The sequence below is a fragment of the Chamaea fasciata genome, unplaced genomic scaffold (assembly GCF_029207755.1).
Source record: "Chamaea fasciata isolate MVZ Bird 193981 ecotype frontalis unplaced genomic scaffold, bChaFas1.0.hap1 SCAF_13, whole genome shotgun sequence".
NCBI classification, from domain to species: Eukaryota; Metazoa; Chordata; class Aves; order Passeriformes; family Sylviidae; genus Chamaea; species Chamaea fasciata.
The window spans coordinates 12,441,416-13,558,141 of NW_027094098.1; the positions used below are offsets into that span (position 1 = coordinate 12,441,416).

The following is a 1,116,726-nucleotide window of genomic DNA, read 5'->3' on the forward strand; positions in this document are numbered from 1 at the left end:
CCATCTTCAGGGGTCTCATTTGGACCCGCAGCTCCATTCTTTGGAACCTGCTCCTCCTTGAAGTCTCACCTAGTCCAAGCAAATGCCACAAACCTGGAGTGACTTGATTTCCTTCCTCCCCTGTGATCTGAGCCTGTCTCTGCATCTCCTGTCCCTATGCTATAATATCTCACACCTGCTCTAAGGAGGGTTTTGTGGACATTAGAGCCAGATTTCCAAATGTGCCTGGTGGACTGGAACATTTTGTTATGGTGTATGCTTGGGTCAGTGTTGATGACACTTGCTCAGAGCTGCTTTGCTGAATGCAGCCCTAGCACTCAGTTTTATTATTGAGTGCTCTGTCTGAATTTGAGTACAGAGAAGAACTTAAATTAGTGGAATTGTGGGTGTGATGGATGTATTTTCTGTGAGAGATGGTCCAATTAGAGTATCAGATGTTTCTCTGAGTATCTGTCTCTGATATTTTATCAACTTTGCCAGCAATTGGAAGCCGTGAGAGCAGAGGAGTCTTGGTTCAGAGCAGTTCTCTGCAGTCTGATACGGGCTTCTGTGAAAGTGATGCTTCTCCCTGGTTTCCTGTGACTCTGCCAGTGTAGCTGTCGTGCCTGAATCTGCCTGTTAGAGTCTGTAGGTCAGCAGTGCCCTGGGTCAGACCCATGGATCACCAGCCCATGGAGCCGTGGGGCCACTCTACAGGGCAAAAGGGGGACTCTTGTGCAGTCAGGCACTGCAGCAACTCGGCATGCATGGCAGCAATGTATTCCAGGTTTGTACTGCTGGAATGGGGGGCCAATCTATCTGATCCATCTGCTGTCAAATTAATGTCCAAAGCTGCCTTTTGAATTCAGGTCTTTCACAAGGAGCAGCCTGAGTGACAGCTACGGGAAAGAATACAGAGATGTGAATTTCCTGCACTATAACTCTTGAAGACTAAAATAGTTGGTATTCATAGTTCAGCCTAGCTTTGGCAGGATGCTCTGAAATCATAAGTTACACAAAGGAAAAACCATGTGTGCTCAGATACACTAGATCTTTTTTTTATTGTTATTGTGCTAACTCTTCATTTCTAAGTAGCTGCATGCCAGGTGTATGCCATTTCCCATCCCACCTTACAACAGAATTTTAAATTATGAAAACACTTTTTGTTTGAACTTTGGCTAAGGGGCATCTAAAGCTCCATGAGTATTGCTGGTCTCCTAGAGACAGAGTCAATAAACTTCTGGCACTTTGCAAGTACCACAAGGTAATATTTTACTTGATTATGAAGTTTGTGCACCTTGCATTAGTAGTACTAATACCTCAGAGAAACAAAAGAACATTTTTAGTATTTCATTTGCATAAGGGTTGAATCTTTTACTTGTTGAATAGGTACCCTGGGGGATCCTTGATTTGCTGTGGAGCTCTATATGGCGTGGAAATAGCACAGGAATCAGTAGCACCAGTGGAATTTGGGTACTTTCTGGCATGTCAGTCTTGCCACTCAAACCCCATTAACTTTCCCCCTGAAGATTAGGTGACTTTATGTTTTTTTTTTTTGGTAGTGTTGCTGATTAGGCAACAACTAAGTGCAGGGAGAAACCCCTGATTTCAGGGCGAGTTTCAAGGAAGGCTGTGGACCACAGTGCATTTGGGAGCAGGGTGCTGTGAGCCCCGGTGCCCTGAGCCCACAGACTGGGTGGGGATTCAGCAGGTGAGGAAAAGGTGTTTCATGGGCCTGTCTTAGAGCAAATGAGCACCAGGGAGGGAGTTTTTCCATATGCAAGGCAGCACAGCAGGCGAGCAAGCCCTGGAGCCAGGGGCCATTTAGCAGAGCAGCTTTCAGTACAAGATCCCTGTGAGGATGATGTTGATGGCCTGGACATCTTCCTCAGCTCTCACTGGGGCTGTCCAGTGTGGCAGGGAGAGCTTTTGTAGCAAATATGAATCTCAAAACACTCTCCTATTGCTCAGTGCAATAAGCTAATCACAAACCCATCCTTACCCTGCCACTTTCATCAACAACTATTTCCAGTGTGGAAACAGTGAGCCCAATTTGTTCACCCATGTGCAAAAAAAAATTCTCATAAATTTATTCAAGAATCTTTGCTCCATAAAGGAATGCAATGTCTGAATAATTAATTTTTAGTATTACATATGTAGTTTGACACTTGCAAGCCAAAAGAAAAGGGATTGTGTTGTGGTGGCATAATGGGGAAGTAATGAAAATTAACTAGATATATACATTTAAAGAGAGTTAGTTAAACTGCATTTAACCTGAGTGTGAACAATCATTCAGAATTAGCAAACTCTTCATTTGCTATAATTTACTTTGGAAGTGGATGAAGATGAATTGAATTAAGGCCTCTTTAATTTTAAATAGATGCATCTACATAGTGATACAATTAAACTAGTATGTTCTGAGGGTTAATTTGAATAGCAGATCCAGACCAGTGAAAAGGGCAATGGGGCAGTTGCTTCATTTGAAGAATCCTTTGAAGATGGGCATTGGAAAGTATTTGGTCATTTCAGAGATGCAGGAAAATGTCCTTGGAACAGGTTCCCCCTGTTCTGAGTCGTGTGAGGACTCTTGGGCTTCATCTGCAAAACCTTTCCAAACAACTTATGCCCGTCAAGCTGTGGATCCTCTGAGCTGTCTGAGCTGCTTGGCACTGGGCTCCTTTCCTCAGTGAGGAGAATGCAGCAGTGGCTGGTCATGGGGCTGTAACTTCAGAAGCAAATAGAAACTCAGAGGAGGTAGTTGGTAAAAGTTATTTCAAACTTTCACCAAATTTTGAATGACTGAATGTGTAAAGTGATTATTGTTATCCTTCTCTGGTTCCAGAGCACAGAGTAAATGTTTGCTTTTTTTAGCCAAACTTTTCTCTGTGTTCCAGCCTGAGGAAGAACACACAGGTGCAGTGTCTATACTGCTGTAGACTGATAGATTCCTTTTTTCCCCCCCCCAAAGACTACACTTGTCTTAATTTCCTCTCAATTACACTCAGGCATTAACTAATGCTGACTAACTACGGCCCAAAATAATTATTGCTATCTGTTCCCTTTGTAAATATAACTCCAGTGTTGAGCTAGAAGAATAATGGCATATTTACAGAAGGCAGCTAATTAAATTGAGCTTCAATTGCTTTCAGTTTGCCAGAAGGAGCCATTTTCACAGCAAAAAATGTGTGCAAGCCTGCATGCTTACCAGGAACAACTTGGTATAACATAATTCAGAGTTCCCAAGACAAAAATTCAGTTCAAGACAAATTTACACTGGCAATAAAAATCTCATTAAGGAAGATATGAAGATCTCTCTACTACACCACGACAGTTAAAAGAGGTTATCATTTTTTCAGTTTGTTTAAGGAACAGTATATATTTCATTGTTCCAGAGCAGCTGTAATTGCAAGTGTCTTTCAAACACTGCTTGCAGTGATGCATTTGTCTTATGACTGTACCTTCAGAAGCAGCCTGTTGATGCATCTTCATTAGGACAGCAGAAGATGCTCAAGTGTCCAAATTCTTCAATGCTCTGGTCCAATTTTTCCCTATTTGCTGTCTCTGAGTCCTGGAAAGTCTCTCTCTCTCTCTCTACTATTATTCAGCCACCTGCAAAAAATTCCAGTGGTCACAACTTGTCTCCAAGTGTTTGCAGTCTCTTTTGTTCCTTTGAGATATTTTGCGAAAACCATTCATGATAATTACAGAGCAGCAGTCCTTTTGCAAATCAGAGTTTGTAAGAACCAGCATTCTTGCTGAAGCCTGTTGTTACCAGTCCCCAGGGCCCTTTCTGTTCTACAAAAACAAGGGGATTGTTTCAGAGTGTTTTTTTTTTTTCCCTCTGCAACAAAGAATGTGTTCCTCTTGTCTCAGTGTTAGATGCAGAAGTCTGCCACACTGATTGTTATTTACAGTTTTCCTTGCCATAGTTCACTGCATTGCTGGATGGAAAGCTAATTTTCTTCTGTCTGCATTTCATTCCTCAATTTGTTTTTATCTGTTGGAAATAACAATTTGGCAGACATCAGCACTTTTTCCATGTTTAATTAATTCATTTAATTTTGTGGCAAGTGAGAATAATGCGGCTTAATTTTGCTATTTATGTATTGATTGATAAGTACAGTGATCACAGGAGATTTGGCTTTACAAATCAGAATTAAGTGACCTCTCCATGAGGATGATTTGGCACATGTCCTTCACTCAGTGCATGGAAGTGAAGATGGCTATGTTCAGGTTACAGGAAGATGAAATGTGAAAATTTGTAACATAAAACTCTATTATATGAATAGAAACTAGTACCAAGTGGGAAATACAACTTGCTGGCTAAAGACTGCTCTGACCAGCTGCCCCTCTGATACAGCAATGTTTTCCTTTATTTAACAGGAGGTGGGCACTGATGTGCCTCAGAGGGCTGAGGAGCACTGGGGAATTCAGATAAATGGTTTGTAGAGAGTGTCTGAGCTGAGGATAACTGGCTTTGCTTTATGTTTCTGCTTTTCAACCACAGAAGACTTCTGTGCAATTTAGCAACTTCTGTGGTTTTTTTCCTTTCTGCAGTGTTGCATTCATAATATTTTTGTCTACCTTGCCTAGTTTGAGTATCAGTTCTTTGTGAAAGGATTTGTCATTGAAAGGGTGCTACAGAGGCAGTCCTGGCTTCCTTTGGAGCCTTTAAAAGAGATGGAAAATAACATCACAAAACTTGCACCAACATTTGGTGGCTGGAGGTTGTCCCTGGTGATCCTGGTGGGATGGAGATGTGGAAGGTGAGCCCCCACCCTCCTGCCTCTGCTGCTGAGTTGGCTTGGAAGAAATGTGGAGTTTCGTTTGCACACTGAGCCAACGTGGGCTGAACTGCACCTTCCTTGCAGGGTGGCTTTGCTGTCTCTGCAGTGAGTTTGCAGTGCTGGTTTGGCCTCCCCGGCTGATGCTGCTGTTGGCCTCACACACGTGGTCAGCTGGGTCAAGGCTCTGGGATGAGACACGGTGGGCTCAGACCCCAGCAAGAGAGAAGGGCTTTTGTTACCCTCTGCCAGAAGCACTGTGTGTATTGAGGGATTGGGAAAAGCTGCACGAGCTTCTTTGAATTTAACCTCAAAATCTAATTTCAAAGGTAACCGCTTGCAAATTTCCAACTGTCTTTTAGTCTTAGTATTGAAAGCCCCTTGCATTCCCCCAGTGGCAATGCTCAGCAGCCCTTGAAATTATTTCCAGCGTGTATTTTAAGTTTCCAAAGAAGAAAGCACAGGGAAAAAATAAAAAAATCTAGATTCTCCTCAGTGATGTTGCATCAATACTTGGCTGATCTGTGTAATGTGAAGCACAGCAGAGCAGAGCTCAGCTACCAGTTGCTCGCTAATGAGAGGATTAGATTCGCCTGCAGATGGGCTGGCATAACTTAAGCAAGAGAGCAAACGTGCAGTAAAGTCAAACTTGGACTCTGGGTGAAGGTGATACAGCTTTTCCTCTGAAGAGCATCTGCTGCACAAAAAGCGGGCAGGAAAGCAAAGCAAAAGCAGTTGTTTGGCTAGGGCTTAAAGAGAATTCTTCACCAAATCAGTGTGGCTTTGCTTAATTTTTTTTTTACTACTTCTAATTGTATGTATGTTCCTTACCAGCCCAAGTGCTCTGAGGTTTAGATGTGATAGTCAAATCCGATCAAAATACACTCACTCTCTCAAGCAGGATCAGTTTAACAAATAACATCCTCTGAGGTGGGCTGGGGAGCAGGGAAACCAAACTGACAGCAAAGAGTTCTCAAATCCAAGAATAATGTAGCAACGCCTTTTCTCATTGATCTGGGGAAGGGTAGGGATGAGATCCCAGCCTGTGGATGTAGGGGGGGTAAGTGCTGTGGTCACACTGTAAGACCTGCTCAGTATGGGGATTCTTCTGAATTTCTTGGGGTTTCTTTGAGGCTTCCTCATTGAATGCAGATGATTCGATAAAATGTGGCTGCTCCAGGGGGATCTTTGTCAATTGTTTTGATAGTCTGCAGAGCAAATTATTCAATCTCACACTTCAATGTTTAATATCTATTTAAAATCTATTACTGTTGAAATAAAAATTGTTGCCATGTCTCTGTAAAAGATGAACAGATTTTCCACCATTTTAAGTACAGAACAGAAATGTTTGCGGTTTATTTCTGCATTTCCTGCGTGATGTCTGACAGTTTCTCTATCCTCATCTATTATGAAATTTGCAAGCTGGGTAGGGTTTAATATCATGCTATTATATTAAATTTCCATATTTTTATTATTCTCCAAGTTTTAGAATTTACATTGATACCTTGAGGTTCCTTTTTCTTATTGTCTGCTCTTCCTTGCTGCCAAACTGTGGTCCTTGAGATCATAGCCATGACTCTTCCATTTGTAGTTGCATTTAAAAGTATTTTTACGGCTTTCATTTTAATTGATTATTTTTCCCTTTAAAATAAAGAAATGTTCCTTCATGCTTGAAAGGGTTGTTTGTTTATTTGCTTGCTTGTTTGTTTGTCTTTCTTGTCTCTTGTTTATTATTCACTCCGTTCATTTGCCTGAAAAGCATTTTCAGTTTCTATTTTGCCTTGCTGGTTTTCTAGAGTACCAGCAGTCAGCATTAATGGTCAAGCTGGTATCTGCAGAGCAGAATGAAATGTGGCCATGATTACTAGCAGTGAATCCATGATGAATATTTAGGTTGGTGATTTGTTCTTTTCATCTGTTTTTTTTTATCCAGGGAGATTGACTGCTGAACCACCTCAGTGCAACCCTTGTATTTTTTTTCTGTTAGAAAGATATCAGTTTCCTAAGTGTTTCCTGAAGTTGAGCCCCTGTGGTAATGCAATTTCTTCCTCATATCATGGTAGATGTATTTCAGTAGGTCTGGAGGGGTCTCAGAGGGACAGCTCTTAATGCCCCATGGTAGCATCCTATATTAACTGGGTCTTAAATTTGAAGAAATGCCTCTAATTTTGTTTTCTTTATGTTTAGAAAGCAAATACAGCTGTTTGAGTCAGGACAGAGTAGGAATTACAGCTGTGGGTGATAAAGAGGTAAAAGGTGCAAATTCAGTAGAGGACCAACGAAAGCTGTTGACTCAGGAAGGCCCAGCGGCTGAAATTAGCTGGATTATCCAGCTAAATAAATTATCTGGAAAATCCATCTGAATTAGCTCAAGTTGAGTCACTGTCTGGTACGTGGGGAGATCACTCTCACGGCTGGCAGGAGGAAGATGGACATTTCAGGGACTCAGCCCTCCTGCAGGAATGAGCACAGGCTGCGCCATGTGTTATGCTGAGGCTGAGGACGGGGATGGCTGGGGGGTTTGGCTGTGGGGAGCAGAGTTGGCAGTCCAGGGCTGCTCTCTCCCTGCTCTGGGAGCACTGAGGCTGTGATCCCAGGACCTGCTCCATGGAGCTCTGCAGGCTGGATGGAGCAGGGGAGGGATCGGTCAGCTGTGAGAGCTCATGGTGGTAGAGATGGGAGAGGAAATCATAATTGCAAATAGCAGGTGAAAGCAGCAGAAATTAATTAGCACTGCAGCGTGAGGTGAAGTTGCAGAAAGCTGCACATAGTGCTGTGTGTAACTACCTGCTGATTATCACAATCTCTTTGTTTGTCCACAATTCCTCAAGGCAAATCGTAGCCCCTTCACTTGAGGAGTTGGAGGAACAATTGGATTTTGTCCTCAGAGAGAAATTCTTGTTAACTTGAGCAAGTAAAACATCCATGCTGCTTATTCTATGCTTTTCATGTGCTTGCTGGGTGTTAGTTTAGCATTTTACAAGTGAAGCCAAGTAGAGATGACATTATTTTTTCTTTTCACCATTTTTTTCTATAAATTTATCCTTCATGTCTCTGCAGAAACCAAGTTTCTCCCCTATTGTTCTTGTTATTGGCATTATACATAGATAAAGCAATTTCAGAGAGTATTTCTCCTAGTTAGGCCGAGCAGAGTTCCAATATACCATGGGCACATCTGTCAACATGATGCCCCTGCCTGTCTTTATTTTCTCAGTTTGCTTGTGGTCCATTTAAAATTAGATTACGACTGATTGGTTCCTGCATTCGAACTGCTTTGAACAACACTCCATCCGTGGGCATATAAAACAAAACTGAGGCGACTGGAAAGCCTAAGGGATCAATTCCAAATATGACTCTGTAATAAAAACTGTATTTCCTTAATTTTTTTATTGATTCAGCACTCATTCTCCTGTAATGTTGCCGTGGTAATATTAAAACTCAGTGACTGACATTGGCATTCCATAGAATTAATTTGAATAGCAGTACTGGGGAAGAAAGCAGGCTTTGCTTTTGCAACAATTTTTCTCAAACTGGCACAGAGGAACTCCCTTGGACAGAGGGAATAGACTGGGCACCTTTTTCCTTTGAAATATGTAATCTGTATTTCTTGCAGCCCTGTACTACGCCTGTGAAGCCAACAGGATACCCGCTGTTGGCACTGCTGGGTGCAGCCTTTGAAAGCAGGTATGGATTTTTGGGTTGTAGATGGGAACAGGTGATTTGTGCAGGGCAGAAAGCTGCTGTCTGTTCAAACAAGCCCCAGCCTATTCTTCACATAACCCATGATACAAAGCAAATGAAAAGAGCATTCCTGTGAAACTGAAGACATTTGGCTAATTAATAGTGGCAAAATGTGTGTGTCTTACGGGTGAGAATTTCAAAGGGCCTCATGAGATTTGGATTCACAGAGCCAGTTAGTGAAGTGGGAGCTGGACATGAGTCCTTCAGAATGCTTGGGAGTCTTTGCTTGCCCATGGAAAATAGGATGGAGATTTTGTTACATGCTGTGAACCTCCAAGGTCTGCAACACTGCACTAGTGAGAGGTTCTTCTCAGTCTCTGCTGCCCACGAGGTGCTTGCTGGGGGAAGCAAGGTATTTCCAGTACTCCAGCTTGGGTTTCTGCTTCCCTTGGACACACAAAAGTAAAAGAGACTGGTAGAAATGAAATAAAACTTGAAAGTAGATATGTGAGAGCTCCAGAGGCTGCTGGATGGTTTCTCTGTCAAGACAAGTTAGTTACCAATCTGCTGTCAAAAGTGTCCCAGAACCATAAAAATAATGTGTTGAGTCTGTTTCTGGACTGGGAAAATTTTAATGGAAATAGTCTCCTGCAGGAAGTCCCTAAGGTCTGGCAAAGGCAATATTTCATGTTGGGTTAGGCATGAATCTCCTGGATGTTTGTAGTCCATAACTTGGAAGCAAAAACCTGGGAAAAGTTTGATCAAAACTGTCCAGTTGAGATGTGCTAACCAGAATGATTCACAGAGGCAAAGCTGATTAATGGGCATATTTGGAATAACCCAAACCCATTTGGTGGCAATTCATGAAAGAGGACTGTGACAAAGTGTTTGCTGGACTGGGTGCTAGGAGCAAAGCCAAAGGCCTTCTCCCTTGGCTCAGCCTGATTTAAAAGCAAATCCAACCCACGCCTGAGCCAACAGGAAGCTGACATCTGGTCCAAAATCAGCATCTCGGCACCCAAGAGGGGAAGTAACACCTGCCTTGACACTAAGTAGCTGTTTCATTGCTCTGCCAGCTTGCTTCTTGTTGATATCAGATGCCAGTTAAGAGTGGATAAAACATGGCTCAGACCCGGACTGAGCGGCATGAACATCCCCTTGAGCTGTGCAGGAACATGGGCGTCTTTGCCTGGGTGCAGGACAGGTGGGAGTGAGCAGTGCCACTGCTGACAGAGGGGGACACAGCCCACTCCGCCTTCTACCACACCAGGGAAGTCTCTCCCCCTGGGCCCAGCCAGGGGGGAGTGCCCTGCCCCATCACTGCTTCCCAAAGTGGAGGGCTGTTTCCTTTGGACTTGTTTGCTGTTGACTGAAGTCAGGCAGTGGTTTTGTTCTGGTGCAACGCTGAATGGATATTGAGTGTGCCTCTAAGATAAAGTCATTATTTAGGAGCTCATTAAAGTACTGGCCTTGAAAAAATTTCCCACTGCTAATATCCTCTTCCATCACTGTGTCAGGGATCGGAGCTGTTTAGAGAAAGTGCTCTGTGCTCTATGGCCGTCTCCCACCTCTTTCCTGGGGGCCACTGGGACCAGGGCTGGGATAAAACTTTTTTAAGCCTAGAGCTGAGAAAGGGCCAGGTGTTAACATGACTTATAAATTGCTAAGTAACCCTGGCCAAACCCCTCAGCACCTTCATTTTCAAAAAAGATTCTGAGGCTGTTTTCTTGCTACTCCTCCCTTTAGTGAGCTGGGGCACTGCTCCGCACTGTGAAAGCACACTCCTCCCTCGTGCTTTTCTCCCCCACTCCCCATTTTTCCTCCTCAGGCTTCTGAAATTCACCTCTTGCCGTACCTGCAGGTTCTGCCCTAGGAAGGGAGGAATCAGCCCTGCCATTCCCACACATTGCTGTCGTATGTGCTCATAGAGAGTTGGAGTCCCCGGGGACACCTCTGCCCCTGGGGCCACATCTGAGCCGGCAACTTGGGAAGCAGCTTGGGGCTGCCTGTGTCCAGTGCTTGAAAGTAACTTCAGAAATGAGTTGCTGAACTTCACTGTCAAGAAATCCTCCCTCGTAGCCCCGTTGTGGTTTCCCAGGTGGACACTGGCATCATTATTGCTGCGTTGGCAGATCCCAACTCACTGCAGTGGGATTCAGGACAACATCAAGTGTCCATGCTGGAGAGCCTGCCCACAGCCCACCTTTCCTCCAGGCAGTGTGAAAAGGCCTGCTGGAGCTAAAATAAATACTAATTGGCAGTAATGATATTTAATCCTCTTCAAACAATAATTTACAGTATCAGATTATTATCATAATATCTTATCTACAGTTCTTAATGCTTTATTGTTATCCCATTACAGGGAGTTCTGCTGCCAGTGCGTATTGTCTATTTCTCTTACAAATGTTCTACAGAAACCTTATTAATTATTAGTCTCATAAAACACCTGTTAATGCTACCATTTTAATAAATCTCCTCCTTAATTAAATTAGGTTGTTCTGATAGTAATCCTCTAATGTCCACTGCCTTTCTGTTCTCATCACAGTCTGATTGTAGAGTGGGAAGCAGCATTCAATTATAATTGATGTAGGTCATAATTCAGAACCAAATTATAACATATAAAGCCATATGATCATTGAGGAATATAATAGATCTCTACGCTAAAGTGTCATTTGGATTGATTAGTGCTGTTTCTAGAGCCTTGTTAGAGGTGAGAAAAGGCTTAATTCAAAAGGATCTTTTTTTTGCTTTTCTTTTTCTCTCTTTTTGTCTTGAATTTGTGTACTCTATTTCCTCCCTTGATAGGCAGCATCTACTTCAGCTGCTCTGGGACAGTGCTCCTGAACTCCTTTCCCACTCTGGTGTTTCAGTTCTAAAGCTGAGTTTTTATTTATTATTTTGTAAAGGCAGACCATGTGATGATTTTATTTAATGATTTAATAAAACCTTTTCTCCTGAGATTAGATGCAAGAAATCTTGATGCTGATCTATTACTGCTGCTACCCAAGCATGAAAGTACAGTTATATATGATGCAGTAATGCTAAAGATATAAGAGAATAATTAAAAGTGTACCAGAATGAAGAGCTTACCCTAGCTGTAAAGTTGGCACCAGGAAGGTTTCCCACACTGGCTCCAGGACAGTCCCTCTCTGCTAGGGAATGTCTCAGGGGAAACCTGTCCTGGACCTTGCTGGTGCTCACACAGGTCCTGTTAGCATGGGAGGGCTGGGCACCTCTCAGCCTTGGCTGCCTTTCTCCAGTTTTCCGAGCAGGGCTGTGACGTGTTCTGTGAGATTAGTGGTGATCTCTTATCCTGCAGGAAACCCTGGGACGAAAACCAGAGCTTTCCCAGGACCACGGTGAGAACCTGACTCTGAGCTCTGCAGATCTTTTCTGCTGCTGGGTAAAACCCCTTTCAATTGCTTCGTTCCCTGCCTCCCCTCCCATCATCTTTATTTACCTTCCTGGTGACAGCTACAGTCATTTATTGCCCAAGAAAGCAGTGTGGCACAATGTTACCTCTGGTTTTAATTGATTTTTATATAATTTAGAAGCTCAGTCCTTTTCAGGGTCTTCACCTTGCCCTGTGCACATCTGGCTCCTTCCTACCAGTCCTGGTCTCCTGTAGGCTTCAGTATTCCATCCTTGTGGATTTCACTGACTGCTGTCCTCAGAAGGATATTGGCTTCTTCTTGCCCCATTTCATGAGGTGTATCCTATCTCTCTCCAGTTATCCTCATTTTTCAAAGAGGGTACCCATGGCTGCAATTTCTGAATAATTTTTGTATTAAGCAAAGGATGCTGTAGCTACTTTGTGTGAGATCTGATCCTTAAAAAAACTCCCTTGCATTCTTCCTTTTAAAACTGAATTACACACCAAAAGTGTTTTGGAGAGAAAAAGCTACAAGCTTCATTTGGATAATACTGAAATTAAATATTTTTACTTTTTAAAATGAAACATGTTGGTGTGTGTGGATTATTTGCCTTGTGTTTTCCAACAATTGAACTATTTTATGAATTTTTATTCCACCTTTGCTGGTAGCTTGCTGTAATTGTGTTGTTTTGATTCTTTCCACAGTATTGGCTTTGGTTTCTCATTTGCTCGGTTCCAGATTAATCAGTTTTGAGATTTCCATTCCTGTCCCATGTGTTATCCACAATATTCAAGATATGGATGCAGAAGATGAGTACTGCAATCCCAAGTCATTGAAAACAAAAATAAGTGAAAATCCATGGAAAGGAGCTGTGGAATTTGGTCTATTAAGGCATAGGTGTGACACAAGTAACTTGCAAGTGATTGAAAAGTCCCACGAGCAAACAAAGTTGTTGGCTTGGTACCTCTGACCGAATTACCATCACCCTCTGGCATTTTCCTATGGCCTGGACTGCAGCCCTTGCCTGCTGGAGGCCTGCAGGAAATTTGAAGAAGCAGATTTTGCAGCAGAGGCCTGCAGTGAGGCATTGGCTCCTGGAATACATGGTGGCTCTTCCTGTGGGAAAGAGATGGTGCCTCTTCCTCTGTCCCCTCCGGATGCGGGAGCGGAAGATCCCTCATTCAATTGTGCACAATGTGATAATTGAGAGGGAGTTTCCTGGAGCTGAATGCTGCCTGCCCAGGGTCAGCAGCTGCTCTTCCATCTTGCCTTTCTTTGACATCCCATATGAACCCCCAGCATGGAGTGGGAGGGAGTCCTCCGAGCTGATGAGCCTTTTTGTTGCTAAGAGACGGCTTCTGGAGGAGCAACAGTCATCAGCTTGTTGGGAGTGGGTAAGGAACTGTGAGTTAAGGCAGTTTCAAAATACTTCTACTTCTCTACATTAACTACAAACAGAGGGAAATTATCCTGAAATGTGGGGTATTCTGGTCACTCTGGGAGCATGGAGGTGTTTAGGCTGTGCAAAGTGTGGCAGAGTCCAGCATCTGCTGCTCTCCACCCGTCACACAGAGACATGCAGAGACCATTAACAGGTCAATGTGATGCTGCTCAGAAGCTGTGTGGGGCCCAGCCTTACTGAACTTTGGTAGATGAAGCGTGTCTGCTGAGTTATAGTCCTACTAGAGAGAGATTCATCGCCCCTGCTAGGAGATAATGCATTTCAGGGTATTTTTCGGAATGTCACACATCTCTGCTGGGAGAGTGGAGGCAGGGCATGGAAGCACTCATCCCGAGCACGCTGCACTTTGTGCCTCACCCTCCCCAAATAATTCTTTGGTCCATTTAACATCAAAAAAAAAAATCTTGCCTGTGAGCCCTTTGCAAGAAACAGCACGAGATTCGTGCCTTGTGAAGCCTCATCCTGCCCAGGAGCACCTTCCTGGCTGGTTGGAAGCTCCCTGGTCACTGCAGCTTCTTCTCTCTCCTTCACCCCCATGGTGTTTTAGCAGTTTGGGAGGGGAGGGGCTGTCTCCAGATGACCATCGGGGCAGCACTGGCATCCCTTCTGCTCTGGCCCAGGGCAGCATGAGCGCAGCATGGAGCTCAGCACAGAGCTCAGCATGGAGCTCAGCGTGGGTCTCAGCACAGAGCTCAGCTGTGCTTTGCAGTGCAATGCCTCTTCCTTGTGCTGCACAGTCACTTGCTGCACATTAGTGGACGTGGTGGAAAATTTATGTACGATTTCTCTGCCTTCAGATAGAACAGAAATGCCATTCTGTCAGAGAAGTGGGCTTCGACAGAGCTGAATGGCTCAAAGAATGGTTCCTATCAAGGCTGATAATCTTCCCTGGCGATAACGCAGTGGATTATACAGCGATTGGATGTTGAGAGTAGCTGACCTTAATCTCCCTTAACTTTGGTTTTCTTTCCCATCTGATAATAATGGAGAAAGTACAACAAGTGCCATAGAAGATTACACACATCCTGCCACACTTTGCAGATGGCTGATACAAAAATCAGAGACAATGCTAAAATAATTAAAAAGCCCACAAAAAAATGAAACACTGTACTCAGCTCCTTTTGTGAGGCCGTGGCTAAGGAAACAGCCAGCCAGCCTGAAATGGACAATATAAATGTAAGTAGATCTTATTAAGATTCTGTGGGGCTGTTAAATCATCCTCAGCTGTTGCTTCCAGCTTAGCGTCACTGCTAATGGTGAAGAGGGGAAGAGATTAGTTTAGGCTGCTTTGAGACATCACAGATATACGTGGGAGGCATCCTCTGTTTCTTGAACTTGTATTTCACTGACCTGCTATGTGACGAGTGGAGTGCCAAAAATACAGAAGAGTTGGCACATAAAATCCATGTCTACTCTATCTACTCTGTCAAGGCTAAAAAAAAAAGTCCTGAATGAGCCTTGGAGAGTCAACAAATCACTAAAATAGCAGCTAAAAGAGGAAGTTCAGCACGAGTTCAAGTCATTAAAATTCCCTTTAATGTATGCTCTCACAGACCAGTGGGCTGAGCATGATCCCGGGGAGTGGAAGGATGTGTGTGAACTTGTGTGCAGGGGGAAAGTAGACAAGGTTGATATTGCTGACCTTCGGTGTGAAAGCCTGATCATTCCTGTCGTTTGAGATGGCTGTGTGGGAAGAAAAGGTCACTGGAGCAGCTCTGAGCTGGAAATGGGGAAAAATGAAATTTTGCATGGTTTTCTTGGGCAAATCCCCATCTGTGTGCAGACTGTGGCACATTTATGTCTAGTGCTTGCACATGGTCTCAAGGGAAAGGCAATTAGGTAAGGGAATGGCTGTGGTAGAGTGTAAACATAGATTCTTCATTTAGGAAACACTTTTCTAATGGTAAGATTTGGCTAATGAGCAGATAAGGCCTATTACTGTGAATGTGTTCCTTTTATGTTCTTCCACACAGGCAGTGTGGGAAAAAAAAGGACACTTACACCTGGATTGTCCATGTTAGCCGCATTTCTCATTGCCTCCAAAGGGAGTTCTGTTTAGGAGGAGCAAAGCAGGCCTGGTAAATATATTTCCATTTATTCAGTAGTTCTGAGATTGAAAACGATAGAGACTGGGCAAAAGAAATACCAAGGGTATCTCATATCCATGTGTTGCTTCATTAAACATCTGAAAACGGCAATGAAAAAGCAGAGATTGTAGAATGAGATTACCAGGGAGCAGGATGATAATATGAAAGCCTCTGTCCTCTGTCTGTACAATACACATGTGGTCAGAAAAATAAAGGCAGCAAACTATCTTACTATATAATAGACAAGGATTTTCATGGCTGTTATTTGGGATGCATGGAAAGTAGAAAATGGCTTTACACAAGAGAGTCACTTGTTAACTTTGGATATGTGATATGTGAATGTATAACTGAGATAAAAAAATCATCTGGTTTCATCCTTCTTGTCAGGCAGTATTTGCATTCAGAAGCTCCAGATGTAACATTGAGTAGCTAAGGAATATATGACAGAATATTGTAAAGCTAACTGACATTGTGCACAAGAAAATTAGTTTCCTTTTATTGCTGTTTTAAGTAGAAAAGATTTGATCAGTCTTGTCCCTCTCAATAGGCAGAAAAAGGTGACTAGACCACAAATGCCTGTGAGGCTGCCTGAAGGCATGACAGCTGCTGGAGAAAGGGTCCTTCTTTCTTCCTTGCAGAGGTGTCAGGTGGCAGAGGTGTCTCTGCCACAGGAGAGCGATGTGTAACAGCAGCACCTTGGGACCACGCTGTAAGAACTGGGGTTTAAACCAGTTGCCCATCATCCTTGCCAGTCCAGTGCTGGCGTCGTCACTGGAGCAGAAGTCCCTCACCTGTGGCATGCTCATCCCCCTGCCCCTTGCTGCAGAGTCCCATGAACTCTGGAAGCTGCATCAGCTCGGGAGCAGAGGCAGGAGCCAGAGCTGGAGCTGTTGGAAGACTGGGCCAAAGGGACCTGCCCAAGCCCTGCCTGTGTGTGGGTGACTTGTCCTTCAGCTCAGCTCAACCTCCCCGACCCAGCACTGCCCTGATGGTTCCTAAACCAGCTCTGCTATGGAGGAGATTCTCCAAAAGCGTTTTCCAACAAGGGAGAATTTGTAACGTAACTTCCTACTCAATCATCAGTTTGGTGGCTTTTTTTTTTTTTGAATTTATTTTTCTGTAGGAACAAAGAGATATATGCCTTGTCTTCTACTTGTTTGTGTCGTTAGGTGCTGAGGCAGGCAATGAAAGCTGTAATTCCAGCTGTGTAATCTGCTGCCATCCATCCACCTCACATCCCTGGTACAAATCTCCTGAGACAAAGCACTTCCATAACCAAATTCAAGCCCAGCTCACTCTCTGGGAAAGAGCTGCCCCTGACCTCCTGCCATCCTTTTGTGTCCCCCTGAGGGTCTGAGATGCCAAACCAAAGGGAACAGATGGGGCAGGAGGAGTCCAGCCAGCACTGGCAGGTCAGGTGTTTGGTCACCCATGCCTCACCTGCTGTCCAGGTGGGCTGCTGCTAATGCTGGGGCTTGTCTGCATTAGCTCCTATGTGCTCTTCACTAGTTGTTATCAAGGGTTTTGCCTTTTCATTCTGACTGTTAAAGGGCCTTGTTAAATTAGGTTGTTGATGCATTTGTGTCTGTATAGCATTTCGCAAGTTAGAATGGTTTCCTGCACGCCTTTGGTTTTTGTTGTAGTTTTGTAATTACAGTGATGGAGGGGGATTCTCCAGGAGCTGCCAGCCTTGCCAGTGTGTCCCTGCTGGTGGCACCAGACTGTGGGCTCTGGGCACGTGGTGACGCAGGGGCTGAGAGCAGGAAGGTGAAGATGAATATCTCGATTCCTGTATTACAATGCGACCTAAAAGCAGGCTGGGTAGCACATATCCCAGTGACAGTGAAGCCTGCAGCCTTTGAGTCCAGATGCATTAGAGCCTAAAGTGAGCTGAGCTCCCTAATGGGCACTCGCCGTGTTTTTGAGCATCCTGCATCTTGTGCTGATTGTCTGCTGTCGAGCCCTCGTTTCCAGCAGTGCTGGGCTTTCCACTGCACGCCAGCAGCGCCTCCTCCAAACTTCCTTGATTGTGTCTGTGCCTGTTGCTCGGTGCTTGAGTGATGAAATGGAAGGCAGCAAGAGTGACAAAGATTAAATGAGCAGCGAGAGGAACCTGAGCTGAATTTTGGGAGAGTAATTAGTGGCGCCAGTGGCTCCAAGCCGAATAAGGGGGTTTGCTTTCTGCTATTATCCGTGTGGCACTGGGGAAACACCAGGCAACTCCCTCCTGATTCTTCTCTAATGAAAAGGTTTTCATGTGTAAGGTCTGTAATATATGAGGAAATGATAAATTAAACATCATGAGTTCCCCACTCTGTGCTCGTGCTGCAGCAGGAAATAGATTCTGCATCTCCCAGCGAGGCCAGTGAAGAAACTGCTCCTTTCCCACTGCAAACAGGAGCTTGTGGCACTTCCAGCCTGGAGGCATCCTGCCAGGTTTGCTGTGCCTGGGGACAGTGGCCAGTGTGAGCCAGCTGTCCATGGGATGTAGGAGCCAAGCCTTGGGTAAAGGCGAAATAAATGCTCTGAGTGTGGTAGAGCTCTGCTGGCATGAGTCCAAGAGGGGAAAGCAAAGGAATTGCCTTCTTCCAGCAGTGAGAAAGCAATAGTAGAGCTGCTTCAAGCAGTTGCTGCAGCCCCCGGGCTGCACTGGCCTCTTTCCCAGGACATAGGGTTGAAAATGCAGCTTTTCTGCCCAACTGCAGCAGCTCTGGTTTTTCCTCATGGCTTCCCCAACACGTCCCTCGTGGTGGGCAGGGGACCTGGGAGGAGACTGGCAGCCCAAGGGATGGAGCAGGAAGAAATTGCATCCATCTGCCCCCCAGGGTATGATATCCCTGCTGGGACAGCTCCAGGAGACCATCCAAGGGCTATAACCAGGAAATATCACCCTCTGCTCCCAGCTGTCCTCCTGAGCACTGGGAAAATAACTAATGCAATGTCCTGGGGTGACTCCCAAGTTTGTCTCAAACCAGGATATGCACTGAAGCAAAATGCACACAGACAAAAAAAGGGAATGCTTCAAGATGATCCTAGAGGAGTTTTTGGAAGTCTTCTCTGACATGTCAATGCTTTTATAAATTTTTAAAGGCTTGCTTAGATTGAAAGGGAAAAGGGAGGTTGTTTTCCTGTGGCTTGGAGTCAGTGTTTAAAAAATATTGCTGTAGGTGAAAAATAATTGCAAAATAAAATTAAAATCTGCTCCACAATGCCAAAAGAATGCCAAAATGTAACTTTTCAGTTTTTAAGCCTGACCAGAACAACTCAGGAGTTCAGTATCACATGGAAATACTTGAGTGAATCCAAATCCGTGTGTTCTAGAGAAAAAGCTTTCTTTCCAAAAAAGTTCATTAAGCTCTCCAGAAGCATCACCTCCTGGCCTGTTCTTGCAGTAGAGGGAATGATTTTTTACTATCCTTCTGAAGGATTTTTTATATTTTAATAGGTAAAACTACTGTGTAAACACACCAAAAAGCACACACCCTATTGAATTTTCAGGGACAAATATTTTAAAGTTGGTCTTTTTCAAAACTGCAGGCATGCATTATTTACACTGGAGAATAATAATGTAACAAAGCTGTATTAGATTAAAATTGTTCCATAAAATATTATGATTATCATTTTTTGTAACTTGACTTAAGGTGAACAATTTATACAAAAATATGAATTATTTTCTGTTACAAAAAAATTATTCAGTGTGGGCTCTGTGTATTACAGTTATTAATCTTTCTATTTAAATGCAAATTTTTCCCTTCAACTGAGAGCTAAATATACTTTTTATACAACTAATAAAACACAGCTCTGATCTTCTGATCCCTCATAAGGGAGACGACTTTCTCAGCTGTGTTTCGGATGTCTCTGCTGGAACATGGTGTTTCTTTACAGAAAGGATGCTCTCTTCATAAATACATTGAGAGTTACCTGCTCGAAATGAAATACTCATTTGTACAGCAAGGTGTGACTTGGACAATCGTCAGTTGCGTGGTTTTGGTAAAAAGAGAAAAGAACTAAGAAGAGCAGTGACATTTTGTGGCCATGTGCTCTGCCTGCAATCTAGGAGGGTCATTTATCCTTGGAAAATCTTGGTTTGCATCCTAGTGGGTTTGCTGCTGTGAGAAACCTGAAACCGAGGTTTCTTTGAGAGGCTGGAGTCAGCTCAGGTGGGAGCTGGTCAGTGACTCTGGGAGGGGACTCGGACGGGCTGGTCAGAGGTGATTCATTGCCCTCTGAGGCTGTTGTTGAAGTAATATATCTATATCATCTATATCTATATCTATATCTATATCTATATCTAATCTATCTATATATCTCTCCAGGCTTTACAATCTATATCTATGTATCTGCCAGGCTTTACAATCACCACAGTGTTTGTGCTGTTCAGAAACTCCAGAAAGCCGCATTTCATCCCCAGAATGCCAGATACCCCTTATACCACCACAGACTCCAGGGGCATGGGTGCAGTTTGCTCTGCATAAGTGTCAGAGGTTCCCAAGTGCACAAGGGAGTGGAAGTTGTTCTGTTGAACCAGAAGACTTCCAGTGTCTGATCCCTGGGAGATGGAATCAGCTGAGGTTTCTGCAGGTCTTGCCACACATGCAAGAATGTGACAAGGAGAGAGGTAACTCCTATCTGGCAGCTTGTGTCCTGAAGCAGAAATCAAAGTTGTTTATGTGATTTCACGTTACCAATAGGTAAAGCTTTATAAAGCTTTACCTATCGGTAACAACTTCAGGCTAATTTCTGCCAATTTATCACCTGACAAAGTGCTTCTATTACCCTGAGCAACTCCAAGGACAGCTTCCTTAATAATGTTTAAATTGTTAGAATTTAGTTAGCAGTATTAGCAAAGGAAGTTGAAAACAACTCTGCGTCTCCATCTTTCATCCTTGCATGATCACAAACCTCCCTTTCCACCTCCCAAGAAATGCTGTTTCTTGCTGCTGGAAAGCTTTCTGATAGTTTTCCAGGTTCTGCATGGTCTGGCAGAGCATGTTGTCCTCTGGCCACCCCTTGGTCTCCCTTGTTAGTAGTGCTCTGACTCACCCTGGATGGGAGCTTGGCTTCTCCAGCCGGTGGAAATGTGGATAATTGAAAAGGCTGAAGTAGTGAGTGGTGTTATAATTAACTGTCTGTATTAGGCATTTTACAGTTCTGACACCTCGCAAGAGTGGAAGTTTAATGAGAATGGAGAGAGGCTCAAAAGCAATCCATTTTCCCAGTAAAGATTGTAATGAAGGTGTGAAATGATGCACAGCTAACTAAACCTGTCTGTAATAGCCTCTCTGTTATAATGTAGTGATCTGACACTTTGGAAAAACAATACAGTGCATATGTATAAATAGATATTATATGTATCTATATCTATATCTACTTATATATCTCTCCTTGCAGCACTAATGTAATGTATCATGCAGCTTGACTGGGTGTGCCATGTGTAGGTCAGGTGCCAAAATGTGTAAAGAACTGATTGTTGACAAAAAATGCTCATTTACTGTGTACAGATGTGTAAAGATGCAGCCCAAGGAAAGTCCCAGAAAATGTCCCAGAGAAGGCATTCAAGTGGAGCACAAGGGGCTGTGAATGCCTGTGCTGGAGCCAGCTGTGACACAGCACAAAGGATTTCTGTGACCCATTTGCACCAGCACAGCCTCCTCGATACACTCCCGTTATGAATTCCTTGGCATTTGCCCTGGAGCAGCAAGAAAGAGCAAAGGTGTTTTCTCACTATTGCTTCAGAAGAGGCTCAGTCTCTGACTATCAGTTTAAAATCCAGCAACAGCAGCTGTAAACAGAGTGCACTTTCCAGAGCAAAACCCCGTAGTCTTCACTGTCATTGCATCTCTCTGCATTTGCGAGGAATTCGTCAGATTTGGGAATGAGGAATGCACACACCTCGTGGCTTCTAGTGGCACTTGGGAGTCAGTGGCCCTCTGAGGTTATTTTTGGAAATGGATTCTTTCCTCGGGGATCTAGTGTCTCCAGATTTCGTCATCATAGGTTTTTATGTCCCACCCCTGCAGGGTTTCGCTCTCAGATGAGGAGGAGCTGAGTACCTGTTGAGCTCCATGCCCTGCTGGAGCACCCAGGCAGTGTGGTGTATGGTCAGGAGGTCATTTCTGCCGGCAAACCGACCCAAAGCTGTCCTCAGCATGGAGCACTGAGGGCTGCTGCAGATGTACTGCACTCACAGTCAGGTTTCCTTTTGAGTGGGTGAATTTGTTTCTTTACCTGGGAGCCATTTGTCACCATTGTCACCTTTGCTCTGAGGCAGGAGCCCGCTCTCAGCATCCTCAGCTGGTGGGGGCACAGGTCTGGCACCTCTGTATTTCCAGCCAGGCTGAGGGGGGCTGAGGGTCAGATCTCTGGGAGCTCCCAGGTCTGATATTTGCCATACTGGCGCCTAAATGCAGACAGGCATGAAGGGCTGCCTCCATTCTATCCAGCTCTTGCTCCAGTTTGATCCCAAAAAGCTTTTCCTGGCTGACCTAAATTACCTTTTCCTTTTTTAAACATATAATTTCTATGTCAAGCACACAGATGAAGAATAAAAATGGAGATAAACACCTTGTTAGTTGTAATCATTATGTAAATACCTGAGCCTGTAAATTTCAACAATTAGTTTTACTTTCTTTTTTTTTTTTCTCTCCTTGTCAGGACATGCATGAATACGGCTGAGCTTTCTCATAGCTTCTGGTAGGATCGAGCCTTGATTGCTACACTACATGAGATTTTGTGTGTGGCATATGGTGAGGTCTCATGAAGCATAATTGTGGAGCACTAATGTTCAGATCTCCTGTGGGGAGTATCACATCCTGAAGGGTGACTCCTTTCAGTAACACTGAGATCCTATAGGAAAAGAGCTTCTTTTAAAGATCTCAGCCATGTGATTTATGGTAAATAACACTTGTATTCACATATTATGTGTCTGCTCTTGAGGTTTGCCCTTGTTGGTGCTCAAATTTGTTTTTGTTTAGCATGTCACAGGACTTGGAGCAATACAGTTTTGGCAAAATGCGTGGGAAGGCTATGTAAACACCATCCAAGCTTTCTATATACTCTCTGCATCCTCTCCAGTATGTTTAAATGTTCCAGCTATGCAGCTAAAGTACACCCACTAATACAAGTTAATACAAAGACATGGTTATATAACGGAAACACTGTCACTAGATTTTTTATAAAGAGAACAAGAGGATCCCCTGAGATATTGTTGTACAAATAACAAAAGACAGAAGCTCAATTAGTGAAAGCATGGAAGTGAAAAGTGAGACAAAAATAATGTAGAGTAAAATTCAGTAGGTATATTAGTTTGCAAAGTATACTTTCTTATACATTAAAGGGTTGCATTGCGGAATGAATTACCTGCTTTCCCTATGACAGTTTTCTAAACTGAGGTTGTCATAATTTTTTTGCAGTGTTCTGACTCAAGATAGGAAAAGTCAATTCCTTAATTCTGCTAGATGAAGGTGTCACATTGATACTTCCATTTACTTTTTTCATTACAGGACAGCAGAAATCCAGATTTTTTTTTTCCCCATTTTGTCTTCCCCTGAGACTTCAGCAATAACCAATGATAGTTCTTTTGTCCATATTATTTTAGATTAATATTTTCCAAGCAGCAATATATCTAAGCATGACCCTCAACAGTTGGCCAGCAAGTAAAGTAAGAACGGATTTGGTTTACAGAAATAAATCCAATCCCTATACCTTTTCCTTAGAAGCCAACAGTGTGTTTCCAGCAAGGTGAGACCGCATAACAAAATGTTGCACTCTGGCCCATGCCTGCAGAGTTCTTTGGTAATGTGACTTCTGAAGCCCTTTATGCCTTTCCTAGAACAAAGCCATGGCTTCCTGTCTGATCTCCTAAGAGAGCCCAGGAGCCAGCAGGGCTGCCTGCAGCATCTGCAATATGCAGTTTGCGCTGAGTTCAGACACTCCACAGCCTGATTTCATGCAGCTTCACATGCTTTAATCCTGCTCTCATGGTAGTTCTCTCTCTGGGACTGCCAAGTGTCCCCACCAGCCACTGGTCTCATGGGGGAAGTCCATTTGTGTAGAATCCTGGGAATAACCCCTGGAAAATACAGCTGCTAAGGAAAAAAAATTATCTGTCAAAAGTGTTTCCCAATTAGTTGGTTCAAAATGATTTGTTTTGGCAACCTTCTTCTGTCAATCACTGGTCCCAAGTATTTACATAGGGCTTAGTGATGAAACTACTTGGAAACACGTGTGAAATTATGTATTTTGCAACTTAAATCACCCTTCACCAGCTAAAAAGGAAATCCAATACTGACACTGGGAGAAACAGGGTTTGTAAAAGAACTTTTCCAGGGTGAAGCTGAAGCTGTCAGGACCAGATCCAGGTCTGGGGGAGTGTGTGGGACAATGAGATTCAATGCAGTTTTGTGGCATTTGGCTGCAGCCTCCACCTGTGTGTGCTGCTACCCTGGAAAGAGAAAAGATTTTTTCAGAGCAAAGGTGGTCTGTGTAAAGCACCTTGGAAGAATGTATGAATGTGTCTTTTCTTCTGAAATGGCAGCCTGTTTCTATATTAATTTTTTATTTTTATGTGGAATTAGAAATTATACGATTCATTTGACTCCTTAAGTCATTATATTAATAAATGTTTCAGAAACTTGAGTCGCTTCTTTCCCTGTCAACGAAAATTGGCATTGCCCCACTACAAAGATGCTGTGAGCCAGGGCTTGGTATAGGCTTGTTTTGATTAGGGTTGATATCGATTTTTCGGGGTCTTATTTTGCCAATGTTATGGTTGGATTTGTATGCACGAAAACACAGTCCTGTTGTGTTTCTGAGCAATGACAACGCTGGTTCCCTGTGCAGAAGACCCAGAAAGAAGTCTTGAAATTTTCTTTCCAAATGTGATGCACTGCCTGGCTGATGGCAGTGCCCAGAAGTGAAGCAAGATGAGCAGCATTGCTTGATTTAACAGCATGAGATCTTCACAATGTGTTTCAGTTTATATTATTCTGGAGATAAGAATCTTTAAATACTGAAGGAGCATACAGTGTACAAGCATTGTATTGACATTTTTCTATGCTATCATAACCTCAGATTCATCTGCTTATCCTTATGTTAGCAATTTAATTTTAATCCAGGGCAATAATGAAAAAGTGCATTACTGGGGAAAAACAAACTCTTCATAGCCTGTGTTCCTGATATTTTTAGGGAATTGAATTGCATTTTCTGTCGAAAATACTAGGCTATATTTAGGCCTTCTGTGAACATCCATGAACAACAAAAATGTGTCTGCTAATGTATTGTCAGCCAGAGAAAAATAGACTATTTGTAGCTCTTGTATTGGGGGGCGGATCTGGAGTCTGTCTGTGCCCTGCGGCACTTTTACTCTGCAATTTCCTGTGAGGAATTGGAGCAGCTTCTGGGGTGTGGGGAGGCACTTCTGCATTTGCTGAACCTGAGCTGGGAGCCTGCCCTGCTCTCGGGGTGTCCCTGCCAGCAGTGGATGGGTGATGGAGCAGGGCTGGGCTGAGCTGCCCCAGCCTCGGGAGAAGATGAGGATCAGGGGTGAAGTGCTCAGGCAGGGGTGGCTGTCTCTGCTCAAATGGGTTTAAGTTCCCCACATCTCTGGGGAGTGATTTTAACTGACAACAGTGAGAGTCCATTCTCATGCTGAAAACCATTTTTTTTTCCTTTTTTAGGACCAGTTTGGTGCCACAGGCCTGTGACAAACACCGGCTGTTCAGGCACAGGTTTTCCTTGCCACAACACAACTCTAGCCCCAGATTTGTTCAAAACTGGGAGCAATCAAGTGCTCAAGAGTGTTGTAGAATCAGAATAATTTGGATTCCATTTTTTAAATAATTTAATGTCTTTTTATACAGAGAGGTAGAGGACTCAAAAATCCTACAAGAAGGAGCACAATATGAGATTTATTTTCCAAAGCTGTTTTTTTCTAAACTCTTGCCAAGAATCTTCTACTACAATTTTGAGCTTATTTAAAAAAAAATCCTGGGAGAAATGTGTAGTATTCTTTATCAAACTACTTAGGACATATTCCTAAGAGTCACTCACACTCCCACACGCACCTTTCTACAAGTGAGATAAATTGAGAATGTCACTATCTTTAATGTTAGAAGTATCTCCATCTTCCACTGCAAATATGCAGTGATGCATCTAGAATAGCACTGTCAGGGGAAGAAATCTTCACATGAACAGGATTTAGCTATTTGCGTTCTCTTTTTAGATGCACTTAGTGGGTTTTTTTTTTTTTCTTTCTTTCTTCAGTGGGATCATGTTGGCTGGAGGGAGATGGAGAAAGAAAATTGTTTCTTTAGATATGAGGCTGAGTCCTGCCCCTTGGCCAGTCTCTGACAGCCTGCACCCATTCCCGAGCCTGGCAAAGCTGTGGGAAATGCTGACTGAAGGGCACTGCACTTGCTGATAGCAAGGTGGGTGCAGGGAAATTGGTTTGACATGTGCTGGTGGTGCTGAGCGTGGCCTTCACCTCCTGGGTCTGTGCAAAACTGCTGGCTCCAGTGGGGAAGCAGATGGGAGCGAGGACTTGAGAACTAATCTCCTGTCTGTGCTTCTGCCTCTGTGACTAATTGCTCTGAAATTTGCACATGTAATAGCTTTCGCTTTTCCTAATACCTTTTACCAGGTTAGCATTTTAAAAAGATGTATTTTCTTGTCATTAACAGCACTAGATGCAAATGGGGAGGCAGATAGATATGCATTGCTTATTAATTAAAATAGGAGCACAATTTTTGGAGAGTACAGTCAGGCTCCCAGGAGTACCTGATCCCGTGTCCAAGGCAGGGAATGCAGCAGGAAATGCACCCCCTGCACCACCCCTCTGTGAGGATGCACAAATTAGAAATTTCAAGGGCTGTTGAACTCTGTGAATTTTGACTGGGGATCAGCACAAGGTTATTTGGCATGGGAGGTTCTGTGACTGTGATACATTGGGAAAGTTCAGATTGTGCAATGGCCCTCAAACTCACCCGTCCTCCTCTAGTATGCAGAGACCCAGTGCTAAGGTGTGTTTAATATAAAGCAGGTAGGATATGAGCTGACTGGAGCAGTTTTTCTGTCTCTCGTTGCCTTTAAATTATTCATCTTAAGATCATCTCCTGTGCTATTTATATTCAGCATAAATAATAATTAAACCATGGGACAGAGGTGTGGTGTGAATGTGAAGAAAAACTCGATGTCCCTGATGTTGCAAAGTTGGAAATCTAGCCAGAACTGGGGGAGTCCTGAAGAAAAGGTGGTCTGTTGAAAATGCTTGCTTTCCTACAGGAAAGCATTAACATGCAAGCACTACTCTTAAGTGGCCAGAATGTAGTGATTAAAGTGCTCTTGCTGTGTGATCTTGGGCCTCTTGCCCTTTCTGTTCCTTAATTAGTTTCCTCTATCATTTATGTATTAATAAAAACAAATTACCTGCTTCACAGGAGGTGAGAGGTTTTATTCATTTATGTTTGCAAACAGTGTTGAGATCCAAGGAAGGAAGGAAAGAAGAGGCTGCAGAAGTGAGACAGCTGTATTTAGTGCATGAATGATATATGACAAGGTTCTATTCCTTGGCAGTCTGATAATTTGACATAGCAGTCAGTCTTTTTCCTTTCTACTGTTTAACTTCCTTTTTCTGACATTGTCCTATAAGGCACTACTTTTCCCTCTAGTGTAATATGTAAATGAGTGGATATATGGACATATTGATTTTCGGCTGATCATTACCTTTGTTTCAGCCTTCTTTCTTTCATGACCATGTATAGAGAAGGGCACTGCCCAGTTGACTGTGGAGTCATCTGCCAGCAGGTCATGCATTTGCAAATAATATTGGGATTAGAAATTGTTTCCGTGTCCCATTTTCATGGAATAAACACAGATTTATCTCCTGGAACAATGCTCTGTTTTTTGCTATTACTTGTAGGGTAGCAGCTATGGAAGTTTTCCTACATGGGACAGAGGTGCACAGACAGGACAGTTCCAGCTAGATATGGAGAGCTTGTCTACTGACACAAATTGCTCTAGAACTCAGATTTTATTTGCTTCCTTTGAAAATCAACTGCATCAGGCTCTTGCAGTCTATATACAACATGCACTAGCTCTGGCCAGATGCTGCCTGTGACAGTTTTGCTGGTGGAGTTCAGTAAAGGCTGATGCATGTCCATGAAAGAGAGAAATGTGCTATCAATGAGTGCTCTTGATATCTTTACACCTGGTGAGTAATGCAAACAAACACAACGTTTCTTCCTACCTGTGCAAACCAGTCTCAGGGTGGAAGCAACATGAAAAGCCAGCATCTCTTCTCTTGTAATGTCTAATAGCAACGTCTAATTCTGGATTTTCAAAGCTCTTGCCTTGAGGTGATGCTGTGATATGGAGCATGTTTGTGCCCAGGCAGCGCTGAGAGCAGCTCAGCACAATTCCGTATGCAGAGAGCTCCTGGGCTGGGCTCCCCTTGGAGTTCCTCAGCAGGCACTAAGGATGTGTCATCCTTTGAGTTATTTCTTACTTTTAACTCAGCTTTCCTCCATGACAGCTGTTTTGGTCTTGATTCCAAAACACTACCCAGAATACTGCATTCACAGTGCTTTGCCAGGGGAGCACTGGGGAGGGCGAGGAGATGAGAGCTGCCTTTGGGGCTGTGCCTGCCTTCACCCCTCAAGTGTGTCATGCCTTTTTCATCTGTGGTTTTCTTGGTGCCACTCCAAAGTTTGCTTCTCCCAGGGGTTTTAAGAAATGGTTGCTGCCCTCTTGGACTGAGCTGTGTGCGAGAGGAAGCTCAAGTTTCTCTTGGATGTTTGCAGCTTGCCCCTTAAATCTCTCCTTGGAGGGTGCTGCTTGCACCATCTCCCATCTTGCATTGACCTGAAATGTCCTGTTACCTTTCCCCTCCTGAATGTGCAGGCTTCATGTTTCTTTTGTGCTTGTGACCGAGGTTCACCCTGGGGCAGAAACCTTTGTGGGGCAGGGAGAAACTGAGCTCTCTGTTTTGCAGCCTGAGAGTGCTCCCAGCCCTCCCACAGCAGCCTCCCCTCATTTTTGGGGCAGATTTCCTAAAAATCAGGCTGGTCTCTCAGCCACTGGCATTGAGACCCGCCTGGAGACTCTGACTGAGGTGCAGCCCAGCTCCCCAAAGGCAGCAGGAGTCCTGCACTCCCCTGCCAAGCTCTCAGGGCCAGGACCCTGGGCAGCCCAAAGTGGTGGTTCCTGTCACCCAGCTCTTCAGAACTGAGTCCTGTTAATGATGTGTGTAAAGACCTCACGCTGCTGAGGCCACGGTGCTGCTCCAGAAATGCTGAGCTAATTGCATGAAAGGTGAAGCTCCAGCACAGCAAGGATTGATTCAGCCTCAGGCCCTACACAGCAGAGAGCAGCTCATGGAAACCAAAGACTGGGCATGTGATTGCAGACCCTTAATCCAGCTAAAATACCTTGATGCCTGACCTCATTAGAAAAAAGTCACAAAACACATCTCCTTGGATTGTTCTTTGCTGCGCCCAGTGAAATAGTGGGAGCTCAGCCAACCAGCCAGGTATTCCTCCCTCTCCTGCAGAGTACTGTATATTCCTCTCTGCCTGGGAAACAGTGGTGGATCCAGACTGAACTCCTACAAGCTCATGGGGAGGAAAACTTATAACTTACTAATTAATGCAATGACATAAAGTGATCGCGGCCACAGTGCTAAAAGCTGATACTGGGTGTGTAGAGTGAGGGAGAGTAAAGGCAAACGAGAAGGGCACATACAGTGTCTTATCAGGGGCCAGGAGAAGTTTCAAGGGTTATAGTTAGATTCTAATATAATTAGAATGTTAATGCACTGCCAGTGCACACTTGCAGGCTTCCAGCTCATAGTCTGGGATAGTCCCTAGGACAATTCTCCCTCCCCTAGCAAACTTGGTGCACTTCAGAGCATAAGTTTGGGTTGCACATGGAGTGGGATGGGCTTTGCAGATGGCAGTGCTGGGCCTTTGCTTTCAATGCCTCTCAGTTTCCCTAGCTAGACAAGTCCCTGCTGCTAACACCAGACAGCTCTTACTCCAGCCTGATGGTTTGGATGCTGGGGTCTCTTTGGATGCTGAGGGATTTGAAATTCATGTGTGAGAAAGGAGGAGGAATACTGGCATTTCCATGCATGTAGCTTAGTTCTTTACAGTGCTTTTCTGCAACCCATGAATCATGGATGAAGTATTCCTACAAGGCAGCTTGGTGGAGAGAGCAGGGTGCTGAGCCCCAGCACTGAGGCTTTTCTCTCCGTTCAGCACAGGGGGTGGTCCAGCAGTGCAGGGTAATCTTCCCTCTCAGCTGCACTGCAGGCAGGGGATGGAGGGGACGAGGGATTTGGCTGGCATTTGTGGACTAAGGATGACGAATGCTTCCCTGTCACTGACTCCTCAGCACTTGCATCAAGCAGGGCCCCGGAGCAGCTGGGTGCAAACCGGCCGAGCGAGGGCCGTGATTTCTCCTGGGCATTAGCGCGGCGTGGGGCGCTGCGGCCACGGGCTCCTGCTGGGTGTGGCACTGTGGGGTGCTGCCTGCAGGGCCTGCAGACCCCCCTGGGGCACCCCAACCCCTCTGGGACACCCCAGGAGCAGCTCCCATCTGCACTGCCCACTGAATGCCAGTACGAGTGTGTTAGAGAGGCTGGCGGTGCACGGATGGCGGCACAGCAGGCAGTGACAGATCATAGGCTGGAGAATGAATGATTTACTTATTTAGGGCTCTGTTCAGCAAAGATTTGGATCTGTGGGGCTTGAGCTTAATGAGAGTTGGGGAGATGAGGCTATTAGCAGCAGAGGAAGCCATCAGTGCTTCAGGCATTTCACAGCACGGCGCTGAGGCATTTATTTAACCTGCTGCACAGCAGAGGGGCCGGTCCTGCTGCCAGCAGGGAGCCCTTTGTCCTGCCACCAGGTTCAGCCGTGGTGAGAGTTTCAAGTGTTGCACGGAGAGAGATCTGGGAAGTTCAGGTTTGGAGGCTCTGGTCTCAACCCAAGCCTTACAGCAGCACTGCTGGGCAGATACAGACCCTCATTGCAGCGCCTTCTCAGTTACGCTTCCACTTTTTCTTTGCTGCAGTGCACTGAAGGAAGGAGAGCTGTGTACAGGCTTTGTGAATGAGGAGGATCACCCTGGGAGTAGGGTGGCCCTTGCCAGTCACCCTAACCAACTTAGTAGTTTGGGAGACCTGTGAAATGCCTATTAAGGTGCCTCAACACTAACTTGGACAGAGAGACTCAAGCTGAGTCACCCTGCAAATCTCTGGTGTGATTTGGCCCAAACTCTAGGCTTTGCTGTGGACCTTCTGGATCCAGAGTTCTTGTCTGTCCTGGTCCAATTTGGTGGGAATTGCCAGGCCTTATCAAGCCTGTGACTCTTGGGCTCTGAGAGAGGGAAGTGCCCTGCTGTGGCAGTTGTGAAGGGCCCAGGCAAACAGCCAAATTAAATCCCTGGGGAGCTGTCACTTCTTGGCAGCAGTGTTTGGCCTGGAGCATCAGCTTTGTCTCAAGCAAAAATACTGTAAAGCACAGTCATAAAGAACAGAAATTGTTAGAAGGTCTTGAAAATCTCCCCGTTTAAAGCACTACCCAAGGACAGCAGCCTCTCTTCCTTTCAGCTGACTTTCCTGCAAAAAAGTTGGAGCCATCTCCCTTCTCCTCCAGACAGGTCTTAGCCTGACAGCAGAAGCTTTGATGGGGCAGCCTGGCTCTCCTGCATGTCTCCAGTCTGCCAGGACACCCTTTAGTTTAATGACCTCCTTTGTGCCCATTTACCACCAAATTTTCTGGGACTGTTTCTTCGCTGCAGCTGCCCATATGAATACTCACCTGGAAAACCAAACCAAACCCAACCCAACCCAACCCAACCCAACCCAACCCTCTATTAGAAGTAGTCAAGTTGTTAATACAGACAGATTAGGTGGGGAGTGCATCACTTGAGGGCTCGGTAGGAGGAAGAGCTTCACTGCCTAAGAGATGGATGTAGAACTGTGGGGGTGAGCTGGAAGGCAGCTGTGGAAAAGAGACTTTCATCTGGAGGATGCTCTATCTACCTGTGAGAGGTGTCTGCTGCTCTGCCTAGTCTGCTAATATCCCACTCATTGGGTGGGTAGGAGTATAGAAAAATGAGTGGGAATAAATCAGAAAAGCTGGAAATGTAGAGTGTTATCTGCAAAGTGCAGGTGGAAGAAATGTGTTCTCTCTTAAAGACTTCCCGCAGATTTAATTCCCTTGTGTCTTTTCTTTTAATGTCAGTGCTTAAAAATAGGAATGAAGTAGGAATATAACATTTTTGCTAGTGTTAAGCTGGCAGCTAGTTAGTGCTGGCTACTTATTGTATAGGCCAAATTGCTCAGATGAGACCTGCTTTATGGAGGTACAAAATGGTTGCTGCTCTCAGGAAGCAGGAAAATTTGGAATCTTTTATCTTTTTTACTTCTTAGGTGGCACAGTGACCTGCAATGCCTTAGCTTAGAGTAATGAGTCTCTTGTAGCTGTGCTTACCCACCAGCTAACAGCAGGTCAGTTGGGCTCCTGGTAGAGCTGGGGAGGCTTAAATAAGGACAGGCAATTCCTCTAATGATCTCTGCTGCCCTCCTGGGGGAGGCTCACCTAGGATAATGCTGTCCCCTGCTGAGTGACCACTATCATCCTTTATTTCCAAATCTGCTTCTTGCACTTCTGTGGTTAAGAAGGATTTAAGACCATTAACAAAAGGCAGTGTGCTGTCTGGGAGAAGTTTGGCCCTGTGATGTGCTTCATTCTCGATGCTGGTTGGAGCTCTGTGCTCCTGAAATACCTAGACACACTTTTGAGAACATCTGTGGGAAAGGACTCTGCATTTGGCAGCTGTTTGGTTTAGCTGCCTGCTGGAGCAGAGTCTGCTCATCACTTCCGAGGTGCTGGGCCATGCTGGCTGGAGCCTGAACATGCTGCTGCTTTTGCTGTGCATCTGATTTTCAGTTCAAAAGTTACTTGTTTGGGGGAGTGGTGTGACTGGCTGGGTGGTTTTGTAAATGACAAAGGAAGCAGGAGAGCAGCTGGATTCCAGCAGTGGATGTGCAGCAAGAGCTCAGATTCACTGGCTGAGCTGAGTGAGTTGAGGGCAGGGAAAATGGTGACATGAGGGCAGGTGGAGAAAATGGGGACACAGTGTTTCTCAGGGGTTCCCACCCCTTTCTCCACCAGTGGGTGCATGGGGTAAACTGGTTCTTCCAGCCTTTGTGTGATGAGGAGTCCTGGACTGAACTGCTCACCGCGGAAGGTGTGTTCTCTCCAGAGACTGGAGCTTGGTGACCCAAAGAAAGAGGTAAGAGAAGAATAAATCCTCAATGGGTGGGCAGTGCTTCCCTGCAAGGACATACAGCCTCCTCCTGCCAAAGCCTTTGGAGAATTAGTTTGATTTTCATTTGAAATGCACTTAAAAACCTCAGTGTGGCAAGATGGGATTCCTCTTTTCACCTACCTGCAAACCAGCTCTTCCTATCACATCCTGCTCCTTTTCCCTTAGCCAGCATGTCAGCACAGATACACCGCACAGCACAAATCCCAGTGGCTGTGGGACAGGCACACAGATCTTGTCTACACAGCCCCTGCTCTCTGCACAGTCTCCTCAGGCCAGTTCTGGGCCAGCCAAGCAGCTCTTTCCACTGGTAGCATCAGAGGATGCCTTTGCCTCCTGCAGGCCAGGCACTGGCAACACCCCATTGGCACGAGCAGCTGCTGGCACTGCCAGGTCAGGGGTGCATAAAGTACATTTGTGGTGCCTCAAGAAAATATATCCCTCTTTCTGAAAACTATATGAGATGGAGCAGCACCTTCTGTTTATGCTGCCTCCTGCCAGGCTTTTTAGCATTATTTATTAGCAGCTGGAGAAGAGCTCACAAGCCACCAGCACCTTCTCTTTGAGCCCTGGTCCATGCTGTCCCTCACCGTGGCAGGCTGCCTGCTTGCCGAGTGTGTTTGCCTTGCTGTTCAGCTGTTTTAAGGCCCCAATCACCAGCTAGGATTTGGAGAGATTAATAATGTCTCTTGTCTGTACAATGTCCTTGACAAGCCAGAAATCCACCCATTTGCTGTTTTGAGAAATTAAAATGATGACATGGACATCCACCCCCACGCAACCAGTTGGCGAAAGTGCTCTGTGATCAAACTCCAGTGCTCGGTGAGTGAATTTGTGTGTCGTTTGGCACAGAACAGCCCTGCTGCCTTGCCCTGCCCACACTGCTTTGTTACTCAGACACAAACATCTAAACCCAGCACTGGCACTGCCAAGGCCAGCTGCTGCTGTTGGGTAACAAACCAGCACGTTGGGGTTCGCTGCTCGCACTGGGCAGCTGGGAGCCTCGACGGATGGCAGGGCTAATTTATTGATTGCCCTTCAGATCAGAAACTGAATGGCACCACAGGGAGCTGATCAGGGAGGAAACCCATTCTAAATAAGTGCCCCTTTGCAGGACTGGTGAGTGGGAAATGGTAATGTGTGTTTACAGGATGCACAGAAAAGCAAAAGCTGGTGAACTTGCTTTGGTTCCCTTTCCACAGAAGAAATTCTGCTTCAGCAGAGACGGGGAAATACTTGCTCTATAAATGTTGCTTTATCACTGGGGTCTTATAGCCGAAAAGAATCTATATATTCTTGCATAAAAGTTTTGGGAAAATTGGCAAGTGTTTAAAAATATGAGAAGAAACAATAAACAAAAAAGGAAGATGAGGAGTTGGAGCTGGCAGAAGTGGAAACCTTTCCTGTTGGCTACTTCTTCCTTCAGGGCTAGTTTGCAAAAGGCCTGAAATGAATGCTCTGCTCTTATTTCTTGCATTGCTGTGAGGGATTCACCAAGCCAAATGGCTGAAAGTGTCCAGCAGGGACAGGTTCCCCTCTCTGTAGCAGCCACAGCACCATGAAATGTCCCCCTGAGTCACCTCTCGCTGTGCCACACATTCCCATCCTCAGCAGCTGGTCTGGTTGGTGTGAGAGAGCAGAGTGGGTTGTGATCCCGTTTATCACTTTTTTGAGTGTTTGGAACTTCACTTCAAGGTTTTGTGTGGCTCTGGTGTACTTTCAAAATGCCTGGGAGAGTGGCTGAGACACTGATGCACAGATGTGCAGTGAAAGTTTAAAGCCCATGCTGTTGTTTTAGAAACGTGTGCTGTTCCCTTGGTTTGCCAAACTCTTACAATTATCGTAACACCTGCAGCCTCCCTGCAATCCAATCCTGGATGCTTTTTTCCTGCTTGCTCAGCTCGTTTCTAGCTGCCTGTCACCTGGGAGATGCCCTCCAGCACTGCGGTTATCGTTCCTGGAGCAGCTCCTGGGAGCAGAGTGGGCAGCAGGCGGGGGCTGGGATTACTCCCTGCTTCCCTGGGGAGTTTTGTGATCCTGGCTGAAGGACACAAGTGACAGGCACATCCAGGGATTAGGAGGTAGAAATCCTGAATTTTAGGAAAGCCTAATATCTTCATAGTGACCCAACTCCTCATAGAATTGTGAATGAAATATTAGGAATGTTGAGGAAACAAGAAAGATGCTGCAATTTCGCAGTGTAAGGAGCTAGTGTTGGAAGGGCAATAAACTCATCTGCAAAGCCTGTTTTGTTTTATGTGATATCACCATCTGCTTGCTTCCCCTCTGCGTTTGTCCACCTGACACAGTCAGAAATATGAGCAGCTTGGACAGGGGCTGTTTTTCCTTGCGTTTGCAAAGCCTGGAGACCTTGGACTTTGACATCCAAAAGAGCCTGGGTGATCTGCTGGAGATAGAGCTGACCCTGAACTGGGAGATTATCCCTGATCTTAATGAGTCAGTCTCTTAGACCTCAGCAGCCTCAGACCTTTGCCATGCTGCGACTTCTACGACAGGGTTGAAATCCCCCAGCGTTTTCTGGCAGACCTCTTGGCCCACCCACACCTGGGTGTCTCCTGGACCGTCCACCTGGAGGCAGCTGCCCCAAAACCATCCTGTGCTCTGAGATGTGCTTTCAGAATATTTTGGCGGGCTTGAATACACAGGACAGGGCTGGAATGCTCTGGTGAGGATGTGACCACTTCGTTGCTAGAGCCACCAGTTCAGCACTGCTTGAGGGAACTGGCCTTGAGAGATCTCCACTCAGACCTAGACCACCAACCACTTTTGCAAATTAAAGTGCTCTGTTTTTGTTGTCCAGTCCTTCTTTGTGGAACATGAGTGATTTCTTATTCACATAGAGCTTTGTGATGCAAGTCGGCATTATCCACCCTACTTCGTTACAAATGAATCATAAAATAAGCTTAATATAACAAAGCACACAAAAGTAAAGGGATATTTGGCTTGGCTTGGCTTGATGTTTTCTTTCCTTTTTTTTTTTTTTTTTTTTTTCTTTTTTGGCAGGTATTCTAAGGTTTTTATCCAGCTTTGTTCCCTTCATGTTATCTCTTTAGTTTTACACAGATCACTCCAAAGTACAGAAGAATCACGTAAAACAAGAGAGAAACAGACAACACTGAGGTGAAAGCAGACCAAGTATATCAGGGTGTATTCTTCCAACCAATATGTTTTGGACCCATTTTGGACCCATTTTGGGGGTCTTCTTGACGAAGTTTAATCTCTACAGTTGTGAGTGTTATTTTCAGGGGTTTCCACACTGCAGAATGCTTTGTTTTGACTGAAGAATATTGCCATGCAACACTTGGGACCAGCTATGGAAGGCCCTGGCACAGGGGGCTCTCCTAGGGCACATTCAGAGCCTCTGATGTCTTCTGGTGGGCCCAAACCTTTGTTTTTCTTGATAAGAAGCCTCTCAAGGGCGCGCAAGAGGGGACTGTCTCCTTGGGTGAAGAGAAGCACAAATAAAAGTCACAAGAAAAAGGAATGGAGAATTGTTTTCAGGTCAAGTCTGCATAGACAAAATATTTGTGCTCTCTTGAAAATCAAAAACTCACTGGGATCGGTCCTCTGGCAGTAGAGAGCCTGCTTTGATGAGGCTTTCTTTCTGGTTCCCTCAGCAGAACAAATATACTCAGGGCAAATCTCACTCCATGGACCAGGTAACAAGCCAATAAAACCAATCAGCCCATTTCCAGGTGGCTTTTGATGCCTTTTAACAGCAACCTGCCTGCCAGGAGCATCCCTGCTGCCCTGCTGAGAGCTGGAGTGCTGACTGCCTGGTGCAGGCGCAGCTCTGCGGTGCTGTGGTGTGTCTGTCCTCTGGGCAGTGCAAAGGCTTGCAATCATGTGGTAATTCAGTTTGGCAGGGGTGCTGAGGGCTCTCAGCTTGCTTGAGGCTTCAGGAAGTCTTAGTCGCAATCCTAAGCACTTGGAAACCTGTGTGTTGGAGGCCAAGCTCACTGCCCTCGAAATGGGTGCCAAAACCAGCACTGATTTCAGAAGACAAGTGTGGTTATGTTTGCTGCTGGCCTGGATCCATCCGGGATCACCAGGTGATAAAGCCTGGCTCCAGCGTGTCCTAGGTGGCCACTTAGCAGGCAGAGCGTTAGTACGGTGAAGCTAAACCTTGAGGGTCAAACCCTCAGCAGACAGGAACAGATGCAGTTGTTAGTGTTTCTGGAAAAGCTGGGCCATTAATTATGAATGGAGCATGTGTACTTCCTGCTTCCAGGGGACACGGAGCATAAGAGTGTCTGCCTTTATGCAAGATGTGTACAGGCCCACAGTGAAATACAACCATAGCTAAATGTTAATGCTCAGGATCTGATTTTTGGCTGTCTTCCTACATTTCTGTTTGCAGATGTGAGGTTTTTTTTTGGTGTGGTTTTATTTTTATTTTAAATTAGAAAAGAATTCATGAAGAACAAAGAGCCTGAGAGCCCTCTGTGTAAGATCTGAAAGCTCTCCTAATCAGAAAGGAGGGGGGAATAATTTAGAAGCCAGCCAAATAAAACTCAGGTGCCTATTAGAAAGCAAACAACCTTCCAGTGACATTCGGCGTGGTCTCTTGCTTGCTGCAGAGAGAAAAGCATCTGTGTAAACCTTCCAACACAGACATTTGAGAGTCACTTTTGTTGACATTGACCTAATGATGCAGGCCATTTGATTTGTTATAATTATAATGGGACTTTGATTAGTCCTTCTCAGTGCATCATAGTGAAGTCATGGGACTTCTGGGCAGCCTACAATGGTCCTTGGCTGCAATACTGTGATTATTGGATGGCTAATTGCACCCAAATACCACCCATTTAGGGTTGCTTAAATAAAATTAAAGCCGGGGTAATCAGTGAAATAAGCCTTTTATGTACTCAGAGCAACGTAATGTTTGCTTTTTGTTATTACCTAACAAGAAATATACCAAAATACACGGAAAATGTAAATTGTTTTATTGCCCAGGAAGTTGTTTGACAACTTGTGGAGCAGCACTGAGGTCACACAGTGCTGTTGGCTGTGGATGGGCTGTGGCAGAGTACAAGAGAATATTCAGCCTGTGGCCACAGAGGAGTGTGGCAGGGAAAAGCCGAGCTCGTGGAGAGGCTGCTGGAGCCCACACAGGTTGAGTGTGCCCTGAGGAGGTGCCTGTGCTGCTCTGCAGAATCCCAGAACAGAGTGGGAGCTCATCAGTGGGATCTGGAATTCAGCTGGCGCTCATGGGCTTTGGTGCAGACTGTGAACGGACTGTCAGGGGACTTTTGGGATTTTCCAGTTGCTCTTGTGGAGATGGGAATCTGCCAGGCAGCCAGATTAATTGGGGATTAGGCAGGAAGTTACTTTTCCAAAGCTTGGTGTTCTTGGTTCTTTTTCCCCTTGTTTGGAGGAGTCTGTGTGATAGGTCTCTTAGGCAAAGGGGGATGTTGTGTCTGCCCAGCCAGGTTTTAATCCCCCCCGTCTGTTTGTGTGTATGTGATATGTTCCTTTCTCTTTTGTTTGCTTGGGTTTTTAAATTATTTTACTTAGTATTACTGGATTGATTTATTTGTATAATTTTATAATTTGAAGTGTCTAGAGTGTTAATTACTAGAAAACCACATGAAAAAATTGGGCTTTTGACCCAACATTCTTATGCTAATATAATAAAAATATTCATATTTTAACATCACTAACTCTAGAACACATTTAAATTGGGACCATTGAAATTCACTTCCTATTTGTGTCAAGGTCTCCAAAACATGTCTTTTCTAAAATACAAGAAGTAACATAAAAGCCTAAGGCTTCTAAAAAGTCATCTCTTGAAAAATCTGGTTTTCAGCTGGAGTTTTCTAGAGATGCAGTGAACCTTTTAGCAATGAGCTAAGCAACCCTGAAAATTAGGTTTATAGTACTTGTATCAACAGATTTGCTATAGAAGTTCAACTTCATTATCATGGCAACATTTTACAAATAAGTGGTGGAGCTGTAAAGAGAAGCTGAACTTGTGCAGTCCCACAGATGAGCTGGGAGTAGCTGGAGAGCACCCAGGATGTGGAAACCCCGGCCCAGCATGACAGGCTGTGGTCTGGGGAGTTCACAGCCCTCAGTGGGAACAGCAACACTGGGACACAGAGGGGCCATGCTCAGCCTCCTTCCGTGAGCAGATGCTCTTCTGCTGCCCTGCTCTTTTCGAGCAGCAAAGGGGCAGAGAGCAGGACACAGCCCTGCACTGTGGGGTGCCAGGGATGTCTGATGAGATGCAGAAAGAGCCCCCAAGAGCCCACAACCAAAACTTTTCCTGCAAGACATCCCCTTGTCCCTCCAGTCTTCAAAACCCAGATGCTCAGGTGGAGTTCAGGTGTCCCACAGAGGTCCAGTCTAAAGAGCTGAAGTGGCAGACAATCTGTCTCATCCTCGGGTGAATTGTTCCACTGATTAATTAATTATCTTAATTGTTCTGCACCAAGAACAATTTTATTTCTCTGTAGAAATGCCTTTGGTTTCCAGCCACTGGATCTCAAGGTGCCTTCATCTGCCAGTTTAAAGAGCCTCTTTTTATTACTCCTCTCTCTGTGAAGGCATTTGCTGACCACTCTTGAGTCACCTCTTAGCCTTCCAAGGGACAGACTAAATGGATTGAATATCTGTAGTTCCCCACCATAAGGGATGTTTATTAGCCTCCCATTCTTCTTTCTTTTGCCTGCAGAAACCCCTCCAGTTTGTTCTTGTTCTCTTTTCCAGCTGGGTACAGCAGGGGCTTGTGCAGCCTTTCATGTCTTCTACCACAGCTGAAGAGCTTCTGGCCATCCACTGAGCCTTGCCCTGCTCTGTGCCTGACAGGGCTGAGCTTTTCCTCCGCTGCTGCTGTGTCCAGAGGGAAGCTGAGCTCTTGATCCCTTTCTGGTGCCTGCAAGGAAAGAGGATGGGCAGCATGGAGAGGCCACTCCTGAGCTGGGTTTAAGTCTGCCACGGCCACGGGGCTTTTCTGCCTCTAACTTGGCATCTGCCCTGGCTCTGCAAGAAGAAAAGGGAAGTCCTGAGACACAGGCAGCTGTGCTGAGCTGGGGAGGAGGGACAGGGGAGCTGGGGAGCTTGGCTGTGTTTAGAGTCTGCTCACACAGAAGTTCACCAGCTCCAAGTGAGTGTAATTGCGAAGACAAAGTAGGAGCAGCCTGAAAATCCCAGGGATGGCAAAACATCCTGCTGAGGAGAAAAGGGCCTTTCCGAGGTCCTGATCCAGTGTCCGTCTGTGCTGCGCTGCCGTGTGATGTGTGAGCACTCAGCCACTCTGCTGCCAGTTAGAAATGAGAAATTTCAAGGGCTATTGAGCACTCTGTGAATTTTCACAGTGGCTCAGCGCAAAGTTATTTAGCACAGGTGTTTTGGTAATTGTGATGCATTGGGAAAATTCACAGTGCTCAATGGCCCTCAAACTTCCACCTGCTTGGTGTGGTGGTTAAGTATTAGTGCAGTGGATTATAGGATAAAATATGCAGGAGATACTTGCTGGCTGCAGGACTTTTTCTAGTACTGGTTGTACTTATTCTACGATGGGTTTGTTTATCTGATGTGTATTAGAGGACAGGAAGTTGGTTTCAGTGGCTCTAGAAGCTGAGTGTTTTACACCTGATGGAATATCTGCATCTCCTCATAGCCCAGGCAAGAGCTCCAGGGAGAGGAAAGGGGTCTCTGGGCCTTGTCCCTGGCTGTGCTCAGCAGCACCTCAGGAGATCCATTCTGGGGCTACATGACTTCTAAAAAAACACAACCATGAAGTCTGGGAAAGGGGAGAGGGAAGAAGAGGGGCCTCTGCCCACACTTTTCTAAGTGTGTGCAACTTTACAGGGGCTACAAGTCTGGGGTAAGTTCTCTTTTAATTGTCACTTTCCAGGTCACCTCTGTGCTAGGAGGGGCCCTTTGGGAAGGGTGCTCTATTTGTCCTTTCATGCACAAATGAATTGATGAGGCATTTTTGCAAGGATGTGATATGGCCAAGTACAAAGGATCAGAAGAAAACCTTAAATTTACTTCAGCCCTGAAACACTCAGGCAAACACAAGTGCTGAAATGATGACATGGGCCATTATTACAAAGTAATTAAATACAGAAAATATTGTTTTCTGTTGTCTCCTAAGCTGAATTGTTGGATGATCCTGCAAGCTCTGCTTGTTTTGCTGTGCCATGGATGGGCAGCTAAACCAAAATGAGCTGTGGCAGTTTGGGATGGCTGAGACTGTTGTGTGCTGCCATTTGCACTGCAAACTAATTTTTCTTCTTTTTTTACTTTTTGAATAGATATTAGCAATTTGGTTTCCCTCCTCCCCCAGCTCTCCTCTCATATAAACACACAGTGTTGACTGGCTTTGCTCCTCCCAATTCTCTCCATATATTCACCCCAAGCCCAGTTGTCATGGGATGGTGCCTGCATACAACCATTCAATTGGAGCTTTCAAAATCTTGACACCTGCAAGAGTTTCCAGAAGATGAAAAGCTGGTGTGCAACTGGAGAATCCAGACATGAAATGCAAGTAGGCTTAATGGATGGATTTTATTTTGAGCCCATTGAAATATTTCAAAATTCCTATTTCTGACAAGGTTTCAAATGGAAGTTGCTTCCCCACTTTCTCCTCAGTCTCCTCTCTCCTTTTCACACCACGGTTTTTAATGTTATTAACATGTAAATTAGGCTCATTTAGATAAAGTAACATCTTGACAGGTTGACAAGTGTTGCATGTGGCAGGAGTTTGGATGGAGAGGTGTTTCTGTTTCCACAATTGCTATTATTCCCTGGAATGGAAACACGGCTGTGTGCAGTGTTGCCTTTTTCCCAAACCTGGAAATGAAACTTGACATAATTTTGGTCCACAAAAGCCCCCATTCACAGGGAAGAGTACATCTTTATAGGTTTCAGGAAATTAGCATAATTATAAAAATCACCAATTAGGAGGACAAGTGGTGATGCAATTCCCTTCCAGGTCAAGCTCCTTCTCTGGAATCCCTCCTTCAGCACTGGCTGTACTTTGTCCGTGGCAATGGATCTCCAAGAGATGTTCTCAGCCTTGGCTCCCAGGAAGAACCAAGAAGGGATAGGGGCCTTGTACCTCCCAGGGTTTGGGCTCTGCAATTTTTTTTGTCTTTCTGCCTAGGGAAAGGCCATGGAAAAGTTCTAGGGAAACGATCTACTGGTACAATAGGCTACAGAGCTGTGAACATATGTGCAAAGAATACAGAGAACATAGAAAAGAAAACAGGCAAAACGCAAAGGGCATCAGCAGCAGTGGCTGGGATGCTTATGGTGCATTTTAGCCCTGGTTCCCTTGGCACAGAGCAGCTGGGACACGGTGCTGGGTGCAGCCAGCAGTGTCTGTGCAGGGTCGCCCCAGGTCCTGTAAAAGACACCAGACGATCTGCTCAGTTGCTGCTGCTGGAATCATGTTTGGACCTGCGTGTTGCATAGCAACCCTAAATTATTAGAAGAACCCTCAAAAGGCTATTAATGCTACTTATGCATAAATACCCTCTGTCTTGCTCCCATTCATGAATTGTTTTTATGCTGTTTCTCAGCCAAGTGAAGGCTTTCATCTTCCTGAGCAATGAAATTCAAATCTGTTTCTAGAATGCTGGTGGCTCCTGCTCAGTGGCACAGCAGCTGTACCTGGTCTTGTCTAGAGCAAACTCCTTGGGTTTCATTATAAGCAGGACTTTAACTTGTTACTTATTCCTCACTGCTGACAACCCTTAGCTCCCAGTTGTGAAATGGGTTTCCTGGCAAGCATTAGGAGACATCATTTCAGGTGAGGGAGTTTCCTGTGTGAATCCTCATTCCCAGATAGAAAGCACTTACAGCTTGTCTGTCTTCCCTTCTTCCAGGAAAAATCATCCCTGAAAGCAAGAGATGTATTTTGCGTTTTTCTCCTACACTTTGAAAACTGTCAGTACTAATTTAATTAGTTGATGCATAATCACAGGTTATAATTTCCAAGTCTAATGTATTATAATATTGTTTGTACTGATTTGATGATTAAAGGCCTCGTCAGAGACTTTGTTTCTTTTCAAAAAGAAAAGGTATTTATCAACCTTAAAAAAAACCCCAAAACAAAGACTTTGTTGTTATGTAAATGAGACATACCAGATTAGGGAGGTTTATTTTACCTGAATAGATATTTATGGTTATTTTCCGTATTCTTGCTGTCATTTTTATTGTCTGCAGAGCCCTTGACTTGCTCTGCAAGATGAATTCTTGCCAGGCCCAGCTCTGTCATGCAGACTGTGGCTCTTGGCCCAGGCTCATGTCCACCCACACCCTCTTCTGCATTACCTGGGATCCCCATCCATCCCCAGGAGGGCTCTCCCTGCCTCTGTGCCTGCAAGTGGGGTCTCTCAGGGCTCCTGCAGCATGACCCTCTTTTGCACAGGCTGTTTCTCAGGGGTGCTCCCCATGCACTGGTCCAGCTGCCCATTCCCAGGACGCTCAGTGCAGGCACAGGGGGCTGTGGGACACACCACCTGTGGGTCAGCCTGTGCCCGGACATAAATCAGTGTGTCCCGGGCAAAAGGCCCAGTTTGGAGGCTGAGGGAGCCCCTTGATGATGCAGGAGGTGTTGGTGGGTGTGACACTGCCTGGCAGAGAGGTGCTGCCATGCCTGAGCTGATGGGTGTTTCCCAGGGCCCTTCTCAGGGACCACAGAGCCTCCACCAGCATTTTACCAGAGCCCACTTTATTCCTCCAATCTCCCAGAAAGAAAGAACATCTCCGCTTTGCATCAGAGCTGGGCTGAAGATCCAGCCAGGTGGAATGGGAGTAAGCAGCACAGGACAGGGGACCTCTCTGCTCTGAGCAGGATACTGTGTAAGCCCTTCTGTTTTGGGGGAATCTGCTTTATTTTGCATATGGTGTCCTCCAAGAGATGTCCGTGGCTGCAGGCTGTGTGTCTGTTCCCTAAAAAAACCATATATTTCTCCACCTTCCTGCTGGAGCCTTCATTGTCAGTTTTCTGCTGCCGGGTGAATGACCGTGTGTGTCTGTCATCAATTCCACAGTCTGTTATTTAAATTACAAAGCTCATTCTTTGCATCAGCATATGCACAGCAGGTTAGCAATCTATGCATAAAGTCCCAGCAGGCAATGATTGTCTCCTAAGGAAGGCAGAAGGAACGGCAGCCCACTGGATTGACAGAAATATCACTGAATTCAGATTTGCTCCTGGAACAATTTGGTTTTCTTTCGAAGAAAGTTGGCATTAACACGGTTGTGACTGAGCATAGGTGAGCACAGTGTTGAAAATTAGGCTGCCAACACAATTACAATGTGGTGTTAAAGACCCCCAATGTTATCAGCTTGTTTATGACCTCAGTAAAAACAAACCCCAGACCTGAAAAATTATGCTAATTCTGCTTTGATTTACAGCAATGAAAACCAGCAATGTGTGCCAGAGCTGCCTGATTCGTGTGCCCAAGGAATCTGCATGGATCTCATGGGGCTTTCTGCAATGCTTTTCCTTAATGGTTCATTAAGATTTGGGTTCTGGTTATCGCAATTCCCACTTTGGGTATCTCCTTCAGCGGTGGGTGGTGTGAGCTCATGTACTCATCATTACTAGCAGGGAGAATGTGGGTGTGGAGAGCTGCGCCCTATGAAATGGGGTATCAGAGATCCAGGTGAGCTGGCAAAGAATTGTTATGTTCTTGTAAGCCATTCCAGGGCTGGTCTCTCCTTAGCTTGGGCGGTGGCTGGGCAGGGAGGCAGAGGAGACTGTTGTAGCCCATTTCTCCTCTGTGCTGTGGTTTCTGCAGGATGCTGCAGCAGACAAGTTTAAGCTGTGCTGGCCTTTCCTCAAAGCCTTCAGCTGCTCTGGGACCAGTCCCCTGCCCCACCAACATGCCTGGGAATGTAGTGGCACCAAGGGCACCCCTGCTTCTCCAGAGGTGCTGAGCCACCTGGATCTTGGAGCTGTATGTGGATAAAAAGGTTCTTCTCACTGCAATCACTGTTTACACTTTCCATTGTTAAAAAGGAATCACAATTCAAAACTAACTGAGCCCTCCCAGAACATTTCTAGGTGTCCTCCCACCAGAGAGTTTTGAGGTCTGGCTGATTAAGCTGTCAGGGTGTGTGTGGATCTCCTTTTTGTCTGTACGCACACGTGTGCTGGCACGGGCAGGGAGAGGCTGTGGAGGCCCCGAGCTCTCCCTGGGTGCTCCAGGGGAGGCAGCCCAGGGCCCTGCACAGGCTGGGCTGGGGGTGCAGTGAGTAAATCACTCCAGCAGTGTCACCTCCTTTGGGCATCTCCAGGGCAAACCTCCCCTTCATTCTTGCCCAACGCTGAGTGTGCAGTGCTGCCCCAGCCACAGCTCACGGTCGGTCATTTGCCTCTGTGGGGTTCAACTGTGTTTGCTCTTGCTCAAATAAATCAGAGGAAGCAGCTCCAGCCCTGGAGGTGCTCCAGTGTCCCTGGATGGGCAGCACTGTCCCCTGGCCAGGCTGGTGCACCAGAGCCCACTCACCCACCTCTACATCCTGGGGAGTTTTGAGAACGTGAACAAACGTCCCCCTTAAAATGTTGTGAGCAGTTTCAACCCCTGGAACAATTGCTGGATCCCTGGTAATGGTCTGTCTCCTTGCAGCAAAATGATTTGGGAAAGGCTGCCCTTCACTCTCAGGGCTTCAAATGACCTTTTTTTTTTTTCCTCTGACAGAAGGATAAAATAACAAAAATTAGTGTGATAACTTCTGTTGTTAGGAGGTTTATGATGCAATATATATTGGCTGGTGTGAAATCTCCCCTTGCTGGATGTAGCCCCTGTGTGCTTTGCCAAGCAGTCTCTGAGCCATAGTGTTACAATGGCACGTCTTAATCTAACGAGTTCAAGCACAAACAGTTATTATTTCTAAAGGAATACATGCTATTAAGTGCTACCAAACTTCTATAGATATTATTATAACATTGGATGAAAATATTATAACTATATAACATTAGAAAAGGCTGAACTCTCACCTGTGAAGAGGCACATAATGCAAATCAACAGAGCTGCATTTCTTTACCACTTTATTGACTCACAAACATACAGCTTGTAGGAGTCCTTCAGGATACCCCCCCCCCCCCCCCCCCGCCATTCACAATTCTGTTTTATTTCCAAACACCACTAAAGGAACAGTTTTTTCCCCTCAAGGTAATTGCATAACTTCCTTCTGTTTCACACTAAAAAAGCACCATGCACATCAGTGGACTACGGAGCATGTTTGGATATCTCTTACCCTTCGCTAATGATGTTCAGTAGATCAATCAGGGGAGAGTAATTTAGTTTTTTTCTTCCTTATAGAGGATCTCGATCTTTCTCTGAGGGGAATGACCTTGACTTGATAATGCAGCTAAACTGGGAAAGCTGTTTTGCTATTCAAACTGAATTTAGACTAGCTAAATAAATAGCAGGCAAAAGAACAAATCTTTTCCCTTAAATAAATGTAAGATATTAAGACCTGGCTTTGCAATGCTTATAGTCTAATACGCAGCTTCCTGAGAGGTGGTATTTTGCCCATGTCTCTAACCTTGAATTTTCCATTCATCTCTGTGGAAATGCTTCCTTTTTACTGTACATTTTGTGCATACAAAGAACAATTTAAAACTTACATGGCATGGTCAGTCAGAGATACCTAAGTGGCTCTTTGGAAAACACGAATTTTGCTTCTTCTTTTTTTTTTTTTTTTTTTTTTCTTAAATACAAACACAAAACAAGTCAGTGGCACCACATTAATCATTCAAGCCGATTGGAAAGTCTCCAAGCACCAGCTGAGTTTAAAAAAACCCTCAACAACTAAACAAAAACCCCACACACTTTGATAAGAGCCAACTGGGAATGAGATTCTTTTTTTCCTCTAAGTTTCAAAAAGAACAACAACAAAAAAAACAATTCGAAGAATTGGCAAGCAAACAAATTGAACTATCATGGCTGGTTGTAAGGGCCATGCTTTGGCTCTGGAGAAACAATTCATAAATATTCATTAGCCTGGGGAAACATGAAAAACAGGATTAGACTTGTTCGAGGGAGTTCATCTTTAGGGTCAATGATGGGGTGAAAGAGCCAAGACAGGCAAATTGCAGTTTTATAACGTATTTCCCGGGACAGACAGGATCTGCAGTCTTCTCTCTTAAAAATAAAAGGAAGAAACAAGCTCAAAAGACAGCAAAAAAGCCTTTTCACTTCCTTACACAGCAGAGATGCTGTTTCAGCTCAGGCACACCTGGTGTGCTCCCCAAGTGCCATGGCACAGCGCTGGCTCCGGCGGTGTCCCCAGGGGCTCTGTGTGGCCTGTCCCCCATGCTGGCCTGTCCCCACAGACCATGGCACTGCTGCCGTGCTGTGTTTGACACTTCTGACGTTGCCTCATCCCATATTCGTTGCTGGCATGAGGGATGCTCCCGGGGTTTAGTGCCTGTGGTGTGCTGTGGCTCTGTGCAGAAATTGGGGCTTTACTGAAGGAAAATGTCCCGTGGTTCTGAAGCTGGCAGGGTGGCTCCTGAAGTCCTTCCACATGAAGTCAGTGCACGGCAGACAGCTAATGAGCTCCAAAGGCAGATAGGATGGGGAGAGTCCACAATGCTTCCAGGAACCACCCCCAGCTTGCTGGGGGAATAGAAAGCTGTGACCTCTGGCAAGACAGCCAGGAGCATGACAAGGTCCATATGCCAGCTGTCCCAGCTAGAGGCTGAGATGGAGAGAAGTGAGTCTCAGGGAAATGCAGCCAGGTCCAGATGACAACCCAGTACTGTAGGACTTGGAGCCACTGCCTTCCTCTGCTTCCAGGGAAAGGGCTGTTCTTCTGTTTCCTCCTGCATGCCTTGGTTGCCTGTTTGGAAGGTGACATTGGTATTGCCTGTTGCCAAATGTGTGTGTAATTCCTTAGCAATTGCTCCCCGCTGCCGGGATGGATGCTGCCATGAGACACACACTGGCATCAGCAGCACCTCTGTGGAATCTGAGTGAGCCGCTGTGCTCACAGGAAAAGAAAATAACAACATGACTAGAAACAATGAAAAATCAGCCCCTCCACTTTTCCCTCCATTGCAGCATGCAAAGTTAATCGTGTTTTAATGCCTCTGAAGCGAACGGATATGGGATTTTAGTGACTTTATCCATCATCAGTTCAGGACACGTACACCAGTTGTGATTTCTACACTTAGAATCTTACATCCATGCAATCGTATCAGGTTTGCGTGTCAAGGTGTTGGTAGCAGGGGACTGCAAGGGTGGCTTCCGCGAGAAGCTGCCAGAAGGTTCCCCAATGTCTGATAGAGCCAAGACAGACCTGCCACTGGCCATGGCTGAGCCCATCAGTGGGGGTGGACGGTGGCAGTGCCTCTGGGACAACAAGTTTAATAAGGGCAGAAAAAACCAAACACCTGCATGACTGCAGCTGGAGTGAGGAGAGAAACAGCTCTGTAGACAGCAAGGTCGGGGAAGAAGGAGGGGGAGGAGATGCTCCAGGCACCAGAACAGAGATTCCCAAGCTCCAGATATCCAGCCTAACACCCACCCAGCACAACTCGAGGAAATTTCATCTTGTCTTGTTGCTTTTCACTTGGGGAAAGAGTTTAACCCCTACCTGGTTACAACTTCCTTTCAGAGGGGGATAAAATCTCCCCTAAGCCTCTTCTTCCCCAGGATAAAAACCCCCAGTTCCCTCAGCTGCTCCTCATCAGACTTGTCCTCCGGGCCCTTATATTGCACAGGAATATGATCCTTAAAGCCTGATAGCTGGGACAAGGTGCTGGAGTGTCTCTGCCATTGGACCAGTAGTTGGAATTGCAAAACACCTCACAAAGTGTGGATGAGGAAGTACAGTCTAAGAGTCTTGCCAGAAATTGCACCAGTTGTTGATAAATAGGGGAAGGATGAAGCTGAATTTAGGAGAACTGTAGCTATTAATATTTTTCTGCTTTGCTATAAGCAAAAAAAAAAAAAAAAAAAAAAAAAAGTGGAAGTAAATTGGTTAAGTCTGCAGGATCCAGCTGTTAAATAACAGTTTTCCCAGTTCCAGTGGGAAATGCTTTGCCTTGTGGTACTTGGGATACTGTAATATTGCCCTGCATTTTTGTTCTCTTCTCTATCTGCAGAGTCATTTCCTCCATCTTTGCAGTTACTTCTGTCATCTCTTGTGCCTTTTAATATTCCACTGTAACTCTCAGCAGAAGCACCAGAGGCTGAGGGGAAATTGGGCTTTCTCCACCAGAGCCTCTTTGTGCAGGGTTTTCTGTTTGCTGATTACTATCTTGAACAAGCAGAATCCTGACAAATGAAGGGGGGGGAAGGGGCTGCTCCCATTGAGCTTTTGTACCTTTTCCAGGTTGTTTTCCTCTGCTGGCTGGGTTACAGAGATACAATCACAAAGCTTTAATACTCTTGCTTTGGGGTGAGGGATTTGTAGCTCTGCAAGGTGGATTTCACTGAGCTTGATGATGTGGGAAGGCAGGGGCTGCAGGACAGGCTGTGCAGGGCTGCAGCTCTTCCCCATTATGATTAGAACTCAGCATCTGCTGAGTGAGGGTAACACCGTAAAGAGTGACCAGCCTCAGTATGGCAATGCAAAACAATCCATTGCACTTTTATTAGAGAGGATTTTAAAAGCTCCTCTGCATTCTGAGTCTGGGTTTTATCCCAGTCCACGTGTCTCACAGGTGTTTGGGTACAAGAGTCATGGGAACAGCACCCCAACTCAGCCTGATGGGAGCTGCTGGTTTTGAAGGGCATATGGCTGCTGTTTTCCCTTCATGCATGATCAGGCATTCCCAGCTATAAACAGGGATTCTGAGCTTCATCCTTCCCTGCTCTGTGCTTTAGTCTCTTGCTGTTTTCTTTTTCTTGCCCTGCATTGATACTTCCTTCACACTTCTGCTGGTCCTCGATCACCAGCAGCCAGGGCATTGCAACTGTCTATATTTTAACTTAAAGTGAGTGGCATCTTTTCTCCTGGCAAAAAGCTGCTTTGCTTTCTTTCCCTCTCCTTCAATAAAAAGTGACAAGTGCTCCTTCACAGAGCAGTGCAATCAAAGGAGCCGCTCACAGAGAGCTGTCAGTAAGTTGTGCACTCTCTGCAAACTGTTTCACTGTGGGACCGCTTAAATAGAGTTCACATCCTTCCCATCTCTCTCCCTCGTGTGACAGTGCCTTGCACCCTTTCTGATGATATCAGAGCTTATCTCATCGTGGCTTATCTGAATAATCAGCTCTGGGTTTTTGAGACCATCTCAGAGGGATTTTTTGTGGCTGTGCAAAGCTGGGCAATGTGGTAGATGCAGCTGAGAGCTGCGCAGAGGGCTTTGCTCCCTGTTCTGACACCAGCAGCCTGCTAATTGCTGGGTCAATAGATAAGGAGCTTTTCTAACCATTTCAGGATGCACTGATGTGCGTCTTCAGCAGTGGTTCGGGCAATCACAGACACTCCTTGGATGGAGGGTCTCATCTTGCTGAGTGCCAGCGCTGCCTAGCAGCAAGGGAGCCTCTCAGCAAAGCTGCAAATCAATAATGCCTCTAGTTCTCCTCCAAATTCCCTGGAGCCTGGGAGTTTACCTCTCCCATCTTCATCTCCAGCAGTGTTTCCCAGCACTGATGGGCATCTGTTGTCCACTGTCTCAGTGCCAAGCTTTTGCCAGTGTGTGCTGGAGGCATCTTGGTTGAAAATGCTGCTGTTCCTGGTCACAAGCTGCTGAGGATCTGTGCTACCCAGGGCAGCCCCACTCTCAAAGGGAGTGTTTGCCAGGCTGCTTTTGGGCTGCAATGGCAGCCTCTGCAGTGTGGCAGTGGATTCAGCAGAGACCAGGGATGGGGGATATGGCTGTGCCCCTCTGCTCACCACAGCCGATATGGGCAGGGCACAGGTGGGGCGTAGGCTTGACATTAAATACATGAGTAAATTCCACTCAGGGTAAGGCTGCCTTTTGTAACCTGGCCTTGCATTTAGAAAGGGGTAGGACTGCCACAGCCATGTGTGCTGGCGCAAATCAATTCCTGGTGTGGAGATGTTGGCAGGAGATTTTGGCACTGTTGCTGATGGAGCAGTGCAAGGATGGAGAGCTCAGGGGTGGCTTTTTGACTCATGCTTAAATCTGAGTCTGGCTAATTCCTGCTAAATTTAATTTTAATTTGTTTGGACCAAGTGCATTTTAAGATGAGATTTAGAGTTCAAAGCTAGTCACAAACCTCCCACCTTTATATGAGCAGCCATTCCATTTTGGTCTGTGTTCCTAGACATGACCCAATAGTGTGCACTGGAATCCAGCATTTCTAGGAAGGCATTGCTCTCAATATTTCTTTGTTTTGTTTTCTTATTTGTATCTACAGTATTGACATAGTTTAATCCCAGCTGGCAACTCATAACCCCACAATCACTTGTTCACTCCCTGCCCTCCCAAGTGCGATGGGGAGGAGACCTGGAAAAAAGGTAAAACTCCTGTGTTGAGATAAGAACAGTTTAATAATGGAAATGTTGTTGTTGCTGTTGTTGTTGTTGCTGCTGCTGTTTTTGTTATGACAAGGAAAAAGAGAGTGGACTGAAATCCAGGATGATTTTATTCCAAGTGATTCACACCCACAGATGGATGCTCAGCCTGTCCCCAAGCATCAATCAGTGGCTCCCCCCAGTTAACACACTGAGCATATGGAATATCCCCTTGGCCAGGTCGGGACAGCTGTCCCAGCCATGCTCCCCCCCAGCTCCTCATGCACCTGCTCACTGCCAGAGCATGGGACGCTGAAAATCCCGGATTCAGAGTGAGCAGTGCTTAGCAACAGTTAAACATCCGTGTGTTATTGACATTGTTCTCCTCTGAAATCCAAACCACAGCCCCGTACCTGCTACTGAGAAGAACATTGACTCTATACCAGCTGAAACCAGGACAAATATGTTTCACTGAGTTATTACCTTCCTTGTTAGTTTTTTTTTATGCTGCTAATTTAAATGAATATTGCTTTATCGAGCATAGATGTACATTGGTATGAGCAGTAGGAAGCTCAAAAAACTACTTTGCAAGGGTTCTCCTTCTGCTGCTGTGCTAATGAAACTGAAACACTCTTCCTTGCAGTGGTCTGTGCAAGATAGCTGGACTTTTTACATTTTGTAATTAGTTTCTAGATGATTATCTATTAATATTTCATGCTTGATTCCATGCCAATGTCTGCTTTTGGCCAAGGTCTCTTTTGACCATCCTCTTTTGCATATTAGTACTAAGCTTCTGATAAAAACACTGCTTTTGCTGAAATCTGGGAGACTGCACTTGCTGAGCAGACTGGGGTAGCAATTTGGGAACTTCAATAATTACTCTTTCGTTCCCAAAAGTCTGCTTATACGGCACATAAATGTGAACTAACCTTTAGGAATCCTCTGCAGCTCTGACACCTAATATCAAACTTACACTTTGCAACAGGACAGAGAATGTATAATTTATGAGCTAGTGAAGTATCTTTAATTAAACCAGTATTTTCTAAATTTTGAGTGGATTTAATTCTAATCTAACAGAAAGAAGCTATCCAAGTCCAGCTGAGGTTTTCCTTAAATACCACCCTTGTTATCTGGGAGACTTTGAATCAAGTAAGATAGATGGTTTTAATTTCCATGTTCTCAGTGTAACACTTGGGGTCAATGTTTGCATACTTATCATAGGCAGTTTACCACTGACAACCACTGTAATTGTTCAACTTTTCCTTGGTGAAGACCTGATTGACTATTATGCACTGTATTTATTTTGTCTCACACTAAAATATAGATGATTGATTATTCCATTATTCTATTGACCAGGGCTGTAACAAGGTGTGACAAATACGTGCCATTACAGTCCATAACCAGCTGTGGAAGGTGGTGCAGTCAGGTAGGGGAATTTTAATGCACACCAATCTCTGGAAAGCCTTAGCAAACTTTCAGGACACTGTATTTAAAAGATGTTACCTGAATTAATGGTCTTCATTTCTGCTAGGTACTTGCTAAGGATGAAAAAAGAAAATAACAGGTCCTGATCTGAAAAGCTTAGAATATGATTGAGAGTCCATGTGAGTCAAGGGAAATTCTTCCAATGAGTTGCTGGGCTTGGGCAGGGTCCTGAGGGTAATCCTTCTGTTTACTTCACTGAGAGTTGTGTCAGCCCTGAAAAAAAATCTCCATTTGTTAACTGCATTAAAGTGTGCAGAGAAAGAAGTGTCTCCTGTCACTGATGTAGCACAGTACTGTGAATTATATGCACATATCAAGGGGAAAGAGAAAAATCCTGTATTTTAAAGCTCTTTATCTGCAACTTGGTATTTGAAATGCATAATTTAATTATCTTTGAACTTCTTTGTTTCTTCTTAAAATAAATAATGTTTAATTTTTCCTTTAAAATACCATGCATTAATGGACACAGCACTGGGGATTGTGGCAATGAAATGGTATTGAACCAGCCTCTGGAAATTAGTATTAATAAACAATGCATTTGCTACCAGTCTGTCATATTAATTAGTCTTCAGAATGTGTCAGTGCTTTTCATTTGTATTTAACATTGCCTGAGCTTACTGCCAATTAAATACAATGTTGTTATCAACTCAACTCACACGTGATTACATTGGATTAATGTGGTTCTTTTCTTTGATCCACTATAATTAAAAATTGGGGTTGTGATTTTAAACAAGTGTAAAAATATAATCAATTTGTGTATGCAGCCGCCTTTTCCTTCTAATATACTTTAATAACATTCACCTCCAATTAACAGCTGTGGAAGCCCTGGGCCCTGTTTAGCAGTTCAGAGGAGACTGTAGCATTTTGGAAGTGCTGGAAGAAGCCCCATGCGTGTCCCTGTCCTTGCCCTCTGCCCAGATGTTTTGGATGATGTTTTGGAGCGTGACCTGTGACCCTTCAGCCCCCAAATCCTCCACAAGAACTCACCATATGCAAGCTGAAGGAGAATATTGTCTTTAAAACTCCATACTGTTTCCCTTGAAGCCTGATGACTGCTCCATGCCTAAACCCTGGGGAGGCTCTGATGGCTGGGAGCACCACGGAAGGATGTGCTGTGCATCCTCCTTGTCCTGTCTCCTGGCAGCCACAGAGCCCAGGGATATATGGAGACATGGACTGGTGTAAAATGGGCCACTGTGACTGTTGGGAGGATGTGAACACCTGTGTGACAGCCCCAGAATAACCAGTCTACCCAGTCTTCACTTTTGAGGCTCTGGTGTTTCACTGAGCTCGATTTTGGGACCTGCCACCCAGCAGGGGCAAGGAACAGACAAAATGCCACTGCTCAAAGCAGGATACTGTTTCCCATCACTTCCCACTCCTCTGCTGCTGACAGACAGGGCTCACCCAGCGGAAAGGCTGGAGGAGGCTGCTCTTCTGCTGGAGCAGATAGAAGTAATTAGTCAAATCACTGCGGCGCAGAGAGGGAAGCTGGCCCCTCTCCTCTGCGCCACAAATGACTCATTGCATAACAACTTCACTAAAGGGGGATTTTTTCCCCCCTCTTCTACTTTGAGCAGGGAAACAGAGCTGAGTTTTTCAAAAGGCCACCAAGGCTTTTGTTTGAGAGCTTTGCCTTCCAGGTCTCCTAGGACCATTGAGAAAGTCATGACCTGAATAAATGTCATCAGCAGTCACTCTGGGAGGGACGGAGACCAAGAGCATTTCTGCCTCTCGAAGGAGCATAGTCATGACCTGGTGAGCAGCTGGCACTGATAGCTGGTGACTCGTTATTCTGCAGCCTGATAGACCCATTTGTGCCATGTACCCCCCAGTCGTGCTGGATCCTGTGGGAACAAGGCAGAACACCCCCCCTTGTCCATACCAGCCATGTGGGGAGTGCACAGCAAGGGCATGCAGACCCTGCAAAAGCACTCCTGGCTGGAAAAACACCTTCCCAGCAAGCAGAAACAAAGAGACACTTGCTCTCTTACCTTTTGCCTCACCTCCCCGGCAGTGAGGAGCAGTCAGTGCCATGCCTGCTGGAACTTGCTCAGTTCAGCTGAGTCTTGCCCACTGCTGTGCTCCATCGGCTGCCACTGCCGAGGGCTGAGTCCTGCAAGAGACAGAGTTTGGCTCTCCCACCATTTGCAAAGCTCCCCCCGTGCCCTCCCTCACCCATCCCAAAGCAGAGGAGGGGTAACTAAGCAAAGAATTAAGGCTGAATGAGTGGAAGGTAGAGAAACACGAGCCACACCTTGCTGGCCCCTGGGTGAGTAACACAGAGTGTTCTGCTGAGGTAGTGCTCTTTGTGCACAGAGTAAGTAGTGTTCCAGTGAGATGAAACCTCAGGCTCCTGATTCAGCTGATATTTTTGGCAAATTGTTGACCTATTGCAGTTTGTTCAGGATTGTTCTTGTCCTGGTAGAGTGGCTGTAACAGTGACAGATTTGTCATTCTGTTTCTAACAAATTTGCAGCTTTTGTGACTCTGAAACTTGTGCCTTGAAGCATCCCAGATAATAATTGCTTCTGTGCTCCACTCTGTGTTTATAGGCAAGGAAAATGATTAATTTAATATTAATTAATAAGATTTAATATAGCCAGTGCTAGCTTGTGTCATAGAATAACTCAGAGGGACAATTTTAATTTCACCTGACGTTTATATTGATGGTATCTCTCCTGGGCTGGAACCAGAGGACGGTGTGGCTGCACCCTGGGCATTGAGAAGGGCAGCCCTGCTAACAAGAAGTGGCTGTGGGAAAAGGGTTCAGGAGAGCCACTTGTCACCTTGAAAATTTTTAAAGGAGAAAACAGGAAAATGGCCCTTCTTTTGGTTTACCTTGGGAAGGAACAACTGCAGAAGCAGTCTCATTGCCTGGGTGTGATGCAGTGGGTTTGTTGGATTAAATTCTGCTCTTTTAGAGTTTTCCCTGCTTTATTGTAGCATGAGCAAAAGGACATTTCTTATGTCACTTCAAAGAGGAGATGTGTCAAATCATAGAGCACCAGGCTGGATGTGACCTCAAGGATCACCTGGTCCAACATTTCTTGGCAAAAGCAGTGTCAGACAAGATGGTCCATCACCCTGTCCTGCTGAATCTTAAAAGTGTCCAATCTCAGGGAATCCACCACTTCCCTGGGGAGATTATTCCACTGGCTGATTGCTCACAGTGTAAAAAATTTTCTTCTCATGTCTAGTTGGAGTCTTCCCAGAAGTAATTTGTACCTGTTATCCCTCCTTTTTCCCTGTGACTCCTGTGAAAATGGAGTCTCTGTCTCCTTTGTAGCCACCCTCTAAATAGTGGAGCATGGCTATAAAGGCCTTCCCTAAGGCTTCTTTTCTCAAGGCTGAACAAACCCAGTTGTCTCAGACTTTCCTCACCTGGGAACCCTTTCCCATCCTTGGCTCACCTTTGCAGCCTTTCTCTGGACTCTGTTCACATCCTTTTTATGTCACAGGCCCAGAACTGGGCACAGTATTCCCGGTGTGGGCCAACTAGTGCTGAGTAAAGTGGGATAATAACTCCTTTATCTCTGCTGGTGGTGCCCTTGCTGATGCCACCCAGCACCCTGCAGTGTCCCTTGGCTGCAGCCATGCACTGTTCACTCGTGCTGAGCTTGTAATGCAGTGACAAACCAAACACTGCCCGGTGCTTCTCCACCTGTTAAACCCAGCAAGAGGCTCTGATCAAACCCCTTCTCTGAGAGTTGCTAAAAGGTTTTTATTAGCAGTGAGATGCAGCCTGAAGGGACCTGTCTCACTGATGTTTCCCTGACAGGGGTCAGAGATCAAACAAACTTCCTCAGTGATGTACGTCCAAGTTGTCTTTCATTTCCTTTCACCATCCTTTGGCCTCACATTTCATATCACATGAAGGTTTTTCCAAAATACTCATGTTTAAGATGAAACTCAGGCTGGAGCTTGTACCAGCCCAGAGGTGTGCACTGGCAGTTGCACTCATTTTTGGGGTGTTTGCCCAGAAGTCAGGCAGGGCATCCTTGGCTGCCACGGGCTGGATCTCCAGTGCAGCTCAGCCTGCATGAATGAGGGTGCTGCAGACAGCTGAGGTCTTGGGAATTGCTAATGAAACCAACTGCTCTGCCAGCAAACTATCCTGGGTCCCCCACTGGCTGTGAAATTAAAATGGGGACTCTATGGGTGTGAAGTTAATGCTGTATACATAATGTATCTGTCCCAAGGTAAACCTTCACATCTGTTCTCTGTACGAGTGGAAGTGCAGGGTATAATTAAGTGAGTGAGAAATAGTTTGAGTGGAAAGCAGTGCTGTCCACCAGCAGCTCAATCTGTGCCTCACTGCAGAGAGCAGCAGGTCTAACCAGCCAGTTAGAGCTGGCATAAAAATGGGCTGGAGGTGCTCCTGGTTAAAAACATTTTTGGCTTAGTTTTTAAATTTTTCTGCTTTATTTTGTCATTGAGGACAAAGAGAAACTTCATCCTGTAAATGCCACCGGTTCTCCATTTCACACTGACGTTTCCAGGGACAGCAGAACTGCCTGTAAAGTGTCTGTCACCTAATGAAAATTGGAAAAAAAATCTTCCAGGTTTCTGCATGCCCCTGTCACTTGTAAATTAATTGTTACTTAACCCTTGCCTGACCACCTCCTTCTGCTGCTGGAGCCAAAGATGGTGACAAACTTTCCTCAAAAACTGTTGCTCTTGTGGGTGCACGAGAACTGCTGCAGTTCAGGGAGAGCTGCTGATGAGAGGAAAAAGAGGGGGAAATACCTGTCAAGGCATTTTAGGAGTGGAAATGTCTTCAAGAGCATTTGTGGAGTCAGAGAGGCTCACCCAAAAGATTTGCAGTGGTAGACAAAATCTGAACTACCCACCCAGGCTTTTCTTCCCACCTCACCTACTTTTATTTTTTTGCTAAATGTCAGTTTGCTTGTCAGCCTCTGGCTGGGGTTTTCTTGTTATTCCCTCACTTCTTTCAGTAGGATCCCTTTGCCAGAGAAGGAGAGAAATGTCACGGCATGACAGCTCCTCTGTCCCAGCTGCACGAGTGAGTGGGGGGCTCTGGCAGCAGCCAGCACAGGGCAGCTGGACAGACAGACGGACAGCACAGCTCCTGATGGGGGGTAGCAGAACAGAAAGGTGCAAGGGGGCACCTGTCACACCCAAATGCACCTGCCGGTGGATTTAAAAGTAAAATGTGCAAATTTGATGTCTGCACTTGGGTGGTTTCTCCTGGCACAAAGTGGGATCATATCAGGTGCATCCTGGCCTCTTTTTCTCCCTCTCCATCACACCCCAGCACTGATTCCTCAATACTTTGAGATGCGTGATAATATTAGGTTATTTAATGGTTTATACTATATACATATCTAATCATATTTATTGCTTCTAATAGTTTTATGTAGTATATTTATATATTCATATAAATATAGTTATCCACATAGAACCCTCTAAAAGACCTTTATATACTTATGTTTAGATGAGATATTTAATACATATGTAAATATAATGTAATATAATATAATATAATATAATATAATATAAATGTACACATATATCTAAAAGATGTTATACATGCAAATATACGTGTGTATATTCAAAGACCTTTTAAAAGGTCTTTTTATGTATATATACAACCAGCATATATATATATATATATATGTATAAGTAAATAAATTTACGTCTATGAACATACTTTAAACATTAAAAAACATTGGGGTTTAGATATGTAAATACTTTTGTATATAAATACCTGAAAACATTCCATACCTATGTATCGTCAATATCTCTATCTAGTGAATAGAGGCATTTTGCTGAGGGCTGTGGCTCTGGTGCTTGGCTCAGCAGCGCCCATCTCACTTGCCCAGGAGGTCTGGGGGAAGTCCCCATCTCTATGGGCTGCTGCTGCTGCTGCCCTGCCTGTTCATGGAACTGTGACTGAGAGCCCAAAACGCCTTTGGCTGAGCTTGTGCCTGAGCGTTTGTATTTGTTTCTCTGTCCCTCGATGCCACTCTATAAACAACGAGATTTCGATTCCCCCTCTGCCACCTCTCTGAGCATTTCCTGGCATCTGTCTGTGTTTGGACCTGATAAACGTGGATGGAGAATGCTGCAGTCTGTCCTGTGGGAGATGCACAGGTGTGCACACGCCCAGGTCTTGCTGTCTTGCCACTGTTAATTTTCCCTCTTGTTTTACTGACAGTCAGTGTCTCAGCCTAATCCAAAAGTGACTCTGGAGAGTGGCTGGGGACAGGGCAGAGCCAGATCCCTGCTGCAGGGCCAGGAGCCATGGCTGGGTCTTTGAAGAGGAGACCCAGGGGTGGAGAGGGGTGCTTTGCTTCTCAGCTGCTGGATTTGACTAGAAGTCTTCTGCTTAGTATCTATAGCACAGATACTGATGGTTTGTTTATCGTCTGCATCCTGGTTTACATCAGGAGAGGCTTGGGATTCAGCGTTCCCTTCCCTTCTGGTTACAGGACTCAGTGGGGCTTGCAAGCGCTGCTGGAGCAGACTGAGGATGGGGCAGTACCTGGAAAACTCAGCTGGGGCACACACACCTGGGCAGCTCAAGGCAGTGCAACATTCTTGCCTACACGCAGCCAGCTGTTACGTTGATTTTGTGCTCCCTGGAAAGACTTCTCTTTTAACCATTTTTTTTTTTTTTTGTGTATCTCTGGCTTGAAATTTATAAAGCGCTTGACCACCCAAGGAGCTTTGGAACTCCACCATCTGCATCGTCGCACAGCAAGCAGGTCCCCACCTGCTTCAGCTCAGTTTAAAAGGAAAAATCTTCTAGGAAGGAACTGGAAGCAGAATTGGATGAAAAATGTCTTCTTAAAAAGACCAAGAATTAGCAGGAGCTAAGTGGTGTAATGAAAGAAGCTTTGGCAATAAAGCAAGCTGTGTGAATAGGTCAGGAAGGGAAGAATGAAGGGACACTTGCTTAGATTTAGACCTTGGAAAAGCTATTCACATGCACAACTTCTACAAACTCAGGGCATGAGAAGGAGTAAGGAGGGCAGAATGGAAGGCTATTGGCTCAAAGCACAGGACAGGAGTACATGGACAGGTTATGTGGCCTCTTTCTCAAAGAGGGAAAAACACCTGGCTTTTGGATGAGGAGGAAGATTTGGAGCATGGGCCTAAGGCAGCATGGAAAAGGGACTGAATGGAAAATTGGAGGTTAAGAAAGATGTGCAGAAATGAATTCCCAAACACATGAGCCCATGCTCAGCTGGGTTTTATGGCTTCTGGTTAACCATCAGGAACTTGCAACAGGACATTTTTGGGATATTTATGTATTTGGATATTTACATACATTTACAATAGTAAATTTTCAATTTACTATTGGCCAGGTGTTTATTTGGCACCTAAGAAGCAGGCTTGGGTTTCCAACAGCAGAGAGCGGGCAGTCTTTCTCCTGCAGTTTTCAAGGTGGGTGCTTGCCCATCTTATCAGCTCAGGGGTGGGACTGTGTACAAGGAGTGTGTCCAAAGTTGTGCAGGGATTTAAGAAGGGCTTGCTGAGCAATCAGTACTCAGAGTTCGGTCACATTTTTCTGAGAGAAAGACCATTTACAGAGACATGGAGGCAAATGGGATAAAATGCAACATGATTTATCAAGGAAGATTAACCTGAAATCCCTAACTGATCTTGTAGATAAAGGAAATCCAACAGTTCTCCTCCTCCAGGATTTCAGTGAATCCTCTGCCTGTGTGCTCTGAATATCTAGCAGTGTAAGTCGTGCTGGAGAAGATGGGGATTAATTAAACAACTCAGAAATAGGTGAGGAATTGGCTAATAGGGCCCAGTAATGGTAAGAGAGCTTTTTCAAGGACTGGGCTGCAGCTTACTTTGCTCACTCTCTATCTGCATTAAAGGCCTCAGCAGAGGAACAGGGGCGTTTGCTGAGGGAGCCTGGTGGGGATGATGGCAAACACACAAGGAGCTTTGGGATATTTTAGTGAAAGGACCTGGAGGACCATGAATACACACAAAAACCAACTGGCACAGCATGGTAGGAGCACTCTACTGTCCCCCAAAGCCCCATGGCAAGAGGAAGCACACCTAGTTTACCACACATGGTGCACCAGGGCTCTGATTTCCTCATGCCCTGCTCCATCCCTGTGCCTGGAGGCTTCGGCAGCTGCGTGTTGGATGCTGTCAGGTGTAAAAAGCTGTGACATAATCAAGCAGTGCTGGTGGTATCACACCTGGCTCAGCACCCCCTTGTTCCCAGCTCAGGGAAACCTGTCACAACCACGCTCTGGTTTTCCTGCTATACTTCTCCCTGCTGTCACCCATCTCTCTGCATGCCTGATTTCTGACTAATGTAAATACACACCCCCTTCTTTAGCATAATTCAATACTAATTCCTTAATATGTGTTATTTTCCACTGTATCTCCATTTCCCTGCTATCCATCTTAAGAGTGCCAACAATTGCTATCTCTGTTTGACTGCTGTGTGTATATAATTAGAACAGTTGGCTCAGGTAATTTCTTTTTGCTTCCTTCAGTTCCTTTCTCTGCTTTCCTCTAGTCTGCCTTTTGGGGTTTTTCTTCATTTCAGGCTTTTTGGAGGAAGTTTTCAAAGCAAGGTGTGTGGCTTTTAACTCTTCCACCCATTGAATTGGAGGCCACCAGCTGCTAAAGTCTCTAAAATCTCTGAATTTGTTAAACTCTCCTGAGCAGCTGACTCCTCTCATTCTCCGTTTCTTATCCCCGAGGCTCTAAGTGGAACTTTGTAAATGATGTTTCTGCAAGTGAATTGCCTGGTTGAGGAAATTGCCTGCCTGGTTTATTCCCCCTTAGTTGCCAAGCATCCAGCACTGCTGGTGTTCAGCTCACCCCCAGGCTGCCCAGGGAAGGGACAGGCCAGGCCCTGGATCTGGCCAGCCCATCATCTCCAAGCCATCTTTGCTCCAACAACAGGGAAAGGAAAACACCCAGTGGCTGAGGGATTCACGTGGAGACACAAAGCAAACCCACACTGGAGAAATTCCCACTCTCCTCTCTCCCCATGTCAGAATTTGTCTTGAAAGATTTCCTTTCACAGGGAAGTACCTGTTTAATTACAGCTATTGCAAAGACAGTTAATAGCTGATGAACACAGCAGTATATTTTAATTGAATATATTGAGCACTCTGAACAAAAAGCACAGCTCTTGACCTTTCTCATGAGTGAAATGTTAGAACAAGCTTCTCTACATTCTGAGCCGTGGAGAGCATGGAAGGGACCACCCATTGCTGTTAATGGAGCCACCCATGTAAATCCCTTTATGACAGCTCAACAATGGGCTGCTAAACCTGCAATTAGTTTCATTTCATACAGTTATTGTTCATGTTGGAGGGCAAAAAAGTGGGAGGGATGCTCTGGCTAAAGCAGAATGCTCCAGGTCGCTGTCTCTGGCCACTCCAGCCTCAGCCATCCCACAACAATACTTTTGTTAGTGCCTGGAAGACTTTGGGTGGTTTAATGCTGGTGGCTACAGTTTGTCATTGAACCGGGACAGATCTGTGAACTAACCACCCTCTCCTGCCCTCCAGGATCAGGACAAGACAAAGCCAGATTTATTCATGATGCCAGGAACTGCTGCCTCAGTGCCCACCTGGGTGCAGGAGCTGCAGAGATACGGGACACACACCCCTCCCTGTCCCCTCACCCCAGCCAGCTTCTGTCTTTATTGATTTCTAAGCTTGTGATTAAAGGTTGCTCATGCTGTACCTTCCTGAATTGGCACTTGGGTCCTTACTCCAGCAAAAACTCACATTGATCCATGCTGGAGCACAGGCTGAGTAAGCCCTCGGGGACCAGCTGTATATTTGCAGCGTGGTGCTCTTCAGACACATGACAATTTCAGCACAATTTTGTAACATTAAAACAGCATTACCAGTGTGTCTTTAACTGGCCATAAATAGAAGCCTTGACTTGTCTTCAGTGGTTTGATATTCCAGGCTAGACAAGAACATTTAGACCTGGCTTGCAAGCCATTTTATCGCCAAAAAGAAATTTTGTAGGTTAGGTAAGTCAAGAGCTTATTCTTGCAAAACTTCAGCCTGTGTCTGTGAGCTGCAGTGAAACTGCATTTAATATTCAAGTGCAGGAAAAAAAGGAAAGGTTCTTTTTAAGGCTCATTAGTGATGGCAAAAAGATACAAAAAGACCAACGCCATTTTACACTTGTAAAAATACCCCTAGTAGATTCATATTTTTTAATCTTCAGTACAAAAGCTCCATAACTACAGCAAGGCATAAGTTTCCAATGACTAGCTAACCTTTTTTTCTATAGCCTCTGGCATTAAAACTCTCAGTGAAAAGACACTTTACAGCTAGTTCGGGCAGTTCATTTTCTGTCAATCAACTCTTAGGCTGGAAGTATAAAGGCAGCAATATGACAAGATTTCTATTTTAATATCTTTACTCTTGATAAGATAATCCTAGAGGAATGGTGGTGATCAAATATTTACAGGCAGTGCTCACTGACACAGTCTATTGTAAAATTAAATACATAAAATTATGTGGGGATAATGTTAATGTTGTGATAGAAGGACAAAAGGCAGAGTGCTCGAAATGAAGGTTGACTCTTCTTAATATATCCTCTGAGGCAGGACCAGCACTGCTGGCACGGGGAACAGAAGAGCTGCTTTCATTTCACATTTTGTGACCTTTCTCTGCTTTTCAGTAGCTTGTTTGCTATTTAGACACATTTGCTTACATAATGATCTTGATTTTCAGGTATGTATTTGTGTGTGTGTGCTGGGTGTCTCCCTGAAACGCCCTGCACGGCTGAGGCCTGGGAGAGAGCAGGATTTTGCACCGAGCCTCCCCCTTGGGAGCCCAGGTTTGGTCCCAGCCCTGGTTTGGGCTGTGCAGAGCAGAGGGCACAGACTGGGGGCACGGGGGGATCTTTTCCCACCCACTACATCAGTCAGGGAGAGCAGTTGCCTGTGGGGAGCTCTGGTCATTGCCCTGCAGACAGGCACGTGCCCCAGGACAGATGGAAGTGCCCTAATACCTGCTTTTATTGACCATGAGACTGAGCAAATGACCTCAGGGAGAAACCTCTACAAATAATTTTTTTTGTCTTCCCCTTCTCTCTCTGCATTCTTGGTGGGACATGAGGTGACCTGAAGGCCCTGTCCCTGCCTTGGCTCTCCCAGAGGAGCACTGGCAGCACCGCAACACACCAAGGCCCCTCTGCCACTGCTCTTTAATGATGCTCCAGTGATGCTCAGCCAGAGCACAGGGAAAATGAAGTGCTGATTTAGGCTGAAAAGCCAGTGCTAGCTAATATGGGAAATTACTCCAGCAATCATCACTCTTTTCCTGTCACTATGGTGACAAAAGAAATGACAAAAGCCTGAGCAGAAGGATATGGTGACACAAGTAGAGAGGGGCAGAGCAAATGCTTGGCAGCTGCAGCCGGGTCAAGGCAGATCCAAGAGGGGACAGGCAGTACAGGAAAGCTGTGCTGGAGTCATTGCTCACTGATGGATGCAGCTGTGTCCCACACAGGGTTTTGCAATGGGACACAAGTACTAAATCCATGTTGCACCAAGGGCCACAGCCAATGCAGCTACCACAGACGTAAAAAATGTAATAATCTCAGTTGTACAAGGCTTTCATGCCACAGCTTTAATCCTAATGCACTAACCATTGATTTTTGCACACCTTTCTCTGCAGGACTTGTTTGCCACCTGCCCTGAGGGGGTCTGCAGCCAGCCCGGCCTCCTCCCCATTGTGTCAGCAGCTGAGCATCCTTAGAGGACACAGTTAGGAATTCTGTACTTCCCAGCCAAAGCAACCTGGGACTGGGAAACAGGTGTCTAAAATGAACAGGAAAGCACAGGGGGGCATACTTGGAGGCAGCCCAGGACTGTGAGGAGCAGCTGAAGTGGCTGTGGCTGCTCAGCCCCTTGTCTCTGCAGCACTGCTGGTCAGGTTTTCCTGAGGCCCTTCCAGTATCCCCCCCTCCCCCCATCTCACCATGCACAGAGACAAGGTCACCAGCTCCCAGATGCCCAAACAGCAGGTTGCTGTGCTGCTCGAGGAGAGAAATCTATCTCAAGAATATCTTCTCAAGAAACTCCAAAGAATAAACTGGGCAGTTGCAGCAAAATGTGCAGGTCCAAGGACAACTTGCTCAGGAGTCTCTGGTGGAGAAGGTGCCAGTGTGTTGGTACCCATCCTGCAGTGACATTCCTGGCCCTGGGGGCCAGGAGGAGTGACCAGCAGATCAAACACCATCCAATGTCTTTGCCACTTTAAGGCTGAATTTTTAGTTTCTTTGAGTCACCTTCTAAAGGAGGAAAAAGGGTGAGGTGCAGGGGGGGAACAGAAGAGGGTTCTGGACAGAGAAGTGGGGAAAATCTTCATCCTGAAATGCCAAGCCAAACACACCCTCTGCCCCACCTCATCTTTTTTCTTTTTTTTTTTCAGGAGGGAACATTGCATTTTCTAGCCAGTTCTACTCATGAATGATTGTGCAGAGCTCTGCTAATGGGCTCTGCCAAGCTGTGGTCACCCTACGGAGCTATTGGCAGGAGAGGTGGCAAGTTGGAAAGGACTACAAGGGAACTCTGCATGATATTTTTTGATGAGCTGATTATTCAGAAATTTCACAAGAGCTGAAATATATCACTCTGTTCTGAAACTCACAGCCCTGCCAACACACAGGACAGCTTACATGAGCAGCAGCATTTTCTCCTTCACAGAGTTGCTGGCCTGCACGTCAGGAACCAGATGTGGGAATCGGACAAGGCTTTTCAGCAGCCATCGACCACAGTGACAGTGAGAGGTGGGGAGTGGAGAGGAGGACACAGAAAGCTGGCATAGAAATGATTTTGGTACTTTCAGGGCTGTCACTGTGTGTGTATCTGGGCTTGAGAGTTTTTCATTAGCTCTGTGGGTATTGGGGCATTAAGATTTTTATTGCTTTATGGCTGGGTATGAGATCACCCCAGATCCCACATGGACTGAGATATTTTTATTTCAGGAGTGCTCAGTCCCTGGCCACATTTCAGGGTACTGTCACTTGCCAGGAGGTGACCTTGACTCCCCCCATTGCAGCCAGGGCCCACTGTCTTAGCATCAGCCTGAGTCTGCAGCCCAGTCAGGCTCCCACAGAGACCAACAGAACATTTTCCCTTCTCTCCAAAATTAATTAAAAACAAAACACTGGCTTATTTTAGCACAGAATCAAAAGACAGCCTGATACCAGGGGGTGGGTGAATGTGTGCTGGTGGAGGTTAGAAGCAGCATAGATTTCTGAATTAACACACAAAGTCTTTGAGCAGCTGACACGGGCCATCCCCAGCCCATTGATCTGTCAGCACACAGGCAGTTTGAACTGCCTGGGGTGGCATCAGCTGTCCTGTGGAGAACCTGGAGCTGGTACATCTGCATGTGGAGCAAGAACAGTGCTGAGCTGCTGAAAGACAAATAACAAACATCCTCATGCTGCACTCACAGCCTTTGCTGAAAGCTCTTGAGCTGCCTGGCGTGGCAGGAAGTGGATGCCTGGGCTCTGTGCCCCCATCAGATGCGTGCTCCCAATGACTCGTCTGTTCTCCTGTGAGTGTCCCGAGACACCCCTTCTGCAATCTCTGTTCCAGGGCAGGCAGGGGACATGTGGAGCTCCCAGCCTGCTCCTAGAAGTCAGTGAGGAGAGCTGTGGCTGAACCATATCTGGTTTACTCATGGAAAAAGAGGAACACAGGCACAGCCCTTGCAACCCTTCGGAGGAACTGCTACTTCAGGAAAAACTCTCAGGAATTGAAAAAAATCTGGTAAATCTTCTTCTGTGTAACGACAGGGAATGAGGATCTGAGCTCAGCCAGCCCATTGGGACCACTCCTCTTTTGCCATGTCCACTAAGCCCCTACACAGGTGATTTTTCCCGTGTTTCCCGCTTTGGGTGAAGGATCTCAGCACTGCAGCATTCCCCAGCCCAAAGGCAAGCCCCAGGCATGACCCCCGTGAGGGAGAGAGATGAAGGCCATCGGTGTCCTTTGAAAAGGACAAAGATGGTTACAAAGGCCATCAGTGTCTTTAGCACAGCATCTCCTCACATTTCCAGCAATGGCATCTCTGCATACAGCTGCCTGCCTGTGAAAAATTAAGTCTGTAAGAAGTATATAAATGATCCAGACACCATCTTCAAGGTCCATAGCTTAAAAAAACCATGAGGGTTTACTCCACATACTGTTGCAGGATGTCATGTACTTCATGATCTGCCTTTTCTAATCTCTCCTTATCTCTCACTCCAATCCTTTCTCATGTCCCTCATCTATTGCAAATTCCCTTTTTAAGCTGGAGCGAAGCACATAAATATTTTCATGCTGCATAAATAGGTTGTTTTGTGCATAATGTCACAGGAGGCTTTTTTTAAAAGCAGGACCTTTAGTGCTGTGATAACGGCCTCCTCATTTACACAAATGAAATCTTCCATGGAGCTCAGCACTCATCTGCTCTGCAGCCCCCATGCAAAATGGTTGGCGCAGCGCCCGCTCATCACAGGCTACGGAATTAATTCAGAATATTCCATAATAAATAGGAAGCCATTGAGCACCAGGTTTGAAAATGCCTTGCAAATGTAACTGATGCTGAGGTTTTTCTTTTACTGTTCCCCAGCAGCACAACCATTGTCTTCCTTCTATGTGAAATCACAGCTACTTGAAATGCTGAAGTGCAAAAGGACAACCGTTTATGTTGGCCCATTTGCCAGCATCTGTGACCATTCCGTCTGCTCACCTTACCTTCTCTGTTGCTTCTTGCTCCCTGACCTTCATTTCCTGTTTATTCAGCCCTTGCTCAGGGTCTAAAAATGCAGACACCATCAAAGTGGACTTTTCATCTACTCCGCACAGAAAAAGGAATATTGTTACAAGCTGTACAGTTTTTAAAAGGGCTGATGGGAGACATTGGGGGCCACACTGGTCATGGTAAGTCTGTGAATCAAAGTGGTTTTCAGGAGCAATATTTAAATAGCACAACAGTAAAAACTGGAATCAAACATCAGTGATTTTGCTCTAGTATTTCTATTTAAATTTGACAAGCATGAGGACTTCAAGCCTGTCCTGTCCAGGCTCTGCAGTACAGAGCAGAGACAGACTTGGTGAAAATGGTGAGAACTCATCCATTGTGCATTTTCATACTTCTCAGGTCAGGCTGTAACCCTCCAGGACAGACTGTCATGGAGCAGTTGAATTTGTTCTGAACATGATCACACGGTGCTGCCAGGCAGGCAAAGCTCTACCAGGCTCTGGTCTGGACCTGACTGTGACCTCCTCAAGCCCTCAGGTAGGCTCTGCACCCTATGGCTTCCCTCAGCATGACTCTTATTGGGGGCATTTTGTTTTTTGTCCTGAGTTTGGGGGACACAGAAAGCTTTGGCTGTTTGCTTCCCTGCAGTTCCAGAGGAGGATTATGGGTGCTCTTTTCATGCAAACCTTACGGACTCATTTCTTCCCTCTTCCATCTGTTGTTTGACTTTCTTTCCTGTATTATGTGTTAGCAATCAACAACTAACCCATGGTGGGTTTCTTCCTGTGCAGGGCTCTGAACACAGCATTTCTTGCCAAGAGATTGTTCCACGTGGGAGGCTCCCACTCGTTGTTTGTGGCTGGGAGCAGCCATTCATGCCAGTCTAACCCTAATGTGATTACTATCCCATGAGCAACTTCATATGTTAATAGTTTTACAGAAGTGTTTTGTATCACTTAAAACTCCAGAAGCCTTGTCATAAGCATTAAAGGAGGAGAGAAAAGAACGATCTCAGGAAGCTTAGTATTTCTTGTTATAGAACTCATCTGAAGAAAAAACAGCTTTCCAAGTTTGTCTTGGCTTGTCTGTAACAAAGTCTTGGTTTTGTATGAATTGTCACACTGCTAAAAGATCTAATTTTTCTATGATAAAATAGCCTACATACAATAACTGAATCAAAGAGCACAACATGGAGTAAACACTTTATAATGTACCTAAACGCCGTAGCTACCTGATTTTTCTGGCACTTTATTTCTATTTAGGCCAAGGGACAATTTAAAAAGATTCCTTCCCAAGTACACAATTCAGAAAAATATGAGTTACAATTCAGAGCAGTATTTTGAACCAGTGCTGTTTAGTTGTCTTAGCTGGAATTCAACCTTGATGATATCCAAAGGCCTAATAAAATTTTTCATGGAAGAATCCCATATTTGTGGAACATAACAAAATTGTCGAGCTGCAGCTCCAGGGCCACTGAGAACTGGAGAATGAGGTTGTTCTTCCTGGGGACTTTCTGGTGTCATGGGATGTGTTCCAAGCACTTTGTTACCTGAGAAATATCAAACATAAGAGTTCATTATATATAATAGCAGCTTTGATCTTTGTTAGTAAGACAAAATGTGAGGCTGTTTATTACTAACGACTTAGGTGCTCATTAGTGTGTTCTGACAGGAGTCACAGACAGCAATAGGCACAAGGAAATGTTCAGTGTTAAAACCCCACACAGCACACTGCAGCTGCAGTGCAACAGAGAAAGGAGAAAAGCCTTGCACACAACTGTTTTAAAATTATTTACCAGAGCAAGAAAGAGATTTATCTGATTTATTATCAGCTTTTTCAATAAACTGCACTGGCAAACAATACCAATGGCTGCCTTTCACATCGTGCTTTTCATTCCTAACTCACAAAGCACCCTTGGACAGAGGTCAGGATCATTTTACAAAAAACAAACATGAAGTGAGGCCACCTCTCTGATGTCCCTGAGTAAGACAGCACAGTCCCCAGCTCTGTTGACTGCTCCTCATAGGAACAAAGGATTAGAAAGGGCATCTTGTGTCATCAAATCCAGCTTCTTACTCTTCAAATCTATTGTGCTATAATAACCTTATGCAAGACTCTTTGAGGCTCATGATCTCTTATATAAGCTCCTACAAATAATCTTTCTAGACTATCATCTCTTGTATATCCTCCTCCATCCTGACCCTGTGGTGGGACTCTGCCTAATACCAAGGAATTACACACCAGTGATTTGGAACCATCACCCTGAAAATGCCCCCAGCCTCACAAGCTGGAGAATAAATGGGGCATTTCTTGCCATGCCTGCTCGAATTTTATGCATCTCTTGGTGGTCCATCCTAGTAAAAGACCTGTTATAGGTGCCATGACAGATGTGGAAGGTGTTCCTGAAGCAGGGAAATGCTGAGAGCTGACAGCTGTGGACGCTGTGTGTGAAATCCCTGCACAAACTCACGGCACAGTTGCTACTGCAGTGGCAGCTGGAGGCTTGCAGCAGCCCCAGGTGCTGACACAAATGGGGCATTTGAGTTTACCCCTGCAATACCTCTGCTTTTGTGTAAAGATTGACATCCTGGCAAACAACAGAGCCTCAAGTACACTCAGTCCAACATATTTCCAACATCCATCACCCCCTTCCTTTCTCAAATAACTACTTACTGGAGGAGTTATTAATGCCTTTCTACCTACACAGCCTGGATACTGACACTCACACAAAGGCAGTGTTCAAGCTTTGAGGTCATGTTCAAGTTGCTGGTTCGAATGTCTCTCTGGGCAGTTCTATTATGCAGCAGCTACAGCAACGGGATACCATACTAACCTTTGCTAATCATTGAGCATAAAATGGGCTTTTGGCTTGGTATCTTCAGTTTTGTACCTTCACTTCAGAACGTGTTTAGAGCTGGCTTCAATACTGGGAAAATTATCTCAGCTTATTAAACACAAAGCTGTTTCCCAAGTGTTGGACGCGGGCACGGCCCCGAACTCGCTCCCCAGGGCTGCGTGCGAGGCTCGGATCTGGCTGCTGCTGTGGCTGCAATTCCCCAGCCACCCACTTCTTTGTTTGATTGTCTTTTCTCACTGAAACATATGTTTCCCATTCCCACGTCACTTTGAGCAACAGTTTCCATTGTAAGCCCCTCCTGACTGACAGCTCGATGGCAGCCTGTGAATCACTTGGCACGTATTTTGTGAATCTGCTTCAAGGAGGGTCTGGCTGCTCGGTAAGAGCACCCTCTGGCAGCTTTGGGGGCAAGAGATTGGCACCATTTTAGCAAAGGTTTGGGTGTAAAAATACCTAGTCACAGTTGAGATCATCATTACTTGAAGCTCAGCATGGTCCTGCACCTCAGCTCTTTTACCCCAGGTCCTGTGACAAATGTCCATCATTTAAACTCAGCTCTTCCCATTTTCCTCTCATCCAATGTGACTCACAAAGCACGGTGAATCAAGAACTGATCACACTGACAGTATTTGATTTTGACACAGTGGCCCAGGTAGGCATTCAGGCTGCTGGATGTGCAGGTTAAGAGAACATTTGGCTGTCAGCTTTCTTCACCAACAGTAAGGCATTTGCTGCTTTGCATTTCTGCTGTACAATCATGTCTGTGTCTCTGACCCTGATGTTTCTACTGTAGCCATAACTACAAGATCCAAGCAGTGCTGTATGGAATTCATGTACTGGACAGCTGAATTAAATGGCCACCTATAGGGAACTGAAAGTCCAGACACTGAGGTGTATGACTTTCAGGACAGTACTATTCCAGCCTCAAAACAGAGCCCTGGAATGGGTGTGAGGGGACATTATTGCTTCCCACATGAGGATGGCATTTCATTTATAACTCTAGCTAGCTCTCCTGTAGCTCTGTTTTCATAAGAAATAATCACATGCTTCAACCAGAAAAATAATCAACCTAAACACTGAGGCTGCTGTGCATGGCACAGAACATTTATTTGGGGAAGCCTTTTGCCCTGAGCTTTCTAGTCTGGGTGTCACTGCTGCACAGTCAGTGTAGCACTTCTGGCTGTTTATACCTTCCCTTGAGGAGGTAATGTAATTCCTGCGTATAAACCTTCTCCCTGCTGCAGAGTTGGAGGGTCTGGATATTTTACACTTAAAAAATACCAGCAAGGGCCAGATTATGTGTGTTGGATTTGTGTTGATAATTAACTTGCCTTGCATCCCATTGAAATGACAAAAACATTACTTTATATGTACTTACTGCAGAAAAAGAGAATTTTGGGTGGAAAAGCACGGACCCTATGATCTGATCCATCTTCTCTTTGCTATTTCCAACTACTTAAAGCATAATGTCACACAGAAATGCACACTTGGAGTGCTGCATTCTCTTCTGACAGATTGTTATGATGTTTTTCAAGGTGACCTTCATAAAACATGTTTCTTTTGAAGCTTATACTTCATTCTCAGGTCATAATAGTTTCACACAGACAAGAAAACTGCCAGCTCCTGCTTTCTAATTAATGCTTCTTGGAGGCTTCTGAGTGGAGGATATAATTAATAGCACTTAAGTCTTGAGTGCAGAGAAATCTATAGCAGATTACTGGGATGTGTGTTTACTTCAGGATTACACACAAACAGCTCCTGGACCATGCCCTCTGGGAATTGCCCAGGCCCTGGCACCACCTTGGCTCTAACTCCAGTGTTAACACTCCAAAGGTTGCCCTGCTTTATGAAGTGAGGCTCTAAACCTACTGAGGGTCTCTGCTTGCTGCACCCCTTGTCTCTGCTCCTATTTCCCGTAACACAGCATGCTGTGTTTTTCCAAACTGCCTGGTGACTCTGCTCTGCCAACAGGCAGCACCAAGTGCAGAAAATCCCTCTGACCATGCCTGTGGTGCCCACCCAGGTGACAGCCTGCCCTGTGACCAACAGTGCAGGTACAGCATCTTCTGGGGCAGACTGTGTCCTCACTGCGTCCCACATCCATTCTGTGCATCACAGACACAGCCATTATTTTGTGGGTTTATGCAGTTTAAAGTACCAGAAATGACAGGAAGGTTTTTCTTACAGTAAAACAAGCAAACATGGGTGTTGCAAGTCATTTTGTCATATTTGCCTAAGTTTAAGGAAAGTGATAGAATTGCTCTGGTGTTCACTGTCATGCATGCAGCATGGATTGTCACACTCCAGAGGTGCTGGAGCAAAATCAGATGCAAGTCAAATTGCCAGTTTAAATTCCCCCTGGCCAGCTGCTGCTATCAGTGGTAATTTCCCTGCTGAAGTCATTGGAACAGCATTTTTTCACACATGCCGAGATCTTGGTGCAGAACAGGCAGCTGTGAGGCAGGATGAGTGCTCTCAAAGAAAGAGTGGGGGGAAAAAAGAATAAAATTTATACTCTCTGAAAAAGCTGAAAAGACTATATTATCCAGAAACATTGCCAGACTAGGTACAAGGGGGAGAACTGACATCAGAAATCCTGCAAGACTCTGCAGGACACATTATTTTGAAGGGATTTTTACAAGAATTTGGCATATTGCAGGACACATAATATTCAGCTGGTCAAGCAATTAAAAGCTATTGAATATTTGTAACTCTCAGCACTTGGCAACAGAATATCACTGTCAACTTCTTTATGCAAAGGGACATTTTGACATTGTATTTTAAGACTGACTACTTTTCTAATGGCATAGAAGTATTACTTCAGTTCTGCACAAAATAGGAAAACTACTGAAACTTGTGCAGCCTGGTTCTTTCTTCAGAAATAACAACACAGAGTGAAGCTGCCTTTGAAGAGAAACATTTTTCACATACTATCTGAAGGTTAGTAAGTCTTTTAATCTTTAGCCTTTTTGCTGGCATGTGCAATTTAAAATGCACAAAACAGACTATCAAAACACCCAGCTATACATAGTTAGAAAATTCAAAAGGCGCATCTGAAAATAGGCTTGGAAATTAGGGTGCTGCATCAAATCCTGCTCTTTGAGTAAAGGCTTTTCCCCTGTGGATCCACCTCAAAAAGCAACCAAGTTATCAAACACGGCTGACCAGAGGACAGCCAACACAGGATGAGAAACAGCTCCCAAAGAGGTCCTAAAGAGGTGAATTCTTGGTGCTACTAATCAAGAGAGTGACTTCCTGGGGAAATTCTGTATTAAATATCCTCCCCCCAAAAAGTTTTTCTTTCCTTTTGTTTCTCTCCTCCAGAGTCACATGAAGTTCTCCTGAACTTCAGCTCTGCAGACTCAGTTTTATGAGCAGAACCTGCCCTTGCTGGGGCTGTTCAAGTGACAAGAGCTTCCAATGAGGTGGGATGCCATGGGGACACCAGGGGAAGACCAGAAACACATGCAAAACATGAATTCACTCACTGATAGAGCACACACAGATAAAATATTTAAGGACAAGCCTTTTCTCAAGGGTGGAAACTTAGCAAGGCTAAATGGGTTCACTTCCTTAAGAAAGTGGGTGGATATTTTGGGTAATCTGGGGACTGATGTAGCAGCACTTAACTGTAGTTACTGAGCCAGCCAAGAGGGATCAGCACCAGCAAATGGAGGAGGAAGAGAACCAAGAGCTTCTTGCCTTGCTCAAGTATTTCTTAGGAAAAAGTTCCTTGCAAGTCCTTCTTGATCAGATAGTCTCTAAATACAGGTAAAAGGTGCTACTGTACCTAGTCCAGTCATGCAGGAGTTGTGGCAGGTGGTGAAGGACTTGTGATAAATACAATGGTAGCTGAAAAAGTCCTAAAACACAGTTTGGTCTGCCCAGGCTAACCTTGCTAAGCTGGGCTTCTTTAAACAAAACAATGAAGTACAAAAATAATGCATGAGGCCTTAAAAATTGCTATTATTGGCTGCAGAACACCCACATTCAGCTCTTTCTGACTTTCCCTATGCTGCATGAAAAAACCCTCAAGTCAAGTGTCATTCAGGTAAACGTACGAAAGGCAAAATAAATCCTTTGTAGGTGAACTACAAAAATAGCTTCGAAGAAGGATGCGTATAACCTTGTTAATTTGCCAAAAGTTTTCAATCTTCATCACTTTAGAAGCAAGGTTAAGGGAGTAGACAAAGGCTGAGAAATGCAGAAGGTGCAGAGATATACCTTTATCTCAGGTTCAGAGCTTTAAACTTCAGAAGCAAAACAATGTTGGCAGAAGAGATTGACAGTGATGCCTAATGTTGGGAATCAAGGGTTGGAAGGACTGCCTGTACTAGGCAACTCTCATGATAATGATACCAGGAAGATTTAATTTACCAGTTTGTTCTAGGAAAGGTAATGACCTTAATATCACGGGAAATGTATCAAGAGGTCATCCATGCAGACACACACTGACTCATTTTCATAATAAATGGAAATAGATGTCCAGCCACAGGAATTTGCTTACAGGAAAGGATTTATACCATCTATCCAGTTTTGTGTTTAGTATCAGAAGAGATAAAGAACATTTTATTGATATGTGGGGATTTAATTCCAACCTCTTTGAGAATGTCTAGGAAAAAATGCATTTCCAATTAATTTCTGAAGAGACCACCCCCCCTCCCCCCCAAATAAAAAAATACCCCCCAAAACCTACCAAACCAATAAAGGGAAACAATATCACACTGGAATAGGGATGTGCCATTTTCCCCTTAGTACTGTTCATTGGTTGCTGGGCCATAGATGAAGCACCGCATAATGCCTCTGTTAGAGAAGAGTGCTTACACATGCATTACCAAGGATTTCTCTTCCTGGCTGAGTAATTCACTTTTGAGCAGCGTATTTCTGAGAAGGTGAAAAGTGGGTGTCTGAATGCAACTCCAGCAGCCACTGCAGAAACGTGACTGTGTAGCCCAAACCCTGCTGCTCCAGGCCCTGGAGGTCGCAGCTGCTGGGGAGAAATTTCCTTCACAGATGGGAATTACATGTGTTACATGGCTTTTTCTGTGCCAATCCACAGAAGGGTTGGCACAGCTGCTCTGGCTGGAGAAGGCAAGAGCATGGTCATGATGCAAGAAAAAATGGAAGGGGAAGTCTGATGAGCTCCAAATGGAGTCATCCAAAATGCCAGCCAAATGTCAGGGTGGCAGAGGAGATGGGAGCTGCCACGTGTGTGCCACCCATTCAATGCACAGCTTAGCTCAAGGTTTCTCAAGCTGGGCTGCAAGCAGTGAGTCACATGGAGAGAGGAGGGTTATTTCTGGGATTTTGGTTCTTCAGAGGAAAAACATGAAACAGTCAGAAATGACAGAGAAGTGACAGTGCTGGATGATAGCAAACAGCATATGGGGAGCAGGGGAGAGGGAGCTTTTGGCATCCTTGCTGCAGTGTCACATCCCAGCCTAACTCACATTGATCTCTGGGGGCCAGTTCATTTCTGCTGGAAGAATCTGGCTCCTGGGACTCCAGGTACAAAATGAAAAACTCTCAATTTCTAGAGTGCCAATGTTAGTGTTTGCCAAGTATTTTCTCTTTTCTATTCCTCCCTGCAAATCTTTTTTTTTTTTTTTTCTTCTTTAAGGCCAGTGGAAAATTTAGCAAAACAGGCAGTTTTCTAGCAGGTTTAATTTTGGAACTGATAAAATCATTTAATACTTGACAGCTGAGGTTAGTATTTGCTTACCCACTCTATAGTCTGAATTCTGATGCAATACTGTATGCATAGGTGTATATGCATATGTGGTTGTACAAAGACACACCAGTTTTAGCTCTGTGTACAGGTTCCAGAGTTATTTTCTGTCTTAAAAACAGAGGGAGGATATGTTAGGTTAAAGACTTCTCTTAAGTGAATGCTGATGATTCTTATTTCTAGGTACACCATTATTTTTGCTGTCTGGAAACAAAATGCTCTTAGGATGGTGCTGCTCTGTTCAAGAAGGAGCATGTTGTTTCAGTCACTGTTGGAGGGCTTGTCCTTTTGGAAACTTTGATTTCCTTCTAGATATTTGCCCTGTTGTCCTTAAGAAGCCTCTGGAGGCTTAAACAGAGTTTTTGGTGTTGCCTGAGTAACTCAATGTTCAAACCATTACCTCTAATTTTCCTGGAAATACTTCTTCAGAATCTCTGCTTCAGCTGCCATTTCTTCTTCTGTCCTCCACTTGTCAGGGGAATCATCTTTGTCATGTCGCTGCAACTTTTTGAGGGAGAAAAGAAAAAAAAAAAAGGCTAGTTTACTTTTTTTTTTTCAGTTTTAATGTCAAATTTTGGGCAATCAATCTAACTATTCCATGTGTCTTCAGGATGGACGGACCTGGTGATGAAGAGAGGAAGGTGAAGGTTGCTGGTTTAGAGTGCTGACAGTGGTTAAGTGGCTCTGCTGCATTTACAAGGACAGCACCAGGTGTCAGAGTGGGTGACAGGCAGTGACAGGCTCAGCTTTGTGGGCTGATGGTCAGAAACCTTGTGAGTCTTTGGTGCAAAGCTGGCAGCTAAAACAACAGAAAAACACTCAGGTACTTTGAGGCACCCACCACAGTAGTGGGGTGAGCTGGACACTCATTGTCACTATTTCCTGTAAATTTTTCTCTCTGTCTTTTCCTTTGCCCATGGGACCACCTTTCCTGTCAAAGACCTATTGTGATAACAAAGCCCTGTTGCAATTGTTTCCTACCAGCGGTTTATATTAATATTTTTTTCATTCCTTCTCTGCATGCAAGCTATTAATCCTTCCCTGCCATTGTTGAAAGCAAGACACATACCAGGTCTAGAAACAAAACCTGGTATTTTAAGCATAATTGTATTTCATTGTGGGAAAAAAAAAGGATATGAAACATACACTTTTTGTGTCCAACTTGCACACTATGCCCACAAAAATTTGCTCTATCCCATATGCATAACTATTACATGATCCTGTTCCAGACATGATAATTTCCTCCTTTGCCACTCAAGAAGAAGGGAGAAGCTGATGGCTTTGCTGCTTTCCTGAAGAGGGGAGTTCTGTATTAGGATAAATATCGGCACTTGAGTGACTATTTGTGCACATGTCCATTCAAAGAACGCCTGACACTTGTCAAGTGAAGGCAGCATTTACACCAGACAGCAGAAACATTTACTTAAAGGATTAAGTATTGAGATTTCAGTGGTTCTCTAGGTTTAGAGCACAGCACAGACTGCATTAACAGCACTAGTGCCTCTAAGGAACTTCATAATATCCACTTCTTGTTAATGTCACTAAAAAAAAAAAAAATCTGAAAACTAATGAATTTACACTTTTTATTGCAGGACAAATTTATTTTAGAAGATGAAGTGGTGAAAAAACAAAGATGAAGCCATCACAAACCTGCCAAGCAAAGTGAATTTCTGTATATGGAATGTTTAGCAATAAACTAGGATTGTTAGCATACCTCCAATTCACAAATACTTTTATTTGTGCTGTGTTTCTCCTACTCTGAATTTTGCTGCCAGCTATAGTCCCATGTAGTTTCACACTCTGCAGCACAGATTTCCCCCTGCTCAGCAGATGAAGCTGCATTAGAAAGCCATTTCCTTTCATGCCAATACAACGCAGTAGCTGTAGGCAAATTAAAGTGTATTACTGTTTGACTCAGAGAAGACTAATCTTCATTGTTAAATTAGCTCTCAGTGTTTTATAAATCCATCTTGTAATAATGCCCCAGAATTAGAGGGAAAGATTTAAAGGCCAGGGACTGGTACTGTGTACACACTATCAGCAAATGCCCTGTGTCCATGTGTCTGCTCTCACCCTCTGCACACACCCACAGCATGTGTAGATACCACAGCTGACCTGGCAATGAGTTATTGGAAAGAGCATCCATCATCCTCTACTTTCTATGGACTGGGAATGCTCACACTTCACAAGAGGGTGCACCAGGACAAGGCAAGTGGTGGTAAATCTGACTGAGGTGTGAGTTGTTTTCTGAAAAAAGGCAGTGTTTTGCTCATTCAACCTAACACTGGTAGGAGGCACAGCAGGCAAACACTGGAAGGCAAGGGAGAGCTGCCCATGTTCCTCTAGATCTCCTTGTTTAACCCAGAAGAATTGCTTTTAGTGATTATTTGGCTGCTTTTCTCCCTTGCTATCTTGTTTCTGCACAATCCAGGTGAGAGCTGGCTCCATGTGGAGACTGGTAAAGTGGGGGTGTGACTGGTAGGTGGTGATCTTTTTTTCCTGTTCAGAAGACCTGAAGTGAGTTGTAATAAGGAGGGTTAACCTGCAATGGCTGTTGTTGTTGCCTAAATTAAAACACAGACCACAGTCACAGACCACAGTGACTTCTCAAAGCTGGCAAAGGCGAGGGTTTCTTCTGCTACATAACAGCTAACCTTTAGAAATAATCAATCTTTGACTTGAGGTTAAAACAGATATATGGAGAGCAGCAATGAATCCTGAAACTTTCCTGGAAGCCCAGCAGCCCTGGCTGCCAGTGCACAGCCCCAGGACACAGAGCAGCCCCAGCCTGGATGGGAGCTCAGCACAGGCGTCTCGAGCCTCTCGCACTGGAAGGTGCCTCCGCATTTTGTGGGCACACTGAGAATGTCAAACAACAGCCTGAGGTGTTCAAGCCTGCCACAGCCAAGGTGTTCATTGTTCAATTAACAGATGAGTATTATTTCAGTACAAAAGTGCTACATCTAACCCCAAACAGCATCCCAGGACTACTCTGTGCTCAGAGCTCTTACTGTGCCTGCCATTTCTGAGGTGTAATCTGCAATTATCACCCCAGTGCCACTTAATTTGTGATATTATCAAACTGTCACAGGAGATATTGAGAAAACCACCTCTGGTGGCTGCCTACCCTTCTCTGACACCACCATCCTGAAGCTCCAGTACAAGTCAAACCATAGTGACAGCCACTCTGATGCAAAATAGTTAAATTATGGGTAACCTTGCTAGATGAGGAGTCCAGAGGAGGCCAAGACATTGATAAGAGGACAGCAGCACCTTCTCTGTGAACACAGGCTGAGAGAATTTGGGGTGTTCAGCCTGGAGAAGGTGGCATGGCGACATCACAGCAACTTTCAGTATCTGAAGGAGGCCCACAGGGAAGGGAGAGGGACTCTTCATTGGGAATTGTAGTGATAGGACAAGGAGTAATGGATACAAATTGAAATAGGGGAAATTTAGGTTGGATATTAGGAAGAACATTTTTGCTGTGAGGGTGGTGAGATGCCGGCACAGGTTGCCCAGGGAGGTGTGGATGCCCCAGCCCTGGCAGTGTTCAAAGCCACACTGGATAAGGCCTTGAGCAACCTGGTCTAGTGGGAGGTGTCCACGTCCATGGCAGAATCAGTGGACTAGATGACCCAGGTGTTCCAACTCCACAACATTCCATGGTGTTCTGGATGATAAACTTTTTGCAGGTTCAAGATCAACAGTACCAACAGACAGATGACAAAATAAAGGTTGTCCATACCAACTCTAGCTCAGGGATTTCACATACTACAAATCCACGGAAGCTGAAAAGCACAATGCAGGTCCACCTGTGCACCTTCCTGGTTCTTCAAATCCCCTGGATCTGTTAGGGGTCCCTAATGGTGACAAGGTAACGTGATCATGGATGGGTTTGGTCACACCTGGTTATTATATGTGTTCTTATGTAAAGTACATTTCAGCCAGGTTCAGTTCTCCCCGTGAGGGCCTCTGTAAGCTAAAGCTACTTTATGTAAATTTTTTTTGTTTGTTTTAATTGAGAGAGGTTAAGACAGTCTCTGTAGTATTTTGGCTAAGTTATAAAGCTGCTTTCAGGAGAGAAGAACACAGATATTTCAGTTATAAATAGCACTGATTTAGAATTCAGGTGGGGAACAAACATAACAGCTGATACTTGTTTCTAAGGGACTTCTGTGCCTTGAAGTGTGTTCATATTCACACACACATCCAAGTCCCAGCTGTGAATCTTTGCAAACATCTGACTTGTATTGAAAGTTTGGATTAAACTGAGGACGCAATGCTCTCTTGCACCTCGAGAACACTCCAAAGTTCTGCTCAAACTAAAGGGGAAGAAAAAGTGCCTGTATTTGCCACAAATCCATCCATTGAAAAATTGTGATTTATCCATCTTTCCTACCCCTGTCAGACAGTAAAAGCTGGATAAGTTGAGCTGACATCCTCGCTCAGATATATCCAAACACTGACTAGCTTGAGGTTTGTGATGCTTTCTGTACAACAATTCTACTTCTGCAAACTCAGTGTACACCAAGGCAAGGTGATTCTATAAAACCTTTTCTATGGGGCTCCAAATTAGTTTCCATTTCAAAGCAGCAGGTACTTGGCCTGTTTCATTAGAGGAATGTGATGCAAAAGCATTGCACCAGGTGGACAAAATGCTTTATTGCAAAGCTTAGAAAGCCCCAAATTCTCTGAAACCAAACCTGTTTTTAGAAAGTCACTACAGGAGTGTCTCTGAATCCTGAGCATCAAAGGGAAGGTGAGCACCCCCCTCAGCATAGCTTGGATAACTCCAAGAGGAGGGAACAGGATAAGAGAGCATGAGCAGCTCTTTTAGCCAATCTCTATTATGCTAAATTTTTCTTTTAATATTCTGAACAAGCACCGACACACACATTAGTCAGTTCTCTAATCGCAGTTGCCCAGCAAATTACACACTGTATCTGCTCAACATTCTTCAAGCACCAAGACTCGTGTTTATAACTCCAAACATCTTCTTGCCTTGCAGTACAAATAAATGCCCTATTTCTAAGATATGCCCTTCTTCAAGCAGATCATTACTGATGTCTGACTTCTCGGGCTTCCTGATAAATTATCCTCTTCTTTCACCTCAAGCAGAAAATGCTCTTCCACCGATAATCTATAACTGTCAGTCTTGATTACATGTAAACAGTGGAGCTCTTTGAATATTTCTGCTTGTGAAAAGTGTTCATTTTCTCACTCATGTCTCCCACTGTGAGATGCTGGCAGACCTGACAGCTGTGCTTTATGTTATTTTATTAAAGTTTCTAGTGCTGCAGAATGGTCTATGTTTTTATCACTGCAATTCTTAAGGGAAACACAATATTGTTTTATAGCACATTCACATTGGGGGACCTCTCCTTCTTGCCCTTTGTGGAGGAGCCCAGCATTCTCAGCACAGCAGACTTTAGGGAACTGCGTCTATGACTGGCTGTTGCTTGAAATGATATACATATTTTTTTTTTCTACTTATGCCATAACACCATCAGAAAAGCAACCTGTGTAAATACAGAGCACTAGCCAAAATTATCGGGGAAAAGCTTTTATGGTAGTTAGAAGTATTCTCACTCCCCATGAATATTTATAGTTGATAGTTAAGAGTTTATAACCTCCAATGCATTTAACTAAAAGAAAAATTATAGTGATGGAGAGTAATTACACAAAACTGCAGCAACATAACAAAACTCAGATGCTTCAGCAATTTTAAAATATAGTATTATCAAAACCAGCAGCTAAAAAAAAAAAATATGATTTTTTGCCAGTGGCTTGAATCAGAGATTAGGTATTACCCAGCTGCTGATGTTCATTATTATCAGCACACCTTGGGATATCCAGACATCTTTTCTATACTTAAATCCTATACTGTGGTGAAATATTCAGAGTGATATCTCAACATCAGATTAACACATGAACCATGAGGAGGCTGAAAATCTGATTTCTTCTCATCAGTAGCAACCCTTTTCCAGAGTGTGGAGACAAACTTGATCCCAGGGCTGGTACACCTTGGTTGCCCCAAATCCCTCCTGGCAGCAGAGTCGTGTGACCAATACACTCCAGAGCACACCCCTGCTCCTCTTCCTGCACTGCAGCTGTGGTGGAGCGTCCCCTCCATGGGAGAAAAACTCCAGGGCTGAGCTGGCTGCAGCTCCTCAGCCCTTTGGTGATCCTGGGAGCCTCCTGGTCCTGGTGATGACTTCCAGCCTTCTAAGCCTCCTCTGGTACTGCTTTTACAACTTAACTCCTGAAATGTTTCCTTTTCCCTGTTCCCCCTGGTCCTGACCTCCTTGCTCTTCTCTCCCAGTGCTTTCTTTCCTTCCACTTCTCTTCGTATTTCACTTATAACCTCAGAGTAAGACTTCATTTCCACCCCACCGCACAATGTGATTAAATGCAGCATTTACTGCTATTATCTGTACCTCCTGCTATGCTCCAGCCTTTCCTCACTCTCTGCTGTCTTGCTGAAAGGAGCGTGAGCTTTTTGGTAGGTGCCCTCCTCTGTCAGTCTGAGCCTCCTGCCTCCATCCCATTTGCCTTCAGCTGTGGCTCAAGTCTCGACTTGCAATGAAAAATGAAAGAATAACGGATGAAACACAGAGGTTTCACGAAGCAGCTTCTCAGGGATGCTGGAATCACGTGTCCTTATACATCCTGTTCTGCCTACATGGGAAAAATCAGTGGGAGGAAATCATTGCAGCAGCTCCCAGCCCTGGGTTTGTCTCCCAGCTGAGCCTTGCCCCTGTTCTGCTCCGGGCCCAGGAAGGGCAAAGCAAGGCAGGGAACAAACCCAGCAGGCTCCCCCTTGACCCACCAGACTTTGTGTTAATGCAGTGCTGGAGGCCTCTCTGCCCCCACCAGCTGCTGTGGGATCAGGACCCCTTTCCAAGCTCCTTTTCCACTGTTCCCCCTCACAGCCTGAGCAGCTCAGGCGGTTCAGTGCTTTCCACATCTCTGGGCCTGTCTCCATATTTAATTACAGCTACAAAACTGCTGTAATTTAATTGCTCTAATTTACAGTGAACACTGCAGAAAAAACCCACATCCTATAATTTTCTCATCTGCTGACTTTGCTTATGATTCTATATCATACAGATATCTGCGTTTGCATGAATCAGAAATCCCTGATTTTGGGGTGGGTTTTACTTGCTGTATTAAATCTGAATTATTTAAGGAGATGGGAAAAAAAGCCTAAATTATCTGCATTTTGTATGAAACAATTTTTTAAGTATCTACTGGAAAATCCTTCTCCAATTGTTTAACTGCTTCTGCATGAAATATGGTGCTACTTCACAGCTGCTGATATTGCTGCAAAGCATATATTCCATTGGAAACCTCAGTTTATCAAAGCTGTGTTTTAGAGAGTGGTGGTTCTTTCCCCTCCTGTCGCCTCTTTGTCATAGTGACTGCAAATATTTTTTCAGTTTTATTGTTGCGCTTTGGGGAAAGACTTGAACCTCACACTTCACATGGACATATGAATAACTGCACCCTATTTAGCACTTAGATGAAAAGAATTTTGTGAAAACATATAAAGGTTAAGTAAAACCCTTAAGCATACGTGTTAGAGTGCTTTGCTAAAATAAACTCTGCAAACACTATTCTAACAATTCTGATAAGAAAAAAGGACTAAAAATAAAAGGAATCTTAAGAAATTTGCTTTTGAAAATATAAAAGACAAGTAAGCCTACAAGCAGAATGACAGTTGCATAGAAAACACGTTTGCTATTCGGTGAAAAATGTAGATTGCACTCTGAAGAGCTCAGATCTTGACAGACTTCCAGTTTGGCTCCAATCGAGATAAAATTCTTGGAAAGTGAGCACATTATAGAGAAGATACTTGAAGGAATATCCACTGGGGTAAGAAGTCCTGCCAAAGACTTGGGGAACTGCTATTTACAACCTGATTTGAATCCAGGCAAGAGTCTATAAAAGTGTTTAGATACATTTTCACCATGCCCATTTCTCCTCCTAGTTAGCAGATAATGTTAGAAACACCTCTGTAGTCTTCCTCACCTGGGAAGAGAAGGTGGATTTTGTGAGGAGCTTCCTAATGGCCTTGGCTACAGAGGGCTGTCTACACAAGAGAAATGTGTCACACAGAGACCTGGTTAAGAAATGGCCATGGCATCACTGTGATAATGTTGGAAGAAACCTTATCCTGCGTGCACAGCCTGCCATGCAACATTACTCATTTGGAAAAAGGCTATTTTTAATCAGGGAAAAGCACTTTAATCAAGGTTAGAGTCAGTGATTCAAAAATTTCATGCAGGTGCATGCATTACTTGACTGAAAGCCTCTTCCCAAGAGGTCAGAGCTGCAGAGAGATGTGCATGTCCCACTCCAAGAGCAGAGATAACCTCGAGGTGCCTGTAGCAGGGTGATGTATTCTGGCTCCCGCTGCAGTGAGTTTCAAAGTCACAACTTCCCTCTGTAATCTTCTTAACTTTAGACAAATATTTGCCATACTCTCAGTAAGATTCACGACATGCCAAGGAAAACACATGTGTGTTAAGGAGGTTGATTTGGTTTATTTGCTTTCTTTGTCTTTTTCTGACAGCGCAAAGGACATCAGCTGCGGGTCCTGTGGCATTGGCAGAGAGCCAGCTCAACACACAGGGGAATAGAAGCATGCCTTCACTCCAGGGGGGAGTCCCACCTCTCTCACCACATCTCTGGGATGTGCAGGAAGACCCCACAGTGGTCAGAGTGTATTTCTTCTTCTCTGGGGAATTAGTTTATTCCTATTTAAAAAAAAAAAATAAAATCCTCACCCTCAGCAACACTTTCAGAAATGAGGATGAAAACATTCCACCAATGTGTTCTGAAGTAACTCATACTCTGAGTCACTCCCTCCACTGACTGTAGGAGGATTTCAAGGAGACTTCAGTGTCTGAAATGACACATAACACATATTTGAGGTGTACCGTGGGGGCTTCAAAGCTTGATTTTGTGTGTGCTTCTCAGGGGACCCCTCACCCGCCAACTGACCTTCCCAGGATGATCCTGTCTGCCCTGCTTTCCCCACAGTGCTCAGGATCACAGCACTCCTGGATAAAGCTGCATCCCTGGGACAGCCTTTTCCCCCAGGCATCCCTCAAACACTTCTTTAGCTTTCAGCCTTGCAAGTGTAAGGCTACCTCAACACTGAGATTGCCTCCCTGGGATTTAGGCAGCCAATGCCCTCTAGTAAGCAGGTAGTAAAATAGGTTGAGGAATAAATTGCTCTCATTTAACATTCACTCAAAAAAATACGGCTGCATTTATTATGCAGCATATTGTTTTATATACTGTTTTGTTATAATAAGTCATGTTTAAAATGTCATGACATTTAAATCAACAGCAGTAAGAGGGAAATGCTGAAAAAGAGCAAGATGATCAAAAACCATCTGAAAAATCCTGGTGAGATATTACGGGCCAAACACTCTCATTACAGTAAAAACAGTCACAAAAGAGCTTAAAACTCATCCGTGAGAAACCCACTGTAGAGAAACCCTGCCTGCCCAGGTCTCTGTGTCCCTGTGGTGTCCCCAGGCCTGTGACAGCTGGGTGATGGCAGCTGGCTGTGGCCAAGGGACTTGGGCACCTGCTGCCAAGTCCTCCTGGTGCTCTGCATCCCCTTGCAGGTTCACCCCCTCTCTGTGCTGCCCTTTGGCACCAAGCCCCTGCAGTACCCTGGGAAGCTCTACTGCACACACACTCTTGGAACTTGTTAATGCCATTTGGCTCAGTGAGGAGCTGGGCTTCAAGGTCTGTGCTGCCATATAAATGAACTTTACAAATAATATAAACGACTACTTTAATGTGGCTTCATAGCCTTTGAGGAGGCACAGAGCCTACCACACCTACTACTGATGAGCCACATGAATAACGGCAGATTTTCACCAGAAGGACTTTTAATGTTGAAAAAGAAAAGAGTGTGGATCAATGGAGCTACTCTTCTCCTGCAGATTCACTGCTCCTCTTCTCCATCAGGTCTGGACTCGTATGCCAGCATCCCTCACTGCTGCCTCCATGCTCCCTCACCCCCCTCTAAGGGAAAAAACAACAACAACAACTGCAACAACAAAACAGATGGAAACACAACGAAACATTAAACCGGAGCCCAATACCTGAGATGCACCATGAATATTTCACTGAGGCATGGGGTAGAAAAGACAACAAAATGACCTTTTCTACCATCTTAAGGGATATCTAACCTTGTAATTGCTATAGACACATTGAAGAAACATAAGACAGACAAAGACTATTTAAAAGAAGTTGTGTATATTTTTAAAAACTACTATGTCAATCTTCCCATTACAACCTGCCAATATGAATGACATTTACTTTTGCTCTGAGAAATGAAAGAAACTCTAAAAGACAGACTGCATTAAGAATCTATTGATATTCCACTGACCTAGTGGGATAAGAACCAAACAAATTTTATCAAGGGCAATTGCCCCAGAGTCTGTAAATTCATCTCCTAAAGTAGTAAAAGGGAAGAAAATCATCAATATCTAGAACAGTTTTTAAGCCCAGTGGAGGCTCACACATCTCAGTGATCCAGTGGCACTGGATGGTACCAGACCCATATATGGGAGCAGAAGAGGAGGTTTCACATGGTCAGTCGCCTCTTCCAGTTTTTCCAGCCCATTAATATGGCTGTCAACCTTATGGAGGCAGTTGTCTTATTAAGGGACATCACAGGAGGTTTTGCCCGTATAATTTTTTCCCTATTGTACAGAAGTCACAAAGATATATTACCCATAGCAAATATGGACCCTAGATTCTATTTGGGATGGATGGATGGATGTGTAAGAGGGAAAATGAAGAACAGTTTGGCATTTTTCGAGCAGACTCCTTCACCCCTCAGGTGAACCTCTGAGCTCATACATGAAATTAAATGATAAAAAAAAGTCATAGATAAGGGGCTCAATACAGGAACCCTTAGTTACTCAGTGAAACTTAGACTGGGATAACAGTGACTTTTCAGAGGGTGGAGGGGCACAGGCTGCCAGCACTTTGAGGAGGAGGAATCTTTTTGTTCCTCTTCCAAGCTGCAGTGTTGGCCTTCTGTTGAAATCCATCTTCTGGGCAATGAGTTGTACCCACAAAATGCCCAAGCAGAAAAATAAGGATGGCATAATAGCCATGGAATAGAATATTCTGAAATTAATTTAATGAAGGGACTGTGAATTTGGGAAAAATTAATTTTATCTGGATAGACTGGCAGTTAATTAAGGCTGATAGCTTCTACTAGTAGAAAGGTGTTTTTGATGAAAATATATTGAAAATATTATTAAACTGCCTAGGAAAAAACAGTTGCTATTGCCTATGCTAAAACCTCCCAGACATCCCGTGTTTCTGTATAGGAATCATAAACTGATAGTATTTGCATAACAATTATTATTTAATATGTAGACTTCAGCATCATTGCTTTTGAACAGAATTAATACTACAGCATTTGAGCACAGATATTTTAGAAGTACTCATCTGAAAAGTCACAGGAACTTTTTTAGTCTGCAATATTTTTGCAAGTTCTGTTCTGGTGATGATACCCTGGTAGCAGATCACCACCTTCTCTTTGCATAATCCACAGGACATGCTCCAGAGCTACAGAAAATCCCACACTGCTTGGGGGGGAAGCATGTGACCATGCAGGAGGGAGGAAAGGTACAAAGACAACCTAAAGCTACCCAAACACTCCCAATTTTCAAAGACAAAAAGTAATTTTGTATGCTTTCAGCTCAATCAGTTTGTTCATGCCTTAGGAAACAATGAGATCAACGGAAATGAAAGCAATTTCCAGCAGATATGAATAAAACACGTGGCTCTGCTGAGAAGAACTTGTAAGCTATTCCAGAAGCGCAGTCAAAACCTTGTGGATTAAATGCTGTGAGAATGGATCATGCATGGACTTGCTTCATCTGAATTTACCAGACTAGGAGTTTGCAGGTTTCTCACTCCTCCTTCAAGAGGGAGTTGATTGGGGAATCAGTTGTACAGTCACACACTTTGTGGAGAACTTGCAAAACAATTTTATTTATTTAGAGACATTTTGAAGTTGCAGTCAGAACTTCCTTCACAGGTCTGTTGTTACATTTCTCTCCTTTCTTTAGGTCTTTTTTCTTTAAACTATCCTCTTCTTCAAGCGAAACTTCCTTCTTCAAGCAAAAGTTTAAAAAACCCCAACATGTTCTCAGTGTGTTTCAGGGTTTTCCTGTGCACATACTGTGTGGTACAAAGGCACACAGGCTCTCCCCATTCATCCTGACCCATAATCATTATTAAACTTAATTGCAGAAGACACTGTCTTCACAGCTTTATTTCTCATATGACATCTTGTGAATTGGTTTTAAGAAAAGCTATTTACACAACTTCTATATGTATGTAAACTACTACTCCAATGTCACATTCTTGTTTGCACATTCCCTTGTATTCATGTCAGCTAGCCCTAATGCAAAAGCAAGTGGCCCTTCATGTATTTCAGTTAGGAAACAGTAGCATGGATTTTCATAAAACAAAAGTTTGACTGATACTATGCAAAATCTGTTCCACTGAAAAATGGGCATCTTGCCCATCATCTTCCACAAAGTTCAGTCTCTTTGTCGGTGCTCATCTACTTGACTTCTTAATTGTCTGTGCTCACTGGCTGTATCAAATGGAGTTTTCTTTTTGCTTTTGCTCACTGCATATTACATCTTTTAATCGGTATATATAATGACTTACCACAATCTGCCATGCCAGATTTTCTAAGCATTAGTCTAATTAACTTAAGCTTGATAATTATGTTTCAGATATCATAACAGTACACACAGAACTTGCAGATTATGCTGTTGGTTTAGCTGTTTCTGATAACACTTTTCTCCTATTCTTACTTTTTCCTTTTGCTTTTTCTCTTTCTGTACAGGGTGGGAGCACAAGCAGAAAGAGGGACTGTTTTTCTCTTTAAATTACTCCAAGGTTCTTCAAAAGCAAAACCTGTCTGTTTTAAATAGGAAGCCATCAAAAGTAAATCAACACAAATGAGAATAGATCCATAATGCAAGGACTTCCTCTTTTTATAAGAATAAAAGATAAATATGTCACTAAAGAAAGAACCTTGAGCTTCTGATAGTGAAAATAGTAAAGGATTCTAGCACAAACCTACAGCATTTATGGGCTAATTATGAAAGTACTCAGACTTTCCACAGGTCTCCAGCCTGAGCCATTCTAATTATCCGCCTGTTGGCGACAGCCTGTCGCCAGGGAGGCAATAAATAAGAGATAACATGCATGGGACCTGGCACAGGCACCTCTCCAGCACAGAGAGATCATCCTTCACAGAGCAATGCAGCCCATCTGGGCAACTGAAATATGCAAGCCTGAGACCCCAGGTAAGAGTAAATAGATGCAAAGGACACTGATGTCACAGTCATAAATAAAGGAAAGAAAAAAGAAAATCTGTGACAGGGTACAGGTTTGTATTTGGCTTTCTGGTGTAAATCAGCACTTCTCTTCATTCCTGACAACTCACCTTGGTGTTCTGCTCTTACTGTGGAGAATATATTTTGTATTATTTGGTTTGTCTTACTCCTGGATGAGGGCATGGACACTGTGTCCCACCACACTGAATGGCCTCTGCCCAGTGGGACAGAGCCAGGAAGACCAGACCTCCTCGCCCTGCTTCCAGAGACCATGGATCTGTCCTGTTGACTGGGGTACAACAAGTCCTGTTAGGGCCCAAAGGCACCCAGACGACATTTGGGTTCTTGGGCTGCAAACCCACTCATGCCCATGCCAAGAGACTATTTGTTGGAATTTTGGGTGCAGTGGCGCATAAGTGCTGACAAGCCCACACAGAGAACCACACCAAAGGCATCACGTTTGCTCTGGAGGTATTGGTGAGGATTTAATCAGCTGTAAAACATTGGAAGACTGCTCAGCTGCTCCTGTGTTTTAACAGACTTCATGGACACAGACAGGACAGGCAGCTCTTGCTGACGTTTTCCTCATTCAAGACCTTATTTTCAGATGATTGAAGGGCTGTCACCCTTGACAGAAAATATTATCAGCAGTCAAGGAAGTAATCAGGGTGGCAAGTACATAAATAAGCATAGCGTAAATCTGAATATTGGTAATTAGCATTTGATTCAATCAGATTAAAAGTGTTAGTCCACTGTAGCAGCGATTCCTTATAGAAAACTATTTAACATTCCAATTATCTCTAATGAATTAACCTCGAAGTGTGGCTGAGGTGCAACACCCTAAGAATCCCTTTGCTCATCTACAGTCCACTTGCAACTAATTTCACTTCACAAGCCTACCTCAATTAACATTTTTCTGTATTTCACACATCAGTAACTGCAGTACTGAAATACGCACTCCTTTCCCAAATTTAATAGCTGAGATACTTTCATTTTTTTTGATTCTACAAATGAAGGAAAATAATTTTCTGCTACTATCTCAAACCAATTAAAATTCTTTTAATATTGGCTTTGCATCTCTTCAATACATATATGAACCAAAAAGTCCTACATTTTTCACATAATAATTGCTTGGAATTGATCTGCTATGCAGCACTCCAAAGACAAAGGGATTTGCAATTAGCAAATTTTAAGGTTTAGTTTACATTTTTCATCTCTAGAGTTTTTAAAGAATGCTTTTTGGTTGAAGGTTTTATATTAGGAAACAAAACTCAATCAGTACAACTAAATTATTTTAATTTAAAAAGACAAAAAATTGGAAAAAGTACAGATTTATCAATATGTCTGGAAGGAGAACACACTGCCTTTAAGACAACTGTGGAACTACAATTACGTAGAAAGCTATTGAAAAATAAAGAAAACTATTGTGTAGTACACCCTGTTCATGGTGTGGCACTGGTAGAAGGACAGATGTCACAGAGTTATCAAATGCCCTGAGATAGGGAAGCCACTGACCAGTCTCAATAGCAGGGCAGCTGCTGGGCCTCATGGCTCTTTCCTTGTCTTGTTTTTTTTTTTCCTTGTCTTTTTTTTTCTTTCTTTTTTTTTTTTTTTTTCTGGTGATTTTTATAAAAAAACAGTGTCATTTAATCTCATTCCCACTTTAATGGGGAGACATGGTGAGGAAGCTCTTGCTCTGCATCACGGTTGTGGTAAAAGGAGCAGCATTTGTGAACAGATTATAAATCTGACGTTATTTTCCTCTTCACTCCATGTTTGCAGCATTATTTTAGAATTAAGAAAAATGAACACACATGTAGGATAACAGCATCCACGCAGCAATATGGCATAGCTGTTATTCCTCTTACAGGCATCCAATTTAATTTTATCATCAAATGCCACACAGCACCAATTCCTATGTTCTATTCTACTGATTTTAACCTCAGTATAGAGCTAAGCATTTTGTGCTGGGCATATCATCTAGAGCTCACTGTGAAGAGGAGCACTGCCTGCAGAGAGACATGTGGGGATACAGTTCGTGGCTCCTTCTCATATCAGAACTGTTGGATTTTCCTTCTCCAGCTGAAGTACCCCCATGACGCCACAGACCTACTCTGCTATTCCTTCTCTGAGCTGCTGAGCACTGCTATAATTAAGTTATGCTGATAGGACACAGGCATAATATAGCTTGCCCATATAGATACATGGAGTTTGTTTTGTATATTAATTTTTATAATAAATAGGGCCATGCATGGCCTATTTGGTTACGTGAGCAAATCCGTGCCCTGAAAGATGATGTTCTCATTAAGAGAAGCTGCAAGCCCAAATCTTATCTGAAGTGCTGTTTACTTTGCTGGCGGAACAGCCAGTGTGCTGCAGAGCCTATATCTTTCACTATGCCAGTCAAAATGAGAGCATTCCATAATAAAACCTGAAAGCTTAAAAAAAAGAAGCCAGTAAGAGGAGAACATATATTAAAAATCAATAACTTCTTAATTTAGCTATCATTATAAAGTAACATTTTTAGATGCAGTAAGTTTTTGTCTTATGACATTACCACACAATACCATTTTTCTCTGGTATTTTATCTACTCCTAGAGAATATTGACTATTGTAACATTTTGTCCTTACCTGAATTTTTACCAGCCCTTGGTTTTCATCACATGAAACACTTTGGAAAGTCTAAATAGTAGTTAAAAATAAACTCTCTGCTAACATTCTATTTCCACTTCTTCCATTTATAACCAACACCACACTACATTTATGCATGAATCTGTTCTGATGTCAAAACCTGTTTCAAGCCTGATTTTACTCATAGTCTTTGTCAAGTCTCTCTGGGCTCCTGGAGTGGCTCTGATTCCCTCAGCCAAAGGGAATCCTCCTCCCTCTGGGAAAAAATTCTTTACAAGTAGTGGGCACTTTTATCCCTGAGCAAATTCAGGACCAAACCTGTGTGTGGTGTTCCTCCTGAGCAAATGCACCCTCCAGACTCCTTCCCACACTTTCTCCTGGCTTTGGTGCCCAGCCAGGGCCATCCTGCTTCCAGGAAAGCACTGGTAGGACTCTCAGCTGCCTTAGGGCCAGAGAGAGCCCAGAGTAGCAATTCACTGCCTCCTATCACAGCTTACTGGCACTAGCTGAGCTGGTATTTTCGTATTTATTTCCTTAAAAGTTTGCTGCAGATGACAGTGCCCAGCGTCTGGAGACATTTCAGGAGATAGCCTTGAGAACATTAGGAAAGCTGTAAATTCTCTCTTAGGGATTATTTCAGTGGCAGAGATCAAGTGAAGAGTTTTGATCCTTTCAACTCATCTCTGGGGTTTTGGAACATCCATAAAAATTTGGATAAATCTGCTATTGAAAAAATAAATCCCAGTTCACAGCTAAAGAGCCTCCTGAAAATTAACATTGAGAAGCATCTCATGTTCATTCTTTAATAAACGGAGTGGGAAAGGCTGACAATAAGTTAAAGAAAGCAAAATAGCATGCATCTATTTGCAGTTTATGATGTGAAGACAGATCTGGTGCTGATCTTGGCACCAGTAGGAAAAGGAAAATCTCCAACTCATGTAATAAGATCCTAGGTAGGAAGGACATTCTCTCTAGACAAATTTGCCAGTAAATCTGAAGCTGATTCACGTCCTCATTCAGCAGGGCATTTACATTTTCTTTCAATGCTTAAGAGCTGTTTGAACTCACTTAAGCTGATCACTTGCTTAAATGCTAAAATGCTAAAATGGGATTGCACTGAATACCGGTAGGCACATCTATAATTAAAAAAAAAGACCCTTCTGAGCCTAACAAGCATAGCTGGCTGTGTTACTCATTGTCCACATCTGAGAGTAAGGACTCCTGCTTTAATTAAAGTGATCGAGTAGATTTGAATGCTCACAGAGAAAGAAATTAAGTCATCATGTGAATCAGAAAATTGCATGTAGTGCTGGATTAACACTAGGGAAAAAATATGAGGCATTAGATGAAATTCTTCATGAAAATATTATTTGCTAGTTCAAACCCAAACATTCTGACAAATTTTAGGAAAACATTTTCTTCATTCTTAATGTCTTTTGCATCTTCAGAAACTTCTCTCATTACCACACTTCACCACTGTCATGTTTCAGCTGTTGCTAAAGAACATTTAATCTTTTTAATAAAAAATATGGGAAATATGCATGGTGCTTCAGGGGTTAAAAGAGCCCCAGCAAGGAATGACCACATCCTGCAGTGTTTACTCTTAAGCATTTCAATAGCATGCCCTTTGACCTGCAGTGATAATTGGGGTCTGCAGGTCTTCTATAATTGTTTTCCTCAGCACAGGGAAATGCAAGGTTTAACACAACAATCTGGAAAACTGTAACAATCACTGCTAATAAAAACAGCAGAGAAAAAGAGGAGCCCCCATTCATCCAAACAAGACAGCTTTGTATAGAAACTCAGTACTGTGATTAACACAGGATAAATTAGTGGATCATAATTGGCCCTTCCACAATTACATTAATTTTGTGAAAATAAAGGTGAATAATACTGACTCTAGTATTTCCATCTCATTTTGGAGCTTCAAAAAGGCAGTGTGAAAACAAAAGGAGTAAAGCAGGCTCCAGAAGAAGCGAGGACACTGCTCCTTTCTGCTCAAGATATTCAGAGTCAGCCACAACTACACTGAGGCCAGCATATTTGTCAGACCATAACTGCTGCTCTTGAAGGAGATCCACCACCATCCCAACCATCCTTCCCTTTCTTTGTCTCTTTTTCCAGCCTCCATTATGTTTTTCTTTTTCTCTCACTTTCAGTTTCATCTGATGCCCCAGCAGATGCTGTGCAGCACCCAGCACAAGGTACCTAATCCAGCAATGATGAGAGGACAACTATGAGGGGGTCTGGGATTTTCAATGCAGGAAGCAAGAACTGAGAACTACCAATTCCCAATCAAGTTATGGTGTCTGTAGCATTGTTCCTTCTTGTTTCAAAAAACGTGTTCGAGTTAAACCCCATACTTCATTTACCACTGATGTCAGAATGACACATGGAGCTAATTCTATGCATTGGTCTGGGAGAAAAGGTGTATTGCTTCCATTTCTATCTGCCACTGTAAAGCTGCCCTGCAAACTGAGATGAAAAATTCCTGCTGTTTCTGCATGCTTACAAAGTGCTCAATATCCACAGGTCTTTTCTTTAAGGACACGTTTTTAGCACTGGTTGAATGAAAGAAATGACACATCTGCATATTTCCCCCAGCAAGCATTAGATCAGCCTTTGGCTGGCTTGGCAAGGAGTGAAATCATAATGGGGCTGAGGGAAAGCAAACAAAACCCATCCTGTCAGGCAGCTCCCCCTGCTCACATCGGAGCTGCTGCCAACAGGAGGCCAGGGCATGTCTTGCTGTTGGGTATTCTGCAATATCCAGGATAAGCCCTGGAGCCAGCATGGCAACTCTGGATTTGCAGAGCTGTAATGGGGCTCTGACCTAATGTCACAGGAGAGCCAGGCCCCATCGGCAGCAGAATTTGACCCAACCGGGGTCTCCTGCATTCTCTGGAAAAACATCCATTGGCTTCACTGGAAGCTCGTTCAGTGTTTCAGCGCAAGCAGGGAAACAAAGCTCAAAAGGTCACGCAGAGAAAACATAAAGAGGAAATTGTTTCAAGGCACAAGGAGCTGCTTCAATTTTTTTGTTCAAGCTGGTCTATCGGTTTGATTTTCAGCAGAGCACTGTGCTTGGCCACACAGGCTCCCCCAACTAACCAGGCAGGAGTATGATCGGCTTTAAAGAAAATCATGGGTTTGTCTGCAGACAACTCAATATTTCATTGCATCAGGCCCTGTTCTCATACTATTTTTTATTGATCAGAATACCTCAGGCTATTAAGTTTATTAATTAAATGATAATTTTTTTTTTCTGGTGAGTATACAAGGAGATAAATGTCTTACAAATAAACTCAGAGCTTGCAGGCTGAGTCATGTGGTGATTTAGAAGTCATTTATCTTTTCCTCTCCCCCTCAGCAAAAAGTAATCATTGTCACAATATTCTGCAAGTCTAATGTGGCTGTGAAATGTGCAACATAAAGAGATATTTTTCATTTCCAGCACAATTATACCAAGCTTTTATGTTATACTAATTTGTAATTGCAATGCTAACAAGAGGATATGGATAGCTGCTAATCTATTTAAGCACAAACTACCACCCTGGTGAAGCAGGGATGGATCTGACTCTATTGGCTGAACTCAACCTCTGTAGAGGCTGAATTTAGATTCAAATGTCTCTGTTCTTCAAAAAAACCCCTCCTGTTTGGATTTATCTGAATTTTCACTGCTATCTTGAGCCAGGCCTGAGGTTTGCAGGTGATACTCTAAAGCTCCCTGAAGAACTTTCCCCCAGTGCTGTTTTCCCTGGCTTAATCACGGCAGAGCAGTTTGATGGGAAACAAATGCTTTTTACCCCACCTGCTGCCCCATAGCAAGCAGAGAACTTGATCAGGTGACTGCTAAGCTTGAAAATATCACATTTCTTGGATCAAAGCTCTAAGCAAACTGTGGCTGTCCACTGACACCAAATACAAGGGTCAAGTAAGAGCAGAAACGCAGAGAGCAATGAAAATTAATGATTTTTGCACTTTTTTGCTCTAAAAATTGAAGCCTTCTGTCTATTCTAGAATATGTTAGGATATTCTTAGAAACTGATATGTATTGCACAACCCAGAAAGGGACACAGCAGAACAAAAGAAATGGGGAAAAGATGGTAAACTCTTGAGTAAAAGTCAGGCTCCAGACTGGGCTTTCTTCCCCAGGCTCTTTTTCTCTGATATGGTTTTGCCACGTAAAAACAAACTTAAAACATCTTCAAGATTTGGCCCATACATTTGAATACAAAATACTAAAGATTAGGTTTTTTTTCTTTAGGATTTACTAATCTCTTAAAAATCACAGCATTACATCCCGTGGATGGTACCCAATGGAGACATTGCAAATCAGCCTAACACAAGAAGAGCCACATTCTCCTATGTTTGCAGTGTTGCTCTACCAGTTTGAAATGGCGCTTCTCAGAAAGAGACAAAGGCAGCAGAGGCAGTGTTCACAGAAACTTACTTAAAAACAAATGGCACATCAATAACAGGGAAAGCCTCTGATTTTTCATCCTTCTTTCTGCAAGCAAGCAGCTGCTTGAGTACCAGCCCACAGCTGGTTAAGGTACATCTGCAGCTCCTTGGGGAGGAAAGTGGCTGGTGCTCCAATAACAGTAAGCTCCAGAGACCTCAGTGACATTTTCCAGCTGGAAAGCAGGGCACAGTGTTAGCAGCATGCACGCGTACACCACATACAAGTCCTTTGGCCTGGAGCACAGAGACCACACTCTCCACAAATCCACAGCCAGCACACAGGTCAGGCTGCTCCGTGCGCTCTGAACCAGGCTGCTTCCATTGAAGCACCTCAGGGGAATTTCTGCAACATCCCATCCTGCTCTCCAGAGCTGTTTACGTACTATTCCAAGTCAACATCTGATACAGATTAAAAGAATCATAAAGTGTTTAAAGAAATCAAGATCATGCATGTCCTGTGACAGCCTCACTGAGAAGCAGTGATGCTGCACTGAGTGCTAGTTTGTCAACCTTTGCTACTTACACAGTTCACAGCCAATTTAATTAAAAATATAACAGATCTGAGAGCTGCTAAAATGCTTGCAATGACTATCAGTCATTTGATAATGGTATGAAAGAGCCATTAGAAGTGAACTGTAAGCAAACTTTTTCAAGATTGGATAAAAAGGGCATTACAGTTCCAGCCATTAATGTCATGCTTTAAAAAAATTAGCTGTCCATCTTGCCTTAAAATCTAAGCATTTTTATCTCCCACACATTTAAAATCAAAATATGCTTATAAAAGGTACAGTAAATTTCATGGTTACGAGCTGCACATTTTGCATTCTGAACACTAAAACAGCCTCCACTGACTCACTTCATCATTTAGTTGATTTAATACAAAAGCTTTTTTCCTCCCCTTTTCTGCTTGTTGCTAAGATGAATACTCGGTATTCATTAGTAATCAAATACAATGGCAAATGTAATATTGCTGCACAGATGAGCTCTTTTTATTTCCAACACTCTCATGTTTAAATTATTTTCTTTAAATAGTTGTCTCTTGTTATTCTAGTTCAGCTTATGAAGTTCAGACAAACAATTCGTTGGACAAAGGATGCAAAATTAAATAAGTGAAGAAAAAAACCTCAGAATCAACATATATTGGTTACATCATTAGAACAGTAATGTTTAGCCATACCCACAAGCCTTTGGGATTGCCACTATGGGATAGTCCTGGGAGGCCAGGAATAGGATTCTCTGTGCACAAACCATGCTCAACTGCTTTTGTTCCCTGAATCTTTAAATACTGATTGCCTTTACTTTGGGGCATGGATTGATCCCAGCAATCCTGCTCAGCCCTGCAGGGCTCCCTGTCAGCACAAGGGACTCACTAGATCAAAGTCCAGCATCCGCAAGTTGTGCAGTCCTGAGGGTGTTGGAAAACCTCGGAGCTTTCCGAGGTTTGAAGAGGTGGAGACTTTCATCCTCAGGAATGCACAACTGGGAGGTCAGAACAGCATTAGTGTTGTTATTTGACTGATGAGATTTTTGAAAATCAAATTTTGAATTTAATTCTCACTTGGACAAACAAAGCCACAGGTATTTGTTTTATGAGGTACATTTCTCAAATCTGTCTTCTAACTTGAGGAATTCAGATTACCTGCAAAGAGTGGCAAGCAGGTTCTGAGTAGCTCATGTGCTGTGCCCACAGCAAACTCCAGCACAGAAGTGCAGACGTAAAAAACATCCTGCACGCCTGGGAGCCAGGACAGTCAGATGCAGAGCTCCCCTGATAGAAGCTTCAATTTCCAAAATTGTCAAAAAAAAATGAACCAAAGAAACAAAGAAGAAAGCAATGGCTTCCTTTGATCCCAGAGCTCCAAGAACAGAGATTTTTAACAATACTGCATTATATATAAAATATATATGTACATACAAACACATGTACAAATATACATTTAAATATATGACATATAAATATATATTAGTACATATTATACATATGAAAAACAAAAGTTAACAAACTGTGTCCTTGACCCCTATTCTTAAAGGTCTCAAGTTCTGTTTTGAAATTCATTTTATAAGTCTCATCACTTCATAATTTTTCTGTTTAAAACTAGCCCAAATGATTTGCTTTGTTGAAGTATTGCAAAGTTAGAGTATTTATATGTATAGCAGCAGATGCTGCTGTCTCTCTCACAATATAATACAACTTTACAACTTATACTGCCTTTCATACCAACTGCATTCCCAGATGGACAGCACTAAATACAAGGAAGTGAATTCAGGCAATACACAGTAGATGTGTGCATTGTGATACAGTGATGCAAAGTGCAGTTCAAGACACTGTTTGATGAATAAATTATAAATTAAGGCATTGAGCAACAAGGCAAATAAAAGAGTGAGGAAAAAAAAAGAAGACAGAGGCATACGCAGATGAAAAAATCTACTTAAGAAAAAAAAGACAAAAGCTGAAAAGATGAAGAGTTGATGAGGCAGAAGGACACACAGAGGCTGCTCCAGATGGTAGAAACAACAGCAAAGGTTCCTAAGCTAGTGTAGACTATGTACAAAGACTATGTACAAAGGAGCACGGCGTGGTCTGCAAAAAGACAAGCAAAGGCTGCATGCATTGCTGAGATGAATCACTGCTTCCGGAAATAAGGAGGGACCCTGAAAACACTGCAACTTTTGTTCTCAGCATGGTCAGATTGCTTACAGGCTTCTGATGCTATGGCTGTGAAAGGGTCCTTGAGCTCTGGAGCTTGAGGAGCCGCCATTACCCCATTCAGGGAAGGGAACATGCTATTACACAGTCTGCCAACCACCGATTAACAACTGGCACACACAGAAATCTCCATGAACCACACAAGGAGTACACATGCATGCAAGGAATCACTTATCCACCACACAAGCACTGTACCAAAAGTTTGCCCAAATGCAGAGTTGACCTGACCTCCCAGCAGTACGCACTACATATGGATGTTAGATTTGCCTTATGGGCTGCCTGTATTTTACACAAAGTGTAGAGAAGTCAATCTCTAAAAATACCCTGCTACCTGAGGAGTTTTTAGCACAGACTGAAATGATGCACGAGTATCACCATATTGTTTTATATTTTGAAAAGTCAAACAGAATTGCGCTATGCTACACTGTTTGAAAAATATTAATAAACAAACACTAAACAATCTCAAATTTAGATCGTAGGCCTGCAGCTATGATACATGAGTGGCAAAGTGGCATAGATGTGTTGGCCGGGAATTACTCAGTTCTAGCTGAGTGGCAAGAGTGCTGCTTGAAATCACCAAGCATACGCATCCATGGATCCCTTTCACTCTCAAGTTGTCAGTGTGAGAACAGTGCTGAAAATAAACATCCCTCCCTTGACCTCCACTAACAAGTCTCCACAACCTTTAGGCTTTCAGACTAGCAAGGTCTAGTGCTCACACATAGCTTCCACAGTGGCATTTTCAAGCAGGGAACGACAGCAGTGACACATTTAAACCTTGTTCTTTTCCATATGCAGCTTTGTCTCCTTGCCCATCATCTTGTAATCTCTGCCAGCCCACTCCCCAAGAAGATCCTGGTTTATCAATGCAGGATTTAGCTACAGTGCCTCTACACATAGTCTTGCTCACCTCAGAACACCCAAATGTATAAATGCTGTGCTTAACATTCATCAGACAGATACAATAAAACTGTAAATGAAAAGAAATTGAAGCAACTTTGTGCCCAGGAATAAAGATAAATTAAGTAGCAAGTGTTTAAGAGATCAAGACCTAAACCACAAGTTCCTACAACATGGAATCAGTCACTCTGGCACATCTGGGCATTCAGTACCCAGAAATGAGCTTGATTCTTATGCAGAAACTCAGTAAATAACCTACAGGTAATTTAAAAGCCCTCAAGAGGGCACTCAGGAAAAGCCCAAGTCACTTACTGAATTACTGGTGGGACTCAGTACGGTGGCTAAGCATCCATCTCTCTGGTGTCAGCTGTGGAGGGCAGGAAATGTAATCTGTCCAGTGTACCCAAACAAAACAGCATGCAAACAACTGGTAGCAATATAGATTCACTCTTCTGGCTAGTTCTTGTTTTATGCTCAGATTCGAGGATGATGGGTCATTACAAAGGACTTGCGTTACACAAATAATCTATGATGTGCTACTGGCTCATACTTTTATGAAAATGACAGTCCAGAATATGAAATGCTGCATGGATGGATTCACTGAAAAACAACAAATCAAACCTAAATCATCAGTCTTCATGTCAAAGACAAGACAGTGCCGTTTTATAAGAAATAGCCCTCAGGAAAAAGTTACATTGCTCATCTATAACCTACCTAACATAGACTTTAAATAAGCTTCAATTAACTATTAACTCAGACATCATTAACCTGTTTTGCTTTTACTTTTCAAGCAAAATTCTCATTAGTGGACCACTGACTAATTAATGGCACACTGCTTTAAAAAAGCATGCAAACGTCATGTGTGTCCAATGCCTGTGCAAGAGAAATACCGAACATCCCGTGGACCAGAAGAATTGTATGTTTTCATAATGAATTTAGGATACTGTCAGTCATGATCCTGTGCTTGGAACACCATGCTGAGATGCCAGCTGAGATCCCCAGACTGGGCAGGGGCTTGGGCTGTCAGAGCAGACCAGAGCTGAGCTATTCGAAAAGGATTAGGTCTTCCTTGGAGTCATGGGCAGGAACTCAGCGCCGTCCCTGAGGAAACCAGAGCAACCTCTGTCCAAGACTACAGAAAAAACAATGTCTGTCAGAAATAGAAGCAAGATGCAAACAACCATAGCTAAAGTTCATGCACAATTTGGTAAAAAGAAATCAGCCACCACTGTAGGTAACCTAGGTGTATTTATTCAATCTGACTGAGCAGAAAGAGCATTATTAAAAGAATTGACACATCCTGTCCTGAGATTTATTTGTATGGAAGCAACTTGTGGGTGAGATCATGTAAGAATTGATTTTTCTACCTGACTTAAAAAATAAAGTTATAGAGAGATGAAAAATCATTATTGGAGGTGCCCGGAAAGTCTTAAGCAAAACTAAATCATACCTAAAATTCACCCAGTGCATGTGTATGTGTTATCAAGGGGTGGTAAAAGTTGCTGTAATGAATAAGTTATTAAATATTTTTTTAAACTTTATTTTTTGAAGTATATCACATATTTTGAAGACACTGGGACTAACATTAATTCATTTACTAACTAGGTCAATAAAAATTGCTGTAGCCAAGAGCTCTATTAAAAGTCCATAATGTTATCTTAATGGAGGAAAACGAATAGAATTCTTTGGAAGTTTTCCATAAAATTAATATTGTAGAATTTCAGTGGATGTCTTAAATAGCTTAAATAGGCATTTTTATTAACAGACTTAATAATAGAATTAAAACAAATTAAAATCATTACTTTCTCTAAGAGGAAGTATTTACATTCCAGGCATCTTAATGGAAGTTATTCTTGAAAGAATTTAGAAACAATGCTCGTTATTCAACATTGTGAAGTGGGAATTGGCTATTTGGCATCCACACATAGAAGATCTGCCAATTTGCAACTACTGTAGCACTTGCTGGGAGCCTCTCTGTCTAAACCACTTTGCATGGCAGCTGTCCAGAACCTCGACCTGCAACGAAATCCACCTCCTTGTTGAGTGCCTTTCTTGTTGGAAAGTGTTAAACTCACGTGGCAACCAAGCAACAAAAAAAGAGTAATTAAAAAAATAATAGAACCCTGGGTAATACACAAGGCAAATAACTGAGAAAGTGATTGTATCAATTATCTGCTCATGCCCTGTTTCCCTGCGTTTTTCACCACTTACAATTATCTCCTTTGTTTATCTCAGGCTATCCCATGTTCCTTATTTCTGTGGCTACCCGCCTTTTGAAGGCCGGTGCACATTTTCAGCTGAATGAAATCTTCCTACTTCAACTACACTTGCTACCTGCTAATAGGGTAAAAACACCCACTAGGCAATGCAGATGAGCTGTGTGAGCCTTAGAAGGTTGTTGAGGTTGAAGGGCAGCATCCACACTTCTGGAAATGACACATCCTGCAAAACCAAGCACAGCACTGGAGGCAAGTTTTTGGCAAAGGAAGGGTGCAGGAAGTGTTGTACACCTTGTACAGCTGGAGGAAGCCCGGGATCAGGGGCAAAGTTGATCTGGTCATCATCCTTAACTCCTGGTGGTCAGCAGAAAGCATTAATTATGATATAGTTACTGTGGCCAAAAGCAGCCATGCAGTCTGTGCCTGGAACTAAAACCCAAAGAATGACAGAAATTTTTTGCTTTGAACTCATGCATGAATTTCTCTGGGAGTTCATGGACAAAAGGGAAGCCCTGACCTGACAGAAGGGTACTGAAGCAAGTTTATCTTCCTATTGAGCTCAGTAGATTTCCAGTTCTGTTCCCAAATGAACTAACTCAGTAATTTCTGATGAAATCACTGTGTTTAATATCCAAGCACTTTACACAGGCAAATGAAACTAATGCCTTTGGAGTTCTATTCACCTATGAACCTTGTCACTGGCCTTGGGTTAGAATAGTCCATTTTCCTGGGATGCCAGATTTGATTATAAAAGGCATCACAAGCACCAGTTTTGGACACCAGGGTAACACACACACACCCCCTTTCCAAAGTGATCAAAAATTCACACCCCACCCACATCTTCTTCACCTTCCCATCAGTCAGGGGCGAGGGGGAGGTCACCATGAGAGAGCACTGCAGACACAGCCTGCACGAGAGCCAGCACAGCCCCCGGGCTGGGCACCTTCACTGGAGATTTTTAACAAGAGCACGTCTCCTCTGTGCAAGTTGTGTCATCTGAACACTGACTTACTGCCATGAAAAGGGCATTGGACAGAAGTTATTTGTCACTGTGTAATCAGTAGAGATAACCAGACTTTGCTTCTCCTTATCGATGTTAGGCTGGAACAGACACGGGTAGGAGGTGTAATATTGCATTTTAATTGCTCCTAACACTGGAACATTCTCCCCCACCCAGAAATGACTTGCCAGAGAGTTAAAGCCCTTCCACAGAAGTTGGCAGCATTGTGACATTCAGAGAATGAGCCAGAACACTGAAGCTGTTTCAACCATTACCTTACCAGACACATTAAAGGACCAGATCCAAAGGCCATAAAAGTTCCAGGAAACTTTTTGTACTCTATAATGAGGTTTGTATCAGGCTCCAGGTCTCAATCAGCCTTCCCTAGTTTTGGTATTCATGTTTGCTAAAATTACAAAATGTCCTTTCATTCCAGAGAATCTTATCAGAAAATTGATCTCTTTATATATAAAGTCTTCAGCCAAGGTAAAGTCCTTTCAGGAGTTTTATGGTTTCCTATCATTCTTTTCAAAACCCTCTGGAAACTGGAAAATATGCTGATACTGTTTCCTTGTTAAAAAGAATGGTTAAATAAAATAGAAATATAGTTCTCAAGTGTTTGCAAATATCCAGCCTTTTATAATCTCTTTGGCAAAAATGGCAAAGGTTAACAGAAAACAGGTAAAAAAATTCAGAATTAATTCAGAATGACACAATTATTTACAGAAGTACCTATCTGAACATCATCTCATTCTCTTACTTATAAGACCTACCATTGTGCTCTATGTATTTAAATTAAATTATCTAATGCAAATGTTATAAATGAACAGCTCATCAAGACACTGTATTGTATCAACACACTTTATTCTACGTAATAGCCAATTGCCAGTTGTGGGATTGTAAACGTGTCAGACAATAATTTTATTGCTTTGCAGGTAGCAGAACCCCCAGTGTTCTTGCTCCCAAATGGTGATTGAGTGATAGCTTTTAATATTACCTAATGATCACAAACATGTGGAGTCTTGTGTTAACATCTGGTTTATGGGTAAAGTCGCATACAAAACTACTCACAAAACAAATAACCCCCTGCCCTCCAAAAGGTAGAATTAATAGAACTAGAACATGCTCTTTTATTACTGAAGAAGTAGCAGGGCATGCTGCAAACATTTATAGGTATGGTTTATGTAGTGCAACTAACTGAACAAATCACTTTGTTCAAAAAATTCTTAGAAGTCACAAGCTCTAAGGAGGGGAAAACAGTTTGTCAGGAACATTGGGGGGAAAAAATAACCACAGAACCCAATCTCATAATTCTGAGCAGGGAAAAGCTTTCACTACAGATGAGGAGAGCTTTGCCTAAGGGCAGCCTCAGCCAGTAACATGGGATGACCAGGAAAGCTCAAGAACTTCTGAAGGTAAAAATAAAAACCCCGTGTCAGTTGCTCCATCCTTATGGCTCATCTTTTTATCAGTGAGCATCACATAACAAATAAAGCCTCAAGGACTATGAGAAATCACCCTACTTGGTCAACAGCTACTACAATTTTAGTTACAGATCTTCTGCAAAAGTGTATTAAACAGGCTCCACCGTGGACTTCCCAGTCTTATCATATTTATTTCAATATCTCAGATACTCAACTACCATACATTTTTCTCTTAAACCATTTTACTTCTTTCTAGCACAATTCTTTTGTCTGGGTGGACTTTTTCCTAGATGCCTCCATCTTTCCAGATGTGAGTTCACAGCCCAGACCTGCATCATGGTACGGCTCCCATAGAAGTCACTTTGCCTGCAACGCCTCTGCTCAGGGCTAGGACTGCAGGTGAACAAGCCCTCACACCTCCTTTCACAAACCTTAGGCCAACTCACACCTCTTCCTGGGCTCTTCTGGAAGGGACAGGAAATATCTCAGCCCTGGGAGAGCAGAACTTTCTGCACTGCAGAGATGCAGAGGATGTAGAGGAATTTGCTGTTATTGTTTAAGGACATTGTGGCCATTTTGCAGGCATTTATAGGGGAACCACCTTGTGTTCCAAAGGCTGGGAAATCCAGCCTGCAAATCTACTGCTCTTAGTGCTGAGATGCAGAGATCGAAATCCTCTGAGCAGAGAGTGCACACAAGGGCTGTTCATTACACACCCCTTGATGCACCAGGGGTCTCACCTCAGTAACACTCACACCTGGAACACAGGGGCACTGCAAGGATCCACCAAAGCCAGTTTAAATACCAGTGCAGACTTGGCTGCACACTGCAGGAAGGTACAGGTCCTCCCAGTCCTCAAAGCATCTCTTCCAGACAAGTTTCAGAAGGAAAAAAACCCCAGAGCATAAAAAATGCTGTGGATAACACAGGGATCACTGGAACAGTCACCACCCAGCCTGTTCCCTGGAAGAGCAGGGCACCATTGCTCTCCCACCCTGGCAGCAAACAGCCCTTACTGAGCACTGTGTTCTGCAGAGGGTGGCTTTTGCAAAATCCAAAAATTCCATAGCTGAGATTTGGATGAGACTCAGAATCTCTGTCCTCTAGACCCTAACATATGCATATATTCCCTTTCACGCTCTCACCCTTACAATTAATGGAAGAGTCATATATTTTAACAAACCGGTTAATTGAACATAGCTAAGTTGCAAAATTTAAGAAATTTGCCACATTTACATACACAGTAATGAGATCAATTACTTTCAGCTCATGTAGACATATTGAGAACTAATGAGGTACTTAAAACGTGTATGGAGAAAGTGTACTTTCTATTTCCACGCTGTAACTTAGAGCTTGTTAGGGATTTAGCTCTTTATCAGTTTGAGCTATGGCACTTACACTGATAGAAGGCCTGTTAGCTGTGGCTCCCGACTGCATTAAAAAGTCCTTTAATGCAGTTTTGTAGTGGCATACATCTCATTACAGTGCCAAAATGGGCAAACACTGAAGACCACGTTGTTGGAAAATACTTTGTCTGAGAACACAGCAAGCAGAAATCTTATCCTTTGAAGGATAACACCCACCTCACTCATAATTTAGATAAGTAATCCAGAGACATTTATAATAAGAAATCCTTTATCATAATTTAAATCTATTGAAAAAGACCCACAAAGGTAAAGTGCCAAATTCCGGAACTGTTATCTTTATGGGTCACATATAACAACAAAACACTCTTTCTCCCACCACAAAACACAGTGGTAATTTATTTCTTCAAAGAAATTGCACTGAGAGAACATCTACAACACAGTACACTCCATACACTGAGCTCTGGGTTATTACATGGGAAGCCAATTTTCAGGCAGTGGTTCCAACATCTGAGCACAGCCTTGGATACAGCTCCAGGCGTATCTGAAGTTTCTCATTAAGTTAGACATGTGATGAAAATGTTGAAAGTTGTTTAAGGTTGAGGAGAAAATGGACACTGATAATATAAAGAATACAAGAAAAAACAGAAACAAGCAGAGAAACCTTTGACTCTGGCATGGAGAGTTCCAGGTGCAGCCAGCCCAGGAGAGTCTCAGCAGGTCCCTGTGGCTGCTTCCTGCACAAGTGTGCTGACCAGCTTTAAAGCAAAGCTTTAAATCTTGCTACCTAGCAGATAGAACCAGCTGCATTTTAACCATAGTTCTGACCATGTTTTCTGCCTATCAAACCCTCTAGACATTTTATTTCCCTGGCCCAGATTTTAAATGACACCCTGTGTATGCAATTGCCCTCAGCCATTAGGCTGAGGTCAGTACAGTGCCTTTCCCCAGGGGACGGGGGAATACGACTGTACAGATATCTCAGCCTGGCTCCCTGGGGTCACTCAGGTTATTAGGGACACCTCTGCAGCATGACTGTGAGCTTCAGGTTTCCAAGAGATGCACAGAACAGCTTTTTACAGCTTTATCAATCTGAAGTCTCCTTTTCTCTCTTTCCGTAAAAATGTCTCCACAACCTAATTTTACTCCTGCATTTGTTCTCATTTGAAATGCCCATCTACAACATCACAGCTTCCACCAGGACAGTACCCCTTCAAATGCCAGCTGAATCCTGGGTGTGAGGCTGAGGGCAGGAGCCACAGGGATCACCTGCACTTTGAGCAGGGATTTTCAGATCTAACCTTCAGCTGCTGAGGGAAGGAGAGAAACCCCTTACCCATCCACGGCTGAGTGAAACAACCCCTCTACAGCAGGAGAGAAGCAGCAAAACCGAAAGCTGCCAAAGGAGGAGTTAGACAGCTGTCTCAGGATGCAGCTGTGATCTCACAGGGGTCACCTGCCTACAGCACAAACTCCATCACCCAGCCTGAGTGAAAACGTGACCCTCTGGCACCAGGTCTGCTGCTGAGAGGCATCAAAGCAGCTTATCCCTGACTCACTGCAGCTGTGGATGTGTCCGGGGCTGGTGCTCCCCAGCTATGCCACAACTGCCCTTGGCTTTCATCACTCATCTCTGCCCCTGTCAGGCCAAATCAGCTCTGGGGGATTTTGTAGGCTAAGAGCTGGGAATCAGGCCTGGCTCCCAGTTCACAGCGAGAATTGGGAGCAGGTATGGGGGTCCACCAACTCCTCCTCCCCACAGGAGATGAGAACCTGCAGAATGGAGGAGGAAACAGCCACAGGCAACACCTGGTTGTGGATTTCCTTACACTCACTATGCACGTGCTCATGTGCAGTATGTTCAGCCTGAATATACTGCTTTCTGTACCACTGATCATACATTTGCTTGTCATTACAGTGCCTATAAGTAAATACAGAGAAATAAATAAGAATACTTAGCACTTTAAGCCCATTAAAGCATTGGCAAAGTTTCACATGAGATGGTCTTTAAAACTTGATGTATGGCAATAAAATTAGTTCAGAAAGAGACAGCTGCATAAAAACAATGTATGCCTTCACATAAAACTGTGAAAAATATTTTGACTGGCACAGATTTTAAGGTAGGCTTATTTATTGGAGCTGTGCTTCAGTAATTTAGAAAATACAGGATGGGAACGAGAGGAGCGTCGGAAGCTCGCAGAGGGGCAGTTCCAATGAGCACTCGTTGCAGCTGATGAGTCTGAAATCACACCAGGCTGATATCAAAGATTTGTACCCAATGTTGGGCAATGATCACACTTTACAGAAAACTAAGAGCTAATGAAGTAAGATTTAAAAATAAGTGGAGTAGTGGGTTGAAAATATTATCTAAAAATATAATATGAAAGGAATAGCTGATAGCTAAAGAGTAATTACTTAAAAAAAATCTGGGAGCATCAAGTTTGAATTAAAACTAAAACATATTTTTTAAATGGTGCTTCTGGACTACATGTGTCAGAAAAAAACCCCATCCAATCTGTGTCTTTGATCCAGTTACCAGTAATAGAAAACATTTTCCCAGAGAGATACAAAAGAAAAACAGATTCATGAGAGCCTCTACTTCTTATTTATAGCTTTATGCAATTTTTATCTCATATCCTTCTTCCTGGCCTTTAATTGAAAAGCAAAATTTATACCTAAGAGCAACAGTGCAATGAGAGATGGTGCCTGCAGATTGGATTTGAGTCTCTAAAGTGAACAGAGTCACATGAATGATGCAGTGTTCTAGTTTTGCTGTGCTCTTTGCTATCTGTTAATGATATCGTGAGACAAAGACACAGGACCAGCAGCAGTAGGCTTAGGTAGCTCTTTCTTACCCTGTTTTAAAGTCAGGACTGTAGTGGACTCAATTCACACAGGCCAAGGAAAAATAGGGCATCCTACTCTTTGGAAAATGTAAAATGAGACAGAAAATTCCTATTTTTAAACAAATATTAAAGGTTTATTTCTTTTGACAAGAACTTGGGCTTAAGAAAATAGATTGCTTTGCCTTTTCATATCAGATCAAAAGTTTCAAATAGTCAATGACAATTTGTACTGGTTCTCCACTTACGCCTGGACTACCACCGAGCCTGCCTCGTATGAGCAAGGTCCTATTCATGTATTCTCTTAGTTGTCATACAATGAATTCTCATTACCAGTTGAAGCCTGCACAGCCACATTAAAGTCCATTTATGTTCTGATATGTACATAGGCATTAATTCAGATTATATCCCTCTAATTGCACAAATTAATTGCTCTCTGATGAATTTTACAACACCTCGTTTCTAAGGGTTTCTCCTGAAAGCAGAGTGAAAAGGTCAACAACACGATCAAACACCACCCTGTTCAACATGCTTTGAAGATTATAATTATATCCAATTAGAAGTTTCCCCAATTATCACATATTGTAAGTTTTACATTCTAAGAACTAATAAGATCCTTTTGTATTTATTTACCCTGCCAAATATGTGTGCACACACCACCCAACTGCAATTTTTGATGGATTGTTTCAGCTGAGTGGGGACAATGGGATGTCACAGTTATTTGCTATTTTTCTCAGGCAAAGATCTCTTTCTGCCTGGAAGGTTACCCCCAGTGTCTGCAGCCTGACCAGGATTTTGAGACAGAAGAAGAATACAAATGAGCTGATATTTAATGTCACAAATATTAGTAGTACTTTATGCCTGCGTGCAATTTTTTCATGGAAACATGCTAATGTAAGGAGAAGCTCCTGAGATTTCTCTGTGGTGACCACTGTACACAGCCTCTAAGCAAAGGAGAGGCATGAAACCAATGCATTTCCCAGTCTGCCAGAAGGCACATTTTTCTCATTCAGAAGGGTACAGATAACAGATTAGTATTCCAGGTACTGGTTGATTTTCAGCTCTTCTCGGAAAGCTACACATGCATTTGTACCCCAGAGAGCGATATAAGAGCAAGACTGTCAAACTTCATCTTTGCTGCAGACTAATTACAAAACCTGGGAGCCTAGTTTGCAAAACTGGGCTTCCTTTGCCGCCTCTCCATGCTATTTTATATAACTTAACAGTATGGGGTTATTTTATTATGCTAACAGATAAGCTCAGTTTCTGGGTCTCTTCAAAAAACAGCAAAACAGGCCAGTGCCAGCAGCACCATCAGGAGGAAAAGCTGGCAATATGCTAAGCTTTCCTCAAATTAATTACCTGCTGAAATCACAACAACAATTAGTTTGTTGAGTTGAATTTTACCCACAATACAAACACAAAAAGAAGAAAAGATTGAAAAAGCAAAAAGCAGTAATGGCAAAATCAAGGTTTGCTTGTCATCTTTTGAGACAGGATCTCCCTCTAACACCCCAACACAAACACACATGGCTGTGATTGAAAGCCCATTGCTCTCAGGAAGATTTGATTACTTTCCAAACAAAAGAAGGAAGCATCATTCCTCAAAAAACTGACTTCCACAGAATACCTGGGGCTTTCACATCACATTAATTTAGGGTAGCAGCTCTGAACACTGCCTGTCCCATGGCAGCTTTGGATCCAACTTCATTTAGAATGGCTCATCTCTGCTGGCTGAGTCGACCCCAAACTGCCCTGAGAGCTAATGGCTAATTTAATGAATAGATTTTAATATTCCTGAGCTGCCACCACATCAACCTTTTTGCTGGACTGGATTCACACATTCCCTACAGAGCCATTTCTATATCTGCTTGTACATACTCAGGCACGTTCTGTGCCAATTTGCTCACTGTCTTGGTTGTAATATCTCTTTGGAGCACAAAGACCTCATTATAAATATCAATAACAATAAAAAGCCTTTTATCTCTCAAGGCAAATTTTCTTTGAACCTACACACATTTAGCATGTATGTGGGTTCCATATCTCAGCTTGAAGAATTACAAACATATTTACTGAGTGTTGGCAAGACCCTTCAGATTGGTTTATATTCCTAACATGCATATCCAACAGAATGAAATCTCCTTTTGTGGAATCTATCTTCCTCACCACCAAGGAAAAGATGAGTCAGGCCTCTCATCAGAATTGTTTCATTAAGTCCTTCCTTATTCTCCCAGAAAATTCAGGAAAAATGAAATTTTGTCCATTGCTTGGCTTCAACCAACTGTGACATAACTTCTAATTGACCTTGATATTTGAGAACTTCACAAGGTGGCAAATTACTAAGAGGACTGATAAGTCAGGCAGGTTAAGAGAAGTCAAATAGTGAATAGCAAGAAGAGCAACAGATCCAACAGTATGTAAATTAGGAATTGTATTAAAGCCAACATACTGCATTATGCATGAAAAGGTGAGTAATAGCAAATAGTTTAAGGGATCTGTCTACAATTAATGAATCCTAAATAGCTTTATTAATGTAGGTCAAATTCCTTCTTCTTGTGGGAATTTGACATTTACTAATATGCCTCTCTGAATTATTCAAAGATATATTTCCTATATATACAAAATTGTATTGAGTATGCTCTTCACAAAGGCTACATTATATTTGTATTAAAAAACCTTTAGGGACTACTTAATTTCTAATCCAGTAATCATTAAATAAATAATATTTAAATCATACTCTAATATATCTAAATCCAAATGTTACACAGAAGCCTTCAAAATATTGTTTTATTTGTAGCCTGTAGCAGAATGTCATCACCCATCACAGAGCAGGTATTCGAATTCTGATTTTTGTTCTTGTAAAATATAAACCTAGTATCAATTCCCATTGTGAAGAATAACTGTGATTAGTAATTAAATTACAGTGCATTAAATTTACTTAACTTAAGTTCACCAGCTGGGAAAATTCTATGCCTCTGGGCTTAACAATAACTCCTAATCTTGCTGTTGCCTGTACCTAATTTTTTAACTTGTATTATAATTTTCTTTATTGGAATTTCATTAAAAATGGTAATGTCATTACTCCTGTTAATGCTCAAAACCAACACCATAATCCTGAATTTTAATTAGTAATTATAATTAATCATTATTCATTAATGAAATGTTTAGTTGCTAATTGTCTTTGAGCACCCCAGTCCCTAGGCTTATATGCATTTCACAACACATTTAATTTCTCACAGTTTCTGTTTAAGTGGAAGCATCAACCTGACTCACTTTTAACACTTTCATGTGGTGCAGTACTTCAGGTGTGTTATCCCCTATTTACAGGTTCCAATGGATGGCTCAGAGTCCTGATGAGTGTTCCATTAGGGAGACACGAACCCCTCAGGTATGCAGCACGAGAGACAAAGATATCTGGGAGGTAAAATTAGTTCATCCCGGGCTCTTTCCACTCACTTTGCTGTAACTGAAGCCGTAGATCTCAATTTTCCAAACAGTTCATCCTCCTGACATGTGGCAACAGAGGGAATGGCTGGAATGGGCACCTGTGCTGCCTTCAGAGGGGCAGTGAGTGCTGGAGGGTCCTGGGGTCTCCTGTCTGCAGGAGCTGGGGTGTCTGGGGTTAAGGGGGGTCTCAGGGGACTCTGGTTAGATGCAAAGCTGTGCAGACACAGTGGAGATGTGAACTGCTTTTACAAAAAAACCTGGCTCGATCCTAGAATGACTGTGGGGAGAAATGTACCAGTGTGGCATCTGGGACCCACAAACCTTGAATTTGGGGACAGAGAATATGATGCGCAAAATTTTGAACTATTCCTATAAAAATATGTACCAGCCTCCTTTTGGGATTAATTAAAAACAGACACTGGCTAGCCAATGGCTGGGATAACAAACAGCCTTTTGATGTTTTCAGGCAGTTGGAGGGTACCCAAACCAAAGAATTTAAGTAAAATTACTCAGTTTATACTTCCATCCTCTAAGAAAACTATCCTCTTACTGGCTGCACTGAATATAGGCAAATCCACAAGGGAATTGTCTGAACCACAAATCCCTTCAGCCCAGGACCTGTCTCCATGAGTGAGTGTATTGGGTCCCAAGAAAAGCATAAAAGAACAGGTGGAGCATATGTTGGTACTTCCCCAAACTCTTCTCCCACCCTGAATTTCCTGCATCAGGCTGCTTTTCTAAAAGCCTAGAAATGGTTATTAGTTATTACATGTAGAGATGTGAATATAATGTGTCCTAAATGCAACAAAAGCAAGCCTTAGAGATGATGGTGATAATTATTTTTTGAAGCTGTGGAACTGTATAACAACTGGCTCCCTGACGAACAGATATATCACTGCTAACACTAATATATTAACCTTTAATTTATAAATGGAACTCCGTATGGAGTGTAGCCAGTTTGATCTGCAAAAGGAGCTGTGAATCTTACAGGGAATGACTGATATTCTGTGTCACCATTTCCTGAGTTAAGGTTCACAGAATACTGGCAGCCTGTGCAGCCCTTGCTGAAACCTGATCTGGCCCACAGAGACTTAACACCCTTTGGGTATTTTAAATTTAGTGCTCCTTGATGAGTCTGCATGCTATCCCTAAGAAATTACAGGCACTGACAAATGGATGCTGGCCCAAAGGGCTGAAAAGCCAGAGTTGTGGGTTTATGCTGGCATTGAAGAGTATACCAAGCCAACATTCAACTCCTTGGAAAGTCAAAATCAGAATTATTCTGAAGTTATGGTGAAAATCTGATACTTTTATTTCTGCACAGATCTCATTTCAGGAGAACTTCAACAACAGAAATAAATATTTAAGAGTTTTAAAGCCATGTAATTTACAACAATAAAATAGTATTCCCTTAAATTAAACAAGTTAAATACCTGCTTATCTTGAACCCACACAGACACATAAAGAACATTCTTGGTGAGGGCATATTTCTGTACTCTTTTTTTGCTTATTTTACACTAATTGTTCTAAATCATTTGCAGTCTGTTATAATGAAGTACAAATGACGTATTTTCTCCCTCTCAGAACATGATTTTAGATATTTGATGGCTATCCATGAGAGGGTCAGCAAAAGTGTCTAGAAATATGGAGGGATTTACATATAAAGAAGTGCTGGATTTTGAAAGAGGCACATTGTGCTCAGGGAGGCACTTCACTCAGCTGGTCTTCAATTCCACTGGCACAAGTTGGAGTTGGAATATTTGTCTTAAGGATGAAGGTTTAACATAGAAATCTGAACCCCAATGCACTCAGAGACAAGAACTTCATGAAGTACAGTAACAACAACCAGACTTCCTACTGGTTCACCATCTGGACATTATCTAATTATTAATGAGGAGGCAGAGGACACGAAGGAAGCTCACTGTCTGCAAGTTGTGGCCTCCCCCCCATGAATATCTGACAACATTTCCAAACCCATGATGTTAGCAGACAAGGGCATCTACTTGAGATCTGCGCCATATTTCTTGGCTGCAGAGAAAATAAACCTGCAGAAAGCCAAGAGCGTGTTTCTGTGCTCTGGTGGCTGAAGGATGACAGAAGAACATCTCCACTTGCTGCACCTCTAAAAGCAACTGGGAAGCTGTGCTCTGTATAATGTTATGTTACTAATGTAGTACTTGATTCAGTGAGAGAAATTCTTAAAAGATAATTTTGAGGCAGATGGGGGATCAATAGTTTCCTGTACAGTCTGTACTCTCTATAGACCAAATAGTATTCATACATCTGAAGTTTAGCAGATGGTGTTTTTGCATTAATTTTCCAGACTACCAACTGTAGGATACTCTGTTTTCAGAAAACCAGTTGCCTTACGGCTTGAATTTTTTAAAGTATTTCAAATGTTTTCATGTGTTGTAGGCACACCTCTTTCTCAGGTTCTTTCTCCCAAAGGTGCTGTTCTGATTTTGGATCTCAAAAAAACGAATTGGCAACAGGCTCAGACATGCAGGTTCACACCATGTTTGTAACAAACCATGGAATATGACAGCAGCATCTCACCGAAGGGCATTTCCTGCTCTCTGGACACAGAGCCATCCCCTCCGCCATTGCAGAACTTTGCTACTTACAAGGAAAGAAATCAAATTGGTGGGTGGAAAGAACAATAAAACTATTCAGCATTCTCACAAGATGCCAAGGACCATTTGCTTCTGTTTCAAATCAGTCCCCAAAGCCCACTCCACACTTGGAGCACCTGTTTTCATCTATCTGCATTTCTTTCCTGATTTTAATTATTTATGTAAACAAACAAACAAACAAACAAAAAAGGCTGAGGAATTATGAGAAGGCATTGTGCCTCTGAATATTTTAAGGAGACTGAATTATTCTTTTTTGGCCAGCTGTTGCAAGCAACACTGTTGAAAATTTGACTAGAGGTGTACATATATCAGGGCAGAAAAAGTTGCATAGAAGTCACCATGTCATGGGTTTTGAGTTCACAAAGAACCCCCCCAAAATGAGATGCCTTTGATTCACTCCAAAGGGGGAGTAAAAGAAAACTTCAAAGAAGAATGAAAATCCTGCTACTTTGCACCTGCTTTAACTGCAGCCAGTGTGTATTATTTATCATCCTCACCTCACTTCTGCATTGCTCCAAGCATGCCGAAGCCATTCAATTTAGCTTCCCAGTTTGGTCAGCCTGCCAGGAAGGAGTAATCTTGCCTTCACCTTCCCCAGCCCTCTTCTGAACGCAAATACAGTGTGACTGCTAATTTGTTGATTTATACAAGGTTTAATCCACTAGAGTCATAAAACATTAAAGGAATCTTTCTTCAGTAAATTTACAGCTAAATAAAACTGTAGCTCTCAAGACTTGCTAGAAACAAGAGTGGCATTTTATTTGCTTGAAATCCATTTTCTGATTCAGTGAGGTGGACTGACATGGGCAGCCTGCTTATTTAAACCACAGAATGTGCAGGATGCTTGGGTGGAGTCTTTCTGAGAAAAGAAATGTATTTTCCTATTTCACAGAGTAATACAGCTAATGCATTCACCTCATCTTTTATTGTTACTACTAAATAAGTGTAATGAAAGACTAGCTACTTTCTGATACAATTGATGCAAAATAATTAAGAGGAAACCCTGCATTAATGCAAGATGGAAGCCTGCCTGATATTGGCTGAAAATACATTCCCAAGCACTCTGGAAAACCTTGAAATAAGATCTCTCCCTTCTCATCCCAGTTAACAACTAATGGAGTCAGTATCCATGTCAACTCCGAAGTGAAGACAGTGATGGAAATACCCAAAAGACCAGACAAAGGTGATTAAGTTTCCTAGACTGCATCTTCAAACACCATTTCTATCGGTGTTTAATTTTGCCACCAGCAACAATCTGTGCAGCATATCATGAAGTAAAAAAAAAAAACAACCAACCCCCCCCCCCAAAAAAAAAACCCAAGACCCCCCCCCAACCCCCCCCTCCCTTTATTTCAGATTGGAGAGATGTCAGAAAAGATAAAGGAAAAATAATATAATTTTACAACCATCAATTTAATTTCAAGTTTTAGCCTGCCCATTTTTATTTCCATGTTTTTAGGCTATTCCATTTTGCTTTATGTTACAGGAGGTCAAACAGAGCATTTGCATCTGTTAGCACCTAAAACTAGAATTCCATTACACAGGGTTATACACAGCCCTGTTTAAAAGGAAAGAAAATAAATAAGGGGTTCCATTTTCTTCTTTTACTAACAGAGAATGGGGAAATGTCCTCTGGATTTTAACTTCCCAGTAACAAGCTGGACCATAGGACGTCACTTGTGAACTCCAGAAAGTCCCCTATATAAGTGCTCTGCATATTTTGTGTAATTCTTTGCCTGGAAACCTGCTAAGGCACTTGTGAGTTCTTTCAGGCAACAAAATTTCTGGGTAATAGGCATTTATGGAGATTCAGTCCCTTACTTAAATGCCTAAAAATAAGTTTAAGAATGAGTCAAGTACCTATATTAGATTTGTTGCAACAGATTATTCAAGAGCATCAGAAAATATTAGAGAATGAACATTTAAATATGCAGTTTATCAATGAGAAAACTAAGAGCTTCCATTTAAAAAGATAATTATTCAACAGACCATTTGTAAAAAATTATTATTTCAATGAAATATGATATTCGTGATTATAATATGATATTCATATTAGAATAAAATTATTTTGCAGCAAGTATGTTTTAGTTCAAAATCAGAATTGATCCTTAGCATAGTTTAGAGGCCCTTATTTGTGAAGCTACAAAATAATTAAACATTTTAAATCTCTATGTGTGGTAGTGTGGCTTTGCTGATTTTCAGACTACAAGGCAGAACACCCAGTCCTTGCAGAAGTCCAATTAACAAGTAATCCCCCAAATCCTGTATTTTCTATGCAATTTTCAGAATCTGTCAGTTTCTGAATTCCCCAACTTTGCAGCACTATTGGGGCAGATCTATTCAAAGTAAATCTGTTTTGCTCAAGATAATCTCTTTGATATAATAATACCACAGCAGAAAACAAAACAAAACAAAAGGTCTGCTTTCTCTGAAGTTTCTTCATGAAGGGGATTAAAAAATTATCATCTTTAGCTTCTGTTCTAATAGCAAGCCTGCATCAGAAGGAATAATCTCCCTTTCCTCTTCATCACAGAAACGAGAGTGTCTCCTTAAGGATACAGTGCTGTGGGTGTAATCTGATTTACACAGGAGATCACTCCAAACTTTCCTGTAAGCTTTCAGAACTTGCTGCAGGTGCAGGTAAAGTGCATTTCCACACTTCTGCAGGAACGGGAAGCCCCAGTACTGTCCCTGTACAGCTCAACTGCAGCATTCCCAGGAATGTCCCTGCCAGGAGCTCTCCAGCCCTGCTGACCCCACTCTCGGCAACGCTGCTGGGGCACGCGGATACTGCCCGGAATATTGGACACTAGGAAATATTTAAGCACTCTCTCATCTCTGAGGAAAAACTGGCATTGTCTAATGAAAATCCACCTCATTTCACACTCCATATTTATTTTTAAAAAATTTTATTTCATCTTACTATTGATCTTAGAGTTCATCCGGCCCATGGATGATCTGCCATGGGCAGGGACACGTTCCACCAGACCAGGTTGCTCAGAGCCTCATCCAACCTGGCCTTGAACACTTCCAGGGATGGGGCAGCCACAGCTTCTCTGGGAAACCTGTTCCAGTGTCTCATCACCCTTATGGTAAATAATTTTTTATTTCTTCCTTATTATTTAATTGAATTCCTCTTGTGTTTTAAGGCCATTCCCCTTGTCCTGTCACTCCAAGGCCTTGTAAGAAGTCCATCTTCAGCTGTCTCGTGGCCCCTTTAGGTACTGAAAGGCTGCTAGAAGATCTCCTCAGAGCCTTCTCCAGGCTCACCGGGTATCTGGGGTTCGTACAAATGTTTACACAAAGCATTTAAAGCTCCTTGTTTCCTTCCACCTTGAGATTTTTCTGTTCTCTCCCTATATTCTGATGCTTCTGAAGGCACTGGATGGGGAGCAGTGCATCAGCTGCAGCAGTTCTTAGAACTGAGTTTCTCAGTGCGTTTTCTTCTGGTTTACCTTTAGTAATCTACACCATTTTAGAGCCATCCTCCGGCAGCTCCACTGCCCCTCATACCAGGCTCAGTTTCACCACTCATTTCCCTCTCAGACCTTGCCTCTTTCCAGAATGAATGTGTCTATAATCTCTTTTATTTCATTCTCCTAAACCTGCACAGGAACTTGTCATAGTTCCTGCAAACCTCAGCATGACATTAGGCATAGGTTTGAATTCAGCTGCTGGCTAAACTCTGCCTTTTTGAGTCAAAAGCTCTGGGCCAGTGCCCCTCTGCTCTGGCACTGATGAATCCTTGCAGCCTGCTGCAACTCCAAGTAACCCCAATTCCACTCCTGCAGGATCTCACACTCCTCCCAAATTTAAGTCATTCACTAGCCCTAAACTCATCTCCAGTTACTGTAATGTTGGTTCCCCCTGAGGGACTCCAGCCACAGCTCTGCATGCAGGGGATGATGCCTTGTTCTATCAGACACTGCAGCTTTCCACACAGACCTGCCACAAGACAAAGAACGGCCAATACATATTTTCAGCAGTGCTGAGGATCCTGAAACTCCTTAAAAATTTCAGGAATTTATTTGTCAATTGACACGTCCTCCAGCACTGCTTCTGCTATCAGTGCTTTCATTGTGCTTTCCATTAAACTGGGATTTTTTTTTTCCTCTTTCTCTCCCTACTGCTGGAGTCACAGCTTGGTCTGACACCATTCCCATCAAGCTGCCCATCACCTATTTACAAACAAAATTGCAGCAAAGGTTGTTGGAACATCCAGAATTTGGGTGTTCTTGCAACAGAATTTCTCCACCAAGAGAAAAACGTGATTTGCATGTTGCAGACTTTACGCCTTCCATTCTGTTTTGGCATTGCCTTCATACATTTATTATTCACTCCCTTCACTCTTATCCTGGCAGCTGTAGAGTTTATAAATCCTAATCTGTCTCTCTGGGATGTAAGGTTGTATTGCACCTTGTGTGATTCTCTGTCTCACTCAAGATTTGTACCTTTTCTTAACTGTTTGAAAAAACATGAGATTGGAGAAAAGCTTTAATGCAGGGCCACGGATTAATCATGGTTATCAAAGCTTCTTTTTAAAATGGATAGCTACAAAGAATATACACAGAGACTGTGCTTAAAATTGAAATTGCATTACAAAATTCCTTTTTCCATTTATATATAAATTATGCATCTAAACAGAAATGTTAATAATTTACTAAGTTGCACAGCTAAATTCAGACCTTAATTAGTCTTTAGAATATCTGCAAAGTAAAAATATGTTGATTAGAACATGTAAATTTATTATTTGCCTTTTCAGCTCTTAGTATCAAGTACAAATTTGGGGTTGTTTTTAAAGGGGAGGAGTTCAGATATCCCATTCACCATGCATACTTGGTATTTTGTGGCTATTTTCTCTTATAGGCAACAAACAGGAAAGAACAAATATATTTGAACAAATTCAGAATTTTCCTAGTACCAGGTTTTGGACATGCTTGGGACTTTCACTGTGAAACACACTCTGAGTGAATAAAGAGTTACTGCCATGGAACTGGCTGTGAGGAAATAGTCTGGGGCAAAACAATACAGCTGTATCAGAAGGACCCCAGGTTCAACACCACTGGGGAAATAATGATGATGGAAAAAAAAGCACTGAGCTAAAAATTGGAAAAGTATTTTGAAAGTTACTTCCTTTGCCTTCACAAACACAGTTAACCCAACAGTCCTTGCTCCTTCTTTGCTTTCTGACCAACAAGAGATGTTATGGCTGCTTGCAGTGGACCTTCTTTTATTTATATATCCCATGTTTCTAACAGGGCCTTATTCAGCTTTGAGGTTTATTTGAGGGTGGAAAGGGCATTAATTTAAATCCAAATGCACAAATGTTACGCCCTGAAAGAACCCAGGCATGGTTCAATAGGGAAAGTTGGGTTCAATAAGGAAAGCTGAGAGCAGGCCAGCTCTTCTCAAGGTTAGAAAGTTGAGCATGGGGCTAATAACAGCGAGCACAGAGGCACTGACTGTGCCACTGCAATGTCACATCTTGGGAGCTCCAGCCACAGGCTGCAGGATGGTGACGTGGCATCCAAAGGGACCAGGGAGGTCTGGGGACACCTGAGGATGATGGAGCACCTCAGCAGTGTTGTGGATGGGCACAGCTGGCCCTGCCACCCTCAGAAAGGTCAACAGCTGCTGGGGATGAATCCTCTCAGCTGTGACAGTGGTGACATTGTCTCTAACATTAATGGCTTGGCCAGGGGAGACACTGGAGCCTGACCCTGCATCCCAGCAGACACAGTCTAGTCCTGGATTCATTTTGCATTTTCATCTGGCTCAGTTGGACCAGGTCCTCTTTGTTCCCCCTCTAAGTGGGATTCTGGCTCTGGGAGCCTCAAAGTCCATCTTCTATTTTCCTCTTTGCAGTCAGTGCTGCAAGTCTTCCCCCTTGGAAGCAGCTTCTCCCACACCACCCAGAAATACGTGTGGGTTTTTTTTCTTTTTTAAACTTTGTACATCTAAGACGTTTCTGTGGAGTTGTGAGTTGTGTTCTTCAGTACAAAGAAAGTCCTTCTTGGTGAACTGTAAGAGCTTTTGTCTCCCAGCCCTGCTTCACCCACTACTGGCACTGCTGCACTTTCAGAGATTAATTTTTCAACCTCTGCTTTCAGTCCTTTTTTTCCCACAAGTTTCGAAAAGACATAACTATGGAAAGTTTCTAGATATTGCTCTGCCAGTTTAAAGATATACTTCATCTCTTTAGTGCCTTTCTTCCCAAGATGTAAAAATCATAGAAACACCCCACACACCCCTCAATAACCGTGTCTGTTAAAGAATATGTATGTGTACACACAGAAATACATCTGGAAGTGAGGAAATGAGCTGCACTCATAGTTGTGAGGATGAAGTTTTCTAAACTAAATTCTCTTTGACAGAAGAAGTCCTGCTTCAGAGAAAAGATGTAACAGTAACTGTTAACGCAAAGCTGTCAGGATTTCCATGCAAATTATCAAAGGAAGAGCAACCATTAGCATCCAAATGAGAGAAAACTGCCAGCCTTCATCATCTAGAGACAAACTTCTAAATATGAAGATTTTGCTAGGAAGTCTCCAAACAACAAACGCATCCCCTTGCCAGCTTCCACCTTTGTTCGTAATGTCCAGCTTCATGAATAAACATTCTGAAGCCATGAGATACCAATCATCCAGTGTGCAGAGTCCCGTGACTTTGCTGAGCTCCCACATTACAGTAAAATTCAGATGCAGTCTAACACTAGAGGACCTCAGCCTTCAGGGGAAAAAAAAAAATCAAGTATCTTCTCCCAAATTACAGAAAAGATAGGATATCTGCCTCATCAAACAGCACAGAGATCCTAGAGGCTGAGTTATTGCAGTTAATGAGGCAGTCTCAGAGCAAGTATCCTAACCTAAGAGGTCAGAAATTGAAAATGTGCCTGTAATTTGCAGAGTTTTTAATTTAATGTTTCAATTAAAACCCCTCCCTTGCATATCTCTTGCAGATCAGAGCACTTTGATCCCCTCAGAGGACAAACACGTGTCACTTCTGTTGTACATGAGCAGGTCCCTGGTGTGGCACTGGCCGTGCCAGCCTGGCAGGGGAAACCTGGACCTGGGAAAAAACTCAACTGCAGGCACATTCTTTAAAAAACCAGGGACTGTCCTTGCCAGTGCTGACAAATGTTGACTGAAAAGTTCCCTCGGGAGGCTGCTTGGTTTCTTCTCCCAGGCTTAATGGAGGTTATTAACAAAAAAAGTGGTTTTTGTGGCTTTCGTCCCCAGATTTAACCCTTTGCTTCCCTGACAGCACTAATTATCCAACGGTCAGGGACTTTCCCCCAAGTCCAGACACAAAGTCTCTGCCACAGAACAACCCCAAACAAGCAGGCAGCATTTTGGAATCAGTCTGTCATTTGGGGGGCTCATTGTATCACTCTCCAAAGCTGAAGGAGAGCATGGCGATCCTCAGCTCTCTGCCAAAGCTGCTCAGCTGCTCAGGGTGACAAATGTGAGCCCTCACCAGCATGGGAGTCACAGCCATCCACCGCTGCCACTTGCAGAGCCAGGAGATCCAGCACATCTCCAAAACTGCTCCCACCCTTCACAGCTCAATAATGCATCGCCTAATTCTACAATTTTTACCAAATAAATTGCTTTATAATTTCACCACATGTCCTGTCCTGCCCTTTCTTTGGAGGAACAGTGGATAACCATCTCCTACTCACCCTCTCCATGTTCTTCTGTGATTTTTAGAGATCTATTTCATTCTTTTTCTCTTTTCCAGCCAGAGGACCTTTACCTGTTCAGTCTGCCTTCCCATGGAAGTCATGCAGACTCTCCTGAAGGTGTCTGGTTTGATGGATTTCACAGAAATTTCCCTAAATTCAAAAAATTCAATGCTGCACTGGGCTCAAATATAATAAATGCCATATGCCCAGGAGAAAGTTCTGTTCATAGAAAACTGTGAGTTCTGGGAAGAAAAGAGAAAGAAGATTACAGTAGATGCTGAATTTCAATATATCAAAAATGTCCCTGGTTTCTTCTGCAATTTCCCATCTTTGTTGTATGTCCCAACCACAGCACAGTAATTCTCAGTTCTCCTACAGTTCAAATTAATATCTCCACTGGCCCTTTTTAATTAGCGAGAATATCTTTTTCAAAAACTGTTTCATGTTACAAGGTTACAATGAACTTAGCACTTGAACAACTATCATCTCACCAAACTAAATGCTCTGGCCAGAAACTGTGCTTTAGCTAAAGACAAAATCTCATTTACAATCCTGGTTTGGGACAGAGCAGTTATATTTTAAACTACTTCTGACTAAAAGATCTTGCTAGATTTAGATTACGAAAAAAAATCATACATTTTTAAAATTAATTTGGAGGGATGGAACAGAGAAGATTAAAATTCAGGGTTAGGCAAATACCTACGACTGATTATAATTTACATCTCCAAATTGTTTTAATAAATATGTAATGCTAAAAGAGGGATACTGTTGCCGGGCATGTAATTTTTATATATATTGAATAAGTTATTTAAATTATTTACTTAAATTTTTAGCAGCTCAGCTATATCTCGTTCACACATTCTTTCAAATCTCAATCTTTTATAGGAAAACTGGGTCTGCAGATTCTGAAGACATACACATAAAAATCAGGAAGAGGAGGAGGTTTGAGGACAGCAAGTCTGATTTTAGGCATCTAATTCAAGGGACATGTCCCAGCACCCCTTCCCCTGCCATCAGGACAAGCTGAGGTCTCTGTGACTGAGGAGGGCACATTCCCACCTCAGACAGATTTGCATGGATTAATACAAATATAACACATCACTGAGCCCCGTGAAACACTCAGAGACAAATAAATGAGAAACAAGTCTAAGGATGAAACTGAGCCCCTTGCTTATTTGGTCCCTCATTTTGTTAATTAATCTTTTGTTTTGCAGTCGTGCCAGCTCTTCCTTCCCACAGGAAGCTTGGAGTGAGCACATCCCACACTGTGCTCCAGGGAAACCGGAGTGAGCCAACCTTGGAGCCAGATCCCCCTGGCAGGACCCTTGACCCACTGCCACAGGAGTTGCTGCACCTTCAAAGTGATTCCAGGATGCATTAGGAGAGCTCATTTCACCTTGGAGCACTACTAGGAGGTTACTATGCCATTGACTTCATTTGCTGGGGAGAGTGGATTAATTGCCCTTGTTAGCACTACTGTGAAAAAAATTACTCTCACTGGGAGTGTTTCCCCCAGGCACTACCAAGTTATCTTAGAATCTCTTGACTTGTTCTTTTACTGGTAAAAACTTCATCATTTTCCCCTAATTTATATACACCCATAGATATTATATGTATATATATATATATATTCCAGTCCTGTGGCAGATATCTTGTCCAACATCTTGCAGCCCATCAGGGTTAGTAACAGGAGCTTTAAGCCATGGAAAACTACAAATCTCATTTTCACAGTAAAATATGGCTTTATTTCTAGCCTTGAAAGGCCATGAAATGATAGGCTATAAATTGCACGTTTTAATATCTATTTATAGCCACTTCTATGGCGCACATCTATGTATAAAAAAACTTTCTGATTTCTAAAGTTCTAAAATATATTGCTGTCCTCTACTTTCAAGGTCTTTTTTGAGGAAGTCACAGATTAAAGGAGTCATGGTTTGTGAATGGCAGGGATCCATATGCCATGGAAAAATTAATGCCAAAGTACCAAACTGCTGCCTCCGGACACTACATTCTGTTACAGGCATTATCCACACTGGCATCATTTTCAGATTAATTATCCCATTAATATCCAAGGAAGCATTTCCTGGCAGGCTGTGTCTCTGCATCTCCAGCAAACACTGTTTGCTCCAGCTTTGTACACACAGCAGTGACCCGTGGTAGGGAGGGCTCCAGATAGCAACCAAAACACTGAGCAAACTTTCTTCCTGAAATCAATATTTGTGCTGTGTCTCAGGAGTTTCTCTTGGACTGGGGATCATGCAGGGCAGAGTGGAGCTGGAGAAGCAGAAATTGTGTAGGTGTTGTCAGGGCTGTGAGAAGCAGGCAGTTCCTTCTGGCAGGAGATGCCTTCAAGCCCCTTCTTTCAACCCTGGAGTCCTGCTGCCCGTGAAGAGAGCTCTCCCTGAGTCCCAAGGCTGGAGTACCAGGGAAAAGCAGTGTGGAGCGCTCCAGAGATGGAGCACCAGCCCAGCTGGGCTGGACGTTCCCACCTCCATTCCCTGGGGCAGCACCACCAGGAGCAACCCCGCAACAGAAACCACTGCATTCCCAGAGAGCATTCCCCAGCTTCAGGGGGCCACATCAGCCTTTGCAGGGAGCCCAAAAGCCAGCAGAAATGAGGCTGGCTCTAATGTCAGCTAATGAGAGTTGGGGACTGGGCTTATCCCACTTTGCCTCACCAGGGGAAATGTTCCAGACCTGTTGTTGTGACCAAAGCAAGGGGCATGGATGTATTTGGCAGGACCATGGACACAAGGCAATAGATGCAGAGTGGATATCAGTACTTCAGATGACATTTTTTCCCCTATTTTTTTTATGTTGACACAGGCCTGAGCAGAATGCTTAATGCTGGTACACAGAGCTACCACAGCACAAGATTTATGATTATTTTCATAACATAGGCCTTGTCAGGGATTTTTGATTTGATTTTGGTTGGATTATCTATTGCAATGCCAATAACGTTTCACAGTTTTTAGGATGCAATGCAGTCAAGGCTGCTGGAAAGCAGGGACAGACCCACTTAAATACAATTTGTTAGCATCCTCAATTCTAGGAGCTGCTCCCCAGGGGCAGCAAAGTTTGAAATTCTCTACAAAGGAATTTCTTAATACATTTTTTTTCATAGACAACTACTTCCATTAATTATTTGAATAAGATTTAAGTGAGATGAAAGGCTGTGCTGTGCCTTTGATGTGAACACATAACTATCATTAACATTTCATTATTAATGGGAGCTGGGCACACAGTGGGGGAAGAATAGCACCCCTCTTATTTTAAGCTAAGGTTTTGCCTCTTTTCTCCACTGTTTTTTTAACCTCTAATAACTAACCCAAGGTTGGAACAGCTGGACAGATGCCTTAGTTGTGGTGACAGCCACAACTCACCCTTGCAGTGATGGGAAGCATTTGCCAGCCCCCAGCGCAGAGGTGGCAGAGTGACTTCCACTGGAGTTTCAGCTCTAGAGTAACATCCCCATGAACTTACTGTTGGGATCACATTTTGCCTGGCTGACCCCTGCCCCACTATACACCCCCGGGTGGAGAGTTTAGGTATTAATTTTGCTGTTATTTTTGCATTCTAGAACCACAAAAAACCACAACCCAAACGCAGGCTTTTTCCCCTGGAGTCCTCTTTGTTAAAGTCAGGTACAAGCTGCCCATCTTAACCTTAGGAAGCATTTATCCCCAGTAAAGACCTTACCCACAGGAAGATATTGGACTATGAACACGACAGGGAAATTTTCTGTATGAGAAAGCAACTTCAGGAAAAATATTTTGTCTAGAAAAAGATACATTTCAATGGTATAACTATGGCAATGCAAGTATTTTACTACACTACTGCTGACAGACCAACAGGTGTGGACAGGCTTTGGATCTGAGACATTCAGGAGGTTTTAGGAAAAATTTAAACGGTATAAGCAGTGGAAAAATGATACTAACTGCATAAGTAGGGCTGCCAACTCAGGAGTGAGTGAAGCCTTAAGCAAGATCCAGATTCCTCCTAACAAAAATACATTTTCTCATTCCATATCTATTCTCCTGGTTTAGATAAGGAGATTGTGCTTCTTTCACTGAAATACCATGTGATCAAATTAATGAAGCTACCAGAAACTTAACTTTTTCACTTCCAGACTATATCATTTTAACTGTCCTGATTTTATGGTGCATTAATGTTGTTGTTGGCATTTATATGGCATATTAATTACATTCACCCAGTTATTTTCTCTGCTAAACTTAAAAGGTCATATCCTTTGTGTATACTTTTCTATATGGAAATTTGATTTCTTTAGCACACCAAATAGAAACTAAATCAATGAAATAATGTATTTTCTGTGAAACGAGTAAATAGTATTCTGTGAAAGGACAGTTAATCTACAGGCTTGTTGTGAATATGTGAGCAATGGAATGAATGTTTTATTCTATTTCCTGCAGCAGAGGAGCTGTGCAGCTCCTGTACATCACACACATTCTGCCAGTGCCAAGAATGCTTATTCCTGAAAGAGAAAAAATTGAGGGAGTTTATACAGCTTTCCATGTGCACAGTTTAATGCACAGTACAGAAATACTTTCCCCAAGAAGATGGCAGCATAGAAGACATCTGATATACTACAGGCTATTAAGTTGTCACTACGTCTACCCTGTATATCTTCCCTCGAGTACAATTCTTGGATGTTTACCTTTTCTAAAAAAAAAAATTGTTATATTTTACCCCCAAAAAATTTCCTGCAAAAATGAAGATCAATGGGGTGAATGGAGAAGTGTAAATATTGTCTAGTGGAAAAAGCAGTCAATGCATAAAAGTTTCTGACAACAGCTTGGGCAATACAATGATTTTGCTCAGAGATGAGGCCATTTCATCATGAAAAGTTTTTATACCAGGAAAATATTCATTGTGCTAGGGACCTGCTGTATTGTATTTCTCATAGATTTCCTTTGTCCCAGAAGCTGACATGTAGGGCACTACTATGAATTGCAATGTTAATGTGCTTTTTGATTCTTAAATTTCAGAATTTGCATGATCAACAGTGCTCTGCTCCTGTGCTTGGGTTTATGTAGGGAGCTCTGCAGAGCAGAGGCCCTGGGGGCTGGGTACTAGGTCCTGGGAGGAATGACCCCCTCAAATCCACAGGAATTGTGTGTGAGGGAAGCAGGATGCAGGCTGCTGGCAGACCCTACAGGGTCAGACCTGTGAGAACAAACACTCTATCCAGGCCAGGGGATGTGTGTGTGCCCCCATTTTTACAGCTACAGAAATTGCTCTCACCTACACAGGGAGGCGTTACATCTCAGCCACCAAATGGACAAGAACACAAGAGAAATGCACAGGACAGCAGCAGCATGGCCAGGGGACATCGTGCGGAGTGGGATGGGACAGTGCCAGTATCTCCTGCAGAGCCAGGCTGCTTCTGCCTTCCTGCCCTTTACATAGACACTGACATTCTCAGCCCCTCCAGAGTCTGGGAACGGCCCTACCACAAATAAATAATACTGCACCATAAACTAGTTAGATCACAGTGTAATAACAGTGCTAATACTCTAGTGGAAGCTGAGCCTAAGAGCTAAGTTACTCAGAGACCTGATCCACCAGCTGCAACAAGGCTTTGCACTATTTAGGTGTCTGACTTGAGACAACATCTGAAACACATTTCTTCTGGCTTTTCAGTGGCTGAATTTCTACCAGCCTTATAATATGACACCAGTACCTGGTGCTTTGCAAAAGGCACTGTGCAGCTGCCACTTGCAGCTATTACTGCTATTGCATTTGTGCACTGCTTGGTGCAGCTGCAGGGGCTCACTGGGACATGCTCAGTGCAAAAACCATGGAGAGGTGCCCCAGCGCTGTTTGCTGGGTGGCCATTCCCCACCATACACTATTTTTCAGGCTGTTTCATCTCCCAGCACTGTCACAATGTGAGGGGCAGGTACATATGGAGGGGTGTCTAAGGCTGGGGAATTAACATCTTTAAGTTTTGCCTTTTTTTTAGCACCCATACTGCGAGGCAGCAAATTTCATCTTTTCACCCCAAAGATGGGGAATTCAGGAGGGAAAGATTAATACCACAAACCTGGGTTTCCTCAGGTCGTATCTGTTACCTTCTTATGACAGGCTGAGTGATTTTTTTTCTCTTTCTGCTAAAATAAGGAGATATTTTAAGGCTGCAATTAAACCCCAATTGTGAATTAGAAAAACCAACAGAAAATAATGACATATATATATTAAAATCTAGGCAAGCATACTGAGTTACAGCAATCCTTCAGCATCTTGGTCTTTTTAAATATATATCCTTCAGAAGGGGTGGTTCCATACTATCACAACAAATATCTTGAAGGGCAGGAAACTGCTGGCAGTGGCAACAGCAATATATGAAATTGCTTCTCAATTCTTCATATCTCCAGTATGCCAGCAACTGTAAATCTAGCAATGTAAAAGCAGCCTGAACCCGCTGGGCTCCAGTTGTGCTTATTGTAGTGTGGAACGGCCAGAAACTAGAAGTGAATATATAACCTAGTGACCAGGCTTGTGCCAGGCTCCTCCACTTAAAGTAACTGGGGCTCTCAGAAAAATTCGGGGAAAACATGATTGCCTGTAATGGATCCATTTGCTTCTTTTCATTCATTTGGCACTAGGAATTTATGTTTTGTTATGAGGCCAGCTGTTCCTCCACGATGCAAGGATAGGGGAGGAGAGGTGTAAAGCCTTCTGTTGCTGGGACTGGGCTGTGTGACAGGAATTTTCAGGAGGCAGACTCCCTCTGGGGCAATGCAGCTTGTGTTACTGGGTTGACCCTGTACTTACCGCACGTTTTGGCCATGGGGCAGCAACATGAGGGCTGTCACACCCATTGGCTGTGTGGAAGCAGCCACCAGAAGCATCTCCCATTCTTTTCCAATTCTTCCAGTCCTCATGCATCCTCCAAGGATCTTCCAGAGGATTATTACATTATTCCTTCCAGTTGAGGAAGAGGAGAAGGAGATGGCAGAAGATGACAGGGAGAGAACAGCCTTCTCCTGGCTGCTAAAACAGGGCTGTGACATTTAGGGGAGATGGAAGAGTGGAAGGGGCTGTGATCTCCACTGGGTATGGACACCCTGGCCTGCCTGCAGCAGGTGTAGCTGGGCTCTAAATGCACCTCTAAATGCACTAACTAGGTCAGCAAGGCTCAAACTCGTGCTCACACACATTTAGGAATGTGCTGAAGCCCTGTTGGATGCAATGAGACTTAAGCACAATAACTCAAAGCTGCATCAGGAAAGAACAGCAGGCTCAGGGTCTTGCCCAGGCACTCACTCTGCCCCCGGGCAGCTCTGTCCAGAGCCATCACAAACACCAGTCCCTGCTCTGAACCCAGCCAGCCAACCCCACACTGCAGCCTCCAGGATTTCAACCTCGTCAAAGAAATAAAGAAGCAATGATGAAATTAGAAAGGGCATTTCTCTTCACACTTCTGAAATTAGAAAGGGCATTTCTCTTCACACTTCTGGTGGCTTATCAACATTAGAAACTTAAAATAAATTAATAATACTAGATTAGTATGACAATGGAAAAATTAATTCAATCTCCATTTAAAAAAATTCCCTTTATGCTGTTGGTGTCACTGTGATATGAACAGTGCTGAAGCATAAATCCTTCCCTCTGTGAAGCCAGCATAATTGCATGCTGTGTGCTAGCTATTCTATCCACATCGGAAATGCATCCTTAAAACATTTCAGCTTAAGCCTTGTCAGTACTAATCCTAATGCCTGATGCTGAGATGTGTATTTTATTACTGTGTATAAATGAAAATGGAAAACCTTCATGGAGGATTACAGGGAGTAGTAATGACCTCCACAGCATTATGGCATGAAGATGTTCCCAGGCACCAAATGGGATCCTGGGATAAAAGTGGCATGTGTCTATATAACCTTGGCACACGCTCCTGGTACACATGTACCTACCAGCTGTGGGATTGTAAACATATGTCCTTTCTAGTGAACTGAATTTCATTTATAAGGAGGCTAAAAGTGAGGAGCGAGCAGGGGAGATGGATTTTGGCGGAGGCAGCTAATGGGCTCCAGGTTCCCCCCAGCTAGGGAAAAGGCTGCTGTTGTTCCGTGCTGTCATGAGAGTGTGGACTGAGGGATGGCAGAGAAAACAAGAAGAAATGGCAGGAGAATGACAACAACAGAAGAGAACAAAGCTGGAGTGGTAGGGGAGATGAGGGGCAAAGAAAGTAAAGGAAGATGAAGGAGAAGGAGAGGAAGCAGGAAAACTCTCAGGATGGGGGATGCATCTCCCTGCTTTCATGTCCCACCTCTCCAGGAGGACAGTCCCTCCTGTGCATTTTAGGGATGCTTCGGAGAGGAGCTGTGACTGATCCAGCCTGTGCTGGGTTACTCCAGCCCAGTGATGACTGCAAAAGAAGAGAAGGAAGCACATGCGGGGAAACGGAGACAAAGAATTGTGGAAAGAGGCAAGGTTTCTGGCATCTGTGCTCCCTAAAAACAGCCCTCACTGCCTTTTCCAACTGCAGTGAAATGGAAGTGAGATACTTTGAAACCTCATTTTATTTGGCCCAGTTTTACTCTAATCTACCCTGGGGCCAGAACACAGTTTTCAATCTGCCAGAAAGTTGTTCTGCTGACCCTGAAATGTCAAACTGTTATAGGGGGCTGAATCCAAAATTGATTACTTCAGAGATCAGACAATAGCCAGTTTTAGAGCGATTTTTTTTTTAAGTCTTTCCTATGAACTAAAAAAAAAAAAAAAAAAAAAAAAAAAAAGAAGAGAGAAAGAGCCACATCTGAAATAAGAGCAAGTAACCACCAGCTTTCTGAGACACCAGCAGTGGTTCTTTGCGGAGGAGGGGAGGAAGCACAGACCAACCCAACATCTGCTGCCACAGGGGAGGAACGTGATCCCAGGGATACAGCACCCAGGGCAGGTGTTTAACCCAGTCCTGATACACAAACACTGCTCAGGGGTGGATGGATGCCTTGAATGACCTGCCAGCCTGTTTCCATCATGAGCTCATGCCTTGCGGCTTGCAAAGAGACGTGTGCCTTTCCCCTCCAGCCTGCAGCAATTCCCAGCACTTTGGGATCCATCCTGTGAGATCCACTGCTGCAGCAGCCACTGCTGAGCTCGTGGGGAGAGCCCCATCCCTCTGCCAAAGCCCCTTATTCCAGCTCCCCTTGAACAACGAGAAATGCCCTCAGGAAGCATTTCGATTCCTGTCTCCAGCTATTAGCCCATCACAAACACCGTAATCTCTATGTTTATACTGTAGTAAACAAGTGCTCTTGCTAAATCTCAGCAATTATAAGTGCTTCATCCTTTTCTTTAGCCAGCCAGCAATAGAAATACATTTAATTAGTTAACACCCCCTGCCAATTACAACATCTGAGGAAAGTATTGCTGAGATCGTTGGTCCTAATTATTTTAATATTCAGGAGAACCACTTTAACATAACAAGATAATTACTCATGGATAAGGGTTTATGAGAGCTGCAATCCTTTTCTTTATTTTCTACAGTGCAAGTCTGGGCCTAGTTAAATTTCTGGACACATTTTCAATTTAAGATTAAAAATTGCAATTTGTGAGAAATCATCAAAGCGCCACATGCTGGAAGAAAAACAACTATATGCAATCTCTGTTAACACTATAGTAAAATAAATACACCATGTATTACATGCAATTAATAGTGGAATCTAAGGGAATTGGTTTGTTTCTGTTTAAAAAGATCTTTTCACATGTACTGAATTGATCAGCCACTCAGTTAGGAGAAAACCCCCGACTGTTCCTCATTTTAGACAAAATGTGAGTAGCACTTCACTAATCCAGCCTGCATCCTTTTGTGGCTATATGAATCCACCTTGCCTGCTCACAGTCAATGGGAAAGCTGAGCTCTACTGCACATCTGAGAAACCCTTGGCTCACATTTCTGTTGTTTGCAGTGTCACCATCAATGGAGGAGTTTTTCAGTCGAGAAAACGTTGGTCTTGGTACCTGTTACATTTTAACACTATAAAATACCCAAAGAGATATCCCACAAGGGTTTTTCACGTGCCAAATCCCAGAAATATATGCACGTATTCATCAAAAAAGAGTATGGCCGGGGCTGTTGAACAATAAACTGTGTGCTGTTCCTTTCATGCACATTCAGAAAAAAGTCTTTCTTTCACATCCCTAAAGACAGCTTCAATATATAGGCAGTGAAAGATTTCAGCATTTCTGGTTCTGTATTTGTACTCATGGAAGTACAGCCTGTTCACAGTGGAAGCCCATTTTCAAAGGAAATTTTCCTTTAAGAAAGTAATTTGCCCATAAGTCCCACATTATGTATTTGCTTGGTCCCTTTACAATGCACTGGTGGGGAAAATGGGAAGATGAGAGATGAGCACCACCATTAAATGTCTCCATTTGCTCTGTGCATAAAGAGAGCACCTGATGGCACAGCTCTTGCTCATAAGGACAGGCTGTTACTGGCTTTTAGGTTATGACTACCCCACCATTTAAAAATATACTCAAGAGATGAATAGCTAGGCACCAACTAAAAATACAAGCTAATCATGAGTTCTGCTCCTTTCGCTACTGCCACCACCAAACCTTAGATCTAACCTTAGGTAAAGGAAGTTGGCTGCTAATTAGGTGTTTAAATCTTGAAAAATATTTTAGAAATTGACAAAAAGAAAAATAAATGCCAGCACTACCCATTAATTTTATTCTATAATCAAAAAAATTTATTTACTAGAATATTTGCTAATTTCACAGCCAGCTACCAGAGTACACACAGAGAAAACCCTGTCTATGGAAATATGTAGTAACAGAGAGGGAAAAGAAATCCACTTGATTTACTGAAGCAAACTTCGCCTTTAGCCCAACAAGTGTGCTTTAATTCAGTTGTAAGTTGTTATATAAACAATGCATATCTAAACAGAGGTGATAAATTAGTGGAATTAATCCAAATAATAGGCAAATGTTAGGAGCAACATATGTAGAATGACTGCAAAGTTAGATTAATTTAAAATAAAACCCTGGAGTTATGTAAGCAATTACAAAAATTGCATTTAGCAGTAAAAGAGCAATTAAAAAAAAAAAAAGCCCTAGCCCCAGATATTATGTGCTAGGGACAGGACAGGGCTCATAGAGAACTTGGAGATGAGCTGGAAAAGCAATTGAACAGAAAGTTTGTCTGGTTTTACTCTGTTATGGAATCAACGTGCTCGGATATGGCCTCATAATACACAGATGAAAGGCTCATTTCTCCCCAGATGGGGCTCAGTAATCAGATATAGAAACAGCTATTTTTAATGAAGACCTGCAAAATCATAAAGGCTTAGATGTTGCTGGCTGGAGTAAAGCAATGGGAGGTAGACAAGGCAATTCACTAATCTGCCTGGTGGCACAAAACCAAGCCTGATCAACACATTTTTCACAGCAAATCACATTCCTTCAGTAAGGCTGGCCCAGAAAGACAGCCATGCCAAGCCAGAGGGGAGCCTGGTGCCAACTGGCACACACGTCCCTCAGGTGGGAGAGCCCAACAGCACTACACAGCCTTGTACATTAAAAGACAGAAAATACCTGCTGGATTTTTCAGTCCATCATCCTGACAAAATGCTCCCATCAGTTCAACTCTTTTTTTCTTTTCCCACGTATCCAGCCCAGTCTATTTAAAATCTTTCCAAATGGGAGTATTCTTTGGGTATGCAGGCAGCCATCCCAGCAATTGCAGCAAAAGTGAACATCTCCAACTTAACCCCTTATTTTCTGTGTACACACTCTATATCCTTTGAATCCAACATGCTCTGATATGCAAAGCCCTCAATGCTTTTTTTAAAATTGAGTACTATCTCCTAGTGGTAAATATTTTGGAAAATGGTGGCAGAGAAGTTTGACTTCTCTTTGTAGCACGCTAGAATGCCAACCAAGGGCCACCACACCAAAGAAACAAGCATCAAATTTGTAATAAAAATCTTAGTGGAATAAAGGCAGTCTCAGGGAAATCAAATAAATAATTTCAAATGTGAAAAATTTGTATATTTCCACACTAAGCAAATCCCTGGTTCAATCAGCATCCAAACCAAGTTGATGTTTCACATGAAAGGACCTGCAGGTTCTCTGTGGCACCTACAGACACAGTTTATGCACTGAGCACCTGAGATCCACCAGTGTCCCCCACCTGCTGTTAAAACACTTTGATAACAGCTCTGCAAAATAGAAGTGCTGTCAGATTCCTGGCAAAACAAAGTAAGGCTGGCCCTGCCAGCCTAGAAATGAAAGCAAGAGATCCTGGCAAGGCAAAGATGGAAGTAGAACTCCTGTTCTGGGGAAAAAGAAACCCAAAATCCAGAAAAAAGCCCTGAACAAGTACTCCCCAAAATCAAAGAAAAACAAATAAAAAGCCAAAAACCAAATAAAAAAAAACTTTACGTAATTCTTGGCACTGAAAGTATATTCTGTGGGTTTGATTTCCTGACAAGACAATCTGGCATTTGTAGACATATTATATCACACAGACATGGGCAGACACTCAGCTCATGCTACTGAGTTGCCAGCCCATCACAAAGCAAAAAACCAAACAAAAACCCCACAGTAGCTCCACAAAACCCTTTGTGGTTCTTTGTGAATCCTGCCTAAGTTCCGCCTCTCATGCCCACAACAACCTAAGTGCATCTCTCCCAATGGAAGGTTTGCTCAGCAGTGGAAAATTGGAGGTGGGAATCCATTACATCCTAATTTCAGCAGTGCCATGAGTGTAATACTCCCGTAATAAAGAAATTAAGAAACACAACAAAGTTTCATAGAAATGTTAAGCACTATTAGCAAGAAGTCAGTGTATGGACTTCTCAGCCAAAGCGACCTCAAATCCATTAAAAACTAAACTCGTGGCTATGAGAGATACAGGACATTACAACACGTCCATTAGCAAGGGCCAGTGAACTGTGCTAAGTGGGCTGTCGAGCTTGCAATGAGCAAAACTCAATATCTGTCTATAACCTCATTTGAGTTCAGAGTTCTCCTGACCCACTTGGGTAAAAGTCTGGCTTTTGGAGACCCTGTTCAGGCTTTTTCTGCTTCAGATTAAAATCTCCCTACTGATACTGGATGCCAGAAATAAAAAATAAAAACCTGCATACAAAACCATTGTTTTGGTGATGCCCCTATCTTGTTGTTGGCAAGATGTACTGCTTTAACACCTGCTGCTGCTTCCTTGTCAGGTATCTATGAATAAGGCTGAGGATGTGTGAAGGAGGAGAAATCACAGAAATCATGCTACTTACAGCTTTGCACTGAAATGATATTTTCCTTTCAACTCTTGGTAAAACAAATAAAATAAAAAGGAGGTCGTTTCAGTCCTAGAATACTGATGATTAAATGAAACCAGCCTTCACTGTGAAATAAATGTTGGAGTAGCAGAAGCAGGGAGGGAGTGTTGTCAGCCAGGGACCCTGGCAAACTGAGCTGAAGCCAAAGAACTGTGTTGTGGTTGATCTCATTTTGCTGCCTGGAAATGCCAGCAGGGCTACCCTGCCAGAGCCCCCAGCTCCCTCTGCCTTTTATCTTGTACACACCCTCAAGGTGGGAGCATGAGGAGAAACCCCAGCACTGCAGACATGGAACTGAACTGAGAAACTTAGAGGCACCCTGCTGGATTTATTAGAAGAGCAGTGTTTAACCTAAAGAAAACTCCCTGCAAATGCAGAGATCCCAGTAAGGAGCTTTCTTGCTGGTTCTCTTAAGTCTCTGAGATTTTGATCTCGGTTTCCCAAGGTGGGCTGTGGCTCACCTTTACGCATATCAAAACTGCCAGGCAGTGCAACTGCTATTTTGGGTCATCATGGGACGGAGCCCTCACTCGAAGCCTGTTGCCAGGTTTTCCAGGCAGCAGCAAGCAGTTATCCAAAGCCATCAAAAGCCACAGATGTTTACTAAACAACACCTTCTTTCTTGCTGCATTAGTGGTGCTGGTTTATTTAGGTTTGGGTTTTGTTTTCATGGTAGTGAAATGAAATGCAAGTGTAATGAAAGCCTTCCTTAATGCAAATTGGAAGACAAACATGTTTGTTCTTTGTAAACCCAAACAAGTTGGGCTGACTGAAAAATTATATTTTAAAAGCAGGTAAAACCTAAATGACTGAACAACACTCCTAAGAGGGTCACAAGTTGCAATTTGCCAGCTCATAAAACACAGTCTGAGAAAACACTCTTCTGCCAAGATCCAGCAAACTCCATGACCTGATAAAATAGAGTCCTCAGGCCCAGGAAATTCTTCTGTGCCAATGACAGCAAAAGAGAGATGTCAATAGCCCAAGAGTAGGAGTTCTGCCACTTGGGTGAGGAGGAAAGAGAGGGTTCTGCTATGTTACATGTACTCAATGGAGAATTTTTAATTCCAGAGCTCAGCTTAATGCTAAGCAAGCTTAATAGATCTTCACACTGGTTTAAATAGGTCTGGGATTGGACTCCAAGCAGCCTGTGTGAACACATGTGCTCACAACCACAGAGCAGGAGTTGGTGGTCTGCATTCCCACCATCAGGCACTAAACACCCCCATATGCTATCTCCACCAAAAGTGTTAATCACCTTCAGAGTACAACATTAACTTCTGATACAGCCATAAACGAGTCCCCAGCAATAATCTGCTCTTCTTCTTCCCCCCCCTTTTTTTTTTTTTAATGTTGCTCTAATTATTAAGGAGCAAAACACTGATGAACAACACTGATTGCATATTCTAAGAAAAAAAAGTACCACCCTCCAGCTGCTCTGCTGGTGAATCCCTTTCTTGCTGCTTGTTGGGATTTACTTTCAGCCCTTTGCATCTGAAACTAATTACTGCAACACCATCCTCAATATTAATTCCCTTCTCCTCTCTGGAATCGGAAGCAATATGGTACATTCAAAGATAATTTTTCATCTCTCTTCCTAAAGGAAGGATCTCAGCTGTTCAATGAAGATAATGGTAAATGAGTCACCAATTTCAGAAGGTGAAACTTTCTGACACCCCTTTATCAGAAACCATTGTCTGAAATTTCAGCTGGTGATTTAGGAAACTTTTTTTATATGAATGTCACCAAGACCTAGAGAAATCTGTCAGCTTTCTGTGTGATCCTAAAGACAAATTGCAGCAATATCTTGTCAACTAGCTCTGTTAAACTTACTTCACTGTGTATTCTTCTTGCACCTGTTTCACTGCTAGCTTTTCTCTCAGAAAACATTTTTGCCCAAGTTTCTTCAGCAATATGTGCTGGAATTTTCATTTTTAATGAATTCCCTTTGTTTTCAGTGAGCAGAAGCATTTAATAAGTGACCAGAGTTTCCAGGAAGTTGCAATTATAGTGCTGCAGTGTTAAATAGAAAGACTGTGCCATCAAGACAGGTGAGATGCCCTGTCAGAGTTGGTTTCAAGAAGCAAAGCCAGCCCTTACCCCTCTCCAGAGTTTACTCCTGTTTCCCATCACCTCATCATCCTTACTCCTGCATCTTTTTGGTCTCTGCAGTTTGGTGTGGCTGCACCTCTGCTATACCTCAATGTCTCCCTGCTAAAGGTCCCAACTCACCATTCAGCAAATAGCAAATGTGCTGCTGCCCACCTGCTCCCCTGGGCCAGGCACCTGAGGAGTGGCTTTGTAAGAGTGCCAAGAGATACTGCTATAGAAAATATGTACTTGTACATTTTCTGCTATTCAGTGGGATGCTGAAAATAAAAGGAAATGAAAAATCAGTAACTCATTCAATTCAATGAGCAGATGCAACTTATGCCCTTCCACATAGACTTCTCTATACTAAATATTAATCATAGCAATTAGACTTTCTAGAAGATGATATTGTGCTGTCTCAAACTGATGCAGAACACTAAGACTCACTCAGGAGTTCTGTGATGCCTGAACTACTGCATTGCTATGCATAACATTAAAAGAATTAAACAATTCCAAGCTATACTGTTGTGACCAAAATGACACAACTGAAGCAGTGTTCAGCTTCTCTGTGTGCTCTCTGAATACAATCTGAGCCTTTGTTCACAGCATTTACCCCCTGACAATACACTATAAAGAAAGTTAGAAAAGCAGCAACAAGATAAAACCAAACCCAGCTGAGCATCAGACCGCCCAAGTCATTTAGTGAAGATGAGAATGAAAAGCTGTATCATTTCAATTAAATTCTCATCCAAGCACTCTCAAGATCTACCTAGTCTGTATTTTTTAATCTATCAGGTTAAAATGAAGAACTGTTTGACCCCTGTTTTTTTCAACATATTGACTGAGAGCTTACATTCGGCACTCGCCATCTGAAATAATACAGCCAAGTTTTCACTGGATAAAACTGAAAAAAAACAATGGAATGAAAGAAACTTTCATGCAAGTCCTGAAATAAGGGCTATTTGTGTAGGGTTTATTCTGGTTTGGTCCTGAACTGAAGGGTCAGTTAAACACACATCCTCTCTCCAGGCTTATTTAGATTGGATGTTAAGAAAAATTTCTCCACTGAAAGCATTGTCAAGCAGTGAACAGGCTGCCCAGGGAAGTGGTTGAGTCACCACCCCTGGAGGTAAGCAAAAGATGTGCAGAGATGGCACTCAGGGACATGGTTTAGTTGTGGCTTGGCAGTGCTGGGTTCATGGTTGTATTCAATGATCTTAGAAATCTTTTTTAAACTAAATGATTCTTTGATTCCATGATTTTGTGTCAGTGCTGCCACGTTAACTCCCTTGCATGGACAAGCCCTTATTAATGCCATGCACAGAGATGGCAAACAGCTCTATTTCTCCAAAGGCAACATCCCACTCTTTTTCTTGCCCCCTTCCCCGTGTTTGTGGGCTGTCAGATGAGTCACTGGCTCTTTGAGATGACTGTTTCATTAGGGACTGTAATTTCCCCCTGTGTAGCCCACTTGTGTTTTGAGAACTGTTTTCATGCCCACACTTTGGAACAGGAGAGCTGCGGAGCCAACAGCCCAGCTGAGAAAAAGCTTTGAGTGCAAGGATTAGAAGAAATTTGCACCGTTGTGTTTGTAGCATTTTGTACTCCATTGTTCCCAGAGATAATGCCTTTCCTTTTACTTGCAAGATCTTTGTGTTCCTCACTACAATCAAGGAGAGGAAATCTGACTGTAAACCTCTTTGTTCTATATTATCATTTCATGTTGGTTTGGTGTGTTAATCAATGTGTCAGTAATGGCTGCAAAGAGAACTCATTCAATCCTCAAATGAAGAGAAATCTGAGCTTTCTAACACTGGCACATTTTCTAGTGGATAAGCTTTTTCACAGAGTAATTATTTCATTTTCCAGAAAGATTACTGATTACATCACATTGGAAAAAACTAGGAGAGGGGCCCTTTATCTTCCCCATGTTTCTGCAATTCTTGTACAAACTTATACTTGTTACCAGGAAAAATGACAAATTTGCCATCTGATCAAAATGTTAACAAGGTAAGTGTCAGTGAGATGGATCACTGACTGTCACTGCAAGCCAGAACATGAGGATACATTGATATTTCTCAATATATTCACTGCTTCCCCAATGTTCGCTAACAACATTTCTACTGCGAGTGTAATAAATCACACAGAAATAACAAGCTGCATAGGATCTCTAGGATATGATAGATTTGTCGTGATAGCTGCATCTGCAAGGTAGAAAACAATTGGTAATGATCTATAGAAAGACCTAATCAACTGTCATTTGCTATAATGTGGCAGACGAAGCAAAGATGTGAAATCCATAACACTTCTTTAGCCACTGCCCTCCCCATACACATACACACATGTCAAGTGGGGAATAGTAAAAAGAATTAATGAGCTTTGGGGTCGCAGAAGTAGAAAAGAAAGTTAATAGCATGCCCTGGATGCAATCATTAAATTATACACTTCTGAACAAGGCAAGGGATAATCACAGAAGCTGCACAGTCCTGTGACAGCAGTAAAGGCTTTTAGCAAGCCTGCGCCTCCTCCTTTGCTTTATTTCTTTTACATCTATTTCATTATTTTAAAAAGTACTTTATGTCAAAGTAGGGCTGGATAAGCAAAGGAAAAGCACATTTTAAGTTCACAAGGGTTCTCAGAGGACTGAAGTCTGTATGCGCCGAGGTTCCTGCAGCGCAGGAGACCAAAATCAAATGTCTGTTTTGCACTGGGCTATGCCAGGTCCCAAAGTGGCTGCTGAGGCTCTAGTGTTCCTTTGCCTGCCCCCATGGGGGAGGGAAACACACGCCTTCCAGAACACACATGCAAGATGTGCAGCTTCAGTTTTCTGAAACACAGAAGTCTAACAGAGCTACCTTCCTGGGAGCCCAAGTGCTGCCTAGGGTTAAAGCCTAAAGGCATGAATTTTAGATACTGAAATATCTTCTCTGCATCCCATCCTCCCATTGCCACCTGCCTACCATAACTCTCAGGTGAAGAATCAACACTCAGCTAGAAACCCAGAAGCTTCCAAAATTACACAAACTGTTCTGCAGAGACTTTTCTTGCTGGTCACATCAGGAAAGGCTCTCTGGAAAACCAGGCCGTGTAGTTCATGCAAGGAGAATCCTGGGTCTAAAATTTCAAAAGTAAAATTCAATCCATTTTTATAAGGTTCAAATTAATATTTTCATTTTTTTAATACATTTTTTTTCCTTGTTTGGTTGGATTTTTGTGTATTTTATTCCCCAGAAAGATTGGTAGAAGAATAATGGCTGCTTTGTGCTACTTTGCTTACAAATCACATTTTGTTAAGTGAATGCATTTCTGAGAACACAGGAATTGCTGTGCTGTCTCAGCACAGCAGTGCTCTGCCCCAGTATCCTGCCTGGCAGCTGCTGCAGGAGAATGTGCAGGAAACCTCCTAGTGGGCAATTATGGGAAAACCTGTTCAGATCCAAAATTTTCTTCAAGCCCCTCTATCAGTCAATAAAATTGGCACATCTTGAAACGTGGAGGTTTTTCTCTTTGCAAGCATTTGTTTCAAGTCCTTCCCAGTGTTTGGAACTTGTATTTTTCTACATCAGAGAGCTTGCTAAAAGCTACATTTTCAAAAGTCCTTATCTTCCTGCCTGGCACTAAGCAAAGCTGGACAGATTTTGGAAAGGACTCAGCTCCTTGGTGAAATGGAACTGCTGAGTTCTTTTGCAAATCTGTCCTTAAAGGGTCACAACAGGAGCTGCTCTGTGTAGAGCAGTTTGAAAATCTGTCCTCAGTGGGAGGTGCTAAGCCTTCAGAAAGCTGGTGCTCAACACTTTTGATAATCTGGCCCCAAGTTAAGTATCAGGGGCCAAATTAAGTGATTTAGAGGCAGAAATACCCTACTGACTGCAGTGGAAATTTCCACTTGCCAGTGAATGGCTCGATAGGATTCTGGAATAATAGAGCTATGAAAAGTGGATAATACAACAAATAAACATCAAAGGGTAAGACTTTCCTTTTCAATCATGTCTGCTTGTGCTCTGCATAAAAGGAATGAAATATTCTGAATGAAAGAAGGAGAAGGAATGGTTAACTGCACAGCCAAGCATTTCCTTCTGAAATGAACACACAGCATTTCTTAGAAACAGTGATTTCTTAGTATTCATATGACAGTTGTTAATGATGATACATGGCTTACATGATATATAAGACACTAGTGGTACTTGAACTAATCTCCTGGACTAGTGTCCTCTTCCTATCATAGAATCATAGAATGGTTTGGGTGGGAAGGGACCTTAAAAATCATCTAGTCCACCTCCTCTGTCATGGGCAGGGGCACCTTCCACTAGATGATGTTATTTCAAACCCCATCCAACGTGGCTGTGAACAATTCCAGGGATGGAGACATGCACTAAAGAGAGAACAGCCTTACATTTCCCCAGTTCTTTTCCACTCTGGGAGTGAAGCTTTGTCAGTCGAGATATTTTGCTTAGGAACAAATAACTTGCCTCTCTCTCCCTTAGACATTTCCAACATTCAACCACTTCCATCCATGATTTTGATCAAAAGTGAAGTTTGCACACAACTACTTTATGAGTGCTTCTGGCATTTTCGACAAAGAATTTCAGGGGAACTTACTGGTATTTTAAATGAACTTGGCCACCACAGAGCTTGAATCTCAGAAAATTCCCCCACATTCCCACAGCAATTTTGTCTGTCCTTAATTATAGCATAATAAAGACTTCTGTGCTTCAGTTCTGGTGGAATACCCCATTAATGAATGTTTCCTGCAGGTTTAGAGGAGAAGGCTTGTGCATGAAGCTAAGGAGGGTAATTATGTTGTGGGGTGGATGGAAGTACATCATATTTCCTTCATGGCTTCAGGTGTCCTCCAAAGCCCTGGACAGAATACTGGTATTTACACCTCCCTCTAACACACCTGCAGGGGTACACAGGATTTTTGGGGCCATAGGAACAGCCTGTCTACAGAAGCTGAAGACATCATGTTAGGAGGACAGCAGGAAGGTATCAGGGTAGCTCATCAAGGAAGAAAATTTGGTACCAGACTTATTGTCAGAACAAGGTTATTTAGCAAGTGTTAATGTCAGCTTTCTGTTGCAGAAATTATTTGTCTTGGTGAAGCTATGAGGTAAGTAAAAAGAGACTGAGGTACAAAACATACTGAACACTCCTTCCCCCAAAGGGAGAGAGCAAGGCAGAGGATGAACATTTTCATTTCACCAGAGGAAATCTGATTATCAAGATGTAATCTGTTAATAAACGCTGTTCCATGTAATTAAAAGAAAACAACAACAACAACAACAACAAAAGCCACTAAATGATTGTGGACCAGCAGGAAACAAGAAACTCTCCACAGAGAGTGGCAATTCAGAGAACACCCACCATGCGGCCTACCTTCCCTATTCCCCCTCTAGAAACAGACCCATTTTACACATGGTGATTAAGGCACTAAAGCAAAAAGTATTAACATGATTCACATGTAGAAAACAAGGTTATTAGAAGTAGGGATCATTTCAGCATATTGTTCTCCCTAATAGGCATAGCAATGAGTAATTGAGTTTCAGGCAATCTCCAAGGTGGTGCTTTGTAGAGAAAACGGAACTTGGCATGATGTCTACTTTCCCTTTAATTACATTGCCCTAATGAGCAACTTTCTTTACTCTCAGCAAATTTATTTCTTGAGAAGAAGCAACAGTAATAAACACGTAAAAAGGATCACCAGGTAGCACCTGAGAAGAAACATCAGCAGCTTAAAATGACAAGAGATTGCTAAAAGTGGTGGAAAAACACCAGATTGCTCTCAGCTTCATTATGCTTATCACTCTTAAATGCAAAGTAAAGGATGTCAGTGGAGCACATTATCTAACCTGGGAAGTGTCCTTGTTCTACTGTTATTTCACTTTTGCACATGTTCCTGAGAACAACCCAGAAACACGAAGTGCTGATACATCAATCCACAACTCCTCTGCTCACGCAGCAGCAGAGGGCAATTCTGCCTCATGCCCTTGTGCAAGATGAAAAGAGAAAATCACATGCCAATAACATCCTACTGAGTGTCAATATTGCCACTGCAACCTAATACAGAGAATAAAGGGCTGGCTCTTCCAAAGTCTTTAAGGGATTTAGGCATGTGACGCCTGTTGAAAGTCAATGGCTGTTTTGCTTATCTTTTTTTTAGAAAACTACCTGAGAATCCACTTATGGCAAAGGACTCCCTGAATCTGTCTTTCTGGAGACAAAAACCTGGGACATTTCATACATATGTTCATTCTTCCTTTTTCCCTAAGCATTTGCCAGGAGACACCGTACCATTGAAGATAGACCCCCTTTTCCACAGCTGGGTGAATATGTCACCTCTTGTTAAAATTCCTGAGGTGTTCACCTTCAGAGAGCAGCAATTGCTGCTGCTCACAGGCCTTGGTTAAATGAAGCCAGTGCACTACTGACTTTTTAAATGCCAGTAGCATTTTTCTTCAGGAAAAGAACCCAAAAACAAAACCAAAAAAATCCAATAAAACCCAAAACCAAACAAAAAACAAAACTTAAAAAAAAACCACCCCAAACCAAAAAAACAGAAATGGAAGCAAAGTTCTTGAGAGTCATTCTGGTTTTCAGTGTTGCTCAAAGCTGGGGAGCACATCCTGGAATATCTACCAGCGGCCTTAGGACCACACTTTCCTACAGGGAAGCAAGGGCTTCGTATGCTGTATTACTCCACGTAGCTGTAGATGTGTGATCAATCCACCTTTTGCTTGTTCAGGGATTCATGGATGCATCTCCACTCAGCAGTTTTGCCCTGACTCACTCCAGTACTTCACAAGGTCCCTTCACCTCTCTGCATCAAAGCTGCAAGTACTGTTACTTAATGTACTCACAGAGGCAGGAGGAAATTTCATTTATATACATTAAAAAAAAAAAATATATATATATATAGATATACTTTGAGGTCTTCAAAAACAGGCTCCTCAGATGTAAAAGTGTGAAATGAAATTATCTTCAAATAGAAAATCTGAAAGTGCCGATGGCAGCAGACACCGAAGGCCTTAAATGTTTATGCAGCTTTATGTATTGTTATTTCTTCAGTAAGCCTGCCAAGGAAAGGGCAGGGGTATGGGAAGAAAGTATGTTAGCACTTATAGTCCACTCATAAATGCATTAAATGCAACTATTTTCCTGAGAAAAAAGACAGGAAGAGAGCAGAGGCCCATCTCCTAGGGAGCTAATCTCAATTACTGCTCCCAATCATGCTTCAGTGGAAGAGAGCCCTGCATAGAGCCCGTACTGTACGTGACCTGGCAGTTGTGTGCATTTGCCCCTTCAAAGACACTCATCTAATGAATGAGAATAGACTTTTTCCTTACAAAAAGAAGGAAAAAAGTGATTGTTCAAGGAAAAGACGAATTCTAACCCAGGCCTTCCATTAAAACTCTATTTATTACAATACCTTCCCACTTCCACAGAGATTACAATCACTAAAAGCAAGATACCAGTACACAGAAGTAATTTACGTAGGCAAAAGGGAGACACAAAGGTTTAGCTGGATTTGCTTATATGTTTACCACAATTTTTGTAATTAAATGCAGGACGGGATTCTTGGCATCCTCATACACAATGCTGCAGCTATCTGGGCAAAGAGGGATAAAGGCTCCCTTGCTTCACTGTTTCCCTGTTTTTTTGGAATACCTGTGTTTGGATAGCTATAATTAGGCTGCAACTCACCCAAGCGGGATTTTGAAGCTTTCTTTTCCTTGGAGCAGTAAATGCCACTGCTCGATGTGGGCACCAGTTGTCACTTTCTCCAATTTGCAGGATGCAAAAGCTGAAATGGGAAAAATGCTGCACTGCGCTACTTGAAACCCTTTCAAGGGCTCCCTGCAGCACGGGGAGGCACAGGCAGCCAAAAAGAATTGTGAGCCCACTTTGCTAGCTGCAGCTCTTAGTTGTTAGAGAGATAAAAGTTTCCTGCACATGCAAAATAGCAGCATGAGCTGTTTTTGAAAACAGATCATACATTTCTCGTAATTAACTGAATTTTGGAGATGTTTCATTTCTGCCCCCAAGGAAATGCTGTTAGTTTCTCTCTTCTGAGCGTCCTGTTTTAAAACACACACTTAATTCCAGAGAGAATATTCCATCAGGGATATCAGTATGTTGAAACTCTCTGAGGAGACATCACCCAGTCTGCAGTCACAGTTCTTTGCTCCCCCAGCCCTGACAGGTGCCTGTGGTTCAGAGCTGGGCATTTGGTCACCGTGGTCTGCTCATGGCTCTGCTGGACCCCACCTGCCCCTACGGCACCACAGAAACACTGAGCAGGGCTACAAACACTGTCTAATAAATTTGAGGGCTGGAGAACAGTAGGAGAGAGGGGAGCAGATTCTCACATCATCAGGAGGGAAATAGGCTTTTAAAAAGCCAGTTGTGTCTGTGCACAACAATGAAGCTTTATGTCTATATAAACTGACAAGTCAAATTGTCCTCCTGGGCCCAATTCTCAACATCAGTGCCATTTGAAGCAATGGCTGCCTCCTGCCTCTGCAGCCGAATGGCTCTGTCTGCCAGCAAGGGCAGGCAAGATGATTAAAATAAGCATTAACAGAATGGTTGGTGATTAGCTTCTCCCTCTCTCTCCTTTTTTTTTCTCTTCACTTTCTCTCTCTCTCTTTTTTTTTTTTTTTTTTTTTTTTAACATATAGTTTGGGCCCACCAAAGATTGCTAAACCCTGTTCTTCATTAGCAGTGTACTTAACAAGTGTAAATTTAAAGTATTCATTTTCTTAAGGCCAAAGATTAAAGCAATTAAGGAAAACTGCTGCAACCTAGCACCAAAGTCAATCTTTAACATGGGAAAGAAACAATGATGCTTAATAAAATAGCATGGCGCTTAAATAAAATGGTGCTTAAACAAAACCAAATTGTGCACAATTATGTTAACACTCTGTTAAACTAAATTCTTATACTGCTGCAATGTATTATTAAAATTTCCTTTCTGAAACTAAAATAACAATTTCTTTGCCCCTAGTATGGCAACAGGTCTGTGGTTATTTTGCATTGCTTTCCTGGCAAAACCACTGCAACAAAAGACAACACCCACTCTCATTCTATACTCATTTTACCATCAGCTTCTCTTCTTGTATGGCCTTAATCCCTTGCCAGATCTGCACTGGATTTCAGTGTGATTTGGTTTGTTTTTTACCAACTACCTGCTCCAATATCCTGAATCTTAAAGAGAACAGGGGAGTATTTCATCTGAAGTTCAAGGCAGCGTTTTAATTCGGTAAAGAAGAATCTCTCTTTAGAAAATGGCAGCTCCCTGATAGGTTGGTTTGCTTTCCATATCAACAATTTCAAAAAGCTGAGTACCTAGGATACCAATGGGGCATATTCTCCCCACCAGCATGAATTCAACTTGCACTGCCTCAAAGGATAAGCAGAGATCTGAAGACGGTTTTACTTCATGACTGGGAATACACAGGCAGCATCTGAGCAAGTTCAAGCACTGACAGCATGAACAGGCCTCAGAGAACAAGTTCGCTTTAATCTTCTTATCAGCAAGTTGTCCTTGGTTGGAGGCTCTTTGTCACGAAGTGTAGTGCCAATGAAGTACCATCAAGGACACAAAAGAGCAAATACTCCATGAGCTAAACACAACAAACATCCTACACAAGAAGCCCAGAGATCCTTTGCAATGGTCACAAAAATTTGCATCTACTACGTTATAGATGAAATGTAAGTGGTTCCTGGCAGACAATATCTTTTAATCTGGGAGGGCAATGATTGTAAAATCCCTGAGGCAGGAAAGGGTAAGGAGCATCAAGAGCAGTGATGGAATGCAGAGAGACAGCCAGAGTAGAGGGCAATGAGGCTTATCCATGGTATGTAAAATGCCAAATGTCCATTGCCTTCCAGACAAAGCCTAGGTGTAAAGGGCATGTGTTTGATCATGAGGGATGGCTGCCTTGATGGGAAACCTAATTCCACTTCTAATTCCTTTCTATAGCTGAGCTGTTTCCATTTCTATAGATCCTGTGGAAGATATCACAATGAATGAAATGGTTCTTAATCAGATCAGATTATGATATCCTGCTATCTTAAAGTAAGTGCAGCAGCACAGATAGCATAGAGGAAGGGCTCAGATATTTCAGGTGTCAAATTAAGAAATACCTCACAGTGTTGGAAAGGACAGAAAACACCACTGACAGTGGGGGAGATAAATGTGACCACAGGACAGCTCCCAGCACTGCTACTGGGCCTTGCTGACAAATTTGTCAGCTTTGCCTCATGGAGGCATGGAATAAGCCTGTAGGGCATGCCAGCATTACCAGAGGGTTTCCAATCCAGACAAAATATCATGGTCCAGAAAATAAATTACCCTGTTTAAAACAAAAAAGAAATTAATTTGATGGGAAAACCCCATTGCTTCAGGTTAACTAAAAATGAGATTTTGTCCATCCATCTACGACATCAAAACCATATTTTTTGGCACAGTTCTAGGTTCTACAGCAATACTCTCAGCTGGAGATATTTCCATACAGTTCATATGCCTTGACCTGCTGAAGTCACTGAAATATCAAAAGACTCAGGAAGCAACTGGGAAAGGCTCATACCCCGTGGCTAGGAGAACCTCCTCTGATGCTTGCAGTCAGAAAAAGCAACATTGGCAAGACCAGGGTAAAATCCAAAGCCTACTGGGAAGAATTTATTTGCTGCTGCATCAGGAGATTGGGAAATAAACTTGTACCTGGGAAAACTAGAGCTTTAAAAAACACCCCACAAAACTACTTAGATTCTGTGCTGCTTCTGTCCTTTTCTATGAGTTTAACCATGCAGGGTGCAGAGAGAGCAGGGTCTGGCCCCAAGGGAGTTCAGATGCAGCAGACTGATCTCCCAGCAGGCTACAATATGTTCCCAGAACGTACAATATCATTCCGAGGCCAAGGAACAGCCTATTAGCTCTGCATGCCATTAATTTTCATGAATAGTTCAATCTGATGCTCACAGGAGCTGTTGGGCATCATTCCATTTTGTCTCACAGGACCTGGATGAGGGCTTATTTATCATTTTACTTCATACCTTACCTTTAAGCCTAAGCAGCTGAGTGCAGCTGTGCAGGTTTCCAGCCCTCTGCCAGGCTCCGTGCCCAGCAGCAGGCAGGATGCTGTCTGCAGGTCGGAGTGATGGCATGTCACAGTCAAACCATTCAGGGAGAATTAAACTTCAGGCTTGTTTGACTAAACTTCCGAATTCACCACAGTTCCCCTGTTTTGCCAGCCTGAAGAAACAGCCCAGCAGGTTCTTGACTCATATGCCAAAATGCCTCCTTCATCCTCCTTGGAACTGGAAATGATTACTAATAGGTATTCTTGCTGAAATGATTTAACATAACATGCTGAATGAGATCACTAAGTCAAAGTATCTTTTCCTAAGTGACTCTCTCGCTGCTTGCCTGAATGCCAGAGGGGAAGGAGGATAGCATGAAGTGAATTCTTCTGCTGGCTTTTTACAAAATCTCATAAATTACTGAAGAACTCGCAGTAGGAAGTTTCACTCAGGTTCATTACAAGAGATCCATGATGCAGGTCTGGCAGGCAGAGGAGGATGGGGACACAGGAGTTTGGATTAACCTCTCTCTCACACCTTCCCCTTTTCCAGTGCTCTCCAGCCTAGGTTGGGAACTGCAGACACACAGTAAAATGAGATGGGCATGAGAGCAAGGCTGGTGAGGGGCTGGGAACTCCTTGCCCTGGGTGTACAGCCCTGGATGTGCATTGCTGTGGCAGCTGCATCTGTTACAGGAGGCTGCAGGCACTAAGTGAAACACAGAAGCAGGGGAGGAACAGGGGCGTGCACCACAAAACTCACCTCGGCATGCCAGGGATACTCAGGGTTTCACTGAGAGGCCAGGCTGCCCTTACCCATCCAAATCTGTCAGCCTCAAAATCAACTTATTGAGGCCAGCACTCATAACAGGAGTGCAGAGTTTTGATTGAGTCTTCCTTTCTGAGAAAGCCCCATCGTCTCTGGCCCAGTACAGCTATTACCTGCCACCCTAAAGGATGATGAATGTTATTTATATTGCAGTAATGGCTAACCACTCAGTGGAGACCAGGGACAGGCTGTGCTGTGGACTTTTCAAACACCCACTGAATGAGAGCTGCCCACAGATGCCTGGAAGTGCCGAGACTTTTCAGGATAATGTTCTTGAATGTCTTGGACACAATGACCTCCAACAACTGCAGTGCTTGTGCTGAGTGCAAAAACACAGGGGGCTCTTCTACAATAAAAGATGTTAATTCATACCAAATTCTATTCAGTCACTATGACACGCCCTTATAACAGCAACTCATCTAGAACTCATCTACTTCAAAGCAAATAACTACATGATAAGAGGCTTTTAAGTTCCTTGATTAATAAATGTGAAATAGAATCTCTTTCAGACCAAACAGAAAACACAGAGGTATAAAGAGGTATTCTAATGGAAAGTTTTCCTAATATTTAGCTGCTATTGTTCTGCTGTCCAAGAAATAAAGTGAATCAATGAATAAGAACTACTCAAGATGAAGATGAGAAAAGTATTCTAGCAATAGTAAAAGATGAAGGGCCTGATCCTATAAAAAACCCTGTAAGACAAATTTAACTTTGGCACGTGCACACTTGCAGGATTAGGCTTCAAATAATTGCAGAGAAGTGCAAGAACTGATAAACTATAGCTTTAGCTTTCCACTACAGTAAGCCCAGAGAGTAGATAGGTAACACTTCCCAGGAAATGCCCTTCCAAGAAATATCCCTACAAAGATGCAGAGAAAATACGTCTAAAATATTAAATGCAGATTTTTTTTTTATTAGTAGTGATTCTCTTGTATCTTGGAAAAAATCACACAGTGACTTCTTTCACATGCACCGAAGTAAAAAATTCTAAAATATTAAGTGACACACTCTACCAAGGAATGCCTTAGAGAAGGTGCTGTGAAATAAGTGACAGGCCCTCTTTTATTCCTTCTACAATTAATTTTCCACTACTACAGTTCTAAAAATATATCCAGAAATCAGCAGACATTTGTGTCCATCAGATAGCTGATTAAAATACAAATGCTACGAAACACCTTATCTTTAATTATACTCCTTACACTTAAAAGCTGCTTTAGACAGGGCTGTGTCAGAGCTTCATAGCCAAAAGCCTGAAGATCTCAGAGCCCAGTAAACAGACTAAGCAGGGAACAACCTGATATGCTTTCTTCTGCCTTTTTCCATCAGAGGAGTGGTCACTCCAAAATGGAAGAAATTAAGCACACAGTGAGAGGCTGCAAGTACTTTCTGGCTGTCTCAACTCTACAAGTCTCCTAAGAGGACTGATGTCTCAGCATCTGGGCATTCCTTTCACTGTCAGACACTAAGAGCAGCGGGATTTATCAGCAATCTGCTGAGCATATACAGATGACAACTGCAGAGCTTGGAGAGCTCAAAGGCATTTACAGATAGAAAGGGGTTTGCAAAAGACATGTTGAGCCAGAGCTGAGACCTGGAGTCTGTGAAAATTGCTCCCAATTGCCGTTAAACTTTTAGCTGTGGTAGTTAAACCAGGCACTGCAGTATGCACAATTTATCCTAGGTGTGCTTTACAATTGCACAAACTGTTTGAGGGAGGCTGATCAGCCTCCATGTCACAATTTACAAGGAAAAGCCCATTGGGATGATTTTGGAAGGTGGTCTTTGCTGCCTAAACTACAACTCCATCTATCACTCACATACATGGAAATGATATGGCATTTATGAACAGGTTTTGGATTTTTAAAGTACAAATTTCATGAAAAATAGATTTAAACTCTCTCCAGCACCCACATCTCACCTAATGGTACTTTATCCCTCGTCGATTTCCAGCCTGTTGCCCCACCATGATCTACATGTCTTCCTAAATCTTTTAAAGCATCTTCTTGTCAAAAGGATATGACTTGCTGACATTACACAGAGATGCATTATATCAAAATGCTTTTGCTGTACTGACATAAGCTCCAAATTATTTCCAAAGTCAGCTGTATTTTCAATAATTTGTCCTTTTTTCATTTTTCAAAATAGCTTTATTCACTTATGCTAGCAAATTGCTTAAGTCCCTCCATGCTCAATCCAGTGACAGAACTCAGCACCAAACTTTTTATGGCAGCAAATGTATTTTTGTTTCCCTGGCATCCTAAAAAAATTAAACCTTTCTTCAGCTACAGTCTGTACAAAAGCGTGTTAGTTCTGTGGTGTTCAAGAATAGCTAGTTAGACTCTGAGGCTATACATTCTTCTGCTAAAAGATCCATTATCACATCTATGTCTAAATATTTATGCTTCCTGTTTGCTAAAAGCAACACCTACAATTGCTGTAATTGGAAATGATAAAATAAAAAAGAAATTCTTCCCCAATTTGCCACCCTTTTGCATCTAACAACACTAAATATATAGTCTAGTTCATTAGAGTTTTGCCTGTTTCTTTTTAGTTATAACAAGGGAGAAATAATTGTGTTAAAAAAGAAACAAATGGAATTTTAAATATGACAGAAATGGAAAGAGATTTGATGGGTTGATGCAGCATCTGAAACCCCTTTAACACATGTGAAAAGGAAAAGATCCCAGAACCATACAATCATTTAGGTCGAAAACACCTGTAAGATCACTGAACCCAGCCACTAACCCAGCACTGCCAAGCCCATCACTAACCCACATCCCTGAGAGACCCACCTACACATCTTTAAATACCTCCAGGGCTGGTGACTTCACCACTTCTCTGAACAGCATTTTCCAGTGCCTCACAACCCTTTCGGTGTTAACTTTCGTCTCATGCAACTGCTTTTAACCACCACACCAGCACAGATTGTCATCATTTATTTCCATTGGATCTCCTTGCTCAGCAGTCTCTTTAAGGTTTTACCCTTATTAGTGGGGTTTTCAGGCACTACACTTCATATAACTTGTCAGTAATATCCTTTCTTCTCCACTTTTGCATATTTAAGTAATTGAAAAACTTTAAAACACACCACCATTTTTGTAAGTGGGGACTTGTCATCACGTAGTTATCACAAAGGAAAAATACAAAAGCAGAAAATGTCATGATGTCTCTTTCAAGCAGATGGTATTGCAGTAGCACTGAACAAGTTTATATTAATTACTTTCAGAAAGAGAAGGAGATGTCATATTTCAGATAGAAGATCCTACCAAACCCACGAAGAACAAGCCGTAAATTTAACAATAGTGAGATTTTTTCATAGAACCATTGTGACAGCTGTCAAACTGGGGAAAACTTTTTGTTAATGCCAGTACAATTGTTCATTTAAACAAAAGCCAGTGATTCAGTCACACTGGAACAGCTCATGAGCCGAGCTCTGCTGCACAGTCTGCACGCATGCAGATATTCCATCCATATGCAGAGTTGGTCTTTAATTTCCATCTTTGGGGCTACAATGTGATTTGTCCAGAGCTGAGCAGAGCCCTACAAAATCAGGCCAGAAGGTAATTTGTGACTGAGTTGTAACAAGCTGCCGGTGTTTTCTCTGGTTGGAAGGGGGAGGTTTGGCACCCCAGGCAAGCAGCCGGCCTGGAACACCCTCCCTGCATGCCAGGTTGGCCATGTGGTCACCCATTTTCCCTGTGCCCTCAAAATAAGAGAACACAACTATTTGTAGAGATACATCCCGTCTGCAGTGACAGAATGAAGTACCGAAGGTGTCAACTGTATCCTCCCTCAGAGAGTGAGCTCACAAGGAGATCCCAGTATCGATCTTGGCGCTGTCACAGGATCTTTGCAAGAATAAAAATGCAGAGATCACATCCCTTCACTCATGGGAGGGCCTGGAAGATTAGGGCAATTTACTAACAGCTAAACCAACTCTGAAGAAGAAATGGAGTGTAACTCTTACCTCCTCGTAGACATCATCATTCCTGCTGAAGTCTCCAGCCCTCCTTGGCAGCACATGGACATGGACATGCTGAAAACGTGAAACAAAATAATGGTGATTATCAAGTTCATGACTTTCTTTTCTGAACTGTCAGCATTATTCTCAACACACACAAGTAACCGTGCACAGGCTCCCACAGCATTATTTTCAGAGGAAAATACATTAACCTGTTCCATAACTGTATCTCAACTCTTTGGAGAATATAAAAGATGAAAAACATGAGAGAGCAGCCCTGGTGTATTATATGAGCTTCAGAGTGAAATGCCTGGAAGTTTAGGGGCTCTGTGGAATTATTCATAGTTGTCAGTCAGAGACATATTTAGCCACAGCTTTGAAATAACAATGTCCCTTGGAGCTGAGTGTTGTGTCTTTGGAATAGACGGGAAGAGAAAGGTGCTGGGGGTGGGATGTGGTGCAGAGCTCGTGTGGGCAGCCTGGGCTCAGGGCCCCTGTCTGGGGACAGAGGAGCTGCTGCCACACCATGGACAGCACGTGGGTAGAAAGGCTGACAGAAGAATGCCTCTCACAAGGTTAAAAAGACTTTAATGTTTCCTTTCCTCCCTGGAGGCTGTAGCCCTTATACAACAAACTGAAGCCTGTGGGGGCACAGGACCCATGCTGGGGACACACCTGCGGGGACAGAGTGCCAGGTGGCCCAAAATCTGTGAGGCACAAGGACTATGAGCCCAGTTTGGCAGAGCCTGAAGCATGTCCCTCTCCTGGCACAGGACCATTGTCAATGGGGTAGCAGAGCTGAGGACTGAGCTGCACCGGCAGCGTTGGGTTACCCAGCTTGGGAAGGAGGGGAATGGTGATGTGTTTTCATCAAAAGTGCTGAAGTGGTCTGGGGAAAACAAACAAAACTATGGGCAAGAACACAAATATATGACTTGGCACCTTAATGTTGTGTTATTACTATTACCATTTTTTTTTTCTTTTCCCTGACACTTTCCTCATACCATAAAGCAAGATCCTCAAGACCAAACTCTACTGGGAAAAATATTTTCCCGCAGTAAGTTCAGCTACTAACAACATGGCAAAGCATTCTTTTCTCTTTTTCCCTTTGTCTTCCACTCTTGAGTAAAGAAAAACAACAACTGAGAATAATTCTTCAGAGAAAAAACACCCCAACACCTCAGTGAGGAAAGGCAGCAAATAATCTGAGTGATAGATCACATTTATGCATCTTCAGAACTTTTTAGACGGTACATAAATCCTTTTCTTTAAAAAAAAAAAGACTGTATCAGAAACAGCACCAAATGGTTTGCATAGAATTTAGATAGCTTGCACCTGATTCAATTTGATGAGGTAGAAATCAGCTGAAACTCCTGCACCTCATCAAAATATTCTCAAAACATGGTTTAAGTCTATAATGAAATATGAAATCAAAAAAGGTTTTCTTAGGATATTTGTAAGAAAATTCAAACACACCTATATTGTGTTAGCTTCTACCCATAATAACATTTGCTCAGTGAATATAATGAAAACACAAGGATGTTTCAGTTAATGAAATATTCCCAATACCACACTATTTCTTTTTCTCAGCTTTACCCTAGAGAAACTGAATATGTGATTTCTTATCATTATCCACAGCTTTCAGTGCATTCAGACTAGAGACGAGGGTGAATCTTGAGGGTCAGAAACTGTGTTTTTGAGTAATATATCAGTGATAGTGTTCTGATAGTGTATTATACTAATATATCATAAGAGCGAAAGTGCTCCTGTGATGTATTAGTGCAATGTATCATCTGAACATCACTGCTCGTATGATGTATTGCTCAAAATCACAAAGCAACTTTAAAGATGGTCTTCAGTAGCGCTAGGCCTGAAATTTTGCTTTTGGACAGATTTTCAAGAAAAAATAAAAGTGTAGATTAAAGTTTGCAGGAATACTGTAAAATTCTACTACAGTCTCATACCTGTTGCTCTCATTAGATTTTAAATTTATTCATAAGAATAGAGCCAGTTCATCTGCCAGTCAGTTTCCTTCTCTTCTGCTACAAGGAATGATAGCTTTGCTACAAGTAGTAATTTGCAGGAATTTCTCTTGAAGATATATATAAAATCTAATATCAGTTATCAACAACCATATTCCCCAGAAGTGTAGCCACCTTTAAGCTCAATTTTTATCTCTGGTGCAGAATGCTCCAGGACGCACTCAGGAGAAGATCTGTATACCCGTGACAGACGATCTGGAGTATCAGAAAACACACAGGGATGTAGTCCAAAGCTCAGTGCAGAGATGCTGCACTGCAGATGCACAGACCAGCACAGTAGGTAATGAATGAGCCTAATGTGATCTCCTACCCAAAATGGGCTCTTATGATCAGCGTGAAAAAAAAAAAAAGAAGAAGAAGAAAAAGGTTTTATGACAGCATATGGGCCACTTGGCATCAGTGGGGACATTCTCAGGGGTTAGTCACCTTTACTACATGCACTATGTTCTCACACACTGCCAGACTGCACAGCAGAATCCATCAACTGTATCACAAAACAAATGAATATTCCCAAGGTTTGGGGTAACAACAGTCAATTTAAAAGAGAGTAATTTTTTCCAGTCATCCCTTTTTTTTTTTTTTTTTTTTTTAAATTCTGTGTATGGAAAGGAAATAAATATCTGGGTTCTCCCCACTGTTTGTATAACAGAAACAAAGAGGATCAGCAACAGTGTCTCATGTATTTCCCTTCTCTTCAGTTTTACCAAGAAATACAAGCAGTGCAGAGCGGTGGCCACCACATAGTCAGAAACAGTGAACAGTGAGATTTTACACCTTCTCTAATCTGCCTTTCAGCTTCTGGTCTTCTCAGCTCAGAGTGCCTGATACTTTGATTCATTAGGAGATCTTTAATTGATCATTTTTACTCTTTAGTACTATTTGTTACTGCTAAAGCCTCAATGCACTGAGGCACTTAAGCACCAGCTCAATTTCCAACCTGTGAATTGGTTCAGTGGGAATATTCACATCCCAGAGTTTTTGTTTATGTCTCAGTCTTTCGCATCCACTGATGGATACAGGGAGGTCTCCCTAAATGGCAGTAGCAAAAATAACTTCAAGGTGCCCACAAATTAAAGTTGTTTCCTTCCATTTGTTTTCCAAGCAAAACAAAAACCCCACACATCTGAAAAAACATTTGCAATTGACTGAAATACATCAGATGCAAACAAAACACTGGGATGCTTTTTTTTAAATTTTTTTTTACGAAACAAAGAGATTTAGGCAAATCTTCCATCAAAACACTGCTTGAACAGAAAACATCTAAACATTGACCAAAATTGTCAAAATAAAGCATTTCAATTTTTTTCCCACAGTTTTTTTGGGGACCCTCATGCCTGGTGGGTGGCAGACAACCCCATCACATTCCAGCAGGCTGTATTCAATCACTATTGATGGTATTTCATTTTTTTCCTAAAAAATTGCTTTCCACTCATTTTGCATTATTTTGATTAATAAGCAAGGAAAGCAACACACAACAGCCAAGACATTTACATTAATGGACCAATCAATATCACACACATCAGGCTAGAAAAATGCAGGCGCACGCTTGCGTTGCTCAGCTCCGTTCCCTGCTCGTCAGGCACTGATGGAGGAAGCAGGACACTGACACGCTGGATGTGACAACAGAGACAACATGAGGATGCAGCAGAAGTCCCCAGGTGGGGGGCACTGTGTGAGTTAAAGATGCCTGAGCCCTGCTAGTTACTTCTGATACTGGGGACAAGATTTCCAGTCAGGAATATCTACAACAGCAATAGCTAGGGAGGCTGTGGGAGCTAAATTTTATAGGATCTTCAAAATTAAAATCATTAGACTGACAGTTTTCTAGGGTAAGAACTGCAGCACCCTCTGCTTCACACTGTAAATAAAATCTCTGTTTGAGAAACCCCTAATGGTGAGAAATATCAGGTGATACAAAAATCATTCATAAGAGAAGTTTTTTCAAGACCATTATATCCAGAATTAAGAGCATTAGAAAATGTACTGTAAGGAACAAATCTGTAGTGCCACGGGGAACTAATGAGCCACAGCCTGGGTGTGATGCCTCTGGCCTCCCAGTGCAGCAAGAGGATGCTCTGACGAGCTCCACGGCGTTCCAGTCAGGACTGTGGGAGCACTGGGCTGCTCATGGGCACTCTGGAGCATGCTCATCCCACCGTTGCCAAAATCTGGCTGCATCACAGGCATTTGTGGGATTACACAACTAAAGCTGCTCTCCAGCGAACCAGGGCTGCAAAATGCCCAGAAAGGCTCAGCCAAAAGACCTGGAGCATGTGTGGTTGGAGAAACAAGCACTCAGGTCAGGTGAGTTTTACTTCAGCACTCAAGGCCATGCAGAAAGCAATGTTCCTGGGTATGGCTGGTTTTATATACTGAATTATGGTCAAATAACCAACGTGTCACCACTGCACTGGATTTAAAATGAAAATACTAGACAAAAATAGACACTGAAAGAGATTTTCCAGGTAGACCAGAATAGTGAAGAGAAGATGACCCTGCCACACACCACTGGGGAGGACATGGGCGTTGCCTGCAAATAATTCACGGACATTATGTTGTGTTCACTCAGCTGCTGTGCTGGTTAGCAGAGCAACAAAGCTGAGCTTCCAGTTGAAAGGGAGATAATAGTCTGTACATGAGCTGCTCAGCACCCAGGGTCTATTAGCAATAAGTGTTCTTACAGATGAATACATAAAAGCTGGAAAAGGGTCACACAACCCTGAGGACAGGGGTGCTGCCAAAACGTTGGCAGAGGAAGGCCTGTTCCCCTTCAATCTGCAAAAGCAGAACATGGCTGAGCTGTGCCTTCACGCAGCAAAACCAGATGCTTTTCAGCAGCTTAATCCTTTCCCTCATTCCTTTTCATTCTTTCTACAGTCAAAGCTTGGCAGTTGTGGGTTTCCACGGTCTCATGCTGCAGCAGGACAGGAAAAGCCATGATCTTCTGTGGTTGTGTCCAGGCAGGAGGAAGGGCAGGAAGAAAATCAGCAGCTCCAGGCAGCAAGACCAGCTGGCCAGGAGACACTCACCAGCCCATTCTCTGGGAAAAGGGATGGTGGTTTTCAGGTGAGACCTCACTTGCTGCAAAGTGCCCTGTCCATTACAGAGACAGGGGCTTCCTATGGGAGGCTGTGATAATGCTTCTTCTAAACTACCAGATTAACTGTGGAAATTCCAAACTAATAACCATTCTCCAAGTAAGACTGTTAGTGGGCAATAAAGAAAATCAACCATAATACAGATAGCCACATGAAAAATAGGGCAATTTTGTCCTCTCTGTAAACTGGGCTTCCATGGAGCCCTTGTTTGCTATTCTTGATTAACTGCTCAATTGTCCCTGCTGCAGAGTTACTCCATGGAAAGCCTGCCGGTATATCCACAGCTCATTAGCAGAAAGCACTCCCTCTGCTGCCCCTGAAAATCCAGCGTGTCACCAGCCACAGGCACACCTGGTCCAACTGCTCTTTCTACGCACTGAAAGCCCATTTCCAGAGCCCCTGACCTGCAAAACCAGGCAAAGACATCTTCCTGGGAAAACAGTTTCTGTTCAGTGAGTATTTATGAGTTCTTGATGTTTTTCCAAGTCCTGAATTGGTTTGAGATGAAGAAACAAATCTAAAAATATTTTAAAAGTCCTATCCAATATTAGGAAAAGGGCCTTGGACAATTAAAACACTCAATTTTCACAACCTGCAAAATTATTGCCAGCATTAGTACTGTTTTTTTTTCCTCCCATTTCAGGAGTTATAAATTAGTCAAAGACAGATAACTTTAAAGGAGCTAATTTTTATAAAACAATAAAACATGACAGGAAACTGCTTGAAACCATTCCTTTCCTACAAAACTGTCCCATTTCTAGGAATCAGCACTTTCTTTTCCAGCTTTACTAAAGCCTTGTGCACGAGGCTGCACAGATGCAGACCCAACTGGCAGCTCTGCTCTGCTGGGGGTGAGGATTGCTCCAAACCCGGGGATGCTGCATGGCCTGACACACTCTTGTAGCATCTTTGGCCCTGGTTTATTAAAACACAAAACTGAGGTTTGCTCTTCCGCTATGGTGAGGAGCATAAGGACGTGATACAGATGAGAAGGAGTGGCACAGACTGCCAGGCTCGAGAGCAGGATGTGCAGGGGAACAGATTGATGCTTGCAAGGGAAGGACAGGGAAATCCACGTCTGCCTCAGAAAGCCCAGGACAGCAGCAGAAGAAACAGCAGTTGTGAGCATGGACTACGAGAGCCACTGGAAAACAGGGAGGGTTGAAAGTATTGATAGAAGGAAGGCAGTGGTCAAAATTTTGTGAATCAAAAATGTTGTTCAGAAAGATACTGCAAAGAAAGAAAACAAGAAACTGGAACAAGTCTTGGGAGAGAAGGTCACACAGGCTGTCCATGTGCTACCAAGCTGCAATGTGAGGGCCCTTTGACACTTGTGTAAATCTGCATCACACTGTGCTTTCCCTTAGGAGAGAAACTAATGCTTAGCAAGGATCCCTACCAACACTTATGCCATGGATTTGCCTCTGGAAGAGTAAGTATCAAGCTACTTGCTCAGTGCAGAAAACATGCACTTTGGAAAGCAACACAATGAAGAGAATTTACAGATGTATCAGAAGCCAGACCAAGTGGGGGACTTGCAGCAGAGTACATTTTTAAACATGTAGATTCAGAAATGTGCAGATTCAGCATTCTCAATAAATAATGCATATGTCAACTGCTATGAAGTTTAAAGAAATAAGCTGTGGGTGAGCTAGGAAAGGGATGTAGACCTCATGAAAGCAAGCACAGAAATATTTTTTAACCCACTTGATATCTGTAGTTTTAACTTCCATGGTTGAAGGCAACTTTAACATTTGCAAGAAAAGTGCCAACCCCTCCCCTTCAGCCCCAAACCCAAGAAAACTGGCACAACAATGAGGGTAATAAGCCTGTTTGCTGGAAGTGGTGATCCGAACGTTCATCTCTTGAACATCTAGTAAGAGATCCTCTGAAAGGCAGCAAATGAATAAACTAATTGGAAATAAAGGTTGGTTGATTCTTTGAACTTGTATTTCCTGACCTCTAAGCTGGTCTGCAAGTCTAGGAATGAGGGTCCATGCATGGTGGTTGGAAGGTCAGGCCAAGGACCATCACCTGCCATTATTTCTTGTTCATGCCCTCTAGAGCACTCACAGGGAAGGATGGGCAGACCTGCAGGAGCAGCAACTCTGCAGAAACCCTGGCAGTCCCCAGCCTTTTTTACAGGTGGGAATGACCACTGAAGGTGCCTCTAAAGTTACTTTGGAAGGTGGTACATACTCAGGGATAGCTGGAGAGCACCTGCCTGGAGGCCCTGTGCCTTTGCCTTCCATCACAGGGTCACTTTGCCCAGGTATTTTTGCGCAAATTTGATGTTGCTGAAATGCAAATGAAAGAACAACTGCATTTCCCCTCACCTCTGATCTTTAGTTAAGTCTTGATAAATGCATATTGTTTGAACACTTGTGATATGTATAATTAGGGTTCTTTAATTTATGTTTCAATAAAACGTTCTATAATAAACATTTACTGCTCTGTGAATAAACATTTAAATGAAGCTCCTAATGGGGGTTACATGTTTCGAAGCAGTTCATGGCTTTGCTGAAGTCTCTGCCTATATTTAATGAGAGTCATTTCCATAATCTGTGCATTATTGCTTAAGCCTCCCTTTAGGGATATTTTACAAAGTAAAATTGTGTGAAATATTATCAGCCAAAGGAGAAAACGCTAAGAGGATTATCAAATTGTCCTGTTAAAGGGACAGCACAAACTTTCATTTCCCCCCTGAGATGCCAACACTGTAATTATATAAAATGTGCTTACTAATCACCACACTGGTGTGTTTTTACTGGGTTTTTCCCTCAGAGACCCAGGCTAATTTAAAAGGATAGGAGACCCCTGAAAGGTCTGATATGAAGGGCAATATAAAGCTAATTTACTTTCTGATATTAATAAGAGGAAGGACCAAATCCCCCAGGCAAATCTTGTAGATGTCAAGGAACATCTGGCTCTGTCAGAGGGGGCCGAGTTCTGCACAGGGCTGTGCTCAGCTTCTCCCACAATGGGGCCCTGCAGCCCCACAATTGACACCCAGGGTCTCATCCCCATTTTGCTCAAACTTCCACCCATTTTCTCACTGACTCCAGTAATGGCAGGATTCAGTCTCCCACATGAGATATAAAGCACACTAGGTCAAGGGAAAGATTATTGTTGGAATACAGAGGGTTTTCAATTCTCTGGAGCCTCTGCGAGAATACAAACACCTGTAAGATATTTCTTCCATATGTCTGAGTATATTTGAGGAGAGCATAAAACTGAAATATATCTTTGCTCTAGCAGGGAATAAGAGCATTATAGCAGCAATGGCCCACTCCCCCTTTAATGCAGGGGTAGGAGAGAAGAAGAGAAGATAAATCAGAAATGTATGTGACAGGGGGAAGAGAGGGAAATCATTATCTCTAATTTCTGTGGCTATTTTGTGGTCCTTTTAGACAACTGCTGCAATCTCTTCTAGGATGATGACAAGGTTTCTGCAGAATGAAAAAACTGTCTCTGTCTCCTCTTTCATTATTTAAAGATGTGTACTGGGTTTGTGTGGCCAGGTTTTGGTAGCAGGGGGCTACAGGGGTGGCTTCTGTGAGAAGCTGCCAGAAGCTTCCCTCACGTCCAGTGGAGCCAATTCCTGCAGCTCCAGGATGAATCTACCGCTGGCCAAGGCTGAACCCATCAACAGCACGGGTTGGGCCTCTGGGAAAACAGATTTAAGGAGTGGGGAAAAGCCCTGTGCAAAAGCAACAACAGCCAGAGAGAGAAGTGAGACGTGAGAGAAACGGCCCTGCAGACACCAAGGTCAGAGCAGGAGGGCCAGGAGCTGCTGCAGCCCCTGGTGCAAAACATGGTGAGGGAGCTGTGACCCTGCAGCCCATGGAGGATCACCGTGGGACAGGGGATGCCCAAAGAAGGCTGACATCTCATGGGAAGCCCATGCTGGAGCAGGTTCCCTGGTCTCCTGTGGGAAGGAATCCCACACTGGAGCAGGGAAGCAGCACAAAATGTCCTGCCTGGTGGGGGAAGGAGCAGCAGAGACAATTAGGATGAATTTACCACAGCCCCCATTCCCCATCCTCACGTGCCCCTGGGAGGGAGGAGGGAGGGAAAATCAGGAGTGCACTCAAGTCCGAGGAGAAGGGAGGCGTAAAGGGAAGGTAGTTTTAAGATTTGGTTTTATTTTTCATTGCCCTACTCTGGTTTGATTGGTAATAAATTAAATGAATTTCCCAAAGTCATGTCTGTTTTGCTGATGACAGTAAATGGTGACTGATCTCTCCCCATCCTTATCTCTACCTACGAGCCTTTTGATGTATTTTCTCTCCCCTGTCCAGTTGAGGATGGGGATTGGTAGAGTGACTTCGGTGGGTATTTGGTGTTCAGCCAGGATCAGCCTAGCACAAGATGGAAGAGAGGTGCTACTGCATTGAGAAAGAAATGGTTTCTGATGATGGCAATGTGACCAAGTTCATAAGTTTCTGTGGAGGATGAAATGCATTCAAGCCACGCTGCTTCTCATCACAGAATCCATCAGTGCTAAAGGAGATTTCCAAGGCTCTGTGTCAGTATTTTATATCCTTAGGAATACATTTCCCAGGAACTAGCAAATATCTCAGTGCATACCTGTAGCACTCACTAGACTGTATTTAGTTCTTTAAAATATTAAAATTATATATAGCAGCTATGGGTTCCAAAACATGGGCTGTTTCCCTGTTTTATTGCCGAATGTGCACATTCATCACTAAGGTTTAGCTGCTTCAGTTAAACCTTTTAAATGTAAATTATTTTCTGTTATAAAAAGCTGATTGTGGGAGTTTTAGTATTTCAAAGATGGTAATTTATGTGACTGGAACAAAATAAAACATTCAACAGAAACAGAATTTTACTTGATCAGAAACACTTTTATGTTTCAGTATAGTTTTCTTTTCATATTTTTCTCCTGCAGCAGTGGCCTCTGTCTTTCAATTAGCTTGAAACATAAGATCTTACATAAAACCATAATTTAATGCTATTTGCATATGTGTAATTTCACAACTTCTTTGCCTGTCATTTGAAGTATTTTTAAGGTATCATGAACCAATGCCTGAAATCCCTTGTGCAACCACTCAGGTGCTCACCCCTCAAAAGTCCACAGAAACCTCTGGGACAATGGGGAAGCAGTGCCAGTCTCCAAAAACCACCCAGCATTAAGTCTCCTCCCTTGTCACCTCAAACTATTTTAATGAAATATCAATGAGGGAGCTGAAAATGAAGAAAGCAGATTTTCAGCCTGTAGCATATGACTGCAGGTCAATCCCATTGTTCTTTGACTTACTTCCCCCACTCAGTGTTGAATTTGGGATACAAAACAGCCTCCCTGAAAATCAGACTTCATAGGGCACCTATAACATCACCCAAAGGGGACTGAAATCCCTACAACTCCTTGATTCCAGAAACTGTTGGATCAGGCTTTGCAGAACACCGACACCTTTGAAGATTCTGACAACAACCTCTCAGACATAGACAGACCAACATCTTCTCCCAGGCTACCAGTGCAGAAGTACTGTCATTCTTGATTTCCCAAATAACTAGGATTTTTCTCACCATCTTTCATAATATCCAGCCCAGTTTCAGTTCTCTTTCTGCCCAAGCCAGTGGGAACACATTTATTAACTTCAGCTGAAGTCCTTCCTGGTTTGACTAAATCTGGCAAACAGATGTGCAACTAATGGCAAAGGATATATAATAGTAAGTCCACAAACTTCACCAAACTTCACCAATGGAGTGCAAATAAAATGCCTTTATTCACTGTGTAATATTTTCAAGTTAGGTTAGAAAATGTACCAATATCCCTCTCTCAAACATTTTATTAACTTCTTAAAGTACTTTTGTAAGCCCTTGTGTGCCAGGCAACATTTGCACAGCTCCCACCTAAGCGTGGTGAATGGCTACAAGGCCAACACTGATAAACACACAGAAATGCATCTTCCATTGACCACTTGCTAAAACAAGAACTCCATCATTTCAACTTACCAATTTAATTACAGAAATGTACTATTGATTCGATTTTCTTCATATTCATGAGTTGGCTAGAGAGAAGAGTGAACTGTTCTGCTTAGTACACTTTCACCTTGACAAACATGAATTACCCTAATTGGGAAAGAAGTTATTTCAAAATTGTTTAAATCCACAGATTCCTTTCAACAGGGAACTTTGGTAGATTTGTAATGCATGCTGGCATTTGCCAGGGAGCCAGCTGAAACCACCAGACTTGCTGTCCTGGAGACCTTTCAACAGACACTTTGTCCAAATGGACTTTGACTGTGACGAGCAGGGCCATATGGGCAGAGGGGGAGCAGAGGTGAACAGCCTGTGATTACGTCCCTAAGTCATTTAACCTTCAAAATTACGATTCCGCACACTCTGCCACCCAACAGGAGGCTGTACAAGCAGGTAAAAAGATAGATGTCTATTCTTAATGACTATTTAGGAGACTGCTGAGCTCTGGTCTGTGCCCATGTTGGTTCAGTTCATTAATGTAATTAACCAACAATCAATCTTTTTAAATTAGTTACACAAAAACAGCTACAGCCAGATCAACTGGCATGAAAGTTAGGTCACGATCCATTTCTGCACAATTTAACAACCGCACTGGAACAGAAGACAGGGCTTGGAAGCGTCAGAAACTGGAGCCAAATTCCTCTGAAGCCCCACAACTTAATTAAAGTGTGTAAAACTTGTGCATCTGCCTTGGTCTTATTTGCACGGCCTTCTGTGCTTGCAGCTCAACACCTTGATGATATACAAACTGCTGAGAAAACAAAAGGGAGGGAGGGAAAGGGAAAGAGGGAGGGAGGAAGGAAGGAGGAAGGAAGGAAGGAAGGGCGAGAGGGAGGGAGGAAGGGGGAAGAACGGAATTTAAATAAATCTAAACAGTGTAACTTTATTCAGGACTTAAAACTGTACCCTAACAGCAGTCTCACGATTCACCAGTGGCTGCTCACAGAATAAAATGGAAACAGAAGGAGCTGCAGTCACTATTATTGTCTGTTCCCTTTCCATGGACTAGGAAAAGACTAGCAGAGCAGCCTGGATTTTCACTGAACACAGGTTACCAGTGAGGGGTTGCAGCACAGTTCCACCACCAGCCTTGAATGCTGATCTGCTGCCCTGGGATCAGAGCTGTGAGCAGATTGTAACTCGGGCTCACAACCTGACTCCTTTCCCTTTCCTCTGGGGGCTGGAAGGTGCTTGGCAGGCCTAAACCTGGTGCAGTGCGTTCTCCAGAAGCGATGGCCGGAGGTTGCTAAGGTGACCGAACGCTGCCCCCACCACGCTCCCAGCCCGGCTGGCGGGGGTGAGGAGCCAACAGCAGCGCTGCAGAGCTTGCCTCGGGCTGCAGAGGCCTCGCACGGGACAGACGTGCCCTGCCTGCACCGGTCTGAGGGCTGGTCTCGGGAGATGCTGCTCAGGAGCCGCCGGAATGCGGCTCAGGGCCGAGGGGCAGCGCAGGCCCCGCACCCCCGGCAGGGTAACTCTGCCCGGCGCCTCCGCAGCAGCTGCGAGCTCCGGGGGGGCGCACCGTCAGCCTGGTTTGACACTCGCAGGCAATTTCTTTACCAACCCTTTCAGCTGAACCCGAACTAAACTGCTTTCAATTCCCCCAAAAGGCCAAGTTTGCAACTTCAACCGTATGTTTGTCCATTAAGAGAGCATCTGGCTTCTTTTAATCCCTCGCACTGACGGAGTTGATCCGATTGCTTCCTCCGGAGACGCGGCAACACAAGGCATTGCTGCTGAATGACTGCCATGAAACCGCGATCTTCCTCCTAAATCCACCATGAAACGGGTGGGCAGGAGGCTCCCTGCCATGCAGGAGAGCACAGCGCTGCCTGGGCTGGGAGCCTGCGAATGGCTGAGCACAATCCTCAGCTCCTTCCCTGTGCTCTGCCAGAACAGCTATTGAAGGTGTCAGGATCAGACCCACAGACTCCCCTTGGGTGAGGTGTGAAACACTCACCCGCTTTCCGCTTCTGTGAAAGCAGGCAACTCGGCTGGTGCAGCGGGAAAGGACTGGGAATTGGGGCAGATGGGGAAGGATGCCTGCTCAAGTTTCATTATGAAAGCTGTGCGTAAATTAGCATGACCGGAGGGGGAAAAAAAGGCAATTCTAGGAGACCAAGGAGGAATATGCAACCTGTCATTTAACACTCCCCCACCCTCTGCAGTGTTTCTGCCAGAAAACCACCAGAGCAGGTGCCTCCGGAAATGAAACTGAAGGAGACATAAGTGAATTTAAAACTAATAACAGCAAGAAACTTTAATGAAACTCCCTCTGACTAGCTAGAGCTGCTTTTCTCATATAGGATTTTCTGGAGCTTTCATAACTCTGCACTCAAAAACCATTCTCAAAAGTTGCAGGCAATGTATTATCACTTTGTGCCTCTGTGAACACAAATGCACCTTTTCTGCAGCACATGCATAACACCAAAACGTCAGGAGCCCATCACAGCAAACTCTTGATTCATTACCAGAGTGATCTCTATTTTTTGGCATACGTGCAATTCTGTGTCATTGCTCTAAGATATAAATGCCGCTAATTTTAATTGGATTGCTTCTGTAGCTGGAGGACCAGGCTGCAGGAGCTGGGGGAGTGGAGATCTTGCCCCAGTAAAGCTCCCAGTTTGGTCTGGATCTGCCTCACATGCTGAGCAGGCAGCCTGAGCTATCCATGGTTTTAGTATCCAACACTGCTGCCAGAGTCAAAAGCAAGCTGCAATGCACAAGGAATACAAAATAGGGACCTAGAGGGCAGGCAAAACTTTCATAAATTCAGTTCATCTACCAACATCGAAAGAATTAGTAATCAGAGAAAGAAAGCTACAGAAGTGTTAACATTAATTCTACTCTGCTACAAGCCACGTGGTTAACACCATGACACCTTACCATTTACTGAGGGAGAGCTATTTATTTATGTAACCTATAGCTCACATTTAAATAATTAGTCTGCCTGATAAATTTTAGAACTTGCAATCTGTGTGCCACGTTTGCATAAGCACAGAATATTTAATGCAGGTACGATTGTTTAACACCTCCAGCATCACATTAAAGAGTTTCATATAATTAGCAGAGTTGGGTACTCCAACTTTCAGGCCAGTTACACATTAAAAAAAAAAAAAGGTGCTAGTTGTACAGTGTGAAGCTGCTGCTCCAGAAATGGAGTCTGCACTCCTAACAAGGGATGTTCAGAGAGCGATATGTACTTCCTAGGAATAAGCAAATTCAGGTCAGCTAAGACTGGACTTGATCCAAAGCTCCCCTCAAACCTTCTGTCATCTCTGAGAGTCTGAAGCTCCCCAGATCAGTCTGCAGTCTTTGGTTTTCTTTCAGCTCACCAGGAGCAAAGGCCTGAATTTTAGAGGTGCCAACTACTTGTTCCTCTCCCCAGCATCAGAAGCTCAATGCTTCCCTACAGGCAGGTGCCAGAATACCACCTGCAGACAAGCATTTTTACATGAGGGCACATTTCTAGAAGGTGAAGGGTAATGCTCCTGGGGTGGTGTTCTGGGTTCAGCAATTCTGATTCTCTAATAAGGAGCAGCAGCACCTGCATAGGGATGCTCCAAATGAGCTCTATTTACTCCTCAGCAGAACAGTCCCTGCTTCCAGGAGGTGCATCAGGGATGAACTTGGTTTTTGTTGCTATTATTTTGATATAGTCAAATAAGCAAAACCCCAGTTGTGTGAATCATATCATGGCAGTCTCTTGGCATCTCAGCAGATTAAGAATGCAATAAATACAAAACCTCGTGGTTCAGGTTGTAAACATAAAAATAAAACTGAATTTTAGCTTCAAATTTAGACAGTGGAGGAACCTGATGTGAAAATCGTGCTCACAGGGAGTGGATGCCATTGCCATTCCTACTACATCAGAATTTGCTAAACAACATGAACAGAACTAGCCTCTATTTTAGAAGTTAGAGTGTGCAAAGTGACAACTAGCAAGAAAAGTGGTATTCTGAAAATCAAATGACAAATCAAGAAATTAGAAATGCTCACTTAAGAGCTTTCCTTTGGGCGTCTCGTTGGAAAAGAAAGCAAAAATAAGTCTGTTTATTTGCTTTTTAGGTAGCCATTGCTCTTAAGCCAGATCATCCAGCATCCAAATTTAAAGTCAAATTTCTAAACTCAGCAATGAGCAGCAACTGACATCAACACGTCTTGTCAAATTTTCAAAGCACTTCAACGTTCAGCACACTTCAAAGAAATTAGCCACCTGTGTTATTGCCAATCAGTTCTGAAAACCCTGTTTCATCTGCGTTAAGCTCTCCTGAAAACTTCTACCTATATGTTTTTTTCCAAATGGTGTTTAGGCACTTCAGAAGCTATTCTTTGAATATTTTCGAGACACATCAAGGCCCTTTTCACAGGGAATTATTTTCTAGTTCAATCTATCCAAATTGTAAAGAAACTGGGATCAATCCCACTGTGTCTATTTATCAAAAATCTTCTATCATCACAGGACCTTCATCTCAGAGAAGTAAAATGAAGACAAGCTTCAAGTTAAAAATAGCACTACACAGACTCCTCCATTGGTAACTCAGCTGCTGGGAACATTGACCTCTATATTGTTCCAAACTGAGTCAAGCAAATAAACCTCCTCTTGCTACTGCTGGAGAGAGGGAGCACAACCAATATATATTAAAAGAATCTTGATAACTCTGGGAAAAGAAGTTCTTCTTGGTGATAAGAATATATTTTCCAAGGAGAACTGCCACAAGCAACTCTTAGCAGGAGGTGTGGGAAAGCAGCACATGGTATATTCAGAGACATAAAATACTCTTATATTGGCAGAAGGAGAGCATAAGAAGATGAAGACAGGGATGAAGTATTCCATATTCTTAGGGATGAGAAAGGAAGAAGTCCATATTTGCAAGTCCAAGGAAAGAACGTGCCTTTGGGGAAGCACCACACAAAATATGGCCAGGGAGAAAAAAGAACTCTCTTTCTCCACAAAGAAAATAAAACCTGCACTAAATTAAGTTACACCAAAATTTTCATCCAGCAGGAATTTTAAGTGATTTTATTTTTCCCCCGAATTTTAATGAGAAACAACAATTTAACAACTTGAAAATAACTTAAATGAATTCCCTCCCCCATTTTTATGAGGAAACAAACCATCAGTTTTGAGAAAACTTCTCCAGGCATGGAACCACATCCTTTCCCCCTTCCACAAGAGGGAAAAGCTGGGGAGATACAGGACAGACAAGACAGATAAACCTCTTCTTTGCCTCTTTAGAGAGGTTTTTCACCCAGAGAAGCAGGGACTGCCCTGCCAAGGAAGGAGGACATGGAGTGAGGAGCTGTTGCTGAGATAGCAGCAGGATAATGAGCAAGGCTGAGACCATCCAAGCAGGGGCAGAGAAACTGTGTGAGGTCCAGCAATGAGGAGCATTTCAATGTCATGAGTCCTTCTTATGTCGAATCAAAGCAAGAATAAATATAATGGAGTAGGCTGGGAAATCATCCTTTGTAATCTGCAGCTCACAAAAACCAGCCACCCAAGGGGGTATTCCAAAGCAGCTCCTGAAGCTGTTTGACAAAACCCCTCAATTTCTGAAATGCTAATCAGGGCAGAATTAGCTGATCAGGGAAACGCCACGATGGATGAGAACAGGAGGCCAGCAGCAGATTACAGGTTTAAATAGGTTTGTTAACATCTGCTTAGGGTAAACTATAATTAATAAATCTCCTTTCCTTGTTTGGGGGTTTGAGAGTTTTGTTTGTTTGGGGTTTTGTCTTTGCTAGTTTTCTGCCTTTCCAGTTCTGACAATGAATTTCCAATCAGGACTCTGGGGAAGCAGAACAGACTTTCAGCATTCACAATCAGCAGAAGCAGAAGATCATGGCAATGGAAAGGCATTTTAGTCCCAGAGTTGTTATATTCTTTCAGAAGCTTTTCATTTTATGAATACAAATCTCGAAAAAACTCTCTTTACTTGTGGATTTACTTCTTTGGGAAGTACACACATAAATCTGCACCAGCCACTGTTGCCCAGTTGTCCATACTCCTTCTGCCACTTCACTCAGTTAAAAAAATCATTTAAAGAAATCAATTCTTTCCATGCATATAGTTAAAAGTAGGTCTCCCAAAATACATTTCAAAGGGAAGATTTAGAAAGAATGATTTTTTTGGACCATCCTGACCAGAGGGCATGCATGCACTGCTGATAGCCAGAAAGTACATCCTGGAGGGATAGTGGTTGATGACAGCAAAACAGACCACAGGTTCATCCAGACAATGTAAACTAATATTTGTTTTTGGAAGGTTAATGCAGACCTTTCTAAGCAATTTTTTAGCCACCTACTTTGGCTTTAGACTGCTGAACCCAATAGGTGTTTTTAGCACAAGAAGTGGGATGGAACTTTTCGCAGGGAGCAGCTTGCTGGGACAGTCAAGAGGACATTATAACATGAATATCTAAACATAAATTCCAGCCTTTTCCTTCCACAGAATACAATCCAGAGTAATACTATAGGACTCAGTGATTAAAGTGGGCTGGCAAAAGGAAGGTATCAGCATCTAAATTTAGCTCCCTAAATGATTTGGTTTGATTTTCCAAGGTGAGGAATGCCTCCAGCTCTTCAGGTGCCCACATTTGAAATGTTTGGCCTTCAGTCTTCAACTCGAACTAATTGAAGGATTTAACATTTCAAAGCTAAAGGGTTTTATCCAATCCAAAGTGCCATAAAGCTGCAGTTCCCAGGCATGAGAGATATGACACATGAACAACTCAAAGGTAAAGCAGGAAAGGAAAGATGATTATTCTCCAAAGTGCATACACTTGAAAGACAGGCTAATGAGTTCTTAAATGACATCATTTAATCCCAATGCTTCTCAAATACAATGCTGGAGTTTTCCCATCCTCAGTCATTACAGAGCGCAGAAGGAAATTTTGACTGTGCTTCCCCTGTCCATTGAAATACAGCAAAAATGTTTCGCTCAGTTAAGTTCCCCCTGAGCTGTATAATGGATCAAATTAGCCAAAACCAGCCCTGCATCACAGCTAGGCAGGAAAGCAAGCCAAAAGGATTCTGTCCTCCCAAAGAGCAGAGACACATTTTCACAGAGATCCAGGTCCCACCAATACTGGAACAAAAACCTGTACAAGAGCATTTCCAGGGGCCACAACATGCTTGGAGACACCTCCAGAGAGGTGAAACTGGTGCAGGTGATCCTACAGAGTATTAGGTCCTCAAGGTGCTCACACCAGGGGTGAGCAGAATTTCAAGAAAGCCTTGTAAGTCATTTAGCATCCAGTTCCACAGCTGCAGTGCAGAGGCTTTCATAACGGGGCTGTTCCAAGGAGACTGTCTACCAGGATCCACACTGGCTTTGAACCAGCTTCACTTTGGAAAATTAATTTTTCATCAGTCTGTATGATGATAAGCAATACAGTATAGATGCTTAATTATCAGTTAAAATATTTAATCAAAATCAAGAACAGTGAAAAAACTTTTGAATTTCAAGAAAGGTGTGGTATCATGCAAAGTTCAAGAGAGAGTTCTAGCAGCAGACTGAGGTTAAGTGAGGCTTTCTGTGATATGGTCCTTGCTGTATCTGATGGAGACATTTCAGAAAGCACAGCAAATTGTGCATAAGGCTGCTTTATTTAAGGATAAATCCATGGATAAGGTAATCAAACAGCACTTTATAGAATTGAGCCTCTCCTTTTCTCTGCCACAATTTTTCACCACTTGGAAAGTCACCTCAGCCAGAACATCTCACATTTGGTCACCTTCTGGGCATCCACATGAAACACACTGGACTCGTCTGCAGAAATCCTGAGCAATAACGAGTTTAACTGTAGTCTTTAAGAGCCATGAGCTGAATCTGTCATTTAGGTTGCTAAGTATGCAAAAGAAATCAAGCTCTAAAGCTAAGTTGTCACCCAAAGAGAATGAGCATTACTTAAAGTATAAAATATGTGTATTAATGCTTCAGAGACATTCAGATACTCTGCTGAGAGGCTCTGTGTGAAAGCTCAGAGGACATTAATAACCTTGTATTCAGGGCAGAGTTTGGATGGCATCTGGAACTTCACACTGAACGATGCAGATAAAAATAAACACTTGATCTTGTCCACCCTGTGCACAGAATAAAGTAGCAGCTTGTGATCGAGTCTTTAAGACTGTATCACATTCATCTTCCAAATTAAAGCTACACAGACAGCATTAATTCTGCCTTTCCCTAATCCTTCAGAGTTTAATTTTACAGTTCTAACTTTCTTTAAACATAGTAGTTTTTGCACATCAGTAATAATTCACCCATCTCTGGCAAGAATGATTTACATCCAGTATACTAGCACAGTAAATTCTAATGGAATGATCCCATGAATCATAACATAGCATTACATTTAATTGCTATATTCATTAAATAAGAACATTGGATCTTTTTAAAATTAGAAATTTTGAGGTGCTATCAAGTAAGATTAAACTAATGAGATAAGATTTAATAGAATATTTAAGTTGTGTAAATAAGATTTTATGCTGCACTCGATTCTAGCTCAATTTTAATTTGATTTAGGACACCAACATCAAACTTTCAGCCTTCAGATTTGTTTCAGTTAATCTCATGCTAGCTTTGAGAAGTTGAGTCTAATAACAATTGCATTGATATTATATTGATTTCTTTTCCGTTTACACATTTTCTGAGCAACACCACTACTACTCCAAAGAGAGCAGAAATGGTGGGCAGGATTTGTTTAGTTGCAAAGGGCTCTGCTTACGATGGAGGGCTTAAATGTAGAGCAGAGGATTAACTTTGCAGAGATGTTTCTGAGGCATGTAATTGCAATTCTCACCTACGTGCAAAGCTGCTCTAGATGGAGGCTCCTCTGGTGACAGCAAGAGTAGAGACACGGTGGCTGCTGGTGCACATTTGTGCAGAACAACCTCTATGTTTGTTACCTCTCTAAAACAATGCTAATAAACATGGGTAGTTAGTGAGGGGAATTCCTTCAACAAGCAGCATTTCAACAACTCTGACAAGGTCTTGCTTCTCTGTGGTTAAGGTTCAACAGCTGTCCACCCTTTGTGAAAAACTGTTTTCTAAAAAAAGTAATGACCAGAAATGAGAACGCAGAAGCAGGCTGTTCCCATTATTTAGGGAGTTTTAAAAGGCATTTGCAGGCTGTTGACATTAGACTTGAGTTACATGGACAAACAATGTAGATGAATGACACAGGACCACCTGAGCAACATGAAAACAAGCAGTGTAAGCTGAGCAACCCATTGGGGCAAGATCCAGAAAAAAGCGAGGTCTCTGGAAAAGGGATTGCAAGAAGCCAAGTGTGAGCAATCTTTGACTGAATCCCTTTCGTAGCTGCAGGAAGAGATCCTTGACAGAGAACTTCAAAGGCATTAAACAAATATTATCTCCAAGTCTGAAGGACCAAGAAGGCATCAAACAACAGCAAGAATCACAACTGAAAACACTCTCAAGATTCTCACCAGCACAACTGGAGCAGAACAGCATCACAAAGGAAACTAAATAGACAGTTTTGTACCTGAAATCAAAGCTGTATAGTTTGTTTTATGCTGATTTAGATTTTTGTAATTCATGTCAGAGAAAGGATGTGGCTTTTAGTAATGCTGAGCAATTGAAAGCAAGCTTCAGGATATATTCCTACTAAACCTCACTTGTTTATACACTTCTTGCAGGCACAGACTGAACAGCAGCATCCACAGTCAGGCCTACTGTCTTTGTAATGCAAAATTTACTTTAGCACTTCCTGAGCTTTTTCATGGTGTTGAAATTGCACACTCAGATACAGACATTTGTAATTTCAGTAGATCCATCTGCACTTCTTAAGAGCTATTACCTTGTGCTCCCCACTTTTTGATCCAACTATGCCATCTGTAAAGAGAAACAACCAGACAAACCAACAAAACCCTAATAATTTTCTATTTTCTGGAATTTTTGTGTATCTTCAAAACATAAATGTGAAATCTGGACAAATCCAAAGATTCTAATACTGTTTCTTCCTCTGCATTCCTGGTAGAGAGGTAGAGGCGATTGGAGGAAATCTGAATGCTGATTAAAGTTTTCTCTCTTGCCTAATACATGTAGTACCATAGCACCTCGTTAACATACACTTTGTTACCATAGCTTATCATGCTACTTTCAGAAAATAAGCCTTAGAAAATGCTTCTAGATTAGAAAGCAGAAAATACCTCCTGTCAATCAGGACAAATCAGAGCCTCTTTCACTAAGAAAACCCTCATCCTCCAGCTTTGGGTCTGTCTACAGCCTTTTGAAGACACACAGGAGCTCACTGTTTTTCTGTCCAGACAGTGGGATGCAGGCCAGAGTGGATCTGAGCACAATTCAGAGAGTACCTGGCTCAGGTTTCCAGGTGCATTAAGTAGTGTTCACCACAGGGCTAACAGAGCCTCAGGCCTTCTGGGCCAGTGCTGCCTTGCATCCCCCCGAGCTGCATCTCAGGCAGAGTCCCAGGTCTTTTTCTTCATTGGAAGAAGCTCCTAATAAAACGGAAATTCTTTTTGCATTTATACATAACTCATCTCCTGTGTGACGCTCCTCCAGATAACAGTATGTGGAGAACACTGACAAGAAGATTGTTTGGCAACCTCTCTGCCATACAGAGTTATCTTGTCCTGGAAGAGATGCACATGCTTCTGATAAGAGTACACAGAAGGTCATGCTGATATTGAAGGTTTGATAACTCCCACAGTGCAGAGGTGTCACTTGGTTGCACCATAAAACAGACCCATTTTTTGTCTGCTGAACAGAAATTTACTTCTGTGAGACTCATGACGAGAGGATTCCCTTGTTGTTGGTTACAAGGATTACTGCAGGAGAATAAACTGATGAAAATATTTCCTTCAATCTTTGGGGAAAAAATTAATCATATTATAAGTACTTCAGCATTGCTCAGTTCATTATTTCTGGTTGAAGTTTAGGTTTCTAAATTTCATGTTTTGCTTAGGTTTCTAAGAAAGCCCAGGATACACACTTTAGCTGGTATAAGAAATAAACCATTAAACAAAACCAAAGAAGTTTATCTTAACTTTTTCATTGAGTTAACATTTATCCTCTTGTCTGTATTCTGGATAAGAATGTTATCTTGTTTGCTCTCTATTGTCATTCTTTTGTTTGTGCAGGTCTTCAAGGGCTGTATTTGCATAATCTACACTGAAGTAGCAGGAATACTTGATCTGTTTTGTGCAACATGGAAACATTTACATTTACAAACTTTCCATTTTTTTTTTTTTTTTTTTTTTTTTTTTTTTTTTTAATACTGTTGGATATTTCACATTCTTTCATAGAAATCTCCATTGTGGTGAGTTCTGCCTCACTAACATTCAGTTTATTCTACTCTCGCAGTTTATGCATAGGATTAATTTAAACAGAATTTTTTATTTAAAGGAGACCAATCTGCTCATCATCCAGGCTACTCTAAAACTGAATACTACCTAACTCTACAACAGGACAATTTGTGGAATAAAGCAGCACTCACTGTAACTGTAGTAGGGTGAAATCCAGACCTCTACACTGCAGGTTTAAAATGTGTGTATTTGTGATCAATCCAAGCAAATTAAAATATAAGTGCTTCATTTTCTGCAAAGTAAAACCACCTTCACCACAATCACTACTCAAGTAATTTGCCACTTGGTACTTTCCATTCAGATGTAGGTAGAAAGAACAAAATTACTCAGTCAAAGGTGGGTAACTTCAGTGCAGATTAAAAAGTCTGTAAAAGTAAAGGAGGAAGATAATTACAATCTTTCCAGCACAGACCTATTCTTCTGTGTACAGAACAGCTTTACCTAGTTTCAATCCACATATATTTTCATTTAAATACAGTCCTTTGCTAATTCTACCACTCTCTAAAGTTTACTGCAGGGAGCATGAAAAAGATGGTCTTTATGAACAGATGGTCTTTTCAAGGAAATGTAGTTACACTTAAACACAGACAAATGCACTGCAGACTAATGGTCCTGTTAGAATGCAAGTTCTGAAAAGGGAAAATACGGGACCACATAATATGCTAGCCCTTAATTACGGTTGTTTCTTTCCCCTTCTGAAGACAAACTAATCACTAATGAAGCTTAATTAGCAGTAAACAGGTACCAGTGTACAGTCATTCACGTACAAACAGATGTCTATTGATTGTATTTGACTGAATACAAATGTGAGTAGCTGTTGTTTAGGTATTATAGGAATAGGATGGGAAATTGTAACACAACAGCTCCCTCCTCTATGACAAGTGGACAAATTCAGTCTGCCAAGCACAGCTGCATTCCTACCTGAAAGGATCAGTTCATACCTCAACTCCTGGCAGCAACCTCGTGTCCAGCACACTTTCCGCAGAGCCTGGATATATTCGACAGCAGACATGGAGAGATTTTAACAAGCCACAGCCCAAATGAGAATTTTTTTTTTTTTTTTTTTTTTTTTTTTTTTTTTTTTTTTTTTTAATACTTCTGAGACATCTCCTAATATTTGTTTTTTCTCCATTTTGGCAGAGATCCTGCAATGTTGTGAGTGCTGCCTGAGCCAGCTGTAATGCTGAATGCAACACAGGAACAACTGGGACAGAAAAGCTTTTGGGGTTTTTCTGTTTTGTTTCTTTGTTTGGGTTGTTTTTCATTAGGAAGCTCCTCTTCTCTCTTTCATGTTTAACAGGGTTCATTTACCAAGTTCATCAGACCTAAATCTACGAAAGGCCCCTCAGCTTCAGGGGGCTGCATGACTTTCACAGGAGTGGAGTATCTGGGGAGTAAACTCTGTTAGCTGGGAAACACAATCATACCAGGGCAAAGATACAAAGAAACCTTGAAATTGAGAAGAAATTCTAACCTTTAAACTTTATTGCTTTTTCTGTGCACATGGGTTTGTTTTTTTTAAAGGCTCATTGATCTCCCTGTCTGAAGTTTAGGGCAATGCCTTTCAATTCTCAACAGCCAGAATCCGCTTCCAAGTCTACAAATACAAGAAGATAAAATTATGGAAGATAAATGTACCCTGAATTCTCATTTCTACTGTCAGTTTCCTGTTAAGTATAACTTTTTTTAAAAACCATTTGAGCCAAAATAGTACTCTTTTGCTTTTTTCACTCTAATGAGAATGGTGAACCTTTCACCTTCCAGAGAAAAGCCCTAAGGTCTTCCCTATGGGACTGTGGAAAGGAGCAAAGTTATGTGAATATTAACACCATCTTTCCCTCCCTCTCTGTTTGCACTGGGAGTGGTGACACAAATTAAATTCCACACTTGTGCAGGACTCTGGTTCATGCAGAGAAAAAGTGAGCACAGCTGGGAGCTGCACCCCTGCCCAGGGACCCCAGAGCTCTGTTTGCAATGGCACAGATGCAGCAGGGGCTGACTAAGGGCAGTGAGATCTTACTGGAGTGAAAGAATAGGGAGAGATGCTCCTAGTCCTGAGTTATCCTGTGCCCTCAGCCAGGAGGCTCCCACAGACACCAGCAGACACTTGAAGAACACTCAGCTCTGCACAAGCCCTCCTGACAGGATTTGGCAACAGGAAAGGATTTGTGTTGGGTTTTCCCAAGTGCAAGAGGCATTGATACAGGAAAGGATGACAAGATGTGCATAGTGCTGGACCAGGACTTTGGGATATCAATTTATTTCAATTTCTACCTCAGGCTCCTTATTTAAATTTCAGTATTTCCCTTATCTCCCAGTGTCCCTCCATAAAGCAACATTTGTCTAAGCCCAGGTATAACAATAATTACCTATTTCATCAAAGTGCTTCCTGACACAGGAGTGGAGCATTCAAGAGAACTGAGGCTGCATCTATATAGCACATACACTGATTTTAAATTTTTCTGCAATATTAATATAAAATATTATTAATTTAATAATATAGCAAATTGTATTTGAATACGTTAACAAAAAATTAATACTGATCAGGTTCCCACTTACTATTTTTATTATAATGGAAAGTGAAATGTTAAAGTTACTTAGTGATGATGATTAAAAAGAAATAGTGATTAACATATTGATTAAAGAAATAAAGACTATAAGGAATATAGTGACAGATAATGTCACAGCTGAGAGGAAGCAGCTCCCAAAACAAAATATTGTATCATATCACAACATCTTATTTCTGTTTCTCTTCTCTTTTGAAGTATAGAGATTCAGCTAAAGAACAGCAATTCTGCATTCTCTTCAAAATTAGATGAGTGAATATGCTCAAAACTGTCTTTCTCTTCCCTTGGGCGACAAGATGATATGGCTAACCTTAAACTGGGATTTGGCAAAATAAAACATGAAAGCTGTAACTAGAGGAATGCCAAATCCATTAAGATGAAGACAGAGGAACTCTAATGTGTATTATACAATAGGAAGGCTTATTTGATGCCAGTTGAAACACTCATTCTACCTTTTGCTATGGTCAGTATTTCAGTTGAAATCCTAGGTGACTGACCCAAAATTTCATCTTGCCTCCTGGGTACTGAAAATCCAGAATAATTCCACAAAGCAACAGTATTAGTCAGGCTTTACTCTGGTGTTTTTTGGCATACACTGGCACCAGTTGTTCCTTTCTCTTTTAGCTTCAGCATTCAGTTTTAAATAAGACAGAAAGGAGTCCTCACAGTAGAGTTCTATGCTGTCACCACAGATGTTCCGAATGCCTCACAATTTTATTTCTCTCCCTCAAAAAAGCAACCTGAATCAGACAGATTGGTCCAAAACCATACAGATACCACATCAGAGTTCCTGTCTTGAAATGAAGTGGTGAACCAGGGTCTCATCCACAGCCATTTGGGACTCTGGTATTAATTTCACACTGCAGCCACTCAACTTTTCTTAAGCCTGAGTCAGGTGTGTTTGGCAGACACGAGTGTATCCAGCCTCCACTTCTGATCCCCACCCTCGTTTATTTGTTTAATGGTCCTGATACATCAAAATGCTTATAGAAAAAAAAATACATATATATATAAGCATGTCGATCCATTTGATAGCTTTTGATTATGAACTTGTGAAAGTAGAAAGAAACCTCTTTAAACTGGTGAACTGCACGCCTGTCTACCACCCAGAATGGTTTCTGTCTAAGCTTCAAGGAACATCCCCAAACAAATAACATTACTGCTTTGCTGAGCATGCCCTTCATGTCTCTTTTCCTTGTTTCAACTGTAACATGAAAGGTCCTTCACGCAATAATGATCATTTTCTTTGTAACACAAATATGTGCAGCCACAACAAAATGAATTTTCCAAGGAAAAAGTTAATTTGGAAAGTCTCTTTCAACTGTTTCATCCTGCTGTAGTGCTAAGTAACCCCCATGCTTCTCTAACTAGTTTTCTGAAAATACGTTTTTTTTCCCGGCTTTATTTGTGTAGATACAATACTCAGAGCACATAATCCTTCACCTTTTACTTCTGTGGCTGATCAGATATGAAATTTCCACTTGGCTCATTAGCCATAGTGTAGGATGAAAGCAGTAAAATACTGACTGACTTGAAGTAATCAAATGGATTTTTGGCAGATATTTTTGTGGAGACAAGAATGAACTCTATGACAGCTTTTAAGAAAACAATCAGCACTGGATCAATTCAGTCTGTGCTGTAAATGCTGGAAGTTTAATTGCAGAAGTCAGACAAATGGAGATAGGCTCATGATAAATACTAAAAAAAATATTCTTTTTCTAAAAAATAAATATAAGCAATAATATCAACCCTTTGACCACTGTCCTTAGAGGAACTTCGTTTTCTCTCCTGCTTTGGAAAGTAAACACACAGAAAGTTGACAATGTCTTTAGAGTTTTCTTATTTCTAGCTAAAGAAATAGGACAGGACAAATTGAGAGAGATTATTTAAGAATCTCTAGTAACTTTCCACACATTTCCCCTCAGATTTGACTTTGATTTACAAATACCATCATTTGCACTGTTCTTGAAATAGGTGACACGTAGTAGTCCTGCACAACTTGAGGTTTACAGATTCGAGACACATTTGTAACTGGTCCTGTAGCAGAGCCTCAGATCAAAGTGCTTATTAAAATCTAAGTTCTGGTGGGAGTTCAATCACTTCAAAGCCTATAGATAGCAACATTAGCATCCAGCCTTGCATAGTTTTAGTGTGTGCCTGGGATCAGAAGTCCCAGAGGGAAATGAGGCAGCCTTTCTGGGGAAGCAGATAACACTCACAATACTCAAAGGTTTAAATCTCAGCTACTGTCAAACCCTCCTTGATGGTGAGGAGTCCTTTTGTGTTTATCTCAAGAAGAGCAGCATTTTTATTTTTTTTTCCCATTCCTGAAATAGTAACAACAGAATTTCCATATATGAGATTAAAAACACTGCTGTTACCACACAAGTACAGTGCAATCTTTGCATCAGTTGCAAGCAGACATCTGTTCTGTAAATTCCCCCCTCCCCCCCCATTATTTTAAAATCATAATTTTCTACTGCAATATTTAGGAACATTCCCACTGTATTCCTTTGTTGTCTCATTCAATAATACCTCTGCACATAAATGGTATTAACACAATCAGTTTACCTGTGCTATTATTTATTATTCATGCTGTGGGAGCACACAGAAACCCCAGCCATAGGGCCTTGATCTTATTTGTACTTGCTGAACAAATACATCCTAAGAGACAAGTTACTGTCCTGAAGAAACATTTTATTTTCAGCCTAAACAGACAAGACAGTCAAAGGGTGGCAGAGGAAGTAATGAGGTGGAATGGCTTGCCCACAGTCACACCACCAACCACTGAGTTACTAAAGGACAAGCAGCAGGCCACTGTGAAGTCCAGGAGAAGAGCCCTGGCCCATGGGAATGCTACAGAGTGGCACTGCCCTGCCTGCACCCAGAGGACAGAGCTTTGATTCCATCACCCTTCCACAGACGGAGCCCTGGGTGCCTTTACCTGGCACTCACACAACCCCTCACACCTCCGAAGGTTTTGCACTGGAACCTCGCAGAGAACTTCAGGATTCAGGAGCTCCGTGGAGCCTGTGCTGGCACAGGTGTGGATCAGGAACACAAGTTCACCCTGAGAGATGCTCAGCTCCTCCAGTTGTCCTGCATTCACACAACAAACATGCGGGATCCTTCCTGGGATCCCCAACAGAGTTGCTGTTACTGCTGCAAGTTTGCCTGAACAGTGCCAAAAAGACATTTATTCATGCCTGTCTCAGTGACATAAGGAGCAATTACTGCTTATGGGGATTGAATGAGGAAGTCTGTAGTGATTAAAGAACAGAGCATGGAGAACAGCTCGATCACCTTCACCCCTCCTGAAACACTCAGGCTCATTAGGCTCATCTGTTCATGCAGAACCATGTTAATTCACCCAAAAAAGGATTGTAGGAAAGGTGAAAGGTTGCTACATGTCCCCAGAGCTTACATATGGCACTGATAAGCTACAAGAGACAAAGCCCCCCCAAACTGTAAAGGAGTGGAAAAGGGCCTTGGATCGCAGTGTGGCTGGAGGTGAAACATCTGTCACATCCAGCTTTCTACAGAAAGCTCATTTATTAACCAACTCTCCACCCAGAGATTTCTATGCACAAAAAATATCAGCTAGGTGAATGATGTGAAACGAAATAGTTGCAGATAAAAAGGCAGAGAGACAAAGGAAACCCTCACCAAAAATATGAGGCTGAAGTGCTGTCTCCTGGTCTTCCCAGATGGATCCCAGGCCTCTGTTCTATATAAATGCACAGCTGTTCTGTATAAAGGCACCAGCATCCTGGGCAGATTACAAGTGAAGGAGAAATGCCTCTCCTAATTTACATCCCACTCTCCCACCTTTTAAGCTGCCATCAGATTTTTCTTATGACCTTTCTATGTGCTGCTTTTAAATGATAGCAGTGTATTTTTCCAAATATGTGGCTCTGTTTTCTGACAGATGGAATAATTTTAATATATCATTTTACCTGCCTCACCAGGGAGCTCTGCAGCGTAATTAAAACACAGGACAGATGAAAAGGTTTATAGCACAACTACATCACTGCAACATAATGTTCACTTGAGCATCACTTACACCTTCCTGCTTCCCAAGGATGCAGCAGAGTGCAGTGCTTGCTGGATGCCAGGCTCTCTGGGCTGGGACTGACTGGAGGGCAAAACAAATGCAGTAATTCTGCCCCGAAGCTGCTTGGCACCAGCTCAGCACCTAAACCTCTGTTGGACACTGCTAACCCACATCAGATAGAGCAGTACTGTGAAAGCAGATAATTCAGGTGACAGGACCTCACAGTGGAGACTTTGCCTCATCCCCACAGCACTGACAAAGCAGCCTCACAACACGGGAAAGACAAGTGTAGTATGGCAAATTTTTTTTGCTGAACAAAGTAAACAATAGAAAATGTTTAGCATCTTATTTTTCTTTAATTACCTTAGAACAGAAATTAAGTATAAAAGCTTTGGTAAAGTCAGCAAATCACCAGAAACCAGATATGTGGATAAAGCACGTGTGAAATAAGTGATTCAAATGGGCATTAAGTAGATTACATTAATTTAAAAATCCATAAAGTAAAAAGAGAGTGGAACACACAAAGGCCTTATAGAGAGATACTGATATTGAGGTCAAAAACCATTTTACCTTGGCACAAGTTGATAACCCATTGGGACCATTGGTATCTGTTCAAGAGTGTTAACTAACTGCAGGATCAGCAAAAGTAGAAAAAGTAATTGATTATTATTAAAAATCAGTTGACATGAAGTCCGCTGAGAACAAACAAGCACTTAGGACCAGACATATACTCAGGGCTGGTCCTTTTAATGGCAAGATGAAACAATAAATTCACTCTTCAGATAAATCTTTCTTCTCACATTTGCCTCGGAAATATCAATATTCTGTAAGAATATAAAAGAATATCTTTTGTTGGACAACATACAGAATATAATTTATTCTGCTCAAATTTTACATTTCAGTATTGTTAATATGAAAATAAAAATGCCTGCAAAGTTCTGACATGGTATTATAACAAAGGGGCAGTGTTAAATAAATAAAAACCCCTCTTTGTAAGGCAATACCCAGAGGAAGCAGAGTGAAAGGCTGGATTATTTCTGTATGTTAGCAAATGAAGTTATCTCTGTTGTCAAATAAGTTTTCTGCTACGATTTTATTTTTAAATAATTCATGCTCTTTTTTACCTCCTTCTTTTGCTAACAGGCTTATGGTTCCTGGTTTTATGTTTAGCAAAAACAAAAAGTGTATTTTCTCCTGTAAAACTAAAAACATTCTGGTGTGGTTGGTTTTCTGACATGCATCATGACAGTTCCTCCACAAAAAGCCTTTGAGACACTGGGAGAGAAATGCAACATTCAGGGGCAGATTCCTGTTCAGCTATCAGCAAAAAACAGATCTCGGCAAACCTACAGAGCAACAGGATTTCTAATAAGCCCTTTTGGCCATAAACATAGTTTATTGTAACATAAATATGATAATGTGAGGAGTTCTTGGCTGTTGTATTTCCAGCTGTCTTTTCTTAATGAACTCTCCTTTAAATCCTGCCCTTCTCTTGCCAGTAAAAGTCAGTCTTCTCTTGGGTCACTTTCTAGTTTTCGATTTTCTCTAAGTATATCTTTAGAAAATCTTTCATTTTCCTTGTCATTCCTCCTCCACGGCTCTGCTGGAACCTTGGCTCCTTCCCTTTCCCAGGTAATCCCCCTGTGCAGACCCTGTCCCCACTCTCCCAGAGGACAGAGGAGGACACACTCCTGCCCCAGCCCACAGCCACTGCCTTGCTGGCTCAGGTCATTGCCTGAGATCACAGCAAATTTAACCTCCATTTACACCCCCAAAATCTTGTAAATGTCTTCCCTTTGCCTGTTATTTTTAACATCCTGCTTCTCTCTTTCATCCCTGCATGAGTTCAGTCTCCTCTTGATTTTACCAAACATTAAAGTTTTTTCTCTTGTGTGAGACATCTCCATCACTTCCCTATTGCATTCTCTTCTGCTGTCAAATATTTTATTCTAAGATAAAGACAACATTTGTATAATTGCAAGCATCATTATAAGACTTCTGCCATGACAGAGGCAATGCCTGGCAATAATTTTGTTTTGCTTTTTAAGTAAAGGAAATGGATGTACTTATGCTTTTCAGTAAAGAATTAATTTCTGCCAACATTTTCAAACAGACAGAATTACATGAGCCAGGCACAGAGAGAGTTCTGATAGGCAGAAGCTGAAATGTCATCCATCTTCATCCACTGAATTTATATTATGGAATACACTTATTCTGTGCTTAGAGGGTAACTCTGTGTTACTACCTTTACATATGAGAGATGTTCATTCCTCATTCTTGTTTTAGAGTATTACTTACTGAAAAATACCACACATTTCACTGAGCAGGAGAGTTTAACCCCAGATTTTACCCTCTAAAATAACAGTGTGACTTTTATCCTCATTTGGTCTAAAAATACAGTAATCCACTGCTCTCTAGCAGTTAAGGAGTGTGGGAACAGGCAATCTGTTGCAGCCAGTTCTGTGTCAGACTTTGCTGGGTGGTAACAGAGCTGTCACCTGGGAGCAGCTGCGACGTAAGCAAAACCACTCATCTCTTTACACTCAGCTGCTGCGCAGGAAAAAAATGGCAGCGCTGACCTGGTACTGCCTGATACTCACCAGATGTTATTTTAGCATTTGTCACTAAATTTGGTGGCGTAAAACCCGATGTTCTCCTGTCAAGCTATCTCACTACTTCACTGTAGAGGAGACTGCAGAGTAGCCAACTCAGCAGATGGAACTGAGTTTAACTGCATGAAAAACCTGAATGCCTTCAAGCGTGGTGGGGTGACCCTGGCTGGATGGCAGGTGCCCACCAAAGTCACTCATCACTACCCTTCCACAGCTGGAAAGGGTAGAGAAAATACATTGAAAACCTTGTGAGTCAAGATAAGGATGGGGGAAAATCAATCACCAATTATTCTCAGAGGCAAAACAGACCCGCCTTGGAGAAATTAATTTATTGCCAATCAAATCAGAATAGAGTAACAAGTGGGTCCCTCAGAGACACTACCCCTGTTGCTGATGGCCTCGGCTTTGGAGGGTCCCTCTTGAAAATGCTAGCATTGGCTCCGTTGGACACAGGGGAGGTTTCTGGAAGCTTCTCTCCAAAGCCACCCCCACAGCACCCCCACCCTGCCACCAAAACCTTGCCACGCAAATCCAGTCCTATTAACCAAGCCACTACGTGATTTGCAAGAGATACAAGACAAACAGAACAAGCAGCATGTCACGATAAGGATTCTCCTTTTGATCAAACAACTTCCCCTTCTTATCTGAGATAGCAAAGAAGCAGCTCTGACTTCTCTCACCTTGAACACTTTTGGGCCTACAGGAGAAAGATGAGGAGCATCCGTTAAACACTGTAACCCACACCATGCCTCAGCTAAATCATTTTTACAAAGATGAACACATGCAAATTCAGCAGAGACTTTGCCTTGCAGGGTGTGTTGGGCTGTGGACTGTAGACAGCAGCCTAATTGAATTTGCTGTGAGTATGTGTGAGCGCTTTCTGCATACCTCTCGCTTGGGGTGCTAAACTTAAGCATCATTAAATTGACATAAATGCAATGGACTTCAAATAGGAAGATAAGCATTAGGCCTAGAACAAAATTCTTAAGCCATCTTGTCTGGACCCCTACCCCTGCAGGAGTGCTTCCAGTGATATGCACTGAAATGCTCTTTTATCTGCTCCTGGTCTACCTTTTTTCACTCCTGTATAACATCACCTTGTTAACATTCAAACTAAACAACATCCAAGGCCAATATTGAGTGCATTAGCAGCACCCTGTCCCAAGACACCAGCCTTTTTGGAGACATTTGTAAACCTAAACCTTGGTATTCAATTTTTAATTAACAAAGAAAGCTTAATATGCACCTTTTTTCATCCATCAGGCACTAAAATTGCTGAGTTGCTTTGTTGCATTTTCAGGAAGAGTTTGGGACTATTAGAAAGAAAATTACGATATATTTCTCTCCCTGTGGTTCACCTGTCTGGTTCAAAGGCAAAGTGTGTTTGGAATTGAGAAAATAAGTGCTAGAGAAGATATTACCTATACACATATTTTTATGCATTCTTTCTGCTAACAGCATAAAAGCCTTTTTTTGCCTTTCCATGTGCTTTCTCTATTTTGTAACAGGTCTCTGCATTCTCCCCCCATCAGATCTTAACACACAAGAGGACAAAAACCAAACCAAACCAAAAAGCTGCCATTAATGCCTTGCCCATAGTTTGACACAGGCCAACTTCTCTGTCCCAATTTAAAGACCCTCTTGTGGTGAGATAACTTAAAGGTAGAATATTTTTGTGTTGGAATCTAGCACTTGTTCTCCTCAGTGATTCCTTCATCCTCTTGGGGGTATCTTCAGGGACTGTATATTGAGTTTTTAAATTACACTCTCTGAGTCTTCCTTCTGTTACTTTTAAACTTGTTGCTGAAGGAAATGTTTTTGAGCTTTGCAGAGACATCTATAGTCCTTGCTTGTTACTGCTACATCAAGTAGCACATTAAAAAGAAATTCAAAGAAACTAGAAACAACTTTGTTTTGAACTGAAAACAGAGATGGAAGAACGTATAAGGGGCATGTTAGGAACTGCTCTTTTTCTGACTTAGTTTCATTAGATATCCCGGTGGAAATATAATATGGAACATATGTTCATAAATAAAGTGAACATCTGATTAATTCTGTTTCTATGTTTTTAATTGATCCATTTCTCAATACATAATGCACAAATTACCATATCTATGTTGCACAAATGAAGGAAAGCCCACATCAAACCCTAGAATATACGCAGTGGAAGAGACTTTGGGGATTTTCTATCACAAGGTAAGTTTCAACTAAGTTCAGTCACTTTACTTGCTCTTTTCTGAAAGGCATCCAGCACATCCCGTTGTAACACCAGCCACCTGAAAGGCACCACCCTGTGACACCCTTCACACCAAAAGTGCCACCACCCACCCACCCAAGCCAGCCAAGCAATCCATCCGGGCCAATCTCTTGCTGTGGGACTGGCGATTGCCAGATGCTGCAGCAGAAGCTGAATATCTCTTAACGGCACATCTAATTATCTATATTATCCAGGGGAGGAAAGAAGAGCTCTTTATATCCCCACGTGGCAATCAATAGCTGCAGAGCTTGGAGATATAATCCTTGACTTAACTACAATTTGTAACTTGTGCCATCACAGATGTCATGCTTCAAACAGAAGCTGCCCAGCGTTAGGTACAAACTTCTGAGTTCATTACTGCAGCCACTGACAGCAGCAGGGTTTTCCTTCCCTGGTGACAAAGGGTGTGTCTGCACAGTTATCAGGGCAGTCTATCAGAGGCCGAGTGCTAATTGTCTTCCCTCCACAGCTATTACTGCAGGACCAAATAGCTCCTTCTTTGAAAGAAATCAGAGAAAGAAGGAAAAGAGAGTTTCAGCTCAAGGAGGTTGTGTTTTGCTAGATACATGTTCTTTCATGAAAATTGCTGTGCAAAGGAACAAACCAACAAAACTATGGACTCCAAAGTTGTCAATAAAATTCCAGGATTTCTAGGATGCCCTTGAGTATCAGGGAAATTTTCCCCAAAATCAATTTTTCTTATGTGAATTTTCTTGTTTATATTGGCCCCCAACACACTATGATTATTTAAGTGACCCAGTAATTATTTCAGTCATTTACAAACCAAATCAGTAAGTTGTGAAAGAATGTGAAAGCAAGAATTTTTATCTTTTAGCCTAAAAAAACTACAAGAGGAAAGGCTGCATATCTAGGCCCACTCCAGAGTTTGCTGTAACCTAATAAGAAAGGACACAAACTGGTGCAGCTTTAGTCCCATGGAAATAGGAATTTAAATTTACATTCATTTAATCCAAACACTTCAAAAGAAACATCTTAAAGCAGAATGATATTCTACAGTTCATGTGGCAATTACTACAGGGTCATATTGTCCATTACTGTGGCTCTTCTCCTGCACTGTATTTTCATTGCTTACTAATTACAGAATGCAGAATCAATTAAGAGAAAATAATGAAAGGGAATATATAATTTCCATAAATAAAAAGAGCCACTTTCTTTAGAAACATTACATAAGCAAATGAAGGAAATCAGCTTTAATTTAACAGATGGCAATCCATTTGAGGACACTGCTCACCACTAACCCACACTTCCTAATTAAAGAATTCTGTCACTGTGAACCTTTACGTATGACTACGTTATGATCTTTCCTGCCTAATCTGCTTTGAAGGGCTAATTAATAGTAACTCACACCAGCCAATACAGATAGACTGAAGTAAAAAGAGAATTAGATATGCTTTATCTGGAAATAATGCTCACTCTCTCAAAAACAGCTAAAGAACTTTATTGACTTAACTCATTTAACAAATGAAACTTAAGAAATTCATTGACAAGGCAGAACAATGGCAGCACTAAAAGCCTATTAAATAATATTTTCTAACAGACATCACACTGCATTGGCTGTAAATTACTGGTGTAATTAATTAATTAAGACTTAAATATTTCAGTGATTAATTTCTATTAAAAATTCATAAAACATAATGACACTTAGGGAAAGAGATTATGGTTCCTAGCATTTATTGACTGGGCTATAAAACAAAAAAATCTATTCAGAAAAAGAACTCTCCTAGTTCAGCCTCAGAACACCAAAAGCATTTATTGCAAACAGTGTGAAAACAAAGTGCTGATATTGCTCATACTTTTGGTGCATTTTCATTTTTCATTTGAGGATCGCTTTCAGCAGATGTTATTTAGGGACACTTACGCAACTCAACAGATGCACACAGAATTTCCAAGTGATCTGATCCCAAACCTACAAGGATTTGGCTTAAAACGGTGGTGCACCTTGTCCAAATATCTCAGCTTCCTCTCCTGTGTTCCCTGCTGAGCTCTTGGCACATCCAACACAACCTGCAGACAAGATCCTGCCAGCCCTTCCCGCCCAATCTCAGCCCTGTGTCCCTCTGCATTCCTCTTGAGCATCCTCCCTTGCCAGCCTCATACTTCAGGTACTGCCTCCCAGTATAAACTAAATTCTGTCTGCAACAAATGGTAGAGTCCCTTTCTAGTTTTGTTTTGGTTTGGTTTTGTTGTTTTTTTACCACCTTGGAGCAAACTACTCAGCTCAGCCTTCCCATAAAAACAGATGATTTGCTTTTATCCCTCTTTCTCATTAAAGCCCCAGTCACACCCGGAGGGACCTGGATACCAGTTCACAGAAGCAGCAAAGCCACACGAGGCACACAGTTCCCACACAGACAACATTTCCCTCCCATCTGCAGGAGATACAGTTTTTTAAAACCAGCAGGGGACACCAGATTACCGGCACTGACCTTTGTTTTACGGCACATTTGATTTCTCCCAATTACCGTTCCACTGAGATCTGCAGGTTTAGACCAACCAGCTGACTTTGCAAGAACAGGGCTAACCTGTTCCATCCCACAGGAAGTCATAACAAGGAAAAGAAACTTAGAGGAGAATCAAAAGAAAATAATTTCCTGGCATTCCAACCTTAGCTGTTATCAATGCATATTGCACCTCACTTCATCTCCTACATAACTCTCAGCATATTCAGCAGCTCTGATGGAAATCAGCATGGTAGAATGACAACAAACATACCCAGGGCTCTTCAACCCTCTTGGCTGTATCATTTCTATTTATCTGTTGTCTGCATAAGTCCCTTTATTATAAACTCTTTCTTGAGGCTAAACATTAATAAGAGATACTGCAAACTCAAAGCTCAAGTTTTCTGCAAGCTCAATAGAATTTATAATCATTGCAAATGCTTTTTTATATAAAAAGCTAATATTTTTAATCTTTTTTCTTTTTTGAATTAAAAGCCTCTTTCATATTTGATGTATTAACTGTATTAGCATTTGCTCTCTATGAATATCAAATATTGGTGATAATTATTTGCATGTTAATGCTTATTAGTACATCCAACTGGATGTGAACAATAAACAGAAAAAAGTTTAAAGTGAAAAGCACTTCACATTCTGTATTTCTGGAAAAGGATGGGAAGCTGTAATTACCAATGATTGCATCCAAGTCTTTAATGATCAAAGTGAAATCTAAGGTGAAACTAATATGAAAACCGTAAAGCAGTTTAATATAAGGTAGAGGGTTAAAATCGTTTATTAAAATTGGCTAGAAAACAGAATAAATTTCATTTCTATACATTTGCTCAGGTACAGAATTTTGAGTAATTTGAGTAATGTAAACAGTTAAATAACCTTGTCCCTATAGCTCTCCTTAATTCTTTCAATAAACTTCTCTCCTGGTCTTTTGCTTGGTTGGTTTTGCTTGTTTGTTTTAAAAAGGAAAAAAAGGAATATTTGCGGTCGAATTAGAGACCTGGTAAATGCAGGAGAATCTTGCTCAGCTTGTTTTTGGGGTCACTGTCCCTCGCTGTCTTTCCTCTCAGTTTTGCTCCTCAGGGATGTTCTCTCTCTGCTCTCAGACAGGATTTCTCTTGCTCTTTCAAGCCCAGGACCTTCCCACCCTGCTGCCCATTGCCTGGCAGGCTGCTGGCCAAAGGAGGGAGAGATGCCAAAGGGACTGCCAGCAGCAGGAGGGGTAGGGTCCAGCAGAGCTCTCACCACACTGTCACCTTCCATGTACAGGGAAATTACCAGTCCTTTGGGATAAAAGCCATGCCTTGGTGCCCAGGAGCCTGGCCCTGGATCCCCCAGTGCTTTGGGGGGCAGCTGGTGCAGGGAAACAGATCACCCCACATCCACCCCACAGTGACACCTCCGCTGCCAGGGTTTGTTCTGCTGGGAAAGGGGAATCTCTGCTTAGGAAAAAGGGGATTTATCCACTGCTGGTTGTTTAAACAAAAGCTGCTGTGGGACAGTGAACACTTGGACTGCACTCAGTGGGATTTGGGTTCCAGGTCTGGAGGGCGCTGAGAAGTCTCTCAGCACAGTCCCAGCCAAACCCAGCTCCTGGTCTGAGGCAAGTCCTGACCCTAAAGTGGCCTCAGCCCCAAGGCAGGGGTGACCCAGGCAGGGACACCAACACCTGCACTGTGACAAGATAACCTCTTCTTTTTTTTGTGAAAACCCAGTTTAATTGCAGTTTCATTCAAGATAATGACCTACATAATTTTCAATAATTGGATACAATTTATCTTTTCTTAATTAAAAAAATGGAAATTAGCAAAGGGAAGGGATACCAGAAAATGCTTCATCTGAAACCTCTTCATTAATTATCAGAATGTCTAAACACCATTTTGAGAACTGCACTTAACAGAACCAGAATCCAACTAAAATTTTTTCGTTAATCTGTTGACTTTACCATAATTCTCCAATTAAAAAGCAGCACCTGCGTCTAGGATATATCTGTTTTATTTGGGTACTGTTGGCTTCACTGCTAAAGTGAGTGATAAATCCACATATACTTTCTTGAACAGGTTGCACAACCACCAGTATAAATGTGAATGTACACTCAGAACTCATTAAATGAAGATGCTAAAACTCACTGACAGTCTTATAAATTGCTCGGATCTTCCCAGAATTTTTAGTGGGCTTTGAATCAACCACGGAATTCTTTAAACCCTTATTTTAAAATTAATTATTATAATTCACATCATGTTCCTTACAACTAGATCTGGCATCAGCATTTGATGGATGAAACCAAACAAGCCAGACTTGCAGACGCTGGGCATCCCTGTTATGTGGTTGCATATGACAAGGGTTTATAAACTCAGTGTAACACACTATATTTACCAAGTCTCATTTTACATTTGTGGAGTTACTAAATTACTTTGACATATCCCCAGTTTATGTTTCATTACTGAAGAATAACTACACAACAGATGGCAGTGTGTTTGCATAACAATTTTTTGGGGCAGGTCAATCTTCAAGGTAGTTATAGGGATTGATATATATTGGTGAACGTGCGGATCATTTTTGCACTATCAATCAGTCAGTCAGTCAACACAGAAGTTTCTATATTGCAAAGGAGAGGTTTGCCAAATACATATCATTATGGACAATTATTTAAAGAGCAAAGCCACAGCATCAGGAGTAGAGCCAGTAGATGGAAGATGATGCTTCTAGATAGAATTATTTTCCTGAGGTACTTCAAACCTCTGAATCTTAAAAACAGTATTAACAAAGAATGACTACGAAATCATACTGGGATTCATTTGGTGTATGAATAAATATCTATCGCTTTATCTGTTGCACTCTTCAGCATTAAACAATAGATAATTATGGACTATGTCATGTCAAGTGAAGATCTTGCAAATAAGGTATTAATTACAAAGGAAAGTTATGCTGCTCTGGGAGCCATGTTGTTTATTTATTAAAAATCACAAAAGCAAATCCTAAGCAAAACTCCAAATCTTTGATTCCTGTAATACAATATTTGAATCAAAAGTTGCATTTTCTCCTTACTTCTTAGTCTAAGGGGAATTACTTTGGCTGTCTTACATCAGTCACCACTCTGCAATGCTACATGCTACATAACCTGATGGCACTGATTAATTCATTGGGACTCCTTGATCCTGTGTTAAGATGGAATGACTGGAGAGAGGAGGAAAATTAGAAAATTAGTCAACCTGCACCTCAGGATGTCTGGCTTCAATTTCCAGTCCTACCCTGGTGCTCTAGTCTGGATTCAGCTATTTGCATGTCAACAATTAGGACAGTGATTCATTCTCCCTAAGAATATAAAGCATTATATCAAAGTGTGAATGGTTGTCACTTGTATTTGATATACATTTTAAGTGCTTCTTTCTATTTTGTCTGCCTGTAAGAACTGAGGGGTGACATTCCAAGTAGTGTTCATCCAAGGAGACAGCTAATATTGATGACTTTGTGTCAAAGCAGTGAAATGAAATAATAACGAAAGAGTTAACAAAACACTGTTAGTGTGTGTTCTTCCAGGCAACAATACAAAGACCTTATTAATTTGTGCATTTTCTTAAAAAAAGAACATGTCTTTTGGCATCCTACTGCAATGTTTGACTGCCATTGGGGAGGGCAGGGAACAGCTGTTTTCCATGAGAAATCCTAGCTTGTCTCTGTGGGTGAGTATTTCTATTCGTATGTACCCTGCACAGCGCCAGACCAGTAACTTTTAGTAATGCTTGCTGTGTCTTTGAGGCACGAAAAGGGTGAGGTGGTGTAATAATTTGGAGGCTGAAAATTCACTGCTTGATGCCTCCTGTAGTAAATTTGACCCTGGAATATTAAGGGGTGTTAAATAAATTGGACAAAGAGGTGTTTGGGGAGTAAAAGTGCCAGACACACTGCCATGAATGAGCAATTAGATGTTCACGAACCAGCTTATCGCAAATTACATGCCTGCAATATCTATTACTGTAATGACCTTGAGAGTTGCCTCATATTCTCCCTTAACCTAATGAGCATGCTGTGTATAATCAATTACGTCTGCAATTAAAATTATAATTTGTCTAACAAACTCTTCTTCACTTTCTGACAATTTTTAACAAAGTCTGTTACATACTGGTAAAAGATAAATATTAATTTTCTGTTGTGCTCTAGTTTTTTTTCTTACTCTGTGGCTAATTTATTAAGTCATATTACCTCTCTCCATTATTTTTTAAGTTTTCAGCAGAATTTATTTAAGTTTCAGTCCTGAATGTCATGGGATAATTACAACATTTAACAGCAATTTATCATTTCTCAATAGGATTTGCAACCTGTCTTTGCCTGGATATTGAAATTTGTTTGCATGTTTCACTCAACGGTTACTGCAAATATTCTGCCTTTCACTTCTGCACAGATATTCCCTGTTTCACTGGAGTGACCAGAAGATATTCTACTGAATGGAGCTGACATGTGTTTGCCAGCCCAGACCTCCTGAGGTCAAGTCAACCCAACATAAGCAAAACACAGCCCTGACCATTAAGGAACAGGAAGTCATTCATTGCAATCTGCTGCTAATTACAGAGTCACCCAGACAGACCACTACAGAACCAATTTTTTTTGCTTATGCATCCAGGTGTTCAACAAATAGAAAGATTCATATAGAAATTCAACATGCTAATAGTAAGAAAATGGAAAGACGTGGAAGAGGGGTTTTAAAAATGGGTCCACACATTTCATGTAGAGAACAAGCAAAGCAAACCCTTCCAGCTCTCAAGGAAGGACAGTTTCCTTCCTTCCTTCCTTCCTTCCTTCCTTCCTTCCTTCCTTCCTTCCTTCCTTCCTTCCTTCCTTCCTTCCTTCCTTCCTTCCTTCCTTCCTTCCTTCCTTCCTTCCTTCCTTCCTTCCTTCCTTCCTTCCTTCCTTCCTTCCTGCTGTTGGTTTTTCCAATACACAGCCGGTTCAAAGGGCCCTGAATCCCCACGCTGAGCCCCAAGTGTTTTGAGTGAATCGAGGTATCCCTCGGCCATCCCTCCTCTCTTCAGGACCATCACCTTGAGGGGAGCCAGGGTCCTGCTCCTGCAGCACAAGGGCAGCAGCTTGGCCTCAGGCATGGGATGGGCAGCAGCCAGCCAGAGCCTCCAGGGCATCACACCAATGAAGCCCAGCTGGAACAGTGCTCTGCCCAAACCTTTGGGCTCTCCCAAACCCGTCCCTGAGCCCGGCTGTGGGCAGCCAGCCCAGCGACATTCCCAGCACAGCGGTGATGGAACACCCACCGGGGCTGTACAGATGTGCAGAGCCCTACGGCAGAACAAGATCTCGTCTCCCCACCCCAGTCTGCTGCCAGGCAAGCCCAGCAAACCTGAGCACAGTGCAGCTCTGGAGCCAGGGGTGGGGTGCTGGTGTGTGCCCTGAGATGTGCTGTTCATTAGAAAGGGAGGCACCCCCTGAACCCCCGGGGCACTGCGGGGTCACAGCCTGCCTGAGCAATCACACCCGAGGGGTTTTCTGCCCAGGACAGCCCTGCTTGGGCACCAAGCAGAAGGGAATTAGCTGAAAGACTCATTTTCTGCTCCCACAATCTGCTCTTAAAGCTCCCAATTAAGTGAAAGTACGTCAAACTGAAGAGCTTTATTTGTTTATTACTTCCCTTCTCCAATGCAATGTTTCTCTGGACTTACACGTGCTTAATGCTATGAAACACTGATGTATATCCAGAAATGAGAAGTGATGAAGCTGTTATTTATATAAAATGAATCAAGTTTCCCACAGAAATGAGTTTTGTATCCTGTTGATTTTGTACCTTCGGAATGTGCTGCACCTGGATGGGCTCTGAAGGATGAGTGACAGCTGTGCAGGACAGCTAAAAACAGAGGAAATGGGAAAATAAAGGCCCCTTAAGGAACAGAAATACCCATGAGCCAATTCTCTCAATATGCAACAGATAATGAATAAACTACCCTATATTTTGTATTTATTTTTGTCAACAAAATCTAATCAAAGTTCTTTTTTTTTAGAAACTCAATAGTTACATTAAATTAGATTACATAGAAAATTAAATCATAAATCCATGTAACTAGACTCTGCCTCTATCTTGGCTGCTCCAAAACACAACTTTGCTCTTTTTTAATTCTAGGAGGCTGAGCTTCCAAACTAGTTATGGATTTGATCATTTAATAACACGAAACAAGTAATTGTGTGGGGAAAAATTTATTATTTAATTAGGCCTTACTGGTAATCAATAGCAATCTATTCATTCATTAATTAATTTGCATATTCCTTGTCTTTATATGTGTCCACAAATTCTGTTAGCCTTTTTTTGGTTGTTTTTTTTTTTTTTTTTAAATTTATGAACTTTTTACTTTCACTATGCTAAAGGAGGTGCTCAAACTGTTTGTATTAAGCAGGGGAAACAACTGAGCAGTGGGAATGCCTGTCTGTCCTATAGAACTGACTGCAGGACCAGATTTAGTACTGAAAACAAGGGAGAGAAATGAAACAACAGGGCCTATTCTCACCAGGATCCATGCACAATTCTCATTAATGTTAATATTAAGATACCAAATGGATATGCACTGAGTGGAGTTTATTAGAACTTAATAAATGCTGGTATTTTCCTTCTTAGTGGGTATTTTTTTGTTTTGTTTTATTTTGTTTTGTTTTTTTTTCCTTTTTTGTGTGGGTTTTTTTTTGGTGGTGTTTGTTTGTTTTATTTTTTTTTTTACCTTATAGTACTATAACTGAACTTCCCCAGATGATCTGAAAGAAATTTAAAGAAAAAATAAAAATGTTATATTGAATTTGCTTCATAGGTTATTTTCTCAAAATGCTATTTTTCATTCAGAATTATTAGATTTACACATATCAGTAATAACTGTAGGCTTAAATTATAAACTATATGAAATAAAAAGATTACTTACAATTGTAGGATCAAAATGTTTGTAAAGAAATGGAAAAAGCTCCATTGATTTAGTTCACAGGTTTTCACAAGTGAATTGAACAATTTATACCAGAGAAAAAATCTTGCCCTGGACACCAAGGCTGTACTACTTATATCAGGCTCAGACAATTGAAGACAGGTTATAAATTCATATTCTGCTGGATCATAATTTTGAATTTAACTCAGGGTGGCCTCACCAAAAGGCACAATTGAAAGAATGGTTTTCGCTGAGCGCAGAGATGACTTATTTGCAGGGAAAAAAGGATTCATTAAATGCAGTGTGAACTGATCTACTCCTCAATCTGAGCAGACTGACCACTCCCTAAAGATAACTCCCCTCCACCTGAGGTGCTGGAAGGCCAGGTGAGGAAATATCACAGTGATATCACCTTTTCTTTACCTTCTAAATGGAGAATTAATAAAGTTCATTCACAGATCCATTAAAAAAAAAAAAGATAGTGTTACCTCTGGGCATTGTCTTTACTTCTAATAATAGAAATTATAATTGAAATCAGAGAAATTCAACATTCATGAAATCAGATAGAAGAATTATTCATCATTAGGGATTTTAACATCTTTACAAATAAGATCAAGACAATCATTCACATGAACACTTTCCATCTGGTCTAGTCTATTTTCTTTCAGCCTCTCACAGAGAGAATTCAGATCAGTGATGCCAGGCAGACGGCATGAAATGAAGATTTCATGGTAGCAATGAAGGTGGTAACTCACAAAAAGCTATAAGTGGAAGAGAAAAGAAAATGGTTTGGTTTGTCTGAGATAATAATGTAGGAGATTACCAAAGGAAAAACCATTTTTCTCCTTCCAAAGACCCAGGCAATCTAGCAAACACAGAATATCTTTCCAATCTTCTGCTTTTACCACAGGCATAGATTTCCTCTGCTCCTTGCTCGGAACACTGCTGGGGAGGGCTCTTAGCCCAGAGCTGAGCTCATGCCAACAAACCCAAACCCAGCTGCCCTTCTCCCTGGGATCCCCCCACACCCTGCACAAACCTCCAGCTCCTGGGACAAGAGATGGGACACAGGAAGGGCCAGGGTACAAGCAAGACACGTGCAAAGGAAAATCTCAGAGTGAGAACAAGGCAGAGTGACCCTGCACTGCCTCTGAAGGACAAAGCTCTTACCAAACCCAGCCCCTTCACCCACTCAACAAAACAAGAATGACAACTTGGCCCTTCTTTGATTCACTTTTGCCACAACAGTTCGGCTGGTAAAATAGAATTACCAGTCTTTTGTATCTAGCAAGGGACAGAGAACTTGTGAGAAGGACTGAGACATCTTAGTCTTAGACTCCAGAAAAAGGCAGAGTGATGGAAAGAAACACGTGTGTGGAGATCTAATGGTAAAAAAGGCGAGTTTCAAGATGAATTGTACTTTGGCTGGCTCATTATTACAAGTGAATTTACCTCTCTGAAAGTGAACAGTTTATCTCCAAAGTAGGTAACTGTGTTAATATAGGAAATTAAAGTTACTCCTCACATTTCTGTCTGTAATCTCAGTTAAGAAGACAGTGTAATTGTTGGTAGATTAATTCTGTTTTTCCCCAATTTATGTAAATTGTGGCATCATTACTAAAATACCCAGAGGTGCTTTTATTTACAGAACTCGCTAAGCAGAAGTTTCAATTATAATTTTTCTTTCCTTCAAAAGCAAAGGACTGAACAGTGGTTATGTATTGAAAAACATCCTGAGCAGCAGCACCTAATTCAGAGAGAGAATAATTTATTTTAAAAATCCTAATCCTGAACTGTCAAGTTATGTACCAGTCAAACAGGGAATTTCTCTCCAGAAAAAAACTGGCAGCTGTGCTGAACTGCACCCAGAGATGTTGATTTCTTTTATGTGATCCAAAGCTGAGAAGAGGCCAAACCTCTCAACCTGATTTTACCAGGTAACTGCCTACATTTACAGAAGAATCAGGCTTTGATTCATGACTATTCCTTTCTCTTTTTAAAGGCACAGCTCCTAACATTTGGTACGTGTGTGTGTGCACAATCCACCCAGAGACACTCAGAATTCTGCAAAAGGGCAGATTTGAGTGTTTCTCCCTGCGGGGAGTGCTGCACCTCACCTGCCTGGAAAAGCAGCACAGTGCAAGCAACGAAGAATTTCTCGGTAGCTGTCACTGAAACTGCAAACCAGCCAAGCAGAGGGAGTTCAGAGCTCCAAAACACACCCCTGGCTGAGCTGCCCTGCACCAGATGCAGGGTTTTAGCAGCCCTGCATGCAAGGTAAAGGTCAATGTAAAATGTGAGCACACGAGCTGAGGAGGGGTCATCTGATAAAGCTCCATGAGACTGGATTTTAAGGGCATATTTCAAATTCTTTCAAAGGAGAGCTTAGCTCTAGGGAGTGAGCAGAAACCCAGCATATGAGTGGTCTTGCAAGCAGCTTTCAGGAGACATGGGGCTAATGAGGCTTGAGAGAAGGGTTTTGCTGTTTTGCAGGAAGCTCTTGGCTTGTCCAACGTGAAACACACCTCAGTAGCCTGAATTATTGACTCTTTTTTTTTAACAGTAAAAATATTACCTACTTTTCACCCTGTCATCCTGTCTGGAGCTTGCTGAGCAAGTTTTATTCTATTATTTTAACCTTAGTTTTCCATTTCTAAATCACTTCAAGCAGAGTGTTTTCTTTCTAAGAAAGAAAGTCCTGCATGGGCTAACGTGGTGCTGCCTGAACAGAATAAAATGGACTAGGTCAGATATCCCTGTGTTGCAGAAGTGGTCTCCACAGATTACAGGGCAGTGTAACCACAGACTCTTTCATGTGACACAAGAGCACAGCGCTAGGAAAGGCCTCCATTCCCTTGACATTACATGCAAAAATGTTACAACACTCTTTGTTTGTTGGCATTTTTAAGAAGCAAACTCCTCTAAGCTGTGCAGGCTCTCTGGGGATCTGCAGGGACAGCTTTAAGTACACGCTTCTTTCATTTTCAGAAGAGGAGGTGACTTTCAAGGGAAAAAATATGGAGCCAACTTTTTCTTTCTTATTGCACTGATAAGGCAGCCAGGGCTCTGGTATGGGCTGCCTTTGTCTGGCCAAAACTGGGTCATTACCACACGCAAAGAACCTGATCCTGCCCTGTCACAGCATCCAGCCAGACAGCTCAGGCACCAAGGTTTTAGCACAGATCAGTCAACTGAAAATGCCTTTGGGCAAGAACACCCAATAAACCCAACCACGAAACAGTTTAAGTGTGGGTTAATGCCTGCTTATGGAAGGCATGAAGCAGAGAAGTCTGTTTTGCGCATGACCTTTTGACATCCCTTCAAACCTGTGATCAGCACAGGAGTAAATTTATGTGGGTCTTGGGAAAAACGGTACCTGGTAGCTAAGAATGCAAAGACAAACGTGCAAAATCACATGAGATCAGAGCACAGACACATCGTGTTTCATTTTAAAGCATTATATTAATTTTTAGAAAGAGTTAGTCAGAAACCTATTTAACTGAAATCTAGCTTTGCAACACTTCCTTAATAAACAATTTTCACCTTCTACAAAACACAGAAAAACATCAAGTTATGCATGTGAATTGAATGGAAATACTTTTACACATTTCTTGGTGAGTTAGATTTTAGTTGAAAGCAGTGTTTTGTAACAAAATTAAAAAAAAAAAAAGAAAGAAACAAACCAAACCCAAGCATTCTATTTTCGATGAAGAGTTTTACAAGATACAAGACTGACAAAGAGAAGAAGTATTGTGGATGAGATGGAGCTTGGAAAGAAATTCATACACTAACCACACAAAAATTAATCAGACAGCCTTGACTGTGCTATTAATGATTTTAGACCTCATGCACGGGATTTTAAAAGGTTTTACATTTCAAGTACAATACGGTATTTGTAGGACCTGTACTCAAGAGTGGCATTTGATTGATTGCACATACTCTGAGACAGAGAATGCTTTAAATGCAAAACATATTGCTCTAACGTGGGAACAAAGAAGTGAAAGATACTTTCTAATTAAAACAGAGGATTTTTGATCCTAATCTCATCATTGTGGGGCAAATAAAGAGCAGAATGTCATGGATTTCTCAACAGCCCTCCCTATATTGGTTTCTTTTTGGTCAAAACTTGTCAATTCAATAAAACAGCATTTCCAAAGGAGGTTTTGTTTTCACAAAGAAAAAGTTATTGTTGTCAAATACTTTGCTATAACATTTTCAGAGGAAAAATTTCTGCCTTTTCCCTAGAACTACTTTTTCATTTTGAAATGTAACTGTGTGTTGAAGAAAAAAAAAAAAGAGACTGATTTGTTAAAGATTCTTCTGTCATGAAAACTGTAAATATCTGAACCCATACCAGGAAAAAAAGAAAAAATTATATTTAAAAACCTTTTGTTAAAGCAGCAGCAGGCTGTCCTGGAGCTGCAGAGGGGCAGAGTGTGGAGAGCCCTGGCAGTGTGAGAATTTGTCAGGTCACCAAAGGCTCAGCTCTACCTAGAGCAGCTGCTGGCACAGCCACGGGCTCCCTGGGCTCTGCTGACACATGATGTGGCTGCTGGGGCTGGGTCAGGCACATCCACATTCCCAGGGTCACTCCTGGGGGTGCTCATCCCTTCCTGCCACGCAGGTGCCTCCCACCCAGCAAACTCTGGGAGAGGAGAACCCCAGCAGCGGCTCTGGGGCTGAACAGGAACATGCCCAGCCAGGATGGAGCTGGATGTGGCCAGCAGAGCTGCAGGACTTTTAATATCTGCACACCAAGGCAATTTAAACAAGCATTTGAACCCACTTACTTGCTTATTATAGTTTAATTTAGACAGTGTCAATATCTGTGAGTAGCTCTGGGGATATTTTTGGAATTAAACTACCTAAAGAGAACATTCATCTAAGAAATCCATATGGCAGGAAAGAACGGTAGAGCTGCTAGCATAGAACAGTAAAATCTTCCTTTTTATCACCGTGCTTCAACTTAAATCTCTGGAAATTTCATTTACTATCCTCATTTATACTTGCCTATTTTTAACCCTGTTTTGTTTGGTTGGTTTTGCTTTTTATATTTACAGTCCATACAGAGTATTCTGTGTTTGTACAGGGACAGAAGATTATATTGCTTTACAAGTCAGAGGTACAGCGTTCCATGACATTCACTACTGGAAATTCAAAATAATCTAGAATCAGAACTATCATAATTCACTGCTAAAGAGAATCTTTCATAAATTTCAGTCCCTATCCCTTCAGGGAACTTCACAACCCAGTATTTCTAGATCAGACTTCATTATCCAGGTCATCATTTCAATTTATCAGTGCCTTGGGGCCTTTGGTGTTCACAGCTAGGATGGTGTTATGTCCATCAATCACTAGGCTGTTTCCACAATCCACTTTTCTTTCATCTTCTTCAGTCTTCAAAACAATCTCTATAACTTTCCATGGGTGTATACTGGACACAGACACCTCTTACTTCTGTCAACTATTACCATGTTTGAACAGGAGCTGATCTGCACAAATTATGGGGGCCAAAAGAATTATTTTCATTCTAGGTCCTGTATTTATATTATAATTTGTTTTAGGGAAGGGTTTACAGATTTACCAGTGCCTCTTAAATCTATAAGCCTGGCAAACAAAACAGCAATATGCTTTTTCTGGAAAGCTTATTGTTCAGTCAAAAACTAAATGTTAAGTGTTATGAACAGAAGTAAGGACCTGACAAAGCAAAGGGTTATTAGAACTTATTTTGTATCATAAGAAACCCAGGTCTGGCCAAAGGACTGAAAGGAGATTTAGACCAACACAAGGCAGATTTTGAAAAAAGTCCTGAAGAAAGGGCAGGAATTATTATTTAGAGTGAGTAGAAACCAAAGAGCTGGCAAAAGGCTTTAAGGGAGGTGGGAGAAAGTATCTGGATGATCTGCTGCTTCTCTGTCTCTGTAAGGGGCAGTATAATCCTAGCTTTGAAAATACACATCACTAACCCCAAACCACCCCAAACTAAATATAGTATTGAAACAGAAAGAAAATTTTGAGCTCAAAACAGACGTAGCAGCCCTGAGACTACTGAATTTGCTGTACCAATTACCTGTCCACAATATTACATAGTCTCCAACCAAATACTATTAGTGTGGTTCTCAGAGCAATTCAAAGACACTGCTGCACTTCCTCAAATCATTTTTGGACGTCTCACAAGCGTCCAAGAGAATTATCATTCTTAAGGGTAAAGCACAGGAGACAATTTGTTCACATGTTTCAGTACAATCTGGTTTTCAACAATTTGTTTCTTCCTCATTTTTTTTGTATCCGAATTTTTAGATTTGTTTAAAGGTAAGAAAAATCTTTGCATTTCTCTAACACTGGCTCTTTTTTTTTTGTTCTGAGAGAGGAAAAGAGGGTTTCTGGTACTGCACTAAACCAGGACTCACGTCTGTTGGTGTGCAGGGAAAGAAGGCTGAAGCATCAAAAGGATTGCAATTAGTGAATTTGATCCTTCTGATGCAATTAGTCTGCAATGCTATCTGATTAAATTGAAAGACTCAAACCTCAAGTCCAGTACTTTGGGTCAAGACATAAATAGACAAAGAGGATGAAAGAGAAGTGTCCTGTGGGCTTAAATGAGCCCTGGCCTCCACAGCTCAGCTTCAGATTTCTGAGGAATGCAAGACAGGTGGATTGATTTAACATAGCATTAAAAAACATCTGGAAAAGAAAAAAATGTACATCAAAAAATAATCATGAGACAATCTTCTCAGTATAAAACAACTAGTGGAATGTACGACAAAATTAGTCTCTGCACACATACCCACACTGCCACCATCAGCTTTGCTTTCTCATTTATTTAGGGTAACCTGTAATTGGCAAACAGGCCCTTTCTCATGGATAACAGAGGAGGTGCTGAGCTGCTGGAGACTTCAACACTGCTGCAAAATAGAGGATGTGTTCATACATGTTTGTGCAATGGACACTTGCTGTGCAGTATTATCTTGTCTCTACAGATAAATTAGTTGCCTCATGCTCCTGCCAGCTTGATTTGTTTAGCCTTTACAGAGTACAGAATCTATGGAGTTTCTTGTGATTGAATCTCACGTAAAAGGTAAACCTGAGAGCTTATTCTACACTAAGCTATACATCCACCCAGGCAGCCAGTGCATTTGCTGACTTGATGATGAAAAGAAGGCTATAAAACATACTAGGGAAATCTTGAAACGTCGCTCACTTGACATAGCAATAAGAGCCCTGCATTAAGATGCAGAGTTGATTTCCCTGATCCATGAAATTGCCTGGATATTTAAGGCATTCTCAAACAGAACCAGCACAGAACTCAGCCTCCATTCCTGGCACAAGGACACCATGGGTTTTGTGTTCTCCAATAAAAAGAGAGCTCAAAATTGCAGAGATTAATAGTCTTTAAGGGAGGACGTAAACACAATTTCCTTCCTTTCTCAAATAAGAAATAAGGATTCAAAAACTCTTGAATGCTAAATGATGGTTTTCTTGCTGACACACTGTTCAGGTGTCAGAGATGCTCAAGTTCTCTGTTGTGAGTGGTTCAACAACCTCTCACATTAAAACAATGTGCAATTCTGTGACCATCTTTGGACAAGGACATTTGTTTCTCTCATAAATAGGTACAAAAGCTGGAAAGCTGTGAAAAATATTATGAAGCAATATATTGAATTATTGTATGGTCTGAGTCTTGGGACATGGTTCGGAATCCCTCACCATGTGTATATTTTCAGCTGCTAAAGGGTGGATATATACTTACCATCTATATATCTCTATCTATACCATCCATAATTACAAATATTGGTGAACTTAGGGTCAGGTACAATTACTTCCAAAGACCCATTCAGTGAAAACACAGGAAAGGGGGAATTTGAAATGTCCATAAGCTTCCCTAGAACACTGACCTGCAGGCTCTGGTACCTTAAATGCAAAGGATGAACAGAGTACAGCAATAATGAAACTACAATTAGATCATGAACAGCTTCCCATCAGGTAACTAGAAAGGCTTTAACACAAAATGCACACAGCAGCTGCTTTCACACCACCAAAATGGACATGTAAGACTGGCAGACAATCCTGTCACTGATTTCTAGCCAAAATCACATGGGAAGGGTCATCTCCTTTCACCATGTTGCATACATTTCACATATAATTTTGAGCATCTCCATTGCAAAGAAAGACCCGAGACTCATACTCAGGTTCAAGGCTTTTCTTGTACGTGGATTACCATCTCTTCTTGCGGACAAAGAAGGAGAACTCCTTAATCTTTTTCAGACTAAATTTCTCAGTTTTTGTCTTCAGCTAAGCTGATTGTTCTTCCCATTTTGTAGTAAATTTTTTCACTGAGCAATTGAAAAGTCAATACTGTTCTCCTGCTTCCTGTATTTCTGTTCCTCCATAGCACATACAGCAGCCTGTATTTACACAGGTATACAGAATTATACAAAATACAAAGGGAAAGGACTCTTGAAACCATCTGGTATGTGACCCCATTCAAAGCAAAATCAGCTACACCTAATTAGCTCCTGAGATACGGTTGCCTACCCTACTTAAACAGTCTCCACAAACTCCCTAGGATATTTATTGTGATGTTTTGCTATTTTTACTTTTAGAATGTTTTTTTAATGTTTGGTCTGTTCCAGAAATTTTAATTAAAAGCTCCCTCAGAGGAGACTGGATTATTGTGGATTCTCATACATGAAAAAAAAAAAAAAACCCAATAAATCCACATCCAGAAACACGACACATTGAATTTAAGGTTCATAAATTATTTGTAGGTCACATAGGTGTTTTTTCAAACTTTGTGATTCAGAACAGTTTAAATGAAAACAGCTATTTATGTATCCACCCCATTGTTCACTTAAAAGAAGATCATGATCACAGTAATTTCTTTCCTGATTGAAGTTTTGGAAGCTCTAAATTCTCTGAAGAAAATAGTTGTTGGCATTTTTGGATGATAAACATCCCAAAGCGATGATGATAAATAACAGTGTTGCCCAATGATGCAGAAAAGTAGAGAAATGCAAACTGATAACCTCTGATTTATGAATACATGCTCATTATTGCAAAGTCTAGGGGTTCACAGTTGTAACAATGGGTCATTTTCATTTCAGTGTTTATTAAAAGTGTGAGAGGGAGGCATGAAGGGTGGCTGTCATTTTGTAATAAATAATTAATACTCTTTGTTTCCACTACAAACACAAAGCAATACAGAACTTCCTGCCTTTTTGAGGCCTACATAAATACTTCTTACTGTTCACAATCATAGAAAATGGGAGTTTTTACATCTGCCTTTGCAGATAAATAATAATAATAATTATATTAAAATAATTCTTCTCACATATAACCATTCCTATACACCTTTTCTTTACAGAGAGAAAAAACACTTGTCCAAGGTAATAAAATAAATGAAAATAAAGTTTTTCTTCGTAAATCATATTGGTGATTATAACAAAATTTACTTCAAAACTATTTAAATTTATTATTCCACCTATCAACAGACACCGCCAGTGAAACACACCCAATGCACTCAAAGTCAGGAGTCAAGGAATCTGTTTTGTCACAGTAGAGAAATAAATCTCGTTACATTCCTTCATCACATCCCAAGCTTGGTGATATTCTAATTTCTTCTTCTCTCTCCCTATTACCTCTCTGTTAAATATTCAAAGCAGGCAGCAAAAGGGAGAGGGAAAAATAAGGTCAATACAGCAAATTGGAAAAAAAGTAAAATGTTCCTATCCACTGTCATTTGGTTGTTACAGTTATCTTTATCAACTCAAACAGGTTCTCTGAGACATCTAATTTGATTTTACAAAGTGCTAACCCATGGCCACATTTGACTTTCCTCTGATTCCAAACGTAAAAAATAGCCTTTATCTAATGTGGAGGCATATCATCTAACTACACATCCAATTGCATTTGCATTACGAGGCAGTGAAACATGGCTGGAGAGACATCTTGGATGTTATCTGTGTTATTACTCAAGTGGAGAATATAATCATAAATCCTTCTCTTCCCTTCCACCCTCCCACCTTTTTTTTTTTGGAAGTACACTTAAAATCTGGTTTTTAGCTTCACTGGGCCCATTACATTTGAACTTCAGTAACAAGAATGTGATATGAATACATTGAGAGAAAGCATAGACAAAAGGTATATTTTCATAATGTGGTTCAGTTTAACTGCCTATAATTAGCTACAACTCATTAGGCAATAAACAGAAAAACAAAGAGATCATGAATGGAAGGGCAATATTTTCTCCATAAAACAAACAAGAAGCTAAACCAGATGCCTCTTTCATGAGGCTTTCCTTGCATAAATACACCCAGCAGCTTAGGAAAGATATTTTCATGATTGAAAATTTTTGTCTAGGAAGAAAACCAGTAAATATTATCTTGTGCAACTTCAATAAAAAGTATTTACTGCTATTGTACACCTGGAATTTTTTGATCTTATGGATAAAGTAACAATTCAACAATGGACAGAAGATGACAAGCTTTGATCTTTTATTAGTTCTTATAATTGTGTCTTAATCTGTATTCTGCACATTAAGCACTCACCTTCACCGTTTGTCCAGCTTCAGGGCCATCCTATAAGCAAAGGGAAAAGTCTCAGGTTAGAGAATCTAACAAAGATCACACAGGAATTCAAAAATCTTCCTCAATAATCACTTATATCAATTACACTGTCTGTTAAATTAGCATATTTGTCCTGAGGACCATTCAACACTAAGTTTTTGGACAAAGCTTCTTTCCATATCAGACCCCAGCAAAGTGGGAAATTATCTCACATCAAAAAAATAATATTCTATATTTTAAACTTTATATTTATATTCTAAAACTTCATATTTTTCATTCTTTCAGATTACATTTTTCAATAGCTAGCAATAGATTTCTGATCCTTGTGAACATAAAATCACACGTGGAAGTAAGAATTTAATCAAAGTATGCTTGCTTAAATTCTGATTCTAATGAATGTGCTTAGTCTCCTGGTTTGCTTTAAACAGAGTTCATTTTTGGTATAAAAACACCCAGCACAAACAACTGAAAGGTCAGAATTTATAATGTATTTACATGGCTACAGCTCTCTGCCTGCATATAAATAGCTGTGAGGAGGGATCACCTATCTCAAGTTTATGTAGTGGGTTATGTGTGGAACAGGGGATGTGGCTGCCTTCTCCAGAGGTCAACCCTGCAAACACTTTGAAGGAAGAATATTTCCTGAAATACTCACAAACAAGCACAGCATTCGAAAGTGTTTGCTGGCTTTATCCAAGGTTTTGCAGTGATTAATTAACCACACTTTCCCGCTGGTTTCCTTTTTAGATTTTTCAATGGCAAATCTGGAGGACTGCAATGCAGTTATTTGGCTTCTTGTTTTTTATTACTGTTATTTTGCATTTATTGCCCCTTGAATTTCCAATGTTCTTTTGTGATTGGGCTAGGGGAAAAGGCTGAAAGCTTGATAAAACAAACCATTAAACCTTTCTTAGCTGACTGGTTTACAAACCTGGATGGAAAAGGTGAGCGAGGTGCCGCAGAAATGTTTCTCCACCACATTTCCAACCCTTTGTGCCGTACGAAACAAATCAGCCACTTCCTCGGGATGCAGGTCACGGAAACGCTCCACCGGCCGCAGGGGACAAACGAGGACATCTGAAGGTGGCAGTGTCAAGGCACAGACACAAATCTGAGTGGTCTCAACCAGCCTCAATCCCCAGCCTCTAACCTGGTTCCGATCACCCTGGAATTGCTTGAGCTCTTCCTCTCTGGTAATGCAGGAAGAGCATCAAAAACATTGGGCTAATTGCAAGTGATTATATGATGCTTTGTTCAGAATTCTTTTCCTCACATCCCTCGGATTTGGGCAGGATAGCCAAGGCTCTTGGGCTATACTGGGACATTAAAGGGAAGGCAAATTGTTCACATTTCTCAGTGGAGAAATGCTGGTATTTATCTCCTGTGAAAGTCGGAGATTTTCTTTTGTGATTAAAAATGGGGGAAAGCCAAAGAAATTTAGGAGGGCTTTGAATGTACTGTCTGAGACAGCAGTATTACAATGCTTTTCCCCATAAGTGATATATATATTTGAAAATCTTGATCAAACACCTCTAATTTTAGGCACCTGAAAATGACAAAGTGGCACTATGCTGACCATAGCAGATCACTTATTTCTACACATTAGTTGCAATTCACAAAGAATGCTCACCTGTTATAAATATAATGTGTTTTTTAAAATACATTAAGATAATTAAGACTATTTCCTTTAAAGCACAGTGCTCACAAACCTGTGAATATATACTTTGATTTAATTCTACCTTGGTGACTGTGATTTGAGAGTCAATGAAATGAAGCTATAAAGTAAATAATGGAAGTACACAGACGCTGCTCACAGTCATCTGATCTGCTGTGTTCACAGTAATTAATAATTGCTATGAATCCTCACTTGAAACTCAATTATGTAACATTACTAATATGGTCCAGAATTCTTAGCAGAGCCTCAGTCGTGTAGATCCAACAAGCAAGTACTTGATTCTCATTTCAATTCCCAGCAGACAGGATTCTTTGCTGACTTACAGAATAGAATTTGCAGAATGAAGACCCTAAGTAACCTTTAACACCACTTGAACTTTCATGACCAAAGGCTATGAAAATTATTTTTTTTCCAGTATTAAAACAAGTGTTCAAAGGACTATTTGAAGAAAATTAAGTTCCATGCCATTGTATTAGAGTCATCTTTATTTTTACTGCATCTTGAAGCCTGCAGGTATTCAGGAATATTCTCTATAATCCGGGAAAGGTAACTAGGAGCTGCTCTGCAGTTAACAGGTTCACAAAAAGGTTACATCAACCTGATTGTCAAGAACCACGTCTCCCATTTGAAATAAGGGGAGATTAATATATGTGAAAGTTCAATTATTTCCATAATCACAGAGACAACATGTTTACATACACCAAGGTTATATTATAAGAATCACACTTATCATTCTGATAAGAGAGAAAACCAGGCATTTTCTCGAGGTAAAGGTGTAGTGGCAGGTTTTGATCATTTTTCACAATCCAGATGAGGACAGACACGTCTGTAATGGATATTTGCTAAAGTGGGAGAAGAATTGAGTGAGCTCTACCTGTGGCAGCTCCCAAAAGAATAGGAGGAATCTTGTCCCAGCTGTAGATGTTATTCTACATTGAAAATCTGTCTTTCAGCGTTTTTTTTGTACAGAATCAGCTATGCCACCACTATTCCCCTTTTCACTTGTTACAACTTATGGTATTAACGTTTAAAAAAGAAAAATATTTAGAAAGCAGGTACTTGGAAATAAAACAATCCTGGATGGGGACAAAAACCCTAGTTTTGTGGGGTTTTAGTTCTGCAGTGCTGTGTCCCTTGGTAAGTTACTGGGCACAGTAAACCATGTAATTCACTTGTGCCTTCCCAGGGTATTGTACAAAGCACATCCATAAAGGATGCTATTGGCTAAACTTTGGCCCCAAGGGAAGAGCTGCAAAGTTGATTGGCAGACCTGATTTCCATACCAGGAATAAAGGAATAGAAAAACTAATTAATTTTACTTATAAAAAGGAAATCCATGTCAACACTAAAACAGGAAAAAGGACATTTGTTTAATCTGAGTTCATTTTTCAAAAGGAGAGAAGGGAAGCTGGTACCCTTAGGGCATCTGATACTTAAGTAGATAATTATCCTTCTTCTGCAGCACTGCTTTATTATCATGGCTCAACGAACCATTTATAAATGAAGAATTTCCCCTCACTTACCTCTAGCCAAACTGCTGCTTACATTAAGGGAAGTTTCCTTTTCTCTTTTTGAATTTTCCCCAGCAGTGTCTCTCCCTCTCAGACTTGCACATGCCTCACCAGCAATTGGTTGTTCTAGCTCACGGCCACAGCCACAACTTTTGCATTAATGATGGTTTACTGCAATCTGGTGTTAGCACTGTGCTACTTGCCACTGCAATGGGTTGTGGAAAACATGAGTTAAACGCTTCTTGGAAAAGCTTTTGTTTCCAGGGCTCATCGTAGAGGGAGTGAGGGCTGGTTCTGACCAAGACAGGACAGGTTTTATCTTGATTTTGTCACTAATCTGCACTGTCATTTCACAAGTTCTCTGTATCTCTCTCTGTCTCTCCTCTTCCACACATCATCTGTCTTGCCTGTTTAGATGGTGTTTGCCACTTGGTGCAGTGGAGGTTTTTTCTTAGCCACGACCCTCTCTGCTCATGTGGGGCCACCAGTGCTTCTGCAGTACCTCATACTGCACCCATGGCATCCTGCAAAAAGGACTTGCACTTCCTCCTTACATCACCAAAACTCATTTGCAACTCAAACTAGATTTTAGCTATACTTCTGTCTTTGAATTTGATAAATAATTCAAAGGCATAATCACAGAATGGAGCATCTTTTCTGAACTTTCCATCATTTCAAAATAATTCTACAAAGAATAATGATAGAAATTCTGAATCAGAGCTAAATTAACATGAGAATGTAATTAGGACAACATTCAAGTTATATTTAACTATGAATATATTAAAAGGAAAATGTTAGAATGAATTCATGAATTTGAGGTCATTAGGAAAACAAGCACCCACTGCAACTTTAAATCATAGTTTTTAACTAAAATTTTTGACACTAGGATAGTATGTAATTTTATATCTGGTCAGATTTTAAGCTGTACACCTGCTCTATTCACCTCAGAATTCTTACTAAATTTGAGATTAGACAAACTGTTCATTACTTCCTACAACAACCCACTGCAAACACTGCTATGAAACCACTTGAGGTGACTGTGTCTTAAAAATGCCGGAGACAGTGAGTCTGTACTTATGTTTATGTGCAATTACTCCTTAGACTGAAGCATCTACTGCTGTCTGAGATCCTCAGGGCATCCAGCTGCCACTCCAGAAGGGCAGGAGTCTCCCATGTGCCCTACCTGCCAGTCAGGTGGGAAACCTGAGCCATGCTGGGCTGTCTGGGATGTCCGTGGTGCCTGTGTTGGCACAGGAGCCCCCACTTGAGCAGAGCAGCTCAGCGGGACAAGGTGCTGCTACCCAGCTCAGACGTGCTGCAACACTGACGAGAGCATTCTGCCTTCAGAGAGTTTGAACTTTATCTTTCCTTTCTCTAAACACTATAATTAATAATTTTTTGATTTTTTCATTCATTCTAAACTGCTAGTGACTGATGAAGTTTCTATTTTTAAGCTTTGATCTGCACAGCTGTTATTTCCTTCAAGTTCTCTGAGTCAGTCCACATCACTAGAGCACATGCAATTTAATATGCCAGCTTCTCCATTTTAAGGAGTGAAAAACCTTTACACCTTATTATAATCTGTAACAGCACATTCCTCTCTCTAAATCTTGCAGAAGTCTTTCAACAGCCTTACTTCTCTCCCTAATACCTAAATATGCATATACAAATCAATATGCAAACCCTCACACACACTAAAAGCTCTATTAAAGATTCAGTGAATAACTAGGAATGTCAGTATTTTTCAGATTACCAGCAGATAGTAGCATAAAAATCCACGTATTTTAGTGGAAATGCATAACCACGAAGGAGCAGTAAAGCCAGAGTGGATCAGACCCATTTCCCTCAAACTGAGCTAAAACCTAAGGATGCCCTATGTTTCCAATAGAATAACTTGTACTTTTATATTTGGCACAGCAGATCACTCCCTGCATGATGTTGGGTGGGGTGTTTAATGTACCAAAGACCATGAGCCTCCACCATAATTCAAATTAACAGCCTGTTGATCTGTTAAGATCGTAACCTGTCTGGCAAAGCTGCGGCCAAACAAGCAGGGTTCAAGTTCCTGAACAGCTGCAGCACAAGGATGCTTAACCACACATGTGCCACCTCTCAGCCCTCACCAGCCCCTCTGCACACACCCCACAAATCTCCTTTTTTCCCCTTTGAGGCCATGAGAACTTTGAGATGGGCAATCAGAGACATTTACTGCGTTGGTTCTGCAATGGGCACCTGACACTGTCAAAGCTCTGTTCAAGCACAGGCACAAATCCCCCTTGGGCACGTGTGGATTGAAGGATGTGCTCATCCTGGGGATTTTGGGGCATGACTGAGAAGGGAGCATTTGGTAGCTGCATGCTGACTTTAAGAGAGAAGACTCAGATTCTACAAGAAAATTAAAACTCCTGGCCAACATCTGCATGGTGTTGACCACTTCAAATGTAATTTTCCTTCCACTAATACACACAGAGTGGAGGCTGAAATTCAAAGGCTCAGCAGTAATTTTTATTTGCTTTATAATGGATTTTGACTTAGAAGCTTAAATTATTGTAATTGTGTATTTAAGTCTGAGGCCAGGCTCTATGTTCGCTTCAATGGGACTCCACTCAACCCACAAAGTGCCTATTATAAATTTTCACACATAGCTATCAAGGTACACATGTTCTGTAGCTCTGAAATGTTGGAAAAATGGCCTTTGGGGGGCCAAAAAAAAGAAAGAAAACCAAAAAAAAAAAAAAAAAAGAAACCCCAAAGAGGTTAAAATTCCTTTTATGTGACAAGCTTTAGAGCTGAACACAGCTTTTTCCTGGTTAAGTCCATTAATTTGCTATATAGAAACATACTTTCAGTTTTGACTCTTGTTTTATTCCTGAATTTGAACTTCAAACAGAACAATTCAAGGCTTTAGAAAGGAAAAAAATTAAAGGCTCTCCAGGTACTGACACTCTAACAATAGGAATAAAGTTCTTTTTTTTTTCTCTTTGTCTTTTTGAGGAACCACTTAAAAACATTAAAATTGACAGGTTTTCTTAATATGTGAGGCTTTAAAAGAACAAAATACAAGGGAAAAAAGGCAAAATATCTAAAAGTGAAAGGGTAATTGCTACTTTATGGAGTTCCTGGGTTTCGCCAATATTGTTAGCTTTCTATACCATTTGTTATAAAATTTTTTAACTTAGGAAAATTATTTATTTTCAGTGTGTAACACAGTCAGGAATTCATAGCTCACATTAGAATGGAAACAAGTCCTGTTTCTTTAAAAAGGTCTTCCCTCTCACAAGAGGGAGTGCAAGAGTCAACATCTAAGAAAACAACAACAGACCCAACCCCCCAAAAAAACAACCAAAGACATATTTTAACGATGAAAACTAGAAGTTAATAAACTCTCCAACGGTTTAAAAAGTCTTAAATATCTATTTTTAGCATTCTAGGTTTTTGTTACATAAAAAGTACTTTAGTTGATACTAAAAAATTTACTTAATGATTTAATTCTGCGAAACACCTCAAAAACGAGTTTTTCACTAATAATTTGGTTTTGACCAATTGGTTTTAATTTAAAAAAACTTTCCCAAGCTATGATTACAGAGACTTAAAATTCCTGCATGCATTCCATAAGCTTAGGTAAGTAACTTAAAGCACATCAGCCTCTGCTCTCCCTCCAGGCTGAAAACACCCCAATCACTCACAGAGCAACCCCCAACAGGGACTCCCGCCTCGGAAATTTGGGCTGTGCTCATTTTAGGATTAACACAGATTAGATACTGCCACCATCTCTTGGTACCAGAGGGAAGAACCTGATGGACATGAGAAATGGTGTCCCTGGAGCAGGAGGCTGCTCAGGGGCCAGCTCAGCCCTCACAGAGCAGGGCGCACAGTGCCTTGGGGTGGGTGCTGGGAGCTCGGGGACTGGAAGAACCAGCTGCAGAAAACTGTAATAAATGATTGTTTCCAACCATTTCATGTGCCTGTATGAAAGAACCCCTCTGCACACCCATAAACTGATGGGAATGCAGAAATAATGGGCCGTGGGGGGCAGCAGGAGGGATTATTCTTTTCTTACACTGCTTTACATGAATTTGCATCAAGTGCCCCAAGCTGAGAGAATCACTCAGACAGAGCTTCAGGTATTAAAACTCAACACAATGTCCCCAGATTCATCTGAGGAGTGTGGGCAGGGGTATTAAATTCATCATTGCATCTAAGCAGAAGTTTCCTTTGTTCAAAAGCTCTAATTGCTGAGAGAAAGAAGTCCCAGAGCTCTGAAGAAACACAGGAGAATGCATGACTAATAAAATTAATATAACTGAAAAACAACTGCCAGTCATTTATCTTTTTTCTGCCCTTGAACGATTCTTCAAATTTTGAAGGCTATGGGAGCAATTTCTCTGTGTGAGGAAAACAATAATTGTTTCACAGATGATGCCTGTAAGAGAAGTTCAGAAGGAAGAGAACACTGAAACAGCGCAGGCACGTACACACAGAGGGCATCAAAAGGCCTTTAAAACTTAATCAAATGCATATTTTGCCTCATTACAACAATATGTCAAGGCACCCATTCAGTTCTCAGTGAACCCACAGAATCAGGACATCCATAAACCCGTAGCCATGCAAAACCTGACGTTTCCTCCAGGCCAGAACAAGCCTCATTCAATAAGATGGAGTGACTGACTTTAGGAAGGAAATCTGTAGAGGTGTTTGGATTAAGAGTGAGCATCTCATAATAGGAAAACGTGAAGGCGAACTCTTTAGTGGATTTTACATGTGGAACTGTATTTAAATATATGTTAGAGGAGTGCTTTGGTACAATACAGGGAAATAGTACATAACCAAGCTTGCTAGTTTGGGAAAAAACATAGCTCTGAACAATAAAGATGATTAAGAACCAATGCTAATGCAATAAAATTACAATAAAAACTTAAAAATTGCTTCAGATTATTAAACCTACATACAACTTCTTTTAAAATTCCTCTGCCACATATTAGCATTAATTTTAAAAAAGCCATTAAGATAAGACAAATTATCTAAATAATTTGATCTTGATAAGGCAGCTCAGTACATGTTTACACTAATGCAGTAGACCAGATTTATGCAATATATCAGAGAACTAGTGGTTCTACTAGAACAAAGAGCAATCACTGCAAATCTTTGACATGGATCTCTACACACTACGATAAGTACACTCTTTGAAGACCATATTGCAGCTTTTATACAGAGGGGTTTTTATTCTACTTGATCTTTTCACCCCACTGAAGTGACTTAAAATAACTTTTCACGTCAGTGAAACATGCAATAGTTCCAAGAAATGAACAATAAACACTTCTATTTTTAACAGTCAACACATCTAATTTAAATATAGATATGGCTTATAGTCTGAATCTTTCTAGATAGCACAGCAAAGTACAAAGTCCTGCTACACAAAGTACAGTGACTCCACAAGACACAGGGCCACAGCGGGGAAATGTGAGATTCAGAACTGCTCACTTTTCATTTAAACAACTCTTTCGTATATTTGATATTCCCTTTAAATGCCTTCAGGGTATGTCAAGTAGGTCAACTAAAAGCTCAGTTCCTCATAGCAAGTGGTATTTTACTGCAGGATTTGTCCTTTTCTGTTGGCTCCTGGCCTCGGGGACGGCCTCGGGCAGTAGCAGGTACCTAAGTGGAACCACAGTGAGAGCAGCTGTGGGAGAGTTTGTGGCTCAGAAACACATCTCTGATCCAATACAGATTTGGTGGAAATTTACTCAAGATCCAAACTTACATGTGTAGCAGGAATCACAACCACATTCTTAGAGTCACATCAAGCTTCTGGTCTTGGAAGGCCCAAAAGCAATAAATAAAGCAATAAATAGCGACCAACACAGAAATGCAGAAGTCCCAATATAGAAGGATGTCATCTGTGAATGCTGTGATGCTCTGTGAGATCCTGTAAACAAATCCTGTTGTAAAGCAGCCCATTCCAGCTAAGAGCTACATCTTTATTTCTCCAGTTGATATAACCTTTTTCTAAGTAGATGAGAAAACTGCTAACAATTACATGAAGCGATTGATACACCTATAGCATCTATAAATGTACAAGACCACTGGAATAAACAGTCACTCCCAAAGCTGACAGCAGAGACCAAACAACATTTGGAGTTTCAAATAATAGTCAAAACAAAGGATTTTGGCCCAAATATTGGAGCAATGGCATTTTTCATAGCAAGTGGTATGTTCATGCAAAGCTGCTCAGCAGCTACAAGTCTTGTCCAAATGGCCTGCACCGCCAGAGAAATTCAATTTACCAAAATAACCCTGCTGGAATTGCAACATGCCATTGCAATGCCTCATTTCAAACAGAGAAAGTGAGGTCATGATCCAACCCCTCCACTCTCTATTATTTTTGAGAATAAAAAACAACTTGTGAGAAAATGCTTCAGCATTTGGTCTTAATTAAGGCTGCAGCACTATCATATCCAGAAACTAATGTGATCATTATGAAGCTATATTCTAGCTCATGATTCAGGAGCTATAATGAGGGAATAATTAATTACTATATATTAGTTACGACAAATTTATTTCCTTGAAATTTATTGGATGCCATATACCAGACAATAAGTTTTCCTGGAAACAAGAATTTACCTGGTAGAAAGATACCACAGAATGTGGGAATTAAAGTTCTGTACAAACCATAAGCATTACTGATATTTTTGACTATGGCATTTGAAAGTACAATCTTTTTTCTGTTTTAGGCATCTATAGTGGTTGACAGTAGTAAATTAATCAGATTAATATTTCGTGAATCTCCTTGGGATTTCTCTCACCTAATTTTGAAGGCAAATTGGTTTGACCAGAGTAAACCAGTGGATCTGGAACTGTGAAAAGCCAGATCTTTATTGGCAGGGTTGAAGTATTTTGCTGCTTAGGAAGTTTCATTTCATCCTCTTCTGTTTTCTCCAGACTTCAATTATGTCAAGGAAGGTCCTGTTAGACTTGCTGCTGGAGAAGGTGGTAACATCTCTACTTTCTCCAAATACCTATCAATGCAGATGATTAAGAGCTTTCCATGTGCTCTTTGTAGCTCTGCACTAACTTCATGCTGAGCAGCACAGAAAAAGACAAACCTGTGGCAGCACGTGGCAGACCAACTGTGCCTTCATTCCGTAACCAGTGAAGCACCAGCTGGAGCAATGCAGTACAAGAGCAATTACCAGAGTATCACAGGGGACAAAGAATATGTTTGGATAACCGAGGTTTCAGGTAATTAAGGTAATTTTGAATGTAATTTATAGATAATGAGAAACATGAATAACAGGGAGTTTTGGAAAGTTGAATTTGGATAATTCAGGCTATCTTGCGCTAAACATATTCCTCAAAGAATATTGTAATATACGTTGGGATTTTCAAAGTTTTTAAATGGACTAAACCACCTGATTCCCATTAATTTCTAGGACTGATTTTCCACCTGATTCCGTTAGGGCATTCAGAAAACTACACCAATTAAAGTCAATGGAGAGCTGTGTTTGCCTTAAACTGGAAGTGCTCATGGCATATTTTGCATAGTTAGTTACTGAAACTGCATCTAAAGCAACAGGATAGGCTGTGCTGTTCCAGGGAACTATTCCATGAGAGTAGGGTGAGCCTATATTACTATAGCCCTTGCAGGAATGGCTTAACCCTCTGTGAAAGCATCAGCATCTTTAGGAACAGTCCAAAAGATGACAGAAACTTCTCCCTCCCTTGTGGAAGAGCTGTTCACCACACTTGCATGAAGAGAGGCAAACTGTAATATCTCTGCTCTGCAATATCACATCTTTGATGTGATAAATGTCCCAGTGTATTTTCAGCAGTTCCTTTGAATGCTTAAAATTGCTTAAAATCCATGATAACGTGCATCTCTACTGCATTGCCCAATGCACTGCTGAAGTGGCTGTAGTAGAAAAATGACTTTCCAAGTAAGAGAGTTGATTACTGGTTTTGTAAATGTAAATTTCTTTGCTGTTTAGCAGGACTACTGAAAGCTCCCCTGTTAACACGTGAAGGAGTTCTGCAGCATTCACCAGAGTAGCCCAGGTGCACACACACCCCTCTGTGTGACCCTTACAAACATTAATAGCTGGATGACAAGGACACTGAAAGGGTAAACGAGGGAAAAGCAACTGGGGGCTGACAGAGGTACTTCAAAAGGAAAAGGGATAGAGAAATAGTCTCTTCCATAGTTTATATCTCTGGGGATTAAAACAACGAGTGCAGCTAAGCAGGGAATCAGCAGCAGTAGAGAGAAAGGTGGGGTGGAAATATCAAAGACTCTGTGTAGCATTTAAGCAGAGACTAAGAGGTAGCTCAACATGAAAAGAAATTATTTTAAGCCACTATTCTTTAGCTACTTAATTTTGACAACTTATTTCATACCTGCTTTAACACAAAAAGCTTGGTGTCGATGAGAAGGTTCACAGAGAGTGTGTGTGTCAGGACAAAATGCTCCCAAAGGTGCATTTTTCTTCACCTGCCAGGGGAGTCAGTTTCGAGAAAGTCATGCTTAAGGGCTGAGAAAATGTAAAACAGATGTAGAGTACGTCTTCTACATGAACCTATCCATATAAAGCACTCCTTTTAATACAAAATAAAACTCAAGCAGAGATGGTAAAACACAGCTTACAAAGCACCTGAGACAATGAAAGCTATAAAGGAGGAGGGAATCAGAAAGTAGGTCTCCTTCCTGTTTTCTCACTGGCATAATAAGCTATCTTGGATAAGGACAACAGGGCCCTGTGTCATGATTGCCTCTGTAGATGCTGTTCTAATAGTATTATTGTCATTAATGCTCATTGTTCCCAGCTCTGCCGAATCGCTACGCGATGCACGGTACCTAAATTCATGCTCTCATCCAGGACTCCTGCAATATTCAAGAACATGGGAATGAAGAAGACAAACTAGCAGCTTAACTGAATAACCTTATTTTGTGTGAGTGTCATCTGAAACCATCACTTTAATGTGATTATCTGTTTTTATTATTTCCTTTCTGAGGACTTGGAATAAAGACACAACTGAGACTCTCTTAGACACGGTCATTGGCATCATTACAGTCTTTCTACTGTCAGCAGCAGAGATCTGATCTGTAAATCAAGTTAGACTGTAAGGGCTACTGAAAAGCAAGCACTCTTTATCATCCTATTACATACCCAAGCTACTGCTTCCTCTGGCTCACCGAGAAAAACAGACTGTTTTAGTTCCTTTACATAACCAGAGGAGTTCTTAATGCACAGATTATTGACTTAGTGGAGTTTTATCATGTCCCAGTGTACCAGGGGATTTTTAATCCAGGACTTCTTTACATGATCTATTTTCATGGCTCTTTTTATTGTCACAGTCTGTCATTATAATGATTTGCGAATCCAGAACAGCGTATGCTTAGCTCCTTAACAGGTGCCCGTGGAGGAGATGGGCGGGGGGAAGGCATCTTCCCCCTCTCCTCTGCCCTCTGTGAGGGCCAAACCCCACCACATGCAGCACCACAAAATCCCTTCAGGGCTGTGTGCAGCAGGAGCTGTCTTGGCTTTCTGCCCACAGGAGCATTTTCACATTAGCCCATCACCTCCACAAACACAGCCGGGTGCAGATCCTCCTGTGCTGGTCTCAGCTACAGTCAGCCTTTGTGGAGAGGCACAGAACAGCACACATTCTTGAGGAGCTAAGTCTAAAAATGGTCTCCTGCATGACATCAGTTTCTTGTAAAAGCCACTGATGTTTCCTTCCTTTGTTGATACTACTGAAAGGATGTTCACACCTAGTACCAGGTCACTTCTGGGAAAGACAAATGCTCCAAAGCGAAGGGGTGGTGTCACACAAGTAGCAAGGGGAGACCCTGGATGTCTTGTAGCTGTGAGATCAACAAAAAAAATCAACTGTACAAGGGGAAAGAAAGGACGTCTGCAGACGTGAAATCTTCTGTGTTTACGACTGTGGTTTCTGCTCCACAGAGACTCAGACCTGCTCTCCTTCCTCCCCTCCCTTCTGCACTTTATTGCATAGGTCCAGATGGAAACATCCATATGAACCTCAATACCTGCATGTAATTCCCTCTAAGTGCTGTACAGTGTGAGTGAGGTTTTCAGATACTTTAAGCAGATATCCATTACAGCAAGCATCTGATTTTATGGCCCTTCAACCCTTACATCCTACCTCACCCTCAATAATAGATATTTCCCTTTCCACTGCTGGAACGAGTGGGACAATCTTCAAGATTCCTGTGCACTCCAAATTAATCCCAGACCTAAAAGTCTCACTGGAGCAAGATCTGAGCAGCTGTTAGAACTCCACAGCGTGTCTAGATATCCCCAAAGATTTGGGCTGTGATCTTTGATTTGGAACTCTCTGTGTTACCATAATACGAGCTGATAACAACAATATGTCACTGCACTTGTTGCCAGTAGACAGTTCCCTGGAGGGAAGAAAAAAAATGGTTTAAATCTGACATGCTATCAGTGTTAAAACAGAAAGTAAATATATGCCAAAAACAAATAAACAAAAAAATCCAACAAAGAAAGATGACAGTATTCCAACTGCATCCTGAATGTGAGGGAGAAATTGATGTTGAATTTGGTATCTGCAAATGAATTTCCAGATCTCTGTGTTTCTTCCTTAAATTACAAGCACACAGCATATCTTGGGGGTTTATGATCACCATCAAAGCCATCTTGCTGAGAAATGTGAATTTCTTTCTCTTTCTGAAGGTCACAAAGTAGATATCCCATATCTAGGGGCTGCAAGAGCGGGAACATTTGGTATTCCTCCAAATGAAAGCATCTCCACTGTCATTTGTTCAGCTTCCCCTTGCTAAGCTGCTGGATGTGAATCACTCAGCAGCCTCCCAACATGTCAGTGATGGCTGTGTGCAGCTGGAGAGCTCAGTCTTGCAAAAGTGATGTGCAGACTTGTTGCTCTGGAAATAAAACACGTTCTCTACAGAGTCCTCTTGAATGTGGTGTCTGCATTTCACATGCAGCCCCATGCTGATCCTTACCACTGGGGTGAAAAACACTTGAGAATCATTTTTCCCTGGACTCTACATTACTATCTTAGGATTCTTATCAGGCCACTCAGAAACTGGTGGCACAGTCATTCCTGGCTGCATGTCACTGATACAGAATGGAAGACACAAGAGATGCCTAAGCATAAGCAAGCAAACTGCAGTATAACTAAAAAAGGCAGAAAACACTGCTTTTTTTTTTGGTTATTTATAGGAACTTCAAAGTTCTCCTCAGTTATAAATCATTCTGAGCTACCAGTCTGCCTAAGGATGGCTGTGCTTTTGAAGGTGAAAGCTTGAAGATCAGACCTTGGGCGATAAAAAGAATGTTGGTTCCACTACAGACAAATTCGATTGCAGAGGAGATAAAATGGTGTCCAAGAATAGGATAGATTAGGCTGAGATGTTTTTGCCATGCAACCAGTCATCAAGAGACAAAAGAGCTTCTACAGGATAGGTTTCAGTCGGAGAGAATTAAACTCTCTTAAACCATATTTCCCATCAGGAAGAGTAAATAAAATTTCCATTTGACTGCCACTTTCTTAGGACAGTTGATTACAACGGAAAGTAATTGAATAAAACCCCCAACCTTTTAAACCAAACTTGAAAAAAAAAGTTAAACCAATAGTGAAAAATTTAAAAAACCCCTTGCAGCCATGATGCCAGATCCAATTATATAGTTGTACTACTAATTTATATGTGCAAGATAAGCAAAGTTATGAATGGAGATGAGGAGCCAAAGAATTGTAAGAAGCAAGGGAAATTGTTCTATAGCAAAACATGCTTAGGCTGTCCTCAAAAGAGGAGCCAACAAGCAATTTAATGTTTTGTCAGTATCTTCTGTTCCAGAAGCAGCTCATCAGGCTGTGTATGAAAAAAAAACCGAGGACTGGCTCATAAAACTTTCAGACAAACTATGTTTAGAAAGCATTAAAAAAACAATAGCAGCACCAAAAAATTCAGCCTTTTCCTGGAAGAAAGTGATTTGTATGCAAATATACCCTAACATTTGTCACCAAAATGAAAGGATTTTGAAGTAAGAGAAGGTTTTTTTGAATATAGTTTATCACTACTTTGATGAAATGAGATGCCAGCTGCAAGGTTGCTGCTGTCTCCTTTAATAGCAATTAGGAGGCTGGGAAATGGAGCTGTAGCTTGTGCTCACAGGCAGAGCTGACACCAAATATGGAGCACAATTCTGACACCTAAACCTCCAGTGGCAGCAGCCAAGACATCAAGAGGCCCACACTTGGAAGTAAAACACGGCACTTACTGGCAACCTCTATGACCTGAGGTACTACAAAATGCATGAAACACTCAGTATCACTTATAATAATTTAATGTTTTCCAGTGGGAGGACGAATGGGGAACCAATGTTTGAACAAAGCTAAAAGCAAACTCTGCTGCTGAGAAAAAATGGTCTGGCTCGTTTTGCTTTACACGCTTCAATTTTCTTTCAGTTTGTTCAGAAGAGTGTGTTTGCCCTTGGGCATCTTGGACAGTTTCACCTGGGCCTTCCAGCCAGCAAGGACTGAGCAGGAAAGAAGCACCAGGAACTACATTTGGTAGCCATGCCTCCCTCCTCAAGGCCCAAGGAAGGGATGAGCCTTCCAGCACACTTTAGAGGTCAACAGGAGCAGACAGAGCTCAAAGCCACAGGGGCACTTAGAGAACGCCTTGAGAGCAACTCTGACTTACAAATTTTAGATTTGGAAACATTCGATGACAAATCACACCTCTGCATATTCATCTGCACTTACTGAAATCCTAAAACAATGAAATTCTGCAAGGAGGAGCTTCCTCCTTGAGTAATTCTGCCCTCAAAAAGTACTGGAACATTTAAAAGCCTTGCTCAGACTTAGAAAACTATCCCCGCTTCTAGATGCTATCGCCATTGCTCTTCAATGGTCAATTGCTAATTGATTTCCTTTAAACTTGTGTAAGCTATAGATATATAGATGTGTACGTGCATTGAAACTCGAAGTGTGTTTCTTTCTTCAGAACTCCAATATCAAAACATCTCCAATCTCCCCAAGTGTGCTCTAGGACAACCTACAGGACAAAATGAAATCAGTTTTAACAAAGCAGGAGAGATTGCTAGGGTAATGAACATCTTAAAATAAAGTTTTTAAAATTATTTTCTTGCCTTAACTCACACAGCCACACAATTGTGTTTTGGAGGATGACATTTCTGAGACTGCCACTGATCTACCAAAAAACTCCCCAAACTTACCAACAATTAAACTCTCTCTTAGACGTTGAGCTTATGTGCCTGCACGTTCACACCTGCTTCCTCTGTTTGCATGCTACAAACATTTTCCAGAAATAAAAGTCCTAATAGGCGAAGGCTAAAGTCATTAAACATAATTTTGAATACATCAGAGAACAAAATGTTCCCACACTGGCAAGTGCCATGCAATAGAATAGATCTGCACATAATGGCAAGCAAAACATTGTGGAAGCAGATGTCAGGGAAATTATTTACCTTGATTCAGATGCTTCAAGGAGAAGGATTTCAAAATATCTTTCTGAAGCACGGCTTAGCACTGATGCACAAGAGGCTGGGCTGAACAGCTGGGACATTTGCTCCCATATATTCCCATAGCACTTGTGCATTGGGATTGCTTCCCCTGCCCTGGACACACCAAGGGAAACACCGGGCAGGGCTGGATGCGCTGCTGACACACTGGAGGCCAGGCCCAGGGAGCAGAGCCAAGGACACAGCAGGGTGGGACACAGCAGGGTGGGACACAGCCCTCACCTCGTGTGTCTCCCCTTGTGCACCCTCCTGGTGCTCAGGGAGCTCACAGCACAAACTCAGCTCTCAGCAAAGCCCACCCAAAATATCCAACATTCTCCATTATGTAGCTTTCACTGCAAAGGTAGCTGCACAGCACAGCACAGGCCCCTCCAGAGCTGTCAAACAAGATTTCAAACCCAGTTCCTCTGGCATGGGATGCGCAAATCTTCTGCAACAGCTACAGGAGATCTTGACTGACAGCAGGAGCAGCAAACTGACATTGTTTGTTGTGCACTCAAAACCACACAAAGCAGAAACAGTTTGGAGACTTCAGCTCTACAAAATAGTTTTACTGTTCAGTAATGCTAACCCTTGAGATACTAAAAAAAAAGAAGAAAAGTAAAAAAGTTTTCCAAGGTAACAACTTTTTTAGCTACAAGAATACTTTAAATCCCTCAAAAAAGTAAAGAAGGGAGCCTGGGATCCATACATCCTGCTGTACATAATCCCCAAACAGGCTATGTGCAATAAGAAAAATATTATTACTTAATATATTTTCCTTACATAATTCAGTACAGCACTGGATGTTGCTAAACCTTTTAACCTCTGCATTTTTTTTTCCCGCTCTCAATTTCCACAAAAACTGGTGACTTTTCTCTAAGGAAGTAAGATATACAAGTTAATAAGTTGAATAGCATTTCATCCTCACTTGATAAAAAATCATTAAAAATTCTTCAAAAACCAAACCAGGATGAATGCCAAACAGAAGAAAATCACTAGTGCTAGGACTTCCACAGAGGGCAACAGAGATGGCCTCACTTGGAAAACAGCCTTTCACTCAAAAGAAAAATCAAGGATATCTACTGCATCTTGTACAAATGCACCTTGGAAACCACAAAAAAAAAAAAAAAAAAAAAAAAAAAAAAAAAAAAAAAAGGTAATTGTAACACTATGTCGGGCAATGTAAATATGCAGGTAGGTGTCCAATTACTTCAGCTTTAAAGATCAGTGTAGTCTTTCTCTTAATAAGCAGAGAGGGTGCACACAGGTTTTGATACACACTCTTGATGCATTACCCTTGAAATCTGGCTCTGCTGGGGACTGTTGTTGTTCAACCAAAGTGTATGTATGCAAAAGCTGGATCATTTTCATCATGCTGTGTGATGTATAGCTGTGCTTTTCAGAGTAAATATCTATACTGCTGAAGAAAATGCCCTTTTTCTTTTGAAGCAGCAGAGTACAAACCTCAAAGGTTCATTTCTTTGTGAAGAGTAAGGCCCTAATGATCATAAGCAACACATGATTACAGCAGCTCCAGAGTTACACAGAATATATCCCAGGCAGATCCTTGTCAATACAGCTCACAGTACATTGCAGAGAATAAAGTTGGTATAAACTATTCATTCATATGTTACTTCATATTGAAAGATATATTGGTGACCTTCTCCAGCGTGACTGTTATAAGAGTAATAAAACTGAACCCTGGAAGATTGCACTTGTGGTCAAAGTAGTAAAATATGACCTTATGCTATTCAACATTGACATTTATTATATCAATTCAAACACAAAAACTGCATTAAAATGATGTTAAGTGTCTGGCTTTCAAGCACAACAGCTTAGAACTTTGGTCTGCCAGTAAGATTTCTTCACCAGCTCACCATTTCACCTTCCACCATTTCAACACATGAGGCACACCATGTACCAAATCTGGTAGTTTAGGCTCTTTAAATAAAAATCTGCTTGTATCTCAGCCACAGGGATCATGGCAGAGGTGACACCATATAGTGCATCTACAGTGCTCATACAAGGCAGCCTCAATATAAAAAGTAAAACAAATCCCCAGAATCAGGAGTTCATCTTTGCTCTTCAAGTGGAAACACAAAGGGCCAAATGCAAAACACCGACCACCTGGCAGCTACAAGAATGAAATTTTTCACAGTCATTTTTAATGTCACAGCAGCACATCCATTTCAAACAGAGAAAGAAAAACTAGTCACAGGTCAGCAAGGAAGATCGAGGATTCTGCAGTCCCAGATACTCTGAACTCCTACTGGTTTCCCTAAAAATACAGGACAGAGAGCAGCATATCGGAGCAGAGATGTGCACTGCAGATCTCAGAGCAGAATGAGGTCTAGAGCTATTTTGGGATACAGTAAAAGTTGAAGAGTAGAGCTATCTGGCATTCTTTTTTATTTTTCTGCTGCAGTTAGTGTCGGTTCACAAGTAAATATTTTTCAGGGTTACAAAATAATTACTAGTTAAAATTAAAAAAAAAAAAAGAAAAATCAAAATATTCCAGATCTAAGTGATCTCAGATCAGTCAAAAATATGGGCATTTGAGCATTTATTTGGAGCCTGGTGATTCTGCACAGAGAACTGTCTCCTGCTATGAGTATCCTGATTGTTCTGTGCTGTGTTACACACTCATGGTGATTGTTAATGAGAAATTCAACAGCCATTTCAGCAACAACAGACAGAAGCACATCAACCATTTTTTTTTTCTCAGAACAGAACTGTTTCTTTTAGCCAGCCTAAATTTGAAAATATGCTTAATTCTGAGAATTAAATGAGAACACTAATGCCTCCCACCATGCTGGCAAGTTGCAAATTTTCAGACAGAAAGAGGAAAACATTGGATTTTTATAATCCAAGTTGCATAATCTGTCAAGAACAATGATTTGTGTCTGGCAAATGCTGATACACATTTTTAGCAGAGCTAAGCAACATCAGCTCAGAGAAGACAGCAAAATCCCCCTGCCTGTGGGCCAGGCGCTGCAAAATGAAACTTATTAAAAAAAAAAGAAGAAAGAAAGGAAAAGTGGGTTTGTCATCAGGGTGGCAGACAACGACAGCTATTTCATTTCAGCTACCTGGAATACAGACTTTCTGTTTTCAGGCTATGACTGACTAGAGCAGCAGCTCCCCTGTAGTAAGGGTGACATCTCAGTTCAACAGCAGCTTCCCCCCAAGACATCCTTTAGGGTAGGCACAGCAGGCATACTCTCTTCTCAGAACCTCCAGCTTTGCTGGAGCATCTCAATGGCACATTTCTGCAGGAGATCTCCTGTTCTGCCATGGCAGAAGCTGCTCCTGTGGTGCTCAGTGTCTACACAGATCCCTTTACTTGGTTCCCTTCCTCTCTCAGGGGTGCAATTGGGTCAGGCTTTTTCTTTTTTTAAAATTCCTTTCGGACATTTCAGCAGGTTTCTCCTAATCCACCCATATTCCTGCCTCCTCTTCACAGCATGTTCTTTTAACAGTGTGATGCACAGCAGGCCCTCACACCTGGATATAAAAGCCTTCTTTCTTGGCTCTTTACCTCTTTTCCTACATTATTTGCATCCAACTACGATTCATTTCCTCTTATTTAAGAGGACAGAAATGTGACTAGTAAGGCATGTTATGAAGTAGAGTATTTCACACAAAAAAAATCTGCCAAGCCCTCCATGGCCAAACTAATTATAACTGTACTCTCTGAGGCTTGATGAAGCTAAATGGAGATCTACAAACTGCTTTAGTAAATAGAAAAACATGCAAGTGAAAAACGTTCATTTGGAGAAATATTCATCCAACATCGAGGCTTCAGGAGCAGCAGTTTATAGACCCAGTTACCACTACATGCATTTGAAATTTGAATGCCTCCTCAGTATTCATGAAGTGTACCACAGTTCAATAGTTGTTTTCATGAGTTGTGCCTTCATTAGGTGAACAACATTAAACACCTGGGATACTGTTCAAACTAGTCCTAAGGGGCAAATTTTCATGACAAATGAGCTGAGATAAATTTTACAACTGAAAAAAAAAAAATCTCATTTTTGCAATGGTAAATTTACTACTTGTTTCAAAGAAATAAAATAAAGCAACAAAGACACAAAGTTAATATTAATATTACTTCTACAAAATCCCACAGAAAAGATTTCAGTTTGCTCTGCAAATAAGAACACTTTCAAATACCAGAAGGAGAGTAAATATTTATTGACACATGCTTTTGTTTCCCCTTTCAAGTTAACGGGGTTAATTCCCCACTATCTTTGCAACCTTCTGTATGTTCATTATCAGGACGACTTCTATGCCTTTATGGCATACATATCTTAGAGGTTTTGTTCAAATCTGTTTCTTTCTTTCTTTCCTAAGGCCTGTAGCATGCTTGTTTCAATCCTTATTTGGATAATGTCCCACTGGAGATGGGAAATGTACATTTCTGTGTGCCCTGTCCCTCACTGGGAGCCTCCCTTGTTCACAGCTGAGCACAAAGTGCCTCAGTGCACACACAGCGCTCCGCCTCTCCCCCCCAGGAGATTTGGGAATGCTCAGAGAGAGCTAATTCCAAGGAAGTCCTCTTGCCCTGCAGGCCTGCCATGACTTCCCACTGCACATGAGGGAATGCTTGATTCCCCTCTGGGTACGGCTCTCAGGGGTGAGGAACAGTTTGTATTTGGGGTTTGCTTCTCTCTGCTCACAGCTGTCCCTGTCCAAACAGGTGTTACCCACAGCAGCTTACTGGACTGGAAAAGACTTCAGATGGCTCAGACTGAGGGTCTGACACTTCAGGACTTGCTGTCAGTCTGGTATCAATGCCATCCAGTCTGGCTGTGTCAGAGAACTGGCCAGCTTTGCTGGGTGCCTGCAGGCCAGGCAGTTTGGGGCAGCGCAGCACCCCCAGCCACACGTCCTCCAGAGAAACACTGACATTGTCACCCACATCCCCAGCTGGCACTTAGGCCACAGGCAATAGGGACACAGAGATGCTTTACACCTACATTTTGTTCAGACACCAGGCTCATAGAGAAGACATGGTGGAAAGGAAGAAAGGACAGGGAGAACCATCCCTCTACTCCTACAGCAGCCGGAATCCTGCACAGGAAGATTCAGCCTGTGGTCCTTGCATTTTGTGTCTTCTTGCAAGCACTACAACAGCTGCAAACAGGGAAAACCAGCTGCATTTTCAGATAATTCTAACAACAAATATTATTTCTATAAGCCTTTTTCCTAGCTTCTTAAGTCACAATTTCCCCCCCCTCAATGACACCCTCACAGTAAGGTAATACGGTCCAGTTGAGTAATTTGTATAGATGCACAAACACCCCTAGCACAATGGATGCTCTCAGAACATTTTCTTCTTTGCCTCTTTTTACTATCTTTCTGGTTTATTTCACCCTAAAAAATCCCTCTCTCAGGAGACCTTCCAGCTATCTTCCAAGCAGGCACTGAGCCTTTCATACTTTAATAAAACATAAAAATTAAAGCAATGAATATTAGAAATATCCATCTTACTCAATTAGATACTCCATAGTGGACTGTAAACCTTTGAATGTGGTTGGCTAATCCCATTAGCTGGTCAAGCAATTTTCTCTACTGCTTCCAGGAGTACAGAGCTCACTAGAAAATACATTTAGAACCATGCCCACCCTTTAGATTAGATTAAGCTGCCTATAGAAGTCCAAAGTGTTTCCCTAAGGTTTAAGACCTATATAGTAATCCCTGTATTTTTCACAATTCACTGGGTATGCACTGCTCCTAAAAATTACTACAGGCTCAGTTTCACTTAAGGTTAGACCTTCCTCCAAAGTACTAGTTACAGTGGAATTACAGGCCAAGGGAACAGGGACTTTCTTTAAAGATTACTAAAATTATCTTTTTCCTCATAGTGAGAAAGAATTCCTCCAAATTTGGTTTATTAGCAAATTCAAAAAGGCTTAAACAGGAGCAGTCTGGTTCTGAATTGCATTTCAAAGACTCCTGGCCCTTGCTGTGCAGGAGGTTGCAAACTGTGACTCAAGTCTCCTCTCTGCTGATTCCCATTCATAAGGACTTGTGCTTTATTGCTGTCAGTTCACACTCGCAGCCCTCTCTGAGAGAGCAAGGGAGATGAGAGAGGATATTCAGAGTCTGCCTCCTGCACCCAAACATCTCACATGGTCACCAGGGAACCTCTGAATGTATTCCCCTTCCCTTCCCTCTCAAAGCTGGTCAATGGGTTCAAAGCTCCAGGGGATGCTGGGGTCTGAATCCAGTTTTGCTCTTGGTTTGAAGGCAGACAAGGCAGATGGTCCATTATCAACATCAGGTTGGTGGGGGTTTTTTTGTTTGTTTGGTTGGGTTTTTTTTTTGTTGGTTTTTGTTTTGGTTTTTTTTTGTTTTGTTTTTTTTAATCTGCACTATAAAATCCCTTCAGGGCCCAAAAGCTAAACCCACGGCAAGGTGTGAGGTCCTGCACAGATGAAATAAGAAACAGTCCCTGCTCAGAAACCATGCAGGAGAGACTGGGCGCAGGAAAGCAGAAGGTGGAGAAATAAAGCACATTTTCAAAACAGAGACATGCAGCATATAAACAAGACAAGCATATAAATGTCATTTCCTAGGGAAACTGTGCTAAAAATCTTCCATAATCCAACTCAGCAGAACACTGCTTCAGATCACTAAAGAACCCAGCAGTGTTTGCAATGTGAACCCTCCTAGCCACGTGGGCTCATTTTAAGAGAGCACAAAAGCAAATCAGTATCAAAGTTTAGTTATTTCTATCAGATAAAAATGCCAAAAACATGTTACATCACTCTGTATTTTGTCTAAACAAAGGACGCTAGACAAGCAGAAGGAAGATATTTTAAATCAGTAACTAGAAAGGAAAATTATTTTAATTTTAAAATAGTGGCATCTTAAAAAGTGTTTGAATGAAGGTTCATAAATTGGCTGAAATTAAAGGGGAGTTAGCTCAGAATATTCTTTATAGTTGAATTATTCAAACAACATGCGGCTACTGAGAAAACATTGTCTGAACTAAACCCTAATTATAACAGTGCAAAACAAACCACTTTAACTAATAGATCCACATCTTTCAGTGATGTCTGTTCTACTTTTTCTAATATGCGTGAATTCTCTGTATTTTTCAGGAAGCAGAAAACTAATAGTAAATACTTGGTTGGCACAGCTTCAGCACACAGATCACATAGCCAAGGTTTGAGAGCTCTCAGACAAGAAAATGCTTCAGTGAATACTTAAGTTTGAATAGTTACATATCAACTGCCTTTGCCCACAGTTACTCCCCACAAGCCCCCTGCATGACAGCACAACCTAGCAGGCTCTGCTCCAGCTGAATTAAAAGCTGAAAGTGCTGGAAACTATGAATACGTGCAATGTCTGCCCTAAATCAAGATTTAAATGTCCTTATTTTCATAAATGAAACATTCTCATAACTGAAACACAAGTGAGGACTCGTGCAGAAAAAGGACGGACTGCAGAAAATATGCCACATCATAGGCATGCAGGAAATGAAATGCACCATTTGCCCGAGAAAGGAGATAAACATGGGTAAATTTTAATAATCCCCATGTGGTTTTTTAGCAGAAAATGCACTCAGAAACATGTTAGTCTGCTTTGAATACGAATTCCCATTTTCTTATGAAGTCAGGCCCAGCAAGCAGAGCAGCCAGGGCTGAGGAGAGCACACAGACATGGGTCACAGGCACTGACCCTGCCTGGCAGAGCAGTGCCATGGCTGCTGGGACAGCTCCAGCCCAGCCCAGGCAGTGCCAGGGAAGTTGGAGCTGCCAAGGCAGGGGGATCTGTCTCCAAAGGCAGCTGCTGAGCACCAGCCTTGTCCTGCCTTGGCTTCACCATCCCCAGTCCAGACAGCACCACAGCCTGGAGTCCTGCTCTCTTCACCCTCAATCACTTCTGGCCCTCAGAGAGTCCAGCTGAGCTCTGGGGCTGCTGAGGATCCGGATCATGATGGATCATTCTTTGCTGCTCTGAGCTGGATGGATGGAGCTGGTGTGAGAAATGCTGGACACAGAAGGAACGGGCTCCATAAGCCACGTGGAACGTGGCAGACACACCTTTTATCTACTTAGCAGCATTTGACATGTTAAGGGAGCCAGCACACGTAGAAGAGAGAATGCATTTCAGTCGGTGACATTTTCACTACAATACTCAGAGTTAAAAATGCATTAGCAGTAACTTTCCATCTATCAAAACCACGAGCCAGGAAGCAACACTTGCCTGGCAAAGTCTGAGAATGCTATTAAATGTGCTGGAGGCCAGACTCTGTCCTTTTTTATGATCCATTTGCATAAGTAGGACATTTTCACATAAGTCTACATGGCTTTAGGGCAGCATAACTTGCCACCTCTCTACCTGACTGCTACTTGCCTGACTACCAAGCATCAAGAGCTGACTAAACGTGGTTTTTACAAAACATTTATATCCTGACCCATACAATGTTTGCTCATTATATGAGTTTTTGTAACATATAAACAACAAATAATTGCAAAACTGCCAGGGACACAAAGCTACCACACATCAGCTGAATCGCAGTAGCCATACAAGCACCTTCTAGCAGTCCTCAATGAATAGAAGGGACTTAGCTTGTGCTCAAGGGAAGAATATTCCTGTTTAGCTTCGAGGTCTAGAAAGCTGTTACATGCTGCTGTGTGTCCAGCTTTGCCACAGTCTTATCTTTGTTCTGCAAACCCATGAACAACCCTGTTCCCCCTGCTCTTTTCCTGTTACACCAAGTGCACATCACTTGCTGTACCACAAGAGCAGCTCACACTTGCAGCTCCCCACTGGTGCAAGCAATGCTCACGTGAGACCAGCAGAGAGCTGTGGATGAAGGGCAATAAAACACCACTCCACAGTGCCATCTTGTATGGGCTTTAAACTGCCCCGTGCAGAGAGGCCGTGAAGTTTGTCACAAAATGCTCACAGTCAAAAGTTCCCCAGAGCTGCACCATAAAACATGGCCCAGTGCTGCCCATAAGAGTGGCCAGGGCTTTTCTGGTTTGGCTGCCAGTGCTCCACATAAATTAGCTGCTACTTCCCAGGGGCTTCTGTGTTTATAGAATAAACACCAAAGTCCAGTACCCTGTGGTACACAGTGCACTCAGTTAACTTCTATCTGCATATTTAGCTCTCTACAGAAGACTTGTGTTAGAGACTTTCAAAGAAACTTCTTTGAAGAGGTGTAAGGTAGAAGCCAGCCACAGGCACGTTTGCTCCTGCTCTCTGTGGGAGGAAAGGAGGAGGACAGGCAAATACCCTGTGTCACTCTCTCTCTGCTGTTCTAATGAACACACTCCTCACAGCCACCTTTCTGACAGAAAGCCTGCAGTTTCTTTACATAATGACTTCAGAATAAATTGCATGGGGATCAGAACAGAGGGAAAATTATAACTTGCAAGTACAGTTCCCCGTCAAAGGCTTCCTAGTTACTCCCTTATTTGGATCATTCTCACCGTGTTCCTGATGATACACAAACCAGTGCAGTGCCTTTACCACACCTGAGAGTTACTCTGGAGCAAAGCCACATTTAAGTGGATAGCATTTCAAGTAACCAGGTGCCTACATGTGAAGAGAATAAAAGCAGGTGTCCTTGCCATTTCCTCGGGGTCCCAATAGTTAAAGTCTGTTACCTGACACTGAATTTTAGACACTACTTGAAAGGAACTCACAACTTCAGGAGTAGGTAAACTATCTTTTATTTCTTCTTTAGGTGTCCCTGTTGAGTGATATTCTCCAGGAATTGTTATGGGCTCCTAAGGATCTGGGTGAAATAGATTCTTCTCAGATAATGTTGTTCTTGCAGTCAGTGAGCCAGTCAAGAGCTGCTGCAAGTGTTGCCCAGTAGCACTTGGAATGGCAAAGCTATTTCTGTCAGTGAGGGCAGGGGAAGGGCCTGAGAGCAGAGGTTTAGAAATATTTCTAGCCCAGGCAGCCTCCTGCAGACAGAAGTTCTCAAGATGCTAAGAAAGAAAAATTTCTGTTCTTGAATCCAATAGATTCTGTGGGGTGAATCAAGGGAAATTTCTCTTTGGGTCTTAAATACAAAAATATGAAAGTCTTAAACTCCCCCACTCATTTCATGCTACACCTTCTGCTCACTTCACCTAACTTTAACCATCTAAATATTAGGATAGTTTAAATGTGTGTAAATCTAGTTTATACCCATCCCTCGGGGGAAAAGCAAGATTTCTCTAGAACGCAATTTTCCTCTCCTGTGGCAGCTGTCTCAGGTAACCAGGATAAATTGCCTCCTGAAATCATCTGATTCTTTTCAGCCTAGGTGGCTGCCAGAGATCAGCGCTGACCCATGTGAAAGGAAGGGCTGAGTACTATAGGGTGTAAGTGTGTGAGGGGATTGTGCCCAGCAAACAAATGGAGATTTCTGCCTGCCCCAGGAGGAGCAAGGTTATGAGGGGACTCTGCCTGGCTCATGGCTTTATCCTAGGACTCCTTTCTGACCAAGGAAGAAAAGGCTTCCCCTGGCTCCTAAAGATCCACAGCCCCAGACCCGGCAGACTCCAGGCAAACGGGAAAGTCATCAATTCCTGTCTTCCACAAACTGCAGTGGGGCAACAGTTGACAACAGAAGGCAGAAATGGTGGTAGTGTCAGGAACTTGTGCTGAATTACAGACAAGTGTATCAGGGCAGCAGCCAGGCAGGCAGTGTGGGCTACACAGGCACCAAAAAATCTGGGAGTAGGTCCTAATTTTTAGGACCTACTTAGACGAGGTACTGTGTCCAGGCGTGCTCAATGTTAGCAAGTCATTCCCTTTGTAATTTATCTCACCTTGGTCTGTGTAATTGGCAAAACTGAACAGTGGGAGTCCAGTGCCTTCATCCCCACTACTGACAGAAACACTAGAACTGACAGGTGAAACCGACTTGAAGGACACATGGAAATCTTACTGCAGTATTATCACGTTATCAGAACAACCTGAAATCAAATTTATGTCTGCCTAGCCAGTCCTGTAAGAAATATTTGCTCCAAATGTACGGTGATAAGCATCATCTTCTGTTCATTTCATCAACCTTATTAATTAAAAATTATATAAATCTCTCTGTTATTTTGTTAAAAAAGCCAAGCTTACAACTTTTAAATAGTACCACAACATTAGATTTGCTCTACTCTTCTGGAAATCAAAGACTTCAGAGTTTTATTAACAGTAAACTTTAATGGTCAACTCTTAAAAATCTTAAGGATGCAAGCTACATGTTAAATGTAACAACTGAAAACAAAGAAAATTATGCCTGATTTTTCCCTCACTACCAAATTATTTTGCAATATTTCAAGTTCCTAACTGGTAATTCCTGTTAAATTCATTATCATGTAGAAGTGGATGAATGACACTACCAGGAAAACCTGTCCTTATCCTTCCCACATCACATTTCTACCAGTCAGAGTTCTGATTTACAAGGAGATACGGAGCATTTAAAGTCCCATGAAACTTTGAAATAGTTGTGATTTTTCCTAATTATTTTGTCACAGATCGTAATTTAAAGTATAGAAAATAATTAAATTTAAAGCTTCCCCCCATATTAAGGTTACAAAATTGCCATAGACACCTAGCTATGTTTTTAATCACAAGGATATAAAGCTTCAGGGAGAGAGAGCAAAACCAAGGAAGCAGAATGGCAGATGTATTTGCAGGAACCACATACATGTCTAAATTGATAAATATATCTGCCTGCATAGGCATTTATCTAACAAAAAGAAATGGAGACAAAATGTGCAAAGAGAAACAGTAATTGTAAATAACAGGCTCTCTTGGTCTCATTTCTTCCTAAAATTAGTCAATTTGATTTCTGAGGTCTTGATCTACATTTTCCATTGCGGGCAATTTATTCGAAACACAAGAAGTCAAAGCATCTACAAAACTTCAGTCTATTAACCTTGGGACTGGCAGCTTATTAAAAGTCATAGGTTGAGTATTCCAATTATCAGCCAAGAAGATAGAAAGAAACAAATTAAACATTGTGGCAAACAACGAGGGTCTTGTGGCCCACTGCAAGCAGTAAGATCTTGTTTTGTCTAGTGCCTATTATTTTGCAAGGGAGTTCTCAAAGGGCTGGAGATTGAGAATATTGTGCTCTTATTCAGAGATTCTTGTATGTTTGTCTCTGTTATGTAAATCCCAGCACACATCAGGGAAGAAAGCTATTAATAGAGATCACAAGGACTGAGAAATGGCATATTTCTCTTCCTGTACTACTTCAGACTTTGATTTTCTAAACACTCATGCACATTAAAAGGAACGAAACGCAAACTTGTAGTACCTTAAACATGCAGGTGTCCATGCCAAGATGTAGGCTGCCTTTCCTACCTTACATCTCACCTGCTCACAAAGTTGTTTTTCCATTTCTAACTTCAGACTTTTGTACCACAGCATGGAAATTCTTGCTCTGGAAACCTGTCAGTTCCACAGGACACGTGTCAGAACACACCCTGTTTCATAAGCTTGATAAACTGTAAATATTAGCTATTTGATGCCACATAAAGATCACAGTTGTCAGATTATATGATGAAATCTCTGTTGTGGGACAAAAATTAAGTGCGCTTGCATGTGTAAGAGAAAACTTCCAGGAGCTCTGTGTTTTACAGCATCCTGACTGCCTTTTTTATTACTCTCTATTCAAATCACCTACACAATTTTGTACCCACAATCATGCATTAATGCATGATTTGCTTTGCTTGTATCCAAACAGTTTCCTGGTGGGACCACAAATGCTTCTGGTGAAAAACCAAGTGCATGAGGAAAATGGAGCTCTTGCTTCCTCTTGTGCCAGCCTTTGCCCAATCCTGAGCACTGCAGCCTTTGGCCCTTCACAGTGAATTTGTTAAGCTGATGCACTGTGGAAAGAGTGCCATTTTCCTTTCCATGGAAAGAAATCTAAGGCTAAATATTTTTTATTCACCAGAGCTACTCAGAATTGCAGTGTGTTTTTTTTCCTCTACCCAGCATTAAATAGCAAGTTTGTTGGAAATAGTACTACTACAAATGTGGATTAGAGGCACTATAGAGAAAAATCTGAGGTATGTTTATCCCCTTTAAGACCTGAACAGAAAATCTAAATCAGTCCCCACCTACTATCTACATTTTTTACTAATTTGCAGTGCACTGTATTTCAGAAGTATTTATCCAAATTTCTACTCAGGTATACAGTATTTAATCACAGTGTCAGATTGAGAAGAAATAAATAACCTTAAAATGAAATGGGGAATAGAATTTTCTACAGAAAAAAACTATTTTTTACTAACTGGAAGTCAGAAATGACATCATACAAGTGTGGAGAGGCAGTTCCTGTTCCCCACTTGGAACAAAAGCCCCACAAAGTTAGGGGGAATTATTACACTGCATACAAATAAGCTGTGGAAACATTTTTATTATTCCTGAATTGTCACAATTAAAATGCAGAAGGGTATAACAACATATGATGAGTGTTATAAAAGCATAGTTCATCTCCACTTTGAAGATTTTTTTTTAATATATATATATATATATATATATATATATATATATCTTACTATTCCTGATCTTCAGTTCTGTTATTAATTTCTTATATCCAGTCACATTGCTTAGTTACTCAGGGAGAAATTGTGCATAGTTCTTAAAATAGCCAAAAATCCAAGAAAGCACAAATTTTCTTGCCTTACCACACCCTAAAAATATGAAAAAAAGCTGAAAAAGGATTGTTCTGCAAAGCAAATGGAGGAGAAGCCCCCTAATGTGGAACAGCTGCACAGCCCAACAGTAACAAAAGGAGTAATAAGATCTGAATGTCATCTCGTAATATGATTCTCTACAGAAACAAAATACTTTATGAATAATAGAACATTCCCATTCAGAATTACAGTCTCATTCTTTTGTATTTTTAACCTCTCTTCTTATGTGATAAGGAAGGTACCCTTGACGGCTTTGTACTTCTATCCTCTTGAAGCTGAAATGCACTGGCACATCCTCTATGAGGCACAGAAGAGACTTCATTAGCAATTCCAGATCCAGGATGCTATGAACTGACATCTCTAGTGTGCATCTCCTTGTCACTTTACCCTTCCTTAGCACAGAAAGAAAAAAAATTCCTGTCAAACACTCTTCTAGACACATGAGTCTCTAGATGGAAGAGTGTATTTTAAAACTGAATCCTCTGCCCAGAAAAGGCAATGAGAAATGTGGTGAGTGATGCACAGTTCTAATATTCCACATTGATTATGAATCTTCAAGCCCAGTGGCATTACTCTGAGAGCTTCCTCTCTTCCATACAAATACTTAAAGTAGCTGCTTAAGTATAAAGAAATCTATCTAGAGTAACAAGAATATTTATGAACAAATAAAACTTTGTGCAAACACTCAAGAGCAGAATTACACATTCGAGATGTCTGTAACACCCAGGAAATCCATCACGATGGCCATTGAATAAGCTTCCAGTTCCCTAATTCTTAGTGTACAAAAAAAAGCAGTTATTTGTTTATTGAATATCCTTCACTCTGGTACAAAGACAGCTTATGTTTCCCAATCAATTCTTTTGGCTTTAAAATATGTTATGGCCAGAACATAAACAAGAACCTGCTTCCAGCTCCAGCTGGGCTTCTTTCCACACTGAGCAATGTTGAGAGTGGCCCACCTTGCCTCTTGGGAAGCATTCCCCATGGACCTTCTGTACCTACATGCACAGACAACTGTCAGTCACAGGAAGACAGAACAGTTCTGGCATTAACATTATTTAAGTATTTTAAAGAACAGGAAAATTAAATTTTCTTTTAAGGGAAAATTCTGGAAGTTCACCATTTTTTTCACCTTGAATAGACAAAAATGAAAGCTCCCCCTACAAAAATATTGAGATTTTGACACTGAGTGAGATGGTTTTTGCATTTTAAAATAAAAATACAAACTTAATGATAAGACTGAAAAATGTAATCAAACCAGATGATACATGATCAGAAACCTATTTTTTTAAGCATAAAAGATTTGCAATATGACATGGTAGAAAGATCTGTGCTTTTTAAATGCCTTGGTCTGAAGACAAATCTCTATATAGTCAAGTTTTATGAATTAAAATGTTTAGATAAGGGCTAATACTAAACTTGTAACAGAATCTTTGCTCTTCAGGTTTACATATTGCTTCTAACAATTTCATCTAGAAGATAGATGGCACTTTGCATTCACAAAATAATGTGCAAAGCATTAATCACATAATCTGCACTGTCTTCTCTGTAATACATATCAGAAAAAACCATTTCACAAAGAGAGAAACTGAGCAGCCAGACAGCTCGACCACAAGCAAAGCTGCCATTTATGCTTAAGACTTTCTAATTCCGCTCTTGACACGGCTTTATGCCATTTCTGCACTGCCTGTACTGTGCACAGCCTTCTCAATAACACATCTGCAACTTCTCAATACTTGCAGGCTCATTTCCAGGTAGTTTTGTTCATTCTAGAATAAAATATTTGAGAACAGAAACAGCTAAGCAGAGCTGCCAGGAGCAGCACAGCACCTGCCTAAGCAGCCAGCTAAATGACCCAGGTATTTCTTTCTTTCCAAAATACAGCCCGGGGCCAGGTCACAAATACCTGTAGCCCAAGGACTAGTTTGAAGCAACATTGCTGGGTGACCTTGGTCCAGCTTTACTGAGAAAACTGTTGCTTGAACTGGAATAGAGAATGTGAGCTAAAGTCATGCAAAATAACAACAAAAAGATCAAAGTGTAATTGTTGAGTTGATGATTATTAGCCAGACAAACAAAAGTATTGACTTGAAAATGTATAAAGCTATAAGAAATAAGAATTAAAAGAAAGCAAAAGATTGACCTCAGCAAGACTGAGGATCAGCCTCTTTGAAGAGAAAACAGAGGTCAACACTTCCACCCAGCCCCAGAAACTCTTTGGCATCTCCTTGGTGGTGATGAGCATACTGTCAGCATAATGCCAAATATGTGATGCTGTATTCATATGTTCACATAAATACGTCTGTAACTTCATGAAGGGTTTAAAGACATTTGGCTTGAGGTGAGAGAGCAAGGCAAGATATTTCAGTAATGGATTTGAGCAGGTACAAAGAATTCTACTTGGTAAGGCAGTGAGACTGCCGTAGCGACAGAGGTCTGCAGCATAACATCTAAAACCAGTGTGACCTCAACCTCTTCAAATACAGATGTGATTTAAAATGAAATTTATTTCATTACTTTTCTCCTTGGCACAGTAGTGAATAACTTTTGTGCCAAGACTTCATATCCAGAACTAAAGTAAACAGGATGGTCTTCCAGTCAAGAACAAGTGACAATACATTTTCTTTTACAGGTAGATGTGGGTTCCTCAAGACAACACATAAATTATCTAAAATTTTTTAAATTCCCTTTTCAAAAGCCAGAATGCAAACTTATAACACATGACACAGATTTGATCTTAAAGCCCAAGATGATGAATTTCTAAAACCAATCTCAATGAAATTTAATTTCACTTCCTATTTTGGGACTCTCTTTCAGCAAAATTAATCCATAGCTTAGTACACTTCCCTGGTAGCAATATTGGGTCCCAAGGCTGACTTCAAAGAGCTAGGGAATGACTACACAAAAATGGGAAGAAGGCCAAAAAGCAATTAATTTTTGTTCTACCATTTCATTATATTTACACATACATGGAAATACACAGCCAAATATCATTCCAAGGTTTTCTTTAATCAGGCTAAACAAGCAGTGCTCAGCAGATGTCTAGTGGGCAGCAGTCAATGAAAAGTCATGTTTTGGACTGTGGCTTTCCTGACTGCCAGAGACAATTTGATTTCTTTTGCCACACTAGTATTCCCAAAGTGGAATCCCTGCAGACCTACATAAGTACAGGTGTCTCAACTACTGCTGGATTCTGACAGCCCAGACTGAGCTTTCTAATTAGTGCTTGACTACAGGTTTGGATTTTTTTTTTCAAAGACAAAGGGGTATTTTCCACCATCCTTATGATTTTCTGAAAGTTCTCCAAAGTCACTAGAAAGGTTTTCAGTGAATTTCCTGAGTTTCAGGCCAGGTCCTATGGCGCTTTTTCGACTAAAGAATAGCACAGCTCCAAGCAACAGATGAAGAACAGACAGTGATAGATTTCCTCTGGGGAATTGCACCTACTCATTTTAGGGGCAGGGGAGAAAATATATTAAATAGTTCCTGAAATTGTGTTACTTTATATGATCAAGCAGATAATGTGTCACAAAATGGGAGTATAAATAATATGCATATAACAAACAACTCAGCTGTTCATAATATCTCCCTGAAGCAAGACAGTGAAATCTGAATAACAAAGTTGTGCATATCATGTAAAATATAAATGAGACAAACTATTTTTAAAAAGTACACTTCATATTTCAAAGGTTTATCTAAGTAACCTGTTTCCTACTATTTATCTAATACTTCACCTACTGTAATAGCAGCAACATAAACTAGACTGATTACACAAACAGGATAGATAGGATAGTTGTTTCCAAGATAGATGTTTCCAAGAAAAATTCCATCCTGTTTGGGTGCCAGCAGCTGACCATTTCAACTGACTAAATAAGCAAAATCAAACTTTTGTCTAAATATTACAGAGGTCAAATTTTAAATAGCTTCATACTACATTTCTGAAAGCAGGAACTTCATATGAAATGCAGTTATGTAATATGTTTATATATGTGTTTTAGGGGGTTTTTTTGATTGCTACTTCTAAAGGACCAAAAGAGAATGAGTGAGTACAGCTTAATGAACTTAGGTATCTGATAACTCACTGTTAGGAATTAAAACTATAGGGTTCAGCAAGCTTGACTACAGCAGCTTTGTGAGTCAAACTTATACCATGAAAGCTATTTTGATAAACACTTATGTAACTTGTGGGGCTCATCTCAAGACGCCAGACTGCTAAATTTTGTAAAGTGCTGTGCCTAAGTTTCCTGGAAGTCAGTGTCCAACCTTTCTTCTTCCAGATTCCCTCAAATTTAATCAGTTTTGGTTTAATCAGAGACAGTATTTTTTCCAATATAAAATCCAGTTTGATTATTCCACTTCTTGGGGCCCTACACTTTGGTGGTTTTAAAGTGTTTCATTCTAACTTAATTGCTTTCAGGCAGACTTTAGAAAGAACTCAGGACAATCTCTCACTGATAGAAAACCTCTGCTCTGTGAAAAGGACACCAAAAAATGCACCTTCTTCCTTTTACACCAAACTAATCAGCACACAGAAACTGTGTTTAAGGAATTCACACTCTTAGGAACATCCTTTTTGAACTCTAGCTTCCCACTGGCATCTCCTGAGTGATAATTCATAGCTCAAGATATACTTCACAATACTGTCCTAAATAGTGTTCAATTGGTATTCTCTGCTCCACTGGGCAATCTATCTGGACGTGTAAAGAAAAATCAAGACAGTCACAATTATTTATGGTTGGCAGACACTGGAAACATGAAATCGCACAATAACCCTTGGAAAGCTCTACACCTTGTTTGAACAATAAAAAAGATGAAGTTTCACAGCAAATTGGTTATTATGATTAGAGGGAAATAATAACCACCCCAAGCCAAACAAGTATTCCAGCAATCAAGTGTCACTTAAATTGCTTGACTCATTTGATATATCTTTAATGTGTAATACATATTAATATAACAAATGAGGAGTACCACTGAGATTTCAGAGGACAGCACCGCAGTACAGCTGGAGAAAAATCAACTTAAAATGAATTTAGATCACACAATCGATATCTAGGGATTTACTAAGGATCACTGAATCCTTCATTATTGATCCACAGAAATACCATCCTTTTACTATGCAGGACACAATTACTAGTTAGTTTTACAAATTCACACAATATGAATCAACAAACTGTGTACTGATTAAAATTCAGTGCTGAATATATTACATAAGGAATTAAAGTAATCTCAAAAATGAGAGCACGTTACAAAATTCATAGGCTTCATGCTCTTAACTGGAGATATGAAATGCATGCTTGCTTCCTTGTCATTTCAGTCTTTCTGGGAGCTTGATGCTAATTGGACCTCAACATCTTCTCCTAACAAAGAAGGAGAATTTAAAAGGAAAATTACTCAAATAAATGCTACGAGAAAAATTTTCACTCTATTTTTGTACGTTATAAAGACAACTGGCTTGACTGTTTTCTGCTAAAACCTCATAAACAGGCTTTTATGTAGTTCCATCTCTTATTTTACCAGTGACTGACTGCATTACATACAAATAACACTACTGCTCATATTGTATTGCTAATAAATTATATAATGCTAGAATATGTTTTGCACCTCACCCTCAGAAAATATTAAAGGGGGTACAAGAGGTACATAAGAATAATTTTTTTTCTTTTTGACAACAGCATTAAAAAAATGTTGTCCCCCATCAATCAATAATCTCCATCTCCAGATGGAGAGCAACTTTCCAGTGCCAGAGAAAGTTCTGGTCCTGCATTCAGGTCTCCAGTGCCCAGCCTGAAAAACTCAGGGCACAGTTGAGATAAATCCACCTTTCAAACCATGGAGGCTGTGTTAATTAGCCACACGTGGAGAAAAATAGAATAAAAGATATTAATCTAAAAATCTAGCACACATACAGGAATAACAAGTGCCTTATAGAGACATAACCAACAGGTTTTAAACAGGAATCTCTCAGTAGGTCTAAACTGTTTGCTATATATATATGAAATAATAATTATTGCTATTTTATTCAAATCAGAATCCCACTGGGATGTTTTAGTTGTTCATTTTTCTGTCAGTGAGACCAGTGGACTGTGCTACAAGTTATGGATAACCCAATAGCCTCAACCAAAAACAGAGCACACTTTCTATGACTATTTGATATTTGTCTGTTTTCAAAAAGACTAAAAGAAATCTGTTGACATGTAGCAAATTTCAGACAAAATTGCATTGAGACCCATTACTGTAAAGTTCATACAAACAGAAATGTTTGCACCAGAAGTACCTAACGAAAAAAAACCCCAAACAACATAGGAATGTTTACCCCATAAATATTCTTAGCACAGTTATATATATAGTTTTTTTGTGTATAAATAGATGAAATTTCAGAGCATGCAGTCAGTCAAACAACAGAATGTGCCAGAAAAAAAGAGAAAAAAGGGAAACCTAAGAAACCCAAACAAACAACAACAAAACTCAAAAAAAAAAAAAAAAAAAGAAAAAAAAAAAAAAAAAGAGGGAAAACGAACTCCAAGAAGTCAGAACAATTTTTGCATAGTGGAATTTTCTAACATACTATTTGTTAGAATAAAAAGAATTAGGAACTTTTCAAGTGTGAAGAATAATGTCATCCCACAACATGAAAATCATATAAAATGAAAGTGCTATATAGCTAATTATAAAAAATGGTAAATTAAATTAGGCAGTTAGGAGAGGAAAATACTCCCACTATCCTGCTAAATTATCATGCCTTATATGCAGAAATCAGCCTCCAATGCTTCTCAAATCTCACCTTGCGAGGCTCAGTTCCCAAAGGATGCCTCAAAATACAGCCCTGACTTACAAGCTTTCCACTCAAATAAAAAAGCTGTTGCATTGCAAGTAAATTTAATTTCTAAAATTTCATTCCCTTCCACAATCCCTCTCTCTTTTAAACTTTGAAAGAAAGACAAAGAAAAAATAAATCATTCTGTGGAGGCAGTAAAACAATATAGTTTATAATTTTCCTTTTCCTGACCTTTGAATGTGTGCAGTTCTGTCTGAACTTACTCCAGCGAGCTGAGCAGTGGTTGGCATTTTTCAATTTGAAGCAGTAATGAAGGAGTGTAACTATGACTAATGTGCTGCACTTGCTTTGCTCTGTTCTGTCATTTCCTTCCATCCTGAACAGGGAGATCTACCCTGCATTTTAACAGAACACTCTGGGGCCTCCCAGCACATTCCCTGTGCCACCGTGCCCCTGATTCCAGCCCTGCTGTAAACCAGCTGCAGGGATATTCCCCAAGGGAAATGGGCTGGAAAGGCACTGCCACTGAGAGAGGAGCAAACACAGGCACAGGGACAGGCCACAAGAGGTGTTAACTTCTCCCATTTTCCTTTTGTATTGCTTTTCCGTTTTTATCCATATTGCATCTTTAATGCATCAGAAAAGGTGCGAAGTTTTCCAAGTCAATTTTCTGGGGAGGTGAAGGGCTGAATCCTTAACAGAGTGAAAATGCAGAAACTTGGAAACCTGTGCCAGTGTATTCCAACAGAAGGTCCTCTTCAATATCTGAATTATCCCTGTAATCTATATTTCTTTACTACAGAAGGCGAGTGTAGCAAATCACAGCACAGAAGTTATTTCTGTTGGGTTCCTTCTGGAGATTTCTCCATATTGGTGCCAGCAGGGTATACTGGGAAAATTGATAAATTTAATCATACATTATAATGCCAAATGAGACCTCTTCATAAAGGGTGGGCTAAAGGAAGTGAAGTTATAGCAATATTTGAGTTTCTTTTACCAGGGAAGAGCCCCTTAACTAAGAACACTTTTTCCCCACACAGTTGGAAAGCAATCCCTAGTTCAGGACTACTTTGTATGTTAGCTCCATATCCTCACTGAAATCAACTGAGAATCTTACTAAATAAATATTTCTTAAATTCAAGATTATTAAATACACTGTGTTTCAAGGCAGAGCAAAAGAACTTTCATAATGATCTTGGCATTGAAATGTTTACTTTCCAAGCAATGACCTTAAATGTTGTTAAACTCCAGAACAACAAAATCCAAGATTTTTCTCTATATGATTACAAAGCTGAATTCCTTTTAAATTATTCATGAAGAAATATGATTAAATAGTTAATGCTCTTAACATACTGTGAAAAATTTTTAAGGAAGAATTGAATTCCAAAGGAAAAATCCTCACTGTCTCCTCCACCTTGGGTAGTGTGACATTTACCACTTCCAACAAAATAAACTGGGAAAACTCTAACAGATGTCTAGAAATCATGCACTGCTTACTAATAAGTGAAACTTTTTTTTTCCTGAAAAAGTTTTGTAGGAGAGTTGAACACTGCCTATTAGTACTACAAGCCTCTCAGGAGAAACATGAATGAAATCTTGCATCTCATTAGAATTGCATCCTTTTCCCAAAGTATTTGGTCCATTTCTTTTGCCTGATAGTAAAGAAAAAGAACAAGGTCTTTCCCTCAGACTGCAAGTCTTAACTGAATTTTTTATGTGATCTAACTGCTAAGTGTGTGCTCTGGAGGGGCTGAAGTCTCCTCATCTCCTCAGAGGAAGAAGCCCAGGCAATAAATCTGCTCTCTGTCCCTTGCTCTGGGCGCCAGCCTCTCTTCCCCACATTTCCCATCCCCAAATGTCCTGACCTTGAGCAGTGGGGTCTGAAACACCTCAGCAAGGAACACTCTCAACCTAAAAATTTGTAGATATTTCACAGAAATTGGCAGGAGGAGAGGGGAGTGCTTGAGATAACACCACACTGAGAGGAAGGCTGGGGACAGCAGCAGCCACAGCCTCTGAAAGTTGTTGGAGGCTCGGCATGTTTGGAATATCAGAGATGTAGGACAGGACATGTGCACCATGCATTTTTCCATTTATGATCAGACAGCTGCTCTGAGAGGTTTGCAGTCTGGGTTTCAGACTGCAAACAGGAGTAGGGGGAGATACAAAACAGATGAGCAAAGGACCTTTCTAAACTCCCCATCAGACAAGTTCTGCTTTTGGGAGAAGCCAGCAGAAGTGCCTTGAGGGCTGTAACCAACCTGGAGAGTCTGAAGATCTGCAGAGAAATACTCAACACCCCTGGAGAACAGGAACATTCAGATTTTCTGAGAAAACAGGTGTGTGAGGTGGAAAAGTGCTGCAACGTCCTTTTCCGAGATACATCTTCCACCAAGCACTCACAGCAACAGCAGCTCCCTAATTAGGACCATTAGAGAAGGAACAGACCACTCTCATTCCCTCTATGATTTCCCTTGAAATGTCACATAACTGAAAGAAATTTCTGAAACACAAACCATCACCCCCATTTGCCAGGGCCCCACGGGGTGCAGCCAACTGCTGCCTGTTTGCTCATTGGCACCAGCTTGTTTGGAAGGCTGCTTTACAAAGGTGACAATATTTGCATGGCCCTTGAAACACTGTTTTATCACGACTGGATTTCACACAGCACTGGATCTCCTACCTTCCCGCACACTGCCAGAAGAGAGCACCCTGCATTTTACAGCAATATTGAATAAATAGGTCTGAGCAGAGCAGACATTCTCTGGCCTCTCTGGTCAGAGCAGCTCTCCCAGCCACGTCAGCTCTTCAACCCACAGCGATTGGGAACAGGAGAACTGTTTTATTTCAGCAGGGAGGATATTACAGTCTCTAATACTATTACCCAAAAGAGGTTTACTAGTGGGAATCAACATCTTGTCGTATTTGCAGAGGCTTTTCTCATCCCCTATCTTATTTCCCTCTGGGCTCCCATTAAATTAATATATCAACCCAACGTTGTGTCAGTGGTACTGGAAATAACCTGTGAGTACAACCTATTAATGTTATGGTGCATTGCAGGGAACCTTGCTGAGAGTGATGACCATAACAGCTGCCCTTCATTTGGGATAGTTGTGGGGGATCACTGAACTCACTTACAGACTCAGGGGGGAAAAAAACTGCAACAGCTTTCAGGCCTGGGACACAGCTATGTTTCCACATAAACAAAAATAAGTTTTCTGAACATCATTTGACCTAAGTGTGTGGCCACACATTTGAAAGGCGGAAAGGTCAGAAACAGATTAAACGAAAAGCGCAATCCAACCCAGCTTCAGTGATCCTGAGACAAAACCTTTGGGGTAATGGTGCCATGAGCATCAATTTTTTTTCTGGCTGATTCCTTCAGTGCAGGATTGGCAAGCTTTTTTTTTTTTTTTTTTTTTTTTTTTCCCCCTCTGAGTAATCTGCAGTGGATCAAAGGATCCAGTGGATCAATCACCAAACATAGCTTCTAACTGAGATAACCCCTGGAGATCCTAAATTTAAAAAAAGTTTGTCTTGAGACTACAAAATTCTTTACTTATAAACTCCATTTATATAGCAACTCCAGAGCACTGCATTTATTAGCAGAATTGTCATATTGACAGAAGCAACTGGCAAAAAATCCCTTCAAATTTTGCTTTGGATGATGCAGATTCTGGTTTTGGAAGTTCCAGAGTCTCCAACAGCACTTTTAATTGCTTTTATTCTATAGAAAGTCCAGATGCTTCCAGGTTACCATATATATATATATATATATATATATATATATATATATATATATATATATATATATATATAAACTTGTGAATAATTATCCAGCCTTAGTAAAAGAGCTGCATGGGACAGGCAGAGGAAAAAGAGAAGGTGTCTTGGCTAAAGTGCACAGCAGAGGCACTGGAGCACTGGAGAGCACATCACACCATCTCCTCATCCTTCAGCTTCCCTTGGGCTCTATGGGCAATTCCCAACTCCAAAGGGATGGTGCAACAGGACCTTCAATAATAACTGGGGAGTCCAGAGACCCTGCATTGTTTAGACAATGGGTTTCCTCTCCATTTCAGCCAGGACTGTAGATCAAACCTAAGGGTCCACCCAGCATCTTACTTATCCATAATTTTATGATACATCTCCTTTGAGTGTCTGCCTAACAGGCAGAAGAATAAAGTTTACCATACTTTTTGAGCAGCAAAGCATGCTGCCTGTGCTCAGACCAAAATCTCTTATTACAATTTTTCCAACATTCTGAGTAGCCTGCCAGGAGATATTTAGAAAAATACTAAATCTTACTGGTGCCAGGGATGTGGGAGAAGGGCTCAGGACTAATGCAAAGATCTGTTTTACGAGTGTCATCTGTTCCTGTTCTGCCAAAGGAAGAATGGCATATTGAAATCTCTCTGCTGTAGGCAAAACCAGCAAGGACAGCACATTATCCTCTGCTGGCACCTAGGGAGGAGAAAAAAAAAAAAAAGGGAAGAAAAACATGAAAAAGACATTGATGCCATTGATGCTGTATTCAGAAATAGAGCAGATAATGTGGTGCAAGTTAAAATATTAAGGTACTCAGTTATTGAAGCAGCAAAAATTCCAGGGAGTTGCATACTGTCAGGAGTGTCCATACTGAGCCTGCTGTTCCTGCCTTTTGTACTTTTCTTCTTGTGGTAGGAAAGATTTTCAGTAGCACTACAGCAAATAAGCACGATATTATGTAAGCAGGAGAGTGGAAGGCACACGCTACTAAAACCAAAATGCCTCTCAACTGAATGTCTGCTAATGCAGGCAAAGGATCCTGGCACAGCCGAAGCAACCAACACATATCAGCTGTCCACAGGAGGACATAATGAGCTTGGAGAGAATTATTGCAAAATTAAAGAGATCTTGCACATCTTGGCAAAGAAATCACAATGAGGGCAGCTATTTCTTTCATGCTAAATGTAAGAACATCTAGAAGATGTGAACATTTAAACCTGTAATGAGAGGGACAGAATGAAGTTGAGAACACAGGAATTTTACTTCTGTTTATCAGGTTTTGGTCAGCATGTACAACATCTGTATTAGTGAGGTTCATTTACAACCAGCAGTCACACATCAGTGACCACTGAGCTCTTAAAAATTTCTTCTGCCCAGGGAGGATGCTGAAGGCTTTAGATAAAAATCTTAAATTACATCACTGGTAATGGGCTACAGGAACCTAAGAAAGGAAATATGTGAACATAACAATCATGAGATATATATAGATCTATTGCAAAAAGGAAACAGTGTTCTTGGTGTGTCTGGCCAGAAAACATAATGAACTTCAACAGTAGCACAAAGGGACTGCTAGAGAAAAGAAAATGTTTCTTTTGAGGGATACCAAGTAGGGCTCAAGGGCAGATGTTTCCAAAGAGACTGTGGGATCTTGCACTGGGGCCAAAGGCATAGGTGACAAGTCCTGGGACAGAAAAAAGATTAAACAACACCTGAAGCGTCTTTGGAATGTTTTTTTATGTAATTCTTGCACACGTTGCAGTCACCATGATGGGGAAGCTGTAAGATGTGAAAAAGCCCCAGCAAATGGTTCCCATACCTAGGTGAGGAATGCATGAGCTCTAGATAACAGCAGATGTTACAGAGAAGAACTCGAAATACGTTCCATTTTCCATTGAACAATTAAAACAATTTAGAGTCACTGGCTATAAAACAGACATGTGTTGCAATGAGGTCAAATTGGTCCCATCATTGCGCACGTTGCGCCTGCAGAGCTGCCAAGACAGCCAATAAAGTTATGCCAAGTACAGAGGATAAACTACAGACTGGCACTCCTGAGACTTCCCCATGACTTTTTCTAGGATTTAGGTCTTCTATTTGTTTTTCCCCACAGAGACCCAGAAAGGCTGAAAGTAACAGACTGTTTTCTTCCAACTGCAAGATTTAGTACACATATTGACATGTTTTCCTAGCTTCAAAAAGGTATCATTTCAGTCTCTAGAACAGGGTTGGCTGGTTCTTAGGACAACCACATCAAGTGACCCATCAACAGCAGAAACTCATTTTCAAAGACATAGCTTTCAGCATGGCTTTCATCTCTCGAGGAGGAGAAGAAAGAGTTGTCTTTATTTAAAGATCTTAAGCGCAGTGCCAATTACTTCTACAATTCATCCAGAAAGAATCTCTTCAAGCAGAAGCATGGACACATAAGTAAAATTTCAAGTGAAAATGTACCCTGCTTTTCTCAAGAAACCCTGAAAACTGGACAGTTGCATATGTTACTATATTCCAGGGTGGGAAACCCCCCAGATTCACAGGCCACATTTCCCTGCTCCAGTGCTCCACGTTCACCATCATCCAGCTGCCTTTTTGTGCACCACAGAAACAGCACTGCAAGTGCTCCTCATGCAAGCTCATTCAGAAAAAAAATACAAAACTAAAAAAAGCCTGAAATATCAAGGCTTACCTGTAATAAAGTAAGAAAAGGAAACAGCATAGACAGGTGTCAGAAAGTTGCACTCTTAAAACAAAAAACTCTATTTTTTAGCATGACAAGTAAGTGATGCTTTCACAGATCGAAATGGGATCAAATCCTCAGGCAATACACTGTAGAAAAACAGGCACCCTCACTGCACCATTCTCATTAAAACACCCTCCCTCTGCCAATGCAACATTAGGGGTTTTTTAAAAAGGGAAAATAAAAATCAGCTTTCATTTTCAAGTAACCTTTTTAAAAAATGCTTCCTAAAAATATTAGAAGCATTGTTGAATAAAGCAACTCCAGTTTCTGTGCTGGTAGAACCACGGGTTGATTACAAACCTTTGTGTTTCAAGGTAGCATTGTGCAATCATTGCTGACCTGGGATGAAAAGAAACAAAAACATACAAGCATAAACTCACAGCCATCATTATTCATGCAGGCTCACCAGGCAGAAGCTGGGATATTAGCTGGAATTGTGCAAGGATGAGAGAGGAAGGGACTGTGATAGATGAGGAGATAATATCACACAATGTCACCTAGCAAATGGTGAGCACTCTGCAGCCCAACAGCCACGTTGATCTCCAACAGCAACATAATTATATTTCAAATTAGTTTTCTGCGATGTAAAAGGGGAAATAAGAAAGATCATCTGATGTGATCATGATACAGGAAGAGACCCGAGTAATATATTGGGGTTTCTGGCCCATTATTATACACAGAAAATGAGGCTGTACAATTCCAGTTAATTTCTGAAGGTTCAGGGTCATCTTGTTAGGAACAACATATTTACTGTGAGCCTGAAGAACCAGTATTGATTTGAATATAAGTGCCTATGTTTGGTTTTAGGATCCCTTTTTTTCTGTGCTGTCCTAATGAGCCATGAAAGGAACCTCAGCTAAAACATTAAAGCCCAACCATGGCTGGAATAGACTTTCTATCTGTGCTATTCTCTTGATACCAGTAATATGAAAGGAAGAAATTTCCAGCTCAGTGGTTTTCAGGAAGTACTGGAAACCAGGAAGATGATATGGGAACACCAGGACTGATATGCTGTAGTGAAAAGCTTAACAGAGGCACAATCCAGGCCTGACACTTCTATGTAATTACAGGACCAGACGGTTTTGTGCTTTGTCTCATCTCCCTCTGCATTGTCCAAAAATGTATGAAAGGTGGCAGCATAAGTGTTGCCAAACCTGGAGTTTTGGACTAGCTCAAGACGCATCAAGGAAAAGCAGGATATTGATGAGCAATATCTGCACCAACACAGACATGTATCCGAAACTCCATGCTAAGATGACACAGAAAGGCTTCTCAGTGACAGACATAATCTTCAAACAGTGTATCCTCACAATGGTTCTGTTTTACCTGAATTCATTACAAAACAGAGCCATTTGGAGGATTCTTTTTAGGTAACACACTTTGAAATTATCATTTTACATTGCTTTTTATTTTAATGGATTTCCTGCTTCTTGTTTGGTATTTTGGTAGGAAGAAAATGCCTGCCCCACAGAAGAAACTTAGGTACTGAGTGTACAAGTGTCTTAGGTTAGAGAGTAAAATGTAACCAAAAGTATGTATTCTATCACTATCTCCATAAGCCCTTAAAACAGTGTTCTTTATGTCTTCCGTGACTCATCCCTGACGATTTCCTCCAAGGGATATCTTCTGTTAATGGGCAATCAAGACCTTACTGAATGACTCAAAAAAATTACATCATCCCACTGTGAGATGCTCTGCCCAGGAAACATTCCTGCCTGGATATAATCTGAGATTCAGAACAGCATGAGCAGGACTACCTTCTGGACTCCCAGAGGACAAGAGCTACATAACCACCACTGGACTAGAGGAAGACCAGAGCCTTCTACAGGATCACCACTTCAACAGAACCACACCTATCACTCCAACAGGACTGCAGCCACCATTTAATCAGACTGCCACCACCACCCTGACCAACAGGGTGTCAGGTTGTATCCTGACTCTGTCAGTTTAAGACAGTGCTTTCTGCCTTTATTTTAATTTTCCTGTGAAATTGTAGTTCTGACTTGGAAGCTCTCACTGGTTTGCATTCAAATGAGTACAACACACCACAATTATTAATCTTAAGGTGTGCTGGGGGAAGTTTAGGTTAGACGTCAGCAAAAAAATTCTTTACTGAAAGAGTGGTTGGGCAATGGAATCATCTTCCCAGAGAGGCGGTGGAGTCACCATCCCTGGACATGTTTTAAAAAAGACTGGACATGGCACTCAGTGTCATGGTTTAGTTGATGAGGAGCTGATAGGTCACAGGTTGGACTTGATGATCTCAACCAAGTTTTCCAGCCTAGTTCATTCTGTGATCCTGTGACTATGGGTGAGATCCAAAGCAAAGGCTCCATTTCATGTGGACTAAATGTAGGAAGTAGTTGTAAAGTAGAACAATTGAAGCAATACTGATTCATCCACCCAAACAGAAACCTGGGGGAAAGCTAGGAATCAGCCTATATGGACAGGAATATTTTGCTAGATAATAATGTCAAGACATGCATGAATGTAGAAAGCAGAAAGGACAGAAACGCCCTTTTAAGTGCTAACATCCCAAAAGTTATGAATTAAGAACAGAACGAGTAATTTGCCCTGTGAGACCAGAAACAGAGCCTCTGATTAAAGCCCTAAACAGGAAAGTCTTGGCTTCATAGAAAAGTAGTCCTGTTATCTGCTGTCTAACGTGTCTGGAGAAATGGGTCACAGAGTGCTTTCTTTGTGAATAAACTTGATGGCTGCAAAGAAATCCAGTCTGGCTCATTGGCTTCTCCTCCCTGAGGAAACAGTCTGCTAGACTACAGGTGCTGGCTACTTTCTCAGCACTTCTTCTGATTTATGCCTCTAGCTGATGTTAAGCCCAGGCACTGTGTTTAAATACCTCACTGATGACAACTGCATGAGATGAAGGAGAAAACTATATTTTTACAAGTAATTTCCTTGTGTTTTTGGAGCAAGTTGTTATGGATGCTAGTGCAGAACATCACCTTTGTGCAGAAATGCAAGTTACAAGGTGATTGTGCCTTTTAAAATGTAGGGGGTTTATCTACCAGGCCCAGGCAAGCACTGGTCCTACTGAGCTCATTGGCAAATCTGCTGCTCCCTGTATGCCCTGGGTCAGAACTGTGCTTGTGAATGCCATCACACAAACAAGCTTTGCAAAATAACAACACAAGGCTGGCAGCTCAGGGGCACCATGAGGCCAAGGGGGGCAGAAGACTTTATTTCATTTCCTTTCTGAAGACATCATCCTGTCTTCTTCTTTCTGCTTCCATTCTTTTTCTTTCTGCCCAGAACCTTTCTGTCCATTTATTCTGCATTCTCCCCCATCTATTTCTCTGCTGTCATCTGTCAATACTTTCTTGTCCCGCCCTCTCATTTTGCTGTCTCTTCTTTTAAAGAAGCAGTAATTCAAGGGTAAAAGGACAATAAAGGAAAAAAGGAAAAGACATGGAAAAAAGCTGAAGATTGCTCCCACTGCAGTTTATAACTCATTTCTATGGCTCCCTCTGAATCCTGCAACATTTTCTAGCCACCAAGGAGTCACAGTAAAATATAACCTCTGATTATGGGTTGAAAAAAGCAAGTGGCACAGAAAACTTGGTAATTCACATCCAAGGGCTGCAACTACGTATTGGCAGCAGGACTGTGGTGACAGAGTCTGTGATTTGGGGTCCTTACTAGAATCTACACTGGTGTTAAACCAACTAATAAAGAGTTGCAACAGAGATGTGCTAATTATATTTTTCCACTTGAGTGTGTACAGAACATTGTAAACTATCATTTAGTGCCATTATTTTAATGATATATTATGTTGATAATACAATCTGGGTTAATTCCCAAAAGCGAAATCTAGGGGAAAAAATGCTTCTCTGATATTTTTAAAATGCAATTTCTCATTAACCCTAAACCAGAAACTACTATAGACCCAGCTCCAGTGAAAGCATTCATTTACCATCAAAGATAGCAACTATAATTATTATGGAAACAATTGCCACAAACCAATTGTCATCTCTCTTATTTTAGTAGGGGGAAAAAAACCCAAAAGGTAAAGCCAGAATTTTATATAGTAAGGCCCATAATTATGTGCCTTCTTTAAGGGATGTCTCATCTTTTGCTGAGAGAGAGCAAGCAGTCAGCAGTGTATTCAGCACTGACGCAGAAGGAGAAAATAGATGTATGCCTGTCCCAAAGGTATGAGGATATCAAAGTGTAACAAAGTGAAAGCAAAATACATAATTCTAATCATTCATGTTCCCCATTGTTTTAAGTTGTATAAATCACTCCATACTTTAAATAGCATTTTTCTCCCTAACCTATTATCCTGCAATTAGCAATAATCATTTCCTCTGAAATTCCACCTGGATCAAGAGACAGGTCTTCTCTTACATACTTAGGCAATGATTCCAACCCAACCCTGGGTGTGAAGGACAGGTCACACACGTATTTGTTTACTATTTTATACCTCATTGTCAGGTGTCCCTGGATGACTGCAGAAGCAAGGTGTCATCTGTGGCCTCCCTGACCATCAAGTATTTCACCAGTTGCCCAAAGACAAGATGAAGTATTTATTAGCCTATCATAATCACATTTTCTTCAGGCAAGTAGTTTTACCTACCTTCATCTTACGTATTAATACCTAAAACCATTAATATTGGATAATAGCCATTAATACTGGTTAATATCCTCATATCTCTCTAAGAGAAATTTAAGGATTGTATGTGAGACTTAAGCTTTTAACATGTTTGAAAGTCACTATAAAAAAACAATCAAATAAACCAATATGTGTGTTTGAATGGTCCTCTAAACATGAATAATGCCAAGAGCCTGAAGTTTTCTTCCCTAACATTCATGACATCAGAAAAGACCACCCTGAGTAACAGGGATCTGCTAGTACAGGCTATGCCAATAACAGAAATGAATGAAGTCTGAGATCTTTGGCATCCTCCTCTGCTTCCTGCAGAGGCAGCTGTGGGAGCACTGATCTTCTGCAGATTGGCAGAATAATCTCTCTGCTGAACCCCACACACCTTTCGTGCCAATTGCTTGTTAACAGAACCCAAACATGTTCATTCAGTGTTTATCAAACCATGGAAAAACAATGGTTTACCCCAGAGAGAGGCAGAAGATTTCAAAACGATCACAAAGCACTGACATTAACCACCACTGGCACAGCTCTCAGGCACAGAGAATGGGTCCCTGCTGCTGAAGCCACTAATCACTGGGTGCAGGTTCTCGTCCCCAGCCCTGGACGAACAGCTGCTCCCAGCAGTTACAAGCAGCCAAAAATCTTCGAAAAACAATGGATTTTAGAAATTCAATTCATTGGAGAGTGATTAAGGCATTTTGCCATTGCATCAAAGGCAGGGCTTGATTCTCACTTTGGTCTGCCATGAGCTGACCAGAGCAAAAATAGAACCTCATCAAAGAGAGAGGCAATCCAAATCCTTTTGATTTATCCTGTGCTGTCCTATTTTTACCTAAAATCTACCCCAGCACTGGGAAGATGTGAGAACTTGCAGGTTACACAACCCCGTGTTTTCACAGTGTTGTTGGGTGCTGCGATGGCTATAATTGTGATACACTGAGAATGTTTGCAGCCTTCTGCAGATCTCACACTCACACTTCTGCCCAACTGGTGTGATGTGCTTGTGTTATAACAGTTCAGTGTGTTGTAACCAAAAGCTGTTGAGAGTGCTGGTTGAAATGATTTCTCTCCAAACACTGTCCTTTGTTTAGGTCTTTACATGAAGCAGCGAGTAGGGGATGGACACTTTGTGCTATTCACAGCCTGATTTCCTATTGTGACACTGGGAAAACCATTTCATCTGGGTCTCAGCATCCTCAGATGTCAGTCTGATACACAATTCCCTGCTCACAAGGCCAAGTGGCCATTAGGCTTTGGAAATGAAGGACCAGGTGGGTGGCACTTTTCTACAGATAAATTAACTATGTAAATCAGGTAGAGGTTTATGATAGATTAGGTATTCCAGGAAACCTAATGACCTTGGTGATCCTGGTCATACCATAGAGCAGTCAGCTGTATTTTCAATGAATTTACTAATGCATGAGTAAAAAGAAAATGTTTCCCAGCAGGTGCACTCAGACAGAACAGCAAACATTCTTAGAAGATCCTGACTGTAGCGTCCAAACCATGCTGAGTCTGGAGAGGAACTAACAACAAATGAAACCTCTCAAAGTGAGCCATTCCTTTTCCAACTCAAAACACTGCTGGACTCACATGTGTTGCCTGGGGGATGAAGCAGGGGTATTTGTTTCAAGTTCTTTTCATTCATCTGAATATTTTCTCCCCTCAGACTCTCTGATGCCTGGGGAAGATTCTGCTCTGGCAGGTAAGTAATCAAGCCCAAGGGGAAATCAAATGGGCTCGCTTACGCAGTCATTAGTGGTCCCTACAAAGCTCAAGGGGCTCATTCTTTCTGAGACTTATAAGATAAATTGGAAAGGGTTATAAAATAAAGGAAATAGAGACTAGAGAAAAGTTGGAAGACTTGATTGAAAAGGCCTACTGGACGCACCCCACTTTTTGCAGCAAACCCAGCAGTCTCTGCTGAAATTTGCTGTAAGACAAGAGCCATGGGATGTGAACCATTAGTCCTTTGCAAAGTTTTTCCAGTCAGCACCACATGCACCACCTCAGTGTTCCAGCTGCAGACAAGTCAGTGTAATTTTCCCAACTAACAGTTTCTCTGCAAAGCACCAGGAGAACAGGCATAACCTATTAGAAAGGGCTGACAATAAATCCCTTATCTTTATTAAGATTTAAATCTTGCTCCAACCCACACTTATCAAATCTATTGATTTCAAAGTAAACAAAACTCTGTATAGATTGGATACAAGTGATTCTTGAATTTAATCTAAGTGCGCAGGTATCATGATTTAAGCAATAGAAAAATTGAACCATCACAACAGGCTAGGAAATCATATAGAAGAATTTGCATTCAATCAAAATGTATGCTATGTATGTTATTTGCTATATTGTGACCTTATATTATTTCTGTAAACTAATTTAAACCCCTTATGAATCACACAACTAAAGAACTGTGAAACATTTGTACATGAAAATCTATGAAAAAAAATAATGATGAGTTGATTCATGATTTGTTTTGGGAAAAAACTGTTATCCACTTGAAGCCATTGTTGGAGAAACTGCTTTTCAAATCTGTTACATCTCAGGCATACAAAGTACACTCTAATGAGTTAAAAAGTGTGTAATGACACTGTTAATTCTATGGCTAGCTTCGAATCAAGACTTTTTCTTTTCTCCAAAGGAAAATAGGATTATTAAGTGCACTAGGAGAATTTCCTTAACATGATTGATAGGAAGAAAGAGTAATCACCTTTGAAGTGCCACTACGTATAATACCTCTCTAGTGTTCTCTTTCTCCTCCTGACATCCGTGAGTAATTGAAAGTAAAGAAGCTGCTTAGTGTGATCAATGAAGCCCAGATGACAGCCTGTTCCACAGCGCCTTCCAGCACTGCTGGGTGACAACAGCGTCATCTTTGATACTTTAGGGTTGACACAGGGCAACACATTTTTGAAGTGCCAGACTCCTGTTTGGCAGGAATCGCGCTGCCAACCATCACTAATGACTTGTATTAGGTGCTCCTCTGCCAGCACCAAGGGCCTCTTACTATGCAGGAAATAATGCTGGAAGCCAGGCTGGAAATTGGGCCAGGCACTGGCTGGGTCTGGACTCGGTCTCAGAAAAGCAGGGTTGTGCTGCAGGGAAGCCTCAGGAGAGCAGGTTTGTGGCTGTTTGGTGTCTGCAGCACATCAGAGACATCACCTGATGCTGCTCAGGTGAACAGCTCTGGCAGTATAGAACAGTGCAGGGCAGACCAGCAGCAGGTACTGCAGCAGGTACTGCATTTTTCTGCTAGTCACAAATTCCGGGAATTGGAAAACTAAACAAAATTGCTGCACCCAAGTAGACTGCGGTTGACTCACCACAGGTTTCTGAGGGAATAAATTATTTTAAAAAATACCTGTTTGGATTGCTTCACATTTATCCATGTAACACTGTGTTGGTATTAACAGCTTAGATATTTATAATGAATCAAATTACCATTATATAAGGAAGTAGCAAGCAAGTATTGTTTGCTCTATTGTCTCTGTTTTACTGAGTTCTTTGCAAAAACATCAGGCTGGTCTGAGTTGACTTCTCTGAGAAAAATTCCCATAAAAGATAACCTAAAAACCATGAATATGTGTACAAATTTGGCTTCTATCCTGAGCACCAGGATAAAAAAAAAATCTACAACATACAGAGCATCTCTAGAAACATAAAACTAAATGCAATTTTATTGACATTTCAACGGTTCAGATGAGTTCTATTGTTTCACAGTCCTAGGCATTGAAATTGGAGGTGGTACACCAAGGTTAAATCACAGTAGTGACAGTTTCTTGTGTCAGACACCTGTCAAAGTGTAATAAGAAATCCGTGAAAAGAAATAGGATGCCAAAAGCACATCACAACAGGGTTTTTTCATTTTCATACTTCATGATTCATAAGTCACAGAAACTGTATACCAATAAAAAGAAGGTGGCAGCTACATGCAAACAGTTCCCGTTTGGCAGAAAATTAGACTGGGTCAAACTGCAAAGACAGGTTCTGCCCAGCCATGCTTAAGAAAGCTGTGTAATTCCACCCATGGAACAATTTACACAGGGAAGTGGGAAGGGGACAATTTGTGCTTCACCTGGGAGGCCTGGCAGAGGAGCAGAGACAGCTGGAGTGTGAGCAAATCAACATCCCCACTCAGCATCCCACATCTGCAGTGCCTGCAGATTCTCCATGGGGTCTCCCTCACACCTCTTTTCCATGGACACACACTAGAAACCCAAGCTCCCTTTTCTTTGCAAAAAACCCAGTGAGTGTCAGACACACTGACACCAAACAATGAAATTATTTGGGAAAAATCAAAGCCATCAAATCTGAGCCATGCCAACATGCTCAAAAAATCTTCAGTTAATGCATTTTACAGGAGACCTATCAAAGGGAGTGAGGAAAATGGAGCAATAACAAAGATGGACAACTTCAAATCTGCAGATGGGCCCATGACCACAGGAAGGAAAGAGGTGCATGGGTGCAGTGCTGGCTCCTTTTTGCAAAAATGGATTTTTAAATACCTCTTCTTTGAAATTAAAGGGAAGACTTTCACAAAAATGGGCTGTCTGAATGTTATTCAAGTTATCAAATGATGCAGTCACAGAATAATTTAGGTACCATGCACACCTCTGAGCTTGCAAGCCTGCTTAAACAAATTCTAGCTTTACAGAAATAAGCAACCTTCAGTAAATCCCTTCTTCCCTCTTACATTACCTTTATTTGTATGAGAAAACTAATGGAAACAGTGGCCAAAACCGTGCATACATTAAGGAGAGGCAATATTCATCTCCATGTAAAGATGTCTTAACTTTCAGAGTCTGGGCAGCTTTTTCTGGTTTGTTTTTAAATAGCCCTACTCTGCAATATAGGCCACTGCTGCATTTGCTTGAAAGTCTGCTTCTTGAAGCCGATTTCTTTAAAACTGTGAATGATACAGTCTGTTCTGAACTACCTATGCAGAGCTTTGGCAGTAACACTCCTACTGGCAGGAAGGGAAGTTTATAGCTGCAGCTTTGCAAGAAACAAATAACATTTTCCTCTGACTATTGATTGCCATCTATTTTTATGACACATCTGTGACTTACAGTGACTTACACAAGTGTTCTGCATTAATAATATATCTGCTCCAGTTATTTATATATTTACTTGGTAAATTAAAAAAATACATACTAATAAAACAAGTGTAAGGTTCTCCAGAGAGGGAAATATTAAATGACTGCTTTTATAGGAAAGGCCGCAGAGCAACACCCACAGAGAGACCAATTTATTATTTGTAGGTACACATGCAGGCATGTCACATATATCAATGTATATACATGTCGCCTGCCTTTTCCTCACTCCCTTTTAGGTAGTTCAGTGACCTGTCACCCCCTCCCCTGCCAGAAGGGCCAGCAGCTGGGCTCAGCACCACTGGTCCCTTTAGGGGGCCCAGAAGATGAGATTCTGGGCCTTAGGCCTGACCTTTACCACAAGCAATGTGAAAGGGACAAAGTTAGCAACAGTGGTCATTTCCCTGCAGTTCTTCATGCCTGTGATACTAGCGGGACTAGAGAGACCTGCCACAGAATAAATATTGCTCTTTATTTTCATTTTCCTGGCAATTTCTAAGCATCTAAAAAATAATTTTAAAAAGAAGTCTCACTCAGCTGGATGTGCACACACAAAATCTGTGACACTCCAAAGGTGTACCGTGCTTCTTCTCTAATGGTAGCTGCAACACATAGAAATATCCTTTAATCAGAGTTATCTTAAAATCATCTTCCTGTGCTCTGCACTTTGTAATTATAATATGCTAGCCAGAAGGAAGTGTCAGATTAACTAGGATCCACAACATCTTTTAGCAGAAATTTATAGAGAAAAAGTCATTTTAGACTGAAAGATATTTCAATCCATTCTCAAGAGTCCTGCAGAACATGAGTGGAAGTGTAAAGAGAATAGCCAGAACTAGTCGCACAGACTGCTAATGTCAAAGATGATGAAAATACAAAGCTGTGTATTCCAACTCTAGAGGAAGAAAGATTCAGCCTCAGCCTGCCTGCTAATCCTGGACAAAATTCCTCTCTCTGCACCTCCCATTGCAGAGAGATTCCTTATCTCCCCCGTTCTGCTCACGTGGATTTCCTATTTTAAAAAGTACTTTAAAATCTCCTGACCATTTTGAGCCTGCCTTTGTGAGGCTGGGGATCCACATAATGGATTGTAATCTGCCTGGAAAGTCCCTTGATCCAGGTCACCATGCTGTGCCACCACAGCACAATGGGTGGCGTGCAGTGGAGGGCAGGAACCAGGGCAACATCAAGGACAGAAACCATTAAGCTGCAACTAAATGTGAAACCACAGCCCAGCTGAAATAAATGGGGCATATTTCCTGTAAAACCATGAAGCAAAAGAGTTCAGCAGCTGAGCTGCCAAGAGGAAAGAGCAGGAGTCAAAGGCACTGTAGCATTATATCTGTATCTGAGTTGGTTTATATGCTTGTAAAGCTGCCCACTTCTTTTCACCTCTAAAATCAGTCTCTTAAGAGAAGCCTCCTCATACTGGGTGACCTCAATAGTCTAACAGGAAATGCTTTCATCCTGTGGAAGTGCCCTTGTATGCTCACTGGCCATGGAAAAAGCATTCTGGACTGAGATGCTTTAACTCCATGCCCACTGCCAAACCAGATGAGCACTGAGCCTAAACATCCTCCTCCATATTCAGAGAGATGTTTCTGATGATGCTATGGAAACCAGTCCTTTCCTCTACAGGGACTCAAAGCTGCATTAAATATGTTCTTTTACCAACTTTCCTTCTTTCAATGTACGACCATTAGGAAAATAGATGCTGGCAGGCTTTGCTCTTGACCTCAGTTCAAGCTCCCTGTGTTTTTCTATTAATCCCAAACAAAGAGGTAAATGCTAAGGGTGGCTTACAAAACACTGAGCTCCGGGGAAAGGGTTAGGAAAAATGCTTGTATTACCATACTGCACTCCAGTTAAAGCAAGGGACTAAGTTAGATGCTGCACTTAGCATGTTATAAATCTGGAAGTTTCAGTTTTAAGTCCCAAGGCAAATGCTGTTCAGCCAACCCTCCCCTTACCAGCCTTTAACAACTGCACCTCATCCTTGGTCCTTGACAACACACAGCTATGCAAAACCAGAAGCTGATGAAACTCAGTCACTGAGTCCTGTCTCGAAAAACAGGTATTAAATGCAGGACACTTCGAAGATGTATAATGACAAAAGAAGCAGGGGTCAGTACTCCTTAAGTCCTTCAGTTTTAGCTTCTGATTTTGAAATACATCTGCCTTTCAAATTGGATAAGGGTCTGCTGTTATTTTCTTAATTATTTTACATATATCCATTCACTCCAAACAGATTAGGATGAGAAAATGGATCACACACCTACAACTTCTGAACAGGCAGTACCTACCTGAATATTATTTGCATGCATGCCATGCTGCACTGAAATCAAATGCATGTTCCATGGCATGTAAACTAAATCACTACAACAGAAGAAAAAAAAAGGAGCTAATTAAAACACAAAGGTGAAAGACAAAATAAACAGATCAAGCAATGAGCCAGATGACAGTGTTCTTTAGGTCATTACAAGGAGGCTGCTTCTCCACAGTGCTTGGTAGAAGCACCTATCTCTGATAAAGAGATTTCTGTTGTTTTCTGCAAAGGCTTTTGCTTTTATTGGCATTAATCTTACTTTTGAAATGGATAATACAGGGGTCAAATCCATTTTGGACCACTCATATAGCTTGTCTCAGTGAATGTTATGGGCAGAATAGTCTCATGTTTCATCTTCCAGGAGTGCTGATCACTGTTGCAAAAGTTGAATTTTCCCTTTAGTTGCTGGGATAAATTGTTTCAGGAATATTCCAGGTTTTACTGAAAACACATTTTTTTTTTTTTTAATCTTCCTGATAGATAAGAAAAGCCTGAAAATGTATCTCAATGCACCCAAAATGTTTAGGAACTGAAGCACAAACAATAGTAAGTCCAAGGCTAGTCCTTCTCTTTCCTCTGAATCTCTTTATTAAGTCAATTTTAGAATTTTCAAAGGCAAACCCATGCTTCCTAGAACCTGAAGGTTGTCATTCCCACTGTTAAGCCCATTTCATAATGGCTTAAGGGAAGCTCCTCTTTTGTGAGGGAATTTTCACATTTGAGCTAAGGACGTTCTGTGACCAGGACAAGACATTTCTCTACTTAACTTGACCCCCAAACAACTTCAGTATACTTCATGTTCTTTCTTATCTCTCGGGTTCTGCTCAGGAATTACAAACTGACTGCACAGGTGGGTGCCTCGAGAGCCCGGTACCTGTCTGTTCTCTCTCTTCCACAGCAGCCTCTTCCCAGCCCCCAGCTGTGTCTGGCTGTGAGCACACGGAGCCTAAACCCCAGCTGGGGTCTGTAGGGCAGGCTCTGAGCTCAGCCAGCCCCAGCCCACTCCCTTCCACACCAGCTGTGGGAAGCTCAGGCTTTTTGCCTGTAGATGACTCCCAACCATCTCTGCATAAAAACCCCTCAGATTTTAAAACACGGGAGTTCGTCTTCCCTTGTGTTACCCACATGCCGGCAGCCAAACAGAGAGACTAAAGAGAGTTTGTCTTTTAGCTCTTAAATATTTAATCCACACCTTCTACATGATATTCTAGCTTCTAGATACAATCCTGTAAATCACTGAATGTCTGTAAGAAGTTACACTATTCTAGATTTTTTTGTATTTCCTTCTGTGGCACATGTGAAGGCTGATTAAGTTATGCCTTTACATATTCTGACAAGGTCTTCCAACAATGCTCAGGAATATTTCAGGTAAAAGAAAGAAACAGTACTGAAACGCAGAAACCTGCCAATTCTCACCCTTGCAGATAATCTACCTCATGTCCATCCTAAATGCTAAATCCTTCAGAAGAACAGATGCAGCATGTACAAGAGAGGCATAGATAAGAAAGAAAAAAAGTGGGTTTTTATCCCCCTCCAAAATTTTTGCTTCACTACAAATACATAATTGAAATTAGGTGTCTTTTCCAAAAGAAAAGAACATTATACTGATAAATTAAGTAAAATGCTAAAGGACCTTACCCCGAGAAACCTGAGTCATCACTGGTGATGGCTTCTACCAGGACATTTCTGCGTCATTTTGTAAACAGCATTTTGTTGTCACTGCATTTCACCACAGCTGAATAATAAGGGATTTATGAATTGTGGGCAGGATTTTAAGCAGGATTTGTCAGCAGGATTTTAGGTACCAGCAGAATTTTCAGCAGGGTTTTAAGAATCACAGGCACAATTTGCATCCAGACACCCAGAGAATGAAGGACAAATGTCCATTTTTCCTTTGATGCATTTAAGGTGGAATGCGGTTCCTTGATAATGCAAAAATAGGACTGTGTCCTGAACAGTGCTTTTGCCTATAAAAGATGTGAAGAGACAGGATGATGTTCTGCTTGAGAATAAGGCATGAGTGCTTGACTGCTCAGAAACTTACAGTTATTTCTAGAACAGTCCTTTCAGGAAGGGAGTTATGTAGCATTTTCTGTTGTGAAACAAATAATTAGATGCATTTTCCACTGTTGTTCACTAGAAATGAAGTCCCTTTTTTCCTCAGAATGAAAGACTACCCACATGTAGAATTTAAATTTCTGTTTCTACTCTTTTGTCTTTCTGTTTAATAGTAAATTTCCTGATTGCTAAATGAAACTAGAGCTAGATGATCTCTAAGGTCTCTTCCAGCCCAAGACTTTCTATGAATACGTAACTAAGCTCCATGGGCAAGGTAGAAGGAACTTTCGCTAATGTTAGTAGTCAGGGTTTTTTTCCATATTTATAACATCCTGTAATAGGTTTTCAGGATAAGTTTGTTTATTAATTGAATCTGTCATACCAGGAACACAAAGAGCATTCAGATTAGGCCAGGCTGGATGGAGCTCTGAGCAAGCGGAAAATGTCCCTGCTCATGGCAGAGGATTGTAACAAGGTCTTTAAGGCCCATTCCAACCCAAACCTTTCTACAGTTCGGTGGTATATTTTACAAAAGGACAGAAAAGCCAATGTCACCTGCTGGCTGTGGAAGGGAGAAGAGAGTAATCCCTATGTCCACATTCTCTGTATCCATTAGACCACTTCAGGCCACACAAGTTTGCTGACACATGCTAAAGGAACTGCTCAGAAGTATCTGGGTCCTAGAGAGCCAGAGAGTAACAGAATGGGTTCTAAGATAGGATTAAAAATTCCAGGTATAGGTTACTTTCACTTATTTCAGCTCTCCTAGAGGGGATCTACTGTCTCCAAGTCGTAAAATTAAAAAGTCAGCAAAAGGATGTGCTGAATCCCAGATGTTAATTGCACAGACTCACTGGATTAGAACTGAAGATAATTAATTGCCAAATTTTAATACATGCTGAACTAAACGGATGATAAGATTTCCAGTAGGTAGTTCTGAGGTCCAAAAGGGGAAGATTATTTCTTAAAATGTGAAAGCCCAAGAGGCCCAAGTCATCTAAAATGTCTGATTTGAGGAAGTTAGAGAAGCTTGGGAGACTAGCAGAAGGGCAAAGTAAGGAGCTGTGACACTTGAGTGCAGCAGCTCAAGGGAGCTTATGTGCTGCTAAATTCCTTTTGGTGAGAATGAAGCAACTTTTCAGCTTTTAGAAACTGTGAGTAATTGTTAGCTATGTTTCCTATAAGGTCAGTTATACACAAAATGCTCTGTTAGAAATTACATTAAAAACAAAAAAGACACCAAACAAAAACAGCATTTGCTGTTATGATACTGTAAGCTCATCATCCCAGTTTGCAGGAATTCAGTTTGTCAGTTAAAACTTAGAGTAAAATGACAGTAGAACTAAGGTACAAACCTTTTAAAGGGAAAAATCCGTACCTTTATGAGGATATTTTTAACTGGAAAATACATGAGGCTAAAACAACAAGACCAACACAAAGAGGAATTATTTTATCACTTGTGGAATAGGATATGTAAGAGACTTCAGCTCTGATAAAAGCTACACTGTACTTAATGTTGCCTGCTCATTAAAATCTGAATTGAAAAGGAACACCAAAAGTAAATTGTGGCACAGGCTTTAAGACACACGTAGCCTATAACAGATCAGGGCACTAATCCTCAGTCTCCAGCCCCCTGCCTGGTTTATTAACCTTGCCATTCGTTTTTAACTCCATGCACTAGAGCCCTGCCCCATCCCAAGCGGCCTTCCTGGTGTCTTCACTAACACAGACAGAATAAGACCTTTCAATTTGTTTTTTTTCTCCAGAAATCTGCTATGAAGACTCTTGGGCTGAAATTCAGGCATGTCTGCCATGTGTTCCTAGGGTTTTATTAGGAACTATGACTGAGAGGTATAATTTGAAACTATTCTTATACTGCTAAGGCCAGGTTTATTTTTCTGCCACAGGTGAACCAAGGGAAGTAATTTCCTGTTTGAGGAGACCCCTAAATGACATTTAGCTGTGGGTATCAGAAAAAAAATGCCCTACAATTAGATTTTAGAAAATGTTGAGCTTATTTTGGCTGGTGCCTGATACCTTTTGAATTTCACTTCATCCTTTGCAGCTCCTTTTCAAGGAAGTTTTAGAGTGTCTGGTTTGAAGGTTCCTGACCTGGAGGTCATCTTTGATATCAGCCCAGCTTTTGATTATCAGTTTAGCTACATAACAAAAACTTCTATATCTGCAGAGGGTAGTAAGTAAAGCTACAACCAAGGCTGTCTCAGGAGGGTGCTAGGCTGTCATTCATGCTTTCATTACATCTCGGCTGGATTATCGAAACACATTGTTCACATGCCTTCCAGAGCAGGCACTCCACAAACTGCAACACAGCAAAAATATTGAAGCTGGAGGGATAAGTAGCAGTCAGTGAGCACAACCCACTGCACCCATGCTGAGAGCTTAACAAGAACCTCAGGCAAGGCAGTGAGCTGCAGTTCTTGTCTCCCAGCCCCACCTCTAATAATAGTTCTCCTCACCTGCACCAGCAGCGAGCCCGAGAAATAGATTTGGCTCCTCTGGGTGTTATTTGGTTATTAATGACACAAGAGAGGTTCAGGACTTGTTGAGCACTGTGTGGTGCTCTACACATCAGAACACTGATTTTCCCTACCTCAGGAAAAAGCAGATTTGCCTTCACACCATGCCAGAGCTCAGGGATTCTCCTGTCAAATTCAGCCAACAGATCCACTCTTCATTTGCTCAAACATATTTATTTTGCTAAAAGGAAAATATTCAAGACTGGCCAGGCTTTCTCAATTCTTGTAGACATCACCCAATACACCCACATAAATCCCAACTCTCTAGTTTTGAATGAGAATCATTAAAAAATATATTTCAAATTTCACCACTTTGATATTGAATGGAACATTTTTTAATGTGAGAAACTTTACTAAGAAGATGCTTAACATATTACTCAGTTGTGGGGTTAAAGCACAGAGCAGATAATTTTCTGTATTAGCAGAGGGCTGCAGTGATTCCTCCCTCCAGTCTGCCTGGAAATACAACTAAGAGATACGAAAGATTCTCAGAGAACAAAAAGTAAGACAGACCAACTACGACTACCACCAGGATTTGTGTGTTAAGAGAGTCCTGAGAGCTAATCATGCAGAATGTATCTTTAACAGAGATTTTACTCTGAAGCAAGTTGAGTCATAACTCACTGAGCATAACACTACAACCTTGGGATACTTTTAAACAAGGACTAAATGTATTATTCATCTACATGTATTCAGAATGGTATCTCAACATCTTTTCCATTTAAGTTCTACCTCAGCTTTCATTGCATAGTTTGTTAATTCTGTGATTCTCCTACATGTGAAGGGCATTCAGAAGTTTCCTGTATTTCCTAATGTATCGGTATAATTACAAAATCTCATTAAGAAGGACTTTATTATTGATTTACTGGTTTTCTATTCATTAAATTTCACTGTAAAAAGGATTATTACTTTTAAAGTCAGCATGCTTAAACACAAATGGAATTATCGTACGAGAAACAACATAAAATGGGGCTATTAATATTAAAACAGCTATACTTTGAAGATTATTCATTTAATAAATCTTTGTGATATTAGCAAGATTGATGAGCAGTAGTACAAATGCGGGGAACATAGGAGAGATGATCATTTATTATCATTACAGAGATATAAAGTATGATTCAGTGTTTCATAATGGATGTTAAATTTGATTTAACATATGGCTGACTCATTCTCTGAAAACTATTCTTAAAGACATAAACTCATTGAAAAGTCAAATCCATTGTCTTAATAATACTCATGAATTATCTTTTGATAAGAAAATAAGTACCATGTCCTCAGACAAATCAGGCAGGTTGTGGCAGAGCTCTGTGCCAGAGGTGCAGAAAACACACACCCAGAGGCACAAACACCTCGAGTGTGTCCAGGCAGGTGAGAACCGAAAACGAGCAGAAAGTGTCTCCTCCTTTTGCACACCCACAGAGCATTTGTGCTCTGCACGTTGCCCCATACTGCTTTTAGCTGTGCAACAGACCAAGGCAACAGCATATCTGATTGCGAACAGGGGCAAGGCCTCCAAGTGATGTCACAGGAGATTCCCTGAAAATATGATTAAACCCCACTCAGGCGTTATCTTGAAGTACTTGGTATGTTCAGAGCAAGGCCTCTGAGATAGGACTGTTTGTTTCTAAGCCAGAACATCTGCACAATTCAGATATTACAAACCCCATGCCAATGCTGAGCAACAGAATTTTGTTATCTTGTTGACGCTATTTATTCACATAAAATTGAATAAACTGGACAGTCAATTGTCAGATCATGTAGGAAATACTACTGTTTAAAATACCCTATCAAATTAAAACACACACTTGAAAAACAAGGCAGTTTTACTGAAGGACTGGTATTTCTGCTGAATCAAGCCCTGATACCTGTTCAGAAAATATCTATCTGAAAGAACTACTATCCAAATTAAATGTAGAGTCACAGAAGGTTCTGTGTCATGGCGATCTTTCTGCTTAGCAATCCTGGCCACAAAAACATCTAAAAATTCCTTCTGTAGATCCACCATTATTATGCCAGTGAATCAAGCGCAATCTAAATATCTTCTCCCCTACCCTGCCCCTACATGCACAGGGCACAGATGAGACTGAATGAACACCATGTCCTTGGTACATTTAATAACTCTATTGTGTGCATTTTCCACAGAGGGCACTTCTGCTACCTCTTTCTTTGCCTTCAGTTATCCACAATATTTTTGGTTTAATTAGGAAAATAATTGAATCTATACCTCACCACCTCACTGTTCCTCTCCCCTGAGATGCAGCACTAACAGGATATATTCATATATTTATTCATTCATCATCCTATTGTGATAGTCTAATCCTTGCTGCAGTAGCAGCAGCACAAGTCCCAGCAGTATGGATTACTGGAGTGTTTAGTGCTCCGGACTACCAGGTTCCTGCTTAGAAATCATCCTTATAAACAGACTCCAGTAAAGGTCTGATGCATTAATTTCCCACCTCCTCAGACTTTTACTTGTTTCTACACTGTTGTGTGCTACGACCAATCCAGACCTGTGCTTAATGGAAGAGGATTGCTGAGCTGCTCCACTACCCCTTGACATAAAACACTTTACATGTCCAAAGGAAAGGCTTTGCCCTGTCCAACCAAACCACAGCCCCACTGTGGAGCCTGCTGCAGGAGCTGGCCTTTAGCAACTGACATATTTCCTCTGCATAAATCTTTCCAAGTACCATCTCATCTAAGTGAAATGGGACAGACTTGAATGTACAGAAGAGTAATAGAATCACAGAGTCTTTATTCTTTGAATATTATAATAATGTAATCATCTGCTAAAATGCCCTATTCACTGTCTCTGCTCAGCCATTTGTTTATTTATGTAGGAATTTACTCTGCATACCAACTTTACAGACATCCCAGACTTGTCATACTTTGCCTGCCTCACCTTTTCTCCATCTCTCATGAGAATTTACTTTCACTTGTGTAGCACTACCCAGGCAAACTTCTCAGTTGCCAAAAGCACTGAAGTCATATGAGAAGAAAATCGTGACTGGATGAAAGGGTTTCAGAACAGTTGGCAATGGATGGATATGCAGATAGTCTACTGAGGCAGAGATGATTTGTAATAGGAAAATTTTAGTCTCTACATAGGTTTTAACTTACTCTTCTTTCTAATTTTACAGACTGACAATGGATTCGAAAGCTCCCAGGAGAAAGTGAGCATGCTGAAATGTAGGAGGTCTGGTAGAAAAATGAGCAATGGTTGTTAAGTGAAATCTTTTGACTACATATTCTCTTTTTTGTTTGCTGCAGTGACTTTCTCTGCTGCTGGTAATTGACTTCTGCTTGTTTACAATTAAAGGATAACATTCATGCTAGACTATACAAGTGAAAAAGTGGTTTCTGCAGGTGAATAAATGTCACAGAAAGATAAGGATGTACATTAGCTGTGAAAGTATTAATTACAAATATACACCAGCATTAGCAGTGCTGTCCCTCTTTCACTGTCCTTAGCAAATCACAGCTGAGAAAGGATATTTGTATGTCCTTCTCATGCCCGTTGCATATCCACATGGAGGCATGGAGATGTTTTGCTAAATCTTTGCTGGACTACCCCTTGATTCTCACTCAGTGCAGTTTCTCACAGGTGAATAAACTATCCATAGGTAAATCCCTGAATATTCAGTGAAGTGCTGAGGAAACAGAATTAAGAAAAAAAAATCTTTAATTGCTTTTGCTTAGTTTGCAATTAATCAAAATTATGTCTCTTCTCATAATAACTTAGCAGGTATTCGGAGAAACATTATATTTTAATCAGACACATATCCATGTTGGGTAAATTAACCAGTGGTGAAATAGCAGATCAGCCAGATCTAAATAGCAGTGTTTTCCTAAGTGAATAAATGTAGTAAACATAACCATGAGATTTGCAATAAATGGCAAGTTGTTGCTTACACAAAGATCAAAAAGACAGTATCGTGCAGACTGTGCTTCAATCACTTTGTCCCAGCATCATTCCTTCCAGTACTGGACCAGTCCCAGGTCATGATATCTGCACCAGCATCTCTTTATTAAAGTAAGCATGTTCTGCAAGGCTTGCAGTGTTTCACTGTACCTGTCTGCCCTGTCAGATATAGGCTCACCTTCTGCTTATTTGACTTCATTTTCTTCAGTTTTATTTAGTATGCTTTCTTTGTCCAGAATTCCAGAATTTTATCCTTTCAACTTCAGCCTTATTCCATCTCTTTGAGCATGTCTATATGGAACAGGCGGCGTGAATATTTGAAGTGAAAAAGACTAGTTCATTATAGTGTTTGGAAATTCAAATAATGTTAATCTATCTTTGATGCTCATCCTCTTTGGCCAAGTCATCACAGACTTCTTAATTAGCATTCTATTCTTTTACATCCACTGTAACTTTTTCTGCTTCTTGTTGTGTCATATATATTTCTCTATATCTATTTAATATATATCTAGGTCTGGACAGATATTTATATGAATTTCAAAATAACAACATTCATAATTTACTTTAAATCATCTGATTGTTTTTACAAGTTTTTGAGAAAGAAAACAACACAAACCAGTTAGTAGGTGGAACACAACAAATACCAAGGATACCAACTCTATAATTTTGACAACTGTTGCAAACTTAAGCATCGTTGATTTGTAGGGTCCATTATCTCTAATGATACTCGAGCTGTCATTTTTGGTGAAAAGTTGAGCACATTTGCACCACTGTAAAGTACTACCAGACTATGAAAGTGATCCCAGCCCCAAGAACATGAAGAAACTGAGGTCTGAAAACACTACACACACAAATTGTCCATTGTGTCTTTTCCTACTCATAGCCCCAGCTTCTAAAAAGTCTCTCCAAACAGGAGGTGAGGATGTGAATGAGAGAAAACCTTTTTTATGCAGCACCATGTTTTATCTGCATCTTTTCTTTCTCTCCCAGCCAAGCTTAAATTCCATGTAGATGACTTTCACAATAACTGGCTTGTCTGTTCCCTTTTCTCCTTGGGCTCTGAACACCGATGCTATTGTTGAGCATTCAAAGGCTCTTTGTAGCCCGAAATAGCTGTACCAAAGCCTTTGCCGTATTCAGTCCTTTTACCCAGAACCTGATTCTTATTCTGTGGAGTAGTGATGAGTCTTTTAAACCCTGCATGCTTTTGCAGGCATTTAAGGTTCAAAAGTCCCTCATGTCTAGCTAATCAATACTTTAGGAAGATCTTGTGTAATGCTCATTAAAGTCTAATGCACTGTATTTCTTCAGCTCCTCTGTGCTCCATGCTCAGAATACCCTGCAGCTTCTCTCCAGCTAAATGGCCTTTGAGTTCCTCACACAGCTTGTTGAGGTGTTTTCCTGCCCATTTTTCAGTGATACAGCTTAATACCTCAGATAAATCTTTTGTCCTGAATCCTCCTTCTCCTATAGATAATCCTTCAAGGAGCGGTGAGGAGAACCAACTTCTCGAGTGTTAATTCCTGGAGCTGCTGCTGTGCTTTTTACTCTACAGTGAAAAACCTGCAGGCTGCTGAGCACACAGCAGGATATCCTCACACATTGCAGTCCACACAGATAAATGGTTGGATGTCTTTGAATGAGTTATTTCCTCCATCTTGCTCTTTGAACTCTCCTGTGGGCAAAGCTGATGGTGGCTACATTGCCTGCTCTCCTGTCTGCTGCCCCCAACACCAGGCAAAGATTCCAGGTGCTCTTAGCCCAAATGATGCTAAGTGTCATTTAACCTCTAATCAAGCCTTATCTCTTTGGGAGGGCTAGAATAAGGCTTATACATTGCTTATTTACTATTTTTGCCCTATTTAAAGTGTTGAAGTTGTCCACACATGCAGATGCCAGCCATCTGCTCAGGCAAATACGTGCTAGGTACCTATTCAGGACCACAGTTCAGCCCAGACTAACTCCTCCTACCCTGAACCAGGAGCCTGAGCTGGCCACAGCTGGCTATTTAGCAAACCTTTCCTTCAGCAGCAATGAAGCAGACAGACCTACCAGCAATAGACATGCTGGGGAGAAGGAGGAGGCTGCTACAGAGAGGCACTGTAGTACATACGTGCAGCTTGGGCATCATTTGGCAGCTCACTGGCTCCTGGCTAGAGTTACACAGCAACCCTTCACATTACCTGACAGAAATATGAAATAGTACAGCAAAGAAACTCCCTCCTGGCTGTAAAGTCAACCAATCTTTCATTTCACCATGTTGGGGTGACATTCAAATGAACATGCTGTTTACATTTTCTCCTTCCTTCCCTTGTCCATAGCCACATTTCTATTGATCAAATGAGATCATCTTAGTGAAAGTAAACAACACCAGAGAAAAAAACAAAGAATTTTTGAAAAAATTTATATGCTGCTAATTGAGAAGAAAGGCTTATATAAAGATGAAAACAGTGGCTAATAGTTATTTGGACAAGTCAGGATCTCCTTGTTTTATACACCAATATGGCTGGCTCTCTTCATCTAAAAAGCCAGGGCAGTGTTTAACCTCAGCCTATGTGCTTGTTTTATAATAAGCTGGGATGTACCAAGAAACCTAAACTACAAGCTACTGTCACTCTCATTTGTTGCTGTGATGTTTAAAATAGCAGTTCAGAAGATAAATATATCTTTTGCCACTATATCTGGAAAGCACTATAAAATGACCACCTGCCAATCTCAAATCAGAGCTCATGGCAAGTGAAAATCATGTCTGTATTACCAGCATAATTTTACATTCAATTGATTTTTTAAAAGTAGATTTTACAGAAATCAAACTGGAATATAATCAGGCAGGTAAGAGCTTCTCAAAGTAAGCCTGGATGCTTCTTGGTGTGTAAAGACACTTAATTAAAAGACAAGCGTGTCTATTTTCAGAGAGTTCACATGCCGCCCCACGAGCCTGGCAGAACCTCCATCCAACAAGGCAGTCTCGGATTTGGGAACATGAAATACATAAATGCAATCTATACTCCCACACACATCCAAAGCATCTCCCCAAAGACAGCAGAATTACCTCCATTCCACGTAAGATGTTTTTGCGTTCTCTTCTTCTGAAAGATATTAATAAACTGATGTTACAAATTATCAGAGAGGAGAGACAAAAAACAAAACTTGTTTTGTTAAAGATGCCTTACTGCTCTGAAATGCTCTGATTAAGCAAGGCCCAAACCAATACTGGAAGGAAGCACCCCAACAAAAAGGTCAATTAGACTCACACAGCAACACTGCTGGCCTTGGCACAGGACACATTGTTCTAATGGCAGTGCTACTCCAAGGAAACGCTGCCCTTAGAGACTGTCAAACCCTGTCAGGCCGGTCAGAACCAGCCGTTTCACCAAATTAAAACACAGTTCTGCTCTGGACTTGATGCCTGCAGAGGCTACCTAGAACAGAGGCTAGAGGGGATTAAAAGATAAAAGTCGGTATTTATTGAAAGGCCTTCAAAGGATACACCTTGGGCAGTGCAGGAGTCTCTCAGAGACTACACCCAAGAAGGACGGCTGTCACGGGGCTTTTGGACAGATACAAGTTTGGTCTATTTATGTATCAGAGGTTGATTGTCCAATTACAACTTCAGGTAATGGAGTCACATTCCCTCAGTTTGCCCCCCTGCTTCACTGTTGTTTACATTTTTCAGGGCCTGAGAAAGTGAGCTGTCCTTGAGTTTCAGGCCTAGAGAGAAACTGGTTTGTCCGAATAAAATGGGAGAACAGTAGCTGACAGGCTATGGAGTTTTAGGGTTATACACTAAAGCAGTACTGATCTGAAAAATACAAAAACTAAAACTTAAGGCATCAGTCTGACTGGAATTTCCAGAACAAATTTGCTCATCTTTCTGCAAACTCGACCTCAGGCCTAAGAAAGTCAAGTTGTGCTCTCTCTGGCTCCCGCCGCAGAGGTGGCAGCAGCAGCAGCAGCAAGGTTCTCCTGACCAAATCCTGCCCTCAGGCATGCCAGGGCAATCCTGGATCCGGGAGTTTGACTGGGAATATAAAGCAAGTACAAATGCGAGAAAGGCAGCACACATAGCTCAGGATGTACACAAGACTGGTTTGTTGTCAAAGGCACTCTTAGGTGATTTTTCTGACCTATCCTAACTTTAAAGCAATTCAGTAACCAGCAGAAAAATCTGCCGCAATTTGAAGAGAGAATCTAAGTAAGGACTTTTAGATGAAGTCCATTCCAAGATCCCAGAAACTCCTCCGGGAACATGTTTGAACACTTTTACTCATGCCTGTGAACACTGGCAAAAGGGTCCATCAGTTCCTCCAGTGCCCAGCACAGGGGAGTTTACTGTGCCCTTGGGTGCGCAGCGCTGATTTCCCTGTTTGGTGACACAGGAACAAATGGGGTGCTTTAATTCCTCTTCAGGCTTTTTATTCCATTTCAGAACATCTTAGTAATAAGACTCCTAGTGTTCATGGGAAGCAACAGATGCCAATTGTTCAATTTATTTCCTCCTAAATTAGGTCTATCCATCCTACTGCAACCCAGTGTCAGGTGGAATGGGTACACCAAATCTGCGACCTATATAGCAAGTTCCCAATAATTTTGGTTTCAGCTTGGGAGAACAATGATGATTTCCTAAGTTAATGCTTAGGAAAGAAATGCTTAGACCTGATTTTGTTTTTTTCTAGGGAATGAAACACAATAAAACATACTAATTTCTGAGTGCTTTGGAAATAATTGCTCTTTTACTTAGATGATGCTTCTTGCTCTCAGTCTCAGGGAGGTAAATCCAAAGCAACTACTTGAAATCAGTAGAATAACCTCTTCAATTTGACCCTTATTTTCATAAGCTTATACAAAAAAAATACTTGACTAGCAAAGGCTACAAATTATAAATAACAATAAACTACAATTTTAGTTTGACTGAGAGGAAAAAATTACTCTAATTTTACCTTAAAGAATAAAAAAATTAGCTTTTCCAAATAATGCCAAAAGTTAATAGAACTGTGCAGCAACCATGGCAGCAGGAGCAGCAAAACAAGCATGGCCTCAGTCCTGGGCACAGACATGAGTGTTTTAGAAACGTTGAATCACCAGTGTCCCACACAGGTCTGCAGGATGCACACTGCCCCCAAATAACAGAGAGCTTATGGAGCAAAGAGGTTTTTTTTTTCCATGGCAGAAGTAGTATCCTGTTACCAGCCGGGTGAACTAAACTCAGGCTCTCCTTCCAATGGGATCCTACCCATATCCATTTGTTTATTACAATGCTGAGCTTTTCCCTCACCTATTTCCATGACCTTCACATTTCCATGAGACAAGACTATCATCCTATGCAATTTCAATTATTGCTTTGATATTTTGTTGCTCAAAGCTGTCAAATTCAGTGTGATTCCACTCTCACAGAAAGTAGTAAGAATGTGATTATCACTGGGAGAAAAGTTTTGAACCATCTGCAAAAAATAGCAATAATAATGAAATAAGCTTTCCCAAAGATGCCATATATCACCTTTGTTTAATATTTTTGTCAGTTCCACTTAAAAAAATTAATGCCTTGGGAAAAAATAATTGAAAGTGTCTTTCTGGAGCACTGTAAGCACACCCTTGGGGTGTTTATTATTCTAACAATTTCCCATTTTAAAATACACAGGTACTAACAACCAACAAATTATTACATTTCCTTTAAATGAACTGAAACAACAAAGATAATTAACTAAGAACATAAGCCTGCTTTCCATATGGTAATACACATCCCAAGGGCAAAGCACTTCTCTTTTAAGAGATTCCCCACAGAATTCTTATCCACCTTGTAAGGGTAATTAACAACCGCAGAACACAACTGAACTCGCTTGATGTCAAAATATTCTGCAATGCATTACTTTTTCATGGGTGAATATGATCAGTAAAAAAGAGCACAGGACCTTGGAACAATAGAGCATTATTTTTCTGTCATGGAGAATGCTGATGTAACTGACAGTATGATTTAAACTCTGGAAAGGTGGTTAGAGCAAAGTTTACATTGAGGGTTATGTCAAAAAGAAAGCTAAAATGGGAAGCATGGTTTCCCACTTAGCTAAGTGGCAGTTTATGTTATCTCCTGTGAACAACAATTTTGTGGGGAAAAAAGAAAGGAACACATTGTCTAATAGGTATCTAATGTGTTAAAAATCAGGTTAGATAAGGAAAATGATACTTTTATTATAATTTTATTAGTTGAAGCAAACAGGACACAGAATACTAATGCTTCCTTAGCATGCACAGTGCATATTAAAATTCCAAAGTATCTTTTCTACACTACAATTTTAAATTTGAAATGTGTACTAGGCAACAAGCTTATTGTTACAAGGAACAATACAAGGAAGAATGGGGTAAGTGAATGAAATTAAAACTCAAAACCTAAAACCAGGGTAAGCACAGGGGAGCAGGAAAGTTAAAAGAGATGTCTTTGGATTGTCCAGGTCTGAGGTCCCCAGCAGAAGAATGACAGGGATCTGTTGGAATGAGTCCAGAGAAGAACTAAGCTGCTCAGAGGGCTGAAGAACTTCTGCTATGGCAGCAGGCTGAGAGAGAGGGGCTGTTCATCCTGGAGAAGAGAAGGATTTGGGGAAAGCGCGAGGTCCCTTCTGACACCTAAAAGGGCTCCAGAAGACCTGGAGAGGGACTTCCCACAAAGGCATGTAGTGATAGGACAAAGGGATATTGCTTTAAACTGAAGGAAGGTAGATTTAGATTAGATATTTGGAAGAAATTCTTTCCTGTGAGGATGGTGAAGCACTGGCACAGGCAGACCATGCAGTGATGAGTAATTTAACTCTGGTTAGTGGTCAGGTTTTAATACTTTATTATATGGCTTCAGTGAGGGATTTGACACCTTACTATCACTGCAACGTGGACCTGCTTCAGTACAAGAACCTTTTACATGGGAGAAATCACTGAGCTGGAAGAAAGTGAATGATTGGCACAGGGCAGAAGCACTTTTTGCTTCAAGGCTCTGGCCTGTCGTTTGCTGGAAAATCTGTTTTATTAAATGCCATTCACACTTCCCAGATAAGTCACTGAGGGATATGCCAGATTCTTTCCCAAATACTACTTGATACTCAGTGCTGATCACTGATGCGAGCACAACATCTCTTTTGATGTTCCTAAACACTGACGTGTATACATCTCCCAACACACTAAATGTTTATAAGGCTAAAAGTGAGAAAGATATCAACCCTTTGGACAGAGAAAGGCAGAGGAAGCTGTTTTTATTAAAATACACACATCAGATACTTAGAGCTCAGGAAAACCCAAACTAGGTGTCACTTGCCCCTGTGATTGTTTTTAACTGTTACAGCAAGTTTTACTTCAGTGTAATTTCAGTCGATCAAATAAACATTACCAGGAGACAGGATGCAAGAGGGTAATAAGGATTACTATGTACCAGTGAAATCCCAAGAGTCCTCACTGTGCCTCCACTCCTGTAGAATCCCCCTCTCTAACCTGTCCATGCAGAGCTGGTTAGTTTGCAGGTGACTTTGAAGACCAAAGGAGCAAACAGGAGCTGACTTGGACACACATTTGGCTACAGATGCACACAGATGCATTTAGTTGAACTAAGGCCCCTTGTTTGACTCAGCTGTTGTTTGATGTGACAGCCAAACACTGATATTGTCCATATCAGAGGCTACTTTTCACTTCTGCTGTACATGTCAAAGAAAATAAACGTATTCTAGTGACAGCCAGCAATCAGACAGATTATCAGCATGAAAATTCTACTCTATTCAGGGACTATACAGACTGTTTTTCTGCTTAGTCCCCTTCAATCATATAAAACATATTAAATAATTTCTTCAAAAAGCTCACGGGCTCAGATCACTGTTAAAGAATAGCAAAGTGCTCTTACATTGGAGTCCCCTAACACTGATCATTTAACAAACATAGTACCTACAGCAATAAATGAAGTAGATTTACCATTAAAGCTGCAAAAATCAAGGATGTTACTACTGCAAGTCTATCTATCACCAGCACTTATTGCAAACAGCTTTTTCTGCAGCTTAGGCTTGTATAAAAATTTCTCCAATCAGGCACCTGCACAGATTCCAGAATGATATGCAATAGCACAGCTCTAACACCCATCATGCTTTACAGCCTGGTTTAAAAAAATAATATGAAAATACCACCAACAAAGCCTCATCGAGTATTTTTGTCTGTATCATTTGCATTACTGTTTTAGTCTCCCTTTTCCTCCCTTTGTACCAAAACCAATGACAAGCTGCATGCCCACATACACATTATCGAGAAGATTCACTACTAATCTAAATACATTATAGTAAGGAGTACTAAATGTACTAAAGGAGAACATTATACTTGATAAAAACCACCAGAAGATCATTATAAATTATATTTACATACAGTGGAGGTAAGAAATAAACATTCTCAACACAAGCAAAAATGACTTTACCTGAAATAGCTCAGATGGTGAAGTGAAAGACTACTGATGTTTCAGGCTCAGTGAATGCAGTACATGCCATGTTGCAGACATGGTCACACAAAATGCTAACTATCAGTTAATACCCAAGTGAAAATAATATAATACCTCTGCTCAGCTGAAGGTTCTGATTCCTGAGAGCTGCTCCAGGGAATTTGCCCCAGCTCACAAAGCACCATCTCCAGGTAAGCCCCGGTCCCCACTCACAACGTCCCCTCACAGCCCTGCTGATGTGAGTGGGATGTGTGGCAGATGCATCTCCTGGCCTAAAATTTCCCACCCTGCTCAATGGTATCACCTGTTTCAGGTACCAACACGTCCTACAACCCCCTCAAAATCTCCATCAGAGCTCAGGACACAGGCAGAGACATTAAGCTATTAGAGGGTGTCCAAAGGAGAGCCATGAGGATGGCTTCTGTTTTTAGTCCCTTTCAGTGTTCATCCCTCCTGCACCCAGGAGAGCTCTGAGCAGGGCCAGCACCTCCCCACAGGCACTTCTTTCCCCCTAAGACTGCTCCAGCCCCACCAGACACCCAGACTCCCTAGGGAATCTGAGCCTCCAGGCATGGCTGCAGTGGGCCAACGAGCCCAGCCAGGCACCAGGGCAGCCCTACAACACCAGGATCTCACAGTCACTCCAGACAAAGCTTTGTATTCCCCTCAAACAGGTGATTAAATGTAAAGGAACTTGGTCTTGAGGAAAGCTTTACTGCAAGAAGTGACAAATTCCAGCAGATTCAAAATTTTAACTGAAGCCTCACCTGCTTGTCTCTATTGCTCTTTCTTTCATAAACCCAGACCTTATCAAATGTGATAAGGTGAGCAGTGTCATACCTCAGTACATCATAAAATATGTAAGAGGGTAGAGGATAGCAAAGCAAATGGCTCCAGAAGTAGTGAGACCCTTGATATTTCCTGCCTCTGGGGTACTTTTTATTCCTAGTGTTGCATTAGCATTATTTTCCAAGTGTTTGATGCAGTATTAACTAGCATCATGTTTTGAGGAATAGAGTTGTACAACACTGCCCAAAGGAAAGGGAAAATGCCTTGAAATGAAGTGTGTGATCATTTACAATGCCGAAAGCTTTTTAGCTACGGGCATTATTTCACAGCCAAGGTGAGCACTCTCTCCTAGGGGTACAACTACACAGCTGCTGTTTAGAAAGGAAACTGGGCTTCTCTTTCCAGTCTACCCTTCTTAAATTTATGTGGATGAGAACTGATCTTCCAGCCCTGGAGGTAACAGGGCTGCCCCCAAACCAGACCAGGAGCGGTCACAAAGGGATTTTCCTCCAGGCATCCCCTCCAGCCTCCTGCAGAACATTCCCTGCACACAGAAGTGAGCACAGCGGTAGGGAAACCCACGGAGCTGATGGACACACCTGATCCAGGAAGCAGAGAGGGGTATGAAATTCAGAGCTGCCATGATGCTGCTTTAAGGCAGCAAGGTGCCACAGGCAGGTCACAGGAGTGGCGCCAGTAAAAGCGGGGAAGAGAAGAAAGATGCTTCTTCCAGAGTCCTTCAACCATCCCAGTCACAGCAAACCTGAGAGCAGGATCCACCCAGGGCTGCAGACAGGCACAAGCACAGCAGAGCTCAGGGCTAAGCTCAGACCTCAGGGCAGAAAGCTGAGAGGCTGTGGGAGGAGGTCCTGGGACAATGGGAGCCCTGGGGATGGGCTGCACATGGGTGCAGGAGCCTTGACAGGCGTGTCTGCCTTAACTCAGAAGGAAGGAGGAGGTGGCAATTTTGAAATCCCTCTGTTTAAATACATTGTGAGTTGCAGAGCTCAAACAAAAAACTTCTCTATGCTTTTTCTTTGGGCTCTCAAACCCACCTGTTTGTAGAAGGTGCAGAACAAGTGAGTGCATACAACCCCCTCCACCAGTTGGAGCACACAGTGAAAAAATGAGTCAACATTTGAATTAAAGTAATTAAATGCATGTAGCATTCTCTGTCTGGAAGTTCATTTAATTTCCCGTGTTCCTCATTCCTGGAAAAGAAATTAAGTTTCATCTCATGAAGACTTGAAAGCTGGACAATCTCTGGAAAAAATCTGCCTTTCAAAAATGCTAGAAATTGGAAAAATATATTCTATGCAGCATAAATAAACAGCCTACAAAAAGGCTGCCTTCAGCTATACATATATGAATGTGCAAACATATAATTGATGCATTCATTTATTAATGCAAGCTCAGAAACTTTACACCTTGTAGTCAAGCTGACATATGATCTTTTTATTTCATTTTCCAATAGGAGAAAAAAGTAGTGCAGAACTGATAAAACTGTTTGAGATTAAATTGGATTTTCCACTACAGAAAGCTGTTTGGAGACAGGTATTCCAACAGCAAGAGACAGTACAAAAAGTCTCTTCCGAGCCTTAATGAGAGTGAGAAGGGGAAAAAAAAAGTCTCTGCTCTTCTAGAATGTTGCTCTAAATGCTTTTTTCGTCATAAAAAACTTCTTCTTCTCTGCAGAAACTATTTTCTAGCTGTTATTACTTTGCAGTATTTAGCTGAAAGGGTGGAACAAAAAAGCTGCATTATGTCAAAATGTCTTACGTGCTATTCAGCAAAAAGTGACACCAGTTTGGGGTGCAACACCTAATAAACTCATTATGCACTGATTCAAAGATCTACATTCACTATAATGAATATGAATTATTAGGGTCCCCCTCACGGTACTATTAGTGAAATTATCATAAGAAATATGGGATACCAATGGGTCTGGCTGCATAGACTGAGTCCTCTGTAGAAGTCCAGAGCTTCCATCCCTTGTTTCCATTCCTTGCACCACACTGATCTCCTGGCTGGTCAGGTCCTCCTTCCCCACACTACTGGGGCTGCCTGCAGCCCACAAACCCTCCTCCATGACTGGGGAACAGCTTGTCCCTCCTTCTGTCCTTCCTAGACAGAGACAGCTCACCATGTCCCAAACACCCTCATACCCCTTCTGCCTTTTCACCTGTATTCCTCTTCTCCCTCACACCTTTCCTCTTCACCTTCATATTTCCTCGCCAGGAAGAGTTTCTTACTCTCTCCCAAAGACAATGTTAATTCCTCAATGCACACCATTTTCCAGCCCATCCCAGGATTTCTCAGCCCATCACTCCACCATATCTCTGGATACACACGTACTTCCTTCTTCAGGATGCTTGTTATCTCCTGTTCCTCTGTGGTGTCACACATCTTTTACTCCATTTATCTTTTATACTCACAGTTCTTGGATAAAGACAAAAGAAAAACCACAAATCCCCAAACCATGTCACAAACTGCAGGACAAATGAAAAACTTCCTTCCCTTCTATTCCCAGATCTCTGCAGTCTAGTACGAGATTGAAGTTCAGACAAATTGAAGATCCCATTGAAGTTTTGAAGTCCCTTATAACCTGAATTATTCTGTGATTCTATGTGAATTTGATCAGCACTGGAGCTGGAAAATATGTAGTTATGGCTCACAGGCAGCTGTGGTTGAAAAAGTGATGTTAACATTTTTTTTGGCCAGATAATACAGTTCCGGTATTATTGCATATGCAGAAAAGTTTGTTGAACCAGGGAGGTTTCAGCTGAAACCCACTCAGCTGAATGAGCCATATTTTCTGGTTCAACTTTGCCATTTCACAACATAACTCTAAAGTCACACAGATGAAGGAAAACTTCAGGTCAAAAAACTGTGTGCAGTTTATGCGACTTTCCTGACATGCAGAAGGATAGCAGGTTTTTGGTGGTACTACTAATGGAGCAGGTAAAGAGAATCTGTCTTTCCAGAGATAAGCCTGTGTGGGCTGAGTTGGAATCTGTCTTTCCAGTGAAAAGCCTGTGTGGGCTGAGTTATCAGTTAAATCCAAATACTTCAAGTCCAATATTGAGGACTCAGAGAGTAAATACAGACTGACTGTGCTAGAGAAGGGATTTGTTGTGTTATTCACCGAAGAACCACACAAGCAAATTTTGATACACTCAAAGTTGTAAACCCAGAATATATATCTATAGATAGATAGATAGTTACACACACACACAATTTTCATGTAATAATTAGTCTCAGACCAGTTTCTCCCATCAGCACATAAAGCAGCAAGATTAAAACTGTTGTTTGTTCCCTGACGCTCTTTACAGTAGAGTTTTGTGGCTCAATCCATTACAAACCCTGCAAGAGGGACCTGTTTGTGTGGGACATCCCTTCTCAAGCAACCTCCCACTATGATGGGCCATGCAAGGTTTGCATCCAAACAGAATTAAAACCAGACACCCCACACTGTCCATTGGTTCTACTTTGTGCTTGGATCCAAGTGGCAAAAGAAGCTTTTCCCAGTCAATTGCAGAGGCAATCTTAATTTCAGAATTTCCTAACTCCACTTCAGTACGTGTTTCTGAAATAATTTTGTGCACTACATAAATGTTTAAAAAAAACAAGTTCATGCTTTTTTAATGTTTGATAAAGTTTAATAGTTCAGCAATTGAGCTATATTCAGGCACAGGTGGTTGCTGACAACCAATGCAATGCATGCATATCATCATTTATAGAAATCCACTGCTTTTTTGAGATATTGAAATTATTTACCCTCATTACCCTAATTACCTCAACCACTTTCTAAAACGAATTATCATCAAAATTCAGAGAAGCAATTTCAATTAATTTTGACTTCTGAGAGAGTCACTTCCCGAAAACAAAAGAAACAGTTTGCAATAATTTGCAGCAAATTTCCCCTTGACTTCTTGTCAGCTTACATTCAATAACCACTTTGAATAGAACTAACACATTATTCAGAGTTGTCTTAGCCTTGCTAATCTTCAGTATTTCCTGACTTCTGAGCTGTTGTTATTACTACGAAAAGATGAATGATAGTAATAAGAAACTCTTTTGGAGAATGTACTTTGGGGATTTCATTTCCCCCTTTCAAATATCATTTATTTGTAGGTTTAAAGAAAAACACTGATATTGAAATTAAAACCCATCTGTAAACTCAATCGAATTATTTTATTGTATATCGATACTGATCAGAATTGATCTGATACAAGCTGAAGTCAGTGAAAGGCTGCTTATTGGCCTTTAGGTCATGTTCTCTAGAGAGTGAAAGGGATTTCAACAGAATTATAGTAAATTAACTACCCTGAGTCAATATCTCTGTATAGCTCTATAGACCACATTTTGCATATTTTAAGTGTGTGAAGCCTTTGTTGGAGGAAACAAAAAAGGGTTCCTTGAAGCATTTTTCTGCCCAAACAGGAAGAGTGTCCATTATCTGGGCAGAAAGGAAGGCACAGCAGTTGGAAGGAGCAAGGTACCACACACACCAGAGAATTATCTAAAAGGTTTTGGACAAATTGCACTTCAGAGTAAGAACAAGAAGCACTTTTTGGAGACTGACTCAAACCTAAGAGACTGTCCCAATACTTCAAATTAAAGCAGCAGAGGAAAACAGTCACTAATGTGACTCCAAGAGAAGCTGTGATTCCTGTCCACCTAAAACCTGATAGAAAAACCTACTCAGAAAGTCAGCTCCAAAACTGCGGAACAAGTAAACCTCTTCTACTTGCAGGAATGTCGTTCTGGGTAAATAAGAAAAGTAGATGAGGAATGAACAATTTGTGATCACTGAGCAGAAAATATGAGTCAGCATTCAGGGCTATTATTTGGGTCAAAGAAGCAAGAGAAGAGGAACTGAGCCATGATGGTTTGGACACAAGTGGAATAAACTGTACCCAGTAAGGAAGAGCAATACTGAGAAGAAATTTGTCAGGTAAATGTGAAAATAAGGGGCCTAAGACCCTTTGTACAAGGACCATCCTTTGATAAACTCAGAACACAGTCACACACTGGCAGCAAATATTGATGTTTCACCTGCTCTGTCATACTCTCTAACAACTAAAACAGCCTACTTTGCTGAAGTGTTTTCTACATCATGAAAATGCACAAGATAGTAATGTATGAACAAAGAATAGTACCAAAAACTTTTTACCTTTCATTTGTCTAAGTGGGTGAAACTCTAAACACAGTAAATCAATTTGAATTTTGCCTGTGCTGTTATTAAATCAACCATTTATCATTTACCATTTTAGTTCTAGCTGGTCAATGAGATGCCTTTAGAAGGTGGAACAGATACAATTTTTCAGGGAATTAGAGTGTAAGATGGCTTGGATACAGTTCATAGTAAGTGTTCAGAACCTGAAATTTGGGATCAGTTTATTTTAATTTGCCACTAAATGGAGGCCAGCTGAGAATTTTCTTTTTTAACTGAAAACCTATTATACCTATTGTAATCCAGCACAAAGCATGAATGACCACTGTTAGGAATATAAATTTCCCTCTCCATAAGTACTGTGCCTTATCTGTTGAATACTTGCTTTTCCTACTGTTAGTCTGCCTAGTGCATGCATTTGTTCAAATAATCACAGAGAGAGTAAACATGCAAACAGGTATTTCACTTGGCTACATGCGGAAGAAGACACCAGCAGAAATTTTGGAGCACAATAGAACCAGCTACAGGGGCAGTACTGTTAGATCTACAATATTATCACAAAAATGATAAATTTGAAAAAAGTTTACAGCATTCACATGAAATGCTGGTAATTTTACCGTTTTATGTCAGTAACAATGTTTAACAAAATTGTCCTATCAAGGATTGGTACAGATGTAGATTATTTTTTTAAGGTCAGTTTCAGAATATGAACTAAATGTTTTTTGATCATGAGGTATTTGTATCTCTTGCTGTCATCACACATATAAAAAGAACTCAATAATTTCTTTTTTATAGTAAGCATGTGTAGGCTTAATATATTCTATGCAATAAACAGAATTTATAAGCTGTAGAAATAGCATTTTTAATTGTTGCCTAGTAACAGTTACAGTTTTGTAACTGACCTTCAGCTAAAAATAAATGAAATATTAAAAAGAAAAAAAGGCAAGAAGACAGTATTGTTTTATCAAAAATATTAAATTATTTTTAAATTATTTTGTTACCATTTCTAAAGGTTCATTTTAACTTCTTCCTATAAAATGCCTGGAAGAGTTAAATAATTCCCTTGTTAAGCCATTTCCCACTTCACCATCCAAGCTGAGATTTTATGAAGTGTTGCTAAAATACGACACAGAGGATGAGTCTGTCACCTTGACAGCAAAAGTGTCCTGGTTTCTGCTGGGGTAAAGTTAATTTTCTTCCTAGTAGCTGGTACAGTGCTGTTTTGGATTTAAGATGAGAAAAATGTTGGCAACTCAGGGATGTTTTGGTTATTGCTGGGCAGTGCCTACACAGAGTCGAGACCTTTGCTGCTCCTCATCCCATCCCATCCCAGCAGTGAGGAAGCTGGGGCAGCTCAGGAAGGTGGGAGGGGACGGAGCTGGGACAGCTGATCCCAGCCGATCCAAGGGATATTCCAGGCCACACAGCAGCACGCTCAGCATACAGAGCTGGGGAAGCTGGCTGGGGGCTGCTGCTTGGGAACTGGCAGTGGGTGGTGAGCAATTGAACTGTGCATCCCTTGTTTTGCACAGTCTAATTCTCTTATCATCATCATTAATTATTGTTATCGTTATTATCAGAACCATCATCATCATTTCCCTTTCCTGTCCTATTAAGCTCTCTTTAGCTCAGCCCACAGATTTTACCTTTTTTCTTCCAGTTGTCTCCCCCATCTCACTGTTGGGGATAGGGCGAGTGGGTGCCTGTGTGGTGTTGAGCTGCCTGCCAGGTTAAACCCCAGCAAAAAGCCAAACTGAAATCTAAAGTAAGTGAACTTTTGATGTCTGAGAAACTCCAAAGAATAACATAAAGAATTACCTATGTGTACCTATGTACCTATATTTACTGTGTTTGCTAAATGCATATTAAGTTTTGTTCTTACTGTAAATCAAATATGTATAAAATTTGCACTCACCAAAAGATAATGAGCAGGTTCTGGGTCAGTCCTTGCTTGTCAGAATCATCTCTGACATGAAACTCTGGCTGGAAACTCTCCTTTGTGTGACCAAAAAAAAATGCAGTCACATTTTTATAAGCACAAACAATTTTACATATGGTGCAATCTGACAAATAGAAAATCCCAGACTACAGCTCCTCTTAGTTCCTTGACTATTCAGTAGTAAATATTCTATGATGTTGAAACATATAGCTCTATATACACAGTTAGAAATTCATTCCATGACTACTGAGTATTTCAGCACTGAAACAGATCCTTCAACATTCAGAGGTAGCAAATCTGGGGACTATTTGCCACAGTCATACATATTGAAGAACATATTTCTCTAAAAAGGTACTTCCTAGGCTTAAAGGTCAACCAAATACACACCTATAGGGCATTCCTTAAAGGGTTATCTGTTTTCAGGTCAGTTCCCTTGTTTAGAAGGCTCACCTCTAATTGAAGCAGTAAGTTAGCTGATTTTACACATTTGGAGGGAAGAGGGAAATGGCTTTTGTGATGAGCATCTGCTGTTTTGTTAAAAATGTGGTTAAAGACATTAACAAAAGTGACATTACCAGCTGTTCGAATGTCAAACAGCTTAGTAAAACTGTTTTTTGTCAAATGACAACATATGACACCAAAATCAATTCCAAACCAATAACACTCTCTTAGTTGCAAAACAGGCTGCAATCTAGAAAAAAAATGTTAATTAAAGTACAAATTATACTTTTTTTTTCCCCTCTGGAAGAACAGAAGACCAGATTTGATGACAAAAATCAACCTCTTTTCTAAATTCATAGAAGGCAGAATATAAATTACAATAAGTCCTCTGATGTATAAATAACACCTTATTCCCATAACACACCCATAATAGCAATAGAACATGACAGGCTGTGCCTTGCAGGGTAATTAAACATGCCCCTGGTGTTTCAAGTACGGTGGCCTTTGGACTTGTAGCTTACAAATCCCCCTCCCTTTTGTGCTGCAATCATCAGGCCGGCACTGCCTGGTGTGCGCTGCTGCTCCACCACCCCACGCCCCTGTTTGCATCATTTATAATTATCAGATTATTGGAAGGTGACACATTAGCAGCCTTGTCAGCCAGTGTTCCTCTAAGGGCAAGATTATAGTCTTTGTGTGTTTGGGCCAATGGCTTTAATGTTCTCTAAAATATGACTTGGAAGGAAAGTAGCCATAAAATAAATTACTAAAAATACAAATGGCATCATTTCTACTTTAAAGGCAGGCTTCAAGCAAAAGTGGACAAATGTGCCTTCAGTGTCTTAAGCAATCCATTAAGATCAGATAAAATCCTAAATGCTGGTTGGTGCATGCCTTATTTAAGGGTAGACCCTGGATTTTTTAATCAGGAGAAAGATGTTTGGAAAGCTTGTGGGAAAATGCCTTCCCAAAACATACGGAGAATTACATGAGTAGAGAGACTCAAGGTAAGCTCAGTCCTCTGAGACAGCTATGCTGCAAAAGGGATTGGTGGGAGGAGGAGGAAAACAGCTGTGCCTTCTTGTTAACTAAATAAAGGACAAATGCTTTAAATGATGATCGATGTTTGCAAACTCACGGCCCTTGAAAAACACGGAAGCTGGAATAGTGGCTTCCAGCTGGAATTCCAGTAGTGCTTAAGTGGCCGAGGTACAGAAGTCTGGTGACATCCATTAGACATCCATGCTTCTGAACAAAAACCCAGCTTGTTCAGGACACATCATGGCAGTTTTCATTTCTGCATTAAACGCAGCCCACTAAAACACCGATTTCTATTAAATTTTTTTGAATTAACGTTATTTTCCATTTTGAACACCCAAACACATTTCAATACACATTTTTTAGCCAGCTGCAGCAAAGAAACAGGATATGTAACATAAGTGTTTGTTGCTGTCCCCTCACACCACAGCATATGGTAGGTGAGTCACAGGCACTTGTGTTGCTGCTGCAGCTCTTGAAAACTAAATTGTTACATTAGAACCTTAGGCATATGCAATTCTCAAGCTGCAAAATACCTGCTTCCTTAAACACACAGATGCCAATAATCCCCATATGTCTTGAGAAGATTTTGAGGCACTTTTAATAATTGATTAGCTCTGTGAAATGCAAAGTTAAAAATGTAATGAGAAGAAGAGGAAAGAAATTTCTCCCGTTTGTCACAATTAACTGAAGTGTTGAATCCAGCCCTCTTGGCAGGCTGAATTCATGGCCAGCACGTTGGACCAGGTTGTTTCAACCTTTGTCATATACTCAGAGTTGCACTTCCCCTGCTAGAGGTACCATTGCCCTTTTCGATGGCTGATTAAATCTTAATTTGGAAATTATCCATGTTGCAGAGGATGGGGTGAGCTCGGTCCTCTCTCCTTGGTGCCCAGGAGAGGAGAGACCGTCAGGCAAGTTGATTCTACTTGAGGAAACAAAGAGGAAACAAAAATGGCAAGAGTGGGGGGAAAACAAGCCAGGGAATAGCAAAGACTGTACTTGAGGAAAGAAGGAGACAGATGAAAACAAGAAATAAATATCCAGTGGCAGTGGATCCTGCTGAGGGAAGGAATGCAACTCTTGCACCAGCACAGGAAGCCCAGAAGAGGGTTGCCTTGGATTCCCCTTCAAACAGTGCCTGCTGATCTCCTGGAAATTTCAGTAAAAGGGAGAGTTGCCTGGTAGGAACCACAACTATCTGAATGCACTGTCTCTGCAGACCTGTTTGCAAGGCCTCACTTACTTATAAGCAAATCATTATGTACAGTAAATATAAGGGACTGAACTCACACAGTACAGCCATTAATCTAATGCTCCCACTGCATCCACCTTAGTAATAAGATGTTTTTCCCTCCAGCCATCTGCAGAGCTATGGATTCTCCTCCCCCAACTTCCTGCTTTAGTTTGCTCTAAAACATCACACACACATAGAGACAAATCAAGACATACATATTCCATAGCTATTCATTTGGGTTTCCTAGCTGCTATCATTATTGATTACTAATTGTTTGTCCCTGCTGCAAACAGAATTTATATTATGCATGTTAAAATGAGGCACTGCCCAGGAAACTAAGGAAAATGATGCAGAAGGCTGACAATACAGATCAAACACTCAAAACCAAACACACAAAGACAGCAGCAGACCGATTTCTAAAGTGTAGGATTAATCTGGAAACTTAAAGCCTAACCACTTTGTATGGTTTTATCAGGACACAATCTAATAATAAAATACAACAGCAGGCTACAATGCTCCCGAGCCTGCCATTTCTCCCCAGCTGTGCAGCAGCATGTTACACTGGTGAAAATTAGAAAGCAATGTAACCTCAGCTGACAGGTTTATTAAGACACAGAAGACATTACACAAGCCCCTTTGACATTATAATCACTAACTCAGTCAGGAGCAGAAACCTACCTGCTACCATTATTGGAAGTAATTGGTAAAAAGAAAAAAGTAGAAAAAAAAAGAAGAGTAAGCAAACAGCTTTGTAAATGTCATGTTAATTATTTAGGATACAGGTGCTTTCAGGCACATAGATTGCATCCCATCTGTACTTGCATGGTTTTCAGTGATCAAAAGGAAAGACCCAGTGAAGGAGGCCCCTCTGACCTTGCTCCCTTAGTTCAACAGCTCTTGGCTACATTAAAGAGTTTGTGCTCATGTTGCACACCTAAGGCTGCACCATCCTACCAGTGTAAGTCCCAGTTTGCAAGAATTTATATTTAAATTATACAAAATTGCTCCAAGCTGAGACTTGGTCCACACAGCCACCATTCGAGGCCTTTTTCTTTTTTCTCAGCCAAGTTGGATTTTAATTGACTTGTCTAATATTGTTATTTGTGTTAGGGAAGGAGAAAGATTTTGTGGTTACGTATATGGATTTTAACCTTTGGACTGATGTCAGAAAGCATCAATCCAAGGCAGTCAAAATTTCTGGAAAACACTTAAGTAGTTGTTAGTACTTCACCTGTGGGACACCATCTAGTGCAGGTAAGTAACAACTTTTGTATCCCACATTTAAATCCCTGCTCATTGCCATTCTTCCCATGCCACCCCACTGCTGAAACCACCATGGCAGGCACGGAATGACAGAAAAGCACAATTCCTGCTTTTAGAACTGGCAATCAGCATACAAATACAAGGGAAAAAAAAAAAAAAAACCAAAAAAACCAAAAAAACAACAAAAAACAGGTCAATGGCAAGTACAAACTAAACTAAAGAAACTAAACTAAATTAAAATGGAGCTATGAACTGTCTGCTGAGAAAAAAAACTTACTATTTTTGATTGGTTGTGCAGCCCTCTTAGAGCTTGAGTTGTCTGAAGAGTGGGGTGGAAGACTGCCTAGCTTTTAACCTTTTCTTTCTGTCCTCTATTGTTTAAGAGATTCAAACACTCTTCATCCAGCTATTCCCACAGCTCTAGAAAACACTTCAAAACAAGACTAAGACCTACATTTTCAGAAGTGCTCAGACAGTGCTTTTCTCACTGTGATCTGTGTGTGAGCACACATGGAAATGCTGCCCAGAATACCCTTTTCTGAGGAGAACCAGACAGTAATTTAAACAATTTCAGTCTCAACACATATTTGAACTTCTTTTGCTAATTTTTGTTCTGCTTCTCTGGGCAGGACCTCTCTTTCTCCCTGTGTCCTCAGAGAGCCTGCAGCCTCAGGCACGTCCTGTGTAGACCTTTTGAAAGTGCCTCTGGCTCAAATGAGTGTTTCTTTCTGCCCTCAGGCACAACACAGGTATCTGGCATGAACTGCAAAGGACAAAAGCTTTGTTGTTAAGGGGCACAAGGTAAAGGTGCTCATAGTTGCAGTCTTCTCCATCTCCATGGATTTCTCTAGGACCCAAACCCAGTTCACTTACAACCCTGATCCATTCCCATATGCCAGAGAAATCAGACATGAGTAAGTGCAAACAATAACTTGTGAGTTCGTGAGCCCAGAGCTCCCCTGTTAACTTCAAAACCGGGGGCACCTTCGGTGTGTTACTGCAGGTACTGGCATGGCTGAAAGGAGATCTGAAAGTTCAGAGCAAGGTACTCATTTTATCTACAAACTTCTCTGAATAACAATAAATGCAAAGCTAAAAAGCATTTGCTGCACTGGATTTCCCAATTTCCACTAGACTGTGCCCCAAGGGTCCATTTAATACAAAGGAGTTGCAAAAAGACTTGAATATACAGCCTTTTGATACTAAGCAGCCTCTGTAAGCAATAAATGCTCAATAAATGTAAATATCTTTCAAAGATGATATAAACACACATGATGACATGACTCAGCCAGCTTTGCTTTAAGAAGAAACCACAGAAAGGCCTCAGATACTCCCATCTGATAGACACAATAACGTACACCAACCCTTGTGCCCTGGGGGGAACTTAGTGGATGATTTAATAGGTATAGAAATGCTGGTGTTAGGAGAGTCCTTTAATATATTTATTTTGCCTTTAGAGCTTTCTTCTGAAGAATCCTTTGCGAAGACCTCAGGAAAGGTCATATTGCTTGGAATTTTACACCTTGTACAGAGAGGCCTCCAGAGAGCTCCCTGCGCCAGCAGTGAATAAACATTCCTTAGTGCTGTTTGCTCCCACCTTACCTCAGCAGCCTGTGAGGCAAGAGCAAAGCTCTGCTTTCCCTTGCAGGATACATGTCTTTCATTTTAATGACTGTGAGCTGAGACAAGAGCTGCTTTTGCTTCCTCTCATTTCCGGCTGCCTTTTTCCTTTGTCAGAATTGTCAACTTAAAGGACAATCAAAACACCAGCTAAGAAACTCTTTTTGACCTTACTGCCAAGAGTCTTACAAAATTAATGTTCACAGGTATTTATATACATTGGGAAGTCACTGTTTCCCCTTTGAGTTTACCCATTTCAAAACGTCTTTTTCGAGTTCTCTGGACACCACCAAACTTTGAGAACCTTTCACAAGCCATGATCTTTACTTTAAAAAACATACCAGGACTGATGAGAAATTGATGTTTCTCAAATACCCCGTGAGAGACTGTCCAGTCACCATTCAATGGGTTGATTCATTCTACACAATTCCAAGCATAAAACATTTTACAAGCACACAGATTCCAAATTCACCTGTATTACCCTGTATTTTCTGCTCCAAATCTTTACCAATGCCAGTCATTAATCCAGCAATGGTTTCTATCCAAAACACAGGGGCATCCTCTTGTCTGTCTTGTTAGGAGTTACAGCTGACCACTGCATTAACTCTATCACTTTGAATGTTTTGCAGGCCCAGTTTATTTTCCCTGGAAAAGATTCTCTTTTAGTAGTAGTTGTACCTCCTGACTATTCAGTTAAAAAAAAAAAAATAGAAGAAGAAAAGAAGAAAGCAAAACGATTGCATACATTATTCTGTTGCCAATGAAAGAAGTATTTGTGTTCAACTCCTGTACATCTGCACTCTTTAGCTTATCAGTAGAATTGGACACAAAGTCATTTGAAATTTAAAGTCAGAGGGTGTTTCTTTAACAATTGATGCTTTTCTCTAAAAAAACACTTTAGTTTGAATAGTTATGTTCTTTTATTCCTTTAAAAAGTAAAAACTGAATTATGTTTTAAAGCTCCTAAGGAGGAGCACCACAAGCCCTGAAGAAATCGAATTAGGTAGACCAGCTTGATGTGCTGAGAATCATCAAACAAACTTTATCAGATGTACAGCCCTTGGGTACTGCTTGAAACTGTGCCAGGACATTCTGTAACACCAGGTAAAAGCATGTATGTGACCTAAACAGGGAAAACCAGCTTAATCCGTTGGCCATGCCACTGCTAGCCATTACCTTTCGACAGAAAGGGAAAAGGAATGCACAGATTTAATAAGGAACAGATGTCATTTTCTCTCTAGTAGGAGACTGGCATCAGGGAAACATTTGAAAAATTGTTAAATCAACTGTTGTGGCAGCTGAACATCCTTGAGTTTAGCCAATGTGATCTAAGCCTTCACAATGTGATTTGAAAATCCCGCAAAGCAACCTGCACTGGAAATTGCAGTGAGAGTAAAAACATAGCTTCTAGGTCTTTAAGTATCAGGTAGAGATTGTTCTTTACAGTTGCTTCCTGCAGAGAAGGAGTTGGAAAAGTGAGGATTGTGAAAGGAAGCCCTGTCAATCAAATTTTACAATTATTTTTTCAATGGCTTATTTTCACCCCAAAGCAATGCAATTCACCTCAGCAGGAAAAGTGTCTGAAAACCTTCAGAAATGTCAAAGGCCACTTGGGTACAAGAAAGGTAGGTAAGATGCCCTGTGTGTGCCATTAGGCAGGTAGTCAGGGCAGCATCAATACAAGGTGAATGATGGTATGGATGTTGCTTTTTTTATCCTTTTTTTTTTTTTTCCCCAGTAGTAGAGCCCCAAAAGAGCCATTAGTGAGAAACACAGGTGAAGACAGCCAGAATGAGACACTATCAGTGGATTGAAAAATAAAACTGTATTGATTTTATAGACATGCTTAGATTTCTGAGTAGCAAATTGCATCTTTATAATGCCTTTAATTTCAAGTGCTCTTCTGCCTGTACACAGAATCATCAGGACACCCTCAGCTAAAGTGCAGCCAGTTCTCAGAACACTGACAGAGCTTGCAAACCTCCCTGAGCAGGGCTGCAGATCTTCAGTACAAGGACCAAAAACCCCACTGTGTGTAATCTTCACTGGGTATATTCATATGTGGGAAGCTAAGAAAAAAATGGTAATTACGGTGCAGGAGGAGGAATACAGATAAAATAGAATGTAGTCCTGAAACTTGTAATTTACCCAGGATGTCACATTCTATATCTTACGTTCAGTAGGCTTAGGAAGAAGAAGAATGCAATTGTCAGGAATTAGTGGAACGCAGGAGGTCCTCATTTACTCTAGGAGACTGAAAGTCCTGGTCAAGCTTTGATTCCTCAACGCTCTGCAACAGTTGCCACATGAGAAAGGCAATTTCTGAGAAAACAAATTGTGAAGAAGCCCAGGGATGTATAGAGCTGAAGGTGAAACCCGAGAGACATTTATTCCCTTTCCATCCTGCTGTCTCTAATGAAACCCATGCATCCCTCCCATAGACTGGACTCCACTAGGTTGCTGCTGAAAAGGATTTACAACCTTCATTTGAACAGCAATATCACAGGATAATTGTTCCATTGGATTTTGTTTAAATATTTACCTGTACTTTGAAACCACAGCCTGAGCAGCTTTCACAGACATATGAGCTCTCAGCAATACTTTTAACTAGCAAGAATGACAGTGTGTGACACGAGGATTAAGACTTCTCTTTCCGATCTCCCCTAATGGTTGGGGAAAATCTTCCTGGTTGTCTCCTCAGCTTTTCTGCTGTACTCTCTCCAAGCAGCATTTACACTTGTCAGAAAGCTGTGCTATTACTACACTCTCAAATTTTATCTCGCATAGCCAAAATGCTATGTTAGGCCTATCTGCAAATTTCAGCCCAGTGCGCTGCAGCATGTTCATAAAACAGAAGTTCATACACACAAAGCCAACATTAATATGCAGCAGTTGAAAATGGATAATCTCAGTACACTGAATGCCAATGCTGTAAAACTGTGAGATACACTAAACTTGGATATACTGTCCTATTAAATACAAAACTAATGTTACTTTAGTGGTGAAATGGAGCATTGGAATTACCAGAACTGTGTTCCCAGTGTTACAGTGGGAATAATTACAGGGTATTGAATACATTATATAGGGAATTTGACAACGTGAAGCAATGATGTAACAAGGGAAGTGTTTCCATACAGTTTCTGCTCTCAATTCCTTTGTGTAGCAGTGACAGAAAAAATAAAGAGGGTAAGAGACAGAGAAAGAACACTAAACTCTTTCTAATCACCTTAAGTGTACATTAGAGAATCTGACTGCAACATTAGTGAAATTACACAGCACAGCTCAGATCAGAGGGACTGGATTTAATATACAGAAGCCCTTTCACAGGCTGCACTGAGAATAATACGGTAAGGAACATTGGGCTGGAAATTTTGCAGGTTGAAAAAACACACACTGTACAGTTTCATTAAAAGTTTGGGAGCAGTTGATATTCTTAGTAACAAACCTTCCAAGAAGCTGCAGCAGCAAGACACAAACTAACACAGCCTCAAGCTGGTAACAATTACACAAGAGTTTAAATAAAATACATGACTGGCCAGGAGGGGGATTGCCATTTTCATGGGCACTCTGGGCAGCCTATCTTGAAGACACCAGGATCAACTTGGAATATAAATTCTTGGAAAACTCAAAGACGACCTTTGACAAAACCAGCCTAGAAGAACAAAGCACTAGAAATTGCTCAAAGCAGGATAACTGAACATGAAACCATGCTGACTTACATTGTAGTCCCTAGACCCAGACAGCCACTGCACAACCAGCAGCTGCATGCCAAAAAAGAAGAAACATGTGGGAAGGCAGATGCCATACGGGAAAATGTGTTTTTGTGGGTATGAGATGGGGACTGCGCAGTGGGGGAGAGCGTGTGGATGTGTAACACAGACAAATGCTGTAACTTACATCCACACAAAGGTGTTGGCTAGGCAGAAATTCTGCGACCCAAAACAGTGCACCATGACAGAGCTTAAACTAGGGAAACTGAAAGCGCATTATAGGAACTGGAATTAACTAAGTCAGGGCCAAATCTATTAACCCAGGAAATGTCCATGTGACCAGCAAGAGGTCAACAGATCAAGTCTGGCAAGGAGGATCCCCAAATTTACCATCACACCTCTCCATAACTTTCATCTTTTTCCACAATTATCAATAGGAAGAGAAGCACTGGATTTTTCACTGCTTAGATGAGAGAAGACACACACAAAAGGGTACAGCACAAAAAAAAATATGTGGAGAGAGGTGCGGAAAGATGGGCAACAGACAGGAGCAGAACATCAGTAGAAGAGTTTTGTATGGAAAAGGAGGAATTATAAAGACAAGTTTTCAAAGGAGCTGGAGGCTGTCACACAAGTAGAAAGAGTAGAAACACACAAAGAGTTGAGGAGGCAGCATTCATCTGCAATAAAAGAACAGGCAATGAGGCATACAGCAGGGACACAAAGAGAAAAGAGAGGCTGGAAGAGGAAGAAGTGTTTGCACGTTTTTCTGGAGGGTGAAGAGGGTTCGTGAGCATGCATGAAGGTCTGCAGCAAATGATGGAATGCTGAAACCAAAACCTCCCTCCAATCCTTTGGTCGACATCAATCCACTTCTAAGACATGCTGTAAGGCTGTGCTGTAGTTTCAGGTTAGGGCTGTGGAATGAGGAGAGCTGTTCATTAAGATGGAGCAGTATTTTATTTCGTGTGGGAGGGTGTTGGTCTGCTGTGATGCACTGTGTGGTGTTTGCATTTACAGGAGTGCCAACAGCGTAGACAGGTGCTTTGTTAAACAAACCGTGGACATCTTAAAAGTCGAAAGTACAGGAATGTGCCAACACAAGGCAAATACTACTGGTGTTTCTTCTAAGAGCAGAAAAAGCCCGTTTACACAGATCAAATGTGGTTAAGGAAAATAAAGCAAAACTTGGCCAAGATTAAGATTGATACACTGCCTATTCAAGCACTTGAGAAGAAATGCTGAGCTTCATTCTCAAAGGGCAGCACTCAGACCCTGGGCACTCATCAGAACTGGAATCCTGTATTTTATTCCCAGTTGGAAGAAGCCATTGTTACAATCCATGTCTGTAACTCTCAGCTGCTTGCCTGCATCTCAGCCTTGGCTGACACCACAGCCCATCCAGCACACAGGCAGTGAAGCTAATGTCTTTTTTTTTTTGTCAATAAAACCAGTGTTAAGCTCCACTGTGACAAGGTACTCAGAGCTAATATGGACATCCTCAGTCCTCCAAAGCAGGTCATGGGTAACTGGCATGACCAGAGGTAAAGCTGGCCAAAGAACAGCTGCTGAATAGATAGGAGCACAAAAACCTACAGGCTGAATATTTGAAAAAGGGCTAAGTCACCCTTCTCAGAAGGGGTTAAAGATCCAGGAAGAATCCAGAGGGATGTGCACATCCATCTGTCCTTGTGACCACAGAGGGGTCTCACTGAGAGATGAGGACTGCAGCCACAGCTCTGTGTCTTTCCTCACCTCTCTTTGTCTTAAGCTGCAGAGCAGTTCATACATCACAAAGGCTCTCAAATAGGCAGCACTGCTACTTGAGAAAGGAAATTTCTTCTGCCTCCCATCCTCCAGAATCCCTTCCTACACAGCCTGGGGAAGGGTCATGGGCCTGCACAGTCATCCACTATCTTCCCCAGAACAAAAATGCCCCGAGCAACTGAGGTTGGTGAGAGCACAGACAGGCAGGGAAGATCACAGAGTGTGATCTCAGAAAGTAACAGCGAGGACAGATAATGCATCAACTCTTCCAGATGTTGTCAGATCAAATCAGAAACACTGCTGCTACCCAGCTGTGAGTTAATGTAGGTCAAGACATTCCATTCCTCTCTTCCATGTGCTCTCCCACACTTGCTATGTAGATAAATGCAAAACAAAAAGCACTCTAAAAACAGGATGAAGAGCCAAAAATATTACTCAGATAATGCCACGAGCAGGTAAACCAACAGGAAAGCAACAGCTCTCAGATTTGAGAGATGAAGTATATTACTATTGTTTAATATTATTTGTTCTGTTTTCAGGGTACAATTTAATTGCTCTTAGTTGGCAGGTTAGAGAGAAATGCCACAGTGTGTAATGTATTCACAAAAAAATATAGATATATGTGACCAATGCAAAGCTTCTCAGTGGGATTTATAGAGGTGATAAAAAAGATCATATCAGAAATGCAGTGACCAAATCAAATTACAAGGCCTCTCTTGGTAGACCATGCACTCAAGTACATACATGCAAATTTTACTCACTCTGTAACAAGCCTATTTTAAAACAAGCATAAGCCAAAAGCAGCAGGAGGAGCTTAGTTGCAGTTGTATTACACTGTTATCAGTTAAAAGATCTAATTTTAAAAAATATTAATTCTAATTTTTATCAAAAAATAGAAAATATTGTGACATCAGTTCAGGCCCAGTGAAGGAAAATGGTGCATAAAAGAAAAATGCATGGGGAGCTGTTTCTAATATAGAAAATTTTTAAAAAAGAAATACAACCTCCTGCCTCTCACCAGCAGTGGACTCATCATTAAGTGTCATCGAAGCTTCTGGTTTGCGCAAGGACAAGGGCACATCTGCTCCTTGCTCATTTTCTCACCATTGTGTGAGTTGAGAAGATGTAAGAGGAAGAACTGCAAGTGCTACAAGCTAGAGCAGAAAGTGGCCAGGGCTATTAGAACTGCTTCTGTTTTGTAAATCATCATTGCAAGCATCAGGTTATTCTGCTTAAAACCACCTTAATACGGGAACTTTTAAAATACTGGTATTTGGTAAGTCACATCTTCAGCACTTCAGTGTTGCTGAACCCTTTTCCTCTACAGCCTTCTCTTTCCCCTGAGACACTGCTGCAGCCTCTCTCTTGGGACAATAACCTGGTTCAGGCAGAGTTTGGGAAGCTCCAGTCCAACCTTCAGCTATGTCCCTTCAGCTGGGACTCAGTGACCGAGCATGTAAAGCAACCAGTTCTAACTCAGAGCAAAGGAAAACACACCTACTTAAATCATCTTCAATTATTTAAGGCCACCTTGCTGTGATTTGCACTGGAAAGCCCAGGCAGGCTTATGATTCCCTTTATGAGGAGAGCAGCAGTTCCCAGCTGTGGCTGTGATCTGCCCCAATGCGCATTTTCACATGATTTCACTTTTCCAGAGAAGGCTGTGAATCCTTCCTCAGCTGCAACACAGAAAGTTTGGGACAACTGGCTTCTCTTCAGGCAAGCTCAAGCGCAGTGTCTCAGCTGAAATTACTCCACCTGGACCCTGTTGTGATACCATTTGTTGTATGATACTAGGATCAGAGTGGCCAATGATGGAGTGCAGGGACATTCCAGCATCACTAAATGTACCAAAATCAGTCAGTTTTCATTCCTGGCCAGTGATTTCACCAATCTCTCATGAAGCGTGGTGGGAAAAAAACAGGTTTTCCTGACAAATGAATTGATGAAAAGGAAAACACCCAGTTGAGCTTAAAATTGTCAGACTGCAAGCAAAAGCATTTCAATGGTGAAGAAGACAAGGGAAGTATTCTAACACTATATATGTAAAGAAACTGTAAAACGCCTTAAAGAGAAAAATAAGGAGCCTCACAGCTGTCTTTTGCAAAATACAAAATATTCGTGTTTGCTTACAAAGCACAAAACAGAATTTAAATGATGCACATAACAAAAAAACCCAAAAAAACAAGTTCAGAAACCAGAGTCAGGCAGGGGGTTTGAAGTACTCTGTAAACAGCAGGAATAACTGAAAGTGATTTAACTGAGCTATTACCACTAAAAACAACAACTTACATCTTAGCATGTTATTTTCCAGTTAAACCAATTACACATAAATCCAGTTTTGATGGTTAACAGGAGATGGTAAAAATATTCTGTAATGGTATACACAAGCTACATTCTGAAGTCAAAAAACCACCCACAGTACATAATTTTGTAATTTATTTTCAAGTAAATATCCCATGAATTTGAAATGCATAGCCTGGGCTGGAAGTTGACAGGAATCATCAAATGATGAGGTACTAAAATTTTTAATTTTGAATTTTAATCAAATTTTCAACCCTAAACATCAAACAGATTTTATGTCTAAAATACCATGTAAAAATGACACTCTTCCCTGGGAGATTGATTACTTCAGAGCACAAACACAAAATCTGATCCTGCAAATGCTCCCACATGAGTAACCTCTGATACAGGTTGGGTCTCAAATGACTGACTGGTGGGAATCCAGCAGCCAGTGAGTGAAAGGTGGTGAACACTGGCACTACCACAACTCACACCGCTGTGAGTTGGAGTGTTTATGCCAATTTCTGCAGAATTAGAGCCACAAACATGGGTCCATAACACAGCTATATTCACTGCTGAACAGCGACAGTGTTGAATTGCCTGTTCACAGGGACAGCAGCACACAGCCCTCAGTCAGAAACAAAACCCTACTGCAAAGGCTTTCCCACATGTAGAGCCTTTAATCCCATATATGAGTATAGCAAGTTTTCAGTATAAAATGTGGAAAAGGGAAGTAACTCCTCCAGTACAATATGATGGATATGACTACAGGAGATATATGAAACTACCTTGCAGCAGGAAAAAGAAGGGAAGGACAAATCTTGCCCAACGGAATCATAATCTTTCAGTAAGCATGCCTTCAGAAAGACTCACCAAAAAAAGTCATCAGAAAGCAGATTTAAACTGGAAACAAGATATCAGAATGAGAAAAAGCTGAATAACTCTTTCAAACAGCATCATAAGAACAGGTTCACTGGGGATATGGACTGAGAAGCAGAGGACAAAATCTGCCTTCATTTTACTGATACAGCAGTTCATCCCAAAATGAAAAGACCTGGAATGTGCACCTCCTCACCACACTGGCCACCAACTGCCACGACCGACAGCAATACTGAAGGTACTGGTTCACTCTGTCCCCACTCCTACATTCAAAAACCTTTCAATATGCAGTATCTCACCACTACAAGTGTCTCAGTCAGAAGAAACAAAGGCTGTTTTAACAGAAGGAATTCTATAAAGTGCAAGGGCAAGGTGCTTTGAACTCCTGACTCCTGCTGTGGGTTACCCTGCCAGGACACAGGGCTCTGCTCACCTGACCTTCCCGTGATCACTGTTCTCTCCTCTTGTGTGTAGGAAACAATTTTATAACGACTGTGCTCACAAAACCTCCAAAATGGTGCTTCAGCCACAAAAGACGGTGCTTGTAAAGATTTGTTTCTTGGAGTTTAGCAACAGGTCCACTTGGTGGACGCCTTTGTGGCAAACCTCAGCAGGAAAAGCCTCGCAGTCTTTGCCTTTGCCTTGCTCCCCATGGCACTGCAGAGGAGCAGCCTTTAATTGCTCTTAATTGATAGGTTAGAGATAACACCGCAGTGTGTAATGTATTCACAAAAAATATAGATTATATGACCAATGCAACGCTTTTCATGCAAATGCATGAAGCTTTTAATGCAAAGTGTTTCTTCCAAGACATTTCTCAGCACCAGCACTCCCAGGCAGGACTCTGAGAAGTTGTAGAGTAACGTTGAGCAGTAACGTTGCAGATGACAATCCAATTTCAATTTCAAGCCTCACAGGGTGCTATTACAAACAGCAGGGGAAAAATTACAGGACGTGCTTTGGCACCTTTAACTTTTAATAGCCATTTTAATCAGATGATCTTGACATAATTTTCCTGCCTGTTTGGTAATCTTATTTGGAAAACGGAATGAACACAAGATCATTTTGCGACATACAATAACATTTATTTTTTCCAGTACCTGCTTTTTCTGAGCTTCCTTCCAGGGGAATCTTATCATAAATCAGTATACCCTGAATTGCTGGAATTGACTGTGTTGGCAGCTGGCGCTGATAGCTACAAATGTGAGCCACAGAACTGTAAATTAGAATATAGAGCATCAATGGATTTCTTTAGGCAGAGACTTTTTAATAGCATTAAAGGAGTGACTGCATTTATGGCTCAAGTGGTATCTTGAGTTTTTTTCCAGCTTAACTTGTAAAGTCAGTTTAGTGGCAATGAGACTTCAGCAATTTTTTTCCCCTAAAATTTATGTCTACAAAAACAAGAGAAGGAAAAAAGGAAAACAAAAAACAAACCTGTCATTTCTTACGGGTGCCTCTTTTTGGGGAATTGAAAAAAACAGACTAATCAAACCAAAGCCCTCCTAAAAACCCAGATCAGGGGTATGGCCATGGAGACCAGGATTTTTATGAAGATTAACATGACATCTTTGAGTCTGTGTCCCTTAGCACTTCAGCATAAAGATGATGAAACTATAAATAAAACTTCTGTGTACAGCTCTACCAATAAAAATACTTAGAACAAGTAACAGAGCTTTAGATGAAGTTGCAGTGCAAAATCCCAAGGATGATTTGACATCCCACACATTTGTCTCTCCGCCTTCTGGAGATATTGATGGGCCAAATGGTATGTTTTATATTTATCAATATTTTTGCCATGACAGCAGGACCTCAGAACCAGGTTTCCACGGGGTTTGTGTTTTTATAAGCCCTAGAGAATTTTTTTTCTAGATATAAAGCTATTGAGAAAAACTTAATTAGAATTAATATAATATCTGTGTATACTAAAATAAACTCTCACACATTAGAAGTCAGAAAGAAAATCAAGCCAGATATTTAGATCACACAAAATTGGAAAAAAAACCCCAAACAAACCACCAAAGAGCCCCCCAAAAAACAAACCAAACCAAACCAAAAAAACCCAATTATTAAAACTGGCAGATCAGAAATAAGGGGGGAAAAGGTTTCTCTGTAAAAAAATTTAAATGATATATTTCAGTCTAAAACTTAAAAAAAATTAAGTAAAGAAGTGCTGCCTTTTAAGCAGATGGTTTGAAAGAAACCTTTCTGAAAATGGAAAATATTTTCTTTTAGAAACTGACAAAACTAAATGTTTAAATTTTGTTTTACATGCCAAAATTGAAACATTCACTAACTGCTATTTGTGCCAAAATGAAGCTCTGCTCCACTACATCTGTTTCAGGTAACTCAATTGTTTCTATATTCACATCAATCAAAATGCGTGCTAAGAGCCTGCATTACAGCAGAACTGCCTGCTATGAATGCACAGAGAATTAGCTGGGATGTGTCATTATACAGCACAGTAATTCCAACTAATCCTCCCCAAAAACCTTAAAAAAAAAGCAAGAAAAAAAAAGAGTCAATTTTACTTTCTCACTGAAAAAAAGTCCCATCACTACATTCACTGACATTAATCTTTTTTTTTTTTTTTTTAATGGATATTTTGAAGCTCAAAACACAGTTGGAATATGAGAACAGTAGAGTAACCATTCTAATACAGATAAGGATTCCCCTACTCCTATACTGACAGAAGTCTGAGTCAAGGTTTGCTGCATTTATCCTCAGTGTCCATTTAATGTAGCCCAGGTACTTCCTTGGGAACTCGAGCTTCCGAGGCTATCCTGTTCCTTTGGAATTCCTTTCTGGAATTGCCCCAAGGAAAAGCACACATGCAGCTCTGAGTTACAATCTGCCAACCAGGGCAGCTGGAGCTCAAGTCAAACAGATCAATATTTGTTAGATGCTTTTGCTGTGTGACTGGACTCGTTCATATTAGACCTCTGAATTCCAGAAAATATGTGTGAATTCTGAATGCAGGAACCAGTACAATTGTTTTCATAAGATCAGAATGCAGCAATATGTGTATGCTTGTTGTTTTTCAAGTCATTGCTCCATCTGGATGAAGGATAGCAAACCTGTGGTAGGAAATCTTTCATAAATTAATACTTGGGAACTGGGAGATAACAAAGATTAGAAATGTTATGTTATAAAATTTAGGGGAAACAAAATTTATCAGATATTAAAAATGCCTGCTAATATAATTAAAGTCTGCCTGAGACTTAATGATTCAGAGGTGATATTTAAATCATGACTTCATTTCATTTCTCAATTTCTAAAAGTAAAACTTTCCCCTTAATTCAAGCTATGTGATCATTTTGGTCTATAACTGCCTCAGAGCTCTTGTTGCCTTTATTATTATTATTATTATTATTACCATTATTATTAAAGAAAAAATGAAAGTGACCATAATTACAGTCTGTGGGAAGCAAGTAAATCCAAGACAAGGTCAAAGAAATGTTTTTCTGTCCCAGGGGCACCATGAGAAATGAAATGGTAGGAATTCTGAACCGCTTCCCTGTTCTCTCTGTGCCTGTTTACTGATGATAAAATAAAGGCTTCTCAGTCACTCATTTCACATACAGAAATCACACCAGCAAATCCATAAGGGACAAAGCCCTTAATTCTGTCACACCAGACTCACGTTATTACACATTTAGCCTCTGTTTCTTATGATTTGTAAAAGAAAGAAGGAAAGAAAGATGGATCAAATTATAGATATAATGCAAAAAGATAATCAAAAGATGCTGAAGTTGTGCTAAAAGGCTGTCCTTTGAGAACTGAAGTGTATAACTTTGTAATTATACTTTGGATGAGAGGACTATCATGTCTTAGTCTATTGTTGTTCTTATCAGTGGTCTCTGGAGACTGTGGACAACATCCAGTAATGATTGCAGAATTTGATCATGTTTCTAAATTAATTGTGCTGTGGCCTGTTGGGAGTATGCAGTCATATCCAGTGGAGAGGAAGGGAATAATATTGTATCATGCCAAATAACCCCAAACAGTCATTGTACTCAGCCTAGCTGCGATCTAAATCAACTCAATTTACATAACCAAGTTGAACATATTAATTTACATAATCAGGTCTAAGTACAGAAAAGATATAGAACTGCAGCACTAAAATACATTTCTCATTTAGGATTTGTAGCCTATTAGTGGTATTCAAATGACCTGAAGTTTTTTAAAATTTATATACAGTGTTAACGTGGCAAAGAGAGGATTTACTTGGCTGAATAAGGTGGGGTTGGAAGAAAGATTAAAGAAAAGCAAACATTACAATTTTAATTCTTTTTAAATTCCTACATGCCTGACCTGTCAGCTCCTAATCATCTGTGACAACTCCAAACAGTATTCTTACAAGGAGCCAAGCTGCTGTGGAAACCCCAAACATAAAACCCATAAACATATGCAGTACTTTAAGTAAAAAAAAAAAAAAATAGGAAAGGACTTAGAGATGTTGCAGTATTGAGCCACCCAAATGCTTATACCCATCAAAGCTTCACAGATTTCTAACTAAGGAACCAACTGTTTCTCTCTGAAAGTGAGAAAAAAAGCCATAGATTGGCATTTAGCAGAATGTGTCCTTTAGCACTGTTCAAGATACTGAAACCTCATCAGCTAAAAAGCCACCCCAAAATCACGGCAATATCCAGGCCACCATAGCTGTGAGCCCCTGGCTGCAGGTGGTGGCAGGGGGACAGGAGTGGCTCAGAGTCAAGGGCTGTTCCACCTGAGGAGATGAACGGAGTGAGCACAAACCTGGGCCTGTTATCAGCCCCCAGGAAACCCTGGCACAGCTGGCATCCACCTGCTGGGTTTGGACATGGCCCCCAACACTGATCTGTGCATTTCACTTGCAGTTCCTGTAACTCTTGGGTTAGGGCACTTCTCCCTGTGCTCACTGACTCACCCTTGGACAAAGGCCAGCACAGAAGTCAACAGTTCCCTTCACCCTGTGCACAGACTGCAGCTCTTATCCCATTTTTGTGCTCCAGAAGCTTTACCTGAGCTCCCTAGTTCTCACCAAGGACAGGCAGTGCTCAACAGATAAACTCATTTATTCCAAGTGGTACTTGAGAGAAGCTCTAAAATTCTTCTTTGGCAGCCGTGCATGAACCCAGGGTGGAGCAGCTGCTTGGGCATTTGTGCATCAGCTGTCTGGGCCACATGTCCAGCCCAGGGCATCTGAGCCCTCCCAATCAGCACTTTGTCACTGCATTTCTGGGCTCCTTCTCATCTGAGCTGCAGGGCACCCCAGGAGATGGTAAAAATTGATTACACTTCAAGTAATTTCTGGAAAATACACGGCTGTTAAAAATGTGAGTGCTTCCATTCTGCAGTTTTTTTCATTAGGGATAAAACAAAGCAAACAAAAAACCAAAATCAAACAAAAACCCCAAACCAAAAACCAACAACAACAACAACAAACCCTCCCCCCAAAAAACCCAAAACATAATAAAATTAAAGAAACAACCCAGAAACTAAGTAAAAAAGAAATTTGCTGCCCCACAAATAAAAACTGATCCCCTTATAGAGTTTCTAACATTATCATTCTGGCACTGCCTTTGAAAACCAGTTTGCAACAACCCCTGCCTACCAAATTGCAGAGGAATTATTCTCAATTACAGCCCTCCATCTGTTAAAAAGTATAGTCACTGATCAGTGCTGACCTCTCCTGTGAGAGGTCAAATGGATGAAAAATTCTGACAGCCACTCAGTTTTGAAGTTCCAGGGAGAAGCAGACAGAAAAAAAAGGAGAAAAATAAGGTTCCTTTGCTCAATTTTATTTCAGTCTTTTTTTGTGAAAGTAAAACCACATTTACTTTCTCTCTAGTGAATAAATTGCACATGGCAATGCAATTTTCTTTAAAGTCATTAGCTTAATGTTTTAATTTTGGTATCATTTGCAGAAATCTTCACCCAATCAATCACTTCAGCTTTTGTTTCCTAGTTCTGGACAGTTCTGCTGAGCAGCACAACTTTGCTCCCCTCTGTGTTCCAGCACCTATATAACTAGGTTGCATATAAATCTGATAGGATTCAGCAAAGTCACACTGCTGGGAGAGACCTATTGCTGGGGACACCTTGCCAAGCTACAGAAAAATCACTGAAAACACTCTTCCAGAGCAGATTTGGGTAAATTAAACTTAACTGCACAAAGAGAGTCTCCTTTACAAACTGTGTGACATTTACCTGTGACTGCTCCCTCCAACAAGAAGGTTTCTGTGATGGAAGGGACACTGACCTTAGGGAAGGCAAACACAAATCATTCTCATTGAGGACTGACTTAGCAAAGTCTATGTACGACTCCATCCGCAAGGTAGAGCTGTTAATTAGGAGTGGGAACCACTTCTACAGCTGGGCTGCCACTTCGAAGGATTTTAAAAAGATTAAAAGGACTGAAGAAGGAAGTGTCCCCTCAGGAGCACTTCCAGCCCACATTTAGGTCAGCTCATGACTGATCCTTCAGCTATACCAGATGTGTTTTATTAGAGAATGCTGTCTTCTGCTCCCTAAAGAAATGCAGTTATTGAAGCTCACTGGAAAGTGCAAAACCTGGCTGGTGCAGCCTGGACAGGCCAAAGAAAACAGGGAAGTAACATTTTCAATGACTGTGGAAGTCTTGCAGAAATTACTGATATTCACATTCATCTGCTACTCTGCTAATTTTTTGTAGAACTAAAATAAACAGGAAAAGGAGGTCTAGAGCTATTAAATACTTTGTTCCTGAGATCACTCTCTAAACAGGAGAAAAAATAAAACCAAGTGGAGAACCTATAAGTTCACAATGTCAAAATATATGAAATGTGGGGATTTTCTTAAATTAAAAGCAGAAAAACCAACCAAACCATCTTATATGACACCACATTTTTATTCCAGGTTAATCAAAGCTGTCCCTTCAAGTTATACTAAATGATTTCCAGGTTAGGATGCATGTGTGATGATGGAACTTGCTTAATTAAATCAGACTGATCCCAAAAGAAAATGCTATTCTTGAAAAAAAATTCAAATTATTTATTTATAGCATGTCAAATCTAAGGAATATTTTGCTACAGCTGTGCATGCTAACTATAGAAACACATTTTTCATTGACCATTTTAAGCAGCAGCAAAGTTCTTTGTGAGAAAAAAAGAAAACACAAATTCAGTTATCTCTGCATAACTGCTTAAGATACCACACTGTGTTGTCATACAAACTCCTGTTTCCCCCTGCAATAACAGGTTAATATTTTCAAAGTGAATTCTAGATATTGATTCCCCAGAAAACTGATTCAGAAAAAGAATAAGCCTATTTCACTTGAAGTGAAATGCACACATAGGAACAGGAGAGATCCCATGGCAGCTGTCCAATGCAGCAGTAGCAGGTGAAGCCCAGGGAAGCCCTGGAGATTGAGTGGGTGATTGCTCTTGCATCCCCCTGAAATATTACAGATGCAGGATCACCCTGCAAGGACAGGTAGGGGCTGAGGAGTCAATCTGAGGACCAAGATTTGGCACCAAAAAATCAGACCTGAAGACTTGGTGTTCTTCATCCCTCTGGTGATTTGTGTACTCTCAGGAATGTGAAACTTGCTACTATAGGTGATTTTCAGCTGCATTTTGACCACAACTCCTTACAGACTTTATTGTTGAAGCCTGAAAGATGGATTTTTTTTTTCCAGGTCTTACATATTACTTGGCACTGCTGAAAGATTTCCACCTCTTTCTCTAGAAAGGATGAGCAAAGCAACCTCGGGCATGCTTCACAGCCCACCTTCAGCTGCTCAGATGCTGTCCTGACCAAGGCTAGCAGAACATGACCTGCATTTCACCCAGTCCTTGACAATAAAAGACAATAATTACCTTGATCATAATTGCAATTCTAATAATCTGACAAGAGACATAGCTCAGAATGTACTCAGGAGAGCTTTATCAATTAAAGTCACCTCCTCAGTTACTATTGCAACTCATACAAGGTCTGCAGCACTTCTCAGCTTTGCCATCTTGGGTGGTGATAAATACACTTTTATGACTTTCCAGATGTTAGTGTACAAAGTCTCTTTCATTATTCATGCTCCATAAACCCATACAAAGAGCTGGGCACAGATCAAGCACATGGGAAACCTAATTTCAACTATCTCGCCATATTTTAGATGTAATTTAGCAACAGCATGCTCAGTGCCCTTATTTATCAAGGTTATCTGCCTTAGAAATATATAAAGCCTCTGCTTGTCCTTTTACAGAAGTTTTTCATTACTGAAGCTTGAAACACATCATGATAGCATAAGTCACGCAAACAGCAAGGGACACAACAAAGCCTGATTTACCTGACAATCTCTGCTTTGAAGGTAAAACTTCCCAAGGAGCTTAGACCCAGATGTTGACCTGAAGGCTCATCTTAACAACATTTTGTGTTGTTAAACATGAGAGTCAAAGACTTAAAGAGTCCAGGAAGAATGATACAACCATGGTTTCAGTTTGGTTTTTTTAGCAGGATTTTTAGAGGTTTATTTTGCATTTTAGGAGACTGAGGACCTTAGCTTAAACCAGTTCTTACCCACGTTTGACCACATTACACCATGAGCCTTCAAAATGAAAAACCAGGTTTGGCTAGTTAACTAGGAAATGCTACCAAAACATCTATTTTATATTGATGTTGGCAAAGATGAAAATAATTCACGAGATAAAAATCTTGCTCACATTTTACATGTTAGCAACGTGGTCTCCTTTCTACAGATGAGTTCCAGCCTCTGGGATTAGAATTTCCCAAACCAGTCTCAAGCAACAAGCAGAACAGCAGAGGAAACTTCAGATTCAAATGAGTCTCCCTCCCATTAAAAGGTCTCAGTGAAAAGCAATATCCGCAGTTCCTCTGATTCCTCCCTCATGAGGGGAACACGTGAAGGCAGAGGGACACAAATCATAATCATAAGTGACACAGGGCATGCAAAGTGCCCAGAGAAGCAAGGAACATTCTGAGAAAGCCAGAGAGCACTGAGGACAAGGACCACACCAAACCTGCCAAGATCCACAGGTGAGGTTTTCCTGTTTGCTTTCTCACTCTGGAAGATGCTGCAAAGCAAACCAAAGGGCACAAGAGTTTTGGGAGACTCAGAAAGCAGAGCTCTACCAGCAGAATAGTCTTTCTTGCTTGATGAAGGGTAGAGGCAACAGGAATTCCTCCATCTTAAGTCATAGTGTCCCTTTCCCTCTGTGCAGGGAGTGTTCTGCCATAAGCAGTAGAAAATGAACCAAAATCCTAAACTGCCTGTATTTGCATGTAGGTGGCTGCTACCTTTTTAAATCATAGTGTTTCTTTGCCAAGAGATCATTTACAACATATGTATCAAATCAACACTTTCACAGAGCCAACTGTGAAGGGGAAAAAAAAATAAAAAAGTTTTTTTTTTTTTTTCTCATTCCTTTAAGGGACACAACCAGAATAAAATACTTGCAACCCTTTTCCGGCAATAAGCACCATTCAAACCCTCTCCTCATCCACAGATTGGGCAGTCCAGCTCAAAGGAAAGTGCCCCTCGCAACTTTCTGGACCCAAAAACTAAGAGAAGCAAATCCCCAGTGACAGCCAGTGTGATACCTGCTCTCCATCCTCAGCTTGATGAGTGTACAGAGGTGAGTTCATGGTTCTGTCCTCGCTCTATTGCTGACAAAGCCCCTATCCCAGGCAAGGGAAATTGGGATCGGGGCTCTCTGGGACACACCACTGTGCTCTGCACACTTTGGGAAAACATAGCAAGGTCATTCACACACCACAGGGAGGGCTGGATTTGCACCAACAAAACAAAAATCCAGTGTTACATGAAAGAGCTCCCTTTGCCTGTTATACTAAACCAAGGTAAATTTGCTTTAATTTACCCCCGATACCCTTCCAGTACTCACCTTTCCTTACAACCCTCAGCTGCACTGAGGATTAACACTGAACTATCTTCTGACCACTTCACTTCAAACAACAATTCCTTGGAAGAGATAAGCATAGAGCTAAAAGTGACGAAAAGTTTAGATGATTTCAAGGTTTGTTATTCTGAAAAGCTCCGAGCTTATGACGAACAGGAATTTCATGACTGATCCACTGAAATTAGGACCAAAACTGAAGTGTAAGAAACTCTTGAGAAAGTATGAAGTGACTGCACATCCACATTTGTCACTGGATAAAATCAGTTCTGTTTCTAGGAAATCCTGCCTGCCTTTCCTGATGATGGATATGACAAAGGTATAATTTGCCTCAGAAGCAAATTAAAAGAAATTAAAGAAATTAAAAATGCATTAACTCATGCAAACTGAGTTCTGGGATATATCTATTTTGTTTTGTTCTATTACTAAAATAAGAAAGTTTAAACAAGATGAAAATTTGGTATGAAACATAATCCTGAAAGTCCTAAGGTCCACTACAATGCTTGGACAAAATTCAAATACATTTTATCCAAAGTATGGCACCAGCTTCCATCAAGAAATTATATGTTCAGTCACAAATGGTTATTGTAAAATCTTTATTAACCTAAGTGCATATAAAAATTGTGAATTCTTAATACAAAGCAGTATTTGACTTTTAAATTTCATTTTAAGCTTGCCCTGTTCACTTGGAATGTGATTACAGAGTAAATTAAAAAGTAATCACATGTGAATTACATTTCCTCATGAATGTAATGACTTCAGGAGACTGATTAATGTTAAGCAGTGCCTGTCCTACCTCATGCATACCTTCCCAGGTGAGATGTGCAAGATAGCTGTCGTGAGTTGATTTAATTTCCTTTCTCTGGTAGTCCAGTGAGAAATGTTGAACAGAAACCAATTCAGAGCGTTCATTAGATCTGTATATGTTCACTTCTTTTGTCCACCCAAGCACCATCTGCAAAATGCTATCAGTGTCAGCTTATGGCTGTGAGCAAGACCCCAGAGACTTTGCTCATCCTGTACACTGCATTCGAGCCAGGAAAACTCTTTACATTTAGATAGAACAACTCAGCTGCTGCACCGAGCAAGAGATACATATGTGTCAGCACATTAAAGGCTGATGAAAAAGAGTATCTTGTCAATAAATTAGGAAATAGACCTGTCTGGGAAAATACACACACGAATACATATACACCCCTCTAAAAAGCTGCATATAAGTCAAAACATGCCTAAAACATTTTCTTTAAAAATATTTTTTTAGATGAATGTAGGTATTATATTAAAAATCATTAAATTTACAGTAATAATTTATTATCTACGAATAAAACAAATGGCACAAAAATCTGTCTCTAACTCAATAGCCACACAAGGTTCAGTTCAAAATTTGTTTCCCAAGACTTATTTTTAATTTAAATAAGAAACAGAAATGATGTTAGCCTTATTCTCAGTTTATTTGGAACAGTTCACCTTACATCTCATCTTTTCCAGGGAAAGACTCATCTCTTTCTATTCTTGACTTTAATAATAAATAGGAATCCACTTAATATCACAGCTCAAGTGAGTCACAAGAAATAAACCCAAATTTTTGCACAAGTTTGTATGTTTCTATCAATGGTTTCTATTCAGAGTATATTTCTGGACCCTTTTGCGTGAAAACATTCCACAGGTTACAGAGAACCAGCAGGATGTTCAATGCATATGAGAAGAGGTAAAGGCAGAATGTCTCTGAAGCCAGGAAAGGAAAATGCATGCAAAGGAACCAGCCCCACATGACTCAGCACTGGTCTCAAAGGGTGATACTGATGTTTTTCCAGGCTCAGATGCCTTGATGGGCAATTATGAAGGTGACGTGAATCTAGGGACACCAGAACTTACAAAATAAATCTCTCACTTAGTTTTTCACCCAGGCAGTAGAAAAATTAAATTAAAAAAGAATAGGCCCAGCAATGATTTTAGCTTTATTAAATATGCAGCTTAATTCAGCCTTGTAAATACTAAAGGCAAAAGTATAGCCTAATGGTTCCAGAGCCAGTTCATCTCTGATGGCAAGAGGACTGTTCTGAATTCTAAGTGTGCTTTATAGTGGCAGCATGAGAATAAATTCCAATATATCACTAAGGCTTTTTGCAATTATATATTCTTATGTACATATATTTTTTTCATCACCTTACGTTGTCACTTTCCATTACTTCTGTATCCTCAGCAGTAAGACTTTTTTTCTCACTGATTTTCCTCCCCATCCCAAGCCTGCTCCATTTCCTCTTAGTAGTGCTCCTAACACAACACAGTCCAACACCTTTCCTGCCTTTGCCATCCTGGTTTAATCCCAGCTGGAACCAACCTCTCACAGACTCATTTTTTGGCTGGCCTGCCTGCAATTCTCTCCCACCATCCAGCCACATCCACACAGATCAAATTTTAGACATACTAGATAAAAATTTCTTCATTTAAAACTCCATCTCTATTCTGATGCAGCAACAACAACAACAACAAAAGCTCTGCAAGCTTGACTATCTCCTGGTAGGAATAAAAATCCCTGTGAGTAATACCTTTTTTTATTTTTTTAATCTATATGTGAAACTTCAAAAATACCTAAACATTTTCCTAAAAAGAAAAGGTCACCTGTAGCAAGGGACAGCATCACAATTTGACTATTAATACAACTCTGTTTTCAAAGGGGAGCCTTTGCATGTTGTGCAATGTCATGCTCTCTTTCCAGCCCATGGGATTATTGCTTCAAACTTTCCTCTTGACACCCAGAACTCCAATTTCCCTTCATGAGAAAGGCACTCAGCCACCAAACACGACTTTTCACAAAGCATTATGATGGTGCCCTCCTCCTATCGGCTTCTTTTTTATTTCATTGGACATTAGGTTCTCAAGAGACTTTTCATAATGAAAGCAAGACACACTACTGCCCTAGCTATCATTCTGTTTCTTGAATAACAACTGGCAATTAATTGGCATTAATTCACTTGTTCTGAGTTGTACAGAAGACGTTGCTTGCAAACAGGAGTCATGGTTGACTGATTACAGATAGGCAATTAATTTGGAAAAAGGATATTGTAAAAGAGGAATCCAGTAGCATCTCAGTAGGTGTCACTGCAGTCAGAAGAACATGTCAGAAAACAAATGATAAATATTTAGATGGCACTGGCATCACCTGTCCTGCTCAAAGGAAATATTTATTCTACTTACCTGGCCTCTTCCAGTTTTAAACATATCTTTAATCACAAATATTCAATTCAGAGTTTAAGTTATTTGTTTGCTGTAATAAAGATTCAAAGGGCAAGCACAATATTTCTCTGCTCAGAATGAGCCTCCTGCAGCACACACCGCTTGTAATGACTATAACCATTGAGACATTTTTCTGCAAAATGTGTTTCCTGAATTATAAATGAAAATAAAATGAAACATCCAGCTTGACACAGGTTACCTCAGTATGCACCCACTGCCATTTTTCAGGGCAGGATATTTTCACAAGCAATGCAGTGAAGGGGACGGAATGTTAGTGTGGATGTCAGGATGCCCCAGTCTATTTCAGCTCTGCCATTCATTTTCCATCTTCTCCAAATGACATCTTACCCCAGTGCCCTGTTCTCCTGCCATATTTGCTTCTTATGCTTTCAGTCTTTTTTGAATCACTTCTTCTGTGTTTGTGCAGCCTGAAACTTGGTGGAGCTCCAGCTTTGATTTAGAGCAGAGAGTGTGGTTGCAGCCCTGATGGAGGGGTGATGCCCTGTGCCGCACTGACCCTGCCCCTCACACCAGCAAACTGGACACTGCCCACTTCAGGCAGCATGGCTTGTGACAGTCCTGTTTCTTAATGACCTACCTTTTTTTCCTTCCTCACAGATTAAATGATGTTCATAAAGCAAAAGAAACAAAAAACAAAAGCAAACAAACAAAAAAAACCCCACCCCAAAACAAACGAAAAAAACCCCTTGATAAGCTCAGCATTTCTCTACTTTCAGCACCTAATCCACAAAATCTAAAACTATCAGGATTTTACTAAGTGGTGGCATGGCTGAGGTGGGTACGGCAGCTAAGGCAGTGCCCATTTGCATTCCTACAGCCATATAATAGATTTTTTTTTTGTTACAAGTTATGTACTGCATAACTAGTAGTACAATCAGCCACTGAAATGTGCCACTTAAGAAATCATAAGGCAGCCTAAGGAAAGCTTGTAGAATAGAAAACCTAAAATTTTATCAGGTGTTCTACTAACTGTTTCCCATTCAGTTTTGAAATGGACCAAAGCAGAGACAGAATTTTAGAACATGTGTTTACAAGGGACATATTTCTGAATCCATCCCCTTTCAAATAAGGCAGTAGCACAAGGAAAGAGGGAAAAACCCCAGATCACATCAGGGTGTCATCACCTTTCTGAGTTACCAGAAAGCAGGAGCATTTCTAATACATAAATATTATCCAGCTTATTTGATATTATAGGCTTCCTACTGAAGATCTGCCCAGCTTCCAGCACCTGCAGAAGGTTCCTCATGCCCCACAAAAACACAGATCAGCTACAGAGTGAGCATGAGGCTTGTGAGGCAATTTTCGCCTCCTGACAATTTCCAAAAAAATCCCATCCCTGGTGCTCTTTTTCTTAAAGCTTGGAAAAACAGGCTCAAGGCCAAAAGAGCAGAGAGGCAGAGCTCCAGCTGATTCCATGGATTTGCAGCTTGATGTGCCAGAAGACAAATTATGCCAGAGAAGTTTTGTGAGGAAGCTGAAAGAGCTAAAGGGAGACAGCACCTCCTCACCAAAGCCGTTGTCTCGCTGTGGAGCTGTAACATGGCAGTGTGGTAGTTAAAGTTTGCTAAACAAAGTCAGCTTGGAAAGACCTCAGGGGGTGGGCAAAACTGTTCATCTGAACACACTTCGCTTTGAAAAGCTTGTTTGACTGTTACCAAAGGAAAACAGGAAATCACCACAGTTTTAATAGTCTATGCCCTGTGTGCAGAACAAATGTATTAAGCAGTCAACATACTAAAACAAAGGGAAATTAAAAAAAAAAAAAAACAAAAACCAGAGCACTCATTTAGGAGTGTTCAAATCCATTTGCTGTTTCTCTCAGTGGCTTGAACCTGGTTCATGCCAAAGGAATGCCCTAAGCACTTGATGACTTTGAAGTGCAGCAGATTACTCACACTTGTATTTTGTAAAATCCCTCCAAAGGTCTTTTCATTCCAGTGAAAATGAAGCTGGTTTCACAGCACCATGTTTTTGTGCACCTTGGAACTAGAGTCTTCCTGCCAGCCATATTAACATTCCACACGGCTTCATTTAAGAATAAATGAAATTACCTCAATCTTCTCAAAAAACTTGAAGATAATCTGGGATTAATTTTCTCAATAGCCTTGATCTGAAATACTCAAATATGGTTTGATTCATTAAAGTGTTAAGTAAATATTTTTTTTAATAACTGAAGTTATCTCAGGATTCTTCCTTTATCCCCATTCTAAGAAGCCGAGCTACTACAGCAAACCAACGATTTTCAACAAAGAAGTAAAGACATCAGTTAAATCTCCAGTAGTTACAACAGAATAATCAATTTAATGGATTGGTATCTTTTTCTGACTTTTGCAGTTAGGCCTCTGGCTTCATTCATGCTAAAGGGCAGCAATGAGAGACATAACAGTAATTGCCCCAAGTGGCACCACAACCTTTAGGCATCATTAAGAAATCCAGCCGCCTTTTGGAAGATAGAAATTATACCCTTACACTCTGTAATTTTTAAGACAATTGGCTGAAACACCAATTGACATCTTGTGTCCTTTGTCTTACCAATAAAATAAATAAAATATACTTTACTACTAAGGGTAATAAGAGGTACATTTTCCTTTTGACAGAGATATAAAACTGCAATTAATATGTTATAAGGGAAGATTATAGTCCTAAATGTAGCTATCCTTTCAACTTCTGACATGTCAAATTAATCTTTGCTTACACCATTACATGAACTAGGCACAGGATGAAAATTCATGCCTCTGTAAAATGACACTGCAAGACCTCTGCAATACTAAATTTCCATGGTTAAGTGAGAACATGTACCCCATTGCCACCATGAATCTTATGCACAAGAGTCAGATATTTACTATGAAAACTGACAATATAGCCTCCTAAAACTGTTAGCAAGGAGGGAACAGCAGTACAAGTGCTATCTTCATTGGCTGAATTTTATCTACCAATTACAAATTACACATATAGTTTATATAATGTATATTTTTGTTCAGAGTTACTAATTCATGATCCAGATGGTTAATACTGAGACGGGACTTGGACTGCATTACAAGCCACACAGCAGATTACAAATCTGTTTGACTGCTCAAGACATGGGCCATAATCTTCACTTCTTGATGGGAATGGATTCAAAGCTGGACTGCCTAATTTTAAGATTAAAAATGAAATAAAGAGTAAGTTTAATAACATTCACAATGTTTAAACAAATATTGCCAGCTGACACCTCCTGGGGAAAGAACTCAAATTAGTTCTGTCAGCTTCCTTTCGAACAATTATGCGTTCCAGTGATAGGAAGGGTGGCAGATTTGTTTCAAAACTCGACTGCAGCCGTGTTCAGAGGGCCCGAGCAGAACATTGTATTATAAGCACAAAAGGAAAATAAATACAGAGATTACTCAGCACAATTAATTTTCAGAGCTTCCAACCATGGCCATGTAACTCCAATTCTTCTGCAAACACATTGTAAATTACAGGGATTCAGGAAGCAAGAAAGATGAAAGGATGATGCTTCCTCACAAAAAGCTTTAAGTAACTGCACTAGGCCTTGATTACTATCAGAAACTTAGACTGTTCTGACTGTGGACTCATTGGTAGCTCAAGGAAATTAAATAAAACTCCACTATATCTCCACAGTATATGTTTTTAAAACATCACATTTTCCATTTATAGAGGAGCGTAGTGTTATCAAACAACACCCCCAAGGTTTTAAGCCGGTATGACTCCATCCAAAGGAGGATTGCACCTCTTGGTTAAGAAGTGCACTGAGCACCCATAAATGCCTTGCATCAAAAATCTGGGAAAGGTTTTTTAGTACTGAAGTGCTTGCTGCTATCACATGGTCCTTTGACAGTCTTCAACAGCATTTGTGAAGTGGGCCCCAGAGAGGCCAGTCCTGGGGAACCCCATGGACATCCAGGGCTGGAAAGCCCTCAGGGACAAAGGGTTTGCACAATCTCCCACCTCCACAGCTGGCTGGATAGTTTGGCAGAAGCCCCTGAAATAAGGAATTCACAACAGCTATTCATCAATTTGCTGCACTTTGTTCAATACTCCTCATCTTACAGGAGTGCAGCTGATAAATCTTCCTCTGATTTTGGTATGGTTCATCCATAGCTATTCTTCCCTAGAGTTGTTGTGTGCCATTCCTCCAGAGACAGAAGCCTCTGTGAGTAAAGCTCTTTGTGACTATTTCTATCTTAACATGCCTGGTTGTGAAGAAGTCACACAAAGCAATCTCTTCACATGAAAATGTCACAATTTGATTTTCTCCACACCTGTCAGGTCCAGAAAGACTGTTAGAAATTTCTGCTCAAGTGTTGAAAAACTCAAGCTAAGATTTGGTGTGTTGGAAAACACTGTACCTTAAATTGGTCCCTGACCTGGGTTTCAGTCTTACATTTGAGCAGTGAAATCCCTCACTTGGCTGGAATGCTGAAATCTCTGTGGCATGCAGATATTTTAAAGAGCAATCTGACACAGTCTGCTACCAGACAGAAAGTTGGAGAGTGTCCAGTGAGACAAGATATATACAGAATCTACCATGTGTGCATCAGGAGGGCATACCGAAAAGCAGAGGTGTGTGCTATCTATAAATACCTGTATGTATATCAACATATACATGCAGAGGCTGCTAAATTATAGATGCTAAAATTAAACATTCAAAGAGTATAGATTCCATCTGACCAATCATTCAGGATATATTTAACTTTAATCTGCGTAAAGGACATGATGAGAAAGCCAAATATGTCACTGTGAAGATATGCTAAATCAAAGAAATTCAGAGTGCTTTGGGCAAATCCCTGTTATTAGTACTTTAATCACATTCTTATAGAGAAAGTGATATAAATGTGTGCCATTGCTAGAAACCTGACCAATTTCTTTTGATGTCTTGCCCAGTGTGAAGTGAGCCAAGGATGCCCTGGAATCATGCAACTTTATTTGTAAATTCACTTTTAAAAATTTGATGAGCTTAGACTGAAATTCAAAATCTGAAAGGGTATGGCAAAAGCCTGTTAATGCCTGAATATATTGAAAGAAGAAGTTATCTAAAGTAGTAAGGGCACAGAAACTATAATCTTCACTTTTTTTAACTTGAACTGCTAGGGACCTTTCTCAGTTGGTCCTTTTCAGAGATTTCAAACTGCCTTGAAAACTGAAATAGTGCCTTAATGTTCTCTTGTAAAAAAAATAAAATAAATAAATAGAAGGTTCCCTTAGACATAGCAAAATCCAGCCATAAAACTACCTCTTGCACACCCATCCAGTGTGTTACATTAGAACTGGGGAAAGCCCAGTGTTGCAGAAACCTATAATCCAGCGTGGGAAGCTGCTACCACCTTGTTTAACTCCCCTTGCTCTCCCACACAGACATCTGGTTCAGTTAGTGAGGCTCTTCCAGCACCAGATTTGCAGGGTCAGGATGTTAAAACAAAGCCAACACATGCTCCTTTTGCCTAGGCTGACCAAGACAGTCTCTACACAGCACCACACCAATTTCCATTCATAGCAATTTCTTGCAATGGGTATTTTGGGCTGATAATGGAAACCAAAACTAGAGAGGGGTGTGTGTGCATGTGAGTGTGTGAATGTGTGTGCAAGAGAGATAGACCATGTGTATATATACACTAGAAATTAACCCTACCAATGCCAATTCATGCCATGGATTACAAATATTAAAATAAGGAAGTAAAAAAGTGCAATGAGTTTCACTCAGCAGAGCTCAGCACTGGTGCCCACAATAAAATGTGACCAAATAGGGCCTCTGTGCCAAGTTTTGCAGAATCTTTTGAATGGAGGCTGATGTCCAATTCCTGATGGACAACAAATCAGTGTTATTTGGCTTTCACATTTCTCTTTGTCTAAACAAGTCCCATTCCAATTACAAATATTGCTATTAGGCTGTGTCTCATTGAGTGCTTTTAGTTATGGACTGTGTAGTGTTCCGTGACCTTAAAGTCAATGCCTAAAAATGTTAATGCAATGTGTTCTATGTTACATCCCCACAGAAATGAGAGAATCCCATTATTAAGATATCTGACAGAAAGTGAAGCAATCTTACTTCAGCTTCTTTCTTCTGTCCTAAACTTAGCAATGCAACATCAACAAACAACTTCATTTCTCTGTGCCTTCATTAACCCTTCCTGTTAACAGCATTCAACGCTGCTGGGGCTATGCACAGCCTCAGAACCATTATTAAACGTGGATACCCATTTTATTCATGAGGTTGTACATACTTTTCCCGAAATCAGTGCAGGAAATCAGAAATTATAAAATGAAAAAAAAAAATCTGAAGGTAAATAGATGCAAAATGTACTGCACAGAGGATAATATTTTTTATAATCTAATAGCAATCCTTCTTTGGCTAGCAAGGGGAGAGTTGTCTCTATCAGTTTCTAATTGCTATATAAATACTTGCCAGGTGAATACTGGCACCAGCTTCTTTTGATTGTGAGGGTTAAAAACTAGATATAAATGCTCTATTAAAATGTGAAACTTAAGTTAGAAAATTTTACTAAAAATTATAGCAGTTGTCTTTTTTCCTCTTTTTTAAAACCTACTCTTTAGAACTCTTTAGAAAGATCTCACAATCCTCACGGGGTGAAGTCAGCCCTTATACTTGACAACTAAATACAGCTTGCTACTACACATCAAGGCGACGTGAAAACACATTAAAAATACTAAATTTATAGCAGATTGAAAAATGTTTGTCAAGAGTTTTCAGTATACCTTGTGCAACATGGCAGCAAAGCAGTCTACTAGCAGATGGCAATCTCTATAGGAAAAATATGATTTCATCCACATGACTGTGTAAATTACCCAAAGACTATAGGTAATTTCATAGCATTACCTCCAAGAAAATAAGAGTAATCTTCGCATATTGCTCCAGGGAGGGGTCCTGATATTAAGGGAATGATGATGACCTTGAAATATAAATGGGAAAGAAGAGATGAAAGGAAAATTACCTGTAATTTTTTTTTTCTCAACCCCTGGTAAATCTAAAAAATCCTGGGTGAACTCCATGTCTTGTGTTTCCAGCAGAGGTAAAGCAGACAGAGTTACTAAAATGACTCACTGGTGATGGATACCTGCTCATGCCACCATCACGTCCTTTATAGGAAATTCCAACCAATAACTTTGTCTGTTCTGCTCACCAATATGCAGAAAGCTTGTTAGAGCAAAGGCACATTTCAATTGGGTTTCTCTGAGAAACTTTACCTTTATTTTGCTTGGACAATACAGTTACTGTTTTAGGAAAACTGCTCTTACCAAGAGCTCTCAAACACTAGGTCATTGTAATTATTCCTTTCTTGAAATAAAAAGGAATAGTTACAGTACTGTTCATTTTTAAATAGAAAGAACAGTGTATTTTCTCTTTCTATCTGCTTCAATTCCGATATTAGGAAGACTCACATGGAAATACTAAATTTGAGCTTTCTTTAATCAGTGCTGTGCTTGTTTTCCTTCTGGTATTGTTATTATGCATTTTTTTTGCCTTTTTTGCTCAAAATGGTGCTATCCTTGAAGACATTTGAAGGTGAAAGATGCGCCCTAGCCAGTAGAAGGCATGGCACTCCTAGACCAACAGACAGGGCATTTTATAATGTTTTTATCGCCCCTAAGAGACTTAGTCCTGCTGTCCAGAGAGCAGTGAAAAATCAAATTCCAGTGCCAGCTCAGTGCACTTACTGCCACAGAAGAAAGCAGGAAGTAAAGACAGGTGTAGAACCTGTTGAGGAGGTTAAATAACAGAGGTGACTGCTGAGTTCCTGTTACTCCTTCGTTATTTTAGCTGGAATAGAAAGCTCATTACCAAGCAAAGGCACACTAAAGGATGAAGACAAACAGCCCTTTTGCTTTGTGTTTTGGGCCAGGCTTTGAAGGAATGGGTAGAAGGAGACCCATCACTCTCTTGCAGATTTGTTTGCAGCTCATCAGCTCACAGAATGGTTTGGGTTGGAAGGGACCTTAAAAATCATCTCATTCCAACTCCTGCAATGGGCGGGGATTGCTGTCCCAGGTTGCTCCAAGCCCCATCCAACCTGGTCTTGGACACTTCCAGGGATGGAGCAGCCACCACTGTGCCCTTCAAGGTTGCACAGTTACATCAGTCTGAAGTCCAAGCCTATAAAATACTCAAGAGTAACTAAGAAACAGCAATATGACAGATACAGACCCAGCAGAATCTTTCTGAAATATGCCAGGGGGGGCAGAGGGTTCAGTGTAACATTCAGGCAATGTATACAGAGCAGGCCAGAGGGTACAGGGAAGAATGTTGCATCCAAATAGCCAAATTACATCTACTGTATTTCAGTAAAATTAATAACAAACTGAACTCAGAGGCACCTCATCTAAATTTGAAATGGAAATTTGCAACTGCCATGTTTATTTCATTATTATTTCATGAGGATTCTATGCTTGTTTATGAATTCTTAAAGTATATTTAAGCAATCAAGCATAATAGTGGTGTAATTATCTCAAACCTATTGCAGTTCCAGGACTTTATGAGGAATCTAAGTGCATTTCATGTAGCTAGCTCCTAAGGTGTCTCACTCATGAGCTTATTCCCTGCTGTGTCTCACTGAAAAGAGGAGGCACTGACAAGGAAAAAAAAACCCAAACCCTGTTACCAGAAAGGAAAAGGCAACACATCAGTTGTGTGAACTGACACCAATCCCATAAACTGTGTCTACATCCATCCCTTCACCAGCCTGGAGCCTGTGGCAGAGATCTTACAAGGCAGTGCTGTTATTGGGTTCAAAGCTACCTCAGTGAGGAATTTCTGAGCCGGGCACCTGTACCTGGCAGCCAGCCTGCAATAGAGCTGCCACCTTTAGGGGAGAAGAATCCTGCTGGGGAGCCGGTATATAATGAAAATGATTAAAAAGTGGCTTTGCACTAAATAACACTGCTGCCATGGTGATCTCTTCCATTCTGCTGCTCTCTGGGTAGAAGGCACTTGCCTGTTCTCCTTCACATGTGATATCAGCTCTTTTTAAAAAAGAGACAGAGGTGGTAATGCTTGGCAGCTTGCAGATCAGCAGGGCTGCAGCAAGCAGAAAAACTCTGTTGGGCCAAAAGAGACATGCACTGTCAGAGACCAGGAAAGCCCTTTCCCTCCCTTCCAAACTGAAGTATCCTAGCTTGAAAATTAGCTTGTGCAAGCTAGAAAATTCTTGTCCAGGCTTGCTACTACCAGGGCGTAGGCTTGTCCAGGCTTGCTTCTCCCATTTCTCTTTTCCTGTGAAATCAAATAAGGACATAGGGTTTCATTTTGGAGTCAACTTGGACTGGCTGCAGCACAAATTATCTTTTGTCTCCTTAAAACTGATTCAGCCTGCTGAACTCTTCCCACTCAGTAAAAGCAAATAGGGTCAAATGCAGCAAAGATCAACTCCTGCACAAATTATTCTGAAGTTAAGCTTTTCCCAGACAACATATCTAATTATTAATGATGTAAAGGGTGTGAAAAGTGAGCTCCAGGACACGTTTGTAAATCTTGCCAGGAGGCCTACCTTAAACTCAGCTCCAACAATTGCCACTGCTCTAAATTCTGATACACACCTTTGAACTTTCAGTCTTGCAGTGGCACATTCAAGACAAATGGGAGGTGACAGCTAAGTAGCATTCGTTCTTTAGTATAAAACGAAATTCATTAGATGAACTTTCCAAGGGTCTATACAGCATCTCATACTGAAAGAGAAGCTTTTCTACGACCTGGTTCAAGACATCCAAAAATATCTTGCTCCAGGACTAGTTCAGATGCAGGGGAATTTGTCAAAAAATTCTGAACAGATGCAATAACTGGATACACAGTCATTGACAAGGATTAGGAGGTTTCTCTCATGGTGATACTATAAAAGGATTAGTTCTTTGGTTTTAAAGTATAAATCCCTAAAGGCAGATTTTTTTTTATTTTTTTAAATATATTAACTACAAAAAATATCATAGTATTTCTTTGTGAGATATGAACTTACTGCAATTTTTAAAACACTCATCTTTATTGCTGTATTCCAGTAGACAAACAACACTTCCCATGCTTCTTTTAGCTCTCCCTCTGCTTTATTAACTCAGTCCTTTTCAGCCTTAGTTCAGGTGATATTTGATTAATTGGTGATCACTGCTTCTGGGCATCATGTTCTTAAAGATACAGTATTGTCAAGAGAACTGTATACAGGAAATAACATCCTTTGTGTTTACCTTTATTTTCCTTTCTCCTTGTTCAGTGCCCATTTTTCCTTCTGTGCCAGAAATACTGTATCTTACTATATCACTGTATTTTCCTAGCCACAAAGCTTTGTTCTCTGGTAATTGAAAAATCCTTTATCCATTGCTGTTACATTTACTGAGGTCAAAAACTATGAACATCTCACATGTTTGAAGTGCATTAGATTACACAGGCAAGTATAGAGTTGTTTAAAAGAATCATGCACAACTGCTTTTTAATCAGCAAAGACCCTTTAACATATTTATCAGCACTGTACTATCAGGAACTGCTATTTAGATGCTCCTACTAAAAGCACAAAGATTATTCAATCTTCTTTAACCTAAAATTAACTCGGGTTACCTGACAGCAAAACATGATGTATACACATATTTTGGTCCATACACTAGGAAGTAGCTGGGCTCATAATTTCTTTTCTACTAATATTGTAGAAATGAAACCATACAGCTTGTCCCTTTGAGACAGGGAAATCATGGAGATACTCTTGGATCCAATACTGCTGTATGTTAAAGGACTTATTAGAATTTAAATTACTATTGTGTATTGTTTTAATATGTCTTCACAGCATGCACTACAACAGCTCCTTTGCAGCTATTACACTGTACATTGGCTACATCAATTAACAGAAATGCACATTATATATTATCGACCTATTTAATACCTAATACATTTTTCCACAGTCTATTTCTTCTTCCTAATATGCACTCAGAAAAAACACTATGAGTTAGTTTTGCTAAGAAAGTCATGTATCTGTGCACTTACTCCAAGAACACTGTGCATAAAGACAAATATCTGAATCTAGTGACTCCTTTTTAAAATTGAACTTTACTGTTTTCCTTCCTTTCACAATGTCCAAATCTCACTACTTTTTTTAAAAATATATATTTTGAAAAATAAGATATTAACGCCAAGTTAGGGACAAACCCTCATTCATTGGTATGAAGCAGCACAGAGAAAAAAACTTTTGCAAGTTTAAATAACTTTATACATGCGAAAAATATCAGATCTCGGTCAACATGACAAGTGAAGTACATCTGATGTGTAATATTACTCAACAAACAGACTGAAAAATATCTAAATGCAGTTCACTAAATCAAGACAAAGTGTTGAAATTGGCATTCTTATAGATGACTGTTGCTAAAATCAATATTCTAACATTAAACTTTGTATTTGTGACTGCCTCAGAAAGCAAAAAATAAAATCTTCAAAGCAGGGCTGAGAATTTGAATATTTAACTTTGACAGTCTGAAAAAAATATCCAACCATTTAAAAGAATTTCAATTATGTAAATGAGAAGAGAGTTTATACATAACTGACAAAATGAACTGTTTCTTTGGTGGCCTATTAATATTGAAATGGCTAAATCAACATCTCCGCTACACTGATCACCCAGACTTATAACCATACAATGACTTAATGGTAAAATATCTTATCTATATATAATGCTACTGAATGCAAAAGCCTTTTCGCATTTCCAGGTCTGAAATGAAGCATACATATGCAAAGAAAAAAGGGGATAAAAAGAAAGCTTTTCTAAACTTTATGCAAAGGGCTAAGCAGCTCTGGTTGCTCACAATAAAATAAAATAGTTCCTATTTCAAGACTTCTGATTTAAATTCGGTCTGTGTTGGAAATGACCAAAAAGCTGCTTAAAAGTGACATGGTCTGTGTGGAAAAAATCAGTGGCTTTGCAGGAGTGGATAAGGTCTCTACCTTGGGAAGTTTCCTCACCAGGCAGGATGTCAGGGCCAGCTCCCAGGAGAGGCTCAGCTCCCTTCTCCAGGCTGCATCCCCTCCCTGGCACAGCTGGGGTGCCTGACACTCACCTTTTAGTGAACACGAGTTTTACAGAAGAGCTTGGGCTCCAAACCCCTGCTCACCGTGGCTTTGAACGCACAAACCCAACCAGGTGAGGGTGAAAGACCACTCAAGGGTTCAGTACCAATGCAAACTTTTTAGAGGTCTCAAGCAGTGATTTGAGTGCAGATGAGGCACACACAATCCTCTTTTGCCCTGTCCAGAGGACATCCCAGAGCCTGGATTTAATGTGGGTCGAGGAGAGTACAAAGAAAAAAGGATTGAGTTCATAATGCCTTCACAAATCCTTCTTTTTTTCCTTTCTCATTCCCTTCCTTTAATGTCTCCTTTCATGTTTCTTTTCTTCTTTCTCTCTTCATGCCCAAGCAGTGGTGCTGAATGCTAACAAGACCTGACCCAGCCAGTTAGTCACTTTGGATAATTTCTTAGGGTCTGAGCCATGTGATTTGCTCTTTGTATGCCCACCTAGATACCACAAGGTTGGACTCTTCATTGAAAGCAATGTTCTGGTATCCAGTTTTCACAACCTGCCTACCTGATAGCAATCTCCAGATTCCATGTCTATTGTGACTTTGGGTCTCTTTAATGGAGCCTTTTTCATTTTCTCTTCACAAATGTGCTTCAATCTATCTTACATTTTAATTGAATCAAATTTAATTTAAACCAAATCAAAGGTCCTTTCAATACATCTACATAAGAAAGCACTTAATCTTAATAAACTACCATTTAAGATGGAGAGGGAATCTACAGTAGCAGTGGAATATATAGCAAATCAAAATTCTCTCTGTTCATATAAAGGAATGAAGCCAAAATAAGCCCACTCTACTGTTTAAACTGTGCTGCATGTAATGTGTAAGGAAGAGAAATGTGCTGCTAAAGTAATACACTGTGACTGTGAACTATTCGCTGAAATCTGAAAAGAATCCCATTTCCCAAAGCAGCTTAGAAAATGACATTTGCTGGGACCCTGTATTAATGAGATGAAGATCCTTACCCCCTTCAGATTTTATTACATTTCAGAAGACATTTCAAAAAGTCAAATAATTTACTTTGCTTAGGTGAGGAGGAGTTAACCCTCTGGGATTCACTGTCTCTTCAGCTCCACAGTTGTCTAGCATATGAATTTTACTAGAGCTGTTAACTTTTATTTCCTGCAATGCATGGATATGAAATACTAACTGCTCCTCCTCCATCCTCTCTGCCTTTGCACTGCCAAGTGTGTACAATTCTTCAAAACCTAACACTGTATAGCCCTACATTAGCTGGCCCGTGCATACATATATTATTTACTACAATTTACATAAGAACTAGCTCACACCAAAGAAAGATTTGTGATCTTTCAACAGGAGTGAATAAGAGACATTAGTTTATGGGAGACAACTCAATTATCTTTCAAAGTTCTGCAATAAGATCATTATATTTCTCCTTCACAAAAGCATTTCTACAGGTGCTTAGAGAAAAAGAAATAAGTGTTAAGTACAAATCCTTAACTTGATGCACTCTCAAAACCTTAAAATAGAACATCAGTTCTGGAAAAATCTGTTTAAGTTTGTGGAGAGGCAGCTTCAGTGACACCTCAGCTGCTTTTGTGCAGGGACCAGAGAGGAGTCAGGCTCCTCCACAGCCTCTGCACTGGATTCTGGATCACTTTATGATAATACCACACAACTAAAATGATGCTGTGTTGCTCTGAGTGAAACCTTGGGCACAGCAATAACAGCATTTTTAATATCAGTGGTAAAAACACAAGACTGAGAAGTCATGGAAGAGTCTAGATCAGTAAAAGCATGAATTCAACACCTGCACCACAGCCTCTTAAGAGACCCTGCTCTGGTCAGTATTTCTGCTTCCATGCTCTCAGGGAAATAGGTAGGGAGAAATTTGGGGATTCTAGTATGCAGATGAGAGGACAGCGCAAATCAGGCCACAGTGAATTCGAGTTTCCTCCACCCTCCACTTGTGGGGCACTGCTGTTAGCAGAGAATATGTCAAGGAAGGGCACTGATGGTTACTATGGTTTTGGCTGCTAGAAAAATGTCAAGGTCCCAACAGTACTTGGCTTCCCAGTGACAGTAGGAAGATTAGGGCACTTCTCTTTGTGGGAGCAACACCCTCACATGAAAGAATTTCTTCCTAATATCTAATATAAGCTCACTCTCAGTTTAAAACTATTCTCTCTTGCCTGTGTAAATAGTCACTATTTTTCCTGCAAGTTCCCTTCAGGTGCTGGAAGGACACAATCAGGTCTCCCTGAAGCCTTCTCTTTTCCAGACTGAACAATCCCAACTGGCTCAGCCTTCCCTCATGGCAAAGGTGCTCCATCCCTCTGGACATTTTGGTGGCCTCCTCTGGACTTCCTCCAACAGGTCCCTGTCCTTCCTGTGCTGGGGCCCCAGAGCTGGAGCCCTGCAGGTGGGGCCTCAGCAGAGCAGGGCAGAGAGACAGAATCCCCTCCCACACCTGTTGCTCTGGATGCATCCCAGGATGTGGGGTAAATGTGCCTTTTGTGGTCTAGCTGGCTTTAAATTTGAGCAGGTAGAAAATATTGCACATTAGTCATACATCAACCATCCTCTCTCTCTTCCTAGCCCTTTTTATTGTTGTATTAAAGATTAGTCTTTTCCTGGGAAGCTATCACTATGTTTGTTGAAGATATTTTTATGTGGCAGCTAGAGAGGAATCAGTGTCTGGCACCCCCTGATAAGGTTACAGGTGAACACAAAATTATAACTTTCCTTCTCTGTTACATGTTCTAATGGAGTAGTGCTTTGTTTTGCTTTCTTTCAATTCTTTCCATATTTGAGGAGATATGGATTTATTAACTTCTTAACACTTGTGTGTTACAAGGACTGAATCAAGAATTTTAATATTAACTGTTTCCTAATAGGTATGGTATTTCTGTGGTAATAAATTTTATGGAAACCTCCCACAAGTGTGACCCTCCACAAATAGTCTTAAATGCACTGGTGGGTAAAAAATAGCCTTTCCTAATTCCCCTATAGCAATTATTCATTTGAAGCATGTTTTAGCTGAAGAGAGAAGGAGAACATCCATCAGTAGAGTCATTGCTGTTCCTAAACTCCCTGTTCCTAAAAGTGCTGCTGACACTGCATTCCATTAACTTCTCAATAGTTTTGATGCTTGGGCACACAACAAGTAAATTGGGCACACATTCTCCCAGGAGCAAACTTCGCATTTATGCATGGCCCAAACATCCAGCTAACATGTTCAGCAAAAAAAAGGGAAGCTTCCTACCTAGAAATATCTGTTCCCCAAAACTCACAGTATAAGGGAAAAACGTCTGTGGCACAACATTCACTCATATGTTTCTCCAGGGACCTGTCTCCCCACCACCAGGCAGGAGGCTCAACACAGGATTATGAATGGAGTCAATTCGGAATTACATCAAAACAATTGCTTACTGTACCATTCCCTGAAACAACTGGACCTGAAGCTATTTGTTCTGATAGCTCGGCAAAAAAAAGGAGTGGGTTATCTAAAGTGTTGAGAGTTGGCTCAAATAAAACAAGGGAGAGCAAGTTCTGAAAAATAAGTTGGAAAATCATACAATGTCTGATTGTACCTGCTCCTCTTTGCATTTCCAGCTGGAATGCAACTGTAATGATAAGGTAGCACATAAATCTTTCCTTTTTTTTGGTTTTAAAAGTGATTATGTTTGGGGCCAAATGAGATTTTATACAATGTATCTTCTACTGTCCTAAGGAAAGCACAAAAAATATTACAAAGGAGATAAAGCAAGATATTACTTATGCTTTTTTAACAGCTGGCCTCTTCTAACTGGAAATTACCTTTGTTTAAGCAGTTTGAAATGATGAACTGAGGCTTAAAAATGCCTAGAGAAGCTAAAAGAAAGATGAGTCTTCCTTTTATTCTTTCCTTTCAGATGATTTTTTCCTACACTCTGCATTAGTTTCTAGCTGTACCCAGTATTTGTTATTGTAGTATTAACCACCTGCCTTATTCACAAGAACAAAAGTTCCAAAATCTCCCTGAAATACAGTAAGTTTTAGCCCCCTTTTGTGACTTGTGATCAAAGTAAAACATGTATGGCAAAATTCTTCATTAAGTGGCAAATACCAAATAAGGAGAAATAATTTAGAGATAAATAACATCCTATAAACTAGGTCAGCTCTTCCTCCTTAAGCTGAAAAGTTCCCCAGTACCTGTGAACCATCACAGAAAAAAATATATCCTTATTCTGCCTGACCAAGATGTGGATAAAGATTAAAATAAGCCAGAGAAGATTTGAGCCAGAGAAAGAGCAGGTATATTTAAAAGCTTTCATTTGCAGACAGCTCTAATGGCTATGTCTGGCTTCACTTTAATCAGAAAGATGAAGAAGAATTCATAGGCTCCCTTCAGCAGTGTGAGGACATTATGTGGCAGCTGTTTGTTCATACGGTAAATGTATAACACCATGTCTTGATTATTAAATATGTATTTGCAGGTTTACAGGAATATTCCTCTGTCAGACTTCAGCATACTTTATATTCAGGTGCAACAGCCATATCTTGTGTTCAGCAACCTCAGCATATTAAGTACACTTTGATTTTCCTTCAGTTCTTCCATGATGCTTAAAAAATTGACTTTTAAGATTTTTATCAATGAATTTCCAGGTTCTTTTGGGGCTGATTCTCTGCCATCATGAGGATTCATGATGGACTTTCATGCCTGGTTGTTGTCCAGCACTCCTCTGCAGTGCTCATTTTTTAATACACTTTATCTTTTGAGAAATACTTAAGTCTTTGTATTAGATTAATTGCAAGTACAATCAAGCTCTTTTTAAGATTACTCTTTCAGTGCACCTTCCTGAACCATGGTTTCCCCTTCTTACATGTTAAAACTAATGATAGGGAGCTTGTTGTACCTGATTACATGGCATGATAATGAACTTCCTCCTTTAGTGTAATTTTATATTACTGCTCCAATTACATAGGCCTAGGGTATAGATTTCTCCTTGCATGCACAGTTTCTTTCACTAAATATTAAATACAAATTTCCCAAATTTCTCTTCTTTAAAGAGATGTTGGTATCATGCTGCAGCCTAGCAAACAAGCTCAGACCAAGTAATTTCTGTCTGAAGGGGTAACCATGGGTATTAAGAGTTGGAGTCAATGATCCTTGTGGGTTGTTTCCAGCTCAGGATATTCTGTGATCCATCCACTGCCTGTTTTACTCAAAAAAACCCCCAGCCTATCTTATCTTAAAGGTCCTTTCTAGTCTGAGAATTCAAGAATCAACTGTGATTGCAGCAGAGTCCTCTACATTGTCACCACTATAAAAGGATGCTCAGCTGAGACACAAGAGCCTGGAGCTTCTTGACATATCTAGTCAAAAAATATTCCAGCAAATTATCCAGATCTATGGATGCAACAGAAGATTCACTGGAGCAGAATAATTTTCACAGCCTTATGTATACTCTGGGAAAAGAATGGGTATCAATTCTCATTTTCCTTATGGTTAACATATATCCATTTCTCTAAAAATCAGGTGTGAGTGTAAACAAATTAAATATGTAAGCAAAACCAGACTCACCCTTTCCCACATGGTAACCCCAAATGTAACAGCATTCTCAGTCTATTTGTCATCTCAGCCACAAGTGAGCTGAATCTGGCATCTGAACTCCTTTTTCACTCAAGCAAACACCTATATAGGTCAAAGGAAAATTGCTTTTGTAAAGACTGTGAAAATTGAGCAAGGAACAGAGGAGCTGGTATACAAGGAGCAGGATGCAGGATGCCACTGTGAGATTAAACTGTTTAGCTCTCCATCTCCACCACGCTCAGATCCCTCTCAGCAAAGGACAGGGCTGCAGGACATAAAGCACAGCCTGCACACACTGCACTGATGAAATACAGCAGAAAGTGTCAAAAGCAACTGAGGGAAATCAGCGTCTAATACAGAGACAAATGGAAACACTGTGTCTCCCATCAAGGCAATGGAGCCAAATTAAAGGTACAATGGGTGACTTCGATTAGGCATCTTCTCCTACTGTGAACACCTTTATCCCAGAGGTGTAGGTGTAGTGGACGGCCCTTACTGTTTGCTCCTTCAACAACATAAGTAACTCAACCACCATCCTGGAAAAAGACCCATGTTGGAAACTGGGAATTACTGTGGGGGAAGTGCCTATTTACCTGCCCAGTTCTGCTGGTCCCTCTTGGAGCCTGTGATTGCTGTACCAGGGTCATCTGTGCTCCTTCAGGCAGAAGAGAGCCTAAAATGAACTTCCCTGAGTCCCACTGCCAAAATAAGGCAGTACAACCCTAATGCAATAATATTGTTTTTAAAATGTCTGCAGCTTGCACTTTATATGAACTCTGAAATTTTTTATTAAATACATGTATGGGGCTGTAATTACATCTTGAAAGTAATTGTAAAAGGGTTTTCACTTCTAGGATCTAGTAATAAAAGAGTGAGGAAAAAACATAAAGACCTTTTTAGATTTATTTTTCCCAAACATTAAGAACACTGAAAGGGAAACACTTCAGAATGACTCATTTGCAACCTCACAATTGAAAAAAATATTTTAAAATCTCCCAAACCTGACAGCCTACAATCAAATAAATCAAGTAGGAACAGAACCCAGCCAGGAGCTTCTACCACATATTGACATCTGAAAATGTGACTCTGGGAACTTATCACTCTCCAACTACAATGACCTGAAATTATTTGGTAAACAACATGACTGCAACGTAAAGGTACAATAAACAAAGCAATATTAAAAATGCAGGAATGACTGCAGGGACTGTGGAAATTATTACTCTATGTTTTTTCTTTTATTCAAGTGCCAACAATATTTAGTCATCTTTCTTTCTTATTTTTCTTCCTTGCATTCCTTTCAGAATACACTTGTTGTGGTAATGCATTAGGTTAACCCTAACTAAACAGCTACCGAACAGCTAACTTGAACATCAGCACTGCAGTCTTACAGCCCTGAGGAGCCTCAGCACGTAGGTTTTAAAGAAAAATACACAAATAATAATCTATACAATGTGCATTGATTGCACTCTGTGGGGATTTTTATCCAAAAGAACAGACACAAACACTCATGCTGCTTTTTGGTATCAAGGGAAAACATTACATTCAGAGAAACTACCTTCCTAAAGGCTAAATAACCTGCTCAGCCAAAACACACACCGAGATCATACACACACCCCACACTCTGAAGGGATCACACACACCAAGATCATACACAGACCCCACACTCTGAAGGCCACTGTTGCCCCAAACACCCTCTTTATTGTACAAAGGCAGATTCCCAAGCTGAATAATTGAGGTACATATATCAGGCAAAGACTGAATAAACAAACCTCAAACGTTTATTTGACAACACGCTCTCTCTGGTGGAACTGCCAAGCTAAAGGACAAGAGAGGCAGCTGGGTCAGCCCCATGCAGCTGTTCCCAACCACACAGCCTCACCAACACCAGTGAACCCACACTGGAGTGAAAATCAGCCCAGTTCAGTCAAAAACTGCAGCCAACAGGGCTTGATCACACCCAGCTGAAAAGGCTGGAGACCAAAACACTGCCACACTTTCCAAGCTACAGTTAACACAGCTTCAGGCTCATTCTGCTTTCCACAACCACCCTGGCATATTCACTTTTTCATTTTTTGCTGTGGGAATGCTCTGAGTTTGGGCAATTAAAATCCACAAGGATTAGGCTACAGTATAGGACAAATCCTCATCAAGGACACAAGCACCTCAGTGCAGCATGTCCCTTAAAAAAGTAGGGTGAAATAGCAGCCTGAGGACTTAAACCACCAGTTTACGCCTGCTAAGGGCATTTCATAGAAGTGCACATACATAGTGTTAGGTTCAAGTAGAAGAAATGCAGGAAATCTTGCAAGGACAAGATGACAGAAATTATTTTGCTTGGTCACAGTTGATGCATCTGTTCTGTGCAACCTCTGTGTCAGAGGGTCAAAGGACAATGCACTTTCAAGAAGACACAGAGAGTCTGGTTGAATTTCTAGTTATCCTTACCAATGCAATTTTTTTTTTCAATTCTCTGTATTGTTATCCTTCAATAATGACCTTTCTAGTTTCAGAGGAAGACATGTGTTTCAAGTGGAAAGCCAATTCCTTCCCTTGAGATCTGTGGCAAGTGGAAACCCTTTTGGTAGATAAAAAAGGAGTGACAGTCCTGCTCCCTGAATTCTGTTGTGTTAATTTTTCAACATGAGAAAAAACCCAAGCATTGAACTTCACCTTTCTGTAATAAACCACCCACATGTTGAGGTTCTTGAGCTTGGAAGTCAGAAACTTCCAGGTGTGCAGAGTCACCCCAAAGGGCAGTGTGAATTGATACATCTGAACTGAGTCTCTGAATCCTGGGTTTCATTTGTCTATAGTTACGAGTAGGACTGGCCAGGAAATTCTATAAATTGCTCAACTCTCAAACTTCAGGTTTTCTCATCCCAACCACAATATAATCTCAAATTAAAATTATTATAATTGTCATATAAATATTCAGATTTTAATGAGTTTTATTACTCTTAACATAAATTATTTTAAATAGTTTAAATTATTTTTTTCTAATGTTGATGTAATAAACTCTGCATTTACTCTCTGATCGATCAACAAACTAACCTGGAAAAACATTTAGACCATTTGAGAATATCAATATAATCAAATAGCAGATAAGAGGTTTTCTTCTAAGGAGATTACATTGTAGACAAAAAACTTCACATTGTTTCCAAATTTGGCCATATCAGTATTGATATATCAGGCCACTTTAGCACTGAGTTTTCAGATTTTTCCTCTAACTCATGTACACCCTTCATGCACCTGGAATTCGTTTGGCTTTAATGGTCTTAATTATATTTTGTCAATAGTAATTTCACACGGTTCACTATATTTTCCTCTTATGGAAATCCAAAAGGACTCACACCTGCCCTTCACAGCGCTGCTGCCCACAGTTCTGACATTCTTGCCTTAAGTGAGATTTTCTATAATTGCTTCAAAAATCTTTTTAGGATATATAGGGTTCCTGGATACTCTGAATTATTCAGCCAAATTTATTCCAGGAAAGCAAAAAGTAAACAATGGTTTAGATATAAAAGTTAACCATGTGTAATGGATTATTTCAGTTGTACAAATTATGGTTGATAACACTTATTTGACTGATTGATTTGCTTTAAGTATGTGACAAAGAAGTAGCCTGTGCATTCACAGGACTTATGTGTACAAACAGAACTATCAGTTGCATATTTATTTTGACACATTCTCAGTACCATGACATTTTGATCTGAGCATGATGCTCATCAATCCAGCACAACAACTGCCTTTTAAACTTTGCTGCATGGTTTACACTTGGACATAATGAGGCAGACATCGCAAATTAGACAACGCACTAGGGCAATAGAATAGTTTTAACAACAACAAAGGCACCAAAAACATCTCATCAAAAGCCACAAAGAAAATTTCTTAGATAGCTTTATTTTTTAATTTAATTGAAATACTTCCATGCACTGGGAAAAAGCCTTCTAGAAAGGATGAGTTATTAGCGGCCGTCGATTGATCTGACTAAAGCCTTCATCATAAAAAATGTATAGCTTCATATAATTAAAAAATCCAAGCACTGTGAGTTGACTAAAATTCTGTGGACTTTTAAATAATTCAAGTTTGTGTTTAGTTACAGCAGCTGTTTAATTAAAAGGTAGAAACTGCAACTAATCCACTATGGTTGAATGAAATATAATCTATAACAGAGTTTAATCCCCCTAAGACAGAGAACACTGATATGGATTCTAGAAGGCAGGGGCTTCCTTTAATGAATCTCACAAAAGGGATCATAATACATCTGAGCCAGCTCATCTTTGTTTCTTTGATTATCCAAACAATGAATCATTTCCCAGCTTGGTGCTGAAATTATAATTTTTGTTTTTTAATATTAAAAAGAAAGGTCTTTCACATGCATTATGTAAACTCCTCTGCTGGAAGTTGTATTCAAAGCTTCACTAGAGTGAGAAAATAGATGCACAAGGATAGAAGAATTTTTGACTCTTAGATAACTACCTAATTGTTCATAATTAAAACATTTTGTAACAAAATTCTTGCACAAATGGCCTGGAAGAATTTTTCGCAACGTAAATTCAGCTAAGGAAACTGCTGCACACAGGAGGTCTGCAGTTGCCTTCTCTCGCTCAGCTGCAATGATTCAGGCATGATTTCAACTTTATATCAATTCCCAGAAGGATACTTCAAGGCAGGCGCACAACAAAACATTTTTTCTTCACTTCTATATTTTTAATTACCAAACAGAATGAACAAAGTGAAAAATCACCATGTTTTCCTCCTCAGATCCAGAGAGCATTCATTAGTTTGGAATGCTTGTAATCATTCTGAATTTTGTGTACGCCAAGGCAGAGGGGATATCAAAGCAGACAATGGTAGTCCTTAATTAGAGAGGCCAGGTGGCACACAGAGTCACAGCACAAGTTCCCCTCCACATCCCTGCCAATGATTGAAAACTTGACCTCAGCAGCCATTCTTCAGGGGTGAAAAATAATACAGTCACCAGGTGGCCATCTCTTCAACATCGACAGCCATCTGCACCAAAATGTGCTAAATTATGTTTAGTTCTTTTTAATGCGAACCATTATCCATTAGAGTCACAGCAGGAAACCACGAGGTCCTGTTAATTGAAACTTCAACTGTGACTTAAACCTCTGTCCCAGACAGGAGACAGACACTTCACCTGCTGAGTCCTTCAGCCTAACATGGGCAACATTTTTCCTAAGTGTCTGATCAGATATAGAACAGTAAATGCCTTCTCTGCAAAACAGGCCAGGATTTGTAGAAGAAATCATTCTGTGGAAGTGTTTTTTACAGGCTTCTCAGTGCTGTCAGTCAGACCAATAACCAGTTTGATTTTGCACACCACTGTTTATTTTACTAATGAGCTGACACAGAGTTGTACTTATGATCTGTTAATAAAGAGCTTTTTAACCCCTTTTGAGGGATGCCTCGAGAAGATGAAATGCAGTGAGAACTGCCAGTGCCAAGACCTGTTCAGAAACAGGGCTCTGTCTCTGCCAGGAGAACCCAGAACTCGTCCTAGTCTGTCTCCTATTAGTAGTCACATACCTTGCTTCCTCATTTGCTCCTCAAGGATAGGGAGACTGAAAATGTACACCCAAACACAAACAGAGGGTGAACATGCTGGAAAAAAAACCCCAGAGGCATTGGAAAAACAAGAGAGAAATTTTCACTCATCATGGAGATTCTCCCTGCAACAAAAACTCCCTCAATTTTCCCCAAGCACTTTGAGTGCTATATCTAGGAGAAGCTTAGTGTGAACCAAGGTCCATCTTTACCATGAGCAGGGCCCTTGGTTGGCACGCCCTGACACTCAGCAATATTTCCCCTTTGTTATTTTCACTGCACCTGGAGGAGATCCAGCATGCCAGGAATCCCTGTTAGGAACAGCCATCAAAGACCACTTAAGAACCTGGCAGAAGGCAACCTGCAAGGCAAGGAAATATCTGATGGAGCTGGTAGCTCGGGACACATTGATCCAACCAATTCTGCTTCTGGAGGAGTGGGAACTGTGTGAGTAAAAGGCACCTGTAACTTCTGAAAAGACTCAATTAAAAGTTCAGGGGGCCCTCACTGGTTTGTGAAGTGCTGAGTCACTTGTGATTTGTGCCCTGTGTCTGCACTCTCACATCCCCAAGTGCCCAGGCAGTCTCTGGAGGGGCAGAGGGGCTCACAGCCAAGACCTTCACTCAGAGATGTTTTTATTCAATCAAATATAATAGTGAAGACACAAAGTGCTATGACTCTGAGCACGCTCATTAACAGAATCATGGTTCATCAATTTTTAAATCCACATTCAGAGCTCCCTCCTAAAAGCAAAAGTAGCTACAATAGATGGTCATGCAAAACACGGCATCTGTTCTCTTTCATTCCATGGTTATGGGTAACCTTCATAAGCTGATTTGCTCATGACAATAAATTTATTTTCAGAAATTATACTCCTGATCTAATATGAAAAAATAAATAATTCAGAAGTTTCACATTATTACAGGGAATTATATTTAGGAGATCAACTAGGGATCTCTGTAATGAGAAACATTCACCTTGCTAGAGGAATGCTACTCTGCATTTAATCTTATAATATTCCCTTCAGGGTGTACAAGACAGCTTGCTGGAAAATATAATGACTCCTTAACTGTTTTCTGAAGTAGAAAAAAAATATTAAAAAAAAAGAGTGAAGAAAACAGTGATATGGAAATGAGATCTACATTTCATTTGAAATTCCATATGCACTATTTTAAAGCCACCTTTGTTTCAATATGAAGAAAATAAAAAGATTTTGATGGGTCTTTTATTTGGAAAAAAGATATTAAAACCACAGAGAAACAAAAGGAGGTGGCACGTGTGGTCATGGCAATACAAAGCCACTTGTACTTCACCTAAAGAAAAAAAGCTGCTTCAGCTGTTTCTACTTTATTATTTGTTACTAGAAAGAGAAGAGTTGGTTCACAAAGTTCCCATTGGACAAGTGAAAACGTCTGTTGAAGCCAGGAGTGGGTTGCCAGACACGTGCAGAGCACTGGTGCTGCAGCAGTGCAGCTCCACTGTCCCCAGCACACCTCGGGCAGCAGCAGCAGCTCCAGCTGAGAGCTGTGGGCACAGAGCAGGGTATTCCAGAGTGCAGCCACATCTGAGCACTGCTCAAAATAACCACACTGCAACCCAGCATTTCTCTCTCTTGGCTGTCCCCTCCAAATGCTGTAATTTATGTTGGTCAGAAAAGGAAACTACCCACTTCTTCCGACTAAAACTGATGTTGGGTGTCTGCTGCATTCAGGGTAATGAATATGGATGTTTTGTAGCCATCCTCCAAATGAGGTAACTAAACAACACATACATAGCTTCCACCCGTCTGGAGTCTTCAAGAAAAATCATTAAATTGTCAGCATGGATGATCAGCTCTGAAGAAAAAATAAGTATTATTGATGATGACAGCATGCTATTGTATCTCTGCATCATTATGCCAGAGGTGTGCCTTTTCAAAGCATCCCACGAGAAGTAGACAGACAATACCAATAATTGCCTGTGGGATTGCCATTTAGATGCAACAGTCTGAAAAAACATGTCTAAACCTTCTAAATGTCTTATTATTTTTAAAGCATGGTACATTCTGCCTCAGAGTATTTCAAATTATATCATTCAGTGTAATTTAAAATCTCCCAATTAATTTTGTAGCAGAAAGGAAATCTTGAAGACTAAAAAGAGATAATTTGAAAGATAGCTGGGATACCTCAGAAAGTACAGTGACACATAGTGCACAATGGAAAAGAGTTCCAGGAACAGGAATCTCAAAACGTTCCATTTCAGTTTCCAACCATGTTATTATTACACATCAAATGTCCATAGACAACTGCCACCACAAAAATTATTGAGCAAAAAATTTCTCTTGAGGCACTAATTTCAGGGTTTCATTGTGAAACAGGGATTCTAACATAAATTAAGTCTTACTGCATTTTTTTCCTCTAATAAGACTCAAAAATCAGAGGTATAGGTATGCAACAACATACAGTGTTGTTTGACACAGAATCAGGGTTCCAGTCCCTGTATCACCAGATTTCACAACAGCAATGCAGAGACACTGATGCCTGCCAACAGTCTTTATTTTTAATTTTGTTCAGTTTTGAGAGTTTTCCTCCAAAATTTACTTTATCAAATACATTCGCAAATTATCATCTGCTTCCATTTTAGTTGTTTGGAGAGAGGCTTTAGTACATGGCTAATAATACATTATAACCAGCCTAGCAAGACATGCTGGGCAATCCATGGAAAAGGGGACACTGTGAATATGGAATATCCTGATGTAGTTCCATCCATAGGTAGTCACATGAATAAAACCTTTATGCACTGAGAATCCTGAGGCAAATTAGGAAGTGTTCTTTACCATTATCAAGAAAACCTCATTTCTCTTCCCCTGGGAAATGAAGCTAAACTATTTGTTACAAGTGTTGGTGAACAGCATTCACTACAAATATGTTAAAATGGCGTATATTACAATTAATTAGATTTCCAGAGGAGTAATGTGGTATTTGGATTTGACATTAAATCAATTCAAGCTTTACAGATCCTCTTGACAACCCCACCCGTAAAATCAATAGTAAAACCTTGTATCCCTCAGAAAGGACAGTGATATCCACGTGAAGATAGGAATTTAAATAAAAATTGGAATTGTCTGTAGCAGGTAGCTTTGGGATTATTCCAGCACTTGTACAGTATTTAGCATGCCTTCTGAGATAATCATGTTCCCAAGCACAATACAGAGGGTCTTTAAGCTGTAATTGTGAATTTTTTTTTTTTTTGTTATTGTGTACGTGGCTTTTTTTTTTCCATGGTCAAAGGAAAGTTAAGAATTTTTGGGACTAGTTTAAGGTAAAATGTCTAGTCTTTGCATCTAGTCTAATGAAGTAGCTTCAAAAATCACACCCTGATGGTGAGATTCTAAATTCTCCTTATGATAATTCACTATAGGACCACAGGGAGGAGGAGAACATGGAACAAAACTTTTTCTAAACTGGCTTTTATTGTTGTCACAACTCATCTTCCAGTTTCTCATTATGTTAAACAACAATATCAAAGAAAAAGTGGTGGTTTTTTTTCCAGAAAGATACCATAAGCATCAGTCTAAGAACCAAGACCTAACAGTGACAGAAGAAACTGGCAAGACACTTTCACAATCACTGAAAATACTCAGGCTTGAAATGGGAAACAAAATGAAAGTCCTGAAGGATGCAGCTACCGCAAAACAATTCTGAATCTCCCCGAGTGGAAAAATATAAATATTCATTGTGTTCAGCAGAGAATAGCACATTGCAAGCTCACTGCAAAATAAAGACACTTTAGTATATGCTGAGGCCTCATAACAATGGGATTTGCCAATTAAATCTGAGGGGTGTGATCATTTCTGTTGTGATATGGTGAATAACATGCTGAGAGAGGCTCAGATGAAAGGGGTTTGAACCACTGCAATATTCTGTTTCAGCCTTCTTTTATTTTTTTCCATCCTGTGTAAATATGAGAATGAAAAGTGGTAGACAAGCCTGGGGAGACTTAAAGGAAGGTTATTTTGAGGTTGTTTTTCTTTACTTATGACAGCTAAATGTTAAGCTAATACCAGCTACATTTACTTCTCTTTTAAAGCCTGTAAATTGCATCTAATTAATAGACCTTGATGAAGTAAAATACCTGTATCCCTAGATTTGGATCTAATGGAATTTTTCCGTTATGTGTCATGATTAAATCCTGGGACTGTGTTGTGCATATCTAAACAAATTCCCTTGGGTTTTTTCCACCAAGAAAGTGTGAAGGACTGATGATGTCCACCCTGCCAGTGCTGTTATTTCTAATCTTTTCACTGCAAGCAGCAAAACCTCCTCACTGTGACTCTCTGAGGCAGAGGGAGGTCCTAATGCAAGCTGGCAGCATTTGCAGAGAGCAGCACAGAATCCTCACAAGGAGATCAGCAGGTTTCCTACCCCATCCTTTGCAAAGGCTGGGGCAGAGGAGGCACTGAAGGGATGGATCCAAGATCACCCTCATCATTTCCATTAACATGGAACGTAGGAAACAAGTCATGGACCACAACTTCCAGAGTGAGAGCAGTTCAGGGAGGATATGAAGCCCTCTTCCTTGAAAACCTCACCATCCAGCAAAACACAAGGAACCCTAATAGAAACACAGAATAAAAACCTGCTGTCCGGCATCTCCACAGCAGTCTCTAGCTCCTAAACAACCTCTGCCAATATCCAGTACATTTGTGTGTTTATACCATTGAAAATGGTATATATTGACACATTGACATCTGAAAATGAGATATTTAAGGAGCGTTTGGAAGAAGAATCAACACCATTTTATGGGAGTACACTGGGAGCTCTTCTGCCTGAGGTCAGGGAACAAGGTGCTGGAGGCAGTTCTGGAAATGAGGTCCATGAGTGCTGCACTCACTTTGGACCTGAACGGATCTGGGGGTCACATGTTCCCAGTATGGTCATTGTTACTGTTCTATCCTTATTTATATTATTACTGTTTAACTGGCAGGCATAAAAATTTAAAGAAATCTAAAATTCCTTCATGTATATCTATACTTAAATCATGTTTCACATGTCTTGTATAAACCCCACCCCTATTAACAACAAGCAGAGTAGTTCAACCCTCACCAGATTCTGTAAGATGCTGTCATTTTAATACATCATACACTTAGTCATTTAGAAAATAAAGCCATCAAAACCTAAAACACTACCAAAGCCTTCCCAAAAGGTTTTGGTGATAAATGGGTAGCTCCGTCTGGAGGGTCATTTAGCAGAACTGAAGCAAATATTTCCAGATAATAATAGTAATAAAAATAATAATAATTATATTAAACAAATTTTTGCCTGCTATCATGGCAGCTTGTAAGGTGACAACTAGCTAAGAGTTTTCATTGAGCATGAAGTATCTTATTTCAGGTCATATCCTACAGTACATATTTTGATTGCTGCTCACCCTTATCAGCATTTGGCAGATATCACGTAATCTTCATGCAGTAACATAAATTCTACCTATGTTCATTTTTCTTGGCAATCTTATTTACCATCTGCCAGTAGCCATCAGCTTCCAGTGTATGTACAGCTACATGCTAAACCTCATTTTGGTCTCTAAAAATTATGGTCACAATTTCCTTTGATTTCAGCAAGACTTGGATTTGGCCTAGGGAATTTATCCCATTTATTTGCAAAGCTTTTGCTAAATTTGTAAATCCCTGGAGAAATGTTCATATCGCAGGGAAAGAAATTTCTTAAATGTGACAGAGTTGATAAATTTCTCAAGCACAGAAAAGTTTGGAGGATGCAATTTCTATAGTCTGAGCAGTCATCTGGCACACTGGGTGACAGGAAACTGGTTAATCCAAAGGGCTTCGTAAGAATTTTTTTAAGCTATTTCTCCTCCACCCTTTTAACTGTCCATACAACAACTGTCATATTCTATATTAATATGCATTATAGGGGCAAAGATGTGAATAAGTTAAGCAATAGGCTCCTTCCAGGCTCTTGCTGTTGATCCATAAGCCTTATGATGTGTAGTATCATCATTTTGGAGGTCACACACTGAAGAGATTTAATTTTGCTTAGTTATCATAAGAACTTCATTCCTGCAAAATAATTCGTATCAGCTAGAAAAAAATAAGCTCAGCAATCAGCTGAAACTTAGCTCTGGACTCTTCTTGTCAAGAATAATCCAGAAAGAAGTAGAAGAACAAAAACAAGTAAAGGGTAATGACAATTTTCATAAGCAAACTCTGAACAGCTGCTCCAAGGTCAGCAACTGGAAAAATGATGTTAATGATCTTGCATTAGCTGGGTAACATGTTACTGCTAAAACAAATCAGCCCAGATTTGAACCATTGTGTGGCTTGACATCAGGACCAATTAAGGTGGCAGATGATGTATAAAGAGCCTGGACAAAGGATATTATTATGTTACGAGCTATATTGATTTTTACAAGGCTTGTTTGATTGACTGACTGATACTATCAAGTAATTAGCTTTAATCTAAGGCTACAAGGACCAAAAGAAATCCTGAATCAGGTTATATGAGATCTCTGATAGTATTTTATTGATACAAAAAAGTGTTTAAATAAGGAGGAACTCTGGTTTCCTTTGTAAAGTCAGTGTTGCACAAATGGTCTGTGCAGAACTTGGCACACCCAGGAGGTGCCAGACTGCACACAAATTCAGGTCACATAGGCAGTGGTCAGAGAAGAAAGAACGACCTGATAAGAGATCTTGATAAGCACAGGAGTTCTCGGCAATTATTTTAACATTTTGGCATACCTGATTTTTAAAAAGTGTATATGTAAAAGAGGATGCAATTTCAAAGTGCTTTTTGTTCGTTTTCTTTTGTTAATTACTCTAAAAGTCAGCCACAGGGGATGGAGAGGGGGAAGATGCCAAGGTCACTTGACCACTGTAGTCACTTCTCCCAGTGACAAAGCCAGGGCACTTCCAAGAGCATTTACCAGTTGCAAGCTCATCACCCATAAGAAAACCAGACTAACTTGGTGTCAGGGACTTGGCTGAGCTCCTCCAGTGCAGTCCTGATCCCAAATCCCAAACCGACACTTTGCTACCCGGAAGGAAATTTTTTGTGGGCAGGAGAGCAGGTTACAGGCATTTGCAATACTTTTCCTAGAAGAACAGCAAAATGTCTTGGTTTGGTCTTTATCAGCCCCGGCTCTTTTCCTCCACTTTACATTTATGCCTAATTTTAGATAGTCTTGAAGAAACACTGCATGTTTTGATCTCAGAACTCCCCAACAGACCTGTTCATTTCCACACACATCCTTGCCTTCCCTCCATTGCACCTCCACACTTGGCTTTGCTCAGTATGATGGGTCATTCTGCTGCCTCAGATATCGCCTCCCTCCTTCACACATTTCCTCTCACACTCCCATCCTCCTGAGCCCAAATAATTCAGCTTCATACTCAGGAAGGTCTCTACTTTCTCCCACTCATGCCTAACTTTATTATATATACACACAATTTCCCTGTTTTTCCATATGCTTTTCCCCTCTTTCTGAGCAGAGCTCCTCTACTTAAAGGCATCTAGTAGCTAGACTCCTTTCCTGTTCCAACTAATAAACCCAACAATTTGGGACTAAGACCAACAGGCAAATACCGCCACTGAATTTGTTTGCTCTGGCTTCACCACGTCCCACGTCCCTTTGCCTTCTGTGTGATAAGCTACATGTGGCTGCAATCATCTCAAACAAGCAATACTTGTTTTTGAAGCAGCTGTCAAGCCTTCAACTGCATGCAAGCTGTAAATAATACCATTAAAATGCCATTGGAGGTCCTGACATCAGATGTGCCATGATTGCCACAACAGGCAGTGCCTCTGCATGAAAGCTCAGTATAGTGCTGAAAGCACCTATCTGTAAGAGAAACAAATTTCTGCCACTCTGCTTGCCTTGCAGCATAACCAGGCTCACATCCAATTATTTTTCATCAGGATAATTTTATTTTCATGTATTTAAAGAGTATGAAAAATAGCAGTAGTGTGAGCAAATTACATCACAACTTATCTCTGCAGAGCTTTTAAGGAAAAGTCCTGTTCTTGGTCACTGGGTGGGGCAGGTGGTGGTACTGTTGAAACACAGTATGTTTTCTTATTAAATCTCTCTTTCCCCCCTTTTTATTGATTTGCAGATCTTTGTTCCCAGAGTGAGTTCTCAGTTCCTTTCCTGGTGATACATTTTGTGCATTGATATTTATTGTGAGTTTGGGTATATATATGTTTACCCCAGGGCTTCAGCTCTTGATAAGAGAGAAATTCAGTGTCTCAAAGCTGCAGGTCCTGTTTTTTTCTGGTTCAACACATCCTTGCTCCAGAAGTTTCTGGGTTTGCTTGTCTCCTGAGAATTTACAAACTAAGACAAAGTTCCGGAGCAAAGAGAAATGTCTGTATATGTGGCAGCAAAAGAAAAAAGAAAAATCACAGCTGTTCTGATCAAATAGGCTGCCAGCTCATTTGAAAACTGTACTAATTCAGATTGAAGCAGCATAAGCTGATGTGTGCAGGCAGACGTTTACAGCCCCCCTGGAGCCCAGAACAAAGCTCCAACCCCAAGGACCTGCTGGCAGCCAGGTGGCCTTCAGAGCCAGGGACAAACCTTGGCTGAGCCTTACACAGCCCAGCCTGTGCCTTTGGGAGAGCCACTCTTTTCAAAAAGAAAATATTTGAGTTAGAAGTTGGCTGGCCACCTCTGGCTGAGAGTCGAAAGGGACTAATGACATATTTTCTTGTACAAGTAGCTTCTGTGAGTGCAAATTACACACAAAACCCTCAGTAATCAGGCTTGGAAAGCTTGACCCCAGAGAAAATGAACTTATTTCTTCTTTTTAAAAGAAATTTGCATAACCTGCCATTGTTTTTAGGATGATGGGACATGCTAAAAAATAAGTGTAAGAAAACAGTAATGTAGGCTGCTCCTTACACTAATTTGGAAATGTCAAACTAGTGCTGGCTGGGATAATGTCAGTGCTGTTGGAGATCAGGGAATGGGGAGAATAAGACAGAAGGCATGAGGCACACAAATAAGCACATACAACTGAGATTTTTACATCTCTCATGAAATCATCTCTTTTCACTTTGAAAACTGTCCAGCTGGTGACAGAATTATCCTTTTCCATTTCATTTTTTCAGGAAGGTAGATGTGTCCTCTGGGAGAGAGTTAAAAAGGACTTGGATTGGATCAAGGTTTCTGCCCCTGGGGACAGTACACAGTCAGAAATGCTCCTGTGCATTCTCAGGAACTTCTCCCCCTTTCTCGCTCAATACTTTTTCTTTGCTAAAGAGAGATGAATCCTCACACAGCTTCTTACAATAACTGCCCTTTTCCTTCTGATGGGATAACAGTTAAGCTAATGGGATAACCCTAGGAAGCAAGAATTCAACACGAACCAGACAGCACATACTTACCAAGCAGATTGCTCTGAAACAGAAATAATGCCACATATTTCCCAGAGCACCAGAAGCCGACATCCAAAGTACCAAAAAAAACCCCCCAAAAAACCTAACCTAACTGAAAACAGAGATTGCAGAGAATCCATGAAATCTGAGAACACACTGCTTTGGATTTTCAGTGGAAATTTTTCAGATAATTAATATAACATACAGCAACATAAACCTCAAGATGAGATTATATTTACTGAAAATGAACATATTTTATACTCAGCAGAAGGAGAATATCACGTGTTCCTCCCATTTGGAGAATGATGGCCAAATAATTCTTTCCTGGAGTGGAATCCTAGCCCCACAGAAATCAATAGCTGCATTATCAGATCTTCACTATCACCTCAGTCTTTATGACTGCCAGTTCCTTGACCATTGAAACAAAATTTCAAAGAAAGAATGCCTTTTCAAAGCATCTTTATTCACTCTAATCTACGGGCACACACCAAGTAAGATTTTTACTGTTATGACAGACCTGACATTCATTTTTTTGGTCATATAAAAAGAGCCTCACTAGGCAAAAGGGGAAAGACAGGGAGGATAATGATAGCATAACAATGCAGTGTAGGAGGGGGAAATGTATTCCAGTGGGTTTGGGGAGTGTTCTTTTACCTGCTTTGCTGGAAAGAACTGTATCGTTGTGAAAGCCAATATTCAGTAACTGTGGTTGTATTTTTTCATTCTCAAACAACTAAGACAAACTATAGATAAAAAAGAAGATATTAGATTTGCTTTTTAATTCCAGTTGTTGGGCTGGCTGTGATTCTAGACGCAGCTGTAATCCAACACCACTGCAGGAGTTCCCCACTCCCTCTGACTGCCCCCTAAATGATTTATATGCAGGAACAGAGACCAGGATGAGCAAGAGCAGATGCCAGATAAAACCACACAAGCCACATGCTCAGGAGCTGTGAAAGTACAAATGTAAAGGGAGATGCTGTGAATCAGCAGCAGGAATTGCAGCTTGTTCAGCCCTGCCTGGGCTGGGTGCTGCAGTGCCCTGATGCCCAGGGTGGGCTGCCCAGCAGTGCTCCCAGGATTTACGGCACTCTTGTCTCAGCCATGCCAACCACAGGTCTCTTTAAAGAGTCTAAAGCCAATAGAGGTCTGATGCAAGCTACAAAAGTGACTACAATATAGATGTTCCCAGAGAGACTGTGTTTCTTTAAGGCCAGAAATCTATGAACTATTTCAGTGTTTTTCTTTTTTCAGCTGCTATTGTCTCATTCCTGCAGTCAAGATTCACTTACAAAGCGCTTCTTTGAAGCCAAATGTTATTCCACAACATCTATTTTAAGAGCAGATACCAAAAAGTCTGCAGCACTTCATAGCATCTTACAATGTCTTGAAAAAGCACAAAGCCCTCTGAACATAAGAGAAAACCAACACTAATTCAAAATCTTACAGCCTGAGCAACTACCAAAGGGCTTCCCCACATACCATGAGTGTAAATGAACACAGCTACCTTTGTATCCAACTTCAGCTGGATCTGGTATGGATATGCCTACAGAAAATATACCAGCGGAGTAATTGCCTTATTATTTTCTCTATGAAGAAGGCTTAAAATTAGTCTTATAGCAAATTAGAGCTGAAATACCTTTTAAAGCAACAAAACCTGTTTTCCAGTGTTTCACCTAACACTACAAATCCAGTCAACATTAATAATAATGACAACATCCATTCAAAGCAGCAATTAAAATAATATCTCCTGGGTTTTAAGAGCCACTTACTTAACAGAAAGGGACATTATATGTGCACTGACACACAGATGGCACTTTAGTTCTAGCAAAAGAAACAAACTCAAATACTTCCAGAAACACTCAGAACCCAACTGGTAATTTTAGTATATTCCCAAGAGAATTGTCTGTATCTGAAAATCAATTATTATGCTATGTGACTATTATAACATGATAACATCTGGAATTTACAGTAATAAAATAAAACTGGTCCCTTAACATCTTGACTGGAGGCCAGAGGACAATTTCAGATTTCACACAGCACTGTGTCCTGTGGCCATACACCTCCACTGGGACATGCTGCCATCAGCACAAAGAGGGGGTGATGACCCCCTGGGCATGCCTCAAGTCCAGTCTCATTTATTTATTTATTGTTGTCAGAAGTGCAGGGTTCCTCAGAAACATGCAAAGAAAGGTGAGACATGGCTCCACAGGCCACAGCAGCAGGGGGGCAAGGGGAGATTGCCTCTGGATCAGCCACAGAAGAAGGACTGAGAAATAATGGGGAATATGAGAGCTATCAGCAGAACAGTCAAAGAACTGACGCAGTAGGTTGGTTCACATTTAATTATGTGCACTAAAGCCTTAGATTTGAAGTCCTTTACTATTCTAACCAACACCAGAATGGAGAGAGATGAATCATACCAGAATGTAAGATTGACTTCAGGGACTTTTACAGCAGCCCATTACATTTTAATACTAAATACTCATTGTCAATTATAAAAGGTGACCTATTCTCAATGTAAAACCTGAATGGAGTATTTACATTTACTGTCTGCACCTGTGCATTGGCAGAAATCAAACATTTGTAATGAAAATGCTTCCACTCCCATCTTTGGTTCAAATTCAGGAGTGACTGACGACTGTGACCATCCGGGGGCATTTGCAGGACCCCTGTTAAATTAAGTCCCTGCTGCACTCCATGTTTTCATGGACAGCTGTCACCGCACAGTTCAATCTCTCACCATTTTGGCAGTTCCGTGGCTAAGCAAGGTCCATGGAAAGTGATTCTGGAAAGAGAATAATGTGGGTTTGTAATGAGTTGGCCATAGTGCAGGTTGGTTCTGGCTGCACTGAGCTCCTCCTCTGGAACTGCTCATTCACACCCTTAAAAGCGCTAAATCCACACCTGCACAGGCACAGCAGAGACAGGTACACAGGGAGTGGGAAACAGCATTCTGTATGGCACAAAGAACAGGTTATGCACTTCGAGCACTTGAAATACCACTTTTCTAAGAAAAAAAATCAGCTCATTCACTGCTGGCAGATTTAGTGAGCTTTCAGACAGAATAAAATAATTTTGTGGATAAATAATTATTTACTGTGAGCTCAGGGTTTCTCTGCCAGCGCATCTGCAGAACCACGATTAACTCAGCAGATGTAACTCTGCCTCCTCCACTGCCCAGCCTCACCACAGTGTCCTGTGGATTTTAGTTACCTGGGAGACATCAGAGAAATTTCAGTAAGAAAGCCAAGCAATGGGAAACACCAAGTCTTTAATGAATCAGCCCAGATGCACTCATTTGATTTAATTTTCAGTTTAAGTTAGTAATTGTCAGTTCCAGAAAAGCAGAAAATAAAACTATAGGGAGAAGTCAGTGCTCACTGGAACTTTTATTACTTCTTCACCTCCCTCTGCCAATTTACTGCTCAACACGAGCTGCACAGTATTAGGAGTGAAACATGCAGATTTTCAACTAAATAATGGAAATGTGATTGAGCCACGGTAAACCAAATGAGAGGAAGAGAGAATCTGGGAATATGCAAATGCAATAAGGAATATTAAAAAGTTTCTTGGGCCCTGCAGTACGACAATGCACTCTGATGATCATCTTTATTAGATAGCACTAGATAAAGAGCCAATTCATTAAAAATTAATGGCACTGTACTGCCATCCATACATTATACATAGCCATAAAGTGGATGTGGACAGCTAAATGCTAAATCTGTTGGAAATAACTGCAAAGTGAAGTAGGAGAGTGTGTCATAAAATAGTAGGAACCTTCATGTAATAAGAAGGCCATACAATAAAATGGGGAGAAAAGAAAGACAATTTCACTCTATGAGTCTGTAAAATCAAATGAGATTAGAAAAACTACAGTAAACCAAACCTCTATTCTGAAACAGAAAAATTATTCTCAAAAAACATACAACAGCAAATACAAGAACCTCATTAGAGAGTGAAACTGGAGGGTGGTAAATACAATGACAAATGGCAGAGAGATGTTTGATTGCAAAACAGCAAAGCTATTCACAAAAAGAAAACCATTTGATTGCATCTTTTGATGAAAGCTGAACAATGTGGGGCATTAATATCATTGAGGCAGAATCAGTAAGAGGTATGAAAATAGGCAGATAAACCTTTTTCATTCCATCACAAAATGAAAATCCAATTTACACCATGCTCTCTAATTAAATAAGTTTCATTTTAGAGCAATTTAAAAATCTATGTTTCATTTTTCTAGAATTTCTTGAAGTTTTCATTACAAAATGAATGCCTGTGACAAATTCCATGGGTTTGGATTAGAAGAGCTATTCAGAAGACTTGTACATACTAGAATGATCTTTCCAAAGTTTGCAGATATCTTTAGTGTGGACTTAAACAATCCCAAATAAACCACCATTTGTTATGCTCAGCCCTAAAAAGAGATGCCTTTAAGAACATTTACCATTCCACTTATTTACATAGCAAGATGCTTTCTGAAATGATTTTGCTTAATAATGATTCCTTCACAGTGCATTGAGAAATAGTGTTCTCTCATGGTGATGATGAAAAGGAAGTGGAACTTCAAAGAAAACTGTTTAGCTCAAACATAAATGTATTTTCATAAACACCGTCTTAAATCCTAATATTCCCAAGACTTATTCACAAGGCACAAAATCTGGCATACTCAAACAATACTATCTTTTGAAATCAAATTTCAAAAGGAAAATTATATGGAGAACCTACCTGCTTATCCCTGAAACTAACAACCAGGTTTGGGAAAGCAACACATACACACTGGTGCAATTTAAGAGCCTGCACAAAAGCTGAAGGAACTACAACAGTTAGTATGAAGCCACTTTTAAAACTTGACCTGGATGGTGCACAGGAAGAGTGTAATTCATATTCAGAATGCCATTAAATGCAGCTAAACCAGGCAAAGCTCTACTCATTTTCACTACACTGAAATGAAATTTTGACCCTGCAGCTCTAGGAGCTCCCAGCCTGGCAGTGACAGCAGGAACAACGCTCTGTGTCATCCCAGGATGACAGGTGCTGGCATTTCTGAGCCTCTGCGAATGTCTGTGCTTCCTGTTTCCAGCACGTACTTTGCTTTTAATTGTCTTGTTGCACTGCAGTACAACCCTCTCTAAAAATGCATTGCTGCAGCCTAGAGGAGCTGGACTCCCTGGACTGAGCCTAAGCCACAGACCCCTCCCCTTTGCTGCTCAGACCTTCCCCTGATACAGCTGTGTGTTGCACATCTGGTTTTACAAAGTATTTATCATCAGGGTTAGTCTCTCACTTTGATGTTTCAAACATAATTCCACAGACTACTAACAGCATTTGATTTTAGCAGCTTCTAATGACAGCCCTTAAGAAGCCAGACACAGGCAAAGACTAATACAAAGAGAGCTTGAAAGCAAGTTTTGAGTTTGGGGTAGGAAAGACCCCTCACACTTATGGATCTGGAAAGCATCTATTCCATGCCTCAAATATCCTTGTGGATTATAATTGTAGAAACTAAGAAGAGAAAAGGAATTATTCACAACATTATTAAACATGACAAAAAGCTTCTGAATTGAAGCTTAAAACAGGCTATTTAAGATTCCAGCAATCCCTGGGACTTTGGCAACAAAAATGTTCAAAAGCCTTTTATAGTTGCTGTCAGATTTATGTAAAGCATTTGAGATTCCTGTGAACTTATTTATATAACAACCTAAAACTTGAAGCCAACTTGAAAGTCTTCCTATTCTAATTATTCGGTATTGGAGGTGCTGTACAAAAGATACTCAATGTTCTTTGTAAAACATATCCTAAAATGGTGGCCAGGAAAACACAGACTTCAGGTGAACATTTTATGGGATGACTGTTATTGTGGATGAGCTGCATCATTTGATACAAAAGTTACTTGGCGATTTGTTTTCCTGTTTTCTGAGACATGGGGGAGATATCACTGTGTTTTACATTCCACCCACATTCTGCCCCAATAATCTCACATCATTATTTTTAGGAAAATGCTACAGTATTTTAAAATAAAATAAATGTTGCCATCTCTTTTCAGAAATGTACCACTAGAATACATCCCTGAGTCAGGCTCAGGATGGACATAGGACGTTATTAGGAACTGAGGCCCAGGTGACCCGGATGCAAGGCACTGTCATTCCCAACCATTTGGTTTCTATCCCACATGAACACTCTGCCATCACTCTGGATCACACCTCCAGCTCCAAAATGGAGAGGGACATCAGCTGTAAATGCATCCAGCACCTCTCCAACAGCACCCACACTGCAGGCAGGGGACACCATGGGAACAGGAGCAGGACATGACCCCACCGGGTCTGCAAGATGCAGTAAAGGCCACTGTACGGTAAAACAGTTCCCACACCAAGAAACCTTCCAAGCTTTATCTTTCAAGACCACTTGAATGTGATTTTTCATTTCATCACCCTCTGCCCAAAAGCTCTCAATACCAGTTCCCTTGTCCCAGCTCCCAGTTTTCCTGTTTTACCATTTCACTATCTCAATGAGGTCACTCATTCTCTGCTATTTCAGCTACTTCCCCTTCCCCCTTCATGTCAGCACTTCCCAGCCACCCAGGCTGTGCATACTTTGAACACAGACTTGCTTGTCAAGCAGAGCTCTAATTACCTCACATGTCTTTAAATAGATACTTCATCAGGTGTCTGCAGCTTCACAAAACCAGGGGTCTAAGAGGAAATAAATGCAAATCTCAGAATATTGGCATTCCATAGAGACATTATTATGCATTACAGACACAACAAAAGGGCATTTGCCTGTATTACCTGGGATGTGAATTATCTTTTATAACCATTGTGCAACTGGTCAGATTGTTTTACCCCTGCAGGTCTCTAACCAACCAATGCCCAAATGAGGGAACCTACCTAGAAATTAAGAATTTCTTCGTTGAAGACATACAGTTCCTCATCATTCTTGTTTCTTTCATCACTATTCAACAGAAAATACTGGCTTGTATTAATTATTCAAGGCAGGAGAAAATTGATAACCCAAATGTGACAAGAAGCAAAGTACACAAGACCGTAATTCCTTTCATTTATCATAATTTTGCCATGTCAGTCAAGAGCCAGAAATGCAGTTGCAGCACACCGAAAGAGAAACCCACCCATGAATTAAGTACCACAAGCACTAAGGATGCCAACCTGTCTGGCTTGTGGTTTTGTTTGTTTGGTTTTGTGGTGTTTTATTTGTTTCATTGTGCTGATGAGCATAGTTTAACACCCATGGGTAGTGATAAGCCAATGTGGATTTTCTCTCTTGCTGTGTTTCTTTCTTACAGGAGTATTCCATAGACATTCTGGCTGTGGGATTTTTATGGATTGAGACAGAAGCCAGCAGCATTCTTTATTCACTTTTTTGGCATAGAAACACCACTTAGATTGCTTTTCTTTTTTTTCTACTTAATCATTTTTTAGACAGACAGAATCCAGGTTTAACTCATCCCTGCTCCATTTTCCCTTTTTCCCTTTAGCCATAAGAGTTACAGACAGAGGTTACAGAGAGCAAGGAAAAGGTAATTTAATATTTAGTTCAATGACGCCTGTGGAGGAATCTTGTGAACCCATGCTGAGGTCTCAATGAATCACCAGTGACTCAAAACCAGTGAATTAAAGGGGTAAAATGTCCATAAAGTCTTTAGGACTCCATTAGCTATTAGAAATAAAATATTAATATCTCTAATATGAGCATCCTTAAGACATGAACACGAATTGCAGGGCCTGAGTCAATCTCATCCAGTTTATATGCCAGTACAGAACACACTGAACATAAAGGTGGGAAACCCATCCACACAGGGAACACAACAAAAATGAGCACCCCTATTTTCCCTTGTGCTGCCTGGATCATTTGAATTAAGCTAAGTGAAGCCTCCAAAACTTGTGTTGTATTTATTTTATAGGCAGGTGGAAGAATAGGGCCAGCTGAAACCTCTGTAGAGACAAAGCAAAACACAGCGCCTTTTACTTCCTGCAGTAAGGGATCACTGCACTTTCAAAGTGAACTGGAACTTCTCTCACTGCCAGACAACTTTCCTACAAAAACAAAAGCCCTGAGAAAACATCTGAAGAGAAACCAAAAAGGCAGGGAACAAACATCTCACTCTTCCTTGCATCTTTTTCCTTCCGGCAGAGAAAACACCCAGCTGTACTCACTACCTGAGACAGGCAGGCGTGACCTTCCTAAGCACGCTGATCCACGCAATAACTTCGCTCTTGCTCCTAAGCAGGGCTGTTCTCCTGCTTTTTGCTGAGGACTTATTTACTTTGGGAGATTGTATGGTACTAAGATGTCTAATAGGATACAGAGCCTTTCACCTGCAGGTCAGTGTGCTCGATTTCAGCCCAGCTTATGCAGCTCGATGCCGCAGCGCGCTGAGAGCCCCGCAGGGACCGGGGGATGCTCCGGGCCCCCCGCAGCAGCCAGCTCCCGCTGACGGAAAGTCGATGATGCTGCACAGAGACCCGGGTGAAACACAGTGCTCTTGTCAGCTTCCTTCCTCTTACATTAATGAAAGAAAACGCCGGGGCTGCCCCGTTCGCTGCACGGAATTGCGGTGACAGGTGCGCTTTGAGCGGGCAGGTACGGGCCCTTAATGGCTCCTGCAGCCCACAGGAACCTGCTCCAGCACACAGCCCATGGCACATGGATGCCATGAACAGCCACAGGGAAAATACAGTGGTTCTCCAAAAACACAACTCTGGGCCTTCTACAAAAATTAGGCTGCCTTTTTTTTTTTTTTCTTTAATTCTTTCTTTCTTTCTTTCATTTTCTTTCTTTCTTCCTTTCTTTTTCTTTTTTTCCCCCTGTATAGAAGAATAACAATGTATTTTAAATAAACTGATGGCATCCAGCAGTTAGGGAAGAGTTACTTGCAATATGTGCATTACTTGGACCAATCGTTTCCCAGGAAATAATGAGCTGAATTCTAACAATTCCAGCCTCAGGTAGAGTGGTGGAAGAAGTCCCCTCATCTGCATTTATTTAAGTGTGTAACACATTTCTAAGTGTCTCCATCACTAATTTGGAAATATGCTGCAAGTGCCCACGATCAGCATTAACAAAGTTACGTAACACAGCTGAACTGTTCAGTAACACATCATGCCTCATGGACTAGAAATCATTAGAATCAGCTAGAAAAACACTTCTTTTCCCTAGAAGAAGCTTTAGTGTTTCTGAGGGAAAAAAAAATAAGAAGAATATCTCCGTGGGAAATATTTAATTAATTTAAAAAGTAAATGTGTTTACCTTTGACTGAGATCAAAGTTACGTGATACTGCAAGTCAAAACGGCAATTCTGACGACAAAAAGGATCTTATTTTTCTTTTAATATAAAAAACTGACATTAAACTACCTTTGCAAGTCAAAATAAAGTCAGGTCAAAATCATAAAATCGTAGAAACATGGAATGGTTTGTGTTGGAAGGGACCTTAAGGATCATCTAGCTCCAAACCCCCTGCTATGGGCAGGGACACCTTCACTAGCAAGTTCTCTTCTATTTATTTTTGAAAGAAGCCTTTTGACCAAATAAATATTTCCTATTAAACAGAAAATTCGTTTTGACAATATCATATTTTGCTTAGAAAATCTCTCCCACAACAAATCCACCCTGCTTTAAAACACTGGGGGCTGTTTAGGCCTGTTTCTGCATGGAAGAAGTGGCTGCTCTTCAAGGCTTTCAGTTTTGCTGCCCTCTTCTCTGTCACAGAATCCCTCTGTAGGAGATGCCAGCACTGAATCCTCAAAGGGCAGCTGGCATCCACCAGCCCAATGTTCCTGTATAACAAAGACATATGGCTGTGCATGTTGAAGTTTTGGCAGGATTTTATGGAAAAAAAAAAAAAGGCTCTCAGCAACCAGAAATAAAAATTGCAAAGAAAACCTGATTTCATAATGGCATCTTTAAGTGGAGATATGTACAAGAAATTATTATGTAACTACAGCCATCAGAAAATATAAAAATACATATACAACCCCTACCAGGTTATCAATTCTAGGCCTGCGACTGCGATATTTAAGAGCTTTCTGCTCACTGATATATATTCTGCTAGCTGTCACATTGTATTTCTAAATTGTTAAAAAAAAAACCCTTACCTAGCGGCCCCAAAGGCATTCATTTTTCCCTGGACTTTATAAAAACTAGAACATATTTCTGTGATATTTCTTTTACAATAGAGGGCCTGTTAAAAACAGCATCATGAATATTCTAGTTATGACAGATATGAAAGGACATAATATCCAGGAAACAGTTCTTTCTTAACATATTCATGAAGAGGTCCTTGTCAATCACAGCCAGTGAATTGAATAAAAAAATAATACTCGGAGTCTTAGGAGGATACAGCTGAGTTTTACATGCTGGAGATATAAAGACTGAAGTGAGACTGGGTTCCACTAACAAGATTCCTGGCCTGAAGTGCCTTTGTGAAATTATTCAGAAACCTGCCAATAACAATATTTCAGGCTGCAGAAATCTCCGTGTGGGTCCGTGTGCTGCTGCCACAACTTAATGGAGTCTCCCAGCTGGTGCTTTAAAGGAACGATGTCTGCAATTGTCCATTCATCTTGGAGTTTCAAAACAATTTGCTTTATGGCCCTGCTTCTTTTGAACATTAGACAGCTTACATCTTGAAATATTCAGGAAATAAAAAATAAACTGCCAAATGCCTCAAGCAGGAGAACAACTTACAAGGCTACTTATATATATTTTAAAGTATAAAAGCAATATTATTTCCTATTTATGCAGTGTTGCTGACTTTTTCAGCATAGATAATTAAACAAAATTTTATAATAAAATAGTATTTTGCTGCCTTTGCTACTTTTAAAGCAGATACAAAGCATAATATTTAAAAGATACTACTCAAAAATATACAATATAGAGCCAAACCCCACTTGATTTTTTACATAAATCAAAAGCTAATTCCAAATATTTTAATGTACACAACACACAATGGCAATCTGAAAGAAAAGGTGCCAGTTTATCAAACCACATGTCATCTTCCCAAGGAACACCCCTTCCTGAAAAAGCATTACAAGCCAATTTAAAAGGCTGTGTCCATTTTACCTTTACATAATTACATGCTATTGAAATTTATTTTGTATCAAGAGAGTGAAAAACCCAAACCTCAATACCACAGGTGCCTACATGAATTAAAATCAGTGAAATAAACCCAAAACCATAATTACACCACACCCAGGGTTTCACTGCTGACCACAATGTCCACAGCTGGCAAACATCATTAGTAGAACTCCTGCAGCTTTCCTTTATGCCAGACTTCTTCCAGGATACTTAAAATATCACAATGATTTGCCCAGGAAATACACAGTTTCCTGCTTGAAGATACAAATCACCTAAATGCAGAACACTGGGGTAAATTTACAACAGCTTTCAAATCCATAAATTGCATGTTTGAGATTAGTCCATATATATGGCATTTCACAGCCTTGCTCCTTCATGGAGATGGAAAGAACTGTGCACTGCTGGACATCCCAGCCCACGAGGCAATATACAGTGCTGACAACTTGCATAGATTCATTGTTTGCATCCCTTTCACAGTGCATCTGATGCCAATTCAGCAGGATTTATTTCCAAAAGATAGGTATCCATGCCTAGATTCCAGGGGAGGGTGCTGAGACTTGCCAACTCTTACTGCAGACATCCTAAGGCTCACAAAATCACTGCATTCTTTTTTCCTTTTCTTTTTTTCTTTTTTAAACAGGAAACAAAAATAACGTAGAACAACATCACTGAACACATTGTAATGAAATCTGAAATATGGGTTACTGAAACCTTGAGGCAGAATACCAAATCGCCAGGAGTCTGTGTCTCTAAATGGAAATGTCTCAGGCTTTTGTTTTCACCTACCTGTGGCAGAGTACACAGAATTGCAAACAGAAATATCCCAGCCCATTTTGGACTCTGTGTGCAAGCACTAGTGATGTGCCAGATCTGAAAAAAAAGCCCCCCAACCAATAAATCTGTCTGGCTGTCAAATATTAGGAATACCTACTACAGGTAATGTCTGGTCCAACACCACATTTATTATGTGACTCACCCTTATGAAAACAATGACTACCCGAATAATAATAAAAACATTGCTGAAGCAAACCAAGCACTGGCCTCAGACCCTTCTTATGTTTTCCCTAAAATAAATACACAGGTTTTCTGAGCTATAGAGGTGAGATTTAATCACATTAGAAGTTCAAACCTGTGCAAGTTCAGCATCAGCACAAACCAACATGAACACTGCAAGGACAATGAGGAACCACTGTCTGAAAACAACCAAAATCGATCTGAAATGCTAAAGGATGAATTTTCTGCACACAGAAGCTCAGGGTTTCATTTTTCCCATCACTTCACCTTTGGTAAACTTGACTCATTAACGTATTAGTGTATTAATTGACAGTTGCTTCCTGTTGTAAGTGATTGCTTTCTAGTTCTATTACGTACTGTCAAACAGCAGCACATGATTAATTACAAATAAGCCAAGAACTTTGCTAGCAATGGGCTGTTACAAAACCTCCCACCTTCAGGAAAGAAATTCTGCTGCTCACATGGTCGGGATGTTTTCCAGAGCTCCATCTGCAGTGTTTCACACACATTCAGCTGCACTGGTTTCTCATGAGATTTTAGTTGACGTTCGAGGTTGATATAAATGGGTTACTTTTTATTTTGTGCGTTACAGACTGACCCCTTAAATGCACAAAGTCATATCTCAGTGTTGGTCAGTGCACAAAACATCTATCAGATGGGAAATTAGACCTTTATGCAGGACAGCAAAAGGCTGTACACGAGACACTTTGCAGACCTCTGGCATGAAGACCAGGTCCAACAAACAGCTACCCAAGCCCTGCAGCCTCCCAAAGAATCTTCTGATCGATAGTGGGAAATTAAGATACTTCATTTTGCTGTCAATATAATTAATATGAACTCCACTTAAGTGATTATCTATGGTCTCCCAGCTCACCAGAAAGAAGTGAAGTTTAAAGTGTTGCAATACCACAGCTACAAAGGAGGATGGCTGGATGGAGACATCAGACAGGCTATTTATCACCCACCTCAGCACTAATGGCACAAGTTCATAATGATTAAGAAGATCCATTCTGCCTGAGGTTGAAGTTGAGATGGTTTAACTCTCCCTTTTAAATCTGTTTGCAATGAAATTCCAGGGCTTTTATATGAATTGCAGACCAAGAAGTCCCTTAATCAAAATCTGAACTTAAATTTCTTCTGAAAAGTTCAAACGAGCTGGCTGCCTAGTTCCTGTTACTGGCATGAACTACAAACTCTTTTAATCAGTCACAAAGTTTCCCTCTGTCTATATTTCTTTTGGGTTTATCTGAAAATTAATTTCAGCAACTGACATTCCTGAAATTACAACTCCACAAGGTGAACCCTGTTGCTCTCTTTTGGAGATCATCAAAAAATTGAAATCACCTGTACTGGAGTAGCTTGATATTTCTATCACAAAAACTTAGAGTATTATATTTCCAGAAGAACAGTTGCTGTTACTGGGAAAAGCAGAGTTCCACAAGTAAAATATTTCTTCATGAACTTCAATGACATTAACAGGAAATAATTATTACCTCGTGGAAAACAATTATTGTCTTCATATTGTGTGGCCAAGCTCAGCAACACTTTCAAGGTAGCCAGACACTGCAGAAGTGGAAACCACAAAGTATTTATTTTAAACCATGGAACACAGAGAAATAACACTTATTCCTCTGACAGCTGTGGTGAATAGCTCTGGTTTGTTCATGGTTCACATTTTTGGACAGGTTTTATATGGTCTCAGGAACCAACCCTTAGGAACTAATGGAATTTTAAGTAGATTTCCTCTGCCTACCAAAAAAAACCCCAAAAAAACCCCAAAAAAACCCAAAGAACCAAAAAAACAACAAAGGTAGACTGTAAAAATAAGAAAAAGATGATTTACCTTGGCCCATCATAAAATAGAAAACAGATGCAGTTAAGAGGACCCTTCAGTTGAAGCTGTTGAAATACATACATCAATCATCATCATTTGGGCGCAGTCAGGAAAACAAGAGTAATGAAAATTGGTGTTTTGATCATTTCACTTAATTATCTTTGTAAAGGAAAACAACCACATGCACAGGCAAAAATCTGAAAGTCAAAAGAAGTCATTTACCAAGATCCTCAGATTCTGAAATTGTAAGTGGCCATGATTTACATGGCCTCTTTTACTTTCTGGACGTGTCTTTTATTTGCTTTAAACAGTTTTATTTAAAAGAAGCCCACTTTGCATCTGCCAAAGACTGCAGAAACAGAAGGGCCTAAATCTTTGTAAAACACAAACAAAATTATTTATTTCAGCTAATATTAAGATGAAAACATGAAGTATTTTGATGCTTGTATTTTTCAGTTATAAATATAATTAAATATTATTTACCAAACCAGTAAGAAAAAATAATGGATACTAAATGGTACCTGCATAATCCTATATTCATCTCTGTAAGCCTCGCTCAGGTATTTACCAAAATGACAATGCCAGACAACAACATCCCTGGGATAAGCTTCATAACCACCCAAGTTGAAGTTTAAAAAGTGAATCACTTGTAAAAGCTTTCCTTCTATCACAATATCCCTCTTTTTTCTGACAGGATTTTCTCAACTAAGTAATGATTTATTGCCACAAAGTACTCGATACTCATCCGGAAAAACCATATTCAGTCTTAAGAACATTGTCTATTTTACCAGAAACAATAACCTAAGAAGTTTTATTATTAATATTCTGGAAAACATTCTACTTACACACTTTCTTAATCCATTCCTCCGTGAGATTTTTCTAATTCTGAGATTATCCTGCTTTTGGAATAATTCTCTCCAATCTCATCACACTGGCACATAGTATCTCACTGCTGACCTATTTTGAGTCAGATACTAAGTCCAATAAAGTTAATCAAACACCTTTCTTCTCCATAAAGTACAGTTTTTCTGGCATCTTTCCTTCTCTGAGAGTTGATGTTTTCAGTTACATTTGCTCATTGCTGTTTTGCTTCCACGCCTTCATGCTCAGCCTCCCTCTGTAAAATCTCCAGAACCAAGAGAAGATGAAGAGGGTGAGAGATTTTCTGCTGAGTGAAAAAAGTGGGGCTTGTGGGTTAAAACTAATTGAATTCAATTTGGTTTTGTAACATGTTCCAAAAGTAACAGAAGAAGGTAGACGGTGACATTAAATTTCAGAAGGAACTTACTCAGCATAAGAAACCCCAGCTGAGGAGCCTGAATACCTGACAATGATCCAGATAGCTCTCATTGGCTACAAGTCATGGAAAACTACTGCTCCCAAAAGTTACTTCAAGAGAAGTACAATGAAATTCCATTTCTAAAAAATCAGCATTTAAACAAGGAAATGGCCAGCTACATATTTAATTTGGCTGATACGGCAAGAGATCAAATAACCATATTATATAGCTGACAGAACTTTTCATAATTCTATTTCCCAAATCAGCTACAAAACCTCACTTTGTGCCTTCTCGAGAACCATCAAGGACCAGAGAGTGAAAACATAAAGGCCAAAGTATTGAATAAATGGAATGGAACAAGGCAGCGCATTGTGTGTGATGCTGAACCACCGCACACCTTTACAGCTGACATTCAGCACTGGCAGAGAGCGAGCACCTTCCACAGAAACAGCCAAACAAAACACTGCTGCATTCCTCTGGGTTTAAATCCAGCTTTGGATACAAACCCACAGGGTCAAGCCCCCTCCTGGGACATTTTGTGAAGGACTTACACAAGTTGAGCTAGGAGCCCATGAAGTGCACAGAGCCAGAGCTAAACCTCACTCACATGGGAGCAGCTACACCTTTCCAAGGGCACTTAGACTGGCTTTCATGCAAATTAACACACATTACATACGGAGAATGCATGAAATGGCTACATAATTCACAGTGTAATTTTGGTGCTGTTACAGTAAGTTTGATCTATTTTCACAAGTATAACATGAGAGGTTTTCCCCCCTATTTTTATTTTAGAACTAAGCAAAGCAAAGATAAAAGTCTGAACAATCCCATCCCTTTGGAATCATGCATACAAAAATGACATTTGCCGCAAAGGATTTCATTTTGCCAAGACTCTAAAAAATACAAGCAACGTGACAGGAGAAAGATCAAGAAAAAGCCAGAATGTTAGAAGAAAATACACAGTGCTGTTTAAGTGCTCCACTTGTAGCATAGGAACTTCCTTCCATCAGCAGAACACATGCATCTGGAAATTCTTTAATCTACAAATGTCAACCCCTGAATATAGAAATTTACAAGTGTATTAGAACCTGCAAATAATTGCATAGCCAAAAAATTGTCTGGACAAACTACAGAGCACTTGACCCCACTGCTCATGTGACTCCTCAGGGATCTCACAAAGTCTACAAAATCAGCAGAAAACCAGTCAAGCCAAAGGACCTCAAGTTTGAGCTATTTAGTTTCAGGATAGTTGCATTTGGCTGCAATAGCACAAAGCTCAGCACAGGGAACTAAGTGAAACTTGTTTACTTAGACCACGGAGGGCAGGATCAGCAGTAAAAAGCAATGTTTTCTAAGATTCCATGTTTAAAGCTATATGAAGTCTTAGAGGAACAAAACTAATCCTCATCACACAAAAAATACATCATAAGATCTAACCCACTCTAATGCCATAATGTAATTTTCCTCTATTTCCATTTCAACCATTAATGAGTACTTAGATATTTACCAGAGCACCTCATATTCCTCCATTAGAGCCTTCATTTGCCTCTCTAAGGCAAGGACTGTGCTACTTAAGGATCTGATAAGTACCATGAGCAGTTAGAGCACTGCATCAATAACAGGATATATTCAGGGACATGTGAGGGACACTGGGCCCAAACAGCCAGGTGTCTCCCCCAAAAATCTATTACCATTGTCAAAATCTGTGCAGTCAAGTTTCATAGGGCAGAGAATTTAAGGAATAGATCTGTCTTTAGCATAACCTACATTTTTTCCAGAGGTGGGGAGTAGTCAGCAGTGCTCAGAGACACATCAGCTATCACCAGACTGGAGTCCAGGAGATGGGCACAGGAAGGACGTGCCCTGGAAGCACCTCCTTTGTGGCTGCTCCTCACTGAGAGGATGGGCCGAGGGAAGTCTGTGCTATTTTCTGAACAAATATTGTGTGCCACTGTGAACAAATATTCCGTGCTATTCTCTGTGAGACTCCTTCATTTCAAGCTTCTGCCATGTTCTCCCTCCCAAGGAGCCCTGCATCCTGGGCACTGTAATGCAGCCAGGTGACTCCTTTACCACTGTTACCTGATGGGTCACAGTGTTTTGGGGTTGATGTCATTTGGGATCTTGCAGGCAGCACAGCAGATGCCTCCCAGTAGTGGCCTGTGCTCATGTGTGCTTAGCTACTGGGAACAATTCCCAGGAAAACCCAGTATCCTGTGCCCTCCATATTGTGGGAGCTTTCACACTTAGCGAGGCACCCACTGTGACTGTGCCTGCAAGAGACCATTAATCACATGAGCAAGCCACTTTTCCTATTATGCCATCCAAAGCAGAACTCCCATCCATTAGAATGTATTACAGAACAAAAGGTTCTTTTAGATTGATTTCCATGCTACATACCAAAGTAAAGCTCAGCTTCAAGTTCAAATTGAAGCAAATTTGTGCTTTCAGTGTTGTGCAGCACCATTTTCTTGGGGTACACGAGAACTAAAAAATAGGCTTAGTGAAATTTAATAGAATAGTTTTCTCTTTTTTTAACTAGGTTTATTAAAAAAACCCCAAACACCTGCCCCTCCCATCGGCCCAAAAAACCCCCTACCTCAACCAAAAAAAAAGAACCAAAAAGCCCTCAAAACAACCCCTTGAGAAAACCCAAAAAAGCCCAAAAAAGTCTGCTTCTGGAAATTTGACAGGGCTGGGTTAGACGCCTGGGAAAAAAACCCTCCCCCCAACATGTCCCCAAATTAATAGTATAACACTGGAATGGATTTTCCTGGAGCTATTGTGGAGCGTCCATCGACAAAGATCTGGGGGGAAAAAGGGTTAAACAAACATTTGAGAGGCAGAGCATCAGCATAAACCAACACAGGCTGGTAGTGCAGTGGGATGGTAGAGTGTACTGACTACCTCTTGGGAGACCTCCAAGCCTATTTTCCTATGATTCTAAACTGTGTTTGTGTGTGTTTTTCCCCACAAAATGCAAACCTACATAGCCCAAGAGAAAGACTGTGTTTAGTTTGAAGTTATACAAGAAAGTGCATCTCTAGGGGGGTAGAAGTGGGAAAGGTTAAGAACTTCAAACACAGCCAAAAGGATGGTAATATTTTCAACATTGGCTTGAATATGTTTCACATTGCTACGAAACTCTCAGATATAGAAATGATTTGTGAAAAAGCAGCTTGCTTATGGTTCACCCTGTACAGACGATCCTGTATGTTACAGGATGATTTTGACTTCAAGTTGTGTCTGTCAAAAAGATGTGGCTGAGCAAATAAACGTGGGTTCCTTCAAGCTGTGGCATTTCTACTTCTCAGCAGATCAGCACTTCCAGTTATGAGCAATCCACGTGCACACAGAGGATTTCACCTCATATTGTCCAGGAGAACCTCTCCATTATTGCAGCTGATGCCCAGGACCTTGCACACACTGCCCATGGCCTCTGCTCACCAGCTATTAATATGGATGGAATAAAGTCTGCTGGAATAGTTTCAAAAGTTTCTCTGGGTGAAGAAGCAAGGAGGGAGGTATGACAGGAATTCTCTAAGAGGCGAGAGGGTATACAGGAGGTCTTTGCATCTCTGCCTTCAAGGTGTCTGTCAAACCTTCCTACAGACCAGAGGGGACTTTTGTCCCTGCACTGCAGTTAGTGAAACACACAGAGAGGTGAGACCCCAGCCTCCACAGACCAGTGTTTGTTCTGGGATAGCAATTCCAGGGTTGAAGTCTTTCAGGCTAGTAACAGTTTAAGTATAAGGTATTATTCCTGTATGACTTCCAGAGCCAGAGACATGTATAAATTAGACATGTCATGAAAAATCTGAATTATGTGTCGCATGGTGCAGCAGAGGGTAATATACAGACCTTTATTATGTAATAAAACAATTGTGTGCTGGGGTGATATTTATGGCATAATCCTGTACGTCCTCATAGCACTCTTCGGAAACATATAATTTAATACACACTGTATATTTTGTCTCTGTGTGTTTACATTTAAAGTAATGCAAACTTTATTCTCTAAAAACCCAGTAATATATCTGGAAAGGTTATTGCATGGCATACTGGTAAACACAACCATAAGCCATTCTCTCTCGAAAAAGACCACTTACTGCCTGTGACTCATTCTGCATATTTCTTTAATATTTTCCTTTTTAAGTCTGAGCAAGCTTCCCAAATGCTTAATGAGTAGGCTCTAAGGCTTTAATTTTCAGCCAATCCTAACTTTATTACAAAAGTTTATCAAGCTATAAACACACTACTTCACTACGCTGTCATGTTTTTATAAAGTAGTTTATAAAAGGTGACATCTGGCAAAGAGGCAGATCTATAAAAATCATGCTGGTGGATGTAGTGTCATTTTTTCTGCCATCCTCCCAGAAAGAGTAATATTATTTTGACACACACATTCATCCCCACTGTCAAGCTTCTATTTTTATAGTTAGCTTACTGCACATATCCTTAAGCTATACAAAACCTTTGGGCTAATGTAAAGAATGACATTTCTGCATATTTATTATAACACTTATTTTAGGGCTTGACTTTGCCTGATAGGATTTTTCCAAGTACAATGTCATTTTCGTGACAATACACTTTGTTCAGAAACAATAAATAAAGATGCACGAGAAGTCCTGAAAGGCCAAGTATGCACGGACAAGTGTACAGCACCTCAGCTTGGCAAGCCCTACATTTGTCCTTCTTTAATACTTTATCAGACGTGTGAACTGTATTTTGGAGTTCAGCACAAACTTCAGTGTACATAGCATAATGAAATCTCTCCAGGACATTATAAATTTCAGCAGGGTATAATTTTAATACTGTGGAGGTTTTCGCTCTGACCTGTTGGGATATAATTTCTTTCAGAGTTCATTTTTTTCCATGTTTGTGTTGGCTCAAGCACAGCCAGGAAATAAGCAAGTGACAGAGCACTGAAATCAGGAAGCTGATGAAGCACTTTTGTGATTTAATTACAGCAAATAACTGATTAATCTCTGCTATGTCTTAGTTTATCTGCTAAAGTAGATGATATGAATCCCAACACACCACAGCAAGGTTGTTTCATTTGATTGTGTATAATGACTTGTTCTTTCTCAGACTTCCTCCAATACAATGGATACCTTACTTTTTAAATGTGAAGTCCATCATTATTCACCTCCATTGAATGCTAGACCTCTAAAATATTTAGCTTTAAACCACATGCACTATTCATGAAATGACTCTTTAGTGCCTTTTTCCAGTATTTAAAAAAAGCAACAGAAGCGTGCATTCATACACCAACAAGCCCAAAAATTAGAATTATTTAACTGCTTTTGAACATGACACTGATGTAGACAAAACCAGAAATAGAAGTCTGTTCACAGCATCATTATTCTGCCATCAAAAGGGTTCAATACTAGAAATTCCTTAGCAGAGATCATTATTGGCAGTTCACTAAATGATAATTTGGGTTAGAAGCAGCATTATGTTCCTTAAACAGTACACTGTCTTTGAAGTTGATGAGAAACATTTTACAGTGTATTTTCTAAATGCTGAATTCAAACTACATAATATCACAGATCTGTTAAGAAACCAACATCACCCTCTGGATTGTTCACTATAATTGTGGTACAGATCAAGGCTTGTTTAACTTGATTGTTCAAATTCTAATATCTAGTTCTAATATCCCAATTCCACAGCTGCACATGAATAGTCAGATCTTTGCGTCTGTCTCATGCCCTTATAAGCTTCAATTACAGAATCAGGGACTATTTTTCTCTCTAAATAACATAACCAGTATGAACCATAGGAGAGAAGGTCCCCAAGTGCACTAAGCCTGAGGATTTCTGACCCTAGGGCAGAAGTAAAAGAATAGGAAACCACTGTAGGGGTGAAAGTAACAAAATCTTCCTATGAATCCGTCCTCATATCTGCTGCTTTAATATCTTTTCATCTTTATATTGAAAGAGTGGTCAAAAGCAGGTCTTCAGAAACACTGGAATATATGCCTAATTGTGCTGAAATATATATATTTAAATACTGCTGTGCCTTCTGATTTGCCAGGCTACCTTAAAAAGGTGCAGTCAGGGCTAGTTCAGGTCTATAAACTCCCTTTGAACACTGTATTATATTTAGTACAGAAATCACAACTTTAAAATACTATTTTCTGGCTATGTTGCACATGTACTTACTGGGCACCTGGAACAATCCACCCCTAGAACTGTTCTGGCATGACTGAGGGAATCACCTCCTTGAAGCAAAAACTCGAGCGGGGTCTCTGTCTTCCAATGCCATCAAATATAAACCAGCACATCACATTTGGATGGTGAGAAGGAAAAAGGGGCTGACACCCCTTCTCTCATCAATGTGAAAAACAACACAGAGGGCATTCTGGAAAGCTTAGACTGAAAAATACCCTGCTGAAAAGTCACGTAAACATAATGCACTGGGGCTGCCCTTTATAGATCTGATCTGGTTTTGATTAGTTTTGTGGTATTTTGCAAGGCAGTACATTAGAGTGTCATGGTAATCAAGGACTGGAAGTATTATTACCTAGAATCAGCAATAATGAGAATGGAACCTCTAATTTCAAACTGTAAGATAACACATTGATTAATAACCATCGGATGATTAGTCAATCCAAGACCTTAATGCACAATGGAGAAATTTATCCATTATCTGTTCAATGTAATTCTTCTTTCCTCTTGGTGACTTTAAAAACAACCAAGGAAAATTACTGTCCCTCAGTAAAGGCTTTTGAATTTCATATGCATTTAATTAGATAACTGCCAGCCCAAGGACAGGAACCATGACAAATAGTTGTTCTTTGAAAATTAGAAGAATAGACTGTTCAATGAACAATATTGATGTTCTCTTGTACCAAGTTATACAGGAGTCTGCTACTACTGCCTTTAATTTATCTAACCATTTTTAAGATTTAATGGGTTTTTTAACACGGTTTTAGTTACATATGCTAGTTGGTCATTTTAAAAAATGTTGCTAACAGCAACTGTACCTGCATAGATAAAAATGCATACCCCATCACAATCTTCTTGGAATTAGAGATGAAAGTACAATTTACTTAGAAAAAAGGGCATTTGGGATTAAGAGGCCATCTTTATGTTAGGAGAAAAACAACAGTTAATTCTGTTTAATCTGTTTAATTGCTTCAATAGCCATAATAATAAAGATTAGCTAGCTGTGAAACACTCAACTATAAAACAAAGGAGGATTCTTTTTCCATTTCTGGTTCTGGGTGTTGTTTTCTGCTTTTGCAGGATGAGGGTAAAATGGAGGAAGGGTTCTTTCTGTGATCTTGTTTGAGTTTTGGTTTTGATTTTTTGTGAGGCTTTTTTTTCCTAAAAATTTCGTTGCAACAGTCAACTCTCCTTCTTCCCTACTACATGCACACACAATCTAAAGGCTGCCCAGCAGATGAGGCAGTTTATTTATTACTAAGAGCACCCTTCTCCTGTTCCACAGGGGGTTATGACTTGACCATCCTGAGTTTGGTACAAGAGTACTCAGGATTTAAAAGGCCAATGACAACGAGAGGAGAAGATCTGCAACACCCTCCTGAGCTGCCCCTTCCCAACACTCCCCACTGCAGAGACAGGATTCCAGCTCCACTCTTGCTGCAGACTTACAAAACCTTCTTTATGACCAGAAGAAGCACAAAAGCCTTGTCTGTGCGAAGTGCTGCCTTCCCCATCAGCCTGGTTTAACTTAGAGCTGCTCTACTTGCCAGACCTTGTGACCAGTCTGTGCCCACCTGGGCTCCCATGGAGGGCACTGACCACCCCTGCAATTGGATTTGGCCTCAGGCTTCTCCAGAGCTCCAGGCACAGACTTTCTGCCTCAAGGAGTTTAATTTCATTCAGTAATCACCTATCAGACACATTTGCCTCAAAGGAAACCCTTCATACCTTAAATGTCAGACCTGAAAAAATTTATTCCTGAAAGGGTTAAGTTCACAGTACATTTCACTTGGCAAGTGAAACAGCGTGCTCTCTAAACATGACACCCAGATACCCAGGGACAAAATCCCTCCCTATCTTTATACCATTTTGATAATTCACTGTGTGTATTACACACAATCAAGACACACAGGTTTCAGAGGGATTCTGAGCACATCGCTCAGACTGACAGAGCAAGTATTCCAGACAATTGGCTCCCCGAGGGTCAAGACAGTGATGCTCAATCAGGATTCAAACGGGTCATAAACCCTTCATGGATCTCGCTCAAGTGGGTGGTGATGTCTCCCTGGGGCAGCTCATCCTTTTCTGCTACAGTAAAGCACTTGTCATTACAGACAAACTGCCCGTCAGTCTCAGGCACTCATTTAATCGAGACTTAGTGAGAACAGCAAATATTATCAGTGCCACAAAAGCCCTAAAGAGACAAATATATTAATCATAAGTGCCATGATGGTAATTTAAGACACTCTCAAAACTCTGCTGGTGGTCCCTTATACTGTGACTGCTTTTTAATGTAGACTCAGATTTCCAAAACTGGGTGCTGAAATCAGGCACTGCCATTTGGGTTTAAGCTCTTCAAGACAAATCACTGAGGAGAAAGGGCTGCCAGAGTACCCCTGAGCACAGAAACCACGAGTGTGGCAGAGCACTCCCGAATGTTAGAAACTTTTCATTCAAAACCCAGGTCAGGGTTCCATGCCCAAATTTTAAGCACATGAAAAGGAAACTGCTCTTCAAACAACTCAAAATGCTCAGAATAGCCCAAAACATTTGCTTTTGCAACAGTTCAGATAACCTGGCATATAACCAAGGCAGCTACAATAAACTACAAGCGTGAAATGAAAACCCAACACAATCCTGGCAGCTTGGAACACAATGCTTTTATTGTACTGTTTTCATATCCAATTATTCTCCTATGCAAAGAAAAAAAATAAAAGAGAGAGAGAGACAGAGAGAGAACCAAGTGTTATACACTAGGAAAGTGATAATCTAACACTAGGCTTGGCTGGCTCAATAAAACCCTCCACAAAAGGTTTGCTCTCTTTCTCTACACCATCCTACAATCACGGAATTCCACACTCATACAGTCCCAAAGTTAATCTAGCTCAGAATCTCTTCACTGCTATGAAGAGCTAAAGCTTTTATGTTCAGCTCATGTTTTGGAGTAAGGCTGAACACATGATAATTCATTTCTTGGGTTGCTGTAACATGCAGAATGAACTCCTCGCTCATTCAGCTGCACATACACAGGTGTACATTTGAGACTGGATCTTTTTTATCCTCAGCAAAGGAGTCAGCCAATGTAACAGTGATGTCATTTTCCCAAGAGGACAAAAAAACCCCAGTAATATGAATCAAGTGCTGTTCTGCTACAGCAAAAAAAATGTACTAAAAAAGAAAAAAAAATACAAAAAAGTGGTTTCCAACTTTGCCTTTCCAGATGATTCTGGTCCCTGCACAATCCCTATCTCTGCTCTGCCTTGCAACAGCACTTCCCTCACTATCTGAGTGTTTCCTCTTGGCTTCCTGGGGAATTCCAGTGCAGACATAGCCAGGCACACACTGGTGCAAGCCAATAAACCAGGAAGCTCTGTCTCTGCACCTCTGGGATGCCAAGTTCAGCTGCACAGCCCCAGAGCTTTCATAGTGCCCTGGCTCTGGTGGCTCCATGGAGCACCTCTGGCTCCAGGTGGTTTCCCACAGAAAACCATCATTCCTGCCTGGCCCCCCTAAGGGTGGCTGACAGTCCTGTGAGCCCAAAACTGCTTTCACATCACAGAGTCATGTTTAGCATCCACCAGTCCCTTTCATACACACACATCCCTTAGAGGTTTCATCTTTTGTGTTTGGAAACAGGCAAGTTATTCCTATCACATCGCTTCCAAAACAAATTTCTCTCACAATGCATATTTTTCAAACAATTCAGGAATATATAAAATACATTTCTACATAGCAGGTAGATAAAATATAGTCTATGAATGTAAAACTGATTCAAGTTGAAAATCTTGTGACTATATTCCAAAATATTAAAGCATAAATCATAGTATTTAGCAAGACGAACCAAAGCAGAAGCTCTATTTCAATAATGGGGGTTTACAAGATCTTTGTACTATTTTCAGCACTAATACAGCAGCACAATAAAGAGAAATGAGGCTCCCATAGCCATGGCTGTTATTATGTAAGGTTCTTTATCCAAAACTTCTTGACACTTTTCTTCAAAAACTTTGAACCTGATCAATACCCATAACTAAATAGGCCTGGAAATCAATCTGTGTTTTCAATCCCCCATATTTTATGAAAAAGAAATAAACCATCGCATGTGAAACAAGAAACACATAACCCCAAAGCAATCTGAAACCTTTTTACAATACTCAACACAGATTAGTTTGAACAGATTCAGTGACCTTATTTAATAATAGATAATAATGTTATATACATAGTGACCACACCAGAAAGCTTTGAAAATAATATACAGTTAATCATACACAGCTAAAAATTTTATAAGCATTGAAAAAAAAAATTACAGTATTGGATATTAAAGTCTTTTCCAGCCAAGTATACAAACTTTGGATTAACTTAGATCACATTTGAGTAACCTGACTTACTGAAAAACAACTACTAATAAAAATAAATCTGAGCATATAATTCTCTTTGATTCTAATCTGGAGCTTCAATTCCTAAACCAGTACAGGGAGGAGTAGAAAGATGATCCTTATAAAAAATGTCTTCACCAAAATACAGAAGAAATTAAAAGCAATCAAACAAAAAAAGCATTCAGATTTGAAAAGAGCTGTAATTGTCCAGTGACAAGAATCCTAGAAATGCTGCGAAAGTTGAAGTTGGCCAAGAATCAATCAGGTATAATTTGGGCTCTTTTTTGGCAGAGGGATAAACAGGATAAACTCTCAAGGTCTCTTTGCAGCCTGCAAATTTTGTGAAGTGATTTGGGATCTATAAAGACAAAATCCATCATATAAACATAAAAGGGAAAAATTCTGCTCTTTCTTTAGTGCGTGCAAGGCCCCAAACACAGAGGGAGAGAAGAGCTTTCACTTCAAAAGCATTAAAGGCTTTAGTGCAAAGCCCAGTGTCAGGATCAAAGGGAGGCCTGAGGTCCTGGATGGGATGGGGTGAAGGAACCCCATCCCTGCTGCTGCCAAGCAGGCAACAAGGAGGGACAAGGGGACATCCTTACTCCTGCTTCGTGTCGCAGGAAGTGTCCTCGACAATATTCTTGCAGATAAAAGCAAAAGCAACTTTCCAGCTGGATCCGTGCTGGCTGAACACATCTGTTAACAACTGGGGAGATGGAAAGCAGGTGCTCAACCTTAATACTCCTGGAAAATTCTAGAATTCTGTATGTGAAACACAGCCAGAACACACAGTAGTAGGGATCACCTCTTTTTAAAATGACAAAGTCGTTTCCTGCCCTGGGTTTTTCCTGATGCCTATTGTTTATGATATGAAACAATAACCCTGGGTCTTTATTTTCCATGTATTTAAACTCCTGTGTCCTGAAAATAAAGGAACAAAATATCCTTGCTTGAGATCTTACTGAAAAACTAAGAATGAACATGCATTTCACTGTGTCACCAGAATAGTATTTAGTAAATTCATAATTGCAAAGAAAAAACAGCACATTAGATTTACAAGTGTCTTTTCAGAGACAAGTTAAACTTCTCTAGACTAATTACAGTATTTTGGATTGATCCACACACAGCAGGACATTACTGTGCTGCAAAAACACAAGAAAGAAGAATGCTTTAAAGCATGAGCAGTAAAATTAACACAGGAGTGACTCAATTGTTCAAAACTATCCATTTATTTAAACATGACATTTGTTATCTTGGTGTCTCTACTGTAACTCAACACTTTTAACACACATTTTGCTTAGGATCAGCTCTTTCAGGCTCGTTTTTGGAGCTCACAGAAATAGTCCTGTGCTAGAGCAGGGGCTGGCACATTGCAGCCCATTTACATGGCAGCCAATTCATCCCCTTCTCCAACAGGTAGAGATGACAATTAGTGACAAACACAACCACAGCCTTCCTCTTGTTGCACCAGAGCAGCTCCTTCTGTCAGAGCAGTTGTACAGGTTCATTGTGACTTGGGGTCTTCAGTTAAGACTCTTACGTAAAAGGATGTGAAGGGCACTGAAATGCCATGAAAAGGCGAATTAATTACTGGAAACCGCACAATTGGGGTGAACACTGCCAGTCAGGGCTGCTGAAACAGATCAGAATTCATTCTGATGGACTTTCCTTCTCTTTCAAACCATTTCCTTTTGTGTCCATTGTGTTTCTGAGGGTTCACTAGACATGGTGGGAAAAAAAAAAACCACTAATGCAAAATGAGCAATTAGCTCAAGAGTCAGATTCACTTTGGAAATTGCCAAGTATTGCAACTAGGGCAGAGGGAGAGGACACAGTTACATTTGCAAACAAACAGCCTTTCACTACCCATCTCAAAGCCACCATAGCAACTGAACCTCATTTTTACAGTAGTGCAGAACAATTTTTATCTTTACAAAGAAACAGTCAAACACTAAAATAAAAGAGCCATCTCTGTGAACTGGACTTCTTGAATGCAACATTTGAGTAAGTGTATTTGTCTTCAGTATTAAGGACATATTCAAGATTTCTTCCGTTTTGGATCATAAACACTTTCTCTTTTCTGACTACTGTAGGGAACTGAGGATTGCTGACACTCTTGTGACTTGCAGGTTATATTTTCTGCTATTATCCTTACATTTGCTAGCTGTATGAAAACTGAAAGTGGAAAGCCATTGCTACTTCATCGAATGAATCCTGGCTATGAGTGCCTGGAAAGTTCTGCTAATGTCAGAAAAGGTGAATTTTTGATAGGATTTTTCCTGAAGCAGCTAACTAGAACAATAACATATGCTGGAGCACGTCCATGTAAATCCTGAATTTTTCTATTTGAATTGAGCTTACTGTACTCTTCTTTGGTATGAAATATTCATGGCAAAAAAGAGAAACCTCTTTAGTGTGGGGTTAAGCTTTTAAATACTGTGAAGAGTTTTAAAATGTCATGGCAATGTAAAAGCAAGCAATATAAATATTATGAGTTTCCTAAGTCAAATCTTTGGATTTTCTGATAGCAACAGATTACATTCAATATCATTTACACATTAGGGTTTATGCTTCAGGTAAATTCTACAGGTCTTTCTGAGTACAGAATTAGTGTGCTGCTTCTTCCATTACAGAACCTCTTCCTCCACAAGATCTTCAGTTTCCTGTAGGAACTGCACATGGGGAACAGCCAAGGAAAAGGCACCAGACCCAGCACATGGAACTTAACTCACCAGCTTCCTTTCCTGGCACAGAATCATCTGTAACAGTGAAGAGTTTCAATTCAGCATGGGGCCACACACATTCCAGTTCATGAATTTAAAAGGAGATAATTCAAATTCAGAAATAGAAACATTTCCTTCTGGAGCTCACAAAATCCCTTTATTTGGGAGATTAAGCCTCTGCCGTTTGACAAAGCGACAAGAGGAGGAGCTCCCTATAACATGATCATTTTGCATTCACACTCTACCCCCTCTTTATCCTTCCTCCTGTTGCTGGGAGTCCACACGGGACCGAATTATGTGTTAGTGGGTTGTCATTAACATACGAAAAAGAGAGAAGACTGGGTAAATAAACCTCTTTTTCCCAGGCTGACCCCTGCCTCTGGCAGCCAGAAGATAAAGAGTCCAGTTACCAAAGACAGAAATAATGGACTGCACTGATCTGCCTTTCCTCACTTGCTGAAAAGCCCTGATAAGGGACAGAGGAGCAAAAAGAAATCCAGATTTTTGTAATCAAGCTGTTTTGTATTTCGAATTAATATTTTCATATTTGCTGTAATTTAAAGATGTTCAAATCAGTACATACTACCAAGCTGAACTGGTTATGCATAATTTTAATTCTTGTAATTTGTCACTTGCTTTCCAGACAATAATGTTATGTTGTTTCTAAACACAGATCATAGTGACTTTCTCACTTTATGGGTCCTGCAAATTGCTTTGTTTCACACAGCCATACTCTGTTATGTTTCAATTACAGTCACATTTTATAACTGACATTCTTAAAAGTATTATATGTTAATATATTAATTTAAGGAATGTCAGATGGAGTGTGTAGTCTTAGCACAGAATATATTCTGACAGACCTGACAAAAAACATGAAAAATGTGTGCCTTCTATCATAATGATTATTTTTCAGATAACACCAGCTGTGCAACTATTAAACCAAGTGACTGCTTTTCCACATAACACCAAGTACCAGCATTCAATCATGAAAGAAATATAAATCTCCATGGGCTTTTTCCACATGCTTTAAATCAGCAGCAATCTGTGCATTTGTATCTGCACTAAAAACATGGTAAAAACCAGGAATATCTTCCAGTTCAAAAGTCTTTGGTATTTTACTGATAGAGACTATGATTGGGATATGTAGAGCTAGGTTTATAGGGATGTAGTTCAGTTTTAATCTAAGTTAAATATGACACACACGCACACAAAATTTCACTAACCAAATAACTTGAGCAACTACAGGAATGATTAAATCTTTTATTTCATTGTTCCCATTATTTTATTATGGAAGCCTTGCATTCTTCATCAGTATCAGCTTAAAAGTGTTCAAATCAAATTCATGATGAAAGGTATCATTCTCTTTATGAAACTCCAAGCTTTTAAAAGAGTCTTTCCTTCTCCCCCTCTACTCTGCTCCCATAAGATCCCACCTGGAGCACAGCATCCAGCTCTGGGGCCCACAGCATAAGAAAGACATGGACCTTTTGGAGTGGGTCCAGAGGAGGCTGGAGCACCTCTGCTCTGGAGTCAGACTGGGAGAGCTGGGGTTGCTGAGCCTGGAGAAAAGAGGGCTTTGGGGAGACCTTACAGCACTTGAAGGGGGCCACAAGAGAGCTAGAGAGGAAATTTTCACATGGGCATGGAGTCACAGGACAAGGGGTAATGGCTTTAAACTGAAAGAGGGTGAATTTACTTTCGATAGGAAGAAGAAATTCTCTCCTTGAGGATGGTGAGGCCCTGGCACAGATTGCCCACACAAGCTGTGGATGCCTCATCCCTGGAAGTGTTCAAGACCAGGTTGGACAGGGCTTGGAGCAAACTGGTCTAATGGAAGGTGTTCCTGCCCATGCCAGGGGGTTGGAATTGGATGATCTTTAAAGGCCCCTTCCAAGCCAAACCATTCTGCAATGCTATGATTCAGCTCTCTTTGGGTATTACAAGACTCTGTCCACAAGCTGCATGCTCAAGAATAGCCTTTCTTGACAGCTTTGCAATTGGATAGTCGTATCCTACATTACGTGCTGCAAGACAAAAACAGTCTTCACCTTAATTTCTAGCCTCCTCTATGGAATTCAGATGGGCTTATTAAACACCTCTAATATTCTTTTGTGCTCATTTCAGTCTCAGAATCACACATCATGGCTGTATCTCAGATCCTGAGGAAATGAAAAGGAAACACAGTCATTTTTCTGGGTACACTATTTTAGATGTGGTGAGCTATGAGTGCTCCAGGGCAACAGCCTTTGGAAACTACGATGTTTTGAACTGGTCTGTGACTCCATAATGTGATAAATGGAATAGCTTAAAAATGTAATAATTACATTGGAACATCTGATTCAGACTATGACACCAATTCTGGGGTTAAAACATGCATAAAATGCTTTATGTAGAAAGGTTATAAAGTGGGGGGGGGAGGGGGAAGCATTGGTTCAGCTTGGTACTGCAGGTACATGTAAGGCAAATAACCCTGTCTTGTGAGGAATATGGCTCATAAAGAATTTGATCACACTGACTGATAAGCAGTTGCTTAGGGCCAGGAAGAAGAATAAGTAATCCACTTACATATCTGACACCGCACTAGAAAATCAGAAAATCTAAGTCAGTATAAACCTTGTGAAAATGTTAGAGCAAATGCTTCACTGAATCATAGCGTTTAGACAGAAAATTGAATCAAGATGTGTTTAAAGCCAGTGGGTTCCAATGTCCTTATTCTTTAATTGGAGACCTTACCTCCCAGCCAGGCACTCAAGACCCCAAATTTCAAGTCCTACTAGATCTGCTGCTCTATCTGCATTCTCTACCTTACCAAACTCCACACCATTTCTCCACAGATCCCTATAATGGTCTTTTCTCTCCTTAGGGCTCACAAAAGGAGGAAAAATCCTATCAGAATAACATTTTTTTAACACCCAAAACAGCAAACAAAACCAACACAAGAAAGAACCACATGCCTGAACCCAACACAAGATGATTCTTTGTTTCTTAAGAGCAGTAAAACACATGAATAGCTGAAATTATCTTCACTGTGTTATCTGCCAGGCAGATACGCCCAGAAAGGCCTCGAGATCTTTGCTTTCATCCACCTGGTAACTTATCCAAAAAGGCCTCGAGATCTTTGCTTTCATCCACCTGGTAACTTATCCAAAATAGGGATTTGTTCTATAGTCTCATCTATTTATTTTTCATGATTGTTCTTTCCTTCATCAAATTGCTACTCTGGGATGTCTAAGAACAGGCATTTCCCTGTGGTTAGTGGACTTTCTCCTAATTGAAAAAAAATAATTAAAAAAAAAAAAGGTAGAGCAGTGCTGTCAATCAGTCACAGCAAGCATGATCTAAACAGCTGGATTATGCTCCTTGGGGTGATTCGTCATGGAAATACTTTAATTTCAGTTCAAGCATGGCTATTATTTCAAAATCTTTTGGTTTTGACTTACTGGACTTATAAACATCCCTCTTAAGCAGCTGTGGCTCCACAAACACAACACAACGCTGAATTATTTACTTGTTCATCAGTGAATCTATTAAAGAATATATTAGTATTTAAAATTACAAAATGAAGTGAGTATCCTTGGAAGTCAGAGGGAGAAATGCTGGGAATCTCTAGCCATCTCTGTTTGACCAAGCAAAAAAATGGAGAGCAGTCCCTAGCAGGCTAAGCTGACCTGCTGTTATCTTCCCAGCCTGTTGATCCTCCCTACCTGTCAGGTCTTGTCAAAGGACAGCTCGAGGGAATTGCTTGTGGTGAATGTGCTGAGCAGTGTTGTTCGAGTCCTGCCACACATTTTACACATACACATCTAATACCAGTATCACCTGCATTCAGCAGGTGCCAAAGGCTAAAATCACAAAGCTGCCAAAGGAAACTCATGGCTGCTGTCACGGAACAGCCCAGCAGTCTGTAGTTTACTGGCAGAGCTCTGAGGACTGCCCTGGAGGCTCTTCACTCTGTGGAAGCAGCTGAAAATTCAATGGAACCAGGAATTCTGTTGGAATGGAAACTGGGAACCAAGCATATCCTGAGCCAAATGAATCAAGTTCAACCAAATGTCCCTTCTAAGTCTGTTGATTTGCATGCAAATCAAAGAAATTCAGTATTATTGGGAGAATAATTTTCTTTTCACTTAAGCCATGAAGGTCTTGGGGTTGATCTTTAACCTTGACCAAATCTGTTGGCTCTTTAGATCTTAGGTCTTTTGCTCTCACAGTCATTCAAAAACTTTGCCCTTTCAGATGGGATGATTTTCAGAGCAGGAGATAATCTCCCACCAGATACTTAAATGTGATGAAATTCAAATACTTGGTTTGGACCATTACATGTCATCATGATACAAATAATTATATACATTTCTGTGGTTAGTTTTTTATATAAATAACAATATATATTTCATATTACACAGTTAGGTCTTTTAATGTCCCTTTTTAAAGACGGAGGCAGAGAAACTAAGGTCAAATTGGAAAAAAAAAATTAAAAAGCAGTATATTACATAGTTCCTTAGTCCATGGTGTAGAATGATAAACATTTACAAGGTGTGTGTGCAAACAGAGGCTTGTCTGGCTCATATACACACATTTCCATTTCCCTTGAACAGTAATAATAGCCTTTTGGAGGTATAGAATTGCCATGGACATATTAGAGAAAGAGACAGCTAAGCCTTTAGCAGCAGGGGGCATGCTAAAGGAGAGCAAAGTGCTTCTTGTTGCCAAATAAACACAGCAGCCATTATGCACTCAGCAGCCTCACCTACAACCGTGAAAGTCAGTGCTGCTGGTTTATCAGAGTATTAAGTGATAGAGAGGCTGTTGGCCAGAACTTCTTTATCTGCTCCTGTTCTGACTCCTGTCATGCTATCTTTCACATTTATCTAAACTACCATGACAAACAAGCAGACAAGCTCTCAGTTTTCACTGGCACCTCAAGGAGCTTAATCCAGAGCTTTGCAGTGTTTTGGCCTGACACGAGATAAGGAGTGCGTGTGCCTGGGTCATTGTCCCCCACGGCAGGCCAGGAACACTGAACATTTTTTATGACACATGTTGTTTCACACTCCCTTTTTTGAGCACACCATGAGCACCAGGAATCAGGTTAACCAGTGCTCTTCCATTGCCCTTGGCACTTCTCTGCATCCCTGTGCTGGGTTTTGGTCTCCTGCATTGTGCAATTCCTGATCATCCAGTGGTGACAATGTCACACCTGGCGCAATGTAAGGCAAATAAAAAGGACCCCAGCTAGCACAGCCAACACTGTGATATTGGACTGATGTTCCACATCTAACAGAAGACCTCCACCAGGACATTGTCCCTGAAGTACATTTTTCCATTTGGTACTTTTTCTGGATATAGGTTTCACCCTTCAATCTATATCCAGGGTAGTGGAGAATCTGGCCAAAGCAGTTCTAGATAATGCACATCAACCCTTTTCTCCCATCATATGAATGCTTAAGGGAAGGTGGAACAGGATGTATTTTTAATTTTTTTTCCTCATGGATTCCTTTGTCCAGGTTTGACACAGGGAATGACTTCTCCAGTAGCAGAACCAGCAGCCTAAAAAGTGCAATATCATGGATTTCTCTTGCCAGTGTGTTTAATAGATTGGTTTAATGGACTGGTAATAGAATAGCTCAGTTTTTCTAAAGGGTGGAGTTCTCCTTTACAATCTTCTGCTTACATGCAAGAACAAAGCCTACCTTTTCTTCACCTTTTTGATAGCAATTTAATCATTTCTGTAGATCAGTAAATCAGTAAAGCCACCTGCAAAATCTCTGGGGCTTCAAACTGTGTTATGCTTAACTTTTCTGCACAGAAATTATTTTATTAAGTGATTCAGTGCTCTGCACAGACCTCCACCCTCCAGAAAACTGGAGCTGTTGACTGCAATAGATTTTTTCAACAGAACAGTCAAACAACACAAGTGATTTGCAACATTGCAGGACCCAGTAATTCCCACTATTCATCTTTTCAGGAGAGCTATGAATCCAATGAAGATTTATAAGCTGAAAGTCACTTCATTCTCAAATAATATACAACTGGCAATAGCAGGCACACACATTTAGCAGGGTCTGTTCATAACAGGCTGCATCACTTTGTGCTATGGCATGCTGTAAAGTCTGACCTAATTTGACACAACAGCTAAAATTTAAAGGACAACATTTCCCACTTCCCTTCCAAATGGGAAGACTGCAATGTTCCAACAAAAGTTGGCCAGCAGAAGGAGGGCAGACAGGAAAGTGTCCATGGTCTGCCAACTTCAGATTACTGTTAAGTAGTTCAGCATTTCTCTAGGCAAAAAAACCCAAACAAAACCTTAAAAGAGTAATTAATTGTCATTTAGGAAAAGTCCTCGATTAAGTGGATTTTTTGTCTTTTAACCATACATTCCAGTTTATCAGCAAACACCTAATTTTTCTGTACACACTCCTATGCTGGTGGCAATTCTAAGTCAGTAGCTTTGAACTGATCAGAAAAATATGGTCATTCTAAAACTCAAAGCAAAAAGTCCTCAGAAGTATCTTAGTATTTTCCAATTGTTTCAGGTTGTTTGTTTTTTTTTTTTTTTTTCTTTCCTGAGATGTTTGAGTCCTATGTCTGGAGAGTAAGACATGTCTCTATTATTAATGCATCTCCTGGGATAGTATCTTTGAAACTGAGGGATGTATTGTATTTAGACATAAATAAATAAAAATCTGAGTTTCATGGATTGCAAAAAAACAACTTAGGGATTCAGAGGTTCAGAAGAGTCAGTTCAGAGAGCAAGCATCTCCTAACCAACCCAAAAACTTCTGCTTTGTGTGCTTAATCTGTATCTCTGTATCATGGATAAGATCCTGAATGATTTATTCTTTCAGGATATGCCAGAACCTAACACATCCTTGGTGCACAGAAGAAAATTATCAACTCTGTTTTAACTTCTTAACTTCACCTTAATTTCTCTCTTAACCAAAATACAGAAGATTTAGGATAACTTTTTAATCTAATTTACATCAACCCGAAATGCCACCTGAATTTGATTTGGCTTTATTAAGTGCATTGTAGAAGAATGCTTGAAAAAAAATAAAATCCCCCAAGTCAAAAACTTTAACCCAGAATTTGCAGCCTGCCCTGTATTTCAACTCTCAGTCAAGAAGACTCTAGAGTTCAGATCAGTCGAAACCTAAGAAAAACGGTATTCAATCAAAGCAAACCCTAATCTTCTGTGCAATTCATGATGGTGGGACATTTGGAAAATGGGATCATTTTCCCAAATCATCCTAATGTGTGGAAGACATGAAAATTGCCATTTTCCATCACCCCTATGCTCTCCCTGAATGAATGCCTGAGGCAATCATGTTAAAATGGTATTAAAAAAAAAAAAAAAGAAAAGAAAAAAGAAGAAGCAGGGGCAGTAGAAGCATTCTTGCTGACAATGCTTGTCCTACACCTGCTCCAAAATTAGTAGTGATTGTCGAAGACCTTATAAAACATTAATAAAGTCAGTTTTCATCTTTAGTGGCAGGTGCCTTCAAAATCTTAGGGGAAGCGAACTCTTGCTTGTGCTATCTGCCTTAAGTCTTACAGAACCACTGAAAGTAGTGCAAAGGCACTATTTTCTCCAACAGAGATAAAATAATAACTTTTATAGTAACTCTCATTCTTCAGTGAATTAATAACATTTCAAAGAGGACTTCTGACCCATCCTTTCAACCTAAATTATCCAGTTATAATTACCTGGTAAAATATTATGTCATTTCCATATGTGTGGTTAAACCTTGCCTTCTCATGACTAAGTCTGGTTACATTCCAGAGCTGTAATTTGCAGATTTTTGGTATCCTTAGAGAGTTAAAATATATTAAAAAATAAATCAAGCGATGTGAATCTCATTAGGGAATCATCTCTAGTAGTTCAAGCAAAGGTCTCATTTATAACTTATAAGCAGCTTGATTTTTTTTCTGCTGTTGGCACATCTCTAAAAGTTTTGCAGTGACATTTGTTATTGATCTCTCAAGAATTCAAAGGAAACACCTCTTTTCATTCAGAAAATTCCTCATTTAGGATGGCAGGGGCAATGGTTTTATTCTAAACATTCACTCCTACTATCCACCTTGAATTATCACTGTAGGTACTCATGTTAGAAATATTAAAAAAAAAGAGATAGCTTGTCACAGTGCTAACCCTTGCTGGTTAAACAAATGGGGTTATCTATAGCCTTTTATATGAGGTTTAGTCACGAAAGTCTAGGTAGACACACCCACAGCCTCCCCCTCACCCACTGAGCAAGGCACCCTGCTAAAGGAGATCAGGTGGGTCAAGCAGTTCCTGCCTTTCGTAAACCCACCCTGGCTGGGCGTGATCCCTGGTTGTCCCGCAAACCCACTTGATGACCTGCTCTATGACTTTTCCCAGCATCAAGGTCAGGTTGACAGTTCCCTGGATCCTCCTTCCAGCCCTTCTTATAGATGAGTGTGAGGTTTGTCAACTTCCAGTTGATTGGGACCTCCCCAGTTAGCCTGGACTGCAGGTAACTGACAGAAAGCGGCTCAGTGAGCACTTCCAGCAGTCTCTCAGTATTTTGGGTGGATCCCATCCAGCCCCACAGGGCTGTGTGTGTCCAAGTGGTGCATGGAGCAAGTCACTGACCCTTTGTCATTATGTTTTGCCTCTCATCCAATAAAGGATGGAGATTGCCTTGGAGTGTCCTTTAGTTGCTAACATATTTATAGAAATATTTTTGTTGCTTTTAAGGCAGTAACCTAATTAAGTCCTAGTTGGGCTTTGACCTTTTAAATTTTCCTCCCTGTATAAACTCATGACACCCTTGTATACCTCCTGCATTGTTTGTTCCTTTTTCCAACATTCATAAACTCTCCTTTTTTTTTCCTGAGTTCCAGCCAAAGCTCTCAGTTCAGTCAGGCTGGTCTTATTCCCTGCTGGCTCCTCTTCCAGCACACAGGAACAGCCTGATCCTGCACCCAAGGTTTCCTTCTTGAACAATGTCTAACCTTCCTGGACTTCTCTGCCCTTCAGGATCACCTCCCAAGGGACACTGCAACCAGATTCAAAATTCTAAACTCTAGTGTATATAAATCATAGTTCAGGAAGTTCTCTGAAGCTCCTTGACTGAACCTAAACACAAAGACTCACAGGCTGCCTAGAGCCTGAAATATTCTGGTCATGAAACATTACCTCCCCAGCATGTGATTTGCCTATCAGCACAAAAGTGGTAAAATAGAGCCGACTAACTTTATTTATTACATTTGTATTGCTTACAAACCCATTTACTTAATGGATGGGTATCATTAGCAGTCCAGCCACAGAAAAAAGAATACAATGATGTGTTACATAGGTTCATTAAAAAAATATTTCAAAGCAATCATTAGAACAAGAAGCTAAAGATCCAAGAGACAGTAAGTTATCTGCAAATAAATGAGGCAGAACAAACATGTTTTGAAGTAAGTTAAGAAACATGTTTACAAATATAGTGCACCATGAAGAAAGCAGAGCATGAAGCTTAGAGACTGCTGTTCATGCAACTTATTACACAAAGCAAAAGCGGCAACTAGTTTGGAATCAGGGGTTCTCAGACCTGTGGTCAGCATGCTGTGCTAAGGAGAATGTGCTTGGACACAGTAAATACAGAAGTTCAGTATATGAAGCACAGTAAAGTTATGAGTAACAGTTCCTTAGACTAAAGACAGAAAACTACAGATATTGTCACCCCCTACTGTATATTAAAAAAAAAACAAAAAAAAACAAAAAAAAAAAACAACAGCAAAGAAAAAAACTACAATCAAAAAAGATTCCCCATACTATTGCAGAATCAAAGAGCGCCCTTATGCTCACGGGCTTCTATGGTTAAATAAAAGAATTTCCAGTATACCAGGCAAAGGCTGTAAGGACTAAGCTGCTATGATAGCTGGGGAATCTTAAATTTGCCTTATGGTAAATTCGGTCAACGAAAAATGAGTGGCGGTTCTTGGGCAGGATACTCATTTACTGGAACAGCTATTAGCAGAAAAGCAGAAAACAGAAACAGGGCAGAAACAGGCTTGTTGAAGCATAAAGTTAAAAGTCCAATACTGAAATCTTGCTGGACAAATGCAACAAAGGCAGAGTTATATCAGAAAAATTCCAGAGAAGGACAAAGCACAAAAGTATAAAACCCACTGCATTTTAATATATTCCTCTTCTCGCTAAAAAGGGATAGTGATGGTCATGATTCTTTAACAAAATTCAGCCTAACTAGAGGGAAAAGAAATCCATAATATTAGCATAAAAGCTGTCCTCATTTCATTACATATTAAATGCTCTACCTGATTCTCATTGTTTTTCTGAATCTTTAAGTTTTTTTAAAAAACGTGAACAATTATTGCTGTCAGGGAACTACAAGGACTAATGACCAGCCTATAACCAGCTGCTTAGAATTGTCAGCACGTTTAATTTTCTGGACCACCTTCTATCTAACGAAATTAAGAAAGCTGTCTTCCGGACATCAAAGCACCGAGCAGCTGATGGCTTGAGAGGAGCTCCTGTGCTCCCCAAACCACCTGTGCCACAAATGTTTTGCTGTGGGCCAGCAGTTACACAACTGTGCCTGCATCAAACAAGCAGCATGAGAGAATGATTTAATAAAGAGCAAACTGAAGGAGGGAGAAAAGAACATTATGGAAAGGAAGTAACAGCTCCCGAGTTAAATTTGCAATCAATTTCTATTACAAAGCTCTCCTTTAGCAGTTCTATAATCAGACCTAGATTGGGAAAGGTGCTCAGCTCAAAAATTGTCAGGTTTACACAAAAGCAGAAGGGAAAGCTTAAACAGGCTTTGGTTCTAGCCTATTAAAATATTGTCAGGTTTCAAAGACGCCTATCATATTCCTTATTCCCATTCTGTCTTAAAAAAAATAAAATAAACCAAAACCTTTCTCCAGCACCCCTGGATCTTGCAGGGGTGTACACAGTACTTAGCACTCTTTGGGCAGGTGGGCACTCACCATACACCATGATAAGAAACAGCAGTTAATAGGACATCTATGTATTCTTGCTATGGATAGTTTGGATCCTATCTGAGATATCTGAGAGCCTTACCATTTACTTTCTTCTAAGAGACAAAAAAAACTTCTAAGAACTCAACCAAAACCAAGGGAAAAACAAAGTAGGTTGATACCAAGTTATCTTCTGTGACCAGCTTCTTAAGCTAGTGTGGAACCTTAAAAGACTTCCATGGCCTGGGAAGTTATGTTTCCATTTTTATCTTAGTCAAAACGTCTGCTTAATCAAATAAGAATGTTATATCATATTTTTTAGGGAAGCAGTAAATCTAAATGACTTAACATATATACAAGATAATATTAACTGGGCTAGAGAAAAGCAATGCTCACTTTTTAATTTATTGCCATATCCTTAAGTGTTTCTTCAATATATCTCATTATTGGAAAACTCAGGCTTGTTCAGTGTACCAGAATAGGAGCTGACAAAGACATCTCAGTTGTTGTAATATCTCTGCCATAAGGGATTGAGATGGGATAGAAAATTACAAAAGGAGGCAAGAACCATTAAGCTAAAGACAATGCAGGAGAAAAAGATAAGTGAGAATAAATTAATAAGTGGCTAATTGTTTGATTTTTGAGTATTGCAAAAAAAAAGGAAAAAAAAAATCAGCCAAGAACAGAACATGTCTTAGCCATGAACAGGATGATACAAGTGCCAGCACATGATACAGGTGTTGGCCAGGAGATGCTGTGGGTGAGAGCAGCTCCTGCCTGGGGCAAAGAAAGTCCTGCTCAGCACACCCAGCTTTGTGTGCAGCTGCCCAGGGCTTCAGAGCTGAAGTTCCTCATCTCAGGACAACTCCTGGGTGCAACTGGGGCCTCAGCCTGTGCAGGAATACCCAAGAGTCTCTGCATAAATAAACCACGAATGAGATAAAACAAGGGAGTGACCCAGTTTGATCATGTCATTTTCACTGAGTCTGTCCTCAGGCTAATGCAGATTAATCTTTTTCTCTGATTAACAACATCATTAAAGAAAATAAATAAAGTTCTCAAGAATGTGTGGAGTGCCAGCACCTGCATATTTGCACAAATGTCAGTTTCTGGAGTGAGCAAATCCAGGCCAGTGTGTAACACATGGCATACTGACCTCCGGGTTCCTCTCTGCCAAAGCAAGGACTGAACACATTTGACAAAAGAACTCTCAGACTGCAAAACACCATGAAAAACACATGAGGCAAGTCATAAATTTGTTAATTAGTCGCAGGCTTATTGCAGGTGAAGAAAATTCATATTTTTACATTAATTTACCTGTCACCCAAACGATAAGCTAAAATTTAATGAGCTTCATATTGCAAATATACTACAGGCTGCGAATTAGTAAGAGACACCTGTAACCTTCGACTTGTGATGACAAGTGCTAGAGGATTACCCATCACACATGAATCAGCCAACTTTTGCTCTTGAACATTCAAGATCTACCTTTCCCAAAGTATCTGCAATCCTGGTACCCAGCTAGCTGTGAGGAGAAGCTGGTGGCAACCACACATCACCCAGAGCATTGGAAATGTCTGGGAATGCCCTGGGATTACAGGATTAGTGCTGTCTGCAGGTACCACCAGGAACTACCTCCATTTTTGTGCAGTGAAAACCTAAGGAAGCATTTTCTGTATATTATTATAAACAAAAGTGCTGGGACTCACCAATAATATATAAATTCTTCTATGGATCACATGAATTTAGAAATCAGATGAGCTTATCAAGAAAGGCATATATCATCTCGATAAGATGCAGATTCTCACAAAATCAAATGCACTATTTTTTTTACTGCAGTTGTCACCTTGAGAAACTCATTAAACAGGCAAAAATCCATTAAATACTAGATGGATCAAGCCTATAAATATTATGAAACAAATTTCAAAGTCTTTCCTAAAACAACCATTACTAAAACCCAGGCATGACTGAAAACCCCCAACTTTCCCTGGGCAACCATAATGAGGACATAGAGGTAGTAAGGGGACTGTGATAACTCACATCCTGAATTAACAGTAGTTCCAGCAGCATTTACAGCTTCCCAAATTCTTTTATTTATGTAAGAAACAGCCACTGCTGTCATCCTGCCCTCTTTGACCAACACCCTAAACAATTCAGCTTGTCTAAGGAAAAGAGGAAACAAGAAAGGGAGAAAATCCACCTTAGTTCCTCTGAAACTTTTTCCAAAAACATCACCTCCAGTGAACCCCCTGCAAAGCCAGTGCTGAAGAACTAAACTAAACAGCTCCTAATTTATTGCTTCATTCATCCAGTGAGTGCTCAGAAAATCCAATACTGAATTCATTAATAATATTAAACACCTAAATTCTATGCTAAAGTTTACAGTTTCAATCAACCACAATTCAACAATATTAAATTAGTGTAGCCACAGCAGGTGAGAATTTAAAAATTATGGTTATTAAACAAGTAGGAAAAAAAAAAGGCTTTTATTGTTGTGACACATCTCTAATATGCTCCATAGCTGATTATTGGTACCGAAAAGATTTAAAAATTACTTAGCTATTTTAGTATATGGTAGTCTAATATATACATCTAATGCCTGCTTAAGGAAAAGATTGCATTTTCAAAAGTACTGATCAACAAGAACTCTTACACTGAGGTCAACAAAACCTTGGAGATACTCATCATTATATAAAAAACAAACACGTGGATAAACACAGCTGTATGGGAGTAAATACAACTTCAAGTTTTAAAATAAAATTCTATCTTCAATATTTATTTTGAATCTTAGTTCTTGGGGATGAGGACAGGATTAATTTGAGGAAGAAGGTTGAGAGTAAATGATTAAAGGGAATGCACATGAGAGTCTCTGATTTTCTGGCAAAAAAATTTGTTCTTTGCTTTGAAGGTGTGGAAAGTAAAAGCACAGTAATATTAAGTTTCAAAGGCTTAATTTTGTATCAAGTTTATGTAACATCTACAGGAACCTCAATCCTCACAGACAGAAAAAATCACCATCTTAATAAAAGAAAATCACTGTAATTGAGAAAAACCCACAGCAGACAGCAACAGCAAACCCTTCTACCCTCAGGGTAAGGACTGCTCCAGGCAGCCTGATTTGATCAGTTTGGGAAGCTCCTGAAACCCAGTAACTTCTGAAGAGATGCTGGAAGGCAGAGGAATGGCCTGATTGTGATGTGAAGTAGTGAATTTCAGGACAACAAAATTATTCTACACAAACTGGCACCAACATAATTCTGCCAGCACAGAAGAATGGGGACTCTTCTCTCACTGAAATATTGAGAAAAGATTAACAAAATTTTCAAACAATTCCAAAATTAAATAACAGATTCAGCATGTGCCTGAAAGGATACAAAGTCCACAGCTGGGTATCAATGCACAAAACTAGTCAAATTATTTTATCTTGGAAAACAACTGAACAACTTTGTTGAAAGTTGACTTGGCAAATTCTGGAAAAATGTCCTAAACAGTTTAGTGTTGTCTTCAACAGAAGCAATGATTTTGGTTTTAGTGTGAAAAAATATTGTTTATGGGTTTTTGCCACTGAGTTTTGGAGAGATGTTTGGGCAGTGGAGAAAAGGGAAATGCCAAAGTGTTGGAAGTGATCATTGTACACTGTGTGCAGCTGGATGTTGAGTTATGGAAAACTGACACAGCAATTACAATCATGATCACACAAAACTGTTTGGATTTAAAATGGACAAAATCAGATATAACTTCAAAGGGTAGAATATCAGAGGAACTCATTAAACTTCTGCAACTCAGACAAAAAACAGCAATATGACATTTCCCCATGTCTCAATCCATGGTGTAAATGGATTTATCCTAGGTTGTACACAATACAATAACATGGATAAAGGCGACCAACTTCATTACCCTACCACAGGAAGTAACTGGAATTCAGCTGTGCTCATCTGAACAACAAAGTTGGTCTTATATGCTACTAAAAATCAGAGCATCACCAACACTGAAAGTGTCAGTAAGAGACGAGGAGTGCCACTGCAGCAAACCAGAAGTGAAACACTCGATTTCCACTTCCAGGCTGCTCTGCTTGGCTGTGCATTGAACAGAAAACATGAAAAGCACAAAGCAGAAGATTGTTGTCCTCGAGAGCTCTGACCCCCAAATGAATCCAGGTTTGCTTGCTCCATCTTCCCAGGCAAGAACTATTTGACTGGAGATAGTTTTCTTTAATTAAAATTTATGTCACAGGAACATGGCGATTGCTTATTCAATTCAGACAGACTTCTGAACTGAAATCAGAGCTCTGATGTCTGGCAGCAAAGCAGGCTTTGGGAAACATCAAGGATCTTTATTTCAGAAAATTAGACCCAGCAGCAAGAACCAACAGGGTGAAGAGTTTTTCATAGCAAACACTTACATACACAGGTAATGCACACTCTAAGTACTCAGCATTTGTTGTAAGTTTAATTTCTGCTTTACAGTGGAGAACAGAGAAGAAAAATAACTTTACAGGCTAAAAGCACTCAACATGGACCTCCTGCGCCTCTCCCTTACCAGGAATGTAAAAGCTCCCTTTTCCACATGCCTTGTGAAGGCTTTAGGCTCTGCTTGAAAACTGGGGGGTGATGTGGCCCCCCTGCTTAGGGACACCCCCCAGCTGTGCCCCCAGCCAGGAAAGGCTCCTGGCCACAGCCCTGCTTGTGCACAATACACCCGATGAATAAAAGGTGCTGCTCCCTGCACAGCCCTCCAGGGTCCCCAGAGCTCTCCAACACCAAGAGCCCATCCAAGAGGCTCCAGTGGGGCTGGAAAGGAGGAAGGCTCCCTATTGCTGACTCCCAGAGACCCATCTCGAGGCATACAAAAAATTAATTACTCCATGAGGTACACAGCCACAGCATCACTTGGAAGTACGTGACATTTTTGGATAGTTCCCAGGTATTTGTGGCCAACAGGTGCCTGGTAGTTGCACAATTTTCTAATTAGTTCATGTGCTGTACTTCAAAACTAATTACTGAAATGGCTGGATTATAATGTTGCAGGGAGTCATTCATGTGCCACCTACCATTAAGGGGAGGGAAATTTTGTGAAGGTTAATTAGCATTTTTAAAGTACTTTGGAGATTAAAAGCTTTAACTATATGCCTAATAAAAGAAGTAAAGGTAATACTTTCTATTCAGTGGATTCCTTTTTGCATTGAAAGTGAATTACAAGGGCTGCTTTAAGTCCAAGAACATAAATTTTCATGTACAAGGAATTAAATCAACTCCCAACAGGATCAATCTGTTAGAGGGTGGAGACCTCCAGCAAGACACAAATCATCAGAGGTGACCACGGCATCCTGGCGTGAGAGAGGCAGCTGCTGCTTCCCAGGCAGAGGTTGTGTGCAACTAGAAGTAGACATTTCCCTATAACATGCCCTTGAACAGGTCAAAAAAATCAAACCGTTATGAACAGGTACCTTTTTAATTAAAATAATTCACAGATACTTTCCTCTTGGGACATCTGCTGGCTGTTCTCTGTTCAGAAAACACCCACTGGCCTCTCCAAGAGGGGATCTATGTGCATCTGAATCTTTACTGAAGTTGCATCCTCAGCATTTTCCACTCTTCTTGCCTACTGCCAAGATTTCCAGAGTGACAGAGGACATCAGAAACTTTTTCCATAAACACAAACTTATTTTCTTCAGACTTAAAGTTACATATAATGCATTTCATGAACTTACAATTTCTTTACGTGAGGTTGGGAGAAAAATATACAAATCATTATTAAGCATACATGTGTATTTTGTATTAATTCTTCTTCTTCACAACAGTAATGGGGGGGGGATAGTTCATTAATTACAAAAAATACATTCCAATTATTTGGTTCACATGATTATTATTTATGCTGCAAATCCAAAATTGTCATCAACTTAGAAAGTTATTACTGTCATCAACAGAAAGATAATTTTAGTGCTACAGATGGTTGTCCTTTTATAGGCCATTTTAATGACTTTTCTTATATAATCTGTCGTGCATTATTTTATTGTTGTTATGAACTTTTTAAGTTTCATATCAATCCGTTTTGATGTTTACTAAACAGATGGTGTTATTAAAAAAATGGAAAAGCATAATAATGACATTTAGTTCTCAAAAATACTCCAACAGCTACACATTTATTTTGTCAAATATAAAATCTATGTCATTTGTTTAAAAAAAAGACCTTAGCACAGAAACAAAATTATTCGTAAGTTGTAAACTTAAACAGCTTACAAAGCAGAGCACAAAATCAACTGAAAGAAGATTTTTCTGAAAGGCTATTGGACTTCAGAAATGTTTGTCAATTAAGACATATAAAGAAGCTATTTACTGTAGTTCTCAGCATTCCTTTTTCTTATCCAAAACATTACTGTCAAATAACTGCAGTAATTGTTAAGTCATGTAGATAATTATTTAATATACAGGTGTGACTCATCTGCTGCTTGAAATCTACTTGTAGTTGGTGGTCATTATGTAAGCACCTCAATTTACAGAAAGTTTTGCTTTATCATTGTAATCTTTATGATTCTTTTGTTTAATCAGTGCGCTGTCACCAAATAGACACAAAGACCTGAAGAGCAGAGCACTTCAGAAAGAAAAAATTACACATAAATGAACTTAGAGCTCAGAGTATTGTAAATTCTACATTGAAACAAACTCTTCAATCCCAATTCACCAGTATGAGCTGAAAAAACTTTCCCTTCCCGCTCATGACTTCTAAGATTTTGCAGAAATCTGCCTCAAAATGTGAATATCATAAAGTGAAGCATTCTTAGATGAGGAAATTCCAGAGATCAGGATCCCTTAGCTCTACACATTCCATTCCTGTACTGCAATACAGACTTCAGCTATAGAATAACTTTTCTCCCAAACAATTCCTCCTAATTTCAAACTGTAAATAATAGCTGCTTGTGGAGTCCATCTGATTAATCTTCAGTTTCTACCAAATATTAATGTGCCTAAAAGGGAATATATTCAGGTGATAACAACCAGTGGAACTAGAGCAATTACACCATAAAAACCAATTCCAGCTGATGAACCTAACCAAGCTTTTAAAACACCAAGGAAGTATCTTCTCTCTGCAATGTAATACAGGAAAAGAAGGAAGACAAATCAGAAAAATAAATGGTTTTTGTTCCAAGTATGCTCCTGTAGTAAGCTTTCCACAAGTTTAGGTACTTTCATGTTTATGATAAAATATCATGAGTAAAATACAACTGATTAGCCTGTGTTAATTGTTTTACCTCCTTATAGCATGCTGCATTAGAATAGGTATTATTACAGGCTTTCTTATCAAGCCAACAGATGTGTCCCAGCAGGAAGTTCCTTCTGCAATATGTACTTAGCGTGGTGATAATTCATGCAAAATGTGGATTTCTCTTGATATAGGCAAAACACTGAAAAGGAGGTAAAAAAAGGCATGATACAGATGGACTACTCTTGCTGAGGGAAGTTATTAAAATGTGCAAATTTGTGCAATTGTTTCTAAGAGGGAAAGACAGAGTTACTAAATTCCCATTGCCCTAACAAGAACAAGCATCTGTTGGTGCAGTAAGTGGCTCATTGGGCATGACATGGGCCTCAGTGTTTATATTCCTGGTATCCAAACTGGGCAAAATTTATCTCTGGTGCTGTTCCGTTTAAGTCCTTGGAATTCCACCAAGTCTGCATTTGATTTGATGGTGATCATTAACAATAAGCTAAAGGAAGGGCTATTATCAAGGCTGATGTCATTGCCTTTCATCAGTCTTCTACAGGGTAAAATTAGAGTTGACTTGAACTCAGGACGACTTCAGGGTTTTTTTAAATATATTTGGACTAGTACAATATCAATTTCTCATTAAACTGAACTCATTCAGGCAGTGGTTGCAGAGAATAAAAGTAAGTGTAAAGCTTTCTACCTTCCCTAATAATGTGTATATTTTTAAAGCACTGAGGACTCTCATTCATTACAGAAGCACAACTCCAACCATCTCTGAGTACAGTCATTAAAGTGACTGTAAGACACAGTACCTGTGGCTACAGGGGTATATTTAATGAATAACATTTAGTGTCCTGAACAGACAAAACGAAGTTGCTCTAACAGACCCTGTTTTATCTCCATCTCTCGCTCCATTTGCACATCTGTTGTGCCAACCACTGGGCTTTAAATCAGTGCAATCAACTGCCCAGCAGGAAAAAAAGTAACTACATGAACTGTCTTTAACAAGATGAAAGGGTTGGACAAAAGACATCTCAGGGCCAAGCTTTATTTTACATGAGTGATGAACCTCAAATAATATTGTCTGTAAACACACTTGTTTCAAAACACACTCATTGTTCCTATGTTTAATCTAGGCTGTGCTGGGTGCCACACAAACAGTGGACTCTACTCTGGGCCATAGTGGAAGGCTAATAAGTCTCATATTCCCGTCTGCAGCCTGGAAGAGGCTGGTTATGTCACGGTCAAAGAAATACAAATGCTTTATCAGAACAGACACGTCTTTAGGCTGCCATATGCAAGAGTATCACCTGAAAGCAGCCAAGCAGCAGTCAGAAATCACACCCCCAGCACCAGACTGGATGTTTAGGAAAAGCAAGGGATTCATGTGTACTAAAAACTCACCACTTCCCCAAAAAAGGCTCAAGAAATGCCTCAGTCAGAGGTACAGTCATGGGTTAATGATCAGAGGGCTGGAACATCTCTCCTGTGAAGACAGGCTGATGGAGTTGGGTTTCTTTGTCCAAAGAAGGGAAAACTTATTGTGGCCTTTCAGTACCTGGTGGGTGCTTATAAGAAAGACAAAGAGAGATTTTTTTACCAGGTTTGTAGTGATAGGGCAAGGGGTAGCAATTTTAAACTAAATAGGAAGATTTAGATTAGATATAAGGAGCACATTCTTTGTGTTGAGGGTGGTGAGGCACTGAACAGGCTGCCCAGAGAAACTGTGGACACCCCATCCATAGATATGCTAAAGGCTGGGTTGCTTGGAGCTTTGAGAAATTTCGTCTACTGAAAGCTATCCCTGGTCACAGAAGTGGGGTTGGAACTCGATGATCTTTAAGACTCCTTCCAACCCAAACCATTCTGTGATTCCCACCCTTTGATCCTGCCTTAGTTTTGGATTTCACCTTTCCAGGTATATTTTACCTGCAGTGGAGCTCTCCTTAGGGCTCTCAACTCAGTGTTTGGGCTTCACCACTGACCTATAGATCTTGGGACCTGCTGTTCCCAAGTTCCAGAAGACGATCATTAGAAGTAAAGAAGCAATGACAAGAAGGGCAGGAGCACTGCAAAAACTTGCAGACAGATCCAAAACATTGACGCTCTTCTCAAACAGTTGTTTCAAAGTGATCCTCTGGTAAACTGCAGAGCAAAAGACTTAAGGAAAGAGTGATTCAGACTGGAGAGCTCCCAAAAGCTCCCCAGAACTTGTCAGAGGGCCTGCAGCACTCCGTGTTCCAGCTTAAAAGCAACAGAAGCTCAGATAATTCAGCACCTGGCCACTTCTCCCAAACAACAGACAGAATGGCTGAATGGCTTTCTGCTCAGGGGTGGATCTGCATCTCCCCTTCTCCCTCCAGGGAGGCAGCAAAACTGGGCTCCAATCAGGCTCCCCCAGCATGCAGTTTTGCTGCACCAAAAAGGAATCAGTCACTAACTGGTACGGCTTCCTTCCATCCGTCCCCATTCCCCACCTACAATTTCAAATGCAAAGATCCCTCTTATTTTCCTCCGCAGAAGGAATTCCTGTTCATTTGTAGTACTAAGCATATGCCAGTAGGGCTTGTGTAATTAAAATAGAGAGAGAAGATTTATTGCAGGTTTTTTTTTTTTTACAGGTTGGTTATTTGTTTAAACAGCAGCATTTCCAGTATTCGTATACAGGAAACTTCACTATTAACTTTTAGAAAGACCAATGTTAAAAAAAAAAAACAAAAAAAAAAAAACACCACCACAGGGTCTGCAGAGGAGTTGCTGCTGCCTGATGCAATTCAGTACAATTTCACAGAAAGGTTAAACAAATTCTGCTGGTTGCTTGATCTAATTCTGTACCAAATATGAGACCACCTTGCTGTCTGTAATTTTCTGTTATTATTTAGCTAATTCTCTGGCAGGTCTGTCTATAAATATTCCAATTTTCCATAATTCTGTGACTTTCACAGCCAAATCCATTAACCAGTTTGGGTTTTTTTCCAAAGGCTGTACACAGAAGCATCACTTGGGGTCTGAAAGTTATCTTGTTAGGAGAGGTTAAAAACACACAGAATTTGCAGAAAAATATGATAAAGCAAGGCCTGGATAAAACTTAAACCAGCTTTATGATGTACTTTTTGCTACTCTAGCACTTCCATCAGGGAGAAATGCTCTCCTCGTGCATCAGTCTAAAGACATGATTTGAGTTTTCAACTCCTCTTGCCCTTAATTTCAGTGCTTTTTCTTCCTCTCCCTGTTTCTGCACCTTTATTTTCAAACAGAATGAGGAGTGTGAATGCTTGAAGTACAGACTGTTCTCCAACAATCTGTCCCTTAGGAAATGCTGACACAGCTCAGGATCAGAATTCCATGGAACCTAGAAAACTTGTTCAGAGGGAACACCACAGGAACATTTTCAGAAACATTTTCCCTTATTTTCTTTTTGGAAATAGATTAATAACTTCACCAAAGCTTTGCAATATTATCAACAAAAAAAGTGCAAACATGATGAAACCATTCAGGCTGATATAAAATGTGTTTGTATCAGAGCTTAGTCCTGAAAATAATATCTGGAAGATCTAAAAGCAAATGAAAACAAGATGTTTGAATGGGATATCATGGGTTTGGATATCTACATCAGTACCATGTATAAAAATAGCAATTTGTAATTTTAGAACAGTTTTGAATGCTATTTGCAGAGCTAGGAGCCATCATGTGAAGCTGGCCGCAAATTTCTGTTTAATAAATATTGAGTTCCTACTCCATGTGGATTTTGCTACCTCAAAGCAATTTTAAAACACATCAATCAAATCCCTGTGAATCAGCAAAAGCAGATGCTGCTAACTGTTACAGGCAATATCACCTGAAGTTTCATTTTCTGCAGTGCTCAGTTAATGTAAAATGCATAAGAAGACCTTGGAGCAGAGACTGAATCCCGGGATTCCTGACTATAACTAATTTCCCCTAAGTCCCCCAATCTCTAGGTCATTGCATCAGTCTCCTCCTTCCCTCTCTCTGGTTGACTGAAGCTTGAAAATATTCATAAATATATAAGCACATCCTCACTTCTTTTTTCCTTTGCAAAAGGCATGGACTACCCTGAGAAGATGAAACATCCCTCTGCAGCAGCACAGAGCCTGTCCTGACCCACGAGAGCTGAGGATGGACCACCCTGACCAAGGGAGCCCTTCCTCATCTGCTGTGTGGAGCGGCACCATCACTATCCCCTCTCCAGGCTGCTTTCGAAGACAAGGACATTCCTGCTTCAGGTTTTGATGATACAGGTGCCCCCCCTCCAGAGGTTCTGGTTTCTGTCAGAAGCACTTTACCCCACACCTGAGATAATGTGGAAGTTCCTTCCCAGGGTAGGATTTAAACAACACTTACTCCTCTGAGTTCAGTGTGAACAGGCTCAGGTCACAGAGACAGTGACTGTCACATTCCACTGTAGGAGCCCGAACATTAACTCAGCATCAGCTCCAAAGGCCAGTTCTGCCCTGTGACAACTCAGCATCCAAGGTCCAAGTCACTCTGCAGATTTGGTCAATAGGGCACTGTAACAGCAGCAAATCTCCTTCCCTGCGTGTTTTGAAGAACTATTATGGGAAAGAACTGGGTAGCCCCGTGTACAATGAATATGTAAATGAAATCTTTAGTGGCAGAAGTGTATTGTGCCTTTAAGGCACAGAGTAACTATGGGTCACAAACCTCCATTGGCTCACACACAGATCTCCCACTGCTGTCAGTGGGAATCTCAGGCACAGACTGAGGTCCCGATATGCCCCCAAGACTCTTTATTCAAATCAGAAATTTAAATGACTGGTGAAGCTATAGGAAAAAGCAGCGAAACCAAATCCAACTGCTTTCAAAAATGGTAAATGAAAATCACGGTTTGTGCCAATTTTATCTCAGATTTCCTTTTTATTTCATGAAAACATAGGCTTAATGATTCCAGCTTTTCTTACTCTCTCTCAGAAGCCACACTCTAGCTGTGTAAATTATGAAGAGTCCCTTTAAGAAAAGCAAAATTTTACTTTGAGCCAAGTGTCAGATTTTGCCTGTAGTAGAATTTTACTTATCCAACGCTACGAAAAACGTTCAATGACAGCTTTGGCATTTTTTCATATCAAATAAAGGTTACTAAATTTTATCAATTCTTACCATTGTCATGAAGAATCTACCCTTCAGTGGGGGAAACCCAAAATAATCAACACAGAAAAACCCTAGGTAAACCAAAACAAAAGAAATCACAGACCATTGTGGGTAAATCTCCTATTAAAGCTAGCTCTGCATGTCACAGAATAATTTCACTTTCATCAAGGACAGTTTTCCCTGCCATGCAATGGGAGATAAGCAATTTGCCAGCTATTCTAATAGGATAAAACCTTCTCCAATGTAGACTTGGGGACTACAAGCCAATCAATTAGACCTTAGTGGGGAATTACTGAGATAGTAATGAGCAATTGCTCTCTGCAAGGATGTCTTTATAAGTAGATGTGATCCAGAAAATGTAAGCTAAGAGCGAACAAATGACTCCATGTGCATGTGCATGTGTGTGTGTCTAAGTAAAATAAGGATAAACTTAAAGCTAATGGGTATTTAAGGAACTCCAGCTCTGTGTTGCCAAGACAAATCCACCCAATTCTTCAATGGCAGGTCAAGGAGTAGTTGTGGGAATTCAAAATCTCTGAACTAAATTACTGGAATCAATAGGAGTGAATGCAGAAAGACGGTAAGTACTGACCAAGCAGGTTCATTCCCAGCTAAGACTGAGCTCTATTACATATTAGCTTGAAATTACACAAAGTGATAGAAAATTCACTGTGGGTTTAATCAATGTGAGATATACCAGCAACAAACTTCTCAGAAAATCTGTCCTTACATTAAGATCAAGATTATTGTTCCTTTATCTATAGTAGTAGAGTGAAATTTTTATATACTATATCTGAGACTTTGAGGTAGAAAGTATAAAATTCTATACGACAGCCACAGTGTAGGAATTTTTCTTCCCAACCTCTCCCAAGTACCATGTCAATCCATAATGCTTTAGTAAGTGAATTGTTTCATTCATAGTAAGAAAACTGTTTTGCAAAATCACAGAACAAAATACAAAAGCTAACCTGTTCTATTAACTGTTGAAATTATACCAGAAAATGAATTATATATATGCTGGCTTCTGTTAATCCTAAAAATGCATATAACAGAAAAAATGGTCTCATGTTAGAAGTATTAGTACTGTCAAATAATCTCACACTAGTGGAAAACCTGATATCCAAGCTTATATCAAAGATTTACAAAACACCAAAATTCATAATCCATATTCTAAAACTAAAAATGTGACTAATATTTCCTGCAGTTTTGGTTTGCCCCATCCTTATCCTGTATTTTGTGCACCTCACAGAAGAGACAAAAGGTGACAACACCCTTCCTCCCAATTTTCTACAGTCAGCCTTGCAGACCTGGAAACAAAGAGTATCATCTTTTACCCTAGGATCAATTTTTCCTTTCAATTTAGAAGTCAGAGGCTTCTTCAGATGGCCAGAACTTGAAGGATAAGTCTGTTTTTCTCTGCAACAAGTGAACAGTACAGAAGGAAACCAGCAATCAAAAGTCTGATAAGAACAAATCAGAACTTAACATTTCTATTTATGAAAGCCACAAGATGGAGGCAATTGCATCTGTTTATCAAGTTATTCCCATGTCACCAAAATCTTGTGTAAATGTACAGATAACCTGCTATGTCGCTGAAACATGAATTCTAGCATGAAGGAATATGCTTTGAAAAAATTATTTGAAAAGAATTTTTTTCCTCCAAGTCCCATGTAGAAGACTATTTAGGAAAGTAAGTACTGAGGGATGAGAAGTAAAATATGATCTTTGGTCAAAATTTATCTAAAATAGTACAGACATTCAGAAAACACTAATTAAGACAAAAGTAAGAGATCGTAAAGTGTAGCAAAGATATGCTTCGTGCATTTTTCCTGTTAAAGGACAAATGTTAGAAGAGAACTTTCTTCAATCCCTCTCCCCTCACCCATGGCATAAGAAGCCTGTAGAGCAACGTGATGGAAACAAAACTGGATGTACCCACATTTTAAGGACTATAAGACAGCCACAGTATAGGAATTTTTCTTCCCAACCTCTCCCAAGTACCATGTCAATCCATAATGCTTTAGTAAGTGAATTGTTTCATTTTCCTTGCAGCATTTGATTTTCAGCACCGTTAGAGAAACAGGATAATGGACACAACAGACCAGTAGCATGATGTTGTAAAGCAATTCTTGCATTCCCAAGACACATTAAGAGGATCTGTTAGTTCTTCATTGAAGCAGTGAAGGCACAATTTGTTTATCAGACTTCACACTGCCATGACTGATTAACAATTAATACATACAAGAAAAATGAGACAACACTACACACTGAGCAGAGGAGATGTTTCTGATACCAGTTTGGCAACTCATTATATTTCATTCCTAAGAGGCAATGAGAAATAAGATACTAATCATTCGGAATGGAGGACATTTTAACACCAGATCCTCTTTTTAATAATGCTTACATTTAAATACTGTAAAAAAAGAGGTTTTACTGAGATTATTTCCCCAACAGGAATGATTTTTTTTTGTCAGGATGTATCACTGAGATGATTCAACTCAATCATAGTGGCACATCTGTTAAACTAAGTCAGGAGGTTTCAATGAAACATCAACCACATCACATCTTTACAGAGTCCCCAAAATTCTAAACACATGACCATCATACAGTTATTGTGCTGCACTTTTGTCTTGGTTTGAAAGACAGGTATCTGCTAAGGAAAGCAGGAGCCTGCCTTGTAATGGAAAATATGATCCCCTTCCCTCCAAATCATTATGATTTTGAAATTAAGGGGCTTTCAGACAAAGAGATGGGAAAAGGAATAACAGCTCTTTACTAGTATATATATCTGTATAACAAGACAAACAAACCACAACACCAGCAGCTCCAGCAGACAGAACCACAAACCCAGTCCAGCCTCTCTCGGCTGCGGCGCTTTCCCCGTCAGTGCAGTTCCACTCACGGCCAGCAGGGGCGCTGGTGGCTCCCGGCCGGGCAGGGGCTGCACTGATTCCCCCGCGCCTGCAGGGGGCGCTGTGGCGCCCTCACATTCCCTCACAGTAATGGCGGGCGGGCAGAAATGGATGGAGAAGGGCCTCCCTTTACAACTCCCAGGGCAGCCGGTCCTGGAGCCACTCTGGATAGCGAAAGGGGCTGTAGCAGGAACCTTCAAAGCAGCAAGCTGGAATGCAGGGCAGGCTCCCCCAGGACAGCAAGCAAGAGGCAGCAGGAACTCAGCAGCTGTACCCAGACCATGGGAGCTCCCGGCAGGCAGAGGGTGAAAACAGCCCCAGTGTAGCAAAAAAACCCCAGAGCAGCAGTAGAGGCATGGTGGGGAATGGGCAGCAGCAGCCTGGCTCCCACGCATGGCACAGAGAGCGACTCCTCGGGATTTCTCACTGGCTGATCCCTGGGTCCGGGCTGTGCAGAGGGTGGGGGCAGCTCCCAGTGGGAAAACTAGGATGTTCCCAAGTCTTGGCAGGGCATGCACTGGCTCTGGGCTTCCCAACAGCAGAGCAGGAAAAGAAGCCAAGCTCAGTCACAGTACTGAAGCAAAACAAACAAACAAACAAACAACAAACAAAAAAAAATACAAAAAAAAGGGGGGGGATGGGGGGGGAAAAAAAAAAAAAGCAAAAAGAAGCAGGCAAAATGCGCAGAAAGAGCAGGATCCCTGGTCAGAGGCACCGGCCACGTGTGTCCAGTGAAAGAGAGTGTCCTCAAAGGAAGGGCTGCCTCTCAACCCGCACCCAACTCCCTCTGGAAACCCCAGCTCAGCTCCCACTTACTGCAACAGCCCCAGAGCCAGGCAGGATGGGGCCTGGGGAGGGGACGGCAGCCACCCCGGATACAAACAAAACAAAATAATCAAAACCCCCGAGATGGTATGGCATAATAAACCATCCCCCAGACAACTTTGTAACATACATTATCATTATGTTACTGTGTTGTATTTTACAGAGTGTATTTCAAATGCAATAACGAATAAAAATCCTTTAGGGATTCTCATAAAGCTTCAATTTTTTCACATCACCAAAATTTGTAGTCAAAAAGAGTTGAACTCCAGCAGAAGATTATGACACAGGGTGGCAAGTGGGAAAGGTAAAAAGGAAATGAAGTGACCACCTTTCTTTTTTTGTGCTTTTGTAAGCACTTACAATGAGGGGAAAATAAAAAATTATATCCAAAAAGTGAGTGTAAAAATAGTTCAAAAACTCGTCAGCTCTTCTTCTGAGGTTACGCACAAATATAAATCTGTATCACATCCTTAGACAAGGCTCTGAAAATGTTAAATACTGACAGCTACCTCAGCAGCATCTGTTGTTTTGAACTGTAAAAAAAATTAAGCAAACTTGGGACTCTTAGAACATTGTAAACGTTACACATCCAGTGATTCCATGAGTCTTGAACAAAGCTCAGAGTACTGAGCTTTCCTGGAAACTCCTGTCTTAGAGCAAGCATAATTCAAACTGTCTATCAAGGGAAGATAAAATGTATCAGTTACTTTTCTTGGATTATTTTTACATCTCTCAAATGCTTTCATGAAACTGTAATAGTTCAACTACAGTTCTTAGTTCCACTCTGCCAAAGTAAAAACTGGGAGATACAAGATGCAAATAGGCTGCAACAACTACTTCAGCAACAGGAAATCTGGTTATGCAGAACACATTGTTTGAAAGTCCACATACTTTTCAAGACTTGACCGTGTCTTCCCTCAGAATCCATAAAGATATCTCATTTAAAAGCAGAAATAAGACCATCATGTTGAACCTTAAAGTATACGAGAGATCAAAGTATAATACCATCGCCATTACCATCAAATGTAAACAAGGTGAGACAGAACCACAAGTGACCTATCACTCACCTACCAGAACAAATTAATTACCCCTTGGCATAATTTTTTACGTACAGAGTCTGGCTCATAATGAGGTCTTTACTATGCAACTGTATTTCAAGGAATTGTCATCTAAAGTAAACACGTTTTAATTACTGTCACTTTTTTCATTATTCATTCTCAAGCCTACAATACCTGTCAGGGCCTAATGGATTGTCATCCCCTGCTACTTTCCTGTGGTAACATATGTCCCCATTTATTTCACCTACACACTAATTAAAATACACAGAGTATGCAATGAATTTAGGGTAATTCTGAAGGCAATGGTATTGCAGTTGTCCATCCTAACAATCCTTCAGAGCTTTTATTTGCTTCTCTGAATACTTTCATGGTGCTCTGTGGCTGGAAATAACGTACTGTGTGACTGTTGATAACATGACATTTGCCACAAGCACCATCACTTTGAAGAATATCCAAGGAGCAAAAAGGAAATCAATGCAATTTCCAGATAAAAACTTTAAATTTTCATTCAATTACATGGTACAGAATAGCATATTGAGAATAAGTTCACCTAGTGGAGGGAGAAAAGGGTGCATTCTGGAAATAAATGCCCTCTTTCATCTGTAAGCCTTAATTACCCTTAGAAGTAAACAATTCCATCTAAATATATAGAAGCTGCTTACTTGTATGTTGAGACATGTTATTTATATTATCGCCATTGAAAGTGGTATATCAAGAACTTGAAGGCCAGTTAATTCTGCCACTTGACCATGTTCATAAAATGTTTACTACTTGTACTCTAAATGAGGTATCTCAAATGTTCAAGTAGATGCCATATTTACACCAAACAACTGTTGAATCGACAGGTCCAGCGGTCCTTCCTAACCAGCAATTCCTAACAGAGCTTTCCTGGAACCCTGAAGGGAAAGCAAAAACTCTGCTGTTCAGTCCCATGCCAAACCTTTACCCTTTATATAAATAAAACAATAATTTGACAAAAGCACTTTCGTAACACACCTAAAATGGAAGATTAAAATAAAATGTAAAAGGGAGGACAGCAGGAGAAAGCAAAGGAGAAGAGAGGAAAAGATATAGGGGCCTGGCTTTTGTCTACTTTAACCCCACTGAGTACAGGGTTTGTACATCAGAGATGATAGTGGATACATCCTGCTCTTGGAGCCATTAGTGCTGTTCAAAGGTAGTCACTGTCTGTCCAGTGAATCATATTTGATTCATTTCCAACATCTCTGTTCTGAAGGAAGACAGTAAAACTGCAGTGTCTGCAGAAAATAAATGCACATGCCTTATAGGTAAAAATGATGATCAGCACTATAAAAAGAAAGATTAATTTAATATTTTTAATCACAAAAAACCTCAGTGACTTGTTTCTATAAGTCACATGTACTTCTCATTTCCTTAACCTGACATACAGAGAATTGTCTGCTTGAAAGTCGAGTTTTGAAATTAGCATCTGTCTGTTTTTACCTATCAAACACAATCACACTGGGCATGGCTGAAACTTTTATTGCTCTCCTGACAGACACGTGGAGCCAGTACTGTCAGTGCTCCTCTTTGTTAGCAGTGAGGAAGTGAATGAGATGGACAGTTCTTCAGCAAAATGTTGAACAAAAAGCAGACTGAAGCCTTTTACAAGGACATCACCTTTTGCAATGCAGAAAGATTCTCTTTCTTTGACTTTCTAGCACTGTCATATTTAGCAGCTCACCTTCCCTCTTCTCGGGCAGTTTTTCCCTATGATGAACCTACATTGTGAAGGAGACTCAACTAATCACCAAAAAGCAGACAGAGGAATTCAGGTCGGGTTGTGAAGGTGAGGGAAGGGGGAGACTGTGCCTGAAGCAGGCATTAACAGGTTCTGGAGCAGCATGAGCAGGAGCTGAAACCCTGCTGTACTTCTGAGGGGCACACACGAGATTCTTCCTCAGTTCCAGGGTCACTGGCACAGTGGTCAGTGCTCCCTCTTCACCTTCTGCTCTTTTTGGGACAACCAAGAATTACTCTGAACAAGTTCTGTGTTAGTGCAGGAGGCTAATAAAACATTATTCTTTGTCCACCTGACGCTGCAGAAATGGGACTGTGTTCATTCTGGATAAAAGTGCCCTGACAACACCTCCAGGCTGGCAGGCAGCTTTATGAGCTGATGAGTTCAGAGTAACTCTGGTCTTGTTTGCATGCCCTTACTCTGTGTCAAATCCACTGTAGTGGCTTCTGTGATGATATTGCAAACATTCTGTAGCATCCCAGTAACTTTTAAGTGGGTTCAGCCAAGCCTCTCCTAGTTCACATGCTGGAGAGCTACTGCCAGCAATATCCCAGCACAGCAAGGATCACAGCACCTTGCTGCAGTATCATCACACCACAGAATTACACAGCAAAATGGCCAACAATATTTTGAAGCTGTCCAGAGAAAGATGAATTGATTCCTGACTATGGACTATTTCTAATCACTGCTGCCTCTCCAAGTGATAAGAAATATTTGCTTTTCTTCATCAGGAAGGAACAGTGGCTGCTGGAGCCATGGTGAATTATTTCTTTCATATCCTTGGAAACATATTATACAGCCTTAATTAAAAGAGATTTCCAAAAGAATAGCAAAACACTCCTAATGGAAAAAGGACATTCTGGTTTTCAATAGCAAGGAAAATAGAGTGCATTTGTTTACTTCCCTTGATGTTTTATAAGCCAGGAAAGGTTTTCTCTCCATATCTCATCTCCCAATGCTTTGATTTGGTCTATTCTGCAGTATTTCACTTCCAGCAGCAATCAGGGGCTGTAACAGGCCAGCCTTCTCTTACAACACTTTTATTTCTTCTCTGTACCTACATTTAATACACGACATTATTTAGAGAGGAGAAGAAAAAAAAATATCAGGAAAATGGGTTCTCCAAGGCCTCAGGATCCAGAAGGGTGGATATCAAGCTTCCTTTAGTAAAGAAGAGACCAGAACAGACTGTGTGTAATCATACACTAATTTCACTAAACCGGAAAATTCTAACAATACCCTTGGCAAGCCTTTTAGAAGACGAGGCAGAAACAAGGTACAAAGTGGTGGTGGTGCAAGTTACACATCCCTAACTCACAATGCTGCCAGATAATCCACCTTCCTATCTGGATTGGGAGGGAGGTAACAGAGGAAAACTACAGTGCAAATAAACAATCGGAAGAGAAAAAGTTTCCAATTAGGAGTAACTACTCAAACAAGACTCCTTGACCAGCCTTGCATTAAGGGCAAGGAGAATATTTCTTCCTACATTAAGTACAAAATTCATGCAGACTTTTATTTGAGAAACTGCATTCAACTGAGCACAGATTGAGACCCAGTGTCTAATATGGTCCAAACCTGTTATTTCTAAACCAGCCAAGAATGTTAATACACAGAAATTAAAAACAAAACAAACAAACAAACAACCAAATCACAAACCACCTATTTTAAATAGATTTAAATAAAATATGTAAATAGGGTAGTAAGTAACAGTAGTAGTAAACAGAAGACTTAATGTTCTCATACTATTCCTAGGACACAGCTCAGGAGTAAAGCATGATTACATTCCTATCCCTGTCTAATTGTTATCTAGGCATTCCATCAGCAAAGATGATGCATCTATTCCCTTAATACACAGACAAAAAGCACCAATGAGAAAAGCCACATTCAGTGAGCAAACTCCTCTCCTTCTAGGAAAGCAAGTCTACCAAATATTGTATCTTATTTTTCCAAGCTGTTTGGAGACTTAGCACTCAGTAATTGTTCTTCACCAAAGCAAATCCACACAGACATATCTTCCAGAATCCCATCAGATATGCATAAAATCTTCTAAGGAACTTTTAGCTTCATTTTTCTGGCTACAGCTGACTATGTTTCCACTGAAAATTAAATAAAGGACATATAAAATGAGCCAACTTGGGAAGAAACTCACACTTCAGGAGAAATATAGCTGATTCTCCTAGAGCCAAGATCCAACTCCCAGAATTTTTCATTTTTAACAAACAAGAAAATGTAACCCAGTTGACACTGGGAATATGTTTTCCTGAAATCCATTCCAATTGCTGCAATTAAATGTGGCACATAAGCCAAGAACATGGAATTAGTTAGATTATATCTGACACACATGAACAAGTTTAACCTTAAAAAACATTAATAATAAATTTAAGTCAAGATTGGTGAGGTTAGATAACTTCTGTTATTAGATAATTTCTGAATATCTTTTCTTTAAAATTTGGGTACAGGTGGAATTCCTTGCATTTTCTTTCCATTTGAAATGCTTTGAAGGATGTTGCCAGCAAGAGAAGCACACTGGTCATGCTGCCCAAATTTTTCAACATGGAAATTACGTGTCTTGAATTTTCTCACCGGAGTACAAGCAGAGTTTGAACTGACCACTAACCAGTGCAGATGGCAAAGAAAATCTTGTGGTTCCAGCAAGATGTTACATGAGCTAAAAAGCAAACACAGCATGGGAACACCTTGGCTGCTGGCCTTTTCTACTCTGATGAAATATTTGAGGCTATCTCCAAGAAACACGGGTGGAGTATCCCAAGTTCTCAGGAATGTGAGGCCCACCAAGTAAATAGTTCATGCTTAAATTGATTGCTCTGCGTGAGCAAAACATCGCAGCTCTTACGTGACGTGTTTGGGACAAAGTTCTTCAGGCTACAGACTCCAGAATGGCTCACTGCACTCTGCTGTACTGCCCCAGCAGCTGCAGTAGAAAGGTACAACTACAGGATGTAAATCTGCATGTGCTGCAGAAAAGCACCACCACTGCTTGTGCTTACTACAAATATGCCAAAACAACTGCAAAAAGAAGTTTTTTAATCCTAGATCAGAAATGCCGTTTCTTGTTGTGAGGCTGTTCTCAGGAGCCAAGTGTTACTGTAGCAAAGACAAAGCTTATTTCATTTTTCTCCCCAGACAATTGCCATCAAACAGGGATTTCTGAAACATATTACAGCTTGTCTCGCAGACATCTGGAGCCAGGGCTGGCACAGACTCTGCTATTCAAAAGAAAAGTGAAAAAGACAGACAGCACTTCAAAATAAATCAATTGCATTTATTAGCTCCTTTTGCTGATGTTTTGGGGAAGGAAGGAAGGAAGAAAGAAAAGAGAGGAAGAGGTTTTCAGCATTAATGGTCTTATTTTCTTTGCTATTTAAAACTCTTATTAGTTCTAGTCAGATCAATGGCATTATGCATTTTCCAATAATTTGTCTGAGATAAAACTAGAGCTATAAAAGCTTCAGGATTTACTAAGGACATCTATTTCCATTCCAAGAGCTAAATAAACCAGGAAGAAAAATAGATCAATTTGAGTCCAACATACTTGGGTTTATAGTTGAATAGTTTTTAGTTGAATTTCCACACACTGAAACCAAGTATGGCTCTCAAATTTGCCTTGAAGAAGTTCACAACATTTTCTTTCACAGATTTAGGAGTATAATTTGAAAGAGTTCACACAGTGCTCCTTCAGAGCACAGCTGATGTTCTTGTGTTTTAGAAAATGTACTGCAGCAGCTGCAACATGCTGGAAAGTGAGCTTTTTCCACCTTATACCAAAATCTGAAGGTTTTAGAAAATCTATATAGAATGGAGCATCTGAGAGAACAAATAAAAAATCTTCTAATAAATTTAAAAAAATCTTTTTTAGATCAGAAGAATGTATCAGCATGCTCAAAGCTTCATATGGAAGGCTGGAGTATCACATACTGTTTGTCAAACCCAAATGAAGTCTTCTAATCACTCTATTGGACAGCAAAATAAACGTGATAAGCTGCCAGAATACTGGAGTTTTCTGAGCTATCTGCAATTGCATTGTCTCATTTCTCTAAAAATAATACTTGTCGGCACAATTAAACACAGAAATAGAACAGCCAATTCATTAGATTCAGTTTTCCTTTAACATAAATTGGGAGAGATGAAGTGAAATACACTGAGTTAATTCCCAATTTGTACTGATGACAATCAGAATCTGGCTTAAATATGATCATCTGCTAAAATACATGAACTATGAATTTCAAACAAAACAAAACAAAGCCTCTTCCTACAGAAGGCAACTGTGAAAACAGATGTCTCTGCTGTAAGAATGTTCAGTTTGATGCTATTATAAGAATTATAAAAACCAAGATCCATGGAAGCTTCCTTCCTGTTGGAAAATATAATATGGTTCACTTCACTAAAACAAACGGTCTGGCACGTAAAACAGAACCAAACAAACCTACGCTACTATTGCAGCCATTAATAGTAGTTCCTATATTCCAAATTTCACTTGCTCTTCTCATAACCTGAACAAGGTCTCAAAATACTAAAAAATATTGTTTTAAAATATTTATGATTCTGCTTGGCTTCAGAAGCAAGTCACTTAAAAGTGATTTGGTGAATGCATGGGAGTAGAATGGGAAAGCAAGTAAGTCTACTATAAACTCATTTTTTGAGTACAAATAAGCAGGGTCGGTGTTGCTGTGGGCATTGTACTAACCACTGCAAAAGGCTTCACTCAGATGCAGCTGTGTAGGAAAGAGCTTCTGAGGCTGCAGACACTGAGCTCAAGGCAGTCTCAAAAACCATCCTGAAACAAATCCTGCAGTGCCAAAGACCATGAGGGACATAAACACACTGAGCAGCAAACAGTGAAAGAGTGGAGGCAGCTTCTGAATACCTGCAACAGCAGTCAGTATCCTGTGCCTCTCTGCCAAGTTCAGTGACATTGAAATAGGCTCAGGAACACAGACTGAGCTACCTCCAGCTTCCCCCCCTCAAGCTCCATGAATTCTCATCTGGCTGAAGCAGCACAACTATTTTTCCTATCCAATATTTCTTTCAAGAATTGGTCTCCCAAAAGACTTTCCAAAAATGCTTTTATATCTTTGTCTTGGCTTTGAAGCTGACACCTGTCAGATGCACACCAAAATACAGACAGAAAATAAGAGCCTTTTCCTCAGCCCTGGTTTAATCAAAGCAAATTCCTTTCCCGAGTCTGAGAAGCAGCATCCTAACCAAGATACAGCCATTGTACTTTTCTCCTCCACACCAAAAGCCAGAACTTTTGTTGGTAACTAAGCCTGGGGTTTTCACTGCTTCCAGTTGTCTGTCAGATATCAATATAATCAAGGCAATGCAGAAGTTTTACAAATACGAATCAGCACACGCTCCTACCATAATTGGTGGAGTGACTGGGTCCCAGTTTGCACAGAAACTATTACCTTTAGAAAACAATTGTGAATCTTCATAGGCAGATGATTCAAATAAAACCAAGTTTAGAAACTAAAATTTATTCTTTTCAGCAGCAGATACTAGTAGGAAAGAAGAAAGTGATTTTTGGACAGTTGACCTCTGCACCCATATCTATATATATAGAGATCAATTCATACAGACCAACTTCATGGTTATACAGTGTTGCAACTGTTGAATGAAACAACTGTCAATTTATACTTTTATATAAATAAACTTGTACTTTTAATTTATCCCAATACAAATTTATAGTTTGTTGCTCCCTTGCTTCATTCTAATACTGGGCAGCTCTGCAAATCCAAAACAAAGTGGAAATAGTGAAAAAAAACTCCAAAGATTGTTTAAATAATCTTGAAAAGCTTATATGGAAGCTCTTTTGACATGGAGCTTGTTGTCATTGCTCTTATTCCCTGGTAGAACTGGCATAATCAAACATGCATGTTGCAGAAGTCCAGGGGAAACACAAAAGAACTTCAGTTTCTACTTCTGGCACTGACAGACCAATGAAGACATTATCCTTATGTACACTGCAGTGTGCATTTTGGGATCAGAGAATGACAACCTGCTGCCACACATCCATATCATTTCTACTGTGTCCATTACATACTTCTCAGGAAGATATCAAAGTCAATTAATAAAGTCAAATCCTTCCGGAGAAACTTGCAAAAGTCTACAAAGCTCTGTCTTTGCCACTAAAAAGAATTTGAAGGTGATACACCACAACTATAGCTGCCTTCTCCTTTATGAATAAAAAATGCAGCATTAAATATTCTGTTCTATCAGCAAGTTAATCAGCAGCAAGGACTGGACAACAAAAACTACTTTCTGGAGTCTACATGACTTCCAGTGGTGTAACACACAGGACCATCTAACTTTAAAGAGACTATTTGTTCTCATGTATGAAATGAGATGAACAGAATACTCTCACTACTTGCAAAAGTAATTTCACTGTGCAGTCACAGAAAGACAAAAATCACATAATACTGCCTGTTATTAAAGCACCCTGAGGGCAACAAAAAGTTGAAGTGCAAAAAGACTAAAAAGGGAAAGAAAATATCACTTAAAAATCATTTAAAACTTGCTAAAGAGTCACAGACCTATGAAGTACTAAAACCTACTTTACTTAACAAAAGCATTTGTAGAAAAGACATTGCTGAGGGGAAAAACCATTCAAACGGTTTTCAGACATTTCCAGGAAGTGATTTATCTATTGCAGCAAAGGTTATGGGCTCAGAGGAGCAGACAGGTTAATTTTGAATGCAGGAAAGGAGTCTAGAGAGCCAGTACTATATACGTTGGCAAAACTAACATCAAGGGAGAAATCCCAAGTTTTGACACCTTTTTTTTTTTTTCTTATCCAGAGGAGAGAGAAAGTGCTAAAATTTAATTTTCCTCTTTCTGAAAGTTAAAGGTGTCTTACTACCACAGTTGAAGGAATCTATCATTATCCAGATGGTTTAAGATGGCAAACAGTTAAGCAGAACCATAATCCTCCCTAAGGTTACACAGGGCAATGCAGAAGAGATGAACAAGGTCTCAAAATGAATAACAGAAAGGGAAAAACACATTCACGAGCTCTAAAAATTGTTACTTGCAATAATGGCACAGATTAATATCACTCTTGTCATGAGACTCCATGCAATTTCCCAGGGGGTCTTGAGGATCACAGCACTTCAAATCGGAATTCTTAAAATGAAATTGGATAAGTTCTTAATAGGGTCTAATCACCTTTCATACTTTTGAGGATAGGGGTAAAAAAATATCAAATATCCATATTTGAAATACGGCTACTTTGGATTATGGCTACTTTGCATGTATATTTGCATGTATATTATATTTCCCAAGGAATTTTACTATACTTGTTAATGCACACAATAGACAGGAATGGCTCCCATTAGTAAAAACTACATATCCTAAATTAAAAAACATATAGAAAAGATATCACTAATAAAGCAGCCAAGCACAACTCCATACTGACAACCTTTCAGAAGAAATACATCAGACATTATAAACACCTGTTCCTGCAAGGGAGCAGCAAGCCACAGTTTCTCTGGCCTCCTGGCTCTGACTCTGCTCCTCCATTTCTACACTGAGGATGCTTTATCCCCGCCCCCTGGTTACCAACTGGTCCATATTCCTCTCCTGGTCTTCTCCAGACTCTGCTCACCTAATATTTGCAATCTATATGATCCTCCTTCTCTTCCTAGCACAATTTCTGATTGTATTCAATTTTCCTCCTGCTCTCCCTGTAGTTGTGTGATATCTTCATCTCCCTCATTCTGTATTCCCATGTAGTTATTCTGGGCTTGTTTCTCGCCTCACTTTTTGCTTTATATTATATCAATTCTACTGAGCTTTTCCTGACTTCCTGGGTGATAACCTAAATCTCCTGAGCTCAGAGGGAACTGCCTGACAAGTCCATTGGATCAGAATTTTACTTTTCCTGTAAGGAAATATTGCAGAGGGTTTTCTAATTCCTGTGATCATTTCAGGGATCTATAATCAAAATCTCAGACTTTAAGTCCTATATAAATGAGAGCACCATAATCTCTCACACCAATCAAAAGACATGTGTCAAACACTGTCAGCAGTAGAAACATTGCTCTTTCTTCTGCCAGGAACATTGGTTACAACTTTGAATTATCCACTTGCAAAAAATAAACACACTTATTCTATGCATTATGCTAATTATTGGATACACAAGTCTATGCTGTGCTGAAAAAGTGAATAGCTGGAAACGTTGCTATGAATTTGATCACAGAGGTACAGAATGACCAGCAAAAGTAAAGCAGATTATAAAAGAGCTCTGGAGCAAAATAGCCACAGATAAAACATTACACAGGTTTTGCCATTTAATGGTAAAACAGATTTAAAAGCCTCAGACTTGGTTAGAATCACAGAACTGCAATATTCACAACATGACTCAGCTTTCATTTCAGCTTGAAGCATCTCTGATTAATCTAGTAAGAGGAAGGAAATTAAAGTTTGGGTTACTTTTTCCTTTTGGGCAAAAGTTCAAAAGAGATGTAAAGGGTACAGCAAATAAATTGAGGCAAGGTGATATTAAAAATGAATAAGAAAAGATGGGAAATAACTCTGTATTCTGACACAACACACAGAGAACGTACTCAGCAGCACTGGATTCCCCTTCTCTGAACAATTTGATTGACCCAAAGTGAGCCCCAAGGGTGCTCTAACAATCAATCCTGTCAGCCAGCTCCAAATGTGGCCTCACACTCTGAGCTGACACTGCCCACTTTGTGGACAGAATGCTGGGAAAAACAGGCAGCTTAATGGTCAAGGCAGCAGTTCATAGAAAGGTCAAAGTGTTGAAGCTGCTACTCAGTGACAATGGATTGCAAAGCCTGGATCTCTTAAATATGCAAAATCACTTAACATAATACGTAATAGGAAGTTGCTAAGTTCTTATACCAAAGAGATCATGGAAATGACATGCCGAAACTAAAATTTCCTACGACTTTGCAAACAGTGCTCTATATGATCCCAGTTAAGCAGCACTCTGAAATGGATTTCAATACATTTTGGAAGGCAAACAGACGGAAATATGGACAAAAGTTCAACTGCTCATTCAACTTAAGCAAAAAATGCTTTCAAAGTAAAGAAAAGGAACGTATTCATTAATAGCTTCCACTTTGGGAATTTTGGACTGATTCCTTATGTATTCCTGTTGCATAGTCACTATTCTTTGATGTCCCAACACTGATGGAAGCATCAGGAAAATGCCATGCTGGATGTCACTACAAAGCATTCTGGGCTCCAACTGGCATTAGGTTCCCTAACCAGATTAGAGTGAGAGGCGGGTCACAGCAGATGCCCTGTCTGGGCTCATTACCCAGCACCTGTTAAACTTGATTAACAGCCCCAGCTAATTAACTGTTAAGAGTAACTCATGCTGTAACAGATCCCAGAGGTTTGAAAGTTGACTTCATTTACATATTTGTCTCCCCTCACAAGGTCTTAGTTAAGCATCACCAAAAAATGTCTTCCAGAAAACAATGGTCTAAATCTTTTATCCAAAATACCTATATATGACCTATTTTCTAGTGTGACATGTGAGCAGGGAAAACCTTACAACAGGACTTAAAATGCCCAAAAATACACACCTGCCCTGCAATTTGAAACTGTTTCCAGAGAATGTGCAGTAAACTAGAGCCATGTGCACTGAAGCAGCTGAAACAGATGTCATGGCAGTCAAACAAAAACTGTTGTGATTTCAAATTCAAAATTCTGTGCTTTGGCAAGCATGATTTCCCTAATATAAACCAAAAGAAGTGATATTTCGCAGTGCTGAGTGCAATAGAGATACATAATATATATTCTGCTGTTAGCAATGCAAACTTGACACTCTCACTATTTAAACTAACAGTTTTCACACAAGTTTTACTGGTTCTACTGGTTTCACACCAGTTTTAGTACTGTTCAAGATCTAAAAACAATCTTATGTTACACTTTGCTACCAATAACCTCCATAGCGTATGAGCTAAGCGGTTCTAGTGGTTCCTGCATTTTCTGGGACACCAATTCCTAACAAACACAATGATTTCTGTTAAGTAGTGTGGATTTCCGATCAGAAGAGATGCCCCACAGATTGATTTCCATTTTATAAGCACCCGAGGTGATGGGCCATGAGATGAGGTGTTCCACATCTTTTCTCTGGTATTGGTGCCTCAGGCCACAGGCTCAGGAGGATCAGCAGCACCCACTGCTCCATGCCAGGGCACCTCCACTGCCCTGCAGGGGCAGTTGGACACTAAGATCCACTGACGTTATTGACTGGATTTATATCAGAAACTTTCTTATACTGTACAATGCAGATGTTTAATGGGAGCATCACAAGTGCATCTCACCCACATCACAAGTGCCTGCAGCTCCTTGCAGTCTGCACAAATGCCTGTACCTGCATCCTTTCAAACTGCAAAGGGATTTTGTGCAGATCCAGAATGCAAAAGTGTCTGGGTACCACGTACCTTATTTCACATGCTAGTCTACTACACTTGTATTTTTACGAACAGTGGGACACTACACACTAAAATCACTGAAGTCACAGCCAAAATAAGTCTAAAGGTATAATGTTTCAGCAGCATTTTATACAAGTGTTCCTCATATGGAGAGGAGAGGTTTCGAACTCCATTATTGTTATCATTTAGGGTTAGTGGGCCACAAAACTTAAAAAGACAAAACTTCTTGTCTCACTCTAATGATAGAAGAAATTTCTGCATTTGACAAGAAATTTCTGAAACCGTTCATGGGAACTTTAAGTCATCACACAGAAAATCGATGAAATATAAATAAATAAATATCTACCAAATCAGGTATCCACCTTGTAATGAGATATTTTTTCCAACCAGCCACCATACTTCCTAAGCCTGAGACTGAAGATGAGTTCTGAACAAAACTAAAAGCTGAATGATACTGTGCAAAAACTAAGGGAGAAGGGCATGCAGAGTCTATCAGGACACAGAGAGAGTAAGTGGAGAGCTGAAAGAGCTGAAAGCATGCTTCTGTCTCAAAATATGTTTTCCTTTTCCCAGCAATTTAAGTTGATCTAATGAAAGACTTCACTTCTTGCGACCATTACATTGCTTAAGATTATTCTAGTATTTCTTTAGTCTCCTAAATGTCATATCCAATCACTTTTATCTCTTCTTACTCCTTTTATGTATTCCATACCCTTAATACCACTGGAATCAACCCAGCCTGAAACAGAACTGTCTGTTCTTCCTTTCTTCTTGCCTTTTTCAGGCCATGAAATAACTGGTTAACATAGACTATAAGGAAGGATAAAAGAAAAGAGTGGCTACAGTCATACTTAATTTTGCTGCATTAAAGAAAACTATATTCTAGTTATCTGAAATTATACATTTTTAAACCAGATAAAATGAAAAGAGTTAAACAAAATTAATTTATTCTATAAATTTAAAATCATTACTTGTATTCAATCTTTTTTTTCCACGTTTTTATTTTTTCTGGAAGAACTGCATATGCAAGGATATAACACAGGAAACAAAATAAATCACACTATCATAAAGCCATATGTATTTGTATTTCTTCTAGACTTCCTAACAGCAGCCAATATTAAAGTCATCAAAATATTTTTCTTCTCTTGAGACTGTCATTTTCAGCTTAATATTTGTATTTTCCCCCTTTCCATAGTGTATTAGATATCCATGTATTTACTTACAACTCTGAAATCACTTTTGTCCCTCAGCTATATTAGCACTGTATTTGTTATCATTCTCATCCCTTAAAGGCAACATCTTTACTCCAGCATATTTCTAATTTTCCCTTTCTTGTATCACATAAAGATACAGAATTTTGATTAAAAGTTACATTATTATTATTATATTATAATATTAGCAATCTCAATTACAGAACATTTGCTGCTCCTTTCAAAACCTAAACACTTTTTTTCCCCAAGCTTACAGCTCACAGTTAGTAAAGGGAAGAAATATTTTATAGTTTGTCTGTAAACACAGACATTGCACAGATTCATTTCACACCTCCAGCGAGATCTTTGTGACAGTGCAGGATGCTCTGAGACATGTGTTCCTTTCAGAAATAATGGATCATAGAAACATAAAAAGATGCAATTTCAAGCTCTGGTGGAACAAGTGAAATTATCATGTCGTCAGTCTAAATGTAATCTTTATTTCACATCCTACTCCCGTTCAGACACCTGCAGGAGCCAGCCTGACCGAGGGATCAGCAGCCCTTGTCTTCTTCATTTGCTACTTTAAAAAAAGCTGCCAAGCATCCAGTCATTATCCCTGATTCAGAATAATGGCAAACTCTTCTTTGCATCCTCACGTTTATGAAAATATTAATTGTTGCACAGTATTTATGTCTCTATAAATACACAGATGCAAACACAGTCCATAGTGGTAATACAGAAATAGAGAAAGCTCTTTTTCATCATTATTATGCCTCTGTAAGAGAAACGCAAGGCAGCAATTTTATGGGTAATATTTAACTTGAATTCATATCAGAAACGAGCAAGAACTGGTTGAGCCAGGAAAGTTGTCTTTTAATCTTGAATATCATTTTTCCACATTACCTGAAATAGACATATTTTGAATTTTTAAAAAAGAGAGAAAAAGAAATTTATATTCCACTAAATGAAAAGGTTTAAAATTTTGCTTTTGATTAGAGAGCATGACAAGTTTATGCACTTGTAGATGTGACACAACAAAGTGAAAATGGCAAAAAGTGGAATATAGATGCTACTTTCAAAGAAAGTGAAGACTAATAAGGACCATGCTGATTTAGTTGGAGGACAGAACTAGTAGAAAGAAAGCACAGTTCATTAGTAAATACATCTAATTATAAAGCAAGAAAAAATTACAAAGATGGTCTGAAATATGGTTTCATGTTGCCAAGTCTTTTAATTTTCAGAAAAAGAACACTCATTGCCTTTCACAGTTTTGAAAGTCATCATTTATGCAGTATCAGAGCTACCTAACTCATTTTGGCAACCAGGGGAATGCTGGAAGCTTTTCACAGTTCATCTCACAGCAGCTTTGCAATGCAATGAACTCTGAAGCTCTGGTCTAACCTATTGGACAGGCTGGTTTAGCCTTACAGGAAATAGAACAAAGGAAAAGTGGTAGAAAAACAGAATAAAATGGACTTGCAAACATTGCTGAGGGAGGAAAAAAAAAGGAACAAAAAAGAGAACGGAAGAAGATGACTTGCTGCTCCCTGGCATCAGTCTCAATCTTTGAAAAGACCCAGATGCCACTGGCACTTTGTATCCCTCGTGTCATTTCTTCAAAGCTTGGGTTTCAGAGGGGCAAGCTAAGGAGGATCAAGTATGTTTATTTTACCTGAGTGAAAATCATGTGTGTATCAGGCACAGAAAATACATAAGTTATAAACCTGGCTATCAATAGGAAGGGGCAAACAAAGAAGCTATTAAAAAAAATAACCAAAAAAATGACTAAACCCCTGTCTTAGCACTGAAATAGAACTGTTCCATGAGGCAGAAGCAGCAGTTAGAAATAACCCTGTGCAGAGCAGGCACAAGCCTGCCTCTAACATCACTGGAACACGTCGGTGTTACAGGACTAAATAAATGAACATACAATTTGTTATATGCACGTATGTTACAGAAAACCAAGGGTATTTCTCCTTTCTGTAGAAGACAAATAAGTTCTAAATGGGATCAAAATCTGTCAGGGAAAATAGAGATTTTACTGAATGGACGATAGAGTTAGAAAAGTCCTAGACTTTGGAGCAAAGGTGACAAAACTGTCTGGGAAGACAATAAAAAGGAAAAATAATTACAAAGCCATGAAAGAAAAACAGGATAATATGGTTACCCCATTGCAGTTATCCACAAAAGACAACCAAAATTATCAGCTAATTCATAGGACCCAGCCTGCTCACTTTCAACTTTCAGCATTTTTTCAAAGATGTACCTGCTCATCTGAACAGCATCCTCATTTTGCAGTTGCAACTCATATTCCTAAAGCAGCAAAAGAGCAATCAAACTCAAAAATAGAAAATATTCTCTTTTGCCCACAGGCATCCCCAGGACATGAAAACAAGGAATGTACTTGATACCTATCACAGCTTGTGCCTGGTTACAACCAATGGAACTGCTGCAAACACGCAATGAGGAGAAATGTCACCACTCATCAGTTGCCTTCTGCATGAAGAAGCTGCTTGTGCAGGCAGAGGCACTTTTTGGTTTATTTTGATTGTTTATCACTTCTGTTGAGGCTCAGGATGCATCAGCTTGCATGTGGCTTCCTGCCAGGCCCACGAGAGACTGACATGCAAACCACAAACACCTTCTGCTGCTCAACGCCAAACTTCCCATACAGAATATGAGGAAAGAGTTTTCAATTCTTGTAGACAGATTTCTTTATTGTGATGGATTTTAGGGTAAATTGGTAGGTTAAACAATTCTAGTCTGGAGCCAAACATCAGATGCTGCACAGCTCCGGAGATTATCTCCAACACATCCAGCCCTGCCTTGGAAAACATTCTACTTGTGACCAGCTCTCCTCTTCCATAGCCATTTTCACAGATGACAAAAATATCTCAAGGTAAATGGAAACACAATTATTTATACCTGCTGGGACTCTGGGTACTGATTTTACTTAAAATATAGTCTTAAACTGTACAAATTATTTAGAAGCTATAATGTATAATTTCCTAGTGCTGAACTCTAGTGCACAGAACAAACTGTTATTCTCTATTCAGTGTTCCATGCCCAATATTTGATATTTTTTTCCTTTTGCCCTAATCTTTTTATATAAAACTTTCAATTTTTCTTATTTTATTTTTAGTTTAAAAACCTCCATCCATATTTTGTCATTTACATTTTATGACGAGTAATGCATATGTGCATTTATCAAAAATATCAAAAGAAAACATTTTAGTTTACATGGGTAAGGACGCATGAAGGAAAATTCCTTTCACAACTTGATAAAGGTAAATTCACTCTTTTGGAAATGCATACTAATGATGATAAATGAAGATATAGAGAATGCTTTTGAAGTACCCTAAGTGACTGCACATCCTCATACACTGAAGAAATATTTTCATGATAGGAACAGATTTTATTATTGTCAATATACAAAATATACAAGTTTCTTTTTTTTTTTATGGCTTTGACACTGTCTGGACAACAGCACTGAAAACACAGTTGGGCACAGCTTCTGAAACCATCTTGGATTTCAGTACTGCAACAGATTCTTTGCAGTAGTGAGCTGGGTCACAAATCAGTTCATGACTCCATACGAAGAATCGTGTCAATAAGTGGTTTTCTGGCTGAAAGTTAAAACTAGAAAGTTAAAAAAAAACCAACCAAAAAAAAAAAACCAAAAAACCAACCAAAAAACAAAAAAAAAGCAAACAAAAAAAAAAAAACCCAAAAAAACCCAAGCAAACAACACACTAAAGGACCCCAAACTGCTTTTGATTAAGTTATTCCATTATTTATCTTGTTTTTCCCCATCAGACTGCAATGAAACGGCACAACGTTTTCTCAGTTCAGCACAACATGGTTAATTCAATCTGACATCAAATATTTATTGTGGGTATCTATAGGAAAGGCAAAGAGAAAAGAAGAATCTGCTTCAAAAAAGTTGAAGGTGGAGCCAGTTCCCTTTTAGAGGCAGAGTTCAGAACTCAAAATGTGGTTCCCTAAGCCCAGAAATCCACATTCACTTGCCTCTCTTTACTCCCTGGAGATGTAGCACAGACCCCTTGGCTGGTGGAGTCCTGTCAGTCTCACAGCTCCTGCTGCTCTGCTGCATTCTCTGGAGCCAGATTGCTACTCCAGGAGTCCTCCACAGAGTGAGAACTCACTCCTTCCCTCTCTGTAAATGATTGCTTCAGTATGTTCAGCCACACAAAACAGCTCTGGAAGGAAACAAAGGTGCTGAAATAGTTACAGCCTTTATCTAGGCAGGATTTCAGCTTAATCATGATCATAGTTAGACCAAGGAAGGGACTTGGGCTCCTCTTGCAGAGGTCTTGTAGAGCTCTTCCCTGAAATCCTCTGCAGTTCTTGCAGATACTCAAAGGTCCAAAGTCATCCTGTAGGGATTTTCGATAAGAGTGTACACAAACCTATTAAAGCAAAAGGAGTAAAATATTGCTTTATATAGATTTACTTACTAGAAATGGTTTTTCTGCCATTATTGAGAAAATTGAAAAACTAGAAGTTTCTTAATATGTATAACTATGAATAAATATGTATATTCATACACTGAAAAACAAGTAATGAGAAAAACATACATATTTACTTAAACTGAGAAGCTCTAACTCAGAAAACACAGAAGAAAAATTTACTGCATGTATCTTCTGAAGATAAATCAAGTTCTAGAAGCAGGAAACTAATTTCTGTCTTGCATCTATTCATTTGTTCAAATGAAGGCAAATTTAATAACTAGCTATTTTTTAAAGTAATTTTTTTATGTGTGGTAGTTCAGCATTTTGGGCACTTAAAACATGAGGACTTAAAAGTGCTTCTGACATATTCTTACAAATACAATTAAGACTGTCCCAAAATTCTTCATGACAAAGTCATTTTATTGATTTTGTCCTGTTTAAACCTCACAAAGATCAGCTTCTTTGTACAACAGAGTTCAAAAAGTTGATTCATGTTATTGTGTTTTTATAGAAAGAAAACCCAAAGTTGTTTATATGCAAAACTAGAGCAGCAGAAAAAATTTGTGACTAGCAATTTGTAAGAAATAAATGCAGATGCTCTTCTCAAAGACAATCGCATCTGCAGAGAGTAAAAACAATCCTACCTCATTTACGATAAAAAAACCCACACAGAGTCACTTAGAACAGTGATTAGAACAGGGCTAGAGGACACAATATGAGCATTCAGCTAATTTATCATCTCAATTTCCTCCCAAACCATTATTTCTTCAGTATTCCCACTACAGAGACCAATCAGTTGCAAAAAATATTTGATTAATGCTCCGTTTCTCTTAGCAAGTAAATACAACAGACAGCAGTCTCCTGGTTACAATCTAACAAAATAGTCCCTAGAAGAGTGTTCTGGCCAGTCACTATAAAAATAGGCAACAACACTGAGAAAAGGACAGAGGGAAATACAGAACTTTGGGTTTGACTGTCAATCACCTTCCAGCATTCCCAAAGCCATGAACTTGACATCTCCTCTCCACAGTATCATCCTGTAACATCACTAGGTTTTTTCATGACACTCAAGATCAGCGATTTTACCTTAAACTTACTTTTAATAGTGTCTTACTTTTTAAATGCCCAATGTGATTTGTTTCCTGCAATTATGGAATCAGAAAATAAAATCAAATTTTTAGATTTTCCATGTGTTGGGACGAGTTAAATAACTAATATGCAAAGCAAGAAGTGTATTAGAACTAATCCTCATTTAGAAATGGAAAAAAACCAAGCACGAAAACCCTAAGTGATATAATCCAAGACCTTGGAAGTGCACCCTAGAAACCAAGCACCATAATGCTATTTTTCCAGAAACTTTTCCCCTATTAAAATAATGCTGCCAATTTTCTGTACAGTGTTCTAAAAATTTACCATGCACATACACATACACTCTCACAAATTGTTTTGCCTCCTTTCCACAGACACACACACACGTGAATGCAAAGTTTGCATTGAAGCTCACAAAGGGCTGCAGAAAAAGCTGTCAGAAGCCCTGCCAGGTGACTTTGGCGGCCTGCTCTGCCCATCCTGGTGTTGCATATCACAGTGAACGCAGGAATTTGCTAAGGAATAAAAGCAGATCTTTGCTGAAGATTGATTTACTGTCCAATATGCACTGACAAACTGGAATGTGCCTTCTGCAACAAAGAGGTTAAATCCAAGCTTTATTGTTGTATATATAGACTGTTCTGCAAAATGGACTCTTTGCATACATTCACTAATCAAATTATTTTATTCTACAGGTAAATATGATTCACATTCCAATTCTAAAGAAGCATGTACAATTACAGTACTACACGACACATGCAGCAGAACTGTGCTTACAAAGATCTATCACTTCCTAACAAATTAATGGTTATGACATTAAGCCTATATGAAAATGCCTGACTCAGTCATGTTCCTCAAACTACCAATTTCTAGATTTTACACTGTAATAAAATATTTAACTTTACAGTCCTGGTACTTCACTGGAAATGCAGGCATTCTTTATACAGTAGTCCCTGAATTAATGGATCCAGACCTTTCCAGTCTCAAACCCAAAGGGACAGGCCCTGGCCAGAAACCCCACTGCAGGGGAAAAAAAAAAAAAGAAAAAAAAAAAAGAAAAAAAAAAAGATTTTAAAAGCATTGGGACATTTGCTTTTCAGCAAAGAGCTGTTAAAAATGTGCTGAACTTTTGCATGTGGCTCATTATCCAACTAAATCCTCTTTGAATGCCTAACACCATTGTTTCCAAGTAGACAGCATTTAACCTACCTTTGGGGCTATTTTGGTCAGTGGGCTTTCTGGTGGATAACTTTCTCTTACGTGTTATAAAGGTTTTGTGACCTTTTCCTTGATTACCCTCCTGCACTTTAGACATGAACAGTGGGAAGAAGTAGCACAATGAGTGTCTGCCAAAAAGCCCCCTCCATTTGGATGTGCAGTAAAGCCAGCTGGGGATTGTCATCCTAACACCCTCAGTCAAATAAATACATCACCACACAGCCTCCGTCTGTCGAGGTTCGATGCTTTCACAGCCCCTAGTTCTAAATGAAAGGATCAGCTCTACTCTTAAAAATCATACACAGGTTTCTTTTGCTCACACATTTCTCATGAGATGCAACAGCTTGTACATTATCCCCACCACACCTCTCATGGCTGGAGGAACTTCTTGGTTCTGCTGCCACTAAAAACTGTCCCAAACCATGGTGGGGAGAATTAAACTAAGTGGTGAGAGTACGCCTTGCAGGACAAAAATATAAGCAGTTAAGCTTCTTCATCCTGTTAAGAGCTCAGAGACCAAGAGAAGAAGAGGTGAAGAAAGGAATACAGAGAAGTGTGAAGACTTAGAAAAGGATTGAGTGAGGGAAAATCTGGTCAGATAGCCAAGTAACATGAGAGAAAAGGATAGAGCCTTCGAAAGTGAATGGCAGAGGAAGACTGTGCCCTATCTAGAAAAAGGCAACAGAAATAAACCCTGCACGTTGTGAATTGTAAGTTATTTCAGCTTTTTGGTTATTGAATATTCCTTTATTGTGGTCCAGATTTCTCATAGCTGCAAATAAAGGAAGAAATGAACTTCGTATGTTAAAAGGCTACATAAAACAGAGCTCTGAAAAATAATGACTCAGATTGAGTTCCCCAAATTAGCTGATGTTTACACTCACTGTTTCTCTACTTATGAAGACAAATGAGCATAAAACGCATCACATCATTTCTCAGCAGAGACAGTGTGAGCAGAGGTTCACTACATCTGTGAAGTACGTACAGGCAGATTTGATAAGTGTCACAGGAAAGTCTATAAAGCAAATAATACTGCGGATAGTCCTAGCACAGTGCATAAAAACCAGGGCCATATACTCAATCATGCAAGGAAGCAAAACTCCCAACAGCTGCTTCTGAAGCTTCCACCACTGTTTCTGCATACTGAAAGATGCAGAGATTTGAAAGCAAGAAATAATTTGATGATGTAATTAGAGTTGACATGTATATACAAGAACAAAAAAAAACCAAAAAAAACCTGTAAAAATTATTTTAATTCTGTTATTTCCTATCTCCTGACTGACTTTACAATATCACTCTTGTTCTAGGTTTTCTGTATTTATAGAGAGACAGACAAAATTGAGTTATCTTGGGAGATGGCACTCCTCTTCCTTGCAGTCTTCATTAGTTGTGTCTGGACTTCACACAGCATGACAAGCTGTGTCCAGCAAAAAAGACATGCTATTTTTCTGGTAATAATAATGGCTTTAACTTACTGAAGATGAAAAAGCCCCTGCTATTAAAGTGATTTACAGAATGACAGATATTCTTCCATTGACTGCATTGGAACAAGTTTCCTGCTGTTGAGATTACAATTAAAGCTTTCAAGACTGACCTGGGAGAAAGGACTCTATAGAGTTGTCATTTTGGGAAAACAATGAGATTGTCATTTTTAAATAAAACACTCTAAAATACAGGAATAATTTTTGAAAATGGGACATTTGTCTATTAGATATTAAAGTATTACCTGCAAGGATATCATGTGAAATCGAAATAATCATGACAAGAACGGAAAACAAGTTGAAAACAAGCTCAGATATGTAAAAGTGGCTTGCAGCTGACCCTGAGGGAAGGCAGTTTGGTGATGTGGCATGTGCTTCTCCAATATGTGCTGTCTGTGGCTGCAGAAGTAACAAAGCCGCGGAATGCTGGTACCTGACAGCAAGCTTGCTGCTCCTGACATGCTTTGCAGGAAGCAGCAGCTTTTTAGAGGAGCAGGTGGGGGGAAGGGGGGAGAGAAAAACATATACCACTGGAACAATTCTATTATAGACCTTTAGTTAAAAAATGTTGTCATTGGTGTTACTTCAAAGAACAGAAACAGAAGGACAAGGGGAAGGGTGGAGGGAACAGGGAATGCATAGTGTGGATTTATTAATGCTCTGAAATTCTGTGTAAGGAGAAATTCCAGGAACACCATATGCAGCATTCAGGTCAAAGTCTAGAGGAAAGGCTGTGGATATGGATATTCAGCATGAAGTGAAGAGAGGAAAATATGTGCTTTTAACTTTTCTCCAAACCTGCCAAGAGTCTTATGAAGTTTGTAAGCCATCAGGTTCTCTTCAGCCTCCTCCCATCCATAATCCCCTGGCCCATTCTTTTAAACCATCACTGCTAGGCCGCTCCTGTATCGATTGTTTCATCCACCCTTCTGAGGCTGAAATATTATAAATTGATGTTTTTATTTTAAGAACTGATATAATAAAAATCCGGAAAAAACTAATGAAACACTACTGGGGCAGCAATTTAGCTTTTATTACCTGTAGCACACAGCTGAAACCGAATGCTTACATCTCCTCTCACCTTCCCCACAGCCGCACAAGAAGGTTCTTGACAATATGAAGAGCAATGTCAATCTTACTCTGAGGTCAAAGGCCAAGTATATTTGGAAGCATCACACCAGAAACCCTCTTTGGAAGCAGCAGAGAGGGACAGAGATACTTTTATGTTGTTGAACTTGTTCTTCAAGTGAATAATGAACTTCCCTATGAAAGCACTAAGAGTACACATTTCATTAGGTACAGCTTGAAATAGTGTAAGTTTACTGACAGCTCCCCTAAAACCTCACCAAGACCTCACTCTATGCCAGGCAACACTGCTGAGAACAAGATCATCTCTCAGACAGCATTTTAAGATTTTCACAAAGTGCACTCTTAAAGTAGCTGTATCGTGTTTGTCTAACCCCAAAATTCTTTCTTTCTCCCCCTAACACATACAGTATCAGCATCCTGAAGAATTTGTCTGTTGAAATACATAGGTCCTGATGAGTAGCACCTCCACACACAAATCTATCTTTGATTCTTTTGCCAATGAGATATGGTTTCTATTTGTTCAGAACAGAACACCACACACTGCCTGGATACAAGCTGCTACTTTAGATAAGCTGACTATATATTCAGTATACAGTGATATATTTCTTGCCCTAAAATAATCTGACTTTATAGCAGCTGGATGTATGCCAGTTTCTAATTGTTTGTCTTTAGACTGCTGGCTTTCATCTAATTATTCTCTTCCTGGGATACTTGGCTTATCTACTCCTCATTTTGTGCTAAACATTCCTTATAAAGTCTTCATAAGCTTTCTTGCCTTCCTGTACGTCTAGTACGTTCACTATGAAATAAATTCTTTAATTATTGCAAGACTGGCAGTCAAAACCTTTCCAAGTTTTAAAAGCCCATGCTATCTCATTTTCCTTCCTGTAGCCAACAGGCATTTCAGTGATTCCTTGGCATTTGAAAGCTCCCATCCTCTCTCATCTAACAAGTTTCTAGGACACTTTACAGTATGTTTACAAGGAATTTGGGAAGCCTTGTTTGTCCAGCAGTGTCTCTTGTCCACTTTGATGCTGAGCTTTAGTAAATGAATACATCTTCCTGGCACTTAGACAATACATTGTCTTTCCATAAGCACTGGTTTGTCCCTAACCTTTCAAATCTGGTAGGGGAAAGTAATTTTCTTTCAGTTCCTGTCTCTATATCTGCAAAGCTCCATAAATAGAAAGGGCAGAGACAAATGGCATTTACTGTCCATACACACCACTATTAAAGGAACTATATGCAATTTGCGTATATTTTACACTCTCATCCTTTTGGGGCAAGAACTTGTTTTGGTCTGTGTTGTAATTAGTTTAATAGCACTCCTGATTTCCAGGTTGTGTCCCTAGGAGCCAATAGACACTTTTATTAAGCCTGGGAAAAGCATCAAGATTTTTTCAAACGTGATTAGTCTGTTGGCTTGCGCTAGTTAATAATTGGGCATCATGCTCACCCTGTCCACTACACGAAAAACAAAGCAGACATCCCAAGAGGCCAATTACAGACAGACGTCTGGGGACCTACCAGTGTTCTTGAAGGAAACAAACTACCTGGTATTAGATAGCTTTTCTTCCTGATGTGAACTGCAACTGGCATTTTATGCACTCTTAAAAATAAAACCTTTGTATAAAAATTTCGAGATAGCTCTCTGGCTTCCAGAGTAAGCATGTATCTGCTTAAGAAATTAACTAATTTTATTCATTTTTTAAACCCAAACTATTTTTTGATTTATCTATTAATTTATACTAAAAATAGCTCCTTATTATGCCTCATGCATAATAAGGCAGAGTCTGTCTCAAAAAGGTTACATTTTAATGAGTGCATTTTTAAAAACATGGGCGGGAAGTGGAACAATTATTCTGCCCTCGTTTACGGAGACGCGGAGACACAGAGGCTCAGATTCTGCCTAATTAGCCCTCCTGCTGCTTTGGGCACACTCCATCATCCACGGAGAAACTGCCACTTCTTCCACAACGTCACTGCAGAAACTAATCTGAGCTCTTGGAGCTTTCAGTGACTGTGATTATAGTGTCACTATTGCTGAAACAGAGAAAATGAGGGAGGAAGAGGCAAAAATCTTCTCAGCACAAAAGCTGGTCACTGAAGGACCAGAGACTTGACCTCGCATCCAGTAAGATTCAGTGCAGTTCTTTATCCTATTTTACATCTTGATTCAAAGCCTACTGAATTCAATGGTCAGACTCTCAGGAGCAACCAAGATTAAATCTTCTATTAAAAAGCTTGCAGTTACTCATTTCATATGATGAATCCAACTATAAAAAAGCCTGTCTTAAGATACCTTGAGATTTAATGGCAGAACAGTACTTATTAATCACAAACCTTTTAAATTATTATTCTAGGAATATAATTATTTTGAAAACATTTCTGCAAAGTGAAAAAAATCTTAACTTAGGGGGGAAACCCCACATGTATATTTATAGCTCCCAAGATACACCCTTTTTCTGAAATACACCCCTCTCATTTTTTAAACAGAACAAATGAGAGCACAGCATGAGCAATAAAATCCACACTAGATTATTTTTCAGATTTCAATAAAGAGTCCAATGGCAATTCCTTTACTGTACTTCATTGCAAAAAGTCATATCAACACATAAAACTTCTGCAAAGTGATTAAAAACTAAAATAATGAAAGTATGTATTCATGTTAAAATGAAATCACTTCAACCCATATTCAGGTTCCCAAAGGCACTGAGAAAATCTGAACTAGGTTACTCTATGTGTTGCCTGTTTGTTACAATCAAAGAGACAGATCAGAAGGTATGGCAACTAATGACTGCATGATCAAACCAATTCAGAAAAGTAGCTGTAACTTATATAATTCCCACAGACTTCAAGGGGTTTCCTAAGTTTTGTGGTTCGAAAATAAACTCAAAGCAATTCCTCTAGGAAATGTCAGACCGGAATTAAACATCATTACAGAGATTTTGACACTTTGCCCTCCAATGATCCAAATTACAGAAACAGGACTGTGTAGATAATGATGTAATTACATGCAGTCATGGACAGTTTAATTACCACATGCCTGAGCAAACCTTTTTTTAAAAAAATTGAGGGCACTGTTGGAATTTTCTTACTTCTATACCTGACTGATTTTAAATACACTGATACTGTAATCCCAGATTACAATGCCAGCCTACAGAAATTCATTCCCTTCTGGAGCAGCACAACACAAACACAAAGCATGTACACTCTATGGATTAAAAAGTCACCAATTAGCATTAAATGATACTTCATGTTTATTTCACTTCTTAGAAATATTGGCTGTGGTCAGACAGAACTACAAAAGGTTTTCATTAAAAATTAATATTCACCAAAGTAATTTTGAAATTGTTTGGTAGTCAGCTGCATCTTTAGTGCCTAAACACTGCTTAAAGCCTATCCTTAGCTCTTACGTTGCTAACAGAAAGTGTGACACATCTGATGCACAAAGTGTGTGCCCCTGAGAACTGCACAGTACTGCAAAAAGAGCTGCCAAGCCCCATTTTGGGACCTGCTGATGCAATGCTGCTCATTGAATAACTATACTGGAAAATCATTTGCATTAAAGAAAAATGTGACTGGATCAATGGAGGGCTCCACACAGGGGAGGTTCTACTGGCAAGGCAGGGGTTGTTTCAATTCTACATTTGTAAAAGGCTCTAATTTGGATCATGCTGTTAGAGGCAGGTAATAACAGTTTTCCCTAGAGATTTCCTGCGTTTCAGTGGTCACATTTGATCTATAAATAAACTTGCCAATTTGTAGAGGGGTTTTTTAACCTTCTCATTAATAATTCTGCTGTATTACCCAAGCCCAGTGAGAAATACATTCCATCAAATTGCCTAAGGAACATGGCAAGGGATGACAAGGGATGACCCACATGACATTGTGAAACTGGGAGGAAGCACTAAACTGCCTGTCCTTCATTATGATGAAATGCCAGTGGGGTTTGTGGTTGTCAATGGGAAACCAAAAGGGGGTTTTCAATTTTCCATTAAAAAGAAAGCATACATATAAATTCTTTGATACATCTGTACCTCACCTCTGTACATTCCTCACTAAAAATATATCATGAAAAGTTTTGTTTCTCCTACATATTTGGCAGCACTGGAAGCTACAGTGAAATCTTCAGTATTTATTACTCACCAATTAATTAGAATTCAGATTCATGAATATAACTCCTTGCTCATCTAAATATCCGAAAATCTCACACAAACACCTTAAGAATCTATGACTGTACTTGGGATTCTGCATTTCCAGATACAAATCATTTTAAATTTTACTCCTTTATGATGAACATTTGCATCTTCCTAGAACCCTCCTCTGTCCCATGACCTCCACAGGCTGGACAGTGACTTTCCCCAGTCCTACATCTGCCAGCAAGAGGGCAGCTAAAGGAGCTGTGCTGGAGCTAGGATGGAGTGTGGGTAGAGGGCAATTTAAACTCTAACCCAATAAGGATCTCTTTTGTTTTATTCTGAGCCTGGCTTTGCCTCAAGCCAGTTCTCATTATTAAATGGAATCGATTCATCATTCCATAAGTGGGAATATGCATTGCCAAAAGGGAAAGCACCCAACTTTGCTGACCAGTAAATTGCTAAGACTTTTACAGAGAAATAATTTTTCCTGCAAACAATATTCATTTTCTGTTCTTGATTAAAACAAAAAGACACTTTATACAACAGTTGCTAAAGCCATGCTTCTATTAATATTAATACCAAAACCAAAATATCTTTGAGACTGAAAGGAAGGCAACTCTGCCCTGAGAAGCACCACGTAAAATTAAAATTCAGACACCTTTCTCAATCTGGAATCACTTTAGACCTGGACAGTTAAGAGTCTGTTCAAGAAGTCCTCTTCATCCATATCATCAGTTTTTTTACATTCCACTAATAATTTAAGCACTGCCCTGTATAGTAATTACCTTTAAATGTAATTAAAAGTACAGTACCACCTTGAAAATTCATCCATGGGGGTAAAAGCATCTCAAAATGGAGACGATAATTTTAAGAGGATGAGGATGGCAGCAGCCAGGCAGATGATGGAAGGAGTGTTACCACCCCCACGTGCACTACTGCCACACGTTATCGCTCAGCATTTCACTTGGAACTTGCAGGCAATTCTCTGGAGTTACTGCAGGACATGTTGGAATAACCAGTGGTACATCACATGGAAATGCAGATGATAATTCATGTCAGCTCTACTGGGGCCTGCTTTTAAAATGTACTTTAAGACAACACTAATTGCAGAGAAAACCCTATTTGCTTTAGATTTTATTTCCAAGGGTTCAGCTGTTTATCCCCCTGCAGATCCAAACATTTACTGTACTCTGAGAGTTCACTGTACTCTAGCAATTAAATTAATGGCTGCAGCAACAGCAAGAAATCCTTTAAACCCCTGTGGGCTTGTTCCTTTGATTAGACTAGATCAGTGAAGCTACAGCTATTTGCAGGCAGATTAGATAGGCTCGGGTTTTATTGCCATTTGCACTAGAGATTGAAAGGTCATGTTTGTTGACATCTTACCAAAACCCATCTGTGAAAGTTTACTTTTAAAGTTATTCTTCAGGAAGATTTTTAATTTTTAAAGAGTACCATATGGATCTAAGAAGAAGAAATGACCTAACCAGGGCAATACAAAGCAGAGCACTCCACTTTTTCAGTGAGCAGCAGGACCTATCTGTCACCCACACATAAATTTCTCTTCTCTAAAAGCAAAGTTTGAACAAATTACGAAATATCAGGGACTATTAATATTAGGCTTTGGGGATTAATCACAAGGTAGTTCAAAATCTGCATCTCTCTGATCTTGTTTTGGCTGAGAGAAAGTGTCCTCTCTGCCATGCTATTTTTAAATGCATCGTGCTTTTTCCCAGTATTTAAGAGTGTTTATGATGATGATGACGTAGGTAGCAACGAGCATGTCAGAGCATCTTACAAGTATTTACATTCCTATTCTATTTGCCGTGTCAAATGCCAGACATTTTGGGATCAGGAAATATCTGCTCAGCCTTGTGGGAACAGCACTGCCATTCCTGAGTTTCTGAGAAAAAGAAGAAGAATGGGAAAGATACTGGCAGAGCTGGGAAGTGCATCCAGCCTTCTGCAGATCTTTTGGCTGGCCCTAACAATGAGCTGATCACTGTGTCACAGGATTTGCCCCTTTCCAGTAACACAAAAGCTGTGCTTGAATGGCAATGATGCTTTGAGGACTTCCCCACCAACAGCAAGATGACCCCAGCAGTCAAACAGAAACCTGTATAAAGTGTATTCATCATATCTTTGGCACTGCTGGGAAACAGTAGTAAACTAATGGAGTTTTGATCAAAAGTGTGTGGCTTTCCAGACAATCAACCAAAACAGCACTTTCCCTGAACCTACTCATTCCACACGCAACACAACTCAGAGCTCAAATTACCAAACTATTTGCTTTCTTTAATTTCAACACTAAAGTCAATGATACTGCTCAAAAAAGACCCCAGTCTAAAAAGAATTTTTTTTGGTGCGGTGTAATTTGCTATCACATTATTTACATCACCAAAGTTTTTTATTTTCTTTCTTTCAGATTTCCATTAATATCTAAAAAATTCATCAAAGTAAAGTATTGTGATAGGTGGAATTTCATTCCCCCAAATGAGATTTCTGTAACTTGGTTTTAAGACAGCTGTCAGATTTTGAGATATTCTGAGTTTTTAATACTTGATAATTTTTATAGTGAAATTTGTCTTAACAACTCCAGAGAAAAACACCAAAAATTAAACATTTTAAAAATATTTTTGCCCTTTTTACCATGCAAGTTTCACACCAACTTATTCTACTCCTACTGTACTGCCAGGAGTAGGATTGCCTCAAGAAAACAAAACCTTTAATTAAACTCTTATAAGAGGATAAAAAGAAATTATGCTTTACTTTTTTTCTTAGCCTTATTAAAATAGGTCTCTTAGGCCATTACATGATAAGTCTGTAATCCCATTCAGTGCCTGTGCTGCTGGTATGGAGCAGATGTCTTCAACCCTGCTCACAAAGGAAGTGCTTTCTGTATGGATTTATGGCTCCTAAGGAGATGAAAGGTTTCTACATTTAATTTTGAAGGATGTGACTTCACCTGAAATGTTCAGATTTAAGACTTCTTGCAAATATTAGAAATATTCATTCCTCCACTCCTGTTGCAGCCCTGGAAATTCCAGTAATTTTTTCCCCTTTTAATTGATAGTACATGGAATTATGGTAGAACCATAATTAAAAAAAATTTTAAAATAACAAATTCAAAAAGGATATGTTTGACAATTTCCCAGCAGTTTAAAAATTTATCTTTATTGAGATATATCCTATTTTTTTAAAACACCATATAAAAACTACATCCAATAAAAAAATCTCTTATTTGGTCAGTCAGCTCTTGAAACCTCTATTTTTGCTGTGTGTTTTATTGTTCAAAATGTTTGAGGGGTGTGGAGCGTTAGAGAAGACAGGAGACCAATGCCACACATCTTCCTAAAAGGCACAAGATCAAAAAACCCCCTTGAAGTATCTTTCAAAACATCCAAAGGCAGAATTTCCAGACTGTTCCTTATGTGTTTCTCATTATCTTGGCTCCCCAAAAGAATGCCATGAACAGCCAGTGCTGAGTTGTTTTCAACTTCTAGAAAATACACATTGCAAAATCAAGCACCAGTAGTTCTTCATTTCCACTTGATGTTTTTCAAATATTTATATGACACTACAGAAATACGTTCTAAAGTGAAATGCAGAAGGTAATAAAACTGATCTTAAATGTCTCCCAATTTGAAAAACCATGAAGTACTTTATGGCTTCTGTACCTGCAGCTTCTCAGTTCAATACCTGTGCAGGAATCCACTGAGAACAAGCACGTAAGGAAACCACAAGGTAGCAAGAAATCTGGGCTGTGACTTCCCTCCTGATTTCATCACTCCTTCATTTCTTTGCACCCTGCAGCACAGCCTTTACTCGATCACAACTTTGCCAAGGAGTCTAAGGAAAAGTGTTATTATTTCATATATAAGGCAGTAGCAACAAAAATAACTCCTAGACTTAATTTCTGTACATCTTTGCCTGCTAAAGGGGGAGAGAAAGCAGGAAACCTACCGGGTAAAGCTTCTGTGTTGGTTTTCTAAAGAACAGCTGCCTCCTACCAGAGAATAAAATTTCTTTGCATTCAAGCGAAACACTCTAACTCTTCCCAAAATCTCCACTACAGTTTCCAAGTTAAAATTACTTGATTCTCTAAACAATAAAGTTCACAAAAGAGAAATGAGGAAATATATCAACTCAATGACATATTTGATTTTTTTTTTTATCTGTATACTCTCTTTACACCATGCACTGGTAACAAAACAGGGAAATTAATCATTCAGTCAACTGATATAATTCAATAAGCCACTGAACTTGAATGCTCATCTTAGGTAATAGCAATTTACCAGTTGCATGATTGGCACAGTTCTTTGGAGAGAATTTAATTATAAAAATGACATTTTATCTGCCTTTCTTTCTAGGTTCCAATCTCTCATTTTGGGTTCTATAATAAAAATTAACACTAACCACAGAATTACATGTTTATCTGCTTTTTCTCATGCTTCACTGTCTTTAAATGTCAGCCATATGTAACCCTCCTAACTCAGAGTGACTAAGGAAACGTGGACCGGTAACTTGAGTTTACAAAATGTAAATATGTGTTCATTGAATTATTGCATGTAGTCCAGAAAAATGGCATTACATACCAGTCAAAACCTTTGGATGTATTCTGTTGGAAGTGAACCCATTCCTTCCTCTCTTTTTGTGTTAACCAAATTTTAAACCTTACCAGCTGTTCTCTCTTTCCTCAGTTTGGAGTATAATGCTTTATCTTAAGCTGGAAAGGAAGTTCTTACACCTAGGAAAGCCTATTTGCCATTGTTTTGTAGTGACACAGCTTCCTAGAAAATTTATCAAAAGTATGACAACTGCCAGATGTTGCTTCTCAGTAGGAAGCCTTTCCAATTGCCCAGCAGATAAGTTTCTCTTCCTCCCAGGGTTTTTTCCAAGGATTTCCTTTTTCACTCCCCAATCTTATGGCACTAACAAATGCCTCGGCTATCAGCAAAATGTGAGAACCTGCATATTAAAATGTTTAGGTACCCAGATCACTGAACCCTTAGGGTCCTATGCTGTCATTACAGTGGGAGGCAAATTTTTGTGACATTTTCTGTCCCAGATTAGCCCTGGCTAATTTTTCTAACGATTTCAGTCTAGGGGACCTTTTCAGGTTTTACCACCAATTTAGGGAAAACACAAAAGGCATTTGAGTTCTGTAGTCTTCCTGCTTAAGGACACCAGAAAATTACAGTCAAGTTTCACACAATTGATATTTTAATATGCTGGCAAATAGGCAGATGGGAATGAGGTCCTCTCATTAGCCACTCCGGAGCAGGGAGGTTTAATAGAAAACAATTAAAAGAAGGTTCTAGGGAGCGCAGTGAACAGAAGCAGGCAAACAGGAGCGTGGCACGGCTCTGAGGGTGTGGCAGGAACATCTGCAGTCCTCCTGCTAGTGGGGCTTTTATTTTGTGTTGTGGTTTGGTTGGTTGGTTGGGTTTTTTTCAGCAATAGTCTCCAAAAAATCAAAAGTTATAGCTGGTAAAGTGAATCAACCCAAACAGAACCCGCCTAAAAGGACACATTGTTCCAGACCTCTTCCTCGAAAGTGTTTGAGCTTGTCAGCAGTACTAGGGGCTGCTGCAAAAGACACCTGTGTGTGGTGTGAACAGGTGAATGACCTGTGATCCCGAGGTAGTGCTGTGGAAAATTTGTGTTTAATCACAGTGAACAAACTGGTTTTAAATTTAGGTTGCTGATTTGTCATATTTGAACTTAACAGAGTTTGAGCACTCCTGCAGTATCACCCGCAGAAGCGTCTCTCTAGAAGGACTTGGGTGCATGTGCTTTCACTCTTATAAGATTACAGTTCATTGTATTAATTCAAAAGCCGGTTGTGCTGAGTGAGGCCCATTTTTGAGATATTTAATAGTAAACACACAATAACAGGTACAGGATCTAGGATAAGAGCCTATGGATCTAGTCATTAGTGAAAGCACTTCCTAGGGGAAAGATTATCAACTCTATTAAACACTCTATGGTTTAACCACTGGGGTTTTTTGGGTTTTTTTGTGGGGTTTTTTTTTGTTACCTAAAAAGAGGCTATCTAAAAATAGATACAAAAGCCTGTAAATATTAAAGCCCTCTCATGCAATTATGTTCCTGATAAAATACAGTATTTATGGTCCCCAGCAGCCTGGAGCAGTGACTCCAGTCCCAACCACCTCACCATGGCAAGTCTGTCACTGGCCTTTACAAAGCCTTTGGAAGGTGTCAGGAAGTGGCATTTGATCCAATATGGATTAAATTTGCACCCTGAAGAGTCTGTTTGTCCTGTGCCAACAGCAAACAGACCACACAGCAAACCACCACGGAAGAGAAGACTGGATCAACCACAGCATAACAGCAGTTTTCCAAGAAGGATGCAGAAGCTGTCCTGAGCACAAGCCACAGACTGACAAAACTTCAGAACCATCTCATGGAGAAAGCATTTTTCACAGCTATTGCCACCAAATCAGACAGTGCAAGTGTGATCAGCCTTTCCTTGTCCTGTCACCCAATGTGGCCTCACTGGGCACAGCCTCACTCAGGAACAGGCTGCAGACACTGCAGTGCAAGTGTGATCAGCCTTTCCTTGTCCTGTCACCCAATGTGGCCTCACTGGGCACAGCCTCACTCAGGAACAGGCGGCAGACACTGCTCCAGTGTGACACACACAAATGAAAAGATATTTTAAAACACAGACTCTTGAAAGCACAAAGATTAAAGTACAGCACTTCTGCTGACTGCATTTATTTCTAGTCCATGGATGCCATTTGGGGAATATTCTTTTCATATCATCTTTTATTTTCAATTTAAATAATGCAGCACTACCAGCATGTTAAAGAGTTCATTCACTATAATTAAAAACTTCCTCTAATACTCTAATACATTTTTCTGGATAAAAACTTTTTAAATTCTCTAACTGCATATTTGTATACATGTTCATACATTCCCTTCGTTTCCAATCCATTATATTGAAGCACAGCACACATATTTCTTTATTCCAATATTGGCAATTCATGGATTTCCAGTGTGGTTAATTCACCCCTACTGATAAAACTCTCCATGATATTCATTTCACACAGAGAACCATCATATTTCATGCACTCCTTCAAACTCATTACTCATTGCTAAAATCTGGGATTTTTTTTTTTAAGCCTTTGTACATTTTGGATTAATAGAAAGTCCCAAACCCCTAAAGACATTAGTGTTCAAATGAATAGAAATGGCTTTTTGATCTTAAAATTGCAGCAATTATCATATCCCATAAATTGCAGGAAAATCAAGTGGCTTGAATAAACATTACTTGCTTCCTCCCAAAAAGTGGCATTTACCATTTGCCTCATTGAATGCTAAAGCATACCAGAGAAAAGTCTGCTTTTATTCTTCATGTTAAATTAAGTAGATCAAGTTTCATTAGTAATATGTGCATATTATTAAAAACTCAGTTAAGTCTTGATTTTTCAGGAAAAGTAGATAAATCAGGATTAAGTCTAATTTGTTACCATCAATAAGACAAGTAAAAAATGCTGAGTACTTTTTAGAATTGCAAAGCTCAGCGATGAAGTCCCTCAGGCCTTAATTTCCCAGATGTCAAAGACTCTTAGGAATTTCAATAATGGTTATTAATCATCTCATAGTACTTCTCCACAAGCATAGAACCCTTGTCCTATAATACAGTGTTGGTTTTAACCCCTAAATTTTAAAAATACAAGGTATAACAGACTAGAAATACATTAATTGCACATCTCACTCTCAGGAAATTTCTGACAGTCAAGGTTTCTGAGGATGCTCTTTCCCCCTCCCCACTGTGCCTTATTAATCTCCAGAACATTGCTTTTCATGACTTGATATAAGTTTCTTTTCTGTGTGAACATTCCGTAGCAATCCATCATTGTCTAAGACAGAATGGGTGTAAGTTATCTCTTCTCCACAAAGACAAACCTCGGTGCCTCCTTTGATAGCGACATTCACGTTGATATCATCGTGACAGTACTTATGACAGCAGTGTCAGGGACAGAACAGTGATCTCCTCCATCATAATTGCTGAGGTGGAAGAAGTTACACAACAGAAATTAAGCTGAGTCAAAGTGCCAGGTACTCTCAAAAAATATAGACTGTTTTTGGCTTGATATCACTGCATTATGTGATCCAAACCCATGATTAGTTGATCAAATCACATGACAAGTTTGTTTATTCACCATCTGTCAGCACCTCTAGGTAGTCACCTTCTTCCAGAAGAATATCACTGCCTGTATTCTTGCTTTCACAGATGTTGTGGTGATTTTTCCTATCTGTGTCCTATCCATCAAAGCCATGTAACAACCTGCTGGAAGCATTCACAGCAATGTTGGACAAATTTTCCACAAAGCCTTTTGCAATCTGCTGGGAGGCAACAACAGATTTGGCACAATTCAGCTTAATGATACTAAAACAAACTCTTCCAGCTGAAATTATCAGAGACACACTCTGAGCATTATGAATTGTTTGGGAAGGCTGAAAACAACTTGGAGATTCTCATTGCCTTCTGGAGACTCATTGCCCTTCCAATGTCTAGAAAGTGCATCTGTCTTTCATTAATGGGCTCAAAGGAAGAGAAGGAAAAATAGGGATACTGCATAGGAAAACAAATCTCTTCTTTTCCTCCCACTGTAAAAGGAGTGATGTTTTAAGTTTTTTCTCCCCTTCCCCACCAGTATTTACAGAGCACACGGGACAATGTTCTTACAGCCCCTCCAGAAGAGATGCAACAGCAGTAAGACCGTTGTTTACAGACCTGAATGCTAAAAAGGAAGAGCACAAGGACACAGGAATAGAAATTCAATGCAGATGGCTAACTGGAGAAGCCTGTCAGCAAAGAAAGGAGGTGAACACTTGCCTTTGAAGAAGAAAAAGTTCAAGAAAAAGTGGGTTTAAGCATCACATAAAAAGATATACTAAAATAGTGTTTACTAACATAATATTTCTGATTTTTCAAAAAAAATGTTTTAATAACTGTCAGCTTTGAAATATATATAATTGAAATTATATTTGTGTTAATACTTAAAATATTCTTTTATGTTCAAGAACAGAACAAGCCATTTTGATTGAATCAAAACAAAAATATTTTGAAAGTTTTCATTCTGTCCTCAGCAAAGAAAAAATATAAGGAAAATACTGTTTCTACTCAACTGGTTTAAGCCACACACATGACTGTTGTTGTTAATCTTACCACCCAACATTACTTTCTAAGATTTGACCAGGATTTTTGCTAGTTTTTTCTTAGTTCCCGATTTTTTCAGTCAGCAGATTTCTCTACCTAGATATTTTACTAGGTCTCCTTTCATGTCCAACATCTTCTGGCTTTTCAGCCTTAACTTTGCAAGCAGGGATACAGGACATCAAAGGAACTGGGGAAGCATCAAAAATAACCAAGCAAGAGAAGGCACCACCCTACATGACTGGCTCCCCAGCATTTTTATGCTTATGTTTTCACAATTTCAATTCAACATATTGAACAAAAAAAGATCATCAAACAACAACAAACTTTTACTTTCTGACACCAATATGATTTCTTGACAAGAAAGAATTTGTTGAAGGCAAGCATAAATCTGATTGGCAAAAATGTGATTTCTGCTCAGCACATTAAGTGTGTTTTTTTAACAGAATATAAAGAGTTAATTTAAATTAAAATTCAGTGTTTCAAGTTCTAAATCTCAACATAAGTGAAGGGATTAGATGTAACACTTTCCAATATCAGTTCAATGTATCAAAGATAACGTGTATGGCAGGAAGCATTCTGGCACATCAAAGAGAAATAAGTTACAGATGTCTTTTGTAATATTTATCAGCTTCTCAATCTAACATGCTTCATACCCATGTATCCCTTGCATTATCTGGAAATCTTCATAATCTGTCCTTTCCCTGATTAATATTCAGCACTGCAAAAGGAAAGTTCATGGGATTCAGTCCCCCAGTCATGCCAGCTTGTTTGTTCCCTGTGCTCTTCCTGCACTGCTCCAAGTGCTGCTGTGCTTGGTTCTCTCAGCATCCAAGGGAGAAAGGAAACCCAAACAGCTCAGAGAACTGCAGGTTTGACCACTTCCAAAGTAGCACAATCTAAACCTTTCCAGTGGAGCTGCTACACAACAAGCATCCACTCCAACACCAGGAATATATTTATATATATACCCCAGCCAGTGAACTATATAACAATCAGTATATAACTCCCAAGCCCTGACTAACCCTGCTGGGCTCAGTGAGACTGGTTTGTTATTGTCTGTCAAGTGTGGAAATGTTTCATCCAGGGAAAAAGAAGCAAGAGGGAACATACCCAAGTAAGAATACAGCTGAGGGGGAAAGCCTGTAACACCAAATCAGTTTTTTTAAACCAAGGCAGCTTTTTCTACATTCAGTTACTGCCCAAACCTTTTTATTAGTTACTTATATTTTGTCTTTTTAATATGTATCACTGAATACGTAGATTTTCGAGTTGTTTTAGTTTGCTACTTCTTTAATGTTCATTTAGGACAGTCCATGTAACAAATCTTCATCAAAAAAGCAAGATATATTCCTAGGCTAATTTTTTTAAGTCTCTTCCTGTAGAACCCTATATCCAATCCCCTTATTCCCCTACACAAGCCTGACAATACTGCCAATGTTCCAACACCTGTGTTTTCAAACCTTATTCCCTCTCCTACCAGGACTATGGGCAGTAATGGACATAGAATCAACCATACTTTAACCTTGGCAAGGTGAGGTATTATCTATCAGAGAAATTAAAAATATATGGAAGCATCTTAGGGTGGTGTAGGTTCCCAATGGTTTGTGATTTACTTCCTTTTATGAATTACAATGAGAGAGTTTGGGATTTATGTTTTCATAAACTTTTACCTTCAAGCACTCTTAACTGAATTTCAATGAAATTTTTCTTGTTGGAATATGAACAAAAATGTTCTCTGATAGTTTTGCATTACTTTCTCATAGTTTATCTCATTAAACAACTACACTTTATTGCACTTAAAATTAAGAAGTTAGGTAAACAATTCAGAGTCCAGAAGATTCTTACGGGGGTCACAGTGTGTCATACAAACACCTGCCAAACATATGCTTTGAGAGAAACTTTTTAATTCTCAGTTTATTTATTGGTAATAGTACTGTGAAAGAGCTGGATAGAAAAGCAGCATAAAGTCTGTTGAGAGGCGACTTCAGAGTTGCCATGGAAATTTGTCTGTGAGCATTCCTCTGCATGTATTTGAGTGTCAAAAAACTCTGCATTGGGCAAATTTAGCAGATAAGGAGTCTGCTTTAGGCTGAAGAAGCTTGGAGAAGAAGTCTGCATCCCACAGCCAAACCATGCAAGGCAGCTGATGCTAGCAATGCCTTTAAATTCCCGTGAGCATCGTACACCTCCGTATATAACTGATGTGTAAAGCCAAAAGCACAGTGTCACTGCCACCCAGCCCAGAGCACGGTGTCACCATTACCCAGCCAAAAGCACCATGTCACCCTCACTCGGCCCAAAGCACTGTGTCACTTCACCTAGCCCAAAGCACCATGTTACTCTCACTCAGCCCAAAGCACTGTCACCCTCACCCAGACAAAAGCACCATGTCACTGTAACCCAGCCAGAGCACAGCCAAAAGCACTGTGTCACCCTCACTCAGCCCAAAGCACCGTGTGACCCTCACCCAGACAAAAGCACCTTGTCACCCTAATCTAGCCAAAAGCACTGCATCACCCTCACTCAGCCCAAAGCTCCGTGTCACCTCCCCCAGCCGGAGCAGCCCCGGGTGATGCTGCCTGCAGCCTCCGGCTGGGCTGTGTGTGCTGGGCACCCACCGGACCTCCGAGCGCTGGGATCGCTGACCAGGAATGCGGCCTCGGCCCCAGAGCTAAGGCAAGTGCAAAATGGGAAAACAAAAACCACTGCCTTTCAAAGAGCTGACATGTAGAAAGCTCCTTAATGCAGAATTGTCTTACTGTGCTTTTTGTTCCAGCCCTCTAAAACAGCCCTGCTCTGTGTCGTAGTTCTGATTGAAGTATGAATTTAACTTTTACCTCTGGGTCTAGATAAATATGCACTGACTTGCACCTTAAAAGTTGTTCCTTTAGCAAGTCTTTGCTTCTAAACAAGTCAGGATATTTCTTACACAAGAAAGTGTAAGCAGAAAATCTTCACACAGGGACACATTTTTGCAAAGAACTGGAGTTTCCTCACCAGCTATCTGGCAATCTGCTATTTCTAAGCAAACCTTAACAATCTGATTTTGTTTAGAAACTTGTTTTCAGTAGAAAAAAGACCTCATATTAAAATGGAAACATATTGCAGGAAGAGGTTGCTTTAAGTTACATTTCCTACAGGTGAATTGTTTGAATGAATTCCTACCTTATGATAAGCTTAAAACATTTCAACTTTATTCTTTTGGTTAATTTTACCTTAATGCTTCTAAAAACTAAAGCATATTCCAGTTGAGAAAAATTCATACTTTGTATGAAAAATGAAATTCATCAGCAGGAGATATTTTCATACTAGAGAAATTATATTTTCAAAACACAGAAATTACATTTTCCTTATGATTCACATAGTGTATTTTCCTGAAAGCATTTGAAATCAACCTGAGTTTATGTTGTAGAAATAATCAGATTCAAACTTTTCATTCTGATTTATTTCAAACTTCTTTTTAAGTTTTTTAATAAACAGAACTTTTATATATTATTTTTGCTATGTCCTACCTGAACTGTATTAAAAAGCATTCTACAATGATATAATCACATGGTAAAGATATACCTTATTTTATCAATTGGGATATTTGCTCTTAATTGATGTATAAAAATGTCACTGAAGGCCTGGCTACACTGGGCAGATATTACAAATATAAAGGGTGTGTTCATTTGTGTGTGAGCACACACACATCCATATGTACTTTCTGCAGATACAGAATGGTGGTGGGGTGACCCTGGCTGGATACAAAGCTGCTCTTCAGAGCAGGTTAAAAACACTGTAACCATAACTGACGGGTCTGAGAATGTTTTAAGTTGTAAGTATTGGAAGAAAAGGAGTTTGTGACAGAAATGCTGACAAAACATTATGGCTATTCTAAACACAACACTGTAATTACATTCTTTGATTAACAGCTGAATGAAAGCATTGCCACCCAGAACAAGACTCTGATTTCTAGCTGGAAACAGTCAATCAGACTTCCTGGATTATAGAAAACTCCTACAAGACACTATTATCTATACAGCCACAGCCAGAAGGTGTCAGGGAATCAATTCATATAACATGCCAGCTTAATAAAATCTGCATGCAAAATTTATGAATACAGTAATATTCCCTTATATTGTAAGTTATTAATGGTCAATTTAATGACTATCTACAGCTGAAGTGGTTTGGTTCTGTATGATATTTTAATCATCCTTAGGCATTTATTTAAATGCATTTCATTTTATAGCCATCAGCTCCTCACAGATAAGACAGCCATTATATTCATATGGAGACATGCGAGGTAGCTACTAATTCTGTCTTTAAGCTGTTATTGATCCCTTAAAATTTACTACATCAGGAACAGAACTACGTGTGCCATTACAACAGTACTTGTTCTAGTGCCTAAACTAGACTAAAAAGATATTTATGAGAAGTACTCTATGTGTAATCATTCTATTATCTCTTTATGTTTACAGTGCACAGCTCTACATTGTTGTAAAATCAACATTCCCTGAAGATGAAGAAAAAACTTTGAATTCAAATACCAGCATCCTTAAGATAAAGCAGTGTTCGCCTTACTCCATATTTACATCTACGCAACGGACTTGTTAAAAGTTGGGGGTTTTTTTAATTTTAATGAAGGTATTATTCAAAAGTTCATTTTGTTATTTCTATACAGAAATAGTCATGAATATAAATGGCCTTATAATAAGTATGTGAAACTTCTACTTGGATCCATGATTGGGCAGGATGGAAAATTAAAGAAAGCAAGTCCTAGGAGACTGGAGATTTCCTTTATTATACAGGAAAACAGTATCTTTTAGATCAAATCTGATTATTGTTCCATTAAGTTCACTATAAGAGACCTAAGAATCCCTACAAGCCACCAGAAAAGACTGAGACTCCAAGATAGAACACAGCAGTTGTTAACAATTGAAGTGCAAAGTACGTGCTGAACACAGTCCCTGATTCCAATAATAGCCATAAAAAATGGATTTGATGCAGTTTTCACCCTACTATTTTTCGAGGCAACTAGTAATCATTAAATTAGGGCTTTTCTATTTGCTGTTTGTTTGGCCTGTATACCCAAAGGAAAAGGAGTTGAGGGACTCTGCACAAAGAGATGAAGGACCCCACGTATGCATAGTCTTCTTTCAAATAAAGTCTATAGCAAATGTGTCCTCCTTTGGAAAACCTCAGTCACCTGCACTGCAAAGGATAAAAGACTAAATCTCATGTTTATTTTCCATACCATAACTCAGTTTTTCTTATGATCAGTTTGAGATAGATATAACCCTTACAGAATTAAGATCTACACCTATAACTGTAATGGCTCACAAAGCTATTTCTTCTTCAATATATCTTATGAATACAAGTAATTATAATTCATTAAAAAGCATTTTAATCCATTTCAATTTTTCCCATGTCATCAAGCAAGATAACATGTGCCCAAGCATTGGACTAAAGCAACAAACTGACCTGATAATGGAATCAGCTAAATTGTATTTTACTAGTGCTGCAGCTTCTTGAAAATAAAACACATGCCTGATCAATGATACCAGGAGTATCTGAATATATGAATTGCATTCTCAGATGTATTTTAAAATACAGTGTGATTTCAATATTACATGCTGAGTAAAATATTTCAAAGGCTTCAAGAGAAATATGATTCTTAAATAGGAAGACATTCTTCATTTGTATTTTACTAATGATATGATAAATAAAGGGTTTCAAAACCAGTGAAAACAATTTAAGAACCCACCCAAACTCAAACTGCTTTCATATGGATGGATCTATGCCTCAGGGAATTGATTTAGTGTAATTTCTCTACTGTCTATTAAAAGGCAAAACCCTGTAAAATCTTCATTTTGGGTCACTATTAGTATCTCTCCTCCACTCTGCTGCCTACTTACCTTTGACATACAATTTGCCCCTCTGCCAAATCTGGCAGGGATTTAACTTTTCCAGCCTAAAGATAAAGTAAAAAATGTAAATGTTATCGTACTACACACATGATAAACGTTCATATCCAAAATCCTTTATACTTCTTTCCTTGCGAGTTTAGCCCAAACTGGCAAGCTCAGTTAGGAAAGAGGGTTGAATCTATGAAAAAACAATGTATTGAGCCCACGAATACATCATTCCTTTTACTTAGAAAAAATTAGAAATGTGTAACCAAAGAGAGTAATACATAATCATCTTTCAGTTTTTATTATGATTTCATAAAGATTTAAAATTGTGGTTTTGCTACATAAATACAGCATCTGCACCTAGAAAGTTCTGCTCAAAGCTAGTTTTATTAAATGGCCTCATTTGAATAAGTAGAAAGACCTTAAATTAATAAGGACTTTTCACACAAGTACACAGAGGTCAAATCAGCACCACTTTGTCTGGTTTTCTGTTTGTTTTATTCTGTTCTGTAGGCTAAGTGCAATAAAATAACAGAAGATGATGATGAAAATCACAACGGAATTTGTTTACGTTGTGCACATGACTCGGTCAGCACCCTTGGCTCTGGCTTGCAGCTTGCTGGCACGGGGATTTTTCTTCTGGAACTGCTTTGCAAGCCAGGATCCTCTGTATTCAGAGGAGCAACACACTCTGCTTATGCACAACATTCAACTTGGAAGCATCTGATAAACACTGTCCCCATTCTGCCACCCAGCCACAGCACTGCTGCAGTCCCCTGTGCCCACCCAGCTGCTGGGGGAATGAACAGCTGGCAAACCCCAAAAATGTTTTGTAATTGTATTCCAGTGCTTTAAAAAGGAAAAAAAAAAAGATATGACAAGAATAACTCCTCTCTCATTGCCAGACTTTCCTAATCTGTACTGGGTTATATCTCACCATCTTTTGCATATCCAAGGATAGGCTACTTTTCAGCTCCCTGGTAAAAACACACACCTCAAATCACACACGCCATGTTCAAGGTTCCCATTTCCTGCTTGAGCAGTCGTTTGACAACTTGTGAAGTGGGAGTTCTGGTGAGATTGAAAACCTGTTGACTGAGGTAGAAGCCCAGAGCAGCAAGGAGCAAAAGAATATTCAGAAGACTTTAACACCCTGAAAATAGGTACTGGAAATCACCTGGTCTTCTGTCAGCACATTCAAGCACATTTACATTGTATAGGCACTTAAAAGAAAATATCCTTCCACATAAATCCCCAAGCTACCAACTTCAGCTGGGTTTTATGACCTGCACATCATGAACAAAAAGTAAATTAGAGCATTAAGATTGCAATTTAGGATTAATATACAAATCAAGAAGCACTCCAAATTACTGTCAGTGTATCTACAGCGGGGGGGGGGGGGGGGGGGGGGGGGAGAGAGAGGGTTAAAAAAAGGGACACTTCCTCTGAGGCTGTACAGAGCTTAACACAAATTACAAAATTTGACAGGGAAGTCAAATAAAAGCCAATTGCACTAAAGTCCATGCTAAATTCTACTGTTTGGGGTTAATCTGTCGGAGTAGTTCACAAAGGCAGTAGTTCTAATCTCTTTGGACTGCATGTGTTTACCTAGGCAGACATAGAAAATAGGAGGGTGGTTAGTCTTAGCCATCCACAATGGCCAATCACATATTTTTAAAGCCTCAAAGCACTGAAGTGCTTGTGCTAGGAAGTGAGCAGGAACACCTATCCCTAACTAAACTAACAACACCTAAAACAGTCCCAAGGCAAGGCTCAATCCTGTCTCAACACTAAAATGACATTAATGTGTGTATTTCTAGAGCACATCATGCAACCACCAGCACACAGCTTCCCTGATCACTCAATGTTTGCTCCACTCCTGCTTTAGGTACCTGACTGACCTGTTCCAAGTATGTGGCACTTCCTGACCCAAGACATCAATTTCTTGAGTGTTTAATTGATGGGAACACACCTTGTTGTGATTTCAGTTTAAATTCTCTCACAACAAACATGGGGCTCCAAATGTAGGCCTCTGAGAATAGAGGGTGAAATTGCAGTTCTACTGTAAAGACTCTATAAAGACTCATTTTTCCTTTCTGCTGATCAAAAATGTCAGCCAGAAAATCGTGGTTATTGATATATTTTTATGCTGCAAACCCTTGTAATCTAAAGTTGGCTTTAATTTTTAGCAGAAGTAAAAGCAGAAGTTAAAACGTTACCTCTAGTAGTTACTCTTAGACACTTAATACATGACATGACCTACTGAAAGTACTTTTCCGATATTACTGACATTTGTTTAACCTATAACATTAATTCTTTGTAGCTCAATAAATCTGAGTATCTTCCCCCTGTATCATCAAAAGACTGATACTGACAAAGAAAGTCAATCTGCGGCCCCCACAAAAATAATAGCTTTCTATTACATTTGCCATTTCACCTGAATAATTCCTGATAATCATGAATAATGATGTTATTTGACATTCTAATGGTATCATGCTGTGCAACTTCAATCCATCAGTCACTGTCAGGAAGGTCAAATATTTGTATTCCATTACATTATGCAGAGTTCATTAAACAGTTAAATGACATTATACACCTTAATTATACTTCCAAATGAAACTAGCACATATCATTTAGGTTTTAGAGTCTGTGTGATGCATCTCCATTTAAAAGAAGGATCATGATTCTGAATATTTGCTCGTGACAAAGAAATATATTGAAACTTCAAACAGTAGTTCTTCGGTTCTAACAAATCCTGGTGTGAGGATGAGTTCACTTGATACATCTAAAAACACCATGCTCTCCACACACCAAGTTTATTATATTATCTGCTGTTACTGTGTTACTTAGTGATCCTAACAAGGGTTCAAACACTGAGACATCACTGCCCTGGGAAACTGATTACTGGCTAAAGCTGTCTGGATCCAAAATGAGAATGTAACATTTATGCAAGGAAACAGACAGAAAAAAAGAAGAGGAAATTTGTTGTCAGTAATATTTTCCTCTACTTGAAAGCAGCGATTTAAAGTTTATCTCAACACAACTCAAAGTCTGCTGCAATGTATCAAAACCAACATAAGAAAAATGAAAGGAGCATATTCAGCTGTGGAGTTAAAAGAGTTCTATTTTATTGACGCCTAACATTCCAAAACACTACCCTCAGCCTAGGTTATTAGTGTAAATACTTACTACCAAACTACTACAGGAAGTAATCTAAAAGACTTGCTTTGCATGGATAAAACTTTTTTTTTTTCTCCCATCACAAAAACTGTAAAGAAAAACAGTAAGAGGTTCTTAGGCAGCCATTAAGCAGCTATCAGTAGCTGTGTATAGATTTAGGTGGACTCTTAAAGAATTCATAGTCCTTGTGACTTTACTAAAAATCCCTTTCCACCACAATCGCCTAAATGAGACACATACACAATAGGCTAAAAAAAAATTGAAAGATTAATACAAAGAAAAAAAAGGTTTAAAATCTACAAAAAGTACAAGCAGGGACAAGATCTTTCTTTGATTGTTGTAGTTTAGCAGATTACAAAAAGTTTATTAAAATCCAACTTTCCTCTTAGCTACAAATTGGTTACTTCTGAAATGAGTCTCTGAGACTAATATTAAAAGACCAAACCCGCCTTTTTATCAGATTGTCTTTAATTTAGTACAGTATTTTATGTATGGGAAAAGAAGAAAATTCCTTTGATTACAGCAGTCATGTTCTTCAGTTCTTTATCTAGCTTGAACCACTGATGGGCATTGTTCTTCTAAGAAATCAAAATCAACCCAGTCATGTATGAAACTGGAGAAGTTCAGCAAAATTTCAAGAATCCTGTTGAACATGATGTGAGTAAATTATAGGGTTTCCTTCTTCATATTAGCCCAGCCTCATTCACAGAGCAATGTCTGTCTGTTGGCATCCCTGACTTACAGAAAAATAGCTGAAACAACTAAATCAATACAGCTTTGGATAATAAATTGAGATATTTTAATTGAGTAAATAACTGCCATCATATACCACTAGCTGATCTAATAAGTTTATTTAAGTTTAATTATCTTTCTTTGCTTTCTGAAGAACCTGGAAAAAAAAATATTGTTTTCCTTCACATTACCCATTCTTCACTGTTCTAAATCTCTGATAGCTGCCAAAAGGTATTGGAGGGAACTGGGAATAAAGAGTCTACCAGTTCCTGAGTTATTCCTTCCTGTTTCTCCAGCTTCAGTAAAATTATCTTCCAGTAAAAAAACATTTTCCCACTTACTGGAAACTACTTCCAAATGTCTTTCATTTGTGGTATTTTTATAGTCTGAAGTGATCTGAGCTACACTGTCATCTGCAGAGTCAAACCTAATTAATTTCTTCTCTACTTCCTTTTGTCAGTGCCAAATGCATCATCACATCCTTATTACCAAATACTGCCCAGTGGTGAAGGCCAGGCCCTGGGATTCAGTGTCTAACAGAGCAGATTTAAAGCCCTAAAGAAAACAGCAGCCTGTGTCACATCCTCAGCATTCAGTGTGCCCAGCACTCCAAGGAGGAGGACAGAAAGGTGGTGATTGCCTTTTTTTCTTTCGTATGGAATGGATATTTTAAACTTAATTTCCAACTGAATCTGCATAAAAACTTTTGGAGTTAAATAAAGCCTCAACAATATTAAATTAAAAAAAAAATTAGGGGTAATATTTTTACATCAAAAGCCACAAAACAACTAATATCATAAGATGAATCATGCAACTGAAATCAATCTTAAACCTTGCTGCTAATTGGGCAAATTGAATTGCTTTCAGTATATGCAGCACACTTATGCTTCCCTTTCCTTAACAAATGACAAACAATCCAGCAGTCACTACAGGTAATGATATTTAATTACTCAATGGGAATGGCACTTTCACGAGGTTTATCGCTGTGTTGCATATAATATGGGTTTATATTAAAGCTAATTTTGGAAGTTCTCAGTCTCATTATTATACTGCACAAAGCAAGGCTGTCATGGAATATAATTAGGACGTCACAAAGGACCTTCTTAAACAGATATTTAGAATTCTGCGGCTCTGACAGCAGAGGCTTTGCAGAGTGCAGCAGCTCAACTGACAACCAACAAAAATTAGATTCAAGATTTGGAATAACATTAGTTTAGATGAGCCTGCTGGCTTTCACTGCACTCCAACACAGGGAACAAGGACAATGGGACAAGGAATGCACAGGGAACCTCCTTCTCCAATAGTGGGACAGTGAAAGGTCCACTGTCTCTCATGAGAAACACAGAACATATTTTATACCCCCAAACAGTTTCTCTTCTTCTTCTGTTCGGCATTTGTAGTGGCACTTGTAGTTTTTAAATAAAGCACTTGCAAATACATATTTTTAATTGTCACACATTCCCAAATAAGTGAATTCCAACCAGGAAATATTCTCAAATTCCTTATGTTTCACAGTATCTTACTCTTAAATCTATCTTCTACCCCTTGCAGGTAGAAGTGAACAATTTTGGTCAGTCTGTGACTACTGATCGACTAGTATAGTGTTAAAAATAACAAGTATGCATGTCTTGCTAAGAAGGACAAATATTGATCTTTTTAGAGTTAATGAAATTCCCCTGCCTACGAGTGGAAACAATTATCACAGGAGCAATGTGATCTCAGCAATGGCTTTGAAAAATCTGAGCCACCAAATACATATGGTAGAAAAAGCCTTAAATACCATTTTAAACCAAAATACAAATTAAAAAAACAGAATCAGATTAGATAAATCATTATTTTTCTCTCTTCAAACCTGCCGGGATAAAGAGCATAGATTTGGTAAATTACTGTTTTTTCTCTTCAAACCTGAGGGGATAAGGAAGACAGGAGGTGTCTGACAGGAGAGAACACTGTCATCTCCTCACAAAATCACCAACTCGGTAAATAGGCTTTAGAAGTAAGAATGTATCCTTATGTCGTGCAGTAAACGGGCACAACAAACACTGGAGATCTACAGCAGCTGACAATTTTTCTTGCAAAGATTAAAAAGTTTTAAAAGGGAAGGAGAAGTAATGAGATGGAAGATAGTTATTGCTGCTGAATCCTCTGACAGATCAGATGACAATCTTGATTCAACTTTCATTATTTAAAAAGACAAATAGAGCATCTCTCTGTGCCTTTTCAATCGTGACAAAACACAGGTATCAAATCACATTATTTCCTTTACTCTGATATCTTGTAGGCAATATAAAATGATCCCCTATGGACAACACTTTAGCTGAGGTACAAAGTTAAACTCATTCAGGTACCATCAATGTGATGGTTAAAGATCAAAGGGGATCTGAGAAAAGACTCAAAGCTGGATTGCACATCGTTCCCTTTCCCCTGCTCCCTCACTATGCCCCCATGTGGAATAAATAGAAGAATATCTCAAAAGCAGTAGATTTTTGGAATACATAGGTACAACCACCATTCAACCATTGCACACAAGAGGACCTTGCATTTCTACTGCTTGGTTAAAATAGTATCTTTTTTTTTTTTTAACCCTTTTATTTAGTAGCACCAGAATCTTTGTATCTGCTTCATATCAAAATACTCATTATTATGTGTGCTGCTATTAAAATTAGGAAGATCAAACCCCATTACATTTCCAAATAGATCCCACATATAATTCAACTCTTACCTATGACAGGTACATAAAATTGTCTGTTTGATTTGCACACAAAAATGCCCCTGGTTTTAGCAGTCAGTTTTGCAGCGTCTGCTACACTGCAAGCACTGGAACAGATACAAGTGAGCAGATAAATCCATGGGCTTCTAAAACACCAAGGAATGTTAAAAACCAGTCTTCAACAAGAATAAAGAATCCACACATCAGGGTTCCAGTAAAACAAGCAATGCTGCTGTGAATGCCAGATAAATGGACCAGATTTTTCTTGTTTAAGGATGAATAAATCCTGACCTGGACTCCTGCTGGAGGTTTGAATTATCATTCACATACACAAAAAAAATCCCCTCATCTTGACATTTTGTGTCCCTACAGTTGAAAAATGGGTCAAACAAGCTTAAGATCTGTATATAAAGATGTAATAAATGTAATAAACACCATTGCGTCCTTTCTTTCAACACCAAACTTTCATGAAAGATGGATATTTCTCCACATTAAAAAATATATTCAATACCACAGGTATTTATAATTAAGTCATAATTGATATTAGATGCATTTAATTTTATTTTGTAATGAACATGAGAGAAAAGGGAAAACCTTGCATTGCTTTCTAAGCTAAAATAGCCTCAGCAAAATATTATGTTAAGTCAGCAGCGCTCCATTAACATCGCTGATAAAAATAGAATTGTACAACTCCGCAATATTTTTGTGATGAACTTTCTCCAGGTCAAAATCAGATTTTTTTTGGAAAGACAAGCAAGTATAACTTATTTTATTAATATTGATAGGGTCATAGTAAGGAAACATTAATTGAGCAGAAATGTCATTAGTATCCTTCCACATGACTGGATACTAATTAAGTAGCTTTCTATTTTTTATCCTGAAAGTCTTCTCACTACCTAAGAAGAGTGGCAATTCCATGTTTTGCATTCACTCAAAATGACTGCAGAAAAAAACCCACAGTCTAAAGAATTTTTGCCATACTCTGCTAGTTCCTCTGCTTCTCAGCGTAAGCAGACGTATCTCAAGTCTCTCACTAAATTTTTTTAAGGAGAGTCATTTGAAAAACACATTTATCCTATTTCAAAGTGTTTACAGAGTTTTCACTCCCAACGTAATTTCTGTGCACTACAACAGAGTTATGCAAATTGAATTTAAGAGTTTGCCTTCATTTTGTCTCTAATTTGCACTACCTGGAGCTAAAGTAATTGACGGGGGAGGAACATGCAATTTCATTTTGCAAATGTGCCAAAAGTTTCCACAGAACACTGAGACAGGAGGCAATTGGCTCTAACAAGAAAGCATGAGATTGTTTGCAGCATTGCTGGTGGTCCCTGCACAAAACACTCAACAGGTAGGTAAAGCTTGGCAGAGGTGCCCTGCTATGTCCTCACGATCAGACAGTTAAAAACTCAAAACATCAGACTTTTTCTTCCAGATGCAGTTCTAATTAATTGAATTTTGCCCTACAATGAGTGCAATTGACAGAAATTAAGTGTTAAAATATATAGAAATACAATCACTATTATATGAGTTAAGCAGAATTTTAACAAATTCTAAGTTAGCTATTAATAGATATTTAGAAATTGAGGAACTTTATCTTCCCTTTCAAGCTCAGGAATATGAGGTTAAGAGGTCAATAAAGCTGCTTGATTTGTAATTCTCCATTCCTATTTTCAAAGTTAAATGATATCCCTTTCAAAAATAAGACACACCTCTCCTCTGAAAGCTTATCCAATTATCTTGACTTCACTTCCTAATGCACCTTTTTCCCTTCCTTTTTCATATCAATCTTGCTTTTAAAGAAGATAAAATTCCATTTTGAAGGCTTGAGAATGGCAAAAAATGTCAGCTCATTGTTGTCCCACTAAGAGTCCACATCAGTCAGTGAGTGAGAGGAAAAGAGAGAAACTGTTCTGATTCCTCCATGTCAATCCAGATTCCATCACTATCATTCCTCCACACAGATAATAGCTTCTTTTTAACGTTAAAGAGAAGTTCAATCATGGTTTCAAAGTACCAGATAATAACAAATGCTTCTCATCTCTAGCAATTTCTTTCAGTCACAAAGTTTACTCTAAATATGAAAAAATAATCACTGCTTATAGTCCAGGAATCCCCAGATTCAGATTAACAGCTGTAGCTCTTATTAATGCCATTGTTAATCTAAGACTTTTGTTGTGGAAATTTTGTTCCCATATATACAAACCTGTATCCCATCCCCTTCCCCTTTCTCTACTTCTCCCTTCTTCCTCTTGCTCCCCAAATCACACATGATTTTGAACTCAATACTGTCACCAGAAATGTCATGTTTTCACAACTGGGCTCTAGGATTCTTCTCAGCCAGGAATGAAGTTTATTTACTGAGTCATGTAATCACTATATTTTTTTCCCACCTTTATCTTTGGTGTATGAAGGTAGTAAAGTGAATTCAATCCCAAATTAGTCAGGCTTTATCCAGCTAAAACATCATTAACAAAACTGAGCCTGAGAAAGTGTTCCTGCAATATGTGCTCACAGTGCCTCAACTTCAACATCTGAATTCAGGCAATGTTCATTTCTATGGCATAATTTAAATATATAATCTGTATCATGTATTCTTTTTCTACAACCAGGCTAATTTTTACCTGGGAGTGACAGAAAAATAATTACTGAATGAAACAATGTTACATTTTAAAAATATGCTCACAAATAGTTACATTTTTACATACACATCAGAGCAAAATCTTGTATTCTGATACACAAAATTCATCAGACCAGGCTGCATAAAAAGCAGAATTTTCAGATGTACCTATTTAAACTGATACTCATTGCACAAAATTTCTAATTTTATGAAGTAAACAGCAACAAGCCATCTCAATACATTCCCAATTGCTAACAGGAAAAGATAATTGAATCCTGAACTAAAAGTAGCTGCTCTTATGCAGCCTCTGTAGAGAGATCATTCATCTGAATGCAGTACAGTGTTACACTGGAGCATCAGAAGGAGAACATTCAACTTCTATTGTAGAATAAGAACATTTGCTCAAGAGAGATCACTGAGAGATGCTGAGGTTTTCATGTTTTGATTAGAAGCAGTAGAAGTCAGCAGGTTACAAGGAACAGCAACAAGTAAAATACATTAGCAAATGAATAGCGGACTATGCACTTGTACAGCCTTAGAAATCCAGATATGGTATGAGTAATAAAGTGAAATACTTCTGTATCCATGAATTATGCACTCCACTTCCTACTGTAGCCTCATTTTACAACAAAGCCTCCATTGTCTGCTATGTTGCTATCTAACTTTACACAGGACAACTTACTAAAACATAATTTACCCAATTACCTGCTCAGAGAAGGTGCTTGACCCTCTGCTGAAGCTCTGCAAAGCAATTATGGGGCCTTTTGGAATCACTGTACTTGATAGTCTCAGTTATCACTTCAAACCACAGAGGAAAACATTCCCTGAAAAAAAGAAGGAGCACATTTGGACACACAGAAGGTGGGAGATCCTGTACGTGCTCCCTTCTGGAGCAGCCAGAGGGGGAAGCACAGCACTGGGTATGAGTTTCCTGTGCTGTGCAGTGGAGAGGAGGAAAACAGGGAGGGAAGGACTTCATCCTACCTAAAAATAATAGAAACCAAAAGAGGCGAAGCCCAACAGATTTGAGGCTTTACATCTCAAATCTCAAGCTATTTTACACAGGCACACAGAAGCCTAGTACTGCGTCACAGCAAAGCAATTGTGCTCAAGATTTTCCTTTTTTCCTTAAGTTTCATCTGAAGAAATCTATATTGGTGACTGGACTCTCTCCAGATCTCTGCACCAGCACTCATGGAGAGAATACAGTAAATTGGCTTTACCCTCAAAGGACTGACCTCTACACCAGGCAGTCTGAAGAAATCAGGCTATGGCATTATAGGTCACTCCTTATGTTCTGGAGGAGGCACTAGATGGCACATCACAGTGGCATATTCCTTCATTCCTGTATGTTCAAGGAGCATTCCTGCTTATTTCCCATGTGCATGGCACTTCCCTCTTTGCTGCTGAAGGTTGTACTGGTCTGGGCTGGGGTGGAATTAATCTCCACAGGAGCTGCTACAGGGAAGTTTGAGATTTGTGCTGGGAACAGCGTTGACAACTCAGGGATGTTTTCACTGTGGCTTTGCTGCTCCTCACCCCACCTTGGGGGGTGGCACAAGGAGCTGGGAGGGGACACAGCTGGAACAGCTGATCCCAAGTGACCCATGTGATATCCCAGACCATGTGGTGTCACAACCAGAAAACTGAGCTAAGCTCAATCTCTCCTGAGGGAGAAGGAAACAGAAGAAGGTATGGGAGGAAGAAGGAAGAAAAGGGGTGTTCAAACTGTTCCATGCAATGGGGCCCTGGTCTCCTGGGATGGCTGAACATCTGTCTGCCCAGGGGAAGAAAAGAACTAATTTCTTGGTTTGTTTTGCTCATGTGAGAAGCTTGTGCTTTACCTGTAAAATTGTCTTTGTACCAAACACTGAGTTTTCTTATTTTTATCCTTCTAATTCTCTCTTCCTGCTGCAGGGGAACAAGAAAGTGGCTGTGTGGTGATTAGTTGTTGGCCAGGGTTAAACCACGATAGAGGTTTAAATATAACTACTCCTAAATATAAGGAGTACAAAATGGTTATCAGTGAAATTATGAAATATCTTCTTTAGAGTATAGTTACGGCACATCGGGGAATATTAATGTATGTTTCAACAGAAAAATACCACATATTAGGCTCTTCACAGAAAGGAGAAGAGATGACAGATTAACATTGGATCACTGGATTTCCTCTTAGGAGTTGCAATAGGAAGTTCATGCCAGATGCCTCTCAAAAATGTGTTCCTGAAGAAAACACACAGTTGTATAACACTGAATAGCACAAAATATCCCAGTATGTTGGAAACAATAAGCAATAAATGAAATTTCCAATTGACTTTCCAGCAAATCTATTCTCATTACAAATGGAGATTTTGCATGTATTGCATTACTTATGGTAATTGTGTGACATCTATTATGAATAACCATGTATTCCAATCATCTCTTTTAATTATATTCTGCTGTAAGAGCAAGTCATGCAATAGCTTGCCCAGACTCGGTTAACTGTGTGTGTGCTGCATATCACTTTCTAATGGCTATATTGAGGACAAAAGGTGCACAAACTGTAACAGGAATGGCTTGTAACTGTCACCTCCTTCATTAGCCAGAAACTACTTAAGCAAGTGAAAAAACCTGAACTTAAATCCAGTTATATACTGAGGAAAAAAAATTGGTTTTACTCCTTTCTTTTCTAAAGCTCGTGGTAATTGGTACCTGAATGCAAAGCTTGTGGTTATATGCTACAGATGCAGGTACATAAATTTTCTGTAGTGTCAAAAGTGCCACAGCAGCAAACACCGTCCATTTCTTTGGGTTTTACTGATATGATAAAAAGGATAAAATTACAGGCTTGTTCAATAAGCACACCAATTACAAATGTGTTCTCTACTAGACTAGAAAGTAACTGCTGGACTAAAAGTATTCATTTTTTATAGAATCATGGAACAGTTTAGGTTGGGAAAGACATTTAATCTCATTTAATCTCAGCTTTTTACTCAGCACTGCCAAGGCCACCCCTAACCCATGTACCCCAACGCCACATCTACACATCATTTAAATCACCCAGGGATGGTGACTCCCCCACTGCACTGGGCAGCTGTGCCAGGGCTGGACCACCCTTTTGACAAACACATTTTTCCTAATGTCCAGTTAATGTCCATTTTTCCTAATGTCCAATCTAACCCCCCCCAGAACAACTTCTGGTCACTACTCCATCCTATTGCTTGTTCCTTGGGAGAGGGCACTGGTCTCCACCTCTCTACAACCTTCTTTCATGTAGTTCTAGAGAGTGATAAGATACACAGGACTTCACGGTTTTTTAAACAAGAATGCCCATTATTGTTTTAAACCTCAAAGGAAACACTCATATAAGGTTTTCTGAGTTCTGCCTCAGTTTCCCTGCCACTTTTCATACAAACGTTTGCTACCACTTAATTTCATATCCTTCCACGTTGCTTTGCTCTTCTGCTTTTTAAGCTTGACTTCTTCCAGCTGCTTAGATTGAGGCTTTGCTCACTAAACATTTGGCTAGGTTTCTTGCTATGCTAAAACAAATTCTTTTACCAGGTATTTCTGTCACCTCAATGACAGAAACCTCAAGTAGATTCACTGCAGTAACTTTGAAACTGCAGTTGTAACATGCTTTGAAAATTGATAATGAGGGTAAACAAGACAAAATGGGAGCCCTTCTGCACGTCCCTGGAGCTCATAAGGACAAGCAGTTCCACTTTTAGAAGATACACATTACTTACACACTTTCAGAATTGGACAGTGAGTGCCCCAGAACACACAAAGCAGTAAGAGGGGTTCACGCATAATGTGGTTTAAGCCATTTATAGGTTCCAATCAATGATGATCACGAACAGGTGAATAAAAGCCTTTAGACAAAAATGGAATTGGAATTTTTTAGCTGAAATTTAGTATTTGTTAGCAATGTAGTCAAGTAATTGAAGTGCATAGATCCAACCTATTATGACACTGCATACAAGCCCAGAGATCTCAGCACTCTCCACGCTGTCAGGGTTGAAGGTTGGTTCAACACATAATAAGAGGCTGCTCAGCCCTCCACAGCCCTCGTAAGATGCAACAGGCCCCAACTCAGGAGCTACTGCCTCTCCCTTATGTGGCCTTACACAGCTTTTCTAATACCTCTTCCAATGTAGTTTGTGCAACACTCTGAGAAATTCCTAACACTAATCTACTGAATTTATGTAAATAAGTAATTTAATTGGTAATTTACTCCATTTGCAAATAGGCGAGAAATACTTCTGATAACATTACTTTCTTTTTTCCCCCCCTTTCTATTTACAATACTGGCACAAAGGATTTAGAATGGGATTTTCATCAATACCAGTATATTAATACAACTATAACAATGCAAACAGAATTGTATACCCTTACGGTGAAGGACATCCTCTTTCAACAGTCAGCACCCTCCAAGCCAAACAAGATTTGAAGGGAGAGAAGGGATTTTTATCAGACCAAATGAGACAGTTGAACTCCATCCCCACAAATAAGTCAAACAGACAAGCTTTTGTGCACAGAGCCCTGAATCTGTTATCTTCAGAAGCAGCATTTCTTAATGCGAGTCAAACACCATCCTTTTGTTTGTAGACTGCAAACAAAATGACTCCAGCCCTGAGATAATTAACTGGCCTCTCTATCACCAGCCAGTTCAAGTGGTTTGCATACACAGAGCGGATCAGTCATTCTTTGGGCTCTTGGAGGAGAGCCCTTTTCCCACAGGGGAACTTGAGAATGCAGCAAAGCTGCCCTGTTGGCTTGGTGCTGCCAAGGGCACAGTCCCACTCCTTGCCCTCTGTACAACACAGCTTAATTTTGCTAAAAGTTATTAAGCATAGGAACTCTTTTTCTTACACTTATTTGTGCAAGTAAACATTAGAAGGCATTAATAAATCCTACTTGAGGGATCAGTAAGGAAGAGACATGGAACAGCTTTATTTGGGACCTGAGGTAAAAAAACTCAGGAGTTTTCACTGATACTCAACAGATTCAGATACTTATAATACGTAAAGTAAGTCTGAATTTCCTCTGCATTCCTGATGAAGAGATATGTTCTATACTTTCGCCCATATTCAAATAAGATGCATCATTTATATCAGTTCTTCCCATTCAGGAGGTTTTTGCTGCACCAGCAAAGGAACTGCATCCTCTTCCTAATGCCCTCCTCTTCTAGACTGATTACACATTTTGAAAAATTCATGTAAGTAGTCCAGGCCTTATTGCACCAAACAACATTTCGTGTCTCCATTGTGATTGCCTTGCATCTCCAGCCTCATATTTAAATTACAAACCAAACCAAACTTTACCAAACCCCTTTATTTTTAGCACTTTGCTAAAGAGATACAGGGAGCATGACTGCTCCTTAACATTGTGCTAAACAAACTAGTAACAATAGTAATGTATAGGAAGCTTCTGTAATGAGCACTAAAGAAAAGAGTACTTTCCCACAAGATCAGATATGTCTAACAAGTTGTTGCAAACATGCAGTGTACATCATTGCAATATGTAGATATAAACATATATTCTGCAATATAACTGAATTTTATTTTCCTAATCTTAGTTTTATGGTAAATATTAACACTTATTTAGGATGAAACCCATAAAACTCATACTTATGGAGCATAAATATAGATATGACAAATGTGTAATGTACAAATAAAATCATAGCAGTAGTCCTTTACGTTTATGAAGAATTAAAATTTCATGTACAAGATAAATACCATGGTTTTCAACCGAAGCTGTGAGAGAATACTACTCTTATTTCCAGTGTGTTGTCCTCAGTGGAAACTCTGTAAGGTCTGTAACTAAATGAAAAACTGCTTTGAAAATATATTAAGTAACACTACTAATTCCAAAGTATGGTTTCTTTTCAACTGCAAAGCTTCTAAGGAAGGCATTAGGAAAATATTTGTGGCACTACAGAACACATCGGTCTCAAGCAATACAGCCCTTGTGACAGCAGATGACAGGGAGCTCCCAACCAGACCAACGGTGAGCAGAGCAGATGCTGCTCTCACATTGCCTGACCCTGGATCCAGTCCCACCCCTGCAGCAGACCCAGAACAATTACACTGCAGCTCGGGGTGTTAGCAAGCCTTTGAAGGGAGCATCTGGTCCAGCTAATGTTTTCTCTGCTCATTAATAACAGGAACAAGCGGCAGTACACAGAACAGCACACGGCCTCGGCAACAAGTAATGACCATTAACTCCAAGTAGTGATGAAGGTGCCAGAAAATATCATATGCTTTGGGGTTTAATACATGATCTATTCCCCACAATCAGAATACTCTCTGGTGAGTAAACTTAGATGTCTATGAACAGAGCAATACAAAATAGTTCAGCAAAATTCAGTATATAACAGTTAAACAGTCTTTTTTTGTTGTTTACCTTTTTTTTTTTTAATGGAAAAACCTTTTCATAATCAATCCCATATGAAAAGTTGTTGCAAAGTGTTTATTCTAATTTATTATATACATACATGTGCTCTTAGTAAGGGAGCCAAAGTGTCCACCACAAATTTCTATAAAATTACTCAGTCCCAATAACCCTCAGCTTGTTGTTCCCAGCTGGAAAGACTGTTCCTTTTAATAACCAATTCAATAAACTGCTGAAAAATGCTTTGTATAATATAGTATTGCCATAGATCTGCTGTTTGTCTCTGTCATTATATACTGCATTCAATCAATTTACAAATGTTGCTGTGTTCCTTTTGTGCTAGTTCTTCTTATGGCATCCTGAACACAAATCTAAAGATCAATACCTTGTCTACTGAAAAAAAAAAATTGAACATAACTAATGAATAATTTTATTTATAATAAAAAGTCCTAGTCCCCAAATAGATTCTGCTAATGTTGAAATTCATTTTTCATATTTAACACAAGATGAAAACAAGTACCCTGCAGAGCACCATGAGAAAGGCAGTGATAAAAACCAGTTCATATTTATTGAAGATGCAAGCAAAACCATGTAAAGCTCTGGTGCAGGGCTAAGAAAACATCAATAAAATGGTAGGTCATTCACAAGGTATTTGTTACCATATTAAAGCACAAAAAGTGCATGTCAAAGAGCAGATGGAATTTGTTTCAAACAGCACCACAGTTCTGCTCTATGGAACTATGGAAGCAGCAAGGCTCTGAATGAAGTAATTCAAGCAAGAAGCCAAGGAGAAGCTGAGCTCATGCTGTTTGCATGAGCTGCTTCAGTTCGTCTTGTGCCTTTTGTGTGACAGAAACAATGCATCTGCTGACTATAGACACATCCCTGCACTGCTCCAGCTATTGAATAGCTGCCTCCTCCAAAACAACCACAGAGCTGTTCAAGGGAGCAACAAGTGACTGCTTTTCACAATCATTCTCTGCAAAGCAGCAAGCTTGACAGAACTGAGAGGAAACAAGGACTCTGGTAAAAAAGGGAATGGGTACCTGTATAAGGATATCCCAGCAAGCCTCCAGAATACCCAGCTACCTCCTCCCCACTCCCATTACAGCCCAGATGTGTGATGAATACAGTATTTGTGTTCCCACCCAGACTCGTGGCTCTGCAAAGATGCCAGAAAGTCATCACAGAAGTGCACCCCAAAACCCAGTATCTCCATTAATCAACACAGTCCCCAGTGTGCCTTCTGCTCTGATATCAGACAAGGAGAAGACAAGAGCAGAGCAGGCACAGACCCTTTACTATTACAGGTGTTAAGTGACAATGTCTTCAGCCAGCCTGTGGTCTGACACCTCTGACTATTGCTGCTAGGTGACACCAAAGGGACTGGATGTCCTGAGGGGAACAGGCACTAATCCTGCACCCTGACCACCTGCAGCTCTCCTCTTTCTCGTTGTGCCAGAAGAGGTCAATGTTTCCTACTGTCACACACCTGTGCACATTGTAGCTTGCACACTAAAGATTCCAGTTTAATGTCAGATATCCCTTACTCAATAATACGGACCCAGCACCTTCCTATCCAAGAATCTGCAGTAATCACTTGAGGGGATCCCAATACAAACAGGTTCCTGAGTCTGTGAATTAGGTACACCCACTGGGCAGAAGGCTAATGCTGGGAAAAATGAGGCAGCTCTGTCCAGGAACAGGAGAACTCTTTCCTTACCATAAATACTATTTTTTACTCTACCTATTTTGGGACTATTAGTACAATTTGCCTTTCAAATGTCAAGCTAAATTCACAGGATTGGCAGTTCAAAATAAACAAAACAAAACTTTGCAATATGTTGACTGAACAAGCCTGCTTTGGCATTGCTCAAGTCACACTGAACTCCACAAGGCCATTGTGACAGACTTTTCCCCAGAGTACAGAGTTTTTTAAAACTGTTGCTGCAAATTCATAATTCCAATCCTATGTTCTGCTTCAAGATGGAATTTCAACCTTACTAGTTAATTAAAGCCACCACCTGGAGTGATCTGGCTTTCAAACTGATTTCTTTTGTCTCTCTAATTCACATACATTAATATTTTATTTTCTACTGAAAAAAAAAATGTCACACATGTGCCAAAGACAAGGCAGATAAAATTATTTCAATAAAACAAAGAAAAAACACTTGCTACTGCCAGGTCTCAAGATGAATGCTGCATTATACAGACACTTTAAAAGGCTTACAACTGCAAATTGCTCTATTTTACATACTGTATTCTAGCCTTTACATCAAGATCTCTCCTAATTTCTTCTTATTGTAATGAGAAAGGAAAAGGGTTGAGCTTTTATTACCTGAACATTTATTCAATGGAGAAACAAAGACTACATTATATATTACAACACAAGCTATTAAAACAATGTGACACTATAAAATACACTGCAACCCTCATTACGGGATAACAAAGCTAAACCCTGAGAAAATAAATGTATCTGCCAAAAGTCAGCAATAATTATACAACAAGAGTTTATAATCTTTAATTATTTAAGAAGAAAAGAAGCTTGTAATAATTAAGTTTTATAGGCTCCTTAACTTGTCATTACTAGGTGCTCACAAAACTTTAAAACAAGAATGCTTCATCTGAAATACTCTATTTTTAACAACAAATGCAATTGTTCACTTAACTGATTAATTTAAAAAAACAGTCAGATATTGTTTTTAAAACCTGCACTCACAGAACAGATGACAGTTTATTTACTCTCTGATCCACACAATGCATAGAGCAACTGCTCAGGCACTTACAGGCCCCGCATCACACAGTGACCAATGTGATACTGCCTTTACATAGCATTGAAAAAGGTTTATATTATGACAAATCTGTAAATCACCTTGGAATTTCAGAAGCTCAAAGATCAGAAAAACTTTTAATTTTATTCATTAAAATATATTGGTGAGGCAGTAACACCTTTAAAGTTTCTATGGAGTCTGTGCATCTTTGCCATGATCTGACTTCTGATACACACACACGCCATTCAAAACAGGTGGAGAGAAAATTCAATATTGAACAATTATAATCTACGCAAGTGATGGGAGGAAAGGAAGGTTCTGTATTTTAGAACAAATACATTTGTGGGTTTAAAAAATATATATTAAAATCGACTTGATTTTAAATTAAGAAAGAAACAACTTAAAACTACAAGACTAACAAGAAAACTTTCAATAAACTCCAGACAACTTTCTTTTTTTTCCAAACACGGTCATTCATTGCCTGAGCTCTCACTAAAATTTTATCATGAACCTCTATGGAAAATGTGATCAGTCTTGATTATTTCTGAAAACTCACTTTCAGCCACTGAAATCAGCACAGGTTACAGAGCAGCAGAATTTTGACTGGAAAATAACACACGACACTACAAAATGCATTAAATAGGTACATTAAGCATCTTGTGTAATCGAGTTACAGAACAGTTCCTAACTCAAGAATTTTACTTACACCATGAGGCTTCATATTTTCATCCTGAAATGTGTGCACTATACAGATGGTTTATTTAATCCATTCCCACCTAAATTAATCAGAGCAATCTGTCCCCCCCCAAAAAAATCTTCAAAGTCTTCATACAGGATTCTACTGGCATTTGACAAACGGTGTACATTTAGCCAGGAAAAGTTGAAAATCCTCCATAAAGAAGTTACCCCACCTAAAAATAAGTGACATTATTAAAAGGGAAGCGGGATGTGTTATTTAGAATAATATGTAATTTAAACAGTACCACCTCCAATAGACTTTAAGATGCTTTTAGTAGCACCTGGTTGTTTATACATCTTCTGTGGTGAAAAGGTCAATAGAAATTCACCTCGAAGGTCACAGTTGCTAAGCAACTGTTTTCGGCAGTTCTGCAACACTGATCAAGCATCTTCTGATCAAGCATCACTGCCTGGTTTTGGAATAAACCCATGTCACATCCTACCTGGCCTTCCAAACACCCCCAGCACGCCCTGCTTTCCCAGGATCAGCCATGGGAAGGAGTGTCACATCCTACCTGGCCTTCCAAGCCCCCCAGATGTGTTCTGCTTTCCCAGGATCAGCCATGGGAAGGATACGTCCCGGCACCACCGGCCTGCGGTTCACCAGAGCAAAGCTCAGCTCCGTCCTCAGGAACACCACGGAGGGCTTGATGAGGTGCTGCCCAAATCTCAGCATGGTCAGGCTCTGAAACAGACAATGGTTAAGATAATTAAGGGACTGATTCTGCCTTTCCAAACAACAGGAATAAACCAGTCAAAGTGCCTATGCAACCTCTAACAGAAAGCGCCTCCTGGGTTCATCAAGGCATTGGGTGTCTTGGAATGGTTGTTACATCTTCCCTAAAACAATCACATCTTTGAAGGAGTGGTAGAAAAGGCTTCTTTCCAAAGCAAAAAAAAAAAAAAATTACATATAATTTCTTAAACCTTTCTCTCATTGTCTCGGCAGGGCTACAGAATTCTAGAGAATGCAATTTCCCCCTCCCATTTTCATTTGTCCTGCATTATAAACATTTGGGTCATATGTTCTTCAAAAAGTACAAATAGGATTTCACATTCTTTCTGCCACATTGCAAATCAGTGCACACAGGACTTATGAAATAAACCACATTTTCTTAATCTCTCCATTAAATACCTCAAGTGAAGAAATACTGGCAAATTGAAGGAAGTTTATTTAGCCATTTTTCATCCACACTTTCTAGCTTGAGGAACTGGAATGTGAAGACAATCAATGCCACATTTTCTATTACAGAAAGTCATAGAATTCCACTTTCATTCACTAAAATTTTCTCTCTTCGTGACGAGAATGAAAATCCCTCTTAAATAGCTACAGCACAGTCCCAACTGTGTCTATTTTAGGTCTTTAAACCCTAGAGTATTTAAAGTATTTAATTCAATCAGAAATATCCAAGGTACTGCAGGGTAAAATATGAAGAAATGACAAATTTCATGTGACAATACTTCAGACACATCGGAAGCATTTTACTCACATTACCCAGCTTGAACCAAGTGACTAATCAAGAAATTCAGTTTCATATGTTGCCTGAGATGGGGAAATCTACTGCTACAGTCATGGAGGGTCTTTTATTGCCGTTCTTTTCTTGCAAGATTACTGTGTTCAGCAAGACCTAAACTTGATTCTTAATCTATGAGATTTATTCTAATTTATCATCCCACTTGTACCTGCTCCCATTTTAAAAAAAAGTACACATAACAACCCCCTCTAAGTGCACACACTTGGAAAATGTCTTTGAGAAATACTTGTTCTTCTAAAGGAATTTCTGGCTTTGTAGTGGTCCGATTCCACAGAAAAATTTAAATTAAGGGCAGCAGATTCACCTAGTCAGGGTATACACCAGAAAAACAGGTATAAACCTTAGCATAAGACACAGTAAAAAATCAGATTATTACATTTCCTTGTAATAAACATTTTCTAAGCAGGCACCATGTCTTGTTTTATTTTTGAAAATCACAGATGAAAGGAAATTCTTGAGCAGACCATGGAAGAGTGGAGATTTTAACTGCGCCTGTTTCAAAGATTTGCAAAGGTTCGACATTCTTTTCCGCATAAAATCAACAAAAGATTAAGTGTCTGAAATGTGTCCCTTAGCACATATTAAACTTGAAAGTTGACAACATACAAAAATCAAGTCTCTTTAGCTACTAGACGAATTGCTTAGCAGAGAAAACACCTGCTATCTTGTGCTGATGCTTGAAAAAAAGAAGTATTAGGAACTTCAACCAATCTGCTTCATTTCTCTTAAGCAGCAAACCCCTGTGGGGGTTTTTCATTCCGATTAAAAGATGCACAAATGTTTTTACACAATTCAGTAAAGAGTCATGGTTCTCCTTGCAATACAGGAAATGTTTCTCACAAAGGAGAGAAACACATTCCATCGCCAGGACTACCCTCCAGTGATGAAATGGTAAGCTGGTGTCTCCAGAAGCTGGAAAATCAAATGTACCACCTACCCTTGCACCTGGCAATGCTATGGACAGAAATCAAAGCACTACTGATTATTTCTTGTTCTGTCTTCCAGAACACGGATAAATAAAAGTACTGTCCAGAGGCATGGAACAGACTTCAGCACAGAAACAAGGCTTCAAAATCACACGTGCTAAATGTAAAATATGATGATTTGAAATTTGATTTAAGGAGGGAGAGAACCTGAGATTTGGTAACCAACTGGAGAAGTCCTCTGGCTGATTGCTGCCATAAGCAGAAAACAGCCAAGAGTAGCAGAATAAGAGTGGTGACGCTTGGTTGCCTGTACTGTGTTTTCATCATGCACCTACCCCATAATACTGACTTTACTACCTGTCTTGTTTTAAAAAGGCCTAGAAAAATCAGTTAAATAAAAGCACTGATCTCGTACCTCTCATTGCAGCAGTTTAAAGAATCACATTACAGCCCAAGTGGGTTGATCTAGAATTAATAGAACATTAAAAAATCTCATGCATAGAATTAAAGCATGTATAACTCTTTCTATTTGTTTACTATGCAAAAATGTATCTGAATAATGTACTTCTATCTCTTGATTCGGACTAAAAAAATGTGTTTCAAACTAATATGTCAGTTGTACTGGTTGTGCTGTATGATATTGCAGACTTCCCAGTGCTACTCTCTCCAATTCTGCAAAGGGATTATGGGAGACTTTTTCCTAAACAATTATTCATGGTCTATTATATATTACTTCAGCTGCCTCCTGCCCTACGGATCCTCTGTGTTTTTCTGCGCAGTGCAATCATCTGCGCTCAGAACCAACACAAATGCTAAAAAATGCATTAGGGAAATAAGTAACGGGTAGAAGTGAAATATCCACAACTGCAGCAACACACTACAGCAAGGCTGGAATATTCCAGAGTGCTGCCAGGCAGGAAACTGCTACTGGCAGAGCAAGTTTTAGTCATCTGAACTCTACCACTTATTGCTTGCATGGTCTGTAAACCAGCAGGAATTAACAGAGCACAGGGGTGTGCACACAGGTCATGAGATGCCGAGAGTGTGTGCACAAGACTTCCCAATTCCCAGATTGGAATGACCACACTAAGTCTGTTCCTCCAGAGATTTCTATTTTTCACATAAAGAGGAGGTCAGTGCCAGACAAAATAGAAACTATACATAATTGGTTAAAGATGTTTCCTCTTCAATGATGGTAGCCTTTCTAATCCCCAGTAATAAGGAGGACAATTACACAGTAATGGTAGAAAATGAAAGAAATCCATTTCTGATTAAATTTCAGCCCAGTTTAACACAGTTTCTATTCTGACTATTCAGATGAAAAGTGTATTTACTCTTCTTCATATTGCAGATATACATTACACTGCCTATTTCATCTGCCTCATTTTCCTAATTAAATTCCCTTCAAGCTGTGTTACTGCAGTTGTAGGTGGGAATACAGTATTAGAGGCTAACACAGCAAGTAGACTAATTTTACAGCCACAACAGACCCCAAATCTGTATAACCCATACTAGGAAAAAAAAAAACAAACAAACAAACAAAAAAACCACTGGAAATCTACATTGCACCCAGGAAAATAAGACCATTAAAATTAAGAAAAATCTTGAGATACACTGAAACATTTTCAAATATTTATATGCTTTTGTAAAAGTTCAGTAGGTGATGAGTTTTTTTATACACCGTTTATGTATTCTGTGTCTTTAGCATACATATTTGTAATTCCTTAAGTCTGATAACTTAGCATACTCCTGGCATTCTGCTAGGCCAGGAGACCAAACATCCTAAAGGCCTCACAACTGGAGGCCAGAAAGACCTAAGCTATCTTGGGAAACCAAGGTCCCCTCTAGAATACATCCTGTAAACTAAAATTAAGCTCATCTAGGAGGCAATACTTTGGGACAGGAAGATATCACACTATTCATTCAAGCCTCTCATTGGGGCATCTGTTAGACTTGCTAATTTGCAAGGTCTGTAAAATTCTATATGTGATCTACCATGAATGTGCATTTTGGCGCATTGCACCTTGGCAAAATGTTGCACCATAAGGATCCTTATTAAATACCAAAATAAAAACCCTTTATCCCTTAATCGTGTCTGGCTCTTCATTTTAGGTCCAAGAAAAAGGCATCATAAGCACATGGCATTTCCCCAGTCTATATAAATACTACTCATATATTAAATGTATTTTTGAGAGGAAATCTATACACGTCTCAGTTTTCCAGATTTATTCAGTTTTGGGGTTAGTGCTTCAGTTTTTATACAACATAAGCTTAAGATCATTTGTGTCGAATACACGATGAGAACTCTGAACAGAAAACTTCTCTTCTGAAAAGAAGGTAAGTTCACCTAAAAACAAGTCCATAGGACATCAAGATGGGTGTCGGCTTGTTACATGCCATCACTAGAATCTGAGACCTGGAAGAGTGTAGGAAGTTTGCTGCTTATAAGGAGTGGTGGCAGCAGTTCTTTAACGTTCTTTTCCTGCCGCCACAGACCTCCCCATTGGATGTTTAATTGAGATTGTGTTGGTACTCCAAAATGCCTCTTCTTTTTCTTATACAATTACTCCTCCTTAGAACAAGGTGTTGAGATCAGCACCTGCTGGGAACAAAGCTCAAGGCTTTTGCCGAGAACCCCCTGAGCACTCTTTTGGGAAAGCCGCACATCTGTTTGTAATGGGAGAAGACGAGATAATGCAAAATGGGCTGCTAACTTCAAATGTGTGTATTAAAGGAAACCAATTACAATACCATTATCTCTCTGTGCTAATAGGGAGCACTGTTTTAGAAACAATCCCAGGACTATTCTTAAATTTTAAAGTTTATTATCACCTGTTCATGAATATTGACAGCCCTGATTCCAATACTCAATTTCTTTGTAACAACACCACAAATGTATGTGGCAAAGCAAAAACTTCTTGCTTTCTAAATTTTTTTAAGGTCTTACAAAAACACTGATTTTTTTAATTCACCAAGATAAGAAAACTTGTGTTACACACTGTAGTTAAGGGAACAAAGTACCTATATCCTTAAATTCATATTTGGCATCTTCCCTCTCAAAGGCCTGGTTATGGGCAAAGTGATAGTCCTACTTAGACATCTGAATTCTGCACCATATTCAAGAAGTAATGTACAATGAAGACCCGTCCTGCAGGCTACCTTCCCTCTTTTCATGTTTTGGAATTTTTTACTTATTCCCTCCTCTCACTGCCACTTTGTAAGGATGAAATCCACACAAGCCAGAATACTGCTTATTTAACTCAAGTACCTAGCAATAAACTCCCTTGTTGCTAGCAGCCAAGATTTGACATTTTCATCAAGGAATACCTAAAAACACTAATAAAAAGAAATTATTTTATTCTAAAATCACTTAGTTTTTTAAGGGCTCTATGTCTCTAGAACAGCTTTATCTCTCAGCACCCTTCACTCCCACTCTGGCACAAGATTTAACTACTATTTTGTGTTCTTCTAGTTCCAGAAAATGGCCTCTAATTAAAAACTCCCTCTCAGTGAGCCAAAACATCACATGCTATGCTATTTCTGTTCTGAAAAAGCCAAGAAGAATTACAAAACTAGAAAAGGTGCTCCTGTATCTTTGACAGCCATAGCTTGGATTCTCTCCATGGAGATGGTATTTAATGCTCTACACGATGTTGAAGGGAAAAGCTTGTGTGGATTATTTTCCATTTTCACCACCCACAGAAGCTACTGAACAGCAAGCCCATTAAATGTGATGCATGTAACCAATCCTGTGACATTGAAAAGGACCGATTCCTCCCATCATAGACAGATTATGATGGACTAGAATCCACTACACGTGGCTTCCCCTGCTTAATCTAGCAGGGACGAAAGCATCAAAATTATGACTGTTTAAATATATAGCCATTTTCTTAGCATGGTCAATCAAGCTAAGTTATCTACACTTACAATGAAAATAGACTGTGGCCTGTTGCACAGCACCTAAGCACCTTCCCGTGCGTGATGCCACAGGCATCCATCTGCAACCCCACAGCCTGTGCCTTGCAGCTCCCTTCCATTTCCCCTGAGCTGCAGCAGCATTTCCCAGCCCCTCTGGGACAGGATTTTCCATTCTGCTCTCACAGTCTCACCCCTGGAAATCCCAGTGCTGTTGTTATAGTGTGTTTTCCTAGGCCATGACTGTGACCACCATGAGAACTGTCCCTTCCTCTGCCTGGCTGTGGCTTTTGGGTTGCACCACTGGGCCCAAGGAGGAGACTGCACAAATCTCCCTGAGCAAGCAGCACCACGTCTGAGCACAGCACCAGGTAACAGGGACAGCATGATGAGCAGTGACCTGAGGGAGCTCTGAGGTCCTGATAAAAACCAGATGGTTCCCAATTGTACTGGGTCTGACTGGGATGGGCTTCTGTTCACAGGAGCCACTGTGGTCCTTTTGTTCAGCTTTGTACCCAAACCAGTGCTGACAAGACACCAATATTTTGGCTATTTCTGTAGAAGGCTTTCTCTTTTTCTCCATTCTACCCATCACCAGTGAACTGATGCACATTTCATCCTTGGCTCCTGACAGGAAAGCTGCATTGCCCCCAAACTTGTCTCAACATACTTTGTGCAACCAGTCCAGCCATCCCATCAACATACCTAAAGCAGAAGGATGCACAAAATTCAAACAAAGCAGTGTAGTCTATTTAAAAGCTACAGGTCAAATAATAGCATCCTCATTTTTTTGTGTACTAGCATACACATTTTCTTTTCAAAATTATCCCTGTTCTGCCATTACACGTCTTATCAATGGCACCTGGTCAGGTAATGTGTGGATTCACACAGGCAACAGGTACATAAATCTCAGTTTCCTCTTTCCCAATTTTATGGTCCATCATCAAACCAAATCTTTAAAAGACCTCTCCCCTGCTCCCAAAATCCTCACAACCACCCCAAAAAACAGCTCAAACTTCAGACACCCAGAACTTTGTTGACCAAGAACAGTGCAGACACCTAAAAGCAAGTGAGCAACCCTGTAGCAACACTGGAAAGCAATTGCAACTTTGACAAGTTAATCAGCAAATGCAGAATCAAGCTAGACATCAAAGGCAATATAACATCCATAATACATGGAGGGGGTATAAATATTTTTAAATGATGCAGACATAGTTGTCAAATTCATTTCTATAGCAAGCATTTTGGAATACAAATTAGGCCAACTTGGTTTATTCTTATAATTCAGGTAAAGAGTGCAAAGTTATAAACAATAAATGAAAAGGTTTGTAGAGGCAAAAGAGTTGTATAATACATTAAACTTGTGGAAAAATGAGGGTTTAGAAGAGTCATGAAAGCTCTAAACAGGCTCGACATCCTTCAAGTGTCCATGTGTACACTGTGTGCCTCAGAAGATGACTCATACACCATTTAACCACGCTGAGAAAATCAGTCTGGCAGTGGAAGCCCTTGTTTGCCTCTGTGCTGAGGTAACAGTCCAACTTCAAATATGAGCATTTGTTTCCAAATATCACTTTTTTGTTGTTGTTGTTGTTGTTGTTATTTTGACATCCTAGCTAGACCTGCAACTTTACTCTTTAAAAAAAAAACTTCTAAGATTACGAGCATGAAATAAAATTGCTGGTTTGCATTATCCTGCAGTAGTTTTATGTCCATTTTATGCCAGAATGCACAAACTCAATGTACCACAATACTACAGAAGTTATCCTTCCAACAGAATCCCAGTCCTAAGACTTGATCTAGAACTTCTCACAATCTTCTCTGCTCAAAAGCTGTGCCCATTTTTCCTTATATTAGCAGAGGTTATCTAAGATTATACCTTCTTCTATCATCATCCAACAGAAATTCAGCAGGAATTCAAAGAAAAGTCTGACAATTATGAACAACTCAAATCCATGGACTATATCTGTGATTTTAAGGAGGATGTTTTGTGAAAAGGGATAAAGTCAATCAAAATCAACTCTTCACTCTCAACAACCTCTACCAAAAGAAGAAAATAAATAGAAAACTACACATATGCAATAAAATAAATGATGTTCACAGATCCTTCTTTAGTGTTAATCTTCTAGAGAGGGGGAGAAAAAAAGAAAAAAATAAAGCAAAACAGAGAAACACACATTATATTTCAGTTTTTTAATAACTTGCATGTACCACAGCTATTATCCTGATGCATGGAGAACTCAGGGGTTTGATTTTGCCTCTGCAAGTCATTCTGATGAACGAGACCTTTAGTGTTGTAATAACTGCTGTGAGTAATGGAACAACCAATGGCTTTTATTAAGAAGGAACACTGAATAATGTATTACCAACACTAAGATCAAGGGAAAATACATTTTTATTAGGGAAAAATATTAATATCAATCATGCCATTTTTTTAAAGCAGAGAGGTGAAAGGCAGAAAAGGAAAAAATTAAGAAAATGCTTTACAGTATGCATTAAATGGCAGAAATTATACCATGAAATTCCTTTTTCCTAGTGTGGCTATCTAGGGCTACATTACACGGTAGAAGAGCAATAAAAAATTGTGACATCTCTTGAGATATATAAATGTAAGGAAAACTGTACCCCCGCAAAAGGAGGGCTAGGGGGGTAGGTCCCTATAGAGACCAGCACACTGCACATTGAAACACTTGAGCTTAAGCTCATTCCTTTTGAAGCTACATGCTAAGAGAGCTGACATGATGGAACAACTAGGAATGTTCTTTTGCTGAGCCCTTCAGTGGAAAAAAAAAGGTGGCTTTAAAAATGGGGAGTGAAGGAAAAGCTGCTCTGTTTTAGCTTTTTTATTATTATTACTACTTATATAGCAGTACCTAAAGTCACTTTATAGGCTTTAGAAATACACACCAAGACTAAACCTTCCCCTGAAGTGGCTTCCTATTTCCTCTGAGTGAACACAATTTGGACATCTATAGTGCTGGAGAGCAGAGATGGGGCAAAGAGAGCTGCAGAAGACAAGCTGTAGGGAGTTAAGTGAAAAGATTCAAAGAGCAAAGAAGTCCATTGGGAGAAGAGAGTAATAGCTCTTCCCAAACCTTTATGGTGCTATAAACCAAAGCACAACCAGAGAGAGAGAGCTAGAGAGCACAGGGTGTGCTATAGCAAAAGGATGGTCCACACAACTCAGGGCCAGCACAAGTCCAGACGAAAACATGGCATGAGCCAGAGATGCTGGATGATGAGTTTCCAGATACAGTCCAGGAATTTTATAATTTCTTCACTGAGAAACCAGCTACATCACTTCCAAAAGCCCTTCTGAATCAGTAAACGCTTTTAAAGATTTATTTCCTGTGTTTTGTTCTTCTGTCCTTTTGCCCAGAATTTCATACTGAATGCAAACTTATCATTATAAGACATGGCTATTTGGTAATACTATGAATTTGAATTTATTATATTTAGAGTAATTCCTGTGAGACCTGAGTATCTCCACAAGCATTTCAGCTTGCTGAATTAATAAATGTAACACAAATATTTAGAGGAAAATGCAGACACCTTACTTAGTCTAACAATTCCTTGGGTATATAAATGAAAACAGAGATTTAATGAAAATTCATTGTCAGATTTACATTTATATATAGCTAATAATACTAGAGATTGGGTCCTTTACATTTATGTACAGTGCATTTATGTATATTTCTAGATGTTGGAATCTTTAAGACAAATCCCATTAGCTCTCATTTCATCACTTTATATATGCGCTTGCTCTCTAAAATAAAGCCACTTTAAACCAGGTTGTTCTGCAAACACTGGAATTAATGAAGCATCAATTCAAAGGATTTACGTCCACAGCTTTCCCCCACCACCTTTTGTCCCCCCGCAGAAGGAAAGCCCTCTGCCATGGCCTTGAGCATATCCCAGCCAGTGATTCCAGCAGGGCTGTGGTTCCCAGGGTTATCCATGTGGAGAGCTGCCAGCCCAGGGGTGAACCCTGGGGAGCAGCTGGGAGCAAAAAGATGCTCCCAGCATGGAAAGCAGGTCAAGGCCCCTGGCCAAAAACTGGATTGTTATGACTGTACAGTCTAATTACAGAACTACCACAGCACACATATCTAATTATGTATTAATAAAAAGTAAAAGTGCTGCTCTAATGCTGAAATTTTATAGATATTTTGAAAAAGTTTATACTATACTCACTGGAAAAATGCAACCTGGTGTGACTTTTCTTACTATTTCTGGTTCATTTAAACCAGTTGAATTGTGAACTGCATGCACAGAACATTTTTCTAGGTTTAACTTTCCCTCTCTGCACAGGTTTTCCCTCTGATTTTCCCCAAATGATCTCTCTTTACTTGACCATATGTTTGGAAAATGGCAAATAGCATTCCTGCTTTCTGGTCACTTCCCTGTCTTTCTCAAAGACACCTGTGGCAGAAATCAGAGCTTTCAGCATTTTTGTACAGAGCACTGTGAGGGTCCTTGCTCGACAAGGTGATGTTGAATGATAGCTGGGTTGCAAATCAACCGAAAGAATACGCAAATTTTGGAAAAGGAAACATTCACTGTCAAACCAGCATTAAAGCATGACAGGATTTTACTTACAAATTTTTGCTTATATTAATTCTGAACACTATGACTTATATAAATTTAGGCAAATACAGGCAGTTTTATGTGATATTTTTGGGGAGAAGTTTCATATCTGGTAGCAGAAAATAGTTATATTAAAATACAGCTATCTCTGAATATGACTTCTCATAAGATATGTTCTGCTGAGAGAAAGTGACTTTCAGTTCCAGTTATGTAACACACACAGGCATCAGATTTACTCCAGTAGGATACTGAGCCTGAGAAGTTTGGGGTTACATTTTCATCTCAAGTTGTTCTTCAGGAATCTTTTCCCACTAGACAGGTGCTCTTAGCAAATTAACCACTAAAATCTATTGAACAGTTTTTTGGCTTCATCAGGTTACTTTCAGAATCAGGCCTTAAGACAATTCCAGCAACTCCTTTGATTGATTTACACGAAGTCAAAGATGATCTTAACAATATTCTTACAGTCAAATTTCAAAATCACTGATGTAATAAAGCATTTTCTCCACTGCAATACTAGAAGCAGAAATACAGAGAAAGCAAAAACAATGGGGAAGACACTGTGATAAAGAGCCTAAACCTGCACTTTCAACATGCTGGCCTGCATTGTCCTTGATAAAAGATTCAGAAATGCTTAGAAAAATTACATAAACAGAGGAAAAATTTTAAGTGCTCATTATTTTTACAAAGGTATTATTTTAATTTCATCATTCATCTATTAATTACACATTTTACTGTATCTGCACATCATTCTCCTGGTTGCTTTTTACTTCATGATTGCCAAATGTCCTGAAAAACACGTATTTCCATCTATCTGTAACTACCATAAGATTCTTCATGTTTTTTTTCCTTTTAGAAAACAATCTATATGATTATTTTTTAACCTAGACTCACCATGGAGAACTTCATGAGTCACATAATCAGGGCATAAACCAAGCAAATAGTGTTGTTTTGTTTTGTTTTTGTGGGTCTTTTTTTTTTTTTTCTGTATTTCTGGCTCTCTTTCCTATGCTGTATCACTTCAGGCATCAACAAAAAATGTTTTAGTGTTCCTGCTTTTAACTTTTCAAGATTAAAAAATTTATGGTCACATGGTGGATTGGAATAGCTGGGAGTATTATGTTCTCATTTTTCTGTAAACTTGCTAACATTTTAAAGAAGAATTGGGTGCCAGATGACTGTTCTGCAACTAATTGGGGAACAAATTTTTTGTATGATCTACTGAAAGGTCTTTGGAGCTCCTTGCCAGCCAGGGTTTCTAATCAGATACTCATGAGTAATTAGAAATCTATAGACATGATTAAATCTTAATCTGCAATCTGCAGGATGGATGTTTAGGCTGAAGTATGGCAAACTGGCAGAGAACTCCACCAGGGACCCCTCTGCAGCCTCAAGAATTTGGCTGGCATTTGTCAAAGCTGAAACACTGATTTATTTCTGAATTCCTCTGACTCCTCTGGACAGGTAACTCATAAATTGGGCTGCCAGCTCAGTGCCACAGCCCTGCACCGACAGCCCCGACTGCCCCAGTACTAGCATATTTTACAGAAGGTGGGCATAAATGGTTTATTTCCACTGAAAACTTTGGACTAGTTAAATAATGGATGTAATTTATTATTTAAAAGGTGATTTGCACAATACATATGTACTACCCAAGCTGCTCAGTAGGAAATCATACTTAGTCAAGCAAAGTTCTCACTAACTTTCATTTTTTCCTCAATAGCAAGCAGTTGTTCTGTAAGTAATGCCACAGCAATACCATAAAGCTCTGGGAATAGTTGGCTCTCAGCAGTCTGGAAATGAATACAACTGTAAACAACAGAGACTTTGAAACTACTGAAAAATTCATTTTCTTGTGTTGTTATAAGAGACGTTTTGGCTTCTCTGAGTGCACTTCATAGCTGGGAGAAAACTGTCCAGCTTCATAAACACAGGGCAGCCTCCCAGTTCCACAAAAGAGATGAACTTGGCATGAGGAAGGCAGTCTAATGAGAAGCTATGTAGGTTAATGTTAAAAAGGTGTCTAAGAAAGGTGTTTAATCTCTATCTACATAATTGTGTCATACCAGACACTGTTCTGGTACCTTTCTTGATGAATGTAAGAAACTTTTTACTTCTCTAATCATTGTCAGCTACAGATTTCAAAGAGCTTTGGGAAAATATAAAGAAATATCTATCTAACCGATAAGAAAATAAAGCAGACATAGAATTTGAGAAGCACAAAAAGATACAGTAAAATCTTTTTTCTTTGGTCTAATTAATACAAGCAAAATTCTCGAAAATTAAGAGAAATGCTCACAACTCACTATGTTTAGCCTTTGTGCAAATCTACACCGCAACTTTTAAAGATCTATGAAGGACTAAGGGCTTACCTTGAATTCTCTATAAGCAATCAGCAGGCCTAAAACAAAAACTAGTGTAAAATAAACTTCCAGTGGAGAAAACGCTAGGAAAATCATGTAAAGGTATTCGGTATACAAAATGTGGACACAACACATAAAAATCACCAAGAAAAGTTTTTCCAAATAGAGAAAGAGTATTTTCCTAGACTTGTTAACAAATCTTCTGGTATTTAGAATGTCTTCAAAGAGGTAAGAAATCTGAATATACAACGAAAATAAATGAAAGTTCATTTGCAAAGATCCTCTTCATGTTTATCACAGAGAAGACAGTACTATCTTTGAGGCAATATGGTTTCTCAATTAATATTCATCCCCCAAATTAACTGGATCACAAATTCCAATATTCCAAATTAATCCTTCTCCATTGCAAAAATCAAATGACCAAATTGACAAGGATGAGAATTCAGATGGCTTTTGTAATGCCAATTTCCATGCAAGCATTAAGGAACAGTCTGTAATAATAAAGTCATATTAGAGTTTTCAGCAAGCTCCAGGGCCTCATTTCTGCAGGTGATTCACTGAAGTTCTGCCTATTTCAGAGAAAGCTCCAAGTTCCTGTGTGATATCAAATACAAAGTGCTCTTTAGCGATCAATAGTGCCATGTAAATGTTCAGTTTGCAACCTTGACCTGCAGGGGAAGTTATTCAGCCACAGGAAGAACACACCTGATGCTGAAGTAGCAAGTGGTGTTTTCTGAACACAGAACATCCTGTATGATCTGAAGGGCACTAAAATCCAATCTTATGTCTTAAAATGAGCATCCAAATTTGGTGAATTTTTCTGACCTTAATCTCTGTCAGTTCCCCATCTGTAAAACCGAGATAATAGCACATCCCTCACTGGGGCTTTGTGCAGATAAATTTAATTTAAAACCTGTGTAGCACTTGGATACAGTAGTGATGAGCAGCACAGAAAAGCCCATGAGGAAATTAATAATTCTGACGTCTGAGCAGGGTCTGAACAACGTGCTGTAAATAACGCTTAGGGCCACAGATCAAACACTAAGGATAAAACAACATCTCAAATAGCTGCTCATTAATTGAGCACTGTCCATCTTGTGCACTGAGTAAGGAACAAGTTTTCTGGAAAAATATTATGTGCTCTTACCTAATTCTGATTACTTCATCAGAATGCATATGCATAAGAGAAGTTGAATTTCTGTTCCAATGCCAGTCTTAACACTCCCTTCTTGTGACTGCTTGATTTTGCATTCTTGATAATGTTCTCTTCATGAAATTTGTACATGTAACAGTTATATAAAAAAGAATGAATTATAATCTCATTGTGAACCTCTGATTTCCATGTACAAGTAGTAACGAAAGAAATCTTGGCTTAAAAAAATTATTAGAAAAATAAGATGCCACGCTTGCCTAGGCTTGGTAAATTCAGCAGGGCTTCCACTGTATTTCCTCTTCAGTTGCTTGAAATGGTACAAGAGTTACTTCTGTTCACACTTACTGTGCATTGCCATAAGAAACATGGGAAGGGAAAACATATCAGGGCACTGTCCTTTCAATTTTAATCCAAGGCATTAAATTTTAATTCTCAAGAACAACAGCAGCTGACATGTTCCCCTTGCTAGTTCCTGTAGAAGTAAATCAGGCAGAAATTGAGCTAGAACTGCCCTTGGGAATCACAGAGTAATAGCATCTCCCCAACATGCTCTCCAGTGCCTTCCTCCTCATCCAAAAAAGCCCCCTCTGCACTTTCAGAAGTAGGTGATGGTGCTTTTCTGGTGACAATCTCCTGCTCCAGACTGCACAAATACACTCAAGGCAGCGGACACCATTGTGACTGCCCTGGGAGAGCACAGCCCCCGCAGAAAGAGCCCTACACAAACAGCTCTGCACCTGACCAAGCCAGGAGACTCCAGGAACACAGACAGTTTCCAGGCCTGACTTCATTCTGCTGACATCGAAGTTGCTCCTTAAAAGCCAAAAGTGTTACACCCAGAAATAGACCCAGACCCTGAAAATTTCAGCTCAAAAAGTTTTCTAGAACTCAAGTCCTAAAACAGCATAATGTATTCAAATTAAAATTGATTTTGTTAATACAAAATCATGTGAAAAAATAAAGTAGATTTTCCAGAGACTACTTGTACAAACCCTTAAGAAAATAATACTCCCATTTAATTAATATCATCTCTGTAATATCATCTATTAATATCACATATGTATGATCAGTGTTCTTAAACATCCCCAAGAGAAGTAAAACCTGTTATAATCCAGCTAAAATATCTGCCTTCAGAGAGTAATTAGCAGACATTTTTTGTTCAAATCAACACCAAATTCATTATACTTTGTGAAAAAATCTTTCAAAATATAACAAATGTATAGGAATATGAAGCCAGAAGGTTTTCTACCTAGACTATGCCATCTCAAAAAGGCCAACATCTGTTAAATATTTAATTAGGATTCAAATCAAATTTACATAGTGATATGCCACATTCTCAGCTAGTGATGAAGACAAACATCTGTATGTGTTATCAGTACTTGCAAGTGTAGTGATTTCTGTTTCACTTTGCTTACAGAACGTCTCCAGAGACTTTCACACTGTTGTGCATAATGTCAGATTTTTTAAAGCTTTTAACTAGTTCATTGTTGATATAAGTCAGGACATTACAGTTCCAACAGCAAAATATTTAGTACGTCATCAAAGTTTGAGATATGTCCTAAAATAATGGTATTTGTCTTTAGGAAATATTATATTTGAGTTTTGAAGAAAACTGCTGATTGAGGCTGCAGAAAATTACTCCAGCTTGACATGAATTGACAGATGTGATACCCAGCAAGGGATTTCTCTGGAAATTTTCTAATTTTCTTCCACTAATTTAGAAAAGTTTCATTTAAAATCTGCTAGAATGTACTGAAGTACATTGAGATTCATATAATATCCAGTCATACAAAGTATAGGGAAAATACAGCTAAGATACCAAAGCTCTGGCTTCTTGAAGTGGTAAAAAGTTATCCAGAAACCAGAAATCTTTAAATTATCTAACATTTCCTAGAAAAAGGAAAAGGAAAAAAGAACAACTACCTATAATTTAATTACACAAGTAATAAAATGGACACACATTTCTCACTTCATGAGCTTTTGGAAAAAAAGAAAAGGGAAAAATTATTCCAAAGAAGGCTTTCTCAGTTTTTCTCTCTATTGAAGAAGCACTTAATTGCCAAGAAACCAAATGGCAGTAAACAGCAACAAATACAGAAGCACACAAACACTGCTACAAAAGCACTATGGAAATCTTCATGTATTTCAAGGGTATGACTTGTAAAAACTTTAAAATTTCACACACAAATGTCATTCCCTGCCAGTAAATCTGCCTTTTCCAATGACCAAGTAGTATGAAATTAAAAACTTTCATCATTAACCATTAAAAAAAAATCAAAAAGGCAAATTGGCCAAACTAAATAATAAACAATAAACAAAACCCCCATACCTTCAAACTTGATTCACTAATTATTTTCTCTTTCTGACACCAATGCAATCAGCTAAACTTCATTTTCCTCTTTCCCCAGCATCAGAAGATCAGAAAATTGAAGGTGAAGAGAGAAGGAGTAGCTCATTCTATTAGAACTCCTACACAGTCTAGAAAATGTTTACCTGGAAGGGAGCTCTACAAGCGTCAAGTCCGACCTTGGGACAATGGTGTGACTGAGGCAAACACCTGATCATTTCAACCATGGCTTTGGCCTGCTGAAGCTCCAGGGATGGACATTCCACAACCAACCCCAGAACCAATATTCTTCAATATGTAGGGGAGAAAAACAGATTATGAATGAACACTGAAGAAAAAAACCCCTTAGGTTTGCACCAAAAAATCACAAGCCTTATGGTGCAGCAGGCTCTTATATTAGATATGTATTACCCCCTTAAACTTCCTAGATGGGAAGAGAAATTCAACAGTTACACAGAAAATGTTCCAGTTCCATATGCAGCACATATATTCCAAGCTGTGACTGACCTGTGTTAACCTTAAAGAATGAAATGTTGGGCCTTGCTCTCTTAAGGTGTAGGACTAATACTCTGCAATTCATTGTTTAACTGAAGAATGTGTACAGGTTGCCATAGCAATGGCTAATCCATACTCCTACAGCTGAATATTTTATTCCAAATTATTACTTTTATAAAGGACCTCGATTTCCATCTCTTCAGAATGTACAGCACAGGATACTGCAGCTCTAAATTTGCTCAGCTGCAGCCTGTCAGTTTGTGCCTGTGCCCTGGACATTTGCACTTTTAAGGCAGGAAGGGGGATTTGAGGGCTCACTGCATTCCTGATAACAGCTACTCTGTAGAATTAGCAATTTGGGATGAAGAATCTCAGATGAAGTCACATGATCTCACAAGAAGTCCCCGAAGCAATTTCATCCCTTGAAATGTGATTACAAACCCAAAGCAGTGTGGGGAGCAGCCACATTCCCCCTGATGAACACCTGTAGTTCTGTGCATGGGGTAAACAGTGCAATGACCCCGTCTTACAGGAGATTCACCTTCGGAAGGAGGGATTCTGCTTGTGGCTATCTCGTGCCTACTCAGGTGGGTAAGTGACTTTGTTTACTGGGCAGGGTAATTTTTTTAATCCTGCAATTTCTGCATGTCCATGGAGAACGGCTTGCTAAATTTGAAACAAGGGTATTTATACAGAGAAGAAATATGTATGATGAATTATTCAGAGCATCACACTCCATGGGAGAATTCTGAAGACAAATCAGAGCATATTAGTAGTGTGTCATTTATTTTATGCACATTTGCTGCACACACATACATATATGCCTACATCCACTCAACAACAAAGGAAACCAAGGCAGTTCCATTGCATGGTTTGTCATTATTTCTGAGTTGGAGAGGAACCTCGATGAGCACATTCCTCCAGGTATTTGCAGTGCCCTTTATCCTTCCCACACACTGGTATTCCCATCCCTACTGAACACACACAGTCAAACATCACTGGTTGCAGAGGAAACAAGCCATGGCAGCAGGAGGCAGAGCTGCTACCTTCTCAAGTTCAGAATGTAGAATTTAACCCACCTCACTGCAGGGTGCTCAGGGAAGAGACAGAAGAGAGCAGGATGACAGAGGGATCTGCATGGAGCAATCCTTTATTCCACAAATAGATCTTGCTAATACAGCAGCATATGAAAAATCAGGTCTTCCCCAGAGGCCACCTTGTCCCCCAACAAACCAAGGTATGGAATCTGACATGACAAATATTGATTTCCCTAGAGGAATTTATTTTCGAAATACAAGTGAAGTATTATCTCAAATCAGCAATCAAACTGCAGCAGCAGTTTGCATTTGAAGACATTTAAAACTATTATACTGCAGTGCATATAATATGTAAACACTCAGGGCAGCCTAAGTGTAATACGTATTTACTTACAGTCCTTGAGAGTACTAGATGTAAGTGTTGTCATATTTAATTATTTCTGAATCAACACAGTTTTAAATTAATTTCTCATTTTGTTGAGGCTTAATTTACTACAGGCACAATCCAAAGCTTTTTCACAGGAAGGAAAAATTCCCATAACACTAGAATTGATTTAAAATATCTTCTCAGAAACGGTACTTATCACACAAATATTGTAGGGCCAGTCTTCCCTGCAGTTGTTTAGTGCCCCTTCACTTACAGAAAGTTGGTGTAGGTAAATTTTCCATAATTTTACTATTTGAAAGAATTTAGAGCCTATATGCTCATTTCATTAGTCAGTGGTATGGATCTTCCAGAAACTTGTATTTGACCCATATTTAACTGACTTTAATGACATCAAGTTACCCAAATTTGAAGAGAAATAAAAACTAGATTATAAATGGGTATGCCTAATCCACTCAAGATTCATCCTATTATTAGATATCAAAACAATAATATTAAATAATATGGAAACTGAAAAATTTATTTCTTAAGTGGTGTATATACAGTACTCTGACATTTCTCTGATGACTTAAGTACATCTACTACTAATCCCCTTCTAATTTATTCCATTAACTCATTGTCTATTTGCACAATTTATTTGAACCACCTACTCAGGGCAAAGAGTGATTTCTGCAATCAAAGGTAACCCTAAGATGATACAAGTTAATTTTCTGTGTCATTTGATTAACTTTCAGCAGTTCATATACTTTTTCACTGTTATAGTGAGCTCATTTTATATTGCTTTATAGAAGACAAGTGTTCATATACAAGAGCAAAAACAAATCAAAGCAAAATTTTGGCTTTTATTAGTATCAGTTGGAGAAAAAAATTCAAAAAAAGCTCTAAATCCAAAAACTTGCTATGGTCAAATGTCCTTTTGTAACAATATGATTCAAGAACTGTTTATTCTCAGGCAAATATTCAAGTGAGGAGGGAGAACAATACAATGATTGTGTTCACCAAGATTAAACTCACAATCTGTGGATGGTATTGTTTCAGTACTCAACTTCTACCTCAAAAATCTCTATTCCAGATGAGAGCACTTGAACACTTCATCTAACAGATATGTCTTCTCACAAATTTCTAGACTTCCAGCTGATCCACCAATCCTAGACTAAAAAAAGAAAGGAATGTGATGGCACAGTTCTTGGAAGAACATTGAGAACACACCACCATCTTGCCTTTGCCTCCCCCTTCTTCAAAACTGTAAGGTCAAGGTGTACAATAAAACAATACAATAGTACAATAAAACTCCCCACGGTGCAAGGGAACAAAATGAAGTGACAGCAAACTAAGCAAACCTACAATGAACTTTGCAATTATGGAAATTTGAATTAAAAATTCTTGTGAATTGTTCACTAAAGAAGTCATCTGAGAAAAAAAGTAATTTGGGTTCTATAAAGTTGGGCATTGTTTAAGAACAAATTCCAAGCTCATAGATAGTCATAACTCAAAACAGAAATGAGGTCATATTGGTTAAAAAAAAAAGAAAAAAAAAAAAGTCAACCAACATGATTTAGATGAGTAGTGACAGGCACAGAATGAATGAAAGAATGTAAAATCATTCCCAGCACTGTATATGAGTCAGGACTAAGCAATTGCATAGCTGATCAAGGAAAGAAGAAAAATCCTAAAAAATGGACAGCAGAGGACACTAAGAGAGGTTTCATTAAGAACACAGGATTTATAACTGTGCTGTATATCTGCCTGGTTTGTGGCAGAAGTAATAATAGAAATAATAATACAGAAAAAAGACAAAAGCATTCACTAAGTATTAGTCTTCAGGAAAAAGCGAGATCTTGCCATTGCAGGGTGAGTGCTTTCTGTAACAATTATTAGAGAGAGAAAGTTAATTAACAGTTGTTGAAATTAAATGGATCTGCATAATTTGCATCCCAAAATTTTGAGACAGCTAGCCAAGCAGCAACACGAAAGTCAAAAAGAGATTACATTGCTAAGCTTTAAAAAAAAAAAAAAAAAAAAAAGGCAAAACCAATATCCATAAATTGGGCAAGTCAGACAAAATACTGGATTGGTTGATATATAACTTTACTAATAAGCAGGTAAAATAAAGTAAAATTAATGCCTTTGAGATGGATTTATGGGAAATAAAGTTAGTTATCTGAAATTCATCTTTTTTTTTCTTTAAATGCATTAGAAAGCTTGACTGATAAAAAAGGGTAGATCTTCAAAATGATACACATTGTTTGAAAAAACAACAGCACAGGACATTTCCATTGAGAACTAGGACAATTCAACATGATATACACAAAATACATTTTTTTCAATCACTAATAGACACTAATAAATAACTGTAAATTAGAATAATCTGGGTTTAGATGAACACTGCAGAATTTGGCATTTAACTCCATACTAACATAGTTACTGATATTTAAAAGGAAATTCAAACCATTGCAGATAAGGCTTTTGCATAATAGACTGAAGAATGTTCTGACATTGAGAACACAAATGCTCAGCAAGAAAATCATTTGACTGAGAAAGCTGAGCAAAGGGAAGCAGAGGCTGTGCTAAACATCAAGTTCTCAAAAGTCTGTTGCCATATTTCCATATCAAGAACATACACTGAGAATAAGGTGTTTAGAAGAATTCTGGAGTCACTGGGAACAATTTCAGAGACTTTGCAGCAGAGGTTCAGCCTCATCACTGGACATACACACAGGGAAGTCCCAAGCACACAAATGGATGTTAGATCACTTTCTGCACTTGGCACCGGTGCAGCCAGAGCTGGAATAAGGACTCATGCAAGGACTTGTAATTTTTTTAATCAGGCAAAAACATTGGAGAATATTCAAGCAAGACAAATGCAACAAATCAATTAGAAAACATACTTTGCCAAAGGGCACAGAACTCCATCTATTTCTCTTATTGAAGGGAAGCCTGAGGAGCGTCTCGAGTGCAAAAGTAGCTACAAGCCATGCAGAGCTTAACAATTTAGAAACAAAAAGGTATAAAAGCTTCTATTGATGGAAAATGACAACTATTAAAAGAGATGAGTGAGCTCAGGAATAAAGTGCATGTTTTGTTTGGTACATTTCACATAAGGATAACTTATTATTTGAACAAGTTACCCAGGTCAGGATCTTTCATCAAGAGTAATTTTTAACAAATAAAGATAGGATGATCTGAAATTCAAGCATTAGTTTATTTGGGAAAGTCATATGGCTTTGTCCAGTGAGTGCGGAAGGCGCTCTAAGGTGACTACACTAGTGCTAGCCCCTTGGAACTAGGAATTAGTTCCTTTAAGGAATCCTACTGCTGAACATGGCAGGCTCACAAATATTGTGATGCTTTTTGTGTTATGATAATGAACATTGAGCAGACAGTGTGGTAGAGGACTGAGTAAATTAGGTAATTTGTAATTAAAATTAAATGTAAGTTTAATTTCTACTACACCTTTGATTCTGTTATGAATTCTGGTCCAGTGCTTACATAATAACCCACATTAATCAACATTATCTTTGTACCTTTTTAAAAACTTGGTATGTAGCCTCTTTTCTAAGTGCCAAAAAAGTGAGACATCACAAACAGAAAAACAGCGATTTACATTTACATTCAAAATGTAACTTAAAGAGTTTAGGATGACTGTTGGAAGGTTGGTTGTCACTAATCACACATATGTTTCTATTTGCAATCAGGTAGAAAACTAAAGTTTAAATTTACAGTAAACTAAACCAAATATTTTCATTTGCAAATAAGCAAACAAACATTTGGCTTTTTCTCTCTGCAGTCCCTTATTCCAAAATTGTTTGGCTTGAACTGGGCAAAGCTAAATCAAGAGAAAACAAGGCAAATGGTTAAATGTCTGTATGGTCTGGAACTCCAACGACTTCCAGCTACCAGATTACCAAAAAGTACAACAGCTCAGAACCAGTACCAGAAAAAGTAACCCTTGGGGAGTTCTATGCACATGGAAGAGTGGCCTTTTGTGCCCAGTGGTCTTTTCCAAGCTGAGATTCCTGCTGAAATTCACACAAAACAGCTCTAAATTTCCAGAGCAATTCAGCTGCCACTGCCACCATGATATGTCTGTATGCCTGATTTATTCAGAAATACACATATGCACAGGTTTTCTTGTTTTTTAAAGGGGGGTGGAGAAGGAAGGCTATTCCCATTCCAGACAACACTCAAAAGGGTGTTGAAATTTCTGATGAATTTCAATGCCATCTAAAATATAAGCACTAATCTAAACAAGAAACCTTTTTAAATTTTAGGGAAGTACAACAGAACAACCAGTGAAATGCAACTTTTTTTTTTTCTTTTTTTTGGATCCATAATGTCGCTCAAAGCTGTATGACTGGGGGGAAGGGAAAGGAAAAACAATAAAAGTGTATTTCCTCCAATTTCTGAAATGCATATGCACATCCTACAGGGCTGGTGCAAGGCCTATCAAAAGCCTACTAAAGGTCTCCTGGAATCCCAAGTGAAAGTTCCTCTGGAACTAACTGCAAAGTTCTGCTAGCACATTCTAACCACATCCAACCTCTCGTGCAGATGAAAGGAGGATGCAATTGTTACAGACCTGTATAAGCCAATGCGTTTCAAGGGAAGTCTAACAACTATAAAACGAAAATCGAGTTTCACAAAAGAAAATTAACCTGCATACCAAGTTCAGGTAATTTCACCTAAGGGAAACTCTTCCAACAAGAAAGACAGGAAATAGCCTCCAAATAACCCAAGCCTTTTTGACAAACTGTAAAAATCAATTTAGAGGTTATTTATATGGGAGTAATTTCTCTGATTCCAGAAATGCAGCCATCTTTGGGATGAGGTACAGCAATTGCCACCAATCCAGAACACTGCCCATATTTTCAGCCAGCAGGGATGAGCAGTAACATTGAAGCTTCTGGGCTCCAAACCCCTTCAAGGAGTACCAGAAGTACCACTACTAAATCTCTGGCAAGAAACCATCACTTAGCAGACTGCAGATTTTCTTATTATCTACATGCCTCTATTTTCATCTACCCACTGCTTCCAACCTTAGGTTTTGGAGGGAAAAGTAACCATTTCTCTAGTGCGGAGAGCCATCTCCATCAGAATGCTGTGTGCATCATTCTTTCTTTATGCTCCTTTCCTTGGGACGTGGAGACAAGGAAGCCATTTCTCAGCACGCCAGCAAAACTAAGATCCTAAAATAAGGAATTCTAGGCAGCAGCTCCAGCATGAAGAAAGACAAAGAATTTACCATGTAATTTCAAAAACTGAAGAGATGGACTCATAAATAGAAGCCCAAGAGTGCCAAATACCATTTCAGTGAAAATCAGGGAATCTCTCAGAGCCAGAAAAAAGCTTTGCCCACATTTGAAATAGCAACGAGTCCTAACACAAACATACCCACACCCACAAACCCCACACTCCTTCAGAATTTACAATTGTACTTTATTAGCCTCCCACTCTAATGATTCCAGAGTCAGGATAAGAAAGGTCCTTATTTACTGTGTCTCATTTTGCCTGAAGAAAACGATTTTAATGGTTACAGCCTTGTACAAATACCTCTGCTTACGGCACCTCTTCATTTGTTTAAAAACAGAAGTCTTGTTAAAATGCAGCACACTTTTTACTACAGGAAAGAACATAAAAAATAACTGTCTTAGCAGGAGGCCCTGTAGTCTTTAGGGATTGAAAAACAAAGAAAAGAACAACTCAGAAACCTTAGTCAGTCTTGTGGCCTCTTGGAAAGAGGTTTAAAAGATCAAGAGCAAATAGATTAGCATCCCTTTAGGCAAGGCTGGAACCTTGCTCTTATCTATGAAAAGGCAAGAACAAAGACCAGTAAGAAAGGCTAAAGAGTGAGCTCTGTTTAATTTATGTTTCTCCATTGCTAAAAATTAAACAGGTACGATGTTCTTTAAGCAAGAGGATAAAATCCTAATTATTCAAATTTTAAAATTAAAATATATTGGACCTAAGCCTTGGCTCCAGAACTGGAATTTAGAATTTTTCAGTGAAAACTAGGGGAAATCATTTATCTTAACATTCATCCCAGTATGAGGGGAACACAGACCAACAACAGCAGCACTGAAAAGAAATGGCTCTTTAATTTTTAATGCAATTGTGTGGGTAGGGGGGTCATGTGCACTGAGATGCACAAACCTCTGGATTTTCTTACATCTGATATACTCACAGGTCACAGCAAATTCTCTGGAGACTGGCAACAGCTGACACTTAAAGACTTGGACCTAGTTTTTTTCACACAATTACCAGCTCAGTGATACTAAAACACAACCACTGTGCAAAGCATTTTTTTGCATCTAAAGGGTAAAGGAGGTTTGCTTCCACTGCATAGAGGAGATTGAAGATTGTTACTGGTTTACTTTTCCCCCTGAAATTATGAAACAGTGTGAAATAATGTGATAATGAACACTGAGCAAGGTACTAACAGACATGTGACACAAACAGAAAACGTCAGGGGAATTCAATAAGCCCAGAGAAGGAGGAAATCCACCCTGAGACAAACTGGTCAAGAATAAAGAGACAAACTGTGCTGGGGGTGGGGGCTATGCACATGATTTATTCTTCAATAACTTCTGCTGCAGTATTTTTGGGGCACATCAAAGAACAATATAGGATGATGTTGACAATCTCTCTCACATATAAAAATTTCATTATAGAGTATACAAGGCATCACTCTGCATGAGAAACAGGAATTCACAGGAGTTGACTTTTTCCTGTCCTGAGGAAACACCCTGTCCTCACGGTGAGTGTACCAGGTTTGTGTGGCCAGGTTTTGGTAGCAGGGGGCTACAGGGGTGGCTTCTGTGAGAAGCTGCCAGAAGCTTCCCTCACGTCCAGTGGAGCCAATTCCTGCAGCTCCAGGATGGATCCACCACTGTCCAAAGCTGAGCCCATCAACAGCAGGGGTGGGGCCTCTGGGGAAACAGATTTAAGGAGGGGTGGGAAAACCTGGCACTGAATACTCTAGCCAGAATTTATTCTGAAGGCTGCAGATGTAAAATATGTTGAAGATCTGATAAATAGGACAAGAAGGAAGAAAAAATTAATAAGGTCAGCACACTACAATGTAAGACCTGCAACTATTTTATGTTCTAATAAGTTTTTAAATGGTTCTTGTAACCACTTTTCTATTTCCTTCTGCAAAGATTTCAGGACTAAGTTTTACAGATGCCTTTACTCAAGGTCTTCTCTAATAGAATCACAGTGAAACAAGTTTTCTTTTTCATCAGCAAGAAGTGCAGAGTTCCTTTCCCTCCTGTAGTTATAGCAGCTGGATAGCCTGAGTTGGCTGAGATGCACCCTCATAATTTCCATCTCAAGCCAGTGTAGAACTCTTGCACGTTTCCAGAGCTAAACTGCTTCACTCTGTCCTGTCTTAATTATGCAGCTGCCAAAATCTGCCTCAGGAATGATTGCACCTTGGAAACCCAGCAGAACTACTGATGCACTTAGCACACAACATAGACTTTGGAGTCTTCAGAAAGCATGGCACTGCATTTCTGGGCTGCATGCAAAATCGAGCACTCTCAGTTATTTTTAACACACATGGATGAAATTGCAAAATGAGAACATGCAATAAAACCAAGAGACGAAATGATCCTCTCAGTCCTCCCACAAGCAAAATGAATTAGAGCTGTATTTGATTTACATAAATAAATTTACTTAGAATTTGACCCAAAATTCATATGGAAGATAACCAGTCGAGAGCTAGCCAGGAAAAGCTGCCAACAGTGCATCAAGAGTTTTCAACAGAGGCCGCTACCTACTGTTGCTTTCTTTTCCAACCTAGAAAAAGAAACTGCTTACCAGATGCTGAAATCTTCAGTAGAAAAGAATCTATCATTCTCTTCTCATTACTGCACTGCACATGAAAAGTACCTTCCTTTGACTTCAGTGTAGTCAGATGACTACAGACTAGAAAGGGAAGAAACGGTCCCTATGTTTTATTAAACACTTTAAAAATTGATACAAAGAGTGCTCCAGTAAGAAGAGCTGACAGCTTTGATTAACATAGCTACATTTCCTTCCTATTCCTGCATCACAGCCACTGTAATTTAAAAAATAAATAAAACCTTCTTCATAAAGTGCAGGAAACTCCTAAAAACCAGCTATTTCTAAATTCAAAACAAACAGGAAATAAACCTAAAACCTTACTCCCCATAAGTCATGCTACATAAAGTGGAAGGGTCTATACCTAGGGAGAAGCCCATGCTGATACTGTGCAATTAAATTTCATTACATTAAGTCATACAACAAGTATCCAGAGTCACTACATGACACCCAGACAGAAAAAGCAACGTGATCTCTGCCTCAGACCCGCAACAGATAGACTGGGGGATACACACAGAGAAGTGCAAGGGAACACAGAACTTTAGACAACACCACAGCTTGTTTTCCTTCAAAGGCTACAGAGCATCCCTAATACTCCCATGTGACACCAAACAAGGTTTCTCATCTGGTAACAGAATCATCTTGCCCTAACTCCATTCAGGCCTATTTAAGTCACATTTTCTTTTGTTGTTTTTCTTTTTTTTTATTAAAGTAGGCAAGAGCAAACAGCTTTATAATCATATTACCTAGTCTCAGTCAACTCTTTGCCAATGTAACAATATAATATAGTGGTGTATATTAAGGTTCAGAAGTTGGACACCAACGCAAAACCCACTGAGGAGAATTATTTATAATCTTTACATCAAGCTGCAGGAAAAGAAGTGATAAGGGATTCTGGCTGACTGTCGGGGCAGTGGGGCACAAAAGGAGACAGCAGCATTTAAATCCTTCAAGTTTCTATTTTAACTTTTAAAATGTCTGTGTTTGAAACAAATAAAATAGCCACCCTCATGTATATACAAATATTGGCTATGACAGCACTAGCAGTGGAGTCCAAGTGCCAGGACATGCACATGCTCCCACCACTGGAAATGCTCTGCTTTTGAGGACAGAAATTTCCTCCTTTACTTAGAGACAACTATCAGTGGTCAAATTCATTTTAGTAGGATTTCTTCCAGGCTTACCAACATACTGCCTGTGTGCACCTTTGTCTACTGTCTGCAGCATCCTGGCAGTACCAGAGCACAACCAAGATTTGATTTTCCTGCGCTCTTCTGGAAGCAATCTGGGAGAGAATCGTTAACAATAAAAAATACCACAGAAAATACAACAAAAGCTAACGCAAAAGCTGAAAATGCTAAGGGAGACCCTACAAACTGCAAGGGTTTTAGATTTTATGCTCAAACTGACTTGGAGTTATGGAATTCTTTTAATTTATGCTTCTGCCATTGATGTAGCTGTTAACTGAATGTGTCACTGACCTTGGCTGGATGACAGAGGTAATCATTTCCCAAGGATGAATTGCCCTTGAACAGTTCTTTATTATCAGGCAGGCCTATGATTTCTTCTAAAGACCAGCTATGCCTCTATTCTTCTGCTTTGTTTATTTTGATAAAGCAAGTGTATCTCATTAGTGAGGAACATGCAAAAAATCTATTCTATTTCCAGTTTGTTGCATTCCAGAATACAGATTAACTCCAAGTGTTTTCCTGAAAGAGACATGTATGAACATTAATGGGAATTATTGGATACTGAACACTTCAGGAAAGTGCATTCAACTCACAGGAACAGTAGGAGGTTTAGTCGTAGAATTTTTAATTTTTTATTTTAAGACCAAAAAGTGAAAGTATTAGGCAATCAAACCCATCTTGTTCCATGCCTAGAAAACTGTGGTAGACTTTATCAACCCTGTGATCTTTCATCATAAGGTAAAACTTATTTTTGATAGCAATTAGCCTCTGGATGCCCCAAAATGGGAAGAATCTCCCGGTGGAAATTGTGTCCTTTCCTCACAAAGGATGAGAGGACTTCCCAGTATTACCACTTCACATTTGTCACTTTATGACCCTCCTAACACAGCTGATCTTTGAATAAATAAAAACACAGACCAAAAAACCTTACTTTTTCCTCATCTCTCCTTCTTAGAATGGAATCTGCTTTTACCCATCTCTGTGATTCTACTCTTTCTTGCCTTTTCTTTAGCAATTCCAAGGAAGGGAAACCTTACATTAGTTTTCTAAATTTTAGTATGCAGGTTGCTCAATATTATATGCAAATACTTCATAATATATTTATATCCTCCCTTTAAAGTTCTCCAGTCTCAAAGGGGCTGAGACAAAACGTTCTTAGGAAACAATAACTGATGCCAAATATTGCCAGTCCTTAGTATTCAAACTCTCACTGTAAGGCAGAAAGATTTTTTTCTGATGATCATTTTACTTAATGATCTTTACCCAAAGAGCTCTCCATGGACTCATCTCCTATTTCAAAGCCGAGCTCCATGCATTCAAACCATTGCCCATTCCCAGTGTCTTAATCCTGGATCCACACATTTCAGCACTCCAGACAGGAGACTGCCCCACTACATCTTTGCTCTACCAACCAGAGCAAGCTCCTGCAATTCTGCACAAACTTCCAATTCTTCCAGTTTGCTCCCCTTGCTGAGTGTTTTCATGTATCAGTAATTACAAATAGAACCTCAAATCCAAATTCTTTAGTCACTGTCAACTGCTTTAAAGTCTGTACCTGTTCAGACATTCAAATCAAACTTCCTGAGCTGAAAAAGTTAGTGCTTTTCAAACTGAAAGATTCTTATTTTATAACCTTGTAGGGTCATGGCCAATTGATGACTATCATAGAATACTACCTGCCAGCACGTACTTTATAAAACCTGAGACACAAATTGCTTGATGCTGCCTAGTGCAAGCAGCAATAATCAAAAACACAAATAGCCAATTTATTTTAAAATTGCCATTACTTATCCAGTAAACACAGATACTCTTGTATATAAACATTTGCAAGTGAAACTTCTCATACTGGACAGTAATTTTAGCAAGTTCTCCAATAAAATTTGCTTGTCTTTTAATGAAATTTAACTGCGGGGAGTAAGGAGCTAAAAGCTGACTCCAGGCTGCCACAAAGCACAAGCTCTCACTCTTCTGACCGTGGACTGAAGTTCAAGATGAGCTGCTCAGAGCTGATCCATTTTTTCCACTGGGAGCTAAAGGAGGCTCCCAGGAGAGGGACTGAAGTGACTCCTTAGCAACGATTCATTCTCACACTTGAGATTCTTTAAAGGACTCAAAATTTACATACATGATGAATAATTTCTGTTATAAACTCCTGACCCAGGAAGCTCTCTACCTTTATTGTTTGAGAAGAAAAATAAAACCACCACCTTGTCTATAGTAACAGATGAAAGAAAGACAAAGGATAGACACTATTGGTTCGAAACTCACAACCACCAAGTACCAAATAAATGTACAGCAGGAAGTCCTTGCTATACTCTCAAAATATTCTGATAACAATTAATTTTTCCAAACAAAATCATTCAAGTTGAGGATCCTTTTACTAGTATTTTGCAACTTGGGCTACGTTTGTTGCCAAATCAAGTGGATTTTTTTAACTTCCCACATTTTTCTGAGATAATGATTTAAGAACACTGTCATTACTTGAAGTACACGGTGAATTAAATTTTGTAAATTTTCTATTTAACAGAGAAAAAAGACACTCAGATCTCAGAAAATGCTTTTGCTTCTAAAATAGTTCAGAGTTCTGATTCTGCTCAGCCCCCAACTGAACTGGATCATCTACTGCCTCATCCAATTCCTTGTTTTCAGAAATATAAAAGTGCTACCAATGTTAGCAGGCCTTAGCAACACAAAAAACTTGGCCACTGTACTCACAGTGAAGTGCCAAAGTTGCATAATGCAAAGATAAATGATGGACTCAGCATAAGGAGTGAGGGCAAAAACATCAACAGTATCAGCAAAGAGGAATATTAGAACAAGAACATTAACCTGTCTGTATTTCACAAATTCTTCATGTTTTTGAGATTTATTCAAAAAAATGCAGTAGAATTTTCCATGGCATTTTCAGAGAACTTTATGGATGCTGTGTTTTAACCTGTAGGATAAAACACTTTGGAAAATAAAGAGCAGGTTAAAAGATTTTAAAGAATTCCAGAACATTTACTTTCAGTAGCTACTATTACCCACATTATAATGTCAAATCCATTATCTGGAATTGAAGTTAAATCTCACATATCTACTGAGCAGCCCAAGAAGAAATATCAGACTACTTCAATATTGGAATTCTTCAGTTAATAAATATTTAATATTGATAATTTCTGGTATGTCTATTTCACACTTCTAATTGAAAGACTCATTTTTTCAGGATACCCCCATGCAGGCCAGCTTTGATGAAATTCAAAAAGCTCTTACTTTCCAAATGGTCATCTCTATTTCCAGGACAAATCCTCAAAAATAAATTAGAAAAATTTCCTTTGATGTCTGCTGAAGGAAAAACAAAATTGTATGAGTAATTAGCACAGGACCAACAACAGAGGCCCTGAAAGGGGTAGGTCCTCTGAAAAAGCCCTTTCTAAGCCCTCCAGAGGGCAAAACTGCCAGACTACATGTCTTTCAACTTTAAGCTTCATATTCCCTGGGAAACCAAGTGCAAAACAACTTTACAATGTTAATGAAATGCTGAGATAGAATAGCAGCTAGTCAGATGTAGCAAATATTAATCTTTCTCCTATATAAACTGTGGTTCCACTGCTCTGATACAGCACTTCCCAATTCCTTTTTCTTAAGTACAAACACTGATGTCTTTTTCGCAAAGTTAAAAATCAATATTGCATAAGGACCCTGGACCTAAGCAGTTAATAACTCAGCTAAAAACGAATAAACCTCCTGTCACACAGTGACACAGGCCCTCTTCACACAGTGGGGCTGTGTAGATATTTTATCACTCATTCATCAAAGTGCAGGTGAAAATTTTGCCCTCCACTACAATCTCTTTGGAAATTAGGAAAACTACGTAACATAAAGAAACCTGCTCTTCTGGAAGCAACATTACCAACAACAAAACAATAAAATAAGAGAAAAATCTAACATGCTTTGGGAATGATCTGATTTTACCAATTTGACTACAGAACCTCAGCATGTGGAAAAAGCAGTTTACACTGGGAATGCTACCAGGCAGCAGGGGATTGACCTGTCACATGAGAACAGCCGCCAAGGAGTACGATGACATGTTGTGCCTTTGCACATAGACTGTTTAGCTTGGGAAAATCAGACAGCTTGATGTCTGCTTGACTACTGCAAAGAAGCAGTAGTCTCAGGAGAAGTGATCCAGGGGGAAAAAAAAAAAAAAAAATAAAAAAAAAGGCAAGGACTCGGATCAGGAATTCCCAGGACCACAAAATGCTGGCAGTGCTGCAACACGAACTGGCTCAACTTTCATCCAACCTTCCAGGGCAGCAGCAATGTCCCAGCTGGGAAGGGAAGCCAGGAACAGTGGACACAGCAGAAAGCAAGACTGATAAACCAGGAAGATGGGTAAATCTCCAGCTTTGTTTTAGATTAAATTCCTAAACTAACTACATTTGCCCTGGTTAATCCACACACTCTGTGAGTCTGCAGCAACAGCAGATAAAAAGAAATTGCAGTTCTGTTTCCTGAGAAGCAGACATGAAGCCTAATAAGCCTAACCATGACACTGAATTGAATAAACTTGCTGTTGACCAGTCAGTACCCTTTCCATGATTCCCCTTAATGTCTGACTTTTCAAATCTTACAAAAAGATTTGCAGGTTCATGTGGCTTAAAAGAAAGTGTACATGTTTCAACAGCAACAATCTTCATTCTGCTTATTAGAGTAGAAAAAGCAGGGTGGAAAAACAAAGACATTTCAGTTAAATGAACAAAATCCTGAATCAAGTGAAGTACAACTTCAGCACAATTACATGGTAGAGTCTGTAAGAATCAAGAGGAAAGCAGAAGCAGAGGTTTCAGCATCTTATTCACCTCCCCCTGAAACATATGCCTTTCATGTGAAGAAACTGAAATCCCCAGGCTACTGCAACTCTTCTCTAAGATGAAAAACAAGGAGTGATCAAGGAGCAAGTAATAAAGAATTAAAATACCTGATGTCATGCCTTGCTAACTCCACTGAGAGAGGGCCAGTGTCAGAAGAAAACTGATGAGTGATGCTGAGGGAAGAACCATTAAGATCATGGGTTCATACCAGGCTTGCTGCATATTCCTCTTGATGGAAGATGTGAGGCATCATGGCCATGGGCAGGACACATTATAACTCTAAACATTAATAGAGCATCTAGCTAATAGCCTGCAGCAGTTTAAAGTATAACATTTCAGATAACTGTTTGATTATTTTTGAGATCCCCAACCAAAAAACAGCACTTGGCAGAAAACAAAGGAAAGGAACAGCCTTAGACCAGAAAAGAAGTGATGGCATTTTCAAATAGTTGAAGAACAGGAAACAGTACCCAAGGCAAGTTGGGCTTGTCCCTTGAGTTGAAGCTGATGCACACTGAATTGTTCTTAGTTCCACTAACAGTTTATGTTGCTTTTTCTATACCCTTTCTTTCTAGCTATCAAAAGAGACCTGCAGAGATAACTACCTCAAGCAACTGTGGTTAATACTAAAATTCCTGTAACCCTAGAAGCAGCCACAGCACAGAAACTAACACCTACTGAAGGCTAGGAAAGTGGAGACTGAAAGTTTATTAGGGTGCCACTGTTCAATTCAGAGACAATAGGAGAGGGAGAAATGCAAGTAGCCCAGATATGCAGCATTTATCTTCAGGTAGCTCGTATTCAGATATAAATGAAGAGACAGATGTGCAAGCAGCTGGATAATTTAGGTGCTCAGGTACTGTGAGCAAACAGTTATTTAGGTTAGAAGCTTATTATCAACACAATGTAATTTTAAAATTGTAAGATATTGGACCACTTAGAGCTAAAAGATGAAAAGGAAACTCGCTTGTTGCTCTTTCACCCTTACTGGAGATTACTGAAGATGATGATCAACATGGAATGCCAGCAATTTTAATAAAAACAGGACAACAATAAGAATTTGGAGATTACAGTGAAAGGAATGTCTGCTCAAAGGCAGACAGAAACACATTCAAACACTTATTTTCAAATTACAGTCAACAGAACTGAACTTCAGCCTTAAAATCTTAATAATTTTTCCCCACAGTTAGAAATAAGTATTACCTTGTCCACAAAGGAGATGTAATCAGTGCTACTTTCCCCTAACAAGATAACATCTGGCAATAACAATTATATTGATTATCTGATTCCAGCAACCTTTACAGAACAAAGTCTTGGCCATGAATACATAATTCTCACCTATCTATCACGGTTTATTATGTAATAAGATATTGATTGAACCGGGGGAGGGAGATTTCTGGGGCCAGTCTTTCAGGTGCATTTAACTACCCCCAGCTCCTTTTCTTAAAAACCACACAGTGACTGGGTAATTACACTTCATGCTATGTTTGCCGACTGACTGGGTTTTCAGGGCCCACTTACATTTTGCTCCTCCTACAAAAGCAGCCATAAAACACAGGCCAGATGAGTAAACTGCTGAACTGCTGCAGTCAAAACATCGTGACTCTCTGATGGCAAAATTCTTTGCAAAAAAGACAAAGGAGGAATGAACTTTGATAAATCACATTTTCAAACCTAATCTGTTTTGCAGCTAGAAGGTAGATGAAACCACGCTTGTGGTGTGTGAGAAAAAGCAACCTCCCATCATGTTTCTTCCATCTTCTTCTATTTGCCTTATACCAAAACCACTCAGACCCCCAGAATATCTTCACTCTCAGCCTAGTGCAGGAACCTGAAGGGAGATGTCTGGGCAAAAATTTAGACAGCTTGGCACAAACCTCCTGGCACATCCAACTATGAGAAATTCTTCACAAAATAATTATAACCAATGTCAAAAAATACATCCAGCAGCAGCAGAGGGTAATATGCAAATGATGTTTGTAATTAACCACTTGTTCTGAAAATACTAATATAATTTCATTTTGTAGATTCATTAATAGCAAATTAAACCAATTATTTATATTGCTGTACCATAGCTTGTGCTGTGCGCATTATGCAACTAAATAGCATTGATAAAACTACTACACTGCTATGCAGAATGTAATTAGAATTCCATTTTGCATATGCAATTGCTGCTGTACTATAATAAAGAATTAACTGATAAACAAGATTCAGGATACAAGCATTTGTCCTCTTTCCAATCATTATATTTTGTAATGAAATGGCATTGCTCAATTTAGCTCCTAAATATCGTAACAGAGAATAATGAACTTGAGATGTTCTGAAAAGCAGGCTAGGGAATGCTGTGTCGATAACAGCATTGTGTTCCCATGACAAGAATGAACTGAGAAAGTATGTGACATAAAAAAAGTTCATTTTGTGATAAGGAAAACATTGTGCTTATGATGTTATTGAGTTTGTTCATATTCCTTTTTCTGCATGTGTCTTATTTCTAATGCATCATAGCTGAGTATTTGTGCTTTATTTCATCATTCCACAAAGTCATAAAGTGGGGAAAAACAAGACCAAACTGTACTGCAGAATGACTCATTCCTGAATTCCTGCTTTCTGTTCTTTTACTTGAGTCTAAAACAGTTTTTCTGTGGGCACTAAACACAAGTAGAAATACTGTGAAACACCCAGGCTTGCAGAGCTCACCACAATTTCATTTTCACAACCAAAAAAGAAGAGAACAAACTAGGAAGGAGAACTCAGGAGATACCCATGGCCCCATAATCATGCTATTTGAGAATGACTTGTTTGAAAAACAAGTTACACTGCTGAGGCTGGCAGAATTAGGCACAAAATAGAAAAGGTTACTCAAACTATACCCTATACGAAATGTCACCATGTGAATTCTGCTGTCTTAAGAAACAGTTGGGGTTTTATTCTTAAATCACTACTACAGCAATACACTTATGTGGATTTCATTTCTAGCACTCAGGAACACCAAAGGCCTGTGTCAAACTCCCTTCCTGCTTCAACCAAGGATGTCATCTTATAGTGGATATGCAGGTTTTTTTCTGCTGTTAATGTCTGGGATAATAGCTTAACAGCAGTGCAATACTTTTTGAGATGTATTCATCTTATCCAGAGACATGTTTTCAACATTCTACAGTTTTTAAAATTCTATTCTCTTTCCTCTAGAAGTATACTATCTGAACAATGTCTATATAGGGGGAAAGAAGAGTCACTGAAAAAAGAGATGGAATAGATCAAAGGCCTCAAGTACACAAACAATTTTCCTGCATTACCTCAAATCACAGTCAACTTCGATAGTCTAATCTATATCAGGATCTAGAAAAGCAGGGAACAAACATTTCAGTGTTTCCTTCATGGTATCCAATCATGCCGTTAAACTGGAACAGTTTCTGAGGACCAGTGCCATCTATCCATGCCCTTCACAGGTACCTCATTTCTTTAAACTATAAACACACAGAGGAAAAGAAAGGAAATTCTCATTTCCAGAATATACCACCTGGCACCAAAAGCAAAAGCTTCTGTCACTGCTTGGAACTATAGAACAACAACTACCTTCAGACAAACTTCAAATTCTTTATTTTGTCATTAAGCACTCTAAAAATCTGCTTGATTTATTAATCCAAGTTTTTCCACCTTGACTAGTAGCATTTAAAGATGTGTCATGGTTTGACACAGGTCCAATGCCAGACACCCATGACAGTCAGTCATTCACCCTCCTCTGCCACAGCTGGGCAGAGGAGAGAAAAAAATTAACAAAGGGCTCATGAGTTAAGGACCAGGAGAAAACATTCCAAGGGCAAAACAGGCTCAACTTAGAGGTACAAAGTGAATTTTTTTCCTAATAAAGTCAGAGGAGGATAATGAGAAGTAAAATAAGCCCTTAAAACACCTTTTCTTCCCCCAACCCTTCCCACCTTCTCACCGACAGCACAGGAGACAGGGCAGGGGGGTTTGGGCCAGTTCATCACCGAGGTTTTCTTCCCCTGCTCAGGGAGAGGAATCCTTCCCCTGTGAGGCCGTGGGGTCCCTCCCACAGGCACAGTCCTCCCAAAACTGCTGTGGCATGGGTCACTCTTCCATGGGGTGCGTCCTCCAAGGACAGGCTGCTCCAGCCTGGGAGCAGGGCTCCCTCTGTCCACTGGGTCTCCCACTGGATCACAGCCTCCTCCAGGCTCTGGCATGGGCACCCCCCATGGGCTGTGGGTGGATCTCTGCATCCCCATGGATCCCCACGGGCTGTGGGTGGATCTCTGCATCCCTGTGGATCCCCACGGGCTGTGGGTGGATCTCTGCATCCCCTGTGGATCCCCATGGGCTGCAGGGGTGCAGCTGTTTCACCATGGTCTCACCACGGCCTGCAGAGGAATCTCGGCTCTGGCTCCTGGAGCACCTCCTTCCCTTCCTTCTCCACTGCCCTTGGTGTCTCCACGTTATTTCCCTCACATGTTTTCACCTCCTCCTCTTCTCTGACTGGAAGAAAGACTATGTGTCCACTTTGTTTTGATTTTCTTCCTAAATCTGCTGTCACAGAGGTGTTACCAGCCTCTCTCACCGGGTCAGTTTTGGCCAGCAGCATTTCCATCTTCAGAGCCATCAGGGACTGGCTCTGCTGGACATGGTGGAAGCTTCCAGCAGCTTCTCACAGAAGCCACTTCCATGGCCTCCTCACTATCATTCACTAATAACAAAAAATAACAGTTACTAATTCACTGTGATATAGTGAGAGATCACTCTCTGCTCTTGTGGTAGCAGCACTTTTTAAATAGGGTTCTCATTAAAACACCTAAAGCACTATGATTCCCCAAAACTTTCATGCAGGGACAGACTTGAGAATGTTCTCTCCCAAAGGATCAAAGTTGTTTTTAGAACTGAAGTTCACCAGTAACACACTGAGAAAAGCAATGCTGTCACACTGCAAGTCTTTCTCATCCTGAAAACACTTTACAATATTAAGCTAGCATCATTATCCTTTTTTTATTGAACAAGGCACAAAAGGATAAGTAACATGGCAAATGTCTTAAGCGTGAAAAAGCTGGAGACAGAATTTAGATATAACACCCTGTTCCTTATCCTCCTTGCAAGGCTACAGAGCTTCATATTTAGCTTCATATTCCTATAATTTACATGAAAATACAAAGCCTACTAGGATTAGCGTATCTTTACGCCAAAGAAAAGTTAAAGTGTATTAAAAATACCGTTACAGCAGCCTGAAAAACCTTCTCTAAACCAGCTTCCCGTACACACCAGTGGGAGCATCTCAAGCTGACCTGTAAAATTAATGCCTTGTTCTTTTCAGATTAATTAAGCTAGGACCAGAATTATTGTTAATACATTTTAAACAATTGCAATGTCCTATTTCATACTTCATTTGACAACAAATACGAGCAGGACATAAGCCTCAAATATTGACTAGCTCCCAGCACAGGAGTGTGTAACATCCAAAATCTAAGTGTTTCTAAAATATTTTGGAAGGAAAACACGTATCTTCCAAGGAAGTGGAATAACAGCTCTTTTCCCAGCCCTTCCATTTTGCATCGTCAGATTAATCCCTCGAGTAATTTCACTCATTAGAATGGGTTTGGCTGATTATGTTTGACCTAAGCTCTACCACTACCACATTAGTGCTTGTTGATTTGTTAATTAAAAGTGCAAGTCCATCAAGCTAGTGACAAAATGGAAAACCTCTTCAGAAACAGTAGTCTCTATAGCTGCTAATTTTTGCATGCCTAAAGCCAGTTTAGTACACAGGAGAGCAAACTATAAAGGACATTTTTTGTTCTTTATGCAAGAGCAATGAGCAATGAGTAATAAAAGGTATCAATTATTCACATTGCTTCCCTGCAGTTTAGAATCTCAAGAAGCACAAAAAAAGCTATACTGCTTTTGAGCAAAGAGCAAAAATTATTTGGTGAAATGCAGATATCTCTGTACAGAGAATTTGGCTAAATACATTTGGAAGCAAGAAAAACAAACCTATCTTGGTTCCTTTCCCTCAATTCCTTAATAATGTGGGTCCTTTGCTAAAGTATAAATTCCAGAATTGAAAACTAAGATGAGAGAAGCCACTGAATAGCTCATACTTGGCATTATCAAGCCAAAAAATATTGCCTTGCAAGAGCTTATGCTTCTGGAAATGTTGAGAATCCACACTTTGGCCTTTGCCTCCTTGACTTGAATCAGCTGTACTGAGGCACCAGGGGCTGAACATTTGAAGGAGAATTGCTTCCACAGTTGCAGGGCTTGTTGATGTTGGAAACATGGTGTATATATATTGTATATATTGGACAAAGTCAGTTCCCTGTGGGGTTTGGGTGTTTTATTGGTTTGGGGGTTTTGGGGAGCGTGTTTTTTTGCTGGGGGAGGTTGTTGGGTTTTTTAGGTTGTGGTTTGTTTTTACTTTGTTTCCTTTAAAGGAAGCAGTAAGAATCAGTAATGAAAGGAACATGAAAACGTGAAGTGTCAAAAATGCTTCAGAATGTTTCTTTATACTCAATGACTAAACCTTTGCGCAGGAATGCAGATTACACATTTTAGGATTAGGGTTTGTGTTAAAAGAGTTAATAAAAGAAGCAGAGAATAAAACCAGTGGTTTGTATTCAAGCAGCTGCCTTGGTCACTGTATCACAGTGTGCAAAAGCTGACCAGAAAATGCATATTGGCTTTCTAAGGTTTATAAAAGTAACCACTCTACCCATCAGACATTTGATGAATTTGTTCATTATAGCTCTTCTTTACAGAGGAGACTCAACAAAAAACTGAGTTTTGTTTTTTCTTTCCCCAAAGTCCTTAAATTATTACATTACAGTGGTTTAGAATATTGATATAACCATGCATTTTCTAAATAATGAAATACAAAGAACAGAAAGGGCTAGCTTTCCTTTATGGTATTTTCTTAATGAATTCAAGAGGGAAAAAAGGATATCAAGAGTTTATGAAGTGTTTAAACATAAAACCAAGGAATTATAGATAAAGTTCCAAACCATTAATCCATTATATACTGTGAATTGGACAAGCCCAGTGAGATATCCTTTCCAGAAATGAACTGAGCAAAGCCATCAGCAAATAGTTAACACTCTGAACCTCTGAAACACTCTTTGATTCAATTCAAGCTGCAAACCTCTATGTTTAGAAGCTAATTTACACTGGAATCTGGAATTTAATCATCTCTTCTCATGCATTTGAAAAAGGATGACTTTACCTCATATAGTCTAAATTAACTTTGAAATTTTGCTACACATAGTAATATAATATCTAGTCAGATATGCTGATCTTACCTTGAAACAAATTAATTGCTTGATTTGTCCTCTTAATATTATCCTGATGTTGATAAAATTTCCCTAGACAGCATTATGAACGGCTCTGGTTTTTGTTTAAATAGGGTGGAATATATATATAGGTATACACATAAAATCACATAAAAATCATCAGGAGTGGGGAAAGAAACAGGTTTGTTAGACAGAAGGAAAGAACAGATAGAGGGAAAATAATTTTCTGTTTGATCCAAAGTTCACTGCTTTCCAAATAAATAAATCAAAGGCCTTTGAAATAATTTTGTTTAAAAATTGCATTTGCAAAGTGAGGGCATGGTTGAACTTTCCTTTTGCTTTTGTTGTTATTTTGAAGTCAATAAAACTTCTACCTGGGCCATTATTTACAACACACTTACTGCAAGAAGACTACCAAAGTGATTAGCTATTTCTTTCCAGAAGTGCTCTGAAGAATCCTCGGGAAGGGAAAATTCTGCGAAGTCTAGATGTTCAGGCAGTAAATAACGTGGGAAGTTTATGATTTTCTTTTCCTCAAGAAACAAATTCTGCAATCAGTAACAAGAGAGAAAAAACCCATAATCAATATGAAGAGAGCCTTCCTATGCTTCAGACTGTATGAAGGCAGATGTGTTTTTTGATAAGAGTCCTCTAGCTCAGGAAGAAAAATGTCAAGTATTTGCATGATCTAGTGGGTTTATTCTTGTTCACCATTTGAAGAGAACAGCAAGTTCTCTGATCCTTCCAAACTGAGGTCAGGACCTTCACAGAATCACAGTGCAGTCAGGCTGGCCCTTCAGAAACTCAATCACTAATCTTTAGTGTGTTAACTAATAATCACATATTTATTACAATATGTGATTATTAGTTAACACACTAGAGATTTAAACTGGTTTATTGTCACCACTCTTGGCTTTGCCAGTTCACAGGAGTTTATACCAATAGATTTTCCACAGAACAGGATCTGAGAACAGCCATTTTTATGCAGACTAAGAAATTTTCCAAAGAAAAGCTCTATAGAAGGATATTTCACAGAAAGTGCCTTTTTTTTTTAATTTACAGTCTATACTATTTCTTATTCTTCAAAACCCATTATTTACAACAGAATACAAAATGTTATTTGTATCAAGTCCTCTGTGATACATTAACATACCCAATATGCAAAACAGTAACAATATGTGTAGATAGATAAAAATACCAAATGTTGTCATCTTTGCTTATTTTTGGCCCTGAACATAGGCAAGGGTACAAACTTCTCGGCTTGGGGAAGCCTCAGCTGCTCTGCAGCCAGTCCCAGTACACATCCACTTGGAGCTCCAATACGGACACAAACAGCCAGGGATAATCCATGACAGGACAGTAACACCCCGAGGTGATGACCAAACCCGCTGAAACTTTGTTCCTTGCTCAAAACATCTGGTTTATCAGCACAACTCAGCTCCTGCGGACATTGCAGGGCCTTCTCCTGAGCCCCCAGCACTTAGCCAGGAAGAGGAAGGAAATGAACAGTCGCTCAGATTAAGCTGGAGCAGCAGCAGGCAGGAGGAATGAGCAGCACTCGATGCCAGCCAACCATGAAGGCATGTGAGATCAGCTGCACCTTTCATTAGAACAGTAAAGCTGGGTCTAATTACCTTTAACATTACTAAAAACATCAGAATCTATAACTTTCATGCCATTGGCAAATTGACCTCTGTGGCTTTGATGTAACTATTAATATTAAAGCTATGATAGTAAATTATAGGTGTTCATGCATAAAAGTCATTTTTCTGATTAAGTAATTGTAACTTAATTTGGAAACAAATATATTTCTGCCTCCAGGAAAAGAAAACGGAGAATTAATTCAAATAAGCAGATATCTGCTCTACTATTTAAGATGAGGGAAAAAAAAGGTTTTAAGTTAATTTTTCAGAAATTATGTGTAACCAGAAAAGGAAGTTTCTTTGTTTCATCATATCAAGGGGGAGGAGAAAATATTAAAGTAGTGAAGAAATTAGACATTTATTATTAAAACAAACTGATACCAACAGATGTGAATAACATCCCCCCACAAAAAAATTAAGAATGGCAAAACACAAAAATCAGAATAAAAATCCACACCTCAACCTTGAGTGCCAGACTTCTGGTCACCCTAAAATAAAAAGGGGCTGAAACACAAGTGTTTGTCTCAATCCCAAACACAGGTGTTTGTCTCAATCCTGTTATTCCCTCTGTTATAGCAACAGTTACATTGCCTTGAATCCAAATCCAAGACTAAACTGTTCTCAGCCAGAACACATCTTTAACACTTGCAACATAGTCCAGATCTCCTAACAAGATGTAATGCCAAATGTACAGCCTGGTAATATTACACACCTTTGGGCTGAGATTGAAATAGGATCAAGTTATTTGTATTAGGTAAGGTTTTCTTCTCCAGCAAAATCAGCACACCACATAGAAGTATGACAAGAAGTGATGCAGCACAAAGACATTAAAATAATCAACTGGAGGTATAAACAAGTAAATATTCCACTTTGTTTCATTTCCAGAAGAAAAAGTAAATCTAAACATCAGAAAAATATGCCTCGTGGAAAAGGCTCTACACATATGGAGAATTAGCCTAAAACTAGCTACTAAATCAAAACTATAAAATAGTCTGCAGATAGGAAGAACAAGTGTCCCTTAACCTTTGGTTTAACTGCATATTACACAAGACAAATTGGACAAGAAAAACAATTTGCTTTTCAGAAATCACACAAGGAAATGCTATTTGCAGAAGGCTAAAAATGTTCTCCCGATATTGCATGGTATTTGAATTATCTATTATATCAAGAGGCAAAAAAATTAAACGTCTTGAAAATCAGATTCACTTGTCATGGGAAGAAAGTTTGTGAGGAACAATAAAAGAGGCTCCAAATTGAACTTCATCAAACAAACCTCCAATGCAATTGTTCTAGTATCAAAATTCAAATGGGAAAAGAAATGCAAGATATAAAGGTTCTCAGACTATTTCTTGTAAATTAGAAATATTCAGCAAAGAACCTTTCATGGGTTCTTTGCTGAATATTTGTGTGCAGCAAGTACCAGAAATAGCAGAGCATCAATCAGCAACTAACAAAGGGTCTGTAAAAGATTGCTAGAAGTCCTACCCGTGATTTGTGGTTCCTTTTGAACTGAAAGATAAACGTGTTTAAAAAATTAAGAACTGGATTAGGCAAAGTCAGTATTGAAGACTCTGGAAGCTGTTAAGCTGCAGGAAGAAAATAAAAATCCTAGCAGGGATATTTTCAACTTAAACGCTTTAAAAGGAAACAAAAGTGGGACAGGTACAGTCAAAGCATGAAACAGTTCTCTCAACCAAATTTCATAGTCAAAGCTTGTTGACACATTTTTTGATTATCTCACCTCAGAAATATATTTTTTGCATAGTTGTGGGTCAGCTCCATTCCACATTTCCTTCTGCCTGATATGCAAACAAAACTGATACTAGAGATGCAAATGTCACAGAATCATGGAATGGTTCAGGTTGGAAAGAATTTGGAAGAGCATAACTACCTCAGGAGACTTCTCTGTAAGAGGAGATCTCTTCAGGCAATACTGATAGGGTTTCATTCATTTACTCCTATTGAAACTGGTTTAGAAAACAGTGGAGTTCATTCATTAGAAGGCATAGCAGCCATTCTTGTAGGCATAGTTTCTTTTCTCCTTTGAAAATTCCATGGAAAAATCAAAGCTGCTCTCCATATCAATCAGAGTATCCTAAAAATATAATTAAAAAGGACAGAAATTCCAAGGCAATAGAAGCTTAGAGGCAAATCTCACTTTGCATGGATTTTCTGATTTATATGTCCCAAGCACCACTTCAGAGTATCCTCTGAGCAAGAGTGCTTCAAACACACTTGTCCTTCTACTCCTCACCCCCACATTGACGTGCTCCTCCTCCCTGTCACAGTTCAGGATCAGTTATCCCGTGGCACTGACAGGGCTGTTCAGCTCCCCTCCCTGGATTCAGCTAAACCTTATCTTTGATACACTTATTTATTGCAATGCTGTTGCTCCTCTGAGGCACAGCAGAAGTCAGAATGTTTCACAGAGGCCTGAGCCCCGTATTTCAGAAGTTCACAGGGAGCACAGAGCCCTACTCCTTTTACTAGAGGACCAAAGAGAGCAGTGAACCCATCTCTGAGTAGCTGACATTTATGCTGAGACACCAGGCCACTGAACACCCAGGGGATGCGACAGGATGGGATTGCCCTTTTCCTCCAACAGGAAAATAAATTTCCTGTTTTATTAGTGTCTCACCACTGTAACACAGTGCAACTCCAGGCACGGAAATCACAGTTGGGAATAATGGTCATCTTCTGTCTTTACAGAAAGGGCCCCAGTTCTCCTTGTAATGTGTGTAACTCTCATAAAACACAAGCACACTAACACAGCACATTAAACCCAGTGAACTGGAACATCCTTTATGAAGGCCACTCCTGTTATCCCTTTGTTGGGCAGTAAATCAGCCCATCCTGCCTGCACCCACTCACTCACTGACAGGGCTGTCTCTGTGGCACTCAGAGGTTAATGCAGCCCTTCCTCAACTCCTGACATTGGGGGTACCATTGCACATGCCCCTTTGTCCTTTTTTATGTTTGCATCCAGTTGAAGAATACTTCAGAACTAAGAGAACCATCAAATCCTCTCCTCACATGTGAATTCACAGGTTTTCCAAGGTGTGAACACAGAATCCTGTCAAAATTTACACATGGGATGCCAGTTGCATCACTTTTTGTTAATCACTTTGTTCTTTAGCCCAAGGCCAGTATTTCTTCTGATCAATATAAATCTTTTCTGCCGTCTTATTTTTGCTGTCACTCTGTGAAGTATTATGTTGCTGAGTCAAGATCTTCATTTATCCCTGGTACTGCAGTCCTGTTCTTCCTGACAGGTACCCTGTGAATATATCATTATCAATCTCCCTGATCCTCCCAGGTTTGTACATAAATTCACCTCTCAGGAATTGACTTCCATAAAGTCCCACCCCATTAAATGCTACTTGCAGCAACAGAGGCTTTACTTAAAAGCAGCACTACTGAGAGACATGTTTGTGGTATTCCGTGGTGAAGAAAAACATTCAGCAACAACAAGAGAAAAAACATGGACCCTGAAAACTCCAGCTAGTTTTTCACATCCACACAAAGTGCTATTTAACCTAATACTTTGTGCAGCATCACCTCCCTCCTCACACTGGAACACCCCTTTATACTTCCATAGAAATACTGATTAAACAGGTATAGAAAAAATACTTCTTAATTGGATACCCTTAGCACACAGTTACTATAAGACCAGTATTTGTATGCACAACAGTAAGCATACAAACCTTTGCATGCATACATCACAAAGCTGAATCTTTGCCATTTAAACCAGCTCAAAACTGAAGCATTTTTCCTCTGCACTGCTACCCAGTATCAAAATCCAGCATTTTTCATCTCAGTAAGGCAGAACCCCTGTCCCAAGTCAGAAGGAGGGTAATGCACAGCTTTCAGAAACACTGTCATTGCTGGCACAGCTTCATTGCTGTAGCAAGCTGTAGTAAGGCTATAAGAGTATTATCACTCTTCAGAACGCAACACATTTCTGACCAATTCAGAAAACACATGAAAGTTGGGGGTCTTTCTGTGCTTTTTTTTCCCTGTTTGTGTACACTCCAGAACATAACACATCAACTATAGTTATCAGCCAGGGAAAATAGATGAGACTATTTAAACGCTAGTATTAATTAAAACTTCTTTCCCTCTCATTCCTATTCACTTAACACTACAACCTTTGCATTTTGTTCTCTGGATAATAAGCCCATGTTGACAAAGAAATACAAACAGGTATTTCTGTCTGTATTTACACCAGTGTAAGACAAACTAATTTTTTTTTTCCTCTAAACCATCCAGAAACTGACAAAGTCTGTAACAAGAAAGAATGTCCTACTCTTTATCATATCACCCCATGATAACATGAAAATCAATTAGCCCTTGTATGGAAAGTGCCTCCTGGGTTTGGTAATTAAATTCAATATTACCATTTCAAGCTACTCATGTGCATCTTCAAACCCAGAAAAAACTTTCAGAATTACTGATCTGACATTAGACATCTTAGTTCTTTGTCTTAGCTCAGCCAAAAACACCATCACATTTCTTGGCACGAGCAGCTAATTTTCAGTAGCCTTTCCTACATCTATTCCTTTAATTTCCTAATTATATCTAATTTTTGAGCAGACAACTGTATTACCATAGCAAATAACAAGGAAAATCAATCACATGCATAACCAAACCAGAGAAGGATGCTGATGTTTATCCCTGTCCCTTGTGTGTGTAATTTTCACAGCTGCAGCCATGCAGGCCACCAGTAAATGAGGAGTTCACGAGGATGCCCTCCACAATCAACAGGGGCTTGGAGGAGGTGCTTTGGAGGTTTTTTGGTGGAGTTTTTTTAAGAAAGAAACATTTTCAACATGTATCTGTTCAATTCACCAAACTTTTCCAGTCTCATCGAAGTGCCAGTTTCTTTTGTCACCAAATATGTCCTGCCAGTGTTCCTGCATAAAATCCCTTTTGATCCTTATATGCCAAGACAACACTATTTAACACGGCAGCTACACTTGATCAGTATCTCAGAAGGGAAAAGAAATACTATAACCAACATCTATGGGCAGCTTATTAATAGTAGGAAATCTCAACAAGTCACATTAGGATATAATTAACAACATATGGCTAAAACAACAGGTAAGCAGATAGCTTCATTACCAAAAACATCTGTCAGGAAGTGCTCTTGCTTACAGCAGCTACTTCTTTTTTAGGGGGTTATCATTCTTCTTCTTAAGACAATTTATCTTATTCTGCAACAATGCCATGAGTTTGGGGATTTTTTTGTATGTTAACAGAAAATTATAAGACACTACTTCTGTCACCTTGTTCTCATTCTTCTGAAAAAATTTCCTTAGTCAGAGGGCAGACAAGCCTTTCCCTCAACAAAGACCATTTGTATTTATTTATCCTGATAAACCAGAGAAGTATGTGATAATTCTAGACAAAGACCAATTTAGATCTCATTCTCTCCACACTTTTTTCAGTTACAGCATTTTTCCAGGACTGTATGTACCTTGGCAAGGGATTATTCCTTTGTTATAACTGGTAAAATATTTTATGTCTTCTCATATGAAGCATGCAACACAAATAATCTTCACTTATTGTATAATAATAATATAGGCATACACTTTCTGGCATACTTCATTGCCTAAATGGATTTTAAAAGGTAGATGTTGGGTTTCCTTAGTCTAAAAAATTCTTCATTTCTGACCTAAAATACATTTTCAGAACTTAAGATAAATTCTTGCTTTATTGATGACTATGCAAGTAGGCAATGATCTTTAACGTTAGCTCTTTGTACCATTTCTCTTCTTAAGCATTAACTGAAAGGAAAAATTAATTTTATTTTCAAAAAGAAATCAGAAGCAAATACAGCATTTATTTTCTACAACATTATGTATTATTAATAAAAATCAGTCACAGGGAGAAAATAGTAAATAACAGAATGCCCATCAGGCCAGGTGAGCCTTCACCATGCAGTGAAATGTACTCTGCAGCAGGTCTGCATCAAGAATTACTTTTTGGAGCACAAATGGATGAAAACACATATTTATAAATCCTAATACTTAATCATTTCAATTTTGCATACTCTCCTCTGCAAAGGGAAGGGCTTCAAAGTCAGCTTTAGCATATGTCTTCTAGCAGCTCTTGTGATGAATGAAAGTTTGACAAATAATAAATATTGAATGTTTGTTTAAATTTACAGTCTTAGGAGATCATCATTAAAAGCTAGATTATACTATTTATTATTTAAGGAGCATAATCAGTGAATGCCTTAACCGTGTTTAACATCTAAAGTATGCAAGAATGCCAAAAGAAAATAATCATTGGTTTAAATAGGACCTATTTTAACTATGACTAACCAAGACAGTTACAGTGTTAATAATTCAATGTTGCTTGAAAACCACCCTCTTATGATTGATTTATACGGACTGAAGTAGGCACATGTTTAATGCTACAGGTGGATGTGAGGTCGTAAGAAACCACTTTACAGTCTTCCCAGAAGTACAGTGTCAAAAAGGTCACCTGTGGTAAAGGATCTTTTGGATTAGTCTTTCAAATCAATGCATGAATTAAAGGCAATTTACATATAAATGGGCTAATACTCTGGCTTTGAAATTAGATGAATTTTTAAGAGATTTAAGAAAAAGCAGAAAAGGTCAGTTAGGCATTAAGTATACATAATGCAATTTTTAAAAACTCTTTGTCTTGGAACTGCATGTTTCTGGTTTATTAATATTTTGTATTCGTAGCCTGTTTTTCTCAGAAAGGTGCTGCCAGCTATTTGTGAGCAACTGCAAAAACAATCCATGCCAGAGGGAGCAGATTTCAGGTAGGTATGGTTTCAGACTTAGAAAGTGAAATTTTGTTAATATTAAAATATTCTGAAAGAATTTTTCTTTTGATAAGGAAAAACTAAGAAGCTGTAGTCAAAGCTAGTGAAGTTTATTATACACCAGAAAATAAACAAAATTTTAGGGATACTTCCCATATGAAAGGCAGGAGTGAGGTTGAGCCCTGGAAGGGAGGAAGGGGTGGGAGAGGGAAGAAGGTGGGTTTATGTCTCATTACCTTGTTCTGACTTGATTGGCAATAAATTAAACTAATTTTCCCAAGCCAGGACTCTTTTGCTGGGGATGATAATTTGTGAGTGATCTCTTGACACACGAGCCTTTCACTCTATTTTTTCTCCCCTCTCCAGCTGAGCAGGGGGGATGATGGAGAGGCTTTGGCGTGCACCTGACATCCAGCCAGGGTCAACCTGCCACAATCCTACAGTATTTAATAATCCTGGGTCATTAATAATAATACTGTCAAACCAGCATGTGTTACAGACATCGACAATGCTGTTCTATGAAAAGATATAAAATCATTTATAACAAAGTTCATAATCCTTCGATGCAGCTAATTTTAAATATTACAGAATTCTAAAGAAAATACTATTATCTAATCAACCCTGATGACAGTTTCCTTAGAAAGCCTGTTTTCTATCATACTACACAGTGCAAAACTGAATTTTATGTGATAATTACTAAATTGGTCCCTTCCCTTACAGGAAGGCAAAAGAAATCAACAGATGCTTGCAATGAGCCATGCAGCAAAATGGAATCAAAATTGAGAAAATTTCAAATTTTGAGTCAATTTCAGAAGATAAACAATGAAGTTGTACAGCTACAAATAGCATTCTGAGGCACATAAAAGGAATAATGAAGCATAGAAGATTCACAGTAACTAACAAACTGTGGGTAGGTGGTAATAGTATTATTAAAACAATTAGTGAAGTGTTTAAGTAACCAGGGAGTGTCAAATGACCTCCATCCTACATAAAATACAGACTTTATCAGTTTCAGACCAGGTTTAGCCTACAGTAAAGAACACAAACTTCTTAAGACTCAAGGCAGCTTAGCTTAGGAAGAAAATAAGGGGGAAAAAAATAAAAATCTTTCTCAAACAATATCCAAGAGACTCAGAAAAGGAAAGTCCTTTCCAGGAATTTGATAAACAATTCAGATATTACAAGCACTGACCATGAAAGAACAATGGATGCCACAGTCTAGTTCCAATGAATGAGTAGAAGAGACTCCTCATCAAAAGAGCTAACTGGCCCCTCAAATACAAAGAATTTAAGAATGCTAAAAGGATGTGTAGCAACAGTTCTAACAAAGAATTTGAAAACTCTTTTTAGGTTCTTTTTATTCCCTTTTCAATTCTCTCTTTTCAATGGTGAATTTATTCCTACAGAACCAAAATAGCTTAGACCAATTACGGATTTACCTTAATAAATTGCCACTCTGTGCAGATACTTTCAAAGCAGGCGTATGATCTTGTACAGCAATTCAGTTGATAAAAAAGCCAGATTGCTTTTGGTCTGTAACTGACTTTTGCTAGTGTAGATTATGCCCATAAATGGGGTTACTTCTTTAGTTGTCTATTATATAGAACCATTTTTTTGAGTAAAAGCTATTCTGAAAAGAAGAAGAACATTTAATCCTATACTATTTTGGGTTAAAATGCAATGATTACTTATTTATACAATTTTGAATGGTTTCATGTATGAAGATGCCATTAGAGAAAAATTATCTGTTGCACAGATACGAGACTCAAAGCACATGTAAAACAACACTTACATTTTCAATCACTGTTTTAGGAAAAGAGTGCAAAAAATAAAGATAAAAAGACATCACTAAATCATTTAGGTGCTGGAAGATCTATGATAATAAAAAATCTCCTCAGAGGAATGAGATCTAACGCTTAGAAAAATAAATTAACAGCCAAGTTACACAAGAATTTTGTAAAAGAACAAAAGATATAGTTTATAAGGCTACAGAAAATTGTGTCAAATATAACAAAGGGCATGAACTTAAGCTAAGGAAGGGTCATCTTAAAAGAGGATGCTGGAAGAAATTTTTTACACAGCAAGTGGTTACGATGGAAAATAAACCGCTATGACAACCTTTGCAACAAGTGATATAAACTTTAAAGGGTGACAAGCATGGGAGAGACAGTTATTGTGCAAATATAGAAAGAGGGAGAGAGAGCTGTCTGGCCTTTTCAAAAATAGACTCTGCATCCATCCATCTTTAAATCACCAGCATTTCAGCCCTATCTGCTGCCTCTAAAGTTCACTAAAAGAGAAAATTGACACCAAACTGAACTGAAGGATCTAACAAGAAGATCCTGACAGTTGAAATGGGTCTTAGAGACTCTATCTACAAATGTTATTGCCTGAACTTACTCATTTCAGCAAAGGAATAAATCTTGCCCCATCTATTTCAGAGCCTTCATTTCTCTTGTAATGAGTCTTCCACTTTAACAAGTTTTGATTCAATCATTTGTGTTTTATAAACCAAATGTATAATCTTAAGTGACTATACATTAAAAATACACTAAAGTCACATATTAAAAACTTTGAAAATTTATCTTCTGTCATCTGGATATCATTCTGAATGCCACGTCTTTAAATGTCAAAAAACCCTTTTTTAAACCATGCTATGAAAAATCAAATTGAATACTACTTTTGAATGCTACAGTTGAATATTACTTTTTAAGTTCAGCTGCAGAATAGACAAGGGAAACTTTCATAATGCAGACAAGCCTTTGGGGAAATCCAGGCTACATTTGGAACTGTATCCTCAGGAAGGTTCAGAAAAGGAACCTGACATCATCTTCATTACATATTCAATGGCACACATAGTTTCAAAAGTAAAAAAAATCTCATCATAAAAAATCTCACCAAAACAAATATAATTAAGTCAAGACGACTCCAGATGCTCAGCTCTTCAGTGAAGGGATCAATAAAAAAGCTAAAATGACAAGTTTCCTTTAAAAATTAACTCCACTGTATTTTACCACATGCAAAACAGAAAAGAGGCTCCACTAACCACAGCCACCTGCTTGCTGAAGAGGGAAACTACCTCTGGAATTAACATTTTCTATTATCTGTGCTAACAGATTCTACTATGAGATTGATCTTGGCTTACCATCATCCAGTAATGTTGCTAATAAGAACAATTTTTACCATAATTACTGTGTTTTAGAAAGCATAAAGAAGTTGAATAGTTCTTTAATGAGTTTTGGTGACTTTCACCATAAAGAAAATATATTAGTTTACCAGATGCCAGATCATGCAATGAATCATTATCAGGAAGGTGTTTTCTGAATACTTCCCAAATAAATACCAGCTGGTTTGTTCTCAGGAAGCAGACAGTCACAAACATCTCTTATCTGAGATGCTAAACCAAAGTCAAACACATCATGTACTGAAGTCTCTAATGTTCATTTGTCTCAAAAACAGTACCCGATGTACAAGATCCTGCAAAGATCCAAAATGATACAATCATTATTTTCAGATTTTTAAAAATATTGGTCGTTTAGTAACAATTTTTGAATTTATTTCAATGGAAGAAAAATATATACTACTCCAGGTGTACCCTGTTGCTCTGGTTATGAGGCACAGCATGTTTCTTATCTGTCAAAAGAACTTTGATGATGAAGATGGTTGAAGAGAATAATTTCAATGGACTACAAACTTTGCCACTGTATTTGAACAATCATTTCCACACACCCAAAACAGACACTACAACCAACATACTTGGCTATCTGGAATTTTCTGTATATTTTAGGCAAGCCAATCCTAATGCTCCCTGACAACCTGCTGCTGCTCATCTCACAGAGAAGCCCTGACCTTGCTTACCTCCAGTGTCAGGACAGTGCTCACAGTCACCAGTGTCACTGTGCTGCACCCCAGGTAAACAAGTACAAGTTGTGTTTGCATCACCTTCCAGCCCCCTTCCACAAGAGAAGTGGAATGGGGGCAAAAAACACCCACAACAAAACAAACTGGAGGGGAGAAATCCCCCACTATTCTCAGCACTCTACCGTCTCTTTTTCTCTCCTTTGAGGAACAAGCTGTCTCTAACAGACTCAATCTCTTTTTTTTCTGCCTCCTTCTGACTCTAATTGTAAAGCTGGGATAGGGGAAGACACATCTATTTGTTCCTCTCTGTCACTAGAATGAAAACGTCTCCTGCTATTTGGTCAGCTTTGAGAAACCCCCTGCTGGACAAGACCTCATGTCGCTGGAGAAAAGCAGAGGTCATGGCAGGAAAGCAAGAAAAAGATTTATGTAAAAAGTGTAAAACTTTAAATTTTATTTCCCTATCGCAAGTGACATGTTTACAAAAGAAAAAAAAATTCTCTGACATAGATAAGTAGGAATTCCTCAAATAAAGCACAAAATAAAAGAGCAAATTCTTTTCCCTATCATCAAAAGCAGTTGTTACTTCCACAAAGAGTTAATAATGACCATCCACAGCTTTATACAAGAGAAGAGGGATGAATATCACATATGCAAAAGCTGCCTGTTAACAGTGAATAATTTAAAACTAATTTACTAGGTATGTGTCTGCCAATACATCAATTGCTAGGGTTGTTCATTCCAGAGCTAAACTATTGCATAAGTAGCAATTTCAAAACATTTTTTTACAGAATGCAAATTTACAATTAATCACAATGTAGCCACTTTGTCAAGCAGTTGTTTTTCCTTTCACATTACATATTTAATAATGTTTTTTTCTTAAACTGATTGATGATAATTCTTTGTCTTCATAAAAATACAAATGCTCTTTCTTGCAGCATGTACATTTTCTGCCACTCAGTGAGTCAAAGTGCAAGCAAACATCACTGCATGTGATCTAATTCCTATTTTCACTTCTGGCAGGATAAACCCATGTCAGGTCTTTATTAGCCATTTTACTCTGCAAAGGTGGTCAAAGAACCAAGGAGCTGCAATGTAGCCTGACACAAGTTTTTTACTAACCTATTCATATTGAGTAAATTCTTGAGTTTCTGATCCATTTGCATGCTCAACTAGCCTTGTATTTATTTCTTATCTAACCTCAAAGTTTGTTCAAATTTCAGTTCTGTTTCAGCTGTTCCGTTTATGCCTAAAGAGAAAAAAAAAGTTATATATAGTTATTATAGTATTACCCTTCTTTATAACGATCATTTGTGTGCTAAACAACCTCAGTTCTTGGGAACTTGGAGGCTGAGAACTACTCAAGAAATGACAAACCAAGTGAAACTCCTCTTCAACCAGATCACCTCTGTTAGCCAAGAAGTTTATCCACAGAGTGGGAATAGATCACACTTCCCCCCACCTCCAAGAGCTGAGACCACAGATGATTAATTTATGGTAAACCCAAGGCTTTGATACTTCGATATATTGTATGCCACCCACATACTCTGTCTCATGCTTTCTTGGATCATTTCCATTGCACTCCACTGCAATTTACCAAAACAAACCCACAACCCTGTCAAAGAAGGGCACCAACACAAGACAATGAAGCCTAAATATAGGAACCTTCTTCACTCCCCAAAACAGAACTGTCATGGTAGTTCCTTATAAGAAGTTAAGATTTATAGTAATATTTTTCTTTTAGCTTTAAAACCAGTGATGTTTCCCCTCCTTGCAAAACTAACAGTACAGTATTGAAAGGTTCTGATTTTATTACATAATTTCTTCAAGGAATTACTATTAGAGTCGCTGGGTCACTTGTGCAATCACTTGGGGTTCCATTATTGCCACACGCATTTGAATGGAAAAGACCGAAGGCTTCAATGTCTGGAGATATCCTGGCTTGATGAAACTTTAATTTCAGAATTCTCATAGGCACACCAGCTGCACAATTCAGCTCCCCATTAAATAACATTAGCTCAGTGAAGGATTAGAAGATGCAGAAGGCTACAAGCAGGAAAGCAGAAGAGAGCAGGAGAACAACGTATTTCAGCAGAAAGTCAATCCCTCTCCAGGGGTTAGGGTGTACAGCTGGGCACTCTGTTTACCAATGCCAAGGCTCTTGGCTTCATAAAATTGGCTCTTGTGATCGGATTAAAAAATTTTTGCAAGAGCTATAGAGGAATAAGCTCAATCAGAGATCATGAAATAACCATCACCCCAGCTCTGCCTGCTGGTGGTTGGACTGTCCAGCCTCATTTCTCAAAGAGCCTTATATGCAGTCTGTGTCCTGAGTACCTAAAGCTGTTCTGATTACTGGATCTATAATAATCCTTATTTTCTATCCAAACCATTCTGATGAACAGTATTGTGCTCCCAGTTCAAAGAAAAGGCATGTAGATTAAGGGACTCACAGAGGTCACTGTAACATGATTTACCTGATTTGCGGTGGGGGTTTTTTTCCCCAAAGGTGTTCACAATCACTGTTTAAATAAGGATGAATATGTCACATGGATTTTGGTATTCATTTCTTTCTTCATTGCTGCCCAACCTTGTAAAGAAATCACTGATGGGTCTTGTGTTTCAGCAACCAGAGCAGAATGTTCATATGAGAAATACACATTTACATTAGGAGGTTGCAGGAGGCCTCGTCTATTTATTACTCAATCACCTGAAAGAAAACACAACTTGGAGGACCTTAATAGAGAGGGTCACAAAATTATTCAGTGGAGAAATTCAAGTGTTTATTGTGTGGAAAGAGATGTGCTCTCCATGGGAGCCTTACTGAACTCCTCAGAACAGAACAGTTCAGTTTGGGAGAACTGAATTGGTATTTGACTTTTTTTTGCCACAAAACCATCAAATCGAAATTAATTGAATAGTCACTAATACTTAGAGCATCAATCATCTGCTATCTGTTGAAGAACCAGCCAGCAAATTGACAGTTTAGTAAAAAGTATCATGACTGGAAAGCATTACCACCATATAGCATATTTTATAACAAGCACCAAACACAAATTCTGTCATAAAGCAAAACCTTGAAAAACCTAATGTTTCTTGGGTGAGAAGGTTCAACATTACCTCTTTTCATTCGGATTTTCTTTTAAGCCTCACTCCAAATATTATGAATTCCAGGTTTTCGTTAGATCTGCTTTAGAACAAGTCCCAACTCTATCCTTACAGATCACACAGCTAGAGCTAATCAGAATTCTGACAGGGTTACATTTATTGCCATGAACTGCCCACACCTATACAGTGAAGCAATGCATGGTCTGAAGAGAAGGAAAAGCAAAGATATTTCTCATTCTTGCACACTGTTAGGAGCTCCTAGTTAGGACCTATTTTAGACACCCAAGTGTTTTAGCTCCAAGCCTGAGGAAAAGACTCCATAGCATATAGCTTAGCACAGAGCATGATTAGAGTGATTTTGCAGTGTGTAAGGAAGGGACAATATGGCCCTATGCATTTCACCATCAATTACACTGGTGTGTTATAGGAGAATGGAGATTAACATTCCTGTCATGCACAAGATCTATGCAGCTGCCTCTTATTATTTGGTGAAGGTCATGAGTAAGGCCAAACATATGACTGCATTCTAGCTAAGTAATTCAGCAGTCCCTTCTCCAAATGTGATTTGATAATGAGTTATTACAAAATGTGAGTGTGGGGTAAGAAATATGCCAGTGTTTAGGAGACAAGATTCTGCAACAATCCACAGTTATTGCAAATTAGTGACATGAAGATTTCTCTCAGTGTAAGTAAAAAGCCACCACGAACAGAACTAACCTAATGTGGCATTTTGTCAGTCTAGAGAGAGTTTAAAAACACTGGAAAATGCTCTAAGTAGTAGTTCTATTAAATTAATTCTATTTAATGATTCTATTAAATCCCTCTATCCAGGTGCCCACTCTGTGCTTGTCAGTAACTTATCTATTGTTTAGTTGCCATCCATATAATGATTGTCATCCAACAAAACCCTTTTGATTTCATAGAAGTAGCATAAGCCTTTATAAAGAGGAAATATTTTGTTCCAGAAATTTAATTCTGTAAATTGGAATCAATTATTGAATCAAAAGAATGGAGAAATTCATACTTCGTCTTCTATTCTTCCAAAGCATCATTCTCAATGGTAAACAAAAAGTTAGCAACAAATAACACAGCATTAGGTATTACGAGAAGTTAACATGGGAAAGAAAGGCCTGAAGGAAGAGAAAATTTTGATTGGTAGGGACATGGGGCTTTAAAACATCTACCTTAAGGACTCCTTAAAGGTAAACTTGACTGTTAGTGACCACACTAGGATGATCACTCCAAGACTAGTGCTAAAACCTTCTACTCTTTAGCCTGCAAAGGTACCATACCCCTATTTTTTAAGCCAAGCAATTTGACAGCACAAGGGTAACTCTAGGGGACAATTTCGACAAATTTATTTTTACATATGTGTATAAACATGAGTTTTCAAGCCAACGCTTCGAAGAGACTGACAGAGACAATGTTAACAAAAAGCTCAGACATCTACTAATTAAGAAACTTTATACTTGAACATATTTCTGGTATGTTTTAGAACTATACCACTATTTCAGTAATTTGACCTTCCTTGACATCACACACAGTCGCTCCTCAGCGCCTCTCTCAGAATCATTATTTAAGACTAAAGCAGACAGACATATGAAAGATACTTAAAAATCACCGTCAAAGGTTACAGGCAGGCTTTCAGCTCATTATATTAAAACTCCATCAGTTCTCAGTTCTACGAAGTTTTTTCCTGTGGTTTGATTATACGTTCCACCACTTTGGATTCCTTGGGATAAAGCACACAGAATCTATATCTCAAAACTATAGGCTCAGCTTTAGAAGGCAGGACCTAGGACAGCCTTTTAAACAAGGAGCAGCAAGAAACTTGATTATTTTGGTGGGCTTTTCATTATAACCTAAATTACCGCATAGCTTTGAGGATGAAGGGAATTCAAAGAGAAATACAGGAAAATCAGAGCAGAAAGTACAAATTTTATACATGTATCAGGAAGTTTTTAGAGGGATTTGGCATTTGCAGTGTTGAAGAGAGAAGGAAGCATTCCTTTATCAGGCTGTTTGGGGGAATTTTGGCTGAATTTGCCATCTTAACAAGTCCCACACTCACACCTATTTGCCCATACTGGCTGTTTCCAGGCTTCCACTTACAAGCCTTAAGCTCCCTGGATCAGAGAACTTCCTCCCTGCAGGTCTGTAAGGCAGCTCTCAAAGGGGCTCCTGATTTGCAGCTTGATCACTCCTTACTAAAGTAATTTATAGGAATGTGTGGCTTGTCAAACTTATAAAATGTGAAAAATGAAAATACATCATGAAATTCAAATACTTGTAAAGTTCTACCATTGTGTGGGAGTACGAGGAGCTTGGACCAATTTGAAAACACAGAACAGTCGTTTGAAAACACAGAGAAGTTGTTTGAAAATTGAAATCCTTAATTTTCTAAAACCCATATGCACAAGCCTTCAAGTGGCAGTTTCTAAAAAGAAATGCCATTTAAGAGCAGCTTCCACTAGAACAGACTTTAGGATGGATACTTTAACATCTGCTAGATTTTGGTGACATTAGAACAAACTATAATATAAAAACAAGTGAGACAATGAAAGACAAAGTAGCAAGTAAATTCTGTAATATCAATAGTTTCTAGTGACCTGCTTGAGATTTTTTAACTGGTACCTCATGCAGTTAAACTCCAGCCTCCTGGTAAATGGGACTCACTGGAGTAACACTGTGCTGAGCCTACAGGAGAAAAATGCCAAGAGGATTTATAGGCACATTGACTGTAATTTACATTCTGCAGAATTTAGTGTCTACCAGGGCTACTACACTGCTTGAAATCTTGTGTTTATCAGACGTTGGGGGGAAATTTTGCAACGTTGGGAGATACAGAAATTTCAAAAACATGTGGAAGAACCTCATAATAATTTCTTGCAATGCTTTGAAATAAGGTTTTTTTTATAACACAATTACTATATTTGTTCACTATGAAACCATCCTAAAATTCTGATTCTTGAAGACAATAAAAAAACTCAGGAACTGAATCTTTAGGGAATGCCAAAAAGAGAGGAATATAAAAACACTTAAGTTTTGGGAAACAGTTTGTATCTGGAATGCTTACATCCAAAACATAGAGACCTGCAGGAGAAAAGCAAAAAACGTTCTCAACCTTAATCATTTTTCCAATCATAGAATCATGGAATATTTTGGTTGGACACGACCTTTAAAGATCATCTAATTACACCCCCTGCCATGGGCAGGGACACTCCCTCCTATCCCAGGTTGCTCCAAACCCCATCCAACCTGGCCTTGAACACTTCCAGGGATGCAGCAGCCAAAGCTTCTCTGGGCACCCTGTGCCAGGGCCTCCCCACCTTCACAGGAAAGAATTTCTTCCTTATACCAAATGTTAAGCTACTCTCACTTTGAAGCCATTCCCCCTGCTCCTCTTACTACATGCCCTTGTAAATAATCTCTTTCCATCTTTCTTGTAGGCTCACTTCTTCACCAGGATTTTCAAAAAATCTTTTATGAGAAGACAAAGATTTCTTAAAATCAGGAAAGAAAAGCTTGGGATTTGTTGCAATACTGAACAGTGCAGTCTTTAAGGTACTCAGTTTGTGCTGAACTCTGCAAAAATACTGAAGAATGTAGCAAATTTAGAAAAACTGTCATAACGAATTAGAGGGACAGTGAACTAGTCTGATCCCTGCCTTGATCATGGCACAGTTATTTTACATTTTTGTTATCTAAAATTCTTGCATTTCAGAAGTTTCTCTAAAGAAAAGTCAACACAAAAGAGCCTACTGAATTTAGCCCCCTATTCACAGCACTGATGTGTGAGGATGACATAGAGCTTGGCCTGTGAAACCAACCAGCTTTCCTCCTTTTTAGAGCAAGGCAGGACCTAACTTGTACTTCCCAGATCATTATTTTCCAAACAGGTAGGATATCAAACTGCAGCATTTTACAAGGAGACTGTACTTGGAGAAGAACATTTTCTCAAAAAAACAGACAGATAACTAAAGGAGATAGTCATATCCTCAGATTTGCTGCAACCTCAATTGCCAGGAAAGAGAGTAAACTCAAGGAAAAGAAAAAACATGAAATATTTATCAACTTGAGACATATCCATATCCCATTCTCTCATGCTCCCTCAGTTTTGGGGGAAGGCTTTGCTTCTCATGTGAAAGGCCTGGAACTCCATTTATCGTCTTTAAAACAGTCTATCTATGCTATCTCCATCTTTATACACATTTTTAGAAAAAGAAAAAAAGCACCACCACAACACCAAAAACTCACACAATACATCCCTGAACACACACAGGACAAAATTTCTCAACCACAACTTTGTAGGCTGAACTTTGAACCTGTAGCTCCCAGGAGTCCTGCTGAGTCTACCTCAGTAAGATAAATACCTGCTATGCCTCAGCTAGCAGAGAGAAATGGGAATTTTCCAAAAAGATGAATGCTCAGAATTCTGGTCAAATAAGGCAAAAACCTCAGTGAGTCACTTTCTCCTGTACTTAGGGTGGCTTTCAGTAAATCCAGAGTTATGTTTTAACACCACCTGAAAGTCTAATAGCTTGTAAATCACCAGAAGAGAAACGAAAATTAGAATCAGCCAAAAGGAACCAGGCCAAGGCCAAGAAAACCTTTAAGTTTCAACAAATATCTGCCCAAAGGCTACAACTGAAGTTTCAAGCCAATACTTGATTTGATAACTTCACAGACACATAGTTTATGTCAGCATGTCATGCCACACCCACTACTGCAACCCTATTCCTGAAACTGCCTAATCGATTTTGACTTTCATGCCTCTTTTTTTGCTCTAAGAGCATGTCCATGTCCAGGTTAACCCGAGATTTCAGACCATGTTTTGCTGCACATGATAAAGTAGCAAACATACTTTTGGCCTGATGTGAAATCCAAGGCTATACAGAAATCCCAAGGTCTCAAATACTCTGATCTGCCAGGTCCCTGCCAGGGCAGGCAGCTGCTGACCTGATGGTTTTTAATTTCACTTGGGAATAAGCCATAAAATGTTCAGGAAAGAAGCACCTATAAAGATCCACTGTATTTTTCATGCTTATCTGGGGAGGTTTCTTCCCTGGTTAGAATAATTTCAAGCAAAGGTTTGTTATGCATAAGCTTTCTAAGAACATATAAAGGATTTACAACAGATTGTTGACAATGCTTTGATCACCTTCCTGCATGTCTACAAAAATCTTCAGATTGAGAGCTGCCTTCAGCAGAGTCATTTTAACCTCTTCCTTATTGCCTTAAAACAAAAATTTAAAAAAAAAAAAGAAAAAAAGGGGTGGGGGGCAGAAAATGTAGTGTAATCCAAATTCAATAGCTAAATGGGAAAACATAGCTGGGAACTGCAGATCTAGAATCAGTGAACTTCCAGTAACTTCAAAGCAGCCCAGATTTCTCCAAAAGGAATGCAGCAGAAGAATGACCTCTGAGGCCCTCAAAGTCAGACAGAAAATATGAGTGCAGTGGAAAGTTCTTCCACCCAGTCGCTCTCTCCAACTTTACTTCCAAAGCATTGTTGAAACTTCAGTTCATCCCCCTGGCAGCCTGAGGCAGTGACCTCCTGTCAGCCAGGCACGGAATTCTCTCCAACCCTGGAAGCAACTTCACCCAGCTCAAGGAGTCAATACCAGTTATTGACGGGTGGACACACAGCCCAGATGCCATTTTCAAGCTGGTGAATTTCCAGTATTTCAGAACAAATATTAATAAAGGTTATTAGAGCCCTGCTTTGCTACTGGAAAGAGACTAAAACTTTTGAAGGAATAAACTAATATTCACAGCAACAAAAGAATAAAAAGTTACCGATTAACTGGATACACCACGGGTATCTTCCAGGCATCATATTCACCACATTTATATTTTTAAATGCCATACATGCATAATAATGCTACAAATTATAATGGTGCTACAGAGGTAGGTACAAATCCTAAATAAAGTCATGACTCAAAAGTGCATCAAAACAAGAATTGCTCCAGCAGAGACCACAGTAACATGTGCAAAAGAGAAGAATAGGCAGGTTAAAATCTGCATGTGCATTAAAAATCTGTAACATTAGATAAGCATTTATGAGTGTGGGTTTGAGCATGGATTAACAGTAAAGCAAACCCCATGCAACAAAATGTTACAAAAGAAAGCAGTCACTGTAAAATTCACAGTTTTGTCTTTTTGCCAGATGATAAAAATGATTCCCTGCATGGAAATTAGATTCTTCAAAGTTACCATACTGAATCATTTAATTTGTCTGAGCACTTCTAATGCTGTTACACACTGCAATAAGAATTTGAATTTTAGATTGAACTAATGAAGGGCAAGGTCTTTCTTTACACATACAGTTAGAAAGTCGACTTAATAGATAGATGCAGCACAGTTTATAAAAACAAACAGTAACCCACTGCAATTTCATGTAGCCAGGAGAAGGATGGGTGTATCTTGTACTTACATATTTCTGTACTTACATATTACCTGTACTTACATATTTCAATTACATCCCTTTTACATGCCCTCTGTGTGTAACAGTGCCTCAAAAGCTAAAAGTCTGCTTAGTTACATTTGGGTTTTTTAATTATGCAGGGTGGGCCTTCTAACTGTAAAGCCAAAAATTTGAATGCAAAATGTTTATATGGAATTTGAGTGACCCTTAAATCTCTTACTGGTCTTAATTATTCTTAAATTATTTATTGCATATTTAGCAACCCCAAGCAACTCAGGCATGGCTCAAATCATTCTACCTGGGCCTTGTGTTCCATTAAAAAAATTACCAATAATAGATGTGCAGAGGAAAGCCTAGGGAAATACTTCTATGTCATATAATAAAGAATTTATTAATAGTTTAGTTCTTGCTACCCTTTGTTACCAACTATAATAGCCCATTAATGACATTAATTATAGATCATGGAAGCACTCCTCACAAAACATAATGCCATAATGCCACCTTCAGTATTTCTAATTAAGAGTTAATGCAGAGATTAATTTAGTGAGAACTACTCCATCTCTTTCTGGAGAAAGATTACCTATTAGATTTAAGTGGTCAGAAATATTTTGTCAGCAGAAGGAAATCAGTTGATAGAAAGATATTCAGAGGTTGTGTTGAGCAGAATATACTTAAAACTCATGTGGCATCTTCTTCCCCCTACCACATATCCCCACTATTGATTGCTCTGTTTCATGTGGCTCTAATGTACATTGGTCATTCATGTTGCCATTAGCATGATCCTATTAATTTTAGGCAAAGAACTCAGTCCTTGCTTAATTACCCACAGCCTGGCAGGTCAGTAAGCAGCTTGTGAGCCTTGCAATGCCATCCCAACCATCAGGGAGAGGCGAGGTCATCAACAATGTTCCACAGGCATCAGAAGCCTGCATGATGTCATAACGACTCTACAGCCCTGCAGAGCAGCCTAGAACTGCTCTAATACATGAAAAGGACAAAAAGCAGCTATACAGATGTTAAACATCTGCACACTATCCAAGTGCATTTTGTCCCAGGTACTGCAACACACTGTGGAAATGACTCAGTGGACAGGCTGGGCCAGAAGTAAATATTTCAGTACTAAAACCTTCAGAAGTGTTCTGATGGTCTGAACGACTCTTGTCCTCCTGCACTATTTAAGAACTGCATTAGGTAAGTTAGCAAGTCACTTGATTTTCCCAGCAACTAAACACAGTACAGTTTACTGGCACTACCTGGTGGGAAAAGATGCTCAAGAACCTGCAATGTACCTGAGGAGCCCAAATACTCTAATACAGGGTTTCAAATCTACTACCATTAAGCTTCAGTCAGAGAAAACTGAAGTTATATTTGCTTGCTCTATAAAAGAAGTTGTCACTTTGTCAAACAAGTTCTCACTAAAGATGACTGTAAGCATAAATCATTAATGTAATTTATTAGAACAATTAGAATGCATCCTTGTTGCCTTCTAGTGCAGTTACCCATTGTACTGGTAATTACAAAAGACAGGAAAAGAATAATAATTTCAGATCTCTAAAATCATCTGGAGAGTACATGAGAAGAGAATGATCAATAATGCTTATCTTCTGGAACCTAAATTCCCAGAAAGAGATATTTTCTCATAAGTGATTATTTAAATCATCAGTGTTGTTTCTCAAAATCTCTCATTCATTGTTTAAAAAGTACAAACACAAGAGAATAGACACCGAAACAATCATTAAAAATTCTTAATTGTAACTGTACTTTGAAATCTTCTAGATGAAGTGCACATCAGCATCTTCTCTCACTGACCACACAACTGAAAGTGAGAGCTGTCATTAGATGATCTCTATACAAAGAGAAGATGGAGCTTGCAGAACTCCTCTCCTCCCCCATACTTCTAACACCAGAGATGCTCCAAAACACCTGATTACTTCTAATATCTAAAAAGAGTTAACAGTGTATCTTTAAAATTATTTTCTCCATGGGAATGCCATCAACCATAATAGAAATGTGTCCATCCACAGTATTTTCTTTATTATTGCCTGAACTTTGTTAGAACTTTACACTGATTTTGCCAATCAAAGTTATCCTGAACTTTAAGATTCTTTAAGTATTTTACAGCTAGGAAAAACCAGTATGAAAGAAAGTAGAGGAAGATTTAAAAAAAAAAAAAAAAATGAAAACCAGGAATAAAATCAGAGCGAATATGAAAAAAAGGTCCAACAGGTAGAAGGACCAACAGCAGAGCACAAAAAATATACCAAAATATAAATCTCATGGAGCAAAAAGGCAACTTTTATAATATCCCCAGTCCTTTCTCTTTCTACCAACATAAAACAAGTACCCAAACTGTAATGTCAGTGTTGGTTGGTTACTTTAAGATTACAAACTGCCAACAGGTTAAGCATGTCACTGCTAGGATCGTATTTGCGAAACAGGTTAACACAAGAAATGTTACATCTGCCACATTCCATCCTTCAAGCCATCCTATTCACTCCAAAAGATTCAGGTTAGGGGAATACTCTAAGTCTTTCATAGTTTTCCACTATAAAAATCCTGCCTTTTCCTGGAACTCTCTAAAATCCTTGGGAACGCTACTGTTGCGTACAGAACCTCCTTCAGATTTCACCAACTTCACTATTCTTTTTGGATCAGAGGGTGAGAAAGGCAAAATGGTTTGAAGCACTTCTACCTCAAAGAAGTCTCTGGACATTACTAAAATCTAGAGCCTTTTAAAAGCCATCAGCCAAGTAAATAATATAATAGCCAGGGAGAAATAACTCATGAGAAGAATCTCTTTATCGATGCCTTTTATAGTTAGGAATGAAAAATAACGTATGCAAGCAATAAATCATAGAATCATAGAAACATTTAGGTTGGAAAAGACCTTTAGGATCATCAAGTCCAACTGTCAAGTGCAGAGTGCAGCACAAAACTCCCAAGCTGTCCTTTCTGACTATACAACACCAAATCTGGATAACAGGACCTCCGGTGGGAAGGAAGAACAATATAAAACTGTCATGGTTTAACCCCAGCCAGAACCCGGCTCCACACGGCCACTTGTTCACTCTTCCCGGGTGGGATGGGGGAAGGAATCAGGACAGTAAAAGTATGGGAACTCAAGCGTTGAGGTAAAGTCAGTTTAATGGGTTAAGGTCTTGAATGCACACCAATGACTAAAACATCCCTGAGTTATCAACAGCATTTCCAGCACAAATCCAATCTAGCTCCTGAGCAGATACAGTGAAGAAAATTAACTGAACCCCAGCCCAAACCAGCACAGTAAAACCTAGGTCTGCCTGAGCACACACCTACAAAAACACTGCACTCCCCACTGGGGGCTTAACCACAAGATCCACAGAACCTGTGCACTAAGAGTCTGAGACGCTCCCTTCCCTGCAGGGCCACAGGGAATATAGGACCTGATTATGAACCATAAAAGTAGAAGGGCAAGATCTAAACTACCTTCAGTCTCAAAAGCTGAAAATACTGTTATTTTTGTGGCAGAGTAACTAAAGAAGTTTCAGAACTGAAAGGGGTCTCTAAACCAGGGTGTTATTTTAAAGTAAAATAAAAATTTTATATTATCAAAAATAAATGCTCTCAGCAGCCTTCATTACAATTTCAGCAAAGAAGAGCTGGATAAAAATATGCAGTTTTTTTTTTCAGTGCTCACTCTGGAACAACTGCCACTGTTAAATTCAAGTAGAAAATTCAGGCTTTTAAGGATAAGTCAGGTTTTTGCTTGTCTGAGGTACCTATTGATAGCTCAGCCAGCTTCCTTAAATGGACTGCAAATAATTTACTGAAAGCTTTGTAAAACTCTGGATATTTTTCAGTGCAGTAAAAAAGATAACAATCTTGAATTTCTTTTCCATGAGACGTTTCCACATCAGTGGAACTGTGCAGTAGTAGGCAAATAGGAGGTGATACAGTACAGGTGATTGCACATACCTTCAGAAAAGATACTGAGAATAAGTTTTTCTAAAATTCATCCTAAAACCCAAGGTTCTTTTACCTTCTTGGGAGTTTGGAGTTTGTTTGGGATGTTTTTATGGGGTTTTTTTTGAAGGGCCTAGGGAGCCAGGGCTGGAAACGAAAGAAGGGAATTGTATGCCTTTCATAGTGCAACAGCAAAAACAACAATAACAGCTAATTGCATCCCTTGCATTTAACAGATATGGAATCAAAGATATAAATAAGGCACAAAGGGTTACTTACATTTTAGAAAATAGACCTAAATCTAATCCTAAATAGACTCTTCCCCACCTACTAAGAGGAACGTACCCCACAGTGACCCAACATAGTTAACTGCTGATGAAGAGTTCAAGGTTTATGAATCAAATGGATTTGTAACTGAAGAAAAACTATTATTACACCCAAGAATCTGCACCTGAAGGAAAGGATTTTCAATGGTTCAGTCCACTGTAGAAAAGACCTAAGCCTTATACCAGGCAATTTGCTGTAAAAGAACGATTCCACAAAGAACAGGAATGAACTGAAGGTGTAGAAATACACAAAGAGGTGAGACAACAAAAAACAAACATGTACAAAGAGTGGAAAGAAACATATTAAGTAAAACAAAAAAAAAATCCAGCAGCCGACATACAAAGAGCAATGCAGCCAGAGTCAGGTAGCATCATGATTATTTTGAAGTCATATGTCGTTGTCTCCATCATCTTTCCAAAAAGTACAGGAATTCCCAGTTACGCACAAGTCAAAGTAAACTTATATTCACTTGATAAAGAATTATTTTTTAAATTACCCCATGAATTTGGAGACTCTTGCCACATCACCTATTAACCATTATTTTCATTCAAAGCTTCCCATTGAAAAGTCACGCATAGGAGTATAGAGGTGACATTGGGGGACAAAAGCATGAAAGAAATTTGTTGCATGTATTGTCATTAAGGACTGATTTTAGGTATTGCAGGTTCAAACAGTTGGTATATTCCTGTAAGTCTGTTTGCTAATGAAGCAGATATGGATATGTTTCCATTTGGTTTATTCATACATTATTTATTAAACACTTCCCAACTCTTACAATAAAAGCCACAACCAATAATCTCAATGAAGCAGCTGTCACCAGCGGACAGCAGGAAGTCTGAGAAAACAGGCAGTAACATCAAATCTTTTAAAACTCTCTTTTACCACATTCCACTATTATCTTAAATATAAATGATAGTGTCCCCAGTGATTGCTCTCGGGCAGGCTTTATTTTTACCTTTTTCTTTTTGCCTTTGCTCTTCTCATTTCCTTATTTAATGCCAAAAAATTTTCAAAGACAGAGTTTTTCCAGAAACAGAGGGAATAAAAACACCATACACTTCCTGTTTTTCTTTAAATCATCCCTGGAGAGGTTTGCTTCTTGAACCACCCCTCTTCCCAAAGTAAGTTCAAATTAGACTACAGATAACCCTGAGATTTGAAGTTAAGTTACTCATTAATTGCTAATAAAAAGTAGAACCTTTTTTTTGTTTAATTTACACTGCACGTACAATTCCTTTCCAAACTTTATTCAGCAAGCAAATTTATGTAATGTAGTCAGCAGACTGAGACTTGTGATAGCCGAGTTCAGTATTTTGCTGTCACAGAACAGTTTTTCACACATCACTTCAGCTTCCGTGGCTTTAAGGAGGGTCAGTTCATTGATGTCTGTGGAACATTCAGATGTCAATACCAGGAATGAAGGAAAAAACATAAACCCAGGGGTGTCCCCAGTTCACTAAACACCTGTGAACATTCCCAGAACTGGCAAACTCAGAACATCACTGCAGTCCAAATCAGCAATGGCTATTTTTCATAAAACATACAAAATACAAACTTCCATTGATATGTGAAAGCATAGAGGTTTTCAAAAAAAAGGTTTGAATTCCCACTTGAGAACTTCCAGGGCTTTGCACATGAAAACGCCTAAAATAACATCCTCCTTCCACAAATACCAATGCAAAAGTAAACCAACTAAGTATGTATCTGTACTATTAATTGTAATATCAAAGTTTAGCAAAAACCTATACATTCAAATCATTCATTATCTACTGAATTGGCATCAGTTTGATTCCAAATCATCAAAAGATGAACTTTTGTACTTCATAACAATAATCTAAAATAAGTTTCATATATGAAAAAGAAAGTAATTCCTCAATTGCATAGATAATCCAAAAATATTTGCTGGTGTTTATTGTGTAGGGCATGGATAAAATGGAAACACAAATTTAAACTGAATCCAACTTCTGAGTGCATGTTTAAGATGGTCATTGCTGTGAATCAGTGTTGTATAATTGTAAGCTCCTTGTATTTGTAAAGTACATTACATGAATACTCTCAGATTATAGACATTATACCATGCACTTTTTCAAAGGGAGTATCCATTGCAAGTACAAGGTGTTAAGAGCTCGTTATAACTCATGCTATAACCACTGAAACAACAATAGTTGTTACATCCAGCAAAAAGGACCCGTGAGTAAAACACAGCATTATCACCTACTGAGCAAGACACCTGCACACAGAAAAGGCATCCTACTCCTCTGCTTTAACCACATCAGCACAACCTACTTGTGTCACTTATTTTGGAAACAGATTCAGAATTGGCCAGTGGGAAGATACCACCAATTGGCATTTTGAGCACCTGGAGCAGAAGTTAATACCTGGTTATATTTTGCCATTTGAAAACAGGCAGACAAAGAGAAGGGCGGGTCCATTTGCTGTGTTGTTCAAGATAAGCTTGAGAACAAGTTTCCTCTTAAGAAATACCTCACACAGAGACAAATTTGCCACAACTAATAAAAAATCCCAAGCACAAAACCCAACAACAACTATCCAAACAAAAGCACATTAAAGAAGCAGAGATTTTCCAAATCTACCTTAAGGGTCAAGGCAACAGGTCTGATCTTGACAGTCTTTATAGATATAAATGATGTACGTGGACAGCCACTGAAAAGAAGATTTAGCCTTCAGGATCCTTCACAAATATATTCTCTTCCTCAACTCAGAAGTGCCATAGTTTCCCACTGGTTAACACATCCATTCTTTTCATAGACCAGAGGTTCCTGGATGGTTTCTCAACACATGGAAGAGGCTGTAACTCCACACACCTCACCCTCCGCATCAGCTAAAGCTAAGAGTCTTCCTCCCAACAGTCTGCAGCAGTGGCACTCACCCTTGCAAGCTAGCTGTGGATAGCAAGGCAGTATGATCACGTATTACAGAATTTCAGACTATTTGATGAACCTTTTTATTGATGTTATTTGTAGTTTGAAAAATAATTTACAAAGAAAGAAATATATGAAAGCATTACATTGAGGCAAAACAGAGCTTAAATCCTGGCAATAACTTGGAACCCCTTGCAGATCCATCACATCTGTCATGCCAAAGATGAGTAAATGCAGATAAATGGGATAAGCAAAGATAAGATGAAAGTAAATATCCATCTTGAGGGAGAGGAGGGAAGGGGAACTGGATTAAATTTCTTCATTTTTTTCATATAAATTGTTAACAAAGTGCTGCAGGTTAAAGCAAAAGCTGCTCCTTAGTAACTGCACTGTACAGAAGACACTGCAAACAGTTCAAATTTCCTGCTTTTTTTCGTTCACTATTACCATAAATAACTCCAAGATTGCTAAAGCACCACCTTACTATTCCACTAAAAATATTTTTGCCCAAACATTGAACGAAGGGGTTAAGCAGATCCTACAGTTCACATAACCAACGTCATGAACTAAGAAAACATGGAGGTGAGAAGTGGTAGCTATTTTAAGTCTTTGACTTGACCTAGCTCCTTGAAGCCAAGAGGAGATCAGGAAATGCACTCAGAAGTTCTTCTGAAAGAGATCTAAAGGGCCTTCCCTAAGGGCTCGAAGAGCCTGTCACTAAGGGGACAAAGTCCAACTCCATTCCCAAACTGAAGGAAACCAAAGTCACTCTCAGAATAGCTAAAGCTCTTCAAATGCAAGTGCAAAAGCAGAAAGTCCAAAACTGGAACCTGGTGGATGATTTGCTGTCTACAAAAATCAGCAAGTAATTTAGGAGTTTTTACATGTCTATATAGTTTTCAACCATTCTCCTTGTTCAACATGCCTACTGTATCTTCTGTGGGAACAGCACAGCAGGTAAAAGTGCTTGTAATACAATACCGACACTTTTAATTCTTGCCAGCCTGTTTCTGCATTAAACTTCATCCAGATCTTATGCATCAGCAACTGCAAACAAACTGAGTTTTCACAGAAATCTGATAATCACTTCTTTGAAGAATTTTCATGTCATGTAAGCTTAAACCAATGTTTAATTGGGTTTTCTGAGGAGGAAAAACCTGACCTGTGCAAGACTTAGAGTGATGCAATTGGAAAAAAGAATGTTAAGGTCAATGAAATAGCTGAGACAAATTCACCAAAATAATTGCCATTTTGCATCAAGATCTGCAAAAATGAGAATTGGACAGTAAAAAGAACCAATACATGACATCTTTAGGCAAGGTTACTCTTACCTGAATCTTAGAACATTTTGTGCAGGAGTTCATAGCAAGGACTTTGGAAGCCTGCATGTGCCAGTTCTCCCAGGTCATTTTGACCCCTACAACATTGTATCCTATACAACATCCCTAAATACACAAATAGCTAAGCAACTCTAAAGTGCAACATATCCAAATGTACTTTTAAAAAGCACATGCCTGATAATTCTTTAAAGCTAACCCATTTGTCATGCACCCCCAAAACAAGCACACAACCTTCAAAAAAGGAAAGCCAGCTTCCAAAATTCAAGTTGGCAAGAAAGAAATGTGCTATCATTAAGATGAGACAAAAGGTCTTACCCATTTGGCTGGGAGATATCTGGTCCCTCAACACAATGGCAGTGGATGTTGTACCATCCCTGCCATGTCCTGCACTCTGATGTCAAGACCCCCATGCACCCTGATCATCCTCTCCTGACAGTTCTGCCCCTGCACCAAAATCTCACCTGACCAGCTCATCACACCTTGTTCCGCAGCATGGCCAGGTACTGCAAGGCCAACACTGCTGCCTTCATTTTCTGTTTCCCTGCTTTTATTAGCATCTCTCTCAGTCCAAATGTTTCCAAGGTAATTATTACATCACATTTTCACACAGATATTTAAGCACCTACCTAAACAGGATTTGCATAAATGATTTTACAGGTTATGGCTGGGATGCTCCAACCATGCCAACAGTCACAGCTGAAGTATCCTTGGAGATTAAAGTAGCTGCTCTCCCTTTTCCTTGGAATGTAATAGCAAAGGGGTTTTGGTGCTCCTCCAGGTCTTGAAGATTCTGTCAAAGACAAGATCTTGAGCTCCAGAAACTTGAAGCAAATGCAAAATTATCCTAAGATATTTTTAAAACTTCCCATAAATCCAATACCTTTTCACATAACCCACAATCTACATTAGACATCTGTGTATTAGTACAGGAATGAGACAATACAGGCTTGGCACAGCCAAGCTGAGTAAGAATGAAATAGCAAGTATTTCACACCAGTGAGAATTTCAAAAATCTTTCAAAAGACCTTTTCCACCTTTTCAAAAAACATGGTGAGAAAGGTTTAACATGTCTTTTCAAAATTAACCAAATTAGACCAATGTTGAGTAATTATATTTATTAAACTTTACGTCCAAAAGTCTTTTTTCTCAACTACTCTCTTTTATCTTAAATGTTTTTCATGAATCATAAAACTGTGATACTTTCTAAGCATTACTAGGCTTAGAAGTCTAGCTTAAAAAAGAACACTGATAATTGATGTGTAAAAGCTTGGTTTTTGACCAGAATTCAAAATCATATAATCTATATATACATAAGATGTAGCACTGGCCCAGCCACATCAGTCATGAGAAAATAAGGTGCAATCGCTGATCAAACTTCTCAGAAGAGACAATTTTTATGGGGACGTTTCTCTTCTCACTAACAACACACTCTACATGGGATGGATAGACTGTAGCAGCAACAGCACAGTCCTTGGTTGCATTCATCCTAAGGATGACACTATAGTAAACTTTCTGTTATCCAGACCCACCAATTGAACAAGTCAGAGTTTTCTAAGCTGAAATACTTTAACTAGTGCTGCAACATTCACTTGTTCCACCAGTAAAAGCCATAGAACAGATATGTTTTACTGATATAAATCAGCATTACAAGATAGTAATTCCTAAGGAAGAATAATTATGCCAACGAGAGAACTTTCGGTGATGCATCTGTGTTCAGAAGAATCAAAGAAAGCTTTTTCCTAATATAAATATGCTGTCAAAAGAAAAGTAGAAGTAGTAAAAATGTGCATTTCAATCCAGCGGAAGTAATGTCTCCATTTAACAGGATGCTTCAAGTTTCTCAAGGGAGTTGTTTATTTGTAAGACAAAGCACACTTCGTGTTTCTATTATGTCATGTGTCATTTGTCTTTCTCTAAGAAATCTGTGTTGTCAATATCTATTTTATTGTTCAGTAAATTTTCATTACACATGCCATGATGTCTGCATTCTGTTATTTCCCTGGTATACTTGCCACTTTTCATATTTTTCTAACAGTGAAATGGATTTAAATTCACAAAAAAAAAAAATCTTGTACGTGGTCACTGTGCCTAGGCAGTCTTTTCACCTAAAATTAGCATTTCTCTTATTCAAGGATAAATAAATTATTTCCAAGAGAAACTATATCTAAATCAGACCCACCATTTAGTTTCTTTGGGAAAGCACTCACAGGTTTGTTTGGGTTTTTTAAAGGATGATACAAGTTCTTAGCCCAGGGCCTGGCAATGGAAATCAGTCAAAACTCTTAATTTGGAATCACTTACAGACCTTCACCCAAAGCACTGTAATCAATTTACCATATAGGATTTTAACATATTAGCAGCCATAGGCAGAAGTTATTTTCATCCATTATTAAAAAATCAAACCTCCAAGCCAGCAATCTTACGTGGTACATAAAACAACTGCATCAAAATTCAGATGCATTTCTCTTAGGCCTTTAGAACCACTGAGCTCTGAGGTTTGTTGAGCTGCTCCTGCACACATCTCACATTGTTTCAGATGGCAGAAACAGTTTGAATTCCTTTAAACATTGCTCTGCTTTTCAAATCCCTACGGTGACCTTGTTCAAGCTGATGCTGGAAAGTTACAATTGAAAACCAGCCCTGAAACCACCACATCAGCGCCCCATATCTCCACTTTGGTCCAGGGAAATCTGGCTTTGAGGAACAGCAGCAGTGGTCAGGATCCATCTCTCATACATGGGAATGACATCTGAACCATCTGAAACACCATAAATGAGAGCTTCACAGAAGCATTAACCTAAAAAACCATTCTCCATGTTCCTTTGGGACAATAAAGAGAACCATCTAAAAAAAGGAAAAAAAAAAAAAAACAACAAAAAAAGGAAGTTTCTAATTCTGCTCATTCTACTGCTCTCAATATGATAGAGCAATATGAGACATCTGACACTGCTCTACCTAAAACAAAACAGCATCTAATGGTCTTTAGACTAACATATTTTTCACTACTATTCAAAAGGTACCTGTCTCACAAAAACTGAAGAGAACCATGCTAAAATGGTCTGTTAGCATAAAATTCTAAGCTAATTACTACTGTTTAGTGTCTTTTGAATCACCCCTTCACCATTCTTTTTTCAAACTCTGCCACCCCAAATGATAAAATTCATCAAGTCCTTACTGATAGTCTCTTGAGGGGAGTCTGTTTTAAAAATAAATATTTATATACATATCCATCTGTAAAACACTGTAGGTCCATTACTTCAGCCAGCAACACTCCTGATTTCCATGTTATTATCATGTCAAAGTGAAGAGAATTCCATTCAGAGATACTCTGATGAAGACACAGGCATTACAAAAGACAAGAATAAATAATTTCTACCATTTTGAAGAATGTTTCAGATCAGTACACACTTACGAGTGATCAGATTTCAGGATATCATTTACATTCACATAAATACAGCTTTTGTCTTGCTTGATAAATACTTACTGTCTATAAACCAGATGCCTGTGAGAGCTGTATTTACTTACATTCTCTCATCCTGTCTGCAAGCCTGCTTATATACAGTACTTCAAAAAACATGTATTTTGTTCCTGCTGAAAAATGTAGTAGCATTAACCTCCCCCATGTTTGTAATTCTACACAAAACAAACCATGCAGAGCCATAGAGAGGAAAGGAACTGTTCCTCCAGGAAGTGCTTTAATGAAGTAGAAAAAGGCATAAACATCTCTCTCTGTATGCCTTGTGTGGAACATGGAAAGTCACACAAGGAAAAAATACAAGAAACTTGTTATATGTCCTGTCAGAAAATGGCTGCTACATAAAAGCAAAATTTATTGCCCTAAGGGAATCCTGCATTTTCTTTGCTGTTTTTTGTTTTCCATCTTGCTTTCCTGCTACAGTTACACCTCCCAGCAAGGCAGAGTGTCAAGAAGCTTCAATGTACAGAGGAAGATCATCTGACAACAAAAAACGTATCCAGGCTGTCAGATGGAGTGTGTAGATTGGAGAGAATTAACTGGGAGAATGTATCTGTCCACAGATTGCAAAATTCTACTTAGAGGCAAATAAATCCTTCTCTCTGATTTAAAACATTTATTCCATTTTAACTACTCTTTGCTCTTCAGGTGCCTGCTTCAGATGAAGACAGACACTAAGAATCACAGAAACACACTCTCACTTAAATAGAAGACAGATGCGTGTTAGTTTTAAATGATTCACAAGCACTTGGCTGTGCAACAGTGCTGCCTCTCCTGCCAGTTATCACTGGAAATTTATTTTAGGAGATTTTCCAAGTTAGCCAATATAAAGAATGTAACATTAGTAATAAGATAACAAGAACCATGGGTGAGGCAGCTGCACTGCAACAGCAAAGGACATTAAAAGCTTTATCACACAGTGAAAGATTAGGAAGGTCTAAAGTACTTTGGTGTGGTCACAAGAGAGACACAGTAGAGTCACTATCAGTTCATCTTCTCCTGAATAGCACCGGTGCAACAGGACTAACTCCAGCTAAAAAAAAAAGAGAAGACAATCAAAGGAATAAGCTTGAAACTATTTGACTATAATGATCAAAGTATGATAGAAACAAGACAATGGCAGTTTTGTATAGGGAAAAAAATCTGTATTTGCTATAGTTCAGGCTTCCTTTTGTGTCAGCACTTTAAGCAACACAGCAAACGTTGAAACAATTCTGTTAACATTACTGGGAAAGCTACTAAAACTGTATGAGGCTTTAAATATAGCTTATATTTAAGTAACAGCCTGAACTGCAAACCAACAACCAGGATGCTCTGCACCATATCCCTATTTTCAGTGTATTTGGCCAAGCTAGAAATGAAGCAAACTAATAGAAAAGTCATTCTTCATGTGAGAGAAGAAAAAACACACCAGCAATTCCCAATCTTGCCAAGTTTTTAACTCCAAATTCAGAACATTCCTCACTTACTATCAATGCAATTAAAGTGCAGCTATTAAGACCTCATGAACTTAATTCTTTTCATAAATACTTAATTTTTTTGGTATGCTATAGGGTAATCTACATTTCCACAATTGTTACAAATACAGGTAGCTTCTGAAAATATTCTTCAAGACAAAATTATTGTTCAAATGTTCACAGAACAGGCATCAAAATAATTATTTATTCTCATAATCAGAGACAAAATCATAATAGTAACTAGAGTACCCAGCAAACCAAAATTACTGAATTGTGTTATCAGATATGTGCAATTAACTCTTGCAGCCTTCTGGAGAGACCCACTTTTCTACTTAAATTTACTTGCAGTCACTGTAGTGGAAATGATGGCTCCTACTCCTGCTGAATTATGGAAGTGGTCCAGGTAGCCTGAGTACGGTTTCATAAGGCTAGATCCCAGCTGAAAGCAAGAGAAACACCGGGCACAGGCAGTGAACACACAGTGTGTTCAGTACAACACTTCTGCATGAGCACCAACAGCCAGAGCACCTGTCCCTGGGAACAAGCCCCAGCAAAGCCGGCCTTTTCCTTGGGATCTACCAGGACCTTCCCCACACATTGTATTCACTGTAGATTTTCTCCAGAACAGTGAGCAGTGTAGGACTTCAGTCTGTTCTACTTTCTTCTGAACATTCAATCTGACATTTTATGCTTTCTGTTGATATAATAGAGAGCCTAAGTACAAGAAACATCTGTATTTCTATTCAGTATAATTAATCAAAATTTAGAGGGGAGATATAAAAGCTAAATAGAAAAGCAGTGTTAGAAAATACAGTAAAGATACTGCAGCTAAAACTCTGACTAATAATTGGGTTAAACTGACACAACAATCAAATGGAGATACTTTCCATAAACCAGAAGACAGGTATGTTAAATTTCAAAATGCTAAGATATCATAGTATCTCTATAAAATGCAAGCAGCTAAAACATCATAAAATAAACCCCAAATTTCTTTCAATACTAAAAAATGGAAGTCAGAGTAACAGTCAAACCTCAGTGACAGATGAACCTTTAATCAAGAAATAAAGCACATTGTTAGTGGCTTTTCCTCTTTAAGGAAATTCCTGAGCAATATCTGCTTACTAGCTCAAAGTAAAATCTGGAAGGTAAGAAAATCTCCCCTAGTAGCCACATGAACGGGCTACTGCAGCCACCAAAACATTTTCTCTTCGCCACAAACAGATTATAATTTACAGTGTAAAAGATTAAAGACCATTTTATTACTTTTCAGTGCCATTCCGCCCTTACAGTGCTGTAATTATGACTGGTCAAGTAGATCTTTAATTTGCACACTTCAGCTACTGATTATCTGTATTCTGCAGACATCTACAAATACATACATCAAAGCTGCCAGCTTCCACAGAATGTTAACCAGGGCTCATTGTTCTTACATTCTTTTTAGAGTTGAATCCCGGTGCATTAGGTCTATAAACAGGTCCACTTAGTCATTTTCTTACAAGCTATTCATGTAGAAACTATAATGTTCTGTTCTCCCCAGAAGCTTATAATACATCACATGGATAATTGCGTTTGAAAAGATTAAGCATGAAACACAAGAAACACTGATAAAATTCAAAGTACACCTGAGTCATCACAGGAGAAATACCATTGTTTTTCAAAGAGCAGGTAGCATTGGGGGGGGATGGGGGGACCAGAAAAAAACACCAAAACAATACAAAAAACAATTCGAGTTTCAAAGAGCAGGTTCTGTAAGCACTGAGCAAGCATATTAGCCTTTGAATTAAACACATTGACCTGAGACAGAGCATGCCATGAAGTATTAAACACAAACTACAGTAGAATTAGCCTCATATATACCCACCAGGGCATAAATCTTCACTAGTCTCCTAGAACACACAAAACACTCACACAAATAATGTATTGAGAAAAGATTTTCTCCAGCTTCTGCTCTCCTGAAGCTAGAAAGCCTTTCCTAAAAATTAGAATAAGTCCAAGTCTGTTTCTCTAAATAGTGACAAACACTAAATCTGTTCAATCAAATGCAGTGTAACAGGAGACAGTTTTCCAAAATTGTTACTGAGTTTTGTATATGCAATTGTTTCCTAAGAGTCACTGTATTTTGAAGAAATTACCTCTTTTCCTATCATGTTAACAGTTATCTGTTTTGACACCCATTTAACTGGCACGGATTCAACCACTTACTAAGTAATTCCAGTTACTAGATATTAGTAGTTCAAACAGGTTTTGCTGTCTCCTATCTGAGCACCTTCAGGATAGCTTCCACTGTTTTTCCCATTTACACTTCATTTGGGAAGAGTCATGACAAAACACAATGCCACTTCTAAACTAGTAACAAAGTGTCATCTGGAATGGTTCATCGAATTTGCAAAGCATGCATTGTATCCTCCCTATTGAACCAGTATCTATACTAAAGGCAGTAAATACAATTTAAAACAACTTTTAATCAAACTCAAGTGTTGAGGTTCTTGATATGGCAACTGATAGTATTCACAAAATACAGAGGGCAAGGTGTACATCCGACGGTCAGACCAGTCCAAAGAATTAATGAGATCTAAAATAAATTCTGGTATAGCAATATGCAATTTTTCCAACTATTACACTGACTCATTTAATGGAAAACATTGCAGGCAAACATTTCCCAAGTCCAGTTCAGTGGTCATTGTTACCAGCAGAGACACTCAGACTCAATCATGGCTTCTGGGGAAGCATCCAGAAACCCACCTTTTCTGTGTTATTAACAACCAGTAGGTTCCAGTGCCTACAGAAGGCAGAAACAACCTGATTGATAGATGAGGGACCAGGGTTCCACCTGTTTGAGAGGAGACAAGAAGCCATTTGTTTCAAGTATGCTCAACTTCCCCCAAGCAGAAGGGTTTGCATCCTGTGTGACCTATGTTTGGTGATTTCCCCAAGCCCCTGGGCAGACACAGCTCTGTCTTAACCCCCTGTGTTCCACCAGTAACAAGTTACAAATACTTTCTTCAGAACACAGATACTGCTAAATGGGTTTGTGGTAACTGGCTGTACCCCAGCACTGCCCTCTTGTCTTTTTCAGTGCCACACACTGCAACAAGCTCCCGCTTCTCACTTTGGGCAAAGTTGAGGGCCAGGACCTGAGAATGAGGAGAAGACATTGCCAACTCAGGTCACAGGGCTCTTCAAGGGTCACTGTTCTGCTGCCTATTTAAGTCTTCCTTGTAAGGCTAATCTCCTAGGAAACCCAAATGCATGAGCATCCTACACTGAAACAGTAAAAGTGCAACAGTCCTCTGTTTATTGCATTCGTTTCCCTGTTACTCACCACGTAAAGACATTGTTCAGTAAGAATTCACAGACTAAAGTCAGCAATGAGATAATGTTAAGAACTTCAGACTCTTTCAAAAAGCTCAAAAAAATTATGTTCATTTTTGACATACCTTAATTCCTGTTCCAAAAAAAAAAAAAAAAAAAAAAAAAAAAAGAAGAATGCCCATTCCTCAGCACACAGCACAGTTCAATTCTTTTCAGCTCTGTTGGAGTTTTTTGTGTTTGGTTTTGTTATTCTCCAAATTATTACAAAAGCATCACTTTAAGATCTAGCTATTGGCACCACAGTATTTCAGCTTCCACTCTTGCTTTGTAGCTGAGCATGTTCCATAGTTAATTCAACAACAGTAGTCAAAAAAAATGCAACCTCTGTTTTTCCTGTTAAAGACATGAACCCCTACTTCTGCAACATTTACAGAATCTGCACCAGTCATTCTTATTCCTTCTTTTAAACACTGACTGCATTAACTAATTAATTTGCCGTTAACTAATTTAGCTACTGACCAAAGAAAGAGAAACTGACACTGGGAAATTATTTGTTTGGAGGTTAAATTAATTAAAAACACTACACTATTGACAGAATTTAATCTCATACTTCTCATGAGAGCATGGAATCACTCACAGCTGCAACAATTTGTGAAAAATCTGTGGAGAGATTCTATGATGGGAGTGGAATTAATTTGTGTCACCCCTAAGAGTATATGTGCTCACTCAACAGTACCTGGATTAAACAATATTAAAAACACACAAATTGAGCAAACCAAATTAACCTGCTGCTTAAGCTAGCATGTGATACATGCCCTTCAATATAAAGATACAATAATTTGCATCAATAAAACTCAAGGGATCACAGGAGTGGTCACAATGACCAGAACATTCTTTGCAGTCTGTCTTTATCTGTGTGAATGCACTTGAGTAAAGAACCCAGCAATGCACAAGGGCAGTGAAGAGCCACTGAAAATACACCACTGAGCACAACCCCTCCCAAATCCAATCACTACACCACTCTGGAAACTACCACCAACTTACAAGTGCAGCAGAAGAGGGACCACTGGGCCTGAATGAAGAGAGCAGCAATGAGACTCCCAAACCCTGTGGCAAAGAAACAGAGAGAAGCATGACGAGATGGAAGGATGAGCTGCTCCAACCACAGGGACTCGGGCTTCTGCAGCAACTTGATTTCTCCCTTCAACTCTTTTCTGGAGAAAAGACACACTGAATACATGAGCTGTCCACCAAAGCAAGGCTCTAACTATCCAAGAAACCGGGCTGTTTTGAATGGAGGATGAAACAAACACAGCTTGGAAGGCTCTTTGTTATTAGTTCTTAATAACAGAGTACTGATGAGAGAACTTGTCACCCCGTTGAGGTGCACAGCACACAATGCCTACAGCTCAAAGCAAGAGCTGATTTTGCAGTTTATACACAGGGAATCCAAACGGCTTCAGTTTGAATTCTGAAAGAACCAGTGACAATGTGGTTTCCAGCATGCACTGTACAATTCTGCCCAGAAGCCAAGGTAAGTACTCATGTTTAGCAGACCATCTGTAAAAGGGAGATAATATTTTGTCCTGCTTTTGGTATTGTTGGCAAGGTATCTTCTACCTGTGAGCAGGAAGTTGCACTGCAGCTTATGACAAGAGCCACATTCGCTAGGTGGTAGTGTCAAACAAATAATAGTCATGCTAATAACTAGAAGGAACTATCAAGACAAATCAATATAAAAAGAAATTACAATGCTTATGTAAAACATTATCGTCTATTCATTGAAAAATTACAAACCACAGAATACAACTGATCTAGCAACACAGCCAAATTATTATTGATTTGCATTAAGAATTTTTCCCTACTTGACATTTCTAGAATTTCATATAATTGTATATTAAGGCTCATAGTGAAGACGAGATCTATTATAAATTCCACACATCTGCTGAGATACGCCATTCTGAAATTAACTGTCTTGAAACTTATATTTAGAGCACATGAAAGTAATTCAATTTCCCAATATTAACTCTTCTCACATCAATACCAGAATTTAAGATAGGTTGCATTCTTGTTCATGTTGTAGAATAAAACCAAGAGTCTCTTTTGTGTGGGGCCACAAGAAACAAGTATTTTTTGAAAAGTTTTTCAGAGGAACAGATTCGGCTGAGAAGGCTAACACTTAAGTGGCTGAATAACTGTGACTTCCATTCTAAATGAATGTAGGATGTCATCAAAACTTTTGAAGTTCAAGTAATGAAAATGTGATGATTAAATCTAAGTTTTTATTGCCATGAATGTAATTCTCTTTTTTTTATGTAAGCAATTTAAGGCTGCTTTAATAAGATTAGGGCAGACTTCTAACATTCAAAATAGACTATTGACCTCAGGGGTAGCTAGTCAGCCCCACAGATACAGCAACGATCAATTCAAGATGCAGGCCAGCATCTCTGAAAATGACACCTCTTTGTACAGACTCTGAGTATGCAAACATGTAAATTGGCCTGGAGAGAAAGTTACAGTAATTGGGGGGTTCTGGAGAGTTCTAGACTCCATTATGATGGAGGTATCAAACACTAAGAGGTCTGTTTCGAGCCAAATTCATTATCTCTATTTAAAAAAAAAAGTTATTTTCTCCCATGCTGCTGTAATTTCCTTTTGAAATTAAAATTCCTGTGTGATACCAAATGATATCTGACTTTTTGACAGAATTTGAGAGATACACTATACATGCTACTTGCCTCACTGAGCTTCACATGAGCCATCCTCAAAACTCAACAGTGATCTAGTGATACTGAAATGAACACTACAACTATTATTTTTTTGTGAGGGAATTCAACACTTAAGCTTCATAAAGCAGCAAGCTACTTCCTGATTACTCTAAGTCCTTATCACTAAACAAATTTATCACGTCTTTTGTCCTCCATTGTTAATCTCATACTTCCACACAAGGAATTAATCAGAGAGGAACAAGCCAGTACCTCTGATATCTGATATCATTAATGACATTTCTTTATTAACAAGAAAAAAGACTATTTATCTAAGCTCCAGCTTCAGGTTTTACATGCAGCTGACAGAACAACTGTGGGTCCAGCTTCAGAAACAGAACCACACTGAAAGGGCTCAGAAAAGCATTTCTTTTGATCATTACCTGATAATCTTCATGCTCATCTGGACAATTTTAGATGCATCCTACCATCCATTTGCCCTAGAATATTTTACCTGCTGAAGAACATTCAGGTCATTGAAGCTGCAACCCCCTGACCAGGAAAACACTCAATGAGAAGAGGACCCAACACACCCCAACCAGCAGAGAGAACAAGGCCTGGTGCAGACAGGACACAGCTTGGCAAGGGAGAAAAATTAAATTATCACTACAGAACAGGCAAGAAACTGGGTCAAAGCAAACAATGAGGCATTCTGGGGATGGCAAATAACAGAATTTCCTAAAGGAAAAAATTGCAGTGGGCTTTGCTAAGAATGTTGGGGCTTGTTTTATTAAAATCATCAGTATCTTTGGTTAGACAGGCCTTTTCTCCAAACTGCTTTTAACATAAAAAGCAAATCATAAAAGACCACAAAATTATTATTTCTTACAGACCCCTCTGCAAACTACCTGAAGTTAAAACACAGAAAGAATTAAATATCATATGCTGTAAAGTTCTTTTTATTTTTATCTGATATTTCACTTGATGCTCATGGAGAAAATTGTGTGCTACTTTGCAGATGCTCCTAAACTAAATTTCCCTGTTCAAATTAGCAACTTTGACATTTAAAATGAATTTTAATAGGGTAATAAACTCAGGATATTTCATAACTCCATCCACGATAAGAGGCATCTCTGACCTACTGACAGCTTAGACTGAATGAAAGTCATCATTAAACAATCATGAGGCAGCACACCAACAGACACTTTGGAGTGAGTTATTTGAGTGGTAATGACAAATATTAATAATAAAAAAGCAGAAAAAAGCAGTTCAGCCTCTTATTAGAACTATATTGTGATATTGTAATTCCTAAACTCAGTACAGTTATATGAGACATGCTCTAAATTGGCCCAAAGCAATCAGTAATTCTGATTTCTGTGTGCAAACTGGTGATTAGGAACATTTACAAAATCCTCCTAGAAATCAGGCCAACGTATAAAAGAGAAACAGACTTCTTATAAATTGTACAGAAAAAGGAAAGAGAAAATACTAAAAGTTCTTATGACAAGAAATTTAAAAGTTCCTTTTCTAAAAACTATGGAACTGCTGTAAGTCAAGTACAAGGGAGGTGTCCATGTATACTATATACCAGTGCAGCCTGGTTTTATTAGCACTGCAAAAATAAAAAAAAGTATTATAATCAATTTTTCCATAGGCAACTGCCAGCCCTGTTGCTTAGCACAGGAAAGTCTATCCCTTCATCCCCATTCCAAAATAAATATAAAGTTGCTTCCGCTCCAGTAGTGGAGGAAGGTTCCTGAAACTGCAAAATCTCACAAGTTCTCACTGATAAAATGAGACAGGTTGCTAGAGATTTACTTGGTTTAGAAACTGAATTAATTTTCTGCTTTATCAAAACTGGATTTAAGCAAACAGCCATAATAGTTTTAATGGAACACTATAGCTTTATAACAAATTCAGAGTTTATTGTGCAGTAAGATGGTACAACAGTACCATAAAAAAAAACCAAAAACAAACAACTGCACAAGAAAAAAAAAAAGAAAAAAAAAAAAAAAAAAGGAGAAAAAAGATTAAGGGAGTGAAAATGTTCCAAGAGACAAGACTTTCATTAGTACCACAAGTCTCTATTGCAAAAATGTTCAAAGCAACTGCACACCAAGTAAATCAATCTGATCTGTGCCTTGCCCAGAATATCTATCAGTTTGCCATTCCTATTGCCATGCGTCAAGGGGAGACATGCACTCAGTGCACAAAACACATCACATCTGATGAGACCTTTTAAAGGTCAGGATTTTATTTAAGAAAGTGGTTCAGTGCTGGTTACTGAGTTACTGCTCAAATGTAGAACTGATTGACTCCTGTATGCCATAATCCCTATGATGAAAGCAAATATGGGACCTACTTGCACTTGACTTTCTGTGGAAAAGATATAATGTACAGTGAATTAACTACAGTCAGAAAAAGCCTGTGATTACACAAGAAATAGAATACATATTTCTGCAGGTACCAATAATGCAGTTATCACCAAAACTGTGTTACAAAATTAGTTCTTAAAAACTGAGATCCATAACATAACTTGATAAAGGATTAAGCAAATCAATTGTCTGCAAAACATTTCTAGATGTTTGCTCTGTGGGTGACCACAAAAGGGAATGTGTTCCCTAAATGCAGACTTTTGACTGAAGTTCAAGCTGAGCATGTTTTCCAGCAAATCTCATTTCACAGAGGTTTAAGATAAAAGTCAGACTCTTAAATAACTAAATTCCAGACTAAGTATCAAGAGAGGAACTTAAAGCCCTCACTGAGGCTTGAGAACCAGGTAACTCCCGTGGGCCATGACATGACTTGTGCTTTGATTGCCTGTTAGCAGGAACTTTCCTCACTTCCGTCTCATACAGAGGATGGGACAAGATTGGAACAGTGAAACTTACAAACAACCAGAAAATAAAGCCACTGTTAGGAAATGAATGGCTGCAATCCCCTGTCCAGCTGCAGAAAAACAATGACCCTACAGTTCTTCCCCTCAACACAAACAAAAATGTGTCCTCCAAGTGCCAAGGCAGGAATCATTTGGTCAAAAGTTGTACCTAAAATACCTGCATTAGCATCAATCACGCACCAGAATGCTTCTTTCTCTCAAGTAATACTCCTTCTAACTCCTCTAATTAAATCTGCTTATTCATTTTACAACAGAGCAACAGGTTCTGACAAAGTAGTCAGGATTCTTGAATTATTAAATTTTTTTTTGTACATATTGATAACTGCATATTCCCAAATTAGTTTTCAAGATAGAAGAGAGAGAGTCAGGTACATAGGGAAATACTCACAAATGTAAAAATACAAACATGTGCACACAACACGTGTGAGCAAAGGAGAAGCCACACCAGTAACACTGAGGAATTCAGACTGCATCACATGAAAAATTTAACAGACAACCCTGAAAATAAATGTAAAGTATCTAAACAATTTAAAATTACTAAAATAGGCATTTTACAATCTACATAAGTAACAACATCACAAAGGATTAGATCCAAAAATAAGAACATTTTTCCGTTTGAATCAAATACTTGCATAATCTTAGTTTGTAATTAAACAACTTCTGGCAAACCAGAAAATATCCAGCAGAGAAATACAAGGAGACACAATACTCATTTTGAAGGCAGTATCAGAAAGAAATCTGGAACACAGCATAGATGTTGGTGCATTAACATGAATGCCAGTTCAGAGACTCAAAACCTTTATCAAACTTCACATCAGCTAAATAAAATGAGTTTTTAATGAAAACTTATTTCTCAATTTTGCATATTTTAATTGAGTATAAACACTCCTAAGGTATCCAAAGTGATAACACTGCAGTGTAGCTGTTTCCTAATCATTTGACCAAAAAGTAGAGTATTAAAAGCAACACATATTGAAATGAAGAATATCTAAAAATAATGTTAAGAAGTTTTTTGACAGATGCCCTCATTGCTTTTGCATCATGAAAGCTGAGTTTTAAGCAAATGACATGAATTTTAAGAGCCAAGGAGTAGCAGCAATGATGCCCCATTCCCATTTCCCTGAACATCAAAAATGACACAAGGGCCAGAACTACACTTGGGGAAGGTGTTTCAAAATAAACAGGATCGTTTGATTTACAAATTAGGACTATAATATGCTTAGAAAACAAAAACAAATGGGGATGCATTCTTGAAATGAAGAAAGAGGGAAAGCCTTAAAATAAAAAAAAAATCTGTATATTTTGTTAAGAAAACAAAATTTGTATTCATAGATGTTGAAGTGGGAAAACAGCCATTGAAGACATGACCCGATACTTGTTCCTGCCCAGTTTAACTACCTTTTTAGTGGGTATTTAATTGAAAACTAAACCATGAACAAGACAAAAAATAGCCTTACGTACACATGCAGAATAAATCCACAATATGTCTTTTGTTTTGACTTGTCTAACCAGATAAGTGATTTCAAGCTTAGCATTCCAATTTGTTATTGTCAAAAACTATCTGAATTTGAAGAACTGAGAAGCAACCTAAATTAAGTGCTATTTTATATACCATTCCTACGGATAAAATACAATTTCCAGATTTTCACAATTCATAAATACTTATTTTCTAGCACTGACTTTCCTGTTTCTTGAAAAGACCCTATTAAAAGTTCTGTCGATTTAGGAAATTCTCATTTTGGCTAAACCATGCTTTTGTGGTGCCATATTATTATTATTATTATTATTATTATTATTATTATTATTATTATTATTATTATTTATTAGCAGGAGCAGCCTGATCAGGTTGGGGATTCTAAAGCTTTTATAAATGCTACAATAATTTGAATTTTTTTTCAGTAAGCACTAAACATCAAAAAACTGCACCTTAGCTAAGCTGAATTACCTGTTTACCACTCATAAGGGCAAAATCATTTCATAAAGTATTAGGCAAACTTCACGGAAAAAGCCAAGACAAAAGGATAGAGATCTAGAAACCTTTTGTAGTCTCAAATCACTAATTTTATATCCAAAAGGTTAAAAAATTTGGTTAGAATGAGACACAGATAGTTTTATAAATTAAGAGAGGAAGTTTGTGTTAATTTTTTATTGAAGGAATCAGATTTTACTGGCCAATCTATGCAATATTCTGTAAATCAGCAGTAGACCCTGGCACAAAGACCATAATGGCAGGGGATTTCCCAGCCTCATCCTGCTAACTGAAAGGACCCGACCTCACCAGGGTCATGCACTGCAAGGTGGAACAGCCACACTGCAAATTATCACTGCTTTGCAGCCACCTCTGTCTGCTACCTGTAAAGGGAATGTAACTAAGCATGCTACACCCTACTGAATAAAAATTAATATTTCCCAATCTACATAGATTTTAGAAGCTTTAGAAACAGAAAAACTTCAGTAAGTAAGCTTTAGCCTACAATTCAAAGTTATTTAGAAAATTAATACACAGTTCCACGTATTGTGGGTATTAATATTCAGGTTAGACCTGGAACTCTCTGGGAGGTGACAAATGAGAAGTTTGCAAGCAGGGATGTATTTACACAGCATGGACCCAGTGTTCCAAACTTCCTTGTGCAATAATTTGCCTTTCCTTATAGAAACAGTAACAATGCAGTCAATTAAACAACTTCTGCTAAAAACCTGACCCATAAGACAATGGGTAAGAAAAGAATCCATTACATATGTAATATGTTACTTCAACATGAAATTTTAGGACACTCAATCCCCAAGATTTCTTCTACATCCTTGAAAAAAAACTGCATTCCATATATAAGCAATATATGTGACTGCCAGGAGTAAACTTTCAGTTCTCTGTAGGTACTTTTCCTCTGATAAAGTTACATTCAGCATATGTATATACTGAAACTTCCAGATTGCTGTTCTTGGCATGTAATTAGGGGCAAAGGAAAATATGCAGGACTAGAATCTTAAGTGTTGGTTTAATAACCTTTATACAGCTCATTTCTAAATGATTTTCTTCCCCTCTGGAGAGGCTTCTAATGTCAAACACTGATGTTAAGGTGAGTCATGGTTACTGAAGAGGCACAGAGAAGGCATATGACAAAATTATTAATTATGAGGAGGGAAGGAGGCAAAGTATTCTTTTTACTCCACAAATGTCCTTGTAAAACAGAACATTTAATACTGAAGTCAAATACAGTTTCAGTAGTCAATAGCCAATAAAATCTTACTGCTGTCAATAACAGTTGGGGATTAAAATGCCATTTAAAAACTGTTGCAAATGTGATTTTTTAGAAGGCATTGGAGATTTTTGAGAAGGCAAAAAGATTTACATCTTTTCAACTACAGTAACTGAAATTGGGCAATTATTCGACATCTAAGATATCTAAGCTATCTATCACTATCTAAGATAGTGAGCAAAACAGCTTTAATATAGTAATTTAAAATATATTCTTTCATAGTGCTGGCAGTTATTGTTCATTTTTCCAATTCTTTCCTTTCACACCAAATGGTAAGAATTGGACCAAAGCCAACAGGAGAGGTGGTCAGTATTTTCTGCTCAACTGAAATCTAACACTTCATATTCTAACACCAAAAAGTTTATTTATAAATAATACCTTAAAGCAACAGGACAAGTGAAGTTTGAGGTGGGTTGTTTGGGGGTTTTTTGAGGGAAAGGAAAAAAGAAAAACGAAAGAATTGTGGTTTCATTCTAATTCATTTAATCTTTAGTAAATTACCAGAGTTATGGAAACTTAAGACTATTTGTTTATGCTTTTTTATTTTGTATTTTATTTGCAACTAACTTTCCACATTACAAAATAAGCCTAAAATAACTCATCTATGAACGTATTCTTGCAGGGGGTGTTAAATTACTAGGCAGTACCTTGTAGTGATGACAATATGCAAAGTAATCAAAAGCTAAAATCAACAGTGACAGCTAAAGAACATTAAGTTCATGGGCACCATGCAGGCTAAAGCCATTGAAACCATTTCCTTCCTCTGAAAACTCTTAAACACTGAGCAGTCTAGATTCATGTTTATAATCCCAATGGAACCTTAGTACAAAAAAAGGAGTACTTAAAATAAAGACCACTGCAAAAACTCTAATACTTTCACCCCAGAACAACTGCTACAAGCATGCTCTCCTGCTTTAAGCCGATTCAAACAAAACAATTTCTAAGTTGAAAGATTCTGAAAGCGCTGAATACTCTTCTTCCTGCTCCCTCTCCAGCCCTTCTCCCCAAGATCAGGAAACCATGACAGGCATTTCAGTGGGATCTCACCTATGTACCATTGTGAGTAAATGTCACCTATTCAAAGTAAATGTCTGTGGAATGGGACAATTTCACAGGAGAAGCAGAACTTAAAAAGTAAATTAAATAGCTTTGGGTTTTTTCTCTGGAATTCTTGGTGGTTTGCCCATTTGGAGCTACAGAATTTCTACATATAACTTAACAAATTAAGATGAACAAGCAATAACTATGAACATCAGGTGCAAGAGTACTTTGTTTATAAGTACAAGTGTAAACTGCACACATCAACTGAGAGGGAAAGCCTTTTACAAAACAGTAATATAGCCACAATTTCTCATTATATTTTTGCTTTATTACAACAAAATTTATCTCCCAAAATTTGGGGATTATTTTCTTCTCACATTTTATAACCTATCCAGAAGAAAACACACAATATTATATTAGAAAAATGTATTAAATTCATTAGAGATATAATTGAAATTACATTAATTTAAATCAGCTGAGACTCTTTTACATTCTATTGCAATATACGCCACAGAAACATGTATTTGGAAAACAGAGTGGCTCCTTATAAAACAGCACTCTGTTGCACAAACTCCATCCCAATCAGCCTCCCATTTTTTTCCTTTTAAGCAGTTATGAATCATTACACGGAGACTGACACAGCAGGGCTAGAGCCAGAAACATTAATTGCCCTCAGGCACCAAGTCATGATCTCTTGCCTGCTGTTCTTCAGCACACCTTCAGACACATTTCTGTTCTCTTCCTGGCAAAACTGGTCACTGCACACACCCGACTTTAGCAGCCCTCCAAGTTCCTGCTTGATCCTCTCCTGAGAAAGCCTCACACTATTCCAAGCTGGTGAAGGTCGGGCAGGGGTGATTTGCTTTACAAACCTTGTGTACTCAAAACACAAAAGGAACAATGCCAAAATTAAAAACCCGAGTCGTCAGACAATGACAGCCAATACTTCAGATTGTTTCTCAAGCTGTCTCAAGTTGAGGAAACAAATTCTGCATAGCAAAAGAAGGATCTTTAAAAGTAATGAAAATACAGCAGCAGATTTTGGGTTTGTTTTTCATAAAGCTACAATGAATTTAGTAATTCAGAAAAAAATCCCAAAGCTCTTGTTCCTGTAAAGCTTTCAAAGAAATGAAAGATTTCTTTAGAAATCTATATATCTCATCCCACCCCTACATCCAACAAGTCCATCTTTTTGGCAAATTTACACTTCAAATTAAATCCTTTAAACCAAATGCTGTACCAAATAAATTCTGAAACAATGCAATACTGATCATACCCTACACTTCCCCACATCCCACCTTTTAAGAGAAGTTCCAGATTCAATTAAAGCAATGCTATCACCAGGAAGACAGTTTCCTTTGCTACAAGTCCATGGAAACTATGACTGCTTTAACAAATAAAGGAAAAATTGAATAAAAAGACAGTAAAATCTAAAGCAACAAACAAACTTTAGCCAGGGGCTTACAGGTCAATAATTACCATTTGCTCTGTATTTCCCCTTCTCCATTCTGTGTGTCACCAATTGGTTTTGGTCACCCATTTTTCATTATTTTACAATTCCTTTCCTTAGATCTCACTGTGCTTTCTCTTCCATAATTCTTAGGGGTATCAAATACAAACTCTTTAGCATCATCCCACTTAGCATATGAAGTGTTTGATTCTTCTCACCTGTCAAAACACATGCACAGAACACTGATTTTTTTTTTAATTAATCCTGAAGACAAAACCAATGTTCTCTGCCCTACTGGAGGTCCATCCCAAAAGAGTTCATAGTCCCTGATTTTATGCAGCCAGATTCTCAAAGGTAAAAGTCTCCCCCTAGACTACAGAACTATTATTTGCAAGGCAACATTTAATATTTCTTGTAGACTATCTAACAGGATTTAAAAAACCACACAGAATCAAATAAGAAGCATACCCATTTTTAATTAAAAATAAACTTTCTAGAATACTTCAGTGGATACCTCCGGTTGTCCTCACCAATGATCCCAGAGGAGAATAAAAACCTCAACAAATACAACACCCATTTACCACTGCCCTTACTGCATTACTCAAAAAATGTAAAATGTTACTTTCAACACGAACATCTCATGTTTACAATGACAGGTATCTAACATTTCACACGGAAGCTTATTTCACTGATACTCACTTTAAAGACAGAATTTTCTTGCAGATCCCCAAACCCATAGATTCTTAAGCAGGACAAATACACAACCCTTGATCTGAGGCTGTTCAGACCTGAACATTTACCTGGTGGTAAAACCGAATAACAGACACAACGCAAGTTGCTACTGCTTGGATATCTATACAGAACAAACCACAAGACAATAATAGATTCCCCTGGAGTTATCTAAGATAATCTCATATATTAATTTAATCATTTTCCAGAAAGCTATAATAAGACATTTATAATTATTCTGTAAGTACCTGTATCTGTGGAATAGCTTGTTACAAACACAAGTTACTGTAGTTTAAAAGCAAAGAAGCTGTTTGGCTGAATCAGAGCCAAGGAGCTGCATTTCAGCCTCCTAACAATTATGTGAGCAGGCTTCATTAGGAATTGTATCTTTGGTACAATTTGTATCTTTGACACTCTAATCATAATTTAAGCATAAATGTAGAAGAAAGCACAAAATAATTTTAACAGATCAAATATAATTTAAGCTTCCAAAATAAAATATTTTCATTAGAACTTTAAAACAATCTGATGAGGTTTTTTTCTAGGAAACACCTTTTTTGCACTATGAAAAGTCTACAGTATCCTGCATTCAACTACTTAAAGTTTTTTGCCTGACACAATCCTACTTCTTACAAACATCAGAATAGTTCACTCTGCCAAGGAATTGCATTTATGAAAAATGCATGTTGTGAATGCCAAAGGCCATGTTTTTACAAAGAAAAAAAATAAAAAATCCAATACATCCTTTAAAAGATGACAAATAGTCTTTATAAAAGCCATTCCTGCTCTTTCCATTATGGAAAAACAAATCACAGTGGGAATACTAAGCTCAGCATATATTTGGCAGCTCACTGACTAGACAGGCTATTAACTATATAAAGGGCTATTTCTGAACATTTTTTTCCTTAAATAAAGTTTTGATTTTTCAATGATTGAAATGCAGTGATGAATGCAAGTGCAAGCTGCTCATTAGAAATAGTATCTCATCATCCCTGCCCTCCATATTTTACCATACCTCCTATATCAAATGCATTTCTTCTGTAGATTCCAATACATCCCTTTAGTCTGGAATTCCTTCACAGTCCTTAACATCTCTTGTTCCCAGGTACCCCTCTTTTATTTTCTACAGCTTCCCATCACCTGGGTGTCTACTCTTCCACCACATCTATGTTTAAAAACCTTCTCTTAGATCCTAAAGCCTCACCAAGTCTCCTTCACTGCCTCTTTGGAGGCACAATCTGTCCTTTCATTAAGGGAGCTCTTCTTGTGTCTTCCTGCAGCATTAGTCAAGCTCACCCTTTGTGTGACAGCAATCACCTCTGACCTGATCACCAGGAGACTGTTGTGGTTGTTGGTTTGTTGGGGTTTCTTTCAATATAAATATAAAATACAAAAGTGAGAAAAGGAGCTTTGGGTTTTTTTTTTTTTTAAATAATGGAGCAAAAAAAGGGCTAGATATTTATGATGAACCGTCTGCTACCAGCTGATAGCCAGCAGCATTCAGATGGCCTGGGCTTAAGGCATGTCATTAATTATGCATAATAGAGGGATATGTCCTATCAATAAATGAAACAAAGCACCTCAAATTTAATATTCTGATAGTATTTCCCAATACTGAGTCATGTTTGATAACACTGGAAAAGGCTCACTGAACTGGAGAGAGGAACAGAAATTCAAAGTGACAGAACAAAGTACTGTGCGTGATCACTTATAAAAGTTTAACATCTAAAAAAGTCAGGCCAGTTTGCCCAAGAGCACACAACATGACCAATGTAAAAACCCAGTTAAGATATGAAGTTTAAGGATTTTGTGTTATTTAGCTTTCAGTAGTTTGGTTTTGAAGGAGCGGGGAAGATGGGAAGTTTCTCTGCATTTCACTGGATGAGATTTCATATACAAATTCTTTTTCTTGCAGTATCTCTTCCTGTTTTCTGCATCAGTGTTTAGGCAACCAAGGGACCCAATGAGCACTTTCACTGAAAACAGAAAGAACTGATAAAATACTGCATTCTTTATATTCTTTTCAGCCATCTGTCTCTCCACAGATGCAACCCAGCAAAAGCTTAAATGGACTCTACTCTGATAAACACTGTTACAACAAAACAATCCACAGGTACATTATTTTCACCTCTTAAGAGAATATAAAATTCAATTCTTTCAAAGTTCATTTTTGTTTCCCTCCCATGGCACCATAAACCAATACTGAATGGAGGTTCTAAAACAACTTTTTAAAAATAAAAAAGAAAAGTAGTGTAAAAGTTGGTATCCTAAAGTATTTTGGGTGATCATTTAAATAATTCATTTTCTATAGCAGAACAGACAAACTAAGAATGCGGTATTTTCATTTGCTTTAAAGATAACCTAACTAATTCAGAAAGGGCAGGGTGTGTGGAGCTAAGGCAGGAAAGACTGGGATTTGTGAAGATTTTACAAACAGCTAGTAAACATATTATTATAAACATCATAAATTCAGGACAAATCTTTTCTACTCTGAGCAGTCATTCGAACCTAGAGTTCTACTTTCTGGTTTTGAGTGAAAATACCCCTGACTGCTGAAGGGGATACTGACACCAATAGCAGGATGAGCATTTCTTGTGAAAGCAGCAGATAATGGGGGACTAAGAGTTACCCCAAAACAGCCAAATTCCTGAGCTCATTCAGGATGTGGTCATGTCTCCAAATGCAGCAGACAGCTCTGCCCAGCCTGGATTCCAGGCTTCAGGAGAGCCAGGGATCAGGCAGAGCACATGCACACACAGCCCCCCTCAAGGCTTCCTTCTGTTACAAGAACCTAAAGCAGTGCAGCTCGTCTGCCTGCACCCTGCTAACCTCTAATTGAGATTTCCGAGCAGAGGTATAATTTAGATGAATGAGATCAAAGATTCGCAATTTATTTTCAATGTCAAGGGAGCTCAAAGGGTTTAACTAACTCATGTATGTAGTGACCCATTATTTTAAAAGGATAAAAACTTTTCCGTTCTAAAAAAGTACTTACATCACTAAGTATTGCAATTATTAGATAAGCAGTACCTCAGCATAAATGCAATACAGGAACAATCCTAAAGAAACAATCACTGTTCATAAATGTAACCATTTTTATTGGATATCATCAGAGAGCAGCCTCCCTTGGTTTGCTTGATTTGCAGAAGCAAGAAGGATGCAACCAGATGCTCCCTTCAACAAAGGGTTTCCACTGAGTATGATTACTCTCCAAATCAATTCTCTTCAGAAGTGGATCTTTTAATTACTAATGAAATTGGAGCCTGAAACACTACCCACGAAGAAAAAAAAAAAAGTTTAATTCAAAGTTTCTTCCATCTCAAATTGCCATAATATTGGGTTTTAGAAACAAAACACGACAACATCCATATTAAGTCTTTAAGATATTAGAAGAAAACCTTTTTCCCCATGACTGCCTTTTCAAGGATCACCTGTCATACTCTATGTGATTCTTCGTATGAAATGATACTACACAAGTGATAACATATTTGAATTATGACAAAACCAATGGAAGGTTGTTATTCTATATTTTATTGCTTTCAATATTTCTTTAGCAATCATCATTGCAGTCTGTCTAAACAATTCTCTGTGCACTGACATTCACAAAAATGTGTTTTCATCAGGAAGTTAGACACTGTCATTAGGCTTCATGAAAAGCTATACTTTTCAGTTCCTAGCCAGTTTTTAACACCTCACTGAATCACTGGGATGTGAATGCAACAGTTTTTACATCTGTCAGGTTTAGTTTTATTTACTTGAATACAAGCATTAATAACAGATTACTGGCAAACTGTAGAGAGATGATGAATTAGTTATGTTCTTATTATCCAACACTGGAACGGGACCAAGAGAGGAGGGTTCGCCACATTCTCTGCTAAGAGAAAACCCATTGATCAGTCACAACAATCATCTACAAAGCTTGACAAACGCAGCTTGGGGAAGGCAATGATTCAGATCACTATTTCAGAGCTGATACTTTACATACCAGATCTTGCAATACCTTTTGATTTCCTAGAACTGTAAGAAACTGCAAGTTTCTTACAGTAAGAAACTTACTTGGTTGCCAACAGCTGCAATAACTTGAGATACAAGTAGAAGACATTCTTAATCTGATCTTAATGTGCTAAAGCCTACTACTTTTCATATTCTTCTACTGACTCAATGAGAAAAAAGGCATGACAAACTGAAAATCAAAAACCTGAGAGCTGTGGCTTTTTCCTCTGCAGTTGCACTGCTCATTCTAATAGGAAAAGTAATGGTCATTGGTTAAACCTACACAGACAGTAATAAGGCTGATCAAACCCAACCACGAATATGTGACACAAGGTTTTAAGAGCCGAAGACTAAATCATGTGAAAGATCAAAGCATTACTAACTGCATTCTACACAGAGACTGAATAGGATCATGAGAAGAGACAGTTTCCTTCTTTAAACTTTATCTTCTAGTTCAGCCCTCAAGACCAACCATCCCCCACACCACTGTTGGGATCGGCAGGATCACATTTATCCCAGAGAACTCCTGCTAGGATTGCAGCACTGGTCTCTCTCTCCATGACCTGCTCGCTGCCTACTCAGCAGCAGAGCACAGCAATCTGTGAGAAGGAAGGGCACAACCAGCTTAAAGCCCCGCCACTGTTACCACTCTCCCTGTGTCAGAGCTGAGCTCTGCTCACATCATCCAGTCACCAGAAACCCACCCCGCTCCAGAGCTCTGCCTCTCTTGCCCAAGGAGCAAGGACTGCCGGAAAAGTTTCCTCAGAGAAATTTACCTGCAACGCAGAATCTGACACTCATTCACGGGTCATCTGTCTATGTTGGAACTGGGCAGGACTGAACAGGAACGAGATCTTACTCAAATCCACTTCAAATCAGTGCAAAGGAGCCAAGCGGACACCCTTAGCAATTAGCTCAGGTTCTCTGGAGCTGAGATCCTAATCCAAAGATGGGAAACTTATTCAAAGCCTTTAATCTGGAAGCTTCTCCCTATATAAAGATGAGACAGCTTTGAAAACAGACTCAAGAAAGTAGATGTTTTATCTGCTTTTGATACACATGATGTCTGATGTTCCCTGCAGGTCTGTTACACAGCAAAAGTCCCCAAAAGGAAGATCTAAATTCAGGCCTAGGCTCTAACTCTGCTTCTAACCTTCTATCAAAGAAATCTTCAAGAGAAATTCTGTATAGATACAATTGTTGTTAAAACAGTTTTTTCTTCCAGGGACAAGGAATTTGGGAGGAAACTCAGGACATTCATCAGATACATAAATAGCATTTTTAAACTTTTGAAGGAAGACACTATCAAGACAAATACATTGGCTAAATAAATTCAGTGCCCCACACAAATTCTTAGTCATGTTTAGTGAACCTATTTCTACACGTGCAACTGAAAACACCATGCTTTTTTCAGCATAGCAATGATACGTGGCACCTAATCAGCTAAATTAGTCCTGTAACAACAGCTAAGAATTATTTTTCTTAGCAGTTCACTAGATTGGCTTAAAAAATACTTTTCCAAGTGCTCACATTTCCTCATCAGCCTTACACACAAATTACCTAACATGGAAGTGTTCATAACTACAGCTCACAGACTAAATTACTAATCTATCTTCTTAACTAAATAGATCAAACATGACACATTTTCTTGCAAGTATTTTCATGCACCCACTGTCATTTAACAACAGGCATTCCTAGAGTCAAGCAGAGAAAGAGGAAACTACAACTTGAAGCATCTTTTAGAAACTCAAGACAATTAGAAAGACTATGCACACTGTCTTCATTATTTTACTTCATGACATTGATGTTATTCTGAATGCAAAGAGCATATAACCAGGTTTGCTTCCTAACCTAAAACAAACCAGCATGGTTTTGAACCAGTGGAGTCTGGTTCATTCTAAATGCAAAGAGCTACAGACAGCAATTTGGAAACAGGAGTTCATAAACAGAGGCTCGACTGTTGCTAGACTAAATCAAGTTTCTGTTATGTCATATTGTCTTCACAGACCCAGTATGCCTTATGTCTGTAAAATACCTCAGGAACAACTTCGGTTTTAAAGCTAGGAATAAGACTAATTCCCCTTGCTATGCTCAAGCATCTTTTTTCCCTTACAGGTAGATACCTTTTTACTCTGCATCTTGGAGGGAAGAGGAGGAGGAAGGTGATAGGAAGAAAAATAAAAGAAGAATCTTCAGGGACATGCTGCCAAGAAGTTGAGAATCTCAAAGGCTACATTAATCAAGGAAAATCTATGCTTTCAACACTTCACAACTTTCACACTGAAAAAAACTCAAGAGAATGAAAAAAAACACTCTTCCCAAGAATCTCAAAGCCTGTTAAAGCATTTCCGTAAGAACAAAAAAATCTACAAGGAACAATATTCACAGATAAACCATTCTCCTTATGTCACATTCACTCCAAGAAGAAAATAGTCTCTGGAAAAGTGACACAGTGGTCAACTGTCAAAATGAAATGTAATTTAGGTACACTAACAATAGGAAAGGATTGTTAGTCTAAGTGCACAATAAAAACCATAAAGACCTCCTTGAACGAAATGCTTTTAGCATAAGTTGTATCTAATAAAATTTTAGATCTTCCTCTCTGCAAATAAAGAAGTACTATGGAATGTCTTACTATAAGTTTTAAAAATATGTAAGTAATGAAAACTACCATTTGGATTTTCTTCTGAAAATTACCATTTTCCTCTATCTTTCCATATATCTTTGTAAAAGGTACTGGTGGTTTTTCCAAAAGCAGACTAATTGCCCAAACATTCACTTCTTTGCAGACAGCAGCTGCTTTGTTTCAATTATGCAGAAATTTAGCACACACAGTTACTAACTGGACTCTGAAAGTAGCTTGTGAAATTTGCAATTGTTATTTTAATTTTAATATCCTATATTCACCTTTCTTTCTAAATTATATAACCACTTAAGCTTTTTAAAACCTTCACAGAGCTGAAATAGCAGAAGCTGTTTACTCAGTCACTGGATCTCTCCTAAAGGCCTCTGTTAGAAGTTACTTTTGAGAAATAATCAACCTTGAAGTGGTAGAAATGTTTCTGCAAAGCCTGGGGCATGCCACTGATTTAACCCACATGACCTCACCCCAACTTGGTGGAGGTGCCAGAAAGAAAAAACCTTAGAAGGCCAAGAAGCAATTATGAGTTTAATCCTGAGAAAGCAGAAAACAAGAGTGTGAGCTAGGAAGCCAGGGCTAGAAGGAGAGAGCAAGGTTTCTTTAGCAAAGCTATTTACACTCAGAGCTGGAGAAGGAAGGAGGTCTATTTTCCTGGAACCATGGAACCTGTGCTGTATATCAGGATTTTCTCCTTTCAGAACACACAGGGCAGCCCATGCCCAACCCCTGAGCCAGGAGATACAGCGATTGAGAGAGACAGACCATGCTGTATGCAAGCAAAGCCAGTTTATTACACTAACCACCACAATTTATAGTTCTCTAACTTCCACACAAAGTTTTCCACTCAGAACCCCCTGTCCCAATTTCCTTTGCAACATAATCTTCTCACTTATCAAGTCCCTTTTAACATCCTCTTGCACTGGAGTGGTCAGACGTGATGTCTTCACTTCTTATTCTTGCCTTGAGTTTTTCTCTCCCACAGCTTCCACTGTCCCAGGGCCAGGAGGTCTGCAGTGCTACCCAACTCAGCTTCTGTAGCTGTCTGATCTCCTACATTTCCTCCTCTCTGTTCTACAATCATTATTTGTTTTATTGATTTATTAATCAATCTCTGAATACATTGAATCAAGCAAGGCAGGTATATCGCCATAAATAACAGCATCCTTAACACAAACATTCCCATCTTAATTAAATTTTTGACCCATTCAGTGACACCCCAGGCTCCAAAAAGGCTGTGAAACCAACCAGCTCCACCTACTATTTTTAATTTGGCTACATTGTCTTGTAAAGCTTTAATATTGACATGAATAGATTGTGAGTGATCAGAAAGGTATATCCAAGACAATACATCAAAATCTTCACATCCATGTTTGCATGCTAAGAACAAAAAAATCAGTACCATCTCAAATCTGCAATGTAGCATGTCTAACTGAACCAACATCAGTTAACAATCCTGTTAAAGCAAGCAAAGTAACATTAGTTTGTCAAGCTAACAAGCAGACTAGTTTGTTTAACAATCCCAGTGTCTTCCCAGGGCTACCCCTGGAGCAAAAAAGGCCAAAGCTGTTGTAGTAACCAAAAGTTGAGGTTATCATTGCAATCAGGGGTAAATGCATCAATACTGTGCTTCCCTCTTCACAGAAATTTATGTTGTAAAATCATGAATATACTGGGTGTCAACAGTGAGAGTCACCCTAAACTGCAGGGGCCTCCTTTAATGTGCAATGGAATAGCACCCCAAGCTCTGTCTCCACAAATAAAACCACTTCTGCTGTAATGATAATGGAGCATTAGTAGAGCAAGAGAGGTTGGTGGAAGTGTAATTACACTAGGCACTTTCATTTTTGAATATGGGTTGGCTCAGAGAAACATCCCATGCTTTAGATTGGTTGGCCCCAGAATAATTAAATTTAACACAAGGGTCCATTTTTACAGATCCTGAAAGTTCTAATTCCTGGGGCTCAACAGTTGCACAAGGGAGATGTGGGACCCATTGGCCCCAAGCATCAGCATGATTCTCAAAATGAGGAACATGAGCCAAAGGGGGATGTGGCCATCTACCTGAAGGCAAACCAACTAGACAAGTAGACAATGGGTTTTCAGGAGAGCCTGTAGCCAAGAATAAAGTATTTCGTCCCGTTAAAATGGCTAAAGTTATCCATACATTTGTTTTTGACTGATTAACAGGCCAAGTAACAGGAGGAAGAACTAATACTAAAAAAGCCTTTTCTAGTGTAAGCTGAATACTAATTTGAGGTAATGCTAATAGAGGACTCCCCACTGCTGCTGTGGGAGGAGTTAAAACTAACACCACAAAACTCATTAACAATGGCAAGCCATTGCTCGCTTGATATCTCCTGATGCTCAGGTAAACCATATTGATGCCCACACACCAGCTGTTTAATCTGTATATTATTCCAGCTTCTCCTTAAAGGATCACAACGCTGACAGTCAGATCTTCTTTTATGAGATGCACAATACCAAAGGCACCCACAGCGTTGACACTCACATAGAGTCCATGCTTGATGATGTCCTGTGTGACAGGCCAAACAGGGAAAGGAAACTACCAGACCTGCAGAAACCTCACGCTCAAAAGAGGTCACAAACTGGCTGGGGTCTGGGTGTTGCCAGTCTAAAGCAAGAAAACGGTCGTCAAAAGGAAAGGAAGCACAGTACCGACCACCTCTGGACGTATGATCGACTGGTTCCCCGAGGACAGACGATTTATCTTTTATTATTTTGACTTCTCTAGGAAACCCAAACCACTTCTTCAAGGGCATTAATCCTTTTCGGTATTTTAATCAGCTGGTTGTTGATGAAGGGCCTGATGTTCTTGGCTGGAAGCCAGTGAGGACCAGTATCTGTGGAAACACAAGCATAACCATTCCCCATGTAATGAGGGCAAATGGGTGTATAATTTTTCCATTTTTTGGGTCTTTTACAAGGACTCATGCTTTTCGCCCTATGTCTAATAACATTTCTTTAGAAGTAGAAAAGTGCTTTATTATAGAAGAACTTTGCTATCAGGATGGCAATTTAAAAATTCGAAAACATACAGTGCTTTGTGTAGCCACTCCAATGGTATGCATCCCTGTGTTCCCCCTTTCTGTTGAGCTAAAAGATGCTTAAGAGTTGAATGAGCATGCTCAATAATTGCTTGTCCTGTTGGGGAGTGAGGGAACCCAGTGACATGAGAGATTCCCCATAGGGTGAAAAGGAGGAAAGTCACTGAGAAGTGTAAGTTAACAGTTTTAATCTGTTGAGGAATCCCTAAAATTGCAAAAGCAGGCAAAAAATGGTGGCAAACATCTTTCTTTGGCAGTTTCACCTGTGTGGCATGATGCAAATAATGCACCTGAAAAGGTGTCCATGAATGAGTAAACATATTTGTCTGATCTCCTACATGGAAATAATGCTCCAGCTCAGAACACTCCAACTCCTGGTCAAGCTCAGGACTTCTGAAAGCCAAACAAAAACGTTCCAGGGAGAAAATGTCTGATATCTCTCTTAATCTGGTTCTTGTTGCTCTAACAGCCTAATAATTTATTTCTAACAAAAGACAAGTGTCTTTGGTGAGCAACACTAACCAAATCTGGGAAAAAAGAACTCTGCGGGAAGTCAACAAGAACTTCAGATTTAAGGGAATAGTGAGACAGAAATAAGAACTGGTCCAACATGTTTCTTTTCAAACTGGATAGGAAGACCAAACTCTTTGAAAAAGCTTCAGCTCTCACACCTGCTTTTTGCCATGTTTCCAGACAAATGAAATTTCACCTTACTGAAATATTTAAGCTCCAAAAGCACTCATTTAGAAATACAGAACACATGCTAATGTGACTCTGCTCTACAATGCAACATGTGAACACAAGGACTGAACAACTGAACCAGAACTGTTCAGTTTCACTGAAACTTCAGAGAGGAGAGAAGGGGAATTTAGAGAAGGGAAAAAAAATTGCTAGGAAGAAGAGGAGCTTGACTGGAGATGGCTGGGTTGGCCAGCAGGGGACTGCAAATAATGATACCATTGCACTGAGCAAACGAAACTTCATTACTTTACTACCTTTACTATGAAAATTTGAAGATAACAGTTGTAGGATGCTGCAGTACTTTCCACCTATGACTAAGCATTTCACGAGACATTTAATGTTAGGGACTGATGTTTACTCTTCTACTGCAATAAAGCAAAAACTATTTAAAGTTAAAATAAAGCTTTTGTAGCAAAGTATTGTTAACTGTACAAAACAAAAAGAAAACCTCACACACTATAGGAGACAGTTTCAACATATTCTTCAAAACAATAAAGACTATTTATAAAATAGTTTTGTCTATCTAATAAACCTATCCTGGAAAAGTTAATTAATTGTTCTTAAAATTAAGAGAAAAATATAACTTGTAGTTTCAATATTGCAATTTTTCAGTTTTTCTTCAAACCACTTTTCTTTGTTTCCTTTTTAAAGTTTTTTTTCTAATTAAAATCATCTTTAGCAGTAATGACACTAAACTGCAATGACCACGTTTTGGTCCTGACACAACATTTAAATTTTGCATACAAAACATCACATAAGAAACTAGAGCTTTTGTTTCTAATAAGTTAAAACTAGAAAACAATGATTTCTTTTCTTGCCACTCCATCTTATGTTGGTGATTGGATGGACCTAAATTACTTGAGTTTTTCTCAACCTTGGAAAATTCTCAACTGCCACAGCAGTAGGTTTAATAAGACCTTAAGAGAATGTCTTTTCCACAAATTCCACACCAAATTCAAAGAACACTTTCCTTAGATTAGTAATGAATTAATATTAGCACTTTCCTGAAAAAAAGTCCAATGAAATCTTGTAGCAGTGTACATCATACCAAAACCCTTGTTCACCACTTAGATGTTCACACTGCCTGCTGTCATTTTCAGCATTCAGCCTCAAAATACAGCATGATGGTGCTGCATTCTTCTGTCAAAAGGAGACAGCTCAGTTTTAGGAGTTAGGAGCCGCCTCCCCTCCACCTCACCATATATAACTTGTACTTTATGATGCTTCTGTGCAAATTCCCAAATCAAATTTATCCCCTTGTTCACAGATTCAAGACTAACGCTGTTTTATGGTAGACATTTCAAGAACCAGACAAACTATTGATTTATGGTAATTAACCATTGACTACTTCTATAATATCATCTGCAGAAAAGAACTTATTAAATGATTCAACTGATGAAATCAACAAATGCAAGAGACAGCATTTTGAAGCAGAGATTTGACTTCACTGACTGTGTTCAAGCATAACTGTTAAGGCAGTATTAACCAATGTCATACATCATCCCTAGGAAGGATCACAAACTCTGTGTTGATTGAGTCTTTCATAGAAATATCAACTTTCAGTTCCACACCTTAAACAATTTCTATTTGAAAATCATAGAAGCAGAGTTTTAGTAGGAAGGGACCTTTGAAAGTCATCCACTCCAACTGGCCTGCAGTGAGTAGAAATATCCTCAACTAAACCAGGTTGCTCAGAGCCCCATCCAACCTGACCTGGAACGTTTCCAGGGATGGAACATCTATACCTCTGGGAAATCTGTGCCAATGTTTTACCACCCTCACCATAAAAAATGTCTTCCTTAAATCCAGTCTGAACCCACCTTCCCATAGTCTAAAACCATTACCCCTTGTGTTATCACAACAGGTCCTGGGAAATAGTTCATCCCTGTTCTCTCTTATAAGCCCCTTTTAAGTAGTGAAAGGCCATAAGAACATCTTCCTGGGGCCTAAATAACCTTTTGGGATTTTTATCTTTGCATCAGAGAAGAAAATCCAACTGGGAAATCATTTTGCTTGAGAAATTTTCATAACACTGAAGTCACTGCTGCTCTGAAAAGCTGCAATGTCTGTTTGAAAGAACTACCATGAGGAGTGCCATTCCACAGAGGTGTATAGTTCCAGACTTGATTATCTTTTACTTCTGTGCCTTAGGGTCACTTCCATTCAGGTGGAATTACAGTCACTTCTGTTTCAGGTGGACTTCAGGAAGATTAAACCCTATTGACAACCACCCTGCTTTTCATCTGAATTTGCACTATAATCCTTATTCTTCATAGGAAAAGAAAAAGAATCAGTTATCCTCCAAACACTGGGGATGAGGCACAAATCATGAATAGTCCTCAAAATTAGATAGTGTTCTATTCACTGCTCCTTTAAATATTCCTACACTCTTAAAAAGTCAAATTGAGATAGAAACCAGACTAACAAAGGTGAGTTCACCTAGAAATAGTCTGTATTAATGAAGAGCTAATACCATAAATCTAGTGCACATGCAAGTGCGAACAAAATATCAAGCTCAAGAAAATAACTTCTCCTTCCTACAGGTGGATTGCACAGGTGCAAACATGCACAGCAGCTTTCTAAAATCCATGGCATTTTCAAAAGCCTTTATGCAGTAAACTACTCTGCTCCTTGGGTGTGTTTGACAAGACAAACTAAAGTATCAGAGCTATAAAAACACATAGAATTCTCTACAAGTTCAAAGAAAACAGCTTTTACACTGCATTTTTTCACAAACCAAAAAAGTTACATTACAAATCATTGTGTAAGCAAAAAGAGCTCCCCGGGCTTTAGATAATATCAAAATCTATTAATGCAGGGGTCTTAATATTACTCCATGTACACAAATTTGTTTTTATTTAGGCACAAAATAAACAGCTGAGGGCCTTATGAGCAGAAAAGCACAGTCTTCTCTAAAGCAAGTTCATTTTGTCTGGGTTTTGATAACACCAGATGTTTTCTAATGCTGCACAAACAGAAGTTGTTGAAATTTATTGCTGCAAAAAGCAGATACCTTTCTAGAATACTTATTAATATGCAAAGATAAGATTCAACCTGTGTCTAAACATCAAATTAGAGTCAAACTTCTATTGGAAAATTGAAATATGTCAATTAGATTGAATTCTAGCATTAAATTGGAGCTGAACACCGAAAAAAATTACTGCTACTCTAAGATATTTTATTAAGAAACAAAAAAGAGAATAAAAATCTGTATTTCACAGCAAATGTCTAGATTTACTATTGGAATTTAATACTGAGGAAAATTTTTACTGGTTAAGACTTTCCTGTAAAACTGACTAAAGAACTGTGACTTCCAGGAAGGACAAAGAAAATCTAGAGCTAGACAGGGGGTGATCTGTACCAGTGAAAGGCTTATGAGGCATTCATTTGTTTTCTTATAAGCTGAAGTATGAGAAGTGAGCAAAAGACCAGAGTGAAGCCTTGTCCAAGAAATGATTTAATTTCCATCCCTTAAGAAATCTTCTGCAGGGATCATCTTCTGAAAGACACCTGAGTGGAAAAAAACAACTACAACCACTTACAACTACCATCCCACTCCAAAAAAAGAAGAAAAAAAGCCCTCTTACAAGTCATAATATCACTATTTCTTTTGAGATAATAGGTTTCACATTGTACCTTCAAAGGTATCAGATTGTGTGTGTGTGTGTGTGTATATATATATATATAAAAAGTCATTCCTCTCTAGATGAGAGGCCCCAACACTCACCAATTAAGAGTCCAAAATGTTTTCTGCACTGTGCTGAAGCAGCTGCTACTTAGGGTAGCTCGCACATAATGGGTAAGGACATGGCTGAGATACATATATTTTCTAGCCAACCCCCTAAAAGTGAGCAATTCTGATGAGGAAATTTAAATTGTGTCAAGTCAGTTAAATAAACACTCAGATGCCAGGTGTACATGTGGGTACAATTATCATGTCCTTTCTACCATGGGAAGTTCCAATGGCAGCCTGGGTAATCAGAGCTAGCAAAGTTTGTGTCAATGTACTGAAATACAAAAAGGTCACCTTTAGTGAATTAAATTAAATGCACAATGAATCAGGCAGCAAAGCTGCACAGCCACTACAACTTGTTTAACTGTCCATTGTATATAACAGTTAGGGGGGGAGGGAATCTACACACTCAGTAGTTCAGCAGAGTCTGTTCCATTCACCCTCTAAATGAAAACCTTTGTAACCTTCAGTTTCTTGTGACATCTATGGTATTTCAGACTTTTGGACTAGATCAACTGATTGTGTATTTTCTTATAATTCTACCAATACACAATTCCTGAAAATACTACAATAATTCTATTACCTGACACCATTAGACAGGTTCCCATGTTGAAATGCTCTAAAAGGCTTTCAGACTTATCACCAAAAGGCTTGAGCATTTTCCAGCAGCATTTCTAATTTTTGCACAAATATGATCTAGACAGCACTACATCCTGAACAGCTTTCCTAAGAAACAGCCAACATAGCAAAAAATAAAACTCTTCTGCATCATCATAAATAAGACTCCTTATTATGTTGCTAAAAGCCTTCATGTTTTAAATTTCTTCACCAACGATTAACAACTTTATATCTCTTCTCTAACTTTAATAACTTCTACATTGAAAAATAAACAAGTTATTCTATATGTGTCTACAAGCAAACCACATCTTTATTTTGTTTTAAAAAGAAAGCAGCTGGGAAGGCATCTTTTGAAACACAGCAGCACAGGCTGGTGGGCAGGGACATGACTGAAATTGTACCCTTCCAGTCAGCACAAACAACTGCCTATTTCAGTCCCCAATTTTTTATGCATCATCCAGGTTAATTTTCATTTGAACCTATTTGTCTTCTGAAGACACTGAATACATTCCCACACAACCGTAGGAGTCACTCTGTCTCAGGGAAACATAGTACTTCCTGGAATTCTTGACATGCCAAGAAATCAGAGTTACTCCTATTGCTCCTTGCTGACAGCTCTTATTATCAGTTCTGCCATTAACTTGGACTGAAATCCAATTCTGGCCAGCTCCTTGACAAGACATTTAAGACAACCAAATACTTACAAAAACCCTTCTCATACTTTTTGTATCTGGGAAGTGGAATTCTTGTTGCTGCTTTGCATTTTGTTTTCATTTTTCTACTGGAGAGCTAAAACGAAATATTCCTCCATGGAATTTTAATGCAGAGACTACAGTGGCATGGACATTTTGCATAAAGAGTCCAAATCCACCAAAACTATCACACTGCTTTTTGGAGGTATTCTGAACATCAGCCTAGCTAAGAAACCTGCTGACACAATAAAAGCTTTACTATATTCCCGTACAAATGCACTAAGAAAAGTGCCTTTCACTTGTGGTTTTCAAGACCTTGAAGACTCTTCAACACAACATAGTGCACTTCCATGAATGAATCCCCTACAGCCACCTATGAGTTCTGGAACTCTCAGAATGTCCCAGTCCTACTGGGATGGTGGCTGCTCACGTACAGGAGACGAGTTCCCCTGTTTGGTGAAGATAACATAAGCTGAGATAAAGGAACAGAGCTATCTGTCTCTCAGATGGAAGCAAACAATTAAAGGTAGATTTTTTCTAAATAATTTATATCCACATCTACATTCCTTTTACATTATAAATCAGTGGGAATAATGAAGACAATCCTCAAAATACTGGTCAAAACCAAAATTATTCTACCATGGTCAGGAATGAAGTCAGGAAGGAGCAAGAGTCAGGAACTGAACTCATATTTGCTGAACTTAAATCAACTGCTTTCACCTCAAGGTTTCTTTTATTCTTCAGCACTGCTGTGATATTTGCAGCTCCAGGACTAAATTAAGGACTAGAAATAATCTTCGTTTTCAAATAAGTTTCTGTCGCATTCAATTAGAGAAATGTATTCCAAAATCCAGGTTAGACTTTACCAAAGATCAAATTTCCCCACATTCAATTTAAAACCTTTCAGAAAAAATTTCATCAGAATTATTACTGGGGGGACAGGAATGAACCACCACCCCAAGAACCTTCCATTAACAGCACTGCTAATAGGCAAGACATCCTTTATTTCTTCTAACAAACCATATACATATATAATGTGTGTGTGTCTATATATGAAAAAAAGAAGACTTTCTCCTCCCTATTTGCAAATAATGGAATGAAAGGAGAATCAAAACAGAAACCTCTGAGCTGCAATGAAAGAAAACTGAGGGATTGGGGGATAAGCTTTTTTTTTTTTAGTTTTGGGGGCTTGGGGCACAGTGATGTGAAAATAAGCAGCAAGCAAAAAGCATAACTGAAATTTCCTCCAGGGAGAAGAGCTACATAAATCTGTCCAAAAGAGTGAGGGGCTGCTTGACTGCAGAGAGAAAATGGTACACAAGAGGATTCAGAGGTAAATTGACACACAGAATGCTTCCACCTGGCAGAGATATTGACTGATACCCACAATATCTAACACATACTAACACGTGGAAAAAAAAATACAACAACTAGCAACAGACAAGTGGTTTCAAAATGCTGTAAGTATGAAAGACAGGATTTTGCAAGACAGACTAGGACTGATCAAGTACACAGTCCCTAAAATTGCTCAGAGAGATTGTCACAATATGGCAAAGGGCTGTACAGTCTGAATTTGTATAATGGAGTCAGAACTCTCAACAAATGCTACTTGAAAGTAACAATTAGGGACTGGCATATGTCCCAAATCAATAAGTGTAGGTAACTCTAAAACAGAGTATAACGGTCACATAAGAGAATCTAAAATGCCAGTAATTGAGTCCTGAACATAGCTGGTTTAGATGGGATACAGCTTTAGAAATTCTACACAACAAATGCCCTAGAACACATTTTAATCTATTATCACTTCTTCAATAAACTTCACACACAAGGATGCTCTTCTATCTTTGAGGAAAAAACCCAATCTGCTTCATCTTGGTATAGACTGAGCTGCCAATGGCTGCTCAGGGACAGGCTGGGCATCAGCGGGGGCCCAGCAATTGTACTGAGCATCACTTGTTTCTTTTCATCACAGTTATTACTACTACTATTATTGTTGCTGTTATTATCATGATCATCACTATTATTCTATTTTTTGTTTCCATTATTAAACCACTCTTAACCCAGGAGTTTTATATTTTTTCACCAATTGATTCTCCTCCCCACTGCAGGGAAAGAAAGCGGGGGAAATGAGCAAGGGGCTATGAGTCACCAGCTGGGGTTGAACCATGAAACATATTAAGAAACAAAAATGTTATTTTCAACCCTCATTTTAAGCAGCTTAACCTAAATTGTACTATAAAAAAGTCAGCATTTAAGTACGACTTTGTTGAAGGCTAAGAACTCTCCTGTGGGGGGAAAAAAAGCTTTATTATAAACTGATTCCCATTACATTAAAAGCATAGTGTTCCTCAACGCAAAGCACATCATCCATCATCTCTTAAGTGGCAAGTAAAATGTCTGTAAATCACAAAAACATTTTAAAAATCCACAGAAAAAATTCTAGAACAAAAAATATTGTGAAATTTATCTCTATTTTATATTTCCTCCCCTCCCAATCTGTTAATAAATTTATTTTTTGAAGCCCCTGGAGAACACCCCACTCTTGTCATAGGATTCTTCCTGGGGCAGCCAGTCCCAGTAGCTCACTGCTGTGAGGGTGCTGAGGTGCTGGAACAGGCTGCTCAGAGAAGCTGTGGATGCCCCATCCCTGGAAGGCTGGATAGAGCACTGAACGACCAGGTCCAGGGGAAAGTGCCTCTGCCCATGGCAGGGTGTTGGAACGAGATGATCTTTTAAGTTCTTTGCAACCCAAACCATTCTGTGATGGTATTTTCTATACCTCATCACACGAAGACACCCTTCAGGCAGTGAGCATGGCCACAAAGGAGGAGGCCATGTGTCACCTTGTCCCAGGGTGAGCAAAGTCTTCCAGGTCACTGTCACACTGGGGGAGATTTCTAACAGTGAAAAGTTCTCAAGCAACACTGAATAAGTCACTAATTCATTCAACTTATTTTTCCTCCACCCCTGCTTTTAAGTTGTCCAAGGGCTACTTGGAGGTTTAATGACTATTTTTTTTTAATTTAAACCACTTGAGCACCAATGGTTGCTAAGGCAGCGCTGATTTATCAATATGCCACCTCAATATATTCACACACAACTCTTTTAGCCCAATTTTGTGTGATTACAGGCAAGTCCCTTTGAAGAGAGCTGAAAGCAATCAAACAACCAGAAGCAATCAAGACCCAGAGTGATAAGTACAAAATGGAGTTAAAAAGCTCGTTCCCTCAAACTGGTCATCCTGCCCAAATGGGAAGGGCTGCAAGATTTTCCACTGTGCAGCTGCGAAAGAGGACAGATAAGGATGGCTCAGTCATCACTGTCAGCAGCAGCACATTTCTATTGCAAATAAGGAAATAAAAAGGTTTAAGCCAAAGGGAAATATTCAAACATTTATGTGAATATTTCATCTTATAAAGCACTTTCATTCCCTGCACTTCACTTTAGCTGTACTTAATAAAAAAAAAGAAAACCCCCTGTACTTTTCATTTAATTCATACTTCTGTAAATTACTGTTCTAAAGCACCTATTACCACATATTAAAAGACACTGAAACAACCGAATTTGGCCTCCATATCAAGGTTACAAGGAACATGAACCACAACCAGGAAGTGAATTCCATTTTCAATGGCCCAGTTTTGAGTCCAATGTCTTTTAAATCACATTGCCTTTAAGGAGTCAATTGTATTTCACAGAATTAAGCAAAAGTCGTGGTAAGGTCAAGATGACAAAACAGCTTCCAGGAACCAGCTCTGTCTACTCATCCTGTTCTTAAGAGATTGAACATGAGATCACATCCCATTTGCAATAATCAAAGTACTGTTTACTTTAAAGCAAGACTAATTGATTTTTTTTTCCCCAAAAAAGAGGAGCATTTCAAACCATTTCAGATTGTATCTCTTTCCAAAATCATATCTGGCACAAAGGCTTTTCCTTTTTCCTTATATACCTTAGAAAAGAAAACAAGGATCCAGACAGACTTTATTTCTTTGTCATATTTGCTGCATTTCTAGTGTAACCTTAATAAGCAATTCAAAGAAGGGAGACCTAAGCAGAAATTAGAAATTCCTACAATTTATGAACATCACTGGCAACTTGTTCTTCATAATTTCTTTAAGCAGGGCTAAAGGAACTAAATTAGTGGTGTATATATGAAGTAAAACAAAACAGCAGCTTATTTTTGATTTGACATAAGATATTTGGAACAAATGAGAAACATTTACTATCCATGGATCATTAAACACACAAGAATAATTTAAATTAACCAAATTGTACACTCCAAGGAACATTTTTAACATCTGCCAGTATAATTTCTTAAACCACAAGCTATATAATCCATTTGATTTTTTGCTTTTTTTCTGCTAATTAAAGATCTTGCATCTGGTACCTTGCATATGCCAGAGAGGTCAAGATCTCTAGCAAAATGAAACACATTACAGATATACTTTAATTGTATATTCTTTCCAACTAAATTAGCTAATAATAGGTTTGAGTTGGATTTATTTTGCTTCAATTTTAGGGGGAGGAGTGGGTGGTTGGGGGTGTGTGGAGTTATTTTTCACAAAGTAACTCCAGAATATCCAACACTTTCTAGTAATTGCATTCAAATGGCAAGGCTGATTAGTTTTACAAAGTAAGGGCACAATTAGCAAACTAAAGTTTCAGGAAAATATGTAGTCTTACAAGTCCTCTAAAGCCAAAATACCTATTGTAATTGTAAATTGGAATACTAGATATATAATCTATTGTAATATAAACAAATGTAACAGATAAAAGGCCTCATACTCACACACTTAGGTCATTTACAGTGACCTCAAATCTTTAATTTGTTTCATAGTTGTTTGGGTTTTTTTCTGACATTGGATTAGAATGACTTCCTAAAGCTTTGTTTGAGGGGTTGTTTCTGTTGGGTTTGGTTGCCATTGTTTTTTAAAGTGTTCCCTGTAGCTAAGTGCTAAAGAAGAAAGTCACAGAACAGCAAACTCAGTTCAAGGTCTGTCAACCAAAAAAGCTCAGTGCAGATCAGCCTCAAGCCTCTCCAAACCCCCCCCCACAATGAGATTCTAAACAGAAACCAGCAAACGTCTTGGTGAGCTCTGATTACATCTATCAGATTATCTCACAAACACATTTCAGAGGAAGAGAGAGGAGCACACTAAACAATTACAAACAAAACTGAAAAACAGTCTTGTTTATATCCATATATCCACTTGAAACTTTAAACCCTGCCTTTGTTAAAGACATTCATCTGTTACTTGAGATCCACTCCAGACCATTAATAAATATGGTACAAAACCAACACCCTGCAGGGCAATAGCAGGATCCAAAAGCTGCTGTGAAACAATTTCTGCAGGACAGAAATTGCACGAAGTTTGGCTTTTCAAGCCACTCAGATAGTTTTGTTTGTTTTTTTCCAAGAAAAACACCACTAGAATAAAAATTCCAACCAAATATAGCAGAGTAATAGTACAACAAAATTTTTCTACTTTTATACTACTATTTCTGTAGAACCAGATGAGAAAAAGAATTAGCACAAGTGTAGGAAATGAACTTCACGTGTTTCATGCTAAATGCAAATTTCCGAGTACACTGAGATTTTATTTTAGCAACAAAAATCTAAAATGACTGTGGGAAGCATAGATTTATTTTGAGCAAGTTTATCACAATATTTGAAGCGCCACATAAAATATTCTATTTGCACTCAGCTGCCAATTCTGCAAGCACTTTCATACTTGCTTTGGATAGCAAGCAGTTCCCTTGGGAGAAGTCCATAAATGCTATCCTAGCAGCATCCCAGGAGGACCCTTTCCATCCTTATCCCTTCGCCTGTCACCACAGATTACTCTGCTCTCTCCACCGGCCTAACTGCAAGATTAACTTTGAAGTCTGTTTGAATATCTATTTGAAAATATAACAGAGGGGAAAGAAAACATCTCCCTTATGGTGGGTGCTAAATATATGTAAGATGGAACGAAGAAATAGAAATAATATCACATTTTAAAAAATTGGAAAAAAAAATTCAGAATCAGTAATGGCATGCTGTGCTTTGAAAAGACAAATTATCCCAGGGCCAAAATAGATTTCAATATGACTGTGCACTAATGAGTTCATTTACATATGTCTTAGAAAATTGCATGTATCACAACTTCAAGTAAAATTTAGCCCCACTAAAATTTAACAAAAGAAATTAATTTTCTTTTCTGAAAATAAATAATTAGTATATTCTATCACCAGTAAATTGCACAAAGAAACAATAACATTTAGGATCTTATGTTTTTCAATCAAGTTATGACAGATCAAAGTATTTCCTGCCAATCAAAAGAAAGGCTATTAACATCAGTTATTTGATTCAAAGTTTGGAGAATTTTCATCTTCACTTCAGACCAAGAACTTCAGCAAACACTGAAAACACATGCTTTGTTATTTACTGCTGTTCTCCAGAGGAAAAAGAAAAACCAAACCAGAAAAAGCTCCACAATCCACCACATTCAGACCAAGTCCAAGCATCACATCCTCTGAACTGAAGTTCAAGTCACAAGGTCTGACCTTCTCAGGTATGCAAAATCTTATATAACATATTCACATATTAAGCATGAAGATGGGACATGCTGCAAATCTCGGCAGAAGTGACCTCAAACCCCACAGTCAGTGAGCATTTCCTCTAATTAGAGCAAAAACATTTTACAAAACAAGTGTCAAACCATTATAAAATCTAATGAGGCTGGTCTTAAAAATCTCATTTTCCTTGTTTTACAACAAAAATCAAGTCTGGGAGATTAAAAGTATGACAGCAACCTGTGTGTCTTCAGTCATGCACAGCTCCCTTTACAGTCCCTGAAGGCAGCAGAGCCTGGTGAGCTGTGCTGGAGATGCTCAAAGTCCCACTGCAGCAGCTTTTCCCCTTCTGAATGTGAAGGGAGCCAAGGACAGTTAGTAAACTCTCCCAGGTTAAGTACTGTGCCTAGAAAGAGGCAGAAATATTAAGTCTCGATCAACAGACATGACATGATAGATGAGAGCACCAAAACACCCATATAGCAAATGGAACAACAGTAAGATAAATGTAATTACTGACTTTTACCAAGACCCTGCAAGCACACAAGATTTTTTGCCTTTCTCCTTTGAGCCAGGGGTACAAGGGAGGGAGAAGCAGCAAGGAATAGGAGATCCTCATTAAGCATTCTCAAACTACAGGATGTGTGGGGATACACCCAGGTTTATTGAAAAAAGAACCACAGAAAAAAAAAATCTACTTTAGCACTAGTAAAAGCTAAATTTATTTTATCTCCTTCCTTCAAAAAAACTTCGAATATGTCATTGTTTAGACAGTTTATCATAAAACTCATACAATTTTTCTCCTGCCATAATGAAATTATTGATTGGTTTAAAAAAACAGTAACTGTAAAACAGTAAAAGTTTCACCATTTTGCATTTAATAAAATGTTCCAGCTCCAATCTTGCAAAAATTTGCACAAATACTCAACTTGATGCAGGTGAGGCATTCCACTGTGAGGGCTGTTATGTTAAAGCAGCAACAACAGGTATAAATCAAAATTAATTTGAAGCACATAGTTGTTATAATAGTTAGAAAAGGTTTTTATTTGTGTTTAACATCACTTTTAGGCATGAAACACAGTCTTATTAGCACAAAGTACCTCCCACATTAAGCTACATGTGCTGCCAAAGCTCAGGAATAACACCTTTTATGTCCATTTTTACTTTCAAGTTTCTGTTGCTGATTCACAGTTCTTATACTCCAACCATAAACATAAATAGGAGTCAGATGCTTCTCATCCCTGATTTTCATTATTTAGTTCTAAATCCACACTTTGTCTTCAGCTCTCAGAGCACCGCACTGAAGTAATTAATGGAAATGTGCAATAGAAAAGGGGAAAGCTGGGCTACGGTGACAAAAGGGTTGAACACAGACACAGAGACATGAGAAACCAACATTCTGCTATATCATTTTTCTCTTAAGTCAATAAGAGAATGCCTCCTATATTATAGATTTCTGTAAAACATAATACTCAGAGCAAGTCAGTGAAAAAAAACTCCTAAAGGTTTTTGCTGTTCATGAATTACTATCTTCAACAGCCATTTGATCAGGCACACCTTCAGCACTGTGGTCATCTCTTAACTTGAACTAGGCTCTTTTCCTTGTTATTCTTATAACAACAAAAGGAAGTCAGTTTTCCTCAAAACATTTCCCTTGTCAAGATGTCTTTTTAGTGGATTTTTTATGCTTTTTAAATCCTTCACAAAATCATTTCCAGTGACTAGACAGAACTACAATAAATTTGAGTATTATTAAAACAAATCCATTTATTACAAGTAAGACTTTTGAAGGGAAGAATTCTTATGCTCCTGACATGCCACAGAGGCATGCGCTAGGAATAAGATTAAATGAGAAAAGATAAAAACTTTCAGAGTCAGCATTAATCCACAGTCTCTTTTGATGCTCACTCCCCTGGCAGCAGGTATTAGCTTTCCCAAGCCCAAGTGCTCAGAGGAACTCCATTACTACTCTTACTAAGTCTTAGTTACCAACCTGAAGGCTTTAATATGAGGGAAAATATGGAAAGGCTCAAATGCCTGTGAAAACCCAGAGGGCTGTAGCAAACATGGGGGGAAAGGAAACTCCCACACCCCTGCCTGGAACTGTCAGTCCATAAATCCCAGTAAACTGTGACTGAAGGTATTTAACCAGCAAATACAAAGAAACATGAAATAAGTTACCAAGATCTACCAAAAAAAAATAATAAAAACACCTTTCATTTCTAACTTTGACGAGACATTCAAACATATCTACACAAACCTGAAGTAAATGCTGAACAGCATCTAACTGACCTGGGACACAATATCGTATTTTTGGGGCACAGACAACACGAAATCAATGTTCAAAATATTTGAAGACAATGTTAAGAGAAAATATCGATTATAACAAACCTGAGCCTGTTATTTGGCAATACACAACCAATTAAGATTGTCCTACCCACAGAAGCACAGTGCTACCTAAATATTTATTCCCTCAACAGTTACACCTATTTTTTTGAGAATATCACACAAAAAATATTTCTGTTAGAAATAAATCAACAGAAGAAACTGGACTTCCATTCACAAAAAAGCTGGGTGCTACTCTCAGCTAGATCTGTTCTCAGCATGGCCATGTAGTCAGAACAATTTTCTACCTGACTGGACAATGTTTCTTTTACAGTGAGGAGCATTAACTGGATGCAATTTTGCAAGTGCAACTGACAAAATTAAGTCCCTTTGCCAAAGTATCCATATGCACAAAAAGTGACAAATTCATGATTTCAGCAATGCAGTTTAAGACCAAGACTACAAATACTACACAGTTAAATACTCTGGGGAAATGTATAACTTTTATTCTGTGTAGTACAGTACAAATATAATTAGATAAATCTTGACATATGCCTTTGGCTGGCACTCTGTTTTCGTTTGCAACATGTTCTTGAAGTTTAGGAATTGTTTGGCTAGGAATTTAGTTTGTATTTATGTACAGCCACTTTTCATTGAGGTTCTTTGCCTCAAGGGTGCAATCACTTTGTGTTCAAGGAATAGTCTGACAAACAGAGAAAGCTTTTACCTGCTATAAATTTAACATCCCTGTAACTGAAAAATTCGGTCTGCTCTCCCAGACATCTGAATGGCAGCAAGACTAAACATTCCCTGGTCAATCCACTTCCCACTGAAGCTATTTTCTGCACAACACCAAGAGAAGGGAACTTGAAGGAAACATGAAAAAGTAACCTATGAGATGCGTTATTGAGAAATCTCAACTTTAACACCAGCCATATTACAGCTGTGCCTACTTTGAGTCCCCAAGTAATTATATGTAATGAAGGACTAATGCGTTGGAGGAACATTAATTAAATCAAACTCTTTTTCCTGGTTGGCATGTTGCATTATTTATATTATACTGCACTTACAGGCCACAGTGTCCTTATGGAAATTAGATACAAGGGAAGAGACAGATTTTTACTGTCAGCACCAAGTAGACCACTACCTTCAGAACAGTCTTAGAAGTTTCGTCATTGCTTGGACAAAAAGTAAAAAAAAGAAACTGAGGAAAACATCAGTTGGTGAGCTACAAATATGTGCTGGCCTTCGAACAAAATCAAGGAATGTGAAAGTAGGGAAAATGAGGAGGAAGTACTGAAAGGCTCACTGAACCTCTAATTTCTACAAAAAAAAAAAACCCTTCTGAATGTATTAGCTTAGATAATACAAATTTACCATTTTTGAAGATGTAAAAAAATAGTTTAAATTTAGCACTCACCTATGCATTACTGCAGTACCTTAGAAGCAGGAGTGCTCAAAGAAAAGATCCACAATTACATGACTTACAGAGGTGTTGCATTACAGGTAATCAGCAATTACACAGAGACATTTATGTGGCATTTTAAAAAACTTTATCCCCTAAAATACTTGTTGAAAAAAAAACTTGAAATAAATAAAAATTTTGAAATCAGGCATTTTGGTACATATGAAGTGCTGTTAATTAGGTGATGAATTCCAGTCTTGTTCATTAAACAGAATTGCACTTACCTGGGATTTACTAGATTAAAGTAAAAAACAAAGATCATTCCATTTTTAAAAGCTTCCTACACTTATTATAATAAAATTAATACTTTCCTGATCAAAACAGGTTTTAAAATCTCAAAACATTTTACAAGCATTATGCCAATTTTGTAAATCCAGAAACTGTATTAAAACCACTTTAAATGACCTGTCAGAGGATACATTAAGAATCAACAGTGGGAGTATGAAGAATTTCCAGGTTTCTTAAGACCCAGGCATCATCACTTTTAGAACCAGATTAGCATACTTGGGTAAAGGAGCAGGGGAAATGGGGCTATAAATCAAGAAAAATAAAGCCCTCTCTCCTAAATTACTTTCTTTGCTACCAAGCCAGCAAAAATATAGAGAAGGATTCTCCCAGAAATAAAGTTTAATATTTTAAAACTACTAAGTTACTCCAGCTGAATTTGTATGTTTCCTTAATGAAAGTGAAAACACTTAACACGAAACTATTTTTTATATTTTTTAAAATTAAAAGTGGTAGTTATACAACTTAAATAATTGGAATGAATGGGTCACATCCCTGATGGCCTTCTAAAGTTATTTGAAAAATGTCTTTTCCCCTCACTTTTCAAATTATGTTATTTCTGTTAAACCAGGTTAAGTGAAATCATAATATTTCTATTAGGAACTCAGACCAATAAGGAATATTAGTTTTATTTGGTCCCTTGACATAAACTAGCACAAATTTGCATATTAAATAGTCTTAATGTCAAGTCTGTGCTTCTATCCACCTGGTTTAAATTTCTTGTAGATTAAATCCAGCTCAAACCCAACTCCATTCAGTTGGAATGTATGAAGGTAGAGTCAAAACTGATTTGGTCACTTCAACTCAATTTTGTGCATAGACAAAGCTTATTGTAACTTGATAATAAGCCAAACATTATTTTCGACCACAAATATTATTTTGGAAGCACAGCCTAATGGTTGAAGCACGAGATGGCAAATCCATTTTTAAATAGAAACCAATTTTCATCACAGACCACAGAGTGACTCTGGGCAAGTTAATTAACCTCCCTGCAATCTGTGAAATTGGGATAATACCTGCCTTGCAGTGAGGCTTATTTCATTAATGCTTATGAAATGCAGAGAGATCCTTAGATGGATATACTGTAGAAACAGAAACAAGTTCTGTATTTCAAACAGTTCTTTGAAACATAATTCCTATTTGAAAGCACACCTCACTGCAAGTAAAATGTCAGTTCATAAGGAGCACTCAAGTGACTTTAGGTGCACCGAAAATACATTCCACACCATATCAAAAATCACAAGAAAAATAACAAAAAAAAAGGCCACGTATTACATCTCTTCTTTCAGCTACATACAGAATTATCACTATGCATTTACAGACCTCAGGTTCTCATCACCAGCAGCTACAAACACCGCAACCAACTTTGAAGAGTTCCTCAGAGTCTGCCAGTGCACCAGAATCCTCAACACAGAATCTACTTCTGACTGCAAGGCTATAAACTTCATTTCCAGCATAGTTCCAGTACAAATATTGAAGTATTTCACTGCCTTTTTATTATTTCACTCCCTGATTCTTATCTGCCTTAAAGAAAAGATTGCAACCAGAAGGAGTCCACGACAAAAACTACAATCAGAGATTAAACCAGGGTGGATGAGGTAACAGGCATCTCCAAGGATTACCAAAGTTATTCAGAATGAAGGGGAATTTGAGAAGATTCAAGAACACCAAGAGTTCTGAGCACCAACATTCTTTCCTCCAGCTATCATGGTTGGCAAATTCTTAGCTGAGCACTCTGCTGTCTTGAAGGGAAACGGGGTTTATGCCACAAAAAGTTCTTCAACATTTAAAATTTAAAGGCAGTTCCAGTCTCCCCAAGAACCTGAACATCGGTAGATCATTGCTTTCAGACAGCTTGCTCTCTTTAATTAAAACACGCTCTTTCACTTCTGAAGTAACCAATCCCTACACTTGTGTACAGCTTGGTTAATTTCTTTCATATTCTCAGTAAGAACAAGTATTTTTCTCTCCTTTATTGTGTCACTACAAAGCTGTTGCTGCATAACAGGTTCTATTTCAACAACACTAGTGTTTTGCTGAGCCACAATTTCTAACATATTTAGGTCTGGAAAAAAGTATGCCAGTTCCCCACACACCCCTCAAACTGTTGCTAATATAGATATTGCATGTGGATTATTCAGTGCATTTTTAAGGCTTCATATCAAATCCTTACAGAAGCCGCTTTAATGGGAGAGGCTTTCACATAAAGGAGAGTGCATTTAGAATGATTCGCTGCTGAAATTAAAATATTTTATTAAAATGAAAATACTTTTGTTCAAGTTTTTCTTTTCAAAGGAGACTCCAGGGGAACCTCATAGTTTGACCTCTGTTGAAAGTTTTAATCTTCTGACTACAATTTCATCTATCAAAGGTTTCAACAGCAAGCAACAAAAGTAACACCCAGGGCAATCTTTAGTCACATGTCTATAAACACATGCATTAGTTAAATGTTACAATACCACCTAACAGCTACTGTGGTGTGCTTTAAATAATGCTCCTAAATTTATCCAATCCTACAGAAAACAGGTAACAAAAGTAACTCAAGCCAGATACAACACTTCTACGTGAAATAGGAATATCTACATTGACAAGGATGTTAAAAAAACATTCTAACACCACTTTAAGGCTTTAGCTAGTGTGTTTCATACAGTTACTTTTTATCCTACAGTGGGAACTCTTTCTTAATCCTTTTCAGTATGACAGAAAGCCTGAGAACAAGTAACTGAGGGCACAAAACCATTAGAAAACTCCTTTAAGAGGTCATTAATGCTCAGCTGAAGAACTTTTATCCAGAAATGGCAGATACACAAATAATTGTTTGGCTGTGCTCCAACATCTTGAAGCCAAATTACTAGGATCACCATAGAAAATTAATAAACAAAATATCCAAAAAGGTGCTACTGCATTACTCCAGAGTTAAGGAACACATTTTTGAAAAAGACATACTAAACAGCAGCTCAGTTTGATAGACAGGCCTGATAGATTTCTCCCTACTATTTAGTACAGAAAAAGCTCATCTTAACAATTATATTTTTTATTTTAAATGCACTTTAATAGGGCTGTTATAGGAAACAGCAGGCAAAACTGCAGACAAGTGGAATGGCTGCCAACATGCTGGTACTTACATTTTAATTTCTCACTTTAGCAGTACATACTTGGATTAGTATTGGAATAGAAAAACAAGGCTTTACCATAAATTTGGAAAAGTTTATATGAAGTATCATTATAATATGAAGTACAAGTAATCATGCACTGCACTGTTCTGCAGTCATTCAAAATGTCGCAAGCATTCGTGGCTGAACACAGCTTCATAACGCCCCAGAGGTTACAACATTCAGGTGAAAGGAGCAGCGAACGAAGAGAAGTACAACCTATTTTGTTTGTGAAACTCTTGTACATGTTGTCCTTCCTAAAAAACGTTATGCTTCAGAGCTAATATTTCTAAGTAAGTATTTACATAACATATATTAACGACATTGATGACCACGTTTTTTCCCCAAGCATGGAAACCAACAAAGAATTCCTATGACTTATACACTCAGCAGAAATTATCTTTGCTATTTTCACTTGGTAAGTACCAATTCACAGCCTTTTAGACTTCCCACACACTGAAAACAACAACACAATGCTGTGGCACAAGCGAAGTAATTACCACTCTCTAGGGCTTGATGACTCCTTTCTTGGCGTACTGAAACAGTTTACAGAAAACTAATTTTCTTAGTGATTAAGGAACATTAATAAAGAATGTATTCTTTCATAAGTCAAGAGTTACTGAACACCTAAATACAGCAGTGATTGATTATATATGCATAATAATGATGTCTCAGCCAAAGACAATTGAACTGCAAAAATACATCATTAAGACTTGGACTTTTCTACTTCAACTCTCTTCCGCTGGAAAACTGTTTCAAGTAAATTAAATACTTGGCCTCCTCTTTTTCTTTTCCTCAGTATTACAACAAACCTAAAACTGTTTGTTCAAAAGCCAAATATTTTGGAGATTTGACTCAAAAGAAGTGAAGTTTTTCAAGTCAAAGGTGTTCACATTTAGTTGAAGGCCCAGCAGATAATGAGTAACAACAAGCCATCGGTAACAGATAAGCAAATCCTGTGAACCACAGGTAGAGAGATATTGCATACAATAAACTAAAGGCAGCAAGGAATTCCCTGAGAAGATGTAAAGGTATAAAGAATTTTCTGAAAACAGCACTGTTAAAGGAAACTATAAACTTAGCTCATTTCTTTGGGTATTTGTATTTCAGCTTTAGAAAGTTATTTCAAGTTTCATCAAGAGTGTGGTGCTGAACTGTGGCACTTTTTACACTTCTCCCTCAGCTCTATGTTACAGCCCCAACTCTCTCAAATCCAGAAAAAAAAGGCAAAATCCTTTGGGTTCAAACGCATTTTTCCCATGACATTTTATACGAGTTAAGATGACAAATAAGAAATTAGGAGCAACTAACTATGCATTTTGGTAACAATAAATGGAACTCTGATAGGAGTTAGGACAATTGTGTTATCATAAAGTCAACTCATGGGTATCTCTTAAGTAACTCTTATGTGAGCCAAAAAGTAATCACATTTTCCTTAAAACAGTAATATGCATATTAAAAACTTTAGATTCATAAATGTAATAACCTCTCACTTTGACTGTACTCTACAATTTTCTTGTACACTAGACCATCATGTAAATACCTCTCAATATAAAAAGTACGATTCAAAACTCCAAAACCTGTTATCGCCAGTAAATGAAGCATATGTTTAGCTACAAAAAACATTCCTCTGCTAGAATTACCTTGCTGAAATAAGTGAAGACATAACAAAAAAAAGGGAATTTTGACATTTCATATTTTGTTGAATGCCATTGCTGCACAGGCAATAACTGTCTATTACATATAAATTAACATCCTACCATCTGTCAAGTGTTCAGATAATCACAGGGTTTAATGCACAATATGGTTATTAGAATGTGACCTGACAAAAAGAAAAAGAACACAACCTAATTTGGACTACGAAATCTATGATCTCACTGGCAAATGACAGTTTGACAAGCTATTATTCTGCATTTTGGCTTCTCCAGTAAAAGCAATTTTACGCACACATAATTCTATTAGTCATACAGTCAACTGCCTGTGAAAGATTACTTCAACCTATAAAATTTGCTTGGTCATTCAGGATTTTGAACTTACGTAAATATTTGCACCATGAAGAGAAATTTAATGATCTGTATACACACATACCTAAGAAGAAAACCTGTGTCACCACGCAAAATAATCCTGTGATGCTATCATTAACTGTAACCACAGACTTTCTTCAAGAAATCATGAAAAAAGTCATTAAGCCCATTAATTACCTATTCACCAACTGGCACTGGCTGTTCCAGAAGTAGAGTGTACGGGACAACTTTGTAACCAATCTGTTTCACACGCAAATGTATCATCTGCTAATAAGTACCATTATTATTATCATTCACAATTTTACCTACATACTCTCATTATGACTTATTCAACTCCCAAAGCCTTGTTTTTGCCAAGGTAAACGTTACTGACAGTTGCCTCTACTCAAGACCAATAAAAAAAATAATCGTATTACTAACACAAAAGTACCAGGCAAACCTCATGTGCCCATGGCTCCCGCATTTTTCGGTGACTCAACTGCATTGTTAATGCTCCAATAAAATATATTGCCAAAGGAAATACTCTAATGATAACTTCAAAGTGTAAAATACATGCATGGGAAAGGTGAAATTATGCCTTCAGAAAAAACAAACAAACAAACAAACAACTTTAAGAAAGTGACACAGGAAAAACAAAGCGCAAGCAACAACAATAAAGTTCAACACAGTTTTACCACCTGCAGAAATGAAGTTTCCATTTGATAAATTTTGTTAAGGTCTAGCTACACTACTCAAGGACCTGCCTCAATAATAAAGCATCATGATCTTGCTTTCCTGCCAGGGGGCAAGAAAAATCAGCTCTTAGTTTATGCAAGTTCTGTCAGCATTTCAAAGTGTACCACTACTTACAGCCACACAAAGCAGCTCTTATCAGCCAGAGGTCTGCTACTCTGATTACCAATTTCTTCTAAAAGAGAAATAAGAAAAAACAAGGAGAAACCACAAGGAAGGAACATTTAGGTTACTTTGTTCAGATTCAATTTTACACACAGTAAAATATTTTCCCTATTAAATGCCAGAAAATATCAGTTGTATAAGATAAGCATCAAAAAGTACATTTTCCAAAGTACCTAAGCCAATTATGTGAGCCCAATCCTTCTTTTGAAAGATCACACAATCTAATTATCACAGGTCACCAAACTCTCACTGTCTAATAATGCACAAAGTGGAATTTATAAGACAGACTCAGCGACACCATCCAAACCTGTAACTGCTTTGTGAAACCTGTTCCTCTGTACTGATAAGGCTCTAAGACTGTCTTCCTGGGGAAGTCACTAACACAGACAAAGGGGAGAACAACCATGACACAAACTACTGACTTTCTGGATGTCAGTAAGTGTGCAGTGAGTTCAGGAAGTGCAGAGTAAAGCATCTTGTATTAGTTGTGCTCTACAAATATTTACCCAGGGAGTAACTACAGAGTAACAACCAAGCAGTAAATCCAGTATCTCTTACTGTTCATTGAATTCATGAGATAAAAAAGTCAAATCTCTTCCCAAACTGGAACATAAACACTTCAGTCACTTGGGTATACCTTTTTTTACCCTTACATTTAAGCATTTGGAATATTATTCCTTCATAACAATAACTAATAATTCTAAGCAACTTCAGGCTTAAACTGAAAAGCAATGCACCTCAAATACCAGACTATAAAATTTCAAGAATTAGATAAAATTGCACTTGCCCAATTAATTTAATGTTGGATTCTTCACGGCAGATTTTGAGAGTAGCACTGACACCAGTCTGCTCTGCTAGCTGCTGACTGCTGGCTATGCATACAACTGAAAGCAGATTTATATGATCACAGCTATTACATCAAACCTGAAATCTCACCTCTCATGCTGCACCTGACTCTTCCAACTGAATGTTGTTGGTCACCCTCAAATAACCACACTGATGATAAACCTATGGGAATGTTTGGTTTTAAAGATGCCATGCATAATCTTATTTTATATATATATATATATATATATATATATATATATTTCCCCTTAGAAAAGAGTATTTCCACAGGAGGTTGATCAAGTTTTTTTGGTTTTAGGTCAATTTGCAAGTTCTTTGGCCTATATATTCACCAGGATGTTCATATTACAATTATTTATATTAATTCATCTCACCTGTCTTAGAGTCTCATGTGAGAATGAAATTGAATACACTAATATCAGAATAATTAAATAATATGAAACACAATGCAAGTTTTCTTACTGAAACATTTATAGCAATTTCTCACTAGGCCAAGGTCAGGAGAAGACAAAAATTAAAGTCAAATCAGCCCAGTCAACCAAAATATAGGAGTAGCAGCTGATGTAAAGCAGTATATTACAACCACCAAAATAAATGGCAATGAGAATACACTTTCATATATTGTGTAAGGAAAATATTGCAGGTGAGGGGAAAACAAAAAAAAAACCCACCTCTTAAAAAAAAAGACCTTTGATAATCAAAGGAGCTTCATGCTTCCCTCTCTCACAGAATATTCAGCAAATTACATTTGCTTCTCTATAATAATTTCATCCCTAACAAGATCAGAGAAAATGATTTATTCCACCCCCAGTCTTCCTACATTTGTACGTCATCCTAGGGGACACTGACTTTCTGAACACTGAATTGCTTTTGGCCATCTGATATTATATTACTGCAGTCTTCTACAGAAGGAGCCAGAAAAGAAAAAAAAGGGGGAAAAAAATAATTACATTAATGCTGGGAATCAAAGTTTATTGACTTTCCCTTGAGCTATAATACCAAAAAGCTGATTACAGAAGTTGTCAACTTATTTAATGATACCACCAACTTCTCTCTGAACTCATCAAAATATCTCCTGAAAAAATTCTCAGAAGTTTTTCAAGTAGAGTAATACATTATTAACTCTACTTCATCTTACTGAAGATAACTGTATTTTGCCTCTGCTCCTTCCACCTCTTTGTGTCTACCAAAACACTAAAAACATCATCACTGTAATAGAAAAACTCCAGGATGCTCAGAGTTGTTGCATTCTCAAGCAAACCAACATCTCATTTTCACACCTCTAGTACATCCTACTTATTCTAAAAAACCCAGAGAAAGCTTTGACTAGAATACAGCTCTAAAAAAAGTGAACATCTCATCCGCACCCATGGCAGCTTGCTCTGAGACCCCAAACCCAAAACATGGTATTCTGCAGTATGGACACTCCAGTGGACAGAGATTCCATAGACCATTACGGGGTTTTATGTTTTCACTCACACTGACCCCTCCCAAGAAAGAGGGCTGCCCACACCTGTATTTGTTCCAAAAGTTCTCTTTAGGACTGTCCTCCTTTGGAGAGCAGATTTCTCTACCAACACTTCTTCTCCTACACCAAGAGTGTCAACAGAAATGTCTTCATCCCTCACTTTTACAAAATTACTTTATTGTACAATCTGCATAGGGAAATACTTAATGAGACAGCTGATAATGAGAAAAAAATGACCAGAGCTGTCTTTTTCAGCTTTTCCATCAGGGTCAGCAGTGCAACAGAAGGTACCACTCTAGCAAAAAAATTGTCCTTGTATCATTTACAGTACAGCTTTTTCAAAATAAACAGAGGAAAGTACAATACAACTGTTGTTAACTTTTCTGAACGCTAACAAAGCCAGGAAGTACTTAATTAGTTCAGTGAAGCTGTAGCTTATCACATTTTCTTCCAATACAAGTGTGAGCAGTGTTTACAGTAAACCTCTTCTGAATAACGCGCAATTAGAAGACGCATAAAATATAGTGAACAAAACATAGTTTAAAGGAAAGATGGAACTTCTTTAGAAGCAAATGCTCCTTCAGCAAGATCTCCTTTAGTCAATCTGTTTCTTTAATTCACATGAAGGAGACAAATCAAGTTCCTTGGTTTCATTACCCAGTGATTGAACAAAGGTATTTATGCTCAAACACTCCTGCCAACACACGAAACACCTGCACGTCTGTAACAATTTAACATGGTTTAGTCACAGCAGGTAAAAGCCTTTCATGTTGCAGTGAATAGGCCCTTTGATACTCATCCACAGTCAAACGCTGCATATGAGATCACTCTGCAACAGAAAACTGCTGTGAAAGTTTGGCTTGAACACAAGACTCTTCAAGAACACTGTTCAAATAGGGTATCATGACATGACAGATCAGAAGAAACAGCTTTCAATAAAAGGCAGACAGGGCATGCTGCTTACCTTGTGCAAGGTGATTTGTTCTCTAGCATTAGAAGGGACAACATCAGACAGAGCCAACAACCCACACAACTAAATTTGTGTCAGTGCCTCCCATGACAAGAACAATCATTTAGGCATCTGTCAGTCCTGTGAGGGGAAGCTGAGATATACCCAGGGAGCAATAGTCAGTAAATAGGACCAAACTTCTGCATATTTCGAATGTGCAATCTGGTTGGATTAAATTAGCTTTTGCCAGGTAGTAAATTTTTTTAAAAAATATTTCAGTTTCTAAGTTAGAAGAGGGAAAAAAACACATTCTAAAACTCTCCAATTAAATTAGAATTCTGTATTTATCACTAAATCTTTATACTTATAATGAGTCTTTAAACATATAAGAAATGGGCAGGTCCTTTTTAGGGCCTTTCAGCATTGTCCAGGCTTGGAAGTCAGCAATGATTCTCCTGGAAGAAATTCAGTCTGCAAAACTATTTAAACAGTGACAGCAGCAGTGATTGGCATTACTATAGCATTAACTAGAGGAACGTACCGTAACAAATGTTTATAAAGTATTGACTTAAATAGCATAAAACATAATAGGTTCAAATTACCACTGTCTTATTCAACATCTCGTTTTCATGATAACAAGAATAAGCAGGCTTACCTACCTGCAGGTTAACAGGTTTGCCTATTATTTTAAATATTTTGAGAATTACTGTAAGGATTTATGCTCCTCATGCAGAATACAGAATGCTGACACTGGAAAAAAGAATCAATAGGCTATTGCAGCTTCTCTGTTCTAACCATTAGTACCAACACTTGAAAGGCCAAAAAGACTACAACATTTCATAACAAGAACGTGGCCAAAAGTCATCCTTACTTTGTGGCACTGACCCGAAGTTTGAGTTTCTGCATAGTGAAGCCACTCCTGGACAATCACTGCAAGCACTCATCTCAGCTCCCCTAAGATAGATTCTCAGGGCTGAGACACCCACCAGACATGGTATTCCAGGAGAGCAGCTGGAACAAACAGGTTCTTTTCTACCTTCCTTGCTCACATCATTTCTTTGAGAAGATTGGTAGAGATTCCAAGAAATTATTTGAGTAATTTGAAAACAAAGATGGAGAACAACAGACTGAGATACAGTGGCGTGGGATTAAAGACTCATTTCAGTAGCTTTTCTTCAGAAGTGTTTTCAATTAAACAATAAATACATGCCAGTTTGGGATCTGCTTTTGCTCACAAGACAACTGAAAAACTACAAACTTTAGTTTTGTGTTTACCCTGAGGCTACATGAACTGGAGGGGACTGAATGTGTCAAGTTTTCCTGTTAAGTATTCAAAGCTCCTCGCTAAATCTTCTTGGTGATTTCAGTTCTCTGCAACTGCCTTTGAGTACCTTTAAATAAGCAATTCCGTAAAATATATTTCAGTCTTACCACTCTCACACAGAAGTGTGGGTTCCCTTTTTAATAGTTAAAAGTGCACAGTGAAGCCTATTTCATTCATGGACAATTTTAAGGCACATTAAAAAAATAAAATCCTTCTACTTTCTTCAAGTACCTTATTAAATGCAAACCCTTCCTGTGCAATATATATGCTGTACAAAGACAATGCTGTTTGCAGTGTCAAAAAGCACACACCCAGACCAAGTTTTTTGTTACTGATACTCTTTTTTAAAAAGCTGGGGCAAAAGCTTTAATTGAATGATTAAAGTTTAGTCTCTTACCAATTACGATTAAGTAGAGCCCCTATAACTCATCTCAGCATCTTTTTGCCATTATTGCCCAGCAGCTACAGCTTCAAGACACACAGTGGAGAGAGAATTCTGTTGCACATTATACTTAAACCAAGAGCATCAAGCAGAACATCAAGCATAATGCATTTTTCATGTTTAGCCCAGTGAACAAGCCTTTTCCCAAGACTGAGAAGTTAGCCTTTAACAACAGCAACCCAAGGAAAAAGGATTATGAGAAATATATCAGCATTTCCAACGGTCTTTAAAGCAATCTAATTAGGTAGCCACACACTATGTTTTATTTTCTCACAAAAAAATTAGCAATAATCAATACCTCAGTACGACTGACAGACTGTCTACCAAATAGCTTAAGAAATACCTACTCTATTTCAGGCTTCAAACTACAATGAGAGGCATTCAGGTTCAAGCACCACCTTCCAAAAGAAAAGGATTCAATACCAGTTAGATGCAGAATTTCAACTTTATAATGAAGTAAAATTCTGCATAACATTTATGGTGAAATAAAGTAAGTTTCATTGATAAAACACAAGATGTTACTCATCCTCACTTAAAACTTGAGGAACATATTATTACAAAAATTGTGTTTGTAGATTTACTAAGTCGATTACAGGTTGTAGTTTACAACACCACTAAACCACTTTCAGGAAAGTGAACTTAACACATTACCCACAATTACACCCTGTGAATGTTAATTACTTTGTTTTGAACCTTACCCACTACTATTTCCCTTTCACTTCCTTTCTCAATCACTCATCTTAGTGACATCCACAAAGCAAAACCACTGCAACTAGACAAATGTTCAATTAGCGTAATGATTTAACTTACTGTACTATGCTACAGTATTTTTTTTTCCTTCTCCCAGCTTTCAAAGAATACTGTTTATGTCTGAAAACCTACTTTCCCCTCAAGCACTCTATTTTAGGAGTGTTTTGTTCAAGTTATTTAAAACTAGGTACTTGTTTCCAATTCAGAGCAAAGCTCCCACTGATGCCCTTTCTAATCCTGCTATAGTTACCACATAAAGCCCAAATGCAGCACTGCTTTGTTTCATCTGCTAAATGATGTGCCAGTGTTTGAACAATTTATCCTTAAACCAAGAGCTTCAGAGAAACATCTGCTTAATAATAAAAAATAAAATAAGTTAAAAAAAATAATAACTATTTAAATATAGTATTTTAATTCAATACAGAAAAAGTTCCTTTACTGTCTCATTTCTGAGAAAATATATCAGAGACTACAGAAAATACAGGGTTGATATCAATTTAAAATATGAAAGACAATCCTTGATTACCAACATCACATCCAGTCCTTACCTTATTCCCCACATCTTATTAAAAAAATAAAAATACTTTTCTCCCCTTCCCAGGAAATAGATTAGGTAGGCATGACATTTTCCCACTTTACCGTCACATGCGGTAATAAGCTTTCCTTTTGTAGCATTTATGAATTCAAACAGTGCTGGGGTTAAGCTGGAGCAAAGCAATTTGGCATGCTTGCATCTGCTTTTATCAGAGAAAGGGAAAGCAATCCATGAGGTCTGGACTGACCTTAAAGCACAAGTATTTATTAGGAGATTCTAAGGGCTTACCAATTGTTTTTGGTAAAAGGGAACTTAAATTTGATCACACTTACACCCAATGTCACCTTAATTCTGGCAATCACCTTTCACTTCCTCTGCAGGGCCAATAATGTAATTGGTATTCTGGTACTACAAATATTCTCTTTAAAAAGGACACATCAACTAAACACCCCCATTCTACCACGCAGCTTTCTACAGGACATAGCAGGTTTCCAAAGTCAGCTACATCCAAATTCAGATAACTTACTCAAAAGAATTAAATCTATGCTGGTCAATGCAATTATATTTTCAAAGTATATCTACATAACCCTCTCATGCCTCTAATATAAAACAGCCCCAGAAAAATATTAAAGTCAATTATCTTACGAGTAAACAACTACTAAAGAAAATTATCTTTAAAATCTCAGACATAGGAAAGAGCTGGTTTGGAAAACAGGCCTTTGCTGCTTTTACTAAGCCATTTGTCAATTAATCTGCTAAAATACAAATGCATTCAGGGAACACACTTCCTCCTCTAGGAACTCAACACTCCTGTTTTGTTTCAAGGCAAGATTGCTCCAGCTCTTTTGTGAAATCTGAGCAACTTTCAGTGTTGTCAACTCTCATGTCCGCAATAAATTAAAAGAAATACATTAGAAACAATTAGTGGGGAAGCATTTATTGCCTCTCAGTGACAAAGATACTCGATCAAATTTAGATCCACTGCAGTGCAAGCAGTAAAACAATGTGAATACATAGTGTGCGGCTTTGCAAATGGAACACTTTCATCTTTCCACCTAATAAACAGTACTGTTATTGCCAGGTAGTGATGTGTCAGTGATTAAAGTTTTATTATTCTTTTTTTTTCACTTTATTCACTCTTCCTCCATCTGGAAAATCCGAGACTATTTTAAAACTGACAGTACATAGAATTAATAAACAATGACATGATAAGCAAATCCCACATTTCCTACATTCTAGGTACACCAGCATCCCACATTCAATTACAGAATGTGCAGATGTGGAGCTTAGGGACACGGTCAAGGGGCAGTACTTGGCTAATGGCAGGACTCAATGATCTTAAACGTCTTTTCCAACCTAAATGATTCTAAATATATATACCATATTATAGAAATGGCCAGCAGGAAAGAGAACTGTTGCAATTTCTAAGTCCTCTGCTGATTACTTGAACTGAGAATAGAACTACAGAAGGAAAGACCCTTTCTTCTCTAAGTTCCCTTCAGAGCTCCTGTTTTCTCTGTCTGGAGCCAGACTAATATCAGCTCAAACACAAACATGCCCAGAAAATCAGGAATTCAAGCCACATGTTCTCACAAAAAGATAAATTGATTCAGTTCACCAGGGCTGCTCAGGGCTCAAAAGCAAAGCAATCAGGTTCTCAATGAGACAGAGATCACCACATGCAATTCCATTACAGCCACGGACAAGGTTCTACAGTCAAGATGCTCCACTGCCATTTTCTGCTCACCCAGCCTGTGTGCTTAACATCCCACTAACATACAAAGGACAGACCTAAACTGCCTCTTCAATCCAAAGAAAAGCTGCACGATTCTCTTAATTTGACATCAAGCCCAGATCAGTAGCTGATGCTAAGGGGCAAATCATAGCAGCTTGAGTTTAACTCAGAGCTAAAGGGGTGAGACAGCAGCTTCAGGACGGAGCTGCCTCGTATTCACCAGCTCACAACAAAGGTGTGGTGAGCATCTATCTACACGGACTACAGCATCTGAGAAATGTGCTCCTACTAGGGCAGAAATAGTCACCTCCTCTCTAGAGAATTCTCCTCCTGCCGGGATCTCTCCAAGGAAAAGCAAGTCTGACAATTAATTCAGGTAACAGCACCTGACAGCAGCTGTGCAGATGTGCCACCTAAAGGACACAGGTACTGCGAGGGATTGAAAGGACATTTTCACTCTGCTTCCAAATAAAGAACAGGAGAAAGAACTCGGTGTGAGCATGTGTGAGTATGAAGTGGAAGCCAAATCTATCTAAATTAAAGATAATTATAAGGAGGTTATTTGATTCAAGGTCACCTATGGCAGGCAACACCACAGTTACCATGATAACTTTAGATTAAGAGAAGATTAGACAGGTACAAACAGTTGCTGCCACGCACAGAACTCCACTTTCTAGCTTCTCTTAAATGTTTTCCTTTGAAAATACTTTTATTCATTAGAAATATTTGTTTTCTCCCATCTCTTTTTTCTTATATATTTTTCTACCTATTAACAGCTCAACTGCCTATATATATTAAAAAGTAATGTACCATGTCATAAAAGGCAAACATGATCAGGAAAAAAAAAGTAAACTCATACCACAGCACAGTTTACATTAGCTTCTTCTGGGCTATACAAATCTGGTGCTTAATTGGTCTTTAAACAGTTGATCACAGTGATTTACAATTTATAACAACACAAATTCATATCAATTTAAATTTCGCTGCATAATGCGACTATCTTGAATTTCTACATCTTTCTTTTATGTTCCAGGCTGCTTTAATTATCCCAGTTCAACTTTCTGAAAGTGACAACAGAAAAAGGTGAAGATGAAGTGAAAAAATGGAAAGATGAAATTGCTGAAACAAATATAAGCTTATGGGATTTCTGAATCTCAGCAAAAAAGCTTATTGATGAAAATGGGTCTCTGCCTGATGTAATATCCAGTCTCTTTTTAGCAAAAAAATCCTACTTCTACTTTAGCTATTAATCAAAGAACAATTAAGTTACATGTTTATGAGCAAGTACAGAGCGCTGAACTACCTTCAAAGACTGAAGTTATTGTGATATTAGACACACAGACAACTATTATGCTCCGCTACCTAAATTTTAGGTATTTATCCACTTCATACACAGTGAAAAATCCACAGTTATGCAGTCTTATCTATCTTAATTTCCTGCTTTCCTTAGAAATCCTTGATGTATACTACTACATAAGCAAGCCTCATGCAAATTCAGAAGAACCATTAAAAAGTCACTTTCAATTTTCTTGTTTTTCTCACCTGGCCTTATTAATCTAGGGAGCAGATGCAGGACCAGTGCATTTATTTTTAAATACACTGGCATTAATCTTTGTAAACATTACTACACCAGCACAACTTAACCACTGTGAACAAAGCAGAAGTCAGCACTTATTCTCTAGGATTTGGAGACCCTCAGCATAACAACTCTCTTTACATTTTCCCTCTATCACTCAGCCCTTTTGCCTGATAGGGAAGCCAGGTGGCTAAAGAAGTTGTCCTGTCAGCTTTATCTTTAATCTCTGCACGCAGATCTGTGGATGCAACACAAAGGGTGTAAGGCAATGCTTGTCGCTGCAATGTAAGAAATACACTTACCTTTAGAGTATCCTCTTCCTGTAATTGGAGACTACAAAGTGATAATAAATACATACACCAATGTCTGGCCTATACATTAATAACCATGTTTATTTTGTACAGCTACTACTGCATGAAAAAAGTCTGAACTAACCAACGTTGCTTCCCTCTACCGCTTTAAAGACACTATTGTTTGGTCACTAACACTGAACTCGTCCAGCAGCCCTGTCCATGGAGAGGGGAGACAAGGCTGAAGCAATTTTGGCCAGACTGCCCTGCACGTCAGTGAGACAACTCAACACACACAAAAGATCAATTTTTTACAAGCCCAAGTTTAATCTGGAAGATGATAAACAATCAAATAGGACTAACTACCAAAGGAAGTGGACACTTAATCCCTCTCAGTCCCTTCAAACGAAGACAAGCTTTCCAGCAGATCCACTTCAGCCGAGCACGTTACCAGCCTCCATCAAGGGAAATGAGTGACATTTATGTTCGCCACACAGGAGCTCAAAGGAAAAGCTTCAGTGATCTCTACAACTATGAACCTCTTCCTTGTAACCTTTTTTATCTAAGGCACAATTTTTATCTAAGTTTAGCACAAAAAGAAGTACAAAATTGTGGAAAAACAAAATTGTTTGAGTCTTTCCTTGAGTTTTCCTGGAAAAACTGATGGAGAATTACTTCTTGTGTACACCTCATTACTGCTCCCAAAACCCCTCCAACCCCTACCCTCCTCCTTCTTTTAATTTCAGAATTGCACTTAAATTATAATGATTCTTCAAATTATTTAGACTACCAAGAGCTGGCTACATAACAAAAACATGTGAAGTCAATATCTAACAAAAACAGGTGAAGTCAATATCTTTTAGCTAGAAACTTCAGAGTTAGGAAACAGGAGAACAGATTTCAGGTGCTTTTGTCTTCATTGTTGAAAATATTTAGAGCGATTTCAAGTGTGCCTGTACACATTATATATGCATGTTTTTATCAGCATGCATTTGGGTTATTCCCTCAGAAATCCCTCACTCTTGTCCACAGAAGATCTGATACAAGTTTCAGAGTTTTTACTGGGAAAAGGAAAACAATATATGAAATACATTTTAGCCTTTATATGTTACAGGTTTCGTGACAGAAGCAGCTGTTTCAAGTGTTCTTTAAAATGTCTGCTGTTTAAAATGTTCCTCTTCACTTACATTTTACTTCTGAGCTTGTTCTGGATATTCTTCATCTATGACATTGCCATTGATTTATTCTGGTCAGAAATCACAGGATTTATTTCTGTTGAGCAAACCAGTGGGCTTTCGAAGTGAATTATCATCAACGCCTTTTTTCTTTTTTTCTTTTTTTTTTTTTTTAACTTTTTTTAAAGGAGGCCAACAACTATTGCTTTTTCCAACCAATGCACTCTGGTAAGTTCATTACACACTCATTCTGGTTCTGTGTCATGCTCTCAACGATTATATTGTGTGTAAGTGCTGTCTATAATGACCAGGCAAATGGAATTCAACTGAACATCTTTATCTAATTTTTCAAACCTATAACATTATGTCCCATTTCATTTTATAAGACTTATTTCAAACTTTTTCTAAGCAGATCTTGGGTACGAACCTCATGTTTTTCTTTGTTTTTTCTTTCCACAGCTCTCTAAGCCACCCCCAGAACTCATCAGACAGAATGAAATCAGTCGTTGTTGAGCTTTACTACAGTCATATTGATTGGTATCTCCCAAAGGCACATTGTCATCATTTTAACACTGATGGGGTTATGGGCAGACACACACTTTGACATTCCCCTTAGATGTGATAAATGCAATCCTCATTTTCTCAGATCTTGTGCAATTCACCACAAATCTATCGATCACTACAGAATGACCCTTTCTATTCCACTGAAGCTGTGAAACCCAAAGATCTAAGTATCTTCCCAATTCATACATACACCATACAATCCATAGTCCTATTTTTCATTAGATTGGGGTGATTCAGCTCATCATTTCCATGATGAAAATACCAACTGGTGTATTCCATTTGAATAATGTTCTACATCATCACTTTAAATAAAGTATTATTAACAGGTTTCTCCACTACTATAATCTATCTTATTTTTGAATACCAAAGGGCATTCCCAACATGTGTCGCATGTAAATCATTTTGCTTGTGGACTGCCACAATCATTATTATTATAACCAACAGAAACCAGTCACTGGTTGTTACTAGCTGAAGTTTTACTTGAAAATTTTACTCCAGTACAAACATACTTAAAATTCAATGTAACAGGCTCAAAAAATTTCTTCCTACTCTTAACACAGGAAAAACCACTAATCAACATTTACTAAGCATTATGGTTTGTGCACCTTCCGCCAATAATCTCAAAACAAGTAAAAATTTGCCATTGCAAGAACAAAGCAGCCAAGTCAGCCACATATGAACTTCAAAGAGCAACCAGCACAAACTCAGTGTCCTAACATTGCTCCTATCACAGAACTACAAAGTGTAGAGGTTATGGCAGGATTTGGCCTAGGGTACAAAATTCTAGGTGCACTATTTTGGGAAAATACAATAAAATCTCCATAAAGATTTGAACACTTCAAATGCTAAGTGCTCAAGATGAAAACAGATGCCTGTCACTGCCCTACGGAATTATAAACTGTTCTTAGTTTTGGGTCTTAAATATACAATTAAAAGCTTTCCATCTCTCATTTCAGATAAGGAAATTGCAATCCTTCTTTGGAAATTAACTTTCCATCTAGTTCCTGGACATGTTTTTTTAATTATTATTCTTGAACCACATGTCATTAAATTACTGAATGTGGCTTATATTTGCATCTCTGGAATTTTTTTTTTCTCTTCTTCTTCTACCATTCCATTTCCGTCCATTACCAGGGGTGTGAGCAGGTTGCTGACTATGCTGATAGGCAGGGAGCAGGGAGAAGTCCTCGCTCCACATTTCATTCAGATAATAGAAACCTGCAAGCTGCTCAGTGTGACAGATGAGCTCTGTGAGCTAAAGCAACTTGTTCCGCCTGTCAGGCTGCAAGAGCCTACAGCAGCAAGACACAATTGTGATGACACCACCATCGCCAAACTGGGTCAAACATACGGTCACTTTAAAACACAATGCCACCCTTTCTTTCTACTTGAGGAATTTGATTCAGTGACACTAAAAGCTGCTAGATACCATTAGCTTTATATCCAGGTTCAAAATGAAACTGTTTCTCTGAAAATATTTGAAGGATCCTCTTTGCCATTAAAGTTCGTGGGAATCACAAACTGTCAAATAATGTCACCATTGCCCAGAGCGAGTGGGTGCTTTATGAGCACAACACTCTCCATGTTGCACCAGGGGAGCAGGGCCTTTGGAATAACATCACCATAATGGCCTTTGTGGATTAAATGCATTAAAACCATCACAGAATTTTAAAGGAAGTTATACAGACATAAAACGTTTTGTTTAATTGCAGAAATAAAAAATATATAGTACCTGAATTCATGCCTACACCTGTTATTTTTAAGTCACCATCTCATATAAAAATTAACTTTTTATTTTTAGTGAAATAAAATAATTATTAAATGAATGATTGTAAAAATGTAAAGATAACTTAAAAGTAATATTTAATGAATGGTTCCAAGTATTTTCCTTATTCTTGGAAGATTTATTCACATCATAATGTGATGCTGAAACACCCCATGCTATATTACAACCATGTACTGTGCAAAGATTAAATATCTGTGGTATACAGGTCACACCACATGCTGCTTCTAGATAAGATTTGGAAAAGCAGATAATGAGATGAAGATAGTTCAGGTCATACTCTGATATTTGATGACCAACACCTTGCATGTATTAAATGATCTGTAAACCTATCTTTTTTAACAGAACTACACTATGTATATGTTTCAGCACGGCTAACTTTAGTCCAAAAGTACTAGAAATGTAGAATGAAACAGCAAAGGTCTGAGACATCCAAAAGCAATTTCCTTCTCAATATTTACCAATTTGTGTTGACAGTCTGAGTCAAGCTCAAGTCATGGACTTAGGCCAAGTAAAAATTCCCAGCCAGTTTAATTTAGGTATTTCAATACAGCATAATGAAGACATTTTATATATTTCAGGTTTTGATGAATCTATTTTTCTGGTTTATGCCTAATACTTGCCTTTCCAGTTCAACATAAAAATTTTCAGGAAAATATTTTCAAGAAAAACTTCTCATGGAGCCATTCTGTTAAGATGATTCATATTTTTGTGCAGTTAAAAACTTATATAATTCTTAAAAATAATTGTTGTTTACTTGCTTTGATTTCTAAATGTCTTTGATCTCATTCATTAATATTCATTAGACTTCTGATGTTGGACTAATGAGAATCTTACACATTTATGAGAAGCTATTTAAACAATGCTATCAATTTTTTTTTGACTTCTGTTTTTCATCAACACTGACAATACTTAATTCTTTGTATTCTCCAGTTTTGTCTTCAAACTTCCTCAAGACATGGTACACATTCTCCAAAACAAAAGGGAACTCAACAAATGCATAACTAATTCAGCCAATTTTGAGCATGGAACCCTAAGCAGATAACAAGAGAAATTTATAATATATATGCACAGAATGAATAATGCTCAAAGGAAGAATCCAGCCACAAATTTTCAGTCTCAGGAGTTTACAGGCACAAAAGCAGCAGTGCTGTTGCGAGAAGACATGAGTAGCCACTGATATTTCCCATCCCAGATGCACACACAACCGCAGGAACAGCGAAGCACTTGTGGGCTTTGTATTTCAGAAAACATCAGCTGTGTTCAGATTGAGTTTCCATTGTCTGCAGTTCATATCCACAGGAAGCTGGAAGTAAGAGAGTCCTCACATGCTGCCCAGAACCACCTGCATTGCACACACAGCATAAATGAGAAGCACCCAAGGGAACCAAAGCAATGCACCACAACATGGCAACAAACATATTCAAGACAATATATCAAAATTTTTATATAAATATATATTTTTTTTCCAGATAAAGCTACACCAGTTTGAAACCATCCATTAGAGAATTCTATCTAGGAATTAACTCCTACACTGGAAGAGAAACAGCCATTATAAGCTTCCTAATGACAAGAAAATAAATGTGCAAATGCAGCAAAGTACCTGATTATGCAGTGCCCACAACAGCGCAGTCATACCATACACCAAATTTCCAGGCACAGAAAGCCACTGCTCTGATCTCAGTATCAAATAATAACAAGAAAGTTCAATGACAAAGTATTCCTAACTCTAGGATTCCAAATTTATCTCACAGGATGCTTAGTACCTAATACCTCAGAATTTACTACCAACCCCAGACTTTTCAAAAGAGTTTCTTTTGTGTATCAAAGTTTAAAAGATCTCCAATGATACAAATGTTTTATTAGGTGTAAATATATGAATATGAATATGATTCTATATTACAACACAGTTCTAGAAGAAATTAATAAAGTAATTTTAGAAGATTTAAGTAGCAGCCAAAGTATTTATATAAGCCAGAATCCTGATTATGTGCAACACCAGCCCTAACAGATCACTCCCAAAGTTAAGTGCTACTAATCTTCCTCTAAGGAATACTATTTCCACCATTTCTTCCTTTCTGTTCTTCTCTATTTCCCTGCATTCAGACCCTGACACTCAGTCTGTAACTCTTATTCTCAAGCTCTCCTCTCAGAGATGTGCCATCACAGCATCTGCTGTACTGGGATTTTATCCCACTCAAGCAGGTCTTCTCAAAAGAAGCCACATATCGCAATTAACATGACACGAAAAGTGTTAATATCACAATACTAGAAAGCAAATTTTTTTCCTGACACCTGGGAAAGTGAAAAAGAGGATAACACATTATTTAACAGAACTTTTCCCTAGTAAATCAAGTATACACAATGCTTGGGGTTTGGGGGTTTTTTGTTAGAAAATGTATTCTAAGTTCTAATTCAAATATCCTAAGGTTTCCAAACTTTAATTTTTTTTTAAATTTTTCTTAAATCACACTGTCAAGGCCTAACAGCTGCAGCTTCAGTTGCAGCACTGGGAAGGCTACATCTCACAACAGGTATAAAACACTAAAGTTAATTAATGGACTAGGTTTCAAACAGCAGAACTGATGAAAAGTTGATACAGAAATCTTTCTCATTGGAAACAGGTAAAGAGAAATGACAGTGCCTGCTACCAAAAATAATGAAGCAATGGAGGAAAGCTTACAAATTATACTAATTAGTAAGAAGCAGGCAAGAAAGATAAGAGCCTCAAAGCAGGAGCAGCATCTTGGCAAAACTCCCACAAGCAAAGACACTCAGCCAAGGCCCCACAATCTTCTGTCCTTCAGAGGAAGCACCCAGCAGTCCAATGTTTGCCATGTGAAATCAGAGCCAACCAGCCTGGGGAAACGTCCGACCTGCTAAAGCAATTTTTTGAACTAAAAAGAAGACAGTGTGACCAATCTGTTGCTGCTCATGGCCAAGCTTGGTTACATCCAGACTGAAGCAACTGCTGGTTAAACACACGCTGAACCAATCTTTGGCAAGGCAGATGAGTGCTCTTCTTACAGTGACATCTATTACTTACTTTTGAAAGCACCACAACTGCCCACGTGAGATTTATATTCTTCTACACATAAAAAGACTCAGAACGATTTTCTTAACCTTTCATATGATGGCAAAGTTTGTCCATCCTTCCAGTAAACTGTGCACGAAAACACAGAGTTATCTTCATTCAATCAGCATGTTCTCATTTAGATTTCATCTCCTTAAGTCAGAACGGAAAATGCTCTTGACAGGAAAATCTGAATTGATTAAACAGTTCAAGACCTCCCAAGTGAATGTAAACTTTGAAAAAGATACTGATTTTTTAGTGAAAATCATTATCATTGTATTGAAAAATTCTTCATTCTTACAAGTATCATTAAAAAAACTTCTTGTGTCAAACAACCCCAAAGATTTCAACCATTCTAGAGACAGAACTGGAATGCAAGGGGACTTACATAACAGCCCTTTCTAGGACAAAAATTAGGCTCTTACAATGGAGTTCCTTTTGCATTTAACAGAAGTCCACTTCCTTACCAATTGTCACTGTTTCTCTGACCAAAAACTGCAATTAGTTACACTTCACAACACACACACGAATCCGTTTGTGTTTATGTTATTCAACCTGAACATTAATAGCAGGATTGTTATAAATTCTACAGGAATTGCATCACCCATGACTATTTTATTAAACCATTTGTGGCAAGAAACAGTTAAACGCTGTGTATCCTTTAAGTATATTATTTGAGTTGGTCAAATAATTATTCTACCAGATGAATTAAAGAAGCCAAAAAACCAAAAACCAAGACTATTATTTAATTTGTACAAACAGTACTTAATTTTTAAGATTATATAGTACGCATTACTAATACTGTCTTATTTTCAAATGGACCTCATAGTTACAAAAAAGTTTCACTAGAAAAATAAAACTGACATCAAAACAAAACCAACAAAGGAAAACAATTTTCATTAGTTCAAATGAAACTAACCAGGGCTACCAGCAGTAAAAACCCAACTTCTTTTAAATTCCAAAATGAGTCTCCTCTCCTGACCTTTATAGAGCTCAAGATGCATATGTACACAAAATAAACAAAATAATTTGAAAGCAAATTCACTGAGAGTGCCTGACCTTTGAAACAGCACAGATAATTTTAATCAGATTTGCACAATGTTAGTCTGTCTCAGGTTCTGTGCAGTAACACAAAGATGACAAAACTACTTAAGGAAAAAAAATACAACATTTTACCAAAATAAAACCATCTATAAATATTATTCTAAATATCCCTAAGAGTCTCAGATTCAGAAAAGACTCCTCTGAAATTCTACTCTCTCAATATTGAGCTAAAGTGCATAACTTATCTCTAGAGAGAAAAGCCCTTTCTGCCACTTACGCACGTTTCTGTCTCAGTTAAGATGAAGAGTTGGCATTTAAAAGAAAAAAAAAAGTAATTTACACAAACATTTTTAAAATTGTGTTTTTTAAGAGTGGCCTGTAGTTGCCTCCTCGATCACCTAGCATGCAGTGGCTGCTTAAAGCTTCTCAGTTACATTGATTATCATAGATTTTTCAGAGCTGATGACTAAAAATATCAAGATCTGCAGCATAAATAACCTGACAAGCAGTGCTGACTAGTAAAAAATCTCTAGTTACAAAGAGCAGAAGTTCTCAGAAACACACACAAATGAGCCTTAGCTGAACTAGCTGGCAGCACCTTCCTTTGTGGAAGGACAGATGTTACACCAGGAGTTAAACAGCATTTATAGCCACCAAAGCTGGCCATGGCTTGCAGTGCTTGGAAAAAACAAGGGAAGAAACCTTACACTTTATACAAGCCCCAAAGCAGGTCACTGCAAGTGGTTCTATCACTTGTGCCTGATGAAATCAGAGTAATTAGCATGGGGAGCTGAAAGCCCTCTTTAGGTCCGCAATGTTCAACCTCCATCAAATCAGACCTTCCAGGCCAACAGCAACAGGAGGGTTCTGCCCAAGCTGGAAAAGACAGCATGAGAGTAAAATGCAACGAAACAAAGACACTTAAAAAGCTGAAGTTTGGCTTTGGTACTTTTGAGAAAAAGCAACAGTGAGCAGGACAGAGATCTTCACTAATTATTTGCCCAGCTGACAGATGCAATAGGACAACATAGCTTTGTCAAATAATGCACTTTATCTGACAGCACCAGTCCAAATTAGTCCTGGCCTAGTTGCTTTTAAAGCTTCACTTCTTAGTATTTACAGAGAGATGTTCAATTTAATAAACCACTTAGAGTAGCTGGAAAGGAAATGTAAAGTAAATACTGTTAACTACATGAATTTGTAAGCATTCATGGCTCACAAATGAATTTTCTATATTGGCTGTTTCCTTGTAGAACCTGCACTACCCTTGTAATTCTCAGGAGCAGCAAGGTGAGTCAAATGTGCTTCTGAAGAATTTGCTCCCCTTATCCACACTCAGATCGTTGTGAGCAAACCTGGTACTATTTGACTTGGCCTCTTGAGACAATAAGCAAGATAACAGCATTCTGAAAACCAGCTTCGCTGAGAGCTAACACATGTTGAGGTGGGATCATGAACAACACAGATTTCCAGAACAGCATTCCTCCATTTGCATGCCACTGATTCATTCTCTGAAATATTCTCTGCTGCAGGCTAGCCAACTCTCTCAGATTATGGCAACAACCACATTCCTCTTCCGCCACACTGTTTCAGTCTTCTTCTCTCTCGTTGCTCACAGAGAATTTTACAGCTTGTCCGCAACAGCTATCTGATATCCTCATCTTTTCCTATTAAGGAGTTTAATTTATTCAGCTTATCAGGAAGGCTGAGAAGGGAGCTGATCACTGTGTACAGACACTTGCACAGTCTGTCAGTGTGAAGCATTCTGACCTTGCAAACAGAGTCACAGAGGCCCTGGCACATGGAAATAAATCACACCGAGTGCAATGGGTGGTTCCTTACAATATTGGCAAATATTATTGATATTTGCATCATCCCATCTCAACACACAACAGAACCTCTTACAATGTGAGTATTATAATAACTATAAAACATTTAAGAAATAATGTAGAATGGTTTTATCTTTTCTAATGCTGCCTTTGTATGCCTATTTTCGATATACAATGAATGCTCACACACATGCTCAAAAACTAACATTAGACTAGAAAAATAAAGGAAAAGCAGCTGCCAAATGGAATAGAACTTCTAGTTTCATATTTTCCTTTCAATTTTAAAGCAATTTTCTACATCTTTAGGCAAACAAAAACCTTTAAAAAAACTTGTTTTCCTGAGCAAGTAATTTTTGTTTGACTACTCCTACCAAAATATCTATACTAAAATGCACTGTTTTGTCTACCCTTCAAGAACCTCTAGTTGTATCCTAAGTAAGATTCTTTGCACTGTTTTTCTATAAATACGTGAACCTACCCAAATTTTTAAAGACTATACATTTCCTTCAGCAAAATGCATCTGCCTAATCAAAAATAAGACTTAGAGACTCATAAACCCCAGATTTAAGCAAGCTCCCTTCTATCCTTCCCCCCTCTCTTTCTAATATTGAATGTTTTAAAAACAAATTTCACCTGAAAAATTTCTCAGCAATGAACCAAATTCTGCCCTTCTGAAATAGGATTCATCACAATCATATAATTCTTAAAATATTTAAAGCACAACATGTACTAAAAAGAGACTGAAAGCCTGAAATCATTAGATGTCTCAGCACAAGAAATAAAAAGGAGAAACACATTTCTCTGCAAGTGTAATTTCAAAGTCCTTTCATAGAGGGATCTAAAGACTGTCAGCTTGGTTGCTCTGCTACTGTACATTAAACAAGCAAGTAATTAAGCTATTGGTTTTGATTCATGGAAATGCCAAAAAGATCATGGATAAAGTATACAAAATTAATGATTTTTCCTTTTCTTTCTTTTTGGAAGAAGAGTATCAGGAAAGTAGCAAAAGTCAAGTAAAGCATCAAAATGGGCAAAGTAGTGACAACAGAAAACAAAATCAAGCACCTTTTCATTTTAGTGACCATCTAGAAAAATATAACTGCATTAATGCTATTTAAAAGCAATTTCAAAATCTGAAGTCCCTGTGAAACACTTTACTTCCTACCAGTTTAAGGAATCGTTATTTTGTTTTCACTAACAGAACACTGATGGTCATTCCCAATGCCAGCTAAATGCAAATTTGAGCCTCATGTGTTACCTGCTGCTTTCTAACAGGCCTTCATTATCTTAGTTCTCAGTTAAGACTCATGCACAAATCCAGCAGAACAGTTTAGAAGGCACTTAATTTTCAGTATTTGCATAATAACACTGAACAGGATAAATAATATGCATACTTAGTGCCAAGCATCAGCACTATGCCAATTTAAACCCTTATTCTTTAACATTCCAGAAATAATTTTGAAAGCAAATTAAATGACATATATAAAGTATTCCAACAAGTCAGTATGCAATGACTTCTGAACAACAAAACACCTGCCAAGGCCAATACCTACCAGACACATCAGATTTTTAGTGACTTAAGACCTTGCTAAATCTCTGCAAACATTAATGCTAAAAAACCTTTACATCCAGAAGAGCTGATATAAATGTTTTTGACTCCTCATGCGGTTATGACAGAGCATTATTTTGATAAAGTAACTGGCATCACTGCAGTGCCAATACAGAAATTCTGTACTTTGGACTATCTACAAATGTGAAGCAGACAAATGCAGCTGTTGTTATGTGTTACAATGCAAATCTGATGAGCTACACTGGGAATATTCAGTATTGCAGTGCAAATTGATGAGAGGAGAAGCACATAGTCTGAATAAAATAAAAAGGTTTATTTAAATCTCACAATTAGGACATTTTGTTTAGTATTGTCCAAAAGATTACAACCAGCTTTTTTTCCCAAGATCTCTTTACAATTTTTCAAGTTTGCTACTAGAACAGCCACACCACTTCCAAGAGGAGCAGGCCTTTAGAGACGCTCTACAAATTTGAAAATTTCTAATTTCTACCCTGTTACTGCAACAATCTGCAGGGACCTGTGAAAACACCTGCCCCCCTCTGCAGGTATCCTCAGCCCTCCCACCCTGACGTATTCCCCGCAGGGATTATAGTCTAAGGAACCTCCACTCTGAGGCCTCTTACACCTTGGGATTCCCCCTCACGGCCGAAGCACTGGTGGTGGAGAGCTCTTCAACAATTTTCCAGTCTGTTCCTTGTAGGAATACGGTTAGCAGACTGTCGTGAAATTGAAGGGAAGGGAGGAGGAACTAGTCTTAATTAAGGGCTTCTGCAGGAAGCCATTCAACAGCTGAGTCACTGAGAGACCAAGTGAAATCCAACTGCACAGTCCCCACTAACACTGCACGGACACTGAGAGTGCTGGGTTAGCCACAGTCAGGGCCAGATCCAGCCCTTTCCAACAGGAATCACATTCAACTAATGCAAGTTTCCTTTTTACCACTAAAGCTTTCTAAATGCTGATTATGAAGCTGCTTTTCCCATACAACCCATTTTCAGCCAGTTTGTGTACACACTATTATGTGGAGAGGTAACTCCTTCACCACAAAAACTTACAGGCAAAAGTGAAAGGCTTCAAATTCTGACACTGACTGTTTACCACGGATACTCAGAATTATCCTGGAGCTTTAGGGACAATCATATTTCTCCCCCTGGTACCCAAAGGAACCCAGCAGGCATTTTATCAGCAAACAAAACAAACAAACATTTTGGTCAGGCTTCAAAAATAAATAAATAAATAAATAAAGACCAAACAAGCAAACAGAAAATACAATTACATATGCATTTGAATGCTGCACTCAGAAAACATGAGTTATAAACTACAAGGATGCACAAGAAACACATTGCACCAAACATGTCTAAGAGTTTTATTTGATAAATTACTGGTGGAGTAGAGAAAGACAAGAAGAATGAATGTAATTTATTAAGACTTTCTTTAAAGCGTCCATCTCCCCCTAGAGCTTACGGAAATAACAAAGCAACAAAACCACGTAGCTCTGTAAGAATAACTGAAATCTAAGTGAGAAAAAATCTATAGGAAGGCAAAAAAGACACTTGAGATATTATTTTAATAAGGAGAAAATATGGATGGTACTGGTCAACTCAGTTTGATGCACAAAATAAAACATTGCCCACACAGCACCAAAATACTTGAAAGTAATCAATCTGCGTTTTGCAATCATTCCTATTAGGATCTGAGCTACACAAGTCAACACTTTTCTTGGAGACTTGATATATCAACATTTGGCTCTCTGTAGTAAGAACGGCCAATTTGTCTGAAGCTGTTTATTTACACACTAAAGACATTCTATACACAAATCAGCTGACAGAGTTGGGAAGGGACAATATTTTTGACTTTTCCAGAAATAGGGAACGTTATAAACATATTAAATAATACAAATAAATGTAATTGACATAACTGAATCTGCAGATACTGGAAAAAAAAAGAATGACTGACATGTATAAAACTGAGTAATTCAATTTTCTGCAAATTCACAAAAGGATTCATGTGACAGATGACAAAACGAATGAGAGGATTACACATTGTAACTATAAAAAGGAAAATCCTATAAAGTACATACACAGTTGTAATATGCAAGACAAGTGGATAATCCCATGTTCAACGTTAAGTTGTATGAGTTGACCCATTGTTTCCAATAGCATCTCTATATCCTCCAATTTTCCCAGCGTGTAAAAGTATTAACTTGGTCACTAGCAAAGTCAATGGAAACTGCAAACACACAGTTCAAAGGCTGTCAAACTAAAATATTTCACCACGACTACAGACTTTGTGTAACACATTCTTCTTACTGCGATCTAAGACTAAGACATAAACCATAACAAAGAAAACAAAATTATAAGAAGCTGAAAAAAACCATCTGAAAAATGGATTCAAATAAATGTTTAATAAATAAGTGAATGAAAACAAGTAGGCTCCACCGCTTTCACATATTGCTGCCTTAATTCTTCTAAGTTTTCTCAATACAGCAATACCAATTAAATTAGCATTATTATAATAGCGTATTTTGAAGAGATTGAATTAGAACTTGCATTAGAAGTGCTATACTAGGAAAAGTAGCAGCTCCTATTGAATGAAACTAGCAGCACTCTGACCAAATGTCTCACAAGGGGGGAAAAAAAAAGAAAAACAAGCTGCAAGAAATAAACTAAAGGTTTCATAGTAAGTGGTGGAACTGACAAGCAAACTAAACTCAGCTTTTGCCAGCACTCTGCCTCACAGAGGAAAAAAGCAATGTGTGTGTGTGTGTGTAGAATTTTTCAGCACACAGAATGTAACTTTTAAAGATAAGTACTCTCTCATCATTCAAAGATTTCAAACTATTCAGAATATCTAAAAGCGCGTTTGAAAGGAAATGTGAAAGCAGGTTATGAAATCAGGGGGCCTGCTATTTATTGGAGATAAGGGACATCTTATCCTGAGGAAAAAGACAAAATATTTAATGCTATTTTTCCTTTAGATATTTCAGCTATTCAATTTAAAATTAAGATCTCAGCACATGCTCTGCCATGTCCTATTTGAATCACCAACATCCAACATTCAAAAATTAAATGCTTAAAAACTGCTTACAGGTGGATGTATTGTGCAATTGTTCTTTGAACTGATCTTCGTGTTTTCCACTTCTTAAAATTACAAAATAATGTACAATTTTTAAGTACACTACACCCTCAAAAAAAAAAAAATTAAACCTAAAATATTTTTTTGTCTCAAAACAACTTTCAGCTGAAAATCCCTGAGCTCACATTTTAGGTTCCATCCTACAGCCAAGGACAAGAGGGCTGTTTTAAGGAGGGGATAGGGAGTGGGACTTTTTGTTGTGCTTCATCTTGATTTTATTAATTTCTGAAATGAGTTACCAGGAATCCGCAAAATTAATCTATTCCCTGGACACATGGTATCCTCGGAGAAACACAGATACGTTTATCTAGTGTACGGCACTGCCACCCGGCCTGCCCATGCTCGGCTAAAATCATTTAGAAACTGGAGTATAAGCACTTGATCCATCACTTCGACAAAGCATGTAAGGCTTCCGAAATGGTTTTAGGCGTTAGTGCCTCACACAGAAATTCAAACTTGAAGAGATTGCCCAGTGTCAATGATCCCAGCACGGGCCGGTTGTTGCAATGACTGCCTTGCGCTTTGCTGGAGCCCGGGAATTAATGGATACATGTAACACCCCGTATTTCTGCCGCTCACCGGGGCCCACAGCAGCGCCCACGAGAGGCAAATAAAACACTTTTAACTAGCGCGAAACGTCCCCACGAGGGTGTTTCAGTACCGGCGGGGAGGGACGGGAGGACGCTGGGGCGGAGGGGGCGGCGGGCGCGGAGGGCGCGGGGGCAGCGCCGCCTCGGGGAGCGGGGGCAGCGCTGCCCGGGGGCCGCCCCTCCGCGCCCGCCGCCCGCTCCTCCCGCCGGAGCGATCCGCGGGGGACACGGGGAGAAGGGGGATGAAACTGACACAAAATGGAGACTTACAGTCCCGCTGTGACACGCCTGCGCCGCCCCGCCTGTGGCGGCGCGGGGCCGGGAGGCGGGACCGCGGCGCTGTCAGTGCCCGCCGGGACGGTGGCTGCGGGGATGTGGTGCCTGAGCTGGGGCTGATTTTCCGGCCTAGCGCCGGCTTTCTCGCCTAGCCCCGGTTTCCCCGCTTGTGGCGGGCACAGGGAGATCGTGAGGGGAGCGGCTCCTTGGCCGCGGTGCCCTCCCCTGGGGTGCCAGCCCCCCGGAGATGAGGGACACCGGGGCAGTGCGGGAGCACCGTGCTCAGGGCCAGCCGCGCCCGCGGTGGGCCTGCGGGGAAAAGCCTCACAAATTGTGTGGACATTTCCCTTGGCAATACGAGTGGCTCACACCGTTACAAGTAATCTTACAGTATGTGCTGGCTTGTGCTGCTTCCCTCCGTGTCTGCTTTAGACTCTACTGGAAACAAGTGTTGCGATGCTACCATGCATTCTGCTCTCATACTGCCTTAATTTTTAGTTCTATGTAGCAACAGTGAGACTGTCACTCTGTGCTTCCGTGCAGGCTGTGGTGTCCCTGCTGAACACCCTGGCACAGACATGGGTGTTGGAGCTCCTTCACTTCAGTTTTGGAGTCACGCAGGGCTCTAGCAGCAGCTCCTTCCAGAGCAGCAGATCCAGTGCTATCATCATCTTCTGCCATTAAGTACTTTCCTTCCACCCTTTTCCTAAAGGAAGAAAGCACGGTTAGTGCATTGCTTTCGTTCAGTTGGACTGAGCTTTTTTTTGGTGGAGACAACATCTTAGAGCAGAAAGCCAGGTTTCCATTGGGTCTCTGGTTTATAGAGAGTTCCATATGGTACCCAAGAAAGCTCTTACACGGCTGCTTTTGTGTATATCCACTGTAGGGAAATGGAGTTGCTGAACATTACTGTTCTTCCAGCGCTTTGAGCAATCGGGGACACTGGGCTCAAGCCCAGACCTTGAACTTTATGAGCAATCAGAGACACTGGGCTCAAGCCCAGACCTTGAACTTTATTTTATATACTTAAGAACATTAGTATGAAAGACATGTTTGATATTTGCTGGAGCCGGTGGTACTAAGAATGACTACAAGACACTCTTACTGCTGTATTCATGAGCACTGCCACAAATAATGGTCAATACTCCAGTCATCATAGTTTATCCTGTCAACTCACATTGAATACGTTGTTGTCGCCAACCTGTGAATGTGGTATCAAGTGTCATTGCTACTGAATGCCAGTAGAACACCAAGATTGCCTTTTGATGCCACTGCTGTGCATTGTGCCTCAGTATCTGTACTTCCATACAGCAAAGTCCCTTGTTTAATCCCAAAAACCACTCTGTGCTGAAGTGACAGCATCAATTCCCCCTGCTGTTACACATTTTGTCAGCCCTTTGTGACACTGCACAACAACAGGTCCCTTGAGACATTTGTCTGCAAAGCTACCCTAGATATGTCCCTTTTACAATGTGTACACCTGTCTTCTAGGATTATGCAATTGAGAATCTAGTACTGGCTCTTCCTCCTATATGCACTTGATCCTGAGAAACATCCTGACCACTCATTTTGTTTAAAAAAACCAAAAAATAGGAACATTTCCCTTATGTAGTATAAATGATGCATTTTGCCATCACAGGGTCACTTTCTTTCTTAATGACCACACTTTTCCCTTCCTGACCTGTTTTACTGTCATTAATTGTTAAGGAGATTGTATCATCGGTAAAAGCAAAGACCATGAGACTTGTATATGGACAATTTCACTGCCGTTTGCAGGTGGAAATCCATCCAAATCAAGGGATGCTGTGTGAGATAATGTGCCCATCCCACCGTGATGAAAATACACGCCTTTTATGTCAGTTGTCTCTTGTTGATTCATATTTTTTGAAAGGATTCAAAAACATTTCCTCTTGTAAGGTGGGCAAGAAAAGATAAAAATTTATGACAGTTTTGTTGTGCCAAGCACACGCTCATGATCCTGTGAAAACATTGTGCTGAAGTATATGCTGAAAAGCAGACACTTCAGTAAAGCAGCACATCAGAAAATCTGCTTAAATGTGTCAGAAAGTTTTAAGACCAACAGTAAAACACCACCAACAAACAATCCTGAATGTTATTCAACACTGTTGAAAACAAACTGCAAATTCTAATCTCTTTGAATAGCTCTAGCCATAATTCTCCTCTCCTACCTCTGCAACCTCTGTCTGTAACCAGAGATTATGTATTACGTTAATACTTGCATCTGCTAAAATATGTGGGAGACACACAAAGAGGTGGGCTACTGCTACATCAGAAGCCTTGGCTTACCAAAAAAACAGCTTTAATATTCTATTATTAATAGAGAAATATAATACATAAGCAGAAGTGAAGTGTGTTTCTAGATAATCTGCTTCTGACATTCAGCTGAGCATGAAATCTCTTGAAGAAAAGCCCAGTAGAGATCCCAGGAAAACATTCCTTCAGCTCACTGCTGCTTCTTTGTTCGATGGGGTAGTTCACTTTGTTCTTTAAACTGAGCTACTTTATACTAATGCAGAAAATACTTTTTCTCCCTCTAATCCCAAGAGGAGCACAAGCCCTTAATATCTTGATGGTGCCAAGTTCACAGTTTCCGTAAGTCAAGTCCTTATAAAAGGTGTTTTACCTGCAAAATGATACTGAAAATCTGTCTTCCTCTGTGGTGCATGGGAATCGTATTTATTTTTCAGTGAATTCTATGGTTTCCAATATGAAACTGTCTTAAATGACATTAAATTACAAGCCTTAGATCTGTGATGTTACATAGCATGTATTTTCAAACAAACTTTTTATTGTCTTTTGCCTCAATATTTGTTGTGTGTTCAAGAAGTAGGAATGTAGTAGTTCTGAAGAAGTAAAAATGGTATAAGTAAATGAAAATCCTGTAGTTTTGTCATATAACAAGGTGATTCTTCTCATGGTCTCTTTCTGCTGGGTTGTGCAATTTAAAGTGTGTGTTTACTTCTTCTTATGTGAAATAACTCACAATCCGAAAGCTGTAAGATCTTAGCGTGTAGCCATCAGAAAATCAGTAAACTCTCATAGGAATTTTTAAAGAAGATTTCACTCTTCTTTCTTTAGTATTCAATTCTAAAGCTATCTTTTGTTGGTTTTATTTAGATGGGATACAGAGATTGCAATGTGTTGGATTCGCACCATTCTAAGGAGGCTGGGCCTTGGGCGCTCATGCACAGTTTCACTTTCACGGCAACTTCTTTATTACTGTGATAACTTGCTTTTAGTCTTTTCTCTTCTCCTCAAAACCAGGAACGATATTCATGTTTCTGGCAGAGTAACGGTGATACTGCATCTGACCAAAACAGCCCCTTCTGTGAAGCCAGTGATTAATTCATCTCTGGTAGCTTGTCACCACCAGATGTCTGCTGCGTTTACACCCTGTGCATTTCTCATAACTGCACCCACAAGGCATCCACAAATGACTCTGAATTTTCAATAATAGCACCACATCCTTTTTTGAGCTCTCGTCTTCCCTACCTCAGCAGCTGCAGCTGGCCACAGAACTGCACTCTCTCTTTGTGTTAGGTGTTGTACCTTTCTCGGGAGTGAAGGACTCTACTAACAGCACAAGAGTGTTAAGATGGCTTTTACTTTCAGAATAAGTTTCATCACTCAGGGTTTTGGGAAGTGAGTTTTGCACAGAAAGTAATGAGAAATATTCTACATCCAAAACAAAATAACATTTCCAGGTTTATATCAACAAGTAAAGTACAGAATGTTCTGGTTTCCCATAAGAAGCACTGGCAGTGAAGCCTACCCCTGCCAGTACTGAAGCACGTCTAAAGGAGGGCTCAAAGCTGTATCTAAGCACAAGGGGTGCAGGCACATTTCCCTCCAGAAATCAGCACTCACTGAACTTACTCACCAGCTGTAGGTGCAATTAGCTGTGTCCAATTTACATTTGGAGCACAAGGGACCAGCTTTCACAGCATGCTTAGAACAGCAAACACAACAAGCTGGGGTTTGTCAACACAATGCACAGTTTCTCCATTCAATGGGAAACTTTACAAAATGTATGTGCAAGGTATAATTACAGCATGCCACAAATAAAATTTCAAAAGGATAATTGAAACACTCATATCTTGGAAAAATAAGCTGGTTAATTGTTGTAGGTTCACAGACGTGTCACAGCACACAATACAATTAATAAAATATAAACACCAATTTTCAAATCAACACAGCTTGATAATTTGAATTCAAATTTTAAGAACAGCAAAAAACCCTAAAAAACACCACAAGTCTTTCATCTGTTTCCTTTTTCATGCTCTCTGTGGCCACTGAGACTAGTAGGAAACCAGCCAATTTAGTCAGAAAACTTTGCAGCATAACAAGGAGTTTCATTTGTTGTCACACGCAATAGCAGCTATCTCCATCAAGAACGAAATTAATCAGTACAGACTAACTTAATTAGGCAATTCTTTAGATTGTTAACATTGTACTTTTGAATGAAGACCAATCTTTGTTTTCTGATGCTGGAAAACATCTCTTTCAAGTAAATGAATCAAATACCTTAATGTGTTTTTTACCCATATATTTGTGGTAACTGAAGATATTGAGTTTACACAAGGGACATGAAGTGTTGAAATTGTGAAATGCAGAAAAGCAAACAGATTTATACACAAAGACTTAAGTATTTACTGTACTCATGATCACTGGTCGTTATGTGTTTCTAAAGACAACAGTAAAGCTTTTCACTTTGTTTCAGGTTTTATTTTAATTCTTTCGGCAGTTCTTGAAAACAAGATGGTATATGGTGCCTATTTAACCAAAGGAGCAACAAGAACCTTAAGAACATTTTAATATAAAAAGAACTGGATCATTATCACCAGAAAAAAAAAAAAAAAAAAAAGAAAAAAAAAAAAAAAAAAAAAAAAAAAAAAAAAAAAAAGCAGGGAAGCTTTCATGTACAATAGAAAACTTACTTAACCTTCAAAATCGGCTAGGCAATTTTGTAAGGAATCTGAGCAACTAAAACACATATTACAATAATTAAATATAAAAAGAAAAGGTTGAGCATCACATATGTTATGTACAGAAGTTGTTTAACAATTGATGGGGATATTAATGCAAAGAATATTCATATTGTGATAACTATCAAAGGCATACATCAAAGTTGAGTACATTTTTGCAAAATCAAAGGAAAATTGCTTTTGTTTTGGCACTTGGTTTGACAAGTCACGTCAAAAGAAATTACAAAATGTTTTCAAGATATACTGAGTATATTACTCATAAAATTTTGTGTTTTACTAGGAAGAAGGAAGCAAAAGGCAGGATAGTTACAGGACAGACACAACTCTTAAAGCAGCATAGGTAAGCATGGTTACAGTCTTTGGTCTTTGGCAAACTAGGCCTAGTCTTACAGACAAGCTTGGGGTGAGAAGTATGGTTCATATGAATCTACAGAACTTACATAAAATGCAAAAATTTTTTTACACAAAGGGGTTTCATTTTGAGAAGCTTGAAATTGTCTTTCCCTTTTGAAGATTTTATAAGTTACGTTGATTTAGAACTCTGTTTTACAGAGAAAAAGGGTATAAATTTCCCTTGTAAGCATCTCACTGGAAGTAACAAAACCAATCACAGGTTTGCTAAAATATATTTTAAATTGGTTGATGGACTAATGTTGAAGGGCTCAGTATAGCTATGGAGTAATGTTTCTAAAATTTCCATATGTGACACCAGGTCATTTAAAGACCTTTTTTTCTGAATCACAAAAAACTGGTTTAAATTAGTTATTGTTTTTAATCAAATTCTGCTGGCCTGTCTTGGAGCTTGTCCTTTGAATCCATAGATTACCCAAAGGAAATTTACCTTGAGAAGAGTATGATAAAGTGTTGACAAAAACGTAACTTATCCTGTGACAATTCTTGTGCTTGTGAAGAACATTCAGTGGTTGAAACAGCTGTTCCAGCAGCTACTTAAATGCAGTTGCAATCTTGACTGGGCCACAGAAAACTCAGAAAGCTGAAGAGTTTCCACACTTCTGATAGCTTAAATATTTTGTATTTTTCTTTTTATGCTCTATTTTCAGTAGGTAAGGGATATTCTGATATTTTTAGATTTTTTTTTTTTTTTTTGTTTCTATGGAAGGTGCTTTTTTCAGGGGGATGAGGGGCTTTGAAAGTGACTAGGTTTCATAAACTGTATCTGCACCTACTTCTATGCAGTCAGCAAATGAGAGGAGTTGGAAAACACAGGAACAAGTTTTAAACTGTTCTAAAATACTCTCTCATGGTAATTTTTATTGCAGCATATTCTGACCTTTTAAGTCATAAGGAGCTGATATTATTACAGTACTTTTGGTAAATGGGAGTCATCAAACCACTGTTCCTCAAGATCATTGGGAACAGTTGCAAGGACAGTTGATCTCTGGAGCTGCTGGTGGGAAAAGAGTGCACAGAGCAGCACTGTCTCTCCCTGCTCCCGTGCTGCCCATGTCAGATAACCCACTGGGAGCAACCACCACAGTGGTCTTCCCCTTCTGACCTGCCAAGCTGTCTCTGTGAATCTCCTGTCACTGCTAAGAGGGCAGAGTGAGCCTCCACAATGGAAATGCCACAGCACAAATACCCAGTTCAGATTCAAACTTAGTGGAAGTGAATTCTGCAGGAGGAAGCTTCACACCAGATCTTACAATTATGATTCAGAAATTAAGAAACTTGGGTTTGATGCCATTTCTTAACCAATATAAATCACAAATATGGGCCAGAAAAATCTTTATTTGGCAACTATGGCCAAACTTTTCTCAACACTGTTCAGAATGTGTCAAAACTATTATTTTAGGCATTAACTGGATGTCAGTATGCTTTTTGTTTGCTGACATTGGTTTAGGATCACTAGTAGTTTGAGTAATATGTCTTCTTGTTCATATTTGGGAGTTTTAATAAACCATATATGACCCTGTCTTACATTTCTTTCAATAAGAAACCCATGGAGTTTTGAATAGGTGTACATTGACTAACAGAAGACCATGACCAGTTTTCTCTGGCATTAATCTGGGAATATGGTTTGCAAGTAGGAAGGCAGCAGTAGAAGCAGACATGGCCCTGTGCAAAGACTGACAAAAATTCACAGCACTCAGTCTCACCGTCTCACAGCCTCAGCACAGTCTTGTCACTTTATTCTCAGCTGCATCACTCCTTTGGAGAAAGGAAAGCATTCCAAACTGGAGTATCAGTAAAGTGCCACTACTGCTGGTTGGAGAGAGGGAGAATCTAAAGAGGTCTGCGTTTATTGATGATTCAGTAACTAACTGAAGGCTGCCACTCTGCTTTCTCCTTCATCAGTACTCTGTGGCTGTGGCTGCTGTGGGCTCTCTCTAGTAAGTGTTTAGAAGTGAGCCAAACCAGCTGAGACTAACCTTATGAAAATAAAAGCTGCATAAATGAATCAAAAGCTATCTTGCTAAATTCCAGAGGAAGACCAAGATATTTGAGGTTTCAAATCAGTCCTTTATATTCTTCCCAACTGAATTAATTATGCAACTGCTTGTCTTCTAGAACATAATAATTCAATAGAGAAACACAAAGATCTTTAAATTGTTGTTTTGCTTTCATACCTTTATTTAAAAAAAATATTAGAATACAAAGCAAAACTGCATACCTATTACAAGAAACTTCTAAGCAAAGCAAAATTAGCATGAGAGGCAAATAGAGCAATACAGAGAAAAATGGTACTGCTCAAGAAATAGATACTATTAAGATCCCTTCGCTGGCAAGACAGCAAGCCTGGACTCATTGCCAGCAGAATGGCAACAAAAACATTCAGATAAATTCCAGTCTCGCAGACATGAGGCCACACAGAACATTTAAATGCAATGTAGTGTGCTTCCCTAAATAAGTGGTGGGAAAAAAATCTCTTTATTTTAGTAGAAGGGAATTTTATATTTGGTAGAGGAGAATACTATAAGCTACAGGCAGAATTTTAACCTAGATTGTCATTCCGCTCAGACAGTGAGTAGGCAAAAAGGCATGACTTAGCTGATATATTTTATGATTCCTATAAGATGGGGAAGGACTCTCTAGTCCTCACTTGGTCTCTGCTTAAAAGCAAAGCAGGATGCAGTTGGATCTGTTAACACCACGGCACGATACAATGGATAAATTGAGAAGAGGATATAGATAATAGGATATGTAGAAACTCAGTAAAAGACTATTCCATCTTGTAACTGCAGTGTTCTAAGGAGTGCAACCCTATCCTTGGGCATTGAGGTGAAGTTATAACCATCTTATTGTGCTGAAAAAGAAGGTTGCCATGTTTTTTCCTAATACCTACATTCTCAATTCTACCCTTTGCTATGATCTGTCTCCACAGGGAGCAGAATCTGTCTCTGGCTGCTCTAAAAATTTTATGTGATGTTTAATAAATGGCTCTTGGTTTCAGTCTCTTTTCCATAAGATGTCATTTGAATTTTAATATATTTAGCATAAAATGTAAAGCCTGTCCCTGTGCAGGTATTTTTCCTATTACAAAACTGCCAGCATTCCACTTGAATGCTCTGGGGGATTATACCTAAAGAATACTAAAATATGTAAATATTTGTACACTGGCATTAGCTTAAGCAGTATGGAAGAAATTTTACTAAATCAAACAGAATCTGATGAAAATTTTCAAGATCTAGAATAAGTTCATATATTTGTACCCTGTTTTCAGTAAAACAAGCCAGTGAAAAAGGTATCACTAGAGTCTGAGGGATAAATTTAACCTGAGTTTTCATGTTAAATTCACATTTCACTTTCTTGGATTTGTTTTGTACTTAGAATATGAGGAAGCCTTTTAAAGCATGCATTGCAACTCTAGAAAATCACCTTTCTCTAAAATATCCAACATGGTCTCCCATTACTTAGAAAAACTTGAAGAATTTCATGCAGGAAAGAGATTTTCATAATCTTGCACAATAGGAAGCACATTGTGTTCAATATCTCATGTAATGAGCTGACTGTAGCACCTCAAATGCAATCCATGCTCTGTTTCTACAATCAAAGGTGAATAGTATAAAGTATCAGAGAATGGTTATCATGGTGAAATTTTCCACTTTCAAATAAACATAAAATAAATATGGTGTCTAGTACAATTTTACTGCATATAATAAGTTGTATCTGCTTTGTATTTAGCAGTCAGTATACAGTAGGAGTCTGCAAGAGATGGTTTGTAAGAATTAACATGCATCGGTTTCTCCTCTCTTTGCTTAGCAGTGAGACATCTCATTTTCCAGACATGTGGAAGGATGTGAGGTGAAGAAATGATGGTACAGAACCAGCGCACAGTGTTTAATTTGAGATTTTAAACATTAAACTCTGAAAAAGTTCCCATGACAGAGGAGTACCCAGTAGTGCAGGCACCGTTCTGTTTCCATTCCTTCCCCTTTCAGGAAGGGAGAACCTCTGGCAGATGCTGGCCTTGAAAGTCAGCAGGAATGCATTGCCACACTGGAGACAATCATGGAGTTAAAGCTGCACAGCAGTGGAAAAGTAGTGGGCATTCCATTCATTTTTCAGGTGCGTTTATTTGTTAATGGTGGGGGCCATATTGGTTGATTTACTTGTATAATTCTGCCATTTTGCAACAAGCCTTTAGTAAATATAAATATTTAGGAATATTCATTTTAGTTGGACCCAGTATTGTCTGTTTATTACTTTAATTATTCTTGGTATGAAAAGGCTTTTATATACTTAAGAACAAACAAATTGGAAAGTGTCCTGCTGCCACAGTAACATTTGGGAAAAGAAGACAATACATCCTTAGACATTTATATTTATTTCCAAACTACAAACCAGCTAAGATATTTTATTCTGTGCAAACACTGGCAAGAGATCAATATAAACAAAATGATCCCAGATGAGCAGCTCCAGCTCATTGTTATGGCCATTTCTCCTGCAACTGCCTGTTTTAGCTATTGAACAATTGCTGGTATTTCTGACTTGAAACTATCAGTTACTTTCCTGTGAAGAATCTCGGAAGCGTGGAATAAGTGACAGTGGAAAATTGTATACTATGATGTTATAAATGATACAAAAAATCGTGGAGTTGAGTATAAATCTTTTATTCATAAGTATAATTTTCATGCTATTGCGTCTCTATTTATCAGCCTTCATTGCATGTCAGTTTTCACATTCATTCTTTTGGCACGACAGCTCCAAGCAGCTCTAGCCAGTAAGACAGATACTCAAGATCTCTATCTAGACTTTCATTTTCTAGAGCATAAGTTAAAACCAGATGGAATCTGAATTACAAAAATACAGTAATCTCAATCCATATTAATAACCTATAAAACCAGACTGTTTTGAAATGTAGTCTGCATGTTGTTCTTTTATGTAGTTTCTGAAGAGCTTGTTTTATTTGTCATTATTGATTCTGAATGAAATAATTAAGATAGCTTTTACAATAAAAAGCTACAGCTAGAGCCCTGATATTTACAACAAACTGGCTTTAGTGCAGTTAACATAGTGTCTTTTTTCTCCATGCAAACCTTGATTTTTAAGAAATTTAAAATTTCCATATCTCAAGTTGGTAATAAGAAACTGCACAAAGAACTTGAAAGAGCAAATACTTTATTGTTGTTACTATAGAGAGACTTCTAATCGCACAGCATAAGAAAGCAAATTCCTTAAAAACTCATGATGCAGCTCAAAGAGTGGCTCACACCCAGTAAATAAAAGTCAGGTGAAAAAAAGGTGCCTGTATTGGTAGACCAGGCTTAAGTGCCAAACCTGCAATCCATGTACTGTGCCATAGTCGCACCATAGCTTTCAGCCACACTTGCAAATGTGTATCAACATCAGCTGCATGTCCTGCAGAACTCCCTACAATTAGAAAACCTCCCTAGGCCCTAAATTTATATGGTACTCCAAATGTCTACATCAGTTAAGTTTCAATTCTTTGGAGTAATCATTGCTTAAAAAACGCTTGTGTACATACACCCCCATACTGTGAGAGTAGTCATAGCATAGCAGTGGTATTTTTAGGCATTTTTCTTAGACATTACCCTGTTGCAGCAGGCCTCTTATTACGGGGCAAAAATGAGCCAAGGAACAAACTTCTTGTTAAACACAGCATAAAAAGGGTCCTGGTTTATTCCTCTTCATGGCTTAGTCATATTAACTCCAACTATTCACTGACTCTGGCTGCAGCAAGCTCCTCCTGTAGATTTCCCTTGCAGCCTCTGACTGCTGGTTATTTCCTGGTAAACTGTGACTGCATCTATCAGTTTGCAGACTCTGACTGCAGGCTTTTACCGAGCTAGACTGTGGCTGCAGGTTCCAGCAACAGGCTCTCACTGCAGACCCAGACTGACCCTGCAGCAGTGATTCTCTCTCCCTGGGACCCTGCTTCATGATTCTCTCCTTCAAGCTCCTCAAAGTTCCTCCTCTATGATGATCTTCCCTTACCAGCTCACCCCCTCTTTTACCTCACTCACCCTTATTGGATGTAGCTGTTATTCATCAGGGACAAGGCTGTATTGGTTAATTAACACATCCGTTACTTAACCCTCACCAGGGGTGAGGTCACCTGTATTCTCTTCTCCTACATTACCCCAAACTTCAAACATAGCAACCTGTATCATGTCATGTCAATAATAAAAACTGAAGTCCTTCTAGTTTTGAATTAGGGTTCCATAATGTCACAATTTAAGGATTTTTTATTACTTAATGATAATTAATAAAATGTTGTTTCTATTGTTCTTTGAAGAGTATTGTGGATGAAGCACTGCAGGAAAACACTTATGCAAATGGGACTGTGGCTATATCAGATATTTTTAAATAGCACATTGTCCATAAATATTTTGATATTTTTTTTTGAGCAAAGGCACATGAAGGATTCACTCAAGTTGTTTATTAGCTCTAAAATAATAACATCTTAATTCTACATGAATTTGTTGTGTGAAAATATTTCTTACCTGAAAAGTATTGCCCTGCTGAGCAAGCTTTTAAGCAGAGGAAGAATGTTATGTGTTGCAACTTCTGCTAAAGGCATCAGTCTAATTCTAGGTTTAAAGTTAAAGCCATGAACAAAGGCAGAATAAAAAAAAAAATATATCCTAGCCCTGCTGAAGCCAGTGGCAATATTCCCATAGGCTACAATGATGCCAGTATTTAATCACACAGTTTTCATATTCAAACACCTGCATCCAACTACCCTCCTTAAATTGCTACTTCTACTACCACTATTTCAAATTATCAAAAATGAATAGGCATTATTCTTATATAGCTGCATATATGACAAATATACAAAGTGCATATTTTAATATTTTTATGAGGCAGTCTGCAAGTTCTACATGGAAAATTCCTTAGTCATAAAAATGGTAACACTGTCCATTTATAAACTGACAGAAAGAAAAGAACACAATAAATGAGAGCTAAAAATGCAAGCAGCTACATCTGTAACACAGAAATAATAAGGATGGGAGAGGACAAAATAGAGTTCAAGTTAATGGAGTAACTTAGGAGAAGAAATGAAGAAAATAAATATACTATGGATAAAAGGAAACAAGTATCTCCTAAATCAAAAGGAAGGTCAACTGATACTGGCCAGAGAGAAAAAGGATTGCTCAACATCTACATTTTTTTCCCTATATTTAATATAAAAGAAAAGGAAAGCATGGAGCTCAGTGAGATAAATATTAATGAGGTTTGGGAATATCTAGCAGCAGAATTAATAAAAAGCAAGTAAAGGAATATTTAGATAATTTAAATATTTATTATTCAGAAGATCTAAATCATATTCAACCAAAGGATCTTAAGGAATTGACTGAGATGGATCTGACAGACATCTTTGAGACCTCAGCGAAAAAGGTTAGGTACCAAAGGATTGAAGAAGGATAAATCCTAGGAAGCAGAAAAAGGTAAAAGCCAGAGAATTTCAAGCAAGTTCCCACTTTTTTCTGCCATACAGAATCTGCCATACATCATGTAACTAATAGTGTATCATTTAGTGGTCAGCAACATCAGAATTCTCTTTTGAGGCTCTAAATTCTGTGTCTCTGTCCATCTCTGTCTACTTCATTAATGTCATTCAATCTTAGTCATTGCTGAATAAAATCAAAAGTTAATGGGTGTCAAAAAACTCAACCCAGATTAAGATTTGGAAGTAAACAGATTATTTGCACAATAAAACAGAATATTTAGCTACAAATTTGTAGAAACTGAAAAGTTAAAGAACAAAGATTATAAAAAGAAACAATCAAGAGGGGTACAAATGAAATTACTTTGAATTACACATTTGTTTTAAAGCACAGAAGTACTGGCATGCAAAAATTCAGCCCCAATATAACTTAGTAAGATGGAAAGCAGTACCAGTTCTCATGCAAAGTGATACAAGATGTGACGTAAATCTGTCTGAATTGCATGATCATGTGCCAAGATCATGGATCAGTCACTCAGAGGTTAGTTAATAAGATTGCTGTTCAAAATCTATTATTGTGTAGGATCTCACTTGGGACACAAATGGATTCCCATCTTGGAGCTGCCACCACTCTCTCCTGTTCATCCCATTGACAAACTGTTCATGCCCTGTATTAGGAAACACTGGGTGTTTGACACTTATTCCTGCTGGAAGTTGTTCCAGTATGTCACTCCTCCAATGGCCAAAATCTCCTAATTTTCAGCTACAACAAATGCATTGCCAATATGAAACTTCCCATTATTGTCAATACTTTTAATTGAAATATTTACCCTCTGTGTCAGGTGTCTACCTCTCTTCATTTTTGTCAGACATTAATGAGAAGCTTTCGAGCCTTTGTTTTTTTGATAGACAAGGTAAATTCTATACAGTTTCTTTAATCATATTACTAATCCTGTTCTTGCGGCCTGTGATTCTCAGTCATATTCAAGATCAAGTCTTACATCACTGTCTAAATGCAGTGCTGTTTCCCATACCTTCCTGATGCATCCTAAGATGAAGTTTTCCCTCTTTTTTTTTGCATTAGTCATTGCAGTTGTCTTGCAGTGTCCTTTTATAGACTTCCACCAATTAAAAGCAAAAATACTCTTTTTCATCTCTGAACTCATGACTTTGTAGTGTGCAATATCAAATACCCTTCTATTTGTATTTTTGAGATCATCAAATCATCTAAGTTGACCTACATGTTATTCTAGTCCTCTTCTGCATTGATTGTCTCTCCTAGTTTTCTGTTTTGAGGAAATTTCATTACCACATTTTCCTTCCTGTGTCGTGTTCATTAATGAAAATATTAAATGAGTCTTTGAAGAACTCCATTAGCATGCTCTTTTCATTGCAATGCTTTCCCTTTAAATTGTTATCTCTCCTTTAGATACTTCCTTGCCGACTTTAGATTTCCTCTACTATTCCCCAACTTCTCTTGCTTAACTGGTAATTTCCCAAATGGTATTGTATCAAAACCCTTTATGAAGTCCAGATGAATGAGACTTGCTTCATTTCCTTTATCAAAAAAATCAGTTACTTTATCTGAGAAAAAATACCAGATGCTGCTAAAGTTACATTTTGCTGGTGGTTTATTCTGCATTCTGATGAAACTTACAGCGCTGTGTTCTCAATTTTTAAAAACAACTGTATGCTTCACTTATCCACTATCTGCATATTTCTTAAATTTGCATGAGAATTTCAAGTATGCAGAGGCTACACTCGTGCTCATCAGCCACATTAATACAATGGCTCTTTTGGACCCATTACAGTTGATCGTGTCAATGATCCATGGATTATATACTTTTATAAGGTCTGGTGCACTTGCAAACAAAAGGGTTTTTTCTTTGTGTTTCTGTTTCTTAAGAGACACTTTTTCTTCCTCCCCAAATCATCCTTTAATATTCATGCATAGCAGCCAGACAAAGGAAACCAAGCCACAAAAATTCTAGCTAAGGTGGTGTGTTGAATACACTTAATCCTGGAGCAGAAAAGTAATTTCTGTCTCTGATGTAGGTTTTTTGTGGCTGCTTTTCTGTTGTGTGCTTCCATAGTACGGAAAGGCCCTGACCCACTCTGGGGATCATAAGCACACATGGAAATTCAGTCCCATTTTTAACCATGCATCCAAGTGAGAAACTGTTCCCTGAGAAGCGTAGTTGTGGTTTTGTCTCTTTCATACCAAATGTTGCCAGTTATCTCTGACTCTCCCCATTCCCAAATAAAAGTATTCTGAAGCAGGTCCATGTTTGCTTCTGGCCCATCCTGGTAGCATTGGCCTCTGGCCCAGAGAAACCTCTGGAGACTCAGATCATGTCTAACAATGCAAATTATTGAAGGTGTTTGGGAATGTGTTTGTCCTCCTGCTTAAAGGTTGTTTTCAGGCCATGCTCTAAAGCTGAGACATCCAGGAAGGGAATACAAGAGGAATGATGCCATTAGACAGCTTTTCATGGTTGTCTTTTCCTAATTCTGTCTGGTGACATCTGTGAATATCTCGGGGAAAAGGCCATTCTAGAACCAATTGAAAGTAAGCCTGTGCTGAGTGGAAGGATTCAATTAGCATTAGCTGCCCTGCTGTGTTGATTCATCTCAGCCAAAGCCTCCCCATTGTCCCCACCATTTACACACTCATTTCTTACCTAATCCCATCCTGGAGAAAACCAATTCATTTCCTGGACAGGAGACCCTCATGTAGATTAAAGGGCAGTTTTACACTGTGTAGACTCAGTGTAGGGTGGCTAAGTTTTACTCCTTCCACACAATACAGAGCTCAGTGGGAACTCAGTCCACTTCACACTCGCAGTTCATCCCAGAATTAGTGCAGGCACAACCAGTCTGCACCTGCAGCATTTACTCTGCTTGCCTGCTGCACACATGGGCACAGAGTATTAAAGTAACTGAGGGCATTGGTCAGCAACAGGGAGATGAGGAACTTTAATAAAAACAAAACAAAGAACCTGGAGGAATTTGGGTAGGGTTCATCATACACAAAACCAAAAAATCCCAAACTAATTGCCAGCTTGTTGAAAATACAGGTACTGAATCTGCAATGATGAGTCTGGAGATGATTAATTAGATCATAGAAGATTCCCGTAGAAAGCCCTGTTGTAAGTTGCTTTAAAGAGAAAATGTGATTTAACAAAAGAGCTTTAACATCCTTGCAACTCACAGTTCACAGACTCCTCACCAAAGAGTGAGGGCTTTGTTTGGTACACGCCTGTGCCGAAGGCCTCCTGTGTGACCACAGGAGTGTATCTTACTTTCCCTGTACCTTTGTTACTTATCTTTAAAATGGATAATATATTTCTCCTTTCTCCATTCTTTATGTCATCTGTTTAGATGTTAGTTTCTTTAAAGAAAAAAGTTGCCTCTCACAGCAAGAAAGAAAGAAAGAGTGCAGGCTCAGTAATAGTAACTCCGAGACCTAGACATTGTCTGACAAAATAAAATGATTTCCTCTTTGTCTCCTTGCTCATCATCCAGGAGTATCAGGATGTGCAACTCTGACGAGTCCATGGGTATATAATGGAAGGCTGCATAGCTGGAGACCACAGGGCATTCACAGGCTTTTACCAAGGGATATGAACTGTGTTTGAATTAGGAGCAACTGACATTCAGGGTCTCCAACAATGCAGGTAATTTGGACTTGTATAAGGAAGTAAGGAGGTACTTATTAAAAAGAGAATTTGTGCAGAATACTGACCAGAAAAAGAATAGATAAGGGCTATTTTCAATAACTACTTGAAGTCATCATCCCAGTGAATTGGCAAAAACCCACACACTTGCTGAAACACATCCAGAGGAAGAGGAAAATGCCAACAAAGGGAATACTAATGAAAAGACAAAATGTATAAAATCTAGATCCACCTGCAGTATTGCAGTCAGCTTTGATTACCTTATCAGGTATGGGATGCTATCACTTCTGGAAGGGTGCAGTCCAGGAAGTCAGGATAGTTCCTGCTTATGAGAGACTCTGATGCTGAGCAATTACGAGGAATTAGGCTTGTTTTCCCTGATAGATTTCAAGGACACTGTAATGGAAGAGAATTCAAGGTGAGACAGAGGTATTAAAGTCACCTCTGTACTCGGCTAGAGACAACCAGACTTCTCTGAGAAGCACATAACTAACGATCACAGACTAAAAGAGGGGCTGAGGGGGTTAAAGACTTACTCAGGAGAGCCACTTACTCATTTCCACAGGAGCTGTCCCTCTCTTTTGGGGGCCTGGGTTACTGTTTGGTCTCCCTTGGGCTGTGTAGCTCCACTGGCCACTCTGCTCATGGAGGGAGCTCTAAGGGAGCGTAAAAGTCACTCAAAGCAATTACCATTACAGAAACAGTACATTATCAATAAATAAGTTCTAGAGTTTTAAATCATCTTCTTTTTTGTCGATTGCTATATAGGAGCAAGGCCAGGAGACAGAACTGTCACAGAGGCATTTAAAAACCAGGTTATGTGAGGAATAAATAAGAATTCTTTTCTTTGCCAAGCAGATAAATTCTTCCTGTGACTAATAAATAGGTTATAATAGCCAAGTCTGCTAGTCTGAATGTTCAAATCTTACCAGTGGCCTCTTTTTGTCTATTTCTAACAGCTCTCAGCCCAACAGATTTTCTTGTGCCATAATTTCCTATGCTTATTTTTTTTTTTAATATTCCAATCTTCCTTGGCCAGATATATGTCTTTTCAAATATGTAACCATTTCAATTTCATGTGTTTGGTGATTGACATGAAGTTGGTAACAGTAAGAAAATATGTATTGCGTCCTTGTAGACTTGTCGAGACTCTGGAATGAACATATGCTGTTAGGACTGATTTGTCTGGCGGTGCAAAAACACTGATTGTTGTGGCAGGCTCATATTCAGCACTGAGTTACTTCACCATCCTTGTTCTATCAAACCAGCAGAATTAGTAAGTGAAGCCTCTTTAAACGAGAAATACACTTCCACGATATTTTTTTTTATTATTGTGAAAGGACTGTGGATACTTAAGTTTTATGGAAAGAAAAAAGGTAACACACTGGAGGACTGGATTTGCTGATCAGTACCTTAGAATCTTGCACAAATAATTCAGCTTTCACTGTTATAAAAGACAGTATTGTTTTGTGTAGTTTTAACAGACTTCAGACCTTCATTACTCATTAAAATTACTGCATTTTTTAGTCATTGTTCTAATTATAATATATTAAAAAGTTAAATAACTTATAACTCCCATTCTAGGGAATTGAAATGAAGATGTCCCTCTTTTGTCAGCTGGCACAAGTGGAATAATTGTATTTACTCATACATGGCTTATGAAAAGCATAGAATTACACTTTTTTACAGACCTGGTTTTTCACCTGAGAGCAATTCTGTAGGAATAAGGTCTTCTAAAGTCCTTACATTGGCCTTAGGCACCTAAAGAGGTGACTAAGAGAGAGTTTAGACTCACACCACATTTAATCCTCAGATTCACTCTTCAGTCACCACGTGGAGTCTATAACTGTAAAACTTGTCCACCAGTAATTGATCATGATCATAAACAGCCAAGAAGTAATTGATCATGATCAGAAATGCCTTTTGCTGGTGCTGAAGAGTTCAGAGTTTGTCTCGATTTTGCTGAAATATTTGAATGCACAAATTGGAGATGTGACAGATCCATATTGAGTGACTTGACCCTGCAAATTCCATCATGTTGTCCTGAAAACCCAATTATTGATTATTCTAAGAGAGAATACTCGTCTCTTGAACTTGTAGCATACTGCATGGAAAAAAAGATTATTAATTGAAAATTCAATCTATTTGTATTAAGAGAGGGATTTAAAAAGTCACTGGAAATAAAATCTGTCTTTTCACTTGGTAAATGAGGAGTTTTGGACTCTTTCTCCAATTACTTTAAAATTTTGAATTAAGTATATTAATTAAATTGAAGTTATAGCAGTAAAAACTGAGATCAACTCTCAAAATTGACCAGGCATCAGGAAAACAGAAGGATGAAGATCTGTCTTAAAGTCTGCTGAAGCTAAAATGGGATTTGAGTCTGTATTTTTCATATCCTTCCTGCTCTAACCCTTGACCACCAGATAGAAGGTAGTAGCAACACCACTGCTGCCCCTCACTCTATTTTGTGCAAAGGCATCTGAAGCAGAGAGTCAGCCCCTGAGATCTGCAATGTTCTGAGAGGAGAAAGTGCCAGAAGAGAACAGAGATTAAGAAATAATTTTTTCTCTCCTTGGCATTTACCATCAGTTACATTTGGCGGTGTCTTATTCAATAGTGTAGCTTTGGAAGATACCTAGTTGTTCCCTGGCACTGGCATAGGGACACTGGTTATTTCCTCTAGTAGGGAACAAGAAATTCCCATGCTAAGCCAAAAAAATTGGGATTGCATGCTGAGCCTAGGTCACCTTTGTGGAAGACTTATTAATTATTTAGTGTTCAGGGGGATTCTACCAGCTTCAGTTGTTCAGATGAATTTTTAATAAGTCACTGTTAACATAAATGGAAAGTATAAATTGCTTGCATTGTCCTCCATGCAGTGGTAGCAACAAGAGGCTTCTGCACTAAGGTCCAAGATGTGCTGTTTACCTAACAGGAACTGACAGCTGAATGATCCCATTCTCCTGGGAATGGCTTGAAAAATAAAACCAAAATCTTTCTGCCATAGAGGAGCTCTATTTTACAGTAGCCAAAAAGCACCTGAAGCAGTTAAGTTATGTGAAGAACTGAAAAGAAAAAAGAATATCTTAGTGATGTGCTCAGAAGCTTACCTGGAGATGGGACAATGGTTTAAGTGAAAATTTAGTTGAGCCAAAGCTTAGCATCTGGCAGAAAACCAAACTTCTGTTAGGAGAGGGTGTCTTTTCCTGAACCATATCTTACTGTATATATTTTTCTAAATACAATTTGTTGTTATTGAAAGAAAGGTTTAAAAGACCAAAACTGTAATTTAAGGATTCATTATCATTGATAATTTCCACTACTTTCTGTTTTCCCTAGAAGTCAGAAAACATTTAATAGGTGTTTGCATTAAATTAGGTTGTCTTAATGCTTTCTATATTTAGACTGTTGCCCAGGACAGTGAGTCAACCAAGCACTACACTTGATGTGCCTAGACCTTCAACCCAGTGCAGACAGAATGGTTTTAAATTCAGGAAAGCCGACATTTACGTGAAGAGAAACTAGAAATTTTTAAAATTTTTTTATTGAATACTGTTTAAAATAGGTGGGGGAGACAGAACTGCATTACAATGTTTTGTACGTAGCTGCCCCGTGTCCCTCTGTCCTTGCAGGTGGTTGGTTGCTCCTAGTTAACTCCATGACTTCCTAAGTCACTGAGCAAATTCTGTTCTCTTGTCCCTTGGAAAGGACAATCTATTATGAGATTTGCCTGGTATCACCCTCCTCATCTCTGCAGTGTCTTTGCATGAGCTTCAAGCCATCATCTTCATTCTGTATCTGTTTTGCTGGCCTCAGGAAGCCTGGAATTGTTTGTCTCAACACACTCAACAGCTTCCCTGAGGAAGGAGCCTGTACAACCTCTCTGCAAGACTCCACCCAGACAGGCTTCGTGAAAGAACATAAACACAGTTGTGAAGACATAAATAAAACAAATACCATCTGTCATGCTAGCATTGCCCCATATGTGTAACCACCTTTTCTTAGTCTTTTCAGCTGATTTTCCGACATACCCAAATACACATTTGGCTTATTAGAGAATTTTAGCACCTTATGGATGCTATTCCCAAACATTCTAAGTGCAGTCCATGCAAGTATCAAAATAATTCTGGATTTTTCTTGTCCAACTACAGTCATTTCTACTTCCTAGTCGACTGTATAATTAAACTCCTTTCATCTGACTTACCTGTGGTTGTTTTAGTCCTTTCTGACTTTGTCAATTTTGAATATCCTTTACCCCTCACATAAGAGAGAAGCGAATGGGTCAAACTTACTCGGCACAATTTTCCTGAAATCAGCAGTGTTACAGCATACATGACTTTTCTGAAATCTTTTTGCTTTGTGTCTACCAAATAAATTTTCAAAAATACTCTTAGTCCTTAGCTTTATCAGTCTTCCTATCTTTGTAAAAGTCCTGTTATAGATGAGATTAATTTTTTTTTTTTTTTTTTTTGCTACAAAGGATCACTGACTCCTGTTGAATAGTATCAGAATCACAAATTGCAGAAGACAAGAGGCAGAATCCCGTTTGCACCAATAGGCTGCAAAGCCAGGGAGAATGCATGAAAGGTAAATTGGTGTCGCACCACTGTGCTGCAGTCCACGTGGGCAGAACTGTGATGGAGATGAATCAGAAAATGAAACTGCTCAGTATTTCCCAGGTGTGGTAACTACTGTAAAAGGCATCAAACTTCCTCAGAGTTGAGTAGTCATGACCTTATTTCGAGGCAAAAGATCTTGGTATGAAATACAGATCAAAAGGCGACTTGAAAACTTGTTGGTTATATAGCACTGAGGTTTACAAATTACTATGAAATACAGAAAACTGTCACTGCCACAGACTACTTGTGCAGCCTTGGACAGACCATTTAATCTCATGGAGACCCAGAAGGCCTGACTGGAATGAAGATTCTGCTTTTTCCTCTCTTTTGTCTGTCCTGCTATTTACATTGCAAGTGTCTCTGCTGAGGAGTACAGTAGAGTCTCTCAGCAGTGCTGTAATGCAAGTCCGTGAAAGAAGACAAAGGCTGTCCTGTCCAACAGTGTGGATCCTAAGACATTAGAATTTGTCATACTTAGATAGCATTCTTATTAATGTGGTAAACTCCTGATTCTCATCATCGAAGTGCAAGTTGCAAATGGTAACATGGCCTTTTCTCTGCATTTTAGCCCTCTGGGAACCATAACTGACAGTGCGGCCCTTGAAGCTGATTGACAGCTGTAACTGCAAGATGAACAGCAACAACAAGTTAAACACCCTGCCCTGGAAGGACAAGAAGCCTCCTCTTTAATATGTCAGAGGCAGACAAAAGGTAGAGATTATGAGAAAAAGATCATCTGGATGATATTTAATTAGAGGAGGCTTAACTTTGCCCTCGTTTTTACCAGTCAGTTCGTCTTAATTCCACAGTGGTGTTGTATCAGTGTTAAACCAGCCAAGTGATGGAAAAGTGAAGTTCAGACTCAGTTGCCATAGGCAGGCACATGATCAGCAGAAGTGCCCACCTTATTCCCAATTACCACTGTGCAGACACGAGAGACTTCCCTTGCTGCCATCACTCATACAGCTTTTCCTGTTGTGTACTGATATGTTGTACTACTGGCACTAATTTTCTCATTTGTTATTGCAGTATCAGAGCACATTATAGCTTCAGACCTTAAAATGAGAGAATGTTTGTGTCTCTCTCAAGCACAGCCTTGGTACTCTGCAGGGGCAGGTGGGGAGGCAGAATGACAGTAAATAATAAGTAAGGGAAATAAAAATAAATTTAAAAGCATGTAAAATTTTGGTAAGGAAATTTTTTTTATAGCCATGGCTTTGGGGAAAATTACTTTTATGGCCAGCTTTTCAACAGGCCTGCACAAATATTCCTATAGGGTTTGCAGGTGCAACCATATGTATGCGAGGCATGACTGTCTAAAGAAAAAGCTTTCAGCAAGCTGAGAGAGTTTCTTTTTTTTATTCCTACTCACTTTTAAAACGCGGGTCTTCTAGGAAAGAAATAACAACCTCCAGCTGAGCTTCTCAAGCTATGTGGTTGGAAGAGTGAGAAAGACTCAGCATCTTGGGTCTTAAACATCCCTGAGAAATCCAGTACTGAATTCTTATGAATGTCACATTGGATGCAACTGGGTGCAGAAGACTGAAGAATCTGGCCTGAGCATCTAGATCATTCCATGTAGCTTAGCTTTGGTTCCTCTTTCCGGCTCCCCACTCCCCTGTTTACTTTCAGACATGGGCACACACATTCACATGTGTATCCACACGTGTGGAAGTTTATTCTGGGACATGGATATGCACAGACACACCTACAGAGAGACACAGAGACTGTAGTTCAAAAAAACGCGAATCTTTCCTATTTAATCATAACCTACCAGCAAGCAATGTGTTTAATCATGCTAGAAAAGATGCAAGTTGATAATTTTATTCAAATGAAGGAATTGAACAGAATTTAGAGGTTAGAAATCCTAAAGGCTGATTGCTAATGTTGAGAGCATATATTTATAAGCAATTAATGGCATGCTTGAGGTTTTTTCTCCTACACATTTTTTGCCAGTGATAAAGTACACCCTGTATGGTATCAACCAGTTCTGTTATCAAATAGAAAGAAGTAGATGAAAGAAAATCACAAAATCCTGTAACACACTTATTCTCTGCCCACACACAACTATTCTCTCCTGCTTTTCTCAGTGGGCTGTAATTTCTCCTTACCCTTTAAAAGAAAGCAGAATTATGAGGGAAATGGTAAACATGTTAAAGAATTAGTCACAAAATGCTAATATATTGCAGTCCTGTTGTGTCACCACCTGTATGTGGTGAATACCTACACATATGCAATAGCAGTAATTATCAGGGACTGACCAAACATGGAGGAAAGCACTCTAATAATTCAGGATTAGACATGTGCACCTTTAAGAAAGGACAGATAAGCAGGAGAGGTGGTTTTTTGGTTTGTTTGGTTGTTTGTTTGTTGGGGTTTTTTTTGGGGGGGGGGGTTGAGATTTAAAATGTTACACTGAAATTAAATCCACAGTTTTTCCTCTTTTTTGCCACACAGAAAACCATAAACTTTCTCCCCATCTGTTAATTGGAAAAAATTTGGAAACAAGACTTTCTTGGGAAAGCAGGGTTTTCAAAAGCAGAAGTTTTCACAGGAATGTACCACATTTTTTGACAAGCAAAAAAAAAAAAAAAAGTCTTATGTTCAGAAATTTCTGGGAAAGGGCAGAGGAGGGGAAAGAGACTGGGATTGATCTCAGAATATCCTGAAGGTAGAGTGTTTGTGCCAATATGGGAGACCATTCCAAGACTTCATTTGAAGGAACAGTTAATTACTTCTAGATTATTCTACTACTTAGGAGAAACCCTTCTCCTTAAAGCCTGGTGTAGAGCCCTGTCTTTTGGCATGGGAATATTGACCCTACTCCTAGATCTTCCTTCTTAGGGGGTGAAGAATTACTATATCTAAATATTGTATTAATTCAAACTCAAGGACTTCAATGACTTAAGAAAGAAAGCTGGGATTGAAGAGGATCTCAGTAGATCATGTATTCCACCTTCCTGCACTGAGCACAGGAAGTGGACTGGATTATTGAAGTTTGGAGCAGGGACCTGTTTGTGTGGTAGACTTCTTCTTTCTCTTTTTGGAAGAACAGTGTAGCTTAGTGTAGAGAAAAAGAGCAGACAGGAAGATTCTTGTTTGTGTTAACTCTCCAGAATTAATGTTCATGAAACTGAACCCATAGGTTTTTTCCCTTAATTATCTTTAATTTCTCATCAGAACATCTGACAAAAGTATTTTACCAGAAAGCCTGAGTGTGTCAAGAAGTGTGCATGAAATAATGACAGGATTATTGGTGTTTTCCAGTCCAAAACATCCACCAGTACCAGTGTTCTCTAGTCTTCCAATATGTAAAGTTCTACTCTATTCCTGAAGTTCCCAGATCAGCACTGAGAAAAGACTTGTGAAACTGAAACATCAGAAGACATCTGATCTCAAAAGGATCTTGATTTCTTCTTGTACCAAATACCTTCCTTAGACATTTGGATTTAGTTGCCAGGTCTGTGTTTTGGCATTGAGTATTGCTGGCATGTTCTCCTAGTTTCTACTTTACCTGAACAAACACCATGAAACCATCCAGCTGCAGAGCATTCCAGTGCTGGTGAGGCTTTTGTCTTGCTCAGCAGCACAGACATCATGCAAGTTCCTTCCTATAATGGATGGAGAAGTCCAAAGACACAGAAATTCCATGTCATCTCCTGCCTCCATGGGGCTAGTCCTAAAATTCCAAACTTGTGTCTCCAGGAATTCTTAACCCATAGCAAAATTCAGGTTCCTTCCTAGATGTGTGTTGCTGTGCTGTCATCTAGTGGCAAGGATGAATTGGATGTCATTCAGTGACAGTGGATGACAAGGTGTCCCTTCGCTGGAAGAAAATGCTCGATGTTGGAGAGTTCACAACTTTGTAGGTGCAGCCCCAAGGCAAAGGTTCCTTCCTCGGTTTGTGCTCTGCAGGAAATCACTGCTGAGAGCCTGGGGAATGGGCTGAGCAATGGACATCTGGTTGCAGAGAACACCATAACACCTCCTGCCATGTCCTTCCTCTCCATCTCCTGTCATCCATCTTGGCTGCTAACTGTTTGCAAATACTTGAAGCTGAATTTCCAGCAGTGATTGATAGTTTCTTAACAAAAGCCATTCGGAGCAGTGTCAGCTAATGAAATGAGTCATTAAATCTGTAATCATCTAAGATCAAGAAGATCCTTCTCTCAGCAGAAAAGTCCTTCCTCCTGCATTCATTTTTTAATTGACTCTTGGGGAAAAATTAAAAGTGCCACAATGCAGTTTTCCAGGAGAAACCAGACAAAGCCAGCCTTAAGAATGACCCACATTTGGTTTTGTGTTTGGCAAGCTTGCTGATGTCAGCAGACAGGTTTACTGACATGGATTTCTGAGGGCTTTCACTCAGATCAGGAATTTCACATGCCAGGTGATGTTACACTTCCTTGTGCTTAGTTTGGTTTGGCAACATTATTGTTCACACATATAAACATTTACCGTCCTGAGTTTATTTTTAAACTTCAAGTCCAATGCTTGACTTTATGTCTTACCTTAATGTTTGTGAAATAATTATAAAATTATGTAGAAAGAAATAGAACCTTAACAATATAACTGGTCAAAACACCTATAACACCTCTTTGGCATCATTTGCTGAACAGTGCTGGGCTTGGCTGGATTAGGTTTAACAGTTGTAACATCCTTTGCTCCTTGAAATGCTGATCCCAAAACCATTTTGATAGGAACCCTGACGGGTGCTTTTCAGAACTTACCACCACAAAGGTGGACTCTTCACAGGTCTCAGACTTCGGAAAGAAAAGCTCAAGAGGCAATCCTCACTCCAAAGCACCATTGTCAAAGCAATATTCTTGCGTAGTCTTCTTTCATCCCTGCTACATGAAGTCAGAAAATACTCCTAAGATTCCTTTTTATGAGGAATTTGGAATTTGTGTTTATATTTCCCTGTCTTACAGTACAAATTGTGCTCTATCTCTGAGTTTAGAAGGATTCCTCAATTCCACCAAGTACAGTAAAAAGATCCCTAAATCTCCAAGCAAAGAGAAGAATGTGCTGATGTTCTTTACTGACAAGGGACATTTAAGCACATTATTAAATAACTTGCCTCTCTGAAGACTTCAGTAGATTCTCAAAGGAGTGAAAGAATGATGCTCTATTTACGACCTTTCCTGTTTTGTCCAAGTCTCAGATCTCTATCCCCATAAGAAAGAAAAGTATTAATGAAGGTAAGAAGCATTCAGTTTTTCAAATTATTGTAATTAGTCAGAGGCAGTAAATCAATGACCTTTCACATTGGAGTATGGCAAGACATTTCTTTGTAAGTTCCAAAAGAGGTTTGGTTTATTTTTGGCTCAGAATTTCATCTTCCTTGGGTGTTCTATAGAAACAAGATTGCATCTTTTTTAATTAAGAAATTGAATGACAAGCTGTAACAAGGTCAATCTGGTTGAAATAGCTGCATGCTCATTATAACGTAAATGCTTCTTCTATTGACTTGTAATATCTTGATATAGTAAATTTTATACATAAATAAAGTGTTAAATAAAAATAGATGGTTTAGGTCAAATACAATGAATGAAAGTGTATGTGCTTGTATAAAAAAAGGAAGGCTAGGCCTTCATACAGAAATAGAAAATAATACCAACTCTTTGTTAGCAACAGTTAAGAATGATTTAACACATATACATCAAAAAATAAAAGTGGAAAAGATATCCCAAGCATTCCAGTGTCACCTTGAAACAGTTGGTCAGAGCATTTTGGACAATGACACTTGAAATAAGATTGGGTTAAAAGCAGTATGTGAAGAAGGGTGACAGCCCACAGTAACTGCAATGCTGTTTCACCTGTGAATGTTGCTTTTCATGAATGACCATTTGCACATATGTTTTACCCTTTTAGCAGCCATTCTTTTTATGTTCCCACTTCTTAGAGTGGAGGCCCTTTGTGTCTGTTCACAAACCTAAACCATGCTCATGGTCTGTGTTCAGGTTGTTCACAATGCCTACACAAATGGGCACAGATTGGCAGTTCCTACACTGGATGGGGGAATATCTTGTGAACTGTTATTTTTCTTCACTTGCAAATTTGCAATTTCCTCATTGGAGTGACAAAGGGCAAAAAGAAGCAAGAACATCTTGACTTTGACTTGATTGTTTCTCCGTTTGATTACCTGTGGAAATAAAAGCATAATCATTCCATGTAATGTCATAATTCTCAGCCTCCTGCTTGCACATTTATTTCTCTTCTTCTAAGCATGGAAGAAGGCCCATACAATTGTATCCTTGCTGATCATACTTTTGTATTGATAATCCTTGTTTTGACTTAGTTCTTTCTGAAGATGCTCTTAAAATGCAGATCACAGATAGTGTTTCTGTGTATGTTACTGTGTATGTGTATCTAAGTTACTCATACTTGCTGTATGAGGCACCTTTCAAGTTTTCTTTCTGTTTTACCTCTTTCTCAGCATACAGGAGATTTTTTTCCAATTCTTTTCAGTTCCAGAGCAGACATTAAAACTATTTTTTAATAGAATTATTCAGCTTTGGCGTTGCAAACTTTAAGTCTTTGTCCTACAAGAACATCACCACAGAATTTTTCATGTAATCTATGAATTTTGGTACTACTGAGCTCATATAATGGAGCTCTTAAAATGTAGTCATGATGAGGATGGATTATTTTTAGTACTTGGAAGAAAAAAGTTTTATATATATATATCTGTGTGTGTGTGTGTGTGTGAAAATACTGTCTACTTCAAATAGATGAATTTGGTAAAATTCCAAGAAAATTGAATTTTCATATATATAGTTTCCTTTATTAGATGAGTGTGCATTCCTACACCCACAGAGAATCTGTACAAATTCATCTTACATTCCTTGGGTGTGCAAACAATACCAAAAAATAGTCAAAGTTAGCATATTCTATATAAAACACATTTGCATCTGCTACGTACAACTTCCTACGCTCTTCATCTTTAATTTAGCAATGGCTGGATGATGAAGTCATCGAGCCTTAGGAATGTGCTCAGGTCAGGGTCTGAAGCTTTATACTTCATCCAAATACCATTTGGTTTGGCCCCTTTTACTGAGGTGCAATCTATCGTGCTGCAGAAGATTTAAGTGAGCACCCTCAATAAATCAAGCCCAAATGAATTTTCCACTATGAATTATGTTGCAGACAGCTGAAAAAGCCACATGACTGGCTTTTTTTTTTTTTTGTAAGTTTGAGGCCAAATCGTGAGATTAAGGGTTGAGCTAAGGTTTGTGGCTGTAGAAGGGAATCCAGAAAGATTTTGCATGCATAAATATCTCTAATGAGAACCGAATCAACACAAATGCTTTGTTTCATTGCCTTTGACAATAGCTACAGGAAAGACTCTCCTGTCTCAGCCTATGATTTGTGCATACTTAATGCAAAGTCTGTCTTTGTAAGTAACAAGGCTTTTTACTTCAGCGATCGATCTGGGCTGGTTCCATAGCCAGACTTAATTCTGGTCCATGCCACCATGAAGGCTGTGCTGTGGGTGACTAAGATTCTATTGCTCTGAAAGGCTGATGAAAATATGGACTAAAATTTTTTTACTCCGAGTAATTAAGTGTAGTAGTATTGACTTTTAGAAAGTTATTGTGAGCTACCACAGCCAAGGGAATGGCTCCAACTTTCCGTCACATTGTTTTTATTTTGCAGTGGCCTCCTTGACTTTCAGCAGCCTCTTTTCAGTCACAGGAGGAAGAAAACAACATCCAGCATTTCTTATGGAAGCATTTTAGGTTAGACAGTGACAATGTCTCCCAGTGTATCAAAGCTTAAACAAATGCCCAATTTGTCCTTGAGAGTTCTGAGAAAAGGGCACAGCTTCTGGGTGGAATTCTTTAGAGTGCTAATTCCTTCTGGAGTTTTCACTAAGATACAAGGTTTTTTCTCTGTCTTTCCTGGCAAATCAGGAAGCTGTAAGTAGGGATTTCCATTGCTGCAGCCAGAAAAAAGTAAAAAAGGATTCCAGCTCTTGGTATCAAAGTAACCCAGCACAGGTGGTGTGTTCACTGCCAAACTGCCACTCAGGGCTCTATACCATCTACTGGAAGGAACAAATCATTAATGTAAGAACCTTATTACATGCCAACATACTCAAGGCTATAAACAGGACAATCAGTTGTGCCACCTTTAAATTTCCAACACAAAATCCCAAGTCAGGAAGCTACTTAAGTATGGAACTTAGAGGTGTGTGCTGAAGATAAAGAGGGCATAGCATTAGACACATAAATAATTTGAACATTCCCCCCTTAGACATGAAAACTTTTCCATTCTCACAGTGATTCTGTCTGGGGGGTTGGTCGGGGTTTTTTCCAAGCACATATTGAAATACAGGTCACCGAATCAGGTACCCAGCTTGTGAGCACAGCGACTGGATAAGGAAAAAAAACCCCACAAACTGCTGAGAAGTGGATCAGCTATTGTTTGTCTATTGCAAGAAGTCGAGTATTTCAACGTCAGTCAAAATTTGCATTTTTCTGCGCTGTAACAGACAACCATTTAGTAGGTATTTGCCAGCAAGTGTGACTTGCTAATGCAAGATTCCTGTATCAATTTAATGGGAATGTAATTGTGTTGTAAAATACATAATCTCAAGTAACCTACTATGACATTTACATTTGATTACCATATCAATGCATGCAGATACCTTTGCATTACAGATATCTTCGGAGGTGTTCTTTGAAAAGTGCACAGACTTAATGCATTGTGCTGTATTTCAAGCAAAGAAGTCTCCTAGGAAGGAGTTGGGGTGGTAAATGGCTCTCCAGTGCTTCAGCACCTTAACTGGGATGTTTCACTGTTTTTGTCCTTTCTTAAACAAAGAACACAGAAAATGCTTCACAAATAATTGTTCTTGTTTCCTGCTGCTAATGTCACTGACATCAGAGAGGAGTGCTGCAGCGGGAAGCCAGGTTGTTCTGTGTTCCACCTGCTTGCAAGTGCATTATGACCCTGTAGCATGTATATTTTTTTAATATTCTTATGCTTTATGTCATGAGATTCATAGTAAGAAAAAACACAGCAGGCAGTGTGCAGCTAGGGAATGCTTTTCATTAACCTAGAAGATCAGAAATAAAGGTAAATTGGACTTAAATATTTCCTGAAGCACCTTGTAATCATTATTTTGGGGAAAATTTCATTAAGAGATGTTTCACATCAAATACTTTTAGACAATCATCAGAGAAGATATCATTTTCCATGTTTCCTATAAACTATTTGTTTTGTCCTTCACCTTAATATTGCCCAGAGGTACCTCCAGACATCTTCAAATTAGTCAATTCACTTTAATTAAATAAGTTATTTTTCCTCAGCAGAACAATTTTCTGAACGTAGTGATATTTCCTATTCTCTTTTTCCAAATTAATAGTTCTTTTGCAAGCAGAAATGCGGTATGCAATGCTGGGATGGAACTCATGCAAAATGTCTGGATATATATTTGCATTACATAGCCTTTTCAAGAATGTTTTAACTCTGTAGCTTTTATTTCATTGTCATATTTCATCATACTTTAAGTTCTGGACAACTGCATATACAAAACAAACTTTCTTTAATATAATGTCTCTGCTAATGGCAATAGCAGAGTGTGAATCTTTAATTGGCAGATCTGCCAAAGGAGAACAGCTGACAATGGTGAGCAGCCTTGGGTGACTCTCCATCAGAGGGGTCACTTCCCCTGGATGCAGAGCCTGGTCTTTCCCTGTCTGAGGGAAAGTGTGGGTTTGGGTGATTTGCTGAAATAAGAACAATTGCCCTTTTCATGACAAACTTCTAGAGACCCAAAATGTAACAAAAAGGTCAGGATTGGCCCAGTTCTGCTGTTGAAGGGATTCTAAATGATGCAGAAGACCTAATAAATGCTGTAAAACATTTTTTAGGTGGCAGCTTTCTTCCTATTCCTCACATGATTTGAAACAAAATAAATGAGAGTATAGTATTATGAAAGACACAGCCCGCTAAGGTCAGCTCAAACTCTGACTTATCTAATATGCCACCTTCTTCAGAGCAGTCTCTCTCTCTTATGAGGCACAGATGACACTGCTGAATGAATGAATCCCATTGGCAGAAAAGTGCCCAGCTTGATCTTTCTGTGCTTTCCAAATGCTTCCTGGAGGCACACAGACCCCACACGCTTGTCAGGTGCCTCACAATGGCTTGATGATTCCAGGTATTTAATCTAATTGCACTCAACTATGGCTCCACCACAACATAACCCAAAAGCATCTTTTAAATGCTTTGTGTCTGCAGGATTTGTCCCAAACAGCTGAGCAGCTTAATGAAATTTGCCTTTCTCTCTTTGTTCTCTCAAAGCCACGTTACTCAAAAACATCATAGCTCCACATCTACCCAAGATTATTGCTTCATTTTTCAGTCCTCAAGGAACTGGACTCTTATTTTACACTAGTAATTTATTCACAGGGACTTGTAGTTACACAGTGCTCTCAAGAATATTCTTAGAAATCTGAAATTTTAATAAAATCATATAATATATTTAGTGTCTACTTTTTGTGTATTTTACAAGGAAAAAAGGCTCACCTGAACAAACTAGGATCTCAGATATACAAAATCTTTTTAATGAGTTTTCTAAATGGATGATCTTGGCATTTAAAAATCATCTAAGGCAATGAAGGTTTTTCTTCCTCATAGGGAACTGAAATTAGTTCCCAGACCAACTGGTATTTTTTGCTGTGCAGTTAGATACATTTAACCTCTGGGGTTCTGACTTGCATCTTTTCCTATAACAAAATGATCATTTAGATATAAGGTCAGTGGCATAGTTTTTGGTGTAAATGCATATTAATAGATAAGAAAGAAATCAGTTTTGCAGAGCCTGACATCAGGGCTGTTGGGAGAACCAGTGCACTACATGGTTAATTATTGCTGCAGTGCTGAAACTCTTCGACCAGCTACAATTACCCAGTTCTAAAACTGGAGCAATTAAATCTCTTTAGACTTCTTGCTGCAGAAGCTTGGGAGCAGTTTGATTGTGTTCTGTGCTTTGGAAGGACAGTCAGGGGGTGTTTGTGGCTCTGCGTGCCACCACAGTGCCCACCATGGTGTGCCTGGATCACCAGCACGTCCCTGTCTCGTTCAACTCCAGGAATACAAGGTTTGCCCAGCATCACATCTCTGGGTGGGGACGTCCTTTGGTTTGTGCTGCCCTCAGAGGGGCTGTATCTCGTGTGCAAGGCCCCTTTCCCTCTCCACAGTGCATGGTCCATTAATCCTAAGCCTTGCCATTAACGCGGAGCATTACTGTGTATCTATAGCTGCTTTCATCCAGGCATAGAAAAGTACTTATAAATGGTAATGTGTTAAACCTTATAACACCCCTAGGAGGGAGATGAGAATTTCAGCATACACTTTACTGGTGCAGAAATATATAAAGAACCAATTTCAGGTGGTGGGAAAAGGCTGAGATGATGAGCACAGTGCCTTTAGGAGTGAGTCGGAATCAGACGCCCTGTGACTTGTCTGTATCCTACACTAAGCCGATGACATGAGCTTTTTTTTTTCTTTCCAATTGTTAGAGTACCCAGACATTCCAAGTGAAAATCAGGACCCCATAGTTTCATGGTACATGGTAAAGCCTCAACCCTAAAGAACTGAAAGCCTAAGTAAATGAGATATAGAAAACTTAAGACAGAAAACAGTAGAAAGTGCACAAAGTTGAGCTGGGAACACAGTCCCTGAGTCCCAGTCCAGGGACCTTGCCTCCAGACATAATTCCTTTCCTTTGTATTAGTCAGATGATGACTTGCCCCCCTCTTGAAATTAAACACTTCCATTACTGAGGCAGACAACTCTCCTGATATTTTTTAACATTAGGAAAAGGTTATTTTTAATGTTTTCTGAACTAGAACATGACAAGGAACAACTTGAAAGAATGAAAAGCAAAGTTGAAACCGATAGTTGAAAGGTGAAAATTATATAAAATCACCTGAACCTAATTCCAGAAATTCAGGAGTGTTTCTTCCTTATTAGACACTTTCTGAGGATTATCATCTTTGAAATAAAAAGCAGGGCAGTCAGTGACCTGTAATCTTATGACGCCCGAGTAAGGGCATTTTCCAGTCTGCACCCAAGAACTCCTGTGTCCCCAAGCAGGGACAAATGCCCTCTCTCTTTTGCACCAGGGCAGTCCCTAGCAGGGCAGGAAGCCAGGCTGCAGCCCAGCTCTCAGCACAACCCCTCCACATCAAATGTCCACATACGATTCAAGATGTGTGAAACTGCTGCCTGGGGAGCAGAAAAGGAAGACCCCACCACGGATGTGGTTTGGGGTTTAGATGCAGCCCTGGAGGAAACCTGCTGCTATCCTTTTATCTTTTGGGTGTTGGCTTTTCGGTTACAAATACGACCACAGAGGGGAAGCCCGGGCTGCCTGTACCTGTCTGGGTGCTGCTTAGTCATTCCCCAGCTTCGATCCATGTATGGCGTAACGAGACAGCTCTCGAGACAGTTCTCAAAACCCAGCGGTTTTGTTTCTTTGGGGATTGAGAAGTCCTGTGCTAAGGAAATTTATAACCAGCTAATAAAAATGTGGCTGTTGCAGTTAAGCACAATAAAAATTACTCCTTATGCATCAAAGGAAAGGCATATACACACACATAACCATGTTTGTGTCAGCATTGTTTAATGTAAGAGTTTTGTGTATTTGTGCCTGCATTTACTAATAAAATGTAATGCATTAATCAGAGTTTGTCCAATATTACACTAAGTAATGATGCACTAATCTGTTATCAAAATTAGGCTTTTATGATATTCAAAATCAAACTATAGGAAAGCTGTTGAGTTATACTCATGTCATGGATCTTTGCCAGCCCTCACCTGTCCAGCTCACTCAGGCTTGCAAGCCTCAAAGAATCCATTATCTCCATGAAAAATGAACCTGAACTTAACTACAATAATGAGATACAGTATCTTGGTCAACATTAAACTCTTCAGACAGGTGATACCGAGGCAAAAGGACATGGGTTTATGTTATTTCATTGTTTTTGTGCTAAAACAACTAAACTTCAGTAATCTAAAATATCTAGACTAACAGAAATCTCTTGGGAGAGCCTCCAGCAGGACTTTATTGGAAAAAAGTGACAGATCTTTACTTTCCATTTTATCCATAGGACCTTATTCATCTTCTTCACCTGAATCTTTATTTCACAGGAAATAGCAGCGTTTGTTCATCCCATCTATGACCTCACCAGCTTCTTAGCACATTAGCATCTTTTCAGATTTAGTACGATTTTCACTTGGGGTTATCTGATTTTCTTCCACTGGTCCGAAAAGCGGGATTTCCTTGCATGCTCACAGTAATATCACGGAGAAAAGTATTTGGCACTACAATCAGCAGTTATTAACCTTTGGGCATAACTCTGAAAACCAAAAATTCCTTTCTGATTTGTGTCCTGTTACAAATATAACACTTGCAGCAGATGATTTTCTGGCAGAGAAGGAATAGATTGAACAGTGGGAATGTTATGGTGCTGGATGCTGGGATTTTTCCTTTTTTTTTTTTTTTCCCTTCCTTCTCTCAGGTAATTTTGTCCCATTTTTTGCCTAAGAGATTAAAACAACGGGTACTGAAGAGAGACAAAAGAAGTGGCCAAGGTGGGGGAAAGGGGTGCAGCTGGCTGCAGCCTCTTAGCCTTGGTCTTTTCTCTTGGGAAGGGCAGAGGTGTCTTCCCGTGGCAGACACATGTCCTTTAAACTAGGACATAGGGTTAGCTTTTAGCTTCAATTGAAATGGAAAGTAAGTTAGAAAATCAGTACAGCATAAGAGGAACTTGGCATTGTCTTTTAATGGTAATGGTAAAATAATCTGTGGAAGTGATGTTTAGAGTACAATGTGAATTTCAACGTAGTTGAAATACACAACTTTGTGACAGCACTTTTTGAGGAGCCACCTCATCTTGTAGTTTTTTTCTGTTTCAGGAAAGGAAATCTCAGATACAGAAAACTAATATTTTAATCTGATTACTCTCAGAAAGCAGATGATTCAAATCATGACAAAGCCTAAGCAATGGGAACAGAAGGTGGCAGGGGGGAATATTAAAGAAAGCGTAGAGCAGATAAACCTTCAATCTTATGGCATCAAAAAAAAGCTCCTTGTTTCTCAGAAGACAAATTTAGTTCTTGGTCTACTGAAGGAAATTACCAGGACTGAGGAGCAAGAGGAGATTTGTGGACGGTAAGGCAGCACTTCTGTTTTCATGGGAGGATGAAATATGAATGAGGAGGGTGGTGCTGCTGCCTCGCCCCACATCCTGCCGGCCCTGTCCTCTGCTGTGGCACCAGGAGAGCTCTCAGTGTGGCTCTGGGGTGAGCAAAAGAGAGATGTCCCACAGCCAAGGCCTGGAAATTTTGACTCCAATTATCGTCTGCCACTCAAGATACTTGGGCTTTTTTTGCCCAAGCCCAATCTGGATGGTGCTGTGAGCACCACTGGATACCAGAAGAAAACAGAGAGAATCTGGAAGCTAGATCTGTGGGCCAAAACAATAGTCAAAGATCAAAGAAATGAAAGCAAATTTAGATCTTTGTGAGGGGAAGCAGTAATCTCTGAACAGGAGCTTAGCAATTCAGACACATTTGGAAAGCAGTGGAAGAGATGCACATACAAAAACAGGCACCAGACAAATCCAATGTGAGATAACTCTGCATCAGATCAAGGTGTAAGAACACAGACAAATACAGAATAATGTATTCAGTAGAGGTGTTTGGGGGAGAATTATAGAAATCATCAAGGGATGCTGAGACTTGTCTAAGGATTAAAATGATGAAGCAAATTTATGAAAGCATTCATAGAACTGCAGTTCCAGCACTGACTTCCAGTAGGCAAACTTTGATCAATCACGTAAGATTTAAGAATCACATAAGAATTGAAAGTGAAAATTAAAAAGGGGAATGGCTCAAGGTTGCCAATATGTCAGAGTGCCAGGGGAGAAACAGGAGGAAAATGTGAGTTGCCTACATCTCTCATGAGCAAAGGCAGCTCTCACTGATATCAAGAGAAGCAGTTTGCACATAACTGAAGGTAGACTGTGCCCAGGAGTCATCCTCTGAGACTGTCAGCTAAGAACCTTTCAAAAGCATTAAATACACATGCTAAGATATATCCCTGGCTGTATGAAGCCACTTAGCAAGAACCAAGTGACAGACCCTGGGAATGCTTTGCAAGATCAAACTCTAGACTACTATGTCTCCATTTTTTTCCCATTTGGAGATTAATCCAACAGTGAAAATCACTTCCAAGACACTTAAATTGGGAGAACTGAATTCTCAGATCTGTATTAATGACAAGGATCTCCCTGAGCAAACCAGAAAACCTGCCTGGTTTTCTGTGGAGTTTGCTCACATTGCCTCTGTGTAGTTCCCAATATTTAATAAGGCATGAGATGTAATAGAAGTTTTTCCTCCTAAGCAGAAACATTGATCACCTCCTTCCGCTCACTGCCTACAGCTGTGTAGGAAAGTCTTAAAGGCCTCGATCCCTGTGCCCATCCTCACAGCTGCATGATTCCAGGAATGCAGTCTGAAACATTTCTTGACTATGTTTTAAACATCACAGTCCTGTGTGCTGGTCAATGGCTCTCCAGTGGACCTCTTGCAGTGGTCCCACATTAAGTCACCACATGTCCAGAGCTGCTGCTATTTTAAGAGATTAAGCACTAAATGTTTAAAATTTAAGTTTTCAGTGTGATGACCTAGGAATCGTTTCAGGATACCAAGAAAAAGTTATTAATTCAGAGAAATCTTCAACTTCACTACAGAATTTACATGGTGCTTTCTTCTTTTTGGTTTTTGATATGTTCATGTCTTTCTCTGTTCTAGTTTTCTAAGTGTTCTCATTGATTTCTTTTTCATTTTCAGCACAAACTGAACACAGTTAATCAGTAGATACAAAATGCATCCTGCAACATTGCCAGTAGCCTAACATAAGTGGATTCAATTGCTGAATTGTTGTAAGATTAGACCTAAGCCACAGCATAAGCTTCATTGATCCAAGCACAGCAAGATGTCCATTCAATAATATGTGTTTTAGCAAGGTTTTCCACTTGTAAAAACTTCCTGCAATTTAGCATTTATCCAATATGCACTATAAACACAGTGGATCAAATCTTGTATCAGTTTAAAGAACATCCCACTGCTTAGGAAGGAAGCAGGATAGCTGGGTGTATTGTGTAAGCAGAGACACACAGGGAGTGAAGTTCACTGTCAGAAGAGGTTCGTCTGTGGAAAATGGACACTGGGCTTTCTGACAAGCTCTGGGAAGACAGGGGATGAAAGCAGGAATGATGTGCTGGTGTTCATAAAGCTGTAGGGTCAGTAAAGCTGTTGTTACCAGCTGAGCAGTTCTCACATGGAAGCACTTGCAGGGGAGAGGTGACAAAGAGCTGCCTGGCTCTGGTCACTGTGCTGTCCCACCCCTGTGGTACCTGAGAATCCCTGAGTGCTGTGTGTCCCCTCACACTGCCCTGCAGTGGGGCACTGCTGCTGCCATGCTGTGCACACAGGACCTCTGGGACAGGACTGTTCCTGCCCTCACAGCCTTTCCTGTGGCTCTGGCTGTCTCTCCTCACAGCCTTGGTCCCCACCTGTTGACCAGAGCATGAGATTTCAGTGGGAAACAGGGTCCAATACCACAAGAGATAAATGTGAGATTCCAAATCGCTCTGGAGTGAGGAAAACAGGTCTATGGGAAACCAACCAGTGCTGCCAATATCACTGACACTTACCTATGAATATTAAGGACCCACATAGCCTTCAGCATGGGCACTGACTGATTCTCTTTGGGCTTGAGTAGAGACAGGTGCCAATATGTGATTAACTCAAAACAGACTCCTCATGACATTAGAAGTTGTAGGGTTCCTCCACACAGGGATCTGTCAGCAAGACAGGCAAAACCCCCAAATGGCAGAGGTGATCTAAATGCATCCAAGGGCTTGTATTGCTGCTTACAATGTCCATCACCTGGCACAAGTCATGAAATGATGTGGCTGTGATTAGACCACAAATGGAGTGGGGATGCTGATGCCAAAGGAAGAATCTGAATTGCAGATAGTTTCAAAATCAAGTATCTCTATCAGGAAGATAGTGATTTAATAGCGCCTCAGGCTACTTTTTCATTACAAGGTTTTCTTTCTTCAGATTCTTCTCAAAGCACCCATCTTAAATGGTTCCAGATGCCTAAATGTAGAAATTATTTTCCAGTCCTTCATGTTAAACCCTTAAATGCACAGCATGCAGACTTTGGTATCAGAAAGGACTGACAGCATAATGACTTTACAAGTATGTGAGACTTAAAAATACAAGCAGTATAGTCTAATTCACTGGATGTTGCTCTTGAGAATAAACTTGGGTACTGGTAAACACATTCCTGAATACAGTCTCAGCTGCACAAATACTTTGTCATCTTTTCATGCAGATTAAAAAAGCCCTTTATTATATAAATGTCCCCATTTTTATTTTCCATTTGGGAACTTACAGCATATATATACATTATTCTTGGTGTTGCTAGAGGAATGAGTCATCCTTATTTCCACTGAGAATTGCCCCCAACTACTTTAGTTCCATGTAGAGAGCTGTATTATTTTGCTTAATTACATAAAGATCTTAGATCACTAAGATTTTATGTTATTAACACAAACATCAAATGATTTAAGCGAGTTCCTAGAATACCTCAGTGAAAAAATCAAAACAAGTGCCTTAGAGGAAGTGCTTCTAAAGTTTTGAAAGAGTGGGCAAATGGGAAAAAAAAAAAAAAAAAAAAAAAAAAAAAAAAAAAAAAAAAAAAAAAGGTTAGTCAAGTATTTTTCTCACAGGAAAACTAATAAAGAGAAAGGCATGGATGTCTTCCTTTCCAGGTGAAATCTCCTGTGGCTAATCTTTCACATTTTTATTTAGCCTAAAACCCCACCCCGCAAAAACATAAACAGGTCTTAAAATTTATGGTCTTGAGAAGTCTACCCACATGAACTTTTGCAGGATCAAGACCTGAGAGAATGATTTCTGTTCATAAAGCACTTTTAAAGTTTTATGTGCTAAATTTTGAGAACAATCTATTTTCACCCACCCACTCTGACCTTATTTGCTCAGCAGGCACTATTTCTAGAACTGCCAGAAACCTCAACATGGCCGTACATTTTGCTGTCGACTCTTGAGGAGATAAGGCCAGTGTTTTCAAATGCTTTATGCACTCAGGCAGCTGCTTGAATGGCTCCTCATAGACGTGCTGGGTACGGGGTTTTTCAGTGAATGCAGATTCAGGGAAGCCCTGCATAGGTCTATTAATTCCGTGATTACAGTCCTGGGACAGATTTCCTTTGAATACAAAGTATGGCTTGCCAAGAGTCAAAGTGGGAAAAATGGCCTTAGATAAACTTTAGTAGAGCAGAAACATATGAAGAGCTCATCAGAGGGTGTCTGGTTCCCCCTCCCTGTCCTCTCTCCGGGAGAACCAGGTGGCTTTTGTCACAGCGAAAATCAATCACACTGCTCCCACCTAGTCACTGTGTGTGAAATAAACCCTGTTTCTAGGGTTTAAGTAGGATAATAGGGGAAAATGTAGTTTGCTTCAGCCTATGGATAATACACAAGGTAATAATCTAGAGCAAGATATAGATTTAAGGAAAAGATCCTAAATATATGTTCATCCAAAACTTCCTGCTTTTTCTAGCAGTTCCAAGTGTGTGAGCCAAGACCCTGGCCTCACTGGCCTAAACTCTACTGTAATATTTGAACGGTATCAGTTAATCACAGACTCATGGAATATTCTGAGTTGGAAGGGACCCACAAGGATCATCAAAGTACAACTCCTGGCCTTACACAGGACACACCAACAATCCCACCATGGACCTGAGAGTGTTGTCTGAGTGTTCTATGAGCTCTGGCAGGATTTGTGCTGTGTCCTGGTGAGCCTGTTCCAGTGCCTGACAACTCCCTGGGTGAAAAACCTTTTCCTGATATCTAACTTAAACCTTCCTTGGCACAGCTTCATACACACAGCTTTGTCTTCAATACTTGGTGCTTCACTATTCAGTATCTTGAGCTTCACACCAGACAAGTTTCTTAAATGTCATTTTGCACCTTATGGTCAAAAAGAGTGAGAAGTGAGTAACTCCATAATTTGTAATGGAGTTTACAGGAATGTTCCCTCATCCATGATTGCTTTCTTCTCTTCTTCTCCTGAAAGGTGCATTCACTGCACAAACTCGTAGATGAATAAGACTGACAGTACTTGATTTGAAATTCAGACTAGTAGCTAGTTATTAAAGATAACAGCTTGTCTGAGCTTCTTCATAAAAGAAAACCTTCCTAAACCCCAACTCTGATAAGCATAATAGTTTCCCTTGCCTTTTAAATTCAGGGGCTCAACATTGTCTTCAATGGTAATTCACTTCAAACAGGACATTACCTGGTTAAATGAACCATCACACTAATAACTTTCAGCTCTTAGAGTTTCCTTTATATGTATCACACACGTCAAATTAAAAACTAATTTTTGAGCATACAGTCTGTGGGATTATTCCTACAAGTAGTCACTATAGAATTTAGCACATTTCTGGGACATACTGGCAATTACCATGGCATATATATGACACACAATATTTTGAAAATATCCTTTGTAGACCCTGATGGGGTTACTGGATACAGTGTGGAGAAGGATATCTTGTGAGAATTCACTGAACCTTTTTGTTGCTGAAGCACAGGTTAGGAAATCCAGGTAGTGCTGTGCAGGGCACAGCACACAGCATGACTACAGGATAGATCACAACAGGCTCACATTTTACAGATCAATCCCAGTTGTGCTGTGAAATTTTACAAGGCTCAGGCAGACCCTCTGTGGTGCCCATCCATCTAAAATCATACTTGGGCAATGTGGATACTCAGTCTGGTTTCAGTGAGCTGTAATAGCTGCCAGAAAACACAGGATGTGGAAAACTGAGTCAAACCATTTGTATACTGCAAGTAAAATTTTCTCCCATTGGTTTATCCTGCAGAAAGTGGGAGTGTTTGAGCTACAGCTAAAAGCTGAAATGCACAGAGAATTAGAAAAGCTCAGTTTCAAATTCCAGGCTATCAAATTCACCAGCCCAAATTAATTTAAATATTTTAAAATCTGATTTTAGAGTAATATAAAATATTTATAAATTGTAATTACAATTGACAGAGTTGCTTAGTTCAGACAAAAGTATCAACAGACTGAATTGGGGAGCAGACACCTCCTCTGGGGGAGGTGTTTATAGCTTGATAAAATATTGATACTGAAAACCCAGAAGCCTTTCCTTTGCAACTCCTGGGAACAGATTATTTCCCAGGTGTATCCCACTACAGGGATTCCTTTCATGTGTAAGTAGCTCAGCAGAAGGTGCTGTGCTGGAAATCTCCACGCAGTTACAATCCCCCTGCAGGGCACGACAGAACGAGCCGTGCTGGGAGGACTCGCAGGCATCGAGTCCTGCCAGCCCCGTCCCTGAGAGAGAGAGCTGGTGCTTCCCATGTGAACCATCAGCACTGGCTGCTGAGGGGCTGCCAGGGGACAGGGAAGGGGTGCTGAATGTCGATCTGATGATGGCACAGTGCACTGTGGACCCGGTATTTTCTGAGCCTGAGAATTGCTAGCTCTTCCCAAGGGAAACTTTTCAACAGTTTTCTTTTTCCCAGAACAACCTTGTGTAAACAATGTTCTTTTCCATTACAACAGGTGTTTGCTATTTCTGTTACTGAGCAAATGGGAGAAGTGTCAGTCCTATGGACCAATAACGAGCCTTTTAGTGCTGCATGTTATAGAAGGGCTCAATAAATTGTAACTAAAGCCTTCTGATTTCTACTGCCTCCTGTCTGGAGTCAAGCATCTTTATTTCGTGTCCTATTGCGACAGTGCACTTCTCTGAGCCTCAGCATGGGCAGGATTGGGAAGGATCTTTCCTAGTTAAGGCATTTACACGAGGAAGAAAAAGAGGACAGTATTGCTCTCTTCATCCCTCAGCTGTGAAATACAGATATTTTCAAACAGGGACTTAATCTGTAGGAACCACTGCTGGCAACTTGTCCAAAGAAAATCTACACCTCTCTTGGTGTAATTGAGCAAGAAATATACACTGTGGGCTCTGACTTTGATGTCTTGCTGGATGAAACTTAAAAGCTATGATGGCTTAGAAGCAAGCATCAACACCATGAGTTTTCAAAATGAAAACGCATCATTCAGAAAAGCAGAGATCAAACTCCAAACATCCTTAGATATCACCGGTAACTCACTTGTGAAATGGACATCTGCTGCTACTGAGGCTCTGCTGGATGCCCAGCAATTCAGAACTCTGCTGAAAGCTTTTACCATAAAGGTGGGAGCAGTGGCCAAAGTCTCATCAGCAACAACAAATAGTGGCCCAAATATTACATGATAGGCACCATTATAAGAACATGGAAAAGAGAAATGGCTTTAGTGGAGGTATAAATAATGCAGACTGAGACACATAGGCTATGTGAGCTGAGAGAGGCTGCCTTTCTGGAGAAAGCAGAAGTTATTTGCAAAAGGGCAAGGGACTATGGATTATAAAATAAGTGTTGAAAAGCTGGTACTCCATAAACATGGTAAGTGTAGTTTATCTGAAAGAGTATTCAAAGACCAAAGAGAATTTCACATGCTTAGATGAATGTATTCCTGAAATTCTGCTACTCAGCTGTGGCTTCCCTCAGTGCAAAAATTGAAAGCAGAGACTTGATTTATTTATCAATAAATCCACAGTTTAATTGAACATACAGGAAAAAAAAATAGTGCCTGAGGATAGTTAAAGAAATATTAAACTACCCCCCAGAGTTTGCTGAATCTGCCACTTTTGTCCCAGCAAATTTGTGTGTTGGGACACCAGTGTGTGGGGAATGAGCTTTCGCAGTGCGAGGGAGGAACCTGCATGAACCACTCTCTTGCTTTCCTCTGCTGATGCCTTTACACATCCTCTGGGCTCCATTCTGGGGATCCTCTGCCTCAATCCACAGGCAGTGAGGGGCTAGACAAGAACAGGGAAATGCTGGCCACGATGTTCAGAGAGACCCCTTGGTGTGCTCCTTTCAGCCCCAAGTGAGTTCTTAGTCATGCATCTGCATCTGGACTCTGCAAAAGCAGAGAGAAGAAAGAAAGAGAACCACAGCTTCCCCTCTCTTCCAGGAGACACAATACAGAAGCTTAAAGGATGGGTAGCAGAATAGCTATTGCTATTTTCCAATTCTGCCTTCCCCACCTTCAGCACCCTCCTTCTTTGTTTAAGTCCTGTACTTCTGTTAAAACACAGCTGGATTCTGGAACAGTCAGAATCAGCAAAAAGATTCTGACTTGTTTTACTCACCTCTGACCTTTGCAATGCCAAGAAGCACCTTCTCAAGTTCCTTTTTGCATTTTTTTTTTTGTTGATTGATTGTATGTTCACTTTTTATTAATTTTTTTGTTTGAGTGCAACAAAAGTTCAACTACAGCATTTCAGGAGCTGAGGAAGGCAGGGCTGACAAGGAGCTTAGAGGATGTTTGGTGTAGTCCACCTCTGCTGAGGAATGTGGATCAAATATACCCAACAAGGCAGACAGCTCTTTTATCTAATCTCGTTTTTAAGACCCCAAGTAATAGAGATTCTACAGACACTCTAGCAGCCTGTTCCAGTGTTTACCTAGGTTTATAGTTAGAAAGATAACCCAAATCTCCTTTCTTTGAAATTAAAGCAATATTTTCAGCCCTAACCTCAGAGGACAATGGATTAGTATCTCCTTTTAATGGCTTCTTATATGCTGGAAGTCTGTTATCAAACCCTCCTCAGTTGTGTACAGGAAACAAACTCAGTTTCTCCAACCTTTTCTCATCGTTTATAGGTTTCTATTTATTCCTGTTCCTGTCCAGTGGGACTGAACCTTTTATTTAAAAATATGGTACTTAAACCACATTCTGGGTAAACTGGTAAACCTCCAATAGGTCTCAGCACAGCAGAGTAATGATGTTTGACATGCTACAAGCAGTGCCACTGTTAGTACATTTTACAAGATTTGCTTTCTTGTGAGTACATCTCACTTCTCATTTACCGTGGATGTTATCACCTTCAGATCTTCCAGGCTTCTCCTGCCTTTTTGGTGTGCAGAGATTTGGCTTCTCCTGCATATATATAGCTCTTTTTATCTCACTTGAGTGAATGTGACCTTGTTAAATTGGAATCATTTCCCTGGTTTACCAAGAGCACCAGTTCTAATTGTGGTGTTTCCAGTTCCTTCCAAAATGCTGTCATTTACAAATGTTATAGTATCTAATATATTCTTTCCAGTTATAACCTGCTTAAAGTTAGGCTGAGAAATATGTGGTTTCTTGAGTGTTCTTTTTTCCATTTTCTTGAAAGCAGGTACTATATCCGCCCTCCTCTGGTTTTCTGGGACTTGACCTATCCTCCACAGGTTCCAAGAGATGATAACTAATAATTATGAAATTGCACTGGTTAATTCCTTAACTGCTTTAGGGGGACAGGTCTTGCTGTCTACAATACATGTAACTTAACTAAATCTTCTCTAATTCTTTCTCTGTTCTAGTTCACACTCCATTGCTCTGTTAAAACAAAATGATCAAGTTACAATTAACCTTCTTTGAGGAAAGACCCAAAGATAGCATTTCATGAGTGAGCAAAATTGCCACTGCACCCTCTTGGTTCCCTCACCCCTTCAAAGAAAATCCCACAAAGCTTTTAGGAAGGAGAATGAGCAAAAAGTAAAGTGAGAAAATAGCAAAAGCTGTTATGGCAACTTGAACTCTTCCCTGTTTATCTCTTTGTGTTGTCTGCTAGACTTCCCTCTTTGTTCTAATTAATTGGCAAACTCCTGCTAAAGTCATTCATTTCTCAAAACTTATTTATTTTGCCTCACAACATTTATTTGCACAGCACTTCTGTTGTGTACAAAGATTACTCTTTAATGGAGTTCAGAACACCCTTGCACAGCATGCGATTCTGTTCAGTCCAAAGAATACAATACACCGTATACTGAGTCTGTAACTTAAATTAATCTTATTTAGTTTTACTCTGCTTGATTACTCTTCATGTGCTTTCTTAAAGTCATGTGATTTTTACTTTTTATTTTGACTTTCTTAATTACTTGCTTCCACAATATATTTACAAGGATATTCTGCAGCCCTTTTCAAAGCAATTTGCATTAACTAACTGGAATAGATTTGCTTTTGCAATAACAAAATTAAAAGAATACAGTCTTTTTAGATCTGAAGTATGTATTTAAATAAAAATGAGTCAAAACCTGTAACTCCATACTTTAAAATTTGGGACATCAGATAAAATGTTGGCATTGTTTCAGCATGTCTGGATGTGAACATACCCCCATGTGAAGGTCTGTTTTAGAGGCTGTCTGGGCCGCAGCCACACAGGGCACAGCAGGAAGACACATCTGTATTCTCCTGGAGAACAAATACAGATGACTACTGGCAGTGTGGATCTCAGCCTCCACCAGGTTTGATCTTCAGAGTGCCTCACAGACATAACAGGAAATAAACCTACAGGACTTTAAGGGGAGTCAGCATCACCTGCAGTAAGACTGAAAGCTGTAACCTTGACAGAGGCAGAGGAACATCAGTCCTGAGCCGTTCAGACCTGGTGCAGCCAGTCCTGGGCACTGCTAGAGCAGCACCCAGCCCAATCCTTCTGGGCCAGGGGCAAATAACGATCAAGTTGGCCCCGGGCTGGCTTAAGCAGCTTGCAGAGCCTCCAGCAGATCCTGGCATTCAGTCAAGCGCTCCAGTGAGCTGCTGTCAGTGCCCAGAGCAGGCAGGATAAGCTGGGCGGGGGGCTCGCATCCAGCGCGGGCCCAGGATCCGCGGCCCCGGAGCTGCCCCGGCCCTCCAGCACGGCCTGTGGCTGACACAGAGCCAGCACCACGGGATGCGCAGGGAGGGCAGCTGCTGGGAACGCCGTACACACTCCTGCTGGCCAAAGGAATGCACCTCCTGTGCTCTGACTGTGCCGGTTATTTCCCTGAGGACAGCGAGTGTCCGCGCAGTTCACCAGCGGGAAGGAGATGAAGCTGTGTTTTGGATCTTATCGTTGTTATTTAAGTGACCGGTTAAGCGCGGGTCTGTCAGTGATAGATAGAAATAACACCTGCCTGATCTGAAAACAGGAGCCTCAGTGACTTCACCATAGACTGCAGATAAGCAGTATCTTGCCTGGTCACGGATGCCCGTGTTAACACTGCTGTTGCTGCCAGTGTCTAAGAGGGCAGCTGCCTCCATCTGCACATCCAACAGATGCACAGATGCCACTGGTACCTCTGCTTGCTAGATAAAGCCAGACGGAAATATCAGCAAACCCCAAGCTAGCTTTATTTAACCAGCATGGGCACTGGTGACATGTGAGGGCATGCAGAGCTGCTCTCACACCCACTGACAGTGACACTGTCAAGTGCTCAGTTAAGGGTGGGGATGGCTGCTGCCAAATATTTCACATGCAGAAGGAAAGCCAAGTTATTTATCTCATTTTATTTACAGTAATAGGGGACTGTTGAACAGAATATAAGTGCACTACAACAATATTGATAGAGAATATTAAAAGCAGAAATGAAGATCAGCCAATATAAGGAAACTACTCACTTGAATGAAAGGATCTAAGAGGAGGGCACGTTGAACAGCTCAGGAAAAGCAACCCACCAAAACAAGAGAGAATGATTCCCAGGTTTTTGACCAGATAAATCCTAAGCGCTTCACTAAAAAAAAAAATAGCCTTGACATGATGGCTTCTCTGAAGTCCTCAAAGAGAATTTTTCTCAGCATACTTGAAAAATTTTCATAATCAAGGACCTGAAAATGCATAATCTCTACTTGGTCTGATCTCGGGTGACTAATTCCAAATACTGATTTACCTGCACTGACACTGGAGGACTGGAACCAAAAGAGAGCATTTAACAATTCAAAAGTCAGTCTGTCCATTCTAAGGTCAACATGAGTTTTGCCATTGGTCTTAAAATAGTGGCAGAAATTCTGACTCCATGTAGAGGGATGCTGGATTACTTTCCTTTCAGATATAACCAATAGATGGCTGGTACTCTAAGCATGACTAAAAGGTTTCTCTTTGTTAAATATACTCAGATTTTGAGACAAAGTTTAATGGGCAAAGCTCAAGTCTGACTGGAAAAGCTGTTTTCTGGATCACTGACCCAAGTAAGTCCAGTTTGTGAATGATCTATGTGACAATGTACCAAAAATTTCCTTAAAAAAACCCAAAGTTGTGTTTGCTGTCAACCTGATTTCTGCTGCTTTAACTGGAGTTTGAATGAGCTATCAAAGACAGCTGCCCATTAGTGGAGGACACAGCAAAAGCCATCACTGTCCTTTGCTGAAAGCCCCAGCAGCAATTGCCTGAGCCCCTCAGGTTGTTTGTAAGGGCTGCACTAACCCAGCTCCCCCCAGCTCCTCCTGCTGTCATTGCAGCACTGCATTAGAGACAGCACCTGGCTTCTTTCTAACCAAAGACTACGGAAAATGGGGAGAACGATATAAAGAAGAAAATTAGTAAGCAAGTTGAAATCTTTTACCTGAGAGTGTATTTGATCCAAAACAATCCTTTTGTTTGAAGATACGACCCCCTTGAAAGTTGCTGAGCTTTTCTCAAAGGTAGAAATTTTGAACTATCATTGTTCTATAGTGGCTGGTTTTTAACTGTTCATTCTTTTCTGCCACAGAATGTCTTAAAATGAATGAATTGATGGTTCCATTCTTTACTTTTCATTTTTTTTTTCAATTTTTCTATTTCACTAATATTAATTTGACTTGTTCTGCTGCTTTTCAAATTTTTCCCCCCTCTGGTAAAGCTGAAAGACAGAATGAAATATTAAAAAATAATTATGTCGATCTCTTGGCTGGTAACCAAAGGGTTACAAATATTTTCAGTAGCACATTCCGGCTCCACAGACCCTAAATTATTATCCACGTAATTGTATTGAAAGTGGTTCACATTCCTATTCATAACTGCTAGGCCCCAAAAAACCCAGAGAGTAATGAAAAATACTGTGGTCATTTCTCATCCTGAGAGTGGCCTCTGCAGTAGGGAATGAAAGGTAGGAGGGGGAATGGTCCAATGAGGAAATAATAAAAATCAGCTTCAGAAAGTTTTTGTTAAAGCTGTAAATTAGTATTTGCATAGAAGAGAGAAGGTTTTAAAATATGAACACACAAACACATTTGTGCATTTAACGGAATGCTTTGATTCCATATTGTAGTTCAGCTAAAAATTCTATGCCACAGAAAGCAGTAATTATTTCAGCTTTGCATATTGTAAACCTGGTCACTGTCATTCTTTCTTTGCCTCCACATGCCTCAATGCCACATTTTCTACAATCGTGGGGAGATTGCCTTGGCTCTCACTCAGCTGGCTCAGCTAATGCAATTCACAGGCCTTCAAATGTAAGCTTGTAAACTATTTAGTTCTTTTTCTCTCTAACAGCTTGTCTATTAACAGCCCATTGAATGGAGGAGGGAGAAGAAGCTAGTGAGACCTCTCTTGGTATTGTTCAGCAGTGACCCTGGCTCTCTCGGATTGGTGGCCAGTGCTCACCGAACAGCGTTTGTCAGTACATGTTGTTTTGCTGGATAATGGTGTATTGTGCGAGCAGCCGTCTGGATTAGTAGCAGGTAACAATAAGCTGGGAAAGTAAGTCTCCTGTGTGATCTGGAAAGGTCGCAAGAACGATGTATAAAAATCCAAGGGAACGCTCATTAGGATGGCTTGAGTACTGCAAGAAAACCTGTGCCACGTTGAGAGATCTTTGTCCGAACTTCCCTCTGTGCTTTGCTCAGGACCCTCATCACTGCTGCGTCCTCCGGCTTGGGATGAACTTGGGGAGTGAGGATGGTTCACTGCTGCAGGATTTTCAGGCTCTATGTCCACGGCCCATGGCCTGTACTCACTGAAGGTGGGGTTCGTCAGGATCCCAGGATACCTTGGACAGGAGCATCAGAGTGCACACCCATGATTCCTGCAGCTGTGTGGTAGGAGGCTGTGCAGTACATTGCAGTGAGAATTGTGGTTTGCTGGCTCCTGCTCCAGCACTGTTGTTCCACTGTCGCTGTGCCGAGATTCCGTGTTGCTGCGTCACGCAATGAGCCTGCCACACCCTCTGCTTTCCTAATGGATTGCACGAAATCGCTAGTATTTTATTGCTGATGGCTGAGATTTCTTTAACTTTTCTTAGTGTTCTACATGGCATTACCGGGCAAGCTGGTGGCTCAGCGTTCAATGAAGAGAATCAAGCTTGGCACAGATTTCTCCCCCTCCAAAACCCCCCGACCCGCCGTACTTAGAGGCCGTTCTGTTACAGAAACACCGCGTTTCCAGCTTTGCATTTTGCTGTGCTAAGTGTCGCAGATCTCGTGTTATCTCCCAGACAGACTGACAAGGCGGCAGCAGGGAGAAATCAGGTTTCCAAGGAGTGATTTATGAGACGCGAACTTGGCCGTGCGCGCATTGCGACTCCCCCGTGTGGCTCGAAGCCGCCTCCGGCTCAGCCCGCCGGGCTGGGACCGCCCGGCCGCGCTCCCGGCAGCAAACGCCGCACGGGGAACACTCCCCAGCTCAGAAATGAGCATCGGTTTGCCATTAATATTGACCCCGAGAGAGCAGTGTCGTTCTGTTGTGTTTCTGCTGCAGGGGAAAAAAAAAAAAAAAAAGTGTAATGTTTTACTAAATGTGAAGCTATGGGAGGAATTACGAGATCTCGTACTTATATTCCTTTGCTATGAATTAGTCTAAACAATTTAATTCTCAGTTTCATTCTTCCCCATCAATGTGTCTTAAGATGATACCTTTAATATGATGCTAAAATCTATTTGGACATCATTAGTTGTTTTAAAACTGGCATTGGAAATTTGTGTGGACTAGCACAACAGTTGAAGGTTCTAAAAACATACTCCTCTTCAGGTCACTTATGATAAACATTTCCACTTTTTGGCTTAGCTATGAAAGCCTAGTTTTCAGACCAGAATTGAATATTTTTACCCAAAACCACAAAAAACCAAACCAAACCAAAAAAAACCCCCAAACAAACACCAGTTTTTACTACTATCTTTTGTATGTCTTTTGTAACTTTTCTTGGGCATGGGCCAGAGGAAGCAATTGTCTTCTTCCAAATTAAAGGGTTTGACTCTGCCCCATGTTACACTGTCTCAAATTACCTGTCAGCTGCATGAAGAGAGGTTAGACTTACACCAGCATAGACAAAGGTAGAATTGCGCCCAAAGTGTTTATTGTTTTCAGGAATTTGGCAACTTCTTCTCCCATTCATCTGAAATCAACAAAAAGAGATGCTGGAATTCTAAAATGTTTTAAACCCTCCAACACTGTAGCTGTGAGCAGGGTGCACTGTAACTACCAGACCTTGATGGCAGAAAGATATGCATCATGAACGTGAAATCTGGGGAGAAAAGATAAGGGCACAGCCTTGCCCACACTCCCACAGCAGCAAAACACTGTAGAAAATAACAACTGCATTTTTGCGGTGTTTGGTCACATCCCTCCTTGCACTGGCAAAACTTTGGCTTGGACCCGAGTAGGTGCAGTTCCAGGAAAGTGAATGCCCAGTGGAGTTGTGCCCAGCTGCAGTGGATCTGTTTTCGGTGACAATTGAAAAGATGAATGAAAATCATTTCAGTTGCATTAGGGATGTAAGCTGTCAGGGATTTGGATTACTGCTTATTCAACTTTTGGGACGGCATCTTTACGCTTCCAAGAAATCCTTTTTAGTCCAGGCATCAAGAGGAGACAGGATGAACTCCAAGCAAAAAAAAAAAAAAAAAAAAAAAAAAAAAAAAAAGGAATTTGCAGACAAGTAGTTCATGCTCCTGACACTGGAGAATAAGAGAATGGAAAGCAAAATAGAGAATACAAAGGAGACTTTGTGGGTGTGCTGTACTGCCAAACCTCAGTGGCCTGGATACATTGTTGTTGTTTATCTATCTCCATCGGTGCTTATGGGTATGTATTGATCTGAATAACTCACGTCTGACAGGTCACTGGGGCATCTGATTTTATTCCTTTCTTTGGGAGGTTGATTAATATTGACACTTTTTCCTTTAATTGGGACACTGACTATGGAATCCCTTTTTAATGGAATCATATTAGCTAATGTACTACCAGTCCACACTCAAATCCAGAGTGCTTTACACAAGCCTATCTTTGAGTAACTGCTAATATTTTAAGGAAAAAAAATACTCAAACACCAAAAACACAGAGATCTGAAACCAGAGAGGAAGAGCAAAGACAGAACTATGCTGTAATCTTCAATCTGCATTTCTCTGTTGCAACACAGAGACTCAAAGTAAAGTAAGAGTTACTTTTCCTGTACCTCATAAGCGTTGTTTCTTTCCTTGTTCTGTCAAGGCCATTCCTCCCTGCACCCTCCCACCAGGGGCTGCATTAGTTTCTGGAATGTAATTATTCACATCTGTACAAGCTCTTGTAAGCTAAAAATGATAGCCAGAACATACAAGTTTTCATACAACATCATCTTATTCCTGCAGTCAAAGAGAGTGTATCTCTGAGTGAATATGGGTATGGCAAATGCTGCTCTTTAACTTTCTCTTCTTTCCTTAAACAGATTGGGAGTCTGCTTCTACCATTTATAGAACAGATTCTTGTTTCTCGCAAGTGCTCCCCTGGGATTGACTAGGAAAGTGTTTTTTGCAGTCTGCTTGATTGGTCTTCATTGTGGAGCAATTCCAGGGGTCTGGCTTTGGACACCATTTGCAATGGGTTTACAGCAGAAGGTCATGTGCTGTTACAGAGTGATCATTGCCTCTCCCCTTGGGACCACAGCACACCTGTGTCTTTACCCTTCACCAGTAGCTTCTGACACATCTTTTTGACATTCGTGCAGGAGGGCAGGGACATACCGCATTAACTTCTTTGGCAGAAATCAGCAGTGGACTGAAAGAGGGGAAAGGAACAGCAGAAATTCCACCTTCAATGAATTTATTCATTCTCACCAGTTTCGTCAATATTTTTAATGATGTTTTGGTTGTAATGCATGAGGCCTTTAAAAGAGTAGGTATTTCATTTGGATACTGGCTTTGTGGAGTCCAGGAAGACAAGGGGGCTGGAAGGTGAGTTTACCAGAGACAAGAAGATTGCTCATGGTAACTGTGTCTGTAACATGTCTAGATCCAGCACACCACACCCCTGCTGCTCCTTACAGCAGCTTGTATTCAGCCTGAGTTCACACTGCCTGCAAACCCTGCCTGTCCTTGAATCAACTTCACTGTGTAGAAAAACCTAACAGTTGCAGTTATCTCCCTGGCAAGCTGCACGATAGTGGAAAAACATCGAGCACGGGCAGAGCCTTCTCACTGAAAGCATTTCTGCTTTCCTGCAACTGAGGATCCCAAGACTTTCACTGAAACCAAACAGTATTGAAACCTATAAACAATATTTGCACCAATAATGGAAGACCCTAAGTTTGTTGTCTCATCACCTTCCACCTTAAATTCTGCCAAGACAGTAACTCCCACTGAGTCACAGACATGGTCACAGACAAGCAGGACAGAAAACTGGGTCTTTCATCTCATCCCTCAGCTCTAGTCATGAACATGCTTGCTCTGCTCGCTGCCACACTGATGATAGATTTTTATACTCTCCTTTTAACAGGAGAGGATTTGTGAATTAAACACACACTCGTGGCCTTAGCAAGGTCGTACCACAGGACTGAACTACAGCTGCTTTAGAAAGAGAAACTCGCTGTTGATCAGTCCAACCCTCCACGCACACTTGTACAAACACAGCCATTCTGAGGCCGTTTCGGGAGACAAAAGAACTGTTTGACTTCAAGGTTAATTCGAAGTTTTCAAGTAGGCATCTCAGCGTGTGACCAAGTGTCTGTTCTGAGTGATTTAGCCTAAGGCTACCCTAAGGTGGTGGCTCCTTTTTTTAGATCACAAGAAAATAAATGTATTGGTCTTCCAAAAAAGCCTTGTGCAAACCCTGTGGGACACTTCCCAGCCAGGACATCTTGGAGTATCTCTCAATTTAGTGCTCACTCCTGTCATGCTGGTTGAGCTGTAGATGTGCAACCTGTAATACTTGCAGCAATCTCTGACCCACAGCCTGTCTTAGCCAGAGTTTTCATCACCCATTAATATTTTTCATACCTTTCGCTTTACCTGCATCTCTGAGTTCATTTATTTTTATGTCTTCATAAATCAAACAACACAGCTCATTGCTATGATTGTATTGAAATAAAGGCCTCTCTTTTATCACAGCACTTTGCTTGCCCTCCATCTCTGGTTCTCAGCAGGTTCTCAGATGCCTTGTTAAGACCTTCAAAGCCTCACAGCGTAATTTGAGAAGAATGCATCTGTCCTGAGGCTACGAGAAACTAATTCTGCAATAGTATAATTTATGAAACTACAGGTTCAGCATCCTTTTTTTCCTTTCCATGCAAAGCTGAACAGGAACTAGGACTGCTGAATTAACCTGGAAGTTTATACGTCACATTAGTTATAATCTGAACTGTAGCTGCTTCTTCGTACTTCATGTTGAATTATCCTTTCAGGGCTGGATCCTCACCTGGTCTTTTCCCCACAGGTTAACCGTTCCAGCGAGGCTGGCTGTAAATCAAGGAAAATTCATCCCTTTCTTTCTAGACACTAAAAGAAGTGTAACTTTCTGTATCTGACTTTTTTCTTTGATTTTTATTTCTCCAATCCTTTACATAGTCGTTATAGACGTTAAGAAACCTGTTTTGGAAATGATTAATGCTATTAATAATTTTCTAATTCAATAAAACCTCTCATCTTTGAACTCCTTGCAATATTTTTCTGCTTTCTTCAGCTTTTCACTAATTCAAACATATGACAAATACAACTCTTCGTTTCAGTTTTCTATTATTTCTCATGTCTGATCAAATAAATTAACAGACTTTCATTTCTTTCCCAGGAGTCATGGCTGTATGTTGATGAAGGCGGCATAAAAATATTACTTGTTCAAACAGGAGGGGGGAAAAGAAGGATAGAAGTTATCTTTTATTCACCGCTCCAAGCAAACCAGGGCTGCTGGTCCCATTCCTCTCACCTTGACATCACCTGCTTTGCTAACCATAAATATTGCAAGGTTTGCAGAGCACCCATTGGTCTGGTTTAGCTGCACTGGGTTATAATGTCCCCTTCCAATCCCTTCAATGCAGCAGCAGTTATTTTAATCACGCCACAGTACTTCAGTCACTGGGAAGGCTCAGCTGTCCTATCTAATGTGGCTGCCCCACAGTCAGGTGGCCCCAGCCCAGCAGAGCAGCATCCTGCTAACGCACTTTGCTGTGTTTGGGTAGTTAAAGATCCTTTTGCAGGCCAATTTGTACCTGTGTATTGTTGATAGACAGCGTGCCTCGGGCACAGAGATACTGCATGCAGGAAATGGATTCTCATTTAACCGTGTTTAATTTTGTTCTCTGCATCTCCGTCATCCATCTCTCCATTTCTCTGCCCACCCAAATTGCTAATGCGAAACAAAGCTACTTCTGCCACCACAGCTCCTAAACTGATGTGTGACGATGCAATGATTGATTTCCCACTCCAGGAAAAGTGGGTCATTGTACATGTTGTACCACAGCAGGCTGAACCAAGCTGGTCGTGCTGACATTGGGCTTTTACAGATTTGTTTTAAGAAGTTCAGACCTGAGGCGACTACTGTGAATATCCAGCCTGAACACCTCTGGTTTTTGATGGGAGCACTGCCATTCTAAAATCTTCCTTAACAGCTTAGAGAGATCTGAAGTCATCTGTGCTCCTCAGGAGACAGTACGCTCATTATGCATTTTATATCTTACTTTCATGTTTGCGCCAAGAATGGAAAATGCAAAATTCCTCCAATTCCAAGATATGGGTCCAGTTTCAGGTTTGTCATTTTCCAGGAAAGAAAACCCTAAACTAATTTAAAAATAGGTTTTAAATATAAAATGGTGCAAAGTGTTTTGCAAAGGATTTTGAACTAGTGAGAAAAATACTAATTCAAACTGCTCTTTGAAAAAAAAAATCCACTGCTTTTACTCTTCTTTTGTGATATTGCAATAGTGTGTAATAACTTTTCTCATGTAATGAGACCTGTTGAAACCCACTTTTAGATTGAAACACTTTAAGATTGCCTCTTATGATACCAGGGAGACATCATTTGAAGAGGCAAGTCTCAGTATTGGTGTAGAACCTGCCTCCCTATCTGCTGAAATAGAACAGCAAAGTTGGGATCAATTGCTGAAAGGGGAATATTTTGCAGGTTTTTCTGAACAGCCCAATAAGTAACTGAGCCCAGATGTCATGGCAGAATCCAAAAGGTCAAGGCAGGTGGGGATTTGGTTTTGATTTTCTTAGGAACAAAAAACATCAGGAAAATTTAGCTCTTAAAATTGTATCTTAGTTTTTATGAGTTTAAACCAACCTTCAAACGCCACCTGTTCTGGGAAATGACTTAATGAACAGGTTGGATGAGACCTTTCTCCAGGGCCTATAAATTTTTGCTTTGCTTTGCTTTAGACAAATCCTTACACAATTACCTTCTCTAAATTTTGCACACCCCAATGGGTGATGTCCTCAAGGGCAGAAAACATCTACTCAGGTCCTTAAATCCTTACACTTGAAAAATCCCTGCTGGGATGAACAGTTTTGGCCAATAAGGACTGCACTTTTAACTTCGAACTGGGATTTTTGGCAGTCATGACCTGGTATGTGGAAAGTCAAAGGAAAACCTACAAATGTCTCCTGATGAGGGGCCCTTTGGATGCAGCATAATCCACTGCTTTGGCATCTTGTGCTGAGCGGGGCAAACCTGGATGGACACAAAACCTCGTGCAGACAGTACCAGGTACCTGAGGGCGCTGCTCTAGTGACCCCTAAGCTGAGGAAGGGGGAGAGAAAATCACTGCCACTCCACAAATGACTTCTGAATTTTGCTACTCCGTTCCTCCTCCTGCCGACCATCCCCTCTCCTCTGGAAACACCACAAATGTGGAAGGTTCGCAGGTAAGCAAAGAGGAGAACAGCAGATGACAGAGCCAGAGCTGAGCACACTACTCACCGATAAACCTGGCCAAACCCTTTCCTTTCTGAAACAGAATCCCTGGAATGGATGTAATTAACAAAGAAACAGACAAAAACTGCCTCTGAATGAATTTAAGTATCAGCAGACCACAGCACAGTCAGGAAATGCCAAGTACAAGCAACCAGCCCTTCATCCTGAATTCACACCATTTTCTGCTTCTGTTTCCTGTGCAAAATTATCACTCATTCAGAAACTGCTGCCGGGGAGAGTGTGTGTGGAGGGGGTGCGTGGATGCAGAGTGGCTTGGGACAGCCTTCATCTGACTTTGCAGGAGCACCAAACAATTATCTCATTTTGAGGTGGCTCTCTGGAAATATGTAGTATAATGCAGAATATTGGGGGGAAAATAGCAATTTTGTGGGATGCTTCCAGCAAAACCCAGAATGATGAGTTGTACTGGGGGAGGAAAATCTATGTGGTTCTAGGGGTAGTGGGGGTGGAGGTGTCTCTTGCGGTACCCAAAAAGACACATACCACTGAAGGAGGGAAAAAAAAAAAAATCTGTATGATTTCGATGAGGATTTCTGGAAATACCCAGCACAGCACTGAGCTGCGTGATTCTGTGGGGGACCACGGAGTCATACAGGGTATCGAAGGGGATGAAAAACTGCTGGTTTTGGGGCGGGGAGGGGTGTCGGACCTCTCTGGCTGTACCCCAAGTGATGCACACAAGTGGGGGGGGGGGGGGGGGTACCACGAAGGACAGGGCCACCCACCCATCACCAATCTGCGGCCCCCCCCCCCCCCGCAGCACGCACCGGGGAGCGACATAATGAGACAAGTAACTTCAAACAGACACAGCCGGGGCGAGAGCGCGGAACCCGAAATCGCAAGCGGCGAATTTCCGCGGCTCGGTGACACACCGGCCCCCAACCCTGCCGCTGCCGGCGGCGTCCCCCACAGATCCACGCACACAGGCGGCGAGGCGGGAGCGTGCACGGGAGCCGGGAGCGTGTACACGAGCGCGCCCCCGCCCCGCCGCCGCGGCCGCTTTAAGGGCGGCGGGGGCGCGCCGCCGGGGCGCCCGGCGCGCCGCCGCCTCTCCTCGCCTCGCCTCGCCGCCGCGCCGCGCTCTCTCTCCCTCTCTCTCTCCCTCGCCCCGCTTTAAAGTCTCCGCCAGGATCCGGGCTCGCCCGCCACTTCCTGTACGGCAGGATGGAGCGCGCCGGGGCCCCGGCTGACCGCCGCCCGCCCGCCCGTGCGCGGAGGCGGCTGTGAGCGCCCCGTCCGCGGCATGCGCGCCCCGCCGCTGCTGCCCGCCTGAGCCGCGCCGGCCCGCGCCCGCCGAGCCGCGCGGGGGGGTCCCCGCGCCCCGCCGGCGCTCCTCTCTGTCCTCCCCCTGCCCCGCGCTTGGAGGGATTTTTTTTTTTTCCCCCCGTAGAGGAGGCGAGCAGAAGCCCCCCGCTTTCTCCCGCAGGAACAGGGGTGCGGGGAGAAACTTATTTTCAACAAGTTTTTTTTTTTTTTTTTGCCCCCTCCCCCCCTTTTCTTTTCCTCCCCCTGTGCGTTAATTATTTTAGCCCCTTTCCCCTTTCGATGTGCGGCTTTGGACATGCGGAGGCTACTGCAACCGTGTTGGTGGATCTTTTTCTTGAAAATCACCAGCTCCGTGCTCCATGATGTGGTGTGCTTCCCCGGTGAGTGAGCGCGGCGGCTGGGGGGGCTCCCGGTGCCTCCTCCACACGTGTCCGCGACCCCCGTAGGGAGCCGGCGGGGCACCCCGCGAGCGCGGAGGATGCGCCGGGGATCGCGGGGGCCCCTTTGCCGGGGCGGCCCCAGCGTCGGGTCTCCTCCTCCGGCTCCACAGCACCCTCCCGGCTGCGGGCAGCGCTGCCCGCGAGTGGGGCCGTGAGCGGAGCAGGGGCTCGGCTCCGCGCCCCCGGCGCGGTGTCCCCTGTCTCCGGTGCATTGCAGCGCCCGGCGGCGTGGGGCGGGCACGGGGGGGGTCCTTGTGCGCTGCTCTTCTTTCGTGGGGCTGCCTGGAGCTCCCTTTGTGCTGCGGGACCGCCGCTGGCCGCCCCGAAAGGCAGCGTGACTCCGCGCTCCGACCCCGCGTCGCAGCCCCCCGGTCCCCCGGCAGAAACTTGGCGGTCCCTGCCCTCCCCACCCCACTCGTGTCCGCGGTGGGGGTCTCGCCGTGCCGCGTGCTGACCTTGGCGGGGTTGGGGGGAGTCCCGCGGGGCTGCGCGCCCGCTCCGCACCGGGACTGGCGCTGCGCGGCCAGCGCCGCGCACCCGCGGGAGAGGGGCTCCGCGGGCGGGGGGCATTCGGCGACCACCGCGCAGTTCTCCCCCCCCCCCCCCCCCCTTCCCTTCGAACCCCACGGCCGGTGCCTGTGTATCGCTTGTCGCCCCGCAGCGGTCCGCAGGGCTGGCGTGTAGCGGGGCCGGGTGGGCGCTGGCCCGCCCCGCGCTGGGACCCGCGGCCGCGCCGCTGCCCCCGGCCCGGGGGAACTCGCGGGGCTCGGGCTCCCGCCGCCTCCGCAGTGCCCGGGCCGCCCGCCAGGGGCGCTGTGGCGCCGCCGGCGCCCCCGCGGGGCGCGCGCCCCTCCGCCGGCGCGCAGCGCGGGCCCCGCCCGGCGCGCTCCCGAGCCGCGCGCGCGCCCCGCGGGATCCGCTCCGGGCGCCCCCCGGGCTCGCCGGGCTCGCTTTGCCCTGGGCCTCCTCCGGCCCGGCGGGGATGGGCCGGGGGCTCCGCGGCGGGGTCCGCGCCGTGTGAGGCGCCTGGGGCAGCGCCGGCCCCTCTTCCCAGGGAACGGCCCCACCGCGGCTTCTCCCGCCCTTTCCGCGGGCTCCTGAGCAGCCCTGGCTGTGCGCCGCGGCCAGGTCTGCGAGGCTAAAGAAATAATGAAATTCTAGAGGTTCTATAGGAACTTCCACTTATGTTTTCCTTATTTTTTTTCTTTAAATTTTTCTTCCTGGAATGCCCTTTTTTTTTTTTTTTTTTTTTTTTCCCTAACACGAAATTCAGAGCTAAGCAGATAGAACCATCCCATCCCATTCCTTCCAGCAGCTTCTCACATGGTAGAATGATTTGAAGCAGAACGAAACTAAGCCGGGGAGAGGGTTAATACCTCTGCAGCTTTTGACGAAACATTTATCTTCTTTGTATTGATTTCTTCTCAATTTCAGCCCTTGGAGTGATGCCTTTCTCTCTGGTTCTGATATATATTGTATAGTAATTACATCTGGAAGGCAGTCTCCAGGAATGCTGCAGGAAAACAAGCCCTGGTGTTGGTTTAATATGACAGTATTGTATGACTTGCTGATTTAGATCAGCGATGTTTGGACCAGATAATATTTGCATTGTGGTTCGAATATGAAGATGGATGCAAGCGGAGGGTAGCAGGACGCTTGCAGAGTGTTGGTAAACTCCTTAATTCCAGAAGCCATAAAACAGCTGTGTAATACTCGGGAATGTTTCAGGGCTGTTCTTTGCTGAAGGTTTGCCTGGAAAGCAAACTACTTTCCAGAAAGGCTTTTATGCCTTTAGTTTTTGTACGGAGCTACCGCGTTAGACCTCGGTGCCTCGACTGCTCCCGTGAGCTCTCCCGTGAAGAGCAGCAGTACCCGGTGTGTGTGCAGCATCACGGGGCGGGGAGTGAAACATCCCGATAAACGGGGACGCCGCCGACTCTGATCCCGCACATCAGAGATGCCCGAGGCAGGAAAGCTGCAGGGAGGATCTCTGTGGGCTCTAACAGGACATTGCTGCTGACAACATCCAATGGCAAATCATCGGAATTTGTGTTGGCAGGGAATCCCGGCCACATATTAACCATTTAGTATCTACCACAAACGCTTCTGTACCTTTTTGTAGCATTTTCTGGAGAGCATTAAAGAAGTATGGTATTTGTCAGCTTGGTGTTGATTTGTAAGCATCATTCTTCCTTCTGCTTCATATCTAGCTCCCTTTAAATGGAAGAGAGGTCACTACTTGTTTTCTCCCCTGCAAATCACTTTATTTTGTGAGGAAACGTAAAGACTGTTCTTTTCTTTGTCCAGTAACAATAAATGAACCATGTAGAAAATAAGTCTTTGCAGTATTTCTTTGTTAGTAGTGTTGTAATAGGGTTTCGCTGTTTAAGTAGGTATTTTTGTTGTTGTTCCTTTGGTTGCAGTAAGAGAAAGGAGTCACTCTGGCAAAAAGAAAAAAATGTGGGTAAGGTTTTCCACTTTCTGAACTCTTTAGTGCATTTCTCTGTGGGCTTGTCACTGGTAATTGCATTGGTTAATAAATCAAACCAAGACAAGGTAAGAGAGGTTGTTTCCATGGGGTCTGTTTGCTCATTAATCTAAATTCACAGTACCAAAAATCAGTAAAACATAAATATTAGCATTACGGTGATACCCTTACTATCTGATTTCTTGGTGCTTTGCCAAGAGAGAGTAAATATTTTTTTGTGAAGGAAAAAGTACACATTTATGTGCAGTTCTTAGCTTTTGCTTTGACAATCCTGTTGTCTAAGGATTGACAATTGCTACCATTTTCTTAGGCTAGATACATAAAAGAAAATAATTTTCCTGAGTCTAGATTAGCTCTTCATTAATGAATCAAATTGTTGCTAACCTGATAACTGCCAGAATGGGTTTTGGATTTTGAATCTTCATAGATCTGAGCTGAGAGTTAATTTTGCCTGTAACTGTCTTCTGCTTGGAGGAAAAATTATACTGGGAGCTATGCCTTGTGAACTTAGTAAATACTACCTCTGATATTTTTAAAGGTACAGAGAAGACTGGCTTTGTCTAGTAAAGATTTTACAGAGGAAGGTGCATTGTGCACGTAGAGAAATACGGAATGTACAGGAGAGGGCCCTCCAAGACTTTATTTAGTCCTGTGGCTTTTATGAAGATGACACTTCGTACATTTTAATTATCCCTTATTTTCAGTGCTGTTTCAAAATACACTCTATGTTACGGGAACTTGCTAATGGAGTCCTTGCAGATAAAGACAGTCAAGTGAGCCTTCCCAGGCTGCAGGAGCTGAGCTTGTGTTTTGTTTCTTGGGGGGAACTCCAGGGAGGAGTTCCTTTGCTATCCCTTAGCAGGCTTGTGGGTAACGGGGCCTGGACCCATCTTTCAAAAGTCCTCAAGCAGTCACAGGAGCTGTCTGTGCCAGCAGCCAGAGGAAGAGGCTTCCTAAAGTTGAGAGGGAGGAAGAGGCATCACAGAAGGAAAGGATTTCAGTACATGCAGACAAGAAAGGAACACAATTTGAGGGTAACTGGAATTCCCTCAGCTGTGCTGCAATATCTGCAAAGCCTGTATCCAGGCTGGGGATGTTGCTCTGCTCAGAAGAACAAGGAGGATTTTTTGCCTATGTCTATGAGTTAGGATTTCCTTTATTGCTCTCTTATCCCCTATACCCTTTCTTTTTTGTCTAGGAAAGGAGAATGTAAGGGTTTCTGATCCTGTTCAGAAAAGGAGTATCTTAGAAGAGTGATGAGCTTCTGAGAGTCAAGCAGAGATGTCGTGTCCCTCACCTGTCCCACGTGCATCCACACTGGAAATCTTTTCTGGAACAAATAGATCCTGCTTGGTGCCATAAAAAAAATCACTGGAAATCACCTCCTGATTTCAGTAGGGTGATGGTTTCACTCCCAGTTTCTGGGTCTTTGCAGAGAGAAGCGTTGGCTGCACTGTTATCAAGTTCTGTAAATTTAATAGTTGGAACTTGTTTTCAGTTACAGAAAAGACGGCTAACAGCTCTATCCATCTTACAATCAGTGCTTGAGGACTAACATGCTTACAGTTTTCTGAAATAAATGTTATTAAAGTTGACTGTAATTTAAATGTTCAAGTTTCATGGTTAAATTAAGGAATGACTTCAAACTATTAATCTCAACTGTCCCTGGAAAAAAGTGCTAATCATTTGGTTGCTGCCTTTTAGCAGCCAAATGAACATGTGGCATGATGTGCTCTGAAGCCTAAGGGTCTAGTAATAACACTGTACTTCAGCTAATATATAACTTTAATCTGAATTATGAAAAAATGAGCCCAATTTCTGTTTGCCCAAGTTATTGTGCTTCCATTTTAAAAGGGTTCCTCCTGTGTGTTGATGAAATTGTAATTATTTATGTTTATGTGCCATGCTACTTTAAGTTTATTCTAGACAACAATTCTTAAGTATTTTAGGAAGTGGAATCTTATCAGACAAGTGTTTTTAAAAATATGGAGTCATCTGAGGATTTTGAAATGCACTATATGGGTTAATTTATGGTTTATATATTCTGTCTGGAGACTGCTTACTGCTTTAGATGTCTAAATATCTTTATCAAGTTTTCCCCTTCTTCATGAGGTAAACTCATGTCAGTGTTTCCTCCAAGTGAAAATTTTGCATCTGCTCTTCTTGCACAGGTTGATGGGAATGTAGCTTCACAGATTGCCAGATACAGCCCAATTCCACCAGGGAGTACCAGTTTTGTGAACACATCCATGGGTTGGAAGCAAAGCTGAGAAGGAAGATGCACATTAATGCACCCTTTCATCCTAAGCAGAAGAACCTGGGGTGTGCCCAACTGGAGGTGCCCAACTAGAGAATAACTTTTGATGAAAGCAACTAGTTTTCACGCTTGTGTGTCCATAAACCTTTAGGGGAAAAAAAATAAAAAAGCTCAGAAAAATGATCCTTGAGTGCTGTTAATTTTTCCATTACTCAGTATCTTATGCTGATGATTGTGTTATCTGTATTGCAGGGTTATTGCAGGGTACAGATTACTTGCCCCAGGGCAAGTCAAATTGGTTTCTTTCTTTCAGTGGTGCTAACAAGTGCTCCGAAGTGCTCAGCCTGCTTCAGTGAGGACAAGTGTCCTCTTGAATGAATCTGGGCTGCACTGGTTGTGTCTCCAAATGCTTGCCTTTCAATGTACACTCATCTTCCTGAGGCACAGCTGCCAGGACACAGCAGATTCCAGCTTTATGCCTCGAGCTGTCACATATTTGTGGCCTAAGCAGAATCTCTTCCCACCCTGAAAGTGAGCAGATGAATTACGGAGCAGATTGCAAGCACAGCAATGATGCTGCTGAGATACTCCATGGATATTGCTGTTCTTGTCTCATTTTTCCTATTCCCTGATATTACTGCTGGGAAGCTGCAGGAAACACTGGTGGGAATAAATTCCCCACTTTGGAGGAGGAGGAGGAGTGAAGGCATAGGGCAGGGTGGGAAATAAAAAAGGTAGAAAACTCTCACAGCAGTGCAGATGTAGGCCTAGAGTTAAAAAGATACAAGAGTGAGGACGTAGAGCAAGAAGACCGTGGTTTTGTGCTGTGTAGAGTTAAGCCTTAGCAGGTAGGAAAAATAGGTTAAGCACGATAATAGAAAAGTTTAATAATGAGGCTTTGTGCTTTGTTTATAGAAGAGTATAAAAAGTTCCTGAGTAGCAAGAAATATGGAACAAGGACCTATTGTTAGATATAAGGTATACGTGTAGTTTTAATGATTGGTTTATGCAGATCCCTGTAAGCTCTTAACAATTTGCTATTAGTTAAAAAAACTTTTAAAAGGCCTTATAACACAGAGAATTCGGGCTGCTGTTGGCAAGACATGAGCTGTTGCCATCTTTCATGTCTCACCCAGTAGTGAGGCTGATGTTACCATGAAGCTCCAAGAGCGTCTCCCAGCAGTCCCATCCTGTTATTTGGAAATCAGATCCAGCAGGCAGTAAGGAAGCTCAGAAGTTCATGCAATCACTGTAAGATGTGTTTTGCTACACTGAATGGCTCACTTTACAATTGAATTAGTATTTGAATTTAGTATTAGTATTTAGCAATTTGAATTAGTATTCAAGTGAGCTGTGGTTAAGGTAAAATCAGTTAGTTTATGGCCTTTTTTTTTAAATGTGGTTTTATTATGCATCTCCAAGTTTGCTTGGGAGTTGAAATACTAGTGCTCTTAATTATCAAGTCATTTGAATAATGAGGAATCATTTTCTAGAACTTACTACATGACTGCATCATGCACCTGCCAGCAGTACTGGCACATAAAATCTCAATTGACATGGGTGTTGCAGTTTTCCTATGCATAAATGCTGCAGTGGTGCCTGATAGATGTTTACCCTGTCCAGTGCCTGCTTTGAGGGACTTTGCATTCATAGTGTGGGGGCCTTTCTAAAGAAAATCGAGGTGTTTTGTGACTTGGATGCTTAGCTTAGGAAAGCTCCTTTCAAAAATCCTTTTCTCTGCTTGCAGCAATGTAATGAATGAAACCTTGAGCCCTGAAGAGCTGCAGTGGTATTTAGGAGCAAAATGCAGGATGTTATTTGGTCTTGTGGCAGCTGCTTTGTTCTCTTTTTTTGAAATAAAATGTGCCTGTCTCCCTGACAGAGTGCTGTTAAAAGTTCTGTTGGGAGTCAGTTTATTCTGCTGACAGGAAAGGAAAGCTATCTGATAACTTCTCACAGGCAAAGTGAAGAGTTGTTCAATTTTCCCACACCTCCTTCTTTCCATCTTCTGTCCTTGTAGGAGGCTTGTAAGAGACACAGGAAAGGCTATAATACTTGCTTTTACCAAAGCAGCGCCTTGCCCTTTTCTTGCTCCTGTAAAAGTATCTGCTCTTTGGATTATTGCTGGAAATCCAACAATAGTCTGAAGTCTTAGACCTGGAGTTCCTCGGAGGGGTTGTCAGGCTGGTTGATGACCAGTGCTAGTTGTCCCAGAGTGGAAGAGGACTTCAGTGTAAGATGAGGTGAACCCTGGATAAGCAGGGATATGATGGTAATGTTGTGCCAAGGCACTGCACAAGTAATTTTTCTGCTGCAGAGGTAACTAGAAACAGTTCTGTCCTGACCCGTGTTGATGGTCCTCAGCTGAAAGCAAATTACTTTCTTTTGGTCTCTCCATTTCTTTGTAACAAGAATGTCCCTGAAGTAACTCCCATCACTGAGGACCACTCTCTGCCTTTCTGTCAGTTTGGTGTGCTTAGAAATGCTCCCCTGAATAATCTTTTTTCCCTTTCCCCACCTCGCTTCTCCCCTTCTGGATTGTACAAGAATTTGGTTTGTATCTTAGGAGGTGGTGAAGTTTGTCATACATATCTCAAAATAAATGGGTTTTGACAAAGAGCTTTTTAGGGCAAGCTTAATGAATTTTTTTTTAATAGACATATGTTTATATTAAACCCCTGTTTAGTGGCCTCAGTGTGAGGCTTGTGTCCTGCCATCCCTCCCCATTCTCAGCTCCCTGGAGACAATAAGGATACCAAGTAGCTTTCAAATAATTAACTGCAGATCTACTTTGCTATCAAAACTGAGTTTAAGGATTAAATTTCTGTAGACTTTCATTGGCATTTAGATTAGTAAGGTGCTTTTAGACTTCTGGAGATTATGGTATAGATTTACTGCACTCAAAGTAGAAATGAGGGATTGTGCAGCATGTCTGTCTCTTAAGCATTGCATCCATTCGCTGGAGAGGCAGAGAGAGCCAGTTCAATGTCTGTTCTTGTTGGCCTCCATTCTACTTGTAGGTAGTTGACTTATTGTTACAGTGCAGTAGCTTGTGTATTTTGTATTTAAATCCATGCTTAAAATGCAACTAAAGTTTGCCTGTTGACAGCAGTTGCATCATATTTTAATTGGTGAGAAGTGCTAATGGAGTGTTCAGGTTCTAAAATTAGTTGTTTATTTTTCCTTCTTTGCCCAAGGGTTTTGCATCAGATTATATGGTTTCTGTATAACTGTTTGTGTTCTGAAGTGACACCTTTGTACAGTTTTAGCTGTTTAAGTAAGTGTTAAAAGTTTGTGCTCAGTGACAGCAGTTTCAGAAACTGTGACTTTTAAAATTGTTTCTTACTACATTATTGTTTATGCAAAATGTTTCCCTCCTGTTTACTGTGAATTAATTCATTGTTATATTTGCAAACTGGGGGTGCAAAATGTGCAAGTTCTATAATTTCTTCACTTGGTGCAATGGCAGATCCTCAGCTGCTGCACACTGTCATGGCACGACTGATGCTGCTCTTGCTGTGGCAGCTTTCACCAGGTGAGGATTTGTCCCATAACTCTCATCATGACATTATTCTGAAACACAATCATGCTTGTTTTTGTCCATATTCCCAATTAGGTGGCCTTTTGTCGAAGGGGTGCTGTTTTATTACTGTCTTTATACTTCCCTGAAAGTTTTTCTTTTACTGTGTGGTGAAATGCAAAACCACCTCCTAGTATATGAGTCTGCCTGTGGTGAAGCAGAGATGTCCAGTCTGTCCATTAAAATATGGAGGATGCTTTATCATATGTATCAGTCCTTGAAATTGTTGTCAGTTGTCTCTTTTAAATCAATTATTTGTTTGGTGCCCATTTTGAAATTGTACCAAAATTCTTTCCATGAACAAAGCAGTTACCAAAATAAACAAGCCACCAAAAAAAAAAAGTGGTGCTTGAATTACTGAAGATCAAACTACAAATATACAACTACTTTAACAACTGTCTCTTATTTGTTTCACTTTTCTCTACCAGCATAAAGAGCCCTCTAGTATTTTGTTACCATGAGAATACTTGCACATTAGGATCAAACCACGTTCCAATGTCCTCATTAACCCAGTGACCTGAACCCCACAAGCCCTTTGCCATGAGGTTTTACCCAGTCCTTGAAAAAATTTATTTTTTTTTCTTTTCTCCAGGTATTTTTTTTTTCTTTCGAAATGTGCACACCAGAACTGAACACTGGTCTTGTTCATATTATGTGTGTGCAATGCGATTGCCCTTTCTGTTTGTCCAGGGATTTTCAGTGGCCTATTTTTCTGCCACAGCAAGGAAGCTCATGTTGATTGTTTGCCTAGTATGACTTCTAGATCATTATTGGAGTCAGTGCTGAACAAAATACTCTGCTGTTCAGTGGATGTGGCCTGTATGACTGATTCTTAGGATTTCTAACTTTATTTTCATAAACTTGAATTCATCTTCTTCCCCCCCCCCCCTTTTTTTTTTTTTAATAATGTGGCTGAATGCTGCTATAATGGCAATTTTAGAAATAGAAAGAAAGGCTTAAGTCCTCTACAGTCTTGGTGTCTCAGATAATGTCTTCTGGTTTTGTTTGGGTTTTTTCCTAAGGCCAACAAGTTTTAAGGGAGAAGCAATCTGAGCATCCTCTGCCAGCCCAGGTGATGTGGAGTTACCTAACGGGAGTGACTCAGCCTTTGACTTGTGTCAGACTTCAGACTCTGAAGGTTTCTCCCAGCTCCAGGACCTGCTGGTGACCTTCTGGCCACACTTCTCACCCTGGTGGGATGATCTGGGTGTGGATAAGAGATGGGCTCCCTCAGACACTTGGAGTGGGTGTTACAGTGTGGCTGCAATCCCAAGGAGGCAGTTTCCTAGGAATGAGTTTCCTAGGAATGTGGGGGAGGGTTTGCCGGCCATACCCTCACCTTGTTACTGTTAATCTGGTTTTGGTAGAAAGTGTTTCTTTTCCTCCTCTGCTGGATGTGGGTGGGGGGTCTGGATGTTGAGCTGTTTGCCGGAATTTCGATCTGCTCTGTTACTGTGACCTTGTTTCCATTAGGGTGGCCTCCCTTGGATGCTTTCAGCTTTTTACCTTGATTGTGTCTGATTAGCATCATGTATCAAATGAGGGAAAAACAGTCCCTTCTCCCTCAGCTGATGTTATCTGGGAAGAGCCTGGGGTATGCAAAGGTGTGTGAGAAAGTGGAGAGATATTTATGGCTAAAAGAGACAGGGAGACCTGCCTTCCAAACATAGGAGCCTTCACAAAATCCACTGAGAACACCTGATCCGTACCTACCGGGTAATGTTGGCTCAAGTTCTGGCGTGCTGGAAGGATCATAAATCATGCCTGATGGATCCTGATATTCTGGTGTGCTTCAGGAAAGGCCCTGGCAGTGCATGCTGTCTGGAGAGCAGAGCAGAGCGACCGGGCAGTTTGCCAGGAAGGTTTTAATTAGCCTTTCACGTGACGGGCTGGATGGCCATCACCAAAAGTCCCTTCTGGTGCTGCTGTGTGCTGGTGTTGCTCTGTGCCCCCTGAGGCCCTGCTGTGTGTCCCTGCTGGCTCTGGAGGCTGCAGTGCAGTGGGGCAGAGCTGCAGCAGCCTGGCAGGCTGGAGGTGCAGGCTCCTGAGCAGGGATGGGCAGCGTGCTGCTGGGACCTGCCGGAGCGTGAAGGCTGCGAGCAGCGGTAATGGGAACGTATTTCAATTTGTAACCCATTCTCCTGTATCAAGATTGGACTGCTTCTATTCTGTTCCACATGTGCATCACTCGGGGAAACATGCTGATAGTACTAAACATTTAATTGCTTCTCTTGATTTTATTTGTAAATTAGGATCTAGAGGATCTGGAAGGAAAAGAAAAAACACCAAAACCCAGGGCTTAATTGGACAACATTTTAGGATAGCTAAAGAAAAGAGAAGGTAGCTCTCCAGGTTTTGGAGCTGAGACAAATGCAAACTTACTTATTGATCCATACATATAATATCATATTTTAACTACTGTCTAAACTGGAGGTCATCTCTACACTAGATTGCTTAAGAATCTGTCTATCTTATCACATCTTGTACTCATTTATAGTTGTTTCCATTTCTGGCTTTGTTGGAGAGACAGCTAGCGTTTCAACCTAAATTAAAATCAATAAGAAGCAATTTCGTTTGTTTTTTAACTACTAGAGCAGACTTCTTTTTTTTTTTTTTTTTTAGTGAGTCTCTCTATGTTCAACTAAGTCACTTGGTTCTTTCCATCAAGATAATTGCCAGGCCTCATTAATTCCTAATTTTTGCATACGTAGGAATTGGTTTATTTTCCAATGTACCTAACAAAATGTCAAATATGATTTAAAAATAAGCACTTACTCTAAGTCATCACTGAGAAATAAATGCAGTAAAAAAATACTTGGCAGTTAGAAGTAGTTTAAAAATATCTTGGGGGCTGTAGTGAATGCTGAGACCCTGGAGTCCTGCACTGGCAAGGTAGCTCAGGCTTTCCCTGGCACATTTGGGCAGTGATCTGCAGGGATGACTTCCAATGGAAAAAGCAGAGTCTGGGTCTCTGTGCTTCCAGTCTTTGGCTGGGATATTTCTGCGTTATGCCAATTCATGTAAGAAGCTGTTGTGTTGTCAGCTGGCTTTTACCCCACAGCCAGCAGATTGCCAGCAATAACAATTACCCTGAGTCAAATTCAACATGGAATTCACACTGCAGCAGTGCTGGGGATTCCCAGGTAAGGCAATGGTGAGCCATAATGTAATATGAGAGAAAATATCTGAAGGCAGTGCTCTGATGAAATGTCCAGAAGAGGAAGTGTTGCTGCTCTTGTGGGTTGATCCCAGGGTGCAGGAAATCATCCTTGCTGGTTTGCTGGAAAAATAAATGCCTGTATTTTTATCATGTGCTTCTTTGGGTTGTTGTGATCTTGCTCAATGCTTCTTGTAACTTAAGAAATGTTGAAGAATTCCTGGAATGCTTAATACTGAATACAGGAACTTTTTGCTTGGTCTAAATCTCATTTCCTTTTTGACCTTCCTTTGATGAGCCTAAGTGTTATGAGATACCTGTTACTTTAATTTCTTGGGTTCATTTTTCTCTCACCTTTTCTTTTCCTTCCGCTTGCTTTGATTCAGATATGTTTATGAGTTAAGGAAGAGGGCAAAGCAAGGGCAAGAAAAGGCAGATCTGGCTACCCTGGTAATCAAAGGAAGAGACTGTTCTCTTAAGTTAACAGCTAAAGTAGTGTTTTGTAGGAACAAAACATAATTAGTAACTAAGTGACATGATGAAGAGCACATTTCCTTCACCCTTGGAGACAGCATAGGAGTTGTGTGTGAGTTTCTTGAATTTGGTAACAAAATAGCAACCCTTTTCTTTTTAACTAATAACTTAAAACCCCACAGCAATTCATGTTTATGTGCCAAGAAACCAGCTGTGTTTAAAAATGCATAAGCACACCTAGGATACAGTGATCCAGGCATGTAAGGTAAAAGTGACTTGTCCACGTGCTAGTGACGCCTATCTGAAGTGAATCCCAAGCCATGGTTCAGTGGAAGGAGTAATACATCACAGCACAAACAGATGCTCTGCCAAAAAAGTAATTAATACTTCGTGTCAGACACTATCTACATGTACTGTTTTCCCTATTCCATGCTATTAAGCAGTGTGACCTTTTCTCTTTCAACAATTAGTTTCCAAGGTGAAAGCCGACTTAGGAAGAAAATTAACTCTTTTCATTGGCTCTGAGGAGTCTTACAGTTTCACAGTAGTCTTGACTACACCTTCACACTGTTTTGACTTCTGTCTTGGTCAATGACTCTTCATTCCTGTAGTTTGAGATTGCATTCCCCTGTTCACTGCCGTGTTTGTGAGATGTGATCAGACACTTTGGGTGCAGAGACAGATGAGGTTTGTAAGATGCACACTGTCAATGAGTAACAACTGCAACTTGTCTCATTTGCACCCTATCACTAACAAGTTCACGTGCTAAAAAGCTGAAGATCAGGACAGAATTATTAATGAGCCTGACAGTTGTGCTTTCAGTTGAACTGAGGCTGGGAGCACTTTATTTATGTAAGGAAGCAGTGCTCTTTCTTTGCAAAACCAGGTGTTTCTAAACTGTGTATGCTGAGTATGAGACATAGGCCTTACAGTTTGATTTTTACAGCCTCTTTGCTTCTGATTTGCCTTTTTGCTTTCTATGTGTAGTAAAGGCCATCCTGGAGTTTGCTACTTTCAGTTGTATTCATTGGAAGTTATGTTGAAGCATGTGGGCCTTACTGAAAGCGTTCTTTCTCGGTGAGGTGGACATGAAATACATGGCTTTGGTGAGCACCATTTCTACTGGCTGGCTGGGGCATGCAATACTGAGTGAAATAAAGGATCAAAGCCAGGGGTAGTGTCGTGTCTGCTCTGGAAAGCTGATGAACTATCCAGTGCTTCCCTTGACACCTTTCACTGACTTGCTGTGATTGATACAAGCAGCATCAGCAAAATCTGGACCTTTCTGCCTGGCCTTGCTGTCTTCAGACGTGTGCTCTGTGAGAGGCCTGCTCACCTGTTTGTTTTATGATGTGACTCTGCTGTCCTGCCTTCCAGGATGACCCTGCAGTGGTGCTGAGGTGGCTGTGAATGACCTCATGGTGTGGGTTTGGATATATAACAAAAAAGAGCTCCAGAGACCTTTTGGCTGGTCTTTTAAGGATAATGCAGTGTTAGTGTCTTTAGTATTTGCAGCATCTCGTAGAAATACTTAGACTGAAGAACTGTATATTATTCAGAACTATCAATAACTTCAATATCAACATGTCATATTATATATCAATGTATAATATCAATAACTTCAGAGAGCTGCTTTCCTCTTTTATTCTGCCTTTATCCTTTCATTCTTGTCTGTCTTCCACTAATGACTTGTTCTGGTGGTCACTGCTCTGTGGTCCTTGATTGTCTTTGCTGTGTGGGTTCCTGAGCTGTTCTCCTTGGCTGCAAAACCAAAACCCAGCACGAGGTACAGTGCTGCCTTCCTGAGCACTGTGCTGTCCTTGCTGCAGGCATCTGCCTCTCATCTGCAGGAATCCTCCCACTGGGGCTGGGGGCTCCTGCCTTTGCCCTGTCCCTCTCTGGTGTAGCTGGGCCTTTTCACTCAGGCAGTGTTTGCTGTGCAGGCTTTAGTTTGGGTTCCTGAGTACATGGCTCTGGGTAGCTGGGTCATCTATCCCTCTGGATGAGCAGCTGGAGCAGTTTTCCAGACACCTGGACTTGATTTCTCAGATATTTATCATCTCTGATAAGGAGGATGCTCTGATGCTCTTGGATTACTGTCTGGTCTGCTGAGCATTCCTAAGGTCCTAAGTTACTATATATATATATTTATTTATTTATTTATTAATACAGCTGCTTTTAAATACTGACATAATAATAATTAAGCTTAGGAATTATATACCAGAATAAGTTTCTCCCATTAGTAAAGCAGTAGGTGGAATAGAACAACTATTCAGCAGATATTGTAGTAATAGAGTAGAACTGACTTTCCCCTGGGGATTCATAATGTGTGTCTGAATCCATGATTAGAAACACCATCACAAAATCAGTTTGCCTTTTTTTTTTTTTTTTTTAAGAATAGTCGTGTGCAACCAAGTAAAAGTAACCAAGGCTGCTCTGTAGGGCAGGAACCCTCTTTGGTGGGTGATACTGAAGGCAGATGGCCTTGTGATTCCTTGGCTGAAGTGTCTTCTGCTATTGCTTTTCTGTTGGCTTTGAAGCCAGAGCTGTCAGTGTCCAAATAGAAACTGGTAACACCTGTTAATTTTGCACAGGGGTTGAAGTGGTGGAGAAAGGCCACATTACATAGAAACAGGTTGTTGGTTACACAGGAGTATTGGTTTTGGTCTTGAGAAAAGTCCCCCTCCAGGCAGTGGAGATTTCCACCTTGAGTGTGATGGTGCAACACCAGATGAAATCTGACTGGTGAATGATTTATTGCAACGTTGACAAGAAAAAACTTATCTACCACAGGCTACATTGATAGAGGACAATGATATTTCATTGCAGTTTCTTCCCTGAAAAGCTACAGTGGCATTGATGTTTTATAGTTTATATATTGCTTCATCAGTTTGGGCAGCTTGTGTCATGGAAGGGAAGTGTGTGGAGATTGCTTGTTTTCAAACACTAATGCCTATGGACACATTTTTTGCAATGAGGAAAAGCAGTGAAGAAACAAGCTATTTGGACAGTCATGTTCACAGCCAGATTTCTCCCTTTTTCTGTCTGGGCTCTATTTTGCCAACTCTGTATTTTCTTTAGTGTTTCAAGGAAAAGCAGTAGAAACAATGCTAACAGAGTCTATGTAAAATACATATTGGTGTTCTAAAAATTAGTTTAACATGTATTTTAATCTAAACTTCAGCTGTATTTTTCTTTGCAACTCCTTCCCTAGTTTCTCTCTGTTTGGTGCCATCCCAGAAGTGTTTGTAAGGCCCAGAATTCTCACTGTGGAACGTGGGAGAATTCTACAAGTGACAATTACATGGAATTGCATGGCATGATACACCAGATCACAAATTATTTGCTCAAGCATAAACAAGTTGAAAGGACCCAATGGTAATTTTGAAGAAAAAAGACTAAACCTTGCCATGATTATGGGAGACTTTGTATTGGAGGATTTTGAACAGGATAGTTTCTGGTGTTGTGGTTTGAACCTTGGTGTGAAGAAATGCAGACCTTAAAGAGTGATGGGCTGTGTTTCCCCTGGAGACCTCAGTGTTTCCTGATGTTCCTGTATCCCTGAGAAGGACCCCAATGGGCTGGGCTGTAGCTGTTTTTTGAGATGATGAAGCTGAACAAACATGCTAAAAATACCTTCTTAAGTTGGCTTGCATGTAACCAGCACTTCTCAGAGGACAAGTCTGCATTTCCATCAGTTCCTGGATCTTGAGCCTGGTTGAACTGCTCTAGCTTTTATTTGTGGGGTTGGATCTGACAGGTACAGACCAGCTGAGTGTGATGCCCCATCCTTGCAGTGAAGGCCAGTGTGAACACATCACACCTGTGACTAGCAAACTGGACTCCTCTGCTCTCCATTGACCAAAGTCACTCCCGTTTTGAAGCATTTAAATTTTATTAGACTTTTTGGACTTTAGACTATTTGGACCATGTTCTTCACAGTATACTCATGAAACACAGTCTGTTCTGGCTCTTTCTGTTCCCGTGTCTTGTGTGTTTGGATGAGAAGCTCTGAGTAGGTGGCTGTGCTTTCTCCCTCGCTCTGGCTCAGCAGGGTGCTGGCAAAGTGTTTGGTGGTGCTTTCAAGACTCGCTGCACAGGGATGAGCAGGTGTATGCCCAGGTAAATACAGCCCAGACTGACTGACCCAGGATGGCTTCTCACTCCTGTGGCAAGGGAGGAGCTCAGCTTCACTGCTAGAGCTCAGTTTAGGTATCAAATGGCCAGGCTTTCTCCTGCTTTAATCTGTGTAAAGACTGAGTGAGAGAGCACCAAGGCCTTCTTGACCTGGGAGCTGTATGTGCAGGTGTCAGCCTGCCTGATTCCTCTGCTTGGGAAGCAAGACCAGGAGAGGTTTGTGCTGCACAGCAACAGATTGAACTGAGTGGATCCAAGGTGCTTGGGAGGACTCTGGTATCTTTGTGGGCAATGTTTATCATGCCAGCAGATGTCCTTAGGGCTCCCAATGTCTTGCAGTGCTGAGTAGGAGTACAATGGCAGTGAGGAAGAGAAGGTGTGTATTCTCCAGGGAATCTTTCTTTTTTTCCTTTAATGGCTTGAATTCCTTTTGGACATAACTGTCTTATCAGACCATGCTACACTTCAGAAAAAAGGAGCCTCTTCTCAGTGTTGCCTGAGGTTCTCTGACCTAGGGGATGCTACAGCTACACCTTCATCCTTTCAGCTTCTCTAAGGTTGGCTGCAGGATAAATCTGGTTTGCTCTGGAGTTTCATAATCATGAAATCAGCATTGATACTGAGCTGGTGGAATTTTTCAAAGAGGACAAATAGCAGTAGTCTTTCCATTTCTCTTTAATCAGATAACCTCTTCTGAGAGAGGCTGTGAGCTGGTAAACTGATATGCAGTGGCTGAGACAGATCAAAAATGATACAGCTGCGAATTACTGATTAGTTTCTGAAAAAGCGGTTCTTTGTGGTGTGTAAAATAAATTGTCTCTGTGTGATGGTATTGGGATGCTGTTGATCATGCAATAACCATCTTCACAAGCCTGAGTTTTCATTTTAAAAGGCATCATTATCTGTTAAATATTTGGGCATTTGTATTCTCCGTGGGTTGATCAACTATTTGAAATGCATTATCTCACAGTGCTGCCACAATTAAAGAATGGCATGCTCAGGTGAAAGGGTTTGTCTGTTTCATAGATTGGAGAGATATGCTCCGTGAAAATGAACATCCTCCCAAGGTTAAATTAGCTATTTAAAGTTCCTCCAATTACAATCTTGGATAGAAGTTGTGTTTTTTTTTTTTTTTTTTCTTAACGTGGATAAGAGTGAGCAGAGGACAAATGACATAATTGGAGGGGGAGACAGAGACTTCATACGTGCTTTCTTCTAAAAGAGTGAGAGGGAGAAGACAATGCCAGAGAACTGCCTTCAGATCTTAGTCCTTTCTGGTTGCTTTTATCTCAAGCAGTCTTTGCAGGTTGGGAAAGAAAGAAAGAAGCAAGAGTAAGTATTTGTGTAAAAATGTCCTGTGACTTCTCCCAGGTGTGCTATGCGGGGCTTGATGCTATCTGGCCTTTTTGGTAAAAAAGCAACTCTCATACTGGGATGTATAAATAGCCTAATTTTCGCATATAGCACAGGAGAATGTATTAGCTGGTGAGCTGAACTGACATATTCCTTTGTGCACAAGTTATAACAACTTAAATGAAAATTACACTCATAGCAAGAGAATGCACTCTGTTTAAATTAGATAAGGAGATCATGACAGAAAAAGATCTTTGAATAAAGGAGGTTTAAAACTAGCCACTGAAATAAATGCATGACTTCAAACTTTGTCCTGCCAGAATTTATTAATAAAACACAATGAGGCTTTTGGAATACAATGAAGACCTCTTCCTTTGAAGGTTACAGTGTAATTTGTATAATTGTGTTTGTATAATTTGACTTCAAGATCCATCCTTGTAATTTGGTAAACTGCAGATCTTGCTGCAATCTGCTGCATTTTTCTTGTGCCTCACATTGACACATCTAATTGCCTCATAAGTATATACTCTGTTTAAAGCCATTGCACTGCCCTCTGGACCTTGAAAAATTCATCTTCTGGTGTGTAATGATAATCTGCGTGCGGATCTTATCTGTGCAGCATCTGGCCACCTTTGCCTGCTCCCCCCCTGAGCATGCACAGCTAATTGCCATTCTCAATAACCTGGGTTTACGACCACACAGCTGAAGGGGGCTGACTGTGTGATGCCTTAATTTCTCCCAGCTGCAGAATGCGTTTTCTTGGCAGGGGAGCCAGAACGTGGAGTGACAGGCATCTTCTTGGAGCTGGCTGATCCTTGCTGAGAAATCCCCTTCCTTGTGCGCGTGGCACAGCTTCAGCTGGTCCTGTGCTCTCTGCTGGAATAGGTGTGGGCAGCTTTGGGCAAGGGAGTGATTGGTGTTGGTAGAGGATGTGTGTGTGATTCTGAATGTATTATTCCAATGATACTCTTATTAAATGGATTGTAAACTCTTGGGTTTTCTCCATACAAAGTGGGTGCTGAAACATGTAGACTTTGAAAAAAAGTTACCATTTTGGTGCTGCTTTACTGTAGGCAAACGATTCATGTTCTGAGGCGTTGATGCTTTGTGTTGGGTTTGTTCACTTGGAGAGTCTGAGCTTGCTCTTGGCTGATGAAGCAGGAAGAAATTTTAAATCTGGGGTAAAAGTTCAAAACACTGCTGAGGGAGATAAAACCAAATTGGATAAGAGATGCCTGTGGGAGAGTTGAGGGCAGAGAGTCATGTTGAGGAGCTGAGTCACTGAACTCTGAGTGCAGGCAAAGCTAATTTAGAGATGGGGTTTTGTTGTCTTACAATAATTTCTCCAATGGCTTTACACAGCAGGGCCTGAAGAAATGGCTGTTGTCAAAACCATTGGAAACTTAACGTGTCTTTGAATCTTAAAATTACAGGGCTTTTTTTCCTAATTATTTAGGAAAGACACCTCTTCACATATGTATTGATTCTTAAATGAATTGTATGAGACTTGAAAAGAAATTGTGTAATTTACAACTTATTTCTGCGTCCTTGGATTGAAATATGTGTAGAGTTCACAGCAGAAGACGTTGAGTGAAGTTATACAAGCTTAATAAAAATAAACCTATACATGACTTTGCATAAATGGGGGAAAAATCAAAGGACTAACGAATTTGCATAGATAACATTTGAATTGTTAATTCATATTGCACTTCATTGCAAGGATGTAATTTTTAATTAGGAAAAAAAATGTGGTAGATATTTTAAATGGGAAATGATTATAATTGCAGATGGAAATTGAGGTAATGAGAACTGGTTTAATTAATTGTTAACATTTTTCTATTTTGGGTTTTTTTTAAGGCTTGTGGTCTGGGGACATGACATTTGTTTTGTAGATGTGTGTATTTAAACATACAGTGATTAAGGCATGAAGTGTTGGCAGCAAACACAGTTTTGGTCTTAAGTTGTGTGTGTTGCTTGGAAGAGTCTGAGTGGATGGACATTGGGGAATCTTGTTAGACTGATTTTGATGTTTGTAGGATTGGTATGAAAGTGAGGTATAAAAACTATTTTAAAAATGTCCTTTTTGAGCCATAATTATCCTTCAGGGTGGATTTCACAGATGATACAGATACTCCACTGGAGAAACTGAGGTCGTGTTTGGCCCCAGTGACCTTTGCCTTTAAAGTTCCCCATTGAATATGACAGCACTGACCTGAACTGAACTCCCCAAGATTTTGTTGCTCTGTTGTGCTCAGTCTGTGATTACCTGACATGGCCCTTGAGGAAGCTGTGGGCAGCTCTTGGTGGAGCTGAGCAGATCCCTGCCTGCCAGGGAGGGAAGGAGAACCTGAGTGAGCAACTCCTGACATCAGAAATCCTCCGTGTGTGTGGGAGGGTTCCTGCAGCTCCAGAGAGCTCCTGTGTACAGGCAGGGGAAGAAAGAAGATGCTGCTGGAGGCAGAGAAGCTCCAGGTGTGTGTCAGAGCAGCCCTGCTGCTCTGCTGTGTCCCAAGGGGGTTTCACACACAGCCTGTTTTGGACAGCACTTGGATGCTCCCACTGCTGGAGAAGGTCCTTTGGCCCCATGTGCAGCACCAGAGTGTGGCACTTCATCATTTCTTCTTGTCTCTGAAGATTTACAGCCTTCTGTTTAGGGAAATGCAGCATGAAAACCTACAGAGCAACCATTTCCTATTCAGATAGCTGTGACACTGAGGTAAAGAAAAATACGTGAGTGGATTCCTTAGAAGAGAGGTACTTGTGCCATTTGAAAACTTGGTAAACTTATTTATCGAGCTTAGAGTTCTACGTTCAAAAAGGATTTTGAAGTGAACAAAATTAGTGTTGCCACTTACGTTAAGAAGCACGTTTGAAGTCTCTGTCATCTTTGGTTGCAGAGGGACTTGGAGAAAACTACAATTAGCACTAATTGGCGTTATGTCTGAATCTTCTGTCTGTTGGTGTGAGAATGGACCCTTGAAATGATTGGCAGGAACTACCTGCCTGCTCCAATTCCCTCAAGAGCTGTTCTGTTGCATTGCAGCACATCACAAATGAAATGAGTGTTTACCAGAAGCGGTCAGCTAACGTGCCTGAATTATCCATGCAGCACAGATGCTGAAATTCAGTGCCAGTTTCTTCATGTACTGGGTACTGGTAGCTGTAATAATGATGGAGTGGGGGGTTTGGGGTAGTTTTTTTTTGTTTTGTTTTTGTTTTGTTTGTTTGTTTGTTTTGTGAGAAGTCTAGAGTTTTGACTCCTGCAGACTTCATTGCTCTGTGATGCTCCACGGAATGGGTGGAAGAGATTTGGCACACCGAGCAGTGGTCTAACCTTTTCAGTATGTGGGGGTGGTTTTTTTTTTAATTTTGGATTTTTTGCCTTGTCACTTGGAAAGTACCTGAAATCTAGCTTCTTATCCATGTCGGTCATGGGAGAAAATTTGCCAAATTAGAAACAAACTACATATGTAGAAAGACACATCCCTGCTTGGTTTTGGGTAAATATAATAGAAACCTAAAGAGTAAACCAATATTCAGTCAAATGATAAAAGAATTTACCTGAATGGCAATGTAGTGGGCTTTTTTTCCCCATCTGAAGTGTGCAACCAGAGATATGAAGTATGTTAATGTCACTAGGGTAATACACAGCTGATAGGAGTGCAGTCATTTGCATTTCTTCCCCTTACCTTGTGTTTCTTATTTTTCCCCTGAAGCACATGTGTTGGGAATTGAAAATGCAGTTTGCCTATTTTATACTGGCAGTAATGTTTCAATTTTTTTAATATAAAAAATGAGTCCACAAACAGGAGCAGCCACTGATGTATGGGGCTATTGATGGAAATTGAATTTGCAAAGGGAAAATGGGATTTGGTTGTAGTCTGAAATGATAATGACGTAGCCCAAATGGATTTGTAATGGTCATTCATTCTTTTTTTTTTCTGCAATTTTGTGGTTTGACAAAACGTTTATGCAGGTGACTATGAAAGTAGTCCAGGTTCACTCTGTGTGGGAGTCACTAGCTAATGGCAAATAACAGTATGCAAAGTCTGAGCTTTAGCCTGTGCCCACAGACTTCGACAGGGGAAGGATGGGATGCTGTGATTTATTAACTAGGAGGAGAAAAGTGATTGGGGATAGAGCATCTTTGAGATCTAAGAAATAATGAAGGCAAAACATACCTTGACATAATTCTTAGAAATGTATGGACTTGAAGTATCAACCTAGTGAGTGCTCTATGTAGCACGACAAGTGCCTGAGAGACTTTGCACTGTGTCTGGGTAATCACAGACCTGGCCCTGAAGAATTTCCAGTCCAGCTATGATTAAACTGTGCGTTACATAGAGCTGCTGGGTTAGCTGCTGTGTTCCTGTAAACTGTACCTGTGTGACAATCCCCACCAGCCTAAAGTGTGAATTTGGGGCTGCCAGTGGACTGCAGAATTTTTGCTTTCTATCCTGGGTGCAGTTTTATGTGCCTAATGATAACATCTGTATTGTTCTGATTTCAGTGGAGCTCCGTCCTCTCTCGTGTGAAAGCAAAAGAATGACATGCCAGTGTTCATATGGTCAGAATAAACTGGCGGTGACAGGAAAATGATAATTTAATGGTGTGGATGGATTTCTGGCTTTGTTTTCATCTTGTTTCTATTTTTTCCTTCTTTTTATAGACCAGTGAACGTCACACTTGTAAACTGCCTTCCATTTTAACCAGAGTATAGTCCTTGTTAAATGTTGTATAATTTTAAAAGTATGAATAGAAGTAATTATGGAGTATGGGAAAAAGTGCTTCTGGCTTTATAAATATATCCCTTTTTATAATTTTTTTCCATTTAAAATCATTACAGCCAGTGCTTGAGATGCAAAGGCCCGTGTACTTGCCCATGTGATGGACTCTGCTGATCCCTGTGGGTCCCTTCCAGTGCAGAACGTTCTGTGATCTGCTCTCCAGCTGCAGGAGACAAGAAGGGAGGATGTGGGGAACACAGGGCTCTGATTTACCTGTAGTTAATACTGCCCCTGTTTTCACTGTGCCACTGATTAAAGCTGGAGCTTTCTGAGCTTGGCTTTAATGCTGGAGAGCCCTTGTGGGGCTGTCCTGGGGGAGAGCTGGGGCTGCAGGAAATCACTCATTGTGAACAGCATCCCTCAAGTATTTCCTGCAGTGTAACTTCAGCTGTTTTGGCTACAGGCCTTACTGCCTTTGTAATTTTTGAATTTTTTTTTCCTTTTTTTTGGTAAGTGCTCTGTGAATGGTCCCATTGCAGAAGAGGCTGTGAGCATCATAAATCTGTTTATTTTAATTGGCTTTGCTATCCTGAGAAGCTTAGGGCAGAAAGAGCCAGGTGGCTCACAGGGCTGTGAGTGGGGTTTGGTTTGTTTGAATATCAGTATTTGGAAGCTGCTGGTTTGTTTTAGAACCAAGCAGGCCGGGTTGGTTGGACATCCCATTTGGGTGAACAGTGCAGACCTTTCCAGAGCCTGGAGTACTGCAGCACTATAAATAGCATTAAGGGGCAGCACTTCTCCCCGTCTCCTTCCTTTGTGAATGACAGCAGCTTCTTTTTTGTTGTTGTTGTTTTTCATAATTAAGGATTGGCTGCTAAACAGGCTGATTTCTTCCCCTGATAAGAGTAATTCATGTTTCTGCAGCAGAGGTCTGAACCTTCCTGGACTGTGATAATCACAGAATGGGTGAGGTTGAAAGATTGGCACCAACTGGCACCTTCGACAAAATTAATCTCAGAGGGAGGTGGCCCCCTGAAAAGTAATTTTGCAGTTTCACCTGGTGCAGTGGGTGCTGTGAAAGGCCAGGTGCCAGCAGCTGTGCAGTGTAGTTGACACAGGGTTTGTGGGTCCCTTCAGCAGCAACAGAGTCGCAGGCATTGATGGATGCCATGAGGACTCACAGGTAAAACCAGCCTGTGACATTTTGACTCTGTGCTCAAGACACAAACAAGTGTGGATAGAACCGTTGTGTTGTTGATTTTGGAGCAAGATCTCTTAGCTAATGTAGGAGAGACTCCTACTTCACACTGTTAAGTTTCATACCCTGTGCCCAGCTGGGTGTGTGAGGTTGCAGCCATCAGTTTTTTTGGTCTAATGCGGTGTTCTTTTTATACTGACTCAACAGCCCATTTTTACTTCTTGGCTTTAACTCAGGAACATGCTTAAACATGAACTTAACTCTTGAATTCTTTAAATGTGTTACTGAATTGGAGCCAAAATGGTGAAAGTGAGAAGTTTTTCACTAAACAAGTAAATTACTGGGTTTTTGTTGGTTTTTTTTGCTTGTTTTTTTTTTTCTTCAAAAACTATAGGTAATTTTTTTCTGAAGCCAAGTAGGTGATTTATTGCTTCGTGTTTTCCTTTTAATTTGCAAAATGCTTATCTGTTGCTCTTACAATTAGCTGCATGTACAGCTCAAATGTCCTTTCACACACTGCAAAGGCAAGGAAATTGATGCATTAGTTCATCCAAATTTCCTTGGGTCCAAGTCCTGTGAAGTCACTGGTTTGTTCTGAGTGAGGTTGGTTTCTCTCCTGTCTCCTGCAGTTCTGTAGAGGTTCACACTGCTGCAGCTCTATTATGAAATCTTTTGCTAATATGGTATTAATAAGATGGAATTGTCAAATGCAGCCCAGTAGTGTTTTGGTTGATCAATGGGAGTATTTTTTATAGTGTATCTATGTATGTGCAGATGTTTGCTTTCAATACTTTTCAATGGCCCAGGGTTTCAGTTGTTTTACTGGAAGCAGCAGGTATTTTTTGTCTTTTCCTTACTTAGCACCCACATAAAACATTATGTTCATGAAACATTTATGGTAGCAACCCATTAAGAGGAAGACGAAGGTTTTCCTCTAAAGAGGATCTGCAGAATGTCTTGCTGGAATGAGCCCTGTTTGCCAGCTGTTCTGTATGCATTATTGCTGCCTCGTACTGCAGGTTTAGAAGGTCCCTGTGATGTAATGCAGCGATAGCTTTGTGTGCAACGCTGCTTGGAAGCAATCTGAGTCAACAGGAAAGCAGCGTCTTCTTAAAGCTTGTGACATATTAGCTTTGTGATCTCAGGTATGAAGGAGATAGAAAGGGCAAGGGTTTACTGTAGATTCTCTTGAAGGCGTGTAGAGTTCTTGAAGTGGTAATAAATGGCAGATGGAAATTGATCTCAGTGAGACTTCCAGTGTTAACCAGTGGTACAGGAGTGAATGACTCCAGTATCTTGGCTGCTTCGTCAGGTGGATCATGTTGTATCATGGTGTCAAGAAACAGCTTTGCCTGAAAATTTCAGCTATTTCTGGGCCTTTCTGGAGTGCCTCTGGAACAGTCAGCTAAACTGTAATGAATGATTGAATGACTATTTGTGCGTGTACACACACACATCATCCTAAGAGAAGAGATAATGTTCTCAGAGACAAGATTAAGGATTCAGAGGAGCATTAAAAGCAGAAATATTTTTTTCTAAGTGAAGGGGAGATGAGTATTTATTATTTAAATGTTAAAATAATAATTAATACTGCTAGGAAGTGGTAGAAGAAAACCTGTCTGGCTCAGCTGGTACAGATGAGCAGCTTTAAAACCACAATGTGCTGTGAATCACTTCCTTAAAGTGACAGAATTGCTTGATGTATTGCTACCAGTGATGATCCTGTGAGAACAGAGGGGCAAGTGTATTTATATATGCTTTTCTGCAGTAGAGGGCAGCTGGTTCTGGGGCTGCTGGATGGACACAGTGCCTTGATCACATTTACTGTCAGCCTAAACAGGCACATTTCTGCTGAAGTCAGGGTAGTTGTGCCTGCTTTCACTGCTTCAGTCACTGGCAGGTGCCTTGCGCTGGGTTTGCGGGTGTTAGCTGTACTGAGTGGGGACATTCTTGGTGTTCTGTGATGCTGAAATACCACGGAATTGCACCGTGGATTTCTGGCCCCATGTACCCTGAAATAGTTACATGGAGAAGGGAAGTTTGTAAGAAATAAATAAACATGGGGGATTTTTATAAACAGTGTTTTCAGTTTGTTTTGGTTTTAATTTCTTATGGATGTATGGTCCATAGGAGATAATATAATAGTCATGCCCAGTACTATTATTACCCCAAAATCTCTTTCCTGCACTTTTGTTTTTCACAGGAAGGCTCAGAGGTTTAATCTACTTGTCTTTGCAATTGCTCAGAGAACTCTTAATGAAAGTTTTTTTTTTAAAGTATGATGTACTAAGTAGGTCATGTGTTCTGCCAGGCTCTATAGTTTCCAGAGGAAAGAATTTCAATTTTGTGAGTTCCCAAGTGCTTAAAATGTCCAAAATCTGATAGGGAAGTGGTTGGTTTTCCAGGGAAGGATATAACTTAGTCTATTATCTTCCAAGGATGAATAAAGCTATTCTATTTTTGTTCTGCCGCACTGGTGTTAAATTCATGAAATGCAAATCTGAAGTGTACGTACTGTGCATATTTGCCTTAACCTGGAAAAGAATAGCAGTTTATTACTAAGCACAGGACAATTTTTCAAGGTGTCGGTTTACATTCCTTTTGCTTACTAATGAACTATGGAAATTGGTTACTAATGAGCTATAGAAATGGAGATTCTGCCTTCTCCCAAGAATGAAAGCGTTCTCCACACAGTAGGTAAAATGACTTGTTACAGGCTGTGGAGAATACAAGCTGTTCAATATATTGCTTTTATGTTCTAGAGGGTCAAAATGCCACCAGCTCCCAACTTTGCTGTCTCTGCCTGCAGTTTTCTTCTAATAACTCTGAAAAGTTTCTTCGTCATCAATGCAAAAATTCTCGGCACTTTGGTAAGCAGATTCTTGCAGATAGAAGTAATAAGGCAAGAGATACTGAATCAAAACGGAACCTGGGCAACTTAGGTTTGCTCGGAAATGCTGCGTTTCTAACCACTGGCTGCTCTACGTCAATCCTTGTGTGCTGTGTAACATTTGAGAACACAGGTACTCACTCCAGTGTTTGGTTGCTTTCTTTTAGTGCTTGAGCACCAAAACTAGGGAGACAAGGTCTATGAAGTCTGTAGGACGAGGTAGAATGCAGATTTTTCCAGCCACTTGCAAATCTGCTGGAGATGAAACTCTCAGCTTTGAAAAGAGATTAGGCAAGAGCAACTCCACTTGTGTATATGAATTTCAGGTCTCATGAGCTTGAAGCCAGTTAAGTTTATGTACAAATAAAACGTTAACCCACCTTAGAGATGTTGAGTGTGTGTTTATATACACGCATGCAGTAATACACAAAGGCTTTGGAAGGATTGTTATTTCTATACTCAAAGAGCCATGAAGTATTTGGTGACTGGGAAGAAACTAAATGCAAACAGAAATAGATGGAAAGCATTTCAAATGCCTTGATGTACACCCTTCAAAACCAAGCATTCTTTCCAGAGGAACATGAATGTATGTTTTTAAAAAAATTCCTGGTTAAAGAGAATAGAAAGCATAAATAAATGAAGGAAACTTACAGGAAAAAAAATACAAACAAGGCAGCAGGAGTAAAACTACTCATAAGGGGAAGGTAATTGTCAGTTAAGAAGATAACTGTTAGGAACTGGACAACTGATGTACACTTAATGAGAAGAAATATTTTGAATTCATTGAGACAAACCAAATATGAAACGTTATGGGCAAAAATGGTAAATTTGCCAGTATTCATTCGTCTATATGATCCTAAATGAATGTCTGTTGTGTAGTGAGAGGGGAAGCAGCTGCTGCTGTGTTTCCATGTTGCAGAAATAATGACATGACTTTTCTCCAGTACATTTTAAGACACTGAGAAACAGGAGGTGTTTAGAGAGCAATCCTTGCATTCATGTGGCTGAAATATGGGTGATAATGATGGCCTGAGATCCATTCCAGACAAAATAAGGAAAAGTGGATGTAGTAAGCAATAAATAGTGTGAATAGAAGGCAGTAATGAAATTCCTGCAGATCATTGCTGCTCTATGAGACCCAGTCAGGCTTCCTGCTATGGAGCTGCACATTTGACTGAAACACAGAGATGTGATACTGTCTGATTTCTGTGAGACATTTGATTTATTTCCATGTGACAATTTGGCAAAGGAGGCGGGGTAGGAGGGGAGCAATAGCTAAAATGGGGCAAATTCAGTTTGAAATAAAGCAACAACACTTAGTCCACGTATCCCTGCTGGGTTAAAACATTTGGGTGCTGTCCCAGCAGCCCTCTTGTGATGTTCCTGGGGCAGCAGGATCAGGTTCTTTCTCTAGAAATGGGGATTAATGGGTGCCTTTTCCCCTGTCCATGAGTAGAAGGAGTCAGAGCAAGAGGAAGCCAGGGCCAGTGCGAGCACCATGGGTTTGTTTGTTTTGCCAGCATAATACTGTCAAAGCTTTATTGAATGAGCTGACTTCAAGCTGTTGATATAGTTCAGACCTTGGCAGCTCTCTAATCTCCTTGAAGCTTTGGTATTTGATTGCATTCGTTTGCCCTGCAAATAGTCAACTGTGTAAGTTATCTCAAAGTGAGAATATATTTTGAGCCTATATTTATAATGGACAAGGTTCACAGGAGTGCAGAGACCTTGTAAAGCACACGAGCTTGTTTTTGAATATGCAGTGAAATATCGAGTCCTGCTCCCTGAAACCTATCAAACCATGTGGTTACAAGAATCCTTTGGACACAGCTTTAATTATTTAATGGTTTGTGAAATTACTTCTGCCTCTTGTTGTCAGGTCACTGCTTCGTTTGGTGTTGGTATTATGTGGTGGTACTCTATCTGCTTTACGTAAAACAACATTTTTTTGTCATTGCTGGAGGAGAGAGAGAGGTGAGATACAGCAAAGGTGGTGGGGGGGTTATGTTGGTTTTTTTTTTTTTTAATTAACTGGTTTTATTTTGTTGCATTCTTTCTCAGGCACGGTAATGAGTTTGAGGAAACAAATGCATGTAGTCTGCTCCTCGTTGATAAAATATTTGCTTTCAGCTGCATGATAGCTGAGGTACAATGTGACTTCTGCAGTTGAGGCTCTGTACATAGTTTCATTCTAAATGTCCCCTCCTAGGGCATTATATCTTCTTTTGGGTACCAGTTTGACAAATCTCTGCTTAGTGTAGAATAGCATTTCCGAGAATCTGGGTAAAAATACGTTTGCTGCTTTTTGACACTATTAAAAAAAAAAGTGTATTTTAAGAAAATGCATCTTTTTTTCTCCAGATGTCTCTGTTCTAGTCTGGTATAGGGCACAGTTGTTCAAAGTGCTGTGCTAAAAGTGTGGGGGGATTATCTAATGGAAAGGTGTGGGAGGATGTCTACTTCCAAAAGCCTAAATGTAGCGTGCAGTTAAATTTCTGTGGTTGTTTCTCACTCTGCTGTAAGAGGTCATAAAAGCTGCTGATCAATAGTACAAGCAGGTGATTAGCAGTTTTAGCTCTCTACACTTCCTTTAATTTGGTTGATGCTGAGTGCTGAAAATAGAAGGATGCAGGACAAGGGTAGTGGTGGAATGAATGAGGGAAGGGGAAAGCAAGATTTGGAGTATTTTTGTGAACTGAAAGTAGCACCAAAGGCATGTAAATTGTCAGATTGGAACTTGTTGCATTTTTATAACCTAAACAAAATCACTTGGTTACTGAGGATCATTGGATTTGCCAAGATCAGTCAATGTACCATTAAAAGAAATATTCACTGTTGGAAGAAAGCGATTCATTGCAGCAGGTTGTATAAAGGAATCATTATCCCATTGATGACATTTTCATCAAACACCAAGGATTTAAGTTCCTGCTTCGTGCCTCCTGATAGTGCCGTTAGAAATTTCTTCTTTTCAAGCAGTCTGTATGCATGTCAAAATTCAACTGAAAAGGTCATAAAAATTAATTGAAAAGAAGCAGTAACATGAGGTCTGTCAAGAACGAGCTTTCTAAATTGCAGCACTGAAACTTGAAACAGCATTGGATTGCCCTGCTAGAACATTTTTTTACAGGTGTAAAGCTCATAGGTAGTTTGGGTTGTGCTGGTGCTTTCTTCAGTGCTCCTGTTCCACTTTTGCACTAATTTTGGCGTGATTCTTTGAAATATATGTAGAATTCATCTAAAGACTATGGTGCCATGTAGATACGGCAGGCTCAAAAGCCCCTTTTGTCCAGATTGCTTTTATGTCGCCTCTTGAACGTTTCAGTCTGCAGCCTTAAAATAGCTTTCAAATATAGCTTTTTGAATGGAATACATAAATAAATGCACTCTTCCTTTCCCAGAGAGGCAGGAAGGGTGTGTGTGAGTTTAACTATTTCATAATTCTTTCTCAGATGAGTTACCGACACAAAGCAGTACTTCCCCCCTGCCCTATACAGGAGTTGAAAGGAACACTTCTTGATGGAACACGTGGTTGTATTGTGAAGTGATTAAAGACTAAGTTCAAAACTCCTGTTTTCCGCACAAGGAAATAGAAGTTCAAGTTAACGTTGAAAGTTTGGCAAGTATAGAAATGCAGAAAGCCCTCAGCAAAGTTCTTATATATGTGTATTATTAACCTGTTTCAGAATTGCAGTCCTGCCCTTCCCTCTGAGACCTTTCCTTCAGCAGCCTGGGAGGCAAATGTGCCAACCCTCCTGCTGGATGGCTTTTCTGTCATTGCATTTCCAATACTTAAATCCCTGGAAGTTAAATGGTTTTCAGAGCATGTGAATTTCTGCTGCTTGAAAATAAACTAAGCAAACATAAAACGCTTATTTCAGTTTTGCAACCCCGATTTATCTGGTAACTTTCTCCTTTTGTTTTTTTCCTTTCTCTCTTCTTTCTGAATGTTCCGGGTTTGTTACTACAGACAATTTAAATTCCTTTCCCTCCTAATAATCTCTCGCTTGCACATACAAGATAACAGCCACATATATGGTTTTGCTGGATTGCTAAATTGACAAAGCACCAGAATAAACAGCAGTGTGTTGCGAGAAGAACTAGCTGATGTTTAACCTTCTTTTTAATTTATTCAGGTTCTTTTGCTCTGCCTGGCTCTAGGGAAAGCAGCCCAGTTGCTTCAGATCCTTTGGTGGCATGCAAACCGATTACACCAACCCAGCAAGATGAATGCTGGGTGTAACCCAGAGAGCCTGGAGCCAGAACATTTGCAGGATTTTTTTCGGCAGCCATCCAGGAGGAACCTGTTCAGTAATCTGTAAATGTGTAATCTTTTTAATGCGTCAACTTTGTTAGAACACATTAGTGTCAAATGTTAAGTGTAATATCTTAGTCTGTGAAGCATATTGCTGAAACAAAATTAAACTGGAAATATAATGTGATGATGGTGGGAGGAAAAAACCTTGTGAAGTCGTTTGGAGATGAATCTGGATTAGCTTTGTTAGCTGTTCTCCATCAGCCTCCAATTGGAAATGGCATTGCATTTCCATGAGAGTGTTTGACCTTTAACCTCTTGGTGGCTGCAGGAGACCTTGTCTGTTGTGAACTGACTTTGTATTGCCATCCGAGTTACTGCACTGGGTTTTCTTGTTCTGTTAATTCATATTTGCACCGTATTCTGATATATTGCCAATAGAAATTTGACTGCTTGATGGAGGTGCTTTGTTGTTAAAGGCTTTGGTTAAGGGAATGTCCTTTTCCAGTGGGGTGCAAGGAAGCTTGAGGGGCTCAAGCTGTTACAACTCTTTTGAACTGTGTGCTTTCAGCTTTGTGTGGTTTTTGGAAGTGAAAAAGAAATGTTCCTCTCGGTCTGCAGACCTTTCCTTCCTCTGTAATTTTAAACCCATTTCCTCCCCTTTTCTCCATGAACAATCCAAAGTGCAGAACTTTTTTTATTTTGGTTTTTTATTTTTTTTTCCCCTTGGCTGCAGGGCGGGGATGGGAAAGCGGGTGATAAGCGTCAGCACACGGGGTGCAGCCAGGGGCCAGAGGCACCCGCGTCACTGTGTCCTGTGCCGCTGCTGGAACCGGCCCTTTCTGCCCCTTCCTTCTTTGACTTGATCGTACCCAACCTGTGGGCTGAGTTACTGACAGGTTCTCCACAGGTGGAGGACAGCTGTCCCCACCACGGCATCCTCCAGGCTGCTTGTGTCCCCCCGCTGAAATGAGGAGGTGTTAGATGGACACAGATCCTTTAAAATCAGAAGGAATTAATATAAATCAAAGCTTGCTTCCGATTTAAGTAGCACGTTGGATTGAGCCTCTTTAATAATGCTGCATCCCTCAGCTTTGGGCAGACACTGTAACTCTTCAACTTGCTTCAGCTGCCTTATGCAGCTCCTGAAACATCCCAGCGTTTTCTCTTAAACTTCTCAGTGCTTTGACATTAAATATTTCAAGTGGGTTTTGTTGAACAGAGTGCAGCTTTTTTTTGCATGTTCTTCTTAAAGGTTACTTCTTGTTGGAATGAAATCCAAGGTTGGGAGTTCTTGGCAGATGTTATGATTAAATCTGACTGGTTGTAGGCTCCTTCCTCCCCCAGCTCCCAAATGTAACATTTGGGATGATGAATAGCAGAATTTATAAGTGATTTTGGTAGCTCCAATTGTTCAGGTTTGGTGTGTGTGTGTGTGCATGAATAAACTCGTTTCCTGTGAGCAAAAGCTGCAAAACTGATGGTTTTCTCTGGCTTGTAATTGTATGTAACATGTCCACAAGTCCCCTTCATGGGAGTGTCCTGGTAATTGTGAATGAATAGTTAAATGCGTGACTTAAGTAGGCTCAGCTGGAGAGAAATCACATAAAGGACGTGATGTGTTAAGTCGTGTCTTTTCTGTATATCTGGTGGATGAGTTTTATGCACTTTCACATTTCAGCTAGATTTTTTTCTTTTCAAATGCAGGAACTAGATATTGCTGGATCTCGTCTTTGAAACAGTTCTCCTTATTTCTATTTATTCTCACAGTGAAATGGCCTGCTATCAGGCTAATGTTGACCTAGATGTCTAATATGTGCCTGTTCTGCCTCTGGCTCTTCAGCCTTCAATCTGTGCAAACACTGTTAAATCGAGCTCTATTGAAAGCCTGAGTAGTCCACCAACTGCTAATACATTTGATCATCTTTCATCTATTTGTATACTTCTGAAGTTTGCAGGATATTGTGGAGAAATATATTTTTCTTCTCCAGTCTTTAATTTAATTTCAGGTTTTAGTAGCAGTGCTGTGTAATGCAAATCAAATCAATGCCTCTCTGTCTGAGCCCTAGATATAAACTGTATTAGTACAGACTTAAAAACAAGACTTCATGAAGTTTTGCATGTGTGTATAAGTCTTACACATTCAGACCAGGTGAAAACTGGGTTCTTCCAAGGAAAATCCAGAACTTTCAGATTCTCAAAATTCAGTCAGACTCTGTGCATTAGTAACATTTAAGCCTACATAGATTTAGAGGCCTCAAATACCTTGTGTTTTGGGGTTTGGGGGTTTTGTTTGTTTGTTTGTTTGTTTTTTTGTTTGTTTGTTTAGTTCTTGGGCTTTTAAGACATGTTCACAGGTAATTGCACTTCTTTCATGTGATACAAAAAGGATTTTTGTACACTCATGTGAGTGTAGTGTTTTGAGTGGTACAAGGTGACCACAGAAAACAGCAGTGTGTTTTTTCCTTCATGAAGTCTCCTGCCACACACGCCGGGGAGGTGAGCAGGTACCTCATCACATTTTTCATTGGTTTGGTTTCATGAGGAAGCAGCAAAGCTGTTTGCAGCCCCTGCAGGGAGTTCCTGATGCCAGCAGATTTCTTGGGTGAGCTCTGTGGAGAAGAAACCTTTAGCTATGTTCTATTAACAGTCCTATACTCTTGCAGTAAAAGGAATTATTTGGGGCAGAAGTCCATTATTTCTGGACCGGTTTCATTTAAAGTTACTTGTTCACCTTTGAACTGCTGTTCATTGCCTGGCGGCTTTACAAAGGAGCAGCTGAGGCTTACTGCAACTTAAAAATCAATTAAAACAAATCCTGCATCTCCAGTTGTGACCTCGAAGTGGAGAAGGCAGGCAGATGCCAGTTTGATTCAATTTTCTTCTTGGATAAATATTGATACTGAAATATGTTTTATAAAGATCTGCTGAAATTCCTAGAGATAATGTCTACTACCTACAGTAGATTGTTAGTGCCCTGACCTAGCAGAAGATAAAGTATTATTAACATATTATTTACATAGGAAAAAAATGAGCTGGCTGGGTACAGCAGATTCCCATGTTGTCTCTTTGCCTGGAGCACTGCAAATGCTGCTAATGTGACTTAAATACTGCTGCTGCCACAGCTCTGGGTCTGACAGTCCGAGCTGAGCAGGATGTTTGCAGTTGTCAGAATGACAGTAGACTCAACATTGCTTTGTCTTTTTTTATACAGCTACAGTCTATATTTAGTGATCTTGAACCCTGGTTAGCAAGCAATAATGTCTAAAAGAAAGGAAAAACAAAAAAAAAAGGGCTGTTCAACAACTTGGATGGGTCCTGGCCTCTTGGTGCTTTCCTGAACTCTAGAGTGAGGCAGGTACAGCTGAGCAGGGTCAGGGCTGGTAATTGTTGTTTCAATATGTGAAACAGCAAACAAAAGCTCCTGAGTGATGAAGCAGGAATCCCAGCTGGGATTGATCATACTGTCACCTTCTCTCTCAAGTATTTGTCTAGCTTCTGATTTCAGTGGTTCTAGGAAAGTAGTATATTATTTTTAGTCATTTAAGTGTGAGGTGGAAACTCTAACATAAAGAGGGGTTTTTGTTTCTGCCTTCAGTGAGCAACAGAATTTGTTTTATTTCTTTGTGCTTTGTTGAAGTCTGTAAAGAAGAAGTCTCTACTGACAGACACCGATCTCCCCTGTGTTGCTGCACATGAAGCCTCCAGGGAAGCTGCTGCCATTTTAGTGAGCCAAACCCATCTGATTCTGGTTAGAAGTGTGGCCAGAACCTTCCTATGTTAATGCTTCAGCGGGTGCTGCTTGAAATGGTTCTGTTCTTCATGATGCAAAGGATGTGCTTCTGGGAACATCTGGCTGACTGTTTAGAAGATGCCAGTGATCCAAGAGCTTGAATGAGATGTCCTTTTGGGTAAAGCTGTGCTCATTATTACTTTAATATTAATAGAATGAGACAATGCATGAAATCCTGGCTCCAGCATCCTGGATGGCACAATGCCCACTGCTTTCTGTATGCCTGGGCTTTTTTCCTTCCATGTCTTGGTTGCCATGACTTCTTTTTATTCTGTCGATGCTGCAGTGAGATGTTCAAGGAAAGGAGAAAGCAAGCAAAGCTCAGATAATTTAGGCTGTCACCCGGCAGTCATCCTGCATGGCAGCTGGGGGAATGTGACACTTCAGTGTTCACGTTCCTTGACGGTGAGCTGGGGCCCAGAGACCTCTCCAAGAGTGTGCACAGTCAGTGTTCATCCCCAGAGTTCTGTCATTCTCACTTCCCTCTTGCCTCTGCCACTGTAAATTACAAATTACTCTGCTGAAGTTAAAGTAACTAAATCAGTGTTAAGTGAGAAGAGATTTAAAATTGGTCCTCTTGATGTTAAACTAATAAAAATAACAAAACCAATGTGTGCTTTGGGTTTTTGTTTTTGTTTTTTTTTAACACAGTTCTTTGAAAAATAGCAGTTCTGGCACTTGCAACTGAGAATAGAAGTTTTCCTGTTTAAGTGAACAACAGGCTTAACTTCACCTCCCTCAGATACCAAGTGTCAAAAGTGAAGGTCAGAGACCAGTGACATTTGCAATACAGAATACATAGAGCCTGTATTAATGACAAAATATGCTTCATCCTTTTTTGGTTTTGTGGCCACATGTAAGAAGTATTTGGCCACACATGAGAATTGCTGCAGTGCAAAGCTAAATAGTTTGAAGTCTTTGCTTTCATCTGTTGTGCCATTCAGTTCACACACTTTTGGCTAGCCTTGCTGGGCTTTCTACTGTTGTGTGATTTTTGATGGTACTTACTGCTGCAAGTAAATGTAAGCTGTGTCAAAACAAAAATATATAACCTTTTATTAACTTCTTACCATTGAAAATAATGCAAGGTGCCGAGGTAATTTGACCTCTGACTTCCCTTGGAGCACAAATTTTGGAACCTGTGCCTCTTGCTGCTTTGCTCTTTGTTATTTGCCCTTGGCTTTTTATTCGTGTGGCAAGTTTGCACACCTAAGCTTCTACTCTTTGCTGTAAACTGTATTGGAATACCAGAACCAGCATTTTATAAGTTCACAGGGATTCAGCAGTCTAAAGTTTCTTTGTCTGTGGAGCATGGTGGCAGTCACTCAATGGTAACATTTACTCTAATGATGCAGACAAATTGTGCTTGCTCTTCTCCCTGTATATACATTTATATTTCCTCCCTGCTGTGCACAATTTCAGCGCCTGATTTATCAGCCTCAATTACAGTGGTAGAGCTTGATCTCTTTAGCTACATCACTTCTATATGCAGCCAGATGGGTGCATTGGCTGCCATGTTTTTTAAAAACCAAAAACACTCAGCAGCCCATCTGGAATCTCGGTTGGCGTTGGCCAAAGCCAGCACCGAGCAGAGATTCCAGATAAGTGCCAGCAGCAACACATTTCTCACTTAAAAAAAAAAAAAAAAAAAAAAAAAAAGCGTCATTTTCTTTCAGTTCTTGAGCTGCTGCTTAAGCTGGAATCAAAAGCTGCATTAGGTCCAAAAATACAAAAGCATTGCAATGTTAATAGAGATGCTTTGTGAGAAATTCAGGGGCTGCTCTACAAATGTGCTGCGAATCCTGCAGCTTTTTGAAGAGGCTGCAGTTTTGCTGCACTGCAATCTGGATTGCAGAATGTGCAGGAATTTGCACTGAGCTCTGGTGTAGCGAGTGCTTGTGCCACTGAAAATGAACTTGGGTAGTGTGGGCTTCCACATGGAATATATTAGCACAGCTGGGAATGTGCTTACAACTTTGGGTGGCTTCCCCAAAGCAAAAATGATTAAAAGTGAGGGGGAGTATGCTTGAAAAGTCTGACCATTTAGCTACAGAAGCAGTATTTCACTACAGAGCTGGAAATATCTTTCTGCTTCCCAAGTTACTGACAGCACATGCACAGATTTTTAAGGTGATACAATAAGCTGTGTCTGCATGGGAAGAAGAATGTAGGGGAAAACCAAACAAAAAAAATCTCTCCCCAGTATCTTGCGTGTAGACTAGATATCATGTTTATCTTGGACTCTGCCTTGTGTGTTAGGAAGAACAAAAAGCATGCCTTGACTTTTTAATTTTTTAAAATAAATAGTTTCATTATAGTTAATTTCTGCAAAAAGACATCCAGGGCCTAGTTTTGAATTTCTGTCTGTGTGTTTTGCTCTTCCTTTTTATGTGAAGTAAAATGGGAAGCTTTATTTTGTAGATCAGTGGAGGAAAACTAACCTGAGAAGGAACTATGCCTGGAGAGAGAGGGAGAGCAAGGAAATTCTGTCCCATCCAAAGTGCAATTACTGTTGTTGTGCTTTTGGATCTCAACAGAGTACTCCAACATGATTTTGGAGGGAAAGAGATGATAGAGAAATTTAGATCGGTAAACAGCTCTATTAAGAATTCAGATTCCTGAGTGTAGTTCTATCTTTAAACAAACAAAAAAGCTAAATCCAAACGCCCAGTAAGAATGAGGATTTTGTTTCCTTCTTAAAACTTGAGCCTTAATTTTAAGTTGTTCCAGCTTTGTATCCAGTTTTTTCAACAAGGAGTGTAAATCTGTGAATATGTATTCTTTGGGTAGATTGCAAAGCCTTATTATCATGTGCATAGGATTTTAAAGTTGTTTCCATTTTCATCCATGATGAAGTATTCAGAGACTGGGTGCTAACACAAGAGCCATAATAAAGTTAGATTTATTTACATGCAAGTGCCAGAGTGTAAGATTCAAGTTAATTCATACTGTTTTGCTGCATTAACTTCTTTCTATCCTCTTTATGAAGCAAGAATATTTTTCTTTCTTTAGACTGGAAATTAACTTTTGTCTTTCAGATGTAGAGAATAGATGGAACTAGAGACGAGCACTGCTTCATCTGTGCAGATGGAGGAGCACTGCTGAAACAGCGCTATACACCTTCCTGGCTATGTCAATGATTTTGACTTTTGGAGCAATGGCTTTTGCTGTACCCACTCTGAATTTTCCCTTGGCTGTCCTCTTACACACTTCTTACTGGAAATGTTTGCATCTAAGTGAAATACAATGGTAAATACTTAACAAATGCTGTGTTACGTGGTTCAGTAGATGACGCTGCTGTTTTTAGAGGAGTGGCTGATGGAGATGGGCTGGGGAAGCCCTGCTCTGCCATGGGACTCATGGGCCTCATTCTGCTCACCAGTGGGTGTCTGTGGCAGGTCAAGGAACTGAGTGCTTTCCTCACTTTCATTTTTCTTCTCATGTCCCCATGTAAAGAGGGCACAACCCTGATCAAAGTGATGCCTCCTACTTAAGGGAGGTGCTGGTTAAAGGTGGAGCGGTGGATTTTTGTATGGAAAGGAGGCTTTGATGCATGGGAAGTTTAGGTGCTGTGGACAGAGCTGGGTCTGGCTGTCCTTAGTCACTGCTTTAGGAAGTGCTGTACTTCAGCAGGCTGATGTGAGATGTGACAACCAAAAAGGTTCTGCTGTCCTGTGATCCGTGAAATAGGCTGGGCTCGTGGGTCAATTTGTAGTACAAGTGGTTACTGCCTGGTTATTGCAAACAAAGCTAAGCTTGGAAGATTTGGGTTGAACTTTTGAAACCTGTCTGGCTTGCTACCAAAGGATGCCATTGATATTAGATGGTCCCTTAGCCACAAAATGTTTTATTGTTAATGCTGTAGTTTAAAACAGTACTACAAAATGCTGTTCTATTTATGTGTAGCAGTCCAATATTTATTTACAGTTGAGGTATTCTCTTTTACTTAATGTTCTTTATAGTCTGTGCATTTAGAGAGGTATTTGTAGAATACCATACATTTGTAGAATGTATTTATAGAAACTTTTTTTACTGTCTATTATGGTGTGGCAGTAGCCTGATTGAGTTGGGCTTTGGCCCTTCTAATTTTCTCCCTGCATAACCTCCTGATATCCTTGCATACATCCTGAGTTGCCTGCCCCAACTTCCAAAGGTCATAAGCTTTCCTTTTTATCCTGGATTCCAGCCAGAGCTCTCTGTTCAGCTAGGCTGGTGGTCTTCCCTGCTGACTTGTCTTTTGGCATTTGAGAACTGGCTGGGGCTGCAGGAGCACGAATAGGGCCAGAATCTTCCAACTTGTGTTTTGAATTTTCCAGATTGTGTTTTTTTAGAACTTGAACTAATATGAGCAGTGAGAAAATGCAAAAGCTTTAGCATAATGATGTGTGGGTGTGGTGTCAGGAACTGTTATTTCCCTTGAGAATATTTGTCATTCTTTGAATAGGATCAGAAATAGATTTGAGTGCTTACTACTATGGGTTTTTCTTCTTGGTATTTGTCTTACTCTTTTGTTAGGTGCTATCCACCTTAATGTTTCCTCTTCCTCACAATGCCTCTTACCCCTTCTGCATGTTTAGTCTCCAGCTTGTCCTGTCTTCTTTGTGGGTTATGACTTGTCTTGGCCAGGAACCATTGAATTCCTGGAAGGGAAATGGTGTCTCTTGCTGTTCCTCCTGCACCTTGCAGGGCCCTGAGCTTGGAAGTGCACTCAGAGGCATTGCTCTGATGCAGTGGTAAAGACTCTTCACAGTTCTTCTCCTGTGTTTCTCATCTTCTCAGGATGATTCTAACTGAAAAACAAAACCAAACAGAAAAGCCCCCAGAAGCAGCTCCATACCCTAAAAATTAGATATATCCCCTGCCCCCCACATCCTTGCTGAACACTGACTGAGCTGGTTCAGTGGAGAAACTTTCTGGAGAACGAGGCTGTAGTTAATTCTGGCTTCAGCATCCCAAGAGCTGGGGAGGGAGCAGTCTCAGTTGGCAGTCTTTGTTGTAACCTCTGAAACCTTCTCATCACCTGGGCTTCCTTAGGTGCTGTTACCAGAAGGGGAATTTGATTCCCAATTCATTTTGGTTGGAAGGAAAAAGGAGAGTGGCTGCTCTCAAATTTATTTGAATCTGCTCTAGAAATTTAAACTTAACCCATGTACACACGGTTTAATCAGTATTCTGGGCAGAATTCTGCTGCATGAGCACAGATGTGCATGTGGTGCCTCTTGAAATCTTGTAGGATATTTGAGACAACCCCTGAGGGTCAGCAAACCTGACACAGGAGCTGTGGGTTACCCAGGTCCTTCTGCTGCAGCCCCTAAAGCCCTGGTGGGTTACCTTGGAGCATCTCGATGGCATGTGCAGAAGAAACCACATAGTTCCATGTGGTTTTTGCCCACATTGGACGTGCAGTTTCTGGATTGTGTGCTGATGGAGACAGGAAATATCTTCATCTGTACATTAGAGTGAACTTGGCACAGCTGGGGTACCACATAAGCAAAATTGAATCTCATCATCCATAGCTCATTTTTATTAACTTTAGTACTGATAGCAACATATCATAAATGAGAACAGCATCTCCTATCAAGCCAGCTTTCTTTTTTGCTGCTACGTTGATGGGATCTGGGTGGCAGCAGGCCACTAACTCAAGGCATAATTTTCCCTAATTCAGGAAGTATTGTCAATATACACATTTTTACTGGCCTTTTCTGTTTACATGGGCACTTGTTTCTTGCCTGTGGGAGGCTGCTTTGAGAATTTTCTTCAGTCTCTGTACTTTCAGTGTTTCTTTCAACTTTTTTGTTTGCTTGTTTTTTTTCACTATGCAGAAGGAATATTCTTTGTACTTTATTTCTGGCAGGATTGTTAAAATGTGAGCTTAATTTTTTGGTGCTAGGGAGCTTATTGCTCTCTGCCATGGTAGAGTTCCTTGTTCTTGTATATATCTCATTGGTTTTATTTCAGTGTCCCAAAGGAATTTATAATATGCAGCAGTTAATCATGTCCTATTTTTCTATGCAATTATAATTTTGCAGCTTGTCAAAATTTTTTTTTGTGCGTGTGGATTCCCAATACACTTTTTTTGTTGGTATTTTGAGAGAGGGAGTGTGTTTGTGTGTGTTTCCATTTAGCTGTAGGAATTTACGAGACCTGTCAGAGCCTGGTTTGCATATCTGGAATTGGAATGATTCCTTGCATTAGTACGATTTGTTATCTGTAGAAAACCTGGAGTGGTGGTGACAACTGCCATCCTGTGTGGACAGGATAATGTGCCTTTGTTCAGCACAGCTCTCTGTCTCTGCCCAGTAATTAGTAGATGGAAGAACACTTCTACACCATGTTTATTTAAATGTAAAAGCTTGCAAGGATCGATACACAGACTTCAGCACAGAGGTCAGATCTGCAGTCCCCAGCAGATGTAGCCGACTCCTGAGCAGCATGAGGATACCAGTAAATAAGCACAAATCCCTGAGAAAATGATGCTGTGTTTGAGGGGATGTGTGTTATCTCCTTTTATCAGCCTCTGAGCTGCTGTTGTTGTGCTCTCTACATGGGATTAGTAATAGTGGGATTACTAATAACATACTATTACTTGGCAGAGGGAGGGGAGAAGCCACAATCTGAAGCTGCAGAGTGCCTCCAGGAGGTGCTCTGGCTGGGGAGAGCTCAGCTGTTCAGGCTATCTTTGGTGTGGGGATTTTATTGAGGAAAGAAAGGACAGCTGTTGCCATTGACAGTTGTAATAAAAATCATAATAGGCTCATTTTAAATGGCCAAGTGTTTGGTGCTTCACCCTTCTCCTCTTCTATGAGATGCTGTATTTTCAATTTCTGCTTTCACTAATGGGGAGGGAAGAGATTGTTTCTTAAGGCTTTGTTCTTGTCTCCTTTGCTCTTCACCTTGACCTTCAGGCAATTTCTTCAATTCACCGCTGAATCAATGGCAGCTCAGGCTATCATCTCTGTGCTGATGATTTGTAGAAGTGTCTCTTCACTGCTAAACTTCGGCTTTTTGATCTTGCATATCGGCTTGTTTCTCTAAAATGCCTTACAAATGTCTTCTCAGAGCAAGGAGAGTGTTACAGAAACGTCAGCATCTCATTTGGCTCTGGAGCACACCAGACAGGTTATTCTGAATTTTCTCCATCTCTCCAGGGTGTTTTCTTGTTCAGGCATTTTTCTGCTAACCTGTTCTGATTAATATATATTAAGTAAATCTGTCTTCTCAGTCGTGCTCATTATTCGTGTTGGTCCAGCCATAACACTTGTTCTAACCCACTTGTTCATGAAATTCCTCTCTAGAAATCCGCTGTAAATTTCACATCCAGTTACTGTATCTGATGGATACTTTTTGTCAGTCTTGAAAGCTATACGCAGCTGTGACCCTCTCCGTTTAGCATCGCTTGCTGGGCTTGCCGAGGTCCCTTGTCACTCCCGCTGTGCTCCTTGCTTGTCAGATATTTCCTGCTGCATCTTTGTGCCACCTTCTCTGCGACTCCCTCTATGTTAATTTCTGACCTCCCTGCTTTCATCTGCACAGGTCTCTGTCCTGTGTGCTGTGTCCCTCCTGAGGACCTGTGTGTGCCGTGCTGCTCAGTGAACTGAGCTGACAGACGTACAAACTGCTGACTGTTCCCTGAATCAAGGTTCAGGATAGTGTTTGGAAAATGCTTGGCGTCTATATTTGCTGGCAGCACCTACAAAGCAATACTACTTGAAGTGGAAATCAGTCTGACTTCTTGGTACAACCTCTCCACTTGTAACTCCTGGCATGGATGGCTGAATCATCTTCGTCTAAATAGACAGTACTGTGAACAGATGGTAAATAATTTACGAAAAGTGAAGCTATGAGCAGGCCTGAGATTGAACTTTGTGTCATATCTTTCTTACTGTCAGAGATGTAGGCTTGCAGCTCTGAATCACAGCAGACTATACTCCATTTATAAGATGAATTTTAAATCATTCAAGAGTAAATGAGACAAAGCTGAATTTCTTGATTTAGGCTAATAACAGGCAATGATCCCCCAGAACAAAGGACTGTGAAGGGACTGAAAAGCATTGCCAGAAATTCATCTTCTGCCTCTACCCACAAGCCCTGGTCTAAGTAATGCCGAAGCCACTTGTCATTTTCACTTCAGCTGTTCCACTGACATGTTCAAACGCAGCACTGTGTCACAAAGTTTCTTCATGTTTGAAAAAATACCATTAACTGTCAATTCAGGGAGATACTGCAGGAGGACTGAATTCAGAATTTTGGAAGTAAGGGGCCATGTTGGTAACTGTGTTACCTCTGTGAACATGAGGTGACTTTAATGATAGCCCCCACTGTCCAGGATCACAGCATCTGCTTCTAGAGACGAGTGCAGGGGTCTGCAGTCTGTAAATTACAAACCTCTTCCTGGCTGCAATAAGGGACTGAAAGTACTAAATGATGTTATTCCTGAGTTTATTACAGGTAAACTTGTAGTCGTGTGTTTTTGGTTGGTGTGTGGTGGATACAACCCCCCTCATCCCCCCAGTTTACATAACACTGATTCTCTCCAAACTGTTTTTGGGGAAACAGAGTGTGATTCCTTTGATATCACACATTTGGTGTCATACATCAGTAGGTAGAGCACAAATTATCTTTCAGTCCTCACGTGATTGTTTTGAAAGCAGAACCAAGATAAAAATGAAGGGCTGCCCTGGCAGTCAGCAATTCATGTTTGTGGATGCCCCGTTGAAAGCTGCATTGTCTCACTGCCACATTCCCAGTGTGCAGGACTGGTACCAGCTCTTGCAAGGAGAAGGTGTTTTGAGCCAGCATAACAGATCCTGGAGAAGAATAAAGGAAAGCAACGTACAGTATGTTTTCTCCTGTCTTTTTGATCAGTCAAGTCTGTGCAGATGTTTTGTGTCTCCCACAGCACTTAAGCTATTGGCTGGCAGTAGCTGCCCAGTTGCTCCCTGCAGCAACTGTCTGTCAGAGGGGTCGTTGGCTGAGGATGCCTGATCTCCTCTGTATAAAAATGAGTGTATCACTGGTGAAGTCAGCAACCTGAATATTGACTTTTATGGCCTGAAGTAGTCATTGTTCCCTTGAATAATTCCCTGTTCTAGAAGAGACCGTGGCTGACCTTTGGAGGATTCTGCCACTGCTTTTCTCCTGATGTAGACCGTTTTTCCAGCAAAGATCTGATTTTTGGCAATGCCAATGGATATGTTGACAGGGTTTAGTGGAAGCATTGCTTTATCAGTGGCCCGTAGCACAGGCTGCCAAGTCTAGCCATGCTTTGTATCAATACCTGCAGGTGCCCTGAATGATTTGCTGACTTTGGGGTGTATGTAAAATAGGGGGTGTGTAACCCCTTGAACAAGTGCTTTCTTATTTACACGGCCATAGCACTCCAGAGAAAAAATAGCTGGTAATGTTTGCTAGGAGCAAACGTAGTCCAAATGGTATCTGACATGCTGTAGTCAGTGTTTAGCTCTGAGATGTCATCACAGAAGGGAGTTTTATGGTGATTGATATGTGAAAAGTCGGAGATTCATTTGTGGAGTATACATTTTTTTTAGATTGTTTCATAAATATTCTTTGAACTTAAACTTTTTAATTTAAAAAATAATTGGTGGTAAGGCTGCTCCACACTAGTAAACAGTAGTTGTGAAGACAGACATAGACTTCAGTAAAACTGATGAGTAGAAATTTTGTTTAGAAGTGATAATTTTATTAAATTAGTGATAATGTACAAGTTTTATGACAGGAAGGGGTAATTTTATGGTTTTTTTTCTCTTTGGTACAACTTGGATGCTTGTTCATGCACAAATAGAAAAAGAGTGCAGTTCTGCCAAATAAGTAGTTACATGACTCATTACAAGGATCCTTAATTTTCCTTATTAATTTTTTAGAGTAATTTGTGAAATCTATTAAGCATGGTAGCCCCAATGAAAACAGTGTGATCTGAAAATCACAAAAATTCTCAGAATTATTTTTGAGACGAGTGCTATCCTGTGCTAAAAATACGTCGTGCTACTGCAATCATTTTGTAGCTGGATTCACTCCATCACACAAGCTCTTTATCTGAAATTGCTATAAGCCATAACATAAAGCTTTTTACTTGCTCACATCTAATTGAGGGAATATTTATTTGGTGCATATTAAATTCAAACTGACCTACTTCTGAAGGAATATTTATTACTTTAAATCTCAGTGCTTTGAAGACAGAAGTTTTAGAACAACTCTTATTCATATGACAAAGTTAATTAGAAGCTTACATTTTAGTTCCTGTAATATTTGAAAGGGAGTAGTGTAGTGTTTGACAGATAGGTATAGTAAATCATGATTTGTTGACAAAATTAAACTGTAAATGAAAATTTAACTTTTATTGTGCACATTTTGAAACAGTTTGCAGGATATGTATGGAACTCCACAGACAAATCTGGTGTGTTATAGCTCAGAGCTTATAACGCAGCGACGTCTATTCTGCTTTTACAGCTTTTCATGCATTATGGATACATTGGAAAATGGGGACATGTTCCCTGCTGTTGGCTTGGGGAAGCGTGGCTAGAAATCCCAATGTCTTTTTATAAACTCTTGGGTTTGTGCATATGGAGCAATGTCAAGAACCAAAGCTGTGTCTCAAATATTTATTAAACACAAGCCAACCTGTTAGCTCTCTCTTTGGCCATGAAGTTATGCTTGTGATCCTTGAGCAGATCCTGCAGTACACGACCTGGCTGCTTCCATGGGGGGTTTCCCAGCTCTCTGCCATCACAGCCACTTGTCTCCTCCTCTGCAGCAGCACTTCTGTGAGTGTATTTCCAGAGAAAGCCATCTTCCAGTCAACTCTGCTCTCTTGCTGATGATAAGGATCAAACTTCCATGCTAGAAATCAGCAGTACTGAACAGCAATTACTGGGCAGAGCCAGCTGCAGTTATGTGCAGCACATGTTTAAAAATAGGTGAGAGAAGTAGTTCGTTGATAAATTACGTAAAGTGGGAAAACTTTGATATTGCACGTCTTACACAGTTGTGTTCTGCTGAGCTACTTGTGCCCTGGACAGGGCTGTGCTTAGGACTCAGAGCTCTTTTCTCTCTGATTGCAGCTCCCTTCCACCCAAGTAGGAGCTTTTAGCCCTAGGTGGGCTAAATCCCAAACAGAGCATTCGGAATGCTACTCGTTCATGGTGAAAACGGCTTGGATGGAGCTTTGGTGCAGCTTATGTGAGGAGTTGTGTTTGAGATAGATAGATCATTTGTTAATATTTTTCCTAATTTATTCATTTGTTTGCTTGTGGTGTTTTTAAAAATGGCTAAAGTCTGAAATAGGCGCTTTGCTACTACTGAAGTTCTGAAAAAGGGATTTTTTTTTTCAGTAATCTGGACAGAGGTCAGGCTGCAGTGCGAAAACTCAAAGGGTTCTGTTTTATCTAGGCATGTCATATGTGTGCAGCTCTGTGTATTTTTTCCATGAGGATTTGTACTTCTCGTTTCTGTGACACGCACATAATGCCTGAGGTGTGAGGTCCAAGCAAGTTACAGGTACATGGTACCAGCGAACATCTTGGAATGGGATGTTGTGTCTTTGAACCTGCCCAGGTGCTGCTGAGAAAATAGCAATACTCTCAACTCCTTTTGTTCAAAATTAGATGAAAACTCTTTCAGGGTATTTAAAAGTACATAAATCAAAGACAACTCTTGACCCACTTAGGAACTAACACAGGCCAAGGAAAAGAAGACGCTGAGGTAGTATCTGCTTAGACCATCCAAAGCCTTGACCTTCTGTCAAAGAGCTCTGGAATATCTGGTGGAGGCTCACCTTATGCTCTGAATGTCCCCTAAATTATTTAGAGGCCATTAATATGTGTTGGACATATTTGAGACTGATTTTAAATATAAATGTAACAATTCAAAATGCAGTGGGAAATAGGAAATGAAACCCAAGTGAAAGTTACAACACATGGAGGGTGGTTTGGGGTAGAAAGGGCGCAACAAAGGAAAACTGGACACGTGTGAGAGTCTGTAGCAGTTTGTGCCAAGCAGTTTAAACATTCTGTTTCTGGGATTTCTCATATATTTTTCTTCCTCTGGTTTGGTATTCTTGAATTTCACATTGCAGTGGTTCAGCTTACAGGCTACTAAAGCAAAGCCTCACATCTTGCAATGAACCATCAAGAAGATTTTTCTAAAATGCTGAAAACCATATGCTTACAGAAGTAGCCTATCACAAGTAACTGGAAGGTGAAAGCCATACAATATGTTCTGCATCTTTAACTATGTAATCACAGCAGAAATGGGTCTGCTGTAAAACAGATATCCCAGCAACAAATTCAAGGAACCATTGTTTTTTTGCTATTTATTTTAAAGTCATAGTTGAGTTCAGCCTCAGACTATGATGGAAAAGGGAGCAGTAATATGGTTCAGTGATCTCTGCAGGTGGGGAGAATAACTGAAAGTAGCCAAAGAAATGCGACTGAACTAGCCTAAGCTGCTGAATGAGTGAAGGAAGAATCACACTCTGAATGTTGTTAATAGCAGTATCAGTTTTTTGGTACAGGTTTTTATTTAGTTTATCAGAACAGGGGGTGGATATCTCTCCTCTGAGTGAACACTGGCCCATAACTAAATGAAGAGCAAACATGGGAAGAGTAGACTTACCGTGGAAGTATAGAAATAATGTTTGGTTGACAGGCTTAAGTCAAAAAACCCACTGATATTCCTGAGAAAGTCACAGACTTCCGATGCTGAATGCGTGAAGTTCACTGACCTTGTGCTTTGGCTACTGATTGCCTTCAGCCCTGTCAGTGGTTACAGCCAGCTGCCCTCCAGGTGGTTATTTTTCAAGTAGGAAGCTGTCTTCAGCTCTTGTTACATCCTACTTGCTAAGGACCCTCGTTTTCACTTTGCTGGAACATGTGATGCTTGTTGTATGTCTGGGTCCTTAGAGTTAGCTGCGAAGTAAAAAATTTCATAAATAAAAATAATAAAAACTTATCTTGGTTCCAAACAAACATCAGTCACTGCTAGAGACAGTATGGGACTTAGAAATGTGGGTGTGTTCCTGGAGCACTGGGAAGCAGAAAGTGATTGGGGACTGAAGTCATGCGAGTGGAAACTCTCGAATATTCTGCCAACAGTAGCTTGGATTTTTTAACATAATGTCACTTGCACAGAAGTTGCCTTCTCCAAGTTACAGAAGGTATTTGAGGTGAAGGGAATGAGGGAACGTTAGACTGGATGCTACATCAGTGCTATAGCACACTGATTTTAACTTTTTTTTAAAAAAAAATTACTCACTGGAAGATCTGCTCAGGACATGGTTCAGACATTCCTTTAAGAAAACTGGGAGATTAGAAAGATCCCTCAGTACAATGGCTTGCTTCTCATGGAACAGCTCTGTTTTTCAAAATGGTTTCAGTCAGGGGGTGAACTGGGAACTGGAGTGTGTTTGCAGATGAATGTGAACTCAGGCTCTGCTTCCAGCAGCCGTGGCTGCGCTCTGAGCTCTAACAGGTACCCGTGGCCATGAGGATTATTGACTAAAGTGAGGAAATCCACTTTGGCTGCGCAGGCTCTGGTCCAGGCAAGCTTGGATCTGCCTGCAGAAGACTGTGAACAACCCATGGGGAAGAGCAGACTTCCCTGCTGCTTCCTCATCTCCTCTTCTGACAACTGCTGCCTGTGCCGAGCGCGGCGTGACAAAACTCAGCAACAACACAGCGAGTCCTGCCAGGACAGCACACGTGGTTGTACAAAGAGAAAAAGCTCAGAAAGCTGCATCCTGGCACCTCTTAAGATTCAGAGTCAGTCTGCACTAGGAACAGGCAGGTTGTGAGATCTTGACCCTTCCAGGAGTATATGGAACTCCAGAAATCTCGCTGTCTTCAGTGGGATTATTTGTGAGGTAAGGTAGCGTGGAACACAAGTAAGGGATGTCACAATCTGTCGCCTTAAATTAGCAATCTGTTGCAAAGACGAAATTAAAATTAAGGTCAAATTTCCTTTCTCCCATGCATGTATTTGGCTGATACACAAGTCACCAAGAGTTCTGTGTGCGACTCAAGATACAATTTGGCCCTAAATTAATTTCATTAGTAAAGCTGAAACTCAAACATGGTGTGAATGAGACATCTGTTAGTCTGCTGATTCATGTCTAAAGAGAAATGTCATGAAGGATTTTTAGAATGCAATGCTTCATATGAGGCAGCTGCACTGACGCTGCAGATCAATCTGTTTCAAATGGAGTCTTAAACAATAAACCCTTCTGTGAACCTTTTTGCTGTGAATGTATGTCTTAAAAAATGCAGAGAAATTCATGTGTAACAGTGAAAATGAGGAATGTAATGAAAAAAAAGGGAAACTTTCCCACTAAGGTTGAACCATCAGGTAAATTGTCCCTGTCCCTGTAACCTAACTCCCCTTAAATCCTCTCGGTGTTTTCTACTTTTACCTCCTTGAAGAGAGGGGGATTTTATTTAGGTTTGGCAGCACACAGTCGTAAAAAGTCATTGACTTGGGACATCTTAGCTTAAAATTACAGTCTCTTCTTGTTTTAGCTGGCTAATCACAGAATGATTTGGGGTTGGAGGGGATCTCTGGAGATGATCTAGCCCAAATCCTCTGCTAAGGCAGGTCCACCTAGAGCAGGTTGCAGAGGATCTTATCTGGGATTTTTCATATCCAGAGAAGAAGAGACACAGTGTCTCTGGGCAGCCTTTTCCAGTGCTCTGATCTGCCTTTTCCATTCAATTTTTTTGCATCTATTCTGTATTGGTACTTTCTTTCTTTTTGGAATTGTATTTGCTCCTATTGAATACTCACATAATCACAAACCTTCACTAATGGTGACAAAATGTTATTTATTTATGTTTATTTGTTTTTTATTGGCTTTTATAGCATCTGTTTCCTTTGGCATGTGAGCTTCCCTGCTACTAAAACAGGGATTTCAAGAACGTGAGCTGAAACTGCAGTGAGGTTGCGTTTAAAACTCCCTTTAATTTTTTTTAATTTTTTTTTTTTTCTGATGGGAGCCTGGGTGTGCAGGGATGGCAGGGTAGTTAACATGCCTCTTCCAGTGAGAATAAACAGTAGGAACACAAGAATGTCAGAGCAATAACAATCCTGTTTTCATGCAAATTTCCCAGGAGTAAGAGAGGCATATTGTAGATGACACATTAACAGGCTTGTCTTTAAATAGAATTTTTTTTCAAAGTCTTCCTGAGGGCACCAGTGACTGTTCAATGCAACATTAATGGATGCATTCTCCTGATGGAGTAACAAGGATTTGGAGACTGGAAGAGATACTAAACTCGATTCCTGCCAGATTTTGCACAACTCCGTTGTTCCTCTAAATACGTACTTGGATTGGGAACTTGCTGTCTCATAGCAAGGGAAAATCCACCCTCATGTCTGCAGTGCCAGTGACCTCTTCCAGCAGCACTTCTGCTGGGTACATTTGAGAGACTGGAGTAACTGGAGCAGGAGGAGCAACTGCTCCCACTGGTTGGAATCAGGAGATGTACATTCCAGCAGCTGGGGATGGGAAGTGTCTCCTGATCATGGCTCATTGTGATGGAAAGAAGCTAAAGAGCATTGATGCAGTTCTGGAACCCACAGGAACTCTCCACTGGATCAGTTCTGCTCCATGCTGCAGCAGCCTCGTGGCTCCCAGGAGTTCATGCAGGGATGGAAGTGAAAAGCGAATGCAACTTTGGCTGTATTTTGAAGAGTGATGTATATATTTCCTCTCCTCATTCCCAAAGGAATTTTCCCTCTTGCCCCAGATGATTAGTCAAATAATTTAGCTGTCTTTTCCAAAATATTTCACCGTTTATCTAATCATCCTTCTCTTTGACCTTGCTCTCTTTTTATACCTTTCAAAATTGGGAAATTTGAAGGATGTCTCTTCTAAACAAATCAGTTTGGACAGTAAACCTCACCTTTTCATTCATCTCTTATTTCCTCTGTGTTGTCATGGCAAAACCCCGTTAAGACGTGTGCTCTCTGATCCCACTGTGGGAAGACTGCACGGGATAGCATTTTAGCATCAGCAGGGTTTCACTGGTTGTGATGATTTGGCACAATTTCCATCTCTGTTTTGCATGATTTCCAGGTCTCTTTATGTCAGAGGGACAAGATGTGTTTTGTGTTTTGACAGCTGTCTGTTGTTTGTGTTTTAATTTACTCACTGGGATGAAGTCATCAGCTTGTCTGGATGAAGGTGGCGATAGTCAGCATATCCACAGATTGCTACAGTAGTGTTCCAGGGACACGGAATATTTCAAGCCTATCAAATATGTTTTCTGCCTTTCAAGGTTGGGTCTTTTGTTGGTTACTTTCCACTGAAGCTCTTCTATTCTGCTTAGTTTAAATACTCATTTTAGCAGAACCTGGAAAAGAGTTCTTTCCTCTTTGCAGTTTTCTGCCCGTGGCAAATTATCCAAGCACCAGACAATTGAGCCTTTTTCTGATCCAATGAATATTTAAATATTTTATGCAAATATTTGCTATATATTATTTGAGAACAAGTGAGCAAACAAGAATATCTCCATATGCTGATGCCTAGTGTAGTTTACTGGTAGTGGAGGAACAGGAGCTCCAGCACATGCTTTCACAAGTAGCTGTTAGGCAGAAGGAGTAGCTTTGATGAGGGCTGCCCTTAGAATACCCTGTAGCTCTGTAGTGTAAGGACATTTGGTGAGTAGGAGATCCAGATCTGCCAGAAAGGAGGTTTCAACCTGCTTGTCTGCAGGTGAATGTTGTAATTACTTACCTAAATTTAAGTTCATGCACAATTTTTGTTCCTTAAAACTATATTTTTGGGTTTTTTTTAGATTCTTGGAGGGAGGAGGAGGAGTGATTTTTTTTTTTTTTTGTACTGAAAAGCACCATTTTGGATCTCAGCTTATGCTACAACAGTCACCTATAATTCTGAGGCTGTCCTTACTTCCACAGAAGCCTGGGAGAGCAGGGAAGTGCTAACACAAATCCCCATAAGATTGAAATGCTCCAGTACGCTCCCAAGTACTCGTTTTTAAGAACACGAAAATTAGAATGGACCATATATGATAATTTAAATTATATTGCTTATTTTCATGACTTGGCATCTCTGAAATGCTAGAGCAACCTGTAGAGAGTCATACACCATTTCAGCCATTGATTTCTTTGCCATAGCCTCCTTCTCTCTGAAGTAAAAGTGGCAAGAGGAAATAAAAGCAACTAAATGAAAAGGGAGCAGCTAATCTTTTTTCTGTTGCTTTATATTCACAGCTGATGTGAAAGTAATAATTAATTAATGTTGCTGCTCTGTGTTCCAGTATGTAGGTGTGCTTAAAATGTCACTCTCCTGTCATGCAACCACCTCTGGCTATTACTGAACTGTTAACTTAGAATGAACAAAAAGGCTTCTGAGGAAAAGGTAGCAGAGCAAAGTTCTTGTGTGGGGGGGATTTTGTTTACCTTGTTCCTTCACAGAACTCTGAGAAACCTGGTGAGAGAAGAGAGTGCATGGCAGAGCACACTGCCAAGGGCTCTGTGTCTCAGAAAAAATCTTGGTTATATAAGAAGCTTGCTTGTCTGTGTTGCCACTCACAGTTACTCTTCACTGAATGACAGGGTAGAGCCTTCTGATATTTTTCACTCTAGTCTTGGACTTGCAGGATTGAAACCCCTTATTTTCCTGTCCACTAATTTTTGTTGCTAATGGTAAGCAATGCAGACGTCATTCAGCAATTTAAGCATATATCTCCATGAACACACGAGTCTGGCAATCACCTTGCTAGCAATGCTGCAGGAAACAATAAAACATACCAGCAGGAACATTACTCTTGCTGCGTACCATGGAATTCAACTGTGTGCTCAGACTCATCACTCACTGAGGGAAGGTGCTGATACAGTTTTTATATCTCCTGTTGTATAAAAAAGACCTGAAGAAAACTTTTTCTTCATGAAGACCAGTTATTTATCTTGGCTGAACCTAACAGCAATTCTGATTTGTTCTGCCAAGATGGGGGTGGGAAAAAAAAGGACACAAAAAAACCCTCTTCCCTAAACAAGTGTCTAATTTAGTGGATTTGTTTAAGCTGAAAGAGACATCAGAGCTGGCAAGTTTTGAAACACTGTCTTTTCCAGCCTAATGAAGCATTTTCTTTTAAAGCTAATTACTCCCCAGTCCCAAGTTAAACCTCACCTTCAGTCCAAACCAGAATTCCAATAACACACTTGTATGGAGCAGGAGCAGCTGCCATGGTCAAGGACTCAGGATTTTTTCCTTTATTTTCTCTTCTGACCATCCTCCAGAAGGGTAACCCAGAACATTCAAACCCATTAAGAAGCAAGACTCTCCAATAAGTAGTCAATTATGTGTTGATAAACCATGTTATTTCTTCAGAGGATAATCATGAGGGCTTCTCTGTGGAAGTGGGAAACATTGGATTTCTGTTTTCAGCTCTTTTTCTGGATCTCTAGTACAGTTGTTTGACCTTAATGAGTTAATTAAAAGGAGAACTTTCAGTAACCTGATTAAAGTCAAGCACTTCTGAGCAGCTCTAAAGGTGGAGCAACTTAGAATCAGGTGGTAAATCTGCTTCATTTAAATTAAAAAGAATTTTTTTAAAAAAATTAACAAAAGTCTGAAGAATTCTTAGGTGAGTGCTTTTAGGAAAACTTGTTTTGCACAGTTTTACTAGTACATTTTAAGAACAGTTAACTGAGACTGCTTCAGAATGCCTTTAGCACTCTTATACAACAGCATTGTAGACACAGTTTCGAGATACGTTAATATTCAGCAGTATATGGTATGATCTCACAAAGTAATTGATGAAGTGGCTCTGCAAATAAGAAAGCCTCATTTTCCCATCTCTGCTAACTGTTTGTATCACCTTTTGATAGCCTGGTGCATCAGAAATGCCTTTCTAGAGCAGCAGTGAGTTCCAAAGCTCCCAGGTTTGCTGCTTTGCCTTTTTTTAATTCATGAATTACTATTCGGAGAGCCTTCCATCCGAGACAGAAAGCACCTGGGTTTGTGCTTTGTCTCAGGACTTTGGATCTCACTGTGCTCCAAGGAGGGGGAAAAAGCTGCTTGCTGAGCAGGCTGGGGCATCTTGGAGGTGAAGATTCAGCTGGTGCAGCAGGCAGGATCCTGAGCTAAACGTGGCACTGCAGATGGAAGGCTTTGCACAGTCTGTGGCACGGCCAGCTCCCAAGGCAAGGCTGCTTCCAGTCTCTTAATTTCTCCCTGAGCCAGCAGCTTCAGGAGCTTTGTGCCACTGATTGCAAGTGCTCTGTGCTGCTGGTTAAATTAGCCCAGGAAACCATGGAACTGGGGGGAGTTTTTGAAGGGAATTTCAAGATAAATTTAACATCAAACATAAATTTATGTTTGAGCGAGCCAAGCGATTGCTGGAGCGATTACATAGGAGTTTACTCGAGCGATTACTCGGCAGTCTTTGTGCAGCTCGTGGCTGATCCTCTCCCCAAACTGGGGGATGAAGCAGCAGTGCCTTTGTAGGAGAGCATAGTTTATTACCCAGTAGGTGCAATTTAAAAAGATCTGAGGGGGAGATGGCAGATGTATGGAGAACTTATGTCCAAGTAAGGTCAGTTCTATTTAGATGCCCTGTTATATTTGTGTTTTGAAATGTCTTTTTGAGAAGTAGCAGTCTTAAAAGGAAGAGCAAAGCCTTGCCAAACAACATGCTGTTTGATTTTACATCAAACCTTTAAGACAGGATAATATTCACTCCAGGGAGAAAGAACAGCTAAATAAACATGTAGAAACTTAAAAGGTACTGAGGTTTGGAGTAATCTATGTGCAGTGTCCAGTGATGTCTACTGAAATTTACTAAAACAGCTCTGTGAATTTAGTCAGTGGAATTTAACCTACCCTGTGATTACAGGGTTTTGCAGAGGCAGTTGCCTCTGACAGGTTTGTATCAAAGTTTGTTGAGTCTGTGTTGTTGGGTTTTTTTCAGTGACCCATGACTCTGCCCTTTCAAGGCCATCAGTCTTACCCCACAAAGTACTGCCAAACATTTTCAGCAAGTCCCTCAAGTCTTTACCTTCTCCACTGGTTTGATGACCTAAACTGAGCACTTATGTAAGTGCATGATGTGGTCTTCTGTGCCTTCTCCCTCTGGCATCTTCACCTCTTGCCTTTGCTTCTAAAGTAGGGTAGCAGCTCCTTGAGAGGGCACCAGAGTGTCTCTGTGGCTGTGCAAGACTGGGCCTGGTGGATTTCTGGCCATGGTCAGGGCCTGTGAGCTGTGATTTATTTTTTTAAGAGCGTGCCTTATTGACTAATGAAATAATAGGAAAAAAAACCCCAAAACCCTGATGGAATGAAAGCAAGTGGCAAAGAATTAGAAAAATACTAGGCTAGGAGAGCAACAGATGATCCTTCTGTGGTTTTCCTTTCCAATTTAACATTTCATGGTAGACAGTTTAGGGGTTTTTCCCCATAATGTGAAATTCTTGGCAACCGTATAACAGTGTTAATTTTTTATTGGTGTTTTTTGTTTGGTTTTTTTTTGTTTGTTTTGTTTTGTTTTTAATTTTAACGTAGGGTTAGCCTGTTTGGCTGTTTGCTGTGTTCTCATGGGGTTTTTTTTCTAATTCATATGCAGCCTAACTTATGCTGTGAGGGCCTCTGAAATATAAAGAACCTTCCCCTCCCCTCTCATCACTGGTACATCCTGGTTTACTGTCTTAGGTCCCTGGCTTAGTAAAAGCCAGAGTTGGTTTTGCTTCTCTCCTGTTGTCCATGTGATCAGTGCTCCTCTCTGCCCTTCTGAGGGAAGGCCTGGAGTGCCAGCAGCCAGTTGTGAGCAGCCCAAAGCTTTCCATCTTCCTTGGTATTAGCCACCAGCAGGGATCCCACACGCTTCTCTTCTCCCTGCACCCCCTACCTACAACTCATTTTCTCCTGGTTCTTTGTTCAGTTTTATTTACCACATGGTGCTGCTGCTGCTGCTGCTTCGTTTCTGGTCATGGAGACAAGTTTGGGCCACCCTTGGTGCTGGAATTGTTGCACATCCTCCTGGGAAGCCCCTGGTGTGGTGTTGATGATTCCACACCATGCTCTTCCCGTGTGTTAGAGCAGAGCCATCCAGAGGAGATGAACAGGACAGAGGGAAGTGTAGGAAGGAGGCTGTTTCAGGGCTTAATGACCTACTGTGGTTTGACTCCTTTGTTCTGGTTATTCCGATTTTTGTGATATTTAATCAGAAACCGACGGTACAGCTTCCCTGAAAGCCCTGGTTCCTGGAGACACAGGATTATCCCAGAAGCCTGCCTGGGTTTTTTCTGCTCATGTGCAAGTTGTTTGCCTGTTAGTGGAGACAGAATCCTCGGTCCTTAGAGAAAAACTTCAAAAATGTCACCCAACAAGGTTCTAAACCCGAAGGGAAGATTAAAAAACTAATGTAGTATTTCTGTAAAAAACACACAACAAGGAAAAAAATCCCTCTGCAAGTCTTAAGCTGTTTTTGAACAGCCTGGGCTATGGTGCACTCTGGGACACGAGTGTGGAGAAGAACTTGCAGATTTGTATCTTGTGTTGCTTTACCCCTTTTCTGAAAAGAAACAGGATGAGGGAGAAATAAAAAGTCTTCGAGGGGGAGTTGTTCTCGAGGAGGGTATTGTGGATATCTTAAAATGAACAATCCTCTGCAAACAGCTGCTGCTCCTCTTAATTTTTAAGTAGCTTTAAAATCAGGAGCTTGATAGTGGAGAGGGTGGTATTTTTGCCTACTTCTAGCTCAGAAACGAATATTTAGTCGTGTAGAAAGGGTTTATGAAAGCAGATTCCCTTTGCAAAGATGATTGTCACTGTAGCTTAAATTGTCTGCCAAGCATCATAATGGAGTTTTACTACTGTAGGAAAACAAAAGCAAAAGATAAGCTTAACTCAGTGAAACAAAAGAGAACAAAGGAGGGAGAACAGCAGCAAAGAGCCTTGCTGATGACAGGAGAGCACAGTGATTTTCCTGCAAGTAACAACTCAAAAGGGGCTCCTAAAATTAGGTTAATACACTGAACAGCTGCAGAGGCTGTTACTGCACTAAGACAGTGCAGTAACAAGTGTGGGCAAACAGGTTTGTGGGCTCCAGAGCAAAGCCACCCTCCTGCTCTCCAGGGAGAGGCTCTCCAGGGGAGGCCACATGCCCATCCAAAAGTTTTGCTGGGCAGAGAAGGAAAAAAATTCCCAAGTGGGGGGGGGGGGTGGATCATGAAGTGATGAGGGTGATGAGGATATGGCCCAAGACAATTGCTGACAATTTCTTGCCATCCTTGTTCCTCTGGTGGAACACTTGGATAATCTTGCCCTTCTCCTGTTTTCAGTTGTACTAAAGGCATGACATAGGCCAAAAGATGATTTGAGAGATGGTGCCTGGGTAGGGCAGTGGGAAATATTTGCCTTTGAGTTAAGCAGTTATGAGGCAGTGGCACTGTCAGGAAGCCAGAGCTCACTATCAGTCCTAAAATGTCACGTATGGTTTCTGCCTAGCCCTTGCAGTCTCTATGGCTTCCTATTTTGCTTCCATTCCTAAAATTGTTTATAAATATTCATTATTGAATGTGAAATGAAGGAGTGAATATCAACCAGGTGAGTAGTTCCTAGGCTGTAAGACACACTGTCTGTTGGGATGTGGCAAGCAATCTCAGTTCCCAGAAATTCAGCTCTGATCCTGCATATGCCAAGACATTTAGCATAAGACATTCCTGTAGTGAGTATCTGTGTGTCTAGACTTAAACATAGGACATGAATCTGTGTGTTGCACTGTTATGCTGAAATATGGAAAGACTTGCCAGGACTGAGCTGCAGTTCTTCATGAAACACCCTGGGAGCTTCACTTTCCCTATGAAAATGGAAAAGAATATATGGTACAAAGCCTTAAAAGCTTAAAAACAGCTTGGCCATGCTATTTTTTTTTTAAATGTTGTGTTTGTGGTGGGGTTTTTTTTGTTTGGTTGGATTTTTTTGGGTTTTTTTTTTTGTTGTTGCTTTATTTTTACATTTGCAAACCATTTATTAAAAGTAACTACAGAATGGCAAGTTTTTTTCAGATTTTCACCCCAAACTCTTCCACCCCATGGAGTCAGTGGTGATGCTGCAGGTAGGGGGATTGAATGGTTTAGCCTTGTATAATTAATGTATCTCTTCCCTTGAAAATGGATTCCTAACACGCACCAGAGCAGTCATGGTTAGCAATCCTGCTGACTCTGCCCTTTGCCATTGCCTGCATGGAGGTCAGAGATAAAAGGATTCATCAGGTGGCTCCTCGATGCAGAGGCAGCAGGAAGAGCTGCAGGGCCTGAGAGGCCCAGGCTGCTTTTGGGAGACTTGTGTGAGCAGCTTTACTTCAGCCATTTGTCACTCATGTGCATTTTCAGTGTAACTTAATAACCAACTAATACGCATACTGCTGTTACCATGCCTTGCTAGTTATTTGACAGGTATATGTCAAATTTCCTCGACAGTAGGCTAATATCCTTTGGAGATAAAGGAGAGGCAATTCTTACAGATATTGACATCAGTGTCTTGCTGTGGATCAGTGTCTTGCTGTGGATCAGTGTCTTGCTTGGGTGTTGGATGCAAATCTGGCTAGATAATGGTCATGAGAGTGATGAGAGGTTACTTATCTGGGCTTTTTTTCAGGAGTGAATGGGATAATGTACTGAGCATGGCTTGAAAAAGGTCTGTCCTGGCACCAGTTCAGTTTAAGATTTCTGTTTTCATAATGACTCAGATGATGCAGAAGGGAGTGTCCTTATTAAGCTTGCAGATGATGTGAAGCTGGGCTGGGCTGTAAATACATCACGTAAAATAGTCTTTAAAAAAAATGGATGTGATTCATTGAAGAGAAATGTAGAACAATGGCTTGGATTTGTGCAGAAGGCTTGCAGGAAAAGATCTGGTGCTGTGGTGTGTCACAAGCTGAACATGAGTCAGCAATGCCACTGCTGCAAGAGCACTTTCCGTGGAAATCAAAACTCCTTGTTGTGAGAAATAGCCATCGCATCACTTTGGCCCTGCTGGTCTAATCCTGCTGCTTCCTGCTGTTCCTGAGACCCTTGGGAACTCTCTGTGTCTGGTTTAGGGCACTGAGCTTCAAGGGAAAAGGTGGAGTGACTGAGTGGACTTGACTTGAGGCTGGTTACCCTGGAGAAGGCTGCCAGGAGGTGCGACAATAGGCTGCAAGAGAGAAATCTGTTTTCTCTATTCCTGGTGCAAGAAACTTCAATTTAATCAAGTGGAAAAGCTAAACAGTAAGGCTGGGAGGATTTGGGATGATAGTTTGAGAAGCTGTGGGGTCTGACAGCCTTTAGCAACAGGCAGGTGAGGTGTGTTAGGTTCATGGAGAGCTTTGGTGCCTTGTTTCCTGTGGATTGCAGTGGCTCTTCCAGCCGTGCCAAGTCCCAGCCTTTCTGGGAAGGAAAGGCTGTGATGTGAACCCCAGACAAGTGCTGACTTAGCCTTGGGAGCTCAAGGAGGATGCTGCAATCGTGAGGCAAACAGAGATAAGGGGGAATGTGCTCTATTTATCTCTGTCCATACTTCTGTGCAGCCCCAGTACGAACGGTTGTGTGGAAAGGCTTTATAAAATCCCCATGTCTGTTTGCTCCCGCTGTTGCACGTATCCAGGGTGAGTCTGTACCTCCGCGCTGGGGGTTGTATTTACATCTGTGGTTTCTGTGAGGGTCAGCTTTTGTCTTGAGAACTTGTCACGGCTGGGATTGGTGCTGTGAAGCTGGAGGGGGCTCTTTGTGCAGGAAATGCAGACAGGAGTCAATCACATCCCTGCTCAGAGCATGGTCTGCAGCCTTTCTGATATGGAGGCAGCTCATGCTCCTTCTGCTGTTGCCTCCTCTTCCCTTGTGCTGGCACCACGTAATGTTTACAGGCCCCCACAGTGACCCCACAGTCAATGAAATGAGCTCAACTAAAACACAGCCATTAAAGAAAACTGTTATTTTGCTGAAGGCTTTTTTTGGCTTAAATGCGGTTCCCCACTTGAGCCCACAGACAGCTGCACCAGCCCAAGTGGGTTTTTTTGAGCAGGGAGAGGAATGAATGGAATGGGAGAGCTTGGAGAATGCCTGAACTTTTACTTGTGCCAGGAAAGCATGCCTTGCTAGAGCCCAAAGGCTCCCACACCCAGAGCAAATGGCTCACATCCAACTGCTTTGGAATCTGTGGACTTCAGGTGTGCCCCAGAGGCTGTGTGTGCCATGCAGGTGTAGTGTCTGTCAAGTAGCAAGCATGTAATTTGAATTCCGTCGCCTATGTGAGCATTAAATTACATGCTGTTAGAGTTTTAAAGGAAGGTATTTAAAGCCATCTAAACTTTAATAGAAACAAGATTTCAATTATTCTTGTAATGAGAAGGATGAAAGTTTTCTAGTTTATCTAGAAAAAGCCCTGTTCTTTAATGAACCTCCATAATTAGAAATGCACTAGTCTATGACTGAATTTCTAATGAATAATCTATAGATTTAGCAGCTTCTGTATTTTTTTTCCTTGTCCTTTATAAAAAGTTCCCAGTAAGCTACATATTTCCCACTGTGCAACTCATAGAGCGTGCTACTGTCTTGCCATATGGTTGCTTTCCTCTAGCAATTAATAGGACTGCAAAGGCCTCTGAGTCTTTGGGGACTGTATATTTGCTTGTGGTCTTGTCAGAACATTCAGCATTGTGAAATGCAATTTCTCACATTTATGTCCACTGAATAACAAGTTGCCCAAAAAACAGCATAGTAGAACTTAAACAGAGCAATTTGGTTTATACAGTAAAAAAAGAAAAGCTAAAAACCAAACCAGAGTCGCTGTATCATTTCAAGTTTCTCAGGTCACATTCAAGAACTAGTTTTTATGGCTGGATGCATGTTGCATGGATGCATGTAATCCGTTTCTTGGCAAGTGTATTTACAAGGACATTGTTTACAGTCATTTTTCCCCTGCATTATTTAAAAATTAATATGACCCCAAACAAGTAAACTTGAAGAAATCAAGTAACATTTTTAGGGATGTAGTAAGGGATGGAGGAGAAAGATTATGGAAACAATAGTCAGAGGTCCCTATTTAAAAAAGGGAAAAAGAGATTGCATACCATTGTATTGAAGTTGCACCTTTAACCCATCTACATGAGCACTGAAGCGTTTGAAGGATATTTTAGATCCTTTCCACACAGGTTTTTCTTCAGAGATGAAAACTATAGGCACCTTTTAAGAACCATCTTTGAATTATCTCTTCCTTGTGCTTCTGGAACCTACTTACATGACATTTGAAAGTGGCTATGCATGATTTCTCCTTCCTCATTCGCCCTGGTTGTGCATCACAGCAGGAGCAGTTCTGCTCTGAGAGCCCCACAGCAGCCAGGGGCTGGAGCTGCTCTGTGGTGGAGCATCACCAGTGCTGCAACACCCAGCTCACTGGGATTTTGTTTTGTAGGGATATCCAGGAAGTGTCTGACAGGTGGGGCTGACCAAGGCTCAGTGAGAGAAGTCTTGAGTTCTTGTGCAGCGTGGGCTGCTCTTGAGGAAGAAGGTGTCTCTAGGGTGAAAATATGGCTCAGTGGAAATCTCCCTGGGCTTGTTCATGGCTTGTGGACAACTCTGAATAAGCCTCTTGCTTTAGAACTATTTAGACTGTAAACTTGTGGAGGGTGGAACATGTCCCCTTCTGCATATATTACTGTGCCTAGTGAAAAGGAACCTTTTTCTGCATGTCTCTTAGATAATATTAAAGATATCTTTTTGGGTGGAGTTTAGACCTGACAGAGGAAGTGGGATGTGGGAAAGATGTGTTGCATCTTCTGCACAGAAATCTGTCCAGCACGGGGGACACCATGGGTTAACAAAGCTGACACTCAGAGGAAGTCAGGAGGTGTTTTAGTGCACCAATATTATGATGATCTGGGGGCTTGCTTACCTGCCCAGCCTTCAGGAGATTGTTCAAACCTCATTTTTTTCAGTATATCAGGAAAGGGAGGCAGAGAGAGAGGATGATGGCAACTAATCCTCTTGTGGTGCTGGAGATGATGACTTTATTAAACCCGTTAGGTTGCAGTGGGTCTGCCTGGAAACTGGCTTAGGACAAGGGATTACAGAGCTTGAACTGACTATCAGATATGGAGTTGCAATGCACTGCCAGTGGGTCTCGCCTCAACTGCTGCTTAAGGTCAGAGCAGCGTGTCTGCTTTGTCTGCAAACCTTGATTCCAGGATACCTCCTAAGCACCTTGGGGAAAAGTTCTCCCCACACCTCCAGCTTATCTCTAAAAGGTCAGCATCTGTATTTTTTCCCTTCTTCCTCCGCCACCCCTGCACCCTGGAATGGAAACAAGAGTGTGTCACATTCAGCTGTGCCCTGTGAACATCAGGTAGTTTTGAGCTGATGCAAAGGATGCCAGGTAAATTTTTCTCTGCAAGCCTGTTGAATCTACATCAGAAAATTTGGCCAGGGATTTTATTACAGCAAATATGATATATCATTGTCATATCAAACACGTATATGTCACTCTGCTGTTGTTGTTAAAGATGCTTATATGATCTGACAACATTAATGAGTGGGTAACATCAGCTGAGTCTGAAAAGCTATTGCACAGGAAGAATCTATCAACTTTCATAGTTATGGACACATTTCGCCTTTTTGGCTATCCTGATGAGGAAAAAAAGTGATTTATTATGGGGTAACCCGAATGAATTTGGAGCAGTTGATCAGTTGATCCTTTCCCATTAAATATCTTCAGGTAATACCTGGGCTGGAAGTAACTGGAATGCTGTGGTGCTTCAAGAAAAGTTGATGTGTTTTTAATTATATGTGGTGCAAGAATATCAAACAGAAAATGAGTGAACACAAGCTGTACTTTTATTTTGGGCATTTTGGCATGTGAGTGGTGGGGAGGTGTCAGCCCCCTTCTATGGTGGCTAATTACATTTCCCACATGACATTTCTCTCTCCTTGACATATCCCATCATTCGCATCAGTGATGATTGTCACCAGCCCCCCCGGCATCTCCTGTGCTTGCTTGAAATATGAAGCCATTTGTTTAGGGAAAAAAAATCCCAGGGTTTTTTTTCTGCTGTCCTAATTTTCTCACCAACTTAGTTGAGATATTCTGTGAAGGCTTTATTCTCATAAATAAGCTTATTCTCCAGATAGGCTTTTTACAGTTGTCCCAGCCCAGTTAAGTATCTTGGTTTCCATGTGCTTGTTACCTGCAAGAGGAGTGTGTCTGACATGGTATTTTTGTAAATAGGAAAACATATTTATATTCCATACTTAATAGAATACAGCTGCTCTGTGTATTGAGTCTGAGCTGGTGAAGCTTTGTTTAAGAAGGCATTCTCTGCATGTCTGAGTGTCCAAATAGGAATATTCTGTGTACATAATGTATTAAAAAATGACACCAGCTTCTTGTCTTCTGGAGGACAAGAAGGTTTTTATCATTTTAAAGGCCACTCAAGGAAATGAAACAATACAGTTGTAGTGATTTATTTTTGTTGCTGCTGTTGTACCAGAATCCCATTTAAATGGTCTTATTCCAGAACAAGAATCCACCTTGGAGGTAACAGCAATTGCAGTAGCTATTCCAGGAGATGTTGTAACAGAAATAAATGCAGTGCAGCTTCTTGGGAAGATGCTGAGCCTTTGGTCTGATACAGGGTAGCCCTTCTGCATGGTAAGGTCCCATAGGCATGGGATCAATGCTGTGACTTGGAGGAGGGTGCTGCCTACTTTCTGTGACTTCAGCATGAACATTGCTAAAAAGCTGCTCACAATCTCTGACTTTGTTTTTATTAATGAAAATAATTTCCCTATGATGTTGCCAAACTCTGTTGAAAAGTTGTTTCCCCTTTACTTAGGCAGTGCTGTGCCAGCAGATGTCCAGTTTCTGCCTCTCTAATTGCCTTTTAAACTCTTCTTCATTAACTAACTCCCACCGTTTTAAATATTCCAGGATATGTGAATCTTTTTTTTTTTTTTTTTTTTTTTACCTCAGAAATCAGGACTGAAACCTGGCCAAGCAATGGAACATTAGACTTAGATCTGGGAAAGGGTTCCCTGTGCTGCTTAGGAAAATGCATTTAATATTTACGTGTGAGCTGAAAAAGGGGACAGGGAACATTGCAGAATTATTTAGGATGGATTGAGGGACAGTGGGAGGAGGGTCAGGGATACTGGGAGGGAGGGCAGAGGGTGGTGGGTGCAGTACAGAGCACTCAGCACAGGAGGAATTAGACCCAAGGCTGAACCTTGCTGACTCCTGATTTAGCAGGAGTTTCATGGTGACAGAAGACTTGGACATTAAGGTGACTGCTCAGTCCAATGTGGCAGTGAATTCTTGATGACAATTATTGATTCAGGTGTCAGAAACTGGCATATATATTGGACTTTAGGGGTGATATGTTGGGCTATCAGAGAGGAGCAGTTTTGGCTCTCCCCCTGACAAGTGGATTCAGTCATAAGACCAGCAATTGCAAGACATTAAGCTTGAATGGATCTAACTGGCTGGGGCAAGTACGGTGGTGCTCTTCTGGAGTGTGCGTTTGTCTGAGTAGGGGAAAAACTCCTTGGAAGTTAGGAAAGAAAAAAAAACAAACCAAAAAAAACCTACCCAGAACTTTAAACCATTCAAGTCATTGTCCCTTGCCAAAGGCACTGCTGAAAAATACAGTAAAGGAAGATGAGGGAATGTCTCAGACATGTGTGAATGCATATATATATATGTATAAAATACATATGAATATTTTTATTTAGGGGACAGCAGAGGGAATTTGAAAGGTTGTAACTCCTGGAAGCACATTACACATCTCATCTCCTGAATTGGTAAATTGATATCGAGTGAGCTCCCATACATTTCTAAAGATCTTGCTCCTGAAAAGGTCTGTCAACCTTCCTCTCTTGTAGTGAAGTGTAAGATATGTGACATGCTGCATATCCATCTTAATCGTTTTTATTCCTAGTTAAACAGAAATGTTCCAAATGTGCTTTTAGTCTGCCTGACCTTGGGCTCGTGTTCCCAAAGGATGTGTGCAGCTAATCAAAACTATGCTGGATCTACATGGTGGTAAGTGCCTGACGCTGTATCAGGGCTGTTTGCTTTGAACACATTCTAAAAGTGAGTTACAGTTAAGCTGGAACATTGCAAGCAGGTACTGGGATAGCAGAGTGGCCCTGACTGTGATAAATTTGGCCTCAGGGACTCAAGATTTAGTTAATGAAAAACTCTGTTGTTGCCTTCTGCTATTTCCTCAACTGGCATTGAGTGCAAAATCCTTCAAGACTTTGAAGAGGAGCCTGGGAAGTCTGGTATGTGGAAAGGCAGAAGGGCTGGAGGTATGGAAGGAACCCCCAGCTGCACTTGCAGTGTGTGACATTTTACATAATAAGGCCCGGCACTGAAATACCATTCAACTGTAATGCAGTAAACTTTAACTGAGGTATAACAATGGTTTGGGGAGTTCTGCTCTTACTGGTCTAAATCCGTAGATTCAGTTGGGGTTATGGTTCTGTTTCAAAATAGTGCAGTGTAGAAAAAACTATTGTGTGCTCCTCTATTTCTTTAGAGCTTTGCAGATCAGAGCACTCAGGATAAATCATGTCCTTGTTGAAGCCAGTGGCAAAGCTCATGCTTCTTTTGATGGTGTCAGGTTTTATCCATCACAAATTGCTGAACATTTTAAAATTCAGTCAGATGTAATCAAAACATAAATGCAAATTGGTATCATCTCATAATGTAGCAAATACAGGGGGAGTATCCTTCTAGTGGTGGTGTGAAAGACACATCTGTGTATATTTTTAATGCACCTATGCTGTGATGAACAGATTTAGATACTATGTCATTATGATCACAGGGGAGAGACATTTGCATTGTCATTGACTGATTGCTTCTGCTCAGCTCTTGTTCTTTCATCGTAAGGAGTCAAAGGATTATGATGGACAAGGCAGAAAAAATTATGTAGCTGTTTGCTGTGGTTTTGGATGCTGGTGACCTTCTCCCCACCGCTGGGATGTCAGCTGCACAGTGAATGGTGAGAGGCAATGGGGTTTCGTTCCTTGAGAGAAGGGAGAAGTTACCTGTGCATTATCTTGGCAGTTAACTGTGGTGATAAAATTACTGAGTGCTGATTTCAGTCCTGTGTGGATCTCCTTAAATCCACTGTTATACTGGATAGAGTTTTGAGATAGTTTCTCAAAATATTTGAGGTAATTTCTTAAAATATAAGGAATATTTTCAGAAGCTTAATCTGATTTTTCACAATGCTTTCCAGAGAAAAACTTCTCAGAACATGATGTGCTGATGGTGGGATTTAGGTTCTTTACTTGGTACAATCAGTCAATTCACTAATTAAACTCTTCTTGAACCTTTAGGAAAAACATAAGTTAAACAGAACTGCTAATTTAAAGCTCAGCCTTTAGAAACATTGAGGGGGAAGACTACCTCTTCCAAGTTATCTGAGTCAGCGTGGGAACCTTTGTTATCCAACGTGATTCATTTTAGGGAATGCAGTTTGTGAATCAGAAATGGGGCTAGAGTGTTAAAGAAGGGGGGAAATATCCTATTTTATCTCCCAAGCAAGAATTTTAACTTGAGAGCTAGTCCTTTTCTCTGCTTCCCTGCTAATATAATGGGACATAGCAGTGGAGGAGAAGTATGAAAAAGCTAGTTGGCAGAGTTGTAGGCAAGTTGGACAGTGATGAGATAGTTTTGGAAATGGTTGTGTGAAGTTGCATAAGAAAATGGGATCAGCCTGTTCCTTCAGCATGAACCAGTGTGCCTGGATGGGTTGTGAGGAGGAGTGCAGGTGGGGTGTGCAGGCACTTTTGGATAAATTGAGCTATATATTTGTGGTCTGTTATTTAGGAAGCTTTGATTAACAGCTCTCTGTGAGGTTTCACAGTCTGCTCAGCATTTCTGTCACCAAGCATTGTGGGAATGAGGAGAGTGTTCCTGCTGTTAAGGCAGTCATATAAGAATGTGTAAAGTAAGTATTTCTGGTAACACAGTGAGTCTCCTCACCTGGGATTTTGAATTAAAATTTCTCCATGAATGTGTATGGTGGTCAAAGCAGAGACATCTGTAAGACTTTTGAGAGAGAGCTAATACTTCGTGCTGACACCTGTTAGAGTGTGACATGAGATTCCTTTTATGCTGGAGCACCATGACTAGAGATGTTCCCTTCCTTTGTAGTGGCATTTGGAAGCTAACCAGGGGATAGGAGCTTATGTCTCATTTCTGTTATGTAAATTCCAAGTGCTGCTGGGGGGCTTTTAGTAGTTAACTGCTTCCATGTCAACTTACCAAACTGCAGGGTGTCCCTTAGGTAAATGCAAATTATCCTAATAATAAAATTTAAAAATATTTCATAAGAGCATACGTACACCAGTAGGATGGAGAGTGAGGATGAGGAGAAAAAGGAAGGCAGTGGGGTTTTGGCTGGGCTTCTCATAGAACTTGTATAATTGAATATGTACTAAATGAGAGCAGCATCTAATGAGAGTAGATGAGCAGAATGACAATTGAGGATATGTGCTTCAAGCTTAAAACCAGCAATGAGGGCAGTAAACATACCTGGTATTAGGTTGCCAGATAACAGAAAGTTTAAGACTTAATAAAAATGAATAATGTTCTTTCTTCAAGAACACAAAAAAGATTCCTGTAGTATTGTATCATGTCCTTTCTTTGTCCTTAATCAGCTGCAGCAGAGGCTTGGAGTTCGATACATATTGACTTAAAGCATATGCTGAAGTCTGAACTACGTGGATTTCAAAACTTCGATTGTCGGGAGCAGCATACTAATCTTGGTTAAGTTATCTATTCTTTTAAAGTTAATTCTGCAGTGTAGTCACACTTTTAATTCTAACATATTAAACTTTAAGCTGTTTAAAAATCCATGCATCTCTACCACCAAGCAGCCTTTTGGAAGAGCAAGCATATAACTTATTACAGGACTCTGATTGCCTTGGGAGCAGCATTGCCTGTGTCCATTAATCTCAGTAACATTATGTACACATAATATATTGATAAAATGTTAATGACCTAACTTAATGCCAATAAAAGCTGGAAATGAGGGTGTAGGAGTTCAAAGTGTAGCACTCTTTAGCCTTCAGTCATTCTGGTTGGTTTATTTGTTTGCTTACTGATTAGTTTTTTTAAAATCTCTCCCTTCCCATGCGCATTGCCACCAGACTGTCCCCAAAAGCACAGGTTGTGCCCAGATTCTAAACTAGCTCTTCACACATCAGAGGATGAGAAGTGTCCTCAGACTGGCCACTGCACAAACGTTTTGATGTTCTGCCCTCCTTTGCCAACTCGAGCAGTTCTTCAGGCACCTTCTGTGCACCAGGAGCCTCAGCCAAGAGCTGCTGCCTGCCCAGCCCTGGCTGCCACCTGAGCCTGAGCTGTCTCCTGACACGCCAGTCACTTAGTCCTGACTTCAAAGGCAGCTGGTAGAGTAACAGGGCTGCCAGTGTGAGGAGGAGCACCCCAAGTGGGACGGTCTGGTTTGGAGCCTCTCAGGATATCTGTGCTGACGAGCAGTAAAACCAGCAGTAAACGCTTCCCAGGCGCTGCTGAGCCAAGCTTTGCTGCTGATGCTGCCACAGCACTGGGAAGCCTGATGGATTTCTGTAGCTGGAACGCCAGGAAAAATGCAGCCTGGGTAAGGTATTAAGGCCTCCAAGTATTTCAATTAAAACTTAAGTCTGAACTCTGCAACGCATCGAATGGACGGAGGAGAAGCAGAGCAACAAAAATCAATATAAAAAATAGTTCATGCTAATGACGTTTAACAGCCCTGCCCTGCAGTGTGTGATTATCTGGGGAGGAGGCTAGTGTGTTGGCTACTGAAGTCTTACATAAAGTGTGAAGTGAAGAATGTGTGCTGGAGGGCATCAGTATAAATCTTGTAATATATTTCGAATTTCCCCCTTCCTAATTAAACCAAATGAAGCTTATGGTGATCCTCACAGGGTATTTCTTGAGAAGAGGCAAAAATAAACTGAGTCTAGTTTGTATGTTGAAGGTTAATTCTAATAAATCAGAAAGCAAAGATCTTGTAATAGGAAAGTATTTTCTGCACTCACCCAATTAAATGGTGGAGGCTGGATAATGGAATAATTGTAGTTAGTCAATTGCTACAAAGTCATAATAGCTTCAGTACAACTAAGACTCCAAGGCAGTAAAATGTCAGTGGTAAAATAATAAAACCATTATTTCAATAATAACCTCAAGTTAATTAGAATAATGCAGTGCAACGTATTTTTAATATTAGACAAAAACAATTAGCATAGTACTTAGTAACAACAATATCCTGATTATCTAAAAGACAAAATAGGATTAATACAGCAGTAAAGCATTGAAATCATATGTCAACAAAAGAACACAGAGGAAAAATTACTTTTTAAATAGCCCAAGCCCCAGCACAAGTAATGGAAACTTCCGCATTCAAGGAAAGGAAAATTTGATTGTAGCAGATGTACAATGGATGAGTTTCTTAATACAAGTATGGTCTTTTCCCTGTGCCAAATGTTTATCTGTGTGGCTTCTTCACAGAAAGTCTTGAGTATGTTCTGATTATTCCTCCCTCTTCTTATTCCTGACAAGATTGAGACATGATATTTTCCCACATGCCTGCCTGAGTACAAAATAACTAAAAGTTACGGCTAGAGGGATTATTTAAATTATGATCTGACCTCCTGCAAAGCACAGACCAGAGGATTCTGCCCTGTTACTCCCATGTTATCAGGCTGACATTCGGAGCAGATGTGTGTTGTAGGTGCCCCAAGTTTCAGAACTATTTTATAACTTGTGTCAGTCAGTACTGTGACCCTGCACTTCTTAATAGGGTGAAAAACTACAGTAGATTTTGTTGCAGTTGCCCTGGTGGAAATCTGGAAGGCTGAGAAAACATTAAGCATTCAAACCAAGCCTCATCCTGTGGCTGTAGCCAGCCTTCCATGGGGACATGTGAACACAGGCTTTCTGCTTGCAGGGAAGAGTCAAGAACAAAATGCTGATTTTTGTTCTTAAAGTCTTTTTAGTTGCTTTCAAGATGATCTACTGAATATTATGGTACTTTCACTTTGGTGCTTTTGGGTCATCGTTACATGTTCAGGTTTTGAGGTGGAGCAGACACTCCTGCTCAGCCTTACCTGCACTGTTACTCCTGAGGAAAATGAGGTACTCCTTCTCCAAGAGGGAAAAGCTAGTTCAAGACCTCTAAGCTTCACTATCTTGGTGCCTCTGGGCTGCAGAGGGGGGACCTGGGCTGAGTTGGAAATGGTGACCTAAATGGGAAAAGCCTTGCAGAGCTATGGTGTAGAGAAGGGATAGGGAAGTGAGAATATGCAGCTCCTCGTATGCTTGAGGAGCCTCCTCAATGTGCAGCAGATCAGGAATGATGAATGCCAGTGAGCTAGATACAGTTCTTTGGAAAATAATTTTTCCCTGAAAACCTTGACCATTTAGCTTTCTGTGTGTATTTTACTCAGAAATAGATGTGCTTGCGTTCTGGCAGGCTCCTCCTTAGTACTAGTAGAAGAAAGGCTCTTTTTTGGAGAAACTTGGCTGTTCAGAGAAGTACCAAAAATTCCTGCACAGCTACCAATATCTGCATTCTAATATCTGCCACGTTGCAATAATATTTTGTAATTTAAGCCCAAGGACATAAATTCAGGAACTGCAGTATAGTCAATAAACTCAAAAATTGCTTGGTGTGGATAATTATGGCACTGATCTTGCATTACATTTGAACCTACATGAAACCCTGCTGACTTGACAAAGTTAGTTACTTCCTTTTCATGTCATGCATGTTACACTGCTTTGGTCCAGCACAGTGGCCAATAAGAAGGCCATGGATCTGTTCCACTGTGTCTAGTCCTATTTTACAGTGCAGCTGCTTGATAACCACTCTGTTTTACAGTACACCTATTTGATAACCACTAACTAGTCTGTACTCCTGGAAAAATCCAGGAGATGCACTGTAGGAGGAAATGCTCCCAAAGCATTACTTCTGTTTGTTAGAATTGGCTTGCTAGCATTTTCTTCCTTTTTGATATCAATTAAATTTTGTAACAGCTGTGAGTTGTGTATTCCCCTTGGGTTTTTTCACTGGGAACAATGCCTGACATTTTGTTGGGGAGCACAGGGTGGTGGAGAAGGTTAGGAAACTTCCCTGTTTTCAGTTGTGGCAGTTTCCAGATTAATCTAGATAAAATAAGAATCCTAATGAGATGTGTCCTATGATTAATTTGTAGCATTTTGCCTCCTGTTAATTATAACGTGCTGTCTGGGGAATAGGTAAGAGAGGGCAAAGTCTCACACAGAATCAAGCATTTGAAAGAATCAAAATAGATAAGCTAATTTCCACAAACCTATCTCAAAGAAAGAGGCATCTCCCAAAGGCCCTTTACACAATGGGAAAGCTCCCATTTTCTACAACATCCTAATGTCTGTGTGTTGTTTGAGATTTTCATGATGCTGTCAGCTGCTGCAGACATATGGCTCCAATTGATTTGTCCTGACAATAACAGTTACCAGCACTCATTTCTCCACACCAAGAATGAGGCACATCTGTTATAAATTTGTTGACTGTCAAGGAACAGTAAAGGCTTATCTGAAGAATATCCTTTTTTTGTCCTGTACTTCTCCCACCCTCCCCGTCCCCTCTGAAGCGTGGTTGTGGCCTGCTGTCCAGGACTGGCTATTTAAAGGTCATTTCCATGGAATGATGTATATCATGAGCATTGATTTTTATCAAGAATATATTGCTGTGAATAAATATTTTCTAAGCACATTTTCTAATTTTATTCTGGGAATTCTTAGCTGTTCAGAAAGGGTTTTGGAGTCTGGTTTGGTTTCTACTCAGACAGTCCAATTTCAGGCTGTAGGTGATTATTTAAGTGTGTACTTTTATCTTTGAATGCCTAAAAATGTTTGTTTTATTTTGAGTCTGGGCTAGAAGAATCCTGCATCTATAGTGGGAACTGATAGAAGTAAAAAAAAAAGGCATAATCTTTTGCAATATAGCGAATATACATAGAAATGTTTCTCCAGGTTAATGTTTCTCCTCTGCCACCCAAATCCCTTTGTTTCATATACATCTTCTGTAGGTCTCTTCTGTGGTGGAATGCCTGGGTGCACCTTCTGACTAGTGCAGTCTGTGAAATTCTTTTATCACCTTGGGTTTAACTTTGAAGGACAAATTGGTGCAACTGCCTGGATGGAATATTCCACTGGCACTCAGGTCTGATCCTGCATTTTAATTCTGGTTTGACTGATGGCCATCAGATGATACCAGGTAATGAATTGTCTTCTCTGCACCTCTGTTTTTTCCAGTGCTGTCTTTGCAAAATGCTGTGGTGTCTCGCATTGTGCAGGACTGTGTAAAAGCAGTTTTGTCCAGCTGTGAGAGCTCCATGACGTGGTGGGAGCAAGGGAATGGGACTTTCCACTGTAGGCTCTAATGCGTTCCTGGTACTCTCATTCCCCAGAGTCGGAAAATACAAATATCTAACACGTATGGGAAGTTTATCTCTGTTGGCACTGCAAGCAAGACATTCCTGCCTTCCAGGTGGAAGGGTGAGAAGGATGGACAGGCACTGCAGATATTTTGCTGCTTCTCTGACTGGCACAACTCATCTGAGGATGATCTGTGCTCCTTTGCTCTGCCCTTCACCTGCCCTAGGAGTGGCTGTAATGACGCAGAGCAATAGCATCTCCTTGTTACCCTCCCCTTCAGCAGGAGGAATGTGCACCGTGGCTTAGGACCTTTACCCTTAGACTATGCAAAGATGCAAGTTTTGGCTTTACAGGTATACATGAGGCTTAATGAACTTCAGTTTTGACTTTTCTTTGAGTTTGCATAAAAATGATGAAGTTTCCTTTCCTGCTTCTCATTCAATTGCACAACCTGGGATTCATAACATTGCAAGGGGAATATTAATTTTAAAGAAAAATCCTTTTCCTCCATTTTAAATTAAATTTAAAATGAAGAAAGACATCTCTATTCCTCCCCTGGTAATCTTTCTTTTGTTTTTAATACAACGTATTATAACGTCATAAATAGAAATGTAATCTTATTAAAAGGCGTGCAGCAAGTGCTACTTTATTAAAAACTTTTTTAAAATAATCATTTACCAAGTTGAAATATTAATGTAGCTGGCTGGAAATTGCAGACTTTTACTAGGGCATAGTCATTCTTTTAAAAAAGCAAATTAAAGTAGATATATTTTCAAGAAGTGAAATTTCCAATAGTGACAGCTTTTTATTAGCTTATTCTGGCACCACTATATATTTTTAATATTTTTTTCTTAAAGCACTAATATTTATTCATATGTAAAGTTTAAAAAAAATTTAAAATGTTCTTCTGCCCCCTCTTCCCCCTGTATTCTGCATTGTCTATAAGTAAAGTACAAACAAAATTATCTTAAATCTCAATTTGAGTGTCACATGGCTTTTGTATAGTACAAACAAACTTACGTCAGCCCAGGGCCCTTGCCTGTGAATGACATAAAGTGTGTGAAACACCTTCTCACTTACCTAATTCCAAGGGGCAGAAATGCAGAGTCTGCTGAATATCACAGCTGCCTCGAACCTCAGTGGTAATTAAGAACTTGCAGCTCTTTCAAGGATTTCTCCTTTCCTGACTTGATATATTCCTTACTGTGACCTGAGAAGCACCTTTTTCCTTTCCTTACCTATACTGAAAATAATGAATAGTTATTGATTACATGTTGCTTAATGGGCTCTAATAAATTTACACTTAAAATAAAATTCTCCAGTGGAGTGTTTCCAGCTAAATCAGGGCCTAGTTCCTTTCTTTGCATTAACACCACTCTGCTGCAGCAGAGTGGCTAAAAATTGCAAAAGCAGCATCCTGCTCCGTGGCTTTTTTTGTTATTGTAGCATTTAGACTTCGAGCGTGGGTTCCTGGTAAGAAAATGGTCAGTGCCATTGCAAGTGAGGAGCCAGGGGAGGCTGTTGTGTTCCTGTCCCCAAACATTTTCTGTTTGGGAGCAGTGCCGTGGTCCTGCTGACCTGTCAGACCTGCCACCTGAGTGTGCAAGCCATACCAGACTCTGGCTGAGAATTTTGTGTTCTTTCTGTGTAGCCTCCCTCAGAAATGGTCCTGCTGCTCCATTCCCCCACCACACAGCTCCCAGGATTCTGTCCCTTAGCAGGGTCTTTGCTGGTCTTGTATCTGTTTAGAAAGCCGACGGGATGACTTGTTTCCAAGCCTGTCTCTTTGAGTCTGGGACTGGTTTTTCTCTATTGCACAAACCTCTTTCACCTTTCCTGTGGCTCAGTTTTGTCTTTGATTCCTTCTCCCGGAGGCTGGCTGTGGCCCCTTGCTGCTGTTCAGTCTGGAAGCCTTAGCCACTGTGCCTCTTTTCTGTGTATACTGTGTTTTCTGGGAGCGTAGATGAGGATTGTTTGCTGGTTTGGGGGGTTTTTTTGGGTATTCGGTGATTGTTTTGGCCTTCCAAAATCCTGGCAAGTCCTAGTATCCATCTTAATAGGATAATGACTTGAGCCATCTCAGTTGGAAGCTAAGCTTCTTGCAGTTTCTTGGTATTTCAGCAGATCTGCTTAAACTAACTTCTTATCTCGTGTTTGTATCTTTTCTTTCCCATCAGAGCAGTGCAGTAAACAGGGGGATACAGTCCATGTGAGCAAAGATGATCTTTGTATATGCTGTGTTCAGATGGATCACATCAGTTGCCAAGTGTGCTCTGCATCAGTCTTTATATTCCTGCACCTTTACATCTAATCACATACAGTAGATGATGTTTTCTAATCATTGCTACCTTTTTTTGTAGCTATTTCACATCCTGTGTTCAAATCGGATTTGGTTGTCAGTTGGCAAGTAGCTTGGGTATGTGGATGCCTCTTTGTAATACATCAGTTTGTTCATCAGAGAAAATTACAATGTCAAGAGTCCTCTTCCTCCCCCTCCCTGAAATTTTGATGCATGTTTTGCAGAAGTCATGAAAGGATTTAAATCCAAAGCTGAAAAGCCTGACTGGAACTGATTGCTTTGAGCTTCTTGTTTACAAAATATGAATTGGGGGTTAAAAAAAGAAAGACAACAAGAGGTTTTCTTATGAATAGACTTACTTCTGATTTCTCTAGCAGAGACTGTGGTGTGTATGGAGAATGTAAAAAAGAATAGCAATAAAACCATACTTAATGGTGAGCAGCTTTTTTTGAGGAAAACTCATTTTTGATAGTCTGTGCAGTATTGATAGAAGTTCTTTGTAGTTGTAAGATGCAGCTTTGCTGATCCCTGTCCTGGACAGAAGGAAAAACGTTGTCACAGAGGAAACACTGTTGTTGTCAATATTTAATGCATTTGTTATTTAAAAACTTATTTCCTTATTTTAATGTATTTTTAAATTGCCTAGAGTAAGAGAGAGGATATCTGCTTTGATATGAATATCTCCTTTTTGTTAACAAACTAGAACACAGAAGATGGCCACAAAGAAATCTTTTAAAGTATTGCATAAAAGGGTGAATCTGTTTTTCAACACTGACACCGGCTATCTGGGAGATGGAATATTCTTACAGTTCACAGTGAAAGCATAAAAGCAGCATAAAATACAGAAATAACAACTGTGGAACACATGTGCACTCTTTGGAATTAACTCGCCCGGGGGGAGTTATTTTCTTGAGTAATTAAACTTTCTGTGGGTATTGAGGACCATTCTGGGGCTTTCTGAGTCAAGTGGGGACTAAGTACAAAGCTGTATTGTAATTAAATAGCCAAGCAATCTGCTCGGGAAGTGAGAAACCTGCAGCAGTCAACAACCTTGTTTCCTGCAGGTGGGCTGAAGTCTTCATGAGGATTCTTACGATCCTTACAAAAACAATTCTATTTGTCAGGCTGCGGGCTGTACACCAGAGTTCTCTGGCTCTTCAAGGCCTTTGTTGTGTTTTTCAGTAATTTAGGTGCTTGTAATAACTGTAGGATTCGTGGCACTGGAGATGGGAGTGTTGCAGAGTGGTTGAGGCTGCAGTGGGAAGGGAGCAACCTCCTGTGTCTGTGCCTTCCTGGGAGAGAGGCTCTCAGGGGGAATCCAAAGCTTGGACATGGAGTGTGCAGCTCTTGGCTGTTGTCCACCCATGCCAGGACTGAGGTGTCTCCTCCTGGTCTCTGAGGCTGGTGGGGAATGCTGTGTGCCTCTGTCCTGCTGCCCTGGGACCTGCTGAGGTGGTTTGGGAATGCTGAGTGCCTCTCTCCCGCTGACACCGCGTGCTCCCGGCTCTGCTCTCAGCCACAGCTATCCGCAGTGACACTCCAGCAAAGCGTGTGCTGTTCCCAGCACTTGTGTGCACTGAGCTCCTCCTCTCAATCCTGCCCCTTGCTTAAATCGTGGTGCTCATTTGAGCTCCCCCGGGCTGGCAGAAGGTGAAAGCGTCCCTTTGTTCCTTACGGAGCTCTTCATCTCTTCCTCTTTCACTCTTGTGCTGTGAGAGCACTTCTTGCCTGAAGATCACCATTTCTGAGCACTCTAAAATCTAGCTCTTTATGAGGCTTGTTATGAAAATGGATGTATGAAACAAGGAGGTGGAGGGTGGAGTGAGGCGTTGGAGACTGGAGAGGGTGATGATGAGCGCAGGGCGCAGCAGGGCTGAGCAGCCCGGGCTGAGGCTGTCCCAGCCAGAACGGAATAGGACGGCACAAGGCTGGTGTTAAAGGTGCTTTGATTCATGTCATGTGTCATGTGTCATCCCCACATCCCATGTGTCCCTCCCTCCCCTGCCCCAGGTCTTAGGGGTTTTTTTTGCTAAAAATGGATTTTACTCTTTTTTTGAGTAATAGGCCTCAAACAGCATGTGGCACTGCAGTGACAGGCTTGCCAAAAACTGTCTAAAACTGAATTATTGCTTCCAGTATCTCTGTGCATGTGGCCCAGGATAGCAATTGTCTTTTTCTGCAGCGGTATTGCAGCATGAACTTTAATCTAATTCATTATCCACCCTAATACTCAAGTCTTTCTGCATTACTGCTTTCTAAACAGCACTCTCTCACTTCATTCCTGCACTGATTATTATTTCTCCCCCACTGCATAGCCTTACATTTATCTTCAGTGGAATGTCTCACTTACATCAGCCCATTTCGCTGAGCTTGCCAGGCAGCTGAATATTTTTGAGACATTCTTGCTCGCTTCTCCCCCTCTTGGTTTAGCATCATTTACATTTATGGAGTGTGGGGTTAGCTTTGTCCTCCAGATGCTTCAGTTGGTTGGATAGGAAAGAACAGTGACCCTGTGCCCTTTCAGCCTGCGCTGCGTACCACCACTGCATCGTTACGAAGTGAGCACCACTGCTGGGAATTTCGGTCTGCTCACTTCATCTGAGCTCTGTAACTGCTTTTGTTTGTTTTTGGTTGTGTGGGGGTTTTGTGTTTGTTTTTTGTGGGTTTTTTTGATGTGGTTTTTTTGGTTGGTTGGTTGATTTGGGATCAGGGGTTTTTTTGGGGGGGGGTGTTCTTGTTGTTGTTGTTTTGTTGTTGTTTTGTTTTGTTTTGTTTTCTTATTCTTGCTTCCAAAGGCCTTAATGCTCTTGCTTTTAGTAGTAGGAGGTTCTGTATCAAGATCTTTATTGGATTCTCTGGAGACAAATGACCAACGAACCAAGTATTAGTTCTGGATTCTAAACAGCAGCAAACCTTCCTGCTGGGAAATTTCCAGATAAAAAGTCTTGCTTGAGTGAAAAAACCAATGGGAAACTGAAAAGCCAAGATAGAAGTTTGATTCACACAGATCAGCTCTTTAGTATTTAGTGTCTTATCCCTTTGAACTGTGCGACTTATTTGGAAGGAAAGGAGAGAGTTCTCATGGTCATGTTTTTGGGGCATAAATCCCAGACTAACAACTTGTTCAGTCTGCTTAAAAAAAACCAACTCTATTTATGTCAGTTTACACTTTAGATTTATATTTTGGGAAATAAGTGTGGATGAAACCCTTTGCTACAAAATCTGTATGTAACGCAAGCTGTCAGCATAAAAAAAAAAAAAAAAGATGAAAAGCTTTGTTTTGTAGATCATAAGCCAAATTAAATGCGTTTTTACACAAATAAAAATGAATGTTTGCTTGCTTGGTTCTACTCAGCTTTTAAGTTTGATCCCAAAATAATTTTTATGGATCTGGCTAGAGTTACTGTCACATGCTGGAGGCGCTAAATCTGGCTACCTGGGCACTACTGATCTGTTTCAGCACAGAATGGTACAAATCTCAAGTTATTTCTGCTCAGTCCAGGGGAGCATGCACATTTATGCTCTTCCATCTTTCCTCCAGGAGATTGTGCCGCTGCAGGTGGCAAGAGCTGACTGCAAACTGAGAGGAAGACATCTCACAGTGGGACTGGAGCATTTCTCCTTTCTTTTCTTAAATAGTTCTTTATTGAGCTTTCCACCTTCAGCATTAATTTGAGAGCCGGAACCAAATAACCAGGAAGAGATTGATGTGGCCTCACTTTATTTCCCACAGTCGATAAATTGTTAAATGGGCCAAAGGACACAGGTTAAAAAAATCATTTTGTATAAAGAATGAGGGATTTTTATTAGATGACGAGCCCCTGTCTGTGAAAACTTGATAATGGGGCATGTTTGATCTCATGTCATGCATTGGAGCAGCTCTGTTGGCTTCATAAAGAGCCTCAGTGCTCTCCATGGGACTGAAATCAGCACTGTGCCCTGCATTTTGTGCTGGATGAATGCTGGGTGTGCTGCTCCTTCAGAGTTAGAGGAGGCTGAATTTGGAGGGATGCCTTGGAGTGAGGACTCCGAGCCCTCGGAGCAGGGAGTGCAGAGGGGAAGCTCTTGCACAACAACAGTGGTCCTCTGGGGACTCTGCGTAAATTTAGCAAACACCCTGGTTTGTAGACAGATGTTTGTCTCTACTGATGGAATGCAAAGAGGGTTTTAATGGGATGATGGGATGAGAAATGAAATTATAGGCTCCCTACATGGAGGCAGGAATATATCTGGAAAGATGGCAGTGGGTGGACAGAAGTCAAGCACAAAGCAGGTCCATGTCCCAGGGTCCTTGATGTGGCTCTTTGGATGAGTCTATTATTTTTTTCCAAGATACTTCATGTACTTAGGGGAATCCATTTTGAAAATGTAATAAGGCTGTACTGCCACAAATGCTGGCAGTTGATACAAGCAAATTATTTCTAGAGCAGAGAGGTGGAACTGCTGATTTTGCACAAGTTTGTGTGTTTTTGTGAGTACTGCTGGATTTAGTGAAATGATAATGGTATGATTCTGCATTAAGCAAGGCACTGGAAGGTACAGAATACTCCATTAAGGTCACGTTTATTTGCTGTTCAGAGGGTGCTCTTTGAACACTGTGCATGCTGCAGCACCTGATGATGTGAGAATTAGAGTGAGACAGGTGGTTCTGGCCATGGCATTTTCTGTTGCAAAACCCTTAAAGTTTGGGTACTTGCAATAAGGCAAGAAGTGAAATAAAGCTCCCTTTTGCCATTGTTAATGTACAGTGTTAATTGTACAAACTCCATTACACACGTGTGGTTTATACATTTCCCAGATAAACCATGCCATGAATGAAGAGACCAAAGCAGCCCCTTCTCAGAGTGCCTGGGCTGATGGATTCAAGTCTCTTCTGCACAAATATGCTGAATTCCAGCTTGTTCCAAGCTTGGCTCCAAGCTTGTCCTTGGGGAAACAGTGCAGTGATGCTGGAGCTGGCTGTGTGAGCAGTGACTTTACCCTCATATCTGGGTTTTTGTTGCCTCAGATCACTCTGATCAGGCTACCCAGGGTACTGGAGAATTGAGTTTTTCTGTTTTCTCCCAAGTACCTCCTGTGATTCTGCCAGTACTGGCTGAGAGCATCAGCTTCCCTGTGGAAGTCAGCCTTGCATATGAACCTCTGCTCTGAAGTTTTATTTCTGTGTTTGCATCACTCATTGCTACAAGTAAAATTCAGAGGTGACAGGACCCTTGTGCAGTGCAGTGGGGAGAGACAATGAACAAGGATGAGGATTCCTCCGTTTTTCCTCCGTTTAAGAAATGCAGATAATGATGGTTCACAGGAGTCTGAGGGACTGTGAAAGATGCACAGACCAAGAGTTTTCAAGGTTACAGAGTTTTCAGGTGCTCCCAATTATTTTTCTGTCTGACTACCATGGTCAGAAGTGTCTAAAAGGACTCCAGTTTTTAGAATATAATGTGTTTTAGTCTTCTTTAAGGTATCTCAGCTTAGATGCCTAGAGTACCAGTCTGTTTGAAAACTTTGTCTTAAAGGTACATGGAGTGTATTTCTGCATTCTGTATTCTCTGGGAAGTGTCAGAGAAGTTTGGTGGAATAAGGGTTTTACAAACAGCTGGTTTTGATGTGTCTGCAGTTCCCAGAGTTGGGAGATGAGTGTTCCTGGGATGTTCAGACTTCATTTCTTCAGCTGTTGCAGTGTGACATGAACAGCAGACCCTCCTTCCTGGAGGAGCACTGCAGTTGTCTGGGCTAGTTTTTCCTGCCCTTTCTTCAGGGGGAAAAAATACCAGACTGGTTTGTTTACTTCTTTTTTCATTACATGTAGCTCACACATGGGTAGATGGGAGCTCGTGTTCCACAGACTGAGAACCCTTAATCTCAGGGTATTCTGCAAGTTCTCTGGCAGAAGCTTTGCTGCCGGGCACCGTTCTCTCAGAAGGGGCGGTGCTGCAGTTGGTTTATTTTGTGTGGTTTTTATCTTGGGATGGAAGTTGCTGGCACTGTTTGTTATCTGGCTGACTGCTTCTTCTGAGCACAAGTGCTGCAGGTGATGCTGGTTGACATCAGTGGTCCAAATTTACCAGCTATGTCGCATCTTGCACAGCTGATGCCAGCAAAGTGTATGCCATGAAAATGCAAAATCAAGCCCTTTCTAATCATCCAGCAGCATCTGTCTCTTCCTGACCTCCCAAGCTTCTTTTTCTGAGTCCCCTTAATGGAGCATCATTAATGCAACTTGAAGTTGCCTCGCTGTCTTGCTAATGAGCTTTGCACATCTCGATTATAAAGCCAGGCAGGCTGAGAGCAGGAGCTGTGGGAACTCGTGGCTGAAGAGACTGGTTTGCTTCTCCTTGGGAGGGCCTCTGCTCTGGGGCAGAGTGGCTGATGGCACTGCACAGTGCCCAAGGGCTGGTTTGGCATCAGGCTGGCTCTGATGGAGGAGACTTTCTTGTCACCCTTAAGCTCCATCCCTTGTAATACAAGGAAAAGATTGTGTTGCAAATCTCTCCTCCATTGCTTGTCCACACCAGCTCTGCTGCTCTGGGACTTGCATTATGTTGATACCTTTGTGTATTACAAAACTGCATTGCATTTAATTCATGGCGTTGAACACAACAGGTTAGCACAGGTCACACCTAGTGACTGCTGTATTCATGTTTGGCATAAGGGCTTTTAATTCTGCTGGTTAATTTAATCCCTTTAGTTTGACGGCGTGTTCCTTGGACTATTTTTCATCTTCAAATTGCATTCTGCTGGTTAGTTCCTGTAGAGGCCTGCTGTGCTCTGCATTTATGTTCTTGTTCTTAGGATTTGTGCTGTTACCACTTCATCTGTCAGACACGTGAACAACAGAGGATGAACGGTGTGAAAAGTCTCTGTGTCAGTTTTATGAACAGACCTGTGGATTCCACTCACACAGGAATTAAGGGGCTGTCTGGGTGACTGTCATCTGGGAAAGGGACATATGTCTCTTGGCAGATGTAACATCTGGGTGTCTGTTATTTCACTTAAGTTGCGAGAAACTCGTCATTTTTAACTCCCATATTTCATTAATGGAAAGCTGTGAAAATAGCCTGTGTGTTCATAGGAGAGCAGATTCTGGCTTTTATCTGATAATTGGAAGAAATCTCTGCAGCATTATCAAGGGATGAAGTCTCATTGAGAATATCATTTCTTGATGCTCTCTGACCAATATATGTTGTTGTAACTTCCATCCCTCTTCGGCAAGCTATAAAATAATCTGCAAAATATGGAGATCCGTGTCTGAAAAGTCCGTTTAAAAGTAATGCACTATCAAAATGGATTAGCTGTGCCTGGAATATTTCTAGATTTATTTGCTGTCAAAGGGTGGTAAAATATTTAAGGCAAATAGCCTAGTTGTGTTTAGGGATTTGACCGTGAAAGAGCCTAGGGAGATGAATTTAAGTATTATTTATACTAATTGTGCAAAATATTTTAATTGTCCAGTATTATAAATTTATCAGTTTCCTCCCCCCTCCTTTCTTCTTTCCTTCTGGCTCATTTGGCAACATTTATTCTAAGAAATTGTCTGGAAGCCTGAACTTGTTTTAGCAGAGTGTGTATTACACTGCATAGCATTGCAATGTCTCCAGCTTACCTGCTTCTCTTTAGCACAGTCCAATTAAAATACAGTGAAGGCACCTAGATAAAGGTGCTGCTTTTTTCTGGTGAGGCTTGCATGAAGCTTTGGGCTTGCAGATGGGTGCCTTGGATCACTCATCTCTTTATCTCCATTTAAGAGATGGTATAAAAACCCTTCAAGTAATGTCTCTGTGCTTTCGTGCCTTTTAAAAATGCAGTGCTGTGCAGTCTTCAAGAAAAGAATGGTTTTCTTCATTTTGAAAAGTTGCTTTTCTGCAGGCATTGATTTGATACAGAACTAATTGCTAGAATTCCTTATGATTTAATGCTTTTTTTGTTACACACTAACGAGATCTTTTCTTTAACTCCCCTGCTTTAAGTGTTCTCACAGTGTGACACTACTCCAGACTCCAACAGTCACGGCTCTGTCTCCAAAGGCTGGCTTGTAGCTCCATGTTGAACTATGCAGTTAAGAAGTTCATACACATCAGGGACTAGGAATAAAACTGTGATTCAGCTGGTACTATAGTCCACGGTGGCAAGTCAGAATGATTATGAGGTGGGCAATGTGTGTACCTTTGAGTTTGTCCCGTTTTAATCGCAGCAGCTGAAAACAGATTTGCGTGCAACCCTTGTCTTCAAAGAAAGCTTAAAAGAATGTGAGTGTGGCACACAATCTAGTTAATCTACCATTATAACTAATGATTTCACCATTCAGACATAACATATCGATCTTAAAGGATTTTTCTTTTATAGCTGATAGCTTGATACCTTTTAAACACTAATGCCGAGGGTATAATCTCTCTGAACAGTGCAATAGCTTTATATTTAAGGTAGATTGGGGATAAAATTTTGTGTTTTCATGTGAGCTATGAATACCAGTAAGGTACTCAGGCAGGAATTACCTTATCGTACCTTTGAGGGCACTTATCGAATAATTTTTATTGGAAAGTTAATATGTTGAGACAGAGTGAACAGAGAGCTGCTCAGGATGCTGAGTGAAGCCAGCATTGCATTGCCTTTGCCGTCTGCAGATCTGTGGCCCGGGCTGATTCATTTAGCACATCATCGAAAATCATGTAGTGTTCAGTGCCGCTTAAAATTATATGAAATTGTGTGTAAGAGATTTCTCCGTGCTGGCTTTGAGGGATCCTCTGCTCCTTGCAGGAAGAAGCAGGTCTGCAGGGCTCAGCACACCTCCATGGGCTGCGGGCGTTCCGCTCGGCAGACCCCGATGCCGCACCGGCAGCCGGGGGAGCTGCTCAGGATTTAATTTCACGCTTGTGTATCTGAGTGTGCAATCGCTCCCTTTCTCTTCTCATCGTGTATCTGCAAGCCTCAGACTGTAGATTATGGTGTTCATTTCCCCTCTGCCATCACCACTGACGTGATGGATCAAAGGAAACCTTGCAAGGCAAGGGCTTCTGCCGTGCCTTTTCTTCATCTCTCCTTCCTGCACTCTGTGCCTCTATTCCACCCCTCTAATTTGGCTGACCCATGTTGAGCCTTCTTAGAGCATGTTCCTGCCCCTCCTATTGTCCCGATTTCCACTTCCCCAACTTTTGCAGGGTTCCCAGAAGAGAGGAGCCTCTCCTGTTTGCTCCCTGTCAGACCAACCTGTCTAATTGCTGGCTTTTCTCCAGCATCCAGCTCGGCAGGAGTGGAGCAGGAAACCACTTGGCTGCTCCCTGTTCTGGAGCTGTTAACTGTCTCTCAGTTGAAAAAAAGACTTTTGGAATCCTGCAGTGATTGGTGCTAATATGACCTAAATATTTCCTTGAAAACTTAAACTTTCGTTGGTGTTGTCAGGTCGTTTCGGTCAGAAGGTATATCCCCACCTCCGCCCCACCCAAATCAGGAAAAAGTAGTGATTCTACCTGAAACATAAGGTTGTTCTGATGTATGAAGCATTTCCTTTTTTGAAAGAACTTGATTTGAATGCTTTGGCTCTTCCAGACTTTTATCTGAAAAGCCACTGTATGCTCTGCTCTGTACCTTGTGCCTCTTGAGGATGAGAGAGTCCAGTGACCTCAGTTAACACCAAAGAACAGAAGCACCCCGAGATTGAGTCTTGATTTGCTGGTGGCTTTACCCGTATAAGATATGGCAGCAATATCTGTTTGTTCACTGACACAACAATACTTGTTTTTTTTCTTGGGGTATTTCTGTGGCTTCATGAGGAGATGCCTGGCTGTACTGTGGGCTGAGGGAAGCAGGGTGGTGATGTGGCATGATGTTTGCGAGAGCCAGACACAGTTCACACCATGGCCAGCAATCCTGAGCTATCATCCTTTTCGCAGAGTTTCTGCAGCTACCCAATAAGTCTTCTCTAAATTGCTGATGACTACTGAATTACTGCATGTTTCTAAGGGGACTATTGACAGTAATGTTGGGCTATCTAGCAGTGGTGGGGGATTTTATTTAGAACAGGATGTGCCAATTTGTTTCCTTTTCAGTCCTACAGAAGCTATTTAGCAACCAGCAAGTCTCTCTTCCCATAGTTCTCTTGCAAAGTACTTGAGCTCCCTCCCGGTTTGTAACATCTTTTATGGTGGAAATAAATTTGTGTACAGCATGTCTCTTCACCTTTTATAAATACAGATAAGTGCACAAATCTATTAAGTATCTATGCAGAAAACTAAAACTGCATATTTTCATAAGAATGTCAGGTTTTTAATTGCATGAATGAGATGCTGACTGAAGCAAATGTTCAATTTCACATTAAAGTTAGGCATTCATAAAGGCTTGGATTTGCATAATTTAATTTTCTGCACAGAAGACACTGAAAATCAGTGGTATGATTCATGGCCATACCACGGTTGCCATGAGGCTTTTTGATGGTTCCAGCTTGAAGTACAAAGGTGTTTACAACCCGAGATGTCTTGCACTGACTCAGAGCCCCTGTGCCTTCAACAAATATAGATTATTTAGAGTTGGTGCCTTTCTCTGGATGTAAAGGCACACGGGGGGGGGCTTGCTGAGCACCTCCAGGAGCACCTTGTTCTTTAGAGGAGGCAGTGTCCAATCTTCCTCCTACCTGAAGGGTTCAGACTTTTTCAGCCACAAAAATCCCACAATTACTTGCCTTCTCTGTAGAGAAAGGAGAAAGCTGCTGTCTTTCATTTTGTGACAAGGAGAGGCTTCAGGTGTATTTGTCAGCACATGTGATTTTTAAGTGAATAAATGGGCCATTTTTTTTCTGATAGCCTTTCCAGCCATCTGCCCAGGCTATTTCATTGTTCTCTTCCTCAGGATTTTCATGGTCTCTTATCTTTGTTCAGTTTTGTGGGGTTTTTGCCAAGAATTTTTGTGTGTCCACATCACACACCCGTTCTTTCCTGTTGAAATGAATGCCTGTTGCCTCCCAACCACGTAGACATATAAAAGTAAATAAAAAGAAAAAAAAAAGAAGATTGAAAATCTTAATTTAGTGTTTTAGAGAGGAAAACAAGGTATGTGAGGTCGTGTTGCCTACAAATCCTGGTAGCATGATGTGTTTCTAGTTCGCAGCCTAAGGTGAATTAATATTTAGAAAGTTGCCAGGGAATCTGGAAAACTCATTCAAATGGTACAATTAGTACCTTTGCTCACACAAGAGAAGATTTGGCAGGGGCAAACCTGTACTTGCCTTTCCTGAAATTGCACAACTTTTACTACCACTTCAGGATTCCAAAACGTGCAGAAATCCACGTTGCAGAGGGAAGGTTGTCCGCAGAGCTGTGTAGCACTCGTGGATAACCTCGAGCACAGCCGGCTTTCTGCTACTGTGGTGCAAGTGCAGAGCCTCCCAAAGAAGCTTTTCCAAAGGGAAAGAAAGGCAAATTCTGAGTTACTGGTGCATGATGTTCAATAAAGTCCTGTTACAGGCTTCTCTCCAGCCCAGCTGTAATTGGCCTGGGAACAGAAGGGAATGCAGCACTTGGTGACTTCATACTGGTAGCAGTGCTTTATGGGGTTTTCTGAAGCTTTAATTTGAATTATTCAGCTAGTTTCTTACTGATCAAATAAGAGGTTTGGGAGAAGTTGGGCATAAATTTCCATAAAGCCATTTGGTGCATACTTGTTCCTCACAGTCCATGTCTATGGATCTAAGGTGGTTTTTGTTTGTGTGCATTTATTATGGTGCTCTGAGAAACGCAGTTGAATTTATTACAGACTTTCTACTGACATTTGTGAATTTACACACCTCCACTTTGGTTCAATCAGATGCATAGAAACAATAAGCCAAATGTGCATATAAAAAGCCCAAATACCCCACATTCTTATGGAAGCAATTCATTCCTTTACAAAAGAAAAAATAAAAATTATTGGAGGTATAAAAGAAAAAATTCTGGGATGGAATGTAGGATGTGGGGTTTTTTATGGTTTACTTGATTTTAACACTTTCTAGCTTGTGGAGTTTTACAAAGATTTCTCCATTCCCGTCCTCTCCCTTTCATACTGTAAGTAATTGGTATGGCACACTGTGTTTTGACAGACATAGTTTGGTAGTCACTGGCAAAGTAAACTTATCTTCTGGGTCTAAAAAGAGAAAGTTTGGTCACATGTCAAGGCTCATATTGCTTGTTTGAGTATATCTGAATTTCCTTGTGGAAGTTACTGGAATTTCACAGGCGTCCAGACCAGAATAATGGCATCAGTGAGTCCTGGCGTCTCCTTTGGATGTGGGGAGGTTTCATGAACATGCCTGTTAAATTCTTTTAAGCATACCCAGTTTGTAGTCTCTGCTCAGCAAAGTTCACTCTGTAAACTCCAGGGAGCCAATACCACTTTCTTAACGATTCGTGCTTCTTTTCTTCCCAGCTCTGACTGAAGGTTATGTGGGCTCTCTGCATGAGAACAGACATGGGAGTTCTGTGCAGATCCGGAGGAGAAAGGCTTCAGGGGATCCTTACTGGGCATACTCGGGTGAGTGAGTCTTCTTCAGACCACTAAAACATGAAATGTCTCCAGAATCAAATTGTTTACTTGCTTTTTATTACTACTGTGCTCAGTTTAAATTAGTTTTACAGTGTATTTTCTTCTGCCTTTCCTGCAAATTCCCCCGGTTCACATGCCTGCCTTTCTTGCATTTCTGCCATTTACCTGCAGAATTTGCTTTATTATTCTCCTCCTTCTCTCAGTCTTTAGTGTCTTGACATACCCTTGGTCAGGCATACTCCTAAACTTCTCTTTACTCTTGTGGTCCAATCAGTACATTCCCAAGCCCACCATTTGCTTACCATTTTGGGCCTTCTAGGAAGACTGTAAGCATATATATATATATATGTAAAAAAAAAAAAAAAAAAAACAAAACAAAACCACAAAACACCCACAAAAGAAACAACCAAACAAATAACAAACACTTCAGAAGTTTTACACTTATTTGTTTCTGTGCATGTATTTTTGTGATAATATCTAAAGACAGTGAGACTTGTCAGTGCATCAAGCCAGGATGTGTGATGCTGAAAAGATACTGGAAGGGTATTTTATTGTTTGTCCCACTGCTTTCGTAAAGTCTTATGGATGAACTCATGAACCTGCGCAATTTTGAAATACCACAAATAAAAATACGCTTCAGAATGATTTCTTTGTTTTGCTGGTTGCTGTGTTCTAGAAATGATGTTAAGAGCTATATTGACTCTGTGGAAGATACCAATATCTAAAAAGTTTTTATGAAGATTTCAAGCATTATATTGAACGTGTGTGCTTTTCTGGAAGAGCTGAGAAATGTTTCAGACATTTGTTGCTTGTCCGAGAGGGTTGTTGTGCAGGGCTAGTTTTAGCTGGAGGAAAAATATTATTTTCTTAGAAGTTGAATGCTGACACCAGATAAATACGCAACAGTTACTTTTTGACTGCCAACACCCCTCTTTTATCCAGACCATTTATTTCATTGGGAATGAATGATTATAGGTAAGTGTAGAGGTTTTCTCCATCAATATACACAAGTTATCTCTATTAGATCTCAAAATACAATCTCTCTCATTTGCAAATGGGGTCAGGAAAGTAAAATAAATCTAAACATTTTAGTAATGTAGGACAAATGACCACTTTTGGTTTTCAGCCAGTTCAGCCTCTCTTACCTGATGCCATTTTGTCCATATTTTCTCACTGAGGGGACCAGAGGTAATGAAAATGCTGAGCTACTGTGTTTAGGTTGAAAGTGGGAATAAATGGTGGGTGGCAGAGCCCAGATGCCAGACAGATGTTTGTTTCTAGCTGAGCACAGTGAGGAGGATGATCATGTTATCTTGTTTCTTTCTCCTTGCTTCCTCATTCCCCAGAACATTTCCCAGGAACCCTGAGCAGGGCTTGGCTAAGCAGTTTATGTACTAACGTTTGTCCTGTGGGTAGGGTTTTGGACATGCCTAGGAAGTTTACATCAAATGAGCCTACAGAGGGGAAACTTCACTCTGCAGTAAGCAATTAGCCCGTGTCAGTGGTTTCCAAGCTCTTTTACAGACATTATCTGGTAGGCTGCTTCCCTTCCCTATCCTCAGATGGTCAGGCCAGCTCCCCTCCAGTTATTTGTACAACAGCTGCTGGCCCAGCCCCAGCAATTATGGGCAGGGAAGGAGGCTCTGCTGGGCTGAGGGCTGGTGAGTCTGGAGTTTCTTCTAAGGGACTTGGCCAAGGGGAATAAACAAGACCAGGATAGCTCCTGACAGCCGTCAGTGGACAGCCTCTGCTGAGCCCCAGCATAGACCGTGTGTGTTAGGCTGAGCTATGGCTTTATACTGATCTCAGCTGAGCAGAACTGATTTACAGCGGCACAGGCCTCTCTCTTTTTATGGCTGTGCCTGCCTGCTTGCAGAGCTTTTGTATTTTGGGGCTTAAGATTTCTGTAGTAAATCCTGAGGTGGGGGTGGAGAGGTCCCAAAGCAGGAGGCCAGTTGTGGTTTTCCTGCTTGGGGGTAGGAAAAGGGCACAGCTGTGTGGCAGAGAGCCCTCAGATATCCATCTTCCACAGGATATATCTGTCCTATACTGGGCTTTTACATTTGTTCCATGGTAGCCTGTAGGAAACCCTTCTGCTTCTCCAAGCTCTTGTGGAGGTTGAATGGTCTAGGAGCTGGTTTAAACCCTGGAGATCAGGAATTTTCCTGTTTTATGAGTGATCTATAGCATTACCCTGTGCTGCCTGGTCATACTGATCCTCTCAGGCACAAGAGTTTAGAGAGGAGAAACTTCAGTCATTGATCAGGTGTTGAACAACCCTCGGACCTGGAACATTTGTATAAGATACCCACATCCCTGAAGGTGCCTGCCACAGGAACCTGTGAACTCCCAGTACCACACTTCTCCCTTCACTGGTTGGAAAGGAAAGCATTTTAAGCCTTGTAAAATAACCCTGTTGTCCACAGACACAATTCTGACGATAACATTTATTCTAGTTCAGAAATAAAACTTGCAAAAGTAAAGACTAGATAATTAAATGAAGAAGGCACGTTTTGAATGGGTTCTGTCAAAAAGACAGCAGGAAACACAATCAGCCCTTTAGAAGAAACTTCGTTAAGTGTCTGCTAACAGTTCTTTAAACCAAATTCAGAAGTGAGCAAATGCTGAAAACAGAAGACTAGCTTGTCTTTAAATAGGAACAGCAAAACTGAGCAGAGACTGAGATCTCCTAGATGTTCTTTTTAGGATTTTAAGAAGCTCAAATGACATTTCTTGGGGGAATTCTCTGCGCATGTGCATTCATGTATGTTTTGGCAAAATATTTATTCCACGATTGTGTCTTACAGTTTGCCAAAGACCTCCTAAACTGGAACTGGCCACGTTACTTTTAGTACAACAGAAATGTGGAATAGGCACAGCACAGTCACAGGAAGTAGGTGTGGATCATGAATGTGTTTCACTGCAGTCTTTGCTTTTCTAAGTCATCTTTTCTGTTAGGCTGACCACTGAATGGACAGATTTGAAATGATTTTTAGCACATCTTTATAATTGCCACAGAACTCAATATGTTCCTAGTACCCATCATAGTGGCAGACAGTAGCAGTTCAGGTGCTTTTTCATCAGTGTGGATATATTTTTGTAAATACGTGAACTGGTTTTTAAACAAAAAAACCAAAACAATACTTGAAACGAAAGCCTACAGAAATATGCAACTGAAACATCTGCTAGATCCAGGGCTTTCTGACTGACTTTCTCTTGTGTAATGTGTTCTTCACAGAGCATAATATTCCAGACATTTAAAGATGCCTCTCAGTATCGAGTGTCGCATCTGTCAGTGCTCAGAACACTTTGCTGGTAATCTGAACAGACCCTAGTTTGCCTTGCAGTAGCCCAAAAAATGAGTAGCTTCAGGGTCAGGGTCTTAGGAGGAGATTACAGTGTGAGATGCTGATGGAGATGCTTGTACCTTAAGTGATGGCAGCTCTGGAGGACCTGTATCTACTCATACCTGTTCTTTTGAAAAGCTGTTGTGTAAAATTAATGTGACAATCATTGCATGAGATTGTGGAAAACCCGAAGTAGCAAGGGGCTTACCCAAATCAGGAAACTCCTTTTTGAGTCTTCAGGTAAAAGTTGTGATGTCTAATTAGTCCCAGTGTTAATTTTTGTGATTAATGGTATGGAATGGCTCTGCACTGTTCTGGGGCAGGATGTTGTAGACGATGGTGCTTTTGTCACTGGAGTTTCCCAGCTGAGCTGGGGCTCTGGCACTGGCAGGGCTGGTGTGCTCTCCTCCGTTGATGACTGTTCTGCTGATCAGCTTCAGTGTTGTGAGCTGACTCATTCAAGAAATACTCTTTTGAGTAATCAAAACCATTTGTGCTTCTCAGAGAACAAAAAAAAACCAGACGTTGGCTGAGATGCGTTCTTTTTAGATGTTTATCTAACTGTGGCTTTGGAAAGAGAATCCTGTGTAAAAAACTTACACACTTGTTTTTTCCCTTTAATCTTATGGTACATTCAAGGCCTCTCTTTCCTCTTTGTACCTTTAGTCTCTCATATTCTATGTGAAATTATTAGCGCTGCTTGTGATGCTTCTGTCATTTGTGCATGTCCTTACTGATGTTTTTTCTGCCTAAAACGTTGAATCCTTTCTCTCCAAGATTCTGTGCAATTGCCGTGAACATTAGGAGAAGTTAATAGAAGAAAAACAGGCCTTACAAGAGTAGAGATGACCCTGTGAGTGGGGAAAGGTGTCCATTAAGAACAGGAACTTTGACCATGCTGTCAAGCTAGTGGACACTATCAGTGTGTGAATGCTTTGTCCTACAACACTTAGGCAGTTATTGCTGTCCTTTAAGATGCTATTATTTAAAATATAACCGGTGGTGAATGTAAGAATTGAGTGTTCTCCTCAAAAGCAATTGCTGGCATTAAAACAGGAATGATGGGTAATGGTTATTTCCTGAAAGAACAGCAAATGGTGTTAACTGTGATGGAATGTAACTTGGCGATATCCTTTGTAAATGTGTGAATTTCTCTCTTTGCTTGGATTGTTCTCATTAAATAAGCTGCTAATGTGAATTGGACAGGAAATAATCAGCACATAGCAAGGAAAGCATCAAGACTTATTGAACTGAGAGGTAACTAATGGGCTATTTGCTGTGGTCAGTATTTCACTCCTTCAGTCCCTCAGAATAATAAATCTTGATATTGACCAAAACTCTGGCACACCACGTGTTCAGTTATCATTCCTCTGTTAAAGTACTCATCTCCTTTAAATGAAGGATAGTCAAAATGAGGAGGTTCTGACTCTCTTGCTTTCTCAGTATTTTGAGCTGACTTTCTAAAGAAGAGCTAAGTTGTAGGAAAAACATTCCCATTAATATCTGATCTGATCAGTAAACTGAGCTTTGAATATTTTTATCTGCATTCATCAGAGATGAATAGTAGTCTTCAGTGAACCCTGCTGGAACCAGCTGCAAGGCATTCGTTTCCATATGCATCTTATTAGTGGAACAGTTGTTCCAGAAATCAATGCTACACTCTTTCAAAAAGGGAACACAGGAAACCATAGCTCGAGAGTTTGCTGCTACTGTCTGAGCATGAACCCTCATTTTGAATGTGCATGGCTAAAGCAACTGCTGTGTGTTTTCTCAAATGAACAGGAATTACCATCTGTATATTTTGATTGTTTCTATTCTGACGGTTCTGGTTCATGAGTCTTCATGTCCATGGCCCTGTACAGATGTGCATGAGACTCATCTGTGTCTGCAGAAGCTGCAGCTCAGTGTGCACACACTCAGGGCATGTCAAGGAGAATGCCTTGTGTCTTTCCTTAGCTGTTCTGCCCCTGTGAAGAAACCTGTACAAAACTCTATCTTTTGTTTCTGTTCTGAGAATGAAGAAATGAGTTGTCACGCTCCTGTCCCAGAGAACAGGATAGATCTTCCTAATCATAGCATAAATAAGGAATTCACAATCACACTTGTGTTGAGTATTTACCATTAGCAGTTCCCTGAGGGGAGCCAGCTTTGCTGGGAGCAGCCCAAGTAGTCTGTACCATTTTTACTAAGCCGTATTGCTGGGGAACACAGCCCTGATTGAGAGTCTTGTCATTTACTTTGTTTGTCTATTGGCAAGTTTCTAAATAATCTGCTAAGGAAACCTCAGATAGTAATTTAGTTTCTACTTAGACACACACACACTATTTCATTATTGAATACCATTAAAACTGTTTACTCTCTCTCTTGCCACCTTTTCTAGTGTGCCATGCTGACAGTTTATTCCAAGTACTCTCATAGTCAATCCTCGTATATCCAGTCTACATTGAAATGCTTGACTGGATTTTTAAAAGTTGGATACAGATATGGTGAAATTCCTTTTTTTCTTTTCCTTTTTTTTTTTCCTGGCAAGGTTCTCACTAGAATTTGATTGGTTTTCATGCTTAAGTGCATTAAAGCAAATCTCTGATTTTTGGGTGTTCTGAGTTTTTTCCTTACTGTTTCTTACCAGATAGGCCATTGGCAGATGAACAGCTTTGAGAGGCTGAAATATAAGATGTGCAAGGAACCAGTCCCCTCAACTTTCACTCTTTCACTAGCACAGCACAGAAGTATAAAATAACAGCAACAGATGCTGGATAAAATCTTCAGAGTTTCAGATACAGTTGTTCCGATAGTGCATCACAAGTATTTTTTTTGCACTGCTGCAATCCTAGTTGTCGTGATCTCCCCTCACATGAGGGAGCACAAAGAGCTGCTTTAGCAGGGGAGGGGAGATTTCTCACTTCTTTAAACGTACTGTGCTTTTTGTTGCATTTTCTTTCAGTGTGAACACTGGGACATTTGTGGAAAACCTCTGGAATTACAACAACCAGTGCACTGTTTCAAAGGACTGAGAATGTGCTGTAGGGCACCAAAAAGTTGTCAATTTAGTTGATCTCTAGGCACTGAAATAAGCAACAGGACAAAATATTTGAAGTTCTTTAGACATAAGAACATGTGAAATGCATGTATTTTAAGCATGCAAAAGAAAGAGAGTTTTTGGGTAGCAGCTTTGATACAAGCTCAGCAAATGGACTGGAGAGTACTCAGAAAGTTGGAGTCTGCTGTTTTTGAGGTTCTTGAATGATTGCAGTGATACATTGAAGTTCCAATCTTGATTTCATATGTAACTGAACACATATAGGAGAATAACAATGAGGAAAAAAGTATGTGAACAGCAAGGATACTTCAGTGAGAAACAAAGCAAGCATGGAAGCTCTGAATAGTCTTGTAGTGTGTGGAGTGAAAAAAAAAAAAGTAGCTTGGCACAAACATTATTGCAATAGTCCAAGCATGAAATAATCAAGGAATGAATCGTGATTCTAGTTGCAGGATATAAGCAGAGTCTTTGTATGAAATGACTGAGCCAGGTCAGTAGTGCAGTTGATGCAGTAGATGTAGAATTATTTCCATTATTTTTGTTATGTCACATGGCTTCTTTGTATCTTTCCAGTCACTGCTCAGAAGATAATCTTTATTCCAGCATCTCTGCCCCAGGAACTGCCCCATCTCCCCTCTTTCTCAAAAAGTGTCTCCGTCTTGCAGAATGTGGTATTGCAGATTTACGGGTTTCAATCCTTATGATCCCTGACAAGCAGCTCCTGCCTGCACAAGGAGCAGCTCTGCCAGGCTGGGCTCCCTTGCGTGGGGAGGAGTGAGTGGGGAAGGGCTGTGCATCCACCAGGGGCAGGTCTGCAGTGGGATAGAGGCGCCATGTGTTTATTCTGCGTCAGACTCTTATGTCTGCTGGAGACAGAAAGAGTCAAAGAGTCTCATCTAGATCCTTTGGTGCTGTGGAATGAGTGCTTAGCAGCTGAAGGAATTCTGATTCTTACAGTGTCTCTGAGGTGATGTGTTTGCTTGGTGGGGCCTGAGGGACAGGGCAGTGTAAGTAACTCTTGGATTCATCCCATGCACAGCAGGGTGGGAAATTCAGTGCGAGTCCCAGTGCTGTGCTCTGTCTCTGAGGCCACACATCCCACCTCATCAGATGCTAATTGAGGAGACCTTGGTTGCCTTGGAGACTGCCTCCTTTGGGGGAGACCATGTTGGTAGCACAGCTGTTGTGAAGCTCCTGAGCTCACAGAAGGTCTTCTGGAGGTGATCAGGCTGTGGAGCTTAATTCTTCCTTCATCAGCAAACTCGATTTCTCCCTGTGCTGGTGCTTTGTTGAAGCTCTTGGTCTGTTTGATGCTTTCAGTTTTTTCCAGTGGGTTTGAGGAAGATTGCATGCTTTTCCTATTCAATACACAGAACATTTGGCTTTAAGTTACAAAGGGTTTTTTTTAAGACTGCATGTGCCCAAAAAGTTGGATGGGCATACTTTTAACTTGTCAAATTAAATAAATATGAAATCTTGCAATGGAGTGCAGAGCTGTGCATATAAATTACATCTTTAAACAGCACTTGAGTGATTTTCTGGAAATGTTTTCAACTCTCCTCTGAACTTTTAAGGGTCATCTCTGTAGATTTTCTATCTGAGGGAGGCTATTGGCACTGGAATGATTTATTCAAGAGGTATATTGCTCTGCAGTGTAAAAATAATGTCAAGCCTTACTGAGAACCTGAGTATCAAGCTTCAGGTTTTCTAAAGCTAGAAAAGCAAGTGGGTTTAATTCAGCTGAACCCTGAATGAATGTTGCCTAAGTGCGTGCTCCCACCCATTCCCATTTCTTTACACTGCCCAGTTGCGAGATAAGTGGGACTGTGGGTTGATAATATTTTCAGGATAATTAGTGAGATGAGTGGTTTCATTTGTTAAGAATTAGGAACCCTTTATCCCTGTTGCAGAGATATAAACATTGGCACTTGACCTGCCATAGTAAGGGCTGGTGGGTGTTGCTTACTCATGGAGCCCTTGCGGCTGAACCCTCAGTAGGGTGAGATACTTTTGAAGCACAAAACTCCTTTTAAAATATCTGAGACTCGATCACCAAGTAACTCTTCCACTGAAGGAGTCTGCTGCCATGAGTATTAGGCCTTCTATCTTTCTCCATCTCCATCCTGCCTGTTTTCTTCCAAACAGTAACTCCTGAGGTTAACCTAAGCCAGACTGTTCTGGCCATGGCTGAAGTAAACGCTGTCCCCTACGTTTCTGTTTGAACGCAGTCTCACTCCATGCATGTTTTCTCCATGCTGCTGTAGGATTACAGCCGTGCAGGCACGTACACAGCTGCACATCTCTTCTTAGCACAGCTGCTGGGAGGTAAGCTCATGCTGTGAGCACAGCTGGAAAGACCAGGAGGGCACAGGGAGGCTGGGTACCATGTCTCACATCACCCCAGAGCGGCTGAACTGAGGTCTCTGATGATGGCCCATGCTGCTTTTTTTAGCTTGATGTAAATCAAAGCATTCAGGCCAACATCTAAGTTGTGCAGCTGGCAGAAAATTCAGGAGGAGCTGTTCCACATGGGGTTCTTGATATCTGACTCTCTGGCAAGATTTTCTGAACTCTCTTGGTGTATAAATTTCCTCTGAAATGAGCAAAAGACGAAAAGTCTCTGCGGTTGAATGCCTGAAGGTGATGAGTATTGGCATGTGACTGCAGTTTCAGTTGCTTTCCTTTTGTGGAATAGTGAAACAAATGTTTCCTGTGTGTCCCAACTCCCCATATTACACTCACAGCTAGAGCTGAGGTGACAGAAGTCCCTTAAATGTTGATCATTTCCTTTGCACTGTGCTGGGTTGGGACCTCCCGGGGCCCCTCTGGTGTATTTCACATCAACTTGAGCACTGGGGTCCATCCCATGTGTCAAGCTCCTGGACAAACAAACCACTGAGTGGACGTGCTCAGAATGAAGAAGTGAAACTTCCATGTTTTGCTTTGTGTTTGTGTGAATGTATTTCCCAAGTACAGAAATAAGATTTACCCGGAGGTAGCACAGCAGTGAAGTCATGGGGAGTTTAGATCACTTCTTGTTCAGTTTTACATGCTGTCTTTTGCTCCCGAGGTGTGGTGGTGTGGCTCAGGCTGCTGAGCTCAGGCTGCTGCCGGAGCCTTCTGGGCCCTTGGGGTATGAAAAGCCATTTTACGTGCCAGATGCTAGTCTGCTCCTACCCAGAGATGACATGAACTTTTCGGATAGATTCCAACTTGGAAGCTTCTGTGGCACTTCAAATTGTGTTTTTAATTTATATTTCTGTTGCAGGAGACATGAAATTGAGACACTTATCTTCGTGATTCACTATTAGCATATGCTGATCTCTGAGGAAGGGGATTTGCTCTGTGAAGGTGTTTGCAGAGAATTGGATGTGACTTTTGTAAAGAAGGGCTCAGTGCATGAAGTTCAGTTACTGCTTATATTGCACAAGGGCTCCCCAGATGCCTGCAGGACATAATTGCTCTCAGTGCAAACATAGAAAAGTTACCTCTACCTTAAATTTGTGCAAGTCATCTGAGAGGTGGCTTGGTGTTAAGTGCATCGATGACTGAAGCAGAGTGTAATGAGGTGAAGACTATGAGCTGGAGAAGGTACTAAGAGCTTCCTTTTCTCTACTGTTAAAACACCAGAGCCCTGCAGCTCCGTGAACGGTTAAGTGCTTCATACTCCTGTGAAAAGTCTCCAGTGCCTAAGAAGCTCTGAGCTTATTTCATGGCCTCCAGTTGTGCTGTGTGCCACTGTTACCCGTGTTGATGCTTGTGCATCACTAAACCCGTGGCTGTGCTCTCTGTCTGTAAGGTCGTCCCTTTCTCTCAGATTGGGTCAGAGTTACCCAGCAAGTCTGAGAGTTGTGATGGGGGGGAAGGGGACTTGGTAGCCCAGATGCAATAGAAGGCTCAAATACATAAGCCTATTTCTTTAGGAAACTAGGCTAATGCATGATGGGACCCTGTTCAAAATGGCAAGCGCTCACAAGTAGCTTTTCAGAAGGTGTGCCAGTAAAGTTCTGCTTCTGCGAGGAAACCCCTGCGAGTCCGGCAGATGGGTTCTGAAGGCTGAAAAATGTCTGGGTGGTTCAAGTGATCAAAATATTAGTCATAATTCTATCCTGTTGTGCTAAGTGAAGTATAACTGTTCATAGGAAATAGTCCAAGACCAGCCTTTCCATTTGATGCCCTGATCATACGTGCCAATGGAGGAGGTCTGCACAGGAGCCCTTGGAAGAGGGATTTGTAGGCAACCATCTGTTTGGCATTAGCAGAAGACCTTCAATGAGAGAAGGTGGTGTGGTGTGGCACCTGAACACATCGTTCAACATCGCATCTTAGGATTTCAGTATGAACTGGAGTGCATAGTTTTCAGCTTTTTTTCCCCAAAGTACTACTGGAAACTGTAATAAAAAGTAACTGCTGGGAAAGTAGTTTTGCTGAGTTATGCTATTTCTGAAAATGCATAATGCTCCATAGGCTCTTAAGTGATACTGGGCATATTTAACATTCTTTGATGTTAATTTCCTGGCATATGGACATCTCTACTTATTAAAATAAATAAGTACTTTCAAATTTAATGAAACGATGGAGGAAATGGCCTTTTTTCACATTCACGTCCGCTTCACTGGATAATTTAATGTTTTAAAATGTAAGTTCATATTAAAGTTTAAAATTCAAGTATTGGTTTTTGAAATTCTGTAATAAAAAGGTTTTGCTGTGGGAGAGCTGTATGAATTACTGAGCATGATAACACGATTAGCAAAGTCTAGCTGGTGATTTCTTTGCTACAAAATGCGAGCTGTAAATCTTCCCAGTAGGACCTACAGCACTGATCTGCTGGTGGGAACCTCTGGTACTGATGACTGCTCCATTCCTGGGGCATTACTCTGCAGCCTGGCAGACTTGCCAGTTGCCTGTATTCCAGAGTGAAGGTACAGCTGCGGAAAAGGTCTCCTACATCATTGACCTTTTCCCCACCACACACATTTTACTCTCTCTTGGAGCTGACACTTTCAGCTTCTTGGGGCAGAGATGAGCATTTGTCAATATTGTCTCCCAAAAAGATCTTTCTGTTTTCTTTTATACTAAATGTGTATATTTGCTTCCAAGGTCTTTGCATCTAATGGGAATGATTTTCTTTATAGGTGTTATTGTGTTGCTATTAAGTACAGGAAATGCACTTTGGTCCTCCCTTCTCTTCTGTGCTGAGGGAGAGCAAGAACTCTCTGGAGAATAAGTAATGTTCAATGTAATTGACTGGATATAAATATTTGAGTCCTAAATATTTAATGGAAATCATTGTGTTTGAATGTAGCGATGTGCAGATGATGGAAGTTTGCTCTGTGTCTTGCATGTCTTGAGAGACTGCTCACGTGCTGTGTTGAAGCCAAGGGTGGCTTTATTTCATTTCAAGCCAGACTAGAAACTGAAGAACTTATTTTCAGGGAGAAAAATGGCAAGAGACCCGAATGAAAAACCTACTCAGCTGAAGCAGAGGTGACAAAGTTCACTGTGATTATATTGATTTTAAATTACTGCATAGAGCTGGGACTAGCCTGTGTCTGGTCCTGCTCATGATGAGAAGAAAAGAAAAAGGCATGAATACTCTCCCCTCTGCTTCCAAATATTTTGTTACCAGTACGAAAATCCGAGAGCAGCTGTGTCCTCCTGACGTTCCCAACAGGCAAAATGAAGGTGTTCCAGCATCCTCAGTGGAGCTGAAAGGGAATAAGAGGCACAGCGAGATCGAAACCTGTTTTTTCTCCCTCAGCAGCCTACCCCCGTGCCCTGGCTTCTGAAGGGAGGAGCACACAGTGCCCTGTTCAGTGTGTGACAGATGCCTCCAGTCTGTGTGTGCCCCCAGCTCTGCCAGAGATGACGTTAATAGGAAACAGAGCATGTCTTAAGTTTGATGCACTTTTGGTGAAAAGTACTGCAACTGCCTACACCACAAATTAAAACTGAGCTGGAATTAATAGCAATTAACAGCATCTATATTCATCTACTAGAAGTTTTACAGAAGAGTCATTACTGTTTAACTTTATGTAGTTTGCATCTGTTTCACTGTCAACAAGAAAATTATCCAGTCATTTAGAGTTAACCATTTTATTTTAGACCAGTCATGTGTTTTAGTACCTAATGTGTCTTTGGGGAACAAGAATTTAGAGCAAATAAAGCTAATTGTGGTAAAACCTGATATATTATTATCAATGGTATATATATTATTGTAATGAAACTCTTAGTTGCCACATGCCTGAAGGAGAACAGGGGTCTGTCTTGTACCTGCAGTAAATCCAGCGAGATTTTGACGGGAGATCTTGAACCTCCTTGTTTGGTGTGATGGAGAGAACGCCCGAGGCACTTGGGTAGGGAAGATGACTATTTCTGTTCCTTCCCCATGGTTTTTCAGCAGTCTGACATAGTGTGCATTCCTGGGCCCATGCCAAGCAGAGATGCGGCCTCCAAGTGAGTCTTTATTACTTCCGTTGTAGATGATTAATTTTGTACCAAACCGTATGGGCCTGATTAACCCAGAGCACTGCAATAATGCTGTTTTAAAGATCTTTAGTGCATCCATTACCTCTGTTTCCAGTCTGCTTTTTCACTAGAAAAAAACCCCATTGTTTGTTACCATTGAATTTTGAAGCGGGGTCTGGGCCATAAAAATCACACTGAGCTGACAGTGCCTTGTTATGTTTAGAGTTGTCTTCAGTGAGGGAATGTCCAAGATGTCCTTATTTCTAGCACCTTTGCAAGGCCAGAGGTTATTGCTCCCTCCAGCACTGTAAGGGAGAAAAGAAAGCCATTTTCAGTCCTGAGCCATCCAGGAGATCTGGGAAGCAGAGACTAGGGTCCAAATCAGGGTTTGTAGATGTGCTTCATCCCTTTCAAGACACAGCCCACTCTGTGTGTGGTGGCACACCTGTCTGAGCCACACAGGAGCGTTATTCCCTGGCTGGGAAGGCTCCAGCTCTCAGGAGCAGGTAATTCTTGCAGTGCAGGAGGATGCTGCCAGCCTGTGAGTGTTGGGTCTGTGTGAGCTGAAGACTTGGGGTGGTTCTGCAGGCAAGGCAGGATGTTTTTGCATTCACAACTCTCTTGGCTTTTTTAATAAGATGTTTCAGTATCTGTGGGGTGTGCTTGTTAGTTTTATATGTTTTCAATTTTAAGCTCAAAAATACTTTGTAGCTCCACTGTAGAAGTGCAGGTTAAATAATCTATCCATATTTTGCAAATCACTGAACTTTAATACCTTTATCTAAAAGCATTTTTGGGGCACCGCTTGGCTCTTAGAAACCCGCTGTTTATCAGGTTTCTAAAATCACTCTTGAGGTTTTTTATAGTTCAGGCCTTCAAAAAATAAAAATAACAATATTCTATTGTCCCTGGAAAAAGCCTTGTACCCTTATCAACATCCTCTGGCTTGGCCGGGGTAAGCAAACACACCCCCTCATTCCAATGGCCATGTACAGACACAGCCTCGTATTATTTCTGTGGGATTGTGACTTCTGTGACCTCTTGCTGGTGAAGTATTTGCCTGAATAAATCCTATGATAATGTGCTGCTGGCAGAACTTACCCATACGGGGGGAGCAGCGATGGTGTGGAGCAGGGAGCACCCATTCAGATTCTTGCACTTGGTAAAAGAAGCATTTTTTTGCCAAATCTGGGAAAAGGAAAATGGAATCACTTGTGTTTCCCAACTGTGGCAGTTCTGCTTTCTAATTCTCTTCAGCCCAGGTCAGTCCAGCTGAAGCTGGACGTGATAGACTTTGGTCTCATTATCTCTTCTCATCAGTTCTCAATTTTCTTGCCTTCACACGTTTTTCTTCCTTGAACATCCATAGCATGACAGAGACCTCCAGCCAGTTACACTGTTCAGTCTCTCACACACATTTTGAATAATTGTGCCCTGTCTCCACAGGACTCGCTTTCACAAAGGGATGTATTGCCGAATTGTTTAGACTCTAGATTGCATTATCTTGATGCATACACGTTGTCTCCCTAAATGAAAGGGAAATTATTTTTAATCAATGAAAATATAAATGCCATTCCTATGTGGTTTTAAGCCCAAAGTGCTGGAAACAATTTGACCATGTCCTGCCAGACAGTGCCTCTGAGAGGTGTTTCTCAAGCGAGCTGCATGCCCAGGGGCTGACAGGAAAAGCTTGCTCCTTAAAATAAACCAGTTTCTAAAAGTCAGGTTTTGGCTCCCTGGAAGCCTATATTTTTGCAGCCACCTGTCCTGACTGCTTCCTGGTGTGATTTAAACCTGTGCAATCTGCCACTGTATGCTGATGGAGATTGCTCTACTGTAGGCTGGGCTGCAGGACTGTGTCAGGATGTGCTCTAGGAGCATTTCACTGCCTCCTCTACCTGGACGTGGGCAAAAAACCAAACCCCTGACTTGAAGCTCCACGTGGTTCATATGAAGGTGTCCTGTAGACTTCAATGGCAGAGAGGTTGAACTGTCAGAAACTGGGTCCATCTTCCCTTACAGAAAGGAGAGATAAAGGAAAAAGCACCTCTCACAGGCAGCTTCCATAAGTGGAAATTTGTTACATGCAGACCTCCAGGACAATCAGGCAAGGATTTTGATTCATCAGATAATGGTTACCTTTACAATAGTGAAGGCTGGGTTCAGGAGAAGGTTGCTGTTAGATTAATTAGTGTTGATAGAATTGACACAGGTGTAATGTAGAATTGCTGCCATGGATGGAAGGTACCAGTGGAAGCACATTGGGTTAGTTGTGTGCTCACATTTTATCTCTTGGGGTACAGGTGTCTCATGAGCAAACCTGTGTGAATGTGAGATGGGTTTTTCTGTGTTTAATGCTCTGATAAAGAACTAAATACCTATTTTTAAAATATATCTAGGAAATGCATTATCAGTTAATTTAAATGAAGTTTTTCCTTTAATAGTTTCTCTCCTCATATTCATTCATTCCTGTTGTTTTGGTCATTTTTACTGAATATGGATCTTAAAGCAAAACGGAAAATAGGAATGTATATTCCACAGCATTAAAATAGATTGTTTTGTCTTCAATGGCTTAAGAAGGCACTTTCAAGACCTTGCAGTATAAATAAATTCTGGAGACTTAAAACTTTTTTCTTTTTTTTTTTTGCTTGTTAAATTCAAAATGATACCAGTATCTCCTGCAGAAATTGATAATACAGAGAAAATGGACTTCATTTTCAGGGAGATGAATTAGGATGAGAAAATGCTACTGGAAGGGGGAATTTGGGAGAAATCTTAATAGAAATCTCCAATTAGTTGAATGGCTGGTTATCTGTGACAAGACATAATATTTACTAGACATTGCAAGCTGCATGTATACTCACAAAGAAAAATGTAAAATAATATTCAAGTTTGTGTACTGTGTGTTGTAAAATGTGGGTGATCTTTGCAAGGCTTTATAGGTTAAATAAGTTTTTTAGAAAACATTGGGGAAAAATGAATTAGTGGAGTGCAAGATTATGAAAATGGCTGTGTTTGGGCATCTTGTTAAAATCTTTGTCAAACATCCATTTTATTTCACTTGGCTCTAATTTGATAAGCAAAGCCAGCAGAATGGGGATCTTACATTTTTGTCAGTAAAGGCAGTTCTATAAAATAAGGAGGAAGAAAATCTATCCCCTTCAGCACATAAATAACATATGGAACTAACTCAAAGCTAAATGGTAAATGGTATGAAGTCTGAACCCGTAAACTCCTTTCATCAAATACTTCAAGTTGAAAAAAATAATAGTGAAATCTCCCTGGAAGCAATTTTATGAAAATTAGAAATCCTATTCTTAGTCCTAGAGATGGTTTCAATCTTGCATTGATTAGTCATAGGTGTGAGGATCAGGTGAAGTGTCATTAGCTTGCTTTTAATTGCAGAGGGAATTTTATAACATAAAATGTCTATATGAGATGGAAAGTGTAGAGGAGAAAAACAAGGTAACGCTTGAAACTGAGTGCTACATGTGAAGTATGCTGCTTTGTCCATCTCTGACAGTTTTCCAGGTAATACGGAAATCATGTGCTGGTTTTCAGCAACATTTCCTCCTGTCCATATTGCAGTGCAATATTAATTTGGGGTTTCGTGTGTTTCTGCATCTTGGGGTTTGTTTTTCAGTAGAGGTGGAGCCCCATGGTGGTTTCCATTCTACTGTCCTGATGATAATGTTTTCACCTGGTGAAAATGGAGGACAGCCAGGCCTTTGAACTGATGTGGAGTAAAACTGGGAGGTGGAAATAAACCCAAGCTGCGTCTTCTTTTGCGTCTGAGGTTTATTTCCCTGCTGAATTTTGAATGTGCCTACTTCCCACTGCAGCTGGGAGGTGAGTGTCCTGGGAGGTGCTCCTGCAAAGGCCTCAGGTCACTGCCTAAATCACTGCATCAGCTGTACAAACCCAGAGATGGAGGGGAAAGGGGTGAGAATTACTTTTATGGGATTTTTTTTCCAGTCAGGGAAAAAAATAAGAGGCCATTGACATGATGGCCAATGACTAATTATCACCCGTTGCTCCCCCAAGAGTTGAACAGGGGATTAGCATTCCCTGTGCTCCCCCTGCTACTCCTGCCCTCAATTGGAATATTTTTCAAACCGTGTTTCAGACGAAAATGCAAGAGTCTGGCATGAATGAACACCGATATAGATCTGTCTAAGCTCCTTTCTCACTTCAAACTCGGTGATAGTTAAGACAGGATTATAAAGAAGCAAGAAAATTCAGCTCAGAAGTTTTGAAATCAAAGCAGTTCAGTAAAACGAAGGTATTCTCAAACCTTTGTGCCAATTAACACTGGGCTGTGACAGCAGAGTCTCTTTTACCTCATAAAAATTCTAACTTGTGCTTATTTGGGTGGGTGGATTTAAGCAGGGGGAACCTATAAGGCTTACTTTTGATGAGCTTTCCCCCGGCGCTGGGTCGGATCAAGCAATGCTTGACAGTTGGATTTTTATCACTTCAAAGAAGAAAATATTTAGCATGATATAGAGATTAGATGCCCATGCTGATGCTGTTAACTGTGCTGAGGACACCTTTTTTCAGCCAAATATGTGTCCCAGAGGAGACGTTTCTTGCTACCCATCAGAAGCATTTAAATTTGGAAAAATTTCTACAGATTTTAGTTCAAATCCTACTTAGAGGGAATAAATTCCAGAGCTCGATTTTTGCAGTCACTGAAACAATCATGAAATTTGATTCATGTCAGTAATTCTGTAAAACTATACCTGGTGATTATGAATAACACTGCATATATGCTCTTAATGTCAGGGCACTGACATCCAACTGTGCATGAAATAAATAAGTATAAATACTGTTGGATGGAATCTTCTTCAAGCTTGTTTAAATATTATTTATTCAACCCAGGTAACATCATTACTGATACAGTAGGTGCTTTTATAGTGGACCTTTTCCATTGTAAAATTCAATTAATCATGGCATAGTGTAATTATTTTTTTTATTGTATTCATTCTAGGGAGAGAAATAATTGGCTGCTTTTGCATTGGCTGCTTTTGCAAGACGTAGCTGCTTTAAAGAAAAAAAAAAATCCAAAATCAAATTAGAACATTTTCCAACTACCTAGGATCCTCTGAGAGTAATTACGTTACAATATACAGAGTTCACTCCATGCACAGCTGAAATGTGGTCAGCCAATTCCACAGTGAAATGAAAGAACCATTTAACAATGCTTAAGAACAGCACAGAACAGATCAGTACATGGAGTGTAGAATATTAAACTTCACTAAAAGTTTTAGGTGTTTGGAATGTCATTACTAAAATCGAAATTGTCAGGCTCCTGGGATTAATACCTCTGTACTTACAAAAATTGCTGCAATGTCAATGACCGCAAGTAGTCATGACCTTGGTTCTATTTGCAGGGCTTTTAAAGGTCTCCCATTGACCTTAAAAACCTAATTTCCAACATTTTAGGTAAGCCCATTATTGCAAAGATAGGAAGACAGAAGGATCCATACCGGAGCAACAATTAGGTGCCTGAGTTCAGTGTGGCTGTCCAGCTGTGGCCAGTGGTTTGAGCTTGTGAATTTTTTATGAAATAGGAGCAGTTGCTACCTGGCTGCAAATCCCCTCTGTGTGCTGCTGCTTTGTGCAGTGCTCGGCCTGCCAGTGGAGCTTGCAGAGAGAAGGAGCAGTTGCCATGGGAATTTTGAAAGCTGTCATTGTTTCCCCCTTCGCCAGCAATTGTGGAGAAACAGGACTCACTGGAGCAAATTCTTCCCGGGGTGTAACTGCTCAGCCGTGCCGAGATGCCTGGCAGATGTGGAGGCTGGGACAGCTGCAGAGGTGGACAAGAAGGGGAGGCTTCCTTTTCCCTGCCCAAACCACTAGCAGAGCTCACAAGTAACAGGGCAGATTTGGAAATTCATGAGTCCTGGGGGTTATTGGGCAATCTTGTTCTTTTCCCGGGGCTTGTGCTTCTCCAGCAGTCTCCAGGAGGAGGTTTTCAAAGGAGTTCTCTATTGCTATAGAAGTAGGAAAATGTGAAAATGAAAAACTCTTTTGTAAAGGTCAGCCTGAGCAGGGTGCTGGGTTGACATTTATGTCTTTCAGAAGTTTCTCTGAGTTGTTGCTTTGTTACACACGATGAAGAAACTTACTTAGAGGGCACTAGGCAATTTTGGTTTATTGTTTTGTTTACTTGTCTTTTTTTTTTTTTTTTTTTTTTTTTTTTAATTTTTTTTTTTTTTTTTGGTTCCAGCACCTGTTCAATACCTCTCTGGGCAATACTATTAAAGGCAGCTGCTCTTGTGGTGCAAACGCAGACTTTCCTGGCAAAATTCTCTTTCAGTCTAACACTTCACAAGCTTTTCCCAAGCCAGAGATGAATGAATACTCTTGGAAAGTCTGCTAAGATTCTTTAGCCTGCTATTTTCTGTGCTGTCTAAGAATTTAATCCAATAACCATTTCTAGTGGCTGTGTCAGGCTTTTGGATCAGACCCAAAGCATGCCAAAAAAAAAAAAAGTTTAGATGTGTATGAGAAACATTCTTCTGTGACAGCAGGGTATTGGAGCTCTGTTTGGGTGTATCCTCCTAATTTCTTGTGTTTCTTACGTGTGCTCAGGTAAGTTGGGGTCTATTCCCCTGATTTCTTGTGTGCCCCTTAGCTCAAAAGAGATGGAAAGAGAAAACTACTTTTTCTCCCTTGGCTGTCACCTTTGGTCTCCTAAGAGAGTCATGGTATGACTTCTTCCTTTGTGCTCCCAATTTTCACTTTTTTTCCTTTCACTTTTTCTCCAGTTTGCTCACTGGCACTAGATAGATATTGTAGCAAGGCATGGAAGTGATTCCCCAGTATTTTTATTTAAAGCCTGAAAACTTCTTGCAGGTCTTTACAAACCTATTTATCAGGCTGCAAATGGATGCCATCACCAAGCTGTTTGCTAGATGGTTGATACCTGGCTCTTGTCCCATTTTCTGTGACTTTCTGGCTGAATGGAAGTTTTGGGCTTGCTATCAACACATCCTACATGTGAATTCTGAAACCAAAAAGAAATCTGAACCTGTGTTTCCTTATGCTGCTGCCTTCTTCCTTATCTACAGAGTATTTGTGGCAATGAAATTAAGCAGATGAAGAGCCTTATCCTTCATTAATCCATGAGAAAAGGCAGAGCTCTGCTTATGAAAACTTTTGCTCCAGCCCACACGTGCCTTGGTGAGGAAATCAGTGCCTGATCTGCTAATTTTATTCATGTACTTATTTGCCTATTTACTTTCCCCCAAGCAAAGGATGACTTCTTCATTCAGGGTTGTTTTTCCTCAGTTATCAGAGCACAAAATAAAGCAGCTGTTTATACAGATTTCTTTTACACTGTAAGGATCATTTAGTATGCAGGAGACCAAAAACTTCACATGCACCACAAGAAATCATGTGAGTCTAATGATGCCATTTAACAGAGAGTGTTTTCCTTGGCATAAATTAAGACCCCTCAGAAAAAGTTTATAAAAATTGAGAGAAGCTATGTTGTCTGAGGATGATGAAACAAAGGAGTGGATTGAGGAAGACAGTTTTTTGGCTTTAAGAGCTGATAAATCTTCAGTTGAGTAAGAAATTTATGTTGCCATACACTGAAGTTCCAGAATTGCTGTTTTCTCAATTGAGATGAAGTTCCTCTGTTTATGGAGAAGCATTAAGTAGAAGAGGATTTTTTAGTCTAGATTCCTGTAGTTCTAGGGCATTGACTTCTGAGAGGAGACATTGCAGAGGAGGCAGTGTCTCAGTTGAAAGAGCTTTTCAGAAAGCAGGTAGGAAGAATTCATATTTCTAATACAGACACGCAAAATATATGCTAAAAAGGTTGATTAAAGTGGCTGCCCACATAAACGTGACAGCCAGAGCTCTATTTTGCCTACAGCCTGAATTTTTAAAGGGGAATCCCTTTCTTGAGTTCAAGTTCTCTATTTTTGTAGGTATAATAGACTGATGTTTCCATTGGTTTTAGTTCCTCATTTCACTGGGCTGTCTAGGATTTCAAGAGGTTTCCCACTGCTGTCATAGGCAGCACCTTCTTTACAAGACAATCCTCAAAATCTCTTTTCTTAGGCTGTCACTCAGAGCAAAGTTAGACTGATTGAGTGATTTGTTTTTAATAGTAACATCCCAGAATCCCATCCCCTATCCCTCTGGCATCAATTAGCTCTCTGTTAACTAAAGGGGTGCTGTTACTTTCAGCACATCTTCAGAACTTGTAAAAAGATAATTGTTAACCTAAATGCCAATAGGACTGAAGCAAAGGCTTGTTTAGAGCTCAAAGGTTTCAGCAGTAATCGATTTGATAAAATAATGGCTTCTGTTCCCATGTGGAGATATTTCGGTCTTTTCAGGCACTGTTTGTTGAATGAAGGAAATGTTCATCCGATCTATGGCCAGTAGAAGATGCTGAAAGCAATTCTGACTTGTTCACTGTAGTTTGCATCTTTGAATCCTTTTCATTCTGGAAGCGAAACAGAAGCAAAAAATCTTTGTAAATCTCTCAGTACTGTTCAGATGCTCATCAGAACATTCTATGCCACATGTTTCAATTCAATCCAAGAGCATACAATTTTTATTTTTTTACTAAGGTTTCACTGTTTAAACTCTTGACATATGTAGGTGCGGGCTGTATTCAGCATGTTTTAAAACCTGGCAAAAACTGTCTCTAATTGACATCTAAATGTTCGTGCACACCTCCTGCATAGCGTGTTAGGGATGTCTCCACGCTGCTGTGACAGCCTGCTGTTATTATACAATTATCTGCAGTGGCCTGCACTGGTAGGAGGGCTTGGGAAGCCAAGGGGGGAGGTGTGTATCTGTATTTAAGTGCTCCATTGTCACATCCCCTGTATTAAGTGGTGATGCTGCTGCTCCTTTCCCCTTTAACCCTCACGTTGCAGGCAGTGGAGCAGAACTTCCCTGCTGCTCTTTGCAAGCAGTTGGCATTGCTCCAGGGGGACTCTAATGTTGGTTAGGCTTTTTCATTTTAAATTCATCCGTTGTAGTTTAAAAGATAAAACACCCAGTTCGATCTAACTGCCAAAAGAGTGTATCACTTTCTGTAAGAAATCACTTGTCTACCTTTTAATTTGCCCTAGGTGAGAAGTGAGTATGTTGAGATACATTACCAGGTTGGGGACTTGATAGAACATTTGAGGGAAGCAAACTGAAGGAGAAGGCTTTTCTCAGCTCCCTGCTCTTCCCTCAGATTGCCACTAATGTGTTGAGAAAAAGTTTCGTTTAAGCTTTCTCTTTTGTGCTCTTCTTAATCGAGTTTGTTCTTCTGTTTGGGACTAGCTCCTGAGAATGGGAGTATCCACACATTGGAGGTTTTTGAGTGAGGAGGAGTGGAATGGTAACAGAGCCCATATTTCTGTGTTTGGCAGCACAGCTGAGCTTTCTGACCCACAATCGGGGATCAGGAGGAAGGAAGTACAGGAACCAATCACTCACCTGACACTTCTCTCTGCTTGACTGCTCAGGGTCAAGCTGTGACCACAGACTAGAGAGTCCTTCCAGATTTTTAATAGCACAAACACGTCTTTGCAAATTCTACTAATACATCATAGTTTGTTTTGAGTAAAACATTGTCAGGAAAATTTACCATCATAGTGTCTATTTCTGTGATGTGACAGAGAAGAGTTTAATAGTTGGAAAATGAATTAATTCAAAATTGGATAGTTGAAGGTCAGAACTTACAGTGATAACTCAGCTAATGTAATATTCATACCTTGGTCTAAAATAGTGCTGTATATCAATATGTTGTCCCTGTCTGCCATGATTATCTAGAGTAGAAAGACATTTGTGTACTGACAAATATCTAAGGAAGAAAGAGATAGGGTATTATACTAACAGCGTGCAGGAAAATTGAGGAGTGAGTGAGGCATCTGAAAGAATTCATAGACCACAAACCATTTGTCTCTTCTGACTAAAGCAAACTGTATTGTGTAAGCATTAACCACTGTCAGTACTTGCCACAGTAGAATTACCTGGACCATCCTTCAGCTGGTTCTGTGCTCCAGATTAATGACTTGTTTTTTAAAAAAGCACTAAACTGGGAAGGGAGAAAATACCTGATGTGTTTCTAGCAGGCTTAGTTCTCAAATCAACAACGTGGCCTAAGAACTGAAAATTATTCCTGCCTCTCCAATACGGATCGACAAAATCAAACAGGATGCGTGAGATATGGATACACTTACACCAAACACCAGCCTAATATGGGTCAGCATTCAATCTGTCCCAGGTCTGAGAAACAAAAGTTCATGCAGGGATGTCTTTCTTAAGTTTTGACATTTTCTAGTTTAACAAGGTTTGTGCTGGCAAGAATTTCTTGGACACTGCTTCGTTGGCTGCTGTCTCTCACTGTCATCTCAGAACTGTATTGCTTGGCTAGGGAATTTTTCGATGTGTTCAAAATCTTGATTATCCTTTGTCATCGTAAAGTAAAAGATGTGATATATTTCATGAATTGTTACCCATTGCTTAAATAAGAACTCCTTGGTTTTAGGAAAAGGAGCATGCCTTGCCTAAAGAGGCATAAGATGGGACAGGGTCCAGGGTCCAGGACAGGGTCAGTTTGGATCCCATGATTTCCAGACAAAGAATGAGGAGGAACTGCATTTATTTGGAGAAGAATATCAGAAAATCAGCATCTATTTACAAACTCCAGTGAATTGCTGACCAAGTAGACTTCGCCCCTGAATTAATTATGAACACGCAGCCTGCAGCTGGCCAAATGAACCTTCTGTGTGCATTTATACTGTCCTGCTCCAAAAAGAGTACATGGTCCTTTACATGGTATTGCAAGCAAAGGTCTCATCTGCAGAGCTGAAATCTCTTGGTAGAGAAATGTAGTGTTTGCTGAGTTGGATATGGTGGGATCAGGATTTGATACCCCTCTCTTGGTGTGCTTCTAAATATTCAGGGCCAAAGCTGAACTTGTGCTAAAGGTTTTCTTTGTTGGGTGCTGGATGTTTGGGTTTCTGTTTGTTTTTAGTGTAGTTGAGATGACTTGGGGTTTCTTTAAAGTCCCGTGTATCTCTGTGTATCGTTCTTACAGGTATGTCAACCACATTAGCGAGGTCATTGCCTGGCTAGAAACATGACACCTCTCTGCTATCTTGACAAAAAAGGGTGGTCTGTAAGAGCTACTCCACTGCCTTAAAAGGGGAGTAAAATGATTATTTTTCCTGGCTTTCAAAAGAACACTTTTTACATGAACCTATGACAGAGGATCTTTTGCAAAGGAGGAGATGCAGTTATATGCAAAATGAGAACTGAAAAAAAAAAGTCTTCAAGCATGTTAGACAAACTAATTTGTAAATACAAGCGTTCTTCTTCTGTTTCTTTTACCAGATTTCTCAAGAGTCAAGAAAATTAATCAAAAGTAAGTGTCCTTAAGAGGATATTTAAATAGATATAGATTTTTTTTTTAAATGCACTTTGTATTTTGCACAGTTTTCCAGTTTATAAGCCCTTTTAACTCATGAAATGGGAGAAAACTCATTGTGATATGCGACAGGTGGTTGCAGTAATGATCAAATGCCTGTCACTAGTGATTGTGCAGCAGTAAAGGGGGGTAGGTGCGCTTTCATGCCATTACTGGGACTACTGTGGATTATTTGCATGAGTATTTTGGAAAAAAATATTTTAATGTCCTGTATTTTAAGTACAGCTAGAGTAAGATGGTCTGTTCTTTTTGAAAAGGTTATAGTCAGGTTCTTTAAAAACAACATTTGAATTTATGGTAATCTCTGGGGGTTTATCTTCTGAATTTATAGAAAGAGATCTGTCTGTCTTTAAAGCTTGTTTCTTACACAAAAAAAGACAGAATTTTAATAAAAACAGAAAGTTTACTTTGTGAATTCTGGTGGCCAACAGAGAAGGAAGAAATCAGACACTTTTCCCCAGGTTCTCTGGTTTGCCAGGGTATCCTGTCCACCCTTCTACTCCAAGCCAGGGGAAGCTGTCTATGTGACTTTGAGTGGCTTGATGTTCTGTTTGCATTGGCTGGAAGCTCAGTCTGAAGCTGCTGTCATCTCCCTGTTTGTTCACTTGGTCTTGAATGGTTCACTGGTGTCCATCCAGGGCTTGGGAAGTTGTACAAATAACTAAAATGTGAAGTTCATCATACCCAAGGCAAGGAAAGCTGGGTCCCATAGAGAGCAGCTGTCTGCCCTGTGACAACAGGAGATGCTAATTCCAGCCCAACAGGGAAAAGTTCACTGGAAGAAAGAAACCCTGAGAATAAGGACATTTATTTTCCCACTTGATTGTGAGGAATGAGTGTTCAAGGTCCTATCTTCCAGTGGGATCTGTGTGATGTGGCCATGTTGGAAGGAGTTCAGCAGTGTCCTCCCTTTGTGACCAGCCTGGGAGTGCTCTCCCAGAGCCTTTCTGGTGGTCCAGAGGGGATCCCCACAGGACTGGAGACTCATTGTCCCACTGGTAGAGGACAACGCCCTACCCACCTCTTCACATCCCAAATGCCATCCCCTTCCTGCACTGCAGGCTGAGTGTCCTGGCCCTGGAACTGGGCCGCTGTACCTGGGGGGCAGCTGTGAACCCCCCCAGGCTGACACTGTGTGTGACATACTAAAAACATCCTGGATGGCTGATGCTTTTCCTCTCTGACACCAACACAGGTATGCACAAATAAATAAATAAATAAATAAGCAACTCGAAAACAATTTTGTGAATTTATTGTTGGCAGTTGCATTAGAGAGAGTGTAGCAAAGTGGTAGATAATACTTTTAAGCTCCTAATGGATTTTTAGAAAAGTTCTTTCTGACTTTTTAACTGCAGGCTGGAAAGTCACTGCTGCAAAGTATTTGAGAGCCATGAGATAGAGCAGATAATTTTCTTTCACATAAAGCTTTAATGTTTTCTTTTTCCTAAAGTAAATAACACCTTGCTGAGCCGTCTTTAAGTACGCCAATTTCTCTCTGGAAAGGAGATTGCAAAGGTGTTAATTACAGTGAGCAAACTAGTTATTAATGGTATTTTTACATTCTTGTCGTCTATTGGTGGCTGAAGGAAGATGGGGGGAAGAGGTGCTACATTTGTAATACAGGTTCCTTTCTAGCAGCAGGAACAGGGTAGTGAGAACAGAGAGGGATTTAAATTATTCTGTAAGGGTTAAAGGAGCTGGCATTTGGGCACGGATGGCTGGTTAATAGAAGTTCTGAAGAGTTTGCCTTTACTGCCTTTCACTTTAGTGATCCGTGAACTAAAGTGTCCCCAAGTAGGATATGACACAACAACCTGTGACTTGCTCATTAAAGGCTCATATTAAGGCCTGTCTGGGAACTCTCTAATGCCAGATCCCTGAGACCATGGACCGGAACAGCACCTTTGGAGCTGCTGCCATCCTTAATGGAAATGGTCTGCCTCACGGGCACAATCTGCAGCTCTGCTCTCCTGTGGGGCTGCTCAGCACTGCTCTCAGAGCCCCTTTAAGATGAAGATGATTGATACAATGGACTTAAGTTGGTTAGTGACCATTTTACCAGAAATAATCATCAGATGGCAATAGAGCCGTGAGCTGATGGCTGTTATTGTAGCAGAGTAATGCTGTATACGTAATTATAATCTCCTAACAGTGAAGTGTGGCCAAACTAGGGGTTCTCTGAAGGGCTTACCTGTGTGTTTACTTTACATTGCTGCTACATAGAACCCTGGTTTTCCTGAATCTTGAGTGCTCTGTGTGGTTCCAGTATTTGCACCTCAAGAAAGGCATGGCACTTACTAAAAGAACCCACCTGTGAACAAATGGTAAAGGGAATGCACCATATAACACTCCTCACTCACTTTTGTGCACGTCCTAAACAGCTCGTTCAGCTGCTGCTGCAGGAGAGAGAAGAGCAGGCTGGTTGGGCATCTCCCTGACCCACCAGGACACCCCTGTGTCCCTACAGCCCATTAAACCATGTTGTACTGGAACCTGGGCACAGTAAAATTTAACCAAAGGCAAATGAGACCAAACAGCAGGCAGTAACTTACATTTGAACATTAGCCTGCTTTGATCATCTATGTCATCCCAGTATTTTTGAAGATATTGTTGTATGGTCAGCAAATGTGACTGGCAGTGTCATTTCATGCTGACAGAGCATGGAATACAGGCTGATTCTACTGAGAGGCCTTTTTTTGAGGAAGAGATGTGACAGAACATGGGTACAATCAGTTATTCAGATCAGAACAAGTATATATATGGCACTGTCTCTAACAGAAAATGACTCTGTGGAGAGATGTGTTGTATGGAATTCAGTTATATTACAGAGATTAAATGTCAATATAGATATGTTTTGAGGGGGTTATTTGGGGTTATTTGGGGGGTTTTGTTTGTTTAATGGGGTTTTTTTTGGTTTGTTTTTTTTTTGTGTTGGGTTTGGGGTTTTTTTTGTGTGTGTGTGTGGCTATTTTCCTGGATAGCAGCACGTATTGTAGCGTTTACGTGTTAGCAGGAGCAAGGAGGGTCACTTACATGCAAACGTAAAGCTTCAGTTGCATTATATCTATGCTGTAGGTCTGTGCATGTGTAAGGGAATCTTTCTGAATTGCTGCATATTCAACAACTCCTCAGGCCCCAGTTAGTCGTTGGCAGTGGAGTAACAGCAAAGCCAAAGCTGTTGTTGCAAGATGAGTACCGGCAGTGTAGGACCTGCCTTGGACAAGTCCTGAGCATTGGCAGGACTGGGTGAGTCCCTGGAGCACTGGGCTGTGTGGGGCACAGGCATGACGGCTGCTGCTCTTACTGGCAGAGGGTTTGATAGGTGGAAAGTAATTTGGGGACTTAAAATATGCATTTTGTATTTTTGCGATTTTGAAGACTGTGGTCCTTAGTCTTGATTTCCTGGTTTGAATGAGAAACATGATGAAGATGTATGCTGAACTTCAGCATTTGATGAAATTGTGTTGGTTCAGGACCAGGGTTAGCCATTTACTTATTCTTACTGTTTTTTTCTTGCCTCCCCTAATCCCTCAGAGTTTTGATGTTTTCTCAGTATATTGTATTTTCTTCCCAGCTGCATCTATTCTGGTTTGGCCCTGTCTGTGTGCCTTAGCATGTGTGTTGTTTATTCCTGTGCTGCTGTTATTGAATGGTCATTGGTTTTGATCCCTCTTATTTTCTTAAAGATAGTTATTGCTTTGATAGTTATTGTTTGGTGTTAGTTAGAGGTTGTTTAGCTTTAGGTCCTCCTCAGAGACTGTGGGTCAAGCCCTTAGCTGGGTAAAATCAATGTAATCAATAGAGCACTGCTATGCACATCAGCACAGATGAGCCCTTGTCTAACATCAGCTCAGCAGAATCCTACTCAAACCTTTCCTTTATTTCCTAGTTCAGTTTTTGGAAGGCATTTATGGTCACAAAACACTTATTTTCTTTCTGCAAATTCTGTGGTTTTCAAAGCATAGAGCAACAGAACTCAATTAAGAATGATAGCTTTCCATTAGGTGTGTCAGAAATGTACCCTTGTTTTTCTGTATAAATAAATTGAAGCTTGAAATATTTAAGAGGAAGAATTGCAGTCTTTTCCCCAATGACTGAATGTATTAGTTCACAAGTCCCATATTTCAGGCGTTAGCCATTTGCCATATCACGGCACTTTCAAACAACAGTATATCTCTTCATGCAGAGGATAATTAAGAAAATATCTGATCCCTTTTTGCCTTTGCCTTGGCAGTAAATCCCGCATACATGTGTGGGAACAAGGAGAGCCAGCAGTGCTTGGCCAGCCAATTTCTCAGGACATCAACCAGCAAATGTTCCTTCTGCAGTCGGTGTGCCTCCGCCCAGAACTTAAAACCACAGGTTTAAATACATGACCCAGCCACCACTAAGGAGGCAGCAGAAAGCTGCCAGTGGAGCCCAGCAGTGGTGACTTTCCGTCTCCACTTCTAACCTTTATATGTGCTGCCTCTGTGTGTCAAGAGACAGTAGTACATCTAAAATAGATGGCTGCGGGATGTGCTGGTAAATAGGCTGACTGGCAACATGAGCAAAATCATCAAGAGATACATGGTTGTGACCAGTGTCCCTCACCCTGTCCTGGAGCATCTTCATGGGCGGTTAAGACTCCAGCAATCTTCAGTGAATTTCAGAGATGTAGCTTCTGTTTTAAAATGTCCATTGTCTGCAAAGGAAGCTGTTAGGGTGGAAAGAGAAGATCTTTCAAAATATGACAGTAATTATGATTTGTTCTTGATGAAAAACCTCTCCACTGCTGGGTGGGTACCCTGCATGGTTCCTATGCACAGCACACCCACTACCTGTCCCTGTTTCAAAATAGGAAAGGCTGAAAACAAAGAAGGGAAGAGCACTGATTGCCAGGAAATTGCAGCACAAAATGAAGGAACAGCAGAAGAAAATTCTGTTACAAACAGGCCTCCCTTCCTGATCTGAGCCGCAGAGAGTTACAGGTCACAGCACAGAATGCAGTCCTTCGTCTGGATGCTGCTGGGGCAGGCTGGAGGGGAGTTTAGCAGGTTTCTTCTGGTGGAGGTCAGATGCTAGATGAGGTGAACTTGGCACGAAAGAAACGAAAAAGCAAAATTTGAGATGTGAAAGATAGAGACAACATCATATTAAATATTTGTTTTGCCTCAGTAAACTCTGAGTTTCCACCTTTGCAATATCCTCCAAAGTCTTTGCGAGAAGCAGGGCCCTTATTTTCCCAGAGCACTTGTGCTTTTGAGCACGTCTTCATCTTCCATCTTCACATGCAGATGGAAATCTGGGCAGAAGAGTTGCTTCTCCTCTACATGACCTCGCCTTCTGCCTCAACCTGGCCTGTTGTCAAGTTTCCACAACATTTTTTAGAAATCCTGCATTTTCTCTTGGTTTTTCATGGTCAAGGCTATGTTGTCACCAGTGAAAGAACACTGTTACACCATTTGCTGGATAACTTAAGAAATGAGAATAGGCTCATGATTTATTGAAAGCAGCCCAATAGTTGTACAGAACTCAAGGCAACGTTTTCTTGAACATTTAAGAAAATGTTGTACTTTTTGGAAGCAGCTGGTAGCTCCTTCCCGGGCTCTAAAATCTAAGTCCATTTTGTATTTGAACAACTAATATGTAAATAAGAATTGAGTATTTAAATACTATCATGAATGTAACTGGTTTTTATCCTGTTTTGGAGTATTTTCTTTTTCCTTGGTTCAACTCTGAGCTTTGGTTTTAAGGTGTGCCACATTAAAGAAATTTTTCAGCTTTAGAGAAACCACATCTTCCAATCTGAAAAACAGTATACTCTCTTGAATTTCAGATCTATCTTTGAAGATACCCTTGATGTAATTCATCAATACCTTTAAGGAAATAGAAAGGAGACTACTGTCAGTTAATTACAGAAAAAAAAATATCATTACCTAATCATATACACATAGGAAAATTTCAGAGCTTTCACTGTGATTAATCATACAATGTGTAATACTTGGCAATTAGTCTAGAATGACTTTAAGGAGTTCTATGTCACAAATTTTAGGCACAAAAAACCACCACTTCGTCGTATTTTAGGTGTCTAATACTTTAAAAAATAGATTTGTTTGCTTCTTTTAAAATACTCTTTAGAGCTCTTTTGAGTGCCTGAGTGTGTGTTACAGACCTGCCAAGGTTCTTCCTGCAGTTACACATTCACTTGTTAATGACTTTGTCTTAATCAATACTTTCTCAAATGGAGATGCTCAGATATTTCAAGAGTCACCTTAAAAGACCTCTGGCACATAAATAATTAAACGACCTGCTGGCTGCCTTCCTGCATGCAGAGAACTTCTGGTAGAAACCTAATTGTTTGATTTCAAAAATCAAAACCTGCCAACCCCTTGGAAAAAAGGCAGTTTTAGCTGTTTGAAGAATCTCACTGCTTTTAACAGGTCGTTGTAGTGATGAGCTGCGGAGTGAAAGAAGAGATACTTTTGTTCATTAAATTTTGTAGCTTGCAGAAGAGAAGTAGAACGAAGGGGGAGGTGTTGAAAACTAGTACATAAAATCTCATCTTGTCGAGTTGCTAACTAAGAGCTTGATCCTGGAGTTGCTCAAGGGTCTGTACAACTTCTTGGTGTCAGTTGTGTTGAGAGCATTGCGCACGTGCACACGTGTTTGAAAAACGAGACAAAGGAAAGCTGAACCCTTTTCCTTTCTTGCCCTGACGTTAACTTCATTAGGCTCAGTGGTCATAGGGGAGTCTGAGTGTTGGGGCTGGTTGGGGTTGGTTGTCTCTCTCCTTTATGTCCTTCTGCCCACTGGAGCCTCTGCTCTGACTATTTTGAGCTTGACAGAAATAGCTTTGACATGGTGACAGGACGTGTGCTAAGCTGCGCAAATGTGCATATTAATTTGGTAATAAAGCAAGTTAGTATTTGTCATTGCTGCTTATTAGATTGATGTATTATCAATCTAGACAGTAACCTGCATCTTTTGGAGGCAGTGCTCGAAGATGACAGCTGCCAGCACAGAGAAGGGGTGGAAACTGGGGTCTCAACCTCCTTATCTTCAGGAAAAAACACTTGCCAGAGCTACTCTGTTAGTAGCCTTCCTGCATTCAGTACCTCCTGTTTGTAAATCATTGCAGGCTTCAGTAGATGAGCTTAGACACCCCAGAGGGTAGATTGGGAATTTAATTATGTTATGCACATTGGATTGAATATTAAAGTGGACTGTCGGATTGTTTGGAAAATACGGTGGCTGGCTCCTTGAGGAAAGAAGATGTGCAAATCCAGATTACTAGTTTTTAGGCAACATCTGATGTACTTTTGACTTGAGGATCATGTGAATAAAGTTTCCTGCTGCTTTGCGACTGTTCTGAATGCCAGAGGGCTCTGCTGACACAGTCAGGGACTTGTGTAAACTGGGGACGTCTCTTACCTCTGTGTACTTCATGTAGGTGACAGATCTTTAGTGCCATGGCAGAACCCTTCCAGGAGTGGGGCTTGGAGGTCAGGTGATTGGCCTTGCTGGGGTGTAAATAAGCCATGTTTAGGATTCACTGGTGAGCTGTGGCAAAGGGATGCTGTGAAATTCAGTGGGATCAGCACAGCTACGCTTAGCTTGATGAACAGGGGAGGGTCAGTGGATATGAATGTGTTAGAGAGCGTTCTTGGTGCAGATTAAATTTTCATTTTGGTTACCTCTTTTTAGCTTCTTCATTCATGTATGTTTGTATCACTTTTAACGTAGTACAAATATTGACTTTGCTTTACACTGAAGATCAAAATAAGAGTGTCCCAAGGAACTAAAAGAATAATTTAGCATAATATCTGGAACTAAGGAGTCTGACAACCCGTTAAAGGGAAAAAAGTAATATAAAGGATTATATCATGCTGAGTTTTCAGGGTCATTGTAGTTCATGAGTAAAGTGCTTTTAAGATCATCAAGATCTTAAAATTAGGAAGAATTCAACTCTTTTTGTATTTTTGGATCATGATTCATGTATTATAATATATGCAGTGTGTGGTCCTCTTCCCTCTGATCTAGCCCCTTTCCTGTCTACCTCAAAAATGGTGTGAGGATGCTTTTTCTGTTCAGCTCCCAAGCACTAAGTTTCTCAGATAAGCTGTATTTTTATTTAACTAGTCTAGAGCTTGATGTGTTTAGCTCCCTGCAGTTATCAAGAGAGCCTCTTGGTTATAGCAGCTCAATATGTACCTTGTTATTTATAAACTTGAGGAGGTTGGAAAACCTGAAGTCCAGCCATGCTCAGCATCTTTAAAGCTCTTTTTTCAAATATTTTTGCCATTAGCAAGAAAGCAGTTACATCAGACTTTTCCTTCTTCCCTGGTCAAGATAATTCTACTTCAGACAGAGCTGAAACTTGAACAGGGGAAAAGCTTTTGAAGTCTCCTGTCCACTTTTCTGCTGTGGTTTGATGCTGTGGAAAAGCTCCCAGATCCTTCAGGGATGAGATGCAGCAGCAAAGCTGATGACAGGGATAGGTTAATAAATGTTACTTTATTCTGCCTCTTTTGACAGAGAGGAATGGCACTTGATGTTTAAATCACAAAGGTTCACTTTGTATGAGCTTGATTTTGAATCCTGCCTTCTGTATTATGCAGAAATGTAGTTGCTGTTCAGTGAGAACAGTTTTGTATGTACAAGTTGCATTCTATGCACCCTCTAAAGCTTCCCAAAGCATTTTGTTTGTTCAAAATTCAGCAAATAATGCTTACAAGATCACCCCCTGAACATGCCTTAGGGAGCTTCATACTTAAAACTGATGTCAGGGTTGTTTCACACCCTTTCAATCTGACATCTGATACTCATGACATATTTGTCACTTGACAACTGCTTGTCATTGCTTGTAGGAGGAAATGTTTTCTGTCAGGACATGGCTGAAGCACTGAGCTTTGTCCCATTCCCCTCTGTGATGGGCCTGCACTTCGGTATTTTTCCCTAAACCTTGGAATTCTGCCCTCAGAGATGCTCACTCTGAGGCTGCAGTGTAGTCTTCTGGAGGACCAGTCAAAGCAGAGGCACAGTGAGCCCTCACGCTGTTTGCTGTGACCTTCACTGCTGCTTGGGACGAAGTCTCTTGTGCTCTCCTCTTCTGAGACAATTTAGATAGCACTGGAGTCTCCTGCCATGTCCTTAGCTTGTCAGTTCCCTTAGGTACTCATGGAAATAGAGGGATCTTTGCAGACCTGATAATCCCATAATGAAGGTGAAAGATCCTGAAAACTTTCCCTGCTCCTTCTGGTATCTTGCTCATCTCTCCAGTGAGGCTGGAAGTATTCCGATTCAGACAGTTCCCTCAGCTCTAATCCTTTAAAAACCCAGTCAGGAGATTGGTATTAAAACTCATACTATTGAGAAGAAGGAAAAAATAATCCTCTGCTTTATTCTTTTGAGTTGTTCTCTAATTCTTTTTGGGTGGCATTCATTTAGCTTTTCTGTGAAACCTGGAAGGATTGACTTTTATTTCCCCTGCCCCATTTTCTGACTGGAAGTTGATAAGATCCTTCTGTAACCATCCCAGATGCAGGCATATGCATGGCAACTGAATTTCCAAAATGCAGGAGGCATTACCTTCTGAAGTTTCCTTTGACTGTCACAAGCTTGAAGAGGAGTTACCATAAGTCCGTGTCTCTTCTAAAGCAGTCAGCGCGTGGCCGTGGCTGCTGTCTTGCATCTCAGACCAAACCTTGTGGGGAAGCTCGACTGTGCAATCAATACTCTTGGTGAACCCCTCCAGCCCCAGGAGGGAGGGGGTCAGTTTTTCATGAACTGAGGGCTGGGCTGAGCTGTCACTCTGCTCCATTTCCACATCCATGGCTGCAGGAGTGTGGCTGCACCTCCTGTCACTGCGTGTGCTCTGCAGGTCGTGACGTCCAGGGATGCTCCAGTGAAAACAGTCAGGTCTAGCAGGCTCTGGCTACGTGGTTTTCTGCTAGATGCCCTGCTCTGGGGTAGACATTCAGACCGTTTTGCCTCTTTCTAAGCAGATTTTCATCTTTCTTTGGAAGATTTCCAGGAGAAAATGCAAATAGAGTAGTGATGGAGCACATGTAACACTGATTAGTTTTATTCTGGAAATGCCATACACATGATCTCAGCCAATCATGCTCTATATATATATATATTTATAAAAAAAATATTCTGTTTGTCAGTAGGGAGAAGGGGTTCTTCCTCTAGAAAATCAATTTTTAATTCCTTATTCTTACTGAAAAGGTGGCATACAGTCACAGATTTAATTAAAGGTATAGCAGGCTTTGTCAATCAAGGGAAGCAAAATTATACCTTGGTTACTTTTCAAAACGACAGAGGCTTAAAAGCAAAACTAAAAAGCCTTCCTCACAATGTGTTAACACATCTTGACCATTATTATAATTCACTTTTGTTGTTGTTTTGCTTGTGCTGATAAAAGAATATCATTATAAAGAAAATCAGATAGAACAGTTTCTAGTCATTGCTGTCTTGGAGCTTTAGATCTTTCTCTGCTTCTCTGTGTAACTTTAATTAAGCATAAGGTCAATCTTGGAGGGGGCAAAGCCTTTCAGAAAGTAATATGTAGGGAATGGTAAAATAGTATTACTTCTATTTCAGCAGAGGTTTCATGTGTTGTCAGGGCAAGAGATGCATAAAACTAATCACAAGACAGCCAGGAAGAACATATCTTCTTGTTATGATAATGGAACTCTGTTTACCTGACCTTCCAATTAGTCAAATGTGGATTCTTGTTTGTATCTTGACTGTCTGATCTCTGTGGGTTCAGCTGGTTCAGGTACAGATGCACTTCAAAAAACAACAGAAGAGCAACCCCCTCAAAGTTGATTTCCTTCATCTCCCACCCCAGCTTGTGGAAACAAATAAGATTTCAGCGTGATATTAATGAATAGTAACAGAGTCAGAATAATTGGTACCCTCCTGGTTGTGATTAGGATTCAGGGGAGTTACTTAACAACCACTGTTTCTTAAATATGAATTCTCATTAATAACAGAGATCTTTTTCTCTCAGCTACTGTGCCTGTAACTAACACATTTTGCAGCTGTAGTACTTTGAAATTATGTATTTCACTTTATGCACTATCATGTCTTGAATTGTAATAATCTCAGTAGGAAGTTTTGAGCAGCATATGTCTGTGCGACCCTTGATTTTTATTTTTTGTGAATTTTTTCATTTATTTATTTAGTTTTGCCTTTATGGTTGAGGGTCACGCTGGTACTGTTTAAATCCGTTGCCTCTTGTAAGAGACACTGAGATAAAGGTTCTTGGTTACCTCTGGCAATAAACATGCTTTGAGAGTGGCTGTTACGTAAACACATGGATGCTGTAAGTGATTTCATTGTACTCGCTGAGTAATTAGACACGAACTGTTAATGTCACAAAAGTATCTTAGGAAATAAACTTTATTGTGGGAGGGGGTTTGTATTTGTTTGTTTTAGTTTTATGGAGGCCTTACAGCTCAGGAAGAGCTTCGGAGCTTTGGCAGCAGCGCTAGCCATGTGTGCTGCATTAATCCCAAGCTGGCTGCCACGTCCATTGCTCCCCTTGCTGTCAAAGTTTGGTGCATGTCAGTCTTCATTAAGTGACTATTTTAGGAATCTCCAGCCATTCCCAGGCTACAGCTCATTAAGAGTATTCTCGTGCGAGGAGTGCAGGAGGTCAGATGCTATTTTATGAAGTGCAGTTATGTGTCCAGCAACCCTCCAGCTGCTGCTCCAATGTGTAGTGCTGCTCTGGAAATCTGCGTGAAGCGAGGGGAATGAAAGACACTGTCAGCGTGTTTCATCTGCCCTTTTATTCCTGGGACATCCTGGGGCGTTGGACAGAGCAAGGAGCCACGACAGGTTTGGCTGTTCATCAGACTTGTCGGTGGTCTGGAGGGCCGGAACTGCTCCTGTGCCTTGCCTTTTTAGAATTATGTTTGAAAGCATTTGAGAAAAAGTGCAGCATGGAAAATGGATGTTTCAGGAGTTTGCACCAGTATAGTAAAATTTGCTGTAAAAGGAGCAAAGTGGTGGATTTTTCATGCCTTTTGAACTTGCTAACAGGTTTTCATATAAATTTAAAAATTTCCTTCACTGATGTCAGCAACTGATACTTCAGAACTTACTAGGCCAGTTACAAGCAAGAAGCACTTACTTAATAATAAAGTATTAATATTTATGGGGATTGCATATTTATTCAGGGATCTCAAATTGTATTACAGATTAAATGAATTACTGCATACACCACAGGTTGAGGTACAGAGAAGTTAAATCAAATTCAGATCACCAGGCTTGGAGCGGGTGAGGTTCTTCAGCGAGTGCAATAATTTTTATCCACAGGCTGAGCATTTGCGAGTGCTTTGTAGAATCAGGTTTAGTGAGTCATGGGCAAGGCTGGGAATTGAGTGTTGCAGTCTCGTCTCCCCAGCCCGTGCTCTAACCAGTAGACCACACTTCTGCACCTTACTTCATCAAACAGCAAATTTCACTCCAGACTCAGCCACGTTCTGTTAGGTAGTTTTTATTTCTAAAAAGGACTGGAAATGAAAGACTCGCTCACCCAAATCATGTAGAGATGACTCAGATAGCAAACTTTTTTAAATCCTCAGGCCTCTTTTTTTTTTTTTTTTTTTTTTTTAAGAAGAAGAAAAAGGAAAAAGAAAAGGAAAGAAATCTGTGAACAAACTCCAAAGGAGTATCAAGAGACCTGGGCTGAAAGGAAAGTGTGTGAGCCATTCAGAGTACCATTAAAAGCTGGTGTTATGCCAACTTGTGGTCCAGCACTGTTCTTCAGTGTAATTTATTTTACTCCTAAAACAAACCAGCCCCACTAATGGCAAACAAAAAAAGCCTCTTTCTTCCAGGTTTTGATTGTTGAATGAAAGGATTTTGGAATAAGCAAACCTAACCCACTTAAATTTCATGGCATGCATCTTCACCCAGGATTTTTTTGAGTGTCTCTGTTAACTTTTTCACTCTCTGCTTGTGGTGCTGTAACTGTGTCATTCAGATGAGAGTAATAGCCCAGGACCTGATCCCAGTGTATTATCTGTGCCTCACCTGGGCATTCTGGCCGTGGCTTGTCAAGTGGATAAAGTGGCTCACCCTCAATGGTGTGAATAAAAGAGTATTTGTGGTGATTGTAAATCCCATTGAACTAGGGGGGTTGCTAAGTCAAAGCACATATTTGGAAGGAATTCTCTACATTGGGGCACAAAGGAGTCAGTCCTCTCAGCTTTGCCTATGTTGAAAACTAAAAACTGAGTTAAATGAATAAATGTAATTCAATTAGGGTTCGTGTTTAACAGTTTATTTTAAAGCAGAATGTGACCAAGATGTTCAAGCTCTTAAAAATACAGATTTGTAAGAGAAGTGTGAAAGCTTGGAAACTTTGCAAGACTCTGAGTGTACAGAAATTGGGTATGAAATTAGTATTTTGGAGTCTATAAACATTCTCTGGCTGTGCTGCCCAGCAATACCCTGAAAGATGATTGAGCTGCAGTTTTCTAGAACACTATTCTTTTGATCCAGAAAATCATCAAAATTTGTATGGGTGTTTTAACTTCCCTCTTTTAGCAAAGATCTGAAAACCAACTAAATACACTCATTAAAGAAGGGTTTGTGCAGGAGTATGTCTACAGTTACTTGGGGGGGTTAAAAAGAGGCTTGTTCAGAGGAATTTTAAGCAAGGTGCAGGTTAAAGTAATTTCAAAATCTGCATAAGTGTGTCGCTTTCTATTCCTGCTGTTGGCATTGTTTGGTCTTTTGTACCCATGTAATTTACTCCCACACAGAAGCCATTTACGCTGCTCCTTGCCCTTTGGGAGTGGTTTCAAATGATCTTGATGTAAATGAGAGCCCTACCCTGAGGTCCAGGCTGCTCCCTGCATCTTACTGCCTGAGGTTACTGCAGTTACTGCAATCAGTGTGATTGCGGAGTGTGGATCAGGGCTGCAGCTCTGACCCCCAAGCTGCACCTCTCAGAGCTTTCAAAGAAGAAAGAGCAGCATCTCATTACTTCTGCAAATAATTTTTTTAAGCAAGTGAAAGGAAGATCCTTTGTAGCCTCCAAGGAATCTTTCCAGGGTCCAATCAGACAAGAAATAGAAAAACATTTATGAGAAAGGGGACAGTTCAGGTGAGAGACCCTGAAAGCTGCTCTGCCTTGTGTGAGTGCCTTCAGGGCTGGGCCCAGAGATTTTTTCCTCTTAAATAACGAGGAGGAGTTTTTCACACTTAAGAAGTTTTTGGTTGTTTTAACTTGTCTGTAGCTTTCAGGTGTCAAGGAGACTTGATGGTCTTTTTTTTGTTGTTGTTGTTTTTTGAGTTTTCAAATCTCCTGACAGGTAAAACCTTTTCTGGCTGACCAGTCACATAAAAAATAATTTAGCCCCTTTGCTTGTTGCTTTTCCCCTGATGTTTGTACAACTTGATATTAGAAAAGCAGGAGGCGAGAGGCATTTCTAGAACAAGAAATAATTTGTGCTCTTACTTGCAGTAATATGTATGTCCCAGAAAATGCCATGTTTTGACTTTTCTTACCAGTGGAAGCAGAGCCAGGTCTCTCAGCTGAGGACCTGAACTGGAGTGAGGAACATCCTGCTGCCAGTACCTGGACTAGGCAGGCAGATCTTGTGGAAGAACAGAGCTTCCTGAAAATCAGTTCTTGTTGAAGGAATCGGAGTTTCAATTGGAGAATTTTTAATGTACCTCCCTGTCACCTCCCCAGGGCCTACTGGTTTGGGGGCATTTTTGGGGGGTAGAAAGTAATGAGTTTGTCACTGTGATATATTCATTCTTGTTGTATTTCAAACCTGTGGAGCTACTCCTGGCTTCTGCTCTTTTGCTGGTGTGGTTTGACCCTTGCAAGGGAGTGGCTGCATTGGCCACAGAAGCTCCTCTTGCAGCTGGACCCACGTTTTCCTTTGGACTTCCAATTTATCTGACTGGATGCTCTACAGTGCATCCACATTGCTTCAGAAAAGCAAAGAAACGTGCTGGGGAAAAGGTGTCAGGTGAGAGGTCCCAGCCAAGTGTGGAACTGGGTGGGTTTTGTGGGTTGATTCTGCTGTCAGCATCACAGGCAGGGAGCTGGGACAGTGTTGACAACATCTGTGCCGTTGCCTGGCCTGGGAAGCTGCCACAGGAGCTGTTCCCAATGCAGCCATCCCTTTGTGCAGGACAAGGCACACTGGACATAGACCCTCAGACTCCTGAGAATCTGGTACTTTAAACCTGAATCTTGCAATCAATCACTCCCTTCTTGGCAGTAAGGTCCAGCTTTCAGGGCTGAAAATGGAGCTGGAAACCTCCATATTTTGGGCAAATGTTCCTGCTCCTTTGAACCTCATGTTAGCATTTTCAGAGAGGTGCAGAAGGGAACCTGGGAGAAAAAATACAATTGAAAGTCTTTCTACCTGTTACACATCAAAAACATGTGCTTTGCTTAAAAGAAACCCCAAAACATTTATGAGACCAAACCAGTTTTGTACACTGGTGTACATACACAAACCCAGAGATGCTACAGCAGTGTATCTAACGTGTATGTTCTGCATATAAACAGAAAATGATGCAGCTACCAGAAGGTTTTGCAGTTGTACATTGTTTTTCAAATTTCTGTATCATTTCCACGTAGAACTAGAAAAATATAAACCTATCAGAAAGTAAGCAGCTCTGGTTTTCTTTGTGTTAGGAATTTTTTTATAGACCTTGCTTTGCCTTTAGCTGCAAAGCCTGAAATTTAAATTGCTGCAGGCTTCCTTGATTTCCATGGTTGAAATAAATGCTCTGTATCATTTTGCTATTCATGTCATTACTCCCCCTAATCACCACACTCATCCCCGCACACTGTGTAGTGTGCTCAGTTGAATATCTCTGACTTTCAGGAGGCTTCCTGGCTGGCTGTTGTTTGTTTCTGAAGCTGCACAATGACATACTCTATTGGGCTAATTTGATAGTTTGCATTCCAGTTGCTGTGAGTTACGACTTGTGTTTTCTGTTTGCCATGTAAATGAAGAATTGAAATTTACAGGGAGTCATTTGCTTCTGTGGTCTCTTCACCTGAATTTACAGATTGTGATTAATGGCCCAAGTTTGGTGAAAGTTCAGAACTTTCACCCTTTTCCCCTCCCTCCCCACCTATGTAAAAGTTAATTGCTGCTGCTGCATATTCAGCAGGGAGCTGGGATGGAAATGCAGGAGAGTTAATTTCCTGCTGAATATGGGAGCACGTCCCTGCTTGGGCTCTCTTCCTGTGATCAGATTCATGCACTCAAGCGTTCATGTCCTTGCATTCATGGGGTGACCGGTTAATTTCCCGTGTGTGTGTGGCTGGAGCTGCTCCTCCTGAGCAGAGCGAGCTGTCCCTGGGAGCGAGCAGCAGGGCAGGGCTGGCAGCCAGCAGAGGCTGCAGCATCAGACTCGGGGCTGCTTAAAGTAACAGCCAGGATTGTGAAACTGAACACATGCAGCTAGGTATGGTGGTGAGAGAAAACAATTTTAGCCCAAACACTTCTAAACATCCGTCAGGTTTTTAGTGTGGTTTGAAAAAAGTTACTGCCAGCCAACCCCCTGGCTCCTGCATCACCACAAAAGGCTCAGATTGTGGCACAGACAGCAGAAGCTCAGCAAGGTGAGGTGTTCAGAGGTCAGCAGAGCTGGTAGATTTGTAAATTAAGTTGGTATAACTACAGGGGAGTGTCCCTCTTTGTGCCCCTGCAGGAGAGAGAAGGCAGAAGGCACTGCAGATGCTTCCCTGTGCTTGATGCTGAACAAAGGCTGATAAGTAGAGAATGTGTTTTAGTATATTAACTTTCTGTGGCTGTGATTTACTTCACAAACAAGGTCTCAAAAGTCTGTTTATTTTGCTAGGAACACTTCGGAAGTAGAATGGTTCTCAGTGTGATGGGAAGTCACGGTCTGGCGTGGCTTTTGCAGTTGTTCATGGTGTGAGAGTTAGGACGATCTGTCCGTCCCCCATGTCAGAACAACTCAGCACTGCTTACCAGGTTTGAACTAACAGTAAAGCCTTTCGTACTCAAAAGAAATTATATTTTATTTCAGAGATCAAACAGCCAGTGAAAACTGTACTGGCATGACCTGTCCTTCTGGAAGGGGTGGGAGGGAACGAAAACTGTATGTGGATGTTGTTTGCTTGTTTGAAATGATTTTTATAGGAATGACTGAGAACTTAGGAGTTTCCTGACCAGAGGTTGGCTGGCTAATTACTGTTTCTATTACAGTCCTGAGATCCACATTGTGAGTGATGAGAGAAGTAAAAATAAAAGCAAATATGCCACTTGGATCCTGTTTGTTTTCTAGTAGATGAAACAAATGACTTTGTGCTCTGCTTGCCATAATCAAACAAATGGTTTTAAAAATACGTGTGTGGGTAGATACACACACACATATATATCCATACTTGGGTTTATATGTTTAATCCAGAGAGGTAGGGGGGTCTTTATCACAGAGGCCAATTTTAAATAATTATATTTAAAGAGTAACACAGGGGAAGTCATGCACAGCCACGGAGCAGAAAGGCTCAGTGTGTATTGTAGCTCTGTAATAGCTATTATTTATCACAAATGTGCCGTCTGTTTGTTCACACAGAGTAATGAATGACCTTTCTGTTTCCACAGCTAGACCTGTGTAGACTTCAGCTGATGGGGGTGTAGTGCAGTAGCTATTTATCATGCTTCACTTATACTGATCACTGGTTTAAGCTGTACCACCAGGGAAATGTCTTGGACTTACATTATGGTTCAAAAAAGTAGCTTTTATGGGGTTAACAGTTAAGAAAGGCAGCTACTTTGTGTCCCTGGCTGCTATAATTCGAAATTGACTTTGCTGGAATTTGAATGAAATTACTGCCAATATTGTCATAAGCATATTTATCAGCCACGGACTTGCGTTCTGTGTCTTAGCAGTGCACGGCCTGATTTGTTGGGGGTATTCTTGTCTGTTTGGGGGGGGGAGGGGTTGTGTGTGTGTGTGTGGTTTGGTTTTGTTTTGTTGCTGTTTTTTCCTTTTTTCTTTTTGTTTGATTTGGTTTAGTTTGGTTTTTTGGGTGGTGGGTTTGTGTGATTCCTTGCAAAGCTTCAGTTTCTTCCATTGATAATGGGATAAGAATATATGAATGAGAAGAAGGTAACTCGAGAGGTAATGCATATACATTTTAGCACAGAAAAGGCATATGAAGAAGTTACATTTTTAGCTCCTCATACTGTTCAGAAATTAATAACATAAAGAACAAAAAAGAATGCATTTGGGAGGGCAGGGGAGGGGTTAAGATGTGGTGGGAGGGTGGGACTGAACCATTCTTGGGAACAATCAAGGTCTCCTGTTTTGTTCTTGCAGATTACCCCAATTAGTTATATTTTACTGATGCAATCCTTGGATGTCAGAAGTCAGTTTTTTTCCCATGTGGCATGTTAAAAAGCAAAATGCATTATTAATGCTTGAGGTGGGACCTCTGCAACTGTGGTATAAAGCGTTAAATGACATTAATTTAGACAATAATACTATCATCACACTGCTTTACAAGCCAATAACCCAGCTCTTGTTCCCCCTTGTAGTTTATCTCAAGGAGGGAAGTGGATTATTGCCTTATAAAACAGGCACAATGGTGTAGGTGCTGTTCTGCTGCTATTACTGCAAATGTTTCAGGAATACTGAACGAGAGAGGTAGCTGAACAAAAGTGGAGAGAGATGGAAGACTGCAGCACTCACCCCGTGATGTGAGCTGAAAACTACAGAACACATTCACTTGTGTAAAACCATGGTTGGGAGTATCTTCCCCAGTGCAGAAACATGGCCCAGAAGTCACTCACTTCTTTTAACGCAGACCATTGCATGGGAGAGAGAATTTTGGCCTCGAGGCCAGGCTTGCAGTTGCAGCATCATGTTTGGTCCAGGCTGAATCTGTGCACGGTTAGACCAGATACTAACTTTGTAGTACCTGCCTGTTGGCAAAGCTCTATCACCCAGCTTGTTCCTGATCAGCTTTTGTTATTCTAAATAACATTTACAGCCATGACCCAGCAAATTCCAGTCTCTGCAGGGTGTTTCTGAAGGACAGTATGAGGCTGAGACCAGCAAATTCAGCACTTGGGGTGCCGCAGGGAGCCTTGGTTTTGGAGATGCAAAAGGAAAGCTGGTGGGCTCTTACCCTTGGACCTTGTTCTGGGATTTGGAGAGCTGGGTAGGTGCTGCTGTAGCTCCTGCTGCTGGAGGGAGGACGTGCATGGTAAATTCTCCAGAGGGAGGAATTCACTTTTCAAGGTACAAACCACTTTTCTGTTGTCTGGCAGCTGAGCACTATGTGGTTTGGCACAAAATACCTTGTAGCAGTGCTTTTTGCATGTGAAATTAATGGTCTCTCTTCTCATTTGATCTTGAACTCCTTTTCAGTAAAAGCTTTTCAATAAAAACCTTTACAGTATTCAGTAAGATAAGTGGTAAGACAGCAGCATTCGATTATTTAACCTTCCCTGTTATTTGGAACATGGTCGTGTCCCCTGACATTGGTTAATTACTCTGAAAATTACCTCGGTTATCCAAAACCTCAACTCTCCACACACATCCTGTGTCTCTGTGACATTCACATACCCAAGGTTGTTCTGTATTAGCATAAACATCTGACCACCTCCCAGAAACTAAGCAGGGAGATTTTGCCTCCCATCACATTTATGTATATTTCTGCCAATCTCAACATGACTGCTGCTTTATATTCATCCATTTAAACTGGTGATTTTTGTATTATACTTTGAGCTACCCTGTGCTACATATTGCAGAAGATCATAGTATTATAATGTCCCCACCTGAATATTTGTTCCATCTACCACTGAGCCCTCTTTAATTCATTTGTCAAAAAAAAAAAATCCTTATTTTCCATTTACACTATTTAAATTGTATTACTGCTAACAATGCAGAAATGTCCAGGAAAGCTAGATAAGATAGAGAAACTTAAAATTATTTGGCTTTTGGAGTATATTTTAAACATTTATCCTAATTTTCCTTTGAGTAACTGTTATTTGAAAATAATTTTTGCCTTGTTTTTCAGTAAAAGCATTGGATAATTTTACTAGTCTCTATTTTCAACATTGCTATGTTTGTGTTTTCAAAACCACTGCAAAACAGTTCAATGACATTTTGAATTGATGTCTAGAAAACGTTTCTCTTATTACACCATTCCATTTAATTGTGACTCAAAAGAAATAGGGAATTAAGAAACAGGAATCTATTGGTATTACTGGGTTTTGTCTCAGAATTGTTGTGCGTATTGCAGTTTATCAAAACATTTTTCAGGGTATGTGAGGTGGTTTGCATGAAGCAAAATATTCTATTTGTTTTTTAGATCCCATCAGAAATTACTCAAGAGAAAGTAACGGGCAAGATTTGTGGGAGAACATAAAGCATGATATTGATGGTTCTGAGGGTGTGGGAGGATGGAGAGGTAATTTGGAAGAGATAAAGATGAAAAATTTTTTTTCAAACCTCAGTATGATTGGAATGAGTGCTTTATTTCTTTCCCCATAAATAATTATAACAGGAAAAATACTTATTTGTCAGGAGGGAGCCATGCTGCTGGTGGTTTGGCTTATTGGAATGTTTGGGGTTTAGTGATTCTGTTGCCTGTTCACACCCAAACCACTCAGTGCTAGGGGTGCCTCTTCTTGTGAAGGTCACACCCTATGTGTGCAATTATCCTTTGAATAATGTATCTTGATTGTTAAATGCATCTTGATTGTTATTTTTCTCCTACTGGCATAAATAATGGACTGGTAATCTATAAATTTGTTGACTTAACAGCAGTTAATAAGTGTTTTATGTGGATGAATTGGGTTGTCCTACAAGTGATGCTTAAATATGGAAGTGGGTTTGGAAGTGGGTTTGTTTCAAATGAATTAAAGAACGTGGGGCTGCAGCGTTCCTGCTTGTTGGTTTTTGTTTGGTTGGGTTTTTTTTTTGGTCTTCATAATGCCTTAGTGAATAAACTGAATTCTCTGGAAAGACATGTGCATTATAAGCAGGGCAAGCACCTCAGTAGGTTTAGAACTGTACTTTCACATTCTTGATCATAGTTATTTTAAAAATAGTTTGAAATCAAGGGAGCCTTTAAATAAGGAGATGAACTTCTATTCATGTTGCATAATTTAGGAGGCAGGGTGGTGTTACCACCCTTGTCAGAATATAGAGAACATATATACTACTGGATCTTGTCCTCAGAAGGTTGTCCCCTGCTCACTGCCACATTCTTCTCTCTCCTTTCTCACAGCCGGGTGGCAGAGTAGAGGTTTTGGAGTGATTGCGGAGGGTGAAACCACAGCTCTCACTGTTGTGGCTTGTGGATTATTGCCCAGATACCCTCCCTAGAAGTGGAGGTGACAGCTGAAGGCATGGCAGCCCCTTCTGCTCTCCTGGAGGCTGTCAGTGCTGCCCCAGGGCTGGAGGAAGGAGCAGGGCTGCTCCTTGGCTGCTCCGTGGTGCGCGGCTCTGACTGGCAGCAGTTAATCCTGTCTGTATCCACCAGCCAAGTCACGAACCAGAGCACTGGGCTTCTGGCCCATCTTCCCATTTCCTCCTGCATCAAGCTGAGGGACAGTGCAATAACATCCTAAGCCTTGCAGAAGGACAAGAGTCAGAGCACAGCTCTGAGCTTGGTACTGTGGTGGTTGGGAGCGAGGATGTTCCAGCCCTCTGCCTGCTGCTGATCAAAGAACCTCCTCCTCCTCCTCCTCGCTCCTTCCTCAGCTGAGCTCAAGAGTTCAGTTACTCGTTGCTGAACAATAGGACAGGGAACATAAAATATGTCATGTTTTTTGCTATTCCCACTTGGTCTGTACAGTGAAATGTGGGAAGGTGGTGGGGATGGTTAGTTATTTCACAGAGCCAGGAGAATAGATGAGGAACAAAGTCAGTTCCTGCTGTGGTTCTCTGTGGGAAATATCAGTTATAAGGAGCTTAGTCTTGGTCCTAAGCAGCAGTGAATGGGATCTGTTACCACAGTAGAACCAGAAAGGATTCCATTATGGAAAGCAGAGGGGAAAGGAAGTACCTTTGTTGTATCTGACAGCAATGCAATGAAGTTGCTGTGTAAGAATTCAAATAACAAAACATGATCGTTTGTACCACCTAGTAAAAACATCATGGAAAAAGGCAGTCTCCTAAGATAAGTGATGTACTATGTTTTGGTTTTCCACTTTTCTCTAAATCAACTACAATTAAAAAAATTCTTTATCTTTCTAAGTAGGTGGTATCTATTAATATTTTAATTGGGGTGAGGTTTTAACTTGAATCAACAATATTGTTATTGTTACTAGCTAAAAATGCCTGACTGAATACGTAAGGTCCAGGAAGATGAGTTCTGTTCCCTCAGCCTCTCTGCCTTTCTTTACATTGACTTCAGGCCGCCCACACTCAGCTTTCAGATGAGAAGCCATTAAATGGGCTAATGGGGCTTCGAACTAACCTGAGGCAATGTATGTAGGGAACAGCTTCTCTCTTAACATCTTATTAGAACTCCCTCAAGTATAACAGGAGGGTAGAGGTAATTAAGCTAAAAATGCAAATAAACATGATGTGACCATTTTTATGCCAAGTGACCAGCTAAAAATAAATACCTGCTTGGCATAAGTTGTTTCCATGGAGAAGGGTAAATACCAGTTCACTGCTTGTGGCAGGGTCGTGATCTCCTGCTGTGGCCCAGATTGAAAGGTGAAGATTCACAATATTTATCCTTTCAGAAAATGTCTGGGGTCCTGTTAGAGGAAAGAGAAAAAGATGGACAATTTGGTAGGTTGTTCAAGTCATCTTCCCACATTGGGCCAACTGCAGCAGAAGGGGGGCAGCCGTTATCAGTGCTGGCCCTGTGAGGACAGTAAAAATGAATTGATGGCTCTACTCCAGTTCTTAAAAGAGCAACTTGTTCTAATTGTGCCTCTTTGTAGACTCTACAGAGGAGAAATGTTTGGCAGAACACAGAGGATTAGCTACTATTATGCCACTGAAAATCCCTGACTCTGAGGAGAGCATGAGGAGGACATTTGAGGCAAGACAGTCATGCAGTGGCTTGTCTTCCAAGCTCAGCATCAGCTGAGAGGGAAATCAGTCCATCAGTTTTCACAGGCAATACAGCATTCTACTTAAACCTGGTCCTCCATACTACCAGTGGAAGTTTTGCCACTGGCATTCATAGTTCTGCAGTTAAAGAGCTTTCAGTTTAGACATCACACAGCTGCTGATATTGGTGAAAAAAATCACCTTGTGAGCCCCTCACAAAAATGACTTAACATATTTCCCTTGTTTGTGAGATCCCTGTCTTTTCCTTGTGTCTGTAAGGATTACAGTGCTGATGGTGAGCTAGTTTCTTACTGCGTCGGTTTTGAAGAGGAACAGTCTTCCTCATAGCTCAGCCCTTTCCTGAGCAACTGAAAGATCTGTGCAATTTTTCCTGCACTCATGCTTTCTCTCAGGCATGCCAACTTGTGATTTGGGTGAGTTGTGTTTACATAAAATTTCATTCTCTCAGAAGGTTTTTCATTCAGCAACTGTCTAGCACAAGTTCACAGTAGAAATTTGCTTGATGCTGAGTGCCCTTTCCTCCTGTTGGCTTTAAAACGACTTATGGGTACTAAGCTTCTTGCAGGATCATGTGCCATCATTTATTTTACACAACAGTCTGTTTTACATAATAAGATTTACAACATCAAAGACAGCAAGAATGTTCTTTTTAAGAAAGAGAGTGTGAACCCCTTACATGCTTAGGAAAAACATTCATATCCTGTATGTATTTTTCACAAACTGGAAGGCCTGCCATTTAGCAGTGTCTAGGGATTTAAATGAAAGCTGACAACAGAAGTATCCTAGACATACCTCTTTTTTAAATACCTTTAACTTCTTTTAGCTGCCTGTCTTCTAGCTTTGCTTTGTCGCAACAAAAGCCAAAATCTTAGAACTAGTTTGTTTACAGGATTTCCAGGGTACTCCGAATAACTTCTGTGCCTGGTGAAAACTCAATAGATACGAGAGCGCTGTCAAATATGCACCAAGGAGAAGAGATCTGGCATTGTGGGTTTTTCCCTCTGAGTGAAGCAGTTGCACTGCCACTGACTTGAAATCAGGCAGAACCTGGCCCTTTCCTTTACAGCTTTTGCCCAAGGAAGGAGCCATGGAGTACAGACTGTGTTTCACTGGTCTGATGGGTCCTGCTGAAAGGGCAGGGGCACCAGGGATGTCTTTGGAGGGCAAGGTGGGGAGACCTGCCCTGCATCACCCGTGTGAGTGGAGACCTTGCTCAGGCCATTTGTTCAGATGAGGCTTTCTTGCACAGCAGTGCAGAGGAGGTTGAACCCCATCAAGGAGTATGAGTAAGATGCTGGCTGGTGAAGTGATTAAATACACCAAGTGTTAGATCCTTCTCTTGTTCCCAAAAAGAAGACAGTGACGTACAAAGGGTGGAAGAGGTGGATTTGTAGCATGTAATGTTTGTGAGCCAGGGGGTCAGGAAGAACCACTTACACAATGCTGGGATTTTTATAGGTTGTTTAAAGAGCTGTTTTGGTGAGTAGTGGAAGGGGTTAAAGTGAAGTGCAGAAGTCAGACCAGTTGATTAAACCAAATAATTATCAATACATTGCTCTCCAAAAATTTTAGGCTTCCCATTCACTGGAGTCCTTTAAAGTCCTTTGCTGTTTCAGTGTCCTCTGTCATGCTTCTCATAACCTTGTGAAATGGGCTGGCTCTGCAACCTGAACAGACTTCCTGGCAGCTGCAGTACCCCCATTTTGGGATTTTGTAGCAAAAAGAGATCCATGGCAAGAACGATCTTAATTTCTTTTTCTTTCTTTTTCAATTTTTAGACCGTTGCAGTGTAAGAAACCATTTATTCTTGCTACGTCGCACATAGTTGTAGGGTTAACTAATTTTGTTAAGATCTAGAATGTGCTTTTAAATATACTCTGGAGAAAAATTTTGCCATGGCAGGCAATGAAGATGAAGAACTAATCAGTCGTCTTTGTCACCAGTTTTATGATTCATTTTTTATGGTGCTCTGTCTTTATGAAATCATACGAAATGTATGAAATTGTCCTTGTTTGCAAGACTCTCTTAAAATGTTTTGGAATTCTTATTTGCAAGCGCCGTTTCAGCTATAAATACATTGGCAGATTAGAATTTCATTGCTGCAGTTTTTCCTAACTGCCTCAAGTACAATCTTCATGCAAATGGAACAATCCCTTTGCTTTGCAAAGTCTCTAGGTCAGAACTGGAAGAATGCTTGCAGGGACTTGACTGCGTTCTTTAGCTGGCTCCTAGAGAAGAACAGACAGTCAGTCTCTGGAACAGCTCGTGACATATGTTTGGCAGCAAAAGCACCCCTGATTCCACGTTCCAGATTACACTTCTCAGCTATGGCTGGCCCTCTTCCTGGGCACTCATTAGCTTTTCTTTTAGTCATTTTACACCCAACAGAGGTGGTCTCCTTCTGCTGAGATTTTACTGTTAGCTTTTTTTTTTTTTTTTTTTAAATGCAGGAGATATGATCTCTCCTGTGTAGTGGTGGGAATGTGTTGGGGTTCCCTTTGGCTGAAAGGGTGGCTGGCAGAAAACAAGTACATTTATTCTTAGCAAAGAGGGGACATGTGAGCTGGGGGGGAACAGCTCAGGAGAAATCTGTCGTGTGTCAGGAGTCTTCCTTTGCACTACGTGCAGCCTCAGCTCTGCCTGCTGCTGCTGTGGGAGTCAGGGCTGTGTCACCCCTGTGTCTCAGACACCCATGCAGGCAGACCCAGCCTTTTGTGCTTGGGCAGCAGATTTCTCTGGAACCATCTGGGTGCTGGCCCCTTTCCTGACTGGGGGTCATCTTCCATTCCTGGCTGCAGCATCTTGTGTTTCTGGGAGCAGGACCAGGATGATGGAAACCACCCAGGGCATTTAAAACCAGAGAACGAATAGCAACAAGAGAAACCTCAGAATGCAGAGAGGTGACTGGCTGAGGTAATTTAAAATAAAAAATGGCTCTTGTCTAGCAGCTCCTTTATAACACATAGTTACTGTCTAGAATATCTCAGGAAACCATTTTGTATTCTGCTAGTGTAAACCTAGATAGCAGATTTATCTATAAAGATTAGGAGTTATTTGGGAAAGTTTCATTTCGTTGTTGTATTAAACCCAGAACATTCCTGTCTCTTTGTCATCTAACTGTTTTATATATTAAACTAATTACTTTAGTGAGGCTAAGTTAAACAATTATTAGTCAGACTCCGTATTTGAGTCTCCTTATGGCATCAAGATAAAAATCCAGTCATCCCACATTATAAGCTCTTCCCTTCTCTTCCCTCAACTCCCCCGAAAAGGTTTAGGTTGTTTGGTTGTTTGTATTCTTTGAAGAATACGAAGGTTTTGCACTTCAGACAGCCCCATTTCCTTTTTTAATGGGAAAAGCTCCAAGCACTGCTTTTTAAACAGGAGCAGAAAGATTATTTTTGCAGACTTCTGTTGAGCAGTTTTGGACAACACCCTTTAACAGGAAAGCATGGATTGCCCTAAATTTCTTCAAGGTGGAGACAGATAGCCTTCCTGTTTTAAATTACTTACCACAATTAATGGTTTGAGATGATGATTGTCATGTATAAGCTATTTTATCCTTTTACCCTTTTTATATGAATGAGTTTAGTGCACTGTGCCACTTGAAGTTCACTATTGAACTTATGGTATTTGAACTTGAAAGTCTTTTTGTAACAAAGAAGGGCAAAGACACCAACTCCTCATGTAAAAACATTAAAAGGAATGGGCCCGAGAATAGACCCAGTGCTAACTCAGTGTTGAGAATAATGGATTTAAGCATAGGTTAAAAGAAGGCCAGATGCTCAGTTAGAGATGATTGTCTGGGCCCTTAAGGAAAGAAGTGATGGAATTAAAGGGACAAATATTTAGTTGTGCTGCACAAAAATGTTTTGAACTTTCTCACAAATCTTTTAATTTTGTATCTGCTGATGAGTGTAGGTCATAAAACTATTTCAGGAATGCAAACTAAACATAACCACAACTTTGCAAACTAAATATGACCACAACTTTACAAAATATCAAAGCATTTTTGCATGTGGAATCATGCAGTGCGGTCTGGGAAAGGATATAAATGCCTACCTAATTTCTAAACCCTTTAGTTTGAGGAACAATAAGTACTAAGTACACGTAGGGCACACTGATACATGGGGACATCCACGTGTTATTGCAAGGACAGAGGATCTTGTATTTCTTCTTGCTGTTCTGAGTCTTCAGAGCTGTGGATGACTAGACAGGGACAGAGACTAGAACTTCCATCTTTGCCTCAAGAGGATGATAAATAATTTTGTGAAACCTTTTTCATAGTCCTATAGTAGAATAATGGGATTCAGCACTTGACCAAATTCCCAGTATCTGCCAGTTTGACAATTTTAATCACAGTGATGACAGATGAGGTCAAGATTGCAAGACATGCAGAGAGTGATTTGAAGATAAAAGTTCTGTTACTGAAAATTTTCAGGATTTCAGATTTAGAAGAAATTGTTTTGTTTTATTAAACAGAGACAGTTAGCTAAAAGGGCCCAAGGCAGCCAGAAAATTCCTACTAAGAACCAGTTCTGGGGGAAGTGAGCTTCGCCTCCAGCATGTTCTTGGTTCATCGTATTCCATGGATGATTCATCAAGGACAGTTCCTGCTTTCAGTTAGTTTAAAAAAGAAAATTAAACTTCCCAGCATCACCACCATGAAAATGTGTTATATGATGCTCAGATACGCATGTTTTTAAAAAGAGCATATAATTTTTTTTTCCCTGATTTTTGGATTTCCAGAACCTAATGCTAACCTTCTTTCCTTTCCTTTTCCTTCCCTTCTCTTGTTTATTTGAACGATGAGTGCAAAACAGAAAATGGCTTTCTGGCAGTAAATGCTCTCTGGCAGTGGAAAGTATTTGATGGTTAAGTTAAGAATGAAAAATATGGGGTTGGAATATGTGGTGGTTGAGCTGCTCTGCTGGCCGGGCACCTTCCTGGATGGCCAGACTATGTCTTGCTGCCATAGATTTATAATGTGGCATTTCTGCAGAAGGGGGAAGAAAATACTCTTTGTAAATGGGGACAGGAGAGACTTTGAAAAAGAGAAGCTGTTTTTGCTTTGGATTTTAGATGCTTTCTGAAGTCATCATTCATTTTTTGCCTTCTAAAAGACATCACCACTGAATAAAGGAGTGATGCCTCGCATGGCACTTCCTTCTGCAGAGTTCACTGCTGTACCAGAGCTTTCCTCTTGCGTGTTTGGAGAGTGTCTGGCCCACGAAAGCCCAGTGCTAATGGAGCCATATAGGCCACAGTACATTAATAATATTAATGCCAAGCTACCACATCTGCGTTATGTTTCCTGTGCTGTGGAATTACCCTCTTAGCCAGATAAGTGCCTGCTTTCCACTTTCCATTCCCTACAAAAGTGAGATTCGTTTCACTGCTCACTAGCTCAGAGAGAGGCTTTGAACATGAATTTCTTCTGAATTGCCACAGTGGGACAGCCCTTGCATACCAGTGTAATTTGCATTGCTGTCTGAGGACACTTCCACGCTTTAAGCACTTCAGGAGCCACCAAGGCAATTTATGCACTGGGCAGCCAAGTATGCTCTTTCCTGTACCCTGCTGTGCAGATCTCCCTAGAAAACAGAAACCCTGTGTACTGCCCCACCTTTCTCCTTCAGCCTCCTCCCCAGCTCCACTTGCTGTCTCTGGAAACAGCTCTCAGCCCAGAGCTGTCTGCAGAAGTGCCCTTTGTTCCTGGAGCAATCTCCCTGCTCAGGGCAGCAGCTGGGGAGCAGGGAGAGTGTTTGGTCCCTCTCTGTCATGATTAGTTTAGTGCACACTGAGAGCTGTGAAATGATGCTGGTGATGACCTTGCACTCCCACGTAGGCAGCCTGACCCAGAACTTTTCCCATGGAAAAAACTTGTACTTAATTCCAAGCGTCAACGTAGAAACCCCACCATCTCTTTGTTACTAAATACATAGCTAATGCCACTGTAAACTTGTTCTGTGTTTTGGGACTGAAGTGCAGCTTATTTTTAACCTGAAACTGACTTTGGTGAAGAACATCCTTCCCACATCAGCCTGTTTGCAGAGCTCTGGCTGAGCAGCCAGAGGAAAAATGAACGTGGTGTTTCCCATGAGTAACTGCAGAACCAACTGGAGCACTGCTAGAGACCAAGATACAGTGGGGCAAATGATAGTGTGGGGTTTGTTTGGTAGGAGAAAAGTAGATTTAACAAAAGGAAAATCAGTGTAAAGGTAACATTGGTTTATATGGAAATAGTGTCTTCTTATTGCATGGTATTTGCTATGTTATAGCAATAGATGCCAAGCTAGTACTTAAAACATGGATAGATAGCATGATTTATATTCAGGGGCCTAGCAACTGGTACTGTTTTAGGAAGAAAAGGCATATGCTTTTAATATGTTAAAATGTGTCTTCGGCAGCATGATGGTTTTAAAATACTATTGCTTTTCAATAGTGTGCTTCTCCCATATCTTGTTTCCCAAATTCCACAAGATCCAGCCATCTGGCTTCCTCATTTTCTGGCCCATTGTATGTTGTTAGTCTGCTCTTCTCAAAAGAAGGGGAGACAAAGAAATTCATTATTAAATTTAGTGTAGTTATTCATTCCCTATTTGGAGTTAGATTTTAGTTTGTGTTTCTTTATGTGCTTCTTGGTCCTGCCTGGCTGTGCTGTGTTAGTGCCTGGGTATGGTTGCTGCCTAAGTGTGGAGGAAGGTCTGGGTGCTGGGGTTTGCTTGCTGGCTAAACTTGGGGCTTTTTAACCCTTTGTGCAGTCGGGACATGTGGGTTGTGCTCAAGTTGAGCTGCTGCAGACGGGCCAGCCTTGGTCTCTGTGTGCAACCACCTGTTCATTTTCAGGAGCTGTGAAGGAAGTGCCCACAAGTTCCTTGTGCCTCCCCTCTGCGGGGACAAAGCAGTGACAGCAGGTGCCTGTGCTGAAGGCTGTGTGCCCCTCCCTTAGTGCAGGGAAGGGGGAGCAGTGGCTGTGTTTTAAACCCTTGAGAGCAGGTGGGATGGGTCCTGGACTGAGCCCTCCGGGTTGATCCAGGTGATGAGGACTTATCATGAAGTCCAGAAGTCTACTCTGCTTGATTGTACCTGAATGTCGGGAAAATTCAGGTGCTGTTTGGAATCTGCTTGTGGGCTGGGACTGAGCGGGCTGGGTTGGGTGAGAGCATCAGAGCATGGGGTGAGGGCAGAGCCATTCCTATGCCCGAACATCTGAGCTCTGTTCCACACCAACTGGAAAGGGCCCTGTGTCCTCAAGGACTGGGAGAAGTTAGCCAAATCCATTGATATTAATCCAAATTAACCTTTGAACACCTCACGTTGTCTGAATGCAGTTTTTTAAATGGCAGCAGACAGCGGTAAATGATCTTGTTTAATATCTCTAGCTTCAGTGAATGTGAAACATTACTATGAAATCTCTTATTGTTATAATAAATATCTGGTTTAGCCTGATAAGAGGTGAGATGGTTCATAAAATGCTGGATGAGCAAGCCTAAAGAATCTGTTTAATTGAATCTTCTTTTTTACAATGTCAGAGTAATCGAAAATAGAGGTCTGGGGAATTGTGGTAAAATGCTGCTTTGGCATTTCCTCATTGGTGAGCTGGGCTGATGATGATCCTGTTTCATGTCCCCATGAAACCAGCTGAATACAAGTCACTCCTTACAGCAAATGAGGCATTTTCATAAAAAACCTTTACTGTATGAAAATATGTGTGTATGAGTTGGGAGGCACATAGCTTAATTTCATAGGTCAAATAAGGATGTGAGGTTGAATTTAACCATACTTTCTGAAGTAGCAGGAAATCTGTTTCTTAATGTCACCATTTTTCCTTTTCTTTTCAGAACTGTTACATTGCATAGAGAACATTTAGCAGTTGTGTCTCTGAATCCCTGTTGTTTACTGATGTGACCTTTTATAGCATTCAAATGTGATGGGGTTTTTTTCCCCCACATAAAATGAAGCTTAAATTTAAATTTCCTTTACCATTCACACTGGCATGGCTTTGTCTTACACAAGGCTGAACGGGTATCCCTGCCTCGAATGAGTAATCTGCTGGAGGTAGTAATAAGAGAAAATGCTCTGAAAAAAGGTTAGTACGTGCTACATTCGAATATCCAGATTGCATATACAAGACCTTTGGTTTAGGTGACAAAGCAAGAAGATAGAAGCACAAGAAAAGTGATTAGCTATCAGGAATTTATAAACCGTAAGCACTTCAAAGCAGGTTAACAGGTAGTTAAGGGGATCATAAATCTTATGCCCAGGTAGTAAATACCCACATTATACTCATCAAATACAAAGAAATGCTTGTTTCTTCATGCATAGGTCTGAGCTCTGACCTATAGATTTCTGAGAGTTCTTGGAAGTTACTTCTTTTTTTATGTCACGATGTTACAATTTCCTGCCATGCTGCAGTTTTCTCATCATCTGGGAAGAATCATGTCAAGTTGTCAAACAGACTAATTGGTTTAATATTTTGCAATTCTTTCACTTGAAAACTGATTCTTAGCTGGTGATAAAATCACTTTTGTTTTAAATGTTAGTGCCTTTGACAGATAGAAGTATTAGATACTTTGATAGGATTTTCAGAATTGCCTGTGGGTTTTGGACATTTAATTCCCATTAATTTCAGAGAGGTTCTTTGCTTCCCTCGGGACACTTTCAAAATCTCAGCCTTTGTAAACCTTCAGGAAATGGCTGGGTTTAAAACCTTTTCAGTTTCAACTTAGTGGCAAATCTGTTTCTCACCCAGTTTCTACAGCCGTAAATGGAAGGTGGGGCTTTTTCTTGGATCACTGGACAAGGGAGGCAGCCAAAACAAAAAAAAAAAGCAGAAATAGGATCTCAGTGACAAACCTCACTGAGATCCTGATACCTCTTAGGGAGGGAGCTGTGTTTGCTTTTGCAGCCCTTTGGGCAGAAAGCACATCCTCTCCTCAACATGAGCTGCTTCCCAGCGGGACTGAGGAGAGGAGGGAGAGGTTTTCGGGGTACAGAAGTCACCCAGCCAGGGCTGCCGTGGTTCCCTCTGCTGTGCTGCACCTCCCCATCTCCCCGTGCAGGGAGGCATGCAGAAATTCCTGGCGGGCTTGCTAAAATGTGGTGGTGGAAGAACGGGGGTAGATCTCAGTTCCCTTGACTTGTTTTGTTATGTTATGTATGCTGGAGCACAAGCCCCTAACAGAAGGACACTCAGCTGGAAGGCTGCAGCTCTCAGGGGAAAAAAAAAAAAAGGCTGGTATTTGCTGCAAAAAACCTTCCCTACATTTTATCTAGAACTTAAAGCTTGAGGAGCTTAGTAAACTCTGGGTAAAAAGTGATGAGTGAATTCAGAGGCAGACAATATGGCCTGCGAAATCTGGGCTGATAACTGTGAGGAAGCCGAATGTGTAAAACAATGGGGCTGGAAGCAGGCTGGGAGCACGGAGCCAGCTGCGCAGCCTTGGGCGAGCCTGAGAGTTGAGATACACGTGATGAAAGCAGCCTGGTCCAGCAGGGAAATTCTGTCTGAAAACTTCACTTCTGCCCTGAAATCATCAGCCTTCATCTTTATATTGCTGACATTTCTTGGCTTAACGGTTTGACTTGTCAGTAGCAAAAAGACAATGTGAGAAAAAACATCTTGCAATTCATGTTGTTCCTTTGCGTTCGTTCAAAATGGCTGCTGGGCAAGGGAGAGAAAGTCTTTTCCCAAAGTTTAAGAAAAGGAAGCACAGCAGAGTGGCCCTGGGTCATGCTGTGTAGTCTGGCTGTGCTCAGCCTTAGCAGTGGTCCTCCAGGAGTTCCTCTGGAATGCCTGAAGCTCCTGAATGTTTTCCTAACGGGCCTTTTCCTCATCACGAGGAAGGGTGTGGAGACAAAAGTGACCTTTGAAGTGGTGTAGGGGTTGCAAAAAGTACATTGCTGTTGATCAGAGACACCGGTGTAAAAACACAGAGCATCCAGCGTGCTGTCTTCATTTTTCTGACTTGCATTTGTCTGCTGGTAATAAAGTCCTCTGCTTTGTCTTCAAAAGCACCAGAGAGATGTGCAGTATGAAAGGAGCGATCCTGAGGCCACCAAAGAGTCACATTTTTTGTTGTTGTTTATACCAAAGTATTATGTTATACTATTGGCAAAGTAATTTTCAGCTCCAAGTGAGACAAGATCAGTCACAGTGGTTTTCACAAGATTGATGTGAAGAGCTAGAGTGGTGCTAATTAATCAGAGATGGGGAGAGCGTGTGCCTGCATACTCAATTAGTGTAACATTTCCTAAATTGGAACGGAGCTCTGCCATACAGTAATACTACAGCAAAGCCTGAAGGGTGCAGGGATACAATTCATAATGAACCACCTGAACTCTTTACTGGAACACTTGCACCCTGAGACATCACTGAGTGCTGAGCCCAGAGAGATTTTTCTGTGGTAGGTGCTGCACTGCTGGGAATGGCTAAAAATGCTTGAAAGGCAGCATTTCCTTTTATTTAGATGATGTTATATAACTAGGCTCCTTAATTATATTTTTGCTTAAACAGAAAGAGGACTGGGTGTTTGTTACAGTAAATCATCTTTGACATAAACAATACTTAGTGACGGCTGCTTTTCACTGTTCTTTGAAATCCAGTCTCTTTTAAGAAAAAAACTGCAGGTTGTGAAAGCTGCTACAATGCTATAAATAACAATAAAGTGGTAGTTCCAGATTTGCTTCAATACTGCACATGGAAGCTTAAAAATGAAAACTGATCTCTAATGTAAAAAAAGTGTAGATCGTAAGACAGAATACTTTCTGTGCTATCTAAATGAATTTCACTCTTAACCTCTAGTATTTGTATTTGTTTGTTCTTATGTTACAGCAAAGGTACTTTTTTTCCCTGTAGGTAGAAAAACCTGTAAGCCATTGTGACCTGAAGCAGCAGAAGATTTTTGTTGTCTTTGAAAATAAACTGATTTAGTGGCATAGCAGCTTTAATTTTATCCAGATTTGTAGTTTACATCAGGCACAGCCGTTGAGTAAACCTGCAGAATGAATTAGAAATGGATTAATGAAGCTCTAAGACAAATACATCCGAATATTTTAAACAGCTCTCAAGGAAACAGTTTAATTTTAGTCATGTAATGACTTTATACTCTGAGCAAAATAAAGTAAAACAATAGACCCAAATTCTAAATTGACAGCCAACGTATAATTTTTCCACAGGCTTTTGAAGTATGCAAAACCGTATAATTATTTTCTGACTAGTGAAATTGGTTCACAGGGTTTATGAAGAAAAGGAGCCCTCCCTAACAAGTATGGTCTATGGCAGCTGGCTTGGTACCTGCTACACCATTCCTCTGTCTGTAAAAGCAGAGGTAACAGTCCAATTCCATTTGTAGTTATACTGCTGTAAATCTGGACAAGGTTCATTGGTTTCATCCAGCAGTAGAAACCCAAGTCATGTTTCCTCTCCCAGACTCTCTGATTTCAGGCCACATTCAATGCAGTGTAGTGTGGATGGGCTGTGTCTGGTGTCTTTGATCTCTAAAGTCATGAGGAGGTCACTGAGGTTTGATTCTTGAAGGGAAAGTACTCAGTTCAGCAGCCCGAGGGGGGACAGGAGGGGTGATATCTGCTGATAGACTTACTTCACTCAAGAAATCCTTATGCTGATTATGTGCCTTCTTGAAATTTCTGCCTTGTTTCTGCTGTAACGGGAATTTCTCCCAGGTTTGCTGGTGGAACCTGGAAACTAGTTTCTCTGTTAGTCTTTGGGTTGTTGTTGCAATGCTCTGATCACGTGTCACTCCTGCAGCATAGCTGACACAACAGGAGCTGCCAACCAAATTTAAGAAAATGCCAGCAGGTTTATTGGTCTTAATCATCCTGCTGTAGTTAAACTGCTGCAAAATCTCTTACAATTCAGAATATCCTCCTTTTTGCAGCTTGGCTGAAGTGTTACTACCCAAGATTTTAGTTTGGCAGGAGGAAGATTGTACCTGTGTGGAAGGAGTGTTGGCCTCCCACTGACAGACAATTTTGCAGAGTTGATCTGAAGGATGACTGTTGGAGCTGGCTAGAAATGGATTTATTCTTCATTCTGCCTATTTGTGGCTTGGTTTTGTATGCTTGCTCTACAGTGGAACCTGTTCCTGTAAGAACTTGAGAGGGGGTCAGGAATGCTTAACAAAAGAGCAGGTACTTGGGAATATGGATAGAACAGTGTTTGTAAGAAATAATTATCCTTGCCTTACATCAAGGCAGACAAGGTACGCTCTTCACCTTACCAAACATAGGTCAAACTGAGCTTAGCTCACTCTTGAGAGATGAGCAAAGTCTGTGCATGCAGATAAATCCTAATGCAGTGGAACAAATCCTCTGGTTGATGTTCAGAGTAGATTCTTATTCTAAAAATGCTACTGAAATTAGAGAGTAGATATAGGAGTCCTTCTTGGCCCACCCTTTCTTCAAAATTGGCTAAATTCTGAATTGCACAGAATTTCATGACCTTTGGCCATTGAGCATGGCTTGTCTGGCTCAGAGTGACCAGCTCCATGGCCTGCAGAATCACCTAGAGCAGCATATACTTTTATTTTCTTATTGCAGTGACTTGGCTGTGTTTAAAGTCAGTGCGAGTAAAGAGAAATAAAATTCGAGTCAATAAAATGTAATAAATAGCATCCCTGATACAGCTACAAAATGATACTCAGTCATGCAGTTGTACAACAGAAAATGCTTCTTAAACAAAATCCTGATTTTTGACAATTTAGAATATGTTTTTCCCATTTCTGTGTGACTTGATGATTTAGTCTAAAAAAGCTCCCATTCTGTCTCTTAGACTATAATTTGTCAGTCTTTGTTCCTACTGCTTTGAGTCCTGTAATCAATCCCAATTATCTCCATGTCTCTGCAACTGATTTCAAAGGATGGTCTCATGCTATACCTAAAGCCACCAGGGTTACCAATTAGGTAAAATATTGCTGAGTGGGTTAATGTATTAGCAACCTTTGCTCAGAATATTTCTGTGAAGATAATGTGAGTTATTAAATGGCTGAACAGGGACACAACTTTTGTTATTAAATGCAGCTGACTGAAAATTGAGATAGGTCTTCTAATTGAATGGACAAACATCCCTGGAAGCTGTTTCTGTTGAGGCCATTGTTCTTTGATCAAAAGGAGTTTGTGGCAGAGATTGTTGTTTTTTATGAGATGGGAAATGTGAGTTGTATGAAATGTGTTACCTTAATGTCATTTGTTATGTATCGATGTTTTCAAACTTTTCAGAATGAAACATGATCCCACAGTAGGCTATAATGATAGGGCTGTTTGGATTTTTTTTCTCCTTAGTATGGGAGTCACTTATTTCTTGTCTTTTTTGTCACTGGTTTAATTTTAGCCTTGGCATTAGCTACACCATTCTGATGTTTTCAGTGACTTGTGTGAAACAAGGTGATGTTTTAGCCCCTTTTCCAAAGGAACAGGCAATAACCTCTCATGAGCACAGGCTGGAAACACCTCAGGCCTTTTGATCCATGAGAGGAGGAAAGAAAACTAACATGCTAAAGTCTCACAGATAAAAAAAAATGAAAAAATCATGGACCATTAGCCTGAACATTCCTCATGTTCCCAAGTTCTGATGTCATCTCCCCAGGAGCAGCTGTGTCTGGGTTCTGGATGCTCCTCTTGCTGATGGATGTGCTGAAGGATGGCTGTGTTCCAAGAGAAGCCGGCGTGGAGGAACTTGGGAGCAGTTTGCAGAGTTACCTTTCATGTTCAACATGAGCTAACTCATGTGCAACAGAGCTGAGTGTCCTTCCCAGCACCTTTCAGGCTCAGGAAGTGAGTTGCTGTTAAGGATCATCTGTGAATCCCCTGAGCTCATGAGCCTCCTTGTGAAGCAGTGTTATCCAGCCCGGACACACAGGCTGTCAACCTCATGGGAATGAATACTTAAGTGCTGAACCAATGCTGGTATCTAGAATTTTCATTCTCTGTTTACCAGCTGGTCAGAAGTTTGTCCGAAAGGCACAAATGAAAATCTAAAGAGAGCCTTAAAGGAGGGCCAAGCAGATGGAGGTCGGTGTGGAGACTGGTGGAGGGCATAGAAAGACATAAGACACAGCTTGTACTGCTGCCCTCAGGCTGCATCTGTTATTGGAAATAAAACTTGGGGTTATCATTATTGTCACTTGTCAAAATGTATGAGCTGAGAAAAAGCGATGTTCATGTCTCTAACATTTCCATGATAATGCATCTGCTGTTCCTGCATTAGGACACATCTCTGTTGCTGCAACTTCAGCTCTAACACAGACACTGAACACGTGAGGAATCGTGTGTAGTCACACCCCTGTTCAACATCATGCATTTGCTGTTAATCACAGGTGAATTGTACACCAGGCCAGCTGTACAGTTTAATTTCTGCCCTCTGTCTGTTTGCAAATAGCATGACTGTGCATATTGAGTCATATTATGGATATTTTATTGACAGTAGCTTTCTTATAACCTTATACCTAAGGCTATGTTTGAGTGGCTTATCCTTGGCTGTATATCTACAAAATAAATTAAGTACAGATATTTATAACAAAATTACTTTTTAAGCAAAGCAGTGAAGTGATTATGGTACTTCTAATAAAATATTTTAAAACTACTGTGGTTCCCTTTTATTTTGCAAGTGAATTGGTATAATTATATGTTTTAATTACTAAAATAAAAAGACAAATTGCGAAGAATGTTTTTTATCCTATTAATCAACTCTGCTAAAATGCTGAGTCTTTAAATCCATTCTACTAAGCAGGAAAGGATGAGGTTAAAATTAGGAGCAGGCAAGACATGAGATATGGTTCAAAAGGTAGAATTGGAAGCTAAGACACACAGCAGTCCTTGGATAGGGGTTCTGCATGGTGGAGTGTGTGTGCATGTACACTGACAATCTAATTAGGAATGTGTTAAAAAAAAGTATTTTATGTGAACTGCTGTTTATAAAATGTATATTACATAAATTCTCTTCTGCTTTTGATTAGTGTGTGGATGTAAAGACCTTCTTTTATACATCCTTTTACAGTTTTGTACAGAAACAACCAAAACCTAAAAGAATTCTGCACTGTTTGTATAATAAAACAGTCCTGATGGTCTTAATTTGATCAGTAATTAAAAGCAAAGTTAACTTGGTACTTGACTGAAATGTAAAGACGTTGGTAATTCAATGTTTCCCTCTCCAGAACAGTAAAGTTTTGGAGGTTTGGTTTATGTTGGCATTTCACAGTCATTCCAAGATGTTGAATCTTGTATCTGTGGGGGCTTTTTTTTTTTTTTTTTTAATAAACCGATTTTGATTTTTGCAGATAGGTGACACAACCCACATAGATGTGAGATGTGCAGGAAGCTATGTAACTTTTTAAAGCTTTTGTGGGGAGGTCTTGGCATTCTGGACTAGAGGGTTATGAGTGGTTGGGTAGTGAATTCTACAGAACTGGGTTGTTATAAGGGACTGGATGCCACTATCTTCCTTTTCATATAAATTCCAGGGATACTGCAAGTGTTGTATAGTCTGAGTCCCTGTGTAGGATAGGCATGGAAATCTCTCCAGTATTTGCAATGCCAAGGAGTCCTTGCTAATGTTTGTCCTTGGCATGAGCACCGGCTGACCTGACAGTGGGTTGGGAATTCCCCTGGCTGCCAGGTGAAGCTGATTCCTGCCCATCCTCTCTGGGCTGGCGTGTGCTGGATGTGTTCCAGGAGTCTCCTGGTCAGCTACTCAGCAAGGAGACTGTATGGCTGACAAATTGACTTCTGCCCTATTGAAATTAAAAACAAATAAATAATTGCCTCAGGGTGACTGTGTATTGTAATATTAGTAATAAATCCATGGGAAATTATATTTATACAGAAGCAGGGAGGCGCCATGTATCTTTGGTAATTTATGTACACAAACTGCCAAGTTACTGAGCTAATGGTAATTTGTGGGAGGTTATCAACCCTGGTCTGCAAGATAATTTAGATCAGACCTTGTATGATTCCAGGGCATTCACATGGAGCTGGGGAAACAATAAAAAAATTAATAAAGGAAGTAAAAATGGAAATGCTTATGGGAAAGAAAAGGCCCCATACATCCCTGAATAAATCTTGTCCCTTACAGGCTGATTTATTTCTCAGTTCTCATTCTATTCTAGGATAATTTCTGTAGTTTTCTAGCCTGTGCTCATCACTATGGTTTTTGAACACTTTCAGGTAGTCCATTAAGTAGCATGTTCATCAGATCATTATATCCTGTCACTGAGGAGAGGATTAAATAGTGATACTGGATCTATTAATCTGAGACACTGTGCTTCAATTGCAGCAGACTGAAGAATAAATGGAAATGAGTTTTACTGGTGTATGGCCTTGATAGAATATTGGTTCTTTACCTAAATTTGGGGGTTTTCCCCTAATGTATTTGATGTTTGAAAAAATAAAATTTTGCAATCCACACACTTATAAGGAGAATTACCTGTCTCTTACTAAGAATTACTGAATTACATGTAATAGTTAAATAAAAAATGTTAGAACCTGTCTCTCCTGTCAAGGAGAAAAAAATAAAACATCATTATTTTAAAAACTGTGCAAATAAGCAGTCAATCTCCAAGGAAGAGGTGAGGAATAGAGAAATTACTGAAATATATTGAGATATGAATACATCTGCAGTAGGGGAAAACAAACCAGAAAATTCCATCTCCTGCTAGTTAAAAAGGAAAAAATTCCATCTGCCATCACCTGAGATTGGAGGGAACACAAATGAACGTCGACTAAAGTTATGATAAAATATTAAAGAAATATTTTAAGCTATTCCCATGCAGCATTCACACTTCACTGCCAGTATGTGCACAGGGACACAGAAGACTCTATTGCTAGATTATGTCAACTTACTGGAGCAAGATGGAAAAATTCAGAAGTTACATAAGGGTTCTCAAACACAGATATTGCATCCTGGCAGCAAAAACAACTGTTGGGAATGGTGACATGTAAAGATGTAAATGATGTAGATAAATTTTTAATTCACTAAGTTCATTACTTTTTTGAAGGCTTTTGACTACATAATTGAAAGTTTTCCAGAGTGGTGGTGTTATGCAATCTTAACTTTTTTAAAAATATAACAAAGATTTTAGGAAACCTACATGTTAAGATCATCAAGTTAAGACTTCATCAAGTTAACGCATTTTTCATTTACATTTATTTTAAAAGCAACCATTTAAAACCTTAGTGGGGAGGAAGTAGCAAAACCTGTGTATTCAGCTGAGAGAGATTTGTGCCAGAGTTTTCCTGGTGATATTGGTAAGATCAGGTTTATAAGAGGAGCCAAGGGGTCTGAAATGCACGTTCTGGGAGGGCTGCTGGAGCAGAAGGGGCATCTGCAAAGACTTTGTGCCTGCTTGGATGTGGTTGTTCCAGAATTTAATAGGGACACGTTTAAAACAGGAGATTGTCCCATAGTGTAATTACTGCTGCTCTTGTGGCAGAGCCAGCCTGGAAGGAGAGGCAGGACCACACTCGAGGTTGTGCCGCCTCTGCTCTGCTCCTGGCACCTGGTGTTATCAGAAATGCAGGAACTGGGGGGTTGGCAGGAGGTGGGGTGGGGGAAAGCAAAAGTTAATGTGAAATGTTAGAATCGCACCGTGGGGGAATGCAGAGAGCTTCCGGAGCGCTGCCGAGGGTGGATGTAGCTCGTAAATGGGATGACATTTAGTGGGTGCATTGTGTGTGCCTGCTTTGCAGCAGAAACAAAAATACAGAAAGAACAGAGCAAAGGGCAAGCTTGGGAAGTGCATAGCTCTGCTACCTCTTCCTTTTATTTGTTTAAAGAAACTTATAATTTGTTTATCATCTGGTTTTACACAACAATTAGCTCAGCCCTCTGTTCTCTCCAAAGGTGCTTGTGATGAGCAGTTAATTAGGAAATCACTTTATCACAGATTCTTGAATGCAGTTTGTTGATTGACCAGTGACAACATACAGATGATTACCTGTAACTCTTTCTGATTTATCTTGTTTTACGGTGAGCTACATTTAATAACACCAACCTTGGTTTGCCTGCAGTCCTCTAGAGACTTGTTTCAGTAAGCATTACTTGCAGATACAGCTCATTCATGCCCTGGTTCACACCCATCAGCCCCAGACAGGTCAGACCTTTCACACTGTTTTTTTTTCCATTTTAAGCAAAACAATATGTTGATAGAGAATGCGAAAATAAAATACTGCAGAGTTTCTGTGTGAAGGCTGCCCATGGGAACAAGGGCTTTGCCTCACAGCTTCTGGAGAGTTCTCCTCAAGGGAACACTGCTGCCTCAGGATAACAGAGACTACTTCTGCTAGGTGATCCAGTTTGGCTGAAAACTTGAAAAGCTGCTTTAGACCAATTTACAGCCTGAAGCAGCGATCGGGTTGCTTAATTGCTCAGGCTGATCATTCTATCCGCCTGTCTATCCTCACGAAAATCTTTGCACCTGCCGGCATTTCTCCTGAATGTCACGGGATGGGAAAAACAGGGTTAGAAGTGTTCAATACATTGCAGTTTGGCAAATTTCATTAAAACCAAAGGCAGGGTAGAGGAGCAGAGCTCTGTTGATGCCTCTCCCTCAGAGGAGTGGAGCTGCAGGGACTGTATTTGTATTAGACACCAGCAAATCCCCTGGGGAAGCAGCTGCCGTGAGTGCCTGTGGAATGGGGGAACCTTCAATCACTTTACACACACTGTTAGATGTTGGTGGAGATAACCACAAGGTGCAAAATCCATCTCAAATCCAAGTTTCATTACTTTGCTCCCCAGCTTCCCACCGTGCGTGCAAGAGTGTGTTCCTGTGAGATGTTGAACACGTTTTGCTGCAGAAGAGTCTGATCACTTGTCTTTGGTCTCCCCAGGCCCTTACGGGGATTTAGAGGGGTTTATGTTGCACAATCAAACCTCTTCCAAGTGGGCCTTAGTGGAGAGGAAGCGGGAAATCATCCTGTGACAAGTTTTACTCATGAAATTTCAGAAGTGCTCCTGCCTGCATGTGCCAAGTAAGGAAAACTCCCTCTATTTACATGCAGTGTCTTTGGATAGCAGTGACAGAGATAACTGACCACTGGGGTTTCTGGGAAGGAAAAGGGCACTATCAGGGAAGATGCTGGAAAAATTAATTAGGATACTAAATGAGCAAATATTTTACTGTCATTACTTCAGCAATTCTAGGGAAAAAAGATAACATTAATTGCCTATCAGAGAAATGGGGCAGGATTATGACAAATGGATATATGGGAGACAGGATGAACATTCAGATACGGGAGAAATAAAGCAAAACAAATAATAATAATTTGTGAATGTGTGTCGGAAATAGTTGAAAAATGTTTTAAAAATTTAATTAATCTTGTATGTGTGAGCATGCACATGCATTTTTTTATTGGATTAGCAGGGACATCTTTCAGAATTATGAAATACAAGCTGTATTCTCCAATACTGAGAGCTCTTATAATTGCCAGAAGTACAGTAAATGTCCCTATCATTCTCTGGGTTTAATCTCAGCATAATTAGCTCCTTGCACAATAGAGTGTTTAATTTGAATGGCTGCCAAGGCTCATTAAGTGAGAGAAGTAGTTCCTGAGATCTCTGTTGTTAAAATTGGGATTCTCATATGAGAGAATTTTCACTGGAGGTGTCACAGGGTTCTTTTTGATATTCCAGTAATAATTTTAGGCAGGAAACCAAATATTTAAAGAGATATTGCTGTATCTTTCTACCAGATGCCACAAGTTGGAATTCACACCTTGCCCAGAAATGGATCTGTATTCCAGCATATATTTCAGAGCAAACTGGGACAAAATCAGTGTGTAGTCAGCACTGCCTTCAGCAGGGAAAGAGACTATTTTTCTAAAGAGGGGTATATGTCCATTTTTGCTTGTGTTAATTGCAAAATAAAGATTCTTCTTAATTTAGAGAATAGGAATCCTTACAGTGAATATGACTGTGATGTATTTGTAAGAATGAAACCCTTTCATTAAATATTTTCAATCACATTTTCCTTGACTCTGATTATCTCTGTTCTGCTTCCCTGAGTTGTTTTCCCACTGCAAAAAAACGATTTCCAATGCCTGCAGTGGGACTCTGGTGCTGACTGAAGGCAGTTGTGTTCCTCCTGTTACCTGACAATTACCTGTGACTCATTCACACTGTCACCCAAATTATAGCACTGCTAGACTGCATGATTGTGATGCATCTCATCTTTCTGGGCTTTTTCAGATTAGGATACTAACAGTGCTACTTCGTGTCACCTCTAGACTGTTTGAAAATGAATGTCAAAGGCTGTACCAGAACTTTGTGAAAAATATCAAAAGCCAGCTGGTGTGTTTGTGGAGCTAGAGGGGATTCTGTGCACTCACATGCTGGTTTGCACCTTTGGGACCTTGTCTGTGTTGCCTGTTGCTTAAGGAGTAAGATAGGTATGTAAATAGAAGCTGATGTGAAGGAAAAAAGCCTCTCAAAAACCAACTGACATGTCTGTGGACCCTATTATTTTCCTCTGGGTTTGGATATTTTGTTCTTTCAGAAGTCTGATTTTTTTTTTGAGTGACAGAGCAGGCAGTGTGTTTCTTTATCATGTGCTTTGTGATAGACTTGAGACAGTAGAAATTCTATGATAAAAAAAAAAGTGAAGAATCAGACCCCCTCAAGAAAAGGTTTCTTTAACTGTGTTCATTACTGACAGTGCCAAAGTCTGGAATTTGAGAAAGCTGTACCAGATGTCTTTATGTTCCTATCGTGTATTTCTTGGTGGTGACTTGTGCTTCCTATCCCTTGAAATTTCACAGCACTAGCCTAAGACTACTGGACATGATTTCCATTTAAATTACCTGAAAGATACAGTAAGGTTACTCTTGGGGTCCGTTATGGTCTATGCAGATGTGAAATAATTAAAAATGTTTCTGTGGATCATGTTTCTTCAGTTGTGGCATGAAATCTGCATGAGATTCTCAAATGCTTTTTCACAGTCCTTAGTTTGGCCATCTGGAAAGATCCACCCTGGTCTCTTTTTGAGACACTCTGGGAGAAGTACACAGACATTAACTTAAAAAATTTGAATTCTGTTCTTGAGGCTCTGGTTTGGAGCTGCCTCACCTCTGTTTCTAGTCTCCTGTGATCCCTGTGTTATGTTTTTTTAATATTGCTGGCTCTGTGAGGCAAGAACTTTCTCTGCCTCTGTTTGCAGAGGACATGATGGGACTCTGTGCTCACCTGGGCTCTAAATTCTAGCAGGGTATCAACATAATCAGTACAAGCTTCAACTACAGAGGATGTGGAGGATGAATTATTTGTTTATTTAAGATAAGCCTAAAGAGCTTAGACGGCAAAATTTGCATGAATTATACATTGCCTCAGAGTGGCACTTTAAATTTTCTGCTTACTCCTGTGCAGGTGATAGAGCTTTGGATATCACTATTTTTAGTGCATGATCCCATTGCACCACAATTAAAAATGTCTCAGCTTCATAGCTTTCCATAGGAAAGTACTGAAATGGCCACAGAGGTCCTTCTAGCCCAATATTTTGTGGGTTTTGGTGGCTCAGTTAGCTGGGCTACTGATGAGGGGAGGGCAGAATGTTTGGGACCTGCCCTGCTAGACAGCGATGCCCTGGGCTGAGCGGCCTCTTCAGCCTGAGCTTGTATCTGTGTAATTGCTTTTAATTAGCCCTGGACTGGATTTTCTCCAATGCCTTTTCCTGATTGATTTCTTGCACCATTTAAGTATTTTTGGCCTCTGCGACGTCCTGTGGTAACTCATGCATTAGCCAAAGGAAGGAGCATCCACCTGATGCTCTGGAGCTCCTGTGTCAGCACGAAGTGTGAATGCTGGTTCTGTGCTCATCTCCTCTGTCTTCATCAGACTGCTGGTAGACTCCTCTCTGTCTACCCTCAATCATCTTTTTCAGGCTTGGATTTTTTGTTTTCCCTTTTTGAAACTGGAGCCATTGCATACTCATCCTTCATGCCTTTCCTGATCACTTTTCCATCCTTTTGGAAAGGAGCAAGGCGAAATACTCTCAGTGTTGAGAAAGTGAGTTCATAGGATGGCTGTGATGGTGTTTCACTCTTCTCTAATTCTTTAATAGCAGTTCCTTGGGTTCTGTTTGCCTTCAGACCCTTGTGGAACATGGAGGTGACACGGAGAGAACTGCCAGCCTAAGTGATTGCTCTGAACTCTTCCCTGAATATTAACAGCTAATTTCAAGTCATCATTGTATATATAATTAGCTTTGATTCTGCATTGATTGTCATTGAATTTCATCTGCTATTTATTGAGCAGTGCTGTGAGATCCTTATATACTTCTTTGAAGTAATTTTTGGTGCATGACAGGAGTCAAGAACTGCTGGTTAACAGACTTTTTTATTTTTTACTTAATCACAGATAAATTTTAAATGTTTTTTTTTCCTAGATAAATTAAGATTTGAGTATCTGTCTGGAGTGGGAATTCCTTAGCGTCAATTTCCTTCTATGGAAAACTTGTCCAATTATTACCTCTGTTTCTTTCCTTTTTTAAAACAGGTTTGCATCAACTTAACATGCTATGTGAACATATTTTTATTTTAATATGTTAGTGCTGCCCCACCTCTTCTATGTAAAAGTAGGCTGTATTGTTGCAAATTAAGTAAAGTGGGAACACATTTAAGTTCACCCTTGTTTATAACCTATCAGGGTGTGTACCAGTTTAATGCAAATGGATTAGAATTTAAGTTGGTGCCATAGTACGTGAGAAACCTTGGCAGAAATGAGCTTATGTGGAGCTGACAGTAACATTTAAATTCAAAATGTTCAAAAAAAGTTGATAAAATTTGTTTTATAATAATTTGGGGCCTTAAGACTGCTGTTTAATCTATAAAATTACCACTCTGAATTTATATCCTTTGAAATTTTCTGAGTCACTGAATTCAGTTAAATATTTCAACATTTAATAAAGCTCTACCATATATCAGAAGCTGTCATTTAAGGATCTCTTTCTCTTCATCAAATAATTAGAATCAGTGAACTACAGCAGCCAATTTTGAAGTCAGGAGAATGATCATCATTCTGTATTGTTATTTTAGAAACAAAACCGAATTAAAATAACCAGTGATACAGAGATGCTTAAAATCTTCAGCTCTTCCTGCTTACAGGCTCTGACTAAGACCTGACCAGAAAGCGAAAGCTGACTGGATCTAAAAACATTGGGGAAATGAAAGGTCCTCAGAGAAATAACAGAAGAAAATTGCAAAGTCTGAAGTCTTTGTAAGTTGAGTGTGAAGAAGATACAGCTTTCATCCTTCCAACTATCATCCTGCAGTCTGCAGAAGTGTAAAACTGAGTTTCCTTAATTCAGTCCTGTTCAGTACATGTGGTAGTCTTTAGAGGAGATGCCCAAGGGTGGGGGGCAAAGAGCGATGTGGGAACAGATTGTCCCATGTCCCCACCTCCAGGGGACATCCTGACAAGGAAGACTCATTTAAGAAGGGAAGGAAATTCTTTTGTAGTAGTTTGGATATTTTTAATTGCCACCACAGAGTTGTTGGAAGGCATGAGAAGGTAAATGTAGCTCCGGGAGGAAATCAAAGAGGTTGGATTTGCAGGCCTTTTGCTCCACAGCTCCTTGTGGGAGACACTTCTGGCTGCCTACAGGCAAATAAAAAATGGCAGGATCACGCTATAAATTGTACTTGTGCCATAAATGTTGGTGTATTATATTGCAATAGGGCTTATTTTGGATTATAAGTATTTTATATTTGAGGTTTTTCGTGTTTAGTTAGGAGAAGCTGCCTGCAGCATTGCAGAGGTATGAAAAACCCCCAAGGTGTAGGCAGAGCTGCTCTTGCCAGCACACTTTTTTTCAATCACATTGTATGTTCCTTTTGCATCTTTGTAGAAAGTAAACAGAGCTTAATGTGACCAGGGTATTCCAGCAGAAAAACAGAAGTGGGACTGCTGATAGTCTGTGAGGAGAATTTTGTCTTTTGCTAGAAGTGTTCTTCAGACCAGTGCTGTGACCGTTCCTCCATTAGCCCAGCGAGACAACACGAAATATAATATTGATTGGATATAAAAGGGAAAGCATGGCCATAGTCCTGCAGTTCTGGGCAGACAAATCCTGCTGTTCCTAGTGCTAATGGCTAAATTATGACCTCAGCCCTGTCAGCCCGAATGTGGCCCTGCAGGAATTAATAATGCAGTTGGAACAGAGCTATATTTTGCCTTTCATCTCCATTAGGTCTGGGGGTTGACAGTAGAGTAGGAATTGGCAGCTTGCCTCAGACTACAGAGATGGCCAAAAGTATGAAAATAAGATCTTGTTCACTCAAACAAATGTCAGCCACAGGCTACTGAATCTTATCATACTTGTTTTGCATGTGAAATATTGTTGAAACTGCAGTGATTATTCGTCTCTCCTTTATTGCTATTCTTATTTTATCTATATCCTTCTCAAAGGAAGAGGGGAGTTAGTTTATGCTTAATTAAGTGTAAATAAGTGATTGCCTGTTTCTTTTCTTTTTTTTTTTTCTTCCTGAGTTTTATGGACTTCTATTTCTTTATTTACATGTCTGCCTTTGGTCTGTGCTAGAAGACTGATCTACGGAAGGTCTGGCCTCTTTTAAATAAGTGAAAGCTGGATCAAAGAACTGATCCATCCACACATGCAGTTCCTGGGTGCTAAGTAAACTAATGAAGTGCTGTGTGTGCCCTGCCAATAAAAGGTGAAATATGGTTCGTATTTTCCTAATATTACTCTTGGAGCTTTGCAGCTGGAACTAAACTGCCACTTTTCTTGTAAATTGAGTTGTAAAGTGCTTGTGCCAAAATGACAAGGAGTTGCTTGAGAAGTTGGATGAATGGAAGCCTGCCTTTGGCCAAATTACTGAGCGCCCAAGTTTAAGTGCATTGTGAGGGTGAAGAATGTCTCTGTTGTTTTCTCTGGGTAATGTGGACTGTGTTGGCCATGAGCCACTGAACTCCACAAGGGATTGTGTAGGGTTGAGATTTATAGAGGAATTGGAGTCTGAAAAGAGGTTGACAGAGAAGGTACAGCAGAAATTGGAGACCTCTTCACTGCTCTTTTCTGACACTTTTTAATCATTTTGTTTCCGGCAAAAAAGTTGTGAATTCTTAAGGTTGCAGTCTTGGAGACATATGGGAAACGGCCACAGGCTGCCTGGCTATAGATGTGTCCTGTAAGAACTAATGTGGTGTTAAATACAAAGACTTTTTATCTTCTTACTGATTATCCCAAATAGTATTAAAATAAGGGGGAAAAACAATTTAAAAATTCCTTTAACATTCTGTTTTCTGCTTAGTTATGTCCAAATTCTTAACAGTAAATTTTTTGTAAGGTTTTGGGTTTAGGACTTTTTGGTTGCGTGGTTTTGTTTGTTTGTTTTGTTCTGTATCTGGAAGTCCAGCACCTGACTTCTGCCCCTTGTCTAGATTTACTGGATAAGTATTTTCATCTCTTTCACTAGAAGCAGTGCCCTTATGTGAAGATCTTGATCCCTGTGTTTTGCAACCTCTCACTTCTGAATAGCCAAGTGACTGTACATGGAATGTAGCTTTCCTTTTTGATACAATAGTTTCCTGGCCTTTGGCTTGGAAATATAAATGCAGTGTAATTTTAAATTACGTCTTTTGATAGTCTCACAATAATATTATTTCTTGTTTTAGCTTTGATGGAAAGTCTGTATAGTTCTACAGTCACCGCTGTTGCTGCTTGTAGGGAGGAGAAATTGAAAACTAATGCTCCAGCATTTAAAGATGGTAATTTCTTTTGTTGAGGGTTTTTGGAAGTGAAAGCTAACACAAATGGCTTTAATGGATTTTTTTGTGTTACTAACAAGTACCATTTTATATGTGTGTATATATATATGTGTTCAAGATATTTCCTGCTTGTCATGCTGCAGGTTTTCTTGCTGCACAGGTCGTGACAGATCCTTTGGGTTGTTGTGGCCTCTGAGTTCCCTGCAATATCACAATCCTTCCAGAGCAGCTTTGGCACAAGACTATTCCTCTGTGCATTCCCTGGATGACACATAGTAATGGTGGAACGTGGCACTTTTTCTCTTGTGAAATCATTGGGGAATTGGGTGCTTGGAGTACGTTTGGAAATTGCCATGTACTGTGTTTTATGTCAAGCAGCAAGGAGCTGCCAGTAGATAGAACTGAGCTGATTAATGCCATTGTCAATGACATAAAATTTTTATTTCTATTCTTCTTATGTGTCTATGGGCTTAGGACAGATCAAGGTTAAATCTCTTCCATGCATTGTCTTGAACATATCAGAGTTTGAAACTGCAACTACAGCTGACTGCATTTTGGTCAAGTGTTACTATTAAAAAAAAAAAAAAAAGAAAGGAAATTCTGCAAACACCTCTTTTTCTAAGGTATAGATATAGATGCTCTTTGTAGGTTCTGGTTTCAATCCCTTGGTTTTGGAAGAAGCCTTGATGCCTGACATAGATGTGTCTTGGGTAACTTGGGTGAGGCTGGACCCAATTTCCTCTGTGGGAAATGAGGCTGAGGCTGTTTGATCACTGCTGGCTGTGAGCATCCTCCCTGCCTGGGCAAGACAGGTGGAGGTTATGTCCCAGTGAGCAGTTTTCCACTGGGAATAGCTGGCACTTCAACATGGAAAATACTGTATTTGTTTGAACTATTTGTTATTGCAAGATTGTTTGTTTGTTTTTGTGGGTTGTTTTTTTCTTTTTTTTCTTTCTTAAAACATTTTTATCCCTTAATTCGAAACATTGTTGTGCCTCTGTGGTGCAAACAGGTAGTTTTGTGTCCATTTATGTGTTGTTTGTTTCAAAAAGACTGTTGCATATGGTGGTGGGATGGAAAAGTGTTATGCTGTGCCTGGGTCTGCTTACCATACACAAACCCAATCATGAGACCGTATACCCAAGTCATGAGTCTTTGGAAAAGTCATATTGTTTGGGACATGAGTGGCATGTGAAGCAAATGGCAAAGCAAATATTTTTTCTTGTACTAAGGCCTCATGTTGTTGTAATACACATTTGTGTTTTTAAATTTATTTTTGAAGGTGTTGCGCTTTCCTGGCCTTTCTATGAAACATTACTCTGTGCAAGCAGGTGCTGGAAAGAGAGGTGTTTTGTGTGGTTATCTGTCTGTTATCACTGTAATTATCAACAGAGAACTCAACCCAATTAAAGAGAAAGGGGATAACATGGGCCATGATTACAGCACACAACACTTGTTAATTTGTGTATGTAGTGGTTTGGTTTCCTGCTTACTGAATATGATTCTAAATGGTTTCATTATTGTAAAAGAGAACTATGACAAATTATCTTGTGCTGTTTAAGTTACTGGGCTGTGCTGCTGCTTAACCTATGTCAATTAAAGTTTATTACAATATCTTTGTCCGGTGTTCTTAGCTGTTTTGTCAAAGGTAGCACAATTTACTTTTCTTCAACCTAAAGACAGGATTCATAACTTGACTCAAAAACTAGAAAAATAGATGACATCCATTCTATGTTAAAATTTCTCTGTTTTGTTCATAGAGAAACATTACAGGATTTAGTTTTATAGTTCATAATGTGTTAAATGGATTTATGGTTAATGCTGGTTAATAGCTGAGCAGAAGGTGTAAGAGGGTAATTAAAAGTCAAATTTTAGTGTTCAAAAACTATGTTGCCTGTTTCCCAACAAAGGAGTGTAACAGATGTTTTCCCATTCAGACTTTAATCTTGATAGGTCACAAATCATTATCAGCAACTGTTGATTAAGAGCATTTAATTCTATAGGGATATGATGATATAGAGGTTAAGAAGTCTTCACTGGAACACACTTCTGTGTGTGCTTAAAATTTAAAAGCTATCATCTGAATTATTAGGACTGTTTTCTTCCTTTTCTTTTTTTTTCCTTCTTTTCTTCCTTTCTCCCCCCCTTTCCCCCCATTTTTTAATGTTTCTTCCCAAAGAAAGCATGTGTGTTCATTTGGATGAATTACCAGCACTGGAAAATGTTACATAGTCAGCTGATCTTGGCGTGTTTGGTAAAATGAAATGTTCCATTCAGCTTCCCACATCATCCCCCTCCCAGTCTTTTATACTTGTAAGTTATCATGTAAACTTGGAAAATAATCAGAATTTTGTTGTGTATTTTGTTCCTTTTTGTAGATGTTAACTTTAACGTATTTTAAATGGCTTTTTCTTGATTTCCGATGCAGGGATGTGACTCATCACCTATTTTCTTAATTTTAACGCAGTGCAAATAAATAATGATCAGTGACTAATTTGTAAATTGAACCACAGCACACAACCTTGCATTTTCTCAATGAAAGCCTTTGGCCTAGAAAACCTAGACTGTATTTCAGGAGCTGACTTGGCTTGATAGAGCGTTAACATGTTGCCTTTGTTGATAGAAAATCACACACAGCACTCTGCTACAATTTGAGTTTTGGACATTTACAGTTCTTGCTAATGTCAGTTCTGTAATGGATGTTGGGATATGCAGCAAAGTAAAGGGAGTAGCCAAGGAGTGCTCCATGAGAAATGCTGCAGCTCAGGGAATTCATTAGGTTGGTTTTGATCATCTTCAGTTATTGAGGAAAAAAGTGTATTTTACTTTTAAAGCTTCTTTTAAAAAGGAGCTTTATAAAATTATTGCGGTTTATGAAGCATTGGTTTGCTATTATGCTGAACTCCTCATGTCTTAGTTATGTGTTTTTGCTTGTATAAGGCATTTAAGAGAGCAATATATGACTGGGTTGATGCCTATAAATTCAAATAAATCCTCAACTGAACTATTTAGGGGCAATAGACACAGCCTGTTGGGGGAAGAGGGACTTCATTACATTTCTGAATGCATATAGATACATTCAAACAATCTTTAAAGTTTTGTTTAAACTGATAGATGCCAGAATATCTCCGAGTCAAAGCAGCAATTAGGGCAAATAGACTGTGTGGAAAGAGATGTGAATCCCTGCAGATTCAGATAAAATCCAATTTTATGACCCCATATACTGGTGTACAACTTTCTGACCTCGTACAGATGAAAAATGACACCAGAAGATGAATTCTGCTGCTCTTGCTTTGGTTCCCACACCCACTGGATATGGGACATGGGGAACTTCAGCCTGTGCAGAGCCAGGCAGGTGCTGAGCTGTGCCTGGGGCTGGGCAGAGCCCCTGTGAGCCTGGCTTGGACGGAGAGGAGCTCCCTCAGGCAGGAACTGGGGCTGGACTCGGAGGGGTGTGAGTGCTTTTATGCCATGGATCCAAGTGCTTCAGCTGGGTGTCTTTGTTGGGATAACTAGTGGAAGGTGACAGTGAGGAGAGAGGGAAATGGAAAAAGTTTCCCAAATTACCAGTAGCTTTGGTCTCCTTTTCTTTTGATGATGAAGTCCAGTGTGCCTTACATTCTTTTGTGCCTAAGAAGTCAAAGAGGGGGAGCAGGGGGTGTAATCTTAGTAAGAACAGTGCTGAATTTTTTGTGGGTGTAATTTGAGAACCTGGCAGGAAATACTTTCTTGTAGGACAAGAGCAGATGAGCAGTGAAGACAGGAGGAGTCATTCCTTTTTTTCATTTGTCTAACACCTACAGTTTCTAACCCTTTATAACCCTTGAGGTTGCCTTTCAAAAACCCATAGAGACATTAATGATGCTGATGAAACACCACTCTTCTCAGGCTGCAAATATTCAAGTGAAACAATAAAACCCATGTTTCAGTTGTTTAGGGCAGAGTGTACGTGCAGATGTGTAGTACATTCCCGCAGAGTTCATGCAGCTGTTGGAGGCAGCAGGATGTGAACGTGTGTTCTTGGCCTCTCTCACATGTGAGAGTAATTCAGTGTCCAGAATGGAGTGAGCCCTCAGCCCTGCAGCCCCAAAGCCCTGTAGGAGCTGTGAGTACCTCATTAGAAGGGCACTGTGGATGGCCGTTTCTCATTTATAAAGAGCCAGCGGGCTACTAAAGCAAATATTCAATTATTATTTGTCTTCTGGTGTCTAGACACCAGAAGGTGTTCACATCCTCCTAGAGTAATGCTGACTTCCCAATTTAGGAGACTGAATCCTGCCCGGGTCTTCCAAAGAGCAGGGTTTCTGGCTAATTCCCTGCCCATAACCACTGTGAAATGTAGTGAGGGTTTGCTGGGGAGGCGTGCAGAGAGTGTTGTGGTTGGAGTGAATTGGCTGGAGACTCTGCCCAGGCTGCTCCTTGAGGAGCTGTTGGCCAGCTGTGCCCACTTATTTGTGCCTGCATTGCCAAATGTTGTTCCACTGAGGTTGGCTGGGTGATTGGCATGTCAGATTCGCACAGGAAAAAAATGGATCTTTCATCTTGACCTAAGGGGCTGGCGGAGTCCTTAATGAAAGGAAATTGCTTCTGCCTTAGTGGAGAGGAAAGTAAAAGCTTTTGGGTCTAGCATCATCTCACAGCAAGAATTCAGAAATCCTGCTTCAGCATCCCCTTAATTGAGCCTTTAGAGTTTCCTCCTGAAGCGCTTACCTGGAAGAGTTAAATTAATCACCAAGTCCTTGTGCTGTAGCTGCTCTTCTGTTGTTTTTCTTGTGCTGGGAGATGATTAGTTGCTTGGACAAGCTTGGCATCTTGAAATCTGAAACTGTCTCTCGGCATTTTTTTAATGCTTCAAAATCCTGGTTAAATTTAGTGTGTGGTATTAAATATTACTACACCCTGGTGTTCTAAAAATTGATAAACTCGTTAAGAGAAATGCAGGGCAGATGAGCTTTCAAATAATGGTTTCTCAGAAACATGAAATATAATTTTATATATAGTGGAGACGGTGTTTTTCATATGATAAAACTGTGAATGATTTGGTTGACATATCTGTTTAGCTGTAACTCTGTTAGTAATACATCTTCTTGGGAGCTGAAGTTAAAAATTATTTTAGATTTTAATTATGTGGTTTTTAACTGGCCCAAAGGGCAAAGCTACACACCGAATGTTTGCTCAAAGAATATACATCCTCCTCTCTTTCATAGTTAAGAAATTCTGGAAAGCAGCAGTTAGAAATAGATTGCTGTAATTTTCCTGTTGTATATCTATTTGCTGTTTTGTTCCTATCCATCACACTAAGACTCAATGCAATAATTAGTAAATTAGCTGGTTCTGACAAAGATTATCTCTTTCTCAAAATACTGAATAAGCTTCTTCTGTAGTTTATTTTGAATGTTAAGAACTTGGCTATGAACTATTTGCCCACTATGACCAGCACTTTACTAACATCTTCGGGGTTTGGGGTTTTTTTAAGTTGATTTTCATCTCAAACTTGCTTTCATTTTTTAAAGAGGTGAGCTGAATATCCAGTTGGCTTCAGTGATGCTGATATTTCATTTCTTGGAGGTGAAATTTTTGGAAAGTTCTATTTGCAATAGATTGCATTAATATACATTGCAATTATCCTATTTGCTAAGAGTTATAAAAGTGATGAATTCTATGCATGGTTTTGAGTAATTGAGGTATCAAGGCATGTGCCATTGTTATTTTCCTTCAGTAAAAGCACATCAATTTTATACGTTTTCATATATCTTGTTATGACAGATCAAAGTGAGACTGCGATCCCAGAAATGCAAATAATGTCTTTCAGCCTTGCCTGAATCAGAGTAGTTTCAGATCTACCAGCTCCTACATTGCTCATCTTGTGGCACTGAGTTGATTTTAGTTGATCTTTACTTACACAAAAAGAGTGTAAGTATCTGTCAGAAATAACCAAGCGTGGAGGGAAGGAAGGCAGGCAGGCAGACTTTCATCCAGCCTGGGTGGGTCTCATCCCGCAGTTTTTCCATTCATGGGATCCTCCTGGTGTGGGTCTTGTGCATGGCAGGTCTGTGTAAACAGTGCTCACCTTCATTCATAAATTAAATTTGGAGCTTTCCAGTTACTGAGAACAGAGCAGGCTGTAGCAAGGGGCACAGCACTGACACAGCTCCCTTCCTTTTCCTTTCCCTCCTTGCATTTTGTGACATATTCCAAAGTCCAGAAGGTCATAACTACCAATCTTCCAAAGCACCAGGGAAAATGTGAGCAAAAAATGTGAGCTTTTTAAACTGCATTTTGTACCAATATTCCTTTTGTTTATGGCATAGGAGGTCTAGTTCTTCTCGTGCGTGTGCCTGGAAACGCAAACTAGTAAATACTACAGATTTATAAATTACGGGTTTCTCAGGTGTGATTTTTGAGGTAGTCAAGCATCAGGATTAATTTTTGTGTTCTCCGTAAGTGCATAGACATATATTTATGCAGACAGTCAGAGCTACATGGGATATCAGCCCTGCTATTTATCCTACAGAGAGATGGCCCTTCTCTGGCTTCTCCTTTACTCACACGGCTCAGCACTGAGTGCTAAGCATCGATCACATAGAGCAAATAGGAATCAATTATGTTTTATGAGGTTAAATGGACCGTAATGAAAAGTCTGTTGATATAGCATATATTTATTATAATTAATCTACCTAAAAATGAATGATACGGATATAAAAATAATTGTAGCAATGTCAGTGTGACTGGAATACTAAACTTCTGTTGAGGTCATCTCGGGCAGGGATGGAATAGTTGCATGTGTATTCACAAGGTCTGATAAGGATTTTTGTACTTGTGGGATTATTCATTAGGGAACTCAGCAGGAGCTGCCCAAAATTTTTGTAGTAAGGTTTCTGTGATTTCTGCAACATTTCAATCCTCAAGATGATGTGTAGAGAAAGCTCACAAGGAAATGTGCCAGATAATTTAATTGCTCTGGTAAGAAAGAGTCACTCGTTCCGTAAGGGTTCACATGCTTTGAATACATTTTATTTTTCATCCAACATCTTCAAGTAACTTTATGGTTCCAAGTTTCTTAGGTAGCAGTATCTTCATTTTAAAATATGCTCTTCTATTCTCTCCTTCAGTCTTTTCAATGAGATTTATAGGTGATAGGAGCCTGTGGAAGGAAGACACGTGTTTGCCAAATTCCAGATTCCTCCTGACCTGGGAGTCACACTAATGGCCACCAGGAGCCGTGCACTTAGCAGAAGAGCAAACTAATTTGATTTTGTGTGCTGTAAAAATGCAAACCAAGCATAATGATAATAATGCAAAGTGTAACAGAAATATTGTATTACACTAACCCTTTGACCCAGGGGCATTTAACTCTCCAATATTTATGTATTAATGTTCTTCGAGAGGTTTCCTTCAGTATGGGAAAGCGATGCGTTCAGGGCATGAATCTGTGGATGTTTTCATCTTAAGTGAGAATAAATGTTTGCTGCAGAATTTCATGCTGCTTCTGACTACCTACCAGCTAGTGACCATATTTATTGGTGCTATTCTACGACTGACAAAAGAAATGTTTAATTTTGGTTTTTTGTTTGGTTGGTTTTTGTGAAATTGTTTGTCCGTAAAGCAAATTGATACTTTGTAGATGTCTTTTTCTTGCTTCCATTTTTTAATTAAAATGTAATTACCAATTCATTTTTAGGAGTCTGTCATTTTTTAGCATTGGTTTTTCTTTATTAAACTGTAACCACAAATGTCACATAAGAACAAAACAGTTGCCCTGTAATTTCAGATTATTGATTTTTTTTCATTATGATTGACTTGAACATACAATATTTGAATATACATGAGACATGAAGACACTTGGATGTTTTTATTTTCCTTTAAAACTGTGCATGAAACAGTAAAGATAGTTTTCATTGTTTAGTTCATACCCTTAACATTAAATCAAGACTAGAAGCTTTAAAGACAAATAAACATTCTTTTTTCCTGCTTAACAAATCATCCTAGATCTGTGACTTCTGAATCATTACAGAAGCCGGTGGAGCATACAGTCAGAATGATTTCTGCAGTGCAGAGCATAACGGAGGTTCTTAAACAAAATGCATAAAGATGTGGGAGTCACACGTTGATCTGATTTTTCTTAGAGTTATGTTTAGCTAAGCTCTCAGTCACTTTATCATTTATTCAATGAACAGTGCTTATTAGCATTGGTTTTTCAGTTACTCTATCTCTGTATGCTGTTACAGTTTTTCCTGGTATTAATTTTTTCTTAGTATGTAGGTAATCATCTTCATAAAAGAGACCCTTAGCACATTTGATCCCCACCAATATATAACAGAAGGGCTTCTTCAGAGCTGAGGGCATGGGTGCACAAGGAAATGCCCAGGTGAAGTCAACTCTATGGCTTTATTTACTGCCCTTAGAGTAACCATGGAATTAAGGAGAACCTCTTTGCCTCTCGCTTGGCCTCTAAAAAGACTCCAAGACTGGCAGCTGATGTTTTCATCACTGACACCCTCTGTTAGTGTTTTCATAGAATCAAATCATCCAATGGCCCGAATTGGGAGGAATCTCAAAGCTCATCTCATTCCATCCCCCTGCCATGGGCAGGGACACCTTCTACTTAGACCAGGTTGTTTTAAGCCCTGTCCAACCTGGCCTTGGACACTTCTAGGGATGGGACAGCCACAGCTTCTTCATTTTGTGTGTCACTGCCCGAGATGCACTTTGGGTGAACTGCTCTCTGACCTGTTGCTGCCTGCTGCAAGCCCTTGGTTCTGCCATACCTAATTCAGGCACATGTTGTAGAGTAATTTCCCACTTGAAGCACTGCTCCTGCTTTGCTGAATGTTTTTGCTGCTACCTGGGGAATACACTTTCTTTTGGAGACTTAATAATTGAGTAAACAAATAAACCCCCCTTGCAGCACACAGGGGAGGAGCGTGCATGGAAGGGCATAGGGCAGTTTCTACCCAACAGCTTCGTGTAATGACCTGCTGAATGTATTTTTGGAATGGAATATGTTGCATGCCAAAAATGAACTGTCCTCTAATGGTCTGATGAAAAGCAGAGTCCTAGCAGTAGCTTATTCATATAGTGTAACAAGTTAATCTTGTTAGTGTGAGTTTTATCTAGCTTCATAATCACTGAATTTGATCATTTCCTCTTGGATCCTCTTCTTCCTCCTGTTTTGTGCATGGTCTGCAATACCCTCCCCTGTGCTTAGGCTGAAGCTGGAGGATTCTGAACAGCTGTAGTCCCTTTCTGCACAATTCAGAGTTGCAAAATTCTGCAGGAGGAATTCAAGATTCCTGAACTGGGCTCTCCCTGTCACCTTCTAATGACATGCAGGATAAGAAATTTTTTTTTTGCAGCAGCAGAGGTGTCTAGTCCTTATGGCCAAATTCAAGGTGGTGCCTTGTGCCTGTCCTAGGATCCTGTGTGCAGAGAGCAGCTCCAGAGCCTGACACAGGGATCTTGTGGCCTTCCCCTCTGCTCTGCCTGTAGCCACCTTTCCCCATTCCTGGACATTTTTTTTTCCTTTTAAGTTCAAGCAAAGAGAAGCAAGGAAATGTTTTTGAAAGTGTTAGCTTCTTTGCATTACCGCAGTGGAAAATAGCTACTGAGAAGATCAGACCAGGCAGCCAGGCCATGATTCTTAACTGCAATGTTTGCCTTTTCATCTTCATTTTGAAAAGGTAGATTGATCCATTAAAATGTACATTTTAATTTTACCAAGAGTGCTATTTGCAATTAAAGAGCCACTGAAGGTCACTGGTAAAAGGCTTGGGAGGTTGGGAGCTGACGCCTGAGAAAGTTGAGATTACAGCTTCCTGCAGTAGAGCTGTGGATATTTAAAATGAGTGTAAATAAAAATGTACTCTTGGCGGACTTCTTTCAAGCCAGGATGTTCAATTCCTCCCTGGGGAACTCATTATCTCTTGAGTGTGCTCATCTTTACATGGGCTGCTTTTTGACACTGGGGATGGATCTGGGGCTGTTGCCTCTCGGTGCTCAGCCGGCGTGTGAAGGGTTGCACGGACTGCACACAGTTCTGGCGGCATCTCCTCTTACTCCTGCTCATCTTACAGGAACCTGTGGCTGTGACAGTCTTCAGACAGCAGTGAAGAGTGAGCTCCCAGCTGGGAGCTGTAATAACTGTTGTCAGGAGCATCCCAGCAGAGGGAAGAGAGATGGATTCTGTTTGTTTGTATCTTTATTTCTGTGGGGAGGGGCAAGCAATGAAAGCCTTTTTTTAATACCATCATTTCCTCCTTTAATTTTCCCCCAGCATTTAAAACAAGCAAACAGAAATAAGTAAAAGATGGCTGGCTGCCCTCAGGGGTATTGTGCTAATGTCCCTCATTGGGCTACTGCAGCTACAGAGGAGCTCTGTTTGGGAAGATAATTAGTATTTTCAGTTGTGGTTACATATACAGCAATGAGGACCTATAATCCCTATGCTGTCCCATGCAGCTTGCTCCTTGGAGAAGAGGCTTTTGTGTGATAAACAGCAACAATATCAATCTGCAGATAATCTAGCCCCCTTTGCTCTGTTCCCCCTGGGGGGGGGGGGGAAAGGCAGCAGTAGCTGCATGTCATCTACATTTCTTTTAAAAGACAAAACAGTGATCTTGAACAAACACAGCAGAAAAGGCTGTCTCCCCTTATTTTTCTGTTGCCCTCAGCGTTTCCGAAGAGCAGGAGAATTTCTTGATGATTGGTTTGAGAACCTGGAGAATTGTGCTGAAATCCTGATTAATGCACAAGTTTTTCAAGCCTCTCTAGTGCTTTCAGTGTGAAAGGAAATGGCATTTGCAAGAGAAAGAATCATTGTTTAAATAGCAATGTCAAATTTTGTACTTATCTTATTTTCACTGCCTTCATGATTCAGGTGAATGCTCGAAGCTTGCAGTCCTCGATTTGCAGTGTACTCTGAGCTTTATGTGGAAAATGAGCAGCTGAGGCATTCCTCCCTTTTTATATTTTGGTGAAGGAAGAAGTGGTCTTAATTCTGTAATTCTATGATTGTTTTGAGGTAAAAGGAAAGTAATTTTCAGCAAGAAAACTGAACCTATCGGGAACCCGTTGGAAAGTGCATGGGATGACACCGTCACTATTTTAATTTAGCATTCTATACCCTAACATCTGCATCTAAGGGAACAATAGAGGAAATCTTATGCAATGGCATTGAACTGCAGCCAATTCGGTTTGCATTTACTGCCCCTAGCTGAATAGCAAAAAATAATTGCAGCCAATTCCTGAATTAATGTTCCTGTGCCTCTCTGGGTTAGAAAATATGTGGGAAAATAAAATACAGTAAACTGCTCATCTACTGGAGTTAATTCTAATAAATCCAGAAGCCAAATAGCAAAGTCAAGTTAAGGCAGAAGTTTTTAATAAATACTTCTGTTCAGTAAATCAGATGATGTATTCATATGAGATGTTGGTGATTTAACTACGTACCATCACACTGACAAGTAGGCATGATATTGGACAGAAGGTATTAAAATCCATCATTTTTATATCAGCGGGGGCAGATAACTTGGATACAAGCGTTCTTGCAGAGCTGAGGAGTTGATTTCCACTAAGGATGAATGCTGCTAAACTGTTTTGAAGGAGATGCAGACCCAGCTGAGAGCCAAGATGTAAGGCGCTTCTATGCTGAGGCTTTTCTCTCTCCAGCTCTGTGGTCCAATGTTTCAGGAACAGAGTTTGGTGACCAGAACTAAGGTGTAAAATTTCTTACCTCATAAGTGTGTCATGGTTTGACACTGGCCAAATGCCAGGCACCTATGACAGTCGCTCACTCACCCTCCCCTGCCACAGCTGGGGAGAGAGAAATTTAATGAATTGAGATAGGGACCGGGAGAAAACATTCCAAGGGCGAAACAGGCTCAACTTAGAGGAACAAAGTGAATTTATTACTAACAAAGAGGAGAATAATGTGAAGTAAAATAAGCCCTTAAAACACCTTTTCTTCCCCCAACCCTTCCCACCTTCTCACCGACAGCACAGGAGACAGGGCAAGGGGGTTTGGGCCAGTTCATCACCGAGGTTTTCTTCCCCTGCTCAGGGAGAGGAATCCTTCCCCTGTGAGGCCGTGGGGTCCCTCCCACAGGCACAGTCCTCCCAAAACTGCTGTGGTGTGGGTCACTCTTCCCATGGGGTGCATCCTCCAAGGACAGGCTGCTCCAGCCTGGGAGCAGGGCTCCCTCTGTCCACTGGGTCTCCCACTGGATCACAGCCTCCTCCAGGCTGTGGCATGGGCACCCATGGGGGGTGGATCCCCATGGATCCCCACGGGCTGTGGGTGGATCTCTGCATCCCCCATGGATCCCCACAGGCTGTGGGTGGATTTCTGCATCCCCCATGGATCCCCATGGGCTGTGGGTGGATTTCTGCATCCCCATGGATCCCCATGGGCTGTGGGTGGATCTCTGCATCCCCCATGGATCCCCACAGGCTGTGGGTGGATTTCTGCATCCCCCATGGATCCCCACGGGCTGTGGGTGGATTTCTGCATCCCCATGGATCCCCATGGGCTGTGGGTGGATCTCTGCATCCCCCGTGGATCCCCATGGGCTGCAGGGGCGCAGCTGTTTCACCATGGTCTCACCACACCCTGCAGAGCAGTCTTGGATCTGGCTCCTGGATCGCCTCCTTCCCTTCCTTCTCCACTGACCTTGATGTCTCCATGTTGTTTCCCTCACATGTTCTCACCTCCTCTTCTTCTCTGACTAGAAGAAAAACTGTGTGCCCTTTGTTTGGATCTTCTTGAATCTGCTATCACAGAGGTGTTACCAACCTCTCTCACTGGGTCAGTTTTGGCCAGCAGCATTTCCATCTTCAGAGCCATCAGGGACTGGCTCTGCTGGACATGGTGGAAGCTTCCGGCAGCTTCTCACAGAAGCCACTTCTGTGGCCCCCCTGCTACCAAAAGCCAGACTGTGCAAAATCAAAACAAAGTGCCACAACAGGCATTGCTGTTTGATTCTGGACTTTAATTGCAAACAACCTCAAGTCCTTTAGAATTCTGTAGTCCCAAGAGAATTCTGGATAGCCTCTTCTGATGACTGTAGGAGAATAATAATATTATCATGAAAGTTATGAACGTGAGTCATGGGTTACTTATTTTTTCTTTCTTTCCACTTTATGAATTGTTGGTGTAATTTGAGACTTCAATTCAGAAGAGCTTTACATTCTCTTTCTTGTTAATACAATGATATAATTTTAATACATTTTAAGGTGAAATGTATGTAGAAAACCACTTTATACATAATTACTAAAAATAATTGTCTTTTGAACTGTGCACTGTGTGCGGGACTAAGTGTTGACACAGGAGTCCTTCATTTGCATTTGTAATTCATGCTGCTGTAGTTGCACCAGAATAAAATCTAAAGCTTTAAATGTCTGTCTCTTCCCGTCCCTTAAATCTTGGTGAATAGATGTGACATTCTTACCCTGATGACAAAAGTACAGACTCAAGTTGGTTAAATATTTTAAAGCTTGTGGTTAGATCAGTATATCAGAGCACTGTGCAGTAGGATGTCATCCATACTTAGTCTCTTTGAAAGGCAGCAATTAGAGTGATACGGACTTTAAAGGTGCATTCAGAAAAATCATCATCTAATCAGGTGTGCTGGCTGGCAGTGGTTGCTTCTAGGTCAGAGCATTAGTTAATGCTCAGTGGGCACACTGCAGCTGTTGAAACAATGTGAATTTGGTTGGTGGAGACATGCCAGGCAAGACTTGTGTCTCCTTATTATGCTTCAGGAACTGTAGCTTTCAGGAAGCCTTCTGCCCTGCAGTGGCTCAGATCATTGCATTGCTATGTCATGCTGAATAATTTGCAGCATTTAGCACTTAAATTGGCTCATTGCAGACAATCCAATTAGAATAAAGTCTATTATCATTTTGGAACCTTGGGATGAAATAGTGTTTAAGCGATGAGCCGCCTGCGCTTCCTGTAGTTCCTCGGCCTCACAGGCCTGTGTGCTGTGCTGAGGGGGTGCCTGGCACTGATGGAGGGATGCTCCTGCTCAGCCTTTCCTGGCAAGCTGAGCTTTCATCTGAAGATGTATTAGAAACCTGCAGTCTCAAAAAGGATTTGAGGTGCTTCATCTTTTTGTCTGTTCGTACATAAAAATTTCTAAGCATTTTTCTTCTTGTCAAGGCAGACAAATTAAAATGCTGATGCTGTCATAGGAGCCTGTACAGCTGGTGAAATTTGGCGTGGCTGCTGGCCTGAGCTAAGTTTCCCATCCCAGGCTCAGGAAGCCACACATTCTGCTGTTGATCTTTGCTCAGCAGAGGCCAAGTTTGAAAGAGATGCAGCAAGGTGTGTATGGAAATTCACAAAAGCACCCAAAATTATTTAGGCATTTAAATCCCGTGGACTAGTTGGAAACAGCACCTGAGCTGCAGAGGTGCACTTTATGTCCCAACTAGATATGTTTGTACTTTTGGATTGTGTGTTGGGCCTTTAGTGTCTCTCTGCTTTAGGATAGGAGGTTTTGGTTGTATTTATTTGTGACAAATGGGGTACAAATGTTTTTTCCCCCTTCCTCCCCCCAGCTTGTGCCCAGCTACATGCATTCCTCTTGTGCCAGTTTTTGAGCTATGCAATGAGCTGATCTGGGAGCTGTCCCAGGTTAAAAATAACTCTTTCCTTCATTAAATTTCAGCAGAAGCTGATGTAGCTAACACATTCAGATGTTTTTGCTTGTATTCAGTATAAAAACTGTAATAAGGTAGATGGAAAGCCGAATATGAGCAAGTGTCTACGCTGAAGTGTTGTATATAAGCTAAAAGACTGACAAGAGAATAATACATGGATATTGCATTTTAATACTAATATTGGTTCCTAATGCTTAGATAAGTCTCTCAGCACTCAGGATGCTTTAGCAAGGGGAGATAAGGGCCAAATCCATTAGCTCTGGTGAGATTTGGATCTGCTTACCTTTGGATTTCATGAAATCGGGTGCTTACATCCCGAGCAGCCGTTGTGCTGGGTTGAATACAGCTGTGCAGGGCCACGAGCACACGGGGAAGCAGAGCAGGGAAATGGGCACTGAGCACATTTTTCAAGCCGGGAGATCAGATGTGTGTTCTGTGTATTGTTCATCTTGTTGAAAGGTTTTTATTTATGTACCTTAGATCTGACTGTGTATGTAAACATGCATGCATATAACATTTTCTCAGCCCTGAAAGATGTAGACTGGGATAGATTTTTGTGGTGCTTTGTATTTAGGTCCTTGCCTTATTCCTCAGTGACATTAATTTGTCCACAGAATAAAAGAAAGCACATTAATCTTCTATCCAAGAAGGTATTTCATGCGCAGTGTTTGGCTTGCAGTAGCTGCATATTACCAAAACCACTTTGATAATAAAATTCTCTTATTAAAAAGAAAAAAAATATAAGACAAGTGTAAATATTTGTGCAAGATACTTATGTACTGTGACATATTGAAAAGGAGTACTTTAATATACTAATTAAAAAGATGCCTACTCAACATATTAGAGTAGCCCTGAATCTTGTAATTTAAGAGTTCAAGATCTGTGGCCAGAGACGGCTGGTTGATGTGGACAAATTATTTTGCTTCAGAAGTTGGACATATTTTCCTGCCCAGTCTCATGGTGTATGTGGTACCTGAGATGAAATGTGTTAGCTTTTAAACCTTAAATGCCTAAGCGTAGCTGAGATATGCCTCCTGTCCCCTGTTGGTTCCATCAGTTGCAAAGAGTGGTCCATTACATGCAAAAGCTTTTTGGTTCAGTGGGAAGATTTTAAAATATAATTAGCTAAGAGTCACAGTTTTGTGATACACCTGAGCCAACTCAAGATTGCATTACCCCTGGAAAGCACAGTTCTGTCCTTGGTCACCACCGCGTGCTGCTGCCTCTCCTGGAGCTCTGCTCATCTGACCCATTTGTAGTCTCCTTAGGAAGAATTCACCCCAGGAAGAAAAGGAGTAGCTTCAAGCCCCTGTGGGATCAGCCCAGCAGCCAGAGCAATTGAGGGGTGGGTAGGATCATAAGGGAGAAAGGTCCCATCCTTTGAGCAGCTGTCCTTGCTTAGGATGGCTCCACCACAGGGCTGTGTCCCACCCTCACCATTAGTGCCCCACGTCTGGGTATTTTGTGGTGGCTGATGCTTCACCGTTGTGCTGGGAACCCTGTGGAGTTGAAAGTTTGTGTTCACAGTGTGAACATCTGCGTTGTGTTTCAGTCAGAATAATGCTTTGGGAGGAGCAGGCAGGACCAAGGAGCAGCATTTCTGTAGCACGGCCATTGCTGCTCTCCTGACTGGAGCACAGCTCCAGGAGAGTGGTGAAAGCTTTGTTGGATTGGATGAACAGTAGTTTCAAAACAAATTTAGCACGTGCTGCTGTCTTCCCTGCTCACCAGTGTTGGCCAAGCAGCGTGCAGTTGGTCAGCACTGGTTCCATCCTGTCTGTACTGGGCGTGCAGGGGCTTCTGCTGAGGTGGGGCTTTGTGGCTGCTTTTAATACACCTATTGCTGAGAGAACACTACATGTCTTCTGGGTACACATTGCTGGAAAATGCAGGAAAGAAGTGAAGTTTGGGTTGATTAAAAAGCCTCTTTGTTTATTCAACGGTGATTCGCTTCAGAGCAGTGGTTGGGTTTTGTTTTTAATTTGTACGTGCAGAGTCTCTCGTCAAATAGCCAATTAAAGAAAACATAAAAAATGAAGAACATTATTTTTAACTACCTTAAAAATAGAGGTTTAGATTGGAAGTGTTATCTCAACTTTAACTAAACAGTATTGTAAGCTATAGTGATGTGGTAGTAGTTGAAGTTGACTCAGCAGGTAGTGAATCTTCAATTGGATATGAACTTTATTATCCAATGTATGGCTTCAGCTTGAGTCTGTCTCTTGTTGTCACAAGAGTAGCATTTGCATAATTAAATAAATGATCTTAAAACTGTCTGCCCCTGTGTGGCTGTGAAATACAGCGCTTCTTTCTGTCAGTGCTCAAGCTCATACTCATGGATTATTGGAAAATGCATCACAGAAAATTAACATCAAATGTTTGGTCTTTTATGAAAGGACGTCCTGAGCCAACAGCCTCGGTTTTGTTTTTCATCTCAGTTAATTGATCTTAGAGCAACTCTTCATTAAAGAGAAGAATTGAAAGGGGTATTTTGAGGGCCTTTTTACACTAGCTAAAATTTTAAAAAAATGTCATGGTAAGGAAGACTGAAGGCATTAGGTAGTTTTGTAAGGTGGAGAGGTTGATAACTTGTGTCCTTTTTTTATTTACTTGCAGTTTTTCCTGAAGCAGATTAGGCTAAGACTCATAGCATTAACATCAAAAGGCATTTCAAGGGTGTAGCTTCCTCTGTCTTCCTGTGTGGGCTTTCTTTTATTATTTATTTTTATCCTTTGTTGCTAGGGACTACATTTTCCTTTTTTAATTGAAAAATTCAGTGCAGCCCGTGCCTGGTTGTGTTCCCATTGCCATGCCCCTGGAGATCATCAGCCTGCCATAGCTGTGCTCCACAAGTGTTGGGGCTTCGGATCAGGATACAAACCTGTCATTTTAGTCCTGCAGGTCACCAGTTTGGTCCTTTGGTTTGTCCGTAGCAGTGTCAGAAGCACAACAGTATCATCATGCCATTTTTAAAAAATCTTGTTTCTTTGTGTCGTATTGGTGACTGTGATCAGTGGTGATAAGGTGTAACCTCAGGGCTGTCACTGTCAGTGTGTCCTCCTCAGCTAGAAGGTCCTGGGGTCTGTCTCCTATAGCTGGTGGAGAGAGTTGTGCTGGGGAGGTTTAATTTCTAATGAGGCTGGCAAAACTACAGGCATGGTGACTCATGGCAGGTGTGTGACCCAGCACACCTTTGGAATATAGTGGAAGATGTTCCCACTTTGGAATCCCACTTCTAGGATTGGGAAAGTGACTAGGATTAAATCTGGTACCTCACTTTGGTACCAACAAATAGTGTACAAACAAATCCACACTGATTTTTCCTAATGGCTGGAGCTACTCAGGTCATGGGACACAGCAAAGGAGCTGACTGCTGAAGGAATGTCAGTGGCGTTGTTATTCTCCTCTGTCTCATCCAGCACCCACTAAATCCTGTGGAAGACGTTCGGCAGGACATGCAGCAGGGGCTTGTGACATTTGTGAATTGTTACACAGGCACTTCTCAGGGAAGAAAAAGAAAGAGAAAGAAACATTGCTAAAATGCCATGTATATGTTTCCATGCTTTGAGCTTCTGTAAAGGTGTCAACTGCACCTTGGTATTTTCCAGACATAATGGAATGTCATAGATATCCCAAAAACCTTTGATTGATTGCCGCTATAATGAAAGCCAGTGTACATCCATGTACACATTTTAAACTATTTTTGCCTTTATGCTTTTCTTGTTTAACCTGACATTTCCGATTACTTTATCTAGGTGCCTAAATATGTCAGGTGTTTATAGTGCATAAAGAGATTCCCCCCACCTTTTCTTTTAATAGCGCTAATTCTGTCTGAACCTGCAGTTTCTTGAAGGTTTTTCTCCATTGTGAGCCAATGCTCAGTTAAAAAGGGGAAATAAAAAAAAAAAGAAATATTGCTGTGTGGCTTGTGAAAGGAGGACAACTGATTTATAACAACAGTCCGTTCCTTTTTTTTAATCCATTCATTGAATTCAGCTTGTTCATCCTGAATTTATTTCCCAAGACATAGAGCAAACATTTAGTTGAAAAGTGAGTAGCTTATTCCATTTCCATATGTTTTTAATTGTCCAGTTCCTCTGAGAAAAGGCCATTAACTGAACTAAATTACAGTTTGGATGTGAATTTTTCAGCATGGATCTCTGCCCAAAAGGTGATAAATTAGATGCTAAACTGTCTTTGATAGTGACCTGAGAGATTAACACAAAACTGTTTTGAAAACAGAAGGAAAGATTTGTTAGCCAGTCAGTGACTGTCAGGTTCGGGCATCATAAATTCCTGCAGTGCTTGCTTTTTTTGATGTGAATGACGATAAATAGGAAAATTTCAAGCCAACTTAACCCTTTGGCATCCCCATAAATTTTGGAATTAAACTTGAGCAGCAGTAATGTTGGAATTGTAGGAAAACAAAAGCCCCGGAGTGAACTACTGTTTGCTGTTTGGATTTTTGGTACCTTTGACTGGTGCTGGAGCATGTAAAGAGCTGGTGGGAACCTATAACGAACACGAGAGCTGTAATCCTGGGGGGGCTTCAAGTTACAAATAAAGCAATAACAGAATACAACCAAACAATTAAATCTCAGGGCCTCTGTGGCTTTAGTTCTTGTGTTTTGATTTTATGCAACAACGCAAGTAATACAGAGGTGTGTTTTTCCTCTACCACTTTTAACAGCCCTTGAGCTAAATGAAAAGTGTTTAGAGTGTTTTGTGCAGCTGTGTTTGGTACATTAAATGCACAGACATGCTGGCTGTATTGACCTGAAAAAGGAGAAGATATGCATTCCTGTAATTTTAGCTGCTTTGTGGTCATTAGGAAAATGTCATCGTTTTTATGCTTACAGCTGCTATTTGGAGATGACCTTTGGTGAATGCTCCCAGTCCCCCTCATGCCATTAATTTGTGTTGCTGGGTAAGGCAGGGCTTTACTGCAACCTGGCCCAGGCACAGTTCATCTTCCTGGTGTTGGTAGAGAGTCTGCATGTGGTCAGTGTAGGACTCTAATTCCTACTTCTCTTAACCAGCTGTGCTTTAAGAGATGCTTGCCTAAAGGGTATCTGTAAGTGGATCTTGCTTCCAGGATTTAACAGAGAAGAAACTCAGTTCTGAAAGATGCTTGTTCTCCTCTGTTAAACATTTTCCCTCTTAAAATGTCTCCTCCCTCAAGGGATTTAAAGAGAGCCTGGGCATGACACTGGAGTGGATAATCTTTGCAGCTGCCTTTTTCAGCAAACCTCTGGGGAAAAGGGGGTGAAGCAAACGTCTGGGAAGCCAGAAGACGGGATATTTCTTCAGACAAGTTGAGAAATAATCAGGGGCTATGGGAGGCTTCTCGGGATGAGAATGAAAAGGAACAGATGGATTCTGGAGATTACCCAGCGGGATTTAGTGGCCACGTCAACATGTAGGGTGGGGGGAGGATACTTAGTTTTAAGAAGTTTTCTGATTGCTTTTATTTTAAGGCAGCCCTAAAACTAGTGACGAGGCTGATGCTGCATGATACTTGGTGCTGCCAATCGCTGACAAGGTTTTGACTTGGTCTCAAAAAAATATGGAAGTAATAAAAAGAGGGGAGCTGCCGGTGAGGAAATGGTACCTCTTGTTTTTTTAAAAAATATTGGACTTGTTGGGACAGCTGGGAACTCACATTTGTATCTTTTCTTTCCATTGGGAGATGGTTGGCATTCAAGGCTTGTACCTTTCTTTTAAGTCCTTTTTTTCTGGGCTTACATCGTTAAAATCCCTGGATTTGTACTTCAGTATCTTGGTCAGGTGTGAGAGCAGCAGGTCTGGAGCAGTGTCCCTCTCAACAAGGCAGGCTAATTTAAGTCAAATGCCACCTTACCTGCTAAAATGAAGGAAAGAGCTCACACTTTTCTGATACTTGATCAGGACAGTTCTAGTACTTTTCTGTGTGAGGCACTTTTTGTGCTGACATGTTCTTTTATTCTTAAAAGAAATAGTTAAATTTGCTTCTGCAACAGGAAGATGATAAAAAGCACAAACTAGCTGGATTATTTCTGGTCTCCCCAGAAGAATTGAAAATGCTGTATTTTAAGACAGATATTTTAAAAATAATTTTAAGCTGTAATATGGAGACATAACTATCAATATTAAGCAGCACCATTTTTTGGCTGTCAGCAAAGACATGAAGGGCACAGGGGCACACATTTATCCTGTCCTCTTCCTGATGACCATATTCAATATAGTTGTGGGATTCCTACATTTTTTTCTCCTTATTTTTAGACGTGGTTATTCTTTTGTTTCTTGTTGCTTGGCAAAGCCACTTGAATGAGGCAAATCTCTGCAGAAAAATGATTGTAATTACATACAAGCAAGTGCCTATGGGGTGATGCTAAGAAATGACTTGAAATGCTTGCAAAATAGTTGGAATTGATTGGTTGGATTAGTAAGTTACTCTAAAAGCATAATGAAGAGCAATGGTAAATAAAATAGGAAACACTGTTCTCCAAGGGCAGGTAGCACTGATGTCCATTCTGCTCAAAATGGACTGTAAAAGGCTTGTAGCTTTTTGTATAAATCATGTTCCCTTCAGCTCTGTGAAAGCTTTCAGTGGAGCTTTTGAATCTTAAACAGGCAAAGCAGTCATAGCAGATTTTTTCTTTCCTTCTCCTTCCATGGGGCACATAACCGTAACCAGATGTAGCAGCAGAGGCTGGGCAGAGAGCTGTAATCCCCACTGCCCCTGTCACCACTCCTGAATCCATTTTGTTATGTAGCTCATTCTTGTACTTTTCACAGTTCTAATGACCCATCTTCTGTGTTGCTGAATGTCATTTTTAATCTGCAAGAGTTGCCTTTTGGGTTTTCTGTATTTATTTCCACTGAGAACAACATATAATAGATACAACTCATTGTGAATTACATCTCCTCACAAGACAACTGCTAGATTTTGTGCTGAATGTTGAATCAGGTTGGCTTTTGTAGCAGTACCGGCCAAAATTTTGTGTAGGAACAATCAAATATTTAGATTTGAGACTTAAATCCCACCTTGGTACTAGACACCTTTACCTTGCGAGTCTGCATTTGTAGCTTCATTTCAAACAAACAAACAAACAAATCAAAACAAAACAAAACAAAACAAAACAAACAAAAAAAAAAACCTGTTAGCATTTTCTGTTTAATTACTGATTTGAAATGAATTTGGTCATGTGGTTGACAACTGTGTGCAGAATTGACTTTTGTGGCACTAGTGGCTTTGAGTGACTGAGTATTCCCCCTCGGAGCCTCCTTGTATGTTTATTAGCAGTTCCTAAACCCACTGCAATTACTGATTAAACACGTTTTTCATCTTTACAAACTGCTGGTGCTCCTAAGAAGCTTTCAGGCAGTGTAATGAAAGAAAAAAGAATCCTTTATTGCAGTTTGAGGAAGAGCAGATTCTTTGCAGCAAGTACTTAATGATAACCCGGAGCACACCAGCCTTTTGTCCTGCACACTATCCTGTGTTGGTTTCCGGTTTAAATCAAGATCAATTTTGATGCAATGTCTATTACAGTGTTCTGTTTCCTTCTCTGGACAGTTAAGTTTATATGAACTACTTATCCATGTCCTTACAGGTACTGTTAGGGTTTTATGTTTTAGATTTGGCTTGGTTTTTATGGCGGATTTGGAAACAACTGTGAACTTCACTGAGATTGTCATCATCATTCTCTCATTTTACAAATATTGAGGAGAAGAAATGAGCACCACCCTAGTGCACGGATTGTGGAATCTTTGATTTGGAGCTGCACTGTTTGGAACAAACTTCTGACCTCAGTTTTGCATTGTGGGTTTTTTTTTTTTTCTTTTGTAATTGATACATAATTTTGATCTGAAGGGCTGAAATGCCTGGATTCAAAACGTTAAAATCAATTGATTCTACTTGTGCATAGAGAGAGAGAAGCTTTATTCCTCTCCAGCCTCCCCCTTGACTGCTTCCAGTGAAGACATCTGCCAAATTCATCTCAGATGGTGAACAGTTAGCCCCCAGACATGATGTTTGTGCAGACGTGCAGGAGCCAGCTGTTTGCAGCTGTGCAGAGCCTGTCCTGGCAGTGGGGGAGAGACCAGCCCTGCTTTCCCTTCATCTCTAGGGACAAGTCATGGTGCTGATATTGATATGTGGTGGTCTTTGTGGTTTGGGGCCTGGCTGATGAGACTGTTTTGGGGTCCAAGAGCTGCCAGGATGGAGGAGATGGACGTGAGGCCTGTTTTACGTTAGGAGGGGGTCTGTTCTCTCAGGCAGTCTTAGCTTGGAATTACCTGCCCTGTCACCTGGTGTCTGCTGGCATTTGGGAGACCATGGCAGGCTCATCTATCACCTGTGCTGTTGGTCATTGGGCTGATTGCTGAGATTCTGATAAACTTAATCTAGGGTGGGAGGTCTATTTTCCCTGACATTGCTCAATAAACCATTCTTGTACACAGGCCTGCAGACCACATGGGATAATGCATTTACAAATCCCTAAACTGATGGCCTTAAACTTCATGAGCGCTTTCTATATACATGGAGAATGTAGCCATGGACCTCTTTCCATGTAGTCAGTTTCTGCTGCTCTTTCTGTGAAACCCACATGATTCACTTCTCACGTCTGCTCTTGGATGGTACAGTCAGAAGTAATGTGGCCCAAAAATACACTGACTCAAAGTGTGCCTCACTCCTGCCTTACTGCCTCCCCCTTGGATTCCCAGAGTTGTGTGGGCTGTCTTGCTGATCCCTGTATGGGTGGATGGTGGCTGCATCAGAAAGATCTCTGCCAGCAGCCCAGGAGTCTCCCTGTCACCAGCTGTGGTGTGGGAGGAGCCTCCCCTGTGGTCACATCTGCTGGCATTGCCCCTCTTGGGACCCAGTCAGGCAGCAGGGCTGGAGGGAGTGTGCACAGGTTTCCCACACCTTGTCTTGTTGGGGAAGCCTTGGTGAATTCCAGCCTCTGTAGAAACAAAGGAGGCAGCAGAGGTGAGGGTGTTGCGTAGAAGGAGACAGAACAGGTTCATGACAGCCCATGGGGACGGAGAATGCCGGGGAGAAGGGATGAGCTACCACGATATATTTGTATACTGAGGAACTGTCTCAATATATCATCTCTGCCATGTTGTGTGACTTTGCTTCAGAAGCTTCTCCTTTTTCTAGTTGCTTTCTAAATGCATAAAACAAGAATGTTTGCAAACCAAGCGCTTGCAGTTTGCGCAGATCCATCTCACACATTAAGCATTCGCCAGGACCGCTGACACATGGCTCTCCAAGCAGCCAGCTGGCCACTGCCATATATAAAAGTTTTGGCAAAATTGTAGAAACAGATTTCGCTTGGGAGAGAAAGATGTGCTGGCTTGAACATGTCTGATGAACAAGGTGGAGTCACTGACACAAACCCCAGCACTCCTGTCCCCATCTCTCCCTCCTTCCTTGCACCTTGAGCCTTTTTGGTAGGTGCTGTAGTTGTTTTAGTAACTCCTCCAAGCACACAAATGTTTACACGTACAAGCTCGGGGTGTATTTGCTTTCCAGCTCTGAGGCTATGAGGTTTTCTGAAGATCTAAGGTTTAATACTACATGATAGTGCACCCTTTGTTCTTGTAGGACAATGAAAGTAAGTTAGAAATTATCTTCAACAAGAAAGAAAAAAAGCCCTAGCTATCAAAGGGACTGCTAGTGTGAATATATGGGACTATTTTTTGTGAGCCCTTGAACCTGCAAAAAGCCTTCCTGACACATTGGACTGCATGCTTTTCTTCTGCTGTGGAACTGCTGCTGGTGGAGGCAGCAGTTGTTCATACCAGGATGTACTGTGGTTGTGGGTATGAGCAGGCATTGTTTGGAAAAGTGTAGGCTGAAAATAGATATCACTTGTTTCCGGATGAGGATTTCTTTCTCTTTTCCTACCCACATGTGCAAGCACGAGCTGTATTGTTTTCAGGTAACCTCCTTTTTTTTCCTTTGGAACACCGAGAATTCATCTCAGAAGCTTCTTGGGGAGAATTCCTCACGACATTTATGTTGTGAAAAAGGGTCTTATTGCCCATCTTCAAAGTCACGTGACAGTATTGTGCTGCCTCTGTAACTGGAAAATATGAGCACTAGTACAAGTGAGATAGTCATCACTGAAGAATCAGCAGGAAGATTCACACTGAGATGAAAATGCAGCTCCCAAAGGAATGACAAAATCTCCTTGGCTCCCTGTCTGGGGCAGCTCTGTTTTGGGGGTATAGCAGGGAGGTAAAAGCAGGACTTGGGGGTGTGGTGTTTTACCCTGTGTAACTCGAAAGAACAAAGAAGAATCCCCACAGGGTCACAGGTTTATTCCTCCTGAACTTCAGCATCTCCCCCATTCTTGATGGTGTCTCTTTCCCCACCAAAACAGACTCCATCCCCTCAGACCTCTATTCTGGAATTACCCATCATCTTCTGCATTTCTGAGTCACATTTCCAGGTGTTCCTTCCCAGCTTTGAAAGACTCCCTTCTGCCACCGTCTTCTGGCTCTGTTCCTAGTTGTCTACCAGCTGTGCAGTCTGCCCTTGCTGGTCCTGCACCCCAGACATTTTCTTTCTTTTTCCTTTAAAGAGAAGGACATCATTGCTGCCCTAAGAGCAGTACTGCTTCTGCAGCTTCTCCCTGTTTGGGGAATCTTAAATAGGAGTCTTTAGCCAGGCTGGAGACCTTGGCTGACCGCTGGCAGGGAGCTTTAGTGGGGCTCTGCTGGCTCAGCTGTGATGGCACACTGCCACTTGAATTACCTGGGCTCAAAATGTTAAGGAAATTTATTCAGTTTCAATTAATCTGCAAAAATACCTTTGGAGCTTATGTGAGAATCAGAATCCGATGTTGGAAAAGGATTTCACACGATGAGACTCCTGATGCAATAAAATATCAGAAATCCTGCCTGTTACTAAAGAATGTAGATGCTTGTGTGAAATTGGAAGGGCAGGAGACGTGGACAGGGGTTCTGTCATTGACATCCAGGACCGCGAGGAGGGAGAAATGGGAACGCCTTCTTTACTGTACCCAGACATCAAATCAACTCCTCTGGGTTTCTTTACTACCCTCTGAGTATATTTCTGAGAATTCAGACCCCAGATTTGAGTGTAATAGAGTTTACGATTGTTTAAGGACGGGAAACTTGACCGGGTACGGGATCAGTTTCATCTTGATTCCCCAACAATGTGTTCATATTTTCCTCTAGTTAATATTTAAAGAGCTTGGTGATTATTTCTAAGGAAATGAGATCAAACTATTGGTAATGTTGTTGAGGAGCAGAATGACAGTGTGCCAGAGTAATCTGTTTCAGGTTGTTCTTTATTGGAAATCACAATTATATATATTTCACTGTAAAGCATGCAGGGATCTCTGCAGCTAGTCATAATTTTGCACTTGTTACTTATTTCAGATCTTGTAATTTGTGTATTTCTTGGCTGCCCATACTGATACTGAGTTATCACAGTAGAAACCTGTGCATTTTCGGTGCTGGGACTCATGTTTTGGGATGCGGGAAAAGGTTCTGACTGTTTTGTAGCTGGTTGGAGAAGTCTGTGGTCGGATCAATGGGAACGAGGAGTGCAGCATGCTCAGAGTGCAACACGTGTATTCTCCTACTCTGCTTTCCTTCCATAATCCCTGACTTTATTGGATGTTTTCTGTGGGATATTTGTTCCCTTCTTTTTTTAAACGTTAAGGGTGTTTAAAATGAATCCGTTGTAATCCCTGTAGCAAAGCTGTACAAGTTCCTCATAATGCCTGTTGGGTTGTTTTCTGAATGAAAATCCCTAATCTGTTATCTGTCTCTGTCTTTAGAATAAATTTTTATAGCTGGGATTATCTCCTCCCTGGGTAGTTGTGTCATAGTTCATTTTTGAGACAGTGGCCAAGCAGAAAAATAAGGGAGAGGAGGTTGGAGATGGGAAAAGCATTGGATCAGCCCCAAAAGAAAAATAGCATTTATTCATGCTGAAATGTAAACAGGCCAAAAATTTTTCAGCTAAACAAAGCATTTCTTTGAAGCAGGTTCTTAATTCTTTTTCAAAATATAACTCTACTGCAAAATTAAGTTTTTCCTCAGAACAGAAAAATAAAATATTTATTTTAAGGCTGATCAAAGCACATGTGAACTTTTCAAATTATTTGGTTGAATTTTGGGAAATTTCTTCCAAGATGTCAAGTTGTGTGCCAGGGATAATCCAGCCACTGGCAGTGGCACAGTAACTGATGGAATAGTCAGGTTTTGAATGCTGTCTTGTGCTGAGATATTTATTTGCAACTTTAACAGAAGATTCTCACCAGAATAAAATTATTTAAAAATTCTATGAAAATGGTTAAGTGATTGCCAAGATAAGAATTTGCTTTGTTGCAAGCAAATGATTTTGTAAAACATTTTTGAAAAGGATTTTGAACACCTTAGCTAGTAGGTTGTTTCAACCTTATCTTATTCTGTACTAAGAGGGACAGTTTCACAGACATCTCGTGGGTGTTATTTTGTTTTGATTTGTTTGTTTTAATCGAAGTGCTACATACTGCCTCTTTTTTTTTTTATGTTTTCCTTGCCGAAAAATATTAAACTGAATGTTAAGAGTAACACACAAGCTGCTCATTTCACAAAACTCTGTGGCTGAAAAAGATTCTCAAAAGTGAGCTTATTTCTATTTGTGGGAAATACCAATTTTCCTTTGGTATTTGAATATCAAATCTGAAGGAAGTTTAAGGCTTGCTTTCTGCATATTGCTGTCTTCTGGGCAGCAAACTGTTACCGGCATAGGTATTTTCTCTTTACATCCTGTGGTCTTGTGTGTACTCCACAGTCATCGGAGAGCAAAATGAAGAGTTAGCAGAGTTATCTGTAGCCTCTGCCATCTGCTCTAATTTTCACTTTCCTGCTTCTTCTCTTCTCTTCTCTTCTCTTCTCTTCTCTTCTCTTCTCTTCTCTTCTCTTCTCTTCTCTTCTCTTCTCTTCTCTTCTCTTCTCTTCTCTTCTCTTCTCTTCTCTTCTCTTCTCTTCATTTAAAAATGTCAGCTAAGAGAAAAGACATTTTTAATGGGTAGTTGCAAATATACCAAGAGTTCTCCTTGCTGTTAACTCTGGAATGGGACAGACTTGCCTGTATCACCTCTTCCTGTTTTTGTCCCTCATGGACACATCTTTTTCAGTTTGCTGGTGAACCGTTTCTCCTAAAGACTCACTTGGATTAACAGTCCAACCCATCCTGATGTTCACAGGAGATATTTTGCAGGTTTTATGGTGGTTGAAGATAGTTTGTTTGGTAAGGGTAGATGCAGAGTAAATGGCTTTCTGTGTATTTTTACCTCCCATTTATTTCCAGCAGCTTTGCTAATATGAACAGCCTGCAGAAATATATATGTGGCTATGAACAGGCTTGGTGGATATCTATAATTTAAACAATTTTCCAAACACCAGGAATGAATGTGAAAAGCCCAAATTTGCCCGGATCCTTTAAAGAGCTGTGAAGAAAACAGCTTTGTCTCCAAAACTGGGCATTAAATAGGTTTGCGGTCTTCTGAGCCCCGTTTGGCTTATGTGATAAATGGATGTATATAGATGTAAAAGAGGCCTATATAATGCATGCATACATGTACAATAGCAACACATGCATATAAACATTTACAGTGTGCATTAAACTTCAGATTGATTTAGGCTTCAGAGAGAAGCCCGAGCTATGGATTTTTCACTGCTTCTCACAGTAGTATTTCTCCTTTTGTGTGGGAGGAAATAGCCACAGTAAAAAGCAGGACTTCACTGGAATAATTAAAAGCAATTAGGTCAGTGTGTTTATAAGTAGTCTAACAAAGTGTCTACTGAAAAATAATCAGTGAAATTCTGGTAGTTCTGCAGGGGAACCTGTGAGGAAAATGAATGCACAGGGGAGCTCCAGTCAGCGAGATGTGCAGTCCTCTAGCACTTAGCAAATCAGCTGACAAAGGGAGCTTTGAAAAGAAAATCAATTTAGGTAAAAGAACGCATTTATCAGAGCTTGATTAATGATGCAGATCTATCACTGGGAAAACAAAGGTTTTCACCCAGCTGTTGCAGAGTGCTGGCTGTCCCCAGGACAGCTGTGTGTGCTGCTCCGTCCTGCAGCCCCGGACACAGAGCACACCCTCAGTCACCTGCCCAGGCCTGGGGTTGTGCCCCCTTGGGCATCCAAGGGTCTGCAGAAGGAGTCCATGAATGGTGTCTAAGAAAAGAAAACCAATTATCTGTCAGTTTAAACCTGCAGTTCCTGGGCTGTGCAGCCACCGTGGGAGGTGTTTGCAGTGTACAGCTCAAAAGGACAGCAACGCCCCAGCCTCACAGCCTTTGCAGCAGCAGGAGAATTAGAAGCTGCAGGATTAGGCACAAAGCCCATATAGGAGATCCGGTGTGTTTACATCCTTTCTTCAGTTCCTCATTAGTCTTCAAACTGTGGTGGGTTTTGTTTGTTTTGGTTTTTTTTTTAAACCTTGTTCTCAAGAGTTTTCTGACCCCAAGAGTTTGCTATTGTTGCAGGGAAATGATGCTCTTTTTTTTTTCTTATGAGCAGTAAATGTTAAATAAATTGAATTTTAATGTTTACTGTGGTCCCAAAGGTAGGCAAAACCATTACCTAATGATCATAATGATGAACAGATTTTATTTAAATTTGGAATAATATTTGATCTGCTATGCTATTAATGTTGATCCTGTAAAAAAAAATCCCTCCATAAATATAAAGGAGTAAGTGTGATTAATGCAAACAATATGAACTTGAAAGTGATATAATCTGTTTGGACTGCAGTTTACTTCTGTGCAAGTTTAGATACTGAATCTAGCTAGAAAAGCTTCCTAGTTTGTAAAAGCAGAATAGCACATTACCCTACACTTATCTCTTCCTTTGGAATATTCTTCCCCTAAATTTATCTGGGTGATGGAAAGGGATTAGTAATTATCACAGAATGATCTTCCAGGATTTAAAATTCATCATTTTGTACATCAGAGGTTTGGTTTTTCTTCATTGAAGGGATTTCAAAATCTACATCAAAAATATTTTAATGATGTTTAAGGTGTATGTATGTATGCCTTATCATCGCAGAGGAAATCTCCAACATTTCATTTTTATTGAAAATTGTTTTTAATTTGGAAAAATATATGTGAGGTTTATAAAGCAGAAAAGCCAACTACTTGTGTGGTGTCAGTTCCCAAAAACTGCTCAGAGACATCTTGTTCACATGAGTTTCAGAATTCCAAAAAACATATTTATGTACTTCCATGTAGGACAGAGCCTTGGGCCATGCCTGTGAGGTGACTGGTTACAGATGCTGCAGAAAAACAAGAGTGCTCTAGGTCTGGGCTTGGTGCTCTGCACTTAGAAGACCCTCCCTGATCCCTTGGGCTCAGAGTGCCAGAATGCTGTGAATCTCACCTGCTCACGCAAAGCGAGGATTTGCAAAAGACCCTCTGTGCTGAAATCTCATTTAAATCTTTTTATGTGCTGCTTGGGGCTGGATGCAGCCTTCACTGCTGTTGCAGGCTCCCTGGTGCTGCTGAGGGAGTGAGAACAAGAAACCTGGGTCGTGGGGGCCTTCCAGGGTCCCCGTTAACATCTGGAAGTGCACATGGAAGGAAGTCGCAGGCCCATAGAGGCTCTGGAGAACAGCTGGAGCATGTTTCCCATAGTTAAAGGGGTATCATTATCTTGAAACACAATCAAATCAAATAAAAACTGGCCTGAAAGTCTTTTATTGTTTCTGGCCTTGGCTGTCCTGCCATTATTTGTTTTACAGCCATGATTTATGAGAGAATGAGGTGATATCGCCAAATTGGTTGTACTTCATATGGGTGCTGCAGATCCCAGCCAGATGCTGGTGATAAATCCAAAAAAATTTTCCTTTTATCCTTTTCAGCAATAGTGAACCTGGGTGCTGTTTGGGACGGGAGTGGTTGGGCCACTCTGTTAAAGCTTCATGCCCTTGTGATGTCGGGGAAGGAAGCTCTTGGCTCTGAGATGAGGCTGCAGTGATTACCCACATCCTTGGAAGTCTGCAAGGCAGAACTGACCTGGGCCTGCCTTGTGCCTTGCAGACTCCAAAGCATGAGGCTGTTTACCACTTGAAGATGTGTTGGGCCATGTGAATCTGGCAAAAAAGCCCTGTTAGCATGGGAGCATGGACCCCTAAATCCTGAACTTTGGTGGAGCTTCTCATGGGAGCATTTTGGGGTGAAGCCTTTCCTAGCTCAGCGCTTTCATTCCGATTTTATTTGTGTATCAATTAAAAAGCTACCTTTTAAGTGACTCTTTAAATATCTCTGTGAAGAAGTGCCAACTGCTTATGAGGGTCGAAAATGTTGCAGTCTCTGGTAATCCTCTCTAATGTCACCAAAATGTCCTGGAAGTCCTGCAGGCACTGGGAATCCCTGCGGGATCTGTGTCAGACAGGCAGCCACAGGAGCAGAGATGCTGCTTCTCTGTAAATGTTTGCATGTGTTAACCTGGCAAAGAGAGCTCAGGACATTCAGCTGTAAGGACTCACATGTTAAAAACTGAACTAATATATTGTCCTACAGATTGGAATGAAAAAACACACAGCCAGATTTCTAATGTCTTCACTGTGCACATTGCATAGCAATTATTTTATGAAGATAGTACACGGTAAATATTTATAAACAAAACGGGCAAACAGTGAGACCACAGTGAATAAATAACTATAATATCAAAGTCCTGTTTCACTATAATCAGTAGTTCCTTTTTTTACTTTCACAGAGAGTTATACAGTTGTCAGTGTTCAGTTCCAGTAGGGGGACACTGGGTATATTCTGGCTAAATTTCTGTTTAATATCAAGGTAGTATTCTTGTTCCATGCATAAAAGCAAGTAATCTCGAAATATAAATCTTTTTTGGGTATAATAATTACTACTTCTTCACCAACTGTAAGAGCAATTAAGCCCCAACTAATGAGCAGTTTTCTACACTATAGTTATTATGCTCTATCTTAATAATACTTATCTCATCAAATAGCTTTCTTCCTTTGGAAAAGAAGTGTCTGAATTCATTACACGTTTTACAGCTACTGGTCAGAAGAGATTAATCCTTTTATCTTTTAAGGCAATTTTAGTTTCTTTCTGTTCTCAGGTGCATCTGGCTCTGTTTACATTTTTTACCCTCTTTAATTTGTCTTCTCTGGCCACCTTAGAACATAAACTTGCTTTATCTGCAGGGCTGGAACTGGGACTTTGATCTGAAATAATGACTTAATGCCAGGCAAGGGAGATGTCCTGCTCTGAGGGCAGATGCCTGTAAAGTGTGAATTTCATTCTTTGCCTTTTAATCTAACAAATGTTGAGAAGTGTCTTTTGGTAGGCTGGGGGTTTATGGCATTCCTTTTTCTAGTAATTTAAACTACCGTATTTTGAAACATCTAAGCAGTAGCCACCAAAGTAGAAAGGAGCCCTGCACTATGTGGTTCAGTGAAAAGCAGCTTGGAATAGAAGTGGCCCAGAGGGGTGACGCAGCACTGCCAGGTCTGGGAGTTTTATTGTTGGCCTCACAGTATTTGGTGTTTTTCTTTAAGCCACAGCTGCTGGAGCCTTCTAATGAGAGGAAAATTCATCAGCTTCCTTGTAAAAAGGCAGCAGTGGTTATGGGAGGGGAACTTGAATATCTGTTCTGGGTATTGCTGACTGGAGGGGGGGGAAAGTCACATAAAAAGACCTCCCAGAACACTTTGGTCATATTTTTGTAATTAAATATCAACTTTTGGAGATGAAATGCATGGTGGGATTACGAATGCTGTAAACAAAGGGACCAGTTCTCCATCCAAGGTGATCCCTTTTTCTTCCCAATGTGTTGCTACAGCCCCTGTGCAGGACCATGGCTCTGTGTGACATATGGACTGACAGGAAAAGCCCCTGCAAGGGTAGTTTTAACACATCATATTGTTTTTTAGGTTGGTTTGTTTCTCTGTTTGTTTTTATTTTAGAAGCAAACACATCTTTTCATATGGATTGAGAAAAATTAATCCTAATGTTCTGTTGAACCATATTGCCACAATCATAGTCAGAGCTAAATCAAGGTAGAGATGTGAGAGAAATTGAAGTAAATCCTGTGGTTACTTAGTTTTCTTTTAAAAAATTCTTAACAGTTTAGAACTGAATTTGTAGAACCATTATTAAATAAACTCTGGCATGTTTGCTTTAGGAACTTATTTAGCAAAGCACTTTAGTAAATACGTAATGTGAAGCCCATGAATGATATTATATCTGTGCAATGGATAGAGCACACAAATGAGTGCTCGGTGTCCAAGATATGAGGAGCCCTTGAACTGGAACTATTCACACAATTAAAGTTAAACATTTGCTGAAAAGACATTGGATTATTCAGCTATTTAAAGTAAAGCATGTGCTTAAGTACTCTGCTGAATCAGAGCCTATAAAAAGAAATGTTCACAAAAACGTGTGAATGCTGAAAATGGAAACTAATGTCTAGTTAGCTGATATTGTGTGGCTGCACAAGTGAGCTAAAGCTGGGTAGACCACTGTTGGCTGGGTTAGCTCTGTGCATCTCACACCCAAGCTCCAAGCTGTGAGCTTTACTCAGGAGTGTTTGTGCTGGCTGCCTGGGGTGAGTAAAACTGAAGTCTATTCTAGGGCAATAAATCCACTGCTTAGTTTGCAAGTCATCATACCAGGAGCATTATGCTACATGATATGCATGCTATAAAATGCAAGGCTTCTCTGAACCACTTAATCGAGGCATAAACTGGAGCTGTGAGGTAAACTCTGGAGGCTGAGTGGGAGTAAAGATCAATAAGATGTGTCTCAATAACTCTTAAATTAATAAACTTCTACTACTGATTTACTAGCTTCTCTGTGTTAGTGGAGTTATAAGTGGTTACATCCAGAATTTACTTCAGAATCAGCCCTGCTTGCTTTTTTGCTGCTGTGAAAACCTTGAAAAGACCAGTGAGACCAGAAGTAAAAGACAGCTGGTATCAGTCACTGATAGTTAAAAAGAGACGTGAAAGCCTTGGTGCAACCACTCTCTCAGAGTTGAACTATTTGCATGAGCTTCTGGCCCTTAGAAAATTAACTCCTCCCAAAGGTGTGCACCAGGTTGTGTTTCTGAGAGCTTGTACAGGACATCACAACTGAGGAAGAAACAAAATGCTGTATGTGCTTTTTAGGCAGTTTTTGAAAAACACCTGGAAAAGATACAAATAAATCCTATTTTACCATAAAATAAAAAACAAACAAACAAACAAACAAACAAACAAACAACAAAACAACAAAAAACCCCCACCTTCTTTATTGTTAGATAGTATGAAGGTTATGGAGTGATCTAGAGTGTAGGTGTCACCTCCATTCTGAAATAAATAGCAATCCAGGGATTTTCATTTGCTTATAAAGACAATGGAAGTGGCTCCAAGCCAAGCACTGAAAGGTGTAAAAGTGTTTGGCTCTTGGACACCCGAGTGGATCCAGGTGCATGAGCCCAGCTCCTCCTGTTGATGGGTTTGGTTTCTTTTGTTATTTCCCCTGGATTAGATTATTTTTTGTATTTGTCAATAAAGTCAAGTACTCTGGAGTACTGCCAGGGTGAGGTGCTCGAAGGTAGTGAGACTGACCAAAACAAATCAGGGGAGATTAAAAAGAGATAGTAATTTTAAGGTTCTCATTTACCTTCTGAGTCCTGGACTTTTTTTTTTAATGTGTGGGTGTGTGTGTGTTTCCAGACTGTCCTCTGAAACCACAGAGCCTGGAAAGTTTCTAGTTTAAAATGCTGGACATAATTCATTCTCATGAGAACAAGACTTCAGTCTCTTGAGCCCACCAACTATAGCCTTAATAAAGTCATTAAATTGCTTAAGACATGCTGTATAATCAGAAAGGTTGTATCTAATTATATATTTTGGTCCTTGTTCCCAAATACTACTTCTGCAATTGCCTTAAAATACTTTGAATACTCCTAACTTATTCCCATACATTTGTACTGAAAAGAAATTCCAGTCATGGATTGAAATCTATTTTGTATTTTACTCTGAGCAGAATAAAACCAGAAAGTCTGTCTGCTCCTCAAAAGGCTCCTCCTGGATTCGGTGTAAGGTCATGGATACCAGAGGAATACAAACAAGTGCAACAGTGCATTGCTCAGCGTAGTCGGAATTGATCTTGTCCCCACAGTGAGCCAGTCAGAATCTGGATTTTTGTAGATGAAACTAATAAGAGTTGACCTGAAGGAAGAAAACTTCTTTGAATATTTGTGTGTGGTACTTAGGCTGGATCTGTTGATCTGTTTCCCCCCTCCCATTGCTTTTTGGATGCTGCAAGTCCTTGACAAATTCCATCAGAGCTGAAAGAAAGAATCTAGGCTTTTGGAGGATATCTGTGATTTAGGAGAGACAGGATTCCTTTACTCATCTCTGATCCAAGAAATATCCTCTGATTAAGGCAGTGGAGGGCTCTGTTTGGGTCTGTTCAGTGTTCTTGAATCTCCAGCCTGGCTGACTTCTCTGAATGATAGTTCTGGGCAGTGTGTGACCTTCCCTCTGGAGAAAACTTATCTGGCATGACTGCCTGGATGGAGAAGTCTGCATCTCCATCAAGGGAAGATGCTGTATCCTGAAGATCACCTGCAGTCTGCCGCTGGAAGGCAAATAAAGACTTGGCTGGACACCAGGTGAGCTCAGTGTAAGAAGTAAGCTGCAGATTGAAACTTGGAGAGCAATTAAACATGGGAACAACCTTTAAAAAACAAAACCAAAAAGCCACACACAATGACTACTCAAGATTTGAGTTCTTCAGTACTCAATGCCTCTCTGAACAAGGTGAAAACTGTTTTCAAGGCTCTGAGAGGTGGCTTTATGAAGTGTAGTAACTCACGCTTGTATGTGTTATCCAACTGTTTCTTCTGGCATGAAAACCTGTTAGTTTTTACTGATACTGTAGGAGTGGAAAACCAAACAAAACCTGAGATTCCTTCCCCTGGAACAGAGCAAGCTTCAGGAATCTTTTGGAAATATAGCAAGGGTTTCCTTGGTTAAGTGAACTGTTTACAGACCTGGGTAACTATCAAGGATGCCAGGGGTTAAGTGAGATAATTTATTTTTGATGAAAATCAGAAAACACAAAATCTGGTTTCTATTCTGTGCATTAATGTGCCAGTTAAGCAACTGGAAATACTGTTCAAGGAACATCTAGTTTGTAAATGAATAAGGATTTCAGGCCTGGAGTAGAGAATCTGTACGAACTGTGCAGCGAAGGCTGCTCTCTTGGAATGTGTGGCTTTTGCATAACAGGTGAACTGAAAATGATGAGTATGACAGGAGCTATATTTAAATGAGCCGAGTTGAAAGCAGTGCAAGAATAGAGGAAAATTATATACACAAATCACAGTGAATTCTGTCCTCCGCAGATCTATTTCTTTTGTCCCAAGCAAAAATTGCTGTGATGGAACATGAGGAACCAACTTTTATGACCAAGTGAGTCGAAACAACAGTCTGAGTTTGGCAAAGGTACATGCCTTGTGGCGTGTGAAGGAGAAAGAAACAATTATCTTCTGGAAAAAAAACTGAGGAAAAGAATAGTTTCATTTTCCAGGACTTCAGAAAGACTTTTAAGGATTTTTTTTCCTTATGTAGAAGGAAACATCAAGATAACAATTTCCAGTGTTTTAGGTCAATACAGTCATTGAATTTCTGAAAGGTCAAAGCTGGAATGAAAAATACTGTGAATGGGTCTTTATACAACCAAGTTTCTGGAGTTTTGTCAAGTTTTCCATGCATATATTTTCAAGTTTCAGCTGCTATTGGCTTAAAGGAGGGACCAGGAGAGTGTAGAGCAAGTGATGTTGTTTTGTAGAGCACTGGCTGGACTGCAGCAGCATGGTGTGAGGATCTCATGCTTCCCAGCCTCTGGTACTAGAAAAAACATTGTGGTGATTAAAATGATAGTTTAGGGTATGTTCAAATCAGAGGAGAGCCCTACAAGGCTGTGACATCTTTATATTCTCAAGGGAAAGTCCTGGTGTTACCAAACTCAGTGCCAGTCTTGCCACATCAGTGACATCAGTCTGCACTGGGTTCAGCCCAGTGTCCCCACGCTGCTTCTTCCTAAGTCACACTCTCTTTGTACCTTAACTTTAAATACAGCAGTAACTTTACTCCAGTTTTACGTCTTGACATTACTGAGATGACTTAAATATTTCAAGTCATGTTCCTCAGTGGACTCATTAGGTGAACCATACAGTAAATTTCATTTTTTTTATTTAGGGAGTTTTCACTGCCATTTCTCTAGGCTTAAAAGCATTCATGCTTTAAATAGCAATTTACCTTTTTTAAAATTTGCTGTAAAAGTCGAAATGTGCTGCTTTTCCATACTTCCAGACACCTGTAATCTCAGCCACGCTGCATTGAATTGAATTTCCTATTTGCATTGTTTGTTTTTTTTCCCCCCATTTTCTTTCATACCGTGTGAATCCTGTGTCTGTCCTTGTTACATCAGGCTTCCACAAGGGACAGTCAGGTTGGTCTCCAAGCTCGTCCTTTCAGTGAGCATCTACTGCTTACCAGGTTTCCCCCCTAAAGGAATTTCCTACGTGTTGAGCAAAAATGGTAAAAATGATACATTTTTTTTGTTACCTCTCAAAAAGCTCCTGCTGGGATGGGCAGTGTGCTGTCTGTTAGCATTGTATCAGAAAGAGCTGCATTTTTCCTAAGCAGAGCTTTGTTATGAAGTTCATTTGACTGAAAATATTTTGCATGCTTAACTACCTGCTGGTGAATTTTTCTATGCCAAGTAATGTGTCAGGAGCTAGCGGAGCATAGTAAGTTAATTACTTGTGTGCATACTGTGAAGGAAAAGCAAACAGCAAGGCACCGGTGATACGAAGAATGAGACTTCATTTCAGTCACCAGAGATTGTGTTGTTAATGAATCCACTCAGTCAGCAGGGAATTGGTAGTGTAGATAAGCCCAGGTATGGCTGTGTACTGATAGGAAGATTAGTCCCTCAACCAAAACATTGTTTTTAGTGAGAGTTTGCTAATATTGAATAGTTTTCCAAAAGCACCGGTGAGATAAAGTAACAGCCTGAATAATTATGGCTGCCTCGAAAAGACATGATGACGCTGACGATCTTCTAATGTGCTCTGCAGACACCATATAAATCCGATCCTTTACAGATTTCACAGTGAAGGGATATACTCCAGATGCCATTTGATGGTGTGTGTCACCGTGGGCTGCCCAAATGCTGCTGTGAGTACAGAGCACAGGGAGTTGTGTCCAGAGCTGGCTGCTGCCCTCCCCACACCCAACAGCGAGGGGGGTGGGAACACCTGCCTGGCTTCCGAGCATCCTTGGTGGCAGCAAGTGAAGATGCTCCCATGGGAGGCTGTGGGAGCTGCAGGCAGTGGGATGGAGGAACAGGTGATGCCCTTTACATTGCCCTGGGGAGAATTCATCCTGGGAGCAGCTGCGTCCCAAAGCCTGCAAGCTGCACTCTGGGGTGAACCTCCCTAAATGAACGGTTCATGCGCTGCTGGAGGAAAGAACTTTTATCCCAGATAGGGGATCTTTTGGGGTTTTTTTTTATTTAACTGGGTGTTTGGAAGCGCACCACAGGTACTGTGGGAGTGAATCTCCTGCAGCGCTCACCCTGACTCCATCCATCACAGTAGTTCTTCGCTGCCGGCTCTCTGCAGCAGCTGCTTTTCCCCCAGAGCGGCTGCTCAGGTGTTTGTGTGCATTTCCCTGCCAAAGGCTAGTGCTGGCAGAAGGGAAGAGATCTGGGGCAGGAGAGGGGCTGCTGCCAGTGCCCTCCTCCAGCACTGACAGGTTACCATCTAAAACTCATCTGGAGAGAAGGAGTGCAAGCGAATAAAATCCGCATTAGGAACATTAGGTCCCTTTCATGACTGATTTGTTGGGGTTTTTTGCTTTGTAAGGTTTTTGGGGGGTTTTTTTGGTGAGTTTGTTTAGTCATTTTTTCCTAACTCTGGACTTTCCTGCTGGAAAACTAAAGCAGGTTTGGAACAGTTTAAGCCATGCAGTGTAACATACTGGAAATGACAGATATAGAACAAAAATGAGAAAAGTGGTTGTAAATGTTCTCTTATCAGCCACAGAAGCAGTGCCTTCTGATGGAGTACCTCAGGCTGGACACTATGGCTGCTTATTGTCTTCCTATTCATTCCTCTTAAATTAATGGTAGAAACATAGACTGAATGTTAATAGAAATTGAGGGCAGGGTTCACTGTGTGTCATTAAGTAAAAGCTAGCAATCTCCCAGCAACTCTCCTGGGAGCTATTTTACTGGTGAATATTAGTGAAAGGGACAGCTGGATTGAGAAGGCTCTTGGAACAGAGATGCCATTAAGAACTTATATGGGCAAAAGTTGATTTTCACCTAAAAAGGCAATATCATGGCAAAGCCAGTATTTGTCGAGATTTTATGAGTGATTTTGGGGACTGTAGTGTTTTCTGTGATTGAACTGTGAGGTCCTAATCTGGTGGCTGTCTCTGATCAGGTTAGGATCAACAAGGGGTTTTGAAAAGCTGAGGGTGACATGTTTCAACAACAGATAATTTTATCTTGCTGGCTTTATTTTTTAAATCCACCCTCTGCTTAGGACACTTCTGTTTTTTGTAAACCTGAGCCAAAGCAACAAGTGAAAATCATTTTTGTAGTAGGTTTCCTTTGAAATGATGAGTACTTTCAGCAGTGCCTCTGGATAGCCTTTATTGATATCAGCCCTCCCTCCCTTTATTCCTTTTCTATATTGCTCTGTGCTCTCTCTGGGTCTTTTATTAACTTGCATCCTGCAAAAATTCAATAAAAATATACAGCTTTTTCCTGTCTTTCCTCCTCCTTTTTTTTTTTTTTTAATTTTTTTTTTCCATGCTGGCTTTCAGAGACAGAGCTCTGGGGAGGGTTTCTTTGGTTAGTTACAAGGAACAGATGGGAATCAAGAAAAGGTACTTTCTGTTCCTGTACCCACCCAAATTGGAGGTAATTAAGTTACAGTGATGCATCATTTACGTTAGCAGTTTCTTTGGTGAGATCAAGCCTATTAAGGGTACATGTGAGAAGTAATAGAACTCAAGTCTGTGGTGCTTTGAGAAATAACTAGAACTGGGTTTTTTCTAAATGTGTTTGCAGGTACCCTGGCACAAAGATCTGTAGTGGGACAGTTGAGTTTTGCACAGCTTTTTATCTCTGGAGCTCTCTTCAAGTTCTGGGCAATCCTTGCAGCTGCTCTGATGAGACAGGTGATTTTCTCCCTTTATAAAGGAAGGGAGTGAAATGGAGCATGTAGCTCCTGGTGGTAGGAAGGAGACAGAGAAGCAAGATGGGAATTTTAGATTTCCTGACATAAATGTCATGGCTTATTACTGTCACTGTCGTTCAGTGTTCATGTCTGAGCCCCTGGGCAGGTTTAGCAGCACGGGAGCATTGATGCTTCAGCAGGGTCTCAGTCAAGCCCTCAAACAACCCATGATCTTCAAAAACCACAAAAGGGTTCCTGAGCCCATCATGTCTCTTCTTGCACATTTTCTTCTTACCTCACAACTCCTGCAGCCCGAGGTCTGTCTCCCACAGTTTCAGATCACCAAATGCTCCCAGGCTGCTCCCCAGTTTCAGCTCCAGATCCTGTGGGGACTTTCACCTGCAGTGCAGGGTAAGTTCACAGGCACAGAGTGGCAAGCTGGCTGCTTGTCTTCCGGGATTTTGCTTGCTCTGGTGTTGGCAATGGTGGCTGTAATTAGCACTGAGCCAAATTCAGGTCCTCTCGCTTCCTTTTCTTTCAACAAAGTCTTGCTGAAGCCTCCATCTGCATCCAACAACTCTTGGGTGGGAAAGTTTCTCGCCCAGTTTCTTCCTCTTGTTTGCTCAGATTTATTTTCTGAGAGCTTTGTTCACACCGTGCTTTCTCCTTAGAGTAGCACAGATGGAACCATGGTTTACATCAACATTGTATGAGCTTATGCTTTTTCATATGTTTAATTCTATGAAACACCAGACTAATTTCTTCTTTTATCTTTGCTCTTTGGAAGAAACTGTATTTCTTTTCTTTCTCACAGGAAGGTTGATCACCTTTCTGGTGTGTTAGTGCCAACTCTGGAAGATGGCCTTGGAGAAGAAAGCACGAAGCAAGGTGTTACAGAGAAGGGGAGGTTAGCCCAGGGGGATGCACCTGTTCAAGTTTGAGATGTTTTATATTGTGTTTGTCTTACATTGTTCAGTTTAAGCTTTTTGAGGAGGCAGCTGTTAGCTAGTGAGGTTTTGTAAGAATGGAGCCCCTCTTCCCTCTGCTGCATTGGGGCACTACAGCAATATAAATATTCCTCCTGTCAAAGTCCATCATTATCCAGCTCTTGCCCTGTAAATGAAAAAAAGGATAGTTGAAAAGGGAGACCCTTCTCCAGAGAAATCTGGCCTGGATGTGACCTCTCCAATGCACCCATTACTGAAATCTGTGTCTTCCTCCCAACAACACAAAGTGCTCTCACTGAGCTACTGCATTGATTCATAATACATCTTCATTCTGTAATTTCCATTAGGATTTATACTTTTTAAAATTATATTTAGGAAAAAATCTATTTTTATGTCGGTCCCTAGTCTTCATAAGGCTTTACTGAACTAGTATAGGAATAGAAGAAAGGTAATTTACAATGCCTTCATATAAATTAATCTCCTGTTTTTTTCCTTATATTGTAAGTTATCACCTCATTTATTATATGCAGCTCAGGGTGAGCAGTTTTTAAAAGGCCTCTGACAGTTATGAAATGAATGGTGTGAGATGTCAGATACATTTATTAAAAATGTAGAGAATTATAAAAAACAGAGGATGTAGATATACATTGTCTCAGTCACTTGCCACCAGCAGGCACTTTCAATACCACAATTTATCCTCCCACTCAGTGAGTTCAGCATAATAATTTCATTGATATTGTTGTGCTCTGTGCTCAATATAAATAATTTTGAAATATTAGTTGTAAAATTCAACAGGTCATTAGGCAAGTCTATCTAGAGTTTATTGTGTGAGACACCCCTGAAAAAGCTTCAAACTGTTCTGCCAGCACAGCTAAACTTAGTACCATTTTCACTTTTGTGTGGTGGTAAATTATTCAGCTCACAAATGCTAAAACTTGAAATGTTTATGGAAAAAGCTTGTTTTAGTAATTACACTTACTCCACTTTTTTGTGAGCTTCCTGCAACATTAGTCCTAAGGTCCTGGTGTTTCCTAATGTTGGATATTTATCATACATTTGTGCCACTGGCAGGTTGATAGGTACAGTGGGAGCTTCATACAAGATTCATGGCAGCTTCATACTTTTCTGAGGAACAGAATTGGGATGCAGAAAGTCTGTATATGAGTGGGGGGGGATATGTAATAAAAAGTCACTACATTTGTGGCTGCATAATCAAGAATAGTTCACTATGGAATACAAAGGTTGAAAACATACATTAAAAACTTCACCAAAGGTAATTGAAGGTTAGGAAGTTTAATTAAAAACCCAGCAATAACTGTAGCATCTGTGGATATGAAAATTTAAGGAGAACATGCACGTCACTCTGTCTTTCAGTTTAAAAGCTGCAGACTTCATAGGATAGTTTATATTTAGGAGCGTGATTTAAAGCCTTTCTTTGCATCTGCCACATTCCGGCAGTGTGACAGTATCACTGACACCATCAGTTTTGGAGATCAGCTTTCCTTCCACGGCCCCATGGCCGGGCAGTGCTGTAGCTGTGGCTGTGGTGGCATCGGTGCTTCTGTGCTGCTGCTGCTGCTGGTGGCTCAAAGGTTATCTAAATCCAACCCTTTTTTGTTCCATCTTCCTGTATTCTGTGTTTGTTCCAACAAGTGCTGGTTAAGATATGCCTTAGAGAGATTGTTCTTGGAGAAAGTTTCTTTCAGATTTTTTGATTTCTCAGAAAACCGTCCCTTCTTGTTTACACCTCTCCCATGCCTTGCACACCTTCCCTGTACTGAGCTTGCAGATTGCTCAGACCTGTTTGTGTCTCAGCAAGCTCTTCAGGACCTTGCTCTTGGTATTCGGTCTCATTTTTCAGGCAGTAATTGGAATTTTCTGCAAGCACGAGTGTCTCATGTTAAACAGAGTGATGACAGAGAATAATAAAATGAAAAGCCCTTTTCCCCCAGGGCAGGAAATCTTTGTTCAAAGCAGCACTGTGAACTCTTAACTACAGGCTCTCCTTCTCCATCCCTTTGATATTGGTATGCCATCACTTTAGAGCACGACAGTATAATTTCAGCAACTTTTCCCCCTAATATAAAGATTTAACAACCTGGTTGCTTTCTCTGCAACGGGAAGACCTCTGAAAGATGCTACTGATTTTTATCAAGGCTTTAGGGATTTTTAAACCTTTAGCTCTGCAGCCTCATGCTAAATCAATCAGCAAAAGATATGTCATTCAAATCATTCTTCTCGGCCTTGTATCTAAATGCAGTCTTTAGGCTTCATCTTACAGATTTCACTTTATTTCTGCTTCCCACGAGGGGACTGGAGGTAAGAGGAGAGGGTAAAGGGAGGCTGATTTGTCAGCCAGTCTGGGTCTGCAGGACGTGCCTTGCCTCCTGTCACTAATTTAAGTGGCTTAAGCACCTTCTCGGGTGCCTTCCTGGACTTACTGATACAGCTCCTTTTACATGGCAAACAGTGATGATGAGATCTTCTGGCATCAATAACAACTTCAGGTTTTTTCATCCCAAATAACAGAGAAGAGCCTCGGGACTGAGATTTCTGAAGGATCTTAAAATGCTTCACTTCTGTAGTGAATTTCACTGATACTTGTTTATTTAAAACAATTTTTTCGTGTTTGAAAATCCAGCCTGCTACTGAAGTTCTTTACTTTGTAGTTGAGCAAGGGCACCTCTTCCTTGTTCTTTCTCTTTGTGGAAGAAAGGAACTGATTTGGTTTACTACTGGTGACATTTCAGTGGAGCAGTTCAAGTAGGACAGAGACTTGGAGGCAGAGATTCAGATCTGTAGTATTGCTCAGCTAAATGCTGGAATGGTTGGGCAGGTCACAGCTGCCAGTCCATGGAAAGGGAAGCATCTCCATTTATCCAGAGCCTGTAAAACTTACAGAGGTTCTTACCTGCTGGAGTCCTTGAAGTCTGTAGGCTGCCACTCCAGAGCTGTGCAAGCAAAGGCTGGGACCTCTGTTTTCATTTGAAGAGGAAATACTAATTCTTTTTATCAGTCCCTAATAACTGGCTGGATTTTGCCCTAAGAGAAACATGGAATTTTCTCCTGTATTGAGATGATGGGATAGGCTGTCTCTGTGAAATGACCACGCTAATTGTAGAAATGAGGGGATTTGATTGCTTTGCAATCATTATTACCATTTTCATTCAAAAATGAAAAGTAAAGAGGCATTCAGTACAGACAAAGATTTGTTAGAGGTAATTCTGTTAAAAAAAGAACAAAGAAGAACAAATAATAAAAACCTCCAAAATTAAAACCCCTAAACTAGTTCTTTCCATGTCAGGCCTGACATGGAAAGAGAGAGGGAGATTTAAAATCACATTTTTTTTTAAATGTTTAGAAAACAAGTGAAATTGAAAAAAAAAGTTGATATTTCTGCCTCTTTACAAATGAATGATGAAAATCACATTACTGAAAAATTGCTAATTTCTGTTAAACTATATCTGTGTAAAGGTATATGTGTTACACACCAGTTTATATCAGAGTAGCTGATCTATTAATTAAAAAGTTATGTAAAATCAAGGAAATGCCAATGTTTTTAATAGCAGATGTTTAAAAAAAAAAAAAAAACCTGTGGGAGAAAACCAAATATATTTGGGGGTTTTTTTTAAGTGGAGGTTTTTATACAAGCTTTAATTAGATTTTGGCAGAATACATTACTTTAATGGTTTGTCATTAATGAAGACTGCTCATTGCTTTGTACAGTAAAAAGAAGAAGAAAATAATCTTGGACTATATTTAAGGAGCAGACAGTTTATTAAAAAAACTGTTAAAGTTACTGCAGTCATTGACAGAATGATTTTGCATGAGAAAAGAATCCAGGAAGTGTCAGATAATTTCAGACAAGGATGGGTGATAACATCTCTGGCCTGAAGTGTGGGTTGAAATGTGTGTGAGACCCCACGTGTTGCTGAGCTCCCTGACCCCAGCTCTCCTTCCAGCCTTGGGAGCCAGAGGCTCTTTTGTCCCTGATGTCAGCAGAGGAAAGTTCAAGCCCACAGAGACCTGGCTGCCACCCCAGCACATCCTGCTCCTGCTGCCTTTGGCTGATGTGGGTGGATTCAGCCCTCCTGCCCCAGTGTGGGCCTGCAGCTGTGGGACCCAAGCCCCTGGTTTCCTGGAGGCAGGACTCTGACTTCAGTTCCTGAAGATGCCAAACATTATCATTTTTTCTGTGCTGCCTCTGCATCAAATATTCCAGCGCTAGGATGGGGCTGTCAAATGTTTGCCTTGGCCTGCAGGTTGTCCCAACATCTCAGTGGAAATGTGTATTATTTATTAACACAGGTGTGGGCTCTTAACTTGGTTTCTGAAAACCGAATTATCTCTCAGCCTTAAAAGGCCAACTCAAATTCATTTGAAATTTTATTTGATTTAAGTCACTGTGCTTACTGTTGGAAAAATGAAATACAAATAGCCATAAGTTCCTGTGTTTCAGATGGGTAAATGTCACACACAGAATTGCAGGATTTCTTTTTTTAACTAGGTTTAAGTGAAACAGAGTCTTTATTTAGTGTCATGTTTTTATTTAAAAGCATTTATTTAAAGTTCTAAAAAACAAAGAATTCAATAAAGCAAGACAGGTGTAACTGCAAATGATTAATGATATAATTCTCGGTACTTTATAAAGTGTCTAACGCTGAAGAGATTTATACAGTGCAGAATGGCAATTGTGCTTTGATGGAAGGAATAGGTAATCAATATCTGCAAGCTTGGAGAAAGTGTTCTATTTCCTCCTCTAATGATAGAGGGCTTTTTTGCAAAGCAAGGGTGTCTGGAGCATGAGACACTTGGAAGAAGAATTAATTTGAAATCTGTAGTGGAAGATCAGTTTTAATTGAAACTGCACTTGAATGTCCATGGAAAAAAACAGGCAGTTGGCCTGAACCCTTCTGATGGCCACTGGGAATTGGTGAAACCCACTGCACTATTCTCGGTTACATTTTATAGGTTGTTGAATCCCTTTTCTTTTCTTTTCTTTTCTTTTCTTTTTCTTTTCTTTTCTTTTCTTTTCTTTTCTTTTCTTTTCTTTTCTTTTCTTTTCTTTTCTTTTCTTTTCTTTTCTTTTCTTTTCTTTTCTTTTCTTTTCTTTTCTTTTCTTTTCTTTTCTTTTCTTCTCTTCTCTTCTCTTCTCTTCTCTTCTCTTCTCTTCTCTTCTCTTCTCTTCTCTTCTCTTCTCTTCTCTTCCTTTCCTTTCCTTTCCTTTCCTTTCCTTTCCTTTCCTTTCCTTTCCTTTCCTTTCCTTTCCTTTTCCTTTCCTTTCCTTTCCTTTCCTTTCCTTTCCTTTCCTTTTCCTTTCCTTTCCTTTCCTTTCCTTTCCTTTCCTTTCCTTTCCTTTCCTTTCCTTTCCTTTCCTTTCCTTTCCTTTCCTTTCCTTTCCTTTCCTTTCCTTTCCTTTCCTTTCCTTTCCTTTCCTTTCCTTTCCTTCCTTTCCTTTCCTTTCCTTTCCTTTTCCTGGGCAAGGGCTGTAATTTATTTAGTTTGGTTTCAAACTCAAAGGTTTTCCTCTCCCCTCCCTGGCCTGCCTTCCCCTTTCTGTGGCCATTGTTAAAGCTGGGGGAGCCCCAGTTCTGCGCTGCTGGGAATGGAGATGTTGAGGTCGCGGCCTCTATATCTGTCTCAAGCTGCAGCCATAATGGTGCAGGTCATGTTGCATGTAGTCATTTACATATCAAAAACTTGTGAAAGAAATTAATGGCAAGCCTAACCATTCATAAAGTCCTGGGCTGATTTTAACTAGCAGGTCTTGAACCTCTAAATCGGAGCTTAGCCTTACGACTGTAATTTGTGATGTCAGGACTTGGAGTCACACCACCAGCACTAAGTTGAGGTTTTAAATTGCTGAGACAATTTCATTCCATTAGATTTTGTTTTTCTTTAATAATTCAGCACGAGTATGGAAACATTTTATGCATAGAAATTTATACTGTCACCTGAAGAAAGCAGATTTGTTTTAGGCTTTGTTTTGTTAGATTATAGATTTACAAGCAAGTGAAGCTACTGTGTTTATCGAAAGAGATTTATTGCTATTAAATTAATTCAAGCAAGTTAAATTAATCTAAGGGAAAAAAAAGCAAACTTGTTTTTTACCATGAAACAAAGCCTTCAAAGGTCTGTGAAACACTACATTTCAGCAAGAGTCAGTTCAGGTACCTAAGTCACTTGAGGTTTTAATTCAACATGGTGGTTTGTTTGTTTACCCTTATGGCTTATTTTATTCATTTTGACAAGGCAGTTTTCACTGCAAATAGGTTGAGAGCTGGCTATACTTAAAATAAACAAATAAATAAATAAATAATTGTGACAAGATGCATAGAAGAAACCCTACAGTCCCTGTTAAAATAAATCTGCCTACTTAAAAAAAGGGAAAAATTCTTCATTGACACCAGAATACTTAAAAATAAAAATTGGAGTGCACAGCTCCTTTTGAATGCACAGCTGAAACCACTGTGATAGCCTCTGTGGGCAGAGTGCTTTTGAACAGCTCACCCCTTGTTTATAATAAAGCCAAAAAATGGGAGCTGGTGGGTTTGATTATGCGTAGTGTTAAATATTTAAAGCAAATTCCCAAATTTCATGGGGTAGATGCAAGGTTATATGTAAAGTAAATCTGAATTTCCAATTAACTCACAACAAACCAATTACTAGGAGCATCCTGATTGGGGAAAAATGTTTGAGTGGCAGACATTTGGTTTCCCCCCATGTAGGGGTTTTAATAGTTCTGTTCTCCTTGGTTCTGGTACATTGGGAAATAACTTAAAACAGCTTTTGCTGTCATATAAGTTGAACCCCAAGATAAACAAAACTGATTTTTAACTTGGGCAGATGATGTAAATGATTTTTAAATAATGCTGCAATTTTGTTCAATTGTACTTGAAAGTAAAATTTTCTTTTTGTCGTTTGGGTACCAGACAGCATTTGTGTGTGGTGAGCATAGCAAAATCTTGCTATTGATTAAGTGTCCTGCATCAGCTCATAAGAAAAGAGCACAAATGCACTTCACAACTAGACAGATTAAAACCCAGGGGCCAAAGAAATTGGCCTTCCCAACTGTTGGGTTTGGATGGCACTAACTGAATATACATATGCTTCTCAGATATGAGAACTGCCCATTGGTGCATCCTTTCCTGCTGGCTGCCTAGCAAGCGGACCTGCTGGCTGTGTGGTTCAGAGGTGTGACATGGGTGTCACATCAGGACTCTCAGGAGAGCGGAGTTCAGCTCTGGGCTGTAACTTGGTTTTGGTAGTTGAGCTTGGGCAAATTGCTTCCCTTCTCAGCCATCAATTTCCCTGTCTTTATGTGAGAATAACGTAGCTGATTCCTGCTGTAAAGCTCTTGAAGAACTGTAAGCAACAAGTGCTTTACAAGAAATCTGTGCTGTTATTTCAGGAGCTTAAACCATTGTTTGCACTTATAGGAAGATAAGTTCTCAGCCTCTGTTAATAAGAAAAATGTGAAATTCATTTTGGATCCTCCTAAGTGTGGTGCTGAGGGTCCCTGGTGTTCTGGTCTATCTCGGGCTGGTATATGGTGTGGATGACAAGGTCTTTGCCTCAGACCATTTATTTTTCCATATTATTTTAATTGTTCATCAAAAACAGAAAACTCATGTAAGAATAGCAACAAAAGAAATTTGCTGTGTATTCCTGGCAGGTCATTGTCCTGTTTAATTCTTCCCGAGTAATTTGTTTTCCATTGTTGTTTTCTTCAAATTTACTAACATTCATTTCATTTAATTCTTTCTTTTAATCTTTTCTGGCTTCAAAACCTCCAAAAGAAATGAGATCATTAATAAAGATCATATTATCTAAACACAGTATTGCAAGAACACAAGTTAATGTGTGTCTGTTACATTATATGTCCATCACGAAAGGATAAACTATACAGTAATATATTAAGGCTGGAGCTTTAGGGGAGTTCCTGGAGCAGCATGGTAATTGATAACATATGCACGAGAGGGGCTTGGGAACTGCAGAAAGATTTAAAGAATAGTTGTTTTTAAAAAAGGCCATTGTTCATTACTGCCAGAGGCGAAGCTGGAACGCAGCACAAAGCCAAAGGATTTCAGTCTCCTCGTAACTCTGCAAGTCTTAACCTCTTTCAAATGTGGGAATTGACACTGTGGTGGAGTTACCTGGGGAGCTTAAGTGCTTCATCCTCACACTTAAGAGTTATCCAGTGCTGTTGAGGCACTGGGATGTTGACACTGGTGTATTTTAACAGGTACCTACGGTCCCGAGCACTGGGTGACTTCCAGCGAGAAATGTCGAGGGTCTCACCAGTCTCCCATAGACATCATAGACCACCTGGCCCAGGTTGGAGATGAGTATCAAGAGCTGCAGCTGGATGGTTTCGACAATGAATCATCAAACAAGACTTGGATGAAAAACACAGGAAAAACAGGTATGTTCCTTCTACTTGTCTCCATAGCCTGACTGCAGTCAATTAAAAATTCATGCCATGTTCCACCCTCCTCCTTTTTCATTGTTCTGTTGTTTGGGTTTTTTGTCTTTTTTTTTTTTTAATGTAATTTTCAGTAGAAGCCACCTACCTCTGCCTCTGCATTCTATGCAGAGCTAGTTCTGCAGATTGATTTTTAAGGGGTTTTTTAAGGGCTGCTTTTTTTTGGTGGGTTTTTGTTGGGTTTTTTTTGGTTTTTTTTTTTTTTTTTTTTTGTTCTCAGTCTAAACTAATTCTCTTGGTAGTCAGTTATTCCTCAGAATAAAAGGCAGTGTAAGAGTTTCAAGGTGTAACCTTGAATTATCAGCTTTGGGAGGCTCTAACACCTAATCCAAAAGAATGCTGAGATGCAGGGCTCAGGGGGAAGGAGAGGGGAAGTCTTAGAAATTGGAAGATTTTAGAGAAGAAAGAGCAATAACTGCTCAGAGTAGTGGGGGCTTATTAATGTGTTTCTGATATGATTATAGCACAGTGTTCTTCACTGAACTGAATCCTTTTCTGCTCTGTCTGTTCTGGCTTTTAGAGAAAAAAGAGCAGGCATGAGTACTGCTTATTTTTACCAAAACAGTTCAACGAAAGGTCAAGGTTGATTTATATGCAAAGCCTCATGCATTTGATTACTCTTTAATTCTAAAAACGTAAAAAGCAGAAATTATAAGGCCACCCTCTTCATTTGACAAGGTCAAGTATTTTTAGTGAATTGGATTAAACCACTAATTAATTCAATTTTATTTATTGGAAGTATATTTTTATCTTTATTAACATCTGACATGCATCTCTATAGTGCTCTCTGTACCATGTCCCCCGTCACAGGTCGGCTAGCTGGACCCAGGGCATGTACCTGCTCTGGAGTTGGTGGCTCAGCTGTGCACACAGCGTGACCTCAGATACACCCATCAACTCCAGGGCACTTCACATCTGAGCCACGGCCTGGAGTCCAGCGAGTGCCTCAGATCCTGCTCCAACAGTTCAGGATCTTAGCAGGAGTTACTGCCCCTCAGATGAAATGGAATGGCAGACTGTGAGCCTGTTTTCTTTCACTGCAAAGCAAATCCAGTTAACATAAACCACCACCAAGCATAGCTAGGGGTTTCGCTGCATAACTCCGGGTTTTTTCCCAACTTCACTGAGAGTGCTCCTGTTTGCTTTGAAATCCTGACTTGGTTGCCCTTGGTAGCAGCATGGGGTTCAGGCAAGGTTGAATGCTATGGAAATCTGGTGCTTAATTAATCTGCTCATGTTATGCACCCTGCCCTTTATGGTCAGAGAGGCTGTTTATGGTAATCAGCAATAAATGTAATTAGAAAGACCATGAAAAAGTGGTGGTGCTATTCTTCTAAGAAGGATGTTAATGCTACCCGTACATATAACAGTAATATTGCTGCACATGTAATAGGAAACCATGTTAGAATCCTAGAATCATTTAGGTTGGAAAAGACCTTTAAGAACATTGATTCCAACCATTAACGCAGAACTGCCAAGGACACCACTAAACCATGTCCCCAAGTGCCACATCTACATGTCTCTTAAATATCTACAGGGATGGTGACTCTAGACTTCCCTGGGCAGCCTCTTCCACTGCTTGGGAACCCTTTTGAAATTCTTTCTAATACTCAATCTAAACCTCCAGTGGCAACACTGGAGGCCCTTTCACTTGTTACGTGTGAGAAGAGACTGACCCCAGCTGCCTGCAGCCTCCTTTCAGGGAGTTGTAGAGAGCAAGAAGGGTCCCCCCTGAGCCCCCTTTTGTCCAGGCTGAGTCCCCCCAACTCCCTCAGTGGTTCCTCATCAAACCTGTGCTCCAGACCCATCCCCAGCTCCGGTGCCTTCTCTGGACACACTCCAGCCCCTCAGTGTCCTTCTTGTAGTGAGGGGCCCAAAACTGAGCCTAGTGCCGAGTACAAGGGGACAGTCACTGCCCAGGTCCTGCTGGCCACACTGTTGCTGGTACAAGCCAGAACCTTGTTCTGTTGAACTGCAGAGTGTCAGGAGTTTTTCTGGTCTTGGTGCAGTTGGCAATGGAAGCTGAAGCTTCAGTCTTCTCTGCTGGGTGATTTTAGCAGTGCTGCTATATTTGATTTCCTCACCCATTGGGGTATGGATTTTTGCCGACAAGTTATTGCTTCTCAGAGCAACAGTAACTGTCACTTTTCTTGGTAACTTATGGCCTTTTACTGGTAACGTGAAGACTCTTTTTGCCTTGCTGTCAGCCCTGATTTCCTCTGCTGAGATCCTAACTCCTCCCTTGTTTTATCAAGTCCCATTCCTTTTCTTGGTTTTCTGACCTTTTGAAGAAACTTGCCTGGCATTAATTTTTAAGGTGGTAAATGGTAGAGCAGCAAACCAAGTAGGTTGTTTTGGCTTGTGGGTAGAAGATAGAGGCCGGCTGTGCCATAAATCGCGATGCATTTTGGCAGCAGAGTCTTGCAGCAGATGGCCACACAAGACCTTCATATTGCAGACTGACAGAGACAGTAAACTAAATAACTGTTTAAGAAATGGTGATGGATGGAGAGGGCATTTCTCAGCAATTAATGGCTGGTTTAAAGAGACAGGGGTCCCTGGGAAAGCTAAAGGCCCTTAACCTTAATGCTCATTAACTGGCAGGAAATATGTTGCTTGGGTTATTGTTATTGCTGTAGGATCTAGTAAATTTTTTTTTTTTTTTTTTACGACAGAACAGTGAGTTATTTTTAGGCTCTGAAAGGTAATTCTGTTTAGATTTGTTCTGCTCTTTCTTGTTTGTATCCCCCTCTCAATCAGGTAAAGGGCCGACAAAGCAGAGAAAACAGCGTTTCATTCAGAAAATGTCAATGGATTTTTTAAGGTCTCTGTGTTGACTAGAAGTGCTTTTGTGTACAATTACATTGGCAAAGGCGCAAATGCAGGCTCATTTTCATCACTAGAGTAGCTGGCCATAGTATTAAGTGCTAGAGATCACTTGGAGGATATACACATTCCACAGTTGTATTTGCATTAACTGTGTTCATACCAAAAACTTCTAAAATCAGGAGAATTCTGCTTAGAGAAACTTACTAAAATTTCTACCAGAATTTTGTTTTTGTTAAGTATCTTTCGTGTGTGATGTGCATCACTCTGGCTGGTCCTCACCATCAGAACCACTCTGCTAGGGCAGGGGAAGAGCTGCTTCGAGTCCAGGTTTATCCTGCTCTCACATGGGTGATGGGCATCCGACACCAGCCCTGAACCTGCAAATCACATCACACAATTGTGGTCCTGGTGGCTGCACACCACTTTCTTTGGGTTTGTAATCTCAATTATATAGTATTTTAAATTAGTACACTTTGGGGGTTGATTCCTTGCACTCTACAGAAATCCTGGAATAAAAGCAGTGGCTCCCAAAGCCCAGTAAAGTGATATTTGGTTGTTTCAGTCCTGAATACCTGGGGTCACAGAAAAAGGAGGGAAGCTCCTGGCAGTAAGGGGATGCTGCTTGGCTGGGAAGGTGATGGGAACATGTGTCATACAGCTCAGCAGTGTAAGAAATACTGTAAAATGAACAATTAGATGAACATTTCAGATTGTACATCCTCCTAATTATCCTTTTAATTATTCATCTAAAACAAGTAAAATGACCCCTGACAGAGCCATAAATTATTTGGGAACTATCAAATATTTATTAGATGCAACTGGATCTCCACAGAGGTTTTTAACAGATGCATGCAAATCTGCTTTGCTGTATTCCTCATCTCCTACAATTTCATCTGTGGAATTTGTAACTAATTGAAAGAGATTTTTCACCGTTTAAAAATGCTGCTTAGCTCATTGGGAGTTTTTTAAGGGAGGTAGAGAGCAGTGGTGCTTTCAGTCAACTTATGTTTCACGGATTTGGTGTAAGCAGGCAGTGACTACCAGCAGTACCCTGGCTGACACAGGCAGTATCCTATAGCCAGTTCTGCACCACCCATCCTCCTACACAAAGCACTTGGATGCAAAGGGAGTGCCAAAAGAAGCAGAAATCATGGAAGAAAACAGCCCCGTGATTTTGCTGGTGCAGTTTAGAAACGTCTGAACATTTCATGCAGTTTAACATTTAGATGGTTTTGATACAAACTGTTTAAAGTTGAGCTGTGTGAAAAAATTGCACCTGAGATGATGCTGCTGTAGCTCACTGTCGGGGAGGGCACAAAGCCTGGCCTGCAGCAGAGCCCGCACTGAGTCACCAACAGAGAAATAACTTTTATTTCACAAGTAGCTTTTTTTTGGTTTTGGTTTTTTTTTAGCAGTGAATAAAATCCTCCTTACATAATAAAACTGATTTATATTAATGTTCCTGTTGTGATCACACAGTTGGCTTAAGAACACAGCGAAATCCTTGTGGGTTTTGCTATTTCCATTAAAAAAGAAAAAAAGCTCCAAAACCAACCCCACAACTTAAATCACAGTATTCTAGGCACAGCAAGCACTGGTCTGCAATGACTTTTACAGAAAAAAAATTCAAAATTTAGTTCTGTTTTTAAGCAATGGTTTTGTGAGGGATGAGAAGAAATAATTTTGTGGGAAGTGATTTTTAGGAATGGTGTGTATCAAAATCAGGAGATGCTGGAAAGGAAGGGGATTGTGTAGTGAGAGTAGCAGAAAGGAATTTTTTGAAAGCTGGAATCAGTTCTTGGTTGGACCACAGGCCTCCCCTGCAACGTGTAACAGCTTCCACCATATTATTCTGCCCTCTGTTTGGACCTAGAGCTTTTATTGTTACATAAAATACAAAGGCTTTTGGAAGTGTAAAGAGAATACAAAGAAGATCTTTCTGACCCTCATTGAATCACGTAATAATAATATCAGAGTTACTGTAATAAAACCCAGTTCTTATGGAGGAAGTCTCACGAGTGGGTCTCAAAAATGTTATTGTGACTCTCCCCATTTTACGTAGAGGAGGAGCAGGGAGGCTAAGGAAAGCGCACAGCATGTCCAGCAGTAGAGGTGGGACAGGGCACAGGGATCCCCACCAACAAAAAAGAGGAAATCCGAGAAACAGGAGACCCGTTCTTTTCTTGACTTGCGATTTACAGTCCTTGAGGGGTTTATAAGGGCAGGGACCATGGTCAGCCATTACTCTCTGGAACCACATTAAACAGGTTTTGATGTAGTTTCTATTTAAATTTTAATCAAAGTCCAATAAGGAGGGCAAAATGTCCTTGAGAAATTTGGACTTTGGGATTTTCTGTAGCCTGTGTAACTTCATAATCACTTCCAGAATTAGCCAACATTACTTGCAGACCTGTTTTTTTTAACCAATCCCTGTAAAGAGGAAAATGATGACCCGACATTTTACTTGCATTTGGAGAAGTTTTCTGATCTAATGAGCAAAGACTGCAACTGTTTCAGAAGAACTGTGCTAAGAGTTTCTTTCTCCTTGTTCTGTGTGTGCAGTTGCTATCCTGTTGAAGGACGATTATTTTGTCAGTGGTGCCGGGTTACCGGGCAGATTCAAGGCAGAGAAAGTGGAGTTTCACTGGGGTCAAAGCAACGGATCAGCTGGCTCTGAACACAGCATCAACGGCAAGAGGTTCCCCGTTGAGGTGAGTGGAAAGACGTGTGCTTGTGTTCTCAGAGAAAACAAAATCAGAATGTATTGCTGTAGTCCGAGGCAACAGTGAAATAGGGCTATGTTTCTTTCAGTGAACATATCACTTTGCAGGCCCTTCCGGCCCTCACAGCGCCCTATCCATCATCTCTCATGTGCTTCTGCAATGTCAGCTCCAAGCTCTGCCTTGCTGGCCTCGCCAGCTCTCATGTCCCGTGGGTTAAGTTGCAAACAGCCACTTTTCTCGTTTCTCCCATAAGCTTTGCATGTGTGGGAGGATCTGCTTACAAATATCCGCCGGGTGACCTCGTTGTCCTCCAAACCTTTCCTTTCCCATGACGCTTACAAACAAATAGCAGCAGTTTGGGAGCCGTCGTGCTGAGGCCTCTGTCTGTCATCGGAATTGCTTCCTTGCACACACATGGCCTGACCTCTACCTGGATTCAGCTGCTATCCCTTGCTTGGCACTGACGGAACCTCTCCACAGATCCGTGCAAACAGCTCTGTGTATGCTCTGCCTGCGCTGGAGCCTGCTGGGCCCGAGCCAGCCCCAGCCGACAGCGGCCCAGCAATGGCGGGAGCGAGGTACAGCGCCCTGAGAACACAGCGTGTTCAGAGACAGGGCCAGGGCGCTGAGTGCAGCTGACTGTGGGGACAGGGACAGGGCGCTGAGTGCAGCTGTCTGTGGGGACAGGGACAGGCACCTGTGTGCAGCTCACTGTGGGGACATGGCTTCAGATGGCCCAAGTCAGAGCCCAGGGCCAGGCACCTGAGTGCAGCTGACTGCAGGGATGTGCCTTTGGAGGGCCCTAAGTGCAGGCACTGTCACGGAGCTGGGTGTGTTTGGGTCTTGGCTTGTGACCAATAGCCCAAGGTCGCTCTGTCCTCACTGAAGCTTTACTGTGTCAACAGAGTTTGTTGACAGTTTTCACTATGAAACCCTGATAGTCAAGATTAAACATGGTGAGATAAACAAGAGGTTGTCTGGGATTACCTTTGCCTGTAGGTTGGCAGATAGGCAGTTCCCAAGTGTGGCGTGTGGTTCCTTAGCAGGTTGCAGGGAGCTGCACTTACGTTCCCGGAATGTTCATGGGTGAGCAGAACTGGTGGTCTTGGGATTTGATTCATCTCCCAGCTTGCCATAATTCCTCACATGTGGCTTTAGACAAGTCACGTTTGTCAGGAGGTGGGAAGAGGCTTCCAAAGCTCAAAGGGAGATTCTAATAGACTCTAGTGCATTATCAAAACTCCAATTTTCACCTGCCTGTTCAAACTGCCCCATCACACAAGAATTAGAAGCTGGTTTTTGTCTCCCAGTTGTGTACCTGTATGTTGGATTTTCTGAGAGGCAGAAATTTTATTTTTTGTCTTCTTTTTGATGAGCTTTTTCATTATCATCTCCTTTATGTAGCTGTGATTTCTCACAAGGGGCCACCCCTAGGCAGATGGAGCAAAGGCTCAAACATTGTCATGCTGCCCTGTGTGTCTCAGTTGGAAATACTGGCATTTGTAAACCTCTGGAAGATGCACTCAGGCCATCTACAGAGCCAGTCAACTCGTCCTCTGAAATGTGGGGGACTGGAGCAGGTGAAAAAGCCTGGGCCTTTTTGTTTGTGTCAAAAATAGTATTTCTACTTCAGAAACCCTCTCTTCTGATTCCAAGGCTATTTGATGTTGGCTTGATGAATGGGAGCTCTTGTACTTTGGAAATAAGCAAGTTCCTAAGAAATAGTTTTCGTACAGTTTAAATATTCTTCTTTTTAGTTGTTTGGAATATTAACTTGAAAATTGAGAGGATAGTGCCTTGACTGCCTTTAGGAATTTATGTTGCTTGTTTATGGGTGCTGAGCAAAATAAATTGCTGGGTCAGATAGGTTTAGTGTTAATCCTAATAATTCCCAAGTGATTTGTGTTTGTTGCAATGACATGGACCTCTGGCCTTCCTTGGTATGATGACATTAGCAGAATTCCTACAGCCATTCCTTTGCTTTTTTTTTTTTAAAGGAAGAACAGTTTCCAAATCAAGCCTTTCCCTGTTGTGATGCTATCTACCTCCTACAGAAGAATTCTGACTTTTCAATCATGTACTGCAAAAGATTTCTGTGGTTGGATTTTGGAGGGTACAATAGGTCTAGGGTGATAAAATTGAGTCTTTATTGCTGATAGATGCAAAACTAGTCTAAATAGTTGGGATTAGACTTCTCAAACTGTAACTGTACATGTATTCTCAGTGGAGGTTTTAATTTGTAATGCTAATTGTAGTGCAGCTTGCAACTGTATGATGCAACCCCGATTGCCTGATGCTGGGAGGTCTGAGCCAGAAGCACTCCACTTTATTTGAGAAGTAGAGTTTCTAGGGAGGCTGTAGAAAGGATAAACCAAAATTCTGTCCTACAGAAAGCAAAGCCTAAATTATTCTGATTATTCTGAGCCCATGGACACAGGAAAAGCTTACAGGAGTGTGTAGGTATTGGCATTCCGGGTCTGCAGCAGTTACAGTGGCAATGCAGCTGAAAGGAAATGTTTTCTAAGTCTTTATTTTGCAACCAGATGTGGACTGTGCAAAACCCATTAGTTTCAAAGCAGATCCCAAGGGAATACAGATCAGCTTCATCCACAGAACGAGGTCTGTGCACATTAAGTTTAGAAGTTTTCTCCTCTGGGAAACAAAGTGCTTGCTGGTAGTATTTTTTTCTTGAAAGAGGATACAGAAACTAATTAGAAATGTCAGATATAATACAGAGCATTATTGTTTGACCATGTTGTTTGGTTTATATTATTACAACTAATGTGTCAGATGGTAAGGCTGTCTATGTTAATTGGTTTCCTTCATTGAAGCCCATCTGGATCATATTTTTTTATGATTTTATGTTAAATTAGTTAGTAAGATATATGAGAACATCCTTTTGTTTCCTGCTTTAAAGGCATGTTGGATCAAAGGCGTATTATCTTGCAGTACTTTAGTATAGCATATTGGGACTTCTTTTTAAACTACGGAACATGTAATGGTATTCTTTCATTATGTGGCCTTGATTGCTTATTTATTGATTAGATTTTCCTTAGTGATACTTGATCTTAATGAAGCCATGATGAGTTTGGGTGTCTCTGAAGCAGCATTCATGAACAGAGATGTCCATGTGCTCCAAACTTCCTCGTACATCCAGATTGATACCAGGCCTGGTCAGCATTCAGTAGAAACTTCCTTTTCCCCTCTTTCTTGCCACTTTACCAGCAATATCTGGGTGAGGCCAGGAAGTAGTGCTGTGATGCTGAAGATTAAAGTGATACCATTAGCGCATTGCTGTGTGAGTGGAGTGTGAATCCTAATGAGGACACGGGCTCTGTGCCAGTTAAAGACTGGTTTTTTTGTTTTTTTTTTTCTTTAGAGTTAAGAAAAGTTTTTAATGTTGTATTTTCTAAATTTTAATGAATTGCTGACTCCTTTGTATTTTGTTATTGTTCTTCTCCACTGTAATTCCTCACGTTATTTTTTTCTTTCTGAAGCCACAGCCATATAAGTGGACAAGCAAACGCTAGAAACCACTTAAGTGGAAAAGTGACAAAATTAAAATAACGAAGACGAGCCTCCCTCAGGCCAGGAGAGAACCTTGGTTCCCCTCATTAGAGCCAGGAGGAATAATTGCAGCACTTTAATCTCCTGTGCCACCAAACTGGTTCTCAGCAGCAGGCAGGGCCCACTGTGCTGGCTGGCTGCTTCAAGGGAAACCCGATGCTTAATATTTCATAGCAAGTGAGGAGCTGACGTGGCAGTGCTCTGTGTGCTGCTGGAGTGAGGTACCACCATCCCAGCAATACCATGGGGTTATTTTTTTAATTTTCTCTTAGCTGTCTCGTAGTAATTTTTATGCAAAATGCTGCTTATTTCTGTGAAGAGCAGAAATCAGAAGAGTGATTTTAATCATGGCTGTGTTAATTTGATGTGAGCTTTGGCTGTTTATGAGCGTTCTCTTTAATGGTGCTAATTGTCAGTTATAATGTGAACACCATTATACAGTACTATACAGTAATTTATTTGGTAAATGAGAATCTTATTCCAAGGACCATACTGCAATATGCCATGGAGACCTCATCCTTTTACTCTTACATGAACAAACTTGTACTGTTTAGGCTAAATTGCTTCTGAAAGAGCAATATGATTTCATATCCACACACAAGTACCAACATGCATGTTTTTGGAAATCTCAAGTTCTTTTCCATTATAACACACACACACACACAAAAAAAAAAAAAAAAAAAAAAAAAAAAAAGAACAACAACACCACCACCCTCACAAACCATCCCAGCAGAAAATGGAAGAGCTGACCCCCTCTCTCATGTCAATTAACAAACTTTTACATTATGTTTATGTATTCACTTTATTAAATTATTATTACAAAACAATAATTTGCATTAACAATTCTTGCTGCTCTTTAAGTGTCTTTCTTAGAAGACCTTCCAGGTTCTAATGGTGTCTTTGTTCTTGCTGCTTCTTTGATTTTCTTCCTTTTCTCTTTGAATCTACATACTGACATGTGTGGTCTAGATCTACAATTAGTTGCTCTAATTTGAATGCTCAGATAACCTTGTCAAAGTTTATCACTCTACGCTGTTCTACCTCTCATTATATTACTTAAATTCTGATGGTTTTTATTATCACAGGCAGATGACAATCAGTGTCATAAATGTAGAAGAAATGAGTGGTATTCAGTGCACAAAAACCTTTGCTACAGGGAAACTCAGTTTACTAGGGTTTTTTTTGTTTTATCCTGAATATTAAGACTTTCTATCACACCTGGTATATCACCTACAGTATACATCCAGCCTTCTGTCCACCTGTGAATGGCAGGGAATATTTACTTCTTAATGTTAGAAATGGAAACATTTCTGTTCAGTAATTTTACTCTTGGTGCAGTTGTGACTTCTGCTTAGATTTGCACACACTTTATGACATTAAATGATGAACATTCCACTGCATGTTCTCTTGGTATACAGCAGAGAATTAACACCCTGTATTGCAGCTTGGTTTATTATTTCTGACATCCAGCAGCATTTGTGGTAATTGTAATTTTACAAAGATCTCTGGTGCTGATTTCAAGCACAAGTAAAGATTTACTGTGAAACAGGGAGCCAGTGTTGGATTTATTTCCTTATATTTTGTTTACTTGTTGCTCTTCAAATTTCCATACCTCCATCTGGCAGGATGTAGCAAGGCAGAAGTCAAAAACTTATAGGGGACCTAAAGAGGACCATTGGGAATATATCACAGTGAGAGACTATGACTGTCTGAAGTAATTTTAGTGTAATATTCTCTCCAAGGACCAAATCCACACTTGTGAAGGGATACTTAGAGCTCCCAGTGACTTTGATGGGAGATGTGCTGGTGAAACTCTTGAGTGCTGTCTGTGCAGTGGAGTGTCCAGGGAATTTAACATGCTCTGCTTGTTCCATCTGCATTTCTTACAGCACCTCTGACTTAATAATTCAGACAAGGAAATGGCTTGGGGATTTTCACATTTAATTTCTTTTTCTTCAAAATGACACTTAGCATGGGGTGTTTTTCTTGTTTTCTTACAGTCTTCAAGCTTCCAGATAGCCATAAAATACTCTAAACATACAATATGCTAAAAAGCCACATCTGTGTCTCTGTCTTATCTAAAAAGCTAAATCTACATCTCTGTCTTATCTCCAGTAAAGTAAGATTTTATTCCCGAGTCTCTAGGCTTTATTCCTTTTTGCTCTTCACTGCTTTTAAATCTTGTTCAAGTTTCTTATTGTCAGGAAAGCAGTGTGTCATCATTTTAAAAACATAAAATGGATGGATATGTTGAACACATGGCTGAGTTTCCGTCTTGTTTCACTGTGAGTAGTGCAAATTAAACATCATCTTATCACTGCCTGGTTTACTGTTTTATTTTCCTTAGTGTAGCTGGTACACTGCCTCCTCTCAGTTGTCTTTAGTGTCTCCCATATACTGACAGGAGAGTCAGTTGAGACTTTAATTAATGACTTTATTGTAATCAAGGTTCCATTTTAGTGCAGAATGCTCCATCTTGTAGTAGTGAAATATTTAGTCTCCATCTGGCTGATCTTTTCTGTGAATGTCCCATGATAATTAAGAAGAAACAGGAGAGGATGGTCTGAAATTAAATATATTTAGTGGAGGGGTTAGTGTATCCTGGGACTGTTCGTGTAGAGACTTAGACAAAATTTAGGAATGGAACAGCAGTTTGGTTTTATGGCTGCATCTTCCTGCTGTCTGCCAGGCCCCAGTAATTTCTAGACTGAATTACAAATGTTACAATGCATCCAGAGTTTTATTTTGAAATAACTATCCAGTGACATGAATCAGAGATAACCCTTTTCATTGTGGCTGGGAATGTCCTGCTTTCCCCAAAGGATCTCGACTGACTTGTTGAAAAGGTCAGAGGCAGTAGCACTACACTGCAATTACAATATGTTAATGATGAGCTAAGAGTTGAACATTCTTCTTAACATAAGTCCCTGATTTTCTACATGATTAATTGGAATCTGGAAAGACTGACAAGGAGAAGGAGGATCAGATGGGGTGAAAATAAGAGATAAGAGGCTGACAGCCAGCTCTTGTTGTAAAGGAGAGTTATTTTGAATAGGAGAAAACAAATCAATACAAAGGTTGGAGAATTTTACAGAGTTGTAAGAGCTACTTTAATGAAAGGTAACAGATTCAATAGGATTGTTACTTGAAATGTAGGATTGTCTGAGTTAGAACAATGGGACTGTCTCTCCCCAGCTATAAAGGTGAGCTCTGCATGCTGAGCTTCCTGTGGACTTGGTCCACTGGATTTACTGGCATTTGCTCTGGGCATTCTGTGTGACAAAAAAAAGGGGGGAAGATATGTAGGGTAGCTTACTAAATCCTGTTCTTCTGGAAAAGGTCCTTGGTTATGGGAGGAGAAGGAAGAGGACAGCAAGTGATAGCTGGTTTTGCTGCTTCAGCGTGTTAGGTAGCTGCCATGTGAGAGTGTCTAGCAGTGTCCTGCAAGGAGAAGTGGTTCATTATGGAGAGGTGGCTTCGTCTGGCCCTGACTGTAATGAACAGGCCAGGACTTCGGTGGACTTGAAAGGCTGTTCAGCATGAACTGTTCTCTTACACATTCATGTCAGCTCCCTTTCCCCAGCAGTGATGGTGAGAGGTGAGTGCAGGTAGGAGGGCTGTGCACTGAGGCTTTCTAACTTGGGTTAGAGTTGAGGTGAGGTGAGGAGTCAGCTGAACTTCAGCATCAAACACATCTTGGACAGAAGCACTTAGTGTGGATAGAAAAGGGAGCTTCAGCAGTGCTGCAAAAGAAACTTGCTCCTGCAACAATTAAAGGACCTTTTTGATTCCTCTCAGTAGAAATGGCCACTTCAGTCTCAAACAGGGAGTCAAGTTTTCCATAATTGCTCATAGCTTTTGGAGTTTGGGAATTTAAATGCCAGAAGGCAAATTTTTCAGGTTCCAGTGCACAGCCATGAAGCGTGTGAGGCTTACAGGGGGAGAAGCTGCAGGTCCCTCAAGTGTGTCTGGGCTGTGGGCTCTGAGCACTAGGACAGGTGCACACTCCATGCTGTGCCAGGCTGGCTGCACGTGGGGGTCCTGACATGTTGGTTAGAACCATGTGAGGCTTGGTAAGGGGCTCAGCACAGCCCCTTTCCATGGGGCAAATCCAACAGTCTTTGGGATGTCTTCCCCTGGAGATGTGTGACCCTTCATGATTATCCCAATAGGCTCTCTGGAAATAACAAAGAGGGATGATATTTAGGGGTGTGAGGGATAAAAGAAATGTTGCACAAATATGTTGAGAAGCGATAATGTTTCCTTGGCACACAAAAAGATCAAAACAAAACCTTAATGTGGTTAATGGGCTGGTTGGTAGCTGTCGGAAAGTATTTCCCGTGGAAGCCATTTCACTGGGACTCCAACAATCAGAATAGATTTCATTAACGTTAATCATGATTTAAGGCAGCATTTAAATTATCTATTATATACTGGTGCTTTACTGATTGCATTTTACTTCTTTTGGGTTTTGTTGGGGTTTTTTTCCTGAAGAATTCTAAACAGTTGCTATAATTTTGTGCCAAGAGAATAAATTACATCAGACATGTTTTTTTGCTGTGAGAAAATTCAGTACGTTTATTCAGACACTTTTTCTTTGTCATTTTATTACGTGTTTAAGAACTGCATTGTAAGGGATGACTACCAAAAGCTCATGTAAACGAGAAAGGAAGACACATCTTCTTGTCTGGCTGTTTGTGTATCCAAAAAAGCTTTTCATTAGAACTGATTTTCCAATGCAGGTATCCAAAAGGCTTTTTAATTCTAAGAGGGAACAGGCTGTGAAATATATTCATTGTGGACAGTGCTGATCAGTAGGATCATATTCACCTTCTTGCCCTTCCACCTGAATCCCTTTGCAGTTTCTTATATTGAATCTAAAGGCTCTTTGGGATAAAGAATATCTCTTCACTGGTTTTGTGGAGTACCTGCCCCAGAGGAATTCCTGCTCTGGGATGCAGCAATATGAGCATAGTCCTTGTTATTTCCCCAGTTCAAAGGCATTGTATTTCCAGACAGGATGGGAAGGTTAACTAAAGTTGAAAAAAAGATCTGAAATACAGCTAGAGTTTACTGTTTGGTGGAAATGAAATAAAAATCAAGTAGCTGGAAACAAGAAAAAAACGTATGTGTTTGCTCATGCTTTGAGACTCTCGTCTTTCTGTAAAGAAAAAACAATTTGGTAAAAATAGTTGTATCGCTGAATATGTGTCCTCTTGCTTTGTGTTTCTCTAAGTGGCTTAATAAGAAAAAAAAATATTTTTTTCCTAAAGAGTTGGGCTTTTCAGCACATTCCATGAAAGGCCAATAATGCCTTTTTCTCTCACTGTCCCATCTAGGCTGGATGTCCACAGAAGGGGCCTTCCTTTATCCTCTGGCTTCAGAGGAGGCAAGGTGGGCTGGTATTTCCGGGAAATGTCTGCAGCTGCCTTCAGTTTACAGTGCCTTTGTTAGCATATCCCACAAAGACACTTGGCTGTTGTTGGCCCTTGAGCATTCAGTAGGGTTTTTTTATAAAACATAGCTCTGATCTACACCTATGTAAGAAATACGAATTTAGGCTTCCCACCAGAGCTAGAAACAACATTGCCTGGTGGAAAAGAGCTGTTCCCCCTACCGTGGGCTAACAGTTTGTTAATGGTTTCTTCAAGCACAGAAAATGGCACCTGGTCTGCCGAAAGAGCATTGGTTTCTCCAGAGGGAATTGTTAATTGTCCAGGAAAAGAAGACTGAGAGTGTTTCCCTAATCAATTAGGGATGAATCAGTCTTCTCTGGGACTGGGGGCAGATTTGACTTTTTTTACAGACTCTTGGGAGACCAAATGCAGGGTGGAAAAGCAAACTTGCTCACCTCAAGTGGTGAATGTAATTTGAGAAAAAAAACATGCATTAGTACAACATCTATCACACATTTGTTATGAGAGGGAGAGAGAGATCTTAGGGTTTTATCATGCCATAAATGGATGAAATTTCTTTAATTTTGTAATTTTTGCCCTTATATACATTCTTACTACATTCTGTGTTTTGAAATTCAGAACTGCACTAGTGCTTATGTTTGCTCTTTACCTTAACCAGATTAGGTTTTTTATTATTGTATATTATTTTAGGGTGATTTTAGGGTGATTTTTATGCCTACATAAAGCCCTTCCATTCCTTCAGGGCTGTAGTGCCTACAAATAAGATAACAAATTCAATACTCAAGGCCTGCATGCAGTGCTCAAGGGGTTTTCAAAGAGTAGAAGGTTTAGCTTTTTAAAATGCAAAACTACCCTCAGATGAGTAGTCAAAATTACAAAATCCATTTGAAAAGGAGAGCCTCTTTTGCTTCATTTCACATCAACTTTGGTTGACCGGGGAATTCCATGCTCCTTTCTCTGTGCTCCGTGTCCTCCTAGGGCAGGTTAGTGCTCTTGAGGGAGAGAGAGGGTGGCTTGCTGGGATTTGAGTGACACATTTGATCCCAAGGTGGCATGTTCCAGACAGGACGATAATATCTCTTAAGAAAAAGAACTGTCATTACATCCAGTTCAGAATAGGAGATAGACAATAACAGGATGCTTTTGAAAAGGATTCATTTGAAATTCTTTGCTTGAGAGCTCTCATTCTGTTTGGGCGGCAGGAATGTGAGCACTCACTTAATGAGCTACATTCAAAAGATGAAATTTCAAGGGAGTAAAAGTAAAACCCAGTATTTCTTGAATGTAAATTGAGTCACCCATCCTCAAATCCGTAGTTATTTCCTCTTCAACCTCATCTAATATTCCCCTTGCTCCCTGTTTCACTAGAAAAAATGCAAATACCTGAAGTAGAGACCTTCGTACGTACCAGTCACTGATGTTAAAGCATGAGCTCTTTACTCAGTGCTGCTGGAAGCTACAGGCTGTTGTTGCTGGAATACCATTTCTGAAGGCCTGGTAGCCCTCCCACTGAACCATATGGTGATTTATCAGACAGTGTAGTAGTAGCAAGACCAAGACCCAAGTTGGTTCAGTGTGAACATGCATTTTCCTTATGTTGCTTCTGATAATATGTTCCTGTTCTGTTCCTTTTGTAGCACTGTCAATGTGTGCATTGAGCTGTGTGTCCCCTGGATGGGAGTTCCTTTATTTCCAGGGTATGAGATTACAGTGTTAAAAGTTAGTCTTTCAAGAAACTGAAAGCATTAGTTTCTGGATTCTTGCAGCTCAAATAGCTGTTGTGTTAGTCCCTTTTAAAGAAAAGAAATATGAAATATGTGAAAGTTAAGGTGCAGCTCTCAACTCTGGGTAGTTTGAATGTGAGACCATGTCAGAGGAAATTAATGTTTTCTGTAGAAAAAGAGCAAGCTCTCATTTCAAAAAAAGCTTCCTAGCAAACCGTTTTGGTTTGCTTAACACTGCCACACATGATCTCTGACATAATATTGCTGCATTATTAGCAGAGTTAGTTCAGATATTTCCCCATCATACTTAAGTGAGGTAAAAGTGGAAAGCCTTCTGGTAACACTACAAGAAATAATTTGGCAGCAGTCAGAAGCTGGAACTGAAAAAGGGCAGAAGGAGAGAAATAATTAGTAAGGATAATTGTCAGGCCTTGACAACCTGGTGTGTCTTTCTAGCAGTGAATGGATTCACCTAACACCCAGAGATAGCCATCTGATAATGGCACTCATAAGATCAATACATCGATACTTTATCCTTGATGCAGTATTTAAAATCTGTTTTTAGATTCATTTCTTGACTTCTGTAAAGTTATAGCAATCTGGGATTTGAGATAATGCATTCATTACAGCCTTATTGGACCTTCTTCATTTGCTGTATTTTAATGCATCTGTGGTGATTGCTGGAGAAAGATGCCTAGTGAGCTTAATCTGCTTATGCTTTAAAAAGAAAGGACGCTGAGAAGATTAAAATGGGGCCTCATACTGAACAGGTTCAAGAGTTTGCAGTGCTCACAATGGCAGGGAGTTTTCTGCAAGAGTTATTTTGAATTTAGAGCTTCCCAGATGCTGGCTCTGCTGTCCTCATGGAGCTGGGGGGAGCAGGAGCTGGGCACAGCTGAGATTTTGCTTTTGTAGATTGAGATTGTGCCCAGGCTCTAATAATGCCAACTCATTGCTGGGTTAAACATGATGCTGCTTCTTTCTGTTAATGTTTCTTGCTGGCCCACATCTCTTCTCATTGCGGAGAACTATTTGTGGGATTGTGATGCCCATCCCAGGACCCAGAAATAGTGTGTGCATGGTTGAAATAATACCCATGCAAATAAGTAACCTGTAGATAAGTATAGCAAGAGTTTTAGTTGTGCTCCTCTGAGTATACTCACCAGATTTCCCCAACTGCGTGTGTGTTGGATGAATTGAAACGGACTGGAAATTTTATTTTTTGGTGATCTGCTGTGAAGGACAAGGAGACATTCAGCAGGACAATATTGCCTCCCTGACTGCACCATATATATGTGCCATCTCTAGCAAGGGAGAAGCTCTTGTTGAAAACAACCTAATTTATCTAACAACATTAACAAAAAATCATTTTTATGGTACAGGCCCTTCATTGTGGGGCTGTTGCTGTCCCCGCTGTGCCAACTCCGGCCTCACTGGCAGGTGGAAAATTCAGCACTTTCATAACCAGTGGGTTTCGTTCGTTTTAAGAAGATTATGGCATGAAAGATGGAGGAGGAGATCAGAACTGGCAGGAAGCTGTGATTTGAATAGGACCTTCAATTTGACACGTTATGTCCTTAAGAGAGGAGTCGGTGCCTGGTTTTGTTGACAGGTGTGGCAAAAGCTTTGAGGGATGACGGGCACTTGACCGAATCACTAAATTGATTTGATAATCAGTAAGTGAATTTGCTGGGAGCGGGTAATATGTGCCTTCCTTGGGGCTTGGTTAACTTAATGACAGCTTGTTTTAAATGTACTAGGAGGCCATAGTTAATTTTTCCTTTCTTTTCTGGGAAGAACCCCACATAGAGCCAAATAAAAAAAGCCTCTTCTTCTCTGGCTGTAAAACCAACCTGAAGATGACCTAGACCTCACTTTTACTAAGAAGCTGCTGTCCCAGGCTAAGTTATCTCCATTTTCTCCAGATAGTAGTGACCATCATCAGCCACTAGTGTTTGTCCTCCTGATGTGGCTACAGCATTTCACCTCCATTGCCTTCCCTAGACAGAGGACGTCAGCTTTGCAGCAGCCTTTGACTCACTCAGAGCCTTACTCCCATTTCCAGCTGTTCATTCCCAGCTAGCCTGGTTACCCATGTACTTTTCCTCCTTTGGAGCACAAAGAGGAGGTTATTTCTTTTCCTTGGTGGCACGGTGGCCCTGCCCCACACCAGAAGGGCAGGCAGGTGCCATGCCCTGGGGTGCAGACAGCAGTGGCTGGAGGGGGATCTCCCTCAGATGTAACCTTTGGATTATTTGTGAGCTCATGGCTGGATTTGCAGTTGCCTCCCCATTAGTTCTGCTATTTTTTGTGGAAGCTTGACACTGGACAGTTTGTCAAATTAAAATGTTCTGCCTTCAGCATCAGGCATATGGATGAGAGTTTATGTTGGTTTGTACTGGAGCTATTCAGAAGGGGAGTTTTGCTTCAGGCATTTTCAAAAGGTGATAGAATTTGTGAAAGTTCAATATGGATTTATTTTGTGACTCCCCAACAATGTCTGTATAGTTTCCTTGGGTTCAGATAAAAAACATTTGTGGTCTAGGTAACTGCTACAAATCAGAGATTTTTTTTTTTCTTATATGCATTCATAGTTGTCCTCTCTTCTTAAGACAAAAATTGAATTTGTGTTCTTCATACCATGATGCTCGAACGATTTCCTCTTCAACAAAGAGTATGTAACAAAGGTTAAAAATTATTTTTGCAATCCAAGCATTTAAGTATACATTACTATCTGTTTTAAGGATGGATAATCAATGTAAAAAATGATACTTCCGTGTATTCCTAATAGGTCACTGTGTAAATATCCATAATGGAATCGATCCCCTAGGTTATGGCAACCATTAGTACAGAAGGGGTTTCACAATTAATGTATCAGACATTTGTCTTTCCTACTTACACACAAAATGATTATTTATTGATTATTTTCAATCCAGGTTAATGATGAAGAGGTTTCAGTATCTCAATTTAAAGTACTTAAAGTGCACTTCAACAGAAATATCATATCCCTTTCAAGAAGTTGTGACTAATATCTGATAAGTGATTTTTCTCTGCATTCTCTCTCATTTATATGTACATACATATATATAATTCATAAAATAAGGATGTCTGCACACCTAGAAAGTGTTGGTGCCATGTGAATGAATGAATGGTCACGTAAAATGATTGTATTTTCCCTGTTACCTGAAAGCATGTGTAAAACCAAACTGTATGCTGAAAGGCTTGCATAAAGCTCTTTGGCAATAATAGTGAGCAGAGGGATGTATATTAAAAACATGTATTAAGTGACTTAGGATTCTGTGTCCCATTTGGTAAGGGACCTAGCACATGGCTCTGGATGCTTTCAGGTCAATACATGGTGGCTTCCTCAGTTCCCAAAAGTCAAGCCCACAAGCATCAAGGTAATTGTTAGTCCAGGAAGAGCTTGATCTCTGCTCCTGGCCCCATTGGTATGTGTCTGTGAAAATACCCTGCTGTCTTGTGGAAGGAGGTCTCTAAAAAGAGAAAGATGCCTGCCAAGCAGTCTGTCCCACCAGTCAGAAGTGACGAAGAACTGGCCACTTGGGGCAAGGACAGTCTGTTTTTTCTATTAAAAATGGTGGACATTTGCTTCTTCTGATACACAATTCCAAAGAAACCAAGATCCAGGAAGTAATCCATTTCAATTCCAAAGGGAATTGAGCTGATGTGTTTGCCTCCACTTGTCCATGCACACAGGCAGGAGGTGGGGGCTCAGTGGCAGCTCGGGGAGGTGGTGGCCTCACTGCAGAGCCGAGGCTGTGGTGGGAATTCCCTGCTCCGTTCACAGGCAAAGCTGACATTTGCTGTTTTAAGTGCTGTGTGTGAGCTCTGAGCCTATAGGGCTGGCATCTGCTTTGCAGTGAAATTCTGCACTGGAAGCTGACATCAGCCCTCTTTGCTGCTTTAAATTCATATTCTCCTTGGAAAAAAAATCTAGTATTTCAGTGAAGGTTTGATTTTTTTTTTTATTTTATTTTTTTTAGTTGTGAGTCTGCTAGTCAGTTTCCTGATGAAGTGTCAGCCCTTCTTTCAATGAGTTTAAGCCTACTGACAGTAGATTGACTTTTCTTAATTATCTTTTCCAGACCCCTTTAAATTAGTCCACCAGGGGTCTGTGAACCTCATATTGAAAATGACAGCTTTAATATTTCCTTACTAAATACATACAAAGAGTTGTCCAGGGATGCTGACTCACATAAGATTGTTAATTCCCCCTGGAAAACAAAAGAATCTGAATTTTAGTGGCAATGCACCTGAGGGACTGGGGTACAGTATGGAGGAAGAGGAAAGTGGCCATCCAATGTGACCATGGCTTTGTCCATGCTGGAAAGAGGAAAGTGTGGGAGGGGAAAAGCCATTTGAAGCCACTGAACTCATGCATAAATGTATAGCTTTCAAATAGCTAATTTTTTATGTCATAAAAGAAAACTGGCTAGGGCTGGTTCCTTTTTTATAGCCCTGTCATAAACTCTGAAAAATGAGGCTTATAATTTATGGTCTGAAACCACCTTAACTATTGCAATACAAACAGCATCACTATACTGCAGTTTATTTCTAAAATGCCTCCGGTGAAAATATTGCAGTGCTATAATTAACTAATACCAAGATCCTGTTTGTGTCGCTTTCTCGGCTTTTCCCAGAATTACGCAGTTAGTATAAATCCTCAAGGCTTAGAAGATGGCTTCAGAATAATCTTACATCACCATGTCAGTTAGGACAATCACTAATAGTGTTTCTGTGGCTCATAGAGTATGTCCCATCACTGGTTGGATTTACATGAAGCGAGTTACATAGTTTTTGTCTATGTCTATATATGCATGCATCTGTGTATCAAAAAAAAAAAAAGTAAAGAAAAAGTATAGAGGAGAACAGCGTGCCTGCTGTCTCCTAATTACTTTGTTTTTTGATATCTCAGCAACATTGATCTTTCAAAATGATCTCTTGCTGGTGGCATCAGTTTTATGTTGGAAAATATTCCTGCAATTCTGGCGATGATAAACTAATTACAGACTATACATTTTTAATGATTTAATCTCCTGTCATATTCCTAGAGAGAAGTGATCCTGATTCCAAACAAATCTCCCATGCATGACCAAACACTCATCATGAAATGTATGGTTTTCATTAAACCCCGTTGTTAATAAAGGCTTAGGATTGTTTTGTTAAAATGGGGAGAGGTTGGGGAGTAGAAGCATGCTGAAAGATTACCGTAATAATGCTGCAGTAAGCGCTTTGAATCACACAGAGTTCCCAGCAACATTCCACTGACATGTGCCTCCCATTACACAGGGCTCCTGACAAGCCATGTATAATGCTGGAGGCACACGTGTCAGAGGGGTTTCCATGGGTGGTGCTTACAAAGCTGCATTCCTGTTCCTTGGTCTGTGCCAGGAATCCAGGTTTGTGTCATTTGCCCCATCTGTGTTAGTGTCTAGGTTTAGGAATGATGATTAGTCAAGCAGTAGGTCAAAAAAACAACTTCAAGAGATGCCCTTTTTTAAGATGCTGAGGTCTCTGCTCTGTGACCTGCCGTTACACGAGTGCACTTTATACCCTTGTGCCACTTTAGCTCAGTGCTGTGTGCCTTGGTGGAGATCTGCTTTTTAACTTTGCATAAAGACTAAAGCAATGCACCTTGGCCTCTGACTGGGGTCAAGGGTGGTGCTGCAATGGGAGAACATAAAGTGATCATCTCCTTTGCATCTGCTGGAGTGTCTGGATCTGTAATGCCCTTCAGCAGCAGCTCCTGTAATTGGGCATCAGATCCAGAAGTGAAAGAGAGTCGTGGTTCTCTTGAGAGCACAGATTTAAGAGGTGTTGGTTGGAAAGACGACAAGAGAAAAACAATTGTTGGAAATTTCTTTTACCTATGGGAGAAATGTCAAGTAATTTCAGTGAGCTGTAAACATCCCTGCCATTTCTGCTTGCTTTCAGGTGCTTTTGCCCCTTTCCCAGAGAGCTGTTTTGTTGATTTTAATGACTCCAATCTTCGGGAAGTCTGAAGATAAGAACAGCTTTTAGAGAAGGCATTTAAAGCAAATTTTGGTGTACCTGCACTGACTGTGTGCGTGCTGGTGCACTGGTAATAATCTGAGTCAGATGCACACACATTCACACAGCTAATAAAAAAGCAGGGCCTAGAATTACTCAACCTGGAGAAGTGAGCGTGGGGAGGGTGAATTAAGGTTCCTGTGAACTTTTTGTGGTTTTCCTGGCACAGTGACGATGAAACTATTATTATGAACTAGAACTCCAATTTTATTAATGTTCTGAAGTATGGAAGGAAGCAACAAATCTGATTTAAGAGAAGACATTTGTCTTGGCAGTGTGATTTACTCCAGGGTTGTAAATTTGACATGATGGAGACTAAAATGTACTGAAACTTAAATTTCTCCCATATCTCACTCAAAGTCAAATGATTTAAATAGCAGAATATGAGAAATGACATGTATCCTTGGATGCAAATATATTTTTGATGTTGAAGATTTTAATTTCACGTCTGAGGAAATTTATCAATTTGAGGATGAAACTTTTAGGAAAACAAAGGTCAGAATTTCCAGACATGGTGTGGGGATGCCATGACAAGTGCATCACTGTCTCCTGCAGTGAAGGTTTCCTGCCTGGTAACCTCCTGTAATGGGTCCAGTAATGATAAACAGGTATTATGGAAGGTGAAATCTGCTTTGCTGACACAGATCCTGCTAATGCTTCTCTCCTGCCCTGCTCACCTTGCTCCTCTCTGGCACTGTGCCTGTCCTGTGTCCTGGCCTGTCCAGGACAAAACAGTGTAACATTTTAAAGTGCAAGGTGTTAACAAACCCAAATATAGCTGGGGTGGTGGGGGACTGAGTTAGTGTTGCAGGCACAAGGCCCCCAGCACAATCCAGCACTAAGCATCCTGCCTGCGCTCGATCTGGGGGGAATTCATTGCTGGGATTTTGTCGTCTTAGGACCAACTTGGTTAGATGTACTAAGGCTTAGTCCCTGCTTTGGACTCTTCACCGTGGTTTTCCACTTTTTTCATTAATGGTTTGCACTGTCCTGAGGGTCACCAGACTCTTGGGGTCATTAGCTCTCTGAAGAGACCTTGTCCTTCCATTCAAATAATGAAGGGGATTAATGGTGTTACTCCACTCCTCGCTTTCATACGTGTCAGAGGTGCTTGAAGTTTATTTCCAGGCTTTCACCTTTTGATAATCAGAAGAGAGATGCTTATTCCCTGACGAACATAAACTTAGCCCAATGGCTATATGATCAATCTGGCAGAGCTCTAATTCTCCTATTCATTTCCTGAGTAATGTCTTAAAAATCCCCATATTCTGGAAGTAAAAACCAGAGCTTAATTTTTTTTTACTATTTTTTTAAGATAAACCGGTAACTTTTATGGCCTTGCTCTGTGATTCCATGAAATGGGATTAATTTCTTAGCAGCAGTGGACCTGCTCTGTCAGTTCAATAAAAGTAATGTGGACAATTTCAGTCTATTACTTTTAAATTAACTCAGCCCATATGACTCTTCCTAATACACTGCCACCTTGTGAAAAACAGGGTTGCATTTTATTGATTCATGTGATAGATGAGAATATTAAGTGTTCCCTGGCAAACAGCACCCCAAACAACACGAGGCTTTTAGGCATGCCAGGACTGGGGAACTAATTATGCTGAGACAGAAGAGGTTATTTTACTCATATGCTGTAAAATGGAAAAAATATTAAAGTAACTTTATAGCTTAAAAAAACCAACCCAGCACTTCTCCTTCATCCCACCCCTCCTGCCCTGCCACAGTCTAGCTGTTAGATTTTTTCTTGCTGTATTTTCAGTCAGTTTCTGAAAATGCAGAATTGAAGAAGGTCATTGGGGAGGGAATAGGAAAGAAAGCAAAGCAGGGAAAAGCTCAGACCAATGAAGGTACAAGGAAATGTAGAGAGGCCCTTGTAACATAGCACACCTGATATGGCAGTGTGTGTAGTAGCCTTGTTTCCACAGAGTCAGAGAGATGAACAGGTATTGCCCCTTCAGAGATCCAAACTTTTGAAAAAGATTGCTTGTTAAATTTTTACTTGGTGAAAAATGAAGTCTGAAAAAGCTGGTGTGATGATCCTTTGAGGACATTCTAGAATAATTGTAATAATGCATTAAAATGTCACTAGGGGAAATGATTAATTGGAATTGCCTTCATTTTTCTCCTCCATTTGCTTGCATTCCTGTCCTTAGTTCCTCATATAAAAAAGTAAAAATAGTAACCTCCAGTGCTAGCACGATATATGAAGTCTTTTATTACTGCACAGTGACATACGTGAAGCCTTGCTATGGACACTTGTGGAGTTACATGCCTAGTACTCCAATTGCTTTATAAATGTTTTGGCTTTCAACGTAAAAGCTAAAACACCAAAAACCACTGTAAAATTCTGATCATGGCAATGACATTTATCATTCTGTAACAAATAAAACTGGTGGGTTGTTTGCTGGCTGTGTTGGTTTGTTCTTTCCAGAGCAGAGAACCCAATTTTTAGTTATTTTCCTCTCTTGTCCTCATTTCCCAAGGACTAACCCAAGCCAGCACACTGTGCAAAGCAAAGATCAGTGGTAGAGGTGACTTTGTTCTTGAGGCTCTAAAACAGCAGCAAAGTGGGAGTAAATGACAGACAGATGTAACAGAAGCAAGAGAAACTGGGAGCAGGAAGTTTATTTTCCTGAACTCTTGGCTGTGCCTGGTGGCTCTCTCCTCCAAATGACGAGCTTTAAAATTGGCTGCTGGGCCAGCATCCGAAACTTGACCTTGTGTGGGTGCATCTTGCCTCTGTGTGTTTTCCTACATTAAAACTAGGTGGTATTCAGGATGGGGAAACTCACCCGGTATTTTTTCAAAAAAAGTAGTTTTTTATTTCTTCAAAGGAACTCAAGGAGAGGAAAAAAGCAGCATTACAAATAAGTAAGATAAGTAATCTGATTGTTGCTTTAGGTATGTTTCTGCTCATTTTAGTTTGTTGTCATTCAGTTTGATTCACTGAACTGATTCAATTTTAATGGTTCACTTATGCATGCAACTACCTGGAAAGAAAGATAAAAAAAATGCCCCTAAAGCAAATCTTACAGAGATTCTGGTCAAAAAAGGATCATAAATAAGCAGAAGTAAGAGCAAAATCTAAAACAATATGGCACACATCAAGCAAAAGGAAAGTACAATATGTGAAGTGCAGAAAATAAACATGAACTGCAAAATAGAAGTTAAAAAATAGTACCTAAGGTAAAAAATCAAATTCAATATGTTTTACAATTACACAGGAGAATGAGTTTCTTCAACCTTTAGATTCTTTCTTTATTCAGTTAATTTAAAGACAACAAGGCTGGAAGGGTATCTCTTCCAAGGCACCAGCAGTTTCTTAGAGCCCTAGCTGAACGCTGGAAAATTTAGCAAGGAGGAAAATTGCATATACTAAGAATATAACATGATGAATATGTTGTGTCACATACATACCATCTGTGAGTTATTCTGATAGACAGAACAGCTTGTCTGCCAAACCCTAAAGCATGGCTTTGATTATTGCATACATTGTAAAATAATAGTCTTGGGGACTTCGGGTGAATGAAAGTATGACCTTGAGCTTGTACTCTAAAGGTCATGCCATCGAGGTCTGTAAGAGTAACTCTCTACTGCTGTCATTAGGTCTTTTGGTAATGGGTGCTGTAAAGCAGAAGTTTTCACAAATGAGGCTGCCAGCAGTTACCAAGGAGAGGAGGAAAACATCAGGATATAACTCCTAGATAACAGGGATGGTGGGGTGTTTTCTCCTGCAGTGTAAAAGAAGATGTGTTGTATCCAGCTCTTGGTGCTGGGGGAGAGTAACACAAAGGGGAGTTTTGAACTTTCAGGGGTTGCAGCCACTCAAGGAGAGGTGGCCTGTGCACAGCACTTTGTTAATTACCTGCACAGCTCTGTAAATCATCTCCTTTTTTGGTGGTCACAGTGTTCCCCACTTCCTGGCCCATTGCAGGCGCTTACACGGTGGGAGAATGATCCACAACTCACAAATTTGGTCCTTGCTATTCACTTTTTTACTGCTGTTGAAAGTTAATTTCATATGCTATCATTTACTTAAAGTTGTTAAATGCTAGCCTGAGTTTTAAAAAACCCTCATTTTTGTGCAATAACATGATTCAGCTGTGATGGCTGCTGCAGTAAATGTCTTATAAAAGAGGTCCCTTCCTGAGCTATAGTGCCCATAAATATTAGCTTTATTTTTATAAGTAGTTGCTTTTTCAGCAGCAAAGTAGCTGTAACCGTAAAAATGCTTAATAAGAAATGCTTTCTCAGTCACTGTTTATATGTTTAAACATTTAAAAGAACCATTTTGTATTTCCTGAATAGCCCTTGATATTAAATGTAAGTTCTAAGGAATTGTTTTTCTGTGGTTTGGGGATTTTCTGCAAAATTACTCGGAGCATAAGGCTTCCTATTTTTTTCCCCCCTTTTTTTTTTCTTATATTTTGAAACTGTTGAGCTGCTCTGAGTGTTAAGGATCTAGATTTTGAGAATGAAGAAACTTAAAGGAGGCTTCATGCACATCCTCTCTGAGCAAGCTGTTCTAATGCAGATGTCACCAAGTGGAATCAAGGCAGTTTCAAAACATTTACTCTCTGTTCCTAATTGGTACCTGTTCTGAGTCACCTTGGCTCGCTGTTGTGGTTTAAAAATCTCATTTTTCCCCTGTCTTTCCCCGTTTCCCATGTTGCGTGAAAATACTAGAGAAAACCAGTTAATTCAAGCTGCTAATTACATGGAGTGACATAAGAAAGGTTCAGGTGTTTTAGGGTGCTTTACTCCAGCAAGAGGAAGCAACAAAAATCCTGGCATGTCAAATCCCTGTTTCCTTTCTTCGTTGTTCCATGGGTGGAAAATCTCAGCACTTTTCTGATGCTCTTTGATAGGTATAAAAAGCTGCAAGCATTGCTCGTGCCTCTCTGGAAGCAGAGCAGAATCCTGTTAAATGATTTGTGACTCATCCAGTAGCACTTTTCTGTATTTAAGAGCTACCCAAGCCAGGAGAAACCTTTTAAGTGTGGCAAACTTCAGAGTGAGTAGAGGCAGCCTTAGTAGGCTCTGTCATTTGAGTCCAGTCCCAGGGTGTCTTGTGCTTTGCTGGAAAAAAAGGGAATGCTCTGGCTGAATCCTCTGAAAAATTATATTCAGCCCTGTTCTGTGAGGACTTCTGTAAGCTTTTGCAGAGAGAGAAGGAAATTACTCCTGAAAGTTTCGTTCTGTGTGTTGGAATTGTTTATTTTGGAGTCTGCATTGAAAGGGAGTAAAAATGGTCAACAGCTAGGAACTTATCACTTGATAACCAGAAGGCATAGTGAAACTGCAAAACTCATTTCCATTGTCTGTTTGATTTGATCCTATAAAAATCGTGACAATGAGCATAAGCAAGCATAATACATTCTTTCATTATGCTTCTATATTTATTTTGTGTAATAAGCAGAAAAATAAGTATGTCACTAGCAGTTGCCCTTTTTAAGAATATTATTGTTGATTGAAACATTTTGAACAACATTTTGAATCAACATTATTGTTGATTGAAACCTTTTAAAGGCTATGTATAGAGTACATTTTTACTTCAGAGGCTTTTGTTTTATGTATTCATGTTTTAAATAGAATAGAGATTATTTTCATCAAAGGTTGTGATATTTTCTGAATAATACCATTGAAAAAAAAACTTTACTTTTCTGAGTTTCCTTCAGGCATCCAGGGAAAGTCAGTAGCTCTGCTGAACAAGAGATGTGATCAGAAGAGAGTAATTTGTGATGTGCTATTAGGTTTCATTTGCACAGCACCCAAAAGACCAGCACATAAAAGCAATGGTTTCATATGTTTTCCATGGTGAATTGTACAGGATCACATCAAATAGTGTAAATGTTGGTTTTGTGGTTTCACGGATTCCATATTCTCCCCCTGATCTTTGTGCAGGGTGCAGTAATTGCCATAAATTCTGCAGAGAATTTGTGATCAGCTGTATTTTCTGTTGTAACAAGGGGACCCACCTTGAGTACATTTGCCGGCAGTTGTTAGCAAGTCCTTAGGGGAAAAGTTACTCCTGAACAGGAGACCAACTCTTAAAATAAATAAGCAGAACAAATAAGTGCAGAAAAGGAACATTAGGGTCATTTGGCATAAACCAGTATGAAATATGCTACAGCTGTATCTCCAAATATCTTTTAGGTGCTGCCTTGGCCACAGTGTGGTATAAATGAAAATAGTGGAGAAGGTTTTAAATATTCCAGTTGCTTCATCATAGTAACTGTGAATTTCCACAGATCCACTTAAAGTTAGATCCGGTTGCAGCGGACACCAGTTCTGTGGAAGACCATGTGTTAGGGGAAAATGTTCTCGTCCAGAATCAAAAATCTTTCTGAAGCTATGTCTTAAAATATGCACTCAGCTCCGGAATAGCAGATGCTCTACGCTCCAGATGCAGTGTATGGGAAGAAGTCTGCATTTTTTTTTTGGTTGCTGCTAAAATAATGTGTATTGCATTTCATATTGGAGACACTTTGCAGTTCAGGAAAAAGTTCCCCAGATGGAAGGATGTGAATTATTTATGCAATGTTTATCTCAGGGTTTACTTCCCATCACAACCAATTAAGGCTATTTCATTTCATTAAAACTAACGTTTTCACATTGGGGAAATCATTTATCTAAGGAAAGCTTATATATAGTATCCACTACTTAAAAGCTTGAAAGCTTCCATCAATCATATAGTCTCAAATTCATTTAAAAATGTACAAGAAGGGAAAGTAAAGATATTTTCCTATGTTAGGCCTTGCCAAATTGAATTATAATTAATTGAAATTTAAGAAATTAAGGTATTATATTCATGTTTTTCTTCCTACTCGGTAGGAAACAATGGGATTCAGTAGTCCCCTATCACTTCAGTGTTGCAGTCACTGGACAAGCCTCAGCCCATTTTAATCTGTATTCCTAGAGCAGAGAAAAAGCCTTTGCTCCCACACAATTGTCTTAAGACTTTTCTTGAATAAGCAAAGATTGAGATCAAGCCTTACAGAAACAGAATGTATTATGGAATAAAATTGTCTGCTTGGTCCGTAACTCTGCATTTAAAGTGGTTGTATTTGTGTGGCAGTGAAGAATTTGCTGTAATTCTTGTCTTTGTTCCTGTTCTGCTGCCAGAGTCTGTGTGAGACTTGGGCAAAGTGCACCAATAGATAGCTGTGATAGCCAAGGCATTAAACTGAAAGGTCAGCTTATTATTAATTTTCGAACTGTTTTCCAGTTGAGGTACAGCCAGGTCTTACCAAGGTTTCTGCAGATCAGATTAGAAGGGCTTGTGTATAGACCTGCTCCAAATGAATAGCATCAGTCTTGGGGAAGGGAGAAAGAGAGCCCATTACTGTCACTTGACAACTTCATTTCAGAGCTTGCCCTCAATAATTATAACTCCTAGAAAAGCCAAATTGTGGAATCTGGGGAGTTAAGGTCTGGTCAATCAAATCACTGCTCTTCTAAAAGCCTAGACAGACAAGGAGGCCAATCTGTGAAATATGCTAGGAAAATACAGACAAAAACCCTCAAAATATCAGGTATAGAGCTTTCTCTGGGTGTATGATGAGTTTAAAATTACAGAAAATGCTGTGGCTAGCTTTCCTGGTAGCTCTTTGTGAGGTCTCGATCAACAGTATCACAGTAAGAATGTTAAAATATTGATTTTTTTCGTGGCAGGTGGAATTCCTGCGTAATCTCCATCCTCTCTGGGGACTGGCATTAACAAAGGTCTTTGGAAGTCATTCAAGACTAGTTTGCAAACAGCTAAAATTTCTTAGAGTTTTGCGAGTAGACTGTAGTGCTCTGACAATCAGTTAGTGCAATTTTATGCATTTTAGGGGAAATAAACTTTGGTTTTCACAGCATCCTGCTGAAAACAAATCTATTGCTTCCCTAAGCTTGTGGGCATATGTGTGTGTTTGTTTATGCGGAAACCCTGAATCTTTTAAAAACATGTGCATATAACTATTTCTTGGTGAGATGTGACATCCATGTGATAAAGGACATCTAACAATGGGGGAAATTTCTTTATATCATGGATTAAGTAAAATGCCTGACATTATTGCCATGGAGGCAAGTTCATCCTTATTTATGCCTTGCTACTGTTAACGTGGAAAACAGCAAGATGATAGTGAATACAAACTCAGATTTTTATGTGACTGTAATCAGGTTGTGATATGGAAAGAAGGAGGAAGACATCTCCCCTAAGTTGGCTCCAGTAGTTTATGTTATGCTATACATTAGATCTTTAAACCACCTTCCCCCAGAAATGTTTGCATGCTTAGGCCAGAGACAATCCAAGGAACTCTTGTCTCTTTGTTAAGGTTCTTTGAGCTCAAAATACTGTGCAGAAGTCCTGTGGTTTGCTGGCTTCTGTGCTTGCAGCGTCTTTTTGAACCAGGCTTCATGTTTGTCAGGTTGGATCCTGTGCAAACAAACACCAAGCAAGGAGGCTGCTCCAGGTCTGAGCAGTGTACACATGGGTGGCTTCAAAGTGAGCCTCCTGCAGTAAGCCCTCCCTCTCGCTGACCTTTGATTTTATTCTCAGCATCCCACTTCTGAGATTTTTCCCTGTCTAGCACAGGACTGTTTTAACTTGGTTTGTCTCTGTGTGGGGGTAAAAAAGGAGTATCTACCTGATACAATTAAGAACATGTACCCAAGCTTCCTGATTGGGCTGTGTTGCTCTGCTTGTAGCTCATCTGGCACTTGTCAGGTTTCACTGGTCAAATGCTTTACATTCTGAAAAGGTAATTTAATAGAGACAGAATTCAGTATGTGTCCATGAATACTCCTGAATTTGTCTAGAACATTAAATTTGGTATCGTATACTTACAGACAGCCTGATTTTTTTGGTCTGGAGACCATTAGTGCTACCAGTTTTTGAACATCTACAGATAGGAGCATGAGGAATGATGTGTAGATTCAGAAATCCTGGCTCTGAAACTTCTCAGGGGGTTCTGAATTCAGAATAATAAAGTCAATATATTTATTAAGGACATAGACTTCCTTCATGTCCTTTCTCACTGAGCCATCACTAACAATCCTAAGGTAGCATCAAAGGAAGGTTTCATCTGTATAAACTCACAGCAGAATGTGCCAGAGCTCTGTCCCAGCTGGTCTAGATGCCTCTTGCCTGTAAGATTCTGAAAATTATCTCATGCATTTATTAAATCTCAGTTAGTTTGGGGAAGTAGCTGTTTCTGTTTCTCTTTATGACTTACTGACCTGTAGAAACTGAAGCAAGGTGTAAAGACAGCTGTTCAGAGGCAGACCTTTCACAGGTCAAGGTGATGGCCACTGTCAGGTCCAGGACACACGATTCCATCATGTGGTGACCATGTGCTCTGGAGTGACCACTTCCTTCTGATTCTCTCCCCATAGTGGCCACAGAAGTGTTTGTGATTGGACCTCACACATACGGGGTTTTTTTTCCCAAGTTTTCAGACCTTCCTTATTTTCTGCAAATGCGTTTAGCAAAAAAGCCACGTAGCTTTATTTAGTATTCAGCTGTGCTTCAATTGTCAGTGAGATACTAATAGAAATTTATCAGATACTGAACCCAAAGTGACATATATATACACGTATATATATGTGTGTGTGTGTCTGTATATATGTTAAAATGCTGTGGGTTATTGTACAATGGAAATTTTTGGCCAGCAGGTTACCAAATCCTTCATCTTGTTTTCTGTCATCATTCAAAGTGGATTTAAGAAAAGGAGCATTTCATGACACACTGATAGATGATGATGAAACTACTTGGTAGTTGGTGGCTACAAATTGGCTTTATTGCAGTAATTTTAACTTTTGCTTTCTGTGGTTAAGGAGGTGGCCTCTATTGTTGATGGCTGCTTTTGAAATTGAGATGTTGTGCACTAGTATGAAGGTAAACACAATCTGACATGGTTTGCTTTGGAGAGCTCATCATCTCTAAGGCTTTGGAACCCTCCTGAGACATGAAAGGATGTCAGGATGAGGATACAAGTATTTTTATGCATTTTTATTCCATGTTTTTACTCTTGACAATGAAAAGACAACTTCTTCTATGGAGCAGCATGCTGAATCGCCCTATTCATAGACCTCTGGTGACTAGAGAATGCAAATTTCATTCCTCAGACTCTTTTATTAGTAGTAAGTAATATGTAAGTGGGAGTAGTTTTAGGAAAAGCATCTTAAGGGAGCGTGAATAAAGGCCAGTGTTTTATATGAACAAGAGGCCTGCATTTTCCTGATATTCTAGAGCTTTGTGTGTTATATAAAAGCAGGTTCATCTGAAAACTCTCTCTGTAGTCAATCCCTTGATTCACTGAAGTTTGGACTGAGTACTCTTTCTATTCTCTCTGGTTTTTTGATCAACATTTCTTCCTTGGAATGACAGAGGGATGTTCTGAGGGGACAGAACGATTGTTCCTTGCCAGCTAATCTGTAAGGATTTTGGCATTCTCGGGAGTTTCCACTCAGCTATCCAATCCAGTTATTCTTCCTTTGATATGTTTTGCTAAGACAGCTTTCCTTGTGAGTCTGAGTGCTAATTTTGCTCATAAGGAGTCTTTGCTGATGTCTAGAACAAATTTGCATGCCCTGCTTTATTAGAACAAATAGGAGGGGCTACCTCCTAATTTTCTAAGGAATTCTCTTTGATGTCCAACTAATAGGTGAGGAAAAATGTCCTATTCCTCATCCACATGAAGACTGAAATGGAGTGTCAGGTATTTATCACCATCTTTGTTTCGTTTCTGAGAGATTTAATAGTGCCCAGAATAATAGCTACGTGCTATTAAACTGAGGCATTATTTAGCAATTGGGGCTGTCTCAAGAGGATAATTACTCAGAAGTATCTATTTGAAAATTCATCTACTGCTAGTTGTATAAATGTCTACAGTGCCTGAAGTATTTAAATACTGAGAGGCTTTATGATTAAAGTTACCGTATTACAATATTTAACAGAGTGGTGGATTTCTATTAATATTATGTGTGCTTAGATTCAAATGCTGGTGTTCTCTCCATGACTCAGGGGAATCTGTGCCTACTGATAGCATTCCCACTGAGCAAAAGGAAGCGGGTACATTATGTGACCTATAACATCCCCAGGTGCAGAAATGAGTGCTCTCAAGTTAGAAAACTTCCAGGTTATCTATGTGCATCATTGCTGAGTTTGGAGGGGACGTGACAGCCACTGAAGTGTCTGCTGCTCATGCTGGGCATGATGATGAAGTGCTTTGTGAAGGAGGACAGGGAGTGTCTTCAGTGTCTTTAATATTTGATCCATGCTTGTGAAATTAATTGTGTCTCTTTAACTTTGCTGCTGAACTGCAAAGGCTCTTGGGTGTGTGTTTTTGAGTCTTCGAGAGCCCGAGTGAGCAGCTGAGTTTTGACCAAACTGGTCAATGCACTCTAAAATTATTATAAAGGTCTGACGTCATGTGCAGACACACACACAAAGCAGGAGCAAATAAATCTCATTTTCTAGTTTAACTAGGTTAGAAGACTCCGACTTTGCACATAGAGTAATGAACATTAAATTAGTTATTGCCACTCAAGGAAGTGTTCCTGGAGTCCTTACAGAGAGCTGTCTGAACATGAGAGCTCAGTGCTCAGCAGTAGCAAAAAGGCAAAGAGGAAGTTTCAAAATTATTAGGAAATTAGTGCATGGAAAAATCTTTCCTCCATGCTACATGTAAATTGAGTGGTTCTGACTGCCCATCCTAAAAAATGCTGGGTATGTCCAAAGAAATAGAGGATCTTTAGTGACAGGAAAAAAAGATAAATCGTTGTTGTGACATCTCGGCTTGGAAAAGGTGACTCTGGGTGCATGATTACACAGGACTGTGAAATTTCAACAAAGTTAAATAAATGTTACTTGTTAGGCTTCCCAGTATAGCAAAGGCTCTTAGTCCAGAGAGACAGAAGTTGTACATTCCACAGAAAGGAACATTTTTCCAGCAGTGTATGGAAGTGCATGGATTGTGGAACCCCTTGGGTAATGAATTTCTAGTGGTCAGCAGTAAACACAGGTTGGAAAGAGGCACACCAATCAGGGATGGTCCTTGTGCAGCTTCCAGGTCAGAAAGGCCTCTGAGGCTTCCTGGAAGCTGCAAGGGTATAGTGGAGGGAACAGTTGCTCTTTGTCCATCTCTTGATTTACTTCCCATTAGTGCCTGGTGCCTGAGACAGGATACAGAGCCTGATGCACCTGTAGCCATAATCAAGTGGTTTATGAGGGCTCTCCAGAGCTATATTGCTGCAGCCTGGAGTATTAGATGATATCCATGGCCACACTGCTCTACCCAAGATCTGTGGGGAGACTTGTTAGGAAACTCAACAGAAAGAGGGCCACTTGAAATAATCTAAAACCCATCAAAATACCTTCCAAGCTATGTGCTTAAATGAGAAGGGGATGGAGCTGGAAATAAGCAGATCAGGCTGGTGTTTTGTAAAAGATTGGTGCAGATAATAGATTCACTGGTGCCACGTGTAGCCTATGGCTGGCAGAGTGTGTGATGGGAGATCTTGGGAGTGGAAGGGCCAGATGATAATTGGTGAAAGGAAGGAGATCAACTGAAATACTTGAGTTTTACAGTCTCCTGCGATGTCAGGACCATGTAATGCCAACCCAGCAACCACTGGGCGTTCAAGGAAGCCAGTCATGATCCTGAATATGTTTTAAACTGCTCAGAGTAGCAGAGCTACCAGAAGCTACCAGAGCTGCCACCAATTTCAGCAAAGTCTTAAGAGCCCTTTGGTGTGAGAGATAGGGATGCTGTCTTTTCTTTCTTTGTGCTTTTCTTTCCCCCATCCCTGTTGTTCTCCTTCCTATCTCTTTCCTCCGTCTGTGGAGGCACAGTGAGCCCAGACACACTCCCTTTCACAGCACTGCTGTGATCCCATGCCTGGCAAGGCAGGAAAAAGCTGTGTCCTGTGCCACCTGGCAGGAGTTACTAGGTGTTGAAGTGGCTGATAACAGCCATTTTTATTGCCTGCTTTCCACAGTAATGAAGTTGCAAGTATCAGTTGCAGAAGCTGAGTTATCTGGCTGTGCACTTCTTTTCTTTTTGCTGTTACATGTTTTTTCTTCTGCAGAAATTAGGACTGGACTCCAGAACTAGATGTAGCTTATCTCACCTGTTTTTCTGAAGGAGAATGTTTTTCACCACATTTAATATCATCCATGGATTGTTTTGTAAGAAAAACCCATTTGCTAACAGGGATGGGGATAAGGCATAGGTGACACTAGAAGACTCAACTGTTTATATTTGAATTTTTTTTTTTTGTACTGTTCTCAACTTTTCTCCTGTATCTTCAATTAGAAGTTACAAAGATGTTTAAATCATTAGTGTTGCCATGGAGCTGAGCAGCCTGGGTCTGTGCTCTCAACTCAAACCAAGTTTGACCGTTCAGCCTTGCAGACAGGGTCATGTTAACACCCTAACCTACAACTCTTCATACTCTATTTTATTGACATGAATGAGCCAACATGTTGGATGCTTTCCCCCAAGAGTCACAGGCCCTGCTGCTGGAGGGCAGGCTGAGGCTCTGGGTCACTGGTGAATACTGGGTGAACAAGGTAGTTCAACTCTCTCAAGATCAAGCAGGTGACATTACAGCTCTTGGATTCAGGTCACATTCACCACCTTTTCTCTACAGCTAGAGAGGAGATGCATACATCAGTTAAGTGAATGTGGGGATTATTGAGTAAACACAGGCTTTCTTATGTAGGGCTCTAATTACAAACCTGCAATATTTCTGTCATAAATTGACCTAGCAGACTTCTCTTAGTGAAGTGTTAGCATTAGCTGCTGACAGCCTTTGGAGTGTGTGTGTGTTTGACAGGGGATGCTGTGGAAGGAAACCAGAATGTTGGATTAAAGAATGAAGCTAGCCGAGGTGGAGGAGGAAAGCTGAGCAAAAACTGAAGTAGGACGTGAACCCTCTTTCAGGGACAACAGACCCTCACCCTTGCAGCAATCACTGCTGCTCCTGAGGCATTGACACAGGAGTCGGGAGATGATGCCTGGACCTGGTTTAAGAGAAGAAATACTGCAATGGGAGTGTGGACTTTGAAATCTGCTGGGGCAGGATGTTTTGTGCATCTGGTGAGGAGGATCATGCTGTTCTTTTCCTGAAATGCCCGCAGTAACAAACACACATATTAGTGATGTTTGCTTGTTGAGTGAAGAAATTGTTATTTTTCTTAAAACTGAACATTTTTGAATAATTCTCTGGCTATGCACTCTCAGGTGACTGATTATGATCAAGGCTGTATGGTTAGAGCACATTTGCACATTGCAGCCTGTAACATTTCTTGTTACTGTATATTGTTAACTTTAAAATTCTCTTTGAGATACCTTTCTGGGTTTAATCTCCTTTCAATATTTGAGTGCTGCATATGCTCACCTTTTTCTAAATCTTCACTACAATAACAGGAAAGTTTAAAATTTAAATTAGGGTTTTAACTTTAATTCTGTTTCTTGAGCCATGATGCATGTTTGAAAGATCTGTTTGGCAAGATCTTGCTTACCAATACTGAGATTTATGCAAATAGTTTTATCTCAGATTTGTGACTCATAATACATCTTGTTATAAAAAGGTTAAATAAAAGAAATACAACTTTTGCAGAGCATAGACTATAAACAGACTCTTGAATGAACCAGTTATTTCTAGGTTAATATTTGAATTTTTAACTTCAGTGCCACACTTTTAATATATTTCAGGTTCCTTGATCCAAAGCTTACTTTATATTCTGAAGGCGTGCAATTGCTGTAATCTCAAGAGAAGATAAGCATGACATCTGGTTCACACCTGTGGTTTTAGGGATAAGAGCATAGCTGCTTTATGTATTATTCAGGGCGCTCTGTTGAAACTGCAAGGAATTTGACTCTTTGAGGCCCTTTGTCCAAAGGTTTTTGTACTTGTCTAAAGTAAACATGAAATATAGAAGTCTTCTCTCAGTAGGTATTGAATAGACTATTTATTCCATCCTGCCTGCTGCCAGGAGGGAAATCAGTTATGCAGGTTAATTATCAGATTTATGATAAAGACTTTACTTGTGCAACTCCCATATTTCAGAAGTTCCACTGAGGCATTTTGTGCTGTGACGGAACAACACCAGGAGAGGTGAATGCACCAGTAGCACATACTGGTGGGCATTTGTGTGGCAGGTGGTACCTGTCCTGCCCTGGCCCTGGGCAGCTTGGGGCAGCTCTCCCTACTGTGTGATGGGAGAGGCTGCACCAGTTTGGATTGCTCCCAGTTCCCGTTTGTGTTCGCCAGTGCCATCCAAATACCTGGTGCTGGTGGTGAGAGGAGTGGCACGAGCAAGAATTAAATTGGTTGGGCACCTCTGGAGCCAGAGACACCAAGAGTCTGGAGAGAAGCCAGCACCTGTCACACTGAAAACCAGAACTTCTGTGGTGTCCATTGCACAGGTGAATTGTTTGAGTGTGAGATGCTGAGGCAGAAGAGATGCTTTCAGAAATACACAGGTGTGAGCCAGACTGGAAATGTGACTCTTGGGCATGCAAATCTATGATTAAAATACAGTTGAGGGAAGGGATGAAACTGGCACAAAGCCTGGTTGAACAGGGACACAATTGAGCACACCTCCCACCAGGAGTGTATTCTGAAAGCTGAATTGAACCAAAGCGTGTGAAATTTGAACTCAAATGCCAGTCTGGTGGTGCTGTTGTGTTCTTTGGGACTCCAAAGAAGTTCAACATTCTTTCAACATCAATGGGCCTGTAAAAAATTGGAAGTGTTAAAGCTGAGGGGTTGTTTTAGTCACATTTTATAAGGTGATGCCATAAGTGAGCAGCAGCGTCAGATGCATCAGGGGAGTCTCAACATGTCGTCTGCAGACAGGTATGAGCAAGGGAGGGGGTGAGAATCAGAGCTGTGTTTCTGTTTCGTAGGTATGGAAGAATAACTTTGACATTTAGCAAAGGACCATTACAGAATGTGTTTGCAAATGGGTTTGCAGCTGTGACAGTGGACAAGGATTTAACTTGAAAAGGCTACACAATTTCCAGCACTTTTCTTTTCTGTCAGTATTTTGCTTCTTGCTGTGCTGAAGTATTGTTCTTTTTGATTTGTTAGTGTAAATCCAGAATCATGTCGTAACACACTGGCTCCATTAAGATGGTGTACTCAGCTACTCTCTGTGTGTGTCTGTACACTTAAAAATTCTTAACACTACACTTCAGATGTGTGCAGACTTCACTTTCTGCTTGGTGAAACAGTCAGAGGGTAAGGGTAGAGAAACCTAGAAAATTAGAGACAGAGTACAGAGACATTACATGTATGGTTTTCCAGCACTGGGGAATTTGGGTAGGCAGCCCATGGTGGGGAAGGATTTCAATTTAAGGTATTTTTAGGAGATCCTGAGTTTTAGAAAGGATATAGTGTACTCACTCCTTGCATATTAAACCCTTTTGAGAATCTTGAAGTAAAACACCCACATTAAGCAGCTGCATTGGAAAAATCCCTCGTGTTCCAATGGGACAGCTGCGACAGAACTAGTGCTGTCCCTGCAGCACAGGCTGTCACACATCCCTCCAGTAATCTGCAAGTAGAGTGCTGAGCACTCTGTTTGCTCTGCCTTTGGCATTATGATGAGGGTCTAGATAGAGGTGTATTCTGCAAAATATGAGAAAACCCATTATTATTTTTACCCTCCAAGTAAGCTCTTGTCCTGGCCTGGTTCTGCTGTAACTGTCCATCTACTTCACAGTTCATAAATAAAAATAACTCTGCAAGTGTACAGCCTGGAGGATTTCACATCCCCTCAGAGATAGGAATGGCCTTTCGCCCAGCAAAATGCTGCTGAAAACGTGCCCCATCTGCTGCATAGCTTTGAATCCAGAGTGAAACTATAAATACCTCAAAATTTGTTCTGAGGCAGTTGGAAGTTCATTAAACCTCTTGGAAGACCTTGCCTTCTTCCACTGAAAAAAAAAAAGAAAAACCCATCATCAACAAGAAAAAAAGACCACACACAGAGAAGACATTTTGAATTCCACAGTGCAAAAAGAGGAATTTGTGCTAAGATATGTGCTTTCACAGGAATGAATACTTCTGGCAGTGCACCTTTAAAGTGAATGGGGTATGAAATTGTATTAATCATACGTGCTAAGAAAAGTATGCTTTTGTGGGGTTTATCCTTCAAGTGCAGCTCCTTTGTTTTTCCTGAAGAGTACTAGAGTATTTTTGGAAGGAAATCCCAGTTCTCTCCATTCTGGCAGCACTTCTTGGTGTTTAAGAAAGTAAATGGATTCCTGAAAGATGAGCTGAAGTATGGACAGTTTGGGTATCTTGAAGTTTCAAACTCTCCAGTATATTGTTTTTTCTTTTAGGAAGGCCATGGGAAACAGATGAAGAAGATATCTAAACCAGCCACTTTTGGGTGGAGTTCTGAGCTATTCTATTCATACAGTTAGTCCACTCAGCTTGTTTTTAGTTGCTGTGTCATTTGGTGTTTAGCCACTTTCTAAATCCCGTTTTAGTTTTTCAGCCATGACAGCAGCTAAGTATTGCCTCTAATTTTTGCATTTGTGCAGTTTTAGGAAGCCATGTTTGCCTCAATGTTGTGAGTTCCTGCTGTCTTACTTGGAATATGCCACCACTAGACAAAGCCACTCTGAGTGAGACAGAGAGTTATTCAATAAATACACAAAAAAGTCTCTAGAGGAGGTAAAGACCAGTGAAACACACTAGTTGGCCTCCCAGAGCCTGGGAAGATGCCCTGGGGTGTGTGGGTGCACTGCCCTGCAGCAGCCGTGTGCACTGAATTTCTGTGACGTCTGCTCATAAAAGGGATGTGAACCACATGGCACAGAATGGTTTGTGTTAGAAGGAACCTTAAAGATCACCTGATACCAACTCCCTGCCCATGGCAGGGAAACCTTCCACTAGATCAGGTTATCCAGAGGCCTGTCCAGCCTGGCCTTGAACACCTCAGGGGTGGAGCACAAACAGCTTCTCATGACATGTTCTCCTGTCTCCTGTTGTGAGCTGGTTGAAGTTGATACCAGTACTAAGGAAGAGATAGACTCGCTCTGTAAGGTACCTGTCTGACTCTTCCTTATTGCAATATGGAGCAAATGAAGCAACCTAGAAGTTTTTTTCCTCCGACAACACTCCATATGGTACTAAATTTAACATGGTTTTCAACTGTGTGTCATTCTTTATATTAATTTCAAAATTTTCAAAGGTTTTTTCATAAAACTTCTGCTTAAAGAAGGGATAGGCAATGACCACATGAGGAACTGAGGCCCAGAAATGGGAAGTGATCAATGCAAGATGGCAGAAACTCTCTAGTAGCCTTTGCAGTCCAAAGGGTAATAGGTTGCTGCTTCTCAAGTTACCAAAAGACCTGATATTTAAGAAATGTTCCTACTATTACACACAAAAAAACAGAATACCGAACTATTTCCCTCTCCTTTGTTTTCATGGGCTTCTTAATCTTTTCAGGAAGGAAAGAGCTTTGCATTTTCAAGGTTTTTCTTCCAGGCATGAAGGCAAGAGCCACAGTGATTTTAAAATTGAAGATTCTCCTGGAATCACATCATTCCGCTTCCTTGGACTTGAAGTTTGTCAGGAATCCTCTGTTGGAAGGGTACAAATGAGCAATACTGTGTGGGGCAATCTTTTAGTCTTTTTTTATTTTTACTTCCTCTACTTGGATCTCTTCCATCCCTTGGACATGTGGTTCGCATCCCTTTCACAAGCTGACTGAGCACCCTATTGCACCAGTTACCACCCACATTTCCAGAAAAAGAGCCTCCTAAATTTGTGTGTCTAACAAGATGCTGCGATGTATCTGGATACACAGGTATAATTACCACAGGATGAAGATATTTTAAACATTTTTAGGAGATGAGAGGGAAAGGTTCAAAAACGCCTCCTGCTCGATATGCTTCAGTTCTTGCTAATGTCTTAGTATTAAAGTGTTAGTATTAAAATCTCCTGTGTTTGGAAGGAGGTCAAATATGAAACAACACTTGTAACACAGAGGAAGGAGGATCAGAAACAAGAGGCATTGCACTGGGAGGTAATAACCACAGCTCTATAATTCAAGGGTCTTGTGCATTGTGAAAGAGAAGACTTACTGCTGATTTTTTGTTGGTTTTGAATGATTTATAACATTTCACTTGTGGTGGAGTGTTGCAATCTATGTTGTCATGGAAATTCTATTGAATTTATAGTTCCATTTATCCAAAACGATTTTCCAGACTTCATTTCATGGTGAATCATATGGCTGTTACTCGGAGTACAAAGCAATTGCAAAAAAGTTTCACGTTACGTAAAGCATAAACACTGACACCGGTATTTTCATATTACGGTGATACAAATGAATGCAACATGCAGCTTTTTAGCATCAAATGGGCCTTCCTTGTGTAATGACTCACTACTGTGTACACACGAGATGGATTTTTGTGTTAGGGATGGGAGCAGGCCCAAGGGGTATTTATTTCTGGCAGTAGAAATCAGGGAAGTTTCTGACTTGGCAAGGTCCTTTTCTTTTAACGTTCAGGACTTAATGCTCAAGATAAAGAGTGATAGGGCCGTGATCCAACAAAGTGTGGGAGCCCAGGGAGATCCCCTGAGCACTGGGTTTCCTCCCTGTTCTACTGAACTGTCACTGGACCACTCACAGGTTTAAATTCCGTGCAGACTTACGGGCAGATGGTGCAACAACTACCACCCTTCAGGTTGAAAAAGACTCTGAAATTGCTTAGTCTCAATTTTTGTCATAGGTACACCTACTGCATTGTTTGGAGACAACGAAGCAAGAATTCATGCTTACTGTTAAAGAAGATGAAAGGGAAATTTACCATACTTCTGAGGGATACGAACGTCTGAATTGAGTTAAATTCTGGTATTTCACTTGCATGATGTTGCTCTTCCTGTTGTTTCAGCTCCTTTCATTTTTTTCAGCCTAGCATTGTATTCATTATCAAGTTGCAATTACATCAGGACAAAGTCCCTGTCTGACTCTTTGTTTTGCAGTTTTACCCAGCACACTTTTAGGCACTGTCGAATACCAAGTTATGCCATTCAAAATACATCTCTCCACCTGCCTAACTATAGTTAAAAATTCACTGATGAATAATAGACTAGGCAGGAAAAACATGCCATTATCTGCTCCTGTTCAACTTTATCTTTTCAAAAGAATGCAATATACTCTGTGTTATTACATCAAGCTCTGGTAGGAGAGCTGGAAAACATCACGATTCGCTCTTCCCCCTGCCTTTCCTAAGCAGAAGTTGAATATGTTATAAATGATAAGTTTCATGGATTTTTTAAAGAGAATATAATGAGAAGTCAAACATTAGACTTCATTGCCCCAGTGTACATCTCACACTCCAGTAAACACACAGACTGCAGGACAGTTATTCTGAATTTTTAGTGCAGCAGTGAAGATTGCATTATGTCTGTAGAAAATTTTTATTCCAGCCAAATGGATCACATCATCCAGTTCACTGGAAATCTATGCACATATTCAAAGCAAAAGTAAGTTACATGTGAGCTTTCAATTAAGAAAAATCATGTATGATTCATAATCTTAGCAGAGAATTTATTTTTGTGCAAAAGGTTTTAAATCCAGTTGTAAAAGTCACTGAGAATAATTTATTCTTACAATGTAAGCAGCAAAGACACTAATTAAGAATTAGTATATTCAGTGCTTAACTCCATCATCTAAAGTAAACATTTCAAAATTTTTGTTTCACCACTCTGCAAAGAGTTGCAGTCTACCTGCACTGCCTGGGTGTTGCACTCTTCTGAAAATATTCTCAGTCTCTAAAGCAGGACATAATCACATTGCTGCTCCCTCTGTGTCTTGCTGCCTAATTCATTAAAAAATTGGCTGGTCTATGAGACTTTTTTTTTTTTAATGCTTTTTTACCATGCTTTAAATTGCATGGTAGTCCTTGGATTGCTGGAAGGAAATGAGCAAAAAGATAATTCCGATGATCCTTTCCCTTGCACCAGAATTCCTGATTCTATTGAATATTCTGTACTCCGCATCTGTGACAGCACAATGAGCCTTTGTTCATTTTTTAATCTAAAGAGAAATCTGCTGTAGGAGGTTGCACAGGGTGATAGCAGCCCAATTTAAAAGTCTCAATTATTTATTTTTAAAATGCTTGGCATCTGTCTATGGAAAATGTACTTGCTTAGTTTCCAGTCTCTTAGAATTGCTTTGAACTCACTCACATCTTCTGGGATCTATCAAACGGCTCGCTGTGGCTCTTCTCTCATAAGTGCTGAATGAGTTTGGCCATGACAGTCTGTGTTGGATGTAAACTTTCTGTCTTTGTAGTGGGGTAATGACAGCGAAGAGATGTCACGCATGGGAATGGTGATTTCTGTCTGGATGCCTGACATGCCAAGCCTTTTATTTGTGGATGAGTGGTGAGGAGAAACCATTCACTGGAAGCAGGCTCAGTTCTTGCAAGCCAATGACATGTCATAATGAGGATTTAGTCATTCAGAGGCAATTGCACTTAATAAAATCAGAACTGGTCTCTGGTGGGCAGTATTTCTCAGTAATATGCACTTTCTGGACAGCCTGTCCTTACAACATCAGCATGGTGGCAGCCCAGTTTGGCATCAAAATCTAAGCACAGACCAGGGCCTGACATTTTGGCAGGTCTGGGTAACACCAGATTTCTGTAGAGGTTGGAAGAAGATGGTTGAAGAAAGGTGTTTCTGCAGGGAGTAGGTTTCCCTGAGGAGGAGGCGATTTCCTGCTCCCAGGGCATGGTGGAGGGGGTAGAAGCTTGGAGGGAAAGGCTCTCTAGGCTGGAGAATCACCCACATGTTGGATGGACGTGGTGTATTCACTTGTCTGGATGTTGTGGGCTGCGAATATACAGATCTGGATTGCTTGGAAACTGTAATCGTTGGCCACTGGATCTTCCTGGACAGCAGAGACTAGAAAACATGTCATTTTCTCAGGGTGACTGGTGATTATCTCCTGGTTTACAGCAGAGTGAGAGCTTTCTCCCTAATCCTCTGTTTTAAGGCACTTGTAACAGTCTGAAGATTTTGCCCACACTGATATTTTTTCAGGCTTAAATCTGTGCTGTTCAGCAAATCTCCCTCAAGTTTGAAAACAATTCTTTTACAGCATGAAGAGTGTCAAAGCATGAAGTTTTCCCATTAAAATCAAACTCTTGCCCTCTCCCTGCCTTGGTAAAGCTCTGTAGCTGCAGCAGTATTAGTGGAAGCATTTTAGGATTGAGAGTTCTAACTGCAGAAAAAGTATCTTTGTTTCACTAGGGGTGGTTTGTCTCAGCTTGGCTTTACCAAAATAGAGAAAATTTCAAGTTGCTTGGACACACATGGTTTTTATCATGCCTCTTTACAAAGTAAATGCAAGTACACTGCCATGTTGCACATCTGAGATTAAGGAAGGCCATGTAAGCCTTTCCCAGCCTTGTTAGTTGTAATGGGGCTAGATGTGAAAGCCTTGTAAATCTCATGTATTGTGCCATAGAGAACAGGACACTGATGCCCTCCTGGACCTGTGCCATGAGAAAGGCTCTTTGGAGCACAGTCAGCAGGGTTGTGTGGAACAGAGCATTCTGACTGCACGCAGGTACTGTCACACTACAAAAGGGCTTTACTGCAGCATTCTCAGCCTTTAAATTTTTTGATTTTGGAAAATAGAAGCTGTTGTGGAATCGTGTGCAAAAATATACAGAAATGCTGTTGTATGGGGCTGAAGTCAGTCAGTGCCACAATTTAGGTTGGATGTGTGATTCTCCATTCTGCATTTCACTAATAGTGTATTATAATACGATCCAAATTTTCTTCAGCTTAAAAGCGTCTTTGTTGCATTCTGTGCTGCTGCTTTTTGCATCCCAGGCAGAGACAGTAGAAGTCATTTATATGCAAAGTTCCCCATATATTGTATATACTAATTATATAATAAGGAGTAATAATGAAAATTTTCTAGCATGTTTAGGCCACTTAAGTATGCGGTGAAATTAATTTTACAGTTAACTGTCTTATTCCCACTTTGTACATAAAGAACCTTATCCCACCCATAGAAAATATTAAATTAACTATCTACTGATAAATGCATTCAATATTATGTATATTATGAATAAAAGAACAAAAATACGTTGGGTACATTTGCATTTTATTGTAAATTGGGGAAAACTGATGAGGCTGTATTATGGAAGAGAACAATATGTGATCACATAATTACAAAATTGCCATGATACTAATGCTCAGCGGTGTCCAGGTGTGGTTTTATGAGCAGCCTGAACCATGAGGCTTTGAGGGTGGAACTTTACTGTCTTTTTAACATTGTTTTTGCAGGGTATGCGTGTGTAAATTATATAATAGAAATTCCTCAGATATTGTATTCCTGAAATGTTCCTTCTAGCTGTATGACAGATGACAATAATTTTTCATGCAGGACAGTTCCCCTTGACGTGATGGATGCAGAGGGAGCAACCACACTCTCTGGAAAAACACCAGGGAGTAGTGGTAAAATGCTCCAATGTGTATGGTAATCAAGGCAGAGTGTGGTTCTTGATTAGGCTATGAGATTGCACTGATAAGATGACGGATCTGAAAGGAAAACTCTTTTACCAAAGCCTTTTGCACCTGTATGCAAGAGTGCATTGTAAAAATTAATTTCCTTAAAATGCCGTGAGCAAAATTGATCCAAAATGATTCTGGCATATGCTGAACTCACTCAGTGATGCTTTTCTTCATGAACTCCGATGAGGAATATATTGTGAAATGTTTTATGTAAGGTATAGATAATTTTAGACTTTATTTTGCAGAGGAGCAAAATGTAATTTGTGAATGTTTTGCCAGGTTTGGTCTGTGCTGGCTAAACTGAGGTTTAAGCAATTCTACCTGAAACAAACTGTTTCTAATTTCTGCATCAATGAATGGCTCTACCTTGCTCTGCATTTGTTCATTGCACGAGTTGTCAGAATCTGGAGGCACTGCAACCTCTGTGAGATATTGTCAACATCCCCATGTGTGCTCTGAGTATGCTAGGAATAGGAAGGCCAAAGAAGGGGAAGAAAATTGCTTTCGAATTTTATAAAGCTAGTGTGAGTACCAAATTTTTTAATTGCTTTGTGACCTGTTTGGAGTGTGGTCTTCCTCGTGCTGGAAAAAGTACCTCTATGTCTGAATGCTCTGATCTTCATGTTGGCCTTTTCCCTATGCAGGGATTTTTTTTAACTCTATAATACTGGCAGAGCACCTATCCACTATAGCCAGTATATACAGTCAGAAGCCTGGGAATCAGTAATTGTGTGTAGGAATGTATCTGTGTAAGATAAAAGGGTATAATCTCTCTTGACATATACAAAATATGGAAAACTAATGCATTTGTGAATATCGTAGGATGTGTCATGCAGCACTATTTTGGAAAAACCCAAACGAGTGTTTGGGTCCTGCAGACTGACTTGCTGGAGGGAGCCATGGTCAGACCAGCAGTGTGCTGGGAGGCATGAGCAGTCTCAGCTAGACCTTACTTCTCTCTCAAACTATGAGCTGTGTGCTATCTCTTACCATCATTGTAATGCCATGAAAAGGGCGGGTACTGCTGATGTGCAGCAGGATGAGGGCGCAGCAAGAGGCTACTGGCAGAGAAGCTGAGGGGTCCATCCCTATTTATTTCATAGCCAGGAACAGAATTTTTTTTTTTTCTGGTGTTAATGAGCACAAATTAGCATAGATATCAGCCAGCCAGTGCTGGCTTGGGTTGTGAAATCCATCTGGAAGGTTCCCTGAATGGCCGCAGGAGCAACCGCTGTGAAGTCCAGTCCTTGTGCTTGGCTGTCACCCTCGGGCACGTGGTTTTAATTTGTGTTGTGTAGGGTAGATGTACAACAGATGTTGGCAACACTGAGTTTATTCTGTGACCATGTACACACCTGCATGGTGTAGTGTTGAGAAGGGAGCATTGCACGCTTTAAACCAGATCCTTCAGAGCAAATCATGGCTGATGGAGATGGACTAACACTAGGGGCTTCTTTTGGAATGGAGGGGTTGAACAACTACTGGAGAAGGAGCAGGGTCTTCAGACAGCTGGCAGAAATGGGAGCTCAGCTACTGTGGGAAGTGGAACAAGAACCATACGGGAAATTAAGAGGACAAGCACCCACAGGCCTCTGTAGCCTGCCCTCATTCATGGCAAGTGTGTTGTGCAGTGGGGTTGTTTACCAGCAGAGTGTATAGAGGAAGCTGTTCTTGGTCCTTTTCTATTTGTGTAATTCCAGCACTTGTTAGTTTGGGGTAATCATTGTTCCCACCTGCTCTTACTTGGGGTTTGTGTAATTATTAATATTTATTATTCATTTAAAAATTGCATCAATATGTCTGGTTTTGTCTCATACTTTTGGCAGAGTACTAACGCTTTGGAAATAAAAGTCATGAAATTTAACTGAAGGCAGGGAGAAGTGTGACCTTAACTGATAGACCTGAATATCAGAGGCTCATAAAAATGCATTGCTATGGAGACAGACTTTTATCTTACAAATTACTTTAGGAGTAAAGGAATAACTCTAAACATTGAAATCCTTTTCAAAATTCTCTATGGATTTTGAGATAAATATGTTTAGCACATTTAACAGAGCAGGAGATGAGTCTTCAATGTGCAAAGAAATGAAGAGATGCTGGCAGAAAGCACAAAGTTTAACATCTGAACAGACTGGCCATACTGTTTACCCTTGGATTTGGTATTAAAATGCATTGCATCAACTCTGTTCCCTGCTTACTGTCCCAGCAGGGCAGTCATGCTATTAATCAAGATGCTGGTTAAACAATATTGTTCAGCAGAATTCCTTTATCTCAGGTTCATAACGCTGAGTTTACATACAACGTGTGTGCATTACATCATGTGAAAGCTGTATGAATCAACACTAATGTGATTCTGTTGTTGCTTTTAATTTTTGCAGATGCAGATTTACTTCTACAATCCTGATGACTTTGACAGTTTTGGAACAGCAGTTCTAGAAAACAGGGTGGTAGGAGCCATGGCCGTGTTTTTTCAAGTAAGTTAAAACAAAGGCTATATCCATAAACCAAAGTGTTCACCAAGTACTATTTAATTCATTGAATTGTTTCAAGCTTAATGGATGCATCTGTTTTCTTGTTCCCACCTGTCTAAGTGAAAGATATTTCATATTGTCTATGTGTGATTTAAAATGTAAATAAGTATATTTAAAAACATAATGAAAAATTTTGCCTGGATTGTTCCGACTTTATAGCTACTTTACAGATGCAGATTGGAGAACACATTTATCATGGAACTTCCTTTGCTGCTGAAGCACGTTGCTGCAGTCCCTGGAATACTAACAAACCAACACCAACTGGTTTTGTTTAGGGAAAACTTAAAATTCAAATGTAGCTTGAGAGAAAATTAATCAATATGTTTCATCAATCTTATCTGTAGCAGCTTCTTCTAAATTGTCATAGTAACAAGTTCTTGAACAGACCAGGTTTTGGAATGATTGAATTTATGAATCTACTTGCTTGAAATGCATCCTGAGAGATGCAGATCTGGGGCTGCTGGGTGAGCTCATTTGTGGTTCCACATGTTCCACATGCAGGGACCACCGCTGGTGATGGGAGTGTCACCTGTGGCAGTGGCATTCAGCAGTGTGAGCTCCTTGTCACCTCACATCAGAAACAGTCTTACCTTTCTGACTCGAGGGTGAATTGAAGAGAGGGAACTGGAGCTGCTCCACACCACCAGGCTGTCACAGCAGAGAAGTAGCTAACGAAGATTTGAAATGTCTTGAGGTCTTCCTTTTGAGAAGAGAGGAAAAGAGGGAGGGAAGAGCAAGGGAAAATGCTGATCCTTTGTGAGGTTTCACACTAGTTTTTACTGAGGAAGAAAGTGATCTTGCTGTTATCTTTGTGAAGCCAGATAAAAAGGAATATGCAAGTACCCATATGTAAATACCTCCCTTTTTCTTATGATGTTAGAGTGACAAGCCTGACTCTGCTGCTCAAATTAAGTAAGGTTGTCTTTTTGCATGTCACTGATTTTGATCAAATGCTTTGATAAGGAGAAAAGGACAGATCCTTGTATTGCATAAATTGCTGTAACTCTGCTGACATCAGGATAGTGGAAGGAGGCATGTTAAATTCATCACTGTGTGATTCTGAGCACTTCTGTGGCATTTCATATTAGGGCAAAGATGGTAGAGCTGTGATAATTTACGGTGGCATGGCATGGTGACGATTCCCCAGAATTCTTAATCTCAGTGTACTTTGGGCAAGTTGAATTTGGCCATACAAGACAGAAGTTTAGGAGCAGAACAACCAAAGGCTGGTTTATACCACAGTGAAGCATTGTGGGTTTGGTGTGTGTGCTGTGTCAGAAGGAGCGTGGGTTTGTGCCATGGTGTGCACTGCATGTTGTGGCATCATCTGTCTGGAATTCAACTGCTAAATTACCCTGGTGTGCTTCACATCAGCCACGTGAAGCACTGCCCCATGTCACATCACTTCCTAGTCTGTATGTGACATGTATTCCCTAAATCCTTGGTTTTTTACAGGATCTTAAAATTGTGGTGGGACTGTGTTTGGTACTCCCCACCTGCAAAGCCAAGTGCTGCATTTACTGTAAGTCTCTCTTTGCACTATTCCAAGGGAGCCATTGAAATAACTTAAAATAGTGTGTTATGCTGTTAAAAACCCCATCTTTGATTGTCAGAGACGTCAGGCTTTTCAAGACCCCAACTGAGTGTTGTAGTCCCCTCAGGGACGCAGAAATCTATACTTTTCATCGTTTCCAGCCCTGCTGGCCACAGGACATGAGGCTGTAAAGTTTGAATGATGGTGCTGCTGGGCTCCTCTGCTCTGGGAGCTGTGAAATCTGAGTCCATTTCTGATGAACACTGATCTTTTCCAGAGCGTGGGGTCAAGGTAATTCTTTGGCAAAGTGACCAGGGACGACCTGTTTTGTGCCTGCAAGGAAATGGTTGAGGGGGTTTTGGCACATTTTCCTTTTCCTTTGGGTTGAAATATCAGTGCTGTGTTGTTGAACTTGTGAGTGTATCAGGGTTTCCTTCTGGGAAGCTTTGCTCAAAGACAGAGAACAGTTGAGGAAGATTTGTAGAGTCCCCAGTCTAGAGGGGCACATGCTGAATTCTGGCACCTGTAAATAAACTTCAGGCACACCAGTGTGACAGCTGCTGTTATGGTCATCATGAGGATTTTCCAGAACTAGTCCCATAGGGCTTGAATTGTTGTACATAGGGTTAACATATGGTTATTGATGGATGATGATAATCCTTTGCAGATCCCTACTGTGTTTGACCAACGTGCTGTTTTAGCCCCCTCAGCTGGGTATGATGTGCTGGGCTTGTTGATCTATGGCTTGGGAAAACCTTCTCCTTGTGAAATACTCCTGGTGCCTCCCTGGACTCCATGCAGATAAACTTGCCATGGCTTTCATGCAACTAATTTAAAGCTGTCTTTTAAAACTGATTGCTAGTGACTTTTGAATAAAATGTCCCTAAGATGTCCATGGTCACATTCTGATTGGCAGCGTAGGTTGTTCAAGTACTACAGCTTTCTATTTTCCAGAGCTTTGGTCCCATCTTGAACTCATTTACCTAGAACACAGCTTTTAAAAATTGTAGCAAGAGAGGTCATACTCTTCTTTACAAATGCATTAGAAAACTGTATCATGCATGCTTTTCTATGTAAATATTTTAACATAAATTATTGGATACAGTTTCCATTAAGACTTGGATTTGTGCTAATGTGGTAATGTTGTGTTGGAATGAATGTGCACAACACTGGCTGAGTTTATAGTCTGGCAGGTGTTTTTTGTTTGACTGATGTTCATAACTGTTCCTTTAAAAATCAGATTCTCCAGTGAGTGAACATTATACTGAACTATATAATTATTGGTGAAACATTAAATAATTAAGTACCCTCTTTCTTCCTTTTTAAATAATTTAACTTGGACTATACAAGAATTTTCCTTATTGAATTCATTATTTCAGAGGCAATTTCCAGGTAAAGTACATTGGTTCTGAACTTGGATAATTGAAGCATTTGGAATTTCATTGTAATTAAAGCTGTGCTTTTCTCATTACTTTCATTTTAAGCTCTGTTGATAAATGCTATTTCTGTTTGTGTGCTGCAGGTTAGTTGATCTGACAAAAAAAATTACTAAACTAAGAAACAGTTCTTGCAAATACAAACTGCTATAACTGCTCATCTCTGTATCTCATTGTGGATAGACACTGAGAGGGTCTCACACAAAATAGCACTGTGGGGACTCTGTAGCAGGTATTGTCAATTTGCAAATGAGATGAGCTGGCCTGAAATCTCTTGCTGGATTTTCTTTGTTGTTGAAGAGAACTCGCTTATTATTTTAGCAAAAATCAAAAATCCCCTGGATACAAAGGAGATCGTGCCATGACAAATGAGACCTTGCCTTCTGGCAGGTTTTTCAGAACACATGATGGCCATTCCTTTTAGTGTTTCAGTGATTTGGTGTTTCTCATAGTGAAGCTGGTACTGGTGGGAGATGTTCGATTTGACAAGCTCATCACCTCCTGCTGACAGCACCCTCTTGGCTGGCAGGAAAGGCTTCTGGATTTGCAGGAAGGGTAGAGATGGACTCAGTTGAGGGGCCCTGTTTTTGTGGGAATCCTAAACAAGCCTCTGGCTGCACACTGGGACCCACCAGCTGCTGGAACAAATGTAGCAGGTCCCAGTCCAGCCAAGCACCTCAGGTTTGATTTAAATGATCCTAACTTGAATAGTTGGTGCGCATGTTTAATTTCAGCCCATGTAAGATTCAGCTTGTAGTTAATGATGTTCTGGCTCTGGGCCTTGGTTAATTGTCAGGCTGAGCTAGCTTTGAAGCAAACCAGGAGTGGAAGGCAAGGCCCAGGTCTCTCATGGTTCCTGAGTCATCCGTTCATCATACATGTAATACATATTTATAAGTCACATTTAAAATGAGTAGTTACTTGGATTAAATGCATTCAGACATATTGCACAGCTCTGTTTTAACCATCTAACAATATAATTCATTGCATACTTCACTACTTGCTTTATTAAAGCCAAACTTGAAAGTGTTCAAAACAAACATATTGCTTTTGCATTTGAAATATTCATCTTTTAGTCCTGCAGTAGATTCATTATGGCAGAGAATACTTCATTCCTTGATTACTGCTGTGAAAAGGCACAATACAGATTCCCTAAGCACTCATCAAATATTCGATAACTCAGAAATTCAGGAGGAGGTGATGGAATTCTTGTTCCTACCGGGAGGGCATATAAATCTATTTTATATTTGCAGAGAAAACCGTCAGTGATTAGTTACTGTGTCTCAGGTACTCAAACAAATCATCTCTAAAGAAATTAAGTAAAAATGAATTTTAAAATAACTTTTAGCAATGCTTTCATCATTAAAATTAGCTCCATAATGATGAGTGATGTTGATACCTCGATCACTCAAGAGCTTCAGCAGTGCAGAGCTAGATTTTTAAAGGTAATTAGGTACTTGGCAGCAAATGTGCAACTAGCAATACTTTCAAAAGTACATGGGATAAAAATCAAGGGGTTTACGTGTCTTAAGCTGAGTTACCTTCCAATGCTGACATCTCTTTGTAAGTTTGTTGAAAAAACTACTCTGTAGCCCTTTTAAGTTTCAGAGCTATGTGTGTATTTTTTGCATATAAATGTCATTTACTAGTTACTCGTGTGACCAGAGATTTGTTCTTCAGTAAAATGCATGTTTGTGGCCTTGCTTTTGGTGAGATTTTTTTGGTGGTAGTTCTTGGTCTGCTTCATCAGTATGATCAATCACTCACTTTTCACAGGGACCTAAATGAGCTGAACACAGAATAAATTGATGGAACACCGTCAAAGCTATTCAATATTTCCAAAAAATATGCTTTTTAAATGTATATTTCTCAAACAGAAATTCAGCTTTTAACTTCCTTTGGCAGCCTTTTTGTTCCCTGTTCTTCCCTTTCAATAACTGTTTCATGTGTTTGCCACCACAACAAAATAGATTCAGTGAATAAGTGATTTAAATACAGTGACCATTGAGAAAACCACATCCAGTAGGAGACAGGGTTCCATGTCCCCATCTCAGTTCCTGGAAACTCCCTAATTCTGCCTCTCCCTTATTCTAATGATTTTTGAATGTCTGAATAAAACTAGGTTGATTTTGACAATAAGAATGGAGAGAGAGGTGTGCACTTCTCTTGGAACATTATATCCACCTACATGAGGCATAATCAGTACTCCAGTGTTTAGGCAATATGTTAAAGGTGATTTGCAATAGTGAAAATAACACATGGCATTGTTAACATGCAGAGCATCATCCAGAGTCATTGAGAGACTTCTCATTTATTGTAATAGACTTCAGACAGATGTAAAGAACTTAAAATTGAATTATAGTATTAATTCTTTTAATGGTTACATTAGAACCCATGGGGTTTTATTAATAGTAGCTCATGAATAATAAAACTGTTATTATTGATTAGCAATGTTATTTAGTATCAGTACAGGTATATTTTTATTATCTTCATACTATGAAGATATGTACAGCTCCTTATTCAGTAGCTGTATACCAATAACTCTCCATGTAAATGAAAACAAGCAAAACAATTTGAAATGTATTCTTCTTAACTGAGTCCAGTTTCGCAGCATTTTGAAATATTGCAGTCATTTGAAAACATTAGTTGTTACTAATAAAAGCAATACTAGGGCCTTTAAATGGTTGAAAAATAGTATAAAGGTACAAAGTAGCTACCCTGACACATAAAGGCACAGCCAGAGTAGGTGGATGTGGCCACTAGAGCACCAAGAGTACGTTGTTCTGAGAAACACCTTGTACGGTATGTGCCACGGGAGATAGTGACGTATGAAGCATCTCTGGAGCCGAAAAAGATTCTCCTAATTTTCCAGCAAATAAGTGGAGACAAAATTCTCAAAAGTGATTTTGCATCATGAACAATTTAAATACAAAATGTTAAAAGTTTCTTAAGCCCTTTTAAGTTTGTCAATGGCACACACAGCCTCCAGAGGTTTTTTTTTAAGCCAAAATGTGTGAGTTTGGCTGCCTAATAACAAGTGCTCATGCTGATCAAGCAACTTCCTCTGAAACCATTTTGATTGGAGGAGGGTTTGGGTAGAAGATTAAAAAGTCGTGGAAACTCTTTCTAAAAAAACCTATTATACTCTTTCCATTAAAGAAAATAAAAATTTTTTTTAAACTACGCCCAAAACTCTGATTTTTATATCAACCTATGTTGAAAATTTCTTTGGGAAATATGAATATTTTATGTAAAATAAGAAAGAAAAGGGCGAACAGATGGAGAATAACTCTGAGAGTAATATATATATCTATCTATATATCTCCAATTTTGGTGCTTATTGAAGTTCCAGTGCTTAACAATGAGACTTAAACTTTATTCTAATCTATACCTCTGCCCAGATTAGTTATGTTTCAAATGATGTTTAATAGTAAAACTACTGTTTACAACAGATTTTTTTTTTTAAATTAAGGTTTCTTGTAGTAATGTTCTTCATCTTTTATTTTGGTACATTAATGAGCAGGCTGACTCTTGAGAGCCCTAGGCAAACAATCCCTGATGAAGTCTTGAGTTTAGTAGAGAAGCTTCAAAAGGTTTTTAGTTATGGAGGGCAATGTAGTGAGAAGGGCAGAGCTGCATCCCTTTCTCAAAAAGGAGAGCAGATGAGAGGGTAAGGAAGGGGCAGACTGCAGGGGTGAGCCCTGGGACCTTATTGTGCGCAATTTGGGGAGCACAGGGAGCTAGGAAGTGATCTGTGAGCCCAGCAGTGTTCATCACTCAATGCTGCTGGACTCAAGACACTCCCTTTGTAAAGGAGCTGAATTGCACTGAAGAAACAGAGGTCCTTTCACCTGTGGGGGGTTTTTGTACCAAATATGCGTCAGTTCTCCAAACTTGCAGTGCATTGGCAGCAGCACTGAGGCACACCTTGGCTGCTGGGTTGCTGTGCAGAGCCTGGGCTGCTGGGATTCCCCCGTCACATCACCTGCAAACACGAGCAGAGTTTCTGTCTGAACGCAGGGTGCTGTGGGTTCGGGCTCTCCTCACATGGCTGCACACTTGTCATGGCTTGTCATGAGAAGGAGCTCATGTGGCTAAATCTGTGCGTGTGAAGAGCAGAGGTGTTCACATAGCAGCCTGAACATCCTGAGCAAGCCTGCTTGGAGGAATGAGGTACAAATGTGTGAGCGAAAGGGGGGCTGGATTTGGAGGCACAGACTGACAGGGCGGCTGAAACAGATCGTTCTTGGAAGCAAACACATCGTTCCACTTCTGCTTGCCTGTGTTCTGCCAAGAGGCATTTGCAGTCTCTAGATCATGATGGCTGCAACCTGCTGTGTTGAAACTTTTCTATCCACAGGCTGACTGTGCAGTGTAGAAGGGTAATTTACCTTATGTGCACTTATCCTCTTCAGTGCCCAAGCAATCGTCTTCCTTTCCCTTCTCTTCACCCTATGAACTTGTTCATGGTATTTTCCACTAAGGCAAAAAGTCTGATGACCTCCAAAATGCAATACTTTCAATTAAAGCATTTTTGTTAGGTTGACTTTTAAAGGATATGGGCTGTACTGAAAGCAGTGCCATGCAGTTCTTTTTACAGTACAAAGTACCAGAATGCACAGAGTCTTTGGCTTTTATTTTGTTTTTAATCTCAGATATATCTAGGGAAATTAATTTCCAAAGCATCTAAAAAAATCTAATTGAAGGTAAAAATTAGAATTAGATCCTTTTTTTTATTCCCAAATGCTCTGTCAATGCTTTCTTATCTGTGAAGTCTGAGACCACAATGCAAAACCTGTGCTGTCTCTGGTTTGGATCCAGCAGCAAGGAGGGAGGATAACAGTGAGGATGGGTTACCGAGTGACTTCTGCTTTCTGTGATAAATCACAGTCCTTTGATCCAATTTATTTAATGGAAAAATCACAATTATTGATGTTAGGAGGGAACTGCAAACTTTCTTGTTGTTAAGAAGCCTTGGACCCCAAAGTTCTGCAATGCTGCAAATACGAAAAATGCTCTGCACATTTAATGGGGTCTGTCCTCAATGTCTTGAGCTATCAGTCATAACCATTAATGAGAGTTGGTTGGATGCCTTGCATGGGAGTAGTGCTCTGTGCTCTTCTGGTTTAATGTTCATTTGAATGTTAGGGTCACCATCTTTCAGTTTACAGCATTGTAAATGTTTTTGACTTGCAGTTTTTTTGCTTTCTGAATGGTTCTTAATTGATTAATGTATTGAAATTAATCCCAAGCAGGATGCCATTATTAACTTGCTTCATTAAATTACATACCAACCTGTTAGCATTAATTCTCATAACTGTCCCCTTACATTTTAGTGTTGTTATTTGAATTACTTGCCTCAAGAACTTGATCAGCATTCATTTGTGGATTCTTTTCTTCCCTTTCCTTTCTCTCACCTTGATGTTCAGAAGTGAAATCACTTTAGGAATATTTATAGTGTCTAATGTCAGCTTCTTAAACACAGTAATTTACTTTTCTGTGATTTAAAAATATCCTTTAAAAAAAACCCAAAAACAACAAAACAAACCATTTTGTAGCCATGCTATAAAAATTATTAAATTTGTAGAAAATGTCTTGTGGAGTTTTCATTACTAGACTCCTGAAAATGACACTTAGATGTATAATATGTAAAAATTACAGTTGTCAGCCTATAATCTCACCCTTCTGTGGTCCAGGAAGATTGAGACTCAGGAAGTCTACTGATTATAATCATTAGACTAAAAAAACAAACTTGTTCCCTAGCTATAGTAGTAGTTTTTGCATTTTGGTCTCTGTTGTGCATTGTTGATGGATCCCTTGGTCACTTTGTCAACCATCACAAAGCAAACCCAGGGCTCAGACAGCGTGGAGGGAGCCCCAGCCTTCCTGCAGACTCCATCACTGCTTCAGGGAAGGAACAACAGCCCCTCTTTGTGTCTCTGAGCGTTGAGAAGTGTCACATGTGGCTTGTTTGTAACTTTGTGATGGCAATGATTGCTTCATCCCTGTTCTTCTTACATGTTCCAAATCTGGTGCATTTTGACTTGGCCTTTTCTTTAAGAAAGAGAGAGAGAGAGAAGCTGTAAGAAAAGAATCTATTTTCTGCTATCTAAGTTTTAGGAGAGTTTTGTTAAAATTAATCTTAGTTACAGAATCACAGGAGATGTCAAGATATACATTCATCTCCTTTCCTCTCCTCTCTCCTAAACAGTACTCCCGGAAGTCCCTGTTTTCTCCCAGTTTTTAGACAACCAGCCTGGATTCCAGGGAGATGGTTTTTTATGCCTGTCTGCCCACCTCATTTTAAAATTTAATTTTATTTGTTTTGTGGGGTTTTGTTTGGTTGGTTGGTTGGTTGGTTTGTTTTGTTTTGTTTTTAACAGGCTCTGTATTCATCTAGCTTTCTGACCCATTTGTCTCTCAGAGGATTTATCAAATATATTAAATGTGGCTTACATTCATGGGACATAGATGGAGAAATCTAACATTTCAGCCATGAAACTCCAGTTCTCCAGTGCACGTGTTGCAGTTTTGCAGGATTTTGAACAGGATTTGTGCAACCCTTAGAAAAGTCACACCTGGTTTTCCCCTCTGTATCTTCCATGAAACTGCAGTGTCTTCCTATATCTCTGGTTACCAGTGAGTGTTATGGCACATTTTAAGCAAAGGTGAGCACAGGATCTCTTCATAAATGATTGCCTAGTTTCACTTTGTGCCATAAAAGAGAGATTGGTTGTAAAGTCTGAATATATAAAATAGATGGGTAAAATTGGGGCTTCCTTTCCCTTTAGATCTTCTGGCTCAGATGAAAAAGTTATTAAATACAAGCTGTTCTGCCTGAAGAATTATTACTTTAGTTCTCAGCTATAACAGTGCCACGTTTCTCCTTGTATTGGCAAGAATAAACAATACAAGCTTCAGACAGAATTTCCTGGGTAGCATACCAAATGTTCTGGAAAACCTTCTCGGACAGCAGCTGATACATTTTTAATACAAATAAAACATAATTCTTTAGTCTCGTTCCAGTTTGATCCCTAAGGTGGAAGAAGTATACGGACTATGCATAATTGATGTATTTGTTTGAAGTGTTTACCCGGATACTCCATTCACAAAGTCTCTTTTTGTTAATAGGTTGCCGTGAGATGTAAGAATCACTTAGGGCTCTCTTTGTACAAACAAATGGAACGTGTCATTTTTTGTACAGCCAGTGAGCTGGTTACACAGTCATCCTGACTGTGTCTTTGTGCTGCCCACACTGTTCAGCCTTAGTCAAGTCACAGAGCAGGTCTGGCTGAAATGTCAGGATTTTCCCAGATCAGAAGTGATGGGAAAGCATGAAGGCATGCAAGGGAGAGAAGAGGATGGTTGGGAGCTTTCAGGGTCACACGGATTGGTATCAGGTTGGCGTGTCCATGTAAGCACCGGTGATGTATGTGGTTTCTTGTGCAATTCCTAAATGTTACACATGATGCAGCGCAAGCATGCAGGAAAATATCCCTCAGTAATTTATTTATCATCTGTCCTAAATTACTAGAGATCCAGTGTTACTGGTTACTGCCAGGGGATTGAGTTGTTGCTGGGTTTTGTCGTCTGTAGTTTCTGTGCTGCAGAATGACTGTGGGAGAGATGATTATTGAGGGCATTCTGAGCCCATGGTTTCCATTCCAGAGGTCAAAGAAAAAAGGCAATGAAAGTAAATCGTGATCTAGTCTGGTCTCTTCTTGATGTCTTTGTACAGATGTAGACATTTATATGTATAACTGATGGTTAGCTGATAATGCTGATGGCAGATCACCCCCAAAATAATACGGCAGCTGAGATGGCAGCTTGCCCAGAGCAATCCTGGTACCTGATGTTTTACTTTCTACGAATCTAAATCAGAAATCTTCAGGTTTATGGGGTGGAGCTGAGGGTGTGTAAACCTGGGAACCCTTTTACAGCATAATTTTAGAGTAGCTTTCAGATGTATCTTCTACATCTGGGATTCACTGAGAAGCACACTGATTTGACTAAGGTGATGAGTTCCAAATGAGCTCAGGGGTCCTGGTTTGAGTAATTTAAACCTCCCTTTGTTTAAAGTTCATGTGTGCTGGTATCAGAGTTTCCAGAACAAAACCAGCACTGAAGCTGGGTTGTGCTCTTGTGCTCTGCTGGAGATAGGTGAGAGTCAAGAATGCCAATCACCATCTTATTCTATGCAGAAAAGTGAAATTTGTTAAATAAAGAATGCTTAAATCTGTTCAGCACCTCTGAATAGTGAATTTTCACGAGGCAGGATTTTTCCTATGAGCTTATGGTGTTTGCAACTGTTTCACAGCTCTGAGGAGCCAAGGAAAAGCTGTCTGGCTGACACCATCAGAACACTATTTAGCTGCTGATTGTAACTGTACCATTTCTGTGCATCAAAAATGCATTGAAACGTGGTCATTATCAAGTCTAAAGAGACTTTCTGAAAGAGGGTATTGGTTTTGCAACATCTCTACTCTATCAAATGAAGCCTAACTGGAGATTTGGCAAAGTGTTCTTTATGAGTGAAGTAAAATGATGTACCACATTAGAAAGGAGCTTGGTTATTAGAAGGCTCAGTCTTGTTCCTGATAAAATGGATTTTTTCACCGTAAAATTCATCTTTACTTGCTGCAAGAATATTGCTAAAAGAGATTAACTTTGGATCTCAGTGTATTTTATAGTGTGTCTCATGTTATTTTAAGGCTGTAAATATATTAGCCGATCTGTAAGCTTCACTTAAGTAACTGCTTTCTGGGTTTTTGAAGAAATAGGATCATGGTTATGCAGGAACCAGGAAGATTGAATTAAATCACCCCTTTTGATATTTATTTTCCCTTGGGATCATGATATCAGATCAATATTTAAAAACAGCTTTATGGGTAAGTGTTGATTAGAAAGCAAAGCTCCATAACCTTAACAGCTAAGCTAGCAATTTATTTGGTGCATTTTTTCTGTGGTTTGTATGGCATTATCCATATGCCTGCATAAAAAGTAAGAAAATAATTTTATTATTTTCTTACTCCTTCCTCCCCCCTGCCTACCTTGCTACCTGGAAAACCTATTTTATCATATCTAGATCCTATAAAAATATCTAACTAATTTGAAATGCTCTTGTGTGAAACATGATTAGACTGCATCAATCACTTTTCAAAAAAATTTTTTTTCCTCATCATTGTGTATTCTCAGCTGCTAAAATCACACTCTTTTATATCCTCCTGCATTACATGGGAGGCATGAACAGACAGATAGTTCCCCATCTTGGGTGAACCAGTCTTATTAAGTACTCTCCCAAAGTGCATGCCAGTCAAATTAAGCTTTAGGTTAACGTTTTGGAATGCTCTCCTCTTGCCAACTCATTACTAGTGATATGGCAAAGCAAACTATTGCCTTCTGCTATTCCAGATATTTACAGAGATTTATTACATTTCAGCTAATAAGCTTACCTTCCTAATAGCATGCAGCCCACCCTGCCTTATGGCTTGACTTGTCTCTGCTCATAACTTCTGCAGAGAATTAAAGGCCAGAAGGAAAGCTGGCTTTTAAACCTGTCTGGGTAGAGCTGTTTGGGGGTCCCTGTGTTGTGGATGGGAACATCCATCATTTTGGAGTCTGAACTCACTCATTATCTAGACCAGCTCTGCACTGCCCCTCAGGCTGGTGCTGATCCCTCTCTATGGACAGATGGTGGTGGGAGAGGAGGGTGATGCCTGGGCAGGTGACACCACCTCAGTGTGCTGCAGGGCCATATGGGCACTCAGGTTTTAGAGAAACTTGGTCTGTGCATGCAGTACAGCTGGCTGCTACCACACCTGTCTAATAGAGTTGTTGAAAGACTGTATGAATTCATGCTGAGCTGCGGAGATTATCTCTGTCAGCTGTTCTTGTGTCAGAAGCAATTTTTTTAAATGCTGCATTTGTGTCCTAAGTGCCCAGCCTATGTTTGCCTTTTAGGAAGTGTCCTCTTCCTTCCTTCATTACTGCTTGCATTGCATCTGAGACAAATAACTGAGACATATAATGTCTTGCCCCTAAAAATAGGAGATATTTTTATGCCTTCATTATCATGCCAAATATATTTGCTGCCCCCCTTAAAATCTCAGCGTAAAGAGAGCTGCAAGTGCAGGTGCATCCTACCAGTGTGCTGGGGGTACAGAGCAGACTCTGGGGAACATGGGAGTCTCCAGCATTAAGCATTTGGGCTGTGGTGCTTCTCTGGACAGCCTTTCATCCTTCCCAGCAGCCAGCAGTGCAGTGCTCCTCGTGTGCTTGTTACAGCTGGGCTGCAAGTCTGGCTGTGTTGGGTCTCAGGCACTTTGGGCACGATTGCCTCTGCAGCCTGGCAGTGGAGATGGCCCTCGGTGCCAGCCCTCTGTGGACTGCCTTCACAGAGCCCAGAGCTCCCTCCATAACAATCAGGCTTTTGGCAGGGAAAAACCTAATGCTGGTTGTGGTATCAGTTGCAGGTGGTTGTATGAGGGTGGCAACATCAAGAGACCATGCAGCCTGACAGGTTTTAAGAGGAGAGATAAGAGACTTTCCTAAAGGTCGACACCAAAACTGGGACTGTGGCAAAGCACGTGCCGGGAGCCTGGATGGTGCAGCTGACCTGCCACAGCAATGGTGATTGGATCACAACCACTGTTCATGAGCTGTGGACACCCAGGAGTTACAGTGCTGGATGTGAGAAGAAAGAAAAAATAATTAGGAAACATAAGGAAACATCTCAAATTAATAGCCAGGCTTTCTGGAGAGCAGATTCAGAGAGGAGGAGACGAGATGGAAGAATCTTCCTGAGAGCATTCCTGTGTACATTCACCTGCAGGAAGCATCTTCACTCTTCTGGGTCAGGCTAGACTTGTTCAAAGAGCACCTTTTGTTCTAACCCCGTTTTAAGTTTTGTTTTAAATCTTGTTCAGTTGTATTTTACTTCTGCTCTCAGAACTTTCTCTGAGATTTTTAGATTTTGGCAATTTTGAAGTTATACCCTGTGTAGGAGGAGGGCATCCTGACCAGAGGCAGAGCTTGAAAATGCCCTCCATAGATGGGTCATGCTCCACAGGAGCACAGGAAAGCTGTAAGAAGCCCATGGAGCAGAGGCATGAAGGCTAGAGAATCCTGATGAGTTCTGTGGCTTTAGGATTATTACCTACTCGCAGTGATTGAATAGAAATCACTTTGCCACTGCAGAAATGTAGAACATCTTGAAACAAGCACACATGTCATGTTAGTTTTTGTATTTCTTTGTATTTCAAGAGGAAGAAACTGCTGCCACAAACTGAATGTTTGCCAGGCTTTTAATACACTTGTGTTCTAAGTGCTGTTTTTCTGCACAAAATTTCCCCATTTGTTCTAAACATGAGCTATGATACTTGTTGAAATATTTTTTAAGGAACCAAGTGAGTTGTTGGGTCATGCTAACCAAGAGAAAAATAAACATCTTGACACATGATCCTCACTGGTTTTTTCTAGTGTTACACCAGGGGAAACAGAGGGGTTGAGCTGTTCTTCTGTTGCTGCAGAAACTTGAGCAGTTTAGAAGCAGCTGAGAAAAAAAAAATGCAGGCCACATCCTGCCACTCTTAATTCAGTGGCTTGAAGATTGAGATGGACTGCCTCATTTCTCTCATCTGCTTCTTGGAGTTTAACTGATGTGACTGCCCAGGGACAGCCCTGTGACTGGCTTTTGATGCACCCACACTTCATTCCCACTGGCTCTGGAGCCCCTGGCAGCCGTGCAGCTGGTACCCTTGGCACCCTGTCTGCTGGCATCCAGGCTTCCCCTGGACAACCCCACTCACCACCCTGAGCAGCCAAAGACAGTTCTCCCGTCTCCATGAAGAACATCTTGGTGGGTGGAAGAGCAGAGGAACTTCCTTGGAGAGGCAGGAGGTGGAGAGGAAAAGGTGGGAGAGTTGTGGAAGGATGCAAGGGGATGTGTGGAACAGTTTGGGAAGGGTAGATGCTGTAACATTTGAGGAGACAGAAACAGCTCACTGGGTGGAAAGAGACAGCGAGGAGGATGTGGCAGGTGTGTGATGGAAGAGGGAGGCAACTCAGACATGAAAGTGGAGTCAGAAGTGAGGGAACTCTGAGGATTAGTAGGGACTTTCTGCCTTAGGTGCTATGAGCACCAAACTGTGCAAGTTCATAGCATTTTGCAAAGCTGCACACACCCGCAAGAACTGTATGACACTGAAAATTTACAGAAGGGTAAGGAAAGATGGAAGAATTTGCTTGGAAGAAAATTCCAAGTACAAAAATGTACTGCAGTTGTCCTTTTGTGCTGGAAGGTGTTAATGAAAAGCACTGGTTTTACATTGAGTCCTCGTACCACAAAGATGCCTGAAAGCTCGAGAGCCCTCCCAGCCCATGGCTGCTGCTTTAGAAATGGGGAATTTAGTGTAACAAAAATTCTTGCTGCTGTTTTGGGAGGCCAGTTTACACCAACCTCCTTAGAAATGAGGCAAAAGGAGCGGCAAACAAACTGTGTTGGAATTTGATTTTTCAAAGCATAAGATTAAAAAGAGAAAATAATCTGCCCTACAAGAATTTGTTTTCACTGGATTTCTAATTTAATTGTGAACTGAGGTGTGGTTGTCATTAGGGAAGTGACTGTGTAACTTAATTGACATTTCTGCATCCTCTGTGTTTGTGACTCATAGATGCTGGCTTGAGTCATCGGTACTGCCTGGCTGGAGGGAGCCCAAGGCTGTGCTGGGAGAGAAAAATACAGGACTTTTCTTGTAGAATGAATGAAAGATGTTGGGAAGCTGAGACGATTCCTTTTCTTTATTTTAAGGGAGAGATTGATGTGACCTCTCTCACCAAAATACTTTGTGTTGGCTAGAAAAGAGGAAAAGGCTGGAAATCTCTGCCGCATCCTAGGCAAGCTTAGCTGGAGCAGTTAAATTAAACCCCTGCAAAATGCTGGACTTCCAGATGTCCGTCTGAGCTGTTCCCTTTCAGCCTTTTCATTTTGCCCAGGAAATTTTCCTGTTTAGCCATCAGACTTCATTGCTTTATTTTCATTAAAAAAAAAAAAAAAAAAAACCTGGAGATTTTTTTTTCTCACTTGCACAATTCTGTACCAAATTCAAGCCAGGAGCAGAAAAAAAATGAGAGCTAACTTCCATTTGTGGTTTCACAGTTTTGAGTTTAGCCTCTCCAAATGCGTGAAGCTGTACATCAAGGAGTGGGTGTTGCAAGATGATCTGGCTGTAATGCTTGTTGCATTTTTTCATTACACCGTATCATTTTCCTCCCTACTTAGGTCAAAATAGTTATTTTTACCTTAAAACTGTAAATTGAGCAAACTGCGAAAACTCTAAAAGAGACCCAACTCTTTTTTTTTCCCCTTTTTTAATTTTTTTTTTTAACTCAGAGGATGAGAACCGTTTACACCTGATGGCAGTTTTTATAAAATAGCCTCCATCCTGATAAAATGTTACCCCCTGGTGTGTCATTTTTCCAGCTGAACTGCTGGTAGGATTGAGAGATCTTGCACACTGCTGCTTAAATAAATAGACTACATGCTCTATGAAGAAATCATATTATTTTCTCAAAGGAGAACAAGTAGGCTCAGTGCACTGAAATTGCTTTAAATAAACTTGCAGCTACTGTAGCCCTTTTTTGCGCAGCTGCAGATGGTAAAGTCTATCAATCAAGCTTTCCCAGCTTTGAGAAGCTGCCACTGAAGCTGCCTCTCCTCTGCGTTGCAATTACATTTTTGTCTTTTCCAGAACTTTGTATCTGAGATATTCTGTTGCTCTAATCAGATTGTGCTTTTGTGAACACATCTTCTGCTGTGATAGATATGTGAACATATCTTCTGTTTTTCCTTAGATATATGTGTATTAAGATCTTCCAGTAATTTGTTAATTGAATGTGCTATTCACTTGCAGTAAATTAGCTGCATTTGTTCAAGAATGCTTTGGGGAAATTAATTAATTTAGCAAAGGAGTAAGTCAAAGTTTGGGCAAAAGAGTGCCTTACAAAAAGAAAGGAAAATACATTGTCTGTTGTTTCTTACCGTGCTGCTGGTTGCAAATCTTGTGATAGTGAATGGAGGAAATGCTGTGGAGGGGGAGCTGCAGAGTCTTCCTCAGCCTGGTGCTCCAATCAGCCGCTGCCAGCAGGTTCCAGTGCACGATCAATGTTCCTCTCTGCTAACAAAGGAACTCAGTGTGCACAAACAGAGCACTCTGAGATGAGTTATTAAGCAGACTTAACTCTACCTCGGAGTTTTACGGTCTTGCTTCTTTTTTTCAATACAGTCTCTTGTGTCAGGACATTGCACCAACACACAGATTCTGCCCAATGCTCTGTGGTAGCCAGTGCTTTGCTCTTTTTATGACACTGGTATTTCAGGCAACCTGTGGTGTAAAAGTGACTGTTTATGCTCCTCGTGTTTTCAAGCATCCCTACTGGACATAATGAAAGGGGAAGTTGCTGATCTATAACTTACTTTGTCCCATCCTAGTCCCAGGATGTCTGCAACTAACTCAGGTGCAGAGGCAGCAGCTATGAAGTGATGCAGGGGCTGAGAAGAGCAGTGGTTGCAAACAGCTTCATTGCACTCAACCAAACATGAGGGACAGCCATAACACCTGACCCCAAAGTCAGTTCAATAGCTTTTAAAACCATTGTGGACTTCAAAAAAGTAAAGGAGAAAGTGCAGCTTCCTCTTTGGCATGGCTACTTAATATACCCTGCTAGTAGATATCCTCCAAAGCTGTAGTGAAATATGAAGTTAATACATCACTAGCAAGCTTTCAGTCAGAATGATGTGTTATTCAAAGCGGAATTAGCTAGAAGGATCAATGCACACCCATTACTCTGTTCAAACCAATCATTGGAAGACTCACTAATTTTTTTTTTTCCTCTTCAAATTAAATAGTGAACGACACATTCAGGAACACCCCTCGTCCAGCATATGCACCTCTATGACTTCAGCATATTTTCATTCATAGCAGGATTATTAATACCTGAAGGCCAAAACCCAAATTTGACTCAACACAGCTTCCCTTCAAATCCCTAAACCTGAAACCAGTTGCCGTAGGCAAAGACAAAATCAGCTCTAATGCACATTTGTTTAAAAAAATCAAAGGTCATGGTAGCATCTGTGTGAAACAGTGCATGTGCCACCATAAGGTTCAGTGTCACATCTTGCCTGGGTACCTGTTATTCTCTCTGATTTTACGCATGAGTGGAAAATTGAAGTATTAAGGGGGCTGTTTCCATTTCTTGTTTTCCCTTATATTCTGCAGGATACTTACTTTGGGCAGTCCATTCATTACACAGCAAATGCCTTCTGCCTCCCTGCTCACCTCTGTCAGGCTGCAGGCTTTTGGCCAGATTTGTCCTTTTGCATCAGCTCATATGGGAGATGTGCAATTATAGCTTATATGGGGGAGATGGAAGAAAATATCATCTGTGGAGGAGCAGGAATTTATCATTCTTGGATCATTTAGTGCTTGTGAAGGTGAAAAACTTAGAGCACCAAATCTTGCTTATCATTATGTCGGGAGCTCTGTAGGCATTTTCTTGGCTTCACAGATAGCTCAGTGTGCTATTGTGTCAACCAGTATCCCTTCTCACCCGTCAGTTCTCCTGGAAAGCTCCAGATAAATATTTCCTACTTTATTTCAAAACAAAGCATATGTAAACTTTTCATATCTGTTCATCCAGATTCCAGATCTGGCTGAAATCTTTCACTTCCTTTTATTCAGTAATGTTTAAGAAACTAGATATTTATCCACAATCAGATTTTACAGTGTGGACTTCAAAAGGGTGAGAAGAGGTGGGACAATGGAGTTAGTGCAGAGCAGAAGGGTGTGGACCACAAAGCCAGGATCCTTTCCAAGTGCTGCAGACCGATGCAGGTTAAAGCATTGTTGTTCAGGAGGATTAGGAGTAGGGCCTGCCCAAGCTGATAGCTAGCCCTGAAATTATTTGGTCCTGAAGACATGGATTTGAAAAGTTTCAAAAGCAATATCCATAGTGCTTTCCCTTTAGTGAGAAAAGAATGTTTCTTTTGATGGTGATTATCTTGGATTCTTTCAATCCTGTTGCTGTGATGTTAAAATACATTTTGTGTGGCGCAGTGTACATGTTAATGGGATTCTTCTAATTTCTGTTCTAAACCACTGAAAATCAGGTCCTTTCCCATTGAGATTGGGGACTGGCACCTGTCCAACATCACCGAGCTGCTAGAAGAATAAATTGTTTAACCATGTTGATTGTCCTGAAACCCTACAGGGCAATTTAATCTCTGCAACCTAGTTAATTCATAATAGTTTTCTTTTTCTTCTTAGTTGTTTGTACAGAGTGCTTAGAGCTTAGGTTTTTGGCTGGTGAGCAGTATATCTTAACTGCAGGCTGTATGGGAGCTGAAGGCGCACGGTTGGGGGAATATTACCCCTGACTTTCACTGTTGTAATTGAGAGTAGAGTTTGACACATTGGCATCTTTCTGTGTCAGCCATTGTCACTGGCTTCAGCTGCCACGGTTAAGTATGTAGTCATTCATCCTTGGCAGACACCGTCCTTTGCAGCATGAGAGGATGGTCTCTGGATGTTAATGCTCAGCACTCTGGGAGCAGCTGGCTATATCGAATTCAAGGCATGCAGATTTTCTTGGCCATTTTACTTAGCAGATGGGTAAGGCTTGATAGATTGAAGATTTAGTTTCCAAGTCAAGGGCCAAATGTTGCAGTGGGAGAGAAAAGTAAATTATATCACTATTCAGAGGGGAAAGGCTCAGGTACTGTATCACAAAATTGTTGCCATTCATTTTCCTCTGCCTTTCACAAAATGCATGTCATTTCACCTTTCAATATAGCCGACTGTGGCATTCTCCTTCACTTTGAGATGCTTTGCAATACTGTCTGTGAGCCCATTTAATGAGCTTGAAAGCAGTTGCTGCAAATTTATGACAGTTTAATGTCTAAATGCCAGATATTTTTTAAGGTGGAAATGAAAGAGAAATTAATATTTTGTATCAACCCAAATAGGTGAGTTTTCTTCAGTCCTTTTTTCCCCACACCCTTTTCTTCCACACAACATCTATTTAAACTTTTTTTTTTTTTAAGGAAAGTGCATTCTTTACTCCTGATCTGTTCAAATGATTAATATTCACCTACTTCTCACAAGGTAGCTGGTACCAGCGATCATTAGAGAGCTTTGTGGTGCTCCCTCCAGACCTCCTTGGTTGGTGGGGGGATAATGTGGGTTTCAGAGAGGCTGTCTGGAGCTTTGGGCAATGGAGAGTGTCTGGTCCTTCGGACAGGGATCTTAGAGTTAAGGTCTGATGCTGCTGTGTGGCCTCTCTAACTGCCTCAGTGTGTATTTGGGGGCTTCCCTGTTTTTTTTTTTTTTGTTACTGTTTCTAAAATAAGCGTGGTAAGATCAGTATTTTTGCCTGAGATCTTTTTTTCAGCTTTACAGAACTGTTTCCAGCAGAAAGACAGGTCATGGATTACTTACATGACTTTAGCATATGGCTTTAATTATACAGCATGTGGTATAAATTTTAACACTTTACAAGTCTGCTGAGTTTTGATAAATCAGGGTCTTCAGAAGGTTCCGCATTTGTCCTATAAAATAATCAGAAGAAGAGAGAGCTTTGCCTGCTTTACATTGAGTGATAGAGAATGAGAATGGATTGGTGGTTTTTAGCTCCTGGGGGCATGCTGAGCTCAGTACAGCTGCAACACGGGGCTGGTACCTTGCCCAGTAAAGTCTGTTTTCATGTGCTGTGGCTTGGTGGCTGGACTAGCATGGTAAGCCTGGCTGAGGTGCTCTGGTCTGTCCTCTGGTCACATTCCTGCTTTGCTCAGTCACTGAAACTGTCCTCTTTGGAGTATGAATGTTATCCTGAGCTCCCTGTACCCAGGGGTACAGCAGTAGAAACACCACTTTCAAGCACAGGGACAACACATTGTGCTACTGAGAGGCATTAACACTCCTGTCAATAGAGTTCATGGCTGATCAGCCTTGTTCACTGAAGAAAGAATAATTTCTCAGTCCCTGCATCAGATGCAGGAGCTGTGAGTAAATCTATCCTGTCTAGAGTATGATTTCCATCATGACTTCATGTGAAGTACATATCTGGCTTATGACTGTAGAGTGGGGTCACTTGTGCCTTGCCTTTTCCCATATTGCAAATATTTGTCTTGTTTCATTGCATTAACATCAAGCCATTCTTTCTGTTCAGATTGGCATGTGCACCAGCTATCGAAGTCACCCAAGGGGTACAATAAACAAGAGATTTTGCTTCTTCATGTCATGTTCATCCCATATTTACCCTATGGTGAGAGCTCTGTTAGCACAGGAAACTGCTTAATGACATCTCTGTGTTTGTTTTTCCATTGTGCTTAGCATGATAGTTACCTATTTATTTCTGCTGGAGAGGATTACAGGCATTTTTCAATTATAAATGATGCACACAAGCATTATTTAATCTGTTTACTACAGACCTATAGAGTGTTAGTCAGTTTTCTGCAAAAACATCTTGTACAGGAAACAACATTTGTAGTAGTGGTACTGCGGGTATTTTAGGGCAGTTTCAGGATGCTTTTCCATCTGTCTGTTAATATTCACTCTGCAGCATTGTAGGCTTGTGTTTGTGCCTGGAATCCCTATGGCTTAAGAAATTTGGCGTTCTTGGTGTTTCTTCTGATAGGGTCTTGAAGGAGTAGGGGGGAAACACTTCACTCACAGGAAAAGAAAAGCTTTGCCCAGCTTAGGCAGATGTGTGTTGGGTGAAACCAAAGTGCCCAGACCCAGTTACAGATATGTGATCTTTCTGTAATTCTCCAAGGTATCAGCAGAAATATGGAATGTAAGGTCAATCTGAATAATTCATTGCTGTTTTCCTTCAGGATGTGTTCATAAGATACTAAAGAAAAATCTGGTTAGAACACATATAACAAAGAAAGTTAAAAACAGTTTGTAGGAGGATATAAGCTCAAGCTTCATGACATGGAATCATAAAGCAGGTCAGAAGGACACTTCTTATCCTGGAGATTTTTTTTTTTCCTTTTCTCCTTCTGCCTTTTTTTTTCTCTCTCTCTTTTTTTTTTTTTTCCTCCCTTCCTTTCTTTTAAGTATCAGCTGTTATCAGAGACAGAATTCTTGTATGGGTGAATCTCTGATCTCAACCAGCGTGGTAGCTGCAGGCCAGTTAAACCAGAGATGTGCAGCAATGGGGATAGAACTTGACATTTTGGATTTCAGAAACCTGATTTCCTCTGTGAACACAGGCAGAAAAAGGATACAAAGAAGTGGGGGAAAAAAAAGAGAGAGAGAGATGAAATTCAAGGGGGGTTGGGTTGTTTAAGAATTTGAAGAAGAAAAAGATGTAAGAAAACTTTTGTTCTGAAGTCTGAATGCCTCCAGAAAATGAGAAAACTTTTAGTCACTTTTCTAATGGTCCTGCCAAGATCTGAAACAGTTGTACTGAAGTGTGAGAGAACTGTGTGTGAATGTAAGGTAAGAAGAAGGAAAGCATCTGGAAGGAAGAAAAAGCTACATCCCATGCAGGTCTGAACTGACATCTCTGCAAGTGGTACTTGTTTGAATATGATTTTTAAAGAAACGTGAGACCCCGCTCTCCATACCCCTGGAGAAAACAAGATTACAGATGCATGGAGCATTTGTCTTCCAGCCTCCATAGAAATCCTGTGCGTGTTGGTTTTGTGCTGTTGAAGAACACAGCACATCTGCAGAATGTGCTATCAAAGAGGCTGCATGGCCAGATCTATAGAGTCACACCACCTCAGATTAAAGGGGCGCTGCCAGGGCTGAGGTTAAGGATTGATCTACTTTGACACAAAATCCCAAAAGGAAGAGTTCTAACCTTTATGATCCTTTCTGTCTATTTGATTTCTTCAAACTGATTGCAGCTGTCGCAAGAAATAAAACCAAAGTAAACAAAATAAAACTCTTTACCACTTATGGTTAGGCAGCAATAAATAAAACATTGTTTAAGTCCAGAGCAAAATTTTCTTATGTTCTTGTACTTAAATGCTGGTAGCATTTTAATGATTTTTTTTTTCAATGGTGCCCATGGTTGGAGAAACCTGGATAAATGGAAAAGATGCAGGAATGTGTCTCACAATAGGCTCTGTATTTTTAGTGTTTCTTTTTGATTCGTCAGATGTCAGACAGAACCTACAAAGTGGGTAATTGGGTCCACTGTCCTGTGATTATTATTTATACAGGATTCAAAGTGTACAGAGCACCCCTTTGGGCATATAAAAGTTCATGCTTCAAAGAGCTTGCAGCCTTCAGGGTAATAGTGTTATGTCCAGTAACATCTGAGCTGTATATATTTCAAAGCTGCTTTTGCTGCTTTGATAATTTTATTGCATTTCTTGCCCTAGATGATCATTGCAAGTTCTGGAGTACTGCGATGAGGAGAGGATTTTCAATTTCCGTTTACAACACTAAACCATTTTGTCTCTAGAGAAGTGCATGAGAATGTGTCCTGAACACAGCAGAGTAGTTCACAGGGCAAATAAACGGAGAACAGAAAAATGGTTTGTTGTGGTTTATCTCAATGCAGTTGGCTGAGAAGATAATGATGTTCCTAAGATTCTTAATTAGTTATAGGGAGGAAAGACAAGATGAGGGGTGCTTGTGCTTCTGAAACTTGAGTGGTGGATTCCAATTTTCTTGTCGGGCTATTAAAATTTGGGATATTTTTACAGCATATTTTTTGGATGTGCTGTGGTCAATGATGTCCTCCTCCTAGGAACAGCTCCAAGCTGGTTCTGCCCTTCATACGTCAGTGTGTTCCCTGCTGGGCACAAGGTCCTTTCTCAGGGTTTTCTTCTTTTGTCTCCACTCCTTTCCAAATACATTAATACACAGCCATAATGTGATTAAACTCTGTTTTTCCTCATGACATTGAGGTCATCAGCAGGCAGTAAAATACAGAGCAGCTCTTTTGCATCTGATGTGTTTCCCATTAGGAGCTGTCCATCCAGAAATTATCAACACGGCTCAGGTTCTGAAGCTGACTGGTGGGAAAAAAAAGGAAGAATGTACCCCATGAATAAGATATATGTCAGTATTTATATCCCACAAGTAAATTGGCAAGTATTTTAAATAATGGAACATGCTCACAGAAATTGTGAGTTATTCCTACAATACTGCTGAAGAGGCAAAAGGTTAAAAAAAAAATTGCATTATTGGTTGTAGATTCCTTGGCTATGTGCAAGTAAGTGACTGAAATGATGGGTTTAATTTGGAAGTCGTGGAGCTCAACAGGGTTAATCCTTCCTGCTGCCTTTCCCCCCTGTCTCTGGTGCTGGATCTCACTGTTGTGAAAGACATGGGCAATTTCTGAGTGATAGAAGGAATGTTGCAGGTTTTGGTCTGGCAGTGCAGGCAATTGCAGTGTCAAAAAATTGATGATTTTTTTCTAGATCTTCTTACAGAGCTTTTTTGCCTTTCCTTTGTCCGACTGACACTAAATTAAATAAATTTGAAAATACGAATAGCACTGAGATGCCAAGGCCCAACTCCATTAGGGCTGAAAGGGGTCCAGCCTCACTGACTGCAGTGGCAGCACCAGATTTATGGCCGTGTTGGTAAGGAATGAACTGGTCTGAGATGGCTTCTGTTTATCACAGTAGTTCTCCTCTATGAAAGCAGGAGTAGATGGAGAAAAATCAGCTCTGTGCTTTTAGGCTTTGCAGGGCTGATAATGGGGTTAATGTTTTAAAGAATGAAGAGGACACCTTTTTTTTAATTTAACCTTCCTCACTTTATTTTGTGACACCGTGTACCTTTGGCATTTGATAAAGATCCATTGTAAATGTGAGAACTAAGCAGCTTGTTGGGTAACAACTTGTTTTTTCCTTATTAGAAGAGTAAACTGAAACTGTTCTATCTAATGCCAGAGGAGATGTAACCAATCCTGTATCCTTTGCATGTAGGTCAGTCAGAGGGACAATTCAGCACTGGATCCCATTATCCATGGGTTGAAGGGCGTTGTACATCATGGTAAGTAGCTGCTTAAACTTTCTACTTGTTGGGAAGGGGAGAGGGGCCGAAATATTGTCCTTAAGGGATCAGGTCACTCCTGGAAGGACACGGTGAACCTACACATTCCTCATTCACCGATGTTTAAGGGCATCACAGCCATTATTTGATTGGTAAAGATCAGAGTCATTTGTTACCTGAGAATGGTTTGGGGTGAACAGTAAACAATTTGTTTCTTTTCAGTCAGTGCTCCAGAATGCATAAGTTATCAATCACAACCTGCTGCAATCTATCATTTGTATTAGAACTTCGAAGGCAGCCTGGATACTTCACTCTGTTATTTATCTTCTGTTTGCTCTAAAAATACACCTCTCTGAAGTTTCTATTTGTTAATAAATTATTTGTCTTTCAAATTTAGGGAACTGATAATGAAACAGAAAATTAACTATCTATGAAAATTAATTAAACTTTGCAGCAGATGAACATCTTTCTAGTGCTGGCATAAATACAATCATTCAGCTGTTCTGATGCATATACCTATTATCCTTGAACTTACAGCAGGTACTAAAATAAATATTAATATATTTTATACTTTTATAACCAATCTTTTATTTGGGAATTTTCCTGAAGCCTTACCATAGGTAATGTATCATCAACGATGACATCAAGATGCTCCAGTTCCCAAAGTACTCTTGTCAGGTTTTAAAATAATGATTTGTAAAGTTTTAATAATCTCATTGTAATTCAAAAGGCATCTGCTGGAATGGTGCTCAGTGCAATAATAAATCTCTGTTCCATCTATAGTGCTGTGATAAAACATCTTTGCACCTTTTCTGAGGATTGTCTTTAGACATTAGCTAGTGCCATAGAGCTTAGCAGACACTTTTTTTCTCTTGACTGCAAACCTAAAACTACTTGACAGTGTTAGATTAAAACAAATAGGATTTTGGATTAATTGCTCTCCTTTCAGAATCATTTAACTTTGCAACTGGGAAGGCAAATAAATCCAAACACAGTGAAAAACGGGTTAAATGATAACATGCCATAAAGTCCTTCATTTAGAGAATTTTCCGTAGGTTTTGCTCCTTATAAATTGCAGTGTTCTGCTGTGAAATAAAAACAACACACTGAGCTGAAAAACTGGTGTGGTTTTCCACAAAAATAGAAGTTATTACCTCGCTGCCTCTGGATAACAAAACAGGCCAGCAAAAGCAAAGCTGGGATGCGTTAGGCTGCAAGGTTTTTTTCGGTGTCTGTAATCTGACACTGCAGCTAAGCTGCCATTTAGCTGGACTGCGATCTCTTTTTAGTTTTTCTCTTTACCTGCTTTCTATTCCAAGACTCCCAGCTGCCTGCAAGCACACATTTGGTGTGTTTTAGCCACCTCATCAGGTTTTTCTGCTCCCTGTCTTGCTCCTCACAGACAAAACAGCCACTCATGGATAATCACACCAGTGTCTCCTAAGAGGATTATTCCGTTCCCAAAATTAATTGTTTGGGTAGGATGTGACTGGTCCCGAGGCTGTGATTCCCTGACCACATAATGACCACTCCATCTCCCTGCTGTCTTACCCACAGCAAAATCTGGGTGGATAAAAGGCGTTTATTTTTGTTTTACACACAATGCACAGAAGTCTGCTAGTGTTTCAAGTAAAGGAAATCGCTTGATATATTTCAATAGCTTGTTTCCTTTTCAAAACATTAAGGAAGAAAAAGAGGAAAATCATGCTTTCCTTCCTGTTTCAAAGGCCCTGATTAAAGGCCTTTTCTAAGGCTCTTTTGGTGGTTAGAGTAAAGGAATTTCCTCCTGCAACGCAGTTGTTGAAAGAGATCATTCTCTTTAACTTAAATATTGATAGAACACTTCAGTGAAGAATTCTCATATCATATCTCTCTTTTAATGTTATTGTATAGAATAATAGTAAAGATGTGAGGGGTTTATTCCAGATTCTCCCATTTCTTTTTTCTTGGTGCGATTTACTCATATCTTGCATGAGCACAGTTTTATGAATTTATCTGAAAAGCTTCTTCCTGCCTTCCATTTGTCTGCATTCAACTGGGACCCTAAGGCAACATGGACTTTTTGGCTTCAATACAGTGGAAAACTCTTGTGGCTTTTGAATGGAGTGGTTGGATCAAGCGAGAATCCAACAAAAGAAGGCAAAATTGAAACCTTAAGTTTCTTTGCATTTTATAACATTTGCATTACTATGTTGGTTTTAGGTGGTTGTCACAATACAGAGGCACATACATATAAGGTAAAAATTAAGAATACATACAAACGTTGAGGTTTTCTTGTCCCTCTCCCTCCATCTGGCAGAGCACTCATTGAGTTTTCGGCATGGGAATGGCACACCCACACAAACCCTCATCATCCTCATTTGGTCATTTACTAGAAGGCCTGGTCCTGTATGGGGACTCCACTCTGCACCACACTGTACAGGGCTCCCACACTGGCCTGTCCCCATAGTGGTGACAGATCTGGTAACACTCAGGTGGATGGAGAGATGGTACTTGTGAATGATGAGCTGGGGCTTTCAAATTTTTTTTTTTTTTTGTATGCTTTTTTTTTTTTTTTTCTGTGAAGTTCTTGTATTCTGATATTGCCCTTCCAGGGGTATGCAAACATTTCCAAAGTCAGAAGTACTTTCTGTAGAAGCGAAAGCAATTTTTGCTTGATATTTCATCAGGGATTTGAATTACTTACTAATTTGATGGAACATAAATAATTGTGCCCTTCACAGTGTCACCAGCTTAGTAACAATGATAGAGAAACATACACATAAAAATCAATACAGGCTTAGTTGCTACTTAGTTGATTTTGTTTCCTCATCTCCAGGCATGATTTTGTAGAATCTTAATGGCCACATTAAACTTAATTTTACATGAGCAACCATATAAAGTTTCTTAGCTGGAGGGGAAGCCATGGTGTACCAAACTTCCAAGTGATGTCTGGATCTATGATAACGCTTTGGGGTTTGTCCCATGTTCTTCCTGCTGAACAGGATGTTCCCACACCTCTCCCCTGCTCCTGCCTCTACCCTCAAAGAGCAGCACAAGAGCGCTGAGGAGGCTCTTACAGGAGCTGTCAAATGCTTGATGCTGATTTTAAAATTGCTTTTGGTTTTGTGCCCTGCCAAGGATTTGTCACACCTCCTGCCAGCCAGGTGCCTGCTCTTTTCACTCCTGCTTCCCCTGCCCCAGGGCACGTGGGGAGCGTGTCTGCCACGGAGCCCAGCCAGGACTGACAGCTGGGAGTGGGCAGCCCTCCCTGGAGAAGGGATGGGGTACAGGCAGGTGGGATTTGGATTTTCTGGCACTGACTTGCCAGCGTTGTTCAGCTCTGATTGCTGGGGGTCTTTTTTAGCTCCTCTACAAATGCTCTTCTCATCATGAAAGCTGGTGGGAAGGGTCAGCAATTCTGGTCCTGGCGGAACAGATGATGCCTGTTGTTCATTGAAGTTGGATCATAGGTAAAAAGGTCATTGGTGCCTGGCTGTGATTGCACCACACCTGGGGCAGTCCTGGTGCTGCACTCTTCGGCCTGTTTTGCTGCCGATGTGCTCAGCTGGGTGCCCTGCCCTGAGCGCCTCTCTGCTCCGCATCCTTCGTGATGCTGAGGATCTCAGGGCAGGAAGGAACTGCTCTTGTGCAAGGGCTGAGGAGGGTGGTGAGACCTCAGAGGGAACGATTGTGCCCTTGTGGGAGTAGGAGACTGTGAAATACCAGGTTATGTGTTACACAGTTGATTTGCATTAAAATAGCTATGAAAGCTTTGCCTGCCACACATTCCAGCAAGGTCTCAGAGGAGCACCTGGCAGGATGGAGCTATTGCACAGAAACATTGCTTTTCCCACCTTTGCTGTCTTTGGTTTGCCCTTTTTGGTACCGGTTTGTATGTAAGCCTCTGAGAGAAGCCTTTCCCTTGTTTTTACCAGCTGTGTGGAAAGCATTAAAATGAGCCTTCTTCTCTGATGTCAGTCCTGGGGCAGCACCCAGTGCTGGAGGCTGTGTGACATTCACCTTTTCCCAGCCTGGCACGGATGCTCTGCACAGGACCACAGTCCTATTTTATTGTGCAGGCAAAGCGTTGTCAGAGGGGACAGCAGCCCACACTACCCCTGGAAAAGATTTCAGGGTGATGGAAACCATGTTTTTGTCCCTCTGTCCTATTCTCTGTGGCTGTCATCAAGAATCTACACTGATCAGCAGAAAATTATTAGAGCACAAATAAATTACCACAGCAGAAAAAGCTCAATGTCACAAAAATGGGGCTCTTATTCCCTTCCTTGTCAAAAGAGAGCTCTGAAAATCAAAGTGCTACCAGATCAAAAGCTAAGGTACAAAGTGAATCAATGGCATCTGTTGCTTGTTTGTGAACATGAGGTGGGGTGAGGGGAGGAAAGGAACCTTTGTTTGTTTAAAAGGGAGGTTGGAAAAAAGTCTTAAAAAGCTGTAATTGGAACCCAGCATGGAGCCGAGTGTTGTCTTGGATCTCCCTTGAGATGGGCCAGAAGTGGTCAGGCAAGTGACTTACTAAAATTTCTGGTCTTGCTGGGGAAGAACTTACCAAAATACAGTGGAAACAACTGTTTTAATAATGAAAAAGGATAGAGAATAAATATGTTGCACATCTCTCCAGTTGTCCTAGGTGAAAAATCAGTGAATAACCTGTTAAAATAAATCAGCACTAAAAAAGAAGCAATCTAGACGGTGTTAGTTACCTGTGGATCTATCACACCAGAAGGCATAATAACAAGAAAACACCATTAGCACCATGACACGTTTTTTCTTTTGTTTTGAACTTCAACCATAACACCGCCTGACAAGCTGTTTGCATTCTACACTAAATATCAGTGGGGTTATAGAGAAGGGTGGGGGAGAGGGGTGAAGGTGAGATGTGATACCCTGGGACCTCATCTTTGACAGTAAAACTTTGAAGAAAGCAGCAGCTCAATTTGGAACAAGGAAGGGCCATCAAAGGGAGAGCAGCACCATACATTAAGCTGAGAAGGAAACGTGGAGGAGCATTTTTTTTTCCTCAGGGATGAGCTGGATATATTCTTTTGTTTTCTGCTCTGTTCTTGTGTTCACAGTCAGAGTAGCTCTGTGAAAAGGGCCAGGACACGATTGCTGTGGAGCAAAGGGGAGGAGGAGGGAAGTGGGAAATGAAGATGAGAGCAGAGGTGATAAGTTCACACCTTTATATAGGGCAGCTCTGTGCATAGCTGCAGGGGTCTGCATCATTTAAAGGAATAAAGGGTGGAAGTGTTGGAAATCTCTGGTCCTTCACCTGTCTGCTCTGCAGAAAGCAGTGCTGGTCACGGCTGAGTAAAGACCAGCAAGCTGACAGAGAATTAATAGATTGTACAGAAGAACTAATTCAAACTTACAAAAAAGATTGCACTCACAAAAGTTAAGAATTAAAGCTGATGCTGAATGTGAACAAGTCACCTGCAGGGAGTAGGAGCTGGGTACTATGCTGGGGGGTTTTGGGGATGTTCGCTGTGAAATGAGGGGTAGAGAAGTCTGAGAACATGTGGTTTTGCTCTGGCTCTGCTGGATCAGGTGTGAACAATCCATGCTCCTCTGGGCACTTCTGCTTCACTTCAGCATCTGCCAGGGTCCAGCTTTTTCCAGGGATCCTCCTCTCCTCTGAACTTTGTCATAGTTTCTTTTTCCTCCTGTTGCTGGTGCTTATTCTGTATTTCTTAATTTCCTTGCCTGTCCAGCCTCATGTGGCTCTGCCTCAGCTTAGGTTTTGTTAAACCTGGAGAAGTCTCATCCCAGTCTAGAATGCCAACAGCTGCTCTGCTTTAGCACTGCTTAAGCATGAAAGGTTCAGAATAACATTTTCCTTCTTTAAAGAGTTAAGACCTCTTCTCTGCAGCTAAACCTTTTCCTCCTAAGCTGTTTTAAGAATGGGAGTGAGAAAAATTAAGCCTGAGACCAACATATGGCATGGAAATGGGGTTTTTGTGAATAAGAGACTTGTCTTTTTTATTCCTTCCTCCTAGCTTTTTGTACCTCTCACCGGTTGTCTCAGATTAAATTAGTCTGCAGGACTGTGTTATTATCTCACTCCCCTCCTCCCTGCCATGCTGTGCTTTCTATGTCCTTACAGCTCCTTACATTGCTCAGCAGAGGCTCTTAAAAAAAAAAAAAAAAGAAAACCTAAATAACAGTGAGAAAAATAATTGCACAATAAATGACAAGAATTACCCTGAGTACAGAGGACTCAAATACTGCTCTTCCTGCAGGATTTACACAGCAAGCACTCATCTGATGATCCTTTCACTTAAAGTAATATATAACATTTGTAATCTCATCTTTAAAATCACCCCCATGAGTCTGGTCCTTGGCTGTGCTTTGCTGCCTGCTTTATCTGGGAAGTTCTGGCTCAGTGGGTGTGCAACATGATGTCTTTTTGATTATTTTTGTGTGTTTGCTTTTTAAAAGTTTGAATGCAGAAGCTTTAGAATGTCTTGGCTCATTGTGAAAATGAAATTGGCAATAACATTGTTTAACCAATTTGGGAGACTTTCAAAGCTCTTCATATTGGTATTGCGGACTTCAGTTATTCAAAGTGTAGCTGGGTACCTATCAGGCACTGCACATACGTTAATTATGGAGATAAGCTCATTTTAAGATATTGTTTTCAATGCAGCCAAGTTCCTGTTTTCTTACAGAAAACCATGATGAAAGTCCCAAAGCATTCCATGAGTTATAAATGGACTTGGCATATAGTTATTTTCTTGTGATGTCCAATCCAAGCTCCTGTTAGATTTAAAACAGTTTTGATCACAGATAGTTGTGTGCTGTTTACCTGCATATCTCAAGAAGCCTCTTGCTCTTGAGTGATTTGGTTAAAATTCAGGTTTATCTTTATCCAGTGTTTTACAGACTGTATTTTAGCAAGTCAGGCCTTCAAGGCAAAATGTTCAACTGATGACTCTTTCAATAAAATATTTGTTGGCACCAGCTTGTGAAAAGTGCAGTAGTTGGTGGAGATCCACTGCTGTTATCTGGTTCAACATCTGAATTTTTCCCCTGCTCAGTAAACTATTGTGCACAATTTAGTATTAGTTTAGACTTAGTGGTGATGACTTTACAAAGAGTGTAATTAGGTCAGGCTTTTAAAGCATGTCTGCAGTTGCTCTGCCTTTGGGTCAGGTTGTACAGAAAATGGCCCTTTGTCCCATGCAAAATGCTGGGGAGATTTCTCAGCCCAAACAAAGGATATGCAGGGTGTGACTTTTCACGTTTGTGTTGTGAGAGACAGACCAAGAGGCAGATGTGAATGTTGTATCAGAAGGTCAAATCTGTTACCAGCTGGCTCAGTTAATTGTTTTTTGTGAATGTAAGAGTTGAAATACAATATTTTCCTTTCATACAGTGGAACACTTAGTATTTTAAATGCCACATTCATTGTCTTAATGGTCAACAATGAATCTGTGGTTCTTGCTATTTTTACCTTTGAGGTATTAGAGTGAACATGTTTTCGCGAGCCTTGGTGCTGTAAACAAAGGATTGCTGTCTGTTACCTGTGCATAAACTGCTTTAGTGGGGCAATGTTTTGGATCCTGCTCTTTGCTGCATCACCCGGGAGCACTCTTGGCAGCAGCAGGTTATTGTTCTTTCCCAGGGGAATGCTCTGTATTCCGAGGGCCTGTCTTCAGGGGCAGGATCTCTGGGGCTCTGCTTTCCTGGTGGTTTATATTTCTATTTGGGTGTTCAGGTGCTGAGATGAGAGGAGGACAAGGAGCAGCAGAAGAGAGCATTGCAGGGCTCTGGTTTATGTGTGTGAGTGAGTAGGTGGCTCATGGGTCAGTTTTGCAGCATTGATTGCAGTGATTCACGGGTGTTTGCAGGTGAAGACATTTGCTTTGCTGTCTTTTATTGGTTTTGTCTGCCAGTTATTTCCTAGTACCTGTCAGCAAACACTGTCTCATCAATCATGTAGTTTCCAGCCTTTACCACTTTCTTCCTCCTAGAAACTCCTCTCTCCACTCAGTCCATTCCCAGCCTCCTGGACACAGTTCATGCCCATCCCAGGCACTGTAAATGGGAAACAGGAGCTGGCAATAAAAGATAGAGAAGAAAGATTTGTTATTATTTCCCACCTTGTTCTTTTTCATTTAGTATGAACTATATATAGGAGCACATGTGTGTGTATATATATATATGTACATATAAAAATATTTCTACTATAATCAGTGAATGCTCTTGCTTAGCCTGGAAATCATTCTCTTACGGTTTTACCAACAACAATAACTGACTTAACGTTGAAATATTTAAAGTGATATGACTTCAAAATGCCATTTTCAAAACTGTCTCAAGCTCTTAGGAACTTTAATTTCATGGCATTTACTGTTTCAATATGCTCTTGAAGGATACAGCAGGCAGGCACTGGAGTTTCAAAGTCCCTTTTTCTTTAAGCTTCATGTGAAGATCTTTGCTACTCCGATTTCTAAAACTCTGCACCATGCATCTTGATGGCAAACGATACAAAAGAATGATATGTTTTCAAAAGTGTTACATTATTAAAGCATAATCAATTGATTATCATCTATTTTAGTAGTCATTTTAATCCAATTATATGTATTTTTTCATTTTAATCTTTGGCTTCATTAACGAAAACTTAGAGCGTTGCTTGTAGCCATGAAAAATTAGATCGAGTACACCCTGCCCTACTTAAACTGTGTATTAGCAAAGCTACTTTTTCCTTGAGAAATACTCTTTTGCACAGCTGACTATGACTTCCCAAGTGCTTAGGAAAAAACCCTCCCTAATTGATAACCAAAAATTAATCACAGTCGGATATTTCCAGTTTGCATTCAAATAAGGTATTTCTCTGTCTAAATAAGCTTCCTTTACTTGATTATTCATATTGTAGTTCAAAATGTTTAAAAATGAAAGACAGAGTTGGATGATATGTAGACTACTTAATACAGTGTGTATTTAATATAAAAGTTATGCATTATTCATTTTTGCAATTTGAATAACTTTGAATTTAGCATCCCTGTTCTTCATCTTTTCCTTTGATGAACAATTAATTATTAAAATATAATATTGTCAGCATATGGCACAGAAATCCTTGAAAGTGTAAAATGAGCTTCCTTCTCCTGCCATCCTTTGAAAAAGGGATACCATATTTATGGTTTTGCAGAGCCTTTATCCAGCATCTTAAGTGATTCCATCATTGTAACTAAAAGGTTACAAAAGTTAGAAATAGTTAAATTTTTAATTTTAACTGCAACATTTTTTCTTAAATTTGAGAGGAAAGCACTTTTCAAAACGTGCCTCTGCCTCCCAGCTCTTTCATGTGTAGTCACTGGCTGTTGATGCAGGGGATGTTGGTGTATTCAAACACTCTTTGGGATTCATGGTGGCCTACTGTGTGCTGAATGCTGATATAGAGAGACAGCTCTGAAAGAGGAATCCAGTGTCAAGGTTTGTGTACTGCATCTGGAAATCAAGTCCTGTGACTGAGTTTCTGGTTTTTGTAACCAAGTTTTTCTGCATAAAAATGAGCCAATCAAATTAAATACGACCTTTTGCTGTGATTATGACTTCTTGATTAGAATCTCTTTGAACTTTGGCCAATCACATATATTTTAGTATTTATTATTTAAGCACACTTTTTATCACAGGTATGCTATGATGAGGAAAAACTGTGGATTATTATTTGTTTATTTCCCTTTTGGAGATGCAGATGTGGTCAAAATCTACTTGGATTAGAAGGAAAAGAATTGTTCACCAAGAGGTTGCAGTATTGCCTTGACTTTAATAGAAGTGCTCATATTTTGTAATGCCAAAAGCAATGAAAACATCACAGACCCGTTGATTTTGTGCAGAAAATAGAAGATACCTGAAGTGTACGTATCATTGGCATCGTGCAGCAGCAGCGGAGTTAAAAAAATCCCCTGATTATCAGACTGCTGCTAAGAGGTTTAGGCAACTCCTGATTTGATCAAGACTTCCAGAAGACTGTGGGATGCTGTGGAAGTGAATTCTGCAGGCTTCATCCTATTTGGAAGACATGTGTGTCAATCACCAGCCCACCTGCTTCTCCCTTTTGTTGGGGTGGGGAGGGGGTGGCAGTGGGTTTGCTCAGCAGCTCTGGTGAGGCAGAAAAATGAGTTCCCTCTGCCCGAGTGTGGACTCCTGTTTGAGGCATGCAGGATATTGAAAGTAAGGGATAGAGATGTTCGGGAGAGCCCCGCGTGTCAGCCTGCCCGAGGCAGTGAGCACCTTTGCACAGGCTGAGAGGGCACTTCAGCCTCTGAGTCAACATGAATTGCAGAGGATAAATGCTCAGGGATGGCAGGGAAATTGCCTTGCCTGCAGCTGTTCCCTCCTTTTGTTTATTTATTTTTCTTCATGGTGTTAAAAATTACCAGCTTGTCACTGTTACTTGTGGGTGAATGCTTTCAGGGCTTAGGTCTGCACTTCAGGCTGTCTAAGGAGATCGTCAGAGAAAAAAAGGTTTGTCCCCAGACTGTTAGACCCTGGGAAGGACTTTCTTGGATTTGGGAGAGGGGCCAGCAGTTTTACCTGTGAAACCTATTTGTGCTGCGGTGCTGGCTGTGTCCGGCAGCACCTTTGCAGTGCCAGCATGGGTGGGTGCAGGCCTGAGCGAGCACTGCTTGGATGTTCTTTGAGCACCACGCTGAGCTTCAGCAGTGTCCTGTGTCCCTGCTCCTCAGCCCAGCTGCCTGGCAGCTCCCAGAGAAGTTTGACTGAGCAGCATGTCTCTGCCTTCTTCATCTCAGCAATCCACTGAGGGTTTGACTCTGCTCCTGCATCCCTTTCCATCCCTGGCAGAGGTGGGACAGATACGCTGCCCGACGTTCTTTGGTCAGGCAGCAGCAAACAGGACCACTGGGCCTGGCTGTGTCCCACTGGGTTCTGCCTTGCTGCCATCAAGCTGGAGAGCCGTGTACTGAGTGCTGGAACCATTGACTTCATGTACAGAGTGCCGAACATTGACTATTTCTATTCTGACAAAAACCAGGGAGTAGCAAGTGCATTTTACACCTGCATACATTCGCATTAGGAGGGCGTGTGTTTGGGATGGGGCTGACTAGCATTTTGGCTGCTCTTTTAAGAAACCACGCATCAGCTCTAACAGAGGGTTTCCATTTTTCATTACATATATGATAAAATATGTTGTTGCCATTACACCTTGTTAGGCTGCCTAGCAATGTGATGTCTGTTTTAAAGACACATGAAAAAAAAAAGTGTAATCCTGCTTGTCAATCTTCCCCGCAGAGAAGGAGACCTTTCTGGATCCCTTTGTGCTGAGGGAACTTCTGCCAACGTCGCTGGGGAGCTACTACCGCTACACAGGTTCCCTGACTACTCCTCCCTGCAGCGAGATCGTGGAGTGGATCGTTTTTCGGAAGCCTGTGCCCATTTCTTACCATCAGGTGTGTTTGTTTGGTCAGTGAAGCCCATCTCTTAACTTGCCCTCCTTAAGACAGGGTTTTCAAAACCCGCTGGTTTAATTTGGAGAACACAAATGTTTCTGTTGACAAAAAAGGAAGTGTCGGTGATTTTTTTTTTTTTTTTAATTCTCTTAAGTAATATTGTTTCTGAACAGGAGCCATCAGTCTTGAGAAGACAGTACAGCATGAAACCCGGTTTCCTTTCAGTGATTTATTTCGTATTGTTTTTGTTAAGATTAAATTAAGCTGTGGTGTAAATAGTTACATAGAGTTCCCTTTCATTCTTTTTAATTGAAACTTTCTTTTCAAAGTAAAGTGAGTGATTTCAGTTCTGCTCAGATTTAGTAATTTGAACTAATTACATTAGAAAAGACATCTTTCCATTAATTCTCCATGCTTAACCGTTTTTATAATACAGTGAAGCTGCCATTATGTGCTCAGCGAGCTGGTGCACAAATCTTTAAAATTAGCACATAACAGCTTTTAATGCAAATAGACACAATGTCTGGAGTTTGAAGAATTATCCTGATAAAGCAATGTCTAGATGAAGTCAAATGTTTGCCAGTTCAGTGTATTTTAACATTGTAAGACTGTGGTCTTTAGAAAGCCAACCTGCCGGACTTAGTCTTGCCTCTTATTCATCTGTCATAGGCCACTGAAAACAAACTTTTTACATTACTAATTCTGTGAAGTGCACGTGAACAGTTCACTGGGTGATCCTGACTGACAGATGTTGTGCTCAGAGGTTTCAGAAGTACGGAAAAGGATGCCACAATAATATAACTTGCCATACCCCTGCTCCAGGCTTTTTTCCTGTTTTCTAGATCTCATTGCTTCCCCCATAGATTCTTTCATCTTTTTTTGACAGTCTGTGATCAAAGTCAGTTGCAGTGCTTCAGCTGAGGCCCCCCAGAGGCTGAGGGTCACGTCGGGACTCATGTCTCCAGCCACCCATCCTGGGGTTATTTTGGCTGTTTCACAGAAGTGTGACGGTACTGGCTGTGTTCAGCTCCTGGTCAGCAGGAACCCTTTCGCTGGAGGCTTTCCCTGGAGCTCTCTGTCAGTGCTGAGCACATTGTGCCCCCAGGCAGCCCCCGGTTCTGGCTGGAGCCTGGGACTTTGCACATGGGCCCGTTTGAATCAGACCCCTTGTTTTTTTCAGGCTATTTCTCTGATTGTCGAGATCATTTCGAATTCTGTCCTTGCCTGCAGGATACTTGCAATCCCTTGTAGCTTTGCACTACATCAATAAGTTTACTGTTTATTATTTGGTGGCTGCAAGGCCTGGCCCATGCTCAGTTTTATACCCTGTGTGCACACCAGGTGGGTCACGACTTCTTTTTTCATTTTTAACAAATGCAAATAAAATGGTAAATATCAATTTCAGCTGTCAGTAGAAAGGTACTTTATCCTGGCATAGCTTCTTTCCTGTGCTGTACAGAAGTAACTGTTCCAAAACAAGCCTTTAAAATTTGGCATTGTGCTGCTCTGTGCATGTGTGTGTGGTTGAAGGGCTGGGAATTCTGTGTGTAGACAGACTTTCATTGATACTACAACACATGTGGAATAAATAATAGTATTCCCCCCTCCCTGGTGGCTCTAGATGTGTGTGTTTCAAGAGCCTGCCACCCTGCCACTGCTATGATTATTATTTGTTCCTCTAACAGAAACAGTGTAACATAATCCATTGCCATAGTTTAACCTTCTTTATCACAAACCCCATGAAGCAGCCTGTAATCCCAGGGGATGACAGTGATATTGTTTAAGCTTTGTTGCTGTTTCAATTAAATCCTTGCTTTTGTGCAAAATACCTTGCACAAAAGGACAGTAGTGAAGTGGTCCATTTGTGGAGGCTTCTCTATTTTATTTGCAGTCCTCCATCATCATCATCTTCCCTGATAATTAGACAACAAACCAGGACAAGCTGTGTCACCCTGCGGATGCATTGTAAAGCTAAGTGCATTCAATGACCCAAAGCATGGCATTATCTCTCAGAATGCATACCTCAGAGTAGCTCATTGTGCTTGTAACAGTTTCAGTATTTTTAATTGCCATTTGTATAGCCAGCCCTTAGAAAACTACACATCAGGCTTTAATGGTTTGTAATTGCATGACTCAGAGTTTTAGATCAGGTTTCACTGTATCTACAATTGTCTTACAAGAGCTTTTAATTTCTTCTTCTGAACAGGAGCTCTTGTACTCCTTGAAGAGCATGAATGTAGCTCCTTGACTGCAGATCTTAGAATATTATTTTTTTCTGGCAGCTGTAGATAAATTAATTTCTCATTTGTCGTAGATAATATTTTTATAGTGAACGTGAGGTTGAAATGGCTTATATATACTTCAACACATGAAAAGTGGAAGGTTAAAAATCATGTTTGAATTGGCAGTTGTTAAAATGCAATTATACCTCCCCAAGGTAGCATGGCAGAAGAAAATATTTTAAAAGTTCTCTCTGAAAGTTTAAAAATTCAATTAATGTCACAGATGTCTAAGCCTAGAGACTTGACTTCAGAGAAGGAGTTACTACTCAAGTTCTTGCGTTTTTATAAAGTCACCCTAAGCCCTGTTAGCTGGCTTCATCCAAACTGCTTCCAGTGCGTGAGTGCAAAAGGTACGTCAATAAGCACAAGAGTTTTGATCTGTGCTTTTATACAAGGGTGTAGCAGGATCATCTGCTGTGGGGTCTTTTTTTTAAGACAAAAGCGTAAGTCGGTCCTTTTGCCTCTTTTTAATCCATCCTCTTGTGCTTTTGAGAGGGTCCTGGTAATAATTAGGAAATGGTTTTTATAATTTTTCAAGGTGTTTCTTTGAAAGAAACAGAAACAGAACAGTGTTGAGAACCTGGGAATAAGGCATTCGTATAAGATGCAGGAAAAAAAGTACAATTCAAATCCCAGCATCCACACCTGCAAGCCTGGAAGCAGCACCTAACCTCTGGAAGTGCCACCTGAGCTCCCTGCCTGCAGTGAGAACTGGTCAGTGGTGGTCACCCCTCCCTGCTCATCCCCTGCTCAGGTTACTGGTTTGAAGGGAAATTAAATAATGGTAGTGGGTGCCTCAAGAGTCTGTGGAGGATGCTTAACTGCCCTGTTACACACTTCTTTGATTATATTTATCAGCTTTATCAATTGAGGCTGCCATGATGATTCTTCCAATTTTAAGGTTTGGGGCTCACATGCTTCTCCAGAGCTTTTAGAGCAGACACACTTAATGGAAAGTGTGTAAGTTCCCGTGACCTGTCGTTAAGCTATGAATGTTACTCAAGTCCCTTTTCGAAGTTCTGGGCCAGATGTTTGGGCTCCCAAAATCCATACTATCAATATGTGCAACTGATGTGATGCAAACAATATCAGGACTGATTTCTTCTCTGCTCTGTCTTGGTCAGTCTTTCCAGCAGCAACATAATTAATTCTAGTTTTTGTCCTGAATGATAACAAGGTAACAGTAAATGCTGTACCTACCTTAATAGCTGGGAGAAAAACATTAGCTGAAAATATTTTCACCTTACCTTGCTAGAATTTTTTTTTTCTAAGAAACACTAAGATACGAAGTAACAGAAAAGTTTTCCAATTACAGTTCTTTCTTACAGGTTAATACGTTTTCTTATAAATAGCTCACATCTGAATCCAACAGAAGAAATGTATTCCCAGAGGAGTATATGCTAGCTGTGCCTAAAAGTGCTGCACGAGCTGTCTGTGAAGCTTAGCCTGGCAGCTAAACTTCGTAAGGTATTCAGAGATAAGGAAGTATTGCCTTATCCAGGAGAATGTTCTTGGTGTGGAATGACCTGGAAGCAGTTTTTGACGCGATACTGTGAAACAAAACGCTGCCAGCGGTGAGGAGGGATTGGCAAGGCTGTGTCACACACCAAAGGGATCTTAAGGGCAAATGTTTCTTTGCCAATGACAGATGTCCACAGGTTCTAGAAGGCCTTCTCCCATGTTGGGCAGGATAAGCCCTGTGCCGAGATAAGGTGGTTGGCAATAATTTCAGTGGGCAGTCTGACTTCCCCTGTGGTTTTATCAGTCTTGGCATCAACATTTTACTTCCTTCCATTTTGCTGTCTTATCAGCCACCCGGATTTCACCACATTGTTTTTCTAATTAATGTCCCTTCTCTCCCCTGCCATGATGGCTGCGATCAGCTGGAGGCATTTTACTCCATCTTCACCACTGAGCAGCAGGACCACGTCAAGTCTGTGGAGTACCTGAGGAATAACTTCCGACCACTGCAAAGCCTGAACAACAGGAAGGTATCCAAGTCTGCTGTGAAGGATGCTTGGAACCAAGATATGACAGACATCTTGGAAAATCCACTCGGCACAGAAGCTTCCAAAGGTAGATTATACTGGAGAATTTTACACTTGACTAATAGGAGATTTTTTTCCTGTCTACTTTGTCATCAAATGGTGTCAAGAACAGCTGTGAGCTATCAAAGAAATAATGCAGGTTGTGCAGGCATTCCTTGTTGGTAAGTGTCAATAAATTAACTAGTTCTGCTTATGCTGAAAATACCTGTAGAACTCACTGTCACAAGATGCCATGACAATATAGCCCTAGAATATGTGGGTCTCAAAGCCACAAAATATGAATCTCAAACTGGCAGTGTCCCTGTTTCAGCCAACTGGCTGTAGGGCTGTGGAGATGCCAGACAAAAAGGGAAAACCGAAGTGCTAAGGTCAGAGGTAAAAATTCATCCCCATTAGCACTGAGGCATTGGGTGTTTGAATGGAAATAGAATATCCACATGTGGTTATGGGTTTCATTTCTCCAGTAACAAGACTTCTGAAGAACTGTCGACCTTTTAATTCAACGTTTGTATCAGTCTGTTGGTAATGGTGACAGGAGGAAAATAATCTCTTCCTTTTAGGCAGGTGATTTTCTAATGTCTTGCTGAAGTGTTTCATGTGCCTTTTTGTAGAGCAGCTGGCACTTGCTTCTGTCAGACACCGGATAATGAGCTGGAGGGAGGGGGGTGGAGGGAGGTTCCTGTTGCACGGGCACAGGCAGCCCTGGCTAGAGGAGCACTTCAGAAATTCTGAGAGAAATGTGTTCAGGATAAAATAAGACTAGAAATAAATATCATTTACTACTTTTATTTGCCTTTATTTTATTGACTGGTATTATTTATAGGTAGAAGAAATCACATGTACTTTCCAGTCTTCAGTCTTGCAAAGTGCTTGGTGCTTAACCAGTAGAGGTAAAGAAGAGAGGGGCAGTTTGCCAGAAGGAAACAGCTAAGCAGATTTACAAGCTTCCCTTTTTTACCTGGCATTTTCACCTGGCCAGGCACAGAAACTGCAGATTTTAGAGGATGTGAATCATGAAAACAGCTGCGTTCAGCAACCTCACCTTCCCAAGAGAGTGCTGGGAGAGTGTATTTCTCAGGGCTCATTATTCTCTGAGCGTGCTTATTTATATATATATAATATACACGTACACAAACCTCATGTACAAGGCAGCCTTGGGACAGAGAATTTACATCAGAAGTGAGAAGGAGATCTTGGGAATGAAGAAACCTGCTACGCTCGGATGCTCTGGCCCATAGTTTTCAATCAGTGTTGTAACAGCAACATGTGTCAGTAATTTCTTCAGTTATATCCTCTGTACATATTATTTACCCAGAACAGCGATGAAAGTTAATGATTTACATAATGTTAAAAGTGACAAAACTGACTAGTTTTTATTTTGAGTGCAGCCAAGATACCTCTGATATAACATTCAAGGAGATTTAACTGCTTTGGCCACACGCCTGCATATTCCTCACCTTGCTGGATTGTTTTTAAGATTATAAAGAATCTTGGGTTGATTTTCACCACCACAGTAAATAACTGAAACCCACAATTTTGTCAGAGCATTGCAAACACTAAGGTCTGTAGTTAATGGGCAGATCTTGAATTTGGAACTGTTGAGACCAAAAGGAGCACCTTGAATATCCAGAAAGATTCACCATAACTTTGATCTTTAAGAACCAAACACACGTGGCTTAGTTATCATGAGGTGAGCCATTCTTCAGGAGCAAGGGACCAGCACAACCTTTAGTCCATATTTATGTGGTTTGATTCTTGGGGACTGGTTTTCTGAGCAGGTTCTCTATGGGTCCTCTGCCATCATGTTTAGGTACCATAATTCTCTGTGTTTGTGCCTGCTTGGGAATTTGAATTTGTGACGAGAGAGACCCTCAGCTGGGGGACATGCATTTCCCATGGTCTGACAACATTCAGCGTGCCATCTAATGGCACGGATGAGGCTGGACTTGGTGATTTCTTCCTCCTCTCAACTTTTGCTCTAGGAGGCTAATGGCTGGGCAGCTGGTAGTTTTGTACCAGCTCTTTTAGCTTGTCACTTTCTGGGTTGTGTGCACACCAGGGGACACTGAAAATAGGTGCATTTTTTTCATGAACTTAAGATAAATAGGTTGGCACAGTGTTGCTAACACAAAATGGATTGTAGTATATCCTCCAAAGGTTACAGGGATGAGATATAGCTGTCCCAGAAATATAACAACATGAATGTTTCTGGCCCCTTTTTTGACAAAGGTGAACAGTGATGATGTGCCTGGTCCACTGCACATTCTGAACTACTGACATATAAATGAAATGAGTTGAAGTCATAATACTTGAGCGAAAGCAAAACCTGTTGTTTATTCAGCTAGTAAATATAGAACCACTTTATACAGTGTCATTCATGCCCAAGTACTGAGGAACCGAGTGCATGGAGTGCTTTCCAGCCAGCCAGTCTTGCATACAACTATAGAAGAGTGTAAGGTTAGCATGACAAATTTCTTTTATGCAGATTCTTCTGCATACCTCCTGGTTGCACCTCAATGCTTTCCACATTGCATTAGGCAATGTGACCAATGGCTGTCACATGTTGACTCTTGTCTGCCCTCCCTGTTCCTGATCTGTGTGTTGTAGAAAAAGGCATGGTCACGAAAATGTGTCTTTTACTTGCTGCAAGGTGATATGGTTTGTGATGGTCTTCAGCTCTGCAGGGTAAGTTCGGGTATGTTTGTCGGTGTGAATCTTTGCAATTTGTTTCCTCTGTCACACTCTATTAAGTCTGTGGGCAGTATTGCTAATCTGGAAAACAGTGTAGCATTCATTATGTAAGCCTTTCTTATTTTGGAGGAAAATGTGCCCAGAACAATTTGCATAATGTTCAGAATAATTTTCAGAATTCCCTGGTGAGTAGGGAATTTCAGATCAACACAAAGCAGTGGTCCATTGGCAAATGTGCCATCCTGAACAGTTCGGGACCAAAGAGGAATGTCTTTTCTCAAAGCTATCTCAGGACACAGAACTGTGACCAGTAGCATAACCTGCAGATACACTGGAGGAAAACTTTCTCACTCTATACCAATCCTCTGAGTATTTCCTTAGCAAAGCCCCAAAAGTGGTGGCATTTGATAAACAAAATGTCTTCTGGGAAAGGCTGTGAAAACTCCAGATTTTGTTTTGTGTTAGTGTTTAACAAGAAGAGTTTTCCTTTATTCCATTATCTCATTGCTTCCTCCTATTGGCAAAAGCTGATTTAAAACAGTTCTCTCAAGGACTGCTTGGATGCCTGGAATAAAAGCGTATGCATAAGACCTTTGCTGAATCAGAGCCCATGAGCTGAGCTTAATTTTTAAGTTGACCCTGGAGCTATTTCAAAAAACCACACAGATGATGTTTAAAGATCTTATTTCTGAAATACACCATCCAGGTTAAATACTGTTCAGCTATGTAATTGTAGCAACTGGTGGGTTGATAATAAACCTTCGTACAGTGATACTTTTTAAGATGAAACTCAGAGATCCAAGCTGTAAAGTGGATCATACTGTTAAATCAGGCAGATCATCATTTAACAAGAGGGCTCACCCATGTTGCAATACTAATTTATGACTAGTTTTGAAAAGGTAGAGGTTCTCTAGAATGTACAGACATTCTAAGCCAAGAATGCATTTGAAAAGCATTAGTCAGATACTGTAATTATCAGTGACTGTGGCAGTGTCTGACTTCTTGGACAAGACAATCTCTGTTAAAATTCCCTCCTTTCTTCTCTGGCCTGTCCTCTGTGGCTCAGGACTGTGTTGCTCTGTCGCATCATATATTGTGCTCCTGCAGCTCCTGGGCTGCTTTCAAGCAGCTCTGGTAGAGGGATTGGTAACTATTTATTGCTTTAATAGTGTACATTGCTCTTCTGGGCCAAACAGAATTCTTACATGAAAGTCCATCCAGTTCAAGGATCTGGGTCTGCAGGGGACCCTTACTACTTTCACATGTTGTCCCATCAAGCAGAGCTGTATTTACAAAACATTACCTGCTTTAGTAAAGGTGTAGGCATGGAGACTCAGGAGGAAAAGGCGTTTCATTTCCTTGTTTCAGAAGGTACCCCATGTGCAACAATACTTGCCCATTTTATTTTGCTGCTGATTACATCAAATGTTGTTTCTTTATGGTTTTTTTTAACACTCAGAAAAACCCTTTAACCTTTCTATCTCATTAAATGTGCTGCATGCCTTACAACACTTAAACAAGCATCCCATGTGAGGGGCTCTTGACATCAGAGTTTTCTTTCACAGATGCCTGATTGCTTTCCCAAAGGTGTCTGATTACTCTTTGCTGGAGTCTCAAATGATGCTGTTTCCCATCAGTGGGATTTCGCCTCAGAGTACCATCTGTAATTATGATCCTGCACTAAGTTAAATAATGAGCAGTCATAAATTCACTCCAGTAAAACTTAGCTTTGGACTCTAAAATAGCAGCTGGGACATTTCTCTAGTACTGTACAGGTGATCGTTTTCCTTACTGGTTTTTGTTATGTAGTGGTAATTCACAGTTTGGAAGTCCTTTTGACTTAATGCCACTAAAACATGGATAGAAGATACTTGGATTTTCCTCCCTGCATGTCTTGTGCCGGAGGCATGGCTAAAGCCAGTGGCCTGCAGCCAAAGGTACTGCTCTGCTCAAGCAAAGCAGTTTAGTTCTTTACCATTTCATGGCTCCTGATGTCAGAAATGACACTACAGCCTTCTGTAAAGGGGTTGCCTTTCTGCACAGCATTGGAGTGCACCTCCCATGCAGCAGCGTCCAAAGGTCCAGAGTTTCAGTGCACTGATATCAACACTTCGAGGCAGATAGTCTAGAGCATTGGCAGCAGTGTTTCTGAATGAGAACAAGTTATTTGTCTCATTTATAGCCTCTGTTATTACTCCCAATAATTTGGTTTTGCTTTCTAAACGCCCATGTTTTATGAAAACTGCCTCAAAACAGCTTCGTAGTCTCTTCATGCCCTCAGGTTTTCTCTAGGAGTCCAGAAGGAGTCTCAGGCAGAGAAGTTCTACTCTTGCAGAATGTCATTTTTATGTTTTAGTCAAACTTAAATTAGTAAAAATTCTCCATAGTAATATGTAACATAACCAAAACAACAACAAAGTGAAGGTAAATTTAAAATGATTCATTATTGAAAACTTAACTCAGTATGGCTAAAGCAAAATTTAGCTATTTATTTTCTTTAAATATCTCAGGGGGGATGGAAATAAATAAGAACCCTTTTAAGTTAATTTATAGTATGTTTATCATTAGCATTGATTCTTTTTGTCCTTTGGAAGAACCTTGGAAGATTTCTTCTTGGATTAACAACTCCTTCCTCATTTCCTTGGACAACTGGGCTTTTCCTATTGGCCTTTTGATTTCATTTTCTTATGGAAGTTACCATTTCCCAATTCTATTCCCCTTTAATCAGGTCAGCACCCTACTAGGTGTGGTGCCAATGAATTCATGTCTCATCATTAGGACTTCTGTTGGTGTAGCAGCCTGGTTTGGAGCAAAAGGTCACATTTGAGAGTGGTGACTCTGTCCTGCTCGTTGCTTGCCCTGCATCTTTGCACTACAGAGCTGCCTGTCTGCCACTGCCTTTGTGTTCCAAGTGAAGATATTCACCTGCAGCTGCAGGAGTCTCTTTTTGAGCCTCAAGTGGCTGCTGAATGCACATTTTAGGCAGAAATCAGTGTGTTCCCTCTGTATATTCCGTCCCTTCCACCTCAGCCCTGTCTTGCTCTGCAGTGCTGGCTGGGTCCTTGTGTGTGCAGTTGTCTTGTAGAGTGTCCTGCAAAAGCAGGAAAGGACAGGCTTCTGCCTTCCAGAGGGTTTCAGCTCAGGTGGAACACAAAGCTTTTCATTAATAAAACTGACCCATTTTAAGGGGGAATCAGATGCAAAAAGATGTGGTACTTACACCTGACACAGACCTCATGCTTCCCTTCCAGTGTCTCTGTTCTGTGGGGTTCTGTTTTACACCTGTGGTAACTTCTGTGCGGTTGTAATGTGAGGAGTGCATGTGTCTGGGCCTGGATGTAGCAAACAACTTATCAATGGGTTTTTTAATAAGCACTAAGTCACTGCTTACACTTCTTCAGAGATTATAAAGGGTCCAAACCAACAGAGCAAGAGGAATTCAGTGTGAAAGCGTAGGTGTGGTTTGGGTTCACAGCTGCCACTAAAGCTGGAAGAGCTGAGCCTGATGATTTATTCCATTTACACCTGGAGGGAATTCCTTTCTGCACTGCCTACCTGCTGGCCCAGCTGTTCAGCCTACAGAAGTACTAATTTTAGTTTGAACCGTGAGTGCCTGCAGCTCATCCTTTGTGTTGGAAAAAGCCTCCAGAAACTACGAAAGGAAAGCTGCTTTCCTAATCTGATTTTGGGCATCCCACAGGCATGTATTGGGAGTTCTACCAGCCCTATTGGCCTACTCTTCCTATGCTCCCCAGGCCAAACAGCCGTCACCAAAACATTGGAAAGGTCAGCTCAGCTAACATAGCAAATATCTGTCCTTCTGGCAGGAAATCCTTCTTCCTCCCCATTTATACCATTTGTGATCACTGAATGTGATCACACATACGGCACAAACACACTGTGTAAATAAGGGCACAGGTGTACATTTGAAACACAAGTCACCCTCGGTGTGCACACATGGGTGTGTGCAATACAAACACAAAACTTGCAGGGCAGGTCCTTGTCAGACATCGGTTTAGCCCAGCATGGCATCTGATGGTGCAAGGCTGACCTGCACTGCTGAGGACTCAGACCACTGCTGCAGAAAGAGTATTTGTGAATTATGTGAAATACTTAGGTGCAAACACACAGTCCATGCCTTTCAGTAAAACAGGATCTGTGATGCCATGGAAATTTAGGTGCTACAAAGCCATGCAGGTATTAATCCAAATGTTGGTTGTGTGTACACTTTGGGAAATAGGTCAGCAACAGAGGGGCAAACCCCAGCTTGTCCAGACATCCTCTGTCAGAGGGACCCATGTGCCCATTTGCTGCTGAGGTTATTTCACAGGGCTCATAAAACAAGTGTGGGGTCTGTCCCTTACACCTCAAGAAACAACCCTGTCTGTTTGAAGCACAGTGGAAGGTAAGAGCAGGGAAGATAAATAGTCTGTCTCCTAGCTACATTCTGCCTGTGGATTGAAGTAGATCAACACAAATATTTGTGTGTACAGCATGCTCCGGAGCCTGCCAATGCCTGCTGGCAAAGTGCAGGCAAAGGTAAAGGAAAAATGTGTGCTACTCTTTAAAGCAATTATCCTTATGTATTAATAATGTCATTTATAAGCGCTCTGAGAAGTCAACAATGTACACTAAAGCAAAGCCAAAAAATTGCAAACATTAGTAAAAGAAGGGGGAAAATGTTATAAGTATGCCTCTTAGCACTTTCTGATATATTAAAGCCTGTGTTGTCTCTGCATATGATCTTTGTAGTTTATTTGTTATCCTTTGGGAGCACAGCCCTTGCTGAACTCTGGGATTGAATCTGACAGCCCAAAGCATGCTCTTGTTTATTATGGATCAGAGTCTCTTCCTGAGCACCTCCACTGAGTCACACCAGTTCAGTATAGCTGAATCTGCCCCTGTATCACTTCCCTTACTGAAAGCAAGTGTGAGTTTTCTCATTGCAGCATAACCCATATTTTTGCATTTCAGGGTTTGTTTGAAGTTTTGAGGATCTAATAATGAGAAGGAATATATGTGTGTGTGTGTGTATAGGTATGGATGTAGTTGAAGGTCTTTTTCTTCCCTTTTCTGTTGGTGGCATTGCTTTTGTCTTGTCTGCAGTCGGGTTCCTGGGGGTGACAGGTCTGAATGAAGTTGGCTCAGTGTTTTGGCAAAAGCACAGGCACTGATCACAGCTTTCAGGAGCTCTGAAATCATCTGGATTGCCTGTGGCCGAGTTGGGTGTCATTACAGCAGCAAGTGGTGCATCTGTCCTGCAGGACTGGCCCTTCCAGCTCCTTCCCAGGGCTGGGGCAGAGGGGAAGGAAACACCCCAAGAACTTGGCCACCAGTTTCTTTGCCCCTATGACAAAGAAAGACATGAAACCCCCATACTGACCTCTCAGCTTCTCTTCTACTGAGCACGGGGAAAGAAATGCCCCAGCTACCTTCCTTTGTGCTCCTGCTTTCTATGGGAGAGACACTGTTCCCTGCCACTCATCCTGTTGAATGAATCATCCTGCATATCCAGACTAGTAAGAAAAAGAAGTGAGGCCTCTCTCACCTTACAGCCAGGAGCTGCCTCCCAGAGCAAGACAAGACCCTTGTCCTTGTCTATTGATTACCACTGAGCAGCTCTGAGCCAGTAACATACTGTGGGCACATCCTGATGCTGATGTTTCCCCTTCCATATACAAATTGCCTTAGAAGATCTCTGCCCATGTCACCGCGAGGGATTCGAGATCTGTCACGTTGCTTTTCTATGCTGAAAATTGTCGGGGCTTCAGCACACAACGTGTATCCCACGGCACCAAGGAGAGGAACAGCAGTTTTGCATTGCTGAGACATTCAGCAGGAGGTAGAGAGTGGGATTTTTCAAAGGAGGGCATAGCACAGCTAGAAATAACTGCCTTTAAAGTGGTGACATTTTTATGCATGGACAAGCTAACTTAGAACATTTTTAGAGGATTTTATAAATCCCGCTGAGCCCAGTACAACTAGATTCATCATATGAAGACCTGTTTTACAGGGAGAAAGTATACAAGCCATAACTGAATATACAGTTCTTGCACTCTCACAAAGTTTCCCTAAATAGGTCTTTTCATAACCATAGGTAGCATATGCAAAAAGCATGATGAAACCCAGAAAGTCTGGCTGGCGTTGCCTTTTTGTCATTGAAAGAGAAATACAAAGAAACAATTTAAAGGAAAAAATATTAATCTTGAAAAGCTGCAATATTCTCTTACATGCAATTTCTGCATTCATGGGTGTGTCTTAATATCAGCAATAAATTTTTGCAAAGCAACAAGCCCCTTTTTTTGTCTTTTAGCTCGCTGAAATGGAGCTGCCAGGAGCTTTTGGACTAAGCTTTATCAGGCTTTCGGTTAGGAAAGCCTCGTGGAGGTTACGTAGCCAAATACAACATACAAATCAAATTAAGGGAGAGATGAATACAGAGTTGTTAAATTAATTTTGTTTGTTCCAGCCCACTGGAATGTTTTTAACATGAAGAAAATAATTCTCTGCTGTATGGCTGGCCTGCCCAGTGCTTATGACTGTATCAGCATGCTACATTCGTCTGCCAGTGGCAAACAGGTTTTGTCCAGGCTTGAGTGAGCCCTGAAAGATGAGGCTGGCCAAGATGCTGGATTCCCCCTGCCTTCCCCCGTGGGCTGATCTGCAGGGAGAAGCCTGGATCAAGCTGCTGGCCAGCCCCACACATGGCCAGCAGCTGGGAGAGCCACTGAGGCTGCCTGAGTTGGGTCAGAGGGGCATCCTCCAGATGCACCTGCACAATGCTTCTGCCTCTGCAGGACTTGTCCAGAAGGCAGCAGCTAGCTTGTTTGCCAGGTTCTCCCAGTTCAGATCACCCCTTAGAGGAAGGTGAGTGTGTTTTTTCCCTCCAAGAGGTCCAGGGCAAGTCTGTGCCTGCAGTGGGGCATGGCCATAGTACTGCAAAGGCTCTTGCCTGTTCAGTGCCTCTGAGATGTGGCCTGGTTGCCCCAGCTGGGGGTTTCTGTCTCCACAAGTCTTGGCATGGGGCTGCTAGCTCAGGGCACAGTGGCTTTGGTGTCCTGCCAGACCTGTGCAGGTGTCTGCTCAGGATTGCACACACCACAGAAAGACACCCTGAAAGCCCCCGCAATATTTTAATATCCCTCAGGATCTGAATTTTAAACAGAGCATTAGTAATAGTTTCTTCTAAAATTAGCTGAGATGCTATTTCAGTGTAGAATAATGCTGGTTGCTGGTTTTGCGTCTTTTTTTTTTCCTCAAGAAATCATGAATTTTTTTTTTTTAGCTTATTAAGCCTGATTTTGTTAAAAAAAAAAAAGAAAAGAAAAAGAAAAGCTTGTGTTTCTCTTTAGTATGTCCTGATTATACTTCCCCTTCCCTGTCCCAACCTCTTCCTGCATTTCTATCTCTTCTTCAGCTGCACAATCAGTAGAGGTCCTTTAGCCTGTGATTCTTTTAATCTTCTTTGAAAAATCCAAGGCACAGAGAGTATTGAAAGAAAAATTAGATCTCTGGGAAATGCCAGTTGTTTTATAGATGGTCAAATCATTGCACTTTTTTCCCTTGCCTTTCAGACATTCACTATGTTATTATGTATCACTTTAATTAAATCATCAAATTGAATTATTGGATCAAATGTTTCTTTATTCCATTGTGTCTTAAGCAAGTTTAGTTAAATTAATAAAACCATATGTTTCATTATATAAAAAAACTATTTCTTTTTTGCCCATTCATAAGCTGTTTAAAAAAATGTGTTTGAACAGAAAAGGTTGGTTAACACTAAATTACTTCAGGTTTTTCAGATACTGCTCTGTGCCTTGGAATAAATTGAACCAAGTCATACTAAGTCATGAAAATTTTGTAACAGTTACTGAGAAAGTGCAGTATTGTAAATTCAGCCTCATTTTAGCTGGCTGTTGATGAGGCTTGTCCTCAGTCAAGTCACCAGAGTCACTCAGGTGTTTAGAAGTGCTCATGACCTTCTTGGATCAGGATGCAGGGTCAGGGAGAATCTCCTGACTCGGAGCCTGTGAGCCTCCAGTTTATCCTTGGGAATGACCCGCTTCGGTGGCTGGCACGAGCTGTTCCAAATGGCATCCAGGCTGGCTACAGAGAGTGGCACAGAATGGGGGACATGGCAGCCCCCTCTCCCTGGGGTGGCTTGGGGTCCCCGTGTGAAGAGCAGCTGGCCAGACTTCGTTCAGAGGGCTGGTGCAATTAAGGTAGATCTCTCTGTCTCTCAGGAAGGTTACCTGCTTGAATTATTTCTAAAACAATTTGATGCATGATTACTTTAAATACATAAATCTCAGCATGTCCTCCTGGAGGACAAGGACTGGGTAAGAGTTTTAGGTCTGGGTAGTGCTTCACCCTGGGCTCCTGTCTCTGATGGGATTTGATTAGGTGGAGCGATAAAGGCTGGCCTGGCATTTTGAAGTGTAATTCTGTGATGACAAAGGGCGTCAAAGAGGGCAGTTATGATTTATTGGTGCAGTTATCAATAAACAGTGATGTCAGGGAGAATTGATCTGACCATCTCAGCGGAAAGAGGTGAGCATGGAGAGGCATACCAAGGAAGCTCTGTAAATAGTGATAACAGAGATGGCTTTCAGCTGTCCCATCTCGTCCAGGTCCTGGCCACTTTCATCCTATGCTTTGGGGCACCCTGGGGGAGCCAGAGGGAAGCCATGGTGTGGCTTCTGACTTTGTGGTACTGACAGCCGAATGCTGTTTTGATTCCTTCACCTCGGCGTAAATAGAAACTCACATACATTTGTCCATTGCTTTTGGGTACTGAAGGGTTTGTTTGTTTTGCTGGATCGTCCTTCTGCATTGAGCAGAAGGATCTACTGCAAAACTGCAGGGTTGTCACCCCTCATGGCAAGAGCAAACATCAAAGATCTTTCCTGCCCAAGCATATTTCTGCCATTCATGTTGTCTTGTTCAGCTAGCTACAAAATGTGAGTTATAGCTGTACAAATGCATTTGACAGGTTTTTTTCCAATGTACTGGTAACACTGGTGTTTAAAGCATTTAATCATTTTTATTTAAGAACTGTAGCTATTTCAGTAATGTAACAGCAGTGCTGCATGGCTAACCTGCAAGTCCAGACATAGGAATAGACATATTTCCCCTTCAGTGCTGCTAGGACTCTTTAGAAGTGAAATAATGGCCAGATATACACGCAGTCACATACCTGCAGAGTGCAAACAAGCTCAGTGTGTTGGCTTTAAAAGGAAAAGTCGTACTGGGAAAAGTAATTCTGCAAACAGTGTCAGCCTGATGGGCAGGGTGACACTTTGCCTTTCCCTGGCAGAAGAGACCAGCTCCTTTGCCATGGCACATGTGTTTAGGTATCATTGCAAGTGATTTTCCTTGGTTCAGGGTTTATCCAGAGAAAGAGAATGTGAGAATCTGCCCTGAATCGGGTATTTTAAACGTGATTTTTAAAGCTTGGTAAAAAAATATCTAAACTCTTTATAGCTGGGAAGGGGACGATGCAGTTTTCCCACAGCATGTGAGTGCCATCTAGTGCTGTGCATCCCCACTCGGATCTTTCCATGGCAACTCCTTGAAAAGTGTTTCTCCAGCGCTGCGAGGGGATTGTGCGCACCCCACTCCTCGAGGGGCCGGGCTGCATTTGTGCCTGGGCTCTGTCTGCCCTGCAGAATTTTGGGTTTGGCACTGCTGGAAGCAGAAGCCTTGTTTTTCCCAGAGGTTAAGCTGCCCCTATGCTGATGTCCCCACTGACTTAAGCATGGCTGAGAAGTGACTTGTGCCTTCACACTGCACGTGGGGTTAGGAAGGCAGGGCTGCCTGGGGGCTCCTCTGCCTGCTCAGAGGAGATTCCCAAGGCCCTCAAAGAGCCACTCTTCCCAGCCACTTTTCCCTGTGCTGGTGAGACCTTACTGACAAACTGTGGAGCATCTTTAAAGAAAGATATATAGAAAGAGGAGTATAAAGTAACTATAAAAATATAGTAGGTTAACAGGAGAACATTTACTGACCCAGTAGTGCCACATTTTCAGAGGTTTCAACTCTTTCCAGGGCCAGCAGGGCACTTTGGGGTATTTAGCCCTTAACAGCAGGAGGGTGGGCATGAGGGAAGCCGTGGATCAGGTCCGCTGTATTTCTGAATGTTCCAGTGCAGAGCTCTTAAGTCACCAGGTTAAAGTGTAGGTGCAAATGTCAGGACTGAGAAATAAATCGAGAGCTAAGCAACCTGTCTGCATAGAATGGATTCTCTCATTCACTTTACTCAGGAAAGCAGAAAGCAGCTGCAGGTGGTATTAAATCCCATTGGTCTCAGTGGATTGCAGTCTAAGCTGTTTCTGTAGGCCAGGACATTAAAGAAAAAAACCTAGCTCTTCGAGTGAGGCACTGTTCTTCCTGTTTGTTTTCTCTCCGTTATTTAGAAGAGCTTCATCTTTTCTCCTTCTGTTTTTCAGCTTGTAGCACTCCTCCAGTCAACATGAAAGTGCAGCCTGTGAACAGGACAGCGCTACTGGTAACCTGGAACCAACCAGAAACCATTTACCACCCTCCAATCATGAACTACATGATCTCATATAGCTGGACTAAAAATGAAGATGAAAAGGAGAAGACTTTCACCAAGGACAGTGACAAGGACCTGGTAAAAGCACAGCATCAACCCCAGACATACGTATCAAGCTATCCTTCTATTGTTATTTTCTTGGTAGGAGGAGGTAGAGGAGGAAAGCAGTTGTTACCTTATAGGCAGGCTAATGTTTGGCCCACAGTGGATTGCTATTTAAATGTTCAGCATTAGTTGAACATTGCCTAACAGGTTACCCAAACACTGGAGTGTGAATTTATAGTTATGTGAGTGCATAAAGGACTGAATCTGCAGACACTTTTTCATGTAGTGTTGCTGAGAAGCAGCTGGCTCGGGAAATGGTGTGGCTCTGAATACCTTTTGGCTTGTGTTCAACTTACAGATTTTCACATTAAAAGTCCGATCCCCCAAAATCTGTTTCTGGGCTCAGGCTTTTCACTGTGCATAGCCCCTTGCAGACTTTGGAGCAGTTTCTGGCAGTAAGTGCTGCCAGAGGCAGGAGTTGCATAGTCAGTGCTTGAAGATTATTTTGAAGTGGCCCTGAACAAGCACTGCCTACATCTGGCAGTGTGAGAAAAAGAGAGAGGAGCAAGACTGTTCCAGCACAGATGGAAACACTGCTCTATCTCCTCCATTTAGGATTTCATCTGCTTGTCATTCTTGTCTAAGTGGAAGCAAGTATTGTACTGGTCCTTAACATTCTCTGCATATAAAACCAGAGTGACATATTCAGGTTTGAAAGGCCTCCATTTATTGTTAATCAAAGAAAGCCTCTAGAATAATGAAATCAGTAATTGTATATGCACATGAAAAATGCAGCAGCATAGTGTTATTCCTAATGACTGTTACCATATTTTTTTTTCAAATACACAATCCTCTGGGCCCATTCAATCAGTTATACAATAATACTTCTCTTATTCCCCTAGATGAAGCTTCTTTTACTTCATTTCCATTTATATTTCCAATTTCCCCACTAGACATTGTTATCTGGGTCACATTAGGGAACAATCTGCCTCATGAAATCAGAAAGGAATCATTGAAAGGCACCCAAGGTTATGATGTATTGTAACCTCTCTCTTGTCAGAATTTCACACTCATAAGGGAGATTTTTTAATCAGGTATAAGGAGGAGAGCCTTAATCAGCAAAAATGAGGTGGGCACCATGAAAGCATCCTGTTTTATGTAAAAGAAATAATTACAAGTTCAGGGGACGTGATGGAGTGATAACTTGGAAATAAATTGCAGTGAGACCCTGTGCTGCTCAGCAGAGCTTTGGGTTAAGAGAGCAATGACATCTTAGTCTATTTTAGGGGCAAGAGAAGAAGGAAACCCATTTTCAGTGAAAAGTGCAGATTGTTTTCAGTGCCCTGGCAGATACAGTTGGGCTGTCCCATCTTCAATCAGAGCTAGACAGTGTTTTGCTAGAGAGATCATAAGTATCTCAAGTGACTCATACAGCTACTCCTGTGACCTGATGTGATTGTGGACTAAGGCAACTCTCAGGTCTAGGAGTAAGCAGGGATATCCCAGCCCAGGATGCTCAGCCATCATGTTGCACAGTACACCAGCATCAAACTGCCTTAGCCAGTTTGTTGCAAAATGATCAGTTTGAATATGCAGTAACTTTTCTGGGCTTACCCTGTGTTTGGGACATGGATCTCCACCTAAAAAATCTTATTATAATTGCTGTAAAGGCAAATGACTTAAATTTAAGCTTTTCTGAGGAGAGCAGAGACACTGCGTCATGGAGACTGTCATGAGAACAGATGTGGGACGTGTTAATTTCTTTCTCATGGGCAGAGTCAGCAGTGTCTGGGTGCATCCCTTCAACCTTCAGCCTTGCTCTCTCCAGGGAACCACTGAATATTTCCGTGTAGAAATATAGCTTGTCTTACATGGCATAAATGTTCTGTGTTAGCACAATGCTTTATATATTTCAAAATGATCTTGGACAGTACTGTGGGGGTAAAAAACTGAATAATATCTATTTTTTTTAAACAGAAGGCCATCATTAGCCATGTCTCACCTGACATCCTTTATCTGTTCAGAGTTCAAGCAGTTTGCCGAAATGAAATGCGTAGTGACTTTAGCCAGACTATGCTCTTTCAAGGTAAAAAAGCCACGTACATATTTTTACATTGAACTATTCTTTGTTTGTTTAATATTTTCTTTGTAGAGTGCAATATGGTGTGAAGTTATTTCAGAAGATACTTGAATGCATGTAGATAATGCTAATTTCATGCTGTGGCCAGTGACTTGATCTGAATCTCATTTCCAGTGAGGAGGGTTTGCCTACACCTCTCACTGTCAGGGTTTGTCAGGTTTTAGGAGAAATCAGAGTTTTTCTTGGTACTAGTTTTCTGAAACAAATTCATCAGAGACTGCTTATGCATCAGAGACACAGCTATAACAGAATGTGAGTGTGATCAGTATCTGTTTTATGTAAAGAGGAAAGGAGATCAGTCCTACCTTGACAACCACATGTGGAGACATTCAGGTTTTGCCATGTATGCAACCTCAGTGATTTCCAAAACACACATATTTAAAGAAAATCAAAAGAACTAGATGATAAACTGTCCTTTGTCATGGATTTCCTTTTAAGTGTATTGGAGAAATCTGGTAAAGCTGAGATTCAGTAGAAGGACTTAATGATTTTAGAGGGATTTTAAGTGCTAAAGTTTTGCTCCTTCTTGGGAATTCATTATGACATTTTTTATTAAGTAGAGCAAATTTTGCCTCTGATGAGAGCATTCCCTCCCACTCCAGCTTATAGATGCATAAACCTCAAAATGGGTAACGGAAGAATAAAACAAGCAGAGAGTTAAAAGTTTAAATCCTTAGGATGAAGCAAAGAGTTGTCACTTGGATCTGATGCTGTGTATGGAATGAAATAATAGGGGCATTTTTCAGTGTCACTTTCAGAAAGTATAGGGGTTTTGATCCTGCTTTGCTAGCACTTAGTGTCTGAGGGATGTCAAGCTATAGACATGGTTTATTCTGTTGTGGTGGCATGCCACAGTGTTGGCAGCATTGCAGAGAGAGCAGGGATCAGACAAGTGTCCTGTCCAAGTCACGACTCATGTGCAGCTCTGTACTTGGTACCTCAGCACAGTGTTTTAAGCACACTTTTAAGTGCCAGGCAGAAGTTAGAAACTGGTGTATTGCTTATTATGACCTCTTTTACTAGATGATGGAATGGAAAATTCTTTGAAGTTTGACTACAATAACTGTTAAATCACAGTTAGATGTAAATCATTACTGACAGCTCTGTAGGAGGTCCTTCGAGTACTCTAGCCCAGTTCTAGCCAAGTATTCAATGCAGTGGAAGTGATACACACATCTGCAGTGGGAGTAGATGATGTGATTCCTTCCACATGTCCCCAAAAAGGAGCTGCTGTTCTAATCTCTGGCTGTACCCAACATGTAACCTAGAAAATGAATCCAGTTGAGCGTTCAAAACATTATTCAGAGGTTGATTGTAGTTGTAGTTGAGATATATAACGATAAATAAGGATAACATTATAAGGACAGAAAAAAGCTATTATCATCAAGCTACTCTTGCTTCCTGTGTAAGTCAGGATGTTTCATCCAGCTTGGGGTTGAAGGAGAGAATTTGTTTTCTGTCAGAAAGTCAGCATTGCCAGGCCTGAGTTATTAAAGACAAGCAAGACTGTTTAGACGCAAGTGCAGAGTGAGGTGAGTAATGCCCCAAGAGCTGAGTAGCCTTTGCTCCAGACTGAGACCTGTACTGTATTCTGTAGGCACATGTTGAGCAGTTGTTCCTCTGCCTCCTCCCCTGCCCTGACGTGCTGCTTTTCTTCCCTCCCCAGCTAACACCACTCGAATTTTCGAGGGGACCCGAATTGTGAAGACAGGAGTGGTAAGTCATGGATTTAGGGAGCGGGGATTTGGGGACATTTCCCACCAGGTGGCAGCACGATGTTGGAAATCTGCAGCAGGACCCAGCCTTCCTGGGGAAGGGGTGTCCAGACCTGTCGCAGAAGGGTTTATAGCATAAAATACAGCTCCAATATGAAATGGTTTTCTAGCTTCATGCTCTGAGAGGCTTTGACCACTAAAAATCGAATGTTAAAAACTTTTCCTCAATCTGTATTCGACCCATTTAGAGGGGATTTGTAAAATCTTTATTTCCACAGATGACTGTGGAAATAAATTTTAATTTCTTTTATTAACTGTATGAGAAGAAGTATATGCAACAGAAATAAGGCCTCATACACAGCATCTTTGCTCTTCCAGTGCTTTAAGGATACCTGTTACTGTGTGAACAAAACTTGAACAATGTCTGTTTTATTTTAATTCAGGTGAGACTGTAACAAGTCACTGAGGCCAAGTTTTGTATTCCAGATTCAGAAATGTTGGTACATTTACAGTAAAAGTGGAATACACTGTTTCAGTTTTGAAAGCATCTTATTAGTTTATTTAATATTAACTATCCATAACCTAAATTTCTTGGCATCCAGTGTATTGTGTTGTAGAGTCAAATTTATGGGCTGGATTCATACTATTGAATTTACTCTAAGTACATTGCTTCTGGTTTTATTCTGATCCAGTTTGATATACTCTCTAGTAAGAAATAACATATACAAAGCATGCATTTGAATTATTAATGTTTGTTTAATGATGTATAGATGTTTTCTAGATATATGAAATCTGCTGTCAAATTTTAATACTCAGTCCAGCTTTGAGACTGTTCATGCCTGCAAAGAGCAAATCTCACAGTGCCTTAGGGATTGAGATTGATAAGTATCTGAAAGTTTAGATGCTTATTTAAAGTTTTGACTTGAAATCTCTAAAGCACAGGTTTGCATCTGAGATCTCAGGTGCTCTGTGATTGCAGCTGGTCAAAAATAATGTGAGGATGCGGAAATATTGTTATAAATTTCGGTTTGCAAAATAAACATTTTTCATTTTTTCCAATGTTCAGCAGCACCTTTTTAACCCTTTTTTGTTCTGATCTGGTGTGTACCTTTCCACCTAATGGTCCTTCTGCTGATGAATTCAGTAATGTGAGACATTTTTCAGTAATTTAGAGAGAGAATGGTCAGGTTGTCCAGAGGAACCACTGACTCTGCTCTTCCACAGATTTATTCCTTGTCTTTAGACAATTCACTTCGGTCCCTTTTTCCGCGTGTAATTCAGGACTAGTTCTTTATGAACAGACTAAGGTTAAGTTCTTTATGTGTGTACTGAGGGGTTTTATTTACAGCAGAACACACACACGTGTGCAGAGACCCGCATGCGTGCAGTGAGTTGACATTGATATTGGCAGGGTGCAGAGGATGCAAACTCCATAGTTCATTACCTCATTCTCTCAGTGAGGCAGGGAGTGCCAGTCCTGCCTTTCCTTTGCTGGTGATGGCCAGGGAGAGTCCTGTGGATGTGGAAAACCGAGTCTATACATGGGTGTCACAGCCTGGAAGTCCTGGCAGATGTGGTGGTGGCTTGCTGAGGGGCTCCTGATGCTCTCCAAGTCCTTTAGGAGTGTCCAGCTGGCCATGCTGCAGTTCTTTTGTAACAAGAGCAATGCCTCATAGCAACACGAGTCCTTAGGAGAATAATCCTGATGGGTAAATTAAGGAAATAAAAATAGTATCCTTTGAGGCCCTCACAATGTGCGTAGGAAGAGCCAGAGTTCCTTGTCAGAGCAGACCCACCAGCCAGGGATGCTCACGCTGGCAGCCATTATTTTGGGACAGCCCTTATGTAACACTGTATTTTTAAACTCCTGTATTCTGAGGATGAAAGCACTGTGAGTAATGCAGCTGAACTCATTAAACTCCTTTACATTCTTCTCACCCCAAGAGGAAATGTTACTCACAAGTCGGTAGTGATGTGGGTGGAGAAGGTCCCAATGTAAAATAAAGATAAGGATAAAGAGGGTTTTAGTGATGATGTGATGAAGGCAGGGAGGTTTCCTCTCTGTGATTTTCTGGTAGCTCTGTGGCGTGTTCTGTCCTGGCTCAGCCTTTTATCCAGCTGGTGTTGAGTCTCTGGTTTTAGGAGAATAGCATGTGTGTGAAAAGGGAGGGAAAAGCAAGATGATGACCCCAGGTGGTATGCCGGGCCCCCGCTGATGCTCTCTGCTGTGTTTTCTTCCCCTCTGCTGCCGGTGATCTCCTCAAGCCCACAGCATCTCCTGCCTCCTCAGCAGACATGGCTCCCATCAGCTCCGGCTCCTCTACCTGGACCTCCTCGGGGCTCCCCTTCTCCTTCGTGTCCATGGCCACAGGCATGGGCCCTTCCTCCAGTGGCAGCCAGGCCACCGTGGCCTCCGTGGTGACCAGCACCTTGCTGGCAGGGCTGGGCTTCAGCGGTGGGGGCATCTCCTCCTTCCCCAGCAGCGTGTGGCCCACCCGGCTGCCCGCGGCCGCCGCCCCCAGCAAACAGGCCGGCCGGGCCGTGGTGACCACCGAGGCCGCCGCCGCCTCCCCAGGGCCGGAGCGGGACGCGGCACTGACCAAGGACGGCGAGGGCGCCGAGGAGGGGGAGAAGGATGAGAAGAGTGAAAGCGAGGACGGGGAGCGGGAGCACGAGGAAGAGGAAGAGAAGGATGCTGAAAAGAAGGAGAAAAGCAGGGCGACGGCAGCCTCAGAGGCACGCAATAGCACAGAGCCCAGCGTGGCCGTGGCTTCCCCCAACAGGACTGCTGAGGAAGAAGGAAATCAAACCCTACCGGGAGAAGTGCCAAACCAAAACGTTGCCCCCACGGCTGGAAGTGCCGAGGAGGAGAGCTTTGCCGAAGCCGACACTCAGCCCCAGCTGCTCCCTTCCACCCAAGTGCCACCAGCGTTCACCGACGAACTGTACCTGGGCAAGATCCCAAGACGACCAGAGACAACAAGAAAACCTCCAAAGGTGGACAGGTTTCCAGAGGAACATCCCTCAGATAACAAATTCATCACCATTAACCCAGGTGAGTGATCTGTGGGGAAACTGATTTCACCAGCGTAAGTGTTGGAAAACAACACAGTCCAAACTCCTTACTGATTTCCAGTAGATGCAGCATTTTTGTGGTGTCTGGCTACATCTGATTGGCAGGTTGTCACAGAACCCAACCCCACAGATTGGTACTGAGGGGAGCGTAGTGGAAAGGAATATCCTTTTATTGGGACAGATTCATGATCCTTGTAGCTTATTGGAAGAGAAAATCTGCAAAATTTTTAACTCCCAACATGCTACATCAAGGACTTTGCTGAAAAGAAAAAGGGAGGGGAATGCAATGAACTATAGCTGTGAAATTAATTTGGAAGAGCGGCTGCTGTGCTGAACTGGCATTTCATAGGAAGTTTGGTATATGTGCTTCTAGCTAATTTAGTTTATCTGCAGGATTCTCCCTGACTGAGCTTTGAGATATTCCCCCAAATCAAGGATAATTGCTGGTTTATTTCTCAACACAAAACCTACATGCTCTGATCTTCCAAAACAAGGCACCTTCTGCACTAGGATTACCTTCTGGTTTTTTCTGTGAGGAAAAAAAAAAACCACTTAACCAGGCAGAGTTAGCATATTTTCTATTTGTCCTGGTGAGAATTGCCAGTGCTCCTGTACACTCCAACTCTGGATGTGTGCAGCAGCTCCACAGTGTGTGCACAGCAAATGCAAGCTCTTGGAAGCCTGCCCAGGTGATGTGCATGTGCAGCAAGGCTGCTGTGGTCGGGGTTTGCTGTGCTGGTCCCTCATGGTGCTCCCAATGCGCCGTGAGGAATGTCCACACGTGTTCCTGCTTGGGGAGCTCCGGGCACTGGTGAGGAAAACTGCAGGAAGCAAATGGAGTACATGCATGTGGATTTGTTTTAGGCTTTATTTCTTTAGCTTTTAGATTGATTTATTTATTAGACAAGTTTATTTGAGTGATTATGTGTATTACCACAGCATTTATGAGATAGTGCACTTTTTTTGTTTATTGGTTTTTTTTTGGGGGGGGGAGAAGGGTTACTACTATTGTTTGTTTTGCTAATCTGTAGAGTGTTTTATAATGTTCTTTTTCCATCAAAGCTGCTCTAGAGTAGTGTGAAAAAGCCTTACATATTTATTTTTTCCCTACATTGATAAACACAAAAATGCAGATATTGTACATTCAGTTATAGCTCAGAACCAATTTTAAAAACAAAGCTAAATCCAATCTTTATTAACATTTGTTACAGAAGTGCTGACCAGTCTGTAATGCTTTGAATCATAACTGTTCTTTTAGGGATCAGATTAACAATGCAGAAGGTGAGAAATTTGCAACAGGTTGTGCTGGGGTTTTTTTGTTTGTTGTTTTTTTTTTTTTAAATACACTGCTGTTTTTCTTACTGCCCAGCTGGAAATCCTCAAAGGTCAGTGCTCCCACTGAATATGATGTGAGAGGCCTGTCAGGCAGCTTTCAACATGCCACTTGCCCTAAAACACCTTTGTGTTAGGAAGGAGGCCTCTTGGGAGTGCTACCCCTGTGAGAAGACACTTGGGCATGCAGGAGCTTTCCTCCAGGCTGGATCTAGGTTACCAAAGACACAGGCTGGTGAATTAGACTAGCACAAAGGCTGAGACTAGTTGCTTCAGCTTCATTGTTTTCCCCAGTAACATGGAAATTTGCAATTCATACAGACAGACCTGACCTAACTCATGGCAGCAGTTGAGTTCAGTGAAACTCCAGCCATAGCAAGACCTCTTCCTGTGAGAAAGGGCCTTAAAGGTTTTCCATAACAAGTTAAGCCTGAAATCAAGACAAGTAAAGCCAAGTGGGCATTGCCAGAAATGTCTGAAAGGATTCGTGAGCATCAGGACAGCTAAGACTCTGTTAAGGCCACTTCCAAAGTGAGCAGAAAGCATCTCTGCCGTTTACTCTGTCCCAGTGTGAGGGCAGAAACATTTTTGGATGCATCTTTTCCCCTGGCATCTTTTCTCTTTTGCATCTTTTAAAAGCAGGTTTTAAAAAGCTGTCAAGGTTTCAAAATTTTTTTTGTGAGTAGAAAGTTTAATCATTTTAAAGAGTAGAAAATTGTTTTGTAACAATGTACATTTGTAAAATTAATTATACAGCATCAAATTAGCAGTTGTAAGGAGATAACTGAATGGGGAAGTACTCATGAGTGTGCATGATTACAGGAGAACAGGGAACTCATGAGAAATTACAGGGAAAGTGCGAGGCCAATTAGTACAGCAAGGCTCATTTTCTTTTAGTGCTTATTTCTCATGTACACACACACACACCTCTCCTGAGGCCGTGTCATTACATTCCAAATGGCATTGGCCTCTTTTTGCCTGTGGTATTGGCCAATGCTAATGATTGTCTTCTGTCACCGAATGCTTGCTTGCATTCTCCTCTTTCATTTTCCTGATCATCCTTTTCTCTGTTTTGGTGCCACATTAGACTAATTGTACTTTTGATCTGCAACTGTTACACACACAGCTGCTCAGCATTGTCTGTGACTCTGAAACCTGAAAATCAGAAAAACAGCAATTAAAATTATACTCTCACAAAAGAGGGAGGAAAAAAGAGAAAAGAAGCAAAGGGGAAAAGATGAAACCTAGGAGGATTCAGTTTAATCAGGCTAAAGTGGATACTATCCCACAGAATTTTGTTTGATTGTGCCAGAAAATTAAACAGGTCCTTTGTTTTTTACTGGAGTTAACAACTGGACTGTTGTAGCAAAGTAATAGCTCTGGGGTTGGGGCAAAAGCCTGAGGGGTCAGCTGGGACTGAGGGCAGAGAGATGGGTTTGACTCCTCATCCAGATTTCAGCCAGGTCCTCCCATCCCTCAGTGTTCACCCACCTCTGCTGAGTTCCTCCCATGAGCGGGCTTTGTAGAGACAGAGAGATCGTGATGTGCAGGGTTGAATTTCAAGCCTGATCTGTGCTTTTAACAAAGACTGAATATTGGATTTTAGAGCAGTCTTTGCCAGGTCTGAGGTTACAAAAGCCTTTTAGGGATAACCTCATTAGCATAATTAAACATCTGTGTAATTCTTCTCCATCTGCAGCAAGGATTATTAAGCTGTGTTTTCATGTGGCACTTCAGCCATTTTCACACAGAATCACGGAGTGTATAAAGTTGGGAAGGATCACTGGAGTCAGTGAGTCCAGTCTCCTTCCTCTAGAAGGGTTCCCTATAGCAATTTAATCAGGCTTGTGTCCAGACAGCTTTTAAATATCTTCAGAGGTGTATATGGCAACTTACAGGAGCAAACAGCAGAATGGCTTGAAAATGAAAGAACTGAATTATTTAATGCCTGCAAACTATGAATATCAGATATGGGATTAAATATGATTGGCATCTGTTACAAAGCAGTGAAAAGCCATGCTTAGTAGTGCACAGGCTGTGACTACTGCAGGAGTGCCTTGAAGAAATAGGGGGTAACAGCTGCACCATGACACAAGCTTGTATCAAAGGTAATACTTCTTTAAGAAACACGGGTTTGCCTTTTTGTCATTTAATATTATGGCAAATATTGTTGTCCAGAATTCATTAATACCTTCGTGTAAGTTCATAACTTCATTTACTCAAGGGAAGGATGAGCAAGCTGACTTTCTCTTAGGAGACCGTGTGGTCTGAGGCAGTTCAGCACCAGGGCTTTTCTTTTAAAATGGCATCTGAAATGGTACAACAAACAGAACTTTGTCCTGGCAGTGTGTGCAATGGCAAGAATGATGAAAGTAGATAGGTTATATAGTACAGCTATGGTTGCTTATTATAGCAAGCAGTGTTACTTAAGGGAAATAAACATGTTTCTTTTCTCAGGAACCAATTTCCAAGAATACACAGGGAAAAAAAGCACATTTCACAAACTGTAGAATGCCTCTTTCTTACCTTGACCTTTGCACAAGAATGCACTGCCAGAGCCTCCCTGGCTGCTTGATGCCATCCAATAATGCCATCCAATACTCCCTGTGTCAGGGCTCATCCATCCAGTGCCTGGGTGGAACTGCTGAATGGGTGGTTCACAGAAGATAGGGACTTTTCCAGACACAGGAGTAGATTTACTAGTGCCAGGGCTTGTATCATGTGGGACCTCCTGAAACAGATATGCTGTAATAATTTTTATTCCTTCCTACTGGGATGAATTCCAAGCCAGTAAAAGGCAAACTGAATTAATTCGACGAAGGCATATGCCACTGGAAACTGTTTACATTTCTTAGCAAAAATGGAGTTTCCTAGTCCGTTTTTTAAGCTTCCCCCATCCCCTGCCAAGTACAGCTTATGGTGGGCACTGTTACAAGGATATGCTGTTGACACTACCAGGGCTTGACTAGGCTTGACTTCTTGCTTTGGAAAAGAATGAAATGGTGACTATTTTTTTTATTTCACACTATTTTGTTATATGGGAGAACAGGAAACCGTAGAGGCCCAGATCTGTCTTCTTGTGTGTGTGTTTTCATTTCATCTTTTTCCAAGTTATCCAGCACTCTGGCTTTTCTTAGGCTGTTCTGCCATGACACTCAAGACAGACACCAGCTCTCCAGCTGCAGTGCTCTACCTCTGGCCCCAGCTGCCATTCTTGTACAATTTTGGTTGGCACTGGTTTGTTTAAGCTCTCACAACACGTTACTTAAACAGTGGAAAACACCTCAGACCTCTTCAAAGCCAGTACAAGAACTGTATCTTTTCTTCTGAAGCACATCATTGCTTGGGCATTCCCAACTGGAATTTCAGGGCCAGCCATCAGTATTAGGGAATGGCAATTGCTATTCTGGCACTCAGCATACTGAGCACTTCCTTGTCCTCACATTTGTGGCACAGGGAGTTGGCAGGGGCAGATAAGTGAGTTCTCCACACTAGACTAAGAGGAGCATCGTGAGCACTGCAGAATTTAATAGTTTGCATTGGGACTCCAGCCCATGCTGTGCTTACAATGGAATTGAATTTTCTTCCCATGCAAACAGAAACATATGGTTTTGTGTTGAAAGATGTGGAGGTGAAACTAAACATAATACTGTCATTGGAGAGAACTGAGGCAACACCCTAATGGATATAAGGTGGTGTGACTATTTGACTCTCCTACAAAGTTTTATTACATCACGTAGTTTTTTTTGCTTTGTCCCTTTTACTATTCTGATTAGTAGCACCTCACAGGCTTACTTTTTTCATGCTCTTAAATGATTTGAAATGCACTGGTAATAACTGATGCCTCAAGACTTAGCATTTCATAAGTTTGGCAAATACAGAGAATAAGCCTTTGCTCTAATTTGAGGGTTGCTCTTTTCCTTATTCTTTGCTAGTCAAGGAATTCAAAGATGTTCAATCAAAGTGCACGTTCACTTCCCCCAAACATCCTTCTGATTAGCATGTCATTTAGGCTGCTTGCTAAAGGGCATTACCTCTATCAGCCTAGTTCTCAAAACTAGGAAGATTTCTTGCTGGGCTTGCAGCAGCCTGCAGCCTTGCTCTGTTTTCAGCAGTCAGGCAAAAGCATTTACAATTAACCTTTACTTCCACGTTAGTTGAATTTTACTCCTGCCTACGGAGGAGTATAATCTAAATGCTATTAAAATAGAGTATGACTTCATATTATGTGACATCTGGTGACTTCCAATTATCTGTGTTTTGCCTGCCTATGGTGAAAAGGCAATTATGTTCTTCTGGTAGGATTTGCAGCAGTTTCGGAAGATACGATAATACAATACTGAATGAGGGCAAGGAAGCATGTTGGTAAGGAAAGACTCAAACAGGCTTAAAAGTAGAAGTCAAGTGTGCATGTTTCAGTCCTTGAAATCTGAAACTGTCTGTGCTAATCCTTTCCCATTATGTCCTGTTGACAGGTATTGATCAACCACTGCCTGTTTGTTAGGAAACATGAATAAGATATGGAATCTGCTTCTGCATTTTTCTTTTATCATCCTGTCTAAACCAATTTATTCCTCAAGTCGACATGAATTTGCACAAATTAGATGTCTTTTGAAATACATTGGTGCAATGTCTATGCTCAGTGGCTCCAGTACTTGCAGAACTTCTAGATATTCATCTTATATATGATACAATCATTTTAGTGAGATGTCATGCAAAAAGTGAAGTGGAGTTAACTCAGCCAGATCTCAGGGTATTGACGAACTTTAATTTTGTTCAAAAGCTGTGGCATAATGATTTCTTCTGTCAGTTACAACACATCCTATCCATTCATTCATCCACCCATCTTGACAATCCATATGCTAAAAAGTGCTTTCGTATGCAGTAACCCACCAGATTGTGACAATTCTGCAAATGATGTGACATGACACCCAACATGTTGAGGATTTTTTATTTTAAGATAGTTACCAAGAAATTTATTTCTAAAGCAAAGTATTACACAGAGCTTTGCAAACAGGGCTGTCCTGCACTGTTGAGAAACGGAGTACATTCATTTATCTGCAAGCACTGATGATGGAGCACAGCACTGGCTCAGTGGGTACTCCACATCTGATAATAGGTGCTTGCATGAAAGAGTCCTAAAAGTGTCTATGAGACCATAATTACAAGCAGTAGTGAAATCCTAGCCATATGTGGCAGTAAACACCATACTTCTGTGCTCTCATGTCTCAGACTGAAGACAAATGGAGTCCCACCTTGCAGTTAGAGGATCTCTGCTCTGTTTACTCATAGCATGTAAAAGGGATAAGCTATTTGTTTTGTTTACACATTTTTCCACACAGTAATTCTTTTTTCCATCCAGTAATTGGTTTTGTTATGTGTTTTAACACACAGCTGGCAAGAACAGCTCCAGCATGGCCACGAGACCTTCTCCTGGTAAAATGGAATGGATCATCCCACTCATTGTGGTCTCAGCACTGACCTTCGTGTGCCTCATTCTTCTCATCGCTGTGCTTGTCTACTGGAGGTGAGCCTGTTTCCTTGTCGAAGGAAACTAATTAGGATTTGAAACACATTTCAGGTAGTGTTTTTAGGTCCTGTGGTTTTTTTATTTTAATACAGGTTACAGTGATAGATGCATTAGATAGTTCCCTGGGTGCTAGGACAGTTTTGTTGGTTAACTATTCAGCTGTCTTGAATACTGATTTTTGTGTTAGTGAAAATTAGCTTGGTAGAGGTCTACTAATGGTAGAGCCAGCTGTAAAGGTGACAAATATTTTCACAATTAGTCCCTCTGAAGTAGCTATAAAAAATTATCTTTGTCTTGGCCTTCAGGAAAGGTGGTTGTGGGAGAAAATCCCAGCTGGACTGGCCTTGGTTTCATGGGTGTCTTTGCCACAAACCTCCTGTGTAATCTTATGCAGTTCTCTCCTTCCTTGACTGTACTTCAAGAAAGTGGGATAAGCTTCTTTCACATTCCACAGCAATGCTGTTTAGCATTGGTGAAGAGTTCGGAAGTGCAGCCTGCAAGGTTTTGAAAGTGAAGATTGCCTCTTACAAAGAGACACTGTCATTCACACCAGTGGGCATTGGTTCAGTGGTAGAGACCAGGATTAGCATCAACAAACCCCTCTCCATTTGATTTAGAGTAAACTAAAACCTGTAGCACCTCCTTGTGTCAAAATCAGAACCCAGAGGCACCTCATTTGTCTGGTAGTTAACATTAACCAGGGAAAAGCCACATACAAGGTATTTAGGAATTATTTAAAAATCTGATTAGATGGGATGGAGGAAAGTAGCTTTGATGAAAAATACCAGCCCATTGATCATTATATTTGCAGTACCAAGCTATTTTTCAGTACACCCATTTTGCTAACAATTAGTTGGCCCAATTGTGGAGGCTGAGAACATTAGAAAGAATTAATAAGTAGATGGCAATAGTCTTGTGAAAAGAATTTCTATTAACATTTGTAAGTAATTAACATCATTGCAGTAAGATGGTGAATAATAAAATTGCAGTGGTGTATGCACAAAAGCTGGATGAGGAAATGTTCCAAAGATCCCATTGTGTTGTCCTGTTTTTCAATATATGTCTTCTTTATTTGAAGTACTAAAATTGGTCAAATTCACACCAGGCAAGTCCTGGAAGGATATGGTATATCTCAAAACACTGGGATGAAGGATTAGTAGTATTTATCTACTGTTGATACAAAATGCTCTTCTGAGGAGGAAAGGTTTTGAAATTCAGTGCTAACAGCTATTATCTAGAAGAGTGTTGGAATCTATCCTTGTTTGCAAAACATTTCCATTTCTTTGCAATTTTACTAGTGGAGCAAGAGAAATAATTGTAAAATTTGTGTTTAATTTGCGCAAAGAGTAATAATACCATCCCTGAAAAGATATTTAAGATATTGGTGGAGATGAAAAATTAATATAGACATGGATATTATGTCATGTAGCAGTCAAAGTTTTTTGATAAATATGAAGCAAGAAATAGAGGAACAAATTCAAGAGGACATATGTACTACCTTCAAATAATCTGTGTCTGGTTCTGAGGATTTTTAACAAATACAGAGAGTGTATTAAAAATACACGTGTTTTAGGACAAATCAACAAGCAACTAGAACGCAAATCATCCCAGTAACATTTCACATTGTGCAGACCATGTCACTGAAGCAGCAGCACAGCATTTCATTTCCAGTGTGATTGCCTTTCCTCAGGGAAAAAATAAAATGTTTATCTCTGTGAGTGTTTTAAAGTAAGGAAAACAGAGATGCTGAAGCACTGCAGACTCTAATTCAGAAGTTTGAAAGGAGCAGTAATGTGGATTTTCAGGAAAAAATACTTAGCTTAAGATGTAATGGGCAACATATGGAATAATTTGCTGAATAACACCATCAAAGCAAATGGCATGAAAACGATTTTGAGACGGATATTTCAGAAGAGGAAACATGGTATTGAAGTGCACAGCAGAGAAACACTTGTGATGAAAGGATAAAACCCTCAAGGGGACAGGCGTGCTGGACCAAGAGGTCGATCCTTGCACAGCAGTACTTAGTTTTGGTGTTAAAAAAATTAAAAATCAAAACCCAGATAACTAGAGGAAGCAGAAGAGGCATAGTTGCCCTTGGCAATGCAATGTGAGGGTAAAACAAATTTTATTTTTGCTTTTGCAATTTTGAGCATTTGTGGATTTAGATGATTTGAGACTGGAGGTGACATAAGTGGAACAATGGAGCGCAGAGAAGCCTTCTGCTTGTTTCCATCTCATTGGTGCCCTATTATCCAGGGACCGAAATAAGGGAAGTTGCTTGGGAAGTTGCTTGGGAAGGTTTGGCAAAGCATTAACTTTGTTTGGTCTCTTTGTGACTCATTCCACGATACAGCAAAGCAATAAGTTTTGTGAGGAGGACTTGTTGTAAGAAAGCTTCATTTTCTGTTCCCTTTATTTGAAAAGGAGACTGTCATTGTTTGATGAAGATTTCCTTTTTCCATCTGTTGAGCTTCCATACTGTGTTTTAGAGACTCCTCGTAACTGAATATATTTGGAAATGATCTGTGCCATTTCTGAACAAGACTCGCTTATTTGCAGAGGTAATTTGCTGTTCTCAGTTCCTTTTTCATGTGGATCCTGGACAAATGGTGAAAGAATATGACTAATATTGAAGAGAAAGGGTCACTTCCGTCTTTTTTGTGTGGTGGCCATCTCAGTAATGAAAAGGGATGGGAACTTGCAGGCAGGCAGAGCTCTGAATTACCTTTCTACTAAAGTTTCCTGGATTCAGTGCTTTAAATGGCACTGCTGCACAAAGAGGCCTGTGTGATTTTACATTGGTAGAGTGGAAGATAAACTAGGTCACCATAATGAAGCTGCAAAATTGTGCTGCCTTTTATCCCAGAAAAACGAGGAGAGCACAATCACAGGGTGACCACGAGCCATGACATCCACTGGCACCTCTTGGTAGTTGGGCTCCCTGGGCAGGAGGGACAATGATACTGTAGTTTCTGTTTGCTTCTGTGCATCTTTGATTCCTCTTGGGGAAAAGCTGGCCTGGCTGATCCTTGAGCTGTCATGGGCATGATGAAGGGGACTGTTGCTCCCAGGACCTCTAGTGCTTAAATTGATTTCTTTTAGCATCAAGTTGAGAATTTGAGTCTTAGCAGAGAGAAGAGGTGAGGAGACCAGACCCTTGTTTTACTCACCATATGGATTCACCATTCACTTTGGCAGTGGCACAATGGTGCTTCTTTTTCTGCTTTCTTTCCTTTCATACTGGGTGCTGAAATTGTCTGCTCTAGGGACAACAACCGAGTATTTCTGAAAACTACACTGGGATTTTAGGACCTTCACTGGAGCACTGCTAGCTCGTCTAGAGCCCATTAAAACGTGGGTGTCGTAAGGTGCTGTTTCCCAAACACATTATTTTTGCATTTCTGGGCATTTGTTTTGCATCTGTGATTTTATACCCAGACTTAGTATCATGAGATCCATCTGCAGATCTTCAAGGTCAGTTTAAAATCTGACTTGGATTGTCTGCAGTCTCTGCCACTGTTACTCTCACAGCCTTTGCTACAAGCTCCGAGAACTGCAGGGTGTGTTTGGTAGTGACCTCCAAACTATTTAGGGATTGAGTGTGACTTCAATTTTTTTTTGCAACAAGATGAGTTCCTATAGTATGCTGAGTTGTAATATGGCTTGAAACATGTCTTTTCTAGAACTTCCACTATATTCTGTAGCAAATTGAACTAGTCCTGAGTATTGACACTTAGGGGTAAACCTAGGATCAGTGTCACTTTCATCTTCACACAGGTGCAGGAGGGTGACCAGAGTCAGGAAATCAACTGAAATGTTTTCATACACAGTAAATTCTGTCATTTGGGGGGAAAATAACATATTTCAGGAGAGTGTGGTAACCTTCCACTGTTTGTTTTTCATTTTGATTTTTAATCTAAACACTACAGTCCTATAGACTGTGGTTTCAAAGGGAAAAAATAAGCAGAGAATATTAAGAAGCAATTAAGATTTTAGAGTTTAGCCAACAGCAACTTTTAAATGGGAACTAAATTATAGCCATTTCTCATTTTCAGCTAAGAGGAAGAAATTCATTCACGACTATAGCTGGAGAGTTTTCTTTTTCTTTCTTTTGAGCAGATACCATAATTCACCTTGAATTATTGCCACCATCAACATTGTGATCCCAAAGACAAAGTGGGAATATTGTACTGCATTTCTTATTAAATCAAGCTGTTTATACAGTGCTAATATGTTTACTTTCAGGGGGGATTTTTGGAACAACGCAGCTGCTGCCTTTCAAAGAGCAAGCAAGCTTGCGTTGCTTGTTTTATGGCTGTGTGTGTATATGAGACAGCTTGGGAAAAAGATGTCTTTAATTTTCCTTAGGCAAAACCCTATAGAATTTAGTAGAGAGAGTTTTCTTAGGTTTTTGTTAAGCATCCTGTCAAATTGAACAGAATCATTGGGACAAGTCCTGTGACAGAGCCTTGTACTTCTCTGGCAGTGCCTTTCTGTGCAGGAGAAATTACACTGAGCACCAGGAGATGTGTTCTTTTTTTCTGACTTGGTCATTGATTTCTGTGGGACCTCAGGCCAAGTCACTTACGGGTTGAGAGTATTGTTGTTGAACTCAGTGGCAAAGATCTCACTGGGAGCAAACTCAGGTGTTCAATATTTCAGCATCTGAGTTCTGACACTGGTGAAATAGCAGTGAATAAGGTTGGTCAGCTGCATTTGTATATCAACTTGTAATATAGCAACAAAAGGTGAAACATAAAGAACCCTCATATTTACCATGTCTAATAACCATGCCTCAGAAAACTACCTCTTGGTGTTAAATTCTAGGGAGCTTGCACAGCTGCTTAGCTAAGAGAGCATTGAAACTTAATTGGGAGAAAAAAAAATAATTTCTGTCTGTACCAGGTTGTAAAAAGTGCTGAAATTGTTATCTGAACCTATCTCTAGGTTTTATTTTATGAGTACACAATGTGTTGTTCATCTACTGTACTGATTGGAAAAGGAACATTGCAAATTTACAGACCATTGTAAAATTGTTTGCTTACAATGATAAAAGCTTCTTTCATCTTACTCTAAAATGTTTGTGATTCTTCTCATTTTCTCACCCATGGAGGATGTTGAGTGGTAACACTTTCTGAGACCCTGGGTGTTAATTTTAAGAATGCCTCAGATGCAGTTGCATGAGTATTTAATTCAGCAGCAGCAGTTCAGGCAGGGTCCTCTGTTCCTGCCCTTGTTCTGCCCTCTGTGATCCCATTGCAAATGTTTGTACAACCATGTGAGGAGATGGATTGCGAAATAATCCATGTTTAAAAAAAAAATCTTTTTAAAAAAATGAGAGTTTTCATGTCCTGATTTAAACCAGATTAGCTTAGTCTGGTTCATGTAGTAACAGGACAGAGCTGTACCAGCATAACTGAAGGAGCAGCACAGGGCAGGATTGAGAAGGATGGATGGGGATGCTCGCTCCAACATTGTCCTCAGCAATGCCTGAGGACCACATCCAGGTGCTTGTGCTCATGTTGGGGATGGCAGTGCCCCAGAGCTTGTGTCACCACAGGCACTGAGGAGAATTGAGAAGGGGAAGAGACTTCCCTTCTCCCTGGAGACAGCCAACTCCCCAGGGAGACGAGGGAAAACGTGGAGGTGAGTGGCATACCTGAAACTTCTCGCAGTTCCATCTCCTTTTTTAGTGCCCAGCTGTGCCGTGCTCACACTGAACAAGGCATGCCTTTGTTTTCCTCTGGGAATGGCCACATCTAGGCTCATATGATGTGAAATGGGGACGGGGCAGATCACTGCTTGGTAAATGGGAGGCAGCCTAGCCTGATTTAGAGTCGTCTGATCTCCTGCTCTCAATCCAGGCAGTGCAGGAAAAGCACTTCAGCTCTTATTGCAGAAGATCCAGGTTGTGTGTGATTTTGCCAGTGCCAGAGGTAAAGGTACTGAATCTTAGGTCCATCTGTGCTCAGTATCTCAAAATTGCTCATTTTCATTAAAAGGGAGCAGGCCTGTGATCAGCTCTCTCTTCCCCCACTCTGGGACCCGACCTCATCCTCTCTGCCAATGTCAGGCCCTCACTTGCAAGCCGGATGTTCACGACAGCTGCTGCTTGCTTGTTCTGGCTGTTGGTACCATACTTTCAGTGCTCATCATTCTTCCTTTATGAGAAAAATCAATATGAAAACTTCTCTGGCAGCATCTCTGCTCATTCATCTAGCAGGACACAGCCTGGGGCAAGGGGCAGAGCCCACAGATAAAGCCCAAGACCAAACTTGAGTTTGGTGCTGGTGCCGCACTTCACGGTGTTGGCTCAGGGGGTTTTATTGTCTCCTCCTGCAGGGGAGCTGAGCTCAGCTGGTCCCAGGGCTGGTGGGACACGGGGATGGCTCCATGTGGGAAGGGCTGAGGCTGAGGAGCCCATGACCTGCACCTGCAACCATCCCTCCCCAACTTCTTGTTCCATAGCCATTTCCCAAATGGCTGCTTTGGGGCCTTTCAGAAATCCTGGGAGTTGTCAGTTGTTATAGTAACAGACCCCTTGCTGTTGAATTGGCCCCGAGATGCCCATTTGGGCTTTTGAACAGACTAACTCAGGCTCATTAGACAAAAAAGAGAGAGAGACAGATTTGCAGATGGAAAGTTGCTTTTTAAGCATGCTGGATGATCTGTTTAAGAGCTTGACTGTGGAAAGGGGTATGGTCTCTCATTATATGCCTGTTACTTTTACTCCCTTTTAATTAACACTAGGTTTAATTTTTTGTCACAAAACAGAATTCTACAAGATCCCATTTCCTTTCTGGTGAGGCCAATAGAGACCTGCTGCTTTACAGACCAACATATTTTGTCTTGAGAAAGGAAACAGGTATTTGCTAAGCTTAAATGCAGATCAGTGGTGATTTCCAGAACTATCAGGATATTGACAAAGCTCAGAAAATACTACTTTTAATTCTAATTCTAGAGCATCAGAACCAAAATCAATAAGCACATTCCAACCCAGGAATGTCCCATTTCAAGGAAATAGGACTGTCTAGATTTTGCTTCAGGTTTAGACCTGAGCCATCCCACTGGTGTTAACAGAGTGATTTCTGAATAACTTCTACCAGCTACAAAGACTTTGCCATTATAAATTTGAGTCCGCATCACTGAGGAACCTGTATCATCTTAAATGGGTTCCCAGCAGTAATGTAATTGCAGTATCAAATTTCTTCTTGCCCAATATTTGAAGCCAGCTTCTTCCTGTGCCCCACATGGCCAGCCTTCATCTGAATTTCATGAATCAGTGTTCTCCTCTCAGCTGTCCTGTAAATAAAAAGCAAATACAGTTTTATAGCAGGCTGATGTATCTCCAGGTGTAAATAAGAAAGGACTCTGGGGTTTTTTATGTGATTCACCTTTTCTGGAAGGAAGATTGTTGCATCAGGTGGGGCAGGCAGAGCAGTTAGCAGACAGGGGAAGCAAGTGCTTGACTACATGAAAAGAGATCTGCAAGGAATCTGTGATCTTCTGCCCCACTTGTGCTGTGGATGTGAGGGGTCTTTGGCTTAAATTACAGCACGAGGGAAATTTCAGTTGGACATTAGAAACAACCTCATGATGGGAAAGACAATAAAGTGGTGGTCTATAGAATTTCCATCATTTCTAGTTTCAGACACGGTTAAGCAGCTCCAGTGAGGAGCATCACAGAAGTCTGATCCCTCACTTCCAGGCCTGTTCTCCAGTTCTGCAGTGCCAGCTTTAAAGCACACATGGAAGCATGAGAAAAGAGGAGGGATGGTACAGTGGGATAAATTGACCTGTAAATCACAGGCTAGAGGCCTGCCTGTCACTCTAAAACTGTCGCCTGTGGGTCAGTTGCATGAACATCTTTCTGCAGGCACTTTTATGGATGTGGCCACTGAACTCAGTGGGAGCCTAGATGTGCATCACCTTTATTTTGAAAGATAATGTCAAGCAGGCAATCATGAGTCACATAACAGGACAATACGTCAATACGTGCTTCAGGTGTGGAAGACTAGAATTCAAAATATCATGTTGGTGACCTTGAAAACTCCCAAACACAAAAAGTATCATTTTTATTTTTAATTTGCTATATGATGTGTCCCATAAGAGCTGAGACATTAATGCTGTACTTTGCCCCCAGGCCATCCTAAGGGGGTGAAGCTTATGCAAAAGGCTTGGCAGAAAGTTGGAAAACTGCTGTTGACACCCCTGCTCAGTTCTTTGTTTAGAGGTGTAGCAGAATTTCCCCAACATTTCCAAAAACACCTTCTTCTGCAGAGAGGGCAAAGGAGAATGGGCAAGGGCAGCTGAGGTCAGGCAAGGAGGGATCTGCACAGCTGCAGTCGATCTTACTGTTTTGTCTCTGTGGAACTAATTAAATGGATTAATTGCAGACATATTTTTTTCTCTGGAAATGCTTTCCCCAGTGTGGTTGTAATGGTGAGGTCTGGGGAAAAAAGAGCAAGATTTTATCTATGCAGTTACTGGCTTAATAGTTTGCAATGCATAAGTATGAACAAATATTTTTTAAATATCAAAATATTCGTATTAATCTCTATTAAAAACAGTTTTTTGAGTGCTCAGAAATAATAGTCCATGAGGAGTGTGGGTTTTCTCATAACTACAGTGGTAGAGGATGCCAGGTACCACTGGCATCTCCTACTCATCTGCTGGGTCTGTTGTAAGTTACCATAGAGGAAACTTAAACAGCTTTAAAATTTTTGAACTATGGCTTTAAAAGCTGTGCGATATTTTAAAAGAGAAGCCAATTTCACAAATGCTTTTTGTGAAATTATATCACTTTATGAAAAGAGGGCTCTATTCAGAAATTGATGTGCCATTTTTCTATTCCCCTTCTCAGCTCAAAGAAACAATTCACACACTCATTGTCGATTGGTCTGTTGCTAGTTAATTTCTTTTCTATAATATTCTTAGTATGTTAGAGTATGAGTTAAAGCGTATACAGGTACCTCTGGGGTAGATTCACTCTCATAAACTGGTAGGTTCAGAGCTAGAGCAATGTCTCAGACATACTGTGAAAGAAATATCCTATAATACAGCTAGATGTACCCTGAGGGAACAGTATACTTCTGCTGTGAAACTGTGAATTAACCACAGCAACCAGATAAATTATATTTTTTCTCTCTCCTTGTAACCATAAAATATAGCCATTGAAAGGCCCTATCCTGTCCTAAGTCCCATGGCAGCATTTGGACTAACATTAGCACCAGCTATTTCACAGCAGGATGTAGTCTGAGTGTAAAATTATAGGGTAAGAATATTAAATCAATTCAGCAACCTTAGCTGCTTGGATAAATACTGGGAATCAGCAAACTAGTAAAACAATAACAAGCAGGGGTGAACTTCATTTTACCATTCTTAAAACCTGTGCAATTTGGGGGAAAACAAGGCCTTGGAATGCACAACACGTTGTGCTGCTATTACAAATGTTGCAAGTACACGAATTCATTCAGTTTATTGTAGAATGCTGAGTTGGTTGGTTTGAAAGAAAACAGTTCCTCTATTGCTATAAACAGCATGTGTTTTACTCTATTGACTTAGAGGTTAAAATTCATTTGAGTTCGAACTTTTAGGCTGAAACAGGCGTGGGTGGCGTGCCTGGGTGTCCTGATTGGTGGGTTGTTTCATGTTTTGGAAACCCTGTCTTTTCCAAGAAAGAACAAAACCTTTTTGAAATGCCCTACAAATTGACGTTTATAAAGTAGTAGAATTAAGCCAGATTTGAATTGTAAAAATATTGTTAATGTTAAAAAACAATAAATAAAAGCAAAATCAGTTCTTATTAATGACAAATGTTCTATTCCCAGAAGGTTCAAAATTGTTTTATGGTTCTGATCAAATTATCAGTTAAATGGATGGATTTCTGCACAGTGATTTGTTCTCTACGGCCATTTTTTAACCACCATCAGAAAGTTTCCAGTGAATGCTGGTAAAATTACTCATATTTTGTAGGAACCATCATCATTCAAAATGATGATCATTTCCTCTCCAGAGTCTTAAAAGTTTCCTAAATTTCAGTGTTCATCAGTAACAGCAACTAGTAGTTCAGACATGAAATGAAAGCTGGGAAGAGGCAGTCCTCATACCTGACTTAATATTTTGATTTGTTTTGTTGGGTTTTGTTTTGCTTTTTTAATAAAAGCTTGGGACATAAATGTACCAAAATGGTAAGTCTCTGCCCACTCATGCAGCTCCGTATTTTTGAAGCATTCAGTGTGCTGTTTCAATCAGGGAGTAAATGGGTTTGCTTTGCAGGCTCAGAAGAGCACATTGCAAATGCTGGTTTGGTCAGTTAAGGCTGGATCCAGACTTTATCCACAGAACCAACATTTAGACAACAGCAAAAAAAAAGATTCTCCTGGCCTAGATATTATTGCAGGCTTCATACTCATACGAATGAACTGGTGTTCACCACTTTCCTCACTTACAGGTAGAGACAAGCCTTTTAACTTAAAAGAGTTTTTCTTGCAATCTGTTTATTTTTCAGCAAGCTTTTCTGCAGGTCTCACATGACAGAAGTTGGAGTCATGTTTTCTGCTAATACCTTGTCTCCCTACAACTGTACAATTGTCCTGTGTCCTTGTTCTAATTTTGGGGACCTGCAGGGGAAGAGAGAGAATGATGAACAGCTTATCAAGCACCAAGAACATTTACTTGGTTTATATCTGCCACAGTTATTCTGAACATGTTTATGGTATGGAGTGGTTTATAAACTTTATATTTATTAGCAGTAATTCCTTATTAGAAAAAAAATTTAATAATTAAAGCACACCATTTGCATGCACAAATCACCATAGTTTGACTTGGGTGCTATTTAATACTGAATCTATCTAGGCAAAGTAATTGTATCTCTGTGGAGATCAATCCTGAAGAATAAAAGAGATGAAAGTATTTTTTAAATAATTTTAGCAAAGAAAAGATTGTCTTCTTTTTCCTGAAACTATGGTAATAAAGTTTCTGCTTCCTAAAGGAAAATGTAGTAATTGGGAAATTTGCAAATGGAAATTAGTCTGTGTTGGTCTTTGTCTTTATATCATTAAATGCAGTCTTTAATTAGCATATATATTATTCATGTTTCAATATAATCCATTTTATAAGTCCAAGTTAAAATATAAAAATCAAAATGGGCTTGATGCGCCCTATTGTTCACATGCAAAGCAGTTAACATAGATGTAAAGATATGAGGTGAATTGAAACATCCATATTTCATAAGGATGCAGTCTACGTTTTCTGAAATTATGGCTTGAACTCTTATTTTTAACTTTTTCTCATTTGCATACATATTACTCCCTGTTTAAATGATGTGTTAATTCTATTCATTAGACTTCAGTGGATGCTTCTGACTCTCCTGATAATCAAGCACAGGTCCCTGGAAAGCAAATTATGGACTTTCATGTTGCAAAACCCATTGTAAACGTGACATTTATCACTGCAAAGCCAACTCCTGTGGAGCACTTGGCTGCAGTCAGGAGGGCAGAAGCCTTTTTCTTCTGCTTATGATGATGATTGTCATCTGTGGATAAGGAGCAGGCACCAGGTCCCCAGTGGCTCTTCAGAAATGGTTGGGCACTTCACAACTGCTCCACAGTCTTGATGGTAAAAATGCCACCTCAGTTCTTTGAGGGAATGATTTGCTCAGGTCCTCACACAAACACCTTCAAGAAAATGGAATTTTCTGTTATATATATATATATTCCATTCCATATAATGTGATGGTGGAGACCAAGATGGGGGAACCTGACCTAGATGGGCTCTGTACTGTCTGAAGTGTATTTGGCTGTCAGAGCTGTAGCCTGCAGCTTTGGCTTTGCTGCACTTCCAAAATATGCCTGTACTTCAAAATCTGGAAGAAGAGAGCCCTGAAAGCAAAGCACAAAGGTGACAGCAGTACAACAGGAGTCCTTTCTCCTTTCTCTGGGTTACTGAGCCATACCCGGTTGTGAATGTGGGAAGAATCAGTGGGAAGAAAAGGGGCAGTGAAATAGTATTGAAGTTAGGTGTCGGCTGTTGCACATTGATTTGCCAAGGCCGTGTCAATTATCTCTTTAATTTTAGGTATAAAAGCATTGTTATCCCAGTGGCAAACCCAAGGTGATAATTTTGGAAGGTTTTATGCTGTTAGGGTGAGCCCTTAGTGGTGCCACACAGGGATTTGTCGTGTGTGCTCTGATTAATAAAAAAATTGGTGGGAAGAATGATTTATATTGGCATCTCTGTGAGGAAATCCTTGACATATTTAAAAGCCCATAAGTATAGTTTCCATCTGGTGTTTTGCAGAGCCTGGACCTTCTCAAAAGCAGTGCTTATGTGCTGCAGGGAATTAGTTCAGGTCTTTGTGATAGCAGAAGGTGAGAGTTCAACATGTGGTTTTGTTAGGCACAGAGCTACAGAGAACAAGTTGTATAGCTTAAAGGTACAGGTGGAGACTACTAGAAAGAGACCTGTTGTCCCTGCAGCCTAGTTTTATTTGAAGTGCAGAGAATAAGAGCAGAAGAGATCACTGCATTTGATACACATTCTCAGAGCAGCTGCTTCATCTCCATGTGTCTGGCTGTGTTATTTCACTCTCAGGATCTTTCTGCATGAGAAACAGCTGGGCACCACTGAGCACAGGAGAAATTATCCCCTTTCACCAGCCTGTGGGATAACCCAAGCTGCAGCTGGGCCCATGGGGTAGTGAAAAATCTGTGTGCTAGTGAGTGTGTTAGTGAGTTGCAGTGCTGTCTGTAGGGTCTGAGCTTGCACGTAGATCCTTTCTTTCCTTACCAATGCTTCCTTGTGCTGACACTGTGCAAGGGAATCACTGAGCTTTACACCAGCATTTTTGAAACACTTCAAACTCATCTGCAGCCCTCTCCTTCTTCAGTCCCTGGACAGTGAGTGTTGAGTCCAGTGGGGCTTCTGCACTGTAAAGCTGGGACAGGCTGTGCTAATTCCCTGTGTGCTGAGCACAGAAGAGAATTCTGAGAAAAAGGGATTTCAACCTTAGCACAGGGTTTAAGATTATCCACAGTTCTCAATTTCCTGGTTTGGGTTTTGTTTGTCTTTTATAAACCTGGAAAGTAAGCAGCTCACCTCTTTGGGGAAATGAGGCAGGGGATAAGCATTCCCCTTTCATCCTCTTTCCAGAATTTTTTCCCTTGTTGTGCCAAATACAGCAACTTCCCATCCCAGAGAGAGATGTATTGGCAACTTCACTCATTATTTTGTTCTGGTGACTGGATTAACATTATCATCGTGGTTGCTCTCCACCAACGTTGTTGTATTTTACTGAGCTTTCTGCAAAGAATGAGTTAAATACATATGGGTTGAATGCTTTCTATTACAACTCATGTTCTGTCTTGACCTTCTTGGCTTCACATATTTCCCCTTTTAAAGTTACTAGCTGTATCTGAGATCTTAACATCAACATTCTCATTTATTTTGGGAAATAAATATTAATGAGATGGCTGATGATAGCATTGTGTGGGTAAAAACAAATACTTTTATAATAAATGGAATTTAATATTAATTGAGGGGTTTGGAGTTAAAGCAGGATATAAAGTGAAAAGTGCGTGGTACAGCAAAATGCCCTTTGCAGGAATCCAATTAGAAGAGGGAGCAGCAAATTCTATGCAAACTTGCTATAATCACACAGGGGCAATACAAGAGGGGAGTGTAATTTGGAGCCTGGGACCTGGACTCATAATTTCCATGAATCAACATTTAGCTACTATGCGGTGCCAAGTTCACATTATTCTGCTTTTTCCTGACAATGCTGCATCCCATTGCTCCAGCCCTCCCTCTCTGGAGGGAGACAGTATGTTTGCAATAAAGGACACGTCAGTTAATGCACTGTCCTGCTACATGTCTGTCAGAGAAAAGCGACTCATTTGTTAGCCCTCTGAAATTACTTTGCACTGAAAATCTTCTGCTGATGTCACAGGCTTTTGCCTGATCACTTGAAGCTGTTACCTTTACCATTTCTTCACTGAGGATGATCAAGAGTTATCCCCTTTCCAAATTGCAGCCTTTGTTCATGATTTGGAAAAATAGGTTTGCTGAGATGTGTTGTAGACAAATGGCTAAGTCCTGCCTCAAGAAACCAAGTGCAGTTCTCAGATACATCTTGTGTTATAAAGAGTGATGTATTCATTGCGTTTGAATTGTTGAAAAATAATTTCTCTAAATATTATGTATTGTTTTCATCTGGCAGATGGAGTTGCAGAAGCTGCTATAGCAAGAGTGTGTTTGTGGCATTTCAGACAACCTGGGTATTGTGTGAAATCGGCTTAGCAAGCCTCTAAAAGGAGGGTGCAGAATGTAAAGTGAGGGTGTAGGAGTGATAGCCAGGGCAGTGCTTCCAGGCTGATAGAGAAGCGTGTGGAGAAAAAAAAAACCAACAAGGAGCAAGTCAATTTATCCATTCTGTCAAAATGGCTACAATCAGCCAGGAGGCAAATGAATAAACGGATCAACAAGTATTTCACACTTGTGTGTTCTCGACAGGAAATCACAGATCTGAAACCAAATGTCTGGGACGAAACTACCAGAAATAGTGGCAAAATATTCTGCTGTTTAGTCTGCATTTTCAACATTTTTAGCTCACAAAAGTCCTTGAATTAAAGCACTAGAATAAAGCAGAAACTTGTTACTACATTTCCCAGATATGAGCAGAGATGAAAATATTTGGGGTGGGTCTAACAGCAGGACCTCAGTCCCCACTGGAATCTCCCTTTGCTGCACACCTGGATGTGTCTGGCTGGCCATGGTGATGGCTCCTGTCTTTTCTTCTCCCAAGCTCACAGTCTAATGGCAGACAAAGCGCCACCAAAGATCACATCAGAACATGGAAATGAAATGCATGAATACAGCAGGAGGAAAATAGATGTGGATTGCTAGAGGTGCCAGGGCTGAACAGCTCACCTGGGAGCAGACATCTACTACATTCCTCCAGGACACTGCCAGAGCAGCCACAGCCCTTCATGAGCTTCAAGAAAAGGAAATGCAGTTTAAATGTGTTTAATTACTTCTGCTTCTGAGCAAGTGCCTCATGCATCCAGGCACATTTCTTCATATGTTAGGAAACACATTTTCCCTAAGATGTGAACTGCAGTTCTTGTGGACCTTTTTTCTCCTTTTCCCCAGTCCTACATTTTACAACGCTGAAAAGTAATCAAGAACTTAATAAAAGAATGGTTTAAGCTTTAGAAGTAGTGCAAATAAAGAGAACAGTCCATAAATAGAAAATATATTAAATTGTATCTGGTGTTAAGGGCTCTAATAATTAACAGAGGTTGACTGAATTTCTCCTGTGTTGCTGATCTGCAATGAACTTTTGTCTTGAATCAAAATGTTCTGCTCTTGTGATTAGTAGCTGTTTCTACACAATGATCAAGACAACAGGAGAACAATGTTTTATTTGCCTGAGTGTGTGCTTAGTGCAAAAGAGTTTGCCATAAGGATGAAACCAGTTTCTGGTTCTCTGTTTCTAATTTTCAAAATAATTTCAACTGATTTTTTAAATGGAAAATCACTTCTGCATCTTGTTACTTTATAATTTTTCAATTCTTGGCTCTTCGATGTAATTAGAAGCCTGCTAATAGAGATTGTGGTAGCTTTTCTTATATGCCTTGTACTTTGAATCCTTTTTGTGTAATAAATGTGTATGTCCTTGGTACTAAAATTCAAGAAGCTTTGAATGAGTTATAGAAATTTCCAAGATATCCTTTTCTTAATAAATATTTAGAAAAGGGAACTCCTCTTTATTTCATGCACTCTCAGGATCATGCTTCCAGTCCCCTCTGCCTCATGGTATAGTGGATTCTACCTCGGTTACTTGCTTATAATATTTCTAGAATTTTTCTTATGGCTTATTTGGTCTGTGGACATGGTAGTTTAAAACATCCATTGTTTTTGTTTCCTGTGCATTTTTATTATGCCTGTGTATTCTTATACTTGTTTGAAAACAAACCAGTGAGAGCCTCCAGGTCAGAAATTGTAGTAATTTCATAAGAAAATTAAAATAAAAACAGAAAGCACTGACTTAAACTGACAGAGTCAGGATACAACCTGACACCCTGTTGGTCAGGGGGGTGGTGGCAGTCTGATTAAATGGTGGCTGCAGTCCTGTTGGAGTGATAGGTGTGGTTCTGTTGAAGTGGTGATCCTGTAGAAGGCTCTGGTCTTCCTCTAGTCCAGTGGTGGTTATGGAGCTCTTGTCCTCTGGGAGTCCAGAAGGTAGTCTTGCTCATAATGTTCCAAATCTCAGATTATATCCAGGCAGGAATGTTTGGTTCCTCCCCCGGGGCAGAGCATCTCACAACGGGATGATGTAATTTTTTTGAGTCATTCAATAAGGTCTTGATTGCCCATTAATAGAAGATATCCCTTGGAGGGGGTTGTCAGGGATGAGTCATGGAAGATATAAAGAACACTGCCCCACTGGGTCTTAACAGCTTATGGAGATGGTGATAGAATAAATCTTATACTGTAACCTAAGACAATACTTAAAGCTGCTGTCTGATTTTTTGGTGTTAATGAGATTTTTCTTGTAGTTTAATTATCTTGGGATTTGTTTATGTTATTGTTGTTGTTGATGCTATTTATTTTGTAGAAACACTCTCACAGAAAATACAGTAGTTTAAGGCAGGTGCTACTGGAGGGGTCCTGCTGATGTGGGGACTTTTCACTGTGATATGTTAATTGATGTGGGTCTGCGGTGGCTGGTGGAGGGAGCCCAGTGGGGATGTTCACACCATGCTGTGGCTGCCTGATTTAACCAGAAGCCACTTCAGCAAATGCTACTGCACAGCACAGCTCTGTTAGTGCAGAGCTGTGCCCAAGATAAGAAGCCCAGCAGAGAAGGAATGCTGGAGCAGTCCAAGCTCTCAGTACCTGTGTGTCTCCCTGGCATCAGAGACAGGTCCCTGGGTCTCACTGGGGTGTCTCTCCAGAGTGAGGTAGGGATGTATTCCTCCTACTGCAGCACAGTACACAGCATGGCAACTTTCAGTGGTCTGGCTCAGTGGTTGGCAGTGTGTTGCCCTGATATTTATGTTTCCTTGTCACATTTGTTAACCTTTGAATGCAAGAAAGTCATTAAAGCAATTCCTGAGACGCATACTCCAGGCTTCCCCAGAGCTCTCGACTCAGGCCCTGATTAGCATCAGCAACTGCAAGAAGCAAATCTCCAAATGGGTTGATTGATAGCGAGCTTAATGATCCTCAAGATTTCTGTCCAGGTTTATTATTGGGAGCCTTACAAATCTTTGCTTTCAGCGGGATGGGTGGGGAGGAAGAACCAGCTGGCTGCCACCCAGTCTGTCTATATTAGCATGATGAGGTGATGGACAAAGCCCTGTTATAGCACCAGCACTAAGTAGTGTATTTTCAGTGTTCCTATTATCTACCAGGTACTAAATAATTTGCTCCTCTGCTCTTGGTGCCAGCTGCTCTTTTCTTTTCCTTTGTGCTGTGCTTCCAAAGGTGTAATGCCATTTCTGACTGGGTTTTAAACAGAGTTAACAGAGAAACCATGAAATTTTTTAAGTAGCTATTTCTTGCTGAAGTGGCCAGTGAAAAAAGCCCACCCTCCAAATAATCAGTGATTCGGAGTAAAAGAAAATAAACACTCTTTTAATATTTATCTTGGCCCCAGATAAGCTAAACATGAATTACGTCCAGCAGTGTTGGGAATTCTTCCTAGTTCTTCCATGCAGCTTTTGTCCAGGTGCACATGGACACATGTGCTGGAAAGATGAAGCTTCCCACTGAGTACTTCATTGTATTTAACAAACTGGCATTTCTGCCTGAAGATGGGCAGGGACATCAAAACGGAGGAACAAGCTGTGCTTAAATTTTTACGAGACTTTTATGTTGGATTCCAGCCTTGGGATACCTAAAATATCTGTCAGTTGAATGTCTTGATGTCCCATTTGGAGGAAGAAAAGAATATTTTTTGTAAAGGAAATAGCAGAGCTCTCCCGTTTTGAGAGTAATTAGGTGGGCGTAATTAGGGACATTTATGTGAATATTCGAAAGAGAGACTGCTGTTTCTCTGTTTCTGTAGTCCTCTCCTAGGTTGGATCATCTATCTTTTGGTTGTCTTATAACACTGTGTCCCATCCAGAGGAATTACACTTTGCATTTAAAATTACCTGCATTTTAACGTCCCACTGTCTGACCTTGTTTTTATTCTTTTTTTTTTCCTAAGATTCATCATCCCGAAAGGAATTCATGTCCTGAAATGATAATATCAAATATACCAAATTTTGAGATTTTGGAGGTGCTCAAAGCTCCTCTCTAGTAAGAGGCAATCTTCATTGATTGCTGTGGCTCTTGTGATTATGGAACAGCTCTTCACTTGCTTAAATTCAGCTTTCTTTTGTGAAAGTTTTAAGTCTCCTTTTTAATATTACATGATGTTTTGGGCATTGGAAGCACACATTTTATAGGAAGTGCCTGAGGTATTATTTGATTGGAAAAGTCATGTCTTTGTTTTCCTCTGTAATTTTCTAGCCTTTGTTATGAATGTTGCATTACATAAATAGTTGGCTCAGGGAGAAGAAAATTAACATGGTCAGGCTTTCCTTTGGTTTTTAAAGCTATGCCTAATTTTAAACCATTTTAAGATACCACCTAGAGGTATGTCTACCCTATTTTTGCCTGAAGACATTAAAGTTCTGAGTGATAATACATATAACCAAGAAGCTTGTTCTCCAGCAGTAGAAAATACTGATGAGTAAACCCATTCAGTCATCTGTAAAATTGCTGAGTGTATCCAAGGCAGCTGTTGTGAGTATTGATTAAAGCAGGAGCAGAAGGTTTGGTGCCTCTGGCCCTGTCAGAGGTCACCAGGAGAGTAATTAGCTACCAAGTGTCACAGGGCCAAGTGTCATCACAAATAAGGTTTCACCATTGCCTTCACTGTTCTCCAGGGACACCAGGGTGATGGGACAAGGAAGCGTGGAAAACGTTTGTGTTGAGTTAAACTAAGACTTATCCACATGATTTGCAATTAAAGAGCTTTCTAAGTGCATTTCTGCACTGGCCACCTGGGTGCTCTGTGGTTGCACAGCTGATGAAGGGGGAGGACATGAAGGCAGCCCATCTGGGAGTGTTGTAATTTCTTAACTGTTTAATTATTTGAATACCCTTCTAAAAATCGTGATGTCTCACATAATGCCTGAGTTCAATACTGTGTGTGATATAAATGGGTGTCTGGGCCCTGGTGCAGGAGAGGTCTGGGAGAAGAGGATTTTTAATTTTGTGGAGAGCTGTGTAGTCAGCTGGCAAATTTAGGCCATAAATATTAAATTAGCTGTCATTTCGTGTCAGAAATCCCTGGTCTTGTTCGCAGATTAGTTTTTCAACTGGACAGTTTTACTAGTGGTGCATTCTTCAGCACAAATACTGTCTTGAAGTCTTGTCCACCTTCTTTTTTTACTGTCCATCTGCCATTTCCCAGCCTTTTTCCTGTCTTTATTTCCCTATGATACTAGCGAATATTGTGGATGGACAGGTGATCAGCATTTGGAGTCTTTTGTGGATCTGAGTCAACTCCCTAATGTGAAAAAGTACTTCTCCTTGCCCAGAGGAAGTCCCCTGAAAGAGACAGTCCACATTTCACTGTTCTGTCTAGGATAACGTGCCAAGGGCTTGGCATGCCATGCACTTCTGAAACCTACCCATTACCATCCAGACCTCTCCAGGTAGCAGGTCTGTGTGATGCTTAACACTGCTATAAAGAAATAAAGAATATTTCAGGCAGAAACTGCTTTGTGGGGAAAAGACAAATGGTCTTCAGGAGGGATCTGCTGGAAAATCAGCATTACTGTGGGGAAATTTTCCTCCTTTATCAGCTTTCTTTTATTCTCCTGGTTTTTATGCATTCCTGCTTTGTACATCCTCCAGCAGCTCCAGTTCGGTCAGCATTCAGTGCCTTACTGCTCCAGCATGGCACAGGTTCTATTATAACTTGGCTTTTGAATTCTGGTCATTAAGTATTAAGACCTGTGAAGGAAAATAACTAGAAAATTAGGGCAATATAAGCCATTTTCTGGCCAAAAATAGCAAGTGCAGATGCCTCCCTGATAAAATGAATGTAATATCACTGCTCCATGCTGGTCACTTATTCATATTCATAAGATCAGCTTTTTTCATGTGGTTTTCTCTCCTCTTTTTCTTCTTAACGCTTGAGTCAGTTTTATTGCTCATAAAAATCAGTGACTGATGACCCCAGCTAGAGCAGTGCAGACTGCAGACAGCTGTTGTCCAGGCTCCCATCCACTGCTCTGCTGGTGACATGGTCATGATTTGCAGCACTTCTGTTGTTCTGAAGTCTGTGCTCTTTTCTGAGGAGTCATTGCCAATTCTGACAGTGACAAATGCTTGCCAAGGAATAGTGAAGCTAGTTTAAAGTGCAGAGCCATGTGTTACTAGTACACTTGACTGCATACATACTCTGGTTTTGGTGCCAGCAGAAACCAATCTCAATTGTGTCTCCTGAAAAACATGCAAAACAGTTCAATGGGAATCTGAAGCAGCTTTTCTTCTATTGAAAGTGAGAATGAATGTACAGAGGTAGTGAAAGGGGATTGTTTCCTGTCTTTACGTCCTTGTTTAGGAGTTAGTTGCAGACACCCCCATGATGGAGGAGCATGGGGAATGAATGCCTGTATCCAGGTTGCATTTGGTAAAGACTAAGCCATGTCCTGTGCAGCCTGGTTTAGAGGTCCCTTACAGATCCTAATCTGACTCTTATTCCATCTTTCCCGTTCTTCCCACCAGCTAAAAAAATGTGTGTAAAAGTAGGATGGCCGCAGGGACTATTGGCCTCTTTGTTAACAAATATATGTCTGTGGAAGGCTGTTTCTGGAGGGAGGGTGCCTGAAGGACAAGATTTGCCCTGCTCTGACAGTAGTAGACCTGCAGGACCCTTTCAGCCCATCTGCCCCTGAATTGGTCATGCTTTAGCAGGTAATGACCCAGGAAGAGAGCCTAGAGCTCCCAGATGCTAGTACAGAAATAAAGTAATATAAACCTGGCTGGCCTTGGAGAGGGAATACGCACTGCTCCAGCCAACATGAGCACCTGGAAGAAGGACAAGTGAACAAGGAGCAATGAATGTGCTGGTTGCTTCAGCGTCAGGCAGGGCATGGCTCTGGGGTGTCCCCAGAATGAGAAACATTCCCCTTTGGTTTTTCCTGCGTTCAGCCACTGCTCTGGTGGTTCCAGCCAGCCAGTGCAGAGGCAATCACTTGTCCCTCACCACAATGCTGGCTCCTCCTCTCCCTGCCCTGGGTGCTCCAGTGGACACAGATCCCACAGATCCTGCCTGTCATCACAGATCAGGGGATGCTGCCTGTGCTAGACCCAGTACGGAGGAGTAAAGGGCAGGCAGTGCCCTCGGAGCAATTCCCAGCACTCCCATTGTCTGCAGCTGAGTTGTGTTTGCACTGGAGGCAGGATTTACACTGAGGCACTACCTTCTACATGAAAATAAAATGCATCCATACTGTCAGGCCATTACATGAGCTAGTTCTCCCTCTTGATTTTAGAGGAGTGTAAAGAAGAAGCTGTTTGAGCTTTAGTAACTAATAACCAAAGAAACCTGTTTGGAGTGTCAAAATCTCACAAGGCATCTCTTACACAGAAGTTAATCTGGTGCTTTGCTCCACAGAGATGGAACAAGCATTTAACCCAGCTAATCAGGACCATCTTTTGGCATATTTTTATGCTTTCATCTTAGCAATAAGGTTCCGCTGCTCTGGACTTTGCATCCTGCTAGCTTGCTTTAGTAACTCACAGCCAGTATCTCTGCAAAAAGATTCTGGCCAGGGGGATGTTCTCCCTCACACTGTCTTTGCATTCCAGACCCTGCCTGTGCTGCTTCTCTGGGGAGATGCTAATCTTGCAGTGTTTTACTTCTGCATTTGGGTCCATATGTGACAACTGTGTGTCTGATCACCACAATCTCACACAGTTATTGTACCCCAGGGAAAGAGAGCCACAAAAACATATGGGGCTAGAGAAAATGGTGTGCTTCACTGCTCACGGGCTCATTTCAGAGATAACAGACTCTTCGGTATTTCCCAGAAAAGATACGGCTCCCCAAAATCTTTCAGAAGTGAATCAAGGTTGTGATTTGTTTTTCTCAGCCACTGCTGCATAAATACAATAATTATTCTAAAATTAGTGTTTCAGTTGTTAAGATTTTAATAATCATTTATGCCATGACAAATCCCAGTTGTGCATTCACTATGGACTGCTTCTATTAGGAAGAAAGGCCTGTTGTTTTTTTCTGCTGATAGTGGTGGTTTCCTGAGCAAATGGGCACAGATATGCAAGCACCTGCCCGTGTGTACACACTGGGGTTAAAAGTTACAGACTGAAGTGCTCATGTGAAAATAGGTGTAGATTTGAACCTTGTGTAGCCCTGCATCCACTCCCCTCTCTCCCCTCTCCGGTGGCTCGAAACAAGCAATTTCCTGCTCTATCCTTTTCCTTTATCCAGCCCTCCCCATATATACACTCAGATTTACTGCAGCTTCTTGTAGCCTTAGCAACTGCTGCCACTTAAGGTTTGTATCTGGAGGAAAAGGTAATGGGGAGGGGAAATGCCAAGGGGTAGAAAGGAGCATCCTAAACTGGAGGAGGAGGCAGATACTGAATTGTCTGAAATGCCTCTCAGTAGCCTTGGTGGCAGCTATCAGTATTTATTACTACAAACCAGACATGAGTTTCCAGAAGGCTCTGCTTGGGGCCAGGTGTTTCCTTACTCAGGAAGAATGGACATTATCCGAACTGGAGTCATCTGCCTGGCACTCTGAGACGTGTTCCCTCCTGGAGCTGCACAGAGGAAAGATGCCAGAATGGGAAATAGACCCAGGAAGCAGAACTTGCTGGAAAAATCATCCAGCAAATTCATTAAATCCATAAAAGACCTTTTAAAGATCTGAGGCACAGAAGGAATCACTGGGACAGGGATGCAATGGCCTAGGTGCAGTAAGCTCAGCTGTAGAGGCTACACTTAGGATATTTACAGCTATTACAAACAAGGGTGAAAAAACACGAGAGTTTGAGAGACATGTCTTCACGTAACATGCCACTATCCATTATTGTAAAGTAATGAAAGTGCTGCATTACATATGTACATTAGACAAGAGTGTGATGTTTGTGACTTGAGAAAACCTTTAGTCAAAGTCTAAGGTGTCTGCCTTTGCAAAACAGCTGCAGAAATTCTTCCAGGACTACAATGCAGAAGTTTTAATTACATTAATGATTGTAGCAAATGTTACTATGTGAAATGTTAATTTAATACATTGTTAATCCAACATTGTGCTCAGCAGAGTTGCACTGGGCTGGGTATTCAGCTGTTGCCATCATGGGCCTTAAAATATTGCACAGTGAGATTATCTGACACATTTACATGTTTTGAGGCTATCAAGAAAAAGTCATCTTATGACTGTGTATAAAAACCAAAATGCCAGCTTTTCAGAGCCTCCGAGAGTATAAAATATCAAATTAACAAAAAAAAAAATAGCTTTCCCTCAATATCATCAGCTTTAAAAATATCCTGTAAATCCCTATATAAAGGTCTGTTTTTTTATCAAACACTTTTTTAAGGCCTTCATTACCAGGAGAAGCCATTCAAGGATTTCTGTAGTATTGACTCAGGGGAAAGAGCCTCAAATACATCAAAATCAGGAACATTTTGCCTGTTTCATATTCATAGTTTCTTCTTTATGTGTGACTGATTTATTCTGCTGCGTGCCCCCAGGGTGTGCATTGTCCAAAATAAAGGCTGCCAAAAAAAAATGAGAACAGGGAGCAAGTGGTGAGGCGGGGGGAGTTCAACCCATGTCTTTAAATGCTGTGAGACTATTGCACATCTTGCATCCTCATGTGTGAATTCACCTTATGGTGTTTCTTAACAAAAGTATACTCACTAAATATATGACTTCAGCAGAATGCAAGCCGTCATGCCTGAAAATAGAAAGCTGCTCCCAAACAGTGACTCCATGCTGTGAAATCCACTCTCTCCTGCTTCTGGACTGTCTTAAGTTTTACTTGTACATAGCTTGTGTTTCTGTTACAAAGCACTGTGCCTGTGCACTAGGAAGTACAGATGCATGGAAGGTAAGCACCTGTGATAATTTTCAACCCTAGTTTCACCTACGAGAGTGGTTTGGTTTTCAGTGACTTTTTTTCTCCCTTTCCCTGTTGGAAACAAAGGGAGCACAAATGACTTTGCTCTGCATGGAGAGCACAAAGCCCGAGTTGCAGAGCAGCAAACTGCAGGAACTGCAGGGCAGCAGCTTGGAAGCCACATGTGCAAATATGTTTGAGCAAGGAAACCTGCAACTTGGCGAAGGCACAGTTCACCAGGCCCCCACAAACTTTGCCCAGGTGTTGAGGAGCAGTTGAAGGGCGACAGTGAGGGGGATCTTTCTGCACTGGGGAGCTATTGTTTAGCCCCTCGACAGATGAGAGCAGACCCTTCTCCTGCCACAATAGCTGCTCACACCAAGCAAGACTCATTAAATATTCAGTTCCAGCCTCAAGCAGCTCATTAAGTCAGCAATGAGCAGTGACGCTGGCGTTGGAAAACCCTGCCTCAGTTAACATCACCATGCAGAGTCTCCCCGGATCTCTTGATGTTATTCTGCTCAGTACCTTTTCTGTGATGACCAGCTTGTGCTCTCTGCTTTGCATTAAATACAGGTAAAAAAGAGTCAGGTGGATTTAAGTTCTGCTCTTCATTGTAGGCCTTTTTAGAGAGGAGTCCTAGGGCCCAAGGGAAGTGTCTATTGGATTTTTGTGTGCCAGCATATGTAATACAAGTTTGCAGGAGGAGGATGGGATAAAGGTTATATGGCATTAGTGTTAAAAAGCAAACAAACAAAAGACCTTAATGTTTGAAGGATAACTTTCATAGCAGAATATCATGATACGCAGCATTTACAGATGCTGTATTACTGGTGGTTGTTACACAGCAGAAACTTTTACAGTAAGTGTATTTTCCCTGGAAATTGAGTGTCTTAGGTGGATTTAGGCTTGAATTGTATGCTGAATGTGTTTCTTGTGTGCGGAGTTTCTTTCTGAATGATGTATTTGGAACCTGTTTTGCAGCCACTAACTTTTATGATGATAATTTCATATTCAATAGTACTTTAGCAATAATGTATAGAGGCATTTATGATGGGTGGATGTCAGATGTCAGTGAATGAGAGCACACCAGAATCTGGAATTAGGATTGTAATTGTAGAAAACAAATATGTTTTCCTCTATCAGTGTTTTTAAATTATAACATCTGAAAGTATGGAACAGACACAGAGAAACAGAACATGTGCAAAAGTTTTTTCAGAGAGCAGTTTTTTACGCCCTGAATATTTTTTTTTCTTTTTTCTTCAACAGAAAGTGTTTTCAGACTGCTCATTTCTATGTGGAGGACAGCAGTTCCCCCCGTGTGGTCCCCAATGAAAGTATTCCCATTATACCTATTCCAGGTAAGACGGGCTTAATCTCCTGTGTTTGTACTGCTTGGAGTCTGGTTTAATTCCATGAAGAAGAGAAGGTTGTGCTTGTGAAAAATCGTGGGGTTTTGGTAGAAATTTGTTGTATCGGTGCTGCTTCATTTAATTTAATGTGCTTTGTAATGGGGCTCCGAGTGCCAGTGCTGTATTTTTCCGTAGGCACCTCTCCCACTTTGTTTTAATAGAAATTTCAGAATAACCTTTGCAAAATGTCAAAAACATGAGTAACAAGTCTTGAAAACACTGAGACATTGTATCCAGGGTGAAACCAGCTGCTCCATCAGGGCAGGTTGCAGAGAAGGGATACTCAGCTCCACTGCTCTCTTGAGACGGGGGGCCTTGCCCCCACTTTCACTGTGTGTAGAGGTGAAATCTGGGGGTTTCAGAAAGGACAGTGAGACACAGGGAAAAGCAAACAATCTCAAAGTAACGTCCAAAGCCATCTGTTAATTTGGTATTAATAAAGTTACCAAAGGTCAGATTCTTCTCTCAGCTATAGTGAGAGTGATGCTGGAAGCAGAGTATAGTGCTATTCTCTCTTCATGAGGCATTTCCCCTGGGAATTATTAAGTGCAGGATGCAGCTGCCTTGAAGCTGTGATGACAGAGAGCAGCTTGGTGTTACTGTGGCCTTTGCAGCCGCTGCCTTGTCTGTTGATGGTCAGTCTCACAGGCAGGATTAAGATACCAAAAATGTTATATTGACCTCAGTCTGTCAAAGGCTTGTACTGGTTTCTTGAAGGTGTTTTAAGTTTCCTCATCATATTCTGTATCTGCATCTTTGGTCTGGGATTCAATCTGTAGCTAATTAGGTTCATTTTACAAAAAAATGTTCAGAGCCTTTTCTGAGGCACTGAAGAAACTTGCTTCCTAGCAAAGTGAAGTGCTAGGAAAAAGTGCTTCCAGTTATATTTTCCTTGATTTTATTCAGTAGACATGTGTGACTTATTTCTAGAAAGAGTCTTTCAAAGTACCCATGGGAACTAGTAGAAAAGGTCAGCTATTACGTTCCTGCAGAAAGCGTTAGGCAGTTTGCCTTGCAGTCTGATGCTGTACCACTGAAAATAAAGAAAACGTGCTATTGTCCCCTCTCCTGTCTGTTGGAGACTAAAATGCACGTCCTGGTCACCTCACGTCCTTAGCAAGAAGCCATCCTTCTCCTTTAGGGCAAAGGAGGTGACAGGTTTTAATCTTAGACTACCAGTGATAAGTTTTCACAGAAATACTTAAATAGCTGGAGAACTCCATTCTTCCTATTCTGAAACCAAGAGGAACAAATGCCTGTTGGGACTGCTTGTGGCAGTCAGTTCAGTGGTCCCACCATGCCTGCTCTCGTGTGGTACCTCCTTGGAGGGGAAGGGGAGGCTGGACTGAGCTGGACTCTAGCACAGCATAAACCCAGGGGATTATGTCTACTAGGCACTGGGAGGAGACAAATTCTCCCTTCAGACAGAAACTTCTTTGGCCAATGTGTAGTATTTTTACTGTAATTGTGACAATCTTTTTCTCGGATAAGAGAAACCAGCAGAAAGCTTCATCTTCCACGCTGCAGTGTGTGTTGTTGAGACAGTGGTTCTTCCCTGTTGCCCAGACATGTTCTGATGGTCAGTCCATTAAGACTGGAGTGCATTCACACGAATTGTATTGTAGGCTGAAGAAGTTCCATTAAAACTGCTCAGGCAGCAGGTACTGTCAGGGCAGCAGGTGCACCAGTGCTTCTCCAGCAGCCATTCTGGCACACAGCAGAAAGTGACTGGGAACAGAACATTGTCTTTTGGGGACATTTCCATTGACTAGAGTAAGCCAGGCTGTGAGACCACAGCAGCTTTGTGAGGAACATGATGCTGCTGTCACTGCAGTGCTCCCTGTGGTGTGCTCAGACTCAGGACTGCTAAGAGCTGCTTGCCCCCGGTAAGGGGCACTGCAGATTAAGGCATCCCCTGGGCAAATGCTTCAGGACACCTTGAGCAGTTTTGAAGTTTAAAATGCAGACATCCAAATGGAGGGGCCTTAATCTGAATCATGCCCAGAAAATCTTAAATGAGAATAAACTGGTGAATTTGAAGATCTTGACACTGTCAAGCCACCGAAAGCCAAACCACCCTCTGTAAGCACCTCGCTCTGTGTATATTACCTATTACCTGTACAGGGATAATAGTTAATATATGGATACTTTCAGCCACGAGGCTCAAGTTAGTAGAGAAAAATTCCAGCTATGTTGGCTTTTTCCAAATATGGAGATACTGCCTTGAAAGATCTTGAAGCTCTCCGAGGTATTTTCCTTGTTTGGAGATGTATAAGTGGGCTGTTTTCCCCCATATACCTGTTGCTAGATGACAGTCTTCCCTGACGTCAGCTGCTGCTCCCACATAGACAGCCCACTGAAATGCCTTAGGAACATGAAATGACAAAATTCTCCTTTAAATTGATGGTAACTGATGAAATGATAAGTCTCTGAACTTTTCCTCTGGAAGCTGCCGCAGGGTGTGAGAAAGTCTTACTTGCTGTGTTGATACTAGAAGCAAAATACAAGTGGCATTTTCACAGAAACAAGTTTTTTAAAGTAACCTTGTTAGATTGTGAAGCCCCATCCTTACAAGAGGAATTTGACTAGGTCCCTGTGGGACTGTGCCTCCACCTCCTACAGTTCAGTGGACGAACTTCCACTCTTGGTGGAAGCAGCCCCACTGATGGCAGTTCAGAGCAGCGTGGCTGAAGATGTTCAGCAGGTTTGCCAAGACCCATCTCAGCACACAGTGAGCTTCTGGGCACAGGGAGCTGAGTAGGTTTTGGTTGGCTGGTCCTGGCCCAGGTATGGGGTGGCTCTGCCACGTGCCTGGGAGCCAGGCACAGTGAGGTCCTGACACAGCTCGAGGTTTCAGAAGAGCACTGGTGTTTCTGTGTGCCACTGCTCCGCTCCGTGACGTGTTGGCATAATCAGGGGTAGCCTTTGTGTTTATTTCTACACAATGTCCTGCTCTTGTTTATGCAAACCATCTGTTTTCTCAGGTCTACGAGCTCTAAATCAGACTGCCAGCTACCTGCTATAGGCACACAATGCAACTTTTCAGGTGTAAAATCTAAAATATCTTCTTCGAGAGGAATAATTTTATCCATTTTCTATTTCACTTCCCTTGGCTACGTCCTTAATTATTGTGCAGGAAGCCACATCGCCCATAGGTGTGTGCCTGTCTGTGCAAATTCTCTCTGAGATCCAAATCATTATCATTGTTCATAATTATCTGCACTGCTTGATCTAGAGAAACACAGGACAAAGGAGTTATCATTATCTGAGTCACCCACTGGATATTTTGTCTGAGTTATGAATCTCAACTCACATAAGCCTTGCACCAAACAGTTATGCATCTGTAATCAATGGCAGATTTCTGAAAACTCCCCTGCCATTCCACCCAACAAAATTATTTCTCTGTATCTTCTCTCTTTGTCTCCACGCTCGGGTAATTTTGGCCACATGTACACCATCTTTGCCTGGATCTCTTCTCTAAAACATTTGCTCTTGGCAGGATCTCACTCAGCAAAGCTGCTCCTGCTTCTGTTTGTTTGGTCTTCTCTACTGCTGGGTCAGTTTCTGACTGACTTTCTGGATCTTTCTGGACTTGATCCTTTTCAGTAGAGTTGGGAAAGCAGCATCACAGCTGCAAACCTGTGCATTTTGCAATCATGAAGCCAAAATGCATCCCTTAGCAGTTCTCCTTTCTTCTCCTAGCAAGAGCTGCTCTCTGACAGCAGTGCTGAAGGGCAGCTCTGTGCAACTTAGATTATATCAAACAGTGAAATGAATAAAAATTCCACTTCTAACCTCCTCCTCTCCTTTGTGTCAGGGTTTTCCTGCTCTTGGGTGGAGCATTGTTCTTGCTGTGGATCTTGCTGTGATTTTACTGGTTCCTTGCCCAGCTAATGGGCACAATGGATGCTGTGGCACTGATGTCAGTAGGACTTGAGGTGAGATCAGTACAGAGGTACTTGAGGCTTAACCCAATGGGAAAGCTCAAAACTCTGCGTAGTTTTGACCACAGTCCAGAGAAGCAGAGATCATGAAGAACAAAACAGCCGCCCAATGCAGCTGATTCATTTACCATATTTTCCAGAAATATTTCACATCTTATATTTTCAATATAAGTAAAATTTCTCAGAGGTGGAGTCAATCATTTCAGCTCTGTCTAGACAACAAGACTTAAGAAACCATTTTCAGGTCATGGTATGTTCAGTTTTAGGTTTAAATGGCAGTAAATTAATTTTTTAAGTAGTCATGGAGTTCATTAATAATGTATTTTAAAAAACTACTGGCGGAATCTGATGGACAAACATGGCTCTTCAAGAATGTCTCAGTATGGGTGTACAAGTCCAGGAAATAGAGGAATAGCAATGAAAAGATGCTTTGACCACCTCACACCCATCAGGGTGTGAAAGCCAGGGCACTCAATACTCTCTTTCATTTCCCTCTGTCTCTTCATGGTTACAAGGACTCCCATCATGAGTCTGTCTTATTAATTCTTAGCTCTTCAATAACTTGAATAGTGCCTTGAACCTTTCCTGACAAATGTCAGTGGTCAGACATGATGTGTTTTTTACAGGCTCAGCTGCTGTGTTCAGGTAGCATCCACCCTTTGACAAACTATTTCTGTTAAGAGACAGTAATGATATCTCATTTGACAAAGAAACTGCAGGTTCCCAGCACAGACTTGGTATCTTACTCTTTTCTGCTGAGGTGTGGCTGTCTCAAGTTGCATTCCCAGAGCTAAAGAGCAGAGCCCAGGATATGTCTGTGGCCGTGACAGTGACAGTGCAGTGAGCACAGTGAGCCTTTTGAGGTACAGGAACTGCACTAACTGCAGCCGAGGGCTTCTTTCTCAAGGGCATGAAGCTCTTCACTGAGCACAGGGGTGGTGCTCTTCAGCTGTTTAAGACTTCATTTCTCCTCTCTGCTCCCTGTGGATTTATGTTCCAGCACCATATTGTGAATTGTACCTATCTTCAGCTTCAATTAAATTCATGAACGCAATATGGCAAACACAGCCATCCTCTGAAGCCAAGAAAATATCAAGGTATTTTAGGGAACATCCACCTCTCTTTTACTCTGGTACCAACCCTGCTCCTGCAGTAGTACATTGTAGAATTTATGGTATGATATCTAGTTGTGGTTCTTCTACTGGAGGCTTCAGGAGTTGGCTACAAAACAAAAGAATGTGTCTTTATGGTGGCTGTGTGAAATGCAGATAGATCCTTTTCTGAGAGCTGTTACACTGGGAGGCAGAGCCCTGGAGTTGGATCTTCATGTGCTCAAATGTAAGGTTTATTTGTAATTGATGGCAGGACTGGGACCTGAGGATGGAAATGTGTGAGATTAAAATTGCATTCCTTAGCTGGCAATAGCAAATAAGATCATGTTTAATATCTGGGCTAAGGGAAAATTCACATTATTTCATTCTCTTGGACTGAAATTAGCTTTTTGCTTAAAGGGAAGAAGTGTATTGCTATTACATTTATAATTAATGATAACCTAATCTTTGTACAAGCACATTTAAAGTGAGCTCTTATTTTGACACATATAAAATTTTATCATTAACATCTTTATATTCCTGACTGACACAGGGCTAATATCATTGTAGTAGATTAAGTCTTGAAGCAAGAGAGATGAATGTAGCAGAATTACACAGGTGTTTTTTCATATTCTGCTTTTTCATATATCTCCCCTTTATCAGAAGCCTGCCCTTGTATTCATTTGATTTGATTATAACAAATAGATAGCAATTATCTTGCTGAAAGGACTCCTGTTTTTCTTTCAGCAGGCACATCTTTCCAGGATTTTGAATGTGTTCAAAGTGGTTTCCATGCCTTTTCACTTTGAAAGCTGGTTTTTACTAAAAATAATACTTCATAAACACATGATTACAAAAAAGTGAGCATTAATGAGGAATAGTGTCCCCAGTAATCAACTCTTAATGATTTCTTACTCATCTTAATTCATTTTAATTTATAATTTGTCTTAATTATTGAGGTCTGTGACTTCAGGAGGATGCCACCCTTAAGAGATCTTCAGCAGGTATTTTGATGTCCTAGAATGAAACCTTTTGCATAGTCTTTATAGTATTCATGGAGATATGATCTCCACAGAAGGCAGGCACCCTCAATACTAAGGATTTGTAATGACTTTGTTTTATCATAAATTAAGTGATACTAATGTTATACAAATAAAACAGTTATTATATTTCTGGCAATTTTTTATACAGCAAGTAAATGCAATCAGTCAGAAAGATTAATTACTTCAGTTGAAATACAATGGCTTCAGTTGCATTCTTACTTTAAATAGTTATGCAAGGAAAGCCAGTATACTGCAGAATTAAAGGCTCTGACAATATAAATGTGTATAATTCAACTGCATTAAATCTGAAATGGTTTGAAGAAAGCTGGGCACTGCCCTGTTTTACGTGTGGAATTACTCGTAGAGTCCAGTATTTGTGTGACTTAGGTCAAGGACTGGCTACTTCTGTCTGTTCAGACATTTCAAATTCAGTGTGTGCCAAAATCTGAGCAGCATGTGAAGTTTTGAGCCCTTTTAAGTATGTGCACTTTGGGGTGGATGCTCAGTCTGTAGGTTTATATAGTTTTGTCTAAGCTTTTCTCTAGAGGTGGACAATTGAGTTGATGGGAATTTTTAATAATCTCCGCTGGGGCAGAATTTTGCCCAAAGGTGTGCTATTCATCCTTGCAGCCTTGTAGAGCTAGAATATCACACTCCACATGGTTCCTCCTGCTGCCATCGCTGTGGCAGCCTTCACTCTGGTATGTTTTGTAGCTTATGCAATGGCTGTTAGATTCCATTTTAAGTGAAATGCATCCTAAATATTGATGCTAGGTATTCCAGCTGCTTGTAGAATTTTTCCATCCCTCCTTGTAAAAAGTAAAAAACCCATGAAATTTCACTGAAGGTGATTAACAATAAATAAATATCTTTTAAAAAATCCTATGATTGCATTCAATGTTCTTCCTAGGAATGAAGAATAAGAAAGATGAAATAACATCGCAGGGTTGAGTGTTGCTGGGAACAGAAAGGTGTTTGTTTGCTATCAATATAGGGAAGCATTTTTCATATACCTTACTTTTCAGTGAGTTCAGAGATCAAATCCAGTCCTGTTACAATCCTACTGGTAGATATTTTGGGAAGACTTTTTTTTGCAGGAAATGAGAACTGCAAGGATACGCTGTTGAGAGTGGATTCTTAAGGATCACTGTCCCTAACCATGTCACTGGTTTAATGGTCATCATAAGCCAAGTTAGGTTTGTGCTACCTTCAGAAAGAGAAGTTTCCCTGTCACTTCACTATTTGTCACCCTAATGAGTAGGATCAACCCATCTACCCCACCAAACTTCCCCTTCCTCTTCCTCTTCCCCTTCCCCCTCCCCACAAATCAATCAATCAATCAATCCTTTCTTACAGTCATCAGCCAGATCAGCAGGATTCGGGTCACTGCTCAGTCGCCCAGGCAGGGAGAGGGCAGTGGGAGAATCCCTTCATTCTTTGGCTGAAGCCTGCTGTGAAAAGCATTCTGTGAATTGATGGAGGTGCTCCTGGGATGCAGGGATGGCGCAGAGCAGTGAGTGGCTGCTGTGGGAGCAGATGGACTAAGGCACGTGACAGACATGGCACATGAATCCAGGTGGCTTAGTAAATGAGAGACTGAAGCGCAGGGGCTCACAAACCAACCAAATAAGCTTCCACATTAAGAATAAGGCATAAGATGCAGGGAGTATATTGGATTTAGGAGGCTGGGTGAGGTAATAGCTGAAAATCAGAAAGCATTTACAGACAGGACAAAAGACATGGAGAATTTTCTTACCAAGACTATTTCATGTGTCAAACATCTGGTCTTCAGAAACACCAAAACTCCATCTAAGTAAAGGTAATATGAGGAAGCACTTTGGTTCTGACCTTCTTCATTAATTCCTGACCCAAACCCATCTATTCTGATACAATGCCACTAAACTATCCTGTGAGCTCTCAGACTATAAATGAATCAAAATGAATCTGAGACCCTATTATGTGGAAATGTCATTTCTGATAGGATATCCTATTTTTCTTTGGAAATTGGCCCCTATTGCTTTAACATTACAAAGGCAGCTTATTAAGTGGGAGCTGTGGGAAAATCCTTCCTGGTAGGATTACTAATTATCCGAACTTAAAATGTAACCCTGTTTGAACTTTATTGCTTCTATACGCTTTGGGCTTCTTTTGAAGGTGTCTGTCTTATGAAGGAATGTGTTAAGTATTCTGCATTTGCAATTGCCATTTCTTTAAAAAGGAGGTGTTAGTGAAGGTTTTCCTCTACAGTCATTTTTTTAAACAAACATGATTTTCTTCTTGGCATTGTCTCTTAGTGGCAGGAAATGAGCTGCCTTGTGCTTCCCTTTGGGTTTATTTGATGCTTCTCTTAGGTGCCTGGCTTGGGCCAGCAAGTCAAGATGGGAACTCCACCAGTATGTTAAATATTTAGCACAGAAATTAAACATACCCCACCACGTGTCAGCTTTGGTAGTATCTGATAATAAAAAATATTACTAAAATGTTGTCCATCTGAGTATACTTCTTTCTCTGTGTAACACAAAGGGTTAGTACGTTATTATGGTGCCAGATTCAGCTCATATTTCACAGTGAAGTAAATCCAGAATCACTTTATTGACACTGATAAAACAGATGGCTAAACCCAAGCTAGACAGAAATGTAATTATATCTGCAGTGTTAGAGGTGAAGGTATGTTATTAAAACACCTCCCTCTTCTCTTTGAATAATGTGTAGGTCTTGCAAAATGTAAAGATTGCACTGATAATATCAAATGTCACTCCAGCTTCTTGATGGGAAAAAGTATATAGTGCAAAAGTGAATATGCACAGAACGATGGAGAGCTGCTAATTAGCCATTATAGGATTCTATTAATCTCTTCAATCGACTAAAAGAGTTACAGCCATTTAAGTCTGTTTGCTTTAAGATGGAAAGAAGGCTTAACCAAAGCCTTTGGGCTGACGATAGCTAAAGGAAAAACAGATGCTGTGCATCTAGCTACATCTATTGGTTTTCCCGGAGAAGGTCACAGCCATCTCCAGATAACGTCAGCTCAGAGCATTCCAGAATGCTGAGCGTGTGAGCACACACTCTACCAGAGGCCTGGCAAGCTGCCCATGGCTAAGGGTGCCTGTGTCCAGCTAAAGTAATTTGTGTTCCTGGGCGGGAGTTCAGAGTTGGAGGTTATAAATAGAAAAATTCCTGCCCAGATTACTTCCCTTTTTCACTGGTTAATGTGAATGGCTCTATCTCCTGTGCAGCTCCTTTCCTGTGGCCATCAGCTGGGGCAAGGTGGGTGTGCAGGGAGGACCAGCCACATCCTACCACACTGTAGGTTACCCATCTCCTCAGGGTTGTGTGCCTGTCCCAGTCAAAGACCATGCTGGACCATGTTATCCCACCAGTTTGAAAGCTGAAAACCTTAAACTGTTTTTTTTAAATTTCTAATGTTCATGGTTCTGATTTTAATCTTTCTGATTTGTAATAATTATATTTGCTCCAGCATGGTTTTCCTAAGTTGATGAGCAACTTCATTTCCCTCTGATCCAGTGAGCTCATATGTCAACAATATTCCTGTTTAATTATTTAATGTTTAATTGTTACCCATGTCATCAAATATAGTAAGAAGCTGCATTGGATTAGGGCTTCTGGAGGGAGTTAGAATGAAAATGCAGAAGAGGAAAAAGGGAGGAGGAACACTGAAGGACAGTTAGCAAGAGAGAAGTGAAGTAGCAGTGTCTATAAAGGTGGAGACATACTGCCACCATGCAGTGATGATGATAAAAAGAAAACTAACCACGCTTTGCCGTGGATTTCTGGTGCAGACCCATCCTTGAAATTGGTGGGAATTCAATGGACTGGAGAGCATGTTATCTCTAATGTATTTTCTGGCTCACAGATCACAATTAAGGTTAAATTCTGCCTTCTACAAAATTAGCTTGGACACACTGGTCTGCTGCAGCCAATCCTTTATCTTCGTTGGTCTCAGCTGAGCTAAAACTATGCAAGTAAAAAACCCAAATTGTAACTGTGGAACTTCTCTTGTGAGATTATATGCAATTGCTATCATAGCAGAAGCTATTTTCAAGGAAATCCAGGATGTATGGGTTACTTTTCAGAAGAGTAAAGATTGTTTTATAGGTTCTTGCTGTTCCTATAGATCATTCCATTCTAATGTCTTGGCTGTGAAAATACTGGAATAAATGTTGTTATAAGATGATGATATTCCCAATATTATATAGAATAAATGTTATCACTTAAATATTTTTAAATGCCAGCATTCCTGCAGGCTGTAGCTTTTTGCTAAGAAGAGCATACACTTGTCAAATGTTTTGAATTTTGTATTATTCAGTAAATGAGCATGTGGTTAATTAAAGTAGCATTACTATACTGTGAGGTGACCAGATTGCAAACATATCTTTAACAATTGGCCCTTGTAAATAAAATAGAAAGAGCTGATTGAGATCTGAAAATGTCAATAGATGCAAAAAGTCACCTTAGAGCATTACCTTATAAAATAAAAGGAGAGAAGTAATGACATGGTCAATATTAACTGCCATCAGCTGGAAAGAAATCAGATTGTCAGGGATCTATAAAATTCTTGCCAAAGTAGAACCTCATTTACACATACAGATCTTCATACCCTTTGCTAAGAAAAGCGTGTGTGACAGCTTAGAGGTTTTAGCTGCCAAAGATCTTTCACTCTGAATACAGTAAATGTCACATCTATTTATTTATCGTTAAATTTTGCTAAGTATCTGTAGAAATATTTGGATTTTTTCTATCATAATGTAGATGTTTAAAAGGAAAAGAATCCAGATTATAATGCAGCTGTAGCACCAAACCATATGTCTGCTAAATGGGAGCAAAAATACACCACTGAATTACTGGGAGTAAACATAACCTAGATACTATCTTCAGAAGAATATTAAATGGATTATATAAATACAGGGTATTGCCATAAAACCATGCAATCAGACAATAGTAGCCATCAGGCAATAGATTTTTTCACATGCTGAAAGTAATCACAGTTGTATAGCAATTTGCATTTCCTAAATGCCAGACTGAAAATATTATCTGGTGAATCTTGGCACGCACAGTTTTTCTACCAACTGCAGTGGTGGTCATAACAATATCCAGATCTTTTTTGAGAGCTAAATAGAGGAATAAAGCAGCCATCCTGCAGCCCAGCTTTATTAGAATCTGCCTGGAGTCCCAGGTACTCAAAACAGTCTTGTCTTCAGTTTGAGTCTTCAACTTCTGTCTTTGTAAGAAGACATATGAGAGTGATTTATTGCTATATTGGGTGGCACTTGCACTGTGCTGTGCAAGAGCAAATGGTCCAGTGGAATACTCAATAATATTCAATGTTATGAATAATGTCTGGCATGAGAGAGAACTCAAATTAGTGTGATTGTTGTGTTTGCTTGCTCTTTTGCTCAGGAGCAGTTTCATAAGTCCATTTGGATTCTACATCATTGTGTGAAAGCCAGAAAGTTAATAACTTTAATAAGAAATGCCTGTTTGTCTGCTCAGTCTGGTAAAACTTACTGGGAGTAATCGTCGACTGTATTTTCACATTTGAGGTCTCTAATGTTCTTTTCATATAATGTGGAAGGAGAGGAGGCATCTTCATCCCATCCACAACCATTTTCAAACTGAGCAAGAGCTGATAATCCTTGAGCTTAAATTGGACTTTGTAAATCAGCATTCCAGGGAACGGGCTCTCAGTATTTATAATTGTAGTGCTTAGAATTGGAAATACAATGAAATGTTTACCTCGAAACTGGCCAGATTTATCAAGATTTCTTATTACTGCATATTGAACTAGCTCTGCCCCTGGGAACTCAGATCTAAACGGTATTGAGTGAAGACTTCCTCTCCTCGAGTTTTATGTATAAAACAAAGAGCAACTCTGAGTATCTTTCTTTTTTTTTTACCTACAGATGATATGGAAGCAATTCCAGTCAAGCAGTTTGTTAAACACATCAGTGAGCTGTATTCTAATAACCAGCATGGGTTCTCAGAAGACTTTGAGGTACGATTTAATGACCCACCAATAAAATGTTGTTTTCCTAAAGTTAATTGTGTATTAATAATTGGGGACCATGTGACATCTGTGGAAGGCTGTCATGTCAGGTAAATGCAGTGCTCAAATGTATCAGAAGAAACGGGATGATACCAATTTGCTACCAGCTATGAGCAATGTGGGACTGGACATTTACAGATGCTTTCTAACCACCACAAATTTGGTGCCTTTAAGGGGGAACCCTCCGAGGTTTTTATTAAATAGGAAAAGGTGCCTGCAGGCCCCTAGGAACAACATGAAGATAAAACCAGTCATTTTTAACGAGAGGGTTTTCTTACAATTATTTTACTCTTCTTGCACTGGAATTTTCTCCTCTTAGTCATCTGAAAAGCCACATATTCCCTGAGTAGTCCAAAAGTAGTGAAATAGTGCTTGCAATGAGTAAAAGTAGTAGAATTTGGTCTTTGATGAAAACCCAAACTGTGAGTTAGTTCCTTGAGTCTTTTTCCGTGCCCTGTTCAGCAGGAGAGATTGCAATTGAAGTCATTGATTATTTTGGTCAAGTAAAACCAAGGAGAAAGGATTTGGGGTTTAGTTGGTGGTATTTACCTAAAGTGACTATTTTTAAATTTGCATCTTGTTACCTGTGTAGAACAGATTCTGACCTATGAATGTGTTGTCATCTGGGGATAATTCCGATGGAATGAAAGTAGCTTTCTACCTCTGGGTTACCAAACCCATATTATGCAAGCATGGTAAACATAATGCAGCATAAGACAGCAGAGTCAGGCTTTTCCTTCACTCAGTGTAATCACAGTCACTGCAGAACTTTTGGAAGTACTGAGAGACAGGAGAAGCCCCAGGAAATCACTTCTGGCTTCCCCATGAACAAAAGAAAGTGCATTTGCCTGCTGCCTGTGAATCAGAGCAGCAGCTCTGCTTACAAACAAGGCACTGAACCAAAATAGGTGGCCTTATATCTACAGCTTCTTTGCTTACTGCACTGTAAAGACAAGATTGTATGCAGGAATTGTTTTTAATGGGATCATTTAAAACGTTTATTGTTGCTGTTTGGTTACTGTCTATAAAGAGTATCTGCTTTGTCTGATGCCCAAAAGGGGTTGTGTAAGTTAGAAACATTTTGTATTCATGAGGAAGGCAAATGTGTAAGGTGTTAAAGTGATTTAGTTCAATTGACTGCTGGCTGGATGGCTGAGCAGGAATATTGAGGCATTTAACAATGTTGATGGTATTCAGGACAAACATTTATTCTCCAGAGAGTAGAATTTGATCAGGATGATCAAATGCGACTCACTCTTCTCAATTATTTATGAATTGCGACCCCAGTGCTATTCATCACAGCTGGGTTTTACACCATTTAATTATTCAAAATAATCAACAACACATCTGTAAACCTGGTCTGCCTTTAAGCAGGCTTTGCTTCAGTTGTCACTAAATCACTGCTATTAAGAAATGTTGGACACCTTCCGCCTGTGTTTTAGCAAAGAAAAACACTGCTCTAATAGCCTTATTTTTTTTCCCTTTCCTCCTGGAGTTCCCTGCTGCGAGTGCTGTGCTGGGGCAGCTACTTGGAGAGAGCTTTGGCCAATTAGTCCCATTCTGGGGAGCACAGGGTCCCCTCCAAAGCAAAGTTACACTCCCCCAACTGCGCTGCGTGCTCCAAATTCTATTGTCTGCGCTGCCTTAAAACTTGGAGCGCCTGCTTTGAAGTCAGGATAGCTACTCCAGATGTGTTTCTCCATAGCCAAGGTCTCAGCTTCCTAAATGTAAATGAAATCTCCTGCTGGAGTAAGGAGTAGGAATAGGAACAAGGCAATCTCTGTCTGGGATAAACCACCCGGCTCGCCTTCATTGCTGGTGTTCTGCCCTGCTGAGGCCTCGTGGGCCTGATTTGAAACCCAGGATTTTTCACAGAGCCCATAGGTAAAATGTTTCTCAAGTGCCCAAACTGACTCCAAGGTCAGAGCCCCAGTTTGGAGAGCGGCTGAGGGATAGTGGAACCCGAGGTTACATTTATGCAGTAGTTGTTGGATTATTTCTCACACCCAGTCAGATCCAGCCATGGTCCATGTGCTGGAGTTGCATCTGCCACCTATGAGGAACACTTAGCCAATGCTTTATGGAGAAATAATAAGATTCCAGCCAAAACAGAAAATCCAGGGCTGCTAGCCTTGGGTGGAAAGTACCACAGCCATATCGTGCCTTCATGCCGGTGGAACTTTTGAAAAGAGGTAATGGATTCTGCAGTCATACAAAAAATACAGCTTTTTACATCTAAAAGGGGTTGAGAAGAGGATGGCAAGGAGGTGCTGAAATAATGATCAATACTGCACAATAAATAAATCCTCCCAAAAGCAACCAGTGCATGAGATTTTTTTTTAAAAAATGGATCAAAAATCTCCTCAGAAATTTCTGTGGCAGGAGGTTTAAAGTAGAAGCTGCAAAAGGAAAGACTAAGCTAGGCTCAATGTGGAAGGTGAACCTCCCCCATTTGTTTGTTGCTAGATTTTGGTGTCATTTCCTGTGTTTTTGGCAGCATATTTAGGGCTGTGTTGAGTTGTTTTTTACAAGAAGATTCCTTTAAAAGTGAATTGTGTGAATACTCACTCCTCCTCTTAAATTGAGCTGTAATTACAGCTAAATATTTTGTGAATGTGCTTAGGAAGCATTTTATGTGCTGAGGAAAAAAGGACTTTGAACTCACAAATCTTCCCTTGGAAAGTACATCTAAAATGAATCCTTATTCCCTTTGGGTAATCATAGTGCTAGTAGCCAGCTTTATTGTCTGGTGATAGCTGGGCTTTCTTGTATATACAGAATTTTAAAGATTTCCTTTGAGTCCTGTGAATTTTCAATTTTTGAAATAAATTGGAAATACAGGGCCCAATTTAATACTGAACAACAAATAGCTTTTTTTAAATAAAGGCCCTGCATCAGTAGTGCTGGTCTCTGACATAACTCTTTGTATTCAACCCTGGAGTTCAGTCAGTAGTAGACTAAGAAAAGTTCAAGGAAGGTTTTTGGCTTGGTCTGAGGTAGCTCCAGCACTGTCTTGCTGTGGTGTACAGGATGAGATACCACACTTTTACAAGGGCACTGAGGCAGGGTTTGAGGGCAAGACTGAACAGAGATTGAAAGGCTTCCCGAGCCAGAGATTATATCTACTCTTTGTCTAGCCAGAGATTTTCTTGGCATCATTACATTTAACAGTCTTTGATAGACCTTTCTTCCATAAATTCCTAATTGTCTCTTGAACCCTTTTATGCTTCTGCTGTCCAAAGCATCCCATGGCAATGAATTTTACAATTTGTTCCACAAGAACAGACTTCCTTTTGGTTTTAATTCATATTGAATAGCTTCTCTTGGTGCCTTCCAATTTCTGCATTACAAAGTGCATCCCCGTTTACTCACAAGATTTTGTCTGCCTTTATATTCCTCCTTAATAATTCATTTTCAAATCTGAAGTCTAAATTATTCACTTCATTTTTTTGGAGGAAGCCACTCCAGACTTGGAATTGTGATGAGTTGTCCCCTCTGTACCTTTTTTCTTCCTTTACCATAACCTTGTCAAGATGGGAAGACCACAGCTGTGCACAGTATATGGCAAGTTGTTTTACTGCAGAGTTCAGTGACGTTTTCAGATTTCTATTACTTTCCTCCTTCCTAACAGAGTATTTGTTTTTTAACAACTACTGAGCACTCATCTGACACCTCCAGAAAACTATTGAGTGTGACCCCAAGGTCTCATCACTGAATGGCAATAGCAAATTGGGAACCTGTCAGTATATATGTATAGTTAGGGTTGTTTTTCCTCAAGTACATCACTTTGCATTTATCAACATTGAATTCCATTTGCCATTTTGTCACTCCGTCACTCAGTGCTGTGAGATTGTTCAGCTTCTCTTCACATATAGCTTTTGTTCTAATTATCCTGAATAATTTTGTATTGTAAACACACTTTGTCTCCTCTGCAGTCCGTTTATGAGTAGGTTAAGTCTCTGTAAGATCCCACCAGTGAAAGTTGAACACTGTCCATTCCTGGGCAGTGAGTCCCATCTCTAACCTGGTGGTGCGCAAGGCGAGTTTTCTTTTTGCTCCAAAACCACAACAGGTTTTTTTAGTAATATTTTCTGAGAGGCCTTTTCACACATTCTGAAAATGCTGATCTCTTCTGGGCAGCCTGTAGACTTCTTCAGGGACCTGTCCCCAATGTGTTCAAGGCATTCACTAGCTCTGCTCCTCTATTGCAGAGTCTTGCAGTTAGCCCCACAGAGAAGTCAGATATAGTGGGCTGCAGTGCCTAAAACCCCTTCTGAATCTCAATTTAAAAACTGATGTCATATTTGTCATCCTCTATTCCCCTGATAGCCTGACTATATAGGACATGTGCCCTCCAAATTCCTGTATCAAAAAGAGTGTGAAGTGCCACCTCCCACAGTAGAGCTTTTCACTCCCTCCCCCTGGCCAGTTACTGGAATAACACAGTAAGTTTTTTTGAGTAATCGTGTCCTTTTGCTCTAAGAAAGGAACACTAAGCCAAGAAATCACCTTCCATCCCCAAAGCTATCTGTGAATTTTTACAGTTTAATGCAGCATTTGGATTTTTGAGATCAGGGAGTTTTATTTCCCTCCTCTGCAATTCTGGAGTGGGCTGGTCAGTGCTGCAGCTGGAGCGCTTGGAGAGGGGAAATGCAATCTCTGCAGACCTCTCCTGCCTGTGGCTATGTGAGCGTCAGGATTCATTGCCAATTTGGAGTCTGAACAGGCTCGCTGAACTTGGAGGCAGGCTAACTCCCTCATCACATCAAATGAAAATATCTTTATACTCCAGTGGCACCTTCTTCTAAATGTCCTGAAATGTAAGAAAATAACATAAATCTATATTTCCAGCCATGTGGCAGAGATTTGCTAATGTTATTCTCATGGTTGCTGCTGCTCAGGGCAGGGGTCATTGGCTCTTTTTAACTGGGGACCTCAGAATGTTATTCTCTAGCAAAGGGTTGCATTGAAAACAGATAATGCTGCACTTTGCACACTTCTTGAGACACTAAAAACCCAGTGTAGATATACTGACATCCCTTACAGATTAGACACAATTCACACCAGACACATGCTTATAGCTGCATCTACACCAAGGAATTTGGCAGCAGAAAGATGCCATTTCAAAAGCATGCTGCTAGCAGGCAATACTGCATTGGGCATGTTTTATAGCCCTGGCCCAAAACTGCCTTAATTAGAGGTATTCTCAGCCTGTGCATTTCTGTATTGAAACCAGAGGGAAGCAGCACTGTGAAGCTGGAGGAGGAAGGATTGCTGCAGAACACGGCCTTCCTGGAGTTCTCAATTCTTACCTCACTGCTTCACCTACCCAGAGAAATTGGCATTGTGAATTAAGAGATGAAGAGAAGCAGTAAAAGAAGTTCAGATATCTGGGGTTTCTGTTACTAACCACAGTACCACAGCTATTCCCGAGGCTTGTGCCTGGAAGCCCCACTTGAATGAGCCATTGGCTGGGCAATGCAAGGCTTTGGTCAGATTGACACCTCCACCCCACCATTCCTCTCTCATGCATTTTACAGGAGCTTTTAGCTGCCTAATGATGTTATTCCTGTGTTGAGTCCTTTTGGTTTATTTTCACCTCTTTCTAGACTGTCCCCAACTCACCTCTCAAGTGCTGTTGGAGAGTTTATACCAGTGCTAAATCATTACAGAAATCTACAGTGTTCCTGGGGGGATATCTTCAAATACTATCTGCAGTCTCTGTTGGTATGCTGTCTTCATGTTTGCTGTGATAAAACAAGCAGCAAGAGCACTACCACAGAATTCTTGTAATTTGGGATTAAAATAATAGATCAAAACTGGTATTGGGGGTGGATGAACTACCTGCTTCCGTGCTGAAAAATATCAACCTTAATATCAAAACACAGCTATGGATCTTCTCAGGTTTAGTCGCTCAGATTAGGATCCTTTCTTTGTTGTGACTCCTCATTGCTATTCATAGGCTTTCACAGTTCAGCCCCTGCCAGGACATCAGCCCGAAGTAATGGGAAACAACAGAGGCAGCACTTTGTAAGGCCAAATCAAGAAACCGAGTTCCTGCTCAGCCACTGTAGCAAAAATTCCTGCTCAGAACCTTATACTGCCAGCAAGACACTGGAGCAGTTTGATTTTACACTTAAATGGAAATTCTTTGAAGTTTAGGAGAAACTAATCTGTAACTTGTTTCAGAAACGCAATTAAAATGGGTCGTTAAACCTGGGTGTATCAAATTCCAATTAGCATTAGCATGGACAATATAATTAAAAGGTAAATTAGCCATAATAGCATAGACTAGAACACTTCTTACAGTAACTAACAGTCAATTGAAACCATGTACTTTGGTTTCTGGGGTTGTCAATGATTAAGTTGAAAGCACAGAATAAAGCCTGTATCCATTCATCCTGGGATGGTAATGTGTTCTGGGAAGTTAAACATGAGAAGCAGCAATGTGCAAGCCAGCCATCATTAAAATCAGTGGAAGAGACTAAACAGGATTAAGAAAAGCCAAAGGAAATATTCTAGAGATGAAAAGTTTACGGATGAATTATGAATTTGGTGATACAAACACTATCTGTCCTACTCCAAGGTGCCAGTAACAGTTTTGTGCCTGCAGGGAGAGGACTTTGTTTAGGCTGAGCTGCAGTGAGCAGCCTGGGGTCAGCCCTGACCTGGTGACCTGCCTGCTAACGTAGGTTGTAATAGTAATGCAATCATGGTGATGTTTTAAGTGCAACCAAAGGACTTGGTAGCCAGTAAGGTTTAGAAATCCCAGGGTGGTTCATTGCATAAGCAACAGAAAACGCTGGGAAAGTAAATATGTGATATACATAAATGTGGTCAAATGGCATAATTAAGATGGAGAGTTTAGGGGACTTTCTCCAGGGTGTTATTTATTAACTCCGGGGTGTCCTCTTCTGCCAAGGGGTAAATAATACTCTGAACAGAGGCACAGATAACAGACTGCAACTATTCTTTTCTCCTTGCAGCCTTTTGTGCATGGATGAAAGGCGACCACCTTGGCTCTAATAACAGAAATGTTAACTTATGACTTCCTGGCTGGTGGGGGGAGCCTGTGGTTTAGTAATGTGCTGTTAAGATTTGGAGAGATGAGCCTCAGAGGGTAGGAAAGCGTGGATACCCACCCTCTGCTCTCAACCCCATCTGGGTTTTGGGACAGCCAAACCCAGGCCAGGGTGGAAGCTGGAGGGTGTCCTCAGTCCCCTTCTCATTGACAGCCTCAGTGTCCCAAAGCCTTACCTGTGTCCTGGACTGGAGGGGAGGGCTGAAGACTTTAAAAAGACAAAAATAGCTGAGGCATATTGGCAAGGGGGAAGTTTTTTTCTGTAAGAATCTCCTTTTGCTGTGCTTTTGCATTGTGCAGATATAGGAATCCACCATTACAACAGCTTTCCAGAGTATTAAAAACCATTTAGAATGTTATGTGTTAAGAAAAGCCATTTTCAGATCATCAGCTCTCACAGCGTCAGACCTCCTTTTCCATTGCTGTGTTTTTCACCATCTCAGCTTAATCTTCCTCTTCTATTAACTTTATATTGGCCAGCTGGGAACATGTACAGTCGAGGAAACAGTCACCATCAACATAAAAAGGTTAATTAAAATGATTAACCTCACCAACAATTCCCTTATGGAAAGGTCCTATAGAATTTAATAGAAAATGATACATTTACTATGTAGTATTTAAACTGTCAGAGAAAATTCCTTAGCAGGGAGGTAATTCCCTAGTAAATTGTATAACTTCTCAGAGTATTCTCCATAGAACCTTATTGGATTAATCTGTATTAAATTCTACAGCATTTGGCATAAATTTTTCAATGCCAACATCTTCCAAAAAGAATTTTATGGTGATGCAAGGATGTAGGGTTTGATGTGAGGCTTTTCAGAAAGGGGCAGGGTAGTTTTTGGGAGTGACCTGTAATGGTACAGCAGTGATGGTTTATGATTTCTAAATGCAAAAATAGGTAAAACAAAATTACATTAAATCAACCTAACATGCAAATATTGTTGCTTTTCCAACCATGACTTAGGCTGAACTGATCCTGCCTATTGTGTAATCTGAAATCCCTTGCTTACTGGAGCTGACAGGCAGAATTAGGGGAAGAGCACACTTTAATATGGGCTTTTTTATTTGATAGAAGTGGAACTATGAAAATTCCATTAGGGCCAGCTGAGAGTTTTGCTTGATTCGTCTTTGTCTTTGCTCAGCTCATCTCCTTGAGCACAGTATGTTTCTCCCTGTGGAGGGCTGGGAAGAGAGAGAGAAGCAATTGTTATTTGAGAGTGTCACATGGATATAAAAGCTATAAAATGTACAAGGTTTTAGTATACTTTGCACTTTTAAAATGTAAATGTTGGGGAAGATATCAAAATTGCTATGCAAGTCCTTGGTGAAATGTCTGCATAATGCTGAACTCCTACATCTGCTGTTTGTATAGCATTTCTTGTGATAATTTTTCTCTGTCACTTAGCTCATGATCTTTGTAGCAGCTGTGAGCTCCTAATGACTTTGCCTCTTAGGTTCTATACTGTTATTTTTAAAGTCTGAAGTACAAAGTAATTTGGCACTTCCTCACATATCCTGGGGGGAAATTGGTTCTGTTTGGTGCAATTTCTGGGAGTCACAAAAGATTTGAATAAATATAATTTCTTCCACAACTTCGTAAACTCCAAATTTTAATTTTTTTTTTTTCAAAAATATGTCCTTAAATGAAGAATATTAGTGTAGTGATAAAAAGAGGGTTCTCTTTTTCAGGAAGATTATGGTTAAACATATACTAAAAAGGTGCATCTTGGAGATTAAAAGACTCCTGAGTGATTCAGTTTGTAGGGCAGTCTCTGAAGGGTGTAATTCTCTAGGGGAATGGCTACTTCTCTTTAGAGTCAAAAAAAAGACCCTCCATTGCCCCATTTCAATAGATCTGTATTCAGTTGTTGAACAGAGTAAGGAGTGGGTTAGGAACTTAAAAATTCCAAGGGAATTAGGTATCTAACCTATAGCCCCAGCTAGATAGACATTTGCATCTCTGCTTTGTAAATATACAAGGATGCAACCTTCTCTTCACTGCATCGGGGCTGTTAATCAGTGTCCCAGAAGTGGTATTTAAAGCTCTCGCTGTTATCTTCAGAGATCTATTTTATTTATATTTTACAAAAGGCATCTCTCTGCAGAGAACTAGCAAAAGGTCAGTGCCAAACCTAAATGTCAGAAACCCCATTTTGAGAGGTTATAAGCAGATAAGTTGTCCAGCGGTCAAAAGTCTTCTGTTGAAATGTTTTTTGTGCTTAGTTTGTTACACTGCACTGGCCACTCTTGCATCTGAGGGACCCTATCTTAGCTGCTCAAGGAGGGACAGAGTGGGGTGTGGCAGGAGATGCAGTGCAGAAGGTGAGGGACTGGTGGTCAGAGGGGACAGTTGGCCCTCAGGGTGCTCATCTGTCCCCAAGCTTGTGGAGAGGAGTGTAACCATGCTCCAGGGACAGCTGACACAGCTCGGTGTGAGACCACAACATACAGGACAATACTGAGAGACACTGTGTTTAACCCAGCAGTTAAAATCCTGATACTCTGAACGTGGTTTCCGTGAGCTGTTGTAAAAGCAGAGAAAGCTGAAGTTTTTTGGACTGACAAATTTTCCATCTGAATAATCTTTCTGCCTAGGAAGTGCAGCGCTGTACGGCTGACATGAACATCACTGCAGAGCATTCCAACCATCCCGACAACAAGCACAAGAACAGATACATCAACATCCTGGCCTGTAAGTAAGCAGTGGCCTGAGCCCAGTGAATCAACCCAAAAGGGCACTGTCCTCTTGCAGTGTGTGTGTGTGACAGGGACAGGCAGGTGGCCCCAGGTTACAGTATTACATAGGATGTAGTGAAGGTGTGAAAATGTGGCTGGGAGATCCTTTCCCCATTAAAGGCAGTGAATGTTTTGACTTCTCCAGGGCCGGGATTTCACTCCAGCTTTTGTTTCGAAATGTTTCACAGTTTGACAGTCCAAGCATAGTTTTAGAAGTATAAGTTTGGTATGAAATTTTGTGGAGGAAAAACTGGGATAAATTGATAATGAGAGCTCTCCTGCTTGCTAATGCCTGAAAACTGGCCTAAGGGAAGTACATGGAGGAGCAAAGAGTTTTGCTGATGATTCCTGGGATTACCCTACAATCCCAAAGGTGCTAAATCTTACAGAGTGTATCTGCTGTATTTCAAACTGCTTTAGCTCTGTGTAGGATTTGGACAAATAGTGATCTTTGTAGCACAGAGCAGGCTTTGCCTGTATCCCTCTGAGAACTGCAAATCTGGACTCTGCTCTAGAATGCAAATTGTCTGGGATGGAAGTGCAGTAACTTTTTCCCTGTTATTCTCTTATGTGGAATGGATGGCAGATGCAACAGTCACTGTAGGGACAGCCATGGAGAGCCCGCTGGTAAAAAATTCTCAATGTTCATAAACATCGCAATAAATCTTGAATGCTTTTGTTGCTTTTGATGGCATGGGAAGGAAAGGCATGTTTCTAGCAGATTTTCAGAAGTAATCGAGGTACTGGCTGAGGACCAATTCCCAGACTTGTGAAAGACTTGCTGTGTGGCCTTGGGCAAAGGCTTTCATTGAACTTGTCCCAGCTGTGATTTTAGACATAGATGTCTGGTCCTTCCAGGTACAGAGATGTGACATTGAAGGAGGATTGAAGCAGGCACTTCAGTCCTCTGGATTATCACTGGAGGATCCATTCTTTCCACTGGTCCTCAAGGAAGGCAAATGAAACCAGTCTTTATGCTTAAAATTGGCTCATGTCTCCTCATCTCTGCATGAGTTGGAAGCACCACCCAGCCCAGTGCTTCTGCCTAGGGGGAGGACTATGATTTTTTTCCTGCTTCAAGCATTTGGGTGAAACAAAAAGAGGAGCTAAAGATCACAGCCTCAAGTCTGTCCCCATGATGTGATGGTGGTGGGGAAAGAGTGAGCACATTGACTCAGCTCCCAGAGCCAGCAGAGCTGTCTGAGTCCAGCACTGAGGGGAAGATAATGAGCTGAGCCAAGCACAGGCAGCGTTTCACAGCCCCATGGGATGCCCTGGCTCTGTGAATCTCCCTACCCCAAGTGATGTAGAAGATTCTAGAAATTGTGCTCCTGAGGCTCCAGTGCCCTTTAAAGAGAAGCTGTCTCAGCATGAACCATGGACTTTAAGGGATGTGAAGGCTGACAAACCTGCACATGAGCAAATGACCAAGAAGAGATACTCCCATCTCCCTCTTGACTCCAGTCCAAGGCCAGTCTCTTCTGTGTATCAGTAAGGGCAGCCCTGATAGCCAGGAAATGGGATGTTTGCCTGCAGTTCCGCACTGTGTTTCCCTAATGTTTCTCTGCTCTGTTTTTTATCCTGCAGATGATCACAGCAGGGTGAAGCTAAGGCCTTTACAGGGGAAAGATTCTAAGCACAGTGACTACATTAATGCTAATTATGTTGATGTAAGTTGTTTTAATGGTTTTTATCTGCTCTACCTTTGAATCCTTCCACAAGGAGGAAGTATTGTCACTTGTGATGTGATTGTATTTTCCAACTTTACCTGATAATTTTGCTACAAATTCCTCACTATTCTGAATGAGAAAAGCACTTTTCTTGTTACCTCTAAAATATTAATTTTTCTGCCATGATACTGCTTTCATCTCACTTGGCATTATGGTTTTCTTTGAAGGGTTACAACAAAGCAAAAGCCTACATTGCTACCCAGGGACCTTTAAAGTCTACCTTTGAAGATTTCTGGAGGATGATTTGGGAACAAAATACAGGAATCATTGTCATGATCACGAACCTTGTTGAAAAAGGAAGAGTAAGAGATTTTTTTTTTGTTTTTTTAGGAGTTGCTCTTTAACACTTCCCCAAATCACCAGAATTTGTTTTAAATGGCTCGATGGGTGATATGTACTGATGCGTAATACATAACCAAGAGAACAGAGGGATAGATACTGAGCCATGACTTTTTCCAAAAAGCTCTAGACACAAATACAAAGCAGCAGCTCAGGCCCTTACCCAACTCACCCAACTGTGTCTGTGTGCAGAGGAAATGCGATCAGTACTGGCCGACGGAGAACAGCGAGGAGTACGGCAACATCATCGTCACGCTCAAGAGCACAAACGTCCACGCCTGCTACACCGTGCGCCGCTTCACCATCAGGAACACCAAGATGAAAAAGGTGACCCAGGCCTTCTCTTCCCCCATCCAGGCGTCTTCTGGCTTGTAGAGGACACAGGAGTGATGCAACTTAACATGTGGCCACAGTGTTATGAGCCTGGGGAAAATGTATCAGTCTCTGAGGGTGTCCTGCGCTTTCAGGTTGGCTTAAAGTAATTAGTGAGACTGGTGTGTTTTGCAAAAGTAAAAGGTTTAATAAATGAAAAATAATAAATGTTACAGAAACAAAAGAGAGAGCCAGGCACAGGTGTCAGAGAAGCCCCTGACACCCTGCTAAGACACCCTAAAAAGCCCTTGAGTTTTTTGCACCTTTTCTTAAATACTTAATGTTTTAGGTGGGCTGTTTGGCACCTTGCCCAATAAAATTGGCAGCAGGCTTTGAAGTACACTTCTAACACCCAATCAGTTCTTTTGTGTTGTCACTGAGCCAATACAAATGAAAAGGGCACAGAACTTTTTAGTTGGGTTTCCTTATATGTTTAGGTAAGCTGAAACTTTTTCCCTTATATAGGAACACTTGCTCTGTGTGGGAAATGCATCCCTACACAAGAGCAAAACTCAGTGTTTGCATAGGCAACCTGGAGAGGCAGGGGGGTGGGAAATAAGTAAGTAAAGCCAGGATTACAAGGAACCTGTTGCTAAGGTTTAGCCTGTATTTCTTTTTCTCAAGTGCACTGCTGCTTTGGTGTCCTTGTAATTGCTGTTCCCACCTGTGTTTTTCCTCGAACTCTGTTTCCACCCATCAGAAGGCAGAGCTGCAGGTTTCTTCTGTCGGAGTCCAGCATTTTCTCAGCTGAACAAGCCAGAACTGATGATATTTTTTTGCTTCTTTTCCCTCCTCTCTCTGTTGTCTCTGTGGCCAGGGTCAGAAGGGGAACCCCAAGGGGCGGCAGAACGAGAGGACTGTCATTCAGTACCACTACACGCAGTGGCCGGACATGGGCGTGCCCGAGTACGCCCTGCCCGTGCTCACCTTCGTCAGGAGATCCTCGGCAGCCAGAACCCCGGACATGGGACCAGTGGTGGTGCACTGCAGGTACAGTGGCTGGGACAAAACACCCATGGCAAGCACAGCTTGTGTGCTCTTTGTGCCACCTCAGACAAACACTGCAGGTTACTAACACAGGAGGAGAGTGTCAGCACTGTGGAGTGCAGTTAGACATGGGCTCTACTTTGCCTTAAAACAGCTCCAATGCAAAAGTTTCCTAGCTGATACAAGGTTTTTTCTATTGCCACGATTCTGAGCTGCTGAACATTGCACTGATGTAGTTGGGAAGCTCCTTGGTCAAAGCTTGTTTGTACCCTGCCAGTTCAGTGCATGGACAGGGTGGGACCACCTCTGCTGGGAACCAACAGTGGAGATACATGGACAGCTGGGAATGCAATTGCCACTGAACCACACTCACACTCACCAGCTCTTGCAGTCACAGCAGATCAGTCAATATACTAGTTCAGGCATGTGGTCTCCATCTCTGTGTGTGAGGGGGCTGCACAGTGCTATATCAAAGAGGAGAGGGTGATGGGGGTTACAGCTCCTTCCTCAGCAGAAATTGAGAATCTCTGAAGAGCTGCCAGCTGTCTTGGGCCCAGGATTGGGCCTCGTTCACTGTAAGGAGTTCTGGCTCCACAGGATTAGCCCCTTTTATACCTTCCCATTGTGCTGGTACCACTTTCATTTCCAGCTTCACTGTGCAGCTTAAGTTTACGTCAAGGCTAAAGCCAGCCAGAGCCATCCCACAGCCTGGAGTGACCTTGGCAATCACATAACAGCAGCTTGGCAAAGGGTGGACCTCTCTATGGCTTCATCCAGCCAGCACCAGTAACTGCGGCAGTGCAAACAGGAGCCAAGTGTGAATAGCCAGGGTGTGAGGTCCAGAACCCCAAGAGCCTCATCCTCATGCTGCTGGCACAGGTGTGATGCCTTGTGTTGTGTTCAGCCTCATCTTGAAGCACAGAAATATCCACAGAAGAGAGGAATTATATACCTGGAAATATTTTCAGAAACCCAAAATATTTTGCTGGGAAATTTTATTGGTTCAAGCTAGGAGGAAAATGGAAGCCCATGAACGGGAATATGTGACTATTTGCATAGTTCTGTCCTACTTCTACTTCTGCATTTGCTTTCATCTGGCTGTATTTCATGGGTTTCCTTTATGTTCTCTGTAGTGCTGGTGTTGGCAGAACTGGTACCTACATTGTGATAGACAGTATGCTGCAGCAGATAAAAGACAAAAGCACAGTTAATGTCCTGGGTTTCCTGAAACATATCAGGACGCAGCGCAACTACCTCGTCCAGACAGAGGTAAAAATTGCAGTGGGGTTGAATTTAAAGCTTTATTTATTTTTGCTTTATAATCAAAAAGAGGATAGATTTTTCCAATTACGTTCCTGTAAAAATTGAATATATTACTGATATTTTTCTGCACTGGAATATCTCTCTTTTTCTAGACTAGAAACTTCAGATTTTGTTTTTGACTTGTTCAGAGTTGTATGTGCTGCATTTGTAAATATTTTTTCTGAATTTGGCAGTATTTGCACACGCTTTCCTTTAGTGTGCACTGCTCCTCAGACAAAGCCAGCTCTTTAAGGTATTTCAAATGTTCTACCTGACATGCTGCTGTTTCTCTAGGAGCAGTACATTTTTATTCATGATGCCTTGTTGGAAGCCATCCTTGGGAAGGAGACTGAAGTGTCTGCAAACCAGCTGCATAGTTATGTTAACAGCATCCTCATTCCTGGCATAGGAGGGAAGACACGGCTAGAAAAACAGTTCAAGGTAAGTCTTAATCACTGCCATCCAGAGGGACCTAATTTCCCTACCCTCTTTTATATGGCCTGTCTTCACTGTCTATTGTCATGGCTAAGGAACCAAACCAGAAAACTTGATCAGCACTGTCATCAGAGGACACGAAAGAACCACACTCACCTGTCAGGTTGTGAGACGAGAAAGAAAGGGAGAGTTTATTTTGGTTTGGGGTTTAAATAGGGTTTGGAATTTGATCAGAGATTGGGGGACGAGAGTTAACCCAATGGTCAACTTAGAAGTCCATCAATTTGTCGCTCCCCCTGGAAAGGAATGTATTATTTAACAAATACTCTGTTTTCCTTACAATTTGTGAGAAAGCTCCAGTAGAAATGTAAACTATCAGAAGGCTGAAACATCAGGGCGACACAGCACAGCACAGCACAACACAACACCTTGAGAAGTTCAGTCCTATACAGTCCTAGCTTCACTGCAGGAAATCAGTGCTCATGCTCTTCAGTCAAGAGGTGAGAAGAGGGACGTGGACACTGGTTTGGACTGTGCTGCTGGTCTCCCTGTCCCCAAGGGGGCTTGGATGTTCCCAAGCCTGTGGTTAGCTTGGCTGGAAGTCTTCCTCCAAACTCTGGCTCTCATGCATATAGAAATGGGGAAAGACAAGAGATGAGGTTCTTTCCACCACCTACTATTTCATAGGTATAGATAAGGAATTACAAATGTTTTAAGGCCAGGAAACGCAATATGCCTTTCTCATTGCTAATCATGAGGCTTGCTGCATTTCCTGCTATGTCATAGCTGCTTCTTTCCTGGCCAAAGGAATTTCTTTCTCCCAGATCTCTTATTTGAAACCTAAGATTTTCTGATTGCACTTTATTTGAATACACTGTAAAATATTTTGCAAGAGTTTGTATCACAAGGAGATACATGACATCTGTTTTCACAGCTAAATTCAGTTAATAACTACCCAAGGAACTGAAGCTGTTAAATTACACCAGGTGCCAAGCTATTCAAAAAATTAATCTGAATTCACTTGTAGGAATCTCAGTATTTCTCCATCACTCAAGACATTCCAGATGCTTAATTACTAAATTAAAGAAACAAGTGCAAGCACATGCACACCCACACAAAATGCAGTAAGAGGCAAAGATTTGTTATTTTAAAAAGCGTTGCACTTTTACAAACAATTCTAAATTATACGTATAAATTATATGTTTTCTGATGACTCGTGCCAAAGTTTAAAAACCCTAAGTGCCATTTTCAGAAATTACCTTCTCTGACAACATTGGACAGTCACTTAGAAACCCCATAACTTCTAATGGGGCTTATGCCAGTGCGTAGATGAGTTGAGTGCTATCTTGTTTAGAGTGCATTTCAAACTGGGATGTGACCAGCAACGATTATTAGATCTTCCTCTTGTTTCTGCTGCTGCCACAGAGCTGGCAGAAGATAACTTGTGCTCATGCCCCAGTACAGCAATTTATATTCAACCATCTTAAAGTGAAATGACACTGAGTAACGTGGTGTGAGTGCAGGAGATGTGAAGGCCGCCTTTACTCTCTTTGCTCTGGCAGAGTTTTCCCATGTAGTGGGAGAGTATTCCAATACAAATCTGCCTTTCTTTGTGCCTCTGGGCAGCCCAGAATGAATATGGCAGACCAGAGAATGTAACCCATGCCCTCAGATTTCAGATGCCAGTGTGGGGGATTCCCCAAAGGTCTGGCAGAAAAAGACATTCTGCAGGAATGATTTGGCTATTATTAAAAAACAAAACCAAAAACACCCAAAAGTTTTGTTGTTGTTTTGCTAGCTTTTATTCCTCAATAACTGCTTCTGACTAAACATATCTGAAATTTTGTGAAGTACATTCTCAAAGATAACAAAATGTGTTCTGTGAAAATACATTTTGATGGAACTTCATATGCAGGAGGTTTCAAAGCTGAGAGCTGCAGAGATCTTTTTATCTATTAAACATGTTGTATGAAAAGGATGATTTCCATTGGAAGCTTGAGTACTTTAAACAGTTTAACAATGCAGTTTATTCTTCTACTAATGCATCTTCGCAGGAGTTGGCAAAGAAACTTTCTCTTCATTTAGAGTGCTCTGAGGGCTGACTTACTACTTTATTCTCTTTCAGCTGGTTACACAGTGTAATGCAAAATACGTGGAATGCTTCAGTGCTCAGAAAGACTGCAACAAAGAGAAGAACAGGAACTCATCAGTTGTGCCATGTAAGATCACATCTCTAGTTCGATTACTGCCTAGCATAACTTTTTGTACCTAATTCTCCCGGTGTTAGGCATGAAAAGACATAGCCACTAGGAAGGGGAAATGTAATCTTTTGTTCAGCCCAAGCTGTCTTGTCTTTCAGTATTACCCTGATGAAACTGAACAAAAGGAAATAGTTGCAGTGTCAGCCAGATATACTGTCCAAGTGAAATGTTAATTTGAAGTGCTTAAGAATTTGAATAATTAGGTAGAGGATAAATCTATGGAATACTGAGAGATTACTTTGATACCAGCTCCCAGCTCTGGTGAGATCTCCCAGAGTGATTGGCACCAGTTGTTTGTAATTCAGCTACTGCACTCAGTTCCTCTGTGTGAGCCGCCCCAGATTTCAGGGTATTTAGTGCCTGAGGACACAGTTTCACTGTCATTAAAATGGAATCTGTGCATGGCTGTCAAGCAATATGAACTTGCACCAGACCAAGCATGGGCACAATGTCATCCCCATCACACAGCCCAGAGAACAGGACACAGAGGACAGATGATAGCCAAGCTAGCACAGAGTAATAGTGGCACAGATACAGTCCATCATGAAGTTTGTTAATAAAAAGGGAAGTCATCAGAATACATCTTAAAAACAGATGGGAGCAGGCTAGAAATAGGCTGTTTGATTTGGCCCTTTGTGTCATGCAGTTGCACGGATTTCAGTTTGTCTTTTGGGGGCTGTCAGAGGGTTTGAGGATGATGTTGAACCCAGCCCTCAAACACAGAGAAGCGTGGATATGCAGAAGAGCACACACTTCTGGGAGATTCCCCATTAGGAAAGATGTTTGTCTCTGGAGGTTCTCTCACCCTGTGAGAGATGGCAGTGCTATAGAGTGGTAGGGAAAACAAGATAAATCAGCTGGGTTTGTGTGCTGCTGGAGACAAATGGAACACTACACACAAGAATTACTCGAAATCCCCTGTTATCACTGCATATACTGTTATTTGGTAATTCAGCCTGCTGTGAAAATCTTTGCTATAGTAAAATTTGATTCCTGAAATTACTTTGTCCTTGTGGGAATATTGTGCAACATTCTCTTTTATATCCTGTGTTAGCAGGCAGTGCTTTAACGCAGTTAAAGTGCTGGCCTGCTCCTGTGGGAGATGGGAGCTGCACACTGTTTGCTTTGTTAACAGCTGAGAAATTCTTACTTTCTGCATTGTGCCATGATCAGACTTTGATCTTTTTTTTTTTTCTCTGTATTTTTTTTCCCTTAATGTTATAGCTGAGCGTGCTAGAGTGGGCTTGGCACCACTGCCTGGAATGAAGGGAACAGATTACATTAATGCCTCTTATATCATGGTGAGGAAGCCAACACCTAATTACAAAGTAAAATCAATTCTAAGGTGCTAAATACCAGATGCCTATAATTGTCTTAATTCCGTATGTAATGGCTGTGTATTAACAGATGAGATTTTAACACCTTCCCCATAATGTAAAGCTATTAACCGTGTTTTATTAAAGATTCTTGCCTAAAAAAATTAATTACAAGATGCATTTAGATGGAATGTGTATTTCTGTGAGATACAGTCAAATAGATACTGGGATTTAAAGTAAATTAAAGCAGTAGGGACTCTGTAGAATTGAAATGGAGTTAAGAAAATATAGCCTGTGTGAAAATATTGTGGAATAAAATGAAATAGGGTCATTATGTGTCCCCAGAAATTAAATTAATGCTTTAAAAGTATGGGAGGCAATAAGTAACTGTGTGTTTGTTTTCCTGCAAAAGGGCTACTACAGGAGTAACGAGTTCATCATAACCCAACATCCACTGCCACATACAACTAAAGATTTCTGGCGAATGATCTGGGATCACAATGCACAGATCATTGTCATGCTGCCGGACAATCAGAGCCTGGTGAGTCGCCTGTGTCCCCCCCTGCACAGTGCCACTGTCACAGCCCAGCTGGGCACAGCGCAGGGTCACTCAGTTGCCTGCTGGGGCTGTTTGCTGGCTGAAAGCAAAGCCAATTTTTGAGCCACCTAATCAAACTTTGCCGTAAGCTGGTCACAAAAAGAGAAGTTCCATGATGTAGGGTCTATTCTTTTGTTGTTGCCTTCTGCACTCACCCCTGGACATCCATAGCTGGAAGGTCCACAGTGCTCACAGCACAGCCCAGCACACCGGTGCTGTCAACAGCTGCAAGGCTCCTGAGGGCTGCCTGGCAGGATGCAAGCACTGAGGGTATGGAGAGGCTGGGGTTATGGGTAAGGACTCAGAGAGGAGCAGAAATGCGAGGTAGGGACAGGAGGATAATTGCTTGTTGGCCCCTGAGCTTAAGCCTCAGGCCGTGCAAGATTGTGACTGTGCAAAGCTGCACATGCCATTTTAATGAAAGTAAAAAGCAAACAAGTACGTTAATTTAAGTGGAAATAATGAGTCAGACAGAGAGAGAGAATAAGGAGACACAGGTGAAGTGCTAATCACTACTTCCAGATTTACCAGCACATCTCAAGAGGGCGTGTTGAAAAGGATTAAGAACTAATCGGTTCGTTTCTTCATGCACGCATCACTGAGGTGAACAGACAATTGTAGCTGAAAGTGGAAGAGAAGCCACCTTCATTACAGCAGGAAAATAGCAGTGATGAGGGGCTACTAAAGAGGCAGCAGTCAATATGCTGCTTGTGTGTGGGCATGAAAGGGAGTGCAGCACTGCAAGGAGTGCTCAGAGACATCCGATAGGATCAGAAAGTGCTTAGGAAATGAAAGAATGTCAGGTGGAAATGGAGAGGCTGATCTTGTCTTCACATGTACATGAAATAGCTCTGCAGAACAAAGGGTAAAGGAGGAATCCTGGGCTCAGCCACAGTGGTTTCACGTTCTGGCCAGGAAGGCAGTGGTGTCCTACCTCAACTCAGTGTCATTGTGGGATGTGTTGGCTGGCAAGAAGGGGTGGCACAGGATTCAGGCAGCACCAAGGTGCTGGATGTGCAATGCCAAAGGACAGGACAATAATGCAAGGTACCTGCTGCATGAGGACCTGTCAGGTGGCAGGACAGGTCCCTTGCCTGGCACTCAGCAATATTACTCTGCTTCCCAGTGCTTCTGCTTATTTAGGGCAGACTTGTAAGGACTTAAAACCACGAGTCACATTTTCAGAATGAGCACTTGACAGCGCAGATCTCAACAGTATCTTGTGCATCAGAGCCGCAGACCCACAGAAGTACATCTGCTTTTAGAGGGATGTGCATGTGCATGTGCATGACCACAGCAGGATGACAGCAGTTGATAGTTCATGTTTGCTCATGAGTGGAAGATGGGATGTCCAGAGACACAGGTTTGCTCTGTGCATGTGGCCAGGGCAGCTTCTGTGCTCATGCTGCAGGGACACAAACCTTTGAAGCCAGAAGAAGAAACAGATTTTGCATGTATGTGGTGACAGACCGTAATTTCCTTTCTCTGTAGCAAATTAGGAATTCTCAGTTACATTTTAAAGAATAGCTTTGACTTACATCCTGCCAGTCAGGCTACTTCAGCACTGAACTTCTTCCAGCCTTCCCAGTGTCACTGAGTCCCTTTGTCCCTTTGGCAGAGGTGTTTTGTTGGAGAACTTGCATTAAGTTTAGCCAGTGTTTTTTTCAAGGCTAAGAATATTTGGGCTTTTCTCTTCCTCTTCACTCCTCCACTCACTCCTAAAAACTCAAGCCCTACAGAAGTATCCATCAGTCTTCTACATAGGCCTGATCCACAGAACTTGAGTTTTGGATTAGAACATGATAAACACAAATTAAAAATAACAAGTCAATTTTTAAAGGTCAATGAGTTTTTTCTAAACAAATATCTGACTTTCAAACAAAACTATGTAGGCAGGAGGTCATAAAGCCTGGGATACAATACAAAGGTTAAGTATGATAAGATGACCATTTCCCTGTGAAACCAATTAAAAAGCAGGTGTTACCTGTTTGAACACACAAAAGGAGGATCTGGCAGTTTTACTGCCTACTGTAATGGTAAATTTGTTTTAGACAGAAGTGTTTTTTAAAGGTCAGTTCCTGATCATCTCTATTTATCAAAGCAATTTTTTGATCCACTGGATTTTTCTGTTACACACAAGGTATCTGAAAGGCTGCAGTAGTGTGTTCTTTCATTCCTCCAGGCAGAAGATGAGTTTGTGTACTGGCCAAGTCGTGAGGAATCCATGAACTGTGAGGCCTTTACTGTGACCCTTATCAGCAAAGACAGACTGTGCCTCTCTAATGAAGAGCAAATTATCATCCATGACTTTATCCTTGAAGCTACCCAGGTAAAGTAAATCTACAAATGTGGGTCTTTGCTTTTCACCAAAATTATGTTGATGCCATTTAAATACAGAAGAAGAAGAAGAGTTCAGAAAATTTTTGGAAAGGATTTACTTGAAAATGCGTGTGGATGCATGTTGCTCTCAGGGGGAAGGTATTCTCATTGTCTCCTTCTCCCTCTGCCTCTACAGCTTCTACTTCCAGGTAGATTCCTCTAGCTAGTAAGGCTAGAATTAACTGTCTGTCTCACTGGAAAGTGAAGGCGTGATTTTACCAAGGTGTATTGTCTTATTTCTGCTTACAAAATTCAGCATTTATAGTTTAATTGTTTGGGGGTCTTAACTAATCATAAAAATGTAAGCATGATCCTTTTGAACTACAAACCTGTTTCTAGTTTGCTATCTGGACTTTGCTGCAAGACATTCGTTTGCAAGCCCATTTAAATTTGACTTGGTTGCTCTTGTTTGACTTTCGAGCCGTAAGGACTCTGAGTGAAGTTTGATATGAGCCCTGAATTCAAACGCAAAGTCTTTCATTGATTAACGTTTTTGTCAAACTTGCATTATTCTAGGGTGTTCACTGTTACGGACATGCTAGAGCTGTGTCCTCTTTCTGTGTAAACTCTTGGGAAGAAGAAAGTTTCCCTTCAGTTTGCAGTGAGGCTCTTCCCTCTCTGTCCCTGGAGTGATGCCTGTGAAGTGGAGGAAGCTAATGCCAGGCTGGTTTGTCTTTGCAGGATGACTACGTTCTGGAAGTCCGCCACTTTCAGTGTCCCAAATGGCCAAACCCTGACGCTCCCATAAGCAGTACCTTTGAACTTATCAATGTAATCAAGGAAGAGGCCTTAACAAGGGATGGCCCCACCATAGTTCATGATGAGTATGTCATCACTTTTCTCCCGTTTATGTGCAGATTGTACACTCAGCTGAAAGATGCTCGTTAGGACTGATGTCCATTCCTGCATGGAGTAGGTGGGGTTTAGTAGTCCAGGAGTAGGTGGGGTTTAGCAGTCCAGGGAACAGATTAAGAATATATAAACATCCAAGGATGTGTTTTCAGTTGGCATCTGAGGCCAAATACATTGTGCTTCGAGTAGTTTTTGTGTCAGTTATAAGCTTAGGTGGACTCAAGAGGTGAGGCTGTTTGCTTTGGAAGCTTTTTGGCTTCTTCTGGTCCTAGAAGTATCCCAAGCAAATCCTTAAAACCTGTTTCAGAACCCAGCAGAGCCTTGGTTTAGATAAGGCTCTAAGTAGCCTAATACAGGCTGATGGAAACAAGTTTGAAAACAGCCCAAGCTCCTGTCCGACTGCTCAGGTTTCATGTGCCATGCAAGACAGAACAAGCTTGGCTCAGCTGTGTCTCTCGATGAGCAGCAGAACTATCTTGTGACAAAGGGCCCAGGTCTTCTAAAAGCAGATTTATTCTGCCTCCTTTTGCGTCCCAAAAAACATTCCAAGAGGCCCATAAAAGTGGGAGGGAGAGGGCCCACTAACTCCGGGCCAGCATGCCCCAACACTTGTCTCTTTTGTAGCACAGTGGTGAGCATTGTCCCACCATCTATGCTTGAACACCCAGTTACAAAGGATGCTAAATACTGCATTGCATATTATTACTTGCACACATTATGGAGCTTCAAAATACCATTATAGTAAGGCTGGAGCCTGGATCTGACCTTATTTCTTTGGCGGGACTCTTTCCTGGTGGGCAGAGCACCTCCTGGAGTCATTCTGTGCTTGAAATCCCAAGGAGGCCCAGCTTCTGACAGTGCTTGTGTTGTTTTAAGAGCGAGCACCAAAGTGCCTGCCCTACCTGCAGCCCCCCTGCACTGCAGCCTGTTAGACTTTGTCACTGCCACAAAACAGAATCACTGGGAAGGTCTTGGGAGTCTTTGCAAAAGCCTCATTACTGGTGTGTCAGTGGTTCAGAGCAGGCACTGTGCTGGTGTCCCAGGAGCACATTCATGTCCACCATCCATATCCACAGAGCTTTCCCTGCACATCCATGTGTTGCTGCTGCAACAGGCTTTTCCCAACTGACTCCTGCAAATGGTGCCTTGGGCTGCAGCAAGTAGTTTTTCTCCCACCATTTCCTCCTGCCTTGCGTATGCAGAGTTTAAGCTCTGTTGCCTTTCACCAGCACTGATTAATTCCAGGCTGGTTTTAATATTCATGCTTTGGGTAGACTGAAGTGAAGTTTTGCTGCTCTTGCAGTATTTAAGATTATGTTTTACAGAATTAGAAACATTATTGATTTGGGCATTTCATTGCTAGATGAAAAAAAAAAAAAAAAAGAAAATCAAAATTGCATTCCAAGCAATGCTGAGTCATTCTTTCTGTACATTGCTTTTTTGGTTTATTTGTCATATTCAATGATTTTATCTTTATGCCTAATACATAATGTGGATTCTGCTTTTCATTGGAGTCTAAGGAAATGTAGCTGAAAATGAAAATTTCCCTTTGCTACATGCAACAACTATATCACATAATCCACTAATAATTACAACTGCAGATTAATTCCAAATATATGAATTTGCAGATAACTAAATTCATGTGGTATTTAGGAAGTACATGGTGGGATGAACTTGATAACATTTTAAAAGTTCAGAAATTCCAACTTGAGACAGTTGTCAAGATTTTTAAATGTAACTGCCCAAGTGTAGGCAACTACATAAAGACGTGCTGCATAATTTTCTGCAAGAAAAATCTTCAGATTGTTGGGAACTGGAAATTACCAGCCCAAGTGAAAATGATGCCATTACACCCTCAGAAGGATTTAGTTGTGTCCTGTCAAGTACATACTTAGTCCACTGCCCTTGTAGATGAGTCACAGCCATCTGTGTGGTGCTGCTGCTTCTCCTTCAGACCTCACATCCAGTAGAGCACATCTATTGTGACCTGAGTTCTGTTTCCCATTTCTAGGTAAACTGAGTTTGAGTTTGCAAAAATCATATAAAATTAAGTAATAATATGTCTTGATTTCCATGGCAATGCTGTACAAACCCTAGTGGTAATCTCACCATACAAGATGGTATTGCAGCACTTGCTGATTATTTCAGTTCTCATATAAAGCTCTCCAAGTGGCTTAGAGAGCAGGTCAGCACTGATGACCCCATTTACCAGTAGGAACATTTAAACACAGACTTTCTCAAAGTCACAGAGCAGAGCCAGGACAGAATTCCAGTCTCCTGAATAGCAGGAGAGCAGAGGAGAGTGGAGGCTTCTCTGAAGCCGTTGTGTAGGATCCTTCATGGTGTGCCTCACACCTGCACCTATGGCCTGAGCACACCCCCAGGCTTGCAGCAGTGAGCTTTCTACCTGACCAGTATCTCAAGGATATCTCAGGGACTGAGTTGTGCTCCTGATGAATAACTGCTGCTTGGGGTTTTATTACATGACAACACAGCTCAACTCTTCAAAATCTATAGTTTCTCCTGAGTGCCTGGCTCAGGGATGTTGCCTTTACCGATGAATCAGACCCAGGCAAGACTTTGAGATGTGCCCCATTTACTTGTGAGCACCACAGAGCTGTGTTAGTTTTCTGCAATTGTCAGATGTGGAGGAAGAGGCAAAGTCTCATTTCTTTCTAATCACTCATGTTTTGCTTGAGTTCCCACTAATGAATTTAAAATACACTCCACTGTAATGCAGGTGCTCTCAGCCCATGTGGTGTGGGAGAACTCATTTCAGTGTTACAGTCTCCAGGCTGGGTGTTTTGGAATGGCTCATGTTCTGCTGCTGATACAGTTCTTTGTGTTGAATAGTGCAGATAATCTGAGATGACTAGTGTACCATCAAATTTCCTCTATAAATTAAAATTACAAAAAATTAGCAACTATAAAACAAGCATTTAGTAGATAAAATAGGAACTACAGTAATCAGATAAGACTGTAACAACGCTTTCATGACTGTGTCAGTGCCCGGGTTGCGTTTCTGAGTAACTCTTCATTTTGGTGTGGTTTTCCAGGTATGGAGCTGTGTCAGCAGGAACTCTATGTGCCCTTACCACTCTGTCTCAGCAGCTGGAGAATGAAAATGCTGTTGATGTTTTCCAGGTGGCAAAGATGATAAATCTTATGCGGCCTGGAGTATTTACAGACATTGTAAGTCTTTACATGGACTATAAATAGACGGTTTACAAGGTTTTCATCTGAGACTAAAAGCATGAACCAAAACATGCACTGTATATGTTATCAAGCCCTACCGCATCTGCTACCAAGCAGAATTTGCATTTGAACTTCTTTTGTGTAGTTGTCATTTTTTTTTCTTAACCTCCAAGCCACACTGTAAGTCTCCGATTTCCACTTAAACTTATTTCTCATACTTTGGAGGGAGCATCATACAGGCAAGTCCTAGTGGAGAAGGACCTTTGAGCTTGTCACCATCTGCCTGCCTGCCCTGTGAGCTAAGCTGTGCTCTTCAGATCTGGCACATTGTGGTCTGAAGGGATGCTCAGGGCAGGTGAAGCTGCAGGAAGATGAGGCTCTTCCCTGAGTGTCCAGCAGGAGCAGCCCCCTTGCCTCAGTGTGTGTGGTACAAGGTTCTGCCACCCAGGGAATGACCTGGGGCTGAGCTGTGGCCTCAGATTTTGTCCTGCCCTCTTGAAGTGGTTAGTAGTTTATCAGAAATAATATAATTACCCAAAACTGGAGTTTGGGTTGACAAGGTTAAACTGGATGAACAGAGACAGTTGCTCTAAGTCTATGTCTTTGCTATGTGTATGCTGCTGGTAATGAATACCCATGGCCTTCCCTGGAAATGCCAAATTAAAGTGCCAATCATTTATGTACACTTGAAGGATTGAAATAAGTTGTTCTTTCTTTTCCAGGAACAGTACCAGTTCCTTTATAAGGCAATGCTAAGCTTGGTCAGCACTAAGGAAAATGGAAACGGTCCCATGACACTGGACAAAAATGGTGCTGTGATGGCCAGTGACGAATCCGATCCCGCAGAAAGCATGGAGTCTCTTGTCTAATTGGAAACCTGAAAAGGCACTTAATTTGTAGAACTTCTGAAGACTGAACTTTTTTGAGGCCTTTTTTGCCAGACTCTAGGTTATACAATAACCCAATTACTTTTTTACACTGATAAAAGTTTTGATATTTATTTTTTGCCATTTTATGTCTTAATGGTATCCTACTGAGCATTTGCACCTCTGTTTATTTCACACAGTGAAACGCAATTTTATCTAGTTTGCACTATATGATCAGTGTTACTGCCTATAATATCCTAATACAAGACAAGCCCTGATGTGACATTCCATGACAACAAACATACGCTTTTTCTGTTTTGTTTAAATGCAGTGAAGTTTTGCTAACTACAGTGACCCTCGAATCTTAAATCCTGAATGCTAGGCCAGATGGATTCTTTCTACAACAGATACTGTACCCCTTCGTACCATATTTATTATTTAGTGATCATGTCAAAGTTTTGGTAACGGTGTTCTGCATTCCAGTGGAGTGGCTGAGCAGTGCTCATCCTTTCTTGACAAAATGTGGCAGGTGATTATTAGCTACAGTGAAGGTCTAACAGCCCTGTGGAGCTGAAACAATTATTTCTGTATTGTTTCAAATTGCTGTGTTGTACACTTACAGGCCTGAGATTTGCTTCACATGGAATATATAAATTACATACAATATAATTATAAATTAGATGCAATTCATATGTGGGATGCGGCGATAAGTTTTGAATTTAAAATTTCAAAGTTTCCCCATGTGTTCAGGAAAATGTTGATTCTGGTTTTTAACCAGCCCTGTGATGGGAAAATATTTTGGTTTTATTTTCATCGGAGCCAATACAGTGAGAAATCTACGACAACCCAAAATCAGATCAGTTTTCAGATATATTAAAGGTAGCAATATTTTACATTACTAAGCTATTCAATATTTTAAACACATCTAATTTCCTTACTATTTCTTGAATATGACCTCACACCTAATGGTATGTTACATGATGACAGGCGTTTCTTAATTTCATAACTGTTAGATGCCATTTTTACAGGTGTGTAATTTTCATACTTTAGTGCTAAAACATAAAGTACTGATCCATATTTACTGGTGAAGCAAACTAATAAAAAAACTACCTATAAAGTTACATTCTCCCTCTTTTTTTTTTGCCAGACTAATTCTTTAGCACAAACTTAGCTTATTGTGTTTTCCCTCCCACGGCAATAGAATGGTTTCCCCCAGATTATGTAAATAATTATTGTTTGGATCATTTAAGTTTCCATCCTCACTGGCTCCCTCTTCCTTTGTGTTTGGTTGCAATTCAATAAGGTCAATCCCTGTTTAACAAAAGAAGTAAGCACATGCTTAATTCTCCTGAAAATTAAAATTAGTTCTGCCCTTCATAGCTTGGCTAAGTAGGGAGGGGTTATTGAATTTGCCTGGAAAAGGAAATATGTGATTTCAGCCATCCTGACCCTTGGTGTACAGTTAAAGGCACTATTCCTTATATGTGACATTAATTCCTTCACTTCTAAACTACAGAAGGCATTCATTGTAACTTTTCAAAACATTACAGCTTTTTTCTTTTTCATTTAAATGTAAACCTATTAATTTCTGCCAGTCCAGTCTTGCTGAAATACAGACATTTGGCAAGGGTCTATGTATTTTCACTCACAAGGAAGCTGAATGCAAACTGCTTAAAAGGATACTGAGAGTAGATATGTTGGTTCAGAACCATGTAAGGTGCAAACTGACACAGCCTCACTGAGAGCAGAGGGGCTGTGCAGACTGGTATGTGCTAACATTTGGCCTTTTATCTTACTAGGAGAAAATTCAAAGTATTCAAGGATTCATCAGCAACCTTTTACACAGTCACCTTTTACTTCTCAGTTTGTTGAATCCCTCCATCCAAACGATCCCAATAATTGCTAATACCAAACAATTTAATAAGCCCATGGTTTCAGTGAGGAAATCACAATTTAATAAGCTCTTCAGCAACAGCTAATCCAAATGAAATATATGCAGAATGTTTCAAAAGATTGTAGTTTGCATCCCCTTTGCACTGCATGGAGGTGGGAGTCAGTAGGAGTTAGGACTGGCCCTCCGGTCACTACAACGCAGTAACAGAATGGTTTAAGTAAGTTCTCAAGTGCTGCTCCCTGCAAGGGCTGGAAGGTTTTGCTGAGTGGTTTTCTGGCCAGCCTGCATCAGCCTCAGAGGCTGCTGAGCCCCACTGTGCCCCCAGTCTGAACCTGGACCCAGCCAATGCCAGCTGGTAGCACAACGGGACTCATTAGTTGGATCAGTTTAATCTAGAAGTATTTTAAGTTCCTGGGAAAATGTAGGGAGAAGTTAGAAATTCAAACCTTGACAACTAAGTGACACAAAGATTACTGCAGGCATCAAGAGGTTGGATTTGTTCAGTACTTTCAGGTGATTATTTTTCATTTCACTGGCATGATGGAAGATAACTGTGGTTTGTGATACGCTGCCTGAATACCCCTGGTTTAATCCCTTACCTTTTCACAAGTTTTAAACATCAATAAATGAAGGCTGCGGGGGTTGAACTTTGGTGGATGCTTTGGAAACCTATGCGTTTGCATTGGCATTTTCCAACACCTGAAATACTTTCTTAGGGTTTAATCCATGGGGAAATAATGCACACTGATGTTCTCTTGAGTTCTCCATGGATTGTGTTGTAAGGGAGCTCGAGCTGTATGTTAAGTGCTGTGCCGACAGCCAGGTAGCCAAGAGATGGTAGTGATGCACGAGGCTTGAAGGGGTGAAGCTAGAAATTGTTTGTGAAGGTCAGGATTAAGCACACGGAAGAGCCAAATCTATCCTCCTGTAAGCAGCTGCAGTTCTGCTCTCTTACACAGGTTTGCACCCTTTCCTTGGGACTGAGTGAGTGGCAGAAGGAGCAATGTCTGCTCAGAGATGGGCACTGATAAACTCTCCTGATGCTCCCACAAGTGTCCAGCCAAAGTCCTGCTCTGCAAATCACCACCTTGCTTTTGGGACCCCAACCCCTCTGCTGTACCCAGCTCCTGCCATTCAGTCAGGATGTCTTTCAAGCATCAAAGGTTCCCAAGCAATGTGCAGGTCTGCAAATTAAGAGAACCTGAGAACATTCCTATATCACTGCAGAGTGTGGTCCTCAGCACCAGCCCTGAGAAATAAGGAACAGAAGGACTGAAGCACACACGTGTCTACATTTAGAAAATGCCATTTCTCCATGTCTTGCACGTGTCCTGTGCCCACAGACCGTGTGAAAGATGTGAACTGTGTCTTGAGACCATAAAAGCAGCCAAGCTTTCCACGTGGGAATGCTTGTAAGGTTTCTGTGTGGTCTGAACATCTGAAATAGGTGGCACGCTCAGAATAACCCGTCCTCCAAACACTCCTGTGTGTGAGCTTGGCTTTGGCAGGAAGGTCTGGGGGAGCTGGTGGGACTGCTCAGGTGTGCAGAGTAAGCACCAAGTCGTCTGCAGGATCAATGTCTAAAGAATTTTAAAGAATTTTTTTTTTTTAAGAATTCATTTTAAACAGCATTTGTCAGTATTTCAGTGTCTGTTTCCAAATGCTAATTTAGAAACAGGGAAAAAGAAAAATCCAAATCCCTTAAACTTTTCCTTGTAAGTGACTGTTTCTGTGCTGTGGGTCTACTCTAGGTTAGTGGAGTCATTTACGGGATCTGCAAAATTTCAGTTGTTTTTCCAGTTCCTGACTGCTCGAATTGCTTGAACACAGAGTGATACATTAGTACATTAGGAGAAGAATCTTTATGATACAGCACAACTGCCTTCTCATTAATCTGTTTTAAAGCTGATGTATTTTATTTAAAAGCTAAAAAGTATAGATAGGGATTCTACCAAAGATACATGCTACTAATTCTCAGCAAAACAAAACCAACTTAATTTTAAAAAAAATGTAGTTGTCTTGAAGATTTAGCAGTCTTTCTCAAATTCATGTCTTTTGACATCAGATCTTTTGTTCCAAAATTTATGTTCAAATGGTGCCAGTGAATTTTTATATGAAGGGAAAATGCCTATTTGTTAATCTACTGCATTGCTTTTCTTCTTTCTCTTTTTCTCTCTCTTTTTTTTCAGATGTAATTCACTGTTACCCCTTTGCTCTTCTTCTCCTTGTTGCCATTCTAACAATGTGAACTACATTGGCTTCACTTATCAAAGGAGAAGGAATGCAAAAATAAGGAAAGAGAGGAACTGTAATAAAGAGATTTGGCCTCTACTTTGTCTTAGCTGTTAAACTGTTTTTAGTGTTTTTGTTAACTATTTGCAAAGGGAAGCATTTTCTACAGAGGATAATTCATTTCAAGAAAAATGTCTTGAGTTTTAAGAATAAACGTCTCCAAAAGAGGAGATAGTCAATTTTATACAATGTCACAACTCTCCAACATTTGGGGTAGTGACTTTTTTGTTTTGTTAGAACACTTGAGACTAGCACGCAGCCATTGTTTCTAAAGACCGAAGCATTCATGTGTACTCCTATTTTCTTTTCCTTCATTTTTAAAATAGCAAAGTCATTAAAACTGTAAATATTTTGTTGCTTAGATAAGCATCTTCTGGGAACTTTGTATCTATGGTATATAATCATAGAATTTTATATTTTCATATAAAGCTAATTTTTTTCTAGTTTCACCTCCTTCCTAGTTCTGTGGTGGTTATGTGAATACAAACCTTCTGTGTTTCAAGGTAGTGAGACGCCATCATCACACTCCAAAAATAATTTCCACAATGTCATTTCTTTGGGGCAGTGATTGTGAAAGTTGAAATTTTTTTTTTTATTCCATTGTCAGTGTGTGCAACAGGATTTAGACTTAGCCAGTCACTAGATACGTTTGTCTCATTGATCCATTCAGAAGAAAAATAAAAATGTGGTGTTTGGTTTGGGGAAGGGGTGGGAGGGAGCATTTTGAGGGAGACATTTTGTTCATTTTTGGTTTTTGTTCGGGGGTTTTTTGTAACTTGAAGAATCTTCTTTTTGTTATGTTAAACTATATCAAATCATTCTATTATAGTGTTATTTAATATGTAAATTGTATTGCTATACATAAAATAAAGTATGGTTTTTGATGTATTTACAGACTTCTTACTTATTTGCATCGGGTACACATAAGGAACAGATGCAGGAGTCAGTATTTCATTGTCCAAGGCGTGCAGGAAGAATGATGAGATCCGAGGCCTGCTTTAATTAGATCTCAAATTTCCAAGCAGCACTCAGCTGGGAACTGCCAGTGACAGTGGAGTTCACTGTTCCCTTCTTAATTGTCTCCAACTATTAGAGAGCTGCCAGTAAATAACCCCAACCCTTTCCACCAGTGCCCCTCCCCAGACAATTGTGACCCATCAAAATCCCTTTTGGAAGGGGAACTGTCTCCCTTCTGAACAGGACCTCAGATCCTGAACTTTCTTGCCAGCTCCTTTGACGTGCCCTTCCTTCCATCTATTTCTGGCTTTCCAGCCCGCAGGAGCAGGGGCTTCCATCAAGGCACCATCACCTATTTACTGTGATGAATGGCATTGCTCACTAACCCCAGCACTGTGGCAGGAAAAGCAAAAGTACTCATTCCCACCTCAGACAGATGTTCCAAATCCTAGAGACAATGCAGCAAATATCCCCCACGGAGTGTGTTAGCTGTCACAGCTCCTTGCTGCTCCAGCCAGGAGCTGTCACTGAGGTGGGCACACGTGATGCCATCGATGCTCTCAGTGCTTTGCAACAAAACCTTGGCAGCTGCACACGCCACCTCCCATTCTGGTTCTGTGCTCAGGGCTGTGTTACCTATTTTGTTGTTCTTGGGGGGAAGCCACTCGGGTTTGTGGACAGATTTTTGTTGCAATCTGCTGCTGGCACGGCAGCTGCCCAGGCTGGCAGCGGCTTCAGAAACACGGCACCACTCAGCCTCCGGAGCAGCACCTGCGCAGGGACAAAAACATCAATAACCCAAACTGCTTGGTGGTGTAAAATTGCTGATTAAAATCAATACATCTACTGCCTTTTGTGTTGCTGTATTCTCATCTGTGAGGTTTGTGTTCTGGTTGACTGGGAGAAGAGGGATCCTGGAACACTGGATGGGGACTGTGATCAGTGGGACACTGCACAGCACCCTGATGACCCTTTCCAAGCCCCCCACCTCGTGGGGTGCTCCCTCCAGCCCCCGCTCCATGGTGCTGCCTCATGTTGCACCTCAGGAGCAGCTTGACACCATTCCACCAGCAGGTCCTGCTGCCTCAAGGATGAGCAGCAGGGAGCTGCTACCCAGCCTGCCACACCTGCTCTAGGGGATGCTCCAGCACCTCCAGTGCCCTCTATAACTTCTCCAGGCCAGAAGCAGGCACCCAGGGGAAGGTTCCTCTGCCCAGCTTGGCTGCATCACCACCATGGAGGTGATGGCAGCCCCTGCATGCACAGGTAGGTGGGTACACGACACTTCACAGCAACAAAATGGGAAAAAGTTTTGTAAATCCTGCTTGTCTGGGAAGTGCCTGAAGGATGGAGAGGATGGCAAGCTGAACATGAGCCAACCCCACCGGCTGCAAAGCAGACACATGCAGGTCTGGCAGGTCTACACTGGGACCAGGTAAGGACACCTCCCAGTCTGCTCACAGCAGGGTTAAAACCTCCTCATTTTGGGAAGGGAGAACCACACAAACGAAAAAATGCAGCCCCACTGAAGACAGACAAAAGGAGAGCAACAGGGCTGGTCGGTGAGCAGGAAATCTGAGCAAAGACAGGATGAACTGGGGCATTGCCTAGTGAAATGATGGAGAGAGAGGGCCTGGAAGAGGCAGGAGCAGAGAGGCTGTGGGGTTTGTCTCCTGGTACTTAAATCACCACTCCTGAAGCAAGGGTATAACTGTTCCTACATCTTTGATAGACACAACAAAAACCAGAGTTTGACAAGCCACGAGGAAGGGAGGGGTCAGGCAGTGGGAACACGACCTGGGGCAGCCATGGAACAAGAAAAACAGCTCTGTAACAGCTACAGAAATCAGAACACTCCAAGGCAGCTCCTTAAATGAAAAAAACAGCATTTTTACTACACAGCAGCACCTCTGAGGTGAGCCCCCAGCTGCTGCCAGCCAGGTCATTGTTGCATACACAGCAAGCGGGGCAGAGGTCCCTGCACTGCCAAGGTGATGCAGCATTTGCTCCAGGAGGCCCTTGCTCCTCCTGAGACATCCTGGTGAGCAACAGAGGCAGGAGTGGAGGACAAGAGAAAAGGCAAAGCCTTGGAGAAAGTACTTGAATTCCATGCTTGGGAATGCTGAGGGAAGAGGCCTGGCTGAGACCTGTACCAGGTGGAAAGACGTAGTAAGTAGTTCATTAATATTTTGGCAACAGAGACATGATTTACTAGCACTTCCCACTACTAACAGCATGCCTGAATTAATTGGTGGTATCAGGAGATCCCAACATCTTGTGTAATAAACAACTAACAAGTTTTGCCTTTAAGGCTTCCAGAGACTGCTAGCAGTCATCTTAAGCAGGCACAAATAATAGCAGCATTTTTATTAAATGGATTCAAATGCCACAAGGTTTATTCTCAAGACCTTTTACAACACAAAAATAATTTTGATCAATGGCTTAGTCCCAGTCCTATTACTTAGCCACTTGAAGCCCCACTAAGTACTTCCTCACTGACATGTCATCCCCACCTGCTGGCAGCCACCTTATTGATCACTGGTGATTTCTGTTCCCCTTTGCTGCCAGTCAATGTTTTTGATGTCTTTCTGACTTTGTAATGCTTTAAGAAGCAACACTCACAAAGCAATCTTTCCTGACACTGTGTTCAATCAATCTGACAGTCACTGGGCTTGCTTTTCTTTTCTAAAGTTGTTATCTTCCTTATGGCTTGAAATCCTTGTTTAGGAGTCAATGCCTGCTTCATTTGTGTTTTATGCTATGGTTTTGAATTTTGAAAAGATTTAGCATTTCAGTTCCACGTCTCTTATGGGAGCCGTTTCAAGTATTTCACATTTCCCTGTGTCTGTGTCTGTGAGCCATTCTTTCTGCACAGCTCATCATTTCTGTCACTCCCCAATTCAAACCCTGTTGGTCCTGTGTCCCGTATCACAGGATATCCTTGCACTAATCATAAATACTTTGTTCCTTCGTCTAAGGAGCTGCTGAAAGAGAGGGTTTTTGGGTCAACATCAGAAGAAAGGCAGAAGGTATGTGTCTTTTGTCTTGGGAGAAGGCATTATTGGCTGGAGGCCCAAGGCTCAATATAGGGAATATGGCACAGCCCCCCATCATCTGTTCCACTGGGGTTTTTGTTCTAAAATGATGCCCTGTCTGCAAGATGAGAGCAGCAGACTCTGACTGCTCAGGCAGGGAATGAGACACTGAGGCAACAATGGGAACCTCCAAATAAAGCCCAAATAATAAATCTAGTACAGACTCTAAAAATATTTTCACATCATAACAGAGGAACAGTGACTTCTCAGCCATGCATAACAAAGACCCCCAGAGTCTCCTAAAGTGAGGTTCTGTCAGTCAGTCCAGGGTTCTGAGATGCTGCAGGTCCCTTCCATGAGAGGGGATCCTTTCAGTTTCTTGCTGAGAAGGAAGAGCAAAGGGAGAGCTGATGAGCCTGAGTGCAGGATAAAATGAGATCTTTATTCTTCCCTCAGCCACTGCATGGGAGGGAAATCATGATCTCCCAAGGAAAGTCTGGCTGTTTTTTCTGTAGGGCTCCTATGGGGTGCACAAGAGGGATGGAATGGAGGTGTCCTGCATGTGCTACATAAATGAGCATTCTTCTGTAACAAGGTGTTTATCGTGTTTCATCAGCACACAATCAAGAGGAACAGAAAACCATAGAAAAACAATAAATCGAGGCCTTCATTACATGCAGCCTGATGGGACCATCAGCACCACACAGCTTCATTCTCCTAACAGGTTCAAATCATTACCTTCAATGGTATTGGCCCAGTGTCAGAACTGTGGGACAAACTCCGAGTCCCAATCATCAAATGAATATTTTAATTTAAAATATCATTTAATGTCATTTAAATTACCATTTCGTCATGAATCTGAATACAGTGTGACTGTGACCAAATGAGACTGTTGGCTTGTAGCTGAAATATATGAAGCTGTGTAAAAATGGTGACACAGAATAAAAGGTGATACTTTGGTATAGAAAGGTTATCACACTTTGCAACTAGCAAGGAAAACCCTTAGTGCTGCTTAATATTAGACTTCAAGGTGAAAAACACCATTTTTGGACTGGGGTGGAATCGTAAAAACTCTTAAAGGTTCAGTACCTTAGGTTATGAAAGGCTCTGCCTTCTGAATTTTAGTGCTTTAAATGAGCCTTCTTATAACTTAAATCCAATTTTCTAGATAGCCTCTTACTTTGAGCCTCTTAGACATATGTTATGCCTTTGCCTGAAAGTCTCCTAGTGACCTGTAAATTGATTGCAGCCTGTGAAATTGGCCATAAGTAAATCTTTGCACCTTTTTTTCCCCCTCCCCTGTTTTCTGAAATAAAAAGGATGCAGGTGGCTTGTTTACTCTCAGGCTATAGATCCTACATGGACTTCAGAAGCACTGTTGACCTCCTAGCAGCGTGTATTAGGAAGAATAACTGATTCTAGCTAATCTGGTCAGATGAGCAGAGCCCTGTCACAACACAGTTTTCTCTGTTCGTCAAAATTCTCCTTCAGTTTCTCCTCCCTGATCAGTCAGGGCTCAGCACCTTCCAGTCCCCAATGAACATCAATGACTGGTCTTTGATTCATCAGCTTCAATAGTTTCGGAAATACCTTGTGCTGGTATCCACCACGAAGGTAAGGTATGTAACTGCCAAAAAAAATATTAAGCTGGAATTTCGTCACATAAAAGATAAGACAAAAAGAAATAGAACAACTTCCAAAATGACAAGCAAAAAGAACATGGTAATTTAATATAAATTACATAAAGTAGCTCAAATTACATCAAAGTTCTTAAATGAGGAATAGTAGTACACCCCCACTTTTTATGCCCTTATTTCTTTCTGGTTTTATGCCCCTGTCAGTGCATGCAGCTGGTTAAAAAAACAATGCACAAGATGATGAAGCCAATTTCGCTAACGGCCACAAAGTCACAGACACATGGCACAAAAAGCTGACGCAGTCCCATGCTTTCCTGGTGGTTTCCAGTGTATTCACAGAATTGTTTTGGGGCAGCTGCATCCCCATAGACTTTGAGCCAGATCAGAAAAGTCCATTCTCTCACAAATGGTTTAGAAGTCACCACTTCGGGTGCTTTGAGCAGATATTTGTTCTTAAGGTATTTGATGATAGCCTCAGCAAAGAACAGACCTGAGCAGGGCTGGTGCCATATTTTCTGCTTGAATCATGTCTCATCCTCTTTTCTTCCTCAGACTATACAGTGGTCCCTACCCAAAATAGAGAATAAAGTCCCATTACATCACTTCCTTCTCAGTAAGTCCAAAAAGCATGTCCCAAAAAGGTAATACTAACTTTGGATTCTTTGCCTTTTGGAGCTCTTATTCCACATTTTGCCTGCACTTCAATTTTTATTGATTTTCCTGTGCCACCTCTCAGCATCCTTCCTAGGCAGCATGATGCATTAACTTCCCCATATAATGAATTTTCCCATTTGGTTCTGTACTCTGAAATACACCCACCTCTAAATGAGATTTCAACACTCTGCATTGCTGATTTCCAGCTGTGTGCCATAGCCCTCGTTTTTCATAGGCTGGGGACACCAAAAGAGCCTTTACGATCCAGAGGTCATGCTTTTAACACAATCACTGCTGTACTGGGGGGAGGAGAGCTTTTATATTTTTATACTGGTTCCAACAATGAAGTTATTAAAGCTATTTTCCACTCTGCAAGAAAGCTACCTGATGATGATATTGTCCCTGCCTTTTAAACTAATTTTATTTTAGTATGGTGCATTTGCAGCATCATAATCCTATTGGTGCATGTCATTCCCATTTAATGACTGAACAGGCTATTGTTTGGGGAACAGGTTTGCTCTGGGTCTTGTGGGTTTGGGGATTTCTCTCCTGAATTTTATCTTCTGCTAAAATATCAAAAGATAAGCCAATCACTAAAATCCTTCTTATCCATTGCTTTGTTGACTTCAGTTTCCTGAGAAGGATACAAGGTACTTTTGTAAAGCAATATGGAGAAAGACCTATCGTTATTCCAGGCAGGCTGCATCCACACAACTAAGGGTCTGTCCCAGCCACGGTACAGAGCAGAAAGTGTGTTTGTAGTTCAGCTTCTCATAGCAGAGGAATATATATATATATATTTTTCTACAGTCAGGTCTTCCATGCTGGATTTGGAAAATTGTGTCACTAAACCCACATCCCCTCCAGGGTCGCAGCTCTGCAGCACTGGGGACATCACAGTCTTCCTCATCTGAATGGCAGCAGACCTCCAAATAAAGGATCCTCAGATCTTTTATTTTCACTCTTAACTACTGACTGGATTTTTAAAAAGTTCTTTTCACCTTGTGTAAAGCAGGACAGGGATTGGTTTCACAACATGTCATTACAACTATTACAGCTCACACTATAGCCCAAAAGCACTGTTTTGAATCCCAAACTTGAGGAATTTTAGAAAGTAACAAAATTCAGGAGAGTGGAATTTTAGCCTTCCTGAAATTATGATATTTGTGTTAAGAACACAAACTTTAAAGATTTTTTAAGACACCACATGTGCGTGAGATTCAAGGTGGGTATGAGGTACTTAGTGACCCAGCTGGCACAGAAGGACATTGCCCCCTTAGATGTCCAGCTCTGTGCCTACAGCTGGGGGATGCCACTTGATTGACATGGAATAGCTGCTGCCAGGGGTGACTTCAGAGGACATCACTTCATGCCACTCAGCTGGCTTTCACAGCTGTTCCATGCTCTGTGGTGCCAAAGCATTTCTGAAACCATCATTGCCTCCGCCCAGCTCAAAACCTGAGCTTCCCAATAATGCAGCAGCAGAGGAGAAATACATCTCCTTCTCCTCACAGGTGAGTTCTAGCATACACATCTCCTACTTACAGAAGGATCTTGGCATAAGCAAGTGCTTAAAGACAAAAAAAATTGAAAAAGGGATCTCATATTATACGTATACTCACTATGGCCATGTTTTGTATTTAACTTCCTTTTATATTTAATAGGAATTAATAGATATTTTCACAAATAGGTCTCAAATGTTATAGGCGATTGTGGAGTTCAGTAGGTCGATTATTACTTCAATAGAGCATTATCTGTTGACGAGCTTGTAACCCATGCTATCCTTATCTGCTAGATGTTCATCTTATCTATTAATAATTTATAAACCAACCTCATTATAAGGCTGTAGTATCTACTGCAACAGATTACAGAAAAACCAGGCAGGACTCAGGCGCTAAAAAGTTTCTCTTTGCAGCTAATCCTGGCTTCATTATGCGTTCCTCATTGAATTTTATCGTAAATTCTTGATATTCTGGGGAGATCCACTTCTTCCTAGGGCGTGGTTATCAATAATCTGTGGGCTGCATTTTCCCACATGGCAAGTGATGCCTGTAGCAGAAGCTGAGCTCTTGCCATTGTGTCGGCACAGACAGGTTTGGGAACAGGACCAAGGGTTCGCTAACAACCCTCAGAGTGAGCAGAGTTCTACACAGGCTTGTGGGCCTGAGTGCAGCAGTGAGGCCACAGCACTGCCCATCCCTGAGTTATTGCCTTCAATCTTCCTTTCGCAGGAGACCTGTCTAGTGTCTGAGGATACAGCTTCAGCAGTGCACTAAACTGTGCTTCCTTTCTGGGCCATGCTCCTCATAGATTTATCTCACTAAGGTGGCAACACAAAGTACTAAACCTACAAGCAGAAGCACTTGGATGAAGTAAAATGGATGAAGAAATTCCCAAAGGACAGGGAGTGGTTCTTTTCCTGATTTGTGTGTACAGAAGAGGGAAAAGCTTAGAGAAAAAAAGTGGTATATGCTCAAGTCTTCAACTTTTCACAACAGTCACTTTCCAGTGCTATCTAAATAGCAAGTCAACGTCTTTTTTTACAAAATACTCTGCACTTGAATGTTTTCTGCCAGTCCACCCTCACAAAGTGGCACGAGAACACTGACAGCCACAAGTGCTCAGCTGCAGGGTTTGGCTTTGTGAAAATGAATAGCTAAGCTGGAAAGAGCGGGTTCTTCACAAAAAGAACAGTACAGTCATCCACAGTGCACACATGCTTGTTAAAATCCATTGTTCTGAATACATGACAGCACACCTTTCCTTGGAGCCCCTTTGGGCAAGAGACACTCTCAGGACATCCAGGACGAGCAGCTGGTCTGGGCAGACTCTCAAGGCAAAAATCAGGGCTTTACTGAAGCCATGGGCAAAGTTCATTTTGACTTCAGCAGAGCCAAGACTTTTCTGTCGCCTTATTACTACATTTCTTGGCTTTCAACATTACTGCATATTTTTCTGAGCAATTTTAGGCAAACCTATTTCAGTCTTCTGACAAAGATATTCATGATGAATAGTAATTGTTCTGTTGTAGTAGTATCCTGGGACCTTAGCTGTGGACCCACATGCATCCACAGCAGCAGTGTGTGGATGCATAATAAAGAGACAGTTTGGGTCTTTATTTATGTATGGTGCTCTTTACCTTATCCTCAGACATTGACATGAAGGAGTTTAAACTGAGAAGTAAACACAAAGATGTGGATAGAATCTCTGGTTCAGGATGTGCCTGGTCTACAGACTGCCAAAACCTGGTAAGGATTGATGTCTGCTGCTCTTTGTCACCCTCTGTAGGTATCCTCTCCTGTCCCTTCTTAAAAGCAGGACACAGTCTGAATTTTCCTATACTCTCAGTAACAGCGATTTTTCTAACCTCTATTATGTTGGGAAAATCTGTCTGGAACATCACTGGTATAGTGGCAAACAGATAACAATCCTGCACTGGGACAGCAAATGGATGGTTCTTTCTGAAGAACTATTATGTTGCCTTTTTTTTTCCATAAATGGGACTTTACAGAACATTTTTGCAGTTCACAATGAATGATGCCATTTCTAACTTAGTGTTTCCACCGAGATTAGTCTGATTTTCTACATATATTTTGGCCCATAAAGTAGCCAGTAATCTAACAGCCTTTAAAAAATCTTACTCAAAGTAAACAATTTTTCCAAGTCACATTTACAATAAATCTCAGTCTTGTAGGCTGTGAGATCTTTCACTGTCTATCTATCTCCTCACCCCCATACCATGCTGAGTCATTTTCTAAAACTAATACAGTTGCTTTTCTATGAGCAATGAATGAAATCTAAAGTGAATGAAATCTAAACATAGACTACACCAGGTAGATTATGAGAGGGAAGACATATGCAATCATAACTTCCCAGCCTTGCCAGAGTTGTATTTCCTTATAGTCCTGCCAGCATATGCAGTGAGACAACACAAAGAAAGAAAAACCCTCAATGAACTGTAAGGGAAAAGAAAAAGTCCTCTTTTCCTTACGTGTGCATTTCCTTTCCATTCTATTCTAAACACGAGCAATTAATTAGAAATGATCCTTTACTGGCAGAGATTATCTTGTGGTGATGTACCTTGCTACCTTCATCATACTTTGTGGGATTTAGCCCTGGATCCCAGCCATGCTTTCATGATCTTTCCTACAAGTAGCACTCACATTTTTTCACACAGACATTAATAGACAGACATGAACAAACATTAATAACCATTTCTACACTTGCTTATGTGTCTTTTAGTGCAGAGACAATAGTCCCTCCCCAGAATCTGTAACAGTCTAAGACAATTCAAAGTATACAAAACTTACACACCATGATTTTCAAATATAACTGGGAAAGCATAATTTTAATCAGCTCTGTTTGATTATTCCAGTTGGCACAATGTGTAAAAAGGTATCACAAATTATTTTGAGATATTACCCAATTACAGAGAGACATTTCCAGAGAGGAAATTCAGAGCATCTCAGTAATGGCTTGATTAATACACCAGTCATATTTTAGCAACAGATCATTTGATTGCTTATATGAACTGGTTTTGTTCCACTTCCTTTAAATACAGAAAAATACTAAGTAAACACACAGCTCCATGAACAACAGAACCAATGAGCCTGGTTTTCTATAGATTTGAGTTGGTAAGAAAAAAACCTACATGAACCCTCTGGCATCTTGCAAACTTTAAGCTCTCCTTACTACTTTTCTTTTTCTCTAAATAGCCATGTATCTTCTAAAAACCTTTCAGAACTTTGATGTCTTTGGGACTAGTAAACTATTTAACTTGGTGTTATATTTGGCTGCAAGTGGTTAGCTTCAAAAGTTACTGGAAAGAGAGACATGTGCATGCAGATGTGCACAGCTACATACACTCACACACACAGAGTATAAACACATGGGCTGCATTTAAATAGAAACTCATTCCCTTTAAGAAACTGGTATAAACTGCTGTAACTCTACAGCTTTTGCCCATCATGCCCACTTTCAGAATATAAACCACCAACCATCAACTGATATCATTCTTTGATAAGGTTTAATGAATAAAAGAAATGGTACTCCCTAAAGAAAGTAATTTTCTTATTTCTTGGAATGTATTTTTTTCCTTATATCTCTTTCTGCTTCATCTTTCCAAAGGAAGCCTCCTGCACTACATTATTGCTAAGCTGAAACATAAGTGACAGAAAAGCAAGCATTGACCCTTATCATGTCAATGGCAGCACTGACATTTTTACCCAGCTATTTAAAGCCTGGACTCCACAGTGCTGTCCATAACTCTTATCATAAATAGAGTCTGGTTCAGTAAGGCCAAAGACAGTCAACTGTGCAAGAAAATCTGAGAATGCTGTTAGAACTTGCTGTTATTTAAATATTTTAAACTGACAGCATTTGAAAACCAACTTGAAAGCTAAAATTTAAATTCACCTGCCTTTCTGTGCCTTAGGCTATGAAATCAGTTCAGACAAACAGCCAGCCACAAACAATGTCATGTAGGACTTTGTAATGTAAAGCTCATAGTGAGATCACAGCAAATAGAAGGTTACACTAGGAAGCCTATGCATACAGGATCTTCACAACACAGAGATGCTGTGTTCAAAACATTCTCCTCCCAAAGCCTGAATGGAGTAGCAATGCCCTGCACACCTACATAGCACTGATGTCAACAAAAGCAGCCTGGCTTGGAAGGCAGAGCCAAGCCAACTACATGAGTTGTGCATTGTGTGGTTTTCCCTCTGCAATACTATCCATAGCCAGAGACACAGAACAGCAGGTGGCTCGGAGCTTAAATTTCCAAGTTTTCTCTCAATGAAGGCCAGAAGCTGATAACAATATTGATGCTGGTGGTGGGATTCTGCTATTTCACCAGCATGGCTCATCTGAACAGGTCTGCTATGAAAAACTTGCCATTGGAAAGGCTCTGCCAGTCAGAATTCCCTCTGAAGGTCACCAGAAAGCCCTGGCTCAGACTCCCAGTCACAGATGGGTGAAGGTCTATGTTGAAATGACCCCACTCTCCCTCCCTCTCTATTCTGTCTAGAAGTTCACATACTTGATGCTTAAGCAATTCCCTGAAACTCCTCTGTTCAATAGAAGTTTATTCATTACAGAATCTTAGAGTGATCTGGGTTGGAAGGGACCTCAGAGATCATCTCGTTCCTCCCTTCTGGCCATGGGCAGACACAAATGGATTACACCCATTTTTTTCTTCTGGTGGCACTATAATTTTGTTTTAAAAGCTCCTTTTCACCAATATTATTTTATCATTTTATTGTTAGTAGAAAACAATCAGATATTCTTCCTGCTTCTGTTCTGATAAATAAGCCAAATATTTTTATCTTTTCTCACAAAACAAGTTTGCTTCACTCACTTGATCATCCTGAAAGTTTCTTCTACACCTCCTTATTTCTCTTGAACTCAGGTGACCAGAAACACACCAGAACCACCACAGATGGTTAAATAAGTAGAATAACCCATAGCAGATTTGCAAGAAGCTCAGCTGTACAATTCTCTCAAAAGCAAAGAAGGGTAAGATAATAAGATAATACAACTTTTCCTCCATTACCTGATTATAGGTAAGCCTGAGGGGAGGGGTTTAAATTGAAGGATAGAATATGACCTGTAATTTGGGATTAGTGCAGATTATTTGTGTCCCTTGGAAATATTCATTAATTATGTTTTTATATTACTTGGATAACTCTTGTCTCTCTCTCCTTCCAATTCATTCATACAAAGGAAATACGATACACTGACATTTATACTTCACACTCTTATAAAGCAAAGCTGATTCTTTTTATAACAAAAGGCTTGAGCTACATGGATTCTGTTTGCTTTTCTCAGATTTATGTGATCATGCTCCTTGCTTCTCTGCTTTTAGGATGGTTGTTAATATTCTAAAGCTTTTGTTACCTTCTCTCACACTTCAAGACATTTCCTGGAGAGAATTGTTTATCAAACCAGTATTTTGTGTTTGTAAGAAATGTAACTTCTCTCATAAAAAGAAAAAGGAAAACCACAACCAACAACCAAATTTCATAAAAACAAAATAGAAGAAAGAGATTAGGCAAAAAAAAAATTGCATATCTTCTAAAATCTGCTATAAAAGCTTCTTCTGAGGCTTTCAAACAAGATACTATTAGACTTTTTTAACCATTTTAGCAATGCTAAGGGTACTGCTCAAAATTATTGAAATTGCAGGTCTGAGCGCTCAGCTGCTCTAAAAATCAGGTCCTTGTGGGTCAAGTTGGTCATTTCTTCTGAATGAACACTTAAGAAAATGTTGGCTTTCAGCAAGTTGGTTCAGACTATGAATCCACTCTGGCAGAAATGGGAACAGAACTCAGGTTTTTTGACTGATTGATCAAATGGCTCAACTGTGCTATCACCAAGAAAGAGACTTTAAAGGATGACTCTGAAAGGTTATTTTCATTGAATTCGGAGTACATAAAATGTGTTGAAAGGGTAAAACTTCTTGAAAGGGTTTAGAAATGGTTATATTTTTAATCTGTTGTGGTAGAATTTCCAACTCCACTGTTCAGCGAATCTAGACTGACAAATTTATTATAGTTATAAGGCTGAGAAACCTATTAGAAGAAATATAATAGAAGGTACATTTTTGTGAGGCTTTAATAGGAACAGAAACAATTCAACAAAGGACTAAATTCTGTAAGGTGGGAAAAGTCATTTATTAAATCTTTCTAAAAAGATTGACTGACCTTTCTTTAAAACATGGGGCTTTTTTTTTTTTTTTTGGTCAAAAATGAAAAGCTCAAGCTTCATAACAACAACCCAGTAAAAGGGTTTATTAGAAACTGGCTTCGTGTGCAAGTTCAGTTATTTTTATTGTCAGTAAATGTTGGTGTTATGCAATAAGAGAAGCACTGTTGACTCTCTAATTTTTCTCTGGAACCAAAGAAATTCATAATAAAAGCACTCAAAATGTAAACTGAAATTAAAAAATAGAACACTGCTGCTCAGATTTGTATGGCAAAATCCAGAAACAATGGCTGAGAATTCAGCTCATGAGGAAACTGTGCCATAACTGTGAAGGTGGTGTTATTTCTTCTACCTCGGCTTACAGTGAAAGTCAAGCTATTCATATCAGGCATCTTGACATTCGTATAAATGCCTGTATTAAAATTCAAAGTACTTTTTGCTGCTGTAGATGTATCATCATTACAGAATAAGACAATTTTAATGTACGACCAGATGGCAATAGCATTACTTAGAGTGGCTAAAAGCTGTAGGGTGACTTGTACACCCAAGGCAAATGGCCTGAAACTGAAGATGGTGTCCATCATCATCCCAGAGCACAAAGCTCAAGTGTCCAGTTTTTTTGAAGCATTGTGTGAATGCAGTTGGAAGAATATTTAAATAACCAGCAGTACCTGCATGTGATTGAATTCACATGAAATTAGGAGGCACTGACCTGCTTCTCGGTACTCTTGCTATGGTTTCAAACAGGAATCTCAAAGCAGGCCAGAGCTGACAGACTTTCTGTCTGTGCAGCAGGCAATGTCAGTCTTGAGGAACTCCAATGAACCTCCACTAGGGTGTGAAAGACATAAGCTGTGAATGGTTTTGAAGCAGATGGTCAGACACTGATCAGGTACATAATTACAGGCACCAGTCTGAGGAAAGCAGTTTCTCAAAGCTCCCTACACAGCCGGTAAAGAACGATACCTCTGGTCCTTCAGAGCAGCTCCAAATGCTCAGCCTCGGGCCTACACTGTAGCCAAGGAGAGCTGAGCTCTCGGCACTGATTAGGGAGGGAGCCAGGGAAAATCAGCCTTCCCTTGTATAAACTATCTGACATGACTCTCACTTAGGAGCCAAAAAAGTGTATTCTGTCCCTCTTGTTCACATGCACATCTTTTGCTCTCACGAGGAGCTTGCTCTCCATGCTGGGGAAGAAATATCCAGTCTACACAGGTAAGTGATGTGCTGGTTGTAAGATCAAAGCTAATCACCTCCATTCAAAGTACTCCAAACAGGAACAGAGAATGGTGCTTCTCCAAGAGGTTTTTTATTGTGTTTCCTCTGTGCCATTTAGGAAAAACAGACAACAAGAGTTGTTTGAAATAAAGTTTTAATTTACTATCCTAACATGCTGAGAAGCAATTAGATTCAAGTTAATTACTGTAAATAGTTATTACAACTCCTTGTAAAACGCTCAACTCCCTGTACATCGGTTAAAGTCAGTTGAGACCTGTACCTTTTTTTTTTTTTTTTTTAAAAAGAGAAGGCTTAATGTTATTCCTTAAGGGCCAAACTATTTTTGTGAACTCTTCAAAAAGAAGTAGCTATACCACAGATATTACTGATGGAGAGCACCTGTTGGGGCACGTATCCCCTTGACAAGACTGAGTGGGTGTATCAGCAAACTGTCTGAAGAATTGCCTAGTCTAGTTTATATTTACAGAACCTTAAAGGACTTTCCTCAAAAGAAAAAATAAGGAAAAAAATTGCAGCTGAGTATTGGTTTTCCTAGATTTGTTCTATTTATCAGGTTTCTATCCCTACTTGAAGCATGAAGTATTGTCTTGTTAACATCTTTTTATCAAGAACAGTACTTTTTTCTTTGACACTGGACAGAGTCTGGCCTGGCCTGATATCGGCAATTGATGGAGAGATGGGAAGACTGATTTGGTGATCAGAATTCGATTTTACTCAGGTTTTCCAAGAGCTTCAGACTAGCTATGCTAATTAAATCTGTCTTACTCTCAGTCTTGTATATTCCCACAGCCTAATGCACAGTTTTATACCACATTTTGACAGGCACACAAAGCAGCTGGAGTTCCCCCACTTCTGTGCCTTCACACACACAGCTCTTGGTTCTTCCTCTTCACACAGGTCTTCCAACTCTTCCTCTGAACTTGGCCTAGTCATCTCTAGTTTGGACTATTTTTGCACCAGCTGATGGTTGCTGAGCCCATCCTGGTATGCTGTGTGGGTTCTGGTTCACCTGAAACAGGTACAACAAGCATACACAGATGACATTAGTTTGTCTAAGCATAGAGTAACGTGTTGGACTTTTTTTTCAACAACACGTAACTTCCACATGTGCATCAGTGTTTCCCACACCAAATACACACCTTTAGCTACGAAAAAACCCCAAATACAGGAATGTGTTGTTGAGTTGTCATACTATTCATGAGCTTCATCTCAGCTCTAATATCACTACTACAGAGAAAACAACAATCTGTAACACAGGACAGGGAAGGGTAGGGGACCTGCCAACAGAAAGGTTGAGAGCTAGCCTCTAAATATTGGAATGTGAAAGAGGAATTAGAAACCCATTTTTTACCCTCCTAAGTCTGACACCTTATTAGCTCACTCCTGCTCTGGGAGGGCATTTCCTTGCAAGCCTTTTCCTTTCAGCTTGTAGTAACTTAAAGCAGCTTTGCAGAGGACTTGTGCAGTTGATTGAAATGCTGCCAACAGCCCCTGCAGCTGATAGGAAAACTGCCACAAGCCAAGGTGATGGCCACAAGCTGCTCTCTCTGATGGGATTTCACAGCTCTCAGAGTGTCCCCTAGGCCTGCTGCATTTTACCAATGATATCACTCAACAAATGTTTATGAAGAGATAGACCTCAAAGTGGATATTCAGCGACTGTACCAACAGAGGTGTACCTCCAAAAGGTGAGGGAAGGAAGAAGTGGAAAGCAAGGGGGGAAAAAAAAAACCAACCTAAAATATGTGCATTTCTTTAAAAAAGTTTTGAAGTGGTTTCATATAAGAAAACTCCTTTCCTACAGTTCTTCCTTTGAAATACTGGTGTCTTGCAAGCCCAATATATGAAAACATTTCCTTTTTTAAAAACTGACATATGGCAAAAATTGGTAGCAGTAAATAAACGCACATAAAGCTAAATTGTGCCATCCTAAATGTTAGTAAAAATGACAAAATAAAATACTATCTATATAAACTACTCACAGGTGTGTAGCATATTACAAGCAAAAAAACATATCTTGCAATTAAAAGCCCACAATATTTTTTTCAGTTGTCTGTAATTACATTTTTTATATGTTTGTTTAGTAATATCAATCCAAGACATCATTTTGAGGATATAATTAACTGCATGTTAGAACAGGATGTGTTAGACTGTTTTTTGTGTGTTGAAGAGACAAAAATCTCCGTCAGCTGTATTTAAGTGCCACCTAGTGTCCCAATCCACCAATTTCACTCAGAAAACCCTCAAAGTTTTCAGAGCAAAATCAAGTTGCAGGGTTAAAAAAGAGCGAGGGTCACAATGTTCCCGTTTCAGTGCTAACATTAAGTCCTTAATCCATATGGGCAGTAAGTACAGATCTCAGGGTCCCACTGGCAAGTACCTAGTTGTTCAAATTTTTATAGCAGTGATCCAACAGTAAACTCACATAAAGATAGAAGTATCTAATGGAGACAGAATCTGGGTGGAAAAAAGGCTTTTTATAAAAATAATTAAAGTTGAGGTTTTTTTCTGGAAGATCCATAACATAACTGGAAGCTAAGGCGGGGGCACACATGACACGACACATGTAACTGTAGGACACACTACAGTGAGGTGCCAGTGCATTCAGATATGCAGGAGAAAGCTTTTTTCCACATACATAACTTCCTCCCTCAGCTCTGTCCGCTGACCATGACACCAAACAGTCTGGAACGTCACCTGGATCGGTCTGGAGTGTCACCTGGATCGGATGGGATCAGCTGTCCTGGCTGTGTCCCTCCCATCACCTTGTGCACTCCCACAGCATGGAGCAGAAGCAGGATACGCCGTGACTCTGAATAAACCCTGACCAGCAGAAATAAAAACATCTCTGAGTTATCAGCTCTGTTTCCAGAAAAAATTCCAAACACAGCCCCAGATCAGGTACTGTGGAGAAAATTAATTCCACCCCAGCCCAAACCAGCACGTGGGGATTTCTGGCTGTTACCAGCACATTTTTTTTTTTTTTCCAATAAGTTTAAAGCTTACATTTTTGACAACTTCAGAACCAATCTAGGTTAAAATAAGAATTTCTAGCTCAGTAGCTATGAACTTCACCCACTGTCACACCAGCCAGCCATTAGAAAATTATGGCTTCCATCCTGTCTCTGTTTCCGCAACACTGAACCAGTGATAGTATCAGGAACTTAACTGAAATGCTCTTGGCATTCTCGTCACAAATGGCATCTATAATGGTCTATGTAAACCAAACTTCAGTTTGTCTCTTTTCGTCCTGAAATTCATTAAATGCTACAAAGAAAGAAAGATCGCAGCCATTACAGAGAGCAGGAGTAGCTCAGAGTAAAATATGCAAAACACTTGGGCTTTCTGCTACATGTAGTGTGACCGTAACAATTAGCTTTTCACACCTTTAGAAATGAGGACCGACTCCTACGCCTCTGGGACAGATATTGGAAAGTCTTGTCTTTAAATCACAACGATAAAAAGAAATTAAAGTAACTTTTTAAGTACAATTTATCCTGACTGCTACAGTAAGCAAGGGTAAGTTGACAAGTACATTAAAGAACTTCTACTTATGTCAAGAAGTGAATTAATGTGAATTTGTTGCAGAAATAGAAAATAGGGAAAAAATAGAAAATATAAAGAGATGAAAAAGCACAAGAAAGTTTCTGATCAGCAGTAAGAAAAGCTTGTGATGAGGTGTCTTAAACTAGGATGAGAGAACGTTAGATAGAAAGACAAGCACTTCCAGAGCAGCTTTTAAGAAAACTGCAGCTGCACATGTGCATAAATCTATTGAGCACAAATCACAGGGATTAAAAATCTTTTTCAGCTTTATATAGTTTGGAATTTTTTGTGTTTTCTGTGAAGGACAAAACACGTAAAACAAAAAAAGGTGGGTTAATAGTGCTTTTTTATTTGGAGTATATTTTGATGTAAGTTTGCAATTTTGTAATTTTGTAGTTTAAAGGACTAGACTCGCCTCAGCAACTCTTCAGCTTTGAGGCCGGGAAGGAACTCAGCCCTGACACACGGGTAGGACCACACTAGGTTTGTAAACCACGTGGAGAACCGGGCTGGTGCTGCCGGGCGCTCTCCCGGGTGGGACAAGGAAGGTTGTGCCTTGCACAGAGGGACAAACTTATTTTAAAGGCAGGAACTCGCGGGACACCGGGCCGCGACCCCCATGAGGACGAGCCCGGACACGCACCACCCACCGCCCGCGGCCGCCCTCAGCGCTCCCGCGCTCCCGCCCCGGGCTCTGATTGGCCCCGCGCCCTCTCGCTTCTCCAATCCCAACGGCGGAGCCCGTTCCCGCCCCCGCCTGATCCCGCCCACCGAGGCGGCAGCTCGGCTCCACCTTTCCGGCCGTCTCCATGGCAGCGGGGGCGGGGGGTGTTTTAGGACGTCCCGGAGACCGGTGCGGGTGGTTGCTTTCCTTTTCGAAGCCGGCGAGGCTAAAGGTAAACTAGCTAGTGTATTTGGTATTTTATTATTATTTCCTGACTTATTCTCCCGTAACCATGCGGGATGGTACCTTTCAACGACGTCATAAATCCACCCCCCCCCCCCCCCTTTCCCAATGGTAGGGCGCAGGCGGTGCGCGGCCCCGCTGCGGCCGTGGCGCTCCCGCGCTGTTGGGGCCGCGGCCTGAGGCGGAGCGGCCGGGGGTCCGGGGGTGGAGACGCCGTCCTCGGCTCGAGGGGCTTCCCTGGGGCGGCTGCAGATCCGGGGACTGCCCGCGGAGGTTCATCCCGGGCTGCCTCAGGCCTTGGCATCCGCCCGGGGCAGCGGTTGCCCCACGGTGCAGCGGGCGGAGGATGCTCAGGCTGGTGCCGGTTTGTCGCTCACTGTGGTGCTGGTTTATCGCTCCGGTTGTAAGCTATAGGCGCCCTTAAAGACAGGAGGTACGTGCGGCGGGGCGCTCTGGCTTCTCCTGTCGCCGGTGAAGGTGTGTCGCAAAGAGCACCAAGTGCCCCGGCTGAAGGATGGAGCCCGTGGCGGTGTGATCCGTGTCAAACAAAGTTAAGCATTAGCAACAGCACAGGTTGATGGAAGTGTTTTCAGAGTGTGGTAAAACAAATTCCTAGAAGATGGACCCCAACGTCAGCAGAGGCCACGTGTAAATCGCTGGTTTCAGAGTTAGGTGTGACACGTTATAGTGAGGAGGCCTTAACTAATGTTATCTTGATGAGGTTTTTAGTTCTCCCACCTCTAGACATGAACATGTGACGAGTTACTTAATTTTACTTAATGTGACAATAACACAGTCACCTCTGAGGTGAAAAAAATAAAAAATAACCAAAACATTTTCAGTCTTCTGAGAAGTGCAGTAGGATCTTTATTTGCATCAGTGATCTCCTCAATGGCTCAGAAAAAAACCCAATAAGTTCTAAACAATGTAAACATAGTTTCCTATGAACAGGTCCCTGTGTCTGTGAGAAGTGGTTTACAAGGGTAACTGTGTTCAGTGTAACGTGATAAAAGCCAGAAATCAGTAATGTAAACAGTAATAGACAATTTATGTAAGCACAGAGTGTGCGTGTGTTTGTAAGCATCTGAAACTCGAGAAAACTCAGTGCTGAATCTGGAACTGAAAAAAAAAAAATGGTTTTCATAAATTATTAGAATACAGTAGCATTTTCCTAAAACATATTGTGAACATTAGTAGTGTGAATGTATTCAAAGCATATTGTAGCAGTGTCTCGTGGCAAGTTTTGTGTAGATAGCTGACATATAGATATAACGTGTGCAGCTTTTTAACCAGAATTGTTTAATACTGGAAAGTGTATGTTAATGTACATCTTTAGAAGATCTTGATTTCTTTTGGTTTTCATTTTTTAGAGTACAAAACCGGGGCAAACAACCGAAGATGTCATCCTGTTTGTCTCAGGAGGTTTACCTTGCTACAAGACATGAGGAGATGTGAGTAACTGTGCTCTGCCTCGCAGCAGTTTGTGTTGGGTCTTATGATATTCCCCCTCCCTGTCCACGACCTTCGGCGCCAGTGAATCTGAGCTCTGCACGGCACAGTGCTCCTTCAGCAGTGGGCTGGAGTTCCAGGAGGTGGCACTCTTCCTTCAGGAACCATGGGAATTAGCATCCTTGCCTGCCGTCAAAGGGTATTTAGGTTGATGAGGTTTTTGACTTCCAATGGTGGTAACTGGTTTTAAGATCTGCATTGTTAACCTGTCACCGTTAAAGTCCTGTTTGGGGAAGGTAATTGGATTCTCTCACTCAATGCCTCAATTATAGAATTGCTTCTTTGTTGCCCTGTAAACTCAAATTGTGAGGCAAATACAGTAGTGATTCAGGAAAACTTGCTTTTCTTGTAACAACAGTAGGTGCCAACGAGCAAGCGTAGTAATGATCGAGTCACCCCAACCCACCCTGTCTTTCCTTCTTGTGGGAGATTCAGTGTTTCTAAACACCTCAGCATTTGAGGACTGCTGCTTGCAACATTATAGCTTGGTGCAAGCACAGCAGGTGATGCCTGCCTGTACCTTTTCTCTCCCCCAGCACACCCACCCTGCAGCCGGCTTAATTAGCCCCAGAGTTTTGAGAAAACTGGGTAAGGTAAAAAGGTTATTTTCTAGCTCCTGAGCAAAATGTTCTACCCACTTAGCAAAATGTTTTCCTTTGTAGACTGTCTCAGAGATCAGAGCTGCTACAGCAGATGGAGACTTATCTAAGAGACAAAAAGACTAAAAAGACATGGCAAACTCAAGCAGCTGATGCAGCTCGTAAAAGGAATGCAGCACTTTTAAATGTAAGTTTCTGCAACTACCAGGAACCACATCAAAATGTCACGGTTATGTAGCTTAGATAATTAAAAAAAAAAAAAAAAAGAAGTGTTTGCTCTATAGTTGTCATTTGAATTCTCTTCTATATGGTTCCCTTCCCTGGAACTTGCCCAAAAAGTATTAAATGACAGGTCTTTATTATCCGATGGCATCACTACCTATTTCCCGTGCCCTTCTTATAAAAACCTCGAGGTGGCAGCTGCTACTATGTATTTTTATTTTTTTTAAGCACATGTAGAGATGTAACACATGCTAGTACATGTCTGCCTGAGAGAACTTAGGGGTCTGTCACAGCCCCTCTACGCTTTGATTCAGGACATGGGGTTTGTTTGGAAATGGGCTGACCAGGCTAGAATGCTTTGGGCCAAGGGTAGGAACTGTTCTCCTACTGTGGTTGTGTTAAGCTGTGGAAGAGGTTCTCAGTTTAATATTTTTCTCTAAAGAGGTGTAGAGTGACTTCAAGCATTTTACTTGCAAGTCTGTAAAAGCAGTGTTTGGTGTTTGGCTCTTCATAAGGGTGACACCATTAATAATGTTCATAGCTGTTCTACATACTTATTGTCATATTTAGGTAAGATTTGTTTCCTAGGCAATTAAAAAGATCTAAGTTGGATGGCAGGGACTGGTGTACTGAAAGGCTCCTCTGGAACCCTAGCTCAGGCATTTGAGTTTGAAGAGATGCACTTGACCACTGACATGATGCATTTGAAAAATGTGTCTCAGTTTTTCAGGAGGCTGAAAACTGAACCTCCTGTGCCTTTCCTTTAAGAAAACTGAACCTCCTGTGCCTTTCCTTTAAGCTCCTAGTTATTAAGGGTCCATGATGCCTGCATTGTGTTTATTGAGAAAGTAAGTTTTACTCTAGAAAATCACAAGATTAATTTGTGTCACCAGAATTTCTTTGGGTGTTTTTTTTTTCATGCAGAGCCTGGTTCAGATTGAAAATGTTCGCATTTTAAATTTGACATTTCACATTTTGAGTGGGTATAATTCTGTTGCGTTCGAGTTCAGATTTAAACGAGAGGTTTATTTAGAGAGGGGCAGACAAGGAGAGCAGTTAGCCAGGAATGCCTTCTTAACTATTCTGTGACAAAGAAGATTTTTCAACTTGGGCTGGTGAACTGGTACATTCTGGACAGGGGCAATCAAGCCCCTCTTTATTGGGTAAAGTAAGTGTAGATGCTTCAGTGAGAGGCTGAGGACAAATTGATGGTTTAGGTGTTTTTTTCTGCAGCTCTTACTCTGTTGATTTAGTAATTTCAGCCATTATGACTCCCATTTTCCACAGGCATTTTAGGTTAGATTTTTGCTTGGTAAATATAGGGGTTTATAAATTATGTCTTTGTGAATGCATTCTCAGGTTACATATGCAGGCAAACACAATAAATGCAGAGGGTATTTCTCCATCCTGAAAGCTTGATTGTATTGGAAATGGTAACAATAGCTCAGACATATACAGAGGGTAAATATTTCTGCAGTTAAACAGATATTTGCTATCTTCTGTCACATCCTCAAAATTGTTCCTTTCAAGTGTCAAAAATGTTGGTGTTTGTACAGAAAAAAAGCAAAAACATATGTACCAAAACAAATTCTGTTGCAGGATAAAATAGCATAAATCAATTTAAATCTATTAATTTTGTCCTAGTTTTAACAAGCATGCACTCCTGCAGATGCTTTTTGATAACAGAAGAAAACAGGAAAAAAAAAAATCTATGCAGCATAATATATGAGAAGCTTGAAAACAAGACTGATTAATGTGCCAGCTTCAGAATATTGTTCCTGATACCAGGCACTGTACATTTCACAGTTACCATGTGGAGAGTTGTTGATTTGGCCTACTCAAAAATACATGGACATGACGAAGTGTTATTTTTTTATTTGCATTTCTGGTTTTCTGCATGTAAGCAAAATCAGTTGTTTTCAGTAATAGATCATAGCAAAAGCCATTTTTCTTTCTCTGTGCTAGTTGGAATTTATGCACAGGAAAGATTTCAAAATTAATTTAAATTCTAATCAGTAGGAAGCTAGGAACTAACCTTTTTTTTTTTTAATTGAAATTTTGACATTACAAGCATTTGTTCAGCATTTTAGCATAATTATCAGAGTATTTTCCTCGATGTCTTTAGAGGGAGACTGCAGATTAGGGAAATCTGTATCATTTGGTGCTTATATAATGTTGTCGTAATAAAAGCAGAAATTAGACTAGTATTTGTAATCTAATTTATGACATTTGTTTCTCAGTGATATTTCTTGTGTTTAGAAATATGTATTACTGTGCAACAGCTTGTACCATGAAATAGAAAAGAAAGAGTATGCTATATAGTAATTAGTACTGGAAAGGTAATTTAAAACAAATTTGCTTTCCTTCCCGGGCATGCAATTCCAGAATTATTTAAGTGTGATTGTGCCAGACTGATATCAATATAAGTGACAGCTGAATTTGGTCCCCTAAAAGCAGTGCATGTGTCATGCATTCCATTTTACCTCTGGGGAAGGGTCTTGAATTGTTTTTGTTCCAGTCCTTGTGGTTTTAGGGGAAGCACTGTAAGATGCTCTCTTTTTTTTCAGTATTGTGACATATTAGATTAGCTGGTTTTTTTCCAAGGAATTTTATACTGCTGATGTATTTATTTTTATATTGATGACAGGGATTTATTTTTCCTACAAAGCTAACCAGTTGTGGAGACACACGAGAAGTGCCATCTAATCTTTTTGTAGTTCCAGTTATTTTCTAAAGCATACTACACCTTCCAGCAAAAATTTCCTTCACTGTCTGTCATTAAATCAGTATTCTGAATGACAATAGACTGCACAACACAAACTGGAGTGAGCAATGAAAAGACACGTCCAATATCTAGGCTATGCCAAAGTGACCTTCTCTACTAAGCATATATGCACAACTGCTGTCTCCTTTCTTGCCTGAAAGACATTCGTTTCCTATCACCATAAACATTCCAGTTACTTGGCTGAGTCTATAAAGAAATAATGACTGATATTCTTCTTCCTTCCTGTGAAAAATTCCTACAGTAATTAGGAAGAAGGAATCAGAAAGGAGGAAAATCCAATGGAAGAATATGAGGTGAACATTACTGAATGATCCTTTATTCAGTATGGTTTGTTATGGTGGTAACTTCTCCAGGCTTGGCCTGAGCCATTCTGGTGCAAGCTTCTTTTGGTGCTGTTTGTGTGTATCTGTTTTAAGTATGTGCAACAGAGAAATTCCTTGCTTAAGTCACCTAAATCTGTGTTACTTTGACATTGTGGTTTCGAATGGCCTATCTCCTTTTTCTTGTTTCCTCTATATGTTTATCCTATTAGTCTTTTCTTACCTGAGATGGGGCAGCCATTTGCTGCTTCTGAGAATTTGGGTAAGTCTGAGAATTAGTTTACTCTTTCTCTGACTCCTTTAGTTTCCTACAGTGGTATGGATTTTGCTGTAGAAAAAATTTTGCTTGGGTTAGGTTTGTAATTATACACAAGAGAACATTGTAAAAGGAATTAATGAAATAAAATAAGATGAGCACTAAATTGAACAATCTGACTGTGTGTGTGTCACTAAGTTGAACTTCAGCAAGGCTGGTTTTTTGCTTTTATTAATAATACTCTACTGAACTAAACTTGAGTTGAACACTGTTTACTTATTGATGTATTCAGACTGGCTATTATTCAATACGAGTAATCGTGTTTGGTCTCTCTTGTGGATATGCTCCTCCAGAATCTCACTCTTCTTTTCAGCAGCAGTGGTGGTGAATATTTGGGAAGTCCCTTTGGGGAATTTCCTCTCTCATTTAGTTTTTCTGTTGTACTCTTCACACCCGCTCTCTGCTCCCAACTCTGCCATCTGCTATACTTTCTTTCCCCCTCCACTCTGTTCAGCTTTGGCTTCTTCACACCCCACTCCCACGTCCCTTTCTGTCTCTCTTCATCTGCCCACCACTCAATCTCTTCAATGTTTGGGTATGGAACTAAGCCCACAAGAACAGGTCAGAACTTTAAAGGGGGAGGGTGGTTAGTTTGGGGGCATGCTTTGATTTGTTTGTTGCTGTTGTTTTTTTTGGTTTTTTGGGGGTTTTTTTTTGTTGTTGTATCATTTTTTTAAAAGATTTATTTGGGCCTCTGTGAATCCAGCACACATCCACTGGACAAGCAGAAACCCAAATACTGATTTTTTTTTTGTAAGAAAACTATGTGAGGTGCATTGTCATCCAAGCTTGTCTGGTGAACAGCTTGCTGCAGCTCTACATTTATGTGCACATGTTATGCATGCATATTAGCAAGTCATCTTTGTCTTGAGAAGTAAAGATCTTGCACATAATTTGCCTAGTTACTTTACAGTTACAGTAGCTAGAATACATACTTCAGTCTTAATGCAGCACAGTAAAAGATGTTCCCCTCTATTTCCTAAAGTTTTATAGAACAGAATGTAGCTGATTTACCCTGGTATCCAGAGAGAATAGCAGTGCTTACAGCAGAAGTCTTACTTGGTTGTGAAATGTATGAAAAAGGTGCAGCAAACATATTTAGCAGATGTAGGGTGTTGGTCTAAGTAGTACAAATTGTATTTCAGAATGACTAAACATATATTTGAACTTCAGTGTTAATTTTTAGAGGCTGTTTAGCTGTAATGGGTTTATTTAGTTAATTTAAATGTCTTTATATGTGTATTTTCCTTTTAAAATTCTAAGTGCTTGTTTTTAAAATGTACTTTGCTTGTGTTTTAGGATATAGAAGCAGCAGAAAAAAGGCTGCAAGAAAGAATGTGTTTGCTTCCACATCCTGATACTGTTAAGTTAGAAGTAAGTCCTAGAACTCTGTCTTTTCATTTGTTTTCTTTTGCTGTTTACCAAATATTTTGCGCTTTTTTTTTCCCCTGAAGCATGCTCTTAAAGTGAAAATAATTGATTTTAAAATCCAGTGACTGGTATAGCCAAAGGCCTGTGTACTGTGTAGCAAGCTGAACCTAAATTCTGGGACAAGGTCCCTAGATTCTGGAGCATTCTGGTGGAAATATTTAGCAGCTTTCAGATCTATACAGACTTCTATTTAAAAATGAAGTCAAATATATAAAAAAATTAATATTGTGAATAGCAGAAGGTTACTGTGTTTACTGTATAGAGTTATTTGGTTTGTTTTATATGGTCATCCCATTCTCAGTTTACCACAGACTGTCATCTTTACATCTCAGGGTCAACAGTTTATGAGCATGAACAGAGCGAATTTCCCATCAATTATTTTAGAGTTGTGTGGAAGCTTATGAAAAGTACTGCAGCAGGAACACTCGGTTCTTTCTTTTTTTCTTCTCAACCTGCAGTCCCTAAAGCACTACTTCAAGATAAAAATTTTGAGCGGATTCCCATCTGTTTCTTGCCCCAGTGGTTTGTGTGCTGTGTGGTGGCAAAGGCACAGGGGCAAAGTGTCCCGTGCTGGTTTGGGTGCCGGGGCTCTGTCAGAACAGGGCACAGGGCCAGGTTTCAGCACTGTCAGCTGTGAAGAGAGGTGCACTGTACCTCAGCTTCACACCTGCTGGGCATGTGTTGGCATGCTTAGGCTACTACTTAAAGGAGAAGCATCACTTCTTGTTCTGGTTACTGTTCAAAGTTTTCATCTGTCATTGCATTTTGTAAATAGCCTCCTGTGACTGTGACAGGGTGCACACTGGGTATGCCCCTGCAGTGGCTTTTTTAGTATTTTTTAGACATTTTCAGGCAAGAGGATACGTTCTTTCCTGAGTACCTGTACGTTTTGAATGATGCTAAGGAAGATGCCAGCCTTCTAATATTAAACACTCAACCTATTTTGACTGTAGTTTTAGACTCTTCAGTGACTTTGGAGACACCACTGGAGTTGTTTGGGTCAGTTAGTCCCGTGGTGGGTGTGAAGCTGCTTGTCGAGCAAAGTCCACACACATTGGAGGCTGCAGAATGTCTGCACTCTGCAGCAGTGGTGAAATTTTGGAGAGAACAGAGTTACTATTTGAAGGAGAAGATCCTATTTCAGCTTTTTTTTATGCTTCTAGAGAAGAGTGCTATAAATAGTGGAAAAAAGAAAACTTTCTTTCACGGTACAAAATTCTTGTGCATGCTTTGTTCCAAAACACTTCTGAGCATATTTCACTCAGCCATATATGTGTCTGTATTAATATACTCTGAAAGTTATGGCTATAATGGATCCCCAGCTTGCTGAGTCGGAGTAGTTTTGTGTGACAGCACATATGCTTGTCAAAAAAGATTCTTTGAGTAAATCTGTTGAGGAAAATATTTTTGTAAACCTGCAAGAGCCATAGTTATATCTGAGTTACATGTAAGGATCAAAACGATTAGCCAGGAATCTAATACTTTGCAGGGAGATCTTCAGTTTTTATGCTGCACTTCTCCTTCATTATATACTTAAGTAAAGAAAAAAGGCTCACTACATATGTAACGTAACTGTTTTCTACTGCAAAATTACATTTTTCTGAATGGACAGCAGTGGCAATAAATACTTACATATGTGCATGGATTGTAGTGTTATCTTAGCACAGTTCCTAGATCATGTTATTTTGTGGGGGAAAATGATACCTGGCACTTAAAATTTTCCTGAAAATTCCTACCAACAACAGTCATCCTTAGGATACCAATACAAAAAGGATGAATGATTAATAACCAGATAAATAATGTGTTAAATTTATTACTCAGAGGCACAGTGTAAAGCAAGAGGAAGGATTAGATGATCCACAGTGATTCTCCTAGACCACACGCTAAATATACATCAGCTTTTTATTATTATTTTAATTTGTGATCCAAATACTGGGGATGATTACTTCATCAGTGAGTTATCAAGTCTAAAATTTTACTCAAATATTTTGAACTATAGTTCATATAGTACTGTAAACTTACATTGGTAAATGTGCAGCTTTCATTTCTAACGTTTTTTCCACTGCAAAATGCAATTCCAGTAACAGACATGCTTAAACATAAAAGCTGCTCTTGGAAAAGTGTATAATCATGGAAAATAGTTTTTTAAAGGTACTGTAAGGTCTAAACTGATGTGTTGCTTACCACAAGAGGGCACATTCAGTCACTTCACAGTTTGTCCTGCAGAATGAAATATTTCCAAGCTGATATTTTGTATCATACAAGAGATTAAAAATTTCATATGTTAAGTACGTTGTTCTTTTCTGAATTGCTTTACTTTTAAAGTAAGATTTAATAATGCATTGAATTTCTATATTGTTTTAAACTGGCTGAAACGTATTTTGAAATTAAGTTTATTTTTTCTTATATCTTTCTCAGACTCTCTATTGGGCATCAATAAAAGAATCTCTTCCTAAGTGGGAAGAGTTTCTTTTAGGAAGAGCAGAAGTTCCTATTGGCTTTAAGAAAACGAAAGCTACAAAGCAGAGCATAAACTACCCTGAAGAAGATTCACAAAAATAAGCATTTTAGTTTCATTTTGTTTTGTGATTTATCAGTTAGGCAGAGAAGATCATCCAGATTGGGCAACAGAATATTGTGCCATTAAACTGCAATGTAAATAATTTAAATGAAAATTAATTATATAGAATAATTTCATTCCATCGTTGCATTGTGTACAAATCCTTATTTTTATTCTGTACTAGAGAAGCACTCCTCAAATGGGCTTTTAGGATCAAGAATCAGCAACATTGGTGTATAGATTTCCAATGAGGCAATTGGGTTTTCAGTGTGAAAAGAGTTTTATGTTATTTTTAATCCTCTGCTTCTACATATAAGTGCGATAAGTAAAGACAGATTCTTGCATTATCTTTCTTCACTTCAGTCATCTGTGCTGCATGCCTGCTCGTGGATGAGGGAGAAAGGAAGAATTTACTGTTAGCAGAAAAGGCAGACTGTGCATCGGAGTAGCCTTGGTTTAGCCCCAGGAATCTGTGCGAGAACCTTCACGGGAGCAGTTGTAGAAGGAACAAACTTGAATTTCTGCATCTTGTTTTCCCTGATTTTTTTTTGTCATTGCTGCTTTCCTCATTCATACACCTCACTCCAGGCAGCTTTTCCCACCCTCCTTCTGCCTGCATTGTATTTCTTGTCTAAGGGATGGGCAAATAAATCTCTAGGGTTTTTTGCTACTTTTAGACTGCTCTTAATGCTATTTTCTTTCTGCTGATATAATCTACAAGTGAGAACTTTTTCTGAGGCATGAAAAGTTTGAAAGAAGCAAACTGAAAGGTAACTGGCAGTGGCTGTCCAAGAACAAAGCATATACAGAAGTTGAGGATATAATATTTTCATTTTCAGCATTGAACAGCTTCTCGGCTTCCTCCTGCAGAGGTGCAGTATCAGTGAGTTTTAATTGTACTGAGCTAGCTAGGTATGAAAAATTCACTGATGCAGAACTTCTAAAAGTGTCAGTTCAGTGGAAGATCCTTCCTGGTGTGTAACATGGCCTGCAGAAAATTAATCTTTCCTAACCAAAAGAAGCCTAGAAAATATTAATTTCTTTTATTGTTAAGAACCTGGACTTGAGTCAATATACTTTTAAAATTTTGTCTCCTGCAACAACATCATTCCACCCCCTACCTGGAAATAGTAGAGGGGGAAAAAAAAAAAAGAACCTCTGCCAGTGTCTGAGGATATGAAAATGTAATGATTGCAAATATCGCTAGGCTAATAGTTCTCTGTGCTATGAATCTTCATCCTACATAGAGAGAGACCCCACTATTCAAAAAACATATCCCTACGCAGCATGAAGAATGACTGACACGATAAAATCAAAACTTTAGGTGCAATATAAAATTGTTGTATATTTTCCACAGGAATATTAAGAGTTCATTTTAAACTTTTTCTATTGAAGTGTCCATTAAACTGATAACTTTTTACAGAAACTGCCATCTTAGAATTATCCTGTTGAGTGGGTGTTGGTGTTTGTAACAATAACGTTGTTTTCATAATATGTGATGGCAGATTAGCACGCTTCTCTGCAGTGTTGTTAACAGTTGTAATTAAGGAATAAACAGTAAAGGGTGTCAGTCCGATGACAATTTCATCTATAGTGTCACAATACAAAATGTCACAAAATATTAGAACTGTTATATAACTACAAAAATATCAAATTAGGCTTTCATCTTACAAGCTGAGAGCTTAAAAAAAACTTGGCATAGAGACCATTGCAATTTTATACCTACTCAGTGTTCTGTCACAAAGACAACTTGGTAATATTTTCTTCTGTAAACTCACAATGTGATTTTCAATCTGATTTAGTGGGAATGTGTATGGATCTTACAGTTGTAGAGCTCACATTTAAAAAGCAAATAATTGGAACCGGTTGAGCACACAACAAGGGAAAACCTATTACATGATGCTCAGAATGAAGGGATGGATGAGCAGTTAGTTACTAACAAAGAATGGGATTCATCCTGTTCTTTGCATCCAAAGGGAAATCACTTCAACAAAAATCTGGGCCCCTAAGTACTTTATACATGCAAATAATCTGGGTCTTTATCTCTTCCGACTCCGCCTAACCACCGGGACACAATGCAGATGCTCACTGTCTCCTTGCCCTTGTGATTTCCCCTGGAAGGAGACCTAGGGGTGTGGACATTGAACGCATGGAGAATTTGGCAACCTGTAAGCAGGGTTGGAGTAGTCACCGTGCTGCAGTTAAGTGCTCACATAGCGTGCCTGAGGGTAAAATGAAATCATCTTCAAAGAGGGAATTTAATTTTATTTCCTGCAGCATAACTTTAGAAGCAATAGGACAACTAGTTCAAGGGAAACTATGTGGGAACATGTCCAGAAAAAAGAAAAACTGCATGAAAAGAAACATTTAAAGCAGGAATGTGTGTAGGTGACTGTTCTCAAAGACAAGGGCCTTCGTGTTGGCCTGTGGTATGAAACGCAATTGCCTGTAACTGTGGAATAGCGCAGTAATAGGGGCAGGGGCAACACAGCAGGGCCATTAAGGTACAGGAGCAAGTGTCTGCTGAGTTGGGGCATGCAGTGGCAGGGACCATAATTATATGGTATCTCCTGTTCTACTTAGATTTGTTGAGTTTAATTTACCATGGCTGGGCTAGCTTGATACTTGTCTTTTTGTAGATACAGATTTAAGAAAGCAAATGTTAAATTTTAGTGTACTTTGAAAAAAAATTAAGAATCCCCCAAAGTGATTTATACTGATATAATTTAATATTGGTCTTCTATGAAATCTTGAATGGGTATTCTTCACCAAGGGAAGGCAGTCACCTCAAACACATTGATTCTATATAGTTATACCTCATCTTATCCCAAGCTTTTATATATATATATATATCAAAAAATATAAAATACAGAAATTACATCATATGAATCTTCTGTAATTTCCTACTTATCATCAAATTTTTCTCAAAAAAAAAAAAAAACCTTCACCACCCCCCCCAAAGAAACCAAAACCAATCACAAACAAAAACAAACCCAAACTTTTCTACTCTATAGTCTTGACTTGCTGTTTGCCCTTTTGTGTTACAATATATGTATACACAAGGTGCCGTGGTCCTATGGCCTGTTGCTTTTTGTGCTTTTCTGATAGGTGGGAGACAGCAATTGAATAAAGAGCAGTGAGGAAACCCCAAGGTTTTCTCTGTTTGTAAGTTAATCTTGGAGTATCTTGCAAGAAGAAATAATTATTCTAGGTTAATGCACAGAGGAGTAACCCCAATACTAACCCAGGAGCACAGCCTGTTCACCCATCTTGTCACCTCTACCATCACATTCCCAAGCTTTTTATTTTCTCAGTAATTCTGACTGTGGGGGCAGGAGCAGAAGGCAAGGCATGTTACTTTTCCCTAGCATAAGAAATTTCTTACTCTGCAAAATCTTTCACAAGCCTATTAATTTAATTTGAGAATACATTTGTAATAGTTGGTTTAGATGCATATCTGACACTATGGTATCCTCTTGATTGTATTTATTCAGGGTCATGTTTTCATAGAAGTTGGGAACTAATTTTTAGGCTGAGCTTATCGTTCTCCATTTCTGTTTTTTTTTATTCTCATAGAGCAGGTTGGGGATGCTCAGTTTAAGCTTGTTGGTACTGAAAAATAAGAAAACCAAATTTAAAATTGAATGTACTTTTAGAGGTTATATCTGAAAGAAAACATTATTTACTCCATAATGGTAATTTTCATAATATTTTAATAGTTGTGTTCAGAGACAACTTGACCTTAAATATCACCCCAAATGCAAGCTGTTTTAACATATTTGTAATGCTAAGGTCTTCATTACTGTGATATTCTGTTTGCTGAAGGATTATAATCCATGGATATACTGTGTTATAGTTGAAATAAAGCTTTGATCCTCTTGGATCTCAGTGTTGTGTTGCATGTATGAGTTGGATGTAAGTTGGTGCCTGCTGCAGTGTGAATAGCAGGTGGGCCAGTGATAAATGCTTAGGTATGGTGTTTATTTTCCTCTGATATGAAATATTAATCTGCTAAGGGAAGATTAAAATCTCAGAAGTTTACTGATGAAAAATCCAAATGTAATGAATCCCAGATCGATTATTTGCACTCTTCCTATTGTTTCATGATGTGTAAGATAAATTACTTCAGATATGCAATTACTAGGAAGACGTAGATGTAGATACTTAAACCCTTGCTAAGGAAACAGGTGGGGGAAAACGGTTCTTCAGTACATCCTCCTGCTGTGTGAAACTCTTTGTCTTTGCTATAAATAGGGTGATTTAATTTGGGAATTTGCTACTCCTTTTAAACACAGTTAAAACAGCTCTTGAAAATGCGCTAAGCTGTACCCGCTGTGTTTGTAGCCTTCCAGTTGTAGCTTTTACATTTGACTTACTTTGAACACGTCTGTTTTTAACGCATACAGATAGAAAGTATGCTCACTTCTTCCCGTAAGTTTTATCGCTGTGATGATGATCTTAAAAATAAATGTGTTCTTTCCCCTCACTCTCAGTCGTATCACCTACCAGAAAGCCTAATAAGCAACAAAATAGTGTGAGACAGTATTTACATCACACTTTTGAAACAGATTCAAGCAGAGCCAGCTGCTGTAAGATTATTTTACAAATCTATTGTGAATTAATAAAAGGAAAAAATTGCCTTCCTTTAGGTAAATTACAGTCTCCTTTACTAATTACCGTGGCTTGAAGCCGCAGTAAATAAGTACCTGCCTCACTGCGGTGAATGAGAAATGTAATTTTGGTAACCAGACTTGCCTTTCTTTACCCATTTAGTTCGTATGCGTTCCAATAGCTTCATTCACGGAGCTCTGACTGTTGCTCAATAAAAGCTTCCGGAGGATAATGTGCTCAAAGTGAAGCACATGCCGGCAGCTTTGTTCAGCGCCGGCGAACCTGCGCGCTGCGCTCCGCGGCCGCGCTCGCCCCGCGCCCCGCCGGTGCGGGCTCTGCCCGAGGGGCAGCGCTGCTTCCAGCCGGGGAAACGCCGAGCCGAGAGACTGTGGGAAAGGGAGAAAGGAGGGGACGAAAAAAACCCCAAACAAACCAAACCCGTTTCTCGGTGGTTGCCCGGTGTGAAACGAGCTGACTGTGGCGCGGGGGACGACAGGCGGGTGCCGGTCGGTCGTGATCGGGGCGCGGGGACTGCGCGTCGCCGGGAGCGCTGCGCTGGGAGAGGGAACGGGAAGCGCATTGTGTGTGTCCTCCCTCACTCAACGGCGCCGAGATTCCCGGGAAAGCTCTGGGCAGCGGGTTTGATTCCTTGGAAACGCTCGTAATAGTGATGTTAACTGTTAAAAAAACGTATCCGTAAATCCCTAGGAAAAAGGTTTGTCTATGTGACCCAAAGTGTCCCTAGACAACTGGAAGCTGTGTTTAGAGGGTGCTTAAACTACTGCAGCCGCTTTCCTCTATTTCTCGGACGTTTCTTTGTATTAAGTTTCCGGGTACACTTGGATTTTTCCTCTATAATTAGCTTTCTTTTGCTGGATTCATTGATAGATACGATAATCCAGTGTTGGTAATATCTCAATTCATTACCATAATGAATCAGAAGGAAGAGGCTGGTAATAAATCAGAAAGCTTCTATTTATGTGAATTATCTTGGCAACTGGCAGCAGCGAGGAAGACAGTAGAAGGAGTATCAGACAGTTAACGGGACCTCGGGAACGCGGCTGCGGGAGGTCTCAGGTGCTCTCTGCGGTGTAAGCGCCTGAGCCCTTCGCAGGACAATCGTGTCCATTGCAGCGGCGCTGGTGTGGGAAAATACCTGGCTCCCGTGGCCTCGCTCTCCCAAGTGGTTCAAAGCGCCCATCCCCGCTATGTTTGGGCTCCCGGCCGCTGCGGGCAGAGCAGCCCCGCGGGCTGGGGCGGGGGTACCGCTGCCCACCCAGCACTGCTGTGGCCCCGTTTGTTCGCATTACCCGCGGGCTGGGGCGGCCCGGAAGGGGCCGGGGATGCTCCGAGAGGCTCGGCGAGGAGCCGGGAGAGGCGAAGCGGGTCCAGCGAGGTCCCCACTCCTTGTCCCATCGGCCGGGAGTACTTCTGCCCCCGGATCAGATGTCTTTTAAAGTTTATCATCGGCCTGCTTCTTCTGCCAACGCAGAAGACGGAAAAGATGTAAATATTTGTAGAAGTCAAGTTTTGTGTTGTTTCGGGATTATACACCCAGAATTCTGGCAGCGGACCTTTTCCGTGGTGTGACATGCTCTTACCGGAGTCACTTTAAAGCAGGGTTTAAGATCACTGGTGACTTGAAGCACCCGCACTGAGCGGCTGTTTGTGCGCCCTGGGGAGCGCGCCCGAGGCTCCCTGAGGGCTGAGCCACATAGCCCAGCTGCAGCTTCAACACCTTACAAGGAGAGACGGCCCGTAAAACAGAGCGCACAGAAATCTAAATGTACCCCTTTTTTTTCTTTCCTTTTTTTTTTTAATTTTTACTTGAGGGCACGTATTGCCCGTGATTCAATCAATTAAGCAATCGCAGTAAATCAATGAGGTAAATACAAATAACACGAGGCTGGTTACGGCTTTGGGCTAGGCAGGGTTAGCAATAGGAGTAGGCTAGGAATGGAGTGAAAAGTTGGGACAGCGTCACCTGGACAATCAGGATGTGTGGTAGAAACCAGCTGGTAAGAGCATTTCCCCCTCCCCCTTCTCTAAGGCCCCGTGGGGATGGTGTTGGTCAGCACAGCCCCGTACCCGTCAGAGGGCTGGTGAGAAGGTGGGGAGGATGGCAGCAAGGGAGAGGTGGGAGGGCGGCTGATTAGGGCAAAGCTGGCCGTGGTATGAGGTCTGTGTGCAGGAATCTTCGGGAGAGGAAGGCCATGGAGTGACCACATCACCAGGCAACAACCGCCGCCTAGGAGCGCAGTCCAAGGGGTGGGTGCCTTTCCTGCTGGTGGTCCCCTCTGCCTGCACAGCCCCAGGCTCTACCTGTCCCTTGCCCCCCCCCCCCCCCCCCCCCATCTGCATGTGGTTCTCAATGGGTCTAAAGTAGCCGGGCAGGCAGCCGGTAGCCCTCGCTGTGGCCGCTGTCGGTGCCGGCTGAAGGGAATGCCTCCTCTGGGACCCGCCGTGCCGTCTTTTCCCTCGGGTGCAGGGGCAGCTGCCTCTGGACCCTCAGTCTCTCCAGAGAACTCGGCCGTGGATGGCAATGCAGCGCCGGCTCTCTGGGGTATCCAGGGTACAACTTTGAAGGGGCTAGAGGGGACCTGAGGAGAGAGGCAAGAGGTGTTAGGAGAGTGGGCAGGAGCCACACCACGAGGGCTGGGGAAGGAGCGCAAGGGCTGGCAGCAAGAGCCTGAAAGAACAGAAGTGCCCTGATCGCAACCCTGGGAGGGCGAGGCCCACAAAAGCCGTCCGTGGAGGGGATCCTCGTGGGTGTCACGCAGGGGTGGGCTGGCACAGTCGAGGCCCAGCAGGCTTACTTAAAAATCATGCAAATACTTCCGTAAAACGGCTTCAAGCGGCAGAAGGACAAGTCCTGCGGGCACCTGGGCGTCCTGGGGGACACGGCGGTTTGGGAAAGGCATGCGTCAATTTAGCCCTGGTGTTGACTTAAGCGAAAGTGCTAAGCCATTCCTAAACCTAAGTCAATACAGACTTAAGCCAAAATTGTTATTAACGAGCTCTAATCTGATTTAAGAGCCTCCGAGCGAGCCGTGTCTACACGACGCGCGTTGCCTTGCGCTGCGCTCGGCGGTACCCGGTCCCCCGGGAGGGGGGGACCCGCAGCCGGGGCAGCAGGAGGGGTCGGGCGAATGCAGCCCCGGGGAGGAGGAATGCAGCGGGTTTCGGGGAGAGCCGGGCCGCCGTGATTTGGGCTGAGCGGTGATCTCTCTCCGCGGGTTAACTTCTTAAAACTGCACCCAGTTCGGCTGTCCTAGGGCGACTCGGGTCTGTGCAAGCGCCTCCGGGCCGGGGCTGTCGGGCCCCCTCTGCCGTGCCCGGCAGGGGTGTAGTGCCGAGGGCCAGCAGCTCCGCTCGCTCGGAGAGGGACATGCCAGTACATTTCTTCCCCTGTCCCAAAGGGGCAGTTGAGCCCTCCACTCCACCCCTCACTGGGGGCCTTTCTTTTATTCCCCACCAGCTTTGAGCAGCGCTGTTTCAGATTGGCCTTTTTATGTTTGATATAAAGAATAGTTGTTGGCCAATTCCATCTTTTCATCGCTGCTCTCCAGGCCCGGGTCCAAGCGGCTTGTCAGATGCTCATTAACTCCCCCTTTGGCTCTTTCCAGTGTGTCTCCTAAGCTCATTGTGCCAAGAACTAGCGCTTCTTTCTCTTTACATGGCTCCCTTTCTCTGCTCCATCAGGGAGACAAATTACTTTCCAAAAGGGATCGCCAGGGATGGTTTAATGAGAATTTCTCCAGCGCTGGCCGTGGAAATCAATGTAGTTAACATTCGGTGCACTTAATTGGACTTTTCTCTTCTGCCTCCTTCAAAAAAACTCTGAAGCTATCCTGTTAATCTCTCATTTGTAATCAATTGTGTTGACTAAACAAAAGTCTAGGTCGTCCTTTCTTCCTGTCCCAGACAATCCTTTGTTGCCTCTAAATGCCTCATTCTTGAGTGCTCCTGGTCGTGTAGATGGGTCCGATTTTTGACAGTTCATTATTGCGCTTTTGTCCATTTAATCTCCCTCGCTGTGTTTTGCATGTGCATGCCTTAATGAGCTCCGTTGGCAATTAACATGTTTCTAGCAGCAAACTGGTTGCTCAGACGTTTGGAGAGCGGAGTGCAGGGAAAAGGGCAACGCAGCTGCCTGTAGGTTGGTCGCTTCCCGGTGCCCGGCGCGGTGCCGGGACGCACCTGGGAGCCGCCCGGTCCCGGGGAAGCGCTGGGCCGGGCCGGGCGGGCCGAGGGGGAAGCACGGAGGCGCTGGCACGTCGCTCTCTGCGCAGAGGCACCTCTAACCCTCTCCCCGAGGCACCGGCACCGCTCAATCTGTTGTGTGCGCGGCTGCGGCGCCGGGAAAGGGGTTTTTGTGCGGGTTTTGTGTTATTGAGGCTTGCTGGCAAGAGTGCCGAAGTGTGAGCAGTCGTGGACAGCAGAAACATCTTGTGAGGGAGAAGATAATTGGAGTCTCTGGCGTGTGTGTGTCTGACAGAGCCGCCCCTCCCCCGCGATCTGCGGCTTGTGTGTGCCGGGATCCGGGCGAGAGCCGGGGGGGGTCCGGGGCCGGCCGGTGGCCAGCGCGCTGCCGCGGCCCCTTGCCGATGCGTCCGAGATCGGGGGGAAGCCGGAGCGACAGCCGGTCGGGGGAGGGCTGCCCACCGCCCCCCAGGAGGGGCCAGGTGACCAAGCCCACCAGTGGTGGCGGACGCGGCACTTCAGGGTGCCCCGAAGATGCCCTCAGCCGTGACGGGGATGCCGCCCTCCCCCCCAGACGGCTCTGTAAACAACGCCGCTTTTTATAAAAATGCGATAAGAACGCACTTCCTTAATTCCCTTCCTGGGAGTGGGTTTCGCACTGCTCTCGCCCATCAGGAGAGCTGAGGAAGCAGCCTGCGCGCTGTCTGTGGGGCCCGCAGCCGCGCCTGGCTCCCGCTTTCGGCTCCCGGCTGGCAGCCCAGACCTCTTCCCGGCACCCGAGGTGCGGAGAAAGCGGCGCTTCCCCCGGACCTGGCAGCGGGACTGGCTCCGTCGGCACCCCTCGGGATGCCCACGCCCCGCTGCTGTCCTCCGGGACCTCGTCCTGCCGTGGCCTCCCTCGGCACAGTGTCCTCACGGAGAGAGGGGTCCCTCCCGCTGTCCCCGGCCCGTGGGTTGTCCCGCCCCGTCTGTCGCGGCGGCGGGAGAGCCAGGCTCGGCTCCCGCCTGCCGGGCGTTGAGCCGCAGCCCCTTCACTTGCGGGACCGTTTCCCCCGACACGGTTTCCGGACCGCTGGCTTGTCGGTGACGGGGTTTGCATTTTTTTTTTCCTTTTTATAATTTCCTTTTAACATAAAACTCTCCCAAATTTTTTTTAACAAATTCGGTCATGATCTTTCCCCGCTGCCAGGATCACTGGACATTCTTTTTCGCTCCTCGAACCATCAAAGCGCTATTTCAGACATTAGAAAATGCAAACCCCGAAAAACTCTAAAATCGCCCCGTCTCTACAGCGGGAGCGCGGGGCCCGGAGCCCCGGCCCCAGCCCGCTCCTTGGAGAACGCAGAACATCGCAGGCTATTTAATAATGAATCCAGAAACCCGGAGCGAGGGGTCGACTCCCGTTCCTGCACTCGGCGGCGAGCTGTGCTCGTCCTCGCCTCCCTCTGTTTAACCACTCAATTAAGCGGAGAAAGGTGAGCTCCCCATTACGCCGTCCCCAGGCATTTCGGTGCCTCTCTCGTTCCCCTCTTCATTGGCAAGCCCGGCCCGAGCAGCACGCACACGCCCGTCCTCCTCAATCTCCTTTCTCCACTAGAATAATATTGTTCCTAACGACGTGGCCGGAATAGACACTTGCGTATTAAAAGTGAGGGAGGGGGGGAGATGAGAAGGGAATATTTAGTGTAATCCAAGTGCTTGATTATCCATATTCTGATCACAAAGAGTTTCTGAGGCCTGCTGGGAGTGATTAGATTAATGTAATGCGTTTTGAAGGGTCTGTGTTTTCTCTCTTAATTTGGGTCATTACTCGGAAAGCAAGCGTGAGATCATTTTATCTGCATGCAGGGAAAGATAGTCATTCAGGAGCGGTTTAAACACGGCGTAATGAACCGACCCCGAAAAGCGGCGCTGGGAAACTCCGAGCCGCCCCTTCGCGCTGCCGGTCGGGGCCGCGCAGCCCCGCCGGGGGTCCTGCAGGGGCTCTGACCCCGTTCCGGGGGGCGGCCGCAGCCCTCTGAAGCCGCCCGGCTCCCTCCCGCCCTCGTTTTGCTCCTCCGATGCTCGCGGCGCTCGGCAAGCCCTGGAGCGGCAGGGCCCGGCTCCCGCAAGCCGCGCTCACACCGGGGATAGCGCCGTGCAGCCCGGTCCCCGCTCGGGCCGGGGCCCAGGTGGGAAATGAGACACCTGCGAAGGGCCGGTTTATTGTCCCATGATAGATATAGATATAGATATATTCCTCACTTATTCGAGCGTACATTTAAAATGGAGATTTACAGACACGTATAAAGAGCGCTGTCCTGGCGCCGGGCGGGGGGCGGCCGGCCCGGCCCGTCCTGGCCCGCTCCGGCGGCGCAACGCGCCATTAAATAAGATTCCTCTTATATACAACTGCGGCTCGGGGTCGCTTGCTACCGGCGGCTGAGCTCGCTGGGAAAAGGACAGAGAAGCGAAGGCTGGTTTGGATAAATAGTGCTGGCCTGGTTGAGCAGGTCCGAGTGTGGCGGCGCGCCGGGCCCTTAGCTCTGCCCGCTGCGCCCAGGGTCCCGCGGCGGAGGAGCGCTGGAGACGCTGTCGTGCAACTTTCGGACGTGCTTCTTTAAATCAAAGTTTCTGCAAAATCCTTTCCCGCAAGTGACACACGTAAAGGGCTTCTTGTCATTGTGGGTGTGCATGTGGAAAGTCAAGTTATAGATCTGGTGGAAGGCTTTGTTGCAAATGGTACACTTGTACTGCTTCTCTCCGCTGTGGGTCAGCTTGTGGTTCTTGTAGTTGCCTGCCAAAGAGGAAGAAGATGGAGAAGGGAGTTACCGGAGGGTGCCCGGGCCGCACGGTGCACAGGTAAGGGGGGCGTTAGGAAGTGTCTCCACCCGCACCCCCGTCCCACTTGTCAAACTCGGTCCTCGTCAGCGCGGAGCAGCGCGCAACTGGCATGGCACAAATGAGAGGCAGGGTCAGCCCGGTGACCCGCGGCAAACGGAGGGCTCTGGATTAGGACCAAGGCCCGGCACCTTTCATTTAAAAAGCATTTAGGGGGAACCGTCAGCACTGCCCGGCGATGCGGCCCAGCTTATAGGGAAAGTAATTGGGAGCGGCGGCGGATCTGCCTGCGCCTCTCGCTTCCCCCAGCCGGGCAGGGCTCGCCGCGTTTAATCCCCGCTAATGATGGGCAAGGGCCCCTGGCGCGCCCCGGCTCAGCTCACCTTTCTGGTGGAAGCCCTTGCCGCAGAACTCGCAGACGAAGGGCTTGTAGCCGGCGTGGATGCGGATGTGGGTGTTGAGCGTGGAGCTCCTGTTGAACGCCTTTCCGCACTGGTTGCACTTGTGGGGTTTCTCCTGCACCGGGGTGCGAGAGGCCCGTCAGTGGGGGCTGCGCGGAGAGCAGGGGCGGCCGCCGCCTCCCGCAACCCGGCCGCCCCCCACCTACCTGGGTGTGGATGATTTTGTGCCGGCACAGGGTGCTGGCCTGGCGGAAGCCCTTCCCGCAGACCTTGCAGACGAAAGGCCGGGCCCCCGTGTGCACCGGCATGTGGCGGGTGAGGTTGTAGTGGGCGTTGAACACCTGCGGGGAAGCGCCGGGAAGGCGAGGTCAGGCACGGCCCCGCCGCCGCCGCCGCCCCCGGTCCCCCCACGCGATGCCGACGTCCCCCTTACCTTGCCGCAGACCTCGCAGGTAAAGTTTTTGGGCTTGCCCTCCGCCGCCCCGCCGCCGCCGCCGCCCCCCATCTTGGCGTGGCCCTTGGGGGGGCCGCCGCGCTCCGCCGCCGCCGCCTCCTTCATCACCTGGTCCAGGTGTCCCGGCAGCCGCTCCTTGTGGGCGAAGGGAGGCGGCGGCGGCAGCTTCTCGGCCGCCAGCCCCGCCAGCTTGGCGTTCTCCAGCAGGAAAAGCTTCTGATGGGCCGAGAGCCCCCCGGGCGGCGGGGCGCCCAGCAGGCCGGCCGGGAAGAGCTGTCCGTGCAGGAGGTCGGCCGGGTGGTACGCGGCGTCCAGGTAGTTGAAGTAGTAGAGGGAGCGGGGGGCAGCCGGAACGGCCCCTGCCTGGTGGATGACCTGCGGCTTGATGAGCCGGCCGCTGGGCTGGCCCAGGGCGAGCTCTGCCTTGCAGCAGACGCCGCAGTTGGCTTTGCAGAGCCCCGCACCGCCCCGCAGGCTGCTCTTCCACAGCTCCGAGTAGTTGAGAGTCTTGGAGGGCAGCTCGTAGCCCAGCGGCGGGATGGGGATCACGCAGGGCAGGGGCGAGCACAGGCTCAGCGGCTTCTTGCCTGGCTCCGGCCCCGGCCCGCCGTGCCGCTCCTCGAAGGCCGGCTTGGGCTCCGACGTCTTTGCCATGATCCGCTCGATGGAGAAGGCCAGGGTCTTGGAGGGGTTAGCGGTGGCGGCTCTGCCGTCGTGCCGGGGGCAGGAGGAAGGCATGACCGTCTCCAGCGACCCCGGGCTCGCCATGTCGCTCCGCCGTGCGGGAACTTGGTGTGAGCAGCGACTCGCTCCCGCGCTCGGCTCTGCATTCCAGAAAAGCCAGGAGACAAATCAATTTAATAAGCACCTTGTTCTCCCCCCACCCCACCCCCCACCGGCACCCCCTCCCTATTTACATTCAAATGAACATATTCAAGAACAATGGCACGTAGGGTACCAGATTACTGCTCATTAAGCGGAACACGCTAAAGTAACATGCAGGCTAGACCTTGTTAGTATTTAAAAAAAAAAAAAAAAAAAAAAAAAAAAAAGGAAAGAAAAAGAAAAACCTCCCCCCAGCCCAATGCCACCCAGCCGAGCCCCACCGATGGCCACGGTCCGGGAAATGCGGGAGCCAGGGGCGGGGGGCAAGGCGAGGGGCGGCGGGGCTCGCATTGGGACCACTTACCTTTGCCCAGCGCCGGCGAGACTCATCCAAGCAGCGCGGTGTGGCCACAGTCACATTTTGATAGCAAACAACTTCCTGAGCGTCAGATCACGGTCTCGAACATTTAAAGCTGACATCATATGAAGTCACTTTGAGCAGAATGACATGGGGATGCCACCATGGATCTTCCCCAAGCCGAGGCGCCGGGCTGGAGCGCGGTGGGTTGGGGCTGAGAGAGGAAGACGAGCCCCCCCTCTCCACGCACAATTTCCTTCCAGTTTAAGACGCACAAATCGCTCGTGTGCGAGCTGGGTTTTTCCTCTCTCTCTCCCTTCTTAAAAAGCAACTTGCAAAGCAGAGGAATCGTTTTGCATGTGGCAAATTAGAAGGCAAGTGCGATTCACAAGTTGGGTGGAAAAGAGTGCTCCAGTTCTTGCTGGGGTTAGAAGAGCCACTCCGAATGAGCGTGAGGATTTTTTTTTTCTTCTTCTTCTTCCTTTTTTTTTTTTTTTTTTGAAGAAGGGGGAGAATGATTTTTTTTTTCTAAAGCAACTACCACGCAACCATGCTCGAGTTATTTTGGCAACCCATCTGCAATCAGCTCCGTTGCAACCGAGCTGGAAGATAATTAATAAATTGTCACTTATCTGCGAGCCTCTCCAGCATGTATAAATTAATAGCCAACCCATTAATTAGGACAGTGTATTAATGTTAATTAAACTAAGTTTAATTCCAGCCCTCTCCCCTCTCAGGGTAGCTGGTGATTAGCCTTAAATAAATGCGGAGGGAGTCGTGTCCAGGACTCGATTTCGCTGCTGAAAAAAAAAAAATAAATAAAAAAGACCCGTGTTCAGCGAAGGGAAGTTCTGCAAGTTGTTACCCCCTAAAGGTGCCCGATGCCCCGGGGGGCACCCGGCGACTCTCCCTTGCCCTTGTAGCCCTTGTCCTGCACCCCCCCCCCCCCCAACTCTCTCCAGCACTTTCTTCTTCCCCCTTTCCCCCCCCCCGCCTCCCCCCCCCCCGCAATAGGCGACGCTACATTATAGCGCCTGGATGCCGGGGTTTCTTTCCTTCCTCTCTCCAATTAAAACGCCGTGATGCGGGAGGGGAGGATTTGCAGAAACCTCAGATGCGAGGACGAGGTAATTGAGAGAGTCCCGCGTCCACCTGTTTGGGGGGGCCCGGCTGCAGGGCAGCACCCCCCGGGCTCTGATTAGCCGCCCCGTCCCTCGCCGGGGCTATTCAGCCGAACCAATTTTCCCCCGGCGATTCAGGGCGCTCAATTCTCTTTCACTTGTAGCCACTATAGCGCTGCGTGGAACCTGGTTTTGTGTGTTTCTAAAATAAAGGGGAGGATTATCCGGGGGAGAGGGGGGGAGCGAAGGGTTTAGATTGAGCCTGGCCAGAGGTAAAGCAAGCAATGAAAAGGCCCCTATATATATATATATTTCCCCCTCCCTCGCGCGTCTAAGAAAGTTTAGAGGAATTCGGGGGTTTTGTGCGGCGCTGACAAAGCCGCGCCTCCTCTCCCCGCCGGGACAGCTCGCCGGCGGCTGTTTGCAGACAGGCTTTTTCACCTGCGAACCACAACACGCTCCAGAAACAAACTTTAAAAGCGGCGGCCGTCCCGGGCTGCCTGCGGGCGGAGGGGAGAGCCCAGCCCCGGGGGGACACCCCGCCTGGAGCATCAGGTGTTGGCGTCCGCCCAACCCTGCCCTGCCCGCCCGGATCTGACGGGTCAGCGTGCGAGGAAGCGGCGGAACCGTCCCGCTTCTGGGGGAGAGGCTGGGACGGGACCGCGGAGAACCGCAGAAGCCGTGCCCGGTGTCTGGGCTGCGGGAGAGCCCGGCTGAGCCCCGGGGAGGCGCGCCGCGCTTGAGCCGCGCTGCCCGCCCAGCCCGCGCCTCCTCCGGGCAGCGGGAGCGGGCAGGCGGCGGCTGCGCTGGGCTGGACTCCGCTCGCTGCCGGGGCTCGCCGGCTTCAGCGAAGTATTTAATTAGCCTCCACAAACTTCTTTTCCTCGCCTGCAGATTATACTGAGTGGAGGGTTGGGAACTATTTTACACCTTGCCACTCACATGTTAATTAATCTCTATCTAACCCTAATTGCAGTTTATTCAAGCACCGCTCAAACAGCTCACCCACACAATAAACACTGGGGCTGCTTTTATCCATATTACTCCCCGCTCACACGTTGAGTAATTAACTCCAGTACCAACTAATAGTGCAAACAAATATTTTCTGTAAACGAGATGATTTCGGGCAGGATAAAAGAAGGGCTGTGGAGCCGGGACCGGGAGCTCGCTGCCAGCTTCCCCGAGCCGCCCTCGTCTTTGCCGGGGTGTTTGCTGAGCCGAGCCTCTCCCTCTTTCCCTCCCTCCCCGGCCAAGGGGGCGGCTGCCCGCTCGCTGCTGCGCACCCACCGCCCTGCTCGGAGCGGCGGGTCCCGCAGGCCTCGGGGTTCCTGGGGGCGAGGAGAGGCGGGGGGGCCCTTGCGGAGCCCCGGGGCTGCCTCCTTCCAGCAGCCCGGAGAAGCTCCCGCGCAGCCCGAGGCCGGGTACAGGCTCGGGCCGTGCCGCTGCCTCCCGGCCGGCTCGAGACCGGGTAGAGCACGCCTTACGCATCAGGGCGTTGAGATCCCAGCTAAGACCCGGGCATCAGAGCTCAGTATTTTAATTGAAATCGCAGGTTTAGGCACAGCTGGAGGCCGTCTCTATCGATTCGACTTCTGCTGTTCCGGCGAGCATATTACAACTGACTGACTTTGAGACAGCTGCCCCAGCCCCGCCGCCTGCCCACCACCGAGCCCGAGCCCCTCTGCTCCCGGAGCGCCAAGCGGGAGGGGAGGCTCTGGGGGGGCCGAGCGGCCCAGCCCGGCTTCGGGAGGCAGCAGCGCCCGCACGTCGGGCGTGCAGCGGGCTCCCGGCTCGGCCCCGCGTTCCGCCTCTCCCGTGGAGGCCGTTCTCCCGTGGGGTGTTAATCCTTCACCCCCGACATTTGGAGGGAGAAATGGTTTGCGGATTTTTCCCAAGAAGGAGCACGCCGCAAAGACGTTCCCATTGCGGACGCGATCGCTTCTAGGGTTATTTTTACGCCGCTGGCTCCCCAGAAAAACGAGTGCCGTGCCCGGGCGGGCCGGGCCGGCCCCGGGCGGGATACGCCGGGTCACTCGGGGCTTCTCCAGCGCCCGGTCCTCTCGGGGGTCCCGTACGCGCCCGGCAGCCCCGGCCCCAAAGGCTCCCCGGCAGCTGACATCGAAAACAGGCGGGGGTTCCCCTTTCGCTCCTCGACAGCCAGATCCGCCTGGTGAGGGGTTCCCGGGGACGCGTCCCGGGCGGGAGGGAGCGCAGGGTCCCGCAGGCTCGGCCCGGCTCCCCGCGTCCGTCGGGCCGCCTCCGCCCAGGCAGTCGGCGCTGGGCATTTCTGGTCCACTGGGAGATAACTTAGGATCCTCCTAGTTATTTAACTTGGCAGCTGCTTAAACTCCGCAGTGGAAGCTGCCGAAAGTTATTAGCATTATGCTTCAATCTCCCCGAAATGGTGGCTTTGATTTCCATGCTGCTTTGCTTTTTATAGGTATTTTTATAAATACTTTTTTTTTTCGCAATTCTTTTTCCTATTATTTTTTAATAGAAGGTGGTGGACTGCCGGGTGAGCTACTGGCCTAGGCAGTTAGGATGGGGCTGTCTTTGTGAGCCAGGTTGGGGGAGCAGCTTTTTCTGTGGCTTTGCAGCTTTGTGCAAAGGTGCGCTGGAGGGCCCCAGGGTTGGGCTGAAGGAGAGCTGGGCTGCGGTGCTGCCCGGCCCTGGCCCCACCGTGCTGGATTTGGGTCTGTCTCCACGCAAGGCAGCAATTACGACCTCAAAGGGTCAGCCCAGGGATGCTCTCAAGGTGTTTGGCCACAAGTCAATTTGCAGTGGTCAGAGAGAGACACTGTTTGGACAAATTATTAAGCAACGAACAGAGAAGTCAGGATAGCAAAGTTTGGGGCATTAAAGGTGAAGCGAGGGTCGTTACCCATGTGAATCTTTCCAGTTATTCCTTTGAAATCGCGGTACTTTTTCCAACGGGAGCAGTACCCCTGTGTGCCTCAGTCCCCACAGGCAGTTCATCTGATCCTGCAGGACTCACAGCACCGGGGGGGTGACCCTGCTGCCCTGTCACCCAATGGGCACTGCCACACTGGGGCAGGCGTACTGCCTGGCAAGGCCACCTTGGATGGAGCAGTGGCTTTGAGACCCTCCAGAGTATTTTTTCATCCCTTTTATTGAGTTATGTACCTTACTGCCTATCTATCGGCAGATAATTTTCTTTATATTATTGGATTTTTTTTTTTTAATTGGTGAGGTAAGTTTTTGGAACACTGTACAGGTCCCAGAGGAAGTGTGGTTAGTGGGATTTTGGAAGCAAACAGGCTCAAGGTCCTTGCATGGCTGTACTGGTCTATATTGTCGGTGATGGCAGGAGTAACATCGACGTTTTCAACCTGAATCCAATTTTAAAAGCTGGTATCTGACCTGCTTCTAAAACTGTTTGAAATCTAGTCCCACTGCAAAGCAACCGGCAGGGCACCGTGGCAGGAGCTGCACAGAGTGCCTCGATGGCAATCAAATGGGCTTATGTAATTCTAAAAATGGCAACTCCTTACTTGCCACATCTCTTTCTGTCTGTGCGGAGAGTCCTGCAGAGCTGCCAAACAGAAGCAATTGAATGAACTCTTTTCCCGGCTCATTCCTCCTTCCGCAGCTCGGAGAAAGTGAGCCAGAGCCTATTCTAGTTTGCCTGTCAACAGGAATGGTAACTAACGGCTCGATCCCAGCCAGGCTTTATGCCCCAAAAACGCAGCCTGCCTGCCTGTGAGGAGCAGAGAGAGACATCCTGAGGGAAATCTTGTTCCTGGTGCCAGACTGGTCTAGCCCAGGAGGCAGGTGAGGAGTCGCTGGAATCCACACCACGTCCAAAGCCAACCTGTCCAGTAATGCAAGGAAGAAATTGTTGAAAGGGTGAGCTGCTGTTCTCCATCTTTATTGTCAGAAATAGCCATCCTTCGCATTGCAGTAATGGAGCAATGCTGCGTTTCATTTCTGAACATTGAAACTGAAAGATGTTCCTTCCTAATGTTTTGAAATGTTGTACTTTTCTTTTTCTTTTTTTTTTTTTTTTGAAAGAGTGGGAGCTTTTATGTTTTTCTGGGTTTGTAGGGGTTTTTTCCCCTTATTTTCTATTTAGGAGAAAAGGTGGGAGGAAGTAGAGAAGGAGAATATAATGGGGGGATGGCCTTGTTCTCACTTTCCTACTGAAAACGTTTCAGGAAAAGGAACAAAAAACAGTGAAAATGGGTAGAAGCCCACTTCAGTTTCATGTTCCTAATCCTTCCCTTTTTTTGCTTGAAAGAAGGAAGGCCAAAAAAGTAAGTGGGACAAACTCCACGTGTTTTGAATTATTCTCCCCTTAATGAGTTAGAAAAACATCTCATTTTTGAAATTTCTTGCTTTTTCAATGAAGAAAACCAAATAGAGAAAGAATCTTTCCAAAACCAATCTTTCCACTGTCGTTTTGCCACTCACTCCTCACTCAGTGTTGTCCAGACTTTCTGGCTATGCCATGCTAGGTCGTTTGAGATTTGTATTTGCCATTGCTTGAACTGTTGTCACAGGTGTCCCCATCTGCTGCAGAGCTGGACTCCACGGGCTGCATGGTATGGAGGTGGCAGTGGATGGCAGCACTTTGTCCCCTTCCTCTGGGGTGTGTGGGACCTGCTGGACTGCAGCATTCCTGTCCCTCACGGTGGCTAAGTCAGAGAGAGCCTGGCAAGACTCCCAGATTGACAAGTGAAAGTGCTGCTCTGCTGCTTGGGCACGAGAAATGGGTTGATTTCATCCCAGAAGACATGGTCTAGAAAAAACACAAAAAAATCCCCCCATAAATGAGAGCCCAAACTAAAAATCCAGACTTTGTTACTGGAGGAAAAAACTTCAATGCACAACCCAAGTATTTCCTGAATGTTCAAGAACACCCACAAATTATGTAAAAATAGATGATAATTTATTTATTTAATTATGAACCTAGATTGTGATTTTGGGGTGGGGGTGGGGCTGGAGATAGTGATGTTGAAAAAATAGTTGTGAGAAAAGCCCAGGCAAGTCATCAGCCCTGAGGCACAGAGGAGCTGCTTCAGCTCTTCCTCACAAAACACAGAGCACTGCAGAACCCACCGAGAGCTCTGAGACTTCTTGGGTATGGAGAACCTCACCAGGGTAACTGTTTCTCCATGGGGAGCTCTAGGCCTTTGGTCCCGCAGTCCATGGATGAGGCTGGTGTTCCATGACCATGGCCAGTCTGTGCTGGAGGGACTGGCTCATCAATTCCTGCTCGTACACCAAGCACTTGGTCAAGGGTAGATCTGTCATGGTGGGCATTAGCTGCCCCTGGTGGGTCATTCTGCCCATCCCCATTGGCCTGTGCCACTGGTTGAGTCCCAGAACTGCTCAACATGGCAATAGGAGATGTTCCTGTCCCTGATCTGAGGGTCTGGATGGGCTTGGAGGTGCCACATGCTCTGCCTCAGATGTAAAACCAAACCCGCAATCTTTGCCTGTTTAGCTGGATAGAAAACTACCTTCCCTGTTATCCGAGTTCATCACCACGTTCACTACCAGTCTTTGAGCAATTTATCTCCTCCTACCTCCCTTCCAGTGCGTGCTTCTCCTCTCCAGCTGACAGCCTGGGACAGCCCTGACATCAGCTGCTTGTGGAGCTCTCTGTGCAGAAAGCCAGTCCTAAACGGTGTGGCCTTTGCTCCCCCCAGCTGTCATATCCTCCAGGATCTGCAACAAGTCCTGATTTTACAGACCCCATCTTGACAGTCCCCAATCTGATCTGACCACCTGGTTTGTTTTTGAATCGAGCACTTGAGTCATAACATTTCTGTTTATTTCAACAACTGTATTCCTTGCATAGGAAATGAGCCAAGATGGTCTAAGGCGGGGATAGCGAAGCATGTCATGGTTGTAATTGCTTTTGCTCTCCCAATATAAAATTTTACAGTATAATCAAAACCTTATTTTTGTAGCACTGGACTCTGTTATTGACTTAATCTTCTTAAGTGCTCCTATTATTCCAGTGATTTCATCGTTGTATGTTGATTTTAATCTTTTGATCTCCATATTAGCTACTGCCTGCAACTAATTTGTTGCTCAGTGTTTTTCTTTGTTTTGACCTGTGAGGCATTTTCCTCATGGCACACAACTCTGCTGGCAGATTGCATATAATCTCTGCACTTTTTTTCTCCCATATTTTGCATAGTTACAACAAATGCGGATTTACGACTTGAAATGGAATATGTATCTTTTAGAAAGGCTGAGAAAAATATCACTTCAGGTTTAGCTTGAAAGCTTAAACGTGTTTGATTAAAGGAAATATCATAGAATACAGCTCACCAGAGAGAGGTGTCACACAGGCTTTTTTTAGACCTGCAAGTTCATGATGGGTGAAAGCTGCAATAATTATATTATATTATATGCAGTCGGGATTGAAGAGTTCTGAAAGCAGCGCTAGACCTAAGATGAAGAGGGCTGGATTTTGTGAATGGCTCAAAGGACTCTCCTAGCTGAGCTTGGTTTGATACAACAGTGGCTTTGTTGAATCCTGGCAACATGGAGCAGGTTTTTGAACAAATACTGGTGATGGAAGTGCAGAGTTGTGAACTTCACAGCCAAAGTGCAGAGGTCGACATACAGCCCAGCTGCATTTTGGTTGGCCATTAGACAGCAGCTTTTCCCCTTGGTAGTTGATGCTTTAACCTATGCTGATTTATCATGTGCTTTGTTTGCATTAGCTTTTGCTTTTAAAGCTTAGAGAAATAATTTTTGCCTTAGGTTTGCTGTGACTTTTTAAAAAATAACACAGCCTGAACATTGGCAAAATCATCTTTGCTTTGTTGCGTGCCTGTTTATGCTTCTGCACACAAATTGTCTTCTAATATTTTTGACGTTTTGGTCACTAGAAAGGCAGAAAGGCAATTTCTAAGATGCCTATGGGCCAGAAGACATGCATTACAGCAGAGGGGAAAGAATCTGTTAGTTGGTGAAATATAAAACAAATTGGATGAACAGCTGCTGACACTTGTCAGTCAAATAGTTGATAGCATTTTCAGTCTCCATGCCACATGCTTTAAGTAAGTCTGTCAAAAAGAGGATATTTTCGCTGGACTTCCCTGTAAATATGAGAGAAGTTTTGGCCTGATCTATCATTTAAAATTTTGTTGGCAGAAGAATGAAATTTTCCTCTTTTCCCAAAACTGATTGACATAACTGTACAGGCAGATTCTTCATCTAGGTGCAGTTGTACTGGCAGAAAGTCTTTTGATTGTTGGAGCTTGTTCCATCA

General features: G+C 40.7%; 3 protein-coding genes and 2 long non-coding RNA genes across 12 annotated transcripts; 2 read left to right on the forward strand and 3 right to left on the reverse strand.

Annotated features, from left to right (window-relative positions):
• Positions 1-68,426: 68,426 nt before the first annotated feature.
• Positions 68,427-613,743, reverse strand: FHIT (fragile histidine triad diadenosine triphosphatase). 5 transcript variants are annotated; one of them, XM_066195603.1, is made up of 9 exons: positions 613,718-613,736; positions 545,547-545,609; positions 543,933-544,020; positions 466,592-466,700; positions 208,778-208,923; positions 207,829-207,858; positions 153,927-153,995; positions 76,333-76,436; positions 68,427-68,896 (listed from the first exon to the last, which is right to left on the reverse strand). In XM_066195603.1, exons 4-8 carry the CDS (start codon positions 466,689-466,691, stop codon positions 76,335-76,337), a joined length of 447 nt encoding a protein of 148 aa, XP_066051700.1. In that variant the 5' UTR covers positions 466,692-466,700; positions 543,933-544,020; positions 545,547-545,609; positions 613,718-613,736; the 3' UTR covers positions 68,427-68,896; positions 76,333-76,334. The 5 variants fall into 5 exon arrangements, with proteins under 5 accessions (XP_066051700.1, XP_066051698.1, XP_066051701.1 ...); XM_066195601.1 differs by lacking the exon at positions 543,933-544,020; XM_066195604.1 differs by lacking the exons at positions 543,933-544,020; positions 545,547-545,609 and having other exon boundaries at positions 613,718-613,743.
• On the reverse strand, positions 563,989-589,648 carry LOC136296326 (uncharacterized). Its single transcript, XR_010722892.1, has 2 exons — positions 589,557-589,648; positions 563,989-566,078 (listed from the first exon to the last, which is right to left on the reverse strand). It is a non-coding gene; the product is annotated as an uncharacterized lncRNA (long non-coding RNA).
• Positions 613,744-670,999: 57,256 nt separating the features above from the next.
• On the forward strand, positions 671,000-1,062,195 carry PTPRG (protein tyrosine phosphatase receptor type G). 3 transcript variants are annotated; one of them, XM_066195198.1, is made up of 29 exons: positions 671,000-671,637; positions 758,131-758,235; positions 880,438-880,617; positions 886,069-886,217; positions 928,950-929,045; positions 954,025-954,091; positions 965,345-965,502; positions 969,668-969,860; positions 982,972-983,156; positions 985,101-985,209; positions 986,930-986,979; positions 989,244-990,033; positions 996,780-996,912; positions 1,022,341-1,022,432; positions 1,034,483-1,034,574; positions 1,044,302-1,044,398; positions 1,046,030-1,046,112; positions 1,046,340-1,046,474; positions 1,046,704-1,046,838; positions 1,047,701-1,047,873; positions 1,049,004-1,049,139; positions 1,049,467-1,049,613; positions 1,051,733-1,051,826; positions 1,053,093-1,053,169; positions 1,053,597-1,053,725; positions 1,055,965-1,056,111; positions 1,056,843-1,056,985; positions 1,060,070-1,060,205; positions 1,060,931-1,062,195. In XM_066195198.1, the coding sequence occupies exons 1-29, from the start codon at positions 671,553-671,555 to the stop codon at positions 1,061,075-1,061,077; spliced, it is 4,263 nt and encodes a 1,420-aa protein (XP_066051295.1). In that variant the 5' UTR covers positions 671,000-671,552; the 3' UTR covers positions 1,061,078-1,062,195. The 3 variants fall into 3 exon arrangements, with proteins under 3 accessions (XP_066051295.1, XP_066051296.1, XP_066051297.1); XM_066195199.1 differs by lacking the exon at positions 671,000-671,637 and adding an exon at positions 782,464-782,494 and having other exon boundaries at positions 758,156-758,235; XM_066195200.1 differs by lacking the exons at positions 671,000-671,637; positions 758,131-758,235; positions 880,438-880,617; positions 886,069-886,217; positions 928,950-929,045 and having other exon boundaries at positions 954,033-954,091; positions 965,350-965,502.
• Positions 1,062,196-1,087,144: 24,949 nt separating this feature from the next.
• LOC136296334 (uncharacterized) lies at positions 1,087,145-1,094,551 on the forward strand. The gene is made up of 4 exons (XR_010722894.1): positions 1,087,145-1,087,234; positions 1,090,296-1,090,347; positions 1,091,990-1,092,064; positions 1,094,540-1,094,551. It is a non-coding gene; the product is annotated as an uncharacterized lncRNA (long non-coding RNA).
• Positions 1,094,552-1,104,394: 9,843 nt separating this feature from the next.
• On the reverse strand, positions 1,104,395-1,109,875 carry FEZF2 (FEZ family zinc finger 2). 2 transcript variants are annotated; one of them, XM_066195596.1, is made up of 6 exons: positions 1,109,506-1,109,875; positions 1,108,360-1,108,955; positions 1,107,150-1,107,994; positions 1,106,923-1,107,057; positions 1,106,699-1,106,831; positions 1,104,395-1,106,271 (listed from the first exon to the last, which is right to left on the reverse strand). In XM_066195596.1, the coding sequence occupies exons 3-6, from the start codon at positions 1,107,936-1,107,938 to the stop codon at positions 1,106,015-1,106,017; spliced, it is 1,314 nt and encodes a 437-aa protein (XP_066051693.1). In that variant the 5' UTR covers positions 1,107,939-1,107,994; positions 1,108,360-1,108,955; positions 1,109,506-1,109,875; the 3' UTR covers positions 1,104,395-1,106,014. The 2 variants fall into 2 exon arrangements, with proteins under 2 accessions (XP_066051693.1, XP_066051692.1); XM_066195595.1 differs by lacking the exon at positions 1,109,506-1,109,875 and adding an exon at positions 1,109,378-1,109,467.
• Between the last annotated feature and the right edge of the window lie 6,851 nt (positions 1,109,876-1,116,726).

Coding starts and splice junctions, on each gene's coding strand:
- FHIT (XM_066195604.1), bottom strand. CDS start 466,691: ATGCTGAGATTTGGGCAGCACCTCATCAAGCCCTCCGTGGTGTTCCTG. Junction 208,924..466,591: donor CAGGCCGGTGGTGCCGGGAC/GTATCCTTCCCA, acceptor TGCCACCTTCAG/ATGTCCTCGTTTGTCCCCTG. Junction 76,437..153,926: donor ATGATGATGTCTACGAGGAG/GTAAGAGTTACA, acceptor TCCCTCAAAAAG/TTGCAGCGACATGACAAAGA.
- PTPRG (XM_066195198.1), top strand. CDS start 671,553: ATGCGGAGGCTACTGCAACCGTGTTGGTGGATCTTTTTCTTGAAAATC. Junction 1,053,170..1,053,596: donor TTAATGCCTCTTATATCATG/GTGAGGAAGCCA, acceptor TTCCTGCAAAAG/GGCTACTACAGGAGTAACGA. Junction 1,060,206..1,060,930: donor CTGGAGTATTTACAGACATT/GTAAGTCTTTAC, acceptor TTTCTTTTCCAG/GAACAGTACCAGTTCCTTTA.
- FEZF2 (XM_066195596.1), bottom strand. CDS start 1,107,938: ATGGCGAGCCCGGGGTCGCTGGAGACGGTCATGCCTTCCTCCTGCCCC. Junction 1,106,832..1,106,922: donor ACAAAATCATCCACACCCAG/GTAGGTGGGGGG, acceptor ACCCCGGTGCAG/GAGAAACCCCACAAGTGCAA. Junction 1,106,272..1,106,698: donor CAAGGGCTTCCACCAGAAAG/GTGAGCTGAGCC, acceptor CCTCTTTGGCAG/GCAACTACAAGAACCACAAG.